General features: G+C 38.5%; 4 protein-coding genes and 1 long non-coding RNA gene across 9 annotated transcripts; 4 read left to right on the top strand and 1 right to left on the bottom strand.

The window, feature by feature from the left end:
- The first annotated feature begins 51,932 nt into the window (after positions 1–51,932).
- On the top strand, positions 51,933–577,403 carry NKAIN2 (sodium/potassium transporting ATPase interacting 2). Of its 3 annotated transcripts, none has more exons than XM_054514433.1 (8): positions 51,933–52,432; positions 285,730–285,867; positions 325,860–325,940; positions 500,916–501,116; positions 553,575–553,635; positions 569,466–569,547; positions 572,991–573,248; positions 574,345–577,403. In XM_054514433.1, exons 1-7 carry the CDS (start codon positions 52,379–52,381, stop codon positions 573,061–573,063), a joined length of 690 nt encoding a protein of 229 aa, XP_054370408.1. In that variant the 5' UTR covers positions 51,933–52,378; the 3' UTR covers positions 573,064–573,248; positions 574,345–577,403. The 3 variants fall into 3 exon arrangements, with proteins under 3 accessions (XP_054370408.1, XP_036260471.1, XP_054370407.1); XM_054514432.1 differs by lacking the exon at positions 51,933–52,432 and adding an exon at positions 114,729–114,760; XM_036404578.2 differs by lacking the exon at positions 572,991–573,248 and having other exon boundaries at positions 52,282–52,432.
- On the top strand, positions 64,820–67,164 carry LOC118700188 (uncharacterized). The gene is made up of 2 exons (XR_004982205.1): positions 64,820–66,237; positions 66,677–67,164. It is a non-coding gene; the product is annotated as an uncharacterized LOC118700188 (long non-coding RNA).
- Positions 577,404–627,418: 50,015 nt separating the features above from the next.
- Positions 627,419–691,982, top strand: RNF217 (ring finger protein 217). Its single transcript, XM_036404518.1, has 6 exons — positions 627,419–628,054; positions 659,111–659,344; positions 665,981–666,145; positions 673,473–673,674; positions 680,026–680,097; positions 682,180–691,982. Exons 1-6 carry the CDS (start codon positions 627,419–627,421, stop codon positions 682,251–682,253), a joined length of 1,383 nt encoding a protein of 460 aa, XP_036260411.1. The 3' UTR covers positions 682,254–691,982.
- A 24,412-nt stretch (positions 691,983–716,394) lies between these two features.
- On the top strand, positions 716,395–766,920 carry TPD52L1 (TPD52 like 1). 3 transcript variants are annotated; one of them, XM_036404567.2, is made up of 9 exons: positions 716,445–716,510; positions 732,227–732,289; positions 735,606–735,721; positions 740,798–740,946; positions 751,837–751,938; positions 758,499–758,513; positions 761,076–761,114; positions 762,773–762,833; positions 765,117–766,920. In XM_036404567.2, the coding sequence occupies exons 3-9, from the start codon at positions 735,674–735,676 to the stop codon at positions 765,246–765,248; spliced, it is 546 nt and encodes a 181-aa protein (XP_036260460.1). In that variant the 5' UTR covers positions 716,445–716,510; positions 732,227–732,289; positions 735,606–735,673; the 3' UTR covers positions 765,249–766,920. The 3 variants fall into 3 exon arrangements, with proteins under 3 accessions (XP_036260458.1, XP_036260459.1, XP_036260460.1); XM_036404565.1 differs by lacking the exon at positions 732,227–732,289 and having other exon boundaries at positions 716,395–716,510; XM_036404566.1 differs by lacking the exons at positions 732,227–732,289; positions 758,499–758,513 and having other exon boundaries at positions 716,395–716,510.
- Positions 766,921–768,740: 1,820 nt separating this feature from the next.
- HDDC2 (HD domain containing 2) lies at positions 768,741–778,386 on the bottom strand. Its single transcript, XM_036404575.2, has 7 exons — positions 778,289–778,386; positions 777,721–778,093; positions 777,087–777,208; positions 776,106–776,208; positions 773,879–773,947; positions 770,063–770,201; positions 768,741–768,879 (listed from the first exon to the last, which is right to left on the bottom strand). Exons 2-7 carry the CDS (start codon positions 777,778–777,780, stop codon positions 768,785–768,787), a joined length of 588 nt encoding a protein of 195 aa, XP_036260468.1. The 5' UTR covers positions 777,781–778,093; positions 778,289–778,386; the 3' UTR covers positions 768,741–768,784.
- Positions 778,387–953,341: the final 174,955 nt, after the last annotated feature.

The raw sequence follows: 953,341 nt of genomic DNA, 5'->3' as shown, positions 1-953,341 counted from the left end.
TTGTCCCCACCAGTAAATTTTGGTTTTAGTTAAAAACCCTCAAACTTTTCATTTGTCACAGTAGTGCCCTGACATCAACAGGTAGACACTTCTGGCAGACTAAATCCTAATGGTCTTTTTAGACAACTCTGAGTAATGTTTCCAGTCTTCCACTCCATACTAACACCAGTGGACTGGAACAGAAATTTACTCTTGCTCTTTTCCTCCTAAAAGACTGGTATCAGTGCATAACAGAAAGACAAAAAAAACCCTCTTTTGTATTGTTTTAGTATATAATGTCTATCAACACTTTTATTGGAGTCAAAAAGTGTGGAGAATTAAAGACTACCACTTAAAGCTGGTGGTCCTGAAGTTAATTCCTGTCTTGGATGGTCTGGGTGTTTTTTGAGGGGTTAATTGAAACACACCTGTCACTCTTAACTACAAGGTAGTTGGAGTATATTAACATTCTGCTGAATTATTTAAAAGATATGACTAATGCTTCATGTACCATAAGACTGTTATCTGCAAAAATAACATCTGTGTCATTCATTGCTGAGGGGTTAGGATTTCATCACTGGCATTTATCAGTGTGAAGGATTCTGCCATCTTACCAGCTCTCCTGCACCTTCAGGTGTAAAACTCAACCTACAGACTCTTCCACATTGCCTGTTTTAATCAGGGATGAATAAGAGTAAAATTTGGAGTCTCCTTCCTGAACAAAATCTAATAAACTTTCTGATAAACCAAAAACTGTGAAGTAGATATGTTAGACAGTCTGGTGTAATATAAGAATTCTTTCAAGAAGGTAGAAAATGATCCCACATATTGTTTTTTCCTGAGTCCTGGGAAAGAGCAATATTATCTAATGAAATAGCTCAGGGACTGAACTGAATATAATCTACTAACTAAAAAAGACTTCTCACAGTCCTGTGGCAGTGACATTGTTTCCTCATATGTATAAATCTTTTCTTCACCAGAAATCAGCCATCACTGAGAAGAAAAAAGAGCAAACACAATATCTAATTTATGGTACAACGTATCTTTTCCCTATGGTATCTCTCTGATATCAGATGAAGAATGTTTAGCTGTTCAAGTTATTTCTGATAATTATCTGGAAGAATCCTTCTGTTAGTTGTTGATCGTGCATTGCAGTAGAAGTTCTGTCACCAAAGAACCTCTTTCTCGCCCAACTTGATCAATTAAAGGCCAATTTTCAGAGTTTTCAAAGATCTCAGCTAAAGCAAGTGAGAACTGTAGGAATTTTCAAAACCAAAATGTTGATTATGTACTTTATTGCTTGTGTATTTGCATTGCATATGCAATCAGTAATTGTAAACGTAAGTACTTAAGTGAAAAAATATATATACCATGATTATCCTGAAAGATAATTTTATTGAGTTATTGAAAGCTTTTCAGTCACTTGATCAGCTGTCCTTCATCAAATACACCACCTAGCTGGGAATTTGAGTCTGGTTATGGAAAGAATATGTGAATGAATGAATGAATGAATGAATGAATGAATGAATGAATGAATGAATGAATGAATTGTAGCCACATACTTTATTATTTGCTATTCTCAGTGTAAGAGGGCATATAATATCAGTTACATTTCTTTACAAACCTTGTGGTCTGCTTTTATTTATTTATTTATTTATTTATCTATTTATTTATTTATTTATAAAATAATCTTGCCATACACTCCATAGAACTGAAACCTTATTTCCATAACTGGGAGTATTAAGATATTGTCTCTCAGATTTTAGTTTAATTTTGTAAACTTTTCTAGTTTGCTTTGTTCTTCTTTGGAGTACTATAGATACACTGTACGAAATGCAGTAGTTCATTATTTGAGTGTTAATCTCACACAGTGGTAGAAGCCTACCTCATCATTGTCATAGGTTATATAAATCCCAGGACAAAATACTGGAAAATTCTGGGACTCAAAATATTCTATCAGTGGTCCAGATGTAAAGCTGTAGAGAGCCCCAGCTTGAACAGTAGCAGTGTTGTGGTACCTGTGCCTAAATATGCTTGAAAGCAAAGGTCTACTGCTATAGCACCAGCTGTGGGAGGCACAGGGAAGTGGTTATATCTTGCTTTTCAGGTGGTGTTACCCTTCACCAGAGGAAGTATTAGACATAAGAATGCCTTTGGGAAGCTAAAAAGATATTGATACATCAAATAATTTATGAACTAAACGTTCTGATCCAGGTGCATACCAATGCCCTGGTCATGAGAACACTTTTCTGACAAATTTTCAGATTGGGCAGCAATTTATGTCCACAGCTCTAAAGAAGAGGTCAAGAGCCTCACTTGAATGTGTCTCTCTTAGTTGCTACAATTTTTGCATTTCCATGTGCATTATTTCACTTGTGCCACAGGCAAATAAATTGAAACATTAAGATGTGAACTGTAAGTGATTACTTAAGAAATTTGTGCAAGAATCTGAAACCCAGTGTAACAATTTTGCACCTGTAATTGTCTCCTGTGTCTGTTGCTCAGCATTAAAATAGTATAGGGAGAATTCATCTGTCACTATTAAAAAAGAAATAAATCAGAACTATTAAAATGTACACTCAGCATGAGAATTTTAAATACTTTCACACATTTTTGTAAAAAAACCCCCGCACTTAGATGCTATTTTTCAAATAATTAACATTATTAATTCACCGCTAAAAAGATTATTTGCATAATTTTTAGGATATATAATTAACACAGTGATTTGTATGAACACTTTAGTCTTGAAAGGGTTTTAAAAGGTTCTCCTTTCAAATCAAGCTTCTATTTTTACAGTCACAACCAATAGGGCAAAATTAAATACACATGCCTTGCTCTTTATACTGTTCATACTTCTGTTACACAGAGAATAAGAGTGTATTTTGCGGCTGTTTAGAAGGAACCACTGGTGAGAGAAATACTGTGCCTCAGCCCTCTGACAGCCACACAATGTAATGTCATTGAGGTGGAGGAATTCCAGTGGCAATTGAAATTGCACTCGTTGTTACAGCAGATAATGGCGTCTCACACCTTATGACTTCAGAGACAATTCCCAGCATTTTGTACCAGCTAAATTCAGAAAAAAAGAACCAAACTTTGCTGCCTGAAAAAGTATGTTTAGAAAGCATGAATGCCAAAATTCAAAATCAAAAGAACATTATATACCAGCACATGCAAGATAAGGGTGGCAGAAAATTATTGTCTTATCCTTCCTGACTTGAAAGTAGAAAAAATAATCAGGATTTGAAGTTTTCTGTGTTATGCATACATCTTCTTTAAGATAATATAGAGTTGGAGCCCTGGTGATCTCAATGAGCCAAAGCAAGCTTGTAACAAAAAAATCCCCTCACTTTCTTTGATTATTGCATCTCTGGTTGCTGTGCAATTAATACACCAATTTTGCAAAGAGAGAAAATTCTGAAGAATCTCCTAACATAAAAGGGAGCAAATCTAACACATGAATCCAGCACAGTATAAAAGCATACTGTCTGGTCAATACCTGCCAATGAAATACCAAAAAACCCAGAAATAAAAAAATTATACTTGATGTGAGCAGACTTGTGCTTTTCTTCTGCTGTTAGGAAAAACATTCTTCAGCCAAAATGTCAGCTCATTGGTCAGATTGTATCAATATACTGCAGCTGTTTTACAAATCAATATCTACTTTACATTCCCTTCCTATAGTGAGCAGCAGGATTTGTTTTGAAAGAACAGGTGCAGTCAGAGGTTCTTACCGGATGTGTATTTGACAAAATGTACTAGAGAATAGTACAAGAGATCTTAAGATCTCTTGCCTCTGAAACTGGGCAGCTGCTTTTCTTCTGATACCAAAGAAAAACAAAATTTTAAAACCATCACCATGTTTTTGAGAGTCAGAAATTCTACTGTCACTGCACTTGATGACTTGTCAGCTGAAAGCTTGGCTTTTTATTGTGAAAACAGGCACACACATACTTGATTGTAAAGAATTCCTTTAAAAGTTATTTATAAAATGACAGCATCTTTTCTCTCTCATTTCCCTCTGGAAAACTTTGCATTCACAAATTGGATCTTTTGTCGTCCAGATTTTCAAACATTTCCTGAATCTTTGCAATGTCAGATTGATTCTGCCGCTGAGTTTGAGGTGAAGTTAGGCACTTCTTGATAGCCTTGTTTCACTGTTCTGTCTCAAAGCCCTTATTAAAAATAGCTTAAATTTATCATTTGTTCCTTCAACTTTAGAGATCTTCTGCTGCAAAAGAAGCACTGAAACCAAATATTTTCCTGGTATTTTTCATGCATCTACTGTCCTCTGACAGTCTGTATACACTGCAAGGACACACAGTCATTCTGCCCTGCAGACCTGCTCCTTCTGCTCCCATCAGGTTTTGCCCTTACTCACTTTGGAGCACCAGTCCCACCAATGACAATCCAAACCAGGGAACACAATGAGACTGCTATCATTTTGAGCCCCATTGCTGCACTGGAAGCTCTCTACCACCCCAATGATTCTATTCCTTAGCTCTATGGAACTGAGGTGGATACATGGGCTGATGAACAGCAATGGATCGCTTTGTGTTGCAAGGATCATCAGAAATAAGCTGCACAGTTGCCATGTTGTAGTTGCTTAGACTGGAGATGATCACAACACAACACAAAATATCTCCAAGTCTATCAGTAGTTAGACAAAGCTGACTATTTCTTGGGGCAGAAGAAATAAATTATCCTAATGCAGTTCATTCAGTCTCTATCACCAAAAATCCCACTATAGATATTAGCCAGACAAAGGCAGAACTAGCCACAGGCCTTTTGTTCCCTTGTGAGTCTCCAGATACTGTTTCTGACCACATGGAGCCACACCTATCACTTGAGGCAGGGTTTTTTTATTACTTAAATACATTATATCAGGGAACTTAGAAGCAGCTACTGACAAATAGCTTCCCTCTGGATGCACCCAGCACCAGGTAAGGAGCTGGCAGCTCCCCTTTTATGTTTATAGTGGTCTCACATAATGCCAATAGCTTCTTTGGGGACTGCAAAATCTCCAGTACCTGTTGCAGATATAAGGTTGAATATAAGCCAAAATCCAAACCCACTGAGTATCTGTTGCCTTGATTTCAAGGTTTGTCCCATTTTGAAGAACAAAATTATGGAGCTGATAATCACATCCATCCTTTGAGACCTTCACTGTCTTTGCACACCTACCTGCTTCCAGCTGATTTGACAGCTTTCCTAATTTATGAGACAGTTGCATCAGCATTTCTACCCTTTCCATTTTAGGGATTCAGCTCACTCATCTCAGTTATTCCTGCCAAATCTTCCTAAGGATCAAAATTCAGGTGCAAGATATGGACATCTCTGTATTTCAAATTTGAGCCTAAAGTGGAGACTAAAAACTAAATAAAGGACAAAACCAATGGTTAAAATTTACTGAAGAAGGAAAGACTTATTATTCTGAACAAAGTATTGGAGCACTGATAGTGGTGGGTTGTAGTGAAAAATTCCATGGAAAAACTTTATTATAACACCTCTAATTGAATGTACAAAGCTATGCTGCTTTTCTATTGCAAAGACTTAAATCAGTCTAGTTGCAAAAAAATATAATGGTGCATATCAGGACCAAAGGGACCTGTGAAACTACTTCTAAGTAGTAGAAGCTCTCACTCTAGAGGAGCTGAAATGTATCAGGTTTTAACTTTATTGTGAATTAGCAGTGATATCAATTTACCCATGTCACAGTGGTTTTAACAGTGGTTTGGAAAGAGAGAAAATACTTTTCATGAGAATTGTGATAAATAGAAATATTCCTTTCAAGAATAGTTCTGTGATTTTGTCCTTCCTTTAAGCCTTTTCTCAGGACTCCAGACTGTTACATGTAGTTTAGAGTTTACCATTGACTGAAATTATCTTTGTGGCTCAGAACATAATGAAGGTGCCTCTAATATTGACAAAGTTCCTTTTTTAAGTTTATGAATTATTTTGGTAGTTTGCCTATTACTGAAATCACTGAAGATTTCAACTTGACATGCATTTCTTTGCACCAAGATACAATGAGTTCATGAATCAATTTACTTCTGCTGTATTTCTTCCTAAAGTAAAAGTATGTAATCTCTGTCTCTCTCTCTCTCCCCCTCTGTCTCTTTGCTTTAAATATGGATGGTTCACTTGGCTGAAAACTGTCTTGGGGTTTCCGTGAACTGAATAAAAATAATTCTACTAATTTTCACTGACTAAATACTAAATCATAAGATTTTTCTCCTATCTACTATTGACATTTATATGATAGATAAAATGATATGTATTGTTTTTATTGTTACTATTACTGCAACTAAAACAGAATTTAGAAGTTACTTGGAATGAAAAGGAAAGTTTGAAAGCAAAGGATTAGTTTTTAGCAGTTTCTTGTCAGGCCTCTATTGAACAACTCAAACCTAAACACTCTAAAGGGATTTAGAGTTTAGTGACCTTTGTATTGCTCCTGATGTGAATTCAGAAAGGCAGTGCATAGTGTTTCAGTAAAAAGGCTGGTTTCAATACCCTGCAACTGAGCCCTTATTTCTATATTTGACCTCTCGGGGAATATGAGAGACGTAGCAGTGGGAACAGAGAGTGGAAGCCCCCAGAAAAAAAGCAAAAAAACAAATAAACACAATTTCTTAAAAATGATTAAAGTTAGATTGTCTATAAAATGTAGTTTTAGAATGCAGTGGAAGATATCAACAGGAAATTTAATAACAGGAAACACAGGGAATTAATTTTGGAGGGAAGATGCTGTATCCTCCATCTGCATTGCCATTAGAGAAAACCATTTTGAAGGTTTTTTCCTACAGACACCCCATTCCAAGAGATACAGTGAGATTCACTTTCTAGGAAAGAGCACTTGATAACGTCAGTAAAAGGTGAAGGGTTTACAGTGCCTGAAATACAGTAAGAGTGTCTGAATATCCTTTTAAAGCCAACCCTTTTGCATCCTGAATTAGACACCTAATTTTTATTCCATTGGTGATTTCTTATGTGTTTTTTTTTCTAGTAGCATAACAGCTTGAGTAATAAGAAATTAATTCCTCATGTGTTAGTGACAACCAGATGTTCAGTCCTAGACAGGTAGAAGAAAGAAAAGCAATGGCAGATATGAAAAAAGAGATCTCCTTAGAACTTCAAGCACCCTGATCCTTCTTGGTCTGCATAAGTATACCTATTCCCTGTAGAGACTTTTATCATGTGTAAGGCAAAAAAAAAAATAGGAAATACCTTATGTCACATTCACAAAAATATATTTTAAATGTATTTGAAACTGGAAACTTTGAAAGAGTGATTGCTTTTTGAGTAGGCAAGCAGAAGAGGGTATAAAATACAGAATTTTTATCTTTTTCCCACAAATATCATCAGAACTGCATTTTTTGCACAGATAATGGCTGATTTATAATTTTTCTTATAACTATGGCTTCAAGTCTGTAAGCACTTTCACCTTATAACTCAAAGGAACAGTCTAAAAAAAAGGTAAAACATGAAAAAGAAGAATGAATATTTTCCCATAAATAATATAAATATCTCCATGTCTTTTCAGTGCTTCAAACTGAGAATATTTCAGTACTGAACATTTCTTCTATGATCAAAGTTGTAGACATGTTTCATTTGCTTCTCAAGACTAGAGTATTGTAGATATGTTGGTATCTGAAGTGCCTGCCTTCACTTACACTGGAAAAGGGATTGTATTGCTCACTATTTTTTCTCCCTGCCAACCCATTCCACAGTGCACTGGTACAAAGAGTTTGTTTGTGGAGGTGGAGTTTTGCCAAAGTGGTCACTAATGGCCATCATCATGTGCTCACTGTCCTATACACAGGCTAGAGAAAAAGAGGAAAGGATTTCCACCCCCCTCTCACAGATGTGCAGTACAGTCAGTGACCAAACCCTTTTTAAAAAAATCGGCCTATATTAGACACGTTAGAGATCCTCAGCGAATGGGAAATCTGAGAAAAAAGCAAGCATCAGTCACTTTATTTCTCATTTCTGAGCCGCAGTAGGACAAATTGTAACTTACTGTGGTAATTCCCAAGTAGGAAGGGCAGTACTATGGAACAATGGGAGGCACCTTGATATGAAGGAGTCTTTGTCAAGCCCATAACAGAAGGAAGTTACTCAATTCTTAAAAGATTGATGTTGTCTGACCTTCCATTTGGAATCAGGATCAGGATCCAGAGAGTGCTACAGGAGCCTCAGAAGGGAAGATTTCTCTCCTCAACAATCCTACTATGCCTCAATAAAGAAGTAATATATATAAAGTCTTTCCAAGTATGGAATTAATGATTGAATGGCTGGTTCTGAAGATGACTAAAAATCCTTATTGAGATGTCTAGCAATTCTATTTCCAGTTTCATACTAACTTGGAGATTTTTAATAGCTAATAATAACACCCTGACTACCTTTGACACTAAGATACCCCAAAATGGTGCTTTTTTCACTTCCAGTGGACCCCACCATGGGCACTGGGATAGCCAAGATCAATCACATGCCTGCCATTCTCCATCTGTCTCTGTCCCCAAAATACCTCAGGACTGCTGCAAAGTTTGCAAAGAGCCTTCCTATTTCTGTTTTCCTCAGTTTCTGAGTCACAGCATCTGGAGCTTTCATAGACTTTATGCATCACTAAACTCAGTCTTTATCTCAAGATTGGGGAATAAAAGTGGAGGTTAGCTCATGTCAAATAGCCAAGATTTAATATTTTTCTCTTCAGTTTTATTTTTATCTTTTTTTTCATTTAATAAATAAATGAAATTATATTCACAGTGGAATATGTCATTTTTTGTCAAAATTTCTTATATTTGATTAGCACAGTGTTATTTTCTATATATTCAATGATCAATTAACATGGTATAAACCCAAATAAAATACCAGATGAAATAGATATAAATCTTGAAAAGGCACAAAAATATCTAAATAATAAGTAAAAGAAATTGAAAAATAACTTCTAGAAAACTTCCTTAGATTCAAAAAAAGGGGGAAAAAAAGGGAAAATTATTAATCAATGGCATGCAACAGGGTGTTTGATTATAACATGATGATAATTCCTCCAGGCCTTCCCAGCATTGTTCAATCCAAGTTATAAATAACATCACAGTAAATGCTAACGGGTGAGTTACACATTCATTTTCCATGTTATCACTGTGATCTTAAGGGATGCATTCTGGACAATGCCCATCATGCCTTTCTTGCAAAATAAGCAGAATTTCAGATAGGAAGCTAAACAATCAGTTTTAAAAAGGAAAAGCATTCCTAATTTTTAAGAAATCCTGAAATAGAAGGAATTATGGAAAATCTCACACCTTCTTTCATATACAGAGTGTAAAAATGTATTTTCACCTCTGAATCATGTCTCTAATAATAGTCATCATATTTCCATTAGTGTTTATATTTTCTATCTGAATGACAGAACATTGTGTGGCAGATGGAAAGGATGCAGATTAAAAATGTGTTAACAGTAACCCACCATGCTGTCAATAAGCTTTGGGAATTCTTGAATCAAGAAAAAATCATGAGCTTTTAATCAATTTAAAAAACCTGATAGGAATAGGTAAAGGTTATTAATAACTGAAGGAAATAAGAAACATTTGCAGTCAAATAAGCAGATTTCAAAGAGGGTTTTGTATACAAACCATATTTTAGTAGTTTTCACCAGTGTATATTTTCACCCTCAAATTCAAACTAATTTAGGTAACAAGGTAAGGCTGTTAAATGCATAAATACATTCTGGGAAGGCATCATTACAAACTGAAACTCCTTAGAGGCCCAGCATACCATGTGTGATCCAACTTGACATATTCTTGTTAATAAGCAGTTTCAGTAGATTTCAGAGGCAATGTTTGACAGGGTCCAGTGGTCCTGTTATAATCTTTCAACGGGCACCTTAAGCATGGAGATGTGAAAAGTAGCCCCACTTACTTGTTTGAAGTTTCAGCAAAGATGCCAGAAGAACTACTTCTTCCTGTTATAAAATTATAATTCCTGTGATGAAATTATAATTTAGGTCCAGAATAAAAGTCCATTCAGAACAAAAGTCCAGCCAAAAAAAATGCTTCTACATGGCTGTATATAACTGATGAAAACACTTTTCAGGAGCTGATATTTGATGATCCTTGTGGGTCACTTCAAATCAGGATATTCCATGACTTATGATTTTCATATTCCCTGTCAATATATAACATTCAATGCTCATGATTAACAAAAAAGAAAGTGTAGAAAGTATGCAAACCTTGGCCATGGCCTCTGTTATAGGTCGCTCTTTGTTTGTGATTCTCTGTTTGTGGACAGCTCTGTGTGATGAAATAACCTTATTGCTGCTATTTCCAGGCATAAGAAACAAAACCAGAGAGAGAAAAATATATTTAACAAGATCATCAATTACTCAACAACATAATTTGGAATACAAACCAGGTTTCTTGGGTCTCAAGCCTCCACACTGTTTCCAATTATTATTTTTTTTATCACCTCTATACTCTTCAAGAAACAGACAATACAAATATTTGTCATCTATGGCTCAAATTATCCAATAAAAACTATGTACATTTGCTGTTTTGTTATAGTGCAAAGCTTGTCATAGGATCAAATCTGCTTAAAAATCATTTCCATTTCTGGATTTTATCAAAATACATGCTTATATTCTGTAGTAAGTTTTAAAGAAAAGTAATTCAAAAATATTCAGAAAATAAATTGAAATAATCACAGGGAAAACATAATTTCCTGTTGCAAAGACATGCACTTATCTTCAGATATTCTTCTTCTATTCTTATGCCAGATGTGAATTTGGCTCACACACCCTTGTATACAGCTCCATTGCAACATTAATCACGTGATTAAGAGAGCTGTTACTTCGTTAGTACATCCTTTTACTGATCATTGTGACACATTAGTCATAAATAAAACGAATATCAGAGGCTTGCTTCAAAAACTGTGTATTGTCATTTCCACTGCAATGACAACTTGAGCCCTTCAGTCCGCAAGAATGGAATTGCACTAAATAACCTGGCCTAGTAACACTTCCATCTCTGTCTAAAGGGTGTTTATTCCAGAGCAATAGCATTTCTTTTTGAACAGAGAGAAACAAAGAGAGAGAGAGAGAGAGAGAGAGAGAAGAGAGAAAGAGAGAAAGAAGAAAGAAAGAAAGAAAGAAAGAAAGAAAGAAAGAAAGAAAGAAAGAAAGAAAGAAAGAAAGAAAGAAAGAAAGAAAGAAAGAAAGAAAGAAAGAAAGAAAGAAAGAAAGAAAGAAAGAAAGAAAGAAAGGAGAAAGAAAGAGAAAAGAAAGAAGAAAAGTATTGAGAAAGGACAAAAAAATGCAAATGGATATCTATTTTTTTAAGGGCCTCTTGCATAGAGAGGGAAAGATTTGTTGTTAATAATCAGCCAGATACCTCCTCCATCACAGGTGGTAAAATTGATCTAACTACGTAAAAAAGCCCTATGCTGCAGTTTTCCTTTTCCTACATTTGCTGACTAATCTACACAAATCACTGAGGACAATGGATATAACGAAATGAGTATATTTTGTAGTGGATTCCAGTAAGAAATGGACTTCATAGTGTGATTGTTGTTATTAATAGTCAGAAATAAAGTATTTGATTTACCAAACACCCATTTTTGAGCTATAAGTGAAAAATACCAGCAGTTTCCAATAACACAAAGATAAATTATACAAAACCTAATCCTTTGGTGAATGACATATACCTCAAATTTTTAAAATTCAGAAGTCTGTAAAATCCATCCTCTCTTCCCAGACACCTTCAGCTTTATACTACACCAACACAGTTCATCCTATAATGACAGAAGCCATTTAGGTATTCACCTACAGCCATAATGTTGCCATTTTGGAGCATTTTGACCAACAGTTTGGGGCTCAACAGCCCCACAGGCAACCTTTGTGTCCTTCCCAAGGGTCACGTCACAGCCAGTGACTCCTAGTTTCCCAGCGTGGATCTGTGACTATTGCAGTGCTGACATCTACAGAAATCAATTCAGTGTGACAATGGAACAGTGGCCAATATTAATCCTTAAAAGGTGTGTTCAAGGAAGAAATTTTAGTAGGTGAAAGCAAAAGCTTTTTCTTTTCTTGTACAAGCAGCTACACAGCTCAGAGACCAGTGGGGGGAAAAAAAAGATTGAGTTTTTTTTTTCCAAAATTGGACATGATCTAATCTAAGGAGTATGTCATATTCCTTCAAGAGAGAAACAGACCTTTCAATTTTGAATCAGTGTGGGGGCCTAATTGAACAGACTAATCTTTTCCCACAGTCTTTCCCCCAACTCAAATTTGTAAGATAAATGGATTTGTAAATAGTTGTTCATTCCACCAAGAAAAGATAACTTCTAAGATTGCTATGAAAGAAGTGTTTGACATCTATTATTGCAGTCTAATTGCTGCACATTCACAATGCCATAAAAGTGTGAAAGGGTGTGCTGTTACTTTTTACTGGCAAGTGTTCTGTGATGGAAAATGTGTGGAAGTACAGGAGATGAAAGAGCTATAGTAAAATTCAACACCTGTAGCATTACATGTAAGCTTTGAGAAAAACAGAAACATGCAACTCTGTTTGTGACAGGTAATCAAAGTACTGGATACTTTTCACAATTTTTCTAAAAAGGGATTTTTTTAACAAAAGCTTGGGGTTTTTTTAAAGCATAATATGTACTTCCTCTTTAAAGATGACACAAAAAACCAAGGAGAAGCCAGAAGAATGAAAACTATTAAAAAAATCATATTTAGTCTCTTGTAAATCCTTCTGCCTCCAAAAATTGGAGGATAGCCCTGCATGTTATTATAGGTTTCATCAGTAGATTCAGATCCAGAGCTGTGATTAAGACCTGAAAATCTTAGGCTGAAACTGAAAGATGCACTTCACTAACAAACATGTAGCAATTATCACAAAATTAAGTTCATTCCACATTTTAGCTAATCACCATGGAAACCTATATTCATTGGCACTTAATTGGAAATGTTCCTGACCTGGAAAACACTGTAGGCTTAAGACTGCATAATTTCTTATTTAAGCAATTGTACTATTCTGTGTTTGTGACAGCACACCCTGACAATTTTGGCAATAATCCCAGAGAAAAATATTTTCCTGAGAAGCCTGCTTCTTGCAAGTATTTTTCACAATCTAGAGGGACTTCTGCCCCAGAAGGTGGCTTCATCAAGACACTTCTACTGTTTGTGACATAAATACCTGAATACCCAGTCACAGGTGTTACAGAAAGCTGCTGTCCTAGTAACTCCAAACTGAAAAGCCATAAAAATAATAATGAAGGTTATGTCCTTCTGTCTGAAAGAAAACTGTGGTGCTGTGACAGCATCAGGAAAACTCCTGCAAAAAAATGTTCTTCAGGGATTATTTAGCTTGCCATAACAGAGTAGAGGGGAAAGAGTAACTACAGACTGGAAAAAACGCCCTATGTAAAGGAAATTTTAGCTAAGAGTCATGCCTAGACTGAACTCCAGAGTACTGCTGCATTAAAGAGGTACTGGTGTCAGAACTAGCTGTTTATGAATCAGTTCTGGTTCATCTGCAACCCACTGTTGGATTACCATGCAAATGCTCCCCCAGCTGCTAACAAAAGCATTTTTATATGCATTTCTTTCATCCATTACAGTCTTCAAGAAGTAAAAAATTAATCCTTGTTAAGCAGTTAAAAAAAGGGCACAAAGGACTTAAAACTATTGGAGATAGTTCTGGGGTTTTTTTCTTTCCATGAATAGAAGGATTTAGCAAACTAAACTCTGTTTACTGCTAGAAAATTAATTAAATGATGAGTCAAAAGAACATATTCCTCAAAATTACAAATCAAAATTACAAAGCTGAAATGAAATGTGATTGTGTATGAAAGCCATGGTCTTCAGATGGAACATAATATCTTTATCTCTTTTTCAAAACACATCTTCAAGTAAATAACATAAGAAATACACAGTTCTTTTTAATTTTCATGGAACTAAGACTTGGTCTTGCATATTGGCAGGATATTGTGCGATGAAGACATTGATTTGGATTTTCTCTGTGTATAATCAACTTTCTGGATTTAGTAGGGAGTATGGAGAAGTAATGCAAATGTTTCAGCATTTTGTGAAGGCTTTTTTGGATCAGCTGCAACAAAGGTGTGGAAGCACAGAAAACACACCTCTACTCTTTCTATTCTCCAGCTCCTGGTTTGGACTTTGTCTCTCTGGCTCTCATCACATACATCCTACTCACTGCCTTCTGTATTTCATGCTCATGAGCTGCTGAGTATGTACTCCTATTTTTGCTAGGCACACTGCTTGCCACAAAGAGTCCCCTTATCATCAGCTTATTTGCAGTACCCATCTAATTCTCTCTTTTTCTTACAGTGAAAATTGCCTCAGGTTCATGTTGAGTCTTTGCTGGTTTTGCCTACTGGTGGTGCTGCTGCCTCAGGTTAGATGTGGCCGAGTCCTCACTATCCAGGTCCCTGAAATGCAGTGCAGCCTCTTCAGTGTTAAATGCTGCTGCAAAAAGCTGCTCCCATCCCTTATCCCTTCCACTAATGAAAGCAACCTCCTGCTGTCACTCTTGGCTGTTTTTTTCCCCTACCCCTTCCTCTTTCTCAAGGAATAATCAGTATATAATCCCATATGACTGTGTGAGCATGAGATGATAAAATGTGGAGTCCATTTTCCTCTCAAGACTGGGGTTTAGCATTGTCATATGAGAGGTTAATGTTCTTTTCCCAAGAAGTGCTCATTGTAATACTCATTGCACTACACTGTATCTTGTTTGCTAAATTTGAGTTTTCATCAGGGTTTTGCCACCTTAATAGCTAAAACGCCAAATATTTCTTATTTGTTTTTTTCAGGGAAACAGCTTCGTGTTGGCTGTTAAAACCTTACATTTGAGATGTGTTTAAACAGCTTAAGTGCTTTATGTATCTATTACAGTGACTTTAAAACCTTCCAAGATTTTGGAACCATTCCCATGAGATATCTTGGCCTGGAAGATTAATTTATCTGCCAGGTAGAAAATTTTTAAATTTTGTTTTAACAACCTTTGAAGTTTTGATACACCTGATAACTGAAGTTACCATAAGTCTTCCCTTGCTCTTCTCCTAAAAGCATTACGAATTTCCAGTCTTCAGATAACTAAACGTATTCATTCATTTTCTTAATGTATCTCTCTCTGAATAGAGTTGTTTTTCTCCTGAAAATTCTTGGCAAACTTTGAAGATTCCTGTTATCCTAACAGGAATCTTCATTTAAGGAATCTAACATTTAAGAGCATTCAGAGTATTGTTATCTTTTGCCAAAGTATACTCCCCAAGTCTTACTATTGCCCTCAAATCAGCCATTTCACTCCTGTAAATACTTACATGATGAATAAATGCACATTCAAAGCAGTTGCTTTACAAATGGAGCATTTTTTGAGTTCATGGTTTTAATTCTTGTTCTCTATCATCTATTCCCATAAATGGACCTCCAGAATATAAATTAGAGCACATATATTTTAATTCTGATGGCTCTCAGTGTTTACATGACTGTCAGGATCTTCCTTTCTATATGTTTACTGTACTATTCTGTTAGGGTGGCAAAGGGATAGCAAATGATAGCTGGGAAATAAGGATATTTTTGCACTTCAGCTGTGCAGAAAATGAATGCGAGAAATCAAAATTAGAATCCATCAAGCAAAAAGAAAAAAAAAGAACATTTAGGGTAAAAATAATGATAAATATTTATTATTGATTATGTTCATTGTTAACATCGGACTAATAGACTTTGTTTTGTTAATTTATATAGAAGACAAATAAATAAAGGGCCAGTATGTAAAAAGTATTTGTGGTTGTCAATTCTTTCCCAGAAAATAAATGACTGAGAGACTCTCCTAAGAGATATGAGAGAAAGATTTTCAGTGATTTAAACAGTTAAGGACAGACTGGGATAACCAGGAAAAATACAGGAAGTTTTCCGTTTTCATGTCTTAAATAATATGAACAAGTATTTAATATTCATCTAACTGTGGACAAAATGACCAGACTTTGCATTTCTTAATTTAAAAGCCATCAGAAATATTCAGGTTAAATCATTCACCATCTTGGAGTTTTCTTGCCATTGGAATAAAATGATCAAGAACTCATTTTAAAGACTCTGTTTACCCTGTTTTTCTGCTGGGAGCAGCTTCTAGAGGTTATCTGCAGATGGGAAGGCTTCTCATTGAAATTTAACACTGAAACATTCCAAACCATGTGCCATTTGCTCATTACTCCCTCACTCTCCCCGTGAGGCTGCTAGAAAGAAGAATTGAAGACACAAAAGATAGAAATTATGGGTTGAGATAAGAACAATTTCCTGGAAACAAAAATGAAACAGTAACAACAACAATATTTATAAAAGGGTGTAGAAGAAAAGTACAGCATTCTCCTTACGAATATTCTGTCACTTAATCAGAGTTTTGCAGTTATTCAAGGGTGTACTTCCAAACCATTGGAGAGAATAGCCCTTCAAAAGCTGGCCTGTTTTCTCCCACCTTTCATGCTCCTCATGATTATCCATCCTCAGGGCAGATCTCTGAATTACCTTTCTGGAATTCTCTGTCCAGAATCTAAATATGGAGTTGACTCTATGACTCCAAACCTGGTGCAGACCATATTGAGAATATGTAGCACACTAGCAACAATAGGATGCTTTCCTTAACATCCAAAGGGAATTTTGAATTCTCAAAAGCTGAAGTCTGAAGGAGAAAAAGGGTGAGAAAAGCTGGGTCTGAAGGAGTAAAAGGGTGAGAAAAGCTGGGGAAAATCATCCTCCCTTGCTCTCTCCATGGGCTGAGTATGGTGTCAAAAGGTGTCAAAAGATAGTGCCCAAAGTAAGGGTAGGAGAGCAACACTGACTGCACATCCCAAATGGCCCTGATGTTCTCATGTCATAAGCTGATATGACATAGTACAGCAACATAGCAATCCTGATCCCTTCCCCTGCTCTGAAAAATAGCACAGCTTTGGTCCCATGCTGCATATATGGAAACATAATATAGTGTTGGGCACCATGTGAACAGTCCAAGCAACATTGTGAGCAATCAATCTCTGGTCATAACACAACAAACTGCTTAGATCAGATATTTTCCAGCCCTCTCACTGGGTAAACCTGTGGTTATCTTAACCTGTTGTTATCTGTATGCCCCAGATTGGGTGCCAAATAAAGCTGTCATGGATTAGGAATGGTGTTCCCAGTTTAGTGTTCTCATTAAACACTCCAAACCATGTGCTGTTTGCTCACTCCCCCCTCTCCCTCCTTGTCCCTCTGTGGTGGGATGGAGAGGACAATTGAAGGCAAAAAAGATACAGGTCATGGGTTGAGATAAGAACAATTTACTGAAAACAGAAATGAAATAAGAAACAAATGGCAACAGCAACAATATTAATGAAAGTGTGTACAAGAAAGGAGAACAATTCACACAGGAAAACAGCTCACTACATGAGAACCTGTAATTCCTGAACCACTACCCCTGACCTGAAGAGAGTAAGGACTTGAGGTGACATGCAATAACTTCTGTGTCCTGGCTATGCCCGCTCCTGCTACTGCAAAAAAATTACCCTGCCTTGTCTGGAACCAGGACACAACATAACTGAGCTTGATTTATGATAGAAATGTGTCTTCAAATAATGAAACTTTCCTAAAATCAGAATTTTAATTCTAGAAATTGGTTCTGGGAATAAAAAGTTGCTGTGTGAACAAAACACACGTGTATCCAGCTAGGGTAAATTGTGTCTTCTATGGTGGACAAAGAAATGCTGACAGAAGGATTGAAATCACTGTATGTTTTAAAGAGAGGAATTAATTTAAAATCCTACAAGGAAGAGACAAGAGAAAGACATATTAATAGAATTCTGAAAACAGAGGGGGGAATTTGAAAATCTTAAAATACCCATTTTATAAGGTTAATTTACATCCATCCTGTTATTAAAATGGCTTTTTTTTTTCTACAAATGTGTTCAGGAGCTTGGACAATACAATGAAAGGTGTTAATAGAAAACCTAGAAAAATACAGAGGTGCTGCACTAATTTAGAAGCAATAGATTGACTGGACTTCACAAAGTTGTTCTCATAACACTTGCTTTATAATACTGTGAACAGTTAAGTAAAGTTCAGAATATGAGTGTCATGATAATAAATACTATCCAAAATCTTTTTAACCTTTATTAAACATAGAGAAATAACCAGAGAAAACAGTTAAACTTTATGGCATATAAGGAACTAAGCAAGGTTCATTTTAAACAACATTTTTTCTATTATTTTCTTCTTTTGCTCTAAAAGAAGCAAAGTCTATTCTTTTAGAAATAGACTTATATCATAGTTTCTGGATGGTAATAGCTGTCTATTTGGATAGACAAAAAAAAAAAAAGGAAGAACAGTTTAAAATGAGATTGTTGTTGCAGTCCTTCAGAACAAAAGAGGATGAACAGAAGCAAAGGGAAGATAAAAAAGAGCAGGGAAAAAAATAAAAGGAAAATTCAGATTCTGTTTCTGAGCTTCACTTTTGAAATATAGACTAGATTTAGATTATAACTACTTTTTAACTATGATGAAAGGCATGGTCTCCTTTGGCTGATCTGAAGAGGACACATTCCTGCTTTGGACTTGCATAATCCAGGGCAAGACTCAAGTCCTGCACTGGGGCTTCCTTTCCCTGTTTGTTTTTGGCAAGGTGTCTGAGTAATCTGTAAGTTTATTTGCCCATAATGAGAAGAGGTGGTCCAGTGGCCCAAACAGAGGTCATGCAGTTCTAATCCACAGTTCAGAAAGTTGATGTGAACCTTCTGTAATAGGAAGGTTCCTCAAAATTATTAGCACACTTGGATACACAGAGAGCTGGGAGGTTGCCTTAGCTAATCCACAATGTTCATCCCCCCACCAGACAGATGTCCTTTTCTGTTCACAGCTGTGCTGCCTGAAGATCCTTTTGTCAGCCAGAAAAGGATGATGTATTTGCTCACTAGTCTCTGTGTGGGGTTAATAAAACTGCCATCAGCAGCAGGATATTTCTTCAGCAGCATATATGAGATGAAGCCGTAGCTGGCAAAACCAGGCTCTTTTTAATACAGACCAAAAGAGAAAGGAAGAAAAGAAGAAAAAAAGCAGAAAAAGAAAATGGAGATAAACATGTGAGGGAAGGGATGGTGGTATTAATGCTTTAGCTCATACTGTGAAGATGGCATTTGGGCTTAGTTGTCTTCATCTGACATGGTATGTTCAGGGAATTTTTCACAACTCATTCTGAAAGTTTTGGGTGTTACAATGGAACCCCAAAGAACTTGGGTGTGGGACCCTAGAGAGTGGATCTCACTTCTTTCAGTAAAGAAATTTGGTGCACTAGTGGGATTATCCTGTCCTCTTAAATTTTATTTTTTTTTATCTCCCAAATGCAGTAATTTTTTGTCCCCCACTTGTCATATGCCTGTGTGTCAGACATAAATTTGACACATCTTTGTGGATGGTTTTGTTTGTACCTTTGTTTGTGTGTCTCTGGGTTTTGGTTGGGATTTGTTTGTTACTTTGTTTTGAGGAAAAGAACAGCTTGACACAGTCAGTATAGTACTGGTTTAAAAATCTCTGCAGGAGGTGAATTTAGAGAACCACAGATTTTGCACAGTAAACCAATTGCAATAATTGCACTGACAAACCAAACCCATTAATTGAAGAACGTGTCAGAAGATAATTGTAATGAGGTTAAATACTTCTGACAAAAGTGAATCCTTTTGTCATATGACATGACTTGAGAAGGAAATGTCAATCCACATTACGTTCCACAGCTGTAGCATTACTCTTCATAGACTCAAACATGTGCAAGTGAGCTATATCAGAAGTTGCATAATACTGATCTTTTTACGCCTGAGAGTATTGCAAATGTCTATCATTAAGGCAGCTACAGCTAGCCAGTCAATGTCAATCAAAGCCTGTGAGGCATTTTACAAATCAGTCCCTACTGATACATAATGATATATGAATTAAAAGTAGGAGATGGAGCCATTTTTCATTGTAACAGCTAAGTTTCCAATTAGCCTATTTAGGTACTTTTATTGTATGTGCCATGTGTATGCCATGTAGATATTATTACTCAATGCATTTTAATTAAATAACACAAATGCTGAAAGGAGCTAACACTAAATCAGAAATTTTGTTTAAATATGTTATATGTATGGAGGTAGGAGGAAAATAACATTTCTTACTTTATTCTTTGCTTCATTTGACCTTCATCATTTGCTTCACATTTCTTCACAGACAGAGACTTAAGTTATAACCAAAGCCTTTCTGACAATACTTTAGGGCTAAATTTAGAGATTTAAAGAAAATTCTTGGGTAGAGAAAATCCAGAACAGAAATATCTATCTCACTCCTGTAGGTTAGCTAAATCTCATTATGAAAATTGACTTGCTCCCACATTTTACCAGACGCTGAAATGAGAAGCGAATCCACACTTTTCAAACAATTCCTTGGGGTTACTATAGCACTCCTGTAGTGAGCCTAGCTGAAAGTATGCTCCTTTTAGGTGTGTTTGTGTACCCCAAAACAAAAACACATGGTCAATTTCCTCTTCAGGATATTTGACAGAGGACAATGGAGCAGAAGAGAAGTTGGTATGATATTCTTGCAACTGTACTGCAGCTTCTCTATTCTCTGTCTAGGCATCCCCCAAAGCATAAAGCATCAACTCAGCAGCTGGCTTATAAACTACAAGAACAGCAGATTGATGCTGTGTCAGGAGCTGCTTTGCTCTAGTTAGATTAGAAAATTTTAATTATTTTAATTATTCTTTATTGCTGTAGATTTTAAGTAGGGAGGTATCTTAATTTATCTCATTTTCTAAAATATCTCTTTCATAGGAGATCAGAACAGTAATAGTATCAGTATCTGTTTCTATCAGAACAGTAATCCTACCAAGATTATTCTAGAGTTATTTTCATGCTACATGCTGATATTTGCATATCAGATCTTAAGTATTTCAGACATTGATTTTTCATTTGTCATTTGTTTGACCTCTTGTACTCAGAGAATATGCTAGTTCCATTAATTAACACTTAGATGTTTATTAATTTTAAAATTATATAATACCACGAAGAATAAGATGACTTTCAAGGAACAGGAATAAAGAAAACTAAGAAATAGAAAGAAATACACATTTCACTTAAATGTGTCAAGTAGTTACACAAAACTGTGAGACTACAGAAAAACAATCACAAGTAAAAAAAGGAATTGTTAGAAATACTCTTTTTTATAAGACTTCCATTCCAAAGCTTCTTGCCACATATCGTGTTTCGAATCTTCAAAAGCAGTCAAGGGATTTACACATTAAAGTCCCCCTGGAAGTGTCTTTGAAAGTCCTCCCTAGGAGAACAGCCTGGAAGGAATTTTGTGCAAGGCATAATTAGGAGCTACGGTGTACCTGCAAGCTGAGCAAATGCAGAATAACACCATCTGTGTAGCAACTCTCATTCTGCATTGGAGTTAGTCCCATAATGTCACCTTTCTTCTCTTATTAATCTGATTGTCCTCATTCCACACTTTACCTACCTCTGTGTATTCTCCATCTACAGGGAGAAAACTTGGACTTAACTGATTGCCTCAAGTTTTTTTTTTTTTTTTATTCTTATATTTATTTTTTAATTTAACTTTTATTTTTATTTTTATTTTTATTTTTATTCTATTTTTTAATTTATTTTAAATTCTTTTTATTCTAGTCTCTTTTTTTCTTCATTAAAACCCATTTAATGAGAATTAAGCTACTTACTAACTCTTCATGAAGTGACATTACTTGTTTAATTGTAACATCCTGCTACCAGTTCTTCACATAAAGCTGAATGTTATATGAATGTGATGGAACACGGGTGCTACAGTGTGCAAACTGACCAGAAAAGGTAAAAATAAAGGCGAGTAAGAGGATTCACAGGGATTTCTAAAGTCATGGGACAGTATAGAGTAATAAGTAGAACAAAAAGAGGCAAAAGAATCAATATGAGTCAAACTCTTTTGGGGAAGGTGATTTAAAATGTTTTACAACTGTTATCTACCATCACTCTAGAGAACTCTGTACTGTTAATAAAATAAGGGCAAAATTCCTGAAAGACTTTACAGGAGATCTTTCTTTTCCAGATATAAATTAAGAATAAATGCCATTTAAATCTAGAGTCTGAGAAGAGAGTTAATTGGTCACTCACAGGGTAAATACAAGAAAGAAGTAAAAGTGATTTAGAATGAAGGACAGAACTGACATAAAACAAATTAGTGTACATTGGTGAGAAATTAATTCAGGCTGGAAATTAGAAGCTATCTAACAATCCTGAGAGCTGGGTCTCAAAAGGCTCAGCATGTGACTGGAAAAAGAATTCATTTTAATCTGGAATTTGAGAAATTTTTGATGGCAGTTGTATGACATTTACAGATTTCAAATGGGGAAAAACAAACCAAATCAGGAGCAAACACCTCCTGTCAACTGTTTGGTTGACCTGCTACTTATCATTACATACTTAAACTTTAAGCAGCAATTATCTTCTCACTGTACTTTTGGACACTGCAAAGGAGAATCCAAATCAAATGCAGTTCACATGGTAGAAACAATAACAGAGTAACATTGAGGTTTAAAGGGGGCTATTTAGTAAAAAGATTAAATTATGATAGTGTCTGCCATAGAAAATTTCAGTATGTCAGAGCCAGGTGAGTTCAGGATCAGTGAGACGAGGCTCAATTATGACCAACTTATTAGGCGGAAATGACCCAAGTGTGTAATTTCTGAAAGAAGGAAAACTAGGGAAAAAAATGGGAAATAGCATTTTGAAAAAAAAATGAGAACTTACAGTTCAATTAAACCAAACATTTTCTCTTTTTATTTTTCCCTAAGCAAAATAGTGCACTTTAACTCCTTACTTTTCAAGCATCAAATTATCCTAGGTGTTGCTTGAGATCAGACTTACATAAAAACATTGGTGCAGTAGAATTTATTAGGGCCAAATAACAAGAACCACATAACAAGAAATATCTCTTTGAAAATTTATGATTTAGGGTGCCTTTACTATTTTTTTTTTAATCTAATGCCTTAGATTCATGCAGAGGTAAGAGATTATTATCATTTGACTGTCCTGTTTGATTCATATTATCTCTTAATTACATTAATACATGCTGTAACACAGACACATGTAAAAATAATTTGTTGGTAAAGCAGGGCTATCATGGATATAAACATTCCAGTCATCTTGATGCAATTCAGATATCTTTGCTAATGAATGACTTGAATAAAAGTCTGGATTTGGCTCACACTCTGTGATAATAACTTAGAAATTGGGTTGTGTTGTTATGCAACTTATTTAGTAGGCTTACAAACCTAGCTAAAACTATAAAATGAAAATTAAAAGGAATACCCTGCAAGCATAAGGTTTGCAGACTCAAGCATCTAGGCAAAGTTTCCATTTATACAAAGCAAATATAAGTAAATGAATAAGAACTGCCTCAGAACATGATCCCACAGGTGGTTGGGGACAGTTTCTTCTCTGGAGTCATGAACCTGAACCTCCATGGTAGACATTTGACTTAAATTCATCAATACCCTTGAAATATTCAGCATCTATGTTTGAGATACATGTACTTGATTAAGACTAACAATAAAGTACATTAACAGGACATCTTCCAAAACAATGACATGGAGAGTCACTTTGAAAATTTTTATTCCTCTCTTCCCAAGGCATATTTGAACTGTCTGAAAATTAGTGAGAAAACTGTTCAATTACACTGAGAATCTAAGGGAAAACAAGTGTTTTTCTCTGTATGTAGAGGTTTCCTTCAATAAATGGTAATGTAATATTAGATGAAGAATTGTCATGACATGTTCTTTGACTGGTATTTAAAATTATATTATTGTCTTCAGCATCAACTCAGACTTTTATTATAAATAGTGCTTAGGAATCAAAGGCAGCCTTTGATGGAACACTTTTCTTTTTCACTGAAGTGGACATTAATCATATGGATTCCTGAGCCACTCTTGTCATTTGTAAGCTTTTCTGATGTCTTCTATGCAGCCTTGAGAACAATCTTAACCAGACCCCATCTTCAGACTCTTGCAAGACTGGATCTAGAAACAATCCAAAGAACTATTACTGCTAAATTATACTATCAGGTGATAGCCTTGAAATGAGAATAAAAACCCAATTTCCTCATAGACCGGTATTGTGACTTCAGTCATGTTGAAGATACAGAATTTCCTTTTCATATCAACTGCCTTAACACAACCAAATTCATATTTCTAAAATTTAAGATTTTACTGGATGGCTCAACTGACCTTATAATACAGGAAAAAATAAAAAATCCATGGAATTCCTTGTATATTGTGGAATTATCTCCCAGTCCAGGAAGAGATTGGTTGATATGGCTGCTGCCTGTGAAAGCAGCTGGCTTCTTCAGCATCTGATTATTGTAGTATACTAAGTGGCAATATCCAGTTACCAGAATTAAAAAAAAAAATTAAAATAAAAAATGCATAGGCAGAAATAGGAAAGCAATGCTTGTTTGAATATTTCCTGTCTCTACATTCCTCTTTTTGTAATGTTTCAGCTTCTGGACTCAGTCAGACATACTTTATAGGACTTGATGGACAAATTGTCCCAATACTTAAATTCTATGCTCCTACTTTAGATAAGCTCAGGTTGATTCCATGGCATTTTCTTTCACTTGTAAGCAGATGTAGCATGATTCATTCATATCTATTTCTCTCAGCAGTTGCTTTTTTTTTAAACTGTGAAACTGGAAGGAAAAAAGGAAAATTAAGGATTATCTGTATTCAGGATTACTATATTCTTAATATGGAAACAAATTATTCACTGCTAGCATCAATCCATCTCTTAAGTAACTTTTGCATACTGTCCTAAGATTACGGACAATTTTTCTTCAGATAATTTTATGGATCAAAGAAGCAATTGCAAGTGAAAAATGCAACATTAACATAAAATGCATATAAGCATATCAGAAAATGAACTTTAATTCATGATGCACTTAGCCAAGACAATTGTCCCTTATTTTCCCCCTATTCCAGAACTAAAACAAACAGAGGATGCTTTCTTTCTTTGGTGCACAAGTCATTATTTACGCTTGCATGATGTCAACTTGCTCTACTGTTGCAAGAATTTTCATGTTCAGCTACAAAGACTTTGAGAAGGAATCAGTTGTTCTCAAGGCTAAAGCTGCAGCTGAAGAAGTTCCAACTCATTATCTATATTTATATTCTGTTCTGTCTGAAAATGTATTTTTATAAATTTCCAGCCTTGATGTGTTTCTTTTGAAGTAAAAAAGTTTTTGCAATTAACTTCATTGTGAAAAAAGCATCCCTGTAGTTTTTAAGGGATAACTTGAAGTCACAAGATCATAAAATCACAGAATAGCCCAGTCTAGAAGGGCTATTCAAAGACCATCAGATCCAGCCTTCCATGGGAAAGGGAGAGGAAGCCTAGATGAGATCAATTCTTTTCCCCTATTAGCCTGCTTAGATATGCCTCATGGTCTATATATTTTATTTTATTTTATTTCATGTTATTTTGTTTTATTTTATTTTAAATTAATATTTCACATCTAGAAAAGTCCTGCAGTCTTGCAGTGGGTGGACGGTTATGGACACAAGAGCAATGTTCTCTCAGAGAAAAATCTTTTATGCATTTATTCTGAGACTTACTTCTTACATTTGAAGGGCAATCCAGCAGCCAGTAAATGCATGTAGAAGCTCTTTTGTAGGAAGACACAGGGTGAAATCCTGCTTTTCTTAATCATCAGGTTGAACCCTTCTGAACTAAAGCACCTGACTGTTAACTCTGCTTTGAAATGGAAAACTTGGTGGGCAGAAGATTTCACCACTTAAAAGAACAAGGTATACTGATATCAGTTATCTTGGAATTCAATTGGCTTTCTTGCTGCAAAGGTTGTACTAAATATAGAAACAGTTTTGAGCTGAGGACAAAAACCTAAAAAACTGCAGAAAACTGTGGTCTAGAAAAGGCATTTTGCTTGTGAAATTTCTCACATATTAGAAATGAAACAGATGCTTAATTAAGGTGAAATTCCACTTATTTACAGAAATCCTTGTTAGACCAAAATCTCGTGATTTAGGAGAACAATAGTAGCCAGATTTGGCTGATTTGTACTGTGAGTCAGAAAGAACAAAAAAAGAAACATTATTCCTTTTTTTTCCACAGTCATTCTCACACAATTTTTCCTTCCCAGCTTAAGAGCATTAGTTTAAGAAGCAGAGAAAGAAAGAAAAGGAAGCATTCATCTAAAACAAATTTCATTATGTTTTTTGGCCAAAAAGACAGGTTAATATTTTTGGCAACTTGCATTTTTCCTTCTGCAGCTGGAATTCAGCAGCTCATAGCTGTCTGCCAAAGCAGATGCATAATCTAGGCCACTGCCTCACAACAGCTTTTGTGAGTGTTGTTAAAAGAAGCACTTTCTACATAAATACTGTGAGAATCTTAAAAGTAGAGAGTTTGAATGAAAATGAATAAGAATTCACTTGGGTTGGAGCAGAGGAAACAGCTTGTTGCAGAATTTAGATATGGAGATAGTTTTTCTCATTTCTAATAAATACATATTATTATTTCCTCGCTAACTACCCATAAAATAAAGATCAGCCTGGTAGTTCTAATTCTGAGGATGATCTATTGATGAAATCAAGCATTTTTTACAATATTCTATTAATATGAATGCAATCATCATGTTATCTTGAATATGAGAAAAATTAAATCACTAAAAAGTTTTCTTGTTCACATTCCTAAGTCTTTTTCAGTCAGAGTATTGATTTTATAACTTTCTTTTTAAATAGATTTACAGTGCGGGGATGATACTTTCCACTTCCCTCTGATTTTCTCTTTGCTTCCCTCTCTTTTTCTCTCTGTCTTCATGCACACATATGCATGCATATATCTATCTATTCAAGAAAATACTGAGAAATGTCCTTCTAGTTTTGAACTGGGTGGAAATGAGTGCTTTGTCTTGAGGATTTGGGACTGTCATTTACTCAGACATCTCCTCTGAAAGCAGAAAGTTTATTTCTGGTAAACTGAAACTATTAAACTCATCAGTTTTAGTAATGTTCTATCCAAATCCAGAAGTTTTACGGAGCTGATCAAAAACTCCTTCAAATCAGAAAAATTTTGCAAACTTGTAATCTTGTTACATACAATTAAAACAGTCCTGCATTTTGTTCTCCACCTCTGGAGGCCATATTTTCTCTAAAGCAGCTTTAGAGAAGGTGGCTGAGGGCAATCCAGTGTTTGATTGCACTCACTCTGGTGTTGCTCTTCCTATTACCTTCTTTTCCCTGCTGTGACTTGGGACTTGTCCTTTCACCACTGTCTTCCAAGAACAGTCTGGCTCCTTTGTTTTCTGCACACTCTCATTACATGTTGAAAGACTAAGATCCCCATTCAGAACACAGTTCTCTCAACCTCCTCTCATATGTCATGTGCTCCAGTCTTTAATCATCACAGTGGTTCTCAGCTGAATTTACTCCAATTAGTCAAGGTCTTTTTGGCAGCAGTGGTGTGTTGGAAAGCCCATCGTAAAGAAAGCCCCTCAAGGCAAACATCCTAAGAACTGTTTTTTGCTCTTCCACAAGCCAGCCATTCTTCTTTGTGTTCCAGCATATTGGATGTATTTTTAAATAGAAATATTTCAGGTCCAGAAGTAGTCTGCCCTCTGAATAGTGCAGTTCCAAGCTGATACTTCTTCCTGGAACCAAAACAGCTAAGGATGTTGCTACAGATAGATCCAACTAGCACTTTATTAGTCTGAGTGTCTGCAAAATAGTAAAGTTGGTTAGAGCTTCTTAATTAGAGCTGGTTTCTTATGGAGTAGCTTTTTGTAGCTTTTTACTTTTTTTTTTCCTTTCTTTTTTTTTTCTCTCTTAATTCCCAGGCTTCTGAAGAAAGAAGAAAGAAGCTGTATGAGCTGATCAGTCATGTCAAACTTCACTCATTCTTCATTAGGTCAGTTCAGGTGCATTTATACCAGATAATCTCTGATTTCTGCACTGTCCAACAGTCATTTTCTGTAGATATATGGATTCACATACTGTGTATCCATCCATCCATCCATCCATCCATCCATCCATCCATCCATCCATCCATCCATCCATCCATCCATCCAAAGGTCTATATAGTACAGTTAATCTAGATGTAAAAATCCACCAACACAAAAAACTCCCAATCTAAACTACAGAATTATTTCTTTGTGGCCCTTAATGGTGAAATAAGCAGGACATTAGATGTGAATTAAACATGACTTCCGCACCAGCTGATGCAAGAAAGACCTTGGCATCTAGTTTGTTGTGCTTTTCATGCTAAAATATTAATTCTGTTTAGACATGGTGTGTCGAATGACTCTGAGACTTTATTCTAAAACAGGCAGTATTGTCTAAAAGCTTCCCTAACTAATAACTATTTTTGACATCAGTTGTGGAAAAGAATCAATAAGCTTTAATGTAACATCCTCTCAAAAAAAATACTTAAACACACATACTCCTACATCATGAATAAAGGCATCATGAGAGGAGAGGAGAGGAGAGGAGAGGAGAGGAGAGGAGAGGAGAGGAGAGGAGAGGAGAGGAGAGGAGAGGAGAGGAGAGGAGAGGAGAGGAGAGGAGAGGAGAGGAGAGGAGAGGAGAGGAGAGGAGAGGAGAGGAGAGGAGAGGAGAGGAGAGGAGAGGAGAAAGCTTTTTGCTCACTAGCTAATACTCATCAAAGTTATCAGGGAAGAAATCAGAAAGTCTTGAGCATGTATTTGGTAAATCTTAACTATGTGTAAGAGTTGGCCAAATTCATGGCTGCATTCATCAAGCTCCTTTCTCAAGAAATACTTTAATGAACATATTGTAGTTTAAATTGTTTTAAGACAAAAAGAAAAATAACTATAGTGAACACAGTGGACATCATTTAATGTTTTTATATTCCTGCCATGAAGAAATGTGTTCCTTTTGTACTGCCTGACACATGTATCCCCGAAGCAATAGCCACATGAGGTCACTATTCATACATGAGTCATATGCTCAAATCACAAAATTTTCACTTGACTGAAACCAAAATGTGTGACTGAAAAATAAAGTTGTCTGTTTTATACATTAACAAAAATCTATGTTTCACAGTCTGCAAAGAGATGTTATTAACATGGAAAATACTAAATACAAACATTATATGCATAAAATACAAAATATACAGTAATATTTTTTTTTTGCATTTGAAAAACAGCTAAAATTATCCCATAATGGTTGAAAAAAGCATGGGCATTATCAACTATATCTTCTGGAACTTTCTCTGTAGTAGTTATTCAGCTGTGCTGGCATAATAGCATCAAAAATTTCAAGAGACTTAGAAGCTTGTAATTATTTAATTGCTTATCTTTCATGAGATTTTTTTTTTCTTTTTGCTTTTATATGTAAAGTTTATTGTCTTCAGAAGCATAAAAATGCAAGAAGTTTAAATATTACAAACCGTGGGAGATGGTCTGGCATTAGATAAGCAAGCTATTAGGCAAGCATTGTTACAGCAAACCTGTGCACAGAACTGCAGTGCAAAGCCATCCTAGCTCTGAATTTGCTTACAAGTTTTTTGTCAATTCTTAAAATATATTATACCTATTATGCTGATAGACCCTCTCTGAATGATTCACCCATTCATGTGATTATATCAGCATACATTATCATAACAACTTCTTTTAAAAGATTACATAGCATATATGATGGATGCAGTGTTATGAGATTTCAGAGAGAGTACAATTTTTTTGGTCAAATTCTTCTCATAAAAGAATAAAGTGTCGTATTCACCAGTGCTATATAGTCATGAAATTAAAAACCTTATCACGATCAAAATCATCAAGAGAATAGAAGAGAAATAGCAATCAAATATGTCAGCTGAATTTGAAGAACTGCATAATTAAAATCTTACTCCCCAAACTGAATCAAAGTCACATTTGTATGCTAAGATTCTTTCAGGGAGGTGGATTTTTTTATACTGGTGTATTTATCAGCAGGCATTTGGATGCAAAAGCACGATTTTTTATACTAATAAAATAAAAGATAACTTTAAAAGTTGATTAGTTTTTGCTACATCTTTTATCAAAATACCATGCATATTAACTTCTACATCCGAGCATTAAAAACCCTCACTACATAATGTTATAAAAGACTACTTTAATAGAAAATTAACACAGTAAAAAACCCCCATGTATGTGCTCAACAATTCTTGCATTTATTTTTTCATCTCTTAGCAGGTGAGTAAATAAAATTCCTCATATTATCTAATTGTTTCATACCTTTGGATTCCCATGTGGAATCCAAAGAGAGATCACAGAGAAAACTTAAACATTAAATGTAATCATCTTCAGCAAAAGAGCAACAAAACAATGAATTTTAAACTACAGAGACTGTATATAAAATGGATGGAAAAGTGGGTCAATACAGGACATTATCCCCAGTTTCTATTGTCAGCATGTAGCCTTAAAACTGAGAAAAAAAAAGTTCTCATAATTAAATAATCATTAGCTTAATCTCTACAGCTGATCTGACTACACATAATATGACCTCCATATTTATAGAAACAAAACAGGGTATAATTACAAAATATAATTAACTACACTAATTAAGCTATAAAATAACAATAACTCTCAGTAAGTATATGACTACAATTTGCTGCTTAACTGAATTAATTCATGACTGTAAAGGAAGGCTAAAAGAACTAGATGCAGGAGGGAAAGAGTTCATCCAGCCTCAGAAATCAACTAAATTTTGAAAATCTCTCAGAATAATTGGTGACTGACCAGTAGCAGCAGCAAGTGCAGCAGATGGATGTTCAGCAGTGGAAATGGGTGTGAGTGTGCACAGCTGCAAACACCATTCCAAGAGCTGGTGGCCCTTCTGTGATCTGAAAGGACAAGTAAAGTTTTATCTCAAAATTCGTTATCAGGACCCACAAAACAGCAGTTCAGACAGCTCTTAAAGAGGAGTCAGATAATTACCCACTGAAATGGGGTAATTGACAGAGAAGCAACAACTGGGTGTTTTCACTTGCAGAGCGCAGTACATCAAATTACTTAATAGTGCTGTGATAGTGCCATGATGCAGGAAGAAAGGAACCTGTTTCACTCCCTAGACTAAGATCACTACCATGGGACAAATGAATACTTCTATTTTGGCTCTTATAATCAAATAGATCTTGATACGTAGTGTTAAAAATTGTCTTAACCTATCCAACCTTTTGAACCATACCATCTGTCAATTCTTGTACGAGATAAATATATGAGAGATATTTTTCAGGAATAAGTCATAGGACAAAAAATTCAATTTAATGTTTATTAGTTGCTTATTAACTACTGATTCCCTTCTTTCTTTTGCTATTTTTTTCTAATAAAGTATTTCTGTCTAAGCAAGCAAATGAAAATACCTCCTGCTACCTTTCCTTTACTCAGTAATCAAAATTCTTACTGAAATAATTTATCATAGTGTTAGGAGCATATTTTTTGAGTGGAATCCCTACAAGATATTGGCAACACACCACTGGGTTCCCCAGGAAAGAAAGTCTTTTTTACTAGATATACATATTATTGCACCAACTACTACTCCACCTAAAAACTCAGCTACTCAGGGGATTACTTTTCATCACTGAATGTAAGTGTCCCATGTGTCACTCCAGCAGATGATGATGGGGCAGGTGGAGGGCTCTTATATTCATTTATTTCAAGTGAGATTTAATTTATTCTCCACCTATTCTTTCACTAAGAACTTTTCTCCCTTGCCTTTATAACCCACTCCATTAGGGTGTCTGGCGAGTCAGTGAAGAAGAGAGAGGGTAACAGAGTTTTGTGTGAGTCATATGCTGCTAATAGTCTGAGCTATTTTACTGTCTAAAGTAGCATAGCTCTTTCATCTCACAGGTAGTTTTATTACTGCTGGCTAAAGGTTTAAAGGGATGTAAGGCCAGTCTATTTTAGGGGCAGCTGACACACAGTCAGAAAATACATTGTGGAAATTTTTGTCCAGTGAGGTTCAAATGTTATTTACAAGCAGCAAGCAAAAAAATCCTTTCACCACAAACCTGTGGTCTCAAATGTAGCTTAAAAAAAAAACAAACACCAAAAAACAATCCCTATAACTTGTGACTTAGAAGGTCAATTTGGTAGCATTCTTTAGAAAATCTTTTGGATTTCATCATTTTAGTTGTTGAGGATTACATTTATAAGATAAAAATAAAAAGAGTTTGTGTCACCCATAACTCTTATATGAATCTACATAATTTAAACATATCTATTGTATATTTTGCTTCCAAATTCGTCATCCATCCACAGAGATGTAAAGGTCACTGCTGACATACACCAATCAGGATGCAAAGTCATTCAGAAGTCTATCAGGAGGTAATAGTAATAATAACAATAACAATACCATTATAATAATAATTAAGCTTGTGTATAATATTAATATGAAGTAAAACTGTTTATTCCTACTGTTGGGTAGATTTTTGAAGAGCTTACTCTCTGTATAGAAGTTTCTTCTTCCAAACCATGGAATCCAAGATTAAGAGCCACAAAAGGCACCAGCTGTCTGATCACCTATCATCACCATACCCACAACTTGTATGTATCTTTTCTTGAGTTTTTAAATCTCCATATTACCAAGAGTCTGGACACATGTAAATAGACAATTACTCATCATCAAGGCATTTTTAAAATCCATTTTTACTTGGGAAATGTGTGTGTGCACACACTTTTGAGGGTTTTTTGTGTGTATAAATAAGGTCACAGAATAACTTAGACTGGGAGAGGTTTCTGGAGGTCAATTTGTCCAGACCTCCTTGCTCAAGGCAGATATACATTCACTAATTAGGCTGGAAATAGCAAGTTATTTATTTCTATTAGCATGAGGACAGCTATGGAACAGAAGCACTTTCATGAGAAAATAATCCAGTACCATACAATTTTATACTTTAAAGAACATCATATCTCAGTTATCTTTCCCATATCTAATATACCTTTCTATTATCTAATTACCTTTCTATATATCTAATATATACAGTTCTCTTTACACAGAGGTATATACACATACACATCCCTCCTATAAATATAGAAACATGGAAGTTGGAAAGAGAAAGAAAAGAATGTATAAATATTCATATATATATTAATATATATATGAATAGAAATTGCATTTGTAAAAAGAATATTCCTATATTAAATGCTCTAAAACAATACTCTTTTCATGCTGAAATAAGGGCAAATCCACAGATCCTACTAAGAGATATAAAAGGGGTCAGAAAACCTCTTGTCTTTTACTTAGACCAACCTTTTCAAATAGAACTATCATAAAATGGAGCCTGGGCACAAGATGTGACATTTTGAGAACACATCAGCTGCCCCTCAGTGCTTTCTGTATCAGTTTAACAAGTCAAGGCAAACCTGGGTGACAACTAATTAAGACCCTACTAATGAGGCCATAAAAATTGGTGTCCTTAGAGATTTCTGATTACTGACCTTTATTGCTCTTTGGTCATTATACAGGGAGAAATGTCCCTGTGTGAAAGCTTGAATGTTTCAAGTAGATTTTACAGAGCACAGCTTTCTGTAATAAATAGAAAACAAATGTAGTTAATCATGCAGATATCAGCAAAACATGGTACATTATGCCTTTGTGTTCATGCAGAAAGAAAATGTGTCTGATGTAGATTTTTAGGTTTACAATAGTTTAATAGAACCAATATTTGGCATATTCAAATACCAGACTACAAACAAATGTGCTGTCACTCTGAAAGCTTTCATATGGTTGCATTTTTCAAATTAGCAAACTGAAAGTTATCTAAAAGGCAACACATTGTTATACTCTAATGGGCCACTATGGCATAACTTATTTAGTCATCAGTTCCAGCTTAAAATCAATTTCTCCAGATTTTGGATTCAGAATCCCCATAGGGATTTTACAATTTGGCTACTCCTTTCTCTTTCTTCTGGGCTATATTACAGGAGCATGTATACCACAGGACTTGGCAATACATCTGAGGAGATGTGACCTGTATAGGTGTTTTTTTACTGAACTCATCACCCCTAGTGCAACAACAGTGTAATGCAAAGATTCCTTTGTCATAGTATATCCTTGCACACAGGAGTGCAACAGGACTGGTCTGAGCCTATTCACAGCGAAAATGTCTCATCTCAGCACACAGGGAGAAGCTGAGTGAGGCCAGATTGCAGCCAATTGACCTGAAAGGAAAACATCCAAGCTCCCATATTAGTTCCATTGATGGTCTACAGACTGAAAGGCATTTATTTTCATGACAATTTCCCTGTGCTTTTTCTCCAGACATTTTATTTTCCTAGTTTAAAGCAGAGAACATGAAAAAGATTGCCATCTTTATTCCATGTACATAACCCTACCTCAGAAATGTTGTTTCCCCAAATTCAGGCATCTTTCCCTGACCCAAACTTTAATTGCCCACAATGTAAATATCTATATATGAAACTGTTGTTTTAATCAAACTGGCTTTACGGTCAAAGAAAAAAAGCTGTGCAGTCAATACAGAGTTTACTTGAGAAAGGAAATGCATTATAGCTTCTCTTCATTTTTATTACCAGATCTCTGTAGACTACAGAGAAACTGCATGAAGATTTTTAGATGATTTGTAGAATTACTTCAATTTTAATAATGATATCATTGCTCAGTGTAGTTACATCTGGAAAAAAAAAATTGAAAATATTATCTTATTCCTCTGAATTTTCTCTGAAGAGTTGTTTCTTTCAAGGATCAGACCTTTTACATATCGAAGTGACTCTCAGATTTCATTTTTATCTTCATTTACAAAAATACACATAAGTGAGGAGGTAAATTTCTCATTCATGAAACAGAGTGATAACCACAACTGGAATATTAGACTCAATTTCATCTTTGAGTTTTAGGCTGAGTCTACTGCTATCTGTTGAAAAATTGGCATCTGTGTGCACAATCATTGGATTAAGTTGCAGATTTAGATTCTTTTACAATTTTGGGGAGAAAAAAAAAGAATTCTGAATTAAATTGGGCATTTATACTGGTCAGATTTTTCAGTGCTGCTGAATGATATAGGTGTCTGTGCTTTGTACATGCATACTGCATTTGATCTGTCACCTTTCTTGGTGACTTTTTTCAAAGCTGCTAAAAAAAACTTTTTAAACTTTAAAAGATTCTTCTCAGACCTGTCTTCATTTTTTTTCCAATATAGTCCTAGTATAGAGATTTCTGGAATTAGTCATTTGAAGTAATACCACTTACTTCAAAGAGGAGGAGTAATTACGTCCCAGGTTAATGCATGCTCTTTACATATGTCAAGCAAATATTTGTTCCACTTCAAAATGCAGTGCACTGTCTCCTAGATCAAGAATATGCCATTTATTACCCTTATTCTAAGATTTTGTTTTAGAAACAAAACCAAAAATATTTATCACTGATTAAGTAAGAGCCATCTCAGTAATCTTAGCTGTGTATAGGTAACATTTTCATTTCATGGTTATATGACTTCTATATAATCATCACATAATTTTATATCTCTTTCTTTGTCTTAAAACTAATTATATCATAACAAGTAAGAAAAAATGAAACACAACTGTGATTATATTCAAGTTATTTTCACATTATTTAGGCAGGGTTTTTGGTCCCTTATGTAAAATTCTAGTTGAAATCCAGCACAGTTCTCACAATAGAGTCGAAGATTTAAACCTCTCTGCTTCCAAGACTGTGTATTTAATAATACTGATAATGAAAAAATACACCAAAATTATTTGGAGCAGGAACCAGAAGCTGGAAGCATCTTCTCTCCCAGGTAAGGACTCTTGTCAGTGGTTTGTTACATCTGGTTTTCCCCTTTCTCCCATACCTTTGCAGAATGTCCCATTTTTACCATGAACATGAGAAATATCTTACTACTATGGTTTAACTGGTGATTACGAGAGTTTCCTTGACAACAGAGCAGTGCATAGCTGCTTCTCCAGATTAGTCTCACAAGACCTAGCAGCTACAAGCAAAATATGAAATTATGTGGTTAACAGAGGTGAAAAAGTTTATTTAGCCAGGCTATATACAAGAGACATGCAGTCACATTTTCCTCATTGGCTCACACTTAATAAGACATCGATGACCAATTATATCTTCCTAAATGAAATTCATAAAAGACTAATTGCAGAAGGACATTTTTTGATTGCTTGTTTCCATTTTCTTATATCAACTGAAATGGTGAGGAAATTACTATTAGCAAGATTTCAGATAATCCACTCTTTATAGTATTTCCTGTTGATTTTTTTATTTGTATGAAAGCTCTAAGAAACTGTTGCTTATAACTGTATTTTGTGATCTGTACAGAAACTGCCTCTTTCATACATCTTATTGAGCCTCTTTTTGAGGCTATCAGTGCTCTGTTCTGGAGGTATAACATTGAAAAGGAAAAATCTTGATTAGCAGCCCAGGTTATTCCCTCTGGTTACCAACATTTACACAAAAGAGACCTGTGAAATCTTCAGATAATAAGAGTGAAGCAAGACTTTTCAGTGTGCTGTCTCACCTAAACTTGCAACTCCCTGAAGCACTCATAAATACGTAGGCATGACTTAGTGACCTCTCTGGGGTGCTTCTCTGCTGTCTTCTGCTGCACAGCATGTGGAGCCCTGAGGCCTGCAGCATGCTGGCTGGTATTGCTTGGAATGCATCAGAGATCCCATCTGGAAAGTGCACTCATTTCTTTTGCAGAGAAACTGAGCATGCGTGGAAGTGTGGGGTGAAGAAAAGTTTGGAGAAGAGGTGGTGCATGGCCTTCTCTTGTCTCATCATGATACCCAGATGCGCCTATGCTTAGGCTTTTCTTTCTACAAATCAGGACTCCAAGCCTGAGTCATAATGCAGCATTCATGACTCATACCTCATCTCTCATTTCTTTCTGCAAATGGAAACCTTAAAGCTTTTAAATATGTACTTCAAGATTGACCTGAGAATTAAAAACTTGGAAGTCCCAGATGCATCCTTTGTTACATTTGTGTTGTGTATTGTATCATGCTGTTTGCTACTGTTTTCCTTTCCCACATTAAGTCTTTTAATCTTATCTAACTGTAAGCAATGCATCACACAAAATGCACTTTTATTCCCTATGCCGACAAGTACAATAAAAATACTTCCCTGTTTGGCACACAAAGCATTTGTCATATCTTGTGACCTATAACAGCAGCACTTACATATAAACAAGAAAATAAAATCCCTTGGCAATGTATCAGTCATCCAGTACCACCTTTCTCTCAAGACGGCGTAATATAAAATTGCTTAGTAATCACCTGCTTCTTTTTTTTTTTCTTCCAATTAATAAGCCATATTTAAAAGTTCTGTCTTAAGATATAATGTAATCCTCCAAAATTTTCTCATCATGACTCAAGGAAACATCTGAGAATCTTATGAAAAGAGATTTTGGCCTATTTGAACAGGAGCATGTTTCACTAGTATATCTCTTAGCAGCCACTGATGAAGGAAGTTTAGAAGCAACCAAAAGAAGATTCCAGTGTCTGTATGTTCTTTGACCCAATCTGTCGGAAGCATAAAAATCCCTGTTCAAGACTGCAGCTTTTGGAAAATACAGGGTGTACTGTGGGGTAATTTTCTAAGATGTTAGAAATCTTCACATTGCCTGTATTACCATATGAATAGAGGGAACACTCTTAAAGATAAATATAATGTTTATAGACATTTATATGTCAGGTCAAATGGAAAAATTATTCTCTTTCATTGAGAGATAATGATTACTTCTTATGACTAAATTTTATAGTGCTGCATTATTTACAAAGCTTTGAGCAGACATTAAAATAGTCATTACCAAGGGGAGGATTCTCCTTTCATTCTGTCTCTGTTCTTTCACATAAAAGAACATATTGCAAATGTAAACACACTTTGAGCTGAATATTTACAGTATTTTTAACACTCTTTCTGGCATCTTGCTGGCAGATGACTAGCTGTGATATGAAAAAAATGTTTTTGTGACAATTGTTTTATGTGCTTTTTAGCAAGATTTTCTTCTGATACATGTGCTGTCAGAATGCACATGCACAACATATTTATGGTCTGTTGACCACCCAGATTGAAGATATACCAGCTGAATATAGGAAAATGGATGCAGTCAATCTCAAATGTCTATGAATCTCAGCTTGGGCAACTGAAGAAATCCAGGTAGCTTTCTAATACTTACACCTTGACCCTTCTGTGTTTCTGTTCTCTCACCTGTATCTATTTACTCCATTTGCATGGACAAGAAGGAAAAAAAGAATCATACACAGGCTATCCATGCACAGGCTATTATTACAGGCAGGATTATTTTCTATACAGGTGATGTACACCCTTTGAAGCCCAGACATCCCTTGAAATGCTCCTAAAGACAGCTTCTCTGAGATCCAGTTTTATACTTGTTTCTCTCTGCAGCCCTAGAATCCATATGTGGGATAGGCTAACAGCAAATGTTAGCCTATACAACCAAGAAGGCACTTTTCCCCTCTGCTGGTTGCTCATCTGATCTAATAAAAAAGCCTGTGAACCAAGGAAAACCAGATGCTAGCTGCTATCTCTGTGCAGCTGCAGATGGGTTAGCCCTGAAACTGAGCTCACCAGTGCAGAGTTACTTTCTGCTTCCCAGCACATGAAGGCGAAACTCTTAATCAGAAGTTTCAGTTGGATGCAATGTTGTTGGATATTGTGTGGACCTCATGAAAAGAATAATCAAGACTGAAAAGCGTTGTGAGGCTGAGCACCACACATCTGTAAAATGTAAAAAAGAAGGCCTTACTCCTTTGCAAAAGCCACAGCCCACAGGGGAACAGATTATTGCTGTGCAATTGATGTATCCATAAGCCGATTGCATGTTGTGTGGGGTGGATGTGCAGAGATATGAGGGAGGCAGGGAAGGAAAGCCTGTGGTCTTACAGGCTGACTGTGCCTCTGTCCCACAATGCTGACTGAGATGGCTACTGCCATATGTATGCTCTCAAAAGATCACCCTGAATGAATCATCCAAAATAAATGCATCAAAGAGAGATAAAGCACACAAATGAGGGGGAAAATAAATTCAACTCATACAGGCTGGTGTTATAAAAAAAGAGGTAACACTGATCATATTCCTTTATTTGTGATGATTTGCATTATCCCAGTCAGCTCTATCCACTCCTAGAATCTTGTTTGATGAAATGAAAATCGCGTTAGTAATATAGTTTGCAGAGGGCATGGAGAACAAGATTGTTTATTCCTATGTTATAACTTTATTACTCTGCATATTTACAGAGAGGTTGCTTACCGTAAGAAGAAAAATGAAGGTTTATAGCTTGGGTATTCACTTCTGATATTTGGGTTTTTTTTTTCACTTAGATTTCATTTCCCATCTCATTCTTAGATAATTAAAAAAGAAAGCTACAAATAGAAGCAAGTTGAAGATACACATGTAATAGGGAACTTTGGCAATGCCAAAACCTGCATGACTGAAGTATTTTCAATATCTTTTGATCAAATTGATATAATTAACAAACAGCAGAAGTGGGAAGAATATCCAGTATCTCCGAGTCTTCCTCTCTTTCACCCTGTAGACAGATGTTGAATGTGCAGCTTATATAATTTTTCCCATCAGTGCTGTTCAAACAATAATAAGTCTACCCTGACTAATGTTTTGAGAATCAAGAAAAACAAATAACTGGGAAAGAAAGCCCCAGGACTAGCAAAAAAGATCAATTTGAGAGTTTCCTGCTGGAATTATCTGCAAATGAACCTCAGAGTTCTTAAGAAACTTTGGGGTATGGAAGGGATTTTAGCAAGTGAAGAAAGAACTTCAGTGAAGCAAAGAAAGCTCAGTGACAGAAGCAAGACCTAGAGGCAGTCAGACAAAAGAGAAAGCGAGTCAATATGTGAGCAAAGAACATGTTCAAGAGTATCAGGGAGTAAAACAACCAAAGGAAAAGTGATGCAGAAAGAAAGAAGAGGAACAGGAATACAATGTAATTTCAGACTACAGTTTTACTCTGGATGATTTATTTATGTGAAATCTTCCTAACATGTATTGAAAGATTACTCCAGGCTGGTTAAACCTTCTTAGGCAAAATAATCCTGAGAAATAGACTGAAGGGGAGATTTATTTTGGCCTTTTACTGAGTATAATGGTAGAAATGGTGCTGAACTCTTGCCCTCAGAAATAAAGTCTTTTACATTATTTACCCTCTTATTCACTATCATCTACTACTCTATTTCTTGGAGGTCAGTAAAAATGAGAATGTTTTTGCATTATTTCCAAAGAACTGTAGGAAAAAAGGTAGCAAAATTAGCATTTTCTCAGAAGTCATCAAGTCAAATTTAGTCTACCTTGTATGCTTCTAGGATAGGTGCATGGGATAGTAATACCCAGTAGGTGGCTGGAAGGATGGATGGGAAACACATGGGAGGCATATGTGCATTGTTAGGTGAGAGTATAAATGGAAATGTACCACATGAACTTCAATGCCAAAGAAGAAACAATACACATATTTTCCTAAATGCAAAAATAGAGACAAATGTTTTGCATCCATATAGCAAATAAAATAGGTCTCTCAAGCAGGAAGGCTTTGCCCAGAGATAAAGAAACACTCTGGACCATCAGTAAAAGACATGGAGAAGGGAACAACAACAAATCTTAAATAAAAAGATTCCAAACATAGAGAAAAGTGTAGGAACAACAGCAATAAAACCCCAGATTTCGTGGCTGCAGGAATTGACAAACCCTTCTTGCTCAAGTCTAACCTCAAGGCAGAATATGAAAAATTGGTAAGAGCATTAATTGGAAGAAAACTGAGAGAGCTGACATCTGCCATGGCTAAAGAAAAAACCAAAATAAATCTCTTTGAAATACTCAGTGAATTTAAGAGCAACTGAAAAACTCTGCAATAAATCTTTACAGGATACACAAAATAGGAGCTTAAGGAACACAGTTTTTAAGGGCCTAGCCTATTTAATGTCATTTCCTAAATGCCCAAATGTATTAAACATTTTATGATACAGTTAAAGGCCCAATCTCTATGCTGAAGAATTCAATTTATATTTAAAGCACAGCTTAGGAAAAAAAAATAGCATTTTATAAAAAGAATTGGTAGTTTCAGGCTGCACTGTTCAGCTGGTTGCTTGTTGAACTTACAGGTGTCTCAGCAGTGTGTGAAACCTATATTTCATGTTGAAAAAACATATCAGAGATTAATTTTAAATAAAGTTTTAAAGAAGGAGAAGATAATAAAATGCGTGAGAGAGAACAAAATAAACCCTAAATTTCTAAAAATAATCAGATAATATTACTTCTAAATAATCAGATTGTTGGACACTTCAGGAACCTGTTAATGAAAAGAAAAAAAACAACCCATAATTGTACCTGAGGCATAAATTAGCTTCACAGGCCTGTGAAGTTGGGTGACAGCAGGGAAGAAGTTCATTTCACAGTTTTTATTATATGATATGATGATAAGTTTGTTACAGCTTCTTCCACCAAAAGATCTTATTCTTGTCCCAAGGAGGTGTTTGACCTGAACTTCTTTTATTTAACTTTTGCAGAAAAAGAAAATAAATCTGAAAAAAAACCAAACAAAAACCAAAACCAATCCTATAAAAAAAAACCAAAGCCCCAAACTAAGCTGAAACTCTTTGGGAGTTATTATTATAACTAAACTAATATACATTGTCTATAATTTTCCAACGTGTATCTCCTTTTAGCACAATAATATCTTGCACTATCATCTCCACATTTTAAATCTATCTCAAATCTCTGTATCAGCTATATAGTTGAAGAAAATGACCATTCATGAAAAATAAATAGAAAGGATCATCTTCAAGTAAATATAAACCAGTCTGCTGTTATCTGAATGCTGAGACCCATAATGTGACATTGCTATTTGATAAACATTTTAAGCGAGTCAGCACCCCTTGATCCATTAAAGTCCTTTCCCAACTCTGTGAATTATGTTAACCACAGAGCTGGAAGCTGTTCCTGTGCTGTTTGTACCAGCTTTCCAGGCACAGGAGAGGGGCACCATAAGAGAGACCTCTTTGCTTGTGTCTTCCCCATCAACAATGCTGAGGACTTCTGCCTAAGAGCCAGAAGGACCTGAAAATTCAGATGGCCACCCCTGCTTTCCCCCAGCACAAAAGGGAAGTGTGTAGAAGTAAAGATATTTCTCCTGCCTCTGTGCCTCTGACCAGGGAACTTCCAGCAGCCACAGCCCTGCCCCTGCCCTGGGGCAAGGACTATCAAGGGCCCCAGTCCCACCTGCAAGCTTGCTGTCTGGCTCTCCAACACACTTCCCCAACAACTCAGCCTGCACAGCTCTTGGAAACCTGAGTTTCTTCTCAGCTCTGATTTACAGCCTGATTCCATGCAGAATTGTACAGTATCTCTGGGAAGGTGGTCCATCATGGGGAATGCCTTATTGAGAGGGAAAAATGGGAACTCCTTTCACTGATCGTACTACTAGCAGAAACATAATGAGAAATTATATGCTAAGACTTGTGAATGAATGTGAATCATGGCCAAAGAAGATGCCAGACTCTGGAAAAATTCATACTGCCTTTCTTTGGCAGCACTCTGCACTTGCTGTTGTAAATTTACTTTTTGCCTCTTGACATACACTGCATTGGGAACTTCCACTGCACATTTTACCAAGTAGTAAGGCACCAGAGCCCTTTTGCAAGTGGTGTCTGAGGATGACAAACTAATAACAAGAGGGAATATTGAAGGGATGAGGGGCAGAGAACCATCAAATTTGACAAAAATGAAGACACTTAGGCCAAAATTAATCAAAAATCCAAAGGATATGAGGAAGAAAAAAACTTTAATTGCCTCTATTGCAAGGCTAGGAGCCTTTTTAGTAAACAAGAGCTGAAATGGCTCATTTATGAGCATGAATTTTTCCTCGTTGGCATTACTGAGACTTGATTGGGTAATCTGCATGACTGGAATACTGAAATCACTGGCTGTAACCTATTTAAGAAAGAAGTTGGGAGAGAGTGCAAAAAGACACTTCATGTCAAAAATGGCTCTTACTAAGTGCTGACAGTGTAGAAGTGAAAAATATTGGAAGTTTGGGGGTGAATATTTAACTGGCAAAGTGCAAAGTACCAGCTGGGATTGGCTGCAAGTTCCCATATCACAGTAGGAAGCCCCAGGCTCAGGTGAGCACCTGTCTACAGTGAAGTAGAACTAAATGCCTGTGTAATCACATGAACTTCAGCCTGAGTGACATATGCTGAAGAAATTCTGATGCTAATGTTAACATTCTTCTAGAATTCAAAGTTATAGGTTAAAAAATCCAACATATTACTAGGTAAAAATCCTGGTTATATTAGATTTGCTGTTTGCACAGAAAACAAAACCCAGTCTGCAGTAATCCTTTTAATAGGTTGATTTCAATGAATTGATAGCAATTAAGAACCAAATTAAATGGAAGGGGAGGGAAATAGTATCACAACATAATGAGCCTACATAGAAGTAGGAACCAGAGGAAATAGATAAAGGAAACAAAAGTAAAAAAATACACAATCATTTAATAATGGACCTCACCAGATTAAAGTAAATCATGATTAATCAATTACAAAATTGAAAAGGCAATAAGACCTGACATGGCTGCTAAGGTCAATAAGAAGAGAGACTATTTGGCTTTTTTAAAAGGATATTAAAAGCAAATAAAAGAGAAGAACAATATTGGTTTTGCACTAGCAGATGGGAAATACAGAATAAAGAATAATAATGCAGACAAATCATGTGTGCTCAGTGCATAGCCCCATTCTCTGTTTAGGAGGGGAAAAAGTAGAAATTTTATCATAAGGTAAAGCTGAAGTACTTTCCATTCCAGGGGTCACTCCAGAAAATCAAAAGGTAGTTAATAACAGCACACATTTCCACATAAAAAGATCCAGGTAATTTTCATTGAGAAGTTTTAGAAAAATCTGGTAAAGAAATTCTCTGAACCATTAAGGTTTATTTTCAATAAATACTGGAGCATCAAAAAGCCCCAGTGAAAAGAAGGAAAACTAATATTGTGCCAATATTTTAAGGGGTAAATGAGAAGACCTGCCAGTCTAACATTGATTAGAGGAAAAATTATATAAGACTGACATAACAGCTGATATAGACTCAATTAATAAAGAATTAAAGATGGATAATTATTGATGATGATTAATAATAATTAATGCTGATCCACATGAGTTTATGGAAAACTGACCTTATCAAGCCAACTTGATGGCTTTCATTGATGAGATTAAAAGTTTGGATGATGATGGTAACCATTTGGTTCAAAAACTTTAGATTTTTTCAGCTCATATTGATGACCATTTAACGAGGAAAACTAGAAGGGTGAAAATTCAGCATGGAGCCTAAGTTAAGCAAGTTATTAAGTTAGCAAAAAAGGTGGGTAATTATACATCTCAAATTAGGAATTTTAAATGGAAAACAACTTCTGAACATATCAATAGCACCTTGTACTATCTACCACTTAAATTAAATACAGAAAAGGAAAAACAAAGGAAATTGCTATCAATATAGTTTGAAGATGAAAAGGTAGTTTCAGTGGCATGTTGTGAAGAGGACTGGTTGTTTTATGTAACTTGGGTAACTTGGCAAGCTGAACATAAAGAAACATTTATCTGAGCAAGGAATAACACAAAGTCCTGTAGCCAGGAATAGACAAGGCAATTCAGAGGGAATCCATGGAGAAGCCTATCTCAGGAAACAGAACCAGAGAAGGAGCTCTAGAGGGCATAGGAGATGAACAAGATGGACAGGATATTTCCTGAGGATGATGAAAGCAAATCTGATATGAGGCTTTTTGCATTTGAAAGTGTTGCATTCCTGAATAACATACTGTGTTTACTTCCACAGGTCCAAATTTCTAGAACATATTGAACTGTTAGGGAGGATTTAAAAAAAAATAAATCTGTGAGAGTGATTGAAGGACTGAAAAATCTACCTGGTAGTATAACGCACAGGGAGACCAAGGTCTTTATCTTATCATAAAGAAGATTATATATTAAAATGGCAAGAGTCACGACAAGTTTAGAGAGAGAAGAAAACAACCTTTTTGATTTCTAAAGGGAACTTTTCAGTGTTACTGTTAGAAGTTGAGTAACAAGCAGTTCTTTAAAATTAAGTTTTAGACTAGAGATAAAATGTAATTTTTGATCTTATTTCTTCTACTGGGCCTCTAGGATTTATTACAGAATGCTTTATGTAGTCCTTGTTTTTAGAAAATTCTATACAATGTCTAGAACAGTATTTCCCAAATTTAGTTCAATCAGAAATCAGTCCAAGGAAGTCCTATCACCTATTGCAGAAGGCCAATATGGATAAACAAAGGCACTCCATTTCACCTAGAAAGCCATTTAAACGTTATAAACAAACATAACTCAGGTTATTCTTCTCTTACAAGTTACAAGGCCACACGTGACCTCAGGAAAACAACAGGGTTTTCCAAGATCAGAGTCCATAAGAGATCATCAGACCTGCTGCACAACTTTTACTTTTCCTTCTTACAGTACACTCTTCACGAAGCCCATTGATTCCCTGTGTGCCAAAGGGAGACCGCGTTAGGCACGGCTGCCTCCTGCACCATGGTATCCATGCTGTGGATTCCTCCGTGCCTTGGAGGCCTGGGCAGGGCTGGGCAGGGCAGGGCTGGGCTGGGCAAGGCAGGGCTGGGCTGGGCAGGGCAGGGCTGGGCTGGTTTGGGCTGGTTTGGGCTGGGCTGGGCTGGGCAGGGCGGGGCTGGGCTGGGCTGGTTTGGGCTGGGATGGGCAGGGCAGGGCTGAGCAGGGCAGGGCAGGGCAGGGCTGGGCAGGGCTGGGCTGGGCCGGGATGGGAAGGGCAGGGCAGGGCAGGGCTGGCGGGAGCGCTGCGAGTGGGAATCTGCGCATCCACAGCTTTCCGCAAGAGCGGCCGGCGACGGGCGCCGTGTGTGTGCATGAACGCAGTGCCCTCTCTTGACGGGTTTCAGTTTACAAAGAATATCAAGGTTCAGCTGCAGCTGGGCTCTACCAGAGCTCTTCCAACTGCTGAGAGCTTAGGAGACTGGCAGTACGACGGCTCATTCTACTTCTATTTGCCCGTAAAATCTCCTTCTTGAATACAAACCGTAATTTTACCCCTCTGTCCATTTTGAAGACCATAGTCACGCTTCTGTCACAGAAGAAAGCATCCCTCTGTTTGTCGAACGTCAGGATTTTAGTTTCACTGGCAATCAAAATATTTTCTGAAAACAGAGCCTGTTTATTTCAGAATTAAAATGTGTTAAAATAATTTTTTAAAGAGATCACATTAAATACAAACATGATAAATGAAAATTAGATTTGACAGACTTAAGGAAAAAAAGCAATGTTCAATAATATTAATAGCAGAATGCTTAAAAATATAGTTTTAATGGATATGCATCCATTATTTCATGGGATAAGGGAAACAAACGTTAAAAACAATGGTCACAAAGAATAATCTGACCTCCTCATTGGCCAATTTTAAATGTGAGAAGAAATTTCAGTGCTACGAAAATGATTTCTCCCTTGTGTTACCTTGCCCTAGGCGAAATGAGAACACATTTATTTTCCAGATGAGGTATATAAGAAGCAGAATGTTTAATCGACTTGCTAAAGGTTACACAAGTTTATAGCAGACAGATAAGAAAAATCTACTGTGTGGATGTCCAAAGTACCTAACATATGAAGTGTTTCAAATCTCTGTACACAGATCTACTGAAATTCAGGATCAATAATATTAAATTACCTATACAATGCTTTAATGTCCACAAGTGAAAAAACATTGACTAAAAATGAAGCAGTGATAGCATTATTAGACTCTTTTTTTTTCCCCAGAAAGACTAATAAGTGCACAGAAAATTACAGTGTTAGTTAAGAAAAACATTGTACAAACTGTGTCCACAGAGGGCAATGATAAACCTTCAGCTTGACAATTTTGTTAACCACGCTCCTTTGTGAAGCAAGATAATATGGCAAGGAATTCCTCCTCCCCTCCGATTCATATTTTTCCCATTCTCCCACAGAAGGTGGAACAGTTTGAAAAATGCCAAAGCTGTTGCATCCTTAATGTCTCTCAGCCTGGGTGGAAAACAAACTCAGCAGCAAGGATGCAGTGACAGCGCTTGGCTGCCACTGATCTGTGGCCCCAGAGCAGGGTTTTTGCCACTTGTGGTGCGCTGCAGTTGGTGGCCCAGGAAGGTCGGACACCCTTGGACACTACTCTGCTGATACCCGGTCTTACCCTGTGCTGCAGCCCACTGCAGGTCAGCTGAGCACCTGGGTGCAGCACCCCTCCACAGAGGTTCAGCATTCATCCTCATGTATAATTCACTACCATTTTCTACCAACCTTCATAATGGCAGGTATGTGATGCCTGCATTGTCTACAAAGTCAGTATATATGACAGAGTGCCAGGGACACATCATTCTCTTCTTCAATCTAGCAGCTTGCTAAGCTTCCCCATCTCATTCCCTTCTCATTTTGAAAACTGGCTTGTCCTTTGCCTGCAGATGAGAAGGGAGATTGCTACTACCATTACTTCATCCACTCATTACCAGAAATAAAATGACCAGAAAATTCCCTTACTGGTTAGTATTGCTAAGTAGAAATGACCCATCACATTATTTCCAAATCTAGTCACTTAGAATCAGTCAAGAAAATGAATACATTAAATGAATGGATTATCCTTATTACTGTTGTTACTTATATCTCATCTAAGGTATGCATATTGTTGAATAAGAAAGTAAAATCTTATTCTTTTCTTCACACCAGTTCCAGAGACCCAATATTTCTCACCATAAGGGAAAGGGAGACTGTTTCTGTTTCCAGTAGCCAGAGTGCATGACATAGCCTCAGATCTCCAGCACAGGTTGGTAGGAATAACATGTTGCACAGGTTGGTAGGTTTTGGAAAACAGGTTGGTAGGAGTAACAGGTTGCACAGGTTGGTAGGTTTTGGAAAACAGGTTGGTAGGAATAACAGGTTGCACAGGTTGGTAGGTTTTGGAAACAGGAGCCAGGGACTTTTTCATCTTTGTAGAAGCTATGATGTATCACTAGGCTTTCAATTTCTATTTTTCATTTCATTCATGAAATGATGTCCCTCCTAATTTATCTCACCCTCTAGCTAGTTGTTGTCTGGTGACTTTTACAAGTCCTAAATTCATGCCTGAAAGGGATAACACTGCTCTTCTTATTCAGTTAAAACAAAGACTTACTTAGAAAATGTACACATTTAAACCCACTTAATGTTTCAAATATCATTATTTTCAGTAGCAACTGCTTCTTAGTTAAATGGTTTTTCAGGCATCAGACTATTATATGACAGATGATTTTGTCACTATGCAAAATGTGAAACCTGTAATCAACTTGTTATGGCATTTCACAAAAGTATGTGACAGTAAAATAAGTAAACTGTCATTTGGGCAATCAAGTCTTGAAATCCTGCAGGAGGTAAAAAAAAGTACCTGACATTCAATCTTTATGGTAGAGATTATGTTAAAAAAATTGTTTAATACTGCTACAGTCTTATAGGTTTGAATAGAATTTTTATTGCAGTGTGCTTAAGCCTGCAATAATTTTGTATTATGTTTTAATCACTTATTTTTTCCTCCCTAATTGATTCTTTCCCCAGAAAGTCAACATGCACATCACACAGCAAGGTCTGCTCTGTTAACAAGGTGTTGGTTAAATTGAAACAATATTATCCCTTTACTATTGATGACAATATTATCAATTACAAAGCATTTTCAGACTGGTTTGATACAAGAATGGATGCAGTAGGTAATGAATGAATGCAGTAGGTAAGAGCTCATGCTGATTTAGTGGCACCTGGGAGAGCCTGGGGAGGTGGTGCTGGTGGCAGCAAGCTCCTACATGGCTGGAATGCTAGGGATGACGTGCCACTGAACCCACACTGTGCTGGCTAAACGGATTTCACATGAAAGGCTTATTAAAGGAAAGGGATATGCTCCATAAGCCACTAGTGGCCCTTCCTGCTGCTCTGTTTGGCCTGTGGCTTGTTCTCCCAAGTCCTTGTTCTCCTCTGTGGCCACTGGTTTGATGCAGCAGGCTGGCAGCTGCAGCCCTCCTTGGGCTGCCCTTTTGCCCAGGTGCTCTTCCAGGCTCAGGGAAGGAGCAGGCTAGGGTTAGGCTTAAAACCAGTTAGTTAGTCCTGTCAAATCACAGGGAAGGCAGGCACTCTAGGGGACACAGGTTTCACCATTATGCTGCCAAAAAGCGTGTTCCCCTCTCGTCTCCAAAGAGCAGACATCCTGGGTGTACAGGTACTAGCAATGAGCTCCTAAAACTGGAAGAGTAAAATGAATCTGTAGCCTCTGGTTTCCACTCATTAGTGACAGTCTAAGATTTTGGAACTGATCTCCTCCCAGAAATGAGTTATAGAAATAGGAATAAAATTACACTTGATTGAGAAGACTGGAGGGAAACAGGGAAAGCTATTTTTATCTGGCTTTTTTGTTTTGTTTGGTTTAGGGTTTTTTTGGTTTGTTTTTTACCTCTTTATGATTACAAATCAACTGGTGAAAGCACTGTAACCTGCAAGTTAATGTTTTGCATGGAATAACCTTCAGTGAAGAGCACTGCACAGCCTGCCTTTGAAGAAAATTGGTTTTGTTTTGACAAAGTTATGAACATTTGGAAATTACTCACTGAGCACACATAACAGGCCTTTTGTTAAGTCTAACTAGGAACCAAAAAAACCAGTATTGCTGTGTGTACACAGCTGATTTTTCTGCATGCTGAAGCTGCAGGGCCCCAAGAACAGGCTTAGACTGGACTCAAAAAGGCCCTGACCTGAGCATTTGACCGAATGAGAGCTCAATCCTGTGGCTTGAGTCCTCTTGATAAAAGAGATTAAACAGATAAAAGTGACATGGAGAAAGGAAGTTTGTGTGGACAGATAAGCCACAGACCAGGGGGAAGTGGATAACAGCACAGAAACAGACACATTTACTTTAAACATACTTAGGAGAAGGCAAACAAGTTTAGAATCTTACTAGAGTGCAAAGGTATAGGAGAAGGTGTTGAGAAGAAAAAGGATCAGGGAGCTTTGGGAAGCTGTTAGAGTCCATGGAGACTGTCATTTTGGACTCTTCCACTACTGCCCAAATTTTCCTTAGGAAACCTCCCACTGTAATGAACAACCAGATCAGCTATGGGCACAGAGAGAGAACTCTTTGCTTCCTCACAAGAGTGCAAAAGAGTACAAACTGCCCTTTCTGTTAGCTCCCCAGCTCCCAGTCTCAGATAATGAGATCTGCTGTTCTTTCCACTGCCATGTGCTATAGGATGACACTGTTTGAGCAGGGAAGTTGGACCAGATGACCCACTGTAGTCCCTTCCAACTCTACCATTCTGTGATCCTGTAAGTGTAAGCATGAAATGCTGAAGAAGTCAGAAGAAACTGTTGAGTGCAGAGGTACCTGAACTATTCTCTGCCACTTGCTGGACAGTTCTGCTTTCTAAGCCTCAGCTGTTCCACAGCTTTCTTTGTCCTCAGCTATGGCTATCCCTAGTTGCCTCCTTAGATCCTCAAGTGAATATGTTCGCTGTGCCCAGAGATTTGACTGGTCCATACTGTGTCTGACAGCACAGAGGCTGACAATCAGAAGAATGTACTTTTGGAGCAGAGGACAAACACTGTCACTTTTGTGCGTGTTTTGCTTCCCTGTGGAGTGCTCATTACATTATAAGAATTTTTAGGAGTCATAACTGCTCATCTGACAGTTTGCCAACGATTTTGACAAACTTGCTTATAGAGTGAGAGCAAACTACATGGGGTTATAAGCTCCCAGAGAGCTTCCAGTTTTACAGGGTATTTGTGCTGCGAACAAATATCCACATGTGCTCAGGAAACCCAGGGTCATTCCTCCAGTTCATAATTGATGACATCCCAGATAAAACTACTTCTGTTGATGGGCAGTGCAGTAAGAGTGACCTGGTCTAAATTCAATGTCAAGGTGGTTGGTGATGACACAGCAATTAACAACCTTTGGAGGCTGATTGACACAGCAGATCTTGACACATAATTTACCACCAACCCGATGTATTCTGAATGCTTTTAACAGTAGAGGAAGGCCGGATCAAGTCACTAAGTGCAAACGTTCCTCATCATAATGGTGAAGAGCCAGTTCCCTGAAACCAATTAATATTTTTTTTCTTAATAGGACCAGTCTTGTCCTTCTTTTCCTGCCCTCACCCTCCAGCCCCAAGCCTCTGTCTCGGAATGTGTTCCCAGTGTTCCAGGTCAGACTCTTTAGATCAGCCTCCGCCTGTGAGCTCCGCTCAGGGTGGGAGCGACACCGGTGCGGCGGGCAGGTGGGGCCCGCGGCGTTCCCGGCGCTCCCGGGGAGCTCTCCCGGGTGCCGGCTGCAGCGGAGGGAGGGCGGCTGGGGCGGCTTCCCCTGCACCGCTGCCCGCGGCCCGCCAGGCGGCAGCAGCGCGCCCCACCGCGGGGCTGCGGCCGCGCCGGCTCCGCTCCGCGCCCGCGGCCGGGCCCCGCTCCGCTGCCCTGCTCTGTCCGCGGGCCGGGCCGGGCCGTGCCCTGCCGGAGGGGCTGCGCCTGGCGGCGGCGGGGCTGCGGAGGGCGCGGTGCGGTGCGCGGGAGCTCCGCGCGGGGTGGGCGCGGAGAGGTGTCCCGCCGAGACAAAGGCGCCCGGGAAGGTGCAGCCGCGCTCGCCGCGCCCGCGCAGACAAAGCGGAGGCGCCCCCCGCCGCTGCGCCGCCTCTCCGCGCCCTCCCGCGGGGGAGCCCCCGGGAGAGGGGTTCCCACAGCTGGGGCTGCCTCAGCCCTACCGGGAGGAGGAGGAGAAGGAGGAGGAAGGCGGGCGGGGGAGCAGCTATGCTGTGGGCAGGAGGGAAGCCGCTCTGCGAGCGTGAACCGAGCTTAGCGCCGCCGCCTGCCTCGCCTCCCCGTCCGTCCGTCCGTCCCTCCCTCCCTTCTCCCCTCCTCCCCCCGCCTCCCCCCCGCCGCAGACGGCTGCGAGCCCGGATGGTTTGCGAGCGGAGTTGAGGGGGCAAACTTTGAAGCCCAGATGCCTCTGGGGCTGCGCGGCAGAGCGCGGCTGCTCCTGCAGGCACCTGCCGCCGCCCTCCCCCCGGCGCTGCCGCCCTCCGCGGGGGCGGCCGGCCCCGCTGCCCGCGACCGCCGAGGCGGCGGGCGCTGCGGCCGCGGCTGAGGGCGGGCGGGCGGGCGGGCGGCGGGCGCGCCCCCATGCGGGTCCCGGGCTGGGGAGCGCCGGCGGCAGGCGGGAGCCGGGCGGCGGCCGGGCGGTGCTCTCCCGCCGCCTGAGTGGGCGCGGCGCGGGACGGCGGCGCGGGGTGCCGGGAGCCATGGGCTATTGCAGCGGCCGGTGCACGCTGGTGGCCGTGTGCGGCGCGCAGCTGGTGAGTGGCGGCGGGGGCGGCCCGCGGAGGAGGGGGGGGGGAAGGAAGGCGGTAGGGAAGGAGGGGGCGGCGGGGCGGCTCCCCCGCTGCCCGGAGTGGGGGCTCGGGGAGGGGCAGGGTGGGAAGGCAGCGCCCGCGCTTTGGGCGAGGAGGGGCCGGGAGGGCTGGCATGGGGATGCGAGCGGGGCGGCAGGGTGGGAAATTGGGGCTGTGTTACAGGTAGTTTGGCGGGGACTCTGCTGGGGAGGCTGCGGTGGGCGCACGGCGGAGTTAATAAACTCGGGCAGTTCTCCCAAGCGTTGACTCAAGTTGGTACCTGGCTTCCTTTAACTGGCCCTGTGTAAGGCAGAGACGCGTGTCAGAGGTGATGCGCAGCTTGCACACAGTTTGCCATACAGGTGTGTTTTCCGTGTGAAGTTGTCACGCCTGAGCTGTTCTGCAGATGTGGGGGGTTTTTTGTTTGTTTTCTTTCAGACTTGTTGTCCAGTGTATTTTAACACTGTATCATTATGTTGCTACAGAACTCAGCCATATATTTATATTTACCTTTGGAGGAGACATGTGGCAGCGCTTGTAAGCTCAGCTACCAGCGAAACTAGATTGAGTTTAAAAAGTAGGCACTGAGATACAATAACAAAGAAGCTGCCTAAAAATAGATCTGCTTAGCAAGATGGTTAGGCTGTGCAATTGTATTGTGGCACTTTGAAAGAGACTGGGGTTAAAGTTAAGAAACTCATATCCCTTTCTGTAATGTATACAATGGGTTATTTCATTGTTGTGGATCAGATACATGATGTCAGAATTCCTGTGGATTTGGATGCAGTGACATACAGATAAAGACTTATCAATGTAATATGCCCCATTTCTTACTCTCATTATATTGAATGTTCATGTGCTGGCAGAACAGGTGCTGGAAGCACCTTTTTTAAGCAGTTAACCTTATGGCAGAAATGAAATATTTCATGTTACTCCATCCCTCTACCTCTTAGTGAATAGTTTTGCTGAGAAAGTGTAAGTCAGTGTCAATAGCAACCAGCATAGTTGCCAATTTCTTTCCTGGAGGCAGGTACTAAGAGAACTACAAAAGAAGAAAAATAATAGATTTCAGGAACCAAATCAGTAAAACAGTACGTAAGAAAGAAAGATGTTTTAGCAGATCAGAAATTTGAAATGCCTGTGATCTTTTCATCAGTTGTCATCAGTCCTTAATAATTTTGTATTCTGGAACACATTTTATTTCTATATGCTGTTCCCCACCTAAGTTATTTAATTCTTTGTAAGTGGATGTATCTTATCAGACATGATTTATTCATGTATATTGTCTAAAAAGAAATCTTCAATAGTAGCAATAGAGTGAATCTCGAGTGGAATGGTAGGAATGTAGCCTTTTCCAGCAATTTGGAAACATAAAATTAATGTCTGAAGTTCTTCAGATCCATTTAAGTTTCAGAAGCATACTTTTTTTTTCTCTTTTTCCTACAAAGGGGACAAAATTGGTTTAAATTGTGCCTCTTGCAGAGCTTTTTTTTTGTTGTTTTTTTTTATGCTTTTAACAACCAGGAGGTAATGATGACTATAGAATGTGCTAAGATGTTAAATTGTTATTTTTTTGAAAGTCTGTGAAGGAAAGTATATTTGCTAACTCATGGTGACAAAAAATACATGCAGAACTCAAAAAAACATCAACAGAAATGCCTGTAGGAATGTATCAGCAGGTGGATGAGCAGGTAAGCTAATCAGAACTGTAGCATTACTTTCTACATGAAGCTTCCTACAACTGGTTATAAAACTAGAGGGTCTAATAAACATATTTTTTTAAAAATAAATACTGTTTTCTGGAGTACCTTAAGGAAATTTTTAAGAGAATTGTAAACTGAAAGCCAACTTGAAAATTTTTATTGGGCAAGAAAAGGATGTACTAACAGCAATGAAAACTTCTGAATCACACTTGGCCTGTGTCATGACATTTAGATAGGTTAAAAGCAGGAGTAATCATTTAAATGAGAAAAAGGAGACGGAATGGAAAAAAATACACATTTTATTAAAATAAACGTGTCATATTCCTTCATGTGCCATATACCACCAGATGGGAATAGGTTATGAATTTTAAGTCAAGGAGATTTAACTCTCCTCAGTAGGCCCAAGGGTGATTAGTTGGTTGTCAGTACTTTTTTAGGTAAAGACTACTTAAAGGAGCAAATGCTGTCAAGATTCATCCTGGAATTATCAGCGACGTTAATGAAGATGCAAATCAAAAATAAAGGATCTAGTATTTATCTGGCCTGAGGAGATGGGTGTGGGAAGCATTTCCACACTGATAACCACAATTCAAAAAAAAAAGTGTAAAGCTTTAAGTGTGAAGACTATGTTTTACTGGTACCTGGGATTCAGTTTTAAAATGGTCATATTTAAGTAGAAAGTATACTTTTGTTTTGAGGAAAAAGTTGGTAAGAAGAAAGGTTTCTTTGTTTCTTTAAATGTAAATATGTTCTTCCATCTATACAAAGCTAGGGTGTGGTGATCTAATTGGTCTTTGTAGGCACTGCACAATAAACAGTATTGTGGAATACTGCAGTTCATTAGAGAAGGTGTTGCATATTGTACACACATAAATGATGTAGATATCAAAATGGGTAAAAAAGGGGATTGTTTCAGATACTGGTGCAGGAGTAGAGCTGCATTAGCTTGAGAGACCCTGCGCAAGCAGAATTATTTTCATAAATACATTTTAAGTGCTCATAGTTAAGGCAACATACTGTATACCATCAGATTATCAGAAACCTCAAGGAATGCTTCTGCTCACAAGGGCATACTGATCATTGCTCTCTGCTTATTAACATACATATACCTCACTGTTTGTGCTCTCATTTGTACTATGGAAAACAACCTTTGACAGCTCATTTTCCTCTGCATTTGTAGCCAATGAGAAAAATTAGAGCAAGTAAAAGCTAATTTTGCTAATGTTAGGAGCAAGGCATTGCTTTCTGTATACAAAATTTGTTATCTCTCTCTCTCTCTCTCTCCACATATATATATATATATATATACACACATACATATACACACACATATATATATAAAGATATTAGTTTTGGTCTCTTGCTCATTTCCTTTCTGAAGAGAACCTTCAGCACAGGGGCTCTGGTGGTTTTTGTTGTATGGTAACTGTACTGGTTGCAATAAAAGATTTCGCCACTATTTCATTTTGTCCTTTAAACCTCTCTATTTTTGGGTGTTTCCTTTTCTATTAATAGCTCGCATCAGTAGCACTAATGTCTTGTTGCCTAGTCTTTTAAATAGAGGAGCAAAAGGGAAACTTCCAAGACTGTTTTGGTTTCTAGAAGTTTTCAAGAGCCCCACAGAAACCAGTTTGAAACTTTCTTCTTTCCCATTGTTGCTGCTTGGGAAAACTTGGAGCACGACAAAACAAGAAAAAGTACAGCATGTTTTCTACTTAAAAGGTCTCCCCTCAAGTGCAGTGATAAGAAAGGACTGTACTTCATGAGGAAACTTTAAGTCCCTAGTAATCATTGCCTTATTGTTTCTCACCATCAGACAAAGATTGCCATACTCCCACAAAGCAAATTAGATAACAGATAATTCAGCTTTTACTCTCCCTTCTCTCAGTTTCCATCTGAATTTACTGAACTCGTTTATATAAATATTTCTGTAAAATTTGCCTGTTCTGCCTGTTGTTTTTCTTTTCTTCCTCTTTTTTTAAGTCAACTATATTTCAGTTCAGATATTCCAACTAAGTACTAAAAAACATACAAAATTTGTCAACAAGCCATATATATATATATACAAAGGGTCAGTTAGTCATTGTGAGGTACTCCATCTGATGCTCTAAAGATTTATTATAATATAAATACATTATCTGAATCTCTAAAGCTTGTCTTTCACAAGCACCAGTATATGATGCTTGTAAAGTCTCTCCTTCCTCTTGCTAGCACTTCACAGTTGGATCTATGTGCACACAAGCTCATGGTGACTCTTTCTGAGCTCATCCTGTTCCAGGTCTGGCTGGAGCCACTGTCCAAGTCTGTCATTCTGGCCAAGCAGAATGAAAAAGATACCCAGACTTGGTTGGTTTGCTAAGAGGCCAGGTCTTTTGAGCTAATGAAAAAAATTATCAAAATGCAAATGCTTTGTATAGAATGTCCTCATTCTGTAGTTTTCCACAAATGAATAATGCTAATTAAGAGAAAATTAAAATACTTTGTTTCAAAAACTGTTTTAGCTGAGGTAATTTCTATACTTAACTGTGATACTGGTGTCCATAAACACATACTTAATTGGTTGTTGGACATGAGGATACATATTTGAACTGCAGCAGGTAGAGTGGTGGAACCCAGGAAATGAATTACATACAAACTAGTATGGAAAGAAGTATTTACTATATTTCTTCTGTGACAAGAGGTGTCACGAGAGATGTCTATAATCAATATTGCACACTTAATATAAGACTGAAGAGTTCCTTGTACTCTTCCAATTCTCCTTGCATTATTAAAAATCAGCATATGTAACTAAAGAGAACAGAGTGTGATACTTGGGGGAAAAAGTCTGCCTTAGCGATAGGCCCTGTAAAGTTTAGGTTTGCCTTTTTTAAATATGAATAGCAAACATTCTTATGCTCATTCAGGAATGGTGATCATGACAGGCTCTAGTCTATACCACAAATCTAGCTACAAGGTTTAATACAGTTTAATATCATGAATATTCTTACTTGGAGAAAACCTCATGTTTTAACAGTTTGGAGGTTTAATTCTCAGGACTTTCAGAGAGTGAAGTTTGCTGGATTAGAGCTCAGTTCCCACTGAGGGCAGAGCAAAGGCAATCACAGTGGATATTCTTCAGAATTAGCTATCCTGAAGTATTATGCAATAAAGAACATATTTTTTGTTAATGTAGGGTCTTACACCATGCATAGTGTCAGGTACTTTGCCATAGCACATCAGAGTACATAACTAATGAACGTATAATGTCTTTTTTTTTTTCATTTTTGTTAAAGGGAAGCAGTAGTGAAATTTTGGGAGTTTGCTTTTAATTGCTGGGTTTGGGGGAGAGGTTTTTTCTTTTTGGCACGTGTGTTTTGATTGTGTTTCATTGTCACTGCTGCCAATAGTTTTCTATAGCAGCTTTAGGAGAGAAGTGTCTGCACTGGAAAATTCTGATGACATGTACATGTTCCTACATTTTCTGCTAGCAAAAGGGAAATGAAAAACGTGGGCTTTTCACGTGGAATGGGAAGTGATGTTACTGCACTAAGCCTGTTGATCTGTAGTTTTATCAATCTGCAAAGAATAGAAAGAATTGGTTTCAGTTTTGGGTAATACTTAGGTGCTACCTTTAAAATTGTGACTATGTCAACAACTTGCGTCTGTCCCTTCTTTAAAGTCCTGCTTTGTTTTCCTCCTTTAAAGTTGCTTTGTTTCAGATTTGATAGGAAAGTGAAAGTTTCATTGTATCCAAAAACATGTGATCCTACTAGCAATGAAAAGGAAACAGTCTGTGAATAGCAGACTTTCAGCAGATGTATGTTTGAGAGCTATTGTATAACACTAAGGAGTAGATTTTGAGGTGTTGCTGGAAATAGATACACCAGAAACTTGGTTTTGAATTCAGAGAGCTAACATCTCTTGTCATGAGAAATCATGTAGTAATGTTTTTAAGTTTGTAAGACCTTTGTAAAAAAATAAGCACTTTTATAAATGTCTGGTTTTGAGATAAAATACCAAGGATTCATAACCAAACTTTTTGTTCCTTATAACTTGAGCTCAAAAGGGGTGATGAGTGCAAAAAAATGGATGCCTGGGGAAACAGTCCATTATATAATTTAATTTTAGTGGCTTGACATTTGCTGAGAATGGGACAATGTTATTTTTTGTAGAAGTGTAAATGAATAATAATGAGTAATTGGTTATGCACTTTAAGAAAAGTGGAGTGTGTTAAGTTACAGGGGTAAAAGATTTAAAACCAGCTGGATAAAAGTTTAATTCACTGCATTTTGAAGCTCCTTTAGAGTTCAGTTAGCAGACTCAACATTCTGATACTGTAGTGTTTGGTAGGAAGGAAAGGTTTAAATAGATAGAAGTTGATTGAACTACCTGGTTATAGGCACCTTGAATATCTAGCAAAGTTACTCTTTTTGTGTAGCCATGGGGAAAATTTGTGATGGTAGGAATTAATTTCATATTCACAGAGACTTGAGCTAGCACCTTGAGCAATGAGTGGTGGTGTGGTTTTATTTTTGGGGTTTTTCTGTTGCTTTACAAAAAGCACTAAGTAAGCATTTTAAAAATACTGCAAAGTTTCCTTCTAGTCACTCTGTAGTCCATGAAGGGAAATATCTCATTTTGTAGTTAACAGAAAGGAACAGGTTCTGTGGTTGAAAACAGAAACATAATGTTTTAAGGTGGTAGTGACTACTGTCCCAGGCTGGGCCATGAGAATGTACACTGCAGTGCAAAGTGCTGCAGATAAGGTGTGAAAACAAGTACTTGATGAGTTGTTCCAGAAATGCATCTAAATCCATATGGGATCTTCTCAATATTTTGCTGCATTTGATAACAGAGATGTCAACATCCAATTTCATTTAGCATGACGTTTTTAGAAACTCCCCTGAGCTTAGGGACTGGTGAGATTCAGACAGTGTTTGCTCTGGAGGCTGATGTCAGTGAGCTATTTGTGTATCCCAGTACACTCCAGACTTCAGTTTTGGTCCCATTGTCCCACTGAGCTCAAGAGATTATCCCAGGTGGAAAATGACAAAAGAGACAGCAGATTCCAGTGGTCTTTTGTAAAAGGTATGTCAGAAATTTTGAATTTTTACAGGATTTCATGTAAGGTTCTGAATTCAAATGACATTTCATGGAGAATAATAATAGTGAGTATTTTCAAATTTGGATGAGGACAAGACTATTGATGATATGACTAAATCAGAATAATCTCTCTAGGCTTCCCTGCAATCAGAAGAGGGAGTCCATAAGGGGATAGGTCAGATTGCCTAATGTTGTTTCTTGGCTTAAGGTGACCATTAGAATTGTGCCTTAAGTAAAGTGGTCTTTCAGCTAATGCAGGCTTTTTGGGAGTGGGAGAGAAAAGAAAAATCACAGACCCATTGTATGATGTTAGTAATTCACAGTACTTATTATTTATATTTTCCTTACTCTTGCATTTTCACTTGTTATTTTGGTGAGGAATGTTTGATTTTAAGGACAGCTGTGATCTAGAGATTGAGCAATGCGGTTTTGGAAAAGTATTTGTGTCTTCATTGACTATGAAGAAAAATCAAGGAGCCTGCTTCCACTGGAACAATGCCAGCCTTTGTGCATCCTCCCTTATGATCCCCTAAAATATGATGCTAAAATCACATGGATAAAACCAATTTATGCTCACTTTGGGGTTTGGATGATTTTTCTGTATGCTTCCAACAGGAGTGAAGAAGACAGGGAGCATTGTAAATACTGTGCGATCAAAAAGAGTGTGTAATAAATGTAATAACTTTAAAGAATCGGATATTTTATTATCATCCAGATTAGCCTTCATTCATTTGTTTTATCACAGAAGTGAGGGACTGTTAAGTGCCACCTGACTTGTAAAGTAGAATGGGTGCAGTAGTTGAAATGACATTTTCTTGCCCCTGTGGCAAATAAACATTTCACAGTTCATTATTTTATGTCCTCTCCCCAGTTGTACATGTACCAGTTGGATGGCATCTGAGAATCATTTAAGCATTTTATCATTTTATAACCCTCTGATGGAAATGGCATTTAGAAGAAATATTACTGATTTCTGTGTTCACTAAAGAGTAAACATGCATAGCTAATGGTTCTATTCACCACAGATCATACTTATGCATTTTTAATAAAAACTTGATTTTAATTCATACATAACTTATGAGAAATGTTTATCAGTTTGGAGATCTGCTGATTCCTACTTAAACGTTTACATGTATCTGGATACCCTGAAAATATCTCTCACTGATGCTTGGATTAAGGTGAATCTTTACAGACAACTTGCTTCTCTGCTGCCTACGTGATGATGTAACATATGTAGGAAATGCTGATTATTATACTGATTGCTGAAAACAGTAAAAACCCCCATTTATTTGACATGAATGAATCTCATATTTTCCTATGCTGTTTGAAAGAAATAGGTTTCTAATATTAGTGTTTGGGGTGGCAGTGTGTGTGTGGGGGGGGGTATTCTTTTTCTTTTTTTGTATTTGGAATTTAGGCAGTGTCTTTGGTGGAAAGTCACCAGTTACATGTAACTGGCAAGTTACCAGTTGTGTGAATGGGAATAAGAAAAGTCTGTCATATTCTATATTCATACCATAACAGATTGAGTTCTGGTTTCCTCCTGACTCTTTTCTTATGAAGGAATTCTCATTAGTGGAGTTTGTTACAGAAAGCAGCATGTGAGGTTAATTCTCTTATTTCTAAGATGTATGTTGAAATGGTGATGCCTGTCATGTTTATACATTGCATCACCTTTCAGACAGCAAAAAATGCAGCACCATTTGTAGGTAGTGGGAGAGAGACTCATGCTATCTCATTCAAACATGTAATGAATAGGCTCTGAACCAACCTCTGGAAGTGGCTGCCTCTTTTTATCAACTGCATAGGCCTCTCTTCTGCATGCACCTTTATTAACCTCATTATACAGTCAAGCCTGTTTATTTTTGATGATATATTTGTACTAAAGAAGATTAGATAGACTGTCAAACTCTTTTTTTAGAATTCAGGCAGAACATAATTGAGTGATGCATGACATTTCTTCTGGATGAATGGAAGTCATGCTAGAGGCCTAGAACAAGGGTCAGAGGGTTGCCCCTGTTCACCTTGAGTAGCATTTACTGTCATTCTGAGTGATGCTGCAGTAGTGAATTAAATTGGTGCACAAGAACAAGGTAGCATTAAGAGCTAGAGGGTCTTGAATCTAAGGTACTGACTAATATTTGTGTGAGAAAGCTTAACTGTCTTAGGAAATTATGTCCTTCTTCTCCAGGTGACTCATAGTATGGGTCAATTTACTAATTAAAAATTCCTTTAAACTTCTTCATAGACAGACTAGTAATTGGCCCTCAACAAGTATATCCTTCTTGTTTTAAGATAAAAGCTTTTGTGAGGAGAGGAAGATAGGTGCTGCAATGCCTCTTTAGAACAATGCATGTCTCTTTGAAAAGCCATTCTTCAATAATTAAACAAAATGTAAAGTTTGCAAATTTTTGTCATGACTGACAATGGCTTTGCATTTTTCATTACACTCTGGTCACAGTCTTTGTGGCAGGGTGTTCTATTACAGAGCACAGAAACAAAAGGAGAAAAAACCCGTTGCGTGTCATTGCTGCCTTCACAAAGCCACAAATGCATTAAACTCAAGATACTGTTCATTGTGCTCTTGAGCCACCAGTGACAAAGGTGCTGTGAGTACCACTGGATATGAGGGAGTCATATGTCATTACATCACTGTTCAAATTGGCAGAGCAAATAGCATTAAAACAAATTAAAACATTAGTGGCTAAAGGAATGCAACACAGTAAGAGGCTTGACTGAATAAAATACAGTATAGAATTTGGATATTATTTTTGCCATGAGTTATAAAATTGATTTTACCTTTTCCCTCTCTTTTCTTTTTAATTTACATTTAAGTTATTGTCCATGCCCATTTCATGCCCTTGAGGCCAGTTAGCTTTTATTTTCTTTGACACTTGCAGCAGTTGCAGACAGTGACAGCAGCTTGGTAACAAGCCAGATGATGGCACTGGTTGTGTTAACATAAGATATGGGCTTCAGTGTATCCTGAAAACAGAGTTCACTGTCTTGGATTTTATCAGACGGGCTTTCCTGAGTGTGGAGCTGGCAGTAAATTTGGTACTTCTAGAAGGAAGCTCACAACAAATTGGAGTTGGATGCAGTGTTCAGCAATATTCCTAATAATGCCTATTTCTGGTCCTGACAACCTTTCAGACTGTTTAGAGGGCCTACTGTTTGGTACAATATTTTTTTGTTTTTCCTTTATTTTCTGTAAATGAAAGCCATAACCGAGTGGTGGGGGTCGTAGTGGCAGGTACACAAGTAAAGTTACTGGCTTCAGCGACTGGAAGAAATGTCTGTTGTGCAACGTGCTAAACTGTGCTGTTTCAGATGCATAATAAAAGTTATTTATGGACACCAATAAAGTGGTATCTGTTGTATAATATCGCAGATAGGCATAAGGATAATAACAAAAGGCAGCTGGTTTAGTAAGCTCTATTTGCTGCAGAAATGTGCTGTTCTTTGTGAACTGAAATTAAAAAACCATGAGAGAATGTTGGGGTTTTTTCCTGCTTCCTGTCATTTGCCATCATTCTTGCTTTGCAGTGTGCTTTTAAAGAAAATTATGTGGGTCCCATATCAGTATTATATTTGTCATGACTAGCACCTTATGAGAGGACAACTGTTCTTCTCTGCCCAGCACATATATGTAACTACCACTGAGGATAACAGAAGTTGTGAGTATAACCCTCCTCTTCATTTTACCAACAGGGGATGCTGGAGCTCTCGTGGTTTCAGTTAAATAACTTAGGTATAAAAACCAGCAATGAAATAGTTACAGATCTGCAACTATTCAGTTGCTTGTTCAGAGTTCATTGTCTGTAAGGAGGTTTCGAACTTCCAGCAATTATTAGCTGGCCTTTTTAACAAGGTGAGTAAGAAAGGCACTGTCAAAATGTGCAACATCTGAGTCTTTCAGTGCATGCTGAGTGTCTTCACTAGAAGGCCAGGTATTCAGGATCCCATCAGCCCAAGAGCAGTCTGAGGAAGCTTGGTGTGCAGGAGATGTTTTCAACTTGTAAGCATTTTGTGGTAACTCTTGGGTCTCTCTTTAATCCCATCAGGATTAAAAGAAAAGGAGTGACCAGCAGGTTTTTCCAGAGTTACTCAGATGCTGTAATGATGCTTTGGTTGCTGTCACTTCTGCTGAGAAATGGACTGAATTGGAACAAAGAACATAGCAATGGCACAGTGCCATCATAATGCTGTTAGGAACTAATGTAAACTCAGCTGGAGAAAACCATTTGCAGTGAACAGCAAGGTTTATTGACCATGGCAAGCCCAAGAACATATTCTCAAGAACCACCTCTTGGCATTTTAGCTGTTGTAATGTGCTGCATATGCAAATCTGTAAGCACTTGCTTCTCTCGGGTCAGAGCTGCCTGGTAGGCAACCCAGACTGCCCTAGAGAATGTAAACACATGCCTCAATGTTCATTCAAGTTTCTCTTTTGTTTTTTGTTTGCTTTTCAAAATTTGAGTAAATTGGAAATTCTGCACTACTTGGGGTGACAAATTAGATTTCTTGGTGAGCACAAGCCTTGACTTTTTTTGGAAGGTGAAAATTACTCGTCTTGAAACTGCAGCATCTATTCCAGACAGTTTCCTTACTAATTTCAGACAAGATACAAAGCTACAGTGATGAATGGATTGAACAGGTAATATTTGACATTTCCTTTTATGCTTATGCCATTTAAAAATAGCTGACTTTTGACAAAATGCTAGTACGTTTTTATATGAATTAGAAAACCTAGACATACAGTAAGTTCACTGCTACCTTTCATTTTGAGCTCTCTGGAAAATGGCTGTGCTAAAGGTTCCAGCTGCTTTGATGTTCAGTTTGAGCACAATGATACTGAATTGGGTGAAGCTGTTGACTCCCTTGAAAGCAGAGGCCCTGCAGAGAGACCTTGACGAATTAGAGGGCTGGGCACTCACCAGCCGTATGAAGCTTAACAAGTACAAGTGCCAGATTCTGAACCTGGGATAGGGCAACGCTGGATATTTGTACAGGGTGGGGAACAAGACACCGAAGAGCAGTCCCACATAAAGGACCTGGGATCCTGGTCAGTGGCAAGTTGAGCCTGAGTCAGCAGTGGATGCTCTGGCATTCAGGAGGGCCAACTGTGTCCTGGGGTGTATCAGGCACAGCATCGCCAGCCTGTCCAGGGAGCAAATTGTCTCACTCTGCTCTGCACTGGGGTGGCCTCGCCTTGAATATTGTATTTTTGGCACTAGAGTATAAGGATATAAATCAATTAGGGAGCATCCAAAGGAGAGCATAAAATGGTGAAGGGCCTTGAGGTGAGGCTGTATGAAAAGCGGCTGAGGTCACTTGGTCTGTTCAGCCTGGAGGAGACTGAAGGGAGACCTCATAGCAGGTTCCTTGTGAGGGGAGGAGGAGGAGCAGGCACTGATCTCTCCCCTGTGGTGACAAATGACAGGACCAAAGGGAAAGGCATGAAGCTGTGTGTCAGTAGTAAACTTTAAAAACTTTATTAACTTTTTTTTTTGTATGAGATATATTAAAGAGTGAAAGCTGGTGATACCAACAAGTGCCAGAGGAGCACTTCAGAACAGCCTTCTCTGAGGCAGTTGGGAAGGTATGTCTCTCATAACGAGATGCCAACCTAATTTTTTTGCCTCTAGGGATTTCATGAGAACATGACTTTAATCTCTGCACCCTAGGCCCACCTGCACAATTTAGGAAAATTTTTTTCTGCTCTCCTAGATGTCTCCCTGTGTTGGTAGTGCCCTGTGGTGCAGACACACTTAAGCTGTGAATGGTGGCACCCAGGGGACCGAGCCATGCTGGCACCCTTCATACCTCGGTGCAACAATAGCCACTGAATTGCACTCTTACTGTGCAATTGCATTCTTACAGTGTAAAATTATTTCACACTGAATGACGTCCATTTTGTACCCACATAATCCAGCAAGGTGGAGGAGAAAGTTTGTGCCTGTGCAGAGACCTGAGACTTTTGCACTGGATTGTCTTTGGTCTTCTTTAGCGGTGTGTTGTAACTTAGAGCTTTTATCCCATTTATCTTGAAGATGTAAAATTTGTTAAGGAGTGTGCTGAGACATGCTTGCTGAGCGAAGGAATGATTAATCTTCCAGGAGTGTTTCCATATAAAGTGTCAAATTACATTTATGAGGAACCTTTACATCATAGCCATCCTAGGACTTATATAAGGTCACTATACAAATACAGCCACCAAAATCTCTTTAGAACATCAAATTTGATAGAGATAAAATGTGCTTAGTGAATTTTTTTTAAAGGTCAGAAAGGTAAAGATCGTGTATTTACTTCAATTGAAATTCAGCAGGTCTTAGGTTAAAGTGAGGGATAAGGAAAATAAATCTCTAGAATTATGTTATACTTGACAGAATCAATAATTGTCTCAGCATGAGCTGATGGTGTGCTGAAAATTTGTTTACGAATTTACGTAGATATTTCTGATTGGCACATCTTGTGCATAGTTGCACATAGCTTTACCCTAGATTTTTGTTCCACACTTTGTCTCCACATTAATGCTTTAGGAATGTTAGACCATCCTAATTTTTGATTAAAAACATGTCAGAAAATTCTGTATTTCAGATAATGTTCCTGTAGTGTAAGAAAATAAATATTTGCAGGGACATTATTGGCTTACTAATTTATTGAAGAAGAATGTTTTACACTGTAGTGGTTTTACTGGGTACCTGGCAGACTGAGTACTGCTACTGTAAGGAAGTTGGCCTTGGAAAGGGGAAGCATTTTCAAAATGATAGGTAGGAAGATGCATCTGTGAATTCCTTATAAGGAGAGTACTCATACTTGAAAAATTTAGGTACAGGTTTAGAAAATAGAGGTATTTTCTAAAACCTTTCTTTCTTGTGTCTACACAGTCTCCCTGTGCTTGCAGGAATAATGCAAGGTGCTTCCTTCCTCTTAAGGCTGGGTCATCACAGTCTTTCACTAATCAGCTAGTATAATCTTGAAGTAAGTATTTCTAGTGCACCTTATTGGAGATCTGTGTCATTTTCTGTACTGCTCGCTTTATTTGCTGCCATACTCTTCCATGCATGCAAGCACCTGAGAGGAATTCCCTCCAGGTACCTACTCAGTGCCTAGGCTGCCTTTCAGGATGATGGAGGCAGGCAGGGGTCTCTAGGGGGGGAATTCACTACTCTTTGATAGCATTTAGAAACTTCACTTAGGTGCTTTAAATCACCCTCTGAAAGAACAAGTATCTCCATGAGCTTGGTATAGAATATTGAGTCATAAAGTAGGTGTCTGGAATCCACAGAAAACTTGTGCTTTTTTGCTCCCCTGCACATTTGATGTATGCTTGGTGCTGAATATAAAATAAGGTAAAATATGGATAATTTTTTTTCTTTTTTTTTTCTCCTTTCTCTTTACTCCCTTTTATATTTCACAGAATCACAGAATGGTTGGGGTTGAAGGGATCTCTGGAGATGATCTCTCCATCTGCATAGTCCAACCCTCCTGCTAAAGCAGCCTCACCTAGAGCAGCTTGCACAGGATCATATTCAGGCGGGGTTTCATAATCTCTCTGAGCTGCCTGTTCCAGTGCTCTGACAGCCTCAAAGTAAAGAAGTTTTTCTTCATGTTCAGGTGGAACTTCATATATTTCAGTTTGTTCATGTTGCCTCTTGTCCTGTCACTGGGCATCACTGAAAAGAGTCAGGCCCCATCTTCTTGACAAGCATGTGCTCTGCCATAACTAGATTCTTTTAAAGTTATATTATCTGCTTATGAATCTGCAGAATACATCAAGGAAAAAACACACACAAAAAAGAGGCTATTCACTGTTTGTTGAGGTTTACTCATGCAATAAGATTGATGTAAATTAATTGCAAACAGGAAAACTGTAAAATAGAGCTAATAAAGTTCATACCTTCATAATGGTGTCTGTGTCTCTGCTTTCCAAGAGCTGACATGCACTAATAGAGTGTGTGACTGTGGATTTTTTTCATATGTTCTTTTTGTCACTGTTCATATCTTTTCAATACTCAAGTCCTACTTGTTTTACTTTCTTGAAATGTCTTGGAAGGAAGAAAAGTTACATGGAGCCACTTCTTAGTTGGTATTTTTTATATTAGCTTGCCTTCTGCTGCTGCCATGAGCTATAAGCTAAGCTATATTAAACAGCAAGGATTGCTTTCTTAGTAGCTACTAATAAACATGAAATATTTCTGGATGGAATCACTCTTTCCAGTTCTTTCATAGGTTACTGAGTCTGCATGAATTTTCTTGGTTGCAGTCAATCAGTGATCTATTTTGTGACAAGGCAATGTGTAGCCAGATACACCCAACTGTATTTCACTGGACTATTATCTTTACTCCCATAGATATTCCCATTCCCAATGTGAGGGAATATCAGTTCTGTTGCAGCGTGACAAGAGAAAAAGAGGCAGAGCTGTTTCCCCAAATACTGCACATCTTAAAGAAATGCACCTTTAGTGAAAGAAAATCCCCTGATAATAAGTGAATGAAATGACAGTAAAGCTTATTGAGTTCAAGAAGTGCAGGTAAGAAAATAACAACTGGTCTCTGCTGTAGTAACAGCTTCCATGAGATGTGGGGTTAAAGGAATGGGGAGAAGAGATAGAGGGAAGAGAAAAGAAAGAAAATAACATCATTGATGGAACTAGTTTTTTAATTTGGGGAATTTATTCTCAGAGGGGTTTCTTTCCACTAGACTAACCTCTTTTTATACTGGTCTGAAATAAAAAAGGACAACAGTTTTTTAGGGATTCGTGGTTCAGATGAGATAAAGAGGTTGGAGGAAGCAAGTCAGTTTGAAATATTTGTTCAATGCATGTAAATATATATACAGGAAACGTATGTTAATGTGTTTATCTAACAGGAAAAAATATGTATGTCTCAGTGATGTGGGAAGATGTCATACTTGACACTGAATTGATGTTTTAAGCAGTGATGTGTCAGGTACTGCAAGTGTACTGCAGTGCATACATGATGACACTGAATGTGTCATAGAATTGGGGACTTATGAAGAAAAACTCTCATAACTTTACCACTTGAGCTGGGAAATTTGGCTTCTGGGGAAAAGTAGATGAAGCTTAGGCACAGGCAGAGTCTTAATATGTTGAATAGAGGGTGCATATAAGCAGTGGATTACATATCCATTTTCAGCTCAGTGTTGCAACAAAGGAGACAGCAGCTTAAGAAAATATGCCTGAATGAAGTCACAGCTCTGAATGTGTGTGCTGTGCGTTTTTAAAATAGGATCCTGTTGAATTGAATAGAATCATAATCTCCTACGCTGCATGGGTGGTACTCAAGACTTTAGGGGAATGGATGATAAGTCTGATACTAATGGTAGTCTATTAGAAAGAGATACGAATTTATCTTGCATGTGTCATGAGTGAATTTGTCTTAGCAGACCTACAAGTTGAGTAAATGATAAATGTTTCGTATTTATGTCATTGAATTAAATGAGAAAGGTCCTTCATTCAGCCACTTCTTACTATTATTCTCAGTGTTGGACTGCTAATTTGGGGGAAAAAGGAAGGAGAGCAGAAGAAAAAAAATAATAATAAGAAAAAAACCTGGGTGATGAGTGAAAGTGTCAAGACTCAGGGTCATTCTGGGAACACAGAAATACAGAACTGCTCTTCAGAGGTGATATAATCTCCAGGAGCAAACACAGATGGAGGGCTTCTGCTGCTGGATCTTGCTGACCAGGGATCTCTGGACATTCTTTAGAGGCATTAGGACTGCAGTCCAGGGAAAGGAGAACTTTGTTGCTAGAGGGATGGACAAGATGTTGCATGCCCACAGAGTTGGCTTTATTATGCCAGTAACCAGTATTGCTGTCCATCAGAAATTATGTTCCTTTTGGTGGAGAAATACCTTGCATTTTTGTTAATGCAAATCACCCATGGCTTATTCACCTAACAGAGAAATCAGTTCAGGTATTTGAGCAATGGGGGGAGAAAAACCCCATACTTTTAGCTTATGTGCCCTATCAGCAAGCAGACATATTTAAACTTCATTTTGGTAAAAGAAAAAAAACAACTTAAAAGTACTTAGTGCAGTAGTATAAAAGTTGTGATAAAGTCTATGGGTTATATTGAATATATTTAGAAACTTTTCTGAAATTTAAACTTCAGCTCAGATTTCACAATAAAGGAATCAACATAAGTTAGGCACCCTGTGTAAGGTCAATTAGACACTTTTATTCAAAAATTGTATAAATGTTGATTTTTAAAGCCCACACAAAAAAGACACATGATAGAGGAAAGAATGCATTACAGCTGGACAACTATGGTATTTTTAAGACTACCCACAGTGAGGGAGCATTTGGCTAAGACAAGGTAATGGTTTGCAGGTTTCTTCTACTTAAGAAACCTGCTATTTTTTGCTTTTTTACTCACTTAGCTTACAAAAACATAAAATAAATGTCCTTTTACATTTTTCCTTTCACTTTTTGTCAAGCAGTACATGCTTTGTAGTTGCTGAATGTATAATAATTAATGTTATTTTGATTTTGTGGGGGGTTAATTCTGGCTGATACAAGCTTTTAATGTTGCTTTTTCCTAACTTGGTTTCAGTAGTCCTTTAAATATATTTGTGTTTGTTTCCTGGAGTTTATCAATCATCTCCAAAAAAATTTGATCAAAATTTAAGTATGTACTGAACTCCCTTGAAGCATTACTGGTATCATATTGATGCATCTAAGCTAGATCATTCCCCCTTAATTCTCTTTCCTGTACTTGTCCTTACTTATTTTAGCTGCTGCTCAGACCTAAAGATTGGATACTTTCCTGCTTTAGCTACTTGGTAAGCTAAGAAATAGTCAGTATAATGGAAGCTGTTTAGATCAGTTCCATGGATGTGCCTTAGGTCCTAACATGGGCTGCTTGCTGGGTTTGCTGTGAACAGGGCATGCAGAGCAAGCAGAATTACTCCTGGATCATTTTGAGCATATGGAAGGTTTCTCATTCCCCTTCCTGGTTGGGTTTAATTGACCACCCACTGCACACATTAGATGCCTACATGGGCTTAAGATCCACACTTGCAACCTGTGCTTGAGTCAGGAACTGAGGTTGCTCTGTCATCCCTGAGATGAGGCTTGGTCCTTTCTGTCATGGTGTGTCTGGAGAAGGAATAGTGGTAGCTGTAGCACTGCACAGTTTTCATATAGTAAATGACTTGTTAGTTTGTGTGCACAAGAAAAAAACATCTGTTTGTTTGCCCTCTTGAGAAGCTGAAGCCTTCATTTCTCAGCCCTTTTCAGAGTGAGTACCCTTGCCAGCAGCTCAGGACCAATGGGAACTACCCAGCTCTTACTCCCAGACCAAGAACAAGACAGAAAGAAGATGCCTGAACTCCCTCTATGTAAAATAGAAGAGTTCCATAAAGAAATGTACCTGGACTCAGCTCTTTGGACCACTCTACTAATTTTCTGTCATGGAGTTATAAGATGCATAAACATAAAAGTATTAAAAGCAGATCTCTTCTGGGAATTTGTTTAGTGTGGTTTAGAGTCAGGTAGAAGTAATCTCAGTCATTCACCCAGAGTCATGACATCAAGGAGTGAGAACTAGATCTCAGTCCTTAACCCCTGATGCTTTCCCTTTCAGGACTGATCTTATTTAATTTTTTTCTTCAGTAAAGTGGTTCAAAGATTAGCTGCATTAATCATCTCTGTTACCAAAAGATAGATTCAAGCTCCAGGACAAAAGCCTCTTTATGAAGCGAAAGGTCTTATTAAAATATCAGCTAAAGTCCCTGGAAGATCCCTTATAAAGACTACTGTTGCTACAACACCAAGTTGCTTTGTCAGGGAAAGCAAGATTATGGTAAAAAGATCAAGCTTAACTTTTTTTCTTTTTGGTTTCTTTTTTTTTCTCTTACACTCTAAATTATGGTTTTTTTCTATCATCATCAGTAGTTATCTAAAAAAAAACTTCACAAGGGGAAAATGTCTTAAGCTTGCTTTCTTCTGCTCAGTTACTTCTCATGGTCTGATTTTATTCATTGAGACATTAAGTCAGTTTCAACAATAACAATAAATGAATATACTTGGAGTTCTGTGTGCTTAGGAGAAATACTGAATAAGTTTTCATGTGGACAGGGTGATAATTGTCATAATATTTCTCCTTTCTGCTCATGCTCTTAGCTTTGCACCCCCTGTGCAGGGCAGTGCAATGAGCGTGTCACCTGCCATAGACTGTGTGGGAGTCCTTCAGATGTGGAATGCCACACAGGAGGGGCTGGTGGCAGCACCCAGAGCAGTGTCATTCCTCACCAGAATGTGGCCCTTTGCCTTTGAGTATCCCTCTATGGCTGTTTTATTTCTCCTTACAGCAATGTCCAGACCTGATGAAAATACTCTGATGTTGGAATTGAGATTTTTTTTTTTAGAGTCATCTTTCCTAGGTATTCTTTTAAACATGGTTAGACAATGTTTTGCACAAAATGGTGTTTTTGTTGATCATTGTCCCATATTTCACATGATTCTTGTGGGTGCCTTCTGACTTCATGCATTCTGATTCTATCCCTGGTGTCCCACAGACAGAGCTGAGCAGTTCATTTGCTGACTCCTCCTACTCTTTAAGCTGCACTTTTGAATCTGAGGTAGAAAAAGGATGTGGTTTATTTCTTGCTTGCCCATCTGATGCTTTGTTTTAATCTTACTGCTGTCTGCCAGACAGAAAAGGGAAAAACCCCAAACACCACTAACACCACAAGAAAAGCCCCAAACTCTTACAGTTGGAAGGTATGTCTTCATGACCTACAGTCTTCCTAAGTACAGTTCTGGTACTGTCAGATGGGTGTTGTGCTTTCTGGTCTTATCAATGGTCAGTGATCTTCATGTTTCCTGTGTCTTAATCCAGGCAAGCGTGCTTTCAGCAGACCAGTTCTGAGTTTGTGAAGGCAACACTCAAGTTTTTGAAAGCTGCCTCTGTTTCCAGTCACTCAAGTCTTCTAAAATTTAAATGCAAAATGGGACACCCAAATGCCTTTCTGACAGCTTTGAGAGTCTTAGTTTATGGAGTCTCTATTGCAATTGCCAGTCCATGAAGCCTGACAAGTGATTAAAGGAAATTATTGGTAGCCACCATGATGGTTTTGTTTTCGTTGGCAAAAACATCAATGTAGTAGCTTTGCTGTCATGCCTCAGTTTTTCATCCAAACTACCAGTAATAAAAAGTATGATTACTTCATTGGAAATGTGCTGCTTGCTATAATTCCTGTAATCACATCTGTTTTACTTTCTTTTCCTTGTCTTAGTTTTATTTCTCTTATTATACAAATAAAAATTAATCAGAAGATGATGTTTGCCAATTGTAAAACTTAGGCTGCTTATAAGTTTGGCAAACACCTCAATCAGGGATCTTTTCCAGTTTTGATTTTTTTTTTTTTTTACTTCCCATTGCTCACCTATATTAGCATTTTTAAATATTGTCAAAAAAAATGAAGAAATGTAGAAAATAGTTTCCTGGCTTCTTTTAATTTTTTCCTTTTTTTTTCTATACCATCTCCCAATAAAATTTTTAAGCATACATACCTATCTGACTTCCTTTTCTATATGAAGGGATTAAATATTATGTTAAATATAATTTGTAGAAACAGATGGGTAATTATATGCATGATAGGTGCTATCTCAGTATCTTTAAAATATATCCTTATAGGATTATTTACTCATGTACAAGTTATTCTCTCTTTAAGGAACACTGATAAGTAATAATTTGTGGATGCCAGTTGCCCACCAAAGTATCTCTATCACTCTCCCTCTTTTCCTGGACAGGGGAGAGGAAATAAAAGGCTTGTCAGCTGAGATCAGGGCAGGATGACATCACTCACCAGTTACTGTCAAGACCAAAACAGACTGGCTTGGGGAAATTAGTTCAATTTATTATCAATCAAATCAGAGTAGGATAATGAGAAATAAAAAAAAATCCTAAAATCACTTTTTTTCCCCAGCCGTTCCTTCTTCCAAGACTGACAAATTCTCTTCTTCCTCCCTCCCTGTTGTGGCACATCAGGACAGGGAATGGTGGCTGCATTTAGTTCATCACACATTGTCTCTGCTGCTCCTTCCTCTACAGGGAGAGGACTCCTCACTCTTCCCCTGCTCCAGCCTGAGGTCCCTCCCATGGGAGGCAGTCCTTCACCAACTTCTCCAACATAAATCCTTCCCATGGGCTGCGGTTCTTCACAAGCTGTGCCAGTGGGTTCCTTCTGTGGGGTGCAGTCCTTCAGTGCCTCAGCCCCCCTTCTCCTGTGGGGATGTCCCATGGGGCCACAAGTCCTTCCCAGCAAGCCTGCTCTGTTGTGGGCTCCTCTCTCCATGGGTCCACAAGTCCTGCCAAGAGCCTCTTCCAGGGTTTTCACAGTCACAGCCTCCTCTGGGCACTTCTGGGGTCCTCCAGGGACTGCTGCACTCCAGCGACTGCATTGCTCTGCTCCCCCATGGACCTCCGTGGGCTGCAAAGGCACAGCTGCTTCACCATAGTTTGCACCATGGGCTGCAGGGAACCTCTGCTCTGGTGCTTGGAACACCTCCTTCCTCTTCTTCACAGATCTTGGGGTCTGCAGAGTTGTTGGCCTCACGTTCTCTCTCTCTCTCTCTCTCTAGTCAAAATTGCTCAGGTTTTGGTTTTATTTTATTATTTTTCCCCTTCTTAAGTATAGTAACCACCCCTGTTATTGATAACTGGTTGGAAAGCAAAAGTATCCTTTCCCCTTCATGTTGCCTTATCTTTTTCAGCCTACTACATCAAAGGTTTGTGGCAAACAATAAAGTATTAAGAACCTGCTCTTGTAGATTTGAAAATTTTCTTAAGCACTGTAGTTTGCTGCCAGTGATGATGCCTGCTGAGAGATGGAAGTTCAGATGATAGCAGTCTTGAAAACAGAGTTGAGAAGGTGACTTGGCTTTGAAGTGGTCATCCTTCAACTGAAGGTTGAGGGAACAAGTCACCATGCCTGTTCATTTTAGAAATCTGCTCACAAGGGCCAGCTTGTTATCTCTAAGCTCTATGACAGTGTAAAATGGCTTTGTTTTGCTACCTTCTATATGATGTTGTAACTGACATGTAGAGTTTAACTTCTCAGGGCCAGTCTAGAAAAGTGTGAGTTTCTGTTGCTCACAAACACTCTTGTTCTTGTTGTGTATGTATACTCTTACAGTGCATTGCATCTTCAGACACTTTTGCAATGCTAATCTAACTCATTACAATATTTAAAGGACAGCCACCTCTCTGCATTTCATATGAACTGAAAATCTGAAGTTGCCACATTGATTAAGCTGTAATAAATAATTGTACTGAAGTACAGTGTCAATTGATTTCTAAATGCAAAATAGTCGTCTGAGAATTTTCTTATTCAACATTATTTTCAAGGCACAGAAATAAATATTGTTGGAATCATCAAAGTGAATCACCCATATTTTCCAATTGAAACAAGTGTTTTGAAATGCTCATTGCTAAGCTATATGTGAATTTGGTCTGGTGTATTAATTTTCGAAAAATATACAGGCATGTTAATCTAGATCAACAGTGATCAAATCTATAGCTATTCTGGTTGTAAAACACAGTCTGGGTTAACACCTTTATTTTGGGCTAATCAATCTATTTCAAGAAATCTCTCAGAGGGTAGTGTTCAGATTTTAATTAAAGATAAAAATTGCAATTGGTAGCATTAATTTTAATATGTACATTTTTGTATATCTAATGTATATCTAAATGTATGCTTAGCTTCAAATATTTTCAGTGTTTCATTTATTCCTTGACTTTGACCTAGAAATTGTAGCACATACTATAAAAGTTGTAATTGATTAATATTGTATTCTTTTCTTTAAATAGTACTTTTCTCTACTAATCTTCTTTAAATAGTACTTAGATATTCTTGCCGAATTGTTATATACTGTTCTTAAAATATTTACTTTTTCTCAATGATTGAAGTGATATTCAGGAAAAATTTACTTATAAATTACATTTCTGACTTTAAAAATGGCAGAATACAGAGGACAAAAAGGAAAAAAAAAGTGAATCCTCAAGTTTGCTCTTCTATTGAAGGTAACTTTCAAATTTATCATTAACAAGTCCTCAATTGTGAAAAAAAAATAGATTTTTAAAATTACTTTTATTTTTCCTAGCAAGATTCTGACTTGAAAAGGTAGCCAGAGCTTTTGATACACAGGGATACAAGAATAAAGAGACTTCTGAAGCAATAATCCAGAATTCTGTCCAATTATTTTGGCTCTCATTTTTTTTTAAAGGTAATCCACCTGCTTTTAGTATGTTTTAAATATGTGCTAAGAACTGTGCAATCATATGATTAAAGACAATATCATCATGCATATCTTAATGGCGTATCATAATCTCCAAAAATTAAATCTGCAGAGGCTGCCTCTTGACGTTTTTCTAAAATTTGCATGCGCATTTTCTTCAGACTTTTGTATCAAAATTTTAGCTTTCTTTAATTATTATTATTATTAAGAAGTGCACACTACATGTTGTGCACTGACCACTGACATGAAATTCCTCCATTTCAACCCCTGTTAGCTATTAGTCTGTTGTGTGCTGTTTGTCCTGCCTCATGTCAGTCATTAGTCCTGTCCAATGCCTGCAGAGTGCCCTGTGGTTGGGTTTCACAGCTGTGTGCTGGCAGCTGAGCAGCACTGAAATATGTAAGATGTATGGTTTGATTGATTCTGGGTCATGCAGAGATGTCCATCCCAAGCCAAACGATGCTTCCTGTGAAACATGGAGCTTGACTATGGAGCTGTAAGTCTTCACCATTACCTGCTCTCAGCAGGCATTTAAGAATCCTTTTGTCAAAATGTCCTACCTCCAGAAATAGCTGCCCGAAATAGCAAGTTCTTGCCACTGATGACATGCTCTGTTCATTCTTCTGGCTGTCATATGATCTGCTATTAGTAACCTTATAACCTCTCATATGAACCGAGGGGTTTAGTGGAAACTTGGGATGGGAAAGAAAGCTTCCATTTCCTGGATTGGCTTTAATATTAGTTATGATTTCAATTTCCTGAGTTTTCAGCATCTTCAGGGTCTAGAACAGTGCTCAGTGTATTGCAAACACACTGGAGGACAGCAGGACTTCAACACCAGCATCCCAGCATCTCCTGTGACATCATGAGACTTACAGTATCCATACCGTCTATCCTGCCTCATACTGCACCAAATGTCTCCCTCCTTCATCTCTCTGTGCTGCACAGGGTGTCATTTTCCCCTTCCCACTTCTGTACTAGGTTTGTCCACGTCCCATCTGTTGTATCCTTGCAACCCACCTACTCACTCGCTTTCCTAATTTGGCCCCCTTAAAATAAAGAGGCAAAGAGCTCTGCTCCAGTATATGGTTCAGTATTAGAAGTGATAAACTATGATGTCTCTCCCTCCTAGTATCAATTTAGTCTATCTGGACCACATCATCTGAGCCCTTTTTCATACCTTGCTGTATCTGTTCTTCTTTTTCTACTTTCCTCATTCCCACCCACCATGATCCTTCCCATTCTTCCAGGCCTCCTTCTTCATTTCAGTCCTGCCTCATTTTTCTTCTTACAGCCTTTTTTCTTCCCTGTTCCTTGTTCTGCTTTGTGGGTGTCAGGCTGCCTCTTCCTTCATTTGGTATCATTTGGCATGACTGAAAGCAAGTTAAAACAACATTTTATTGCATTGACACAGAAAAAAACCCAAGTGGATTGAAGTCAGGTGGTGTTGTCATCTGTCAACCTCTTCTGGATATTTCTCTTCTACCTCAGAGACAGATTTGAAGCAGTTCCTGATATTCATTGTACGTAGGCACATCAGGTGGGATGTGTGTTGTAAAGATTCTTGTTCTGTTTCAAGTGAGGTCTGACATCCTCCCTAGATTACCAGCTCATGTATGGAAGAAAGATGTGGCTAGTGGAGCAGAAACCATGTCAGGAGTCCAACTTTTCCTCATAAATCAACAGCCTTGGAGTGAAAAATGCCTGATGTCTAACCTGATAATGCTGTTGTAAATGAAGAAGGTTTGACTGGTGAGACCAATGGTGATTTGGAAGCAAGAGTAATTTCTCATGTGTACTTGTAATCTCTGGCATGTGGGTTTGTTCGGTATACGAGATGTGGTTCTTTAAAATATGAAACAAACATGAACTTAAGCTGTTAAACTTCTAATTGCATAATTAATTTTTGGAGAAAAATGTAATTGTTGGAATGTATTTTCATCTGACTTTACAAACTGTTAGGCAACATTCCAGTCCACATTTTGATATAAAGATTATTTTGTCCCTTTCTAAATAAGACAAATGTAAATTTTTAGAGTGTGTATCAAATTCTGGTAGTTCCTGTGTTCCTGACAGAGTGATTAATAAAATCACTGTGTGATGTTACATTACGCAGTCTTGGATAACATCTTTTGGAAGAGTACTTCATTCTTACTCAAATTGAAAATACCTTTGTGTGCCTTAATGTACACCTTATTCAGAGAACCTCATACTGTTCTATTCATTCTTGACAGCAAAAACCTCTGGTTACACTAAAGAAATAGGAATAACACTGGATTTTCTAAGATACTGGCAGTCAGGCCAACAGGATCTGTTAATGAATGGGAGTGATAGCCATAGCAAGTATTTGTCATGGTCCCTGGCAGTTTCCAGCTCAGAGGGGGGAAGTGCTTAAATGTTCCTGAGGGCAGGGGAAGTCACAAGGGATGTGTCCATAATGGGGGTGAGCCAAATGCTGTGGAATCCCCATCTGGCTGGTGCTTCTCTAATATTGGTGGAATTAAGGTTGATTCATGAAGCAGTTACTGAGTTCCTGAGGGTGCTGTTGCTGAAACATTCCTGACATTGCCTGGGGTACCCCACCCAATAGCATAGCAGATACACAAAGGTAGTTCAGTCTCTGTTAAAGTGATTGGTTTGAATTCTGGGCGAAGAAGATCCTGAATCCAAAATTTCATCAACAGGCCCAAGGTCTGTAGTCATGGTCCCTTCCATGAGTCACTCAGGTTTAAGCAGCTATGGAATTACAGAGCAATGGCCACAGGCAACACTGCAGCTGTCACACTACCTGAATATCCTGAATTCATTAATCACAAAGTTTGTCGTAATGTGATTGTCCCTGATCTGGAGATGTGTAGTTGCCTGCAAGATTGTCAGGACTGCACTTTGACTCCCCATGGAAATAGTTTTTATTTACTGTATAATGAATTGGTAGGTTAAACAGCTGAATAATACAAGGCCTGACATTAAGTTTGATGCTGGTTTTCTGGCAGCCCTTCAGGGCAATGCTCTTCCTCTGAGTCTTCCTGGAATAATTAAATATCATTAATCCTTTGAAGGACTTCCCAGGTAGGAAGGAAAGGAAAGAGAACAGTGGGAGCAGGGAAGATGCAGGAGAAACAGAGCAGAGTGCGAGTCCTTACTGTGGGGGAAAGGGGAAAGTGGGAACAGGATAGGGACAGTATTTGGGGCAGCTGGAAGTGGTTAACACAGGTAGCTGAGAGCAGCTGAAGATTACAAGTGATTAAAAAGCACAAGCAAGTTCTGGTGTCAGCTGATGTATTATCATATGCTCTGTATATTTAAAAACACAACCCTTTGTCTTTCTCGTACCTGTTTTTGGTAGATGTAATTGTAATCATTAGAAAAATGTTTTAGGAGGTTGAATGACCATGTTTTAAGAAGTGGTCATTGCTTTCTGATAGCTCAGTTTTAAATGTATGACTTGATATATACCAGGATGTAATTTCATTGGGGTTTATAGCCACAGTTTCTGTTTGCTGTGCATTTTGGATGCAACAGTTGATTTTAAACCACAGATTTACTTGGTGAGATCCATGAAGTTGTTGTTCCCTCACAAAAAGACTGGCCTTCAAAAATGAACTTCCAGTCCCCATATGATGGAATTAGGAAAAACCACTAGTTTTTGAATGAATGCAGTATGTGGATTTTAATAAATTCTGAAAGAAAGTAAAAGAAATATACTGCAAGAAGAGCATATGATGGTAATTTGCATCACTGAAAGTTTGTTCTAGCAGAATTTACAAGTTGATTATTAGACTGTAGTTTATAGAAATTAAAAAGCATTTTGTAGCCTACTTATGAAGTAAGTTAAGAATAACAGCTTTGCAGTTTTCATTAGAGTCATTGATAATAACAAGAGTAGAAATTTACTCCTCACTGAATGTCTGTGTAATTCAGGCTTTTTTTCCCTCTCAGCAGGGATAAAAAGGAAGGCAATGGGTGGTACAGGATGTGTTAAGTTAAGAATTTAAAAATACAGAAGTGAGTGTAGAATGGACCTTAGGCAACAATCAGAAAGCATTCAAAGAACAAGTTTGTTGATGAGTTTATATCTAAAAGGTAGGTATTTGTAGACAGATAGATTAGATGAGGGATCTGATACTGGAGCTCATGGATTTACACTAGGTAATTTGTAGCACAGAGGGCTTGCTATTCCTTTGGGTGTCTGTTTTGCTGCTGTTCTCCAATGCTACCTCTGATCATTTACAGTGAATATTATTGGCAACATGTGGCAATCCTGACAAGGGTCTGGTTATAATTTTATGATAATGTGCATTCTCTGTAGCTTGCTGTTGTCATCCTTCATCTGTCTGTTTAAAGTGCCTGATTTTTGCTGTGAGGGTAAGTGCTCAGAGCTAAATTGGGGCTGACTGCTGCCACTGCTGAGGGTGGGAGGGCCACAGAGCAGAATGTTGCTGCTTTTGACCTGAAAACGTGCTGAGCATGATCTCCTTAGGGAGCCACAGCTAGAGGTCTGTGGTGCCCTGAGCCCAGAATGCCATAGCTCTGGCATACGTCTTTGTGTCTTGCTGGGTGTGATCCAGAGTAGGGGGCGGAAGAACCCTTTACTGCATCTTGCTTTTTTCACTTTGTTACCTTCTTTTTGCTGCTCTGATGGAACATCAGTGAAATGCTGTACCATTTATTTACAATGCTGCATGTATTCATTAGATGTGCAGAATAAAGTAGATATACACTGAGTCTGCAGGGAAAAAAAAGTAATCAGGGAATCAATAGCTGAAGAAGCACTGCTATTAGGCTGTCAGCTGTTCTCAGCAGAGTATGGCAAAGCAAACTTCAGCCAAGTGACCTAGAAAGAGGGATGCTTTATCAAGGAGTCAGCCTGCTTCTCAGGCGATAAAGTATTGCGAGTGAACGGTCAGTGGCTGTGTTGCTGACCTGTGTGCTCGCCTGCCCTGTTGCAGATTCTGCTCCTGCCCTGCCTCTGCTAAAAAAACCACACAAGCTCTTACAGCTCAGATGTGCAGGAAAGAAGTTATTTCACTGGCACAATTTTTATTTAAGTTGGCCTTTTCCATATCTTTCCATAAAACCATTGAGGCTGTTGCTAGTGTGCCCGCACGTAGGCTGAGGCTGCAGTCTGCTGTGCTGACCAGGGTTGTAGCTGTCTGATACACTGAGGTATCTTGACTGTCTGTACCCTTCTGCTACCTTCCTTACATGCCATATGCTCTTTGCTTCATTTTCTATCAGATATTGTGTTTTCATTATGCTGAGTCCTGAGATCTAACATGGATTTTACACACTACAAAAACACTGCTACTGCCATGCTCTTCCTTATATTGGAGTTGATGTAATCATCTCTCTGTCTAAAACTAAATTTTCAATGTAGTATTTAATGCTTTGAAATTAGGCTGCTTTCAAAGCTCTTATGTCATACAATCACTAGTCCTGAAACATTGCTGGCACTAAAAATGGGAAGGAAAATATTTCAGGTATCTTTTTCAGGATATGGATTCTCCTAATTCATCCCTTCTGTTGGTTTTCAAGCACAATAGCAATTCTTAGATCCTTCAGAAATTCAGACATGGGACTAATTCCAGCAGGAGAACACTCTTTTCACAGAATAAGACATTACCAGTCAAAATGATTTGATGATGTAATAATTGGAGCCTGCTTTGTCCCCAGCCTACTGGCTGGTGCTCTCATGATCTCAGTGGCACCTGCAGTCTTCTCAACACATGCATTCTTTTCCAAAATACATTATTGTGTTCAAAAATACATGAGTGCTGTGCCACACTGTTTTCTACCAACTTGCTTTGAGTAGTAGGTATGGTTTATCTTGAACACTCCAGAGGCCTGCTTGAAGGAATATCATGATGAGTAAAGAACAAGATGTTGCATGTGCATCTCCTAGCCTCGTAATGTGGGCAATCTGGGTATTCATTTAATGTTTTCTTTTCCTTGGTATTTCATTTTCCCTATTTTTTCACCTGCCTCCAGAAAGTTCATAATTGAGAAACATAATGAGTCCCACATGTTCATCAGTACTACTGAAGATGAATGATTTATAGCAGGAGGAAGATGTTAAGCTAAGTGCAGAGCAACTGCTACAGGTCACCAGAGTTTTGGAGACACAGCATCAATGGTACAAAGGGACTCAGAATTCACTTTAATGCTTTTCAAGTATCACTTGAACAGTAAGAAAACCAACTGGTGAAAGATTTTTGCTCTGTAAAACAAGAGTGTAATCAATAGTGTAATGCACACATATTGATGTATAGGTGCATTGACACAAATATCTGTGGGCACATGGATCTGGGAAGTTCCAATATCAAAACAAACCAAAAGGGACAGAATAAATTTTGACATGAAACCATTGCAGATTGCTTTCTTTGGCTTTGCAGAACCTGGCTTATTATTTCTGCTCTGACTGGTTAGTGATAACTTTTTGCCAGATTGCATATGTCAGACCTTCAACCCAGACTCTTTGATCAGCTTATGATGATATTTTCCTCCTCCCCACCTACCCTTATGGTTCTGGATATCAGGGATTCTGTAATATTTTCCTTTTAAATTTGACATTTGAGCATTTTCACATCGACAGTTTGTTTTTATGTTGCAAGAATGGATGTTTTTGCCTCCCCTTTGGCTTTTTGGTTTTTTTAATTACCACCCCTGACTAGCCTAGCCAGGTTGTTTCTAGCAGATTGGTTCCTTATCTGCCAAGATAGCGGCAATCAAAAGTGTGCAGAACTTCTCTGTACAAACTGGATTATTATTACATCAAGGTCTAGCTTTCTGTTTTATAAAAGATTTCCTTCCATAGCTGATTTACTTCCACAGCCTTTTGCTTCCTTCCCTCCCTTCCCCTGCATTCCCAATCTTGTTTGTGGGACAGACAGGCTTGCTGGGATAAAAAAACAATCCTGTCTTTCATTGCCCTTTTAAATTAATTCTCTGTTGTCTGCAAATGACTGAAGCAAATAGTAGTTATATTAAAATCTGTAGCCCTATGGGTTCTGATGATTTTAGAAATCTGTTCAATGCACAATCCTGGGATATCATCATATCATCCTGCTGGGCATCAACCTTTTACAGATTTGTTTACTGTTTTTCAGAGTGGAAACTTAAACAAGGATCAAGTGAAATCATCAGAAAGTTGGTGATCTCTTCATTAATACACTTAAAGCCTTTGGGCTGGCCTACACAGTTATTTGTTCTACTCATGTGTTTGCAATTTCAGAGACGTTCTGTGAAATTTCTAAAGAAGGAAGCTGATATTACTAATATGTTGGGGTTTTGTTCAATTTGGTTGCTTGGTTTGTTTGTTTGTTTATTTGTTTTTTATGGAAGCTTTTAGCTCCATAGTAGAATGTCACCTGTTTTATTAGCTTATGGTAAAATAACTGCAAATAGCTCTGTTTTTCAGTCTCTCTTATTCTTTATATATTCTTCCTTTGGTTCGTGAATCTGGTGTGTAAATGTTTGATTTTCATGTAGTTTTCAGGCAGTTGTCCTTTTAAATTATTTTAAAACTGTATTTCAATATTGTCTTTTCCAGATATTTATTTAAACTCTTATTCCGGCAGAATTTCACATTGTCTTACCTGAAGCCAGATAGCATGTTTTAGGGTTGTTTGGGGGTTTTGCTGATTTGCTTTGTTTTGGGGGCAGGTCAGATTATTGGCTCTTGTGCTCTTACAGCTGTTTGTGATGATACTCCTATCACTGAACTAAAATAAAATCTTTAAGCAGGCTTACAGTGGAAGCATTTTATGTTGTCATCTGTCCTCATGTACTACAGACAGGAAGATATATTATGATTTGTTCTGTTTTCTCTTTGCAAAGAGACACCGGAATGAAGGATTACATTCAGGGTAATATCAATTTCCTGGTTGTTTTGTAACAAGATTAAGGGAAGGGGTGGGGGAAGGCCAATCTACCTACTGCAACTAATGACTATCTCATACCCACCATTAGTGGAAAAGAACATAACATGGAGAGCAGTAATTGAGCAGAACAGCAAACTCTGGTGACCAGCATTGTTGCAAAATTGTTCAACTTTTGGAGACCTCCCCCATGAAGAAGACCAAAGGCAAATGATTTTTCCCATAATATGAAACTTATGGTGTAGGAAATTGTTCTGCTACTCAGTGTTTTGCTGATGGAGTATTTCACTTTAATTTTGGTTGTTTACCCCTTCAGTGCCATGGCAGAGGATCATGTGCATGACTCCCATGAGCTGTGATTTGCAGGGACTCAGAAGCTGTTCTGTGATGCTGTTCCCTGGTCCAGGCCCTTGTATGAGACCTGGTGACCCAAAAACGGAGCTGAACAAAGAAGCTGACTTACCCCAAGGTGCCATTTGTACCTCACAGAAAAGCAGAGATGTGGCAGTGGTGATAAGGGTTATCCACATCTTTCTTACAAACTATTTCCTTTGGCTCCCTGAGGTGTAAGGTCTGACTGTTATCTCCTGCCTGGATAACTTTTGGTATGAGTCTTGGAGGCAGGGAGCTTGGGGCCCCTTCTTAAATGTGTATCACAGCTAGCACCATTTGATTCTGTCATTTTCCCCTAAATGCCACTTTTCAAAAGGCATGACTTTTTTGATCAGACCAGCCAATTTCCAGAAATAAACCAGATCAACACCTTAGTTTTCTGTCCTTAATTAAAATAAAATCCTCAGACCCTGAGTGATTTCAAACATCAAGAACAAAGGTGTCAGAAAAATTAATTACCAATAAGGGCATGCATAGATTAAGATGGGAGACAGATTGTGTGCATATGTATTATTTTTGGGTTTGTTTTGTTTTTTGTTTTCTGGGTTTTTTTTTTTTTTTTGTCCCTAATGGAGGTAATAAAGGGGCTAGTTTAGTAGAAGTTTAGTAGCTGATAGGATGAGTGAGGAAAAGGGAAGTTTGGATTTTGCCACTGGCATTTTTGGATTGAAATCTAGGGAAAAGGTATCTAACAAGTTACAAAATGGTAGCACCTGTGTAATGTGGTTGATAATTTAAAAATATAAATTTAAAAGTTCTGATCCATAATAAAGTTGAAATATGAAAATGCGAAGTTTGGCACTTTCTCCCTGTTAGATTTTCCTCTTGAGGGATTACGTTTTAGAAAGCAAAGGTGTAATTATAACATAAATTTATTATGCTAGTTTCCATACTTAAATTATTTGTCATTCCAAAGTAAATGGCTATGACAGAGAATTCTGTATTGAACTCTTGTGTTTTAGCTTTAATTAAACTTTTGTTATGTTTTGCTTTCAACTTTTGTGGTAGTTTATAATTTATCTGCTCTATGATAATTCACTAAGAATAATATTCTTATATAAACTTGGATGGATGGTGCTTTCTTACTTGTCAGTGAGATCACCTATAGGATATGTCTGAAATGCAGATGACTTTATCTAAAATACAGCTAAACATAATTTATCTGATGAAGTTACTAGTTACTCCTAACATCTGTGAAAATAATCTCCCTCCAGGCTGTTTTAATGTCAGCTTGCTATTTGGGATAATTGTGAACATGTGATTATTATCATATATTATGTAGTATGAGAAAGCAAGGACAAGGTATTCAAGGTCAATTGAGTTGATAGCCTGAAATTACTTGCTCTTCAGTTTTGCTTTGTCACTTTCTTTATTCATATATTTTACAGTTTATATAAATAACCTGTCTCTGTTTCCTTTGGCTTGGTATTCCAGAGAGAAAAAGAGAACATAAAATCTTTGTATGAGGGGAATAATTTTCTTTTCCAGAGGAAAATAACTTGATTAAAGTATGTAACATAGAAAAGCCACTTTTCTGAAAAGACTATAGTCTCTTGCAAATGGCCTGTAGGTATTCTACTTCTGTTTAGTATGAAAAGTATAAATTCTTGGTCTGGTTTTTGGGTGTCTGGTTTTGCACATTAGTGTGTTTGAGTCTTCACTGAACTTTGGATCCAGCACAAAGTGGTGGAAATAGTCTGTGTTGGCCATCTGAAAGAATGATTCTTCATCTACTATGTGTGCAAATCTAGAGGCATGGTGCTACTGATGGTGGAAGAATGTACATAAAACTCATTGCTTAATAGCATGAATTAACTCATGTTTAATAGCATGAATTGCACCTGGGATGGGGCAGCCCTGGTTGTGTGAAAAGACTGGGGAATGAGATGCTGGAAAGGGACCTGGGGGTCCCTTGGCAAGTTGAACATGAGTCAGCAGTGCCCTGGCAGCCAGGAAGGTCAAGTTTGTCCTGGGGTGCATCAGGCACAGCATCAACAGCTGGGCAAGGTAGGGGATTGTCCTGGTCTGCACTGGTGTGGCCTCAGCTTGAATATTTTATTTTTGGCACCACAGTATAAGAAGCATATAAACCTATGAGAGAGCATCCAAAGGAGGGCAACAAAGGGGAATGTGGGGGGATAGAATGTAAGAAAATAAAGGTAGTGCAGAAGGTAATCTCACCCCTGAGGAGTTGAAGCTGTACCAATCACCAAAGATTAGGAACAGGCCTGCCCTTAACAGGCCACAGCTGTGTCCAATGAGGATGAGTGCTATAAAAGAGCGGTAGAGAGAGCACGTGCACTGGCATTTGTTGGCTGTGCTGTGAAGAAGAAGGAGTCAGTGCCGTGAGGAGCTGCCTATGGGAAATCACAAAGAAGGTATGGAACTTTTGCAGTAAGATGGCAACAGGTGAAGCTGTGTGAGGACTGGCAGAGGTCACTTGGTGTGTTCAGCATGGAGAAGAGGAGTCTGAGGGGAGACCTCATTGCAGCTACAACTTCCTTGTGAGGGAAAGAGGTGAGGCAGGTACTGATCTCTGTACTGACCTTTGACAGGACCCAAGGAAATGGCTTGAAGATGTGTCAGGGCAGGTTTAGATTGAATATTAGAAAAATGTTTTTTACCTAGAAGGTGGTTGACCACTGGAACAGGCTCTGCAGGGAAGTGATTACAGCACAAAACCTGACAGAGTTCAAGAGTTTGGACAGCGCTCTCAGGCCCATAGTGTGGTTATCGGGAATGGTGCTGTGCCGGGCTAAGAGTTGGAGTTGATGATCCTTGTGGGTCCCTTCCAACTCAAAACATTCTATGATTCTACAGCTCTATGGATAAGAGCATCACCTTGTTGACAGTCAAACTACTTTCTGAAATAACTATAATAAGTCAAAGTATAAAACCTTTTTTGTGTGCTACTTCTAGCCTTTCTGTGGTGTGAGTGTTGAATTTTATGTAGTTCTGATCTGACTTGAAAAGCAATTCCCTGAAAATTACATAACAAGGTTCCATTTTTGTATTATCTTTTTGCCTGTCATAAGTGCATACTTTACAAGTAAAGCAGTATTATTTTTTAATGCATCTTTAACTATCTACCAGCATATCTTGGGACTGAGGACTGAGGTTCTGACTGCTAGTTTATATTACTAGAAGGTTTTCCAGGTGAATCATGTTCAGGGCCTTTATATTTGCATCAGATCAGAGCTAGCAAGCTGTCCTATTGACTCAAGAATGAAAAGCTCCAGTTTGTGCTGTGTGTATTAGCTTTGGAGGTTTCATGGGACCAAAGTGCAGTTTTCATTTTCGTATTGGTTGACTATATACTGCATTAGCGCATGTGATATGTAATACTATACTTCACCTTGGTTCTGCAGTGGTATTTCTTTAACAGTCCCCAGTGGAGAGCTGGGGCCTGCCTTATGGCCAGTTTGCTGCCGAAAACTGGGCTGGGGTCATTGCAACTGATTCGTGCCTGAAAAAAGGCATCAAGGAACATGAGGCTATTGGTAGAATGATTGTGCTGGAGGAGCACAAGCACAGTAAAGAGACTGTGGAAAATGGTAGGATGATGAGAAAGTGCAAAGACAGATGTCTTTCCAGAATTCATGGGGCTGAACTGTGATGCAGACTGCAGTTTGTTGCTAGAGAGAGTGGTCATGATACTGACTGCTTAAGCAGAATGGACCTATTGAGTAAGGACAACTTTCTTGCAATCAGTTTTTAAAGGTATTTAAATGCTGCCCTGCTACTGATTTCACTGAGTTAAATGCTTAAATAACACATCTCTATTAACACATATTGATGTCTTTGCTGTCTTGTGTGCTTCTGTTATCTGCAAAGGCATCTAAATAGTGGGAAGAACTGTGCAAATAAAGATACACTAAAAGAGAATATCCTCATTGATTATAAAAATGACTTTTGGAGAATACATGATGCATTAAAAAAATTGCTGTCAAGGTAATATGACCTACTACACCCATGCTAAACACCAATTTAAACAGAAATTCTGGTCAAATTCCATTTTAATACCAGGATGAATTTTATTCCTACTTTTCCTGTGTATTTGTCAAGCAGGGATGTACAACTGACTACTACTCAATGGCAGAGAATTTTATTGTTAAGCATCAGTGTCCTGGCTAGAATTCTACGTTCTCCATTAATCTTTGTTTTCTGATTATTATAGATTATCTGTGGTTGTTGCAGGGTTCTGTTATTTAATGGCATATGGTAATTATGACACAATATCTGATGTGGTGGTAGGCACATGCATTTGTGTTGTGCATTAAACATCACTACTGCCTGACATTTTAGGTCTCTCAGCATCTGGAATGCAAATGTTGCTATTCAATGTCTTAAATTAATGTGAAGCTATCCTAAATAGTTGTTCATTTGAATGTCATTACTTTAATTGGTCTGCTTAGACTTCTGTCAAAGCTATTAAGGCTATTGTAATGTTGTGGAGGAGCAGTAGGTTGAATGCAGTGCTTGTAACCTGTGACTGTAAATGTGTTCCTAAGCAATTTCCAAAGATGTATTGTGTTGGAAGTTTAGGTAGAAGTACACTATGATCACCAAAGTACCTAAATTATTGTAATGCCAGATGACCCATAATTTAATCATTAATTGCTGGGAAGAAAAAAGTGGAAAAATCTGGTTTTTTTACTCATATGAAGATTAAACTGAGCTCTCCCCAGTATGTGTGGAAGTCTTTGCAAGTTAAAAGGACGTCTTTGATCCCAAACCACAGTTGTTCTAGAAGCATTCACTCATGTTTTCGTCAGGATTTTTCTGTGTTCTTATAAAACATGAAATGTTCTGCTAATCTGGCAAACAGGCTTTTGTTGTTGTTTTACAACTATGAAAAATGATTGTTTAATTAGAATACAAAATATGAAGAAAGGAACAGAAATGCTGTTTATTTATATTTAATATATAAATTATTTTTAACTGAATAGTCTGTCACTTTTACACCATGCAGTGTACAAGCATGTATAAGAAGCATTTGTCTGATACAAATTGTTTGCAAATACTTCTTTGAAGGCATGTGAGTGATGAGTATCAACTCTAAATTACTTATCTGCTCTATATATCTTCAACATATGAAAAATACATGGTCAGTCCCATTATTAATGGATGCTGTTCTTTTTTTTTTTACTCTGTGTTTTATCCATGGACCACTGCGTCAAGCTAATACAAATTCGGTTTCAGGGCATATTCCATCTATATGATACAGTCTCCTAAATCCTCAAATTCAAATTTCTACATAAGGCAGGGATTAAGCAGGCTGGTTTTTCAGCCAAAGTTTGTTTGACCAAGGTAGAGCAGCTGTAGCTCTGGACATGGAAATGTGCTTTACAGACAGGGAAATGAGTCCAAGACACAGGTCTCCAAAAATACAAACATTGGGGCTCCCAGTTGACTTAGCTAAAAGCATCAATCTATTTAAGTCTTTACCAATTATTTACTATTTGGTACATCTGAAATGCAGAATGTATCTAACTTAATATTAGACTTTAAAATATTCAACTGACATCTTAAAATGTGATCACTGCATATAAACACAGACTGTAACTGTGATTTTTTTTAAGTCTATTTGTTCTGTAACTGGTAGTCCTTAGTGGCTGTAAAGGAGTTATAATCATGTAAAGAATTTGATTAAGGATTTTTTTTGGAAAACTACATGCACTTTTTTTAGATTGCCCATAATGGCTCCAGTGTGTAAACATGTAATTATGCAGTTTTCTTAAATGCTTACTATTTACTCAATAGGCCGTGAGGGCTACAGAAGAAGCTCTTTATTGCTTTGCAGATCATTGAACTTATAGACTGCATAATAGCTCCTTTGAAGCCAACATGTGCTGTTTTAATGTTGGTGCTGTGTAGAGTCCACATGCCCACATTTCATTTTAAAGAAAGAATAGTAAAATTATCTTTTTTTAATAGAAAAAGCAGTTGCTTCACACTATGGGAGGCTTCAAATGTTGTTTTGGATTACAGGAACCTTTACTGATTTAGACAAATAGCGTTTCTGTTTTTGTTAGGTATTTTGTGTTTGTTTTTTTTCAGGCTGTATGATCCAGTTCATTATTTTGCAGCTAAATATGGCTAACTGAATATATAGCTTCATGAAAGAAAATGTTTACATGATTTAACATTTGGAACATGAATAAAGAAAGCCCTGCAGGGAGACCTTGACAAAGTAGAGGGCTGGGCAATCACCAACCATATGAAGCTTAACAAGGGCAAAATGTTGGATTCTGCCCTTGGGATGGCACAACCTGAGTTGTGTGCACACAACCTGGGCAATGAGAGGTTGAAGAGCAGCCCCATGCAAAGGGACCTGGGGGTCCTGGTCAATGGAAAGTAGATCATGAGTCGGCAGTGCCCTGACAGCCAGGAAGGCCAAGCGTCTCCTAGAGGGCATCAGGCACAGGATCACCAGCTAGGCAGGGGAGGGGATTGTCCTGCTCTGCTCTGCCCTGGGGCGACCTCCTCTAAATTTTTGTGTGCAATTTTGGGAGCCACAATATGAAAAAAAAGATGTTAAGCTATTGGAGAGTGTCCAAGGGAGGGTCAAGAAGCTGTTGAAGGGTCTGGAGGAGAGAAGCCTTATGAGGTGTGGCTGAGGACACTCTTCAGCTTGGAGAAGAGGAGACTGAGGGGAGACCTCATTATGGTCTTCAACATTCTCATGAGGGGAAGCAGAGGGGCAGGTGCCAATTTCTTCACTCCCATGACCAGTGACAGGACTTGAGGAAATGACATGAAGGTGAGATGGGGAGGTCTAGGTTGGATGTCAGGGAAAGGTTCTTCACCCAGAAGAGGGTGGTTGGGCACTGGTCCCAGGGAAGTAGTCTCAGCACCAAGCCTGACAGAGTTCAACAAGCTTTTGCACAGTGCTCTCAGGCACTCTTGGGATGTCCTGTGCAGAGCCAGGAGTTGGACTGTGATGATCCTTGTGGGTCCCTTCAATCTCAGCGTATTGTATAATTTTATGATAAGCTTTAGGAATCTGGTGCTATTAGGCTTTCAAGTGCTGGTAGGGGAAAGTTGCTGAGCTGCGGATCAGAAAGGACAGGAAGGGTATTGGGAGGGAGTCTGTTTTGCCTGCAGTTACTGGTAATAGTCAACACTGTTTGTCTTCTGTTGAACTTCCCAGTTTCAGTCCTGGACCTGATCACTCAGGTGCCTGACATGCAAACCACTAGGACTGTGTTCTTAATAAGCCTGTTTCACATCTTTCTAGGCCAGAGGTGAACAGGGAGATGGCAGGACCCAATTTTCTGCATTAATGGGGGAGAGAAATGTTGTGTAGATATGCAGAAAAAGCTGAGCATCAAGAAGAAGGACCATGTTTGAAGCACTTGCTGAAGTGGAGGGTGAATCTAGCTGGCAGTCCATGGTGGGGAAGAAAATTATCTGGCGGGTGGTGTGGAGACAAGAATGAAATGTTTTGTTAGCTCTTCAGAAGTCACAGTATGGTTTCTGTGTTCTAAAATCTGTCAGCAAATAGAAGTTAGTTTAAAGAAGTTATTTCTCCAGTAAAAAGGGGAGAAAATGCACAATATTCTGAAGACCTCAGTAGTGCTCCTGAGCCGTGTGGGAGCAGAAGATCAAAGCTTCCATTTTCATCGTTTCATTTAACTTCTCTTATATTTAATTAGCTACATCCAGATGTACAAGAAATTATGTCTGAAGAGTAAAAGTAATAAAAATTCTGAGTCTTACAAGACTAATGAGCTAAAAACCAGTATCTATTCTGGTGACTGAGAAGAGGGTATTGTTCTGTTCTTTAATAAGAGCTTATGTCTACCAAGTGCCTGAAAGCAAAATCAAACTCCATCACAAACCAAATCTTTTTGCAAGGGAAAAAGAGATAGGTAATTTCAATGAGGGTATTGCAAATATCTGAATTTCATGTGCAAGTTCAAAGAAAAATGTTTCTCACAAATGAAGAATGGATGAATTTGGAAAGTTACTGTGGCTAAATAAGAAAGCTAGCATTCAAGTAGGAGAATTTAATTAAGAGCTCTTGAACTGCAACAATCTGTTAAGATAGTTGAGATGAGTGTGTTGCATATGAAGAGTTTGTTGTAATTTCAGCATGGATGTCAAAGTTATATACAGCACCATCAATTGGGAATAACAACACTGTCAGACTTTATGTATGCCTTTCATTTTGTTTTTACGATGTAGTGTAATGATGTTTTGTTAGCTGACTAATTTGTTGATGTTCCCTTGTATGCAAAAGGACCATTAGATGCACCAACATAAAAACCTTTCCTATCAGTCATTCACAGAAGAGTTTATTAAAAGGCAACATTGTAAATATCTGATTAGTTCCTGATCCAGTTTGTATTTGTTACTAGTGGCACTAATGGGCATTGACTTGGTAGAGATGAATAATGTTCTGTCTCTTCTCAGCCCTCGAACAGGCCTTTTCCAGAACCAACAAATCAGCCACAGGCTGTGCTGATTTTACCTTTATTGAAATTGTTGCATTACATCAGGCCCTTACAGTCTAGAGCATTACAGAGTTACCCTCTTTAAAAATATGTAACATGATCATCAATGCAAAAAATAAAAAGAAAAGAAATAAAAGAAGATGGATCCTCCTATATTTAGGTTTCCCCCCCCCATAATGAAATTCAAGTCACTGAAAATGAAAGAGGTAAACAAAAATGACATTTTAGTTATCAGAATTCTAACTCTAGATCTCATAGGGACAGGTAGGTAGACAAATTCATATCTTTCAAGATGATACCTTCATTCAGAAGAGCATTGTTAAAAAGACTTTGTGAGGAGAAAATAGAGAAATAAACAAAATATCACTTTCCCTAGGAAGTGGCGTGTGAAATAGGGCTGCATATTTAAAGATGACCCATCAAAATAAAATGGCTTACAGGTGCAATGGAGGATGAAAAAGCAAATTGTTCTTTGGAGGTGTCTGTCCAGTTTAGGCTTCTGTCTTACATTGAAATGAATTGTCCACAGGATAGACCTATTTGTCCACTCACCATAGGCAGCATGGAATTTCTAGTTCAGATGTAACCAAATTATTTATAGAGTTTTGAAGTCAGATGACACAGATTTCACCATGACTTTGTTAACTGTGAAAGCCCTTGTGCGTCACTTTCATTCATTTTATATTGAATGTATTGCTTAGAAATCTCCGTAATCTTGTGCACAGCAACTTTTAGAAGTTAATTCTATTGCTCTTTGTAAGGCAAACAAAGAAAGTCATTGTGTGTTTAGTATGAAGTCTACTGTGTCAAAGTAAGCAACATTTCAAAATGCCTCTCAGTCGAACACACATCAGTAGAAAGTGCATGGAAAACCTTTCATCCTAGCAACGTACATTTTGCTAATCTGTTGTTCATTCCAACACTGATTCTTCTTTCAACTGCATGGATAAAATCATACTCTGTACGCCATGTCCCAACTCTCTTAATCCCCTATTGTTTTGTAAACACCTCCAATAAAAGAGATGAAGTTGTATTTCCAGTATCACTTAAATCAATCCTGCTTTAGAATGGCTGTTTGAGGATTCTCTTTTTAAAAAATAGAACAAAAAAAAATAACCTGTGCAGGAAGCTCACATTCAAAGTCCTCAGGTTGCACCTAGTTTCAAAATACTTTTGTTTGTGTACTCCTGTAGTGTATGAAAACACGAAAACTACCTCTAAATTCTTCAGCTATGAAGTTTTGTGTCATTTTAAGAAATGAATAATTTTTTTGCAGAGGGGAAAAAAAAACTTCTCTTAGACATAATCTTTTCATCTGTCTACTTCTAAAGCTGTAGATAGCAACAGCCTTTGCAGTGCACTTTGTAAAATAATGTCACAGGGAAGGTTCATCGGTCAGGGAAGGCGGGTGGCCTGGAAAGTGCCAGGTCATTGGACAGCACTCCAGCTGGGGCTGGAGCTCTCCTTGGAACAGGTGGTCATCCTAGGCCACAGGGAACTGCAGGAGAATGCTGGAGATTTGTAGGTAGAGCTGCATATGCTGAGAGTGGGGTGGTTCAGACAGTCTGACATAGTGGGGAGAGGGACTGTCATTAAGCATATCAAATGGTCAGAGCTATGTAAGCTAGAGACATTATTGACATTCTTGCTTGCTGTCTATACAGTCCCCTTTCTCTACTCTGTGTCTATTCATCTATTCCTCTCCTACTGTAGTCAAGTGGAGAATGGATTGGAAGAAGTAGTTGAGGAGGGTCAGTAATTTCACAGAATTGAGGTTCAGCATCACAGTGAATCACTACATTTTATACAAGTGAAGTCTGAAGAAATTTTTTTCTTTGGGCTGTGCACTAAGATTTCCTGAGATGATTCTGTTTCCATTCTGCCACAAGCCCAAACTTGTGGACTTAGTATAATGCAGAGTAGTTTGTGTTCATTCTTAATTTACTTTAAGAATTACTGATCGTTACTTTATTCTTTCTCTGATTCATCCTTGCCTTTTCAGACCTATTGATTTTGAAAATGGCAGCATGCTGCTGAGCTCCAGCCATACATCAGATTTGTTTCTCCCTGTTTGTGAATTACAATCGTATGACTCACCCAGAACTGCCAAGAAGATAATTGAATCAAGTCACCATTAGCTTCTGGAGTATAATTCTCATCAGCACATATTGGCAGTTTTATGAACTTTCTTAAAATGCAAGACAAAGAAATCTGAACCTGTTCACAAAATACGGAGATTAAACCCAGTCCCCAGTAAATTAAAAAAAATAAATTAATCAGCATCTTCACTTGCTTTGAGAGTCTTGAGGGAAAAGACATGAAGTATGGATTGATTAAAAAGGAGAAAGAACTGGGGTTCCAGTCACACTTGGAAGGCATTTTGGAATTGCCATTAACGGTATCAGTGTGTCTCAGGGTCACCTGCAAAACAATGCAATTTTCTACACTGGGGAAAAAATAGTCATGAAGACTATTGTAGAAAGAGTTAGTCCCTTCTCTGAGTACTTGGCTAGGAATGAAAAAGGGAGGATTTGCAAAATGTTACTTTATAGCCCAGACTACGTGAGTGAAGGTTGTGAATTCCTGCAATGTGTCCAGCAGCACTGACTAGGCAATAAGGTGTGGCTTGGGAGTATCAGCAATAAATCTGTACAGACATTTTCTGTCAAAATGGTTTTTCAGAAAAGAACTTTTCCAAACAAAAAAACTTTGTCATAATTACAGTTTTGGTGAAATTTGTATAGTGAACCATATTTGAGCACCCATACTGTCTTACCAAGATGCATCTTCCTGGGATAGTTTGTGCTTCCACACTTCCATAGGAGATGGAACTCAGGTTAGTGTCTCTGCTGTGCTTAATTTAAAACTTGGACTCACATGTGTCAAGAAGGTGTGCAGGTCTCAAGATTATTTTCTGCTCAGTATTTTTGCTTAAGTTTATTTTAAGATTTTTGGGTTAGTTCCCATGCTGGTAAAAAGGTTTTGAAACCTTGGTATTTTTGTGGAGTAAAGCTCTGCTTCTCTCTCATTCTATATTTGCCAGCTGGTGTACAACAGAGTGATCCCAAAGCTGTACATGCAATTTGTCAGTTGAAAAGACACATTTCAGCAGTCCTTCTCCTGTGCCACCTGGAACCAAGGGACTGCACAGTACCTGCCAACGTTTGTGTTAATGCTCTTGAAGAGGCATACAATTTTGTTAATTGTGTTTTGAGATTGTATGAGACTGAAAGAAGTTGTAAATACTACTGAAGTGAAGAAAATGATTATTAAAAAGAAGATCAAGGGGTGGTGATATAATTCAATTTGACAGTGGAACAGCAATTTGCTTTTGAGCAATGTACCTAGAATGGTTGTAGCATTTTGGCTCAGGGAGGTGACAGTTCAGTTCTATACGTGGTGTACTGGGGTATGGGCACATTTGAAGAGGTTGATTAATTTATTGGTGTGCTTTAACAAGCTTGCCATGAAGCTCCAGAGCTTGGAGTAGGGAAGAGTTGCCATATAGTGAAAATAACTATATTTTGACAGAAAAGCTTGCACAATGTTGCTGAGCAGCACACAGAACCCTATCTTCATATTTTCCACCGGAAACATTTTTAAATATTCTGGGGCAGCCACAGTGTTTTTGTTGAGGTTTGTTTTTCAGTTCTTTTCTAAAAGTCATCTGTGAAAGCAGGGTAGAAAAGTTGAATGTTGTGGCCCTAATCTTCCACTAGCAATATGTAGAAATGGAACTATTACAATTAAAAAGCTTCATAAATTTACCACTAATGTGCATTCTGGTTTGCATTATCTTACCAAAATTCCTGTCATTAAACTGGAATGAGTTTTGTCCTTACACTGTTTCAAGTAGGACTTGAGTGTTTGTAGTGATTCTCTGCAAGATTTGCTTTTTCCTCCAGCCAAGAACAGAGCACAGGTTAGATAGGTAGATAGATAACCTAAACAGGAACATGTGGAAATGCTACTTTGTAAGTTTTACATTGGGTTTTTAGTCTTCAGGTTGGCAGAGAACAGATTATCATATGTGCAAGACATCTAGGGAGGGAACTAGTTGACTTCTGACTGATCATGCCAGAATGTATTTCTTTAAGACCCTTTATTCAGTTTCATCTCTTTAATTTCTCTCTCTTTGTTATATCTACAATGGAATTTATGAAGAAGTCACCAATTTTTTCTTTTTTTTACTCATTGTATATGTGGCACATTCAATCCTGAATCTTTTTAAAATAAAAACAAATTATGTTATTCCAGTTAAGATTGAAAATTTCTATTCTCATCTTCAGTTCTAAAGTTTACATTCCTTTTGCTTTGTAGATCTCTTTTCAAATCTTTCAGAATTTGGCAATAAAACATTTACGTACAGAGAAAGGAAAAAACCCAAGCTCCCAAAACTTCAATAAAACTTTACAGAAGGTTCAATTAACATCACCCAAGCTTCAGTTAATCCACCCTATACAAAAGACATTAGTGTGCCCAGTGTCTGGAAAAACCATCTTCTGCTTTTGGGAATGTATTTGTACCAATCATTAGGCATTTTCTATTGAAAGAAAAGCATCATATTTTAAAAACTCATAGCCTGAACATGCTGCCAGTAGTCATAATAGGATTTCACCCTCTTTCTCAACTATCCTTCTCTGTAATTAGGACTGGGTTTTAAAACTAAATGATTGGGTTTGGCATTTGTGTCAAATCACAGGAGCTATAAAGTCAAATAACTTTATCCTGCCAGGAAAATATCGTATCAAAACCAGTAGACAGCCATCCAATGCTAGTTAGACTGCTCACATGGATTTTCAGGTGAAATTCTTGAGCTGCATAAAATCACATCTGATGACTGCTGTGGGAATTATGGCACAAACCTCAGCAAGAGGGTCAGATGGACACTAGTCTGGCAGCCCCTTGGTCGGAGGCGAAGAGGAAGTGGTGTGTTCAAAAAGGATCTCTGTGGAACAAATACAGACTTTTGAAAAAACACAGGATTATGTATCCAAATAGATGATGGCTATTATAGAAGATACAGCTGGGACAAAATGTGTACCTTATTACTGATACTGAATATCCTATAAGAAAATGCTGCTCTGTTAAAAGATAATTAGGAGCAAACACTTTAAGCTGCTGTATTACTCAGAGCTAAAATGATCTAGTGAGATATCATATATATTATGCAAGGAGTTTAATAAAAATTTCATAAAAATTTGTGTAACTTGGCAAGAGAATTTTTCCCAAATGGAAGCAAAGATTATCCTCTAATCATTATTAAAAAAATAAAATTGAAATAAATGCAGGATACATTCAGGAACTGTGCAGCATGCCTTTCTAGCTCATATTTCAGAGATTTTCATCTGTTCTGGGTAAAACCTGACTAGTATTTGTGAATTGCTCTAAGCCTAAGAGGGACTAATGACTTTAAGCAGAAAGAGGGTAGATTTTAATTGGATTTTAGGAAGAAATTCTTGACTATGAGTGGGGTGAGGCACTGGAAACGGTTGCTCAGAGAAGTAGTGAATGCCCATCCTGGAAGTGTTCAAGGCCGGGCTGGATGGGGTTCTCAGCATCCTGGACGAGTAGAAGGTTTCCCTGCCCATGTCAGGGGGGTTGAAATTAGACTGTCTGTAAAAGTCCCTTCTAAACCAAACCTAACCTTTCCATGGTTCTGTGTATCTGTGATTCTAAGGGTCATTTCTGGGGAATACTAAAAGCGGAATGAGGTATTAATCTGAAAACAGGCCACAATGAAATTTGCACTAGGAAAATAAGATGATGAAAAATCTCACCTCGTGAAGATGGCAGAGGTGAATTTGACATATAGAGTGAGCTGCTTCTGATTCCCAAAAATAGTGGTTCTTCTCTTAAGAGATTGTACCCTGCATTTTCAGAGTGATTTTATACCACCGAGGAATTAAAAAAAGGTCAAATCTATGAACCATACATAGAGCACTAAAATGATGTTATTCTTTAAAGACTGTGGGTTTTTTCTCTTTACATATTTCAAGTAATTGCTTTGAATTTTTTTAAGAACTCAATAAATTAAATATAACCCACCTACACCTTAATGACATAAAAATATGACAGAAGCATAACATAATAGAAATTCATCTTGTTAATGTATCTCATCATATTGTCTAAAAGCAGCAGCAGTATAAAAGATAAATTTAGGGCGTGTTAAACATTGAATGGTTCAACAGATATTGCATGCATATGCCAAAAGAACATATATTCTTCTCTGTTTGTGATATATATATTTTAGTGCATGCTGTTGGAACATTTGTAAAAGTTCCAATATACTTTTGTCAGATTGAAAACTTTACTGTGTGGACTTTTCCCTGGGAATTTTGTTACATTAGAAAAAAAAAATAAAATCAGGATATCCAGCTGGTATTGCAGCAGTAGCTAATGAAACAGGCATAAAGCATCAAGCATACAACCAAATTGTTAAAGAGCACCCGTGTAGTCAGTAACTCTTCCTGCTATCTTCTTGTCAGGAAAAAATAATACAGAAATACTATTTTTTTTCCAGTTTTGAAGTAATTTGTTCAATTATTCTGCCCATTACACTAACACAGGGTGTCAGTTATGTTTCTTGGTTAATTACTGCCTCAGAATGGGGAAGTGGTTAGCCCATGTGCTTGATCCAGAGAGATGATGTAGCAATAAATGATTTTTTTTTTTTCCAGTGACAGAACAATAAGTATCTTTCAAAAGCCACCGTGGTAAATACTTTCTATGGCCTTTCCAGAAATGCTGCTTCTTTCAATTTTTAGAAATCTTTCTCAGGACTGATTTAAACACAACTTTAACTACCAAGCAGAACTTGTTCATTTGAAAGCTCCCAGAGCTGTGAGTCTGTATTTTCTGTGCAAAATACTATACTTGAAATCACTACAGATTCTTTAACTTTTCTCCCTCTGAAGCGAACAGGAATTATATATTCTGGTTTTCCAGACAAATCAGCAGAATATCTCTGCAGCTCCATACAGACACCTGAGGTGATCTCATGGTTTTCTAACCATGCTGCATGGTTTGCAGCAGGAAAGAACTAATTTTTTGGTCACCATTACACTGGAAGTAGATAAATGCAGATGTAGAAACAGAAGTCACTCCACAGCAGTACACTGCTATAAGTATGTAATAAAGCTGCATTTTTGCCATGCCCATCTTGACCATTTTCATCGCTGTCACTCTCTTCTTTTTTCTCCCACCAGTAACTTCCTTTGGATTCATGCACAGAAATCAGTCTCTACTGTTAATGTTCTCTCCACATCTACATTCAACTGTTTGTGCATATGTGAATTTCAGAGTCTGACTTTCATAAAATTCTGCTAGTAATGTGCATTAGCAATCGATTAGCCTTAATCATCTGTTTAGCCCAATATGGGTTTCCATTAGCACCCTTATGGAAACTAAAATGGAAAAATGATTTGCTCATGAAAGGCAGAAAAGGAAAGATTCAGAGAGATGAATTCTTTCATGATCTGTATATCTCTCTGATCAGCCAGCTGGAAAGGCATGGTCATTGAAAAAGTCAGGATTGCAGACTACTGACATTGTTTTCCCACAGGACTCTGTAGGTGTTTCATTCTCTGATTCCAAAATGAATTTTTGTAGATACTCATGATATGAGTGCATTATTAGTAACACATCAGCCACTAGTTAATTCTTTAAATTCTTTCATAGTTAATCACCAAGTAAGTTATGATGGTTGAAGGTGAATCAGAAATTTTCTGTAAGAGAAGAATTTACCAGTCTTTCAAAGGGCTTGGATATTTTTGCCTTTTCATGCTCAGACAGTGCTTTTTCCCCTTTAATTTCTTAAGTATTTTTTCTTCTCTGTATTCTTATTACTGTTTTCTTTTCTGTGCAGGCTATAACTCTCTATGATATTGCAGGCTATTTGTAAGGAGAAAGATTGCAGGGTTGTAACATGAAATTGTCAAGGATCTACTGGTACTAGTGTTTTGCCCTCCTTTAAGTCATTCTGTTTTCTCTCATTTGGCTTTCATTAGAGAGCATCTCTACTGTAGGCTACAACTAAGAGTCAAGAAAATTGCACTTGAGGTTTGGGTGTACCATAGGCCTCATGATTGACCATATTATCTAATGCCCTGTGTGGCTGTTTATGAATCTCTGAGAGAAAGAAATAATTTTTGTCCAAATTTAGTTAATTTTGAATGTATAAATTAAAATGCAGACAAAACCTTAATGTTTTAACTAGCAATTTTCAGCCACTTTGTTGAATGTATTATTCTCTGTGTAAGAAGAAACATGCCATATGAGAAGATGACATTTTATAGAATACTGAGTAAATACAAAATATTAAAAAAAAACCCAGGAAATGTAGGCAACTTACTACATGGTTTTATTTATCTCATTTCTCTAATTTTTAGTTTTTCCTCTTCAGTGAGGATAGATTAGGGTAATTATGTAGTCAGTTCTGGTATGGCTTCAAAGAGTAATACCAAACATTAGCATCATGATAAAAATGTCTGGAAAGGGATTGCTAGTTTGCTAGAAGAAATAAAAGTAGATGCTTCTTGGCCATTAGGCTTTAGTTCCAAGGGAGGGAGTACTATGTAGGTCATGATGATAAAACTTTGTCATCTATCTGTGGGTTGCTCTGGGTGTGTTTGCATTTGGGTATCTTTCACTCCTTGGGGTTTTTTGATGCATACCTTATGAAATTAATAGCATAATCTAACATACCTCAATTTAATAGCATGATTTAGCATACATTCTTGCCTTTATCTCTGTGGGGAAGTTGGAACTCACTGGAAATTTTACACAGACAATGCCAAAATAAAGCAGTTTATGCTGGTAGAAACAACAGCAATCTTTTCTCTTTTTAATTTTTTTTCCATGTGAAATTACAGGTACTGAAATAACATTTCAGCAATAAAACATAAAAGTGATACACGGTGGGAGATCATTAAAAAGTATCCTGTCACTTGAATCAGACCACGTATTGTAATGCAGATTATATTGATTTGCTGCAAGTTTCACATTAAAACTAGACTTTCTGTCAACTGAGCACAACTACTAAAACTCTTTGAATTACAGTGGCAAGCAGCAGGGTAGTTGGTACAACGTCTCTCTTACCAAAACTTGAGATTATAAGGATATTAGCAGGAGGTTTTCAGACTTTTTTCTGAAAGCTTGATAAATTATTAACCAAGTCTGTTTCTACTATTTGCACTATTGCTGCTGGATAGTATTCTTAAAAGGAACAGTGAGGTGCTGTGCTTTTATTTTTGTTGTAAAGTAGAATATTATTCATGTTGTTCTTTTCAAAGATTAAGAGATATTATCCTCAGGTAGAGGCAAGATTCCCTTTCCCAAGATCTAAATTCAAATCTTCCGTGTTATGGTTCCCTGCGATTACCAAGGCTGTAAGAACATTCCTTGTTGCTTTTTGAAAATGTCCTAACTTTATCAACTTTCCCTTTGGTAGATGCTGAATCCCACAGCCTTGAAGGATTTGAGCAAGAATAGGAAAAGCCGTTACACAAGGCTAGGGCTGTAGATGAGGCTGCTGGAAATATTCTTTCAAATCATCTGCTGTGACATTTGAAAGTACCAAATGCAATAATGAACTTTTCAAAGTTAGTCTGATTTGTCTGAGTCATGTAAAATATAGATTTCCTCCCCTTTAGGTGCAGTGATTCCTAATTTATGAACTGAAACTCATGGAAGTACAGCCCATCCCTTTTTTTCATGAGTCAGAAAAGGTTTTGGGAACATCTATGGTGGTTAATGTCCTGCTTTGGGGAGCTGAGGGACAAATAGCTAAATAAATCTACTTCTGAAAAAGGCAAGTAGCAAGAAGCCATCTTGCTACTTTTCAGTTATATTAAGGTTTCTTTAGGTTGCCCAGCTAGCATAGAGCAACCTGATGGTCACAGAAACAATCTCTGTGTGTGCAAGAAGTAGCCTTGAGCCAGAGCAGAGTGCAGTACTGTGTGAATCTGCTTACAGCCCCTGAAGTGTGAGCTACATCAAAGGCTTAGCTTAGGGAAGCAGAGACAATTAAAGAGAGAATAAATCAAGGGCTGTACTGAGCACCACTTTGGCAGCCTTTGGCATGGAGAGGTCAGTTGTTGAGGACCACAGGAAGCAGAGATTCAGGCAGAGCAGGCACAACCCCCACTGACTTTTGCTGCTGAGGACATGATCTCAGCCTGCGTGAGAGTGCTGGAGTACAAAGTACTGGTGATTCAAGGCTCATCTTGTCTCGTCAGCTCTTCCTCTGTCACAAAAATCATATATCTGAGAGCTGGGACCAGGAAATTGAAAAAGACCTGAATTTCTCAGTAGCTGCTGGTGATACCTTTGAGGATCAACCACTACCACTAAAAACTACTGTACATTTTCATCAGTTTTCAAAGAAATTCCATTGAGTTTCTGCTTTGCCTTGATGTATCATTTCAGATCTGTCACATTCTCTTTCACATTAGATCTGGCTTTGATAATATTATTTCAGCATTACTCTTCCTGAATTTTCAACTAAAGAAAAGGAATGTGTTGTGATTTTTTTTTTTTTTTTTTTTTGCTTGATTTCATACTCTAGAGCAGGCTTGCTATGTATTTATGTCTTCTTGCTGTTACGGAGTTTAACCCTAATAGAAGAGTAGTCTTTCAGGCTGCATGTCCCTATCGGAGAAGACACACAACATGAACAACTGCTTTCCTTCCCTAGCATTACTTTCTTAGCCTACTTAGCTTCCATCTCAAGGAGCCCTATTTAATATGGTGAATGGCTCTTTCTCAAAGATGTGTTTCATCCTGGGCAATTTTGCTATGCCTGTTGTGATTGTATGAAGTTGTGGAGATGAGATTTTTCTTCTGGTATGTTCTTAACTGGGTTTTGGACCCTGTTTGCTATCTTCTGTCAAATAAACTTATATATAGGAAACATGATGCAGGCAGTTCAAATCATCCTGCAGCCTTAAGTACCTATTTCTGTCAGTTCCTGTCAAAATTCTACCTTTTGTGATTTTGGAAGAATTTTTCATACTAAAAATGTAGCTGAGCTCTACCCCCATATTGTGCCAAACCTTCAGCTGAATGTGTATTGCTTTATGCTTACATGGTGATTTTGCATAATTTTGTGGATTTCTAAAGAGAAGGAGGGGAGATTTCTGTATAGGTTACTGAACACTAAAAAGTGTTGAAATTGAAAGACAGTTCAAAAGGATTACAGGAAATGCATAATCTAAATTCCAGACCTTAATGTAGGAGGTTTGTTCTTTAATGGGGTAGGTTTTTTTGTGACTATAATGACATCCATGAGGTTAGGTATTTTATAAGTCATTTCACCTGAAGAGCCTTTCCTTTTAGGTAATGCAGTTTCCTGCAAACACAAAGAGGGGAGAATTAATACTATTTAAATTTTTTTTTTTTATTTCAACTTGTCTTCTCCTATGTGATATTCTGTGTCTCTCTTTCACATTGGTTTTATTTTCTCTGATGTTCAAAATTGCTAAATAAATGTTGTAGCTCTTGCCTGGTTTTAGTATGTTGGTGTCTTTTCCAAATGTTAGATTTTCAGCACACTATGGGATCATGCCAAAAGTAATCATTGCCTTTTTCAGTGTTAAGATTGCAGATTTGAATTAATTGCTGTTATGTTATTTATTACAGTCTTTTGGAAGACTTAGTAATATATTTGTATCATGTCATAGCACTTCTGGAGTAGAGCTAAATTAATGGCATATTTGTGGCAGAGAGCTAACTGGCAAGAGGTCTAGCTGGCAGGAGAAACCACTGAAGGTATCAGTCTGAGTTACAGCTTGGTGTGGATTGTTCAATATGGAGTTCATACGCAGCAGACTTATATGTGCCAGTACCACAAGTGATGTTAGGGGTTTTTGTTCAGTAATTTTTTGACGTTCAAAAAGAGCAACTTGATCTGTACAGTTACAAGTTATAAATTATTTTTTTAATCAATGTAATCTGTGTTTCAAGCTCTCACCCCTGATAGCACTAACAGTATTGAGAAAGAAGCTCATATTTTATATTCAGGTTTTCCTGCACTATATTTCTATCAGCTGGGTTCACACTTTCTATCTTTTCAGATGTGTAAACAGAGATTCTTTTCACCTGCCAAATTCTAGAAGCTAATCATCTCATCCCAAGAGGCTCACTCACTTCTTTTACCCAATTGAGAGAAGCAGCTACATCAAGTAATGGCAAGCATCTCATGTCCTTGTGATGAAATGAAACGTATTTCCTATGTGCCTGTTTCTCTCATTGAGTAAAGATTAATTAGACTAGAGCTCAGCTAGTCTTAGCTAACCTATCATTGTTTAATTTAGGCACAATCATTGTATTCTTGATCCCTACTTCCAAGTTCATAATTTGTCACTGAAGGTTTTTAGAAGAGCTGAACCAAATTGCAGGAATTATTATTAAAAGCAGTGTTTGACCAATCTTGAAATTGCAAGAACTTCACCATATTACTATAAGATCATGCTACTAAAGTGAGAGAACTGAAAGGAGGGGTTAAAGGAAAACCAAAACACTTAACGTGGATGAGCTGTTGGAATACCTTAGATTCAAAAGAGATGTAGGGATCCAGCATAGGCTGGAAACACACCCAATAAGAAAGAAGAATGAGAACCATCCTGCATGATATGATGGTCATGCATGATGACCAATATCTTACTTATTAGTTATCCTCTAATAAAAGATTCTGAAAGAGATTTTTGTACTTCTTTTATTCTTTCAGGGAGCTAACTGTCAAAGCATGTGAAGATAGAGAGCTTTGTCAAAAGATTTGTCACCAAACAGTAGTTTTGCTCATGTGATGTCCTCCAAAATATTTCTCATTAATAAAGTGAAGTATAAAACTTAACAGCTAAGGGTGGAAGCACTAAAACTCTCTACAAATGAAACCTATACTGAGAAAGAAATTAAGCAGTTTGTTGTAGACTTGTACATATTTTGAAAAGGTGGAGGTATGATAAGTGTGAAGGTCACAGTACCTTTCCTAAATTATTCTGACAGATAAAAATGATGGACCCTAAGAAACTCAGGATTGCTTATTTGTTGACTAGCTAAGCTGAGGATGTTCTTTTACTTGGGAGTCATAAAACAATGTGCACATTGATAAATAGGTAGTGCATTTTCACAGTTGCTTTCTATAAATAAACAAGCAAAGTCATGTTAAAATATGGCAACAGCATCACCAAAGTTTTACAATTACTTTTTTTTTCCACGTTCCTTAGCTCTTTTCTTTGAGTAATTGCATACCACATTGCTTAGTTATATGGAGAGGAAAATTTTTGTTTCTTTTATATCTTGAGTAGACATAATTTCATTTGATATTCCACCTTCCTGTAAGGTTGCCTTTCTAGCAGTAACCCAAGGAAGCTTTCCTACTTCTGTCATACTGGAGTTCCTTCTTCAGCTTTTTTCCATGTAGAAAATACTTTTAATATTGTCAGAAACCCAACTGCAAAAAATGCTCTCACCTTCAATTCAGAAAAAAAAAACCAACAAAAACCAAACCTGCACTCTAACAAACAACACCCAAAGAACAAACCTAAAATATCAACTGAGCAAAACCGTAGAAAACCATTGATGTTTAAAAGGTTTTCATGTCATAACTTCTGGATTGCTTGTCAAGAGACTGGCATGTTCTACTGGGGATTTCAGTAGGCAGCTACAACCAAAAATTTCATTGACAGCCAAAGAATCAATCTTTTCAGCTTCATTTGTGTTTAGAAGGAGTTGATGTAGAAGATGTCTGTGCAAGCTTAGGGAATTCTACAACCTCCCTTGTTTGTTATCTACCATGCAAATACTTTGTAGTTCATCTTCCCTGTCTTGCCAGTGTTGCATTTTTGGTGTCAGTAGCAAGGTCAACCTGAATTGAAAGTTCAACAGAAAAATGTGGGAACAAAAGCATAAGAATTCCTGCCTAGTAAAACAATACAGCATAAGCATATTGGCAGGCTCTGCATGACATGAGTTGGGATGAAGCTTCATGCAAGGCTGAAGTATGTCTCGTTTGGTGAGTGGCAGTAGGGCTTTATCGTCTCAGTTGCTGAAAGTGTTTTGAAGTACAGCCTTAATCATAAAAGCAATACTAATGTTTTGTGACAAATTTGGAGTTGATTAAATGTTTATTTACTTTTCAGGACACACAAAGAAGCTGTGTAAGTGGCTATTATTTATCCCAAAGGTCTCAAAAGGTACAGCAATCACAGGAAAGCAAAAAAAAAGAAAATGCTAGATGAAAAAGGCAGAGGCAGTTTCAGCCTTCCTCTAGTATTTCCTATCCTTCCTTTCGTTCCTCTGTTGCTTTCTTTTTTTAGCCTCTTTTCAGCGATATCTCTATACTCATACCTGGTAATTTCTAGCAGTATTTCCTCATTCTTTTGCTTTCAATAGCCCTGTTTCAGTTCAGACAGTACAGATTGCTTAGTTTTGGGATGGAACTTCAAGCATGACAACTGGCAGAATTTAAACTCTATCATTGAACTGCCTCCTTTATGAAGTATATCACCTATAAAAGAGCTAAGGAATATATGAGAGGGTACTGATTATTATTATTATTTATTCACTTGGTTTATTATTTCATAGGCACCCTTCTGTGCCATTCAGAAAGCAGCTGTCAGACTAAATAAAAATACATGATAAGGAAGCCCTCATCTTTTTAATTGATATTAATCTAGTTGCATCCAGCCATAAAATGCTCACCATTGATGATATGGCAAATAATGTGACTGCAATTAGTTAGCAATTCAATGTGCCTTTCAGAAAACAGTCTCCAAACCTTCCTGAAAATAACACCCTTCTGCCAAAATGATTTTTTTTTGAGACATGTGCAACTACTAGGTTTTAGAGTCTCTTCAGATCTGAATTCTGAAAATTTTTTATGCTCTTTCTGAAGTTAATGCAGAAGCCTTGGTGGGTGAGGCAACGGATGCTGTTTTCAAGGGGAAATAAATAAGAGTGAATATAGATAAATATCCTAGCTTATAGAAGCTCTTCTGAAAACATTACTGAGGGGAGTGTTTACACCCTTTGTTTTTAGCTTTTGCCAGTCTGACAAATGGATTGTCCTGAAGAGTGGTATTCACTGTAGAACTAAATAACTTGTTTCACATTATTTTAAATGTTCCCATGTATATTGTAATGTTCCCATAATTTTAATGTAGTCTTCTGTTTGTGTTTCTATATTTTTTTTAGTATTTTGTGATAAAAAGGAACATTTTATTACAATTATTCACTAAATTTTAAGCCACAAATGGTAATCAGGCCATTACTGCACTACATGACATACTTAAGTGATTTTGGAGCATCCTTTGGTAAAGTCTTCTTCTGCTTCTGGCTACAGATGTCAGATTGACTGTTCAGGTTATTCTTCCAGCACTAGATCCGTTACAGTCAGGATTCAAGTGTCCTCAGCCACTTTGCAACCCTACAGAAATTATTTGATCTGGATGAACACAGATTATTTGCTGCATGTTTTGCTATATTCAGGTGGAAAAAAACAAACCCTAAAATATAGCAACAAAGCTAAGATTAAAAGCTACAGCTGAGAAGAGCACTGAGGTAAGTGGAGTGTGACTACCTCTAGTTAGCTTTCTTCTCTTTCCCCACCAACCCACCACCTACCTTTCTGTGGTGCAAACAGCCTTGTCATTGCTGTTGACATAAGCAACAGTTTATCATTTCCAACCTGGTGCATCTGGATTTAGATTGTTGGATGACTATCATTACCCTTATTCCTTTCTTTTCTCACCTGAGTCACTTTGACTGGTGGGAACCATAGTGAAACATGAAGGCAAAGCTGTCATTCACCTGTTGTGGCAGCAGATGGGCCCCTCCCAAGCTCTTACTGAAGGGTCAAATGAAATTGTTCCCTTTCTAATTTTTATTTTACTGTGCTTGAGGTACCAGTGGGAAATGAGACATTCCACAAAATGACTCAGACACACAGCTCTCAGTGTGTGTAAAGATCAATCCCAGTTTTACAGCTGGTTCCCTATCTCCCATCAGGTTCTAACAGACCAGCAGCAGGATGCAGCTGATTCACCTGGTGGGTAAGAGCCTGATACATTTTAGGCTGGTAGAGGAGCTTGGCTTCTGGTTATCTCATGGCTTTTGTGCATGTTCAAGGTACCTGCCTTGTCCAGTATGCTTCAGGGGCACTCTGGTGCTTGAAGTAACCCCAGATATTTTGTTGCTGCATTGACTGGGGTACTTGAAAGTATGCTTAATTACTGATTTTGCCTTGACTGAAGACCATTTCTTCTCTACTCTCATAAGGGGGAAATACCATTTGATTACTGCTTAATCTCAGTTAATTTATGTGGTGGTATATCTCTACTACAAAAGATTTGGAATTTTTACTGGGAAACTCTAGTCTTTTTTCATCAATAAGCTTTTGCAGCGGAGTGAATATATTTTCATGTTCCCAGTACCCTCTAAGATTTCTTGGGCTCTTGGTTTCTGGTACCTCTAGAATCATGTAATGTTGTTCTGTTGAATCAACTAAATATGGTTTAGTCTATGTATTTCTTCTAAGTTCTCATTAACTTAATTGTGATTGTGCACATAAGAGAATATAAGGCTTCCCTTGATTTGCTAAATTTATCTTTATGGAGAAGTGAATGACCTTTATTAATGTGGTACTATTGCACATTTTTCCTTTTCAAGAAGTTTCTTTGAAAGTAAAGTTGCAGGTGTAGTATATTACTGTGACTAGGCATAATGAGATATCACTTAAGGAAAAAATTATTTTTAGTTGTCACCTACCGGTCCCTACCTTTAGTGTAAGTACTCTCTATGGAATAACATGAGAATATTTTTGAGCAAAACCATAGAAATTTTTTAATATCTTTGCCTAAAGGCTATTTCTATTAGGTATATCAAAATTATGTGTAATTTATAGAACCTAGCTTTAATAACTATTTAATAACCTCTCTTTAATAACTATTTTTGCCTATAGGATTTTCAGCACTTTTACATACTTCTTAAATTTATTGATTCATTTGATCAATCCTGATCAATTCCTCTGAATCCTCTGGAAGTCAGAGATAATTAAAAATATTTGAAAGTGTTTGTTTACTTCAGTGATCTTTTGAACTGTAGAATGAATACAGTGCTTATGCAAGAAAAAAAAATCTGATTATGAATCTAATGAGGATTAAGTGCTTCTAAAAGGCAAGTAATGGATAGCCACAGTATGACTTCTTAACAACAACGGATAAGTGTAACCAACAGCTGCATTTCTGTGAGTTTTCAACTGTTGAAAGCAATGAGATATTTTCCATCTTTTGTGTAATACAGTGTCCTTGGGTGGAAAAAAGAAAATATGGAAATGGAAGATATTTTAAATCTAAACGCATGAGCTTTCACTAGGTCAGTGAAACTGTAGCACAAAATTGACTGTAGTGACTTCATATAGAGTGCATTTAAGGGCTCAAAAGTGTGAAACTTTACTGCTTTTATTTTTTTTCCCTTGAGATGTAAATAAAAGCTCTTAGCTAATTCATTTGGGCATTGTTTTTTCATTGGTTTCGAAACATTTGGGTGTTTTGTTTTATTTTGGTTCTCTTGAGTATATTGGGGGAGTATGGGTGGGGAGAGTTGGGTTTTTTTCCTCTGTAGGAATAGGTAATAGATGCAAAAGAGTATTGTTTATTTTGTAAAGCAGAGCTCCTTCCATGTCCTGCATGGCCCTTAGTGTCCATTCAATGATCTATTTTGTGTTACCAATTTGGATTAAGAATGTGAGAAAAAAAGCTACAATGTAAGATTTACATTAGAATGTTTCCTTTTCTGCTAATTTCCCAAGTTTGCATAGATGAAAAAATCTCTTTCTGAGGACAAGTGAAAGGACCAGAATGTTGATTTTATTGGAGTAACTGCTCTGGTTGAAGACAAATGTATTTGATTTTTTTCTTTTTTTTTTTTTGACTCGAGTAATGTGTATTTATTTTAGATTTATTTGACACTTTAAAGAGCACCCATCCAGGGTTAGAAATGCCTTTGACATTTGTGGAAAATACAACTGTATTCTAGGCAATTGTTAATTTTTTTTCCATAATTATAGAGGCTAGGACTCAGCAAAGCATGTATATAACTAAAACCACACACTTAAATGCTCTGATGAATAGGCCAGCTCAGCTATGTCATGGTGGTGAGGAAGAATGAAATGGAAAGGTCATGGTCTCTTCTCTGTTTGAGTCAATCTGCCTGGGCAAAGACACCAGAAATTGGATACATTTTGCTATGTTGATGTGGGGCTAGCAGAGCCAGATTTTCCTTAGCTCTCTCAGAACTTCATCAGAGAGATGTGAAAAGACACATGGCAGAAACACATCAGCCTGCAGCACGTCCTGGGACACTGTGGTATCTGAGGAAAATGAGAGAAAGAAGGAGGAAAAGACCTAATGTGATTTGTGAGAGCTAAGGAGCTGAGCCTGACCAGGGAGTGGCAAAGGCTCTCCTTACCTTAAGCATTGCTCAAACAAATGCAGAGTTAGACTATTCAAAGGTAACAAAATGTGTATCGCTTTTTTTTTTCCCCTGGTTGATTTATTGGGAAGAGATTCTGCACTCCAGTTAAACTGATGGATTCTTGAGACCAGTTTACTGCTTCAAGAGCCTTTGTTCCAGTAGTCTTACTTAGATGAATGGCCCAATAAAAAAGGGGAGGAAAAATTTTCCCAGTAATATTCCCTGTAGATCTTGGATTTTCTTAGTGACCTACATATCTTTTTCCACTACTTTATGCTTTTATTATATATATATATAAACATGGGAATTCAGGCCTCCTCCTAAATAAAAAACAAAAGAGTAAATGTACTAAGTGTCATGTTGCAGCTGTGTGAGGGATTAAAGTGAGGTGTAGGATCACCAAAATTATAATTTTTAAGGAGAAAAACACAAGTAGCACTGTTTTAAGTTGCAGCTTAAAACAGTGACCTGAAGCTCTTAAAACTAGCAGCTCTGTATTCACTTCAATCTTTAGATTATGAAAAGCACATGTCTGAATTGTCAGTAACAATCACTAAATAAAGCTTGTCATCTGAAGTGAGGAATCCACAGATGACTCTCACACTTGTAAAGTAACGAAGCCTTCCACCATATGCTGTCCAAACAGGTGTTGGGTCCCAGCTCTGACCACTTTTAGTCTAGGGGAGGTTAGGGCTTGAAGCAGATGGCTTCTGCTGAATAACTGAACTGAGCACAGGATGTGTCGCAGTGACCCCAAGACTACAGATAAATATGCATCCATGTGGGAGGCTGACATTTGGTTTGGTGCCTCTAACCAGTCTCTGTAGAAAAATAAATAGCTTTGCAATTAAAGAAGGGAAAAGAAAAAGAGACTATAGGATTATGTTCTCATTTTGTTGAGAAATTTTTAGGTCACAGAATCATACAGTAGAGCTGTAGTCCTCCTTGACAGAAAGGAACCCTTTTCAATTTTGTAACTTTTTGAAAGTATGTTTTTAGTATAAAGTTTTACAGGCTTTCAATAATATATTCAGCTTTAGCCCTTTCAAGGAGGAGGAAATAGTGCAGGCTATCCTCAGTTTATAACATTTTGCAAAAGGAAGAAGAGCCAAAAGAAAGACGTGCCTGTTAGGGATCCTTAATACTATTTTCTGTGGGAATTTCATGACTGAAGATTGCATCAGAGCTGATCAGTTCCTGTTGTGTAATTCTACCTACCCTACGTGTGTGCACAAACATAACTGGATATTGAAATTCCAGCATGATTCCTAGAAGCTCATTGAAATGGAAGTAACCAATACCTCTAAAATGATAGTGCAAGTAGTTTGTGTTGTTCTGTCACATTGCCAGGAATGTTTCTTAGGAATTAACATAGTGTGTGCCACTATGGACTGAAGCAGACAATAAGGATATATTACTAAGTATTGGAAACAATAAAATGAGAAATTAAAAGAACTATATTGCCTTTAATGTTTTCTTAGAACAAAGATTTTGATAAGGGACAGCCACAAGTAATATTGAGGTTTGGTCATCATCTACTCATCCAACAAATGTAATATAAGAAAGGATTTGAGAAATGAGACTCAGAGCCCTTCAAAGCTTCTATAGCTAGAGAAAAATATGAATGAAAAATAATTATTTGATCTTCTAAAAAACAGAAGTGCATTAAAAATAGTAATGTCCAAAATTAGGATAAAAATTCGAAATTTTTTAGTCTTTTCCACAATATTAGAGTGTTCTTGGTTTGAAATAGAATGAAATCATTCTGTAATATTGTTTCAGATTTGTGTATTATTGCATTGCTATAGATAAATTCCCCCGCCTGCCAAATGGTATTTTTTTAAAATCAAAAGTTGAACTTTTCAATCTAAGAAATTAGAAATGAGATTCTTAGTTACTTTCTGGAGTTTTGAATGTCAAAAGCTGTCTTCAAAAAAACACCCCTTTTCTTTGAAATAAAGTGTTTTATAAAGATATTGTGTAGCACCTAGCTAGATTTGTGAATTTTAGTGTTTTGGAATAAAGCTTTTCTATCTTCATCTTAAAGGACACAGTAGACTGGCTTTATCAGGAAACTCTGCCTCAGGTATTAGTACAACACTTTAATTTGTTAGAAAGCTTAAGGGAACAGGTAACAACTCAAGCAAAGAATCTGAGATGCAGAGAAGTAAATACTGCATACCAAGAAACAAATTCTGAAAATGAATAAGAGATACAAAATTTCTAGTACAAGAATTCTTATCTCCAGGCTTTTTCAGTTCAATAAATATAGACAGATGCAGCTTCAATAGTATTGATATTAAAAAATGAAGACAACTGTATTCAAGTACACTGAAAGCCTGAAAGTCATTCCCCTCCTTAAAGAAGATATTGACAAGCAAGAAGAAAAGCCTGCAGTTTTTTAAAATACCTTGAAATGTTGAGGAGACTCCAGGCACTGCACTTCCATTGTTCATGTAATGAAATAAGCTGTTGCCTACACATCCATTAGAACATAAAATAGAAATAACATCTTAATTGTTAGGCAGAGTACTAAATAGCATAGTAGAAGCTGGAACAAAGTGAGAGGTTGACTTAGAAGTTTCATGCTCATGTCAACGCTTATTGCCACATGGGGTATATTAACACAAAACTGTTTCCTAGCAGTGTTTCTGCTTGCATTATTTTTTACTCTTTTTCTTCATCTGGTTGGTTGTGGGTTTTTGTTTTTATTTTTTTTTTTCTGGCAGTGGTGTAAGTACTCTTGTAATGCTGCATCACTTTCCTACTGACATTATCTGCTGTTGGAAGTTCGTATGTTGGGAATTATGCATGTTTTCAAGGAGTCACATTGTACACTATTTAGATGTAGATGTAAGCTAATCCCTCCCTGAAAACCTAGCTCTTTAGGTCCCTAAAATAGTCGGTATAACAGACAGCTGCATGTCCTCCAGAGAGGTACCTATGTGGAAAAAGGAGAGTAGAATTATGCCATTTAATTATATAGAATTGATAGTGGCTACTACCTAACACTTTGCAAGAAGTGTGTTTGTGAAAGTTGCTAAATGGGAAAGTAACTGAGCTCAAGCAGAGGAAGACATTTATAATGAACAGTCTGAAGTAATATGCATGTTTTCTCTGTTTTCTGACAACTTAGTCTCAGTTGATTCTTTCATGGAGATCTGGCTACATCTGTTCTTTCAAGTGAACAACCCAAAACCACTAAAGGTAAAAAGCTCTTGAAACAGAGAAAATTCAAGGCTTATTGATCAAGATGAATTAAAATAAAAGGTTTGACAGCAGATATCTCTTACCCCTTGCAGCCTGCTGTGATTGTTGAGTGAATTCTGTCCTGCTGTGATCCCAGCAACTTTCACCACCTCTCTGAGGAGCAGTGATTTCTGCATTGCCTCTTCTGAACCTCTGTGAAACCTCTGTGCATCTTTTTTATCATCAGCTCTGCAGTTTGGCTTTGAGCCTGTTACTTTGTTTTAGGAGCCTCTTAATCGTCATTTTTGCTGGATGCTCCTAGTTTACTCTGTATTCTGCCTGCTCTATGCTGCAGTCAAACACATCCACTTCAGGATGATCATCTACTCCCATCTGAGAGGCCCCACACCCCTTCTCAGCAGAAAACATGCAGTGTACATGCTGCAACTGGCAAATGCATAAATCAGGACGGGTGGCTTTAATCAGCCTCCCACTGGCCACCTCAGCAATGGGTTAACATGACAGCACTGCAGGCAGCTGCACTGTCAGTTTGAGAAGCCAGGTGGTACCAGGAGTCAGAATGGTTGTGAGGAGAACTCTTCAGTGGAATTACAGCCTCTTGTTCAGCCCAAAATTTAAGAAGAGGTGGAAAGATGGAGATAATAATAACAAAAAATTAAGGAGACAGATCTGACCTTATAAAAATCTGTTTCCCCTTTGTAATACGAATATAACATAATTTGTTTTAAAGGGGTTCGGCAGTCATTCCTGTGGATTTACTGAGTGTGGGAGGCAAAGCCTGCTGTTTAAAGAAATGGTGGATGATGAATGGCTGCTTCCAGGTAAAATCTTCAGTCCTCAGATGACAGCAGAAAGGACCAGAATGATGTACAGAATCTGTCACTTGGTGATATGCTTCTATTAAATAAACAGAATAGTTCACCTCTCTTTTGAAACATAGCATCTAATAAAATAACTGAAAAGCATCTAAATGTTTTAAGCTTGATTGCTCATTAACATTCATAAAATATTGGGATAAAAAAAGAATAAAACACTGAATAAAAGTAGAGCCAACCAGTAGAATAAAGCAAAGTGTGATGAAAAAGAGATTTGGAGTGAAAAAATTTACAGTTGACCAAAATATGGCTGCCACCTGTCCTTCCAATAAAGGCAAATACATCTTCTCAGTGATGTTACATTAGACTAATGTACCAAGGACTTCAAGACTAAATGATGACATCTGAGTCATTTGGCATATATAAAATAGACTTTGAAATAAGTCACTGTCTTGGAGCAAATATATCTTTGAAAACAAATAATTCTGGCTCAGCATTTATTCTTGATTAGTTCCTTGTGCCCACCTCTGTTCTGTAGCTGTCATGCTATTGTGCCCCACACATGGTGTGTAGATAAAGCAGAGGCACATGATTCACAAAAGAGCAAAGGGACTTACTTTGTAAAAATCGATGTGAAAGTGAGTGGGTCACTTTTAGCCATTTGAGAGTTCTGACTTTGTAAGTAGGTCACAGCATTGTAATATTCACGTATTACAATGAACTTAATTACATGCAAGAGCAGGATTGTAAGGAAAGGATTTTAACTGTAGCTTCTGGATCTGCGTTGAGTTCTATGAGCAGAAAAACAGATGATTGATTTCCTTTCTTATTTTCTTTTGTAAAGAAGCCAAAATCATTTTATCCAAAGTTGTTTTACTTGGATATATAGACTGCAGCTACCATTTTATAATGTTTAATCTTAATGGTTAAGTGGAGGGTGTTTTGTTGAATTTATGTGTGTATAGTTGGTTTTGCTTTCTGAAAAGCAAATGGAAGTAATTTGAGAGAAAGAAGATTACGGAGAGAACCTGACCTGGACTTTACTCAAAACCACAAACCTTGTGGAGAAGATAAAATCTGTGCTTTGAAAGATCTTGCTTTAAAATATAAAGCTTTCTCCCACACTGATGTCAGCAATGAAGAGCTTATTTCACAGAGGTTTCTGCTTTTAATTGTAGAGCACTACATCAAATTCCAGAAGATAAATGAACATGGAACGAATTTGTACTGGCTCTGTCAATAACTAATCTGACATCAGCATTTTAGCTCGTGGACAAAGGCGGCTTTGAGAGCAGGAGAAGACTCTGTAAGAGCCTTTTCTTTGTGTTTAATTTAAATGTTAAATTTCTATCAGCTCAAGCTCTGTTATTAGTTAAAAAAAAAAAAAGAAGAAGAAAAGAAGCTGATGTTTGCTTCTTTTCCAGAATGTGCACACATGCTGTTTTACTGAGACCTTTACAAGCTGTTGTTGGCTAGCCATACACTCCCGAGGCTGTTTTATTATTGTTCACTCTTTCTACAGAAAACAAAATATAGCAACTTATGCCATGACATTTTGTGACATTTCCAGATATGAACATCTGGGAAGTTTAGTGTGACAGTGACAGCAAAGCTGACAATGATTTTCCAGTGCCACATACAGCCTGGGCATCTGCAGTCATTGCCTTTTCATTTTATTTTCCTCTCCCTCCCTCCCTCCTTATCCCACCTAAATGCTTAATGCAGCCTTTCTCTGTTTTGGCCTTGAAGATAGAATAATATCCCACATTTATTTCAAAGCTGTACATAGAACATTGTACATCAAGTGCATCACAAATCAGTTCAGCAAAAGGGAAGAAGCTTTCCAGCTAGCAAGAGGAAGCACAGCTGCACAAGTTGCTCTAATTGCAGACATTGGGTGGATTTGATCATCAGATGTCTACTCTGCATAAAATCGAAGTTAAACAGCTAAACATTAATTACTTCTATTATTGCGTTTAGATATTGAGATAAAAGGGGGGAAAAACACAACAACCTACACATCTTGGGTAGTAAGCCAAAGCAAGAGAAGGGGGGAAAAAAAAGGAAAAAAAATCATTGAATAGTTGTTGCATTTGAAATGAAAAATATCTTGTTTGTGTGACAAAAGGTGCACTGGAGGAAGGTAAAATTTTATAAACGACCCAAAGTACAGCACTAATATGCTTAGTTAATAAAATAATATAAAACAAATAAAGGTACATTGTAGCTGTCTAAAGGAATTGCTGTGACCTAATGGTGTGAGGCACAAACACTTAGTCAACATGTTCTTATGTCAATTTCATTTTCAATTTATATTATTTATTTGCTTTTTTTCTAGTCCTAGACATCTACAGAAATTGTGTTTTTTAAGGGATATTCTCTCTGCTGCTTTGAGAGACAATACTGGGTAGCATTACTAAGAATAAGAATTGCATAATCTGTCTGGTGTGTTGCAACACTTTCAGCCACAAGACCCTATTAAAGCCTCAAAAAATTGTTACAACAAGCCTTTAAAATTACATACTATGTTTTAAAGATAATTTCAAGAAATAATAACTCAAATAACTCTCTATCTTAAAAAAATATTCAACTGGAAGATTTAGTATCTACCAAAAGTTTTATGCTGTACAAAGCTGTACAGTAACAGGGTAACAGCAAAATCATTTACCTGTAATTACTGATAGTGGACTCACTGTTCCTGGAGGTGGATGTGGTACTTAGTGTCATGGTCCTGTGGTCTTGGGTCATAGGTTGGACTCAATGATCTCAAACATCTTTTCAAACCTAGCTGATTCTGTGATTTTTGTTTGGATTTACTGCAGTCAAACACTGTTCTACGTTTGGCTGTGTTTAGACACAACAGCCTTACATTTTTTTCTGTAATTAGTAGCCTTGAAATATTCATAGTGTTACTTTAAAAAAAAGGGCTAAGATGAAGAAAAATATAAGATAATAAGGGCAACAAGTAATTTTCTTCACTGAGCACTTTTTTCATATCCTCTAGGAAAATTTATACTCACTCTTTTACAGAATTGCTTTATTGGAAGAATAGAAACACCATATCTAATTCAGTCCACATCTCTGTCCCAGACTGGACAGTACTCCTAGAAAGAGTATGAGCTTTTTTGGATGGAAAATTGTCTTCCTAGCCTTTATTAACAGATACCCCCTAAAACACAAGGTTTTACCTTCCTTGTCTTCCTTGGAAGATACTTTTTTTGTAAAAATCTTCCTAATAAACTTATTTATTAGAGTATTTCCTGAAGGCAGATGCTGAAGTGCCAAGGCTATAACTTGTCAATTAAAAACCAGAGAATTGAAATATTGGACCCATGGAGTAATTCCTTGCTCAGACCAGGGAAGCTGGGGCTCCTGAAGGGTGTTTCCATGCTGCTTGCTGGTGAATGTTTGCCTGGCCAAGAGACAGCAATGACTTCCAATAGATAGATGATTTTCTGCTTTCCCCTAGAAATATATATAATGAGTCAGAGAGAACGTCTGGGTTTTATAGACTGCCATTAGCAGTTGTCATTTCAGCCCAAGACAATTCTGATTGAAAGAAAGTAATTTCCTGAATATATTAAAATAAAGGAGACTGTTATAACCTTAACAGGAAAATAGTGTGATGAATCAGATTCCACAAAGGGTTTCTTTTTCACCTCTTCCCCCTTTCCATCCTCTCCTCTTCCCCCAGGTTTCTCTTCATTGTAAACTCCCAGGCATCTTCCATTTACTCTTCAGGATCTTTGTTTTATTGTGCTTTGCCCCTTTTCTGTCCTCCTGAAAACCTAAGCAAATTGATAGAGCAAAGCACAAATATAGTGCCAACAGCTTACAGAGACCTTTCCTTAGAAAACAGCAGGCAGTAGACTTGGATTTTCTGCTTCACAGTACGGGGATGCAGCAAATACGACCAGCTGTTCCATGGAGAGTTTTGGCTCAGTGAAACCATTTTGTACAATGATGCTCTGGCCTGGCCCCAAACTTTCTGTTTCCTAAGCTCCTTATGCAACATACTGGAGAGGTCAGTTGGCTGAGGGAGGCAGTGTCCCACTTACCCCCACCCCAGCCCCAGGCGTCTCCTCTGCAGTTTGAGCCACATGTGGAGAAGAAATATTCTTCCTGTTGCTTTCTGTTGCTTTTGGCCCCCATGCACCAGTATCAGCAAACACAAGGTTCTTTGTGTCCTCTTCCTTGCCTAGTGGTTGGTTTATAGTGTTGCATCATCCAAAACACCTACTCTGCATTTTTGGCTTGGTTAAGTGACCCCCTGTTCACCCTGACCTTTTCTTGCTTCTCTTGTGGCAGGAATAGCAAATTTAGTCCTGTCCACAACAGCTCTTTTTTCTCCATTCTTAAGCATTTCTCCTGAAATTTTCACCTTTTTGAACGGGCAACTTCTTTGCAGCTTCTCTAATGATATTACTGCTCTTACATCTTTTTTCATCTCCATTAATGACAAAAATCTGTCCATAGATTTTTTTTTAAGTTAAACTCTGAATTAGTTCTCAAATTGTTTCTCAGGTTTGTGTGAATGTTGCTACAAATACTCAGCTTTCTTCCATGCGACTCCTGTGCTGTAGTGTGACTGCAGACGAGTTTGGGAATGTACATTGCTGTAAGTTTAAAAAATCCTAATGAATTATTTGAGCACTGAATATTACTATAGCCTTGTGTGGGTATTATTGATGCCCATGGGTGACCAGGCTCTCGTGCCACTGGCACAGACACAGTTTAAAATCACCTTAAACTGTGTAAGAAGTTGCCATCCAAGGAAGAGCCAGGGCTGATGATATACCAGAATTGAATCTGAAAGTAAGAAATCTTGTGAAATAGGAAATACCTTAAGCACTCTGGTGATGGAATCCCAGCCAATCTGTTTCAAATGGACTGTGGAAATTTTTGGGGTTAATGAAAATATAAAGCGTAGAGGATATTTTGGCATCTAATGGAGTCTGAAAGAGAGAAGGTTCACTAATCACCTTTTTGTTACCCCTTCAGGATGCTGGGCACAGTATTTTACATTACTTCCACTCTTCAACTCAACTCTGTGCCTCGCTTTTGAGGCTCCCATAGACTTTTGGATTTAACTTGATTCTCCCTCCCTACCTCAAATAAGAAAACCCACACAGACTTGTACTAGAAGTGGGAATTGCATCCCATTGCTTATAAACCTATATAGATTGTGAAGGATATATTAAGATAGTTTAGTTAAAAACTTGAATGTGAATTTTGCAAACAATTTAACAAAATACTTTATAAGAACACATGAATACTAAAAAAGTCAGGTAAAGTTAAGAAAAATCATCGGTGGTTTTTCAGGCCATAGCACAAGGGACAACATGTTAATTTTAGTTTGTGTGCCTGATCTGTCAATACATTTATTGGGGGTTCGAGCTGCCTTACAAAGCCCCTGCTTGGGACTGCACACATACTGTTACACTCTGATTTTCCCTCTGACGTGATGCTAGCTTTCAGCCTGAAGCTCAGTATTATTTTATGCCATGTGTTAATTTCCTGCATGAATGCCTTATTTACCTTCATTTAGAGTATGCTGCAGGTGGAAACAGAACAGTACTTACTGGCAATATTTTTGGTGGCAAAACACTGAAGGACAGCTCAGGGTCTTGCATAGCTCCAGGGTATCACACTGTGAAAGCAATTTGGAGGTGTGATTTGTCATTAAGGAGGACTGGTTTCTTAAATACTGGTTCTTCGTAGGACTAACCATAAATATGAAGTTTTGCAGTCTCTTCAAAGGGAACAGATCTAAAAATTTCTGTTCTCCATTCAAAAGCTACTCAAGTCAATGGGAGTCTTTCCTGGAATTTCAGCCGGTGTTTGATTTGGCTCTCAGTAACATTTTGTTTTGTTTGAAAGTGTCTGGTGAAAACAACAGAACTCTTGGGGATAAAGTTACAGATTTGTGTATTAATTGAGTAGGGTTCTCTTACTAAATGGTTACTAGGTATCAGTAGCTGTTCCAGATATTTTTTTCTCTCCTTGTAAGATACAATAGTTACTGCGCATTACTCTGTTTTATTAGCGTGTTATATGTATCTATACAATTTATATTAGTTTTCCTATATATCAGGTGCACTGATTTCAGTACTTGTATTTTTAGTGTGTATTCCACAAGGGCAGCTCAATATGCTAATTCATTAAGACTATTTACCCAATGCATCAACCTTTGTAAAAGATCCATTCAGTACTGTACCATGTAGAGAAATCATTCCTTTGCAGAGTCTCTAGGGTTTTTTTTCCTTGTTACTTGGGTAAGTTTTGATTTTTTGTCTTCTAGGGACTTGGACTTTATTGTCTTGGAGGTTTTCTATTTGCTTTGCTCTGCAGTCAATGGATCCTCTGCTAGTGAGCTTCCAAACAATTGAGCTGGCGGTTTTTAAGTTGTAGGGTCTACATTTCTTCAGTTGCATTTAATGACTAAATACACGGCTAAATTTGTTAGGCTTTTTCAGCAATATATCTTAAATTTTTTATTTTTCCATTTTCTCCTTCACTGTTCTCTTCAAGGGCCAATGAAACTGCTTTTCTGTGTTTAAAACTGAATTCAGCAATGGAGAAAGGCTTAACATTTATGTCCGTGTGAGTTTATGCACTTGTGATATTGGCTGGTTATTAGAAACAAATATTCACATGTATATGAATGCATGTATACTATAATTGTGAGAGAGTAGAAAAGGGATGTAGCTAGATGTAAAGTATTTTTTTAAGCTTTTATGTTATGTGCTTCTCTTTACTTCTTCTTCTAGGAGCACAGAAATATGGTTTGTGTTTGCTTTGAGCGCAAATACGGGAGCTGCTTAAATTGCACCCACAAAAACTTCTTATTACCTTTTACATTTCCAGAGCATAAGAAAATTAAAAACAGAAGGAAATGCTGTTGAAATTAAGCTTATACAATAATAGTACAGTAATACATTTGAGCAGCCTAGAACTTGCTGCCATAAGAAACCAAATGAGTCAGAAGTTTAGCACAATTTCTATGGATGCTCAAGCTTTGGAGCACTTCACATCTAAATTCAGATATAAGAAGCAACTTTACCTATTGAAAGATAATTCCATAATTGCCAATTTCATGGTTTCTTGCCCTTTTCTCTGATGCTGGTCGCTGTCAGAAAGGGTATTGGATGAGGTGAATTGGTCTGAATCACTATGACAATGGCTGTTATTGTGGGGAAAGGATGATTTCTGCTTGTATCTTACCAATAAGAGCACTTCTAACATGTATGCACTAGACTGAGAAACATTCCGTGAAAACTGATAAACATTGTGTTGATTTTAGAATGCACAACTTTAACATGCAAACTGATCAGCCTGTTTTTTATTGGAGAAAATTAAATAATTCTTTGTACCTTTTTAAAAGAAACATGATTCAGAGTACTGCTCAAGCTAATGAAAGTTCAGGGTTAGTAAATAATGTAGAATACAGGAGGGATGAAGCATTTTAGATGAGCAGCTTATGACCTTTGCAGGAAAACAAATGTGAAACTTCTCCCAAATTTCAAATTTTTACCACAATGATTTTAGATCTATAATTTGGGCTTCTAGGCCATATGGTAATACAAATAATAAACTGTAACAACACTGGTAAATATTATATTTTTTCTTGTTGTTTACTCTTTTCCTAACTTCAGTAGTAGCAGCAGAACTTACAGTCCTTTCAAAGTAGTGACTAGTGCACCAGAGGTGAGTAGATATGCTTCATGGGAAACTTTCCTGCAGCAAGTTACACAGAGGACTTTAGCAGCTTTTTTTTTTTTTTTTCTATATTTTCTTCTGTAAAAACATTCTCCACTAGGTGTCCCAAGTACAAGGAATGCAAGATTAATGTCTTCTAGTTTTAAACTTGACTATTTTCCCCAAGTCAAGTATTCCTCATACTATAAACATTTTCTTATATTTTAAGGATTCCTGACTAAGTACTTCTAGAAAATTGATAGCAAAATATGAAAAGGTACTTTAAGTAATCATCTTGATTCCTGCCTCATATCCACTTAAAATTGATCTCCAGGACGTCACCGAGTCATCTATAAACAGCTGCAGAAAGAATTTTGTTAGGGCTGTCCTTGAGACTTAAGAACAAAAATCCATTCAAACCTTATTTTATAATACAAGCTGATCCCCCTACTACACTTTAATCCAAGATAATTTTTGGCATTTCTGAAAATTTCTGAGAAAAAGAACCAAATTTTTCAAAATTTTCCATAAGAATGTGCATCAAACCTCCAGCATGCTGAACATGCTGCACACTTCTCTGCTGTGGAGAAAAGAGCTTTCATTAATGAGGCCTCATTTTGGAACCTGTAAAAATATCTGGCAAGGTCCTTGAATTGTCATTGCAGATTCAAAAGCAGGAAACAAGAAAATATATACATATACTGTATGCCATTTGTAGGGACAGAACAGTCTGATGCAAAGTCCTGCTGAGAGGGAGCCAAGATGATACGATCTGCTTGGTCGTAACATTTATTCATTGGCAAGCTTGCAGTTTAGAATGTCAAATTATTAGGTCCTTCTGGCATGTTATGATTTTCTTAATTATAATAAGTTTACAGATTTTGTTGATGAGGTCACCACAGGAGCATAGAAAAGAATTTAAATCCCTAATTGCTGAGGGACAGTGAGCAGCAAGAGCACCTATAGAAACAGCTCTAGATGCTGCAGTTACTCTGTTACAGTCAATGGAAATTTATGTGGTAATGAGCCTCTGTCTTCTTGGCTCTGGAGTTCTGAGATCCCAGGAGCAGTGTAGTCATCAGAGAAGGATCTTCTGTTTGGATGATGCAGATTAGTTCTGCATGAAAAAGGGCAATGTCCTTCACACTTTGGAGGATTTATTTGCTATTTTTTTCCTTTCAATGTGTACATGACTGCAGAAAAAGAGAACAGAATTTTCTGAGAGCTGGTCCGTGTACAGGGTAGGAAAGAAACAGAGAAATTTCTTCTTTGGGATGGCAGAAGACCCTAGTACCTGCTCAAGGTATAATGAAACACTCCATTTCTTATTGATTTAATCTAGTAACAATCTTGACAAGTCTGTTTTGAGTTACCATTTTGCCATGTTTGTGGATTTGAGTCACTTTTCCTTGCATTACAAGCTACCTTTTCTCATTCTTGGTATTGACATACTCAAAAGCATACACTTCAAGGTCAGAGAACACTGTAGGTTGCCTCTTACCTGTCCCCAACTGTTTTATCCTCCCCTTAGAATCCACTTTTCCCAGAATTTGTTTCTAAAGGAAGTGGGTCTTTTCTGTGATCTTCAAGAGGGGGAGGAAGTTACTCCTGAATAAGGAAGAGTTTTGTTCACACTGTTTCATGATTTTCCCACACAAAGGAGGGCTTGAGAGCCCTCCCTACCTTCATTATGCTGTTCTAATTCAGAAAGACCTCAAACACTTTGTTATATTTTCAGATGATAGTAAATACTTGACAACACCTACAGATCCATTTGCATTTTTTTTGTATGGCAGGTCTTCCTAACTGTGTCTTTGCTATATAAGCAACATTACCTGAAAACATCTTTCAGACAATTTAGAGACTTGGCTGTTCTCTCCTTATTTACTTCTGATGCAAAGTAAAGACAAAGAGAATACTGGTTTTTTACAAAGACCATGATGACCTGTGTGGTTTATGAGATGTAAGCCTTTATGATATTGTCTTTTTTATATGATTGATATAAGAACATAATGTCTATAGAAAGACAGATCTAAACTGTAAGTAGCCTATAATGCTCTTTCCAACACCTTAACAGTGGGAACAGTGCAGTTAAAGGTCGCCAATGTAGCGATATTTCCCCAGAGTATTCTCAGCCTCCAGGAGATGACCCTGAGACCACCTCAGTTGTTTAGAGCATGGTGGCAATAACAGCAGGGTTGTGAGTTCAATCCCTGTACGGGCCATTGAGTTAACAGTTGGACTTGATGATCCTAGTGAGTCTCCTCCAGCTGAGAATATTCTGTGGTCTCAGTTATAAATCAGAGACAGAATCTTTATAGTTAATATGTCTACAAGGATTTCTTGAATTGGTAAAGGCTTTCCTGGAATTCCTGGAACTTTTGTCAATCATCCTGTTTTTCTTATCTAGGTCTTGAGTTCTTGCTAAAAATGCATCCCTATAGATCTCATTTGTTTGCATAATTTCACTAATAATCTGTTTAGAGAGACCCTAATCTTAATGTTTAGATGTTTCAGTCTTTTTATGTAAAAAAAAAAACAAACAACCCTTCTAGATTTTCCATCAGACTCCTAATTTTTTTCGTTATGAAGTTTATGTAAAGATTACCTATAAAGTTTTCAGAGATTATAAAGCTATGTGTTAAGGTAACAGGATAGAGCCTCAGGGTGATCCGGTTCCATCAAGTTGGAACAAGAGCTTTTCCTCTCTCTTTGAGAGGCGTCTCACTCACTGGCAGATTTATTTAAAGTTTTATGGACTATTAATTAGAGGAGTCTTCCATGAAACATACTCATTCTGTAAGAGTAGTATTTTTCAGTCTATTTTTAGGGTAGCTCCAAATCCCCATAGTGTTTAGCTGAAGTCTTTGCATTTAAGTCATTAAGCAAGCATTACAAACTCTGAATGAGAAAGAAAGCCTACTTGCTTATACAGCACCAGGAGTTCTTGTGCATTTGTTCTCTGTGGCTTTATAATAATTTATACCATATTGTGGCTAGCTTTTCTTTCCCTGTATTACAAACCTTGTGAAGATTGTGTTCTGTCGCAGACATCTTTTGTGAAAAATCTTTTCTTTAGGATTTTTCCTGCTGAAGCTGAGAAGTTTCAGCAACAAGATGTAAACAATGGTTATCTGCTGCTGTGGAATGCAACAGGCTCATCTGTGATTGGTCTCCTGTGGATGTTTGGGTGTGGTGACCAGTCACAGCAGAGCTGGGTCTCGCTCTCTGTCTGAGACAGCTGCCTTTGTTATTCTTTTCTATTCTTAGCTTAGCTAGCTTCTGAAAAAAACTGTCCTTCTTTTTCTTTTTAGTATAGTTATAATGTAATATATATATATATATATATCATAAAATAATAAATCAAACCTTCTGAACATGGAGTCAACATTCTTGTCTCTCCCTTCACCTGAAAACCCCTGTGACACTGTCACAGTGTTCTGCAGTGGGGAAAGACCAGAATGTAGCTTTACCTTTCCTCTTCCAGGCACAGAGATCACGATGCCACCTTTGCCAGGTACTGCAGCATATATTTCCTTACTTTGAAACCTGGTAGTACTTCATGGACTATTTCATCCTTGGGATGAAGAGCAAACATGTCAAGAAGCTGTATGCATCTTTTCTATTAACCACTAAAATCTATTTTGCTTTCTGTTCTGGGCATTTCTTTAGTGCTTATCAGTTCAGCTACTTTTGTGATTCTTTTGAATGTGTTTACACTTTGCTTGACTTTGAGAAAATGTGATTGTTTTCTCAATCCCAGGAATCCTTTATAGCCTCACATATAGAGGAGTAAGCAAAACCAATGATATGTAAATTAACTGCTTGTTTTACCCGAAAGAAACCATATTTGGATGATATATAATTCCAAGTATTCTAATTTTGCTTAATGCTCTGCTGCAGTGGTTAGGAGAGTTAAACGGTATAATCTTCAGTACTCATCAGAAGCTCCGGGCAAGGAATGAACATTTTATGGCTTATCAATCAGTGACTGCCAGAGACCTTGCAAAGAAAAACAAGTTTTGATTGGTTAATGCATGCAATTCTTGAGAATTCTAACCTTCTGAACATAATATATGGTACTGAACAGGTGAGCAAAGTATCAGCTACCACATTAAGACAAATCTGACACTGCACCATCTACATTTTTTGTAGAAAATATTTACAGCTTTTCTTTCTAAATAGGCTATATAGAACATATGTATGAAGAATGGCTCTAAAGTACTCCTGTGCAAATATGTTTCTCTGTCTAGCTAGGTCCTGATTTCAGAATGACTGGGGTATGCAGAACTAGCTTCCCCATCATTAATGGCAAAATTTAAATATCTCCTTAAATCCTGTGCATGTGTAGAGGTAACTTTCCAAGCTAGCTTCTGCAGCCAGAACAATTCATTCCAAGACATTGGTGTTTTGGGGCTGGGCTCACTGGCACTGCCTTCAGCCTCCTATCAAAGCAGGATTTGATTTCTCTGGATCCAAACAGATCTATCTCTACAGCTGTGTCACTATAAGTTATAGGAGTAGAACTACCAAAATGACAGTGTGTGGACCAGCTGCACCAAGTATCTGCGCAGTGTGGCAGAGAAGGTCACGCTGCTTGTCCTTACAAGCACCAGCATCTGCTCAAGTAAGAGCAGTCAAGGGAAGTGTCTCTACAACTTGAGGGTATTGTTGCTTTGCTAGGAGGAGTGTCCTGGTTTAGGAATGGTACTCCCCAGTTCAAGGACCCCACATCACTCACTGGAAACAGCAGTGAGATAAGGAAACAAACAGAAACAGCAGCAATACTAATGGCAGAGGGTAAAAGAAAACAAATTATTCACATGAGGGGAAAACCCCCAATAGTACACAATGATGGGTTAGGTAAATGCTACATGTACAAGATAACTTTCTGCTTGCAGTTCATTAATATGAGAAGGATAATCTACTGGCAAGATTTAGATAGTCTCGAGTATCTTCACACCACCAAAATGATAAAAAGTAAGTTTGCAAGAGAATATTTGATCCCATTGATCAAATCCAATACATCCAATATCTGAACTTATTAAAAAAACATTTAATAAAACATTTTTCTAAAGAATGGTCAACATGTGAGTGTTCTTTAACACAAAAGTTTTAGAAGATGAGCCTGGTGATTATAACAGCCATTGTCAAGGTATAAGGAGCTTTAAAATGGAAGTACACTAGCTAGAATTTTTGAAAAAATTAAACTATTGTATTGGATTTCAGCATAAAATACCATGTAATAGAGTAAAATCTATTACTCAATTTCACTTATTAAATTATTTACTTTATGCAGATAAAGTATCACACTGAAAAAACATTCAGACACTTAAAAAAATAATGAGAAGTGATGCCTCCCTAAATTATTGTGTTTGTGGTTAATATCATCATTTTCCTATCTTATGCTGATGCATTTCAGAATTTATAGTCATACCAGGTAAGGTAAGCCAGAGGTCACTGGAGACAGAAAACTCTTCTAAGTGTGGACATAGGTAATCAGGAACTCCAGCTCATTCCAAGATTTTCCTTAGGAGGGAAGGATGGTGCAGCTGTGTATTACATTTGGCAGCTCTTATTTTGGAACTAACCATCCAAGACAAGTGGGATAAAATACTTACTTACTTCCACAGGGATGTGAAGACAAGATCATTTGGAACAAAAATTTATCAACTTTCAAGAGAGATATATATTTGAAAAACAAGGTGGGGAAAAAGGCTAGGTTGAGATAATCTTGTTGAAAATATTTGGAACAATAAAGTTGTGTTAAAAGGTTGAGTCTGATGTCTTAAGAAACCTAGAGCCAGATATATGCACATCTTTACTTTCACAGTTCTGTTGTCTTCAATTGCAGCTGTTTCCTCAATGGAAAATACATGTTGGAAATTGTAAATCCATATGTGATATTATCATGAAGAAAGACAAAGCTGGAAAAACTTAGTGCCATAAAGTGCCATAAAAGCTTAGTGCCTTCAGTCTCATTTTCAGCAACAAAAGGAAATAAGTCTTAAAACTTTACATAAAGCTCTCTTCCTGTACATTGCTATTGTTCCTGATTTATTAAACATTTTCTTGCTAAAATCAAACTTGTGGATTTGTGCAATGGTTGCTCTAGTGTCTGGAGAGAGACATTATTCTTTGAGTCAGTAAGCCCATAAATACAAACTGTAACCTTATGGCTCTTCCATGAGAAGAACATCTGATTACAGTAGATGAAGCAAGTAAGTGATTAGAAGCTTTTCTTCCACTTTGATTTCGGATTAATTTTTCTTGATCGGTTTTGGTGTGTCTTCGCCCCATATTAGCCTAAGTAATTTGTAGCCAAATGTAAAGGTTTTAACTGACCTTTGTTCAGTGCCAGCAGGGGTTATAAAGGAGTTATTGTAGGTAGGTGAATCCTTGTGTGGAGAGTTATTGCTTGGGTTATTTTGTACAGCTGTTAGCTCAGGTGTTTTGAGGAGAATCACTTGATGATTTAAAGAAGAGCTAGTTCACGCTCCTGAATCTGGTGAAAAAAGAAGTGTTGTGGAGAGGTATTCAGGCATTTTTAATCTTTTAGTGATTTAGTTTCATCATCACCACAGAACCTAGACTGGTTACCAATCTGAGTGAAAACAGAATCTAAAGGCTATGGAGGTGCTTCCAGATGTCTATGACTAAAAGCTTCAGCAAACTCAGGTTAGTGATTTTCTATGAGGGAATGAGAAAGGTGAGATTCTGCTTGTATGGAAGGCTAGCACTGCAATGGTTGTAATGTCATAACTTTATAAAGATGTTACAGTGGCCAAAGGTTTACGAAAGTTCAGGTAGTTCTTCACCTCGGGTAAGGGTGAGTGGTTTGTGTGGGTGGGTGAATTAAATTAAATTCCATTGTGAGTTATTCTTCTATCCCTCTTTGGAAAGTCTCTCTTATTATCTCAGGTCTGTTACACAGAGTGTGTGGGATGATGGCTGGAGTAAAATTGCCTTTTTTTAATCTGGATGTAGGAGGTTACCACTGGATATGGTTATTTTATATGACTTTTTTAATGGTAGAAAGTTGATGCATGGGAACAAAGAGAAATCTGTTGAATCTTAAAGTTAATAGAGGGTTAAGGAATTTAGCAGCTATTAGTGTGCAGTGCTATCTCCCCCATAGATTTGTATGGCTGATTTGCCACAGGGAGACTGTGTTAAATAGCCTGGGGTAACAAAACCAGGATGTGAGTGAAAATCCAGAGTAGTAATGGTTACAGGGGTTTTATCTTGTTATGGAAGTTCCACTTAGTGATAAAGACTGGACTAGAACTCTGATCCCCTGAGCTGAACTAGTACTCTTATCTTTTGAGGCATGGAGATACAGCAACTCATATCCCATGCTGTCATGGGAAATCCTGAATAATGGTTTTTAGAGTCTCAATTGAAATAAATTTTTTTCTCAGTAGAGTGGTAGGAAACAGATTAATATAGGACAAGAGTAAGTAGCAGTGAAGTAGTATGTCCTAAAGAAAATGATAAATAATCTACGCAAATATGCAAGATTAGTGATCTTTTCCTCTTGAAATGCAGTCTTTTCATGTATCTCTCTCTCTGTGTATGTATACATAGCATAAGGGTGGCTTCTTTGCTTATACAGGTGTAAAAACTGTCTCCCCTGAAGTCAAGGGAAGAAGTTTCTCTAACTAATAGAATTAAACCTTTGTCATATTGCATGGTCTGTACACACTCAAATATTTAAGCACTTTTGCATGAAGGTTTCTGTGTGTTTTTTAATATGGGGGTGATGTATTTTGAGGTTTGCTTTCAAATAGTCTGTTGAGTACTTAAAATTATACTACATTGATGAATCAAGTTGTCAACTTGTTTTTGCAAGTGTCTTGACTCTTATGGTCAGAATTTACCTATTGTGAGAAGTCAGACTAGGCTTTGGATAAGGATAGACCAGATTTTTTGGGTGACCCAAACAATTTCTGCATGCAGAAAAATATGTAGGAAATCATAGAATATCCTGAGTTGGAAGGGACCAGCTAGGATCATCATAGTCTAACTCCTGACTCTTCAAAGATGACCCTGAGAGTCATACCATATGCCTGTGAGTATTGTCCAAATGCTTCTTGAACTCTCTAAGGCTTGGTGCTGTGACCACTTCCCTGGGGAGCCTGTTCCAGTGCCCAGCCATGCTCTGGGTGAAGAACTTTTTTCTAATATCCAACCTAAATCTCTCCAGACACAGCTTCAGGCTATTCCCTCAGGTCACCACAGAGAAGAGTTTCTACACTTCCTCTCATGAGAAGGTTGTGGACAGCTATGAGGCCTCCCCTCAGTGTCCTGTTCTCCACTTGAACAAACGAAGTGACCTTAGCTGCTCCTTGTATTGTTTTCCCTCTGGAATCTGCACCATCTTTGTAGCCTTCCTCTGGATGACCTCTAATAGCTTTACATAATTTTTTATATTGTGGTGCCCAAAACTGCCCCCAGCACTTGAGATGAGGCCGCCCCAGTGCAGAGCAGAGCAGGATGATCCCCTCCTTTGCCCTGCTGCAATGCTGTGCCTGATGCCCCCCAGGGCACGCTTGGCCCCTGGCTGCCAGGGCACTGCTGACTAATGTTCAACTTGCCATTGACCAGGACCACTTTCAATGGGGCTGCTCTCTGGTCTTTTGTTCCCCAGTCTGTATGTACATCCAGGGCTGCCCCCTCCCAGGTGCCAAATCCAGCACTTATATTAACATCTGCTAGTTTGAGTGTGCTTAACCAATAGAGTGTATTTTGTTGATTCTACGGTAAAAAATTTCTTGCTTTCAGTGTGCGTTTGTGAATATGCCATACATCGTCTTTGCTTTCTGCAAATGAACTGAAGCAGGGCAAAGGACCTTCTTTGCATGAGAAGAAATGTTGTTCTCTGTTACTGGTTGGTTCTACCTTCAAGTGAACCACAGAGTAGGTTTAGGTGGCAGGGAAGAAGGGAAACATACATAGTTTGACCTGATATTTCATAGTGAGAGCAAGAAGAGATCAATATAGAATGCCAGCTAGGGAATTCTAACTTGTGAAGATGTACAACTTGTGACCATGATGTTAGTTACTTGATGTAAGATGGTAATTTTTTTTCATTTTTAAGAAATTGCTCAAAGGCTAGTGTATTAAAAGCTTTTTCAATGAGGAATCACTGGGAGAAATTCCTTGGCCAGTGTTCTGGAGCAGATAACTCTAGTTAATCACACTTACAGCCTGCAAAACCAAAGACAATTTTTCTTCCTTGGGTACAAGCTAGTAAAAATATCCTTGCTGAAGATTTAGCAAGTGAATAGTTGTGTACAGATTTATTGAAGCCATGATGATTTTTACATAAAGCAGAGAAATAGAAGCACTGGACTTTGCATTATTGAAGTCTATTGACCTAATACCTCCATTGCTGGTGGTCTAGAAGGTGATCTAAAGAAATAGTTATGCAGAAAGCTAAATAAAGTAAAAATTTCCAGCTTTATGACAAGCCTCTTCATGTTCAGGAGAAAAAAAGAAATGCTTCTGATCAGAATTTTAGAAACAATGGAATTTCTTTCTTTGACAGCAGAAAAGATCAATTAAATTTTTTCCTCCTGTACACTTAGTCCTTGACTTAACAGTCTCAATCAAGAAAAGCAGGGTTTTTTTTCTCCTAAATTAGCTCACTGATTAAAGGAAAATTATGATCTCTCCAAAATGCAAGCTAGTGTTAGAAAAAGTTAGCAGTCAGACACTGAAGAACAGCTGTGAAACAAAGAAAATGGGATCAATTGTGATTGGAAAAATAGTCTTGGTTAAGAACTTTTTTCTTTCAATCTTGCTTAGCTTTGTGAAATAGAGGCAGGTCTGCAAAATACAAATTTACTGCACAATTTACTGTAAATGGAGGGTGCTGCATTTTGAGAACTTATTTTTGTGTGCTGGAAGACAAAATTAAAATATGAGGTGGCTCATCTGCTGATCAGTCATTGTAATGTGGCTCCACTAAAATCAACCAGTGAAAATCATTCTCCTGTTAATTTTTCTAACTGGGACATGACTGTTTTTTGGGTTTTTTTTATTTTGTTTTATGTATATTGCAATATTTTTGAGAATGTACTGGTTACAGCTGGAGAACATTTTGCGGAACTCTGGAGTTAGTGTTCAATTTAAGAGATATATTACACATAAGAAACATTTTAGATTAAAAGGTTTTATTTTGGCCAACTAAATTACTATAGCACCATTTAAATCTGTAACAGTGTTTACAATATAAAATAAAAATCTTTAGGGTTTTTTGTGCTTCTGGAGACCAAAGCTTCAGGAGGCTTTATAGCAATATATTTTCCAAGATAAAACTACTTTTATAGCTGAATTCCCAGAGTGTGAGCTGCCTAACTCTCTGAATTAATACTGTAGCTAAAGAGCTATAAGAGATAGGAAGAATAAAGTTCTTGGAAAATGAGGATGATTAACAGAGCTACCCTTCTTCGAGTGGTTGCAGTCTTTAATCAGCCTTAGGATACATGCACTTTACAGTGTTACTCAGCCTGTAATCATATACATTAGTATTTATAATCTGACAATAATGCAAGATTAGCTGTAACTGAGAACCATTAATTTTAATTGTGACTCCATTCAAATGAGGGCAAAAGCATCTACCCTTCAGTACTGGACCATGCTAGGTAGCAGTGTGGGCGGTTCCCCTAACACTGCGGGTGTTGTGGCTTTCTGTTTTCCACCTGATTGCTTCATCCTGCTCTTTGCCCACTATTTGTATTTTGCTGTAGTCATAAAGTGATTGCACATAAAAAGTAAAAAGAGGCAAACAGGTAACATATTCTCATGGAGCTTTTTTTTTTTACTCTTTGCTTTCTGTGTAGGACCAGTTGAATAACTGTTGTCAGCACTTTGGTGCAGGCTGGGAGGATGCGCTTTCTGATATCTGAGAAGAGAAAACCCTTGTGAGTTTTCGGTCTGATTGGAGGTGCCAGAAATACCAGAGAACTGATACTCAAATGTATTTAGGAAGCTAAAACCTAGTAAATATGATTAAAAGTGCTTAAGCCCTTTGTGAAAATCTCAGCTTTGTGATTTGAGACATATTCTTCTCTCCCAAACACTGTGTGTGTGATGGAAGAGGAGGTATCCTGCTTGATATGAATAGGGAAATTGGGAGAATGGATCCTCTCTGATAACAACATGGTGAATTGAAGAGGCCATCCATCAACAGATGGAAGTAGAATTAGGGAGGTGGCAGCCAGCAGAAGAAGGCAAGAAAGCAAAGCTGCAGGCTCTAATACTTGATGTTTAAAGCTTCAATTCCAGCATCAGCTGGAATTCTATGTATTGTCTTGTTCCAACTCCCTCCTCTAGTTAATTGCTTGAGGGCAGGAGACACCCAAAAGCAAATTAGCTCTCAGGTCTAAAAAATTTAGACAGTGCAGATTGTTTCATTCAAATCATTGGAAGTGAAAAACAAAACAGAAAATTGTTTCAGTGCTGCTGTATTTCCCATATCATCTAAAGTTCATACTGGTTTTAGAGTTCCTACTTCAGCTGCCTTTTCAGAGACAGTTGTGAGAAGAACTGGCAGTCAGGATGAAATATGGGAACATCAGTGTTTGTGTGATAGAAGTTTTGGGGAACTAGAATTAATCTCAGTCATAATGTTTGTATTTGCTTGGACTATTTCTATTTACCAAACTATTAAATCTGTGATTTTCTTGCTGTTTCTACTTGGAGAGATGCTTGCAAAAGAATGCCTGAATGAGATCCCTCATAAATTTTTGCCCTGTTTCCTACTTGATAGTTAAAACCACAAATATTCCTTTGTCTTCTGCTGCTATCACACTATACTCAGCCTGTTGCCTGGCTATATGGGAATTTTCACTTGCAGTTGGGCGGAACTTATGGCCCATTGTGGGCACCAACAACATCAGATAAAACAGCTTGAAAGAACTGTGGAAAAAACATCATTGAAGTTTCATCAACATCCCTGACATCAATCTTAATTTCTCATATTTGTTTCCTTCAAGCCTCTTACTGGCTGAGAAAAAGAGGGTATTGTCTCTCATCAACAGAGGACTGTTTGCCAGCCCTTTGACTTGATGGGAATTTTGAGCTTTTGCAAAATTTGCAGCTGAGCAGATGGACAGCACACAGGAGGCCAAAATGACACAAAGGGAGCCCTTAGTTTGTAGAGCACAGTCTGGATCTGTCGCTAGATTATCAGCTTTGTGCCCTCTGCAAACAAGGCTGATACAAATAAAAAAAAAAAAAAAAAAAAGCACAGGACTGAGACTGAAAGAAAATACTGTGATGTAGAAGAGCACAAAATGTGGGTCAAGACTTTTAAACGTCCTCCCTAGTTCTTCAAGCTGGATAGGGAATGTGAAAATTGGAAGACTTATACACAAGAAGCTTTACTGTGCTTTCTTACTCAGCACATGCCTTGCAGTTAGCAAACACACAGATCATTTTTGAATGATTTCCACCAAAAAATGTCGAGGCACGTCACTATGACCTTGCAAGACACAGGGTTCCTTTCCAGTACAGCTTCACTTAAGATTTTCTGAGCAGAAAGCACTAGCATGTGGAATCTGGCTCAGACTTCACAGTGACCCTGAAAAAGTGATTAATGCAAAAGGGTAGCCTTCCCTTTTCAGAATAATAGAGATGAAGTTAATTCATGGGAAAGGGAGGGAGAAGGAAACAAAAAAAGAAAAAAAAATTCAGAAGCACACTGGGGCTTAAGAACTCATTTGGTCATCTCCCTCCTCAAAGGCTTCTTCCTTTGTTGGAGGCTGAGGTACTGGCATTTGAGCTACCGGACTTTAAAGGAGAAACTCAAGACAGATTGTTCCCAAAGGACTTCTTTGATACTTTAGTCAAATAGTCATAAAAATTCCAGACCTGCTGCTGGAAAAGTGTGGGGGGGGGTGCAGGGTAGGAAATAGGCTGAAAAAGGAGAAAAGCTAATAGTAAAAAGGAGTCTGATTCTTTCCCCTTAGGACAGGACATGTAGATAAATTCAGAGGTCCTTGAAGGAAAACTTTGAAATGTCAATGATGTGGCATTGAAAAAAAATCCCACCCAACCAAATCCACTGATTTTATTAAAGCATTGCTCTTCTGGTGTAATATGTTAAAAATAAATTTAAAAAGTAAGGATTCAATTGACAGTATATTCTATCTCTCCCTAGCAGCACCTCCCTATTCAATATTCTTCTGGAGATAAGACATTAGCAGTGGCCTTGGCAGTGAAGTATTGACCCTGACCCTTAGTGATCTGGCTTCCTCAGCTCTAGAAAGGCAAGGTCCGTGGGGAAATATATATGTCAGAAGAAAAACAAAAAGTTTTATGTAACAATAAAAGAATATCTGAAACATGATATTTTCTTTCTTTCAGCCAAATCATGTAAGGCATGATTACTGAAACACCAGGCAGATATAAGCCCCAAGGGGAAAGACACTAGGAAATTCAGTCATCATTTTTCCCCCTTTCTGTTTTATGGAGAGGCTCCCCAGGAATAGAAATTGGCCTGCATTAAGTCAACAGGAGATGTCATTTTTACTCAGCAAAAGTAAAGCCCAAAAATGGAATGAGATTGCCTACATAGAAATTAATGAGCTTTATTTTAACATGATATGCAAAGACTTCACCAGTGAAATGAGTTACCATTATGACATCATAAATTGAATCAGATCTGGCAGAAGAATGTCTAGATCACATATAGAGGGCACCCAAGTCTCTGCCTAGAGGCCTCATAATAGGATTAATTTTAACTATTTCCAGATACCTACAATGTGGAGATGTTTCTGCAACACCTAATATATTAAAAGATTACACAATAAAAATAATTAATTGGAATGCAATTTGATATATTTGATTATTGTACTTTTATTTGTATTTTATTATAATTTGACAAAATGAATTGTTACCAGATAGTACCTGTTTCTCTCTCTGATCTCAAAAAACCCCAAACACGAAACAGCAAAACAACTCAAAACCTATGGTGAGCATCTTAAATGTAGTCAACTACAATAACCTACAAACAGACTTGTTAAATTGATGTGTTTCTGAGATTGAAGTCAGTTATGTTCCTTATTGATGCAGAGTAAAACCTGCTCCCAAGTTCGTTTTGAGGAACATAAACTTTCATTTTGGGCACCTCAAGGACAGGCATTAAGGTTCAGCATGGGTAAAATTAAAAATCTGTGCCCTGAAGTACTTGCAGGGTTAGACAGCAGTCCTATCAATGCATCCCCATCTTGGTATTTTATGGTTTTGGGATTTAGTGGATGCTTTACTGGTTTGGTCAGCAAAACTTTTCTTAAGGTCTTTTTTCCAAGCTGAACTGAATCTCCATAAACATTTTCTAAGCCCAGTTTCATTCTGAGGAACATTCAGTAATGCTTTTGCTGGCCTCTTGATATCATGGCCACATGTTTCTCAAGGAGGTGTTTGTATGCTGGAAATACTAATTTAAATTGATTATCAAATCCCTTTTCCTTCACAGAATATTGGGTACAACTGTGACTGTTGCAGGAAATTAGTCAACATTTGTGTTGAAGAACCTGAAGCACTGTTTCAACATGTAGTGTTGAATCCTCAGCAGCAGTAGTACGGCATTATTTGGCACTTGCAACCTTTGGGTCAGGGCCAATGCCTGATTGTGATCTATACAATACATCCTAGAAGTTATAGAAAGAAAAGTGACTGCATGATTCATAATTCTTCGTAAAAGTATTTGTGAAAGCTTAGTAAAGTGCTTCAGCAATTAAAATAGCCTCCAGGTTTACTAGTTGAAATTAAGTTTACGTGAACTAGGGTTCCATTCGAAACTTCTGCTTTGTTGCTCATAAACTTCTTCATAATATTTTCCTCCTTGTCCTGACTTTTTCCAGTGTGAATGTCCTGAATGTGGTTCTGGTGGTGTTTTATTGTGGATTTTTAGCAACATTAACAGTTCCACCATTTATAGTGTATGAAAGCTAAGGGAAATAGCCTTTCCTCTTCAGTGACTCTTTGGATTTGTGCTTAAATGTTTCTCACCTCTAGTGAGGTGAGGGATAGAAACCTGAAATAGCCCCTACTGTGGAAAAGCAAATTCTTTTTTTTTTTCTGCTGAAAACTGGATTTAGTTGGAGCAAATGAGGAGGAAACTGCAAAAATACACACATGCAGTTTTTGTGTATTCAAAATAACCATTTAAATGTGATTTTTATCACAGAATATACTCAAATAACTGTGGATATTAACCAAGGACTTTGCAATGGAAAAGCTGTCAGTTTTATATCCCAAATAGCACACACAAATACTGAGCAAGAGCTTTTTGCTTAGAGTGTTTCCACAGCTCTTATTTTATCAGTGTCAAATAGATCACTACATTTTCAATATGTAGCTGTTCCACATTAACCCTGGATGTAATCAGGCAACTAAACTTTGTAAAAGAGGGAAAGCTAATATCTAATTTTTATGTGAGTTTACATGCATGTAGTTCTTCTTGTGCTAGAAAACAATCTTTATTTCATTTCTGTAAGCTTCAAATGCAACTTTTTGTTAGATTTTCCCCAGAAAAATATTGCAGGTTTCACAGCATCTCTAAATCGTAGAGTGGCTTGGGTTGGAGGGGACCTTGGAGATCATCCAGTACCACCCCCGCGCTATGGGCAGGTGCACCTTTCACTAGATCAGGTTGCTTGGAGCTCCATCCAACCTGGCTTTAAACACTCAGGGATGAGAAATCTCCACCTTGTCTGGGCAACCTGTTCCAGTTTTACCACCCTTACAGTAAAGGATTTCTTCCCAACACCTAATCTAAACCTATGCTTAGTTTGAACCCATTCCTCCTTGTCTTGTCACTAAATGCTCGTGTAAATACTTTCCATCTTTATTTTAGCCTCCCTTCATGTACTGGAAGTAATTAAGTCACCCCATAGCCTTTTCTTTTCCAGACACAACAGCCCCCATTCTTTCCTCGGAGGAGCGGTGCTCCATCCCTCTGATCAACTTGGTGACCCCCTTCAGAAAGCCCCAACAGGCCCATATCCTTCCTGTGCTGAGGACCCCAGAACTGGACACAGCACTCTGGTTACAGACTCATGAGAGCACAGTGGAGGGGCAGAATCACAACCTGCTGGTCATGCTGCTCTTGATGCAGCCCAGGACGCTGATGGCAACAAGGTTGTAGAAATTCATATGATTGATGTGAATTCAGTCCTTGTGCCAATGTTCTTAAAATTTTAGCTCTTTGGTATCACAGGAATTGTAGTGGAAAGGTTAGTCAGCTGTTGAAATGAATATAGTGCTATTAGAAGATACACACTGATGTTCTGACAGTTGATGTGTTTTCTTTTGTGCAGTACATTGATAAAAGATTTATTTTTCATGTACTTAAAAATCTGTGTTCTGAAAAGTTAGAGTTTCAAAGTGAGTTTTGTACAACCATGGTTAAAGTTCTGTGTTTGAGATTCCTGGTCTGTTATCAATGGTGTGTTTTTGAAAATGAGATATGAAAGCCAAATAAGTGAAAGAAGCATTGTTTAGCATCTCTCTTTTGGGCTTCTGATTATGTCCTGGGGTTTCTGATGGGACCTATGACAGTAATATGAATGGTTCTTTTTAAAATGCAATATATTTCTATAAATCACATTGATAATTGTTTTCAATGTAAAAATAACATTGTGAAATACTTTTTTATCAATTACCCATATCTTTTAATGATATGTTTGTTTGTTTTTCAAGAATAGGAGGACAGAAGGCAATAGAAGTGGAGAAGGCCCAAAATATTCGGTTGAAAGAGATGGGTGTATCATATGGCAACATCCATCTTTATTGACCTACAACTGAATAGCCCTTGTCTTTCATTAACTTCAAGAGGAAATTGAAACATTTCCAAATGCCACCAGAAATAAAGAATATGAATTGGTGGATACAGTATTTTGAAGAATAGAGTGCAAAGCTGTTAATGAGCTGTTGTGGCTCCCTTCTGTAAGAAAGACAAGTTGCTTTAATCAGAAAGGTCATGCATGTCAGATAGCATTATTGTTTCCTGTGTTCGCTTGACTCTACTTCAGTCTGGGGGAATTAAGCTTTCAATGAACATTATTAATAGTTAAGACACATGTCTGGAGATGTGGATGCTTCTGCATTCAGCTCTGCTGAAATTTCACTTTTGATTTATTGTCATTGCTGTTAAGTACTGCTTAAATACAGCCAGCTTATATGTGTCACCAAAACCCCTAGAGTCATGCAAGTGTTAAATTTATAGCACAGAAAATACCTTAGGGATCAGCAAAGCACAGCTAGTTCTACCTTGGACTTGAACTATGGGAGCACTTTCATCATCCCTAAGATTTAAGTGATTTGGTCATATTTTTTAGATATGCTGGAAAGAGAATGTAGGAGTTGTGATTCACTTAGGTTGAGACTCAATTAGTTTGGGGATTGTCTGTAGATAGCAATTCCCTGCAGGTGGTCAGGCTGTCCCAGAGTTTATATTTGTTTGTAGATGCAGGCACCTGTTTGGAGGGGGTGCTCCAAAGACACTCTAAACACAGACTTTACTCCTTTTCCCCCGCCCCCTGTTACATTCATCATATTTGTAGATCTGCAAGCTGTGTTAGGGCTGGCCAGTATTGATCACTGTATAAAAAAATTACTAGAAATATTAAAGAAATTATTTTTTTAAAGTGTTATGAATGGTATTTCATAATATGATCCCCCAAATAACAAAAAGCTGCATGTGGGGTAATTTGAGAAAATATATTTCTTTTTTATTGTATTTGGGAGGAGTTTTTTATGCTTGTAATTTTATTATTTATGTGCATGCAGAAAAAAAGTATATTTTCATCCATTAGGAGCTCACAAAACTGGTTTTCCACCCAAAATGGAAAAAACTGTGAAGTGGAAGAAAAACCCCACCAGGGTTCATTGATCCTGAAAATGTTTGGTGACTTGTATCCTGATGAGGATTTCACCAGTGCAGGCAGACTGTCTTCCTGCAAACTCCTCCAGCCAGAGTAGGAAGATGTCTGTCAGGTTCCACAGGAATCCCTGTCCTAGCAGAAACAGTGGTGCTGCTGTCTGAGTTCTCTTGATCTGCAGTCAGCCTAGACTGTGTAAAAAGTCCTTTATCACAGCTTGAGTGGAAAGGAAGGATAGTCATCTTGTGTCTGTTATTTCTATATAGGTACAGGGAAGAAAAAAGGAACAAAAAAATGAAGTGGAAATATATTTAGCTCATTGTTACTGTGTAAGCCTTTTTACTGGACTGAGGTCAAGATTCTGCTACAAGAAAGGTTGATAAAGGCTAACACAGGAAATGATTGCTTTCAGAAATTACATGGCAATCTTGCCATATTTTTTCTTTTAATTGTCTGGAAAAGGCTGTGTTTGGGTCTTTTTTTTGTTTTTCTGGTAATGTTTACATTGGCTATGTTTTGCCTCTTTGGTTCACTTCAGTGAAAACTGGGAGTTTCTTTGCTTTCTTATTTATTTCCTTTTAATCCTAAAGTTTATTCTGCTCCCCCACCTAAGCCCTTTCTTTAGGTGCAGTGAAAGTTGTTTTTTTTGTTTTTTTTACTCACCTCTTGAAAGCCACATTATAGAATACAGTTTGGGGGTTTAGAAAATTAGATGAATGTCCATATTCCCAAGTTTAGAACAGGGTCAGTGCAGCTGTGAAGGAGGAATGTATGGATGCACACTTGGAGCTTATTAGTGTAGATAAAAATTATAAAATCTTTAGCTGTTGGAACTATTGTGCCAAAGTGAGGTGTGCATCTAGAAATCACTGAACTTCCATTCAACATCCCTTTTTAAATAAAAAAAACCCCATACATCAGTCATCTCTTTTTTTTTTCTGACTTTTTTTGCTGTAGCATTGCCTGTGCAAAGGCTGTGGAGAATAAGAATGCTTTTCAGAGGTAGGGCTGTCCCAGCAAGATTAGTTGGGCAGGCCAAAAGTACAGCATCTTTTTCATCAAGGACTATGAGATCCTAGAGGAAGGCCACTAATCCTTTTTCTTGGTGTGAACTCTTGTCCACATCCATTTTAAGGTATTCTCAAATATGTTTGAATACACAGTGAAGATGATTCTTCTTTTAAAATTCTCTTCTTATCTGAGGAGTTTGCAGCTCTAATGAAGATCTATATTCTCTATACAAATTTTCATCTCTTTTCATCTTCCCCAAGAAGGATGGGGAAGTAGCTGTGCAGCCACTAATTACTGAGAGATTAAAACAGTCTCTGTGATAAGAAAGGAACCTCAGGACTATTTTTTCAAGCCAAAACTGATGAAGAAGCTAGCAAAAAATACTCATTTTTGGATGGCCAAGAGGTAGCACCATAATTGAATGTGCTACTATCTCAACACAAGGGCAGCTATAGGATGTGACAACTCTCATTATGTTGAAAAGCCAACAGGGTTTCAGCATCTGCCAGCTCATTCCTGTTTGTGATGTGACAAATATCTTTCCCAAAGGAAAGCTGGAAATACCTACATTAACAGTACCCAATTCTCTCTCTCCCTAATTGATTTTTGATGCTGAAGAAGAGGAGCCATACCAGCAAGGATGCCTATAGGTTAACTTTTGGAAGGTGAAACTATATTATAGTGGCAGAGTGAAAACTTGGTTTCCCAGTATAAATACTTGAGATGATGAAGGAAAAAGAAAAACTCATACATTTCTTCCTCATGATATCTTATGCAAGAGTGGCCTGGCTTAAATGCTTAATGAAGGAGAAGACTGAAGATTAAAAATAGTAAAACTTTTCTTTTTTTTTTCCTTTTCCTTTACTTGCCCTGTTTTTTATAGAGGTATGGTAGTTAAATGAGGGCATACTATCCAATAGCATTTCAAACCTTTGGAAGAGAGATGCCAAAATGTCACTGTTAAATCTCTGTAGCCTTTTATTGTGGCAAGACAGATAGAAGCAAGAGCAGCATTTTACAAGTAGCCTAAGAACATCCCTCAGGGCACCTGAGGTGCTACAAGCCACATTAGACTTGTCCCAGAAATCAAAACTATGAACTTGAATGGGTGTTAGCACAAGTATCACTCTTGTACCTGCAGAACAGAAGAAGAAATGTGATAATTTCAAATATAATTGTACTCCATGTCCTTTGTCTTCAGTGCAGCTATTATTAAGAATACACAGGTGCTTATTGTATTCAACTATGTTCCACTAGATTCAAAGCTTAAATAGCTACCATTTTAGTTTTCCTACGATGTCTGTAATTGTTTGTGTTGTACTTTATTACAGTAAAAAATTGGTAATAATAAAAACAACAATAATAATTCTGTTAAAAAAGCCTTAATAATATTTCCCACCCCATCAGCCTTAAGCTACATTTATATCTGACTTATTGCTCTTATCCCTCTGACATGTCCAGATCGGCTTTAGTGCAGGTGAGGTGCCAAGGCTGCTGCTGGAGACCTGAGCATCTGGAGCTCCCGGGGCTTTGCTTGCCCTCTAGTGGCATTGGAGGGCTGGGGGTGGCCGAGGGGTTACACTGCTGCCTGACATCCCCAATCCTGGCGGTGCTCACCAAGGAAGAGGCAAACCCAAGCAGTTTTGTTAGCAGAGCATCTTCCTTCTGCCTTGCGTTTGAAATTGGAATCTCTGGGGTACAGGAAATAGTTTTAATGCAAAGAGCTTTCTTCTCTTCCATGCATCCAAGAAATTCTTGACTGTAAGGGGGAAAGCTGTTCTTCCAAATGAAGTTACTATTTACAGGGATGCTCAACACATTAGAGACAGAAAATTGCAATTGAAAGAGGTATAAGCATTGTCTCGTTCTTGTGTTATTTGAATGTTACTTTAATTTTATAAGTAACACAATTTTTTTTGACATTTTTGCTTCTGTGATTTCTGTAGAATAATGTCTGTTACAATTCATTAGCTGTCTTTTAATTTAAAATCATGATGAAATTGCAATTGCATCTCAGGCAAATTTCCTTAGCTGAGTCACAGAGGAGATAAACATTTGTTGATTTGCCTTGACATAGTATCCTTTTTCTGTAAATTGTATTTTGATACATTTGATAGCTTGAAGTATCTTCTGCAACCCACAATTAAAACTTCCTATCTACAGTGAGATGGTTACACTCTGATTTCTAGAAAAATGATGAAAATACCAATGTGATTATGCAGGAAAGTCAGCTGCAGAATAATGCCTTCCATTCATTAATCTTTGGCACTAGATGCAATTTTTCACAGCTACAGATACTGCTAACTATTGTTATCCTTCACTTTTATTTTTTTTGTTTTGTTTTGTTTATTTTTCTTTTTTTTAAAGTTCAGTCCTTATAAAATAGACTATGTGCAGGTTGTCTTTTCTTGCACCAGCACAGGCTGTGGTATGTGCACATGTAAGTCATACTCTTAAGGACCTTTTTTTAAATAAGTACATCTCAATTTCAAGGTATTTTCAGCCCATTCTCTCTCTGCAAGTATAAAACCTCTAAGCTGTACTAAGCTTGTTTGTAGCCACTCAGGTTGTTTTTTTAGGATGGATGCTATGATTGTGTCTATATTAAAAATAATTTCTCAGTCTTTGCAATGAGAACATGTATTTCATTAAAATGTTTACACAATTTCAGGTTCTCTTTTTGCCTGTAACAGCTAGAATTCTCAAGTATTTGTGTTTATGTGTATGAAGATATGAGGAGATGAGGTGCTTGGATGAATATTCCCAATAAAAAGTTTGCATGCAGTCACCTGTTCAAGTAAGCCAGGAGTTTTTTTTGGGGTAGATTCCTCTGTGCCAATAATTCCTTGAATATTTATAACCAGGATGGGAATTGACAGGAGACTGTCTACATTTACCTAACAAAGAATTACTGTGCCTGTGTTTAACACCAACAACAGACTACCTGGTTCTCCTGAACCTTGAAATGTTCAGTCACTTGTCAGCTTCTATGTCACCATGAGGCTATACAGGAGTAGCTCCTTTGGATAACTTGTTCTAGCTAGGGAAATTAATTTTTATCCTGAGTAAAGGCTGGGCTGTTCCTAGTGCATACATATGCAAAGCAGTACTCAACACTTTCTTTTTAGTTGTTTTCATTTAATCACCTCTCTTTCTGATTATTAGGTGACATTTACCTGTGAAATCAAGTGTTAACACAAGCCCAGCTTGTCCTGTGATCTGGGGAGCTAATATGGAAATTCAATGGATCTGCATCTTTTGTTTTGTTTTCCAAGTCTGTTGTATGCTTGATTCATTAATAAAAATTCATTTACATGCTACAATGTTAAATTAGTTTTTGGAAAGAACAGAAATAAAAGTATGGAAACATGCTATTGCATATCTTGAAGCTGTTTTGCCTCCACAGTATATTACTCCCTTTTGTCACTGTTTTTCAGAGAGTTTGCCTTTCTTTGTGTGAGACATAATGCTGAGTAAGACTTAATACTGAGAAGAGTGAAGAGATTGGTATGTAGAAACTGAAAAGCCAACTAGAATTCTTCATAATAGCTCTATTACCACTCCTATCATCATCTGAGGAATATTTTTCCTTATGAAAAAAAGTCTTTTGTCAGCTTAGTTCAAGGGAGATGCTTCTTGAAAAGTTTTATTACCAGCCCTGGAAGCCCTTTTCATTGCTGTGTTTGCACCTTTGGCAGCATCTGCTTGGCTGCATAAGAGTTGGCATGTCTGTATGAGCTGTAACTGCATATTCATTACTGTGTTGAAGTATTCTCGAACAGATCATTGGAATTATTGGAAAATTACTTCTTGTTTTTGGAGCTACGGGTACAGAGACTTCTCAGTCCTAGGCAAGTGTATGAAAAAGCATGCGTTTCCTATCAGTAAAAGATGTATAGCAGAGCTCCTAACCCAGATTATGAGCTTCAAGCAGGTAGTTTGCATGAAATGTTGAATATGGCACCCGGCCTTTATCAAAAATTGTGTAGTCATCAGGACTGGAGGAGTGCCAGGACTGGCACTGGTGAGGCTGCATCGTGAGTATTGTGCCCTGTTCTGGGCCCCTTAGTACAAGAAAGACATTGAGGTGCTGGAGTGAGTCCAGAGAAGGGCAACAGAGCTGGTGAGGAGTCTAGAAGAGTGAGTTTTATGAGGAGAAGCTGAGGGAGCTGGAGTGGTCTAGCCTGGAGAAAAGGAAGCTCGGGGGTGACCTTCTTGCTCTGTACAACTGCCTGAAAGGAGGTTGTAACCAGGTGGGGACCAGTCTCTTCTCCCAGACAACTAGACAACTTAAGAGGACAAGATATGGTCTTGAGGAAGGGAGGTTCAGGTTCAACACTGTGAATAATTTCTTCACTGAAAGGGTTGTCAAGCATTGAAACAGGCTGTCCAGCAAAGTGGTGAAGTCACCATCTTTGAATGTGTTCAAGAAACAACTGGATGTGGCACTTAGCACTTTTGTTGGTTGACATGGCAGTGTTCACTCAAAGATTGGATTCAATGGTCTTGGAGCTCTTTTCCAACCTTAATGATTCTATATAAACCCACTTTACTGGAAGCTTTGAAGTTGGCATGTGATTCACTGGTATCCATTTATAATTTATGTGGGTTTTTATATGGAACAAATGTCATTCTCTTAGATTCATTTTTCTGCTTATGAATTGACCTCTTTAATGTCAGTAGTAGACATATGAATAGAATAATGGTGATCCTATGGTATGTACATCTTTTCATAGCAATTTTTCATAGCAAATCAATTCCAACTAGCAACAGAACCTCAAATCAAATGACAAGAGAAAGGTGACGATAGACTCAGTCTGCTTGGAATAGATCTCCCAGCCATAAAAATATGCACACAATTCTAGAAACTAATTGTGCTCTCTCAAAGGAGAGCCTTGGAAGGAGGGCATGGATGAGCATGGAGAGACTGCTTAGAATGCAGTAATGGTTTACGGGGAATGTCAAACTGCGCTTAGCTGTCAGAGCTCATCATTTTATCCTGCAGTGGACAGTGCTACTAGAGTTTGCACTTGTGGGGGGATAACAACAGTGCTATTTCCTTTGAAGAAATGTAGAAAAGCATCACATGCAGTGAAACTGAGCTTTACAGGATACATATAACTGTCATCCTGGTTATAAATAAAATACAACCTAGAAGAGGGTAACCTATTATTACTGAAATACCAATGTTGTGTTGGAGATGCTCAGGGCGATGGACAGAAGGAGTAAGTTCAGCCTAGTGAGCTGAATCTCTCTGGATTGACCATTTGCTGCAATTTATATTAGTAGGCAAAAGGCAGCCTTCTGTGATTATCTTCCATCTTGTCTGAGAAGTCTTTAACAGAGAAACCAAGAAAGGAGATAATGGTAAACTGCATTAACATGGACAGCTTCCAGTGCTGCTGCTTGGGCATCAAAGCCCTTGGGCATCAAAGGATCTTCAGTCAGGTCCTCTGACAGACAATGGGTAACAAACACATTTTGTGCAGAAACAAATTATTTCTTCATGATGGCCGGGAGCTACCTTTCATACCTTGCTGGCATTACCAGCATACATTGCCACTGCAAAGCAGCAACTTTGAAGGTAAATGGACAAGAAGTCGAGTTACCAAAAAACCAGAAAAACAAAGACAAAAAACCAAACCAAACAAACAAAAACCCCAAACAAACAAAACAAAGCAGAAGAAACAAAAACAAAAAAAAAAAAAAAAAAAAAACACCAAAAAGCCAAAACAAACCCAAAAAACCCTCAGGACTGTCATTGTAATATCTACTGAGTAGTGTGATTTGGTGGGAGGAAAGTCCTACTTGTGTTGTATCCAGTAGTCATTGTAAAGAATTCAGATGCATAAAGAACTGTTTCTTATAATGAATATTAATGAATGCATATATTGATAGATGGAAAATTTTCTAAGTTAAATACTTATTTAAAGTATTTCAAGCAGACCATGAAATTAAGTACAGCATGTAGTCAGCCATGTGGGAAGTCCTCTTGACCCTTTAGGTAAAACTTAGAGTGTCTTTTATTTCTGTGTCAATTTATATGGCATGGCACCTGACCACTTTACAAGTTTGAAATAATTTTAAATACTTCTGTGAACAGGTTTCTTTAGATTTTTATAGCTTTAGTCACAGTGTGTGTTCTGAGCACAATGAAGTGGAGAATAGAGAATTTTTTTGTTTTGTTTTTATGAGTGGTCTCCACAAACTGTTATTAAAAAATGCTTTACAGAATGGCTTTTAATATTTTTTTTCTTTACAGGGAAAAATATTTATGGCTATATATTTACATCACATCTTAAAATCTGCATAGTAAGATGGGTTTCTTGTTTGTGTTTTACTGCTGGGATTGAGAGTTTAGTCACTTTTAAGACTTGAAAGCTTTTCAGTTTGTGAGATGTAAATCATGTTAGTGTTTTCAGACCTGCTTCATTTAAATAGATTTAACAGCCCCACTATCGAAACTGCAGATACTTAATAATGAGGTTCCGCATGAGTTTTTTTTTTCAATTCTCTGATAAAAAAATTATCTTTGTCTATCATCTGATTCTACATTAACAGGGAAGTCTTGTTTTTTTCCCTTGAGACAGAAGATGTGGGGTTTGAGCATTTATTTTTATATGTTGAACTAAATTCTCCTGTCATCTCAGTTAGTGCAGGACTTGGTACCTCACAGGATTTATTAACATAAACCAAAGGAGAGAGGTGAAGATGAGTTTTCTGAGTTTGATCTTTTCTTTTAAAATAACAAATGAAGCAAAGCTTCAAAGAAGTGGAAAGCCAGTGCTGAAGTAACTTGAGGCTGGACTGTTCACAGAAATTGCTAGCTGGTAGTCTGAGCCATTAAGAGTTAACAAGGTTGAAAATCTCCATCATGTAGAAATTCTATTTGAAGTGCGTGCAAAAGCCTGTAGGTGCAAAGTTTGAGAGCCCGCAAACCGAAACAACAACCTTTTCCTGATGGTAGTGGAATTCATTTGGGAAATACTACTACATCTACATTTCCTTCACACTTATTTAGAAGGTAGCAGCTTCCTGGTTTGGTTTTTGTATTCTTATCCACATTTGGGTAAGAATTGAAGTGTACTTCAATGTGCTTTAAAAAACCAAAATCAACAACAGAGACTTCCTAGGAAATTACAGTAGAATTGATGCTGGCATTTGTTGTTCTCCCCAAATGTCAAGATATTCAATAATACACTCCCTGAGAAATCAGAAAGTGTAAACTGAGGAAAATAGCAGAACAAACAGTTTCTACAAGGCATTAAGGATAGACCCACAAAAAAGGCCTAACTGAGGTGGGAACATAAATGTCCTCTGAACACAGTGTCTGCAACAGCTTTTGAAAGCCAGCTAGTACATCTGAGCTCTAGCAAGCCATTAGCTGAAAGGACAACTGCATGCATTTTTAATGTGCCTCATTTGGATCCTTCACATCCTGACCAGTGTTTGTGACTCCTTGAAAACACTTTGTAAAGCTATTATGGTATTTTTGTTTAAGAACATTATTTCTCTTTGGAGAAGCCACTGAATAGAATGGGAATGTTGTTCAGATCTTTTTAACATGTTGCAGATAATGGAAGGAGTCCAAACTGGCATTTTCAAAAAGAATGCAGATACCTCTGCTTGAACCTTACTTGGAAAATAATGTCTTTCATGATGCAGTTTGCAGATGTTTATGTGTATGCAGACATAAAAATTCTGGGCTTTTTTTTTACTGAATGCCTGTGTCATTGGCATATTGTTATTTTATAGGACTTTGCAGTGGTGGTGCTGGGCAGGGGTATAAGTGTAACTCATTTTTTACCATCTTTGTACATCATTAGACATGAGAAAACAGCAGTGTCTGAACATATTTACTGTAGTATGACAGAATCTCAACCCTGCTGAAGTAAATGAAAATTTATAAAGATTACAGTAGTATTAGGATTTGATTTTTAATTATTAGTACTTACAGTTTGTTCATACAATGCTTTCCCTGTATAGATTAGTAATTGCTTGCTGCCTCAAAGTCTTTGTTCAATTATATCTAGGAGAGAGGAGTTCCCTAGAGCAGCTGATATGTGATGAGCTCTTTTATAGAAGCTGACCAGTGCTGCCAAGGATTTCACTTATGCTGTCAGGTCTGATTTTTAAAAAGGATCAGAACCCGGTGTGATAATCATGTTAATATTTGGTGTTGAAATGAAGCTGAACATATCTGAGAATCTTGGCCCAGGTTTGAGTTGCAAACTGTCCTGTGAATTGTTCAGGTGAGAAGACTACCGAGTGAGAGGAATGATCTTTGGAAACTAATGAAATGAAACATTCAGTAAGAAACAAAAATATCTCTACTGCCCAATTAAAAGGTTTTACTTAAAAGTAATCTTTTTCCACTTGAAGTTAATCTTAAGAACATAGAAAAATTCTTCACAAGTGACAATATTTTCTATACCTAGCATTTAATTTAATAATATTCTTATTTTCATAAAGGTGAGAGACACGAAATCCTATCCTGATGAAGTGAAAGGGAATCTCGTTAAGGTTTTGTAGGATACTGGGGTGTTTGGATTTCTGTCTTCATCATGGATTTTGTTGAAAATCATAGGGAGGAGAGTGCTTGATTAGTTCTTTTTTTTTTTTTCTTTTTTTTTTTGTTTGGTTGGTTTTTTTAAAGCTCTTATGTCCTGGAATGTGTAAGATAAGGAGAAAGCAAAGTTGTCTGAAAGAAAAAAATATAAAATTGTTTTTGATCTATTCCAATAACAGCTTTCTTTTCCAGAAAAGTACATGTTCTTGAATGTTAAATCAATGAAAACAAAGCATGTATGGATAACTGTATATGCACTCAAATGACTCGAGTGGTTACTCAGGTACTAAATGAAAAGGGGAACATAAAATATTCCAGGAAAGTTAAAATATTAATGAATCATGACTTTCAACATCATGAGATGTCTAAAAATATCTTCTATATATATTTTATTCAGGTTCTGTTAACAGGATTTTTGGTAGGAAGTCAATTTCTCTCTAGCCTTTGGTGCCGTCAAACTATGAACATATGTGTAATTTTATACTGTCATCACAAAGTAGCATCATACTTAAACCAATAAAGAATCTTTGCTTTAAGTTTCTGTTCCAAATATCTGAGCAATTGTGGAAACTTCCAGAGTATAAAGTGTACTTGGGTGTGATGAGTTGGACATGTAGTGTTGAAACTTCTGTTATTACTTAGAGTTTTGTTTTTGCAAGAAGAACAACTGTTGTGAGAGAACAGAGGAATAACACTAAGGATATGTCTTGGAAAGGGTTGACAGCCCCTGCAGTTTTATACTGAATATGAATTCACAAACCCACTACAGATGAGAAGGTGCATTCAGTTGGATTATAAATAGACTATAGTTAGCTTTGAAATGCATCCATTTTATTCTGAGCTTCCAGAAAAGTCCTACTGATATGTAGCTACAGTGAGAGCTCTAATGTTGGTAATAAAGAGAAAATGACAGGAGTTTTATTTGGAGTCTTCTGACAGCTGTAGAAGAAAAAGAAATCCATATGTTGTTGTGACGCCTTCCCCCCCCCCCCCCCCAAACAGTGAAGGAGTAGATTAAAAAACTTTCCATTCTCAGAAAACAGATCTTTGTTCCCAGAGAAATGTGCTCAGTGTGACTGGAAATGTGTACAGTTTTTGGGTCCTTTTCTTCACTCTTTCTTTCTTGTGCTCAGATGCAGCAATCCCAATGTAATACAGTAGAAACCAGGTGCTGTTCTGTCTTGTGGTCTAAGGGAGGTGGAATGGCAAGACACACGCTTTTGCTTTTTGTCAGAAGAGCACTCAAGTACCTTGAGGTGATACTCACCTGAACACATTGGTCAATGCAGCATTTTTGTGATGCCAGCAGTAAAGTCAGTGCTATGTGCTGCCCAGCCCGAATTAGTAAATTTCGTCTTGTAGGGGATGACTAGGATGACTTGGATCCAAGGGTCAGCAGAGTCTGTTTAGAGTACCTGTGGAGTTTAGAGTACCTTTGCTATCAAAAGAATATCAAACAGTGTATTCCTGTCCTAGGTGGAACAGAAGTGTATCAAATTAAGTTATGTTACTCTTAGTGTATTAAATAATAATTCTGTGTAATCTCCCCTGATTGCCACCTGGAGCAGACAAACATTTCTTCTGCCTCCTTTTAAGTACATATTTTACTGACTGAATGAAGAGTCTCTTCTTCTAATACATATCTCAAATGTGGGAAGTTTTGAATTTGGGTGGTCATTTTTAGCTTTTTAGGATGTGACTGAAACAGTCCCATCACCCAAGATGAGAAATGGTAATGTGTGTTTTGCTGCTAAACAAAATCAGAGCACAGCACTGGTGATTCTCCAAATAATTTGATGTTGCATCAGAAGACAGATGGCAATGATAAATCAGTGGAGAGCTGGGAGTCTTCAGCTTGTGTCAGCAGCATGCTGGTCTCCAGTTTTGGACTCTATCTAACCATGAACTATTTTTAGAGAGAGCATAAGGATGCAAGGCAGTGCAATTACTGCCTTTGCGTGGAGTGCAGAGGTCTTCAGCATTTGCACAACTTATTTTCTACACAACATGATGGGTTTCCTCAACATGGATACATGACTGCTTGCACACTCTGGGACTTTGTAAAGTTAGGAGAGAAAGTGGACACAATATACAGTCTGGTGTTGCAGATAGTTTGCAGTGGAACAGAGAAAGGATCGGTATGTGCCAATCTGGTGGTCAGCCAAGGTCCTTCAGCATGTGGAGGACTTTCAGGTAGCAGGTGTGCTGGCGTATTCCTAGGTAGACACTGCCTGATAAACTCTCAATCTTGGGGGCTTTCTGCAGCACTGATATAACCACTTAGACATAAAGTTAAAGCAGCTGAGTTTAATCTGCAAAAAGGAGAGACTAGTGGTATTCCTTCTAAGAACATACATACTGTTTGACTGATGTCATGAGAGCTCTTCACCCTTTGACATGATCATTTTTATAGCTTCTGTGCTGCTATGGGTTTCCATCATAAAGTAACCATAAAAAACTATTTAATTTGCTATAAATTCTTTTGTGTTCATGTTCCTTTTTGTTTGTCCAAAGCCAACTGCAAAATTTGCGGTTCTCTGGGTCATAAAATCTCACATCACTATATGTATCCAATTATCAACATTGTTAGAAACAAATTAACATGAAATATCACAAAACTAATACCAAACAAAACCTAGCAATAATTGCCTGTGTTCTTTCACCTCATATTGCATTCTGTGTAGTTTTCTTACTCTTCCTCAAGTTTCCAGACACTGTTTTTCTCCAAGTCAGATCTCCATTCCCGCTGGGTGTTTATCAGTCTCTGTTCTGATGCCTGTCCCTCTGTCTTGTTCATAACAAATGCCAGAGTTCTGAATTTTTTAAGGCAACTGCAGCCATTGTAGTTGATGAAATGTTTTGGGGCAATATCAGGTCTCACATACTAAAGCAAGGACGTGGTCTTCAGTTTTCTTATCTCAAAACACTGAAAACAAAAACATACTGTTATTGCAAAATATTCTACCAGTCTACACAAAAGGTCCTATGAGCTTGAGAGCATGTTTCTTGTGATTATTTTCCCAAATTAACATTTTCTTTTACATACCCATCTTCAGTGTGACTGTTCTAATGCCATTGTGTCACTGCTGAGTGTAGTGTACATTTATGTAACAGCCTCCCTTGTAGAGTTTACTTTGGAAGTTAGACAAAAAAAATTATATGTAAATCAAACACATTTGGTTATTGAGATACAATGAGCATAGACCATAATGATACCACTTTTATGGCCACATTTCAAAGCACAAGCACACTTCATCTCTTTGATCCCTTTGTTCTAATGCTCAAAAATAAATGTTAGCCACTGAATGAGATTTTATAATGCCACATATAAAGTAGGTTTTGTTTTTTTTTTAACCAAAGACCTAAGAATCTTTTTCCATTAAACAAAAAATAGTAACAATTCGACAAGGAGGACTGGAGCTTTGAGATTTTTTTTTCCACTGATGCAATAATTAATTGCAGTGGGGCATCAAAGAATTCTATCGTGCAGTTTGCAAGGAGCACAGTTGTCACTCAAGACAAGTAATGAATTCATATATTTACATTGCAATAGCTAGCATGTCATGATGATACATATTTTCTCTGTAAAGGTGTTTTCTTAGCTTCAGAAAACCTCTCCTTCTAGGAAAAAGATCCTCTGTTGTGGAGGTCTTTCCTTGATAGCATGTACAGCAAGATGTTTAAAAGAAAGTGGATGTCCAGGGTGGAAATGAGAACCAGAGAGGTCCAGTAGTGAGATTTTTTACTGGGATCTTGGGGCTTGTACTAATGAACCTTAAACACTTTGTATATTATCCAAACACTGGATGGTGGGAAATCCAACTGCTTTGACTACTTGGAGTATTTCTCTTCTCAGAGTGTGACTTTTGGAGAATATTTTATATTTCCTATAGTTTCCTCTCCCCTTCATGAATTTCCTTTTTGCTTGTACAAGTTAAGCAAAGCTGACTTGAGCCCACTCATGCACTTTTTTTTGGCTTTTCCAAGCAAACAATCTCTCATCACATCTGTAGGGAAACTTCACAAAAGAGTCTGTAAAACTGAGGAAAGCGAAACCAAAACTATAAGTGCGGAGTAGCTTGTTTTAGTATGCTACATCAGAAATAGAATTTAAATTAAAGGCTTATAGATGCATTGGCTCTACTTAGCATTTATCATGAGCTATTTGTCTATTATATGTGTATAGATGCATATTTCTTACATAGGTCCTGTACTTAGTTTTATTTTAGTGGTGCTAATTCTCAAAATATCTCCATTTAAAACTGAAAGACATCTCTTTGAAGAAGTTTCTGTTCTTAATTTTACACCTCTGCTCACATTTTTCCACCCAGTCCAGCCCCCAGCCAAGCAAATCCAGCATATTCAAGGCTCATGAATATTTCTCTTAGATTAGGGATTATTTTGTGTCCTGTTTCCCTTCTTTTTAATAAGGAAAACTGAGATATGGAGAAAGGTTAAGCTGGGTGGTCAGCAGGGAAAAACACAGAGCAATGCTGCATTGAATTTTGCATATCAGTGTTGCATGATTTGACAGTGTTGTTACCTGTTGGGTAGTCAAGGCATCATCAACAGCCTTTGATAAAAAAGCTGGAATCTGGTTGGGTTTTTTTCCATTCTCTCAATTAATTGACACAAACATGCCCTCCAGAACGTTGGTTACCCTTTCTTTGGCTTAGGAAAAGTGAAACAGCTTCAGCAGGAAACTGAAGCTCTCCTGAAGTACCTGTTGATAGAAACTTTTAAGTCTTCGTATGCTTATCTACTCCTGAGCGTGCTTATCTTTAAATGTGTAAGTTGCTTAAAGTGATGTTTGCTGTCAAGAAGGCCATTCTGAAATTTGTCCATTTTATACTGTTTATTGTATCTCTGTCCTCTGCCTTTGCCTCATAACCTGTTGTGATTCCTATCATTACTATGACTGGCCCAGAAAGGTATGACTTCCTTGAATATTTTTACATGGTTTATGAGTTTGTAAAGACAGAGTTGTAACTTCCTTTGCTTGCTTTGTATTTTATCTGGCAGAATTCATGTGTAAGGAAAAAAAACTAGGTGATCCAGTCTGTTCACTGTCTCTTCCTTGTACTCTGATATCAGATGAAAATTTTATGCTATATTAATGTAAAATTAATCTGACTGTACTTTCTCAAAAAAGAATTATGGTGTTTTTAACCCATATATTGGGTATTTGTAATTGTATATTGTAAACATTGTATATTGTATACATTGTATACATAAACTTGTATATTGTAAATATTGAGTTATCTGAGACTATGACAGAAATGCCTGATCAAAGCATTAAGGATATGTTCAGGAGTGTTCTTTTTATTTTCAAGCACTAGAAATGTTTTTTCTCTTTTTTTAAGTAATAAGGATGCTTCTGCTAGAAAGAGCTCAGCCAGAACCTCCTTACACAGAAATGTCTGGTAGTTAGAAGCAGGATCTGATTTATGTTGGGGACCCAATTTTGTGTGGAGTTGCTAAAGAAGAGAAATGAAAAACCCTTCCCTTTCTCCAACCCCTGCTGTGCTTTCTGCGAAGTTAAGAGCAATAAAATATTTTAAAGCTGTCCTCAGACACCCTCATTTGCCTTGGAAAGCTTTTATTGGTAAGTGCCTGCTGGTGGATCCTGTAGTTGTGCAGGCTGAGTTCACTGTAGCACAGCAGACTGAGCAGCGCCCTGCACGTGTGATATATCACCTTGATGCTTGTCATCCTGTCTCATAAGCTGAAGCGTTTTACTGGTTGATTTCATAGTTCATTAAAAGACTTGCATTTTCCTCCAGCAGCTGAGTGGCAAATAAAAATACCACTGGGTTGCAGAGACTGTGCTACTAAGTAATTCTAGCCTAACTGGCCATGCCTCTAGTAAGCAGTAAAATTGTTAACTGTGACAGCACCATTATTAGTAACGTCTCATTCATCTTGTATCCACGTTCCTTGAATTGAACTGCTTTTTTCCTTTGCCTGTTATTTAACATTATTTTAAATTATTCCCTAAAAAAGAAAAAGGAATGGATTTAGTTCATTTCCTTATGAAAAGTTTGATGCTCTGTCTTCAAAGAATTATGTTCTCAAAATGTAGATGGAAAATCAAACTGAATAATTTACTTATTTCTGAAAGGGATTCTTATGCAAGGCTTGATTTACCTTGATTAACAGCAATTTACTACACATTTCAAAATGTGTTGCTAGTATTTGTAGCTCAAAATAGAGATACCTTGCAATTCCCTACTGTATTGAACACTGCATTGGAGGCTGCAGGAGCTGTTTAATTTTTTGAGATACAATAAGATTTCATTTCAAATAGCTTTAGATAATAACCAGTGAGGTGATTTAGTGTTAAACCTTTATTTTTTCTTCTCATTTTTTATAATCATTTTCTTAACACCTTCAAAATGCATTTTTATCAAAGTAGTGTGAGGATTATGAAGTAAATATAATTTCCTTCTTTTTCCTGGAAAGGTTTAGGGTTAAACACAAATGGTATAAGCAAAATGTTGGCTCCATGATGTTGACTAAAAGCATTCAATACTTTTTCAAAAACCTGAAAGCACAAGTAACAATCTAAAGCAGGCCTTTTAGGAATGTTTTTCTGCAAGAATAAGAGGGATTTGGTTTAATTTTTTCTTGTCTTCCTTGGAAAAACACCTCCTAAAATGGCTTCCAGAAATCATAAAAAGAAGTGTTGCTGATATAAATTTATAGAATTAAATAGGAGGTTTTTTCTTTTTTTTAATAATTCTACTTCTCCACCTAGCACTTATGAAAGATTGACCAGAAGAATGGTCACAGTAAACCATGCCTGTAGTAAATGATATTTCACCTTAAGGTTTTGAACAATTCTTCTGCAAATAGGAAGGATCTTTGTGCCTGTTGTCAAGAACAAGCCATTGACCATCCCTGGAGGCTGTGCAAGGCACACAAGCTATAGTGTAATTCTAAGTACAGAAAGGTTTGAATTTTTTACACATTCTTAGGGAATTAGTTAGTTATGTCCTAGGGCTACCCTCCTTTCTGAACTTCTTCCTTTTACACTAAACAAAGTTTGGTGGAATCAGGTATACATGAACTGAGGAAAGCATTTCTAGCAGGTTTGGACATAATGGCAGAAAATGTGGTGGTAATTCCTCTGCCTTCCTACCCCAACAGCCACCCTCAACACAAAAAAGAAAAAAAACCAAAAAAACCAAAAAGACCCCAAAACAAACAAAGCAACAAAAAACCAAACAAAACACCAAACGAACAAGAAACCTAAACAAAAACAAACCTACCCCCCAAAAAAAGCCAAAACCCTTCGAAAAACAAACAAAAAACCAAAACAAAACAGCCAAAAAAACCCCAACCTGCTAACCAAACAAAAATCCACTTAACAGATAAAAATTAAGATATTCATTTTGAGGTCTAAAAGGAACAGAAGAAAGAAGCAAACAACCCTGAAGCCTTTTTTCCTAATATTTTCCTTTTTTTTGTTGTTGTTGTTTTGTTTTTTTCCTTTTTTTTTATTTTTTGTTTTGTTTTTTGAGTGAGTATAGAAACATCTTGACTAGAACCACAATCTGTCATGACACTAGGTACATTTTAGTGGGTCATTCATTTTCAGAGGCACCAGCCCTTCCACTGTGTATGTGACTGCCATAGAAATAAAGTAGCCTGCTAAGCTGCCAGGTGCCAGGGAGATTTTGTGGCTGGGTGTGTTTTAGGACCAAGTTATCTGTACATGCATGGGCCAGAATAATGATTAAGAGCCAAAAAAATCTACTTGATCTCTTTGGTTTTACTTCCTTAGCATTGGTATGCTTAATAATTTCTACTCCACAAACTTCCATAGGGACAAAAAAGTGAGATTGACACAACCACCTTGCTGTCTGTGGATAGCAGATTTTTTAATGCAGCCCATTAGAAAGTTTAGGGAAATATTGGGCAAATGCTTTACAACAGGTTGGTCAGTGAGCAATGTGTCAGGTTTTTCTGGGTAAAACACAGTGACAACCAATGAAAAAAATTCTGCAGGAATTAAAAATTGACTTAAGGTAGGAGTTGAAGCACATTTCCTAAATGAATGTAAAAGCAGGTACAAGACTGAAGCATGAGAAAGTTCTATAGGAGAATGAATTGTATTAGCAGAAGGGTAACTTCAGCCGTTCTTTTTGGTTGGTTGGTTTTGTTTGTTTGGGTTTTTTTTTTTCCCCCAATGTTTACAGTGTTATGGACAGATTCTGTGAAGCAAAACTTTACTGTGTGAGTCAAGGCTGCATGCAGAAGTGTCCATTTATAGCCTGTAATTTTTTTAAAAGATTAAACAACTTGTCTTGTCTTGTATAAGACCAAGCCTAGCAAGGATTGCAGCTGGGTGCTTGGGGTAGTGGCAAGATCAGGGTGCTCTTGTGACATCTGAAAGATAAGCCAGAAGGAAGCCATCATCCAACCAGAACATCATAGCAGAAAAATGAAATAGCAAGCTACCATAACTTTTATTGCTTAGAAAAGGTAACACAGCATAGAGATTCTGTAAGTAATTGGCACACATGCACGGTTACAATGGTTAAATAGTTAAAAAAAATATGGGTAATGCACTGTTTCTTAGATGTTCTTGGGCTGTTTTTTTTTTTTGTTTCTTTCTACTGTTGCATATAATGAACTTGATTTTTTCAGATTAGATAAGAAAATACATTTTAAAAGTATCCAGGAATAGCACTGCCACTGTTTCAAAAGTCTAGGTAGAATTAGAGATTTTGTGTTCATGTTTCTCTTTAAAATGCTGTATAGAAATATGTGTATTTTGTGATAGAGGATAAAACATCTTCTTGTAACACCTTTTCATGGACTGCAATTGTCTTATGAAATTCCCTGTTGCTTCAGTGTATGCTGGATCAGGCTCACAGTAAATAAACTTGGAAAAAGATCTGTAAAATCAGTCAAACACATAATTTTTCCTTTTTAAAAAGAAAAAAAATACTTTAAAAAATCTGATATTATTTGTTTAAAACTCAGTTGTTTTGGTTTCTTTTTTTTTTTTTACTTCAGTATCAAATAGGCATTAGCATACATTCCTTTGAATCAAGAACTTAAAAAAAAATCCCTTCAAAAAATGCTACCCTGTTCTATTTTTATTCTATAGTTTGCTACATACACTTTAATTAATCTAATTTTGTTAGTATATTGAATGTTAAAAGAAAAGTAGGTTTTTATGATTTCATCCTGATTCATTGAGCTGCATCTCATAATTCACTGTCAATACAGAAAATGTAAAGCTGTTCCTGGGGTCATTCTGTCTTTTCAAATGCTCTTAAAATTGTCTGTCTGCACTTAAGAGTTTTTCTTCTAGAGCTCAGTTGGAACCACCTGCCTGGGAGATAAAGTGCATTTCCTCAGGCTCAAAGTCAGCTTCCAATAGACTGCAGCCAGACCTAATTTCTTACAATTTTTTCAACTTAATTTTTCCTGATGTTTCTCCAGATCACGATTTTTCTTATTAACTCCTCTCTGAATGGTGCCACACCACCTGGGGTGCTTCAACACTTCATTTCTACTTGGGCTGTGTATTCTGGTTCAGTGATGCAGGTTGATTCCCATTCATCAGCAGCACAGTATAATGCCTTCCTGAACAAATCCCCTACTTTCCTAATGTACCAAATTACTGCAGCCAATTTTGGCCGCCTCTTCACATTTCTTAGGCTGATCAGTGACTCTTGAAACCTCTTTTTGGCTTTATGGAACAGCAGACTTTCCTACCTGTCTTATTTTTATAGAGACAAACTAAACTGAAAAAAAGCAATCCAGGTGCCTAAGCAGGAGCAACCCAGGTGCCTAAGCAGAGGAATATACATCATATAATTGAAGACATAACAGAGGTTGGGCAGCTAGGCTCTGTGATTGATGGGAAACACTTCAGGACTGGCAGCTGGAGAACACTCAGGATACTTTAAAGCCCTAGATACATGTTTTAGGCTCTCAAATGACTCTTCATAATTCCTGCTCTGAAAGAAAATGTTATTGCAGTTAAATGAAACTAAAACCACTCAGTCCAAAATACACATTTGATTTTTTTTTATTCAGTTATTTTAATGGTCATTGTTGCAATGTCTATTATAATTGCAATGTATAAATGTGTCTGTGAATGGTTAGGTCTTCTGAAAAATCATGAGAAATATTTGAGGTATGGCAAAAGAATTTAAGGCACAGAATGTCAGAAAATAGCCCATTGGTTCTAGTTAAGATGGAAGAAAAACTTTTAACACAGTCATTCTTTCAAAATATGCTGTGGTGCTTCACTGGGGAGAGGTAAGGAAACATTATTAAAATATACACACTCATGCACTTTAAGCTTTACTTCTCTTTAAGCTCCCTTCAGCCAGAGGAGTTAAATAGCACTGTACTATTATTAGAGAATTTAATTTTCTGGTCTTTGTACTGCTAAGCCATTTTAATTTCCTGATAGTACCAAAATATAGACACTTTGAAATTTCAGGTTTCACTTTCTTGAAATTGTGGAAGTATTTTTTTGTAGAATCCAGGCTTTCAGAGGATGTCCTTTTTTTCATAAAAGAAGGTCCCAATCATGAAGGGAGAGTGCTGGCAGAATGAATATTGACTTGTATTAATGTTGGAAAAAAAGTAAGGCTGAAGCATAATTTTCTTTCAGTGAAGCAATGAAAACGAGAAGAGATGCTTAAAAAATGGTAATGAAGGACTCAATTATGAAGAAACTTCAAGACTCAAAGCACCCAGGAAATTGCCACTTATTCATATTGCAGTGAAACACATTTGGTCCTATTGGGTAATTTTTTAATTTTTTTTTTTTTCATGAGCCAAAGACATCCTTATTTCAACTATTTCATAGCCTTGACTCCCACACACAGCTGCACTGGTATTTGGGGTTGGATGTGCAGGAATAAGCAACACTGTGGCAAATATCTCATCTTTGCCAAACATGGTTAGAAAAAGAGAAGAACCTGGTGTATCTTCAGGAGAATGAGGAAAATAAGTAGGAAAAGTTGGACACACGGTGACTTCTGTGCTCAAGGTTTTGTTTATGAGTGCTATCTACCCTTACATGTTGTTTCATCTATTCTGCTTAATGGAGAGATTACACACACAAAAAAGTGAAGCATTATGCTCCTTGGAATAAGGTTTTTGTCCATGAAGTGACATGTCTGTATTAGACAAAGCCCAGTAACAGAGGCAATTTGCTGATAACTTTATTCTGAGTATTTTCACATCCAAGTTTGAGATAAAACAGCATTTAAAAATGATGAAGCTACTAATGATAACTCTAGGTACGTTCATGGCATATTCTTGATAAGAGCAGAGCTTTTTGTCCTTTGTTTTCACAGTGGTTCCAGGCAACCACTGTGGTTCCATCTGAAAAGATTTGGCTAATTTAGTCACTGGTGTTGCCTCACACTTGTTCCATTTATAGACTAGATGAAGAACTGTTTGCAAGTGGCTCTATCATTAATGACAAACACAAACCCACAAAAGAAAGAAACTTCTAAATTATTAACTGCCTGATCAGCAACTCAGTTGGGAAGTTCACTGGGTCATGAATGCTGACAGGTTGTCAGGGAAACAGGAATATCTTAAACAACTGCCTAGGTTGGAAGAGGAAATGTTTTTAAATAGTTTTGGTGTCTATTAGCTGAGCTGCATTTGCAAATGGAAAACACAGTAATTTTTTTTTTTTTTAATTCGATACAGGCAAATTGAAGAATCACAGAATGGTTGAGGTTGGAAGTAACCTCTGGAGACCATCTAGTCCAAATCCCTGTACAAGCAGGTTCACCTAGAGCAGGTTGCACAGTATCACATCCAGGCAAGTTTTGAATATGTCCAGAGAAGGAGACTCCACAACCACTCTTTGCAGCTTTTAACTTTTAATTTAGAATCTTCATCTGGTTTGATTAATGAGAAATTCCTTGGATTTTCATCATTATTCCCCCTCCCTCATCTTTTTTCCTGTTCTAATCATTCATTAAAATATTCCTTTGCTATCCTGGCAATTTGCAAACAATTAATAGTGTTATGAAGCTCTCTTTAGCTTCCAAGTATGGTGAGCCAAAATTCAAGGTGATTTAGGTGTCATCATTTCTGCTTAGACTTTTACTTAGTCTGCCTCCTTTGCTACCCATATGCCCTTCAGGACCAGTAATTGGTACTTCCAATGGCTGAGGCAGTTTCCTTTTGTTCTGGGTCATAAAACAACCACCTGGAAGGGCAAGTTGAGAATCACAGGCAGGAAAATAAAATGCTGTGTTTGACTGGAAGTAAGATTTAGTCTAGGATTTGGAGAGATGGGGTTATGATTGGCAGGATGACATCCCTGCCTGCATTAGCAATTAGGCTGTAGAAAGCTGTGAAATGGATTCTATGTCTCTGAAGCTCTCAAAACTCTCATTGACATGCTCATTTTTTATGCTCATTTCATCATTAGAATGATTGCTGGTCCATAAAGCTTACCTGTTCTTCTGAGTATTTGCTTATCTGGAAAACATCCTTCTGGAAGACGCCTAAAACAACCGTTATAAAAGAATATTTGTGTTTCAAAACTTTATTTGCTAGGATAACTGGTCACTCTTCATCTGTTTTTTTTTTTTTCCTGGTTCTTAGTGTGTATGCTAGCACTAATTAGGAAGATGAGGCAAAAGTTTTTCACTCATTTTGGCCCATGACGGGACAGGTAGAGATTGAGAGTAAGACAGTATATGACCATCAGTGACTATGAATCAGTATTCACTCAATATTAAAGGATCTGTTATTTAGCAATCAATCTCTTGAAGTTTTTTGTGTTAAATAAGAGCAATCATGCTATTGAACATTTATGAATACAGGTATAGTTCTCAAAACTCAGATAGAGTAATATAGATTTTCTGTGACAGTTTGCAAGGAATATAACTGATGGGAAGCCTGGAATCAGAGGGCACGCAATAACCTTTAACTGGTAAAATATCAAAATGAGGTTTTAAAGTTTTAGCTGTCTTCAGATTTTTTGGATTTAACCATGTTACATTTACACAGCAGGCCCTTATGGTACCTGAAGCCAGGTTTTCCTGAATTGTAATCATTGTAGATAGAATACTTACCAAAGTATTTTTTTCTCTTCCTTATTATTTGTATAAAATTTTTTACCAGTCTGATATTCTTGGAGTGGACTGATTAAAGTACATGGGAAAACTATGTTCTTAAAGCTGATCCTTACCGCTCAAATGTACAATAGAGAAAAGATTACATTGCTGTTGTGACTATTCCAGGTCACTGTTTCTCTTTTCTCACCCCTTTATGTACTTCCTTTACAGTGCTTGAATGGCTGAGCTTGCCATCAGCATGATTCTGCTGCATTTCTGTGTCTTGGTGTTGCCCTAACAATGGAGAACAACTTGATTTATTTCACTCAACTGGTTGTCTAGAGCCCCTCTATACTTACTGGAGGGAAACAAGCACAAGGAAGCAGTTTGTTCATTTCCACAATGTAAATATCTGCTTTTGGAGCAAGTCTGCTGACTTCATGGAAATGCACATTTCCTTCTATCAATTCAGATGACTGAAGTGTTTAAATCTGTGTCTGGGCAGATTAAGTGCACCAAAATGACAAAGGGTAGGCAAAATTATAGCTTTTATTGGATAGGAAAATAAAGCATTGCTCAGTCAGACTTTCTCAGATCCCAAAGAATTTTCTTGTGGGTTAGAAAGCTTGAAGAAAATGAATATCCCAGATAGAAATCTACTATTGCACATAACAGAAATCTCCTTTATAATATATTGTGATATGTACATTACTGGATTGTCCTTCAGCTGGGCTTCTTTTCTGTTAATATTTTGGGGTTTTGTTTGTTTGCTTGTTTAAACAACCTTATCCCACCCATGGTCACTAGAAAAAAAATTCACTTTCTTCCCTAGACTTCTCAAATCATCTTCTTCTAGAAAAAGTGTACTTCCTCATTATTCTTAAGTGTAGGAACAAATTCCCTTTTACGTTTATTAGGAAAAAAAAAATAAATCTGCAGCTCCTTTGGGTTATATTTTTTCTGATTCTTTTGCAAGCAAACATTTTACAAATGTAGCACAAATAAAATAAACTCTCTATGTTGCCTGTTAGTAAAATGGGGAAGCAAAATTATACCCCATAGTATTCAGGATCTTCAAATTCATTTTTTCTCTATTTCAAAGTAGTGGTTTTTAACTGCTCATGAAAGCATTATAAAGATTGGTTTCTGAAGGGGGGAATAAAGCTTTCATTTTTTTCCACTCATATTCTCTCTGCCATCAGTTTATGGTTCAGAAACACAACCACTTTACTCTTCAGGACTAAATTAATTTGATGCACTATCACAGTGCATTCAAATTATCAAAGTCTGTTTCTTGCCCTAAAATATGGTATTGAAGTGAGAATACCGATCTGCTTGCATTTCATGGGTAGCTTGAAAATACTGAGCTACAAAACTGCAGATGAAATTACTCAGTTTCTTCTTGTCGGTGATTATCTTTTTTCCCTTCCTACCATGTATTAAAGTATTATTTCCCTGTAGGTTGATTATTTTTCCTCTTTCTATCTAGTCAAAAGCTTCAATTTTTTTATTCTCCATAGTGATCACTTAAACTTGGGGCACTGGAGCTTTCACAGCTGAAGAACTGCTTTAATATTGTATACAGTTAGAGGAAGCTACAAAAGCCTTGCATACAATGGGGACTCAAAGAAGAATGCAAAAATATTTATTAGTGGCTTTTAATGGGACCTCTTTTGGTAAATGAAGATGAGATTATCAAATGGACTTTGATTTCTTTTATTTTTTCAGAGTAGTACTATCACTGAAATATAACACATACCATTCATACCAGCCCAGTACAAACTGATGATTTTAGGTCTTGCAAGGTCTGCATGAAAAGCATGATGGGTAATTAGCACAAGAATTCTAGTCAAATGTCTGAATTTTGTATGGCAAAGACTAAGAAGTCGCACAGATTACAAGAGAAAGGAATGTTTTCTGTACCAGCATTTAATAGTTACGAGTGCTTACAATCCAGAGAACTTTTTAAGAACTGGCAGTATCACTTTACTAATACTGAAAAAGTGAATGGTGCTATTAGTTCATAGCTCAAAAGCTGAGTCCTCAGGAGCTGGAAGATTTCAAGGGAAAGCAGTGGTGTCTGGCAAATATTTGTATTAGAGGGGCCATTGGTGCCTTGATCTATGTGTGCTTACTCCAGAAAAGGTTCCCAAGAGCTTTTTTTTGTACTTACAAAACTGCTGAAAGTACTTTTATTTCTATATCTTACTGCTTAGGCAAAATAGAGAAATAAGAGTTTTACCAGTTTTGAGTTATAATTTCCATATTTACAGATTTAACTCAATAATTATGTATTTCTATCATCATCAGTAATTAATTTTTGTCTGCCTTGCATAGTAAAATGTTCAAGCTTGGCATGTTTAATATCTTTTACTTATGACTAATTATCAAAGTGACAATATTCACTTATTTCAGTTTTATGCAGGAAAGTATAAATGCAAAATGCTCATTTATCATTAATATGGGTAGTTGAGGAGGCTGTTTCTTCATTTTATAATCCTTTCAAATTACATATTACATCATATTAATAACATGTTACACTGCTATTCTTGCAGCAACTTTTGGGCAGTCAGGAGACATCCCAGTTTATAGTCCATATACTCCTTTATCCTTGGCACTCACTGAATGACTGCTTCTCTTCCTGGAACTAATTTGGAGGGTTAAAAGGATCAGGATCTTTGCCATCATTTGTTCTACTATATTAAAGGATAAATAAGTGAATAAAATTGTGCTCTGGTAGTTTTCAATTCAGACCCCTATGAAAGTGACATGTTCCTTGCTTCTGTCAAAGTTTGGAAGTTTTTAACTGCTGGAGTTCCTTAACTGCAATACACATCTAGGCCAATAGTAAGAAGTTTTTGGACTTAGGCCTGTAACAAAATTTGCTGTTTATTTTTCACTTTTTTTCTCATTTTCTTGTATAGCAAATATTATTGTGTATTTATTAAAGACTTCGGGAAAACTTTTTGACAGTGAGAAAAAAGGATTTCTACTTTTGACTAAAGAGGCATTTTCTGGTGCTGTGTGGATCTTTACTTTTTTTTTAATTTTTTTTTTGAAGTTCTAAGAGAACTTAGCAACCATCAGACTGAGGATGTATCCTACTGAGCAGTTGTACTTGCTTTTAAATTTGAATAGTTGAGGGGGTTTTTGTTTATTTGTTTGCTTTTTCCCCTGGGGTGGGGGGGGGGGGGTGATAGTCATAGTTACATTCAGCTGTCTTTAGAAGAGCTTCAGTTGGCCTTCAGTTTGGCTCTAGTCCATACAGCCAAGCTCTTTAGCATCTGAGAGGAACAGCCTCAGGATATCTAAGAACACCTCTGTAGGATACAGCTTGCCTCCTAATCTCCCTTCTCCTCTATAGATGCCCCTTCAGGAAGCTTCTTATATCTGTAATAACTAAATAAAGATAAAGTGGAGTAAAAAAAAATAACATACTTGTTTTGCCATGCCAGAATGGCAATAGTGAAGGGTAATTTACAGAATGAAAATTCTCTTTTAGGGCCTAGAGCCATATTCCATGGACACACATTAAATGGTAAGGCTCTGCCCCATGTGCTTTCTCTGTTCAACAGAAAACCAGGCTTGCTTCATGGTGGTGGTTGGTACCAGTGAGATATGGACCCATAGAAATATACCACAGTGCTAATTGTTTATTTCAGTCTTGTCAGAAAAATTAAATAATATTGGCAATGAAATTTGTACTTTGGGTTGTATCTGTCTGGACAAACTGAATCCATTTCTACTTTGTGTTATCATATATGTTTGTTCTTGTCTGAACAACTATTGCAAACCTCAGGCATAGGAGCTTAATTCTTTACTGATAAAAAACAGAGATGGTAACCTAGTAACTTTTGTTTCAGAGGCTTAAAAATGAGGCTAAGTGGTTCTTTTATGGTGGTAGTGATTATAGTGTTCAGCTTATTCTTTTTAAATTGCATTTAACTCATTTTTAAGGAATCAGAATTTATATAATGCAATACTCAAAATAACTAAACTAAGATCAGGGTTCCTACACAAATTCCTTTCTTTTTTTTGCCTGTTTCTCCCCACCCGATATGTAAATAGTATATAAAACATGTTAGCATTTTCATGAAAATCCAGCATGTGCCCATGTTCTGTTTATCTCATTGCAAATGCTATAGAAGACAATACTTAGCCACTGAATGCTCTCCTTTCTATAGATGTCTAGATATACGCAAGGAATATGGAATTGTGTTGTTGCTAATTCCTCAGATATTTAATTCTCTTACTTGTATAAGTAATTAATGGATTTCTTGGGGTTTTTTTTTTCTTTTTTCTTCTTTTTGCAAGAGTTGGAGACTTTAAAAATCTCATTCAAGACAACAGCATGACTTTAATGGATTTCAATAGCTACACAGTCTTTAATCAGTATCACATTTTGGAAGAAGCACCCAAATTTTCAGTACAAAAATTTGAACTACAGTTTCTGGCTGTGTCCTGTCTTTAAAAATGTTTTGCCAAGTGTGTTGTCCTACAGTAAAGCAAAACTTTTCATTTAGAAAAAATGCATCTTAACATACTTTACTGAGAAAACAGCCATTTCTAGGAAAAGATTAAAATCTTCCAACAGTCACCTTCACCTAACTATTTTGTTGTGATGTTGGAAGCACTTTTGGAGAGATGAAAATGGAAAGGAGAAGAGAAAAACCCTTTTGAATACTTGATTTTGGGTATTTTTCCCCTTTGCCCATTGTTTCTTAGACATCAAATTTTCTTCATAAAAATTATTTTTTTTTTTAATTTACATGACTAAATTAACATCATCTAGGAATGAATTAATAGTACTGAATAGAAGGACTGTTGAAGTACAGCCACTCATCTGTGTTTTGGAGCTCATGTCTTGTTTTATTTATGAGTGATGACATACAAGTAGAGATCATGTTGTACTTCCCAACAGATTGTCATGATTTAGGAATGCTGCTCCCTAGTTTGGTGGTCCCATTAAGATTCTCCAAACCACCAGAGCATGCCACTTCCTTGCTCCCCCACTTTCTCCTCCCTCTGCAGGGGATTGGAGACAAGAATTGGAGGCACAAAAGAAAAACATCATGGATTAAGATAAGAACGATTTACTGGAACAGCAACAGTATTGATGGAGTATACAAGAAAGGATCAATTTACACCAAAACCCCCCAAAAACCAACAACACCCAATGGCTTTGCCTGCCAAGCTCACTGGACCAGAAGGAACCCCTTCTCTCCACACCTGACAGTGACCTGAGGTAGGATAGAATAACATCCAAGCCGTGCACCCTGGCTGCTGCAAAAACGAACCCCGACCTGGCCAGAGCCAGCACACAGATAAACCAAATAATTACTTCTTAAAGGCAAGAAAATTACTTTTTTAAAGGCATTTTGGCCACTCATTCATTATCTATCTTATTTAGAAATGGTGAAAGGTTAATTCTCCACACTTTCCTGCCCTGATATATAAGTTACATTAGAAATGCTACTTTTGTAGTGTGTAAAGCACCATAAGAGTAATAGATTTTCATTACAGTATAATTCTAAAAGTGATTAGAGAACTCTAAGGAAACTTTATAGCATGATCAAAATAATAACTCTAATTTATATGTGTGCTTATAAATGTGCTGGGAAAAGTCTCTGCTTATAGGTAAATAGCTTGCCTTTCTAGGCTTGAATGAATAATAGAAGCTGCTGTGACTGTGAATAAAATTAAACAAAGATGTTCATTAACACATGAAAAATAGGGAGCAAAAGTAATTAATCTAGGTCATAAAGGAGATAACCATATGTGGAGAACAGTAAGAATGCTAAGACCAGTAGCCTGATTTTACTTGTGAGACAAGTAGTGTCATAAAAACTAGCAGAGCATTAAGCGCATAGACACGAGAAATATTGAGTTTAAAGCAGTTTGAGATGTTTCATTTATGGAGGGAACAAACCCTTAAAAATCTAGTTGCTTTTTTCTCCTACTAGAGCAAGACTGTGAAATCTTGATGAAACAATATTTTGGTAAAATAATCCAACACTGAACAATGGTAATTTGAATTACTGCAAGACAGACCTAGTGATGTAACAGCAGTTCTATAAGAAAGAGACTTTTTTTTTTGTTTTCTATATGATACAAAGCTAATAAATTTTACAGTAACTTTAGATTTTACTGATATTATCCACATTTTGCTTATTGGTTTGATGATAGTCCAGACAACAGTAAAGGAAAAGAGATGATGCCTATTAGTCAGCCTTTGTATCCTTAAAAATAAAACAAAGATAATTAAAAAAACACCACAGAACAAAAACACAAACAAATCTAAAACCATCTAAAATCTATAGTTTTGATGTTTTTTTACTAGAAATTAGTATCTTCAATTCATTCTCCAATAAAAATTAGACATATCACTTCACTGTAGATTGAATGTCATTCTGGGCAGTAAAAATACTTTTGAATGAAGACCTACTGTAAAATTTTAATAAGTGAACCAGACCTTCCAGGTCCTGCAGTGCTCCGAGTCCAAAGCAAGTTCTGGAAAATAGCTGGCAATCATGGATACTTTAAAGGTTTTGGTAGGGATTGAGATTTTTAATATATTTTTAATGATTCCATAGTTCTGGCTATGGATTTTTGAATTTACTAGTTCTTAGACATTTGGGACAATGACAGTGATTAACATGTTTGTGTAATTGTAATTTCTGTTTGGGTCTAGGATAACGGAGCATACAGTATCTCTTTTTGAGAGATACCTCTTCTGAGTACTTGAGATTATTTCTGAGAAAGAATCTTAAATATTAATCAGCAAGAGGAGAACATAAGAAGTTTTTTCTGTCAAAGGTGTTAAAGGTTTTTTTTTTGATCATATTTGAATTGTGTTCAGAAGGCATGATGCTGGTTAGTTTCATGAAAGTTCTAAAGCGTAGAGATTTTTTTTTTTTTTGGCATGTATATGTAGTGAAACTTTGGGTTTTTTACTTTCTACTAATACACTAATTTCTACTCATTGAATCTACTGGATGAAATGGAAAGACAGCAATTACTTCCAGGTCATTAGATAGAGAATACTAAGCAAATTAACAAGTATGTGCTATTCTGTCCTCGTTTTCCAAGTAAATCGCACCTTGACTGTTCCACAAGCATAGCAGCGATCAGGCTTTGGGCTCTGAACATTTGTAATATTCAGGTGACAATGAACAACCAAAGATTTTTTTATTCTACACAATGAGTGTGGTAAATGGAGGTGCATATACCAAGCAGCTGCTGAGGTGGGATTCTCAGGTACTAACACAGATAAGCAAATTTAAAATATGACATATCTAGTGAGGGTACGGGACCCCTGACTGTGTTGTATGAAGCAACAGGGCTGCTGAGATCAGAAATAAAAACAGGTAATTTCATACATTTTTAAAAAATCTGAAACGCAGAATATTTGAAAGTTTCTATAAACTGCCCAGGTGAAAGGATCTTTCTAAGGGCTAGATGTCAATAGTAATAGCAACACCAGCATATAGGTGTAACTCTGTGTTTGCTGGGGAATTCTCTCTGAACCAGTGAGCTAATACATAACTGTACTTCATTCAATGGCCGTATTTCAACTGACTTTAGTGATTTCTGGATGCAGCCTTCTACATCTGCCTTAATCTCTGCATTGAATTAATTTCCAATTTTTCTAATTATCTTAACTTTCTTCATTTCAGAAGGGCAGTTCACCTTGGACCTCATGAAGTAATGATTTTGTTATGGATCAAATTAACATTTCCTGTCACATAGCTCGTTTGCTGAGAAAGAAAAAAGTTCTTCTAGGATGAATAAGATCGAGTGTCCATCCACCCTACTTTATGGGCAGAAATCTCCTATCCTTAGGCACATTGCAGCTCTTACAATATCTCTCGACCTTAATTTTCTCTCTTTGTATGGCTATGATATATTTAAGCAACATGCCTTTACTATTCCTCAGTTTAAAATTCGATGTGCCACATTGTCATGGTTTGTCACTGGCACAATGCCAGTGCCCCCATGAGGATACCCTCTCCCTGGTTTCTGCTGTGAGATGTGACCAGGAATAAGCAAAGCAGGCTTCCACTTAGAAATAAAGAAAACAAAACTTTATTAACTACACTACAACTATATATAAAAAAGGAACACACACAGGAAAAATGAAAACCTTACAAATACATTTCCTCCTCCCCCCACCAAATTTCCAACACAATGCATCTATTCCCCAAATCACCAACTCTTGGTCCAGCACCACCTTTTAGACAATCAATCCTCAGTTCATCAAGAGGAGAGGAGTCCTTCTTGTGCCATGGGCTTCCCCTGGAAACACAGCTGAAGCCTCGTGTGTTTCTGTGTCACTCGTGGTACTGCCCGGAGTACATCTGCCGTCGTGACCTCTTCCTTTCATGTCCAGTGCTCTCACCACTGAACACGGACCAGAACTGCTTCTAGGGTTGTCTTTTAAGGATGCTTTATCCCGTTCCAAAAAGAGCACAGTCTCTCCTTTGGGACACCTGTCCCCACAATCTCTCCTTTGGGACACCTGTCCCCCCCATATTTTTTCAGCCCCTGGGGCCGAGGGCACCAACACTGAACCCTCTTGGTTCTGAGGCATTGCCTCCCCCTAGATGCAGTCTCTGTATCACAAGGAACACGGTTCTGTCCATGGCTGTACAAAAAGAGTCCAGCAAAAGCCACTCCATCATCTCTTCCCACTAGGATTCTTCTCTATTCTTCCACTATTTGTCATTTGCCCAGACCTCTCTCACACTTGCCCATTTCCTTCCTCATCTTCCACTCTATCTCTCTTCTAGGAAAGGTCAATGTTCTGTAAAGTTTTCATTGTCCAAAAAGGGTTAAAAACTTGGACTCTGCCTTCTCAGGAACTCCCAGAGCAGCCGGACACCTTCTCGCTGCATCCTCCCCGCCCCCCCCCCCTTCTTCTCCTTCCCAGCCGTGCTGCCAGCACAGGCCCATGTTTATCAAGTTTCAAGGTAGCAGTCTCAAGCACAGGCTGTACTCTCTCTCTCTCGGGGAGGGGGGGGCTGCCCGATGCCTCCTGGTGCTTCTCCCCCCTTCCATCCTCGGGTACTCTTCACCTCCCCTCTCTGTCCAAGCCCCGGCCTACCTCACCCAGCCGCATGGCTCCCCTGCCCTGCCCATCAGCTGCAGCTGGACAGGGGAGAGATCCGAACTCTTTCCCCACCGGAACCCAAGAGAACTTCCCACGGGAGAGCTCTGCTTTTAACCCCGTGTTCTCAGAGGCGGATCCAACGTCCCAATGGCCACAGTAGATGCCAATATTAAAATCTGAACATTCATTGGCCCAACCACAGCATCCCAGAAAACACATTTCCTGTCAAACCACCACACACGTAGAAATTGACATTTAAGTATTGAAAAACTTGCATAGCCACTCTTACATGAAGTTCAGCTGGGTAGTCAGCAGATCCATATGGATCCCTATAAGGAGCTCTGATCATACTTCTTCATATAGAATAAGCTCAGTTTGTTGTGCATTCAGAAAGTATATTTGGGTGAAGAAGTAGAGGACTGTAAATGTATATAAGCCATTTGTGCATGTCAGCAATTCATACAGAAAACATTTGTGGTCACTTTCTCAAACAGCTTTTGCTCCCAGGGTCTCATGGCTTCTCGCATTGTGTTAGGCTTGTTCCACCCCACGGTCAGGGCTGGGTGACAGCACTGCTGACACCCCAGAAAAGCACATTTGTAGTCCTGGTGCCTTTATCTGAGGAAACTTGTCTTCTCCAGGTTATGTACAGTTAGGATCTGTCCCTGGGTGAAAGAAAGATCAGAAAATCCTGCTGCTTGCAAAATTTTAATCCATTAAAGACATAACACAGATTTTTTTTTTTTTTCAGGTCAGAATGTGCTATATCTAACACAGGCAAATAATAACTGTATCATTAATCATTAATAGGCCAGTAGCAAAACACAGGATCAACTTAATCCTTTTGGACATTGATGAGTGCACACTGCCACTTTAAATAATGGCATAAAAGGCATCATTACTACCCAGTATAGATTTACCACAGTAAATGAGTTTGAGTTACTGTATATATTTTGCACTCCATACCCTGTTATCAATAATAGTCCTCATGCCTCACAAAGGGCAACATGAGCAGGAAAAGAATAATTGCCATTCTGCATGGAGGCAGTTTATTGATGAGGTGGACAGAAGTAATATTTTTAGCCTGCTGGGTGTCCATCTGTAAGCAGTTTCCTGAAGCTGCTACTTCTCCTTTCTCTGGAAACTGTTATGGCTTTTTCTGTCCAATGAAAATAATGAGATCCATCTATCAAACAGAGAACAAACAATAAACTCTATACCTTCCAATTAATTTGTTTTTCACCTCTGTTTACCAATGTGCATGCAGTTAACTATCCATCGTATTATATGCATGTAAAGACTACATTTCTCAAAAGGTTGAATCTATTAACCGTTTTCCTAGCAAAATATATCTGCATGCCCTCCAGCTAAACAGGAGACTTGAAAAAAAAAAATCAATCCTTTTGAAGTGCCAGAATGTAACAACATAATGTGCTATAAAATCATACCATCCAATCTAAAGTCTGTATCCTCTGTTATGTTCATAACTTATAGTCCATAAAAAACCTTTTCATGGCAAAAAAATAATTAATCTCAGTCAAAATATGCAGTAGTGAGTCATTTCAGGATATAGTATGTTTACATTAAATGTAGAGATTCCTCAAAAATGCATAGCTCTGGTACTTGAAGTCGGGGTGGCTTTGTAGTAATTTACTTTGTCCTAGCTGTATTTCCCTCTCTTAGATGGCTTTCCACTGTTTTTTGCACAGTAATTGTCGAAGGCTGAGAGATTGGCTATACCACATGATGACCAAGCTGTATACTCCTTTTGGCCACTGATGTGATTGTGTTGTTTCTGTCAGTGTGTTTCTTGGTTTGGGGTTTTTTTTCAGAACATTGCTCTGTTATGGGGCTTTGCTTTTGTGTCTACAGCATTTCCATTTGTTTCATTAAGAGTTGCTTGAATCTGGGTGTTAATTTCCTTGAAGAAGTTTGTGTGCTATTTTCATGTGTAAAACATGTGAGCTGAGCTTATCAGGACACAGATGGCACATCAAGAAAACCTAAGCCAACTAGACAGAAACACTGATTTGTCTACCACCACACAAGCATACACACACACACACAAAATAACTGAGGAAATCAGCTCCAAGGTGCCAGTTTTTTTGCGCCGAAAAGCCTGGAACAATGAAGATGACTCAACAGTACAGTCATCCTTCTGAGACTATGCCTGAGGAAATTCTTAGTGTTAGAAAAGCTAGAAAAGGAGTCATGCTTCAGATCTTGGGAACCTGGCTGGCTGACTATGAATAGTTTTGTATGAACGGCTTAAGCACTGTATTATTGTCATTAGCCACTTTCAAATACAGTAAAATTCCACCAGGGAAGAACTTTCTTCCTTTTTGAAAAAGAGAGGACTCTGTTGTGAAAGAAAGGGTTAAAAGGCTTCAGAACTCATGTGGCAAAAGAAAAATAAGATGAGAAAGAAAAAGCCAAGAAGAAAATGTCTTTCTATGTATTTCTGTCTAAATCAAAGCAATTTCTAGCTGCCCTAAGTTAAACAATTGGTAGATGACATTTCATGCAGATGAATCAATGTGTTCCCAATTATAGTTGTATATTCAATATCTAACATGCAGTCAGCATCTTAACTAGTGTTTTTTGTCAAGCTGCTCTGAGCTCACCCACAAATATGTCATAGAGAGAAGTCTGTACTTTTTGACTAAGTGTGAATTAGAAAGGCAGATGTATAACCTGGGAAAACTTGTAGATTGATCTTTCTTAAAAAGGAATGTGTTCAGCTACGCTGCTCAGGATTGTTCTTTGCGCCACAAGCCATCATCAGCATGATGATAATTCAGAAATGAGCCCAGGTTCACTAGGAGATTATGTCTAACTGGTCCTGGCCTCAGCTGTTGGAATTGGTACATCTTTAAGGAAGGAATGTCTGATCTGGTGCTCTTCTGTAATTTCTGTCCTGATATTGGGCAGCTACACATACTCAGCTGGTATAGATTGGCACAGAACTGTTCAATTTTATGCTTCCTTAATGATCTACATTTAAAAAGAACTACAACAAAAAAAAATTTAAAAAGTTTTTATAAAAACCAAAAAATGAAACCAACAACCCTCTATAATACGGAACATCAATTAGTCATGAATGTTATTGAACATCTGATTTATGAAAAGTTCTCCACTTCTCTGCATTCTTGGCTTTATTTTCCTCCAATCTGGTTGAGGTTTTAACTTCTATCATTTGCTAATACATTGGTCACTACTGTCACTCTGCCTTTTTCTCTGAGCAAGTTAATATATTTAAAGCTTTTACAACAGTCCTGGAACCCAGTGTAGTTCATTCAGTCTGAATTTCAGCACAGTTCCTTACAAAATTCATATAGCCCATCCATACAAAATCCTTTCAAGTAGGATCACACTTATTTCAGTAGGGCTGGAAGTGTTTGACGTTGATGTGTACATACAACTTCACTGTGCCATCTCCCATATGTAAATTGCAACGTATGTAATGTACCACAGAGGATTTTAACGTTCTTTGCTATTGTGTTTTTGTGATATCTCCCTGGGTAAGGATTGCTAGTAACACAAAGTGCATGAATACTCTAGACTGACAAAAGGCTATTAAGCTCACTAAGACTGCTGTGGGAAGGTGTGTTTTCAAGCAATATGTTTGAAGCGTCCAAGTCCTTGGCTCCTAGCATTTCAGTGTCAAATGGGGGGGATGTAATTTACTGAATTTGCTTGTATAAATTTTATATAATGTGTGAGTTCTCATAAAATGAAAGCTAGAAAGTAAATGTTGATGGGACTCTTTTGCTCATATAAAAAAAATACAACTGAGTTAGGTAAATCTTATTGAAAATCTTGTTCAAAGGAAAAATATTTTAAGACCCAATTCTTAGCTGAAATAACTAAAAGAACTTTACTGAAGCCTGCAGAATATACATGAATTTATACTTTCCTGGAGGACGGATTACCTTTTGTAAAGGCTTAGAATAGGACCTGGTGAAATAAGAGTTTGGCTAAAAGATATTTTTATAAGAGAAATATGTTTCATATGGTCAGCCTCTTTAAAGCCAGAGTGTTTAAGAATTTGATTCTCTTACTATTTATAGTTCACTTCAGACCATGAGCCATCAAATAAGGACAAGAATTTTGTCTTGAGTTACTCTGAACTGACTGGTTGCCAAGATATTGAAGGGTTTATGGCACTTGATGAAATTTTACACAACTGCTCAAGAGTCTGACTAAACTTGCATGCATCTACTGTTGGAATGTAAAATTATGAGCACTAGATATATATTGCCACAAAGAAAAGGATATTTGGTGTGATTTGTTTGGGGTTTCTTTGTAATTCAAGATAATTTAAAGAAATGGTGCTTAATAGGGCAGAAGTGCTTCACTGCTGCCTAGAGACAGTGTATAAAAGCACAGTATTTGTATAAGGGTTCTCTAAAGAGAGAAATGCATTAATTTGAGGAATCAATGCTTGTTTCTGCAAGATTATTATGGTAAAGGCTTTGCAGAGAATTTTAATATGTGTCACAGGCTTTCGAAAAGAAGGCAAACTGTGATCGACTGGAATAGCTTGGTGTCTCCCGAGATACTGTAATGTTATGCTGTGGTTTTTATTTGTTGGCTTTTTTTTCCCCCAAGTGCTTCAAATGTTTCGTAATTGAGTAATTCAGCTGATAAACTTCAGCAAGGAAATGTGTAAAAGAAAGGTTTTCAAACAGAATGTAGACTCTTCAAACTGTGCAGGAGATAAGCTGCCTGGACACAGACCACTAAGGCACTTAGACTGCTTCATACACCTAGCAGGTCCCTCACCTGGTGTTTTAGGCATGAAATCACTTGCATCAGGAGGATTACTTGGAACTTAACTTTTTTAATTTAACATGCTTAAGTTTTTTACTAGATTGGGATAAGTTTTAGGAACCAAGCCCCAAAAAGTGCTTTCTTTATAGAGAGAGTTCTTTGCTTTGGAAGGTGGATATGACCACATATTGATTATTTGTCTTCAGAATGAAATAGAAATTTTCTGTGGATTCTACAGAAAGAATTTCTGTAGGAGAAACAGATCAACTGTTAAAAAATGGATTTATGGGTGTACCTGCTGTTTTTATTTTAGTTTGATCTTTTTATAGTTTTAATTAGTTGCTCTAAAGGGTACCTTAAAAATGTGTCATGAATGATCCTTAAGCAATCTCTATCCACTGTTGCATGATTAATAGGAGATTAATCTAGAAGATTTAAACTAGAGATTAGATGTGGTATTCAATGTGTGATGAACTGTGAATTGTCAAGAAATAGAGTATCTTAAAATCAAAAGTGCAAAAAAGAGCATAATTTTGTTACAAATAATATTCAGATCTGTTTCCGATAATATCACAGTATATTAAGAAAAAATGGATTTACAACCATCTTCAGTGACTGTTTCTTTCTTTTCAAGTTTGTTTCTTGGAAATGGAAAATATTAACCTGTTGGAGAAATGCTTTCATAGAAAAAATAGATTCTTCTATGAACATGGAATCTGATTCTTATCTCCCTTGTAGTGATGGTAATTGTAAAATGCTTTACCCAAGTGTGGCCTGTCAAGAGACACTGGAGGGCCATGGTCCACAGCATATTTGCAGGAAACTGAGGAAATCTAGTGAAAAACACAAAAATTAGATAAAAGTTTTGTTTAGTAAAGAAAATCTTTAAACATTTTATAAAAATATTTAGATATGTAGAAAGTGTGACTTTTAGGAGATGGGAAAAAGTTCAGGCATCAGATAAGGTAGTAACAAGATAGGCATTGCAAGATGGAAAAAAATCCATAAAGAGCCACATCTTCGTGGTCTTTTGTAGTGCTCTGTGTTTCCATGTAGGTTGATACTCATACATCTGGAAAAACAAAATCCAAAGTAGAGAGTACTTGTAAAGAAAAAAAAAATACTTTAAACCTAATAGTAACCCTGATACTATGTATGTGACTTGATAAATCAGGTCAGTAATGGAATTAGGAGCTGTTGCATACCTACATATGTCTGCTTTTGGGTTTAGATATTAAACTGCTTTTCAAACCATATAAAAGTCATTTAGTGCTAGTGCTCACAAAAGGATATGTAAACATATGTAATATAGAACCTGAAATTCACGTTTTGCTGATGCAACTTTGTCAGGTAGACAAGCCCTGGCTAACTTTGTAGTAGATGTTAAAAATGACATGGTGGGACAAGTTTTGTAGCTGTAATTTCATCACCTTTTAGGCAACTGAGGTTATTTTCAAATCAATCCAAGCTGATATAGAATGGTTAACTCACTTTAAGAAAAAGTCACAGGAGAAATGACAATGCTTAGCAGACAAGTGGAAAGTAAGAGGTCATAAATGCACAGACAAGACATGTATTTTGTTAAGGATATTAGAAGCAGGAGGGCAAGGCAAAAGGCTCTGGTTAACAGCTCTGCAGTGTCCTTACTTTTGTGCTTCATCATTATATCTTGGAGTAGCCAAGGCTGTACCTTACTGGTGATGATTCACCAGTATGTCAAAATAAATTGGTTACAAGGAACGAAGAAAATAAAGTGCTATAAAAATCGCCCCTAATGACAGTTTTCTGCATTACTTAAATGGTCAGAGAAAGCTACAAATTGCACATATCTTTTAATATTTTTTTAGACATTAACACTTAACCTAGAAATTCGGTTATTTTGAAGTTTACTTATGTATTTCTGAGGGTGTTAGCAAACAAAAAACAAGCCAAAACATGATTTTCATAGGAGGAGAGTAAAATTCTTGAGTAATGGAACTATGATGTATAAAAATTATGTTCAGATTAATTTAAGGCATGTATATTTATCCAAGTTATACTAAAAAGAAAAAAAAATGATGTGAGTATGACCATACTCACTGCAATAATTTCTGTTGAGGAGAGCAGAGGCAAAAAAATTCTGCACTTAAAGCTGAAAACACAAGTGCATAACTTCCTGTGAGGGAAATCAGGTCTAGTGTCCACAGCTGTTGGCCAGAGATATTAAAATAAACAGAGCTTGGTTTACAGGCACAGTATTTGTATTTGTTAAAGAACATAGAAATCAAATTTTTCCTTTGGAGGTGTTAAATTTTGTTGCTTGGTTAACAAAAGTGAATGCCCCTGCTGTTCCCACCAGGGCTCAGGGTCCTTCTAGTCACCTCTTAAAGTAATTATTTTCTCACATTTACAACTGAGTTGAATTTTCCTTGCAACATCCCTGTTGAGATCTGGTGATCCAGACCTGAGTTTACCCCCAAATCATTTTAAATGTTGTTGTTGCAGGAGCCCTGAGAGACTAATCCTCCATTCCTGCCTAGAGGAATCACACTGCTTTTTTTACCTGTTAGCTTTGATGCATGAGAAAAATGGCAAATTTTACCCATAGGGTTTGCTTTTTTACTTTCCAGAAAAGATGAAAACTTGTTATGGAGCATATTTTAAAGTCATTCTTGTATCCTTTTTCTACGGTAGACTTTTCCTGTACAAAGCAAGGGGCAATAAACCTTTTATTTTGAAAGAATGAATGCTGTAGATGTGAAACAGTGCCAATAATGTCAGTATTGTGTTATAGGGTTTTGAAAAATGAAATAATATATTCAAAGCAATTAACAAACATCAAATTTTTATTCTAGATGCTGAATGTGATTAGAAACTGTAAATGAACAATTCTTCATTCCAGCTGTTCTGGGAGCAGGTTTTCATGCACCATAGCCACCCTAAGCATAACTTTACTGCTATTTATTTGCACAGTCCATCAAAACAGCATTTTGATTAATAGGCTTTACTCTGTTAGAGAATCGCCATTTTAAACTATTGGTGTCTTTATTAAAACAGAGAAGTCTAAATCTGCAATATACAGTAAAAGCTATAGTGATTCTGTTTGCACCAAGAAAAAGTCTTTGGACAAAATTCTTATCAAGCTTCTATTTAGAAATAATGTTTCAAGGTTCATTTTGGTACTTTGTTTCACGGAATAGACTAGTTTTTATGTGTATAGCTTGCAGTGGTAATTGCACGAGGAGCTAAAGTTTATTGCCTTTCAATTCTCCAGTGCAGTGTGTTTTTACTCATTTAAAAGTGGTTTGTTTATTGTTGGGATTTTTTAGTTTGTTGGTTTGGTTTTGGGGTTTTTTATATATCCATTTCAAACCCTACTAAAAGAAAAAAGAACAGCTTCTGGCATATTTTTTTTCATGGTGAAGAGTCTCTGCTCACAGTACACTGAAGAAACTGCTTTTAGTAGGAAATTGAGGAATGTAGCAGTCTTAACAAAAAATCATGGACAAGCTCTTGGCATTGTCTGAGATATTTCAGGTTTTAGTGCTAATCTACTGATTCTAGTAATTACTAGTCACACCCAAGTGATAAAGTCATGGTAGTTTTTTTATGCTCTTTTATTTCCTATTGATTATGTGATAATTAAACTACCAAAAACTATATTCCTATTTAAAGCAGTGCTATCAGTTTGGAGACAGGAATTAAAGGTTTTACTCAGAATTTTTGTCCATGTACTTTTTCTTCATGTTAACTGTATAAAAGAGCATTGGTGTGAATGTGCTTCTAGGATTTTAATCATTCATGGGCTTTCTTGGAAGCAGCAGCTTCTCACTTGATCGTGCATTATCCAAGTGACATGAAGTAATTTCCATATTAGCTTTTCCATTTGCTTATGATAGTTTTATGAATGGCTGTTCTGTTGATTCTCCCCTACTCCTTTTCTCCCTTCTCCCAACCCATCTTCTCTTTATTTAACTGAGAGCCTGCCTTCTAACACAGTTGTGCTGCTCCAGAAAGAAAGATAGGACTTCCCTTGTCATGGAAGCTGAAGTTTTATGCCATTAACTGTTTCTGCTTATTGTTAGATGCAATCAGTAGAGAATTGCAAATGTGTTGGGATAACTGCATCCCTTTGTACTTTGTACTAGATCATTCTTTATTTTTGTTGTTTCCTTTGTTATCTGTTATATAACTACAAATAGAAAAGATGTGCCATACAGATGGAAAAATAACTTGTTTAGACATGTAAAGTCATAGAAAAGGGCATGATTGACGCTCAGCAAGTCAATCATTCTGTCCCTGGAAAGCATCATATCTTCATCCGTCTTACTTGCAAGATTTTTAAAGCCTCTGATGTTGGAGGCAATTATAACATTTCCATGTAATCCATTACAGTACTTCAGTGTGTTTGTCAGCAGGACATACAGACATGTATCGATTTATGTCTGAATGTGATCATTTATCCAGGCAACTTAAAACTCCTTCACAGGATTTACAAGCCCCTTTGCTACTTGTCCACGGTGGATTGAGAGAGCAGTTAATTCTCCTGAGTGATTCAGCCTTTTACATGTTTAAAACTGTTGTTATATTTCCCATTGACATCTTATGAACTGGCCAGCCCCTCTCCTTCATGTAATGTTATCCCAAAGATGGAAACACCAGGGCATATTAGGTTTCAAATTGTGAGGTTTGTTTATATTTTAATCATTATTATCACAAAGCTGGGGGGAGTGGCAAATCCCCCAGGGGTTTTGCAGTCCTTCAGAAGGACTGCAACAGGCCAGAGAGATGAGCAGAGAATAACTGTTTGAAATTCAGTAAAGGAAAATGCAGGGTCCTGCACTTTAGGATGAATAATCCCAGGCACCACTACAGGGTGGGGGCTGATCTGCTGGAAAGCAATTCTGCAGAGAAGGACCTGGGGGTCTTATGGCAACAAGCTGTCCAAGTGGCAGCAGTGTGCTCGTGTGGCCATGAAGGTATCCTGGGCTGCACTAAAAGAGCATTCCCAGCAGGTCAGGGGAGGTGATCCTGCCCCTCTACTCAGCCCTGCAAAAGGTTGCCCAGAGAGATTGTGGAGTCTCTGTCTCCTCAGCTGGAGATATTCAGGAGCTGCCTGGACACAGTCCTGTGCAATGTGCTCTAGGATGACCCTGCCTGAGCAGGGAGGTTGAACCAGATGACCTACTGTGATTCCTGACCCATTCTGTGATTATTTTAGTATTGCTTTAAAAGCAGTGCTGTGTTATAATAATTTGTTTATTATTAAAGCTTTGACAAGCTATTTGTAAAATTTGACTTAATAAGTAACAATAGAGAGGTTAATCTCACTGATCAAAGATCTTGGGATTTCTTTAAGAGAGTCTGCTTGACTTGGTTATTGTAATAATATTTGCAAAAATTAGAATTTTAGCACAGAGAATAATTATGTGCTTCCTGGCATTTATTTATGCATACACACATACATACAATATGGTTCACATTGCTTCATTTTCATATTGAGTTGGACAATTAGTGAGTCTGAAAAGAGAGAAGCATAACCTTTGTGCTCCTTTCTCCAAAAGTAATTTATATTGTTAAATGCTGCTTCCTTGTGTCTTGGGCGAGTGCAGCAGATGAGGCACCGGGCACTTTATGGATGTGGGGTTTCTGAGCTCATTTAAAGCATCTGGTTTCCTCATCATGCCCCTTCTCCTCCTGGGCTTCCCAGCTCCCCTGTGTCTGGGAGCCAACAGCAGCAGAGTGAGGGGTTGTCAGTAGTGCTGGGGAACCATGTCTGGGAGGTGGAGGAACAGAGCACAGGCACATCACTGCTGTGTTTGTACACCTCAGCACCCACCTCTCCCCAGATGACAACCTTTCACTGTATGAAGAATTATTCTTTAGAGGCTTGCCTTTCTTATGCTAATCAACAGAGCTGATGTTATATTCTCTCCTTTTTGCTTTTATCATCCTCTGCTTAGCTTATTTTCCTCTAGCATGAAACTCTCTCCAGCTTTAATTCTTCTCTCACACAGATAAATCGAAAGCTGCAATTATTTACTGAGTGAGAGGAGGAGGGAGGAAGCACATTAATTTATAAATCATTTTAAATTTACTATTCATTGAAGGAGGAGTATGAAGAGCTCTGGCCTCTATCCACTCAGCATGACCAGAAAACAACAGACCTGTTTAGTCAGAAATAGTGCCAACTATTCCAATCTCTTACAGCAGCCTTGTTCTGCTGGGACCATCTGAAAGATGAGGTCTGACTTTCCCTGACCCTGCACAGTTTGTGGCTTTGCTGCTGGAAAAGTCAATACCTCTTCTAGTTCTTACATTGATGCTTTTTTCCTTCTAGAGGACTGGGGCAGACTGTCAGTCTGTTTTGCCTAGATCAGAGAATGCCCTCAGTGTTGCTTTTAGGGTGGAAGCCTGGGGAGTGGTGGTCAGGAGACAGACATTGGAATATTTTTTAATAGGGTATTAAAATTGCCTGAGGGGTTGCTCAGTGGAACTGAGAGGTGGGGAGAAGAAATTAGCACATCTTCTTAGACTGTGTACCATCAAATTATAGAAGACCAGATGAGTAATTTTCTGAGATAAGCAATGTGTAATGAACATGTGAGTTCACAAGTCTGTGGTTAAGATATGAACCAAGGAGTACAGTGGTAGGAATGGTTACTGAAAATATTTGTAAAGAGCAGGTAGAAGAACTACTTCAAAATTGCAAGCAAATTTCCTTGTATTGGGTTTGTGTGGCAAGGTTTTAGTACTGGGAGGGCTAGAGGGTTGGATTCTGTGAGAAGCTGCTGGAAGCTTCTCCAGTGATTGACAGAGACAATACCAACAAGCTCCAAGATGGACCCACTGCTGGTCAAGGCTCAGCCTGTTGCCAACAGCTAGAGTTCTTCAGGGTCAGGGAAGAAGGAGGGGGAGGAGGTGCTCCAGACTGAGCAGAGAATCCCCTGTAGCCCCTGGTGTCACTCATGTGCCGGGGTCGGGGCAGGGACAGGCGAGAGGCAGGATCGTAGAAAAGGCAAAGAAGGCTTTATTCAAAAGAGCTGTGTGGTTTTTGCAGAGCTCTGTTCTATTGGCTAACTAACAGAAACATCTTTCTCACGCACTGTCCTTGAGAGGAATAGAAAAACAGCACCTTCAAATTGTTTATAGTCAACAAGTTATCACATCTTTCCAGCTCCCTAAAACTGCTCACAAGCCACTGTAAGAAACACTTGCCATTTCTCTCTCTCTGTCCCCTGGTATCCACACCTGGTGCAGGTGAGTCACCCATTCCCCTGCAGCCCATAGAGGTCCATGGTGGAGCAGAGATCCACCTGCAGCCCATGAAGGACTCCATACCAGATCAAGGGGATGTTCAAAGAAGGCTGTGACCCAGGAGAAGTCTGTGGGTCAGGATCTGTGGGCCCATGGAGAGAGGACTACAATGTGGGAGCAGGTTTGCTAGCAGGACTTGTGACCCCATGAGGAACCTATGCTGGAGCAGTCTGTGGGAAACTGCAGCCTGTGGAAATGAATCACACTGGACAAGTTGGTGGAGGATTATCTTATCTATTAGGGGCCCCGTGCTGGCATGAGAGAAGCATGTAAGGAGTCCTGCTGCTGTGGAAGAAAGAGCACCAGAGCCAACACATGATAAACTGACTGCAACCCCCATTCCCATTGCCCTGCATGGCTGGTGGGGAGGAGGTATTGAATCAGCAGTGAAGATGAGCCTAGGAAGAAGGAAGAGGTGGAGGCAAGGTGTTTCATTATTTAGTTTTTATTTCTCATTTTCCTGCTCAGGTTTGATCGGTAATAAATTAATTTCCCCAAGCTGAGTCTGTTTTGCCCATGAACTGTTGACCGGTCTTTCCCTGTTCTTGCCTTGTCCTGTGAACCTTTCCTTATACTTTTCCTTTTCCAGCTAAGGAGAGCAGCTTTGGTGTTCACCTGGCATCCAGCTGAAGTCAACCCACCACAGTCCTGTAACATATGCAATAAAATGACAAATATAGAGCTTGCACATGTAAGGAGCAGAGGTGGATTGAAGTGAACAGCTGTTCTCCGCCTGGGTTTCACACAAACCCCAGAAGACATTAAGAAAGATACAGCAGAAATAATCATCAGCCTTGGCACATGCAGTATGCTTATATCTGGATAGTTGTGTGGCCTTGTGCAAAAGATCAAAGACTTGCATGCCACTTTTAGAGAATATGCCAGGAACCTGTGCCCCTTTGGCAGCTTTCTTAGACTGGGTCCTGGTTCTGGCAGCAGCTGGGTGCTGGAGGCAGGGAGATGTCTGCCAGCCCTGCACCCCTGCATGAGCACATGGTGTGTAGTCAAATTGCAACTTTGAAACATGAAAATGCATGATAACAGCTCTGGTGTTACTCATGCTGGGGATCACTGTGACAATCTGGTTCCTTCTTCCCACCTTTAGGTCTATGCCAAAATGAGTTTTAATTATTGTGTTTGCTTTAGGGTAGTCTCTTCGATGGCAATGCGCCAGAATCCAGGCTACCAATGCCTATCCAGTTTTCCAAGCTGTATCCTAAATGATTTTTTTCTGTCCCAGACTTTTATGTGGGTGATGGTGAGGGATGGCCAGGATGCTGCTCTGTAGCAGTTAAAGCTAATTTTTTAATTACTTGGATTTGCAACATTTCATCTCTAAATAAGCTTAGAAATTAATACAGGGACAGGTGCAGTCTTCAAAATTCAGCTGTGTTCACTGCAGACAATGCTCCCCAACTGCTGGTTGATATTGAGTGCCTAACTTTTACCACCCTTGGAGCTCTACAGTTTAAAATTAGCTGATCTGGTTCATTTGTGTCTGCTGATAGAGTAGATGAGGCATGCTGGTGAGATTTCTCCCTGCAGAGTTGTGAGCTTCATAAAGGACCTCTAGAAATGAGATAAACATGCAAGAACACCTTCTCCCTCTTTAGTCCACATGCCCTTATGATCTCCCACTCAGATATGGCTCTTAGTAAGCAAGGAATTCTTATTGTGAACTGATGGATGGTACACATTTGTGTCAGGTAGTTTTGAAACTGGTCTTTTTTGGACTGCCTAGAAGGTGTGCAGAAGCTTTTGGGAAAAGCAGGGTAAAATGGGGATCATCTTGATGCTGAGACTTACTGAATCAGTTCTATGAAAATGAATTTCTGTGGTATATTCATTACAGAGCCCACTTTGCAGCTGTACTTTAATAACCATTCTCCTCTCTTCCCATCAACAAGCACAAAATACATAAATAATGCTCTGGAAAATGGAGCAGTGGATTCTGTGGGAGTTTTAAGCCTAGATACCTAGTGCAGGAAGAGAGCTTTGCAACTCAAACAGTGCACTGGTCTTTTCTAAATGTGTCCCTGTAGTGTCATAATAGGAAAAGAATGACCTGCAGTGGACAGCAGGGGTTTTCCATGAGGTTTAAGTACTGTAACTAGTAACTAGTATTATTTTTAGAATGCTGTTGACCTCTGGAGAACATTTGCATGCTTTAAGTACAGGACTTAAATATCTTGCAAGAGAAAAAGGGACGTATGCTAAGCATGTATTAATTGCAAATCATGGATCAGTACTAATATTATACAAATCCTTTTGTTTGGTTGAGTTTTTTGAGTTCCAGACTATTTCTTTGAGGATACGAAAAGGAAGTAGTTTTCAGCCTATATTTTGGGAACTGTGGATTTGTTTTAATAACATGAGTGCTGGGGTGCAAAAGGACTCATTTGGAAATAGGTAAGTAAATTTATGTGGGAAGTCAGAGTATTTTTTAATTAATGTGTTGTTTTATGGTGCAAACATTTAGTTTAAAACCAGCTAATTCTCAGTTTACCAGATTAAAATTTCTATAGAAAAATGTGCATTAGAGGGTGTATTAGACTGTAGTTTTGCAGCATCTTATTTTATAACTAAATTGCTAATGCTGATCATCTTATAAATGCTGTTAGAGAACTGGTGTAGAAGCATTATTATGACTATTTTTTTTTCTTTTAGATGGAAATCTAAATAGAACAAATTATGAGCCGTAGTCTCCATTAGAGACTGTGTATATGGGGGAGGCTACTATTTTCATGTACCAAATGGGCTTTAAAAGTTACTATATTAGTTTTCATTTTAGCTAGTTCACCTAGACCTGGAAGTTAATTATGCCAACACACAACTGATCTTGTAAGTATACAGTGATGCTTCCTGGCAGAAACCTCAGGACCAAAAGCTGAAACATTCTTTTCCATTGTAAAGGAAAATGCTTTCTATGGTTTTATATAAAATCTGAAAATCTGATAAGATGACAAATGTGAATATATTGTGTTTTATAACTAATTTTACTGGAAACATCAGTTGTACTGAATTGTATTGACAGAAATCACTAATTGTCTGTGCTGATAGAAAGCAAATTATAACACTTTTAAATGTCATGAAATTCAAAACAGACATCTAATTGACAGCCAACAGCAGAAATTTCAGTTGTAAAACACTGAACTATAAATTTTGAAGAAAAGTTAATATATATGGAAACAAAATTGTTTACTACAGGAACTAATATAGAGAGTATGTCTTTTAAGATTTGCCCATTAATGCACGTTTATCAGTTCTACATTCTGTTTCCACAAACTAATAATAGATAAAATAGTAATATTCACCATCCAAAAGTATCCATGCTTAAAAAAATATTAGAATGAAACTATATTTTTAGAAGTGCTTTTTAATCATATTCTCTAAAGGTTTTGTTAAATCAGAACTTTTAACTTACCATTTTGCTTATGTAGGCAAAACCAACAAATCTCCTCCAGAGTGAATACTAACCGTTAAAACTGATTTAATAGAACAATTTAAACCTGCTTAAGGGGCTGGCAAAGCTACTCTCTCCCACTGCCTCAATCTTAGACCTTGTGGACTTCCCCCTCACTTGCTCTGGAACTTGTCATTTGCTTTACTGGATGCAATTCAGCTCACTAACTTTTTCAGTTTTTGTGTTCAACATTATTACTAGATGAGCTGTAAAGTTTTGTTTCAACAGACACCATTCCGTGATCCTATGAAATTCTGAAGTTTAAGAAGCTGTATTTTAGGGGGGTTGCCCTAACTTGTTCCCTGTACCTTTATTCTTCTACCCTTTCTTTCCTGCTACCATATAGGTCCCTAACTGTAAGTGCTGCTGTCTGCAGTACAACTCCTTGGTCTTCTGAAGCATCTCTGAATTTGAGGCACCAACCTATATTCCTTCTGTAGGTTTCCTTCACCTTCTGTGGCTGCTCTGTCACTTAAGCTGCTGTATTTTAATCTGATGAGCATAAGTAGCATTTGGAAGATCATCTCTGAGTTTTGAGACTCCTTCCTGAGGAACACAGGCTCCATGAAAGACCCCTTTCATGGAAGGGTTTCATGAGACACTGATCTGGCACTAGCTCACACGTTGCTCAGCTGACTGAATGACTGGCTGCCAGCAGAAGAAAGAAATTTCCCACTCCTGTCAGAGCTGTCCTACCCATTGGGCTGTGCAAGTCCCAAAAGAAAAGCAGCAGAAATTCACCCGAGGGATTGTGGCAAATTTTGAGGGTAGATGGATACATAAAATTCAAGCACTTTGTTAAAAAATAATAGATAAAAGCGAGTGTCAGTAAACAAGCAAATCTGTTGAGGTACAAGGGTATAAGGAGTAGAGAGGACAGGTGAAAACCAGGCAAGGTAGGTTCCCATGATACAGAGCCATGAGCTCAACTTCAGGAGACACTACAGCTGAAAAGAATGTCCATGCTCTTGCATCTCCAAAGCAACATTTTGCAAGGTAGAGTGCTCACTATAGCTGGAGGCAAAGCAATCCAAGAAGCAGCAAAAAGAAAGAAAATCCTGCAAGTTAAATATTTCCTCTATGTTTACCACTCTGACACATTTATAATAATATTTTTCCAGTGTTTGCAGAAACTCTCTCTCCAGTCTTCTTATTCATGCCTCACACGCCCTGTCTGTACAATGCTCTCTGTGCAGAACTTGTACTTCAAATAGTAAAAAGACACTCCTTTTGGTTACTGTCTTATCTGAATATCCCACTAGCTATAGGGACTTTTTTTAGTAAAAGTATGAGCAAACAGCTGGCAGCATTTGTGTGCTCATTTTCTATTCCTCTCAACTCTCTCTTTTTCCTCCTTTTAAAAAAGTTTTGATGATCATCTACTGCTTTAAACTCATTGACACAGCCAAGATTTGTATGGATTGTGCTGTCCCACTGTTAGTATTTTTCTTACTTGAAAGTGTGACCATCTGATGAATCATGCCCATTGTTCTATCTTGGGAGACAACGGAGCGCAAGATATTTTGAAATTTTGGTAATGCAATACTGCCAACAGAGACCCTTGAAATGGAGGTGACATTTAGAAATAAAAACAGGGTTGGCAATTTTATTTTACATGCATATACATAAATTTCTGTGTGCGTGTACGTGTGTGTTTACACATCTACACAGCTTTTTAAAAGTTATAGACATGAGCACCATACAAGTAGACACAGGGCTGCTAATTTGTAAGAAACCTTAATGAACTGGCATGGTCAGCAGCTCTGAATATAAACTCCAAATCACACGGGCTTACTTTCTGACCTTGCTCTTCAACTAAAACAAAGAAAAGCATGTTTAGAATAGAAGGCTGGTGGTGTTTTCAAAGGAGTTTTGGATGAGCAGTACCTCTGAAATTTAGAGACTGGAATAATTTATGCTTTTCTAATGATACATTTGAATTAGTTTAGTTTAGGTATTTGAATTGGAATAATTGTTGTAGTCTTCCTTTATCTCTCCAAGATATATGCTAGCACATTTTTCAATTAAAAATTAAGACTCTTGGGCTGAGTTACAAAATTTCAGTATAAATTTTCATTCTGAAATTATAAGCCCCCAAAAATAGCAAGGGGAAAGATTATAGCTCTCTGACACTACCTTATCTGTATAGCTGAGAACAGCATCACTACAATAAAAGAAGATAGCAGTGTTTCCCATTGATTGTTGTTTGATGAATGTAAAGCAATTTACTGGAATGCAATTAGCATTTGCAATCACATTACCATGGGGATTTTTTTTATCCTGGCTCTGAATTGAAAAATCTATACATTTTCTGTCCATGAGTCACTTCTTAGGAAGCTTCCTTTCATTTGCTAGGCTGTGCAATGCTGTGGAATTAGTTTCTCAGAGTTTTTATAAGAAGAAATACATGTCTTGGAAAAAAACTGGCTTCTAAATAGAAATATCTTAGCAATCTTAAAATAATTTTATTAATCTATATATTAAGCTTGAAGTACAAAGATTAAATAAGTAAAACAGTGTCCTGAAAGATTAAGACCTGTGTATGATGGCAGAGTAACACTAGTGCTAAAAGTAACAACTTTTAACAAACATTTAGATTGCCAAAAAGAAATGTGCATGCATGCAAGTGCTCAGTTAGAGCACTGTTCTGTCTACACTCTAAATTGGTGTAAATTTAATTTTTTTTACATCACGCAAAGTATAGAGAGATTTCAGAAAAAAAAATCAAAACACTCAAATGAAAAATGTGCGTGCTGAAAGGGGTAGTCAACATCCTCCTGATGTTGACACGTGCATACAGTAGCAAATATGATCTCTACGGTGCTTTTTAATGGTTTCTGTATGTTATGGACCAAGGGGTGCTATTCTACCTCAAAGACAAACACAGGGAATTATTTCTATAGAGATCTATCTGGGAATGTCTGTTGCTTTAAAAACAAACTTTATTTTTAACAGTATCTAAAGTATTCTACCTGCAATTGTATATAGTGCACCATAACCACTTTAGGAGGAGTTTCTCTCTTATGTGTTTGACCTTAGAGGTCTTACAAGGTCCCATTGTCTTGTATACCTTAATTTCTGTCTAGAAAGAATTGCTACTGAATTCCTGGAGACTATATTAGCTTTACCAGTGGGACATTATCTTCTGAGCTTTCTAAGGATTTTTATTTATTTTTAAATGAAAACCTTGAAAGAAAGGAGAAACTCCTTTGTTCCTGTTCCTATTATGTCTTTATACATATAATAAAATGCTAGTCCCAGTCAGTTCTTTTTTTCCACTGGAAACTTCCTTCAATTTTAATGGGTACAATGGCAGTTTTAACTGAGGTTGGCATTAATATTTTAGTAGAGTTGGAATTGTCTGTGTGCGCTGTTGCTGCTTTGCTTAAGAAAAAAAGTTGTTGTCCTCATTTATCCATATTCACTGCTGTGCTCATGCTGTGCACTGGCATGCACATTTAGGGAGAGGCTGGAGGTTTTGGGACACATCTTGTGCTGGTAATAAGCAAAGCACTACATTTCCACCCTTCGCTGGGGTGGCCATGCAGTGTCCACTTCCTTCAGATTTTACTCTGCTGCCCTTTCATTTAGCATCAATAAACAGTTAAATACTTCATAGTCTCACATTTTGTCCTTGAGGAAAAGGACTGGATACCTTTGCCACATTGATACAGCCTCAAATTTTCTGTTATTTTTATGAAGACATAAATTGAACAATATGAAATGCAGGATGCAAGGAACGAGATAAACTTTGACTGTATGAACAGAAGTATTATCATTTTCTAAACTAATTAAAAATTAGATTTTCTGTTTCTCTGGCTGAAGTACCAGAGACTTAGTATTGCTGAGTTTGAAGGCTGGATATGTTCTTAATAATATAATTATTATAGTTTTCCTGAGGAGGGAGATTTGTATTCTTTCTATATTAACTTCCAAAGTTAACCTCTTTATGCCTCTTCTCTTCTGTATTGCAGTTTTCTTCATGTTGCATTGCTGTAGCCTTGGTTGCCTATCCAAAGAGTGCTAAGGCTAAAAACAGATACTGGCTTTGTCCAGTATGGGGCAAAATGTTGTTCTTAAGTGCTGTTTTGTGTTGGTAAGGCTTCTCTCTGGCACTTTCAAATACATTCATCTAAATTCTGTCAATATTCATTTGCCATTTTTCTGAAACACAAGTATTTCCTGGGCTTTAGCAGCCTTCAGTGTTTGAGCAAGAAACTGCTGGGACTGCACTGTGTGTAATACTGGTAGTTTAGTGCTGGTGATATGTACCCAGTTTCCAGATTAGGGAAGATCCTATGCCCCTGTTTTTTTTCTATTCTATAAGCAGTGACATGTTGTGGCAAGTGTTCCAGGCAGCTGTTGAAGTTACTCTGCTCCTGTGGGATCAATGCCTCCTGGTTCCTGTTAACTGACTTTACAGGAACCTGGTGCACTGCAGGAGATAGGAGCCACTGTTTGTTGTGATATTGATTATTTGATTACTCTTGTCTTGTCTCTGTGAAGGCAACAGTTCGTGTTCCATGAAAGGATGGGACTTGTGGCTTCACACAGAGCCTTCTCACAGGGGCAGAGGCTGGTCTGTGGCACTGTGTGCAAGCTCGCCAGCGTTTTGGGAGCCTCTAGCTGTCTTGAAGGAAATCAGTAATCAGTGGAATCCCTGAGCCATTGTTTCACATGGAGGCAAGAGTGTAAAGATCATACAGAGGGAATATGACAGGCAAGCAGGAATCAGGAGATCCTTCATGGTAGAATTTAAATGACTCCAGGAGCTTATAAAATGCCTTCCCACTTGCATGTGAGGCAGCATCTTAACTTATGAGGCTTAGTGTCACTTTCCTTCCACCCACCTCATGCTCTTGAATCATTGTGTACAAGGATCATTTTGACTTTTTTGGGTTTTAATCCTTTTAGGGATGTTTACTGGAGGTTGAAGGGTGACAGCTTGCAGTGCCCTTTTAAGAAAGTAAATCTGTGCTGAGACAAGGCAAGCTCTTTACAGTGTTTTGATTTCATTTTGACTCTGGTTTTAAAATTATTGGCAATTACTCAGAGGAAAGAATGCATTGTGGAGGTCTTGCCCCTCACTGCCAAATGCTTCCTGCTCAAGCCAGGGAAGGATGTTGTACAAGGAGTTACCAGATCAGAGGTATTTAATGTGGAAGCTGGAGATTTTCATTCAGACTAAGTGCTTGAAACAGGCCAGTGAGTTGGGTGTTTTAAGAAAAGATTGCAGCTAGAAAAGTTGGATTTGATTAAATATACAAGCAAGACATTTAAAATATAGTGAATAGAAGAATCCTGTGGTATAGAAGAATCCTGGGTAGAAGAATTGCTTCTAAAATCCTAGTGGGTAGAAGAATTGCTTTGTCTGCGACTTTGAAAGTATATTTGGTTTGCATAGCCAGGCTTTGGTAGCCAGGGGGCTACAAGGGTGGCTTCTGTTAGAATCTCCCAGAGCTTCTTCTCTGTCTGACAGAGCCTGTGCCAGTTGGTTCCAAGGTGGACCTGCCAGTGCCAACCCCAACATCAGTGGTGGTTGCGCCTCAGGGAAAACACATTACAGAAGGGGGAAAAGTTATTATACTGCATTGGCAGTAGGAGAGAAGACTGACAATACATGAGAGGAACAACCCTCCAGGTCCTTTGGTCAGTGAAAAAGGACAAGAAGTGTACCAGGTACAGGGGCAGAGATCCCCCTGCAGCCCCTGGTGCAGACCACGGTGAGGAGCTGTGCCCCTGCAGCCCAGGGAGGGCCATGGGGGAGCAGAGATCCACCACAGCCCATGCAGAATGTTTTCTTGATTTTTCAATGAATTATCTGTGGAATAATACTGCATGGAAAGATGCAGTAGTATAAACATATGAAGGCTTTTGAACAGGATGTAGTTTCAGAGGGTTTAGGATTGAGTGTCATTAAGAACAAAGGATGACTGAGATCCTCTTTGGCACAATGCTGGTCTTCTTAAGGTTTCCAGGGTAAAAGTTCCCAATAAAAATAAAATAATGAACAGACCAATATAAACGAATTGTTGTATTTGAACTTGAAAATATGCTTAATTCTCAATTTGCATTGAGTTTGGGTTTTTGTTTGTTTTTGCTAGAGGTTTTTTATATCTCAAATCTTTTCACAGCTTCAAAGATTTTTGGGTTTACTTTTGTTTATTGTAAGGGTTACTGCTTTAATTCCAGTTTTAGCTGTATTTCACATCTTAATGACTGAAAAGACACATGCCTCAGTTGTTCTTGTTCTGAGTAATATGAATCATATAAATATGTAATATGAATATCACATGAATTTCAGTAATATGAAAATATCCATATCATTATCCAATATAAAGTAAGATTGTTCACTGTGTAGCTAAGAAATGCAAAACATGCTTTAAAGTCCACATTCTTGAGCTTCTACATAGCTTAAAAAAATAATTTCTACCTTGATTACAAACTAGAAAATTCTGGTTCCTTTGGGGTTTTATACTTCATTAAACATAATCTACTTCTTCAAGAGTATAAGCTCGCACCACTTGAATAGTGTTTGGCTCTTGGTTTTGTTCAGGTTTTTTTCTGTAATATCAAAATTGTATTTGGGTGTTCTGGGGTTGTTTGGACGGTTTTTAAGTTTTTATTTTGTTTCCTGATTGGGTTTTTGCTTTTGTTGTTTTGGGTTTTTTTTGTTGTTGGTAATATTTAAAAAAAAAAAATATCTTTGTTCCCAGGAGAAAGAATACGTGGGCTTTAAAAGAAAAGGTTTAACATGTGGAAACTTTTTTGCATGCAGAATGTGCTATGAAGCTGTTTAGTGATTTGAAATGTTAAAACATCTCTCATGGGAATGAGTGAATGAATGAGCAGATGATTTTATCAGGCAGGTAGGAGACAAAAATTGTACAGATGTGGTTAATTGTTCTAAATTCACCCATATCCTCAAGCATCTACTATCTTATTATTGTCTCTTCTTGTAAATCTGCACTCTATTGTTTAAGAATATCTACATATTTTACTGAACATTCCTTCTTCTGTAAGTGTAGTATGAGAAGTGTTCGGTCTGTCAGTATACAGGAAACAGCTGTTAAGAACTCCAATTTTATTCTTTTCCTTTTGGAAAAAGTGTAGGAAGTGATCAGATTCTTCAGCAATCTGCTTTGTATTAAACATCAAATTCAGGAGTTCCCAGGGGTGCTGTTAGATGTACTGTGATAATGGCTGCTGTGCTGCTGGAAATAGCAGTTGGTGGAGCTGCCGCGTGTACGCGGCAAGGTGAATGTTACTCTTGGTGTGACTGCTGCACATTCATACCCCTGCATGAGCATTTTTCAAATCTCTGCTTGTCCTTTGATCATATAGCTTTCACAGGTAGTTTGTGAACCTCAAAAGATCATTTGTAGGAGCTGGAAAGGCTTAGTTTAGAAAACACAAAAGAAAAAGGAACACCATCACCTGTGCCACTCTCATCCCCCGCCCCAAAAAAATCAACACAGATGCAAACCAAAACAACCACCATGAAACAAGTAAATTATTAGCTAATGAAGTAAACAAAGATGTTTGCATGAATAAGTCATTGCTCTGTCTATTTGTTAAACTGATTGACAGAGGAAATGAAAGTGATATACTAGAGCTACCGCTTTCCTCCTACCTCTGATGTCTTGCAGTGCTCTGCCTTGCATTAGATCATGATGGATTGTAATGTTGTCTTTGGAAACTCTCTAACTCTTTGCGAAGTTGCAGAGGTTTTTGTCTGGCCTTAAACAAATTAGGATACAGAAATTGATAAGCAACTGTGTAGCCCCACCTGTCTGTTTTTACAATTAAAAAAAAAAAATCCTGATGATTAGGAAAACAGCTCATGCTAGCATATATTCACAGCTATTTTCTAAATGGAAAATTACTTTATGCTAATTGTCCTGTTACAAGATAGGCCAAGCCAGTTGTTTGTTTTACTGCAGAACATACTGTTTCTTGTTCTATGAACTTAGGTGTACATTTTCTTTGTCATCCATGATTGTACCATTGAATTAAGAAGAATGTCCCACCAGTGATACTTTTGCTCAACATTTCTTCATGTTGCCAAACTGTTGCAAAAATAGCAAGTATTTAAGATCCATATAAACACTTTTTCTAAGCGGCATTGGGATGCTTTCTGGCATGGATTTTCATCTTCAGATGTCCCCTTGAAGATGGGAGAAAATTGAGAAGAAGTTATAGGGTGTAAAGCATAATTCCATTGGCCTAGATAAAGGACAGTTTTCCTACCCAATTTCTATTGCATGTGTATTTTTTGCAGTTCTGTAAAGCCTTTCACTTAAGGAAAAAGTCTGACCTTTTAATAAGTGGATACTGATCAGCAGTGTGTGAAGTTTATCAAAGGCTTTTATGATAATCAGATATAAATTTTCATACTTGTTAAGTATAAAATAAAAGGGCATCAATCCATTTAAATCTGTCAGGTATTTGTCTAAGTGTTCTGAGTGTTTAGAAAGACAAAGTTGTTTCTAGACAACTTTATCATGTCTCATTTCAAGACAACTTTGCCTAGGTATAAAGAATTCTTTTAGATTTTGCAAAAAATTCCTGAATTGGCCTCAAGCTGAGAATGGAAGCACCTGGCTTGGTTTCACAGAGAACAACCTGAAAGACACCAAAAGGCTCCCAAGTCTTCAATACTGTTCCATAAAAGAGAAATAAACTTCTAGGTAGATCATAAGTAATTTGTCATACTGACTTGCTGTGTGCTGATTGAGACCTATTGAAAACAAAGCTTTGCAGATCCTTTCTGCTTCCAGCTCATTTTCCAGTTGATCCAAGCTCCCTTGCTTTCTGTCTGTTCTCAGGGCCATCTCACTACTGCAGGAAACCTTTTACATCTCAGAGCAGTGTCCCAACGCTGACAAAACAGCACCTTGCCTGCCTCCTTTTCCCTTCTTATCAAAAGCCCCATAGGCTTTACAGAAGTTTCTCCCAGTCCGATATGCTCAGTTTCCTTCAGAAAAGAGGCATTTTCTTTCTCCCACTAGGAATGTCAGCCTAGAAAAGAGAGATAGGAACAAGGTAAAAAGACGGCTGCACTGCCTTGTTGCATTGTTTTAAATAATATATAGCTAATCAAGCACTTGTAAATTTTGTACTGGATATGAAGCAGATTTATATTTAGCTAAATGTGGAGAACATGTTATTGTTTCTTACCTGGCTCTCTTGATCATTCATCTGCTGTTCTTGGTGGTGGTGTTCAAAATCCTTTGACAACTTCCTTAGCCTGCTGTGTTCTGAGAACACCATGTTTTATAGTGGTAGTGTGATCTTGTTCCATTTTTCTATGTCAGGCATATCTTCTTCAAATAGAGACCATCACAATCATTACAGTGTACTATTTGGTGCAGGGCTTCTGGAAAGAGTCAAGAGTTTTAGTCTTATTTCCTATTAAATGATCATTTTGTATGCCACCTAATTTGTCTTTTTTTTTTCCCATCTGCAGTGAAATTTATTTACCTTCATATGCTTTAAAAATGTCTCATTATCTTATTGTAATCATTAATTGAATAGTTAACCTGTAACTTATTTTTTTCTTCAGAGTATCTGAGGTTTTCATGCTGGTTTCTTCTAGATGTAATTCATGATCACAGGACCATTGAACGGTTTGGGTTGAAAAGGGACCTCAAAGATCATCTAATTCCAACCTTCCACTAGTCCAGTTTATCCTAAGCCAATTGGTCTTGAATACTTCCAGGGACATCCACAACTGGAAAAGAAAGCTGATACATTTCTTAAAAAAGTAGATAAACATGGTGCTTCTTCTCTTAATCTGCACCAGCTGCAGACGAGGTGTGGTATCACTCAATAATCCATCCTCTCAGTTGTGCTGATTTGGTGTTCTCGTGCACCATCCTGGGATTGCACCAGCAGTGGCTGTATAGCAGAATCTACAAGCAGCAGGCAAACCAAGTCTCAGAGCTGGTAACTCCAATTCTAGCATATATATTCTGTGCTGCGCATCTTAGTCTTGCTCATGTTTTCTTGGTATGGCAACTGTCTGATTAGTATAATTAGTGAACTGAATTTGAAATTATAAACATTGTTATCATTGAAGGGAGTTTTCATTTTCAGGTAACAGGGCTGGCTGCCTTTGAGGTGTCTCTGGTGGTTGAAGTGGCTGTAACAGCCCCTGACAGCCTGCCTTGCTCAGTTCTTTCCCTGGAGCAACAGCTGTGCTGCTGCTGTCATCCCCAATGAGGGGGCATGTTTTTGTGCTGATTGAAGACCTGCTTTTGCAAAGAAAATGCTCTAAAAATCTGAAAGCTGTTTCTCTCTTCTGCACCTGGTGTTTTTGACTTCCACTGTGTAAATTGCAACCTGTTTTTGCAATGTCATTATTTTTTTTTCCTCCAAAGTCTTAGCCTTTTGAATTTGAATAATAAAAATCATAGAACCAATTTGCCAGTGTCAGAAAAAAACTGTAAACTCTACAGTATTCTGTATATGTCACCTCTAATTGCATAAATTAAAATGAGCATAACTACTGGTAGTTGTACTAGTAAAACAGTCATTTTGCTATGGTTAAATTACTATTTTGAATATTTGAGAGTTGTGTTGTCTTTCAAGTTCCCTCTTTGAGGGGATATTAATGCTATACTTAAAGAGTAGTTCCTATAATAATTACTATAGATTCACAGCCAGCCTCTCTGCAGTTTTAGAGATTAGGTTAGAAGAAGGCATCAGTGTACTTTCAAGTCTCAATGAAAATCCTATGCTCCTCCTGTTTCAAAAAGGAACAAAAATAATCTAAGGAACTCCAAACCTATATTTAATCCTTACATTATCCTTAAAGATTACAGTGAAAGGCTAATTTTTAGCTGGCCTACACAATTTTTCCCAGATATCCTACATCCTTCATAAATAATACAGAAACACTCCCTGATTTCTCTGTAGAGTTGCTCTCTGCCTGTGATAGTTGTACTTTGGTTTTATTTTTTTTTCATAGTACAAACCTATGATCCTTGTGAAGTAACAGAGATGCAGTGGAATCTGTGAGCAACAGGAAATTCTGAGTGAGCTCATTTGTACTTTCCAGGAACTACTTTTACAACTAGACTAGTGTTTTTGTAACTTATTTAAATGATGGTTCATAGTTTATTTGGGCAATGTTTTAGTGATGAGAAAGCTTTTCTACCTGATCCGGAGATGGTACTGCACTAATATGATTTCATGAAGCCTCTAACTGGATAAAGAAACTGCAATCACTTAATTAGACCAGCAGAATTTCAGCTGTGATGAAGTTTTGAGAAAAAGGAAAAAAAGCCTCTCTCACCCAAAGCATTCAGGTAGTTGAAAATGTTGGTGTAAATAACTGCTAGAGGACAAAAACCATGATATACTAGAGCCATCAAAGAATGGACATCTGAACAGATGAGGAGAAAGAGAAAATGCCACTGAAATAGAACAGATAATGGCTTTTTGCTGCTGTATAAAGGCTGAGGCCACAAGGTGAATCAGAAGAAATTTCAAAACAGGCAGCATTGATGCCGTGATAACAGTCCCATTGCCATGATTTCATTTCTATGACACTGCTTGATAGATACAGACACAATTATTTAATTTCCCATTTGCTGGTGCAACAGAAGGGTGTTTCCTTAATGTGTGCACAGTACCCCCTTCCTTGCACAGTCAAAGCTCCCACTCCTATCTCTGTACCAAGAATTACACAGCAGGACACAGCCTGATGAAAGAATTAATCTGTATTTTGCCTTGAGGCAACCATGTGTAATTGTGTGTTGAGTTTTTATTGCATATTTTTGCAGCCAACCTAGATGTTTCCTGAAGTTTCATAATTCTTAAGTTGTACTGTTAGTGCATTATGGATGTTCATCTACCAGTATGACAAATCATAAATACTGAAACTGCTAAGAAATATAATGCAGTATTTTTGTGAAAGCCAAACCCAAACAGGAATGAAGAAACAGTTTTCAAATGGAGGAAGCAAGTCAAACCAGAGAATTCACACCAAGCTATTATGCTTCATTAAAAAAAAGTTATGTTTGGGGAATATTTTATTTTTATGTTTTATCTTCAGAAGTCCAAAAGTAAGTATTTTCTTTCTAAGAAATGTTATTGTCCATCATGAAAGCAATAATTAAACATCTGACTAACATTTTAATGAAACATGGATTGGATTGTGTATGTGTTAATGTTTTTTTGTGGGGTGAGTAATGATTGTATAGTTGAGATTGTTTAAGTAGGGAAATGCCTGTAAGGAATCTATATTTTATTAGAGCAGCTGATATAGTTGGAGGAGGGAGTCAGACAAGATTTCTGGCACACAAACCCTTTTTCCTGCATATGTTTCTTCTGTCACTCAGAAGTGTGGTTCGGAGACTAAAAAATATGCCATATATCTTTGCCAAAGTGGTTATAGCTTTACTTTAAATTTCATTTCTCTAGACTTTAAAAATATTTTAACTTCTGAAGGCGTTCAAAATATAAAAGACCTTTTCAGTCTAAAAAGAATTTATTTAATATTTTGCCTTATCAAAATGACTAGTAAATATTATTTTAAAAAATTTATACTGCACTTGTGCAATTATTCTGGAGTTCCTGTTCATCTAGTAGTATTTCTTGAATATGTTTCTCCAGACAGTTTTGCTGGTACTGCTCTGGAGCAGGACTAGGAGAAAGAGATCACCTTTTTTGCCTTAGTATAACTCAGATATAATTCTGATGTCTCTCAATGGCATCTTAGGACCAATGAAATCACTACACAAGAGACTCCCAAGTAGCTTGATAGATAAAAAAATCAGAATAAATAACAAAATAATATGAACCATTAACTTATAGGTGATGATAAATGTACCTAGTTGTCCACATTTCCATTATTATAAATAAAAAAGTCATTAGACAATTAGAATTCTATGTTTCTTCTCTTTTTTCCCTTGCAGTGGGAAAATGCTTAATTGATGCATCAAAGGCATTGTCTGGATTAATTAGTTAGTGATTTTTCAGTTCTATAAAGACTATTATTGATAGTAGTCAAGCATGAGACTGAAGTTATTTAGCATTTCTGTTCACTAGAACATTTACAGAGAGAATTTATTGTGAGTACATATAGTCACTTTGAATTAGTCCTCATTCATTCTGAACAAGCCAATCAATGAATGGAAGATTAAGGAATTTGATGTGTGAGAAATTTTTTGACGCTTTCACACAACAAAGTTGAAGTTAAATCAGTCTGGATTTTAAAGTCCATCTGTTCTGGATGTTTGGCATCTCAAGGACTACCTACATCTCAATATATTACTGGAATTCTTGTAAAAGAGAAGGCATTTTTGCTGTTCGAGAAATGCATACAACATGGTTTTAATTTATGTGAGGCCTCACTTGCTCTTATCTTTTTGCACATCCTTGACATCTAAACTTTACTTTTTTATACAGATGCCAATCTGACCTCAAAATTAAATATGATATTTTGAAGATAGTCTGCATTATTTTGTCACTGAATAAACCATCTCTGTTTACTTTATACATATGCATATAAACCACTGGCCAAACACTAAATTGCAAAGTCACTGGCACCTTTGTGCTTTGTGCCACCATCTTCCACCCCTCCCCGCTTTTTTTTTCCTTTTTTTTTTTCCTTTCCTCCTCTACATTTTTGTAGCTTATTTAGCTTATTAGGAAGAACTTTTCCTTTAATTCCACCTTTCTCAAACCTTTTTTATTCCTTGAATAAGACCCCTTCCATCACTACAGGTCCTTAATAATTAGGGGACATTTACAGATGCCCAAACCAAAGCAAAAGCAGTGAGTTTTTTTCCATAAGTTATTCTGACTGCCCTCAGTTCTTCCAATTTTTCTTTTCCCTGCATCTGTGTCAAGTGCCCTAGTCCCATTCAAGACTGTGTATGGTCACAGAAATTTTACTCCCATTAAATTATCACCCTCCACAATCTCATGAGTGGCAGTGTGAGTGAAGTGGGGACAAATGTCCTTGCCTTGCAGCTTTGCCCATTGTCTATTGTGACTTGCATTGAAGAGCATTTGAGGGTTGGCCCTATCTGAGATAGCTAACTAATACCTGCTGAAATTATCACTGGTGAAGTTTGTTTTTCTCCTGTTAAGTAACAGACATTTTATTTAAAAGCTGGTTAAGATTCACCATATAATTACTAGATATTAAAGACAGGCTCTAACAAGAAAATGAAATTAAAACAAAGCATCTCTTTTTTGCTCCTATCATAGTCAAGAAACTTTGTTTTAGTTGAGCTAAAGATTATTATGGCCTTCTACAGTAAACATTCTACCTACAAAAAAACTATTCCAGATTCACTTTTCATTGAAACTGAATTCTTAGTGTTTTGTCGTATTCACTTTTGGGATTCAATTTAGTAACAATCTCAAAACTAATTCATTGTCGATTGTGGGAGGTAAAAAATCTGAAATACTTTAGCAGAATCTACTGCAACAAATCAATTAAAAACAGGTAGCATCAATTTTCCTTTAATTAGATATAGTCAAAGATATAGTCAAACATTAATTTGAATTCACATTCTCCATTTTTCTTCTGGTGGAATCCTGAATTTATCTTTCATCTAACTGAAAATTTCAATAGATTCTGATGCCTTTTTCTCAAGACCACCATGCCCTAAAATGCCTTTTGCTGTCATTGCTGCTATGGCATTTTTGAGGCTGGCATTAAGTCCTTTTGCAGAAAGTAACTAGAGCACATATTTAAAAGGCACTTCATACAGATAAGAACAGAGTATAGTGTTGAATTTGGTAAACATTTTCAAAAACCTTTGCCTGTTTTCTAGAAATAAAAAGCAATATTAATTATTTGCAGCATACTCTTAATGAAAATCACTGAACTCCCATATAGTGTTCCAGAAAATTCCTGTTGCCACTTTCATAAAAACATAGAAGTTGTGTACCTGTTGCTTTGAGGTTTGCATAAAATGTGTGATTATTTTCACTAATATTAATGGCAATTATAAAGAGCAAACACCTACATTACTTGGAGATAAGCCTCTGAACATAAAGCAGGATCTGCAAGCCTAGAGTTAATGAAGTATGTACATCTGTATGTTGCACGCCATAAGCTGAATGTGGTAAAGAGCTTGCTGAGGTTTCATCTCATCAACAGAGGAATTTTTGGAAGGAGATGAAGCTTTGAACTAATATCAGAGTATGTTTTGCATGCTTTAATGGAGAAGGTTAAAGAAAAAAAACATGAAAAGAAGTTAAATATTTCTGAGGTACAGAAATAGAAATACACCAAAGGTATTTTAATGACTTTCAGTATATTTTCTGCATGATTTTTAAGACTGATGCTGTGTTTTAGCAAATGACAAGCAAAACAGATATTTTACAGAGCATTATTACAGAAAAGAATGAAAAATATGTTGCCAGGACTGCTATAATTTGAGATAACTCTTCTGTATGAGATTTAAATTTTCCCCTGACCCCCTAGCCTCATATACTGCTCAAATACATAATAAATGGAAGGAAGGAAAAATCACCAAATTCATGGTATCTCAGTAGCAAAGCTATTTCAACTTCCAGGCCATTGTTTCATGAAAACAAATATAGTGGGCAAATAGGCAATAATTTTCTCATAACTGCAATATTTCAGAGAACTGGTAATGCTTAATTTGTTTTGCCTGTTTTATGACAAAATCTGAGGACAAAGAAGTCACAGTCAAACCAGTAGAGAAATCAGTCTTAAAGCAGACACAGTGGCGAGACTGCACATGGATGCTAAGAGTGAAAGTCATTGGAATAAAACCTGCACCTGTTCAAGCTCACTGTGTTTTATTTGTAGCAGTCTCTGAGAAGAATTTGTAATGTTTTTCTGTAGTTTTAGTAGTGTTAATGAAATAATAAATAGAATTAACTCATTTAAGTAAAGGATTAAATCTTCCCACAGTGCAAGAAATTTTTCCCACTAGTCACCATAGTACTGTATTTAACAAGGAAATATAAAATAATTTTTATGCTGAATGTGTTGTACTAGGACTTGATTAGGATGCAAAACAAGATCCCTGTTCTGCAGGTATTTTTCCTTTTATAACGTTACCTGTTGCACTGGTTAACAGCTCAGGTTCCTTTTTTTTTACTGATTCCAGGTTTTTAAGTTATTATTTATATAGGATGTGCTAAATGGATGTAGATGCAAATCCAGCTAAGTAATGAGGCATGCATATATTCTTCTTAATAATCTATATTTAAGATCTCCTTCATGAAGGCAGGTTGCTGTATTGCTATTTATAGTGGGGTTGAAAACCTATGAATATTCATGATATCTAATATGTCTTATATCTGATTATTGTGAAAGAAGTACAGTTCCCATAAATAAATATTTTAATAAGCAGATGTACTGCAGTAGAAGTATAATGAATATCTGTGTTCTCCAAATAACAGCGAAACAGGCACTTCTAGTGAAAGATAAACCTCTGAACAAATCTTCTGCTTTTACACATCTCTTATTTTCTGAGCAGGATTATGACTGTCAGCTGTCTAATTAAAAGGTGAATATAGAAAAGTAGTCTAGAAACACATAAACAGAAAGAACACAGATATTTCCTGAAAAGCCCTAAACTTGTTTTTTTAAAAATCTATATTCACCATGATCTCTATTATGCTTCAAGTTATATCATAGTTTATATCATAAAGAGGAGTTACATGGATTTTTCATACCTTAATAGGTTCTAAATGCAAATATTGAAGACTGAGTGGGAGATGATGTCTGGGACCATAAACTGAAAGCAGATGAATGTTTTGAAGAAGTACAGTCACAAATAAAAATAAAAGAAGCTTCATGTATGGTTCTCCCACTCCAAAGAAGTATAGAAGGTCATTTAGGAACAATCTAAACTGTCAATTTGTAAACAAAAATTCAAACATTGCAAAGAAAAATGGATCTCAAAAAGCTGAAGAAAGCAATTATGTTCTTGTGGGTGTTCTGACTGCTTTAGGTTCTAGTAATGCACTACAAAGTCAACTTAAATGTAGTTCCTATAGATGCTTTCAGATCAAACAAACCTGAACTAATGGAAAATGCAAGTTACTTTCAAAATCCTTTCAATGATAGCCATTCACACCACACTTCAAATATAAAAATTTCTCTCCTCAATACTTACTTAAAAGTATTTGGAAAAAACTTATGGTTTGACTTTTGCTTCCAGTGACCTAAGCACATTCCTTTTTGCTCTAATGACTGCAGAATGAAGCACTACAGTCACTTAAAGTGTTTGGGGTGTTTTGGCTTTTTTTTTTCTTTAGGGAAGGAGACCAGGTTTTTTGCTTTGTTTCTTGCCCATTAAATCTTGTGAATGAAGTTATCACCAGGGATGCCCGTGTCTGAATTCTCACAAATGGTTTACTGAGGAGGAGCAATTTTATTGTTATTTGTGTTGAGTTTGGGCTGTAATGCTCCTTAACATTCTGTTGCACATTTCTGCTGACAGTGATAAGAGGAAACTAGAGAGTGTGGGGATAGATGTCCACCCAAGAGCTGGCTTGGCAGCTCCTGTGGTGACTGCACTCTTCCAGTATCCCTTTCCCTCTGGGTAGCAAAGTGCTTCTTACTCAGCTTGGTGCTTGTAGGACATTTCCTAAGAGTTCTCCTGTCTCTGTCTCATTCAACCCAGCACTTTGTGAGCCTCAAGCAGAAATTTCTGCAACTACCAGTTCAGAGTGCTTAGTGCACATCCTAAGCAAAAGCCCTGGATATGTACAAAAGTAAATTTAATTAGTTGTTTGAAAAATCCTTGCTACTGCTGGCCAGATTGGGCTATTGGCTGATGTGACATCTACTTGAATCTTACTGTTAGCTTGACACAATTTACCTAGCATCCACTTAAATATTTCTGCCAAATATAATAAACAAACAAACAAAAAAAATCAGAAAAACTAGTACAGTGAAATCCTATTTTAGGAAAACAATAATTTCTTTATATTTAGAGTAGCTAAAGGACTTGTTAATTTGAGAGACAAAAATTTCTAATACAAGTGTCAGGCAGGTTTTATGAGAAAAGTATTATGCAATGGAAGAAATGATCACTGAACTTCTGATGCCAATAAAAGCATTAGTTTCTGTGTTCATCTCTCCTGCTGTGTTGCTTCTCTCTGCATTGTATCAACTTTTTTTGCTAATATGAAAAGCAACATTTTTTAGATTTTATGTCTGTCTTTGTTTTGTTAATGTTCAAGTCTGGGTCCTTGATTTCTCCAAGGTGGTTCAGCAAACGTATTTCAGGATCATATGAAACAAGAGTCACTGCCCTGTGTCTGCTCTGAGAATACTCCAAATAGGATTCACTCATCTGACCTTTATCAAGTACCCCAACCTAGTTCTCTAGGCAGCAACATATTGTCCTTTTTGGGTACAGAGAGAGTCCAGAGGTCAGGATTAAAAGAGATGCCTCTCTAGGAGAGCTGAATTTAAGATCAATCTTGTATTTTTATTCAGTACTTGTTCTTTCCTGATAAATCTGACTTGTAGTGTAAAATACTGACACGTAGGGGTAAGGGCAGCTCATTTTTATCCATGGAGGCGCTCTTAGGAATCAGGCTTCTCTCCTCCATTTGGGCTCTCAGTAAGGCAACTGTTTGAAGAACCCCATCCTTCCCTGTACACTGTGTCTTTCACACTTACCTGTGTTGTTATTGTTACCAGCAGAAATCTAATTGTTTTTAACTGTGGTCCCCAAGTGCCACAACTGCTGTAACATCACTCCAGTTACATTTTAACATTTAATTGTTAATTGCTTGTCTCTCTTATTCCTGCGTCTCTTTTTTCTCATCACAACTTACCTTTTCTACTCCCTGTTTGCTTACATCTGTTTTTAAACATGGCCACAATATTTTGCCTTTTTTTTTTGTCTTTTTTAATGCACTTGCATTAAAAAAGTAACATCGAAGGGTCTTAAACATAAATGTAAAAAAAAAAAAGAAACAAAGAAACCAGCTTTCTTCTCTTGCTTAGGATTTTTTTCTTTTTTACTACTTGATTCTGTGGTTCTTTTAATATATTATTTTCTTCTTGCTTTTTAAAGATAAATGCAGCTGTCTAATAGACTATGTTGCCTTCTTTTAGTACTTTAATTGGTATTATACCTCCTTGACCCAGAAGAACAAGGGCACTTTTTCTAAAGCAAGCAAATTATATACTTCAGGTTGTGTAGCAACATGGTGCTGGTGAGCAACTCCTTTAAAGCAGTTCTGCAGAGAGCACTTTGAAATTACAATATACTGGGATAATAAAATCTACATTTTCTAGCACTTTTTTCTTATGTTGCTGTTAACAGAGCAAATCTATTCCACTTTTTAAAGTCATTGTATACAATTTTCTATTCTTAAATTTAGATCTAGCACATTTCAAATAATTTCCAAAATAATTTAGCAAAAGTAATTATTTTTAATCTTTTATTTCCATTATTTAAAATCTTTGGGTATATTAAGAAAGTGCAAGATAAAACAGGATGATAATAATAATAAAAAAAGACAATTACGTACAGGGACAAAGATAGCTGCATAGTACATTTTATAGAAATTATCAAGCAAAAGCTCTTAACATGTGCAATTGGGAGTGGAAATTAATGTAAATTGATGCTTCTTATTTACGGAACAAAAGCAATGTTGGTTAATCCCAAGATGTTGAGGTGGCTTAGCAGCAGCATGAGAGTTCAAACCATCTCTTAAATTCCATGGGGATCAGGGCAGTAATTAAAGTTGCCTTCCATCCCTCCGAGGTCTAACCATGAATTCCTCTGTCATTCTAGCAAAGGCAAGATTCTCCTTCATGTTGCTCGTAGGCAAAACCAGCAGAGCTTATGGTCTCTGTAACCAGGGGTCAGGGATATGGGAAAACAAGGGCTTTGGCAACAGGAATAAATTGCCTGCCAGCATGGGACCGTAATTGAAGCACAAAGCCAGACAAAGCTCACCTTCCCTCTGCCCAGCAGAGAGTCATTTGCAGTGCTCTGTGTCAACCAGCACAGGCGTGGAAGAAGGTGTCAGCTTCACCTTTGTTAATGAGGTGCTGAAGGCTAAAAATATTCTCCTTGTATGCGATGGAAAGACAAGATAAGGTACACATTCTGACTCCCACGTGCTGCAAAACTAGTAAGGCTGCATTTGCTGAATGGCAATTGAGTTAAAAGTGGGAAAATTTAGCCTCAATGCAAGCTTCAGAAAAGGAAGCCGGAAAGAACCGTACATTTTACTTGCATACAGAAAATTTCACCTCCCACACAATGAGCTTTAATGGCAGCAGCGTGTCCTGGTCCAAACCTACAGATGGGGTCATAGGGTTCTCTTTAGCTCTCTCCAACTGCAAACCATTGAGAGAGCTGAATAATACCACAAAGGAAAGAGAGCTATAGTTCTGTTAGCAAAGACTTTCAATCACCTTTTGAAACTATGTCTTCTTGTAGCAATTCAGAGACACTTGAAATGGGAAATGGTATGTGTATTTTGGAAGGAATTAAACTTTCTAAAGATGTATAGCATTAGGCAGCTAGCAAAAACTCCAATATTTCAGATTTTTAGAAAAGACCAAAATAATTGTGCCGTGGAAAGTCACTTGGCAGAAACACATTTAGCACTTTCTATTCTTGCTGTTTTTTGTCTTGTTTAAAACCATCTCAGCTACTCTGTATTGAAAAGCACTACTATGTTTGAAACTTGAATGTTGCTTTATTTGCATTCTATTCAAAAATGGCCTAAATCAAAAGCAGCGGAGAAAATACTGAACAGAGTAATTTTGAAAAAAGCAAAACCCAAGCTTCCTTCCCCCACCTCTCTCATGTTATTGATTCCTGTGGGAGACTTAAGCAAAGTTATGAAAAATTTAATGTGTTGATGATGATCTTTTCCCTTTTCTGACACTAGCTGTCTGGTTACATCAGTGTAGCTACTCTGTCAGAAGGATGCTGAAATGTGTGATCTTTCAGGTCAGCTTTCCAGCAGATAAGTGATGACATTAGCTTCAATGGTCCTTTTCTTTAATATTATGAAACATTAATATTTTATTTACACACAAACATCTGTGTTTGACCAGAGGTGGCCCATTAGGATGCAGGGCAATAGTGTCATCTAATGCACCCACATTATATGAAATAGTCATGGACACTAAAGCTAATAATAAATTCTGGTTTTGATATATCTCTTTCATGCAGGACAGCGTATAACCCAGCTAAAAACCAGCATATGCCTTCACTGGCATGTGGCAAGGAGGAAACCACTAAGCTATCAAGCAAATTAAACTAGTTATCTTCATATGGTGTCACATCCCAGATCAAATGTTATAGACCAGTGTCTACAGGTTGTATTTCTCATGGGAATGGCTGATATATTCAATCCTTGATATATTTTCTACCTTTAACACTTAGTAAAGAAAAATCTCCTGAGAGAAATATGCTTTTCAGGCATAGAAGTAGAAGAGTTATTTGAAACTGGATTTGTGCTGATGCTGATCCGGATGTTGGTTGTGTTTTGAAAGGCTTTTTTTTCAAAGGTGTGGTAGGGTCCAGAGTTGGATGGATTAGCACAGGAAGTTCCAGCTAAATAGAAAATGAGAAGCAAATGTAATCAGATATCAAAGGTTTGAGATTAGAGGGAAATCTCTCTCTTAGGGCTCAGCATTGGTTTATTTGTATGAAATGCTGTTTCTGTCTGTTTTCATTAACATCTTGAGTGACTTCCAAAAAAATTCCTATCTTTTCCGTGTACTTAACTAAACAGATTTGTTTTTTTCCTACATCACTGCAAGTTCAAACTGTAAAGTACCTGAATCTACCTGTGGTGACAAGTTCTACATACATTCTAAACCCTTTTCCAATATTGATAGTTCCACCTACTTTGAATAAAAAATGCATTTGAAAGCATCTTTAGCTGATTTTGTTGTCAGTGATGGTCAGCCATATATATGATAGTAGGATTAAGCCCTTCAAAGTGCCTGTACAAGGTTTTCTGATTGTTTGTAACTTTCAGCATCCATTAGAGATATAACTAGTTGCACAGTCAACATTTTTTGCTTCATCGCCTACATGTCCTTGTGTCATGGAGTCATTCATACATAATAAGGAAATCTTTTCATTGCTAGTAATCTAAATACTTGTTCTCTTTCCAGTCAAACCTTCTTTGACTAGGTGATTTTTTACAACAAAAATAAGAATGTGCTTAAAATTTTAAGAGATCCGTAGTTATGATGAAGAAAGCAGCATTACAAAAAATAAAAAAACCATGTTTTATTTAGAAGTTTCTTTATATACAGATTAACAATAGTACTTAGGGCTTAAAATGAGTCCTTCAAGAACCAGAGAAGCTTAGTCTAAGTTATCTAAGAAGTGGAAGCAATATTAATAAAGGGGTTGCTGTCAGTAAAAGGCTAAAGTGAATATGTTCAATGCCATCTCATTTATTCAACACACAGAGAGAAACAAAAAAAGGTGCTGGAAGGATTTAGAGATCTTTCAAGATGAACAATAGATTTTCCAGTAATTGGAGGTACATGAATTATAAAAAATTCATATACTTCAAAAGATGATGAATGAAAGATTGTAGTTGAACAAAAGGATGTATATCATAGGAAAAGAGTATAGATTTGCACTCAATAGCCAAAACAAAGCAGACAAAAGAGAAAGGAGCAGGAATCTGATGGAGAGGGAGAGTGTTCTATTCAGATTGAAAGTTTGGTATATAGGCTAAGTTATTACCCAATACAGTAAAGAAAGCCCTGGCAGGTTTATTAAGGAGTGTTCAACTTCAATATAAAATTTATATTTTGGAGTCAGAGTGCAGCACCACTAGATTTTTTTAAATTTCATTTTATTTTTTAATAGGCGCTTGAAACTAGGTCTTACAGAGAATTGTTTAGAGGTGTATGGCCACTGAGAATGTCTATGGCTGGGTCAGTTTCATAAAGAGAATTGTGTGACAGAAAACTATCAACTAGAAGGCAAGTGTGATGAGATGAAAAAGACAATCAGTCAAGGATACCTGGATGAAGAAGAGTACAAGTGCAAATGAAGAGGAGTTAATGAAATTGATCACCTGTCACTCAGAAAGAGTAGTGATAATTAAACTATTGTCCTGAGATCTGATTTATTACAGCAGCAAATCTATGAGCAGTTATGTTTAGTGATCAAAATAATAGATAACAAAAGTAATGTTTACCTTTAGGAAATGATTGCCATAAATTATGTAATGTCCCTCTTGCTGCTTGATGCAGCCTTGCGTGTCCTATTTCCCATCATGCCAGCATCATTACATTGTGTGTCTAATAGTGTCTGGCACAACCTGGAGAAAGAAGGACAGTGTTGATTTATCATGTTCTGATACTGTATATCTATATTTTCTCTTTGCTGACAATGAACGTGGTGCTAGTTGCTAGTCTTAGGTACAGAAGATGAATCTGCATCCAGCAGATGATGCAGATGACAGCCCTCCCAGATGACTGTCCCCATTGCACTTGCTGTTACTAAGAGAAATCATGCATATGGATTGAGTACACTGCTGGAAACCATCTGAGAGGATGTGTTTTTCTCCTGAGGAAGGCATCATCTTGTTTCTTAGCCTGTGGGAATCACTCTGCCCTGGCATGTTACCTCAGCCTTGGTTGCACGTCAGGAGAAAGCACTTCAAGTGCATTTCAAGATGCAGTTAAGTCCATACCACAGGACTGAAATCCAGATGTAATGCAATGCATTCCTGTCACTGAGCAAGTGTACAGGATGGTTCTAGTGCACTAAGTGGGTTATGTAATGCACCCTGTGCATCCCTCCTGCACCACCACTTTCTTTGTCTTTTTGCCAGACCTGCCAGAAAGATTAGGCTCTGATTAAATTTTGGCTTTAGAAAATATCATGATTGCCTACAGAATGCAAGTTTTATTATTTTTCTGATGGGCCAATTCCCAGTTATACATAGTTTATCTGTAATGTGCCATATTCTACTTTTTCTACATTTTACCATAAAAGTCCATCCAGTGAAATGTCAACACAAGATGAATGACAGTTTTATTCTTGGTACACTAAACCAGATTGTACCTACAGGGATATGCGGATAAGGGGTGGATTGTCTTTGGAACATACAATATTTAGATCAGGATAGCTATGAATGACAACTTGAGCATATAAACATTTTATCTATGATCATTTCCATCTATGGAAATGATCATAGATAAAATGTTTATATGCTCAAGTTTTCAAAAAAAGCAGTACATGTTACCAAAGTCTTAAGTATGTAACTGTTCCCATCTTGGATCAAATCTTTTAAAGTGTGTGTAGTTATAGTGACTGTGCCACCTTCCCCTTCCATTAAGGGCATAATTCATATTTTGAAAGTGGCACTGGGCAGAGGCAGAATCTCGTAGGCATAGATATATTTAATCTGGGCAGCAGGTTCATTTATATCAGGTTTATTTTTCCCCATGGTGTCTATCCACCATCAGTGATTTGTTTAATGAATGCATTTTAGATGTTGCTTAGAAATCTCACAGGATTAGAGTTCTTAAATATTTTAATGTCATTAGCTGCCATTGGAAATCTCTGTGTAATTCTTAATAAGATAGTTGTACCAAGGTGTTCAGTGTTCTTTTCAGTCATATATATTTTTCCTGAATATTAAAGGTAGTTTGACTTCTCCTACATACACATTAGAAGCTTGATGTCTTTCTCCTCAACTGAGTAACCTTCCTTAGGACAAAAGATAGTAAGTGCTGGTTGCAATTACCCATCTATGCCTTATTCATGTGTCCTTTCTATCAGAGTCTTTGGGGTTTTTGCTCTGTGGAGCAAAAATGATTATTGATCTGATATTTTATGGTTTTTAATGTGAAGTTTTATTTTTTTTTTATATGTAGGCATTTACAATATTTTTCTTAAATAGTACAACATAACGCTGCCCATGATATTCTGATGTTTGGCAGCACAGAGATGAGATGATTTGCTTCATTGAAGGATTCCAATCAGTGTCTTTGAGAACAGTTAAGAGTATCCACACCAAAGAGATCTCTTCGACATGAAGAGATACTTGCTCTGACATCTGTGCAGGTTAATGCTGTTGATCATCTTCCCAGAGGCTTTATTTTCCAATTCTAGTTGTCTTTCTTCAAATAAATAGAATAAAAGGTTGAAAACAGCTGTAGTTACAAGAGACAGGAATAATGTCTCTATTAATAAATCTTTTACCATGGGGATAATATCCTGTATCTTTACTAGAGGGGCTGAACCTGTCCAGGGGGTGATTTTTTGAGCTTCACAGATGCTGTGATGAGGGTCATTGGGTTTTCTGTATTTTTCTTGGGGCTTTTTGGAGGATTTTTTTTTTTGTTTGTGTTTTTGGGGGGGTTTTTCTGTTGTTGTTGTTTTGTTTGTTTGTTTTTGTTGTTGTGGGGTTATTTGTGTTTTTTTTTTTCTTAGTTGATTCAGAAAAGAATTTGTGGAGAAACAGGGTTTACTTTTCTTGGCTTTTAAATACCAGATAAGTTTCCATGGCAAATTGTGCTCCTTTCACTTAAGAGACTAGACATCCTGGTAGAAATACTCTTCATGTTATTTTTGTATCATAGTGTAAGTCCTTCAGAGCTGTAAGGACTAGAAATTTCTCTTCTAACTTCATTCATGGGAGGAATTAGAACAGGGAGAAAAAAAATCAGAATAATTAAAAAAAGAAAAACCTGTTTGGTATGTACAATTCTGTAAAAAATATTTGACAGTTACCTGTAAACATAGTACTTGACTATATTATTCTTTCTCTCTCTCTCCCTTTCAATTTATAATATATATAAGAAAAGTAGGAGTAACTTTCAGTTTGAGTTTTGTGAAAATAATTGATCAGGACTGAATGCAATATTCATAGTTTAGTCCAGCCAGTGCCTTGTTGACTACCTTTAATATTTCCTTTACCAAAGCCAGAGTAGGGTTTCATTTCCAATCTTTGTGCCCACATTACATTTATCACTTATAATTTACTAATCCACCAAATTTTACATCTTGTATTTTTCTTAGGTTTTGGATTTGTCACATAAATTTTGTTAGCCATTAGTTTATCTTATTCATATTGTCATTTCTATTACTTCTGCTTTTGGTTCAAATGATTCATCTCATCTAATACTGAAATTCTCCTCTGAATGCTGCTCCTGTTGTAATTTTTACCAAAACTGGAGTTCTGGGAGAAGGAATACAAAACAAGAGCAAGAAAGCAAGTGACTCCAGATATTCTCTCTCCTGTCTTCTCTGAGTTGGTGTCTATATTTGGTGAAGAGGGTTTGAGTAATGGTTTCTGCCATCTAGAGAGCTCTTTTGATAATGCACAATCAATATGGTAGTTCCTTAAAGTGCTAAATATTTTTTTGCTACAAGGCAAAAGAAAATCAAGAGTGAAGAGAAAATCCTTGCTGTAGTGTTCTGAATTCTCATTTTAAAGTCTTAGTTGAAAAATGATACAATTTTTTAAACGAATCATGTTGTTGATGATGAAGATTGCTTGGCATCTGACAAAGTCGATGTGCTTGTATGCACTTACTGTTTCATTTATGGATTAATTTGTTTAATTACCTTTGCTCTTGTATTCATACCCCTGAATCAGTACAATGTAATGTTTATGGAAGTGCAAGTGACCTTGGAGATTTACTTCTAGCCATTGTCTTGTCTTCTGAGAATACAAAATCCATATGGTGCCATCCAAAAAGAAAAGGGTTTATCCTGCCTTAATGTCAAATTAGCTGTTATTACATTTGAGTAAAAGGTGAACTGTTTGAGGCAAAACTAATTATAATCTATTGCTGCTTATATTCTTTGTGCAAATTCGACATTTACATTTTTTAATAGCAATGCAGAAGATCAAAGTACATCTTTGTTAATTTTGCTTATTATTGCCATCTATGCTGGTGTCATAAACTCTGGTACTGACAGGCTGGCTGAAAAAATAGCTAGAAAGCTAATTGCTTGAAATAGGTTTCATGAAACTTATTAGGTGGTGTTGTACTTACCACATATGAAAACATGAAGAGAGTGCTGTATTGGACCACTTTTTTTTTTTTTTAATTGAAAACTTTGTTTCTTTTGAAGAAGAAACACAACCTGACTGAAACTATTTACAAATTTTAATGATATACAATGAAGGAAATATTTTTAAAATTATCAAATTTATTATCAAAAATCTATTTCTAAACTGAATACAATATTTGATTCCTAAGTAGGCAAATTTTGTTTGATAAAAACTGGTTGCTTGAACAAGCACAATTATTTCAAATTGATGAAAAAAAATTTCCTCCTCCTTTTAAACCTGCTCAATCAAAACAATAACACTAGAATAGAATTATATTTCTTAGACTGGTGTTCATGGAAGAAATGTTAACATTTAAGCATGCATTTGAACAGTAGTTATAAAATTAATATGAAAATTGTTAGGAATAGAAGGCTATAGGAGATTGCTAAGGAGATCTTTACATTGAGTACTCTACAACAGCAGACAGTCATCAAGCAGCTACACAGATGATGATGGTCCATAAAATATCTGCCTCTAAAAAACTGGCCACAAAGCATTTTCCATTATCTTATATCAATTCCAACACTTAAAGGGTTGAAGATTGAAATTAAACCAAAACCAAACAAAAAAAACCCCACACAAACAAACAAAGAGCCCCAACTAGTGTGCCCCAGAGGTGAAGAAGAGAATAAAGGGCATTGCTGGTGTCATAACCACCTCCCTGCATGCCTGCAAGTGTGCTGTCCTCATCATGCTTGGACTTTGGAGACAGCCACTGACATGACAAATTCTATCCAATCCTCAAATCTGGAGATCAAAGACCCTAATAAAGTGATCCCTATGTTGACCAGATAACTCTAAGAGCTGAAATCATGGGCTCTTTATTTTACTTTATCTGCTTGACTGACAATCCTGGAGTGCTTGATGCACTCTCCAATACCATGGTGTGTAATTGAAACAAAAAAAATCTCAGATTATTAGAATCCTTTCTGATCATGCTGGTAGTCTTAAATGTTTGGGAGAATTAAAAGGATACAGTGGGGTTTAGTGTACTTCAAGATTCAGACAGGTATTTGTGAATTTTTTTTCTATTCTTGACTCCTCTCTGGCCAAAAGAAAATTCTTTCCATTGTCATTTGAAATTATGCATTCAAAAGGGTCCAGGGCCACATTTCTAGGCTCTTAATGTCCATTTGTGGGTCACAGAGCTAAAAATAAAGTTAAATTCCTGTTTTCAATTTATCAAAAGTGTGGCCCATGGTGACACTGATGACCAAGCTTTTTCAGAGGTCAGCAGCTGACATGCTGATTTTCCCTTCAAAATTCTCTCTTGAGTGTGGCAGTCAGAAAATTCTGGTGATGGTGCATTCTGCAGGATGCACATGCTGGAGCTTCCAAGCAAAATTCAGTCTGAGTGTTTTTTTACTTCTAACTGGGCTCCATCAGAAGATTTCTAGAGTGTGTTGTGATCACAGATGGTTTCATCCACAGCTGCGTTAGTGATGAGTAGACATGATAACCTGTTTATGTGTGTTTTCACATTAGGACAAAATATTTCTGGAGAGGACTATGGCTGGACCTCACTGTTTTCAAGGAGCTAAGAAAATTTTCAAGCTGAGCATATTTTGTATGAACACCAAATAGTCAGCTGCCAAGTAATGACACTTTAGCTTGTAAAACATAAATAAGTCTGCAAATAAAAACAGAATATTCTTAGTAATATTAAATAGCTGCTATCTCACTTGAGCTCCTGAAAGCCACGTTAATATCTTTTACTTGTAAAATGTGTAATTGGATTCATTCTTAATATCTCAAATACAACCTTGTAATTTAAATGGATTTTTTAATGTGTATTAATTTTAATGAATGACTGGGAGGTTTATTGGAGGGAGGTAAAGTGATGTCTCTGAAGCCTCACTGGTTAATCAAATTGCTATAAATAATCTTTGATAGTCTAAGGTTCTATTCCTAGATGATTTCTCTCATCATTATCCAAGATGTTAAAGAACTGACACCTACAGAGGTTTGCTTTCAGATGCTGGTAAAGGTCATGAACATAGCTCTTCCCTCACCCTGCCCCCCCAAAAAATTCCTCTCAGTAGAGGGTGTATCTACTGTGTACTATGTCAAATCTTTGCTCTGTATGCATTTGGCAGTGCAAAGTCATCTTATTTAGATTGGCATTCATGGTGCCACTTCAGTATCTCTTGGTCATGGAAGAAAGATTGAGGGGAAAAAAGTGTGTAACCTCACTCAGAGGCCTGCTTTGTGCTTTCTCCATGAGCAAAAATAGAGAAACTATGACAGGGATTCAAAAGAAATGAATCAAAAAATTAGATATTTCAAAAGCAAATCAGAAGTACGTGGACTAGGAGACTTCTTTCTTCAAGTGAATGTTGCTGAAAATGGTTATGAGCCCCTTGGCATCAACTCCAAACTCTTTTCTTCTTTAAACTTTATCAGTACTGTAGTTCAGTTTTCCAGCAAAAAACCTAGATAGGTTGCAGTTGCAGTTTTGAAAGCATGGTTTTAATACCAAGGAGTTCATTCAGTTTTCCAAATTAATGAAAAAAAAAACCAGCATGAAAGCTCTCCATGAGCAGGAATCACTCAGTCCTAGGTCCTACACGTTCTAAACAGCCATCTAAATAATTTTGCTCTTAGTTTCTATAGTCTTTATCTTGGATCATTCTGACAGACTGCAGCCTGGTCCTGTTAGATTATGCATTGTTCTTATCACATTTGTGGCAATCCATGACTTACTTACTCCTGATTTGTGTTATTTACATGTTCATGCTTTCTTGAAAATCTAAGTAAGCTTATTTAATATGTGTGTGCATTTACATGTGCATGTGTATACATTCACATTTCTATGCAAGTACAGACTATTGGGAACTTTGGATGGATTGCAGCAAATTCAGAGTAGGTCCAATTAAGTTGATCTTTTGTATTAATATGACATTAGAGTATTTGATCTTTTGAATTTTGCTAGTTCAGGACCAGAGTCACAAAACTCACTCTCATTTTCCACCTTTTTTTGCTTGTAGTCTTGGCTGAGAAATTGCTTATCAAGTTGGATGTAGAACAGAAATTACCTATGCCTACTAGAAATAACAATTTAAAGTTTAGATATTTTGTACTGGTGAACAAATGTGAACTGATTGGCAGCAAGAAGGCATGTAAAGGTTGTTCTTCAGTTTGCACACCACCTTAGTATAAACTGAGCTCTTAATGGTCCACACTTAAAGTTAGAAAACAGTGTCATTGTGTATAGACAGTTGTATCTGTCTGAATGAGAGAGGGAAAACACAAACCTGTTTTGTAGCTGTCTTTGTGACAGCCTTGGGGTTGCAACTTTGAAATCCACAGTTCCCTCTGGTCAATATGAACTCTGCATTTCCAAAAAAAAATGGTTTTGAGAGTAGGTTTTCCCTGGTGTATCTAGTTAAATACCTTCCTTCTCATCTTGCTTTGTTGTGCTCTGGGCTGCACATCAAATTGGCTGTATTTCAGTGCCACCAAATGTGTACAGTTTGATAAGCACGTCGTAGCAAATCTTCAGGACCAAAGTCACTGTATAAATGTCAAATTATTTACCCATTTCAAAGCATTTTATCCTCCAGAGCTGTAAATCCAGCACCATTTGCTAACACAAAATTAGGTTTTTAATGCTGTGGGACCCTATAACACTAACACATCCTTGCTAGGGGGGAAGGAGGGGAAAGCAAAAGTTGATGTGTCTTGGTGAAGCTTCAGCAATTCAAGTGCTTTATTCACACTGGATTTAGAATCAGATTAACAGGCCATACTAGGTCTCAGTTCAGCAATTCTGTCATCCTGTCTTTTCTTATGAGCAGCAGAGACCAAATATTCTCATGTACTCACCACTCACAGAAATCAGCAGGAGCAGCAAGCAGGCTAGAAAGGCAAGAATGGGACACTCCTGTGTATTACTGTATTTGCTTCATAGAAGATTTATGACTTCTTTTTTTGGCAATTAGTTGTGGTCACCTGAAAACTTGAAAGAATTGTGGAAAGCCTACTTGTATATTTCCAGACTGGTGATGTATTACACACTTTGTGTTTTCACTTTGTTGGTGTTCCACAGTGAATTACTCTTTTATTTTTCTTTGGTCAGACTATTTTCCTCAGCTTTCTGTTGCCTAATTTTTTCTTACTACTTTCACATCCTTTTCTTAGGAAAAAAAAATCAATAAGAAGTGCTTTTAGCACTGGCACAGCAGAGTGGTTTGCTGCAGTGTAGGTGCCAGTAGTGCCAAGACTGCTGACCTATATATTGGGATTTTGGTTAAGCAGCAGATAATCATATGGTGTTCTTTTAATATGTATCTTTATCTGGACATGTTTGGAACTGGGCTTTGTTAATAAATGTTTGATTTAGGTTCTGAAAGAGGACCTAAGACAGAATTTTGTTAACCATTTCTCAAATGCTTCTCAAACGCTATTTTTATCACATATAAATTTCCATTAACAATATAATGCTGAAAAACAGGGGACAGGGAAATATCAAGTATAAAAATACATTCTGTCTTAAATGGATTTTTACTTTTATTGATAGTGAGGTAGGATATTACTGCATGTTTCTCACTTTATACCTGTAAATATACTTCCTGTTTTGGGACAGGGTCCATTTCCCATTCAAGCAACATGCATGAGATTTAAAATTGTAAGGTGGAAATTCTAGAAAGAACTTAGGATGAATTCAGAACTCCCCACAAGTCATAGTCAAAAATGCATCCTTGCTTGTCTATAGCCCTAGTATTCCTACCCCAGATTAGGTGCAGTTTGGCAGAAAATAATGAGTGCCTCAGTCACATTAGAGAGATGAGGGAGATTTCTGTCTCCATTGGAAGACCTCAACTTTCTTCAGCCCTCATGGGCTTGAATTCTTGCCTCAGCTCCCCTGGTGGCCATGCAGCTGTGGGCAGGACAGGAATGGGGTCCACCCCTGTTTGGAATTGGTAACCACGCAGCTGGGACTGTAAGGGGCAAAGGGCAAGGAAGGGAGGAGAAGCAGGGAGCCCAGCTTTGGCAGTGTGCAAAGACTCTGGCATCAGTGGGATCCTAGGCCGGTTTCTGAGCACAGCTCTACACTTTGCATAGCACTCACTGAAAATGAAGCAGCAAGTACTGTCTCCTTGCATCTTGTTAGCTCCTTCTCCACAGCAGAGTTGGGACAGATTCTTGGCTTCCTTAGAGATGCCCAAGAGGACTTCAGAGTGAGGAAAAATGTCTGCACTAACGTGATACTTAAGATCTGATTTTAATCCGGTTTGTTTGAGTGATCTAATCATAGCTTTCATTACCTGCCTTGAAAAACGTTTAGGAATGTGGACTGCAGATGGAAGGTAAGGGCAGCCTCTGTTCAGCATTGAAACTCAAAGAGCCAGGCTGGGCTTTCCTGTTGTGGTGAGAATCTCATTTTTTCTCTGCTCAGTTAATTCTCTGCTACTACACCTTTTTTTTTTCTTTCTTTCTCTTTCGCTATAATTATAGCAGCCAAATATCTTTTGTCTTCCTTTAGTGTTGTAATGTCTGACTGAAATTAGGAGATGTCAGTCTCCAGATGGTTTGAAATTTTCACAGGCCTGCGTTAAGTTGTAGGAGAAAGAAATTATAAAAAATATTGTCATAGAAACACAAAACAGAGTGTAGTGTTACTACACCAGATAGAATTCTTGCTCTGTAAGGAAGATGTAGCTTGTCACAAAGCTGTGAGAAAAAGCCTCACAAATTCTATAGCCTTCATGTTCAATCTTTTTAATTGCTGAAGTTCCCTGGGATTGATGGCTGCAGAGGCAAACAGTAGAAACTAAGATGCTGAATGGTAACTGGGGGGTTTCAGTGAGGTTCCACGAGGAAATCTACACTCTCTTTGTGGAAGAAAATAAATCTCAGTAATTCAAGTAAAAATGGCTACCTGAAGTCATCTTTTAAAAACATTTGATAGTGAATATAAAGTCATCTGGAGTTTTTTATAATTTACTTAATATTATCATTTTTCCTTTTTAATTGCCACCTAATGAAGATAGCTTGACTTTAGACATCTAATTTTAGTAAGTGCTTTCTATGAAGATATATGGGAATACAAACAATTTGAAGGCCTAAGAAAAAGCTACACTAATGAAATGCCTAATATAGATAAATGCAGAAAGCATTTTGCCTGCTTATTTATTGTTCACAGAGACAAGTAAAGGTCATCTTTTGCTATGCCATTATAATCTTGGCCTCCTTGGTATCAAAATGTTAAATATTGTAAAGAAATTTTTCTGTGTGATGAGGATATTAATTATAATACCTCTTTATGTTTTCATTCTAGCACCAGTCCATTTTCTTTCCATGCTGAAGTTTTCAGTAATTAATTCATGACCTTTAACTACTTTAAAGAAGCATAGATTGGGAATTATTGCTTTCCCTGCAATTGGAAGTGCCAAGGCAGAAATGCCTTGAGAAGCTTCATGGGATTTTATTAATGAGATACTCATCTCACATTAGAATAAAACATCTGAAGCTGCTGGGTTTGCTCATTCTGGTGTTATCTGGAGGATCAGTGTTTAAAGTCACTTGGAGACTTTTGATCTTAGGTAAATAAGTGATCAGACCACATAAGGATATGCAGTTTATGATGAATAATCTGGTTTGTTTAGGATTAATTTTTACCCTTGCAATTCTGACTTCCTTCCCCCTAAAAGGTGAGTTAATACAAAATAACAGCTGAGTTCAAAGCATGAGTAAGAGAAGGAAAAATTCTGCACATGTATGAATGTAGGATAGGATTATAAAGGATATCTACCCTTGCATATGTGTAATATATGTTCAGAAACACAGATTTTAAATTTATCTCTTCCCAAACTGCCTTTGTCATAGTGACCACTGCAAACACAAACTTCAGAGAAAGATTTCGAAAGTCAATACTTAAGAACTGTTAAGACTTCTACATAATTAATTTTATCACTATGCAAAGCTGGACAACCTGGTGGCCTGACTTGAATGGAAAGATCAGGAACCCTGTCTCCCTTATGTTTGTATTACTTCCCATACCCTCAACTACTCTGGGTAGCTCCACAGTCCTGTAGTGGAGTAGACTTGGAGACAAGGGGAAAGAAGGGGCAGGGAGAAAGAGATTGATGCCCACTGTCTACGTGAAGATAGAGGCCATGAGAGGAGGGAGGGAGATTGAGAAGCACCTCCATTCAGTTCATGGGCCAAGACTAGCAGAAAAAGCACTCAAGTCTTCAGAGACATGAATTTGAGTGTGTCAGATTCTTTTGCATTTCAATAGGTGTTGAAAGCACCTTCACAAAAATCTGCCACAGCGATGCACTCCCTACAACTGCAGCTCTTGTCATGTGCAGGAGTGCTATGGGCACAGGAACTGAAACTTTGGGATTCGTGTCCCTTAGTGTTCTCTGCAAGCTTTCAGTCTGCATACATCAGGAAACAACTTTAATAGGCTATTGCAGGATATACCAGATTTTGGTTATAAACCTGCTTTGAAATAATGAATTCAGATTAGGAAGAAGCTAAGTTTACATCTGTGCCTCTGAAAAGGTAGTAGGATGATTTCAAACTTAGGGTCCCAGAGATTTCGAAGTTAGGGTCTCAGAGAAGGATGCTGGAGCTAAAAGGTGAGAAAAAGATCAGGAGGGCTAAGCAAAGCACATGCTATCTCAAACCCTTTATGTTAGCAAATAACTGTGAACTATTGACAGTGTGCACATTTCTCAGAGAGAATGGTAGAAGATGGCAACCTCTTGGTTTACTTTGTTCCAGCAGAGCATTCTCTTGTGGGTGTGTACTAGATAACCTCTTTGGTGACCTGCGCCTCATATGGATTATTTGAGTTTGTGAAATTAATATTTTATCTTTGGAGATCATAGCAGCATTTAGTAAGATCATCAAGTTCAACTGTTAGCCCAGCACTGACAATTCCACCACTAAACCATGTTCCCAAGTGCCACATCTAAATATCTTTTAAATAACCTGTAGGGATGGTTACACTACCAAATCCCCGAGCAGATGAAAGGAAGGAATGATTTTAATTATTGCCAAATGCAAGTTCAGATCTCTAGTGTTTAACACATTCTCTAACTGTTAACCCTATTTAATATACTCATTTTAACAATAAATACTTTTTAACATAATTTGGTGTCTGCATTTTATATAGAAAAATGCAGTTAGCCCGCCTTTTAAATTTATTCTATTTACTCTTTTTCTCTACTTACTACTCTGCAGTAAAGTATAAAATAATGTTTCAGAAAGCTCTTCAAGTCACTACAAGTTTTGGACAAAAATTTCCTTAGGTCCTAAATTTAATTTACTGCTAAAAGAAAGAATAATGTATTTTTAGGAAGAATTAATTTAGACTTATGATAAACTCAGTTGCATCCTTTTTTTAGGGGAGTGGCAGTTATTGGTCTGTTGTGGTAGAGGTCATGAGAAATTCATGTCCTATTTCTTTTCTAATGGCTAGGGAATATGCTGCTTGCAAGCAGCAGAAATATTTTTTTTAGTGTAATGTCTCGTGGCTCAAGTAGAGATTTATTATTTTTTTAATGTAAGGTGTGATACAATGGAACTGAAGGATAAGATTTTGATCTCAGCAGTAGAAATTAATAAATGCACTGTAGAAAGTCATTTACTGTGATGTGCTGTATTCCTTAAATATTTGTATGGCTTCTCTCCCCTCATAGATTCTTTTCACAACAGGGTTACCTTAATATTGTAACAAGTTCTTGAACAGTACAAGGCCCATGTGCTGCATGATATCACTAACTTTTAGATGAAGTTGCAAAATTTAGCTTGAACTTCCAGATTGTAGCACTTGACAGGCATGCCAAAATCCAAACTTACATTGTTGAATTGGTTTTACACAATCAGTTTTTACGGTATTAAATCCATGACCAGTAAGCATTTACCATGAGATGCCTGGCACTTTTAGACCTTATCTCAAAGAAAATCTCATAACAAGTCAATTGAACTTGACCCCTACCTGTCTACAGCCTCCTTGCAGGTAGTTATAGAAAATTCAGCCGCTGTCAACCAACATCCCCAGATCCTTTTTCTCTGGGCTGCTTTCTAACCACTCTGCACTCAGGCTGTAGCACCAAAGGGGGTTATTGTGGCCAAAGTGCAGACCCCATCACTTGGTCTTGTTGCACCTCATGCTGTTCATCTCAGCCCATCAATCCAGCCTGTCCAGGTCCCTCTGCAGAGCTCTCCTACCCTTCAGCAGACCAACACTGTTGCCCAGCTTGGTGTAGTCTACAAGTTTACTAAGGCTCCACTCAATCCCCTCATCCAGATTGTCAGTAAAGGTACTGAACAGCTCTGGCCCCACACAGATCCCTGGGGGACACCACTGCTGAGCAGACACGAAGTGCCTTCGCCATTCACCACCTCTCTCTGGGCCTGGCCACCCAGCCAGTTCTTGATCCAGTGAACAGCACATCTGTCCAAATCATGGGTTGACATCTTCTCCAGAAGCTGGAGAAGAGCTGATTGTGAAAAGAATGGAAAGAAAGATCAAGCCTGTGAAGATCAGGAAGAAGAGTCTGTTCCCCAGATGGTCAGTGCCTTTAGATGGCCTACAGAGACTGAACGCAGTTGTTCTGGTAGCTGTAAATGTTTCTAAAAATCTCCAGCAGAGATTCTGGACTAATGTTTCAGTTGGTGGTGACCAGCAGTCACCTGTCCACTACTGCTGCTACTTGCTATGCTACCTTAAGTACAAAAACTATGTGGGAGATGTAAAAGTTCCCCAAATAGCTGATTCTGGAACATAAATTTGAGTTAAATATCAGGTAATGGGCTATTGTTTTGCACTCTGCTTTTAAAATCAAAGTAGACAACTGAGAAATCAGTTGCAGGAATCAGGAATAAGAATACAACTCAAGTGATGAAAGCAGAGCTTAGCATTTAGAAATTACAATGCTCTAGATGCTTCTGCAATGTCAGTATCCTCCCCTTCTAACACACCTGTAAAGTTTTTTCTTGTTGACACTTCAGGCAAAGAGAAGGATGGGCCTACTCTGGGAATTCATCAATACCGGGTAATGAAACCAAAGTATATTTTTTTAAACTGACTTCTGCATCACTTGTTGCCAAAGTTGGAAAGCATAGGCTAAGTAGGCAAAGGAATGCAGAAGAATGGGGTTCACTTCAGGATAGAAGATGGCACTCGCTCTGAGAAATTGTATTCTAAGCCTGCCACTAACACCAAGTTCCTATCTTATGTCTGACAAGAGATGAAAGCAGACTTTTCTTAGATATGATTGTATGTTCCTCATTTTAAGATTCCTAACCTATGATACAGATTTGCAGATGTGGAAAATGGGCTTCAATGTATTTTCAATGTGCTGAGACGTTGAAAATCAAGTCTTAAGTATCTCATCCTGACCCTCAGCAAATAAGGGAAGCCTTGACCTTGATCTCTCTGTGCTACAATTGTAGTAGCCAGTAGTGTAAAGGCTACTATGACAATAAATAAATTATTTTTTTTAAATATCATGTGGAAAAAAACACCAGAAAAATAGCTATGAGAAAATTAATAATTCTTAGGAGAAATTAAAAACTATGTCTTTAGAGCAGGATGTGAAGAGTGTGCTGTAGATAATAAATGGAGAACATGTGTTGAACACCAAAAAGAAAGCAAAATATTGAATTATTATTTATTCAGGTGTGTACTGTCCATCAGGAGGCCCAAATAAAGTGGAGGTTATGTGGAAAAAAACCAGCATGCAGTCAAAGACTGCATATCATATTGATATGCAGAACGGTCTATGGGAAATTCAGCCTTTGGAATTGCCTTGCATTTGAGTACTCAACCTTGCAACTATTTTAATGTCCTTTGATTACAATTTTGTTTCATAAAAACTCATGTGCGCATAAATCTGTGTATATTTCTGCACAAACGTTTATTACACAGATTCTAATTGGGTGATTACATTCTGTTTCAGTAACAAACTAGATTTTTTCCTATTCAAGCTTTAGTTTTAGTAGACCCTTGGGGCTTAATCCAGGCTTGAATTTTACTAGTCAAGCATGATTATAACGGCCTTTTCACTACAAGTGTTAATACTGTTATAAATTATTTGGGGCTAACTTTCAATGCATTTTGTGTTAAGTTTCTTAATGAACTAAGTTAGCTTTCTTAGTGTTTTGATTGTCAAGGTTTTGTCCTGCCACTGGAGATAACATTATGTATGCCAGATGACCTTTTTTGGACATCGTGAAGTCTCTAGTTTTCAGGTTATTGTTATTTCCCCCTTTGACATGTACAAGTTTAAAAAAAGAGCTATGAATTGTCAAGGTAAGTGTAGATTCAATACCATTGCCATGTTTATCTGTGGATTCTGCCCAAAAAGCGATTCACACAAAGTGCTGCACAGTTTTAAAAGCCACACTAAAAGCTCACACAGGATTTGAATATAGATTGGCTTGCAGCAGAACAGCAGCTCTCTGCAGTTTGAAACAGTGTCAAAGAAAGGAAACTGAAAGTTACTCTTCTCTCTCACTCTCTGTGTGTGTCTCCAGGGTGTTAGTCTGTCTTTTTAAAGTGCAGTAGAATTAGAAATAGCTTAATTTGTGCAGATGATGCAGAAGAAGGTTTGGGCACCACTGTTACAAAAATTAATTCAGAGCTGGACAAAAATTTTAAATGGCTGCGCTGGAGGTGGGCTTTGCCAGAGGAAGGGCACATCCTGCCCTTATTTTGAAAACATTGCAATCCTGTTTTTTGCCAAGTAGTCATAACTGCCATTTATTGCAGAGCCTGCCAGAAATGCATGAAGGCTTTTCATCTAAGTCAGAGAAAGGTTAGCAATCAGTATTTCTACACATTATTATTCCCAGTGTATGAGGACTCCCAACCAATACAGGCTGTAAAAATGTATAATAGTAGTACCATGTTTTGATGCTTAGAAACTGACAAGATTGCTTGCAGTGACTGCTATTTCCTCTTGAAACAGGTACTGAAGAACCTGAAAATCTACTCTGACTGGAATTGTAACAAACTAAAATTTCTGTTTTGCATATTATTCTGCAAAGTCTAAATAGGCAAGCTTCAAAGGTAGAAAATTGAAATTGAAATTGCAATAAAAAATTCTAAACATAATTAACCTTTAAAAAGATATTTTGCTGTAACATAGGAATGTGCTGAAACAGGAAGCTTACTGTGAGCTTAAAAATAGGTGTTCCATTCCCAAAATGAAATTTGATCTGCAAGTGTGCAGTGGTGTAATAAATTTCGTTATTGACAGCACGTCTTTCTATGTAGTTTTTACGCAGTCATATTTATTTTCTGATGGGAAATTTTTCTGTCAAAAATTTTCTTACCTATGCAATTTGCACCAGCCCTTTATCTAAGCCATAGTATAAAAGGACTTATTTGATACAGAAATTAATTTATAACAAGGAATAAGAAGTCTCTTTCTGAGCATATAAACTTTCATCAAGTTATGCTGGTTTAGCAGTTGTACTGATAATGTATTTGAGCACAGTTTTCTCATTCCTGTCAAATTTTATGACAAGATTATGAGATGAAAATATATAGGAAGTCCTGTTTTCATCAGAAATATTCAATTTTTCTGTGAAGTTGAAGTGAAGTAAAAATGTACAGTAAAGATTTTGGGTTTTAGAGATAAGAGTTCATTCCAATAGGGAATGAAATATTAAAAAAAAAAAGTTCTGGATGCCTGAAAGCAGAATTGCACATTTCAGATTCACAACACATGGAAAATGCAAAACTGGTGGTTTCTACCTAGGTTTGAAGTCTTGAGCTTGTTGAGAAGCACATATCCAGAGCTGCTGCATTTGCCAAAACTCATCCTTGGATTTTACCTAGGCTATAGGATAAGCTAGAGCTTTTGAGACAACTCTTAGTGTCTCAGCTCTTATCTTCTTTTCTGCCTAGTGTAAGACCTGGAAGATCAAGATATTCAGTTGAGTATCAGAAGCTGGCAGGTGGAATTGGAAAACATGTGTTCTAGTAAATTGGCAAAAACTGAATAATCTCCATGAAGCAGTTTTAGTGAACCACAATTCTTCTGCAGGAGAACACACAGTAGAACCTTTTTTATGGCACGGATATTTTGATAAAGCTGTCTCCTGAAGCACTTTTACAGCAGGTGAGCTATAACCAGCCAAATGTCTCAGTGCTCTAACTCTATCTCTTTGGCTCTCTCAGATGTGGCTGACTAGGAAAAAATAGGCCCAGTTTTATAACTCATAAGATTGCAAACCAGTGCTGGCTGGAATAAACTATGGAGAGGCATGTGCCAGTTGAATGATTATCTCAGTGTTTACATCCTCATAGTTGACAAGTAAAAGTTAGGGCTCATTGAGAGGCATAATTTGAGATAGCCACACACATTGCTGGGTTCTAACTGAGCAGTGAAGACTTGATGTTGTCAAAGATTTCTCAATGACTACAGCAGGAAGTGAAAAAGCAAACAGGGTGTTCAAACAGACAGAAAATAGTGATATGTTACACATGAACCTGTTATAACTCAGCTGGAATAAGACAGTTCAATGGCTTGGATTGGAAGGGACATTAAAGACCATCTAGTTCCAACCCCTCTGCCATGGGCATGGATGCCTTCCACTAGACCAACTTACTTAGAGCCCCATCCAACCTGGCTTTGAACACTTCCAGGGATGAGCCTGCACAACTTCTCTGGGCAATCTGTTCCAGTGCCTCACAGTAATTTTTTTTTTTTTTCTTAATACCTAATCTAAATCTTTACTCTCAATTTGAATCCATTCCCTCTTGTCTGTCACTACATGCTCTTGGAAATAGTCCCTCTCCATCTTTCTTGTAGGCTTCCTTTGGGTACTGTAGGGCCACAGTTGGGTCACACTGAAGACATCTCTTTTTCAGGTTGAACAATTTCAATTCTCTCAGCCTTTCCTCATATGGGAGGTGCTCCATACTTCTAATCATCTTGGTGGCCCTCCTCTGGACTCTCTCCAACACATCGATGTGCTTCATGTTCTGGGAACCCCAAAACTGAATGAAATACTCCAGGTGTGATCTCACCAGAGAGGAGCAGAAGGGAAAAATCACCTAGTTCAACCTGCTGGCCATTCTTCTTTTGATGCAGCCTGGGATATGGTTGGTTTTCTGAGCTGCAAGCACATATTGCCAGCCCATGTCCAATCTCTCATCCACCTCCACCAGCATCCCCAAGTGCTTCTGGGCAGTGCTGCCCTTGATCTGTTCATCCCCAGCCTGTGTTGGTACTGGGGTTGCCTTAAACCAGGTCCAGCACTTTACACCTGATCTAGTTAAACCACACAAGATTCCCATGGGCCCACTTCTTGGGCTTGCCCAGCTCCTTCTGGAGGGTACCCGATCTTTCAGGTGTGTCAATGACAACACTCTGCTTGTCATCATCTGCAAATTTGCTGAGTGCATTTTATCCCTTCATTTATGTTAATAATGGAGATAGGAAATAACAGTGGTCCCAGTACAGACCCCTGAGGGACAGCACTTGTCATTGATGTCCATTGTGACTCTGAGCCATTCCCCACTAATCTCTGGATGCAACCATCCAAATGATTTCTTATCCATCTAACAGTCCGTCAGCTGAGTCCATTTCTCTCCAATTCAGAGAGAAAGATGTTGTTGCCCTTCCCTTGTCTACTGATGTAGTTACTCCATCAGAGAAGGCTGGTTGGTTTTTGAAGGGAGGCTGAGTATAAAGACTTCCATACAAAGACTCAACATATTATTTTTATTTAGAAAGGATTAAAGAAAATAAATTATATAATGTAGATACGTGCAAGGAAGATAAAGTACTATCTCATACCTATTTTTTTTTTATGGTATAAAAAAGAATGGGCAACTAAAAGAAAATAAAGAACAATAATGTTCTTCTTTAAAATACAAATTTTGTAAGCACAAACTCTGTGTTAATCTCATTTTCACAGGCCGAGTAGAATTGAGGCTAAGATCTTCATACAGTTTGTAAATGAATTAGACATTTGCATGCTTCTTTTAACTTTATATCATATAAATAAAGATTTTGCAAGCAATATGCCTTCAGGCTTTAGAGTTAAAAACAAACATTCCCAATGGGCAGATTATTCTATAGCTATTCCTACTTTCCATAAGGCATCTTGTTATGTTCTCTGTTTGAGACAGGTTTCTGCAATTAGCCAGTCTTACAACTTTTTAATAAAAGTACACTGTGCAGTGTTTTGAATGTTACATTTTTAATGACATTAGGGTTGACTATGTTAAAGCACTTTTCAGACACTGTAACTTAAGCTTTGAGACAGGCATTCCTATAAAGTCTTGCCTTGCCTCCTATCAAAGATGGAGCTCTGTTCTAGTTCACTTGCTGTATATCAGTGATACAGATAATGGAGAATAGAGGCAAGAAGCAATACAGAAAGCAAGAAAAAGGTTCAACAGCCAAAGGAAATACAACTCAATATACAATAAAAGGACTGGCTTCACTTCCCATTTTTGAATCTTCTTCAACTCAAATTATTTTTGAATTCAAAAAGAGGCTCTCAAATATTTCACAAATGAAAAGGTCATTTTCAAAATGTTACTTTAGCGCTTATTTTTCTTTAAAAATTGGCTGGGAAACTAAAAATATTCACCTGAAACATGAAAACAAGCAAAATATTCAAAAACATAGTGAAGCATTTAAGACACTTGCAATTAATTAGCCAATCTATTGATGAGAGACTGAAGAGCAGTCAGAAATATTTGAAGTGTGTTTAATTAATAGTTTTTATGATCCCTTCTTTCTTCAGTGTTATTTCAGAATTTGAAATCAAAGCTTTACAAACTTGTTGCCTTTGCTTATTGAATTCTGCAACTGTTCATGTGGGCTGCTTCACAAGAGCAGAAGCTCTGGTGGTCTGTGGCCCCTTACAGGAAATATTTCTCATGTTTCTTCGGTACTCAGGAAAATAAGATCTCAATTTTGTTCATGCTCCAATACTAGATATAGAAAATTTGGAAGGTTATCCTGCCTGCCTGAATTCAGTTGAGTGCCAGGTTTTTTGGTTATTTCCAAGGAATCAAGATCAGATAAGAGGTACTTTAACTTATTAGACTCCAACCTTTAGTGGTTATCAAAGGTAAATGGACTGAGTCAGAATAAGCAGGCCAAAACAGTTCTTCAGAATAATATCATCCATTATGTTTTAGGGGCTACCTTTCTATTTACTAGATCTGAAATTTCTTTCTCTCTTAACTTGTCTCCTTTTAAATTCATCTAACTGTTTATCATCTATTTACTTCTAAAAAGTATTTCCATGGACTAACTACACTTTTCATCAGAATTTCACTTGGCTTGCTACTTCTTAGGTTTCATTTGTTACTCCCTAGCTCCCGTATTTGAAAAGAGGGTTAATGACATAATGCTTCCTGCTATGGTGAGGCATAAAGCAAATTAACCACCTCTTGGTTTTTTTCTGACAAAAGGGGTAGTTCTTAGTGGAAAGGTGCAAATTGCTTGACTAGTTTTAGTCTGAAATTATCACTACAACAGACTGTTAGTGATGTGATAGGACCTTGTAACTTCCTTTTATTTAAAAAAATTAGGTCTTAAAGTCTCCAAAGTACTTTATAATGCAGGGCTTTTCTTTAGGGGGAAATTATAAAATGGAAAGTACATTTATTGAATTGCATTTGAGCCTGTGCAGGAGTTTTGCTGCACCCTTAGCACTTGTTATTGGTTTACTGTGGGTGGCTCCCCTGTCACCCTACTGGTTCTTCCCGATTACCTACCTGGAAGCCTCCAATTTTCCTTAAGTGTTGCAAAGGCCAAAGAAGCAGCTAATGCTGTCTTTAACATTTCATTTTGGTGGGCAAGGGAATAAATTTAAGTATTGAAGTACTTTAGATCAGCACCTTTAATATCAAGGCAATTGTAGTCAGTTGATACCTTCCACTGGCATAGTCAGATCACCAGCTGAGGGACCATGGCAGAGGGTGATGGGACAGTAGAGGAGTAGACAGGTTAGGGACAAAATGCAACTGCCCTGCCAGCTCTCCTGTGCATGAGAAACAGCTAAAGATGCAATGCCATAATATTATGGCTGACCAATAAGAATGGGATACAGGTGTCTATCCATGCATAATTCACAATATGATGCGGGGTTTAAGACTTGGATATTGTCAGAATTGAGTGGGAGTTCTTCCATCAACTTTAATGAAAAGTAAATGAGACTGCTGTTCAGCAAGTAGTTAAGAACAAGCCTAGTTTTCAGGCACAAGTGGTTGATTTCAGAGGAACCTGGTACATGTTTAAGTACCTTAGAGAATTGAGATTATATTGAATCATACATTGTCAGGACTAAGTAGCACGCAAGCACCATAAAAGCTAATCAAAACAGTAATATGAAAGTAGCAGACATTAGTTTCATTACATTTTTTACTAACATGCTGTGTTTATTATCACCATTGCCATTCAGCCAAAGCTTCCTTAGAACCCTTTTCTAGTACCCAAATGCATTAAATGGTTAATATTATTTTGACAGAATTAAATATTCTTTAAGAGGCTCAAGAGGAAGCATGTTCCAAAACCAAAATCCAAAGATAAAGAACCCAGTCTTTACTTCCCAAAAAAAGGTATATGCTGTATTTTATGTCAGGTTTATTTTCACCTGGTAAGAGATGTCAGAGGAGATAAGCTTTGTAAAACTAAGTGGGGGGAGGTGTTGGATGTTGTTTAGTGCCTGTTTCTCTGCTGCCTGCATTCATCTCTGTTGTAACTAAACAATGGAATACAGTATCTGTAATTATTCAAATAGGCACATTTGCAGTTATAATGTATTCTTTCACAAGCAAAGCTATTATTTAAAAATTAAAGGGAAGAAATGAGCTCTTTATGGCTTTAAATTAAAAATACCACATAATATGATAGAGCAATTTATAATTGTCAGAAAAATTAAAGGTTTTTCTTTGATTCTGCTGGTCTTAAGTTGATCCAAAAGTATCAGCCAGCTAGCAGCAACTTAAGACAGTAATGGTGATTCTGTTATTCTGTCTTTTTTTTTTTTAATAAGGATTTTGGAATTGAAATTAGCTTGTTAGTTGATTTATAATATTGGGACAAGATGAGTAGCTCGTACTGTGTTCAACTCTTACTGGTCAGAGCTTTTAGACTTTTTGCCATATCTGTAAAGCCTTTAGCTGGCAGAACTATACAATTTCTATTCCATCATTTTTTTTCTGTCTGTCATGGCATGCCAGTGTATTAGTTTAAATGCTCTGGTTGAGCTTTTACTTGATTCTGTTTTAGAGAAGCTCCAAAGCTCTTCTAAAATGCAGAGCCTCATTCTATTTGTTAGAGAAATTCAAGTGCTAGAAGCTTAATAATTTCTAGTTTTACAATGGTGTAATTTTATGCAGTGACAGACACATAAACCTTGAAGAACACAGCAGTGGTTCAAGTCTTCCTCATTATTAAATTTGCAAGACATAGATTCTGAGTAAACAAGAGTTCATACATTGTTTATTCAGTTTAAAGTAATAATTTCCATTGAATTTAATTTTCCATAGCCATAGCTGGAATCAATTTTAGAGTTATTTTTACCAAAAGCCTGAAATGGACACATTCATTCCTAGGTGCTGTTTAATTACATTTGTATATTGTTTACTAACCATCTGAGCATCTGATTAGATGCTATGACCATCATTTGATTTGAGCTTCTTTACTTGCACTAACTGCTAGTTATAAAAGATAATTACTTGGAAGTGAAAATATGCAGTTCACATGGGTAGCTCAAGCAATTGTTTTAGCTAGCCTTGCTGTTCTTTGTATTCTGATCCTTTGTGTTCAGAAGAGGAATAAATCCTCAAAGTCTCATACCTCACAAAGAACCTGGAGAATGTTTTGTGAAGGTTTACTGGGCTTTGTGCACTCTTTATGACCAAATCTGCAAGAGGAAAACAAAGATAAAAGCTTTATTTTCTCCTGAGCATTTTGTGTTCATAGAGACTAATAGCCAATTAAGATAAAAGGAAATATTTGATGGCTAAAATCCAATAATATTATCTGTCCCAGGTCAATTTGACATTTAATATGTTGTTTCCTCTTCAGCAATTTTGCTACAAGGGAAAATTCAAGCATTGAAAGAGAAGGACTCATCTGTTCTATCTATTCTATCTTGCATAGTTTTTGATTTTTTGGTTTTTTTTTTTTTCTTAGGTGAGGCTTTATCATTACAGCAGTGAGTTATTTATGTACATAGATGCTCCATAAAAAATTCATCTGTATAGTAAGGGCTTTATTAAGATTGATAATGACTTCCTGAAGAATTATAATTATTAAAAATAATTTAACAGTATTGAATTGTTGGATTACTCTTTCCAGAACTATCATTAAAATAAGAGGGCAAAGCAGTTACACCTTTTTTGTGTGTAAATATATTTTGGTAGTTTAATGCAGGATTATTGAATAGCTGTTTAAATTAGGTAAGAATACCTAAGGTGTCAGAAATATATCTAAGTTGTCAGCACCAATAATGATGTAGATTCGTGAGCAATCAATAACTGCTCAAAGCTTTGATTTTTACTGAAATAGTTGCTCTGAATCAATGCCAATACTTGCATGGACCATAGTCACAAGTATTTTGTTGATGGACCCATGTACTAAAAAGGAAAAATAAATCTTAGTAATTAAGGACTTTTTCTTCTTATGAACTGGTAAATAGAGAGTAAATGCAAAACTGACCTGAGGCATTTATCATGAACTTTTGCCAGCTGAAATAGTGATGTGCTTCTTTAAGTACTATCATATAACAAGCCACTGTCATTTAAGGCATTCATTAGATTGTGATAAATAACTGGTTTATCTGTAGGGTATGGAAAATTGCTGCTTTTAAAATCTTTTTATAGCTCACTGAAAAATTGTTTGTGTCATGTATCTTGTTTTTTTAATAGTTAAGAGAAGACTATGGAAGACCATGACATTGTTTTGGGTTTTTTGGGTTTTTTTCCTTTCTTTTTTTTCTTTTCGAGAGCACACTTTTCTTTGTTTCAGAAAACACTTGCAAGTTATCATGGTGAAGAAGAATTAGAATCACATTAGCTCCTTTGTTTTCCATTGCATGTCAAGTTCCCTGGTTTAATAGTTCAGATCTGATTTACAAAGGCACCTCTGCTGTTTCCTATTACAGACCAAAAAACAAGATGTATTCAGATAATTTTTTGTAAATATAACAAATAAGTAATTCATATATATATATATATATATCCTATGAATTGGAAACTCTGGCTTCTATCTGATAAATACAGGTGTCATTTCAGATGTCTGCCTTTTGTTTGTTATGCTTCAATAATTGCATTCCTGTTGCAAGACATTTCTTCATCCTGGGACAATGAAAGACTCAGTGCTTCTGTCTAATTTTCTAGACAGTATAAATGAATTACTTTGGGCATATTCTTTCAGTTCTATCACTTGTGCTTATGAATACTGACTTATGAGAGCAGAGACTCCAAACAAGGTACTGGCAACATCTGTGTCTTGCCTACCTATTACAAAGGGATTTTTATACATTGCCATCTAAGTAACTTCTTTTGATAAAGCAGGATGGACAAATATTTTGTTTCTCTTCCAGTTTTGAAGGACAGATCCTCATGCAAACTTAGCATACCTCTGTGTCAGGGTGAACAAGGTCATTTTTCCCTCCTGTACTTAGGAAATTTCTTTCCACCGTGGCAATGGAATGAACACATTTCAGTTTGGTGTCAGAGGGCTCTTGTGGGTGGCAACTCTTGAGGCAAGGAAAGCAAATTAATGAACCATTGGTTAAGTCCTCTGCATTTTCTGTGATCTGATGATAATGAGTTCTGTAAGCCCTACCTGAGAAAAATTCCTCTCTCTTCCCAGTTTTATACAGACTGTAACCATACTTTGTGCAAAGCCCACAGCCCTTGCAGAACAGTGACATTTTACAGCCAGACTTACTTTCATTCCCTCTGTGGTGCTGAACATTTTGTTTTAATTAGAAAACAGAAGTTTAACTCAAAACAACATCACTTTTTATTTATGCATATTTTTTATGAATGTTCTGTCAGTATTTGATCAAAAATTCTCACGCACGCATTAGAATCCCATTGCACCAGGTAGTATATCAGCATGGCATGAAAATGTCATTCTTGCTCAGATAGGTTTATAAGACAAGAGATGGCAGGTTGGTGCAGACAGTGGGCAAGGATGTTGAAACAATGAGATGGACCTGCTTAGATGGAAGGGTGGCATTACCAGCCTGCCAGCCACTTAATCACTGTCTGGCACCAGTGTGTTTCAAGGAAAAATTTAAGGTTTAAGAGAAGTCTTTGTGGATGCTTACAGTGAGCTCCTATTAGACATTAGAGACAATTTTGAAGACTTTGTACGTTTGAAAATAAATCTAGTAGGAATGCCAGTGTCATAATTTGGTCAGGGATAGAAACTGTGACAAATTAAAACAATACATAGGAAAAGAATTGTATAGGTAGTGCTTTGAAAATTGAATGAAGACAAGTCAAATAGAGTTTATGCTTGAATGGGCTGCATAGTGATCAACCCAGCAATGATCAATGCAGTGCCTTGGGAAAATAATCATTGCAAAACCAGTAGATATTTGGAGGATGCAATTGACTTTCTTCAAGCAAGCCTTTAGTTCCTTGCTGGATAGCTCTTCATTGTTGTGAAAGGGGTCTCTGATAAATCATGAGTGAAATGTAGGAAAAAATCTGCATACCATTTTTATTAAAAGTACTATTCAAATAATTGTTCTTATTTCTGTTTTCTTTCAACTCAAACATCAGTTATTTTCTTGTGTTATTTTAAAATGTCAAATAATGTATCTATATTTTCCCCTCATAGTAGTACTACATTATGACTAAGGCTATAACAGAGACATTCTTATCATTCAGCTGTTCCTCCAAGATCAGGATGAATACTTTCATAAAGATCCTTTTGACATATTTTATAGAAGTAAATTTCTGACATACCACTTTCCATTGAAGCTTGGTGCCCCAATTTACTGAGGTAAACAATTTTTATTGAGTTTAGCAAATTGGTTTCACAGGATTTGGAAAAATGAAAACATAAAAACTCTTGAAAAAGGCTATTCCCATTTCTCATCTCAAAATACTTTTTCCTAAAGTCATTATTTCTCAAGTTTTTGACAAAAAGAAGTGAGTTTCAGATTAAATAATATGAAATATTTCCTTGGTCTTTTTTAACTCTAATTTTCTTTTCCTAGTTTGTCTATTAAGTTTTTTTATTTTCAAAATTTTTTATAGAGTATTGATCTGCCAAACAGTGTTGTAGGAGGATACAGTATGAAGGTGGTATAGAATGTAATCTTATCCCCCAAAGAGTTGCAGCTGAACCAATTACTAAAAATTAGGAGCAGGCCTAATTTTAACAGGCCACACCTGTAGCCAATAAGAACAGTGGTATAAAAGAGTGGATTGGTGGGCTCTGGAGTCAGTTGGCTACTGCAAGGACTAGGAATAGTCAGTGCTTAGAGGAGCTGCCTACGAGAAGCATTGAGGAGGTATGAAACTCTGGAGATATGGAATCCTTGCCCTATAGTGATGTTAGAACTCTTGATATATAAGACAACACAGTCTGGTTATGGCGGAAATTTACATTGCATGCAGAATTGCTATGTCTATTATCTAGATTCCTACTGTATCAAATATCTTTGGCTACTACACTTTAAGGAAGATGAGTATAATTCTTCTCTAATATTCATATGCTCCTTTAATTTAGGTCTTTGTACATACTGTATTTTTACCTAGAAGTTTTTTAAGGAAATGTAAAGCACTTTTATATAAATTACTTATTTTTATCTTCTTGTACTTATTTTCATCTTCTTGTCTTTCTATCGTTAGAATTTCCTTGCTACTCCCAACAGTGAGAGTGCTTCAAAGTTTTTAAACTTCATTCATCACCATATGGGGTCTATGTTATCCTAAACTGTCAATGGAAAAAGTGTTAATTTATTACAGGACTGCTTTTGTAAGCATGAAATATATTTAAGAATATCTGGCAAGGATCCACAAATCTATTTTTATAGAGCTAAGGGTTTTTGTAAATGGTATGAAAAATTTTAAGCAGTGTAGATCTGAGTACTATTTCTCATGTTGTAATCCACACAGTAATAATATCTATGTTAAAAACTATTTACTCATTATAAAAGTCCACCTCAGAGTTCTTCAACAAGAAAATCAAAACTGGTCTCTTTCTTTGTTTTTAAAGCATCCAAATTAATTCCAAGATCATCTCTTGTTCCAAAAACTGTATTTTTGGAAAAGCTCTTTGAAGCAACAGCATTGCCTTCTTTGCTATTTTTTGCTGTCTGTGAAGATAGTTCTGCCTCTTCTAAGCAGTGCACAGGAGTACACTTGATGTCGTGGGAATAAGGAATGCTATGTCTGATTCATTAGTTGCAATTACTTATCATTATTCATTATTTATTTTGATTTATAATGGATAAAAAGAACCTACCCAGGGCCATTTTAACATGAATGATAAATGGAGTCTCATAAAACGATTAAACTGGCAACTGCTGGTTGTCTCTTAAGTGGACAATAATTGATGTAAGATTGAGAAATTCCGACCAATGCCTAGCCTCAGTCATACAATTCTAATTACAAAAGCTGGCTAATCTTCCCCAAAGCCAGGAAAATTTTCAGAGACTTTTAGCAAATGATGAAAAAGCAAATTAAGGCCTCATGTAAAAATCAGTCTTTCTCAACACTGACAACAAAACTTATTCTTGACGATCAGCAGTAAATTTAGTTCAGAGTCTGTAGAAGACTAAAAAAGTGTCAGAGAAAGGTTTGAGAGAAAAACACTTTTGTTCTTGTTCAAGATATTGATCAGAAGATGAAGAACTTCTTCTACAAGCTGGAAATCATCCTTCATGATATTAATGTAGTACAGCTACTCTCTGAATAATTAAAATTTTCTACAAAGAACAGGAAAGTACATCAGCTATTAGGATGTCAGGAACATTGTTAAATACAATAAAATGGAATAGTGATCATTTCAGTGCTCCTAAAGCAGTTGTATTGGAAATAAAATAAGTGTGTATATATGCACACTAGTATTTTTCAACAATTCATATCAAATTTGTACTGGAAGGGGACAGCATGTTCATAGTACATACTTTGACTGATTCTCTCTATTTGCTGTCTACCTACTAATGCTATTGACTTCGCTATCCTTTGTAAAAGGAGACCTTAGTGCCTAGGAAAGCCTTGCAGACTTAAACATAATCGAACATAAATTAGTCTTGCAGTCACCAAGAAAATAATTCTAAGTATTTTAGATTCTGAGATTAAAAAGTTTAATTTACCTATTATTATGGAAGTATTCTTTCTCTTTTGGGAAGAATGTATTGAAAAAGGTTGCCCATCTGTCCTGTGGCAAGCATGACCTGCCTGAAGGAAGTTAGCTGTTCATTGTTTGTTGCAGTGATTTGTGAGCACAGCAGTTACCTGTATTGACTCCTAGTGCATCTAAATGTGAAGCACAAGTTATCCATGGCAGACAGTCTCCAATGAACCAGGCCTCAGTATTTTGTGCAGTTTTAAGACCTGGAGATCTTCATGTTTGTGCCTTGAAGAGAAATTAAATTTAGTGACCAGTCATCATTCCTGCAGTAGGATCCAGGCCGTGGAGTCAGTCGAGCTGTAGGTAACAGGAGTATGGGTATTGTTGTTTAGTAAATCTTGCAGGGGACTACAAAGCCCCTTATGCCTCTTCGAGTCTTTTCTCTTGTCCGATGTGGTCTTCAAATGAGAACTGTAGGAATACCTCTCAGTTTGAGGGAACACCATGTGCCCTTCATCCATGGCAGACACACAACAAGAAATGCTGTGATTATCTTTCAGTGTACAGACATCACCTATGACTGGCCATTAAAAAGTTTCTACTCAGACACCTAAGAAGGTGTCTTAAGCATGCTACTGAATATGCTACTGCGTGTTGTTACTAGTTGTTGTATCATCTGTAGAGCTAATGACAGTGCCTGGTTTCCTACTGGCTTTTATCCTTTAATCTCTCAGATCTGTCTTCCATGGAAATAACATCTGTTCCTTCCTGAATCTGTCTGTGACACCCCTGCAGATGAAGCATTTTGTCATTAGTCTGCAGCTAGATATGTCCAGATTGCCTGGCCCAGCTGCCTTCAGATGGGGTGTGTAGCTGTTACATTCCGCCTACCTTCCTCTCAGGATACTGCATCTCGGGATGTAGCTGTGCCCACAGTTATCTGTCTACCTCCCCGTTTTCTAGTTTCCAAATTTATAACATCTTTTAGACATTTTTTAGAAGGTCCAATTCTCTTTGAGCCTTTACCCATTTGCTAAATCTACCTAAAATTGGTCCACCCAAAACTTATTTGAGGTGTGACAGGGAAGGAAAAGTAGTTAGCATAAGCATTCTGTCTTGAGACATTTGAAAATGAGAGCTATTTCTTAAAAGTCTAACTTGACATGTGTATTTGAAGTATCTTAAATTTATTTGATAAAATGTGGTAATATTTCTCTAATGTATAAAATGAAACTTATGGATATGCAGTACCTTAGGAAATGCATGTAGAATTCATTGTATACTATGCAATCTTCATCATATTAATCACATAAGTAAATTTATGAAGCTTGTTTTCTCGAAAGAAGTATCATAATATTTGAAACTTTTTTAAAGCAAGCATTTTGGATGTTTTTACTAGCATTTATTGAACAAAATCCAGGATTTTGGTTATTAAACACTATGACAGGATTTGCACAGATTTTGAGTGATAGCAAGTGTGATAAATAATGTTCTAGAATAATTTTAGAATAGACACTCAGACCTCTGCATTTTTTATAGCTTCTTGTAATGTTCTCACACTTTGCATACTCTAGGACTCTTCTGTGCAAAGGCTGGTGTTGTAGACTTCTCAGTCACTGATTTTTCTGTCTAGAGTATAAATTGAAAAGCTACTAGACTTTTATTGCACATACCTAACAGTACAGATCATAGAGGAGGTAAAAAACCCTAATGCACATGAGAATAATTGGCTGTATTTACACTTTCCCAGCTTCTGAATTAAGAGTTGAATTATGCTTAGACAACATAAAAGATTACTCCCCTCTGTGCCCTGGCACTTCATCATCTAATGAATAGATAGGTGGAACTTAAGAAATGAATTATTACTATTAAATTAAAAAAAGTGTAAGAACTTGATTACCCCTGCAAGACTTGTCCTGATATTAAGTCTGCCTCATGTGCTGCATAAAAATGCCAGGCTTATGAGGTAAAGGGCAAGATGGACATCTCTGTGACCATGTGCTTGCTAATTAACCAGCACTGAAAATAGCCTTGTCATGAGAGAAGAGTCATCTCCTGTACAACTAGGAACCAAATGATTTTGCTGCTTAGACCAGAAGATGAATACAGAAGCAGGCTGGATGCCACTGAACAAAAGGAAAGCAACTCACAGAAGACTGTTAGGTACCAAAGATGCTTTTTCATTCCATATTGAGAATTTGGGCACTATAAAATTACTAGACTTATAAGGTTTTTTTTAACTAGTAGCCCTAAACTGAATGGACAATGAAAAAATGAAGCAGAAAAAAAGAGATGAACCAGACAGTGCTGCCAAGGTTCATTAGCTTTATTCTATGTAATCAATTTTCTTCTATTCTTCCAGCACCTTATTTAATACTTCCAACACTTGCAATAACTTTTGTTTCTGCCTTCTCTTAAAATGCATCTATTTATATGCATGTGAAAATAAGTTAGGGAATTATTAGAAAATTAGGGGTTTATGATTGGTTGTGATAGTTCTCTCTTGTTTTACTTTATGAGAACATCCTTAGCTGAAAATCAGGCAAATCTAATGCAATTCTCTCAGACAGTCTCATTTTCTTTTCTGCCTCTAACACATTTGTGTGTGAACACCTGTTTTAATAAATAATTGAAGCTGCTGAACTTTTGCTTTTCAGAAGTGTCACACTAAGATAATTGATATTGGAAGTGTACTGTGAAGCAACCCTTAGATTTTAAAAAGCCAGCTATTATAATAGCTTTTAATAAGAATCACAGACGTTAAAGGAAATTAGCTATCTATTGTTGGTGGCATTAATTTGGGAGTGCTGCAGTTGTCTGTATTATAAGTCTCAGTACATACCAACTCCATTTCCCAGTTTCTACCTCAAGCAGCTGATAAGGCTTAATAATTGAAAATTAAATAATACAATACACTTCTACTTGTGGAAGATATAAATAATCTGTTTTGAAAATTAAAAAGTATTAGAAATTACAGTAATTTACTCCATGAGGAGGCAGATTGTAATGATAATTTCTAGAAAAATTGTTGGTTTTTATGTAAAGGGTATGGATGCCTCAAGCAATGAAATAAATAAGATTTATTGTTTTCAGGTTTTTCCATGACAATAAAAACAAGTCTTTTTTTTTGTAGAATTATAATTCAGTCATTGGCAGTGTAATGCCTGGGCTACCCAGTCAGAAACTCATGGTTCCTTACAGAACAAATATACCACAAGGAAGCTCTGCTCGTGTTAGGGACATCTCCAGTAGCACTGGGATGTACTGTTGGGCAGCTCCTTCCAGCCTAGTGGGTTTGATTCAGGTGAATTTGTGCACAGTATTCAATAGACACTTAAAAAAGTCTTTAATAATGTGTAATATTTTAATAGGGAAATGATAAATGTGCTTAGATATAGGATGGTATTTATTTTTATTTGTGTAGCAGTATGGGGAAAATTTTTGGCAGTAGGAAAATTACTCTCTATACCTACAGTGTAAAGTAGCATGTGCTCTTCCTATGAACACTCTCTCTCTCTTTGCTGTCACAATTAAATATCACAATCTTTTATCTTTTACAATAGATTTCAATGCTTGTTGTATTGGTATTTACTCCTGAGTTATTCCTGTTTTACCCTGCCCTGGCTTTGTACAGCTGCTATAAGAGTTAGTAAAGCTGTGTGTCCACAGCAAAATGATCTGTGCAATGTATCCTTCTTGTAACTTGACTTCCAGCCATGGTTGCATCAACATGACTGTCAACCACAGACAGGAAATTTGGGTTCATCAGCCATAAAGGAGTCATGATGTAGTTTATTGCCCCAACAATTAAGGGACCAGAGGAGAGAATCAGTTTCGAATCATACATCTGAATCTTTAGATAGAGCCTTAGAGAATCTTCATCTGTTGCTGTTGTTGCATTCGTTACCTTTTAAAATACTTCTCTGCAAAACAAAAATGATGTAATGGCCATAGACATTAAGGTTAATCAGTGATTAAAATTCCCCAGCAATTTACAATGGAAGCACAATGGCTCCATTATTATCTTTGAGTAAAGTTTATAATTGTTATGGGAATTCTAGCTAGTTAAGCTATAAAATGGTAAGCACAGAAATGTTGCAGGTGCAGGTTGCATGTCATATAAATATTGTTTAACTCTTGAGAAATAGCCAAGAGAAGAAGGGAGAAAATAAACCACATGAGAACCCTGTGAGCTGAATCATAAAAATGTTCCTACTCCTGGAGACATGCAGTTCAGGCAATAGGAAGAGGCAGTCCAGTCTTTAAGTCAGATGCCTATCTCAAGTATAGAGAGCCAGGAGTCAGTGTTTGGTTCATGTCTCCTTGAGCTTTATTTGGCAGAAACTTCTAAGATGAATGTACACCCATTGGGTGTGGTACTACCTCACTGCTACATCTGACCACCTTCACTGTCTGGCAAGAGAAGCCCCACTTGTCTGGAGTAGCAACCTGGGCTCTTGGCACTATTCATTTCAAGAAAGATTGAACTCATGATCTTATGTCCTAATCCCTATTCTGAATGAAGATGTGCTTCTCTTTCCACTTTATGCCACAGAAGCATAGAAGCAATGATTGACAGCTTATTGGAGAGGGGAGATTCTCTCCTTATGGCCACAGACACTACTGGTTTCCTGGTCAGTCCCATGAACAGGGACAATCTCCACTGAGGAATGCTTTAGACAAAGAAATAGTACTGCAGCAACATCCAGGAGCCAGTTCAGTGCCAAAAACTTTTCTAGAATTATGTTTTTGCTGGATACTTCTGATTGTCTGGCTCTTGACTTGTCCATGCCTGGCTGTCCACAGTCTGGCTCAAAGAGGGAGAGTGGAAAACACACTCACCCTAAGTTAGGAAGTGGAGTATATTGGTGTTGACCTAAGATGAATCTGAGGTACTTAAACTGCAATTTAGATAGAAGATCTAGTTTGTTAAATGAGTATAGGATGATGACTTCTCTCCTACACCTGGAAATGCATCTACCTTAATGGCATTACAGCAAGTAGGTGCTGCCCACACTCTCTCCCACTATTGTCAATGATAAGGAATTCTTTAGGCCTGAGCAGATGGTATAGCACCTTGATGAATTGTTGAATTAATATTTACCTGAATTTTAACTGCTTTTTTAACATTATCAATGTTTTATAATATGTCCTATATTAGAAAAAAAATAAACATATTGGTTAAGATTAGATTAGTAGAAAAGGGATTTATCTATAGAAATTTATCAGGAATTCATAGTAACTGTAAAATATGATAGACAGTGTTATTGATACACAGAAAAATGTTGATATGAAGGATATCAGAAAACACAATAGTTAGAAGAAATTTAATGCATCGATATAATTTGCATCCCTTTTTTTAGTTATTTCTATATATGAAACAACCTTTGTGTAATGGAAGACACATAGTAAATATTGTAAATCACATATACTTTTATGTCTGTTCCCTCATTTTAATGCATTCTAGAAAATTATTGCACAGTTTTTATTTCCTTAGACAGTTGCCAGGATAACATAATAGGGAATCAAACATGTGACTCCATGTGTGCCAGACAAAGCCATCAGTAGCTAAAATCTGTCCAGTTTCTTTGACATTGTTAAATTTGCAGCAAATTAATATTAGCATTAGACTTTTATCATTTTTTCTGAAAAAGAGCAGCATATGTCAGTTTTGGCCTAGGCATTAATATTTATTATTATTGCTGTAGTTTCAAGCCATTGTTTCTAGAAATCTGAGCATTGTGTCTCCTTGGTGTATGTCTGATGGTTACAACTGAAAGGAAAATCTGGGTGAACTGACAACTCAGTGAGTGCACTTGGGTATTGTAGTGAAGCTTCACACCTGTTGAAAGAGATTGCTTACAAATCAATTTTTATATTTTCCCTGCAATTATCTTGAAAAGATAATGAACAACATTCCCTTTAAATTAATTGGGATTTTTTGTTTGTAAATTGTACTAAATTCCTTTCCTTTGAGCCTGTATGAAAGCTCCAGAAGATTAAGTAAAATATACAGAAATATCCCTTGTAACATACATGTTAAATTGCTTAGTAAAAAAGCTGTGAGTAAAGGTGCTTGCTAATTATGGTGACAGTTATCAGAATTATAGATTGGTGCAAAATAGAACAGAGGCACCTGTCAGAGATGAACACTAGTGGGTGAGAAAAAGTCACTCTGTTGGATTTTCTCACAGGTTAGTCTGATAGTTACAAGAAATATTTTTCATATTTGTCAAGCTAAAATTCTGTGGGGTTTATTTTAGTGTTCATGGTTTATTTAGAATTAAGATATATAATTTCCGGCAGCTGTCAGTCTAAGGATGCCCATGCTTTTGCCCAAGTGGCAGTCTCATTAACAAATGCTCTGTTAATTTGCATATCAGCATAAATATACTATAAATCGTTTTTTACTGTAGTCTAGATAATATTTTTAAAAGACTGTTGCTATCTTGGGTGGAGGAGAAAATTCTTTTGGGACCTGTAACCATGGTAACCAGAGATCAGACTTGCTATAATTTGTTGTAAGTTAAAAGATCTAACACTGATTTACTTTTTACTTCATAAAACGTAATGGATTCTCCAATAAAAAATCCATACAAATAAGTGCTGTGCTTCCATGTACTGTTGAAATTCACTAAAAACATTTTGAGAAAATAATCTGCAATTTAAATAAGTCTTTGTTTTCAGTTGAAAGTCAAACAATTGTAACATCTTGATACTACCTATGAGGTTAAGTTACAGTATATAGGTCTTTCTCCTTCCTCATGATTATCTATGAAATAATTGTGTATGGCAATTTTAGTAATGCTTTTATGACAGTTGAGTGCATGTGCTTGTATGTTCTCCTTCCACCATTGACAGTGCCCTATTCTTCCATGTCATCACTGTATTTCCACTTTATGTAGTTGTTTTGCACCAGTACCTGAAACCCAAAGGTAGAAATCCAAGACAGCTAGAAAGGGTAAAAACTAAATCTAACACTCATGTAGTCCTACCTCCCTAAGCACTGTTAAAGGAGCTAAATGGCAGGGAGGGATTCCTGCAAATCAAGTCTCTTTTGGAAGCAGGGAAAGAAAGGAAACAGAAATGTTAAGTCAATGCTTCCCAGGCTGGAAGAATGAGTTGCTCCCTTTAATTGCATTTTAGATCTGGGGCTCTTTGAAGTCAAGGATTAACAACCTTCCTACTTTGAGATTAAAATAAAATAGCTAATTAGCCCCTAAGAGAGAAAATAAGTCCCATGAAGTTGAGCTTTTGGCTTTATGTTTTTATGACCTCTGAGGATTATCAAGGTTTTGTCTTTGGAAGTAAAGGCCCATTTTGTGGGAAACTGTAACTCAAGGGGGATTCCTGCATGAGCTGATTAGGACCTGTGGTGTCTTTGCACAGAGATTCTCCAAGTCCTATGTCTAAGAATTAAGGCCCAGATACTGAAATAAAATTACTTCTGTCAAATGCTTTGGCTTTCAGTGCTTCCTGAACAAGATGCATATTTTCCATATACCTTTCAGCTATAGTAATTGCCTTGTTCAAGTAAAGACATCTTTGTATTTTGCTGATAATTCCAAGCTAAAATTACATTTACTGTTAATTCTTGAGGAAAATACAGATTAGTCTCTTCGTTTGCTATTCCTTTCTCTGACATTCTTTGTAAGATGTCTCTTCTACGACAGTTGTGAAACAATAGCCTTTTAAGGTATTGAAAGCTGACAGGTGGGTTTAAACAGCATGTATGCATCCCAGAATTTGAATATTTACAGATTTAACAGGAAAAGCTTTTAAATATGCTGTGTTAAAAAAGGGTGAACCTCATATCACTATTTGTCACATCTGTACCAGTTATTGATGGCAATTTCAGAAGCCACCATTAAGTTAGAATATCACAAATGAACTGGAGTTTGCAATATCAATCAAAATTTGAATATAGAAATAGATTAAATAGTTTCTATGTTGAAGCCTATCCATTTGAAGAATCACCCAAAAGGCAATCTGTCTTTTTATAGAATTTATGCGCTTTGAAGCATCTTTCTTTCTATCAAGAGTGAATATATGATATAAACTCATGAAGATGTGTTTCTATAAAATCCATCTAAATTTTATGAAAGAGTCATAATGGAAGAAAACAAAGTGATGCAATTAGTGCAAATCAATCAGCCTGAAGCAAGAAGAGCTAAGAATATCTACTACCCATATTTCTACTCTTCAAAATTTAGCGCTTTCTCCAACAGAGTTTCATTTGGGATCTCCTTACAAAGGATCTTTTAAGTGTAGTTCAATCTCATATATGACATTTTGTCAATAAATATCTTTGAAAATCTGTATGTTTGTGAGGGAAAATGCTAGCAGGCTTTCTCCTGCAGGTGTATATCTACCATTTTACTAAGTATTATCTCTTGGAGTTCCACTTTGAGTTTGTTTTATTATATTATTTCTAGGGAAAAAGCTTTCTTCTATGGGAATTATAATATTGAGACAGCTCAAAATATTGAATTGGTTTAAAAATAACATTCTTTTAATAAAGAGAGACCTGAGTCAAAGGGTAGTATATCATTATGTAATTAAAAGATCCATAAAATATTCATATGCTCAAGAGATAAGACTTCAGAAGTTCAAATTTAACTTTCGAATCTCTGATTTTTGATGAAGGAAAATTAATTTTGCATGAATGTAATCTCTTACTTGACCCTCAAAAAAGAAGAAAAATATTCTCCATTGTGTTTCTTACAATAATAGCTGTAGTTCCAGGTCTGGGGTGTCTTGGAGGCTTTTGGGGGTGGTTTTAGGGATTTTTTTTGTTTGCTTATTTTATTTTAACATTATATTCTACTTTTTATGCTATTCTTATCTCCTCTCTGACTGCATAGTTAAAGTTAAATTGTTCTAATTTAAAGTCAAATCACCCTTCTTTTCTCTGTTATGATACAGCCTCTTTGTTGCACATAAGCTTTCTCTGGAAGAAAGCTTTACATTTCTGAGTGTGAATGGTGGGTCTGGCTTCATACAAACACAAAATTTGAAACAGCAACAACCAGAAACTTCATAAACTTCTGAAAGTACTGATTTGTCTACAACTAAAGAGGGAAATCTAGACATATCTAGAGTTGGAATTGTTCCGGACAGTATTGCATCTGAAATACAGTTGGAGAATACAAGGTTTTACCATAATTAGTTTCATGAATTATTATCAATTCAATGTTCTGTCAACCAATTATCACTTTTTATCAAAGTCTGCATGAGTGTATTATGTTTGAAAAGCTAATTGTGTCTCCACAGGGTGCTGTCTTTCCTCCTGTATATTTAAACCAAATCACCATCCTCTCTTTTTTCCCTCCCTCCCTCCCTCCCTCCCTCCATACCTCCATCCCAGTTTTCAGGTGCCAATACCCACACAAAATCTAGGATATGTTATCATGAGGTAAATATCAGAAATAATTCAGGTGAGATGAATATGGATAGCATGAAAGGAAGGTTTTATAGCAACACCGTTTTTTGTAGTTGTGGACAAGGTATATAGGAAAGGAAAGGCCAGATAGCATGGAGCAAGTGAACTTGAGAAGAGGACTGGTGTCAGGAGAAACGTAGATTCTAGAGGGTGCAGAAAGATAGCATGTCTTAAAAAAAAAAAATGAGAGAGAAAAAGGTTTTGGGTTTTTTTTTGTTTCTTTTTATCAATTGTGATTGCAAGCTATAACTCTGTACATACAAAAATTCCATATCTCTGTCAAGTGAGGTGTTTGTTAAGACTTTAGTCTTTGCACATGCAAAAAAGCAGTAATTGGAAAACCTGATTTGTTTTAGAAAGCTGCTATGGAAGAGCTGAAACTATTCTACATTTCTGTGATAATGTGTTTTAGTACTTCTTTCCTGAAGTGTGTGAATTATACTTTGCCAAGGGCACAGTGGCTATGCACAATAAATCCTGCTACTTGGCTGCAGTTGGCAGTCTGGTATTCTGACACTGCACAGGTGGCACTATGTTTCAGATAGGTATATCATGGACATCTCAATTTTCTGATGTACAAGAAATTTTCTTTAGAAGGTAATAATCTTTTTCTCTACTTTACAACATACAACACAAAAATATTTTAGAAATGAACTTCCACCGGGCAAGTAATGATTGTGTATCAGATTCTCATGTTGCAGTAGGATACACACATCACTGACTCTGACAGCCAGGCAAGCTGATAAGAGTGAGTTTGTTCATACTGTGGAGTATCTTTAAATAGTTGGCTTTTATTAAAGCCAACTATTTCACAATTTTGTTTATTTTTTTTTAATATGTGCTAAATTGTTGCTTATTTAGTACTGTGCAAGTACTTCTGATTTGTGCACATTCTCAGTATGTACCATATTTGTTCCCTGCTGAACCAAGCCCTTACCTCCTTGGAGCAGGAAGTCATGCATGGGATCATACAATCATAAAAATTTTGTGGTTAGGAGAGACCTGAAAGATCATCTAGTATCAACCACCCTGCCATGGAGAGGGGCACCTTTCACTAGACCTGGTTTGCTTATAGCTCCATCCAGCCCTTCAACAAGACACCAAGGCCATCCAGGCCTTGAACATCTGCAGGGATGGGACAGCTACAATTTCTCTCGGCAACCTGCTCACCCTCACCACCCTCACAGTAAAAAATTTCTTCCTCATATCTAATGTTTTCCCTAGTCTTTTGTAGTCTGTTTTCCTAGAATGATGCCATTGGAATGGGAGCTAATAAGGTTTTATTATTCCTGGTCCAGGACAGCCATGGCAGTGCCTTGATATCATATACTCTAAGCCATTGAATGATGCAGCAACTTCATACCCTCAATTAGAATTCTACTTGAATATAGAGAGATTCTCTGAATTGTTATATCCTCAAATAACATCTCCTGTGTTACATAAATGAAGTGTAAAAATGGCTTACAACTCCTGCAAGATGCACTGCTGTACAAAGAACTGCTCATAAAATTACCGGATAAAATGAACGGATTAAGAACATTCATGCTGTTATTTTTGTGGATTAAATATCCATGCTTTTTATTTCCAGTTAATCAGTCCTTTGTACAGCAGGACAGAAAAAAAATTCCCAACCCTGTCCAGTAAGCCTCAGCAGCAAGAATCATTATAAAAACCTTCATTGCTGTGAAGGAATTGCTGAACTTTTTGATATCCCAAATTGCACTTCCTAAATATGTACTATGCCAATTCTTTTTAAACTGAACATAAAGGTTTATTAAATGATATATTCAAAAAGTTGAGTTGAAAAAGTTTCACAAATATTCTAAGCTATGTTATTCATTCTGCCTAAATTGTAGCATGCACTCCATATAATACACCTTAAAGTACTCCCACACATGATACTAATTTTTGCTGAAGGGGACTGGATGACATAGTGGTTTGTTTTTTTTTTTCAAATTGCATGTCTTAATAGAGATTTTGCCATTGACTTACTGAATGCACAAAAATCCCACACTACTCTGTGATTTACCCTGGACCAGTTAAGGCATAGTTTTCCTAAAGATAGAGCGCATACAAATGTGAACACATAATAGAAACCCTTGTGTGACATGAACTTGAACATTTTGCATGAAGTGCCTCTTGTAACTCTTAGATTCCAATTGAAAATTTATAATTGTATAAATATATATTGATGAACTGTAAGCAGTTTTAAAATATAGATACCTGTTAGTTCTTGCTAGCAGGAGGAAGTATAACAGTGATGGTGCCCTTTTAAACATCAATAATTATCTCTAATAAAGGTTCACCTGATGTGCCACTTCAATAGGAAAATGTAAAAATTACAAACAGATGATGAATAGATGATTCTAAACAAGTATCATGTGTCTAATACCAGTGGTATTAAACTCTGCCAGGACTTTTCAGGGTACTGCTTATTTTATCAAAATTTTTAAAAAGGGTTGAGGTCTTTTATAAAGTTTAAGCCAACATATTTTTACAGCTGCTAACATATTATAGAATTGCTGTGGGAATTGGCATCATTTTTGCCTCACCAGTGTACCATATTCCCCTTCTCACCCCATTCTTCCAGAAATACTTTCCCTTGTCAGACATCTTGATGCTAAATCCCTGTTTGAGCACCCAAACAGGTCATGTTTCTTCTGTCAGTCTGTACCTTAAGCCACAACATGAAAGAGAGCAGGAAATTCTACAGCTCTTTCTCCTCATCATGCATAAGTAGTTATTTCAAATTACCTCGAGCAAAGTTTTGAGGAAATTGAACCATACCAAAACTCTCATTCAGCTTTTACTACCTACTTTTCCCAGGTGAGTCTTTCCTGTTTGCTCCCTAAAGTGAAATATTGCTTGTCGAGATTACCAGTTACCATAATTGATTGTGTAGAATTAAACTAACTTTTTTTACAGTTTCTAATATATTATATTTTATTAGAGTATTTTCTTAGCTTGAAAAATAACCCAGGCTGCAACAATAATTTTTTAAGAGTCTCTGAATCTGAACTATTTTATGTATATTTCAAAGAAAGCTGTATACAAGTCCATAATTTAAAAGCTATTTATCATTGCAAGTTTCTGTCAGTCAAAGTAAGGGCTATGGCTATATTTCATAATAATGGCATAACTCCTAGCTGGCTAAGAAATAATACCAAGTAGTCTAATAGAAACCCCATACAAATTTCATAAATTTGCTCTGTGAGGCACTGCATGAGGCTGCTGGCTTGAGGTCACATTCAGCAGAGTTGAGAATTCTCTAAATTCTCAGTTCAGACTGGATATTAGTTTCCTCATGCAACACTACAAGCTAGTACCAATATGAGGCATTGGTGATCAGCCTTTTAACCCCAGCTTACCCTCAACAAACCTCTTCATAAAAGTATATACAGCTTCCAGGAAAGGTAGGAAGAGAATGCATTCTTCAGTGTGCTTTCCCTAGGCTACAAGGAATTTATTTCTTGGAAACATGTATCTGAAGGATACTAATTTCGTGCTGAGTAGCCAGACAGTAGGCAGTGGGATTGACTGAAGACCTGATACTTCAAATTGTGAAGCCCTGATGTACTTTTTTCCTTGTAATCTTTAAGTGCTTATGCCGCATTAAACACAATTAAGCTCTTGAGATTTTTGTCGTCTTCTGTTTTTGATGTAGTATCCTGCTAAACATTTCCAGTTTGGATAGGAAATAAAGATCAATTTTTTTCCCCTTTTTGTTTTATTTTATACTAATGTATTTTTCTTCTATTCTTTCCCTTGCACATCTCAAGGGATACAGGATAGCCAATTTTTCATGGTGAATTTTTATCTACTTGATTTTAACTTGTCTGTCTGGGTTTGTGATATATCAGTAAAACTGTTGTTAAAGCCATGACAGAAAAGACCCATTATATTACCAAATCTGTGGAATGTCAAAACTGCCCTGGAATTCTTGTCACCCTATCACAAGTCATAGCATCAACCTCACTGAAAGGTGTTAAGTCAAAAAGTCAGATTTTCCTGATTTTAGCGGCTATATCTGGATGTGGGATAATTCTTGACCCTACATCTCACTGCTTTCCAGAAGCTTGCTTGCTTTTATATCTGACAGCATAACAACATAGGTTGCTGCTCTCTAACCCATTTCTATCAAGAAGAGCCAGCATTAACACTAGGGCCACACCGAACTTGGCCATCTGGCCAATTGAAGAACAACAACTTATAGACTTAGATCCACAAATCCATGCTCTGCTGTGTTGGTGACAAAGGGCATTTGGGCCCTGTATCCCTTTAACCCAGTTCAGCTCTAAGCAGCGTGTAACATCAAGCACAGCTTGATGATCACAGCGTTTCTTTGCACATGTGCTGGTTTTGGCTGGGGTAGAATTAATTTTCTTCACAGTGGCTGGTATGGGGCTGTGTTCTGGATTTTTGCTGGACACAAGGTTGATAATATGGATATGTTTTTGTTGCTGCTGAGCAGGGCTTGCACATAGCCACAGCCTTTTTTTGTTTCTCATGCTGCCATGGCTGACAAGGGAAGCTGGAGGTTCAGCAGCAGCTGGGAGGAGACATAGCCAGGGCAGGTGACCCCAGCTGCCCAAAGGGATATTCCAGACTATATGACATCATACTCAGTATATTAAATGTAGAGGAAAAGGGAGAAGCGGGGGACTGTTTGGAGTCATGGCATTTGTCTTCCAAGTAATCATTACAGGTGATGGGGCCCTGCTCTCCTGGGAGATGGATAAGCCTCTACCTGGCCATGGGAAGCAGTGAATCAAATCCTTGTTTTGCTTTGCTTGTGTGTGCATCTTTCCCTTCCTCTATTAAACTGCCTTTGTCTCAATTCACTTTTTTATTTTTCTTTTACCTTTCTAATTCTATTCCCGATCTTACTAGTGGGTGAGTGAGTGGGTGACTCTGTGGGGTTTGCTTGCTGGCTGGGGTTAAACTGTGGCAGCTTGTGTGCTTAAAAGGTGACCTTGTACTTATGGTATGTGTTACAATAGGTCAAGCAATGCTTAATTGTGTTGCTTTTGCATCAGTTCTTCCATCACTTGATAGATCTGGTGGTTCTTAACCAAAATACCCAAACATTTCTGTATTTGAGAACAGGAGCTCTAGGATATAATCTAAAAGCCATTAGGTCATGGAAGATCCTGTTAAATTCAAGCTTGAATAGGTCTCTAATAGGACATGTCATTTTAGTGCCATGGTGTTGATGAGGTAGGGAAAGAAGCTGAGCTGTTGCAGATTAGTCAGGGCAGCTTATGGCCTTTATGCTTCAAAGCATGTGTCCAGTTGCCAAATCAGCAGGACAACTTTTTTTTTTCCTTGCCAATGGTCAAGATGCCAGAAACAAATAGCGAATAGTGATCTAAGCTGAAAATAAGGAAGTTGTTACCACAAATACTTTGAGGAATGAGCTAATACCCATCTTTCAAAAAAAAATCATAAAAGAGCTATTTTCTGATACTTAATATCAAAAAGAAAGCTTGGTTAGTGTTTACAATAAATCTTTCCTTTTTAGTGCTGAACACCTGAGTGACTGCTTACTCTAATAAACATTGGAGGAATAGCAGTGCAAGTAACCTCAAGCAGATGCCATCTAAACCACATTCTTATTAGTTAGCAAATAGCAATATTTTCTTCCTGACCTGGGACATTTCCATACTGCTGAATGGGCAATTTATTTAAATTTTTGGTAAAACAGACTTCTCAGATGATAAAGAAATTCCTTGAAATGTATTGTCGTGAACATAGTCGCTTTTTTTTAAAGCGTTCTTTTGTGTGCCACCCAGCAGAATTAGCACCTTGCATTCATCCACATTTCCTGTGCTTTGCTGTTAAGGATGGCTCATGTGGCAGGAACTGATCAACCCATGTGCTCCTTCCCCTCTGCTGAACTCAGCAAATGCTCTGTGCAGAACTCCAGCAGATGGATGCATTATCTTCTGAAGACACATGTTTCTCTTATGGACCATTTTACAGCTTGTGCTTGTTCAGTTTGTACTTTAATGGATACACTAATAAGGAGATTATCCGTGCAGTTCAGCTCTTCACTTTAAAAAGGTGAAAGGTGTAATGAAAAATAAATAAAGGAGAAGAAGATGAGGACAAATGCCTTGATTTCAGTGAGACCATGAGAACATTTAGGCCGGCTGATGTACACCCATTGTCTATAGTAACCCCAAATAAAGAATGGCATGTATTCTTTTAAAAATAAACCCCACAGTTTTGTATTCTATTTAAATATGTTTTCTTGGTATGATTTATAGTCCTAAGCTGTAGTCAAATCTCTTTCCTGGATAAATTGAATTCCATTCCAACAATCCTTTTCTGAGGAGTCTCTGAGATGTGGTGTAAGCTCACCATGACACAAAGATCTTAATTAAAGCAACTAAGTGTTACTTTAAAAATGCTATGTATAAGACCTAGTCAGGGTGGGATTTAAACTGTAATTAGAGTGCTTGCTTCTGTGGTCAAATCTAAGTGCACTTTGCAAGAAAAGGATGGTAATGCTAGGGAAATTTGTACAGTAGATGTAAAACAAAGATTTAGAAGACAGTAGCTGATAAAGAATAAAACAGGGATATAAGAGAAAAGCATGCAGGGCATGAACTTTAGAGAATCTGACCTCAGGTATGCCAAGCAAACAAGGTTATTCAACTTTGCATGTATCTTTGTTACTCAGAATATTTTGACATATTTAAAGCAATTTTCCCCTGTTTGAAAACAGAAAAAACCCCTTGTGAGTAAGTTCCCAAACAATCCAAACACTATTTTTTGAAATAATGTCTTTAAGAATTCAGAAAAAAAAAAAAGGATTAGACATTTCTTAATTAAACGAAACTTTGGGTAAAATTGTGTTTTGACTCTGGCTTTGTGGTAGTAGGGCTGTGTGCCAGGATAGAGGTTTGGGAGGCTTAGTAGCTCTGACAGCTCTCTAGTAGCTACTGTAAGCTCTGATTGATTCTCCTTTGCTAGTAGGGATGCACTTTCATTACTTTAACTTGATGTTAAAGAAGCAGTCCTATAATTGGCAGCATCAGTTGTCTGGGGACTGAGAGGGAGGAATTTTAAATACATCTCTTCAGGCTAAAAGGACACTCAATGTTTATTGAGTTTTAATAGAGATAAACTTACAGGCACCTTTATTCTAATGTTATGGAAGATGTAACATTTTTTAATATGCTTGTTTTTTGAAGATTCAGAATGATCAAGCTCTGAGCTAAAAGATTACAGCCTTGATTGCCATCAGATATTCGGATTCTGTGGGATGTGGGAATTTACAAGGCTGAGACTTACAAGTATGTCACTTGCTTTGAAAGAAGGTAATAATTTTGCTCACATTTAACACCTAGAGTCATGCAGTCTGGTGTCTTAAAGTCAAGGAGTGGAAGGACATGCAGAGGGAAAAGCCTTTCAGGGTTTTTCAGAGAAGCCCCCTGAATATTGCATAGTTGAGAGAAACAGCATTTATTGTCAACCAGCTTTCTGAGTGCTCCTCACTGTGCTGTGTGGCTGCAGCAGCAGAGAGGACCTGGCATCCTCTCCCTTCCTCCCACCTGTCAAAATCCTCCTACATCCTGATGTTTACACCAGAATTCTCTACCATATACTCACCCATCACCCGGCCTCTGCAGCATATGTCCTTCTGTGAATTATGGGGTTTTCTTGGCTTCCTTTTCATGTTTGAATCAGAAGTACCAGCTTTTCTGCCTTTCTAGAACAATTTCAACATCTGTAAAATTCTATTGACTGCATAAATATGAAATATAATCTGACATGAATCAGTGAGAATCCCTGTGTGTGCAGGGAAAGAAAAAATAGGCCTATTTAAATATCAAAATCTTTGCTAAAATGATGTGAAGGGACAGTTTGAAGGAAAAAAAAAACCAGTTAAATAATTTAAGACAAAAGGATTTCTGTATTTCAGATGACAGAATGACTATTACAGTGGTGTAATTCAAGAACCAAGTGATTTAGCCAGATATATAGTAACTGATCTTTCAATTTCTTCTTTTTATGCTCTGAAGAAAAATAAAGAAATGAGAACATGTGAAGAAAACGTTTTGAAATCAACTTAGTTGCACATTTTAGAGTGTTTTTTACTCTCTCATGAGGAATTTAGTTCTGTATTTCTTCTAAATTTTAAGTTATATCTAGAAGAAAATGTATGAAGTGCAAGTACATATATAAGTACTTGCAATTATTAAAATGATTATAAATTATTAGAAGACTGTTCATATATAGGTGGTTCTGAAGTTCTTCCTTTTGACAGGTTAAAAACCATGGAGGTCTTTTTTCTTCTTTTCCCAGAATCTGCAACTGACTTTACATTGAAATTCAATATTGATCTAATAGGGAGGTAAAGATAACAAGAGAGTAAGAAATGTCAGAAATGGTGATTGTTGGATTACTAGATTCCCTTGTACACCCCATGGAGAGGGATGTTTGCATTACACTCTTCAGACCACTAAACCCAATGACCAATAAGGAGTTGTTCTTCTTATCATGGTTTATTGGCTAAGCTTCAGTGTGCCCATAATGGAAGAGGGCAGACAAGATCCAAAGGCAGAGGAGTTGACTGAATGATTCAGAAAATCTTTTCTTGGTTTCCTTAGTCCTAGAAAATTGTCTCTGTACCTGAAAGACATCAGTGTTAGTTTGAAACCATTACTGTCTATGAATTTGAACCAAACGTAATTTGAATGGGTTATTTGGGGGTAAATAGCAATCTTCTGGACCCAGTTATTGTTCATCCAGGAGTTGCACAGGTATTTATGCTTTCAAGATACCCAACTTTGAATCACTGGTGGCATTGAAATTTGTCTTGCTTACTTACCTACTGGCTTAGGTAAATGCACCATGTAAAACTTAGGTTTTTAAATACTATGTGTGTAATATGATAACTTTATAATCAGTTCCTTCAACAATTTCCTAGTGAAATTTGGACTGTAGATTTTGCATCATAGCAATCAATGCCACAAAACTTAAAATTTGCCAGGTTGCAATAGGATACAGAGTTATTCCATTGTTTCACCTCAAACATGTACTCTCTAAAGGTAAAAAAGGCTATTCACAGAAATACCATGAAAAATATTCTCATAGGTACGTTCATATGGTGAGGGCAAAATTCCTCTTTCTGGCAAATTATTTACAGAAGCATCACTATCAGTTTGTGATAAATACTGTGCCTCCAGTATTTGCTATTTGCAGTCCATGACTACCATGCTAAGTCATATGATAATTTCCTATAATTTAGATTTTTGTGAAAGCAAAAGATTGGACACAGCATCTATTCACTGGAAAAAACATATTGCAATGCTTCTTATTGGCTGGAAGAGAATAGTATTAGGCTGGTTAACTACTAGCTGTAAGACTTAAAAAATATAATGGCAATAAAAATCTGGGTGAAGGAAATTTGAGGTTTCTTGCACATGTGTGTGTCTCTGTTTTGCTGGGCTTATTTGTTTATTCTTTTTAATATTTTGTAGAAAACTCTGTCATGGCTTAGGACTTTATGTGCGAATACCAAACAAAATGACATTTGGTGCCTTAAAGGTGTGATCTCGTGTCAGGAAACTGCCCTGTCAGAGGTGAAAGAGGCAAAGGTGACGAGTATGATAGGTAGTATGTTAACAATCTAACTTTGTGATGGCTTCAAGGAAAAGAAAAAAATTATAAAAGGGCATGAAGGAGAATAATGAGGTAGTTCTGCCTGTGTTTACAAGGAAATCTTCCAAAATCTGAAAAGCAAAACAGGGAGAAGAGAAGCAGATTTTTTTTAAACATAGTAGCTGGATGAAGGCTTGGATCATAAGTTAATCAGTGGCAGAACTCAGTCTTTGTGGCTGATGAGAGAGAAATGGTCTTGATAATTGAGGTTGGTACTTGGGTCAGTAGTGAAGGAAAAGGCAAGTGGGATGGAGAGAAATGGATGCCCCTCAGCAGCTCACTGGATACTGTGATTGAAACTTCAGATGTCATAGGCTTTTAAACTTTTTTATATGCACGTGCAGGTGAAAAGGTACAAAATATCTAAGATGCTATGCAGTGAGAATCTGCGAGGTTAAAGATCAATAAGTACTTAGGTTTTTGCAGGGCACTCTCTGATTTAACATCCAAATTAATGATTTCAAAGAACTAGATGACATGTAAGTGAAATTCATAGATAACTAAAACTGACAGGAGAGGAAAACATATTTAGCAGAGAGAAGGCATCCAAAAACTGGAAGAACTGGTTAGTGAGAAAATATGTAAATGCAAATGTACTAAAGCAGGACATTAAAAAGTGCTAGGGTAATAAAGGCCAGTGATCATTAAAAATTGAGTATCTGTAGGTCAAGATATGTGGCAGAAGTGTGGAAAAGACTCAGAGGTCTAATTTCAGAGTTGTTACAGATTGCCAGTGTTAGCTTGTAAAAGGTTTGGTGCAATATTGTTAGTGTTACAGGAATAAATTTCCTTTGGGATATTTGAAGTTGCCTGATTAAAGAACAACTGCTGTAAATTATAGTAGGTTTTATGTATTTTTACACCACATAATCAATTTACCAACAAAAGAGTACTTTATATCTTATGTTGACCAGTCATTCTGTAACCTGTTGCTTTAAAACAACCCTGCATGTGAGCGTTCCTAAAATGGAGCAATTTCCTCTATTATGTAAAGAATATATACAGTGTAGTTAATTTTAGAAGAGGAAATGTGAATAATGATGTAGACTGTCTAATAAAACTAAGTGGACCAAACAGTTCCAAAATTTAAAAATTAAGAAGAGTTAGAATTTCCTTAAGCATGAATGCAAAAAATACTTAAGGGAAAACATTTTATTAGGAATAGTTTAAGTTCATGACAGATAAATAAACAACTCCTCACTGTTTATATTTCTTTTTTTTAATTATCATAAGCAGACAGGTTTTTTTTTAACTTTTTAGTATGAAAGCTACATATTAGAACTTGGCACACACTAGGAGTGTGAGAATTGTCAAAATTCAAGCCAAGCTACAGCATACAAAAGGTAATCAAAACAAACAAACTTTAGCCATGTAAAATTAAGAATAAAAAAGTAAAAAAGGGGGTTTTATTCTAGGATTAGACAGATGGTAAAATGGTTCTTTTTGCCCCAAATTCTAAAATAAAATCTGATCAAAGCTTTCTGTAAAGACAAAGGTCCTTAATATTGAAAAAATTCTGAAAATGAGGACATGGAAATGTGACTTACTGTTTCACAGAGGAAAAAAAGCTTGAAAAAATCCATATGATCTAGATGGGGAAGATTAGAAAGTCTTCATTTCAGAATTTTGAAAAAACATGTTTAAAACCACAGATCTATTCAATTAACCTATTTTTAGTCAACCTTTCCCAGCAGATGTATACTCAGAGAACAATGCTAAAGCCTACACTTTAAATTTAGTGAGAGTTTTGCATTGAATTCAGAGATTTGGGATAGTGGATTTCAATGGCAATTATAATGAAATGTATGAAGGCAATTAGAAATAGGACAAAATAGGACATGTTTTGAACTGCAATTTTTCTTTGATAAATAATTTTCTAGGCAAATGACATGCAGTAAAACTCATCTATTTGGACTTCTGTTAAATACTTGATTCAGTGCCAAAGAGTAAATTAAAAATAGGATTGTTACAGGAATTTTCATGTCTTGGAAAGAAATCACTAAAGGGGAGAAAATCACGTGTGATATTAAAACAGATAAGGTACACTGAAGGGGAAGGAGGTTATTGCAGGTGATTTTTAGCATTTTTGTTGTGTTCTCATTTAGTATTTTCCTTAATGACCTCGGTCTAAAAGGTAAAAGTATGTCATTGGTTTTTTCTACAGTACCTACGGTTAATTTTAAAAAAACTACCATAGGGAAAATAAATAATTTTAAAAACTTGAAGGCTTAAATAATAAAAATGGGTACATGGAATTAAATTCATCAGTGCAATGTATAGTAATATATTTGGGGACTCTTACAAATTTTTACAGTACGAGATGTTCGGTAGGTGAAGGGGGAAATAATTGTATGTATTAGATGATTGAATCTTCAAAATTATTCAGATGAGAAAAAAGCAAGTTTTGTTGAGGGGTTGGTTCCGAAAATTAGAAAATGCTAATGTCATTGTGTAAGGAAGTATTAAGGCCTCCTCTGAAAAGCTTTGTAAGATTGAGGTTACTAAATCGAAGAAAAAATTAATTCACAGTGTAATCGATGAATGAAAGCATCCCAAAAGAATCCATACGGGGGAAAAGGCAACAAAGTAGAAGATACATATTGTGGGAATCCATAAAATTAGAGGGTTTTGGGAAAGCTGCAAAAGGCAGGCCTCAGATACAGCAGAATTGTGAATAGTGCTAAAGCAACACTCATAAGATAGGTCAGCAGAAAAATTATTTCAACTGTAGAAAAAGCAAAGGCAGATAGAACAATAGCCTATGTATTAATGCTTGTCTGAATAGCTTTCTAAGCTGAAGAAAGTGTCTCCAGTAAGATATTAGGAAGGTTAAAGCTTAAGAATGAAGCTCTGTGCTTGAGGCTTACAAGAAGGTATTGTATTCGAAATAAGTAAGCATTGTTTTAACCAAAGCTACGTGTGCTTATAGTGATTGAATAGAACTACTGTCAATATGCTTTTGCTTTGTGTAATTGGTCAAGAAGCTTGTAAAGTATGTTGTAACATTAAGTTTTTTAGCCTTCTGCCTAGATTGTAATCTGTTAGCATCTTCCCATTGTAATAATCATGTAATGAGACTGATGCTGAAAAAATAAACAGCTCGAGACACTTTCCATAGCAGCCCCGTCTCGTTCACGTCTGTAAATAGCCCCCAGCCGGCATCACCAAGAAGCTGGAGAAAACCTAAAGCTGAAAGCATACATGATTGTTTTCTATAAACTCACAAAAAAGATAAATGCAGGAAAGAAGAAAATGACAAAGTTAGAAACTAGTTTTACCAAGAGAATTAGTTGAATACAAACTGTCAGTTAATTATTTCAACCTGGAAATTAATAGATTTCTAACCACGACAGGTTTGTGTTTAAAGCTTTCTATCAGAAATAGAAAAGCAAGAAACTAACTGCTTTGAAGATAATAATAATTATACATATTTACTTCACAAAATAAATTACCTGAACTAGCACTATATTAAAGTCAGTGAGCCATAAATTCTTACAATGTTCCTTTTATAACCAAAGGGAAACGTGGTATAAGTATCTGAAATACATTTAATTTTTCTTTTCCATTATTGTTTTTAATGTGGTGCATACTGATAACATTACTGTAAGCGTGCTGGTATACAATATCAAAAAGGATAAAATTAATTTCTTCCTTTTGACTTGGAGATAGCTCTTTAGAAAAAAGGTGGTAGCCTCAGATCCTGAGACATTTAAAACCAGATACAATGTGCTACTGAAGAAAAATACTCTAGGGACCAAACTGACAGTGAAAGGATGAGACTTAATAAGCATTTTTCCCCCCTGCGCTTCTTGGAGTGCCAGCCCTTCTGCTGTTCTTCTCTCTGGTATGGCATCTCCAGGTCTACACACAGTGTGGCTGCCCTTCTGAATGCATGGATTAGCAAAGTAGCTAGTGAAAATGTTCAGTAGCTATTTTCAGATTGAAGTCACTTTCTATTTCACTTTATTCTTTTAATTACAACAACTGCTCACCCGTAAATTGTGCATACCCTTTGATTGTTAATGGGAGATTTAATTTTCTGGTTGAACATTCTGTTGAATATTCATTCTGATTGAATATTTGACTCAAAGAAATTAGCAGTTTCTGGAAACTAGTAGCATATATCCAAGAACTTTTGAGAAAAATATAGAACTAGAGAAGTATTTTCTTTTTTTGGTACAATCCCAAAAAATAGACAAACTTGTCTGTGAAAAATGAGTGCATTCAATTTTCTGTGATAAACTTTACTTGCAAATAAAATCAAGGCATCTTCTGTGACTTTTCTGAATGTACAGAGTTAGTGTTGCTTTGGGGGTAGAGCAGAAAAATCTCCAGACTGTCACATCAGAAATATGTGCATTTGTTCTCATGGAGAAATCAGTATTTAAACAATAAAATATACCAGGACTGTAGACTTTTGGATTTATTGTCTTTTAGGTAAAGATAGAGTTTTGCAAGAGATAACTTGCAAGCAGACCATTCAACATTCACAGAACCTTTTAGATTTACCAGTGTTTCACAGAAGCCAAGCACTCCATACGTACATTCTAGCTTTCAGAAACATACATGCTGTTATGAGCAGTTCTGCACTGGATTCTGCAATGGAAAAGCAAGTATATGGCAACTTAATGTTTCTTATCTTTAGACATTTTTTTCTGAATTTGCACCAAGCCTTTGGCTGAAAGTTTTACAATTGTTACTTAAATACTTATATATACGTCTGTGTGTGTATGTATAGATTAACCAAGTTAACAGTTTGCAGTAGGATGATTAAATTCTCACTTTGAAGGCCCAATTTTGAAAGAGGAAATAAATAAATTATTAACTTTTGCTAGTATACTACTAGGGGTAAGAAGAAACTTTTGTTTCCTGGGTTGAGCACCAAACCACTGAAATTGCCTAGTTTAATGTAAAGAATTTTAATAATTTACTAATCTGGCACAAAATTAAAGCAAAACTTAATTCTTTCTTTTACTGCACCTGTTACAAAGGCAATATTCCTTCCTAGCATGAAGAGAGTGTTGCTGTTTTACGATAGTTTACTCTAGACTTGTCTTTAAAGTGTATGTTTTTCTTTAGAGAAGTACAGTAGCACAATGCTAATTTTTACATACTTTACAGAGCACTAAGGAGTTTGTTGGGGTCAACAGGAAATAGACCTGCTGTTATTTAGTGACACCGTTTTCAGAGAGACCAAGTTGCTAGGCAAAGTATTGTTAGCTGTACAATAAATTTAACAATAACGTGTTATTACATGTGTAAATTGGCCAGAAATTCTCCATTTAATAAGTACATCTTGTTAGTTGACACACAATTATGTTAATGCAATGGAATTGGAGAGTAATTTAAATGTAATTATCATTTTAGGGCTTAAAAGATAAATCGTACAGAACATGGAACTTGTTCTTATAGACTATGTTTGAAATACCAAGTATGTCTAAAATATTGTCTTACTGTTTTACCTTTGAAGTTCATTTTTATCCAATGGAATAGAATAAGAGCAATTTGTAAATCAAAATACAATCGTACTGCTCAGTGTTTCAGTTCCAAGTTTAGACTCGCACAATTAAGACAATCAGAAAACATATCCTTACTGAGGTTCAGTGTAATCACGTATGTTATCATGGCTTCAGTTTTTCTGTTTTACTAATGTATAGTCTAATAATAAATTATAAATAATTTATCTGCATTTGTAATACTATATTAAATTTCTTATCAAGCTTTCTTCAGTATTTAACTGTCTGTCAGTTTATGTATACATATTCATGTCCTGTTTAAGAGATAAGATTAATTTTCTGCCATCAATATGTTCTAACATCAGTTTAGGAAAAAATAAACAATAATAATTGTGTGTTAATTTATTGATTTCACTAGGTCCTTTTTTTAATGTTAGTATTTAGAATTTTTATGGATTTAATTATTATATGTTTTTTATTTTTTCTATTTCATGTCTTGGTTTTTATTTAAAACTCCTCTGTTCCCTATTAATGCCAGCTGCTTTCTGGAGCAGTGCTTAACCATCAAGCTGTTAAACAGGTAATAAGCTCAATTTTAATCGAATTTAAATACTGTCTAGTTTTTTGATTCTAGACCATGATGGAGTCTTTGGTAAAAAATGTTGTCTCCCATACCTTTTGAGGCAGTTTTGATCATGCACACGTGAATAATCAGAATAAGCCAACCTGGTTACTTTAACCATCTTCAGAATTAGTCTGCTGGAAAAAGGAGTTGTTGGAACCTGGTTTGGGGACCACATTTGAGTTTAGGCAAAATAAGCAAGCCTCTGCTGCCAAGGCAACAAAGTGTCATCCTAAACATTTTTTTTCCTGGTTACTCCTCAAATGTTTCTAAATCCACAGATTTTACTTTCTCAAACTGCACACTGAGAAAGTAAAAGAGCAATGTAAGGACCACCCCACAGTTTTGAGAAAGCTGCATTTTCTCCTGCAGTCTTCAAACAACCGTGTAAACACAGTAAAAGAATACCAATATTATTGTTCTGAAATCCTTGGAATATTAAGCAAAGTCTTCTTAAGTTAGAAAAAAAAATATTTACAACTGTGTGAAGGTGTACTGTGACAACATTGGTCAATATCCTCAGCCTGATGTTAAGGCTGCTCTGCTCTATTTTCTTTAGAAAGTCATTTGCATCACATGTTGTTTGGCAAATAGAGACATTGTTTTATGTGTTACATTCTTGTACAGTTTTTTAAGCAGCAGGGATCTCTGGATGTCAGAATGGTCTATAAGCATAAGAGTTCTTCGCTAAGGTCACTGGCATTATTCCAGCCATCTGTTGTAGAATAAATTCCATCCAGTATGATTTTTGAAAATCGGTATGCTTTTTGCTGTTTTGGTTATGTTTGACTGAATATTTTATTGAAAAGTGTACATCACTAAGTATTGGTCAAAATAACCCAAGCTGCCATTCTTCTCAGCAAAGCTTGGTTTTATTCAGGTTTTGTGTTGGAGTAAATATAAAATGAAGTTTAAGACTGAACTTTTACAGAATCAGCAATGTGTTCTGATTTTGTTACTGAGAAGGTAAGAGGAGGGAAAGTGCAAAACAAGAAATCTAAGAGCAATTTAATAATCCCAATTCTTTAGAAGCTCCTTCAAATGACAGAGCATCTTTTAAAGGATATAAATTTACTTTGCCCATGAAATTTTGAATTCTGTTTGAGGTGCATATCTTGTCTTGATCTGCTAAGTATTGCTTCCTGCCTGGTTGGTGGCACTAATTCAGCAATACTCATTCAGTGTACCTTCATGTGCACTTTTCAGTGCCAGTATGACTCAGAACCACCACAGTATAATCTTATCTTTTACTCAGGTCTTTTACTTGCTGGGAGCCCTAGGAAGGGAGACACAGAGTGCTTTTGAAGACTCTGGGTTGACATTAGTACCTGGACTTATTGCTAGACAATCAGAAGGTCATAAAGGGCAGAACAAGGATCAAGGCTATTGTGACAGTGGTGGTTTAAGGACAGTGATTTAGATGGGCTGCCCATCACTACAGTCGGTCAGGTTTAATGTCTATATATCAATCCTTTTGATTCAGGTCAGAGAAGTCATATTGAAACCAAGGTAGCAGTGTGTCACAAAGAAATCTGTGCTGTAAATGTCAATGCAGCAGTGGTTTCAAGGATGTTTCAATTAATCTCCTGTGCTTGCTAAAGGTGTGAGTTAGGCCTCTTTAGAAAACTCTGAGATGGGCATGTTTTGGTTTTGGTTTTTCAACCCTATGAAGTTTCTAAAAAAAAAGGCAGAGAGAGAGATTTTATGGATTGAAAGACAATTTCTGAAATGATTGACTGAGGGCTTACCAAAGATTCATTGACAGCAAAGTATAATTACACAAGGAACTTATTTAAACAAAGATTATTAAAAAGTTGCCATTTTTACATAATACAAAGTGCATACAAAAGAAAAATACATTCCTGTATATGTTGATCTCAGGAAGAATTCAGAATTGAAAACTGTTTTCATGCTGTGTCACTCCAAGGTATTAATACTTTTTTTACTGTAAGGTATTTTCTTTCCCAGTGAAGGGAAAAAAAGTCTCAAAATCTCTTGTCTTCATAAAAAGAGCAAGACAACAGGATTTTTTTTGTTCCCATTTCAGATGTTAGGCTAATTTTTTGATCCGTTTTCAGGAATAGCAGAGACAATAATATCAGCTGTATGAGAATTAAAAATATGATTATCCTCACTCTTGCAGTTCTGCAAGTTGTTAGAGTGATCTGTATCCAGAAAAGTAATCTGTAAAACCCATTCAGGGAATCTTTTTCTAAAAGAACTATTCAAATACAGGGACTTCAGTCTGTCAAGAAAAGCACTGCAAAATTGTCTAATTGTTGTGCAACAGATTTCTTTTTATCTCAGATCTTTCATCAGTTCGTGAGTTTGCTTTTCCTTTTGTTTTGTAAAGTAACATTTTCATTCTTTTCTTGTCTTTTCTCCTTGAAGAATTATACTCATCTACTGTTTGACCTTTTGCCAAAGAGCTTTGTAGTCCATAAACCCTTTTCTCTCCTTCCTACTTTCTCCAGAGTGATGGATCTCTGGGAAATGCATTGCTTCCTTCCCAAGCTGTCAGGACTAATCCAGTCAGAGACCCCCCATCCTTACTAAGACATAGGGAAGGTGCTGCAGGCATTTAAAGAGGAGCATGCCTCACCCTATTGACAGTCTCTTGGTTTGGCATGTGGGAATGATCATTGATTTTTCTCAGAGTTCTGCCTCTGGCACTGGCTTATGAAACACAGTGCCAAAAGAGACATCATACACATGGCACCTGAACAATTGGGTTATTCTGAATGAAGTAGGATAAATTGATTCTTTCAACTTGATTGTGAATATTTTTTAAAAATTATTTTTGCAACTGGTGCACCTATGACTGCAGCATGTCTGAGAGCCCGTTTTCTGGATTTCCTTTGCCTGAGGTAAAAAAGATGAAGAGCTGGTGTTATGTGGTAACTTAGGGTATTGTGGAGAAACCAGATACACAAGAGGGGCTAGATTCCAACAGAACCTGTCCCCCATGCAAGGTGCAGGGACTGCAGCATAGCATCCTTGATAGAGTGCTTTGCAATCACAGTATTAGCATAAAAAGCACTTTTGGCCAATTACGTTGGAAAGATCTAGTATGTTGAAATTATTAACAGTAGGGAAGTTTAAATAAAGGGGGCATTTGGATTCTTCTTTCTTTTTGTTTAAAGATATGGGGCTTTATCTGTAATAAAATATCTGACCAGAAAAAAATGCTGTTAGCTGTGTGTATTTAAAAACATTTCATGATTTCATACAGCTGCATTTAGAAATATATTCAAAACCAGACTAATAATTTCTGAGCGTCAACCAGAGTAATCACTTATGGATTTTTCTGATTGCAAATTGAAGGTTTTATGTTTACATACAAGTCAGGTTTTGATTTTGGTTTTATTTTTCTGTTATTTAGTCTTGTCATTTGGGCCTTCAGGAAATAGTGTGACATCATGTTTCCAAATGTCAGAGTCAGAGGTATTTTATTTAAGTTGGAGATTTTTGTTTTGCTTTCTTTTGTTTTGTTTTTTTTTTTTTTCTGGGGGTGGGGAGAGATGGGCTTAGGACTTAACTAATTATAAGTAATTTGTTTTCATGATCTGGATGAAGTGTTTTTGCCAGATGCCTAACATACCTCTGAGATCCAGGCAGAAATTTGTCACATCAACCAGGAAATCCTTATCAAAACAAAGCTTGGATCTCTGGTGGCACTGAGTGTATCGTTTGATAAGTGAGTCCTATTTTCTTGTCTGCACATCAGTCCTTTGTAGCAAAGGGCATTTATTAAGGAAACAGATGGGGAAACATCAGTTATCTTTTGTGCCTTCTGTTTTCTATAAAGGCCAGCAAGACAAGGCAAGCTCAACCAAAATAATTGAAGGCTTCATAGAGTAAGTCAGGGTAGAATAGATTCACTGTAGCTCCAGCAGCACTATAGCTTCTGATTTTAAAAACATGTTCGTCATACAGGTTGGTAAAATAGCTCAAATTTTGAAAAGCCATAGAAATTATCTTTCAAAGGCATTTTGATCAATGATATTGCTTTTACTAATGCAAGCTGTTGTGCTATGCATACTTGGAATTGGTATAAGCCATTTCTGAACAAAGATTTTTTTGAAAATTGAGAGCCACAGAGGTGCTGAACCACCAGCTGCAGTTTTTATGGACTTCTGCAGAAATAGTGAACTATTATAAAAATCCTAAGATATCTTTAATCAGAATCATAGATATTAAGGGCAGTATTTTTTGTCCTGGTTTTAAGTTTGTCACAGCCATGTGGTAGGCTGACCTTGGCCATCTGCCATGTGTTCACCCTGTTGTTCTTACTCCCCTTCCTCAACAGAACTGGACAAAAAAATTAGATGAAAAAGCTTGTGGGCCGGGATAAAGGCAAGGAGATCACTCACCAATTATTGTCAAAGAGAAAAGAGATGCAATTTGGGAAAAAAAATATCTAAATTTATTGCCAATTAAGGTTGATTTGGATGGTGGGAAAAAAAAAACTACACACTTTACCCTCTGCCTGGCTTTTTTTCCCAGTCTCAACTTCATTCTGTCATTCCCAACTCATCTACCTCCCCACCCTGACTGGTGGATGGGGAGTTGGGGGTTAGGATCAGCCCATGACAATCCTCTTCTGGGACTTCTGGGAATTCTGTCCAGGCACATGGAACCCCTCCTCCTCCCCACCTCCATCCTGGGCCTCAAAGGGCTGTTTCTCACACCTTTTTCCCCTCATTAATTGCTCATGAACTGTGTCCTGCCCGTTCCTACACTCACTTCCCCAAGACACTGCCATCGTGTCTGGGGGCCCTCAGCCTTTCCCTAGGATGGGTGAGTGGGAACCCGCTTAAACTGGCCATGTCTCACACAGAGCAGGTCCCCCACTTCCTGGGCACCTAGCACAGGTTTATAAGTGAAGTGTGAGTTAATTAACTATACTAGAATGAAAACAGTATGAGTTATAGACAATTTCTTTCATCTGATTTTTTTTCATAGCTAGGTTTCATACTTCTCATAACTATGAGGCATTTAATTTTGTTCACTAGTGGGATATTTCTTCATTTATAGTGGTAAGTTAAATAAATTAAAAGGTAATCACCAAAACCTGAGGAATTTCTCATAAAAATTCTCCTGAAGAAAGTATATAGAGAGTGAATAGTACCAGTTTAATATTATTTCTGGGTTTTGCAACAATGTCTGGTTTTGCAACAATGGGATTACAACAGTTTAATCAGATTTAGTGATGAAATGCTGCCCTAGCAGTATTGCAGAGTCACATAAACTTGTGTTAGGCAATATCCCATAAAAGGTGGGGTTCCTCAACTCTACATAGTTTTGCCAGAGAAAGGCAGAACGAGGAGCACAGTGACATGGGGGAACAGCATAAGTTAAGAAACATATTGGAAATGAAAAATATCATGTTAACATATACCATAAGATCATAAATCTCTCTGTTAACACTTTCTCAAATATTCATGAAAAAAAATTGTGAATTTTTTTCTACAGTGCAGTGTATTGTTTCATATTACTTTGATTCTGTTGAGATATCTGATTATGTTATCCCTCAGACAATATTAATAGCTTGTCTGTTATGGTAGTCGTAATATCTAGATACAAGTGGAATTATGTTTCCCATTGCCTAGATTAATGAACTGAATGGTAAAAACCACAGTCAAACCATGGATTTTTAAGCTCGTATTATATGTGTACATAAGTCACTTTTCTTGCAAATGCTAAGTGTCAGCCTGGTTCATCTTAAATCCACATTTGCTGCCTTTAAATAGCAGGAAAAGAAGTTGATTCCCTACCTTAGTACTTTCGGTGTCCAGATTTGTGTTGTTATTAATCATTACCTGTTTGCCATTGATAATATTGCTACTTTCCAAGACAATGAAATTGTTGTATTATTGCCACAATAATGCAGTTTTTCTATAGACTTTTGATACCAACTGCATTTTCTTTTATCTTTAGTCACTTCTGTTTATGGATTCACAAGAAGAAAGAGCTGGTTTAGAGGTCTCTTAATCTTTTTTTTCATTTTAATGTTTTTGTACTTCTAAGAAGATATGTATTGTGTAGCATAACAAAATGTAATTTTACAAAGCCAGGGAGTCTAGATCTCTTAGCTACCTGCATTTCAAGGAAACTGTGCAAAGTCCTAGAAAACTCCCTTGTCCAACCAACTTATGAGTTTGTGTTCATTCACTGGATGTTCATTCCTGTTCTCTGGTCCAAGGCAAATAGATTGCTAGTTTAGGCATGAAAAGCTTCAAGTTTATGATTAGTTGTATAGAAAGACTTAAAAGGATGGTTATCTGCAGTGTCTTCTGTGCCTTGCCCCAAACTCATTTCAGTTATGTCTGCCCTTTTCAAGCAGAACTTGAATTTCTTTCCTTTACAGGCAACTATTCATCAGTGACCAAAATTACTGCACTTTCCCACTAGTGCCAAATTCACCTTCCCCTTTATAACTTAATAAGGTGTAGCTTTTTTACTGGCCAACATTCAGTGCTTGGTGAGTGGCTCATGAAGCATGCAGTGGAGTTTTCCATCTGCCATTCGTTTCTTCCTATCCAGACTGAATAGAGTATATATTTTCTCTTCAAAATATTGCACTTTAAGCTTGAAAAAGACTTGTGCTCCAGCTTGCATGATGTGGCACTAATCTGCCATATCTGAGCAATATCTTTTCGTTTCAAAATACACTGACTGGTTTGTTCTTATTGCAGTGTCAGTATTGAATGGGGGTGTGTCCTGTCGCAGATGTGTCAGCTCTTGGTGCTATGTTAATATGAAGGGACTCATTAAAATAAGGAATTGTTCATATTTTGTATGCTTTTAAAGCTTCAGGAACACCATCAATTTATTGTTAATGTACCTGACAGTCTTGTATTTTTTCATGACGTACATTATTAGAGCCAGATAATAATATTAGTAACAGATGTTTATTGTAAATGGATAGATGGCTGTCTTCAGGTTCTTGATAACAAAAGAAAAGTGCTACTTAACAGTTGTCTTCAGTGCAAGCAGAGACTGCATACTTCACTGTCAGGTCCATGCTGGTGTATTCAGCTGGGTGATTTTTGGTGGATCTGTAGCCTACTTTTCTCCAAGTCTTTACTCTTAAAATTAAGATAGTGGTGTTTCATGTCCTTTTACATGACTCTTCAGATAAGACGCACAGTTGCAAAATTCCAATTTTATTTAATTATATATGTAGGCTTGCTAACAACCACAGAGGATGTGAACAATTGAAGAGGAATAGCTGAGCAGGATCAGCCCTGCAATACCTATCCCAGGATAGACAAGAGTTACCTATCACAAAGGATTACTAAATCCAAGCTTGAGGTAGATTTCTTGTAGTCTCAATTTATCCACAAATAAAATGAGTTGCTCCTTAGCTTTGCCCTGCCTCTGTGCCCCCCCTGTATCTTGATGTGCAAGTAAATGGAGCCTTTTACAGTATTATTCAAAAGTTTTGAAATGGTGCTGTTCAACGTCATGGCTATGTATGTGTGCAATAAGCTGAAAATGAAAACAAATCGATGAAGATTTGTAAATAAAGGAAGTGATTTCATTTTATATTCTCCTAATTCTTGGTCTTTCCCATTAGCCACTAGAGAGCAGCTTTCTACAGGACCTGAAAGAGATGACTGTCCTGCAGAGTTCCTGAAATGTAAACAGAGAATGTCTCCAAAATGATCATGTTTGAAAGTCATTTTATAAATACGTTCAGGCAGTATGATTGTAGATCATATTGAGTTTGTTCCTGACCCAATTTAAATCTTAACACTTCAGACTTCATGTGTCTGAAGGCATAATGTTCTGACTTAAGCATAAGTATACATATTCTCATATGCCATCAATGGGCATAATTTTAGTAAGGTTTGTGATTTTCAGTCATGTCATTGCAGTTTAAATTGAAAAAAAAACCCAAAAAACAAAACAAAACAAAAATCCCAATCAAACCCAAACCTGTAAGCTATTTCAAATGGAAAATAAAAAAACCATATTAGATGAGAACAAAAGATCACCTAAGCACAGAAATCTGCCTCAAGCAGCAGCCAGTTGCAGTTGCCTAGTGAACAGTGCAGGACCCTGTAGAGCATGGTCATTCCTTCAATTTACCCTCTCAGCTTTCAGCAGTTGGTAATTATGAGACTTCTCAAACCAAAGGCTGTAGCAAGACCATCATTTTTATCTGCTATCAATGGACTAATTTTCCATGAAATTATCTGCATTTTTTCTGTCTAAAACACAAAAGCCTGTGGAAATATATTTCCCAGGTTCATTATTAACCCTGTAAAAATATATTTCTTTTTTCTTTTCAGCTTGTCTCACTTCATTGCAGCCAACTGCCTCTATGGCTAGTGCTAGAAAAAGTAATAAAACTTGCTCCTTACCTATTTACTTTATGTAATCCTTGATTTTTAAGAGTTTTTCATATTCTCCTAGAGCTCTCTCTTTTCTGACTTCAAGAGTCCTAATTGGTTTTGTCTGTCCTCAGTAGAAATCTTCCACTATTCTGATAATCCCTGTTATATTTCTTTGTACTTTTCTAGCTTTACTGTATCTACTGTTGCAAGTGTGGTGCTCTCTTCAATAGTACGGTTTTCTGTTTCTTTGCCCACTCTTTCTTAATGATTTCTGAAATTTGGGGGTTGTTTATCATTAAGCTGACATTTTATGCTAATTTTCTGGAATAATTTTATAATTTCCTGAGTAGTGATTGTTAATTTAGAATCATCCACTGTGTATGGTAAATATTCTTTTCCGTGGAGGTACATAATTTTGCATTTATCAGGACTTTATTTCATTTGTCATTTTGATGCCTACTCATTCACTGTTGTAATATCCTTTCCAGCAATATTCTGGGGATTTACTATTGTCTACCTTGCAGATTTGGATAGACATAAGTTTCTGCACCTTCCCACATAACTTCCCATTAAAACATACTTCCTTCAAGTGTTCAGTTTTGCTGAAGCTTTATGAAAGTAGTTATACTAGGAAGCTTCAGTCACTGATTCTTTAGATCTTTTAGAAAAAATAGTATTAATTCTCCCATAAAAAATTGCATTAATCAATTTTTTTCCCCAATCTAACCTGTAATCTTCCATACAGGATGAGAAGAAACTGGTCAAATAGTATTTGAGCAAATTTATATCCATCACACTGATTGTTGACAAGAGATTTCTTGGTCTCACCTCTGACTCCTGGCATACTTGTACAAGAGTGGAAGAGAAAGTCCAGTGTATAATAATGCTGAAAGTTAATACTTCCCCTTGAACAGCTTTCACCTTACAGATAAAACAAATAAATATTCACAGTTACTTAACTAAGATAGGAACTTAATTATTAGAGAAACTCAATAAAATCTACAGTTCCACATGGCTCCATTTTAAGATCAGGATTTAAATACTGCCTAACTCTGTTACCTTGAAGCTATTTTGTCTGAATCCCATAGGGAATCTGTGGCAGTGGAACAGCATGGACCCCAGTAGTCTATTCCTGGTCTATCACATGTATTGATTAATTTAGTAATAATTATGGTTCTTTTAGATTAAATAGATGGATCATATTCATTTTTTCTTGCTTAGGTGTCTGCACTTAGTCAGAATGGATTTGCCTCTGGAGGCCAACAGTGACACACACTTTTTAATTTAGTATACCAGAAATTTGGTGGAGATTCAATAACTAAAATGTGGATAGAAGCTAGAGTCCTACATTAGGTAGATTGGACTTCACCTCTGCTTTCTAAATAGAAGGTATGATTGGGATGGGCCAGTGGCTTCTTTTCTAAGATAGTATCCTTACAAGAGGAAGGTCTATTTGTTTAGCTCAAAGGGTTTTATAGCCATGTGTGGGGTGAAACCTGCTAGGCAGGGGATGAAGGAAGACTTGCAGTTTAGCAGCACTCCCCACAGCAGGGAAGACAGTTCTGTCTAGAGGAGAGCAGCTATGCAGGAATTAATGGTTCCCACCTGAGCTTCTCACAAAGAAAAGACATGAACGTCCCTAAAAATATTATTGGTGCTGACAACCATTGTCAGTTCTCAACAGAAATCTGAGAAATCTTTGATTAGTTTTCCAGAATAAGAAGTTGTCTTTACCCTAAGGTTTTATTTTTCACCATAATTTACTTTATATTGTGAGATACGTTACTGGAAATTTTGACTCCTGTTTTTTCCTCCTGTATTTTTATCTATTCCTTCTTCTCTCCAATGTAGAATTGCTTGTCAATATCAGGGAATCTTGAATAGGCATTGATCCTTTCTTTCCTTGGCTGAGGTAACAGAGCAGCAGGGGTGAGAGAGGTTGATTCTGCTTCAGTTCCTTTTTCCTGCTTGTAAAGAAGGCAGCTCTCACTAACCAAAGTTCCTTTTCCACATAACTGCATTGTTTTCCAGGGACAGCAGCTTCCCATATCTTCACTGTAAATGGAATTCCAATCAGAATGTCATCAGGCTAGAGGCAAACCACTGGGTAAACCATTACTGCAGTCAAAGCAGTGCCATGCAGCACAAAGCAGGAGCCAGCAGGTGCTGCATTCATTGCATAAAGGTGTGCTGTTGCCTTAGCAGAGAAGCAGCAAGCACAATATTATCAGATTATCTTTTCCTTGAGTTAAAAATATTCTCTCTCCAGAGAGGTCACCTATGCCACTAAGAAGTGCTCAGGCATTCGGTGTTATGTAAATACTATTTTTTTCCCTATTTTTCCATTAATAATAGGAATTTGCTTCAGAAAAGATGCTGTAGTTACCTTCAAATAATTGTATCAAAATCTGCTGTCTAGCAGGGATTAGAAAGTCATAGTCATCCATCATTTCAAACATTGACTAATACATTTATAGGAAGAAAGGTTAACTGCCAGATTTTTTACAATTTTGTGTAAGGTATCATGCGATATGAAATTAAAGTGAACACTGTTAGCCTTCCCCTCCTAGTGTAATACACACAAAATTGGTCAAAACCAATTATAAACACCTCTTTTTTTTGACAAGTCATGACTAGATAGAAGATTTGGGTTTTTTGTAAATTCAAGGCAGTAATTTACTGACAAGATGAGGAATTTAAAAGGCTAGATTTAAGCAGCTAACCCAAAATTGTCAGGTTCGGTTTTGCTTCTGGGATTTGCTGTTGTTTTGGTTTTTTGGGGATTTTGGTGGTTTGGGTTTTTTTTATTTTTGCTAGGCACTGTAGAAGGCTCTGGCTCAGTCAATGTAATTTGCCTTTCATAGTCTATCACAAGGCTCATGATTATTTCTTACAACAGAATATTCAGTGCAACAAAATAGTAGATTCTGCTGTGTTGGTTGGGCTGCATTCCAATTCCTGCCTTAGTGATGTTGGCTGCCTTCAGCACTGCCAGCACAATAATTATTGCTGCGTTTTCTAGACCTCATGAAACCAGCAAGGTGATCACCCCCTTGGAACAGCTGGGGATATGAGGTATGGAAAAGTGGAAAGAAATTGCTGCAACTCTGTGCTATCTTGCCAGCAAGTGCCACTTGAATGATGACAGCTATTGGCAGGGATAGGCCTCTGCTGGGGGAGAGCTTGCAGCAGTGCTAGATTATAGCTTTTCCTGCTTCCAAGAGGAGCTGCTGTGGGCACTGAATTAAAGAAAGCAAATTGAGAGGTGGGGAAAACAAAGATTCAAAGGCAAATGCAGAAGAGTAGAGGATAAAATCTGACAAGGAGCCAATTTTTGGTTTACTGTATGTGATTGGCTCTCCTTATGAAGAAAAAACCTGCCACAAACACTGTCATGTCAGCCATGCAGGTTTGTTAGGCAGCTTTTCCAGCCTTCCTCACAATGTTAAGGTACCAACTGGTGTCAGAAAATGGATGCTATTTTTTTCGATACAGAGAAGTATAATATTTTTGTCAGGTTTTTACCATATGAAAAACAGAAGGACAGTTTAAAAAACCTTATTTTAGTTATTTAGCAAAATGTTCATCATTAACATATCTTCTGAGAATGTGCTGCTGTGCTTGAGTGTATAATTTGGGTAAGCAAATGAGTTTAATCCAGGACACAACACTAGCCTTCAATACACAGAACAAACACCCAGTAAAAATCTGACTTTAGTCTCAAATTACTGATGTAAATTATTCTCAGACAAATGATTTTGACTACTTTGACTGGTTTTTACTGCTTTGACTGGTTTTGACTTCCCTTTCTTTTGAAACTTTTAATTTTATTCCACATACATTTTTTTCTGGACAATCTACTTGTATGGAAATATATATTTTTTTACACCATTCTCATCATTACTAACACCTAGTAGCTCTATATAATATATCAAACATTCATCTTGTGTGTTTATTCTTTTTGTCAGAGTTTTGCATCTATCCTTTTCCATGTGCCTCACATTTTAACTTCTCTGTATAACAGACTAGGAGAAGAGCTTTGCATCTCACCAAGTTGGAACTTTATTAGTTTTCCCTTTTTCTGTATTTGTTAGTTTTTAAGTTGATAAAGCTTGAAAGCGAATAGACAGTATTTCAGAAAGAATGTACTAAGAGAAGGAAATATTCGTATCCACACATGAATTGGCTACTAAAAAGGAGTTCAGCACACCTAATTAGTACATTACTCATTACAGACTAGCTTTATATTCATTGCATTTGTAATAGGGGCTAGGGAAAAGGACTGATCAGACTGCTTCTTAATTTTATTGAAGTGTTAATGTTGGAAAAGGCTAGAGAATGAGACTATAATCTGTACTGTTTACTTATATTACTGAGGCTGTGTTTCCAGGAGCAGGTGATAGCTTTTTGTATTTTTTCAAATCAGAAAGCTTAGGGTCCCACTCATTAAAACATATTGTTTCATAAAATCAGGAAAAAGCCATCTCTTTGTGTTTTCCTTGAAATATTCAATGGGAGCAGTGTCTGACTGAGTCACTCTGGCTGTCCATGGGAGCTGGAATGACCTAGAGTTTTCCTATAATGACAATGACAGCACAGAGTGCTTGATGTGCTGCCTTTTTTCCCCTTATAATCATGTTCCAAAAAAGATTGAATAAAAATGATTAAATATTGAAATATAATGTAAATTAACCAGTTCAAATCAAAAACTCTCGAGCTGAATTAAGTATTGAACTAGCCTAGAAACCACATTTTCTTTATTAACCAAAAAAACCCCAAAAAAACCCAAAAACCTTGATGCTCTGGATAGAAATGTATGTTTGTAGAACTGGGTTATAGACAGCAATCAGTGTTCCCCAGCTGCCATTGAATTTAAAGGTGCTGATCCTGGGAATTGGGAACACTGGACATCTGGAAGATGAGGTCTGAGACCTTGTGCTTCTCCCTTAGACTCTGTGTAGAGACCAGATAACAAGTCTGACTCTAAGGCAGCCATGTTGCAGAGAAAATGCCTTCATTCCTTCCACAGTACTTGAAGCTCTCTAAGGATGGATGGCTGTATACACAGGTAATAGGCAAAGTTCAGCAGGTAGAAACTTTTCTGTCTATAACTGATGTCAATTATCTTTCTTCCATAAAGTGATCAGCATAGTTTATATATCAGTTTTCAGGTGATGCCAAGGCAGGAAAATGTAGCAGGTGCTTCAAATATTCCATGTAGTAATAATGATTACTCCAGTAGAAGCATCTTGAGAGAGATTTCTGTAAGGACAGTAAAGTCAGCATTCTGCTTATCCGGGTTTAGTTGTGGAATGAGAGATTACAAAGGAGCCCTCTCTGCCTTAACAGTTCTGACATGGGCTACTTCACATTCTCTCACCATGTCATTCTCTCTCTTGCTTTGTGGACACTTATATACCTGCATACAAATAAAACCACCAGGACACAACAACTAATGACTCTAGATTGGCTATTTTCATTTGATTTTCACTCTGTTACTAAATGCCTGGTTATTATTATTATGATCAGACTCAGACCTGATGAGATAATGAGTGATCCCTGCCAACTCCACTCAAAATAATTTGGCTAAAGAGGTTTCTTACAGGTGTGCCTTTCCTGCTGAGAACTAGAGACTAATTTTTTGCTGTTGTTATAGGGTAATTTTTTTTTCGGGTATTAAGCCAGAGTTTGTCCTGGACTGAGAATCATACATAGAAGATAGGTTCACTACCTAAACATAGCTGAGATACTTCCTTCTGTAAATTCTGACAGCATTATCACATCTTTCTTGAGTTTACAAATGTAATATAGCATAATATTAACCAGTGTGTAGAAACTAGTTGTATTTTTTTAAATGAAACCAAAATCTACTTTATTGATAAATATCTCCATAAGGACAGAAACAATTTGAAAGTATTTGATCAGGCTAATCTTTCTGAATGATCTCTGCATGCTTGATTTTGCCTTCAGGCTTTACTGCAGGCCAATTCAGATTATTCAATCATAAATTATTATTAAATCTTAATTCAAAAGCATTTTTACTTGTAGAATTGGCTCTAGCTTTCTCAGCAGTGTCAGTAAAATTGAATTTTGCCACCTTAAAGTGTGGGTGCCAGTGCTTCGATGTTCTTGCTAGAAGGATGTGAACAGGAAAGAGAGAGAGCAAGATTGAGAGAGATGGAGGGAGTAATAAGGGTCAGCCAAAGAGATGGAAGGAAACTCGTACATTGACAGCATTTACAGTAATTCCCAGTGATGGTCACTAACCCATCAGTCACGATCCCGCCTTTGGCCACAGTCACAGCTAGCCTTCTTGTTACACCTTCTTGCTGGTATTTGGCAGCTGAGGATTTTGTGCTACAACATTATCTTGGTTTTAAGGTAAAACAGAACCTCGTGACTTGACCCAATTATCAGTTTGAGAGCAAACCACTTTTATGCACCTTTCCCTGTGTTTGGTGGCATGCAAATATGTCATATTAAATAACTCGCAAATTGTTATTACAAGTGTTCATGAGCAGGAAATAAAATATACTACAGGGATTAAAACTTAGCACCTGTTGCTAAAGTTCATCCTGTAGCTGAACTACTAACTTATTGATAGTCTCATGGGGTAGAAGAGTTTCCATGAGATGGATTTTTTAAATTTTCTTTCAGACACACAAAAAGAATGTGTTCTGACACATCTCTAATTCTTGCTACTGGTGGCCAGCCAGAAACAAGAAACTCTGTTCTCTTAAAGCATACACATATGCACACACACACACACACACACAAAATTTGCTGTACCCCGATTTTAATATTTGTGCTCTAAATTGTGTCATGAACTTGAGTCTCTAACCCATCTAAGCAAGTCTTTGGAATCGAGTGTGCGTTTGTATACAAAACTTAGAAACAAATAAATTAACTGAAATGCTCTGCTGGTTTCAAGAGTATTGGAATGTTATATGCCTCACAAATTCTGGATTTTTGTTGTTGTTTTAAATATTAGTAAAAGTGAATTTGGTTTTGTACAGTAAAAACTACAGCCATTTGAGGCACAATTATCTCTACAATGCTGTGTAGATATGCTTCTCACTACTCCATAACAGCAAACCTACTGCAGAAAACTTGTACTTGTCATTTTTTTATTATTGCTGTGCTCAGTTAGGGAAGGCAGCAGCTAAGACTAAGAATGCACTCTGTACCTGAGGAGAGGTTTGTTGTCCTTAGTAGGTCACAGCAGAATCCACTTATACAAAATATGATGCAGGAATGTGGTCCTACACAGGATTTTTAAAAACTATGATTAGCTTCTTATCGAGAGTGGTGAAGGCCTATTCCTTTTCTCAGAAACATCAAATGGATTAAGGATGGTGGCTTAGTATTATATATGTGATTCCTTTGAGGAACGAATGGACAAGTGGAAACTAATTCCTTCTTGATTTTAACTCGAATTACCTGCTCTTGCTATGGTCTTGATGGTTTATATTAGATGCACCAAGAACACCATTGTGTCCACAGGTCTTCACAGCATTTAATTTCAGTGTTGCCTTTTTTGCCTTTCTTCTTACCAAAAAAGAAAAAAAAAAAATTGTTTTTATCTACCCTGCTGTCTTACAGTAAAGAACTTGACTTACATGCGCATGCACGCTTGCAGATGTGTATGTGTATTTCACATAGATTTGACTTTCAAAATATTAATCTGTTTTTCTGCTGGGTGACTGTGGAGAATTTTCTGAGTAACTGGGCTCTCTATCTCAGGATACTATCTGAAGTTTTGATGAAAAATTAAATGAACCTCTCTAAGGAATGGCACAAATAAATGCATTCTGCCTCAAAATGATGGAAGTGCTGGAGGAGTGTTAGCTGGGGATATTGTACTCATGCAGGCAGGCTTTAGCATTAGAAATCGTTCATAAGCTAAAGGCCCAAAAATACTTGTGTTTAGTTGACTCTTTTTAATTTTCTATGCCATAGAGCAAGAACTGAAAGTATTTTAAAAACTTAAAAGCTAACACAAAAACAGAAGGGAATTATTAGATGGTGTGGGCTGAGGGGACTTAATGACTTAGCGATTAGAGCTTAATTTCCTTAGCTCGTTCTTAGTGGGAGCCATTCAATGATATAAACCATGGTTGTTTAATTCTCCTGCACTGTAATTTAAGCTAATGCTCTTCTTCCTTCGGATTTTGCTGAGAGCCTGTTAGCACCATTCAGCCAGCTGTGTGACCCTGCCTCAGCCCTGACATGCTGAGCGCCAGTGTGCTGTGTTTGCTGTCCAAGGACCTTGGCTGGCAGGGGCTGTACATATCCTCTTGTGTGTCTCTGCCTATGTAAACTTTAATTTATATAAGTGCAAAGTTTAGATTCTGTATCATTGTAAAGTAGTCGTGGTTGTAGTAGTAGTAGTTTCTTCAGTCGTGGTTGAGTTTCTTCTCAAGGAGCTTTCTGAGCAAAGGCACTTAGTCATTTTCTATTTTGGAGTTTGTGTTGTAAATCATCTTTTGACTGGTTTCTTCTTTATGGCTCCTGTCTGAAATTCTAGTCCAATCATATACTTTAGGAATCATCTCCAAATGTTTTTCATTTTCCTCTGGAAATTCAGTTCATAGATCCCTCAAGGTCAGTAACACTGTTAATCTATTAACAACAACCAGCCTCTGACAAGAATCTGGAAATAGTTTTTGAGCTATGCCAATTTGGCACTATATGGGTTCATTTTATTTTCTATTTATTTTTACAATAGTTTGCCCGAGTCTGGAAAAAATAATGTGTTAGTAAAATAGTCCCCTTTATTTAAAGTCTTCTATAATTTTATCAGTGAATACGTCAAATAATCTGCCTAAGAAGACAATGTGGTGAGTGATTATTTTCTAACATTAGAACCTGACTGTCCATAATCCTACATTCTGAGTTCACTGCATTATTAGCGTGGAATTGAATTAAAACATATTTTTCTTTTTCAACCATATTATACTTTTTCATCCAAAACAACCTTTTTTACTTTTTGCTTTTCTCAATTTAAACTCTTTCCCTGCATCATGGAATCGCAGGATGGTTTAGGTTGGAAAGGACCTTAAAGATTATCTAGTTCCAACACCAGTTCCAACACCCCTATCATGGGCAGGGACATTTTGCACTAGACCACATTTCTCAAAGCCCCACCCAACATGGTCTTGAACAGCTTCAGAGACTGAGGAGTCCACAATGGCTCTGGGCAACCTGTTCCAATACCTTGCCACTCTCACAAGAAAGGGTTTCTTAGAGTTCCTAATATCTAATCTAAATCTACCCTCTTTCAGCTTAAAGCCATTTCCCCTTGTCATGTCATTACCTGCCCTTGTTAAAAAAATCCCTCTCCAGGTTTCTTGTAAGCCCCTCTTTGCTAGTGGGAGGCTGCTCTAAGGCCTCCCTGAAGCCTTCTCTTCTCCAGGCTGAAGAGTCCCAGCTCTCTCAGCCTGTCTTCAGAGGAGAGGTGTCCAGCCCTGTGACCAACTTAGTGGCCTCAGTTGACCAGTTGACATCTTTCTTGTATTGAGGACCCCAGAGCTGGATGCAGCACTCCAGCTGGAGTCTCACCAGAGCAGAGTAGAAGGACAGAATCCCTTCCCTCACCCTGCAGGCCATACTGTTTTTTGATGCAGCCTAGGATGGGGTAGGCTTTCTGGACTTCAAGTGCACTTTGCCAGCTTGTGTTTTGCTTCTTGTCCACAAACAACCCCAAGTCTGTCTACCCAGGGCTGCTCTCAATGCACTCCCTGCACAGCCTGGATTTGGGCTTGGAATTGCCCGAATGAATCCAGGTGGAAGACCTTGCACTTGGCCTTGTTGAACTTATGAGGTTCACACAAATGGACCTCTGAAGCCTGTCCAGGTCCCTCTGGATGACATCCCTTCCCTCCAGTGTGTCACCTGCACCACACAGCTTGGTGGCATCAGCAAACTCACTAAAGGTGCGCGAAACCCCAGTGCCCATGTCAATAACAGAAACGTTAAAAGTGCCAATACCAACCCCTGAGGAGGAAGAAAGAAAATTCCTTGACTTTAAAGATTAATATTTCTTTGTTAGTTCTTTCCTTTATCTCCGTAATATCCTTGAAACAATATTAAACATTGAAGCTAGCAGGTATGATTTCAAGAAGTGCAGTTGTTTAACCAAAAATTTTGAAGTAAAGGGATAAAATGCTTTCAAAATCACATCTATATTTTCTCTTGCTATGTAAGGAAATCCCTTATGATTCTGACATCTGTGTAAGAGGAGCAAGCTACATAATACTATTTTTAGTAGTCTTTGTTATTACTTTGTCCTACTTTCTACTTTTCTCCTTTTGGAAACACGGTGAGATTTTTTAGAAAATAACTCATGTAGAAAGTCTGTATTATATTTTCGTTTGTTTGTGGATAAGTTTTAGTGTCTCTTCACCTTCATCTCTTCAGGAAGTGGAAATAAAGATCTAGTTCTGTCCTATAATTTCCATTTCATAAATCCACAATGCACCTTGCCATGTTAGTGTGATCTTCTAAGGAAGAGTTGCATTTCTACAGCATTTCATCTGTACACACCTGACAGAGTGCTGCCATTTCACATATCCAGCAGCTCCTGCACACAGCTGATTCCTTGAAGTGATGTGAGAAAATTTAATAGCAATTCTGCCTATGACAAATGAGAGGTAGATATACATAGACAGAAGTGGTGCAGACTTGTCCTTTTCTTCTGTATTTACCCCCTGTCTTGTGTGCCCTGCTGTTTGGTATTTACTCACCTCAAGTTCAACATGGCCCCAAAATCTGAGTGGTTGCTTAGTACTGAAGGAATTACTAGCAATGGGAAAAAACAAAGAGTACATTGATGTATGAAAAGAAAATATTCTCACAGAATAGCCATTTATCCAATGCAGTCCCACAAGGAGAAGTTTTGGTGGAACTGCATCTTTCACCAAGACAAGCAAAACAAAACATGTTGATGCATGGTAGCACAGTTTCATTTTTGACTAGAAGTCGTGTCAGGAATATGAAGTTTTCTACTTTTTATACAATTAATTAGCATGCTGCAATTTTCCTCTGTAATTGGCATACTTAACTGGATGATCTCCTGCTGTTTGAATGATTTGCAGCTTCCCATGTATTGTTTTTTGCTTGCTGAATCTCTACTGTTACTAAACTAAAAGCAGTCTAGTGAACAGTCTGTACTCTTTTTGCTACTGCTTTGCTCCTCTCATTTACTCTTTATCTGATGAAAATAAGAGCTCTGTGCTCAGAGGGATAATTTTCCCTTTGTTACCTGTTTAACAGCACTTAGGTTAACAGGTCTTTTGCTGATACACCTAACAGACCTCACACTGACCTATGTAATACTGCTTCATGCCACATGTTGGCCTTTTTTAATATAAATTACTGTGTCTGTAGTCAAGGAAATATTTCTTAATGATAAACTTAGAAGCACAGGCAATCTGAGTTTTCATGAAGTTCCTAATACAGCTTGACCTTCCTTTTGTTTCTTCTTCATTCCATTGTCACCATTAGACATGTCTTGGGATTCTGGGAACTCTTCTGTGACTTTCCTCTGCTAGGGAGAGTTGTAGGATAGCGCAAATAGTTCAGAAACATTTTGGATCATGTAGGAACATAATTTCATTCAATAAATATGTAAAATAAAATGGTAGTCAAAATACTAAGACTGGTTATAAGAAGGATGAGTTGTTTGAAAGAAGTCTTTGTTGAAAAGAGAAATTCAGTGTTTGACCTGAAACCTGAACACTCAAATTTGAAATTACATGGCTGGCAAACTTTCCTAGGATTATTTTGGCAGTCTCCATCTCAAAGTTCAACAAATGTCGGTACATAGCATATAATTAACAGCCTTTTTACATTTGCAATGCTGATGTGAATGTAGGATGTCTTTTAATGAAAAGTTTTCTTATTTAATTTCAAAAAGAAAGTGTTCATGTGATAGTGGACTGTGGCATGAAAATTGAAAAATTCTCCCATAGCTGTACCATACAAAAGCAGTAGTTAATTACTCATTTAGTACTTGATCTAAAAGGTGTTATTTTTTAAATTAACAGAGTGGTTGGCACATAAACCTAATTCAGTTCATACACAGCATAACATAAACTCAGTAAATAGTTACCTGTTATTTAATGAAACTTAATCAAGAAACAACCACCTGTTCTTTTTTTCTTTCTCTTCCTTTCTTGCTCTTGCTCTTTCTTCTTTTTTTTTTTGAGTGTGTGCTGTCTACATCGCTGTTATTTTAATTATTAATAATAATAATTTAATTTTTAAATTTTATTTTCCTTATTCACATTTTTGTGAAATTTATCAATTCACCATTAAAGTTAATGAAATTGTTGGAATGCTGTCAAAGAAACTTCCTGATCTTTCTGTCTAAATATACTTCACCATTACATTGCCTTCTAATATTAACATAAATATTATTTTTGTCCAAACATGTCATTCTACCTATGGATTGAGCTACAGTACTGTATTTTTACATAATGTTAGAACACCATTTAAGGGACATCTGCTATTGGAATTGTGAAAATATTTCTACTGGTACTGCTAGGAAAGCATTTTTTTCTAATATCTGACCTGTCTGTTTGGAATGATATTAAACATCAGACTGGGATGGGATTGTTCCACAATTGATTTTTAATATTATTTTATATTATTTATCTAGAGTCTTGGTGAAGTTTATACTTCAGCTGATGTTCTGACAATGGAAGAATGTAAAGTAGAGTCATTATCAGTAGAACCAGATCAAAAAGTTGCATGTATTTGGTTACAGGTAAAAGCCCAGTGACAGAATAGCTGGAGTAGAGAGAAGAGATAAAAATCAAAATGCAGTGAAATTGTGGAAGAGACTGGACCAGGCTAAAGGATGGTGTTGTAAATGGAAACAGTGTAGATGAGAAGATGTCATAAACCTATCACGTTTTCAGCACTATACCCTAAAACATTGTAATAAAAACATTGATAAAAGCACTGATACCCTAAAACATTTGCTGTTGTATGTAAGAGTGATTTGTGTTTCTCCTCCTGCAAACATACCATTCTAGGTGAACAGTTTTGTATCTTGGTAGAATATACCTCAGTAACCAGTGAGAAGTGCAGCTTTCATTGAAACTAGAAGTTGAAGCATTTCAAAGTCATCTTATTTTACTGCTGACAAGTATTTTTTTAACTCCGAGCAATTGTCTTGGATATGGGAAGGGGAAACACCTCTATATATGATTTCTGGTTTGTTCTAATCTATTTATGCTTTTGCTTTTTAATCATAGGTTTCTGTGCTCGAGAGGCAGATATTTGACTTCCTTGGTTATCAGTGGGCACCCATCCTCGCAAATTTTATACACATTATTATAGTCATTCTTGGCTTATTTGGAACCATCCAGTATAGACCTCGTTACATAACAGGAGTGAGTATTTCATTTCATTTACTTACTTTGATGTGCATGTGGGGGAAAAAAAAAAAAACCTAAACAGAAAAACACTCCAAACTGCATCATTCTTAAAGCAAATAGAAATCTTATTTTAGTTTAATTTTCTTCTGTAGCATTTTGACATTTACTTACTTCGCTTTTGGGACACCTGCAATAATCAACTGGTAACAGTCTCCAAAATTTAAAAGTCAATATGGTCATTAAGTGCATGACAATATGAACTTTCAAGTGGAGTCAGCTTAAGGAATTACAATGTCTTCAGTATTAGGGGAATTTAGAGCTAGTCTAAATGTTAGCTGTAACTTTCCTAGATACACTGGACCTCCCCAACAGAGGCGTGATTCATTATAGTTACTCATTATTGTTATTAACTTCTGTTGCTAGAGTGCTTATCTGTTATGTACATGCCTCCTAGAATTTATAATCCAACCTGAAGTGAGGTATGATGTTATGGTAAGAAATAATGGACTGAGGGCTCCAATATGAAAATAAGGATTTGGACCTTAATTAACATTTTTAATCCATTTCTTTCCTTATTCAGCTACCCCTTATACACAGACTTAGTATGTCTGTACTCTCTGGCACAATGCAGTATTAATTAAATTCTCTTTTCATACTCTGGGTTTTTGGAGTTTTTGCCATTTGTACTTCTACAAAGAGAAAACAATAGCAACTCTGAAAATCATCATTCAGAATACCTTTTGTTAGATTTTCATAACAATCTTTAATTACTGTCTGAATTGATTATTAATTCATGTAAAGCTTGTATACATTTGAGAGACAGGAGTTGAAAAATTTGCCCATACACAGCCATATTTTCATGTCAGATGAAAACAAGGGGATCTTAGAATGATAGAATGGTTTGCATTGGAAGCAAGCTTAGAGATCACCTGGTTCCAGGCTGGCAGGGGCACCTTTCAGTAGGCCAGATTGTTTTAAACTCCGCTCCAACCTACTCTTGAGCCCCTTCTGAGAATGAGGAATCCACAACTTCTCTGGAAAATGTTTTCTAGTGTCTCACCAGCCTCACAGTGAAGAGGATTTCCTAATATCTAATCTAAACCTATTTGCAGTTTGCTCTTTCAGTTTAAAGTCTTTACCCCTTGTCTCTGTTAACTCCACTGAATCTGTACCTCTTCTGCAAAGTCCCTCTCTTAACTGTTCCCTCATACACCAGTAGTCACTCAGAATAAAGAAAAATTTTGCTTCTACCCCAGTGCTACCATCCATATTACATTACTGTGATGCTGGGAGAAATACATTAACATTTGTGTCTGTGTTTCTGTCTCTGTGATCTCCTGTATGCAGAAAATTTGTATCCACATGTGTGATTCCTTTATGCATGCACACAATTTAATATATTCCAAAAAATTTACTATCAACATTGATAAGTATGTGGAAAGCCTTAAATATTTAGTTTTCCTTCAAGTTACAAAACTGGGAGTCATTTGAACTGGAGTCTCCTTTCTTTTCTGGGACTCTGACCAGTACAAGAGACTTGAAAATAAAAATGCAAAATTCAATCTGTTAAAGAAAAAGGGTTAAATGTTCATCCCAAGACTATTCTGTGGCATAAAACAAAGCATGGGCACAAATTGGATAACTGAGCTAAACAAAAAATTATATTTAAATGGCCTGCTACTATGATAAGTGAATTGTGAATGGGGAAGAGCACCAACTTTATAAATTGAGTGTGTTCACATGAGTTTCTGAATGATGTGGTTGTGCAACACTGTTCTAACTAATTTTCGCACACATCTTTCTTAGAGCTCACCCCAACTGTGGAGCCCATCTGGCTTTGTGAGTTTGCCTCTCTGCATCATCTCATTGATTTGGATTGAACCAATCTAATATCCAACTGTCTTGTTTTGAGTTTATAAAAGACACCTGAATATGCCAGTTATCATAGACTGTTTGAATAAGAAGACAATAATAAAAATCTCATCCTTTATTTAGTTGAATCAACAGAGGAGCTCTGTGGCCCACAGTAAAACAAAGACATGAACCTCTTAGAGCAGGTCCAGAGGAGGACCATGAAAACAGTCAGTGGGGTAGAACATCTATCCTCAAGAGGCAGGCTGGGAGAGTTGGAATTGTTCAGGCTGGAGAAGGGAAAGCTCTGGGCAAACATTATTGTAGCTTTTCAATATATAAAGGGGACTTACTTACAAGATAGACAGAGAAGGTCTTTTCACCAGGGCCTGTAGTGACAGAAAAAGGAACAATAGGCCCAAGCTGAAAGAAGGCAGGGTTAGATTGAACATAAGGAAGAAAATATTTACAATGAGGCTGGCTAGACACTGGAACAGACCAGAGAATTTGTGTATGCCCGATCCTTGGGAGTGTTCAAGGCCATGTTGGATAGGACTTTGAAAAACCAAATCTAGAGAAAAATATCCATGCCAATGGCAGGGGACTAAATGGTTTTTAAAGGTCCCTTCCAAGCTTGTACCTGGTCACATTAAGTCTGTGAGAAAAGGATAGATTATTAGTGGTACATTACTTAACATGTAATTGCTGCTATACATGTGAAAAAAAAAAAAAACCAAACAAAAAAACAAAGAGAAAGAGGCAATTACCTTATGTCTCTGCTTCTTGCAGCATCATCAGTCTGCCAAGCCATTAGGCCCCAGAGAGTACAGTTGAGCTAATCTATGTCTTTTTAAAGACTAGATATGGTCAATTGCTCAGCACACCTAGTGGGATCTACTTAATGTCTTATATGACAAGTATCCCTGACTCTCCCAATTCAGATTTGGAATATTTCTGTTTTAAATTGAAATTTATTATCTTCCTTTCTTAAAAAAATGTTTAAAGTAGCACATGAAGATGTGCAGCAGTTCATCTCCCATATGTAGATACCAGGATACTATCCAACGACTGTAATCATGCCATGGGAAATTGTAAAGCCTCTGAGCTACCTTTCTGAATTTTAAAGACAGTCTCCATATGGTGAATTATTTGGCCAGGATTTTTGGGGAGAAAACATTTCAGATGACTGTTTTGCTAAATCTTGTTAAGAGAACCAATTTTCAGGTAAAACAGTTATAATAAAAGGATTCTTATGCTTAACATTTTTAATAAGTGAGTTCTGGCATTAATACACCTTATTGACATAATTTGATTTTTCTTCCAGGTAATGGTTTTATTTATAATAGGAAAGTCTGTGTACTCAAGCTCAGCACAGAAATTGTTAAAAAATATATTTTCACAGAATCCCATAGTGGGTGAGGTTAGAAGGAGTCATTTGAACTGGAGTTTCAATGATCCACAGTGGATCATCTGGTCCAACTTCCCTGCTCAAGCAGGGTCATCCTAGAGCTCATGGCACAGCATTGCATCCAGATGATTTTTGAATATCTCCAAAAAGGGAGACTCTGCAACCTCTCTGAGCAACTTGTTCTACTGCTCATTCATCTGCACAATAAACAAGTTTTTCCTCTTATTTTACTTCTGCCTTCTTTATAACGGTTAGGGGAAAAATTATGTGTAAAACCATTTAACAAAAAGGATGATGAAATTAAATAGAATAGTCATTGTGCATTCTTGTCAGCCTGCAAGACACAAAATTTTGAAGTCTGTGAAGTCAGACTCCTACCTGAATCTGCTCTCTGTAAAAGGTTTTCTTAGGAAGTACTTCTCCATTCTGAGACAAACCATTCAGTGTTTCTGCTTAATTGTACTTACTGTGTTGCAACTGAGATGTAGACATTTATTTATAGAAGGAGGCACACAGACATTACTTCTCTGCTCTACACAAGTTTTCAGAGCAAATGATAATTTGCGAACATAAGCAATAATTTTCTGCATAATCATTTTGAGCTAATGCCCAATAATATTATAAGTACAATTAAGTAAATGACCTTGAACATTTTAGTAGTAGCTCTGTCTGGTGGCTGTCACAGGAGGCTGGGAATCAAGATTCTGCTTCTGTTTCAAGCTGTGCCATTGGAAAGATGACTTGTTTGTTCAAGTTTGTTCAAGCACACATAATAATATTCTTCAGTTTCTTCCTTGATTCAGTAGTTTGTCATGGATAAAAATGAATGGGAAAATTTTTCTGTTGTTTTTAGAATCATAGAACCATACAATGTGCTGAGTTGGAATGAACTCTTCAGGATCATTGAGTTCAATTTCTGGCCCTGCACAAGACACCCCAAGATTCACACCATGTGCCTGAGAGCATTGTCCAAATGCTTCCTGAACTCAGACAGGCTCGTGCTGTGACCACTTCCCTGGGGAGCCTGTTGCAGTGTTCAACCACCCTGTGGGTGAAAAACCTTTTTCTGATATCCAGCCTGAACTTCCCCTGTCTCAGCTTTGTGCCATTTCACTAAATCCTGTCACAGGTCACCAGAGAGAAGAGATCAATGCCTTTCCCTCCACTCCTCCTTGTGAGGATACTGAAAACCAAAATGAGGTCTCCCCTCAGGTTCCTCTTTTCTAGGCTGAACAAACCAAGTGACCTCAGCTCCTCTTCATAAGGGACTACAGACCCTTCCCCATCCTTCTACTGTTCCTTTGGATGTTCTTTAATAACTCAATATCTCTTTTATATTGTGCTGCCCAAAACTGTGCACAGGGTTCAAGGTGAGGCCTGCCCCAGCTCAGAGCAGAGCAGGACCATCCCCTCCCTTGCCCAGCTGGTGATGCTGTGCCTGATGCCCCCCAGGACACGCTTGGCTATCCTGGCTGCCAGGCCACTGCTGACTCATGCTCAGCTTGCCATTGAACCAGGACCCCCGAGGTCCCTTTCCATGGGGCTGCTCTCCAGCTTCTCCTTCTCCAGTCTGTGCACACAACCAGGGTTGCCCCATTCCAAGCACAGAATCTGGAACTTGCCCTTGTTAAATTTCATATGGCTGGTGATTGCCCATTTCTCTAATTTGTCAAAGTCTCTCTACAGGGCCTCTCTGCCCTTGAGGGAGTTGATGGCTCCTCCATCAACCTAAGTTTGGTGTCCTTGCCAAACTTAGTATATCGTTGTGTCCTTCATCCAAGTCATAAATGAAGATATTGAAGAGCACAGAGTTGAGGATGGAGCTTAGTGAAGGACATCAGCCTGATGTCACCCCATTCACTATAATCCCTTGTGCCCAACTCTTGAGTGTGTTGCTCACCCATCACATAACACAATTATCTAGCTGTGAACTTGATGCTTTGCCCAGAAGGTTTCTGTGGGAGACAGTATCAAAATCTTTGCTGAAGTCCAAAAAGAATCCATTTCCTTGCATTTCTAGATTAATGAGATGGATTACCCTGTTGTAGAAGGAAATTAGGTTTGATAAGCAGGATTTTCCCTTCATGAAGCCACGCTGGCTGTGACTGATGACTGTGTTGTTCTCCAAGCATTTTTCAATATCTCCCAGAATAATATTTTCCATTATTTTAACAGATACTGAAGTGAGACTGACAGACAAGTAGTTTCCAGGGTCCTCCTTCTTGCCATTTTGAAAATTGGGACTATGTTAACTAGCTTACAGTCAACTGGAAGTCAACCTCTCTGGATTCCCAAGACCACTCAAAAATCATCCAGAGAGGCTTTGAGGTGTCATCAGCTAGCTCTTTGAGGAATCTGGATTAATCTCATCAGGCCCCATAGATTTGTAGGGATCCAGCTGGAGCAGCAGATCCCACAAAAGTTCAGGATCAGCTGGGAGCTGATCATTCTCACAGTCATGGTCCTCCATCTCAGGGCACTGAGACTCTCTTGGCCCATCCTCCATGTTGAAGACAGAGGGAATTAATGCATTAAACACCCCTGTCTTGTCTCTGTCCCTTTTGTGTTCATACCTATATATTCATTTCTGTATTTCAATGTATTTAATGAATAGATTATTTCTATTACTCACATAGATTTCTGATAATTTTATTTTTAATGTAAGTAACAAAACAGTTAGCTATTATATCTACTATATTTCAGAGAAGACCAGCCCCTTAGACTTCTATTTCTGGCACAAATGGACTTGAAAAAACAATTTCCTGCACCTATCACTAATTCCAGCAACCAAATGATTAAATTTTAGGAAATTCTGTCATTCTATTTACTAAAATCTTTGCTGAATGTGAGCTAGAAGGCAAGCTGAAGAAGACTGAAGTAAATCCACCTAAAACTGGAAATGTTACTTGTATGAAACATCTTTCATTATCCATGCTGTTCTCAGTATAAAAAATTTCAGGATTTATTTGTTTCACTCAGGTAGAAAATAGTGTGATGGAAGGTGATTTATATTTTAGTACTTACAAGCCAGATCAACCAGGAAGTGTGTGACCACAGTTATATTTCCATCTTAGTAAGAAAATCTGTGTCAGTGAAAAGTAATTACTAAAATGTCAGGAGTAATCCAAATATACACCTACCCAATGAAAAAGTTAAATACAAACAAACAAAAGACGTATCTCAGGGATAAGCAATGAAAGATAATGATGACAGAATATTAATTTCCCCAGATTTCATAGAATTCTAGGAATTAAACTTCACATGTGCCTTAAACAGGGAGGGACAGAACAGCTTTTTTATTTGAGAACTGCATGTGTATTAAGATGTTCTTACACTTGGGAAGGAAAGGGAAGGTCATCATCCATTCGTTTCAAGTGGCTCTATCATAAGCACACTACCATTACATTTTCAATCAGAAAAATCAAAGAGATTCAGAAAACACAAATGATGCAAGATCGAGGAGGTGACAGCACCCCCCAAAGTGGCCATTATGGAAAGCTCTGCCTACATATAAATAGAACAAATGTTAAGGTGAAATTTAAACAAAATAGTTCCTCAATGCTTACTCGTTTTATTCTTGGGGCTGTTAATTAAAAATTAGATATGTAAATCATTTTTCTTCAGCTGAAAAAAAAACAGATGAGTTTTTAGAAACAGAATTATGTCTAGTCATCAACTAACAGTGACTAAGATATTAGTGGTCACTGTGCCTCCAGAAAGATCAAGAAACAAACATTTTTTACTAATCCTCATCTTAATGGAAAACCAATGAATGATAGAATCATTAAGATTGGAAATGACCTGTATTATCATTGAGTCCAACCATTAACCTAATATGGCCAAACCCACCACTGAACCATCTCTCTAAGCACCATATTTACACTTTCAGTAGAATGTTGCTTTAGCATCCCTGTAAACTCCCAAATTAAAGAGGAGACAAAGCAAGGGAGAAACAGCACACTTGTATACCTAGTTAGTAGAGATAGTTAACTATAATAAACATTTCTGTGAAAGGTTGTGTCTGATGAAGTAAATGGAGATATAAAGTTGCTAAAACTATAATGCAGCATAGGATTGCATTGAAGTAAATAAAAGCTTTAAAGTGAAAAATGTGTGACCAAGAGGATAAGGACAAAGAAAAAATACAAACTAAAACTAGAAAACTTAAAAGAGGACTAGTAAACCTTGCAGAAACATGCTTGGGACACTGGTAAAACTCCATAACATGAATTAAGACAGTTACAGTGCTGGAGAGTCCACCTCAGCCCTGAATTAGCTTTGCTTCATTCACGGCTTAATTTTTGTTATGCCAGATAAATTGATGCTAATGAAGCACTGGTATTTTATGGTGTACTAGTTTCTGCATAGGGGCACTTTCTTGAAATGCTTTCCATGCCATGAATAGCAGCATAAATTCTCTTTGACATTTTCCATGATAAGTATTCAATATGTTAGCGTTCTTTTCACTCCAGAATTTATACTTAGTATTTTGGTTGAAAATACTTGCTCATTAATATGTTTGTTCAATAAAAATGTTTGTCAAAGCTCTTCTTAAAAAATGTCCTTTATTCTGGTCACCTTTTCAGTAGTCCTTCCTCAAGTCTTGTCAGTGTTTTCTGAAATATCTCCATGTTCAGAAATACCAGGAACAAGAGCACGTTATTGCAACTTTTTTCTCTTAAAAATTCTCATAAAAGATTAGTGATACTTTGGATGCCAAGGAAGAGTAGAGTTTGAGATTCTTTTTATAGTCTGTCCTTTTACTACTGATGCTATCTCCATACAAATGACCTTTGTAAACTTGGCTGACTGTTATTTTATTGGAGGTTTTCGCTCACGTCTGGGAGATGCTGTGAAAAATGAGTAGGGATGTAAGTAGAAGATTGCCCTTTGGACTTTGAACAACATATGCTGAAAGGGATTTGATTCACAGGGAGGTATGCTGTTTAATAGAGTGCTTTTGCTGCTGTTGTGTTAAAAGACTAGATTTTAGTATGCTGTGGATTCAAATATACTTTAATTTATACTTAAAAGGACAAACTCAGCAGTTTACTTTTGTAACTGAATCTAGCCTGCTTTAGGGTAGGGATGAGAATGTGAAGGGAATAGAAGTTTCTGAATAGCTAGCTGGTCAGTGTCATAGCACTAATCCAAATTTTGAGTCTAATGGCTAACACGTACAGAACTTGATCAAACAAAAGCTTAACTTTTCCAGTGTTCAAAAAGTATTTCCTTCTGTATGCTTATCCATTAGCTTATTGGTGGAGTATTAAATACATGTTTTTAAAAAATGATCTTGTTTTTTACCTGTCAATCAGTCCAGAAAGTTGGTCTAAGATTTGATGACCCTGGGCTTTTGACCTCTCCTTATAGATATATTTTGATAACTTGCAAGAAATCTCAATGGATTTCAAATTCTTAAGCCCTGGAGATTCAGCTAAGCCTTGAATAAATATGTTCAAGAATCACTTCCAGTATAATATTATACAGAATGCATCTGTCTTGACTGTATGGAAGTTGATGAAAGAAGATAGTCTACAGTAAATTTCTCTGCATTTACTGTCATTTTTTGGCTCTTTATTTTAAACTTTTCTTATTATTTAGGATAGAGTATTTTTCCCTGTAATTGTCTGGGTGAAGTTTGACTACTTTCATCTGCTCTCTTCACTGGGACTTATTTAGGTGTGAGGCATTGAGGGTACAAATAATTAATCTAAAGGAAATTATGTAAAGGATGGCTCTTCTTTAAAAAGTGTAAAATATTCTTTGAAGATTAAAGAGCACTCAGACAGTAAATCTGCCAGCTCTAGGAAAGCACAATGAAAAAAAAAAAAAACACAAACCCCCTGCTGATCAGAGAACTAGTCAAGACATAAAAAGGAAGTGATCCCCATATAAGAGCTCTTTAGTCTTTCTCTAAGTTTTGTGTAGGACATTACTTTCTCAGAAGTTCCCTGCTGTCAGAAAACAGTTCTAAAGAGTAAAAGAAAAATGGCCAGACTCCAAGAGGCTTTTTAAAAACCAAGCATTTTAAAAACACAGTATACTCTTCTCCCTTATTTGAACATGAAATCTATTTGACTCTTAGAGCCACTGATTCCTGAAAATTAATTTGATATATTTTCAGAAAGTACGATTAAAGACACTCTGGACAAGACTCTAGTACAGAATTTACTTGAACAGTTCTGCATGGAGTTTTGTTTTCCTTCAGACTGAGATGGATTTTCACTAATTTTCAGAGTGTTTTTTAAGTTTTCCATTATAAAAAAGTCCTTTTAAAGACACTTAGCTAATACTGTTTTTTAAAGTGATTAAAATGCTGATTATTAGAAGATCAAAGATTATAATTTGCATCATATAATTAAGTGCAGCTTTGGTTCCCAGGAAATTTTATGCAGAACCCTGTTCAGTGACTGATACTTTCAATTTAAATCCACAATTATTACTCTCATGACAGTTTTGACTACAGTAGAATTCAGCTACATTCATCCTTTCCTATAGGTTTTATTCCCTTACAATGAATTGTATTCACATTTAAAAAGTAGCCATTCAAAGTGGCTCTCCCTCTCCCATTCCACAGAAAAGGAAGAGGTTTTCCAGGGAGTCGCCACTGAGAAGTAAAGTTCCATGTAGAACTGAAAACAGTGTATGATGAATATTGTACTTTATTTGCATTCAAACCAGAGACATCACCATGGAAAGTTGAAAACATGAAGTTCCTCTGCATTTAGTTTTTTTCTTTAGAATAGATCCTCTGTTGTCTCACTGTAATAACAAGTGTGGTTTTTTTCCACAGTGGGGTCTATGCTTCGTTTTTTTCTTTTTTTTTTTCTCTTTAGAAGAACTAGCAACCCTTTCTGTTTAAATAATGTCTAATAGGCTGAAATAATGTCTAATAGGTTGAAATACTATAAAGAGCATTGAGAATGAATGACTTAGCTGATGAAGTCTTTAAACAGATAGGTAAAGGAATAGATTAGAGATGAAGTCCATGGGGTTTGCTACCTCTACCTAAACTGCAGTGGAAACATTAAAATTCTCTTAAGCACCCAATAGCCCTGGCCAGTTAGACATAATTAAAAATAAAGCAAGGATAAAGTAATGTTTCCACTGCTCTGAGATTACCTCTGTAGTTCGGTGCTGAATATTTCTCTTTATCTAGCGTAATCAGGTTTCCTTGTATTTCCCAGATTTACACCTGTATTTGTCACTGTGGATTTTCACATTGTTTATTTAGTATTTTTTTCTACTTGCTGTATATTAATTATGCTGACATTTGATTGTCTAAAAGGTTATATCTCTATCTTGTTATCTTTTATGTGTTTATAGCATGCATTCATGGAGATATCTGTCCACCTCAAAGATTTTAATGTCTCTGCCCTTGTGTGATGCTACTGGAGTAGGGAAGTATTCTCCCACACTGCTTTAGAACATGGGGGCTGAAATATTAGAGGTCTGAGAAATTTTCTCATTATCAGATGAAAGGCTGTGACAGATAATCATGTGAATCCATTTCTCTCAAGTTACAAGCCTGTGTTTTACCCAGTGCATCCAGCAAGCATAGGGGTGCTGCAAACTGTCAGTAAAGTCTCGGAATAAAGACTGGAATCACAGCTACCTAACAGTGAGGAAAAAAAAAAAAACCCAAAAAAAAGAAAAACAGTCTTTGGGCAGTATCTCTCTGTCCCAGCTGTTAGCTGTGCCCCATAAAATCACTCCCCTCTGCTGGGATGGGGAAGTGAATTGAACGGGTAAAAGTGAGAAAATACATGGGTTGTGATGAAGACAGTTTAAGATATTAAACAAAATCTGCACATGCAAGCAAAGCCAACAAATTCATTTGCTGGTTCCCATGGACAGGGAGGAGCTCAGCCATTCCCAGGGAAGCAAGGGTCCATCATGCCTAAAAATTATTTGGAAGACAAACGCTATCACTCCAAACATGCCCCTCTTCCCCTCTTCCCCCACATTATATACTGAGAATGATGTCATATGGCATGGAGTGTTGCCAGGGTCACTTGGGGTTGGCTGTCCTGGCTGTGTCCCCTCCCAACTTGCTGTGCACTCCCAGCCTCCCTGCTGGTGGGCTGGGGTGAGAGGCAGAAAAGGCCTTGAGGGGCTGCCAGCTCTGCTCAGCAACAACAAAAACATCTTTATAGTAAAAACACTGTTTTCAGCACCAACCCAAAACATAGCTTCATACTAGCTACGCTGAAGAAAGCTATCCCAGACAAAGCTGGTACCTTCTTTCAGCAAGGGAAAAGCTGCTAATGCCTGAACCTGGTTTTGTGATAACTTTTGTCAGACTCCGTGGCTATTGCAATGGCTACTGGTATCCCTTGTTGTGCTTCTTCCAAGGGACTAATATATTTTAACTAACATCTTATAGCACAGTGACATATACATTAGAAAAAACAGGAAACATTGCCTTTAGTCCAACTATCTGCTCAAATCTCACATTCCTCTTTTGTGCTGCCTCTCCTTTGTAACTGGCTCTGGGCTTGTTGTGAAATACCACCACAGAACAAAAACTCTGCTGCTGCTCTTCTTTCTATTCCAGCTCCTTTTGTACTTCTGTCTCCCCCTAATCTCTGCTAATCTCTACATGTATATTTGAAAAGACATTGTACTGCGTGTAGCTAAAATGATGTTTTGGCTTTCAATTAAATGAAGTCTGAGCAGCCCTGCTTACCAGTACCGAACTGAAACCAAGTTCTTCTGGCCAACTGATTAAGATTTATGAAATCTTAGTAATTTGAATGAAGCTGACTTTAGTCATAGTTGTCTTATATCTCTGCACAGGATGACCTGACAGTACCTGGAATCCACCTTCATATTTTTTCCAAGAGGTTTTTTTTTCTAAGAAATGTGGCTGATTCTATTTTGTGAGCTTCATTGTCACCCTGAGGTTATGCTACAAGAAAGGTGCATTGAGAATCACACAAAGCTATACTACCCTATTCATTTACAAATCCCCATTTCCAATTCTGAGAGAAGATGGAGATGCTTTTCTTCAGTTATATTCCAAATGTGGCCTTTTTTTTCCCATCTGAACAAGAACCTACTTAAAAATCATTTGTAAATCTTGTCACGAATCTTCATTTCAGAACTTCAGAGATGTTTTTCTCTTTCCATCTGTACTTCCCTTTTAAAATTTTTGTTGTTTTCATTATTGTTTTCAACTCCCAAAGCTCCACAAGAAACAGGGCATGGTACTTCTTTCAAGTTTTGCCTGTTGCTGTGAGAACATTACCAGTAGAGATACATTTTCTGAATGACACTGAAAGGCAGGATAAACAATGAGTAGAGCTGTAAAATGCACTATTAAGCATGTTCCAAAATTTCCAATGCTCCCTACCTCTATAATTTAGCCGTCAAGGGCGCTATTTATTTGCATTTTGTTTTATGGGTTATTATGTATATTAGGCATAGAAGTTAATGCTACATAGAGTCACATTGGTTAGATCATAGCGAAGCAGCATTTTACGTGCTATGAACTCAGCAGGTAAAATTTGAATTATAAATGCCTCTAAGGACAGAATTTTGCATATCAATATAAATTTTTCTTCTATACAAGTCTAGTAAAGTAACATTTTAGTTCTACAATTAAATGGTATGATTCCCCCTATACCAGTTCAAGCAACCAATAGTGCTGCTGCTCAGTTTGGTTCCTAGCTGTAATTTCATAACCATTTTCAATCATCCTGTTTGTTACATTTCTATTTATTTATTTATTATATTAAGCTCTGCAGCTGTTTTCATTGATTTCAGTATCAATTTTGGGTGAATGAGACATAAATAATTTTGGGTTTCCTGTTGTTTTTTATCAGCTAGTAGGCCAGTTAAAGATTCTGTGCTGACTGTACTCTGAAACCAGTGGATGTTTTTCCTTTCATTTATGGCTCACAAAATCAAACATTTAGCTGGTGGGTTTACTGTCCAACTAGAAAAAAGGCAGAACTCATTAGAAATATCTACAGAAGTTTTCAAGTTTATTAAATCACCATCTTTTGGAAGAGCATATATGTTGTTCCTTGGATAAAAATTTTGTTAAAGGATAGCATAATGTAAGTAATGCATAAACAAGCATGTGTCCTTTGCTAAATTGTTTGAATAGGCGATAAATTTCAAAACAAAATAATGAATTTTAAATTGGCATCATTTATTTTATCATCTCAGTGTTAATCAGTTTGACTTTTTTAGTCTAGATCTAAAGTAATCTTCAAAATGTTTCTGTTGTGAGTAAAAACCAAAAAGTTATTCATAGCCTATGGCACTGAGCACTCTACATATTTAATTTTGCATCTCCCTGAAGAGCAAATTCCTGTTTGAAATTTAATGTTGAAACAAGGCTGTCACAAATTTTATTTATGAGTTTTGTTTTACCTAGGTACTGCTTCTACTTTCTGTGAAACAAGAAGCACTCTCCTGTCTTTACTCTTTTTGAAATACGTATTCATAGATTTGAAATATTTTTAGTGGCATAAATGGTACAAAGGTTTTGGGTCCTACGCCTCTTAGTTGTCTTGTTAAGCCAATTTTTTATTTCTTACTGATGCTCTGAATTTTGTGGCAAAATTAGATCCTATTTCTGTCTTAAGAGACTTGCCCTTATAATAAATTTAATTACTACCAATATTAATGCATTCGTCTGAATGTCTTAGGGTGATTGACAATGCTTTTCTCTCATAAATATGTCATTGTTAAATTCACATAGGTGTAGACACGATGTGAATAAGCAGCCTTCTGTTTCTAAAATCCATTGCTGTTTCAGTGTGAGTAGTCTCTTTGACAACTTTATTGACACTGACTTTTTACCATTTGATATTTGAGTTCTAAGATAACAGATTCTAAAAATGGCCAGCTTTATTTATGGTCACAAAAGGCCTGGAAACAGGCACTGACCATGGAATGAGGTAAAAAGTTTTGATTCTTGTATGCTGTGATTTGCACTCAATTGTACTTTAAAAGATGTGCATAGTAGGATGATTCCTGCACAAACCTCATCACAGAGAGTCTGTAGAAACTCAAAAGCTCTGGTTAAGTCAGGGAAGTGTTGTGAATGTTCATGCATGACAATGACTGGGAATTTTAAATACAATGTTGCCTTTCCCATAAAACTAGTCTTCATTCCCCTAGTAGGAGAGATGATGAGACTCTCAGATTTATCCTTTTCTGTCATCTGGGAAACAGAACTGCCAAGTTCTGGCATTAAAAATCATGAGGACTGAAACACATTGAAATACATGAGGATTTTTTATTTTTTATTGCCTTAAAGGAGTGTGTATCACCAGAGTGATCCTGAGAGTAAAATCAAATAAATAGAATATGGACTTAGTGACACTGTATTACTCCTGGCCCTGTTTCTCTATAGAAAACCTTCATTTAGTAGTTGCAAAATCTAATGGATGTTCTCTCCTCACTGTTGAATAGCTTAGGTAACTGTATTAGATCTTGTGCTCCTTAATGTAGGCAATAATGAGATACTCTGTCATATCTTCTCTCCTGGACTTTGCTGTGGTGCAAATTCTCTGCTCACTTCCCATTCTCAAAAATGGAGTCTACACTCTTCTGCTGCCTATGGACCTGTGCTGTAGTTAACCTATCTGTAAAAATTATTTTTTCAAGGTTCAACTCTGGGAGTTTTTTGTGCATTCTCTTTTTTCATTTCTTTTAATCCTCTTATCGGCCTTTGTGTCTCTGTTGAACTTTTTTACAAGTTCCTCTGATAAGTATCATAGTTTTTCATCATCTTTCAGCATCAGTTGTGTTTTGGAAATTCAAGTTTTCCTTCCTATCTCTACAAACCAAATGGGATAGCAATTTTTCTGTTTGATTGGTTTTGGGTTCTTTTTTGTTTGTTTTTTTGTTTGTTTGTTTGTTTGACTGCCTCCTTGGCATAATTACTACTTCTTATGACTGGGTTATTCCCCACTAATTTCCTCTGAGTCTGGTTCCAGTATATATTGTACATGTTGAACATAACTGACTTCAGTTCTACATCTGAATTTTGACTTATATATTCTGGACAAAGTGTTAGACTCCTTGAGTTTCACATTGTTTTAATCCTCAGGTCATTAAAAGAATTCTGATGGTATGAGCTACAAAATATTGTCTTATGATCAGAAATCTAGAGTGCTCAGTCACATATTCCCAAGCAGTTTGGGGTACATTAGAGAACAGTATGTTGGACAGACAGTATTTTTAAATTAGTTGCCTAATAGTACCTATGTATTTTGACACTATTTGAATGGCAAATTATTTCAGTATGTGTATGTGCTTTTCAGATATCCCATATCAACTTTGACATCTAGCAACTATACAGGTTTAGCCCAACAAATACTGCAATTTGCTTTTATTACCTGTAGCATACATTTTCACAGAAAATGGCATGTATTGCTGTTAATGGTTAGGATTTGCTTTCATCAGTCTCTCTCTGAAATCTGGGTGGAGATAGGAATGCTTCAAGATGCATTTGTTTGCTAATTGAACCATGAGTTTACCTCATGACAGAAGCAAAATAATTCTCATTCACTAGCATTTTTCATTTGGTTTTGTTATTGCTTGAAGCCTAATTTTATTACAATTTAAATTTGGCATGGTAATATATTTGTTTTGACAATGAATTACGTTCTACCAAGATAATTCAACTCTACCTCTGTGGGGGGGCTAGTAGGGGAAAGTAGAATTACTCAGTACAATAATGACTGTTCAGCTGAGATATGAGGGAAAGAGATCTAAAGCTCTGTAGGCTTTGAATTGCTCCTACACATCCTGGGTTGGTGCTGTATTATAAGGCAAATTTCTTGATGACTTCTGTTTAGTTACTTTTTTACACTTTTTGGGTTTAGTTTGTTGGGTTGGTTTCTCTTTTCTTCAATACACTTTGAAAACAAACCTCAAATGTGAGATCTCATTTTGCCTAATTGGAAAAGGTTGTTTTTGTTCTTTTTCTTTTTTTGGACACGGGAGGGCAGCTTTGGTGTTAAATATCCTGTGGGGAATTGTTTGCAAGTTTGAGTGGATTTTTAAGTGAGGTTTTAGACTAAGTAACTGTAGCATTTGTTGCTTCCTATTTCATTTAAATCTATCAAGTTGGTCGCAGTTGGATCCTGCTGTTACTTGAATGGGAGGACAGTTTCCATTTCTTTACAGTATAACCTTTATCCTGAAGGAGTACAAAAATCAGAGAAATGATAGTCCTCTTCCTGTAGGGCTTGACTCTCAAAAAATAATCTATCATCTGTCTCTCCATCATTTTTATGTAATCTATTTGAAGCTGCATGGTGAGTGCTGGGTGCTGAATGTCAATGACAACTGTGTTAAGACAGCCAGAAATATTCATTAATATGCCTGTGCATAGTTTGCTATTTCATTTCACTGATACTTGGAACTATTTCTTCTCACTTATTAAAAAGCATTTACACTTATCAATGGATTCTTTTTTGAGAACTTATATATGGAAATTAATGACTTAGTAGAATATATTTATTTATATTCCTCAAAGATCTAATGCCTGTTAGGACTTGTTAGCTGATCAGTATAGCATAGACAGGAAATCAAAATACTTTTTTGGATCTTTTATACCAAAAGTAAAAACGCTTTTCAAATTATTCAAAGTGGTTGAGGTTTGCACCAATTCTTGTGAAAAGAGGGTTGCTCCCATACCTTTAAGGACAGGATTATGGCAGGATGGGTAAAGACCTTGATAAGATCTGCATAAGAGATTTGCCAAGAAGACCAGTGACATCCTGGCTTGTATCAAGAAAGGTGTGGCCAGCAGGACCAGGGAAGTGATTGATTCTCTGTACTCAGCACTGGAGAGGCCACACCTGCAGTATCATGTCCAGTTTGGGGCCCACACTTCAAGGAAGACATTGAGGTATCAAAGTGTGTCCAGAGAAGGGCAATGGAGCTGATGAAGGGTCTGGATCACAAGTCTTATGAGGAGCAGCTGGGAGAACTGGGGTTGTTTATCCTGGAGAAAAGGAAGCTCAGGGGTGACCTTGTTGCTCTCTAGAGCTGCCTGAAAGGAGGTTGTAGCAAGATGGGCGTTGATATTTTCTTCCAGACAATTAGTGACACGATAAGAGGACGTGGCCATAAGCTAAACCAGGGGAGGTTAAAGTAGGATGTCAGGAGGAATTCCTTCACTGAAAGGTTGTTAAACATTGGAATAGACTGCCCAGGGAGGTCATGGAGTCACTATCCCTGCAGGCATTCAAGAAACAACTGGGAGTGGTACATTGTACCATGGTCTAGTTGACAAAATGGTGGCCAGTCAAAGGTTGTACTCAATGATCTTGGAGGTTTTTTCCCACATGATTCTGTGTGTCTCATAGGAGACACGGAGAAAGATAGGAGAGCCATGCTGAGTTCTGTCTTATTAGGTCTCCCTTTGAAGCTAGAGTGCACTGCTTCCAGTTTTACTTCTAATTACCAAACCCAAGAAAACCACATGACAAGGGGACATTTGGAAAAGCATTAAATGAGTGTGCTATTCTGCAGTGAAATCTGATTCTCACCTGTCTAAGGCTTCCTTGCTGTAAAGCTTCTGTGAGAAGTAGCATGGTAAGAGAATGGAGAATGACATCGCTAACGGTTTTAACTATTTGAAGTCTTCCTGAGCTATAGATGAAATATTTATACCTACCAGAAGGAGAAATGCTATTAATACACTCCTTATGAAAGGCTTTTAGTTAATAGTTATGTGTATGCTGTGGTTGTCACCAGTGAAAATGGAAAGCTTTTAATATACATAACAGATAACACTTGTAATTGAGATTCTCTTTCTTTCCTTTCACTAATCCAGGGAACAACATCTTAAGTAATAAATAGCTGCAGTTTTAAAATGCTTCTCCAATTGTAAGTTTTCTCTCTCTGTATGTCCTTCCAGAATAAATACATATGCAAAAATTTGCCTCTGCTTTTGCCAAATGAGGAGAATTTTGCTGTAACTAAATTATATGTGACCTCAATTTGATTCTAGTAAAAATTGTGGTCCTCAAAATGCCAGGCATTACTTGAATATTAACTTCTACCTTTTTCTTTAAAAGTTCATTTCTTTTATTTGGAAGAATAAAATGTGTACAGAATATCACTATTTTAATAGTTTCCACAGCCTTTAGCAGGTATCACGAGGATTGTAACAAGATACTAAGAATGTTAAAAGTAAAAAAAGGTTAGTGTTGATGCTAACATAAGATCTAATTAGGAGTTTTTAATTTCACTTCTACCTGAAGTAGAACTACCTGTTCTTTAATTTTCTATGAATAGACAGCTGTGTGGAGTCATGAGATGCTTGCTGCAGTGAACAAAGATATTCAGACAACTAAGTAATCAATCCTACATACACCTACATGCACCTTTTAACTTTCTATTTATCAGCAAAACACTGAACTTAGCAGAATTAGATATGAAGATAAGTGTGACGATGTTTGGAGAATTGTGGTTATAAATTCTTATCCACAGTCAATATGATTGACTGAAAAGAGAATTTCTGCTGGAATTTATTATAAAACTAACACAGAACAGAAAAAACAGCTTCTCTTTTTAAATAAAATCAAATTTAAATGCAAACCTACAATGTGAGAGGATTTTTTGCCTACTGAGTTTTCTAACCCTCATAAACAGAATGATAACTTTGCATTTCAGATATATGGAGGATGTGCACTTGTAGCAGGGATTCTGAAGATATCTTACCAAACCAATATATCTGGCCAATCTTGCAAAACCACTTTTGATAATATTTATGCAACATATGAAATAATTTATATTGCTCTGCATGTCTTTCCTTCCTGGGAGTATTCCTTTAAATTACCTTAATAAGCATGAAACTTCAAAACTGAGGGACAAAACAATCCGATGATTATAATCCTGTACATTTCAATATTAGTTGAAGTTGAAAGCAAATCCTACATTCATGTGGAATATTCTTAGTTCACTGTATCAATTTTTCACATAAGTAAAGCAGCTTTGCTTTCATGTGAGTTCTGAAACAACCTGAACAACAGAACTAGGTACTATCTTCACCAAAACTACAGAGAGGAATAAAGTATTACTGTTAAGTTTGGTATCTAGAAGCCAACAAATCAAGAAATTTTCTTATATGAGTATGTAGAATATATTTACAAAGGTACCTTTTGATTATTTGTGATGTAAAAATGTCCAGCATACAAAATTTTGTTTCTGAGCATTTTCAATTTTGTAAAGGCATTTCTGAGCATTATCACCTACTTAAAAGAGTAATAAATTATATGTTATATGGAAAATTGCAGACTAATTTCACACCTTTTAGTTTAACTAAGCTTTCTTGTCAGAATGCTGGGATTTGAATTATCACACAGTAAAATGCACAGTCTGTAAAGTTGCTCCTGTTAATGTCATTATTAATCACTTTTGTTGCAGTAAATTCTAAGTGCTAACCAAGAAGGTGCTCTGTTGTGCTAAGCAGTGTATAAATGGAGCGATGGTGGGATAAGATAGTCACTGGGAGAGAGAAGTTAAAAGTGAGAGAAGATAGCAATCACAGAGAGAAAGGCAAGAGTAAACCTGAATGAGGAGACACCTGTGTTTTATGGCAGATGTATACCAGACTGCCATTTTGCAAAGAGATCCCCCATTTAGATCCTAACACCTAATGACCATGCACTAGGTGAGACTGGATTTTTGTTATGGTTTCCTGTGACTGTCAAATTCCCTCAAGACTCTGGAAGTGGGAGCATCACCCCATGCACACTCTCAGCATGCTGAAAGATGCTGCTGGAACAGAAGAGAAAAGCATTGGCATGCAGAGGCTCAGCACAGGGGATTCTAGTCATAACTGCAGAAAAGTCTCAGACTCTGATTCCCTGTCTGGCTTCTTTCTGTGATTGTAAATACAGGAAAGTCCCTCTGAAGTTTTACCTCATTTGCCTGGGGAACAGAGAGGGATCACTGTGACTCTGACCAGTGTCTGCCGTTTGAAGCCTGCAGGGGTACAATTATTATGGAAGAGTTTATCGATTATCTTAAAAATAAAAGCTTGCAGATAAGGGTCTTTACAGCTTTGTCTCCTTTTCTAACAAGATGACATGTTAGATGCCACACACATTATTAAATGTCTAGCCTCTATCAGATACAGGATGTCACAAAGAGATGACACAGTTATCACAGGCCAGCAGACACGAGGATTTAAAATCCTTGTCTGGATTATAGCCCTGGTGTAAATACATGGGAAGCTATTGCTTTCAGTGGAACTTAACTGAATGTACCAGCTAAGAATTTGTTGTTAAGGGCTAAAAGTAATGCTGATAAGAAGGGATTTTTTTTCCCCATGGTAAATGAAAAGAAACAACAACACCACCACCAAATTAGCAGCATAACTGGAGGAGTACTTGTTTTAGAGCCTGAAAATAACCAGTATCTATTTTGTCAACACCTTCCTCCCTCTCAAAAATCTCATGATATTTCAGGTGCAGAATTTAGTTCAGGACTTGCTTTTTATTTTTGTTACATGAATTTAATTACACGGAAAGAGGCAACTTGATAGCATTAAAAATTAAGTCGTATTTTTTTATACTCCAAACAGCCACGAGCATACTGTAATTGACATCTGTGTTAGCATCTGCATTATAACCTGACAGGTAGCTCATCCTAGGCCAATAGGTGGAAGAGTGGATTAGTTCCAATAGTAATGGATGTAAATTTTCCATGACAGAATCTTTGGCCTGTATGCAACATATAGTCTGATCAAAACAGGTATTTTTACAGCACTCCATACTGTAGTTGCTAAGTGCTTGACAAATATTTCACATTATCAGCATTTTAAAACTGAGAAAATTAGGTCATGTTTCTGAAAAAGAAATATATAGATAGAAGCATAACACCTTTCTTCCAGCATAATCTGCTACTTTAGCAAGATTTTTAATATATATTTTTCTTTGTTCTTGTTTTTAGCAAGATTTTTAATATATATTTTTCTTTGTTCTTGTTTTTTCTCTTCTGTTTGCTTCTTATTCTATTTTTTTTAATAGAGGAAGTTTCATAACATCATTACAAACACTGGTAAAATAATTAAGTTTGGGTATGTAGTGTCTGTTAGACAGCCACTGAATTTAATAAAACCAAAACCCAAAGTTCCTTCTTCAATAGCATAACATTTATCATTGCATTTTGTTCTGCCAGCTATCTCATGCTTAGTGAGTACTTACGTTCCAATGATTCCAATGGACTTTGCTTGAAGTTAATCATTTATATTTACATGTATTTTCAAGTGAGGATCAAATTTATCATGCTAGTTTAAAGCATTCAATAACAAAAAAGTCTAGAGGATCGTTGCCCATGCAATAGATATTACCTGACGATGACCCCAGAATTCCTTCATTTATTGCTCTTAACTGAAGCTGTTTGATCCTGTCGTAGAAGAGAAATGTTTAGGAAATCTTTGATTTGTCCTCTTTAAATCTGTAAAGGCTCAGACCTACATTTTGGATCCAGTGTGAAATTCCTGAGCATGCTGTGTACATGTTTTCAGTTCCAGCTTAATATGTTTTCCACTTTTCTTATCACATAGAAAAATGTACTGCTAAATTTTGCACTGTGTGGAGTTTGCTGAAGGGTAAACACAAATGGACATTCAGGAGTGATGTATGGCACAGTGAGAGAGAGTGTATAAACACAAGTAAACAGTTCCACAGCAGCCCCACTATGGGTCATTAAGAAATGAGAACTTTGCAGAGAAGTGACCATAAATTGCAGCATTGTGTCTCTGATTTTTAGCCCTTGAAACCAGTGAACTGTGAGTCAGACTTTATCATTTATGCATTTGGGTGGCAAAAGGGAAAATACCAGGTGACATGAAATTAAACAGAACAAATGAATGCATGTGTGGGTGGTGAGAAACACAAAGGTCCTGTTATGACCATCATCATCATTTGAACCTTTGCTGTCGTTAGAAAAGACTTGAAGAATTCCTGCCAGGAATCATAATTAGATGATGCTGAGGTTGTTGTTTGGTTGCTTGCTTTTTTTTTTCTTTTTAACTTATGGAGGCTCTTCAAAAATATGGCAACATTTTTTTTTGGTTCTTGTGCTTGAAAATGAGTCAAAGCTTCTCACATACTTTGTCACGAAGAAACAGAAGTTTTAAGATAGATCTGTAGGCTTTTGGGGGAGGCAATTGTTGGTATTTTTGATAAGGAAATTACAAGAAGAAAATAAGAAGGCATCGTAATGGAAATAAAAAAAAAATGAAAAGAAGTAGTTAGTAAGACAGGGAGAACATTGAAGACTGCTCACCCGATCTTTCCTAGGAGAGCAACACAAAGCAGGAAATCTCGTACTGCTGGGAAATCTCTAAATATGCCAGAAGAAACTGACAAGTGTAAAATTATTCTTGGAGTACAGCAAAGCTAAAAACAAACATAAAAATATTTCAACATCATGTCTGACAACAGAATAAAAAAATTAAAAACCAGTTGTAAACTCAGTGTTGGAAAGAAAAGGTGTTAGGCTGATATTTGAATGTTAATGTCTGCACAGGTGATGTTTGGAGTCCTTGCTCTTTATATTTGCACTGGTTTTGTCATATCATTTAAAATGAAACGGAACTAAACCAAAAATATCCTTGTAAATAACAATGAACTAGGAGCTTTGTATATATAATTTTTTAATACTTTTTTTTAAAATCACATTAATAGAAAGGAAGATAGCATTGTAATGAAACGGCATTTATATATGTATTTATATAATCAAGGTTGGTCTCCATAAAACTGTTCTTTAATAAGTGTTAATCTATGAAAATACCACAACCCTTGTGATAAATTTTTCAAAATATAGTGATGTAGCTAATAGTCTTGGTGTCTTCCAGTTGTGAAACTAAATGAACCCAAGCCATGTCTTCTGCTTAGAATTAATATGAAATTAGAAAATTAGCCATAATTCTGTACTTTACCTATACACTTTAGCATCCATTTCTTAATTGCTTTCTAACATGTAAAACCAAAGGTAGCAAACTAATTATATAGAAATTTTCAAATTTGCTGGACAATATATTTTCTCTTTCATTTAATTCCTGCAATTTCTTTATTGCTACATTTTATCCACAAGGTTGGGTGTCAAAAAACATATGGAAAGGAGCTCGCCGCACCAAACAGATCTTCTCACTTGATCTGTCATATCAGTGATTTATACATGCTGGCTACATATTATTTTGAGGAAGAATTCTTAGCACCGCAATTCATGCCAGAATCAAGAATTTAGGGCACTAGCATGCTTCTTAAGTTAAAGATTCAGGACTTCTCTCTGTTTAGGTAGATGTTCCCATATCTTTCTTTCATCAGTAGAAATGTTGCACTGGAGGCTTTTTAAGGCCTAATTTCTGCAGATTTATATATATAGCAGTCATTTATTTTTCCACAGCAAAATAAGAGATTAGGACAGAAATCCCTGCTGAATCAAAATGATTGTACAGACCAGTACTCTTCTCACTGAAAGTTAGGGGATCACACCTGCAATCTACACTTGACACCTTCTCTAAGACTTGCCATCTATTAGTTTGAATGTTCTGCAAGTATATCCCATGGGATAAATGGAAAAAGATCCACTTCATTGCTTCCTAATACATGTTCAGTAGGCAAAATCTTCAACACACTTAGAACAGTGCTGGGGAAAATAGGGAATATAAGTTAGAATTTGAGGCTACACAGCAGTCTCTTATGCTGCTTCATCTGCTTTCTGCAGAATTTTGTTCAAAACTGAGTGCCATGGGAATGTCACCTCGACAGCAGGTTCTCACTTAAACTGGGAGTAGACAAAGTGGCTACGGAATTAATTCAGCCAAAGACACTTCAAGTGTGAGAGCTCAGCAGAGTACCAGGGTGCTCTAATTATCCTTTTCTCCCCATCCATGCTCCTCCAGGCAAGTACGATCTGAGGTTGGGTGAGACAAGAAAGTGTTTAGTAATGGGAAAGGACAGAGATTTCTAAGTATTTTCGTCTTTCTAGGTCTGCATCTGCTAAAAAAATCAGTTAATACAATGAGCATTTACGTAAGTCCCCAGATGAGTCCATATTTATACTGCTCAGCCAAGACTTTCTGATTCCTTTGGACCAATTCTGTCTGGTAGGGGAGAGTTTTCTAATTTTATAACTAGATGTATGTGGCAAGTCTATGCTTGTTCTAGATTTATTTCTTTTTATTTTAATGCCAAACTCTCCTTTGCTGATGATTTCACTGCATTTCTGTTGGAAGGGTGGTCCTGCAGCTGAGATTGTAAACATAACCTCTCTGTTCTTTTATCTTTCTTGCCATTTCATTAGTGTTCTGGGACAGAACTCAGGTGCCATGGAAGTTTTCTTAATCTTTTTGGTCTAATTTCTTGCTGATCACTACTGACCTGATAGTGGTTCTCTGACAATTCTTTTTCTTTTTTTTTTTTCTTCTTTTTACCCCTTAGAGTTTTATAGTTTTATAGTTATCTTTCTGGCTTTTGTTCCCTAGTGCATACATGAGACACAGATCCTGTCTACATTTTAGAATTATCTTTTTCTTCTGACAGTAAAATTACATTTCTTATGCTTTTATTCTTTAAAATGTGATCATACTCTCAAATAACCTCCTGTGGCTTATATATTTGAACATTATCTTATTTACTTAACCTTTCACATGCTTCTTTCTGTTTTGAGACTTTATATCTCTTTGCAGTATTAATACTTCTATCTCCCTTACCCTCTTTGCTTTGGAAGTTCTCTTGTTTGTTCTCCCTATGACTAATACTATGGGATACATTTAAAGTAGAAATAAGGGCAAAGGAATATTGAACAATGTGGAGAGATGAACAAAAAAGAGCAGTGAGATTTGGGCAACTTATTGAAATTTCTTGTAGAAAAAGGACAGCAGATCTTTTTGATGGGACTGTTTCTCTTAAGTATCATCAATGAATGGGGACATATCACCTAAATATTACTGAAGCCTTAGCAGTGCATTTGTTCAACGTGTTCTGAACAAGGCTGGGGAAAAATAAATTACTGTATCTATTTAATAATTTCCAGAGTGATTGTCAGGTTTGGCAATAAGTGTTTATATGTAAAGTTGTCCAGTGGTTTCCATTACAGAACCTTGATATTTAACCACTTTTATGAACTGGCTACATTTAAACACTTCAAACTAAAGTTTTTCCAAAATCTATTTATTATTTTTACCATTAAAGTGACTCAGTCTTCTGATCATCTAGATCGAGGGAACTAAAAGCAAACAAACAAAAATAGAAAAGGTTTGGTTGTTTTTTTTGTTTGCTTGTTTTGACAACCACTATACAAATGTGTTCTAGTACTTTCTTGCAAAGTCAGTGTGACATTTGACATAGAAAAAAAGAGGGAAGAGATGCCACAGAGCATCATTTCAGGCTGTCTCTTGTCCACATTACAAATTCAGATAGATTTGTTGGAATGGGCAGTGATTTCAAATCAGGGGATGGCAACAAACTCTAGGCAGGAGAGCCAGAATGCAGCCATCCACCCTGCAACTGAGCCACAGTGCTGAGGGAGCAGGCTTTGCTTTTGCTGAACAAAGGCATGAACCCTGGGGGCTACTCAGGCCCTTACTCAACCCATGCCTCTCCTGGCTCAGGCAACTGGCACCTTTGTAGAAGGGAGAACAAAGAGGACCAGTTTTCTTCATGCCTGTGGTGAGGGGCAGAGGCAGGAAGCCATCATTCAGTTTGGGGAAAGAGGAAAGGGCAGAACACAGAAGTCTCTAGTTCATATAACTGTGGGTGGTGGGCTGTTGCCTTCTGTCATTTTGTTGTCTTGATTGGCACAGTTTTGTTTTGAGAGGCTGAGAGTCTCTAATGGCTCACATGTTGATCAACATCTCTGTGTAACAGTGGTTTTGGGATTCTTTTTGTTTTCAATGTGTCCTTTAAACAGCATAGAGGTATTTATACCTATGTATTAACAGCAAACTCACCTGGGAGCTATTATCAGCTCATGTGGAAGACAGTGCTCATCACACAATATTAACTGTGGCTACTTGACTGCATCACACTCACTATTCACAGTGAAAGTGCAGCTGAGAAAATGCTTACACATACACTTTTTCAAGCACTGGAACAAGAATCTATTAAAGCTGCAAATGGGGCATCCGAGACCGAGAAACTTCCAAAACTGACGGTGCCTCTGTGACCTTTATTTAGCCACCTGTGTTTTTGAATTATGCCACAGTCCTTAATTGTGTGATCAAAGCGAGCATCTCCTTATTAGTGCACAACATGGTTTTCTGGCACTGGTAATGAATAACATGGCTGCCTTCAGCACCCCAGACTCATTTGTGGCAGAAATTTCTTATCTCTAACAAGAGACTAATAACTATTATCCTGCCCAGCCAGTGCTTTAGAAAGGTAATCCATGCTTAAGATGCACTCAGAAGCTACAGTAAGTCAGCTAGCCTAAGAAAATCCAACAAACAGGTGAATTTGGATGATATTCAATAATAAAGCACAAATATGGGCTGGGTGATGAAGGCAAAAAGAAATGTTAAACAGCAACATCCAGTGAACCTCTACTGTGATACATGAAAAAAAACATTGGATGTTGCTGTAAATTATCATGGGTAATTTTTCATTCTTTTATAATTTTTCCAGGACTTTACCTTGGCTTGTTTTTATTCTTGGAAATATCTTCTTCTTTTCCTTTTTCTTTATTTTTTTCTTTGTATAGAATACATTTTGTGCTTGGACAGAAATATAATTTTGAAATATCCAAGCAATCAGGCCAGCAGAATATTCTAATTTAATTCAAGCATGAAATATAAGCCTGAACTTTAGCTTGCATTGATACAAGATTTTTCAATGGCCACAAAATTATCTTGATGATTTTGAAACAGCAGCAATTAGAAAATGGCATTATTTTCCTACTGGATGTTTTAGTACTTATTTCCATGTACCCGGTGGAGTATGCACTCTTTCTGGCACTTTGAAATGAAGTTGGAGAGCAGGAGAAACCCATTCAATTTTCATTATAACTTCCAGAATTTGGAATAATTCAGTCTGGTCGCTTAAAAACCCAATGCTTTTCCAAGCACATTTATCAGTTTGTCATTCTGTTGTCTCCTGTCATAAAACTGTCATCACAGTCTCTCTGATGTGGCAGTGCTGGGGGCACTGGCAAAGGTTCTTGGCTCAGCCATGCTCAGATTTTGCATGGCAAGTTGTGCTGCTCCAGTGAAAGTCACATGGCTCTACTGCCTCAATGTGGAAGCTGCCATGCCTTTCATTGCTAATGTCATCGACTGCCATCTTGACATCTGGATATATTCCCACCCCATTTGAAGTATCAGCTCTGTATTCCCCCTCACTGTTGACCTTTCTTACCTTCTTATAGTTTTTTGAGCTATCATCCTTTCAACAACCTGCTATTTTTACTTTTTCTGAAAAGTGCTGGGAAAGGATCTGTGAAGCACTGAGTGTTTATCAAAATAATGTGTATAGTTTTCTATCTGAGCTGTGCATAGGTCATAATGCCAAGAAAGATATGTAAGAATCAAAGAAACTGAAGAAAAGCTGGGTTGGAAAAAAAACGTTTTACCAAATATCCCTCTAAAAGTGAAGCAAAGTTCTGCAATCTGATGTTTCAAGGCAACTCACAGTTGCACTGTTAGTTTTCTTGACTACATTTGCTGTATCTCCTAATGTTCTTATATCAGAAATTATGCTGCAATTGATTGTATTTATGATACACGACGAGCTCATATGCATCTTGTACACTGAAAGTCAATTTAATTTCCTTATCATGTTTTTCTCAAGAATTTTTTTAAGACTTGTTTAATTTAAAGTTTAAATAATCTTCTTAGATTCCAATTTGCTGTGTTAGGAATGTTATAAGAAAAATATGAGGTCTAGCCTTAGATTGAAATAATATCTCCTCTGAACAATGGTCCCGAAAACAAAACCAACAAATTATGCTTAAATTTCTGTCAGAATTGTGTGCCATATCTTTAGGATGAACCAGAATTATTCTTCTATCTCAGCTCTATGATTTCATATAATAATTTGTTTGCTTTCCTCTCAATCTAATCCAATTCCATTTGCAAAGCTTTCCTGGTTTCAAATTTTGTAAAATGGGATGAGTATGTATTTTTGCCTTATTTTTTTCCTTTGAATTAGAGGCATATGGTGCACAATACTTAAACTATACTCACAACCTGCCCTACTCTCATTTTATTTCATAGTGGCTTTGTTCATCAGTGTCTTATCTGCTTTTATTCTGTTTCACTCCCAGTACCATATTTTTCTTTGTAAAAGAGGTACAAAAATGGTGATGGCAAGACCCATTTTCAGTGAGTGAAAAAAAGAAGAAAAAAAAGCACAAAGACAGTTTATTAGTATCTCAGCTCTAGCATTTCTTCCTACAAAAGAAATGGCACTTTTGTGGCTATACAGGCTACCCATGTAAAACCTTTTTTTGGCACCTCTGTGTACTGAAACCGTCCAACTAGCTGATAAGCAGGCACCATGCCACCAAAGCAGATGGGCATAGCTGCAGAGAGCCAAAAGACAATGTATGTGCATCAAGTGTGGATGTTGGTGGCAGGCTTCCCAGTCAGTGATGTCTTAACGATTAAATGTCTCGAGTTTTTTGCATCTGTAGTTACAGAGATGCCAGCCTTACTTCTGAATGGTGTTTGAGATTTTTCTCCTGGTTTGTTTATAAATTATAGGGAATTTTTTGTGAATGCTTGACCTAGAAGATACTTGGAACAAGAGGGTTAGCAGTAAAGGAAATAGTAGCAATAACTTTCCTCAGCCCTAAACAGCTGGATGTTCCCTCCCAAAATTAAGCAAACAAAAATTCCAGAAAGTGATAGTGTTTTTCAGGGTATTTGAGATATGCAGAGGAGAGAAGTAACAGGCACTTTAAGCGAAAGAAAATCAAATACAATCAGAGATACACATTTACTATAATATTACCAATAAAAGGAATTGGAGGTGATGCCATGAAAGAAACACTCTCAAAGGCATGAATAAAGAACAATATGCTATTCTTTGATCATATCACATTTAGGGAAATAGAATTTGACCAGTCTATGTATATTAAGAGGGCTGGACCACAACATTATCTGATTTCATTTCTAGTTTCTTCTCAGAACTGCAAAAACCTAGGGCATGGAATATTTTTAACTGAAGTTTTTTTGATGCCAGTTGAGAGAGAAGGGAAAGGTAGTTTCCCTAATATCATCTAAGACAAGGAACTTTCTTTGTTTCCTGAGTGATACAGAGCAAACTTGCACACAGAGTCAGGTATAAACCTCCTTGAGGAAGGCCCTAATGCATTCAATGAGCAAACAAAGTGTAATGTGTTTTGGTGATTTGAGAAAAAATCAGAGATTGATTGATTGATAAAGAAAATGCTTTTAAAATAGTACTTCATTTGAATATATGCAATCTGGTTTCAACACAAAATGATTTTTTTTTAGACAAACATAGTCCTAAATCTCCCTGAAGAAACTATAAAATTAAATCCATTTTGTATTTTATCCCCTGGAAATGATGTTTGTGTATCTACATTCATTGTTAAAACTTCAGATTCCTCTTTTGTTTAATTCAATACATTCAGGATTGAAAAAGACTGAGAAAAAAACATGTTGTATTAAAAAATACTGATCTTGTCAATCAGGCAGTCTTGCCTATCAGATTTACTAGAAGGGAATAAAGGAATTGGAAGATCATTCTTTGTCTTCTCTTCCTTGGCTGTGGCTCATTAGATTCACTCCCAGAGTCCGTCCCACAGAAGTGGGAGCAGTGATGCTCTCGCAGGTAGGCACCCCCTATACAAGGAAAATGTGTCTGTTCCATGAGGCTGGGTTTTCTGCCTCCTGAATTTGACTTTCTCTCCTCCAGCTACCTTAACCTCCTGAACAAAATTTAGTCTGGCTCCATGGCATGGCTGGCTGGAAACACTCTGCAGATCCAGTTCCTGTGGGTTATCTCCAAAGAATGGGAGGTGACCTTTGCCATTGACTGCTACTCTGAAAGCCTCCCAAAACAGAGTTGCCAGCCAGTGACTTTGAAGGTCTGTGTGCTCCATTCTGCAACTCAGAAACACAAAGTCGTCTAGTGTCTTAGCCATGTCCTGAGTTTTTTCCAAAATTTTGGAGTGGTCTAAGGAATTTCTTAAAAATTGTGCTGCAAAAAACAGTTTGGAGAGAGGCAAGAAAAAATTTGATGGTCCTCTTTTATTTTTCCTGTAGTAAATCTTCAGTTAACATTATATCTGCTTTGGAATATGAACATTAAAGACCACACTCAAAGCTCTTTGGACTCAACCACCAGAATCCTCATGACTTTGTCTGCTAAGGAATTAAGACAAAGAAAACTGAAGGAGGAAAACAATACCTGGGAAGCTGAATAAAACCATCTCAATTTATCAAAAAGATGTTATTGTAAATGGCTTAGTTTTAGTTTTAGCAAGCATTTCAGTATATTCTCTGAGGAGGATGGATTCCCTTTATAAATAGTTGTAGTTGGCACTCAAATACTGAGGCATCAATAAAAGAATCTAAATAAATGTCAGTAGACTTCTGTTCCTAGCAACAGTAGCTATTGATTTTAATTTTTGCACTCTGTTAAAAATGAACATTGAAAGAATTCTGATTGTCCTGATTTGTATTTTTAATCGAGAATTCAAACGGGAACAGCTGCTAAACGTTCCATTAAAATAAACTGTTCAATGACTGAATTATAATCAAGATTTTTCTTTTTGGGTGTTTCTGAAAAGCCCAGAGACACCAAGGAAACAGTCAATACATGTCTAGTTCCATCAATTGCTAACGTCTGAAGCAAATTACTGCTTTCCACTTTTCCAGTGAGAAGCCCTTCTCATTAGATTACAGTGAGGTTATGTGTCTTAGGTTTATTTTAGCTGACAAGAACACCTTTTCTTCCTCACTGCACATTGCCCAGCTCAAACTGGAGGAAGTGAAAGTATTCCTGCTGAGGGCTGGCCACTCAGCAGAACAGGCAGATTCCACCTAGGACTGCCTCAGGCTGAAAAGGGCTGGGAGAAGTGGTCCCAGCTGGTGAGCCTGGCTTACCCTGGGTGGAATGCAGGGATGTGGCAAGGTGAGCACAGCCCAGAGCCCACGTGGAGGAGCACTGCTGCCCTGCCAGGGGCTGGGCCATCAGTGTGGCCTCCTGAACTGGCGCCCTCAGCAGAGCCTCTCAGTACAGTGGTCCTTGCCCTGGACTGAACAATGGCAAGTAACAGGCAACCTCACTTCTTGGCAAGGGAGTATTCACATATTCTGCAGAAAAGCAGTTACATAATCCTCTTGAGCACGTTTTCAAATATTTCTTAACAACTGAGGCAAACTTGTACATATAAAACCATTCTGCCACCTATCCCTTTTCATGCTAAATCTGTGGAATTTTTTTATTCTTTTTTTTCTATTTTGCCATGTCGTAATTCCATATTAGTATTGACTCTTAGATTAAGTCTGATAAAGCAGTTTATAATATCCAATGATCTTCTTCATGTTTCTTTTTCATTGGTAATTAATTGGTAAAATGTTCTGGGGAGCCACAAATTACAGTGGAATTTTGCCACAACAATTTCTGCAACTTTCCCCTAAGATTTCTTACAACAAATATATCCATCAGTGACAGTTTAGATTCATGTGAATGCAATTTCTACCCTGATAACTATGTATTATCTCTAAGGAAATCCAGGTTTTGAAATTCTTAGTATTTTAGGAGTGTTCTAGAAGGTAGGGTTTGAAAAAATTATTTCAAAATATTTCTAGCACTAATTGAAGAACCAAATCACAAAATCACATCATTTTCGTTTCTATATTTTTTTTTCCTATGTCAACTTTAATATAAATTTAACAGCTGATTAGAACTGGTCAAAAATAATGTAATTTCAAAGCCATTATTTCAGGTTTTTATTTCTTGAACAGCATTGATTTCTACTGCTAGTAGCTCTTGAAGTATATCCGGTAGATTAATATTGGAATTGAAGCAGAAAGGTTAAAAAACGTTCAAAGCAATGCTATTTTAAGGTTGACTGTTGTGTAACCAGCTCAAGTTATGTCTTGAAATACAGAGATATAACAAGAATTCTGTTATAAAGAAAGTGTTTTGAGTTCTATTTAAATGAGAACTATCATTTTCCTGTTACTTACATTTAATTAGTAATTTCTAATTTGAGAGACTTTATAATCTGTTCTACAAACAAAAGAGTACTGAAAAAATATGGAAATAATAAGAGGAAAAATATCAGTCCATCTGTGAATGTATGTATGTATATTCATGTGTTTGCAGCTGGTTGGATATGTACTGTGTTGCAGTACACTGAGTATTCAGATATTTGAATTTACTTCCTGCTGATAAATGTTTCACAGCAAAGATGTGATCAAAAGATATACAGGAATTGATAGATGAGTGAAGACAAACCAATTAAATTTCTACTGCCATGTCAAAAGATAAAATAAATATGTCCTGTTAAAATTTCTGCCTTACCTTACTTTATACGTTAAGTGCACTTTTGTTAAAAAGCTCAACAATTGTAACATACTGATGCACAAGAAACCTCAATCCCCACCAAACTCCCCCCCAAAACAAAACAATGAAACAAACAAAAAACAAAACAAAACCAAAAACAATAAACAACCAAAAAAAAAAGACCAACCAAGACAATAAGAAAATATTTTAAATGAAAAGAAGAAAGTTTCTTTGCTCCTCTTTTGGAAGAAGAATGGCAGAAATATTTTTTTTTAAAGAAAACTTATTTTTAAAAGTAACTTCTTAGTTCCGGAGTACTTTCACCTGGGGAGCCAGACTATTTGTAGCTCCCTATTGTAACTGACTGAACAGTGCGACAGAGCTACAAGGTAAACTAAGTTCTTCTGCATTTTGGCCATTCACCCTTCTAGCATCATATTGAAAGAAATTATTGGTATCATTTGTAAGAATAGAGTGACTACACGGAGAAAATGTTATGTATCTTCCTTAGGAAACCTGTATGAGTGGGCTGATGTATCTCCAGAGTTGTTTGTGGTTTCTTGGAATGGAAGTTTGTCATTTAGTGTTGTGCGTTATATCTTCAGTGGTGTAGTTGGACACCAATTTAGAAGCTGAAGGACAAATGAATGTGATGCAATACTGAAAACCACTTTTCTCAATCTTTTGCACTAAAACCGAAAGAGCTATGAATCCAAGAAACAGGAAATTAACAAATTAACAGAAAATTAATAAATTAATTATTCAAACTTAAGCATTAATGGACCATCAGGAAGTGTAGGATATAAACAAGAGTAGTCCTCAGAACATGTCCCTTCACCAGTCCATCAGTAATATTTTACCCTTGTGAAGTTTAAATTACTTTGGTATTTTTGTTTATGTGGGGAAAAAGAAGGAGTATATATCTGCATAGTGCAGTGTTACTATCTTATTCTTTATGTCACCAGTGCAAGATTTTTAATGGGCTCTGTGACACTGGGAATTTCACCTCTGAAAAGTTTGGTTTTCCAAGCAGCAAGGGTAGAGTGATCAGTGTCAGACACTGGGAAATGAACCGAGCCCTGAAAGTGCCTTTCCTCTGAATTGAGTATAATGGAATCTAGATTCTGCTCAGAGGAGGACATCTGCATTGCAGACATCTAAATGTGGGCAGATGGATAGTACTCTGACAGTAATGTGCTTTGTAGAAATTCAACTTATTTTATGCAAAAGGAGTTGGAGCCATGTCTTCAGAACAAAAAGCAAATCTCTGCTGTGCTTTCTGTTCCCAGCATAATTCTGGCACAAAGAAGAGGGAACAAAACAGAAGCAGCCAAAAGAAAGAAGAAGCCCAGTGATTCCCACTCAAGCTAGAATCCCTTGGCTATAAGTAGATTGAGGGCTGACTGCACATCATATCAATATACTGGGCCCTGGGCTGTGCCTTTATCCATTTATGACCTGACCAGAATGTGCCTCAACTTTTCTCCTGTCTTTTATGCTTACGAATCCTTCTCATGCACATCAAGGGGAAAGTAGAGTTAATAAATAACATAAAATCAGAGTTTATAACTGAGTTCAAGGAACTTGAAAGTTTGTACATAGCCACGGAGTTCATGGAAGCCTCTGGAACGAAATTTTAAGCAGCATTTGCTTTGTATCTCCAAGCACTGATTGCTCAAGAGGAAAAAAACCATTCCAACAGCAATTTTGTCTTTGGTAGTGACCAGTTCTGATACACATGATAGTTCAGCGTCCTTCAGTCAGTCTTGGTAGAGGATACGAATTATTAAAGTATAATGACAAGGAAATAAAATATCAGGCAGATTTTTTTTTTATCTGAGGGAACAAAGGAAAAGAGAAAAAAATACATAAATGTGTGACTGATAAAAGACTGAAGAGTCAAGGAATCACAATGCCAATGGGTAAAAAAATTCCCTGATAAAGACAACTAGACTGTCATTGCAATTTGAGACAGAAAACTACAGCAACTCAAAATGGATGCTACAGAATCAATTCATATTTGCTTAGAAGCAGATGCTCACAAGAATGGACAGTACTCTGATACTATAGCCATGATTAAAAATAAATGAAAAAAAAAAAATGCCTAGCAAGAAATATCTAAGTCTTAATGATAGGAAGAATTCAGCGAAGCAAAACTAGTGGAAGCTGCATGCTGTGACAGTCAACAAGCAATGAAAAAAATCCAGAGAATTATGTCATTCTGCAAGAGCTTCCCAGTACATTCAGGAATATCAATGAACATTTATTGAAGTTGAACTGGTTGCACAAAGTCCTCTGCTGCCAGGAATATTATTTTTTGTCAAGACTACTGGTTTTGGCCCTGAGCTCTCTTCAAGTGGGGCCTGTAGATAACATCTGGGCAGGGAAGACTTTCATCTGAATTATTAAAAGCAGAACACAGTCGGTCTTTGGTCCTCATACATTCAATCACTGAATCTCTGCTGGGTGAGAATTTGACTTCAGATTCCTCTTTGGAGTTAGGCTGTGGTTTCTGATCCTGCTCTACACTGGAAGCTTCCTGCTGATGTGTGACCCCTGCTGGGTTCTAGAACTGGGCTCTCCACCATGTTGTGCTGCCCGTAGCCTCATCAGCTCTCCAGGAAAAGCCTCAGGCAATGGGAATAGGAAGGAAACAGCAGAATGCACAAAGCAGATGAAATCAGAGATGGTGCCTACTAAGCAGCCACGTGAAGTCCCACTGTAGAATGATGTCCTTTCTGCTTCAGATGGACTTCTCACAGGGGAACCTAGAGGATTCTCTCAGTTCCAGCCATATGGAAACAAGGGGAAGATATAGTATATGGATGCCAAGTATTCAGAATTTCACTTTTTTTCATATTTGCTGGGGAAGAGATAGGCTTGAAAATTGTATTTCTAAGTGCTATATCTTCATAGACTGGGGAAATTAGGGGGAAAAGCATTAGAAACAAAGATAATTATATTGTAAACAGTTCTTACTGCATTACTGGAAAGTCATGTTCTTCCCAGATATGCTGGACTCTAGATAATCTTTGAACAGCTCAAGTACTGTTGTCCAGATAGCATAAATAATCACATATTTAATGACTGTGGTAAATGTACTAATTATAATTTTAGAAATTCCTTCCGTTTCTTTTTCCTGAATATAGCACAGAAGGATCTTGAGGAATATTTTCAGATTTGGAAGAATGTAAAACTAAAATTGTGTAGATTTCTAAAAATAAAATAAATAGCAAATCGTTAATGACAAGAACAATTCAATTGCTTTGAATTTCCACAATTTAGGTCTCAGCCCTTGTATCCCCCAGAAAAATGTGTTTGTAACTGACTCACATATCAGAAAAGAATTTGGAAGCAAGAGAAATGCCATGTAAAGTTCTTTGGAAAAAAAAATTAATTATTTAATTTTAAATACTCATAGCTATCAGAGTTCCTGACTATTTATGCTCAAAAGGTAGGGGACATATTTCTCCTTCAGGCAAAGCGTGACAAGAGTATTAGATGTGAGCTCTGCTGACCATGTTTATATCAAAGGCAGTTGTGGCCTACCTGAACATTTGCTTCTTGTGCCCTTGTGATCATTTTTTCCATTTGGCTTTGGCATTAAGTGAAGTGATTTAATTTCTTTGACCTCCAGTTTCCCTGTTAGTAAACTGGAGATAATGTGACTTAGCCAACTTTGACAGAAGTATGAAGAGAAATGTATATGTTCTCAGTACTGGTTCAGGTATTTTAATATCTCAGTTTTCAATTCCCCAAGAAAAAAACCCATCCTATATTTACTTGTGATGGTTCACAGTGAATGTAACTGCACAGTATCAATGAATCATGAAATACCTAATTCTTCTCAAAATTCTTTGCAGTGGGTTATAAATTCACGTTTACTATTCAAGTCTTCAGTCTTAACCCAGTTGTACCTCTTTCCAGTGTGGATCTCCATAAAAATAATAAGCTTCATTGTCACTGCTGTGCCCCTTCTTAGTATCTCCTGCTTGGTCAAGTGTGTATTCATCAAAGTTCTTGTCTCGCTGTTATGTGATTGCTGTAGCATTGTGGTGGCTTCTGTCAGATAATGCAGTTGTCTTGAACTCCCATATATAAGAAAAAAATATAGCTGTAGCCCTTTGAAGAACTCTTATAAAATGTGCTTCTAATTAGATACATATAATAGAGAGTGCCAGGGGGATTTGTTCACTGTCACAGACCTTCAGTGCTGAATTCAACTATTTGCTGAAGCACATAGAAAACAAGAGGCATTTATGACTGCATGTGATGCAGAGATAAGAGATGAGCTACATCTGAAGTCTCTGAAATAAGAAGCAATGGGAAGCAGAAACATCCATTTATTTCAAGACAACTAAACTCAGTGTTTATCCATTGAATTCAGGTAACAAGCACTTAATACAGCATTTCAAAAGGAAGAAGTTTAAAACATACTTTTAAAAGACACTTTTAGCCTTATCTGTAGTCCAATAACGAGACATTCTTGTTAAATGAGTTTCTCTAAATGGCAGACAAATGTGTCCATTTTTTGGTGATAAATTAGCAGTAAAAAAGAAAAGTTTTGTTTCTTCATATAATAAGGTTCTCTGCTGGCACAAGAAGTTCCAAAGTTCCTTGGAGGCTTCTGTTGAATGTCCTGTGCACGTTGAGCTTTTTAATCACTGTTGCTTACTTCCAATGCTAGATGTGCCATGAACAGCCGACCTAATGAAACCTGGTTTCCAGTGTCTCTCTCCCATATTTTCCCCCTTCTTGTTGACTGATAAATGATGATTTTGTAAGTCCTTCTCTGTATAAGGACTTAATAGTTTCTATTCCCATTTGTATGCTCATTTTCCTGAAACCTTTGTCTTCCAATCTTCTTGTATTCTTTTGTCCAATTTGCTTAGAATTTTTCTGAAGCACAAAAATTTTTCACGGAAACAGATATTGCACATTTTGTATCTTTAAGAAACCAACCTAAGTGCAGTGTTTAGAATTTTCACTATAAGGAATCCAGTTATCTTCACATGTCAGGAGTGTTTTTATGATCTACATAAGAATATATAACATTACAGTATTACAATAATTGGCAAAACCCAACAAGTTAAAATGATGCAAAGTTGGTTAACAAAGCCAAATTAGGGTTTTTGAATCTAAATTGATGTTTTCTTCTCTTTTTTGTAATTATAAATCTTCATGTTACATGTGAAGAGGGGTGTACTGCGAGAAAGTTACAGGAAAATTAAATGCTTAATATGTTCAGTGTCTCAAAGTTTTGTTTAAAAAAATGAATTTGTTAAGACTCTCCAGCTGAACAAGGTTCCTATTTTCCAAAGTTTTATTAGCAGCCTGCATTCAAAGTGTAGATGTGGATTAGCTGGGTCATCTCTGGAGATATTCTGACCTCAACTGGATAAATCCCTGCATAACTTGATCCATGCTGGTTGTGCTTTGAGCAGAGATTGGACCAGGTGACCTCCAGAGAGTTCACCTGACCTGAATAAATCTGTCATCGGTGACCAGAAAGAGCTGACCTATAAAGTATATGTAATCTGTATGCTTTAAATTACCTGAAATTACTTCTGTATAAAGCAATTCAAGCATTTATAGCTGTGTTAGCTTCCATTAAATCAAAACTATTTTTATCATAACTTTTTAAAATCTGAACTAATAGCTAGGCTGGCTGGAAATTATTTTGTTATCTCTAAAAAAAAATTTGAACAGGTCTAAATTTTGATTGTATTGGATATAGTCTAACTTTAAATTCTGGGAAATGGCAGAATTGTTTTATTTTCACAGTAGCTAGTAAATTAGGTAAAATGGCATGTTGAATAATGGATAGTGTAATGGAGAACATCACTTGCAAGAGGAATGCAAGAAGAATACTGCATATGTTGTTACTGAAAGAAGAGAAAGAGATTGTCATTCATGACAAACAGTAGTTTATAATGTATTTTTTTTTTTTATATGGAATGGATGGTATACAGTCCAAAATATAGTCTGCTATAGTTCAGAATGTGAACTCTTGGAGGTTTGCAGAAAATAGACCTTCCTGATTTGGAAAAGGAACTATCAACATGTAATCAGTATGGTCTGGAGAAAAGGCTAAAAAACATAAAGAGTAAGTCTGTAGATACTTGTGAGAAGTGGGGTGGTGTTATAAAAGGAGAAAGCAGCTCTCAGCTATAGCAGGTAGGGAATGGTGTCCCATCGCTGTCATATTTCACATGTATGAAAGGCCTTGTGGAAAGAAAAAAACAAACATGCAGAATTGAATTGTGGACCTAGAGAATGGCTACAACAGCCATCAGAAAAACATTTGAAGATCCTGATGTTTATTAGGTGATGGAATAATTTGTCAAGGGAAATTCTTAAACACAAACATCAGATAAGATTAGCAACTGCAGGTCAGCCTTTATTGTACAGGATCTTACAGCCTTACAGCAGGGGAATTTACTTTTCAGTCCTAGCACATAAGGTCTTATGAATACAAAACAGAAGCAGAATAGTGGACAGAAGGAGAGAAAAAGTGTATTCCATTACTCACGTCAGATACATGAATAAGAAGTTTGGCAACTACCAACAAACAGATATTGCTTAAATATGAATGCTTCTCCTATACATTCTAGACAAAAAACAAAAAGAAAAACAAAAAGACCCTAAAGAAAGTGGCAATTTAAAATGTAGTCTGCTTCCTGTAAGTGTTGAATAATAATTATGAACCTTACTTTGGAAGGTCACAAAATTCCCCCATATTTTGTTGAAATATTGCAAAAAATAGTGAGATAGATAACTTTTTTTTAGGTTATGTATGCTTGGTTTCTTGAGACTAAATATGAAGTGTTGAAAAAATCCAGGGCTAGTTCAATTATGCTGTTATTTAGTAAGATATAGTCGAATGATCAGGTCTGCATTTCTAATATAATTAATACAATTATATAATAATTACGATTAATAACTAATATAATTGATATTACACGCCTCTCTATTGTAACATTACCCATTTGAACAAAGAAAGAGATACAAATTAGTCTCAAATTAAAATGTCAGATTTATCAACTGTGTGCTAACATGCAGGTTTTCTGCTGGGACTGACTACTCAGTAGGTCACTAGACACTGTGTCAGGGAAAGGGAAGAATTTATTTGTAATTCTCTCTCATGTGTAACATATTTGTTCATAGGCACCATACTTATAATCTGATACTTGTCTTGGATTGAGCTAATGAACTAAATTTACCTCAGCTGAGTGGAATTGTTAATTCTGTTTCTCTCTTCCTCCCTACAGTATGCTGTCTGGCTGGTCCTTTGGGTTACATGGAACGTGTTTGTTATCTGCTTCTATTTGGAGGCTGGAGACCTTTCAAAGGTAGTTGGATACATTTAAGCCATCAACTCTTTGTTAACATGCCCAGGCTGTGCTCTGTTTTACTCATTCTTTTAGTGTTACCTAAATGAATTTCGTAGTATGATGTAAATTTGGAATATTCTGGGTATGTTAGAAACTTTTAAACCAGACAGTAATGAGTGTATACACTCTGATGCCCACAGCAATAATTGTATATATTTTTTAAAAGAAAATTACCTCTTTTTGTCCCCCTCAGTAGCCCTGCAATGCAAATTCCACCCATGTGAGAGACATTAATTAATGGTTTCATGAATAAAAAACATTGCCATCTCAGGAGCAAACAAATGTTTATTGTACCTTTTAGCTTGCTGTTACTTAGCTGGATTCCTTTCAGGGGTCTTATACATAGTATAATAGTTGTAAAACAAGGGGTTTTCCATTAAATTAAAGATGTAAATTGAGGTGCCAGAACAGGTTGCCATTTGGCTTCATCAGTGTTTATAAAGTTTATGCTTCTGGTATGAATTTTTCCTGGAACACTTATACATAGTAAAAATCTACAGCAAAAATATATTTTCCTAAGAATGATATATTTATAGAGTTTTATTGACAGTGTGATAATGCATAAAGTGGCAGTTGGTAATGGCCTCATACCAACACTCCTACTTTCCAAGGTGTTCCCAGAAAGCTGGCAATTTGTGGGATAAAAGATTAGTAGTGGCAACAATTTTTTTTAGGGTAATATGCTTCAATTGAGTCCAGTTATTGCTGAATTATGCTCACATTACCATGAACTGACCATCAAGAAGAATCCCTCATGTCAAACACATCACATTGTCTTCTTGACTCAGATTTCAATTTTTTTACCTGATTATAGGGAGTTTAGGCCAACTGTAAGTTACAGATATTATCCTCTGATCCTTTGTGAGTTACTGATACCTTTTTATGCAGAAGGTTAAACACAATTATAGGAAGAATAAATGAGGCAGAGATACATCCTTGCATGTTGTTTCTTTCAAATCACACCCAAAGTACAAAAACTACTAGAGATAAGGTATTTCATCCCCATCTATTCTGTTTCTTCAAAGATGCTGACTTCAAAAGGATCAAAATTTCATTTCCTTAGGGTGTAAAGTAATTTTCTGCAGGTAAAACGTTACCCTTTCCGGGTTTTATACTTTCAGACAGGCCAAATCTCATTAAAAGCTTGGCAAAAACAGCAAATAAACTGACTTGCATATATTATCTTTTATTTGGTCAAAATTCTTTCTTTGTTGCCAGGAGAACTAAGATACAAAACAAACCTGGCACCTGTTGTACAATCATACTCTACTCAATCCACCCTCTTTCCACCTGCTTGTTTCAGCCACCTGCATTCCTAAACTTGTAAATGTTGGGATGCTTATCCTGCCCCAGGAAGTGAATGGGGGTGGGAAAAATGGAGGAAGGAAAAGTAGCTGTTTAAGCACAGGGTATAAAAACAGGGTAAGGACACAAGTAAGTGCTAGTTGGAAATAAAATAGGCCACAAATAGTACCTAAACCTTGAAATTATTTTTTTCCTGAAGTCATCATCTAGAATGTTTCCCAAACAGTCATAGGGTTCAAGTCTATATGAATGCAGTTTAATCTTTTATTTGGTATCTAGAGGTATTATTTGCTCCAGTGATATGATCTGCCTTGAAATACCCAGTAGAATATTCTTTCCACTTCAATTGGCTTTCAGAGCACCAGAATTGGTAAAGAGAGAGAAAATAAAAAGTTCAGAGAAAAATGGATTTAAAAAAATGGTAGAGATCAACTCATTATCCAGAAAAGATCTAATTCACATGTGGGGCATCATTCTCCTCTCCTTTTCAACTCAAATGCTATGTCAAGACTTCCCCACATGGGAAATATACTAGAAGATCTAGTGCTTGGAAATATACATCTAATGCAAAGACACCCCACTGTTCAGGTTGATACAACATACCCCCCCGTTCTAGATCCTTCAGAGGCTCTGACTGTTTTACACATGTAGGCATCTTACAGAATAGATCATTTCAAGTGTAATGTTTCTCAGGCCTACTCATAAATCTTGCACTGAATCTTCTTTATTATTTATATTTTCATCTGGGAATAACTGCAATTTTAAATCTGTGGTGATAAACCTGGGTATTTTCTTTGTTTGAAATGGTATGTAGAATCTTGAGAAAAGCTCTAGGTCTGAACTAGTGCTAAATAGAGAATAAAAAACAACCTTTAAGCAAGTACCATAGGGATGCCTCTGAGACTGTAAACCATGAGAGAGGATCCTGTGCAGCATGGCTTTAAGAATTAATAGGTTAAAATTACAACCTAATAACAGTTCAGATTGGTATAGTTTATTTTTATATGTATTATTTATAGCTTGCTACAAAATAAAATAGAGAGAAGGCAGGGGTTTTTTTCCAAAGTTTTAAGAAAGCTTTTATTCTATGTGTACAACAATTTTTCCATCATCACCTGCTGAGAAAATGGAGAGGACATATTTCAATTGTTAATATACTTATTTTACTTGTGGGGGTGGAGGTCATGACATTTTTACAGCTTCTCCTTATTATACTGAAACAGGTCTGTAAAGACTCAGAAATTTTCAGAACAATGAGATAAGCATCTCTAAAGAGACTGAGGAGATTCAAGGACTATTTGTGAACATCCATGTAAATCTGTTTGCATTATACACCTTTACAATCATAGCTATCTTGTGAAAAATGGTGTCACACCAAGTATTTTCTGTCCTTGAGGCACAGTTATCTTTGCTGAAACTCTATCACAGCAAGATGGAATATTTATGGCTTTGTAAGTATGGTTTGTAACAAAGAGGAAGTACAATCTCTTATTCTTAACCTTGATTTTTTATGTAGATCTGTGAATAAATGCCTAGAAAACCCACTTCACAGACTTCCTTTTCAGTATTATTCTTCAAAAATATTTAATTAGTTTGTGTGTTGTTTTGCTTAATGGTGACTGCCATACTCTCTATAAGTAGGACTTTAAGGTGTCAGGACTGGTAATATTTATTTTGGCCTGTGGCTAACCAAATGCAGCACATGAAAAGCATAACCTCTTATCTTGAATGAGGCATATCTGAAGTACACTAGTGAAACAAAAAAAAACCAAAAAAGGAAAACATAATAGAAAGCATTTTTGAGAAAATGTAATATTCCTGTGATTTTTTTAAACCCAGGAAAGTAGACATGGAGATAAATTCAGCTATCTCAGAACAGCAGAAAATACTCATGTGATTAAGAACAGCACTCTTGATTCAAGGCATTTGAAAGCTTCCCCTAATGATGTCTAATGACACCACAAGCAGAAAATAAGCAGAAAAAGAACTATCATAGTCTCATTTTTAGTTTTGAAATGAGTAAACAGTTTTTGCTGAAAGAAACCCTTTCCTGAGGTTGCAGTGGTCCCATCACAAGCGTGGGAGTGGAGACTGTTGCTGTCAGCTGCTGGAACTCAAGGCAGAGGCTGGGTTTGGGGTGCTGGACAAGGGGGACCAGCTGAGCCTCAGCAGCCCTTGCTGCACAGGGTCCCATCCTCGGGTCAGAACTTCTGGTTCTCTTTGCATTAAAATCTATTTGTGTGACCAGATCCAAGGATTCTCTTCTCACTCTCGCCTGGCTGAGCTCCGTAATCACTTCACCATAGTCCCCAGAGTACTATGTGAATATAACCAGAAGTACACGTCTGAAAAGCTCCTTTTAACTGTCAAAATTGACTTAGTTTCTATTTTTATTATATTCTTGATGTCTTCCTTATTTACAGAAAAAAATTTATGTTTACTATATTAAATCATTAGGTTGTACTTATATATTTTTTACACAAAAATTAGATGTTTGAAAGTCAAACAGTCTGACATCAAGAAATGCCAGAATTAAGATTGCTTGACTAAACATGATTTAGCTCTCTTCTACATTCATTTTTACATACCTCTTAATGATGAAGCCACAACTGTGTATTTTTCTTTAATCTCTCTACCACATAGCCTATTTCAGAGATGAAGTTTTGGCAGTTGAGTGAGGCTGACATACTGGATCTTACTCCATATACTGCAGCAGTCAGAAAAAGATAATTACAAAATCTGTAAATTCTGTACTTCAGTTCTGATCTCAAAACATGTAGAATAAGAATATAAAAGGTTAGATACAGAACTCTGGCACCTAAAATGTCTAAGCACAGAAGTGATGCTGTGTACCTAGATCACTGGGTTTAGTCAAACTATCATTCTGTAGTCAACTCATTATTCATTATACAGGTCCAAGCAACTGTTCTTAATTTAAAAAAAAAAAGGGTTTCTATTTGCATTCAAATCATGTTACTTCCTTTCCTATATTGCTCTGTACTGCAACAGGGGGAACTTGAAAGAATAAGTTTAAAATATGCACTTATTTAAAATTGAAATTGTTAAATATAATGCAAAGAACTGAATTTTCTGTAGTTATTAAAATGTAAACATAAAGGAAAATATGTAATCAGGTTGTTTTCTGCCAGAAGTTTTAAGGGAAATTAAAGGTTTCTGAACTCTTTCTCTCCTACCCACCACAAATAACTGGAAATATAAGATAACTTAGACTTACAAAATCACAGACTTATTCATGCTGGAAGAGCCTCCCAAGGTCACTTAATCTGGTCTCCTGCTCAGAGCAGCACCAACTAAAAAGTTCTATCATGTTGCCCAGAGTTTTAGCCAGTCGAGTTTTGGAAGTCTTCAGGATGGAAGTTTCACAACTTCTCTATTTCTTAACCATTCTCATTGTAAAAAAAAATTTTCCTGATATGCAGCTGAAATTTCCATGACTGCAGTTTGTGGCATTGTCTCTTGTTCTGTCACTGTGTGCCTCTAGAAAAGTCATGTTCTACCTTTTCTAACATTCCCTTTAGGCTTTTAAGTGAAGCCAAGTACTTTGGTTTTCTATTTGTTCTTTCTGTAGTTGACTTCCTATTTTCTAACCACAGATAGTTTGCTGCACTTCACAAGGAAAATGCTAGTTATCTTGTAATAAATAATCAGTTCATTTTTCACACTTTTGCCTTACTATGGGAGAAAAATGAAGGGTCTTCGCACAAATGTAAAGCTATATAGTATCTTATGTATATAGGTTGTCCATGTTTGGAAAAAGTAGTAACACATTCAAAAAGAATTAGAGTCCTTTAGTTCAAAGACAATTATGCTAATAGTTAAGTTTCCTTATATTGTATTTAACAAACTACTGACAACCTTGTGTATAAACCCTGCAGTCTAGTAAAATGCTGCAAATATGTACTCTGTTCCTGCTGAGGTAAGCAAATCAGGAGGATTAACCAAAACTTGGTGAAGGCTCCCAAGTAACTGCTAGGGAGCAGTAGGAAGTCAGTGTCATGGCATTGTTGGGGAATACCCTTGGGGAGAGAGTCAGCTCTGCAAAGCTGAAGGAATGAAGATTTAGGGAGAGAGTTTGCTGCTGTTTCGTTATCTGCAAATACTGCCCATTCTGTAGCTGGAGTCCAAGCTAGTCTGTTTTCCGTATCATGAAATCACAGGAATAAAGACAAACATAAGAAATCTTGTCCAGCTGCCAATGTGCAATCTGGTTAAAGTCAGTGTTTACATACTCATGGTCATGGTTCATAGTAAAGTAAAGCCAGAAGGGACTTTGGGATACAGCCATCAGTTCTCCTGCCTCCAGCCAGACCCAGCCAGCAACCTGCACTGTGGGAGTGCAGCTGATGCAAATGATCTCAAGGAGGAAATGAGCAGTTTAGAAATCCACCTACAAATGATGCTCATCCATTAGCAACTTTTCATCACTGAGAAATCCTCCTTTCCCCTGTTGATCTGAGATGGTAGTCCAGGATTAGACAGATATAGCTGACTCTTGGGCACTGTAGGGCAGCCCATTCTTTTTCTTATCCTTTTCCATTGGGTTACTCTAATGAGAAGAGGAAGAGGCAGCAATGGTCATAGCACCTCCTGTCAACAAATTAGCATGAGTAGAGATTGCTGGTGGAAATAAATGGAGACGATAGGAGGAAATATGGGAGGGTGGGAGGAAATATGGAGACTACTTTTCCTCCAACTGTTCCCACTTGTCCCTACCATCTTATTGCACAAAATTATAAGGACCAGCCAGAAATACATCTTATAGTAAGTAGTATTTTTCCATTTGAATATCCCAACCTTGGCAAGCACACATCCACCTATGTGTCTGACTTTCATATACCACTGCTTGGATTGATACCTAGTTGCTCTGAAATCCAGTTTATATCCATATGCAAATTAGCTACAATAATGCAAATTACTTCAGGATATAATTTGCATAGCTTTGTCACTCATGCTGCTTAAAAAACATGCTGGCTATGAGTGCTGAACACTTTATGCAGCTAATATGCTCTGATTTTAAAGGGAGGGCTTCATACATAGATGAAGCTAAGGAAAGAACAAAACAAAAAAAATGGGTAATTCATCTTCAGCATAACTCAGTTGTAACAAAGCAATGAACTTGGCAAAAAAGATTGAACTTATACCAGTTATGCATTCATTCTACATTACCTTGTGTCCATTGGTATTATTGTTATACTGCTTTGATTCCACATTTTCTAATTACTTTTGTATAGCAGTGGTCATTAGCAGTTAAATGTCAATGTCATACATACTCTAATAAAACAACCTGCAGGATGGTTAATTTTGAACATATTACCTTCCTTGGATGTTGTTTTAACAGATGTCCTGTTAAGATAACAGAGAAATTAAATTAGTTTTCAACTCAAAGCATCTGGTTAACTTTGTAGGTAAATGCCTTTGAGCAGTAAATCTGACCAGGGTTTTCAGATAAATAGCTATCAGAATGTTTTAAGTAAATGACTTTATTTTTTCACTTCTATTACTTAGGGCACATTTGACATGCTTGATCATATATCTAACAGATGAAAATTGAAAATAGTGCTGGCAACCAGCAGTGTTAGGTTATTCAGGGGGTAGTTTCATGGGTAGATACTATTAAGCATGCTTATAGTTTCATAAAATTTAGTTCTGCAGCAATTTTTAAATCTCAAGATCTTTACCAGCTGGAAAATAACTGATTATAAAATGTAATCTGTTTAATACTGTAGACATAGCATATGGTGGAATGCATTTAGATAAAAGTGGAATTTTTCATCTTTTTAATGGTGAAGTAAATTGTGATAGCAAATCATTCAAAGTATAGAAAAATATGAAATATGATTGTATCTATTTTGCTAATTGTAACAGTTTTATCTTTTAAAACTGGGACATATTTCACATTGAGCTTATGAATAAACATACATCTTCCGCTGTTGATTTACTTATGCTCACTTTTCCCAAAATTCAATAGCTTTGCACCGAATACAGAAACATATGAAAATAAGAGTAGTGACTGGTTAGATGGTAATTCCATATGATGATTTACTTATGTGTGTGTATACATCTATATTGAGTACCTTAGTTATGCTGTTAAGATTGGGAAGCATGCACTTTAGCATGTACCTTAAAGCTGCATATATTATAGTTACATGAAGGCTTTCCTGTATATCTAAAGACAGTGCCATGAATATTTCTGCAAGTCTTTCAGACGTATAAACAAGACATTGCAAAAAAAATCCAAATATGTATTTATGAGATTACTTTTTAATATTTATTAATTATATTGCAGTACCATCTAGTGGCCCCATTTTGATATCAGGGTGCCATTATACTGTGAACCTTAGACACACATAAGTAAACCTTATCCTAGATGGTACATACTCTTACTATGTGATTCTGTGAGAATGGGAGATGGAAACCAAAAAAAAGTAGATTGCTGTGAAAATCCAAAACAATGTTATATCTTTGGAATTCTTCATGAAGTCTGAATTTGCACAACTTTCTTGTCCTATTTTTCCCCATGTTTCTCATCTCTGTGGGGACTGATAGTTGAGTGACACAAAGCCCTATTCTTAGTGCATTTTATGGTCCACTTCAGTGAGGAAAACTTTTCTGTATGCTGGAGTGCACCATTGCTAGCACTTCACCAGTTGTTCAAGGCACTGTGGGGAAAACTAGATTTTGCTTAAAATGGAAGATCAGAACTAAATTTATTTCTAGTCAGGCAGATGCTCAGAAGATCACAGCTACAGAGTGCATGTTTTCTGTGACAGTTCATCTGGGCATTGTCCATGCCTCTCATACACAGTACCTTTACTATGGCTATGTGAGTCAGCTATGGACAAGGGCTGAAGGGGATTTACCATACTTGAAAGCAGAGCAACCACTCATCTTTTGAAAGTATAAAACCACTCATCTTGTGAAAGTATAAAAGAATATAAAAATATGCTCTGCTTTTTAATATTCACCGTCTCATGATGTCAGCCTTGTGACATTATTTATTTTTGTGGTATGGGCGCAATACTTTAATATAGACACTAGCAATTTTTTTTTCTAAGTATGCAATGGCTAGAATATAGTTTCCCACATCTACTCTTCCTCTAAATATAAGATAGATTCTAATTAGAATCTATCATATAAACTCCATCTTGTGAACCAGGGGTCCACCAAAAATTTCAAGGCAGCACTAAACCCATGCATTTTCTGAGGAGCTTTGTGTTATTTGGAATTTCTGAAGGAAGCCATTCTGATCCTTATGTCACTAAAAATTATTCCAGTGGTAATCCAATAGGAAAATGAAATTCTGAATTGCCTCCAGCATCTTTTTACATATGGATAAGCATTTTTTGAACCTGGGAAAGCAGTGTGAGCTGTGAAGTACTCTCCATTTTTGATCCTGTTTAGTATAGAAACCCCATACTCCTTTCTCACCACTGCAATGGTGGGCTCCCAGGCCACGCACTGAAAATGGCTATGGTGGCTAATCACCTGCTACAGCTGTTCATCATCTTGTAGAACTCTATATTTGCAGTTCCCCTTCTGCTGGAGGCCCCCACTCCCATAGTCCTGCCTCTTGAACACTCATGATCTGTCTCTGGGCTGAAAACACAGGTGTTCCTTAAGGCACTTCAGGCAGCCACATAAAATTCATTCTTACACAGACACAGCTTTGCACTGGAGCATGCGAGTAGCTCCTACAAAAGGCTCTACTAAAAAGCTAAGGAGACAGTAATGTGTTTAAACTGTCACAGATATTTCAAAGTGAATGTTTACCCTAGTCACAGAGCCATGCTATGCTTTCTGCACCGCGAGAGAATTTATACTCACTCGATAAATTTCCTTGAACATTTAAACAGGTATTTCAAATTTCAAGAAGCATCTTGGAATGTAGCTATTCAAGACAGAACCAAAATTAATTTTTCCTCTTGCAAAACTGTAGAAATATTTTAAATATTATTAATCTTTTTCATATCATTTTCTTCCTTTCTTATTCCCATGAAAAGAATGTCTCCAAAACTGGAATGGAAAAGCAGTGATCTGTGGTATATGGATAAGTGAATTAACTGATGTCAACTTCAATAACGGTGTGGGGTTAGCTGATGATTTTTTGATAATTGTCTGTAATAAACAGAAAAAATATTCTCTGCCATTAACTTCAGTGCTGTCACACTGCAGTTGACAGCACACTCACAATTGGTTTTATTTTGTTGATTCTCCACGCTCAGAATGAAGCACTATATATGAAAATATTTGATGTCCTTTTCTAATAACCTATTAAACCCAATGATTACCTTAGTGACTTTATCCCCAGAGTATAAATTTACTCTAGCGTTGTTTTCAAAAGTTGCTGCTGCTACTTCAATTACAGTAATTTTAAGGGGCATCCTATCTGTTCAGGAGCGCTGTAGTATGGTGCCGCATCCCTCTTGTCAGACTACCACAAATACCCATTTGTTTAGAAATTGGATTCCCTGTTTTGAGGGCAGGATTTGATTGATTGAGTAACCTTAGGAATTGAACTGAAGTGTGGTTTATTGTGGGTTTCACACTAAGAGCCTGTTCTTCAGCAGGCCACAGTGTAACTCAGGCTATTTTTCTTCCACCCTACAACAGGTAGGTAATTCAGCAATAATGAGGTGATCAGTAATGTGCTGTGTCTAAGTATCTCACTGGTATCTTTAAACTGCCAATGAATCCTTTTATAGAAAAACTGCTGTTTGCAATGCAGAAGAATAATAAGATCAGAGTGTTAAAAAATATCTGAAGAACCTCGTCTACGGGTAATTTGAGATATACCTGACTACTCAAATGAAAAAATAAAAGGGGTTAGATTTGTCAAGCTTTTTATCATATCATAAAGGTGAAGGGCTCTCCTTTCATAGGGCAGCCTCATAGAAGGGGTCCTTCTGTGACTTCCAGATGCACAGAGCACATCGTCTCTCTCTTTTCTTGGCAATTTATACTTGCCACTTCTCTCTTTTCCTCCATCAGCTTATTAAACCTGATCACTTTTTATCTTGCCTATACTCACCTCTGGCACATTCCTCTGACACTTAGCACATCCAGAGGTATTCTATCTTGATTTGACTAAACTGGCACAGGGTGTTTGTTATTTGGGAGCACAAGGAAACACTGTATTTGAGTGCAAGTTCATTCAGGTATTTCTCTTAAACTCTGTTTACAGAACACACTGTTGTTGCTCTTGACTGCCCATTGTAACCAAATCCACTTGATTCAAAGTGTCCCACAAATGCTCTTAAATCACAAGTACAAGACATTTATCCTGCAGCTGCAGTGATGGAGATTGAGTTTCATTAGGTGGAGAAGTTAAGCAGTTGCAACATATTTATCTTAAAGTTCGACTTAAAGACATCTTTATTCCTCATTGGAATGCCAATATGAAGTTTATGTCTTCATAAACTGTGTATGACATAATAATAGAAGTTGTAATGAAACATTGTTAAATGTATTGCTGATATAATTGAAGTAATATACAGTATAAAAACTACTTGCACAAGTATTCACAGGAGAATTATGTAAAAATTGATACTGAGGGTTGTGCAAAGCTTATCTGTGATTATCGTCTACCCAATTGTATGCAATCCTAGGTGTTCAAATGGCCATGTAAGAAACACTGCCAAGAGCAAAACTGAGAGGTTTCTCCACTGGAAAAGCTTCTTCTTAAACCTTGAGAACTAACCACTCACTTTGATTGAAAAAAAGACTTATACATGTATATATATACACACATACATATTAGATCAGTGTTTTCCACTTCCTTTAAAGTATTTCAATCACAAAACGACATCCAACTCAGCACAAGGATATTCAATGTAGCATACTTTGCACAGAATAAAAAATCTTTGCAACTTCTAAATGTGCATTTCTCATGGTTGACAAACAATGATGGGGTTAAAAGCATGAGATGTTTTCTAAAACTACAACTTCTGGCTGTTGTGTCTTCCTTCATGAATTCTATGGTTTTAATTTTTAATAAAGTAAAAAGTCAGGAGCTCAGACAGCTGTTTGGAAGAAGAGGCTACAGGAGAGCTCAGTAACAACAGACTATGATACTATATAATTATATTTTTTTCTCTTCATTAGCATATACAACCTGCTACAGGAATGAGAATATAATGATAATTGCCAGACTCTTGGGTTTTCACACTTGGAAATAGTGTAAAGTACAAACCTAAAGTAATAGGGATTACATCAAGAAATGTCTCTCTCTGCATAGTGAAAGGAGGAGTTTGTAGCAGACTGGAGATTTAATTTTGATGTGAAATTTCTGGCAAAACATCTCCAGGAGATAATAGCATTTATTCTCTTTCTAGTCTCAAAGTGAATATGAGTGTAGCACTCATTCTTTAACTTCCCATTAAAAGATGTTTGTCTGTGTCACAGCATGTAGCATTAATGATAGATTCTGCAGAGAAAAGTTGCTGCTATATGAAAAATCACTGGAGACTAAAGTTTATTGAAAAAGTTTACATGGGAAATTTCTTTGGTTCCTGTACACATTTTGTTTAGCTTTAGGCAATGTTTTCATTTTTTCATTAGCACAGTAATGTCTCTGTTAAAAAGAATTTATAAAAATAATATCTTTTTTACACTATCTCTGTGTGCTGTATAAGACAATACTCCTTTGTTTCCTTTCATAAAGGGTCATGCTTTCAAAGTTGGTAAGTGTCAAGTACCATCTCATAGAGGCAGTGCAAAATACTAAGAGAACTTGTGGCAAATTGTTAATAAATAGAGTATTGTTTCACATATAACTTAGATCTTTGATGATCCTAAGTCTAAAAATTATTTTCAAGTATTCAAATAATCTTCCTTTTCAGCAGGACACTTACTGGTGTCTTGCTAAGCTCCCATACCCATAGGGCATGCCCCTTTCCCATGTGTAATCCTTCACTCACTCTTTTTACATTTCCCCTGTTTTCCTGGACACCTGCCTGATGCAGGTGGTGGAGGGCTGAAACATTCTTTGGAGATCCCTACTTCTCTGCCTAGACTGCCAACATAGCTCAGAGGGGATGTTGTTGTTCTATTATTTCTAGAGTCCCATAGTGTTATTATCAGATTTGTAAAGTCCATACCTCCTTGGTGTGTTCTCATGGCTGCAGATCTTCACTGCACAGACTCCTTCTGCATCTTGTTCTCTCTCAGTTCAGGGCTCCTCCAAGGCTCTCCCTGACTGGCTAACCCACCCCCTTTTATCCCAGTTATCTTCATTGATCACAGCTGCAGCCCATCAAGGACAACCAGGACCTCTGGGGCAAAGCCTCTATACAGATATTCAAATACAATACATTTCCTCTACTATAGGACAATACATACATTTCCCCATGACTCAAAGGCCATACTCTTTCACAGCTCTTGGCCGTCTCATCTTCTACCAAATACCACCGCAGCTCTTGGCCGTCTCATCTTCTACCAAATACCACCGCAGCTCTTGGCCGTCTCATCTTCTACCAACTATCACATCGGGGTCACCAATCGTTGTTGTTCTATTTCTAGAGTCCCATATTGTTGTTATTCTATTTCTAGAGTCCATACCTCCTTGGTGTGTCCTTATGGCTGCAGATCTCCACAGCACAGACTCCTTCTTCTGTACCTTGTTCTCTCTCAGTTTAGGGCTCCCTCAAGGCTCTCCCTGACTGGCTAACCCGCCCCCTTTTATCCCAGTTATCTTCATTGGTTACAGCTGCAGCCCAATTAAGGACATCGCAGCTGCAGCTCATCAAGGGCAACCGGGACCTCCCAGGGCAAAGCCTATATACAGATATTCAAGTACAATACATTTCTTCTACTATAAGGGGATACCTGACTTCTAGGCAGTGGAAGTTAAATTGGCTGAATCCAACCCTAAGTGCTTATCACCCACTGAATTCATGGCACTTAGGCACTAACAGGATACCTTCCTTTAACAATGAGCTCCTAATATATTTAAAAATCTGGTCGCATGGAGCCTAAATTTCATTTAAATAGAAATTTAAATGTTTAATCTGTTAGTAATTTCTGAAAATTAGGCTTGAGTTCTAGCAGAAAAATCCTTATCCTTTCTTAAAAATCCTGCATTTATTGATTTGCCTTCAAGAATAGGAGAAAAAATGGCAATGGTGGAGATCTCATTTATAGACATCCTGAAAAACTGCTTCTTGTTTTCTGTTCATATTATTTGATTCTCTTCCTTCATTGATTATAATTTTGTTTCAGAGAAAGGCAGTGATGCTGCATGTGAAATAACTTAAAAACTTGCCTACCATACCCATGAAACAGTGGGAGTCGGTTTTGAATGCCTAATAAAAAACATCATACTGACATGCATATGAATAATAAGCTTTCGGTTCAGAACATGGAATAGCTGAATTTCAAAACCTGAAATCCCTAAAAAGGTAAATGAAGTAAAGTACATGCTTCAAAGGAAAGAGCAGTGTGAAGAATTTGTGGCTCTGTATTGATTGGTACTATAGAAGACACTCATAATAAGAAAAATTGAAAGACTGCATGAAAAATTCAAAGCAAAAGATCTGATATGAAGATTCCCAGTACTGAGGAAGGGACATATATTCAGCATACTGAAAAATTTAAGATTAAATTTTTAATAATGGCTGTTTCTTTTCTGTAGTATTTCCTTTGTGATGAGCCACATGATACATGTTAGATCAGGTAAAAAGGAGAAAGAGGCAAACTTTTGAATATGTAAGTCATTGAGCGAATAAATATTTTATTTTGCTTTTTTACAATTAAATATCAAACTTCAGAAATGTAGAACTCCTGTATTTTATAAATGGAAATTCACATGGAACTATATTAAGTATAAACTCCTTTGGGATAATTTACTTTATCATTATTTTACCGTCTACATGTTAAAATATATTTCTTATGTTGATTCTTCATTATTCTTCACTGCGGTTGACAAGGTGGATTTTTTTTCACATTTTCTTATTACTCATGTTTTCTAAGTATTTTATTCTTATTGTAGCCCTCTGTATTCTTCCCATATACTCTGCAGTCTTTTTAGTATGGAGTATTTAAAAAAAAAAAGCTATTTCAATTAAGACTTCCCCAGCACCAAATAAAGCTGACCCATAGGACCTTTTTAAAGTTTTATTATAAAACTTCCAATAAGTGTTACTGAATGAGATTTTCTCGATTTTGCCCAATGCTACAGTGTTGGTTTTCATTTCTATGTCACTATTACAATCTCCTTCAATTCTCTGCCATATTTTACTACCTTGCCAAATGTTACTTGCTCCCATTCTGTCTGATTTCTCCTGCCTACAGGAAGCATTTTGCTCTTTATTTAATTCACCTTGTTTTTCTTCATTTGCTGAGATCTGCCCTCTGCAGCATTTGCTCTCCTTTTTCTGCACTATTTAAACAGTGTTAAATCCTATAATCCAATAATTACTAAAAAAATAAATTGAGTTGAATTGAGTGGACGCCCACCTTCCTCTTCAAACATTTTCTCAGCTTAACACCCAAACACTGATGAATTCTTTTTGTGAACAGTTTTTAAACCAGCTGTGGAAGTTGTTCTGGTGATTTACATACACTATGCAATTTCTTTGTATATAAGGGACATCACAGAGCCCAGTGTCATAAGATGGAATAAATTAGATCCTCTCTACTGTTCTGCCTCTCCACATCCAAATCACCTGTCACAGAAGAAGGACAGTGATTTTAGGAATAACTGCTCTTGATAACTCATATTTATTTTACTATTTCATAGGTGCACAGGGATTGATGGATTAAAACTTTGTTACAGAACCTCAAGATCAATTATTAATTCACTTTTCTAAAACTGTGAAAACAGTGGCTGTCTTTCTGATACTCTACAGTTGCTTCATCAGCTTTTTCTTTTAATTTTTTTCTGCTTTTTTTCCTTTTTTTTTTCAGTCAGAAACTTCAGGTGAGATCATGTCCCTGTTGATGTCAATACATGAGGGTTTTTTATTCCATTTACTACAATGAGACCAGTAGCTAACACAGACTTTTCAAGGGCTTCTCAAAGTGCCAATTTTCAACCCTAAAAGCATAATGATATCTCAAGAATTCTGCACATCAAAAACAATTTCATAATGGAAGAGAATATTTTCATTTCATTGATATGGAAATCGTGTTATGGAGCACGCATCATGAAAGCATTCATTGTCTAAACTGACACTGTGTAAGTCATTCATAGATAATTTCCATCCTCACCAAAATGTTGTTAATTTAGATTTAGTGAAAAAGATGTACTTGTACTTATCATCACAAAACACAGATAGACATATGAGTAATAGTATGAGTTCTGTTTTTGTTTTTTGCTTTCATATTTCTATGCAAAAGATGTGCAAATCTTGGAGGATCTGAATATGTACCTGAAGAAGCAAACATCTATTAATCTATTAAATATAATCTGCTCACCAAATAAGCCAGTTATTTAACTGTAGAACAGGAGCATGACTTTGTAGTTCATATCACTTTACTGAACCTTGAGAGATTTAAGTCCACTTTTCAGCTCTGACTCAGATTTCCTGCAAATCACAGCTTTTACCTCAGCTTTTGCTGTCAGTTCCTGCTACTGTAAAACAAGATGCTTGCAGCTGCCTATGTAAAAAGGAAACCACCGTAGTGAGGTTAAATCAGTATTGCTCAAGTGCCTCACAGTTATTAGTGGAGACACCCCACTCTGCTGGTTCACCATGTCTAGTCCTGTTCATGAAAGTGGAATTACTTGAAGCCTTGATCATAGAAACAGGTCCCTTTAAGTTTTCTCATGTATGAATTTTTCCCTTCCTCAGTACATCTTCAGCCTACTGCTAATAAGACAACTAGTCAACAATATAATTAATCTTTCTTGTGCTAATGTTTGTGATGACTTTATCATACTTGTGTATTCAAATTATTTATTGAACTTTATGGGAAAAAATCTTTTTTTAGAAACTGCTCATCAAATGACTGACAGTTTGGAGTTTGTTCCAAAATATTTTTTGTTTTTACTGATTTGGTTATTATAATTGGATTACATGAGTCTCTTTGGCATACTGGGTTTACAAGAATGACAGTCAATAAAACAGTACAGGTAGTAAATATGTGGCAGGGTCCTTGTAATGGTCTTTAATCTTTTGCCTGGGAAGCTTTTGCCTGGGCAAAAGTTTTGGGTGATCAGTTCTGGAAAAGAGAACTCATCAACACTGACTCAGAGAACAGACCAACATTTCAGTCTGTTTTATCTTAAGTACATGCATGTGTAACTGCACCTTTTCTTTTCTTGTTACATTTGTGTTTTATGTTATAGAGTGATATGAAAAATATTTTTCTGGAAACAGTATACTTACGTAAAGATAAGAAACTGGTTCACGATGCAGTCTTTTGGGTCAAATGAATCCTTATATCTATGTTTCATTTATTTTTTTTCTGGCACAGATAAAAAAGAGGATGATAAACTGAACAAGATTCTTTTAGAATTTCAGTGACAGTTGCACATAGCTATTAAATTATATTTACTTTAGGGATTATGCAAGTTGAATATTTGTACAATATTCTAAGTTTTCAAAACAAATATTCTGTCTTAAATCATGAAGATCAAAAGCAATCAATTTAAATGAATACTGATTCATTGAAAGTTTCTGCCTATCATTTTTTAAGGCATCATATTTTCCTATGGAAAAGGTGATTTCCCCTGATAAATAATATGGAAAATCACTTTGAGAAAGGAAGTTTAATAGTCATTCCTCTGGCATGAAATGAAGTACAGTTGACTTTTTAAACAAGAATCTCAGGGGGGAAAAAAAAATCTGATTTATGTTTAGGCACAACTTTTTATTTTGAAGTATTGTAAGCAGATATAGAAATCACACAATCTGTAGCTGAACCATGGCAGTATCTGAAGGCAGAGGTATCAACAATCCTTTTTAGATTAGAGAAGAAGAGGGATATCATCAGAAAAAGAATTTAGATATGTAGATTATGATCTAGTCATATTAAATATGATTAAATGTTTCTGGTCATCTACCTTGCTACAGAGGCCAAAGCCTCTCTACAAAAATATGATGGGATCTTTAGCAATCAGAAATGCTTAAGCATGAGACAATTTATCACAACCATCAGTAAAGGGAAAATCTATCAGAAAATTGATTATTTTTCAGCCCAGTCTGGCCTCCACCTACAGCTACTCCTCCAGGAGACCCGAGGGTTTTCCATGGGAAAGAGCACCTAGAGAGTAATGTCATTTCAGTGATGCAAATGCTTTCAGATAGAAAGCCAGGGACTTTGCTGTATAATACTCTCCAAGTAACAATTCTGTTTATTTCCATTTTAACTTATTTTTTTTATTAAAATATTAATTGGTAATCAAATATCAGATGGGACACAAAAAATAGAAAACAAAGAGAGAATTTTCACAAGAGTAGAATTGGCCAGTGTATCCTAGCAAGATCTGTGCTAACCTTTTCTCCAGCGAATATTCAGCACTGCTCAAGCAAAACTGATGAATAAAATAAAGTTACAGAAATAGCTGATTATATCAAGAACTTCAAGCTTTCCAAAGTTGAGTCTAGGTAGAATTACAGAACAATCTCACAATCTTTGTATTTTGCAAAGTAGCTGATAGGACAAGTTGGCCCTGATAATAAATGCCTCTCAATACATCAATCTATCATGTGACTAGTTTTTTGAAATCATCAATTCAGCACCGAAAAAAACATCTTGAAACTTGATAGGAAAGGAGCAGTTCACCAGGCAAGTAATGTTGTACTAATGACAAACCACAGCAAACTCCAGTGCTAGGTAATGCAACCAATTCTGCTCATTTGTAAAAGAAATAATGTGTGAAATTGTCTAAGAAGGAACAGGGATGCTAGATTGATTCCATGGTGGATGAATGACTGTCACAACTTCTTGGAGTAAGGAATATTTTCCTGGAGTATCTCTGAGTACAATCTCAGGGCTATCATTTCAGTTTAGGCTATGGTTCTCATGTGTTTTGATTTTCAGGAAAGAGAATGTGTTCTGATTTGTTGCTTCTAAATATTGTCCTCTTAAAATAGCATAAAAAATACATTATAAAAAACTGGAGGATAAAGACAACTGAACCAAATTATTTAGGAATTTACTAGTAATTGGATTTTTGTTTGTAGCTGATGAATCACTTTGCCTGCCTACCCTCCCTCTCCTCTTCTGCTCCAGTAAAGCAGAGAGGAAGACAGTGGTGATAATCCTTCTGGATGGAAATATTTTACACTTGTTTGGTAGGTGATAAATGCTTCATTCCAAGGGGATTAGCACAGTGAAGATTCACTGAAGGACTGAGGGTTTCTGCATGCACACTAAATAATCAGAACCTTGTTGAATCAACAGTAATAATACTTTTTCTGTAGGAACAGCTAATACAGGAGCAGCAACCACTTTAAGTTTTTTTTTTTTTTATTTTATTTTAATATTCTCCTACAGCTTCTGTGTTGTGAACTTGTTTAATTGCTGTGGGGATTTTTCTTTCACTAGTTCACACTAATCTTTTCAGTTAAATCTTAATGGAGTTAGTAACAAATATTTCATTTTCTCAGGAAACTAAGGCAATTTTAGGCAACTTAATGTTTTAAGCCAGATGAAGCATTTGTAATGATCAGCATTACTGCCACCATAAATGTTAATAAATGTATATCCTAATTCATGCAAAGGGTATAATATTGCAAAAGAAACATATCTACTTTTTGTGGATTTCTATAATTTCTCTAAACATTACAGTTTCATTTAAACCTGTCACTGAAAGAAAATGCTTAATTTTCAAGAAAGGCAACTGTAAGAGCATTCTGTATTTCTTATCCAAATCAACACACATTCTAAAATACTGTTGAGAATATTCAGATTTTTTCTTACATTAGTGAAAATAATGTAAAAAAAAATGCAAGCACAAAATGAGAAACTGATTTGATGATTATAAGCTGTTTAAACTCCCTTCTTCCAGATATGACAAATTTATGCTTAAAAAATTCTGTTGCTTGGAATTTCTTCAGTCTGCATAGAATAACAAGGCAAATAACCTATACTAACATTGAATCCAAGCAATATGAGATTTAAAGGACAGTATGAAAAGAGTAAAGTGAAATTGTTTTGTGATTTCTTGAATTTTAAACAGAGATTGTACTAAAAATTCTTATAAAATGTTAATTTATGGACATTTTATATTTTACTTTGTTTTTCCTATTCTGTCATGTTCTATCCATAGTTATGTCCTAATGCACAATCAGAAGGCTTCAGTGGAACACCAGAAAAAAAAAAGAACCCATTAACCTATCTAATGCTAGATATTTCTACTACCAGATGGAATCACAAGGATGTTTTTAAATTGTGAGCTTTCTGCTAGAGCTGAGTGCTCCATCTGTGACAGATTAGCTCCCCAAGTTGGAAATACTGCTTTCAGTCCATTTCCCTACTAGAGACTGAATGCATTACCTTTAAAAAAAGCCGTGCTTTGAGTACAATTATCTTTACTTTGAAGGACCATTGTAAGACAGTGTCCAGTGAATTCATGCCAACAGACTGAGCCATGCTTGCTCCCACTTGAAGGTTGCTTATCTTGGCAGACTTTATACAGGTTATTGCCATTCATGATCTCAGTATTGAAAGTGTTGGGGAAGGGGGGATTTAAACAATTGTATTTTATTTCCCTCCCTTTAGTTTATGCAGTTTTGCCTTCAACAACATAGGATTGCAGGCTACGGAAATGGAGCCACCTTGCTGATGTGTGGTATAGAAAAGAAGATGAAGGAATGCTAGGCTAGAGTTATAGAGAGCTTGGACGTGAACTGATTGCTGGGGATCTTAATATATCTCCCCTTCAGTATTGAGATACCTTCCCCTCACCAGTTCCTTTTGCAGGTTTTGTGCCTAATAACTCAGAGTGTACAAAGCACTCTGACTATAAATACACTGTACTGGTTCAGGAGGAATCTTAATTTATTTTTATAATTTCATGGAAATGTTAAAAATATTCCAAACAAACTAATGAAGGTAGAATTCTGAAAACATTGAATTAAGAGTCTTTTCTGTTTTCAGTACCTTGATATTAATTGCACAGCTTAAATGATAGGCAATGCGTTTGAAATAACTATTAAGCTAAGAGAAGAAAATCCTAGTAAGTCACACTGTGGTATTTTTCTGAATAAAATGTCATTTTTGCTATTTGAAAAAAGTACCAGTGATGACTATTTAAATATTGAATTTAATTCTGAAATATTGTAATTTTTAAAGTCATCATATATAAAAAGCCATCAAAAACTGCATTTACAGTGCTTGGCTTATAATAGGTCATTTTATGGCTTTCTTTAGACTTTCCAATATGCAATGCACTTATGATGGCAGAAGATAAAATGATGCCTCCTCTGCTGATTTAGGCTATAACATTTAAATGCTGCAGTAACTGGAAAAACTATCTGCATCTTAGTGGTAATTTTTAGTAATTTTTTGGACTGCTAAGAATCTTTTTGTCATATGCAAAATAGAAGAATAACATTTTTCTATTCTAATGGTGCAACACTAAAAATATGTAAATATTTTCAGAGAACTGATTCGGTGGTTAACACCAAAATTTTTCTTCTTCATGGAATGTAAGGTTTTAGCACTTTAGACATAAATAACACTTGTGGCAATAAAAATGCACAGTATTGGCAAGTCCATTGAATATATTTTCATGTAGATGAAATATTATGTGAATTTTTACTTTCAGATTTCTGCTTCTAAAATTGCAATATTTTTTTTAACATTGGATGATATCTCACAGCCAAAAGTAGAACTTCATCATCAGCCTCAAGACGGGGCAAATGTTTGGTGGAATTAGTCAAAATCTTCTTGAACAAGTAATGTAATAAAGAAGTTTACATGTTTCATCTTTGCTTAAGACACATTTCGAAGTAGTTGAAATAATGGATTCTGGTTATGGGCTGTTTGTGTGAGAATGATGGTGGTTGTGCATGGGGTGACTTGGGTGGTGTACATACTAGCACAAGAAGTATGCAGGTGTAAAATAATAAAAAACTGGTGTATAAAATATTCTATGCAGAAAAATAAAAATATTTTTCTTCAATAGGTCTGATATTTTAGGGTATTCCTGTTTTATTGACAAAATTTGTGTATGTTCCTCTTTTGTTGCCTCATTACAGTGTTGGTACAAATAGATGAACAGGTTGAGGGGTAAGTCTTTTCCTTGTCTAATCATTGGCATTATTTAGCGAATTATACTTTTAAAATTCTGGAACATTATTAGACACCATTTTGGAGACACCTTTACTGAGAGGTCTGAGATTTAAAGAGCATAAATTATCTCAACAAATCTTTGCCTGGGTAGTGGCATGATAAAAGAAGGCACTGGTTCTGTTCAGATTCTATACTGAATTTTGTGTTCTTTTATTCTTTTATCTAGAAAACATTTAGAAAAATTATAATTGGAGCTATGTATTCTGTCTTTTGTAATTCCAGTATTACGTCTTGAGAATTGTAGTAGATCTGTTGTACAGATCTGTTGTAGCACATATTTTTGTTGAAGTACATTATGGTTCTCTTTTTAACTTAAAGCTCATAGAAAATGATGTTTTGTCAGAATATGAGGAAAAGTTTTACTTATGAGGACATAAATTGTGATTATTGAGAAAGTTCATTAAGAAACACCTTGATTTTCTTATTCTTTTCAAAGGTTGCAGGCATAAATTTAAATTCAGAATATTCTCAGTAATTATAATGTAATAATTGTAACAATATTGCAAGCAGTCACCTGCTTTTGAAAATTTTAGTAGACGAAAAGAAAGGAAGTTAAGGAAAAAAGAGAGTTGGAAGGTATTACAAGAGATCTTCAATGGTGCACAAGAAGAGGTATAAAATTGTCTTACTGAAGAGGGAAATATATTTTTATTGTTACTGTAAAGATAATGTATTTAAGTAACCCAGTTTAAAAATAATGACACTTGTCTTAACAAAAATATTATATTCATGGATTTGTGGTGCTTTTTAATGGGAAAATCTTTTAATTTGGCCCTGCTTTGTCTCATCATATATATTGTCTGTCAGAAAAAGTCATTAGAATGGTTACTCGTACTGAGGAAGAAAATAGACTCATATTTTGTGGGGAAAGAGTAAAAGGGTCAAGGGTATTTCTTGAAATGTTAGGGCAATATTGCTTTTACAATTGATAAATACTCTTCTGTTTAAAATTGCATATTTGTAAGCAGAGATGCAAGTAATCCGTTTTAAGACTGTGAGAGCCTGTTATGATCCTCTAGTTTGATCTCTTGAATAACACAGTCGTTAGAATTTCACTGAGTAATTTTTCAGATTCTGATGGAGCTTCTCTTATCTTATGGAAAGAAACTCATTGTAGTCTAAAAAGATTTAAAATGATGGAAAATCCATTGTTCTCTGTTTTACTGAGTAGGTGTCTCTGGGACTAAAACAGTGCTCCTATCTCATCTGAATTTTTTTTAGCTTCTACTTTCATCCTGTGCGTCTTGTTACACCTTTGTCTGCTAAACTCTGTGTCTTGTCAGAAATGTTCTGTTCATATTTATATTGTCTTCCTTCTTGTAACACTTGTCCTGTATCATCTTTACCAAGTTACAACTATAAAATTACTGCTATTAAATGACTAAGTGATATAGATTAAAATTCTTAAATTTCTCTCTGTGATTTAGATCCAGAATAACTTTCTGAGCTCTTCACAGAACTATTTTCTTTTTCAATTTCCATTCTAAAAAGTCCAGTTGAAACATATACATTCTACATATATTTTCAGGGATTTGCATTTTATTCTTCGAGATTTGATTCTGTGAATTCTAGTTCATTGATCACTATAGATCTCTAAATCCTTCCTGAGAATGATTTTCCTACCGTCTATGTTGGAAAAAGATTTTGTGACTGGACTCTTAAATGGATAAAAAAATGGTTGTATGGTTGCATCCAGAGAGTAGTGATCAATGGCTCAGAGTAGTGATGGACATCACTGACAATTGGTGTCCCTCAGGGGCCTATAATGGGACCTGTACTAAGTAATATCTTCATTAATGACATAGATGAAGGGGTTGAGTGCACCCTCAACAGATTTGCAGATGACACCAAGCAGAGCAGTGTTATCAACACACCTGAAGAACACAATGCCATCCAGAGAGACCTGGGCACTCTGAAGAATTGGGTTCATGGGAATCTCACAATTTAACAAGACCAAGTTCAAGGTAATGTACCTGGGTTGAGGCAACCCCAGGTATCAACACGGGCTGGGGGATGAACAGATGATGAACAGATTGAGAGCAGTCCTGCTGAGGACTTGGGAGTGCTGGTGGACGCGAAGCTGGACATGACCCAGCCATGTGCAGTCCCATCCCAGAAAGCCAAACTTGTCCTGGGCTGCATCCAAAGCAGTGTGAGCAGCAGGGCCAGGGAGGGGATTCTGCCCCTCTGCTCTACTGAGACCCCACTTGCTGTGCTGCATCCAGCTCTGGGGTCCCAGCACAGAGAGGAAGGACATGGACCTGTTGGAGTGAGTCCAGAGGAGGCCACCAAAATGATTAGAGTGAATGGAACACCTGTCCTAAGAGGAAAAGCTGAGAGAATTGGGTTTGTTCAGCCTGGAGAACAGACGGCTTTGGTGTGACCCAATTGCAGCCTTACAGTACCTGAAAGGAGCCTACAAGAAAGATGGGATAGACTTTACAAGAATATATAGTAACAGAAAAATAAGGAATGGTTTCAAACTGAAAGAGATTGGGTTAAATTCAATTTTAGGAAGAAATTCTTTTGTGTGATGGTGACGAGACACTGGAACAGGTTGTCCAGAGAGGTTGTGGATGCCTCCTCCCTGGAAGTGTTCAAGGTCACATTGTGTGGAGCTCTGAGCAATCAGGTCTTCCATGCTGCCCATGGGAGAGGTACTGGAACAGGATCATCTTTTAGATCCTTCCAACTCCAACCATTCAGTGATTTATGGTTCTATGATTCCAAAATTCAGGCATCCATCAGAAAACTTGTGATGTGTGCTCCTTCTTCCTCATTGTAAAATATCTCAAAATGTATTATTTTGAAAATCTGCCTTAGTCTGTAAAATAGGTATATGTGTAAAAATGTCTGCTCCCCATGAGTGTTCATCCTTCCACCATTTTTTTGTCAACTGCAAATTTTTGCTACCATGAATGTGCAAATTCTGGAATAATGAATATCAAGATCTTTGCACTAGCCCACTAAAAATTTCTTTTTGCATAATGGTTCCCAATTAACAGCTGTTTTCTGAAATTAGCAAGTGAATAATTTTTTCAAAGGATTATTATGTGCTACGGGGAATTTTGCGTAATGCTAATTTTTAATCTGAATGTTGTGCAGACAAGTGCCCTTACAGAAGCCATATTATGTCAACACCCTTTCCTCTGTGAACTGAACTTGTAGCCTCATCAAAAGTTCTGATGAGATCTGTTTTCCATAAAACTGTGCTGATTGGCACTAATTATGCCACCATCCTTTATTTCTTTAGTACTTTTATGCTGCATCAGCTTTTCTGAGACTTTGCTGAGAACGGAAGTTCATCTAAAGCAGACCATAATTATTTGGGTCATCTCATCTACCCTTTACAAAATACAATGCAATAGACAATTACAGCCCTTTTTCCTTTCCATTATGTTTTACAAATATAGCCTGAGATCTCCATACAGAATGGAAAGCACAGTTTTGTGTAGTATGTCCTTGAAAAGGACTTGGGTTGCAGGCCATGGGACAGCTTGTCTGACACAGGGCAGAGTATATGCAATCTGTATGCAGAGGCTGAATATCACTTACTTTTCTCATGACAGAGTGCATACTGACGATGCTGCTGGAAAGGTTACAACCTGCTTTAACTCTTCTCTGCTCCATTAAGTTGTTCCATATCTCAAATAATATCTTTCAGTGGTACATTTTCAAAGCCTTTGTCACAGCTCAGTATCACTGTCTTGTCTGTTATGGCAGGGCATCACAGAGCGCACGTCCCAGAGACCCCGTGAAGATGGATCAAGATCACTACACAGCATGTGTTGCTTTCAGTGATGATGGTTCAGACAGACTTAATTGTATTTAGAAAATAGAATATTTATCTATTATGGATCTGTAGTTTTCAATCTCATGATCTTTTTGTAGCTATAATCTCAGGGCCAGATGCTCAACCAGGGTAAAGCAGCATCAACAGGCAATGCTCTTTTAAATTACATGATGTCATTATGATTTCTACAGCAGCTGAGCAACCATAATCATTCTGAAATGGCATTAACACAATATTTTGCTTTTACTCCTGAAGGAGTTACCAGAGTTGCATGGCATTACCAAAAGCCTTTCTGACATCTTTAAATATTTAGTATGCATTTGGACTATTTCCAGTGTTTTTCAGATTAATACATCAAAATGTTTCCTCTGAACCCTCTTTCACACCAAAGAATAAAACCCAGAAAGGTAGCACAATCAGAAAAAGAACACTTTGGGAAAAAAAAATATAATATTTTCATGCCTGCTCTTCCCCTTTCAGAGGTGCACTTTTAGGAAAAGAGAGCTTAATTTTTCCACTTTACAAACCCAGTCTTCTCTTGTACAATAAATGAGGTTGGCATATACGAAGGAAATAGCCATGATTTGTAACATAATTTTACTAGCAAATCAGATACACATTTTGTTGCCATTTTGATCTTGGAAAATAATTGGAGGACTGAATGTTTTTGAAATGTGCCAGCAAAAAATAGTATGCTGGAAGTCCTTTTATTTTGAGGTAGCACTTCAATACATCAAACATCAGCAAAACTCTAGAGGGATTGACAATACAGTGCAATAACCCTGTGTGGGAAAAAAAAAGTGTAAACAAAATCTATTTGATTATGCATATTTATAAAAAGTGTATTAAAATGTATAAGAAGCATAAATATATTTTAGAGAAAGTAAAATATGATCAGCATACTATGCCACAGTTGAGGATTCATAGCAGATGTCACCTTGAGCAACTGGTATCAAATCTTCATGCACATGTACATGTATGAAACTTAATCAAGATATTTTTGCAGACAAAAATACTGCTAACTAAAATTTTTCTTTGGAATTATATGAAATAGCAGGGAATATCTTTTTTTTTTTTTTTAATGTAGTTCACATTGCTCAGTAAGGAATCTACAAAAGGTCTCTGATCCAGAATTCTCCTAAGGAGATTTCGTCTTAGGAAATTTCTACTGCCAATTGATTTTAGGAATCAAGTAAGTTACTTTCTTTGGATGTTTATGTAAGTTTGCTTCCAAGAAGAAAAAAAACCAAACTAAACAAACAAACAAAAAAAACCAAACAAACAAACCCAAAAAACAAAAAAAAAAAAAACCAAAACCAACCAAACAAAACTTCTCACTTATTCTGGAGGCAATATATTTAAGTTTGGATCCATGACCTGGGAGAGGCTCAGATATTGTGCTTTCAAAAATGGTACCTGAATTGGTTTTTCCAAATTAGTATTGGTATTCCTCTAAATAGGTTTGAGGTGTTTTCTTTTGAAGTGATTTCACTAAATACTAATTTATAATAGATAAATTTTATATATATATATATGCTTTTGGCATGCATATAATTTTCTGGTCTTGTAAACCATTGACTTGTCTGTAAAGAACATAGTAAGAACATAGGTATTATCAGTGTGTTATAGTAGTGTCTGTGAAAAGTATATGTGTTATCTGTGATCTGGGCCAAAGTAACTTGAAGATTAATTAAGACTGATAAATTTGAATAATGACTCTTATTCCAAGGTATTAAAAATTTTTTATTGAAGAATCCTACTCAGTTTCCTAAATCTGAGACAAAAATTTTCTTTAGCCTATTCAAAACAACGTAGCACATGTGATGAAGAAATTCAGTTGCTAAATTATAAGATGCCTAAAAGTCCTTGAATGTCACCTTTTTAAAAGTAAGTGTGTTATACTGATTAGTCTTTAGAGAAGTTGTAATTAACTCCTACCCTTAGCTGAGACCTAATTGCAGTTACTCTGTTTATAGGTTATGTTTGCCTACTTCCACCTAGAATTAGTCTGTATTTAATAGTGCTTATTTGTGGCCAGAGGCTGTTGTGAGTCCTTAGTAGTAGACCTCAATGTGGTGTCTGACTTCCTGTAGGTGTGCTTTGCATTTCAATGGACAGTTTCACATTTTAAAGACAACTATTTAATCTGGGAAGGCAAACACAGTCTCATCCTGGTTTCATCACCTGATACTGTACCTCTCTGTTCTCCATGGAAACTGTATGCCACGAAAATCTGATTTTTTTATCAGTACTATTAACATATTTTCTTTTAATTATTATCTTATGAAGATGATAGAGATTTATCTGCAAATAGCACTAAAAAACATGTGTTCATATGGTGATAAGGTGATATGTGATTTTTGGGAGGCTTTTCTTTTTTTATAACCTTAGTTTTACTCAGCCTTCTTTTAGTATTTTCTTCATTTGATTATTCTGCAAACTTTGCAGGTTATTTTCCTGGTTTTGGCTAGGATAGAGTTAATTTTCTTCTTAATAGCTGACACAGTGCTGTTTTTTGGACTTATCATGAGAATGATGTTAATAACATACTGGTGTTGTGCTTTTTGCTGTGCAGTCCTTACTCTAAATTGAGGCCTTTTTAGTTTCCCAAGCTCTGCCAGTGACCAGCCAGGCAGCTGACCCAAACTGCACAAAGGGTTATTCTATATCACAGAATATCATGGCCAGGATATAAAATGCAGGTAGGGTAGGTAAGACTGTTGTGGCTTAACTTCAGCAGGCAGCCAAGTTCCAAGCAGTCACTTACTCTCCCCAGCAGAATGAGGAGTAGAGTCAGAAAAAAAGTAAAGTTATTGTTTGAGATAAGGACAGTTTAACAATTGAAACAAAAATGCAGTATTAACATGGCTACTACTATTAGTTATAATGATAATAATGAAAATAAGAGAGGAAGAAGAGAATAAACCCCCCAAAAGAAAAGTGATGCACAGTGCCCTTTCTCACCACCGATTGATGTCCAGCCCAGCCCCAAGCAACCAGCCCCTCCCAGTTATCTTCCTCCAGTGCTATGGAAAATTCACCATGGATTAAGTATTTTATGTCAATGCAGAAAAGAGATAGAAGACTCTTGTATATTTTCAATTCTTTTCTGCAAGCCTAGTTTCTCTCAGGTAGACTAGTTTTTCCTAAGTCTCATTTATTTTCATTAATGGTAGTTGGAAAAACTGATGAAAAGCTTCATTAACAAAACTAAATGGTACAAAAATTGCCCACAAAAGAATAAAAAGAAGGCCTAAAAGTGGACTAGTTTCCATAAGCTACTGTGGTCATATATTTTTATACTTTTTGAAGAGAAGAAATATTTGTGTTTGCTTTTTTACTGATAAAAATAAGGTATGCTTTTCTTCCCTATTTTCCTTTCTGTAGAAATCCTGTGTTTAGAAGGTGTTTTAGAGACTTGACAGCATTATGACATACTAGGTGTGGAGAAAACTTAATTAGTTAATATAATGTGTTTTTTTCTTATACAGATTTCAGTCGTATCTGCTTATAAATTTCAGAGGAAAGGTGAAGACTAATCATGTCCCTTGGCTTCATATCTAAGGATGGGAAAACGTAGAGAGTTTTGAGGGAAGAGAAGGGTAAAAACACTGATCAATAAAATAAAATAAAATAAAATAAAATAAAATAAAATAAATTGCAAATAGTTGAGGAAAATGGTAGATGAACAGGCAGTTTTTTCACTGATAACAATTTGATACATTTTTTCCTTTTATTCCTTCCCACATTTTATTGTTTGGTGTCAGTTTATAGCTGTTGGAATGTGGTTTATCATGTTTCTCTATATTTTTGTGTCATAGACTCAATTATTTTCACTTTTGGGAGGTAGACAGGGGAAGTGCAAGGAAAGCAGGAGAAGCAGCCTCAGTGCTCATTTTCAGTGAGGCCTTTATTCCTCACTGTGCTCATCTGGGATCCAGTTTCTGAAGAAAATTTCCAGGGGTAGATGGAGACTTGCTACTTTTACTGAGTCTTGTGTAGAATACAGAGAACTTCAGCTGCCTGAAATTTTTTATCTTCACTGGAAAGCAGGGGCAGAGAAAAAACATTAATGTCAGGGCAGAACTCCTCTGTTACAGGGTGTCTTGCCTTTTTTTGGCTTTTGAGATGTAATTGCTCAAATATGAAATTCCATGACACATATGCAACTTTATGACTTGAAAATGTTACAGTTCCATATAGTTTTTCCAAGAAAAATGTAATTTTTTTCTCTGCCTTTTTTCTTTTATTTTAATAAGATGACAAACCTTAATTTTGATTTCTTTTTCTGAGAGACAAGAATATTGCTTTTTTTAACAAGAAAAATTTGAAGGATTAGAATGAGCTTTTTGAGGAACAGTCACAAACTTCAGCAACTCTTGCTACGACTGTATGTCTCACATTGTTCTTTCTTAACATCAATACAGAGGATGTGCACATATAACTATAATTTTCAAATATAACAGCAACAATACTGCCAAAAAATGATACTCCATTGCACATTTAGCTCTCATTTCCCTCTTCCTTTGATCAAGGTGATTAGAGAAACACATGGGGTAGCTGTTAGTTGCATGGCTTAGAGCATACTCACAGAAAGAATCAAAAAGCATGGAAAGGCTAAAATTATGTTTCATTTTCTTCCCCCTGAACATTTATTTCTATAATACATGCATGTAATTTTCTCTTAAGAAAATAAAATCCAGGGAAGTGTTGAAATTATGAGGGTAATGATAATTCATATTTTAAATACCTGACTTTTCTATGGATCACCTTTTAATACAGAAAACCTGTACTCTTTGTTTTCAGTCTGTTTTTAAGAGTTGTGCTCACTGTGCTGCTATCAAGTAAATGGTCTACTAAATGTTAAATCCAGGATAGATGATAATCCACAATTGCATTCAAAATTTTAAATTCCATGTAGGTTTAGGTATATCCAGAAAAAAATATATAGCCAACCCTACCATATTGCAATTCATGTTATTGAATTATGAAGACGATTATTCAGCCATTTGAAAAGGGAAGCCCTAATATATTGTACTTTTGTGAAGGCAGTACTACAGAATGTGGTTAAATGTTTATACACAACATTTACATCAGGACCATGGTTACATTAAGTGCAAAAAGTGGACTTTCGTGTTTAAAACAGGAGCATGTTATTTCTGTTTGTGACATAAATTATTTGTTACAAATTTTGCACTGGATTTGGATTTAATATGCATTTGCATATTACACACTTGACATTGGAATGGGCTGACCACGGGAAGTGGTGAAATCACCATTCCCAGAAGTTTCCCAAGAAATGACTGGACGTGGTGTTATGGTTTGGTTGGCATGGTGGTGCTGTCAGTCAAAGATTGAACTTGATGATCTTGGAGATCTTTTCCAACCTAACTGATTCTGTGATTTTCCAGTCTCTGCATAGAGTAATAGCAATGTCCTCTTGAAGGCTGCCTTTAAAACACAAATTTTTCTTTCAGAATAGTCAGCCCCTTGATAGGAAGAGTATGTATAGTGCCTAGCCATAATAAGGACACCTTTTTTTCCATGATAAACTTTTATTTGCAAGCAATATAGTAACTATTAATTAAAGCTAATTGTATGTCAGAGACTAATGCATGCAAAGGTACCCACTGAAACATCACATGAATAGATTAAAAATAGTTATGCAAACTGCATCCTGATAATGCAGCCCAGTTTTCTTTGCAAATGGTTTGCCACAGGCACAGTATTAACAGAACAGGAAGACAAATCAGGCATTTCAGCTCCCTGGCTACTCCTTGATCTGATGGTAACTGTTTTTTTCATCTAAATTACTTATTTTAAGGGTGCCTAATAATCCAATTACACTGAATCTAAAAACTCTGGCCTATCTTTCTAGGAAGAGTGCCAGCAGTAGTAACTAGGAATTAATGCCAACAATAGTCCAAAGCAGTTTTCACAAATTGTCCCCAAATATTTCATGGAAGTCTGTGTGTTAATGTTGTTCATTCAGTGCACTTAAATGGGTTTTGCAATGGCATGTACCAAATCCTCCCAGCCAGTTTAGCACTTTACTGCACAAGCAAATCTTTGGTTTATATCCAAAAATGCTATTTTGTCTGCTCATATTGCAAGAAATACCCTAGATATTTTCTAACTGCAAGTCTTGTCTGCACTGATTGTGTCCCCCCTGGAAGGTAGCACACAGAGTTACCAAATGGTTTCTCAATATTATGCTGAGACAAAGGTCTGCTACTGAACAGAGGGAGGAGTGCCAAATATCCAATCATCGGTGCTATTTTCCTTAGCACCAGGATTTTCTTTGGAAAGGTCCCAACCAATTATAATGCAGGTCAGAATCTGCTTACCTTATGAGATCTGACAAGATCACAACCTGAGGAGACACAGATGGTGAGGCATTCCCATCATTACCAGCATTACCAGCATCCAAAAGCAAATGAACTTTTGTTTAGATCAGCTTCCAAGGAAACTTAATATTTGATGGATATAATTAGGTTAAGTGAGCCAGAATCCAAGACTAGATATGGAACTATATTTGTAGTGCATGGATAATAAATCTCAGTTATGAACACATGGCAGTCCTAATATCTAAAATTGGTGTAAACAGCAGAGGGATGTATAAGAACACTATAACTCATTATATGGTTGGCCAGTGATAATAGGGGAGAAAAAAGAGCAAACCAAATAAAGAAAAAAAAACAACAAAACACCACAGTCGTACCAAATGAAAATACAAAACCAAACTACCTTTTTTTGTGGGACAGTTTCCATACTTTGGGAAATATGGAAATAAGAGCATATATCTATGTGTGTGTGTGTGTGTATATATATATATATATATATATATATCTATGCATATAAAATGTATGAAATTGAAGGCTGCAGACCTAAAAGAATCATGGGAGAGATACAGTTCTCACTATCAGAAAAAAGAACAACCCTACATCTCCCCTCTGAGACAACTGAACTAACAGTGAAGCCCACAGAAGTGATTCCACTCAAAAGGCAGAGGAGAAATAAGAGTAGATACACCCTAGGATAACAGGGGAAACCTAATCACAGGGTCATAGCACTTATTCCCACTTTCTGACTCTGTGAATACCTTATCATTTTACAAACTTGAATAGCTCCCAACTGGAATAGTTTCCAGCTATGAACTTACAAGGAGATATTGCTATTAGATCTACCTGAAATTTCAGCCATTAAGTCTGACACTTGTGTTTCAGCACACATTATAGCTGATGAAAGTCTGTATTTATCTGGGTGATGGGAGAGTCTAAAACAGGTCAAGGGGATTTCACATTCATTTTAAATCTTCTAATCATTATACTATGAAATACAGAAAAAGAGGCAAAAACAATCTTTTCAATCTTGTAAATGATATATCATAAGACTACTCCTTGTTAGGCAATGCTGGCATCAGTTGTTTAAACATGCTTCTCATCTGATGTCCCACAAATATGGATTCTTGGATTCTGCAGCAAAGATAAAATGCAACAACAACAAAAAAAAAAAAAGTGAATTAACAAATCTGGAGAAATTAAACATGCTACAAGTGAAATGTTACTGTCCAAACTGCATATACATGAAGTCAAGGATTTGTACCATCTGCCTCCTCTGTTTTTTTGAACTCCAGAAATTCCCATCTTTTCTGCCAGTTGTTGCTTTGCAGTCTTATAATCTTTCCAAAATCTGTCTTGATTTTTCTTTTTTTGAAAGATCTATTTTTTCTTTCACAGGAGTCATTTTGTGATTCTTGTCTCCCTCCATATCCAAATGCTTTTCTCTTACAATTGAATTGCAGTGCTTTGGCTCAGAAATGTTACAATCCTTTTCACTGATCACAACCCATGACCCTCATGGAACACCTGCAATTCATCTACAGCAATAAAAATGAGTCTGCCTTGATACCATTTACCTGCCTCCTTTTTTCAGTAGCTTTGTTGTGTTTCAGGGCTATCATTTCAGCAGCAGTGCAGCTTTGCTTGTAATATGCATATTTCTGTCTGGAATGTAGATGAAAGAATATCAGTCTGATTAATATGCTAAGAAATGTTATCTTTCTGACTCACTTTAGGGTGGGAGCAGACAAATGTCTGAAGAAAGATGTTTTTTGTTTCTCCTGTGTGTTCTCCAATCCATAAATAAATACAGAAGAGAATATAAGCTAACCAAAGGAAGAAAACACTCCCATAAAATGCTAAGATGGGCTTGCTTGCATACCATTGTGTGATAGCCAGCGTCTCAATTCTGTCTGCAATTATGATAACATTTTGCTTTACAAAGCTGCTGCAATTAGCATATTTAAACATAGTCATTTCAAAGTACGCTGTTCAGCTCAAATTTATCAGCATTTTCATTGCATAAAATTTCATCTTAATAATCCATGAAGGTCAAGCTATTAGCAAGACACACACACAAGCTCACAAAAAACATGCCTGAAGCACAGTGGAAAATTCATGGCACTTAAGTGACTTGGCTATAATTCCTTTTCATCTCAACAGCCTTTAAAACTCTCCACATGAAAACAGCAATAGCCTTATGACATTTGCAGGGCAGTGTGTTTTCTGAACATTTATTTTCTTGACTTTTTTTAACCTAAGGATAACGTTCAATGTCAGCATATTTGCAGAAGTTAAAGACAGAAGCAGAATTCAAAGCTGTAATAATTTCTCATAAGAGACTTACAATATTTATTAAAAAGATACACCTACATAAATGCACTAAATTTGCATTTGCACAGTATTTTCTGTGCAGGATAGCCTGGATTTTTATGAAGAGAAAAGAAAATCTGTTTCAGTTTTTAAGTCCTTTTTTATGCCCCACATTATTTTTTTCTTATACATATTTGTTCTGTTGACTTTCTGAAGTTGTTTTTGTGAAGTCTACATGAGGCTTTGAACTTTAGAAGTTAATTTATCTAAGAGGAGAAATTCTATCAGGATTATTTTGACAATTTGCACTTCAACAGTAAGGTCAGAAAATTAAAGCATTTGACCACTAGGGCTCCCTGTGTTTTGATTTTCGCAATGTAAAACAAATAAACAACACCCCCAAACTCTCAACAATTTTATATCTACTCTTCTTCTTCTCCTACAACTGCACCATTGAGGACCCAATTGCATTCAAATTTCACTCACTCTTGGTTTAGCTTCATGTCATGGATATAAATTGCTTTCTCAATGCCTTTGGCATTGGATTTAATGAGAAACTTTTGAAACATTTCACGATGTTCTATTTATGGTCCTAATCTTGATCTCACAGGGACCCCCCATGCTTTATTTTTAGTTTACATTTAATTCAGATTTATGTCAGATGTTTTGCTGAATACTGTGTGCACATTTTTTCTACCTTACTGACCCATCAGCTGTGCAAAATTCCATGTCATTAGGGGAGTTAATGGGGCAAGCAAGTGTTCATTGTCTAATGATAGATGCAACCTGATACAAAAACAAATGAAATAACATTTAGTGGAGTTTAATAAAGAAAGGTGGGGGAGGATTCTGCTGCACAAGTGAGTGTCAAGAATGACAGTAGTCAGTGCTAAGGGAGTAGGAAACAGGCAGCTGATGTCAATATTCAACCATTTATAATAATTAAGACACATGCTCATTACCTGCTGTGTTACAAGTATTTAGAATCAGAGAATCATTTAGGTCAAAGAAGACCCCTAAGATCATTGAGTCCAGCCATTAACCTGACACTGTCGAGTCCATCAAATTAAAATACCTTTTCCCTTGCAACTTACTGATATTAACATGCCTTCTAAGGGGAAAGGGTTTGTGTTGCTTGAGGTTTTTTCTCTTGTTGAACACATTTTAAACTCAGCTTAGGAATGCATTACACTGTGGCCTAATCATTAATGACAAAATGGTTTCAATTTTGAGCCATGTCCTTTACTGTGGTGACTTTATCTTATTATTTAGTATAATGTGTTCTGCTGTGAATTTTTCCACAGTAAGTATAGTTGGTAAGCAGGAAGAGCTGCATTTTGACAAAATAAATGCAGAGAACAGGGAACATGTTAGATCACTTAGCTTCATTATGTCACCCACTTGTAGAAATTATTGCCTCCTGTCCTGTCACTTTTATAGAACAGTTTACATTCTAAAATACCTACCCACAGGGATCAAGAAAATAAAATAAAATTTTATTTATTGCATCTAAAGCTAAAAATAATCAGTTGGAGGAATTTGCTTGTCCTAGAGCCCAAAAGAACCCAAAACTCAGTTATTTCAGCTTTGATCATCATCTGTGCACTACTTCCAGGGGTGCAAAGAAACAAGTTTTAGTTGAATGTAATCAAACAAAAAAAATCTGACTTCAAATAATTGCTTGTGTTCATAGACATTATTTATGATTATGATTTTTCTTCCTGTGGGCATCAAATCCCAGTTTCCTTGAAATTATAATAACCAAAGTCATAAGTTTAAGTCATTGTATTTCACATGCTTATATATGTTTCTAAGTGTCTTCGTCTTTTGTTGCTTCATGTAGAGGGTCTGTGGGCCTTGATGTTGTTTAACCTTTTTAACAGAGATAACTATTTGCTTAAGTACAGCAAATTTTTTGGTGCTAGAATTAATTAATAATATTTACACAGTAGTCTTGGTTTGGGTCACCTCAGGACAATAGTACGTATCAACTCACAGAGAATTTTTGAAAGAAGAGAAATCATTAACTTAACTGTTTTTCTTGTGCTAACTAATATCTTTGACTTGATGTAATTCTGATCTATGGTGATCAACTTTAATTTTTTCTAAATAAAAAATTCCTAAAAATATTTTCTAGGTTAAAGGAACTATCTACATTTATCTTTAGTATACCCATCCCATTCTTCTATTTTGTACCTTACTAAAGCAAACTAGAAGAGAAGGTTTCTTTTCCAGTAAAGTAGTATTGTGTTGAGAAGGATTTTATTATTTTGTTGGTTACGGAATCTCTTAAGACACTTACAAGTCAAAATAAGGTATTAACTTACCAAGAACTGAAAGTTTGAAGTTCACATGAGTCATAAGCTTAGGTTATTTGCCCAGTAGAAGTGAGCCCGATTAGCTTTCCCTTTCTGTAGCATGTCAAGTATGTGTGTGTGTGTATGCATGTGTATGCTTAGTGGAAGTCAAATTGCAATTTTTCGTGGTATTGTTAAACCTTGCAACATGCAATGCCCTCCAACAGCAAGATCAATTGTAAGTCTTATTTCTACCACCAGCCTCTATGACTTCATATAAAACTCCAGAATTCTGATAAACTGTCATGGGGAAAAATGATAAAGTGATTTATACTCAATTTCGCTGGAAGGGAGAAATGCAGAGGCTGTCAGTCTGGGTCTTCAGAACAAATGAGTTACAGTTCATGAGGCAGCTCAATAAGGCTATCATTTCTCATCAGCTCCTATCACTGACAGCCACAGATTTACTGGATGGGGAAAGAGAAAATGGCTGAGATTTTGTGCAAGGTGAGTCGACACTCTTACTCCATCAACCAGACTTGTGTAGACAAGAAGCTACCATGAATATTTGATAGTAGCTTCTTCCCATAAGTGCCTGTAGAAAGTAGTAAAGCTGTTCTTTCTTTTGTATAAAAATAGCCCTTCATCTCTCTGTTTAGATCCAGTTGAAAATGTCCATTTGTAAACTGCTAAGGTTTTTGTGATTTATTTTGTGGGTGTGCATTTGTTTCACTCAGCAGTCTGTTTTGTGCCACATGCCTTATTTATAGCCCTTGCCGAAAAAACAAAAGAATCCTCAGTCTGCTGGGATTTTGTATACAATGCATTTGTCACTATCCATCTCACAAGACTGCAATAAAAACACAGCCTCAGAGCCACCTGTGCATGCCCAGAAGAAAGAGGACTTTCCTCTGCCACAATTACAAATTGTTAGAAATATCTGTGTTCCAGTTTCAGTAAGAAAAATACTCAGGACAAAGCTGAAGTACTTGCTCTGTACGTGCTCATGTTAAAATAGATCAGCATAAATGACTTCTGTACTATGCCAGGTTTCTCTTGCACAGAACTTTCCTGGCAATTGTTGGTGTCTGTACAAAAAGCTACTATGAGGATGTTTGCACAGCCAAATTTCTTAACAGAAATACAGATTTGCTTTACTGATTCATGCTAAAATATTTACTTCTTCTTTAATCTTTATTTTCAGTAATGAATTTGGTCCCTAGATGTCAGCATTAAACATTCTCTTAGGCTGGACTGTTGTGTTACAAGGGTGAGATATTAGAATTATAGAATCATAAAATATCCTGAGTTGGAAGGGACCAATCAGGATCACTGAATCCAGCTCTTAGCTCTGCACAGCACCATCCCCAAGAGTCACACCATGTGCCTGAGAGCATTGTCCAAATGCTTCTTGAGCTCTGTCAGGCTTGGTGCTGTGACCACTTCCCTGGGGAGCCTGTTCCAGTGCCCAACCACCCTCTGGGTGAGGAAACTTTTCATGATAAGTCATGATAACCATAACCTCCCCTGACACAACTTCAGTCCATTCCCTTTGGTCCTGTCAGTGGTCAGCACAGAGCAGAGATCAGTGCCTGCCCCTCCTCTTCCCCTCACAAGGAAGTTGCAGATTGCTATGAGGTCTCCCCTCAGTCTCCTCCAGGCTGAACAGACCTCAGCTGCTCCTCATACAACTTCCCCTCAAGGCCCTTCCCCATCCTCCTGGCCCTCCTTTGGATACTTTCTAATAGTTTAATGTCTTCTTTATGTTGTGAATAGTTTAATGTCTTCTTTATGTTGTGGTGCCCAAAACTCACAGGTGTTATTGTTAGGCTGCTTTTTAAGATAGAGATATACTCCCAAAGGAGAATTTTATATGACAGTCAGAAACAAGGCTGTGATGTTCTCACTCTCCCTGATATGTCTTGTTTACCTGATTCTGTTTGCAAATCTATGTTGTGAATCAAACACTACTGCACCTGTATAAGTCAACAGAACTATATCTCTGTCCCTTATTTATCTGCAGAAATGAGACAGACTCCAAGTCTTTGCTTGTGTCCACAGATTAGACAAAACAAATTTAAATACCTATTGAGTTACATAAACTCCTTCCATCATATGCCCACTGACAATAAAATCTGAAGAGTTCACACAGGAAAAAAAAAGAGTTCAAATGATTATCAAATATGTCTTTCATTATGTATTGGGTCTGGCTGAGATGGTGTTTCATTTTACAATCTAAGAAAGAACAAGGCTATACAGGCATTGCAGGTATGACTAACCTAGTGCCAAAAGAGTTAATGATGACAGACTTTATTTGATTTCTTTTTATCTTGCTATGAAGATTTAGAATAACAATAACATTCTACATTTGTGGACAAGTACAGATAAGAACAAATATTACTAATATTAAAATGATGGTTTCTTTCCTGAATTTTTAAACCACTGCTAGCTGGTTTGTTTTGCCTAGGTTATTTTCCCATGTGCTTGAGCCATTCCTGTCATTACTAATAGGTACCATTCATTTTTTCAAATACTGCTCTGCTTTCATTTGCTTAAATGACTGAAAGCTGTGTACCAGTTCTATCTTTAATCTTTTTCTCTTAAGCTTTGAGAATCTCAGTAAATACACTTTCAAAAATAGAAAAAAATTTCAAAGTCAGATCAGATTAACAGGTTTGTCATTTAATAGACCATTTTCCATCTAGGAATAATAAATACAAAGAAACAATTTCTGATTTGTGTTCCTCTCTTCTGGAGCAGAGAGGGCTGAAAAACAAAGTGTGTCATAAATGCATCAAACTCTGTGTAGACAGAGTAAGGAAAGTACAGAACGTTTACAATCATAGAGTCCTTATGTTTCATATCAGTCATCTCTCTTCCTAAACTCTAAAGAACATAAGGAGCTACACATTAAAACACTAGTGTTGAAATCCTAACAAACCTATCACCACATGTTTTTCCACTCTTTTTTTTATTTAGCTGAACACAGGAGATAGTGATCCTGTGGGACAGCCTTAAAATTCTCTATGCAAGGAGCAGGAACTCATAGGGATTCCTGTATCTCTTTGGTTTTTGTCTTTTTAAGTTCACATAACTGACCATAAAAAGGGATAGCAAACTAACATACCAAGGCTCCATGAATATTATCTCACGGCAACTGTTTCCTGCTCTCTCCAGTGACTAAAGCATGGAGCATGAACTGGAACTGCATTTTTTCAGAATATCGAATGATTTTTCACATTCTTGATGATCCTGTATCTCTGTGTGGGAATATTATGGCAGAAAGGCAAGGCAAGGAAATGGAGAAGGGGATGAGGAAAGAAGGCAAAAATGGAAAAAGCAGGAGGAAAGAACTGGAAGAGGAAAGATGGAAAGAGAAGGGTAAATGGAAAGAGAAAACTATACATGTCAGGTTTCTCAGCTATCAGATATTCCAAGAAGTTAATTATAATGGGAATTTAGGTTATTGTTCAGAAGTAATTTCTCTTTGAATTTAATTCAAATTTAAAGTTGCTTTGTGTTTTTTGTAGTCTCAGCTATGAAGCATGAACTATAAGTCATAGGTTTATGAAGACTTCCAAAATTTGAGGTGGAAATAATTTCTTATTTGAGCCAAGATTTTGTCTATTTTTATCCTGTTTTCCACTTCACTAAAGATGTGTCCATCTTGACTGAGAGTGCTAAGAAAGTATTTTCCCATCTTGCCCAGCTATAACTGACTATCAGACACATTGGTCTGAAATGTTGTGAATCACCATTTGAATTTGAAGAATGTTCTGAAATATTCTTTATAAAGCTCTGATGGTAGCTGGTACACCTTTAGTCTTTTGTCATATTCCCCAAATGAATTTTCAGTTTCAATCCACATTTCACATTTGAAAGACTTTTGTGTCACAGAACCGCTATGAAAGCTGGCAAGACCAACAGCAGAAGGAAACCATAACTGAGATATTCAGGCAGGATGAATGCATAGCTGAAGATTATCACATGGGCATTTCCACATTGTCTGCCTGAGTGCCTTCCCATGATTTCTGGCACTGGTTCTATTATTTTTTTAACATCCTGTTGAATGAGAGTCTTGTTCTTTGCCTCTAATTTTGTACTTGCAAGGATCAAAACCCACAAATATGTGGGGTTTTAACCAAAATCTTTGGTGAGAACCAAAGGATTTGAAGTCAGTGCAAAAATGCCCTGACTTCTGTACTTGAATCAGCCCTTCTGTACATATGTTACATATTAAAATTATCTTCAGAAAGAAGAAAGTGTCATGTGAGTCTCTCAGTTACAGAATTTCAGGTGAATATGTGCATGATTATATAACATTATCTCCATTTTATTTTCTAGTAAAATTTTAAGAGCTGTTACAGGTTGAGAGCCTGTGTAAAAAAGATAAGAACTTACTAGAAGGTATTAATTGCTGTCACAGTTATTCATGGATTAATTATATAAATTCTGCTGTAAAACTGAGCTTGTAAGAATGCAGCTGAGCCATTTTCAATCTCTGTGCTGTTGTATAGCTAGTAATAGGTGAATCTGTCACCAAATTGCATCACTCCACTTTTCTCACATGGGCTAACATGAAAGTCCTTTACAGGGTGAGGAATTGTGTACCTTGCTCAGGGGTCAAATAATTTACTTTCTACTAGTTGAATCACTGCTCAAACTTCTTTATTATATTCTCTGTTTTTCAGTAATGGAGTGCTGTTTCTGTACAGCAATTCAAGGTGTAACATGACAACTTTTCCATTTCTTGAAGTAAAATCATAATGGATAATATCTAAAGAAGAAAATTGGACCCAATACATGATCCAGCTAGATGAGAACCACAGTAGGGATGCTGTTGCTTTATTTATTTGAGCCTTAATAATCTAGATTTTCCAACAGTGTTCAAGAATTAGAGTAGAATCAACAGTGAGGAAAAACTGAAATGTTTATAATAAAGTTGAGGAAGTCTTTACACCATACCATCCTGGTACCAACAGAAGCTTTGAATGTTAACAATCTAATGATACTATGTTTATTTTCTTAAAAGGAGCCTATGAAAGTTACTTTCTTTTAATCCATAATTAAGAAAAAAAATGAAGCCACAATTAACAACAGATAAAAATTAAAGGCAAAAACATGTCTTGACATGGAAGATTTCTTTAAGGCTGCCATCATGCTTATGGCAGAGAAAATTCCAGAGAAAGGATAACTTTTGTTTTTCTTTTCCGTATCACCTGATAAATAAGTTAAGGAAATTGCACAGGGCTAGATTTATTGAATTTATATGATATGAGATTGAGTTGTACATATATACCTCTCCTCAGACACAGCTCTGGCAATAACTGGATGGTGCAAACCATTATGAAGTAGCTCTCTGTGAATGTAATCCACTTGAGCATTGCAATGCCATACATGCTACAAAGCCTGATGAATAAGAGTCAGGGCCAAAGTGGAGTCCACATCTCTCAGCTATATTTGCTGCTTAGGCTAACATATTTCTGGAGATGAAATAAAGGATGCTGATCCTCAGCAGGAGGCAAGGGACAGTTCCAGCAGTGGGTTTGTTTTAGCTAGTTTCAGAGATGCAGGTATAACAGGTGCAGAGGTAACAGCACTGCCTCCCTCCCTCCCTATCTCCAAACTCACAGCCCAGAGTACCCTGTGGAACTGGCTCATGGTCCCCATTGCATGGCTCCACCTCTTCTGCCTTCTTGTCCACAAGAACTTCTGCTCATTCAAACATTTGGGTTGACTCAATGAACATCCATAGTCTGCTTGGGGAAAAGATGTGAAGTGCCTGGCAGTCCTCTGCAATTCCTATCAGTAGGGTTCTCAGAGCATGATCCAGACTCCATCAAGGGCAGAAGGGAGGAGGATAACTCCTGCATTACTGATGATATATTAGAGGGGAGGCAATATGTCACTACAGCTTTGATGTAATTTGCTGATTTAAAGCATATGCCACCCTGGGCAGTTCTCACTGGGTCAGGCAGAGAGCCAGTCCACAGGAACATTGGCTCTTCATTTAGCACAGTAGCACTGGGGTTACAGGATGATACGGCAGTCACCTGCCTTGGGGAGTATTTCAGATTTTCCTTCTCTCTTGGGAAAGTCAACCCTAAACCTCCAGCCACACTAATAAGTGGTTTGGCAGAAATATTCTCTTTTGAAGTAATAATACTCTTTATCCTTCAAGCATAACTTGTTTTACGCCATAAAATTCTTGATAATTTATACTTAAGGTAAAGATATGGCCCATTAAAGATACGGCCCTGTGATTCAGAACGTGGATACCATGAGTGTCAGATGCCCACAGGGATCTGAGGAGCATCGTCTCCTTCCTTATCTTCAAAGGTTTTAGTAGAAATTGGTGGTTTTGTATGAAATATCTTGATTTCTTCAAATTGATGTTTGCCAGTGGCAAACTTTTCAATTGGTGAATTTGCATCCAGCTCCCTTTTGCAAGATGCTGAGAAAAATCTGACAAGAGACCAAATTCATGTCAAACTTCTTTTGTAAATGAAAATCTGTCACTTCTGTAGGCAACAAGAACTAATGATTTGATTGTCACATAGAATTTGTAGCAATCCAGTTCCAACAGGCTGGAAAATTCACTGACATGCAAGAATTCTTTCTCTGCCTAAACATACAGATACATCTAGAAATCATTGATGCATATTATATTCCATTATCTTGATTTGTCCAAAATATGCATTTAAAAAAAAGAGAGATTGAGGGTCCCCCTTGTTCCACAAATGACAGTCTGCAGCCACATCTTTTAATTATTCACTGACTGGTTGGTATTTAGCATGACTGATTTCCTTCCCACTTGTATCAAGAAATAAGTCTTTAATCCTAACCAAACTATTCCTTTTTAGGAGTAGGCTGTCTTAATAATTTTGATTTCAACAGTACCATAGTTCCTCTGCACATGCTTGGCCATATTGATATAAACCACCAAGTTTATCGAAGGTCTTACCTGAAACACTCATAACTGTTCTTGCTTATAGCTCTTAACTATTAAAAAAAACCAAAACAAAACAAAACCCTTTTGGTCTTTATTAATGGGATCATGGGTTCTTTAGTAGTTATGTCTGTTCTTTCTCAGAAAGGTTGCTACACATTGTGTATATTCCCAGATCTATGAAGGACACAGATTTTCACTGCTTTCATAAATACTGTATTATTAATAGTTTGTTTCACTTGACACTGAACAAGAACAGTAAGAATCTTTTTTTTTTTCAGTTGAAAATTTTGTTTCCTAATTCAATGATTCATTTTAAATTTTGTGTTAATGATTTACAGTAGAAAATGTCAGCTACATTTCAAATCAACTAAAAATAAAGATATTTTTATTTCTGTCTAAAGCAAGCTTGCCTAAGTCTGCCAATGTTTGTGTGGAATACTTTGATCATAGCAAATTAGTATATTTGTAACACAAAATGTTTCCAAAATCTTGGTATATTTTAATTGCCTTTGTTTATTTCTGACTGTGTTATGGAATTTTGTGAAGTTTCTCCGCCTTTCTCTGAGTTTTTGATGATCCCTTTATATTCTGTTTAGACTTTATTATCCTACACTATGAAGAAATGAGTAAGGTAGAATTGCACTCTTACTTATGCTAAGTTAATTGTGTGCACTTTCTACTGATATTTACCTGCTGAGTTTGCAGAGGATAATTTGTGTCATTATACTAAACTTATGTAGTTTCTTTGTGATATGTCTTTCGCTTTTGTATTTTTATTTTCATAATGGCTTTACTATGCTTTGCTACTTTTACTAGTTTCTCTTTCTTTAGCTTTGTTTTTCTATCTCAAATCATCATACTTCTAAGAAAATTGTACAAATCCTTTCATTCATTCATTTTCTTTAACTTTATGATTATTATTCTAGTAATTTCACTTTTCTTAATTCATGACACTTTCCTCATTAAGGGATAAAACTTGACTACTAATACTTGACAAGACAATTGATGCAGTGTTTTTGGGAAGATAAACTTTGCTTCTTTAATATGCTTGGCTTGTAGTAGTTGTAATTTTATTTCTCTGATTACATTGGCAGTGGAAAAAAGTGAGTATTAAGTCTTCAGTGTAGTGTCAGGTTTTACTTATCTTTTTATGATCTGTATCTTGCTCTGCCCCTTAGATAAGAAAAAAATAAACCTCAGTGAAGTGCACGTTTATTGGACTGCGTTAAATTTTGAAGGTTTACACTTTTTCCTTTCAGTGTGATTTAAGCTATCAACGTAGGTGGTCTAGTTGCTCAGCTTACTGTTCTCTGACTCACATAGCAGGTGATTGACTGAAATGTTATGAATTTTCATCCCAGTACTTATAGACTACTTTAACAGTGGTATAAAATGGCTTGTCTGCTCAGAGGAGACCCAAGAGTTATTTTTTCCCCACAAGAATCAAACAGAAGCTCAAATAAAGCTTGTCGTTTTTTATTTTCTTGATTCACATTACTTTCTTCCCAATGGGATGGAATAATTAATTTTGTTCCTTTCTTTAAAGGAGAAAATTGTTTTGATTTCCCAATTGGAAATGAAGATTTCCATGAATGCCCAAGCTTGTATGGGGCTGTGAGTCCTGTTCTAAGAAATCTATTTCGCTGTTTTGATTTGACTTCAGGGAAAGGCATCAGATTTCCTAAGATTTACTTCAGTGCCCTTGAAATCAGAATCTGGATCATGCTGTTTTTTAGAACTAAGAGACTTCAGCTCATAGAATCACAGTATCTCAGAAGACAATTTGGGAGGGAACTCTGGAAATCGTCCTGTCCACACATCCTGAGCACCACACTCACCCTCTCCATTCAGGCAGGGTCAGCTGTAGCAGGATGCCCAGGATGAAGCTGTTCCTGATGTGCCCCAGGACATGGATGGCCCTCCTGTCTACAAGGACCCTGCTGACACAATATCCAACTTTGCATCGACCAAGACCCCCAAATTTTTTTCTGTGGCACTGCTTCCCAGCATCTCACTCCCCAGTCTGTCTGTACATCCAGGGTTAGTCCTTCCCAGGTGCAGAATCTGGCACTTTCCATTGTTGAAAATTGTCATTCAAGTCCATTACCTCTTGGTCTTTCACTTGGTCCTGCAGAAAAGACTCTGGCTCTCTCATCTTCCTTCCTTTCCATCAGGTAATTTCCTTTCCTTGCTTCATTAATTTCCTTTCCTTGCTTCTTTGATGAGAAGTCTTTTCCTCCTCTCTCCTTTCTTAGGGCTGTTATGGAGAGGATAGGTTTCCACAAATGCCTGAGCTCATCTGGCACCATGAATCAGATTTTTGGCAATTGTTAATGCATTGTGAGTAATTAGGAAGTTCCAGTCTTGTAACAAAGGCAGTGTCTTTTGGAAAGAAGCTAAAAGGGAAAACATAGTGCATGAATCCCTTTTTTTCTGAAATATAAGCAGGTTATAAATATTCTTAGTGTGCCACCGCCCTGTAACTCAGAAATTATAAACATTAGTAGAAAGTAGATTTAAAGCCATGATATTGCCTGCTTGTACTTTTCTCATTCTAAACCACCAGTATTAAGTTCCTGTTCTTTAAATTTAGTTTCGAATCACAAACTCAAAAACATGCCCTGAGCTTAAGAGACTGGAATTTCTCCTAAAAGTAGGTCACAGAAAAAAGGATCTGAATCATTAAATGATGCTATCCATATCAGAAGAGGAAAGTCAGAATCTCATTATGTACTGTTCCAGACTTTTAAATGCTGAAACCTGAAGCTGAATTTTAGTTAACTGAAAAAACCTTTCAAATTTGGAGTAAACAATAAAAAAAATAAATCTGTCAGCAAAAATATATGAATCTTTGATAAACTCATCTCTCAATCCCAATCATATTCCACATTCAATGCATACATATAGAACTGTCACACAAATATTAAAGGAGAATAGAAGTATCAATTTATTTTATGTCACTAAGTCCAATACTTCAAATGCTGAATATTCTGATGCATATTTAGGATAAAGCATTTTTTCAGAAAATATTTAACTGGTTGGTAAAATAAGCTGAGGGATATATTAATACAGATAGAACACAGGTTTCATGATGCAAAATTCTTTGGAGAAAACATTGGAGGTTTGTTAACAGGTAAGAACGGAATGGGGAATGCATAGTGGGATGAAGAAATAATTAAAATTTGTTTTTATGGAACAGATTGTTAGAGAAAATAAAATATGTAGGCTATTTATTTGATAATTTGCTAATTTCTAGAATTTCATTCAGCTTTTTCCATAATGTAAAGGTATTTATAGCAAAAGGGTTTTTTATTTAATCTTCTTGAACTTTTTAGCAAAATCACTGGACTTCTTAAAAGGCTTTATGGTGTTTGAGAACTTAAGGTGTGTATTTTTCAAATTGCTTAAGGGTTGGAAATCTACCACTTAGGAGCACAATGTAGGAGTTCGTAGTGATGCATGAAAAATAGATGTAGCTCAGCTGGGAAGCAATAGAGAAGGCCTCTAAAATATATGTCAGCAAAACTGTCAGTGAAAAAGCCACTTGAAATCATGATAACCACAATGCAATGTGAATTGTTCTGTGTAGTAGTTCTACTGGGTGGGATTTTTCAAGTTCCATCTCCACATCATTGAAATATGATCCAGGTATGTCCAAAATTAGAACATTTAGAGTTCTCCACAAATTATAGTATGTATGTTCCTTTATGTTGACAAATTCTTTTCATTAGCACCTAGCCATCCAAAGATGTTGGGGAACAAGTCTCTCTTACTGTTATTATTATTCTTTTTACCATTTTGCTGTGGCTTGATTGTGGGAAAATCAGCTAACACTTTGTATGAAAATGTTGAGGAAAAGTCTCTGAAGTTTGGCACCTGCACATTTAAGTGGTGGTGACATGTTTTTTGAGCTACTGAATGCAGCTGGTTATTGTAGCATCATTTTTATCTCAATGGATAATTTTCACATGAATTATCACTTTTCAAAAATTCATAGAGGAATGTTTCATCTTCACAGTGAAAGACTGGAAATATGGCTTTTACAAACACTGGCTTTGGTTGAAAATTGGGAAGTATTTCCAAAGAGTAATTTTATAGATACACTTAATGTATACGTTTGCCTAAAAGATATTATTTTTCCAACTAGAAGGGTTTGAGGCTTTTTTTTTGCCATGTCTGTGTATTGATCAGTTCAGGAATTATTGGTCTTTCTTGGCTAGTTTTTTCTCTCATATGGGGGAAAGTTTATACTTGCATTTTTTCAAACTTCTTGCATATTTCAGAATGCTATTTGCTACAGGGGCCGTTTTAAGGTAAGAAAAGGAGGATATAATGCAGAGGTGCAAAAGCATTTCCTGTCTCTGTCTTTCTTAACACAGATTCAGATAGAGTTCAAAAGAAAAGAGAGTTCAAATGAAAACTCACAGTAGTAGAAAGTCTAGTCAGCCATACTTTTGGCAAATAATGTCTAACACTGTGCCAAAATTAATTGTGTATGTAAATGAGAATAATAATGGTCTGGTACGTGGAGCACTGACATGTTACATCTATGGTCATTTAAATCTAACCTGAGGTTTTAACCACAATTAGAAGAGTGGTTTAGGGTTATTACCTGTTAGACAGTAGTCCCCCATTATCCTCAATAAAGAGAATATAATTTATCACAATTAGGCTTAATTGGCAATTCTCAGTCTGTGTTCAGCAGAGTATCAGGACTAAGACAGCATGGACAGTTACTTTATTCCTTTCATACCTGAAGGTGATTTTCCTCAGCTCAGTGATAAACAGTATGACCATCTCATTTTAAAAAAATAAAAATTATAAATTCAGAGTCTGTCGCACATTTCATTCTTCTTCAAGTTAGACATTCTAGGCAGTTCAGTTAGGAGACATGACACTTAGAAAATACCTCAAATTATGTTACATTATATATGCAGAAATTGAAAAAACATGCTTTACATTACCTGCACTCATTATATTGGCAAGTGCTACTGAATACTATGATGACAAATCTTTATACGTTTAGAGAGAATGAATAAAACCTAACACCTCTGCAAGCTCACCTGTCCCCCACTCAAACTATATATTTTGAAAAGCTGTACCCCCATTCAGGCTTTTTCCTCTCTTCTGTAAGTTTTGATTCTACTGTTGCTAAGTGTTACAAAACTGCAACTTATGCTTAAATTTGGTTGTTTCATGGGACATCCTTCCTTATCAGCTTGTTTTGGTTTCGTTTGGTTTTGGTGGGGTTTTTTTGTTTTTTTTTTTTTTGTTTTTTGGGGGGGGGAGTTTTTGTTTTTGTTTTGTTTTTAGGTTTTGGTTTTGGTTTTGTTTTTTTTTTCCAACAACCTCTATAACCAGCACTGCCAAATGCAAAATGTACATAGGCAAAAAAAATAATTCTGGCACACATCTGCTGTTTTTGCAGTGGCTTTATGGGAATAAGGAGAAATGTGGGAAAATTAATAAATCTAGGTTTTCTTCTTTTTATATATATAGTTTTTGTTTTGCAAAAGCCTACCAAGTGTTGTAGTTCGAGATCAGTGTTAGGGTGAAGTATGAAAGGATGGCTCTATTTCAGAAGTAATTAAATAAAACAATAAATTCCCAGCCTAGCCTGTGATTTGTTCAGGTCAAACTGATCTAAGAGTCAATTATATTCCTAAGAATATGACACTAAATGTAGATAATTACCTTTCTCTTACTGGAAATATGGGAATTACTCTCTTCTGGGAAAACTGATTGCGAAGTGACTCCAAGGTATACAGGGCTTCCTTACTGAATTTGGTGTTTAAGATACCATAATGATAATATGAGGTATGAGGAAAAAGAAAATCTGTAAGCCTTCCCTCATAGCGTTCCCTCTTTAGCAAGGGCAATATTAAATCTCAGGAGCTTTGTTGTTCAAATTGTATGGTGTTGGTTTGTTCGGTTTTCTTTCACAGACAATGAATGAACAAAACAGAGCTGAAGTGTTCATGGAGCATTTTGTTCTTTAAGGAGAGAGAAATCCACATAGACAAGTAATCATTTCTTCTCAGGGTTAAACACAGTATTCACTTGCAGATGCTGTTCTCACGAACAATCCCTTTCCATTACACCAGCATCATCTCTTCAGCCTCTGTAAGGACTCTTGTTCAGCATCAGAAGCTTATACTCAGTCTCTAGGAAAAGTAAAAATAGATGCAGATGTGGTGAATGTAGCCACATATTTTGATAAGCATTATTTATGCCAGAATGTATTGTTTTGTAAATTTATGGAATGGGAAAGGAATAATCTCCCTCAAAGCAACATAGTGCAGTATCTCAAGAAATGTATGTAATGAAGAACCAAGACTCTGCTCTTTCACTTGAGATATAAGATCTGTGTCTCAAAATATGCTGGTTTTGACCTAGGAGCAATGGAGAATTTAAACAGTCTCTTCAGTGCAGTAACAATGTAATGCATTTATACAACATCTTCCCTGAGTCGCAAGGGGCCTATCTGTGATCTTTCAACACGTCAAGCATACTGGATCTAAATAATTTCTTATGTGCTGAAAGGAAAAATGGATGTTGTTTAGGTCTCCTAGACAACAGACTATGCTTCAAAGGCAAACTATGTAATAGGTATTTATCTGACTCAAATCTAAAATTCAATTTAGGAGTGAAATAACATGACCATCTGGCATTGTTTTACTGGGCTGCTTCAGATAGACAAATAAAACTCAGCCAGGCTTCTGTACTGTTCAGTTCAAATGTTGTTCAGTTTGTGGGGTTTTTGGTTGTTTGCTTGTTTGTTTTGTTTCTAATTTTTGGGGGGTTTGTTTTCTTTTTTTCTTTAACAGATATCGAGACAGAAATATTTCTCCTCCATTTTCCTTATAGAAAGAATAATTCCATTGATTTGAATGTATTGCTCTTTCTTATGACAGTTATTTTGCTTGGTATAAATTATATTTTCCAAATGGACAAAATCTTACTATAAACCAACAACTAGTAATGTATTTATTTGTGGCTCTTTGAATATTATTTTCTAAAAAAATATTATTCCATTTTCAGACCTATATTTCCTCTTATGAATAGTTTACCTTTACCAATAAATGTCTGCTATCCTCAATTGCCAACTCAGGCACCAAAGTAAAATGAATTAGACTGAAATTTTTGTAACTGTCTGGAGAAAGAGGAATATTCTTTACAGAATTTTTTAAAAAGTAATTAAATCAGCAGTTCTTTCATATCTACTTATGATGACATCTTTAAAACCACAATTATGAAAAAAATCTCAGCGTGATTTCTCACATATGTATTATCATATATAAACTTGGTTTGCAGTGTTGAGTAAAACCACATGGATTAAACAACAAAATGAACTAATTTTCAGCCACATCAGATTTCAGGTGAAAATCAAATTAGCTGAGGCACATTTAGCTTAACTTTTTTCTAGGGATACTTCTTGAAGAAAGAGAGAAAAAAAAAGAATGAAAATGCTTTGAATTATAAACAATGAGGACAATCTTTTAATAGTATTTTATCCTAAAGACATAAATTTTCTACATGAATTGTTGAATTTTGGCATTGGAAACTCATTCAGAGTCTCCATTCCACCTATTAAACAATGCTAAACTAACATTAAAAAAATTAGTTTCTCTGAAAATTAGTATTTGAAGTCCCCTAGATTAAGAAAAACATTTTATTATTAGCCTCCCAAGTAATATTGCTTTTTTCTCTATCAGGAAAAATAATGAGTTTGCTTCTTAATTCATTCATTGCTCTTAAAATTTGTCATAGCCACAACCTTGAAAGTTTAGGAATATTAATTGATGATTCCATAAAATTTAAATTATACATTTATAAAATTCGATGGGCTTGCCAAGTTATCTTTAATTTTAAGCACCACATGTGAATATATAAGTAGATATGCTGTTTTGTAAATTAACATGTAACACAAATAGACATTTTAGCAAGTAATCTGAATAGAAAACAGACTTCTTTTTACTGCCAGTTTTTATTTTCAGAAGCCAATACTTGCCATATTTACATGTCTGAGACAATCCTGATACAAAATAATAAGATAATTGTAATTAACAGGTATCTTTTTTCTCTCGTTAAAAGACTTGATATATCTTTCTAGAGCAGCTGTTTCGCTGTCAAAATCAGCCATGTAGCTTTTTCCTGTTAAGAAGTGTTTGCAAGAATCTTTTTACTGCTGAAAATAGTTTGAAAGTTTTTTCAGCTGTTTCATCTCATGGTTAACTGCACTGCAGTTATCCATGGGAAATAAATGTAAATTATTTGGTTTGTATAATTTTAATTGAAAAGTATGTGCACTTTCAGATGAGAAATGAAAAGATAAAGTCAGAATAGGAGATAAAATTTAAGTCCAGTAATCTTGCAACTATAAATTGCTAGTAATTTTTTAGATGATATTGCTTTGGGATGTACATATAAAATGGACATTTTTCCTTCCCTCATGCTGGTTTACATAGTAGTGTAATTCTGTGGTATTTTAAGGATTTTTATAAAAGCATATCTCAAGCTTCCATGCCATAAACCCCTAACATGATGAAAAGAAAACACAGATAACTTCAGTGGGACTCTCTCCTGGTATTCTGAAATGGGACTGCATTTGTGCAGGAAGGGGTGGGGAAGGGCAGGATATGGGATCAGTGTCTAGGTAAGGAGATCCCAGTGAGTTAAGGATTGCAATGGGTGACAGACTGTGAAGTCACTCACAGTTGCCCCCAGCTGTTATTATCTTATTATTAAAAGATGCCTCTGCCTGAATTAAGGTGCAAACAAGATCATAAGCTGAAGTCAATAGTATGGATTTTATTTAATAGCAAATTTGAGGTAAAGAAATAGAAAGAAATAGGAAAAAGAAGGGGGCCAGAGGGGTGGGGGAGGGAGAGAGAGAGAAATGGAGAGATCAAGCAGAAAATAATTACCTCCCATAGATGTAGTGGCATCCTGCTGGTCCTCCTCCACCCTGGTCTTCTCAGTGGTGGGGGTCTCAGAGTCATTCTTCTGGCAGTACTACTTTTATACAGTTCAAGTTCTGGGTATCCTCAGGGTGGTCGCAGATGTTCCTACAAGATTGGCTCACATGGGTGTAAGTATTTGTTTCCTTTCTCACAGTCTGCACAGTGGGAATTTTTGTCCAGTATGCTAAGCAAATCTTCACCTCCATTAGGCCAGGAATTAGAACCTTCCTGATGTTGCTATCTTGCTTATCTCAAGTTTCTGCTGTTGTGGTTTATCTTGTAGCTCCTTCTGTGGCCATGACTATTCTTTGAGCCAGGCAACTCCATGTTTTAAATCCTTACACTATCCCATGGTGTTACATGACCTGGACTGTAAAAATGCTCTGCATTCTTCTCCAGTTTTCAAGTTTCACAGTTGTGTGACATCTCCTTGATGCACAGGAGCAGATCAGTCTTTACCCTACTCAGTATTCAAAGCTGGAAGAATGCACTAAAGGATGACTGTATATATGTGTGCACATGTTCTCTTCTGAAGCTCCTCTATGTCATAAAAAGAGACACCAGACGTTGTTATGGTTGAGTGTTGTATGGATGGAAAGAATTTGGTTTTACTCTATGGAAACTGAGAGCTCAGAGCTATAATGTATATTGAGTTGCCCAAATGCCATTAAAGGCTTTTTCAAGGTAAAAGGCTTTGCAGTAGCACAGTCTTCATCTCATATTGTCATGACTAAAATTTTGTCAGGTTATACTTAATGACAGACTGTTGGAAAAACTTCAGAGTACACATGGTTTAAGTACTGACATTTGGCCACAGATGCTACTGTGAGATCTCAAATTGCCATTGCAAATAGCTAGAATATTAATGGAGAATTAAATCTCTATACCAGTAAAAGATGGAGAGAGCATCTTCTTTTATGCTTCCCTGCCCTGTCTGAACTACTTCTCTTATAATGGCTGCATTTCTGCCAAGTGCCTCTTCTTTCCGGCAAAGAACTATAAAAGCAGACTGCCCTTGCCATTTAGGAAAGATGTTGACAGGAGGCAGAGGCAGTGATCCTCTGCCTTATGGCATCAGTTCTCTCCCATCAGCATCACACATGAATAAGTGACTAACTGCCAAATGCCATTCTCCAGAATGGAGACATTTAGACAGTGCTGGAGAGTCTAGTCTGGATCTCTAAAACAACAAAACTCAAGGTCTCATCTCTGCATAAAAATGAGCTTAAATAATATCAAACCTGAGTTTATTACTAAAGAAAGCAAATGGATGTAAATAAGGCAGTAAAATGAATGAACTTCTGTCACAGGTGTTCCTAAGTAAAAGAGGTCATAATGCACAGACCTCATAAATACCATCTACCAAGTGAAAGCTATCTTTTCTCAGTGCTAAATTTGAGTGTGACCTGTGTATGTAACTGTAATGCTTGGCACACCAAGCAGGTGTCCCAAGAAAGTTCTGCGGGTGTCAGTATTTGAAAACTACAGTGGTGGTGGGTCTTAACAGCCGAGAGCTCCTGCAACACACAGGCAGTGAAGCAGTGCCTGAGTTCTTCAGGCCATTATACTTTAACTGCTGTAGTATGTTTTCAGATTAATAATGAACTGCTTTGCATGAATGAGAGTAATGTGAATGATAATAGCTGCAAAGTTTTAATGTAATGTAGGTACAGTTTCCATGGAAGTCCTTGAAGCTGGCATGCTATCTGCTAGGAGTTATTGGATAGCACGTGCCAGGTGGTGCTATGTAGCCATGAGGCACTTCAAATGACTCTGCAGAGACAGCTGTTGGAGAAAAAAGATGATGGTATCCTTAGGCCCCCCCAAAGTGAAATGATGGTTGTCCATTGGAAGCAAAATAGCTCTCCTTACAGGAATTTGTGTAGCTTCTGTTTCTGCATAGTGTTGTACAGTGTCAAAGCTAAAACTCCTCCCTTTCCTCACTTTATACGTAGCCTGTGTTGCCTCTTAAACAACTGTAACTTTTCTGTGAAGAGAGAAACAACTCCTTAGAAGATGGGGTTTAGAAATAAAAATGGCAAACATTTCACACTGTGTAGTGGTGTGATATGTTAGAAGTAATCTTGGAAGAAATGCAGTAGTGGGTAGAGTGCAGGTGGAGTGTTCAGAGCTGCATGTATAATTCACACTTAGTGTGGTGGGTGCTATAAAAAAATCAATACATAAACTGGAAGGCGGATGGGATTCATCACATATCTTTGCTGTTTGTCACCTGAATATCCCCAGTATGTATAGAATGCATCTGTATAATTTAATCCTATTTTACTTCTAAAAATACATGTTAAATGCATATTAATTTCTATACACAGAACTAGAAGTGTTTAGTGTAAAATATGCCTAGGATACTAGGAAGTTTTAATTGGAGATAACACACAGTGCCAGAACAAAATGCATCTTTTACAGTATCACATTTACTCCTCATCAAGAGATCTGTCATATCAGTGCTTCATTTTGGGTAGCTCATTCTGTTGAAATGTATAATATTACTTAACCTGTAACAAAAAAAAATTACATGAAAACAAAACCTATTAATAGTAGTAATCATTATCCCATCCTTATTAAATATATTATCCTTCCTTTTCATTGCTATGCCAAATGCTAATTTCTAACAAGTAAACATTCTGGTTTTGCCATTTGATTGACATCTGCAGTGGAGTCCTAAAAGAAGGAGGAATGATTGAGGTATCTTTGTATGCTTTTGCTATGGTAAATAAAAAGTGGCCTTCAGGCCTTTGATATGATATTGAAAAATGATTTATTAAAGGGAACAGTAGGAATTTGAATTGCAATATAGAATTTTCAGTTTTCTGAGAGGTACCTTCCTGCTAGTTTAAATTGTAAACATCTGAAAATCCAGTGTAAATTGATGTTATATTTACTGTGCAGCAGTCACTTCAATATGCTTGCCTTGAAGCCTCAAAAGCAAAATCCTGTGTATTAATCCTATGGCTTCAGAAAAGCAGGGAGAAAAATAACCATTGATGCTTATAAATATGAAGCCTGCAGAGTATAAGTAAAAGAAATTTATACAGAAAACCTTGAACAATTCCTACTGCAACATCAGCCGAGTTTCATTCTGAGCTGTTGAGCCAGAAATGTGAGAAAATGAAGTGACTGAAGCCTGTCAGAAAAGAAAAACAGCTAGTGGAGTGATGATATGAATCCACAGACGAAGGCATTGAATCCACTATCTTCACTGCATTGATTAAAGACTGTTACTAGTCAGGTGAATTGAAACCTTCACAGAAGCCATGGTGGAGATGAGCACAATAAAAAGTTGTTTTTCATCTGTAATTCAGTAGGACTCTGAAGTAAGGAACTGATTTTTTTTTTCTTGAACTGGGTTATATTATAAGCTTACAGGAACAAATATATATCATGTACGTTTCTCCCAGTAAATACCTTGGTTTATAGAACATGTTAACAATCAGATTAGGCAAAAACTACAACACAGCTAAACTTTCCAAATATAGCTCTACCTTATTGGTATAGCTTATATCTTGAGTTCATACAGTTTGCATAAAACATGCATCATATTTAGCAGCTTCATTTGAAGATGAAGCTGAGCTTTGAAAATACCACAGATTTCAACACACTTTGGTCTCTCCTGATCCAAATGGATACTAGTATTTCATCCCAATTGTGACACAAAACAATCCTTTTTCATGACAAAAAAAAAAAAGATATTTCAAAATTTTTCAGGATTTTGAACTTTGTAGATTTGTTAATGTTGCGGCTTTTTGGGCTTGATTATTTAGAGTTCTTTGGAATTTGTTTTTTGGGGTTTTTGTTTTGTTTTGTTTTGTGAGAAGACGGCAATTTTTTTTAAACCTTCATCTTTACAGCATTTCATTACAGCTTGTGGACAGATTAACTGATCAAAACCAGAGACATCACCCCTGGAATACTCCTGAGGCACAGATGACTGCCAAGAAGGAGGCATTTGCATGGAGCTTTTGTCCTGACTCAGAGCTGAGTACTTAATCTGGGTCTCGCACATTTCAGTCACACCTCCTACAGACACAGTCACTAGATGCTTGTGAGTAGGTCTTCCCAGCAACTTGAGTAGGAACTTCTCAATTTCAAATAGATAATTCAGGGAAGTTATTTCAAAAGTTATATTTTCCTGGTCTGCTTTCATTACAATGAAGATAGTTTTTTTGCCATAAAAATCTTGTAATAACATTATTAAATACATTAGTCGTGGCAGGCCAGGACTTGTAAATATCAGGTATGTGGAAAATGTTCAAATAGACTAAAGGAATTATCCAAAATTGGGGGCTTGTCAGGAATTTGACACACATTTAAGTGAGATTCAGCAAAATGCTATAACAAATCTTTCTACTTCCTTAATATGAAAAGAGGCCTGTGTTTTACAGCATTCCACAAAGAATCACTTGGCTGTACTCTCTGGAAAATGTCAGAGCAAACCTCTGCTCTGTCACTCATGTATGCATAGTAGCAGGAATCATTCATTAATCAAGTTTAAGTTTAAAATCATTATTTCTTCCAACAGTTCTTAAATTGACTTGACACTATTTCGAATCCATGAAGTTAAATTAATTCAGAATCCTTTCTGTCTCTCAGTCAGTTATAAAACAAAATATAGATTTTATTCCTTATACCTCAAAAACTATGAAAATGTACAAAAACCACCTTCTAATTTATGTGAAACTGATTTGATATGTTACTTGTCGTAGCATTCAACAATGTATCCTTAGCCTAACAAAATCAAAAAAACCTCTATATTCTGCTATGTTGCTTCTTGTTTCTACTACTTTTGAAAAGCTTTCAAAAATCAGGGAGAAATCCCTGGTGGTTTTAACAGTAGAGAACTCAGCTTTTTCTGTATGCTTTATCCTCTCTTAGTACTCTTTTGGCATACTCTTTTGCAGAGGAGAAAAAATTTTCAGGAGATATTTATTAAATTATTAGAATATAAACTGTGTTTTGAGTTCACAATATGAAGACATAAAAGTCAATAATTGTTCAGGGCTTTGGATGGAAGGAGATATTATTTCAAATGGCATCAACTAACAGTACCATGTGATTTCAGTAAGTAATCTTTATGGAATAAGATTGTAACAGCATTCTCTGATATAAGTTAATTTAATTAAACATGATTTTTTAGAATTTATTAACTTTTTGATTAAGAAAGGTCTCTCTACCATTTTTAGGTTGTTGATAGTTCCTTTCTTTTACTGCTTAAAATTGTTTGCATCATTGCAGTTAACTCTATCCACCCTTACACAAGATGCTGCTGTTCTTTTCAAGAATAGGAGAAAAAAGTCAATCCTACTAATGCAAATTCATATATCAGGCATAAAGCCAAAACAAACTAGCTGTTGCATATTTGTAGCTTATATCTGCTGCACTTGAATGTAATGAAATTACATTCAAGTATTGAATTGTTCGTTAAAACAAAAATACTGATAAAAGAATATCCCTTCAATGTAGTTTTCTTAGTCACAAAATTTGGCAGGTTTTGCAAGACCTTAAAGATGAAAAATAGCCAAAAAGAATGCCTGATTAGGAACTTTAATCCTGTTGATTTTCTCCTCATGGGCTGACCTTGCTTCAGGAATTTAAGAAACTCATTACCACAATTAGTTATTCCCATGGTAGCAACAGATAACGTAAACTAGATTGCTGGCCTTCACAGGCTCTGGGATGTCAGCCATATACTTCAGTGGTGCTGTTTCTTTTCTTTTCCAACAAGTACCTGTTAACCTGAGGGGAAATTCAAGGTGTTTGTACATAGCCCTAACTGTTTAACATCTCATTTCCTGCCATCTCTGACTGCACATACAACATACTGACATCTATAGGCACTGTGAACTATTTGTCTGGTTGAGCACTTCTAATGAATCTAGGGAAACAAAAGGCTTTTTCAGACTTCTATGCCTTTACAAAGTACTCTCTCACCTTTTCTTTTTGGCCCGTGTTGTCATGCTTTTGCATTTAAATTCTCAGCTATTATATTCTTTCTCTGTTCTTCTAGTCTGAACACAAATTACAATTTCTTAATTGTAAGATATCCATCCTACAATAATACTCTTTGAGGCCATACAAAGCCACTTGAATCTGTGGATAGCAGAGATCAAGCCAAGAATAAATCACACCACAGGCCCTGGATTGATGCACCACACCACAATTTAATGGCTGATATAGACTTGCCCATTGGTTACTTTGAATCTCCTTCCTATGATTTGAACATTTCCCATAATAACAGCAAGCATTTTGAGTCTTAGGTTTTACATTTTCATTTGCTCTTATAAAACATCCTTTCTTTCTCTTTTAGAAATTCTTACCGGCTTGGTTTTATGTTTTTAATGTGTTCATTTAAGGATGCAGATAATGAATATTTTACCATGACTATTATAAAATGGCTCTTATAGCCATTATGCCTTAAATCAGATTTTTCACAGCGGTACCATTTACCACAAAAAGCTAAATAGAGTATTTATGTATATATCATCTTATATATTTAATAAGAATATAATTATTGGAAAAAAAATAATTTCCCTAGCAAGGGAATATATCAAAGACTGAAGATTCCACATTAAAAATTGGGTATAAAGTCTGCTAAAATGGTAGAACATCTTCAAAGCAAAACATTTTTAATAAAATCAGTTTCACATTGATCTACTACAGGCAAAATCCTAAATCCATCATAAATATAACTGCTATTATTGTATGATGGAACAGTGAAAAGCAGATGGACCTTATTTGCTATAATGTAGCTGGGCTGAAGGTATTTTTCTGCCTCTCTTCCTGCATTATAATGACAGGTGGTGTTGAAGATAATTTTAACCAGATTATGATGAGCTGTAGTTCAAATTCAAAGACTTTTTTTTCAGCTCCTCATGCTTGGTATATGAGTGAACATACTTTTAAATGCAATTCTTCAAAAACAACATTTGAAGATTTTTGTGTGTGGGAGCTGGTGTGGTTCTTGCCTTTTCTGAAAAGAATTCTTTGAAAAACTTAAAAAGGACATATTTCAAAAAAAGATTCTTCTGACTTTCATGTGAAGATATCTATTTTGATATGAAAATGCTTGTAAATGGAATTTCCAAATAGCAGATTCCCTCCTTCTGAAAAAAGGATCACAAACTAGGTGGAGAACAAAAAAGGACTCTGTGCTTAGTTTAGACCTTGCAAGCTGACAAGGTAGTGTGTTAATTGCAATCTGCTTGCAAGGCAGGTTCTCTTTTTAAGAAGAGAGTAAGTGTATACATTTATGTAGTACTTGGTTTTCCTCACAGGTCAGTGAGTTACCTTCAAAGTTAGCACAGCCCTTGAAGAGAATTTCAGTTTCTTACTCGCATTCTTTGAGTTTCACCTTCTGTGTTATCTGTATTTATGCATATGGATGTATGCAGATATATGCAAATGACTGCATAAGTTGGAAGTTTCTAGAGTTGTTTAACTCTATGCAGTGGGAAAGCAAAGCACTATGGTGCTTAGTTTATAACTTAAGTGGGCAAAGAAATGCTTTGGGAAAGGGTTAATACTTATAGCAGCCCTATTCAGCTGAATGAAAATACATATTAGTGACATATGAAATAGAGAATTCATGTTTTCTGTCATTTCTTTGTGATGAAAAATTTCATTTTATGAAAAGCTGAGAATGTTTTCAAACTGCAAATATAAATACAGCAAAAGAATGTATTGAGTCTAGTCACAAATTTGTTTTGAATGACATCTGAATTACAAGGCTTCAGTAGTTGAAAAAATGGTAGCTACAGGTATTATTTGATCATTTCAAAAGACTGCTTGGGAAAAACACTATAAAGAACAGGGCAATTGACCATGTAACCACTCATAGAGTTTGAAAATTTGTAATTTCTGTGAATGTTTATTTATTCTGCCTGGGAAAGCTAAAATTTTATGCAGTTTGATTCTGGTATCTGATGTCCCTCGGCAAAAGTTTGTATCTCTGCAAATACATTAGAGTAATAACAAGGTGCTGCCTCAGCATGTGCTTGAATACATTTTGGTCATCAAGAACCTGAGGGAAAGCTGGTGGCAGATTCTATGGGAGCCCAGATTCCAGGGAGCCCGAAGGTCAGGAGTTTCTTTCTCCTGTTTGTAATCATCTGACTTTCTTTGCTGACTGTTTTGCTCAGCTGAATCCTCACCCATACTTTCAGTAAGCTTTAAACCTGGTTAAAAATGCAGTTTAAGCACCAATGAGTCACATCAGTAGTGAGTTTTTATCACCTGGGCTAGGGTTATACATAACCATAACTTCAGAAAATCCTTAGAAAACTCAAAGCAATGCTTGCCCTTTTCAATGTGAGCTCACTGAGACCAATGAAAAAATGATTCAGAAAACAAAGATGTATTTACCAGATCAATTCCTTATCGTAAAGACAATCTCCATAAGACTCAGTTTTTTCTTTAAAACACCTCATAGCATTTGAGGACTGTTGAGTATTTCAACTTGGTATGATGTATTTGGTAGATTTTTGTAACATGCTGTTAGGTCTCACGTGCATAGTGCAATTGCTTTGCACAGTAATTATTTTCAGACCTGGGCTTTGTTACTTACTGCCCAAAGCAGCCAGGCAATTAGCAATACTGGCAGATATCTGCTGCTGAAATTGCAAAATTTGTCAGATGACATGGTGCATGTTAGCCTAAAATTTCAGCCTTAATTCTACGATACTGTTGTCTTGGTTCAATCAAATGCAATAAATCCAACTAGTTTAACTAAACCACTAAATGAAGTTGTGCAGCTACTTTTATTGCAGTTTAAATGAGGCATTTTTCAATATAATATAAATTAGGATCTGTTTAAACTAAACAGAAACAAACTGCTTTTAAACTGAGTTATACATACACACTGGAGTTTAAGTAATTCACTTTATGAAAAAAACTTAATAACCCACAAATCTTTTGTGTGAACAAAACTTTATTCTTCCTATACAAAACTGATAAAAGATTATTAAATATGGTTTCCACATCTTGGTAGAAAAATACAGAACAAGTCACATTTGACACATGCGCACATTTGACACATCTGCACTTCCCTGATCTGATATCAGATAGAAAGTTATGAAATAAAAATTTGGTTTTGCTAGAACACAAGAGCAAGTGTTAACACGGAAAATCTATTTTGTTAGAAAATATAAATAAATTAATCAAGTCTCTGAAAAGCAAGTCTTTGTATCATTAGGGAGATGTAAGAATAAAATGTACAAAATATCTTGGTTCAGGTGATAGGTTCTTCACTATAATGATGATGGTGGAACTGCAATGAAATATTTATATTATCTAATGATCTACATTCTCCTAACATACTACTGAAATGTGATTCTTTCATACACAAATGTGAATGCAGACCAAGAAAGTTTTAAAGAAAAATATTAAAGATAAATCATTAATATTCTTCAAGCATGTGCCTCACTTCTATCAAACTCCTGAGTAAAGAGACACTTAAGCACACACTTATGGACTTCCTCCCACTGGGACTCTGCACCATGATTATCTCTAACCATGTAAGTACAGTTTCTCCTGTGTCCTAGTGGAGTATGACTGAACAAAGAAATTGCTTTTGACATCAGAATAACAGAGTAACTTGGAAATATTTTTTATTTTAGCAACTTGAGGCCTCTTTGTGGACAAGAGGCATTTGGAGTAGTATTGCTCTGCTGCAAAAGAAGAATATTTTCTAGTGGTATAGATATCACTCATGAATCATACTAAATTGGAAATTTTATTGAAGATCACTTTCTTCAGGCTTTGATATATTTTTTTGTATTTGACTTCACTGAATTCTTTCCCAGCAAACAGTAAACATGTTTATTGTAGGCAGCTCAACAGCACTTTCACATGTGCCAAATGTAGCAGGATAGGCGTCCTCAGTGTAACACCAGGAAATGATAAAAGAAGAAGAGGTGCCTCACAAAAATTTCACAAACACTTCATGTCTGGGGCCATGGAGTTGTTCAGGCACGATTCCTGACTTAGATTTATATTGAAACCTTCACTTGAGAAGCCCTGTCTTTGATATTGTCTTGCCAAGCAATCCAGATCTTCTGGACTTGTTTACACGAGAAAAGCCTGGAGAAGAAAGTGGTGGACAACTTCTGAGCAAGATGAGGGTCTCCCCTTCTAAAAGAGGACCCTGCCCTTGAAGAAGCATGGAGCTGGAGATTATACCAAGCCAGAGGAAGGCAGGACTGTAGCTGTATGTTATGATTGCCCTGTAAGACTATATCAGACTAGGGAGGAAAGGGCCTGAGGCCATAAGTTAGATCATTGAGAAATTTTGGTTGATTAGTGATGAGAAAACATTAAAAAAAAATGGTAAAGATCCATCTTAAATAAGTACTGTGTTTTCATAACAGAGGGCTTACATGGAATGTCTAACTCTTTTTTAACTGTATGTTTTATTCAGGATAAAATGTTTCCAGAATTCAGTTATTTAAAAATAAATAAGCAGCAGCTTGAATGCAGATAAAGGTACCCAACTCCATTAGGAAGGATTTTTTTCTGCAAGTCTGAAAGCAGGCATTATCCTTCTTTGATAGAAAAACACAGCTGTGCAGTGCTGAGATACTAATGTGTTCTGCATTCAGCAGATTGTAGGGAAAACAGACATTCTTATTTTGGATACAATTCAAACTTTTGGCAGTGTCTTCCAGCTTCTGAGGTCATTTGCATCACTTCATTACAATGCACACACATTGTTCATACCTTGTTATATGCCAATTGAGTATAAGTAGGTATTTGCATATTATTGCTCCACAGCTTATTGAGAGGCATTTCATTTCAGAATTTTAAATATTTAGTGACCAGGTGTTTAACTGCCAAATAAAAATAATCATGTCTGTTTCTTATGAGGAAAAAGTCTAACCAATCCAGTAAGACATTCTCAGTACCAAGCCAGTGAAGTGTGTAAAAATGTAGTGAGCTAAAGTCTTTTCTCATTTAAACCATCATAAATGTGCAATTAGTCCTCTGAAGGAAAATGTACACCACCAGATATATTAGATTTTAATTAAAATTAGAATGTGGACTCTAGTAATCAGTATGTTAGTGATGTTTTGTGTTAAAACACAAATACAATGGAAGAAGTCATTAGTCATGCAAAAATAAAGAAAACAGAAGAGAAAACATAATATAAGCTTCTTCTCCATTTTTATTTTAACCTTTTTCCAGTTATTCACATTTCATATTTTTTCTACATTGTTTTCAGTGGTTTTGTTTGTTTGTTTTTAATTGATGGCTGACTGTTAGACTCTTTAACATGTACCTAAATGAAAATAGATTGATTTTTCAAAGTCGTAAAGCATCTTCTGTGCTCCTTGATTCAGTAGCTTTCATTATTTGACCATAGAATGACTATTAAGAATGTAATGGAATCATAAAAAAGACAGATGTTGCACTGTGTTATGTCAGGTAAGGTATCTCCACTAGAAGTAGAGAGGTATTGAAGCTGTTTTATAAGGCATGGCTGAATTTTCATAATGCAGGGTATAGTCCCAGTGTTTGCAGCCAAGAACCAAGTATTTGAAAACAAAAGATATAAACAGAAGCTTTTGGGATGATCAGAGGTTTGGAGAGCTTGCAAGAAATGACTACGAGCATCCAAATTATTCAGTTGAATACAGAAAATTGTAAGAAAGATGGCTAGAGGAGGTTGTTATTTTCCTGATATCTCTTTCTGCCTCTGTGACTTACAGTATTAGAAACCTCCTGAGATATACAAAGCTATTTCATACTACCAGCCATCCTTGCCACTTTATGTGTACTCTGAGTAGTATCATAACCTCGTGTCTGAGATAAGTGGCCTGAAGTGCGCACACAGTAATTGAGATTTCCATGCATTATATATTTGTATAGTAGCATAAATTTTTTTAATCCTTTTTTTTTGGTTTCCTACACTCTCTATAGAAAATAATTAATATTTTCTGTCTTTCCATTGTTTTTGACTATTTAATTCTACAATCATTCCAAAGGCTCTTTTCTGACTAGTTGCACCTAACTCAGTCATCAATGAGTTTATATGCTTTACTTTGTATGCTTTACTTTGCAGAAGTTAGCCCTGAATTTCTCTCACATATTATTTATTCAGAGATGTAACTGGTTCTGGTCCTGGTATGCAGCCTATGTCTATATTACTAAACCTAAAAGAACTCAGACAGGGACTGAATCCCTGGTTCAAGTCCACATTCTTGCATTGTTTAGCCAGGTCCCTGAAATATTTTTTTCCTATGCCATCATTGCCTAGACAATTTACAGGCACCATTTTGGCCCTCAAAACAGGGTTTTTAAATGCAGCTAAAAGTTAGGAAATAATTTTTATTGTTCAAAGTTTATTAAATAAAGTTTATTGTTCAAATCATGACTGTATAGCTTACCTTTACAATTAGAAGATATTTATTATATTAAAGGGAAATATTCTACTTAAATCTGCTAGGTTTGTCCTATTTTTACATAGAGGCAATAGGCCAATTGCTTAGCAGCACCTTTTGCTATGCCTCCACTCAGATTTGCCTTTATGTTGCCAAAAACCTTGAACTTTCTCCTCAGATTTTCATGATTGCAACTCTTCGTCTCTGCTCTGTCATGGACATCTCTGCCAGGCCACAAATTTTTGGGGACCTGGTGTTCAGAACAAGTGTTTGGAATGCACCATTTTTGTCATTTCCAGTGCTGGGATGAGAAAAGGATCACCTTGCATGCCTCTCAGAAACTCTTTTTGATTCTTAATATGGTATTTGCTACTTCTGCAGCTGTTTAAGGAAAATCTTTTCTATTGGTCTTACGGTTCTGAGATCTCCAGCAAAGGTAATGTATGTTTTGTTTACTTCCTTTAAATATCCCAACCATTTAAAGGAGATTTTCTGGGTGCCAAGACTATAATTTATTTTGAGTATCTTATCAGATGCCAGTATTTCATTGCAGTGTATAGATATTCCTTCTTTATTCATGGACTTTGAAAGAGAATGATTGATGAATGGAGTTGCTCCATCAGAGGTAATGATTAAAGCTTCAGCTTTTAATACTCACTCTAGATTATTTCTTTTACCATTTTAACTTAAAGCAATAAAGTCATAAATGTTTCATTAGACAAGTTTAGAGCCTTCAAACTAGGAAAGTATTCCGTTAAATCAGACGACAGATAAAAGTTTGAAAAATTTCTGAATTTCTGATAGAAGTGCTGAGGGCAGGTGTATGAGCCTTTTGCATTATGATACCTTATTTTCAGCCTATTTTTCACCTAAATAAAAAAAGGAAGATTTTGGTCTGAGAGACTTCTGTACATTTTCTTTCCTTTTGTCTAAATCATTGAGAAAAATACAGAGGAGAGTGTGTGCATAACAGAGGAACTGAGTTCTTTGTAAAATAAGCAACCCCTCTATGAATTCTCAGCCTTATAACTATGACCCCTAATGTTCTCCTAAATCTTCCAAACATAAATGAGTAGATATTGGTTATTATTAAAATAACTTTACTACAGTGTTTTAATCTTTCTTTCCTGCATTTGATGTTCTGCTTGAAAAAATGAACATGTTTAAGTCTTCATCTGCTGACAAGGCATGACCTCATCTGATATATAGGTTCTAGCCTGTATAGAGAGGATTGCCAGTTGTTTCTTTTTGGTTTATTTATGTCTGGGTTGGTTTTCTTTTTACTATCAGTATCACATTTCACTCTAAGTGTTCTATGTTTTTACATACCTGCAGTGCCAAAACATTTTAACACTTAATATTTTTTTAAATTTAGAATTAGTCTTAAAAGCTAACATCTTGATCATTGTTAAAGAGCAAAACAAACCTAAACTAGTCTAGATATGGACAATTAAAATTAGATTTTAAGACAAGCTAGATAAAGGATCCATAAGAAAGGATGTAAAAGCTATTTGAGCACCAACATGCTATAACTAAACATATACTGACAGTTATTATTTTCAACATTTTTTCTGTTTCCTGTAGAAAGTAATTTTTAAAATAAATTTTACTTTTCCAATTTTCTTTATTTTTCAAATGCACAGTAAAATATTTCAAAAAAGATGCATCTGGATTCATCTTCACATGTCCTGCTTCCATATATTTAGAAATTTGTGATGTGTACAGTTACACACAGTACCGAGAGAGCAGCTCACTGGCCAAAGGCAGTTTATTTGAACTTCCATAAAGTTTTCACCTCTTCTATAAAAAGTCATTTAGAAATTAAAATTAAAATGCTGCCTAAAGCTTGCTTCTTAACTTTTAATTTTAAAAATCCAAGATCCCAGCATTCTTTGGCCTCACTCAGGCAAAACTGAGTTTCTCTTTTAAACTAAAACTACAAGGGTGCAGTGTTGTAAATATCAGACTGCCAAAAGCATGACTGTTTCCATGCTAAACCTTTAACCTATCTTGATTAAAATTATAACTCCTGTAAAATTAGAATTTCTGTATATTGTGTTATAGTATCTAAACTACTGTATTACTATACAGTAATACAGTAGTTTAGATCCTTCCCATCTTCCAGCAGAGTTATGATAAAAGTACCCAGAAAGTTTCCCCGTGACAACAAATACTTCTTTTAAATGTTGGACTTAACATGAGTCCTGCTTTGAGATGCTTGAAGTTTGATGGCTTCAGCAGCCATTCATGTCCCCAGAATGTTAGAATATTGATTTGAAGAAACAGAAATAGATGTCCACATTAGCTATTTTTCTACTTCTCTCTCTAGAATGGAAAAAATACAGGGGAAAACAGAAATATCAGCAGGTGTGCCAAGGCCTCTGGTAATTCATTTGCCATGTTGTGCTATCATTTATGCCTATTTGATTGCCAAAATAAAGAGGATGCCCAAGTTAGGTTATGCTTTATTTTTATTTTATTAACTCCAGCCTTGGTCTCTTGTTCCCTTTTTCTTGCTTAGTGCCATTACAGACATTTCATTTATGAGTACTATCAGCAGTTATGAAAGAGCAATAAAAATGATTGAGGGTCTGGAAGGGACTGATTTATGAGGAAAGGAGAAGAGCTAAATATGGAGTGCCTGTCTAAATAATGATTCATGAACGGCATGCTAAATATCTGTAAGTGTTTTAAGGGGGTAAATGAGAGAGGAATCAGGTAGGGTGGCTCAAAGAGAAGTAACCAGGAGTGACTGAATGGAAGTAAGGGAAGGATTTAGGTGCATTTTCTTTTATAGCCATATTTTTCTAACAGTGAAACTGCATGCAACAAGAAACAATCTCCTGGGGCTGCTTAAAGCAGTGCTGCCACTTGACTGGATCAACTGCACCATCAGGACACTAAAAAAACAGTCTCTGAATTGGCCATACTATAGGAACTCCTTCTTTACACATACTTCAAGGTGTTCTGCAGCCAGTACTTAACACCTTGGGACACCTTTTTTGGTCAGGTGATGAGTGTTAGGGAGCAAAATCAATATAGACATAGGTCTTTGCAAATTATGACATAAATCACAACTTTAATCTTCAGTGCTTCAGTGCTTTGTATCACAAAACTGAGAAGAAAGAAATGCTTTGCCTTGCAGTATAGTTCCAGGGATCAGGAAATCTCAGGCCATGCTTCCATCCTTTATTTATGGATGTTTGAAACAATGTACCTAGTCACTCACACTGAGAGGTAATGACTATGAACTTTTTGAGGTGCATGATTCTATAGTTGGACTTGACATGTATGTCAAGTTCCTTTGAGCAGAGCAGGAAGGGAAACTTCCTGCTGATAAGTTATCTGATACTGGCCATTCTGGTCATATCACGTGGATATTCTTAAGTTGTGTAAAAGGAGCAGAGAGAAATAAAAAGTGTCATTCATTCCCAACGACATTTTATTTTCTGGTTTGCACAAAAAAAGTTTATTCACTTTCATTTGAAATTTCATTAAGTTTGTCAGTTCAGCTCCTAAAAAATAATCTGACTGACAGCTGCCAATCATGGGAAAAAATGCTTACATTAATTTCGAATCCCAGATATCCACCCACCTGCAAAGCTACCTTAAAAACATTCCCAGCACTAAGATTAGGGAGAGAAAGCCAATCACAAAATATCTCACAAGAACAATAGTGAGACAAGCAGAAGAGGAGGACTTTGAATGCCAGGGAAGTTGCTCTCCTCTTATTAGAAGATCCAGCATTCTCTTGTTATTACTATGTGGAGTTAGAAAGACAAGGATTAGTGACTGTGTTTTCCCTACTCTGACATTTTATAACTTTATTTCTCTATTAGAACATCCTGCTGGATTTGTAATCATTCAAAAATGTAGTTCTATTTCCGCTCCTTCATAAGATGCATTCCTCAGGAGGTGAAGGAATGGTACAGAATGGTGCATCTATAAAAGGATATGAAACAGAATTGCAGAAACACAGAGTAGCTAAGGTTGAAAGAGGACATTAAAGGTCATCTGATCTGCCAACCCTGCTGAAGCAGGTCCACCCACAGCCAATTGCCCAGGACTCTATCTGGACAGCTTAAGAATATCTACTGGGATGGAGACTCCACAACCTTCCTAGGCAACCTGTGCCAGTGCTTGGTCAACCTCTTAGTGAAAAAGTGTTTCCTGATGCTCAGAAAGAACCTCCTGTGTTTTGATGTGGGCCCATTGCTTCTGGTCCTGTCACTGGGCATCACTGAAAAGACCCTGACTTTTTGTACCCTCTGTTTATGTATTTATATACCCTGGTAAGATCTTCCTGAGCCTTCTTTTCCATAGGCTGAAGAGTCACAGTTTCTCAGCCTTTCCTAATTTGACAGCTCACTCCTGATCAACTTTTGGCCCTTCTCTGGAAGCTCCCCAATATGTCCACATTTGCCTTGTTCAGGGAAACTGAAAACTGGACTCCACACCCCAGGAGTGGTCTCACCAGTGTTGAGCAGAGTGCTGCTGAGTGGAGGAGTTCCCTCACCTGCTGACAGTGCTCTTCCTAATGTAGCCTAATACTGTTACTTACTGTCAGCCAGCTTTGTCATGAGTGTAGTGCTGCTTCATATTCAGCTTGATGTCCACCATGATCCCTCTTTTCTTAAAAGATGCCTTCCAGATAGTCATCCTCCAGCATATACACTGGTGCCTGGAGTTATTCTTCTCCAGGTTCAGGGCATTACACGCTGTTTAACTATGAAGAGGTCAGAGTAACGATGCTCAATTTTTAATGGACAGATGATTTTGCTCCTTTTTCAGACATCCTTTCCTCAGTTTACACTTGAAGCTTGGTCATGCACTATTAACAAAGAATGTCTCTTTTTGCAATTGGTCTCCTAGCATACACCCATTCAAATCTTACCATGGAACCTGCCAATTTGGACTAGAAAATATGCAGTCAACATCTGCGAGCCAATCAGGAATCACTTCCTTTGGTGTGATTTTTAATTTCTTCAGAGAAAGATAATAGCCAAAGGTCTTTGGATTCTTAGCATGCAAAGACTATTAACTTTCTTTATGACTGCTAATTTTGTGTCTTGCAGAAGAGACTCTTCATTAGCTTTCATATTTTTCTTCTTTTACATCACACTTCTTACAAGAACTAGAGGAATTGTGATTACCATAATAAATTATGTCTAACAGTAGCCATGAAACAACTTTGAGGAGAAGAATTTTTTTTTAATCATCCAATCCTGAATCCTAAAAGCTATTTTGGACTTGCTTGGGTTTATATGCTAGTGTTAATTACAGAACCAAGTTAAATATTAATATTTCCTTTCTAGAATACCACAGTAGGTATAGAGGTTGCACCATATATAATCTGTGTTCATAGATAAGTATGACTAATGCAGCGTACATCAAAAAGAAATCTGTCCTAAGGCACTATGCATGAGTCACAAAAACCATAGTATTATATTCAGAGTAATAATCAGACAAGAAATAACAGACTCCTAAAATTTAATGAGGTCATTTAGTCAAAAAGTGTGTTCTGGGTTTGTCTTAAACTGCAGACCAGGGCTGTATGTGCTTGGCTCTTTTTCTTTCTTTTAAATTCTATTAAACAACCACATGCAATGGAGCTATAGATTACCATAACATTAGTCCATAACCTCAATGAGGTAATACAAGGTGTCTGCAGTTTCTATTTTGTAGTCACGTTGCCTGCATATTATGGGAATCATTGTGATGAAAACAAACATCTCTGTCATAGACTGCTTTATAGGTGAATAATCCTTATTGTATCACTGTAGGTGATAGGGACAACTTGAAAAAAAACCCCAAAAAACCAGCTTCAGAGATGTCTGAGTCCAGATACTCAAATAAAAATAGGTAGGAGATTTACCTTTTAAGAAAGGTCAGGAGTCAGCAAACCTGCACCACTTTTTTCTTCTGCATGTAAGGGAAGGAATAACACAGGAACTGCTGTCATAAGTTCCTCACAAATCACATGGGTTTCTTTATCCTTTTCTTTCTGGAGTAGTATAGCTTCTGAAGAAAGGATGTTTTGAATTAGCTGCTTCTTTTTCATGCTGTCCCTTAAATATATCTGAAAGAAATACCTCTCTATTTCTCCTTTTTGTTTTAATTCTTTTTCTTTTTCCCTAAAGTAGTGGATCACCAATAAATGAATATAAGTTTTTACTATAGTCTGCAGTGACATGTTCTTTCTGCTTGGTTTGTACCTACTAGTGTGAAGGAAAAGCAACTACTGCAAAACCCTGATATTTTGAACTGTTGGTGAAATTTTATATGGAGAGGAAATCTAGGTTTGTTCAAGAACAGGTTTGCTCAAACACAAATTATCTACTCTAAAAGTAAAGGATCTGTAAATTTTAATGACATAATTTCTTTATACATTCCATAAATTTGAGAACTGTCAGGCAAGAGTTTCTTCTATACAAAGATAAATATGTTTCAACACAAGTTTTGAAGTAATAATAGGGAATCTTTTTCCACTTGTCCATTTATGTCTTGCTTTTTGTTTTTCTGAGATGTCTTTCATCAATTGATAGCATAACCATACACACAGAGTAACATAAATTAATGATCCTAATATTTCAGTTGCAAATTACATTCTTCACTGCTCCAGTCCTGGAGCTAGCAGCCAGTCCTGAGTTTGTTGACATTGTTGGCTATTATTTAACACTATAGAGCTGGGAAAACTGGGGGGGAGGGAGGGGGGAAGGCAGAGGAAAGGCTTTTTTATTTAGGCCATTAATTACCTCATAAAATAAATCTTAAGAAGTCACCTTTGTGATGTGGTGTTTGGCTAGCCTTGACACTGGAGATGCAAAACAGGAGGTTAATTTGAAGATGTTTTGTTTAAGGTGCAAAAAAAGTACAGTAGATATACAGAATATGACTTTATCCTGTAACAGAAAATAAAATGCATTAACAAAGTACTTTGTTGATACTTATCTTATTGAAGAAGAGGACTTCGGACTGATGCCAGCAGGTTTGGTGATTAACTGTGGTCAAAAAACACAATGCTGTCAAAGACTACTTCTTTATAGTGCTGGTGTCTTTTTACACCCCACAGAGATAATGACTGGGTTGCTAGGAAACTTACTTGAGTTTAACAAAGGGTAATGTAGGCATCTTTTCTATGGAAATGATGCATGAGCCAAAAGCTGTGTTCCTTAAGGAGCTACTTACCCTAAAATGCCTTTATTTTGTTTTACAATGAGTGGACAGGTGCACTTGTCTCTTCACAGAAACATTTTGATGTATTCTACTGCTGCTAGAGTGTATAAATGTACCTTAATCAAACTCCAAGGAGGATATTTCCCTAAGATTTGATGGGATCAGTCTGTTTTCAGAAACACATAAGTGTTCAAACTATATCAGTGGAAGAACCAAGGGACATTACCTTTCTTTCCTGAGTATGTCTCTAACAAAGCAATTCTGCAAATCTAATGTCATACAAGCAGGAAGTTGGAGGGGGAAAGAGTTATTCTTTGGGTTTGTTTTTTATGAAGGAGAGCCTTGGTTCTGAATTCTTTTTCCTTAAGACAAGCCTTCTTTTGTGAGTTTTTTTGGTGCTGTCCCTTCACTTCTCCGGCCTTTCCTCTACAGCTTCAAAATAGAATGAGCAGCTGCAAAAAAGTTCTTGTGCCTTCCTCCTCTGAACTACCACAATGCCCAGGAACATTTAGACAGCTCCAGGGATAGGTGGCTCACCTCCGTGGTGGGGTCTCTTAGATGCTGCCCTTGTTTCAGCACCATCCTCTACACAGGGTTTAGAAAGAGTTTCTATCCTGGGATTAACCTATATGAAGCCAATGAAGACACTAATATGCCTCTTTTCTTATTTTTAGGGGCGTTTCCCACCAGGCCACAACTTTACTCTGATTCATATCTATTGCCCACAAATTTAGGCAGACTTTGCAACATTTTTGTGAAAATATTCTACATAGACATTCTATGTGTTGGTTGAATGCTATTGGTTTTATCCTTTTTTAATTTTATTAAAATTTGCTGCGAGCTTTCTCTTCTCGGAGTAACCATGGCAGCATAATTACCTTACCTGATATTTCCTTCTTCCTCTGTTATCAATATTTTTTTCTAGGGTATAATAAGTATATACAAAAATAAACCCCCACATTGAAATAATATTAGGAGGCTTTGCTGACATTTTTACCCTCACAGTTTTATGACCACTAAGAGTAGATTTGCTTTTCTTGTTGGGAATATGGCAGCTATCACTTCCACTGTGCAGGCCACTTTATCATTGTTGAGATCATAAAATCATCAAAACTGATGTCTGATGCTCTTCAGCAGAACAATTTATATCTATTTCTTGCTGTCAAAAGAATAATGATATAAGTTTAAAATAACAAGTCAAAGAGAAAATGAAAATAGATCTTATGGACTTCAACCTATAATCATGGTTCCTGATTACTGTCAGTATCTGAAATCATAGATATTCAGAATACTGAGCATGGGTTCCAAGTTTTTTAGTTTTAAATATCTTCTCATAAGCAAAATTATGTATTTTAATGTCAGTCAACAGTTCTCATTTTACCTATGACACAGATTATCCTAAAGACCCCAGAAATTCCTTTGTAGAATTCAAATCACATGATTCTTCATGGCTTTTTGGTTTAAGGTGCTTTTTTGGGTGTTTTTTTGTTTTGTTTTGTTTTGATTCAGCTTGGGTTTTGGGGTTTTTTTTTTTGCTTTTCTTTTTGTGTGTGTGTGTGTGTAATTGCTGGCATTAAACCCATGTTAAAGTCAGGAATAGCTCTTTTTAGAAAAAAAAAATTATATTGTAAGCAAGAATAATCTAAAACAGTGGTAGGAAAGAAGTATTCTACTCCTTGGGCATCCCAGAAAAGGTAAATATAAGATTTGATGAGTTTTTAATCTATAAAAAAACCTCACCAATTTAAACTATGAAAAGTAATGACAACAATTTAAACTATGAAAGTAATGACAACAGCATTTTTATTGTTATAGAAGCAATTGTAAAACTGGGATTTGATTAAGAAAATGAATGTAACTGTCCTGACTATAAGAGAAGGAAATTAAAAGGTGAGAGAGGGGAGACTTGTAAAATTTTGGGGAATAAAGTCTAGTGAACTCAGAAAGGTCATCTGAAAAATAAGTAGTTTACATCACACCACCTGTCTCTATATAATGCATGCTATGCTATTTTTCAAATTTTATATGTAGGTATGTAACAGTTCTAACTGTAAAAGCAGTAATCAATATTATAAATGTGATTATTTTTCAGCGATTATATAAAAAATAGTTTTTGAATTTATTCAATTCTGCATTAGTGAGTTTGAAAGAAGAGAAAGAATCAAGGGATTGTTTTGAAGGAGAACTGAACTAAGAAACACTGATCCTTCATGAGACGCACTGAATTTGTGTTGAACTTAAAAAGCCCAGAAAACTGGTTTCTTTGAATTCCTCAAGATCAAATATGCCACTGACTGAAATTTTGTCTAGTGATGAGCAGAAAATTGATGGGTCTGATGATCCTGCAAGACACTTTCATTTCATTTTCTTTATTGAAACATAGTCACATGTTAATTAATGTTTCTTCTGAGACCTTTCAGCAACATTTTCACATCTGCTGTATTCAGTAGCAGTTTTTATTCATTTCTGCATCCAAAACACTGCAGAGATCAATCTGTGCTATATGATATAAAAACAACTAGAAGGCAAAAGCTTCAACTTGATCAAAAAGTTAAAAATTTCCTTTTATATTAATGAAATTGCCTTCAAGTGAACAAAATCAACATTAAAAATAGTGACTGCAAGGCTTACATTTGCAGATTTGCTAACAAATTTGGCAAGCAAAAAAAAAATAGTGATAATGGAAGAACTGCAGCTTAGGTCTTGTGAAGATTGTGCTGATCCACAATGTGTATTGAGCAACAAAAGTGCAAATTATGGCTTTAAACAAAATAATTATTATTCAGGTTCATCTGATCACAAAGATATAATCAGACACATCACTGACTTAAAAACTCTTTAGTACTCAGTGATCCTGTACGTATCCGGAACTGCTGTTTTCTGAGGATCCTGCTTCACACCTGAGCTCTGTTTTGTGTGCCTGTATTCTACCTAGAAAGTAGGTCATCTGGATCCAGTTCTTTCCTTCCTGCAACAGCATTCAAAACCAAAACATCTCCCAACTCCTAGATGGTGCCTTAGTCAACAAGCTGAAAAACCTCCACCAGTTTGAAGGACTGATTCTACAATGAAGAACTCAACAGAGGGAATTTGTAGAGGAGGATGCACACAACTACAGCCTTGCAAATGATGCACTCCTTTTATAAGAAAAATATACTAATTCTGTTCTGTTTCTGCATTTTGTGTTTCAAAACCACTGCTAAAATAGTGAATAACATCTTTCAGAGAACGTATCTAAACCCTGATCTCTCTGGATGATCATCTTATTAATGAACGTCCCAAAGCCCTGTGGATCCGTATGCTTTCCTGCAGTGATACAACTTCAGAAAGATAGAAGGAACTTATCTCTAGCATGAATAGAAAATAGCATAACACCTGGTGCTTTTTATGGAAATGCAAATTTTAGGTTGGACTCCCTCTCACTTTTACATTGAAGACCTGACAGAAGGAGGTGGATATCAAAGGGAAAGAAATGCTTAACATAGGAGTGAATATAAGATTAACACAAGGTGGTTTTTTATGCACAGCCTTTTTATTTTTTACATATGACCTAACTATGCTTGTTCATTGTGTGAGATTTTTAGGTTACAGTTCTAGTACTTAACCCAGTAAGTCCAGCTTTTATTTGTGATAAACATGCTTGAAATTCAAACACTTCCAACAACTTGTTAGCCAAGTTGTTCATTAGACCTATCACTACATTACTCAACAACTAAAGTAATGCCAGATGGTTAATCAGGCATGACATCTGAACTAAAAATCCATACTGTGATCCATAGAGTTAGCTGTTCTCACTCCTGAAATACCCCATGCAGAACTCAGTATCCAGGTTTCCTAGGACCTATTTTGTAACACAGGGGCAGCAAAATGAGCTCATTACTAATTTGGCCCTACATTAGCCACAAATGCAGCCCAGTAGGAGATTTTCAGAGCAATGTTTTTGATGCTGGAGATCTGACTCACACAGTATGGAGGGTTCAGGGTCAGACTCTGTGGCTTCAATGCCTGCAGCAGTGAGAAGTCATTGGAATACTTCTATAGTAGATCTGGGGTTTTTTGCCCAAAAGGGGTCCCTTGCAGTATTTCTGGGCCTGCTCTGCAGTGCAAACTGAGGCCAAAAGTGAGGTGACCTGCCGTCCTGTCCCAAAAAAAATTCCCTAAATTAGTCTCACCCTTGTGATGTGAAAAACCTGGGAAATTGGGGGATTTCAAATCTAAAAGGATTCTTGGATTTTGAGCAAGCTACAAGAAATCACATGGCCTTAGAAATTCCCTGGGGCATCTGGTTACCCTGTGCTGGCTGGGCAGCTCTGACACAAGCAGCACAACCCCAGCTGGGTCAGTGGAACCCCACCATCCCCTGGACAAGGCCTTTAGTTCAATATCATGGCACCAGAATTTAGGTACCTTTTATAAAGAGGTGTCTTGTGTGCCATGTCATGCAACTCTGCCGGTGATATTGTCAACTGTGTGGAGCCCCCTGTGGGATCAGAGCAAGGCTTTTCCTCCAAAAGCAGATCTCCATCACCTCATCATCGAAATCACTCCTTAGGCTCCACTGACTCTGTCTCCATGCACTCTAGCAGAGCCTTATAGGCCCATACAGTGGGAATGCAGATATTTGTCACACAAGCAGGCATATATATGAGACACAACATTAAGTGTCTTAATCTTGCACTGGGTTTGTTTCTTGAACTCAGAACCTGGCCAGGATGAATTTCTCAAAGGGTTGTATAAGTACCAGCAGAGTATTCTTGTTCAAATCATTCACATTAGGATTATTCAGATCAATGTAAATCTTTATAAACTGATCTTTTAAGAGGGAGTATATTTTGAAAGGGCAAGTGACTTCAGCAAGAGAATGTCAGGGTCTCAGAATAGACTCAAAAAGCTAGCTTCCCTTTGCAGGGAAACCAGAATACTTAACACTGGCATACTGGCTGAATGGCAAGTTTTTAATTTACAACATGAATTTATTTTTGGTTTTGGAATAAATATGTTCATGGAGTAAATTTAGGATTTTGAGTTCTACAGGAACTATCCAGTAATATAGTAAATTTTAGAAAATATCAATTTGCAGGGAAATCTTGCAGCCAATGAATAATTCTCCTCTCTCTTTGCCTGTTGTTATTAATTCCTCTCTTGCGGAAGAGCAGTAACTCATTTCTCCATGTGCTTGAGGGACAGATTTTTCCTCTTCTCATGCACAGACACAGACAGTGCCTCACAGCTGAGGGCCGGGTCATCTTGCTATACTTAAATCACTTCTGTTAGCTTTACAGCCCTCATTTTACTCCATCCATTTTCTTTTACTTCTTTCTGCCTCACTTATGGAAACTGAAGGACAAGATCTACCTGCTTTACAGTGACAAGAGTCCCTCTGTGACAGGCAAAGAAGAAATTTAAAGATACAGATGGGAAAAGGCAGAAAGGCTGGAAGATCGCTAGCTGGCACATCTGTGTTTTAAGGAAGAAGTTAAATTTAAGATAATTGAATATCAACATGAATGTACTCAGCCCTCTAAGCCAGAAGGCAGGGATGGGGAGCAGAATGAAGCTCCCATAATCTAAGGGAAAATGGTCAGTGGTCTGCAACACCACTTAGACACACCCACAAGTCTGTGGGGCTGGATGGGATTCATCCAAGAGTATTGAGGGATCTAGCAGAAGTGCTCCCTGAACCACTTTCAAACCCAGAAGTAAAAGTAATTTGAAGAATAAATTTTACCTGAATTACTACCTTAACACTTGAAGACAGGCTGAATATCTTTCAAAAGTTTTGGTTGTCCTGTCCTCAAGCCTTGATTAATTCTATGATCTGATACTCAGAAATCACTTCTACTTTGTATGGAAAATCTGTATTGCTGGAATGATGAGAACTTGTTGCAGTGCCATTGGGGTCTTTGCATTTTTAACACAAAGAGTAATGTTGCAACTGAAAAGTGGATTTGTCATTTTTTTCTCTGCTGTTTTTATAAATTATGCAAATCATAACCCATGGCAGGTCACAGCACAAGATTTAGAGAGCAAGGGTCTTCTCTGTTTTCCATTCCTGATGATCCGGATTTGATTTCTAGCAAATTTAAAACTAGAAATATCTGAGATAATTTGATGTTCAAATTGTTCTGATAACTGAACTAAATTCACTTTAGTACTGAGACTGTAGCTGACTAATCTGGCGTGTTTCATTAATTTATATAATTTAGTTTAAAACTGAATTCTATGGTCCATAGTAAGAGCTAGATCAAAAAAGCAAATTGTTTTCATCAAATCAACACTTCTGAATTTATATTTTTAAGGGGTTTTTTCATTTTTACTTTTCATTAAAAAAAAAAAAGATTCTGAAGTATCTTTTCAGAAGTTTTAATCAACCTTTCAATATGAAACAAATGCTTTTGATTTGAATCCCATTAGTAAGTATAATACTAACTGAGGTTTGATTCCTAATTACATTTTTGGTGATGAAAATCATATAAATTAATTTTGTACAATTTCAAATACTTTTACACACTTCTTGGATTTTAATGCTTTGCCACTGATTTGAGAAGTACTTTTCAACTTATTTTTCCAACTGATATCTATGTAGAAAATTCACGTCGTCATTTCTCCAGATAAATATAGACAAAATATAATAGAAAAGAAAAAAGTTTCTTTTCCAGAGCACAATTACTTCAAGGTATCATTTTTGCACTTTGCATACATAATGGGAATGGCTAATACCATTCCTTGCTTTCAAATACTTCATCTGTGCTTGACATGGAGAAAATGTCATTCATTATGTGGCTGCTAACACAGTTTCTGTTCATTGACCCCAATTACAGGAGCTATCACTGCTCAGGTTTAAGAAAGCACTTAGGCACACACTTGAGTTCCATTAGAGGGACTTGTTGAGTGGGCAAAGGCAGACAGAGGCTGAAGTGCCTGCTTGAACAGGGCCCATCTCACGCACTGGCCCTCCCAGCATCGATGTCCTGTAGCACACCAGTCTCTCATTGACTCCAGCAGGGCAGCTCATACAAGGAAAAGGTCAAAATTAAGTACACGTCTGAAAATTGGCAGGACCAGAAGCTGGATGTCTTTGTAGTTACCTACAGGTGACTGCAAGCAAGCCTCATCCACAATGTAAACTGGCCTCACACATGCTGTCTCAAAGCCTGACTGTTGTGTCAAAGCTGGAAGGAAGCTGTTAGACTATTCTTTGGGCAGCCACTGTGGCTGCTGCTGTGGGCCATGGTACCACATTGCACGGCTGTTGTGATAGATTTGGGGTTGGGATACAGGACAAAGAGAAGCCGTGGCAACAGAGATGTCCATGCTTCTGCATTAAGTAGCTGTATCTCAGTCACAAAGAAGACAAAGTGGTTAAAAACATCATTCACTACTGCACAGTTCACACAGAGCTGTCAGAGCTAAGACATTGGAAACAACTCCCCAGCTCACACATTGGGCAGCCTTTCCCCAGTTTCCCTCATGTACAACTCACTGACAGGAGGGGCCAGGGACAGCAAGGTGCTTTCTTATGAAACAGAGAAATGGTGCCCACGTGTGATTAGGGAAATTAAATTATTTTATTGACTTCTTTTTCCTCCAGAGAAGGGAAGCTAAGACTGAGCATCTATGGTAAAAGAAAACCAGCTTTTGTCTGCACAGAGCAGAAAGCTTTCATAGGGGTGAGGAATTTAAAGAGAGATGGTATCTGTAACTGTACATCAAACCATAAGCCAAATTTACAGTATGTCATTCACTTCCCTTTGATTATTCTATGGTTTGACCTTGGGTTTTTTTTTTTTTTGCTGAAGTGTTTTTTACTCTCACATGACAGTCCATTGAATTTAACAGAAACATCCAACTCCTGTCATTCTTGACACACTTACATGTCCTTGTAGATCAGATTATGAAAACAACCTTTCTGTCTATTATGTCACTAACAAATCAATGCACTGATGCTTCAGGTGAATGACTTCTTGTTAAAAATACAGCCTACCAACAAGGAATCAAATGTATAAATTACCTCTGGGCCAGCTATCACATGTATTTTTTTTCCTAAACTGTATTACCTCCTAGGCACTTGCTGCAACACTCTTGTATCAGAACAGACAATACAACATCACTATTTTTCAGGACGAAGAAAGGAAATGTAATGAAAATGCCACTTTTAATAAGAAAGCTCAGTAATATTCAGTCTCGGTTGTTCCAGCTGAGATATTAATGTCTTGCACTTCTTTCTGGAATTCAATAACTGAGAGAAAAAGGTAGGGATCAGGGGGTTAAAAAATTCTTGGCTGTGCTAAGCATATAAGGTCACTGGAATTATTGCTATAACTGATCTAATAGCAGTTGCTCTTTTGACATTTTTTGCAAGATTTTTCAAGTCAGCTGGAAGGGAACTCCTTACCTGCCTAAAGCATAAAAATGCTAACTCAGTTTTTTCTGCAAGACTGAAGCTTTATCGCATGGAGACCAAAAAAGCTATGAAATATTTGGAGTGAAATATTTTTGTAAGAAAGACCATTACCTGCACACAAGCACAAGGATTGAATGCAACTGCACCTCAAAGTCATGGACTAGTATTGGGAAAGACCTGGTAGTCAGATATTGAAAAATGCAGTTTTTGCATCCACAAGCCATTTTCTGCTTTCAGACCCTCTATTGGCCTAAAAAAACACTGTAGAAAGACCTTCTGACTTCAGACCTGTTTTGTGGAGTTATGTGCCTAATGTAAAAAACACAAGCAGAATAATTCACTTTCATGAGACTGTCCTGTGCATAAAATTAAGAATGACTGCTTTTAACCTCCAGGAGACAAAATCCACTATTGTCATACATGTGTGATCAATAGAGATATTTCAATTAGAGACTTGGGCATAGATTAGGAGAGCCTCAGCTGAGGATGATGCTTCGAAGGGGGGGAACTGGCTCCTTTTCACTACTATCCCCTCAGTCTAAAATTGCTGAAGTACGATTGCTACATAAGTAGCAAATCCCCACATATCAGAAAGAAACTATGGGAAGAAGCTGAAAGGTTTTTTGATAAAAAATTTAACATGTAGCCTTGCTAAATGTCCCTGTTTTTTCACTGAAATCGTGGTATTTTTGATTTCTTCTTTTGTTTCTTTTTTGTTAATGACAGTTTCAGAATACTTGGGATGACCAATGTTTTGCTTATTTCATTTTTTCCTCTTTAAATCTTATTGTGGCATACATTTTTTAAAGGAAGAAAAGAAAATAGAGAAAAAAAGAATAAAGGAAAAGAAATGTTGATTGAAAAATTTCATCCCAAGACATGTTCTTTTTGAACAAAAGACAAAATTACAGCTCTTGTATTTGTCATATATCACTTTGTTTACAAAGCTGTATCAGTTTAAAAACAAGTCCTATGTTTTAACGTGTACATTTTATGTTTTGAAAATTAAAAACTTGAGATTTTTTCTTCTGAGATTTTTTTTCATATTATACCCTTCAATTCTAAAAGGAAAATTAAACAAACAATAAAAGAAAGCCTGAATGTTTTGAATTATTTTAAAATCCAAAGGGCCAAGCAAAATCTTATACCAAAAATCATGGTAGCAAGTAAAAAACATCTGTTGAAATGTAAGTTTCTTATTCAGGCCCAAAACATTTGCTCAAGCTAAATTGTACAGAATTTAGGTAAATTGCCAACAGACCATGCTTCATTTATTTAAAAAGTCAGCTGCTAGAAAAAAAAATATTTGGGTAATGATGATAGTCCTTATCTTTTACACATAGTGTAATAATGAAAGTATTTTCCTTGTTGAATCTGAGTAAAAGGTCTCTAATCAGATTTCAGGGCTTCAAATCCTCATCTGCTACTTTGGGGTAGATGGGATACAGAACAGCTGAGAAATAAATGAGTAAACCATGGCTGGGAAACAGAGCAGCAAAGTACACATGAGTCAAAAAAGGAACAAAAAAGCATCAAACTCTTTAGTCAAAAGGTTAGCTTACTCCCCTTGAGGGGGGAAGACCAATTCAAGCCCTTGACCCCAGGCTGTTGTATGTATTCTCACTGGAGAATTATTGCATGGAGAAAAAAACCCAAGGTGCATAAATCACCACAAGATAGATAAGGTACTTTGAAAAAACCCTGTTATATTCAGTTTTGTTTTGCTTTGGGTGTTGGGTTTTTTTTAAGGAAGGAAGAATATATGATTGTTCATTAGATTGGCATTGCAGGATGGCACGACCTCAGTGTTGATGATGCACTTGATCTCCACTCATACTGTATTTCAAAGGTAGTTGTCCTTCAGATAAGCATTGTTTGGGGTTTATCTAAAAGTTAATAAAGTTTGAATGGCCTAAGCACATAATAACTTAGTCTGAAGGGACTTTTTGGAGATGATCCAGTCCATTCCTCTGGCTCAAAGTAGAATCAGCTAGCACATTGCCCAGAACCATGCCTAATGAGTTTTGAATATCTCCAAGGATGGAGGTTCTACAAACTCTGGATGGTCTGTGCCTGTACTCTGTAAACACAGTAAAATGTGTTTCCTGATATTCAGAGGGAACCTCCACATTTCAGTTTGTACTCATTGCCTCTGCTCTTGTAACTAAGCACCACTGAATAAAGCCAGTCTCAATCCTATTGCACCCTCCCTGCAGGTATTTGCGCACCCTTTTCCCCCTGAGCCTATTCTTATCCAGCCTGACCAACCCCAGCTCTCTCAGTCTCTCCTCATACGACAGATGCTCCCATCCCTCATCTTCATATCTCTATGGCCATGCCTGTCTTGTGTAAGGGTGCCCAAAACTGGGTCCAGAACTCCAAATGTGACTCCACCACTGCTGAATAGCTGGGAAAGGATCACCTTCCTGGAACAGCTGGCAGTGCCCTGCCTAACGCAGCCCAGGATTCCACTGGCCCTCTTTGGTGGGAGAGTGTATTCATGGCAGGGCCTCAGGTCCTCTTCTGCAAAGGTTCCTTCCACATGGTCATCCTCGAGCCTGCACTAGTGCTTTGGTTTGTTCTTCCAGAGGTGTGAGGCTTTGCCCTTCACCTTGTTGAACTTCATCAGGTTTCTCATCATCCCTTTTCTTAACCATATATACAAAATATAATTATTCTCAAGTTACAGCACTCAATCTTATATGATTGCAACTTTCAAAATGTGTGAAATTAAAAGTGCTCTGGTGAATACCAGTGAACCCTAGTTGCAAAGTAAAAACTGGTGGTTTTTTTATTCTGATCTCAGTTGTCAAAATACAGGAAATTGAACCACTGATAGTTTTTGAGCTTTTCAAGTACAGTATAGTTTTATGGATGCCTCCTGTTGGCTGATTAAGAATTCAGAGAAACAAAGAATAGCTGCTGCTGCTTTTTCATTGTTATTTTTAACTGTTTCTTTTATCAAATGCAATAATAAATTGACTTGTCTGTAGCAGTGAAAATCAAGGATCAAACTGCAGTTCTTGAAATGATGACAAACAGGGTAATCATTGAAGCAGAAAGGTTCCCCTGCCCCTATGGAAGTGTTTGTACCTAAATAGAACTGTCATCCTCCTCAGGATTTCATATTCTAGTGCAAGTAGTGATCCAGTTATGGTGGCTTAATCAATCCCATTTTGACATCAGTCAAATTTTATGAGCTCCAATAAATGTATTTCAAAAACAGATTCATCAGCTGTAGGATTCCTCAGCTGTAAGGTTCCTCAGCTTGTTATTCCCAACATCTAGGCCAGTGTCAGAAATGTACATGATCAGTATGCTTGAAATCTGGGTGAAGAAACAGTAATTTCAAAAAAAGAAAGAGGTTTGGAAAAAGAGGCAGGACATGAGCCTGTATGCACAGGGCTGGAATTCTTAATCTAATTTTACCACTTTTGTAAATAGCTCTTTAGTAAATAGTCTAAAAATTCAGACTTATAAAGAATAGGTCCTCTAATATAATTACATAGTGCAGAATGCATGAAGAAAAGTAGAACTTCTCACAGCAAGGAAGAGAGGGTGATTAATAGGAAAAGAAAGCAACAGATTGGAACAGAGCAGGAGGCGTTCAGGAAAGACTCAGGCTACCTGTAATCCTTATTTCCAGGAAAATAAAGGAATCTTGCATAAACAGGAAAGTGGTGATAACAAAAATTAAATCTGGGTTTGTAGCAATTATGGGGGATGAAGGTAAAAATGGAGAATATGAAGATGAAGTTCATTACTACCCTTTTTAAAGGACAAATTAGGAAGTCAATGAGACAGTGTGGCTAGATATAACTTTCTATCAAATAGCTGGCAAACACTGGAGTGTTGCCACACAGGAGAGAATAAATTGGATATGAGCTGTTTTCTAAGAAAAATTGATCTGCTACTGATATCAGGTGCCCTGTCTAAATGTAAATCCCTGCAGACTCCCTCTGTAGTGACTAGTGAGATACCTCTTCAGAAGCAATTTATCATATTAAAAAAAAAAGTCAAAGATTATGTATTTCTTATAGAAGTCTTTAGTTAGTTCAGTGTTAGTGAAACTAAAAGACTGGGTGGAAGAGATTTTATCTATAAGGCCAATTGATGACATTTAAAAAGAAAAACAAAACTGTCCTTTGCAACCAGAAATGGGTCTCAGGAAGTTACTGATCCCTACAGCTGCCACAAGGCTGTACCTAGGAAGTTTCTAACGTGTTTGTCAAAGCTGTTTATTAGTTTTTCAAGTACCTCAATAGCTCTAGATTTTTTCTCCTAATGTTCATTACTTTGAATGCAAAGAAATTATTTTCATGGGGAATAAATTCTGTAAGGATTATTGAACACTATCATCTACTGTGCTGTAAGAGCATTTTAGACATTAAAGGCAATATGCTCACCCCTTCTTATCTGCCTCCCAAGGCACCTGATTCTGGCCATTGACAGAGACAGGACACAAGTCAGGATGCATTCTATCTTTCTAATATTGCTCCTTAATATTCTTTTCTTAGTTAGGATACACTGTACCAGTCGCTGCAGAAGAATAAAAAGTTTTCAAAAAGTCAGACTCAGATGTGAGATTTGTAACACCAATTTCTAGGAGGTATTTTTTCAAAGCAATGAGTTTAACTACACTAAAGTGACTCCCAAACAAGAGTGACCAAGCTGCAAAGGGTAAAAGTTAAAAGGTGACAGTCCCTGTTGGAGAACAAGAACTTCTGGCTAAGCTTCAAGAGCTCTAGCAGCAGGACAGAAACACTGAGTGTTTAGTCATACAGTGTCCGCTACAGTTATCACTAAGGTCAGCATGTCTGGAAGGAAAATATTCACTTGACATCCAGTGGTGGGAAGAGAGTAAGAAATAATCCTAGCCATCTCTTCAAGGCTTCCTGTATTCTGATTATCCCAGCAGGGCTGTGTGAGACCAGCACCAACAGCAGTGCTCCTTCCAGGCAGTGTCAAAGTTGGTCAGGCTCTTAGAGCACAGTATATATTTTTCAGAATGAAAGAAAAGAGGAAATAGATCACAGAGCAATAAGCAGCTTACAGTCACACCTTGCCTTCCTAACACTGCCTATTGCACCTCTAGGAACTAATTTTCTTTAGTCTGTGATTTTTTTGTTCTGATTTAATGTCCCCTATCCTATCCTATCCTATCCTATCCTATCCTATCCTATCCTATCCTATCCTATCCTATCCTATCCTATCCTATCCTATCCTATCCTTTCCTTTATGGAAGTTATAGATATAGTAGCAGGTAACACCCATATGCTGTAATACATGTATCTGCACAGAAATACATATAACTCTTGTAGTACACTGATGCAATAGTTTTTGGATATGTCATCATGTGCCCTGCATCTATGCAAATATTTATTTATATTTAGAATATTTATTATTGCATTCTTCCAAAACATCTCATCTGTTACAAAGGATGAAATCTTTCAACTGCTGCACTTTGCATCTATGTTATTATATCAGTTAAAAATTGCATTCTACCTGATTTATGGAGGCAGATGCATTGTAACCCCTGCCACACCAAAAAGCAGAAGTATCGTGCTGAAGGAAGTACCAAGTCACAGTGTTTTAGAATACGAAAACATTATTATGCCAGTGGCAACATGCAGTAATTTGATAAGAAATTCCTGAGAAAGTCAAGGTTTATAGATGTTTGCAAACATCAGTGGCACCAAGCACTAAGGAGCTGGACTAAGAAATCCATTTATTTAATTTCAATGCAGCACCAAGATATTGTCAAACTGAAACAGAGTTATAAGGGCCTTGTAGAGTATGCAAATAGAAAACAAAAGTATAGTGCTAGGAAATAACCACTAAGACAGTAATAAAAATATGAAGTAGATCCCACAGTGCAGCATAAGATACTACAATATGCAGTACTTTATTGGTTTTAATGCACCTCAGAGGAAAGAAAATGGTAAATCAGCGAAGAAAAGGCAATGCCGGCCATGCTGGAACTTCTAATACCTTCTAGGAAAATGTAAAGGACTCACATGAAGTGGGGTTCTGCCCAGCACATAAACAGTTTCTCAAAATGTGCAGAAGATTTCAGTGTGAGTCCAGTGATCCTGTTCACCTGTCAGCCCCTTCAGGAGAAAGTGGTTTCTGTATGTGAACAAACAAGCTTAGCTGGGTAGGTAGAGTGCTCCAAGAAGGAGGAGAGCACCCCATACTGAAAAAGGAATATGGGAAAAGTTCAACAATGGCTGTCAGGAATGAACAAAAGGGCAAAACATTTTCTCATGCCAAAGAGTATTATGGAATGTCTATTAGAGTCATACACACTGCAAAGAAGCTGTTGAGATAATGTCAGGCTAAGCAGGCACCCTTTAATGACAAAGGAGCTGAGGTTCTGAGACTGAGGAATCCTGATGGGTTCAGTCACATTTGAGCTAAAACGAGTGAAAGACAACAGGCTGAGCTTCAAAGGCTCCTAATTGTGTTATACCACCACACACTCAAACATTAAAATAGGAAAAGCTGTCCTAGACTGGGAGCTGTCTCTCCTCAGTGGCAATAGCACAAGAAAAAGGATATTATTTGGATCAATGCAGCAGAAGAATGATTTTGGTTATTAAAGGAAAAAAAATTGAGGATGAAGATAATTTTGCTGACTTTCCCCTATGGTTGTGTATCTGGTACCAGCAGGTTAGTCCAGATGTTTCAGAGCAGAACTCATTTTCAGGAGGGAAGAGAAGCATAAGGTAGGAAAAAGGATTGAAACTGGCACCTGGAAAACAGATTACATGTGTAAACATGTAATTACATGTGTAATGGTAGGCAACAGCAGTATCTCTGTAGATAGGTTTTATTTTATGAAACTTGTATTTTAGTCTTGTACATTCTTCTACAATGCAAGCAAGAAACATCAAGATGGAGCTGAAAGCTTTCCAAACATGCACATGGAAACATTCAGAACTTCTGTCAGTCCTTTGCTTTCCCTTAGGCAGGCTGTGCTGTCCAAACTGTACAGGCTGGAGAAGGGAGTAGCGAAAGCAGGGCTCCCCTGGTGTGGGAGAATGAGCTGGGGGAAGCATGATCTGGGTCACCAGAATACAAGCAGTGCCCTCAAGGACCTAGGCACAGCTCCAAGCAAGGTCCACATGGCACCAGTGAAAGGTCTTGTTGACAGACAAGAGGTAATGGGTTATGTCCAAGGTCCCTCCATGTGAGCAGCAGAACTTGGCCACAGTCAGGGTTAAAGGCAAGAATATCCAGTTCATAATCCTGCATGCCAAAGGTTTATATGTGGTCTGCCCTTCTCCTGTGTGTGAATCTAGTTTCTTGCAATAGGGTTATGTTCATTACTCCAGAAATGTTTAGGTAAATGCTAGCAGTGCTCAGTTTTCTAAATGTACAGGACCACACATTTCAGATTCAAGCTGGTGGCAGATGGTTCTACCATACTTAACTGAGTTTCTTGAACTGATGAAGATACATTATTTAGAAAAATGTAGTCAATAATTTATCACAAGTCATATGGTATTAAAAGGCCAGTGTTGCACTAGTGCACCAGAAAGCTTTGCTTTCCCTGGGTTAAAGTACACGAAAAGTGTGTTTTATCAATATTTAAGACAGTTCTGTAACTGGCTGGACCGAGCTTTTATTCATAAAGTGTAAGAGTATCAGACATACGGGGTAAGGATCCTCAATGTATTCTGCAGTTTGTAACGTTAAAACAATGGCTTTTCAGTTCTGTGACACTTTAATTCAACAAAATGAATAATTTGAAAACTGTGTAAAAGCACAGATTTTTATAGTTTTTTTATGGTTGGTACGGATTAGTGAAGTGAAAATCAGATAGGTTTCCACTTCATAAACTCATTCATTTGTGTAGGCAGAAAACACAGCAAAGAGCCCTCCTGGGGGTTTGTGGCACTTCTGTTGAGTCACTGGAAACCTCAGACTTTCCCAGAAGAGGGAAGGATTGTGGCCTGGGGTGGTACAGTTGCCATCCCTGGAACAAGCGAATAGGAAGCTGAGTGTTATGCAAAGATGGATGTAAGGATTTGCCGCTATAAAGCTTTACATTTTTCACACAAAATTTTATTTCTAGCTTGTTGTATAGCAGCCCTGAAAGCTATCTAAAAAACCCTTTACATTTGGCTACAAAAATATGTCTCAGAAAAAGTATTTTTCTGATGCTGCAAACTGGAGCAGCAGCAGAGCAGCAGTGTAAACTTACCAAACTTACCAAAGATAATATCTTCTTAAGACTTTTATTTCTTCCTTCTAAAGCACTTTCTGAATTATGCTTGAAGGCTGTATTTAACATCTCATTGAAAATTAAGAACACCTAGCAGCAGTTTCTTACTTTGAAAGCAAGATTCTCTGTCTGCATTAAATTCTTCTCAAAGAAATTACTAGTGATTGTATAAATTACTCTAGATGAAACATACTTGCAGTCACTAAAAATAAGAATAGATTCCAGAGATGCACCTCAGCATCCCAGTGGGACCTAAAAATGGAATACAAAATTAGCACCAAGCTGGTCATTCATGAAAGAATCATTTGGTTTCTTACCTTACTGAGCCTCACCTGCTTTCCCTTCACCACTAGAAAGGTTTGTTCTCTTTCTCTTACCTCCCCTGCCAGTCGAAAGTAGAATTATACTTATGTGCTTAGAAGTTGAAACCACCATGTGCTGCAGCACTAGGGAAAACATTTATGATGTTAAAATATTTATACAGCTGGATTTGGAGAGATGCAGCATCTCCTTTTTGGTTAACAAGCTTGTCAACTGCTAGTTAGAAAAAAAATATAAAAGATGCCTTTAGAGCCAAAACTCCTCGAACAATTTTTGTCACAATCTTATGAACCATGTAATTCACAACATCATTTAAAACCTTTTGCAGTACCACATCCCAAAAACAGACCAGGACATGCACATAAATGCATGTAGAATACACATATATTATTCTGAAGTCTCTAGGCCTGGAAAGATTTTACTTTAATTCTAACTCTGGGAAGAGAAAACAATTTCAAGAGAACAGGGAGAACTGGGTTCTTGTCAAGGTAAAACCAAAATTACCCATTTGTTGCTCTTTATAATCTGGTAAAATTGGAGAAAGTATTTTCCTTATAGTAGCAGTCAAAGCTGGATTGCTTTGATATGTCTTAGATAAAGCTGTTATCCCAGGAGTAAATTAAAGGTTAATATACAGTATTTATTCCAGTCAGTCATATCATTATTTTTGAACTGACAATAACATCTGAAATTACTGATTTCAAATCACTAATTTAGAAAACAGAAAAAGAAATCTATATGCATGACCTTGTTACTGCATAATATTGCTGGCACATTTCAGCACAGAGTGGCAGCTCACTTAGAAAAGCTGGAAAACATGATCACTGGAAGCTAGTAAACCCCCTCATGATGCGTGCCTGTGTGTCAGACAGGTGCATATACAGAAATCTCATGGTTTGGGGAACTTAATTTTCTGTTTGAGCAGCTGGGAGGAGACAGCCTTTCTGGACAGACCCCAGGCAAGCCACTGCCCTACTCTGCTTCAACAGCAGCCAGTGTTTGAGTTCCCTTCCATTCCCTCTCTGCCCTCTGTAAGACAGAGTCTAAACATCATAGTCTGTGCCTGATCATTGCTGCAAGCACCTGGGAACCCCAAGGTTAATTTCCTAAAAAAGGAAGATCCTTAAAAAAACTAAGATCCTCAAGATTAGCTTTTCATTTTTAACTCCATTTTGTGGTTCTGATAATGGGGTCTGGACAGTGTTTAGTGCCCATGAATTTGTTTTCAGGGAGGTTTACCTATTCCACAGATAGCCAAGGGCAAGTACTTATGCAAGCTTTCTTCTCTGTGGATTTGGACATTGCTTCCTATTTTAAATGCTGAAAGGTTGTATAAATTTTGACTTTGGGATTTAGATATGATTTCACAAAAGTGTAATATTGTTAAACCTTCCCTGAAGTTAACAGAGCAACTGTTTCTACATTTTAAAATTGTAAGGATGACAAATAGGTGTACACTCAAGAAACTGACACTCCTGACACTTCTACTGCAAACAAAGGTATGAAAAATGTCTGTTTCATTTAAAAGCCATAAGGTGTCACTTGTGGGATCAGTGCCCTGGAGCAGACCTTCCAGTTCCATGTCTAATTTGGGCACAAATTAGGATCTGATTAGGACTGAAACCAAATTATAAGCAAACAAATAAATTTCCCAGAGTCAAGTGAGCTTTATGTATTAGTGCGTATTGCTTGGTGAAGACTCATCTGAAAAATGCAAACAATACAAAGTCCAAGATCATGCATCCAAGAGAAAAAGATGTAAGTTGTTCCTGTGAGATGAGAGGATATTTTGGATTGCATTGATGTTAGACAAATTTTGGGGGTACAAGAGATAAAGGAAGAGATAAAGTCTCAGATACTGTAGCTCTGAGGATAAAGACAACCTGTGGGTATAGAACACTGCAGTTGTAAATGGCTGCTGCTCTCCTGGATCCAATTCTGCTGTTGACATTTTTAGAAGGGTAGCAAACAACAGGAGAGCAGTGGGAAAAGAGTGATTAATAAAACATAGCAAGTATAGGAAACTCAATTTATTCAGTATGTTCACTCCAGTATAATGACGAGAAAAGAACTAGCAGATAATTTTTAATCTAGGAGAAACCAAAGTTGCAGTAAAAACTATGATTGAAAATTTTAGGTAAATAAATTCAAAAGGCTTGTTTATGAAATAGAAGTAATTAACCTTCCCTAAAGAACTGGAGGAGCCTTCATCACTTGAAGTGGTGAAACACTTGTATGCTATTTTGAATTCTGTGCAGAATGTCACTGAGCAGTATCTTTGTACTTGGTGGAACAGTCTGAAGTTCTTTGTCCTGTTATGCATAAAATCCCATTAACACTCCCCTCTAACTTTAAAAACTACATTTCTGGTAATATTAAGATATTTCTCCAAGGAGAAAACACTCTGCAACTTCCTGAAATCCTGTGGCATTTAGCATCTCCTATTTGCCTTATATTCTGTTGCCTAATGAATAGAAGAGTAACCAAGTTCCAAAGGAGAAACCTTGATTGTATGTACATTCATAGGGGGGCTTTTCTATGGATGTATATGACAAATTAGGAGTACAGCTGTTTTGATATCTCACCTAAACTCCTGAATCATTGTTCATTCTGCATATTGAGGTTTGGTCTGCAGCTATCTGCATTCAGACAGGAAATAATTACATTTACATATGCAAATAAAATCATCTTCAGTAACCTAGGTCTTAGAAGCAAGGTCATTGTATTAAACTGATTAATTTTATCAAACTATCCTTGGGAAAAAAAAAAGAAAGAGAGAAAGAGAACAGTCTTGTACAGACTTATCTGGGATCTGGGCTTCCACAGCCCTTCAATAAGTGCTATATTTAGAAGCAGGGATCAAAAAGTTTGGGTATGTTTTACGTGCTTGGTTGTGGAGTCTGATTCTAATTGGTTTTACTGTCTTTGGGGATTATTTTCATGAAGTGAGACATCACTTGTCACAAATAATAGTGCCACAATTAAGTCTTTCAACAGCAGAGTCATCAAGGAGAATTACCTATAGCCCAGAGTGAAAAACCTGCCTTTTTTAAACAGCTCTATGGACATAAAAAAAAAGATCCTGAATTTCAGGCAATAATTTTGATCATAAAAGGGGTTAAAAATCTTTTTGCCAGATTTTACTATGACTCAGGAGCAGAAAGAAAAAGAACAAAATATACTCAATTTTAAAATACTTCACAGATTAGCAAGATTTGTTTATTTATTTTCTTAGGAAAAAATATAACAGGCTTTGTTTGATATTCTTGAACACAGAGACCCTTGACTTTGCATCCTTAACTAAGACATTGGGCACAGCAGTGGTCTCAGGCATGTGACATTTTAACTTGTGTTCATTGAATAAAGTATCAGACTTCAAAAATGTAATTCTTCAGACATGCTAATAACTGATTTAATGTTAATGAAATGTTACAGTTTTCATGTCCTTTTTATAAAGTTATAACATCCTGTCCTCTATGTGTTAGAAGTTCAGAATTAAAAGCCACACTTACATTAAGCAGTCAGGCTCACAGCAAGGTGTTCAACTTGACATTTTGAGGAGCATGGATATTTCTATCCCGTTTTTCAGCTTAATGCATGATAATTATGCATTTTAAAGCATTTTTATTCTAATTTTTTGCTCTCTTTCCAAACACTATTCCTCCTGAGTCTCACAGAGCACATATTTCATGACAAGTATAATATTTTTTTCAAATTTAATCCTTTTTGTACACTCTGGTGTACCCACTGTTATTGCTCAGAATTTAATATAGGCCAATTTTTTTTTTTAAAGTGCCCCTCAGATTCTTGTTCATCTCTTGCTTTATGCAGACAATAGGAACAGAAATCTGTGGTACTCTAACAAGTAGCCTCATACACACTACACATTTTGCAAATGCAACATGTACTATAAGACACACTGTGTGCTAATGAACAATGCAGGGCTGGGCTTCCTGTGTAACTTCAGCTGTGAAAAATTCCAATTCTCTCTGTCCTCAAGGACTATACAGTGGTTCTGCTTTCCTACTTTTAGGAACTTCAGTTTGTCTAAAATAGCCAGCAGGATTAATCTCCAACTGTGCTTGAACTGGAGGTGCACCAAGTGAGATATTTGCCTGTGTTTTGTGACTAAATATGCTGATTTATTTCAGTCACACTCACAGAGTTTTTATTCACAAACAAGAAGACGTTATTCATGTGAATAGTGCAAGAAAGGGAATGAATTGTGCGTATTATAAAGAATAGATTTATATAGTATTCACAGCTATGAAAAGCATCATAGCCGTTTATTAAAGCCTCTTTTTTGTCTTTATCACAAGAGCCATCAAAACCAGTGGATATTCATGTATAATTCATTAACAAACAAGGCAATTTTCCTGCTTATAATGCATAGGTCACTCATTCTTGGAACAGAAATAATACCATCTGATTTGGTGATTAATCAAAGTACGCAGACTAAACAGAAAATAATCATACTGACCAGTTATGAATAAATTCTACAGGAGGTTTAAAACTGTGCCTTAAACTATGACAAATACACAAATACAGAGATTTAATTAACAGCCTGTTGGCAGAATGACTGTATTCATTGAGAAAAGTTGTTCTCCATAGTTAGTAACCACAATAAATATCCACTTTTTATATCATTGCTTGGACAAGAAAAATATTTTCATACACTCAGTCCTCCATGAAGTTGGGAAAGCTTTTTTTTCTGCTGATAGCTAAAAAGGGGAACAGGTTAGTTTGACTGTTTAGAATATAATCTTATATGTAGAAAAAAAAGTGCAAATGCAGAATCCAAAAAGGACAGAATATAGATGAGAAAATGCAAAAGAAATTGTTACATAGGTAGAGTAATTAATAAGATTTTACTTCCTGTGATTTTTGTTCCCTTACAGTTATTACTGTGCCTGCCCTGTGTCCAGAAGACTTATTTTTCCACAATACTTTCATTGTTTTCCTTTAGTGGTCTCCAGGAATAACTCTGGCTCTTCCCCACACCATCCCTACCCTCACTTCTCTACTGCAGTAATACTTTATTTGCCAACAAAAAAAAAAAAAAAAAGAAAGAAAACCACACAACAACAACACCCCAAATGAAAAGCACTTACACAATGCCTAGCACCTTGTCACATTTGCTACCTACCTGGCCAGACAAGAAAAGCTGGTTCTGCTGAGTTGCAAGCTGTTTGTGCTGCTTCTCTGGTCCAGGTACATGGGCTGCTTGGTGGACCACCAAGCCAGCCCACAGAAAAAAGCTTCAGACACATTTTAACCTTCCCTCTGTGGATGTAGTAATAGGCTGTTTCTCCTCTTCTCTGTTTTCTCTCTTCATTAAATTTGCATGATTTTAATATCTAGATGTTTCTGTTAAATTTGATTAAAATCCGCCAGTAGGCTCAAAAATTGCATAGAAGAAGGAAAAAAAGAGTTATACAGAAAGAGAATATATCAAGTCAGGTGGTAGAATGCTGTAAGCCTTTTTTTTCCTTATAAAACTAATCTAAAGTTCCTGTAACACATAGTTAAGTACAGAGCTTTAAATATTTATTTATAATATTAATTAATACACAAAATATGGGATTCAGAACACCCTCAGAGTTTCTGTAAAGCACTAGCTGTAATTGAAAATAGCAGTTTTTCAAAGACAGATAATGCTGTGTAGGATCCTGGCAGGCACAGCAGGAAGGTTGTAGGCATATAGCAAGAAAAGCCTGCAGAAAAGTTAGTACTAGTGGCCTAAGGAACTCATGTAATCTTCAGGCTGGTGGGAACTCAAAGGGACATTTAGCACATTTAGCTCTGGTGGTTTTTCATTGCTTGGCAGCCAAGAAGCCCAGGAAGACCTGAGCAGCCCTGGCTATTGAAAGCAAACGTGGGCACAATAAATCTACCAGGTTCTCCATCTCTGTACTAAGATGTCCTTTGTACCAGTCAGTGAGGTGTCTGTCTGTCTCTGTTATAAATCTATGTGCATTTCCTGAAGGTAAAAAAGAATGCCAGAACCAAAAAAAAAAAAACCAAAAAACACCCACAACAATATATTCTATTACTGGAACTGCAGGTAAACTGTTATAATTCTTAAAAGAAATCACCTTCTGTGTGATGGAAATGCCTCCCAGTGTTCTCACCTAGCATGCTGAGAACTCAGATTTTTTTTCCACCTGTGATAACACTTTTCAAGCTTCTTACTGTCAGAAGAACAAAAATACAAAGTAAGTTCCTCTTTGGTTCCCTCCAAAATACCCAAGAACTCCACCTCTTATGAATAATAAACTAGCCAGATGCTTTTTATTAATGACACCTCACACCTCTTCCATGTGTGAGCAGATTACCTAGGAGTATCAGCCGCCAGCCAAGTCTTTCTCTGCCAAGTGCTCTACAGAAAGATAGTCCCATGTAAAAGTGTTCACAATTTCAAGTATAAGACAAAGCAAAAAAGCAAGGGAACATTAGATAGCAGTAATGCTAGAGGTGTGGAGCATTTATTTCATATACTTTAACTCTGCAACTCTGTGCCACCTGTTCATTCCATATTCCACTTTGGCTGGTGGCTTTTGTCTACTTTTGCCAATGTTTGTGGCTTTAAGGCCAGTACTGTATTTGATACCTCTTGCTTTATAGATATGTATTTGCTACCATACTCAATTTTAACAAAGAGTAGAGAGACAGAAGTGGTCCAAAAGTAATATTTCCTTCTGGTGCATGAGTTTTATTTCTTACCCTCTCCCAGCCCAAGATAATTTTCTCCTCAGGCAACAATCCTTAATATCTTCTATGCAAAAATGCTGCATACCTGCAAGAGAACAGCAGATCTAAGAATTAATATCCTGCACACAGGATTTAGTATAAAACCCCTTTACCTTCTTACATCATGTCTTTAAAGTACAGAAGCCCATTAACTTCAAATTGTGATTCTGTTGCCTTTTTTTGCTCCAGCAAGGACTGCAGCAAATGCAGCACTACTAAAGCTTCTACTCATCTCAACTTTAGATTTCCATCCTTGTGTCTTTTAAGCTAGTTTCTCTGCAACATACAAGGTGTTAATAACTCTTTGTGTGTTCCAGTTTTTTCTACAGAGCTGGAAGAAAGCATGGATGCACTTTAATTGTCATACAGTATATTCTACATTTGGTTCCCAGTGCAAGCAGTTACATTTGCTGATAACAAAATGCATTTATCTTCAGTGACATTTTAGATAGCTCCACAACCTGCTGCGTATTCTAATGAAACCTGTATCACTACCAATTAGACACCTGCAGAAGAAGTGGGCTATGCAAATGCCTTGCCCCACAAATGCTATTTTCCCTCTCTCATTAAGTTTTCAGACTAAATTATATCACAGCTAATGGCTAAAGACTTGCCCCTCAAATTTCAGTGTTGCATGGAATTTTGCCAAATATCTCACACAGACTTTAAGGAGTTGTGTGACTGCAGGTCCTTCAAAATGTATTTTCCTTGCTTCACATATGCTGAACCTAGCCCTGCACTTGTCTACCTTCCTTTTCTTTCACTGACACACAGGCAGAAATGCCCTCCCTCTCACCCTGCATCACTGTGACAAGGTATTCTGGTGGGCTTGGAAAGCTGTAGATTATTGCTTTGTTTTTCATCTCTGGAGGTCCTTGGTTCAAATGTATTAGATGTAAGTCAGACTTGCTGTAAACAAATATTTGTTGATTGGATATACAAGATAGAGATTAAACAGAGGAAATCTTGTTTATGAGGTTATATATGCATCAAGGGTTTTCAATGACATCACAAACCATGACAGAAAAGCAAACATGATTAACAGAGTTGCCACAAATCCCAAGATAGAATGGTATCTTGGTAACTCACAATTGCCAGTTTCTTTCATGACAATCTCAGGACCTGTTCTAAGCCCTGTCGAGGATACAGTCCCCATCTTGTTCCCAGGAATGTTGAATTAACTTTTCATTTGCTCTGGGCTCCTGCTGTTGCTGCCCCATATTCCAATTTGTCTGGCTGCTGCTCTGGTTGCTTTCATCTCCTTCTCCAGGGTGCTCTCTGGTGAATGCTTTGGCAGGAGCTGTAAGCATTACCCCATATCTATTAATTACACATGCAAGCACATTTCTGAAAGCATACAGTGTGTTCATATGTCAAAATTGGATTATGAGATTCCCAAACTGTTTGTTGCCACAAGTGAGTGAAAATATGTGATCATGTCTGAAAATGCAGACTGCACAGATTTGGTAGTAGGCTTTAGATTTTCCCTTTGAAATTTTGGCCATAGCATTTCTAGAAGAAAAATTTTTCAAGAACAGGAACACAGAAACATTAAAATCTTAAAACACACAAGGAGGGTAGTGATTAAGTATTTTTTTGAATCTTCATATGTTATCATTTAAACAGGATCCTCTACACATGTCAGTTGTTGTAACTTACCTATGACTTACAGGTTTTTATTGGGCAATTTCAGTGAGACCAATTGTAAGGATACCCTTGGTTTGTCTAAATCACAATGGAAATCAATATCATTTTATCTGCATGCATATTCTTGTTTCTATAATCAGAAGGTAGAGGACAGGCTGGATCTGCTGTTGAGTTTCACTTCATATGAACTGTATATTTTAAGTAATAGCCAAAGCTGGATGAATTAAGGCATTATACCTCACTTTGGCTGACCATAAAACAATTATGTTGTGGATTGACCCCAGTGGGCAGCTCAGGTCCACACAGACACTTACTCATCACCTCCTCACAGGGGCATGGGGAAGATAATTAAGACACAAAGTGAGAAAATATCTGGGATAAAGACAATTAAATAGGTAAAGTGAAAGCTTTGTCTTCAAGCAAAGGAAAATCAGCAAAAAATGGAGAAAAATAATTTAAAAAATTCCAATTCCACCAGCTTTGAAAAATATAGGCAAAAGTTTGGAGAGAATTCTTACTCTGATAGAAACATCAGCAGCAGAAACATTGTCTTTCTTTCTAGCTCAAAAACAACAAGAAATTTGCACAGTAATGTTAGCTACAAATATTGCCTTTAGCACAGTTCAATATAGCTGGCTATAAAGTAGCATTTACATGAGTTATCCTTATCACAGAGATCTTTGCTCAAGGGGCAGACTCTGTGAAAACGGGTGTCAAATGACTATTTAGTGAGCAAGGCTTGTGTTTATTCTCTGGATGGTTTTTTTTGGTATTTCTTTTGTTAGCTTACAGTAACACCTGTCTAGGTGACAGAAAACATTTGAGTTTGCTTTATTTGCTATTGCTCACAAAACCTCAGAGAACAGAAGTGTGTAATTATCCCAATCTCAAGAAAATGAGAGTTTTAGATATTGCAAGACACCCCATTGCTAACCTGCTTATCTGAAATATTTTTTCTGATAGCACACAAGAATTTCTTGTATCACAAATAGGCACTCTTTTCTGTTTCAGAATTAAATATTAATTGATTTTGGTCAAAATATATTTCTGTTGTTAATTCCTTTTTAAGGAAGATATATTCCTTTTGTTTTCTATATAGTGTGCATAAGAAGGTGAGAGAAGTTTAAGGCATTAGTCTGAGTGCACTGTTTTTTCTGTCATGGTCCTGGCCAAAAACACAGGGCAATGACTGGAAAGATTGTCTGAGACAGGGCAAGGGAGTTCAGGACCCAGAACCCATGGAAAGAAGTAAAGTGTGCTGCTTCATAGCAATACCTTCAGCCTCTTTCAAATATCAGTGTACAGTTGCTCAAATTCCTAAAAACTGCAAAAAGTTTGTAGTTTTAGCAGTTACATCTGTAATATTTTGTGTTTTGGTTGAATTCCTCTTCCTGTAGACAAAATTCACCATGCAAATACCCTTCTATCATAGGAATATCCTAATGAAGGATCTAAGAAATATTGAATAAAAATGTTTTAATTACAACCCTCACATTCATTAAGAAATATTTGAAGTCTTGGCACAGTACCCAAACAGGTTCAGAAACCAACAAAGGGAAACAATTTTTTTTAAATGCTCACATTTTTAAGCTTAATGTCAGGATTCTCAGAGACAGGTTCAAGATTTCTATATATTTGAGGTTCTAAACCAACCCAAATATATGGGGAGAAATTTGAATTGGACTCCTCTCATAAATAGTCTGTATTAGAGTGCATGAGTGGAATTGCTCTCTAGCAAGCCTTTCCATCCTCTTCCACAAAAAATCTAGTCATACACAGGTTAACAGCTCATTTTGGGCTATCTGGGGTACTATGAGCTGGTAGCAATCATCAAAACACTGACTTCTATAGTTATTGAAGACATTTTGGCATCTATCACCAACATGAAAGGACGTTGTAGTGAGGTGGACACACTTCTTTTTCACTGAAAGAATGGTTAGGCATTGGAATAAGTTGCCCAGGGAGGTGATGGAGTCACCTGTCTGAAAATGCTCACGATGCGGCACTTGGGGATGTGGTTTGGGGTGGTTACAGTGATGCTGGGTTGAGGGTTACACTAAGTGGCCTTGAAGGTCTTTTCCAACCTTGATGATGCTGTTATTTTATGGTCTTCAGAAAGTTGTTAATTTCATCTTACCCTCTGGATAAGAAGGGATTTTAGAGGATAGACTGAAATCTGTCCTTTGGACGACTAAAATTAGGTGGACTACACGCCAATCTTTTTTGGTAACATTACATAATGATGGCATAATTAAGAAACATTTGGTGCTATTTCTGTACAGCAAATGCTGCTTTATCATTTTTTCTTTTGTTTTATGGAACAACTAAAGGATTGTTTTGACAATATGTTATTGAACTGGAAGAATCACAATCAATAAGTATTATAGCTACTCAGTGACTAGATTATTAGAAAAATAAATTAGGAACTATCCTGCTTGCAAATAACCATTATTTCACATGATAGGTAGAAAAATATTGTACACATGTCATGGCATATTGTTCATTTGCAAATACAGAGAGACCTTTTGTAATCATATAAATTTCATTTATTGATCAGAGATCACGATAAAGTGGTTTCTTTCAGAGTGCTCTTTGTCTAAGCTCTCTCTTTAAAATTAAGAATCTATTTTACATTACCACAACCCAAGATAAAAACTATGTGCCCTTGTGTGTACAAACAGGTAACTTCTTTCTCTCCTGCTTCAACATAACTGTTAGCTTTCTTATTAAGAAAAACTGTTAGTTTTCTTATTAAGAAAAAAAAATACAGTTTTCTTCTTTCTCCAGCTGATTTTTTTGTTCAGGTATAGCAAACATGCTGCTACCAATTGTGATTTATGCTACAGGCAAATCTGACTTTTTCATTTGCACATCATGTCCATTTTGAAATAAAGAAGTGACAGCTGATCTGTATGTTGAAAGCACTGTGTTACTATTGCTCTATAGTTTGTTGGTTTGCTTTGTTTTGCTTCGCTTTGTTTTGCTTCTCTTTGTTTCCTCTGGAAGATCTCACAATCTGCTGTGAAGTAGTTGTGTGTTAAGAAAGGGAAAAGAAGTATAAATCTCACAGAGGTTGGTGCAGAGAAAAATTGTCACAAAGCACCAGACCACAGAGATTTAAGCCTTTGTGCCCTTAACAATAAAAATTCACCAAGGTAGCCATAGATTCCCTATATGGGAATTTGCCCCTCCAGAGCACACCTCGCACTTTTTTGTTGACCAAGGAATGACAAGGTATGAAAATACACCTGCTCATCTTTAAGCAAAATAAAAAGGGATTGTGGTGGAGAAATATACAGAATTCCGCATTACTTCAGGAAAGAGGTCTCTAAACTGTGATACACACAGCTCTGGTCTCTTTTGTAAATAGCAATAATCAAAAGCATCTGGCTGGCTGTTTATGTGCCTTTGCCTTAGTTGGTAAATGCCAGCTCACAGATAATCACACGAAAACAGCTGGGAGAATTGAAAGATTGTGGATAGAGGCAGAGAAATGAGGATGAATTTGTGGGAAGAGGAGAAAGTACAGAAGCTGCCACTATGGTACAAAGGAAAGAGATGTTAGGAAAAAGACATCAAGGACAAAACAATCCTTATGCTAATATTTTCATGAGACCATTTTTAATGCAAAACTGTCTAGAAATTCAGTTTCTATAAGGTAAATTTTGTAAGCCAAATCAATACAAATCAGTGCTGCTCAGGTCCGTCTCAGATTCTCACTGTAAGATGAGTTAAAATGTATCAGCTGCCTAAACGTATTTACACGGAAATGCCAGGGCAGAGAATGAATCAATAAATGACCACAAAGCTTAAGAGAAAAAGGGTTAAAATATTAGGCTAATCAATTCCAAAACTTATGATAATGCAGCCTTAAAAGTCAAATGGTACTTGGGTTGTATGGAAAGGAGTTGAGGACTAAACAGGGGTATGGAGAAGCACAGGGCCTGTACTGTTGTCAGCCTACATAGCTCATCCTGTGTTAAGCAGAGGAGTTCAGTGCTGGCAGCATGTGCAGCATTGACCATTACAGTCCTTCCTGTAAGTGGAACAGATGGAGCACAAGTGCTGCAATGTGCTGACAGGAGACCCTTTTATTTCCATTCCCTCAGAGTGGGTGCAGCTTACCCCTGATATTTCAAGTCCCACCAATTCAAAAGCATGATATCTCAAAAACTGATCTGTTGCCTTCCTCCTCTTCTCCAACCTCTTCTACATTTGGGAGAGGAACGTGATGAGAGCCAGTATGCTCCTGGTTTTCTTAAGTGATTAAGACAAACCTTTTGCTTTCAAAGGCACACAAAGCTTTTAGTTCCCCTTTTCAGCTTGCTTATGTCTAGCTAGATTTATGCATCTCACCAGTTTCTGTACCTCTCGTAGGAAAACTGTGGAGAAATGAGGAATTATTCTGCATCCAGCAACAACGAGTCTTCATTGCACCTTTAATATTTCCTCTCAAAGTTTATGGGTTGTTGTTCCTGCTATGTTAATTACTTTTTAGTGATATGGGATAAATTTTCTTCTACTTTTTAAGTATGCATTAATTTTCTCTGAGAACTCAGTGCCCTGATACTCAGGTTCAGTTACCTTACACACTGTTTTTAGTTCTTCCTCCAGTTAGAGAATTGTCTCATACAAGTGCCTGAAGAAGGTTTGTGAAGCAGCAGGTTCATTATTTAAAAAATATTTGCAGGTACTCTTTGAGGTAACAGAGATGACCTTGAGGCACTGAGAAAACCACACCATTGCACAGTCCCAGGGAGCCAGCCTGCTGCATTGATTCACAGCTGGGTGATCATGACACCATGTTCAACAACCCCCACAGTAAATATAGATTAGATAGATAGATAGATAGATAGATAGATAGATAGATAGATAGATAGATAGATGATAGATAGATAGATATAGATAGATAGATTTATATCACAAAAGCTTTTCTCTTTCTTTAGGTGTTTTTCATTGCATAAATGCAGAAATGCAGGATTTGCTAATTTTCTCTCTTTATTACCTTAAATTCTAATGTATTAGTCTGCAGCACTAATGTATGTTGCAAAATATGCAATATGGCTGATGTTATAATCCCATTAGCGATTGACTGATGATTTTTGAATCCCTAACTCCCAAAATTTTACACTACTTTAGTAGTGTTCACTTCATTTAAAAGATAAGACCTTGTTGCACAATATTTTGCTTGAAAATAATTGAATGTTTGGCTCTTGCAGTGGAATCAATGCCACATTTTAATCTTTTTTAGGTTTTCCTACTGTATCATTCTTTATGAATTAAAATGAGTGTAGTGCTCAAAAAATGTCCCATGTTTCTAATCTATAGAATAATGCAGGTAGTATCTCTTCTCCAGTCTACAAATTTCCTCCTCTGGGTTTTATGAAGGTACAGATTCTGGAGACCAGGGAAGTAATTCATTCCCTGTACTGATCCAGTCTCTGACCTTGCATCAGATGTTTAAAGCAACAAAATATTTCTTCCTTCCTCTTAGCTCTGAGAGATTCCATAAAACAAGTCTGTGTGTAGTGGTAAAAAATATTCATAACGGAATAAAGAAAGAAATCATCTTCCTTTCTGTAGTAAATGTAAGTGAAGAATGAAGCACCTAATAGGAAAACATAAGGATACTTCAAGAAAGGCTGTTGTCTAATGCAGAAATGTATATGATGTCCTGTAACTTTGAGATGTTCAACATTTGTGTCTAAACATTGTGTACAGATCAAGAAGTGAGAAACAAGCAAATGTATTTTCATGGAAATCTGAATTTTAGTGTATAGCAATAAAAATGGCACATTCTAATGAATAGATGTCTTAAATTACCACCTTCCTATCTCACCCTAATAGTCTTATCTTAAAAATAAAAACAAACACAAAAACAAACTAACAAAACAAACAAACAAACAAACCCCCACCAGAATCCTAGCCAGACCTTCCAGAAGATAGCATCTGCTTTCTAGATAAATTTGCTTCTTTTAGAAATAAGATTTGCAGCTACCCTACATCAGCATAAAATTAATTTGTCCTCTGTTCCTGTGTTTATTCCTACATTTCCCACTACTCCCTGAAGGAGGACAGGTCAGGAAATTTTTCCTGCTACCTACCTGCAGTCTACTCTCTGGAACACTGCATCCTTAAAAAAACCCTTATCTTTCCTGTGTTGCTGTGAAATATGAAAGTAGTACTATCTCCTGATCAGAAAGTGCAAGAAAGAGAACTGTTTAGGGTCTTTCTTCCCCAATTATAATATTCTTTTTCCAAATCTTGGAAATCTGCACAGAATAATCTGGTGTGAGTGCTGTACCAAAATCCAGGTATTATCACGTTTGCTTGCTTAGTTATTTTTGCCTCCTTGTACTCCAGTAAAGGAGAATATACTCTTAAGAAAATTTTAAAGAACTTGAATACTCTTTCCTAATGACTGAGTATTACAGAGACCATCAAAAGTGAGAGTCTCTATGCCAAGAGAGAACAGCATGTTGGATGTTGTACAAAACCCTAAATAAAGACATGTCCAAAAGTGCATTGGATAAAGCTAGTTTTATAAATGAATTATCCAGCCAGAGGAGTTAAGCCAAGTCATCTTTTGTCTGTTTTGATGACTGCCTTGAGAATCCTGTGAAAATTTCTTTGAATTTCCCCAAAATGCAGAGCTTGCCAACTGAACACATGGACTACAGTTCTGCAATATTTATTTATAGCAGCAGAGCTCAGTCTATAAACAAGCACTACACCCCATGTCATTTATTATGTTATCTGTATTTTCCTGTGATTAGAACAAATGGCCAGATCAGTCGTACTTCTTGTATTTACAAAGTAGACTGATAGACAGTCAATACAGCACTTTTCTGTGAGGGATGAGAACAAACTGTGCAAAGCAGGCTTCTCCCAACCCCTTTTCTCTTTTTGATCATTACTCTTTTTCTAATGCTTTCAGCCAAAAAAACACTGCATGACCTCTGAGAAATGTCAGGAAAACATTATTTTCTCTGTGCCACTCCAGTTTGTGGACATTGGGTACATCCTTACTGCAAGCCCAGCTCAGAGCAGTGTATCTGAGACAAGTAGTGCTAAAATGCCTCTTGCTGCACTCTTGGGGTGCCACACACCACCCCCCCCCTCCCACCCCCCACCCCTTGACCTTCTCTGGCTGCTAAATGTGGCTGTGGGAGTCTCGCTAATGAACAGCACTGCACCATCTGTTTGGCTCCCACTGCTGAACCTCCTTGGGGTAAGGGAAGAGCAGCAAGCAAATGCCAGTCCAATACCTCTGTCTGACTCACAGAGCAGTACAGCTGCTGCTTCTGTGCTTTCTGCTCTTTTTTTTTTTTTCCTTTCCAGAATGACTCAGACACATTATTTTTCAGAAATAATTCAGAAGTATAGGAAACTTAAATTCATAGAACAGAAATAAATTCATCACAGTATATGTGATAGAAAGAAACAAAGGAAAATTCAGTTAAAATTGTACCTGTTCTGCATGCATGACTATGTGTACAGGTGTCTGTGTCTGAATTTCAAACTGGATAAAAACTTATATGTGAATAGTTGCAGAAGTACATATTTTGGCTTTTTTATGATGCCACAAGTTTTGACAGCTGAATCTAAAAAAAGAAAAAAAATCTTGGGCATAAATTTTGTATCAGGGTTTTTACATTGCACTTATTCAGTAAAAATGTTTTAAATGGGAAACATATTTCTTTATTTTAATTGCACTTCCTTCCTTTTAAAATCCTTGGGACAAATACTCTCTTCTTTCTTTTCTGCATTGTTTCTAGTACCTTTTTACTCAACTGTGTAATATGGATTTTACACTGTATGATAGAAGGACAGAAAGTGATTTACTATGATATGTAAACTAGTGTACTCAAGTTTTATGTAAAGTAAGTAAGGTGTTGTCATTCTGTAACTATTTTAGTTAGTCCTTGGGCAAATGAAAGAAAATGTTCCCTTTTCATCTCTTTCAAAGTCTAGCAGAGGACTGGGCTGGGTGTCCTGATGTTTCTGATGGACAGCAGAATGTTGCTGCACTCCTGGTTGAGCAGCCTGGAGGTGAAGTGATCACATCACTCAGATGGGATTGCCTAATATAACACCCAAAATTTGTGGCTACAGCAAGTCTTCAGACCTGGGTTAGGGCAGTCTTGTTTGAAACTCCTGCCTCTCCTCCACAGTTTCCTTGTTCACTGTCAGCAACACCTGTGTTGGCTTTATGAGGTATTTGTGCAAAATCCCACTGGGCTTGGGTCGATGAGGACCCACATTGGTGCCAATTCTGAAGTCCCAATGGATAAAGCTCCCTCTCTTCTCCACTGGTCAGGGCAAGTCCTGGGCCAGTCCTCTGCTGGCATCTAGGTCCTTCATCCAGCTACCCTTCTCTTGTCTTTGCTGTGGGAGCCCTGCAGCGTCCTACTGCAGGCTGCAGTCTTGCCCTGTCAGTCTGGATGCTCTTCCGGTATTGCCACAGTCTCTGAGAAAAAAAAAGAGCTGAGTTTTATCCTTCCTCAGAGCAGCATGACTGCTCCTGCAGAGCCGCATGGTGCAAAGAGACATGAGGAAGAGCAGCAGAAATAAGTCTTTCTCATCTCAGTCTCTTCATGTCCCTTCTGTTCACAGTACACAGATAAATGCAAAATAGCAGCTATGTGGAGAGGTTTCCCAGCTCTCTGGAGAAAAGTAGGAGGCTGACAGTAATGAGGAAGCAATTTTTTGCCTTTTTAGTAGGACCAGAGTCTGAACCGGATTAGATGGTATAGGAATATATTTTTCTTCTCTTTCTGCAGGTGTGTGCAGTTTAAAACCAGCAGAGCCACGGCCATAGTAAAAGAAAATGAAAACAAACCACAGTACTAAAACCAAATAAAAATTGTGTTGTTGTTGTACCTGATACAGTCAGAGATATAAAAGAGATGTTAATTAGTTACGTGTTACTTGCTTTCTGCTCTGCATTTTGCAGCTCTTTATAGGGTTGAATGTTGTGCAACAGAGTGGGAGCAGATGCTGTGCTTCCTTTGTGAGCACCTATGCCAGTGACAGGATTTGAGCATATCAGGCATATGTTTTATTCACTAAGGCTCTAAGAAACCATTTTCTGTAAGGTTGAATATTGAATGATGGAAGAGATATCTTGCATTAATTTTATACTTTTTGGGGGGGGTGCCAAAAAAACAGATCAAATATGTTTGGAACATGAGATACGAGAACAGCTGAATTTTGATAATAATGCAGAGAAAGAGATGACCTTATTAAATTGTATCTCCCCAAATCTTCCAAAGCAAGAAGCACAATTACATTGGAACCCTCCAGAAAATCAGTAGATTTTCCTGTATTTTTATTCAGTCATATACTGTAACTATTAAACCCTTGTCCAATGAACATGACATTGCATGATATACTTCAAAGACTAGACTTTAGGTACTATCATAAAATTATTTATTTGGGAAAACAGTAAAGGTAAAACACTGTTTCCAGACTGCCCACATGTGTGTCTTTGGGCTTGATTGGAGAACCATGAAAAACTTACTATATTGTTCAGGCCTTGTGTGAAGAGAATTGACTACAGGGAGGAACAAAGCAAGAGGGGTAGATAAAATTAAAAATTAGAAAAAGGAATTTACTCACTGCTTTCAGACCAAGTCAGTATTTCATATTGAAAGGCAAAAATATTTCATTTGTGGCCCTTATTTAGATTTTTGAGGTTAAGTTTTTTTTTAATTAATTAAAAACTGTGTAGTGTTTTCTGGATTCATAGACTACCCAGAGGAAATAAAAAGGATATGGTTTTGGCACTTACTGCACTCAAGACAGGTAATTTAATCAATGCCCCTATCACCTGTATTTGTCTGTTTACAGGAAAAACACAGTGATACCATCAGCAATTTGAAATAGCTGTCATTTAGGTATGAGTATGATTCACCAAGGGCAAACCAGGCCTGACAAGCCTGATCACCCTCTCTGACAAAGTAACGTGCTCGGCTCATGTAGGGCGAGCAATGGTCATGGTTGACCTGGATTTCTTCAAAGCTTTCACTACGGTTTCCTACAGCCTCCTCCTGGAGAAACTGGTAGTTTATGGTCTGGGCAAGTAGCCTATGCAGCAGGTGGGGAAGAGGCTGACCAGCTCACCCAGAACACCAGATGTGCTGTTAAATAATTCTGTTTCATAACTGGAATAATACTGAAATAACTGGGAACCTGTCCCAAGTGTGGATCTCAGGGAGAGCTATTGGGCTCAATGCTGCTTGCTGCATTCATAAATGACATGGAAGATAGGATCAAGTGTACTCTGATGACATTTGCCATTGAGACCAAATTGAAGACTTTGGAAGGGAGACCACCCTGCAGGAAAACCTGGACAGGCTGAAAGAGTGGGATAAAATCTTATCAAGCCCAAAAAGATCTTGCACCTGGGAAAATATAGTCCAGGAGCATAGCACAGGCTGGGATCTACCCAGCTGGGGAGTACCTCTGTGGAAAGGGAACTGAAGGAATTGGAATAATCACCCCGGGGAAGTGGAGGATTGCCCAGTCTCAGACACTTTTGAAATTCAGCTGTACAGGGTGTATGCCATTTTGTCTAGAACACTATCTGGCAAGAAAGGTTGGACCAGATAACCTGTAAGGTCCCCTTCAGTCCTGGTGTTCTATGACTCTGGGATGACAACCCATTTCATTAATTATGGATGCCTAGTGTCTTACTGTTGCATTGATGGCAGTCTTAAATTTTGTTGTTGTTGCTTGCTTGCTGTTGCTTGGATTAAAATAAGGAGCAGAAGCAGGAGCAGGTGTAAATAAACAAGATCCTGGGACTCAGGATGCTCTCTTCCTCTCTGCCTGTGCCATACCTGAGGACCTTTGGCTTCCCCAGGACATGAATCAATGGCCTCAGACAGAAGATAGCAATGCATCTTTCTCACTATGAAACCTAAAAGACCTGATCTATAGGACACCCTTTTAAATTGCTATGGTAAAATCCTATCTGTTGTTTCCAACTCTAATAAAAAATCAGACCTCTAAGAACTCTGGCCCTGCAGTGGTGAGCTGAGCAGCACCCAAGATGAAGCACAAGCTTTCTCAGTTGGGTGGGATTTACTGAGTCACCAGTAACTCAACAACACGCTCTTTAAATTCCACTTTTTGCTCAAACATGGTTTTTAAACATGCTGTGGTGGGGCATTAATGGGAGAAGAGACCACAAAAGTTACTTAAATATATATATATATCAGATTTATGTAGCAAACAAGATGTACTAAATTATCTTAGCTGAGCAAAGACTTTTTGTAAAAAGTTCTTTATATGACAAATAAGATATGGAGCCAAAAATTACATTAAATCTTTATAAATTGTGGAGTCCTGTTTAAATAAAAGGATTTATGCAGGTAATTCTATTAACGGTATTGATAGCTTTCTGCATAAATCCCAGCCTTTCAAACAGGAAAATATGTTTTTGCATTCAAAATGCATCTGACAAAATGTATTATGTAGTACTGTAATCCTTGCTCTCAGTTAGGAAGACGAGGATGGTGTTCTGTATGTAATTATCATATACATTAACAAATAATGCAAGAAGTTATTTTCAAGATATTTTCAAGGGATTTTTTAATAGTGTGAAAAATAAGATGTTTGGTTATCTTTCAGAAAGAGCAAATATGGCCTATGAGGTCTCATTTATTTTCTGTTCATCTGCAACACTTGGAAATTTAAAAGTCTTTTTGAGATGAGTTAATTTATTTTTATCAAACAAGGACAAGTTTGTGTAGAAGAGGTATTAAAAAACTTCCAGGTACATTTCTTAAAGCACCCAACAGCTGAAATAACTGTGTGGACTTTGATAATTCCTGATGAGTGTATTAGAGCTCTGGCCAAATAGTCAGTAGAGAATAGGATCAAATGCTAATATTTGATTAAGTTCTTCTAGAGGTTTGCCTTTAGATTAGGTCAGAATCCTACCCAGTTAAACCTGGATAAGGAACATGTTTTCAGAAAATTTGTGGGGTGAGGGAGAAGGGGCAGGGGAAGTAACATCCATTATTTTATCCAAATATCCTACCAAACATAAGAGGTTTGTAATTTGCAAGTTGTGGATCTGAACCAAAATTAGGAGGAGCATGTGGGTCTTCACAAACCTTAATCCTGACTCTTGTAATTTAAACAATGTTTGTACTTCCAGAAAAAAGGGATGGATGTGTCCACAGCAGCACAGATGTACTGGGAAGGGTGTATGCCTCCCCCACAGCTTCATTTGGCTAAATGACCCCCACCAAGTACTGTGAGCTGCAGCTCAGTAGTTAGCCAAGCTAGCTGGGACCTGCTCAAATCTGTGCAGGCATTGCAGTTGTCGCTCTGATGGAGCCTTGGAGAGCCTAGGGGTGCATCCAATAGCACTGCATCCCCTAGAAAATCCCATGGTGATGTCTTTGCAGACACACTCATACCCACCCAGCCTACTTTTCTCTGGGTGTCCCATGCTTGTGTCCTGCACAGATTACATTTTCCCTTTTATCCAGTAACACTAAAATGGTTATGTGTGGTGGTCAGTTGCTGTCAGGAGGCCTAGAGATGCCTCCTCAGGATGACACATTTCTCAGTGGTGGACGTCAGGTCCCTGCTGAGCAGGAAGCAGGAGCATCCACTGAGGAGCCAAGCACTGGCTAATGCTCTCAGTGTGAGGTGGAACCCAGTGTCCCAAGAAATGCAACCCAAAGAGCTCCTCACTGCCTGGGTGGGCATCTACACCTACATTGCTGTGCAAGTTTTTTCCTTTTGACTTCCAATCACCTAGATAGAGTCTCTTCAATACTCCTGCACATATTTAGCCAGGATTTGCAGCATTGTTTCAAGGGACATTTGAATCTTGTTTCTGCTACATTTGTTACTTGAGTATCTTGTGTTATGCGTTCAAATAATATTTATTATGTTCAGTGTGACCAGATCAATTTTATTGCCCTCTATTGCACATTAACTTAGAGATAGTAATCCAACAGTGTTGCAAATTACTCTTTGCTGAGGGAGTGGAAACTCTGGCTGTCTAACAGTAGAGGTAGGAAAAAGAAGCCTATAGGTACAGTATTTAGGACAAAGTATTCTGGAAAGGCTTATAGGCACACTGAGAATCCACTGGAAAGACTGATTGGGCTGAAAAAGAACAAGCAGAATGGGAAAAAAGATGATGCTTTTATTGTTTGTCTCTTACAACTGACAGGAAAGATCTTTAAAAAGTAGTCTTTGAAGAGGGTTGTCTGGTTCTGATTATTTTATTGCAAGTCCATGCCCCTTCTGTGTGTTTTGATATATGTTCCTTCTCTTAATTAGTTCAACCTGTTCCGAAGTAATCAATGCATCCGTTTTTGTATTCCTCAGGCTTACATACAGTGTGCAGTCATTAGTGAAGTCTGTGGCTGATATTTTATACTTCTCCACACCTAAAAGTAGTGAGATTTTATAGCCAGACATATCTTCTGACTGCTTACTTTATAAAAAGAAAAAAATTTAATAGGCTGACAAGCTCAATCAGAAAAAGTACTGGAACTACTGTTAATGTTAATATTTTTCCCATAGGATTATTTTTGAATGGTCATTTATTTCTAAGGATTTTTTAAGTAATATGAGGTACCTAAACAGAAGAGAAATGCTGAAACAACAAACATCCATGTCTGAAGCAGCAAAGGGTTTTCAAGACTACCTCTAAGACATGTTTTATTTTCCAGTGAGGAGATTGTTGACTTCTTCTGAAGAAATGGTGTGCCTTCTCCACTAAGACCAATCTGTAGAGCCATAGCCAGAGAAAAAGAGGATTCTGAATTCCAGATGCTGTATTTCCAGGGATTCAATCATGACAGGCCTGATTTGTTGTTTTCAGGATGGATGGAATTTACTCCTTCAGGCAGCCTGTATACAAAAGTCACTCTCCAATCTATTTTAATCTACCTTAAACTCCTAAATATAGATTGTTACTGATATTCTAAGTAACATGGAGGGAGAAATTTTGTTTCATTTATGTGCAAATGATTGTCTTCACAATACTCCAAGAAAAACTCTTGGAAAGGTGGAAATATCAGACACAACCTTCAGAGGATGAGAACATTGTTCCCTACCTCCCATGAAGACCACTTGCAGAATAACAACTGTGCTGAACTGCACCCACTGCTGAGCAAACACATTTCAAAGTTTCACTTTCTGCACTCAGAATTACTTTGGGATTGTTCGTTTGCAGCTTCTTTTTGTGTCTTTTTCAATTGTTTTGCACCCAAAGTACATCAGGATACCTGAAAACCAACCCCAACCAAGATTTTGTATTAAATTTCACATCAGGGTTTTATCTTATGTTGCAACAAAGGGAATAATTTCTGATGTGCTTTAATATATGCTGCTGTACCTGCTCAGAAAATGAGGTAGTTCATATGAAATTTCACACAAAAATTATATATAATTATCTCCCCTCTACAAGGGAACGTTCTAGGCTGAATAGCTGTAAAAAGTATTTAATGCTATTTTAAAAGATAAAAATGTAGGCAGACAGATTTACATTTAAATCATATTTCAATCAACCTTAAAGGTTCAATTTACACAGTAAGGGTATAAAAAGTTAGCTTATTAAATATGCACAATGTTTTGCATTGCATGAAGGATGTGGATTGTACTTTCGATTTCCAAGCAAATTAAACCTGCTGTCAGTAAGTACACTGTAGCAGGATACAGTGGGCTCTGTGGAAACCAATTTAAACAATTTATGCTACTGCATATCAGTTGGGTGAATTGGATTTCAGATAAATCCTCAGTGACAAGCTGAGGTTCTTCTTGCAAGAGTGGGAAGAATCCTCATCTCTTTTTCTGATCACAGGTTTAGGGCAATATTTTTACGCTCCATGCAAAGGAGTTGAAAGGGTTGTGGTGGCTTCATAGAAGGCACAAAAAATAATTATTATGCAGTGAGAGACAGTCTCTATGACTTAGCAGCAGCTGTCTACATCTTGCTATGTACATATTAGGGATTGATCAGGGAATTGTGTAGCTTGAGACCAGCCCACTCATCCCTAGCCTTCTTCTGTGTGAATGTAGTCAGTGACCCTACAGTCATGGACATTTAGAGATGCTTTTTTCTCAGCCTTTGAAGGCTGCATAAGGAGACAGATTGTGCATTAATTCATACCAGTCAATCTACCTCATCATATGGTTTTCCTTAATCTCTGTGTTATACAAAAGAGGACAAATCCTGCCTATCCAGTGCCTCATGGCTTGGGGATTTTTTATAAGGTGTAATTACTAAAGTACACTTGAAATCAAGTTTTCAAACACCAACTTTACCCTCCTTCCAAGTGCTCTAATGAACAGCCAGGGACACATCATCATGTATGGTACAACTTCTTATGGTACTTACTGTGCTTAAAAAAGATATTCTAAGAACATTCCAAACATTGATTCATCATCCAGCTGAGAATTCTGAGAACTCATCTTTTGAGAAAAATGGTTATGATAAAGATGAGGCCATAAAGTAACTGCCTGCATTTAATTGGAAAGTATTTCAAATAACTGTATGTGTAGCATAAACAAACACAAGTTTGAAGAGAACCAAATGTCTAAGGCAAGATAATTTTATTGAAAAAGTACAATTCCTTAGTAATAATGCATTTACATCTTTAGGTTAGAGGGCTCTAAAGCCCTTTACAGACTACATGCACTGTTTTCAGTGTATTCATAAAAATCAGCAGAAAGTTCTAGATGGTACTTTTAAAAATTAAATGACTCAATAAAGTCCTTTTATGATTCTTTCTCAAAAAGACTTTGGGAGGCTTTACATTGTCATCCTATCCTCCCAGTCAACATATTGTTAAATTGCTGCCACTACTGAAGAAATTGGATTCTTCAGTAGTGGTGTGTTTGTAGAACACCAACCATATTTTCAGCCATCTTATCACTGGACAACAATCCCAGCAAATCCAATTTCCAGCCATAAAGTCTGTTTTTCCAAAAGTGGCATCCATCTCCCAAAAGATTTCCATCAGACACATCTGTAAGCATCTTTCAAGTTTCCTCTGGATGAATCTGTCATGCAATTAGGTTATGGATGAGCTGCCGTGACAAATAGGTTGCCATTTGCCTTTTGATGTACTTTTGATTTTGATGTTTCAAGTATTTCCTTCTTTTAAATGCTGTCTTCTGGGAGCTGTACCCACTCTATTTTATGTTTTGGATAAAACACTTGCAGCAGCATCTTTTCTTTGGGAATCTAAAGAGCATGTTATAATGTGTCATATTTTTCCCAGGAGTGAATATTATTTTGAATACTTACTGTATTGTGGAATAGCCCGCAGACTAAAGAGTGTATTTACTTACCAGTTTTCTCTGCCCTGAGAAATCTCTCAGTTGGTAAAATAGAATCATAGAATCATAAAATGACTTGGTTTGGAAGGGACCTAAAAGATCATCTAGTTCCAAGTCTCCTGAAATGGGCAGGGACAGCTCCCACTAGACCAGGTTGCTCAGGGCCCCATCCAACCTGGCCTTGAACACTTCCAGGGATGGGGCATCCACAGCTTCTCTGGGCAACCTGTGCCAGTGCCTCACCACCCTCACAGAAATGAATTACTTCATTCTTCCAAAATATCTAAATAGTAATGTTTTCTGTTAAGTCTTTATTTGCCTCTGTTGCCTGTGGCTTATGATACAATCTTTAATTATATTTTGATTTACTATTTTTCCTCAATATCTCTGCCTTGTTCATTGCAGAGTGGAATAGATAAATCACCTGCAAGGAATGAAAGAGACTGCTGTCTGAGGGAATTCCTTTGCTGAGCTGAAATAGTAAGGCAAGAACCTGAAAGAGAGCGAAATACTAAGACAGCTATTGCTGCTCTGGAGGAATAGGTTCTAGTCCTCAGAAATTCTGTCTGGGTTTCTGAGTGGTGCTGCTGTCCACTGCTAGAATAACTTTTGTCTAATAACTGGGTTTTTCTTGCTCCTTTTTCTTTCTTTTTCTTTTTTTTTTTTTTTTTTGCATTAAGTTTGCACTGAGATATCTTTCTAAGAAAAAGAACAAATTGAATATTATTTTAAAAATTTAGAAGATGAGAAATGAAATCTATCTTTTTATTATTTAATTAATTCTATTATTAAATCCAGAAGCTAGTCCATACTGCTTTACTCCCAACTTCTCACTGATAAAATTTTCCAGTTTTTTCACATCTTATTTTTGCCCATCTTTCCCTACAGAAGCATGAGAAGCATGGAATATTTCAGGTCAAAGAGATTTAATTAATTCTTAAAATTATTTATTTAAATTCCAATCAGCATGATCTTTTATAAAAAATTACTTCAAAACCTTGTGCATTCCTGTGTTCCATTGCTGTGTTTAATGAAGAAATTATGAATGCAGATTTTAATGTCATCAACGTGAGGATATTGCTTTTGAATTTTGCAGCACATCTAGAGGCAAAGAAATAAAATGACCCTTTAAAAGCAATGTGTTTTACTGCAAGTATTTAGGCAACTCCTTAGTTCCTCTGCACACAAGCAGTGACTAGACCTATGTTTCAATTTGTGCAAATGTATAACACAATTCAGAATCTGCCCGTACACCAGGCAACTGATCTGAAAATAAATTTGAATTAGGAAGTGAAAAATATTGTTTTCTGAGGGCTGCAATTCCAATTTTGTTGTATTTTTTTCTCTAAGTTGTCTAATGTCCTTGTAGCTTAAAATCCAAATTGCCTGGAAGTTAATGAGGCATAATTACTTCCACTGTCTAAACACTAAGTATTTTCTTTCTTTTCACAAATTTTTAGGTCAAAACACTTAGAAATAAACTACATCCATACTTTTCATTTGGTTGTTAAAGGATGGGTTTTCTCAAAGCAGTTAAGCAATTTAGGAAGGTATGTGCTACTAGTTTTATGCACTGGTCAGCATAAGATAGCATAAATTATTTAGAGTTCTTGATAAACTAGCTGCCAAATATATCAGAAGATGTCTATGGGCTAGAAACACTTTCTCAATATCCAGGTTATAAAATAAGAAGAGATAAAGAACTGAAAGTAAAAAAAAAAAAAAAAAAAAAAACTAAAAAACCCCATAAAATAAAATTAAAATGAAAAACCCTATCCAGGTTGGCCTATATTTCAAATTCCTACTACAAGTCTTTTTTAATTGTCTACTTCATTGTTATGCTGCCATCCTTCTATTGCAGGTAAGTAATTAACTCTCCAAAAGATGAGTTTAACTTAAAAGAGAAAATACTTTAATTTAGGGGAGTAGAACCCAAAGTTTTTCATACAAAAACTTCAACTTCCCCATGAACTTGCCTCTAACACTGAAACTGATGCCTATTTCATCATAATGTTTCAATGTCTTCTGTTCAATTTATGTTGCCATAATACTATTACTTTTATGAGATAAGGAGGCATAGGTAATTATGCTATATACTACATAAATTTTTTTTCAGCTCCAAGTAGTGGCAGGCTTTGTGCATTAAGGATGTTGCCTTTGTACTGCATGCTAAGGAAAAGTACTAGAAATTATACTAACTAGAAATATAACTACTTGTTCAAATATTAATATACTCCCCATATAGTCATTAAAGCTAAAAGGGAAAAATTGCTTTTGAGCATTTCACATTCATCAATAGTTCATGAAAATACGTAACAAGTTATGACACATCTAATAAAGATGAAAGGGATGAAAATCCTTGTGAATTTTTAATATGGATAATAAAGGGCATTAATACAGCTTAATTATATTGATAAATAATTTAAATTACTTTTTAAACTATGTTTTATTTTTACTTGGAATAACTTTATGTGTTATTCTTGGAGGAATTATAAACATGGCATTATCCTGCCAGCCACTCTACAAGGGGAAGTAAATGTTGTTGTATTGATGATCTGAATAAATATGGCCATTTAAAACATTCTTAGAACATTTCCTCTAAAATTCTGTATCTTTTAAAGTATCCTTTTAAATCCAAAGTTTAGATCAATGTTAAATAATAATAAAAACACACAAAAATCTGTCCTGAGATTAGATGTCTGACTGATCTGCCCTCTTAAGGCAAATCTGTTTCTGTACACATTATCATACAAAGGAATTATGTTGCTGTCTTTGCAGGGGACACTTGGTTTTCAGTCAGCTTGGGTATAGCTTAGTTAAAGGAAATGTAGATATTTCATTTAAAACCAGAGGCTTAAACCAAAGTTCAAGATTAAGTCCCTAGCTTTATTTCAGTGAAATATTCTGACTTTATTTTCTCAGTAAAGTAAGCTCCTACTGGATAGGAGCTTTAACTACTTAGCAGTTCAGGGCTGACACACTTTTAGCAAGATCTGTGTGCCCAGACTGAAATTTGTCTTTTTCACCTTTGTTGCTTTTTCACAGAGTGCACTAGTGTACCTCCCTTTCTCTCTTTCTTCATCTCTCTCTGTGTTCCCTGGCTGCAGCCTGCTGACACTTAGCTAGAATCACAGAATTATAGAATATCGTGGCATGGGATGGACTGTGTGCTGAGGAGGAGGAGGAGGGGTTTGGTTACAGAGAGCCAGTCTCTGATATGAACACAACCAGGTGGCTATTGGTTCATGGGCTGGGTTGTGACCAATCAGAGTTGAATGTGGAGTGTTTTATATAGCCTATAAGAAAAGCTGGGTACCCAAATAGTTTCTCTGCTGCTTGAAAACCTCTATGTGTGTCATCTCTCCACCTCCCATGCACCGTAACAGTAGAATATCTTAAATTCTAGGGGATCCATAAAAATGACTGAGTCCAATTCCCTTCTTCGCACAGGACTACCTAAAACTAAACCATATGACTACAAATATTGTCCAGACATTCCTTGAAGTCTATCAGGTTTGATCCCATGACCAATTCCTTAAAAAGCCTGTTCCAGTGACCAGTCACCCCTCTCAGTGAAGAACTTTTTTTCTGATGTCCATCAGAACTTACCTGAGCAGTGTATTTCCACTCATTTCCTCATGTCCTATCACTGGTCACCAGAGACAGAGATAGCACCTCCCCTTCCTCTGTCTCCCTTGAGAAAGCAAGGAGGGCAAAGCCTCTGCCTTCTCCAAGCTCAGCAAACCAAATGACCTCAGCCTTTCCTCATAAATCTTGTCCTTGAGTCCTTCCACCATCTTCTCACTCTCCCCTGCATACACTCTAATAACTTTATAGCTTCCTTATATTGGGGTATCCAAAACTGCCCCCAGCACCTGAGGTGAGGCTGCCCCAGTGCAGAGCAGAGCAGGACAATCCCCTCCCTTGCCTGGCTGGCCACGCTGTGCCTGATGCCCCCCAGGACATGCTTGACCCCTGGCTGCTGCACCAGGAAGACACACCGGGCACACTACAGGGAGCACTGTTCAACTTGCCATCCACCCAAGCTCCCAGATCTCTTTCCACGGGGCCTCTCTTCAGCCTCTTGTCCCACAGTTTGGCCATATAACCTGAACAACAACGTGCTGTAATAACTGGTTTTACCTGAGTTATTAGGTATACCTGCGACCTCAGATTCTCCTGTTTAGGTGCAGAGAGCCAGGGAAGGAGTTATCACAGCCACCTGAATCAGCCAGTGCAGCAAAATTTATACTGGGAAAAATATTTATTTTTTTTTTTTAGAAAGACACAGATACATATCTTGGCAGTCCTGCCACCTGAGGACAGGTGTATCCAGAAGTCTAAAGGAATTGTGTGTCCTAAACACAGTTGAGTCTGATTTCTGCCTTCTCCACCTGAAAATTTTCATGAAAATATGTCAGGGATATTTCTTAACAGCTCTAGAGATCTTTATTTCTTCTCTTCAAAGTACGTTTCTGGTCTCAGCAGGGATCAGACCAAAGACCCAGTTACTAGTTATGTGCTGTCCCATGCACAAAGGAGTTGCAAATGTTCACTGCCAGGTGACTCTATTGAACATTCCCCATCCTCCTGTTTGAAAGATCCCTACAGAGAAATACTCAAACCCCAACACTATGCCAATAAGCAAGCCAACATCTACATTAATAAAGCATTAAAATCTCTGCATATTTATCACAACCTCTACATATTTAACTTCTGAAATATTTATAAAGTGCATAATACTTTCTGAAGTTGTCAGCATTTTGTATTAAAAAACAAAAATAAAAATTAAAGTTAAAAAATTCTCTGTCCTCTCCAAAAGTGGATGCTAACAGGAACTTTTGGTAGGATTCAAACTGCATCTTTGCAACAGCTCAGCAAAACCCCTGCTTCCCAGAGGTAGAGTGTGACAGGTGCATTTCTTGCACCCAGGGAAACACCACCTCCATGGCCTCCCAGCAGAGTAATATTAAGATTTTTTTTCGTCCTCTCCATCTACTTAAAGCTGAGGTAAAATTTTTAGGAAGAAAATTTAGTGATTTTATTTCACAAAATATTTTTAAGTTTAAAAAAATTGTTGCCTTCCAATTAAGACAAAAAACATACAAAACATATCCCTAGGAATCATACAAGAAGAGAAGTGGAGCAAAACCTGTCCTAGCTTTTAGAAAATTGAAGTCTTTCATCCAGAAAACACTCAAATTTGAAAGGAAGAAAGGTGACAGAGTGCGTCCACTTCAGTGAAAGTGGATCATGCTATTTCAGTTTCTCTGCTGTCCCCCCTTTGCAGCAGATGACATCCAGAGGTCCCTTGATCGGATGTGTCCCCTTGAACCAAGGACACCTCTTGCCAGTCATTGGAAAGGAAGATGCCCCATGTGCCAGACCACCTGTAGAATCTGTCCTGGGGACATGTCTTATGAACCCCTCATAAAACAAGGTGCACGTCATGTTGTACTTCATCTGCACCTGGCTTGTACTGCGTTTGGGCTGAGGGTGAGCCCAGGGCTGCCTATAAAACCTTGTGTCAAAACATTTTGATTTTGATGCATTTTGATGTGTTTCCATCTTAACATGACATTTATCTAAGATTCAAAATTCTTAACAGTTTTCCCACTGTCTTGAGTACTTAAATGAAAAGTAAATTCTCTCTTTTGATGAAATTGATCAAAACAAAACTGCACAGTCATCACAACAGGGCATCTCCATCTAAGGCATGTTTGGGGTTTGCTCACCTGCTGAAGAATTCAGCTAGATGACAGTAATGCTACTGCTTATGGGAGAAGAACTAAATGACAACAGCATATGAAGGGATACTGCCAAAGCAATAGAGGAACCCAATTTCAATTAAAGTTATATAAAGTTAGGACTGAAATTATATTTCGGTTCTTCAGCAGTGATATTCTGCACTACTACACGTTACACAAAAATTTATTTCTTGGTGCACTAAAATTGAATCCTGTTCTTTAACAAAAAATGCTTGATCTTATAAATAGCTACATAGAATAGTATTAAAATACATCTGTTGACACAGTGACCTTTGTTATCTCTCCTTTCTTCTTCTGTATTGTTTTGCTTTTCAAGCCTGTCTGTAAGAACTGCATATCAGACCACAGATAAAACAAAGAATTTCATGAGTTGTTCTCAATAATTTAGTGCATTACAGAGATCCAGATTTGAAGGAAATGTAATTTTTTTTACTTCCTTTTGCTGGATTTTAGGCTGAAGTGGGGGTACCCAAAACTCTGGGAGAAGAATGTCTTTTCAAAATTAAGTGTCACAAGGGACACATAGGTGACTTTTCCAGACTATTCAGACATGCTGGTGATTAGATGTATGTCAGCTAAAATCCATGCTTCTGAAAACAATGAACAACTATGTCTTACATGTAAATTTGAAACATCTAATAATAAACATCCACTGCAAAATATAAAAACCTTGCCTTTCTCTGCTCAAGATTTCTAAAGCCGTGTTAACGCTGCATAGGTGACCTGAGGTCAGAACTCCAGGCTCTCACGTGCCAAGTCAGCTGTCCTGGTCAATTTATGTCCTTAGCTTCATTCCCAGCTTGGTCTTGCCATTCAAGCGACATTCAAGCACAATTTAGGGCCAATTCCACTTAACAACTTGTTGCTATTAAGGGATTTTGCAGAGGGCAAGCATGGTTGTTGTGAGACACGAGCTTGTTTTTCAAAGGAAAAAGAGGAGTTCAAGGTGAAGGCTCAATTGTTTAACTCGCAACTGGTGCTGCTTGGCCAGATGTGAACTTTGGGTGAGGGTCAACATTACTGATTGTTTTCACTATTCCTATCACTTCATAGTAGCTGCCTAAAGTTTTACTTCATCATGGTCTTAACACAGTCTACTGCTTTTATTTACCTGTTTAAATAATATTTGTGGAATAACATCCTATTTGGTTGGAAACCTGGTTTACTTTTTGTGTAACAAAATTTTCATATGGGCAGTTTGATATCCTGGGATCTGAAGGATTTTTTCAGCCATTCTTTAAGTTGAATAGTTTAAAGACAAGTGAAAATAGTCCATTGACATACTTCAAAACTCAGGGGATGCATAATCAAAATAAGTAAATTGGCAAACTCCAACTGACCCACTTATGCAACACATGCCCACAGAAACAAACCTAGGCTTTAATAGTCAACTTAAACAAAATATAAAATAAATATGCATCTTTAAAGAGGGAGAATTTTGAAACCTTCACATTGTGAAAAAGAATGGACCATATTTACTGTGCAGTTGCTGGAAGGTGTTGGTTTAGTGGGAAGGTCTTGATGGGACACACAAACCACTTTAAGTAGTGCCCTATGCAATGCAATTACACTCCCTGAGAGAAATTTTGACAAAGCTCTCCTTTAGATTCTGGTAAAAAGGAAACATTTAATCAGTGGTGGACATATTTTGGCTTAGCTCTGATGAGAGAAAATGGTTATAATTCAAAGCCTTTTATTATTGTTTTACATGTCAAGGATAACTTCTCTGTTTGTTCAATTAGTGTAGGCAAGAAGAAAATCAAAACTACCTTTTGAACAATTTGTGGGAAAATAAGAGAGGAACTCCTCTCTTCAACTTAAGAGAGGAAACACGAAAGAAAGTTGATGAGCAGTTATACTCATCAGCAGAGTGTCTTTTTCTAATATAGAAGATAAAAAGCATTGAGATCTGAAAGTGAGAAGGATTCTGGATCTCCCTGAATAAAAATGGAAAATTCTCAGAAAAAAAAAAAGTTTAAACACCTAGGATGAGCTCCAATTAGAAATTAGAGTACATAATAATCATCAACTTCATATAATTCTGACCTCTGCAAGGCAAACTGGTTTTTCTCAGTAAAATATTAAATCGCTGCTCAAGCCTTTCAAACACCTTCCATAATCCAGGGAAAAAATATGAATTTTGAACGTCTCTGGTATCTGGGAGATTTTGAATTGTGATTTCAGTTCTAAACACTGTCAGCTATTTGCCAAATATGAACTGGATTCATGGGCCTGACTTATACTTTCCTTGAAGGTTTTAGGCTCAGTCCACTGCAGTTTCATGTATGAGCATTGTCTGTGTGGTTGGGTATGTGTGCTTAAAATAAGTAACCAAAACCTACGAGGAAGGGAGTGCATCTTACAGTAAGGTATCTCAGCATGTAATGATTGTCTCTGTTTGGTGCTGCCACTAGCTACTTGAGTCTTTAATATTTCTTTTTGTGAAAATTAAAATTGGAGTTTAGATTTTATTGTTTCTTGAGTGTATTTGTTTCCATTTAACATGATGATCCTTTTTTTGGGAGAAAAGCTTAACCTAAAAGAAATGTGTTCAAATATTCTAGTTCTGTAATTTTACTGAAGATAGAAGAGTGAAGTTTGCAGAAAATCCAGGTCTTTATTAGATAAAATGGAAAAGATACCATCAGGATTAAAGCAGCAAAATAATCAGAACTCCTGGCTTCTCTTTACCATTATCAGTTTAGTGTTTTTCTAAGTCTCAGAACACTTTTTCAAAAGTAATACTACGGTGCTTTTTATTATTTATTTTTTTTCTTTTGAGGAGTCTGTAATCACTTTTCAAATATTGCACTCCCAAATCCCTTTTTGAGACAGGCACACCTTCATCTCTGTAGTTCTCGAGAGCTGAGCCCTCTTCCTCTCTTCACATGTATTATTTATGTGAGTAGGCACAAAGCTGAAAATAATAAATTGGCAGATCCACGATTGCACACCACTCAGTAGAAAGCTTAAGGAGCCCAGCACCACAAAATTGCACCATAACTTTCCAGATTCTATTGGACACTTTGAAATATTATACCTCTTGGGCAAGATGGCTTCTAGCAATAAAACTGGAAATGGTCATGGCAACAAATCAAGACTTGTACCTGCAATAAATGAACCCAAACAATAGTAGTAATTAAAATCTCACAAGATTCTCCTTTACTACTCTTAAGTAAGTCTAGTAAAGAAAATGCAAAGGTAGATTTTCTATCAATTAAGGCATTTTATGTATGTTATTAATTTCTTATGCCTTCCCTAAGCAGAATTTTCTCTCTGTCTAGCCACTATGTAAAAAGAAAAAGGAATAGCTTTTTTGGGAGTTTTGCCTACACCTGTTAACTTGGTGACAGGAACAGTGGGAACAGTAAACTTTTGCAAATGTAGGCCAGTAGTAAGTTGCTAGCTTCTACAGAGAAAAATTAGAGTATTAGTATAATCTTTACTGTGGAATGTCCTTGGAGAAGAAGAGCACCATAACATCTACTGCAGTAGACATTCTCACATGTCTAAAGAGTTGTTTAAGAAACACATTCAATCACAGCAGTACAAAGAACCTCTAGACTTAGCGTAACCCTAGGCAAATACAACTCAAGCCTATGACCCAGTGTGATGAGCAGCAAGGCAGAAAGGCCTCTCTGAGCTGAACTACCTAATGAAGGTGCAATAGGTTTGTATGTGCAACTGTGAAGTCCCTGAGTCAAGGCACAGAGTGGCTATTATCTGAAAGAAGCATCCTAAAATATAACAGTCATTGAAAATATAAAATTCAAATGAAATTGTAATGGCATAAGAAGTGTAAACCTCTGAACAATGTTTCTAAGAGGAATCATGCACACACAGGTATGCTGTGGGAGCCATAGTTCTTCACAAGTGTTTATGGTTTCTTTCACTGTGTTTTTATACTTAACTGTTACTGATAAGAGAACAATACAACACTGAAATTTTATGAAGGAGAGAGAAAGCTTTATTTACCACAGATGAACATTTAAAACCAGAAAGTTAGAAGATATATGAGGAAACTTGTCCTATGAGCCTCTACATTAAACAGTTTCTCATCTTTAAGGATTGCCTTCTGTATTCATAGTCTACTTTAGAGATTTGCATGCCATTTTATTCAAGACTACTTCTGCTAGACTGTTGTTTGCTGATAATCCTTTACTACTATTCATGTCCCAAGTGTTGTAGTAATGTCCTATCAATCTCTATCAACATGAAGGCTGCATTTTTCCTATGTGCTTTACAAACACACATAAAATGCAAATCCACACGAATATATCATGACTTTATCTCACTGCTTAAAATAAAACAAACCTTTAAAAATGTTTTATTTTTAATTATAGCTTTTGTCACTGTGAGCTTCCCATGTTTTTCCTTAGAGTCCATTCAAATATTTTCAAGTAATAAATTAGAACAAAACCCTAAAATATAATGCTTATGCTCTGGTAGGTAAACAAAACTGCACAGTATATTTTAGCTAAGGGTTTGGGGTTTTTTTTTTTTTCTCTAGTCTCTATTGCCTCTTGAAGCTGAGGACACAGTCAAACTGGGGAATGGAAATTCATGTTTTTACACCATACTACATACTCTAGAAAAGCAATTTTGTGGATTACTGAATGCAGACAACTAAGATGGGGAAAAGATGAGATTATGATATTTTACTGCTGCATCTCAAGTTACTTGTGATGGATTAAACTACAAAGTGAAGTTAAAATTCAAATTCACTTTTTACATCATATGGTTCTTGTTTACTGATTTAATGAGTCCATAGAACTTAAAATTGAAGAGTTGACATTAATTTTAAAATCCCTGGTCTTGTAAATATTTGCAATCTACTTGTGTAAAGGATGCAGGTTTGCGCTCTATTTTTTTCTACTGATTTTGAACTTTTGCTGTCTGTAATGTCTTTTTTGCTCTGCACAGTCAGTTATTCATTTGACTTTTTCTGTTACCAGTGTGCTGTTACTTTTCCTGTAATTTGTAGCTGGATGTAGTAGAAAGAATTGTTGACCAGGGCAAGAAGGCTCACCAGATTTAACAGGGCATGATTTAACAAGTCATTGTTGTGTGCCTGTGGCAGAGTGGTCAAGAAAATGTTCCTGGCCAGGCACAAGAAGGTTTCAGTGATCATGTGGATGATTATGATTAGCTTTGTTGCTAATAAAGTATCTAAATATTGACAATGCAATATCTGAACAGCTCATCATCTGCTACAATGGATCTTAGTATAATCTGGTCATGGTCCTTCTCCTGCATCATGAGATTTAGTGAGATCCACATGCTCCCTAAACTTCTCAGAGAAGTCTAGGTGTGGTTTAGTCCACTGAGTTTCAGATTTGGGCAACAGGCTGTGTCTAAAGGGTAATAATATAAGCAAGTTCAGCCAGAAATGTACAGGTTTACAGCCTCTGGCTTTGCAGAGTTTACAATTACAAAGCAACAAAGCACCTACGCAACCACAACTTTATGTCTGGACAACTTTATTTGACTGGACCTTAGTGCTTTATACTGTTCCATCCAAAAGTGAGTGTTTCCCATCTTCAAGCTGGGCATAGGAAGGGGATCTACCTGAAAGCTGCCTGAAACCTTTTTGGATGACCCAGTCTCTAGCAGAATTTTACACCCTTTTGCAAGTTGATGTGCATCAAAGTCAATCACAGACATCTCAGCTCCCCCATTTCTGGAATGCATTGATTATGTGAACATCCAGACAGTTCCTCCTGAAATACCCACCTGGTGTTCTTGCATTAGGACAAACCACATCACCCATCAGAGAGCTGGAAAAGGAAAGAGGATGTTGGGAGAAGAGGCACATAAAGATGCCACTATCTTTGGTCACCAACACAGTGCCGTGTTTGATCACTACAATTACAATTATCCTGACCTGAAAAAATTTTGCTAACTGTATGTACTTTCTCATTTTTACACAGAATGAGAAAATGTTATGGTCCTCCACTCAGCCTGTGGAGAGAGAAAAATCTGCATGAGAGAAGGGGAAAAGATAGGACACATAACACAAAAGTGGCGTTGTGTACTGCTTCTCAGTTACCCCATGCTGGAACATTCCTCTTCCTTAGTGTCTCCATCCGACACTACTATCCAGGTTAACATTTTAATTCAATGTAAAAAAATACATACCTCTAGAATATGATACCCTACATTATATAGGAAAGAGATACATATATATATATGTGTGTGTGTGTGTGTGTGTGTGTGTGTGTGTGTGTAAAGGAACAACATTTTTACCTCTACAAGAGACTTTTTCCCTTTGATTCTAAAGGGATTCCACACACCTTGCTTAGCTTGTCTTTGCTAGTTAAATTTTACAAATTTAAAACTGGGTAGCATAAATGCCTCCCTCTTCACCCAGAAAAAAAGATTAAAGTAAAGCTGCTCCTTACTTCAGTCTCAGTTACTACATTGAGTAAATAAAGTCTGCTTATATGTGACTCAGGTGGTATTCAACAGGTGGCAATGCATAACTGTGTTTAAATCAGTCAGCTTTCTCTCCTTAGACAGTTACTAGAACTATATTTAACAGATTTAATATGCTCTTGGATGCAATTCACCTCATCTAAAAAATCATCTTATAATACAGGTCATATAAATCACAGTTAAAAGTGGATGCTTGCCTCCCCTGGCTGTAAAATGGGAGCCTGTAATGTGGCAATGGAGGAACGTGGTGTCAGGATGAGAGCAACAGGCTTGTAAAATCTGGCTCTGGCTCCCAGAGTACAGTTCATAGATTTTGGTTACAGACTAAAGCTACACCTTAAAGTCAAGCACTAAATAGTCTAGAAAGTTATTTGTCCTGATGTCTTCTGTCATCTTCACCCTCATTCATTCATTTAAGCTAAGTTATACTCACTCATAATTAATTGGACAAAAAACATGCTCCCGGATCCTTGCAGCTGCTCAGCTGACAGGAGGGAGCTTGTTAAGTCACTGCAATTCAATTGTGTTTGATTGTACTACCGTAACCTGAAGCTTTGGCTTTCCTCTGATGTGAGTTTAAATCACGAGTAACTTCCCTGAAGACATTAGATTTATTTCACAGAATAAAAACAACATGAGAAGAGAATCAGGGCCTTAGGCCACCCAGCTTATACAACAATAAAAGGAGAAAGGGAATTTATGGATGACATCATCAAAGCAGGTCATAAAACCAAACTTACAGCTTGAAAATACTATATTAATTAAGAAAGTGTGTTGCCAAAGTTGGAGACTAATGCAGATACATTGTACGATGTAGATACACTGTACATTTGTACAACGCACAACATTGTACAAAAACCTTAAAGAATTTAATAGAAATTTAGCTGCTGAACAATAGCTAAAACCTACAGAAGTCTTGAATCATGAGTACTTTAATTTGATCAGAAGCATAGAAGTTATGTACTGCACAATGGACATAGACAAATCACTGAAGTGAATATTAATCTTTAGATACTCAGAGTGAGTATTTCCTTTCAGATTGCAGGTATGTGAGGCATGAACATTATTTGTTTATTCAGCTAAATACATTAAAAGCAAAAGCAAAACCAACACACCATACAGTTCAACATTACAAAACAATTATTCTATTCAGTCAGTGCTTTAAAAACAAACCCATTCCAGAACAGCTGGAAGCCTGCAAGTGACATTTATAACAATTGCAAGTGGTAGTTAACATAATGTAGCAAAAGAAAAGCTTGGCTTTTTTTGGTCTTTTTTTTCCACATATTTTATTTCTAAATTTACATTTGGTTTATGATTTTCATGTAATCTCTTGCCTATTCTTTTATCTCTCCTGAAAAGTTCTAATTAGCAATTCTCACCAGCTTTGGTGCATCTGTCACTGGAATCCCTCCTAATGCATTTTAACGTGCCCAAAGCCTGTTCCAGAGTGCTTTTTTAACAATATGTATATTTTGCTTGTTTGTTTCAAATTCAGATACATCCTCTAAGCCCAGGTTTATCTGCCAAAATGAATAATGCCAAGTGTATTGGCATAATGGTACTCATAGCTGATTAATTACTTCTAAATATAGTAGAAATAAAGCAATTTTATGGGTTTTTTTTTAATCTTGACCATTGGTTTTTTGTCATCTAGGGCAAATATCAGTAGAAAGCATGGTAAACCACACCAAAGAGATACACTGTGATGACTCATTCTTGAAGAGAAAATTAACTGGGAGCATAATGTAAAAGTTCAGTTCAAAAGGCACTAGCCTGTTCTTTTTATCTCAGTGGAAATGAATCATTACACTGACTAATACCAAGCAGATCAACTCAGACTTGGATTCCCAAATCCAGAAATGACCCACTGAACTGGATTTATTGTGCTAATACAGCGAGTCATGGTGCTTACTATGAATGCTTCTGTTAGTGGTGTGAGAGTATGAATGGATATTTCACTTAAATGACCAATCAGGAGCTATAAAGTTAGTCCAATAAATGAAAACCATTCATTGATGAAAGACCAAAGCACATCATAGACACCTCATGTATCTTTAGGCAAAATATATCATTTAGAAGCCTCTTAAGCATCCAATGGACTTGAGAAATGGAGGAGGACTGAAGATGCTCTGCTGCACAGAAACAGCTCCACAGGCATAGTTTGTGACCAGATTCAGCAACTGCAGAAGCAGCCCTGTAAATGCTTTGGCACACCTGGGGAAAATTGAGGTAATGCTAGATGCCTTACAGAACACTTCGTGTTGTACTTACCTACCATGTGGGTCAGCGCCAGACCTCATCCATCTCATCTGCTCTTACAGGGCTTTTATGCATCCAATATCAAATGGCCCAAAGGTGCCAGACCTTGTCCTCTGTTGTTTATTGCTGAAACACAGCCTACTCCAAGGCTGCCTGCACAAAAATGTAGGTGCAAACTCTCTGGTCTCTTGAGTGCCCAGGATTTCAACCGCTCAGACAGCTGGCTTGGCTGACCTGTAAACACCTCCATAAACTTTTCCATAGTGTAGTTGTATCACTTAAGTTAATCTCCTTCTCTGGGTGTCCATTTAGATGTTTCAGCCACACTTGAATAACTGCAGAAGTAGTGTGCAACTGAATTATGAATTAAATTCTATGAATTAAATTCTTCAGCCTGATTTTCTGGTGCAGGGCAATGGGATTCTCTACCACCATGCTCAAGCTGACAGAATCCAAGCACCACAGAGCTGCACAGGTCACTGGAATGAGCCCCACAATAGTTTAAAATTAGAATTTTAGCTGTTACACACATACACATATTTGGGAGGAAGGGCATGTTGGGGTTTTGTTTGTTTCCACTGACTCCTTGCAGGCCCTCAAAGAGACATACCAGACTTCTCATTTCAAGACAGCAGAAGAGCAGTTTGGATAGCTCTAAAGTACCAAGTAATAGCACTTTTATTCCTCCTAGACCCACTTTAATTTCTGCATACAATTCAGCTCATCTTGTTAGCATTCAGAAACACATAATCATGAAAATGATTATATGTCGGTGCTTTTATTAAGAGCTCTGGGTGTCAGGGGTATTCAACCCAAATCTGACTCCAACCATACATTCGGGATGAACGTGTTTTTATATTCTATCGTTATATAACTTTCATGTTAATTATTAAACTTATATTGTTCTATTGTATACATGAATTCCAGCCAAGCATGGCTCCTTGTGGCTCCCCCTTAAATTTCTAACATAGTTTCTCATGATTCTTCTTATGATTATACAATAATTATATTTAATTATTGAACAATCATCAGATCTAACAATTATATCATTTATCATACTGCTTACGCAGGTGCAATGATCTGGCAAAACACAAAGCCTAACATTTTCAGAGTCTATCTTTAACATTTTCCAGGGCCCCACTATCATTCTCCCCCCTTTGAAAGCATTTTCACTTCACTATAGGTGTAAATGTTTTCACTTGATACAGTCCTTTATTTCTCAATTTATACTTGACGTTCTTCAAATCCATGGTTGATGTAAACGTTGTCGTGGATGCTATCACGAACTGGAGAACCAGAAGATGGTGGGCGTGGATCTCATGTCAGTGCCTTTATTATCTTCTGGTTCCAGGACGTTTTCTTCTGTATCTCTCCCTTTAAGATGCTGTAAACTAACCAAATTGCTAAGAATACAATTAGTAAGATTATCACACTCTCAATGACAGATTTAATCCATGAACTCACATTCCACCCTAACCCTTTAAAGATTTTTCCTAACCAGCTCATAGTCACATCCTTTTGCTCTTCTTGTGCTTCATGCTCTATTTGTTTCAACTGATTGATGTCATATTCTACCTCTGCAGTTACATTTGGGATATGAACGCAGCAATGATCAGCTCGTCCCTTTAAGAATCCACATACTCCATGCTCTTTCAGGAGTAACAAATCTAAGGCTAATCGATTTTGTAAAGTCATTTTTGTGGTGGCTTGTAATTGTACATTTAATTCTTTAAATCCTTCCCGGGTGACTCTTGCCAGTCTATCTACCTGACCTGTAAGTTTGTACAGCATCTCCCTAATCTGACAGTTTGCTATAGGACCAAGCAATGACTCTAGAGCCCACCCAAATTTCACTCCACTAGAGGGTTCTTGCCAAATGTCATCTGGATTTTCACTGTCTAGAACTTCTCGTCTTGCTCTTATCTGCAGAAATTCATGTTTTCCGTTAAATGGGGACTTTTTCCAAATTGGACATGAGGTTGGAAGGCCTAAAGTAATCTCCTTTACATTCCCGTCTACAGGCAGATGTGTTGTCCAGGTACCATCGCTTGCTGCCCATACAAATTATCCTGGACTTCGGACTGTACTCCTGGTACATCCTACGACTACTTTATAATTCACTCTGCCTTGTTTATGTTTGATCCCTGTGCAAGCACAAACAATTTGTAGGACTATTGCCAGGGGTGGCATCTGTTTTATCTCTGCATCACCAGAAGTGCAGTCATAAGTTTAATTACATGCCCACCAACTTACTTTGTCTGCCCTCGTTCTGCTACTGGTGGCAGTGTAGGTTACTGCTGGATCTGTTTCATTCTCGGAGCCTTCCCACTTAATACACCAAGGGGTGTTTGCTGTATATTGGAATCTTTGAAGAATACTCACCAACCATGCACTGTCCCAAGGCTCTATCTGATCTTTCTGATCCTTGGCCTCACACTTCCATACCAGAGTGGTTTCTGTAACATTTTCTGTAATCTTTTTATAGTGTGGCAAATAGCATTGCCATTGTGTGATGCCTCCTGATTCTCCCATAGGGGTTCCTAGTATGCCATCACTTAGAATACAGTCTTTCTGGCTCATGTGTTTCATCCATGTTCCTATTTTCTCCCAAGTTTCCTTGATTACTTGCCTCGATTCGGGTACCTGTTTGCATGCAATTGTTTTGTTCTTTTGTATTTCAGGTAGTTTTGATGTTATGATTCCCCAATTTACTGGGTCTCCTGCTGCCTTTGGTATTGGCAGACAGGCAGTTATTCTACTGGTGTTTTGCATTTTGGCAAAATCTTTGACTAATCCAATCATTACATTCTCAGCCTGAACTGCATTAGAAATCTTTATCACCTGTGTTTCTGCTTGTACCTCTCTCTTCATTCTAGAATGAAGAATAGTTAGTTGATCTTTTTGCATTCCACATCCCAAAGACATTAATGACCATAACATTAGCACAATTACTGATAGCATTCTCAAAGCAATTAAACACATCTTATCTGCAGCCTTGTTGGTTCCACAGCTAACACAGTCTGTGATTCAGGATGGATTTTCTTCACGCGGGTATAGTGAACCCAGAGGTCCACACTGGCTACTTTGACTGCTGTAAAGGTGGTCAGTAGTACCTGATGGGGTCCACTCCACTTTTCTTTCAGCGGTTCTTCGTTCCAGATTTAATGTACACCTCCTCTCCTGGATGTATGTTATGAACGGGATTCTCGAGAGTCAGCGGTCTATTCCACACGAGGATGCTCCGGAGCCAAGCTAAAGTTTTCCCGAGAGACAGAACATAATTATACACTTCCTGCTTTCCTGTGATGTGTACATTAGGGTTAGGCTCAGGAAATTCATATGGTTTCCCATACAATCTCTCATAAGGACTGACTGACATCCCACTTCTAGGCTTTATCCAAATCCTCAACAATGCTATTGGCAAAGCCTGGGGCCACTGCAATTTGGCTTCTTGGCATATTTTACTGATTTGACTTTTTAGTGTTTGATTCATCCTCTCTACCTGTCCATTTGACTGGGGTGTCCACGGTGTGTGGAGGTCCCAAGTCATCCCCAGCAATCTACTTACCTCTCTTACTACTGTAGCTGTGAAATGGGGCCCCCTCTCTGATGATACCCCTAGGGGTACCCCAAACCTGGGAATAATCTCCTGTAGTAACCACTTAACTGTTTCCTTTGCTTGGTTTGTGCGACAGGGAAGGGCTTCTGGCCACCCAGAGAATGTGTCAACCCCCACTAACAGGTATTTGTATCCTCGAATTCTTGGCAGTTCTACAAAATCTACCTGTCAATAGTCTCTTGGCTCTATTCCTATTCAAATTCCTCCTAGCTGTGCCTGTCGCCTAGCCAATGGGTTGTTTTTCAAGCAGATATCACATTTTGACATTACTGATTTTGCCATTGTTAACATCAGTACCGAAATTAAACTCTGCTTTAGCAATTTTACCAATGCCTCTGCACCCCAATGACATTCGTTATGTTTAATTTGTAGAACTTCTCTCATTATCAAGGGGGGGGTACCATTATTTGTCCTTGTGCAGTCACATACCATCCCTCTGAATTCTTTTGTACATTTAGCAAACATGCCAGTCTCTCATCTTCTACTGAATAGTTTGGTTTTGGAGGCAAATTGAATTGGGATATATTAAGCTTTAAAGGTATCAATGCCATTGTTGTTTGCACCTCTCAAGCAACCTTTCGGGCTGTCCACTCTGCCTTTCGATTTCCCTCACAGATTTTAGAGTTCCCTGATTGGTGTGCCTTACAATGTACAATTGCCACTTGTTCAGGTTTTTGTACTGCTTTTATCAATTGCAGGACTGCATCCTGATGTTTAATGTGCATACCTTGAGAAGATAGTAATCCTCTTTCTTTCCACAGTGCTCTGTGTACATGCACCACTCCAAAAGCATACTTTGAGTCAGTCCAGATATCTACCTTTTTCCCTTCACTTAATTCTAGTGCCCTGGTTAAAGCAACCAGTTCTGCCTTCTGGGCAGATATATTTGGTGGTAATGCCTTTGCCTCCACTACTGTACTGACTGTACAGCGTATCTGGTTCCGTTTTCCTCGGAGCTGCTCCCATCTGTAAATAGCTCCCACTCTGGCGGCTCTAGTGGGACGTCTTTCAGGTCTTCTCTTGCTGAATAGGTGTACTCTATTACCTCTACACAGTCATGCTCTAATGGGCCTTCTTCAGTTGTGGTACCTAGGAACAAAGCTGGATTCAAAAGGATAGTTGTTCTTAATGCGACATCATCCTGTTCAGTCAGGACTACCTGGAATTTCATCATACTGCTTGGGGATAGCCAATGGCCCCCTTCTGCTCTAAGACTGTGGTTACCATATGTGGTTCATAGACCTCTATGTGCCTTCCCATAGTAAGCTTCCTGGCTTCTTGTATCAGCATCACAGTGGCTGCAACTGCCCGCAGACATGGAGGCCACCTGGCACTTATGTTGTCAGGTTATTTGGAAAAGTAGCCCACCAGTCTTTTCCAGCTTCCCAGACGTTGGGTCAGGACTCCTAGTGCTAGGCGCAGCCTTTCATGTACAAACAGCTGAAAATCTTTAGTCAGATCAGGTAACCCTAATGCTGGAACAGTTGTCAGTGCTTCCTTTAATTTTAGGAAGGCTTCTTTCTGTGGCTTGCCCCAGGTAAATGGTTGTGTCTTCTGAGCTTCTTACAGGACTCTCACAATCAGTCCATAATCCATGATCCACAGGCGATACCATCCTGCCATCCTGAGGAAGACTCACAGCTCATGTAAATTCTGGGGCTCTGGAATAGCACAAATAGCTTGGATACAGTTAGTACATAGTTTTTGTTGCCCTTGTGAAATCTCACATCCTAGGTAGATCACAATCCGTTGGGCAGTTTGTGCCTTTCCTCTGGATACTTTATAACCTCCCATTCCCAGTGAATTTAAAATCTCAAGGGTTGCCTTTATACAGGTTGCTTTTCTTCTGTAGCTATTAGTATATCATCAACATACTGCAACAACAGGTATTGGTCTCTTGGTACTTGCCCACTCTCGGTCCAAATCTCCAGCTCCTTGCCAGTTGGTTTCCGAATAGGGTTGGCGAGTTTTTGTAACCTTGTGGAAGTCGTGTCCAGGTGAGCTGGGTCTTTCTTCCATTCCCTGGGTTTTCCCACTCACAGGCAAAGAGTTTCCTAATTTCTTTGTCAAGGGGTATGCAGAAAAAGGCATCTTTTAAATCAATTACAGTAAACCATTTATCCTTTATGGATGTCAGCAATGTGTAGGGATTTGTTACCACTGGATAAATGTCCTTTGTTATATTATTTATTGCTCTCAAATCCTGCCCTAAACTATATTCACCATTTGGTTTCTTTACTGGAAATATTGGTGTATTAAATTCTGACTCATATTCTTCTAAAATTCGGTATTTCTAAATTTCTCAATAATCTTTACTATTCCTTGCCATGCTTCTGGTTTAATGGGATACTGTTTGACCTGTACAGCCCTTGCCCCTTCTTTTAACTCTACATGCACTGGTTGTGCCAATTTAGATTTCCCTGGTATATCTGTCTCCCATACAGAGGGAATCACTGCATCCTCTACCTCCCTAGGGATGGAGGGAACAGGTTTTTCTTTGATCATTAAAATCTGTCCTATCTTTGATTCAGGTATTTTCATTATAAGTCTCCATTTTCAAAGGTTATTACCTGCATCAAGTTTCGCTAGCAAATCTCTCCCTAAAAGCGGAATTGGACACTCAGGTACATAAAGGAACTCGTGTGTTAAAACCTTGTTCCCAAAACACAAATCTAGGGGTTGCAAGAATGGCCGTTTTTCCTCTTTCCCTGTAGCCCCGACTATTGTTGTTTCCTTGTCCCCAATTTGTCCTTGCAAATCATTTAATACAGAATATGTAGCTCCCGTATCTATTAGAAATTTGGCCTCCTTATGCCCTAACTGTATATTTATTAAAGGTTCTTGAACCTGTTTTACAGGTTCCATATCTAGTCAGCTGCTATATTCGCCTAAGACCATCGCCTTGGCAACATTTTCCTGCTGGAACTGATTGCCCTGCTGAAACCGGTTGTTCAAGTCTGGGCAATCCCTTTTCCAATGTCCTTCCTGTTTGCAATATGCACATTGATTTAGGCTTAACCCTTGCATAACTGGTCTTCTACCTCGACTACTTCTGCCACGTCCCCTGAAATTTGGGTTCCCTTTTCCTTGTATTACTGCCAAAAAATTTTGCTGCTGCCTTTTACTAGCTTCTCTTTCACGATTATTATATACCTTCCAGGCTACCTCAAGTAGTTTATCCAAATTCCTTAATTCCTCCCCTTCTAATTTTTGCAATTTCCTACGAATATTGTCCTGTGACTGGCCCAAGAATATGTGAGCGAGCTGAACCTTTGCTTGTTCTGTGTCCATTTGGAGATCTGTATATTTCTTGCTACCTCCTTAAGCCTCTCCAAAAATGCAGTGGGAGATTCTTTCTTTTCCTGTCGGACCTCATATAATTTAGACCAATTCATAGTTTTGGGCACAGCATTCTGAACTCCTATTTGGATCCACTCCTGATATTTCTGTAGTCTTCTCATACCCCAAGGTAAATTAGGGTCCCATTTTGGATCCTCAATTGGGAAATTTTCATCTAAAGTTCCTGTTGCAAGCCCGTTTCTGATATCCTCCCTTGCCCTTTCTTTGGCTGCCTTAAGTACCATCTCTTTCTCAGTAGAATCCATCAAAGTATCTAATATTACTTGTATGTTATCCCAGTCAGGATTCTGAGTTTTTATAACCATTTTTACTACTTGTGCCATTTTATCAGGATTTTCTCTATAAGTTCCGTCTGATTGTTTCTAAATAACTAAATCTGCAGGAGAAAAAGGCATTTTTATAAACACTGGCCCTTCCGCTCCTACACCTTGTCGCAAGGGAGCAATCACAGTCCGTTTTTGTCTGCCTGTCTTTTCTACCCACGACTGGGGCAAGCTTTGACCGACTCTGAGTTCTGTGGGCTATCGGTATCACTGATTCATTACTATTGATGTCTTTTTCACTTGCATCCCTCTTTCTCCTTTCTATCACAGTTAGGTTTTTCTCATCTTCCGATGAAGAGGGATCAGGTGACGGTGGGAGAAGAGGATAAAGAGAGAAAGGTGTACTAGATGAGACAAGTTCAGGGTTAGGTGAGGTAGGGGCAGATGGTGGGATAGGTACAGGTGAAGCAAGTGGTATAGGGCTAGGTTCTCTTGGTCTTATTGGAGCTACCTGTAAATCAATTTCTGTATAATTTTCCCTACTCAGACTTTCTTTCAACGCCAAGTGTTCTAAACAACATTCCTCACAAACCCTACACTTATCACTTGCAGATGCTCTAATCACCATTAATCCACATTCATCCTGCCATCCTGGCTTTCCCTGTAAATAGAAAACCAAATCAACATACGGCACCTCATCCCATTTTCCTTGTTCTTTACAAAACGACATTAACTGCAAGATAGTGTTATATTGCAGAGTCCCATATTTTGGCCATTTTTCACCATTCTCCAAGGCATATTCTGGCCACCATGTATTACAATAATCAATCAACTTAACTTTACGTAATTCTTCCCCAAAATTACCCTGTTTCCAATGTGCTAATAAGCACCCTAAAGGAGAAGTTTGCAGAATAGACATTGCTGCCCAAAATCCCTTTAAGCTTCTCCATCCAAATACACCACAAATGCCATACCTGTAATGCTTACAGAACAGCACCTAGGCAATACCACCAGGAATTCCTGAGCCCAATCCAAGCGTAGCTTTCACTGCATCTTATCAGCAGGCACCCAAACCAAAGTAAAAAGCACCTTACCTTTCTCCTGGGGACGTTGTGAGTGGCAGGGGCGGGTCGCAGCCAATTGAGCTCCCCAAGAATCCCTTGGTGCCAGCTGGAGCGTGGTCGAGTCGCAAACTCACTCAGCAGCACTCACAGGGTCCCATCTGGGCCGCCAAAATGTTAGCATTCAGAAACATATAATCACGAAAATTATTATATTTCAGTGCTTTTATTAAGAGCTCTGGGTGTCAGGGATATTTAGCCCAAATCTGACTCCAACCATACATTCGGGATGAATATGTTTTTATATTCTATCATTATATAACTTTCATGTTAATTATTAAACTTATATTGTTCTATTGTATACATGGATTCCAGCCAAGCATGGCTCCTTGTGGCTCCCCCTTAAATTTCTAACATAGTTTCTCATGATTCTTCTTATGATTATACAATAATTATATTTAATTATTGAACAATCATCACATCTAACAATTATATCATTTATCATACTGCTTACGCAGGTGCAATGATCTGGCAAAACACAAAGCCTAACATTTTCAGAGTCTGTCTTTATTTTCCAGGGCCCCACTATCAATCTGAACAAGAATTGATTTGAGTTTATGGTGCTCCATCTACATTCTATATGCAGGAATTTTCAGAGGGAAAAACTGCCAATGACATCATGTTGGAGAGATCAATAAGCAGATGTTTTTTAGAAATGTTCATCCTTAAGTAGAATAATACAAGCCTAATCTACTATTAAAATATATTCTGATATTTTAACAGATTCTTACTTCTCAAGTTGTCAAACCAAGAGGTTTTAATTGCTCTGGCTTCCCTGTTGCAGAATTTTATTTTGTTGATGGATCTGGTCTAATTCCTCTAGCAGTCAGGCGAAATCCAACCACTAGCAGTGATTGAACAGTTCTTATACTGAAAAAAGTGGAGTCATTATTATAGCTGTTAATCAAGCATAGTGTGTGTTTTAACATATGATTTTCTGTCATGCAATGCCAACTAATGCCATCCAAAGCCCTCCAACACAGAGAAAGTTACAAATTAATTTTCTAAATTTATATCAATGGAAAATATAGTATTTAACTGGTGATACAACTCCAGTTATGTAGCAATAGGGATAGGCATGTCTACATCTTCATATTTGCTTTTGTGCAGCAGAAAGGCCCAAAGACTGTTTTTCAACAGTTTAGACAAAAGAGAGAATGAATCCTCTATTTGACTTTCTGGCTTTGTTTTCTTTTTATTGTGGCCTCTGCTAGGGGAATGGGCATGGCACATCTTTTGATAAATCTTTGGGGGTCAATTTTAACCACAGAAATAATTCAGAATATCTTTCTTTGCCTTTTTATTTTTAAAGAGATTAATATAAAAAGAACACAATAAAAACTGAACTTTTTCTCCCTTGGATTTCAGGATGGAATTCTTTAAACAGGTTGGATTTTTTTTCTCTGCTTTATGGTTAGAGTTGGGAAGCTGTTTCTCCCCTTCTCTTATATACTTGGCAGAACAAATTATAGAAACTACTACCAGTTCAGATTTTGCTGTAACCTAAACCTTGTCTGAGAGTATTCATCCAGAGCACAACTTTGTCTTATGACAGCTTCTCAATCTGTGTTGCCTGGGTTTTAATTCAGACATTTTGGTCTGTAAATCCCTCACTTCTCACTGAACCTTATCAAAATTAGTGTTCATGTCTGTAGTATTCAGAAAATGAAGGAAAGGTCAATACCATTAATTCAGCTTCAACTGAGGTCAAGCCATCCTCCAGGACAGATCCTCATGTAAGTTGTGATGACTCATCTCCTTGAAGAAACCTGCAGCATGGTTCATTTCTTCGTTATTACAGAACGATGTATTTAGTCATCAAAGTCTGCTGCTGCCAAAGAAAGGAAAATAAAGACTTGTCTAGCTCTCAAATTCAGGAAAAAAACTGGTTTATTTCTTCATCATCAGGCATCTGTATACCTGTCTGGCCACAAAGCAAGTGTTGTTTATTCAGGTCTTACTGAACACAAAATCATTGCGCATTTTATAAGTATAGTCTTGCTCAGAGACAGTGCTATATACAATAAAATAGGAGAGGAGTACACAATCCCTCACCAACACAGTCTATAATCTGAAAGATAATAAACATCCAGAGAATGCAAAAGTGAAAAAGAAGAAAAATTCAACACAACTTTTTCATTTGATATATGGCCTTCTTTTCCATTTTATCTTTTAGTAAAAGCTTCTGGGCAAAGCTGCTGACTGCAGAAGCTATGACCCAGGGCATACAAAGCCCATCTTCACAGAGAATAACCTGTACAGCAGGCTGTTCCACATAGTGACAAGTCTGAAAGCTGTGGGAAGGAAGGAAATGTCTGAAGGAAGCTTCAAATTCTAGGAATCAAAAGATCTGCTTTCAAAAAATGTCTCAAAAAGTTTCAGTGTTGCTGTTGATTACCTTGTGTGCCTATAATTCAGTAACCAGGTTCACTATGTCCCCTTATTCCAGGTTCTGTACAGATTTAAGGAAAAATCTTTTCTTTTTGACAGAATTTGCAGGGCAGACTCAGATGCTTAATAGGAAAGCATATGGTTTAATGTAACAGTACAATGTGTAAGAAAACTAAATACTGTTTTAGTTTATCCTGAATTAATTATATTCAAAACTATGATGTGAAAACAACTATTTCCTACCAATAAAATTAAACTTTATCAAGGACAGGTAAGGTCTAATAATTTAATATGTTTGGATTGTGTTTAAACAACACAATAAGGCATTAGAAGCCTGGAAAGGCACACAGATAATTAAATTGGTGAGGAAGCAGCAGTGGAGTACTGAGGAAGCTCCACTGATCATTTGGTGACTGGTATTGTAACATTTACCAACTGTCTTTGTTCACAGTCTGGAAAAGCTGCTCCTAAAATAAGTTTTCCCTGTTAGAGGTTTCTGATTATTCTGGAAGGATGAGAATGAGGGAGCAGGGACAGGGGAGCTGGCCACAATATTGGCAGTGGGATCCCCAGAGTCTGATCACTTGAGGCACAGGGACATCAAACAGGTGGTAAAGAGGGAAACCTGTTTCCTTGTAACATCTGTCTTTGAGCTTTCCCAGATGTGTAATTATTGCCTCAAATCCATGTAATCTCATCTTCTGCTGCAGTCTAAAGTTATGAAAGCCTGGCTTTACTTTGAGTAGGAGTGACCTACTCAAAGGTCAGTGTCTGTCACAGGAAGCTGTTTGACAGTGAGTTGTCCAAAGCAAAGCTAATCACCTGGATATCTTAATGGCCTTATCCCAGATGAGGTACTCATCTGGGTAGGTGGGATGATTCATCCACTGGAGGTGGCCATCACTCCTTAATCCCAACAAAGGAGCCTAAACAGCTAGCTTTGTCTAGAAACTTGACTAAGTTTGATTAGTCAGCCAAAGATAAGTGAGATGAATCTTAACCTCTGCACATAAAATTGCTCCTATCTATTAGGAAGTTGTCCTTAGTCAGAGAGTGCCTTAAGATGACAGATGCCAGCAGGTACCTTTCACTGAAGTAGGTGCAAGAGTACTTCAGAGCAATAGTGGTTCAAAGTGCTGCCAGTGGTGGGTTATATTTGGACATTAAGGGAACATTTCTTTCCAAGAGGATGGCTAACCATTGGAATAGGCTTCCTATAGAGGAAGGTGATGCTCCAAGCCTGTCAGTGTCAAGACATTTGGACAATGCCTTTAATATTATCCTTAAGCTTTTGGTCAGCCCTAAACTGGTCAGGCAGCAGGACTAGTATGTTCCTTCAGAGTATGTCCCTTCCATCCAAAATATTCTATTCTATTCTATTCTATTCTATTCTATTCTATTCTATTCTATTCTATTCTATGCTATGCTATGCTATGCTATTCTATGTTATGCTATTATTTTCATGATCTTTCTATGAGGTATTTTAGTATTTTACTGCTGAAGAGGAGCAAGGTCAGGGTCTTCTTAGATGAACATTTTTGCCATCATTAAATTGGATTATCAGTGATCATCCTTAAAAGAGTTATAAATTAGGCTCCTGACAGTCAAAGTTTTTCCTACCAGTTGCTCCTCTTCTGGTTTGGGAGAAAGTCCTTGAGCAGATTGTGCTAGGGAGCCCAGACAAAGTTTGTAAATCCATAAATTTTTGTCTTTTGAGCATTGGTCTTAAAATATAGATATATAGTAGTGATTTCTCTGCTCAAGTTTGTACATAATATCCCGCCAGCAATGAAAAATAAAGTGCATGCGAGATAGGTTTTTTTTTATCTATCATCAGTCTTTGACACCAGCTTTGCCTTACTTCTTTGCTCTGGAATTTTCCCTCACATGTATCACACACCCTGTTGAACAATTATCAGCAAAATTAAGTGAGCTTTTGTCCTGCTCTGTCCTGCTATATGGACTACATTGCCTGGCAAGATTTGAAGCAAAAAGTTGAGCTTTGCCTTTAATTACAGTGTGTTGATAAGAGTAAATTCCATTTGTATCATTTGTCTTGGAAGTGCAGTTGAATAAATTAACTGGTGTAAATGTCCAAAGTTCATGGGTAGTTTTACATTTCAAATAGACTTTTCTCAAATGATCCCTAGGAAAAATATTGGCTTTGGATAGAGATCTGAAATCACATCTCCTAAGATTTTCAATCTATTTTCAATCTATTTTCATTACACTTCTTTCCCTCCCTTGCTTTCCAGGATTCAGAAGGGTGTGAGAACATGAACCAAATTGTAAAATAAATTCTGTAATTTGTTCTGAAAACTCAAATTTGTTTTCAAGCAGGTGTAAAAAAAATTACATTTTTTAATTAAATTAAAAATATAAAGTATAAAAGTAGATATTTTTAATTTTGAAATTATTTTGGTTGTTTTTATGAATACTAATGTTTTGCAGCTTTTCTAAATCAGTCAAATGGTAAGAATTTTCAATGGTGAAAATTGCAGATAAAGGACTACATATTCTATTAGCAATACAAGTTGATGTTCTTGCTATTGGTAATTGATAAATTTTTCTGTCTGTTCTTCACCAATAATCTGTCTATCTGATTTCCACAAACTTAAAACTCTGCTGGGAATGCAGGAAGGTCCGAACAACAATCTCTTTTATTTTTCATGTTATTATGTATGTTGCACAATTCAAATGTTTGAATATTTGCAACACTAACACTCCAAGGTTAAGGTTAAAAAAAGCTGATTTCAGAACAAAGGGAAGTATTAATTTCTTTCAGTATATTGGGCAGGAGCTAGATGAAAATAAGCTTTCCCCTTATAGAGGATTTAATTTTTTATGACTGTGAGCATCTACATTTACTATGAAATTTCTGTGAATACTGAAGGCGTCTGTATGGGAAAGGATAAGAAGGAGCAGTGGAGTGGAGCTGAACTCTCTGCTTAAAGAAACCTTTTATGTCTTCCTACATTGATTTGTGGAGCTGCAGAGCACTGCTTAGCTTCCACTGAGGTACCCAGAAAGACCTTCTTTATTACAGCTCAAGGCAACTGAATGTAATTCAGTGTGTTTCCTTTTGGAGCATGAACTCTCCTGCACTTGAAGTTGTGAAGAAATATTGCAGCAGGAATAGTCAAATCTGCTTATATGTGAAGAAGTTATATATGTAACAGAGCTTTGTCATTTCCCTTTAGTTTCTTAAGTAAAAACCACCTATATTAGCTACCAGATAGAGCTACAGGTAAAACCTGTTTTCAGAGGTCAGCTTACTGGTCTTTTGAAAGTTACCAAAGCCATTAAATCTAGATGCTAGAAATGTGAGCTTGGAGATAAACAGGGATCCTCCCAGTCTGGAATTGTGTTGGAGCTCTCCGATTCTATTACATGCTTCACAGACTCAGTGGTGTAGCCTTGCAGAAATCTGTTATGAAATGAGCCTCAAGGACCATGAAGAGATTGATCACTTATATAAAATAATGTTCTTTTTCTGGTTTATTCTGTTTGTGCAGCCACTGGAAAAACATTTCATTTCTTGACAAAAGTGTTGTTCAACATCCAGCCACTCTTATGAAGCTAAAAGAAATAATTTATTTTGCACCAATACAAAGAATTTTTATTAAATACTTTGCCATTATGTTAAGCAATGTTATGCATACCTTTTAACTTCTTTTTGGTTTTTCTTCTTACAAAGGTATAGTAATTGTACCTTTCTTTTCTGTATTTCGGATACAACTTGATAAGAGGATTTATAAAAACTGATTCTTTTGAATTCTATTGAACAGGGTTTGACCACTTAAGTTTACTAAAAAAAGAAAGCAAAAGTAAAAAGTAAACAGAGTTTCAGATGGACTGACTTCTGAAATATATAAGACCTTTGAGAAAATCTCAAGGACTAATTCTCTAAGGAAAGGAAAATTACATCCCGTATCACCTCATCCGCTTAGTTGTTGCTCTTGCTTTTGTCTGCAGTTTCAGAAACAAAAATAGAACACTGGAAAGAAAAAATATCAGTGTGTTTCAAAAAAAGGAAAAAAATTGAGAATGTCATTCTTCTGACACTTATTCAGTGGGATGTTTAGGTTTATGCCTGGCTTTTGCCATTTAAAAGCATTAGGCCAAGCTGAGTTTTGTTGGAATCCTGAGTACCTTGCTTATCTCAGCCTCTGAACAGCAAATATTTTTATAACAATAGTTTTTATAATAGATTTCAAGGTAGGCCAGGTCCTCATTTATGGTTTTGATCTCCATTTCTGTGGAATCACCACTGACCATTGGCGAAGATGCTGGAGAAAGTTGCCAGAGAATTCCTTAAAACATTTACTATGTCAGCAAAATCACTGACAAATTAGTATTGTTTTTCTGATGCAGCTAATCCTTTTTTCTCCAGTGATACAGTTCCTTTTGATATTTAGGTGAAGCATTTGCACAGTCACAAAAAACACAAAGCAGGATGAATATCTGCCTGGGATCACAGATGTGATTTGCTCTATACCTTCTCTCATGGGTGATAATATTCTCACAAAAATAGTCTCTAACTCTTGAATAATTTGACTTTAAAAAATAATCTTATCATATTACGAAGCAAAGCTGTAAATGACTGCAAGTCCAATAAACAAATTAATGCCATTTTTTACTCTCATAACTCTGATGCTTTCACGAGAAAAAATATCTTGTCTCTAAAAAGGTCATTTCTCTTAGGCTGCAGGAGGACTAACAAGCTAATTATAAATCCAGCTGAAGGGAAGACTTATGGACTCAGTCCATAATTATGTCTGGAATTGGTTTATTCTGAAAGTATAGTGAACTCAGTGGAATCTTCTGGGATTTCAGGCACTCTACATAGACCATTGAAATAAATCCTTAACACAGTTTTAATTTCTTTTCTTTTTCTATATAGACCAAGTTATTCCTCATGTAGAGGTTTTGTTCTAATTATTTCATTGTATCAGACAGTCATACAGTTTTGCAATACAATGTATTCTAGGGTTATATATATTTCAGTATATAAATGTATACAAAATTTGACCTACATTTAAGAAAGGATGTGAAAATATTTTGAGCCCAATAGGAAAAAAGGATGTGTTCAGCTATTTCCTGGACTAGGGCTCTAGTTGCAGCATAAATGAATAGGGAGTTGCAAAGGGGAATATTTCCCCCCTACTGACAAGTGACTGGGAAAATTAAAGGAGAAAAAAAAATGAAGTCTTAGAGGTTTTTATAACAAACCTTAGGACCAACATGGGAGATGGATGTGAAAGACTGAATTTTTAAAACTGTTTTACAAGTTCAAAAAATAATCTCTTTTCTCTCTTCATTTTAAGGAGAATTTTAGCTTCAAATGAATGACCTTTTTATGTACAATCAATAGTCCTGAATATGTAAATGGTGCATTGTAATCAATATATAGGAATAAACACTAAGGCAGAAATATTATCACTGACAAAAACCTCCTCATATAGCTGAGAAAAGCGGAGATGAAAATTTATTTTTCTAAATATAACCTCATAGCAATTTTTTCCCCTCAATGTGAATTAGTGATTGGTACTGAAGGGCAAACAAAAAAATAGATTTGAGATATAGTTATAATAATAATACCAAAATTAATATCAATATCAATATGAAAGGTACTAAAATATACTGAACAAAGCCACTTCTTTTGAACCCTTGAGCTGCAATTCAAGGAACCTGCCATGTTTATTGATTGGTATGAGAGTACTACAGCAAAAGCTTTAAAGAATGAAAATTTCCCAAGAATATTGTGTCATTGTCAGTAAACAGAGTTTAATGTTATAACTTCATCCTCAATAACACTACCTTTTGAAAGAAGTTTGTGCAACGTGACCTGTTTGGCAAGCTGATCGAGACTGAGCTCTCCAATAACATATGATAAAAAAAAGAACTCATATAAAGAATCAGACACGTTGACAAAAGTGGGTGAAAATGTGCTTTATTATATTATTGAATATGTAGAAATACCAAACAAAAAAATGGAATTTGAAATAATTTTAAATTGTCCACAAATTTTGTAATAAATATAAATGTGAGAGAAAGCTTTGAGATATTATTGAAATTCACAACTCTGATTATTTTGCAAAGTCTAAAATCTCCATTCAAAATGCTTTTGTCCAAGGACAATATCCCTAGATAATCAAGAAAAAGCTTTGCCTTTGCTCACACAGCTATGCAATGCACTTTCAGTATGTAAACTGACAAAGGCATTGAAAAGAACATTAAATTTGTTCTAGTTTCCCTGACCGAGCAGGAAAGTTCAGAGGGTTTTTGATTAAAATACGTGTTTAACCTTGGATTATTAAGTAGGGGAAAAAAAAGAGTATATATTAAAAAAAGGTTTATTTTGATAGTCTTTCTGTTCTTCAGTCTGTCATCCAATAAAGCTGAAAATTTAAGTCTGACTATAAAACAGCTTTAACTATTCTGTCAAGCATGACTTTTTGAACCTGTCAAGCAGTCATTCCTTTCCTACTGCAAAACATCTAACTGCAAGCTTAATAGTCTTACTACTAAACAAAAGTTTCAGAATAAACCCCCACTTTATAAAAGCCTTTTTACAAACTTACTGAATTCGGGAAGATGCTCCAATTTTTGTTCCCTATCAGAAGCTAAGTTAACTGATGTTTCTGCACTGAGGTCAAAGAAATTTCTATAAACAATAGTTAAGTGGGGAACCTTGTGAAGCAACTAATATTTTTGCCCATTGGTTGCCACCTGTCAAGAATAATAGTGCTATGGAATTTTGCTATCAAAGTGTCAACATTAGATTAAAAGTTGTATTTATCTGTTGCAGCACAGGTTGTATAATAATGTGCTGTCTTTCTGTACTGCCAGCTCAGCAGGAAATTCTAATAAAAAATCTGTATCGTTAATAAGCTACTAAAAGTAAATTAAAGTGTCTTCCTCTGGCACTGGATAGTATAAGAAATCTGTATTTGAGGCTGCATAATACTTTCCACTAAGAAATCCCAGTTTTCAGCAACTTATGACTTTGCCTTAGGTCAACTTTTCATGCTGAAATTTTCCATGCTTGCTCCATACTTCAGACTTTTTCTTTTGGGGAGATGGGTGTTAAATTTCAGCAGAGGTTCAAGTACTTCAAAGAATGAGAGTAGATAGATGAGAGTAGATAGCAGCTTTACCAAAACAAATTCTCAGGTATTTGATGCATTCTTTAGAATAGCAATCGGGCAATAGTAGTGAAGACTGCTGTTGGAGATACACATCTCTGCCCCAAATCAAAGTCAGATTTGGCCAAACTAGCAGTCTTAAAATCTCCCGGTGCACCTCTTGAGTCAGTTCTGTCAGGGTTTGCCACAGATCCCCTGTGCTTAATCCAGGCACCTTACACCTGCTCTGGTCTCCCAGTGTGCAAGCTGCACTGAACCCACTAGAATTCCCCCAGAGCAGAGAACACATCCCAGAAGTAGAGAAGCTTAGAATCAGCAGATCCTTCCCATGTGGCTTGGGGCAAGAATGAGTTGAGACAGAACTCTCATTTGAATGATAATCTAGTTTTTCCAGGAATAATTGATTATAGATCTATACCTTCCACTATCTTCACAATTTTATATGAATTTCTGTCAACTACTATGTTGTAAGCAGACAGCAAACATTTTTTCTATATCTCACCAGAAACCCCTGACAAATTTCTCAAACTCTCTCCTGGATGATCCAAGGCTGCAACTCCAGCATCCCATGCCAAATTTTCTCTCTATTTAGCCAATGAACTGTAAGAAAAAGTACACCCTTTTAAGATACTTTCAAGAAAAAAACTGCATTTTGAATGTGTTCTGTACTGGCCTAAATTATTGCAAAACTCCCCAGGTTTTTGTAAAACCACTATTCTCAGGGAAACAAGCAGAATATCAGCAATAAAATGTATAAGTGTGCTTTAAAAAGTATATGCCTGCAATTTCAGAACTGCTGACAGCGAGTTTGAGTAGGGATGCAGTTTTCTGCATCCACTATAAAACTGGGCAAAGCCTTCTGCTTTGTCCTGTTTGTACATAACATCTTTTTAAGGTTTGGTGGTTTTTTTAGCAGAGTTACTCTGAGTAATTAATGGAGCAGGATTGTCATCATTGCACAGAATAGAACCTAGGAAAAAAAATTACAGGTCATTTCAAAATATGTGAAATCAGGACTGTTTTCCCTTGGAAAAAGCAATATATAGTGGGTTGTAAATGCCAAGGTCAAAAAAGTTTTACAACTTCAGTCAGGCATCCTAAAAACAGTAAATACACAGTATGTCTTATAATATGCAATTAAAGTGATTTATATACACAAATAGAAATCAAAAACTTACTTTGCACCCACCCCTTTCCCCCCTCGAAACAACAGGAAAGGAAACAACACATCACAGACATGGGTCCTTTTGTTTTAGTCACTACTGGAAAGCAGCTGGGGATTACAATGATGAGATCAGTAAAAGGCTGCTATATCAAATGAAATAGAATTGCTTAGTGACAGCAGAGAGGCTGGATTTGTGACAGCAGTTCTGGAGCACAGAGTAAGGTAGAACAAAATGGTCAGAAAAGCACCCACAGTCATGTTTTAGCTCCATAGTTTATATCAGTGGCTAATGGTTTTGTTTTGTTTTGGGTGGGTTAAACACATCATGATTCTTAAAAACTTCATGAAGCTGAGTGAAAGCATCAATCTATAAATGCAGGACTTAGCAGAAGTCTATTAAAGCAAAGATTCTGATTTTAGAAAATGAAAACATCTTTTTACTCTGTACTGATATGCAAGACACAGACACATTCCCTAATGTTATAGAACATGTTACAGAGAGAAGAAAGAAGCTGTTAAAACACCGGGACAGTCTCAACCAGGTCTCCTGGGCTTGTATGAAATTATTTACTGGCTTTACAATGCTTGATAGATTTTCATTCACAGTGAATGTCTGAATTTGCATATAATGGTTAATTCTTTGAATTCTCTTTGCAGCTTGTTCTTATTCTCTAATCCTCTACTTTTCTAAGAAATGACAGTGCTCTTTGGTAAACCGTTTCCATGAGAGAGTTGCCTTTGCAGATATCTAGGCTTTGTTGATCAGTGCATAATGCTAGACTTGTACAGAATCAAGCATCTCCAGACTTATAAAAGACAATAGTAAACCACGTGCATAGAATATATTCCTACTGGGTTTCAAACCACTTCTGTGTAGGATAGTATTGAAAATTTCATATTATTCATTAAGCTGAGTGTGGAGGGATAGAATGTAAGAAAATAAAGATAGTGCAGAAGGCAATCTCACACCTGAGGAGTTGCAGCTGTGCTAATCACCAAAGATTAGGAACAGGCCTGCCCTTAACAGGCCACAGCTGTGTCCAACAGTAAGAAGAGTGCTACAAAAGAGTGGGTTAGCTAGGTGAGAAGAGAGTTGGAGTTTGTTGGTTGTGCTGTGAAGAAGGAGTCAGTGCTGGGAGGAGCTGCACATGAGAAATCACTGTGAAGGTATGGGAGATTTACAATGAGGTGACAATAGCTGAGCACACAGTGCTATTTAAATTTATGTCGTTCATTCTTTTAATTTCTGTGTGGGGCAAAGTCAGCTGGGGTAAAAAAATGTCATAGTACTATACTCAGAGAACAGACACATATGAAATATGGAGCAAATGTTGTAATTAATTGCTGATAAGACAAGGTCCGGTTCATTATTTTTAAAGACATTCTAGTAGTATCATTTATGAGGTACTCTTATATCAAATAATAAAGTGGTGTATTTTATATTTGGCTTTGGGTAGAAAAAAGGAGTGCTATGAATAGAAGAACACCTCACTATGCAAAGCTTCATACAAATATAGAGCACATTTGAATACTGAAAATTTTAAGATAATAATTTAATTATTTCAAGATGCTTTATCCTGGAATGGAAAAAGTTAACCTTGCATTTAAGTTAATTTAGAGGTAGATTGTATATTAAAGGATTGACCTAATTAATTTTGAATTTACACTAATAAGCTGAAGCTGTAAAAAATGGCTTATATCCTTGTGGTAGAACATGTCTTCAGGCAGCTCTCAGGTGATGAGAAACTGTCACACATTTTGGATAAGGTTCTCTGTATCTGTATCTTATTATTATATTGATATACTTCATGGAGATACCAGGCATCTGGGATCTAGAAATTATTATTCATTTTTGAGATCTAAAAATATCAAGAACTTTTAATTGTTAGGTTTTGTTAAACTCAAAAAATTGTGACGTAGATTTGAAAAAAAAGTCACTTTACAAATTCAGTGACTAAAGAGTAAATAAGGTTCCATTCTAGGCCTTTCTTTGGAAGTAATCACTATTGTGACTGACAAATTTTCAAGTTACAAATCTTGGGGAACTTTATTTTTCCCCCTCAACTCATTTGTGCATGCTTTCTCCCTGGCTTTAAGCAACAATTGATAGGCTTTTGAAAATTTTCTGTGGTACTCATAGTCTTAACTTCGTCCTTATTTCCCCACAACTATTAAATCTCTGCAAATCTCTCCTAAGTAAGGAGAGATGCTTCTTAAATTATGTAGTAGTGCTACTTCCTTTTTACACAGAAGGATGATATGTGGGTTTTTTATTATTTCATTACTCCAGTCTTTTTTGGTTCCATTCCTGTAGAAGGCATATAATTAAGCTTGATATAATGGCAGAGTTTTTTCCTTATTGGCATCAAATGAGTTACGTGGTGGAAAAAATTGCAAAGATGTAATTAGTTAAAAATTTTAATAATATAACCTAGTAACTGTTGTGGGTTTTTTCAAGGAGTGGTATGACAGAAGAGCAATTAATTTCAGCTCTCTGAAGAATAATCCAGAAATTATGTTAATGAGCATAATAATTTTTCTCTGTATCTAGTGTGCTTATGCCACATTGCTGTTCATCCTCATATTAAGGGTACAGACAACCCTCAGTTCAGAAGGTGAGTTTGGAATCTTGAACCTCTTGTAAAACAGACTGTGAAGGCTCACCTGTATTATCTGGATGCATGCAACTGTATTGACAAAAAAATGAGTATGAGAAAAGGAACAATTAAAAAATTAGAACTAAGGGAGCACTGGGTTACTTAAACATAATTGTTATATCAGACCACCTACAAATGTGCTGTGAAGCATTTTATTGCACCTCACATCCTGGTTCTACCTGTGAGGTTTGTGCAGAAAGCACCGTTCTAGCAGGTTTTGTCACGCAAGTGTGCTTTTGTGTCAGTAATTTGCTAATGCTGTCACCTTGCAGAATGAAGCAACATTCATCTTAGGAGAGCACAGTAGCATTCCCCAAATGATCACAGAAGTTGAAGCACCTGCATCTGGTCTCTGCCTGCTGCTAGTGCTAAACCCTCTTCTCACAAAGGTGATCTGCCTTTTTATTATCTTAGGTTTGGTCAGAGAGAGGGAATTGTCAGCTGCAGGGTGACTCCAGCACAAGGCTTCCGGCTCCAACAGAACAAAACCTCCTAAGTGAATGAAGCATAACTGCGAATCCTTAAAATGTCAGATCTCTTGAGTCCCTACAAATGCACTTATGTTCCTTGTTTTATAATATGTTGACACTTGTGGGAGCCTAAAGAGTGGTAATTGACAAGAGGAAATGTCATTGTCGTTAGCCCCAGCAGATTTCATGCATGTTCCCATCAGCTGCAAAGTTTTTGTTCCCATCCACATCCTAGGCTACAGATAACCCTCATGAACATTTATTAAAAATGTTCTGATTCTTAAAGATCTCCAATCAATCCTCAAGAGAGTCTAAGACCTATAGAAAATGGATTTTATAGTCCCTTTCCTTTTAGAGGTGAAGAGCAAGAGTCCATATCTAAACATGTGGTTATTCTTTAGGCAGGGTTTCAAGATGTTCCTCTTTAGTAGGTGGAAGGGCAATTAGAATGGAAAGAAACACTGAAAAAAAATCTAAATTATCCCTCTTTCTAAAGTCTGCAACAGTGAGTTCATATGTTTTGCTCATGTTATACAACTGATGACATGCTTCACTGCCATACAGCAAGAGTCTGGACTCCACAAAGCAGCTCAAGATGGAGCTGGGACCAGCAAGGGGTAGAGTCATGGAAGGAAGCAAACTTTGCCTAGGTGGGGAAACAACTTCTTGGATTGAGCAACACAAGTCTTCCACACTTTCTATAAATTCTGGAAAAGGTGTCATGTAACTATGATTCCATTAATCCCTTCCTAAGTCTGAGATTTTATAGCAAGCAAAAAAATCTACAGAACAGACAAACAAAACCAGATTTCTGACTCATTGCAGAACACATCCTGTAAAATATCATCAAAACAAAAGCATCCAGCTTTATGAGTTTAGAACTTTTCCTTTAGATCTCTTTAATACATCTCTGTAACGTGGAAAATGATGAAAATTGTCAGAAGCTGCATTTCATTTAATTTTTTTTCCATCTTTACACTTGTCACCAAAATTCATATAATTCTGAGAAATGCATAAGATTTTTAGCAGATGAAAATTCAGCCGCAGATGTTTGGCAATATCTATGCATACCAAAACAGGAACCGTGAGGTGTATTTCCATCAAAAAAAAAAAAAAAGAAAAGAAAAATTCATTTCTTTCTAGAGAATTATCTAATAATAGAAGACAGTTTAAAAAAGAAAAATAGAGGAAATTTTTAGGTTGCTGTGGTGGTGTGCAATTGAGAAAACTTTGTGCCACATGGAAGTTACTTTAATAGTTTACATCTTGAGTGGGTTGTTAAATTTTCCCTGTAAAATATAGCTAGTAATTGATCCAGAATGAGAAAACACTGTTTATTATTCTTATTTCCTCCATAGCAAGAGTTTTCATACATCCAGCTAGAACTGGGAACAAACACCTTTGGTATTTGGTGCTATAGCAGTTCAGCTTAGGAGCTGAACTGCTCACCAGGAAGGAGGGGAGGGAATTACTCCTGATGGAGATTCTACCACCAGGGGAGGGAGTTTTTATAAGCTCTGAGCACCTATCTCTTTGTAGCATTCAGTGTTCTGGTTTACTTGGAGCAAGGTGAATCTGGGGTCTAGAAGCCTGTGGGCTGACAACTGGGATTCATAGCCATAGGCTGATAATATATTAAATTGATTAAAAGCAACCTGTAGTATAAAATAGTCTTGATCTAGCAGATCTTCTCTTCTTCTGAACACTGGGTTCTGTTGAAGGAACATCCTTCTGCATATTGTACAGAGGAGTTTACAAAATCTGTCTATACTTGCAATGATATGTTTTTCAAGTTATTTGACAGCTAAAAATGCCATGTGGTTGTCTGACATGGACCTGAATGTGGTAACTCACAAATATATAAATGATAGTAAATTAGGCTGTGGTTTGAGGCTTTGTGGGATTTTCTTAAGGATTTTATCTGGAAAATATTTTGTCCAAAAATATTACAATAAATTCTAACTGTATTTTCCCTTTTGGAACAAAGCTAATTCCTCTATGTTTAGCAGAGAGAACAATTTATTTACTTTTATGCCCTTCTACTCATTAGTGACAATAATCTAGAAATGTTCAATATTAAGTAATTATGCATTCACTGAAATTTTTGGAGATGAGAATTTAAAAATAGGTCAAAACATCCTGTACAAAATGTACTTTTTTAAAAGATTTTCACTTACAGCACCACAAAAAGTGATTGAAATTGCATTAAGAGTTTAATTCCCAACTCAATCAGACTCACGGGAAAAAAGGCTTCTAATTGTCTAAAATGCATTTTGGATCTGCTCCTTTTTTATTTCTATCTATTGTTAATATATGGAATGGATAAATTGTTCTCATCTTTGCCTTTTGAAGGGAACTTCTAGACTACTGTTAACTAAAGCAAATTGTAATCTTGAATCCTCATTAAACATAATAAGGAAGATAGGATTAGGTCTAATGGCCCAAAAACAAATTTGAAAAAGAATAACTCTCCAGTCCTAATTTGTCAGAATCAAGTCACTTTTTTGTCTGTATTTCTCTACTTATTATGATTTTATTACACCCACTATATATCCCATGCTCTTCATTAATTCTAAAGTTCTTTGAAAATATAAGGAGTCAAATACTGTTATTAAATCAATGAACAAAATAATTAAACTGTCTAAACAGAATTGCAAAGAATAATTAGCAATTAAACAGGATGCTTTTATCTGTGCAGTGTGATGATGAGAGCAAAACTAAGATAATCAGAACCTATCTGAATATAGAAGAAATAAGCAACAGTGAAAATTTAAGTTTCAGTTCATTAAAATGCACATAAATGACTTCCAAATATTTTAGTCTATTAAATTATCAGATCTAAGACTTTGAAAATAATTTTCCCTTCTATTTACAAATTAATTTTGTTATTCAACTTCAGCTCTACACAATCTAGCAGAATCTCCTTTCTGAAAGTATCAATGAAATGCAAGCCTCCAGCAATCTCATCAATGTCAACTATAGCTAGTTTAAAAAATAGAGGTAGTACCAAATCTGTAACATATCCTTAATCTGTGTGTTCTTAAACCCAAATATTCCCTTTAGCTACATGTGTTCAGATCTCAGTGGAAGTCACTGGTAATTGTATGTGGCATATCTGGGCCTAACATGATTTTTAGAAATATCTCCTTTGAAATTCTGTAAGTGGCAGGTAGATTGTCAAAGACCATGTCATTGCAATGGTTGTATTGGCAGAGGAATAAAAACCTCAAAAATGTGACCTGCACTCTGAAAGAAAACCCAGCACCTGTCTTGGGTATTTTTCCATTAAAATGAAAAAAATAATTCTCTTTCAATAAACAATGGGTGTGATTTTCTGCACAGGTGTGGTGACCTGTGCAGAATTTAAATCTACAGGTAGTAGTAAAGCAATTACATATCAATTTGTAGAATCTGAGATTATTCCTGGGAAGCCCCATTTGAGAGTAAAACCCATCAAATGGTTAAATCGGCAAGCTGGTTTCTGGGAGGCTGGTTCAGATCTATTCTTTGTCACAAACCTATCCTCAAAGTCTTTTTGATACAGATTTTTTATAGCATTTAAATACCCATCAAAATAGTATAGGCTTTTATATGTCACAGACATCCGCACAATTCTCACTTCTCCACAAAGAAAAAATTTGAAAATAATGTCATTCTACTGAAACAGGAGACCATGAACATAAGTACAATATCTTGATTGTATCTACGACTACCTAACGTAGGTAAAGTTTCAGAATCATGTGCTCTACTCTGCAGTAAATGTGAAAACACCACTATTTCTTGTGCTGCCCCAAACTATATCAGAGAGCTGCAGTATCAATAAAGAGATGCAAATATTACATAATTTGCATGTAGAATCAGGCCACAGGAAATTCAAATTAGTCTCTTTATACAGGCACCAATCTGCTGACTTCTCACCAAAAATTAGGAAAGTGGAGGAGGCATTCAATTTGCAATGTGTTTTCATTTTCAGAAGGTTTTCCAGATTGTTGTATCATCATTAAATACATGAAAACAGCGAACAGAAAAAATTTTCTTCCTCTGAGTACAGTAGGAAATGGAGGCAATACAACAGGAAATCTATTTACCATGTTTTCATATAGGGCAGCTTTAAAAATGTTGAAAAGGAAAATATTTGGTGAATAATCACCAAATGTGATTGATCACCAGCATGAGATTAAAATATTATACAAAATAAAGCTTGATGTAATTTTTAAAGCATAACATTTTAATTTATCTTAGTTGCCATTACAGGGCTAACCAGTTGAAGGCCTGTAAAAAAATGGGGTAATTTCACAAAAATAAGTCCAATTTCACAAGTTGTGTAAATTGTCTGAAGACTTTCTCTGAGTTGCTCTAATAAAAGTTTTTTTGATCATTTAATTGAACAACCCACAGAATCTAAAAGAAGATTAAAAGAATGTTTAGATATTAGCACAAATGTGCTAATTTCCCATGAATCCCAGAAAACAAACAAGGAATGTTAGTGGTTTTTAATCAGAAAAGCACCTGATTTAATAAGAAATCTTAGCTGAATAGCTGCCATATGAAGTGTCAATTTTGAGCAATTCACTAGTTACTCTAGAGACTAGAGGAAAACGCACACAGATGAGCTCCCTCACTCTTTCAGAGTGTTTAACACGGTGCAGACATCAGATAGTACCAGCTTGGCTGGTGAGGACCAGTGAGCACACCGGTGAAGTGATGAGGCAGAGAGCTCCAGCCAGTGGAGTGAATCTCAACACACTGCCCGAGGGAGATCATCCAAAGTAGGTGCAGGACAGGCCTAAAACTGTAAATGCTGGGCTGGCATCCAGGTGGAAAGGTAGCACAGCAGATCTCTGAAGTGCTGGGATCTGAGATATATCTAAGAGGAAGGCATGCAGCGCTGAGTGAGGTAGCACAAGGAAAAGCAAGACCTGGAAGTATGAATAGACTGTTGGAAGCCACCATGAGGCCATTGCAATTATCAGTAAGAGGCAATAAATGAACACACTAAATAAATTCTCAATGGTCAAGCCAGGCCTCGAGGAAACTGATTGTCACTGCTTAGAAGCTGGTAACTGGACACAGCACTCCAGACATGCTTATTTCCTGTACAATCAAAAGACAGATACAGGTCAAGGCTGCATCCTTTTATTATTTGACTGCCAGGCTTAATGTTGTTGACCAGCTTTGCTTAACCATACTTTTCAGATATGATTGTACTACATGGATCTCAGCTGCCCAAATATGTTCCATCATCCAAACATCTGCCAAAGTTTATTATATCCTTGTGAAGCACCTCATCTCTTTGTTGTTCAAGAGAGGCAGATAAGTTTAAATAATGTAGCTAGTTATTCTTTGTTAAACTGGCTGATAATAGTAGCATTTGTTTTGACTAAATGACACATCCAAGAAAGTGGTAATTTCTAATACACTGTGGAAGTGAGGAGGTCTTCATCTAGTCCAGAAACAGTGGGGAAAAGGTGTTTCTGAAGCCTATAATTTTCTTGTCTGTTTTGTCACTAGACTTGATATAACTGAATTCAATTGATTGAATTCTATTATATTTTTAAGGCTTTCAGGTGCATGAAGATAAGCATTTTTAATTTTCATCTGGTAAAAAAAATAAAAAAAACCAAAAAAGGACAAAGCAAACCTTCCAAAAAACCCTGCCTCAAAACAAGAAATGTTAATGCAAGTAGAATTAAAATTCTTTATTAGGCTTCCATCTTGACGGGCAACTCCTGAAAAGCATTAGGACAAATTACAGTACAGTTTCAAGAAGCGCAATGACATAAAGAAAACTAATGCTACACAAATGAATGATCAAACTGGCTGAAAGCATAAAGTCGTAGTAACCCATGCCAGCTCAGTCCTCTTGCACTGCATCATTCTGTCTCAAATGTGCACGCTCTGTAAAATACAAAAGGATGGGCAGAAAGAAAATAATTCATTTTGTCCCTTTTATTAGTCACCTCCTGGTTTTCTGGATACTGCTAAATAATAAGGGAATATTCTCACCTGCTATCGTGAGTTACATTATCTCAGATTAATTTCAAATGTTTCATAGAATTATGCCCAAAGAAAGAAGTATTAAATGCAATTCTGAACTGAATATTGCTGTGCCATTAACAATAAAGCTTAGGGGTTTAGATGACAAAGTATGTGAGGTCAAGACTCTGCAAACTAAGCCTTTTAGCATGTGTATATTCAAGTCAAATTTATTATTATCTAATGCAAATAGCTCAGAGGCTTGGAGGCTTTTCTAGCAAGTAAAAATAAATGAACACAGCATCTAAAGCCAGAAAGATCTAGTTGAAAATAAATGAGCACTCAAAATAATCTGTCAGAGGGATCAAAAAATGTTTAAAAATAACAATGACAATGGCAATGCATTTTAAGATCTTGATATACCAGAGAAGGCAAGTTTGGAATCCATACCTGTAAACAAATTGGAAAAAAATAGTTGACCTGTGTGAAAGTGCACAGACCTGCAAAGGACTTTGCTGCAACATTATCTGTAGCATCACTTTAAGCCCTGTAGCTGACAATAAACCCAGAAAGTCTAGGATATATTTGCAGAAGTCTACATGGTAAACACAACCTCTGTCCATTGCAAAAATACTTGGGAAGTTGAAGTGTTCCATACTTGAAAACCCTGTCAGTTTCTTACACACCTGCAATTCATGCCTTGTTGCACATAAGCATTGTCATGACAACTTAGTGTTCCCCTCTTTCTTCCTTTTTAATTTTCCCTCTTTGTTCACTGGTTAATGAGGCTACTTCATACTATTCAAAATCTGCTACTTCTGCCTCAGTGGATGGCTATCAAAAATAAGGACAATGAAAGAGAAATGACAAAACATGAGGCCTCTTAGGCCTCTTGTTTCCTCCCTGCCAAGCATATTGGCTCAAAAATGTAAATTTGTTTCAGATGCACTTTCTGCCAGGAAAAGGGTAGTATCATACTACACACCAGGGAAAAGGAAGTAGAAAATCAAGTATGACCTAAAAATATCATTTTAATTGCAAGTAACATGTGAGATGGCATTTTATGTAATTTGATGTAGTCAGAACCATGACAGCTTTTTTTTTTTTTAGGCTAAATCTAGATAGCCATATCATATACTCACAGCAATATGGATCTTACTGTCCAAAGCCCATCTTGGGTCTCTAAGCAAGTGGCTGAATTATTCTGTGCATCTTCTTAATGAATATTGCTAAGTAAAATTAGTTAAATTAAAGCTAACCGAGAGATATACATCTAAGCTGCAAATGCACACTGAATTTCAATGTCACAAGATAAACTTTTCCTCTTTGGGTAGTTTAGTTAATATGAGCCAACATGCTGGAATAACTCACATGTCAGTTCGTAACATAATTATCCTAATGACTAGAAGATAGATGGAATTTCAGTAGCTATTATAAAACTGAATATTCATTGGAGCAACTGCAGTATGGTTATCTAGGAACTTTCAGGGTCTGGATCAGTTAAAATAGAATTAGAATTTTCTTGTTTTTAATATACAATTTCCTGACTACAGAGGGATCTATAAGTTGTACTGTAGCTTTCTGATAAAATATTGCATACTCAGTACGGTGCTAATGGTGTTGGAAGGAGGGTTGAAAGGTAAATGTTCTGCTCTGAATTTAGATGGGCTAAAGGAGACTGACTTTATATATCAATGCTGGGTTGTATTTTTGTATAGAGGAGGCTGGTCCTTCTACTCTTTGTTTCCAGTGTACATATTGCATATGCAAGTTACTTTTCCATATGATCTGTAATCTTCCTCTTCTTTGAGGTGTGACAGCTCAGTTGTTTAGAACACAGTGCTAATAATGACAAAGTCCATCCCTATAGGGCCCATTCCCCTAAGAGCTGGACTCAATGACTCTTGTGAGTCCCCTCTTCCTCAGAATATTCTGTGATTGCTAATTTTCCCAAGTGTCAGATTGCAATTTTACCAGACCTGTAGTTTCCAGGCACACATATACTCCTATACTCAAATGTTACTAAAGTGAATGAAGCAAAATCAGAAATCCCATTTTAAAAAGATTTCCCATTAAAATGTAGTTTTCTTTTTAGTGATCCACTAGTAATGATTTGAACAGCACATTAACATCAGGGAGTTTGCTAATAAATATATGTAGTAAGCTTTATACTTTTCCTGCATCCTAAACTAAGGAAACAGGTTCATTATCTTGATAAATTAATTAAAAGTAGGTTTCTAACTCTGAGATCAGCTAAATAAAAATTGCTTTGACTGTGGTTTGCCAACAATAATATAATAAGGAACACTTTTCGCAGATTCCATACTGTTCATATTTTTCTATCAATTTTTTTAAAAACCTTTATATAATGAATGAAAATGTACCAGATATACTCTTGATGAAGAAAAATATTGTTAAGTTTTAGTAAAGGCAAATGAATATACATTGCTCTGTATTTATCAGACGAATAATACACTTCTAAGAAAGTAATAGCTGAATTTCACTAGAAAATACAAAGTATGATTATTCAATTCATCATTCAGTGGTAATATCAGAAACTCCATTACACAGAATTATGTCCAGAGATCCCATGAAAGTGTTCATGACTACTGAGCAAACACTGCCACTAAAGACCGATTTAGAGAGTTGCATTATTGAACAGAACATGACACTTGCTCACAGAACAGGAATCATAAACTTTAATCTACTTGTTGGCAGGGGGACATATTGCATGTGAGTTTAATGATTAATATCTAATTTGAACTGAGAAATAGCTGATATTTCAAAAGCATAATAACTCTGTGCAGGGATCAAGAACCACTGTATCTAATGCACTCATTGGTATGTTACATGAATATAGGCTGCTAATTACGGCTGGTAGTGAAGGAAGTTGAAACTGGAAATTGAAACTTATTCAAAATAAAGGAAACAACTGATATAACAGCAGATAAGAAGCTAAATAATACCAAGTAGGAAATCAGGACTTAACAGTTATGGAAATTTTCATCTGAAACTTGAAAATAGGAAAATAACTTTCAGGTTGGTACAAAGAAAGCTGAACTTCTACACGTGGTTATCTGTCTCACTTAGCACAGACTAAATTAATTACAGGTTAGCTCACCTTTGCCAAATCTAGACTACATCAAGGACCATTTTATTTGTAGGCAGATTTAAAGATTCAAAATCAAGTGATATCAAATTTTAATATTCTGAATAATGCATGAACCAAATATGCTCCATGATACTGCAAGCTATTTCTAATCCCAACATTTTTCATTTCTGTTACTTTTTTTCTGTATCTCAGACTTTTAATGACTGATAATTTGTGACTTTGCTTTCTTTGTGGCAATTTAACGTTTGTGTTCAAGATAATGCTGTCAAAAAAGAAAATCCAACAAAAATCAGGTGCATTAAATTTCCATATTGTCTCCTTTTAGTCAATCTGTAGTTTCAGTTTGCAAACCAATTCCTCTTTAAAGAATTAGGTAGAAGTTAGCTGCATGTAATTTTTTTTTTTTGGCTCCTTCATCAACTCTGTGGTGCCAAACAAAAAACTCCATGTAATGTTTTGCTATTATTATGGACACAGTATCTCTTGTCTTCTTTCCAGTTTTGGGGTGGGATATAAGATATCTATCAGAGAGCTTGGTGTTCCAATGGGGAAGCTTTGAAGTTTGGATACTTAATCCAAAGCAGTCCATTCATGGCAAAAGAATGGCAGAATCCTGGGAACTGCCTACAGCACTGCCACAGTTCCTGGAGCTCACAGACACCCATAAATCAACTATTTAGTTGATTAATTCAGAAATCAATTTTCTAGTATCGCAGAAATACTAGAACTTTGTCTCAGAGTCCTCAAATTTGTCATGCCACATAAGTTCATAGCTGTTTAAGGTCAAATTCCAAAAAGGCTTCAGGAGTTTTAGAATCATATGTTAAGTGTCAAAGTGAATAATCTTCTTCATTTTCAAGCAGAACTTCAGTATTCTTCTAAAGGAAATGCCACATTATATATTTAACTAAAACAATTAACAATTTTTTTTATTATTCATGAGGGAATTTCCAACTTATCAAATATTTGCTCTAATACCACATATTTCTAGTTGAAGTGCCTTTTTAGCACATGTATCTACAGAAAACATGCATCCAGCTCACAGATCACATATATATATATATATATATATATATATATATATATATACACAGACATATAATTATTTATTTTTAATCTGATATCTTTTCACTCCAGAATAATAGCCATACCTCTGGTTTTATTTCTTAAGTACATGGAGTTGAAATGAATGCAGATATGTTCCTTTGGATTAGTAACTTGAGCTGCTCTAAAGCCAAAGGACTGTAAGGCATGATTCACCCCATGCTGAAGAAAATTTCCACACCTTTTGAAATTACTCATACCCTCACAATGCTTTTTCTGCTCCATTGCTCCATAGGCAACTAGCTCAGAAGTAGACAGCCAAAGCTAGGGAAATGCATTCCAGCTTTACAGGTCACACTCTGTTTCAAGAGTGCCACTGCATGGACTGCACAATATTGTATTGTACTGTAGCCTATCAAAAGCTGGGAACCTAAGAAAGAAGAAAATTTTTATAGTTATTCCCTTAAAATTACTTCTATAAACAAGGTTCCTTTTCTTGCATTAAAACTGCTCATATCTCTTAGAAACCTCCAGGGAAAAGTCTTATATTTAAATTCAGTTATGTTTATGCATTACATGTTGGGTACTTCCAATTATTACATTAAATATATCAAATCTCAGTGGGATGACTGGTGATAAGTGTCGCATATTTATAAATATTATGTATTCCCAGAACCATGTTTTGGGTTATTAGAATCATAGATTCACGCTGATGAATGGCTCAGTAGGTCAATTAGTACATGTCATCAGCCTGAATATGCATGAATACATGATAGAACTTAGTCTATTTTGTTCTTAAAAGCCAGTAACAATAGATGACACAGACTTCCAAGCCAAGTCTCTCCAGTCTCAAGTCTCTCTTTTCCTCTCCCTTGGCTTCAGAAACTTTCTCCCCCAAGATCTAATTTGTATTTTCTTTGCAATGTCTTTGCAGCGCAGTTGAGTTCCTGGGCCAGTGATGATGTTGTACCCCCATTTCAGGCACGGAAAGAGGTTACTCACTTCATTCCAACAGCCAGGCATGCTCCCAGGCTTCTGAGCCAGGAAACCCCAATTCCTCCTATCTTTCTTCCCAGGTCTTGTTTTCAGACAACTGCTCATTCTAGTCCACAGTTTTTCTTGAAGTCCTTTGAGTTGAAACCCTGCCAATACTAGGGAGAGTTTGTGCTGTAATAACTTTCCCCTTCCTTGTAAGAGAGTGACATCCAGAATTTTGTTACCCATACTGTCTTTGTATGTTTAGTTATTTCAACACAAATGTACTTTTCAATTTGTCCTTGCTGAATTGAACTTTACAGGAAAAATCTGAGGTTTCTCCAGATGATTTTGAATGCCAGTCCTTTCCTCAAATGTTCTTGCAGTCTCTCAGTATCATATAGTAACAAGCCTTTCCTCTTTTCAGTCATTCACATAATTAATTAAAACATATCATCATAGGGCCAAGAACAGAACACAGTATAGCATCATTTCATATTTCTTTCCAATATGACTGTTAACTACTGAAATTTCCTTCTGGACATAGTTTCCCCTTTTTTTGCAGAATATCTAATGGGTAAGTCAGAATAAAAATTGTTTTGACATTATTGAATTGTTTGAATTGTTAGTCTCACATGACATTCACTTCAGTGTGCTAGGGAATCACAGCATATTTATCAAAATCAGAAGGAATGCCATACCCAGAATGAAAAAATACCCATATCACCATCAATAAGAAAAGATATATTAATGGGTTCAAATATATATAAAACGATAATAATGCCTTGGGAAAAGTTTATCTTAAAAACTGGTCTCAGTTTAACAAATTTAATCTCACATGCTGTGAAAGTTCCATTAATTTAATGGAATTATTTCCAGTACAAAAAAAAATTATAAATTCTGAAGTTATCTTGGATTAAGCTGTTAGTCTCTGCAGGTTAAACAACTAAAAAATACATGAGGGCTTAATGATGAAGTTTTACAGGATGCTGTGTGCTCAGCCCAGGCAATAAAAAATTGTATGTAATTAATGCTCTATTGTAGTGCTGAGGTGCACCAAGGCAGAACCAAGGAGTTTGTCATTTCCTAACCTTTGAGGACTTAAGCATGTAATTTTTATTTTCATTTTTCACTCTGCCATTTGTTTTTGATATTAGGTTATTTTTTTGATTTAAGAGATGCATGCCTTTAATGTAATAATACTTTATAGATTCGCCTTTCAGATTAAATTAAAGCATTTATTTTAGATTGGAAGCATATAGAGCTTTACTGCTGCATTCTCTGGGCAAATTCAACTCCCAGTGAAGACAGAATTGCACTAACACACAAGGTAGAAAACTGATGTGATCCTGGGAATTCAGAGAAGCATTAATACTTCCAATGCTTTTCTTCAGGAAAGAAAAAGTCAGTGATGTTGATGTAAAAATTATGTGTCTTTGTGTAAACAAAATACACCTCTCATAGTTATTTTATGAGAGTTTTACTCCAAAGAAAAAGCACATGTGGTGTATTACTGGCATTTCACAGTGAAGTGATTCTATAAATTCTGAAAAAATGAATTATTTATTGAATTTTATATATTTTTCCATCGGGCAGATATACAGTTCCTTGAAAATATTTTTACCCAGTCTAAATTTAATAAATCAGATATGATATGTTTATTCCTTGACTAAAAAAATGAACTCTGCTTCTTTGAATTCACAGCATTTTTCAATATTCCTAAGCACCAGGAAATCAAAGAGCTCTTTGTATCACTCTTCTCCCTGTGACTGTTCTATTGTTGTACCAACTTTCCAATTCCAAGTAATAAAAGCATTGATCTTCTAACATCTTGGCAGTGGAGTTCATCTAATTCTGCATTAGCACTAAACACAAACAAAAAATTTAGTATAAGCAGCCCCAAGAGATGCTTCAACCAGATTCCTCCATTTCCCTGGGCTAAATCAGCTCCTCAAAACTCAATTTAAGAAACTGACACAGACACTACAGTTAGAATGGTAAATCTACTCCCCATCAGTTCCTTAAATAAAGTTTTCAATCACTGATTTGGTCTACAGAGATAGAGCTCTGTTCTAGGTACTCCTCTCAATCTATGCTCATTAAAGGTCATCGCTCCCAGTGTTTCATCTTAATCCTGGCTGGAAGTTGGAAGGTCTTTGAGCCAGTAGGAAATGCTTGCAAGTAAAATATGAACACTGAAGAACTGTAATATGATTCAAAAGGAATGGAGGCAAGAGAGAGAAAATATCTTGAAATAAACTTCCTGAATTTTTGCACGCTTACATTTTTTTATTCCCAAATACTGTACTTTCACTACTACCATGGTCCCAGCATGTTACAGTAGGATTTTTAGAGATACCCCATAGATATTCATGCTTCGGGGAAACAATCCATTCTATAACCAGGGGGGGTGGGAATTTTTGTTGGTTTGGTTGGTTGATTCATTGATTGCCTGAGTTTTTATTTGTTTTTTGAAGAACTGCAACAACCCTTCTAAAGCCTTCAAGGAAAGACACATTGAATCACAAAATTATTTAGGTTGGAAGGTCACCCTCTTCTCAAAGGAGGGCTAATTAAATGATGGTGTTTTTGTGGTCATATTTTGGATATTGACAAGGATGAAGCTTTTACCTCATTTATGGACACTCATTCTAGTCTTTGGCAATTCTCATGGTTTAAAAAAAATTTAAAAATAATTGGAATTTTCTGTGTTCCGGCTTATGTTTGCTGTTCTCCTGTCCTTCTGCTGTGGACCTGTGAGAGGAGGGTGCCTCTGTCTTCCATAAACTCTCCCTTTCAGTGGTTATGGGCAGGAGTAGCATCCTCACAAGCCTTCAGCAATTAATCCGGAACTGGCCTCACTCCTTCCTCCTCTCCTCAAATGTCCTGTGCTCTAGTCCATAACCAGCTTAGAAGCCTTTGCTGGATTGGTTCCACTCTGTGTATGTCTCTCTCCTACTGGGAAGCCCAGAACTGGACCAGGTGTTTTCTCACCAGTGCTGAGCAGAGATGAAGAACCACATTTCTCAGCCTACTGGTGACACTCCCCCAGCACAGCCCAGAAGTTTTTACCACCAACACTCCCAGGTTTCTTTCTGCAGAGCTGCTCCCCTGCCTGTCAGTGTTCAGCCACAGAGAAAGCTCCATTCCCACTGAAAAGGGAACAAACTACTGTTGGTCCTGTCCGAGAGCAGAGACAGGGACTCCTCACAGTCATTCAAACACTCTTGGGCACTCAATGTTATATTAACTGGAAGCCAATCTTCCCTTTTCCACAGCCCTGGGAGATGGAGCAAAGCATCCAAACATTAGCAAAGCATCTGAACATAACTTCAGTAACAGTGCAGCTGACAGCTGACATGAACAGTCAGCGAACAGTCATTAAAACGTAGCTGATCTAGGAATTAATATTTAAGGATGCCTGCCAGGTACTAGATCCTACTCTTCAATTAAAAGGGTTTGCTGTGTTTTCTTTTCTAATATATCTCTTATCTAAAATATCTCTTATCTTATACCTTTGTTTAACATGTGAAGCAAAAAGCAGTTTAATTAGATTTTAATCAGTCCATATAATTACTCTTTATATAAATTTGAATTTATCTCCTAAAAATAGAATAAAGTTTCTGTAAGACCACCCTGGAAAATACAAGACCAAACAGCATTTGCTTTGTCATTAAATAACATATCTTCTACAAAGAATCAGATGAAAATATTTGAATCTAAGATTAAAGAGTCTTAAATATTGGGAAACAAAAGCAGATGTAAAGAGTAGAAAGAAAGAGTGTGATACTTGGAAAATTAATTTTTTACCACCTAATAACACCATCAGTTCAAAAATGTAACCCCACACACTTAATCTGCATATTTTTTCTACATCTTATGTATACTGTATATATAGTTATATATGGTGTGCAAATTGGTGCTAAGTATAAGATTAGGAAAATAATAGTTCTTTAGTTCTTTTTGATGAGGTGATTTTGCCATCTTAATTCAGGTGTTCTTGCATTTTATGTAAGGATACATATATTCTTATATAAGCAGGTAGTCCTCTTAGGCTTTAGCAGCATTACATGCCTCACAGACAACAGGCAAAAGAGAGACATGCTGTCCATCTGTGGATTAGTACTTAGCTGGCTTAAATTGCTGCAGTTTCTTTTGCAGTACATGAGATGCTTTCCTGCATACTAGCAAAAATATCTAGCATGGTATTGTAAGATTATTCCTCAGGGGGTGCTTTTGAAAATGTAATAAAACCCATACATTTATCCAGAGTTACACACTGAGTCTTTTTAAATGGCTTTGAATTGTCCTTGGGAGGCTGTGGTTTACTGCAGTGGTGGAATTGTCACATCATAGGAGCAGGTCACTAGAGGAAAGGACACCCACCTGAAAAGTTTTGCTAGCGTCAGCTTGTTGGAGATTATAGTTTGTTTATTAATATAGGTGATTAAGTTTCTTTTCATCTGTTTCCATGAGACTTTTGATGTCAGAATAGAAGTTTATGAATAGCTTATTTTTAATTTCTGATTCAAGGATTTGAACCATATCCCCTCCACTGGATATGTGGGACTGCTAACATTTTCCAGTTTGTAAATGCAGCCTAAGCACCTCAAGTTTGGAAAACAGTAACATTTTATGATGAAAATGTTGAAACACATTTTCCACAATGTAGTTCGTTTTCTTGGTCTTTTCATTTTGAAAGCAAAAACTAGCTAAAAATGGATTTCATCCATAATAGTCTCATTATTCAAAACTTTTTCCAACACACAGATTAATAACAAAAAAAAAAAAAAACCAACAACAGCAACAACAAAAACCCTGAAAAATAATTATCAGCTTCAGGATGGAAGCAATTGTGTACATTGTTTCTTAAAATTAGTTAAAATAATTTTCAAACACAGGAAGCAGCCAATGTACGAAACATCCATAATTCTCTCTGCGTTCAAGATAATTTAGATCTTCTTATTTCTGTGCTTAAATGACAGTATTAGATAGTCAAATTAGTTTTAATAAAACTAATCTGTGGCCCATATTGAATGACACGATATCACACCACAAAAAGAGAGAGCAATTTCACCTACTGCTAAATTAATTAGTTCATGTAAATTGAAAAGAGGTTGATTTATCAAATCTGATATAGTCTTAGGTATTCTAATAATAACCGTCATCACCTACAAGGACATGAATAAACACTTTATGAACTGAAGTTTATCAGAGTCATGTAACATGTTCCTGTGACAGATATCTTTTCATTTAAAAAATCAAATAGGATCTTTCAGACAGGAGCTGAAAGTAGTTTTTAAAGTCTATAGGGTAGGTATAGCTCGGGCAAAAGTAGCTCTTGCCATACATTGAAAGCATTGAAAACTGTGACATAGGTTTTCCCATGTCACGTGATGGATTGCAGCTGTGCAATTCCTTAAAATTGGTGAGTTGTACTGAGGAGTAAAATGTGCTAAACTAATGGTCAGAAACCTTAGATATTCAGCAGTATTGCAATAGAGACTGTTAGATGCAGGCTCTGTGTTTCTGCAGTGATCTATCTGACTTTTCTTTTACTGGCCCAAATTTGTGAGGCACGTGAATGTTGCACAGCTTCAGATCTGAATCTAATGCTGTGGGTGATGACATCTGTCAGCCTGGTCAGTAGTGGAATAAGTTTTAGTGAAAGAGCCTGAAGTAGGTGGTGCTGTACAGTTATTCCACATCATTTCCTGAACAGTGCCCAAGGGCTATGTGGAGAGAGCCCACACTTGTCCATCTGTCCTTCCTGATAATCACTCTGTGCTGCCAGCATCTAGGTTTCAAAATAAGCTTTCCAGAGTCCTTCAGGAATATTTACCACTCTGTTACACCTGGGTCCTTTCTACTGACTTCAGAGCAATTCAAACCATTTAAATCAGGATATTTTGTTTTGCACTGAGAATGCAAATGGGTTGTGAGAACAAGCTATGCTTTTTTAATTGATGCTTTAGCTCATTGCAACCTCCCCACAGAAATAAATCCTTTAGAAAACATTGGTTTTGGAATAGATGTGAATCAAACTGAGAAAGATTACTCCACATTCTTTTTTAGAAATTTTCTGACTTAGCTAGGCATCATTTTAATCATTCTGAGATTATAATGCTTATAAAATCACCACTGACTAGAAATGCTTGGGTTTTAGAGCACAAGGTACACAACACATATTTCTCCTCAGCCTGGTACTTCATTAACCCCACCTGTGTTACAATAATTTCAGGTTTCCTAACACTGCTTTTGGTATAGCAACAGCATTTTTGGGATAGCAACACCATTTTTGTGGTTTTAGAGCTCTATCCAAAGTCTTCTTACTGTTTTCTGCACACACTACTAGATAATTATTTACATTTTAAAAGATAATTTAAAAAAGTAGGAAACAGAAAACATAAATTTATCACTGTACACATGCATTTTGTTCTACAGTACCTAGCACTAAATAATAACCAACACCAGGGAACACTGAACAAACTGCATCAGCTGGAATGTCTTTCTGTATGCATTCTATCAATTTTCTGATGTTTAAGTTCTACATCATACACTTCTGCATCCTTCCCTACTAAACATTGGGCCATACTAAAATTTTTTCCATGGACAGAGATGATCAAGCAAAGTATTTTGGGGATGGTTTGGTAACTTGGTAAACCATTTATTCTAAAAAATAAAAGAATTTTAAAGATATTAATTTCATGCTCCAATTTTAATCAAGGCCTAGATCTTTCTTTATTCAGCCTTCAGAATGGTGATTCCAGCTCAGTGGAAGGTTTGCATAGTCTTTTGGATGCAATTCAAGTATAAGATGTCCTTGCAATGCCTAAAGATCTTTGCTTTTTATATATTTTTTCATATACTTGTAGCTTTGTAGACTGTTAATAGATGGTTATATAGCTTGCAGTACTTTTCCTGCCCTTTCTCACACATCTAGAACAATAAGCTAACCCTTTCTAAGACATTCCTGAAATTCTGTTTAGTGTTATTCTCAAGTAGACAAATTCTAACAAGAACACTCTGTTTTGCACTAGAACTCAGAAGACATAGCAAGAAATAGGGCAAAAAACCCCCTGGAAGCACTCCAAGGAACAGACTCAAGGGTGGGTTGCTGGGGCAACTACTCTGTTATTGGATGCACTAATTAACCTTATAAAATTTGTAGTAAATCAAATGTATGCATGTGCAGAGCCATACTTGTGCATACTTGTGAAATCTTGCATTGAAGATCTGCTTTTCACATTATCATTCTTAATATTGTTTGGAAAGTTTTTGTCTTTTATAGGCAACACTTGTGCTTAGAGGGGTTTTATTTAGAATTAAGAGGTTATGTATATTTGTGTCTGAAAATTCTAAGCACTATTGATCTGTGTATTTGCCTGGGTAAACCAAGAGAGATTCATACTTCCTTTACTGTTTAAAAACAAAGTGGGGGGGGGGAAGCCAGTCCCAACAAAATAATGAACTGAGCATCTTTAGAAGCATTATGCCTTACTCATAAAAAACTGATACTAATATATTGTGAAAGTGGTGTGATCATGCATTTTCAGCTCAGTATTAATAACCAGGGTTTGGAAACCTATCAGAACATTCACTTCACTTCTGAAAGAGACCCAGAACCCTACTGATCTTAGTTCAAACATAAAAGTCTTTGCCAGTTTTGTTTCATGGGACACAGATGAGATGTGATAATCCCAAGGACAGAACCATGTAGATCACCTGGAAAACTGTCCCCTGTACACTCACATTTTCAGAGCTTGGGTATAAGATGTCTTTGTCAGGGAATTGCAATTTGTCAAAACAATGTATTATATTTAACTCAATTTCCTTAAACAAATTTTCTCAATTTCAGAATGATATCCTTGATTACTGCACAGTGTGAAATAAATAAGATTCGACAGAGTTAGCTACTACTATGGGATGTGAGTGCCTATAGTTAGCTTTCCATTTCAGTGTGTTTTATCACTGCACAAGCTTACATCCTCCAGAAAGTAATTTTCCAAGAAATTACAAAAATAATGCTTCTCAGGATCTTCAGTAAATATGTATAGTAGCTAAAATAAAATTTATATTTGACTGCAACTTCCTAGTCCTCGTGATAAATGACATTGGGCTACTGTGAAGGGCTAAATTCACATGTTCTGCACAAGGAAAAAATCAATGGATCTTAGTCCAGAACATTCTAAAAATATTCAGTTTAAATATGAAAAAAAATTCATGAAAGAGTAATATTCATGGAGCACAATAATCATGTTAACCTAGCAATATAAACTGAAGTTTTTACTTCCTTTTTCATTGTATTTTAATTGAAGAACTAAATAGATATAAATTTTTTGAAGAATGATGTTAATAAAAAGTCTTGATACCACTGATCTAATTAAATTAATATTCTGGAGCCTAGCAGGTGGTTTGTCTTTTTTTAATGAGTAGAAACAGAGCAGATTAAATTTTTTAGATTTTTCAATGTACATATTAAACTACTAGAAAAATATAAAGATCTAAATTAATATAACATTAATTGTAGCTTTACTAATTTCAGAAGATAATTGACATGTATTATACAACAGAATAATAATTGACAATGTCAAGCTCTGTATAGCAGTGCATGTGCTTTTTGAGGATTATTTATAGTATTTTATAAATATTATATTCTAGTTGCATTTTAGAGAAGAAAATCAGGACATCTGAGTCATCTCTTTCATGCTGGGAAATTTATAATTAAATCCTTCGGAAGTACGTTGGCACACCGGAAATCACTTAAAATACACTTGTAGCATTTTTAACTGAGAAATAGAATACTGAGAAAAGCTATCGGGGGGACAATTTTTGCCATTTTTCATTGATGAGCTTCAGAAGTATATCAGTCAGGTATATTCAAACTGGTTAAACCTTATCTGATTAACGACATAGGTACATCAAATTCTGTAAACAATTTTCAATTATACTAGTAAAAAATGGTTTAACAAGAGGAAATTAAAGAAGGGAATTCCAGGTTACTGAAAAAAAAATCAAATTAAAGGGAAAACATCACATATATACAAAAATTAGGGAGGAAAACACCCAAATCAGATGAAACAAAATAGAAAAAATAATCTTTAAATATCCATTTTCCCTACAGATTTAGACAATAATTATTTTCTATATATAAACTTTGCATTTAAAAGGAAAAAAAACCCACACAGCTAACAAGCTTTATTTTGGTTCTTCAGGGAGGAGAGTTTTTTCTTTAGACAGGAAAAAGTCCGCTTGCATGAGAAAATGGTACTGCCTGGTGGGAGTTAGTTTTAGTGGAAAAGTGAGATAACAGAAGAAAAAAAAAGCCTGTAGAGGCCTTGGTGCATCCTAGGCATCCAGAACTACAAATGCTTCCAGACCCTGATCTTTTATCACTGAAACCTTGTGTGATTGTTCTCTCCAAGCAGCCGGTTCTTGCTAGTTTGAGTTTGATAAATGGAACAAGTAGTTACACGGTTGTATTTGACAAAAGATGTACAGAAGCTTGGCAGGTTTGCACAGATTTCAGCAATTCCTAATTAGAAAAATAGAAGAAATCATTTCCCATGACACAGCAAGCCACAACCATTGAAATCAGTACAATTCAACTTCCCCGAGTCAGGGAGATCTCCTGGACTTTCAAGGAGAATCACCCTGAACCACTCCTGCCTCTTTTTTCTCATGGCACTGTTTGGAATTAGCTTCTCTGAGGTGCAACCAACAAAAATCATTGAAACAGGAATATATTGTGATTTCTGCAAAGAGACAGCACACTTACTAACATGTGCTAGTACTAATACAATACACAAAGAGCTGTCTTCCTTTTAAGCACTGCTCTCCTCCTGCTGTGTCTGATTACAAAGAAGCTTTTATTCTTTTTTGGGCAGCTTTTACAAAGCTTTATGTTGCCATGTTCTGTTATCAGCTTTCCTCAGCCAGAAAATGCTATGCACTGTGCAGCTGACCCTCAAAAAGGTTGCCATCTACTGTATTAAACATAGGTACCAAACCATCAGAGCTCAAATTTTTACCAACTAAGCTGAAATAAAATTACAGATGTAATTTGAAGATGTCTCATATCCTAATCTCAGAAATCTGTCTCTGAGACCTCCAAACTTCAAGATTTGTCTAATCTAGCAGTACTTTTCCTGACCACTAAAAATATCAACACATCTTCAGAATGTCAGCAAAGATGTCCCACAAAATGTTTTCCTTTGGGATTTTTTCTTGGTGAGTATCAAAATCTACTTTAATGCACCAATTTTCACTAAAAAGCTTTACAAATACCAGCAGAATTTACAAAAGCAGCACAGTGATCGACAATAAAGCCCTTACAGATGTATTTCTGTGTCCACAAAGGAAACAGCTGTTTGTTGAATTTAGGATAATGAAATCTTCCTTGACATACAGACTTTGAACAACAACATATTGGCTTGCCCAATGTGTATCAACAATTCTTGTTAGTTTTCATAGCTTCAAGGCTTATCAGACCATTTCTCTGCATTTCCCTGAACAAAGTTTGAGCCACAGATGTTGGAAGGGAAACAGACGGCAAATGCACTAGAGAGCATAATAAATCCTCAGCTTCCATTGTAGACTTTGTCTATGTCCACTAAAACTGTATTCAAACAGTGAACAAAGTAAATAGCAAGCAGAGTTTGTCAAAAAATAGTTCTAAATGCTGTCAGTAGAAGAGATGTTAATGATAGATACATCATCCCCTTCTTACATTCCACAGTTCTAAAAGGGGATTCAATTCCTTAAGTGTTTTCTCACTAAGGGAAACTTTTTCATAAGCTGGTTGACCTTTAATACTGAGCAACAGGAACTGCTCTGCTAATATGGTTGCATGAAAGGGGACATGGCTTGAAGGTTATAGACAAGTTCAAAGCACAACGTAACAATTTATACCTGAGATTTAGTTGTGCAGCAGCTTTGTAGTTAATAGGCTCCTTCTATGCTTATTCTGATCCCAGATATTTTGGGCATAGGAATTTGCAAGGTCTGACTTACATGTTGACTTCTCATAATGTTATTTTATTGTCATTCTTAATCCATCCAAGCTGGACCTGAGACATGAATGGTGTCTAATCTTACACAACCAGATTTCATGCTTTATTGTTTTGCTTTCTGAAGTTGACCTTTTTTCTTAACAGACTAAGTACATACCAAAAGTAACAACTGCTTTTCAAAAGCCTTCTCAATCACATGATTCAAAGTTCTTTAAGATTTGAAGCTGTGACTTGCAGTAGAAATATTATTGTTATTGTTATTATTATTATTGTTACTTAACTGCCAAAAGATTATTTGAATGCAAAGGAATAGTGTAAATATTTCAAAAAATCATCTGAGGATAAATTCAGGGATGGGAAAAAGCTAGATTTTGTGAAGTTTCTATTTACATAAGTAATCTTAAATATTTTAATGTATAATTATATTTCCCATATAACTTGGAAATTTACTTATGCTTTAACTAATAATTTTTTAAAATATTGAATCTGTGGTAAGCAAAAATAGCTACCCCTAGAGAAATTATATTCTACACACAGAGCCCAGTTTTGATCCATTTTCACTTCTTCTGGCAGATGCATAACATACTCAGTTCCTGCAAGCCAGTTTATCCCTTTCTTTTTCAAGGAATACATTTTTCATTCCTAGTCTGCACTTTGTAAAATGTATTTAGTCCATCATGATTCTTCTCAAGGTATTGCAAATGCTAAAATAGAAATAGACAATGAGTCCTATTCATTTGTGCTGCATCTCTGATAAGAGACTAGAGGTTTCAAATTTTCCATGATAACTAGAATGGCTGAATTCTTCTTTTGACAATAACATGATGAATTCCAGTTTCAGTCATTGAGGAATAAATCTATTACTTTAAGCAAAGTTACTCCAAAGATGTCCATTCTACAACTTCTTACACCGAGTGAGAAGACCAGGGTTCTGCTTGAGGGGATGTAGCAGCCTTCAGAAAGAAAAATAATCTTTTGGCTTGGGTGAAAGGTAAAAATTCCCATTTCCAAGAAACACATGGCCACACTTTAAAGTGTCTATGGCTTTAGCAGGGAAGGATCCAGAGAAAAGAGATGGTTTTTGGGGATGAAGACTTATAACCATACATCAATATATATATTTGGGCAAAATTTGCATTGTTTATAGAAATGTTTGCTGTAGTTTTGATCTAAACTAAAACATGCTTTAAGTTAGTTGTATGATTAAATTCATATGAAGCATTTTAAATTTTCTCATACAGCTCATTATTTGCTGGATTGAACTGTTGTGGGAATGAAGGGTAATTATTCATTGCAAACATATTTAGGTCCTTCCTGCCATCTGATCGCTGTGTGTGCTTATGCAGGATAGTGATTAATTTTTTTTTTTTTTTGAAATTATACTTTTGGTACAAACTGTAAATCAGAGAAAAAAAATTAAGCTACACTGCAGTGTCAAGTGCAATCACAGATCAATTGACACGTGACATTATCCAAAACCTCTCTGGAGGGAGTTACCTCTTCATAAGTTAGTGCAAAAAAGTGAAATAAGTGAGGCTGAAAAAACGGCTCTTTTGAAGGGAGAGAAATGTGAATACAACTTATGTGCTACAGAATAGCATTCTATTATTTTTGGCACGGTAAGTCTAATTAAATAGTTACATCTTAAAATCTTTATGAGAATCTTAATTATTAATGACATCAACAGGCTGGAAAAAATGTAGGTTAGGTGTGGGGAGAGTTTGGCTCTGCAAAGACATTACTTAAAAGCAATCTTTTTTTGCATGACTGAGCACATGTGCACACAGACTAGATAGTCACACTTTACAATGAGGTTACACTCATAAATTATTTATAAAATGTTGGTAAACACTGTAGGCTATTACAGAATCTACAGAGTCCATAGTTTTGTTATAGCTATGTGTAACATCATCAAGCAATGTGCAACCACATATAATTTATGAAAGTAATATCCGTAGTATTGTTTATGATGTGTATTAATAATTTATTAATCCTTTATGAACTATTTATAAATGCAATCCTAATGGAAGGTATGGCTGACTAGTTACTCCATCACCCTAGCTGTATGGGAGTCAAAGGTTGCACACCTCTGCCCCTCCTTTTTACCTAGCCCAGTAGTCTTTAGACAAGGCAACACTCACTCTTTCCTTACAGGATCCTAGGAAAGTAGAAATCAGAGAGAGGCATTGTAAAGAGATTTGCCTGCAAGCAAATGCACAGGATTCTTCAATCTTCTCCAATATTTCAGCAGAGCTACCATAGGTCTCCTTCGCTGGGTCCGTGAGAAAAAGCTCCTGGCAGATGACGTGTGTATATTAAAGTGTACAAAGGCTTGAGTCTGGGGGATTTTTGTACAGTTTGGTACATCAGACCAACAAAACATGGGCCATCAATCCTTATGGTATCCACTGGAAAATGGGCAATCAGCAGAAATGAGTGCTATAGTCTAGGCTGCCATGATCTCTAGGAACAGATCCTGGCTTGCAGGATTATTTTTCTGCTCAAAAGCATCTCTGCCTGATAAGGTACAGCCACTTCTGCTTGCAGCAGGCAAGCTCCACTAACTTTCATGTGCCAGCGCAGTTTTATTGCAGCTCTTTGCTTCTTTATGCATGCTGCAAAATCCCTTGCTGAGGCATTGGATACCAGGGTACCATCCCCACACAATAATTCTTCTCTTGCTCTTCTGCAGGAAACAGATCTCATTCTGACCTTTAACATCTCAATGCACCGTTCCTGGTGGATGGAGAATGGGCCAGGCTGCACCGTGACCTCAGTAACCCCAGCACCGGACTGGGCACCAGAGGATCATCGTTACATCACTGTCTCGGGGTGTTTCCTTGAATACCAGTACATAGAAGTGGCTCACAGCTCTCTTCAGATCTTCCTTGCAGTAAGTGTTTACAACTGGCTTCAATTCCACTACCTTTTCAGGATTTCTTCTCTTCTTTACCGGAATAGTGGATGGTTGTGGCACTCAGTCACAAACCCTGGGTTTAGGTCTTAGTTTAGTTATGAAACTCCATTGTCATTCAGCCAGTTCAAGATAGCTGCATGCAAAAATTTCCAACATACATATTTATTATTTCATTAAAAACTAATGACATGGCACACTCTGTTTTCCTGATACTGTAATATATAAGTTTTGACATAATAGCAAGTTACAACTATTGTTGTGAAAGCCAAATTAAATATGAAATTGAATATAAAAGACAAACCAACAGTAAAAACTAGATTCCCTGATCAGTTCACAGGACTCAAACTCATCAATTTGTTTTTAACTGTATTAATTGACACTAGACTACAATGGGAGGGGTTTTCCCTCCCCTCCCCTCCCCTCCCCTCCAGAAAAAGTTACACTTATATGAAAATCAAAACCCAGGATCTTAAATCTTTTATAGGAGTACAAGAATCCATTGTTGCACTGCAGAAAATTTATAAGGGATGAAAACTGTTTGCTTGGAGGAAATAATGTATAATGGAGCTCACAGTTATCCAAAAAGTGGGTGACTTTTCCATTTATCTATTCCTCAGCATTTTATAACACTCAGACTTGACTCGTGGAATTGTAGCTTCATAGAATAATTTTGGTTGGAAAAGACCTCTAAGATCATCAAGCCCAACCCTTAACACAGGACTGTCAAGTCCAACACTAAAGCCTGCTCTTAAGCAACTCATCTGCACATATTTTGATACATCCAGGGAAGGAAATTACACCATTGCCCTGGGCAGCCTGTTCAAGTGCTCAACAAAACTTTTGGCGAATAATTTTTTCTTAATATCCAACATAAAGTTTCCCTGGTGCAAGCTTGATTTCCTTTCATCCAGACCAGGATGCCATTGGCCTTCTTGGCCATGTGGGCACACGCTGGCTCCTGTTCAGTCAGTGTTGACCAGCACCCCCAGGTCCTTTTCCAACAGGCAGCTTTCCAGACACTCTATCCCCAGCCTGTGGCAGTGCCTACAGTTGTTGTGACCCAAGTGCAGGACCTGGCGCTAGGCCTTGTTGAACTTCATACGATTGGCTTTGGCCCATTGATTCAGCCTGCCCTCTCCTCTGCAGAGCCCTCCTACCCTCAAGCCTTTAAAAACAGATAACCAGGCTATTTTTTCTGCCTTTTATTTTTTAATTTAATGAACGGTGAACAAGAAACTTGAGGTATATGTAGTTCAAGCCCAGTTCTGTTCCTGATTCAACAAGGTTTTTTGTGTGTCTGTGTTTAAATAGAGCTGTGGTTTTGGATAATCTCATTCTTTTCAAGTCAGAGTAATGGTTCAAAATAACAAGCCATTAGTAATCTGCTAGCTGTAGCTAACTACATCTGTGTTGTATTCCCATTCATGTTAGTCCAAATGTGGTTATCACTGGTAAAAAGCTGCACAGCATAAGTATGGGTCAATTTTACAAACCTTGTGCTTGACTACTGTTGACATCACTTTCACATTTCCCATTGTGGCTATTTTTTTCTATTAGAAATGCTAGTGTAAATTCACTCCCATATTAAATGTGATTAAATGGGAAACAGAGGAATTAACTGGTAAAGCTCAGTGACACATAACACAAAGTAAGAAGAGAAGATACTGTTTGTGTCAGGAAAATTAATCCACAAATACCAGAGGTTTATATCCAAAAAGGAGACAGAGGAGTCCTATTACTTTATTTGAATAAAGGGACAGGTCATGGGCATTTCCCATGGGGTCCCTCAAATTGTTAGAGGACTGAACCTCCTTTTTATCTTAATTTCCCAGCCCCATTTCCCTCTATCTTTCCCCATTGGCTAAGGTACTTGAGAGGTACAGGCTTTCCAAATCACCTATGACGCCCTTCTAATATATACCTCCCCCTTTTTCTTTTCTTTGTGTCAGTCAGTGGAATTCCTACAGAATTGCATTGTCAGTGGAGTTGGACTAAATGATTTCCAGAGGTCCCTTCCTACTCTAACAATTCTGTGACTCTGTGATTCTGTATTTCCATGGAACAACTTCCTCATTTCCTGCCCTCCCCAATTCTTGATCAATATCACAGCTGAATCTGCTAAGGTGAGATCTTAGCTTCATCACACTTTGACAGCAACAGCTATTTAAAGGTTTGCTGATAAATGCAGAAAAATGCATAATTTTGGCCACAACTAATTCAATATTCTTGTTGGAAAGAACTAACCCCTAACATAGCCTGTTGTCAAGGTTTGAAGCTGGCACAATGCCCCCATTAAAATACTTTCTCCCTGATGTCTGCTGTGAGATGTGACCAGGAATAAGCAAAGCAGGCCCCCACTTTGAAATAAAGAAAAAAAAAACTTTAACTAAACTACAACTCTAAGTAAAAAGAAACACACAGGGAAAATGAAAACCCTCCAGAAACATTTCCTCCTCTCCCCACCAAATTCCAATACATCCATCCCCCAAATTTCAACTCTCAGTCCATCACCACTCTTTAGATAATCAATTCTCAATTCATCAAGAGGAGAGGAGTCCTTCTTGTGCCATAGGCTTCCCCTGGAAACACCATTGAAACCTCGTGTGTTTCCGTGTCACTTGTGGCACTGCCCGGAGTACATCTGCCGTTGTGACTTCTTCCTTCCATGTCCAGTGCTCTCACCACTGCACATGGACCAGAGCTGCTTCTAGGGTTGTCTTTTTAAGGATGCTCTGTCCCGATCCAAAAAGAGCACAGTCTCTCCTTTGGGGAACCTGTCCCCCCCAATAACCCTTTGGGCCTGAGGGGGTCTCAACACTGAACCCTCTAGACTCTGAGCCATTGCTTCCCCCTGGAGGCAGTCTCTGTGTCACAGGAAACATGGTTCTGTCCATGGCTATATCAAGAAGAGTCCAGCTAAAACCACTCCATCATCTCTTCCCACCTAAGATTCTTCTCTACTCTTCCGCATCTTTCACTTGCCCAGACCTTCACACTTGCACATTTCCTTCTTCCATTTCATCTGTATCTCTCTTCTAGGAAAGGTTAATGTTCTGCAAAGTTTTCATTGTCTAAAAAAGGGTTAGAAGCTCGGGCTCTGCCCGCCCAAAGCTCCCACAGCAGCCGGACACCTTCTCGCTGCACCCCCCCCTCTTGTCCTTCTCCGCCGTGCTGCCGGCACATGTATCAAGTTCCAAGATAGCAGTCACAGGCACAGGCTGTACTCTCTCCCTCTCTCTCTCTCTCTCTCTCTCTCTCCTGGGGGTGGCTGCCCGATGCCTCCTGGTGCTTCTCCCCCCTTCCATCCTCGGGTACTCTTCACCTCCCCTCTCTGCCCAAGCCTCGGCCTACCTCACCCGGCCGCATGGCTCCCTGGCCCCGCCCAGCAGCAGCAGCTGGACAGGGGAGAGATCCGAACTCTTTCCCCACCGGAACCCAAGAGAACTTCCCACGGGAGTGCTCTGCTTTTAACCCCTGTCTTCTCAGAGGCGTATCCATGTGCCCAGTGGCCACACCAGGTGCCAATATTAAAATCTGAACACCTATTGGTGACCACAGCATATCCCAGAAAACCTACTTCCTCTCAAACCATGACACCTGTGCTCACATACTCTCCACTAGGCACTTCTCTCCCAGGGAAGTCTCATTTACAGAGCTCCCAAGTCTTGAGCATCTGATCCATCCAATATGCTCAGCAAGGACCACAACTCTGCCTGTCTTTATGTCTACAAATTACCAAAATGAACTGGTCTAGTGATGGCATGACTCATATACTCATATGCTTCAGGCAATAAAGTGTCCCTGTGTGTTTAAAGGCTATTGATTCTTGTTGCTTGCATTAGAGAAGCTATTTCATTTTCAGGCCTACTGGGTTATCAAGGATAGATATACTTAAATGACTGATCTCTGGAGAGAATTATTCCAGGTAAAGAATGAGGTCAGTAGTACTAATGGGGATTTGATTTGCAGCTATTTGAGCTGCATTCTGTATGGTATCTGCAGAGGAGTCTGACTGAAACTTCCTACCTCTAAACAATAGGAGGTATAGCTGCCACTTCTCCATGGGGAGGGCAGTGCTTGGGAGGGACACAGTGCAGGTCATACACCACTGTTAATCTTGGCATATCATGTCAGAGCATAAGGAAGTCATTGGCTCTGCATGTAAATAGCATTTTCATCCCAGCCTTTTGTCACACAGCTGGAAGTTTCTCATAAGCTGGCAGTTTCTAAGCACTCACACATATCAATGTCTAATTCTACCTACAGAGCCTAGGTACAATTTTCTTTATTTCCACAGTACGTTGAACTCTTGTCTTTTAAGAGAAGGTGAGAGGCTTTTCAGTTCAGGCCCTGAGCTGCAGTTCAGGTCAGAGGGTTCTGCTTCCAGATCTATCACAATGTTCTTTTGAAATCATGTCATCTCTCTGTGCCTCTTTCCAAGTGCAGAAGAGAGAGAAAAGCATGCCTAAATTTTTCATGTTCATTTCATAAGACTCTGTACCATTTGCCTAGATGGAGATCTCTTGAATCTTTCAAAAAGCCCCTAAATATGCAGGACACCAAGTACAGGAAGGTCTTTGTGTGGTACAAGGAAATTATAATGTTAATTGCATTTCATACAGAAATTGAGCTCAGATTCTCTGCATCTTTCTTTTGTCTTTGTTTTACTCTTTGATTATGCATGACCTGCCCTCACTCCCACAAGTCTGTTCTTGCAAAAGTCAACAAATTAAAACCCATTTGTAGATCAAAACTCTGAAAAGATGCAAATTAGAGATCAGGCTTGGAGATAAGTGTAACAGAATTACAAATCTATTTGCCAACACAGGATTAAAAATATTTAGTATGCTTGTCTTTTACTTCTCACACACTCAAAAATCTATTGATTTTAGTGGAGATAAGTGCCTGAGTTATGGGAATATGACCAATGTGAAGGCATCACCTTAGCCAGTTTGGGTTTTAGTTACATAGCCCTCGAAAAGATGGACTGTGTAATATTATTCCAGTAAAACAAGTGGAAGAAAGGCATTTCTTATGTACTGCATCTGCATTATTGATGGTAATTTACATACCGAATAAATAAAACCATAAGTAAACTCTTAGATAAAAGTATTGACCATTTTCAAAGTGATCCTGTCCACTGACTTTTATGTGCTATATATTAGTCTGAATTTCTTTTTGTTCCTTCCTGTATTTTTGCTTGAGTATATGCTTCATGCAATCATTAAAATTATTATTTCATGCTTCAAAATCTGAAATATGTAATTACCCATCCATAGTATTTACAGTAAATGTATAGTGTTTGGATTTCTGCAAAGTCTGCATCATGCACAATACCTTTCAAGCCCTGATGCTGTCAGATGGATTTAAAACACCATGAAGCATAACTGTGTTATTAAGATGCAATAGTACAGCTATGAACTTAGGACGCCAGCATCAAAATCTCTGCTCTGTTGCAGATTTACCATAAAACCTCTGGCAGGGTGCTTAATTCATGGCAATTATTGTCTGTACTATACAAACAGTGGTTCTTAAATATTTCAGAAAGATGCTACCAGGACAATTCCATTAAACATTGCAGGTAATCCAATATTATGGAAAGGTGGTCTGTGTATGTATTTAAGCACTTAGAACAATAGAATAGCATTAATGTTCCCTGCTTCTCTTAAGGATTAATAATTAGAATAGGAAAGTCTTAAAATCTTTAATGTTTGCATAGCACAGGTGGAATTAAATACCTTCAAGCCTGGGTAGAGAGATAGGAGTACTCAGTAAAAGTGTGCTTTTTACAAGAATATATTTACTGAGCTATCTACATGTATTTTAGACCTCCATGCTCAAATATGTTACTCAGAGTCTAACACTTAAAGGCCCTCAACAGTGCTGAGGAAATATGATTAGAAAAAAAAGCAGTGGTTCCCATCCAAAAGAACTAAACTTTGAAGTATAAAACAAGCCAGCCAGCCCATATGGAAAGGAAAAGAGGAAAAAACAGGAAGACAGAGAGGGAATATTAGTTTGAAGTTTCATTGGACCTCCTGTTTGACCATTGTCAGCTTTCCTGTAAGCATGATAAAAAAGTCCTATGATTCAGAATAAATAAACTTCTGATAAATTTTATCTGCTGGAAAATTATCCTAAAAAGCAGAAAAAAGACAGAAGTGTGTGAAAGTTCGAAATTTAGGAATTAGCTGACAAGAAGCTGGTGTCTCATTAGCAGTGCACTCTCATACTGACAGGAGGGGACAGGCCAGGTGGGACAGGCCACAGAGAGTCTTGCAAGAGAATGAAGTAGTTGAATTTCACTGGACAAAACTAAGGAAAAGAAATGGAGGTTTTAAAGCAAGAGGTGGAAAATAATCTCAGCAGCGGGCATTTTCAGGAGCAAGGAGAAGACATGGCACAGGAGGAGAGGCAGGATGCTCCTCAGAAGCTGAGACTCACAGTAAGACATCAAGAGGGTATAAGAAGGACACCAAAGGTTAAAGAGAGAGCTTGTAAGGTCTAGCATTTAGAGCAGAAAGAGAAAAGAAGCCTTCTGCTAGGGAAGTACATTTGATCTCTTTTTTTTTTTCCTTGTGGTTTTACTTTAATTTTTATTTGAGAAGGTATTGGTAACACCTGAGCATAGAAAAAAGCCAGAATTTCCTCCAGATACACCAGCAAATTATAGAGCAAGACTGAAAGACTCAGGCAGCAGATATGTCAGCAGGACAGACTGTATGATACAAGGAGAGGCAAAACAGCAAAGGCAGGGGAAATGTAGAAAGTTGTCACAGGAATGCATGGAAAATGAAAGCTGCCTATCAAATAATGTCACTAAGAATGAGGCAAACAGCAAAAGAGCAGTTTCCATGTTTCCCAAAATATTCATGAGTTGAACCAACACAGAGGTTTGCCCTGGATAATCCAAGTTCAAATTCTAAAATAAACAGGCAGGTCCCTTTGACAGAGCTGCACAGGAGTATTCTGAAAACTTGTACTGTAGTAATAGCCTTCAATGTGCTCAAATGGATAATATTCATCTTTTAGGAAGAGTAACTATTGATGTAGCCCTTGTGTTCTGCCAATAAACCAGCATATTCCATTCCTCTGCTCAAAATACATAGAGTGTGATATGCTGGGAAAAAACAAAATGCAGCAAAGCTCTTGCAAAACATCAAATGCAGCAGTAAACCTAATGCTGTGTTCCTAATTTTCCAGTCCTTTTTACCCAATATAAAGGTCATCAATTGTGCAGGAAGTACATCTTGCACATAAAAGCCTGTTCTTAGATTTGTCCTTGATAACTTTGTTCCTGCACCTCCCTTCTGTCAACAGCCTCCACCTCTTCCACATGCTTATATTCATTCACGTACTTTGCACATCAGCTGTCTCTTCCTGTGCTTTTAGAGTGGTGAGAATATTTATATGTGAGTAAGGAGATAAGAGCTCATGTAATTAAGTTGTGACTCTTTGAACCTAATGCAGAAAAATAATATTATTTAATTAAAGCAAGGTTATTTTCTAAGGTAATACAATGGTTGAAAGAAAATTGATTCTTAATGATATAGATTGGTACTTTAGAAAGTCTTTTTTTCACTGTGGGACTGGGCAAAATCAGCACAATGTGAAGAGGGTATGAATCATTGTAAAGTGTTAATAGCACTGACTTGCCATGTTAGCAGACAGGCATCAGGTTCAGGAATCTTTGACATTGGCTCAGAGAACAGTATATTGCTTTTTCTGTGTTTGACAATAATGCTACAACATATGTCATTAGTATTTTGAAGGATTTCTGTAAGAGATTTTTTTTTATATCTGTATGTATTATCTGTTATTGCTTCTATCAAATTTTACCTGCATATCTTCACTACTTCTTGCAGAAAACTGAATTTTACACATCAAAGCATAAATGGTTTTCATAATGAGTAGGTTGCTTTGTCAGTAGAATTGTACTCATTCATTTTCTTGAAAACTTCCCTTCTTAATGAGCTGTGTTTGTATAAAGCTAAGCTATGTAATTGTCTGACAACAAGTTTTCTCCAACTCAGAAGAGAGAAGTCAGCTTTAAACAGTCTTCCCTAACCAAGGCAAACAGGATTGTCTCTGAAAGGTTTATTTCCCTGGTGGAGAGAAAGACAACAGCACCAGCACGAGTTGAGACTAGAAGAAGCTGTTCTGCTTCTTACAGATGTTCTTGCACTACCAAAGGCAAATAGCATTTGTGATTTTTTTTTTTTTTTTTTTTTTTTTTTTTTTTTTTAGTGAGATTGGAATTATGAAAACAAAGAGCTGAACATTGGACTCATTACTTTATGGCCAGAGGGAATTTTCCTGAGAATTTGTTTTGATCACCTCATATGTGTTTCTTGACAGAGGGGACTCTGAATTCTGGCTGACCCTGTAGTGATCTGACAGAGCAATGAGATTAAGGATCCCCAGGTTCAGTGGCTCACGGCTGTCTGGGGGCTGTGTGATCTAGATGGTGCTGTGCTGACTGGTGATGCTTTCCTTCTGACTTGCTGCCTCCCACAACTGGCATTTAAATTATTCCTCAGTTCTGGTACTGGCATAGTCCTGTTTTTATTTCTCTGTCATAGCATGAGAGCTGCGCGTGAACCTGTTCCAGCTATACATGGGTCAGATGAATTGGACTGGGGTCTATTTAACCTAGTCTTGGTGAGCCTCTCTCTGAAGAGATTCTGGATAAGTAGCCTAGTCCATTTGATTTTCTCTCTATTCAAAGGAATTTACAAGGTAGAAAAAGCTTATTACATTTGTTTGAGATGTAAAAATAGTACTGAGAAGAACAGCAATAATAATAAGTAGCACAAGCTTCTATAATCATAAGTATTCCTCTACAACATGTAGTTAAACAAAAAGCAATACCTCTTCATACTGAAAACTCATAGTCAAGTTCCAGGTTCACCAACCCCATTCCTGATCTGGTTCTGAAGGTAGAATAAAAATGAGGGCTGATGCTTGGAAATATTGAAAACCCCATCCACTGTACAGCTATACCTCAGTGTCTCCATGTTTGGTATTCCTACAGATATTACAGTACTGTCTTGTTCTGCTTGATACAAAAGTGGCATTTGCCATTTTGCTTCATATCCCAGAAAAAGCCCCTCTAATTCTGGAAGTACAAGGACTCAGTTCATGAGTTAAGGTGATTTTTTCCTGAATATAATATAGAGAGTCATAAAACATACAGCCAACTTCCTCACTTCATTATAGAGACAAACATATTAAAAAAAAAAAAACAAACTACCAGAAATGAACTATGATTGTTTCTGAAATTTGTGGTGAACCTTCAATGGTATACTTTAGGTAGTATGCTTCATATTTCATTTTTGTGTGCTGTTAGCACAGCTTCCTGAGCAGAGGATGAACTGAGAACATTAAAGTATAGTGTTAACGAAAACATAGAATGAACTGTTTTGCAGCTTTAGTCATGACTATTCTGGTCACAATACAATGATTCTGAAAATCTGATCTATAAAATTCACCAATGATAAACAATGTCAGCAGCTGTAACTGAACCTGTATTGAAGGCACTGATCAATGATAGATTCCTGAAATTCTATAATACAACTTGAGTGCTTCTGGTAGAGCTAACTACCCCACTAAAAAGAATAACTGCGACTAAGGAATATTAAAATGTAGAAAGTATTTAGATGTCCCTGTTCTTTAGCGTGTGTACAATAAAAACAATTATATGACATTATGAATTCTGCAATTTTTCCCCCATTTTCTAGCACAGACAGCATAACAAGGCTTTTGCCTTCCAGAAAAATAAAAAAATTAAGAGTACCTTGCTTTCATGCAACTGTGTACCCTAGAACCTTTGGAATAAGTGTCTGAATCAGGCCAAGGTATTGGGGTCAGAAAACTGCTCACAATATTTTTGATAACTTTGTTTCTCTTGCAATCTCAGGATCAGAGCTAATTGGGAATTTTCTGAAGGAACATGATTCTTTTGAAAAATGCATCAGCTCTGAAATGTTTTGTCTTAACATAACAGTGTCATAGTGGTCATTTAAAGTGCAGGCAAGTGATCTTTAACATAGCACCTGGTTTTCTTGTAGATTTTTTTGGCTGGCTTCTTGGGCTCTGGACTTTCATAGTACATTTATACTTGGACAGGGCTCATCCTAAAAACCGCAGCATGATTATTCAGAATGTTTGACTTTTGCTAAAGGCCCTGTCGTGCATTCAGCCCAGACCAGTATCACTGTCCCAGACTCTGTTGGGCCATGGGTACAGAGGTAGCACAAACCAAGGAGCATCTCTGACACCCAGTTTGGATCTGCTCATCTTGTTCTGAGGCAGAAAAAGAGCTTATTTGTGTGAACATAAGCTGTGCTATACCATTTGGCCTCTAGGTCAGAAGGCAGTCTGTAGGTTATTTCAGTTGATACTGTGTCTATATACACTTCTATATGTTCACAAGGTCATGGCAATCGCACACTTAGAGTTGATGTTCCCTGGACATTTAGCAACACTAATGATACCTAGATCTCCAGCTAGTGTTTGAGTCATGCAGTGACTCTGACCTTGCAGTTCAGGAAGGAAACATGAATTGGAATCCTAGTACTGGGAGAGAAAAGTTTATCATGTGTCTTAATTTTTTAGTGCTTATGTAGCATACAAAATAATGCATGCAATAAAGATCTCTGTAGACATGCCCTAAGGATTCTTGGCTCTCTGACTTCTGCAGTTCTAAGGAAACTAGAGACTGAGATTGAAAATTGAGTCTTTTTGTTGTAAATTTTCTGAAATTTCCACCTGAAGCCTAGATTCTAAGTGGCAGGTAATATTCATTAGTGAAAAAGTCATTGTTCCATCTAACTGAAGAAAATTACTTTCCCTTGAAATCAGAGGTTATCTGTTCTTTGCCTGTATTCTCAGTAGACATCAGCCAATTCTCACCACTCCTTTAATAGATGTTATCTTCAGCACCAGCTGGGCAGGTACAGAGCACATACATGCACTTCTGATGTGTTTGGGGGCTTTCAAGGCGTGCCCCTGAGCAGCACCTTTCACCTAATCTGCAGCACTATTGAGACATCAGCTTTGCAGTACCCAACTGCTTGAAACAGACTGGCATAAAGTGATTCATGTTTTCAAAACCATTGGAGCAGGTTTTTTCCCAGCAGGCAGCATTCTTTCAACTCTACCTTTGAGCTTTGTCAGCCTCTATTCTGGTCTGAGCACAGTAAAGGAAATAGATATTTCTTAATGTATAAAATTTAATAATGAAATGCTGTGACTTTTCCTCTGCTTCATTTTCCTTCTGTATGTCCATGTTTTCTGCAGGCAGATCAGTTGTGTGTGCATAATCACAACCAGAGGGAAAAAAGGCATCTACAAAGCCACAGGAGCATTTATCTTCTGGTAACAATTGTTTCCATAGATGGGAATTCAACATCACCATGACAGAATTTATTTTTCTTTATATGTTCACAATGATCAAGTAGCGACATCTGGAATCTACCCCAGAGGTTCAAGTCAATAAAATATTAATATGTGCCATTTCCAGCGAGAAGGTTGTAACAAGAACACAGCACAGAAATCTCTGACATTTTTGCACTATTGTTTTGCACCTAAATATTTAACTGTTTCCTTTTCCACATACTCTTTTCCTAAAGATTAGGAAAAATAGATCTGGGACTAGGATGCAATTCCCTACCTTCCATTTAGGGGAACTGCTGTTCAGATAGCCCTATTTCCTGGGAATGCTCTGGGAAGTGTCTACTGACAAGGGGCTGGATCCTCAGCACATCCTCCCCACTCCCTCAGAAGAGCAGCTCTGGGAGGAGCTGGACTGACTGCGCACATCTGATTCATAATTGAAACCAGGCACAGAAATTAAGGCAATGCTGGGCAGCCTCACCTGAAGAGCTCACCATTTTCCCAAGAGATTATCAATGCTTTCCTTAGTAATTCATTTCAGTGTACTCAGTCGCAACAAGCAGAGAGAGCTGGAGGAAGAGAAGCACTGTCAAGCTTTGCTTTAGACAACTCCATTATTCCCATTCCTCTCATTCAGTGAATAAGTATTAACAGTCACTTATGCATAAGAAAAAATAATGAGGTTTAATGAATCTCCAAAGATCAGCTACTTCATAAAAGCAAATGCCACCCTTTTATCAGTAAAAGTCCTCCAAATCCAACATCAGCAGCAGAGGGAATTTCTATTTTAAAGCAAATTGCACCCAGTTTCAGTAAATTATCACAGAATGATTACTCAACTTTTATCCAGTCAATGTTATGCCTCCCCAGTGAACCAGTTTATTGTCAGTATGTCTGTTTCAAAACATGTCTTCCCTGGAAAGCACTCCTTCATTCAGCTTCTGCTGCTGGAAGCAGGCAATAGCTTGAAGCTAGCAGCTGCTCTCAAACAAAACAGGTAGAGAGGCAGAAAGGCTGCTGAATCCATAACAATAAGCACATCATGGCATAATTACAGTAAATCTCCAGAATGGTCTGTACACACAAAATGGCATATGTTTTGGACAGAGGAAGTGTGCACTAGCAAAACCATAGTATAACATAAGCATTTTCCACAGAAGTCCTGTTAGCTTGAAATTGATTTTTCATCTTGAAAATTATCATTGACAGAGCAAAAGATAATGTTTAAATGGTCAGCTAGTTAGCTTGAGGGGAATATAATTAATATCCTGAAGGGCAGGAGCAGGTGATAGAAAGGTTTGGGGGAATTTTACAGTTGTAACTGCATAATCTAATACTGGTGCAGCCATTTAACCTTTCTTTGATATGCTCTTCTTTCACCACTGCATGTAATAGCAGTTCTGTTTTCTAAATGTCTTCATTTGACTTTGAACAGGTTAATAGGATTTATTGCTTCTGCAGCCTGCCTACACAAAACAGGTTGTCAATATGGGCAATCCTTTGTGGGCTGCCAGGGAATAATAGACTGCTTTCTCCATCCCTGCTTTTAGGAAGTGATTTAGTTTCCTGAAGATTTAGGTACAAAAGAGAGAAGGGGGGCAGGTAGTTTTTCTGTGTGAGTCTATCATGAGCTGGCACTGCTAAATGGTCACTTGGCATTTGCTGTATCAGCTGGTGGTGCTTGCCTCATTTTCAGACGGCAGCCTCCTGATTCTCCCTTAGAGATGCCTGCAGAAAATTTGCTGTGTCTAGGTACCAATGGTACAAAATACATAACCCAGATACATTTCAAAGGTTGTGACAGACTTTTGCAAACATATTCTGTTACAAACTGCATGAATTGATCTCATCTTCAAAAATGTTAAGCTGCGAAATCATTGTTTTGTACTCTGGCTGAACCTACATTTTAGGTTTCAGTGGCTTTGTGGTTTGTAAAGATCATTCTAAAATCACTGTGTGTCATAAGAAAAGGATTTTTCCCTGGGCTGTTAGCTCTTTTTGCCATGATTATTGCTTCCTGCTGCAACCATCAGAATATAATGATGCAGCAAATTTTACAGAAATGTGAATTACATGAAAGAAACAAATTGTCATTTTTAAAGCATTGAGTCTTTCCAAATGTCTTCTGCATATGAGTTATGAAGCTCTGACTGAGTGGAAGAGGTTAGTCACATTAAAAATTATTATACTGGTTATATCTGAGACATAGATAAGAAATACATGCTGCATTTTCTGTCTCTTTTTGATTCTGGAAATAATACTGCTATGAGAGGTTCATTATGAAGATCCTAAAAATTACCAGAAGTAGTAGTCATTTTAATGCTATGATTTTTAAATGTGTGGATGAACCAAATCCCTCTGCAGTACATTGTATTTTCTATCCTGAAATACTCCTTTTGTGTAGCCATTTAGCTTCCTTAAACTCTGATTTATTTTCATTAAAGCAGTCAAAAAGAACCTGAGAAAGAAAATGGAATGAGGGTGGGGTTTTTGGTTGGTTGGTTGGTTGGTTGGTTGGTTGGTTGGTTGGTTGGTTGGTTGGTTTTTTGTTTGTTTCCTGTAATTGTTTGTAAACCAAATCAAACCAAACAAACAGACAAACAAAAAAAATCCAACAAAAAACCTGCCACAAACAAAAAAATCCAACAGATCCAACAGGTTTGTTTCCAAAGCCAGATGCAGGTATTATCCTTTTGTGCACTTACTGGGAATTGCCTTGGATAGTGAGATCCATAACTAAAAAAAATTCACAAACTTCCTGAAAAACAAAATTAATCACAGCTATTTCCAGACAAGGGATTTCTAGACAAGGGCTGCCACAGATGGCAGCTGACTTCAGTGGACTGAACAAGCACCGTGCACTCGAGCAAGGTTTGATCTGGAGATTTTGATCTCATCACAGGTCTGGACTTGGAGCTGAACTTTGCAAAAGTGTCTTCCTCAGCCCTAACGCACTTAGGAGCATCAGGCTCCATTTGATCCATAGCTCCTTAGAGAGCTTGACTCAGTGCACAGAGCTTTGAACAAGTCTCAGGGGGAATTTTGAAGGCAGTGTGAAGAGCATTAGTGCCATTAGCTGCCTCATGGAGGGACTTGGTGGCATTTTGGAGTCAGCATATGCAGCTGCATAGACCATTCAGGAGGTTTATAGTTCTTCCTCTAACTTCAGGTGTTTAAACAAAACTTCACTGAAATTAAAAAGTAACATTCCTTTGAAAGACTGTTTGAAGGTTTTTCTCTCCCAAAGAGACTGTCAACTGGAAAAGAGCAAGGAATTTTGAACTGCTGAGGGATTACAAGTTAACTCCTGGTTATTGCACATAAACACAAAAGTGTGTTTGTCATCACTTCTGGAAAGCTAACTGTTTTTAAAATTTCATTTTTAATATCTTAAGGGGGTGTACAAGAACCTACAATTCTTTTCCAGTATCCACAGTTACCTTCAAAACCCATTCTCCTGATGCTCTTCAAAATGGTTTCTAAGAGTCTCTTTGATTCTAGATGTAGAATTTTTATATGAATCCTAGGATCTCATATTTTTCTATGCAAAGCATTTAGGAAATCAGAGAATCACATGGTAATATTCAGCTTTTTCAAAAGAATGTCTGAGAGATTAAGTTTCACTTAAATTTCACTGAAAAAGACCTATTAGCTAGAAATGGTGAACATCTCAGTTGTTCAACATTCCTCCCTATAGCTTGTCTACTGAAATTTGAAAATATACGCTTGCTTCAGTTAGCATTTTCTTATTCTAAATTAAAAGTTACTACTTGTTATTGCAGTTGTTTTTGCTTGATTGTTGATGCTGTTGTTGTTGTTATAATTTTATTTTATCATGTAGAATTCTTGTCACTCAGTTTGATCACTTACACTATCAAACATCATTCAGGGTGAAATAAAAAACTAAACATATTATCATGTCAGATTGTTTTTGCAGAACTGCCATCATACTTTACAAATTTATGTTTGTTTACCAAAGCTACCTTAGTGTTCCAGAGACGTGACGTGGCATCTATTGAACATTACTGAGCTTTACAGGAGTTGTTAGAATTCAGCACATTTGTTTGACTTTTTTTCCCCTTCATTTAACAGAAATGGCACTTGTCAAAATTGCAATCTGCTAACTTAAATTTGGGCATCATTCAGCCAGTCTCCACACACAAAGGTACTTTGGCTTTACTTCATGCAATCTGCGACCTTTGTTTGCTCTCCTTCTTGATAAATGGCCTCACTAAAGCGACAGACACAGACAGACTGACGTGGAAGAGCATATAGCAATTTGGAATCTGCATGCCTTAGATTTTTTAATGCCATCTCAATAATAATACACCAGTGAATAAAGCAGGTGATTGGAAGTGGAGCGGATGCATACAGACAGATGGATTAAGACAGCAGTAATTGTGCTTTCACTTGATTATGATATTAACAGGCTCCAGGTGATTTCTATTTTTCACAGCGTCACTCATCTCAGCAAATCCCAGCAGGCTTGGAAGCAGCGTAGAGATGCATCCTGCTTTTCACATGAACCTGTTTCCAGTGTGAGCACTTAAGAGAGTTCTTCAGTCAAAAAGCAATTAGCTTCTGCAGTCTAGGGTGCCACTTAGAATATCCAGGCTCATGTGTTTCATCGTAAAATTGACCTTTTTAATTTTTTATGCCTGAGATTCCCCACTAAAAGAGTTAGCATTAAAAAATACAACCCTAGAGAAAATACTGAAGGCACATGTAGAATTTATTAAAGGATGTCTGGCCCTGAAGTGCTGGAGATAGGAACTCCATCTGAATATAATAAAATGAAGTATGCATTATTGTGTGCTTAATTTTTAAGTAATTGGTGTCATTATGTAGCATAATGATACCAATTACATAAAAAGCATAGGAAAGCAATATGTGTTACATTTACAGGCTTGCATTTTTCCTGTAATAATTGCTTTTCCATACAAATAGTGTCTGCTTGATGATACCTTTGAATAACTGTGCACAAATTATCCCAACATTTCAAAGTTTGTTCTCCTTTTTTAGTAACAGTTCCTGTCTTGGTAATTCACTTTTTGACAGAATTTAGCACCCTTTTCTTGTAATGGAACTTTTCAATTGCCATAGACATTCAGGATAGGCAAAGAAGTATCTCTTTTACCCAGGCAACTTGAGTAAAACTATTGCCAGCGACAGTAACATCTTCCCTCCACCTCTGGGATCCATCAAGTCAGAGTTTCAATAGTGCAAGAATACTCAATATTTAAGGTACAAATAGATGTTAAGCTTTAGGAATATCTGGCAGAAGCCAGCATAGTTTTAGAACAGTACTTCAGTATTTTGCTCTAAAATTTAGTAGCAAGTTTCACTCACATCTCTACTGTTTAGACAGAAAGAGGACATGACAGCACCTTTAGCCCTGCTTGGAAGTAGCATGAGGTCAGCTAGGATTCTTGAAGCTGACATCTATTCCTACTTACGAACTAGTATGCAGGACCCCTACAAAAATGATGCCCTCTCGTAGCAAGGTAGACACAGTGCAGAGAAGAGCAAATGTAGGTAATAAGAATACGTATCTATGCAGCACACATACACATCTGTGTGAGTATGAAATGAATGAAGCAGAACTCACCACAGTCCATACAGAGGAGATCTTTAACCAATGTGCAGTAGAACATTTTTATAACATGCAAAAAAATTGTCAAGATTTATGCCTTGTGTCACTTGTTTGTCTGCATTCAGCTTCAGACCCAGTGTCTGCTGTCTGGATAGGAAATTGTAGAAAATCAGCAAGGACCATGTCCTATAGACATGGTATAGACATCAGAATAATTCAGTGGTCCATCAACTTCAGAACCCGGTCTCTGACACTGCCAATGAACAATGTGTCAGACTAAGCTGGAAGTGAGCTCAGTTCCCTAATGAATTCATTGGGTCAGTTCTGTACTGAGGTCTGAATGATGACACCTGAGAAATTTTTGCTAGAGGATGGGCCATTAAGAAAGGATCAAATTGCTTCATTTTCCAGGAGAAGGGAAACAAAACAAAAATAAGCAAAACAACTGAAAGCCACAAGAAAATCCACCCATCATGTGCCCTTTAATCATTTGAATCCTCTTCTCACCTCTGCACCTCTGAAACTTTTCCATGCACACTAGGCTACTTCTCTTTTTCCCTTTACTCACTGGGGATGCTCTAGCTCATTAAATTGTATGTCCTCTTTCTATCATTTCCCAAGAGTTCAGTTTTGCACTTCCATAACTTTATTTCTTTAGCCTTTCCCTTGTCTTCCTTGTCCTTTATGCAAAATGGTGCAGTTTTTCTTTCACCATCTTTGTTGAATCACCCTAAAACCTTATGTTTTATCTTAAAGCTTTTGAAAAATTCAAATTTATGTAAAGGGTTCTGACTACAACCACCTTAATCTTTTTCCTTGTCATACAACTTCCATTTGTTGTCTAACCATTCCACTCCATTTAGAAACTACTCTGTGTTCCAAAATCTGCTTTGAAACTCTCTGCTGTCTCGTTCTCATGGCAAATATTTTTTCTCAGATTTTGCTCCATTCTGTCTTTACTGTGCATGCTTGTCTTGTTATTTAGATGCTAAGCCCATTGGGGTACATGATGTCAGTTTGTTTATGTTTATAATACTCCATGTAATATTATTGCCCTCTGTAAAGCAGTAGAGAAGGCACATTAAGACTGATAAGCCAATTTGAAGGAAAGCCTCCAATGATTAATGAACTTGTCGAATCAACTAGGACACCTGCTAATCATTTTTGAAGTACTGACAAATGTAACAGCTGTTAATTATACCAGCTGTAGCCTGCTTAGTGCTCAGGCAGTTTTACTATCATTAAAATAGCAACAGTTTCTGAAAGTTACTTTGTCATTGTTTCCTTCCCTTCACAATACCTGCTGGAATAAGAAATATGGTGTACTGGATTTTGCTTGTTAATGAGTTATTTAGGTTTAAGCTCCCACAAGCCACAGTGTGAGGAGAAGAAGCACAGAAAGACACAGAGGGCTGAAGCAGTCAACAGAAGAAAGCACTGTACTTAGAAAACTAATTTTCTTTTAAGTATGGTAGATTGCAGTTCTCTGAAGCAGAGTCCTTGCTTTCAAAAAACCAATTTCTGGCAGACTGCAGAGGTTATTCCCCTTTGGTTTTCCAGCATCAGACAGGAGATTGGAATGGTGGACCCTCTCTCAGGGGGCTGGCAGCTTCACAAAAAAACAGATGGGACCTGACAGGCTATTTCCCAGAGATGGAGTCTCTGAAGCAGGAAGCAGGGATGCCTGAAAGACTGTGGGGAAAGCTGCTTTAAAATGGGTGAATCAAGGACTCTTTTGACAGGAGGCAGCATCCATTCACAGGCTACCAACTGTACTCCCTGTTATGTGACAGTCTTACCAGTCAGAGGTTGAGTTATGAGCTGCAAATGATTTGGTTAGGGTAATGTTTGACCTGTGCAACACAAGCTGTCTCTCCATGATTTTGACAAGAACCATTTGTTTGCCTTGTCATTGGGTGCACCTCTCTCAGTTTCCAGCCCCACCTCACCAATCACATCATAACCTCCTCATTCTGAGCTGCCAGTTAAGTTTCACCCACAAAGGACTTGAAACATCCCACTTTTTCTTATTTCCTACAAATCCTTTAAAGAAAAAAGAAATTATTTTCTGAAAATACTTTAAATTTAAACAGTTGGAGATTTACTTGTGAGAACCTTTGAAATTCAAATCTCTCATCCTGAAAATGTAATTGAGTGTTTGCAGAAGATGCACATTGTATCTGTCAGTGAAAGGCTGTCCCTGAGGAGCTAGTTCTGTGCATTACAGGCATGCAAGCAGGTACTTCTCTTCACCAGCTGCAGGAAAGTGTGCCAGCTTTTTAGCAACTGGTAAGAATAAACTCATCAGTTAAAAAAAAAAAAAAAACAAACAAGAAGGTTGGATGAAAAGAATCAATATGCAGGTCCTGATCTAGTTTCCTGAACAATGGTGTTGAGTTATTGGAGTAGAAAGAAGGATACTTCAGAGGGTCTCTCAGTTTTTAGATACTCCTACTTAAAACATAAATGTATTGAAAATGCAGATATAGATAGGTTTGGGTGATGACTCACCTGCAAGGCAATGTGTTTGGGCTCTTTCTCAGTGCAGGAATGGACCTGCAGAGATTGAGGTCTTGTCTGCAAGGGAGGTGTGAAAATCCACATTGTAACAGGTGGTCATTTCAAACCATTGTCTTGGAGTAGGTGCTTTCCATCCTTGAAAAAAGGGAGATGGAATCAAAACTTCACCAACTGAGGTAGATCTAAACATGGCCTGATCCCAAGAGGTGAAAGTTATAGCAGAGGCCATGAGGTGATTCTGCAGCTTTAAGTGTCCTCCTGTCTTCGTGCTCCTGGGCTGTGGGAGGGTCGGATGTGACCCCCATGGAAACACTGCTGATGCCATGGATGCCTCTGGGAGCTGGTCTATGGGTGCAGCACTTACAACTCTGTGACCCATCCTCTCTTCGGATTCTTAGAAAGCAACTTTATCCTTGAGCTATTCCTGACACAACCAAGCTGTAATTAGGGTCAGACAGCTTTATGTCTTATCAGACAATACTATATCTTGTACAGATTCTCAATACATTTTTAAGCAGCTTTCTGTCTTCCAGGAAAGGCACTTCACCCTAATATTTCACTCTGTAGTTAATAGAGTTATTTCTTGTTGCAATATTAGTAGCAGATTTCTAATATTTCCTGTCATCATTAACATGTATTTAAGTGGATTTCAGATATGTAGGAAATTAAACTCAATGTAATGTAAACATTATGTCAAGTTGGATTTTTGATAAAAATCAACATATTTATAGCTGTGCACCCATTCACATAAGGGTATGCATTTGTTCATTGAGTTTTAATTAATAGATTCCTTGCCAATTCCTCTTTAGACCTTTATTATCCCTTTCTTTTAATGCACTCCATTCATCACTTTTAAAAATTAGACCAATTTAGTTGCATAATTTGAATCCATAATTGAATCTGCTAGCTACTCTCAGACTTTACAAGTTAATCAAATGACATCGTTTTAAACACATTTTCAGTGCTTGGGAAAAACTATGTTAGTGACTAACCCCCAGCCCATTTAAAATAGGAAACTTATTCTAAGCCAGGCTCTGTGCTGATTAAACTTCTTCTCCAAACTAAATTTTTCCAATCCTGATAAAAATTAATAACATAAGACTATGTGGAAGGATGAATAAAGTATAATTCTAGTTAAGAATGGGAAATGACAAATAAATGAAAAATCCTATCTAGGCGTGGAAAATAAATGTGTAATTGAACAGCACAGAACCATATGTCAAATGCCTTCACAGAAAGAGTCAGGAAAAGAAAATCCCAACAGTATCTCAGTGAAAACACCAGCACAACTGCTTCTCCTTACTAGAGTGCTGTGAGTGCTAGAGACTCACCAGAGACATCTTACCTGGTCTAGCATTTGACAAGTCTCTGTTTATGTGTGCTGTCACTCAGACAATATTTTATATTCTCCCATTTTGTCTCTCTCTCAGGCTAAAAAAGCTGTGCATAAGCTACCAAAAAGGAACCCAAGTAAATTAGACAGGACTGACAGCTATCAGAATTAGTGACTAACTAGATCAGAAAGTTGCTTTAAGCCCTGATATGTTTGAATTCCATTAGACTTGCATGGATTTGTGCCAGAAATTATTTTAAAAGTATGGTGAGCAAATAATGTTTCATCTATATAGGTGAAACCTTTCCAAGGATGGGGGGGTGTGAAATAGGAGAAAAGAATATGTGGATTTCCAAGGAATAAGGATATGAAAATTCATGGAATGCCATTATGAATGTCCATGGTATTAATTTATTTTCCTGCCCCCTGCTGTATAACTTTACAAGCAAAAACATAGATGTTTATGTTACTGTATTAAAATAAATCTGAAATCCAGTAGTGGAAATTACTTAAGCTATAGCAGCAGAAAAGTAGTTTTGCCAATATATTCTACGTCTCTTTTAGAAACCTTTGCTTGTGTGGCTGTATTGATTCTCAGTGCAGATCTATGTTTCCATTTTAATGCTATACCTCTGTTTTTTCCTTACTTCATTAACTTGCAGGCAAAAAATGTTGAGTAAATGCTTCAGTGCAAGCAACATAATCCTTTGCCTTTCCACTCAAAAAAGAAACATTATTTTTAGAGCATAAAGTAAATAAATTTTAGCAGCACTAGAATGTCCTGAAAATTACATTTTTTGGCTTCTTTTAAGTCTCTGAATTCCTTTCTTAGAAGCTTTTCTGGATGGCCAATAAAGCCATAATGACCTGTAGGCAGCAGGGTGTTACTTAAGACAATTTGCAGTGAGCCCTAGATGTCAGGGAAAAAGAACTGGAAAAGGAAAGGTCAAGTACTGGTAGTGAAATGAGCAAAATTTCTTTCCACTACTCTTAGCTCTCTTTCTTTGTTTTATCCCTTTGCTGTTAGCATCACCCAAATCTCATCAGTTCTCTTCACTTTCCTCTTGTTGCCAGTTTAACAGAAGAATACAACAGCTACCTAATACATGCAGTCAAATCATCACTACATTTATGTGAGAAAACATTCAACCTTTCATCAACTTCTGAGCTGTAAGATTACCTCCCAGAGCTTGAACTTCTCTCAGGTCTCCAATATACATTTGATTCTGGAATGCATCACCTGTATTGTATTGATAAACAATTCCTGGTCAAGGCCGTCTCCTCTGGGCTTGTGTTTGTGGGCTTCCTCACCTGACTCAGAATTGTCATGAACTCAGGAACTCTGATGCTGCTCCCTCTGCAGAAAAGGAAATTATTACTGCATCACTGCACAGTGATGCTATACATTTCATTTCAAGACTTTTTTCACTAGTAAAAGCCTAGAATAGTTCCAAATCACCGTACTGTTAATTTGATGGTTTATGCATATTTTTATCCTAAACAGAATATACAATGAGTATATTAGATATAATAAAGGGTCTGAGAGCATTTGGTTGTTCTAAAAAAGGCCATTTCTTTCTTACAGTTTCAATTAATATTTGGCTAAAAACCAAAGAAAAATAACCAAAGATCTAAAATATACTTCTCAGATTGATTTTTTTTCTGATAGATTTATACTTTTAAAAGTAATTTTGACTAGACTCTAACTCCCCAAAACCTGGGCTCATTTCCAGATTTAAGCTTGAAGATTTATTGCATTTCCACCCTCTATTCTGCTTCCCAGGCACTATCTGCTTTTGGCAATTAATACAAACGTTATGGGGTTTGATTTGCTTCACTGCAGCATGTGAACTCAATTTCTCTTCATTTGTAGCTTTGAAATAGCATAAGCCTACTTGTGACAGTCTTTCACATTGCACTGGTACTGCTTACTGAGCGGTGGGTGCAGACCAGCAGGGCCAGCTGTACAGAATGCATCCCTTTTGTTTTAGCTGAATTTGCTCACTTCGTGCCACATCAAGGCAGGAATTTAGACAAGCAAGTGCTACAGCTGGGGTGGAAATGGGTTTATCAGCCATCTGACACACATAGCTTTACATGGGCTAAAAGGGCAGTGGAGGGAGCCTCACAGCTGCATGGGGTTCTGCACCAGATACCAAAGTTTCATTTATTTTTATTATGCAGAATGACATGTCACAAATCTCAAGTTGTTCCCACATTCATTTGCCCACACACCCTCACTACCAGAGCAGTGTATTAGTACAGACTAATGTGTCCAAACAAACCAAACTTTATAATGACCATCTCCAACCAAACTTCACCACTGTCAACTGCCACTCCAAATCCTCCAGCTGGTATCTCTAACTGTGGCTGGAGCAGATATCAACTTCAAATTTTAGCTCGTATCAGTAAACCTTGTAGAGCACTGAACATTTCAATGAACATTTGAACATTTCAAAATTGTTCCCGTGTCAGAATATCTGCTAAGGAAGAAAAATATTCATTGGACTCAGAAAAGAAAAATGACTGATTAAATGCATTTGAGAGTAAATTCATCCCATGTACACAAGTATCTGTGGAACTCTTCTGTGGTGCAGAACCAAAGTGTTCCCAGCCCTAACTGAGGCTTGAGAGCCGGGCCACCAATGTAGCTGTAGCAGCAACTGAGCACAGGGTCAGCTGGCTATCCCATAGCCAAAGGATGAATCCTCCTGCATGGGCTGATAGGTTTTGACAGGCATTCTACCCTGCTCCAGCAGTCCCAATACATGCACCAGATGTGAAAAAAGGAACATTGCAGCCATTGTCCTTAAAATCATTATTTCATTTCTCTCTGTGGCACTTCTTGGCGGGTGGGGGGAAGGGGGTGGGCAGACACTGATCTCTTCTCTATGTGACCAGTGACAGGACCAGAAGGAATGGCCTGAAGCTGTGTCAGGGGTGCTTTAGGCTGGATATCAGGAAAAGGTTCTTCACCAAAGGGTGGCTGGGCACTGGAACAGCTTCCCCAGGAAAGTGGTCATAGCACCAAACCTGGCAGAATTCAAGTGTCTATACAATACTTCCAGGCACATGGTGTGACTCTTGGGGATGGTCTATGCAAGTCTAGGGGTTGGACTTGATGATCCTTGAGAATCCCTTCTAAGTCAGCATATTCTGTGATTCTCTGACTCCTGTTATATTACAGCATCTGTTGAGAATTTGGAAGATTGGAAGATTACAATGATTCTTTCTTCATCATCAGAGTATTTCTTATTTGTATTGAACCTCAAAAGACTGTTTAACAGAGTGAACAAAAAACAACTAATGTTGCTTAAGTTAGATTAATGTACCTGCATCAATGTCCTGGGTTGACCATATGATGCTTTTATCCCCAGTCGTCTCGTTCTGTTTATGCTGAATAATAAGTTTTGCACCTTTAAAACATGTTCCAGAGAGTGAAGGGGAGGAGAGAAGAATTTATTCTCCTTTATAATAATACAGTGGTCATCCAACCAGTGTTAAGGGAACTGTAAGGAAATAAGGAAGTTTAGAGAAAAAGTACATCTACCTCACACAACAGAAACCACCCCAAAATACCCGGAAAATACTGTGAGCAGCTGGTTTATAGGCTAGAAACACTGTGCTCTGTCTGAATTTATCTGCCTGTGAGACAGCCCCTTTTTTTAGCTCAGTTTCAATGCACTTTAAATTGCACAGTTGTCAAAGTCAAAGTATTACATGCTTGATATGTGCAGCTAAGGGTTTATTGAGACCAATTAAAGATTTAACAATCCTATCAAAACACAACAATTGTTACTAGTCAAATTACAATGATACTAATAGTCTAGTCTATCCAATTATCAGAGGAATGTCTGAACGACCATGCAGTTAAAATTTTTATGCAAAAACTTTCCAGTATGTACCCCTTTCTCTGATGTTACATTCATCCCTTCAGTCTTCTTCTAGGCATATGGCTGTGATGTCAGTTTTACTTGTATGGTGTCACAGTCTGAAAGACAAGTAACTGAAATGCAGCATGCCTTCTCCTAGTCTATCCTGCTGTTGAAAAGACAGGCTTTATAATTAAATACCTTGGAAATACTGAAAAATGATAGAAAGAGTTATGCTTATTCCCAATATACTTCCTTTTTTTTCAGAGATACCTATTTCTCACAGTCTTTTTCACAGCCCTCTAAAGGGAAAAATATTTCCTCTTATCCTATTTTCCTCTGATGAATGAAAAGGTAGAAAAGGTAAGAATGAAGAAAGCTGAGGAAAAAAAGCTCATGACTAAAATATGTTATTTATGTGAAAATATATATGAAGAAAATTTGACATTCTTTAAAACTAAACAAAGATGTTGACACTCCCATTCATCTCTACCATTAGCAAATACAGGTCTGGTACTAGGAAAGACATCCAAAATTGTAAACACAGTAATCAAATACCATAGAGAGTTATAAAATATGTAGGTCGTTCACACATCTGACCTCTCCTTAGGTTTGCTCACACTAAAACATCTGCATTACAGGCTTCTTCTCAGTCCTGTACTCTGGTTGACCTGAGGCCTAATGGGTGCACATCTTCAGATTGTGATAAAGATTTCTGCACTTACCTCAGGCAGTGCTGTTGCTTATAAGACTTGGCCCCACAGTGCAGGACTGGGAGCTCCATTGGATGTACCATTTTCAAACCATCCCACACCTAGTTAGAAAATTTGCTATCTGGTTTGCTTGCTGAATAAGTAAACACCTGCACACTCAAAGGCCATAACCATCACTGCAAGCATGGGTGTGAGGTGTAGAGCCAGAAATATGGTCTTGTCCATGGAAGAGCCAGAACTGAAACTTGACTTAGAAGATACTTACATTCTAGTCTTCATTAAAAAAACAAAACCAAACCAAAAAAAAAAAAAAAAGCCAAAGCCAAAAAAACCCAAAAAAACAAAAACAAAAACAAACAAAAAAAAAACGAAATAAAAAAAAAAAAACACAAACCAAAAAACAGAAAAAAAAAACCACCCAAAGAACACCCAGGTGTTTATGTTCATTGAGTTGTACAGGCAACACCTAAATGCAATTTCTATAGAAGCAATGTGAATGTGCACTTTTCAGGACTGAAAGATGGATCTCAGGTCTGTCTAAACTTGTTGGATAAGACTTACTTAGAAGAAACTCGGACTCTCTCCTCTCTGTAAATTTTGAGAATACTCAGGCAGCTAGAAAAATGAGTCTCAATGTCCAAAGAAGTGTGAGTAGGAGCCCTGCTGTGAAAATTTTGTTATCATAGGTTGGAACTGACATTTATAACAGCAGAAAAGCAATTGTAGGAGCTTAATAGCATGATGCATTCTCGATTACTGCTGTGTACACATGTCATCTGAGATAGCCTCCACTATCAGCTGGTATCATCCAATCTTGGTTAGCAGTCAAGAGACAATGATGTGTCATCTTGTCATGGTTAAAAATAATTCTGTAAAACTTAGAGTATCACACAGTTTGTCAAGTATGCTTAATTGAGTTAAAGCAGCTCAGTCACTGATCAAATCCTTATGGCAACACAGTGACATGATAGGCTACAACACATGACAGTGTGAATTATGGAGAGTCTTAAATGATAGGTAAATAATTGGAATTACAAGAATGGAAGTGCATCAGGGGATGCTGGGAATGCTACAATAAGCCCCACATGCAATAGGGCTTATTGTAAAAGCTCTGATAGGATCGCATCTACTTCCATTCTTGATGTTCACAGTTCCTTTTATGCAGTGATGAGGTGTACATGGAATTACAGTTCCAAATGAGCCAATTTGCTTTTTTCTTTTAAAATCTGAATTCACAATGGTGTGATTTCTGTCTGATGCCAATTTTCACTTTACCACAGGTAATTTATTGTGTCTTACTTCTATGTTTCCTTTTTAATGAGACATATATGACACAGTGGTAAGCTGTGTATTGGCATTGTTTTCCAGATTTTATTCAGGTTTTGAAAAAAACCTCTGGTCTGATTTCCCCTGACTTGCTTTTGTATTGCCACTGTTTACTAATTCTCCATAAGGCTGACTGGAATATAACAATTTGTTACATCCTGCAGTAGAGGAGGTTCTTCCTCAGTTGCATCTACTCTGGAAGACACTTGCAAGACCAGACGAGAAAATAAGTGCCATCCCTGTGAGTTGATATTTTTCTGTAAGTTAGGAAGGAAAAAGAAAACAGTCTGAAAAATTATACTGAAATCCATATGAATTCAAAGGATGCCAGGCACACATCTGGTGGGAGCAAACAGTTCCTGAACTAATTTTATTATTGGCTTATGCAATTTGTGGTAAATTACTATTAATTTATTTGAAGTCAAAGTCATTCATTTTTTGACAACTTTGTCCAACCCATGTGTGGAGACATACTACCTGGTGTCTGGTGTAGGTCATTAGTGTCTGCATATCCTGTCGTGTGGTTTGGATATTTAAATTTTTAAAGAAATTAGAGACTCTTACTAATGTGCTGATAAGCCAAGACCCTTGGCAAAACAGCATCAAGAAGCTGCCATTTGTGGGGGTTTCATCCCTGGATTTAAAATGCTTTTCTAACCATGGGAAATTGAGTCTTGAAAAATTGCACTCTTTAAGGAGGGCTGTCTTTTGGAGCACAGAAAAATAATATAGGGAAATTTCCCTATCACCAATGTCTGCTCTTATTTCAAGAAAAAAAATGGTAGCTAATGTGTTCTGTAAATATGCCACCTTTCAGTAATATTAAATGAAATTATATCTTCTTTCCAGTTGCCAATAAAGCATTGTTATTTGCTCCCATTTCACCCACAGTGGAAAAAACAAACAAACAAACAAAAATCAAAATCAAAAACAAAAACACCACAACCAACAAAAATGAAAAACAGAAGTGTCTGTATTATATTAAAGAGTGTCTCAGAGCTGATAAATAATCTGGGCACTATGTAAGAGCCTTCTGTTGGAGGCCTCGTAATTCCTCATGATCTTCAAAAAAAGTTTTACTTCTTTCATTTACTCCTAGTTTACAAAGTACAAAACTGAAGTCTTATTTTCTGGTATAAGAGGGGATTTTTAATAGCACACATACACCATAGGTTGTGATTCTCTCTACTTCTGTAGCTGGGCTCAGTTTAAAGTAGTAGTTCTTTTGATCTTTGAACAAGCTATCCTCCTGGAACAGCTGCATTTTTCTGTTTCTAGACTATCAAGTAGAATCAGGATGTACATCAATTGCACTTATTCCCAGGTTAGCTGTCCTCTAGCATAATTCAAAAAAAAAGAAGGGAAAAAAGGAAGCAGAGTAAGTAGCATAAAGGTAAGAGGATTTTTCTACTCGGTTTTTATCTTGAGTATGCATACAGTCACCTTTTGTGATGACTGGAAAGAACAAAGAATGTTTATCTGGTCCAGCAAGTGGCCTCATGACATCATAGTTTATGTTTTTCATTTATTCCTCTAAGAAAGGTTTTTGTGACATGAATAAATTGTTTAGCATCCAACAGCTTAGAAATCCAACAGCTTTGTGAGATACTCTTTAATGTTTCTCTGTCATTGCACTTTGCTTCGATTTTCATTAACTCATAAGGAAATTTATCTGAAAATTGAAAAATAATTGCGCAAAAGTTTGCTATATCTGATTTTATTCTAGGTCTTGCATTTTTAAATATAGTGTGATTATCATGACTAAAAAATTCCTTCTGTCACATTTTCTAATAGGCTTTCAGTAGTGGTGCCTGCCACAATTTTTCATTTACAGCCTGCAAATCTAACACTCAGAAAAATCACTGTCAGACTTCACACCTCTTTCTTCAGTGTGTTAGAATGGCACAGTCTCAGAGATAAATGAATATGAATCATGTGGATAAATTATTATTTTTAACATTCCAAGCAGAAAGGTCTAAGGCACTCTAGACCCTCAGTAGAAGTTCAGAGAGGAAATAATCTGCAATAACTAATTGTGAACAGCTGTTGATCAAGGAAACAAGTCATTATATCAGCACTTAAATCAGTGATAGCTGGTTTATAGTGGAGGAAAACAAGAGAAGACATGCCAAATGTTGGGGCAGAAAGGCATATTGTAAAATCTTGTGTTCACAAGGGTTCCTGAGTACTCTTTAAATGTAATTCAATGTCTCAGATGATATTGTAGGGTGATATCAATATCTGCTACATTTTTCTAGTCACAGTTTCTTCCCTCTGAGCCTAACTTTGTTATCTTCATCCTCAGTTGTTTAACTTTGTTTCATTTTCTTTTTTATATGTTTACCATGTATAACTAAGAACAGAAAAAAGGCATATCCACTATCTAATTACAGATACAATGAAAAAATTAGATGATTATTTGCAAAACATACTTAAGAAAAAAATATAAAATTTGAAATCAAAAAGATAGTAAGATTCAGTTGAGTCCATTATCATTCAAGCCTAAATGAAGCCTTTTGTTTACTTCTCACAGACAGGACAACTGTTCCTCACAATTAAGTTAGATTTTCAACACATTCAAGAAATGTTAAGAAGCAGAACATTGATTTGAGCCTTAACCAAATTACAACTGCTGAAGCATATCAGGATGATTGCAGGCTCCCTCATCTACAATTTAATTGACACCAGTTCTTGGGCATCAGTGGCAAGCAATAGAAGAAAAAAAAAAAAAAAGAATTGCATGCTCTTGAGCCACATATTACAGAATACTGTTTTTCAGTAAACAGATTCAAATGCTGATATTCTGTTGTGCCAGGCTCAAATCCTGCTGGTAATGCTGTACATACTTAGCTGTGCTGGGGAACAGTATGCATTAGAGATGAAGCGTTTCAGTAAGTCTATAAAAACCTCTAAACCAATCAGTGTTCTTTTTGCCTAACAGAGTAGATTTGTAGTTGCCATCAGCAAGTCTGATAAACTACAACAATCAAATGAATCAAAACTCAATGAATTATTATGCAACATATTCCATGAAACATTTTGAAATACAAATACGAGTTCTGCAGTCAACAGCAAGCAAACAACAACAAAAAGAAACATGAATTTCTGTTTTGCTGCTTTCACTATTACTGCTATTTTCATAGGACCAGCTCTGGCAGTTATATCTACAAAGAGCCTAATCATCTAAAAGAGGGCTCTGGCAGAGTAGGGCTATTCATATTTGCTTAGTGAGATTCAGGCTATGTCAAATAAAATGTAAAATCCTTTCTGTATTGCAGAGAAGGCTCAGAGGTGATTCAGAGCATCACTCAGATGTCCATTGCTAGACAACACTATTAACTATTTCCTGCCTTTGCTCTGCTGAGGTGCAAAGACATCTCACCCTGTGAGTGCCTGGAGCCTACTGAGTTTTCACCAGTAGACGTCCTTTAACATCTAATGTTTTGGATGGGCTCAGAAGTATCAGTCTTCCTTGTCACTGAGCATTAGTTTACTGTATTTAGTCTGTGCCCCCGATCTCTGATTCTGCAGTCGCTCTGATTTTACGGTTAACTGCAGGTGATGCCTGGACGTGAAACATGGCTCTGATGATCTACTGACCCCACCGTACCCGTGATGGGCACTTTAGAGCCAGTCAGCTGAGAAACAAAGACAAGGGCTGAAAACTGATCCTGCAAAGAGAAAATAGCAGTGAGTTTGTTTCTGACTTCACAATTTCAGTGCTTGCTAAAGCTGGAGGCAAGAAGGCTGCAACAAGTTTTATGGCAGTCATGTTAGAGGCAGAGGATGTGAGCCCAGACCCAGCTAGAGGCCAGGACCAGACCCTGCACTAGGGTCCTTCATAGCAGCTGCGTGAAGAGATCAGAACCCTGGACTTTTCCCCTCTCCCACCTGCTTAGAAAATTCTTGTTTCAGAAATGAACACTAGGAAGGAAAACAGGAATACACTTATCATCTAGATTTACTAGGGCAGCAAACCTTGGGTTTAAATTGCAATGAAGACAATTCAGAAGCAGCATAGTTCTGTGCTAAGCATAGATGTGGGGAGTTACTGATATGGATTAACTAGGCTAATCAAAGAATTTTTTCCAGGAGAGGTTTCTGAAGCATTTTTCACTCCTCCAGCGAAACATCTGTCAGGAACAGTATAGGTAGAGCTAACTCTGCCTTGAGGTTGGAAAAGTCGGATATGCGTAGATGTGCTTTTCTCCCTTCTTTCATATGATCCCAAGTGTTCTTTAAAAACAGATTATAATCTTGAGAAGTGTAATCCAGGAAGTAATTCTACACACACAAACACACACACACACACACACACACACACGAAAGAGAAGGAAATGTATATGATTAGCCAAGGAAAAATCTTATATAACCCCATCAGAGGGGACAGAAAAGGGTTTAACACAGTGGCTTCCATCCTTTTTCTAAGACAGGCCCTGAGTTCCTATTATTGCTTCACTGGACACCTTCCCCAAGCTTAAGATGTTGGGCTTCCCTTCCACAGCATTTTTGGACACAGCATGTTACCTTCAGGACAGTCAGCACTGGGATCTGGGCAGTGCAGAGTGAAGACACACAGTGGAGCATAATTGTTCTGAGTCTTTTTTGCCTGGTTTCTGTCTCCCATTAATTCACTATTAATCAGGGGTTGGGGTGTGGGATAATAGACCAAGGGAGACTAAGACAACAGAGGGGATTCACAGGGTGGATTTGGATAGAGGCTGCCTGCAAGACAGATTGTGCACCATGACTGTACTCATTTAGTGAACAGAATCTAACTTGAGTTGAAGAGACAGAAGTAGCACTGAAAGGCTACAGAATGGAGCTTAATCCACTTTGCAGCATTCCCCTTTGACCTGCAGTGCTGACTTGCATTAAAGAAAACATAAAGAAAAGCATTGGAAGTCACAAAAGAGACTGATTTGCTACTAACACCTCTCCGTACTTCCATGTTGCCAAACCTCATGAGTTGACAAACCTGTTCTAGGAAAAATATACTGCCTTTCTGCTGAGGACAATGAAGAGTAAGGAGCAGAAATATCACAGGAAAATGAGATAAGTATCTAGGCTGGAACTAAAGAGGGGGAGTCCTCACCTTTCAATGGAATATGTTGTCATACACCAGGATTTTCACAGAGCAGCCTGCCTATTTCCACAGGGAGGGAGTAGCCCTCATATATATTAAAAAGAGGGCTGAAGCTTCCTACAATTTAAATTGCACTGAATTAATCTAGAGCAAATCCTATATGAAGCAGTTCCTGTGGTGAAAACCTAGGACCCCAAACCCTTTCTACATGCTCCAACCACCAACTCCAGTCCTGACAAGCTCCAAACCAGATAAAAGGAAATAAGGCACCATGACATCTTTCTGTCCTTTCCCTCCTCAGGGCTAGTGAATTCCCACCTGAGAGCTAGAAAATATATGAGAAAAATTATATTATTATATTCTAGCAAAAATTAGTTATTTGCTGTGTTGAGGGTACTTTCTGAAGGGAAAATTTCATCTTTTCCATTATTCAAAATTAGGGGCTTGAAAGGGAAGAATTTCTTGCTGTGATACTTTTGAGGGAAGTTCTGGGAAAAAAGCTTTCAAGAGTATGGATGTGGGACATATTCCATGCTAAAGAGAAAAGATGGTGGTGCTGCAGTGTAGCTAGAATAGGAAATGGCATTTTGGCAATTGGATTCAGTGTGGAGCATATGCACTTAGAGACGTCATGACCTTCTTCCTCCGTGTTCACACATATGCACAAGAACTGCACCATGGCCCATTTATTTCAAAACACTGCTGCAGCTGACACTGATTCCAACTGCAGGGAAGCAATGTTAAGTAATAGAGTGTTGGGTTGGAGTGTACTACACAGAAAATATGTCCACGGGATTTATGTAGAGAACTCCTCTGTACTCCTTTAAATGTTCCTCTCTAAAGGCTCTTATTCTCTGAATCGCTTGTTTGGGGTTTGTGCAGCACAGACATTCCAAAAACCCCAACACTGCTAGCATGTTTATCAAGTAGGGTGGCCAGATGTTCAAAAACGCCAGCAAAGACTAAGGTTAAATACCTCCCTCAGGGGTTCCTTTTCTGAAAATGTTTTATGACTGTAAGTTATTCTGAAAAGTAGTGAATTGCCTTTTTCTGTTGCCTTCTCACAGCTTCACACAGAGCACAGGGAAGCAGGCAGAATGACAAACACAGTAACAGAAATATGGAGAAAGTGCAGTTCTTTACATTTCATAAACACCATATCATTTCTATTAATATAAAAGACTAGAATCTGAAATAGAAGGTAAAGATCAGTTTAACACACAATATTGAATTATAATGTAAACTGTCTCTTAAAGTCGATGTCTCAGTGATGAGGTTCAGCTTAATGAGGTTTAGCATAAGTTAAAAAGAAATCAAGAGAGCTAATGTGAATAAATGCAAATTATTTCAGATGTCCTGTTATAAATTCAGACAAAAAATCCAGTAGATTTTTGAAGAATTAGAAGTTGTGTTTAGTTTTGGAGTTTTTTTGGTAGATTGATGGCTGGTTATGTATTTTCTGTCTTCATGTATTTTCCTTATATTCATCTTACTCTCTCTTTCTCCATGATTATTTATGTGATTATTTACATTTTTGCAGTCAGGCACATGGTGCTAGTTTTGGAGTGGAATAAACTTTCTGGCTGAAAGCTGTTTTAACCATGGTGAAATAGCCATCCCTTAGGAAACTTCCTTCCTCGTGTTTTACCTCTAAAATATTTCCAAAATTATCTTACTAGAAAAGAGGTTGGTGTCTTTTTCATTATTATTTTTTAACTCCTGTGCTTTGGGGTCTCCTCCAAGAAGGTATTTGCTGTCGTAATGAAGAAATATGTTAAGCCTTCTGTCAATTAGTCTAATTGATGTAAAACCCTGATTGGGTCCTCAGAGAGATGAGTTTTTCCAGCTGAACCTTATCAAGAAACAGCTTAGCACAAAATAAGGAAGAAACCAAAACATGCAAGACTGCAAAAAAAAAAAAAAAAAAAACCAAACCTGTGATGCTTTGAGACAAGGTGAAAGAAAAATTTAGGTGTTACAGCAGGCTGCTGTGTAGGTGTTATGAAAATAGGTCAAGCGTTTTCTAAATGCTTTCCTTTTAGTGCATAGATCTGATGTAAAGCCATTAAAGTAAGAGTAAAAATGAGGAAGAGATAAAAGATTTTTCTGTAAATAATATCAGAATGTGGAAAGGATGGGGACTGTAAAAGGCAGTAGTTAACAGGCCAGAGAAGTGACTTGCTTTTTCATTCCTCTTTCCTTCTGCAAATGGCCATTACAGAATACAATGAACACAGAGTCACAGGAGGTGTGATGCTTTATGATGCCATGGGCAGAACTGGTGTTGAAGGTGGTAAAACACAGGTGGTGGTGGTGAGCACATGAAACTCAAATGAGAATGAGAAAAAGCTTCTGCAAACTCTGTGTGCACACATGCGGTGGAAAACTTGGCTGAGTAGTGGCATCAGCTGCCAAATTATTTCTAAAATATTCCAAGTTTTCCCTAGGAAAACCTTCTTTTCCTTCAGGTCTGATGAATTAAATATTGGCCAGGAGTCAAGTACGAAGGAGCTCCCAATTCTGCTTGTAGAGAAGTTTTATCTATACCTGAAATTGCACAGAAGTTCAGCCTTTGAGTCAAGATTGAAGCCTGTGTTCTTCAATTCTGCTCAGAGTATAAATACACAGTGACCTCCTGGTAAACCATTTCATTGTTATCTCCCATTCTGCACTTGAAAACAGAGATAATAAATTGCCTGCTACTTTGTTATAACATTGTAAATTCCTTGACTTATGTGGAGGGGGAAAAAAGAACTTGATTGGAATTACTTGTTTTTGCTGGCTTTAAGGTGTATGTAGGAAAGACTATTTAGATTCATCAGTTCTGGTGAAGAGATGGACAAGTGGTGCTACATGCTGAAAGCTTCTGCTGGGCAGGTTTTACTGTATTTGATCTAAATCTGAAAAATGCCTCAAGAAGCTGCAGTATTATTTTGAGTGTTCTGATTTCTGCTGGTGCACTCTTTCACTGCCATAAAATACCATGTCACATCCATATGCATTTTTCTCATAGTAAGGACAGAAAGGTTAAGCAGACATGGCAGAATATATTCTTTTTTTATGCTATTGTCAACTCTAAGCTTTCCTTGACCCTGTGCTTTAATATTTACTTAAGCACTTACTAAACTAAAGCTGGACTTATGGCCTAGATGACATTAATACTTGGTCTCGGTGTGCTATGATATTCAAGCCTTTGGGAGAGTGGTGTTGGGAGGCTGCCAGACTGTGTTTCACATGACATCTTTTTCACTCTGGTTAGTCTGAGGAACAAAATATATTCCCTGCATTTAGAAACTCATAAACTGTAATGTAGCTAAAATGGAGCAACAAGTACAGCCTCTCCCTTTGCACCAAAATCTTTCCTCCCTCTTTGTCATGCATGTCCTCATATGCATGTGTGCATAGAAGCATAAGCACATACCCATTGCAGAAAAATATTTTAAATCAGCTGGTGTCTAGCAATTACTTTCATCATTTTTATATCCTTTATTAAAAGATGTCAGAGGGGAGGAAGGGAAGTCATGTCTGAAAGTAAATCTAAGCATCCCAGGGAAAAAAAAATAAAGTTAATAAGGTGCACCATTTTATGTACAAATGAACAAACAGCTCACAGAGTAGGGTGAATGCAAATGCTGGAGACCTAACTTCCAACTGAGACATGTGGTACATCCCCACACAGATACAAAGAAGATCTCAAATGTGGAAAAATATGAAGGGAAACTTGATTCTTAATCAGTCTGACTGGTTCCAGTTGTGAAGCTATTTCTTGTGCTAGTTTGCATTAATATTAAGGAGACGATTAATCTCAGCAAGGCTGTCTGAGGGAAGTAAATACTACTGTGACTATGGAGATTTATGGAATAATAATAATAATCACATTAATAATATGTGTTTCATGTATTTTGGCAACCCTTTGGATCATAGATGTTGAAATGCTTAAAATGAGAGTGTCCTCAAAGGGAATATCTGTGTTGATTGTGAGACAGGGCCAGAGAGAGAACTCAAGCACTGGCCTCCTGATAAATGACATTACTTATTTTCCAGCTAACACCCTGCCTCTGTTTGGAGTACTCCTATGAACATTTTCTATGACAGTACATGAATACATTTCTGGAGATAGCTCCTTTCAGAGAACTCTCCCAGAAGGCAGAAAGGATAAGACAGGGCTATTCTTTGTTCATTCAAGCTTACACATTTTCTCAGTGTTATCCCAGATGCTTTGAATCCCCAAGCACCCCTACATACTCTCCTGTTACATCCAGGAGGCATGACAAAATCCTCAGTCTTGCATCCAAGAGTAGTTTACAGAGTTAAAGACAAAATTGAGGAACCATCTCAATATAGACATCAATATCGAACAAGAATATTTTCTGCTGTCTCTCCTCTGCCTTGCCACTTTCACTATGAGAAAAATTTGGATGGACTGATATGAGACAGCCATTTTATGGTACAGCAGCAGTAAACTAAGCGCAAAACCTCGCTCTGCTGGGAAGTGACACAGCCCTCATTGTTTCAGACACTTTGAATGGGAGAAGTAACACCTCAGAGAAGATGGCATTGCCTCAGAGCTGTAAGTCCCTACCACTCTGGACTCACAGGAGTCTCAGTTAAGTGCTGTGCAGACTGTGCATGGCCCCTGAGCACTTAACACTGCACCAAAGCAGTGTTGTCAAAAGCTGGTCTACAAAATTTGGCCTGGAAGATAGAGGTTGGCTCTTGGCCCTTTCCTATTTAGCAACAAAGCCATATCCAGAGTATCTTTCCCTGCATCATTAATTGTCCAGATCCCACTCTGCTTTATGAAGATAAAATATTCCCAGTTCTGCAGTGTCTCTGTGTCATGAGTGCAGCCTATTCCAGGATACACTTTATTTATGCAACTGTACAGCTTCCTGTCATTGCTGGCTCTACAGTTCAATTCTTTTAATATGTTCCATGAGGACTACTTGCTGACAAGGGAGGGCTCCACCAGCCGTGGGCTGCCCCAGTGCTCTCGTAGCCTTGAAGTTTCTGCACCTGATCATTTCAAAAGAGGAAATGTCTGACACTGTGGTTGTGTGGTGATCAGCAGAGAGGAGCTGTGTTTGCCTCAGGCAACCTCCTGCCAGTGGTACAATGTCTATTTTGAAATTTTGTCCCTCTGCACATTTCATACTAATCCACGGCCCTCTGTAGAATAGACTAGTCAGAAATAATATGCTCCATAAAAAATGAAAAATTAAAAAAAAGGAAGTGAAAGAGTGAGCCAAGGTGACATATTTCCTCAGTTTTCTCTTTGGCATATTCCCAAGTGCTCCTTACCTTCTTTAAATCCTCTGCATTTTGTTTTGGATGAATATTTTAAGATACTACTTTTTTCCTTTCTGGAAACTCACATGCAGTTCCTGACATAAGGGTTGAAGCTTTTGAGGTGTGCCTTCTTTCCCCATATTTCCGTATTAAATATTAAGCTGAGATCTGGAACAAGCTCTCTCCTGAGATTCTTTGGATTTAATTCAGCACTTACATAAATAGCAATGTAAATTACATATCTAATGAATTAAGTGTTGTAATAATGGTGTAATATGCACTGTGTTACTTATTACTGAGTCTGCAAATTGAAGTTAATTTACTCAAGAAGAAAAAAGTAAAAGAAATCATAATACAGTTGAGGGTAATTGTACTCCACTGTATCAGAGCGAGCTAGATACTAATTACAAATACTTTACTATCACTCCAAGTTTCTCTGTTATTCTTCCACTAAACCAGTGCTCATTTTTCCCAATTTTCAGAATTAATTTCTTTCACAAACATTCCTATATTCTAAAATCCTTACATACCAATATTATGTACACCATATTATAGTAGAAAACCATGAAGACAGAGGAAAATGCTGCAATTTCCTAGTCTGACATCCTACATAAGGCAGGGCATAGAGATTCCCTGAATTAATTCCTGTCTCAAGTTATAAAACATTTAACATTGATCTTAAAGTATCCCACAGTTGAAAGCTCACTACAATTCTTGTTAAAATTCACCTTTAACTTGTCCAAATATCTAGATTTCTGTCCAGGTGCTTACAATGCAGTTATCTGCAAAAGTACATCATCCTGTCATCGGGAATATTTCACTAACTGTTTTTATGAAGATAGTTAATTTCCTTTGAGTAGCCAAACTGCTTTATCTCCTCCTCCTAGCCCTCTAATCACTCTCAGAACTCTTCTCTGAACCTTCTCCATTGTTTCAAAATCCTTCCTCAAGTGTGGATTTAAAATAATAATTTGAAAATTAGCATGTACAGTACTGCTGCTAAGAACAGACAAGAGTCTAAACAACTCTTGTTTAGACTCAGAGTTCCCTTTTAAATAACCTCACAATCTGTTTAGCCACTTTGCTAAGGGAACATTCCTGTCTGACTATCCAGGAGCCACTCTGTGGTCTCTTGCCTCAGACTCCAGCCCCACAGAGCTCAACCTGCAGCTTACACTGCAGCTCCACACCAAGCTAAAGGCAGTAAATGTACTCCTCAACAGCTGTGTTAAACTGGGAATCCACATTCTAATTCTAGTGCTAATTATGCATTATGAACCACAGGTCTGGAGTCACTGCTCCACAGACAACCCATCTGTGAGACAGGCTTTCCTGCCTCTATGTGTTCAAACACTTTATTTGCTTGTACTTGCAGTATCAAGATGTCCAGATTGTTCTGAAGGAGTGTCAGTCCTCCAGTCTGCATATTCTAAATTTGGTTGATTTTAAGGTTGTTGTAGGCATATAGAAACTGAACCACTTGTTTTGTTCTGCTAGAATAGGCTTAATTCAAATCATCAGGCTTCAGTCTCCTAAAAGCTGAAGCTAGACAGCAATGGGGCTTCTTTCCCAGACACGAAGTGAAACAGGCATCTCTGGGGACATTAAGCTGAACCAATTTTGGAGAATTTAGATACCTGAAACAGGTGGCAACTTTTGTTCATTCTACAGCTGCTTGACTCTAGGAAGGAGTGACTACAAAGAAAGCTAGTTGGCATCTGTTTTCACATTTATGGGGAAAAATTGAGATAAGTATATTTGTCACCAAGTATGTTTGAGGTGAAAACTTTGGAAGCTGCAGGGCAAGAAAAACTTGAAGGTAAAACACTAGTTCTGCCATTTTTATCATGGCCATTCTCCTATGTCCCAAATAGTGAAACACCAAGCAAGAATTTTTGCCTCTTAGAAGAAATATCAGTGTATTGGTATTCCATTAATCTCTCACTAAGCACAGGGACTGCCTTGGTATTACCTTGTTCATTGTGGAAAAGTGAATAATTCATGACAAAAATGGTCTAACTGGAAAGTATTTTAAAGCTGATATGCATACCCCAGTCATTGCATTCAAACAATGTTACTCTAAGGTTGGCTGTAAACGCTGCTGCTAATTCAACATTCAGTGTACTTGGGACACCTTCCATCTTTATTAGTATACCTCCATACTAGTGTACTTGTTTACATCTTTTCATATGTGATAGAGTGGCTGACTAGGGAAAAAACAGAGTTGATGGAAATAGCACAAGAAGTCACTGGATGGTTAATAGAAGCTACAAGGCCACAATTTTTGTTTCTTGACAGCAGGAAACAGACTAGTTGACATATGAAAGACAAAAGACATTTTATTAGAATATAGAATCTCTCCATGATACACACAGTATCAGTGTGAAGAAGCCATAAATAATGAAAGCATGCAAAAGGGTGCATGTGAAAGATGCAAAAGATGGCTCTAAATTGATTGAAAAAATATTGTTATCAGAAATAAAAGTCTGCCTTACTGAAGCAGCAGCAAGGACAATGAAGACAACCGCAGTACTTAGTGGGCTCAGTAAGAGCTCAAGATCACATAAATCAATATAAGAATGATGAAAAAGAAATGCCGTCATCAAGACCTTTATATTTGGTACAAAAATGCAATGACCTAAAAAGAAGTTTGAAGGATTTCTCCAAAAGAACACGGAAGAGTTTTAGGATGACTCTGTCAGATTCAAGTCAGATGGCTGAGGGATCATTTTCCAGATTTTGTGTTGAAGTTGAATGAGATGGCTTGACTGAATGATCAGCATGAGAAGGTAAAGGATCCCAAGGCAGGCTTTTGTGCTACATGCCATCCTCCAGATAAAATAGACGTCTTCATGAATTATGCAACTAACATATCTCTGAATACCAGTAGGGCTTCACATCTGTTTGCTGCCCACTTCTAAAAAGTCTTCCTTCATGTCTACGTTACTGCATGCTGAAGACTACTGTGAAATTCAGAGGAAAGCACCTACTAATGAGGTACATATTAAGCATGAAGTCTAACACCTTGTTGCGGAATTCTATCTTCATTGACAATTTTGCAGAGTTTTCAGAAAAAAACTTGTGAGCACACAGACTTTTTGGGCACATCAGCAGCCACCTGCCTCTGAAAATTTCATTTCCATTGCAGAGGAACAGCAGGCCTCTGCAAATCTGAACAAAGGACTGTGAAGTCTGTAAAAGAAAGATCTCCACTCTCACAAGCCCAGATTGAGCTCACTTATCTCCTCCTTCCTGATCCCAAAGTTTCCACAGGAAAAAATATCTAGATACACATGCTAAGCAGGAGCTGTGTTTGTCCCTACCAGGCCCCCAATAATTCAAGCAAAGGGACCAAGACCATCAGATTGGAGCTCTTTAACTGAAGTTGTGATTTAGACACTGCTTGCAACACTTTTGGAAATTGGAATTTTTCTGCCCTAATGAATTTTGTATGTGAAGGCTTTTGCTATTTTCAACTTAATTTTAACCTATTTCTTTAGTATTATTAATGTATTTTATATGTTTCAGGTTTTTGGGAAACAGAGACCTGCTTATTGGGCCTGTATCTACTCTGGTTCATAGACAACCAAGCAAATGATCTATTTTATTTGAGTAGCCCATTCATATGTCAAACCTTGAAAATCTTTTATCCTTAATAACTGCTGCCACTCCTGTTCACTGAACTATTGGCCACTGTTTCTTTTGTCTTGGCATAAAATATCTGGGGGATTTTCAGACTCTGTTTTTCCTCTGTTTTCTATAGCTCTGAATTAATTCTGCAATGTCTCTGGCCTTCCACTGGACTTTCATACCTAATGTGTTATACCTGTACATTTCTGGGTTCATGCTGCAATCTTATGTTCCTACAGATTCATGATTCCTTGCCCACTAATACTATTATTCATTTTCCAAGAACTTCCAAGTATCTTCTATTCAAAAGATAGAACTAGTATTTTACTACTGAGAATGTGAGAAACCAAATAAATCTGAGTTTATGAAATTTATTAGGGCACCAGGGAAAAATACCAGTGAAAGGTAGGTCAGCATGCCTGTGTGCACTTGAGTAGCTGGTCCCTCTTTCTATCTGCGCTGGCACTCTTCTTTCCCCTCTTACAATGCACTCTAAACAGCTCTCCAGCCCATTATACTGTAAATAATGTTTTTCTTCTTCCTTTGCAACATTCTCCTGATGTTTCCTAGTAGATATATCTTTGCTGCTGACTAGCATCATGTATCCTGATATTTGAAAATAGACTAGATCATACAAAACATTTCAGATTAAAGCTCTTGAATTGGAAACATGACTAGAACCGACCTCTGACAACAGATTTTTTTTCCTTCTTTTGAGAAGTCTAACTTAACTTTATGTACAATTTCCCTAAAACTTTTCTAAAGATCTCATTTGAAATTAACTTCTAAAGATTTCAGTTGAAATTTTTCCACTTATTTCGGTTATATAAGAAACCAGGGGGCAAAAACACTTCACTAAAACTTTAACCTATATTTATTGCTGCTATGCAGCCACACAGCTCAGTGGTCTGCAAAGATGGCTATGGATTTCATAGCATAGTGCTGTGCTGTGTTCTCTTATGTGTCTTCAATTAAATTATCCTTCTACCCTTTATTCTGCCAAGTCAATACAGCCAGATGAAATATTTTTCCATTCTGGCAATGAACTGGTGAAATAGAGGAACCAAACATCTAAAAATATTTTTTTCTCTAACCTTCAGTAGGAAATAACATTGTCTTTCATTTTTCAAAGACTTGGTGCATCTGTTCAAGTCAACACCAAATTTCTGTCTACTAAATATATATTTTTGACAGAAAATTGCAGAAGATGTGGTGCTATAAACATTTGGAATACACAAATTAAATAAAAACAACATTAAACATAAAGCATTAACACATTGCTGATATTCTGCACAGAGTATTATTATAGATAAATAGCAATGTAGAACAATATATGTAGCTGTAGCACTTTTCATGCCTTCCATGCAAAAACTGAAACCAAAGTCATAACATTTACTGGAACTTTGCAGTGCTCTAAAAAAACAGGCACCTTTATCTCTATGTTACAGATCTTGTGAGGAAAAAAAGAAAAAACAAAAAACTAAAATGTGATTGATATTTGATATCCATGTTGGAAATCTGCATCACAGAAGTGGGACTTTCTGGAGGCAAGAAAAGCAGAGTATTTTCAGGGACAAAGAAGAAACACAGCTGCTGTACCAGCATGGTGGCTGCTTGTGTGCAGTTGTCAGAGCAGAAGGAAAAGGTTCATGGCTTTTGCTCTCACTTCATGCGGTCCATTGCCAGTGTGCAGGCTTGATGGAGATTGGCCTTCTCTGTCAGTGCAGAAGCTTTCCCTCACCTCTCCTGCTGGGGCCAAGGCAACCTAATCTGCCACTAGATGGGCTGCCCTGAGTGACCCATGCCTGGAACAGGTGACAGAGCTGCAGCCTGCACCACATGCGGGTTAAAGACAACACAAACCTCACATTTTTCATAAGGACTAACACGTCAAAGTACTGCTGCTATTTGTGGTTTTCCTACCAAGCAGCTTCAGCATCAGCACGTTAAACAGCCTGTTACTGAAACCTAGGGAAGAGATGTGTGCTGTGTTACTGGGAGCCACACAGGTCTTCAGAGCTTCAAGCTGGTGATCACTGCTTTAGAGAGAAATGTGCCCAGTTCAGACAAAACATTTATTTTTAAATGGGCATCTGATGTCTGTTAATGGCAGAGGTCTAATTCAGACTTCCTTGATCACTGTGGCTGGCACGGTCCCAAGGTACTGCATTATATTAACAAGGTTCATAAACTGTCAGAGATATAACTCATCCACTTAACTCTCTGCAATGAGGCACAGACTCTGAGGACATGGCCTTTCCGAGAATGTTCTCTCTCTGTAATTCGTCATTCCCCCGAAATGCCTCATGTGATATGATGTTACTGGAATCTTCAGCTAAAAGGTTCAATTTTTTTTTTGGTCACACATATTGCAGAATGTATCCATATGTATTCTACCACCCCAGGTGGTGACTGGGGTGTCTGCCATCAAACTATTTCCATTTGGAGCAAGGAGATCACTGTTTTTCATGCTGAATACACAAGAGAGTGATCCCCTGCCCTTAAGCAGGAGGTCTGTGAGGGGAAAGGTGCCCTTGACCATGGAATTCAATCTGTTGTTCTGCTTGGAGCTCTAGAGCGTAATCTCTCTTTGTACCATCCTAGGCTGCATGGTGTGATATTCATTTAAACTCTCCAGTGGTTCTCCTTTTGCAGGAAGGATTTTCACAAAGCACTTTGGCATTTGCTTTTTGAAGCCTGCTTAGCTGATTTTGCTGAATGGAAAAGGTAGACCTAAAACATATCTTTTATTACAGTTTTCAAAGGTGGAAAAAAGCCTGCAGTAGGCTAATGCTGAGAGGAAAAATAGCATTGAAACATTAGCTGAGTTCAGTTACTTTAAACATTAGACACCACAGGAAGAGGTTTTATTGACTTTGAAACCCCTCCTGACACTTGATGCTGTTATATTGTGCACCTGGAGCAAAATGTTTGTGCTAAGCAGGGCATTTGCTAGATGTATGGACTCTAAGGAGATGGAATGATGTGGAGCACCCTATGCATGCTGCTTTGCATGTTCCTGAGATACCTCTACTTCTTTACTCCAGAGCATGAGGCTTAAGGGAGTTATTCAGTTAAGATAAGTTCATTCATCCTCATCTTCCTGATATGCACTGCCAGAGACAGAGGCTGTCCTGTCAGGTATCCCACTTTTCCATATTGTGCACAGGCACAAACAGCCACGGGGCTCAGGCAGAGCCTCCACCTGACAGTCACCTTCCTGGCAGCTCTGCTGCTGCTGGCACTGTCAAAGAGATCTGTCAATTCCTCTGCTGTTAGTCCACAATTCCCACTGAGCTGCTGAATAACTATTACTGTATTTTGATAATCCATCAGCATTCAGGTTTCATAAGTTCAAGCCCTATTCATCTTGATCACACTCTTTAGAGCTGTTCCTGTGAAAGCCTTATTTGTTTCTCTTTCTGTATGTTAAAGTAATGAGCCTGACTATTCAGGCTGCTGAAGAGCTGCTTCAGCTGAGCTGTGCACTTTGCATACCCTGCATCCGCCTGCCTTGTCAGCACCACCATCCCCAGCTGTTGTGGGAACACTTTGATCAGAGCATTATTAGGCTGCTACAACATAACCACCACCATGAAGTCAGTGCAGTGCAAAAACTGCCACATTCCATGAAGTTTCCTGATCCTGGGACCATCATCAGAGCCTTCAAATAAATAGCAATTCATCACAGGGAAAATAAGTATCATCACAGAGAAAGAGGTGGCTGTTACTGAAAAGTCTCTTACCTCTGATGAAATGTTCTGGCTCTTGTCATTTGTGTGACAGCAATGATCTAATTTAATCTAATGCGTGATGTTGGAGAAGAGAAAATTACCTGTGCTTTCTTTCTGAACTTTTACTCTATACAGTGTTCATGGTTGGCCACAGTCCTGAGAAACTGGCAGACACAACATATTATTCTCCTTCTCATCTTCTACTCACTGTCTTTTGAATGTTTCTGTTTCCTGGATCCAAGGGTCTGATGTTCACACTCAAAGCATTGAAGTTTATTTGCCATATGGGTGCCTCAACATGGAGGGATGAATTTTCACTGAACAGAAACTCTCATATGTGTTTGTTTATCAGAAATTCAAAGCTCTCTTGTACCTTCAAAATATTTTCCCTTACACAATCTGCACAATTTTTATTTTTTTCCTACATCTCCTCAGAAGAGTGAGTAGCATTGATAATCAACTGTTTCTTCTAACAGAGTTCAATTTAAAATGCTAGACATTCATTTAATGGGCTGCAAGGAGTCTGTGGCTTTGTTAGATCTGCAGCATAAAGAACCAATTTTTCTTATCCTAATCCTATGGCTGTCTGAAAAAGGTGACATGCAGTTACACATAATGATAAGAAAAGCTACTGCTGCCAAAGGCAGTAAGATACCAAAGCCAGATGATTAAACCATTCCAAAGCTTTTCCAGAAGACAAGAGGAAGCAAAGGTCCAAAGTTTTTTTCAGAGAAGTTATCATGCTATAAAACCTTCAGAACAAAGCCCACATAAAGACACAGATACACTTTTGTTTTAATAAACCATTCTTACTATTTACAGAAAAAAATGGGGTGATGCAAATTTTAAAACCTTTAACTTTGGTGGGTTTTTTTTGTTTGTTTAATTCATTCTTTGTTGGATTTTTTTTGTTGCCAAGAGGACAGAAGCAGTTTTGTTTAAAAATAAATGGGCTTTTTTTGTGCAATCTACACAGCTCTAATGGCTAAATAATTTTTATTTAGCCTGAAGAGCAGGCACCACACACACTTGACCCCTGTACAATCAAAACTCTGTTTTCACAATGACATGTTGGGCTACAGAGCTACACCATAAGAGGAAACAGAGCAATAGACTTTTCCATCTTCAGGACTTCCCATACACTTGGATTGGATGGAATTAACAAAAATACATAACCAAAAATTCCCTCTCACCTTAATGAAGTCAGAAAATGTAAAGTAGAAACAACTCACAAAAGTAGAAAATATAAAATTAAAATTGCTCCAGGTTTAACATATTTTTGGCATCACTTGTGCCTTCAGCCTGCACTGAGCAATACACATTTGAGCTGCACTTAGTACCTGGTGAATGCAGGTGGGTAATTTCTTCCTGGCCTCATCTTTGCTCTAAGTTGTCACCTGGGGATCTACACAGGTGAGCCCACCCTCTGTCCAATGAGACATGCCTGCCACAGCTTTTTAAGGGGGTACAGCAGAATCCTGGCTGGGCCATTTCACCTGTGGGAGCAGGAATGTGAAGTTCAGTGTTAAGCCTGGATCTACAAGATGCTCCACAGTTCAGCTATCACAGAGGTCAGCAGTGAGTGATCCCCATGTCTACCTCGTGTGAGCTGGTAGCCCTTGTATTTTAGGTTACCTTTCAAGTCTGAGGCAGGAAAAAAAGGACATGCTACTCTTTGGCTGTGAGATGAAATCATGGAGAAGTGCCAAATATCATGTGGTTATCAAAAGCATAAATCACTCTGAAATCCCTAGGAAGAGTGAAGACTTGTAGAAAGTTTTAGGTCAAAATTTCAGAAAACTCTTGCTAAAGTTTAAACTTTCTGGAAATTTGGGTCAAGCCAAATGTCTGTAATACAGCTACAAAATAGGTAAGTATCTCTTGCTTTCTACTGTTGTTAAAGGTTTGCACTGCTCTCTTGTGACAAGCCACAGTGCTGTGGTTTTCAGTGCCCCTGTAGTCTCTTCAATTCATCAGGTGCAGAAGCTTGCCAGGGAAGATGCTAAGGGAATCCTGAACAAGATAGAACTGCTCTCAAGCACCCAGCAGCATTTCAAACAGAAGCTTTCTAGCAGGTCTCCACAGGGGTCTTCAAATGCTTATACAAGAGGAAATCTCCAGAAAACTGAAGAGTCCACAGAGAAATAAAGGAAGATTTTATGTTAAGCACCTTCTAGACAGCTGATATAAAATAACAAAAAGATTATGATGCACTAGTTGAAATAAATGCAATTTAAATCACACTTTTCCAATGTTTCTAGACTTATCTGAATTAATGATTCATGGTTTTACTGTATCTGCTAAAAAGAAAAAAAAAAACAAAAACCTTTGGGGCTGAGTTTTCAGCTCAAGAGAGAAAGAAAAATAATTTGATAACTACACAGGCTAAGAAATTATCATTTTGGCTTGCTTTTAAATTTCGTAAGTGCCCACTAGATATCATTGTCGACATGTCAGTTTGACATTAGCTCTTTTAAGTAATTATTTTGTACAGAATAAAGCTACTTGACCATAGTAATGAAATCTTCCTTCTGGACAGCACATAGTTAATTCTGTAAAAGAATGACAGCAGGGCCACACAGTCTACCTTCCCTATCTGGAATCTGTCCTTATACCAATAGTTTTCCTATTCTCTCCTTTTATGATGAAAGAGATTTAAACTTGGAGGAATGACAGGGTTCTCATAATGTTAAATGTAAGCACAAATAAAAGCATACCTCAACAGAGTAGTTCCATGGAACACAGCTTGAGTTTAATATAAAACTCTATCAATGATGTTCACTCACTGATGCAGCACTGCTGAAGGCAGTGAAATCAAGCTTGAAAGGGTTTTTGCAGGGGGCAGCTTTAGAACCCCCATGACACTGACTTAAATCTACAGATATTGAGAAAAAGGTCTCTGCCTCACCTTTGGTGCTAAATAATGAGTATGATTCTTCTGAGAATCAATACACTGGAAGCTTTCTAGACAGTAATTCTCCAGTTCTTCAGTTGCTCATAATGTGTGTGTATATATATATATATATATATATATTGCAATATATCTCCAGACTCCAAAAATCCATTTTAAAGAAACATTGCCCCTTAAATGCACATCACTGCAAAGGTTTTATGTGTGCAGACCAGTGCAAGCTTAAGAAATATGATTAATTTGCACATGGTTGGACATGTAACATCGCAGCTTTGCAATATAGCATTCCCAGGGCCAGAATTACATCCATGTATTTCTGCCGTATTATTGCTTGAACTAGCCCATATTCTGCTTAGGTCTTAAAAGCAGTGTTTATAGACACCTGCAAAAACTTAATAATGAAAAGTAAATGCACAAGCCTTAGCTGTGTCAGAGATACTAAAACATTTTTTGATAGAAAAACACAATAGGTTTGTGAGGTTTAAATCTAAGGTCCATTTCACTAGACCAAGTATGGTTATAGAATAAAAACATACTCATTCAATGAAACCAAGACTATGTGTTATTTCCACAACCCTTAACTCATTAATCCTCATCTCAAGCCTGTTCCTCATCACCCTATCCCAATTAGATCCCCTTTTAGTTTTTGTTTCCTCCTTACCATCACTCTTTTGTTTCAATTTCCCAGCTTAATAAACATAACTTGTAGTAATTACCTATATAGATATTGCTTTAAAAGAGGGAAGTGTGGGAACCTGGACCAGAAATTATGGTTTTTTTATATTATAGCCTTTTTTCCAAATCTGGTGCTCTTTGCGTTGTATAAAAACATTCATCTCCATGAAATAAGTGAGAAAAAATAGCAAGACAGGATTTTAATCAATACTGATCCTGATTGAGTTTGATCACAGCACTTGACATTTTGAGCAATTCTGGAAGTACACTCACAGTGACTCAGGATCTGCCAAGAGTCTTTAGAGGTGTAGCGGGACATTGTTGACTTAGGTGGGAATATTCTAATTTTTTGTTTTCCTTATACAGCTATGATAAGGATATAAAAAGCATTAACTTCATTTTGTAGTTAATCTTATTACTAAAGCTTCAGTAATGCTGTTTTATTGGTGATTTATTTTAGGCTTTGCTTGTCTTCTTTTTTTTCTTGACAGAAGGAAAATGGTTTCACCAACATGGTTATATATTAAAAAAAAACCCAAAAAAAAAACCAACACCCCCCACAAAAAAAAACTTAAAAACACCTCACAAAATTATTAAGTGTTTAAGATCATTTTTTCTAAAATTAAGGTCATCAGATGCCATCAAAGTACACCCAGGGAGCTGGTGCAGGCATGGATAATGTGTCACTTTTAGAAAGAGCAGTATTCATTTATACTCTCATATGGACATATCAGGGAAAGTTGTAAAGAGCAGATTTTTTCAAGGTGCAGAAAATGAGGTTCATAAAAACATGCATTCACTAATTACTCTATGTATAAATGAGCAGGAATGTTGCTAATGGCCCCTTCTCCTCTAGAGGCCCATACTACAGCATTAAAATGTGAGTGGGACAGATGCAGACACCTAAGCTTGATGGATCTGGGATCCAGAAATGATCTTCCGCTCATTGCACCTATTTTCTTTTATCTCTGCAGGGTTATTAAAAAAAAAAAAAAAAAAAAAAAAAAAAAAAAAACCCAAAGTTCAGGTAATTAAAAAAAATAGGAAGGGATGCAAAGCAATGAGATTTTTCAAGCTAACCTTCCCAGTTTTAAACTGATTTTCTGAGACAGTCAGGCTCCTTCTCCTCTTTATCTCTGAGGACTCATTTCCTTCCTTCTCATGTATGACAAAAATCTTTTGGAGCTACTGAATCAGGAAGACTCTGCTCTGTGTAATTCTCATATTGCACTGAGCGCTTCTGTGCTTGAGGACTTCCCAGGAATATAAGTGATGTGACTAACTTCTATTATTTGCTTTGGTTTGGGTTTCTTCTCTCATATTCTTCTCCAGGATGAGGAGTTATTCACTGTTTTGTTTGGATTTGTTGGGGGTTTTGGGGTATTTTTTGTGATACAGAGGTACATTGTGGTGGGCTTTTGTTAGAGAGAAAAGGTTAAAGCCTTGCTCTATAAAAAAGGTAGTAAATTTTGGGAGACCTATCAATCCACGTGGGAATTCATTAAAAATTTTAGTTGACCAAAGTCCCCAAGAAATCTCTGCTATCTGCATAGATGAGCTGTACCCTTCTTAATGGGAAGTTCTAGTCCACAGGGAAGGAAACATGTTCCTGATCTCTGTCTTGGGGATCTCTGCAGCTAGCTTGGGCTCAGATCATTGAGTATAATCAGAGTGAAAATTGCCACTTTTGGTTCTGAGCCTCAGCTCATAGTGTGTGCCCACTGCTGCTGATGCAATTAGAAGGTAAACTTGAATGACTGTCACTGTATCAGAGCTGATAAATTACTTGGCTAAAAAAAAAAAAGAAAAAGAAAAAAAACTAATGTGAGATTCAAATAAGAACAAAATGATGATGTTTTTCAAGGAAAGGTTGGATAGATGTGGGAGAAGGGGAGGTTTCTTTTATGAACTCTGATTATCTCATGGGAAAAAAACCCTGACATTCGTACTTAGATCAGAACAATTTGAGCTTTAAGGCATTCTTTTAATCAACAAGCTCATCTGATGAAATGCTGTAGGATTTGCTTATATATCAAAGGAGTTCCCTAGAGATTTAAGCGATGTAACTGAACGCAATTAAAAGATCAGTTGTAAACATCATTTGTGATACAGTTTGTTTGCTGTGCTTTGTAAGATAAGTTCAGTTAATAACACATGAACTTGCAGGTGGTTGACAAGACAGTAAAGTTCAATAACTGTAGTGCAAGAAAAGGATTACCATAGGAGCCTGCTAGATTTGCAACTATTCAGCTATCTTGGATCTGATGGTCTGTAAAAAGAGAACAGAGAAACTATTAAGCCAAGGTTCACATCCAAGAATGGAATCATTTATGAACAACCTTTCTGGGCCTAATTCGTTGCTGAATTAAACCTCAAGTAATGTCATTGAAGTCAATGGGGTTATGCAGGGCATAAGTCAGTGGAGCAAATTAGCCCTCTGTCTTGAAGCCAAGAAACAAAAGGGAAGAGGGATCCAATAAAGGAGAGATGAAATGCTGATATTAGCTGAATGCCACTTCTTGGTACAGTGTGTTCTTTGTGTCCAGCAGTGAATATTTCATCCTTCCCAGGTGTAAAATCTTCCCAGCAGCACTGTAAGGCAGATTTATAATAAATGACAAAATTAATGGCTTAGTTCCGTTGTAATGCAGCTTCTGGGCTTCCAACAGGAATTTAAACTGTGAGCAGACAACACATATGCTGGCTTCAGTGTGATCTCCAAATCAAGTCTTGATTTTTTTAGGAAAGCCTTCAGGCTGAACTTTTTTAACTTTTTTCCCCTTTTGCCATCTCCTACCCATACAGATATTAGAAGGCAGCATTTGTGGGTATAGGTAGCTTCCTACATAGAAAAGCGACAGAAATTCCAGGAATATCTGTGTAAGAGCTAGGAAAAAACAGGCGTAGTCACTGCCTCAGGTATGAAGACACTATGAAATAGAATGGATTTCTTTGCATTTAATTTATATATGGGTAATATTAAGGGCTCTAAGAACCCACAATATTGCAGTGATTGTACAAATGCCTTGGATTAACAAAAAAAAATCCATTTTCACTAACCAGCATTCATAATACATGGTCTCTCAAATTTCACTTCTTCTACTGTCCAACCCACTGATTACTCAAACTGAAGTCAAGATCATCATCTCCCTCAGCCAGGAGATTATGGGTTTTGCACCGCTCACAGACAGCTCACTCCTGGCTGAAGCCTCTAGGCATTTGTATCATCCATATAAAGAACAAATTCCCAAAGTGTACAGATGGTTTTGTAGCTCATGAAAATATCTCTGTGAGGTGTCCTGTGCAGAATAACACATTTTAGCAGCACGGCTCACTTTTCACTACACGGAGATCAAATAACTGGAATTCTTTAGACATCCTAGCATGCAAACTTCAGTGATGAGCTAAAGGATGAAAAATTATTTCTTGTAATGGAGTAGAGAAAGCTCTCCAGACCTACATGAAAGGAAGTTGGTTAAAGCAGGCAACATGTGACACTTGTTGCTGCTCCAGTATTTGCTCTTTTACTTCTGGTCTAACTTAGCAACAAGAACTTGCTGGAAGGACCAGCAGCTGACTCACATGATACTTGGCCTGTTGCATGTATGATATTGGCCATTTATTCCCTTTTTTATTATCATTTTTTCAGGTGGTACATCAATAACTACTCCAGATTTTCATTTTCTTTAAATCCCATTGCTCCTGTTTACAATTCAATTCTGGGCATGCTCTGCAGAGAGGATTGAAAGGAACAAGATACAAATTTGCCAGCTGCTGTGTGAGATGCTGATGTAAACACATCCAGGACTATCCAAAGTGACTTGTAATGAGGCTTGGGGACTATTGCAGATATGAGAACAAGTTCTATTAATCCACAGCCCTAATTTCAACTGATAAAATACAAAATAAAGCTGGTTTACAAGTGCACTGAACTTGTCCTTGATTTAGTTGGCAAAGTTCCGATTTTAAAATAGTTCTGCTAGGGGACCAGGTTTTGTTGGGTAGCAAATCTGATTTTGACAGAAATATTTACATTTTCAGTAGCTAAAAGCTCACCCATCTAAATACTCATCCATTTTTGTATTTTTTCAATGATTGAAAAGAAGTTAACTAGGTATTGGAAAAATTTTGATCAATTTTTGGAAGTTTTATTGAAGGATGTGTTTTTCAAGAAAGATGCAGAATTCTCCTATTTCTAATTAAAATTATTAAACTGCTGTGGAGAATTATCTTTACCTCCTCAAAAAAGTCTGTTGAATTTTGTTGTTTCTGTTTCTGTAGTCGCTTTTCTAAAGCCATCTCTTGTTTCTCTATGGTATCAGTCTTACATCTAACACTATTACATTTTGTTTCAGCTGGCAGGCTTCATCTATGCCTGTTATGTTGTGAAGTGTATTACTGAAGAAGAGGACAGCTGTAAGTACTAAAGCTTTATTACATACAAAATGAATTCTTTTTTTTTTTAATCACCTCTCCACTATGCTGGCTCTTGCTGACTTCAACCTAAATGCCTTATTATACTGTAGCCAGATCATGTTTTCTGTCCATCCTTCTCAGTCTAAAATCTGTAAATTCTGAGGCAAAGGAGGAATGAAATACTGGTTTAAATTTACATACACCTCTCTTCTGGAAAGATCATTACAACTCTTTATCTCACTACTTAGCTTAAGACATAAAATAAGGGTGGTTTTGGGTTTTTTTGTTGTTTTTTTTTATAAAAAGAAAGAAAAAAAAATCCCAATTAGCAAATACAAGTTGTTTTGTTTTTTTTCCTTGTTCCAGGCTGTTGTTAACTATTTTCAGAGTAATTGGTTACAACTGAAGTTATAGCTGTTTTGTGTTGGCATGTATGTTGTCCTGTAAAAGCAATTCTGGCAAAACAATAGCTTTAGATCATCACAGGACTTTAATTTATGAAAGGTTAAACAGTAGAGCTCCTCTTTGTTCCTCTTTATTCCTACTACTCCCAGGTGCACTTACATGAAGTGAAATGATTTCATATAGATGTAGATTTGTGTTTCTTCTGCTTATTTATATCAGTAGAATCCTGTTGAGCAAAATTTGCTCTTATTGCATTTTGTGGAGTCAAGCCATTTCCTTTTTTTCCCCTACTCTAACCTGGATTTTTTTAAAAAGGTCCACTGCAGCATTCCACTACATCTTGGGATTCATACTAAAGCACTTTAGAAACAAGTATCAGAACTGCATGTAACTTTGATAAAATATACATGAATCCTAGGGAGAGCTCTGCAACAGGAAGCTAAAGGGTTTTTATTTGATTGAGAGCACTGCTAGGGCTGGCGGGGGTTCCTTTGTGTGTTCTCCTGCGTGGAAAATAGCTACAACCCTGTAATCTATTGGCAATACAGTGTCACTGTGAACCATCAAGGGGAGATTTAATGCTGAAATCAAACCACCACACTTTGGAGGTCGTTTCGACTATGCTCATTTCAGTTGTCTTTGTGTTTCTGTGGAAGTGAGAAAGGTATAAAGAGTACAAAGGGTTTGGGAAGCTGTGTGGAGCAGGGGTATGTCACAAATAGACTTTTCTGTTTAGAGAAGTACCCAGTCAAATGTATTTTCTCCTGCTTTCCCATTAAGTGCATTCATTATCCACAGAGTTGAAGGAGAGTTATTTCTTGTCCCCTAAAATGGAATCCCATTCAATACCGTTCTGCCCTCTCTTTTAGCTATTCTGTAATGCTTTAGGGCACTATGATATAAGTAAAAAGCAAGGAAGGGACTTGAGACTTGGCTCACCAATCAAGCGCAGAAGTCAGAGCACATTTGGGAGATCTCTCCCATTGTTCATCAAGCAGCATTCCTGGCAGGAATGCCACGACCAGTATGGTACTGTTTTCTTCTCTCTGCACCAAGAGCTCCCTGTTGCTCAGCAGCCACAGATTGTCATGCTTCTTTGAACATTTTCTTGCCATCACCTTGACTATTTTGTCATTCCTTTTATCATTTGATTTCATTATTACTTTGTACACCCCAGCCACATCTCCTCATTCAGTCAAAGAGCACCTCACCCATCTGCCAGCCCCTCTCTGAGGCACCAGGGTGAATCCCCACCCAATGCAATGAAGCCAGCACAAGCTCAGGTGCTGCAGCTTCCCCTCTGCTGAGGTTTGGAAGCTTGGCTGGCCAAAAAGGGAAAGGGAACGTCTGTGGCTGAGTTGTGCCAACAGTGAAATAATGCTCAGATTGGATCTGGCCCCTCAAGGTATCATAAAACTAAGACAGCTTCAGTTTCTATGGAGAGGCCTCATGAAGTAGCAAGTAAGAATGATTCTAGTTCTCTCTTTGCTCAGACATCCATGCTGCCATGTACCAAGTGTTCACTGTGACAGCCAGAGCCTGCAGTCTATACAAATAGTCCCTGCTCAGGTTTAATTTAAAATTATTTTATTTTCTTGGATACATTTTCTTGCTTTTCTATCTCTTTTGGCAACACATGCATTGATCATGCTCTTCTGAGAAGTATATCCCTTATTGATGTCATGTCATTTAGTATTTGTAAGGATAAATGTGTTGGATCATACCAAACTCTCATTTAGCCACAAGTCCTTTCTGATGAGACAGAACCAACAGAAAAAGCCTTTTGCTTTTCACAATGGACAAAGTGAGCACTCCATTCCATTTCTTCTGCTTTGCTAATGGGTCATGGGAACAACAGCAGTCCAAAGGAGAAGCAAAAGAGGCAGAAACACTGAACCTGGCAGAACTGAGCAGCAAGGCATAAGACTGGAGAAAAAGCCATGTAACGTCCAAGAGCCAAACCCCGGCATGCTCCAGATTTTAACCAGATGAAGATATTGACACTGCTCTGGAGTATCGTGTCTCATCTCCTGTTGGCACAGAGCCTCAACTGTAAAAACACAGTCAAGTTGCTCTTAAGCTGCTTCAGCTGAATTAGCTTTGCTCTCAAAGTAATTGCATCAAGCTGAAAGAATTACTATTTCTCCATTCTTTATGCAGATTTTATTAAGAGAAAAAATGAATTGGGGTAGAATTAAGCAAACATTTCACTAAGATTAACCTGCTCTAACCTCACTATAGGATTAAGAATGGAACAATACAGTGATAAAATCATGGTGATAACTAGGACTGAATCAGCAAGTCTAGAGGTTTTAATTACTCACACACCAAATAAATCCAGCTGCAGGCCCCCTAAATCAAAGCTCAAGCCTGTGCTACCTTTCATGAGAACAATCTTCTTTGGGTTAATTCTACACCAAGGATTAAAGAGGAAGTTGCTTTGTCTCCTGGTATGACCCCAGAAGTGCTCTGGTGCACACCAGAGTCAAACTGCAGCACCTGTGTCTTCCCAAGGGGCAGACAAGAGCAGCTTTTCCATGGCTGCTTCTCTCAGCGGAGGTTTACCACTCCCAAACATTTTCCCTGTGGCTGCATAAGAAGGAGGAACTCTGAAGGTTGGAGTGCCTCTGGTCTTTTTCTGGGAAAGACAAGGTAAAGACAAGGGAGTGCAGATCCCCAGCAACATTGCTGCCAGCTCCACACTCTCCTCTGTCACATTCAGATTTTCTGAAAAATCCCTTCACCCAGGATTTTTCTCCTGAGAAGCTGAGAGGCCCCAGAGAAAAATGAAAACAATAACTATCTCATTTGCTTCTCCTCTGTTTTGCTCATCTGGAATGTGTTTGGAGATTGTTTACCCACAGGTGATTGTTTCATTGGTTTCTGGTGTGAGTGTTTTCACTCATTGGCCAATCAGTGCCAAGCTGTGTCGGGACTTTGTAGAGAGTCACGAGTTTTCATTATTATCTTTTTGACATTCTGTAAGTATCCTTTCTGTATTTTTTAGTATAGTTTGGTTTAATATTCTTTAATATAATATAGCATCATAAAATAATAAATTAGCCTTCTGAGAAAATGGAGTCAGATTCATCATTCGTTCCTGCCACGGGGGTCCCAGCAAATACAATACTCCTCTTCACCACTGCCATTGGAATGCCTAAGCCATTGCCATTCTTAACTCATTAGCATTATTAGCTGCAGCAATTAAAAATAAAACATGAAAATGTAAGCAGCAGCCATTACTTGGAGGCATCCAATGACTGTAAACTTGTTAGAGCTCCTGGTTTTTCTCCCAAAATCATGTTAGGCCTGCATTTTTCAAAGGCTGCACATTATTTTTAATAACATCGAAACGTTCCTTTAATGTGCATTTGCTCACTAGCAATTCGGCTCCCTGCTATAAGCTGCTACTGCCTTGCTAAAAGAAAATTCAACATATTTCTGAAAACTTCATTAACTGTATAGACATTTTGTGGGGAACACTGGAATATAAGCAGTCAAGCAGCATCCTCCCAGGCCTTTTTGTCTCTAGCAATTAAGAAAGAAACCTAGGTTACTGAAATGGGAATTCTGCACTCACAGGTTCTGTTGAGAGTAAGGAGATTTGCTTGTTACTAGAGGAACAGCTTTGGCTAGGAATGAACCTCAGCTAAGAGAAAATCTCTAATTTAGTCTGTGTCTCAGTGTAAAATCCTAACCTATAAGGCTCTATTGCTGACCCAGAGAAGGAGCAGAAATAGCGTTTACCTACTATTAGGCAATGGCAAGGCAATCAGAGAACAAATATGGCCCCTCTGAATGTTCCCTTGTGTACCATGAGGTACAACCTGTCCACCGCCTGATGCTAGCAGGGATCCAAACTGCATATACACTTTCATCTTTTCTCCTGGCATTGTTTCCAGTTAAACTGCAAAGCAAAAGAAATTGCAACTTTGTCTAGAAGATTTTTGCTGCATATTCCCAGGAACCCTGCTATTGGGGATGTCTTGGTGCAGAAGTGAAGCTCTATATAAACCTTTAAAATTCTTTCAATAAAAATTTGGATTAAAGACTGCATTTGAATTACTGAAAATGTTCAGCAAGACATACCCTAGATAGGAAATATCTTTTGGTAAGCAATAGAGCATTATGTGCCAATCAATTTGATGCCAAACAATATTCCACTCTGGGATCCACTCTGACCTGGGAAGTACAAAAAGTGATGACAAAGATTTTCTTTTAAAAGACAGTATTAAATTCAGTATATGTGAGAGATGGAAAATTTTGACATGCACATGGGGTAGACAGAAAAACATTTTCTTTTTATCTCTGTAATAGGCAACCTTCCACCTTTGGGCAGGTTGTTTAACCTCTCCATGCTTCTGTTTCCCATATTTAAAATGGGAAATAATTGCAGGGACAAACTCACAGGCGTGTTGCTTCCTAACTTTGAGCATCTGGGATGAAAGGCACTATTGAAGTGCAGAATATGCTCAGGTATCGCTTTTTTTCTGTGCCAAATGCTTGTCACAATCTGCTTATGGAGACATTACAGAGAAATAATACCTCAGCTTCCATTCCTGCTTAAAAAGTCTCTACAACAAAGAGAAAGAGAAACTGGTAGCAAACATTTGAATATTAATTCTGCTTCTTTGTTTCCCATCCCAAGTTTGTGGTTCCCAGAAATTCTTGACGGTAATTTGTTGTTCATGGACTTCCTTAGCCACAAGAGGTCTATCTGTATTTAGTTTCCCATAGTGGTCTTTTCTTCCTGAAAGTGTCCTACTACGTTTGAAGCAAGAAAGGTTTTATAAAACAGACTCCTGAGAAAAGGAGATCTGATATCTCAGCTATACAATTCCTTTGTTTTGCACCTACCATTTGTGTAGGGTGTCCTGAGTATGGTGTTTTCTCTGGAAAACACCAGGGATTCCATCTTCACCTTTTCCATGCTGTCACAGGTGGCATCCGTCTCACACTCCGACAGCCACATTAAGTAGGCCTGCATCTTAAATTAACAATCAAGATTTCCACCACAGTCAGGGGAGGCAGGGATGCAACCCCAAAAAGCAACCTGCCCTATCTGTGGTAGACACCTCTCTCATGACTGGGGGAATCACCGGTCTGACTTGTTTGGCTGGTGCTAGGGACAGCCTAGACAGCCTGCAGAGACAGCCCAGCAACAAATAATAGTAGGAACAAATAAAAGCCAATATTTAAAACACAGTTGTTCTCCAAACTGTTGAACAGGTCATTGTGAATGGGAATGCAAGGAATACACTACAATTTTGAAGCTTCAGCTTGTTTTTGCTCAGCTGTGCTCTTCAATTTACAACCTGCAGCTCAATTAGAAGCTTTTTCCATTTACTTGTTTCATTTAGTGTGGTGACTGTTACATGATCTAAGTAAACCAGAGGGAGGAAAATGGGATGTCTTTGGCTGTCAGGATGCTGATAGAAGTGTGGAGGGAGAGCAGCCTTTGAAATCCCAAGGTGCTACTTTATGTTTGTCATCCTAAGGACAGCTGCTTTGGAGAGCTGCGATGCCACCAGGAACATTTAGGAAATTCCCTGACATACCTTTACAACATCAATCTTTTGCACATATCAATAGCTGGTTCCTGTGTTATTATTTCCAGTCATGTCCTGTCTGGGAGGGGCCCCTCATGGAGCAGAAGGCTGGTGTTGAGCATCTTGTTCTGCTCGGCACAGAGCACAGGCAATCTTTGTCCCCTAAGGTGTGTGTGCTCGCTGCTTCCGAGGCACAGGCTGAAAACGTCTGAGCTGCAGAGTGCAGGCTGAAGCACAGGGGAGCAAGTTTATGGCAGGAAGATATGACAAGTGAAACCGGCTGCATTTGAGATGCAAATGGAGCTGAGCAGTCCAAGGTGTCACAGGGCTTGGCAGACATTACACAGCCTGCTCTGTGATCATTTGGCACAGCACTGCAGAGAGAAACAAACTTAAAAGCTCTGAGGAGGTGCAGTTTGTTTAAATAATGGCAAGTAATTAGTCTGAAGACAAAATCAGTGATGGCATTTTATAATTACAATTAATTTAAAGGTTAATTTCCTTTGGTGCTAAAGTCTTATTTAAAACATTTACCAGGAAGGGAAATTAGGATGTTACTATCTAGATGCATAGAATGCTTCTGGGAATCCATGCCTATTATCACTAGAAAATTAGGTTAGACTCAAAGTGGGAATTTCAATTCATTTTAGTGTATAATAGATGGTGGTCAGGGCCTTGAGTCAGAAGGGTTGCTTAGGGTAGACTGTATGATTTGCATTTTCTTTGTTTGTGGGATTAATTGCAAATGTTTCTAACAAAAGGGCTGGGTTTATACATGAACAAGCTCGACATGAAAAGAAAATTGGTTATGGATTGCTGCCTTCGTAACTAATGAAGTTGATGTTCAAGGAATCCCTAGGAGACGGTGTTGTGGTATGAGGCAAATATATAAATAAAATCACACAAGGGAAAATGGTGGTACTGCTGGCTTCATCTCTGATGATTTCTTTTCTCCCTCTCTTGTCTCCCCTGCCACTCCCCTTGCATTCATCACCACCTCCTATGGGGATTGTCAACCCCAAGTTTAAAAATGTCTAAATAACGTAACGTAAAACTTGAAGGAAGTAACACTTCCATTCCAGCAGTTCATCACAATGCAATACTTCTTAATAAAATCATTGCATTGTAACAGCCAGGGAAATATACTTACCTTACATAATTTTTTTTTAAACTATAGACCACACTATTTTTACCTATTCAGGACTGGCATTGCAGAAGTGTTGGAAAAGATCTGCGCATGTCAATAGTGAATGAACTGCTAACATCTGTTTTTTTGAAGATACATTTCATACCAAACCATTGGAAAAATATTACTCATCATAAATTATTTATTTCAGGAGAGGAACACAAAGGCATTCACACCATGAAACAATGTCCCAGGCAGTCGTGTCAAGCCAGTGGCAGAAATTAGGTAGTAACTAGTGATGGTTCTGATAACAAAGGCTACAGATCATTTGAAGCAATGCTCAGGTTGTTGATGCAGCTGAATAGGTTGTGGTCTTCCTAGACAGACATGGAAATGTTTTGACATTGAAAAATAGACAAAGCTCATATTCAAAATCAGGAAAAAATTAGCAAAATCTGAAACTCTCCACAAGCTGAAAATTGCTTGCAAAATACTTTCAGGCATGTTTTGTCCTACTGCTGGTGAAAGACTCCATTTCAACATCAGTCCTTTCCTGCTACTTTGCACTGAACATGGACGGCTGTCTTTGGAAGGACACCCTCCAATGGGGCGCATCTGGTCCTTCATCCCCTGAGGAGGAAGAGAGGCAGTTTGGATTCTGAAGAGGAACAGCCTGCAAGTGGCCATGTGGGGCTGCTGGCCCCCTTCCCCACCCTGGTGTCCCACCCTTTGAGGGCAGCTGACTGCCTTCTTAGGGTTTCAACCAAGATTAGTGGGTGAACAATAGGTCCCGGCCATCCAAGCTCGCTCCAGGCTGACAGATAGCAGAGTCTTTGAGAGGAATGGTGATGAGCTGCTGTGGGTGGACCAGACTAATTAATTATTTCCAGTGGCCCTGCGAAGGACACCTGCCCACAGCCTTAGTGTCCTTCCTGCTGAGACATCCAGTGTGAGCTCCTTGCAGTTTCCTACATGCCATGAACATAGCTTTGTACTACATTATTTTTATCAGCATGACTCCTGTTAAAGTTTTCCTTATTGCTTTTCCTTTCAAATATCTAGATAGGTCTTCATTAGCATTGGTTTGTTAACTTTCATAGATTTGAGCCTTAATTCTCCCCTTTGTTGCACCTACTAATGACTCTTTTTCTAATTTATTAATGTGGCAGTCACACTTGGAGGCCACTGCCCCAGGCATTTTCTTTTTCCTTCTTTTTTTCTTTTTCTTCTCTTTATTGCTCACCCCTAGCAGTGATCTGGCTAAGAACAATTTTTACTAACGACTCATTTGATAACTTCTACAATAATTCAGTCTACCACACATTTAATTCTTAAAATGATTTGTCAGTCAAAATCTATATTGCAGGGCTATATTTTTTTGCTCAGCACTTAGGGATGAAAATTTGAAAGCAAATAACTATTATCCAGCAATGCTCAGGTCTATCCAGTTTAGAAAAATAATATATTGTTCAGACTGTTATTGTTCTCTTAGCTTATTATTGTTCTCTTGCTCTCTTAGCCAAGTGCAGGTCTTTTACTGATTCTTTCACTGATTCTTTCTTTACTAAGCATCAGACAAGCCCCAGTGCAAGTTTGGAGACAATCCTTGCAAAGCCTTGCAGAGGTCAGGCAGCAACCCTATTACCAGGTGTACAGGCTGACAGGTGGCTTGCTGTATTTGTCAGGTATAAAAGGCAGTGTTGGTCATTTCAGTCCAGTACTTCTCATTGCTGCAGCTATGCTCCAGTTTTTTCCGCCTGCCCTTTGGTTCTTATTCCTGCCTGCCTTATCCCTGGTCCCAGTTTCTGCCTTCAGCTACCTTGGGCTCATGCCTACCAGGCCTTGGTTGGTTATTTCTGACTTCTGGCTCCTTTCTGCTCAGCAAGGACCTTGGTACCTGTCCTCTCAACATGGTTCCCACTGTTGGCCAGCCCTGCCTTGCAGAGGCCTTGCTCCAGAGCATGGTCTTCCTCATGTCATGGTCCAAGAATCTGCTACTGACCAGACGCCTTCTCCACCTGCAAATCTGAGACAAATTGTGACTTGTCTAATTTCTGGACCCACAGCACCATTCATCTTGGTATTTTCTGCTGGGTACAACCATGAGCTGGATACACCTGGAAAGTAATATCTGCATATCTGTTGCTTGATAATTATAGGGAACAACAGGCAGAGATCCCTGCCTGTATTTCTGTGAGAGCAGAAACACCAGATCATGTTTATTAGACTTGACAAACCTGAGTACCTCCCCACTCCTACAACTTATCTCAGAAGAGCTGATAAAAGACTCAGCCAGGGGATCAGCAGAAACAGAGACAGAAGAAGATGCTGCCTTACACCAACAAGAAGCATGATAAAAGGAGAAAAAATTGGAGGACAAGGCCCTGTGAAGCAAAAACTTACTGAATAATTTTGATTATCATACAAGTAAACAGCATGAAAATAGTGGCAGTGGAGCAAAATCTGAGCTGAGAAACTCCATCAAAATTTGTGTAAGGGCTTCCCTTTGCAGCTCCAGTGGCCATTGTAGAGCTCACAAATGCCATGAGGTTACAGTTTCAAAATCTGAGGGTTTATATTCACCTTGCAAATGGCTGAGCTGAGAGCACTCACAGGCCCTTCATTACTGACTGCTTGGCAGAAGTGCTGCTCATTGCACCACAAGAACTGGACCTCATGTCCAAGTCCTTATGCCATTTCTGAATCCTCCTGTGACAGCAGAAAGGGCACAGCCTCATGTGCTGGCAGATGTCTCCTTCCCCATGTTTCCCTGGTGTTTGGCTATACTGTGGTTTGAGAGCCTAAATCACTGTGTACTCAGCACAAAGACCAATAATGTTTGATTATCATTGTAAACAAACTTTATGGAGATCACATTCAAGCAAATCTCCTCCTGTGTGCTATTTTGTGGAACAGCCACCAGACCATGCTCACAGCATAAAAAGGCAGTAGCACTGAATTGTTTGGAAGTGTCTTCACCAAACGGAGAGCTGGATACCAGGATACTGGCAAAACTGCAAGAGCAAAGGTGTCCCCATATGTTTTTTAATATTTTTGCCCCATATGTCATTTCCAAGGTATTAAAATGAAACTTAATTTTACTCCTCTCCATTTACTTTTTTTTTCTCAATTTGGCCAGTTTTTAGCTACCACTATTTGTGCACAGCTCTCTCTTGACTCACGTCCTCACTCCTGCACCAGCATTGCTTTCAGTAATGTTATTAGCTGTAGTTTGTTTGCCATCTCTCCTTTCTTCTAGCTACACCTGCAGTGATGTTCCTTGTTGTGGCAGTGAAGCTCAATGCCAGCACTTCAGAAACCTGAGTCCAGGGAGCCACATCTTTGGCCTCTGGAGTGATTGCAGATAAATTTAAGACCTTGCAGGTCAGATGTAGGATATGAGCACCATGTGTTGTCTCTCTGCTCTACCACACAGGAAATATGTCCAGTCATGGCATGCACCTCCATGGTCATTAACTCTTTTTTTTTAAAGGTGTCATCTTTATCATGGGTAATTCTAGGTTTTTTAATATTATTTTAGTAGATGCATGAATATATTTAAGGACCATTGTAATGCCAAGCACTGGGGTCTTTTTTCTGCATCGCATTTTAGTGGTCCTTCTATGTACTGTAGACTTCCAGAAATGGAAAATGAGAAACCCATTTATGCCTCTCATCCTGTCCTGAGGTACAGCAGAAACAGTGGCGACTCTGACCATGAGCAGAGGTTGAAATTTCACATTCCTGTGGGTAATTATTGATAGAAAATATGTCCCTAATTTAAGCCATATGTCTTGTGCTACGCTTGTAACAGTCATATGTCTGACAAGACCCTTAACACAAGCAAAAGAAGAAAATTACCTGATTTTTTTATAACACATATTTCAGATAAGTAGTACTGCTATTATCCTATTCAAGTTCAGCTAGGAAAATAAAAATTTCAGCTCACAATATTTCAAAGATGGGTTTGCACGGCCAGGTTTTGAGGGGGCCACAGGGGTGTGTTCTGTGAATATCTACTAGAAGTTTCTCCTGTGGCTTCTGACAGAGCCAATGCCAGACATCTCCAGGATGGACCTACTGCTGGCCAAGGCTTGGCCTGTCAGTGACAGCGGTAGTGCCTGTGGGATAATATATTAAAAAAGGAAAAAATCTGCACAACAACTCCAGCTGAAGAGTGGAATGGGAGTGAGAGCAACAACTCTGCAGACCCCAAGACCAATGGAGGAGGAAGAGCTGCTGCAGGCACTGAAGCAGAGATCCCCCTGCAGCCCCTGGTGCAGACCACGGTGAGGAGCTGTGCCCCTGCAGCCCAGGGAGGGCCATGGGGGAGCAGAGATCCACCACAGCCCATGCAGGACCCCAGGGCAGAGCAGGTGGGTTCCCAAAGGAGGCTGTGACCCTGTGGGGAGCCTGTGCTGGAGCAGCCTCCTGTAAGGATCTGTGGCCTCATGGAGAGAGGAGCCCACACCAGAGGGTGTGGGCCACACAGGGTTGCTGGCAGGACTTGTGACCCTGAGGGGGCACCCACTGGAGCAGGCTGCTCCTGAAGGACTGCACCCCAAGGAAGGGACCCATTGGAGCAGTTTATGAAGAATTATAGCCCATGGGAAGAATTCACATTGGAGAAGTTTGTGGAGGACTGTCTCCCATAGGAGGGACCCCACACTGGAGCAGAAGAAGCATATAAGGAGATCTCCCCCTGAGGAGGAAGGGAGACTTGTGATGAACTGGGCACAACCCTCATTCCTCATTCCCTCATTCACTGGGGTGAAGAAGGCAGAGAATCAGGAGTTTAACCTGGGAAGAAGGTTTAATATTTGGCTCTATTTCTCATTATACTGCTCTTCTTTGGTAATAATTCAAGGCTATCTTGCCTGTGATGGTAATTGCTGAGTGATCTCTCCCTGTCTCTATCCAGACCCATGAACCTTTTGTTACATTTTCTCTCTCTTATTCAGCTGAAGAGGGAAGCAACAGAGTGGCTTTGGTGGACAACTGGTGTTCATCCAGGGTCAACCCACCACAGAAGGAATTGTATTATGCTTGTTAGTTCATGTGTGCTTTTACTAAAGTGAAACCCAACATGAGCTTCTTGTGATAACAGTGACATGTAAGATGAATGTACGATAGAGTAGTCAAAAAAAGTGTTTGATGTATGAGGCTAAGGATGGACACCTCTGTACTGATTCAGCTAATGAGCCTTGTTTTATTCATCTGATGTTATGGCTGCTAGGAATGTATCAGTTGTATGACATTTCAGTGACCTTTCAGGCACAGCCAGGATAAAATGCCTCCAGAAAGGGCAGCCTGCTGCATGCTTTAAGAAACCAGCTCAGAGTCCACAGGGAGCTTTTAGCACCGTCTGGACACCACAGGGTTTGCAGTGCTGAGAAGCAGCCGCCATGAAGAAACCTTGCTGCAAACAAATTGATGAAATCTTTTTGTGCTGGAGTTCACTTTCTATTACCTTCCTTCACCTACCTTGCAAAGCTTGTTGTTGCCTGCAAGAAGCCACTGTATGTCTCCAGTGAGGTCATGGTCATACTCACTGTCCTGCCATCGTTTGGTTACACACATGGGAGCTTCTGTAGTGAGCTGAACACAGAAATGTGTCTACGACCTTGCTTTGTTTGTAACTTGGCAATCTGGCTTACTAACACTCTGTGCTTGCTCTGTACAGCAGGGCAAAGCCACCATGCACAAAGAGGTATTCAGCACGCATCTTTCCTTCATGCTCACACAAAATCATTTTTCTCAAAGAAATCTTTTTCTTAACACATTGGTTTAGCTTTCTGAAAACAGCCCTGAAGACAAGCTTTTGCCCCACATCTGCAAAGCAGAGTGTCTATGCCTGCAGCTTACTAATAATGTTTTGCAGGTTGCTTGAAATAAAATGTTCTAGGGAAGTACAGAAGAAATGCAAAGCTGGACAAATGAGTATAAGCAATATCCCTAAAGTGACATGAGTTGACAACAGTGAGGCACTTGATCCAACACAGGCATTTTCTGACTTGTGTTGTCAGGGATCAAGAGCAACAAAATGAAAAGAAAATTGGGCAAGCAAACAGCAAACCGTACCTGCAGCAAAACATACGTCCATTCTTTTTTCTGCAATCTTTGTATTTGAATGGGGGGGGGGGGGTCCTCGCAGCTTAACACTTCACTAAACAATATTCTTCATTTTCTGCCTGTAAACTTAATGTGTTCCCAAAGACATGATAACATTTTGATAAAGGTATTCTGATGGTTACAGACATTGATTAAGTGAAATGCAACAAATAGCATTTGTCTTTATTTTAGCAAGATTTTGACATTATAAAAGGTTTGCAAGATGTTCAGAAAAGTACTGTCCAGATGCAGTCAGCAGAGGTGGAGTGCAAAACTGTTTAAAATTCTAATTGAAATGTAGTTATAAAGCAGACGGGACATTTCAGATGGGATCCCACTGGAACCTCAGCTAGGGAAATAATTCTCTTCATTATTTTTATTAACAACAATGAGGATAGAAGAGAGATCGTGTGTAAAAAATTAAAGATTAAACTAGACTGGGAAGGGTACAAGCACTTGTGAATATAGGATTAGAAGTCAAAATAATCTTGAGAAGTGGCTTGAAATCAAGAAGGTGAAATTCAGTACAGACAAATACAAAAGAACTCTTGTGAGGAAGAATCAATCATCTTCAAATAAAATATGGACTAGGCTAGGCTAAAGTTAGTGACAAAACAAAAAATAAAGAGCTGATTATTAAGCTTTGTGTGATGCAGTTGAAAAAAGAAGTTGGAAACCAAACCCAAATGACACAAAGCAAGAAGAACAAAAACAAGAAAATAAATCCCAACCAAACATGCAAAACCCCAAAACCTACTGAATTATTTCAGGTAATGAACAGAAGACTGTATGGCAGTTGTCCCAGTTAGTCCTGATTTGTGCACCCCACTGTAAGAAAAACATAAGTAAACTGAGGAAGGATCTTCAGGCTTCAAAATGTAGAGGCTTGGACAACATGAGCTGTGAAAAAAATTTGAAATAACTAGGTTTGCTTAAACCTGAAAACAATGGATGGCATGAAATACTTTTTTTAAAGGTTTAAAAACAGTTATAAGAGAAAAAAATGGCTCATTTTTCTTCATATCCATAGGGAGAAAAGGCCAAAATATAGATAAGTAGTTAATTTGCAGGAAATTACATTTAAATTAGACATTAGGAAATTAGGCACAAGGAAAAGCAACACGGAGAGGCTATAGAACCTCCTTCATTAGAGATGTCAGGGATTAATTTAGTAACACATCTTTCTGGGATAGGAATACACATAATGCTGCTGCAGGGCACAGAAATAGCTAAATTATTTCTGCAGGGGCCATTCTTGCCAGCAATGAATGACTTTATGACAGATTCAACATGTGTGCAGTTGCAATGGAGACATACTGTACCCAGGAAGTCCAGTGGTTTTGGTAGCTCTTTGCTTGCAGAGTAAGTGGTAAATGGAGGCGTACAAGAATTTGATTTTTTGGTAAATGTCTGGAATGGCTGAAACTGTATTGATAAGTGTGACTAAGTGTGGCACAAATTGGGGGGTACCTTAGTATTAAACAACTAATAAATGCAAGTGTTAAAGAGTCCAACAACTGTGGAAGTTATCAAACCATGTAAATTTAATTTTTTGTTGTTTATGGCTGTAACTGCATTTTAGATCTACAAGAAAGTGTTGTCTATCAAATAGCCTTTTTTTTTCTTTTTATTTTTTTCTTTTTGCTTTTAATGTACACAGAGCCAGTCTGTCAGTAGCAGTGACCAGACATGTGAAAAATGCACTTCCATACCCGAACTCTTTGGCCCTTTTCTATCAAAGTAAAGTCCAATTCAGATCTGTGATGTAAGAGACAATATTTCAGGGATGAGAACTGCCCCCAGATAACCCCTGTAAGCGGATAGTTGAATCTCCTGGGACAAAAGAAGCAAATGGCACCCTTTTACCTGTGCAAAGAAAGTGTTTTAGCAGAGATATAGGGGTCTTGGGCTCAGATGAGATTGAATTATACTGGAAATTGTTTAAAACAAACATGAGAAGGCCATCAGGAGCTGGAAATTGTGTGAATTAATAAATAACTCCCACCCTACAACCTTCTTGCAGACCTTCAGCATCTTGAGAGAAATGCAGGTTTCCTTACATCTATGAAATTTCATCTCTGAAGCTCAGATAAATTGTTCCAACTCTCTGTTCATGCATTTCAACCCAAATGTCAAAACAGGGAATCAGAGAAACTTCTGTCTCTCAGACAGAGTTGGATCAATGTACTCCCTCCTCTACATCCTCTACTGAGCCATGGTATGACAGCAAGCCAGCCACAGTAATCACAGTCAGAAGCAATGCATTCGTGCCAATAAACAAATTGTTTTCAGCAGTTCTAATGTCTAAATAGCATGTTGTTTTGTATTAGTGAGGTGGTCTACTTGAAAAAGAGGGAGGTGTGGCTATTTTTGGTGGAAAGATGGTTGTTATAAATCCTTTACTGTTTTTATGTGGTTTTAAAATTGAATGGATTTTAAAAGTAAAGGGGAAAAAGGGGATACTTTGCCTTTCTTTACTTTTTTACTGTTTTTCTGTATCTTCCCAATTAGCTGGTCTAATATTAAGAGATTATTAGAGGACCTGTCAAAAATAATCTGTGTACTGGATGGTTCTTGAATGATAGTGCCTATCAGTTCTGAAAAGATGTTGCTAATGAAAGCAATTTCTCCCCTTTCAGTTGATTTCATAGGTGGATTTGACTCTTATGGCTATCAAGGTCCACAGAAGACATCTCATTTACAGCTGCAGCCCATGTATATGTAAGTACTTAACTTCTAGGATATTCAGCAGAGTGGCAGCCTGATATTAAAGGATCATTAAGCTGAAAGATGGCATGACTTAAAAATTCAGAACAGTCAGAAGCCTTTTTTGATGGACTGAATTAAAGTTACACTTAGGAACCAACATTACTCTTGTGTTGAATTATAATGATTTCTTAGGGCAGGATATCATGTGTCACAGTTGTTCAAACAGCATCCAGCTCTCACCTGATTTTTCCCCATTTTCATTCAGGCAGGTTCCACTCAGAGACAGTGACAATTTGGTGTAGAAAAAACACTAATCATATGTGACAAACCTTGGCTGTGAAAAAAAGTGGATTTTTATGAAGTTTTATCAAAAGTTCAGCAACTTGCAAATTTAGTGGATGCATTTAGAGAGCATCTGTTCACCAAGGCACCTCTGTACCTCATTTCCAGTTTCCACATTTAAAAAAGCCAAAACAAATGTAACAACATATGGCTTTTAAAACTAGTTTGAATAGAAGACAGTATTTTACCTAACCATTGAGTGACAACTCCATCTCAGAGTGCAGTCTGATATGTTTGGGAGTTAAATGAATAAGCAAATCTCAGCTCATACACACAGCTGGAGTATATTCACACTAGATCTGATGCGCCACCATAGACCAGCCCAGGAACAATCGTCTCCAAATATTTCTTGTACTGATATCAACTGAAATGCAGAACAGTCCTGACTGCCCAGATAAATCTTACCTTACTGCTGCAGCCTTTGGAAATATTTTTTATTTGCCATCAATGCCCTACATACTAAAAGCACAGCATCACAGAACTCATAAAGGGGCAACAGTTATGTTTTTTCCTTTGTTTCTCATCTGAGCATTTCTTTTGTGGAAAAGAACTAAATTCAAGCAAACAGTAGCCATCCTAACACACAATTCCACTCACCTCTGAATGCAATTTCATTTCTTCGGATTAGTGGAAGTAAGTCTACTAATGGATTAGTGTACTTGTTAATGGAATCTTGCATTTACTCCTTTATCAGTGGTACAATCTGTTCTGCGTTGGTGTTTGGAACTGGGCCCTTCAGGAGCTTTGCTAGGAGCTTTTTAATAATCTCAAATTACAATGGTGCATATCTCCAATGTCGTCTCAGCTTCAGCTTCCCATCTGTCTGTGCTCAAGTAAATATTTTTCACCTGCACTTTTGGCACAGTGCTGCACATTTAGAAAATGTTATTTCCTTCATAGTATTATATGAGGTACATAGGTACTTAGAACAATTCTAATCCTATCTCTTTCTCAGTATACCATATCTTGTCATCAACATATGGAGCCCTCTAGCTATTATCCCATTCTCTTTATGCTCTCAGTGTTTCTTCCAGAACAGCAGATTGCATTTACTATGCATCTTCATACTGACTGGAAAGAAAGCTAGACCTGTGAAAAGAAAAGAAGGCAATAGCTTTAAGCCTGTAGCTTAGATGAAGAGATAGATGAACAATCCATGTTAACTGTGTTCTCTCTTATTCCGATGCTGCATGCTCACTGGAGTATAGGTGATTTAGCTGTCTTAAACAAGAGACAGAAATCAGAATGTGAGTGGACATTTTGTCCAATCAACGCACAAAAGCATTGCCATGTCCCAGCCGCAGTCAAATAAAGACACTTCATGTTTCCCTCTGACTGTAGAGTGTTTGACAGGGCTCTCTAGGATTGCTACAGTCTGTCCTTAAGAAGATTTTATGGCATTTAGGAATACCTTTCTTTATTTACAGCTGAGGCACACTAGGAACACATGCATATGTATTCACATTGCAGTTGCTCTGTAAATGTAGGCAGTCCATTAGGTAGTGGAGTGACAAATTTGAATTTAAGTTAATCAAGTCAAGGTTTGATCTGCTTGTAGCACTATTTACAGCAATAGTATGTATTAGAAATCAAAACATGCTGATATGATAACAGCAGGCCTTTAAAATACTTGGTATTTTAAAGCTTTATTTGTTGGGAGGAAAGATTTGGTTCCCTATGGAGCTTGTTCCCCAAATATCACTTATGTAAGGCTTCACAGTATTCAAGGAAAGAAAGCAAAAACACAACGGGGGGGGGGGGGGGGGGGGGGGGGGAGGAGAGGAGAGGAGAGGAGAGGAGAGGAGAGGAGAGGAGAGGAGAGGAGACATATTAAGCATAATATATGGAAGATATATTATCATACCATCTAATTCCTGCAGATGATCAAGAGATCAATTTTTGCCACCACTGCATCCTGTCCTATTCAGACTCACACTGAGCACATATCTTATGGAGCTCCGGATTTATTAGAGAAATTGAACAGGAAACAGAAGCCTTTAAATCATCTGATGGCTAACTATATGCAGAGGCACAACAACAGTTTGTTCTCTGTGCTGTGGTGTGCCGGGCATGCTGCAAAATGGAAGGAGAGCATGTGGCCTCCTCTTTTAAAAGCTCACCAAAACAATATCAGCTTCTAATGGTTGTTCAGATTCTTTCAAAATACAAATTTCAACACATAGGTCAGTAATACAGAACAGAGAGCCCCCTATATATTTACCAGATTGATTCATATACAGAACTAGTACAAATCTTAAAGACATACAGAATGTTGTATTAGGTCTCAGTCATTATCCACTTCTTGCTGATGTGAATTGATTTAGTGGATTGCAATGACAGAAGTCCATCAACAGAAACTTATTTCTTTGGAAGTCAGACAGTTTTTCATCCAAGTGATTGAAAAAAAATTTAACTCCTTTATACCTGCAGTATTTAACTATTCTTCTGAAGGATAGCTGGGTTTACTAATTGCTAACTGCTAAGACATACTGTTTTGTAACCAGTTTCTTCCTGTGTGCTAAAGTTAGGACTTCATTTTGTTAATGTGGAGATTATATTGAACCTACACCAACTTACATCGGCAAATTATATTGATTTATTCAGGCTTCTCAGATTTACATTTCTATTCTGTCTTCAGGACTATTTCATCTAAAGATTTATTACTTTTTATTTGTGATTTTCATCAATCAAGCTCTACTTTTAAGAACATTCTAATTCAGTTTAAATACACATAGTCGCTTTGTGTGGTGTTTCATGAGTTATGAAAAACTACCCTAAATGAACAGGATATCTAAGGAAAAGAAAAATCTTAGTTTCTGAAAAAGAAATATTATCTTTAGGTAGTTAATTAAAGTGACTATCTCTGTCTACTGTTACCTTTAATAGTCTAGAATTATTAGATTCAGACTCACACTGAAGTTCTTTTCTCTATGTTTTAGGCTTTAAATTCCAATCACAGTTTTCCTTATCACCTCTTCCAATTTAATATTTAATTTAAATCAGTTTACTTTTTAAAGTGAAAAATATATGCAATTTAAAACTATGCTTTGGGGAAGAATTCTTATGGTGACATTTCTCTACCTGTTATAAATGGGATTTTTTTATTATTTAAGTGCCAACAGTGTGCTCTATGCTGTACAAGCCAAGAAGCCTAGACAGTCCCTTCAAAACGAATACGCTTTTTGAACAGAACGGGATGCTCATGTACCTCCTTGCAGTGTGGCCACAGCTGATGTACTCAAAAGCAGCTTCCTGGCATTCTGTGCCGGAGATGCCAGTGCTCATTTCCAGACCATGGGAGAAGGACACAATAAGATGGCGGAAATCAATTGTCAAGACAAAATTCTCCTCATGGGAGGTGACGGAGGAAGGTGACTAAACACTCCCTGACACTGATTCTGCTGCACATGGAAAAAAACAGTGGTAGTTGTGGAACAAGACTGCACTGCATGATCACTGTTCTAAAAACAGTAGGAAGGAGGGAGGGGAGAGAGATCTTTCTTTATGTTCTTCACACTGAACTTGTTTGTTCGAGAAAAGAAGAAGTGAAGCAAAAAAAACCCATGCATGTCTGATGTTGATGCCTAATGCACTGGAGAAATTGCTCAAAAGCAGTGCAGCCCTGAAGTGAAGCATGCTTTCCTCCTATTGTGAAGCCTAAGAATATTTGCAGTATCTGTATTCCTGCGCACACACACAAACACACACACACACACATATAGGCATTTGTCTAGATAATTGCACAAACTGAAAGTGCTACCGACTTCACCATTCACTGAAAGTATAAATGAAACACAAAAAAAAAAAGACACTGAAACTAGCACCCTGAGTATAACCACCATGGCACTCCACATGTTCATGCAGTACAAATCTCCTGTGTAATTATCACCTCATGTTTTGAGATTCAAACACATTTCAATAACCTACCACCTAAGCTTTCACTATCAACAAACAACAACTTGTCCACTGTCAACAAACAACATCTTGAAAGCTTTAGTTACAAAACATGGGTTTGGGACAATACTGTTAAGGTGGCCGGGCTGTGGCACTTGCATAGGGTCTCTGCTTTGTGAGTGAGCTGTGGGCAGCCTTCCCCTGCAATCCAGCTCTTCTGCCCTCATACCATGTCACTTCTTGGTTTTACAAAGACAGCTATGTATCTGATGGATTATATAAATCAGGTCATATTCCAGTTGACCCATGGACATACAGTAAAGATTATAATTAAATATAACTCCTGCCTAAGATTGTTTAGAAAACTTGTGCTGACTTCTCTAACAATGTTCCAGAGAGAGCCAGGCAGTTACTTGAGTAAACACTTTGTCTTTCTGTCCTCTTCATACCACGTGTATCTGAACTGGTTTGTGGATTACACTTGCTTGCAAAAGGGCACCAGAGCAGCAGGGCAGGGATCAGAAAAGTATATGCTGGATTATAAGTGTTGTTCTTTCTCTGTCTTTCTTCTAGGTCAAAGTAAACATGGGGACTATTCAAGGTGGGCTAGAGGACCTGTTCAAAAATCTCTTTCAGGATGGCCTCCTGGTTCTTCAAAGAGAAAATAAATTCAATTTTTGTGCTAAAAAATTGTATAAAAGCTGATTGAACAGTGAGACAGAAAACAACAGAGACCTGCAGCCTCTCTTTCTAACAGGTACTAAAGGAGACGCCCCAGAACCCCTCCTTGAACCTCCTGCCTCTCAGCACCAGAGGGACACAGCAGAGGCATTGGTGCCACCTTTTGTCCCTTTTTTCCCTTGGCCACCGCCAGCACGGCCCATCTGGATTAAGACATGAACCCAGCCCACTCAGTGCTGTGGGAGCCTCCTCCACACTCCGGGCCCGTTGAGTCTCCTCAGTCAACAACACTGAAATACCAGGATGACCTTGCAGCAGAAGTCAATAGACAGCGCATTGTTTGCCCTGAAGGCTGTACAGTTCATACTTGCCTTAACCCAACTGCGTTGCACATTATTGAAACTACGTGCAAGCTTTCTGAAGTTAACATGCTGCTGTTAATTCTGAACGATTTCTAAGTCAGTGGTTTTCTTCTGTTTGGTTTTGCTTTGTTTTCATGTCAGGGAATAAGGCTCTGTTGCTCCATGGCTCCAGAGCAACCAAGTAGAAAACTGCCAGCTGTCTGATAAGTGCTTTACTTTTGGGGCTCCACAGTGGTCAAGAAATAGTTTATAATGATTAAAAAGAAAAATAAATAAAGAAATAACTGAGACCTTTTGGGGGTAAGGATGGGGAAAGGGGTAACAGAAACTAATAATTGAACCTACTGGAAATAAGCAGCAGAAACAGTGCTTCTTAATCCCGCTGGTTTTATTTATCGCACTGTAGGTGCTTTTATAGCTATCTCTAAACATCTTTTACTAACTACAGAGACATCTGCAGATTTCTATGAACAAAGGCCAACTGAATATGTACTAGCTATGTTTACTCTTTTATATCTGATTTCAACTAAAAATTCTCTGTAAGTGAGCTTTTTTTTTCTAATTGCACCATAAGGGATCCACATATTTCATTTCTTGATTTTGGTTGGAGAGGGCAGGGAGGGACTAGTTGAGTTGAAGAAATACTGAAGACCTTTTTGTGGTATATTTGGGGGGATCTGTTGTGTGTTAGAACGTGTATTTTATCTTCCTGTATTATTGTGGCTGAAAAAAAACCTCTGTGCTGTTACGTAGTTGGCAACAAGATGCCTTTGGGAATTTTGCTAGTAGGTCAATGTGTATATGAAATACTCTGAACTCCTAGGAACATATGTTTTATTCTACATCTGATCTGTATTTTCAAGAACGTAGATGGCTTTCACTTGGAAAACCCAATATTTTGCTCAGGTTTTTCAGAAACTTGGATTGTCATTGTTTCTTTGCTCAGACCTTGCATAGACAAACGCACGCACGTACCACACCTGAGGTGACCACATAGCTTTTGAGGGCAAGAGGGAAGGTCAGCACCTGGAAATGCTCAAGGCACCCCTGAGCAACTCCCTTTTCCCTGCTGGCCAAACCCTTGCTCCAGAGGCCTCACACCACTCACCCATCCCTGTACAAGCCAGTGCCCTTTGCTGTGTCTGCATGGATGTACAGAATCACAAGCAGCAACTCTGGACAATGACAGAGGAACAGGCATTCACCAGTGAAAACAAGATACAGGACATGTTCAGGAACTATACCTACATTGATTCAGTGAGATTTATATAGATATAGATAGATATATATATATAAGTGTGTGAAGGTGTGTGTATGTCTATGTATATAAAATACACAGGACTAACTATTTTTGGGGGCTGCATCACCCAGGAAGATTCTGATGCAGTGGACCAAGGGTTCCCCTCTCAGATACTGCTGGGAATTTCATGCATGAAACATGAATGTCCCCTAGGCCTGATCCTGTAAAGCATTCATTGCTGATTTGGATCTCAAATTTAAATTTTCATACTTGAGTTCCTGAAAATATGAGTTCCTACTGGTAGAGATGCTTTTCACCTCCTAGAAACCCCATGCAACTTCCAAGTAACAGGCTGAAATTTCCCATAACTTGCAAAACTAAAAAAGTTTCTACTTTTCTGTAGTATTAAATATAGCAGATATACAGTATTAAACACAATGAAGAGGTTTAAATGGGATGAAAATGTCATAACAGGTTATTTTATCTTTCCCTGTATACCAGTTATCAAAATGATATTTCTATAAAAATCATTTTTTAACATGAAAAGAAACCAGTTTAGGCACCTAAGCAGCAATCCAATTTTCAGAAGATAATTTTTCATACCTTTCAGTGATTTCCCATGGAACAGCGGCTACTGGTAGTTAGCAATTTTAGAAGTCAGACAATTTAATGAAGTGTCTACACGTAGCTTATAGGCCTGATTTTAAATTAGAAAATTTTGGCCTTAATTTCTCTGTGTCTTAGTCTTCCCATCCATAATACGGGAATAATATGTGCCTCACAGGCTTTTTGTGAGGTCTGAATTGTTAATGTTTGTAAAATGCTTAGGAAATAGGAAGCACATCTAACTACTATGGATTGCAATATAAATGTGTATTCATATATTACATATAGAGTAGATACACACACTCACATACACACAGTATATATATATACACACATACATACCTATATGAAGTTGGTATTCATAACCTTGCTTAAGTTGCAGTTAGAGCACCACCATTAAAAAAGTTAGGACTGTTGACTACTCAACTAAATGATTAGTGGACAGATCTCTTCTGGAAGCAGTTTAGAGCACAGTAATGTGAGAATATCTGGATGGCATTTTTGATTTGTACAGCTGTATCCTCCTCAAAATCCAGTAAAGAATGTTATTTTTCTAGGCTGGGCTTTTGTTATAAACTAAAATATTCAGAAGGCAAGAGATACAATCCAAATGTGTCTTTTTTTCTTTTCTTTTTGGCATTTGTTAATTCTGAATGTATTTTTAACAAAAGTGATTTTTTTGACTTACTAGTGTAATTTGCATTTAAAAAAAAATAAATGGAAAAATATAGGTTTCCAAGCTATTCACGGCCCCCTGCTGCTATTCAGAACTTACAGGAAACTCAGAATTACTCTTCCCAGCTGAGCAACAATGCAGGATAAAGAATCCTATTACATTTACATGATGACAATCCCGATCTGCGCAGTGCATGGATGTGACAGCCCTGAATAGAAATTGCCGGGTCATGACACCATTTTAACGCTGTCATATGTACCAGGTATTTTCATTATCACTGACACTAAAAGGTTTCTTTTACAAGGCTGACTGCAACAGACTCTTTACTTAGAAAACAGGGCTGGTTTTGCCCACTCATCAGGAATTTTAAGCCCATGATAGGTATAGAGTTGCCAACAGTGTTAAGTATTGCAAAAATAATACTTGTTAAGAAGGAGCTATGTAACATGGATATTTCCTCTGCATTCATATTCTTTTATATGCTATTTATTGTCCCTACACTGAAATGATGAAATCCTGTCTTAGGCAAAATGTTTATAGAGCTCACATATATTGACAGCTTGCCTGAGGTCATTCAATAAAGGTGGAGCAGAATGATATACATTTTGAGATACTCGGTCATGCTCTCTTAGGATGACTCCTCAGAAGGAGAGTTCTTTCTTTAGGACTTTTTAGGTCTTCATAATAGTGCAAGTGATACTTTTCAGTCAGGTAAGGAGAAATGGTTTGTGCTCCACTTGCTTAATCTAAGTACCGTATACAATACTCCACTGCTGCACAGCATTTTGATTAAGTGTGGCACAGTTATGTATTGATTGTTGGATGTCTCCAGATAGGAATGGCCATTAACTCAGTGTCTGAGGCCTTTCATCATTTGCATGCTCACCTTCCACTTGAGCACATAGATAGCAGACAAAGCAAAACTCCACACTCCGTTAATCACTCCACCTTGTAATATTTTCGTTTCCAGTCCTCTGTTTTATTTTTAAAAGCAAATACTAAGAGGAGGATAGAAAGCCCATTAATAGTCTATGTGTATGTATTGCTTGCTGACTGTCTACTGATGAGTAGCTAAGATGAAAGTGATGGACTTCTTTAGTTTGTTTCCTAGCTATTCTGAATCTGGCTTCTTCCCAGCACATGTGGATTGACAGCAGACACTAAAGGTAAGCCAGGTGTTGTTGAAGAACCAATACACAGCAATACTGCAGACAGCACTGTGTCCGCTCCTTGGAGAAAGATGAAAACAGTTGTTAAGCTAATTGGTCTGCTTCAAGCTATGTGCAGTATTAAATGCAATTACAATGCATAAAAGAAACTGCCCTTTAGACTGCAATTACTCATTCACATACAGAAGTGGCACAGCACAGAATCAGTAAAAGAGATTTTCCTCCTGTAGTCACCAATATGCTTCATCTCCTGACGTGGATTGGAGAAATCATCTCTGTTTGATCTCATGTCCTGACAAGTCCCTCTGCTCAGACCTTCAACAAGAGAAGCAATCACAGCTATTTAAGGTTGAGACCTTGGCATAGCTGAGTGGTCTAGGAAGATACTGTACCAAATGTGAAGTTCTAAGTAGCACCATACATACATTTGTTGCGCATATCTTTCCATATGTACAAAAGAAGTGCATTTAAAAATGCACTTTTCCTTTATCTCTCAGAAACCAATTGAAACAGATTATATCTTTTACAAGTGTCTTCCAAAATCTTGCCAAGATCACGAAAGACATTTTTTAATAAAAAATCCAATAAAAACACCAATTTTTCTGCTCTCTGTTGAGTAGAAGGGACTTGGGACTTCCAAATGCCTTGGGATTATTATTATTTTTAGATAGATAGAAGGTATGAGAACTAAAAATAAATAATGCTTGTGGTCATCTCTGATTCAAAATTAAATCTCTACAGAAGCCATGCTTCTCCATCCACTAATGGAAAAGGATCTTTATTGCCATCTGGTACCTTATCATTTTCCCAGCTTTGCCTTTGTCCTGATGGGAAATAGGTTATGGGGAGCTTGAGGTGAAGAAGCATGTTCACATCCAGTATGTGCTCTCCAAAAGCCCCCAGTTCTGCCACACAGACGTTTCACACCTAGTTAATTTCTCTCTGTCACCATCTTCTTGTGCCATTCTCACTGTCTCTCTTCCTGAACACAGCCCTAAATACCCTCCCAAATTTACATAAAGCTCTCTGTCACACCCATTGTTTCCAACTCACACAAAGGTGGTGATGGCAGTCGTGGAGGGGAGTGTCACTGAGGATGTGTGCAAAACGACAAGAAGAGGAAGCACAAGGTTACATAGATTCTCAAAAAGCCCCAGACAGGGAGACATTTAACCAAATGTAAAGGTTGGCAGCATTACAGAAGCCAGGAGACACAGCAAGCCCTGGTAGGAATCATAATTCCATTTGCTAAAGTTATAGCTCACTGAGTTCACAGAACGTCATAAATATCCAGAGCTACAAAAGGCACAGGTGAATTAGAAGAAATTAATAAAAAATGTTTGTGAACACATTTACTGAATTAGATTCACGTTTCATTTTCTTCAAGAATTTTCTCAGGATTGTGTTTTTCCCCCTTGCAAACATTTAGATAGCTGATTTCTATGCATGCAGGTGAATATTTTGTTCCTAGGAGAGCACACAAGTATGTGCAATTGCTTTAATTTGCACAGGATTCTCCATATTGATGCATCTGTGTACATTTGTGTTGGCTCAGTTCACTCAGTCACACATACATGCACACATACACACACCTGTTATGTGGCTATATTTTATCATGGAGATACATAACCTCACACAGTCTCTCACCTTTTCTGCTTAGTTTTTCCTATCCCTCCTCTCAAGATATTAAAAATCCTAGGTGTTTATTTTCTAGACAGGGATTTGGTACACAAAAATTATTATTTCTGATAATTACTGGATGTACAAGCATGGTGCAATCTATGAATAAACAGGACAGTCCTTTCTACAAAGGATTTATGTGATAAATAAAGTTACTAAGAACATTTCAATTAGGAAAAAAAAGAAAAATATGATCTCACAGTCCCCTCGTGCTGTTAACTTCAGTTAGTTGAAGAAGTGGGTGACCAAAACAATTCAGAAAAAGGAGAAGGTGATACAGTTATTTACAGCATTACATGTAAGAATTAAGTAAAAGAATCAGCCAGCTATATCTTACTAGGATATCCAATTAATTTATGGTAGCTCCACATGGACATATTATATCTTATCTTACATTTTAAAGGCATTTAAGACAGTAGCTATGGAAGAAGAACAAACATCAAAGGGATTACATATTGATGTAATCACAAAAGGTTGATGGATTGATTCAATTAATCAGTGACTCATTTCTAAGAGTTCTGCAGGGATTTATTTACCAAACACTTACATTGTTTATTTTGCTCTCTGGAAGGTTTGTATAGTGTCATTTTTCTTCATTATTCTTCTTGTTTCATTCATCAGTTTCTGACAAATATTTTCATGCTGATATGTGGCATGTTAGGCATGTAAATTGTCTACATTTACTGATTTAAAGCAGTACACTCCAAACTCTCAGGAACTGAGAAGTTTTATTTATTTCCCTCATGTCCAAGAAACACTAGCCATCTATAATTAATATAAAGATGTGTTTTCCATTTAATCTTTGCTGTTAGTGTCTCCTCAACATGGCAAAGATTCTTTTCAAGTGTAACCTCCTGATTAAGCTTTAGGCAGAAACTTACTAGGAAAAACATTTTGAACACTCTTGACAGCAAATAGAATAACTGTTCCCTCTTTGGTTTTTCCTTCACCCCAGCAGGTAGCAGCAATCCAGTCTAGTGAAAAGTCTCCCTGTTCATGGCAGGAGTTTTGGAACTAGATGATCTTTAGGGTTCCTTCAAACTCAAATCATTCCATGATTCTATGATTTTCTGTTTTAATGCTGTCGCAGTATGTGCTTCAAAGTCAATACATAGAAATGGCCAAATTAGGACAAGTTACAGATTTCAAAATGGCAGATACTGGGCATAATAGAGGTCTGTGAAAGATGAAGAACTGAAACCAAAAGGAAACCATTCTTTGAAAGTGTTGAGTCTCATTTGGGCAAATATTTTTACTTTAAACTCTCAGGAACACTGAACAGCTTTTTTTTTTTTTTAATTAACATATTAATTGCTTGCATACATGCAGCATGTGTGTGATTTTCAGGCATCTTCAGCAGTGGTCAAATTCTTCACTTTTAGGTGGCTAGGAACAACTTCTCAGGAAAAGTGAAAGACCACAGACCCGGTGACAAGAGCCCTGGCAGTCTGCATCATGGGACAGCCCTTCCCCAATGGATTTAGAAAACTCCACCCTACCTATTAAACCAACTGTAACAGACAGATGGAGACAGACACCTCTCAGTGATAGCGGGTGACACACACAGAAACACAGGATGTTCCCTCTGAACATCAGCAAATTCTTTCTTACTGTCAGAGTCACCGAGCACTGGCACAGATTGCCCAGGGAGGTGGTGGGGTCTCCATTCTTGGAGACTGTAAAATCTTGGCTGGACTTGGTCCTGGGCAACGTTCTGTAGGTGGCCCTGCATGAGTAGGGCTGTTGGACCCAACAGTCACCAGAGGCACAGTTGGACCCAACAGTCACCAGATTCCCTTTCCAGCCTCAACCAATCTCTGATCCTGTGATTCACCTCTCATTCAAGCTATAATTTTTCCCCATTGGAAATACTCCATCTCAAAAGGATGCAAAAATCTTCCCTTTTGGTCTGAGGTAGTCTCAGAATTAACCTTTGGAGTGAAAATAACAGGTCTGCACATTAAGAGAGAAAAAAACCCCATCAGTTTCTACAGTGCATTGGTTATTATTTTTCCCTTATGTGAGTCTCCTATAGTTGGCCAGTTGGATGAAATCCCATCTTCATTAAGGCCAGTGAGAATCTTGCTGATTGTTTCAATGAGATTTCAAGATGTCATACTTTGTGATTAAGATGTCTGAATATTTGCTATCCTTGAAAAACAAAAACCCACAGCCATTATCCTCAATAATTTTTAAACGCTCTACAAAGATTGAGATTGTTTTTTTCCCTTTTCATGCCCAGCATTTGTGAAATACATAATCTGGTGATATAAAAATTTTATCTGTACTCATTTGTGCTGACCCATATAACTTGCTCATTGCCACATTTGCGCCAGTAAAATCTTCCCATCATTCCCACTCCTCTGTGTATTTCATTTCATGTGAATGAATATCACCCAGGGTTTTAACACCCTGGGAGGCTTTCTGCAAAACATGAGCATTACGGGGAGAAATTGTGACATTTGCATAGCTATTTGGCCAATGTGATAGTAGGAATCTGCTACATAACCTCTTTTCCCCTTTATAAATACATGTTAAATATTAGTTGTAACCCAGAATTCTCAGCATAAGTATTTCACATTCTTCTAGCTTCTTGCTCAGTTGCTCAGAGCTCCTCAGACTTGATAAGATTTCCATTGAGCAAACTAATTCAGCAGCAGGGAAATTTTTGCACATAAACAGAAAGATAAAGCACCACCTCAAAAGACAGTCTAATAATATCCAGTGCTTCTAGAAATCCAATACTTTTGCCAAAGGCATTTCTCAGTCTGGAGTTTCTCCTGTGCAAAAATGCTTCTTGTTCATTAACATTACCAGTCTGAAATGCAGCTTTCCTGTGCAAAAATGCTTCTTGTTCATTAACATTACCAGTCTGAAATGCAGCTCCTGACAAAACTCTGTCTGGGTGAGACTCCCCCCCTGACAGTCACTGATGTGTACAACCCATATTCTGCTCTGTGAAACGATATAGATGGAGGAGCTAGCACTGCTCCTTCAGGCCTGTTCCCTTGAGCTTGTCTTTCTCACACCTGAGCACTAGAGACTGTTGCCCCCAACAGTCTCAGTTGCCATGGGCAGGTTGACTTATTGAGCTGCACCACTGGTGAGTGCCAATTAAAATTAAGCAGGGTCTCTACATCCTTAGTAGAAAAGCATCCAGTGCTCCAGTGGTGCTGTGCCACCTGAGCAGGGACAGATCTAGGCAAAAATGGAGTAGAGAATTCTTCAAGCAGGAGCAACCAGGAAGGGCAGCAACATCTATGTCCCTGCTCCCAGCTTCTGCCAGAGCCCCAAAAACTCCCACTCCCTGTGTTGGCTCCATCACCAGAAGCACCCAGAGCTGACCAACAGTATCATCCAAGAGGTCCCATCCTCCTGGCACCAGCAGGAAGAGCAAGTCTGCATCTGGAGGAATCACTTCCAAAGTCTCTGTTTTAACTCAGATCACATCTTTTTTGTAAGAGAAGAAATCAGACTTTTGTCTGGCTACAGCTTTTTATATTTGAGGTGGCAAAATCCTACCTTGCTTCACTTTGCACTTGGTAAAGAGCAAGTTCAATTAGAGGAGGTCATTTTGGCAAGCAGGGAAAATGCTCCAATTTTTTTTGCATTAGGAAAGCTATAGTTTAGGTATACTTTTGAAAAATAAACTATAGGTTAAAAAAGATAATTCACTGTTTGAACTTGAACACATTCAAGCCTCCTTTATCAATGTGAAGACACCCTGAGTCATGTGCATGATTATTTAGTGTCATTACTTCCATGAATGCTTATTGATTACATTAAAATTAATACATATTCCATGTAGAAAAATCAAAGGAAATAGCAGGAAAAATTGACATGAAGGTATTCTACTGTTAAGTTAACCATCAGGATCAATCTCAAAAACTATCCCCAAGTTCAGGTCTATAAACCACTTACACTACAAAAAAAAGCTCCTCAGTCCTGGAAGTCATACAGTTATGGCCAGAAGCTCTGTTAATCTCAGGCTGTTAAATTATATTAAATGACTGCCTGATCACTGTCCCAGATCATCTCCTAGTCCTATCGCCTTTACTTTCATTTGAAATCATAAGGGCCCCAGGTTTGTGAAATGGAAGTTCATAGTTCAATTTTTGTCCATGAATTATTTGCTTTTCATTTGTATAGTCCATAACAGAACCAGGAGAAAGAGACCAGGCAGATTCCTAGAAGGACTTGCAGGCATGTATAACAAAGAGACTTTCAGGGGAAATACTGATGGTAAAGGGCTCCTCAGGCTGAGCCTTCTCAGACATTTTGGGTCTGCTTGCATTTGTAAAGAACTTGGAGCCCAAGCCACTCCTTCAGCCGCTTCATTTCTGAGGTGTTTGTGAGGAGAGTTATCCTCAAATCAGATGCCCAGTTTCACTGAAAGTCAGCAGATCTTAAAATCTTCTTGGGTATTTAGCTTCTTGGGCCTTTTTGAATGTTCACCAATGTTTATTTTTATTTTCAAATTTCCTCTGAAGGGGAACAAAAGGACCTTTGAAAATCAGTGCCTTGTGATTAGACTCTGTGGACAGGTACACTTTGCTCATCAGGCTAAATAAATTCAGTAATTTGTTCAGCCCTTGAGTTTCAGGTCTCCACATGTACTACACTCCGTTAATTTCACTGTGATTTTTCACAACTTTTAGGAACAAAGAAATAAAAACTTCATCCACATCTGCTCTGATACTGTTTGAGTTCCTGATATAATGGATGTGTTCAGTAATAACAAAAATAGCTGATCTGTGAAAGCCCACGCTCTGTGACAGTTTGTACAATAATTTTTTTACCCTCAAACTCCATCACTTCAGAATCCCTTCCTCTTCCATCTGTCCTAAACAAGTGGGAGAGGCTTTTTGCTAGAAAATGTACTTTTTTAAGTACCTCTCTGGAGGAGAGCATAACAACTCTGCCTTAAGAAAAATGCTGTTAGTCCTTCCCGTGTGTCAGAATGGAAGTTGCTGCTAATTATAACTAAGATCCTGTCAGTTGTCTGAATTCACCAGCAATTCTCATAAGATCCCGAAGAAAGTGAGTAAACACATTAACAGGAATGTGCCAGCAGCAAGTCACCATAATTCCCTTGCCAGCTCTCTAAAACCTACTGCGGGCTCACAGCAGCAGCAGCAGCAGCAGCATCTCAGAACACCTGGGGCCAGTGCAGGCAGCCTGACCCAGGCTCGCAGCTGTCTCCAAACAGGCACATCCATAGCAGGTCAGCAATGCAATAGCTGACAATCTTCTTGACAGGTCTGGAATATGCTGGAGATTTGGACAACAGTGGGGGAAATCTGTCACTCAGGCTCTTTTACCTGAGAAGCAAAGGGAGAAGAAAATCCCTCAAGTAAAAAAGGGTGTGCATTAAAATGTGGCACCAGCCTCCCTGGCAGTTTGGGCATACTGGGTTATGCCATGTTCTTTGTTGAATCCAAAAGAATAGAAATCTTTCTGCTGAAACACCAGATGCTGTTAATATTTCTATGGCACCAAGTCTTCCCCAGGGACTATTCCTGCAACCCTGGGCACACAGGACACATGCATAAACCAGAAAGGACTGGTTCTCGTTAAATAATAACCACCTTTGCTACTGGGACCCTCTTGTGCCTCTCTGGAATGTAAATAGCCCTTCACAAGAGCAACTGTAAAACACACCCATCCAAAGACTTCTGCATTTGCTAAAGGAGCACAAAGGCGGCATAGGGAAAACAAGAACCTGATCCAATTCTCAGTAGTGGAGCAGGCTAAGTATCCTCCTTCTTCAGGGCTTTTTATCATTATTCATAAGTAACAACAGGTGCAGTAACTGATTTTTTTTCCAAAATACACAGCAATGCCTTTTTGGAGAGGGTTTGACAGATGGGATTTTTCAAGCCAAATGCAACCATGCAACCACTCTGCTGGGTGACAGAGCACAGCAGCTCCCTTACCCTTTCTGGGGTTCGATACAATTCATATTCCTGCACAGAGGGCAAGAGAAGAGGAGGAGAGGGAGAAGAATAGAAAAGATTACGAGACATTGAAGAGTGCAGTGTATTCAGTAAAAGCTTAATGAGATAATCCCATGGTAACCATCAGGTTTTGGCTTTTGTGCACAGCTATCTGCAGAAATGCTACCAGCACACAGCTTGTTTGCTGCTGACACTTTCTGTTAAAGAGGGAAAAATCCGTGAGGAGGTCTGGATTACCCAAAGGCTTGGCAATAGGACCTAAATCTAGGGGCATGGTGTGTGCATTGTACTCTGGTGGCCTGGAGAAGATGGTTTCAAGGTATCTGGTAGTATGTTCTGCAGCTGTAGCATGGTATGGGGAGTTAAAATTTAAGATAGGGAGCCTAAACTGATTTTACAAAAATAGGATTTTTTTTTCTTTCTCAAAGAAGACCTGACAGCTTTTGGAGAGTCAAAATTTAAATAAGCAACTTCAGAAACCTTCAACATTTTTTTACAGCATTTATAGTATTTTTTTCCCAAGTAGCAGGTACCATTAAATATCAGGTACCAAGTCATTTAATAGCTGTCTGAGTGAAAATTCCAGAGTCTTTTCTGTTTTATTTCTCATCTTGAACAGCCCTACTTCATTTTAACTTCCATCCAGATTAGTGTCAGGCTTTGGTCTTAACTGCTCTGAATGTAATGAAAATCAACAGTGTTGCATAGAAACAAATTACTCACCCATGCAATGACAGACTCAGAACAAAGGTCCTCTTCCTATTTCTCTTGGCTGTGACAGCTGACAGTGCTGTCCTACTGCACTGGCATCTGGAACAAGCGATCTAGGATCAGATTAGCCTGAAAGAAGTGTAACAGGATTTCAAATTAATGAAAACTTAAGAAACCTTCTTTTAGTAGGAACGCAGGCTTGGCATATGCTGATAGTGACCAAGAAGCATTACTTAAGGGTTACTCATAGTTCTTCTCTTGAAAAAGTAGTGTTACAGATATGTACAGTCTGGCATTGCTGCAATACAAGTGCATTCTGTCACATGAGGTCTGCAGATATCAGCCCTCACATTGCTGTAGGTGAACTCCAGTGGCACATATTAGTTGGGGACTTGGAGTCTTAATGCAGCGCACGGGAGTTTGGGGCATTCTCTCCCTAAGGAATTCGCAGTCTTCACGCATCCATGAGGGGTTTGCAGGTCTGAGTCACACCAGTGAGTCATGCTGTCAGCTGGTAATCAGGTGTCAGAGTCAGTACAGACTCAGCTTCCAGGCCATCCATGCTGTCCCCACTGCCTGATCCCTTTGTTTGGCTGAGAGCAGGGGCTATTTCCAGCCACCAGCTTGGTAGCCCTTGTAACCTGTTTTGATTGGTCAGCAGAGAAATGTCCTAGCTACAATCAGCATCTTCCAGGAACCTTTCAAAACCTGAAGAGGAAAATGATTAATATTTATGAGGTCAGCCTGAAATAGCTTCTGAAATGGAAGAAAATTTCACGAGGAGACATTTTCCTTAAATTGACTGAAAAAAGTCAGGGAACTATTTATTGGCTTTGAAACTCAGTACAAAGGAATGAAATGATAGCACACCTTAAAACTGCTTCATGTGCTGACTGAGTCTGGGCTGTGTGGTTTGGTTTGCTCAGCTGGCAAAGCTGACATGACAGCTTCACACTCGTCAGAATTAGGGCCTAATTCCTCAGGCAGATCACCTCTCTTGGGTGTTGTCTTTCCAAATAAGACTGTAAGCTGATGTAAAAAAATCTGCTACTGTGTCTTTTTATTTGCAAAGGATCCCTTGGACTGGAAGTGAATCATTCTTTCATCCCATCATTTGCAATTCTGGTACTTAATCTAAAATAGGGATAGCAGCCCTGAAGTTTCTTGTCAGTGAAAGGCTGTTTGTCACAATGTTGGCCTCTGATATGTAAAGGCATTTCAGAAACCAAATGAGAAACAGCCCTGGGCAACCTGCTCAGTGTCCCTGCTCAGCCATACGCTGGAGTAGTCCATCTCCAGAGGTGCCTTCCTACCTCAGCCATTCTGTAACTCAGGCAAATGTGGCTTCTTGCTGAGCTGCAGCAGCCATCCTTGTCAGCCAGTAAACAGAACTTTTCACATAAGGCAAGCATGGCCCCTCTTACAAACTCAGTCTCTCTATACTTCTCTGTTACATAAGATTAAGCATACAAAATTGAAAAAACATGTTGTTCCAGAATCACAGCTTGTAAAATACTTAAATCAGCATGCAGCTCAGTACCTGCCTTGAATGCGTAAATGGTGATAGGAAACAATTCAAGATGTAGGACAGTAAGGTGTCTGGAATAGAGAGCACCCCAAATTCTGCCTGTGAGAGTTGGAGGACCTTATCACAGTGAATTGCTAGATGAATTGCTGTGTGGGATGAATTCTCCTAGATGCCCTGAGGAGATGCTTGGTGCTGTTCTACTTCTTTCTTATGAAGGGTACCACAAGACCTTAGACAGGAAGGCAAGTAATAGAATAAGATGTATGCATGGCAGAGGAAGAGCCCTAAAGAGTGAGGGAGCTTTAGATCAGGTGGAGACACAGGTGAGAATATTTCATATCAAGAAAAATCCTGGTCAGTTTTTACAAGATCAAACCACAAGTTAGTTCCCCCTCTTCTTACCCAGATGCAGGTGGACGCAGCTTCAATTTGAGTCTGTGTAACAATGCAGTTCACTCATTCCATGGGGAATCCAAGCCCAGGCATGGGACATGCATTCAGGAAGTTTACTGTGTAGAGTAAATGTCTCATGTTGTGAGTGAATGCATCTTTGGTGTCTCTGACCAGAAGCTCTGTTTACGTGTTTCCATAGGGAAGACAAAGCTCAAGGAAACCACAGCATCTGAATCAGGATAAGGATGCTAGGAATTACTATAGTTAAGCCAAGGGGGGAGATGCCTCACAGATGCTGTAAAAGTTCCCTAATTTTTAAGTTTGGATTTTTCCCACACCTGTTCTGCACATTCTTATATATAGTCACTAGGTTAAACAAGGCTGTGAGCTGTGTTGCTTGTTTTCTCCCAGAGGTAGATGCCTTGATGGGAATCACCTTCCACACATATCAGAGCCATATCAGTGTGGTCAACACCTACCATACTCATAGAGACACAAGTGGATCTTAAGCATCTGTGATTTCACACAGGGAGGAGCCCCTCCTTTGGCTCAGAAATACCCAGCCCATGGTGTTCAGTTATCTCACTGGAGCGGCACTGTTTCTTATAATCCTCTTTTGGAAGTAATTTTGTATACTGGCACTTTTATCACCAGTAGTATTCCTATTCTTTTTCCTCTGTTCACTCAGCTGTTTTATTTCACCCTGGTGTGAGGTTTTGAGAAGAAAAACACAGGCTTTTCACAGGGGTTACAGCTTTGCACTTTCTGCTTGCCTGTGAAGATGAAATGTTTGACTCCAGAAGTGTGTTTTAGCAGCTTAATAAAACAAAAGAGGTAGCACTCTTGACCACCTTGAACAGTATCAGAATCTGCTGGCAGAGTTGTGTGCCCTTCAGCCAGCCCCAGGGAGGGTGAGCAGAGCCAGTGGCTGCCTCTGCCCTTCTTGGTCTGCATGTGCCTGCATGTAAACCAAACACTAATGCTTGGAAATTTTTCAAATATACCCTGTGGTTCATTGTGTGAAGTGAGCTTGTTATTGCTGCTTTAGCTCATTAACATCGCCTTTGTGTCACCCAGTCCAGAGATCATCAGTATATTGTCTACTGGAGCTGCCTCAAACATATTTTTGTCATAATAATCAGGCTAAGGATATCCTCTAAATCAGTTATCCATTGCTCCTGGGCTCTCTAAAGTACATCATCTGTTAGTATAAGAGCCTCTGCTTCTGCCTCTAGCAGTTTTCATAATGGAAGTATCTATTAATTCACTAATGCAGATCAACTTATTCAAATGTTTCAGATGCTGTTATACACATATTATTGCCATATGAAAAAAAAATCTACAAATCATCAGCAGTCCTATGTCTTGTCTTTCATGCACATTTGAAACTGGTGAAGTATGTCTTATCCTCAGACTTTCCATAACATCATTGTCTGATCCATAAATCTTTGCCGATGCCTGGAAGGAGTTTTCTTCATTGTCACTGCTCTCTTTACATTCATTTTCAAGCTTAACTTTGTTTTTTCTCACTCCTGAGGTCCTGATAGGACAGGAGAACTTGGTTTTGGACAAGCCATCCTGACCTATTCCTTTAAAAGATTCATCATATTAGTGTTCTCTATTTTTCTTTAGCATTTCTGCAGCTTTTTTGCCTTTTTTTTTTTTTTTTTTTTTTTTTTTTTTTTTTTTTTTTGCAGATCCCAGCTCATGTTGCTACAGGAATTTCTCTTCTGGGCTTGTGCTTCACTTTGAAGTCATGCTTTTGTAGGTTTATGATCATGAGCGAAGTCTAGATGGTTCAGAAGCTTAAGATTAGTCAAAAATGTCCCCTAAGGTTTGTAATCTATTTCAGCTATACTGCACAGTATGTACTGACATCCAGTGACAGTGGTAAATTCTTTTCTATTTGAGTATAATTTTCCAGTGATAGTTCTATGCTCTCAATCCTTATGCCCCCAAAGTGTCACCTGTAAAATACTGTTTTGTCCACTATTTATGGCTTATCTACCTTTTCAATGTTGTGACCTGAATTTCTAGGTACATACCCTGAAACACATCCAGTGAGTTTGTTGCTGCCATTTTTTGTAGTTTAAAAATGATGCAGCCTCGGTGTTCTCAAAGCTCTCATCAAATTTTCTCAATAAGATCTGCTTTCTCTTTTGGGCTTCATAATAAGGATTTGTCTAAATCTGTTAATGGGTAAACCATCATGTTTACAATGGATTCTAATTTTCAAGCAAGAAGTTAGAGATTTGAGAATGCTTTATTGTCTTCATATGGTTTGAACAGGTCCAGAGACATTTTTTCCTAAGTTTTGGCCAAAGTAACTCACACAACACCTACTCTTAACTCTGCTGTGATTCAGTTTTAGATGGCACTCCATCTTATGAGTTGGGCCATTAGGTTTTTGTTGAGTGTCTCAATGTACTAGGTTGTCAACAGCAAGGACTTGTATTCCACTTAATATTTCACTGTAGCTTTTCTGAACTTGTGAGCGTAGGAGAAGGTATATTCTGGGAGAGTTGTCTTCCAGACAGACAAAAGTATGTGTTTCAATTCCTTCTTCTTCAGAATGTCCAACCGGACATGGTGTCCCAAAGCAGATTTTAATGGATGAAGCAGGCACGTAAGTGATGTCCTTTAGGCTGGTTAGACTGTAGCTGGGCTGTAAGGAAGAAGAAAGAAGTGAGACATTTGCCCCAAGGATGAGATCCTCTATGATCACATAATCTAGCAGAAAAAGGGAGAAGTCTGGGGGCTGCACAGTAGCTCAGGCTCATCAAAGACCCTTAATTCTGATACGTGGTTTTGGTAGCTACAGAAGTCTTGTATTCCCTTATCTCATACCAGTATTGGATATCCCAGCTGAGGTTCCCCCTTTTTCACTTATGCTCAGCCATATGCTGCTGCTGTCCCCTGTCACACTGCATTTAGAAGTATCTGAATCCCTGGAGTCAGGGAGGCATCGGGCATCCCTTAAACACACCAAGAAAATGTTCCTCAATCTTTTCTGCTGGAAGGCAAATTTTCAGGCATCTCATAGACTATAAAATTGTTATCATTCCTCCTGAAGCTAAGACAAATATTCTTAGGAATGGCTCTGTTGTCACAGCTATCACACAGGCATCAAGACTTGTCCAGATGCTTACATCTAAACCTGCATTCCCCAATAGGCCTTTATTACATTATCAGCCTTGCTGACAAAAGCTATATGGATGTTGTGGCTTAGATTCAACATTCTGAGTTATTCTGCCCATTCTGGCAGGGCAGTTCAAGTAACCATGAGGCTTACGTACATTTTCTCATACTGCATTGCAGCAAAAGTGAAAGTGGCTGCACTGCTGCTATATCTTCCATCCCCTCCTGCAAGGACCTGAACTGTGTTTTTCTCTCTGCCTATTCCGTGCAGAAGCCCTTGCTCCTGCTATATTCATTAATATCCTTATCCAACACCAGGTACTACATGCTTCCTGTGATTGTGCTCTGCCACATGCTTTCCTTCAACTGCTTTTTGTATCTTGCTGTTGCTTCCATGCTTCTTTTTTTTTTTCCTTTAATTTATTTCTACTTGTATGGCTTTCCATCACATACATATCATGAATGATTCTTTTGACCCAGGAAGTAATTTTTGGTTCCTTTCCTGTCTTTGTTCACCCTTATTGGTCCTCCCCTGTCTGAAATTGCTCTCATTTTTCTCTTAGAGAGGTTTCAGCTGACTACTGCAGCTGCTGTCGTTTTGTTCCTTCTATTTATATTTCTTGATTTAAATTCATCTGATGCCCAAGAACCATTTATTTTGCATTTCTCTTTGTGTATATCTCTAAAATTGTTCTATTAAATCCCTTTGCATCACTTTCAGATTGTTTCCTATTTCCTATAGAAAATATCACCTTGCCTGTGTCTGACAAATATTTTGTCTCTTTTCCCACAGTTCAATTCTGCTCATCTTGATGAACTCTAATTAGACTTTTCTCTAAGTAGCACCTTTCTACTTTCTTCCATACTAACCTTCAAGCTGTGCATGGACAGCTGCAAACTTAGCATCAAGTAATTTATTTTCTTCTACCAAATCCTGAAATACTTTTGTCCTAATCCTGAAGGACTAGTCATGCATCACTAATTAGTTTCTTCTTCCTATTTTAGGGAAAAGAATTCTCCTTGGCTGTACTGCTTTTCATTTGTGCCAAGTTTAGTGTTTGCACTCTTTCAAAACATTCCTGTAAGGAAGCAGTATGGTTTGAATTGGCGAATTATGAAAAAATAAAACCAACCTACTTGTGTGCACATTTCCAAAAGAACACAATTCAGTGAAATGAAGATGTAGTTTAAGCAGCATTAAGCAAGTCAGTTCTCTTTTAACAGGACTCTTGGCTCCTTGAAAATTTCAGTTCTTAAAATAGGTGTAAATGCAGCTTAAACTTAATCTCAAAACCAGTTGTCCCCAGTAAACTTCTCACAGCTACACCGACAATCTATCACTAGTTCAAACAGTGATTAAGGAGCAGGTTTTTTTCCAGAGAGATGGATGAGACAAATTCCAAATCCTCTCAATGTAGCTTATTTAGGAAACATGAAAATGTGAGCTGAGCAACTTCATTTTGGAGTATATGATGCTTGCTGTTAAGATGATGTAATGGAAGGAAAATAGCTTAGATTTCCCTGTAGCTGTAGTAGTACAGTCTGTACAGCTGATTTCCAGGTTGTCAATTTTAATGAAGTTGAAAACATGCTGACAATTCAGCAATGTTTTCTTTTCAGCTGTGCAAATGCTGTGGCAACAGATTACAGCGGGATTGTAAGTACTTAACAAGAGCATTACAAAAAAATAATAATTGGGATGAGAGATGAAAAGAGAAAAAACATGGAAATAAATTAATGTAATGAAAAAAATAACTTTCATTACTTTAATATTTATAAGTACTATAGCAGAAAAAGTAGCCCATGATGTATTCCCCTTAGTGTTTTATGTACCAGTTTTAAAGCTATCTTTCTGCATTTTTTCATTAGGAAATTGAAAAAAGCAAACAAATGGACTTCCGCTAATTGTAACTGCTAAACAGAATGACATACCAAACATTTCACTGAATGCATTTTGGATAAATGTCATTATTCTGAGTTCCAGCATAGCCCACATGCTGGAATGATATGCTAATTTTGTGGGAATGATGTATGCCTTGGAGATCTACAAAGTCTGTCTTGAGGTCAGAAATTATCATCATCCAAGCACAAACCTCAGCGCTGATTTGCACTAGAAATTTTAAAGCAAAATTTAGTCAAATCTGTTTCTGCTTTCATGGAGGCATTTTCATCTCAGAAGGCTGAATAAAGGTCATTGCAGGATTCAAAGAATAACATCTATGCACAAATATTTTGGAAATAGCTGCAGAAATTGAGTGAATATGTGTTTGCCTGTTTGTGCAGGTGTATGTATATTGTGGGAGAGAGTTAATTCATTAAAGTATTGTGGATGACCTGTCTATCAAGAGTACAACTCATGCCTCACCTCAGTGCTGTCCAATACCATTCAAGTGTACAGATCTTTTGAAGGTTGGCAAAATGAAAAAACTTATCTCGAGCATGGATATAGATCCAGTGTCTCTCTTCTAGTTCCTGGAGTAATAAGTAAAGTAGACTTTGTCTATAGGAAAGCTTAGGATATCTACACCAGTTTATCCACACCTGCTTTCTTGGTCTCTTGATGATGCCACTGACCAGGTAACAGGGACAGATACCTTCTCTCAAACCTTCCTAGACTACCTCTACCATTGCAGATCTGATTTTAAGACAGAAAGCATTCTTGGAAGCAGCTGAGTAGTTCTACAAAGAATATGTGGCATTATTTTCCACATGCAGAAGACATCTTTCATTCCAATTGGTAAAATAAATGGCCTACAAAAAATTAGTTTTGCCTTTTTTTTAAACTGCTCAAAAGAGCTGCCACCCTGTGCCTAAGCAGTTTCTATAAGGACCCCAAAAAAATCAGAGCAGCTGTCCAGCCATGTATGCATGACATTAGCAGGTTTAATCAGGTTCTATATCAACTATACAATGGCAAGTACAGGAGAATTCTCCATTCATTTCTAGGCAGTTACAGTGTCATGAATAATGAAGTAACTAATTGTACATATTTCAAAATGTTCCAGATGTCTATCAGTGTCATCAAAATGGAATTCAAACATTTTTTTAAATTCAAACCTATTTTAAAAAATAGAAAAGATGTCATAACAGAAAACATTTTCTGAGATGAAAAGAACAGTCAATTTGGAACATAAGTGCAAGAAGAATACAATACAGAAAGCTCTTGATAAATGGTGTTTATATGGATGCTAACAGAGCTTGCTATGCTGCATTTCCCATTTTCCATTTTAAGAATGCTAATTGTAAAGTATATTTACAGCAGAAAGCTAAATATTCCCTTTCCATCCAACCAAGCTACTAGGCAAGTCACCATGCAAGGAGAGTTTAAATTCTGGTGTGCAGTCATTTGCCATGAATCATACACAGCTATTCTATCTGACACCCTATAAACAACTATTTTAAAAACAACATCAACAGTAAATACATTTAATTCCCAGAAGACCCACTACAATTACTCTGCTTAGTGTCAAGGAGTTTGATTTGCTAAGGAAATGGTTGGTACTTATCTGTAGATCTGGTTAGCGGGAGAAGGCAGGCTGCCATTTCAAGACTTGCTCAATGGTTTGATATCAGATTTATTTAACCACTTGGGATATTGTGGCAGGGAGAAGAGAGCTTTCTTGGGCTTTTCTGAATTATCCATACACATGGCAAGCACAGGTGAATGCAGGACATGTTGGCTTAATGCCACCATGCCATCAGCCTCTGGAGGAGCAGCTCCCATAATCTCTGCTCTCCTATAATCTCTGCAGTAGCCCATGGTCCAGAGCTCAGCTCCAGTGAGGAACATCTACAGCTTCCATTGTGCCCAGTGTCACCTCACAACCATCCTTAATCACCCAGTCTCCCCTCTTCCCTTGGTGAAAGGGAAGATTCTTTGGGCAAGAGTACAGAGGCAAGTTCAGACTTAGTCTGCTGGATTTACAGTGCAAAGCCACATTTACTCTGTACATTTGCAAGTTGCAATATAATTGGAAGAAAATAATTGTTCTTTTAGGAGTAATCTAAGAGCCTGCTTACAAATGCATCATGTTCAGATGTTCTGAAATTAGTACCTCCTGATACTCTGCCCTTTTACATATTTTCAAGCAATAGCTCCTCACTAGTTCATACAAGATTATTCTACAGTTTATAGAGCCTTTGGAGAACTCAGTTTTTAAAGGGTTTAGGCATACCTCTGTATGAAAGAGCTGCCATGTCATGTTGCAGCTCAGGTTAAGTAGCACAAATCAGTCAGGTCTCTGACCAAGCAGACCTCTGTCATACTCCTTGGCTCTTCATGAGTTCTGAATTTTTGGTGCATTTTGAAGGTATTCACAAACAAACTCTGTCCATGCTGCAAACTGAACAAAGATTACATAATTGTGATCTACTTGTACTTCTGCCTTCACACGAAAACTTCTGAATTTGTTTGAAATAAACTGGCCAGTGGGAAGAGATCACAGTTCTACTTGATTCCTGTCAAGTAGATAGGTGGAGTTTGGGCGGGAGGCATTTCTAGATAGACAGCTGAGTTTGAAAAGAAATTGAGGGAGTGGCTAACACCACCCTTCAATTTGGCCTCTGCAGTGAAGACAGACACTAAAACCAGGTTTCATCATTGCTCAGAGAGCTCCCTGGGTGCCTGAGACACTAGACATTATGTAGTGCCTGAAAGATACAGCTGGAGACTCTTGGCAGATCTCTGTATCTGGACGCTGCATTGTGATAAGCACAAGAGTGGTAAGCACTTGCTGCAAAATACATTACATAAGTTTTTTATATTTCCAAAGTTTGCGTGTTTATTTCAATAAAATATTATTGAGGACATTGTTTCCCAGTGATGATTTGATTCCTCACAGCAATAGCATGACAAAATGCTTACAGAAGCCCTCAGATCAGTACAGTTTTGCTGTCTGCCATTGTTCTCTTTCAGCTGTAGCATTTCTACATTCCTCTGTTCCACTGAACGTGCTTTTTTATTGGCACCCAGCCACTTCCTCAGTGTCTTATTCTGAATTCTGTTCTGTTGTTTGCCTAACCTGATCCAACAAAGGATATTAGAAAAAAGAAAAAGAAAAAAACTAAACAAATGTACACGCTCCCCATGGGTATCTCCTTTATTTTTCTGAGATTTGAGGTCAGGTTGTTATTATTGTTTGTCGTTTTCCTTTGTCTTCCTAGGTATTTACATTTATTCCCAGTACCTACATATCTCAACAGTATTTATAATATCAATGTTACCCATTGCTGCATGGAAGATAAAAAACTCCCCTGGTGCTTCAATTTGTGGAGCACAAAAGTTGTTTTCCAGCCCCAATCAACAGTTCAAGCTGTATATCAACCTCGTGTTTTAGGGACTCTGTTCCAGTCCTGAGTTCCAGCCAAGAGCCAATTACAACCTTTGCTTCTCACTTGAGATTATTCACTAAGTTGTTAAATTATATCAGTCTGCAGAATTACCAGGAGCATTTGGGTCTGAATGAGGTACATCCATATTTACTATCACCCTTTGATTATGGCATTGCAGTCAGCTTTCAATCTGCATGACAAGTTTCCCTTTCCAACTCAATTTGAATTAATTCTGAGATTACAATTTTGTGTGACACTGTAATTAAAGGTGTGAGTGCAATCCAAACACAGACATCTACAGATTTTCCTTCGCTCATGAATGTTGCAGTTCTATTTTTAAAAGCAGTTAATGACTGTGGCAGAATGTATTCCTTCCAAACTAAGGTTACTTGCAGCTTATCTCTTTTTTATAAAAGAAGGGAGGAGCCAGACCCAGCAAGTATAAGCAAAGACATTAAGAGTGCCCTGCAAAATAGTCTAATCAGCCCTTTGTACCTTGTGTATTGGACACAAATAGAAGGCTCTGCTCCTGTTGGTCTTCGTGTACCTTCTTTGGGGGTTTTGATATATTTTATCTTGACTCCATCAAAGAATCTTAATCCTGGTCCCTAACGTCTGTTTTTTGATACAAGAGCTAAAAGTACCTTATCAGCTCTCCCCTTGCTTTTCTCTAACAATCACACAGTTACAAAGGGAATGAGACATGCAGCAGAGGGATTAACTACTTTGACCTAAGGGAAAAAGCTGTAGTATTACAGGTGAGATTGTAATACCTGTCTCTTCTCAAAAGAGATATCATGTCTGCTCACCTTCCTGATTGCATGTGATAGCTTCACATTATTTGTGGGATCAGTAATGCCTGGGATTCTCCCACTGTCACCTTTTCCTTTCCCCATCTCATTTTTCATAAGGTATATTCCCATATACACTATTAAACTAGAAAATGTATTCTGTCAATAGCCTCAATCAAGGTGTCCTTTTCAGCTCAGAATAGTGCTAAAGAGCTTGATCTGAAGTTATGGTTATAAACAAAATCAAGGCAAATCATGATTGGATCAGAGTTTTCACAGAGAAAATTGACATTCAGGCCATATTTATAATTTTAATTAAAGAATCTTAATGCCTACTATTACTGAGGCTCTTTGTCAGATCTGCCAGCTTCTGATATCATTCATTCTTTATAACTAAGAAAATTTTGAAAGAGTGGTAGAATCTGCGAAAATGTGATTTTAAGACATAAAAAGTCCATAGCACTGAGTACAGAAACAGAATACTTACTGATCAAAAATGCCATAAACAGCCATGGTTCTTGCTAACTGCTGAGTGCCATCTACTGCTGAGACAGTAGAAGCTGAAGGCATTTCTTGCAAAATGTACACTTGCAATGACCTTCAGCTGGCCAGCACAGGCGAGAGAAACCACTGCAGAGCCTCTGTGATACTTCTGCTGAGCTAGGGCTTTATGTCTGTCCCTGTTCCTGGACTCTGAAGATTTCTTGGGAGCTGCAAGAGGCAGGAGCTGTCCTTGTGCTCACAAAGTGCCTTTGTTTAGGCTCATTCTCCACTTGATTTCTGGTAGCAGTTCTCCTTTATACTAAACATCAATAGGGAATGGAGGAGCTCCCCAGGATCCACATCAGATGGCAGGAGGCTTGCCTCACCACACACTTAAAGACCTGTAGCCATTTAGCTATCCCTAATTCCTCACACAGTATTCTCATAGCCAGGAAAGCCACTTACAGGTATGAATCAGTTCCTAAAAACAGGAAACCTATTTAAACCTCTGCATGTGAGCTGGCTTTCAGCGGAATTTAAGGGTTCAGTACTTTTGTTGAAATGCTTAAGCACAAGAGTCAAGGAATACAACCAGAAATGTCCCACTGGCCTCCAGTTTTTCTTCCAGAAGGGTATGGGCCTCTGCAGCTATGTCATATTTGCCAAACCATTGAGGGCATCTCAAATGACATTAGATTCCTGTGATCAGACAGCTGAATCAAGGCACTAGACAATATCATGCATGAAGATTTTGGCTGATTTTTTTCCCTAAACAAGGCACCTGTCTTTGTTCTGTTCAATGACATGCAAAATAACTCTAACAACAGTGAAAGTCTAGGCACCAAGCTCATGTGGCCTCCTTCAGGAGCTGAGCCTTAGCTCATATCTCTGATTACCATCCAGTCACTTGTGATGCCACCTGTTCAACACTTCCATTTAATTCTTTCCTTGACATGTCAATGTGATTGCTGACCTGTCTCTGATCAGAAACAATGAAAACCTCCATGAAATTGTTAAATCTTTCCATCTGAAAGCTTTTATTTACCTAGTAAAAAGAGAGAAAATAAAAGGTTTGCAAAAATAAACATAAAGGCTGTGGCATTTCTGGTTTACATTTGTAAAACAGTGTTAGGAGCTACTCAATTCACAGCTCTTCTATTCTGTCTCCACCACGCTGCAGGACCAGGTTACTGTTGCTGGAGGTAGTCATTGCCATCAGAAGGCTATAGACAGGTAAGCAGTCGTGGTTTGATCTAAGTGAAGAGATCAAGGAACTGGTCTGGGTTTTAAATTATAAATTTCAGAGCAAAGAGACAGTTTTGCCATTATGTAAGGCAGCATTCAGGGACTCAGTGCTTTGGAAAGTCTAAGTTGTAAACTGGGAGTGAATGTGCATGACTCTGTTGCTCTAATGTCTGTGCTTTTGTGCATAACTTTTTCTTTCTGAAGCAAAGCTATTGCTTCCAGAGTGTTGTGGGCATGTCAAATAAGTTAGACCTCTCAGGTAACCACAGAGGCACAGGAGGCAGCAGTTCAGGGCAGGATATGAGAGAGAAGTGCAAGTCTCCTGTGAGAGAAAGTTAGTGATAGACATTGAACAGGGAATGCAGTCTGAGAGACCAAGAAAGATCAGAAGAACAGCTTAACCTTCCCACTGCAGTATCTAAATCCATGTAGAAAATCAGCATGGAGGCAGGAGAAACAAGGCAAGGGCACAGTCAGCTAAAACTCTGCAACAGCTAAACCAAGCATCCTCAGAGCAGGAACAGCGTAGCAGATGAGCTCTCTTTGTCCTTCAATAACCCAAGTGATAAAAAAAAAACCTGGTCAGATTGTGTTGCTGCCAAAACATGCTGTCTCTGAACCCTTTCTCTCACATAGTTAGACCTTTTCTACTAATTGAAAACTGTAATTTATTCATGACTACCTTATTCCCACACAATCTGATTGTGTGCAGCGATAAAATACAACTGATACCTCTTTTCTGAGCTTTTAACCCTGCTCCTGTCTTTGAATCACATTAGAGACTCTCAGCAGGTATGAGAGTCCCATTGAGACAGACACCCCACTGGGACCATACATAACAAAACCCTGTCTCCAAGGTATAGTGATGTGCTGCACACAACATTATACATTTTCTCAGGCCAGGGTCAAAACGAGCAGTTGCCAAAGCAGAATTAGTCTTGCTAATGAGGCTTTCATTCCAGGAAAATAAGTGAAAGTGATTCCTCATTTCTCCCTTCCCATATAATAGCTACTTTCGTGTAATGATCAGAGTAGGGTAAAATATTGTTAGTGATTCAGAAAAACAAAATAATAAAAGGACTTGAGTATCTTGGAGGGTAGAGAATACATTGAACTTTGAAAAATACTTAATGCATCCATAAATTAGCTAAGAGAATGTGTAGAGTCTTGTGGACTCTCATAAGGAGCACTAAGAAGAAGAAGAGAGTAATGACTCATAAGAAAATAAAAAACAAGAAGGATAAAAATACATATTTGCTCTACCCTTCCCCCTCATCCCAATCTCATAAATATCAGGAGGAGGTACTAGAATTTTTACCCTCCACGAAAACCCTGCAGTACTTATTTGGCAAATGAAATAGTCTTTAAGATGTTCCTAGTGCTACATTTCATTGTTATGCACTTTTTTGAATATGATGATTTTTAATTAATTCCATTAAATAAAAAAATGTATCATGTATAAAAATATAATTTTCTTTATATACCTGAATTAGTGGTTAAAATTGCTAGAAACATTTAAATGATACTGCAATTTTTGAGTTTAGGATGTTTTTTCTCCCAATAAGGGATATTTAAAAGCAATATTTGAACAACTCCACCCTCCCAAAGTCCTGCACCTTCACTAAAACTGAAATTTGTCTCCTATCTACTTTTTCCTCAGTTACAGCATAGAAAATGCAAAGAGAAGATTGGGGAAAGAGGGGAAGGAAAGCCATAAGAAATATTATAGGAATTGATATTGATAGAGGACTCCCCGAGTTCCTATCCTTCCTCTGAGCCATCTATATTCATGTCATTCATGCCTGTATGTTACACAGTATGAAGTCAGTGAGCAGCCCCCGGAGCCAAAAAGGGAAAACATAGGGTTATCCCAGCTGTTCAGCTACAAGAGTGCTCTCTTTATTTTCTGATTCTTGTGAAGCACTTTTTATTTCATGGGAAACAGAGCAATTTGAGCAGGAGGTATTTAGATTGTTACCACCATTATGCTACCACTCCACAACCTGGGCCAGATGTTGATAGATGAGATGGGAAATGAAAAACTCCATTCCAGGAAACTCAAGAGTTCATGCCAAGTTTTTGCTTAAAAACTATTCATTTAAATCACATTCTCCAAAACAGTTTTTACTCCAAATACTAACTAGAACATCTCCGAGCTTCAGACAGGATTCTCAGGGTGCATGGTAGAGAATAGAGCTGGGTCCTGGCCGGGAGCAGTAGGAGGATCCCCTGTCTGAGAGCCTCATGGCTGGCAGATTGTCCAGCTACTCAGCAAAACTGAGTTTGGGGACACTTCCTCTGTGGCAAGTGGGCAGCAGAAGGGTCAGGTCACCTATCACAGCAACAGCTCCCAGTCATAGCAGCTTGCTCCTGGCTGCCGTCACTGGCTATTAGGATCAAATCAGCTTTCATTTCAAATCAACCATTGGATTTGATTGTCACCATTGGCATTTGGGACAATGCATGGGTCAGCAGCAGTGATAAACCAGTTACCAGCAACAGGCTGTACATGACAACTTCCTTCTGACCTCTACATCAGGGCTTCCTGAAAGGTCTCTTTGCAGCTTTTCATACAGATCCACATGTGCTAATCATGGAGTCAGTGTTGGGGTGTCCTACACTCAGGCTTGACGTAGGTTAAGACCTCCCTCATTCAAAGCATGACATTCCCTTCTTTGCAGTCACATGTGATGCTGCAGCCTCAGCAGAATGGCACTGCTCTACTCCATGAACAGAAAAAACAAGGAGAACTGTGACAGCAGGGGCAGACAAGGTGCTGATTCTGGCTGGAGTTAATTTTCTTCATAGTGGCTTCTATGGGGCTATGATTTGGAATTGTGCTGGAACAGGGTTAATAACACATGATGTTCTAGTTACTGCTGAGCAGGGCTTTCCCAGAGACTCCTCACCCCATCCCACCATGAAGGAGGTGGGCAAGATGGGAAGGGACACAGCCAGGATAGCTGACATCAGCTGACCAAAGGGATATTCCACACCATCTGGAATCATGCTTAGCAAAAAGCTCTTGGGAAGGCTGGGCAGAGGGTCACTCCCTGGGGACTTGCTGGACATTAGTTGGTTGGTGATGAGAAATTGTTTTTGTTTGGACCACTTATCTTTCTTGGATTTTATTTTACTTTCTTTTTCATTATTATTATTTTGCCATTATTAACCTCATTTTAGCTAAACTCACACATTTTCTCCCTTTTACCTTTTCTTTTCCCCCCAATGTGCTGTGGGCTGGGCCAGGGGAGTGTGTGAGCAGCTATGTGGTGGCTGAAATGACAGCTCTTTTGGTGCCCATCATAAGGCTCAAAGAGTTTGAGATAATAGCAGATTATCAGAGTGTATTAGAAAGGACTTCTATCTATTAGCAATTGTAGGTCACAACATTGATTCATATGTTCTCAATATTAGTTTATCAGATTTGTGCCATGCAATTTTTTGCTGTAGATATTAAAGCTTGGAGTTGGCTTTTTCAGTTTGCTTTGCTCTGTAGTGAGTAGTGATATTTTGACTGGGAGTTTTTTTTTATTAAAGTACTGACCTTGAGCTTAATCTGTTATTTTGGGCCCTGTAATGAAGTCATTACTGTACTTTGGGTACCATCTCCTGGAGACAATTAACAATTATATTTCTTCCTCTATGAGGCTTTTGTGAAGGAAATACAGAGTGGCACCTGCCCTACCTTCATCTGTGGTGTTTTTCTCCTTCATTACAACAAATTTCCAATGTCTTGAACATCATTGGATAGTTAAAATAGTTCTACTGGTATTTCCTGGGAATATTGCTTTGGTTTTGTCTAAGATTAATGAGCAGTTTAAGATTATGACTCAGTCTCCATGAGTGAATGATCATGGGGTGCTGAGCATGTGGAAGAATATGGGCAGGTATCTAGAGAACTTCTCACCCCCAAGGGTCTGGAACTTCACTCCCAAACAATGACAGGATGATGATGAATTGATAGAATGTTGAAAGACAACTGTTGTGGCTATTCCATAGTGGCACAATTGACAACACCATGCTGGACCCTGGCCAGGATCTGCAAAACTCTGCTTGATATCTGCAGCATCCTCAGGAAGAAGAAAGGAAAAACAAACAAACAAACATTATAGCAAGCAGTTGGTAGTGACAATTTGTTTATGGGTATTAAAAATGTCTTTATAACTATCGAGACAGTAATGATGCTTACAGCTCAGGTGAAGACAGGTCTCAACATAGAATCTGATAATTTGTGTGAAAAATTCCTTCAAAGTTGGTAAAATTATAAGACCATCACAAACTCACAAGTACAGTAAAGACTATTTTTAACCAAATAATTTGAATATTCTACCTGCAGCAGTTATGTCATATCTTCTTGTGGCTTTTCCCTACTTACCATATTTTATATGCTATGTCCTCAGAATGGAAAACCTTTTTTCCATTTTGGGCTATGGCAATGGAATTATATTTTCTTTTCAGTTTCTTTGCAGTGCCTCTGCAAGGATTTTGTGATACATTAGAAAATATAAAAGACATTTCACCTCTGTTTTCTATATACTTTCTTACACATTTGTTCTTCTTCCACTCTTTTGTTTCCTCAGAGTTCAGTGTAAGGGACGGTGCTGTGAAGGGTAGTGGCACCCCTGTTAGAGGAGGGTATGTAACAATAGGTTAGAAGCCTGTCAGTCTCTTTTGGGCTGAGTAGTACTGAACAGTGCTAAGCAAAGCTGATGCTACCAAGCTAAGAGTTAAGGTAGTGCTGTAGTAGTAGCAGCAAATATTGTTAGTACTAACAGTTGTTTGCAAGCTGAGACAGCTCCAGACCTGAGAAGGCACATGGCACCAGCTCTGGTGCATGTATCTGTATGTCACACACACATATCTCACAAAAACAATGAAACAATCAGTAGTGTAGCACACTGGGATGAAATATGCATAGAGGAAAAGCTTCATTCAGGGAACAGAAGACTCCACTGGTTATTGGCTTGCCAGGTGTTTGCCATGGTTGTGCTGCTTATTGTACTGGGCGAAGGAAGCCACAGTCTCCATATGTGACAGAGAGGGCAGAGGTGGCTTTTGAGGAAAAGCCATCAGTACAGTAAATGCAACCATTTCAGTTTCAGTTTTTACCTAAGGAATGATAGCTTCATTATTAAATCCCTAGTTTCATTTCTAGTTCTACTAGGAAAGTTCTGAATAACCTTGGAGTGACACTGAGAAATTAAACCCTGATCTCAGCTATTTTAATGTTGCCATCACAGCCTAGACATTCAGCTCTTCTCCAAGCAGACTTTCAAAGGTGTTTAGAAGCCTCAGGGTGAATGCTGGCATTTGGTAGACAGACAAATAAGCATAAACAGGTTCTAATAAACTCCCTTTGAAAATTAAGTATTTAGCTTGCTCAGGCATTTCTGAATAACACAGCAGGTGATGATCTATATCTTCCTAAGTATTTTAATAAATGTAGCTACTTCTGCCTCCTTTTTAGCTGCTCTATTTAATAGTGCTCTCCTAACACACTGAAGTGCAACAACTATAAATTCACCACTAGCTACTAACTGTTCTAACTTGAAATACTGAGGAAACTTTTAAGTCTCTACGTAAGTTTGCAAGAAACAAATTTTCTAGAGCTGACCAAATTGCTGGATTTCTTGCACTGATGATAAATGCACAGGAGAGGGGGCTGTAGGACTAGACTGATTTTCACTGAAGGAGACTTGCAAAGCTGAACACAGGATGATGACTAAAGGATTATAGGAATTATGAGAAAATAGCTTTAATGTCAGCTTTTTTTAAAATATCTCTAAATAGTTTTGTAGCTAGCCCTATATCCCTCCAACATCAATAGATGCTCTTAATCTTACCTGTATATTCCAGCTGCATAAATATGTCTTACAAAGGTTCTTGACTGCTTTGTGTAACATAAACACCTTCTAGGATTATGAGATCAGAGTGGCATAAGTGTTAGTCCATGCAGAAGAGGAAGCCAGGTGGAAAACAGGCTTCTGGAACTGCTGAGATAGGTCAGCTTGAAAAATGGGAATTGGAGAGCAATCGGGATAATTTTACGTTTGTTTGGGAGAAGCATGGAGTTTAGAGATAAAAAAGAAAAATAGATTTCCTGCCTTAATATGTCTTTGTCCCTTTATTGTGTGCAAAAAGTCTGTTCCAGGTTTCTTCTCTCCAGACTTTCTACAACTTTATTTGCAAGTGGGGTAGCAGTAATGGCTGCATCCCCCAGAAATTATCACTTTTTAAACATTGCCCCCATCTGATTACAGTGGCTCAAACTTTGCACCATGAGATAATTTTCTGAAAGATATTCTAAAAACTGAACCAAAAATTTTACTTCAGCAGATTCAAGCACAAGAATCCACTATGAAGTCTTCCTTGAGTATAAAAAGAAAGTTCCCAACAATGTTTACCTGGAGTATTTATCATGTCTTTAGAGTTTTCCAAAACTGTAACATATGTGCTGATGTTTTATTTCCCACATGCAGGGTACTTCATCCGGCTCAGACAGTTTGTTTTCATAAACTGAGCTTTGGGAGCCTATGTCTTCTGCAGAGCACGACTTAAGAGACTAATGCAGCTATGGCAGAGCATTTCAGATGTCTCTGATGCCATTACCAGTTAAAACCCATACTACAGATCCCTTTTGTCAATACTTATGATGTATTTGGACTAGAACACTCCAAGCAAAGACACTCTGTCTTTTAAATCAGAAAAGAAAGAAATGTATATGTCTTTTTCCCCAGGAAACCAACTCCACAGAATTGTAATTTTTACAGGTTTTATTGCTTTATCTTATATGGTAATGAGAAACTGGTGCTTTAAATTGAAGCAGCTGGCCAACAGCTAATTCATGGAAGTATTTTAGATTTTTGTTCTACCTCAGAGGGAATACTTGGTGGTGTTTTTTCACCTTTTTTCTTGGAGAATAGTAATGACTCATGGTTGCGTTTTAGGTGACCAATACATTTTTCAGCCTGTGCATACTTACAACACACAATGCATAATTGTGAGAGTGTGAGTAATGGATATTTAGCTCTCAGTGAAATTCTGTGCATAGCAAGGTAAAGCTGGACTTGCTGTAGAGACCCACAGAAGTGAAGAAAAGTGGGCTTCTCCTACCCCATCCCTAAAAATGGACTTATATGAGATGGAATGACTTGTCTTTCTGTTGCAAGGTACTTTCTCCATTGCTTGAAAGTCAGAACCAGACCAGATGCCTCTCTTTTAGGTGACCTATGCTAGATGAAATTAAATCACTGGTTAAGGCTAAATCAAACCTTGTTTGGATTGAAAAATTCCCTACTTATTGTTTCAGTAACCTAGGTACATTTTGGCTCTTATTTTCTTCCCAGGCCCCATTATGAGATGAGACAAGCTATGCCCCTGAAAGCCTGACTAAAGCAGATGTCACGGTTATTTTCATTAAAAATACAGTGGGAGGAGGAACTATATCCAGGTTTTACACAGTAGGTGACTTATTAGATAGCTCTCTCAGGATGTGGGAGATCCACATCAAAGCAATTCAGTAGAAAAGCAGGCAGCCAAAGCTGCCACCCCTGACAGTGTAATGACTGTGAGTACAGCTCTCTTATGCTGCAGTTTCAATGATCACAGAGCATGATTGAGACAATCGACCACAGCACAATAGGATAGACACACAAAGATACAGATCTTATATCATTATTTGCTCTTGGACATAACTGAGGACATTGGTGCCATCGTGAGCTGTGCCTTTCTACATCAGGGTAAGTAAATCCCTTGATTCTTCACTGTCTTCATTCTTCAGTTTGCAAAGTGGTTTTGCAAATATGGCCCCATCCTGGCTACACTTACACCACTTGAAAGAGCAAACTTCAGACAACTGAAGACATGACAAGCTGTGGCTCTTGCCACATTTCATCCTCACTTCCCAAGACAGCCAGCAGCACTGCTCATCCCAAGGGGCTCCTAAAGGCACATCCTAGCTGTCCTGAGCCTGAGCTGGACAGGTGTCACTCTGAAGGGAAGTCTTCATAATCTATGACCAGCTACTGTATGTACCAGCATTTTTGTTGTCAGTTACTCATCTTGGGTTCCCTATTCTTTATTTTAATGAAGTCCCTATCAAAAAGTCCCAATGTAAACGGTGTACAGAAGATGTTTGCAAAAAAACCCAAACAGCCTTGCAGTATCCAAAAATGGTGCAGAAATCTCTGGCACCTCACCTGTGAGATCCCTAACAGCAGCAAGTAAAGTGAGGCATGAGCTCCTGTATCAGGCCAGCTGGTAGTGCTACAAAAAAACAAGGGAGCACAGAAGCCTTTCTTCCCATCTCAGAGGACAGCTCCCTATTCAGGGTAAAGAAAGGCCTGGTGTCCCAGACAGAGGCATCTGTCCCTGCCCGGGGGAAGGGCTGTGTGTCCAAGGCCACAGTGCCTGTGCTCCAGCACTGCCCGATGGCTTTTGCTGATGTGTCAGCCAGCCTAACTACAGCCATTACTTCTTCTTCAAATATTGCAACATCTACATCCTTAAACTATCACAATCACATCAGTGTTTCCATTTGTATAGAATAAAGCCAATTCAATCATTCCACTAACAGGGAGCAATTTGTTCTCTGTCTTGGGCATCTTTTGTCTCTCAGTGAAGGCAGCCCTGTTCCTTGCCTGCATCTGCATCCAATGGATGCTAAGAGAGCATCATGAGAAATTAGAAAGTTTCCTTTTGGAAACACCTGGGTTTGTTTTCCTCTGCCCTGGAAAGAGCAGCTGCTGAAAATTTTAAAGGTCCGTTTAACCCTCAGCACTTTTACATAATTCCTGCATTAGGGAGAGGAGGATAGTAGGGAGGTAGGAAGGCAGGAAGGAACAGTAAGCACTATAGTACACATGCTCATGGTGTATTTTGTGTAATGTATGCTGTGTAAGAGTCCATCTAGCCCATTGTGCTCTTGCCAAAAGTAGCCACAAAAAATGGCTCAGCAAAGAGTAAGAACAGAACAAGTGTATGCAATGCACCCATCTAAAGTTCTTCCAAATATCAATTTTTTCCAGCTTGGGGACTTTCAGGGCTAGATATACTTTATTTGCAATCTTCTATTAACTTGCTCCAGCTCCTCTTTTAACATCTACCTCCTTTGATTGAGAAGTTAGGTTCATGTCTCACAATGGAAAGAATCACTTTCTTACTTTACACATATCTAGTCTTAATTTCATCTGCCTTTTTGCTGCCAGCTCAGCTGCCCCTATGGATTCTTCCTGCAACCCACAATTAGCCCTACTTCCTTAAACAAATTAGGGTCATCTTCACTCTTTGACATTGTCTTAATTATGGTTGTTTATGAATATGTTAAACAGAACAGATATCTGGATAGATCTGAACTACATTGGTCAAGTCTTTTTACCTTCAAGGACTGACTTGAAATTTATGTTTCCTACTCCTAAACAAGGTTTCTACATCTTCATTTCTATGGTCAGTACTTAATTACTGCATTTTAGATGTTTGGTCTGCTGCTAAACCAGAATATATATGGTGGTCAAAGTAAAAGGAAATAGTATTCAACCAGGTTTGGAAGCATGAGAGCAAGGTGTGATGACAAGGTTAGTATCATTCCTTAGGCTGTCTCTCCCACTGCTTTCTGCAGAAGAGTAACTTCTGCAACTTCTGACTGCATCAGAGTCAGAGGAAGAACATTCTACCTTGATTACTGGGGAAAAAAAAACCCCATGGGGCACTTAGATGTCCACCTACTGAGGTGCTCGGCACACTCTCTAGGCTTAAGGAGATGTAGAACGCCCAGGTCCGTTGAAGGATCCACAAAGCAGCACAGCCTGACCAGCACTCACACTGCTCACACACATGCAGAGCTGCTGACATTCTCAGTGCACCCAGCAGAGTCCCAGTTCCCTGCCACATATAGCTGCAGGAGAGCAGTTGTGCAGAGATGCCCCACTGAGCCAACACGCTCTTCTCACCAGAGATGGGCTATGGCCAGAATCAAAATGTGCCTCTCCCACAGCACCCTGGCAGTGACCTTCCTGGGTAGCGTGGTTGCAATGGCTGGACTCTCCCACAGCTTCTTACATGACGCTTACAGCATCTCCCCTCCATTCTCCATCCAAGCTCTTCTCTGTTACTGGTGATTATCAGCTGACAAAACCTCTTGGGCAGCCAGTTTTAGCAGAACTGGAAAAGCTCTAGATAATAACATCATGCCTCACTGGCTGGCATCCCACAAGTGTGTGTGTCTGACTCTAATTTTGTTCCCAGGCAGCTCCTTGTTTTCCTTTCTTTCCCACCCCCAGTCTGAAAGAAAACAAAAGTCATTGAAACTTATTCTAGGCCAGCTGGTCACTGTAAACAGACACCAGCTCTGATGGTGTCACATAAACAGACACATAGCCCAGATGCATGAATACTTACACAGGGACAAGCCTAACATCCTTGTATTTTCTCTGGATAGAAAATACTGTGTTCTATCTGCCCCACTGATCCACTCTACTGCAACCAGGGATAAGTGCCACACACTATCAAATGCTCTCTCCTCATCCTCACCACCTTCCTCTTCCTCCATTGGGCTTTCGCATGGATCCTAGTCATGGTAAAGTCCTCTTTTTCTGGGCCAATCATTGGACTAGAGAAGGAAGTCCTCTCAGGAAATCTTCTGGAGTGCAAGGATGTAAAGAAGATCTATAGAAAATGTGGGGGTTGCAGGGGAGCATTTGGAATATGCTGAGTTGGAAGGGACCTATCAGGATCATCAAGTCCAACTCCTGGCCCTGCACAGGACACCCCAAGAATCATACCTTGTGCTTGAGATCATTGTTCAAGCACTTCTTGAACTCTGTCAGGCTTGGTACTGGAGGCCCCTGGAGGGCCTGTTCCAGTGCAAAACCTTCTCCTGATATCCAGTCTAAGCCTCCCCTAACTCAGATTCATGCCATTTCCTCAAGCCCTGTCACTGATCACATGAGAGTGAAGAGATTGGCACCTGCCTGTCTGCTTCCCCTCATGAGAAAGTTGAAGATCATAATGAGGTCACCCCTCAGTCTCCTGTTCTCCAAGCTGAACAGACAAAGTTCAGTCCTCATAAGGCTTCCCCTCATGGCCCTTCACCATGCTCATGGCCCTCCTTTGGACACTCTCTAATAGCTTAATGTCTTTCATATGTTGTGGCACCCAAAACTGCACACAATCCTAAGGTGAGGCTGCCTCAGTGCAGAGCAGAGCAAGACAATCCCCTCCCTTGCCCTGCAGCAATGCTGTGCCTGATGCCCCCCAGGACAAGTTTGGCCCCTGGCTTCCAGGGCACTGCTGACTCATGTTCAACTTGCCATCAACCAGGACCAATAGTCCCCTTTCCATGGGGCTGCTCTGCAGCCTCTCATTGCCCAGTCTATAAACACAACCAGGGCTGCCCTGTACAGAATCCAGTACTAGCCCTTGTTAAACTTCATGTGGTTAGTGACTGTCCAACACTGATTTGTTGGGATCTCTCCACAGAGCCACTTTGCTCTTAAAGGAGTCAACATCTCCTTCCAATTTCAAATTATGTCATCAGCAGACTTACTTAGCTTTTTTTTTTTTGCTTCCATAACCACTACTGAAACAGAGAGCAGAACCCTTGCCTTGGTATCTCTCTAAACACTGCGCAACTGAGGGTTTAAAACTCCTTCTGGACCAGAATAAGACACAGCAGGTTGAGGAGGTTCTTAAGGAGGTGTAACCGGTGCTGGTTTTCTTAGCAGACCCTGTGGTGCTGCTGGAGGTAGCTGAGGGGGGCAGATGCGAAGGCAGAGCTCACCCACACTTCCTGGGGTGTGGCTGGGTGAGTTGGAGAAGAGGATCAACTGTCCCTGCAGCTGAATGAGGCTTCTTCAGGAGCCCAACCCCAGAAACAGTGATAAACCTAAGGCCTGCTCTATTTTCTTCTGAAATGACCTGCTTCAGGCTATTCAAAAGTTACTCAGGAGCTCTTTTGTCAAAAGCAGCTGCTATGACTTCTGCATTGCACTGGGGCACAGAGCCTGCAGGGAGGCTCCTCTCTGCAGCATCAGGGCCATCTTCTTCACCCCAGCCTCTGTGGGAGAAAAGAAAAAGCTCATTTTGGGAACTGAGTAACAACAACAGGGAGCAAGTGGCTGTGTATTGCTTAGTTGATGGCTGGGGTTAAACCACGACAGTCTCTTGCCAGAAATAGTGCACAGCATTTGTTCCCTGACTGGCTTCTCGAGAAGAGGACCTGTGCTCAGAACCCCAGCCATCCTATGCTTACCCTGCCCATAAACCCAAGGGAGGAGTTCACAGCCACGTTCCTGGCTCTGATCAGTTCTGCTGGTCCAGGAATTTGTATACTTTCAGGTGTGGTACAAGGTGGGGTCCCTGGGAAACAAGAGAGGGACACTTATCTGGTCCCTGGGTTTGATGGGGACAGCTTGGTGTGCAAAGCAAGCATTCACCATATGGGAGCACAAACAAGTCCTGAGAAAAATCCTGAGACCCCAAGTTTCTTCTACCAGTGCCAAGACAGGTGATACTGAGAGAGGACAAGCAGAGCCAGTTCTGGAAGTGGCACATTCAGGTATGGGCTGTTCTCAGTGCAGACAAGTGTCTCCTGGTGCCAGCAGGGATATTTTTAACCAGGTAGCCACAACAGCACTGCGATTCCAACTGGACATTTTAATGCAGCATAAAGATTGTAGGACAGACACGGATGCTTGTGCCCAGACAGACGTGGGACATGGATGACTCCATTTGCCTAATTTCATAAAACAATTTGGGATTTATTGAGAGTGATTACACTCAAAGTCTTGGCAAAACTTTGAATTACAAAGCCATTTTTTATTAATTTCTAAATAAAATAGCAGCATAGCTTAGCAAAAATTATTTGGGGCATTAGAACTAGTGTCCTTTAGATATCTGTATTACTGGTACAAATTTAAATATGGCACAACTAACTCTTGGACTCAATTAGTAAGTTAAGCTCTTTCAAATGCTTAAGTAATATGATAATTAAGAGCTGTACTATTATATCTCTTCCTTTCCAGGTTTTAAGACAACAATTCAGGACATATCTACTGGCTAGCAAAAAAAATGAAATTAAACTATATTCTTTCCTTCCAGGGATGTAGTGATAAATTAAAAATTAATTTAAAAGACACACTAGTTATTTGGTAAATAAGAACTTAGGCAAACATTCCTGTTTGATGGATAGCAAGAAAGAAATAATTTCTCTATTGTTCTGCAGAGTAGGTAAAATCCAGTTACCCATGTTTCTCCTTGACAACCCCATGGGTGTCCATCTTGGCCTTACATTCAAAATATATTCAGGTATATTTACTATTAACCTTTTTTTTTTTTCTTATTCTGTGGGTAGAACTATACCATGCCTGAGTTTAAGAGCTTCACTGAATTTCACAGGAAATGGAAAAACTGACAGAAAACACAGATCTCTTCCAAATAATTTTGCAAAAGTGTACAATTCTGTCACCAAATGAACGCAGAAGTCATATGTTTTGAAGTATCAGTCACTTGGGGCCTCCACTGATGCTAACGTTCCTAGAAAGTCATTTGACTAGCTCTGTTAAACTGGTTGTCTTGTTTGTCCCTGTAAGGAGCTTCTCCTTTAAATAAAACAGTAAACAATAATCATCATTATGGTTCTGTATAAACTCTTCTAAAATGAAATATTAAGGTTTTATGCTCTTGTATTCTTTTGGGGATGTTTTGCTGGATGTATGAAGTGGGAAATTCCCCACAGAGCAGAAAACATGTCAAGGCTAAAGGAATCCTGAGGATAAATGACTGAAAATCATCCACCTAACTTCATCATAAAATGCACTTAAAAAATGGAAACTACCCCCCTCTACGCAAATCTGTAGAAACTCAGGGAAAACCCTCTTTAATTTTACCTGCAGTAGGAAAAATAAGGTGCAGTACTTGTTGCCTGTGTCACATAAACAGGAATTCAGGAGTGGATTTACCAGGGAGGATTGAGACCATCCACTATACAGGCACACAGTAGAGGCTGTGGTGCCCATAGAATATCTTCCATTACATGGTAGAGGGAGGCAGTAGAGCCTTGCCCCGCTTCCCATTTAGATCCTGGCTCTCTCTGCCCCTCCCTGTACCGGGGAGGCTGGTGCCTGCCAAGAGGAATGACCTAGAGGCTGACTCTTCAAAGCAGGAAGATGGAAAAGTCCCCAATTAAGAAAAACATTAAAGGGAATCTAGAGTTGAAGAAAATGTTGAAGTTCCATTGAAAGCAAAAGGAAAGGAATGAAGAACATTTTTAAACCCCACTAGCTTCAATAAGACTTAAATATGTGATTAAAGGTAAGTGCATACTTTTATGAATAAGAATTCTTTAATGACCCTTAAATCTACAGCTGTCTCATTGACATTATCTAGAGTGGAACCAGAAATTGTTTCCGGTAATCTGAGGCTAAATTACTTGAAAATGAAATTCTATGATGAGCAAGGAACAATGATTCATGTTAGAAACCTAAGTTCCTTCTCTTTCTGTCAGTCAAAGCCAAATCTAAATCTTCACCTCACACAAAATCCTTAAGGGTTTTTATTATTGCTAAACTACTTGAAAATTAAACTTTAGGAAGAGGAAGGCACAATGATTCATCTTAGAAATCTACAGTTCCCTTTCTTTCTGTCAGTCAACTTCAAACCTAAATCTTCACCTCACATACACAAAATTCTTACAGGCTTTTATTATTGCCCATTCTCGGGACTCTATCTGGTCAGTGATCCCAAGAAACATTAGAAAGTCTCTTTTCCCAGCCTGGCAGTCGAAGAAGGAGTCAGAGCTCTTCATTTCTCGGTCTCAAGGTTGTTTATTGTATCTTATCTATAAAATTCTTTCTCCTGACCAGCTGAGGTCTGCTCAGCAGGATGGACAGAGGCACTCTGGCCACCCCCAGGGTGGTGTTATCTTTTTATACTAAAAACTATGTATACAATATTTACAATTACTTTCCAATACCTATCATCTATGTTAGACAGTGAGCTTCTACTCTAAACCAATCTAAAAGTGCCAACATCACAGCAGAAGATGGAGGCCAAGAAGAAGGAGAAAGACTGGACACGCCCAGATTCCTCCATCTTGCTCCCTGAATCCCCATTCTAAAAACTTCAAAAATCTATTTTTTCACCCAGTGATAAATTCACTATCATTCTACTTAAATTTTCGTGGCTTGTAATGCTTCATATAAGGTTGGTAATTATCTTTTCCAAGGGCTAAATCAAAGGCACAGGGGTCTTGGGCTCTCTGCCAAGGTCTCTGAACCCCCTGGGCAGGGGCTCAAGCTCTCCAGGGCAGCCAGAGGAATTTCCTGGGTTCCGACAGCCCATCTTTATTATTTTATTTGTAGTTTTTATTTTCGTCTTAAAACTAGACAGGAGCTATCTAAAAACTATGTTTGCCCAGATCAAGACTTCATAAAACTCTCTTAAAAATTGATGGCCTCATAAAGTAGCAGTCAAACATGCTGAAGTTGCATTTGAGCAAATCTGTACAAGAAATCCTACTTCACTTTAAAACATCAGAGCTGTCAGCTCTCATCCCACCGCGTGTAGGTGACGTATCCTGCAGTGTCCTGCGCACAGAGCAGGGCCAGTGCAGACACCGCTGTCCCACAGCATTGCTGAGCCGGCTGAGGGCCACATGTGGGGCAAGTGCCACACAGACAATGCGGCCGCTCAGCCCTGGTCCCGTGTCCCAGGGGCATGTGAAAAACCTCTCCAAATCACAGGCCCAATAGCTGAGGTACTTTTGGTCTTTATGAGTAGCGCTGGTGAACTTTTTCATACTGCCACCTTCTCATTTGACTCAGGCCTTTTAGGGGGTGGTCACCATTCCCTGTACATTTGTTGAAAGTAAATTGCAAGGGGGAAAACCCTGATCTTATAAAAGTTGAAACTCAATATTCCATCATTATACTGGTGTTTTATCCCCTTTAAAAATCCAAGGCAGCACTAGAACTGTATCTCTTGTCTTTTTAAATTGTCTCTTCGTCTCCAGGGTTCCTTCACCTTCTGAGATAAAGAGATCTGTTAGTAAAAAATTGCAACAGGAATTTCAATTTATTGAGTGTTTCATTGTGGTTTTTTTCCCAATAAAGTAGGGAAAGCCCAAAGAATACATTTAATATTTCTTGCCTTCTTCCTTGTACTCCACTTTTACATTTTTTTACAGTGCACTCCGAAGAAGAGAGGTGAAAGAGCTGGACTTCAGAATGAGAGGTCTTTATATTTTTTCTCTTCCTAATCTGAGTAGTGCAATGTTTTTATTATTTTTATGGAAAATATAGCTTTTTCTCCTAAAGCGTTTATTGTATTCTACAGCTTTCTAATCCAAGAGTTGTACACTTCTGTCTGTGGAAGTCTGACTTGGCTGTTGCCTGACAGTATTGTCCTAGTAGTTCTTCCCTTAAACACAAGATGTCAGGTTTTCAACCCAAAAATCTCTAAGCAAGTAAAAAATGTTCTTGGCATTGGATAAATTCCAGTATCACTGGAAAGAAGAAAATCACTAAAAAAATAAGCAATGGTTGCACAGTCGCTTTAACTGGTATGACAAGACCATTAGTTCCTTGTGTATCTAAATTAGTGCCATGCTGGAGATGCCAGGGTAGGAAATTGGATCTCATACTCTATATTATGAGACTAGCAAAAGGCAAAACATAGTACTATCATTTGATCTTGGTAAATTTTATTTGATCACTGAAGGCCTACTCTTCTATGTCCTTCTGAAAGACAGGAGACAGACCAAAATAAGTGTGCAGAATTATGGGGTTGGAATAAAATATAAAACTCTTTCTGTTTAGAAAATCTCCTCTCTAAAATCAGATATTTTTAAAAATAGTCTATGGTCTGTTGAACAAAAGTAGCAGTCGTTCTGAGGCATGAAGCAGGGAACATTTGGGTCCAGATCCAAATGTTCCCAAAGCGTTTTTGTTTTGTTTTTTTTTTTTTTTAAGTTCCATTAAAGCTTTTAATGGACAGCACTGTGGATCAAAACTAATGCTACCATGGGAAAGTGTTTTTGTTCTTAATCTCTGATCAGATCCAGCACACACACATGACCTGGCTGCCAGCTGAAGGCATGGTTAGCCCTTGAAGGAGCATGTTCCTGGTCTGAAATGGCAGAATGACACTCACATCCATCATGCTCTCTTAACAATCACTGTTTAGCTTTTAGTGACTCATGAATTTAATACAATTGCTATTTTGCATATGCTCCATGTTGATTTTACACCAGGTCCTACATTCATGAAAGGTTTATTTTCTAGTCAACTGATGCATTTCACTGATTTTTTGATTGCAGGTCTCAAAGTCAGTACAAAATGGAATTCAGCCTTGATTAATTTAGTCTAGGTGAAGGAAAGCTCTCACACCAAGTTTCCATATATTGTTTATAATATAATCAGAAAATATTAACTATAGAACTCCATATGTACTAAATGCATTTTAAAATAAAAACCCTTAATGTTTGAGTTCCTCTAGGATACAGCTAAAGCTGCTTGAATGCTTTAGGATTTGAAATTACAATATCCTCCTGTACATAGTGAAGCCTTTTTTCCCCTAACCCAGAAGAGACCAGAATTAAAGCACTTACAGTGGTCCCCTACTTTGTGCAGAGCTTTAGAGATAATTAGTGGAGGAACAATAAAAATTCAAGTACTAAAAGCAAAATCTGAAAAGCAATAATCCATAGCAGATAACACCACAATCACTTAATATATGATATCAGACAGGAGAATAATGTTCTGGAAACATCCACGTACAAAAATGGAAAGCAAACTGAGAAAACAAAGAGATCTGTACTGATAAAGTCACAGAAGTGGCTTTTCAGGAAGTAAACCTGTAGAGGAGTGGAGGCAGGACTTAAAAAAAAAAACCAAACAAACAAACAAAAAAAAACCTAAAAAAACCAAACAAAAAAAACTGGCAACCTACTTGTTTCCCCTCCTGAATTCTCTGCAACAGGATTTCCTCCTCACATCATGTGGAGCCATGTAAATATGCCCCCTTTGGCTACGTGACAGGAATCATTTCCTCCACCCTGCTTTCAGGGAAGGAAAGCAAAAATGAAAGGTCAGGATCTTAGGGATTTGTATTAGCAGAAAGCACTTAGTCAGGAAAAGGATAAAGATTACAGGGGAAGTAGTGCTATTCATCTGTAATCCTTTTCTGTTGAACACATTTTATATATTAATAATAAAAAATATGTGGAAAAAATTAAGCTTTACTATTCTGCACTTTCAATTCTTCAATGGTATTTAATGAAGGTATAAAGTTTTCAAAATGTCCTAGAAGAAACTCATAAGCTGAAATTTTACTAGCATCCACAAACGTGAAAGCAAACATTTTTCCCTGGTATAACTTCCAGGGGAAAAAAAAATTGCACTGCAAGTGAAGTTATTAACCAGGAAAAAGCTTCCTTAATTGTTTGTTTGCAGGAACTGTTGTGATTGTTCCCAGTCAGCCTTCTGTGTGTTCAGTGCTCCAGCAGAACTGGGACCCTAACTCATGCTTAACACAGCTGCACAGAAAAAGCCCAGACTCCTGCAGCAACACTCTGCCTAAACACTCAGGTGACAACAGACACCTGCTTTTACCAGCTCTGATCAATGTGCAGGCATTTTGCTATCAACAAACCGATTCATAAAAACCAATAAAAAAGCATTTTTCTAGTATATTTTAGTCTCATTTCCTACTTATTCAATATATACAGAGAACAGTTAATATATCTTTGATGGAAAGATAATTTCTAGAAAAGCATCTATTCTTGAAGACTTTAGGTGCTATAAAGTCTGTTACAAACTAGATTTGTATGTTGAAACATAGTTTACTAGTTTATTTTTTATTATATTAAGACATTTTATTGAAACAAGACTAATACAGTCAAGTCAAACTCCTTTGTAAAACTGTGATTTTTTTTTACTGTTACTCACTAGCTTTTAGTCACTCTATATTTTTTCTCCCTTCTCATGAAACAATTGAGCAATGACAGGACTCACTAAAATCCCCATTGAACTCTACTGGATACAGCCCCACCTGATGATCCTTCCCTACTGATAGTTACCTCTTTTTTCATCTATATTTTACATGTATACTACTTCTGTTGCAATGTAATGTGCCTTAAACAATAATATTATGCAGCATTAAGGTAAATGTTTTACCCATTTTCAAATATGTGCATTCTTAGTCAATTTTAGACATTTCAGACCAATTTATTGTACTGTTGATGTGACTAAAGAAACTGAGAAGATGAACCTGAAGTACATTATGTTAACATAGACTGCTAACTGATTTATTTAAATAAACACATCTCGTTTTGGATATTTTCTCATTGGCATTGGTGCAAGCTAAACCAGTTTACCTTGAATTGCTCTGAATTGCACCATTTTAATTTCAGTGACCTAAAATCATGCTGTTAGTGCTATGTTCAGATCAATTCTTAGCTGAAAAAAATATTCTATTTACTTTATAGTTGCATCTCAAAGGAACAACAGATAAATGTTTTCACTGGAAAATAAGAAGTAGTCAATAGATGCACTTCATTAGTATCCACAGAATAAAGCAAGCCTACAGCTGTTTCACATATTAATTGCTAAACCAGTAGTCTTCTAGCATTAGACTTTTTCACATGTCAAAAAGTTTATAGGCAACAAAAACTTAAAAGACAAATCTAATTGCAACTACACAGTTGCCCTCCTCTTTATTTTTATGCTCTCTCTTATAAGCAGATCAAATCACTCTAAGTAGCAGGTGGTATCACTCTAAATGAAGCAATCATAAGTAGCCAGATACCTCCTGATCTAATTAATAGAAAGAACACTGTTGCAATTCTATTTACTATTTCTTTATAAAATCTGCCAGCGTTCATATGAAAGTGAAACTTATGACTGGCACTGAAGAACATGACGGTGAGAATTTTCTCCACTAATCTGCTTCAAGTTTGTCTGAGGTTTAAAGTGAAATCAACGCTTTTTATCTTAGTGCTCCACAGCTGCATCAAATAAGTTAGGCTTGGTTCTTCCTCACAAACTCATGTAACAAGAACCCATCACAGCAGCTGATTTCCCAGCAGACAGCCACGTGAGTGGCTCCTTGGGTAGGCTCCTGTGATAGCTTGGCATTTCTGACTTTTAATGTTGCTGATAAGCATACCAGAACACAAAACAAAGTGCAAGGCTTTCACTGCAGCTTTGGCCTGCCAGCAGTCTCAGATTCCACTCTGACAACATAAGGATTTTGTTTTCTGCCCAGACAGTATCTTCAAATGTTACATTTTTTTCCCCCAAGTCAAGCTTCCCTTGGATAAGAAGTTTACTGATGCCCTTTTATTACACCAGAGATTGTTCTTATATTTCCATCCAGGACTTAATCTGCAAACCACACAGCTGACCTTGTTGTTAGGGCATGATGTACCAGCGTTGTGTCTAAAAGGGCTACTAAGAAACAACTTCTGAAGGGGAGTGCAAACCATTTTTTACCTATATTTATCAGGTTCCTAGCTGAACTTTTCTTTCAAAACAGCTTTCCATTGCAGTATGTAGATTGTTCTAGCTGGCCAGCACTTTCTAATAGTATTGCTGGTGCCTGTTTTAAAACAAGACATGTTAGATAAGAGAATATAGGAAAAGACTTCTAGGAACAGTTTTTTCAGTGTTGCTGAGTACTATGTGCAAAAAGATGCATGAGGTTCATTACTCATGCAGGTACAAGAGTGTGGTCTTCAGCCACATACAGCAATTCCTAAAGTAAAATACATGCCTTTTACCAACAACTTTTTCAGTGTATGCAATGAAGGCTTTAAGAATCAACCTTTACGTTAAAGTGTGGACAAGCCAAGAATGCTCCATGAAAACAAACAGTCCATAGCAAAAGTATTGAAATTACCTTTCAAGGAAATAATTTAACTGATTCCCTGTTAATTGCTGTGTCTGAGCAGCAATTCAGAAAAGACATGGCTCCTGACATTGTGTTGTGTCACACGCTGGATCTGTGTAGCAGCAAGTTCAGTATTAAGTTTTGTTAAGTCAATTTGCTGTCTTGCCTGTTTCCATTTTTGATGCTTCTGAAACCCCACTGCAGTCAAGCTATCTATAGAATAATCAATTGAGCGTATAATCAATATATCACCACTTTAATTTTGCAGAGTCATATTTCAGACTCCTATTTTCCATCTAGCTGAGAAGATTTTCTTATCATGGTACTTCCACAGTGAAGCCAGCTTTACAGGCTGGAAAGCACAGGGACTTGCAAATTAGGGACAAAGCCATAAAATATATCTGTATTTTTACCTGTGATGTTATGAAAACAGCATCATCTCACTCTGCAGAATGACTTACTGAGTGTAGTCAGATATTACTTCTTGTGGCAGTAACAAAAATGAATTTGTGGAGAGAAATTACAGTATTTTTATCCTGCTAGTGAATTAGGTTTTATTCTGGCCTTTCTTTCCTTGGTATAATTGTCACACATATCCTACTAAATACCTGTTTTGGTATACTAGATAAAATCCCACTGGAAATCTGGACACATGATCTGAGTAAGGGAAAATGTTTAGATCCCTGCATTCTTACACAAAGAGAGCATGAAGCTAAAGGTGGGTTAAGTTCCTGGTGTTAGCTTATGCAAATAAAACCCTCACAGCACATACAGTGCTATTCAGTAATGACTACAGCCCAGCAGAAAAATTCTTGTGAATGTGGTGTTCCGCAGTCAAATGAATTAAAAATAGAGAGAAGTATCTGAACATATGTAATTTTACTTTTAACGATAAAATGTGCTACTAATGAGCTGATTTCACGTGGCACTCTGAATGAGGAAATGACAGTGTTTTGTCTGTGATACCGTAGTGGTACCTCGAGCATCAGCCAAGACCAGGGGATTCACTGGGTCACAGAGTGCTGCAGCTGCCAACACTCCTTGTCACACACGGCTTACAGTCTAAACAATGGAGACAGGCAAAGGGTAAAAGGGGAAACAGAGATATAGGAGTATCTCATCCAAGGTCACACAACTGGTCAGTAACAGAGCTGAGATTAGAAAAGGGGCCCCCCAGGTCCCCACCCCAGTGCCCTCACCACAAGACCTCACTGCCATCCGTGCCTGGCTGGCGAAAGCAGCTCCGCTTGTTACAGCAGCTTCCTGTGCAGACGTGGTGAGTCTCCATGGAGTCACAAAGCGTGTAATGGGAGTCTCTGCTGATAACAGTAGGGGTTGTTGAATTACAGAGATGAACTTAAGAAAGTCTTCAAAACATTCTGAAATTTGGCTTTAAGAAGCAAAGCAGCATAATTTAAAAATAGCTAATTTGAATAGCTTTATGTATCCCCAATGTCTGATCAGATTAATGACTTAATTTCACTTTTTTTTTCTGAAATCCTTTTAAATTATTTGCATAGCAAAAACCCCCTCTAGTACAAAATGAGAAAAGCACAATTTGATAATCCAGTAATAAGGATAGACAATTGTTTTAACAAATGTTCAACTGCTTTTCAGGCCTGAAGTTAAGAAGGAAAAGATAGCAATTTGCACATCAGAGAATGACTCACAATATTTTCAAAAACGTAGCTGCTAAGTCTTTATTTTACAAAACATTCTATCTGTGTGTCATTCTGCATAGTTAATGAAAGCAATAATAGCTATAAAATATACTTGGCTTTCAGCAGAATTTACTCTCACTGTGGTGTTGTCAGGTAATCCTGTGGCCAACTATTACTACAAAAATAAATTCAAAGAAATACTAATACAAATAAGGCAGTGATGAAGAATTCTTTCTTTGGGAGAGTCTTAAAATGCTGATGTAGTTTAGCATGGTCTCATGGCTGTACTGCTGCTGATGGTGGTAAATAACTCCTGCTTCCCCAAAATGAATTGCACCCAGGCTGTGCATCGAGGCATTTCATTCCAGATTAATGCTGATAAATGATCTGGATGTTGTCTGTTGTTAAGGAAAAAACAGTGATTGTGGGATACATGGAATGTAACTTGAATCCAGTGTGCTTCTGGGACTAACAGTGAATAAGTTCACCTGGGGAAGCAAGCCATGGTCATGATTCCTAGATCAGTTTCTCAGTTTTAACTTCCTGTTCTATGAAAAGGAAGTTTCCTGCTTCACTCAAGTGGTTCTTTGCATTTGTTGAAGATGAAAGTGATTCCTGATTTATGAATCCGGGTGATATAATGGATATAATGTGGTCAGAAAATCTTAGAAGAATAAAAGATTTGAGTGATGAGGAGAGGGAAGTACTTTCCATCATCTTAAGTTTCTGGTTGGTCTAGCCTTCAGTGGGAAACTGAATTCAGCAGTATCCAGAACACAAAGGCAGGCATGAGTCTCTCTACAAAGCTGTAGGCTAAATACAGATCTTTGTGACAATTTTAGGAAGTGAAGATGTGATAGGAAAAAGGATAAACATACTAAAAATTAGTGATGCAGGCAGAAAAACAAGAAAATAAAAACAGTGTTGCAAGTGTAAAAAATGACTTTGAAGAAGTGTGTAGAATTAATAATTCCAAAACAAGAGAAGCAATTAAGGTTCTAAGTGCCCTTTAAAATGTGACTTGAGACATTGATAAGATCTGTTTGGAAAGATACATAAATTCTAGAAAAGCATTTTCTCTCCTTAGCCCAGATGTGGGCAGTAAGTACCATAGGTAGTACAATGGCTTTGATCTGTTTAAGCATGTGTATCTTACATAGTTATGTTTTGAAGGTTGTTCCCATAGTGCCAGATAAAAATAATGGCACAGACTGTTTTCCAAATAAACACTGTAACAATTAAACTAGGCACACAGTCATTCTTCCTGATCTAATTAGGATGCTCGTAAGAAATTATTCTAGTGCATGCATTTTTCTAACCTACACTTTCTGTAAAATATATGTGAATCTTCCACCTCACAAGATGAACAGAAGCTCAAGGATCCCCCTCAAAAAGTAAGTTCTGCACCCAATGACCCAGTACCATACTGCCAGTTACCTACTTACTACATAGAAAAAGAAGGCTTCACATTTCCTCAGAGGCTATCAGCATAAGCCCAGAAGAATCAATGTTAATTACTTATTCTAAAAACATTAATTATTTTTAGTAAAAGTAATTTTCAAGAAGTCTCAGGAATCACAGCCCTGGGAAATTAAATCCTCCTTTCACATATAAGTATACACACAGATAGAAATATGACACAAACAGCACAGTTGTTTAGCTCTGTTGTATTGCTGAAAGTATCTAATCAGTTTGGTAATTCATTACAGAACTGCTTTCATGACTGTGTGTAGCAATGAGTTCTGCAGTTTGCCTACATGCTGCATAGCCCAGTAGTTTCTATTGCTGAAATTTTACATAAGCTTATGCTCTTTGATTAAAGGAAAGCAAGGAGCAAGGAAGGTAGGGAAGAAGGAGAGAAAACAAGGGTGGAGATTCTCAGGCACTACTCTGAAAAATTTTACAAATTTGGAAAAATGCAATTAATTGATGCAATAGCCATCACAACCTCCTTGTTCAGTGTGAATAATTAATAACAATAATAATAAAAAACCCAAAACAATCCCAACTTTGGGCGTTACTAGAACCTTGGTTCTAAGCTGTGGAACTTTAAAATCAGGCATGAGTAAAAGGACCAGCCATAAACATACCTATTCAAACCAAACCCTCCAATTTTATTCAACAGAGAAGAAAAGTATTATGGAATTTGCTACGTTCCCAAAGATAAGGGAATCTAGGTTCTGGTGGACAGAGCTTTCCAAAACCAGGGATGTCTCACAAATAATTAATACCCTGGCAGCTGCTTTCTTCATACTTCATTTGCAGAGTTCAAATGTGTGAATCTCTGTGGAGTTTGACTTGGCAGTACATCACAGGGAGAAAAGTGATTTTTCAAGCAACTAGGCTCAGTTCTACACAACTGTGCTCAAACCGAATGAAGTTCTTGTAAACCAAACAGTTTGGCGATAAAAAGGTTTATCTCTGTAGGATAATTTATTTTAATCTGTTATCTTATGCAAATCCAGCAGTGCTGCTATCTTTCTAATATCTTCCGTAAGACTAGACATGCTCTACAGAGAGTGTAAAATGTGTTGATCTAAAACCACATTTTAAACCAAGAAAGTTTTAGCAACAGACTCATTCTGGATGCAAATCTGACTCGTGGTTTCTCAAAATCTGGGCAACAGCCAGCCTAAGACACATCATGCAGCCTGTCAGTAGCAGTGCAGCCTCTTTGGGACCCACACATTCATTCCTGTACGGAGTCGTGCTTTGTGCACCCAGGCACCCACCAGCAGTGCAACAGAACCAGCACCCCTCACTGACTGCTCCGTCTCTCACCAGCTCTCTTGCAGAATAAGCAAGGGCCATGCAACACAAAATCCTGTTTTGTGAGATTGCTGGGGGCTGGTGGGAGGCTGGGGTGGTCTTTTTGTGAAAATTCTCCCTTTATGTCATTCAAATATGAGTCTGTGTAAAGGCACAGGGGAAAGGACATCAGTACATACTAGCAGGTCATGTTATGTTTACCTCAAGCCTGTATTTTTTTCTGTCTACTACTGTATAATTTCATACTTTTTCAATATACCTGAGAGAATTCATACAGAACATGGCAAAGACTTGTTGCAAAGACTTGGTTGATATATTTGTCAAAGAGTGGGAGAGTCCCCTTGGGGGCTGCTCACCAGCCAAGGCCAGGGCAAATCCCACAATCTCAGACAGAATGGGGACCCTGGGAACAGCTGGGCTGGTACATCTGCTCACTCTTCACAGCCAGGACCAGCAGGACCCATGGCTGGGCACAGGCCACTGAACTACCCGTCCTTAGACCACAGGCTAGTAGGGCACAGACAATTCTGTAACTCCTATGTGCTTCATGCTTCCCCTCAGATAAGTATGATTATTATTGCCATCCTGAATTCCTGAAAGACCCTTTTCCCCTGCTGTGGTTTAGCACACACATTTCCAAATTAACAGTGGAGCAACATTCTGGCTCTTGCAATGATGCTAACTATCTTTCTAGTTTTTACTTGAAGTTCCAAGTTCTTAAGTGGTAGGCATGTTGGAAATTCTAATGTTTATTCAATCATTAAAAGTTCTACACTTGGTATTTTCAAAGTAAGCTTTGGGATCATAATCCCTAAAGGCTTAACTAAGAAAATTTATACATATTGTTTAAAAGAAAAAATTCCTCTACACTGTTTTTCTGGAAGGGTAACTATAGTCTGACACTGCACAAATTCATACCCACTGACTTTCACATCTAATTGGGTCTGCAAGAAATACAGCATTTTCAAGGCCAAGAGCCCCTCCAAGCCAGCAGCTGTTGCCAGTTGCTACACAGAGCCTGCAGTGCCTCCGCTGCCAGCCTTCAGCAGTCACCCTGTGTGACTTTCTGAGAAGCTCAGCTCCATCCCAGAGTGCACATGTACTTCAGTGCCACACAGGAACCAAAAGCTGGACTGGCTGCATACAGTGTCCTCAACGCCCTGCACTCTGGGACACTGCAGCTGAACAGCTGCGCTGCTGAGCTCAAACACAGAGCCAGGCAAACACACGGAGCTGCTCCCTGCATGAGCCTGAGATCATAAGCTCACTGGGCTTCAGGGTACGACATGCAGACAGCCATGATGTCCCTGATTGTCATCTCCCGACTTGCAGACCTCCTCCTCTCACTCTAGTTAAGCCCAAAACCATGTCCTCTCAAGCAGAGCATCTAATTAACCTCTGAGGAACACAAAGTTCGGGATGGAAACTGCACAATCCATGTTAAGGTTGCTGCAGCATCAGTTCCATGACATCTTCCCCATGTGATGATGTAAATGATGACATCAAGGCGGGGCGATAACCATCTTCAAGCAGAGGCACTGGCATACTGACCAGCTCTGGAGCAGAATGTCCATACATCCTCCTAATCCTCGTCAGTACTTGAAGAAGCAAATATTGTTTTGGACCTCTGTGGATACTCGTGTTGCTAACAGTTTGAATTATTTTTGTGAATGTCACTCTATTGCCTCGATGTTAGTGCGTGGCTCTCACAGCGGAGTCGATGATGCTCACAACAATCTTTTCCTTCGGGGCTGATTTTTAATCGGACGCTCACCATGTACTCGGAGGACATTACTCTGCGGCCGGGCCGCAGGTACCGGCACACGTCGGAGGGAACCTGGGGCCCAGGACAACGCCTGGCGGTGCCGACGCCGGGCGCTGCCGTGCCGGCAGCCAGGCAGTGTTTACGGCTGAATGAGGGGCGCAGCCGAGCAGCTGCGTCAGCGCGGGCGGGGGCGGGCCGGCCCGGGGGGCGGAGGCGGGCGCGCCCGGCGGGGCGGCCGCCGCGGGCGGGGGGCGGTGACGCGCGGGGCGGGCCGGGGCGGCTGCGGGGCTCGGCCGGGCGGGCTGCCCCGCGGCACCAGGGGAGGCTGCCCGCGTCCTCCCCGGCATGGGGGTCGGGCTCGGGCCGGCACCCCGCGGGCGGCGCTGACCGGAGCGGCGCCCGCCGCTGCCGCCGCTCCCTCCCCCGCGCCCGCAGCCCCTCGGCGGGGAGACCGGGCGGCGGCGGCCAGCTCCCGCGGGCGGGCAGCGCGGGGTTCGGCGCAGCGGGGCTCGGGACCCGGAAGCAGAAGCGGGGCCGGGAGGCGGCTGGATGGGAAGGAGCGGCGGCGGGCTGCGATGGGGGAGCAGCAGAGCTCGCTGAGCCCCCCGCGGGCGGCCGCTGCGCCGCCGAGCCCGGTCGGGGACCCGCGGGAGCCCGGCCCGGACGAGCCGCCTTCGCCGCGAGAGGCGGTCCCGGCCGGCGGGGCGGCCGGGCCGGGGCGAGGCGGAGAGCTGCCGCCGGCCGCCGCCGGCCCGGAGCGGCGAGGAGCCGAAGAGGAGGCGGAGGCGGCGGCCGGGCCGGAGCAGCCGCCGGGCTCGGGGGAGCCGGCGGCCCCGGCGGAGGAGGGGCCCGAGGGAGGCAGCGGCCGCCGCCGGCCCCCCCGGCGGCACGTGTACTGCACCGTCTACTGCGTGGAGAATGACCGGCCGGCGGCGGCCCCCGGCTCCCCCCGCGGCGGCCCGGGCGTGGGGCAGCCCCCCGCGCGGCGCGGGGTGGTGTCGGGCGACGACCCGCTGTCGTCCGGCGGGAGCATCGAGGTGGTGGACTTGTACCTGCTGCCCGAGCCCTTCTCCGGGCTGATCGCGGGCGAGTTCGGGCCGCTGCTGGTGCTGAGCTGCCGCGTGTGCCTGGAGGAGAAGCCCATCAAGCCCCTGTCCTGCTGCAAGAAGGCGGTGTGCGAGGAGTGCCTCCGGCGGTACCTCAGCTCCCAGGTATTTCCCAGCGGGCGCAGCCGGGGTGTGCTGGGGGGACTGTGGCCGCAGTATGCTCGGGCAGCCCGGCGAGCGGGGCTGGGCCGTGAGGTGCGGAGGGACAGCGAGCCTTTCCCGTCCCGTACGGAACGCGTTCGGCCGCCACCTGCGTGCGAGCTGCGGAGTCAGCGACCGCCCGTTCCCGAAGTGCTGCTCTACGCGTTCGTACGCGGCTGGTCGGGCTGGTCGCTAATGCGTTTTTAGGCTCTCGCCGTCTTTATAAGAATTTTCGCTTTGAAATCTCAAACTCTTGCTGTTACCTGACCGGCGGCACCAGTTTTCTTGTAAGAGGCGGCCAAGGAGTGATAAGGAGCGGAGTTCGGGAGCACTGGCAGCCGCCTCCGAAGCGGCTCCTGGAGCCGGGGCTTTTGCCCGCTGCCGCTCGATGTTCGGGCCCGTGGTGGAGCCGCTCGGCCTGCTCCTCGCAGGACACTGCCTTTGGTGTTGCACCAGTTGTGCTAGCTTAAAATAGTGTGTGTGACTGTTGGTGAACAATTGCAGTTAACAACAGTAAACAATAACTTCTTAGGAGGAAAAAAATTGAAAACAACTTCTCCATCCTGGGCAGGCAACTGCTCATCCTGGTAGATAGCTGGCATATAGGGTGCTTACATGTTCATCACTGTTTTGTCAGTCAGAACTGCTATTTCAAACCGAAATTAGCTTGATAACTAAGCTCTGTCTTCGCTAATGTTTTCTGTAGTTAGTTTAGCACACCGAATATTTGTGTGTTTCTGCTGCTAGTGTAGTCATACCCTAAACACGAAGAACAATGGGAGAAGTATGGTGTGTGTGGGAAAAACAAAATCAACTAAACCTGTTGCGTACCACCTTAATGCTTTTATTCAGCAGAAGCTTTTAGGCTGTGCCTGGTGGAAACATGCTAGTTTGTTGGTGGAATGAATTTTTTCACCCGTTTGGGGCTTGGTGCTGTGCTGGGGCAGTTTGTGCTCCTGCTGGGCTGTACGTGTAGGGAAGGAATGGATGATTACAGCTACTCCTGCAATCCATAAATAGTTGACGGGCCTCTTCTGACCAGAGTACATTTCACTGCTTGGAAATTGCACGTGAATTGCAAGTTGCTCCTCTCTGGGCCCTGGTAGCCTATGTAGCATTTGCTGGTGCTGGTAGTATTTGTTTTGGCTAATAGTAAACTCGGTAGCATTTTTATGATCTTGTTTGGATGTGTTTAGATAATAGCGAAGGGCTTTACTTGGGAACTGATGGATTGGATGGTCAGAGTTAATGTTTTGTGTGTTTCCTGTAACACTGAAACTCAGGAGCACTTAATAGGCCTTCTTGAGACTTCATGCACAGAATGATTTGATTTGTAGGTAAGTGGTAGACTGAAAACTCTCACTAAGTTTTTAGATTATATTGTCAGTGCACATTTGTGCTGCTTTGATATCTACCACTGAGGTCATATGTCAGAGTATTGCCTTTCATTTAAGCTGGAAATTGACAAGAGTTGTGATGTCAGGGTGATCTTCCCCATGTCCTGCAGGTGCCTGCAGTTTACAGTGATGTAATGGAACTTACATGATCTGGTATCTAAAGCCATCCTGAAGAACTCTTCTGCCTGGTTTAGGCTGAACTCTGGGAGGAGGAAGCAGCAGCTTGGTGGCTGAAATAGCTGGCTGGCCTAGGAAGTGGGTATATGTGCTATGGAGTGGGTTTAGCATTGGCCGGGTGTGGGATGTGTATGCAGGGATGCCCTTCAAGGAAGCCACTACTATTGCTAAGCACCTGCAAAGCTGGTCCCAGTGGCTGGGGAAAGGAAGACACCCATATGGCACATAGCCATATGGGTACTTAGCTGCTGTGCTTTAAAGGTGGGGCAGGGATGCTGATCTTGAGAAGTGAGATTCACAGAGCACTTCTGTGGACATGTTGTTACAGATGCTTTTATGACCAGGCAGAATTTTAGCTGCTTGATAAATTTGTTAGGGAAAAGTGAAACAAAATGCAACAAATAACAGTCCAATGTGTTCTTCCCTTATCTTCCTTTTTGAAAAGGATAAGAAAGCGATATTTCTTCAAGAAGAACAAGAAGTGATCTCTTTCCTTTGTGCAGTGGAAGGACCCTGTGAGTCATCCTGGGGAGAGAGAAAGGCATCTCCGTCTCAGTTATGTTAGAAGAATTTCTGGGAAGGATGAGTGAAAAGCCAGTATAGGTTAGAAATCAAGTTACCCTTCATCTTCAAGACTTTGCATTTTTTATAGGAAATTTAAAAAATTATGAGATGTTCAAAAGGTATAAATGCTGAAAAGCTGGTTTTGTTTGAAAATTTTAAAAGGTCTTACTTTTGGATATGATTAGCCCGATTTAAGAATGTACGTAAAATTGAAAACAAACAAAATACGATTGAAAAAAAAAAAGCCAAGCAGCATTGTGAATAGTTTAGATCTGGTTTTCTTGTCAGAGAAATAGTAATCTCAGCCCTGGCTGACTCTACATCTCTGGAGGAGTGGTCTCTCATGCTGAAAATGTGGAATATATTGGCAGAAGTATAGCACTTAAAATAATTTGTGTAGTCTTTGATGTCTGTGTGTGTTCTCTCACTGGAGAAAGCTGTATTCTTCATGATAGCTTCATTGTGATTCCTGAAATGATGTTTAATGGAGTAGCAAAATAAAAACTCTGTTAATGCCCCATGCTTTCTTCTATGCAAACATATAAGAGCATCAGAACTTCTGCCTTCAAGCCCTTTATAGATAAGAAAAATCAACCAAAGTTTTAGGCATTCTTAAAAGGAATGCCAGATGAAAATACTCCAGAGTTGTTGCTCATCATGCTGGAAAATGAGGGTAACATCTGAAGGTCCTTAGAGGTCAAGTCCAGTCTTATCACTGGCACCTTGCTGCATAATCCCTTTCAAAGATTTAGTGGCGGGAGCAGAAGCTTAGCAGGCGAGCCTGGAATGCCCAGGCTGATCTGGAGCCTGACTTTGGGAAATCATGTGACATTACTTCGGCCTCAATTTAGATATTCTGTCTCACATCCTGATAGTCACAGAGCACTCAGGGCTCTTTGGGGTCTGAGTATGACCAGTTGATCTACAATTCACAAAAAAGTTCTGTGACCGTTTGTTTGGACTCAAAGAAATTGATGATGTGGTAATTGATGGGTATGGGTTATGGGTTGTTGTGGAGTTCAGGATCTCTTGTGGATCCCACAGAGCCTGAGTCAGGTCCCAGCAAGCCATGTCCCCAGGAATTCATGCAGCCCAGAGCTGTTGTTTGTTATGCTTAATGGGTGAGGTTCAAGAGTGTGATTGAAGGGCCAGTGTTCTCCCTCCATGGACTCACAGGTATGTGTTGAGTGAGGTTGGGATCAAAAGTGTGGAAGAACCATTTCCCATGCAGCTGGAAGCTGTGGGTTTCTGCACTCTGTCATCCAGGATACAAACTTGGGATAGGGAAGCAAGAACCAGGAGACTTAATCTCACAGGTGTAATATTGCATCTGTATCTCCTTCACCTCCTTCACTTCCCATCTTTCTCTTCATTAAACCAAACCCAAATTATTTCAGAAACTGAGCATACCAAGATTTGCTAAAAAAGTGATTCACTGCCTAACCACTCTGGGCTGCTTGTATCTTTATGTAAGAGGGAGCATTTCACTTTTCCTATAAAATGGCTGCAAAAGTTTTATAGAAACCTGAGTGTCTGCTTTTTCTACATGCAAACAGGGAAACTTGATAATCCAGTTTTGATGCTGTGCTCATTAGTGAAGCTTTATTTTGTAAATCTTGTAACACTGTTGGAGTAGTCATTCTTATAGTAAAAGACTTTGGGTGAGTTAATTTAAACACCATACTGTATTCTTCATCAGATTTTATGGTGCTTTAATTATAGGAACTCTAATGAGATTAGTAGCCATGCGTAAATCAGAAGGAATGGTTGGGGGTGGGGAAGGACTGCATCTGACAGCGTTTTCTGCATGGTTAGCTTTGGTGGGACAAAAATCCTTCTCTCTTCTGACCATGAAATGTGGAGATCATCCTTCCTCTGCTCAGGACTTCAGTCTTTCTCTGTCTGTGACCTGAGATTTTTTTTTGACCCCTCTCTTTTCTGTGCATGATTTCTTTCTGAAAGAGCTGGAGAAAAAAATCTGCGGACTGTTACATCAGGATTTTTGTGGGGAACGTGATTATAAACCTGCATAGTGAAGAGTAAAATTGGAGAGCAGTCTGCATCACATAAAACTAGTACTGGCTTGGAGCTGGAGGGCCTTGACACCTGTGTCTCATCAGGTGTCTGATAGTATCATATAAATGATACATCTTCAAAGCTGGTTTTCTCTGATGAAAACCAGCCAGCAGAAATGTAGGCACCAAGTGCTGAATCATCTGATGGTTAATGAGCTGCTTGTGCCCTGAGTCAAACCAGAGCTCAGAAAGGCCACTGTCATTCAGTGCAGAAGCAGCTCTGTGTTTGCGAGGGTAATTAATCTAAAACCTTGCTCTAGCACCAGCTACCGAGTTGCTGGGACGGCTGCACACTGCCTGCCAGGAGGTCATGGCAGGGTGAACGACCACCCCTCCAGCTGACATTGGAAGATTGCAGAAGTTTCCAAAGGAGAAAGAGAGGTGCAAGAGGAGAAAAGAACCTCCTGGTTTACAGGCTTTCTAAATCAAATCAGTAGCCTCAGCCAGTGTAAGCTGGCTGTGCTCCTGAGGAGAAGAAGGCAGATAGACTTGGTCCATCAGATGCAAGCAGCCTATAAGCTGCAGGAGCACCTAAACTACTCTGACATTTTCAGCAAACAGCTTCTGAAAGTCTGTAGTGTTCTCATGGGTTGTATACAGTACCAGTGTGAAAATGCTGCTGCATAGGCAGATGTCACAGTTCAGGATGTTACCCAGGTCCCTCTAAGATTGTGAGAGTTACCTCTCTCAACTCTTTCAAGTTGACAAGATACATGGCAGACTTTAAGTCCATTTTCAGTGCTTCTTGGTGAATGCAGTTTGTGCCAAAACTTAAGTTTGGAACAGTTTACAAAATCCAGCATTGATGAATATGCTTTGAAATTAATTTTAAAGAAAACTAGTTTTGAGCAATGTTCTTGACTGATAATGCTGCCTAGTTCCCACTGTGTGTAGGCCTAGGTACTCTGTCAGCATATGGGCACTGCACATGGTATGTTTGTTCCCTGTGCAGGAGTAGCTTCAAGCTTACTCTTTGTGGCTAGCTATGACTTCCTCTTGTTTGGGTAAGTGTTTGGCAGGTGTAGAGCTGGAATTGTGGCTGTCCTTTCTTAGCCGTGCTGTTGTGAAGTGAAGCGGAAGAGAAGTAGCTGTTCTTACAGCAAAGAACATTTTCAGTAAAACTCTGGGATCTAAGATACTGAGACTAGAATAGATGGTGTTGTGTTTGAACAGTTGCAGGAAGGGTTTTGCTGATGGAGAAAGGCCTCAGTTCCTGAGGGGAGGATGAATGGCATCATGAAATTGTTGATGTTGGTATCAAGTGGTAAGGGCGGGTGCTATGATGGGTGATACCATGAGTTGGCTGATGCTGATAGTAAAGTTGATTGAGGTGTAGAGTTTTCCTATGAATGGGAAATTGCAATTGGAGATTGAGAACCAGTTTTGTTTTAGTTGGGGCTGAGACTGAATATGAAAATGTGTTCTTTCTGTGAAGCAGAAGCCCTCCTTGTCAGCTGTCTGTCACCTCGCTGGTCTGTGGGTGGTGTTGGCTTTGGGGACCACAGACAGGCTGAGCCATCAGGAGATCATCTGCTGCCAGCCCTCCCTCCCACCGCCCCCACCAGCTGCTCACAGGAGCTACCAGGCACAGGTATGAGATCAGTCCAAGGAATGTAAACCTAAATGAATTGAAAAGTGAACTGTTGGTGTTTAGTTGCCCAAACAAAAAGAAATGAAGGAGTTAAGTGAGGGTTGGGAAGGCCTTCAGCTCACCTCTGCCCCATAACTGCTTCTCCACCCAGAGCAACTGTTCTTCCAACTGCTCTGGGGCCTCTTGGCCCTTCATTCCTCTTTTCTTCTTGTACAAATATCTTGCTTCCTGCTGTCTAAACCAGCCAGGCTCGAGGAAAGTATGTATTTTAAATGGCCAGGATGTCAGTACATTGTCAAAATGATTAAGAGGTGTAAGGGATGTAATTTCTTTAAAAGAATTCAAACTGGAGGCTTCCCCCTGAAGAAGTACATTACTTAGTCACACAGGTTTATCTGTCTTTCTGTATGCTTTATCTGCTTGTGCTTATCTTTCTCTTGCTCCTTTTTTTAAAGTATTTTCTTGATTAATTATATTTTAAAAGTAAAAAAGTCCTTGTCTATAGGGTTTTGTTAGCCAAATACTACTTTTTCTGTACTGGAAAAAGTGACAAATTTGCCTTGTCGTGAAAAGGCTATTTAATTTTTGAGTCCCTTTTTAAGTACTTGAAAAATTTTTGGTAAGGCAAAGAAATTAATTTTACTTGGAAGTTAAAAATTAGGGTGAAAAATTCAAGGCTTTACTCAGAAGAAAATTTTATGGATTTCAGTGTGGAAGGTCAGAAGTTTAACAGTAGTTTAGGCCAGATTTGGAATTAAACCTGAAATGGCTTACGTTCCATGTTCAAGTCCTTGGAACATCCATTTACTTTAGATGCTGCCTCACTGCTTTGATTTGAGATTGATGTATATTTTCATTGACAGCCTTGTTGGGATGTGCTGTTGCTCTCATTTACTTATTTAATTGTGAGAAAGGCTGTGCAGTTTCTAGATTAGGAGTCTATGAACAGGTAAAGAAATTTCCAAGTTTGTCACACTTCCATTTCCTTACAAGCTTGCTAAGTAGACCGCAGAGCACTAATTTTCCACAGTGATGTTTTTATTAAGTACAGCACGAACAATATAAGATTTTGTACTGGGAAATAGAAAGGGCAAAGTTTTATTTTCTCAAGCTTAGTCATCCTGATGCCATTGTGTATTGTTTTCTACCACTAACATGATATGGATGGCAGCAAAGGCAGGTGCCTCTCTGATTTACTTGGTTTGGCTTCCTGATCTTGTTGGAATGGTGGTGTATCAGCTTGGGGGTGTGAAATGGGGATCTGAGTGATTCTGTCCCTTTAGCTTGTAGGAAAGGGAAGTCCTATCCAAACTGTTTCAGCTGTGACGTGGCTCTGTGGGGTGGCTCACACAATACAAGGAAGGAAGAAAAGGGAGAAGAAGATTGCTGGGATGGGAAGGGCATGATGATCGTGTAGGAATTGGATTGCTCCAGAAGGTGGACCTGCTCAGGGTAAGCTTTCATAAAACAAAAGGGAATTGTGAAGGTTGGTGGCCTCCAAGTAGGGTGGATCCTTGGCCTCTGTTTAAAGCTGCAGCTGAATACTGGCCAGTTATTCTGGTAAATGGTGGCCAGAAAGTGAAATGGGACTTGCTCTTTTTCTGGTTTCCTGTTGGATGGAGGTAGGCAGGAAATAAATCTAGCCTTAAAAAAGAAAAAAAAATGTAAGGATTCTAAACTCAGTTTAAAGTATATAACTTCCAGGAAAATAATGGGTTAGTGTTTTACTGAGCTGCTGGAAGACTTCTATACCCCATTGGCAGCAGGGTGGGTGGAGTAGGTAGGTAAAGCATCCCATCTGTGACACGATTACAGAGTGCCTGTGAGGTGCCATTTCCCTGCAGAAGCAAAAAGAATATAGTGTCCTTCACTACAGTCAGTACCATGGCTGCTGTAGGGGGGCAAAGAAATGTGGGGAGGGACTTCTAAACCCTTCAGCCATTTTAATGTTGCTCACTATGAGAGTGTTAGCTGGGGAGAGGACATCTTATGCCTCTCCGTTGCAGTGCACCTGTGCAGTGTAGAATTTGTCCCCTTAGAAGCCTCACAGAGGCAAGCATATGAATTGCTCAGTGCTTTTTTACATGCATGTGCAGTTCAGTTGTGCAGTAGCTTGGAAACTGTTTAGCTAACTTTATGGCATTAGCATGCAGGTTAAAAATGGGAAAGAATGTGCAACTTTGGACCTTTTTGGAATGGATGGATCTGCAAAAGAGCAATGATAGCTCACAGTATTTAGATGCCTAGTGTTGCATACCAACTAAAAAATGTACATGTTAGTATATTTTTCTGTGATGAACAGATGTATATGGAGGTTAGAAAAGGAGTTGTGAAACACTGGTGTTCAGTCTAAGTGTTGTTTTTGTTAGACATTTATGCATATTGACATATACAGGTGAACCTAGGCCTCAAAGTGGCCAAAGTGAAATACAGTATTAAAATCTGGATATTTCAAAGTATGCATGTATCTGGTGGTCCCCATTTGTCTTAGATAAGGGAAGTGGCAATCAAGCAGACTCAGAAATTTTCACTCATTTGTACAATGGAAAGTAAATTCAGCCTTGCTTTTGTTGTATTTCTCATTAACATTTAAAGAGTAATTTTCAAGCTTCTGAAGATATCAGTTTTTTCAAGACATTATTTGGAGTTCTTACTTTATTTTAAATTACTAGCATCTTCCCAGTCAGTAAGATATAAATCTTCCCTGCAGTGAGGTGCAGCTGTTACTGATGGACATCGCTGAGTGCTTTTGTCTCAGCAAAGTAGGTATTTCATGTCAAGGCTTGATTTGTTGTTCTTGCAGTGAAAGCCACTCATCAAATCCTACCTGAATTATCCCAGAGCGTAATGCTTCATGAGAACCTCACCCAAGCCATGACAGGTTGTCAGACAAGGCCAGACTATCACTTCTGGTAAATTAAGGATCTAAAAGGAGTTCTGGATCTCATTCTATTTTCTCTCCATGTCAAGAAAAGGAAACTTGTCTAAAGCTGATGGTATACAGTGATTTTAGCTAGCAGTGCTGCTTACCCCAGTCTGCTACTTGTTCCCTACTATTTGTGCATCATTTGATCCATCATCAGAAAAAAAAGATCTGGTTTAAAAAGTAACCCTTCACAGTCATTTTTGCTACTTTTATTCATACCCAGCTTCTAATTGTGTTATGCACAATATACAAATGTTTATTTCACCGCAAGTGAAATAAACATTTCACTGAATAAAGTGCTAAGTCGAGCAGGTAATTTTGGCAACTGTGGCAGCCTGTCAAACCAAAACATTTGAAATTGACATGTTCACAAAGGGGGCAGATGGGGGTTTTCATTTGAGCTCAATGAAATCAAAACTGCAGTTTGGTCCTTTTGCTGCATCATTTCCTCTTTCACAATCCAGACGGAAGTTGCAGCTTATCCAGTGCCTAAGGGGCATCTGCACCCACAGCTCTTGGATAGGCAGGGTCCAGGGAGTTACTCAAGCTGCTCCCAGCTCTGAGGTGCCCAGTCAAGCCCAGGCTGGTATCCACTGGTCCTGTCTCCACTGCCTGTGGCATCATTACATATGAGCTTTCAACTAGCTGAATTCTAAAGCATCCTCATGTGTTTTGTAACATAGATTATTCTGAAGATAGTCTTACAAGTGAAATTTTTCATGTGAATATTGTTGCAAATGAGGAACCTCTCTCTCTCTTGGTCTTGCTTGTTTCAACAGCTTTAGTTTGCTGCAGCCAAGCAATGCCAAGTATGGTTGTTATTTTCTTGAGAGAATTTTTTTTCTGCACCACAGAGCTCTCAAAGGAAGCCTCTTGTTGTTCCTAATCTGTTTGAATAACAAGTGAAAAGATGCAGAACTTAAAATTATAGAAGAATTTGGCGGTTTTATTGTGTGGGTTGTGTTTGTTGGGGTTTTTTTTGGTGGATGGGGATAGGGGTGTTAGGTTTTTTAGTGTTTTGTTTTGTTTGGGATTTCTTTTTCTGCAAAAACACAAAATGCACATTGGTATTGAATACGACATTAAAAAACATACAACAGAGCAAGGTATGGCACTGTCATGGAAGAACTGGTATGCATAATTAAATTTGATAGTGAAGGTTCTTTTGAGCTTGGTCATACAGTCTCTTGGTATAAGTAAAATACCTAACAGTTCTGTTGGAGAAGACAATCAAAATAATGACTATTCCAGCATATTCTTTTCCACTCTAATTGTTTTTTTTTTTTTGTTTCTGTATGTGTACTGCTTTTGACCCATAAAAATATTAAGCCTCTTTTTAAAATTAATCTAGATTTTTAGAAAAGTTCTAGCATGTACACTGGGCTGTGACTACAGCTTTCACAGGCTAGAAGCATGTTTTTTAGTGAGCAGCTTTGAGATGTTTGGAGAAAGGAGAGGAGAGCAGGAGTCCCATTTCATTGCATCAGTAATGAACTGGCACCAGACAATAAGTTTTACGATACTAGCTTATCGTTGTGCTTCTGTATTGAGTTTCCACGTAGGAGAATTTTATCTATTCTTATGGTGAAAAGAAGGAGCAAGGAAGAGGTCTTTGATTATTTTTATTTTTCAAGTATGAGTTTGTCCAGCTGTTGGAATGTTAGTAGGAGACGGGAGATCTCGGTCAATGATGGCAGATGATGTAAATGCCTGATAATGATGAAACCACTAAAAACCTGAATGCAATTTGAGGCTCTAGTATAGAGAGGAGAGCAGTGAGGCATTTGTATGTGGTAAGGCTTCATTTGGAGTCTTGGGTGTAGATGGTTGATGCTGGCCAGATGCCAGACACCCACCAAAGCCACTCTCTGTCCTCCTTTGGACAGGAGAGAGAAAATACTTGGGGTTGAGATAAGGACAGTGAGAGATCACTCACCAAATACCATAATGGGAAAAACTGTATCAAATTAGAGATATTAATTAAATTTATTGCTAACAAAATCAGCAGGATAATAGCAAAATAAACCCTTAAAACATCATCTCCTCACCCTTCCCTCCTTCCCAGCTCCACCTCCTACCCAAGGGAACTAGGAGACTGGAAATCAGGATTTTGGTCAGTTCATCACATCAGGAGTTTGTCCCCCCCACTCAGGGAGAGGAACCCTTCCCCTGCTGCATCGTGGGATCCCTCCCACATGAGATAGTTCTCTGCTAACTTCTTCAACCTGAGTCCATCTCACAGGCAACAATCCTCCTCAGACTGCTGCAGCATGGGTCACACTTCCACAGGGTGCAGTCCCCCAAGGACAAGCTGCTGCAGCAGGGGCCCCTCTCTCCATGGGTCTCCCACCAGGTCACAGCCTCCTCTCAGGCATCCACCTGCTCCAGCATGGATCTCCTCCATGGGCTGCAGGTGGATTTCTGCACCGCTCCATGGGCTGCAGGGGCACAGCCTGACTCACCATGGTCTGCACTGTGGGCTGCAGAGAAATCCCAGCTCTGGTGCCTGGAGCACCTCCTGCCCCTCCTTCTGCACTGACCTTGGTGTCTGCAGGGCTGTTCCTCCCACATATTCTCACTCTGCTCTTCTCTGGCCTCAATTACATCTTCACAACAACTTCTTTTTCTCTTGTTTAAATCTGTTACCCCAGAGGTGTTACCACCATTTCTGATGGGCCCAGCCTTGGCAAGCGGCACATCCGTCTTTAGAGCCACCAGGGACCGGCTCTGCCGGACATGGAGGAAGCTTCTGGTAGCTTCTTACAGAGGCCACCCTTGTAATCCCTCCCCCCCACAAACCAGGTGATGTAAAGCCAGTAAATCAGGTTTAAGAAAAATGGCACTAAGGAGGACTGCAAGGAGGAAAGAGCTGTTGTGCAGATGCAGAATTCTCTACTTGAGCATAAGCAGAACTGGGAGAAGAAATAACTGTTCTGTTTAAATGGAAGAGGTTGTCATTTGGGTAGGCGCTTGTAAAGAATATTTGGCACAACACAAAACTCTAAAAATTGCAATGAATTGCTAGCAATCAGTGTGAGCCTCTGTCAGAGAGAGGCTTTTGGGAGCATCTTTCCAGTCTCTGAAATCGTGAAGAAAGGTGTGGTATCACAGCAGTTCGCAAAGCCAGCACCCTTAGTACTCTCAAAAGAAGGTTTTCTTTGTGGCCCCACTGTGTGCTGAATTTGTCTCAGTTAGATGGTAAGGCTGCCTGGGCTTCTCAGTGCACTTTGTTGAGAAGCTGGAGTCCAGTGAGGAAATGGTAGAAGAGTTTTATTGTCTGGGGTTACGTTTTTCTAGACCGTCGCAAACAGTAAAATACTTCGTAATGCCCAACGAGTACCTGCTTGCAGCACACTTCAAACAGTGCTCTGTATCTGGCATTATTTTGTTTGTATGGAAGGTGAAGTCAGGCATCTCACACTGGTTTTAGGAGAAATAGCTTTCAAATAAATTTCAAACCTGAGTTTTTGGGACAGTTTCTGATTAGACTGTTCTGGCTGAATCAGAGCAATTTTCAAGCAGTTCCTTCCCTCTGCTGGCAGAGGAGAGACTGCATTGGTGTTACCCGAGTTGACCTAGGCTATAGAGGATGCCTTTGTGAAATAACTCTCCAAGGGAATGCATGCAGGCTGTTGTATAAAGAAACTTGTGAGAGAGAACATTTAGCAAAGACCAGTGATTGTTTTAGTTTCCACTGATTGCTTCTACATTAAAACAATGAACAGAACAGATGGTTAAGGTGGAGGAGCTATGTAACATTGAAAAACAATCTCTGAAATCATGTGATTTGGGCGTGGGGTCTGTTTTGAAAAAGACTTTTTTTTTTGTGAAACTAACTATTACCACCTGGGCAAATTTGCTGTAAATTACTGGAAGGAAGTAGCTGGATGTTGAATGTCCTTGTCTGTTCGTTAGCTGTGTGCTTCAGTTGACAGGCTGCAGCATTATCATTCTGGATTTATCTCCTGATATCTCACTCTTAAGTTGTTGCTTTCTCTTCTTCTCTTTTTTTTTCCCCTTCTTGTTTTATATACCAGTATCTGTCAAGTTTGGTGGAAAGATTTTGGCATTCTTAGAGTACTTATCTTGGCTGCCAGGTAGTCCTTTGGAATCTCAGGGTGCTTGCAAGGTGGTTTATTAGGGATTATGGTGATGTCTGTCCTGGCTGCATGCCTGACCTGGTGTACATAGGGAGGGCTTTGCTGCTGAGATGCAATAAACATTGAGTTTCTGTACTTGTCATGAAATACATCTGCAAACTGTCTAGATGAGCTTGTTGATGCTGTTGTGCTCTTTATAGCTGCTTTATGTAGGAGTTAGATCCACAGGGAAAATCAATAAATACTGCATAGAGTTAGAGGCTTGGTAGCCGTGCATACATGCCTTATGTTTTTAATGTTCTGTATGTGTTTGCACCTTTGAAGACTGTGCAACATGAAAGAATCTTTTTTATTCAGTTCTTGTTAAGTTAGAGACTAAACTGGTCTCCTGCAGGGTTGTATCACTTCATGTCTCCGAGTTCACCAGTGAAGTCTGTCTGGAAAGACAAATTTAATGGAAGCACTGATAGATGCAAATTTTGGCTCTGCAATCAGTATGAGCAGTTGGATCACAGCAAGCCTACTTCTGGATTTGAACAAACCTTGCACAAACATGAAAACTGACATATGCTGACACCAACAGCAGGTGTTGAAACATTGAAAATATTTCTGACAGTTGCATAGTTTTAATGGATTTCTTGATATATGTAAGCCATGGTGGGAAAACTGATGGGAACTCTCTCTGGAATAGATCAGATAATAGTATATCTTGTGTAATCATCTATTGAAACACCTGAAAAATGCAGTGCTACTGCCCAAGTAATAAGATGGACGAAAAGAAATAAATGGCTGCTGATACATATTTTGAGTGGTTATAAAACCTTTATTTATGGCAGGAAGTTGAGCTTCTTCAAAAGATATATGCTTATCTAGTGAGTGCTGTAAAGATCCTGGAGAGTGACCTCTGTCCTCACCAGCTTCCAACTTTTGCTCTCTTTCCTCTTCCCTTTCCTGGATAAGTTTCCTTTCCCCTGTCAAGAGTTTTTTGAAATGCAGTTTCCTTTTCACAGCGACCCTTTTGCATACAGTGTTTGTAGTAGCACTCTGAAAAGGTTTACAGAATTGAAGATAAACTTGGTCACATTATAGATAGTTCATCAGTGCCATTCAAGTGAAAATTACTCAATTGTGAACTTTTCTTATTTCTGTTGTCTTGTTTTTCTTCCCGGCAATGTTTAATTGCACAGGAGAGAGACTTCCTTGCAGGAGGATCTTTGTAATTACATGTCACATCCTTTTGTCTGATGAAGGCTTTAGAGCAGATAGTGGATTTCCCTGAGAGCTGTCCATGCTTTGCACTGCTGTTGTCACTCTGTTGTGTTCAGCTAAGACACTTGGTTGAACCTTCATGACACATCATATATAGCTGGCTTCTCTGTTCCTTGCTACGGTGTACACCATGGAGAGGAGACTGAAGTGTGTTCAAAGCAGTGAATGGTCATGAGAAGTGTTGTTCCCTGTGGCTTGCAGAAGTTCTGGGCTGGCCTGTGTTACTCTGTTACTCAGCTGTGATTCCAGCACACTGGTTTTGAAGACAGAGCTCAATAGCTTCTATTACACGAATAGTTTTGTTTGCAAAGTGGAATGATTGTGAAAATTGGAAGTATATAAGCATGTAGTGTTATCTTACTGTTGCACTGGTTTTTACCAAACGTTTTGGAAGACACCCTCCTATCTCCTTGAAGTAGCAGAAGAGATAGATTTTGTTCTCCCTTTTCTTACCTGTCAAGCTCGATTCCATTCTATAAGAGAATGGAATAACTGTGAGATTAAGCCTTAATTTATCTGCTTTTCCTTCCTTTTTTCCTCCTCCTATCTTTGAACAGAATTTGGTTGGGGTAGGAGGGCATTGGGATAAGGATCTAATCTTTCTGAAGCAGTAGAGTTCCTGTGTGTGATGTCACAAGAGACAGGTTTACTCCAATTGCAGCTTTAATGTTCTAGTTAAACCTATATTATACTGTGTTAGATGGACTAAGAGGTGTTTTGATGCCATGTAGGTGTCCAAATGTCCTTGTGCAGGAAGTGACTAATACAGCTCGGGTAGGTAGGGCTGCACTAATGAGACCAGAAAAAAAAAAGGGCTTTTTTAATAACAGAGAAGCTCTCACTGTCCAACTTACAGGACACATCACATGGCATCAAGAAATTTAGTGTTGTTTTGGCATACTGTTGGTTTCACTACTTATTCACATTTTAGAAATCTTTTTTTGGGGGGGGTGTAGGTTTTAGAGAAATAATCTACATATATTATGTCTTGGGTTGTATAACAGATAAATTAGTTGTGCTAATACTACATAGTGCAAACCCAAGCAAACAAGTAATGGCTCCTAGATTTCTGGAGTTTTGTTAAACTGGAAAAACAGAATTAGGAGAGCAGTTCAGTCATACTTGTCCTATGGTGACCACAGTGAAAAATCCTTGGAATCATGCCTAATTGTGGATCCAGTTCAAACTACTTTAAAAACCAGTTTTACTGTAACTCTTGGGGAAAAATCTGTTGCTTTTTGGTATTGTTTCATGTGAAACTAGCTGCAAACTTGTAAAGTTCCAATTTTTTTTTCTTCCACAAAAACTGTAAATTTGGGGAACTGGTACCTGATTGTTGAAATTTCCTTGAACCTATAAACAATTGAATTACACTGATAATGGTAATAATATGAATATGATGATAATTAAACTCTCATACTAAAGTTAAATTACAGCTCATCTAATGAAAGTGGAAATATATACATTTTGCATTACTTCCTTTCTCCTTTCATGTTCTCTTTTGGATTTCTGTGTTTGAACTCCTGCTGTTAGGTACTCTCTGGTCTCTGAATTTGCACATCTCAGTAAATGTAAAGTTCCTGGAATACAGGCAGAATTGGGGCACCCCCATCTTTAGTGGGGTCTCAATAAAAGTTCTAGTCTACTCTTGTGGATTTTTTTGTTGCTTTTTGTTCCACTTTTCTCGTTATAGCTCAAGCAATTCCTGCAGGTTGGCCAGATTTTCTTTGCTGTATTGCATTCTAATTTACTGTTTAATGGGTCTTTCCAAGGGTGTCTTAAAAGTACTTTTGTTGTGTGGTATTCAGAGCTGCATGTATGCAGTATGTCTAGTCTCATGTAGGATGTGAATCCAAGATCTTCCATCCTAAGATATTTGTCTGCTGTCAAAGCTAAGGAAGAAAATCATGTGAAGTCCCTTGAGAATTCAGCAAGTATATTGTTAATTTATTAAAATTATCATTTTTATATCACAGGTGCAATTTATTGTCTGCTGTTAGAATTGAAGGGTCCTAACACAGACTTCTAGATTTTCTTGGTTTCTTCCAGATGGAAATGTTCCATCCTACTTGAATCTATGGGGGAAATCTGACTGAACAGTTAGTTTGAAGACTTCTGAGCATGAGCTTTGGAGAAACTCACTTACTTGGTTGCTCCTGTGGTTGAAAAAACAAACCAACAAAATAAACAAATTAAAAAAACCACCAACCCCAAAAAAAAACCAAAAAAAAAGGAAAAACCCCACTCAACCCCCACCCCAAAAATCACATTTAGGTTATTTCACTGAAAATCTTTGGTGTTTCAGTGACTGGGTGAGAAACTCAGTATAGCAGGATGTCTATCTTCATATTTACAAATGCTGTACACAGGGAATGAAATATTTAACTGCAGTTTTTCACCATGTATTAGCTGCAGATATTTTCATTAGGTGGCTTAACTCACTAATTCTTACAGCACTGCAGTGTCCTAGTCCTGTGGGGCTTAAACTAGATGCACTTTTTGTCCATGCTAGCAATTTTTTACCCCTGTAATATGCTGTGGTGGATTAAATTGCATGGGACAGGGCTCCTTGTTTCTGGATGCTGTGCCACAGCAGGGTCCTGAGGGCAGCCTGCATTCCAGTGGACATCCAGTAAGGCTTCTTATGCAGGGGATGAAGGCTGACTGTCTTGGTGAGGAGTGAGACCAGTGTGGTGTGTGGGAATCCTGGTGCAGAGAGCAGAAGAGATGCAGGGGCAGCAGGGCAGGGGAGAGGCTGGGTGCTTGCAGGCTGCAGCTGAGGCTGCAGGGCTCTGCCTGCTCCCTTCATTTGCTCTGCCTGGGATGTGCTCTCTCCTGGCACAAATCTTCCTAGCACTGATCAGCATGGAGTAACTGCCTGCTACTCATAGTAGCTATTCCCTTTGATCAAGGGTTATGTTCTTTTTCCTCTGTATGTGATGGATTGATTTCCACCTTGCTGACAAAAGTGTGTAGAAGCTGATAGTCTCACATAGAAATGTTTTTGAGTAGAGGATTATTACGACTTTCATGAGTGTGAGATGAGAGAGAATAATGTAATAGTGGAGGTAGAAGAACTGTGTTGTCAGTTTTTCCCTTCCTGGTACTATTAAAACCCTCCAGGATGATCCCAGTTGAGTCCCTGGGGACTTCTCAAAGATGACCACTTAGTGCAGTGACTCAGTTTTGAACTCACCTTTGCCACTCAAAATCACTAGGAGCTGTGCTTTGAGGTCAATCAAGCTGGTGTTAGGAAAAATACATTCTTACTTGCAAGACATTTATATTCTATTATGAGAAATGAATAATTTTCTTTGGAGGTTTGATGTGCAGAAATTGCTGAAGGGGCACATTAAAAAATGCTTTCATGATTTGTTTTATCTTTGTGTAGACTTGCTAGCCTGTTCTTTCTTACTGATTACAGTTTTGCAAATGAGAAATCAAACTGAAAGGCAGTTTGCACTTTTAAGCATAACGGTTTGTACTTTAGAGACACAAAATGTTGCAAGTGTATGGAAATTAGCACTGGTATGGGGTTTCATTTTTTTTTCTTAATTTAATAATGTTTATTGCTTTCTTGAGTTACATAGTTTTGTCAGACTTTCTCATATGTATTAAGTTGCTTATCGTGCAAAATTTTCATAATTATTCTGCATATGAAAGCGTAATATGTAAGTGATCATTTGGGGGAATCATTGATCAGTTGAAGGGCTCTCATGTACTTTTCTATTCCCCTTGAACTATATGTGAGTGTTTTCTTCGGTCTTACCATACAATTCTTTTAATTCTTACCATAGTTACATTAAAATATTTTACTAGACAGGTATTTCAGCACAGGTTGAAAGAAGACTCCAAAGACCTCGTTATTTAAAATGGCCTTATAATGAGATTACCCTATGCATAAGAATACAGCTGATTATTACTTTAGTCACAAATACAAATATTCCTGTCTTTATTTTGAAAGAAACAGACAGAAAGTCAGTGTGCTTTGGGGCAGCAGTTTCCTGCATAGCAACAGCAGCAGCTTTTAGTGGCAGCTTCGGCTGTTTGATGCTGGCTAAAAAGAGACTTGATGAGTGCAGAGTCATCACTGGATGATGAAAATGTGGAGCAACTGGAACAGTTCAGAGGTGAGCCAGCCTGTGTGTGTATTATTAAATTCAGTAAAAGTAGGTGGATTCAGAAAATTTTGAAGACCAGACTTTTTTCCCCCATGGGCAAGAGGATGTCATTTTCAAGGGGAAAACTGCAGGAGAGAAAAGATGCAAGTTATAGGAAAGGCTGATATGGGTCCCTCTTCTTTTTCCTGAATTTTCTGTTCTTCTCTTCTTCCTCTCCCCAAACAAGCTATCAAAGCTGCAACTTCTTTCCCCTTTCTGACGTGAATCACTGCAGCTACCCTGCAGGCCTCTAGAGAAGCTTGTTTGGTGGTAAATGGTGGTCAATGATTGCTTAACCATAGGGAATAATCACAGTGGGAGGATCTAGAAGAACTATTGGGTTATTTTTCTAAAAAACAATAGTTCTTATCCCATTAAAAATCTGAAACAAAACTAGTATTTTGGCTAGACAGGTCAGTGTTTGACATCATGTGGGATGTTTCCATTTCAATGAAAATATCAAGGAAATGTAAATCAGATAGTTTTGAAAAGTTTTCTCCTCCTTGCTAACAATCATTCTGTTTAGCTGCTTGTCTCTTTGTCACGAAATCTGTTGGTCCTGTATTTTTGGTCTGGCAAAATCTGGAATTGGAGATCTATGTTCTTGTGTACAAACCCTCTTGTGTTCTGTCACTGTGCTTTGTAACTTCTACTCCTGTGCTGCTTCAGTTCCTACTTAGTAGCTTTTCTCCCACTGAGGACTATATAACTTCTTTGGAAATAATTAATGAAACTAGAATTTCCTCAACTGGTATTGGATTCAATTACTACTAGAGTCTGTGACTTCAGAAGTGGAGATGCATATAGTTGACTTGATACCTTCTTCACCTCACTTCACCTGCCCATCTCCTGGTCCCCAGTCCTTTCTGGTGGTGGTGGTTTGAAAACTGTTACCTCCTGGTACTGCAAAAATGCTTCTATAAAAATTCAGTATGACAAACCAGTTTCTGCAGCCCCACAAAAGTTTAATGGTAGCAGAAGTGGAGTATCCAGGTGTATAATGACCTGTTAATCATTTTTTAAACCTTTGTACTCAATAATCCTTGATTATTCTGGTTTTGGATTTTGGTTTATTGCAGGGGGTGATGTTGAGACAAGTTTGAATTTTACTTTTGTTTGTAAAGAGGTAGGCAGTACCTACAGAAATAAAAAGTAGTGGTTTTCTTCTGATTGTAAGGAGTTTCTCCTACTATAACCATTTCTAGCTTAGATTCTCCAAAGGTAACATATTTACTGTTGGAATAGAAAAATGAAACATATTTACTAATACCATCTTGCAGTGTATGTCAAGTTAATGAGATGTCCTGTTCATAGTATATCTTTTAGTAATCATTGTTTTATTCTTATGATCAGCTGCTTCACAATGTTTTGTAGCATGTGACAGTTGTTGGTAGAGTTCCTCCCTGCTTCTTGGCCCAAAGTTGCTGAGGTTACCTATTAACTTTAGTTGTTTCATTAAAAGTCATGTATTTCTTCATCTTGAAAAACCTACTTAATAACATTAAGTTTTAACATTACGGTTTTCATCTTGAAAAACCTTACTTCATAACATTTCCTCTTGCTCTAGCTTTACAGATAAGACTCTTGTATTCTTCAGGGAGACAGTTGGGAGGAGAGCAGGAGTTGTGCCTACAGAAGTGGAAAGCAATGAAGACCATCTGGAGGGCTGGGGGGTGGGTGGTAGGGCAGATGCTGGGCTGAGACCTGAAGCTCAGTGACGGATTTCGTGCATGGTGCTGAGCATTGTAAGTACTCCTGCAAAATGGGAAAATACACCTTAGTACTCATAGACCTAATAATCACCTAGCTATAGCAAAATGCGGGCTGCTTTCTGAAGAACAGGAATTCTGGCACCTGTGCAGAAAACACTGCTGCTTAGACTTGCATGGAGGCAGTGATCAAGGGCACTTCTCCAGCCCTGGTGCTGTAGTTGCCTTTAAGCTTTTCTTTTTTACTGAGAGGAGCTGCTAAGCATGTTTTGGGCTTGTAGCTTCCTAAAAGTAAACACAGTTAACATGAGATGTGCTTGGTACTTGATCTGAAGGTGTAGATTGACATGACAGGTAAGGCAACTGGTGGCCTGCTACCTCTGCAAGAGTCTCTCCTTGTCTGTGTGCTTCCCATTTTTCTCTTGGGTTGTGAACTAGTGATCATGTGTCACAGGGGGAATTAATTCAGCTGCTTCATCAATTAGAAAACTTAATTTAAAAACACTTGAGTCTCCTGTGTTAGCTAACTGAAACTTCTCTCCTTGCAGCCTTGCAATTGCTCTCTAAAGGAGAGAGTAAGTAGGGAAGGCTACATTAACTTCTTCCATAAATTTTTTTCCATTAGTCATGGTGGAGTCTGGGTTTATGTCAGTCTTGGCTGACTGTGACCTGATGAAGTGGCTGAAGGGTTCTGAGACCAGGGGAGGGATACTGGGAGCAGCTGGTATGGGAGAGGTCTGCCTGGACCTGCACCCCAAACCTTTCAGGTGTTTGATCACTTAACTGGAGCCATTGGGTTAAACTGGTGTTACGGGGTAAGCCTGGCATACCATCCAGAAAGAGAAATCTGTGTGGGTGGGAGTCTTCTTTTTACCTTTCTATTCCAGGTCATTCTCTCTAACCAGCCAAAAAGGATGATTGCTGGGATCTGAATTCAGTGTTAACAACAGTTAGCCATCTTTCCATATTCATTCTCTGTCTGGGACTGCTGTTATTCTCAAAGTGATTAAAAACTTAAGGCAGGGAAAGAAAACTTGTTTTTGTGGTGTTTCTTTTGTTTTGTTTTTTTTCCTGCATGCAAGTATTGCCACAGCCTTATCTGTTCACAATGGTACTTTTGCACAAATGAAGTCTCCTCCTCACTGTTAACACTGAGATTTTAGCCCTGAGTCTCCCAGGGCACTTGACTTACTCTTCCTTTGTTCATTTTTGCCCCATCACAAGAGCAGGTTGTCTGAGCACGACACTACCTTGCAACATCTTTGTCAAATACATATCAATGTTTTCAAATAGCGAAAGGTTTGTAGTAAAGGTTATGTTATGTTATACTTTTCTGTTAAACATAGATTTACATATATAAACAGCAGATGAGATAACTAGTAGTGGGTTTGTTTTGTCTTTTTATAAAAGAGAATTTGTAAAAAATAGGAAGTTGTAGTTTCTCCTCCTATTGATGCAGAAATGAGTATGTTAATTGCCTTGTCAGCAGGTAGTACTGCCCTTAGGAATTCAAATGAACTTGCTTCATGTTTCCTCGGCTTTAGGAGAAAGTGTAAGTGTAATATATTGTTCTAAACACAATAGACTTTCCTAGTATACAACACCTGTATTGTCTGCTTCCCCCCTTGTTTTGCTGTTTCTAATGAGTTTATTATATAAAGATTCTAGCTGCTTTTGACAAACAAGGTCTGCAGCAGTCAGTACACAAACTGTCCTTTAATCAATCTGAAGTTCCAGCTTCAGTGGAGACCCTATTCCGTCCGATTCTTGGGTAGACTGACCTGACACAGTAACAACCCCAGAATTACAGACAGAGTTTGATCATCAGGAGAATTAACTCTCACAGCTTGGCTGGTTTTTTAAGCTGTTTAAAAATTACTGTGCCCCAGATGAGTGCAGCGCTCTACAGGATTAGATCAATTGTGGGACAGAATTGTACTTTCAACTTTCATAAGATGATTTTTTTCTTCTGTGCTGTAGGTTTCTGCTGAGGTATTTAGGTAACAGTTTAACTCTTTGGTGATTTGGGTAATTTGCTCCCAGCTGGGGTGACACTTCAGTTCTGCTTCTCCAAGTATGGATCAGAATCAGTGTTTAAACTTTTGCCTCAGCTCCCTAGAGAGGGCTGTACTGTTTGTACTTGTTTATCTTGCATGTTTGCTCCCTGTGGTGGCTGTATCCGTCATTGCACTGAATGTGAATCGAAATGTGGTTTCAACATAAAATGCACTGTGAGAAATAACTTGATGAAGTAGTGTGACACTGGAGTTACAGCACAGTATCTACAGTTTATCCAAGTGATGGCATATGGGGAGAAGCTTGAAAGTTTGCTCTGCATTAGCCTTTCCTAGATTTATTCCTGAAAATGGGTCAGCATGCACATCCATCACTGAAGCCACGTAAAAGTTACCAATTTCTGTCACTTCATGGTACCTTCTGTTAGCACAGCTTTTCATCAAAACCAGCTGTGTTGTGGGTTGGTACTGGTACAGTGAGATGGGTTACTTTTCAAAAAGGCAGAGCAAAGTAATTATTTATAAATCAAAACTTAGCTCTTTTGTAACAACTTGATCACATAAAGAAATTTATACAGGTTACCTTGTTTGTAGGTGAAGACAACTGATGGTATTTTAACGTCATACATTATACCTTGAATCTAAGAAATGTCTACTATTACTCCTGACAATGATGTGCCAGTTAGAAAATACTTTTCAGACTTTCTTCTGCTTTTGCTTGTACCTATGAACTCTGCTGTTTCTTTATTAAATTCATCCTGTGAAGAGGGATCAATTTGGCTTCATGTCTGATAGTCAAGCATGAAATACTGATTATTAATACATGCACAAGGAAACTCAAAAACTCAAAACTAGCAAAGGCATGGAAACTAGTAGTAGGTATCTTTCTGAAGGAAAGCAGGACAGTTTAGGAACAGCTATAAAATGTGTGTCCTTTTTTCTATGGGCAGGGGAATGTAAACAATCAGGTTAGTGAAGAGAGTAGTTGAGACATTTGTGTTAAAAGTTCTCGCTATTTTTAAGTATTCACCCACAGCCATGCCAACTCTGTCAGGTTTTGTAGTCATCTTTTGGGATGTAATAGTGAGATAAGCAAGGGTATACTTCTCTTACCTCCTTTGCTTGATTATGAGAGCTTTTCTTATTTTATGCTAAGTACCACTTTCTGTTGGAAGAATATCAAGCATCATGAAGTGTTTCTGTAGGTACAACAATAAAACATAACAGCAGCTGTTGTTGGAGAAACCAAGGCTTGATTGATTATTGCTGATGATATCTGTTGGGCTTATCTGTGTTAGAGGTTCAGTAATACAGGTTAGTGAATAGGTTGGGCAAATATACAGTGATTTGCCCTATTTTATTTGAAGTAAATAAAATACTGCTTGGCAAATGGGAGCTCAGGAGTCTATTCCAGGTTTCATGTCTGGTGGAGAACCTGACTACTACATAGCAGAATAGTAGAAGAATAGACTTTTGATCTTGTCTTTTTCAGCATAAATAACTGTAGGATAAATTCTCACAGTTTATGGATTTTTCTTGTCTCCAGCTGAAGACCAAAGTGGTGATTCCAAGTGAAGTTGAGACCATGTTTTTTCACTGTAGAATGGTTTGGATTGAGAGGGACATTAAAGATCATCCAATCCCTCTGCTGTGACCAAGGATGCTACCCACTAGATCAGTTTGCCCAGGACCTGGTCCAACTTGGCCTTCAACACTTCCTGGGATGGAGCATCAAAAACTTCTCTGGGCAAGCTGAGCCAGTATCTCCGCACCCTCTCAGTAAAGAATTTTCTCCTAATATCTGATCTAAACCTACCTTCTTTCTGTTTTAAGGCCAATTACCCCTTGTTCTGTAACTTCATGCAGTTGTAGGAAATCTCCAGCTGTCTTATAGGCCCTTTTTAGGAACTGTAAGGCTGCCCTAGGGCTTCCCTGGAGCCTTCTTTTCTGCAGGCTGAACAACTTTCTCAGCCTGTCTTTATCAGAGAGGTGCTCCAGCCTTCTGATCATCTTACAGATGTTAACTTTCTGTCCATCTTTAAGAAAGGCATGGGAAATGTTTTTATAGCCATGCTGAAAGCCTAACAAACCACCACCATTACAACGAAGGTGTTGCTTCTTAGCTATTTTTTAGTACTATTTGCTTCTTTGCTACTTTGCAGTAGTATTTCCTAATGCTACAGAGACCCTCCAAGCAGGGCTCACTCTGAGATGCCTAGGTTATTTAAATTTATCACGGTACATGGGTGGTCTCCTGGGCCTTGCTTCTTTTCTGAATTACCTTCCTGCACTTGCTCAGTTTTAATATGGGGTCTTTTGTTCTCTCAGGCAGGAGCAACTGCCTCTCTTTTCCAGCTGAGAAAGGGCAGGTATCTGGTTTGTTCTGCTGTCCTCAAAGCTCTTCTTTCAAGAGCATCTTTGGATCTTTTATTAAAAGTGAATTTGTGTTCTAAAGAATAGAAAAATCAGCATAAGCATACTTACATTGGTAATATGCACACCTGGGCAAAATCAGAAAGCTTTTGTGCTTTTCATTCTTCCCTTAATGAATGCTGAGAGAGCTGTGGGTTTGGGTTAGATTCCTCCAAGGTTTGCAGTTTCTTACATTATTGTTCCCAGGTTAATTTCCTCCACTGGGATTTCCCCTTCCCTCTGCCCTCACACATGTGTGGGGAGGAAAGGTGAAAGATAACTTTCACAACCTCTGGGGGCCCTGGAGAGTGCAGGATGAAGCATTCTGCTAGTCAGTCTCTAACTAGTCAGTCGGTCTAACTCTGGCATGCCTCTTTGGCAGACAGTGACCCAGCTCAGTGGGCAGCCATTCCAGGTGTACCAGCCCTTGTTTTGTCCAGGCATGGGACTAAGCTTTACCTCTGCTCTGGGTTTCAGCTTGTTGTGGATTTCAGAACCAGAACAGAAAGCAGATAACCTCCATGCTTGCTGGTGATGTGCACTAGGATTGATGAGTAGTCGCAGGCAGAGGCATGATTTAATGCAATGCAGTTTTTCTAAATTCATTGCTGATATAAAATTATTTCCTTTTTAAATTCACTCAGTGAAGTAACAGGAGATGAAAAGACAAAAAGGGAGAGCTTTCCATGTTGATAATTGTTCACTTCTTGCAAAGGAGAATTTCAGTATTAGTTTGTTTTTCTATAAGTAATTTTCTGAAACCCTGTTCCTGTGAGGTGAGGACAAGAAAATCTGAATGTTTCTGTTGATATCAGATCCATGTGAGCAGGTAATGTTTAGCTCTGTGGAAGAAAAAAGGTGTAGAATTGTCACCATGTCATCAAATGAGAAAGCAAATTAAGAGGCATTTAAGAAATAGGTTTAGCGGTATTTAGGCACATTCTGAAGAATATCTTCCTAGTTTATCCTCAGAGATTTTTTTAGAAGAGTTGTAGATGTGACTGTGAAGTCAAAAAGAAGTTTGAACAGGAAACAAACAAAATGGTGTGGAGTTTTGCTCCAGGCAGCCTTGGACAGTTTTGCCATTTAAAGTTTTGGGTCATTTCTGGGGCTAAAGCCACTCTGGTCTCTTCCCACACAGGTGGTGCTGGCTGTGACCCTCGCTGGTGTGTAGCTGCACCATTCCACAGTGCTCCTGGGGACATGGATGTGTGTAAGTGTGCTCCTGACAGTGGTCCTCAGAGTTATGAATGAAGCTGCAATCTCAGCCTCTGGCTAAAGTTGTAAAAACTAGATGACCTTTGAGAATTAAAGTTGATGGTGTGTTTAAATATGCTTTGAAAAGCATTCAGAAGACTTGCTTCTGGAGCAGAAAGGTGCTTTGATGGTGCTGGTGGTGGTTGGATGCAGTTCTGTACACTTAGATTGTCTCCCAGCTTCTTGCTTGTGAGTGCCTTTCACCTGAAGGATGAGGGACTTGCAAGTACTTCAAAGGTCCTGAGACTTTGCTTCTTTTTGTGACCTTTTTTGTGTCTTTTTTGTATTGACAGTGTAGTAACTAATGCAAAACTCATTGAGACCAAATTGTTGTCAAAACTAGAAGAGGTGGTGTCTGCTATAGCCTGCAGTGTTGGTGCCTTAGTGACTCTCTCTGAATGGTAACTGGAGCAGGAATCACCGTGTCATTGTCACAAGTGTGATGCTTGTGAAAGGAGAACAAAGAGACATGTGAAGGGGAGCATCCTCACGAACCCAAGCTGGTGACACAATAGAAAAGACTCTGGTTCAACTTTTATTAATAGTAAATAGCCTTTAGATGATCTTAATGACAGATAAAATGTATTATTTTGAATGCCTTCTGGATCTTTTTGAGGACAGTGATACATGCACTGATAAAGGCTAGTGAAGCCTTCCCCTCGTGAGGAGAGGAGTGATGACTCTTTGAGTGATTTTACAGATGGTTGTCAGAGAAGATGGTGGATGAGACAGCCATTCAGGAAGTAACTTATTGCAAGTCTGTTGAGAAATGAATTAAAGAGGAGTAAAAGTGAAACACCCTATGGAATATGGTTTGTGAAGTGATGAACAACAGGCAAGAAGTTGTGTGAAAATGTTCTGTGGAGGAGGTGACACACACAAAACAGAAGATGTTTTTACTATTTGGTAGTGACACAACCTAAGTAGCTGCTGATATAATTACTCTAAGTTCTAGCTGTTTATTCTTGCTTGTCTTGCAGCACCCCTGGGGATCTGTATCATTTGAGAGCAAGGAGGGAGGATGAATGAACTGAAAAAGAGAATGTATTTCACAGGATTTTTTATTAAGAATTTTGATGGAGAATGCCAGGATATCACTGGCACAAATCAGGGATCCAGACTGATGAAGATAGTATGAAAAACACAGAAATACCTTAAAGGCAGGTGCAAAATGCGTAGTAAAAGTTTGAACTGTCTTTGGTTTGCACTTCTTGAATCATGTCTACTTGGATTTCATTTGGTTAGCACCTGCCACTGTGGAGTTCTGAATCGTGGTCATTCCTTCAAGGACTTTCCACCAACTACTACTGTTTTTTGAAAGAAAATAAATTGATAACAACACACTTTCCAAATGTACAAGAAAAGTAATTCTTCACTGCTTTGTAACTTATCAGGGAAAATGAAAGAAATGTTTCCAGTGAACTAGAAAGGAATAGGAGAAAGGAGTAGGGTTTTGCTTATAAGTAAAGGGAATTTTAATCCAGCTGTTTCTTTACCTAGAGTGTGAAAGTCCTCTAGACTATACTGTCCCTTCCCTTGCATCTGCACATTTCCAGAATTATTTTTTTTAATGCATAACTTCCCTGGTAATTTACAGGGAACAATGTGGTGCACTGGTAGAAGTTAAATTTCTCTACAGAGTGTGTATTTGGCATGGCCACATTCACTTTCAGCTTTAAGAAGTAAGAGCAAATAAGCATGTGCATCTCTGAACTAAGAGAGAAGTTTCAGTTAGAAAATGCTTGTTTGTAGATATGTATTATAAAATAGAATGGCCCCTTACTTAAGGAATATAGCTGCAATACAGCAGCACAAGTACAGCCTGCAAATGTCACATTACATCCAGCCTGGGGCAGGCCAAATGACAGGTATAAATCTGGTCTAGTTTGAACTTTGCTTTCTGTGCAAAATCTGAAACAAAGATTTCCTTTAAAAGAAGGCTCAGGGTGTGGAAATGATTTTCTGACTTAAAATATCTTGCCATCTGTTTCTGTTTTCTGTTGGTGGTATCACTGCGTTCTTGGGCAGTAAGTAAATCAGTGTAGAGTCCATGTGTGTGTCCTGTCTCTGTTCCCCCCACTCTTTCTCCTCCCTACCACCCGCCAATAAAAACACTTTTAAAATAAAATGTCAGGAATTGGCAGGAGGAGGCACATACTGTTCTCCTGGTAATTTAAATGTTGCCTTTCTGTAGGATGAAAGGAGCTGGAGCCTGCTTTCTCCTTCTTAATTGTAAGCAGAGTATCCCCTCCTGAGATGCTTTACAGAAGTGAAGCACAACTGACTAAAAGAGCTGGATGCTGCCTGACATTTAACACTGCTGCTGCTCAGCTGCTCTTAGACATATGAGTCCTTCCTCATGCTGTGAAAAGTACACCATGCTGTTCTGTATACTGAGGGTTCTAAAGTTCTTAATGCACAGTGGTTTTCTCAAAACTTGGGGGTTTGACATTGTGAGTAGCTGATATTGAAGGGATAAGACTCTGCAAAACAAAAAGAAAATGAAGGAAAATAATAAAACTAGTTATTTGTACCAGTGTCATAACAGATTGTTTTACTTTGTTTTTCCTTTCTCATTCTGTAGCATGTCCTGAGTTCATGGCAGCAGGTAGCCTGACAGGCTACCTCTAAAGCTATACTTCTATCAATTGCTGATGTTAGTGCACAAAGATGGACTGTTTTGGTAGGACAAGGCTCCATTGAAGTTACTGCTAATAAGCAAGCCAGATCTGTTCACTTCAGTCCCATTCAAAACACAGGAAAAGGCTCAGTCTTTGCCAAACTTGAAAAGCTGAAACTATTACAGAGGTTAAAAATTATTTATTTCAAGTGGGTGTAAAACATATTTTCAAAATAAATACTGAAACCACACCTGACTCTTACCACATATATTAATCATATTCTGTGTGGGCATGAAGTACAGAAAATGTTGAGCTTTGTATTCCTTGGTTTTATAAATGCAGGTTTGTTCTAACTAGCATTTAATATAAGCAATGCCTTAGTACTGTCAGATGCATTGTATCTTCTCATTATGTAGTGCTACTCCATTGTGGCTTAGTCTACTCCTGGCAAAAAGATATGGCTCTTTTAATACCTCCCTAATGCTTAACTTTTTTTTTTTTTTTGGTAGTAGATGTAGTCATAGGTGGGATTAATTTGACTCTTCGATTCTAAAGTGTACCTATACTTGTGTAAACAAAAGCTGATGCTAATCCTAGTGCAATAGCTTTTTGTGTTTCTGTAACAAATTGTTCTCTTAGTTGAGCATGCTTGTGATCTGTGGTGCTGTACTGATTGTTGTCTGCTTTTTAAGTACAGCTCCTTGATGCACTGGGTGATTCTTCTGAGAGCAGTCCAGTGGTCCATATGCTTGGTTTCAATTTTACATGCTGCTGCAGGTGAATCAGTGTCCTACAGGTATAAAATGCTGGCATTCCCCAGCATGTAGTATGTGAGGTTTGGGGGATTTTTTCGTTGGTTTTTTTTTATGTCTTTGAGTACATACTCCCCCTGTACCTGTCTGTGTAAAAGCCAAACTGAGCCTGGCATTGTTTGCATGTGGCAGAGCTCTGCTCACCTTTTAGAGCTAGAAATTGAATGTGGGGAATTTCCCTCCTAAGAATGGATATATTACTGAGGAGCTGCCTCTCCTCGTACTGCAGACAGATTTGCCTCCATCCTGACCTGCCTGTGCCATGAGCCAAGGCTGCTCAGGGCACCAGGGCTTGCTGAGGTGCTCTCCACCTTGCTCTGGTCTGAGACTCACTGCCACCATCCACACTCTGCATTTCCCTCCAACATGTATCTAATCTCTTTGCTCTCCTAAATTTTAGCTACGTTGCTGAGAGAAAAGAGGTGGTGCAGTAGATTTTTTTTTTTTTTTTAATCAGTATAAACCTTGGGTTTGATACCTTGGGTTATGACTCTTCTAATCCTCTGATTTCTGACTGAACTATCATTCAGTAGAGTTCATGCGGCTCAGTTGCTGAAGGAACAATGACAGGGTTGTGTTGTGTTGCTTTTTAGGGTTTTGCCCTTCTTCTTTAGTTTAAATACTGCATTAGTGGAGTCCTTGTGTCTTCTGGTACCACTATGCAGCAACAAGATCTGCATCCAAATCTGAGGCGTTTCTGTCTTATTTAGTGTGTTGTTCAGCAGGTTTCTCTAATTGAGGATGTTAAAGAATAAGCAGTGTGGGGAAATCAAACTTGCCAACCTTCAAATAGTAATTCCTGGAAAGAGATGCTGGTTGCACCCTTTGTCTCTTCATGGAGATACTCAATAAGGAAGGAGTTGAATTGGTGGTCAGCTGCACTTGTGCAGTCAAAACTCACTCATTCAAGATCACTTGGGGCAGACACAAACATGCTCTAGCCGGGTCATTGCAGACTCTCAGGATCCAGCAGGGTTTATTAACTTAGGCTCACTGCCAAGAAAATGCAACTGTGGTGCTCCCAGAGCAAGTAGGATCTGCTGTTTTGGCATGGAGTCCGAGCAGTCAAAGCCTGCCAAGCGTGAAGGGTGCAGGTCTGGGTCCAGCGCAGTTCTTGGATCCAGGAGCTCTAAAAACACATTGCTGATTTCTGACCATATGGATCAGCTTGGGACCATCAGGACTCATTAGATCTGCAACAGTTTCTGCCCTGTTAACCTCAAGCTTGTTTGTTTGTCTGATTTTAGTTGGGTTTTTATTAAGGTTTTTTAATGTTGTTAGGGTGCGTGTTTTTTAAAATTTTCAACTCATGAGTTCTGGGGAAATGTATTAGCTTGATCAGCCCCAAGCTCAAGTAAAACTTTCTGCATGTGCAGTATGGCATGTAAGGAGCTTCTTGAAAGCAGACTGCAGAGGCACTGAGTGTACTGAACAGGAACCAGCTCAAGGTTCTGGAGTCAGAGCTGCTGATCCTAAATTGACTTTTAATATCTCTGTGTTGTGATTCCCAGGTCGTTTTGCAGTGAAACAGTATGCAAATGTTTCCATTGTCTGCTTTCTCACAGCGTTTGTGAGCCATGACTGGTGCACTCACCATTACACCCAAAGTATGAAGTGGACCTCTTTAGTTAGGACTTGTGTTTGGTTTTGTGGTGTATGTAGCCATGGTACATAGACTGAGAGAATATGCTTAATAATTGCACTTGTCAGGGTAATTAGCTTTTCTGTTTGGATTTGAAAATGCTCTCTGGAAAAATTGCAGTGTGCTTCGTGTAACTCCATCAAGCACAAATGAAATAATCTGAGACGGTGTGCTGGGTAGTCTCTGAATTGTTACAGTATTTGAAGTTAATTTTCCTCGCAAAATTTACCAATGCTCGCTTAACTTTTCCAGGCAAAAGGTCATACAGTTCTTTTTTTTTTGTTCCTATGTAGGTGCAGCTGGGACAAGCGGATATAAAATGCCCCATCACAGAGTGCAGCGAACACCTGGATGAAACAACTGTCCTCTATAACCTGCCCCATGACGACATCATCAAGTATAAATACTTCCTGGAACTCAGCCGCATTGACTCCAGCACCAAGCCATGCCCTCAGTGCAAGCACTTTACAACCTTCCGGAGGAGAGGCCACATTCCTACCCCTGCCAAATTGGAGAACAAATACAAAGTGAGCATGCTTGCCGGGGCTGTGGGTTAGATGGCACTGCAAAAGTAGGACAGCATTTGGTGAGCATTAAATGAACTTTTTTGTTTCACTGGAGCTGTGTGCAAGCTGTGATTAGGAATGTGAACCTGTAGTAGTACATCACTGATTAAGTACTTAATTGACTTTTAACAGTTCAAGCAGCTGAACTCTTCAGCCTGTATTTTTTGGTAGGTGACATAATTTTGTCCTGACACACATTTTAATTTAAGGGGTGACTTCTTTCTGACATGCAAGCAATATGGTCACAGTCAGAAGAGGCTGGGAATGGGGAGTTACCACTACAACTGATAATTTTAGACATACAATTTTTAAGTTTTCCCTGAAACTCTGGGTGAGTGAATTCTGGGCATCTTATGATGTTAGGCTGTTGGCTTTGCTTCTTCCTTAGTAATAGACCTGTTGTCTGTCGTGCTTGTTGGGTCTGATTTCTTCACTCCCTTACCAGAGATGATACATTGCTGTAGTCTCATCATTCACAATGCAGAATTTGGAGAAATAGGGGGGCAGGAAGAGCCATTTCTGCAGCATTTCTTTTCATAGAAGAGTTGCTTATACTGTGATTTTAATCAAAGATAAGAAGCAAGAATTTGGAATAAGCTTTGAGCTGCTTAAAGTCCATCTGAGTTCCGGAAGACAACAGTGGTCTGCAGCACCATGTTCTGTGATAGTTTTCCATCTGGTTATTAGATTTGTTGTGGTTAATTTCATGATTGAGCTGGCCTTTCCTGGACAAACCAGTTCTTCTCAGTAGGAGTTTAGATGACTGTTTAGATAGCCCTAATTACCCAGCATAAGATTCAGCCTAGTATGAAGATTAAAAGGTGGAAGGTTGTGTATTCATTGGAGTTGAAAAGTTGGTAAAGCTAATTCTAAGTTATGAGCTATTTGTGCATATCTGTGTAGGACATGAATTACATGCCACACTCTGTTGGACTCAGTGTTTTCAAATTTTTGTCATTTTACATTGAGGTGAAAAAAAATCTGAAACTGCAAGTAAAATTCCTTCTGCCCAAAGCTATTCTCCTTCACCCATCTGCTTCATCATCAGCACACATCAGATGTGACCCAGGGTAGATCAGAGCTTGTAATGCTTTGGCAGGCTCCTCTCTAAGGTGTCAGAGGCTGTTAAGTGTCCCACAAGTGTGGGTCATTGGTGGTGCAGCTGTTGTATCACAGGCCTGCCAGATCTGAGAACATTCCTCAGGGCACAACCAGTGCTCTTTTATGAGTTAAAATGCTACAGTTAAAATGTTCCCAACTGCCCTACAAACCACAATGGGAAAGAATGGGAGACTGTGTGATGCATAGTGCAAGCCAGGAGCAGTTCACTGGTCATGCGGGGGTTCAATGTGTATACCTGTGATCTGCAGAGCTGAAATCTCCTGGCAACAGACTCAGGCAAAAATGTGTCCTTTGAGCTGAGCCCAGGTGTTGTGTGCAAGAATGTCTACTTGATGCTAGTCAGAAATATAATTGGGAAAATGCTGGCAAGCAGTATGGATGATCGTGGTCCACAGAGCTTCAGCATGCTCTTTGAACCTCAGTTGTTTTCTCATGTAGGTACAGTTTTAGTGATTTGTTTTAAGCTGAGCACAAGGAGAAGTTTTTTTGCAGGAAGAAGGTTTAAAAAGACGACTGTGTATGACATGGAGTGTATGTGAGTAATTTACATACACACATAGCTGTGGACCAATATTACCTGTTTTATTAGGTTCTCATGTGATTACATGTACACATTGTGCCTTGTATTGTAGGCTATTGGGAGGCGAAGACACATTTTCTTTTGTGTATAGCATAGGAGACATCTGACTGGAGGCTTTTGAGGCTGCCCTGTTCATATGCAAGTAATATAAACACCAGTTGCACCAGATGAATTCTGCACCAGCACTGCAAGTGTTGGCTTCAAGAGAACTGAGTCGTGTGGGGAACACATATGCACAAGCCTATGGTAGGGTCATAGCACAGCCAGTACACTCACTCTTTTATACACTGCAAGGGGAAAGCACTCTAAAATCCAAGACTTTATTTGAACTGATGCTTTAAAAATGTTAATGCCATTTCTAAAATTTTATACAGTATTTAAAATTTTAAGTAACATGGAAATTTAAAGAGGCAGCAAAGTTAGAAATTAGTTTTTCTTATTATAGCTGATTTGTGTCAGCTAAACTGATCTAGGTCCAGCAGTTCAATTGGCTGAGATTCAAGTCTTGGTGTACTAAGCCTAGGAAGTTAACGTGTATGTTGAGGAAGGAGGAGGAGAAGAAAATGAGAACTTGCTTATCCAAACCTTTCTCCTACTATTACTGCCACTTAGGGTCGGTCACACAGAACAGCAAGAGAACTATTGAATTTTCTATATAAAATATTTTTATCATAAATGTATCCAGTATTAACTCTGAAAATTTCCTTGCTCCTTCTCATATGTTCTGAATTGAGAGTGTAATGTGGTTGCAGACAAGACTCTAACAAACCATTGTTCAGAGCTGTTATGCAAAAGAGCAATAGAAATGGGCAAAAACTGAAAAATTGCTGCTTTACCTGTTCCATTGTGCATGGAACGGGTAAAGGTTTCACAAGAGTGAGTAAGAAGACGTGTTCTGTGAGGAAGCTCTGGCTCTTGCCTGTTAGAGTTAGTTTTTTGACCTGCCACTTGCCATGGAGAAGCAATACTCTCTGCTCTGTGAGATTCATAATGAAGTTTTCTTGTTCACTTCTGTCAAGAGATACACGTCACATAAAAGGAGGACTTGAGTGCTTGGGTTTGCAAATGTAAATGTTTTTTCAATGCGGTTGTTACACAAACTGTCTTTTTTTTGAACTACTAAAGAATTTCTGAAAGTTGTTCTAGAAATAGCAGGAATTTGTTCAGATGCTTGATCTATTAGCTCCCCACTTTTGAGTCAGATTTTATCTTTAAGTGGCAGGTATCTTCATGGCTATACATTGCTTCAATCTGAGCATGAGCCTCAGCTGCTGCAGGTGTGGTGATTTTGCTGTGCTCTCCCTCCTTCTCTCAGCAGTTCATTCCTGCCAGCCTGCTTTTGCTTATGTTGATGTTTTAGTGTCACACTGGGAGCTGGATCAAAGATGAGCCCTAATGGGGTACAAAATTTGTTTGTTTTGTTGTTGCTTATTTTCAGCTGTTTCAAGAGCGTGGATGGGTTGATGATGAGGAGAAGGAAGATGTTTTGGCTGGAGCTCGTATTTATTTTCAAATAAAGTGACAGTGACTGCAGCTAGAGACTGTAATTCATGTAATCAGTTAATTGCATGATTAATTTGGCCATCCTGTTATATAACTACTGTTCCACCAAGCAGCAGAAAATCTCACTAAGCTTTTTGTACCTTCAGTTTATAGGAATATTTTTATGAGCAGTCAGTTTTGCTATCATCAGGTCATGTTGTGTTTTGTGTTGAAATTATTTATCAGTTTTGAAAAGTCTTTTCCTGTGAGGTGAGGAAACTGGTAGATAAAGTGGCTTGCAGTAAAGAGGCTTGCTAAGAAAATGGAAGATGTTAGCCTTAAAGATCAGTGTTTCAGAAAGCTGAGAACCAAAAGAGTTAGAACACAAAATTGTGTAATCTTTTCTATTTCAAGGGAGGCTGATCTCTAGGTGGCATAGAAGTTTGTGTATATATCCATTCTCTCAATTTTAATCAACAAAATAGAAATCATAAAATAAGTGGGAAAATATTTGTGTGAGAAAAAACATATTTGAAAAAACACAAGGTTAATGTTTTGTTTTGCAGATATAGTTTGTCTGCTTTGCTGGACTATAATATATTTTACTGGTTTAAAATAATATGGAGATAGCTTTTCTGCGTCCTTGCTATGGCGATTTCATATGTAAGTACTGAAGGTTGAATCAAATAACATTTGACTTTCCTTTCAGAAAAGCAGAGAAAAAGTAGAATAAGAACGTGAAAGACTGCTTTAGTTGCCCTGTTCTGTTTGTTTCTTAAGCACAGGGGCATCACATTGCATCCAAGTTTGAATGGTTTTAGAGGTTTTTTTGCAGCTACTAGTTCCAAGAAAAATAAGGTTCATAAGTACTTAAGGTACATAGGTTTTCTTTGCTTGCTTCAGTTACGCTCAGGAAGCATTGAACCCACAGAGAAGTGAAATAGCCCATTCAAAATATAAAAACTATTTACAAGTTCAGTTTTGAGGAAGGTGCTGTCAGGGTGACAGGTGGAAGAGGAAACTGGTAATGAAACATAGAGTTCTTACTAGTTCTGTTAGGGCCATTTGTGGTAAGAAATGTTATTTTGAGTTCCTGTGGTTATAGCCTCATCCTGTATTTCAGTACTTTCTGATAAATGTATTTGGAAACACCTGATGTCAGTGTGCGTGTGTAAGTTTAAATACATATCCTGGTGGCTCCTGCATTGCTTTTGCTTATGTACATGCTATAATAGAAAGATAGAGTATGTAGTTAATTTGTCACATATTCATCAAAAAACAAACCAAAAAAAAAACCAACCCACAGAACTTGTGGTTTAAATTATGTTGCCTTTTTTTTTTAAGGAAGGAGCTTTAACTTCCTAGCCTGTTGATTTGGGTTTGTACTTGTTAACAACTGTGTTCTCTCTCAAATGTCTGAATACTGCAACTGATAAAAGTTTTCAGGTTGTAGAACATTGACTTGTGGCTACAAGCTCCATCTTTGGCTGAGGCATAACAAATACTGAGCCCTTCAATATGATGCTTGCTATAATCTATCTTCCCAGCAGTAGGACACTGACTTGTGTTGTTGAAAGACATAAATTCAATGCAGGGAGGGAGTGGGGGACAAAAAGGAAAAAAGAAAGAGAGATATGGGTTAGATAGGTTAGATGACTTTCTTGTGCATATTAGATTTTAATGTATTGTATAAACATTTATCAGTGCTCTGTGTTAGTTTGGTTTGTAGAAATATAAATGTATCATTCTTTAGGTTCCTCAGAGCAGAAATTTCCCTTTTGTTAAGCTGGTTTTATTAGGAGAATTCATCTGGGAAGCTGAGATGCAAGTTAGTATATTTTTGTTGATTCAGCATATTGGCCACTGGTTCATTAGATTTTGAGAAAGGGCACTGATTTTGTTGCTTTTGTTTAATACTTCATAATGGCCTTGGATGAGTTTTCAGGCAAAAACTAACAATGTTTGTAATCCACATGTTTCAGTCCTAATGTGTTGTTTCTCTTTAAACAAGATGTAGTGATTGCATGTGTAAACAATTTTGACTAGCCCCAGCAAAATATGTAAGGGATATCAGAGCACCTACTTTGGACTCTTAATTGTAGTCAAGGAAGCATAACACCAGTTGTCAGGACTCAACAGGAGGGCACAGCAGCTGGTGGGAGTGAGAACTTGAGAAATATGTTTTGAGGACTTCACATGTGACTACACTCTGGGATGAAGTTTCCTGAGAAGCACCCCCATACGTCATGGTCAGCACAGATGTTTCTGTGGTTTGGTGGTGAACCAAGTCTGGATGCAGATAAAACCAAAACCGCTTGGTTTGGCTGGTTGAATTCCTCAGTCCCATCCATCAGCTGGGTACGAAGCCAGGGCAGTGCCAGACATGGACTGCAGCTGGAGATGGTGGACAGGGCTCAGCAGTCGCTTGAGCCTGAGATGTTTTGCTGCTGAGCAAAGTGAACATGTTGCGGGAGCCTGGATGTGCCTGAGTCTTAAGGTGTGTTCTAGTTCGTGCTGTCCTTAGTCATGATCCCGGTTGGAGGCCTGTCTTTTGTCATATTAGCAGCTGCAATGTGCCTCTGTTTATTACTCCTGCAAACACAGTAGCTGCCTTAGCTTTTCATGAAAAAAAAATAAACAGGCTGCGGAAGAAGACGTGATGACGATGGTACCTGTTTGACACAATGATTGAAAACTGAGGGAGCGGAAAGAATAGATCCTTTCCCAATTTGAGTATGGCTTGTGGGTTCTGCCATTAGGTGTGGTCTGTAGCAAGTGGGCTGTTTGGCACAGGCTCAGCTTGCCTTGACGCAGTCAAGAGCAAAAGGAAGTGCCTGACTTCCCGTTGGTAGTTGTGGCTCTTGGATGAGAGCCTTGCTCATGGCTCCTTTTCCCAGGACCATTTCTAATATAAGGCTTCAGAACCCATATGAAGCCAAGCTCTGTAGCACCTCTTCAGAAGACCAAGTGCTTTCTGTGATAGCCTTGGTAGTGCAGTTTGTTCCTAGAGAAGGACAGATCCACTGCACTGAAAACTGTCAAGCTAATTTTCAGGTGTTCTCACAAATGTATTGGAGGCAATTGAGTAAGTTTTCTGGATTCTGCCTTTTGTCTGTTGACCCACACAATCACTTTGGGAAGTAGTGCCTGTGGTTAAGCCAAGCTACTTGTGCTTCATTTGATTGAGGCCTTTCCTAGCTTTAGCAATTACTTTTGTATTTTCTCTTTTTTGAAAAGGAAAAGAACAAGCTAGCTTCCACAACTTCTTGTGTTTTTAAAACAGAGCCTCCAAAAGATGTTAAGTCTTTGCTGGACAGCTGCTCCTGTAATTGAGGAGCAGTGGTTTTAAAACAGGCTTTCTAGTTGTATCAGCACCCAGCTTGCAAACATGTGGTGTTTTCTCATTTATACAGATCCAGTGTCCATCTTGCCAATTTGTCTGGTGTTTCAAGTGCCACTCTCCCTGGCATGAAGGCGTTAACTGCAAAGAATACAAGAAGGGAGACAAGCTGTTACGTCACTGGGCCAACGAAATCGAACACGGGCAGAGGAATGCCCAGAAGTGTCCAAAATGCAAGGTGAGCTGCTCTCCCTTGGCTTGCAGGTAGTGGCTTCAAACTGTTCAAATATGCATTTAAATATACATTAGTACTTGTAGCTTCTGCTCAGCATTGGAAATGAAATTCACACTTGCTGTGCAGTTTCTTGTAGTGACCCATTGAGAAAAACAGGTCAGATTTTTTTGCTGGTTCCTGCACTGATTCTGCAGAGTGTCTGCATGTCAAGAAACATTATGGAAATTATTAAGAGGGGGCTTTGATGAAGCATAGAAATGTTTGGGTCAATTAATTGCAAAATAAATTAATCCTAAAATCTTTAAAGAAATGGAAAGCTTTAGGGAAATTCAGTGCCCTTTGTCAGGTTTTCCAGAGAGTTAGAGTGTATTCAATGTCTGAGTAAGGCTGGAAATACTCTGTCAACAAGTTAACTAAAGGAAACTAAGACGTGGCAAAACTCTAAGTTTTGTAGGATTGAATGTTACTACTTCACAAGCTGTACCTCAAGGTGGGACTTCACAGGCCACACCTCAAGTGCTGTGTCCAGTTCTGGGCCCTTCAGTTCAAGAAGGGCATCGGAGATTCTGCAGTGAGTCCAGAGAAGGGCAACAGAGCTGGTGAAGGGTCTGGAGCACACGTCCTGTGTGGAGTGGCTGAGGTGGCTGAGGTCCCTCCTGAGCCTCCTTTTTAACCTGGAGAAAAGGGAGCTCAGGAGGCACCTCTTCATTCTCTACAACTACCTGAAAGGAGGATGTAGGCAGGTAGGGGTTGGCCTCTTCTCCCAGGCAGCCAGTGACAGGACAAGAGGAAATAGCATCAAACTGCAGGGGAGTTTCAGAATGCACATCAGGAGGAATTTCCTTGCAGAAGGGGTTGTTAAACATTGGAATGGGCTGCCAGGGAGGTGAAGTCACCAACCCTCAAGGTGTTCAAGAAATGACTGAATGTGACAGTGCCATGGTCAGGTGACAATGTGGTGATTGAAGGTTGGAGTTGATGATCTCAGAAGTCTTTCTCATTCCAACATGGATGCTTCTCTGAAGTCTTTCTCATTATTAATTTTCAACACTGAAATGCAGTTCCACACCCTAAAAATGTCATCGATCCCTTCAGAGATGAGCAGCATTTCCCACTACTCAGATGAGATGCAACAGCCCTGCACACCCCTGCCCCCGTTGCCATTAATGAAGGCCACTCTTAAATTTGTTCACAGTTTTTTTCACAGCTACCAACAGAGTAGCAAGTCAAAGCGGGACTGTTTCATGGAAAATTAATATTGAATTTTTACTTATAAGATTTACTTATAAGCATACAAAGTATATGTAACACTTTGAGCCTTACACTGTGCAAATAAGAAAGTGTTTATCAGTTTATAAAGTATCATATTTTGGTCTTTGAGAAAGAAATGCCTGTGATGCTATAGCTTGAAATTGAAAGATTTCAAAACTCTGAGCAAAATTGTAAAGCTCTGAAATCAGTAGCTTGTTTTTTACTCTTCCTCCTGCACACGTGTGACCTTTTATCGCTTGCTTTTTGGTAAAGTTCATAGATTTGAGTCAATTCCAAAAATGTTCACTTTCTGGGAAGTCTTAAAGTAAAATACTTCGTTCTTTTCAGAGTGGGAAGAAGTGTCTGTTTTGATTTAATTGTTTAACTTGTGTCAGATTTTATGACAATGGGAATGATGTAACTTAAATAAATTGTCCAAAAGATTAAGAAGGTGGACCAAGCAAAAACACATGAATGTGGAAAACCAGGAGTGGTAGCTGATAGCTGGAAAGAGAAAGGAACCAAAACTGCTAAGTATAACATTCAGCATGAATAAGTTAAAATTTAAAATGTTGTGTTTAAATATTCAACTCTTTTCACCATCTTCAAAAGAAAAGGTTGGACACTTTAAACTTACATGGCTTATTACTAATTCTGAAGCATGAAGTTGCATGAGTTTGGCTGCTAATTTAAAAAATACTTGAGGTTTCTTTTCTTAATCAAAGGAAAATAAAACCTTCTACATGGTGGGAGGCAGTATGGAAACTTATGAAACTAGCACAGAAAAAGAACCTCTGTTAAGTCCTTCTTGGTAATGTGGCACTGTAAGTGAATATTGAAGAGGGAATTCAACCTTTTATTAAACTGTGTAGCTACCCCAACTCTTAACTTTCTTCTTCAGAAAAAAAGTTCTTCCTGCCTACAACGTCCAAAATGTTTCTCAACATACTGTTTATCTTTAAATCAAATCTATAACCTGCAAGTAATCAAAAGTAACACTTAGCTGGCAGTTAGTTTAAAAAAATACATCTTTGGGTAGTTTAAAAAATACATCTTAACCAGTATTCTACATCACATCTGTAGTAGATGTTTGGGCACATAGGGATAAGCATTCTGACAGTTAACAATTTGAAGTCAGGGGGATTACATCTAATACTTCTCTGCCTCTCTCTCCCATCCATCTCTACCTCCAAAATCTGTATATAAAATCACATTGAATTAGATGAGAATCCTATTTCCAAATAAAATAAAGAGTGACAAAGAAAATAATTTGTAAGACACTATTTGATTTATCCATGTTCTAGGTCCACAGAGGCCATGTTTCTGGTGAAAACATACATTATTTTTAACCTCTTTCATATTTTGGTTGAAAATTTGCAGTAGCCAAAATTGGCAAACAGATTGAGGGAAAGTCAATATTAAATTGTGTTCAAAGATACTAGTATTTCCTCTCTTCACTAAAACTGAAATTAACAGAAATTTAAGGTAGAAACTTAAGTAGAGGTAGTTTCTTTAATGAAGTAATATGTAAAATGACTGGTAGCTTCCAAAGTGTGATACTGATGACATTGTAAACTGTGACCATATTTTGCAGATAGCTTCTGGAGATAATTACTTATACCTACAGATAGATACATACACTGACTCTTTTTAGCTGTACCATGGAGAAATCAAATGCATTATCTTCTCTGGGCATGCAGGTGAGAAAATCAAAACACACCTGGGGGTATGTGTATACAAAGGCAGATCCTCAGGCAAATATGAGTATTTCTCAGTGGTTTGGGTAAGTGATTTGAAAGAACATAATCCTTTGTAATGTCAATATAGCAGGGACTGTTAGATAAGCTTAAACTTGATTACTTTTTCCTGTAGTAGGATACAGCTTTTAGCCCATCTAATAGGAACGGCTTATATTTACCTGGTCTCTCCAAGATGTGTTTACGTAAGATAATAAAAATGTCACACACAGTCCAAATGCTTAATGTTAGATTCGTGTTGTGACTGTGTGTCAGTATGGAAATATGGAAAAAATGCTACTTTTTTTTAACTGTATCTTAAATTTATTTTGACCTTTTTTTTCCCTAATACAGCCTTTTCCAAATTTGCTATACACTATTTTGAGAGTCAGTATAGACCATTTTTCTCAACAAGACTAGTCCAAAAAGGTCTGGTCTTGTTCTAGAGTAAGTTGGCTAATCAGTGAAAATTTGCTACATTATTGGGTGTAATTTGCCAAAATTCATAATATTTTTTTCTTTCCCCAGTGCTGTTTTAAGGGGTTATTTTTTTACAATTTCTTGGTATGTTTGCAACAAAATGCTTTTGTTTACACAAGTGTTTTTACAGTACAGCAAACCAAGGAAATACTCCATGTTGGTGTTATCTTACCACAGATTTCAAAAGCAGCACTATCTGAGGAAACACCACATAGCAGCTCTGGCTTGGAAGGCTTTGAACAGCAGCAGAAATTTAAGAACAAGCAGGTCAATGCAAATAAAGGAGTGTGTGCTTCTTATCTTTCTGATTCATATAAGCATTACCAAATAATTCAGGGTATAGTTTTTGGAAGCACTCTGCAAATTAATTCTCATCTTCTGGAGGGAGGAGAGTCCTTATTTGTGTACAAAGTGATAAAGCTGTGCAGGTTTTCTTCAGAGGTGGAGGAGACATGGCCACTCATCTCAGAACTCTTGGCAGTGATTTGCCTAGAAGATTTCTTTGAGAGGGCATGTAACATGCAGAGGGGGTAAAATAAGGGTCTGAAATAGCCACTGTGCTACTTCCAGTTTGGAGTCAAGTAGACAACTGATGTGTTTGCCCCTGGTGTGTAGTTTTCACCCCTGTTGTTCTGGAAGAACAATGGAAGAACAATTCCTGGGTCTCCGAATGGCTCACCTTCCCCTATGAGGCGGGTGTACGTGTTTGGTTTTGAACAGGCCATGGGCGCAGGGTGAAGCCTGTAGCTTTGACTGAATGCATGGAGGCATTCAGAAGCTGGGCTTGCAGTGGCCATGCTGCAGGGCAGCCTGCAGTCACACTGCACCAAGCCCTGCACGGCCGCAGATTCCCACAGCCAGCGTGGCATTCCCGGCCTCACGCGTTCCCTGGCTGCTGCCTGTGCCGTGGTGCTGCCAGTGGGGCAGGAGCACTCGGAATACCCGAGCCATCGACCATGGCTTTCCCGACCAATAGGTTTGTAATCCATCTCTGTCACTGGATTATCCGGAGGGCGCGGAGGCATGCCCGTGTAAACCGGAGATGAAGTTGATCTGGTGAGATGTCATGTCTTGGGCTTGAAAGCAGCCTGACCAAATGATCCAAAGTTCACCTGGCATTGTCAGTCTGCAAAGCCCTGCAGCTGGGGTTCGTGGGGTTTTTTACTTTGTTTTTTCTAATCAAGTCTTTACTCACTGTACTGGCCTACACCTTTTTTTTTTGCAATAAAAAGGTACAGGTGAGTACAGCTGGTTGTTCCAGATTTGCAGCATTTGAAGACAGTTACATGTACAGATGAGTACTGACTAAAATATTTTTATGGTTAGCTTTTTGATGAAGTAAATATGAAGTGCATGTAGTTGCAGTATTTGTCTGTGAGATAATAAATCCTTATCAACTTCTTTCATGTTTCAAGAGGACAGTATGTCTGGAGAATTTAGGGCAGGACCAAGTAGATGGACAAATGATTCAGGAGCAATGCATGACTAACTGGAGCTGGGAGGATTCTAGGAAAGCATGGGTAGAAGGATGGCAGGCAGTTTCTAAGAGGTGGATATTTCTGATATGAATGGTAGAACATGAAAGGCTATTGCTAGCATCTCCTTGAAGTTCTTACTACCAATAAAAATTACCTTATTTTTGGAATGTGAAGTAATTTTGATTTGCATCTAGGATTTTTATAGGCTCCATGGTTCCTCTACAGAATTACAATGAGGATGAGTGATAACTTAATTGGGTTGGTAAATTAGAGAAGAGATAGGAGAATTCAACAGTCTTGATTCAAAAAGAAAATAAAGCAACCAGTTAATTCTCATTAGTCAAAAAATCTAGTTCCCTCATTTACATTTTTAAGATGGAATCAGCAGATGAGGAGAATTACCCTTTAAATTATGGAAATCTCTGTAGTTGCTGTCTGAGTTGGTCACCTGAAAAATTAATTTTAATTAAATTTTAAAGTTAATTTGTCAAGATACTTTAAGTCACTATTAAAATACCTTTGTTTCAGTTCAAGTTCATCTGAGGAATTACAGTAACTCCAGAACTGTAGTCAACATCTTTTTTCACATGTAACCTGAGAAGTAAGAATTTGAACTGACAATGTAATGTCCCTTTTAGGAAAAAAAAAGTGTATATCTTCTTACGTTATGCTTGATATTGGGTAGAGTTCTCTTTCTGCTTTGCCTACTGTCAGTGCTTAACTGTGAAAGTTTTGAAGTCAAGTGGCTTATAAAGCTCATCAGCAATGGTGGTTTTTCAGATGCTTCTGGAAAACAAGACACCTGTAATACAGCAGAATTCCTTGGGGTAAAGGGCGATGTTTGCTCAGTCAGACAAATTTTAATCTATTAGAATACTTGCCCACTAGGAAGTTGTTTTTTTTTTAATAGCCCAGTTCTCTCTTTTGTGAACATTTTCCCCTCTTGTATAAAAGCAGCGTTTGAAAGTATAGAAAAGCAAATCCTGAGATCACTACTGTGGCACAGGGAGGCTGGCAGGGGTATCTGGAGCTACTGTTACCCTTGTGACTCTTCTACCACGAGTGTTGCAGGTGGAAAGCATCACTTTATTTCATGGATAGAGTGCAAGTTTCAGCAGATGTTTGGGTGAGCAAGGTGAGAGCCCAGATCACCCCTGATCAGCACCAAAGAACAAATGCATTTGACCCTCCCAAGAATGTTGGATACCCCAGGAGTCGCGAGTCTCTCTGGAGCTCACTGAGCTTTCAGTGTCTCTGGTGCTTGCAGGGCCACTGAGTGGTCGTGCCATGTCTTTGCCTGTACTTGCCTGCAAAATAAATACATGTAGGAAAGTATAGGAGGTTTCAGGAGGCGTTGATGGATCTGTTGCAAGTTTCAACAGGTGAAATTCAAATTGGATGTAATGGAAAAAAGTATTCCCAGGGAGGATGGTGAAGCATGATATAGATTGCTCAAAGAGGCTGTGACATACCCATGCTTGGAAATTTTTTAAATCTAATGGGATGAGATCTGGAGCAATGTGATCTCTCTGGAGATATCCCAGCTTGGAGTTGGGGGTTAAAATAGATGACCCCTGAGCATCACTTTCAACCTCAATTATTGGGCTATCTACAATTCCACTGTGGAACGTGGTCTTCGAATGCAGGATGGGGAACTATTTAGCAGGCAATCGGTAGAAAGATGGCTGTAGAACTAGGGCATGCAGAGTTTACAGCATGCAAGGTGACCTATAATGTTACAAGAAATGGATGTATTAGCCCTGTTTCATGCTGTGCTGTGGGTATCATGAAAGCTTAGTGTAAGTTTTTATTCCACAAATAGTTTGTGGAATTTTTTTGTTTGTTTTTTTAAGAAGGAGAAAGCATCCATACTTCTCAAATAATGTACTGTAACAGCAGTGTCTTTCTGGTGTTTATTACAAAATGCCATATCAATTTGTGATGGAAAAGGGAGTGGAGCCACAGGTGGCCTAAGAGGGAAACCCATCTGGGGAGGGGTCAAACGGAGTTCATAACTATATTCACTGTGTTGCTTTTATTTTTAATAAAGTTTGGTGCTAGCATATCTACTTCAGCAATAAAACAAAAATTTCAGTCAGGACAAGAATTCTCATCTGATATGAACATTTAAACCAAAAAGGAGGATTATGTAGGAAGTGGGAATCTGGAAACAATAGAACTCACATTTAATGCTCTGAACATGCCTCAGAAAACCATTATTGTCTTAAGCCAGCTGCAGTATTAATTAATTCAAGTGTTGACTTTGCAGGGAGTTGCTTGCAGCTTCTTTTCTTCTGGCACGTGAACTGCCCTGGGTAGTGCCTGCTTTCCTGTGCTTAGGAAGGGGGGAAAAATATTATTTCTTCTTTCCTTCTGCTCATCCAGATCCACATCCAGAGAACCGAAGGGTGTGACCACATGACCTGTTCACAGTGTAACACTAATTTCTGTTACCGTTGTGGAGAGAGATACCGCCAGCTCCGCTTCTTTGGAGACCACACGTCAAACCTCAGTATCTTTGGATGCAAATACCGCTACCTCCCCGAGAGACCACATCTGAGGAGATTAGTGCGAGGCTCTGTCTGTGGTGAGTGCATTAGTGCTCCTTGTGGAGAGCTGCACGATGAAGGGATGGGGGGATAGGGCAATTATAGTTAAATTAAAACTAGTGGTTTAAAGGATTGGATGGCAAACTTGTTTTTCAGTTATTCAAAAGGTAGCTTATTAAGTATATTTAAATATATGGCACTTGCCCTCCCTTTTTAGATGGACTGTATATGATTAAGTATTGTGTCCTCTTCTGATAGCTTGTTTCCTAATTTTTTTTATAATACATAAGCAAACTGTAAAAGTGCTGTCAATATGCATATCTCTGGCTCTGTTCATTATTCTCCAAGAATATTGGAGAAATGGGTCACAGGAGAAACCTTATTTAAATTAATGTTGGTGTAAGTCTGTTTGAATAAAGTGCTCTTTGGATTTGAATCTGATCTGAGTAAAAAACCTCAAGGTTTTCCCGTATAAATAGGAGGACACTATTTTTACTGTTAGCTTTAGTTCAGATAAAATCAGCTTGAAACAAAATACAACTTGATATACATCAATTTTGCTCATAAAAGTATGATGCTTAAAATGTCTTTTTATTAACCAAAAGGCACTCATAATTTGCTTTTGAGACAGATATCTTTCTCAATTTACAGAAGCACAAGATAATAAAGTAGACTCTTATATTATGAGATTATCTTTCATACATGTGAAGTACAGTCATTGTAGTGAGTTTACAGCATGCAAGGTGACCTATAATGTTACAAGAAATGGATGTATTAGCTGTCAAAAAACGGATACCTGACAAGCAAAATAGAGCTTTCCATACTTTGAATTAAGGCATAAAAATTGGAGATGACTTGTAGTTCACCTAGAATGAGGAACTGCTTTGAGCTTGATTGTAGAGGTAAAGGCAAGAGACAGAACAGGTGGGAAAAAGCAAACCTGAGGTGAAAGCATTACTCCTGAGCCAGACATGTTCCAGTAAGGAAACTGGGTGGTTTCCAGAGCAGCATAAAAATTGACACACAAACTCGTAGACCTGATAATGAAAATGCCAGTCTTGCTGCTCTGCATTGTGGGGGATTTGCAAACCTGGAATGCTTGTTTTAAAAAAAGTGGCAATATGGCATCCAAGCCCATTAGTTTGACCTTAGGAACTTGCAAGGCTTTGGTAACAAACTTTGAGAGAAGTGATTTAAAAATATAGAAATTACTAGAAAAGAGATGAAAATTGAAGATGATTGCAGGTGCCTACTCTGAAACATTTTGTAGAGATGAGTTGCAACACACCAGAAGATCTAGTCTAGATGAAAGACAGTGTTGGCATTAGGGCACATGAATATAAATGTTCATTAAAAATTTAGGCTTAAACTTCAAGAGCTGTTTCAAAGCACTTAGTAAGATTTCAGAAGAGCTTTCAGTAACAGCCACAATGGAAAACAATGTAAGCTTTTTTTAAATAGATCGTGTTATATTTAGTGTAATTAGTCTCTGCTGTAACAACAGATTGTACTCTGAGACATTACCAAGTCAGTGCTGCTGACATGCAGAATCATGGGTAATATTATTAGAATCATAGAATAGTTTGGGCTGAGAGGGACCTTTAAAGGCCACCTGTTATGAGCAGGGGCATCTTCAACTAAATCAGGTTGCTCAGAGCCCTATTCAGCCTGGTCTTGGATATTAAAGCTCCATGGTAAATATGCGTATACTCATATTTACAGGATCGCACATAGATAAGGTATAAGATACTTTTATTTTCATCTCCTATTTGCAAGTGTACTTGTGGTTTGCATTAATTAATAAACCAGGAAAGATTAGCAAAGCTCAGAGCCTCGCATTACATTTCTCATAGGATTTTCTGTTAAAATTTCTCTCCAAAGCTCCCTCTGTCATATGATGTGATTTCTCACAAGAGGGGTCATCATCTGAATAGAGACAGAGGTACCTGAATCTGCCAGCACATGTAGTAAGTGCTCACATTTTTACAATAGCTTCTTAACACTCAAGTTGACAAGAATTCAGCAAATTCTTCATCTGTACTTACGACCTTAAATCTCTGTCATTTCTACAGCTCTAGATTTGAATATTGATCCTGGTACACTTTATGAATAACTACCAAAATACTCCAGAGACCCAACAGAACTCATACATGAAAATAAAAAATTTAAATCTTCAGAAATTTGCATCTGATTTGAATTTGGGAATTGAGCTCACAGCTCTTCTCCACTACAGTAGATTTTGGCTGTGACTTGCATGTGTGAGCTGGTCTAGGTTTTTGTACTCTTTTCCACATGAGAGTACGTGTGGGTTTTCACATTGATTTTTAAAAATGTGTTATATTGCTGGAAGATTGTACCTCCTGACCTTTTGAAGACTGTATAACCCCAGACTGTGATCCAGTTTGTTTGTGGATTATGCCATTTTCAATGCCAGAAATTTGCTAGGATCATCTCTCTTTGTAAAACAGAATTCAGCTGAATTGATCTGTGGCTGTTAATTGGGCTTGTATAGAGGTCTGCCTAATGAGTCTGTCCTCAGCAGTGGTCAATTAGAAATAAGATCTCACTCCTTGTTTGTTTCCAGTAATCATTGCTTTAGACACTTTCTTACTTTAGGTTTGTATCTGAACTTTTGCTTTGTAACCTTCAGTGGATGGATCCTTCACTAGTTTTAGCAGTTCTTAAATTTTGGTTTCCACAACATTTCTGGTAGAGGCTCTAGGATTTCACTATCTGTCAGGTGGAGAAAGTCCTGGGTTTTTTTTATTGATTCCTGATAATTTTATTGGCTAGTTTTGTTATCATGAAATTGAGTAAATAATAATAGCTTGCTGGCCTTTTCATATCATTTTTTATGGAGCATCCATCAGATTCTTCTTTGTCATGATACTGGATTTATTTTTTGTTTTGTTTATGTTTTATGTGTTGAGCTGAAGCTTACTAGTCTTAATCACTTAAGATCAAATTTAAACCCAAAAATGTTGAATTCCAGTTAGGGATCACACCCAGGCTCAGGGAGGTCCCAGTAGCTAGAACTGAAAATATAAATATATAAATACTTTATCAGGCAAAAGAGGAGCATTATCATCAGGAGGTGTTACTGTAGAAGCTGGGGTTTTAGTTCTGTTCTGAAAGTCAGCAGAAGAAGAGATGGTAGCAGAGATGCCATTAAAAGCATAGACTCTACATTTTAGTAACATGTACTGAGAAACAGAGGTTGGATTTCCTGTAAAAAATGCCTCTGCTAGTTAGCTAAGTAGTGGAAACTAAAGGAATGTTATCTTGGCTATTGGGAGACTGGTGAGGTGTTGCTAGATATGTGGGGGTTTTGTATGACTTTTTACTTTATTGCTATGGAGATGAAATACTTTAATAAATGTGATTTTGTAGCCATGTGGAGTGAAGGTTTTTTGGATTGTTTCTAAAATCTGGCTGGGTGGAGTGTGTAGAAAGATCACCACAAGGCAGGCTGGCATGCTGGCATGATTTCTATCGAGGAGCAAGTGCGCACAGTCACAAACTGCTCTGCAGTAAAAATAAGGGAAAAGAATTTATGGCAGCATAATTTTAAACATAATTTTCTTCATCAGCCAGCTGTTATGTAAAGGTGATAGTAATCACAGGGAGAAGAAAACCTCAGAAGTGATCTCTGACATTTCTTTCCCTTTTTTAGCCAGCATGGTTTCTAGAGAAACTGTCCTGTGACAGTACAGTGGATATATTACCCTAAAACCTGTAACCAAACCCAAAGTTATGCAAGGGAAAAGTATTCCCTCATGTTTCCTGAAATACTTTGTTATTTTGCAGAAGAATGTGGTTCTCTGTATCACAAATAAGGCAACCCTTCTGAGACACCTGGAAATACAGTTGTATTACCACAAATGTCTGCATCTTCATGCTGGGCCACCCAGTAGAGAAATTGTTTACCATTAATTTGAGTGCAATTGTAAAAAGGTTCTGTTTCAATTGCTTTTTGTGATGTTACCCTTAAAAACTAACTTTGGACAAGAGCAAACTGGCTGTCATAGCCTGCTGCTGAGACGACCACATGGGCTAATGACCCAAGATTTTATTCAGCTCTTAGACAGGCATTACATTTGCTCTCTGTGCTCTCAGTTGCTGAGCCAACAGATACAGGACAGTTTAGTGCCTGCAACAAACAGTCTTAATGACATTTCTTGGTGTGTCATGATTCCCTCATAATCTTTTGCATTATGACAAACGATGTCTATCAAGCTGGAATTGGATATAAAGTAGTTTTCAATTCTGACATGTAAAACTGAGCATTTTTTAATTGTTTCATAGAATGCAAATAAAAGCCATTGGAGCAAATAGTACATACCCACTGCTTTGCCAGTGATTGCTGCTGTTTGTACTCTTTCTGATGGCAGCATTTGCAAGCCTTGTTCTCCTTGTGTTGTTTGTTAATTTTAGTTTACAAAGGTAGAGAAATTAAGGATTTGAATGTGACAGATATATAAGCAGAAATAGTATTTGTTTTGAAATTTGGTCTTTAGAAATAATGCGTTGCTAACCAAAAGAGGATATGGTCTCACGATGATAAAGTCATTTTATTCTATAAGGTAAATTATGAAAGATAACTACACAGTACTCATAACTTCATATTCACAGGCAGAAGGAAAGACACTACTCACGCTTTATTTCAGCTCTGAATTTGTCAAATATAAGGGAACAAGTTCTTGAATTAGCTCAGGAACTGTTCTTTGTGAATGAAAAGAAGTTATTCCAATTGAAGGCTAGCTTAGCCCTTCCCATAGGCTCTGTTTCTGCATACTTAGTCACCAGCTCAGTGATTTAAGTTTTTAATAATTTTTAATAATTTTGATACCAAACACCATAATTTTCTAGCATTCTAATTACATGGCTATTAATGAAGTAAGGAGTTCATATCGTAAGCCTCTAATCTTTTACAAGCTTAACTTGAAATTGTTGAAGACTCTGATGATGTTTTAAAATGCTTTCCATTTCTTTTGGACCTTTCTTGAGGTTTTTCATCACTTTACATTCATTCTTCTGTCTACACTTGAATAATATACTTGACAAGTTCTGTGTGTATAGAACACAGCTCAGTGGAGTCCCAGGAAGGTATGCCATTAGGATGCCTAGCAACTAGAGTAATACAAATATTTGCCAATTTTTTTTTCTTCTAGGAATTAATGTTTCCCACCCACTGCACTCCCATGAAATTTAAAAGCTATCAAAACAGAGCGAGAAAAGGACCAGTTCATTAAACTGCTGTAAATATTTCCAAAATATCTCATTTTTCCTTCAGACTGCTCAAATTAGTGTCTCAGGTTATGGAAAGGTTTACATCATTATTAAATGTAGTAATCCACTTACTGAAATCTGATATGAGTGACTTGAGGGAGGGAAGAGAGAGGTAACAAACTCAGTTTTTCTCCCATTCTAGAGGTGACCTTTCAAACACATACCTAACTTGGAGAATTGCAGAATTTCAAGTCCCTGCTCAGACTGCTGGTGTATCAGTAAAAATGCCTGCCCTCCTGCATTTTCAGACAGCTCAGTTAAGGGATGTCTTTGACCCAGCTGCTCAGCCAACAGAGCTAGGGAGATTCTTCCATTGAAAGTGTGCAGTGCAAGGAAGATAGCTTGGGTTCTGGCTCAGTTTCAAATTCACATTTTCAGCAAGACCCCTGCCTTCACTGTGGGAACTTCTACAAATCATGAACTCATCAGAAAGTAAAGAACATGAACATGCTTTATTTCTTCTTGGTTTTATGCTCTAGCAAGTGTGCTGCTCAACATCACTCACTGCCCTACTCATGTGAGAGCCACAACATATCCTTATAAATGTAGATCCAAAATAGACTTGGCTGTGGTTTGACTTAGACCTAAATCACAGCTGTACATAAGCACTTCACTGTAACCTTTTAAAGCGAGCAGAAATGTATTTAAAGGTGATGGTCTCATCACCTTGAGCTAACCTAAACTTTCCAAGATGCTAGTTTATTTGGCATCTCTCCAGGCTGGTTGCCATGCAGTAGGATTCCAGAGAAGCCAAATTATAGTAGCTTTATAGCTATCACGTTCCTGTTGATGCTTGAGGGACTTCAGAATGGAAACAGAAATAAATGCAAGCTGTTAATGTATGAAGTAAGCTGTGCTCAGAGAGTTGTGGTGGGTGAAGAGGGCAAAGAGAAATGTGTATAGGGAACTGACTGTGTGGTGGTAGTTCCTGGCTGAATTTGTAGGATGAAATTACAAATAGGAATCCTATTTTTAGAGGTAAAGAATATTATTTTAAAAATAATAGATTAAAATATTTTCTGATATTGAAATATTTATGAATTGTTGGAAAGGAAAAAGTAAAACCTTCTTTGAACTGTTTAATGAATTTTGCATTTCAGCTGGAAAACTACTCATTACACCCCTAATATTGGTTCTGGGACTGGCACTGGGAGCTGTAGCTGTTGTAATAGGTAAGAGTTACATATGTGAATGAAACTAATCCTGATTATGCAGTGGCTTTCTCTATATGACATCTCAAAAACATGGACACAAAGTACAGATTTCACAGATGTTGTTTTAGTATTAAGCACATTACTTTTTTCTTAAAAAATGAGGTTTTTAAATTTATGCTTACTAGCTTCATTTTTGTTCCCATTTATTTCATTTTCCAAATAAACTTCTTTAACTGCTCTAGATAAACTAGCAAAAAGTTCAGAGTAATTTAAATATAATCCTGGGGGCTGACTGACTTGGACCCAGCCTTATAATCACCCCATTGAATCACAATTTCATAATCTTGGTCACGTGTATGACAAGATTTTTAGGGAACTAAGGCTTAGTCCCAAGAGCTCACCAGCTTGAAGATGCAACAGCAGCAAAGCAGCAAATTGGGATGAGTCAGTCTCAAAACATGATCCAGTGAGAAGGCTGCCAAATTGTATTACATCACAAAAACTGGTACTCTGAACTCACGTGATTACAATATCAAAGCTCTGTTAATGTGGACAGATACTTTAGCAAAGCTGCTCTTTACCTGGCTTAGCTGAGTTTTCCCACAGAAAGATTAGCTGTGACAACAAGGTATAATTTTGCTCATGTGAGTGCTTATCCACTCTTTAGATTGGCAGCAGCGTGTCACTAAGGGATCATGCTGCTTCACAGCTTTTCATCAAACTGCTTTTTCCACTGAGAATTTGCAGTGCATGCCCAGCCCTGAGGTATATTGGGGTGTGGCTCCTTTATTTTGATACAATAAAGCCAAAATACACCAGGATAGCTATATTAATAAGGTTGGAAGTAACTAGTCAACCTATAACCAAAATACTGTTACAGCTTTTCTAGACTACATCTGGCCAAATAAGGAATATTGCTGTAATTTCTGTGTTTAGACCAACCATCTTCAATGAAGAGAGTGAGCAGTGCTTATCTTAAATATTTATTCTATTCAATAGCATTTTTATGCCAAAATTTTAAACAATAAAGGCTTCTTAGTGCCAGTAAATCTTATTTTGGTCTGCAATCTGGTATAATCTATGGTGGGGGGGAAAAAACCCACTTTTTTATATACTAAAAATCAAGAGTATATTGCAGTAATATAGTAACAATATTTGCAATAATAATCAGAATGCCATTGAAGTCTCATCCTAGGCTTGGCTGGATAAGATATGATCAAGGCCAGCAGTATGAGCAGTTCCAAAAACATTGATTATTTATAGAAAAATTTTGGTTTTGAGGTAATTAGAACAATATTTGCTGCCAACCACTAGTAGAATAATTTCAGTTACATAGCTGAAAATCATACTGCGCCATTTACAAGTCTATTGAGCAAAGCAACAACCCTGTGATTGTAGTAGTCTTTTGTTCTATGTTGTAGTGGTGTTTCAAAAGAAAATCTACAGCCATTTCAGTCAGCTGGTGGCAAGAGAAAGAAGATCCTTCTTATTTGGGTTTGAAAGAATACAGACATTTGACAAATTATTTTTCACCTGAATGATTGTGTTGTATATATTTATTTTTGTTTTTACAGCTTTCTTTCTCTCAAAAGACTTAAGAATAAATAGTTCCCTGTCGAGGCAAGCATAAACACTTGATATAATTAAATATAAACATTTGGTATTACTTCACAGTAGATGAGGACGCTTATAAAAATAAATAAAAAGTAAACTATAAAGTGCTGTCTCTATTGCATGTGAATCTAATTGAAAACTAGCGTAGTTACATCAGCTTTGAATTTAGATCTAAGAATTTCCAGAGTGCTTTTAAAAGTTTTATTTGTATCATATACCAAACAGCATGATTCAGAAGTTAATTTGTCAGAGGTGAGTGTAGGGTTGGCAGGAATTTGTCATAATAGAAAAGCGTAAGTGTAGCTTAACTCATTATCAAAGACATTGGTTGTTTCAGGCTAGTATTTTTTTCTGCTTCTCCAAATTCTCCTGGGACATGAAAAGCTCCATCCGAATATATATCTCTAAAGAACATACACATGCATACATATGCACAAAGGATTGCATTTAATTATGTGGTTTTTTCATGTTTCCTTCTTTTGGCAGGTTTATTTGTGTTTCCTGTCTATTGCCTTTGTAAAAAGCAGAGGAAAAGGTCACGGACAGGTATGCCCTGGTGAGGACGGACATGACTCGCCTGAACTGAGCTGGTCCTGCAAGGGCTATCAGTGTTTTGTGCAACAGAGCAATACAGTGCTGGTTACAGCATCAAAGCCACCGCCCTGGAAGAAGGATGGGGGCTCTCCTGCCATCTTCCCTCAGCTGACAACACTACTGCAGACCAGAAAGCCTCTCTGCTCTGGTGCACTCTCAACAAGATGGGCCCCCTGACTGCTGCTTTTTAAATGTTTTTTGGTTTTGGTTTTTTTTTTTAGTTATTACTTTGGAGGGGTTTTTTTGAGTCTAAGTTTCTGAACCAGACAATCCAAGTCTGTATTGTAGCCACAACTCTACTACCGATTTGGCCTGTGAAGAAAGCATTTAACTGCTAACATGTGCTTGTTTAACTTCAGCGTCGGCCTTTAAGGTGGAAATGCTTAGAAGTGTTTGGACTCTTACTGTGTACTGAGCATACTACTTTTGGTATTAAAAACTACTTCTGTAAATAACTTCCATCACACAGCATTCTGTTCAGCATACCAAAACCCCATCACATGCCAGAGCACGACAGCTGGTTGTCTTCTGAGCCCTCCTGCCAGTGGAGTGCACATTGCCACCGCCAAACTGCAGTGCCTCAGAGGGAAATACCCTTAGTACTGGAGCGCCGTGATACTTAAGAGTGTGGTGATTGGTTTCACTTCAGTAATTTATTTATGACAGTCTGTTAATATTAATGGCAGAGGGTGTAACAAGATTTCTTACAACAGGACTTCATTTTTTAAATTCTCACAGTACAGAAAAAATCTGAAGAGTTTAGATAATAAGATGTGTCAGTGGCCTAATCTGTCCCAAGATATCCCTGAAATGTGTCTTCAGGGAAGCTGGAAACCTGCTCTTTTTATTCTGACTTGGAATATGATACACATGCTACACACTACCTGTGTGAGGATTGATTTGATGAAATTTTATAGCCTAAATAGCACATTTTGTTTGTTTGTTCCCTTGAGTAGGCTACTACTACACAAGTCTTGGAGTATCCACTGATGTCTTAGGAGGAAAATCTGTGAATCCAGGGTAAGGGAAGCGATCATAAATTCTTAGGAGACCACTTCATTCTTACTTTCTGCTTCCAGTGTTTCTCTTCCTGGCACATGACAGTTCTGAAGAGAACAGCTATCTTTGCTCTTTTTTCCTTAAGTTCTACTGTTTGCTACCAAACCTCTTTCTCGGTGCATCACAACAAAAGCAATGTAATTCTGCATAAGGAGTCAATTACTGAGAATTTTTAGACTTTTAATTTTAATCCAAATCTATCATACAAACATAACTTAAAAACTAGAATAAATTTGTTTAGACAGAACACTGAAACAATAAAGAAAGGAACTGAATAAAAAAAATCTACTTTATACTGTAAAAATGCAAGCTAATCTTAAAGAAAAGAAGATTGGATTTGTACTGTGAAGGTACTTCTTTTCAGTTTGTGTGTCTGAAGATACACACATATTTATATATCTATGTTTGTGTATATATGGGGAAAGGGGAAGCAGGAAGATGGGAAATGTCCTTAAAAGTCTACTGACTTCAAAATTTAGGCTTGCAAAAAAACGTATCATTTAAGAGGATGTACTCTGTACCACTTTCTTTGAAAATTATTGTTAAATCTGAATCCAGTTGTAATTTTTAAGCAAATGGTGTTCTGCCCCACCAACATAATACTGTTACAAGATACTTTGACTTTGAAGCCTCAGTGGAAGAAGCTGATAACTTTTGTTTACCTGGAAACACAAATATCAGTTTACCATAGTTGGCTAGTATGCTTGTTTTCTGTCAGCTTCTGGTTTTGTTTTCTTGTGTTTTTTTTTTCTTCAAGCACACCATAGTAGTCAATAACTATTTAATAATTTCCATTTGAATTTAAGGGCGTGTTTACCCTGTTACCCTAACAGTAGAAATAGTACCTTTCAAAGATTTGCAAATTAAGAAGGGAAGCAATGATGTTTAGAATTAAAATTCAAAGCCTATTGCCAATGCGAATTCACCTGTTATTTAGACTTACTTTCTTCTGAGACACATCAGTTTTCTATTTGTGTTCTGTCTGAAGTTGGAAGCTGCCTTAAAATTGGTCTTGGTTTTGAGTGTGTTTTCTGAGGCTATACATATCAGTTGTCTTTGGCTTACTCAGGGATTTTTATTCCTCTCTTTAAATGTCAAATAATGAAGATATTTTTGTATTATTTAGAAAAACCTTCAGACCTCAGAGAGTGAGATATATATAAATTTAGGTTTGCAATGCAGTCTATAACTTGGTGTCAAACTATTCCACTTGAGAATTTAGTACTTGAGATTATCTGTACTTAACTACGCAGTGGATTAATTTCCTTTCTTTTCCTGGTTCTGTGTAAATGGGAGAGATATTCTTACAGTCTTTGTAGCTGTTTTCACTCTGCCATGTTTGCCTTTTTCAGTTTTTAACTAGAGTTCAGTAAGATCTGAAACTAAGATACTAGAATAAAGAACATAAAAGGGAAGATAATAGATCTGCACTTACTTCTATTCAGAAAGTATGTCCTTGTGGATGGAGAAAAGGAACATACAACTCAGCTCCTACATTATCATTTCATCTAGGCCATTTTGATTTTATCAGAACAGATTAAATCAAAGGGAAATGGTTCTTCATTTTCTATACAGAGCAGAAAGAGACATCTTTGACCTTGTAAAGAGGGGTGAGTCTGATTGTGCTTTTCCTGCACAGAACAAAAAGGAATTATAATAATTTTTGCAGTTAATAATTTTGCAATTGCAAGGAATTATGATAATTTGTTCTGTAGAGCAGGATAAATGTTCAAGAACCTGGCAGAATATGAGTATGGAAGTCTTTTTCCATCTGTATAAAAATACTCCCACTTGAAAAGTACATAAATACAATTTTTATCAATATTATATAATATAACCTACTAAAGCATGAGAAGTAGCTCAGTACAAAGCTTCATTTGGTTAAATATTAGCTTTTAAGCAACTCATCACAGCAAACCTTATATGCATCAAAGCCATGTCATTTGTTTTAAAAACATTAATTTATTCTTTTGAAAGAAACTGAATGAACCTTATAAGGAAATTATGTAAGTGTATTGGTTTTTTGTAACTACTTTAAAGAAACCATCAGGCTGTTCTGCTTCATGTTTATTAGCAGAAAACTTCATTAGGCAGCTATATTAACCTGCTAAGGCAGATTCCACACTACTGTATGCTGATCATCATGGTCATTGTGTTTTCTTTTGCGACAGTTGATATTTAAGATTATTTATCTTTGTGCAAGGATGTTGCTCATCAGTGCCTGTGTTCAGACTGGGAAATGCTTAAATCCATTCTACACTAGCCTTCTGTTCCAAGCTTGCTGGGGCTGGGTTTGCCTGTGCGCTCAGTCCTGCGTACAGCCGCGCAGTCAGAGCTGGGGCTCTCCCCATCCTGTGCCATGGCTGGGTGTTCCCTGTCCCGTGCCATGGCTGTGTGTGTATTCCCCATCCTGTGCCATGGTGCCATGGCTGTGCGTGTATTCCCCATCCTGTGCCATGGCTGGGTGTTCCCTGTCCCGTGCCATGGCTGTGCGTGTATTCCCCATCCTGTGCCATGGCTGGGTGTTCCCTGTCCTGTGCCGTGGCTGTGTGTGTATTCCCCATCCTGTGCCATGGCTGGGTGTTCCCTGTCCTGTGCCATGGCTGTGTGTGTGTATTCCCCATCCTGTGCCATGGCTAGGTGTTCCCTGTCCTGTGCCGTGGCTGTGTGTGTGTTCCCCATCCTGCTCCTGCTAGGAGGGCTGGCTGGCCACACCACTCCCCAGGAGCTGCTCTCCCTTTCTCCACTAGGCAGAATTTAGTTGTATTTCAGTAGTGGGGTCAAGTCCCAGGGCTACTCAGCCATATCAGCAGCAGGATCATTTTCTGTCCCGTAGCATCTCAGAGCATAGTTAGGTATATGTAGAGAGCTTATACAGGAGCTTGTGACTGCAAAAAAAAATTGTGGTTTTCCTTATGTAGAAAATTGTGCTTTTCCTTTCCTATTAGCCAGTGAGAGTAATAAGCTGAGTAGGAATACAGGCAAGAACCACAAAAACAATTCCAAGTAGCTTTGTGCTGAGCTGACCCATCAGGCTTAGTTCTGTACAAAAAAGTCAGTGAGTCTTCAGTTCTCACCACCTCTATAATAAACAGCATATTCCTACCTGTTCAGTGTCATTAAAGTACAGTGCACTTTGAGTGATCTATTATCTTCCTTTGAGGCAGTGCAAATGTGTAAGGGAAGATTTTGTGTTTGGTTTTGATGCTCCTAATGCTGACTTGGTAATTCTGCCTAGTGTGTTAAGGGTTTTTGTAATTTACACCTATTTATTCATTACAAAAGTTTTACTTTATTAAAAATATTAATTTGCAGGGACTACTGCCAATTTTAACTAGAAGGCATTTTGGATCACTGTCAGGTATTCTTTTTAGCCAATAGGCTTTTTGCTCTTCCAAAGACTGTCACAGTTTGTGTGATGTTAAATGGTGTGTAGGTGGGGCAGTAATTCTCCCAGAGGATATAAGTTCACCAATGATGGAATGGTTTCTTATGCCAGTTAGGTTTGAGAAACTGTATAATATTCAGTGGCCAAACAGATTGCCAGGCAAATTATTGGTTGGTTTGTTAGTTTTTTTGGGTTTTTTAAATTCAGTTATGTTATTTTGTTTCTTGAGCAAACCTTACATCATAATTTTTGCTATGCTAATTGTGCAGGTTCAAGTTGTGGGTAAGAACCACAGATTGCTGTTACTATTATAATCTATATTAGATCTCTGCTGATGGAAAGAATCCTACATGAGGAGACTATTAGATAATTTCTTACTTTCTTTTCATTTTTAAGCCTTATAGTTGCAGTGAGTCAGCTTCATTCCTGACATTAGTCACAGCCCCATTAAACCAGAGAAAACTATTTTTGTGCCAGTGTGAAATTTGGTCACAAATACTTTTATAAAAACATCTGGAAGCGTGTTGATAGCCATGGAAAACCTGGTTCACTTCTTAAGAAGTGCAAACTAATTTGGAGCCACTCCTCTCGTTGCAGAATGATGCCAGTGTGTTGAGTAAGCACAGGAGAGGGAAGGAGTTGGGAAGAATTTCCAAACAACATTCTCATTAGAGTAGATTTTCAGGAGAGGAGTTTAATTATTTCTTTATTATTTTATAGAATAAAGAAACTTTAATGCTTTGAGTCACTAAAAAAATTAGAAGTAATACCCAAAGAGTGTTAAGTAACATTTCTTCAAATTCTGCTTTCTTCAATGTAACAAATAGCAGCACACTGTAAGAGATGGAATTGCGGCTGTTCAGTATTTTTAGGACTTAACACACAAACTTGAGGGTGCACAACATCTAAAAAGTTATGTTGCTGATCTACTTGGTAGTTCATCTTGCTACTGTTACATGAAAAACCAGCTGAGCCTTGATTCGATTGAAAGACAGTGTTTTTACTGTTGTTACAGCTTGAGCACTTAATACTCCAAAACATTTTTGTAATAAAACTAACAAATGCAGTTGCTTGCAGACTGAAGCTTCCGTGCTGATTCTTCCTTACCTTTCTGTGCATAAGAGTTTAGGAACCATATGTTCTCTCTGCAGTAAGGAACAGGCTGCACATATTAGGCAATTAATCACTGATGCTTCTCTTCTCTTGGCCTAATAGTGAAATGCCATAACGTAGGGAAATGAAAACTGATCTTAGAGTGCATGCTCTGATTTCAAAGTTAAACATGTGTAATAAGTTTTAATTACTCCATAGCAAGAAATAAATACATACATTTTGAAACATAATTCCAGCTGTTAATTTATAAATCTGTCGGTATAACACAATAGTTATAACAGTGATGCATTTATTAAAATATGTATATTGTGCAAAAGAAAACCTTTTTTGGTGCTTATTTGGCTTATCAAAACATGAAAAATTAATCTGAAGTGTTTGGATAGATTAAAGGCAGAAGAGAAGCCTATTGTGTAAAAATATTTGTTTAGCATTGATGTGAACTTCGCACATATCTTAAACACAATTGCATGCCAACCCCATTCAGTGTTCACCTTGTTGAAAATTTGTCAGACTGAAAACAGTATTTTTGAAATTTTTAACTTACTGTCACAGAGCATGATGTTACTAACACAATGCCACATTTACCTCATTTTTAGAAGGAAGTATATTTACAGAATTCAGAGAAGCTGTTCAGGTGTTTTGAACCCGTCCTGTAAAACTATGATGCAGTCAGAAAGCATCTTCATGCCTTATGCAAGCTCTGGGTGAGCAGATGGATTCAGTCTTTAGTCATGGACTATGTTTTTGCATAAAAAATGCACTCCTAAGAGTTTTTCATATCAATTTGCATCCTACTGATTTGTGTCCAGAAATTGCAAGGACAGGGACAGATTTACATTTCATTGTTTACCATCTCATAATAAATTGTTTACCATGTTTCCATTCTTACACACTTTGTTTGTATGCGCTCCTTCTCATTCTAAATCTCATAATTTGAAGCTGACTCGTGAAAATGGCTGATGATCAAATTGCACCTGTAAAATGTGATCTCATAAGAAATTGCTTCATTAATGCTTTGCTGAGATATAAGCAAAATATTAATTTTGTTGTATTTACATTACTTAAAAGCAAGATGCTGAAATCTGTTTTTCTTCAGGGCTTTTAATTTTGACTTTTAAAAAGTTACTTAAACAGCACCATCATCTTTGTTACATAACTAAGCATATGAGTACAAAATAACATTTTCGGGTATTTGTTAATTCTTGTCACTATGGTAGAGATGAGAATAGTGTTGAAAAAAAGAAAAATTACCTCTGAAGAGTACAAGCTGAATTTAATTCCATGACAGTTCAATGAGAAGTCTTCCCTTGCCCCCATCTCTTGTTTTGTGTATTTTAGGGTGACGGGTTCCCTTTAAAATAGGTTTCATTTGAATGGTAAGGAGTGAGGGTAGTGAGATAATAGATCACACCCTTTTTAGTGTACAGGCTTCTGGCACAACTAGGGTGCTGGCCAAACACTGTGGATTCATTAAGAAAGCAGTTTCTAGTTCTGTATTTGGGCAGCATACAAGCTAGATGCATCAGTGATGGGAACTTTTTGTAGTATATTTATGGGATGGCTAAGAACTTGTAAAAACTGGAGGAAGGCAATGCCTATGAAAGCAACGCTTGAATTCCAGTATTTAGTGTTTTGTATAATGAGGGATTTAAAATGTGTAAGTGCCTTATTGCGTGAAACAAATGAAAGGTGTTCATACCCCTCAGCAGAGCAATGTGGGAATTCCTGTTCTGTGGGCTCCTACAGTTAGATTAACCCAAAGTAATGAGTTTGGTTTGCTGAGAAAGTTGACAAATGTTATATTAGGGAAGAAGTTAGCCTATCATAAAAGTAATCTGCCATGCTTATGTTAATTCTGATGATCTCATTTCTGTGGTTTTTTTTAACTGGCTCTTTGCCCCCATCCCTCCCATCTTCCTTCAGACTTCTGCAGAAATGCATCTTAAGTTGTTAGAGTAAGTCTGGCTCCTCCAATGTAAGAAGCCCTGAGTTTTCAACCACTGAAAGAAATGCAGCCTGTTGGAGAGGAGAATTGAGCACAGCCTGTTGTGGCTGCACCTGCCAGCTCGGGGGCTCACTGGTGCCTTGTTCACCCTAATTTTTGGAGGTGGAAGCACCAAGGAATATGGCACATGGAGGTGCACTGCAGCTAGGCTGGGACTTAAAGCGGGTTGAGAGCATTTCAGTGTTATCCAGCTGGAGCTATCCTGTTAATACAAGTTGGTAACTCCTGTGGAGTGGGTATCTAGGTGGACGAAACCATCGATCAAGATGGTGGCGCAGCTCTGGGATCTCTGCCCAGCACTTCACTGCAGGGTGGGAGGTGTGATCTGGAAAAGTATAACTCATTTTGCCATCTTCTGATAGCTTCAAAATGGGTGTTGTGGGGTTTATTTCTTCTTATTTCATTTTCCAGAAGACAGTGGAATTTTACCCTTTAGGTTCTAAACTTAAAGGACCTGTTTGTTCTTACTAACATTGATGCCACTGTTGTCCATCTATTACTGAGGTCAGGAATAAGCTACTTTTCTAAAACTACTTTGAATTTCATGAGCTTATGGAAGCAATTATCTGCCAAAAAGATTGAAGTATAAAAGCTAATTATCAGAAGGAAATTGAGTAAATGGGGGGTAAGAAGAAAAATTAAGCTTAGAAGGTCTTATTTTTTATAGATTCATGATCACAAGATGGTTTTAATATGTTCAATTTCCTCCACTGAGAATTTGTAAAGAAAAGCAGGAGAAATTAAGATGAGTATCCCTTTGAACCTTTTATTTTCCTGAAACTATTGAGTTTTTCAGAACTGTAGGAGGGGCTTTTTTTTTTCCACCCTGGAGTTATTTGGTGATATAGCTGTCACGTACTGTGAACACTACTGTGACTGTTTAGTCAGGATACATCTTGCATATCTAAAGGTTTTGGTGATAGGGAATTTGATTTAGGGCCATACTGCAATAAAATTATAAGTGAATTATTATGTATCTTAATGACTTCTATTTCAGCATTAGCTCAGAATTTTAAAATTTGATCCTTCTATAATCTATTAAATAGAAGACGCCATGTGTCAAAATACTCCTTCAACCTTATGAGTTACTGTTTGTGTGTTTATTTTTACTAGTTATTTCCTTAAAAGAATTTTTTTTCTCTCCTAGAACCAGCATTCACACAACCAAAATGCTGATACGATTTCCCCATTATCTTTGTCTTGCATTTAGCCAAAACTATATTTTCTGTTGCCAAGTATTGCAACAATGGTCTTCATGCTGTAATAACTTGATAAAATATTCAGTAGTCTTGGGCAATATTTTACAAATAATTCATCTTCAAGTTGGTATTTTAAATGTATACCAATAATCACTGTTGAGTGTGCTACCTAAGTGGCTGCTTCAGTTCATGTCAATGTTTTGTAAGGATTATTTCTTGCTACCCTCTTCAGAGTGCCTTTTCATTTAGGAGGTCTAGAAAGATGGTTCATTGAAGTCTTTTGTTGAATCTACCATAGTAATGTCTGATCTTTAAACTTGTCCTGATGAATGTATAACTAAAATCTTGTTCTTTAAAAAGCTATAGTAGACACAGGTTATATATGCACATGTTCATGCATGGATACAAGGGAAGGTATTCTGCCAATGTTTGTCCTGCTGGACAGGACCTTTCGAAAGTAAGTGAATTTTTTAACAGTTTTATTTTCAAAAATGTTACCTCACTAGTATTCAGTAGTAGATACGTCTCTGTATTGCTTCACTTTGCTAAATACAATCACGGTAGGCAGTTTAATTTTTAAAAGACTCTGCGATGAATCTGGTGTTCGTATGAGACTGAATTTCGTAAGACAAAACTTACGGTACTTTATTTCCTTTAAAGGCATTCCTTTCACTTACACTGACATCCCAAGCCCCTGTTAGCAACAGACTGAAAAAGTGCTTCCCCATGATTAAATGGAAGAATGTTAAGTAGCATTTGAATGCACTCCACCCATCTTAGAATCAATATTCAGAAATGGGGGTGGGGGGCAGTGGATTTGATTAATTGTGGGGAAACATACATTGTAGAGTTCGTTCACTTGCACACAAGGGGTTTTACAATGTCATCTAGTAATGTCTACCTAATAAAGTTTTGAAAAAGAAAAATTAAATTGCCTGAATGTTTAACTCTTTTTTTAAGCAATTCTATGCATGAAGGATAGCTGACTATCTCCAAGGAGTCTTGCTTAAATTTGTAATACTTTTTATGATATTTATATAATCTTTTTTTTAAAAATCACAGTAAATAATTTAAACTTCAGAATCTTTGTGTTCTCAATCCCTGTATCAGTCACTTCCCTCTTAGCTGCTGTAACACTGAAAATGAAAGCAGGTAAAAAGCCAGTTTACTGTGGTGAATATTTTAATATAAAGTACTCCCTGTTGTGTGGTGTCATTCCTGGCTACTGCTTTCACTTTTAAAAGTATCCTAATATGCAACACAGAATTTTACCTTCTCATGAAATGTTAAAATGTTAGCTTAAAATAACCGAACACAAAATGAGGACAACATTGCTGGAATCCAATCTTCCCATTCCATTTTATGACTACTTTGTAAAGATTTATCACTCTCAGAGGGTTTCAGAGAAAACAGTCTGTAGCTGTAAACTTGAAATTGGTAACCCATTAATAGATGCAGTTGCCTCTTCTCTCTGGAAAGGAACTGTGTTCAGTTTCCTTAACTAGGTGAGCTGTCAATATTAATAGAATGTGTTTTCTGATGTGTTGGGGATTTTTGCACATTCATGAACAGGCACACAAGGTATCACCACTACCTACAGTTTGTTTCTGTAGGAAATAAAGCTGAAAACCAATTCCCTGATGAGAAATACTCAGGAAAAATCTTGAGGCCTATTCTTTGTCCTGCTGGTGGAGAAAAAAACCTTTCAGCCCTCTTCCCAGGCGCCTCCAAAACAGGATTTGCAACAAAATGTCAAGGACATCGTAGCAGAGGCTCCTTATCTGCAGGAATTCTAGCATGCAGTGTGCAGTAATGGCAGGATAGGCCAAAGAAATTGATAGTTAAACTTCAGTTCCAGCTCTAGGACTAACTTCTCACTTGCAATCTCAAACTGTTTGACAAAAGACAGCAGACTTTTTGATTTTAAGCATGGCATTTCCCCAAGTAAATAGGACTAAGGTGCTCTGCAGAGATTACAGATACAGAATTGTAATCTCTAAATGCTCCCCTTCAGCTGATTGACATTTGGTGCTTTTGAGGGTTTTCATGATTTGCTTAGTAGTATGGCTTGACCGGTGAAATGAATCATTGTGGGGTATGTGAAATACTGAATTAGAATTAGCAACCATGTAAACCTGTTATGCTTCTAAAAGGTCAATAAGGCTTTTATGAAGGAGTCCTGTTTTACCAACCACAAAGTTTATTGGCAGGTCAGCAAGTTCTGTAATTCCTTGCAATAGTCTCAAATTGAACCTAGACATGGGCTGAGAAGGAGGATCTCACATGGACAAGGTGGGCACAGTACGGTCAGAACATACAAATTGATTGTAGTAAATAGCTTTTGCCATGAAGGGAGAATGTTACTTGAATTCTGCAGAGATTTTTATTTGGCTTTGCTCTTGACCATATTTGCAAATTATCTAAAGAAAAAGGTAAGCAATTATGTAATAAACAATTTTGAGTTACCTGGGAGTGAAGATATGAGAGTTAGTTACAGTAATCAAATAAATGGGGTTTGGACAACAACAAAATAGAGGTAGGCAGGTTCTTTGCATGAAATGGTATGACTGATGGATATTGGTTATTGGGCTTGTACCAAAGGTCTCTAAGTGATACAGGAAAGACAAAACAGTCACCAGATGGGATCTGTAACAAAAAAAGAAGGGTGAATCTTAATGAAACAATGAAAGACTGATGAAGTCTCCTGCCAAAGGATATTATAAATGCTGAGAGCATTTACAGGAAAACTGGAGCAATTACAGGAGAGAAAGTGGCTTCTATACACTTAATGTATAGAATACCAAGTTTGGCTCAGAAAGTCTTTTGAGTCAAAAATCTTTGGAAGCCTGAACAGTAGTAGATGGTAGTATTTGTTTGCAGTATTTTGTATTCTGCCCCAGTCGGGTTTTATTTACTGTCAGAGAGACTATTGGGTTCCCTGAAGCATTGCTCTGTCCCAGTATTTGTAGGTAATTTTCTTTTAATTAGAATTCCCTAGGTAGGGATAATGTCATAGTGGATCCCAGCAGTGATCCAATGAGAATGGGAGGGATATGGCCTCTTCCATCCTACTTGACCAACACTACCATGGACGAGATGCTGATGGGTAAGATAGGGCTTTGCAAAGCTCTCAAGTGGTGCAAATGTGTCCCCTTTGTGTACTGTTCTCACCACCATCTATTTTTTTTCTACCTGTTCTGAGCAATGTTCTTGCCTCAACCTAATCTACCTAGCTTGTCCTCTTACTTTCTGGGATGTTTTCATTATCATCTCATCCTTTCCCAGGCTGTTTTCCTCTTCCTTAATGCCCCCCTTACTGGAACACTGAAATAATCTGAATCTAAGACTTGTTTTTGTGCTTCTCTAGGAGTGTTGTATGCATCCAAATCTGTGTTCTATGCTGACCCAGACCTCGACTCCTTGACCAATTTGCACATAAATAAATAGCACTACTTCTCTAGAAATATTTCTTTCCAAATGACATGCCATAATAGGTGTCTTTTACCCACTTTTGTCTGCCTTATATTTTATCAATCCCATTTTATTTTGTAAATTATGTTTCCTCTTTTGCTCTCTTTTATGCTAAAGGACTGTTGGGTAGTCTCTCAAAACTCGAAGTAGGTAAGAGAAAAAGTGCAGCAAATCAAAATAAAATTGCAATGGCAGAAAAGCAGCACTTGGTGATTAAATGGGACTCTAAAGATTCCCCTGCCTGATAATTGTACACCCCCCATTTTGATTTTTTTTTTTTTTTATTAGCACGTGCATGATGCATCTAAATCATTACCTGTGAGCCTGTTTCGGGTGTCTAGTTTTGGTTTGGGTTTTTTTTTTCTGTTGGGGTTTTTGGGGGGATGAGGGGACCGTGGGGCTGGGGTGGTTTTTTTTTGGATTTTGTGAAGGAATCTGTATGCACCTACTGGCTGATGGGGGATTGCCCTTCCCTGAGGCTGAAGCCAGCTGAGAGAGGGTTTTGATGATCCCCGTGATCCAGGGCTTCCCAAGTCACACTCCCAACAGCAGAGTCTGATGGATAAAGCATCATCCCAGTGCCCAGGCCTGCCACCCTTTGCTGCCTTCACCCCCTGGGGCAGGAGCATGGCCGGTTCATGTCCCTGACCTCCAGCCCTTTCCTACTAAGAACTGCCTTGTAGATTCTCTTCTTTTAACTCATACCTTGTGGAGTAACAGCAATGGCAGGCTCCAGTCATTGGTACATCATCCCAGAACACTTCACGGAGCAGGAAATGGTGTCTGGGAGGAGTGGTGGGAAGGACACATGTCTGCAGCAGCAGTATGGTGTGACACCTGCCTCCCTCTGCCACAGGCTGCTCCAGGCATCTCTCCACAGCTCTCTCTGCTTCTTAATTTTAACTTTTTTCTTTTCAAACCATGTCTATTTTTACCTTTAATTTGATCATATATTTGTTATTTATTAAAAATACTTTCAAATACATGGTTTCATTTTGATTTCATTTGACTTTTATGAGGTGATGGACAAGTCAGAGCTAATAATAAATAGCTTAGTGACAAACCTTTGCCAAATCAAATAAATTTTAATTCAACAGAGCTTTTCAATAACGCCTTCAGTGTTTCAGACCTTCTGTGTCTGTTGTTGCCTTTTTTTCAAATTCCTTTACAACAAGCACTCTATGTCACCACTCCCCTTGTGATGCTATTTTTAACAAACAGATTACTTAGATTTCAGGCAACATTGAGCCTTCATTTAGCTATCATTTTTTTATGTATTGTAATCTTGAGTTAGCTCTTTTATGGCTTTGAACCTTAAAGATGATTGTAGCGATGTTATCTCTCCCATAGCAGTAAAAGGAGACAAGATAGACAAAGGCTGACTTTTCCTCTCCCACAAAGGAGCATTCAAGGACTAAACATGGCTGTCAGAATTGTAGTTCACAAAAATCAACCTTTCTGGGGACCCCTTGTCAGCCCGATGGTGGATACGTGGAGCAGCTGCCTCTGTTCATTCACCTGACAGCCTGTCAGATGAGTTCTCCTCAGGAAAAAGTGGCTGAATGGGAGCTGTGGTTGTTGCTTTGGTGGCAGCCTGTCCTGAGCTGCCACTTTCTCCAGCTCTTTGAGGGGTAAGTGTGGGGTGTGTGCATGGGATCTTCAGCAGGTCCCCAGGGCCCTGGATTTGGTGTGTAGGGTGCTGGCTCTCCTGAGCCACAGGTCCAGCCAGGTCATAACAGAGCCCTGCACATCCCAGTCCTGCTACTGGAAGACATTACAGGAGCCAGTCCTGTCAATGTGCATATAGGTAACATGTTACTAAGTATAATTTTTTTAGCTATCATGTTTTCATAGACTTATCAACATCCTTCGGCACAGAGTTTCTCTGCCTACTGTAAATTCAGGCAACAAATATTTCCCATGTTAAGACGCAGAATTTAGAAAAATACATTTACATGTTTCAGTTTATTATGTGTATGCATATGGTATGAAAACTTTTGTGCTCTTTTTTAAAGTATATAATATGTAACAATTTATGTTATAATGTAAGAATGTATAAAATTATATATATTATTAGATTATAACATAAATTTTTATAATAAAACATATATATGTATATGTATGTATTATATATGTGTGTGTATATATATATGTGTGTGTGTGTGTGTATGTGTTTATATATATATTTTTTTTTTAAGCCGTCTGAAATTCAACAAAGGTTAATGCAGGGTCCTGCACCTGGGGAGGAAGAAGCCCAGACACCTGTACAGGCTGGGGGCTGTCCTGGTGGGAGAGCAGCTCTTCAAAGAAGGAGCTGGATGTCCTGGTGGACAACAAGCTGCCCATGAGCCAGCACTGTTCCCACGTGGTCAGTGGTATCCTGGAGAGCATTAAGCAGAGCATTCCCAGCAGGTTGAGGGAGATGATCCTCTGTTCAGCCCTGGTGAGGCCAGGTGATGATCCTCTATTCAGCCTGGTGAGATGATCCCCTCTATTCAGCCCTGGTGAGGCCACTTTGTGCAGTTCTGGCCTCCTCAGCAGAAGCTGAGGAGCTGGAGCTCCTACAGCAGGTCAAACAGAGGGCTACAAAGGGGATTAAGGGACTGGAGCATATCTCTCTTATAAGGACAGGCTGAGGGAACTGGGCCTGTTCAGCCTCAAGAAGAGACAACTGAGAAGAGGGGACTTCATCAGTGTCTGTCAGTATCTGAAGGGAGCGGGCCAACAGAATGGAACCAAGCTCTTGGTGGTGCCAAGCAATGGGACAAGAGGTAACAGGCAAAAACAGATTCATAGGAACTTGCCCTTGAATATGAGGAAGAATTTCTTCACTGTGCAGGTGGCTGTGCACTGGAACACGTTGGCCAGAAGTGAAGTTGATTGTGAAGTCTCCTCCACTGGAGATGTTCAAGAACCATCAGAACACAATCCTGCTTTAGCAGAGAGGTTGGACCAGGTGATCCATTGTGGTCCTTTCCAATCTGACCCACACTGTTATTCTGATGTTATTCTCATCTGTGGGTAGATAATAACAGCAAGCCAACAGCATTATTCATTCCTTGCTGGTTTGTCATGCTGCATAACAAAAGAACTGCAGTAAAATAATTTACCTGCCTGTTTTATTGTTCATGTACACCTCTAGGGCTTTTTTATTATTACTCTTTTGCTAATTTGCTTATCTCAATGGCATTCTTTGGCACTGAATTATCTGCATTCCAATGTGCAAATGTATTTCTTTGCTTTAGTAATTGCCTTTTTATATAATGATTGTCTACCTCCTTTAAGATAAGAACAAGGTCCTGGAAGATGGTTGTTGATTTGAACTGTGTATATTAAAAAGTGAAACAAGAACTAAAAATGTTTTTTGAGTTATAAAAAGGATAGCAAAAAAGGTTTAGCAGATAAAGGAAAACTGCAGACATGAAGGCACATCTGATGAGAAATGTAGGTTGTTTAGGTTAGAGACTGACCACATTAGACTGATGTACCCAAAAACTTTTATACAACTCAGGATTAAAAGCAGAGTCCTGTCATAGTTTCTGCTGGCTACTGAGCTTGTTAGGCATACCATATTTAAAATTAGCTGTTCCATGAATGGGAAAGCTAAAAGTCTGTTTCCTTGTGAATTTATTTTCTGTGCTCCTCTATTACAACCTGTCTTCACCTCGTACAGCCTATATGAACTTACCTCTCCCTGTTAAATGTTGCTGGTTTTGCCCAGTGTTCCCTAAAATCTCACAGAGTGCCTTCTCCCCATCTCTATCTAAGCAAGAATTATCACATGCTCTACCTTTTTCCAAACCACGTAGGTGCCAGTTGATCATCTACTGGAACTGTGATGGTTGCCAGACCAATTTTCAGGAGCTGTCAGGCAGGCTGGCTGCCCATCAGGAAGTGGTGACTGGATGCTTCACTCTTTTTCCCAACAGAAGCATTCCTACTTCAGTTGCCTTTGTCCAGGTACTGATTTCCAGAAATCCTATTTGAGCATAGTTACTGTATGCCAACACACAATGCAGTGTTCTAAGCCTCATTTCTTTAGAATCCCAGGAAAAAAAAAGGAGATTTCCATATTTGCAGACGTAAAGTTTTCCCTTTAATTTCAATGTGAGGTTTCAGTTTTTGAAGATTAGTTTTAAAGCACAGCAAAAGTAATTAGATCATGGAAAGTGAGCGAGCTGTATGTTGGACAACGCTACTTGCAGTGGGTATGAAAAAGAATAAAGGTTAAAAAAGAGGTAGATGGGCAAACACAGAACAAATTCTGGAGCTAGGAATAGAAATGAAAAAGTACTGATACTGATTATGACCAGATATTTCCTGGCTATGGAGACTATTTATTTCTTCAAGTTTTGAGTCTGAATCTACAATGAGCCTCTGGCAAAAATTTCCTGTAACTGGAACTTTTTAAATCTCCTTCCGGTGCTGTGTGCCACCAGCCAAACAATTGCTAGGGAAGGATATAAAAAACTGCTAATAAAAATAAATAATATTTGTTTTCATTTTTTATTCAATGAAATAAATTTTCTTCATTTTTACATTTTAAAAAAATGTGGCATTTATATAACAAGTGAAAATTTACTTAGCAAACTTAACTTTAAATCATCACAGTTGTACAGAATAAAAAAGCCATGGATCTACTGTTTTGTTGGTTAGATTTATCCTGTAAATGGTCTAGCCTAAAGTATTTCAGAGTTGTGATGTTTTGGATATTTTTTAATAGTAAAAAAGCTGCTTTAAAAGGGTGTTGAATTCTAAGAATTTGTTAAAATAGTTTCAAGTTACTGCATGTCTGCTAAGCTTAACTGTGTGATTTTATCATTCACTTTATCATTCACTTTATTTTGTTTAGGCCATGCAGTTCACCAAAGTCTGTCTCCTTACCTAGATAGATAAAGCTAGTAAGGGAAGAGTTCATTTTCAAAGCCCTTTTTCTGCACATAGGTACATTATTCTATAAATTCCATATAAATATATTATTATTATATATTCCATATATAGTTTGATATAAAGCAGGAAAAGCTTTCTTATTCAGTCTGGTTATATTGGCAAATATATGAAGCCTTAGGAGACAAAGCACTTCCTTTTGCTACATCTCTCACATTCATACCTACTCATTTTATTGACAGCCCGCCATGCCAGAAAAAGGACATGATCAACTGGGTTAAGAGATTACATTTATTGTCTGTTAGTGGTTTACATCGTGTTTAAGTAATATTGTAGGACATGCTCTTCTGTGACCAGGCATTTAAGGAATTTGGGCAGGAGTTAGGAAAAGTTAAAAATTACCTTGGAGAAGAACAGCACATCAAGCATATTCATTTTTATAAAGCAAATTAAGGTATTTTTATGAGACATGTTTCACGTAAGGAAAAGGAAAACATGCAGTGATTTCACTGAAGAATATTGGTGAACTGAGTTGGACTGCACATAGTGACTAGAGTGTTGTTCAGAAAGCCATTGAAATGGGGTTAGGTCACTATATGACCAACCTCAGTGGATTTGATGGATGCAAGGTATTTCTGAAAAAAAAAGCCATGTACTTGGGAGCCTAGGATCAGCCTTATGTGTTTCAAGAATGCTGCCCAAACTTCTGTATCAAAGGGCAAGGAACTGCTTGAAAGTGGATGGTAGAAGCACACATCTTTGAAAGATTTTTGCAAAACAATGGGCTATACTTACATTTTCAAAATAGAGTTCAGCCTCATGCATACTCTCCATTTTATTGTTAATGAGTTCAAAAGTAGTTGAAGTTAGCCTTACCTGCCATGGAATGTAAATGAGTCTCAATCCAACTCACCCTGAATAATCAGGATCTTTCTAGAGGGACTACTAGGAGCCAGGAAAGGTTTTAAGATAGGAGTTGTGTAGCAGCAACTAGGAATAGACAAGCATAAGAGTCAAAGCCAACTGAAAATGGCCCAGCATTTTTAAAAGGTAAGAAAGCAAATTACGTAGCAATCTATTCTAAAAAATTGTCTTGGCAGACAGGTCTTTTTAGACTGATATGTTCAGATGTTATGTCTAAAATTATATTTTTAGGTAAATGATACTCCTCACAAAGAGCAATATTTGTGTGTCATGCTTTATCAATCTATCTAGTTAGAACTAATTTAGTTGAAACATTACTGCGGGTATTACAGAGGCTGAGACCAATGTTCCACACTCACAATTTGAAGTTTTAGCATGTCTGGAGATACTGCTTTCAGCAAGAAGGAGATAGCAGTTTGATGTTGACTTTGTGGAATGCTATCAGACACCAAGTGTGCAAATTTATATCTGAATGCATTTTTAATCACTTTGACATAATTTTTTAAGATTTTTGCTAGATTGACCTGAGAGACAATAAGGCAGATGGCTGACTTCTTGCATGGAAACTTTCAGTTAATGAGGTGAATGAAACTTTCACCATAAAACACTAAATATTTTTTCTAGGCACTATGATCTCAAGCTGACAACTTCCATTTGGAACTAAAGCAAAAGAAGTGTGGTTTTCAGCAGAAAAGTATTCAGCAGAAAAAAAAAAGAGTGTGTTAATAGCCAGACTGAGATTGTAGATAATAAATACTTTATTCAGTCTCACAAGTGCATTTTTTCATTATCTCTCTCTCCCACACTCACAATTTGACAGACCACTTACATTTTAGTAAACTGATCTCTCTACTGATCATAAATATCCTCTGTTTTGCTACCAGAGGGCAATATCTTTGCTTCCAATTCTTGGTCTCGAGCATGTCATTTCTCTAACAGATTTTCAGTCCCTTTCTACCTTTCAGTTGGAAGTGTCAAACATTTCACAGCAGGCTATGAACGTTAGGACAGCACAAAGAGAACAGTGTGGGAACAGCCACGCTGAGGCAGATTTCTGATCCCCCAGGCACTGTAATGTTCTCCTAGTAGCTCACAACAGTCTTCCTGAATCAATACCTGGTCCTTGGGAACTTGTGACAGCAGCTGTGCTGGATCAGCCGAAATCTGGTAACACACAGCTTGAATAGTGCCTGGACTTTTTAAGCACTCTTGGAGGCTCTGCAGGATCTGCTGGGGAAGAAGTGGTATTTTTTATGTTTTGTTGGCCTTACAGGTATTTTTTAATGAAATTTCCCAATAACTTTTAGACAAGAGCAGATTTTTATTAATCACAATATTCCATAGCAAGGGAGGTGCTAAGTTAGCACACATTATCTGAATCAGTATTTTATTAAATTTGGAATTGCCACTAGAATCCAATATGCACTGTATAGGAAGAGACAGTGAACTGTCAGCCCCTGCCCACTGCCTCCATGTTGTGAGACTTGTGTGCCCCTGCTCTATAGAACATTATGTAAAATTCTCCCAGTTCTCCATTACCCAACATCTCTCTTCCAAGCTAAAGAGCCTTAGCCTGTGAGCTGCTCACACAGCAGAAATGCTCCCAATACTTTGAATGTTCTTATTGCTGTTCTCTGCTCCTTTTCCAGTTCTACATTCTGTACTACCTATCTCAAAAAAAAAAAGTAGATGAGACACACATACAAGGTCCTGAATAGCTGGGAAATTATGGACTCTTATAATAGCTTTCTCATTTTTCATTCATGATTGGCTTTTCGACTGCTACTGAGTAAGGAAGTGAAAGTTCTGTGAAAGTCCCTCTCAAACACCAAGGTCTCATTCCTGAGTCCTAGTTAGTCTGTACTGAACTGAGATCTGGGTAGGTTGCCAGACAGGGTGAAGAGACTCTAGAATCTAGGAGATTGTTTCAATTTCTTCCTGATTACTTTTTTCCTCCTTCTGGAAAATAAATTTAGTTCTGATGCAATTCCTGTCCTTTTTTTTAGAGTATTTATTACTCCATATTTCCTCAAATATAGATTTTTTTTCACTTTCTAAGCCTATATATAGATATGTCCTGTCTCCTCAATACAATAATCTGAGGAATAGCTCTAATTATAGCAGTTACTCTCTATTTTAGTCCACCATCTCCAGCAGCAAAGAGCCCTCTTGATTATTGCTTCCAAAAGATTTGCAAGAAACCTATGCACCAGGCAGAAGCTAAATATTCTGGTAGGAGAAAAGAATCTTCCCTCTAAATACCAAGAAGTAAATTGCTTATATATGCCCAGCTGGGAAAGGGATTGGGTCCTTCCCAGGCCTTTTTCACAGTTCTGGTATTCCTCTCTATTCAACCAGTTTTCAAACCCCACTTGTTAAATGACTCAAAATGTTCCACCTTCACCCATCTGCTGACTTCTTGTGCACCTTGAGAACTAAAGGGCAGAATTTTTTCCACAAGGAAAATTCCTTGCCTGTCATTTTCTCCACCCACACTAGTAATTTAACTCATAAGAAAAAAATTCATCCTGCTTACTGACATTGAGGACATATATGTATAGCCAAGCTTTCAGATAGAGGGGTTTGTTTCACTTGGATGGTTATGTAAAACAGTAAAATAATCAAATACTACTCTTTTTCCCACTAGCTTTTATTTATATATAGGTACATATACAGAAACACATTCATTATTACAAACTTCAGTATTAGTTATCGTATTAAAGTATATGTTGCTATGTACATTTTATATATGTATCTGTATAATTTGAATCCTGTTAAGTACTACCAACTTTTAATCATGTTCATCTGATTGCAGTAGGCTCGTGCATTAATTCTCACACACATTTAAGCAGCAGCACTGGCAACAATGCTGTATTGAACTGTATGTGCAACTGTGGTGTGGCAATGTATGCTAATAAATCCTTCCCACCACAGATGACCTAAGGTTAGGACATATCTGTTTATTAGCTGGGAATGCACGTTTACATGTCAGGGCATGTGAGGAGAGCTAGGCTGAAACCAGGAGCCCATCCCAGCAAAACGGGTGGGTGCTAAAAGTGAGAATTGGAAAGAGGAGCAGTAACAGCTGAGGTCTTGCCACAGAACAGACAGAAACGTTCTTTCAATGGAATAGTGTGAATTGAACTTTTAATTACTATGTGCTCTTTTCAGCACAACAGATGAAAAACTGGAACTGAGCAGCTGGAAGCATTAACTGTTTTCCAGGAAAAACCTGCCTTGAAAAGTGCTTTGTGAGCATGTTGGAGCTGGAGAGGCAGATGTGTGATTTCACAATTTGACTCTAATTGTGCTCTAACAAGCTTGTGTATTCAAGTTCTTAGGTTGGAGCACTGGCTGAGGACAGGTGCTGTTTAATGTGATTCAATTAGACTTTTGTGAATCAATTTAAAAATACAAAAGTAGCAGATAGATGCCATGCATAATAGTAATGACATTATACAAATGCCTTTTGCAAACACTCTAAAAATTGTATAAGTTTTTGGCATTTTTAAACATCGCTTCTGACACCAGCATCTCACTCTGATCAGAAGCTAATCAGGAGATCAGAAATTAAGCAGGAGTGAAGATGATTGCAGAGACATGGCTGAAGCACTTCTACTATAGCACAGATGTCAGAAAGTGTAGCTAAATCCCTTTGCCTGACTGCAGTAAGTCACACAGCGTCTTTCACAGGACTGGTAGTAACTGCCCAAGTGCATGGAATGGCGCCCACTTAACACCTCAGCTTGCACCTGGGTGTAACTCTCTTGCAGCTAAACGGCTTCCTAACATCTTCAAGGTGTCCTTGAGACAGCTGCCTTCTGCAGTTTCCTTCCTTACACTTTTTCATTCTGCATTTATCATTCTTTTCAGTTTCCCTTTGCAAATCTATCTTGAGGCACAATTTTCTCCCTCTTTCATACTCTCAGAAGGAACCCACAGACCTTGTTAAGCATACAGGCCCCATAAGCATACAGCCCATCCCTGTGGGCTGTAAAGAAGACCTGCACAGAATGCTTGCCGCAACTTCATCATTAACCTCATTTCCCTTAGGGAAATCAGTATTCAAGAGCAGTTTGTAAATGTACAGCATGTTGTTCATGTCCATCCTGAAGCAGAGCAAGCCAGTGGAGATCTTCCCTCTATGCCCTAAAGAATTCTATGTGCAAAAGGTTAGCGGTCACAGCACCTGGCAGTCTCCTTCCTGTAACTTCTCCAAAGTCAGCCACACTAGACCAAAATGTCAGCTTGCCTGTAAATTCTGCCTGCAGCCTTCTTGGCACAAGTATGTACAAGTGCCTGCTCTCACCCCACTGTCTTTCACTACACCCAAGTCCTCAGGAACAAGCATAGATCTCCACCCATATTCTTTCTAATCATATTTCCTCTTCTGGTGCTGAATTGCTGCTAAGCATTATCATAGCTCACTGTCCTAAATATCAAATCAATCCTACCTAAATTCTCTGTGCTAACCAAAGCTAAGAGACCCCTGAACAATCTTGTGCTTGCTCTTGCCAAATTCTGTTCATGGTGATGCTATGCCAAGCACTATGAGTCAGTCACAATTCACTGCTGAGTCAACCTGCTCAGCTAATTTTATCCTAGACTCAAATATAAATGAGAGTGTTGCAAATGGCGAGGACACGACGGCGATTTGCGAAGGGAGGTGACTGTGGAGTAGACACATTGTCAGGGATGCGTATGGGAAAAAGGAGCACGCTGGAGATCTGTACGTACCTGGTTGTCCTCACCTAGAGGATGTAAACACCAAGTAGCTCAACATGACAGAGACAGAGGCCAGAGGAATTGCTGGCAGATTGTGCTGATATTTAAGATACACACACAAAATATACACAAGATATTCACATTTAGAAACAATTTTCAGTGCTGAAGTTACAGTAAGTGAATGATAATGCCTAATCTTCAAATAGCCCTGATACCAAATGATAAATGTATGTTTCCCATGAACAGCAAATACAATTCAAGCTTCTACTTAAACTCCTTCTCCAGAAGATGACCTGGTTTTAAAGTGTTTTTAGCTTTGATTATGTAAAACACTTGGCACCATCAAGTGGTAAAACGGTGGACTGCTCCTGCATAGCAGTCTCAGTACTAAAAAAGGACAATGATGTAATTGTGTATTAGAAAGGAGCCTAAAGAAACTTTTGAATATATTTTATCAAGGTTACTTGAAAAAGTTTACGAAGTTTTGTCAGGAAAAGTACTGGATTAAATGTTTTTGTTTCCAGCAAATCAAGTTGGATCTGTCATTGCTTCCACTTGGATATATCATGGCAATCAGTTTCAGTATTTTTCAGTCTAAAGTACTGAAGTTGATTCTATTTACATGTGATCAGCATAGAAATAATGTTCACTTTAGCATAGAAGCTAGTATGAACTTTTTTATTATGTTCCTTGATGTCTTAAGACAATAGTTCTATAAAATGGAAGTAGTAACCTGCATTGTTATGAAATTTGCTTCACTTTTCCTTACTGGCCATTGAATAGGCTTGAATGGGGCCAGCCAGTGGTAAAGGCAGTCTGCAAAAGAGGCATGTGTAGGCAGATAAAATGAGTAGAAATCAAATACAGAATTTAAAGAACTCAATTAATTTGATTCTAAAATAATAACAGCAACAAAGTCTTTTGCTAGGCCAAACCCAATTCTGAAATCTGAAGAGATTTTAAATTATGCTGTAATCATGCATCATTTCAATTAGTACCAGCTTTGGTACAGATAACACTTAATATATGCATAACTTGATCAAAGAAATTATAGACCTACCTGTGGGGTAAAATGATCTATAATTATATTGGTTGATTATTACATAAATGTTTTTAATTTTGCCAGTGTGTGCTTAACAAATAAGGATTAAAAGACCTTCTTAAAAAAAACCCAAACCAAACAACCAACCAAAGAGCCACAAACCAACCAAAAGCCCAAACCTGTTCCAATGAAAATAACCTTCTTTGTTACTTAAAAATTCATTTTAATAAGATGCAAACTCCAGTCAATGACCTCACACAACTGAAGAGATAGAAGAGACAGGGAGATGAGCTGACCTCTGAGAAGGAAAAGCAGGTAAATTCTGCCAGGGAGCAAACCAACCTGAATAACAGTGAACAGAAAATCCTTGTCTTACAGTCAAAGGTATTTTTCCTGATATCACTGAATACACAAAGCATTTATATGGATTAAATCCTCATGTTTATCAGAGGAGAAATATCTGATGCAGAAAGTATTTCTCCATTTTGCTATGGATAGAGAAGATGGAATTCAGCTTATCAGAAAAGGAAATTATTAATGTTAGTTTAAATTATTTTCTTTTAATCAACTCTTCAGATACATATGCTCAATATTTTAGTAAGAAGTGAAGACTTCATTCTCTACTGTTAGTTGAAATCAGTGTTAACTGAACCTGGAATTCTCATAATGGGAAGAGGAGAGATTTGCACACTGCAGCAGGCTCCTTGAAAATCAGGATGACCAGCATCTTCCTGCATCCATAGCTTGTAAAATTATGATTTTTATATATATCTGAGATTTCCAAGAAAAGGAAACGTGAGGGGCTTTTTATGACATCTTGACCAAATTTTAGGACATTACATGTTGCCATTATATTGCAAAGGTTTCATATTGTTGTCTCTTTAGTGCAAGAGTTTCATACCTCCTAGATGTTTCTCCTCCAGGCACTGACTCTTCCTTCTTCACACAGCAGCCAACTGAATCCAGTTCCCCTCAACCAACCAATCCACTCTTTTATAACACTCTTCTTATTGGCTACAGCTGTGGCCTGTTAAAGTCAGGCCTGCTCCTAATCTTTAATAATTAACTCAGCTGCAACTCTTTAGGGGTAAGATTACTTTCTACACTACCTTTATTTACTTATATTCTATCCCCCTACAGTTACATGCAGAAAAAAGTTTTTCAAATTGTCTTTTTTTTTTTTTAAGTGCTGATTGTAGTAGCTTGTCCAGCTTCAGGAAATAATGTGCTCAAAGAGAAATAGGGCAGTGATTCCAGCAGTATGCAGAAGTGCACAAAACCCTCTCACTGTTTGTCCTAGTGTTAGCTCCTAGAATCCCAAGTACAAATGCAGAGAAATGTGCAGTAGTTAACAAAATGTTACTCCTTAATGATGAACCAGGACCAAAATACATGAGTGCTGTGTCAAAGTATCATAGAAGAAAAAAATACATTTATGAGGGAACAATGGGGAGAGGGACAAGGGAGATGCATTGAGTTTCATGAAGTCTTCAATAATATTTAGGTGTAATTCCTTTGTAGAGGCCTTGCCACTACTCGTAAGAGAGTGATTGACAGCAGCACTCTGCTGTCATCCTCCCAAACCCCACGTTTGCCAGGGAAGAGGAAGGGTTGCTGCAGGCTTTGTTATCAGCAGGGAAGATGATCTAGGGAATGCCAGCGCTGCTCTGCCAACACTAGTGCCTCAGCTCCACCCAAATGCCAGACAGCTCCCAGGCAGGAGCCATGGATCCCCACACTGGCACAGCTCTGAATCCAAGCTTATGTACCTTGTCTCCAGCTCAGCTGTCTGCCCGGGGCTCAGTGCAGGACTGGCTCGAGTCCCTCTGAGCTGGAGCACAGGCAGGCTGCACTGAAAACTGCTATTCGTGTGAGCCTCGGGAAGCTTTTGTAGGCATAGTCTGAGTAACAGGGTGTTTCATTTCACACCTTTGAGAGGAATCTGTTCTACAGATCACACATCCTTCAGCTTGATCCTCACGTCATCTTGACTCTCCCTCAATTTAGAATTTGCCAAACCAAAAGAGTGATTGCCACTTTATCACATGGATAAAGCCATGGCTTAACAAGGGCTTTAAAAAAACCCTGCAAAGTACAAAGACACATTAAAAAAGAATATGCAGCCTGTGATTTAACTGTTTTAATAAATCAGGTAAAAAATGAGGAACTATTCAGTATTTGCTCTGTTTCCCACCACTCATTACTTAGCAAAAAATGAAGTCAGAATGTGTTGCAGATTTTCAATAAGCAAGCTACCTCTTATCCCAGAATACTGGCATCCCAAATTAATGGTATGGCTTACAGGTAAGCTGTCAGTAACCAAAATTTGAATCTTCATGTTGATGTTGTTCTGCTTTCTTATATGTATATGTTTATCAAGCTAAAGCAAAATGTAGAACATCAAACAGCTGTAGAGCAGCCACTTTCTAAAAAGAGGATAGAGATTCTGAAATTGCAATGGCTGTACATAACATGGAGGAGGAAATTTTTTTGAAATAGTGATGGCACAAGAGTAGATAATTTGCAATATCAAGTTATTTGTCTTATGGTAGTTGAGATTTTAAAGGCACAGGACTCAATCTTAAATACATTCTACTTTTGGGAATCAGTTGTGTTCTTACAGAGGCTGAAGTCACTCTAACTGGGCATCCAACTCTCTGAATACACTTTGCTCATTGTGATAGATTGCTGGCAGTTCTTCCCTATTTACTTTTCTTCTTTAAGAGAAAAGGAAATGAAATGTTATTCTCATATTTGCCAATTCTATGATTGATCCTTAAGAGGCATCCTTTTTACTGTGAATTCCTTTTAAAGAAATTGTAGGGTTTTTTTATCATTTTTAGAAGGATAAATCTCAAGGGTTTTGCATACATTGGAAATTTTTTTAAAAAGCCAACTTTTCGGTGAAGTGTGATTCACACCTTTTGTATCATGAAGCTAAATGGATACCTATGTATCCGTGTATCAGGACATTACAATAGAGTACTTATCTGTTTCTTTCTGCGATGTTTTAAAGAATTGTTACGTTTTTCTCTTGGTGATATAGATAATAGTCAGGTTGGTTCAGTCACTCCCAGTCACATGGCAGGATGCACTTCCACTTCAGTCTGGAGATGTAGGATTTAAACCCCAGAAATGGGTATTACATCCAGCAATGCAGCATTAATTCCATCTGCTAGACATTCCGTCAGTATCTTCAAAGAAGAAGCTCCTTTAAGAACTTGAATTAAATGCTTTTCAGCAATAGCTTTTGTACCAGATTCCCAATGCACATATACAGAAATGAATGCTTTCTAACCAATAAAGAAATCTACTTCTGAGCTACATGTGAAAAATAAATTCTGTCCTTGCTTTTAGAATGGCTTCTTATCTTTTGGGTATAAAGAAATCATTCCAAGAAGACAGAAGAAACCACATCAGTTCTGCTAAGTGAAAACTGAATCGTATCTATCATGATTATTTTAACTGTATCAAAGATTGATTTTAACCCATTAAAAATTGAACTGTCATGGACTCACCAAGTCAACTTCAAACAGCATCATTTTGCAGCATTTGCCAAACCTGGAATTTTATTGTACAGTTTATTGTACAGCAGGATTGGCACATCACTAGATCAATGGACAGAGAGGTGGATCCAAAACTGACTGAAAGAAAGGGTTCAAAGAGAGTAGCCCAAGCCCAGCTGGAGGCCAATTACTTGGGGTGCACTGGTCTGCACCAGGTAGAGTAGTGCCAGCAAGCCAAGTGGGTTGATCCTTCCCTCTGCTTAGCACAGGTGAGGTCATGTGTGGACTGCTGAGTCCAGTTCTGAACAAACGTGGACATATGTTGGACACGCAAGTCCAGCAATGGATGAGGAAGATGACTGAGAGATTGTTATTTGAGGAAAGTCTGAGAAGGCTGGGACTCTTCAGCCTGAATGCTCAGGAGGAATCTCATCACTGGGTATAAGTACTTGATGTTTGCAGTATCACTGGGGCAGCCCCTGGGCTTTGTGTTGTGCTGGGGAGCACACACACAATGCTGCCTGAAAAAAATGGAAAACCTGAACAAAATTTCACCAAAGGACATGTGCATGGGTACGATAAAGAGGACCTCCAAAAGGATTCCAAAAACAGAGTATATGAACCAGAAGAATCAGGTGATGGGCCTCTGAATCAGAAATTGCGCTCTAAGTTTCACAGTGGGTGACTGGGGGAAGGACCTTCCTCTCCCACAGCCTGTGGGGGAACTTACAGCTGTCTGTGAGTCTATTCCAGGGTGCAGGCTGGGGCAATGTGGGTTTCCTTTTCCTCAGGTTAATGGCTTTGAAAGGTTTCATCTGTGTGAGTTAAACTGATTGCCCAGTGTTTAGTTTCTGAGGTGTGTAGTAGCAATATCCATGCCCTACTTCTGAAGAAGAGCTATTGACTATGTTCTTGAGGAGGTAGGAGAGGTCAGCTATTTTACAATTATTATTTTACAATTTATTTTACAATTAAATTGCTTTAGGAGTATAAAACCAGCAAGTTTTTTGCTCCATACACCACCAACAAAGTTGTTCAAGGTTAACAACTGATCTGAACAAAAGCCTAGTGGCAACCTGACTTACAAACCAGGATACTTAGAGCTTACATAAAGTGACAAGGATGTTCATTGAAAGGGATGAGGTGATTCTGGTAGGGGAGGATGCACATTGTCAGGCAGACTTGCTGAACATGCAACATTTCTACAAACACAACATGACATTAAGTACATCTTAATAGGGACTCAACCTACAGACATTTAGCCCACACCTGGCTGCACAAAGTAGGATTCAGTTTTATGAAAAGCCCTTCAGATATCGCAAGGAGTCTCACCTGGTCTGGATCTGCTGCTGCTCCAGGGAGTTCAGGGTTCACATTGGGGCTGGGCTGCACATGTCTGCTCTATCAAGGCATCCTATACTCTCTAGGAACTCCCAAGTGGCATTGGATGTTTGTCTGCAAGTAAGTGAGTGCCTTCTGTACTGAATATTTCAAGTGCTTCAAGTTAAATATCCACTAGTATTTTAGAAATCCTAGGGTATCCTGCCTGTCCCAATATGACATTTCACAGAACTCCCACAGATCTTGTGTGATACATGCCAGCTCCTGTGGGTATCTCAGGTCTTTTGGACATCTAAAATGGTTCTCTGTATGTATGTTTAGACATTTAATTGCCTTCCTTCATCCAGGCAGCTAAGTTTAGTCGTGTGCCATCTGGTGTTGAAAGATGCCATGAGGGAATCAGCTCTGAGCTCTTGCAGCTGCAGTTCATCTGAATCACTCTAAAGCTGTGTGTCAAGGTGGCATGAACCCACGCCTAGAAATGCTGGGTTTCTTTTGTATTTCAACATGAGGGATGAGCCTTTACGTCAAAAAATAGAGTATTTAATCTCACAAGTTTTAGGAATGAATGCTGAATTTTTTTATGGCAGTATATATATATTTTAGAAAGTCCTGAAAACCTAATGACAACACATGCTCACACTGTGGTATCCACAAGCCCCAGGATATGTGTCAGCAGTTTGTAATCACTTCATGTATAATTTCTAGTCTGAACCAACCTTTATTTTCAGTCTCTCTTTCTCTCTCCCCCTCTCTCTCTGTTTTATTGGTGAAGAGTTTGATGTGCCTTCCCACTTGCTCATCCTCCATTTTTAACCTCACAGTATCCATTTTCATCCCAGGCAAACTGGAAAAACATTTGAGAGAGAGGGGAAAAGACTCAATTGATAGGATAGCCAGAAATCTGTTGAGTAATGGGGGGAAAAAAGTATTTACTTCTCAAAAAGATTCTAAATAACCTCTGTGAATTGTAAAAACACAGAGTAATACTGTCACTGTTAGTCCTGTTACATATTTATCAAAGACAGCTGCACTGAGTTATCAGAACTTTATTATTTTAATAGAGATGTTGACATCAGAAAAGGATCTTGATTCATATTCTTTGACATTAGGAGCACAGTGATCAATGCTGGATCACTGATGCAATCAGTTCCACTAATCCCAGTTATGAGATGTCAGGATGTTTGAAGGAAAACAGAGCTGTCTAAGAACCATGCAGATATTTTTAATTCATATCAATAATAATAAAATAATTTTCTGCTCATGATATCACAGAGCATGTTTCATACAAAGTTAAGCACACTCAAAAGTACCACACAAGGCTTGTATATTCATTCTTACATTCTGCTAGTTACAGCTGGAGAAAAAAAAAACATTTCATGATAGGAAAAGAAAAAATTAAACTACTTTATCATTAGACCATTAAGCTAATTGGGAAATTAGTTTCAGAACCATTAGGACAATCATGAAAATCTGCTGATAAGAATGTAAATTTAAATTTTCAAGTTCAGATTAAATCACTAAAGAGCAACGTGTTTAGCCTTTTTTTTGGTTAGAATTGTCTTCTGCTGCAGGCCTGGCCAGACATCCAGTTATAGGTAGTATGACATACATGATGGCAAAATAAATACATGCTAAAACTGTATTCCAAATAATCCTGCACGTTCCTAGTATATGCATCCTTACAGCCTGTAAGAAAACTTAAGAATGTCTCCTAAACCAATATCAAAATTCTGTTTTGCTGAACTGTCATCTCTTCATATAATCTTATGGATCAGATACATGTGTAAAGGAAATATATTGTCATATGGTAGACACATATGTGATAAAATCAATGTAATGCTTCTTATTTCCATTATGTCTTCAGACCCAGCCCTGTCCTCTGCTACACATTATTTTTTTTTACCAAGGTTTACCAAAGAAGGTAAAGGAGAGAGATTTTGGAAGAGATTCCAGGAGCTGTTTCATCTTGCTATAAGAAAGACATTTTTTACAATGAGAGTAATTAATCACTGGAACAATCTCCTGAGGAATGCTGTTGAGTCCCCATCAGAGTTCACCTTCATGAGCTTATGGGATGCTTTAGGCACATCCCCTCTCACTCTAGCACCAGTGGAAAATTGAGTTAAAAATTTTAGTTACTGTTAAGAGGTAAGGTCTAGTGTATGTAATATTGTTCTCTAATAATGTGTTTGTATAATTTAGCTCAGTGTTATTTTTTATAGTGTTCCTAATGTCTTTCTAGTATTGTTCTAGTACCTTTTGACCCATGGAGGCAGAACCCCACTGTATGAAACTGCAGGCTAAACTACAAGCCCTGTCTGTAAAATACACAAAGCAAGTAACATCTCACTGTTGTACACTGTAGTAACACTTCATTTCACACTTCACATTCTAAATTGCAACATTGCCCTAGGCATTAAGTATACAAAGAATAAGAGATGCAAATCAAAAGAACTTACTAAAGGTTCAAGAAAAACTCTGAAAGAAGATTGAGCATATTCTATTTTAATTTTCAGTATTTCTTTCAAATATCAGTACCCACAATATTCTGAGAACTGAACATTTAGCATAGCACCTTTGGCAAAGACATCTGAATGGAAATAAATTGTAATGTCTTGTGTGAACACATGGTTTTTGAACCATGTACAAGAAGTCATGGAGCATATCCTTGGCTTTGCCATCCATGGCATATTCCTACAAAGATTTAACCTGCTGCTGGAATCTAGCTTTGTATCACAACTGGAATGCTGTGCTTCACTGCAGTCTGCCATCTTTTCTCCAAAGTGCATGTATGCACATGCCATAGTCCATCCTGCTAAACAATTCCCGGCTTTAGGACCAACAGATTCCACTGGTATTTCACAGTCTTTAGATGGTTTGCACTTGTGTGAATTATTCAGCAGTTTTTCCCCATTACTTTCCATGCAAAATCAGTAAGAGTTTAGGATACTTATTATCATGCAGAATGCTGCCTTAATCCCCAACTGCAAAATGCTGTAGTTGCTCCCTCAAGAAAAGAGACACCCACTGAAGGCTGGCACGAGATTGGATGTTGTCACTTTTGTGTTAGAGGACAAGAACCAGTCAGTGCAATGACATAAACACGATACATTTATTTTGAAACCTATTGCTGTTTTATTGTGAAAATGGTGTCATCTGAAGTGTGTGATGATACATAATTGTTTCAAAAATAAAATAATCTGGCTTTTGTTTTATTCTGTCTGACCTCTTAAAAACCAAACAAAACCCAACTGTTTTTAATTTCAGCATGATGGGAGAGACAATGACCTTTCTCAAGCAACAACTAAGCTCCTACAACTTGATTGAGCCCTTTCAAAACAGAAAACAAGGTCTGAATTATGCCAGTCTCTTCAGACATTGAAGTGAAACAAAATCTCTTGCAAGGCAAATTTGATGAGGAATCTCAGTAATCAGTGATATATGTGGGACAATATGAAAATGCATCCTGTTGTACTGTAGGCAGAAAATGAATCGGCTATTTTACAATTAAATTGTGTAATTTCAATGGGATAGTAATTTTCTAATGAAATCCACCTTTAAAATGCTGATTTCCTAGCAGCATGTTGCAGGAGGACATTGTTAAAACTGGTTTCTTTTTCCTTCAAACATGCCATGAGATGAATATATTTCATCATCATGAATATATTTCAGTGAAACTCAAGACTTACAGGTTTGTTTTCATATTTATAGCTCTCTTAAATGCAGAACTAGTTTTGTTGTTCACCATAACTTGTTAGGTAAAACACTGGTTGGATTTTCTCTACAGTAGAGGGCATTCCTGATGTGGAAAAAGAAGTAATGTATCTAAATGTTAAGGATAAATCAAACTCAGCATATAAGCATCTGGTAAAATTTCCTGTTGTTCTGTAATTTGAATAGCATATGCTGCTGTAAGATTTGTAATTAGGTTTGTACATAAACAGTATTGTTAATATTGTTGTAGCCCTGAAAGCAGATTGGGTGCTGATTTTTCATCATGCTTCACAGGAACTGCTTAGGCTGCTTTAGAAAGCCCTGCTTATATTTGCAGAAAAGTACATTTTCTAATTATACTGATAATTTCACATGTGGAGAGAAATTTGTCAGGGATTTCATGCATTCATGGCTGGACCCAGCTTTGTGTTTTTTTCATGTAAAAGTTGCTAGCATTTCTGAGCTCAAATCTTGTCAGGGTAAGATGTCTCTGCATGTGAAATGACATGAGTGCAGGAATTCATTCTTCTGACAACCTCTGTTCTGCTTTTGTCAGTGGTAAATTCCAGCTCAAGGAGATGTCAAATCACAATGAAGAGAGGTTTGCCTAGGAAAAAATAATGATAATTCACGCCTTACGGAAATTAAAATTCAAACCCACAAGCATGTGTGTATTAAAGGAAAACCTCATTAGATATGTACAAATTAAAGCTGCTTTGGCCTTAGTTTTCTAATTTTTTTAGAAAAAAAAAAGGCGAAAAAAGTCATTTTGATGCTTTGCTGCAGGAAAAATGAACTTTTATTTTCTAGCTATAAATGGTCTTTTTTCTTTGGCCAAACCACATAATCATTTTCTTTCAGATAATTTTCTTCAATCAAAGTATGACACATTTGTATAATTTCACAAACAAATGCCCAATTTTTCTTTCATCTGCCCCCACTGGTCTAGCTTTGTAATTTTTAGTTGCACATGCCTTGAGAAGCTATGTGTCCTCAGTGCGTCCTGGAGGCACTAAGTAGTATCATACACTCAGATTAGATACAGTGTCTGACTGATAAATATGTGGATAATCAGCCATGGAGAAGGCAGCCTTACTAAAGCAATATTCTGGACCCTTCCAGGAGTGAAGTTAACATGAACTGGTAACAAAGTGTGGAAGTTATGTTGGCACGAGCAAACCTAGAGTAAATCAGTGCTGCAGTGTGAACTGTGTGTGGTCACGGCACACAGTAATAGCAGGATACAGACCTATGTGCTGGGGAAAAATACAATTTTTACTTAAGCTGCTAAGTATACATGATAGCAGAGGCTCTGTCATTATTTTGCATGTGCTCCCATGCTTCTGCCATAGGAGGCAGCAGACCTTGACATGCACAGGTACTCAGATAAGCCATGAACTCGTTCACGTCAGGCCCTGACCGCTCCACCGTGCCGCTGGTGCACCAGCTACGCCTTTGCTCAGGGGGGAGCCCGTGCCGCCGGTGCCTTGCGGCTCCCCTGGGGGGCAGTGCCGGGTGCCTCCCCTCAGCGGGGCACAGCCGTGACAGCCGGAGGTGCTGTGCGCTGGCGAGGAACAGCGGAGGCGCCGCGGGGCTGGCCCGGGACGGGCCCTGTGCGGAGCCAGAGGGGCGCTGGGCCGGGAGCGGCACCGCCCGGGCCTGGCCGCCAGGGGGCGCCGCAGGGCGGCAGCGGCGCGGGGGCGGGAGCGGCGGGGGCGGGGGGCGGCGGCGGCGCGGCCCCGGCTGTCAGCGCCGCCCGAGCCGGGCTGCCAGCGGGCTCCGAGAGGGCTTCGCGCCTGAGCACGCACGGCTGAGCCCCGCGCTGCCATGGAGCCGCAGGCACGCGGTGAGTCTCGTCGGGACAGAGCCCTCCGGGGCGGCGCGGGGGTGCCGTCCCTGCTCTCCGGAGCTGCGCTCACCCCGCGGGGAGGGCCGAGCCGGCGCGGGGACAGCGCGAAGTGGGGCGGGCGGCGGCCGGGGCGGGGAGAGCCCCAGGGGAGCGGCGGCCCGGGGCACGGCCGGTGAGAGGAGCGCGGTGAGCGGTGCCCGGGAGCGCTGCCCGGTGCTCGCCGCCTGTGGCAGCCCCAGGCTCGGCCGAGGAGCGCGGCATGACCGGCCCGGCCCGCGGGGCGTCCTCGCCCTGCGCCACATCCTCCATCCCGAGCCGGCATCCCCTTGGCTTTTCTTACGGTTGGGATGTTGGCGGCCGCTTTCTCCTCCTGCTGGCTTCAGGCGTGTCGCGGTCAGTCAGGTAGCTGGCTGACAACTGCGTTAAGTTAGTGCCATCGAGGTTTGTTGTGGTTGAGGTATTTCTGTGTGTCCTGCTCCGCTGGCGTCCCCCTCCCCCGGTGGGGCTGCAGGCGCTGCCTCCCGAGGACAAGCGGGACGGTGCGAGCCGGAGCCGGCATCGCCACCCCTGTCCTGGAGGCAGCCGGAGAGCTGCATCGTCTAGATCCACCGAGAGCCGCTTAAAATTGGATCCGCTAAAATATTTCTGCAGCTTTGCAAACACGGCATTCATTCACCTAAAGTGAGCATTTTCTATTGCAACAGTTACGGCTTTCTTAGCCGTTCATATCTCTCTCTTGATAAAGTTAACTGGCATCCAAAGAAGAGAAGAAACTTTTCGTGTGAGTTACAAGTGATGTTTGGGTCAGCCAAAGAGATTTAGCGCAGACCGGTCTTGCTCACCTTTATAATCTTCCTTCTGTTTTCTAAAGAACCTCATGGCTTTGTGACACAGGACTAGGCAGGTGGTACAAATATTTCTGCAAAATCAGAATGTTTAGGAAACATTTTATGTCATCTATAAAACATGGAGATGAAATAAGCAGGAGACATATGCTCATTGAAACTAACTGAAAAAATAGGTTTCCTAATTCCTAATAAGATAGTTAAAATCTGCCTTAAACAAATACACTTAAAAGAGGCAATGCTGGCTGCAAATGCATTTGTACGTAAAGGAATACAGTGGGAAATTTGAGTTCATCATGCTTGTGAATGAAAGCCTTTCTGGCAAGTGTTGTGCATGTGCTGTCCCAATGGATGCATGGCTGAAGCATCCAACAAAATAGATCTGTGGCTCAGTTCTTGGGATTTTTAGAAGTCAGTATTAGGTCTACAGCATAAGACTGTTATTTAAAGTAATTTTCTTTCTTCATCTGTATAGCTACTATGATGGAGCTCCTGTTCACTAAACAGGACCTCCACATGATACAGAATTTGGATAATTTCTTGTTTTGTAGAGCTGATGGAAAACAGTATCAGATTCTGGTTAGCTGGATAGTGATGTATGTACATGCGAATCTTTTGCCTTCTCTGACTAGTAAGATGAGTAAACACACATGCTCTCAGTGTGTGTTAAAAATTTAGGTCAATAAATGTGTTTTGCTAATGTATATTTAGGTCAGCAGCTCTGTTACTTCCCCAAGTCTTGAATGAATTCTTCTTCTGGATGACTATTGGCTAGTGAGAGAATGTAAAATTTTACCTGTATTCAATTCTTGACTCACTTTTTCTTTGGTTTCTCACCTGTGTGTTTTATTTCTACAGTCTCTCAAAACAGTCTCTCATTACTAAGAAAAAAAAAAAGAGTATTGCTTTGATAAACTAGCAGTACAATCCAAGATTTTTTTGGTAGGTATTTGCATGCCAGCAAACCTTTGTTTTTACCTTCCCTTTCCTTCTAGATTTAATTTAGTGCATGCTACTGCAGTTATGGAGCCTTGCTGGCAAAAAGAATCCAACCTGTATGTGTCTAATGCTGTCAGATTCAGTTAAGTACATCTAAGCACTGGCCAGAAGTCTGAATTTTTCAATCCTAGTTACACATTTTGCAGAGAACATTTATAGCACTTCACTAACAAAACAGTAACAATTTCCTTGAAAGACTGCTTTACTTCCAATCTCTCCTTAAGCAGCAGGAGAAATGTGTATACATTTGAATGAGTTTCTTAATTGCTTCTAAAGAACTTTCCGATGCCCACAGAGAAATGAATCCTGAATGCTTTGTTCCAGTGTGCTCTGCTGGGATATTGTATTCCAACTGAAAAGATAAAGAAAAAGCTATGTATTTAAAAGCATAATTGTGTTGTTTGTGCCATTTTACATTGTCCTTCAGGCAGGCTATGCCTGAGTAGAGCAATTTTATGTTCAAAAAATGCATGCAAGTATAAAAATCAAATTTCTTCAGAACAGAAAAATAATTTTTGTCAGTATTTTTACATGGCAGCATGAGTTACCTTCATGAGTCTTAATGCAACTGTGGACAAAAGAAAAGTATTATGTGTAAATGTATCAAGATACTGGGCAGAGCTTACAGCTACATCCCATGAGTTTTTGGGTGGTTCAAGTCACAATGTAGTATCTGTCCATGCCCCAAGGACTGTGAAAATTGACTGCTCTGACACTTACTTTAAAGTAGTAGAGAGAGTTCATGGAGTGAAACAGAATTACTGTTATACTTAAACATACTGAATGTGTCTGGCACCATTCATGTGGATGAACTAGACAAGACAGTCAATCAGACAGAGGGTAATAGTAATAAATGTTTAAATTATTTTCAAAAGAAATGGACACATGTTCCATGTAAACAAATTCATATGTGTAAAAAAAATATTACTTTATATAAACTTTAAGCCTCTGGCTGTTTTTCTCTTTAATTACTTTTTGTTTTTAATGGAAAAGCTGATCCGGGAACACACCAGCTAGGCTTGTACTAGGTGCTAAAATTTCATATGAGCATATTTGTTTTCCTTCCTGTGGCTGCCAGTCATTTCTCAAGTGAAAAGTTTGGAAATCTGAAGAACAGTGTTTCTCTTTGAAAGGGAGGAAGATCCAAGCTGTGTATTTGCCTCTCATCATACTCATTCTACTCCAGATCCAGATAAACTGACTATCTCATGTAGTCCTGCTTTCCCATTTAAAACTGTGAGTGTCCTGTAATGATGACAGTGCCATGGATGTCTTGCTCTGTCTCTCATCTGAGAATCCCATGTGACTTTAACACTGGAGCTTTGCTCATTACACATTTCTCTCCTTTTGCAATAATTCTCCATTTCTTCATGCATCCAGACATAGTTGTACCCTCTTTCCCTGTCACATCCTCTCTTGATTCTTACTCTGATAAAAAGCTTTGATGTGCAGCTTTCCACTCCCTTCTTACCTACATAGGTAGCTCAGCCAGCTGCTCACACTCCTGGCCTCTGAAGGGGTTTTTGACCCCCGGCCCAGTCAAAAACCCTGTCCTGGCAATTCTCCTTAGAGCTGTTCCTGACAGGTGTTCTGCACCCTCAGTCAGTTATTCGTTGTAGTCATAATAGCTTGCAGTGGCTACACTCACCCCTGTCAGGTATTGTGGAGAGAGCTATGGTTAGTTCAGATGTTGGATGACTCCTTCTCGAGGCCTTGTCTTGTAGTCTTGCAGCACCTCTTCTTCCCACTGCTGTGTGCAGCTGGCACACTCCTTCCGGGATCCTCAAGCCAGCTGCATCTGTCCTGTGTAACAGAGCAGAGCAGCAGCACCTTGGCATGTGCATTTGAGTGGAGCTTGTGATCAGAGGAATATCATTGGAAGTCACAGCATTAGCCCAGTGCCCTCTCCCTGCCACAGTGGCACCTCCATCTGTGGCACCTGCCACTCAGGTGGTCTGAAATCTCCATGGTGGGAGGCAGTGGTGAGGAGGATTTGTGTTACCTTGATACAGTGTACAAGACTTGCCAAAATGGCATTGGCAGCTTGGTCAGCATTCTCTCTCCTTGCTAGCTACTCATGTGGTTACTAATCCAGGTAGGAATCTGGATAGAGTCAGTCCTGCAGTGGGAAGGTGAGGATAGAAAACACACGGTGATGCTGCCTCATTTAGCAACAGTGCTGTAGCCATCAACAAAAGCAGTGTCATGCTGGAGAGGGCAGCATCTTCCCTATCCTCATGTTTGAGTCTGGTGCTCTACCAAGGAGCACTGACTGTTTTGATCTACGTTGTTCACCTCCTCCCTAAGAGCAGGGGACAACTACTGGTTTGGAGCTGATTTAGTGTAGCTGTTTTATGAGAAATGCCTGTCCACCTGTGCTTTTTGAGGCATCAGGATTCACTCTAGTTATCCACGGTTTGTGCTGTCTCTGTACTGCCTTCTAGAGCTCAGCAGTGCCCCACTATGGAAAGCAGGAGAGAGGACTTTGCAAAGGGGCAGGAGGATATCGGAGTAATTGAACCAGCCAGTGATAACCTGCTTATTTCACTGCACGATGGAAGTTTCAGTTGCTGTGTTAATAAGAGCACATGTAGAGGAGGTCAAGTGAAAAAGGCAGGGTTGTAATTTATGATAGAATTCTTAAATATTTAACAGCAGTGCACAAAGCTCAGAAAAGTAGCTCTTTCATGCTTTTTATAGCACAAGGAGAGAAAATGCATGTGTGGAATGAGTTATGTAGTATATCAGGTTTTAAGTAAGTAAATGTCTGAAATCAAATGCAATGATTCTCTTACACTTTTGTACCTGTATTGTTTTCAGCTTCAAGACTCTTGTCACAGGTTGAAATTCAGTTTGCTGAGGCTGAGAAAATTTGAAGGGCCTCATGCTACAGCTGAGAACTGAAAATAGTGTACTGTGGGATTCAGAAATGAGGTATAAAAGAGCGACCTCATCTAAAATCTAGGGCCAATCTTACAAGTGTTTTTTTCACAGTTTTGCAGTCATGAGGACATAAAATGTAGAGCATGCTAAAACAAAGACATCTAACCCAAAATCATGTTTTAAAATTCTTGCTCTATTTTTTATTCCTGTGTCTTATTTTCACAGGTCTGATGGTATGAGCCCTAGAAAGCAGCACAAGTATAATCTGAGTCTGATCTCTGTACTAAAGTGCATTAGTGGAAAGATGAGTATGCTGATGCTGTCCTGACATGCCTCACTGACTAGTACAGTAGAGAAATGCATGGAACTTTTGAGGTGCTTTGCTTAAGCTATGTGCTGCTTGAAGAACGTGGCACAGCCTTGACTGAAGATTGCAGAAGGTTTGCAGGAATGTTGCCATATTTAAAAATTTATGTATCAATTGGTAGCTTGTTTTAGCACAATCCTGGAATTTGGATTTAGAAAGAATGTACTCAACCCTTGACTCAGAAAGTGTTTTCAGGGCAGAATGAATTCTTGCTTTCTAATTATAAAATACCTCTTGAGGTAATAAATAAAAATGAGATGTGGGCAGGCTAGTTTTATCTGATTTTATTTGTACCTCATATAAATGCACAGTTGCAATGCCAAATTTTATATATGTAGTATGTTATAGTCATATCATTGCTGTCTAAACTGGGCCTTTTGGCTGCTGCATGCTCTAAACCCATCTTGTATGAGAAATGGTGAGAAGAGACTGACAAATATGGATTTTAGTATCGTGTCACATTGACCTTCTTCAAAACCCTTCAAAATTATATAAGTGTATTTGTTTCATTCTTTAGGACAGAGGTAATCTTACTTAGCCATCTTTGAGGTCCATGGATCAAAATCATATCTATCATGATTATACTTCTGCATCCATGATGTGGTTAAGTGTTGCAGGAGAGTAATTGCAAACCACATATTTAGCAAGTGCTTGTATTGTACTTTAGCAGTGAATCTCCCTTTTCTTTCTCTTGTGCTGTCTCTCAGTCCCTCTTTCACTCCATACAAAGAAATAGAATGGCAGCACCGAGGATCTTGTTGCAAATGTTCTTATTGAAAAGTGTAAAACAATTGCAAGAATGCAACAACTACAGAGTGATACTTCCTGAAGTGCCATCCTACAGTGATGAAAAAGTCTTGCAGTGTCTTCAATTTTCTCTCTCCTGCTTGGGTACATTTTACCTTTTCTGTGCTTTTAGGATTTAAAATGGCTGGATGATAAAAAGGGCTCCAGAAAGGCTGCTCTGGTTAATTAATTAATTCTGTGTAAGATTTCTTGAACTTTTTGATCCTTTGTTATTTATTCCAGCAAAATGTCATTGTGCATATATTAATGGCATGTGGTTAATGGCATGATGAAGTGAAGAACCCACTATTGGATCCCCAAGCAGACAAGAAAGATTCCACTGCAAATAGTTGCATAAAACAGTAGGAATTTCTGCATTCTCTTCACATTACCTGTCATGTTTTCTTATGTAAGCTGATTGTTGAAAAATATCTCATGATTGTAGGTAAAGCCCCTACAATCTTTAACAACCAAAGTCTTTAGCAACCAAATAATAATACAGCAGTAAAATTTATAAAGATGTGTTTACAGAGAAAAGTCTTTAGCAACCAAATAATAATACAGCAGTAAAATTTATAAAGATATATTTACAGAGAAAAGGAAAAGTCATGGTTATGTGTGTGTATCCTGATAAAATAGCTTCTCTCATTTAGTCTGCTCTCCAACTAATGGGCTTTCAGATGCTTAGGAACTATGTAGCTAGGGATCCACTTCTTGGATTTTTGTTTTACATCTTCGCATTTCTAGTCACTGAAGGAGAATCCAGGGAGCTCAGAGAACTGGGCTGGGGTTATAAAGAAGAGAAGGAGGTCTAGTGACTTGTGTCATTTCCAAAAATGGAAGGCAATTATATGTCCTGAGCTGTCAGTTCCTTCTGAAGCAAGAAGGGCTGTCAGGAAGAATGCATACTTCTGGGGCTTCTTTTGTTGGTCTTCTAGGGTTTGGTTTCTGTAGAGTTGTCCTGCTTTCACCACTAATGTACTTTAGCCAGCAATTATCCTTGCTGTCCACCAAGAATATAATAAAAGTACACAGAAACTAGAACACCAGTGGTGCTTTAGGCAGAGAGAGACCTAAAGCTACATTTGGAAAATACTTTTGATATTCATACAAGTGTGAAGTGCCTATAGATATGGTGTTGATTTTCCCAGTGAAAAGTGTTTGCACAAAGTGTTTACATAACAGGCAGTGCAGTTTATTTTCATGTGCTTTCTTGCTGAAAGGGCTACTTTTGTTTGCTGATCAATGAAGTTGCTAGGACCAGATCCTCTCCAATCTATTTCTTTCTCTATTGCAAATCATTCTTTCTGGGATTTTTTTTTTTGCATTTACACAGTCTGATTTTTCTCTGAGTTTTGCATTAACTTGTGAAACACCCTTCCTCCTTAGTCATTCAAATACATAATTGGTACATTTTGTACCTGTGCCATGCTTTCAAATTGCCTTATAATAATTGCCTAATAATAATTGCCTAATAATTAAACTTACTAACATAGAAATCATAAATAAAGCATAATTTAAAACTACATATGATATGAATTTAAAAGGTTGTATGATTTATGTTCTGGAAATATTTATAAATGGTAGCTGAAGGGAGGTAATGCTTTCTATGTTTGCTTCTTCAGTAAAGAGTTAGGTTTTTCCCTGCTCACCTGTTTGTTCAACTGTCTTTTCACTGGTTTCCTCACCAGGAAATTGCCTTGCCACCTGGGTGGGACTAAGGTGATGCAGGTTTGTTGTTACAAAAAAGTGGCTCATCACCCTCTAAAGGTTTTAAAATACTTCTGCATAGTTGCCTCAGAATAACTGTTTTCATTGTGCTTTAGGTGAATTTAGTAGTAACGTGTCATGCTGATATTGGCTAAGGCATTTTAGGTCCTTATCTAATTCCTCTTTCTATGTTTCTCACTTGAATTAAAATGTTCTTAAATGCACAGAGTAGACTTCTGGTCATTCTAAGGTTTTTTGAGGATGATATGGAGAAAATGTGTCTAGTTAGAAGGTCTTCTGAAGGCCTTAGATACTTTATGTTCTTTCTCTGGTGCATACTGGGCTGTTGCAGGCTAAAATTTCATTTAAAAGTGATCAGAGATGGTTGTATTTAAACACGTTCAGATTTTTCTTAGAGACGAGTAAAATATATGTACATTACAGAGTTAGAAGGGCAATTATGCCAGGAACAGAAGATTACCTTGTGCTCAAAGTATTTTAGGTAGATGGCAGCTATTAACTTATTATTGTGGGAGGAAGGAATCAAAGTCATAATCAGAGAGAATGATGTTTGCCATGTCATTACCTAACCAGTGCTGTAGTGCTGTGCACTATTATGTGCATATGAAGAACCAGTTAAGCCATGTGCTCTTGCAAGAGAAAATCCTTTAGTCATGTAGTGAGATAGGTGGTTCAGAACTCCTGATAGCAAAAAGATGACGGTGAAGAAGGAGCAATTACTTGAATAGCCTGACTGATTAAAAAAAAAAAAAAGGCTGCTGAATAATGTCATTCAGACATTGATATAAACTGAATCACAATGCAGACTTGAAGACTTAAATAAAGACTTTGCAGAGCAAAATAACAGATTTTATCAGGAAACTGGAAGTGAAATACTACAGGTGGAGGAAAAATGTGTTCTCTTGGTTTTAAATTGCTTCAGAAAACAAAGAAACATAATCAGCAATATAGATGAAGCCTGCAGTAAGCACAAGGAATAGAGAAGAGTATGTAATAATAATAGTTTTTACCGATTTAGGAGAGGCTCAAAGATAGGAACCAGATTTAGACCTAGATCCAGAATTAGAAGGTTTCTCAGTTGTGTCCAATTCTGCACAGAAATATGGAGCATGGACATGTGTCCTGAAAAGGGAGGGGCAATATTTTGGTCACGGTTATGTGCTGTGCATGGGAGTCAAGGATGGGGAGGGTAAAAAGAGAGAAAAAAATTAACAGTTAGGTTGAGTAGGTATGAAGATGTGAATGAAAGCTATTAGCAGAGATGCAAGTATTGGAGTTCTGGTTTATTTCAGAAAAGCACGTTGTGTTATGTCCCTCTTGCAAGAAGTTCTTCAGTAAAATATTACTACTTAAGGTGGTAGAAGAGTGAAGAGAAGACAAGGACTGTCTTGTGCTCATTTTCTAGACTTTTTTAAGGTACTGAAGTTAAAATGGGCATTATTTCACACTGTGTGATGTGTAAAAATTCTAGATTGGAGGTTTGAATTATATTCTTGTCACTTGAGTGTGGTCAAATGCAACCTCAGCAGCATGGCAACTCATGCCATGCACTTAGCTAAACCCCATCCTTCTCTTGCCCATTGGCTTGCCATTGCCTGTGCCCACAGCAGCTGTCATAGAAGCTCACCCTCTTTGGTTCAGGGCTTATTTTCCCAGCTGATCTTCAAGGAAAGAAGAAAAAAAAAGCCCAAATTTTGCCAGTGTCAGCTGCCATTTTCTACTCGTATTTGAGGGTGAATTGGGGACCTCCAAGATTGAGGCTGTATGGTGTGGCTGGACGTGCAGTCTCTGTCTCCTGGTCCAGTAAATATCCCCTCTTCCTGAAGCATGGTCTTTGTGTCACTAGGATGGCTGCATGGGGCACGCCACCTGTTTCTACACAGATAGCCAGGGCCCTAAACCCCTGGGGCCTCCACTCAGAGCCCCACTAACAAACACATTTCTTTGTAATGGTGTTTTACGTAACACTGAGTAGGCAAAGCCACAACCAAAAACTCTGAAGGCCTTAACATGGAGCTTAATACCAGGAGCAGAATAGTAAGTGCTTCATTTCACACCTCAAAATGCTGGCAAAAAAGCTTGTGGGAAAAACAAGTAAAACTTGGTGGTGGACAGGCCCAGATGGATCGTGCAATTCTGACTGAGAAGTGTTTTTTGTGGCCTGTGTGCAGAGAATTACTGTTACACTAATTCCAGATTCCAGGCTTATCAGAGCAAACCACTGCAACAAGACATCCTAGCTGAAAAGCAGTGTGTCTGCAGGAGGTGGTGTGGCACTCAAGCGAGCTGTTTGTCAGTATGTTTAGAGTATTTCCTTTAAAAAATAAAAAATTGTCTCATCTTGGATAGAGGGCCTGTGCAACAGAACATGGCCGTTGTCTCTATTAGAATGTATTGTTTTCAAATAATATTCATATAAATGAGCTTTTTTTTTATTTGTTTTAAATAAATTGTGTTGCAGGTAGGTGCATCCAAGAGTCGGTCAAGTTTATTTAGGGAAGACTAGGGGAAGTTTCCACTGTCAAATGACACAGCCCCCCCCTCCCCACTCCCTCCACCCTGTTAGGGAGGCAAAAGTGCACTAATGCAAAGTAGCTAGTCTTAATTTTGAAGGGATTAAGGGCTGAAGCAGGTGGTCCTTAAAAAGGGGGGGCTGGGAGGGAGACATGACACAAGACATGTCTGCTCTGAGAAATGTTTGATTTTGGTGGCCATGAGCTTTTACATAATGTAACATAAAAAATTAAGAAAAACTCTGGGAAAAGGAACTGTACCTTTCTCCCAACTTAGGGAGTGGTGGCAACTCTGGGGCCTCCAACTTAAGAAAGGTATGGAGGGCCATAGCAATAATGAGAGAGCTGGAGAACCTTTTCTAAGAGAACTGGTTGAGAGAGTTAGTGTTGTTCAGCTTGGAGAAGAAAAGTCTTTGAGGAGACCTTACAGCACCTTCCTACTTGAAGGGGTCTACAAGAGAACTGGAGGGACTTCTTTCAAGGGTGTGTAGTGGCAGGACAAGGGGAAAAGGCTTTAAACTGTCAGAGTAGGTTTAGCTTTAATACCACAAAGAAATTATTTACAGTGAGGGTGGTGAGACAAAAGAACAGGCTGCCCAGAGAAGTTGTGGATGCCCCATCCTTGGAAGTGCTCAAGGCCTGCTTGGATGGGGCTTTGAGCAGCCTGGTCTAATGGAGGGTGTCCCTGCCCATGCAGGTGGTTGGAACTAGATGTTCTTTTAGGTCCCATCCAACTCAAAATATTCTGTGATTTATTGTTGCTAATTTGTAATTATGCAGCCTGCAAAGCTTAGTCACAGATCACAGATATTTTGTGCTAAACAGTATGCAATAAGGCAGTCCTGGTCCTTTAAAACTGTGATCTTTACTTTCCCAGTATGAGAGATTGATCACAGAGGGGAAAGATCGTTTGTCCCTTTTCTCCCAGCACTCCTAAATGTGAACTTTAGTATATGTAACAATGTGGAGACATTTATTCTGTATTAAAACAATGGAAATAATTAGTTTGAGCCTGAAGAGGATACAGAATCTGTCATGTACCCAAGTATAATTATTTCTTATGTATTTTCCCTAGCACATTTACAGGACCAAAAGTGACACATCTGTCTTACATGTTGAAATAGCTGAAAGGGGGTGTAAGAAAAGCAGGCAACCTGCTGGCTGCAGCATGATTTTGCTCATTTTTAAATTACACTTTTAAAGATCTTGTTAGTTATGTGTTTTGTGATCTAAAGGACACAAAATATGACTACATGAAGAATTTATTTTGCAATTAAAAAATATAATTTTAGTACTTCTTGCAGTACAGATACATTGTTAGAAGTTAATTGAGGAGGCTTTTGAGTTTAATTATACTGCAGTTAGATTGCTGTCTAATTATATTCTTTTGCACCTGGCTTTAGAAAATTACAATAAACTGATTCATTCTTAGGAGGGAAAAGTTATTAAATCCTGCCATTAAGTTTCAGTGATTTTGATTCAGTGAAGCAGATGCATGATCTTAATTATACAATTGATGGTATTGCCGTCACTTCTACCAGTTGAGGATGGGACCCCAGGTGCCTCTCTGTTCAGAGATGAGAAAAATGTACTGTCATATATTTTTAGTATGAAAGGGTGGGTTTAAGAAATGTGACTGATAACTTCCACCTCTGACTGCCAGCATTTCCATGTCATAGTTCTTATCTTCCCCTACACTGCTTTTTCTATAGTTTGATTATATATGCATTATTCCTTCATTTGCTTTGTGCTTTGTGTTACAGTTTCTAGAGTACCTTATTTGTAGAGAACAATTCCCTTTGGTGATGCAGTGTTATCCACTTTCTCATTCCCTATTATTCCATTGTGACTTCATCTTTTTCCTTCTTTTTCCCTGTTCTTCCTAAAGAAAAAGAGATGAAAACTCTTCTACTTGAGGCATTTTTTTCTTACCATTGACTTCACAGAAAGTTGTGCAGCATCATCAATAGAAAGCACAGAAAGTGGTACAGTGCTGTCATTACTTTCAGTTTGACATAACAGAAGGAACCTTCTACTGTCTTTAAACTATTACATTTCACAATAATTGCTTTGTTTTTCCACAGCTATAGCTTGAAAATATTACCCTTGTCTTGTCCAGGCATTCAGGATTATTATTGTATACAAAGAGATCTTGCTATAGAGTAAAATGTGCAAGATCATCCTTGCATTCCTGGACATTTCAGGAAGGAAGATCAGATATTTTGCTTGGAAGATCAGTTCCCAGGTTGAAATCTTAGGTTGAAGTAAGTGATATGTATTTTTTTAACCATTATTGCTATTCTCAATTTTATCCATTTTGTTTCCATGTTTGGCATGATTATCAAACTCCTTATCAGTGTATATGGTTTCTTGGTGCAGTGGTCAAGCTGCTGTGTCTCTTTTCTGCCAGTTTTTTGTGTATAGATTGTCTCTTTTCACTGGCATAGATTAGCAGCTGTGTCAGTGGTTTCTGGGGGAAAAAGAAGGTAGACACATCCTCAAGGTATGATTAATTTATTTTTTTATACTAAAACAGAGAAAAGAATCAGCACAGTACAGCTAGCTGTTTATCCAGGGGTTCCAAATAAAAGTTTTCCTTCATTTGGAAATCTGCCAATCTATCTCATAGCTATGGATAGATTTTCTTACTGCTCGGGTTTGCAAGGGTTAAGAGATAGAAGGCAAAGTTTTAACAAAGTCAGTAATAAGCTGCTCCAGGACAACCAGGGACACCTACTCTGAGATTTTAGACTACATCCTAGAGCTCTTGAATACCCAAAAGCTTTATTTTCTCCCTATCCTTGACACTACTGCCAGCCTAAAGCTCAGGGAGAGAGGAATGAAGACACTTGCACATCCATCTCTCTCTTTGAAGAAATATACTCAGAGCAAAGTGAAGACTGAGCCCACATAGTTGCAGAAAGTAGAACCCACATATTTCTGTTATGTTTACATTTTTAGTCTACATCACCTGTGCATCTTGAGTATTTCCTTCTTTTAGCCAAGGTGAATCCAGCCTCTGAGTTTGTTTTTCAATCATGACTTCAAAATCAACCTTATGTTTTCAGTTCTAAGTCAATTAGGAGAGTGGCAGGCTATATGTAATTGTTAGGCTCAAGCCTAAGCAAGTTGAAGACAAATTCGGACTTCTGGTCCACAGTTAGAACCAGACACAGAAGGGTTCTTCTGATCTTCCTTCAGTAGTTTGTTTTCTAGATGAATTCAATGATAACATATTTTCCTATTTTGATGTTCCAATAATAACTTTGTAGTGGAAAAAATGGTATGGAAATCCTTGCAACTTCTGATAGCTTTTTCAGATCAATTTAGTTATTTAGTACATGCTTCTAGTCCCCCTTGTCTCCCCCTTAATCTCTATATCTGGCATTAGGACTACATTATAAAGAAGATCAAAGACACTAATGCAGTGTCTGGACAGTTCCTTTGTTCTACTTACCATTTCATCCCTTTGAAGACTTAATTGCAATTTAAATTTGTGAACAAGTGTTTTCCAAATTTAAATAAGGAACTCTAATGACATGGCAGAAGAAGCTGTAGCAAGTCATTTTGCTTACTAGAAGGGTTGTGTAATTTGTTTTCTCACTATTGATGTGAATGCTAGATAAGGTAGATGCGGTTTTTTAATTGGTTGGAAAACAAAAAAGCAGAGCAGTAAAAGCACTTCAATTCTTAATGCTTTGTTAACACAAAGGATCATCTATATATTTCCTTGAATGAATGTTAAAAAATGTACGCAAACAGAAATTTGATGGTTCTTACCTTAATTTTGCTGTCATTATGGTTAATTCAACAAACATCAGTGCCTATAGTGTGAGTTTTTCCTTTTGTTGTTTTTTTGGGGGGGGGGGTTGGGGTTGTTTTTCTTTTTTAAACAGTCAACATGCAAGAAATAGTCTGATATGTACTACTCTAGAACATGGGTCTGAGATGAATACTGAGAAAATACATAAAAAGCACTAACTAAAACATCTTTATGTAGTTAATCTTTAGATACCTGAGTAAGTAAAAAAAAATCTGTCATGGATTTTATCATTGTATTATTTGGTTATTTTAAATTTTGTAGAATAGTTACAGATCTTCTAGATTCTAAGTGGCATATTAAATTTGTCATCCCTACAATCTTACTGGCAAACATATGCACAGGTATTGATCAATGCTGAAACAGTTTCTTGCATTAAATCAGATTTAACAGCAGACTGTAGAATTAGGTCACTAGTCTTAGCCACAGCTACCATGAACTTTGGGGGAAAATCAAAAATGTCCATTTCAGCACACTGGAACTACTTGCATGGTTGTATTATTTTGTCGTATGAGTCTTGCAGAAGAACACAAAAATGGGCTTCCCCAGCTATTCACCTCCTCCTACTTCTTTCTATATAAGTCTCCTAATACAAAGGATTTTCTGCTCATTTGTTTCAACCTGGGTCCTTCTGTATGACTTGCAGTTCCTATTTGCTGATAATCCTATACTTTTAATGTTTCATTCATATTTTATCTAATGATATATGTGACAGTAAGTACTAAAACCTTCTTTAAACTAGAAGCCAAACAGTGTTTTGCATTGATTAGAACCAATTTTATGATTTCCCTCACTTTATGGGGGGCGGGGTTTTTTGTTATTTTGAAGTAACATATGTCCAGAAAATCACTAGTTTGCCTGTTTGTGGAGGATAAATGAGTTACACACGAGCATATTATTAGTGTAATTTGCTGTAGCAACAGGAGATTGTATGAGACTATAGAAACCTGCAGTTTTGTCTCCAGCAATCCTACACCACAAGACAAGGCTGTCTGGAAGAGATAATGAGGGAAGTGGGCTGGGTCTTGCATCTGTCTCTGGGCAGAGTCTTGTGACAGCATATCCCAGAGCTTATTGTTGATTAAATGATTAAGCTCTGGATTGAGCTTCATTGCAAATGGAGAAGTGGAGAGAAGGGGATAGGTAATGAGAACTCCTTAGTTGACCATGGAGAATGAGGGAGGGGAAGTTCAAGGAACAGGTTCTAAGACAGCTTCTGTTCCATTGATGTCTCTTTTGTGATTTTTTTTTTTAGTATAATAGAGCTGCTTATAATAATGTAATAGTATAATAGGGCAAGCACAACAACTGAATTTAAATTCAATTAAGTTAATCTGTATAAGACATAGTAGGAGAAGAAAACAGATGTTAGTTAGTGGTAGTGTCTAGGCTGTATCCTCATGCCTTACCTGTTAGGGGCCTGCTTGAATGAAACTTGGAAAACCTGTGCTTTAGATCAATATGTGGAGGTCAATGCCCAAAATACTGTGCTGTTAGTAAAGGACATAAGAGATACAGGACATCACCAAAGCCACAGGTTCTTGTAAATGGCTGGTAAAGTACTGGATGAGCTCCTAATTCATTCAGGGAAGCTTATAACACCTATACTACAAAGTAAAGCAAAAGTTATTCAACCACCCAACAACTGAATTGTTCTTCTAAAAGGATGGAAATTTAATTTCCAATTCCACACCTGGATATTAGTGCAATTCTGAATTAATAGCAGCTTTGCATCTGAACAATTAATGACAATTTAATCACAATTCCAGATTTTCCAGATCTGACCACAGCTGGAAGCAAGGCATGATCTTCAGTATTTCTGGGAGGAGTAGGTAAGAGGAAAGGAAATGCAACTTGAAGGCAATTTTTTTTTCTTGCTACCAATGACCTCATGTTAATCTTGAAAACAACTCGGCTACTTGTACAACTCCCTTCCCAGAGTTATCAAGCCTTCATGGCTCATAACTAATACCTATGCATCTTTAAGCAAAAATACTGTCTTTCCCCAGAGCAGTTCCTGTGTGTTGTCAGGTTATGTAGCAGGGCAGGAGAGGAAAATGCCTCAGTCTTCTTCAATTCTGAGAGGAGACCTCATAGCAGTCTACAACTTTTTCATGAGGGAAGTGTAGAGACTGACACTGATTTCTTCTCTCATGACCAGTGGGCAGGACCTGAGAGAACAGCCTGAAGCTGTTTCAGGGGAGGGGAGGTTTAACTTAGATATTAAGGAAAAGTTTTTCACCCAGAGGGTGGTCGGACACTGAAGAGGTTTCCCAGGAAAGTGGTCACAGCTCTAAGCCTGACAGTGCTTGGGCACTCTGAAACTCAGTATGATTCTAGGGCTTGGCCTGTGCAGGGTCAGAAGCTGGGCTTTGGTGATCCCTGTCTCTTCCAACTCAGAATATTCTATGATTCTATGCTTCTAATCCATGGCCAGCCAGGACTTTGAGGCTGTATGAGATGAGAGCTTGTAGGTGGGCTTACATCCCTTCAGTTGTACTGGAGGGTGCTAGGCTGCTCCATCTCCTGCATGGTCAGGGAATCACAGAACTTCCTTCAGTCTCGAGACCAAAGTGTGAGACATGACAGTATCTGGAGAGAGAAACCAGTGACTGGGAGAAATGTTCTGCTGGCATTGCAGTGTCACACAGTACAGAGACACCTACAAATCCTGAGCAATAGGTACACCTGTGATCCAAAACATCCTTGAGTCCTAACTTGAGGCTCCAAAGCACTGGGTTAGGTTATCAGCACACCTGGGCTGATGAGCTCTCTAACTTCAGTGTGAGTCTGAGCGGGTGGATGCTGACCTCTGCTGTGCTCCATTACAACTATAATGTCCTAATTGTAACCACTCTGCTATTGTTGCTGCTAGAATCAAAGTATTCTCACATGAGGAAGTTTCAGAACTCAGACTGGCCTAAAGAGGGCTGTGACCCACAGTATGCTAAAGAGATGTTTAGACTGTAGCTGACCAAAGTGAAACATTTGCAGAGGGACAGTGACCATTATGGAGGACTCTCATAGCTTGAAAAAGAAAGTAGAGACTGAAGGATCAGACTAGATTTTAGAGGACTTAAACAAGAAGCAAAGGACAAAAACTGGGAGAGAAACTGGATGAGTTTGCAAAGTATCATAGAGAAGATTGATATGTATTTGTTGTTTTGGAATGGATTGTAATTTCAGTCCAGTCTTGAAGTTTAAACTTGACCATTGGGCCTAGTGTTAAGTGTTATTCAGTTGTTATTGGTGATTTTGTCCATGTTGACTTCCATCTCTTACCTAGCTGTTCCAAAACTATTGTTGTCCCTTGAGCATGGATCTGCCTTCTTTTTAGCTTAAGGATCAGTTGGTCTGAGATCACCTCATCTCAACATCTATCCCAAGGCCTCCCTTAAGGGTTTTCAACCCTATTGCCCCTTAGATCCTTGCCAGCATTTCCAACAGCTGCCCTGTATCACTGCTCCTCCATCCATGAAAAAATAGACTGCTTTCAAGATTGTGCAGACTAAGTTTAGCTTGAGTCCCATAGCAACACTATTAATCCTCAAACAAATACCAAATAACAATTGTGTTTAGAGATGTAGGGGTGTTAATAAAGGTGATTTGGGAGTGTTCCTACTGAATAAATATGCTTTCCTTTGTCCTGACTTCAGCAATCTAGGTTTTCCTGGCAAGCTGCTTTTTGGGTAATAGCTAAGATTTCAACTACTTCTATATGCCATCATGTTTTTAAAACATTTTGTGCTTAAGGGTGGTGATCTATTTCTGCATATGGTGCCAAGCAGGGGTTCAGCACCTGTGTTGCTGCTCTTTATCTTCCCACTCAGGGAAGATTGTAATTAACAAGGCTGAATTCACTCCATCATGTTCTGCAGGGAAGTTGACAGTATGAATCAAATTAGTTCTGTTCTGTTAAATAGAAGGAAATCCAGGTACGCTGGGGGACTCTAGGTGAAGAAAATGGCAGAAGGCTGGAGGGAATTTAGTTTTCTGCATGAAAATGTAAAGTACTCAATCTCAACAGACTTGTTCCTTGTAACCTCTGTTCTTTAATGTCCAAACTTAACTAAGCTGTATTTTAATCTCTGTATAATAGAGTATACAGGCCTCTGTGGAGCTAGGAAAGAAATTGTTCTCTACCATATTAAGCAGTATTCAGGTCTCAGGAGTCAGCAGAGATGGCTCATTACCCTGCTAGGGAACTGAAATAAAGGGGAAAGTGCTGTCCCAGCTGTAACCTGGAGGAGATTTTTGTTCCACAACAGAAGATGATCTAGAATTTACAAAAAGTTCCAAAGTGACTAGAATGTTTTCTGTTATCTCATGGTTTGCATTGTTTTCTCTGCAGACCATAAAGAATGAGTGGCTCTTAGTGGCTGGAGCCCCAGCAATCTTCACTGAATGATTGGGAGATAGGAAGTATTTTGTTTCATCAGTACCTATTATGCCAGGCAGGCCCTGGTCTTGAAAACATTTATGTATGCACTTACCTTGCTTATTATAGATACTGACCCTGATCTTGGGCATGCAGAAGAAAGTAACAAGGTCCAGTGTATTTGTCCCCCTTTCACAGGCTTAGATTGAGCAATCAAGGAATGCTTCTCATTAATACTCAGAAAATTCAAACAATAGGTGTGGCATTTACTTCTGCAAACTGTGTGCATCTGTAAGGTTTCAAGTTGCTGCAATCAGAGGTACTTTCAGAGAAAACTTGGCTCTGTAATATACTTCCTTTATTATTCACTGTACTATTGCTGCTCTTCTCATCAGTGATCCGCATTAGCCAGCTTTCTTATTTTGAAGAAAAAGCTTTCTTTTTTTCTTCTGTATTGTTAGAAGCAAGAAAATGCCTTATCAGGGATTAGTAGGGTCCAAGGTGATTAATTTCTGGGAATGAGTGATGAGTGGTGTTTACACATATTAAATTGCTCCTGTGCAGACACTACTCTCTGATACTTCCAGTAGCTTTTCAGAGGCGAAGAGAAGCCGAATGCAAATGATTGTAGCAGGAAAAGGTTGGTTTTTCGTTGTTTGGTTTTTTTTTCCCTAGTGGGTAAACATTATATCATTCTTGGATTTTGGGGCAGGCCAATACAATAGTTGAAATAATGAATAATGGTTGTCTTGACCTTTTAACTTTTTAAGGCCTGTTGGAAACTCAGCCGTTCCATGAAGCAGATGAAGATGTGGTCGCTGATGTTGATTTCACCAATATGATTTCTGAAGAAGAAAAAGAAGAGTTAAAGACTGAGCTAGCCAAGGTAATGAATTTGAATTTCTGTGAGTGTTAGTGTTTCTACTTCCTTAAACTGGAAATATTATTTTTAGGATGAAGTATACATCATAAAGGTATGCCTTTCCTTTTTGGTAAAATTATTCTAGGCAACAATAATGTAGCTCATAATTTTCTTATATACCTATTTTTTGAAGGTTAAATATCTTCTACTTGATGATTGTACTGTGAAAGTCAAAATGCACGTTCCCATCTTAGTTAAGACGTGTCTTTATTTATAAACATTCCTTGAAAAAGAATGAAAGGTGTTCTCATTAGATCTGGTATTGTTGTTACAGTGGTTGTGCCACCTGATAGAAAAATTTCTTTTTGTGGTGCTCAGAGGAAAAGGTAATAATGATGGTTACAGAAGAGGCTGATGATAACAAGCACAGTAATTTTATTTCATTTTTGTTTCCTTTGGCACTGATGTGTTTTGAGAAGGTAGTATCCTTTTTCAGGAGTCTGGAACTCAGGACACTATGAAGAGGCTTAAAAATAATAAGGAGATGGGAGGAAAAAGGTGTGAACCACATGATCTCTTTATTACAAAGATTAAAGAAATTGTCTAAATTTGGTCTACCATGGAAGGATGGATTCAATTTTAATTACTACTGCTGAATACTGCAGTAAAGTGGAATTCTGAAATGAAAAATGAGAGACTGGGGAAAGCTGTAGGTTTAATTTTTTGAAATACAAGTCAAATAACAGAAATCACAGCCATATGAATGTGAGTTGGTTTTGCCTTAACTGGAATACTTAAATTGATATTAAGTTGTAGTGCTTAGAATACTTACAAAGTACTTACAAAGTACTCTAAGAAGTAACATCTGTAATGACTTTCAAGTAATTTACCTGCAGTGCCGATTCAGGATTTTCAAGTGAAACAGAAGACTGTTTTTTCACTTAAATATTTTATCAATCTTTGTGTTTCTGAGTTACTAGTTAACTTTTACTTCTTTGCTGATCCTGTCACATCTGTAAATAATCAGAAGGAAGCTGAAAGTTTACATACTCAGTTTATCAAATTAGTTAGGACTTGGCATATTCAATACTGGCTTTTTCTCAGGACCAGAGGCAGTGGGCACACACTGAAACACAGTTGGTTCCCCCTGAACATCAGAAGCATGTTTTTAATGTGTGTGTGACTGAGCAGTGTACCCAAAGACATTTTGGAGTCTCCATCCTTGAAGATATTTAAAAGCTGTCTGAGTACAGTCCTGGGAAACATGCTCTAGGTAGGGCTTGAACCAGATGTGCTACAGTGCTCCCTTCCAGCCTCAGCCATTCTGTGATTCTCTTCTCTGGCGAAGGGGACTTCATGGGTAGGTAGAAACAAGGAAGGAAAAAAGGCCAGAACTTCTTGCAATCATCTGAGAATGATATGCCTCTCTCAACAGAATTAATCTCAGATGTTTCTGGGTATCCCTTCTGCCTGCTGATCACATAGGAGAGAGAATTCTGGAAATGCTTTAATTCCTGTACTAACATACAAGTGAGAGATTGCCTGTCAAATATTATGATCTTGACTGACCTCAGAATTATTTTCTGAATTCCTCACAGCAGTTTACTGACCTGCAGCTGATGCTTAAAAGCAAAATAAAACTGATAATTATGCTAAGAAAGGTTTGAAAAACTTGAATGTAGAGTGAACAAAGTCTGAACAAAGTCTAAAGTTAAATGAGGCTTAAGACTCTTATAAAAGACTGCAAAAAAAAGTGTGACATTGTCTCCTTCACAAAGAAAAATTTGCTAATGTGGGAATTGGGTAATGTTTCCTTTTGAAAATCTGTAAGTCTTTACTTACAAGCCCTTTCTGCTCCACCAATGATAGTTTTGTTTTCTTCAATGTTCTTATGTGCTAAGTAATACCTCTTTGAGACTGTAGGAACAAACACCTACTGTTTGTTCCTACAGGCTCAAACAGTTCTGTTTGAGGGGTTCTGAGGGGTAAAAATCTTACTGTTCTGAGGGGTAAAAATCATCCTTAATTCTTCTATCAACAGTTGATAAAATGAGAATCTGTTTGTGAGCACCTGTTGTGCATTTATTTAAACAGAAAATATGTGCTTCATCTCTGTGTTGTGTACCTAATGTATATATTCTTTGTTTTCTTCCTCCTTCTCACTCTGACAATAGGAGAGGAACAAGCACTACTGTTTTTCTGTCAGGATTTTTTTGTGTCCTCTATTCCTATTCTCCTGCTAATAATCTCTTTTTACTGGAAACTTCTCAGAACATGGACTTGGTCTGTTCTTGTATTTGTAGCCTAGCTAACACAGCAGGGCTCTGACTCTAATCAAGCCTTAGGATTTCTACAGTGAAACTAAAATGAGTAACTCTTACAGAAACTTCTAACAGTCATTTGAATTTACAGAGGTCAGCCTGACAGAATAACAGCAGAAAATTGTAGGCCAAAAGCTTTACATAAGGCCAGAAGATTGTTAGCAGAACAGATTCCCCCTGCCCCCCTCGCTGTGAGGAGCATTGTACAATGACTCTTGAGTCATGCTGGGGGCTGAGATTTTGAGCTACCTTGCTCACTGCTGTCAGTTGTCCTTCCATTACACTCATCAAAGTACTCATTTACTCTTTGGTGTCTTCCCCCTCCCACACCTTCCCAGAAGGAGCTATCTGGTTTGATCTAGCTGATGCACAGCATCAGCAGTGTGTGTTACTGCATGTTTGTTCCCAGTTTGAGGAAAGATTATAATAATACCTTTTCCTGCAAACTTATGGGAGAAGAGAACTTTATATGATGTGCCTATTCTCTTCTGACTCTGTTGCATTTTGAAAGAAGGGAACCATGATAATTAGAAGCTTGTATTTCTGTTGACTGAAGCCCTAGTTTTATAATGGAGTTATAAGCATTTACAAAAGTGGACTTAAAAAATTCCTAAACAAGTGATGCCTGACTTCCATGAGAATTAGGTATGTTACATGCTTAAATGCTTTTCAAGATCCTACTGTAAGTCCCTAATCCTTTCTACCTACTTCAGAGTCATCACTGATATCTGAGCACTTGAGGGCGGCTTTGTATCTGTCATTATTTCAAAATGATGGAAGTTGAGGAGGATTTTGTCAATTCAAAACTGATTGCTGTGTTATAAATAATAAATTACTTTTCTTTAATCAAAAATGTTGCTCATACTTCTGCCATTGATCACAAGGCTAATGCTTGTTTAGGTTATCACACCTTTAAGATGTCTATTCAATGGAACAGATGGAAAGTAATTTTAATAGAAGACCTGAAATGTTTACATATCCAAGTACCTGATGATCAACCTAGTGCTGGCCCATAAGTGTCCTGGCATCAGTTTAAGTAAAGCTCTTTAGCAGTGTTGCACAGGTAGTCGTGCACTAAGGGGTTTGCTCTTGGTGAGAAAGAACCAAAAGGAGCTCTGAACTGCTGCCTGAGGAATGCTGACATTTGTGCTTTCTTTCTGTAAGTGTATGACCAGTTACTTTCTCAGAAGAGAGCCTCTTGACACCTGCCTCTTGACAGTATTCCATTTGCAGGTTAGGAATATAATGGAGCGCACAGGACATGGGGAGAAACAAAGCAATTTGCATTGCTGTGTACCTAACAACAGTACTGGTGAGGTGTTGGCATCACAGGCATTGGTGAATATTAATATCTACTTCACTCAGGTCATGATTTTGCTCTGTGTTCATAGCCTTGCTGCTTAATTCCTGAGCTGCTTGTATATTGAAATGGCAGGTAATGACAAAAGAAACTGATAGCTGGGGGATTCAAGGTTGAGACTTTTCCAAGAGCAGTGAGCTTGCAGCCAGTTTTACAGTTTGACAGTGAGGCAGAATGCATGAATGTGTAAAATAAAATAATGCTAGTGCTGATATCCTAAATATAGCCTTGGAGGTCAGTACTGCTTCAGCTGGTGCTTGCATCTTTCCCTGCAGCCAATGGAGTTAAATCAGAGGAGTCTGTGGCTCCAGGGAACTTAGCATATGGTAATCAGATAAGTTGCCATATGTTACCTTACTAACATATGGAGGAAGGAACACAGTTGGTAGGGGAATTTCTAAACCTGAAGTGAAAGGCAGCTGCTCTGTTGTCACTTGCCCTTGTTAGCTTCAGTGTCTTAGTGTGCTGCTTGTGTAGATTAGCTTGGGAGGCTTCCAGGTGAAGAATGCAAACCCCTACTCACTTGCAGGAGTGCTGCCCAAGGAGCAGGATTCTGAGCCAGTGGGCACGACCATTCTGGAGTCCCTCTTCTTACAGTCCTGTCTTCTGGTTCTTGCCTTGGTAAAACACCGGCTTTGATTAAATGTTTCAAAAAAATGACTACTGCGGAGAGAATTATATTGCTCTGTTTGGGCTGGATGGCATCTTTACAGCTTGAAATTGCAGAGTTTGGTTAAATACTAGGATTTCTGGAAAGACTGATCTGCTCTGTCTTCTGAGTGCTTTTATGCTTTAGATACTGATCACTCATGTTAATAGTTCAACTATAAATTTTTATGTTACAATTTTGAAATATGTAGTGCCTAAAATACATAAATAAAACTCATATGACAAGGATATAACATTTGATGGTACTCTCAAGTCATATATTATCATGCAGCTTTTTCTATTTTTTTTTTTACCTGCTCCTAAGAATTTACATACTTTTTTTCAGGACCAGAAGACTAAAAACCTGCAAGTATGAAGTTAAAAGCCTGTGCATTCAAAGAAAGAGATTTGCTTAAATTTTCCAGTCTTCTCTTGTCCTGTCCATTTCCATTTTACTAGTGAATGAAAAGCTGGTATTTGAGACTCCTAATGCTCCAAGGCAGATTTGGGTGAAATTGCTTCCTTACTGGATAATTCTCTCCCTTATCAGATGCATCTGTGTGATGGTGAACATAGGTGACACAGAGGCAGTAATTTAAAATAGTGTCAGCTCTGTTCTGGGGATGCCTTTGTCACCTCCTCAAGCTCTTGACTCAGTCTCTCTAGGTACCTATGAAAAGCACAAGTTTGTGAGATTCATTTACCATCTTAACACTGTATGTTTATCATTCTGTGGGAACAGGCTAACTCCTTTCTCCTTGTTTCCCTCAGCTAGAGGATGAAATTTCAACTTTGCGGCAAGTGCTAGCAGCAAAAGAGAAGCACCTGGTTGAAATTAAACAAAAACTTGGCATAAGTCTGATGAATGAACTGAAGCAGAACTTTAGCAAAAGCTGGCATGATATGCAGACAACTTCTGCGTGAGTACTGATTTTTATACTTACACATATGAACATACCATGTTTTTCTAAAACTTTTTGGGCTGAATTAATAGCAACATTGGTAGAAAGAACCACCCACCTTCATCAAGTGCTGTCTGAAAAGTCATTTGCTTTTTTTTTTCCTCTTCATTTGACAACTGAATTTGACACTTAAGGAGAAGGAAAAGTGAGCTTCTCCACAACTGAGCTGAGCTGGGAGTTGACAGCAAGGAAGGCAGGGGGCAGTAGCATGCATCATCCATGAAGGAGCAGTCTCACAATACTTAAACAAAGAGAGCAGAGCAGTCCAATGACAGCAAAGAGGGTCAAACCAAGAGTTCAGATCTCCAAGTGCCTCTGTACTGATGAGCCAAGTCCTAGATCAAGCCAGGGAGTCAAATCTGTGAGTTCAAGATCTGTGAGGTACCTGGATAGATACAGGCATATCATTAATATGACTTGACATTAAATTCAGTCTAGGCTTTGGTATAGGTCCCAAATGAAGGGAAAAGGTGCTTAACAAGCATTCTCCCAACTCTTGCACAACATTTTCATCACAGTCTTACCCGAAGTTTCACAGCTGTGCAGTGCCAGATCTCACCTTGAGCTGCCAAGTTCAGGGGAGTGGGGGGGAAAGCATTAACAGTTCCTCTCAGTGCCTTCAAGGTGCTGACAGACACTTGCCAAAAAATGTTAAAATGTACACTTTGACATTAAAAGAACTATTCTTTGTATTTTCATGAGAAGTCAAATAAGGCATAAACCCCTTAATAAAAATACAGTTTGTATGTCTCCTATCTCTCACTGCTGGACAGTTTCTCATCTAGGTGCTGCTTCTCATGACATGTCATTAGCAGGGGTATCACTGTTGCCTTAGTGAGGATGTCTGTCATGTGCTAGGAGAGAACAGTCTAGAGACAGTAAGCTTTAGAAGAGAGGAGGGGCACAAGACATTGAACTAGAATTACTGGGAGAGACTTGCAAAATTTTGAAGCAAAAACTTTCATTTTTACTTGAAATTTGCTAGCAAGTTCCCAGATAGGTTTTCATTTTTTGTCCACATTGACATTTACCACAAATATAGACTTAGAGACTTTTTCAGTGTGGTAGCTGCTACTTTTTATTTGAGATGAGTTTCAGAACTACATCCATTAGGTGGTAAGTGTCCAGAAATTGTTTTGTGGAACTGAGCAGCAGGAGTCCCATTTGTGCCCCAGAAAATTCTCATGTTTATGGTCCAGCTGCTGTATAATTCTGCTAGACCCTTATGCCAGAACACCAGTGCTGATACAAATCATGGTAATCCAGCATCTTAAGAATGGATGTGTTGAGTAATAGTGATTCATTGTTGCTGTACCAAAATAGCAGTGGGACAGCATTATTCACCAAAGTTCTCTGATTTAGGAAGGATGAAAAGCTTGTTTTTTTGGTTTTTTTTTTTAAAGTTCTAAATATTTACATGCCTGTGGTTTAGGTTTCTAAATCTGCAGTTAGTCATTTTAAATTTTAAAATGATCTGGTTTTAAGAGGTGAAATTTTGTTTCACTTAGCTGGTGTGCTTTCCTGTAATTTAAAAATACTTTTCTTTAGCAGGGAACTTTTCAAAACCACAGAGCACCAAAGTTTTTTTCCACTTATTGTTAATGTTTTTAAGCTCTCCATTTAGGGATGCATTCTTAGATTTAGAGTGGACTTAGAGGAAGAGGGGTGGACTTCTCTCAGTAACAGTCCTGTAAAGTGTGTTTGACCACTAGTTAAGAGTCACGACCTTACTTACAGGATGCAAGCCACTCCTACTGACTAAATTTAAACTTGAGATTTTGAATATTTTAAAGCATTTACATTTTAAATGGTTGGCCACAAGTTCCTTGTTAATTTCTTATACTATTCAGTGCACTGATGTTTAATATAATCTATTATATTGTAATATAATGTGTTGGGGGAGGCAAAGGGTTCTGCTGTGGAGCACATCAGTAACTACAGAGCAAATGATTGCCTTGGGTTTGGTTTGGTTTCATGGTGGTAAGGCATTCAACTGGAATGACATCCCACACACACCTTTTTAATGATTGGGTTTTCAGTGAATAGAAGCGGGTGGATATTTAACTTCTTGCAATGCAGGTTTTTATATTTTAAAAATAGATAATTCATTCTTATTTAGATGCCAGAAGCAGGGTCATGTTGGTGGATTTTGAGGTTATTTATTTTAGCTTGAGAAATAATTACAAATGTCTTTACATGGATATTTGTAAAGACCATAATTGAGCTTTCCTAATTATTGTTCTGCTACAAAAGAAAGGTTTTATATAACCTGAATGCATTGTATTCAGTTGAAGCTTCTTGGTAGTGCTTCTGTAAAGCTCCCATGTCTCCTTACCTTCCATACTTCAGATTTTCACCATATAGTGGATTAAAGTAGAATATAGTATTTATGACAATTAACCTGGTTTTATACAGAATCACAGAATATTTGAGGTGTTGACAGCAATGTGAGAAGACTGTCTGGTCCAACTGACTCTTTCAGTCAGGACCAGCTAGAGCAGAGTGCTCAGGACTATGTTCAGTCAGGTTTTGAATATCTCCAAGGATGGAGATTCTACAGCCTCTCTGGGCAACCTGTTCCATCTTCAATTGCCCTCGCTGTGAAAAACATTTTTTTTAAATACTAAAATATCAGTATATTTTAATATTTCTTGCATTGAATTTCTGCTGTTTGCCTCTTGCACTTTCACTAAACACCACTCAAAAGGGCTTGCCTCTGTCTTCTTTCCTCCTTTCATTAGGTTGTTTATACACATTGATGAGATCCTTCCGTGAGCATTCTCTAAGGTGACCAGTCCCAGCTTTCCCAGCCTCATTGTATGAGAGCTGCTCCAGTCCTTTGCCATCTTTATGCACCTTTGCTGGACTTGTTCCAGTTTGTCCATGTTTGCCTTGTACTGGGAAGCACAGAACAGGACCCAGCTGTGGCCATAACCAGGGCTGACAGGGGAAGGATCACTTCACACAACCTTTGCTGCAAAGGCACATTGCAGACTCATGTAATCTGTTCTCTACTAGGATTCCAGGCCTTTTTCTGCAAGGCTGCTTTCAGCTGGTTGATCCCCAACCTCTACTGGGTTATTAATCCCAGCCTGCAGGACTCTGCATTGCCCTTTGTTGAACTTACTGTGACTCCTCTTGCCTCTTTTTTTCAGATGAAGTCCCAAGTCATTGTATTCTTCAATGCAATTACAGAATCGCATTTCATTATATATGGAGAAGGTTACAAGGGTTACTTTAGCCTTTCACTAGTCCCTCATATTAAGCACTACAGACATAGATCCACAAGATATCTTGCCCTTTGCTGAGGGTTATGTTGTAACCACACTCAGCTTTGTCCTTCAGCTTTTCATTTGGTGCTTTTCTGTAGTTCTTTGGAAAAAAAAAACCACATAGGACATTGTAGTCCTGTCTTCTTGTGAGATATTTCAATTCTACTGAGTTTCTAAGGAGCAGTTTTATCTGTAAAATTACCCACCAATAAACTCACTCCAGCCTAATACTTTCCACAAACTTCTTTGCCATACTTTCTTAAAATATTATCAACTGCTATAAAACATAAACCTCTCTGTTTAAATGGTTAACCTTTCAACCCATGGATGGAATAATAACTATGGACAGAGCTTCTAGGGAGATGAAAATGCTTGGTTTGCTACTAAACCTCTCCAAAGAAAGAAATACTCCAGACATTCAGACCACTGTAAGCATCAGTACTGCCATGGCAAATAAATTATTAGAAGAGTTAGAAAATTAGAGGAAACCCATTCTGTCTTCAAGGGCTGCAGTAGTGAAATGATGTAAAATGTTTCAAAGTCGATATGCTTAGTGATTCAAACAGGGGGGCTGGGGAGCCTTTGATGTGATGGAAAGTGGACCCACACAAGGCAAACATTCAGGATAGGAATCTGAAAAAGCTGTTTTCAAAATGGCTTTTCAACTTTTGACCTTAGACAGAAATTTTCATTTGTAGAAAGGGAAAAGCTTATGAATTATAGGCCAGAATCAAGAGAACTGTAAGTGCTGGCTCCCAACAGCATGTTTCCTAGACAGAGCCCTTGGCTTTTTTCAGATGGTGACTGTCTTTTCAAGCCTTTTTAGGAAGGCTTCAGTGTTGCTCTGTTCTTGCATGTGATATTTAATTAAGATTTGGGACAAGAACATTCAACATGGACTTGGCCTTTTCCTCCAGAGGTAGAATAAAGGTTGGTTCATTGAATATTGACTGAACTATGTGAGCAAGCTTAGTTCTGCTGATAGGAAACCTGAGGACAACTATTGGGAACTTACTGTTTTATAATTCAAATTTCTGCCAGGACATAGGAAAATAGAAGATAATAGTTGCACTGCATGTATTTTAGCCTTACAATCTATGGTACAGGCAGTCTTTGTTAATATAGCTTTAAATATATAGTAATGCGTTCCCAAGTTTCAGAACTTTTTTCAGTAAGTCAGATATAATTTGTGGACAGCCACAGTCCTGCTGTGACTTCTAGGAATTAAGTAAACTGTGTTCCCACACACATACTTCTTGTGAGTGGTAGTAAAAGAAATGTGGGTGTTTCTGTTCATTGCAATATGTAATCACCTTTTGACATTTTCTTCTCTAAATTTGCAAGTAAATGTAACAGTTGTGTAAGTGAAGAAATTGTGTGTTGGCTTTAGCAAGTACATTACCTGTGTGTGGGTCTGTGCTATATGGAAGTAAAAAGAGCCTGTCCCTTCCACTTCCTTTGCTTCCATTGGGTCAGATCAGGCAACCTTCATGCTGTCTTCAAAGAGAATTATTTTGCTGCTTTTCCACATGTGTCTCTGGCCTTGAATTTTGAAGGGTAGAGTAATAAGGAGAAAGAATTTTAAGATGTTAACTTAGTCTGTTCTCATTGTTCCTTGTCCAAAAGGTGTATGTCCATTTATTTGCACAAGAACCTTCAGCTAATGGAAATTCCACAGCAAGGTTAGGTGATCTGGTCAAGATGTTCATTTCTCAGGGAAAAACCCACTGTAATTATCATGGGGCACCAGAAAATATAAACATGTGTATTATAGTGATCTTTATGTCTGTATATCTAACTGTAAGGATGGGAAGGGAGGCCTGAATGTAAATTGAGATCTCTGAAATTACAAGGATTAAAAATATCAAGAAAAGAGTCAAAAAAAGGGGAAGGGGAAAGGGAAGGGAAAGGAAATGAAAGGGTGGAATGGGAGAAAGGGAGGAGAAGAAAGGAAAAGAGAGACTGGGATGTGTATAATCTTGCATAATTTTTTTATCTAATTTACAGTACATAGCCCACAGACAGTGTTACGATACAGTTTAAGGTGGGATGAACTGCCTCTAATGTCTTAAGATCATCTGTGCTTTAGCAAAGATATTTTGGCTTTTCTATCTGGAGTGTAATCGTAGCACACTTTTTACCCCCCCTATTCTATGCTGCATTGCACAAATAATGCATTTCAAACAACTGTATCCCATATTTTTCCCAAGTGTTTGAAGTTTACAGGGCAGTACAGCCCAGAATATTTGTCACCTTTGTCTGGCACTGACCTGTGACTTTCTCCAGCCTATTGAACAGTCAAGTCACCTTCCAAGTGCTGCACACAGATTGCTGCTGCAGCCTGCAGAGGTTCAGTTCCCTCAGTTCTCTCCTTCCTCTCCCTGTGGGAGAGGAACTACCTGGGGCTTACTTCTTTAGATTTAGACATATGTACCTCTCCAAATGTCAGCACTGTTTCAGTTAATTCTTAACATTCCTGGCAGTGGAAGGATGACAAAAAATACATCTGTCGTTTGGTTTTGAAGTTGGAATGAATTTCAGCAGAGTACTAAAAAAAAACCTTCCAAAACAAAAACCTAAAATAATGCACAACAGCTTAGAGTTAATTTGTGGCAAAAAATGACAATAAGAATGCTCTTAGAGAATGTTTTATCTATCATATATGCATTTATCTCACTGGACTATTAGCATAATTTAGTTAATGCTGAGCCCTGTTTCTCCCAGAAAATCAACAGAAAAAGAGTTTGGTACTGAGAGTTTCTCAGGGATCCAGATGCTTTAGATCAATTGCAGAAAAGTTATTCTTAAGATGACTAATGGTTTGAAAACTAAAAAGAAGTAAGCTCCATAGGACACAGCTTGTGCTACCAGGCTCTGCTCTACTGTATGGTTTTGTTGTTAATTGTTTGCATTCTGTTACATCCTCTGTGAGCCTTATCACAGGCAAGGCTTTCTCAAATGGATTAATTTTGCCAGCAAGCATTGATGGAGAGGGATATTGCTGAATGAAGATGAACTAATTAGCAAATGTACTAATTTTACAGAAGCTGAATTAAAATTCTTTATCATTTACTGCAGTACATCAAATGTGCAGCTTGACATCAAAATATAAATATTATATGTGTAGCCTACTTCTGTCAGCACAGCCTGTGTTGCACCTGTGAATGAAGGGTTCATTTAACTCTGCCATGTGAAGGGCAGTTCTGTACTGAGATGAGATCAGTATGATTGTCCTGTCATATCCTGCAGGTGATGTTGGCCATTTAAATGTCTAGTTCTCTAGTTCTCTCTATGTGGCTGCTGCTTGCCTGTTCTCTCTATAAAGCACTGGTTCCTTCACATGTTGTGTTTTATGAAACAGTATCTCCTTATATTTCCTTTCACTGTAAAAATCACAGTGAGATATATATAGTGAGATCTGGTTGTCACAGGATAGCATAATCTAAATGTAGTATATGACACTGTCAAGTGAAAGTGCAGTCAGAATACGCAAATCTACCTTGTCTAAATAGTACGTTACAGCACTGGAGACATGAGTTATCTTTAAAGCTCTTTTTAATTATGTTGGGTGTGTTATTGGACTATAACTGCAATATCAGCATGTTTTGTGATAACCTCTGATAATCACTTTTATAAATAATTGCTTCTGTTAAAGAAATACCCTATTTTAAAAACAAAATTATCATCAGAAGTTGATGGATGAAATTCTTAGGTTAATGTCATATATAAAGGTAATGTTCAAATGTTCACAGGTGAGTGTTATTTACAAGTTTAAAATTGAGACAGCAGTTGATATAACTTATTTGTTAATCCCTCTTGTCTATGAAATATATTATAAATATTTATTGTTGAGTGCTGAGTGAAAACACAGAATATGAGCGTTGTTAACCATTACCAGCAATTCTTCTGTGCTACAGAGTATTTTCAGATGCCACAAAATCAGAGCAGGATTTCCTACTCTAACTGAATAAATCAAGTAGGCTGTTTCTACTTTTGTTGATGCTACTTGGTGTACTGCTGATGGTGCCTTTGTATGGGTGTAATGATGTATTTGTGTAAAAATGCAGTCAATGGCTTGGATGGAAGGTGGTCTTTCTTGAATCTCTGTATCCTAAATCATCTGAGTTTGTTTTTGGTGGAGTATTTCTAACCCGTAAGTTTTGGGGTCGCTGGTTGACCTGAGCTGCCGGCTGGCTGATTCCTAAGATGCTGTCAGCTGTCCCCATGAGCTGGTGGTCAGCACTCACCTAAGGATTGCCAGCAGTGGCTGCTGAAAGGATGAGAGTGCCCAGGTCTTGTAGATGACTTAGCATGCAGAGCATTTGGTGGTGCAAGGAGGACTTAAACCATACACAGAGCACTTTTTCCAGGTAATAAGTGTTTGTAGTTCTTACCTGGAATATCCAACTTTATTCTGCAGGTAAAGGTTTCTGAAAATTATGTAAGCTGTTCAGTGCATTAAAACAAAAGTACAAACTGCTGTGAGTTACATGACATGATGAAAACTGCTTGGTCAGATGATTAGTGTGCAATACAACTGAGCAGATTCCCACATGACAGAGAGAATCTGTTGAAGAGATCATTGTTACCAGAGTGCTTGGCAAAGATATCAAATGGATGCTGTAAATATGAAATAACTATGAGGATAAATATATCTGAGCCAAAATACAGTGCATCATACATACAAATATCAACACAGCACATAACTAACTACAGGGAGGCAATGTGCTCTGTGGAAAGATTATTTATGAAGAAGGCATAGTGATATAGGTAATGGTGGAGAGGTGGTAATGGGCAGGGGGGTTAATTTTTAAGCTATCAGAGAGCTCTGCTGAGATGCAAATTATTTTTTCTTGTCTCTGCTGACAGGGATTGCATGTTATGCTCCATTTTCACCTTTGTTATTTTGTTGTTCCTTAAAGCTCTTATTCAGCATTACTGAAGGGAGGAGGGGACATGTCATAGGTCATTTTTGCTGAAGTTGGTGCTGAAAAAAGACTAGTTGTGTAACAGTTTTAGCTGGATTTGTGCTCTTATGTAATGTCAAAAGTATTAGGAGCACAAATGCAGTCTCCATGTCTTCCTCACTAGTGGAAATACTGGAGGATGTTTGTTTTATGGGATTTACAGAGAAAACAATATTGCTGGAATGCCAAAATCAGTGTCATTCCAGCTACTTTCCTGAAGATGTGTTCTGTAATGTTCAGAAATATGTAGGGGACTCTAATGTTTCTCAGTGAAATTTGGGTCTCTCCTGTATGGCGCATTTTGGACTGTTCTCCAAATAGTTTTACACGGTGTGAAGAAGTTGCAGTGAAAAGGTAAGACATAGAAATATTTTATCATAAAGTTAAATGTGCCTATAAATAAAATTAACTTCAAGGTGTTATTTCAAAAAATCAGTTTAGAGGGATATCTGAAAAGTATTTTTACTATGTACATTCAACCTGTACATAAATAGGTTGCACTACAAAGGACCTTTTAGACTTGGAAGACAAATCTTGGTCTTCATGTTGTCATCAGCAAAATTCCACTTGTGCTGAATAGTTTAGGAAGCTTCTCTGTTAGCAAATTCTTTAAGACTTGTATGCCACAGACAAGAGAATAGTTGATTTTTTCTTTTTCATAGACAACTCTTACCAATAAGCTATGTGCTTATAGTTTGCCAGTAGAATCCTTATTTTAGGGTCTCATCCCATTCTAATTTATGAGAGTATATCTGCTGTCAGCAAGAGTATGACATAGCTATTGAACTAGTTAAGCTAGAGAATGAGGCCTCAGTGAAACAAGAGTATTGCATTCTTGCTATGTCCAAGGATGACTGGCTGAGAAGAGAGGAGATTCGGTAAAAGACAATCTTTTCCATCTTCTCTCTATTGTACTAGAATAAATAAAGCAAGCATAACCATTGCTTCTTCCTTTCTAATTATAATTTGTGTTCCTTCTGTCAGTGTTGTAATGTTTTAGCCCTTGTTATTCAACAGTGTCAATGTGTTTGGTTCAGCTTATCCAGCTGGAGACTCCTAGAAATTCCGTACCCTAGTATTCAGTTGCTCCCTATGGATTGCCTTGTTAGTCAGTGAAAACAGAGACAAGCACCTTCATAGAAGGAGCCCTTTCACTTGGCAGTTTAAGAACTTGTTAGGTCAGTAGGATGTTGTGGCTTAGGAACATAAAATCAAAATATATTGTCTGAAAGGACAGAGCATTATGTGGCCTCTGCCATCAAAGCGGTGGTTTGTAAAACACAGTCCTGAACAGAGGACTTTCAGCAATAGGTCCCGCTGGGACTAAAGCTATGTGACATAAAATGTGGTGTGCCATACTGCAAATGTTAATCTTATTTCCCCTCCTTCCTCCACAAAGTTACTACTTTCATACTATAATATTTTTTAATATATAATATTACTTTCATAATATAATACTTATATACATAATAATGAGAAAATACCCTGTTGTAAGGACTTAAGCAGTAGGATTTTTGTTTTTCTTTATCAATTGCCAGTATATTTTGGTACATGCTCGCAATTCCATCGTTTTTGTTCAAAGGAGAATGAGAACCAGTGGAGTTTTATTTCTAAATTTTTCATGATCATTTCTTCTTGTCTGCCAACACACACCACAGGATAGAAGGCTGATTATCGTGTGCTCTCCTTTTGTTACTAGGTCAGTACTTCTAATTCTGAGCTTGTCTGCGTCACTGGGAGTATCAGATAATTTACTCAGAAGGAACCCTCTGACATGCTCAGAATTAGTTTAGTCAGCAGAAAATCATCTGTGCAGAAAAGCTTACTGATTACTCTGAGAGTGCAGGTTACCTGTACTGAAGAGTCTGTATGGGTCAGAGCATGTATTCTGAATCAGTAAATTAAGAAGATTCTGTGTTTGAATCTGCATGCTGTTAGTGAAATTAGTGGCATCTTTTAGAAGAATTCAGTCCTACTAAGAATATGCATTCACTCTCTAGGTTTCTTCATCTTTCTTTCTCTGTCCTTCGCCACATCTTCTTCCTTAAAAGAAATTTTTAAAAGGGAAAAGAAGGAAATTTGTGGAATGTGGAAACAGATTTGATGATTTTTTTTTTCTATTTTAAATATCAGAGAATCATTTTGAAGTGTATCTGTTAAATGTACCTAATACGTATATGCTTGAAAGAGCAGTTGTATTTGTCCAGATTCTTTTCAGTGCTTCAGACAGCAGATTTTGCCAGAAGGTCAGTGTCTGCTGAAAGAATACTTACTTGATGTAAATATGATTTTCTGTAAACAGAATTTGTATCAAGCAGGTATTCAACAAGTCACTGCATTCTGCTTTTAACCAGCATGTGCTGGCCCATTTGGGGGATGTTATCTGCAAGAGAGAGAGAGAAGATTGCCAAGTTAAGGATTGCTCTGGAGAATGTTGCACTTAGGAAGCTGTGGAGAAACAGGCATCCTCACCCATGTTTGTTTTGAGCCATAGTTACTATGTTTATTAACATTTCAGTGGATGGGACTTTGAGGGAAATTAGTTGCAGGGATTCTAGTCTCTCTTTGTTAATACTTATCACTATTTCTGTTCTATTTTTTGTTTCCAGCTACAAGAAAACACATGAGACCCTGAGCCATGCAGGGCAAAAAGCAACAGCAGCTATCAGCAATGTAGGAACAGCTATCAGCAAGAAGTTTGGAGATATGAGGTATCAGTATCTGCTGCTTCTCTGGTCTTATTTAGAGGACTAAATGTATAAATAATTTGTCATCTCTTCATTTCCTTCTACATTAGTGTTTTAAAGGTTCAAGTAGTTTATAATTAGAGGATTTAATAACATTCATGTTTTTGACTGGGAAGAAGGCATAATGATGACCAAAGATAGAATTTTATAGGAGTCCTGTTTTTTGGGTTTTTTTTTAAAGTACAGTCAGAAATCCTTTTGTAATAACTTTGCCAACTCAAGGAAACGTATAAGTAAAATGGAACAAAAAATTGCTGTTAGATCTTTATTAACCCAGTTTTATTCTTATATGGATGCTGGAGAAAAATATCATCTGAAGAAAAGAAGCCTACCTAGGAGCTGCTTGTGATAATACAAAAAATATTTCAGGCTATTTTTAATCGGTTTTTTTTTCAAGATATACTGCAAAGTTTTGTTCTGCAGTTGTATAAAAATAGATATGATAGAAGTAACAGGAGTTCAGGTCAATAGAACTGCCACTTAAAGGCAACTTCAGTGTCAGGCTTTATATGTTGATGTATCTTTTAAAGTGTTGGCTTTAAAGTTCCTCAGTATGAGAGCAAAAATTGTATACTGTAAACCAGCATTCTAATTTTCATTAGGCAGTAGAATTACAGAACTTCCTGAGTGATTGAAGGAGTTGATTTTTTTGTTATAAGATAAGTGGACATGGATAGCTCTACAATTGTGTAATTAGGGTCTCATTTATTAATAGTGCATATTATCCCATTGGTATGTACTCACTTTTTTCTTATTTTGTAATGTATGAGGTAACCATATCCTAAGATCTGTGTGTGCTGCAAATGACTGAAGCTTAGTTCATGGCAATAAAACCTTTTTTTCCCCTTTTTATTTTTATTCTGGATCTTAAATCTTTACAGATTTAACACCTTAACACCTACCTACCTTTTACATACAGCTTAATTAATTAGAGAATTAATTAATTCTCTAAAGTACTAATGTTTTTCTAGGTGAAACTAAAAAAGGAAAATCTTCATTACTGTATTATCTGCTTTACAGTGTCTTTTTCCACATTGCAGTTCAAAATGGAAATGTAGTGAATGACTTACAACCTTAATACATAACTTAGTTATGTATGAACATAACTGAGAAATTTTTACTTGATACAGTTAAACATTCATGAGTAGTATATGCCTATCAAATGCTAGAAGAATAAGCAGGCATGCAATTATATTTTCTTAGTGTATTTTTTTCAGTGTTCAGAAATCTAAGAGCTGAAAACTTTCTAAAACATAAATTTAAAGGATTCATTTAAAAGTTTCTTCTTTAAATGAAGGTTTTTCTTCATAAATTTACTATTACTTAGAATTTATTTTAACTTATATGAGCTTTTGAAATTCATAAAACATCACGTCTCCCCAGAGGAATAGAAATTTATGTGGTAAAGTCTGTGGTTTATTTGTTTGTTCATTCATTCCCTTTTTGGAGTCTCCCTGGTCTTTTCCTTTGGTGCCTTCTGGCTCTTCCATTATGAGAAACAGTGAGTGAGTTCTTCTTCTGACCTTCATTTCACTCATTATTTCTTGTGGGTTTATTGTATTTCACTTCAGTTCCCTCTTTCCAGGCTCCAGTTGGATTAGTCACTTTCCCAGGCTTTTTTGTTGCCTTTGTTAATTCTTTCTGCCTTCCCTGCATTTATAGTTGTATTCTGTATTTTTGAGAAATGTATAAGATGTGTGTGAGGCATGTGGCACCAACATATTCCCTGTTTCAGTTTATGTCTTCTTAACACTTCCTCTTGCAAAAAAGACAAGCCCACAGCTCAGCAAACAGGTCCTGTTGCTGCTTCCATGCTTTAGATCCTGCAGCAGTGACCAAAGAGTTTGTGTGTGAGTATACCTTGGCTCTCGATTATAGAGGGAAGGATGATTTAGCAGTTGAGAATTTCTCAGCTCCTATTACTTGTGCCTTGCACATGGTGTGAGATTAACTGCAAAGGCAGAAATGTCTTCACTGAAATACAGCATGTTCAGCCTTTAATATTTCCCTTAATTAATCACTGTTACCAAATGCCTTTGTCTTACCTAGCAGTATCAGCCCCCCTGCCCATGGCAGTCATGCTTCTGACATGGCAGATGGGAGGTGTTTATCCCATTAGCTCTTCAGCTCAAAGCAGATGCTGAGTCCAGAAGCATTTTGATTAATCAAAAAGAGGATTTCTAGTAGCTTTCTTTGATTTAAATTATTACCTTGAACCTTGGTTGTGAATTTTTCAGGAAAATATGAACTTCCAACACTCCTTTTTTGTGGATGCTTGCTGTTTTCAGTTAAGTTCTCAGCTGGGAGAGGTTTCTTGATGCTTGATGATGAAGCAGCAAGTGGTCTAGCCAGGTTCCCATAGTTATAGAGAGAGTGGCATGACTTGAACCTTCTGCATCTGCTGCACATCCTAAATCTGGAGTGATGGTCAGTATGCTTCCCTTAGCAACAAAGCTGGCCTAAATTCTTGGCTCAGCTTGGCCAGGTGTAGTTCTGTGTGGGGTCATATTACAAACCTTATCACTTAAATAACCTGATTATTAAAAATCTCCCCTCTCCCTTTCCAATCTCACTTGTGTTTGGACACAAAACTGTTAAGAGGCAGGAATTTTCTGTGTCATTGTTGGTTTGCTTTTTTTTGCTAATCCAAATAATTTTATTTCAGTGATCTAGTGTATGGATTATCACCACCCCCTCCCATCCTGTCATTTTAAACAAACATCAGACTCTAGCTTAATTCTCTTGGTTAGGCATTAAGGCTGATAGTCACCAATGACATCCAGATGCAAATCCCTGTTTTGCTTTCATTCACAGCAGACATTTGAAACTGATTTCTAAAATCCAGATGTCATCATAATTCCCAGTATGTTCAGCAGCCTTACTTCCTGGTGATGGTGATTTTGAAAGGGTCTGTAGACAGACTGACTAAATACTGAAACCTGCCTTCTTTATGAAACAAAATTCTGTTTTCTATGTTACCTGCTACATCAACTGTACAGAGCACTACATGAAAAACATATTTCTGTTCTGAAGTTATTGGATCTTAATTTTCATTTTGTTTTATCTCTAAAAATATTACTAAAATATAATATAAAAACAGGCCAGATAGACTCCCCCAAATGTGCTATTTTGTTATGTTAGCGTTCAAGAAGATAAAATCTGTAAGAAAAATGACAAAATTCTGTGTATCTGAAAGTACAGATGCCACCCTTTGGGGACCAAGTGCTTTTCCTGCAGCTGCTGTGCTTCTCTTTCATCCCCACCCCATCTTCCCAGTGTCACTACTCTCTAATTCATTTTGTGCATGAATAATCGCTAGCGTTTTACATTTTCTGAATTTTGTATTAATAAGCTTGTAAGGGATCTTTACAGTCATAATGCATCCTATTTAATATTGTGTTTCTAGGAATACAAGAAATGCATATAAAACCAGTGTACAGATACCTCTGCTTTAGGATACAAAATAGACACTAGCAATTATAGCTAAGATAATAGATTCTTCATTAATAGGCCTTGTGATTAATTATACGCCATCAAGATTTTTTTTTTTTTTTTTGCTCCTCATCTCCAGCTCACATTGTCTCTTTTAATATTTATCTGGTATGGAAAGTTAAGAGAAAGGGGGTAGTCCCAGGTCACTCACAGGGCATTGATCAGAGGCTCAGATCTCTCAGTATTAGAGATTGCACTGACATTTTAACATGGCTCTTGCTAAGAAGAGCACAGATCTGATAGAGTTAGGGTCTTTATCCTTTTCTCCTTTGCTTTCTGCTAAAGTTTGAATATTTTTATGCTATACTGCTGGACTACTCTGCAGTTGTCTGTATGAATCTATGTCTCATCTCTGCTGATGACCTTTTTAAAAACAAGTTGTGATACCAAGTGAGAGATTTTCTGGGTTTTGGGTTGCTTTAAAAAAAAAAAAAAGAGGAAAGAAAGAAAAAGTAAACTATGTGCACTACACTACTATATGCACACTACCACATACATTGCTGCTACTCAAGTAAAGGTATTTAAAGATTAGGCTAACAAAGGCATGCATGCAAATTAGGATGTCAGCAGTTACATTTTGTATAGCTCCTTCATTCAGCTGCCTGGTACGTTTTCTTTAATTACATGATCACACAGACCCCTTTCAAATTCAGTGCCTGGGATGAGCCAGCTCTCAAGATGAATGAAGGTAATATAACGCCTCATTCCTGCCAGGAGTTGGAAGGCACAGATGGAAAGACACAAAAGGCTGCAGGGAGGGACAGCCTGGGGGCATGACTGTGGCAGTTGAATGTGCCCCGAGAACAGGAGGCACCAGAGGGGTGGAGGAAGGCAAAATTAATGCCTCTCCGGAGATGCAAGGGGGATTCTGGGAACTACAAAGCAGATACTGGAGGAATGCATTAACCTGTTATTTTCTAAGCATCTAGAAGATAGCATGATAGCAAAAACATAAAAGGGTTTGTCAAGAACAATTAACTTGAACTGACAGCACCTGTCATAGAGGATAGATGGAAGGTAGGAGATGTGATAGAGCTTGACTTTGATAAGCCTGTCTGTATTTTTCTTGCAGAAGTAGAGAAATACAGCTTAGGTGTTACTGCTTTAGCAGGAAGAGAGCATAGGGAATTGAAAATTGTATCCAAAGAATAGGTCGCAGTAGCTGACCATAATGTAGGATTTTGCAGGCATCTGTCCTGAGTCTGTTACTCATCAGCATTTTCATTGCTGGGTTAGATGAAAGTGCCAGGATGGCATTGCTTAGAATTCCCAAATGATTGCAGTGGCAGGGTATGCAAGCACTTTAGGCACCAGGATTAGAAATCCACATTATTTTAAATGATAAAATAAAATTCAGTGTAGGAAAGTGTAACATGCTTTATTGCCAAATGGGGAAAAAGTTCAAAAGCAGAGATGGGGAACACTGACCATGCAGCTCTGGCAGAGAAGGGCTAGCAAGTCTAGCCTTGTGGTTCACAAGTGCAGCTGAACAGAAGTTATTTCTGAAGGCTGTGAAATCTCTGTCATTTAAAGTTTTTAGAAGCAGGTGGGGCCAAAATCTTTTGGCGATGGTTCAGGTATGATTATTCTGCTTTACCACTTCGGGAGCTGACTTTGGTTGTGCCTTTTTTGTTGCGCCTTTTGGGGGTTTTTGTTGTTGTTGTTTGTTGTGGTGATGGAGTTTTTGCACAGCCTTTTAGAATTTCTGTGATGTAAGGATGTTCTGGGCACTTAAAATTGCTGTCAGATGTGAATTCCTTCAAATGCTGTAGCTGTCATGCCTGCAACTACCATTCTCAAACTTTCTGTCTTTTGGTACCCCTATAAAGGAAATAGCAATACTTCCTTGCTTCAGAAAATTATTTCGTAAGCGTTTCTTTTGCTGATGGATGAGGAAGTTGTTTTCTCTCACTTGCATGGACATTTGTCCCTTAATTTATGCTGGTTTTTATAGGTCTGCTGTAACAGAGATTTCATTATCATATGTCTGTGCAAGTATCTGTACTGGCATGGAGAAGGGGGCGGCTCTGTACTGGGAGCCAGCAGGTAGTAGAAGGAGGGCAACAGTATTACTTAAACGGGTCTGAGCAGAAATGTGTTGTGAAGACAAACCCTTGACTGTTTGAGAAGCAGCATTATACACAATGATGTGTATAACCTTGTAAATAAACCTGAAGAAATCAATGCTTTTCTTTGGAGCAAAGTATGAACACTGCACAGTAAATAATGCATCACACTACACACTGAGAAAGGATGTGAAAAATAAGTATTTGAAGAGATGTTCATTAAGTGTGCACCACCTCTCTGGCTCACTGCATGAGGCAGGTGTTCCCTTGAAGTGGTCTGTAATTAAAGACTACATCAGTAGCACAGATGAAGGAGAGGCCTGTCTGCCTCATCATTTCTCAACTTTGGAACATTAATGACATCCTTTGAATATTGTATCTCAGTGTGTCTCTCCCATTTCCGTCTTAATTAAGTTTCCTGTGAGGTGGAACACAGTGTCAAAGTGTTTCAAGTATTATTTTCAACAAAGAACAAGTATTTTAGAAAATGTTATTTTAGGAATTAAAAACTCCTTATTTTTTACATACCCTTTTTAAACTGAGAGATGATTAAGGGATTCAGAGGGGGAAAAACATCATTTGCTCTTATGTACCTGTACAATTTCAGTTCACCTATACTTTCTCTTTATTGATATTAAAGGAGGCTATGAGAAGAGAAAACAGCATTGTTTAAATCTGTTCTAATAAAGAGAACACCAAATTTAGTTTTTAAAGATAAAACTTCTGTTTTTCAATGCATACAGAATAGGTATGCTGCATAGCGAAGGACTGTATGAAAAGTTTTTCTTTGGGGGGATCTGAACTGATCCACATTCTACTGTGAATTCCAGCATCAAAATTTGAATGTAAATTATTTTATTTTTCTCCTTGGGCAGTTTGACATGCTACAGATGTGTATGTCTATTTTTGTTACCTTTTCCTAATACTTTTAACTCTTGCTTTTCTTTCCTTGTGCATCCACCCCAGATCGCATTCAATTGGGTAAGACACATTACTCTCCTTGAATACTGCCTGTGTATTTGACAAGATTTGTTTTATGGGCTGTAATGCAGTAACCTCTTTCCTTTCAGCTTCTTTATATGCTACTTAAACTGTTATGCCCCATTTTTGCAGCACGGTGAGTGTAACAAGAGAAGGATTGGACTAAGTGTTTGCCTTGAGTAGATTAGTTTTAAATTCAAATAATGGACACATTCAAAAGACTTTGGTCTTGAGAAAACCTACTTATATATAATCCCATTCTCTTAACCATATTCTTTCTGTCAGAGGCTTGAACATGAGCAACAAACAGTAAAAAGTTCTGTTCAGCTGAGTTTTGTAAAGATTATATGAAGTATTTAATTACCTCATCTTCAAGAGAGCAAAAATATCTTGGTCATGATTCTTTAAAAGTCTTGAGTCTTGGGGAAATTTCCAAGTTCTGAAGATGATAAAGGAGTTCTTTATAATTAGAGTTTATTGATTCTGTAAAGCACTTGAATATGTGATTAAAAAAAATTGTTAGAAAACAATTTTATGTGTTCTTAAAGATTCTATAAGCAGTCTGGCTTTGTGTCATTTCACTCTGAGGAGAGGCTGAACAGCCCTGAAGGCCTTGCCACTCCCTCTGGCCTTGTAGTATCTTCAGTGCACTGAAAAGCTCAAGAGTATTTTTTCCATTCAGCTAAGTTATCCTAACAAGGACTCTAATTCACTGAGTAAACTTCAAAGTACAGCATAGATTGACCTTCTAAACTAACTCTGACATGAAACTAAAATGTAATAAATGACAGATTCCTCTGTCATGAAGGATCCCTGTTCTCTGCAATGATCACGATCACAGTCATGCATGTCTTTAAAAAAAGCTTAATATTTTAGGCTTGTACTAAAATAAGATGTGGCACTGTCTCTATAACTTGCATTCTTACCTCTTTAGAGAAATTAAAATATGAACTCAAAAAATAAGCATTTAATATTTTGATTGTCATGTGCCATCTCTTAGCTTTGTGAATTTAATCTTCTGGTTTAAACCTTTATATTTGGAATGTTTTGCTATTAAAAGATGAGCAGTCTATGCTGAAATACTTCCAAACTTTATTTTTGCCTATTTGTTGTGGGTTGCAAAACTAAAATGGCAAGGATGCTTGCTTAATTTAATGAGGACTGTTAAAGATTTGCTGCACTTGTGAAATGTTTGGGCTAATCTTTCATAAGTCTTAAAAATTATGTGAAAATTTGAACATGAAACATTAGCATTGTCTGCTGTCAGTTCTTGTCTATCTGATCTTAGCAGAAGCCTTAAAATATATACAACAGCAAACAGTTTGTATTAGATCTCACTATTCCACCTGCTTGCCAAATAGCTCTTCCCTCCTTTCCCCACCCCCATTTCTGAAAATCTTTAATCTTTAGAAAAGCTTTAAGATTGTAATCTGGAAAAACAATTCTGTATAATAGACTCAGTGCTGCTCTGATTTTGTGTAGTTTATAACAAACACGTGTGCTGTTTGTATGAGAGCTTTCATTTTTTATGCTATAATCATGCTTTACTTGCAACCAAGTGTTGGTGATGCTTACAGTAAAGCTCTCCCTGTTCTCAGTCAGACCAGGCTGCAGCTGTCAGTCAACACTGAAAGTAGCAATGCAGGGATTTTTGGAAAAAGACACACTCTTGCATCACACACTTTACCTGAAGTGCTCAGATCTAAATGTGCTTATGGAAAGTTCTTAAGCTTCAAATAAAGATTCTTATTTTCGGTCAGGCATGATGCTTCCCAGCAGCAGGGAACAGGTGATGCTGTGAAAACAGAGTTGGTGTCTGAAATGGGAGAATTTGGCTCATGTAAGTCAAGCAGTCAGCGTGGGTGGCATCTGGAGGTCTAAAGCTGTGCAGCATGATTTGGGGATCTTAGAGTAATGCAGAGGTCCCATGTTCTGCTTACAACTTTCCAATACTCCTGCTGCTGGGAAGTCTGAGGAGGGAAGTGTCACAAAGAGAGCTGGATGAGAGCTGTGGAAAATAGCTCCGTACCTTTGGTAAAGTTGAGGAGTGAAGGAGGAAGTGAAATGTCCTGGAGAGGTGCAGATATGTGAGAGTGCTGCCTCTCTGGCTGAAGAAACCTCTTGTTTAGGTAAGCAGTTGTGCCTTTTGAGATTGGGAGTCAGCGAACCAGCTCCACTGATGTGCACAAACCTAGGGTGTATCCGTCCTGCCCAACACAGAGCTCGTCCTCTGTCACTGCAGGGACATGGAGGTGGCTCTCTGTACCCTTTCCTGTGTCTCTGTAGATAGCCAGGGCCTGCACCATTTAAATGGATTTTGCCAGGAGCTGTTCTGCATCATTCTTTTGAGCCCCACTGCTGGTCAGTTGACATGAGAATGTGGCAGTAAGATCTTTAGTGCTGAGAGTTGGACAAGCCCTTGCCATCAGAAGAGGAAGAATACCAGCTCTCTTGACTATATGTATATGTACATTTAAAGCTAAGTTAAAAAATACATTATAATCATGTTGGAAATCAGATTTTACAGCTTTTTTTTTCTTATGTTTTGCTTTCATCCCACAGCTATTCTATTCGCCATTCCATAAGCATGCCTGCAATGAGGTAATGTGCTACCCACATTCTATTTGCTATGGTGATGTTCAACAGAGTAATGAGGGGGGATTTGCATGCTTTGATCCTGATCCTGCAGTTTTTAGTTGGATGAGAAGTCTCACTTCAATCAATTAAGGTTATTCATGTAGATAAGTGCTGCAGGACAGGCTAGCTGTGGGTTTTTTGGTTTTTTGGTTTGTTTTTTTTTTCATTTTAATTGTATTAACTGCTTAATCTTTTCTACAAGCCTTTGAGTAAATGAAGCAGTTCTGAGATGTATTTGGGTAGCTGATTGTTATCAGGTTTGTATTACTGAATATGAAATTCAGTTGTTTTGCTGTCTCTAGAACATCATCCAAAGCCCATTAACGTCAGAGATGCTTTCCACTCCAGCAGGCTTTGGATCATGCTCCTATGGAGGGATTTTACATGAGTGCTTTCATATTTTAATGGCTATAATCAAGCTTTACTTCACTGCAGCCAAATATTGACGTCTGTTCAAGTAAAGCTCTGACTGTTTTCAATAAAATTAGTATCCAGCTTTCTTTTTACTCCCTTGGCCTTTAAATACATGACTGTCCCCACTCTGTGCCAAGCATGCATGACAAACAAATTCACAACTAAATGATGGATGCTAATTCATTCAACTTCAGCAGGTGGGTAGTTTAAGGCAGCATTCACCAATGTGACCTATGGATCAAATATTAGTTATAAAACTCAGTTTCTCTCTCCTTTTGACCCTTCTTTTCCTATGAAAAAATCTGTCATCTAAATAACAGAAACTAAATTTGCATTATTTTTTCAACTGGCTTCTGTTTGCCCTTCCCTTAAATTGGGGTCATTTTAACTCAGCCTGATGGGGGATATGATATAAATGTATTTGCAGAATGAGGAACTGTGCTGGACAACAGTGCCTGAGCTTCAGAGTATTCACTAATAATGAAACACAATGTATGCTTTAAATGAGCTCTCAGGTGCCAAGCAAGGAGCAGAGAACCAGAAGAAGGTCCCCTTCACCCACTGTAGACTTGTCCAAGTCTCCAGTGTGTTGGGTGAACACAAAGAAAAGCTTAGCTTAGCCAGGGAGGCACCTTAGGAGCACAGTCTCTCTAAAGTCTTTGTCTTTGAAAACAGCAGTAACAAAATCACAGGGAAGGGGGGGGCGGGGCAGGATTCCTCAAAGACATTTGGGACCCACTTCCCATGTGGTTCTAATGTCCTTCTTCCCAACCTTAGGACATTAAACTTGGCATCTTTTTAATAATGTACATTATGAACTTGCTCATCAGCTGAAAAGAATGTTTATTTCTTTACAGCAACAATACAGATGGATAAAGCCATAGAAAAGCAGCATTACAGGCAGCATTGTCTGGTTGTTCTTCTGAGAACATGACAAATGTATCATAGAGTAGGCAGGCCAGTTATAATTTGGTTTCAATTACTATGCAGGTTCTACTTTTGAAAATTTGTAGCTAAAAAGTACTCATCCGATTACCATAATTGGATTTGACTGACAGAGCACAAGTGAGTGTTCATAGCCTTGTGCTGCCAGCCAGCCTTCATTCTGTGCTGACAGTGTTGGCTGGCAAGAACTGATCAAATTGTGGAATTATCCCATGATGTTGGCAACTGACTCTTTTTCCTCCCTTCAACTTTTTTTCTCCTAGGAACTCTCCAACTTTCAAATCGTTTGAGGAGAAGGTTGAAACCACTGTCACAAGCCTTAAGGTAAAGGCTAGGGGCAGAGTTTGCATGCCCGTGTGTGTTAAAGCGTGACAGCTTAGTTGTCCTTATCATTTGTACAGAAGACTGATTTAGTTTGTTGTTCCATCAAGAAATGTCATTGAGCACTAATGGAAAATGAAGGCAATATGCAAAGAAATTGTTTTCCTTTGCTTTGTTGCTAAGAAATTATTTCTGATGCCTGCTAAAGTAAGCAAGTGGTCTCGGAAATGCCAAAAATAGTGGTGGTAAGGAGTGTCTGTTCCCAGTCATCTCAATGTGTCATTCAGAAATAGAAAAAGGTAATTCAAACTGCACAGCTCTGAAGACCATTTCCACTCACAGTGATCTGCTTGATCACTGAGAAGCCTGATCTTATTTTGTTGACTAAGCACAGGTGTTCTAGAGGAGAGTATTTGTCATGCCAGCTCAGCCTGTTGAGTTCGGAGTGCTCTTAGATCATCCTTTAAGAAATCTGTAATTAAGCAGGAAAATACAGTAAGTTCTGAGTCTGAAATAATCCTCCATATCTCATGAAACCTTGTCTATCTTTATTGACAAACTCACTGACGTTTTCTCAAAATCTTCTCTTCTCTTCTCTTCTCTTCTCTTCTCTTCTCTTCTCTTCTCTTCTCTTCTCTTCTCTTCTCTTCTCTTCTCTTCTCTTCTCTTCTCTTCTCTTCTCTTCTCTTCTCTTCTCTTTTCCTTATGTGAATGGGGAAGGGAAGCTGGAATCGTGTATCTAGGGTGCCACCAGGGTAGACTGCAGACAAATGGGAATATTTCAGCATTGCTTCTCCTTTTCCCTACCTCTGTTCCAAGGCTTGCAAGATTAGGAAGACCAGGGGATGGGGGAGAAATCATGGAATTACCCTTCAATTCTAGGGTTTTGTTGTGGTCTCAAAAAGTAGAGAACGACCCAGAGAGGCCCTGAAAAAAGAACAGCAGTAGTCTTATAATCTTTCCAACCCCTGTATCAGCTACAAAGCTTCAGTGATCCTACAGTGTTCTGCAGTTCGCCAAAACTGATGTTCAGGCTTCATAACACTTAGAAGTCAAATTTCAAATTAGATTTTATTTTCTCTTGGAGTCTGGACTTTGGACTGTAGCTTTCTTGGGAGAGTATACTAGTTGATTTTCCCCTGGAAATCAAACAGGACAAGGGTGTCTCATTCTTCTCAACTTTTCTGAAAATCTGAACTCTGATGAATTAAATGTTTTATTGGAATTCCAAGCTAGGTAAGCTGCTGTGCTAGCTAAAGAAACAGGATTACGTAGGATTAACCCTTTGGAAACTTAGAACACAAGGTTCATTTAATTAAAATAATCTTCCTAAGCATTCAGTGGCTGAGAGGTTGAAAAATGTCAGCTTGTCTTTGAGTTCTGTTGCAATTCTAGGATGGAGTAAAAGGTTTTGCCCTATTTTCTGGCTTGAATCATCTTGGAGCAGGCATATCAGCAAGCAAAGCCATAAAAGAATGTTCTCTTACCAAGACAACCTAGTCACAACAGCTTTGTCTCTTCATCGCTTAGTCTTGATCATTTCCAAATCTTTAGATACAGCTCTATCTTTGTTAGAGAACTTCTTTTTCAAAGATTTAGTCTTACTGATTTTTATTTTTAATACTTATTACAAATTCAGTGACCTGAAGCATTCTGGAAGTAGATGTGCAAGCACATTGGATACGTTTGATTGATGTATTTTGGTAACACTTCTCTGCCTTCTCCCATGAAAATGCCACTGGCAGTTTTATATTCCAGTTCTAGGCAGCTACAAGTGCCTGAAGGGATTTAGGTCCTTTGGTTACCACATTCCTTCTGCTGTCCAAAATCCCAGTGGTTTATGAATTTTGTGAGCAGCTGTGTTGCTATAGCTGGCATGTGGGCCACTCAGCAAATGAACCAGTACATTTTAGTATCCATCTCTTTTCCAGCCTGCATAGAATTGGAAAAAAAAGCAATGAAACCAGTGTGAGCTACTCAGGTAAACAACCCCATTGGGTTTACTGCTAGGGTCTAAGGTCCTGCCTGGGATCTACTTAGGGACTGACTCCTTTAAGCATATGAGACATGCCACTGTCAAATTTTATGATGGCAGCCTAGTTTAGAAATTCTGGAGTAAAGTTGCTTTATTTGACTGGTTTTATAGCTGTTGTTCTAAGGAACCATCCCTACGCATTCTCTGCCTGAAGAGTTCCCTGCTGTCCTTGGCCATGGGGTGGATTGGAAAATGGGATTTGCTTCAGTGTGGGCAGAGGATCTTGCTGTTCTCTGTTTGCCTTATTTCAGACCAAGGTTGGTGGGACAAGCCACACGGGAGGCAGTTTTGAAGAAGTTCTCAGCTCTACAGCCCATGCTAGTGCTCAGAGCTCCCTTGCTGGCACCCGGCTCCCTGAAAGTGAAGAAGAGCTTCAGTGTTAAACAGCAGGCCCTCCTGAGCCCCACATGCCTCTCTTCAGAGACTTGCCCAGACAATGATTTTCAGCTCTCCCTCACCACACAACTTGTGCAACAAGGTTTTGTCAGCTTTGGAAAATTGCCATCCTGGCCTTGTGTTGGAGAAATGTTTCCTCTCCCTATTTCTATTTTCAATGGGCCATTTTAGCACCAGGTACTTTGTACATCATCAAAACCACACACAAGTGATTGGCTGTAATGCACTAAATTCTGTGTTAAGTGACTAAATAGTTTTCAGTTACATGTAACTTCCCTCTAACAATCTCGCAGTCTCTGTTTCTTATTTATTTTGGTTTACCTTTTTTTTCTGTCTCTTGGTTTCTGGCTTCCCTCTCAGTGCCACATCAGACAGATGGACCTAGAGCTGTGCAAAGCATTCAGCTGCCAGCAGTAGCCCATACACCAGCTGTCTACCATCCATACCAGGTGCCCTTTGCTCAGGAGTGTCTGTACATCATCTATTTCCTAACAGAATTAAAATAACTTACTGTCACAAAAAGCTGTTTCTCCTTCAGTGGTACAGTCTGGCTTTGCCCTACACCCGTCGGGCAGCAGAGTTAAGGAGGGCAGGAAGAGACACCTGGTTATTCATACAGAAACAACCTATCACAGCTGCTGATTTCAGATCGTCATTTTGGCTGGAAAGGTTTCAGTTTCAAAATGTGCACCACTGCTTGCTCTCTTTGGTTTAGTAAGGCTTGGCAGTGAACTTAATTAGAAAATCAAGTGGAGGGAGGAAACCTCTCATATTTCTGCCTCTGTATCTTCCCCTCAAAACCAAGGGAAAATATGTTTATGAGCCTCTGTCAAGATACAGCCTTAAGTGAAAGAATACAAACCAAACATTTGGCTTCAGACATGCCATAGGTTAGAGAGCCCATGCATTCAGAGCTGCTAGCGTAGACCCTGTCACCTGACAATGCACAGGATGAATAAGAACTTCACTTTTGGTGTCAAATTTTGCTGTGCTTTGCTCGAGGATGTTAATTCCACCAACCACATTATCCCTGCTCAATCACCAAGAGCCAGACGTCTCTCAGCTTTGATTCAGCATGTTTTCTGAGCTGCATTCTTTTAACATGTTTTCTAAAGAAAGAGCAGCACATTTGTGACACTATCTTGCTGTGTAGTGAGCACATGTCAGTCCGCACGGTGCGTTGCTCAGTTCACCACACACTGAGGTGGGCACGAGATTATCAGTAAACAGGATGGAAAAGAGCCTGGCTACTTTGAGAATGGATGTGTTTTTTGAGCATACGCCAAAGCTTCAAATCAGTGTTAGTGAGTTTGACATTACAGACTGCTTAAAATTTTGTGAGAAAATGTGGCTTTAAGTGATTTTTGTTTTTTTCTTGTGTGGCTTTTGTTAGTTTTTACAAAGTTGAAAGTCCTTTTGTAATGTTCTACTGGACATAGGCTAACTTTGGACATTTATATCACATGCCTCTTTAGTGTGATTTTTAGCATGAAAGCAAATCTAATTGTTTTTCTAGTATTCTTGTGACAATTTTCTAGCTTATTTTACGTGGTTTTGTGCATAAATGTGAATTTATTTAAAATGGAAGATATTGACAACTTAATTTGTGTAAATGAAGTTCTTGATATTCTTATTAAAAATAAATTTCTCTCTCTTTTACCCTTTGTGATGTTTTAATTCTGTTTACCAGCACTACTGAGCAATCTAGCGGAAGATGTCCCTGCCACTGGCAAGGGAGTTGGAACTTGATGATCTTTAAGGTCCCTTCCAACTCAAACCACTCTGATTACTGTGCCTGGGGTTCCACGCTGTCCCCTTGGTCCCCTGCAGAATGGGGAAGCCTCCTGCTACGCCGCACGAATGGACTGTTCCTGCTTAGGGCAGTGTTTGTGCTGGGTGTGTTTCTACCAAACATCTCTTCAAGGCCACTTTGCTGGTTTGTCAAGAATGTTCTCAATTCTGCCCTTCCACGCATCTGTAGCTTTCACACTCAGCATTCAATGCAAACTAATGGACACTATGATTTCTGTGCATCTAGGTGGAACAAAAGTGCTGAAAAAAGCTCGGTGGGCCCCACTCCATCCCCCTCTGCAAAATGGCAATCTATTGCCAAGAACCACTAATCAGCTCAGCAAAGTGCAACCTGTTATTCCAGGCTTGCCACAGCGCATGATTGCTGCCCCAGGGGGTTCCTGAGCAGAGCAGGCACCTCACATCTCCTCTGAACCAGACCAATTCACTCTGTAGATTCTGAGCACTATGCCAGCCATTGAGGCAAGAAGCTCCCAGCATCTCTGCACAGCAGTCAGCAATCTAGGAAACACCAGCCACAGAACACTTGGGGAGCTTCAGTCAGGCCCCTGAGGTTCGTGTAAAGAAAGCATTTCCTGACACACGGTGCCTGACAATGTGTGTTCAGATACATTACCTACCTTTAAAGGATATGACAACTGAATTTAGTTTTATGCTGCTTCATTTGACATGAGGTGGAAGAGAACTCCCAGTCTCTACCAGGTAATTTTTACAGGTGCAAATTTTGCTTACTTGGTAATCATGGCATTGTCCTCATCTCCAGCTGCACACAATTCAGCAGTTGGGTGTGCAGACACTGGCCTCATTATGGCATTTACCACCACTGCAGCTTTACTTCACAATCACTCTGTACTTCTACATTAGTGTCTACTTCTGCCAGAAACTCATTTATGGCAGAACTGCTACCAGCATGCCACATCCTGGAGAAGGGAGTCAGCTCTACATGGCTGTACAGGCTTCTGCATTAGATGGCACAAACTGCAAGGGTCCCTCCCAACCTCAGGTATTCTGTGATTATTAATTACCTGTGAAGGAGTCTGTAAAACTGCCAGTCTGGAGTGAGGGGGAGTGAGGAATATAGACCTTATGGAAATACTGGCACCATTCTCTGATACAACACATGAACAGGGGAAAAGTTGTATGAAATAAAGAAGATATTAAGAAAATATAATTAATGAGATTACCAGTTTTATGCACCATCACTTAAGGCTGATGCACTTCAAAGAAATCTCATCTCTAAGCTAGTCAAGAGCTTCTACAGACACATGCTCATTAGTCTCATTTCTGTGTAGCACTGAGTAGATATTAACCCATTTTGAAGGTACTTACATCCATACATACTTAGAAATTCACAGAACAAGACCACCTGCCCCAGACAGTGCATTACATTAACAGATTAGATTGCAATCAACTAATTTTTAAATGTATGTGGACTTCCCCAGTAGAGAATCTATTTGTATCTGAGACTGCATTAATCAGAGGCTGATTAAAAAGAAGGAGAATCCCAAATATACTAATTCTTTGTTCCCTGACACAACCTCTGATCTGGAAGGCAACTATACCTGCTCCCCTCTAAGTGGTCCCGGGATTCTCAGCAATGAATGCACAGGAAAAAAAATCTGCTAGCAGAATCAGTGATGTTAGAGGAGAAAAAATAATGACCAGAATATAAACCAAAGTATTTATTATGGCTACAGCATTTAGGAACACCTCAGGAATGTGGATGAGATGTGGCAGCTATTCTTTTTTTCCTTTCTGTGTAAATCAGAGATACAAGCTGGAGTATTTCTGGGTGAACAAACTTCCCTGCAAAACAAAAGAAAGGGAAGGTTAATGAAAAATGCTCTCATTTTGCCACGTGTGAAAGGCTAGAATTGGAATGATAGCAGAGATGTCACTTTAGGCTCAGAATAAATGTCAAATTATTCTTTTAAGAAAGTGAATGCTCCCAGTTCAATCCAATTATGGAGTAAGTGTAGCTACACCCTTTCTTCACAAAAAGCTTGTATTTTGTGCTCTATTCAGACATTTAAGAGCTGAAAAAGGGATGCACCGTGACCAAGATAATCTATACTATGTATGGTGCTACAGAAACCACTCCAGTTCCAGGTGCACTTAGGGTATATGCTGCAGGCTCTACTCACACACCAGCTCAACTGAAGTTGTTGAATTCTGGTAGGGGAGCAAAGACAAATAGTTAGAAAATAAAGCATTATCAGCTTTGTTCACATTGTCCTTTTTTTTCCTTTGCTAGTAAAAGTCTTACAGAGAGATTATTATTTCCCGAGGGAATCACCAAAGTATAAATGGGACTTGTCAGGGACTCTGTAGGGTGACTGCTGGTCCTCTTATCCCTAGAGTTTGTCTATCCCTAGTTTTTTTCCCAGGACAGGACAAGTTAGTTACAGTCCTCTTCTGGTGTTCAACTATCTTGCCAAAAAGATAAAGATTATTATTTTACCTATTTCTGCTTTAAACTACCAGTGTATTTTGCAAAGGATGAAAAGCAGCGGACAGAATAAAAAGTAATACAGTTGCAACTTAATCATTTCACTGAGGTGGTTCTCACAGGAACCTTGGGCTGGTCACTCAGCTCACTTGGGGATAACAAATCCTACTTCACTGACTCCTGAAACACTGACAGAGTACAAACTGCTGTCAGAGCATGGGTAAACACTGAAGACTCCTTTATGAAGACTCTGATGTTTCAGGGAGACCCTTACACACATGCAAGTGTAATGAAAGCTGAGCCTCTCTCTAAGGTGAAAAGTGATGTAAAAGGAATTCGGCATAAATTAAATTCCGGTTTAATACCTACAGATAAATGTCAGGTATGTTCACAATGCATCCAGTTTCCCCAGATATATTAGGGGACATGAGCAATGAGTAAAATAACTAGTTCTCACTTGCTCTGAATGTCTTTCAGGAAAAGAAAGGGAGTTTATGTATTTCATTTATGAAAGGAAAAAAAAGTACCCAAATGTCATACCAGCAGTTGAATCAAAAAAATCCTGCAGTCTGCCAGGTGTCTTTTCCAACTCTTCATACTCAAATGCTTGCAGTATCATCTCACACTGATCCAACTGCTTTACAAATTTGGCCTCTGCAGTAGACTGGTTTTCATATTCCTGAAAAGATTTGTAGTTATAAGAAAAAGAATTTTGTTACTCTGAAACAGAACACTAAAATCTCTTTATATATCTAGAACTTTCTTCATTAGTACAAGCCAATCCAGAAATATTCATCACAGTTACGTCTTTAACTTTGTTTTTACGAACACACAGTGGTCAGCCAAACACCTGAAATACATGCCAATTTTATATTAAATGCAGTGGGATGTAAAATACAGCCTTTTGCATAACCTGACTCTAAATATACCAATTGTTTTGGCTGAATCAGGGATGATATGGAGGTAACTCTGCATGACACACAAGTTAAACAATAGGTTTGATTTATCTGTATTTTACGTAGAAAGATAATTTCAGGCCTGGCTAAGGCTATTAATTACCAGAGTGTGTGCCTACACACTGTCACCACCTATTTTTAAGACCTATTTAGCACTTTTCTCACCACTTACTGTTTCTATATGGAGTTGTTCTTTATATTTCTCCTGTCATTCCTGCCTAATCTTTTTCCTCTAATCTGTCTGAGCTGCTTATGTCCTTTTGTCTCTCCTAGGAGATAGGGAGTGGTTAAGGGGTTTCCTCCCCTTCAGAATTTAAGTCCTTTAATCTCTCTGCTATCTTTTCCCTCTCTACAGTCATCATCAGTATATATTTATGAGTGATTCACATTTCTACTCAACTTGAACAATTTTGCTGTCATTTGCTTCCAGTGATGGCTGCAGACAGGTTTGGCACTGCATTTTCTCTTTCCCAAATCGACTGCATTGTATGAGATGTCTCACGAGCAGGTCTTCCTGACTCTCCTGACTTCCAAAACCAAGCCTATAGAAAGGGGTTTTCTTCTGTGCAGGTTACCATTACCTTGATACCACTGGCAGGTCTGACCCTATTTGTCATCCCCACAACCATTATCACACCAAAGTGCACACTGGGACCATCTAAGCTCCCAGATCCACGGAACCTGTGGATCATAGCACTTCCACAGAGAAGAGCAGCATGAGTGCAGGAAGAGGTTTGCCTACTGACCACAGAACCTGGCAATCCTTTCTGCATCTTATGATAACAACTGTGGTATGAGTGCCATTCACAGTGGAAAGACCCTGGCTTTCTAATTCCAGCACACTCATGCTCAGATAAGTGTGACAGTCATTTCCTTGTCTTGCATACTCTTAGAAGCCTGTTCTTAGGCTTCTTACTTTACCTTTGAGGTCAGAAATCCAGATTTCGATAGGCATGATTGATTGGTTTACTATTCTACATAAATTTCAATGGTACTTTGAATTTTCAGTTACACCTCATCATTATTTTAATAATAAATTTCATTTCAGTGTTTTTATCTTTTCTCTTTTCAACCTGAGCTTTGCCTCATTTTTAAATTAAGTCCTACTTATTTTCTTAAATCTATTTATTTCTACTCTATTTTTTTCTAATCTCTGTTGCAGGGGAGAGGGTCCCTCAAAAACAACAAACTCTTGGCAGCATTACAAAGGAGAACTTCAAGAAAAGAAGAAGTAGGGCTGTTCACCTGTAAAAGTCAGTTTCACCTCCAACAATCAGGTGGGAGTATCAATCTGCTGCCAACCTCTGTGCTATACACCCGATGTTACTGACACCTCAGCTCACATTGTCCTCAAGAAACATCAGCTATTACATGTGCAACTGTGCACAGTGCTGAAACAAACACTTACTGTTACCTCCCCACAGGTGGTTAAGACTCTGAAATGACAGTGTACTTTGGAAAAACACTAACTGGTCTCTCCAACACCACAGGTTGTCTTTTAAAAATCATTCCCATGCTTTTGCTCTTGAGAATAAAAAAGCAGGACAGAGCTGAAACGTGCTGACTCATTTACTTCACTGTTTTTTCAAACATATTTGGGATTAAGTTATAAAGTGAAGATATGTCTGAGGCATCTTTCTGCTGCCCCTCCCCTACACAACACTCGCCAGGTACCCACCAATACCACCCAAAGCAGCAGTCCTTGTAAAGCCAAAAGTGAAGAGATACAGAGACAAGAGCAGGGCAGAGCAGGAAGGACGTGCTAAGATTGTGAAGAATCTTGTATTGCTCAGCACTGTTCAGCTCTGGTCCATGACCACCTTCACTCACCAAAAAAAAAATCATAGTGCAATGTCTCTGGCTAGCGGAGAGCAGAGCAGCACACCAAGTTATCAGAGGCTGATTTTCTTTATCTCTTTTTTTTTCTTCTTAAAGAGCAACTAGTTGTTCCACTTAACACTAGAGGGACTACATATGAATAGTGGATTTTTAGGGTACCCTCTCTGCCAGGTGGGTTGCACTCATGCTAATGAATTGCAGACACAGTGCCAATAAATAATCCTGAAGGTAGAAACAAAGACCAAACTATCAACAGTGTGCACATATTAAATGATGGTTAATGAGGATGATGAAAAGCTAACATGCTAAAGAACTGACTCCATGCTGAACAAGCTCTTACAACATCACTGGAGAAGACTGAGACCAGCAAAGCAAAAAACCCAATTACACAGAACTAACCTTATCTATCAAAACCTCATTTTCCTCAATTATAACAGTTTCTCAAGGGAGAAGGAACCAGTACTCCCTAAAAAAATACACACATATTATTTCCTGTATCTGATGATGTTGGTTTACCCCCTTTACCTTAAAATATAGCTCTGAGTGCCCATTCCCACTGCCTGCTCAACCAAACAACTACCCAACTACAACAGGGAAAAAAAAACCAAAAACAACTCTAAACCTAAAACAAAACCACAAACAGGGTGTTGTAGCAAAAGGCAGAAATTGGATGCCAATATTTGGAATTTAAATTCCCTCTAAGTAGAAATCAATGTAAGATACAGATTCAGATGATATACAGTCCAAGAAACACAGAATGCTTGGACAAGAGGTTGTGGATTCAATTTCCCCCGTGTGACCGTATGTCAGGAGGAGATAAAGCACAGTAATTATAAACTTGAATTGTGTGGAAATAATCTAATCATCTCTCATTTGCAAGTATAAAAGATCGTATCAATTAACAGCATGGGTTCGCATAAAAACGGTTAAATCACCTTCAAACACAAAAGATACTTTCTGATAGAAACTTTTAAAGAACCCAAGACCAGAAATCTCAAGTGTTTGTAAAAAAGTGCATTTTTTTGGGTCACATTTAAGTTTAAACGTTAGTTTACTTAATAATTTTAAGTTACTACTAAATATCTTGGTCTAATGGACTTTATTAGAAAGAAATGAAAGCCACAGACATTACTTGTATAAAAAGCAGAAGATAAACCACAGCACCATCACCCACCATTATTTTTTTTCCTGTATTAAAAGCTACATATGACCAGATACGAATGCAAGTGATAATGTAATAAAAAATCAGATTTATATCCAGAGAGCTGGATGTAGAGGACAAACTTTTCCTTTAGCTGTACAAACCAAGCCCTAGACAGGTTGATCAGGAACTCTGAGAGGCTAGGGGCAGAAGATGGTTATTTCATCAAAGTCCAGGCTTTCTGTTTGAAAAGGATCCAAAATTGACCTTGACTCATACTGTTAGGCTTTATCTTCTAAGCAAATATATCTCACTTTCTTGAGGTCAAAAGAAGAGATGGCACAATTTCACAGATAAATAGGAAGAAGGGAATGGGTCACCCTGAAATTTTAAAATAGGATTAAAAGAATGCAAACTTACTTCCCAGAGTTCATAGATTTCTTTTCTGAGGTCCTCTGATAGAAGGTGGGTCAGCTGTTGCATAGCTGTCTAAAAAAAAGAAGCCATTTCCATTTATGTATTTTCTGAGCAACATTTGTATCATTAAATTTTCTGAATAACTATCTACACGTTACCAAGCTAGCAGAAACATCCACTACACAGCAAATTACTGTATTGTTTTGGCATGGCAATGTTTGGCTACAGCTCTGGCCAAGGCGGTAGCACCTCTGGGATAACATATTTAATGGGAGGGGAAAGCCCTATGCAACTTCACCCAGGAGGAGGAGTGAGAAGTGAGAGGAAGAACTCTGCAGATACCAGGGTTAGAGAAGAAGGAGAGGGAAGAGGTGCTTTAGGTGCCACAGGAGATTCCCCTGCAGCCTGTGAGGAAGATCATGGTGAGGCAGCTGTGGCCCTGCAGCCCTACAGAGGAGCAGAGATCCTCCTGCAGCCCCTGGAGGTCCATGGTGGAGCAGATATCCACTGGAGCAGGCTCCCAGCAGAACTTGTGACTCCAGAAATTGTTCTGAATGTTCTTTGTGTTCCCCAGTTGATCAATCTCTTTTCTGTGCTGTCTCTACTGTTTGGTCAGTAACATGAAGGGCTGCTTCTAAAACCACCAACATCACAAGCAAGACAAAGGTTTCATGCCATGATTGTTTCTCCACTTCATATAGAGGATACAGTGTCACAATATGGTTCCAAATGGCTTGCCACCACTGAAGCATCAAGGTCTCCTTCCTTCTCACCTCTTTCCGGCTCTGGAACTCACCAGATTTCAAGGTTAGGTGGCTAAAATGACTTACCTGTCAAAAACCCCTACTCCAAACAACCTCCCTCCTCTAAAAAAAACCCCAAAACTGCTTTTATTAATCAGGTTCATTTTCTGCTGCCTTAGTGCTGGTGAGACTCACTGGTTAAAGTTACTGCACAAGCAGCAAACTCTGGAGCCAGCTCAATGTTGGCTGTAGAGCAAACAGAAGAAAGGAGAACTCTACAGTGGAAGCAGAGTATTGATAACTCACCTCAAGCCACTTCCTGAAGTGGCTACCCATGGTCTATTTTTACAACAAAGTATTTCAGAGTCATCCCAAATATTTAATGCTTTACTCTTCCTCTCACAAAATCCTCACTGACTGAAATGGGAGCAGAAGGAGCTGCAAATACTTAAGAAAATTTCTTAAACATACCTAGGCATCAAAATCTCTTTCCTTGCCTGAATTCAAATGAGACCAAAGTTGAAGGCTGATCCTCAGTGACACAACAACCTTTAGAGGCTTCCAGTAAAGAGTTTTTCTCTGTTCAGTGTTTTGAAGATCTTTGAAGAGTGTAACAAACACTCCAGTGATTATTCATCATCCATAAAAGGGGGCCCCTTTTATGCTTATCTGGTTAAAACTAGGGGCTGGGGGCCCATGACTAACTCTAGGAGTAAGTTTTTTGCTAAGAAAGCGGAAATTAACGATCTAAGGTGCATTTAGCATTCTTGAAGTACTTTCTTTACAGACCGTAATTTTGGTGTTTCTTTTTTTAATATACTTCATTGTGTGTTCTTACAATGAATGAAAAAAGCCTCTGAAGAGTTTCTGAGGCATGACATTGCCCTCTAGCTGTGGCTACAGAAATGGTTTACATTTTCTTCAAATAATGCCACAAACCAGAAACAACAAACCAGCAGCCTGGATAAGTGCAAGGCCAGAAATGAAGAGACTCTAGGCATGCTCACTCAAAGAATCACAACAGTAACAAAAGAGACACCTGCATCTGAGGTTCTGTGCAGAAGGTTTAAATGAAGTCTCTGTCAACCTCATGATCTGACACCACACACAAGATCTGACATGAACTGTCATCCATCCTACTCAGTGCACCTACTCCCTGCTCCTCACCTCTCGGGAAGGAGGCTGAACATGACTCATTCAGGCTTACCAAAACTGCAGCTAGTTCAGGAATAAATAAAGGTAGAAACAAAGACCAAATTATCAAAAGGGCCAAGGTGAAGATTACTTCAAAGATTCTTCTGTAGCTTTGTACTTGGTCATGTTACAAGTACAAAAATCTCAATACGCTGAAAGCTCTACTTGGTTGTGGCAGGCTTGTCCAATGCCAATGACAGTATTATATTGCTTGGGGCATTCCTTCACCACCACTAGAAGATAAAAACACACAGAATGCTCTGCAGCTGTGGCTTCACACCTTATGTTCATACCTCTTCTCTCCTGTGTTTCTCCTCTTTTGGGATATTATCTGCAGGAGCAATATCTCCAACAATGCATTCAGCCATATCATGAACCAAAGCTAATCGTATGCATCTGACAAGAAGGAGGGACAGAATAATTAGTTTTTCAGCATTTTAAGTTGAAAACTTATCCATAAGTTAAGACTGCAGAATTTATCCCCCTTCATATACTCTAAAGGTTGTTCGAGCCTTTCTTAAACTTTATATAACATTTTTCTCTTTTTTGTTAAGGGAATTATTTTCCACCTTGACATGATTTTGATTTTTGATTTCTAGTCTCTACTGCTTGTAAATGCAGATTTAAGTATAAATACACTGTGTACCAGAGCATGATATTCAAAAGTAATGTACTTAGCTTTTGTATACTTGACTTTTGGAGATGTTGTGGTAATTAACTACATTATACACTTCACATTATTCCTGCAACAGGTAGAAGCTAATCTGATTGGAGCAATCCCTAATTCAGTATATAATCTGTCACTCACAGCTCTGCAGCCATGCCAGTCTGCAGCAGAGTAGTCAAAAAAGCCTTCATGTCAGTTGCTATAGCTTTCTCTGCTATCCTAGAGGCTTTCTGTGGCTCCTTACCGCTGCTGAGTGCTCCTCCAGTCTGTCAAAATCGACATAGTCTAAGGCTCTGACACAGCTGTTTGTTGCTTGACATTGTTTTTTAACAAGGGTCTTCAGCCTGTTTATTTACTACTTGAAAGAAGATCAGCTTTGAGCCTCTGCACTAAGACTTGCCTCAACACTCACAGTTAAGCAATAAAGTTTTTAGCCCCTTTCAAACGACCAGGTAAACAGGATAGAGGGATAAGAAGAGAGGAAAGGATTCAAATTCCTTCAGTGTGATTTAAAAGCTCTTACTTGGGACGACAGCTTCTTTAGCCTTTTGTTTGCAGCTCTCCCACAACATTAACATATGGTCGTGATAAGGAGAGGCAGTCTCACCTGTCCTTGTTAAGGTTTTTGTCTTCAGTCACCAAAGCCATCATCGCCATCCTGTACATGTGGTCGGAGACGCTCTCTGGCTTTGCAACGTTCCTGTACACCCATCCCGTCCGCGGTACTCTCTGTTCGCGTCACAGAATCACAGAATCAGTTAGGCTGGAAAAGCCCGCAGAGATCATCGAGTCCAACCTCTGGGTGGATACCACAGCATCCACCAGACCATGGCACTGTACAGGTTAAACCCCTCGGTTTTGCAGGCCCTCGTTTCACAGACACCGGCAGAAATTCCGCCCCACCACGGGAAAGCTCTGATGCTCGCAGCGAACGCCTGCCCCAAGGCCCAGCCCAAGGCTGTCCCCGGCCAGGAGCTCGGCCCAGCCGCAGCAGGTGCCGCCGCAGCCCAAGGGCCGGGACACGGCGGCACCCACGAGGCCCCGCCGCAGCCGCGGCCCAGCCGGGCCCGCTGCGCTGGCACAACAGGGGCCGAAGCCCCGGCTCACATGGGCCGAAGCCCCGGCTCACGCCGGCCTCCGCCAGCCACCGCCCCCTGCCAGCCCCGGCCCCGCTGCCAGCCCGGGCACTGCCGAGGGAACCCGGCCCCAGCCCCCGCGCCTGGCCCTTGCCCTGCGCCCACCTTGAGCTGCCCCAGCAGCCGCAGGAAGGGCAGCAGCCCGACCCCGCCGCCCGCCGCCATCGGCCACTGGCAGCACGACCTCGACCGCGGCTCCTCCTCCTCCTCCCGCCAGGACGCGTCCGCAGAGGGGCCCGGGCGCAGGTGTGTGGGGGAACTGCGTCCCAAAGCTCCGGCTCCTCGGGGTTCATTCACCACAAAAAAGAACGACACGGGCTGCGACTGCAATAGAAGCCGGGCTGCTCACGGGCATGAGCGCTGCGAAGTGGAAAAGGGAAGGTGGCAGGCGTGTCCTCTCCTCTCTTCCGCTGAGGTCCAGCAGGGAGGAGGAGAGAAAGGCAGGAATAGCTCTGTCAAAACTGGGCATCTCGGTGACCTTTACCATGAAAAAAAAAAAAAAAAAAGAAAAAAAAAGACTATCGCAAGCTCATTTATTGTTCAGAGAAGAACGGGAAGAACGGATAGTTATCCGGGTTGCTGATGAGTCTTAAATTATTCTGTGGACTCCCGGCATTTTGCTGCAAGCACATCCGTCACTTTTTTGAGTTGAATAGATAATACGGTGACTTACCTGACAATTGGTGGATTTTCAAAATACATTGCATTTCTTTGCTACTTTTATCTTGCCAGCTGAAATAGCGGGTAATGGTTTCAATGTGGTGATGAAACAGTCTGTTTCAGGGAAGAAAATCTGCAGTTTTGCCAGCTATCAACAGATGGCAGAGTATTTAACTTTCGTTTGTATAAATATTTAAACTCCTAAATTAATAATAAAGCCCAGACAACTTTTTAGTGACCATTTCAAGGCTGTTTTCCCACAATAGAAAACAATAAGGACCAGGAAAATCATCACCTTTACACCTGTGTACACAATCATAGATGCCTTGGGTGTTGCAGTACAGCTTTCCTGCTTGAAGTTAATCACACATCTGTTGCAGATTTGTCTTGACAGCTCTTGAAACCATCCATAATAAGAATTTCATACTTTGTCCAGGCTGTCTTCTGTGTGAGTAATTTGTTTCATAATGTCCTCTTTGGACCTCCTTTAGAATGAACACTTGAGCGATAATCATGAGGCTGGACTCACAGGCACTGGCCTCAGTGTAATTTTTGTAATATTTGTCAATTTTGTAGCCTTTATATGTATATAATCCCTCTGCATGCACTTGTGGGCTGGTTTGGCATATTGCTTATTGACACTGGTTTTCCACCCAGTCGTTCTTCAACAGTACTTATATATATATATATATATATATATAGTTTATGTGCTTTTCCAAGTACCTATCAAATGCATCACGTGTAGTGTTAAATGGATGGACTCTCAGTTGGCTGGAGGACCCCGACATAGTACAAATATTAGCTCTGTCAGGATTTTAGTCTTCAGTAAGTAGCCTGAAAACAGAAACAAATCAGCTCCATACAATTTTAAGCAGCTTTTTTATGTAATTCAGAAACTTCAGCAAGGATTAGCAAAGTCTCCCTACAGGATATTAAGGTAGTGCTAAGGCTTAAGTCTCAATCTTTCATCAGTCTCAGCTGGCTTTCTTCTCCATCTTTTGCTAGAACAGATGGCAATTTCAAAAAAGAAATCCTGAATAAGCTGGTTACCGCAGAGTAATCATGATTTATAAGCTGGAGATGGCGCTCTCTGCCCACAGATTTCTGCTACAACTGCATTTGCTGCCGCCCAATGCCAGACTGACGCTGTGCTTCCATTTCTTTAAGAAATAGCTCTGGGGGAGAGGAGTTGCTTTGCACACTTGGTGCAGTAATGCGCAGATCATCTCCCCAAATGCCAGGTGGCTGGGAGCAGACCCGGTAATTACTCCTAAGGTAGATCATAATCAGTTTGTGGTTTATATAATGTAGCACCAATGATAGCACATTGGGTTTTGAAAACCCTTATGTGTTCTGCCAGCATGGTCACAGTAAACCTTGCATTGGCAAAATATCTTCAGGAAAAGTAATTAATTGATGGGATTCATTCAGTACTATCCGCCAGGAACAAAAAAAAAAAGAAAAGAAAATGTTGTGTAATTCAGCGGACAGGGCAAAATGGTTGTGTATCACAGACCCGTCAGGAAGGAATAGCAGCCTTGATGCCCTTCCTAATAGCAAAACGATTGATGATCACCTGCCAAACACTATAAATGGTCATTTTAGTTCTCCAGACTATAATATCTTCCTTCATCTGAGGCAATCTTAGCAACTATAGAGAGTTAGCTAGTGAAAATCTGTTGCAAGAAGTCTTCGGTAAGGGTACTGAAGTGCAAACCTCTAGGGTGAGAGTACATGTGTGCCCTGTGGCTCCCTTCAGTCTGCCCTGCACCTCACAATGCTGAACTGTGGCTCCTTGTGCCCGAGGAGCCCCATTCTCTCTTGTGTGGGCTGTCAAAGCTGGTGAGAGGCACCTGAGAGAGGCACCGTGCAGTGATATCTGTGCCAAGGGCTGGACATCTCCTGCTGACACTTCCTAGAATCACAGAATGCTTTGGGTTGGAAAATACCTTAAATATCATCTACATCCACCCCCATTCCCATGGGTGGAGACTCCTTCCATTTTAGTAGTTGCTCAAAGCCCCATCCAACCTGGCCTGGAACACTTTCAGGGATGGGACATCCCCAGCTTCTCTGGGCACTGTGTTCCCATGTCTCACTACACTCACAAGAGAGCATTTCTTCCTAGTATCTAACCTAAACTTAGTCTCTTTCAGTTTAAAAGAAAGAGTCTTTTAAACTGAAAGACTTGTCCCATCACTTTACATGCCCTTGTAAAGCATCCCTCTCTGTATTAGAAGGCTGAGGAGAATGTGCACTTATGGTAGCATTCCAGTGGTCAGCAAAAACTGTCCCTGTTCAGTGTAGCTAACCAGTGGCATCACTACTGAAAAGAAAAATGTTCTTGCTGCTGTTGCATAACATCTTGGGCTTTCTGTGATTAACAAGAGATTTTCTATCAGAACCGTTAGGATTAGCCTATCTAAACCTTCAAAATGCAGAAAAAGTTGTTTTATCTTATATGTGTAATGGATCTGCAGGGCCAAGAGTAGAAGTTTAGACAGGCACATTTTGGGGGAAAAAACGTCAATTTAAGAGCAAATCAATCTTATGTGAGCAGAACATTTCTAATGTAAAAAGGCAGCTGAATTAGAGGATTAAGTCACACTGCCTGATTAACATCATTTGATCTTTTGCTATTGAAAAGCCACTGGTCTTCTCAGAGAATGGAAGCATTCAAACTTTAAATGACACCACAAGCCTGGCTTAGAAAGAAACCTGCTAAACTGAAAACAACTTGCCTTGCTTCAGTAATTGTTGGTTTGTCTCTGCTCTGGGGGGATGCATCCAAATCAGGATTTAGAAATCCCTCACATTTTGCTATAACAAAGAAGGACTGGAAAACTGAATGAGGGCATCTTGGGCGCTATGTGGGAGAGGCTCACAGCATGTGAATCCTGCCTTGCTTCACCATATCATATTTATTTCTTGTTAAAAAGTAGAAGACAGATACTCAAATGTCTGTTTGATGTTCATTTTCTTTATTGCACATTCCCTTTTGGTTTTGCCTTCTTAATTTTGCTGGGGTAGGAGGTAACCAAGAAAAAAAAAAAAAGCTCAGCTTGTCCCAAAGAGCCTGCTCAGAATCTGAGAGGTACCTGCTGATGACATTTGGTAAGAGAGCAAGAGAGGGAGTTCTAGTTACAGTTTTTATTGGTTTTAAAACTGAATTTGTTTTAACCAAGGAACATGCTTAAACAAAGAAGCTTTCCTTAAAATTATACCTCTTTCTTGTGAGCCTCAAAGTGAAATTGTAACAGATCAGCCTTGGTCATCTGAAATTTTCTAAAGTAAAGCAAGAATGAGGGAACCATTCTATGATATAATTAAGCCTTTTGTCACTGGAAACACCAAGAATGAGAATAAATCCCATGTAAAAAAAAAATCCTATGCTACTTCTGATATCTTTTCTGTTAAAAAGCTTATACTGTTTTCACTTAATTGTACTTAAATGAGTTTTGAAGGGATTTTAACAATCACCTGCCAATAAGTTCCACTGTAATAAACAGCACTTAGTAAACAGCAAGCAGACAGAAATCAAAGTATTTATTTCCTGTCTCTAATGATCTGATGGTCAGTTTGCTCAAAGAATTTTATGTGCTTTTTGTGAAGTACTAACCAGTATTCCCAAGCAGTGTATTTTTATTATTTTAAAAAATGCTCATTTAATATTCATTATATTATTTTCCATCATACTGTTATTTCAGTTGTTAGAAATGGAGAAAAACAGTATTGTAAGATACAGAAAAGCTGTGAATATCCTTGTTATTCCCCTAGTCATGCTTTTAAGCATTGCACATTCAGATAATGAGCACCCAGTTCCTGCTCAGACTCTTGCTTTTCAGCCATCTCCCAAATGTCAGCCAAGTCAGACCCTGCTTAGCTTCCAAAATCAGATGTGATCAGGCATGTAACAATGTAAAGAAAAATAAACCCTGAAAGGCACTCTGAATTATAATGTACATTTTTTTTCCTTGACATGCAAGAAAGAACAAAATGGAAGTTTTATCACAACTCTGCTTCCTTTTGGGTGCCCCCACCCTCCCTTATTACTGTGAGTAACGTTTTCTCAAAATAAAGGCACACTGATTTGTTTGTTATTTTAGGCTCAGAGAAGCAGGTCGGGCTGGAACCCTGTCCAAATATATGCCTCTAGTCCCATTAAGGGCCTATGAAGGTACTTATATCTCCATCCACTGCACACCAGGGCATTGTCTCCTAGAGAGGGCTCCTGGCAGTGCCCAGCTCTGTCCATCCCCTATGGCCGTGTGTGCTTGTGCAGCCTGGAGCTGCTGCGCTCCTGTGGGCTCTCACACAGGGACAGATGCCCGTGATTAGCTGCCTTAGCTTCCTGCCCCCCTCGCACACTGCTCGGCTATTATTTTGAGGGCTGGTGACAGGGCTCTGGAGCCTCCCTTCCCCTCTGTCACCCTGGCTGGCAGCCGCGGCTGGGCGGCCTGATTTGTGCCCTGCCAGCCCCGGAGGGAGAGAGGGAGGGAGGGAGGGAGGGAGGGAGGGAGGGAGGGAGGGGGAGCAGGGGAGAACACCCGGAGGCCACTGTGCTCTGCTGCAGGGGCTTCAAGGGGTTTTCTAAGGGCAGGGTCACTGGCCACAGCTGGGGTGGCACTCCCTCCTCTCTCATGGGACCAATACAGCACCTACACTAGTAAAAAAACTCTGCTTTGCTGTTTTCATCCAAATACTTGAGCCCTTCAGACACCCCTGAACAAAACACACCAGCCATAGGCATGCTCTTGCTGATCCAAGGGAACCTCTTGCATGGGCCTCTGCCTTCTAACCTGAGATTGACTTTAATTATCCATTATTCTGCCTTCCTCTCTGTGAGCCTCTTGCTGAATGCATTGTGCCACCCAGCATATTAGTCAATCATCGCAGCTTACGGAGCACTACACTTCACATCTTGCCTTCGGTGTCATTCATGTGCACTGAGTGGAGACAGCAACCACTCTTAAGACGCTGGGTAGATTTAAGCATGCTAGGGCCTGTCTGTCCCTGTAGTAAATAGCTTTGCTGACATTTAAGCTGCACATGGCTTGATGTTAGGTCCAACAAAAATGTCACACTATAATCACTTTTTAAATAGCTGTTTCCGGCTCAGTTAGTACTGTATAGCTCCAGAAGAGAAAGCACTTACAAGCTGACAGGCAGAAAGGGGAGCCGTCTGTATAGGATGTTAGCCTAATCCCATCCCTGCCCTTGCCTGTCAGGCTTGGAGGCTTTGTTTGTTTAAAAAAAAATGCACATACAATTTAATGCCACTGTACTTTTCAGCTGGCAGACTCTAAAGAAAACTCACAAATAAGTTCTGGGGAGAACTCACAGCTTTGATGTAGCTGTGAGGGGGTTGGGTGGCCCAGGGGGTGCCCAGCCCTCAGCAGTTTTGTGGCTGATGCTGTGTACTGAGGCACTATGCTGCTGAGATTCTATTGCTGCAAGAAGGCATGTAGGTAAAATCCTAATGATCTCTGACAGCAGAAAAGCTGAGGGTTTTCATATTCCCTGATACCACTCCTTAAATTTATCTCTGCCTCTGAACCAGCCTATGAAAGACATGGACCATGGAGAAGCCATGCCAGACTTGCTTCCTCTCTCATATGCCTCAGTTTGTGTGTTACAGTGTCCATATAGAATCACAGAATCGTTTAGGTTGGAAAAGACCTTCATATGGTTTCACTGAGACTCTGGCATCCTGCCCTACCCTAAGGAGGAACTAGCATCCCCATGGGGCACAATAGCTTCCCAGAGATCATTGCAGTATTCCTCAGCTCCTGGTCCCCCACTAGACAGACAGGTGATGGGTCAGAGCACCCTGTGATGAGGCTGAAGTGTTTATGTCTTTACCCTCCACCCCAAATGTGGCTGAAGGGAATGCTTGCATCCCACCAGTCAGACCCACTGTCCCTAAACCATCTGTGTATGCAATGCTGCCCACCTGTAGTTCTGTCTTTGCCCCACAAGATCTCCTGGGGATTACCAGCAGTTTCTTTTGTGGCAAAGCACAGCTGTAATCAGAAGGTGGGTCAGTGGATCATGAAGCTCTTGTAGAAGGCAATGCATGACAGCACTACAAAGATGAATAAGAGCGCATGATCTTTTGGGAAGAACAGAAACCCATGAGGGAATAAAGCAGTTTAGTGGGAAGGAGGAAGCCAGCCTTTCTTGGCTTCCACTGTAGCCTTTTCCATCTAATTTGATCTCTGGCTCTATTATTTATAGCCAAGTGGCAGTCTGAGAAGGTGCTATAGATGTGACTAAATGTCACCATGAGAACTGAGCCCAAGCCTTGAACACCTCTGGCTGTGGCTTCACAGAGGCTGCTGACCCCTGCGTGTAGGGCTGTTGTAAGTCATTGCCTTTCCTGATTAGGTCAGAACAATGGCACCAACCTGAGTGTGTCAACATGGAGATTTCCTGCTATGTTGATTTTCCTCTATCCCAAAGCAAGCCATATGCTATACTTTTTAATTGAAAAGCAAATTTATTCCTGTAGGACATGTATTTCCTAACTGCATTGAGACAGTGAGCAGTGAATCTTAGCACATTCTTCATTTCACATCATAGTTACAGCAGGTGGTTGCTACTGTCTGTTGCCCATAATAGATAGAAAATTATAGAAAAGCAAATCTCCTCCACATTCAGACAGTGGAAGGTAAGCTTTTACCAAATACAGTTGCAAACTATGGGGCACTATGAAAGGGGTGTTGGGTAAAATACTACAGTCTCCAAGAGGTAGGACAAGTTAACCTTTCAGTCTACAACCATCCAACATTCCTTAACCCAGATGTGACTTTTGTCACACCTCAAATTTGTATCAGCAACCCTTTTTCTTATAGGCACAGTTTGCTGGGAATGACTGTGCGTTTGATCAACCACCAGTGTGACGGTGACTGGTTTCCATTGCATGCAAGCTGTAGGGAGTCACTCTGAGGCTTTTGGAGAGTTCCTTCTGGCCAGGAGATGGGCAAGGAAGAAACAGAGGGATGGAATATATATTGCACAGTAAATTTAGTAAGAATGACCATGCATTTGAAGTCCAGCCACTAGCCCCTTTTTTACACTCTTTGCCAGTATAAAGAATGAAATGGAACTAGAGAAGCCAGGAGTGAGTGAGCATTCCTGAGAAAGCACAAAAAAGGGCATGCACTGAAAAACAAATGCTGTGATTTGGGATCTTACACAGATTCACTAGCCAGGGAAAAGGAAAGACCCCACTGATGATTGAGATAGAAACTTTCTAAATATGAGTTTACATCCTTGTGTTGTTGAGTTCTTCCTCGTCAAACACACAGAGAAGAGTAGGGGTGGGCAATGGCAGTTTTGTTACCAGATAGATGTGAGATGTGTATGCCATGATGAACCATCAATTAAATGCAATGTTTAAAGATGTAAGCTACCACCTTTTGTTTTGTCAGCTCATCATCAAATAAAGACTTAGAGAACTCAGGCAAGAGAATATTTTCTTCAGTCTTACAACATTTAAAGTACGTTCAGGCATTCAGCTGAAAGACATTTTCTAGGAAATCAAAATTTAATAAGTAAATATTATATAAACAATTGCAAGTATCTCTTTGAGGGTTTTTTCCCTTGTTAAAAATACTTAGCTTCCTTTTTTATTTTACATCACATTCACAGCATTCAGTTGTAAGTGATTAGTAGCACATTCTTGCAACATCACAAATCATTCTTTTTAGTGAAGATCACAGAATGACAGAATGGTTGAGGTTGGAAGGGACCTTAGCAGATCATCTGGTCCAACCGCCCTGCCCAAGCCTGGTCAGCAAGGACAGATGATCCAGGACCATGTCCATACAGCTTTTGACTAGTTCCAAGGATGAAAACTCCGCAACCTCTGTCATCTTCAGTGACAAAATATCATCCCTTTGTGCCAGCCTTAAAAGGAGAGGAACTTCCCATCAGCAGCTGTTTAAGTGAAAAAAAAGGACACACTAACATAAGAACTAAAAAGATGTTAACATTTCCAGGTTTTGCTTTGCTGACTCCACAATCTTTAGTTATATGTAAAAATTTACACAAGGATTTTATTAAGTGACTCTTTACACCCACAACTTTACTGTTTCTTTGAAAGTGGATCATAAATCTCCAAAAATTTTTAAAGCTAAAGCCTGCAGCCATATGCCATTGAGATTCCCACAGATTTTTCAGTATTACAAATCGTCTTCTGAGGTACCACAGCTTTTCATATCCTGTGGTTTTCATATAGGAAACCTAATAGAGCACTATCATCCTGAATTTCTTCTCTGCTGAAAAACATTGATTTTAACTTACCTGCCTTTTAAATCATGTTTCTTTAGATGAGTCAAATATCTAGAACATTTATTTTTTGCTTCGTTTTTGGTTTTGGTTTTGGTTTGGTTTTTGGGTTGTTATTGTTTTTTGGAGAAAGACTTCATTTGGACACTTGAATATATTTTATGTTTAAATGCAAATTTTTAATCAGTTTGTGGGTTGTGTGGACATATCTAAAGAGAAAACACACTTTTTTTATGACGTGGGTACCTCAGTTTGGCTTTTTGGCCAAGTACAATGACAGACATCATGACCATACATGCCTTCCCAGGTGGAGTTGTGCATCTGCTCTGTGAGAATTGAGTATTTCGTTTTCAATTGTTTTGCTAAGAGTAAAATTACTGAATGTTTTCACAAGCAGGGGAGCAAAGTCCCTGCCAGAGAGCTCTCTGAGTGTGAGAGTAGCACAGCACGCATATGAAGGCTGAAGAAAGCATTTCAAGACCTCTGGAAGTCGCAATATCCCTGTGCAAGGCACCCTGACAAGCTGCTGCGCTAAAGTGTTCCAGTGCACTGACAGGTCGGTGCAGTGACATTAGGAGGATGACAGCGATGCTGGAACATTGACTCCACATGAAAAATACTCCCTGCTTTTTGATTCTTCAGTGGGTCATTCAAATTAGTGACCCAAAAGAAGTGCATTATAAAATTGTTGGGGCGAAATTTCTGATGGTCTTGGATAAGGTATCTGGCTGCCCTTTGTAAACTGGTAAACTTGTAAACTTGTAAACTGAGCAATTCACGATTCACAACAAAAGCTAGCTCAATAAAACATTTATCTGCTGGCATCTTTTCTGGCTGCTTTTTTTTTTTTTTTTTTTTTTTTTTTTTTTTTTGTTAAAGTGTTTTATTTTTACGCAGCTTGTCAGTAAGATTCTTGGTCTCTCAAACTTCTGTATTTTCTTTTTCTGTGTGAGCCTTTTAACCAAACCAAGTATGACAACTTAAAGACGTGCAGATGGCTTTTGAGCTGGAGAGAACTGGTTGTCTAAATTAACTGGTAGAAAATTTCAGTCAACCAACTTCTACTTGGTTGACTGAAATTTGTGTCTATCAATTTGGTAACAACTTTTTCCTCAGCGTTTGTTCATATGTTAAAGGTTTTCATCTTTTCATCTTTCCTGATGTGGATCATCATTCTACTAATGGTAAGCTTTTTTTTTTTTCGTTTTGAAAGGGATAAGTATAAATCCCCCTAAAATACCCGATTTCATAAATGCTTTGGAATTTTATTTTTTTTTTTACACTGGAATGTGTTCATTATTCGTCACTGTTACTTGACTTTCTCTGGTGGACATTTTGGTATAAAAATTTTTAAAATAATAAGCATGTGCAGAAAGGTGAAAGAGAAATTCTTCCTTTCTCACAAAGCCACAAAGCTTATTTTCCATAAATGAACACTTGTTTGATTTATTTTTTATTTCAGTTTTTTCTTCAATTCTTTTTCTTTTCAATTTTTTTTTTTTCAATTTCCTGTTCCCTCATAACTTAGCTCCTGGCAGCTATGTTACAAGGTTAAGTAGTCTAAATAGATATTAATCTGAAATAAAAAAGTGTTTTGCTCAACAAAAGCTGCAAGACTCAGTTTGTTGGCAGAGGAAAAAGTGTTGGTCTCGCCCTTCCCTGTTCTTACTAAGGAATTTTTTAATGTCCAAATTAGAAGACTAAAGTACTATCAAGTAATAATATTTCAGGTAATTGAATTTGGGATTTGTGAGGTTTTTTGTGGTCATTTCTTGGTAATTAAGGGTTGGTCTTGGATTTTAACTTCTCATTTTTGAAATATGAGCTCTTTTTTTTTAGACAGATTAATCGGACGTTTTGTGGCTGATGGCCAAGATGCTCAATTGCAGATTTTGATATAAAGTTCCAGCTCCATTTTGTGCAACTTTTTGCTTTGAATTTGTGACCTACCACACGCACATTAAAAGGGAAGGCCAACAGCGAGCAGCTGCCACCTGATCCCCCATTTCACTCGCGAGCAGCGAGGCGCTCGCGCGGCGCTGTGCATCGGCCCTGCGGGGAGCCCATTCCTGAGCAGGGAGTCCTTGGACCCAGCAAAATGTTTTGTTCACCTCTGAAAGCAGCTGTGAGCAACAGGCTGTACTGTACCAAATACAGTTCGTTGGCATTGGCTTGACTTTATTCTGCTGGGGTTTTTTTTGCTCTTTTCTGCATTTAAACATTGCAGCAAACCTTTCTGTTGGCTTCTTGGCTGCAGTATCCCTGGGGGGGGGGGGGGGGGAAAGGAGATTTTTGTGACCTACAAAACATGGAAATGGGAGTTTTGATGAGTGGTTGGAAGTGGTGCCTCCAAAATCTTGTTTGCAGGTGTTTTGTGGCCACCCAGCAGAGCACAGAAAATGCCACAGTCGCACTGTCTGTGAGGAACACAGCTGAGATGCAGGCTGGACAACACTCTAAGCTTCTATTTAACAGCTTCCTAGACAAAAAATATTCTGCTAAAGAGGTCATGGGTAATTTTAACACTAAATATTTTCATGACTTGAAATTTTTACAAGAAGAAAATACAATTGTGTCACTTTTAACATGCACTCATTGGAAATCATTTGCAAATAAGCAAACATGTCAAAAATAGCCTACTGAAATAATTATGAAAAGCACTTTTATTTAGGGAATTATATTTACTGCTCCAGGATCAGATCTTCTCAAAAACATGTTGAAAAAAATGATCCCATACCAAAATCTTTGGGATTCTTCCAATCCCACTGGAGTTGTGTGAGTTTAATCCAGTGCTGTTCTATTATCATAATGTATTTTTGACAACTGAAATAAAATACTTAAATGTTTTATCCAAAGTATTTTGATAAATAGGTAAATTTCTTATCCAATGCATTTTCATGTATTTTTCTTTCCTCATGGGATGCCTTTGTTTAAATTTCTCCCTTATTCTGTCCTTAAAACCTTTTTATGTTCAGGGGAGGATGGAGAATGCAAGCATGTGCTATTAGCTGCTTGTTATACTGAGTGTGAGAACGGGAAAAAATACTTATCTTCAAATCAACAAAGTAATCTGGACAGATCAGTCATTTGTTTTCATTTCTTAAATTAAAGTAGGAATACCAGGTCATAAACCATTATTCAAAAATTAAATAAATATTTCTGAAAATATTTTTTCTTCATTTTAGTTCTATTTCTTCATCCAAAATCTTTTCAAATTTGACATAAATTATTGCATAGTTTCAACCTGTGTCTCCTTCTACTGACAGATAAGCTACAGAGGTTAAAAAAATTACTTGCTCTAAAGGTACCACTTGCATATTGGACAAGTATCTGTTGCTAAAACAACAGCAATGGTTAAAATGACAATAAATTTATCATCCAGTCCTATGAAACAAAACCACATTATCTTTTTAAAAAAGAATATATATATATATATGTTCTGCTGTTTGCTTTTGAATCACCCATGGCTGCTGCTTGATGACAAATTTAAATTATGGAGACAATCTTCCAGGCCCTGCTGGTAATTAATTGCTGTAACCTGTGTGTGCCTTTGTGAATCCAGCAGTGTGGCTGCAGATAAACAACTAATTAGCACTTTTATACAAGTGAAATGGATTTCCAATTACTGCTATCTCTCCCCGCCCCCCTCTTCTTCGCATGCATTTTTCTTAGGCATGAGGGATGCCTCATGGCTTACCAGACCAGATAGTCTTGTCTTTCTCTCTGTCTGTCTCCACCATTCAGCAAGGGTTTAATCCAAGCCAGGCTGCTGAGCTGCTGTGCCTGCCCTCACACAGCTGTCCTGGTGGGAGAAGCCTTTTGAAAGAAAGAATGAACATTTTAGGTAAAACAAGAAAACATAAAAAACATTTGGGCAAGAACAGTGGTAGTAGTTAATAATCAGATGTAGCACTGACAGAGAGCTGTACTAGGAAGAGGCTCTAGAATTATCCCAGGTCCCTAGATTAGCTCAGGACTAAAGGGAAAAAAATGTGACCTGTAGTATGTAGTGTATATGGGCACAAACTAGGAAATCCAGAGGAATCTGTAACACAGTGTATTACAAGCAGCATAGAGGTGCAAACTAGTCCTGTGACCTGCTTATCTGCAGAAAGCTGGGACTGGATCCAGCTACTTTGATCCTCTGAGAAAGGAGGGAATGCAGCATCATGTACAGCTAATTTGGTAGAGTTCAGCTAGAGTACAGCTCCAGCCCTAACAGGGGCCAGATGGCCTGACCCCGTGCTGTGCTGCCCGCCTGCCCAAAGCACAGCACTTCCCTTTGGCAGACAGCTGCCTTTCCACCATGTGGGATTGCTGTCTTCAGAGCTGCTTTAAGAAAAACAAAATGCCTTGCACTTCCTTTGCTCCAAAGTGGGACCCACCTCCTGAGCACAGCAGTCCTCTGTTTCCACCAGTGTATTTGGAAATCTTTACAGTGTTACACCAGAGCCAATGCAACTTTGATGCATTATTTCTCAGAGGCAGAGCAAGTATGGAACATATTACCTTGCTGGAAAAATTCTGACTTGGATTATTGCTTTGGCACTTTCCAAGTGGCCTTCTCACTCTGTATCCCAAAGTGTTTCAGAGGGGTAATAAATTACATTACCCACAACCAGTATGACCTCAGTAAGATCTACCTATGGCCAAGAATAGCTCCATGTTACTGTCAGGTAATTAGTGGTGTCATTCATTTACTGAGGAAGTGAGAGCCAGGAAGCAACCCTTACCCTTTATGGCCAGTGTCACAGCACGGCACAGAAGCCATCTAAGCAGCCACCATCAGCTGGCTGAAGGGAGGTCAGATATTGGCAAGGAGTTTGTTCCTCAGGCCCGTGGGAGAGGCAAGGCACACACAGAGTCACCCTTGCATGCACACTCCATCCATGGTCACATTTGGGGTTGTCATCCCACCTTCCTGCAAGCAAGGCCTGAGCTGCTTTCGCCTTAGGCTGTGCACTGACCTTAAAGCTTAAAACCCTGTGTAATCTGATGGGGGTGGCTTCCCAATCCTGCAGACCGGTGCCCTCTAAATTCAGGTAAAAACTTGTTCCTCTGATGCACAGAGACTGCTGTATCTAATCACAGCCAGCACACTGATATGGAATCAGAGGAACCCAGTTAGGCTGCTTGCTGCTCTCTGTGGCCATCCAGGGAGCCTTTCTGGGAATAAGGATAAGAGTCCATATTTGGACGTGGAGTGAAAAATGCATCTCTGCTTCTGCACCCTGGTGTGGCTAGTGCCCAACTTTGATTCTTGCAAGCCCAAGTGCTAAACTGAGGCACAAGCCCATGGAGAGCTGGAGGAGCAGAACACAGCTCCTTGTGCTCCAGAGGGAAAGGTCCACACTGCCCTGCAAGCTGGAAATGCTGGTGTGGATGCTGCTGGCATCATGCAGAGAGGCTGAAGGTGCTCACAGTCTCCCACAAGGGCACAAGCAGTGCCCAGCCCTGCCCTTCTCACTGAAGGCATTCTGCCCCTGCAAACAGAGCTGGAGACGAGGCTTAGAAGGATTTTGATCCACATGAAAGGCAGGCAGAGAGCACTGCAGAGATGTGTATGAGCCTGAATGCATCTGTAGTCTCAAGATCTCATAGATATGCAGATGTACTATGATGGGCTTCTCCCTGAATGCTGGCATTCTTGGTCTTTCTGCTCCTTCACAGACACCTCTCTGACAGCCTACAGAGCTCTTTGGTATCACTCCTTATTCCATTCAGAGTTCATCCACCTCTCTTAACCCCCTTTACTCTGTCAGCAACCTTCCTCACCCTCCCACAGACAACAGACATCTAGTTCCCCCTTAGAACTTTTTTTTTAACATATGAAAAATTTCTTCTTGCTTTTCCCTCTCCTCTGCTCTGCTCCACACCACATATTCTGGAAGTCACCTTCAGACCACACTGGAGTGTTACCTCTATTGCCCAGGGCTAGGATCATGTTACAGCTTTCCTCTTCTCACTGAAGATGTGTGCTCTGATTTGAACTTCACCAAAGTTCAGGGATGTTTGGAATCTGGACTTCTGGCTTGGACCCCTCTCAGTGCCTCGTGTCAGCATCTAGGAGTTGACAGAAGTTGTTTGCAGCTGAGGCAGCCAGATCTACAAGATGCAAATGACCAGGAATAAAAGAAAGAAACTCTAATCCTCTAATTTAAGCTGGCCTCATGAGGAATTGCCTGGCCTCTGGAGACATACCAACATATCTTTCTTCCCACACATGCCACAGTGCTCACCTGGCTACTGGAAATCTTAACAAGCAATGAGATTCCACGAGTCTAGGGCCACACATCCTGGCCTGGATGGCACACACCTTCTTATTCTTGCTTTCCTTTTAAGAGACTGGGCCAGAGAAGTGATGGGGAAGATCTCTGCAGATGGATCATTCCATTTGGCACATGGCTGCTTTCCCTTTGCAATAGTTTTGGGGGAGAAGAGGCAATGGACAGAACAAATGGTTTTTTCGGCTTTTTATTTATTTTATCAGAGTAGGCTTGGCCAGCTTAGCTTTGACTCTATAACAGGACTCAATCTGCAAAGGATGGTGGGGGGAAGAGGAGACTTGTTTCAAAGCCCTTATCAAAGTGCAGGCTGTGTTTCTCTGCTGGCACCTCATCTCAGCAGCATGGCACCCGTGGGGTTTTGCCTGCTGCTGCTGGGGGATGTGAGAGAGGCATTCCAAGCCTGTGCTCTCCACATGCCCTCAGCCTGCCCCACAGGGAGGGCATCTTACAGCACCGGCCAGGTGTCTGTGCAAGCCCAGGGGAGCCTGCCCAGTGTCAAAACAAGCAGGGCTGTCATTTTCTCTTCGTCTGCTACAGGAACCGAAAATTTCCTTCCTGCCGCTTCCTCCTGGCAGAAAATAGGCAGCTGAGAGACAGGCCAGAGAGGCCAGGGAGGACCAGTGGCCCACACACTCCCGGGATAGGAGGGAGCTGTGGCAGCCCAGGCTATTTTTAACCTGTTTTTGTTGCACACTGGCAGTCGTCTCTCATTGCTTTCTTCCTTCTCTGTGTCTCTGTATGTCTTTGCAGCTCCTTCCTGCTGCCCTGAGATGTGTGAACTATATATGGCCTGGGAAATCGGCAGCAGGCAGTATTTTTAAACCAGGCCTCCTCTTTGCAGGCTGCAGTGACGCAGTTCATCCGACTTTGCCAGTTTCTCATGGGAATGCAGGGTGCCCAGCAGCGGCCTGCGATACTTGGCTGCTGAGGTTTTGGCCTGCGCAATGCAACCCTTGGGGCCCAGGCTAACATCTCAAGACTTGGGAAGCATCAGACCTTGTGTGTGTGCAGGGGAGGGTTTGAGCCTGGCTGTCATCACAGTGCAGCTTTCTGGATGCCAGCTGCAGGTCTCTGAGGTGAGGTGACTTTTCCAGCTGGCCAGGTGTTGCCATTGAATCTGGGGTCTGGGCACAGGGATGACCTCCATAGCTACCTGCCCTCCTGCAGAGCACCTGTCTCTCTTCAAAGTCCCTGTTCATGCCCTCTGTGGAAATGGTTTTTGTAATATTTCGAACAGGTTTCCAGTGATAAAACCCTGGAAAATAGCCATCCAGTGTAGAAAAGACTGAATAAAAATACATTAAGAAATATTTGGGAGCAAATAATTTCATCTGCTTTCATATGCCAAATAAACCTTTGATCTTTTCTCTTCTTCCACAGCTAAAATTCTGAGTGAAAAGGTGCTGCTGAGGACAATAACTTCCCTTAGGAGGTTTTTTTTTTTCTCACTGCTACTTTTAATTTCTGTTTTATATTCAACAGAGGAAAAATAAAAGGTTGGTTTGAGGCTCTTTGCTGGAAACATTCTGTCCGAAAACATTCTTTGAGCATTTCCACCCTGAGAAAAGACAGGAGCCACTTTTATTGTCTACAGCCTGAACATCTATTTTTCTCATGTTGCTAACTTTTTTACTGAAATTCTTGAAGAAAATAAAAAATATGTTTTAGTCACTCAGAACCTTGTAAATTAAAGAGTCACTTAATCAGATTTTCTTCTGTGAGAAAATGGTTTGTTTCTTCTTCTTTTAATATTTATGATGCACATAAGCTTAAGTTAAATAACCACTATCTGAGGATTCTTGTATATGACTCTACTGCTGTTGAAGAATGCATCATAGAATCATAGAACTGTATAGGTTGTAAAAGACCTCTAAGATCATTGAGTCCAACCCCTAACTCAGCACTGCCAAGTGCACTACTAAATCATGTCCCTAAGTGCCACATCTACACGTGTTTAAAATCCTCCTGGGATGGTGACTCCAGCAGCTCCCTGGGCAGCCTGTTCCAATGCTTGACAACTCCTTTCATGGAGAAATTTCTTCTAATATCCAATACAAACCTCCCCTGGTGCCACTTGAGGCCATTTCTACTTGTATTGCTCATTACCTGGGAGAAGAGACCGACCCACAGCTGGCTACAGCCTCCTTTCAGGTAGCTGTAGGGAGGGATAAGATCTCCCTGACTCCCCTTTTCTCCAGGTTAAACAACTCCAGCTCCCTCAGCCACTCCTCATAGGACTTGTGCTCCAGACCCTTCACCAAATTCATCACCCTTCTCTGGGCTCACTCCAGTGCCTCAATGTCCCTCTATCAACAAAGTGTTGAAAATTGAGCACAGGATTCAAGACGTGCCCTCACCAAGACTGAGGAACATGGGAATGGTCATGGCCCTGGTCCTTCTGGCCCCAGGATTTCTGATACAAGCCAACCTTTCCTGCATCAGCTAACTGGGCCACTTTGTCATAGAGGGAGATCAGGCTGGTCAAGCAGGACCTGACTTTTACAAATCCACCCTGGCTGGGCCTGATTCCCTGGCTGTCCTGCACATGCCACAGGAATGCACTCAATCTGATCTGCTCCATGGGTTCCCCTTGCTTTCTTTTTCTTCAGTAAGAATCCCAACTCTAGCAGTGAAGAAGTTATGTGTTTGAGATGCAGTTAATTTTTATAGATTTCGCTGTGTTTTGGACCACACCCATCTATTTGTTTTTTAATGCTTGATTCTAGATTCATGAAAATACCTGTAATTTGTGAAGATTATCCTTCCAGACTTTAAGGATTTACACAGTATAGAGAATGCTGATCAGTGTTTATACAGTAATAATTTGTCCTCTACACCACTCCATTCAATTTATTTTAACTGCTAATAAGTCACAGTATTTCAGTTTCACAAATGTGACTAATTGCAGATATTATCAGAAAACCACAGGATTTGGTACCATGACACTAGGCAGTATTATGGAGAAGATTAATTCCTCAGGCCCAACTGGACCAGTGTAGGGAAGTCTCTGTGCCCAGGAAACTGTTTTTCATGCATGGATTTATAAACACTTAGGTAAAACAACACCAAGGATGTGAATTTAGCAGTATTAAAAAAAAGTATTTATTACTAATAGGTAAGGCAAAGGACACAGATAAAGCCTCAATACTCCACTGATGATAACCACCCCCAGGAATTATTTAGGAGCCCAGTGACGTTAGTAAAGATGCACTCCCTTTTAGTAAAGAAAATCTGGGATAAAATTCTGACCATCTGGAATATTAGATTAGGTGAAGCAAGGACTTAATCTTGCTTACTGAATTTTATTTTCCAAGTAGATATTTGCTCATGAAAGCAGGGTTTATCTTAACATGGTATCATATCAAAACTTGGCTTTGTCTTCTTTCTATCAGAAAAGGTCTTAGTTTAAGCATACACATTATTTTGGGATCAAAATGGTTTTATCATTCCAGAGATGCTTTCCAAAATGTTCCCATGACATGAAGTAGTCAGTGGACTTTTAATTCTGCAGATACCAATTAGAATCCAAGGTCTAAGAGGAAGTTCATTTCTGGGCAGTGAGAGCACATTGTGGGTGGTCATAGACGCCACAAAGCCTATGACTTCAGCCACCTGAGAAATTAAATAATGAACCCTGGCTGAGGAAGTTTGTGGGCATTACATCATTTACACATAAAAACAAAAAATAGATTTATAGGGCACATGGGTGGCTGTGAGCCAGCAGCCAATCTAGAAGTCTCAGCTATATCCAACAGACTAATGTCCTTTAATACCATTCTTTGTACAAAGGGATCCCACGGACCTACTTCTCCTCTGCTTCGGGTTCCTGTTTCTCAGTTGTTGCTACAGATTGACTGCAACTCTCAGATGTGTTGCCTAAACTGCAGCTGTACAGGGTGTGCTTTGCACTGAAGGAATAGGATGTGTGCCAGGTGTTTTTCCAAACCAGTGTAACCCTGGAGAGATGAACTGCTGCTCCAATTTTAATGGGGATTGGAAACCAGTTTAAGGGGTTCCTAGAGACCTGATGTGTTTGAAATATTTTATTATGCTGGTACCGACTACTCAGAAGTGGGAATAGGGTTGTTCTATTTCAGAAATTATCCTAAAGAGTTACAGTCTGAAAAACAATTATTTGAAAAAAAAATTATTGCCTAATACAAAAGCTGGAGAACTAATAAATTGCAGTAGTAGCAAAGCAGCAACAGAGCTGCAGCCAGCAGTGTCAGAGGGCATAGCTCTGGTGGGCTTTGTTGGGAATGGGGAGAGGAGGTCCTAAGGCTCCTGGCTTTAAAGGAAGGAAGAACCACAGGAAGGATTAAATGATTTTGCAAAGAGAAGTGCAGTGAGGCTGATCAGCCATGGGAATGAATAGCTGCTGGCAAAATGAGAGGCACAGAGGAGGCAATGGTTGTTCCTTGGAGTCTGGGCCTCCATGTAACACAAAGACAATGAAAGGGTCTTTTTGAGTGCCACTGATCCCTGCTGCTTTAGGCTCTGCAACTCCTCCCTCACCCCAAAACACACCCATCACCTCAGGGAGTGGGTTGGATCACGACCAGCTCATATCCCTGAAAAAGCACCCTCTGCACACTGACCCTGAGCAGTCTCGCTGAAAGCATCTCTGAGATTTCTTTAATTAAAACTTTGATTTGTGCTCAAGCAAGAGAAAACAAACATTGTCTGGTTCCAGTGTTCAGATTCCTCAATGGAAGCCAGATGTCACAGCTGGTTCCTACAACCGCTCTCGGTGTGGCAGCATGACCTCCTGCCACACACCACACAAGGGCAGCAGGCAGAGACGAGCCCAGTAGCTGCCCCAGTGTGTCTTGCTTTCATATTTAGTCTCAAAATATGTTTCCTGGACCTTATATACTTACTCTTTTCTCTCCATTCTTTTCTCTTTTCTCCTCGTTCTTTACTCCTACCTTGAGACTTGGCACACAGTGCAGTATCTGAGTAGCAAAATGAAGAAGAAAGAAGAAAGAAAAAGAAAGGAAGAAAGAGCAGAGTCCATGTCTCTTTGTTTCTAAGGCAACAGGTAGGAGCTACGGAGCACTGGCACTCCCCCAGCTGGGGCTGCTCAGTGCCCCATGAGGACTGGTGGGAGGCTGTCTGTCTGTCTGTCTGTCAGCACGGGCACTGGGGAAATGGTGTGAAACAAATAAGCCTGGCTTGTGCTCCCATGTCAGCCCTTCGTGCGGGGCCACCACCGTGGCTGCCCCATCCCTGGCTCCTCTTGCTGGGTGACTGGAGACCAATGAGCAGGCAGGCAGGTGAAAAACATGATCTCAGGTGGCCTCAGATGACAGCTGAGACACATTTAAAACAACAGGGCCAGAAATAAATTACTTCCTCCTCCCAGGGTTACAGCCAGGTCATACAGGAAGGAGGACAGGATTATCACTTCAGGAAAGAGAAGATGCATTTGGCAGTTAAAAATTTTACTGAAATAGATAAAAGAGAAGGCTTTTTCATCTGTTTTCTTTCCTTTGGTCTCTGGACTTCCTTCACCTGCCTCCATCCATCGTAAGCAATCATCATGGGACAACACATGAAGCTGGGGTCACAGTCCAGAAAGGGCAGGGTGACACTCAGGTCAAAGTGAGTCGGAAATGAGCAATGCTGAACCCCACTGAGCTGTGTGGGCAGTGCTGAAAGCCATCCTGGAGACCCTCCAGAGCCTTCTGGGTGCAGGCAGGGGCATGGGCTAGAGCAGAAAGAGGCTTGTGGAGGGGTTGGATGATAGCAGCCACAGGAGTAACATGGACAAGAAAAAACCACTGTTGCAATTAGTGGCTGGCACTAATGCTTTTCCTGCCTTTCCACCGCGTTACCGGCTAGGAAACATTTTCATAGTGATCAAAACGTAACAGATGTGTCTGAGACAAGAGGAGATTTACCAGAGGCAGGCTATGAGAGCTTGGCTCCTTCCCTTCTTTTACTGGTGGAGGCACATGCTCCCTGCACCATGGGATGTGGGCCCCAGTCCTACAGACTGAGGATGGGACTGTGGTCTGTCTCCTACCCTGACTTTGCCTGAATGTTTTTGAAGGCATTTAACTTACTTGGAAAGGTTTCACTGAGCTGACCTGTCTCCATTTGCTAAAAAATATCAAGCATTCAAGTTTCCATTGTCTTCAAAACTAAGAAGACTTGGGGAAAGCTCTGCAGAATTTATTTCTGAGGTTTTCTGAAATATCAAGAGCTGACTTGCCTTTCTAGCTGTTGCACTAAATTTCAGAAAAAGCCCAGAGAGTATTCTGGATACTTTTTAACAATAAACTTAATTTCATCTGACTTCAATTAATGTCAGCTGAACCACTGGTGCCTAAAAAAACCATATGTTGTTTGTAGGATCCATGGGGAGTGCAGGAATAATATGACCAGCAATAAATAATTACAATTGCTGGATAATCTATGACAAAAGAAATTATGCCAGAGTTCAGGATGCCAGTCTCTGTACTTTCAGAAGTGACCATAGGAGTTTCTCTGCAGGCAGGTATGTTGCAAAGCTAAGATTGTTGTCAGAGAAATCCAGAATAACCCTGTTAAAAAGAATGACAACATTTCTTTCCTAGATTATGATGATTAAATTTAAATATGGGGCTAATAAATCACTTCTTGCTCAGGCTAGTTGAGCCTTCCATATGTAGTAATGACTTTTCCAGTCAATGAATAGCTTTTTTCCAATTCCAGAATGGGTTGGGTATTGCCAATGGATAGTGGGCTGTACATTGCCTATATCTGTATCTGTGTGTGGCTATGGCTGAGTGTCTGGAAGGTGTGAAGCCTGTGTGTGAGTGCTGCAGGGGATGTTCCATGAAAGTGGCAGTAGCAGCAAGAAGCAGAAATCACCTCTCCCTGATGGTGGCAGAGACCCCCCAGCACAGCTGCACGTGCCTCCTGCTCTAAGAATTGTCGGGCATGTACATCATAGCCAGGCTAGATTAATGAGATGGCTTTGCAGTTATATACCCAAATAACCTCAAGTGAATAGACAAAACAAGCAGGATTTCTTACTACACCTACTTACCATTTTTGATTCCTGTAGGATGGTTAATAAGTAATTTTTGCAGCAGTAAAACTTTGCTTGCTTTAGAAAATTTTTCTTGTCTTGGCAAAGTAATGCCTTTTATTTCTAAATTAACATTAAAAAGACATGCATAAAAAGGAATTTTGAAGCCCCCTTAGTTACCTGTATTTAAAAATTCCAAGCAAGTACTTAATTTGAGCTCCAGACAGGGCTTAGGAAGCGTCTTGAAAAAGATCATAGTCTAGAACTTCCTTTCATTGGTATGTTAACATAAAATATTTTGAGTTTTTTGTGGTTGCTTCTTTTCTACATTTGGAAGTTAATGTGTCCCCGATCTGTTGTACCTCATCTTTATTTATAGCCAAGTCTTTTTTTTTCTGTGCAACTTTTATTTTTTAGTGTGGCTCCTTTTGAAAGAAGAATGATAAAAGAGAAAATTGAATCATACAAAAAAATGTGTCTTTCAGCTTGTCAGAGGTAAAGAACTGTAGCTTTTATTTTACTACAGGGAGCATGATTACCTCAAGAGCCACTTCATTTTACAGCACCAAGCTTTCTTATACTCTTTATCTCTCTGTTTTTCACTTTCTCTTATGGGATTTTTTTTCAAGATTTCCCATTCTATAAAAAATTGGCATATTGCAGACATGAAACTGCCTACTAATGAAAAAACATCAAAATTAAATTCCTACATACAAACATTTCTGGGACAGATGTGATGAGCAATTATACCATCACAACAATGGGGAGATGCGATGTTTCACGGGGTAAGAGATAACCAAAACCACGCTCTTTGCCCTACAAAATGCACACTAATGACACCCTAAAGAACCCCTGTGATTACAGTTCAGGCAAAGAGGAATTCAGATCTGTGCCATCCCACACTTGAGAGACTCCAGTCTGATCTGGGCAGCACAGAGTTTATATTTTCCATGGCAGGAGGGGACGTAGTAACTGCCTGTATGACACCAAACTCAGGAAAATTGGGAAGCTTGTCCCAGCTGAAGCCCTTGAGCAATCACATGGCAAGTCAAACATTCATATGGAGCTGTCAGGCTCATAAGATTTTGTTTCGCCAAATGCATGAATTAAAACTAACTTCTCCTGGCTCTCCTAACAGCACCAGGACTTATTCTATCAAAGGAAATTTCATTTGTATATCACATATCCTTTGATTGCCCAAAAGGCCTGTACCCAGACATGCTGCGTCAAAATGAGACTTTATCAAAAGCAAGAGATACTGGAGAGCTGCTTATGCATTCACTCTGTGAACACCACTGCATTTAGGTCAGTGCCTTTACAATGATTGTAATGGAAAAAGACTATTCCCCAAGGTTTGAGGAGAACAATTGCTTTCTAACACAATTGCCCTGCTAAGGCAGTTGGAGTGAAAACCTGTCTGCTGGTCTTTTCACACCACCTAGGGGTGCTCAAAATTCTGCAAGAGCAGCCCAGGAGGGGTTTGTAGCATCTCTGCTGCTTTGGGGGTTGGCATTAGGGTCAGTGATGAGGCCTTTTGGCAATGCACAGCTTAAACACCATTACTGATAGTGCTAGTTGTGATTCTGTGGAGACCCTATGGCCAGAATGAAGGTTTCTCTCCTAGGGATGCTTCAGTTAAGGCAGGGAACCCAGAGGACTAAATCTTTTTTCCTAGAGAAGGCAGGGCCTCAGAGGCACAGTGCAGACTATCACATGTAGAAGTCCACCCAAAGAACAATATGATATGCCCCTGAAAACTGAGAGACCTTTAGAGCAAAATGAGTGCCTTTGACAGGAAACTCACTGGCAAATACCTGAACAAGCAGTCTGCTCCCACACCGGTGCAGGCAGAAGGACAGCCCCTTCCTCCTACCCCCTGCACATCCTGCTTCAGGCAAAATACCTGTAACCTTTAAACTATTGTAAGATTAAAAAAAAAATCCAGATCCTGAAAGATGTGACATTATCTGATGCTGACACCAGAGAATTGTAACTATGACTACTGAAGCAGCAGTATTTCCTTTTTCCCCATTTCTTGCCCTTGTGGTTCCACCTGAAATGAAGGGGACACCTCTGTGAAGTACAGCCCACTCCTCTTTATTACCTGTTGAGTTTTCTCTGAGGAGACAGGAGGAAGACAAAACTTCAGCTAGAATTATACTTGTTACAGGGATTTTCAGAAATGTCAATGGCAGTTGCTTGATTTAAAAATTACATCCCATTGCCAGCTTATAAATTATCACATTATTGCACCTCTCCTTTCAACATTGCCCATACTCTTTGCCTGCTGAAGAGAAAGATGGAAAAATAGGAGGCACAAACACCACTTTCCAAGATTGGTTCTTATGTTCTCAGAATTTTGTGCCCAATAGCTTTCTGGTCAGGGAGGCATTGAAATGCTGAGCTTTCAAGCCAGTAAATGGCAAAAATAATCTGCTGATCCCCTTAGCACAGACAGAAATCTGTTCAGCTGGACTGTTTCTACATATGCTGTCAGGCAGAGAAAGATGTCCACCAATTGTCACCTCCTCCTTTGGCTTTGGAGGCGGCTCCACATAATTCACTGAGTGTGCAGGGATGCTGCTGGCATGCACAGCGGTGCAGGCAGCAGGGAAGAGGGCAGGACTACCAGAGGAAACGGAGCACAATGGGAGCACAGTTCAGCACCCCCCCACGTGTGTGTATGCACACACACATATACACTCACATAGTGAAATATGAGAAAGAGGGAGAAACTGGGGAGCAGTGAAGTGTAGCACGTGTCCAGGGAAAAGGGGCTTGACTGTTGTGGCTTCTTTTCAACCACAAGGATTTAATGCAACATTAATCTCTGGTGGTCTTGACATCCCTGATCACAGTCTTCTGATTTCATGTGAGTCGGCATTTCCAGCACAAACGGCTACTTTTTGTGGGAGACCTTATTCCACAGGAAAAAAGAGACCCTACATCTCAGCTGGATACTGATTTTTATTCTCCAATTAATTAAAATAGAAAACTCTTTCCACCCTTGAATGATGTGAAAGCAAAGAAGCTCAGGGATAGCTGAGGTTTTTATTTCACTTAATTTCTGGCATTTAAGGGGAAATATGAAAGTGATCAACTTAAATATATTTGAAAAGCGACATTATATGAAAACAAGTCAAATATTTCAAGGATTATCAGTAGGTGCCTGAGAATCAAGTCTTTGCTATTGATACAAGTGGCAAAGCTGATTTGGCTCAGCAGCAGCGGGCAGCAATCTCTGCATATGGCCATAACCTGATATCTGCCACTGCGGTTACATGTCATTCCCACAGTTTACCCTGGGCTAAATTGAGCCAACTTTCAACAAAAACCACCAGTGACCCCTGAGGCTTCCCTCTTGCCTTGCCACGCAGCCTGTCTCCAGCAGCAGCCAGCTTGAGCTGTCAGGGCTGTGTGTCAATGGAATTTGCACAAAGCATGAGTGCTCCTACTCCAGAAGAGAAACTGGGACACTTCTATGCTTGAAAACATGGGACAACTGTGGCAGCGTCTTTGCAGTTGCAAGGACACCAACCCAAAGTGTGACAAAATATATATCTCAGGCTTTTTGTATTGTTTTCCAGAGCAACAGTGTAGTTCTGTAAGGTTGTCATTGACATTGAAATAAGCAGATCACTGGGGTCTAATTTAAGAGTGGGCAATGTGTGGATGTGCTGAGCTGCCAGAGGAACTGAGGGAGAACTGACTGCTGTGATTTTGTCTACCCATTTTTTTATCTGATGACTTTTCAGAAGGCTGTAAGGCAAGGGGAGGGGGCTGAGTTTGTGGAAGTGATTTTGGAGCTTATATCTTTACCAAGAGATTTACTGCTCTTCTACCTTGGTGTTTTGGGATTTTTTCATGTGACATGGCTGCACACACTTGGACTACTGAAAATTTCTGCTGCATATGAAAACCAATGAGCAAACAATGCTTCTTGTCACCTCTAAAACAAATACCAGTAAGGGGGGAAATTATTTGGAATATTATGTGCTAATAACAAAATACACTCATATAAGCTGTAACTTCTTTCTTTGGTCCAAAACCTGCCAAACAAATATCATCCATCTGTCAATATGGTTGTCATGCATGGTTGACAGTGGGAGTCCAACTGGTAGAAAATGTGCTCTGTGCATGCTAAGTGGCAGCTCTGTTTGTGGTGAAAGGGTCGGGGAGAAAAAAATATGGCCCAATACAAATTTATTTTCCAAACAGCTGTATGTACTGTACTGTAGTTTAAAGTCATTTTGGCATGGCTCTGTGAGTAGGATTCAAATCTACATGGAAAAAAGTTCAAGACAAAAAATAGTGACTTTAGAGAATACATTGGGAGTGTAAAGTCATTATGTCTCCCTTCAAGCTGTGGTTTCTCATGGCCTTCTGGAGAAAACTAGTAACCTGAAAGCTAAAAAAAAATATAAATCTGCTTACTTGAAACATGTGTCTGAACACTTGGGGTACACTGTCCTTTGTGCCAAGAATTTTTTTCACATGTGCTGTACAAGAATTGATTGCCTTTGTAATTTTTATCCTAGCTGAAACAAATGCACATGTTGTTCTTATTTGTATGAATGGCTAATCCATTTTAATATGCTGTTTTGACACATGTACATGACTTTTGCAAGTTAATAGAGGTGATTCACATCTGTCATGCCTTCCCTTATGTACATTTTCCTCTATACTGGCTTATGTTAAAGATAACAGGGCAATATATTCTTGTGCCGCTGATAATGAGATTAATTTTTTTAAGGGCTGATAGGCATCAAGTTGGTACAGTACCAGTAACCCCAACCAGCTTCCCTTTTGGAAAGACCCTCTACAAAATCACCAGCGCATGAAATTCCTTTAGACATTTTGTCTCTCTTCCTCAGCTTGCCCCAAAATGCCTTCTTTCTGGAACACTCTGTGTAGGGGTTAGCATGAGGACAACCTTTTGGAACAAGGAATAGTCAGGGAGATTTGTGGTTTTTTTGATATTTTTTCTTGCCAAAAGGCAGGGGCCAATCAGGCATAAAGTGGCAATGAGGAATGGTACTTTCCTGATTTATTTGTACGTGTCAAAACCATTTATCTGGATATTAACTGTTATCTCTGAAAATAAGCAGATGACTCAGCAAATATCCCACAAGCTGGCCCATTAGTCATCAGAAAGAACCAAAGGAAAGAATTGACTTGGCCTCACCTTACACACCTAATTTTGGTGTCATTGCCAGATTCAGAGTAGGAGCCTGCAGTGGGAGCTGTGAATCATTGGCTGGAGGAGCAGCTTTCATTCCACTGATTGTAAGTGGAAGTCTGTGGAGAGTTCACTTTGGGCAAGACGTGGGTTTTCTCTCTAAAGAAGTCAACAGTTCTATTGAATTCAAACCCAAAGTCCAAAACTTGTAATCAAGATGGTCTTTGGAGAAGAGGATAATCTTTTGCTATAACAGATTGGAGAACATGAAAATAAGAGTAGTCAAACTCTAAGCTTTGAGGAAAAAAAATAAATCTCCTATGGAAACTGAATATTTTCCTGATTATTTCCATCTGCACTACACCCTGGCTATCCCATGCGATTTTAACCGATTAGCAGGGAGGAAGAAAATAATTTTCCAGAAATATTTTGCTGCACTCATGCAATAAGTACATTCCGGTTCACAATTACTTTGTATGTAAAAGCCAGGCCCTTTTACAGTATGTGTATGAAAATAATTATCTAAACAGGGGCTGTGTACATTGCAGCTGCCAAGGTGCTGACCACATGAATACCCTGTGACATAGATTTGGCAAGATCGAGATTAACCTTGTTAACTTGGCCAAATTCCAGAATAAGTAACAAAAGTTGGATAAACCTAATTTTCTCTCAATTTTAGCTGAGAATACTGTATGTGATGCTGCTGCTTTATATTTTAGGTAGTTACTCTCTTTATACAGGGGGAATATAGAATATTGCCCTCTTGACATCATGGTTACCCCAGCACTCCAGAAGTAGAAAAGACACCATATGAGGCAATCACATCTTTACTTGGCTCTTCTAACTCTTTCCTAGTGCTGCTTAATAGCTGCTTCCTCTCAGTCAGATGACGGGAATATCCCCATACCCTCAGCAGGTTTCAATCTGTAATACTTTCTTTTGGCTTCAGTGAATTGTCTGCTTCCTTTGCTGAAAGGGTCTCAGGAAAGGTTTGTCCCAGGACCATTGAGTCAGAAAAGTAATGTGGAGTGTACCAAAACTAACAACTTTATAACACACACTACTCGATCAGTGGTGTCCATTTAAATTTTCCTTGACTCTGTTGGTAAGCACATGGCATCCTATCTTCTCATTGCAGGGTGAATCCTGAAGCAATGTCAAAACTAATGTCAAAAAGAGATAAATAGCTTTGATTGGCAACAAGGGACTGCTGTTGTCATGGTAGAAAGCCCTAGATGTCCACAAGAGAGATCTGGGGACCTTCAGGCAAAAGGTCTGTTCCCAATGTACACCCTACACATGGCCTTTGTGCAGGCAAAGGCTCTGTGCTAGCAGCACATGCTATTGACACTGTGAGCTGCTTTAAGAGCTGCTGGAAAAAGGGAGCTGGGCATGAACAAGGGAGACTCTGCGTTGGTCTCTGATTAGAATCAGGGCTTGAGACAATGCTGGTCTTGCAGAGAAGGCATTGGCATGGAGTTAGGATTCCTAGGAGATGGAAATGACTTTTTCTCCCAGGGCTAACATTCCCATTAACTGGAGACATGAGACCTCCCCCTTGCTACAAATTTGACTCGATATCAGACTCATTACTCAAGTTTTCTTCATTCAGGCAGTGTGGCAGGCAGCAGAATACTGGCCAAACATCAAGCAATGGGGTATAGCACCCTGCAGCTAAGATCCAGAACTCACTAGTCAATTTCTCTATGCAAAAATATTTCTAAGATATAGTTTAATGTGTTTGTTAAAATGTTATGTAAATGGTGTAAACAGTTTAGATGTGTACGTAGTCACTACTATGCCTCAAAAATAGCTGACTACCAAAATACCCCCATCATTGCTATTGAAGCTCTTCCTGCTTGCAGGCATTTCCAGCTAAAGTTACAGGTCTCTTTGGGCTAGCTAGGTTGTAGACCACTTGCTTTTGTTGGCCTGTCAGCATTGACAGTACTTATATTCTTCAGCATCTTTGCTCAATGCAGAGTTGATAGCAGCTGACGGGTTCCCTGCTGGAATCCATGTACCATTTTCCTGAGCAGGAAAGCCCCAGGTTATGTCCCAGCTGGTGTTGTAACAAGCTGGGGGGTTGTGTGTAAACACACTCTGGATGAAAACCCAAGCTGTGCTATTTGAAACCCAAGTTGCCATTTCATGCAGAGTTACAGCCTAGCACGGGACAGCCTCATTGTGCCTGGCATCGGCCGCTGCTCTCTGTAGATCCCTCTGCCTGCCCTGGGGGAAGTGCTCTCATCTCGGGGCAGGTCAGCAGTGCTTCTGCTGCCTCCTCCTGCTGAACACTCCTGCAGGGAAGCGCCGTGCTCCTGCCAAGCCTCCCACACAAGAACCCGAGCACCTGAAGCTGAGCCCGCAGCTGAGGGCTTCTCTGCACCCATGGGTACCCCGGCATCAGCAGCTGGGGAAGATGGAGGAAACTCAGCTGGAATCATGCAGGAGTCACTCTTCTGAATGGTTCAGTTAAGCTTCACGTTGACAAGGATTTTTTTTTTGTATTAAGACTAAGAAGTACAGTGGTACGAGTTTACATAGCAAATTCAAAGGAAAAAAAGGGGTTCCGTTTTAGCATTAATGATGATGTGTCACAAATTAGAACAAAACTTTCCTAAACTCCCTCTGACATGAAACTAGGTATTGCAAAATAATCAGTATTTTAAATGGAGGTTTTAAAAACTTGGAAATGGCTCTAAACCAGTATGTTCTAGAGTGTGTTATAGTCTTGCACTAAAAAGCTTCTGCCATTACTGTAGGCATTTCTTAATATTAATTCAGTCTGCACTCAGTCAAGACTTTCACTGGTATCAGTGGGAATTTTCCTGCAAAGTGATTTTGCAAAGCATGAAAAGGCTGCTTTATGTGATTCATTTTTAGTTACACCCTCTGCCTCCAAAAAATCAGTTAATTTCATCCTTGCCTCCATAAACCCTGCATACTTCTCAATGCTGCCTTAACAGGGATCTAGATGAAAGTGCTTTGTGGAATATGGCTTTTGTCAAGGTTAGTAGAGCTGCTAAAATTCCAGTCTTTCCATTTTAAAAATGACATTTCTCTGCTGGCTTATACAAAGTACAAATACACACATGCAAGTATGTGAAGAAAAAAATGAAACAAACCCCCAAAACTCAAACCAAAAAACAATGCAGGGAAAATGAACTGGATTGGAGATTTGAAAAATGCCACAGAGTAGCCCTATCAGTTAATATACGTTTATTTTCCCATCCATTTTCATTCATGTATTTTATTTGTTGTTCAGGCACTCTATCCACTTATTCTCTTTAATTAAATAGAATATTTTCTTCCAAAATGTTCGATGTGCCAAAAACTAATGAAAGCCAAAGATTTCTCAGCTATGGACAAAAAGACCCCACTTTCAATGGAACAAATTCACCTTTTGTTGGAAAACCATTACAGCAGCCTTCCAGTACTTAAAGGGGAGCTTCAGGAAAGATGGGAAGAGGCTCTTTGTCAGGGAGTGTAGGGGTAAGATGAGGGGCAATGTCTTTAAGCTGAAAGAGGAGAGAATTCAATTAGATATTAGGAAAAAATTCCTTCCTGTGAGGGTGGTGAAGCATTGGGCTGTCCAACCTCCCTCAGCCTCTCCTCCAAAGTCCTGTGCTGCAGCCCACAGCCAGTTTGGTGCCCATTGCTGGGCTGGCTGCAGGATGCTCCTGTCTCCCATGTAGAGGGGAGTGTGGAACTGGAGCCAGCACTCATCAGTGCTGAGCAGAGGTGAAGGATCACCCCCCTCGACCTGCTGGTGATGCTACCTAAAGCAGGTCAGTGTGAGGAAAATACCTTAGTGGGCAACTATAGAAGGCAAAGAATCTCTTTGCAACACAGGTGAAATAACTCAGGAGGGGCAGAAAAGGTAAAGATGAAAGGATGAAAAATAAATTTAACAACAAGACAGGGCAGGATTTATGGAAAAAGATGCAAAAATGCATTTTCATAAAAAATGCATTTGGAATACAGCACTTCAGAAAAAGAGTAGTGATGTATAAGAGGGATGCTGTGACAAGACTGACTGAGACACACTGATTTTATTCTGATTCAGCATTATATTACGGGCGATGAGAGAGTGATACTCTAAGGAAACTGGGATGACAATTACTACAGCTGCAAAATTTGCCAGTGTTTTTGTGGAAAATAAAGGCCAACAACTGAGCGAGCAAATTCAAGGCAAAAATATATAAAGCAAACCTGACAAATCAGAGAAATAAGAAAAATATATTTTCTATATGCAAACAAGAAACACGCACATCTTTCCTTGTGAGTTTTACATGGATGTATCAATTTTTTTCTGCTTCTTTCCTGCTTTCATATGAAAACAGCTTCTGGGTCATCCCATTCAACTGTTTATGGAGTGTTTGCACTGAAGAGATGTTCATAATAAATAAATATACACAGTTGATTAAAATCCTCTTTCTCAGACTGCTGAGCCTTTACTTAGAGAAACATTAACAATATTTATTCTCCATTCATGCAGATAAATCTTCAGGAAGAAAAATATAGTAATGTGAAAAATGGGCATATGCAAGCAAACATATTTTAAAAATATTTTAATGTTGATTTAACTATTATTTTCTCTCTTTGCCTCAGACTACATAGAGTAAAAGAAGATGACAAACCTCTTCATCTCACTACACAGTGATCACTTCCACAACTATCTCTCTGATGTCCTCCAAAAGAAGGCCAAATCCTATTAAGGCTTACATAACTGCAAATCAATTAGAAATGTATTGGAATTATTGGAATTGCTGGTAGAATCACCCCACAAATCACAGAAGCTGAGAGTTCTCCTAGGACAGCTTGCCTCCTTTCCATGAGGTTTAACACTTTAACCAACTGTCAATGTCAATTATTTGTCATTGCAGCAGTATAAAACTGCAAGAACACTGTGTATGTGTAAGATCACTGGGAGAAGTAAGGTCAGAAATTATGCAGCAAATGTTCCTTATGAGGACAAAGCTTCTGTAAAGGGAAGTGACTTGCCTGGGGTTAGGTAAAAAAAACAAGGGCAGCCCAGCTTCACTGCTGGTTGGGCCTGTGTGCAAGCCTCAGGCACATATTTCTTGCCGAAGCAGCTCCTCAGCTATGGTCTAGAGACTCTTGCAGACTTTCTGATTCAACCAGTATGGTTACCCATAACAATTTCATTAAACTATTTCTGTACAGTCTTTTGCTTGTTAGTCTTTCCCCTGGTAGAAGTCTGTATGTTCTGTGCTCCACTCCTAAAACAAACAACATGCAGATAAATATGGTGCAAAGCACTTACCACAACTGAAAAATAAACTTCTAACCACAGTGAGGGAGAGGAAAAGAGTCGGGTATTTTGTGGTCCCCAAAGGAAATTGAAATCTGCTTTTTGGTGGAGACATGCTTCAAAAGATGAAACCAACCAAATGGAGAAAATGTCTCTTTTTCTTGGGTATGTGTGCAGCACATATTAATGGTTGCCAAAAGTTCAGTGGGAAGCACTGTTGATATTATTGTCTGTTTGTTATTAAATAAAAATCATTCAAGCTTTGTTCTCTTCTCCAGTGGATTAATGAAAGACATCACCCTGAATCAAATGTGATCAAGTTTCCTTTTAGCATATCATGCCTTGCTGCAATACACTTCAGACAGTGGCTGCTGCAGAACATTTTGTTTAGTGCCTTGTTTATTATTGTTTTTCTAGTCGACAAATGGTCCCAAATGTAATTTTTTTCCTAAAATTCCAATGGTCCACTATACTTTGAAAGAAAACAGATGATAAAAGCTTACTTTAAAATTTTATGTCTTCTTTTAGTGACTTTGTAAGTAAATTGAAATTATTCTTTAAAAGGAAAGAAAGATAGAAGACAGGAGGAAAGAGAATAAGAGAAAGAATGAGCAAATGAAATAATGAGGGAAGGGAAGGGAAGGGAAGGGAAGGGAAGGGAAGGGAAGGGAAGGGAAGGGAAGGGAAGGGAAGGGAAGGGAAGGGAAGGGAAGGGAAGGGAAGGGAAGGGAAAACTTCTGTATATTTTTTGTAGTTGATGGGTTGATTTGTTTTAAATAAAAATTACTAATATTTTCTAGACTAGTATTTTTAAAAACATTCAGAAAGTCACAGAATCACTGAATATACTGGATCCTGTGGGAAGGAACCAACAAGGATCATCAAGTCCAAGTCCTGGCCCTGTTTGTTCATCCCCCGAAGCATTCTAAGAAAATAATTTATGTGTGTTATTGAACCAGACATTTTCATGTCTCCACAGACTCGGGAATGATTCATGTCCTTTCCTAATGACAATAATACAGTAGGCTTTTGACCACTAGTGAGCTGAGCTGGCTTGAGCTGGTGACCTGGAGATGAAATGTTTACTGCCAATCTCCCGGGCAACCATCTCCCCCTACAGGCACCTTTCAATAAATCTGCCCTTCCTTATTCTCAAAAGACACTTTGGAAACATGCCATTTGAATCTATTGAGAAGACTTCCAAAAATCCTTTTGTTTAAGGCTTGTTTTTGTAAGTGTTTTGTGTAAGACGGGCAAAGTTTTCTTTCCTTAAATTTTAAGTAACTTGCAGATTTTACGTGGTTTTACTCCTTTCATTTCTCAATGTCTTATGCTGTAGCCTGTGGCACAGCACTTTGCTGGTGAGCATTCCCACATTAGATGCTGCTTAGGCACACAAATCCCAGCTGTCATGTCTGTTCCCTTGGGAGGAACCAAAAATGCTCCCTTCCAGCTTCCCCTCCCACATTGCCTTACACACCCTAGGTACCTCCACCTCTGCAAACCCTTTATTAAAACTGAATCCTAAGATGAAAAAGAATGATGACATTACAGAACTGGTCCTTATCTAAACTACTAAGTACCATTTCAGATAAGGGAGTATGAGAGTAAATTACTCCACTGTAGCCCAGCACACCTATGCAGAATTATGTGTAGAAACAGAGAAAATAGTACCTGACACATAGCTGTGTTCCTGGAGATCAGCTTAAAATCTCCATGTTAAATATCCCCAGAAGGCAATGCTTATTATTCCCATTAGTTTCCTATTCAAAGACATGCCCATCTGTTTGTGAAACTATCATATAAAAACAATGGTTCCAATTCTCCATGCCTTACTCAGGCCTTTGTGAAACCAGTTACTGGAATTTTTATCTGTGTCAAGGAATTCAAAGCAGGACAAAATAAATTCAAATTTAATATAATTAAACACTCAGAATGGAAATTAAGTGTAGGGTTTTTTTCATATTTTTTGTTACTCTAAGTGCTAAGATGATATGCCCACCATGTTGGTAAATGCTGTATTGTACTATTCAAAATGGATAGTTTCTTTCTTTAAATTCCCATATGTGTAGAGTAAATTCTGTCACTTTGCCTTCAGATTCTTACTAGTTTGCATCTTTTAAAGGCATGGATGATATACTTAACTGGGATGCAGACTCAGACACCTTGTGATTTGAATTTCAGTTACAATACAAGTCTGTATTCTGTAACAAATTTATTTTATATGAGTGATCCACTCCGAGCTTTTTCTCTTGAATCTTCTGTTCCACAGATGTCTAAATCATTGTATCTCAGCATGTCTGTGCTGAGGGCAGCAGCAATGCTCCTCCTTCCATGTGAGTTCATCCCTTGGTGGAAGGGATAAGACCCTTCCCCTTGTGTTACAAACTTTCACTCCCACTGCATTTTCTTTGCCAGTTCGAGACCTTTGGTCCTGTCTCATCATATCACTGCATCAGACCTACCCACAGCCACATCTCTGTGTCCTGGTCAAGTTTCTCTGGGCTGATGCAGCTCATCAGCCACTCATGTACATGCCAGCTCCACACTTAGAGGATTTGGGCTTGGCTGATGCCTGAAAATCCAAAAAATTTATTTGACTTTCATTGCCAACACCCAGCAGAATGGGCTGTACACCCCTACCCTCTGAGGAAGGCAGTGTCTGATTTTGAGGATATTTAAACTAGAGGGAGAGAAAAGATCTCACTTTTCCCTCACATTCCTGTTGAGATGGATGCAGCCTCCCATGGGGGAAAGCAGAGAGATTCTGTTCTGAGCATCTTGGTAAACTTGGTGCTTCTTCCTTGCAGTTGGAGGCTAATATTGCTACCCAAAGACAGCCAAATTCAAAGACTTACCAACCAAAGTTAAGAGCACTGTTGCTGAAACAGGCAGGGGTTTGTACCCTGTGGTGAGGAGTAGGAACTCGGAGGGACCAAGGAGCAAGGGAACCAGGAGGACTAAGGAGAAGGGAAAGGATGAGCTAGAGCAAAGGGTACTTGTTTTGTTGCCAGCAAGCGGAGACCGGGGAGAGCATCTGGTAACGGGAAGTGATTTGGATGATCTGATCTTCCTGGAAAACTCCATTTCTCTCTTCAGAAATTAAATTGTGATCTCCACCAGCATTATTATATGCCAGAAACTTATGGCATAATAGCTACCTTTGTGGCTTCCTTCTGTCTCTCTTTGTGGCTTTCTTCCCCTGTAAGGGGAGCCATCAGCACAATAGGGGATCTTACTACAGTTTGGGTGCTGCTTTCAAGAAGTTACAGGAGCCAGCAGTGCTCTGGAGCAGGTGCTTTTCAGAATATGAGTTGGATTTCTTGTTTCTGGAATAAGCAAATGCACCTAATCCATTTGATAATATATATTGAAATGGAGATGAGTGGAATACATGCAAACAAAAACAGATTATCATTTTCATCACTGACTGCATAAGGATCATTGCCATAGTTCCAGGTGACCAATTAATGAGCAAACTGCAACTCTTGTTCATGGTCCCATTTTGAATGAGATGTGTCAAACTTGGGGGAGAGGACTTTTGCAGATACAATAAACTGTGAATGCTGCTGAAGGAGAGAGTAGGGGACAGAGAGCAAGGAGGAAATGAAGAGCCCCGAACAGTGCTAAAGTGGAGAAGATTTACAAGTTGTTGATCAAGAAAACAAAGAGTAATATGGGAAGAAACTTCCACAGGGAAAGTGTGCAGAAATCTGAAGCACTAAAGATGAATGGGTGGATTACAGGCAATTTTTCAGCTTGACATGCCCATTTTCATATATGACAACACAGCCCAAGGAAAAAAAAACAAAGAAAGAAAATTAAGGACAACATGACTTGCAGTTACTGGGAATAATTTTTTAGCTACAGTGAGATGGCAGTAAAACAGCAACACAATAAGAATTTTGAAAAATGAAATGTCTTAAATGTAGCATGCCATGACAAAGAGCAACAAAATGCACTGGGATGTCACCTTTGAAGAAAAGCAATGAATTTTGCATTTGAGAGGAGAAGCAGGTATTTCATGGAACTGCCTGTGTATATCATGATCAGATGAGGAATTGAGCAACATAAAGAGCTTGCTCCAAGCCAGATTTAAGAGGCTGGGGCAATGGCTCTTGTCTGATGCTGTTAGAAATCACGTACTTGATTGCTCAACAATGCAGCTGTAATTAGAAGAGTAAAGACAACTCTATGGAACAAGAAAAAAATTAGGAGTTTTATTCTCCCCAATGGGATGGTGAAAACTGATGAAGCAGAGCTTGCATTCCTTCTCACAGGGCATTCATATATGCTCTGTTACAGTGTGGGACTGCAGAGACTTTTGAAGCATCCTCACAGACCCATCAAAGATGGTGAAGGAAAGGAGAGAAAGGGCTTAATGTTGAATAAGAAAGTTGGAATCAGTTACATTCACAAGGAATATGAGGAACTTCTCTGATCAGGCAACTCAGCAGGGATCTCTAAGCATGGAAGACAGCTGAAGGATTTTAAGTGAGCTGCACTAGTGACAAACCATTTATTTTCCACTTTTGCCTTTCTCTTTTTGAGCAGCATTACAATTGCTTCAGATTTTGCTAAGTACAGAACAGGTCTGATTTGAGACGCTAATAGAACCAATGAATTCCTAGCAAGATAAGGCACAATTTTTAAGAGCCATCTTTGTGTTCAACACTCAAAATTTATTAGACAATTTCCTTAGCTACCAATTTAGATGTTTCCAGCTGTGCAGTAAGCAAAGGCACATAACATTCCTCCTTTCTACAGGGCATTTCTGTTATTTTTTGGCAAGAAGACCAAGGGTTGATAAGAGAACAGAAAAAAAAAGAAGCTGTAATTTTAGGCAGAAGCTTGGGAAAAAAACAGCAGGGAAATCTTTCTGGACAAATCTGGTCAAGGCCTTAAGAGTAATTGCTAAGGTTTCCAAGATGGAAAACAGGAAGATAACTTTGTTCTTACCTTGTGTCCAGCCATGACATTTGCATGTTAAAACTGTAAGGTTCTGGCTGATTGTCTGGCTCTTCTATCCCCATGCAGTCTGTGGATTTTTTTTTGTATGTAGCCTTTTGTAGGTGGTTGAACATAAGACAATACCAGGCTCTTCCAGGGTGAAGCAGACTATACTGGTTACCTATTAGCACTTTCTCCCTGCATCCAGTAGGCATAGCAAGGTTATGGGCAGTGGCCAAGATGGAGAAGGGTCTTTGATCCAACATCAATGTGCCATGGGTTTTCCAGAGAGGTGAGAAGGCTGCTGAGCAGCTTTGGAAAGAGCAGACTGCTGCTAGAAACTTTACATGTTTCCAAAAATGTATTCTAGAATCACAGAAGTACAAAGCTGCTAAGTACCACAGGGGATCATCTATACCCTCCTTTTTCTCAGAGGTAGGATGATATTTGCCAAGACGATCTGAATGGGAGGATTATCTTACTTCTTCCAAAAATCTCCAGTGAAGGAAGACTTCTATTCACCCTAGGCTGCCTATACCAGCTGTTTCAATGTTTCTTTAATAAGAATTGCTTTTTCCTTATACATAACCTAAGTACCCTTCACTTAATCTGATTATTTCTTGTCCTAAGTCTAGTGAACATAATGAACAACAAATTAATCTTTTTTATAACTGTTTACATATTAGAAAACTGCCACCATGTCCTCCCTCATTTTCAAGCCTTCTAGACTAAACAAACTCGCTTCCTCTGACCGTTCTCATCGGTCAAATTTCCCTACCCTTAGCTCCTTCTTCCTTCTATTCTTCTTAGTACATGCTTCACATGGGGTAGTGTCCTGGGGTCCCAAGGTCATGTCACTTCCCTAGGTAAGGCTTGGACTACTTTTCTTCAGAGGAAGAAGAGACAATAACCTCCTACATTTTACAAATGAAAGTTCTGAAGCTGCACTCCAGAAGTCTTTCTTCTTTTCTGGTACACTGTTCATCTACAATAACTAAAAATAAAAATGTAGGTGGGAATTCCAAGGTCCTCCTTCACCTTGCTGGTGAGATTGGTTAAGGATCTTGGTTGACTCTCCTCAAACTGAGCTGTAACTGTATAATATATATTGGTCAAATTAATTTTTTTATGACTGATCTTCAGTTTTGGTTGATGAACAGAACTGTACTGTAAAAATATTTTTGCCTCCAGATGGGACAAGGTGGTAGAAGAACAGAGATAGACTTGTAGTACTTTGACAAGGTCAGTCAGTCTTTTGCTACTTAGAATCATAGAATCATTAAGGATGCAAAATATCTCCAAAATCATCAGATCCAATCTCTGAACAAATACCACTGTGCCCACTGAACCATATCACACAGTACCACCTCTGCTTGGCTTTTTAACACTTCCCAAAAGGCTGACTCCACCACTTCTAGGGAAACCTGTTTCCATGCTTGTCATTATACTATCCTGTCCTGTACACATTCATAAACCTGGATTTGCAGTGATTTTGATTTTTTCCTGTTCTCTCCATCAGTAAATTTAACAAAGAAAAATGCAATCTGTCTGTCAATAAAGACAGGAATGACATGCAGTGTGGACTTCAGTTTTCAGAAAGCTCAGGTGTCAAAGAGTAACAAATGGCCACTGATCTTTCAGAGTAACTAAGTAGCACCATGAAAAAAGAAAAAGGATTTCCACAAAGAAAACCCCATATAAATTTTGTAGTCTTTATGCATCTCACCAGGCTACTTTTACAGGATTTTTTTAATAAAGGTTTCTCCATTGGAAAAATTCAGGCAATTACACTCTACCACAGGAAGCAAGTTCAAGATATAGCTGCACGGAAAGATCCTCAAGGAATATTTTTCAGAATATCATAAGGCAGTCTGATATCGATTACATGGCTGTCTCAGCAGTGTACTTTGTGCATTTAGAACAAAAGCATTCCCTGTAAGTGCAGGGATAGTAATGACAGACATTTTTAAGGCAAACTGTTTACCAGAAACAGCCTATGAGAAAAGCACATAATAGACAAAACTGCCTCTCAGGCACTTGCTGTGGATTGAAAGAAGCTCAGAAGTTTTGGGTGGCTTATTTTTGTACTATTCTGTTTCTTTATTATCCAGGATGTAACTGAGAGATCCAAGACAAAAGTTGTACATTTTGGACTTTTTGAGACCTCAAAGAATACCTTGTCTTCCCATTTAACGAAAGTTTTGGGGTTTTTTGACAAGTAATTTGTTTCAGACCATCACAAGTATTACAGAAGTTACCTTACCTGTGGCCATGCTGTCATAATTCAAGTTGGTTGCTCAGTTACTGGCTGAAAAGTCTAGCAAAATGACAACCCCAAAGCAGCTGGTAGACACAAAAGCAGAGGAAAAGAGAAGAAACTCTTTTTAAGTCTTGGTGTAAAAACAGGAAGTGTTTGACATTCTGCCCTGGCATCTGTGTAGTGTCCATAGCTGTTATTTTAATTTTGGACATTTTGGTTCAATGAATATGAGAAAGAGAGAGGGAGGGAGGGAAGGACGGAGGGAGAGGAGAGAAATACTCTAAGCAGAGTATCTTAAAGTAGCAGGAAAGTACCCCAGAAATGCCAGGAAAACCTGTTTCAAAAGCAATGTAATAAAATGCACAGGATGATGCCCACTTACTGCAGTCCATACTGGGTCTTGTCCTGAGCACACAGACACAGATTTTACTTCATGTGTGACCTACAAATTTCAATAACATGAACTAACCAACCCTGGCAACACACTGATGGAGGAAGAGGGGCTTTTACATCTTGTTCATGATTAGCTGCTTTGAGAACCTTCAGTAATTTGGATTTTTCCTCTACAACACTGAAACCAGGAATAGCTTTGTCATTGCCATTAGTGATAAGAGAGGGAGAGAATGATTATTCCATAATTCTGAACTTGGGCAAAGCCTATGTGTAATAAGCACATTAAACAGGATGGAAAGAGGATGATCTGAAAGCTGTAAATTATTGAGTGCTATCTAATCCTGCACAATTGCTTTTTACTAGAAGCACTTCCTGGAAACTCAGGCATTTGTGACCTACTACATAAAGGCCTTCATTTAAAAGACATGAATGTTGAGAGACTAAAGATAAGGCATTCAAAGGAGGTTGTATAGTTTTGTCCTCTGTATAAGTTGCTCTGTGAAAGAAAAACTTACAGCAGTGTCATGAGCTGAGTCTTCATTTCAAAGTCAAACGTGTTTCCCACATTTTTCTATGTTAGTCTTTTAGATGTGTTATCATAATGTTTCTCATAAATGTTATCTATTAGTAGACAAGTTTCCCCCTGATGCTCTCCTAAAGAGGCCAGCACACCCAGCAGGAGCCCAGTAAATTCAGCTGTTTTTTGCTAGAAACCCCACATCATCCCTGTTTTATCAGAAATTCACATTTCCATGTAGGATAGCAAAGGTGTGAACCTGAGTTTCAATGCTATGCTCAGTTTTCCTTCCACACTCATTAAATTTGCAGAAAGGAAACACTGGTGTTCAGACTTAGGCAATTCTGTGTTAGCCACAGACATAATACAGTTACTGAGATTTAAGGTAATGCTATTGAGAGACATTTAACACCAACTGATTTAAAACAGGGTGTGAAGGGACTACTAGGCTCTCATGCATTTTTAAAATGCAGTTCTTAGCCTTTTCTCTATGGAGAAACACAATGAAAATATAAATTATTCCCCCAGGGAGAGATATAAACAAAAAAAATTGGACTAGAGTATTAATTACAATGGTAACATTAAAAGATAATTAGTGTTTGTAAATCAAGGGTGAGGCTTCATGACTGGCTGTGCCCGGTCTGTGAGCAAACCTGGCAACCTTCTGTTGGGCTGTTCAGCCTGGAGAAGAGAAAGTTGTGTGGACATCTCATAGCAACATTCCAGTATCTGGAGGGGGCCTACAGGGAAAGCAGAGAGGGACCCTTCATTGGGATCTGTAGTGATAGGACAGGGATTAATGGGCACAAACTGAAAGAGGGGGAATTTAGGTTAGAAATTAGGAAGAAATTTTCCACTGTGAGGGTGCTGATGCACTGGAACAAGCTGCCTGGAGAGGTTGTGGATGCCCCAACCCTGGCAGGGTTCAAACCCAGGTTGGACAAGGCCTTGAACAACCTGGTCTAGTGGGAGGTGTCCCTGCCCATGGCAAGGGACTTGGGACTTGATGATCTTTAAGGTCCATTCCAACCCCTTAACATTCTATGATTCTATAAAATCCCTTTGGGGCTTCCAATCTTCTCTATGTATCATGATTCTGATGTACTTATTCTGGGTGTCTTTCAGGACATCAAGATCACAAAGTCCAAAACATTGTGTTTGGCTTCCCAAGGATAACAGTGGGTTTCTGGGGTCTTTTTTGTGTTTCTCAAGGAAGTTTGGGGAAGTTTTCAGTTGGTTGGTTAGTTTTGTGGCTTTGGTTTTGATTTTGTGTGTTGGTTTGTTTGGTTTTTTAAAGAGCCTTGTTAAAAAGAAGCTAGAAGATGCTGCTAAGAATGTGATAACAGTGCAGAATTGAGTGCTGAAATCTTGCTGTTGGTTCCTTATTTGTTACGTATTAGGTAAGACTTGTAAAAGGTTATAGGGAAGCTTTGGTGATTAAATATCAAAATTTGGCTCTTTATTATAGACACAGGGTATTCTTCTGAAAAGATGAAGTTGTATCCAGGCAAGGAACTTACACTGTAATATACATTCTAGCAGATAGAATACAAAAACTTAAGTAAGCCAAGAACAAGAAACAAATGCTGAAGTACTCAAAACCAAGTCTAAATTATTCTAGCCCATTAGGAAGGTGTAAAATGCCCTCTAGACAGTCCAGAAGCTAAATGCCATATCAGTGTGTGATGTACTCATCTCCTTCTTTTGAAAAGGGTCTATTAAAACATTGAAAGTGCAATAAAGATGAGAATGGCACAAAACATCTTCTCCAAGAGGAACAACTAAGTAGCAGTAGTAGCCCTCAGACTCAAGAAGAGACAACTTGAGCAATATGATAGATCTCTACAAAATCATGAGTGGTCCAAAGGATTTAACATTGTATTGTCTACTCCCATATATGAAGTAGGAACCATCATACAAAGATGTAAGATCCAGGGCTGGAGTAAGCAAAAGGGGATGTTTCTTCATGGGACAAAGATATGCAACTTTTCATGTCTGAGGAAAAACATATGGGCACAAAGACAGACTGGACAAACAGTAGGATCAAGGATCCATTGAAGGCTATTGAATAAACAAACTGCATCAGATCCCCAAAAGTTCTACTCACTTAAAAAGAGTTGGACATGGCAGAGGACCTAAAGAGGGAAGAGCCATATATTCTTGTCCTGTCCTTATTTACCCTTTATCACCCATATATGGACATTTAGCGAGAAGGAAGACCAGGTAAAAAGGACATTTGCTCTCAACTAGTACAGACATTCCTGTGGCTGCTACCGCCTCTCATGCTTGTAGAGTCAGATGAAAGCATTCCAGATAGATAAAGAATTTTTTATTTTTAATTTTTATTTTACTACACTAGGTAAAGTATCTCTTCTTGGATTTGTTAGATGCAGAGATCTGCTTAGCCTTTTTTCTTGTGATTCTTTCTTGAAAAACAAGTTGACCCTTCTTCTATTTTCAAGCATTTCATGGGGTCACAGGGTCTTGGACAAACACTGGTCCCTAGTTCTTCCTAAGTACTTTCCTCATGTATTCTTGTCAGGCTTTTGGAGGGATTGGGGTAGGGGGTGGGTGTGGTGCATTGTTTTTGGATTTCTCAGGAGAGCAATTTTCTGTTTCCAAATTTTCCACTTCCAATTGACAAATGATATTTCATCCAGTATCTTTTTTACACATAAGCCAGTCTAGTGCTGTTAGTTTCCCAGCAGTAAAGCCCTAAAGATCCTAACAGCTTAGTTCAAGAGGTGTACTTACTTGTTTGAATATGTTCCTTCTCTGAATGAGGGTTTGAGTGTGTGCACACATGGCTGTGTAGCTCCTCAGGAGAATATACACATCTGCTCTTGCAGTAGCAGCTGGTTAATGCAGAACCATCTGTACAAAATGTCAAGGCTGTAGACTGTGAGATAGCTCTCTGCCATTATATATTTTAAAAATAATTTATACTCAAAATTTAATACTGTGTATTAAAGAAATTTTTTCACAGGTTATCTGAATAGAAAATACCAGCTGCTCAAGTGGTGTCAGTCAGGACATGTGTGTTTTTAGGCAAGATTTGTCAACAGCCCATAAAACGTAATTCCTAACCCTGATGAACTATACCATGGAAAAGCACCAATGAGTTGACTTTGTACACATGTGTAGGCAGAGTTCTGTCAATGTACTTTAGGGAACCCTGCAGGTAGGTCATGAAGAATAGGACATGACTATAGTGGCAAACAAATGGAAAGGGCTTTTAAAAAAATTAAAAAGGATTCCAACTTCACATAGTGGTTCAGGTGTTTTTTCTTTCCTTTGCTCTTGTGTACTTGCATATATGCATATTTCATTAGTGCTGGAGGAGACTTTTTTTTGAAAACAGAATACTGCAAGTATTCTTGTATATACATGTATTTTCCAGGAAAAAGGGAAAGCACGTAGAACATTAAATGAGGGTGCCCTCCCTTTCCTTATCTAGTGCTAAACCCTTCCACCTTACCAAGAATGCCAGAGTTTTTCCACAAAGGCAATGATAGTATGAACTAGGTAGAGTCAGTAAAAGCCTATGCATGCAGTTAGTTGACATCAGTCAGTTGACATGATAGAAAGAGCTATCATGCTCAAAATATGTGCAAATAATATGTATAAGATTGCACAGGCATCTGGTAGAGAGAAAATTTTTTGCTTAAATCCAGTACTGACACAGACACTAAGATTGCTGTCTTCAGAGCTATAAAAATGCACTCATATGGTTATGCTGAGTATGTGGTTGCTCAGGGAAGATGTTTCTCAAAGACTGTCAGGAAAGGGAAAACACAACCAGGACTGCTTTCGTATTTCCATGTTTAGTGGTTTGCAGCAGTGGAATTCAGGGCCTGCGATCTATTATAGTGGGAGAGAGTATGTAAGTCATGGCATCATCTGGTTGAAAGGCCCATAGCTGTTGTTCTTTTCCATCTAGGATCAGACAAAGCAGCATAAGGCTCCACATAATTAAGAGCAACTATCCCACAGCGGCAAGGAAAACAGAAAAGATTTCATTGGGAAGGAGGACTGACTACAGTACTTTAAAGACATGATTGTAAACAGAAGAAGCAAACCAGAGAATGTTTAACAGGAAAATAGCACTCTGACCCTCCCTGGATTAAATGCTATCAATCAAGTTTAAATTTAGGTCCTACATGGTCCCACATGAAAAGAAGGCAGTGGGGGCAAGGAAAGCTTAACGCCTGAGAATATTTGGATTGCATGGCAAGAAAAACAAGCCTAAAGTCAACAAAGAGCAGCCTGTAAAAACAAATAGTCCTGACGAGAACAGCACTGCCACCCGAAAGCTCATTAGCAGCCAGAAACAGAAGAATTGTCTCTCTGCTCTTTCTTTGCTGACTGCCCCCAGCCCAGCGCTACCGCAGCGCTTCTGACTCAGCTGCTGCCTCCCTCCTGCCCTAACCCCTGAGCCCTTGCCAGCACCCACACAATGCATGCCCTCAGCATGAAGAGTGTTTCCCCAGGGTGGGCTGGGCTGCTCTATGGTGGGAGGCAGGAGTGGAAAAAGAGCAGGAAATATCTGAGGGGTTTTTTAAAAATAATAGTAATGTATACATACACGTATAGTAATTGTCTTTATCTGTTCTAAGATAAACCATCAGAGGGGAATTTTGGGTGTAAAATGATGGGAAGAAACACTGCCATGCCCACCAGCAAGCACATGAGATTTCAGAAATCATGTGAATTTCAAACCCAACGTCCCATCTGTCATCGCCTATTCACTGCTGGTGGAGTCACAGCTGTAGGGCAATGAGACGCTCCATTTCCTCCTGGTGCATGGGAAAACACAACCATGCATTTGGACACAGCTGAGATGTCTGGTGATCAGTAAGGAACACCAAAGACACTTTTTAACCTTGAGAGCCAAGATGTAATTTTAACAAACTTGCATTTAGGTACCTGAAAAAAGCAGTTGGATAATATCAGAGCCCATTGTCAGCACTTTGAGATTTTTTTTGTGCCTGTAGGTTTTACACTAGTCATAAGATTCTGTTCTGTAGATTAAGCTTAATATGTGGCAGAGTCTAAGGTCTGCAAGGAGACAAAGTTATATCTGCAAGTGTTATAAAGGATGTTCAACATTGCAGTTTTATTTGCAAGTACCATTTTTTCCTCTTCCCTTCTCTGTTCAGACCACCAAACTGCAGATAAATGGACAGAAAGGAAAAAAAAGAAACATCAGGGAATGTCTTCAAATGTAGCAAGTTGAAAGAGAACATCTATAATGCACAATAATCTGAATACTTTCCTGCATCACTGTAGCACCTTTCAGATTCCCCATCCTGCTGCACTGTTTGACTCCTTTCCTCTTCCAAACCTGCAGATGCATACCAAGCAGCCAACACCAGGGCCCTGGTGCCCTGACTACTGGTACATATTTGTGTACCTAAACATAAGACTACACACAGTCTGTTTACGAGATTTATGGGTTTGTCTGTTTGTCTTCTGGTGGTTTATGCATTTGTCTGTATATTTGTGGAAACTGAGGATAGTAGATGCATTGCCTACACCAAATGCATTGGCCTAGTCACTATCTATTGCCCCATGATGGAAACCACTGGACCGTGTATAACTTGGAATATGTGGCAGAGCTAAACCTGCGCAGTAGGAGGGTTCAGACATGTTGCTTGCGAAATCGGGGGCAAAGTTCCAGTCGATTCAGCAGAGAAATCCTTGCTCCAAGGCTGATTCTTCAGTTCCTTACCTTTACCATTCTCTCAGGATGCAATGGGAAGATGAAGTTCAAGACTAAAAATACTGCATTTAAAGCACCTGTATTTGTATAACACACTAATACACAGCTTTGAGTCAGCTTCATTTTCTGATGTCTGTATCATTTTTCGTCCAATTACATACACACAGAATAAAAAGGATATCCATCAAAGTAGAGGACCCATACACCATAGACATGCATTTAGAAATAAATTTCAGCATTCCATTTAAGAAAAAGCAGCTCAGAGTAGAATCTAACCTCTTGGAAAGCGGTCTCATATTTAAAATGAGATAATGAGAACATACATTGATCTTTTATATGCAGTTTTCATTTTTTAGAAGACATTGAGCTACAGCAGTAAAATTACAATTATGCAGGTAAAGTATCTAGTTTTTCTGAGGAAAAAAATAGGAATGTCTGATTTTCAATAATTTTTAATTATAGGCATAAATCTATCATTTCAGATCTTTGATTTAATTAATCTGTAATCTTAAACTGGATTTTCTTAAGTGTAATTTTACCCTATAGAATCTGGAGTTAAACAAGTTTCTTTCTCACTCTTTTCATGTTCTTTTGGGTTTTTGGTATTGCCCTCATTTGCAACGAGAACTGTAGCATAATTGCATTTTCTTTTGCAAGCAGAAGGGGGAAATTCAAAACAGGCACAGGTACCTATCATGCTTCTTATATTGAGATGACTTTTAAGACATAAGAAAGAAAAAAACTAAGTCTACAATTATTAATTAATCTGTTCATGAAACAACTTGCCTCACAACTTTGCATTCTCTTGCATCAGGTTTAGACCAAGATTTCTATGAAAATGAATTTGAGGGTCTTCCACTATAAAATGTACAGATAATAAACAAAAAATGTGAAACTAACAGGGAAGAAAGGTTGAAGAATGTGGGAAAATCAAGGACACTTTTAGACTGACATATTATTTTCCAGAAGTATTTAAAATACCTCTTTGATTCAAGTCCTCTTTGAATCCCTTGAGAAACACCCTTGTCCTTGTATGTTTAGTAGAAAGAATGCTGGCAAAAGTCTTTGAAAAGTCATACAAGTGGTAAAATGTCCATAGGTAAAAAAATTGGGTGAGTCCCAGTAAATACCCTCCTTTCCAGCTCTGCAGCATGACAGATATTTACTTTCAGAAAAGTGCTCTTTAGCCTTGGTGAATATGAGCATGAGGAGAAAAAAAAGTTCCATCTGTAGGTTGAGTTTTCTTGAGCTTCTGCATGTGTTCATCCTTGATTGCTCAAGAGACACTGTTGGAAATCTTGCTGGCTCATCTCAATGCTGGTGGCAAAAAAGGTGACAAATGCAGAAAGCATCTCCATTTCTTCAGGGTTGTGACCAAGCTCTGACTGTCCCAGGTTGGCAGCAGGCACTGGAAGATGTGGTGTGGAACCAAGGAAGCACCCCTCGTGTCTCTGGTTGCATGACATTGCAGGGTGCCCCCAGGACAGCTTTACTTGCCTCTCTGCCTGAAGACCTGAATCAGAACAGAGAAAAAAGAAAAGGCAGAAATCTCAGAATCCTGGTGTCAGGCATTCAGGATCTCACACAGTTTTACTGATGTCAGCCAGCCTGCAGCCAGGCCTGTCAAGAGAAGCGTTTGAAGATCTGTTTGGGTGGGAGTATGCCTCCATGGGGTGCCTGAGACAGGCTGCAGGAGCTGAGCTGGTGGGTCTTGACCTCCCTCTCCATCCTTCTCCCAAGGGCCTGAGCAAGGCTGCCTGACTGCCCTGCAGAGTTGGGTGGCTTCGGGAGCAGTTCTTGTATTAAACTCTTGTCACAGGTCAGTTACTTCTCCCATTCGTACTTCCTCTAAAAATACCCATGCCTTATGGCTTCTGTAGACACATAACTTCATGTCTCCCTTACTCCTTCCCCAGAGGAATGAAGAATGTTGAGCTGCTGGCAGCTAAATTGTATTTAAAGACATTTTTATTTTCTGAATCATACTCAGTGTGATGCTTGTTTTAATTATATTTTATGCCGAGTGCTGTAAGATGCATGCATGAAAGCCTGCCCATAAATAAACATGTCTTTAAAAGTCCTTATTTATTTTCTTTGAGTCAATTCCTTCTCCTTTGCTGAGGTGCACAAAAGCTGGGATATATGTTCTCCAAAGCCCAGCCATGGAACCCAGACACCACATGATGCCAAAGAGCCTCTTTGCACCACTTCTGTGTGGGCTCGCCTGTGCTGTGGCACCGGGGGGACGCCTGCCTCCCTGATGGTCATTCCAGGGGCCTGAAATGTCCATGACTGCCTGGGGTAATCAGCTATTGTGCCTTCTGGAGAGGCAGGCACTCTCAAAAGCCTCTCTTTGGGCAGTTGTGGGGTGAAAGACAAAAAACTCGCCAGGCAAACACATTGTGAACACCAGGCAAGCTCTCAGAAGCTGCTCCTGTGCGGGAGGCAGAGCTCAGCCCTGAGCACAAGTCCCAGTGGAGGTGCCGTGACCTGGCTGTGCCCCTTCCCGGGGCTCAGACCCCCTCAGGGCACCTGTGGGATGAGGGAATGTCACCTGCTCCTGGCAAAGCGTTGGCTCAGCAACGGGGGATCAAACAGCGATGGCAGGCGTGGGCCTGCCCATCAAAGGAGCCTTTTGAGGCCAATAAAGAAGGGATTCACGTTCTGTTCCTGGCTGGATCCCGCGGACGAGGCTGAGAACAGCCTGTGAGTAGCGTGGGGTTGGAGGGCGGCCAGGGGAGGCCGTCCCGCCGGCTTTCACAGGACCTCTCGCTGCCACCGCTCACCCGCACACGGCCCCAAGCGAGCGTGGCTCTGCTGCCCGGCCATGGCAGCCCTCCCCTGCCCTGCACCCAGCCCTGCCGGCTCCTCGCTCGGCTCTGCCAAACCAGCTGTCTCCTGACGGGAGAAAATAATCTGGGATCAAGGACAGGAAACTGGATCCGCGCACGCAGGCGAGATGAGAAACTCGTGTTTTGTGGCAACCCCCCTCAATCAAAGTGCTCCACCTCCCTCTCCTACCTCCAAGCAATGAGAAATGAAAATAAAAGGAATGGAATAAAAGCAGGTACACATCACTATTTTTTTTTAACCTTTGTATGGGGAAAAAAAAAAAGGAAAAGAAAGGAAAGCATCTAACCGCTTTTTTTTTCTGGCATCAGCATGCTCTTCTGCTCCTATTTATGTGACAGCTCCTGTGCCCTCACCACAGACACGTGAGACTGTCCAAATACCGAGGGGTTTTTGGGTTTTTTGGAGAGGTGTCCCATATAGAAAGCCCCTGACAAACACCAAAGAGGGTAGAGCAGCAACCCTTTATGTCTGCAAGCCCCAGCCACTGTCTGCCTCTTGCTCCTGCCCCTCGCACATCTGTGTTTCAACACCCCAGTGGTCCCTCACACTACTGCTGCAGCCTGCGCTGCCTGGAAATGTTTCGAGTGACTGAATGTGTTGCTTAGAAGAAGAAAACGTCCTTTGATATGTTTCTCGAAAAGAGGTAATTAAAGAAAAGCAGCCCACAAGCCTTCTGAGCTGGCTGTCCTTCTGGAAAGCAGCTCCCAGTCAGCCCCGCACAGAGCGGTGGCCAACTGCTGGGAATGAGTGGAACCATCTGGTTCTGCTGCCCTCCGTCCCCAGTGCCCTCGGGGGGTATTTAGCAGTGATGTGTTTGCTACACCAGCACCATTGCCTTAGCAACACAGCCAAAGTGTTTGTCAGCATGCGAGCAGCATGAATGATGGCGCCTTGTCCGAAGAGTCTGGGTTGCATGTGTGGCTCTCCTTCACAAAGCCAGTCTCACCACTCGCCTCACAAAGAGCCCGAGCGGGAAACTGGGAGCTGGGAGGGAAACTTTCCTGGGAGTCAAAAGCATATTTTTCTTCTAATTGTGTAGGAACTGCCTTGGCCTTTAGAATCAGTGGCGTCTAAACTAATAAATAGTACCAGTCTAAAGCTGATGAGACATAGCTACATTTTAACAAGTGTCTGCTATTTTTAAGTAGTAACAGATCTACTGCAGAAGTGCTGGAGGCCAGCTATGACCTGCCACCGGACTGCATCAGCCTTCTGAGAGCCTATTTCCTTCAACCTTTTACTGAATTAGGTCTAAGGAAACTGCTTATATCTCCCTATTGTGCTTCTGTCAGTAGGTTTAAATGAAAATCTATTCACTGAAATCCTTTTTCTCATCAGCCATTTTCCCCCAGATCAGATCAGATGTCAATACAGTCTTTATTGGGAAGGAGCAGGGTCGTGCCTGAACAATGTTGTGTTCTTTTAATGAACAACACAGCTTACTTTTCATGCCCTCATGTTCTCAGGAAAAAAAAAAATCAAATTCCTTACTGCTATCCCTTATGACACTTTCCTCTTCTCTCCTTTTCCTGCTCTGGTTCATGTCAAAGTGCATGTTTCCCACAACCTATTCTTCTTAATGGACATCTCTTCAACTAACAGTGCAGTTACTCTCCATAAAAGAGATTGCAGAAAAACTGTTCACCAAAAAGCTACAAATACATGAAATCTTCCCACTACCTGGAAGAAAAATGGCACAATGGATGAACTTCTGCAAGGCATATCACAGTCCTTCCTCATTCAGTGAACAAATCTAAAGTTGACAGATCTGGAGGAAGAAAATAAAAGTTGAGAGAAAGTTGATCAGTCGAATGGAAAAATAAAAAACATGTTTTTGCACTTTCAACCTAATCCAGGAGGGTCCTAAACTAAGAGAAACTTTATAACTTAAAAACAGGCAGCCACGTTCCAACTGACTTCTAAACATGACAAAGGTGTAGACATTTAGATCCTCAGAGATGTTCAATGAAAAAGTTATATTGGAACAGTCTCAAATATCTGCTATGAACAAACTACTTTAAGGCAGCATCACTGATTTTCAGGGTTTGTTTGCTTTGATTTGGTTTGTATCAATCCCTTTAAATAATGACTTCACCATTAGATTACACAGCTAGACAGTGGAGGACCTGAGCTTGGCTTTTTCCTTTCAAATCCCCACTTCCTATGAGGCTGTTCTGACTGCCAGACTATATCTTAGTGTGAAAGGGGCTCTCTCTGCCTTCATGCTGGTGCTGGATTCAGAACGCAGGGAAAAAACAAAGAACAATTGGGGAACAGCTGCTGGTTGCTGCTTCAAAAATTGCATTTTCTGGAATGGATCTTCCAAGGCAGGCCCTCCCTCCTCCAGTTGCAATTGCAGGCAAGGTTAGCATGCTAACTTTAGGTTGGTCCGTTCTTTGGGTGCCACTGTCTGGGGAAGCCAAGGTGCTACTCAAAAGTGTCTTTCTTCAAGGCTAATGCTGAATATTACAGGGAGTCTGAAGGGCCACACAGGGATTCTGAAATTCTCTGTGTTGTAGAAAATATAGACATTGCTTTTATGTACAGGACAGACATTGCTTTTATGGACAGGACTCAGTTAAAATGACCTAACCCTAATATCTCCTGTGAGTGTGGGTTACCCGCCAGCATTGCCTGGTGTACTCTGTGATTTTATCACTCAGCCACAGAGCCTCTTCCCTCACCTTCCAGACTGATATAGCCCTGTGGCTCCCACTGAAGTCACCGAGAACCAGGAATTTTGTGCATAAACACCTCCTTTTCTGCAGAGAGCCCCGAGCCTCTGTGGATCCTGTAAACACTCCTCCAGAAGTCTCTAGCGTCCCTGTAATTTATACTGTAAACTCCCTACAGCGGAGCAGAGAGCTGAGATGCATGTGGAGGGAGAGAGGTCAGAAGAAGAGACTGTCAGTAGGATTTCTCTGTAGTCTGAGTGCAACATGAGATGTTCCCCATAGTGTCCCCACAAACATCTGTGTACATGAAACAGAAAGAGTTGCAGCCGCATAGGGAGGAGTGTTTTATGTGGTGTACTTCTGTTTGGAGTATGCTGTTCTGGATGGCTTCAGTGCGTTTTCACAAGCAAACTATGTTCTTGTGTTTGTATTAAAATGTTAGTTCTTCTTTTTTAAGTTTTAAGCCACAGTTTTAAAGATATATGTGAAAGACCTTGCCCCCTGCAGATGTGTATCAATCTACAAAAGATGTAACATGACTTGCAATGCCAGTAGGGCTGGTGTAGATTCTTTGATGCTTAAGCATGGGAATTTATGAATGTATTTAGTGTTCTCCCATGTGGTCTGGTAGAAATAATGTCAAAAGAGGCATTGAAAATTGGATTTGGGTAAACACAAGTACAAAAGGATAAGTTTTTAGGACCACCAAATTATGTAAACACATCTCAAAAACAGGGACCTGCTACAGTCAGAAAATACTGTAGAAATGTTGAAGGCAACTGTTGAAGGAAGGAAGAGCTGTGTATCTTGAAGTGATGAGACTGACATAGGATGAAACAGGAAGAGTAACACAAAGTATTTTGATGCATCCAATTTATTTAGGCTGAAAAATAAAGTCCTGTCAAGGTGGGGAGAAAGAGCACCCTTTCAAAAAATGTTTTACCCTTCATATGAGTGAGCAATCTAGAGGTGATAGAGCAACTGGAAATTTTCCATCATTATCTTTTAATTGAAAAATGGAATGATAAGTATATAGCTGCACATAAAAACTGCATTATCCTAAAAATGTGAACATTTTTTAAAACAAAAACAAGGTAAAAAACCACAAGCTTTGTTATGGTTGGGACAACTATATTTGATAATCAATACCTGAATACTTTTAAGACAAAAGTGCTATTTCACAGAATCATGTTTTCTTTAAGTTTTAAAACTTGGTGAATGTACTGCCAAGTGGCCACTAGATTTTATTAGATCTTGTATAAAATTCTAGGCTATATAGAAGGAGGTGACAATAATGAAAAAGCCATAATTTGTCAGTCTTGCTTTTAGTGGTATTTGTCAGTGGTGTATGTAAACTGACATCAGCATTTCTTGCTTTGTTCAAATGTTTTTCCACAGACAAGGTTCAAGTAAAAATCATACTTTTGGATGAGTTGGCATGTGCTTTAGGAGCTTTGCTTCTGTGAGTTAAGCATTGTAAGAAAAGAACCAGATGATTAAAGGCTAATATATTTTTGTTTTCTGTGTGCAAAGGAAGACTAGGGCTGACACTAGCCATGACTCCTCAAGAGAAAGATAAAGAAGCACCTTGCACACTTTCTTAAGGGAAAGATAAGAAGTAAAGCCTTAACTAGGAACAGAAATGCTGCCTGGATTTTCAGCTTCTTTGTGTATTTTGTTTTTCTGAATGAAGCTATTTTCTCAGTAAAATTTTCAATCACTGAGACACCAGTTCTACTCTCTGTATCTCAGTTTTGAACTTCTGAAACTACAAATTATTTTAAAATACAGTAGAAAATCCTTGTCTTAAAATCCTTATCTTAAAATATAATAAAAAGTCTTTATCTGAATTTCTGATACTTTTTCTGAAATGTTACCAGGTTCCAGCTCTGCAAAAATCCTTCTTGGTCACATCATAATTATTTCCTGCATCAGCTACTGTAACTCTCATTTTAATGGACTCCTGAAGCCATATTCACTGAACTTCAAAGTGCCTAGAAAACTGCAGTCAGACCACACAGTGTTTGCTAAGAAGCTTCATCTCCCTTAACTTTATTCACCTACTATCTCTCTGCCCACAGAACTCAAATCGACTGCTAATTCTTTTAATTCACTTTTGCCTCACTCTGTATTCAGCCCTTGGCCTAAGCACAATCCAGTTCTGTTCTTCCAAATTTTGCCTTTATTATCATTCCTACAGATCAATTTCTATGAAATACCTACAAGCTAAAGTAAGGAAAGTGGAACTTTTCAAGAGTTTTCTGCGAATTTTCCCAGCCGAAGAGACAGAAGTTAGAATTCGGCCTTTGAAGAAATACTTCAATTTTGAAAAGGCAGCTACCAAAATGGCCTACCTTTTTAATTCTTTCCTGAATTTTCTGTAAGTCTCAGGAGTAAAAAGAAAATAAATCAGATAAACATATCTGTTTGAACTCAAGCAGATAAACATATCTGTTTGAACTCTGATCCTAATCTCCTATGCCTGTCTTTCCCTTTCTTTTACTGGGCCATTACCTTGTAGAAGCATAGGAATTAGATCTTATTTTCATCTTCCTTTTATTTTTTTATTTTAACACTCTCAAGCTTCTTAGACATCAGTATGCTTAGTTTAGGGCTGTCTTCAAAAGTGCTGTCCACTATTTGTGCTTCCAGGAGAAAGTCCTATCTTATCAAAATTGTGTTACTCTTTTTCCAGGCAGTAGTAAACCTGTATACTATCAAATTTGTCTTTTGTTTTTTCATATTCTGTCTTAACTCTCTCATTCGTATCACACTTATTCTTGCACAATAATTACTATCTCAGCTTCTAATCCAAGACATAATGAAGGCTGCTGTAATCAATCAAATCATGTTCTTTTTAACTAGTAAGCATCTACAATGAAGAGATTGATTTCTGGGTGAACCACTTAACAGTGGACTCTTATGCCTGCTAGTGTTCATAAAATTGTAGCACTAAGTTTTTACTCTTGGTTTCATTGCTCCAGCACATCAACCATATGTGGTTGGAAAACTTTAAGATTGAACATCAGAAAAGTAAGGGAAAGAAAGTTTCCTTTTGCCTCTCAAGAAAAAGCATTGTTTAATTCTTTCAAATACAAATGGAATGCACATACAAAGCCACTAGGATGTGCTTAATTTCTTAAAGATGTTTTTCCATTTGATGAAGTATCATCTGACCCAATAAACCAACTCTAGCCTGGGCTTGAAGGTTCACAAAACATAAGCGTTGCCCAACAAACTTCCCACTTCCTTTTCTTTTGGTTTTCTGTTTGAAGGAATCCCTTTCAGGGGAAATGTTAGAATGATATTTTCAGATATCCAGACAATATAAGACCAGACCACCAAATTAAAGTATTTTCTTTGTCTTAAGATAGCTTTCTTCTCTAAGTATGAATAAACATTTGGATCAGATAAATTGTTTTCTTTGAATTATAGGCAAAGAGAATTAAGTGGTTAAGCATACAGTTTAATGATATTAAGAGACAAATACTTTCATCTGATCACTCTTTAAGCTTTAATATTGATTAAAACACATTCTAAAAATTAGTGCTTATAAGGAAGGCCACAATGTGCTTGGAATTTTGTGCAAAATGTCAAGTGAACTAATAAAATGTCCTTTTACAGTACGCAGTGCAAATACTGTAATTTAAAAATAAAAAACCTAAAAATACACATTATCTTAAATTCTATGTAGAAAACAGAAAATTGTTCAAGTGACAAGAAGAAAAAGTTAAAATACACATGTCACTACTCTCTCCTGGATGGTCCCACTCTCTTACAGCTTCAGGCAGGGATAGCTGTAATGAGGCAGTAACATCTACATTTTAATGTACTGGAAGTGGACAAACAGCACTTTCCTAATAATGTGGGCAAGTTAAATTGCTTTGATGCTTTCATTGTCATGCCACTCTTGCGTTATTGGCCATGGAAATAATGAATGCTCAAATGCATCTTACCACTTGCTTAGCTTTTTTTTTTTTTTTAATTATTGGATAAAGGTGCATCCCTGAGGAAAATGCCCAGGAGGTACTGGCTTGGGGAGACCAAAGGGATCCCTAAATTTTAGAATTTTTCATTTATAAAAACCTTGTTAAATATAATTCACTCTTAAAATGCAGGCTCTAATTTATAATATCATCACACTTGTGTTTCAATGAGTTTGTGCCTGATTTAAGTAGATAACAATAAGGCAAGTGAGTGCCGAAAATCAAAGTATCTGAACCCAACAAACATTTTTGAGATATAAATGGTGAGGAAACCTTTCTATTAATTTGTGCTACTCAAACATATTTTTGTGTTGCCATCAACCTAAAAATTGTATAAAGTTAAAAATTACCTATAGAACTATTTATTAGATCTCATCACTTATTAATCATGACCCATATTGATCCATTTCTTATTAAAAAATAAACTTTTGCTATCTAACTTGTGGCATGAGGATCTTGGCCTCTGTCTGGAAGCCTGTCTTTGACCATGACACTATGCAAAACCCCACAGAAAATAGAAGAACCATCCCAAGTGACAAGAACTGGGGTTACTTTTTTTCTTCTCACAGTGTTCCGTACCCAAGAAAATATGGGGCTTTCAATAAAGCAGAAACTCCAGAACTATGACAAGTGTCCTACTTTTGTGCCTTATCAGACGTAAAAAGGATCAAAAAATCACAATGCAGACAGTGTTTGGGGGAATTTAGCCTATATTTCACCTCCTTGCTTCCTCACCAGCCCTGGGACAAAGAGGTCTGCGGTTGGGTGGGACTCCCAAATGTCTCTCCTCCTCCCATCCTTACTCACCCAAGAAGAAAAGATAACTTGAATGGACAGAAGAATAATGGGTACAGTTACCTTCCCTCACGAAAAGCCTTTTGTCATCTCCTGCCTCTCTGCCTGTGTCTGGTTTGTTCTTCCTCTGGAGGCAGAAATAAAAGAGATGAACCATAACAAAGGGCCATCTTAGAACTGTCTAATGTCTAAATCAGAGAAGTCACCTCAGTTCCTCAGGAAAACACAGTAAAAGCTGGCAGCAGTGTGCTTGGGTTTCTAGCAAAAGCTCCCCATGAGTGAGAGGTGCCTACTCCAGCAGGGCTGACTGGGTCACATGCTATTGGTTTTCTGTGTTTATGAGAACCAAATGTTGCTTTAAAAGTGGCAGAGGAATGAACAGCATTTAAAATAAGCCAATTTAAAGCCTGGGCTTTTTCTGAGCTTTTATAATCTGCTATTTACTGAAAATATCTCTGTGTGTGAGATCTTTTCCCCTAAGAACATATGTCCTTCCTGCTTGTTCAGACTCTGATCCTAATCTCAACTGTTTGATGACATAATCTGTAGTATGGGAATGCAGGGAAATGCCTTCAAAAAACCCCAGTCCTAATTGAGAGAAGGTGCCTTCTGGGGGTTTTCTGTGTGCAATAGTTTCAGGAATGATTGGAAGAAAGCATATTAATCAATTTTGCAGATGATTTGCAGTGGGAAAAGATCATAAACCACTTAAAGGCTGGGAATAATACAGAACACAGTTTTCATAAAACAAAGGAAAACTCTAACATCACTTGGAGCATACTGGACATTCAGATTGCTTCCCACAGCTACTCAGCAAACATTTTTGAAAACATTTTGAAAACCAATACACATGAGAGAATGAATCAATGATAATTAAGAAATACACTCATGCTTTGAATATTGGAGGCACCAGGAAGAAACAAAAGTATTTTCAGTATCTAATCTTATTCTCCCAAACTCCAGAAAGGATAATACTAGTCTTTAGCAAAATTAGTGCTGTGGTACCATGTTGTTATTCTAGCAAGCAGGGTGTGATAATAGCAATTTGATATCCTCTTCAAACACATTTTATTGTAAGTGCCACTGATGGCATCAATGAACATCTGTAGAGTGCCTTTTAATATCAACCCTCATAGCAAGATTTAGCCTTCACCCTAAGAGAATAGGATTTTTTCTAATGAACTCAAAGCAGTTTTTCCTTATATTCACTAGCAATTCCAGCTAGATATACAAATCTCATGTGACTGCAGAAAGGCAATTGCCCTGTGTATGTTGTAAAGATCAGTAATTTGAAGCTTCCAGCAAGTTACATCAAACATCGTGGACTTTCATGAACATGCAGATATTAAATACACTTGCTAATTTTGCCTGTAACCCATGAATTGCTTTAGATAGTATTGGCACCATCTTGTCAGAATGCTTAGAGTTGGAAGAGTCCAGGCTTAAGTAAGCACAGCAACAGGATTGGTAAAACATGCTTTGAGAAACCATCTCAGGCCTCCAGACAAATCCATCTGAATGTTTTCATATTGCCTTTGATTTACAAAATATATAATCTTTAATATAACTTTTTCTGACTTTTTAATATTTTTATGCCATTATCTCAATTTTTTTTTCTTCCAATAGCTCACATTTCAGAAATTCATAAAGCATGGCCCCCGTAATTGCTGTGATTTGACTGTGGAACATAGAAAATGTGCATTACACAGTATGCTTTACCCAGGTCTTTTGATTAGCAGTCTTACCATCTGGGGGGATGGATAGAAGAATGAGACTCAAGTGGTCTCATCCTATCACAAGCTCCCTAGTCAAGCTATTTTACATTTTTGCTTCAGTGTCCTGATTTGTACAAAGAGAATTAAAAACCTATTTGCGTTAAACAGATATTATATGGGAGTTAATTGATAGTGTCTGTACACTGCTTTGAACATCTAAAGAACAATATATGAATGGTAAGAGCTGCTTTCTCTTTCATTTTTTAGTCTATGTCTCACACTCAGATTTTACCTCTCTTCTCTAAACTCTTCCTACAGTTCTTTTATATTTCTACTATTGATAAATCCAAAGTCAGCTCCTTGAGTCAGTCTTATCGAACCTGGAAAAATCCTTCTATGGGACCATGTTGGTTTTTCTTTTATATTCCTTGTGTTATACTGTCTGTTCTTTGTTAATTTTATATTTCTTCACGCTATTAAAAGCCAGATGAAACTTTTTGCCTCGTAATACTTATTCCCTTTTCTTCAGATTTCTTCTCTTTTCTCTGAATCCTTTATTCTTATTTCTTTTCTGGCTGTTCATATGCAAGAGTTTTCTGAATGTGCACTCTGTGCAACCACTCAAAAAAATCAAGTCAGTTCTAGTTTATGCATTTATAAGAGTCAGAGAATTTTGTATTCCTAGTGTGTAAGATGATTTTCTCATAACTTAATTATGGTAAACAAGAAGGAGCAGGCCAAATGAAGAAAGATGGAATGTTTTGTTTTCTAATTAATTTCACACAGACGTAGCAGTTTCTCTCGTGCTGGCATAAAACAAGGAGCGCGCAAGTGGTATGAACAACACTGTCAGCAGCAACCTCATTTGTTTAACCTCAGCACATTAAAAAAAAAAAGAGATGAAGTTTTTTGGAATGCAAATATTATTGTGAAATGGGGAGGGGAGAAAGGAAAGGGAAAAATATAGGTTACACATGGCTGCTTTTAATGGAAATAGTATGATGTCGTTTCTCCCTTTCTTCATGGTTTGAAGTCAGCAATCCCCAGAGAGAAAAATTCTGAAGTGGTAATGAAAAGGGATCATTTCAGAACACATAACAGGCAGTTCCCTCTTCTTTTATGTTCTAGGGAGAGAGAATGTTTCCATTGTATGTGGCTTTTTGATATATGACTTTGAAAAGAATACTCAATCCTTCCATGAAAAGGTTGAATATTCTTCTTTGCTTAGTTCTCATTCCTGAATTACATTGAAATCCCACTCCCTGGTTATTCATAACTTGCTAAAGTTTCCCTGTGAGGCTTAAAATCGTAGCGGTCTAGTCTAGTGTAGACATTTTAAAAAGAAATTCCAAGCTAAAATAAATAATGCATTGCAGAATAAACAATATCTGAGACATAGCAGAGGGAGAATCAACACCATCCTTCCCTTTTTCTTTCCCTCGTGGTGACTACAGAAAAATTTATGCCAGTAAAGGGTTTTGCTTACATTAAATTGTGAGGCCATTTGTTGGTGCAATGCATTTCAAGCTCAAAAAGTACTGGGAGGCTGAACTTGAGACATTCACACTATGTAATAATTGCTCCACTTAACAATTAAATCTTAAGCAGTTTTGTTACTGGATTACTTTTCTGAAGCCTGGCTTGAAAACCAATCCAATAGTTCTATAGCAGCATCTAAAAGAAAACTGGAGCTTCAAAAAATGTGTGTTGGACATTTTTCACTGTTGTTCTTCCTGAGCTGCCAGTGCAGTTAAATGTTCCACAGTATGAAGAATTTCTAAGGACAATTGGATTAAAAATAGATTTCAAACAACAAAAGGTGCTGCAAGCAGAGGTTTATGCCTGTGGAAGTAGGGCAATACAGTAACATCTGTAAATATCAGCTGAAATTTTAATCCTCTTTTAATTAGACATCTTAGAAATAATTTCACATGCTAAAACTTGAAGTAAGGAGTCAGACATGGTGCTGCTGCACAATTTCCAGCTGGCTGATTAGATGTTTGCTTTGCAGATGTTGTGTTCTACTAACCTGAAGAGCATTCTGTTCATCTTCCCTGACATTAGACTAACAAAAATGTCATTAACCTAAATATGTACCCCCATATCCTTTGTAGAAAGGGCTTGCCAGTTGTTTGTGTGCTTTTTCTGGATAAGATGACTCTCGCTGTGAATTTTTCTTTCTATTGAAGTGCAAAGGAAGTTAGGTGATCAGTACAAGCATACCTATTATTTCAATGTTAATTCATGGAAGACTTGTACTGCACCAGATCTCATGGGACTTGGAATACTGCTTAAAAAGTGTTCTCAAGTAATATTAAAAGAGCACAGACCTCACCAAAAAATCTGGGTATGGTGTGAACTCAATGTTTCGTAGCAGGGATATGCATTTCATTCAGCAACACCAGGGAGCACAGGGAGTGATAGGAGTCACTGCTGACAAAAGTTCTAGTCCACAGGCTAGATGACTTTTACGAGCACAGATCTCTTTTAATGGATCTGAGTAGTTTTGTGAGATTTAACTTGTCTTTTAAATAAAGTATGCAGGATTTAAAGTTTGAACTGACATGCCCAGGCAACTTACATCTGCATTAAATATTTCGGGATTTTCCAGCAGTGTCTTGTGGTATTCATTTTCTATTTCTGTAGTAGAAAAGGCAGTGATTTTTATGAAGTAAGGCACATAGGTTTAACTCATCCAGTAGGACTTCATTCAGGGTGCCTTCTTAACTTTTTTATTATATCTGTTGAAAAATATTAAACTCATAGTAAATAGTTTTGTAAATTCCTGCTTAGAAATGCAACCCTCTCCTGTCCAACACACTCTGTAGCTTCTGTAATTTCTCTTTTGTGCAGGATTCAGCTGACCTAACCCAAGACATAAATGGTTAGCACCTTGCCTTAGTTAATTGTCCATGCAACTTCTAGAGACACAGGTAATCCCATCCTAAAGCAGATGTTTCACATAGGTGCACTGGATTACTTTCCTCAGGTGTATCCCTCCTTCCAAAGGAGCAGAGGTGGCAAATGTGGACAAGACACCTAACTTGAAGAGAGATCAAATGAGCTCCAGCACAATGAAGTTCATAGTCTATATTTTCTTGGAGCAGAATCTTGTTCAAAGAAGTTTCATGGAAGATGGTAACTACCTCTAGGCTTTTTTGAGAAAAGCCCTTTCTACTGGAACACTGTTTCACAGAATAGAGATGATCTTTTCCCCTTACTCTTCATTTTGTTTCCATCTCATAAACCCCTCTGAATGAATTCTGATGGTTTCCAAAGTGCCCAAAAAGAGTTGAGGAAGGGTGGTATGGGCACAGGCAACCTGAGCAGAGAGACTAGCTCAGAGAGAGGAGCCTGGGATTCAGGTGAGGCTCACATGCTGTTGTGTGGTGAGGGCAACAGCAGATGATGGCGTTTCACAGCTGAGACTGAGAATGACTGGGCCACCAGAATGACACTGAGTGATGGGGAGTGACATGACCATAGTGGGAACAACTGGGGTTATCAGCTTAGAGGGAAAGGTCTTGTAGCACTTAGAGTAGAACTTGTGTAGGACTACTGTTTCCCTACACCACTTTACATTCTGGCCACAAACACATGAAATTCACCAACAGCACAGGTTAGCTCATCCCCAAACAGTAAAATTGGATGTTTTGGCAAGACTCCACTTAGTCTGACATAATTTGGATTTGTATTTTGCTGGATTTGTACTTTACATAATACATTTCCTTGTATGGTTTCTACAACCAGTTAATTTTGGTCGCTGTGGTTTGAAGATAGACTTGACCAAATCCAAATCTGTGTCACAGCCATGTTAATCACAGAGTAATTATAGATTGCAGCATTTTTAAATGGCCCATATTCACAACTAAAATCCAAAAGGCCCATACATGAAAATCTGCAGCAATCATGTGCTTAAGCATCATTCAACAAAATCAGCGTGCAGTTGGGTAATGAAAATTTGAATCAACACGCTCTGGTAACCAGTAACCTTACACTGAATGCCAGCTGAACATTTAAACTGAAAATGCAAAGCAGAGAAGCACAACGATTCGATTACCAACTTCCTTTCTATAAAGAAAATATTGTTTCAAGTGAGTTGTTCTAATGATCAAGTATACCACAGAAATGTGTCAGCAATTAGAGCACTCAACATAGCATGCTTTTTTGAGCCTCTCCTTATCTAGCATCTTCTAAACACTTAGGAGAGATATATCTTTTGGCCCCAGACTATAAGTACAAAAAATGCTGGAAACCAACTTTAAATAATTAGTCTTTTAAATAATTAAATAAAGATTTAATGCAGATCTAAGTTGCCTGGGCACATCAGTTAAAACTTTAAATGCATAGACTCATTGTGTGATCTCCCATCTCAAGCAATACTTGGTTTATGAAAGAGTAGTGAGCTAAGGGACAGTGCTATCTGCTGAGGAAGATGCAGAGAGAACAGAAATGAATCATGCTTTTTGAGCTAAAACTTGAAGCTCATGACTAGGTGACAAGAATGAGTTCAAAACTCACCTCAAAACTGATGTCTGCTTCCCCAGACACGAGGGTTTGTGCTAGGCAGGGTTGGACTTTTCCACCCGTGGTCAGAGAAAGAACAGAGGTGCAGGAAAAGACCAGGAGGAGCAAGATAGGCACAGCTTCCAGGGGATGCTAGAATTGAAAGCAGAAACTGCCTTGCTCTTCAGCACTATCTTCCTCCTGGCTTTTCAAGGCTCTTTCACTGGCAAAGTTTTGCTGCCCTGTTACAAGCAAGATTTGTAGCAACTATTTTGAGGTATGTAGTGGAGCTGGGTTTAGCAGGGTGACATGAAGAGAGAAGAAAGGAAAGAAATAATTTCTTAGGAAAAAAATACTCTGGGGCACCCTGTTAGCACAGTGCCTGATAAAGGGTGAAAATTTGTGCCAGGCTAAATTCTGAGCACCTGTACATGCTGGAGGTGCTTCACCCTGGCAGCCAATTGGAGTGCTAGAGAACATCATTGTTCTGAGTCCAGTGACTGCACCTTCAGCATCTACAGAGGACAAATTGCCATCTATAGCAATTATCTAGTGCACTTCTGACACATTGAATTGGAAATTTGGAATGATTCACTTGCAACTTAATTAGGACTGGAAGCTGGTGTCAGTCAGGGGGTGTTGTGTCGCCTACCATATCTATTCTATGCAATCACTTAAGTATTTCCACAGCACATCTGTCTTCATAATTCACTGAGTAGCCTAGTGCTCCACTGACCTTGCTCCTGAATTCTTTCAATATAACACAACTTCAGTATAAGATTGCCCAGCTATCACAAGTCTGGGGCACTTTAAAATGATAGTCAGGATATTTGAACAGCACTAACTCCAGATTCTAAGTCAATCAAAAGGTAACAATTCAATCATTTTTCCCTAAAGACAGAGATACAAAAGCAAATACTTGCACTCCACCAAAGGCAACAAGAAAATCTTAGTGCAAATGCTGTTATATAAGTAGGTTGCTATTACTTGTGTCTCACATTTCATGCCTTTATGGAGCTTAACAGTGTGCATGATTTTAGATATGAGAGGATTTTAATATGTGAACAGGCTTGCAGGTGAGAGAACAAACAGATGGCAGGTATGCCATTGTAGCAACTATGTACTGCGGGTATTTCAGATTTTTGCCACAACATTGCTGAAGTGCTGGGAGATATTCCAAATTACTTCACTAGCTCATCACAATTACATTGTTAAAAAGTTGGGGAAGATGACATGAGCCTGGGGCAGTAGGCAAGAAAGAGGGGAAAGAGATAGATGGGAAGGGGGTGTGGAGACAGCAAGAGAGAGAATGAAAAAAAGAAAGAAAAAGAAAGAAGCCTCAGAACTGTTCTTTCACTTTTCAAATGTTTTTCAGAAAGTATCAAGATGTATTGAGCCCTAAGGCAACAGCCTAAATGCTCATCTAAGTTGTACGTGGAGAAAACAGGAATAATACCACAGGTTTCAACCATGATTTATAATAACATGAATGAAAGCTGACTCTGGCAGAGCTCCATCTACTTAATGAAAAACTTGTTGAAGAGGAAAAAATAGTCTAAAAAAAAAGACTGATAGAAGATTAGCAAGAACTAGCATGAACATGAGTACAGCATTTGTATATCTATCATTGAACACCATCTGATTAGTAACAAATATTTTGGTTCCAGCTTTTTTAATTGCACTATTCCCATTTTGAATCTACAAAGCCATGATTATCTGCCAATTCCTTTTAAATGTCCCAGCACATAAAAGTCTTGGACATGGATTTGAAAACTTCCAGTGTTATTCATGGACAGTATCTGTGCATGGTGGTGTAGCAGAAAATATAGAGGTGGCAACATGGAAAGTAGACCCAAAGGGACACTAATAAACACCTTGCTTCTCAGCTCATTGTAACTCTATCAGTGTTTGCCTCTAGCCCAGCATCTCACTTTTGTGCACTTCAAAGAAAACATGCAGGGAAATCAGTTATTTGATTATCTCCTCTTTTATATCATTCCTTCTGAGGCTCAGGCCTCTGCTTAAGAAGGCAAATAGCAACACTATATCCTCAAAGGCGTAGAAATAAGAGCTGAACAGCCATCTCTTACATCACTTAACACAGACTCTGCCAAGAAGAATTGCTCCCTACAGTACATTCATAAGTGTTTCCTCCTATGCAGCTCTAAATTACCAAAGGGATCGGGCTTCCATTGTCTTCCTGGGGAGGTTTCACCACAGCCTATTCAGGCACACTGTTTGGAGAGCAAGAGACAGTGATTTCATTGTGCCTCACATCTCTGGGTTTCCACTGAGAGGTTGGCTCCATGCTGCACCTGGAGCAATCTGAAACATCCTGATGACGCAGTGCTGAAATTTCCTGTTCACTTGTCATCGTGAACCTGATGGGCAACACCACCGTCAGCCAAAGTGCAAGTGAGCCAAATTCCTAGTCAGCTCTGCTTGAAACAGATTCCATGCTAGGATATGACCCTCAAGTGAAAACATATTGCAACTCTGCTTGGCTTCAATTCATGTCACTTGGAAGCCCATGCACAAGGGACAAAGCTCTTTTGGTAAGCTCTTTGGGACAGTGACTAGCAGCCTGTGTATGCTGATTATCATAAGTAAACAACAAGAGTTGTCAGAAGTCAATATGTACAGTTCTTCCAATAAATTGACATGCTATATACCTGGGGCCAGAGCCAGGAAATGCCTAATTCCCTGATTATGAAAGAGGTGGAATTGGAGTACTAGCTATTTTCAAGATATTAATGAATTACACATTGTGATACAAGGTCTGATTCTGATCTAACTCTTCTCATCTGCTGGGGTAACTCAACTGGCTCCTGTGGGGCTCTTCTTGACTAACATCAGTGCAGTGGAGCAAGCTTACTTCATTTGTAAGCTGTGAATGTTTGGTAGCATGTGCAGTGCCTGTAGCATTCCTTTCTGAGAAACAGTACAGATGTTGGTAGGATGCTGGCACCAGATATTACCACAGTGGTATAAAATATTTGAAACCACTAAGTGGCTCATCTTTCTTCCATTGGATTAAATACGGTCTAAAATATTCTCTTTGTAATTTATTTAGGCTGCTACTTTTTGCCAGGCAGATAAAAAGAATCTTAGTTTAATAACATATTTTGTTATGATATTGGGGTTTTTTGAGAAGTACCTTTAAGGAACATGGCACAGGGAGAAGGTGTTATTTGGAGGTTATTTATTCTGGAATCAACCTCCCTGAACTCCTGGTAATGGTTTCTAAAACATTTCTGGAGCTTCAAGAATTAAATGCTTAGCATTTTCATATGCTGCTTCCTAGTGCTGGTGAAACACTGGAGTCCCACTAGCTGCAGCCTTCTGCATTTCTTAGAAGTACATACTTTCAGAAGAGCTTAGCCTTGGCATGATTCTGTTTCCTGTGATGTAAATGAAGATTTCTTGCAAACTTCAACAGCAGCAGGTAGGGGCAAATGCTGAGCACAAAGTCCCATCCTTGGTGACTTGCCCCTGTTGCAGCTAACTTTTAGGAAAGCCAATATCACAGCAAGGGTATTGGCTGTTTTAAAACTACTTTGCTTCTTTCATTTGTATGTAAGATCTATAAATAAATTCAGGCATTTTTGTTCCAATAAGCTCTATTCATAATGACACTGTCCTTAAATAGCAGGAAAGCACTATAGCAATATAATGAATTCTTTTCTGTGTTTTGTTTGCAAGCTGATTAAGTGCAATCACAGTGGCTTCGTTCAGAATTCTTCCTTTATGGAATAGATTTAAAAATAAAACAAAACACAGTCACCCGTGAAGGACTTCATAAAATGTCCAGGCTGTGAAAGGCAGTCAGCAATCTGTGCAAGTCACGTTCAAAACCTTTGTTTGACAAACTTTCCCAGAAGATTGGCAAAATGTTAAATAGCAACTGTACATGGAATTAGAAAATGAACAGAATCAGCTGACCTGAGAAAGATCTGAACTTGTAGTTCTTCCCACAGCCAACTCTATCATACAATTTTTTTCAGAAACATTATGCTGATAAAATCTCCCAGGCTCTGAATATTTACTGCTCAGTCATTTATTGTCCTTTTTAATAAACAGGTCAGGGGAGGTATTTGAGAACACGGCATATTTTTTCCCAAAATAATCAGGCAGCCAATATTTTTCAGCACAATAGCCTACTTGTCTTGGGCAACTTTTTCATTCTGAACAAGGGCATGAATGTTTCAAGATTAGCAGGACAAATGACTTATTTATGTTTATCCCTCTTTTTGTTGTACCATTTCTTTAATACCCTTTCATTCCATTCAGCTATCCTTACCTTCACTAGCTGTTGTAGATAGTCTGACTTGTGCTTTAATTATTTTATTTTTATTAAAGAATATCAGACTCTGAGGGTCTCACTACTGTAATAAGACCACCTTAATAAACAGATGTTTGCTTGCATATCTTTGCAGGGTAATGCAGTGCAAACACATGGATACAATCCCTTGGGTGATATATTCAAAGCTGCCTACAAATTAGCTACTTACAGCAGGCAAAAACATAGGTTTTTGAACTTCTTTAGTGTTAGTTCAAACTTGAGCTCTATATTTCTATACTCATCAAAGTCTGCCTGCTTCAAACCTTGACATTTCATTGACTTTTCTAAACAAATGAGCAATATTTTTGTCCACTTGTTGTTTGCGTTACTTTTGGCAGTGCTTAGTGTGCTTGCCCTTCCTCTGTCCCCCACAGGATACCTATATAACCCCGGGATCCCTGGAAGTCAGCAGTGCCTGTGATGTGCTGGTGGAGACGAGAACTCCAGAACAGGAAACATGGCTGTGGCAGGACACTGCAAACACTCCTGGTGCTTTGGCTAATGCTCTGCTGGGATGGGGCATCAGAGCAAAGCATTTAGTTGTTCTTAATGACTTCCTCCTTGAACAAGGACTCAGAGAATCTTAGATGGAATGATCAGCTTTTTACTTTGCCCTGAGCATCACTGGACTTGATTCAGACATGCTGTTGTGGAACAGGCACTCCATAACAGGGACCAAATTAGGCTCACATCCAACATACTAACAGAACCAATAAAACCACCCAATATCTATGCCATCATGCCTAATTTCAAAAGGTAATAATGTAAAAATGTGTTTAAAAACATGTAGGATTACATAAAAAATGAAACCTCAACTTTTGAAGAGTAAAGTCTTTACTGATGGTATGCAGATAATTCAAAGATATTTGTCCTTGTTTTGACTGGGACAATTGTCTTCCTAATAGCTGGTACAGTGCTGTGTTTTGGATTTAGGATGAGAATTACATTGATAACACACTGATGTTTTAGCTGTTGCTGAGCAGAGCTTGCACAGAGTCAAGGAAATTTCAGCTTCTCACACTGACAGAGAGGAAGCTGGGAGGGGGCACAACCAGGATAGCTGACCCTCACTGGCTGAAGGGACATTCCACACTGCCTGGCATCATGCATAGCACAGAGAGCTTGGGAGTGCTGGCCAGGGAGTGGCTGCTCCTGCTCAGAGACCAGCTGGGCATCGATCAGCTGGTGAACAGCAATTGTCTTGTGCACCACTTGTTTTGTATATCTTTCTATTATTATTATTATTATTATTATTATTATTATTATTATTATTATTATTATTATTATTACTATTACTATTACTATTATTACTATTATTACTATTATTACTATTATTACTATTATTACTATTATTACTATTATTATATTTTCTGTTGTACTAAACTGTCTTTATCTCAAGCCAGGGGCTCTATTTTTTTTTTCCCAATTCTGTCCCTCAGCCCAGTGAAGGGAGTGAGTGAATGGCTGTGTGGTGCTTAGCTTCCTGCTGGGTTATACCACAATAATTGTGTATTGGAGGCACAGAGAAAATACATACCAGATCCTTAAAAAATCATAAAAAGACCAGAAGAAAGCAGGTATGATGGCAACTGATTGAGGAAGATCTCAAAGATCAGAAGATCTCTCTAAGAAAACCTCATTAGATCTGGAAGGTTAAACATTATTCACCCAAAGGCAGGAATTTTTAGAAACTACTTGCAAACGACATGGACTTGCATAATAAATAATTTTTCAAACATGTTAGGAAAAGGCATCTTGCCAGAGAATCTGTAGGGCAAAAGATTATTTAGTCATAAGGGCCAAACAACATCCTCTTTAAGAAGTGCAAAATTGCATTTCCACTGTAGCACCTTGGGAATCTTACTACACTATGATTCTTCTTTGCACAGGATGCAGCAAATTATTTGCTTCCAATTGGTGCTAAAAAATGTGTGAAACCTAATTCAGGAAGACCTTGTCATAGCCACTGGCAGGTGAAATTCAATACGTATATTGCAAACTCCATTCCTTATACCTACTAGGATAGGTTCCATGTTGCTGCTAATGCTGAGGAATAAAGTATTGATCTCATAACAAACAGATATGTGAAATTATTATCTTAGTGCTCAGTACTGTTCTGCTGAGGCCTTTTTCTTTGTTCTGGCCTTTTCATGTCAGAAAAGATATAGAGAGGAGGAACAAAGATGATTAGCAGTGCAGAGTGTCTTCAAGACCCAAATAGTCTTGAAGCACTCTTACAGCTGAAAAAGGAATGCCTTACAACAGACATCACAAAGGGCACAGAGCTCAGGATGATGGTTGGAAAGGCTCTTCCAGTGCAGGAACTGGAAAGTTTCAAGTAAAGGCAGAGCTTCCAAAACCAAAAAATAAAAGGAATTTTGTTTCACGTTCCACATAGCTGAGCTGTGGGTTTCCTTGACACAGGATTCTGGGGCAATCAAAGTTTATACAGGTTCAAAACCAATTGGGCAAAGTTCAGATAATTCTGTCAGGGTTTCTTAAATGTAAAAATGCAACCTTTCCTTTGAGAACAACAAATCACTGGAAGCTAGGAGAACATCAGGTGATGTACCACTGCACACTTATTTTGTTCTATACTTTCCCTACACACTTTCTACAGATGGCTGTCAAAGGCAAGATCCTGGGCAAGGCAGGCCTTTGATTTGGTTTGATTTGATCCTTACTTTCTCATTGCCTTTTGAGACAGTCTGTGTGCATAGGAGATCTCCTCCCTGAGCTACTGCTGGGACAGCACTTTAGCTGCTGTGAGTGGTTTTCGAGGCTGTCTCCCCTCAGTGTTCATACTGAAGGATTTCCTTTGCCTGTTAACAACAGGCTGGAGCCTAAACCCAGCCCAGGAGGGTGAGTCCTCCCTCCCCACCTCTGCCCTGCTGCTGTTTGACATGGCACACCTGTGTCAGGGGAGGAGATTTGGAAGACAAATAGCATGGGAAAAGAGTATTCCTTTTTCAATTGCTTAATACAGAGACCAAGACGAATGGAACTGGTTTCCAGTGTTACCCTGGAGATGGAGAAAGCCCATAGAGATGGTGATATAGTGTTGATCTAGTGGTCTCTACAGTGTAAGCACAACTATTGTTTTATGACTCAAAACAGTTAGATTTTGATTAATTTATTTTTTTATGTTTAAAAAGCTTTTAAGGGAGGCCTGTGAAGCAGAATACATGTGTTTTTTCAGTCTGTTGTGATACCTGAGTTTCCACAGCAGAATGTCACATGATTTTTCTAAAAGTGCTTTTTTTTTTCCACTCAGATGAGAAAGAGACAGGTTGGCTGCAATCAGTTACTCAGCCTGTCAGCTTTTCATTCAGTCATAATAAACTGGAAAGCTGGCTGTTACACTAAACCAAAACATCAGACCCACCCCTGATGGGTGCCAGAACCTGGGCTAGGGAAAGCATGATGGAGCAAAGTGGTACAAGTTTGTGTAATCTGAAAGGTCAGAGAGGCAAGATACAAAGAAAGGATGGCCTTGAGTAGGGTGGTCAGATGCAAATTTCTAATCGAAGGGAATTAATAATGTTTTTACTTGTGTTGCTTTTCTCACAAGGTGGTATTTCCATTACAACTATAAAAGAGATCTGCCAGAGGTGGGGAAACCTCTGGAAATCTGTCTGAACTGGTGCATGCATGGACAGGAGAGTGGGTAGAAGAAACCCACTGTGGTAAAGCCTCCAGTGATTGATGGAGTATTTCCTAACAGTCAGCAGGCTTGAAATAGGTAAGAAATACTGAATGTAGATATGTGATGACACCACAGCTATCCAAACCACATAGCCAACAAAATAAAATAACTGTCCACAACAAAAGAGCAGAGAAAAAGGGCAATTTTCTGCTGTGTTTTGTACATTAGCATCCTACAGAGCAAATGGTAGGCTGATATTATGGATTATTGTATAAAATTTGCTGTCTTTTCTTCTATTCCTTCTGCAACCTGTACCTTTCAATTACTGTGTCTTACCATTATTTAAGGCTAAACTTTCTTCAGCAGATTATTGGTACAGACTTTTTGTTACATGGGTATACATCTTCTAGGGTTATGAGGTCTGTTCACGAAGGTCACAGCAGCACAAATAATAATACAGCTATAGGTAGAAAAATTAATTATAAACTACTTTTTAAACTAAATAATTATCTCAATGCATTCAGTAATGATGAATTTTTATGAGAAAATGTCATCTTGGAAAGACAGTATTGTATGTTAAATGAGGTAATGATAGAAAAGGGATGGTGATGCAAAGAGACTGAATATCTTATATTGAACACTTACAGGGTCTGATTCCAGGCTTGAAAAGTAATTGCCTGTTAGAAGAAAAATACCTATTACTTTATTATTCAAGGAGTTCACAAGTGGGATAGGCAGCCAACGAAGACATTTCAATGCAAGAAGAGTGTTTATAGGGAAAAGTAATATTACCTTACCTGATTTACAAACACCCTCATTTAAAATTCTCTGACATTCAGTGTTAACAGATTGGCCTCCATTGCAGTGATCAGCTCAGTTACAAAAAGCTTCTGCTATCTATAACACAAATGGTACAGAAGGTGCTGCTCTCAGCAGGCAAAGGTAAAACCAGACAAAAGAGCAATGGTACAGAAGTACAGCCTGGGTGATCACAGCTAGTAATGAAAGCATTCAGCTTCAACCAAGGTTTTAAGGGAAGAAACTTTCTACCAGTACAAATAGAGGTGATGCAGGTGGACCATATCTAATGGTTCTAACTGCAGAAAATTATTTTGATGCATGTGCACATGCCTGCCAGCTTGGCAATTCTTAGATCTGTGTGAGAAACAGAGAACCTGCTTCCCCTTCAGCAATACAGTGAAATAAACACTTTGGACCTGCTTAGGTCTAAAGACAGCAGGAAGCTGATTCTGTGATAGACAAAGCACTTCTTTTTACAACCTTTTTCCTTTTTTGATAATTTGTAATGAGCACTGCATAGCACACTGAGCATGCATGTTGTCAGTGTGGTAGCACTGGAACAGACAAACACAACCCAAACTACTTCATTTGCCTTGTGTGTGCACCCAGAGCTCTGCAAGAAGTAAAGCTTTCTGCTGCATTGACAAATATCAGCTTTACTGAAGTTCTCATTCTGCAGAAAGTGTACCAGCTAAGGCTTTGGGGATAGATTTCTCTCTTCTTATGGGGGGAGCCTGGGGACATATATTGAACAGGTTTAAAAATGAAAATAAAGATGTTGCAAACATTTTCCTTGACATGTCAGTGGAAAGTTGCTGAGCTGGTTTTAATCTGCAAAAATTATTCTGATTTTTCTGAAAGGAGAAAAGTGTGTTCCTGTTGTAGAGAGCTGTGACTCTTTTACAGCATACCTCCAAAAGCCTATCTACTCTACTCATTTACAATGCAGCCCAGGTCAACTCCTACACATCATGGGAAAACAGACAAGTATTTATTCTTCTTACACTTGCTTAAAGTAGAGGAAATTGTACAATTTAATCAGGCCTTTTTTTTTCTTAATATGTATCAGATCAAAAAATAGACCCAGACCTTACTTTAAATGGATTTGTGTGTCAGCTTTTAACTTCCAGCAGTGATGTTAGTGGCAAAGCAAATTAGAAAATTGAAAAAGCAGTAGGTGAACAGGAGTTCATACAAAGAAGGTTGGGAAAATATCCAAGCAATCGGCATCAGCAAGAGAGTTTATAATTTAATTAAATTATGAAAAGAGTAAATGGGTCAAGTGATGAAATCAACAATACAGCCTTTCAAGGCAATAAGGATTAGAGAAGCCATCTTCCAACTCACAAAAAAATCAGTCCTTCATTCCAGTAACACAAGAGCAATTGTAAATTCTGTTGATTAGGTTTGCATGCAGTGAGATATTAGATTTGCTCTAAGCTCTGCAATGTCTTCCTTAGCAACTGTGCCACAAGTGCACAATGAATATTCTGAATAATTTTATGCCCATAGGATGCCTATGGACAACAAGTGTGAGTTGAGGTCACCATACAAAAAAAGAACTATGAAAATGTTAGGATTGTCTAAAAGTTTCATTTTTCTTGATCTTTTTACATCACTAAGATACAGGCTGTCAAATTTAACACAGAAGCCAATAATTGCTGTATAGACACCACAGAAGCAAAACCATCCCCAATTTCTAATGGCATCTCAGACTGAGCCCATTCTGCAGCTCTTCCTTCCCTTCCTCTTACCTTGTTTCCCCCTTCATTCCCCATGAGCAGAAGGATCCAGTTCCTGATTGACCCATACAGAGTTTTAGGAGTACAATTTCTTTTGATGCTCAAAATATTTTTCCTTTTTCTGAGTTGCTTTATACTTGTTGTTTGTTTTGCTTTATACAGCTAAATTTCTTCACATTGCGACAGCCTTTGGAGAAAGCATGCAAGGAGAAAGCAAGTGAACTTTTAGTATACATGCAACAGCAGTGCCTGACCTGAGGTTCTAAACTGGCTTAAGTGTCATAGCCCTCTCCTGATAACTTTTTTAAAAACTGCCAGGGGTCCAGAGATTCATTGGAGCTTTATAATATTTTCCTACTTACAGTAATAATACTATTACTGCAATTTATGATTAATAGAATTGCTCAGCTATTTAGTTTATAAGCCTTTAGTCACTTACATTGCCTGTTAGCAAGATGGAGTTGACTGCCCAGATCCCCAAGCTATTTGTGATGTTTCCTGTTTCATTTCTTCATCTCTTTGGCACCACTTGTTCTGTTCAGGAGTTCAAAATCACTAATAAAACATTAGCAATTACCAGCAGTTTGTATATGAGGTAGTAATAATAATAATAAAATAGAATTAAGGTTTTGAGCTTGGAAACTCTTTTAGAAGACAGCAGTAGGATAGATCTATTTAGACTGTGCCAAAAGAGGAAAATGATAGGGATACTAACAGCAAATATCTTCTCCTAGACCACACTGACATGAAATCTGGGATTTAATTGAGGAAACTAACACACCATTGAATGAAGCAAATCAGCCTCCAACAAAAAATGAACTGGTTTAGTGTGTTACAGTTATGGGAGATGTTTTGTCTTGTGTCCACATGGTAATCCTGGGCCAAAAGCTTCCTTAAACCTCCTTTGGGTTCTCAGTGCTATTGCAGAGATATGAAAAAAGGATTTATCCCTGCACTGATCTTTCTTACAACTGCAGCCCTATAAACCTTGTTGCTGTCTTCAGAAGCCCTTGATTAGTGACTACTTTACTGGTGATGAAAAGGCTTGCAAGAATAGTTGTCTAACCACCTGATCAAACCATCTTAGTTAGATCTACAGCTAAAATATAATAATAGTAGTAGTAGTAGTAGTAGTAGTAGTAGTAGTAGTAGTAGTAATAATGATAATAATATAGCAGTAGTGATTTAATTTATATAATTAGTTTGTTACATTTTAGCTACAGTGCTAAACAGGATATTTTGATCATGTAGTGAAGAGACTGAATTATGTTCTTCAAGTGTTGTAATAAGCTGAATTGTTAAAATCCTTCACATTTTTTCCTATATCTGGACTGCAGCAGATGATAGAGAAAGCTGCTAACACAGAAGAACAAGACATTCCCACATGAAAAAATATGAACAACAAGTAGCAGAGGACTGTGTTTGATGCATGAAAGAGCTACAAATACTGAACAGATAAAGTGAGGCTTACTATCTCTTACTTCGTGCTTCAGGAGTTCTCTCTCTGCTAAGAGACTCAAGAGTTGAAGTGCTGTAGCAGGAGTAATCTGGAGAGCAAGAAACATTGCCTAAGTGCCAGGACTGCCAGGCTGTCACATTCCTACCTGGGCTGCCTCTCAGACAGAAGCATGGCCAGAGGTCTGCAAGTGTCTTGAATACTGTGCATACCACCAACAAACTCTGAAAATGTTAATGCTCCAAGGGTTGGGATGATTTTCTTTTATGATTTTTTAAATTATTAATTTGTAAATAAAATTTCAGTCATTGCAGTTAATATCCAGGGTTTAGGGTGGCTTCTTTTGCCTATAATTATAAGATGTCCAGGCTGGGAATATATTACTTGAGGAATGGGGGTGAGGTAGAGCATCTGTTTTTGCTAAATGCTAGATACTGAGCAAGGTTGGAGCCAGTATCTTCTGTAGTTTGAGAACAAATAGCTTTTCTCATGGTGAGAGTCTCCACAGCTTTCCCATGAAAGCAAGCAAGCTTCTTGCTGTGGGTAAATAGGTGAAGTTCCTCTCAAGCTGATGAAAATCTGGCTTTGAGGAATTGTTTAGCAAGTGTTCCTTGTTTTGAGTATTTTCCTTTTTTAGACCATTTGTCACTACTGGTCAGTCAAACACTTCCAGCAAGCCAGGAACACTCTGTAACAGAACCACTGATACAAATACCCTTGTCCCAGCTAATGCAATATTAAATGCAAAAGAACTTTATAGTTCTGGGACATGTTTTCAAGTCTGAAAGAAGCTCATTTTTGTTAAGGAACATGACAGGGATCTGGAAACTGTTGTCATATGCGACTTAAAAATAGGTTGTACAGCAAGGATTTTGACTTTTCAGAGTTTGGGCTGTTTTGGAGCGTGGCCTAGTACTTGCTTGGTTTTTTGTTTTGGGATCAACTACCCTTTGTTTGGTGGGCTTTCTTTCATTTCTAAAGCTACTTCCAGTTCCATAATTTTTTCTTCAAACCTTCCCACGTTTCTAAAACCCCAAGATACATTATGTGCTCCTGGCTAAATTTAGGATATATGTGTGGGGCCAAGCCTGTTCTCTTACATGCTGCTGTAAAAAAGGTCAGCTTTTTGTCATTCACTTCTCCCTTTCCTTTTCTGTTTCTACATGAATCACTTCATTGGCAGGCTATAATTTATAGTTTCCTCCCTGTAATATAAGTGCAAATGGTTCATTTTACTGACATAAATTATAGGCAAAGGAGATTCTTAGAGTTGATCAGGCTTACGAGCCTGCTCTTACAGCCTTAATTTGTACCTTATACAAGAAGAAAAATAATAAATGAAAAAAGAGTGGCATAAGGGAGTGTGACAATTAAAATAGGTGGGAAGAGCGCAGGGACTTCTCATTCTTGTAAACATTTTCCTTAGAAACTTAATTAACTCTAGATGAATTCCACACAAATAATTTGTGATTTATCTCTCAGTGTGTTAACTCTGTATTTTTGCTGAAATAAAAGAGAAATAAGTATATAGCCTTTAATAATTATATAACGACCCTTCTGGACATTAAATTAAAGAAGAGAAAAGAAAACCAATCAAAAGACCCTAAACAAAAGGAAGTGAAGTTTATAAAATGAGAAGCACTGTGTATTGAAATTTGGGATAGGGAGCCAGCAGCAGTGCAGCAACATGTCTGGGTAAAGCAGGAAACCCCAAATCCAGTGAGTTGTTTGTAATTTAAGATGCTGATCTCAGTGCCTGTAACGCTAGCAATGTGTCATTTCTGGAAGCTAGGATGACAGAAAACCTGTGTGGGAAGGAGGGAAAGCAACCTACAATGTGGGATTGTTTGCCTTTCAATGAAGGATAGCTGAGAAGTTAATTGTACCTACGGGTTTTTGATGAATGCAAGTAACCTGATCCTGTGAAATCTGTGCATGGAGCTCACCCTTCAGCTTCCTGTGAAGCTTGGCATGGGGGCTGCTATTGTGCACAGAATCACAGGAGACACCAGAGCCTGGGAGGCAGCAGTCAGCCCTTGTTTGCTTTCATCAGTCAGCTCCGGGGCTGTGATTAGGGCTCTCCCCAAATCATTCATGCTTTCTTTAGGAATAACCTGCATCACTACATGATACACCTTCCTGTTAGTAGACTAGCCACTGTATTACTTGAAATTCAATTATCTTACTTTAGGTATTGCTTGGAAGCTTCAAATCATGTGCTTTAAGGGAAAGCAGCTACTGCATTCCCCTACCAAAGTGAATGTGCTGGTAGGTTAGATTTTACTGTCTTCTTCAGTCCCAATGTGAGTAACATCAGTCCTGTTGGGACAAGGATCTTGGAGATCTGAGAATCATCACAGTGGAAAACACTAGGGACTACTTCTACCAAAAACATAATTTGCTTGACAACATAATCTGTTTGGGTTTTTGTTGGGTTTTTTGTTTTTTGTTTTTTTTTGTAACCCGACTGATTCCTTAATTAACTCAAAAGTACCTTTGGCTACTCCTTCCTGGATATTTTAAAACAACAGGGAGAAAAATCTAAATTGTGTAGCATGGTATGCTTTCCAAACATCAAATTAGAAAGTGGTGGGTCATTTAAAAAATAACCACCTTGACAATAAGAAATAAATTTGTGCTAATTATAAGCATTCTATACAACAATTTTCTCTGAAATAATGCTCCCAAATATCTCCTGTAAATCTAGCAGCTTCTCCAGACATAATGGACTCAGTTTGCTCCCTGGTGTTCATACTCTTCAGGTTGGTGGCCATGAGATTTATGACACAAAGGTACTCTGTCTTTTCCCATTATACCTCAGAATTAGGAAACTGCAGCAGTGGAGAATATATTAAAAAATGCACCCACATCAGAACCTGCCCACTTAGTTATCAGAATCAGAAAAACACTCCCAAAGGCAGACAGACCATCAGTTAGCACAGCATGTCTTGCAGCAGCCTGCATTTGAAAGACTCTTATTAAGCAGAGGACTCTGGAAAGGTTGACTTAAAGCTGTGGAAAACAAATGAAGTCTTTTTTCTGCTCTTCAAGAATATTCCTGTTGGACTATAAAAGCCAAATGGTGTTTCCTGTGAACAGTTCCCTCCCAAGTGACCCCAGCCTGCTGACTGCACCTGTTTTGCCCTAGAGCATGACAATAAAGTACAGTTTCTCTTTTCTGAAGAAATTAATAAAAATCCCTCCTACTAATGCCAGTTAAACATGAAAACTGGACAGTTACTCTTCTGCAGTTTCTAAAATTTCACCAGCAACAGGCTCAACACATCTGGGTTTCCAAAGGCTGACATTGGTGTGCCACACGTACAAAGTAGATTATATAACTCTTGCTCAAAGGAGTAACTACCATTAAAATAGTAGGGATCTTCATCCTGTAATATCAACACTGTAATGCCTTCCTTCATTTTTACTTCTGCAGCATGAATGAAGAAATTCCTGTGAATTATGGATCTGTTTCAGAGACACTGTAGACAGAATATCACAGTCCTGGGTGAAGTCTTGGACAGAGCTTGTCAGTGGAAAAACTCCCAAGACAGCACAATATTTAACTTGAGATCCTAGTGTCTATAATCTTATGAGCTGACTGTAGCTAGGATAAAGGTACTGTAGCTCTGAAGTCCTTTCTTCCTTTTTGACTTTTGTTAGCATGGATCAAAGACAATCTTGACACAAGTTAGTTTTCTTTTATTATCACTCATTGACAATAATGTTGTGCTGTGAAGCTGAGGTCAAAAGGAAAAGAAGAAAAAATTACAATCACTTATACTGGAAATTAATTCAGAATCTCCTTTGTGACTCAGTGAGGTATATTGCTAAAGTTCACAGCCAACTTATTTTTTTTCTTAATTTTTTGAGATAATTCTAGAAAAAGCAGCTTAAAATGGCTTTTTAAATTTCCAGCAAATACCCATGTTCAAAGCACCATTTTGGCTTGATATACTGTTTTAAAGGAAGTTGAGATTTTTCCTTTACAAAAAATTTGAAGACAGTTTAATCAGGCTAAAACACAAATACAGATTGAAGCTAACTGAACAAAGCAGATGAACTTTATAGAATCAGAGAGGGAGGATTCATATTGAAACAAGCTGACAGCATAAATAATAATTCATTAAAAATTTTGAGTGCACCTGAATGCACTTTTGTTTTAATCAGGGAACATTGTCCACTTCCATATTGATGTTTATTTCAGATTTATTACAGTAGTCTCCATGGATAACTCCGAAAACAGCACGGTTTTTTTAGCCAAGGGTAGAATAACTGAGTGCAATCCTCTCTTGATTTACATGGCGCCACAACAGTAATGTTAGATTAAGTTAACTAGGATATTTAGCCTATTTAGTAGTGGTCAGCTATGTGCATTGCTCATGAACATACACTGTTCATGATTCAGAGGAAATTCAAACCTCTGGTTCAGTTGCATGCTATTAAAAGATTAAGTTTCACCCTTCCTTCCACTAAACAAGTATAAAGTCAGTTCTTATTAGCAGTGGAATCACATCCTTTGCATTTTAGCAAATAACAGGTATTTTCAGTCAGTGTTTAATGTGCTTGCTGTTCTAACTGCTACAAACTATCTCATTCAACCAGTCAAAAATAGCATTCAAAGGATGCTATTTGCTTTCTCCAGTTAGCTCAGGAGAAATTATGGTGAGATGTTATGTGCAGCTACACCTACCTTTGTCACTTCTTAACAGGGCCAGAGTAACAGCCAGGAGCACAGGACAGGAAAGGACATTCCAAGTAAAGCTTGTCCTACTGCTCCCCTTGGTGCCATGTCATACAACCTCTTCCATTAACTTGTCAAGCTCCATCTTTACAGCAGGTGACCTGGCTGGGAAGTCAGTCAGCCCTCTGAGAATCCCAGCCAGTGCTGGCTGCTAAAGCACAGCCAGAAACACACCATGCCCACCCACTGGTGCTGGTCCCAGATTCCCACCAGAGCACATCTAAATGCACTCACATATGGCACCAGTACTTCATGCCAACAGATCCAGTTCCTGCAGCATGGGCAAGGCCACGCAACATAGTGCAGAGAGCTCTAGGCTGAAAACCTTCTCTTGAAAGTGAGGTGCTTGTGGTTGTCCTGGCGCTCCTGAAAAGAAACTACGTGAAGGAAAGAAGTCCCTCTAGGCTTTTGCGGTTTGGCAAATACCCCCTCGTGACTCCCATGGCTTTCTTTCCATTCATACCACACTTTAAAGGTGAGAAAACCTCTTCCAGGAGTACCTCACATTAGAATTTAACAGTTTAAAGAGGACAGGTAGGGCTCAGACCCGGACATTGATTTTGATTTAATGTCTAGTGTGATCTTATCCAAAGAGCAAAAATTGCCTGCCTCTGATAGATATTTCCAATGTTATTTTATGTATCTATCAAAATACTTGTTTATCTGAACCTACACCAAGCCAAACTCATCCCACCACTGAAGTGGTGTCACATCCAAGAGCAAAAATCTCAGGGTATTAGAGGGAAACTTTTTACTGACTTCATGCTGTGCTGGGCTGAGCTCTTATTTGGCTATTTTCCTGAATGATGAAAAAGAGGGAAAAAAAGCATGTGTCTTCTCCTGGGAGACAGAACGCATCTTGTCTGTCTCTCATTCAAGGTTTCAAATAATAATTCTCCTTTATAACTATGTATTGTTTCTGGCAATAATTATGGTTATAAAGCCAGATAAGTTTGGTGTAAATTAGCAGCACTCTGTGAAGTCACTGGAGCTGTGCCAGTATATACCAGTTGAAGGAATGGCACGGAATGTGATGTTCTGGAGCTGTGCCAATATATACCAGCTAAAGGCATGGCCCATAATTCTCTACATCAGCATCTCTGTGCTGCATTCCTTTATCAACAGCTGCTACATATTCCAAAAACAGAAAGAGAGTCCTGTCTTTCAAGGTCTGTGGAGCACAGGCAGTTTTCTCATTGCAGCTATTTTACAGGGTCTTTGAGAAAAAGATACCATATGTGATTAAGGTTTCTGGGCTCTTTCCTAGAGCAAATGAAAAAAAAAAAATTGCATTAGATCCGTGCAGGGTTTTTGCATGTCAAAGGTGGTTTGGTCCAAGTGATCTGGATCCTTCTAAACTCTAAAAGATGCAGAGAGCTGCTCCCTTCAGTTACTCATACACAGGCATTTGGCACACAGGGGGTTCTGAACATTGTACTGCACACAAAAGACACAGGAATCACCTACCTACATCTGAGCTGCACTTGAAGACAAGTGCTCGGGCATAGGGCATGTTTATATTTATTCAGTTATTAGTATAATTTCATATGTAAATATTTGATGAATTTGACTGTGTATGTATTAAGATGATTGAATGTTGTTTTCCTTGCTTAAAGGTAAACCACTAAATTTTAAGCTCCAGAAGGTATAATTAATAATAGTTGCAGTCTGCAGTAATTAATAATATTTGCAGTCTGCAGTTATAGTGTTCTGCCCTGTATTCTAACACAGGACATGAGTTTTGCTCCAAGGTATTTAGAACTTAATGTTGCCACAGGTAGTAAAATTTCTTTTTTTTTTCTTTGCCTCATCTAATTTATTCTAGAGTCAGCTACACAGCTAAAGCCTGTAGCTGCCACCCCCAGACTAATACTTGAGCTAGACCACCTAAAAGCACTTCTCTTACACAAAACAAACGAGGACAATTGCTAAGGATCCGTGTTTCCCAGCAGACAATACAGCCTTTGTTCAGTTGATACGGGCTTGGGTTTTGCTGGGTGGTTTTTTTCCTCTGAAAGAGTGGTAGCCAAATTACAGCCTTCCCATTTTTCCTTGGAGCCTGAGATCAGTGGACTGTTGAGTGCGATTTCTTGCCTTATCTAAACCTCTCAGTGATGGTCACTCGGGAGCAGACAGGCAATGCCACAGACGTTCCCAGACAGGAAAAAGTGGCCCCAGAGGAAAAGATTGAGCAGGTCTCTGTTTAAATGGATCTGACAGCTTTGCTTAGGGAAGATGTTTGTCCCTCTTTATGGATGTGTCCTTTTCCCCCCTTACGATTCCCAGGACCAGCACTACATTTACTGTGTGTCTGACTGTCTGCTCAGGGAGCCGGAGGTCATGTGTCCCACAGGCAGTGGGGATGGGTGAGAAATAAATCCACCAAGGCTGCTATTGGCAAGGGGGATGAGTCTTTTCCATAACATTTCCATCATCCTATTTAAAGTTTAATTCCCCAATGACAGAAGTCTCTCCGTTTATGTCTGTGGAAGTACAGTCAGTGTCTGACCTAACCTGCACATGCACATACATTTTCACACGAGCCCTGCTGAGGTTGGAAGAACAAAAATGTCAAAATCATTTTTCTGGTATTTAAGTTACAAAGTGAAATCAATTGGTAATCAACTGCTTGTACTGATTCACGAATTAGTTTTTTTCAAGCTGTGTTTTATATTATTTTACTTGTCATATAAGATAAAGACTATTATTTTTAAACAAAAATATTCTATAGATTTTCTTTTGCCAATACTTGCATTTTGAGGACATCTAGCAGAAGTAAGAGAATCTTCAGCCAGAGTTTAATTTTAGAAAGGAAATATGGTATCATGCTTGAAGATTTTCTTAATCAGTCGGATTTGTCCTGACTTTTAACTGTAGATAAGAAAATAGACCATTTTATCACAAGGTTTTAGTGTGTGTGAGGTTTAGTGCCAACCAAAAATGGCTCCCAGTATCTTAGTTATTAAAGTCACATTTGCTGGTAATTATAGCTATTTCCTGCATAAAATGAAGTTTCCACAAATACTTAATAAGTCAAAATAAGTTAAATAAATGGCATGCCTCTGGAAATGTGAAATAAATTAATATTTTTCTGAGATCTGAATATCCCATCTACTGGGTTAAAAGCATGCAGGAACTTATGTTTATTCCTGATAATGTCTAAAACATCCTATGCCTAATAAAACTTCACCAAATCATTGTTTTTATCTTCCAAGATGTTGAAACTCTCTCTGTGCTCTTTCCTCTTTGGTGCAGAGGATCCAGACACTTTCCACCACTAGACAGAGTTAAAAAATAGTGTTCTACTGTGATCACAATATATGAAATGAACTCTGACCTCTCTTTAAAAACCCAGAGATTTTTATTATGTTTTCAGTTACTTTAGTCAGTGGTTTTGGTGATATTTTTGCTATAAACTTTGAGATATATATATATATATATATATATATATATATATATATATATATATAAAAGGTGAGGGGGTTTTTTAATGCTTATCTAATAAGTTTTTTCTAAATCATTATCTAAAAAGTAGTATGTTTAATAATGTTGCTATTAATCAGAAAAATATGGTTGTTGTAAAATTGAATTCAGTCCATATATTGAAGGAATAATCTTTTGAAAGTGCACTAGGCCAGTCAGAGAAAAGAGGAACTTTAAAAAATGACAAGACAAAACAATACAAAACAAAGCAAAAAGTTGTTCCAATGCTTTTTCTTTTACTTCCCACAATCTTGTGTTTCTGAAATAAGTGCCTGAGGAGCTTGATCCAAACCTCTTTGAAGATGAAGAGAAACTGTGCTGTGGAGGTTTTGTCTGAGCCCTGTGGGTGCTCCTGGTGCTCCAGGTTTAGCAGCCCATGGCTGCCCATGCAGAGAGGCTACCCCTGGTGTTTGCAAGGCATTGATTAGCACAGTCCATTGGGCCCTGACAGTCCTGTGCACCTCATGCTAAACTTCTTCCATGAGGACAAAAGAGGCTGTCTTTCCCCTGACTTCAGTGAATGTGAGTAAAGTCAGATATGGGAAGAGTATTTTGGAAGAGCCATAATGGCTGCCAAAGAAGGCACAAAATCTAATAAGACAGCACTATTGCAGTTCACAGAACAAATGACAGAGAATGGAAGGAAAGTTTAAAGTCCACGGTCAAAAACAATAAAAGTCTAATCTTTGATGCAGACAGGAACAATTATTTGCCTGCAGCTGTTCACTGGAAACAACCACAAACTTGTGAACACTGACAGCTCATGATCTATTTAGCCATTGGTGTACACACCCTACAAAATAATGGCAGGGTGCTAATTATATTGAACCTTATTAGTATATAGGTTGCAGCTCATTTTTAACTCTGGAAAACTGCCATGAAATTAATCAAAGAAACTGAAGGACTTGGTCTATTACAGCTTACAAGCGGGGGTCTACCACATAATTCTCTGACCAAATGGGTTTGGGCAGCTGAAAATTAAAGTTTTGCTGGTTTGTTCTCCTTAATGAAAATCTCATTAAAAATCCCAGAGTTACAAATTATTTGCAAAAGGCACCATAATCAAGGCCCTTAGTGTCCACCTGACTCATCTTTCACATCTGGAAAATCTTTCTTCTCGATTCAACCAAGCTTTCAGCAAGTGCTACTGTACACAGAGAAGTTTGACGATTACTCCCAGGAGTGCAACTAAACAGGACATCATCTTGTGATACCACGACATGCTTGCCTTGAATATCAATAGAAGGAATATATAAGTTCCTTGTGTTTGGCCCCAGATTCCAGCATTTTCACAGCTGCTCTCCTGCCCATATATAGTATCTTCACATCATCCGTATCACTGCTTCTTGTTGACTGCAGGAAGAAGACAATTCCAGATGGATTTCTGCACCAGGCTGCTCTCTACAGAGAATTCAGAGGTTTGGGAAGGGCTCCTAAAGAGGACAGGCAGGACTCACTGCCCTTTGGCTACTACAGATAACTTTTCAGCTGACCTGAGTATGATTCATTAGGAAATATTGACCTATTAACTTTTTCCCTGCCATTTCTTCCAGCAAAGAATCTGAAGGTAGTTTGTCGTTCTCTCACATTCACTCCTGGTGAAGAAGAACTCCCATATTTCTAAAATGCCTTGTACAAATGCAAACGTCCCTATTTGCAATGGTATGCTTCACCTCTGAAAATGAGAGCAGCTCATTCAGGTAATTTCAACTGCTCTCCCTTCTCCTCAGTGCAAGCCCTTCGACTATTGGGAAGATAAGAGATCTTGAAGACTTCTGACATTGTGAGATTTACTCAGTTTCCCTCCTCATTTGCCTCACAAACACACCTTGAAGTTTCTGAACAGCTTCCAGTTGGCTTCAGGGGGTGTTAGATTGGACTTGCAGGTACAACTCCAATTCTATTCCCAGTAAGGCAGTGTTTCTGGCCCTGTAAATTGGTAATTTGGGATTCCCTGCTTTTTTTCCAAACCTAAGGGCTCCAGCTATGGCAGACAAAATGCTTGAGCCATGCCAAGAAGCCAACTAGAATAATTTTCTTCATGAGAGCTAATTAGGTTAAATTGGGTGTCCTGCTCTGTGGGATTCAATCACAGAGAGGAGAGTGAGAGAAGCAGTCTGGCTGGTTTGGTAGGAGCAACACTAAGGGCTGTGATTGTGCTGGGCTGTGAGAAACCCGGGGCTGGTGAGCAGTCTTCACATGATGTCACCTTTGAAAAGGTTGACTTGTGCAAAGATTGCAAGGACCTGCAGCAATCCTCCCAGAAAGGCTCGGTCTTGTTGCTCCTGGATGTGGAGTGTGTGGCTGCCTGGGCACACACCTCACCAGGAAGAAAGATCCGTGTAAGGCAAACAAACCCTCTCCAGGAGTGTTTATCTCACGGCACAGAACACCGCATGCCCCCGGATCAAAGCTGGTGGGAACAGATGCTGTTAGCAGGGCAGCAGCTGCACTCAGATCCTGTCCACACCCTTCCTGTTTGCAGTGGCCTACCCAGGGGCTATTATGTTCCCAACAGGGCGATGATTGCCCCTCCTTCCCACCCCTGCTGCCACTCTCCAGGGAGGGTGCACTGGCGCTCGCCTTGCTGTCTGCCTTCGGGTTCTCATTGTTCCTCTTGGAAGGTGCAGATAGTGGGCTAGACACTCCTTGGCTGCTGCTCTGATAAGGGGCTGGAAATTGTTCTCATGTGTTACACAGAAGCTCGCTTGAATGAAGGAACTCTACCCAAAATAACAAAACTGACCTCAGGGCTCATTATTTTCTTTCAATTAAGGAGCTTGAGCCTGTACAGACTAGGAAAAAAGAAAAGGTCAGTGTGGCCAGACTATCTTTTACTGGACTGGAGTATTGCAGTTATTGATGTTACCATGCTTTCTTGCAAGTGCACTGGAGACTGCATTCCAGCTCTGCATGCAAGGAAAACTCTATTTCCTCGCTGCTCTGCAAAGACTTAACTGTTGTGCAAGTCATTTATATAAAGTTTGGCTTAACCAAAATAACCCTAACTGCGAGCAGCAGTAGTGTAATCTTTCTTTGGTAGGGTGGAGAGAACTGCACTCACAGTAAGAGGAGGTGACTGGAACGCAGAGGTTCACCAAGAGGATCTGGGCAAGAGGGAAGCATGTTCCTTTTCATCCTGGCTGTCCAACAACCTCTGTTCCATCCATTAGTTTATGATGGGTTCAGCCAGTAAAACACAGCAGACTTGACTCTGATTTTCACTTGTGAAAATCAGGAATACTTTCCAAAGGTATGACTGGAGCTAATCAATGGAATTTGGATTTTTAAATGCCTTCTGTTTTGCTTCTGTAGCAAAGACAGAAATCCTCTGGCAGCTTTGGTCTGGCATTGTCACGTAGTAACACAAATATTCCTACAGGTAAAACATTTCCTATCTTGCTTCTAGTGGAGCCTAATTAGTTCAGAAGTCATCATCTTCAAAAGACCATTTAAAATACCTAGCAGGTACCATTTGTGGTTTATTTTTCAGTGCTGCTTGCAAGTTCAACAGCAAATCTGATACACCTGGATATAATTTTAAACTATTTCTCTCAGAACAAATACAATCCTTCCCCTCTACTGAGCCATAGTGGGGCCACATTTGGAGTATTGGATTAAATTCTGGTCTCAACAGTTCAAGAAAGAAAAGGAGCTACTGGAGAGGATCCAATGGAGGGTCACAAAACAGAGGACCATAAAGATGATTAGGGTTCTGGAGCTTGTCTTATACAAGGAGACACTGAGGGAAATGGGCCTATGAAGTCTGGAGAAAACTGAAAGGGGGTCTTATCAATGCATATAAATATCTCAAAGGTAGCTGCCAGGAGGATGGTACCAGTCTCTTCAGTGGTGCACAGCAACAGGATGAGGAGTAATGGCCACTAAAACACAAGAAGTTTCACCTTAACATAAGGAAGAACTTTGCATTGAAGGTGGCAGAGCCACTGGAACAGCCTGCCAAGGGAGGTCATGGAATCTCCGTCTCTGGAGAAATTCAAAACCCACCTGGACTCGCTCCTGTGTAACCTGCTCTATATAACCCTGCCTTGGCATGGGTGTTGGTGATGATCTCCTTCCAATTCTAACTATTCTGTAATTCTGTGATTATACCAAAAAGATTAGATTGCCCACTAACTTAACTTCTTGAGACATCTTCGTTTGCTGTTGTACTACATCATAAAGGTGGAAAGAAAGCAGCAACTACATTGATGACAAAAAAGTCATTTGCATTACCTCACATCAAAGAGAATAATAGGATACTCTAAGTGACCAAGCCAGTGAGTGAACACACAAAATAATGATAAAAATACAATGGGCTGATAAATATTAAAAATGTTTTGCATTTTAGGATCTCTTTAAGCAAGAGGAGATATAAACTACTCTTGTAAAAACTGATTTGTAAGCAGAATTAGAGCAACAAGTAACAGACGCTTGTGCCCTCTCAGAACCATGTTGGTCACCTATTCTCTTACGTGCCTGTCCAACCTCCTCTCAAAGTTCTGGTCCTTGACCACTCTTCAATACAGTATGTTGGATCACAGAGAGAGCTTTTGTCATTTCCTATGTCCCCAACATCTTTGCATCATACTTCTCCCAATTCAGCTTCTGTCCTTACCATCAAACACCATCATTAGATGATGCTTCTAATGGGAGTGCAAAATGCACTGGCATCCATAACTGTATCTGTGATGATAAAACATGCTGAGATCTGGGAATGTGTTCTCAATTGTGAACATTTTTAACTTTCTGAAATGTCCCTGGCCCTGTTTAGTCATGCCAGTTAGCAATTCTCCCAAAGCATTCCTGGTCACAGCTCACACGGGGCCTGTTCCCAACAGGCAGCCTACCCATGGACACCGTGCTTTGGAGGTCAACAGAGTTCAATAGCTAAAGCTGTGGCCAGGCTGTATCTCCAACTTTGGAGCCAGACAAAGGGCTGTTTAGTTTACTGATATAGATGCAGGCAATGGCTTTTAAAAAGCCTCTCAGTGTTTTCCTGATTAACCTTTCCCTGAAATAATACTGCAGAGGGAAACTCCCTGCTTACAAATCCTAGATCAGGCTGTCTCTTTCCTGGGTGTTTTCTCTCTATTAATTTGTTATTTTCCCTGACAGGTTATTTGTTTTCCCAGTTGTGCTTTCCTATCTGCCAATATGTGCAAGTTGCACAAATTGTCCTTTCCTACTTCCTCTGTCTCTGGTGTTTCCTCTCCCACCATCATTTTACCCTGTGGCATCTGTGGGAGGGGCTTTCCTTTCTCCTCATCACAGTCCATGAGTGCTGACTGCAGCCCTGCAAGCGGGAATGGGGAGGAAGGAAGGCAGCTCTGCCTGGTGTTTGGTGTTGGTCCCTCTCCTGTGCAGGGACTGTCCCATGCTGCTGCCACACTTAAGAGGATGTGGGTTTTGATCTCTGCTGTCAGCCTTTTTCTGGCTTTCCGTTTTTTCACCCCAAGCCTCTGTAAGGCAAGAAGCGTGTCTCTGTCCTGTGCTCCTCTGCACAGTCACAGCATCAGTGCAAAATATCACCTGGGCACAAACACAACAGGCTTCCAGGATGGCATGTCCAGTTTCAAATGCCTTGAATCCCTTCCACTGTGGAATGAGTCCCCTGGTTTCTTTTCTCTGAGCAGTCTGAGTAAGAGGATCATTCAAGCAGTAATATAGCAGCAGCCACAATGTGCCCATCTCATTTTGGTCATAGGAAATGTCCCACAAAGGGACAGATTGTCTGTCCTCTGTGGGGGAAGACATCTTTGCAACCTTAACCTTGTCTCTGACAGCTGGAACTGGACAGGGTTTCCAGTGCAATTCCATATCTTTTGTTTTCTATTAGCTGACCATAGATGACTTTACAGTCAGGACACTTTGCTAAAGCGATAAAGGGATGTAACTCCAACCCTGAAATTACATTCTGAGGGCCAAGTACAAAGTTTGTAGTTGTGTTGTCTTTTTCTTGGATCTAGCCCCAAACAGCTTCTAACTGTGAAATACAATTCAGGGAGTTAAAAGTCACAGAAGAAAAGAAAGAACACAGATATTAATGGAATTGCTGCTTATGACTGCTGTCTCCACAGCTAGCCCAGGTCAAGAAACCAACAGGAAAGAATGTGTGTTTATAACACAGCACAGACAAGATATTTTGGAAGACAGGTGACCATTGTGTGCATGGCTGAACGTGCATGCATAAGAGGCAAGTAGAGGCACAAGAACACACACACTGCAGGAGGCATGAAGTGTTAGAACACTGCAAAGTTTGCCTGTAGAGAAGTGATGTTTGGGTGTGTTTTCTACTCAACAATTTTGTAAGCGTTTTTTTAAATTATTATTGTTTTCTTAAACATCATTCAGGACCCCAACATAAGCCAAGTGTCATTACATAAATGTACCTGTGTGTTTCATCCTCCTAAAGGCTCTTCCTGGCAGAATGGCAGAAAATAGTAAGTTGTAAGTAAGGTGTACAAGAGCTCCATATCGCTCTCCTTTTTTTTTTTTAACAGTAAATAAGTGTTTCTGAATAACATACAATGCTGATGAAGTTAAATTTCATCCTGGTTGATGGCTATGCTGGGACCAATCTCTCCTAGAGTTCCTAAGAACCACTGCTGCTTAGTCCATAGATTCCAGGTAGGTTCTGTATCCAAAGAATGAAGAGTTTGATTCAGAAAGCACTTGTGTTTACCAATCATAATATTCCTGCCATGGGAACTGATGTTGAGAAACTCCAAGATGGAGCTGATATTTGAAGACATTTCTGTGTTGCTACAAGTTGAAATAACAAGGAAAGTGGGCTACAAGGCTCTCCTCATGACAGGAGAGCTGGATGCTCCTGGACCTCACCTTCTGCTTATCTGGATCCTTGACCCCTGCCTGCACCATTTGATCCACATGCCTACGACTGCTGGGGACGTATCTCTCACAGGAGGAATTTGCCTGTGCCTCATGCACCCATCTTACAGCCCACTTACAAAGTGGATTATGGGACTAACACTTCAACGCTCACAAGTGGGAAACCTGAGAGCAAGTCATGGTCTGCATCACAGGCGAGGTGTAACAGAGTCAAGTGGGAGGTCAAGCAGAGCTAACTGGGTGAGGCTCAGCATTTTCATGGCCCTCCCCAGCCACAGAGGCTCTAGGTGTTATCAGTGTAAGAGGATCCCCAAAAGAAAATTTAGTAGCTAAATAATTACTTATTTCATTGAATGTAGTAATTTTGTCCTCCTGCTTTCTTTCCCAGATTTGATCTTTTCAAAATAATTTTATACAGGTAATGGAATACTCCTTCTTAGGGCATCCTACAGCCAGCAATACTGCTTTGGCCAGGGAAGCCAGGAAGAAAAGCTTTCTCCCAAAACACTGGCAAGTTGCAGAAGAGGAAGGAAGGTACATACTGTAAAATTACAAGTTGTTTGAGAGGAGACTTGTCTTCCATCCTAAGAGAAAATATGAGTTAGATGAATTTTTTTGTGTTGTTTGTCCATTACACTATATTTTGGTCCCAAATTATTTCTTCTTCTTCCTCTCCCATATTGGTATATTAGTAATTTTCCATGTATTCTATATATGGCAGTCCCAGCTTGGTGTTTAGGATACATTCATTTTTCAGAACACTTTTGTTGTACGTGAACATATTGATTCTTCCCACTGCTCCACTACCCATTATGCCATTATTCTAAGGGAAAGCTACAGTTTACTTTTGGTTATGGCCTTTTGGGCTTTTTATGGAGCCCACTATTTCTTAAGGTTTGTGCTGGGCCAGTCGTATCTTCCAGCCTCTTGGCTAACTGGCAGACAGTGAACAACATTTCTTAAAAATGGAGGACTTTCCTGAGGAGCTTCTCTAGCAACTTCTTGAGCCATTAACTGCTGCAGGGTGGAGAGGCAGGAGGCTGTGATCACTGCGAGCAAGCATTCGGTTTTGCCTGGTGACACATGGCTTTCTAAATTAGAGGGCTCTGAATAAAATAAAAAATATCAAAGCCATGTGTCTGCTTGTGGGTGCCACATTCTTTAGGATCACAGTGGCCATCCTTCTGCACGAATGTCACAGAAACGGCTCAGTTTCATCCCATTTGAATGATGTGGCAATGTTGTGAAACAGGGTGGAAAAGCGTCCCAAAACCCGTCAAGTGAAGGAACTGCTGGAGAGCTGGAAAGCGGCTGTAGAGACCCAAGTGCTGTCACTTTAGAGGGGTGATGGGCCTGTGTGCCTTTGAAACCATTTATCACAGAAGCCGTAACATCTGCCACCATCTTGGATTCATTCAAAAAGTGCGTCTCAGTAGCCATTTTCAATATGTTTGTTTTCAATTCAAAACACATAATTAAATACAGGCTGGGGTAGAATATATGCCTTGAGCTGCTTTGTCTCACCCTGGTTCAAGCGTGGCTTTTTCACAACTATATGCTTTGAATTGAAAGCTGTTTTTCTTTTTTCTTTTTCTTTTTTTCTTTTTTCTTTTTTCTTTTTTCTTTTTTCTTTTTTTTTTTTAGTTTTTTTGTTGGTTTTTTTTTCCCTGCAGGGCCTGTTGTTTCTCAAGTATCAATTGAAAGTAAAGCTGCAGATTTAAAGGAGCCCATCTGATAGGAGTCTGAGCATCCTGAGGCCACAGGGGCTGCCCAGGTTCCTGGGGCACTGAGCAGCTCCTTCCTCCAGGATGGATGGAGCTCAGCCCTCACAAGCTGCAGCTGAAGCCTTGCTGTCAGAAGACTAAGCTGTGCCTTGTGTTTAATTTAGCCATGTTCCACTTCTCACACAAGGGACACTCAGATGATTTGTTGTCATGGAAGGAATGACCAACCTTGTTACAAGTCTCCAGAGAGGCTACCAAAAAGGTAGCTATGTCCTTAACGTACTGGCCTTAATAAACTATTCACGTCCTTTTTCCAGACTTTCTAGGAGGCACTTCAGAGGGACTGCGTGAATACATACTTGTCTGTTAACATTGCCTTCAGTTCAGCTGACTTTTATCACCATCACTGACACGTTGCAAACAAGCCTGGGGAAAAGACGAGCAAATGCTCAGGAATGAGCCACTCCAGACAGGCAGGGGATGGGTTGAACCTGCAGTTCTAACGTTATCTCCTAAAGAGACAGGAAGAAAAGCAAGTTGCTAATACAGGAATGAGTCAGAAGCATAGGCAGTGCAATTCTCTGTCTGCTCTTCCAAAGAAGAAGAGGTTTTTGTGTGAGGCTGGGACAAATCCATCTATCTGAAAATTCAAGTCACACAGGTTTCCTGAATGATCAAGGTGCTCAGCTGCTGGGGCTACGTATGTGCTGGTGCAACATCCCCTTTTCTCAATTCAGGCAGGCAAAAGAGAATAGGTGGGTACTTGGGGATTCTTAATAGAGACCTGCTCCCCACCTCTCTGCCTCCTGGGGTTCCTGTGCTGAGGAAAACCAGGTGTACAAGTGGGCCAGGATGTGCAGCATGCTTTAACCCCAAATTTTGAGCTGAGATGGCTTCTGAATGATGGCTGAACTGGGGCTTTGCAATGTATCATAGTGAGCAGGTATGTGAAGCTCACACTAAAGAAATACAGAGATAGGTTATCTCAGATTTCAATAACTTCATGCTTTTAAACATGACACCTTAATTTTAAAACACAGTGTATATGAGGCAGTTTTTCTTTCCTGAAGTTGCCTGTTAACACCTGAATTCAGAACTAGGCAAACAAAGAAGACCCTGTCATATGTCTGCAGTGAAACAAAGAAGCAGAGGGCTTTTGCATAATTTATGCTCCAAATTTCTATAGGAGATACCTACAACAACTATGTTCTTTGGATGATTACATATATTCACTATTCTGTCAGTGTTTCAACTGAAAGAGAAAAAAAAATGGAGGAACAAAGAGGAAACTAATGAGAATACTACTAATAGTAGAGTCCCTGCAAGAGACTTCTGTCTGTGGTCACAGTCTTGTACAAAGGAGATGGGATGCATCTGTGTTGAAAGTAAAAGTATCTGCTTGGTATGCACTCCTCGTGCCTGTTTGGGAATAGATTATGAATCTGATGTGGGGAAACTGAGAGCAGAAAAAGCAAGATACCTGCTGCTACTTGAACTAGCGCTTCCGAAACATGAAGCCAAAGCATGCTTTTAATTTTCTACTACACCCATCTTTTTGAAGTGTCTCACATCCATACAAGGGGGGTGTTGTTATAGATTTCAAGGAGGAGGGGATTTGCTTTCTTTTTTCTCACAAATCTGTTTCTCATGGGCTTTCTTCTTTGGGCACGCATTCCAGCGCTACAGATGAGTGCTGAAATTACAGGGGTGAGAATTCAGCCAGGAATGAGTAACATGCAGCCATATGCACAAAACAGAAAACATCCTCTTTGACTAGGTGATAATTAGAAAGGCTGCCACATTGCAGTGTACACAAACAAAGCATATCCCCTTTGGGAATGCATTTTCTTTCCTCTGATGTTAAATATTTTTGTTTGGTGGAGGACAGTTTTTCAGCCACTCACTGACATACTTTTAAACATAGTTCTTGCTGCAGCAGCTCTTCCACATATAGGCATATGACCACTACCTACATGGGTCTAGCTGGTGTGTTGGAGAACAGAGCTAGTGTCTGATTAGAAAGAGTTGATAACTTATCAGTGCTCTGTGCTACCAGACTAAAGCCAATTAAAGGTGTCTTGAAAATAAGCCACTATCTCCTCATCTTCAGCAGAAACAGACTGATAATCCCATTCCACAGCTGCTGACTGACAGGCTGAGCCAACTATGAGCAGCTCACTTTTTATTCTACTAAAAGGCTCATCTTCTAATCTGCTTCCCTGGTATTCAATCCAGAATGCAGGAGCTTTCCTCTGGATCTGACCCATCCTCTGCATTTCTTCATCACGGTCTGACTGTAACCCAAACAGCCTAGAATGACCTTCCCAGAAAAGCCATATCTCCCCATGCAAGCTATAAAGGAATAATTTATGAGTAGCAAACAGATGCAAATATGAACTTTTTGCACTGAAGTTATGACTGGGTTGGGTATCTGACAGTGACATATCACTGAAATCTTTTAGGGAAAGGAATTAATATACCTTTTCTGAAAAGGAGGGGGAAGGAAGGAAGGAAGGAAGGAAGGAAGGAAGGAAGGAAGGAAGGAAGGAAGGAAGGAAGGAAGGAAGGAAGGAAGGAAGGAAGGAAGGAAGGAAGGAAGGAAGGAAGGAAGGAAGGAAGGAAGGAAGGAAGGAAGGAAGGAAGGAAGGAAGGAAGGAAGGAAGGAAGGAAGGAAGGAAGGAAGGAAGGAAGGAAGGAAGGAAGGAAGGAAGGAAGGAAGGAAGGAAGGAAGGAAGGAAGGAAGGAAGGAAGGAAGGAAGGAAGGAAGGAAGGAAGGAAGGAAGGAAGGAAGGAAGGAAGGAAGGAAGGAAAAAATACTAATTTTAATAATATCCTTCCTGTGTACATTATCTGCATGAAGAGGTATAACCACATTCAGAACCAACCTCCTCTTGCCACAGTGCCTCACAAGAAGACTGATGGTGTTGACCCTCTCCAGCTAAGCTTGGCTACTGTTCTGGTCTGCATGGAGGCAAAAATATCACAACAACACTTACAGTGTCAGAGAAATAATATCTAAATTATGCTAAGATAGATGTGTAAATAGTTGCAGTTCTTTTTGGTAGATAATTATTTCAAGTTCTGTGTGATCTTCAGGAAAAAGGAGTCATGAATTCAAAGCATAACTCATTAACTAGTGTACAAAGATTCGTACAGTGAGGAGGATATTAAGGTCAAAGCTGAAACTTGATATAGGTTTTATGTTTTTATTAAGTCTTACTAGACGTTCTGCCTTGTATTCTACAAAGAAAAGGACATAGCCCCATAAAAGTTAACAAATCTTAAGGTTGCTATTATCAGCAAGGAAGAAATGGCAAGATATCATTTGCTTTCAAAGCACATCACTTCCAATATTTGGATGTGATTTTGTATTCAACCAAAGCAAAAATAAAAGATTGTTTGATAAAAGGTTCAATAGAATTTAAATGCAAATTATGTAAGATGGCAAAATGTTTTCTGCCTTCCATGTACAGTGATAGCAGCAGGCAAATACTGATGTGTTTAAATGTATTCAAAACATATAATTTACTTTTTTCTTCAAAGTTTTAGAATATATGCACACAGCTTTCAAAATGGGCTTTTGAACTGAGATTTAAGTAGGACTCACAAAAGCCACTGCTAAATGAGCACAGTTGAAGAACTAAAAAAATTTGTGCACACAAATTTCCAAACTGGCTGTAAGGCTCTAAATGCCATTATATTCCAATGCTATTGCATGTAAAACCATTCATGTAGGAAGCAGGTGGCATCTTTTAAGACTTAACAAGATGAAATAGAGGTCAGGTTTGCAACAGGATTTGTACTTTATGATGTACAAATATGGTATATGCAGCAGCACTTCACATTTCTGCAGTGAGACACGGTTCAGCACAATCGGGTCCTGGTTCAACAAAATCTATGATAACATACCCGAATTTTGGTGTCTAGCAGAACCCACCAACACAAGCCAAACTTCAGTCCCACCACACTCAGTTGGTCTCCATCAAATATTTAGAGTCAGGCTCAGGCTAAGGTGATGTATTCAGGATCAGGTCACCCTTCCTCATCTTTTATGGCTGGGGTTGGAACACCTCCCTGCCCCCCTGACCCAGCTCTGCTGGCTCATGTTGGTCCTCAGGCAAAGGGCTTGGACTTTGCCATAGAAGGCAGCCAGGAGCACAGGGCAGCCCATGCCCTCTAGAGAGGCTGACTGGGGCCATGGGCAGCAAGGCAGAGGATGTTGTCCTGCCCCTCATTCAGCCTCTCCAGCTCAGAGCCAGCTGCAATTGGCTTTAAAGGGCTGCAGGACCACAGGGTTTTCAGCAGATTGACAGGAACAGTGGAAACAAAGCATATGGTTTTATCTGAGTCAGAGCAAAATATGCCACAAAGACCTCTTTCACCTTAAAGGTGTGTAAGTAAATCTTGGCCAATATCTGTGTGTGAAGTAGAGTTCTTTCCCTAGTAATGCCCCAGAGTGGTAGTTTTAAGTCGTAGAGAATCCAAGGGCTTTCTGAAGTTAAAAAAAAAAAATAAAATCAAACAACAAAATAGAGGCAAAGCTGTGTCACTGAGCTGAAATTCCTTTGACAGATTCAAAGTTCTTGGTGACAGTTATTTTCCAGGTCTGCAGCTCAGCAGCCCTGCCCCTGCATGGTTTCCCACATGAAGTGTTTGAAGAAGTGGTCGACGTGTGACTGTGATCTCCAAGGCCCACTGCCTGGTCTTCTTTAAGGATGGGGCAGGGACAGAAGGAAAGGTGATGCTGATAAGGGAATCTGAACCAAATGTTGTCACATTCTAGACGTGATTAGATGCCCTTGCTGTGACTTATTACACAACCTGAAAGTGGAAAGGGAAAACCTGGGGTGAAATGCAGCCACAAGAGGGGGAGATGCTTTCTCAGCAAAGAGCAAAAGCCAAGACAGAAATTATTGTAGATGCCTAAAACAGGTCAGATATCAGAGCTTCTTCTGCTCTGTGGGAGAGAAGTGATGCTGCAGTAAATTTCCCCTCAATCAGACCTACTGTCAGTTGCATTTATACCTCCACAAGCTGCTGATTGTATAAAAAAAAAAGGTTTGTCTTTAATAAAGAATAGGACAATGCTAAAGGCCATTTCTGATAAATCTGAGTTATTTCAGGTGTTGCTTTTTCCTTGCATGCTTGAACAAATTAAAGCTTTGAAGCCTAATGTACATAATAGAATTAAGAGACTTAAAATTGGAATGTTCTCCAAGCTTCCAGAAAATGTTTGTATATTTGCTTCTAAGAAAATTTATTGATTCATAAATTTCACATTCTTAATATTTATCGTGACCTATGAAATAACTAAATTATCATCCGTTTCTCCCAAAACGTTTTTATCAAATGTCAAGGCCTTGAGGCAAGGACTCCAAGATTTAATAAGTTATCACTATGCATTTTTATGTATATATTTATTTGTAAATATTTATTGTTTGTAAATAAGCATTATTGTATGTGTTGGTAAAACAAATTGTTGTGCAAATACAAGGGAAAGTGCAAATTTTCTAGTCTAAAGGAAAACCTGGCAATCTCCTTCTTAACTGGGTTACACACTTCTCTTCAGCCTCAACACCTATCAAATATAGCCTGGGTTTGTTCTACTTCTGGATGTGACATTGGTGACTACTAATTATTCCCCAGTTTATTATTTATTTGTTGAAATCCTGACTGAGGATGTGGGTGTGAGGGAGGATTTAGTCTAAACTGGATTTTAAGTCCTGTTGATACCTATTTGGTCTGGCTCCCCATGTTCAAAATAAGCCTGCTACAACACAAGTCTGCTCTGCCTGGGAGGCACCTGGCTGCCCCTGAAGTTGAAGAGTAATCTGAAGAGCAGCCCAGGGCCATAAAGACCTTGCAGGGGACACCAGCTGAGCAGGGGCAGCAGCTCTGCTGTGACAGGATCAGCATCCTGTTGTCTTTTCCTGATGTGGCTAAATAGCCATTTTAAATGCAAGCCTTTATCAGGCCTGCATTTCCCTGAGTAATGTCCCATAATGATTATAATGAACAGAAAAAGATCCATAGTCTGGGAAAGATTAAAGTATGGCTCTCCCTTTTACCTCACTTTTATAGCTCAAGAGGAACCATGATGAGACTGAGGTTTTACCACAATGTAAATTATTGGTGTGGGTGTCCGAAAAAATGCACGTCGGGAGGCAGCCAGGTGGTGAGCACTGCTTTGAAAGCAGCTGCAGGAGTGCTCTGTGGAGTTGATTTCAGCAGGAATTTTGGTTGGAAGTGTGGCTGTGACAGAGAGGATCTATGGCTCAAAGTTTCCCATCCCTCTGACACATATTGTGACTCACTGTATCAAGCAAGAGGTTGTAGGAAGAAAAAGGGCAAAATAGGGACAAAGAGAAAAAGAAATCCTTTCCCCCTGGTTCCTATCTCCCCCAGTGTTATACCTTAGCCATTTGAGAAATATATCTTTTTTATCTCCTTCTTCAAGTCCATGGAATTTTAAAGGCTATCCATGTTCTACCTTCATACCTTTTACTCTCCTATTTCCCTTCATCACAAGCCCTTGCCCTCAGATAACCCTGGGCACATTTGTATTGCAGGCACTGGCAGAGGAGGACAGCTGCCTTCAGCCCACCCTCTTTTCATCCACATTCTGCCCTTCACCAGGTCTTCAACCCCTGCCTGACCCATCTCTTTGCTGACAGTCTCACAGGGATTTGAGTGGCTCCTCCCTGACTTTGGGCCAAAATACACCTGGGACACAAGGAAGGGGGCTGCCTTTTGTTTATTTTCTGTTCCACACATAATCAGGAAGCTTTACAATATAGCGTTGCAGCACACATACTTAGTTTGCAAACTCCTGCCACGTGTTCATAGAGTGTCTGCCAACCAAGAGGTCCAGACCATAATAATAACCATACCAAAGACTGTAGGAGCTTTTTGAAATATATCGACATGCAGAATGAGAACACTGGACCTGCAGAAAATGTTACATTGCTTTGAAAGATGAGTTGGGCAGCTTGCTTAGCTCTTTGTGTGATGAGCAGAGTGAGGTCCCTGTCCAGATGTCAGGAGGGCCTGGCTGAAGTCTGAGCTCAGCAAGAAGCTAAGAAGGACACAGCAACATGTGACAGCAGGGTGCTGCAAAATCTCTGCTCATAAATGAACACCAAGTGGGGTTTACCCTCTCTTTCCCAGCTGCCAGCTCATTGAGGTACATGGCGTCATCCTGCTTTATTAAATCAAGGCTTCCATCTTGCTTTTGCCAAGAAGACTAGCTCAGCCCTGTTTTCTTCCTCAGACATGATATCAAGTTGTATTTCTGGGTACTTGACATAGTCTCATTTCTATAGTCACTCTGTTTAGCAAGGAAGTTTCAATCCCATTTTACAGGTGTGAATGTGAGGCACAGAGTGCTGAGAGACAGCACCATGCAAGGAGCTTTCCTCTGTTTCACCAGCTCTCTTCCATCTGTTAGTTTGCTCTTCCTAAAAGCAAGAGGGGATGCTAAATTTCAGAGGCAGTGGGCACAGGAGGAAGCAAGTAAAGAGGAGAAAAAAAGGAAGCTCTGGCATTGACTGAATGATGATTTCTTGCCATGCTTTGCTAAGCATTTATTTAGAGGGAGCAGCTGAAGGTCCCAGTCCAGGCTGTCAGAAAGTGATGGAGAAGAGTGCATGATAACCAATAGGGGGAAAAAAACTCAGTCAGAAGGTCAGTGGTGAAATCACCCCTAGTGAACTCATAAGGTCCACTCCATATCCCCCACAATTTGTACCATAAATGGGTGCAAGAGAGATTTTCCCACTCACATATCCCTTCAGCAGAGATGGCGGGGCAGGAGGAACTCTTTTACCTCTCTCTATCTCTTGCAGCCTTCTATTCCCTTTTTATGTAACTGGGTACACCTTGCTAAAGGGTTAGAGCCTGCTCTGCCCTTCCAGCTGCTGGTTCAACCCTCACTTTTGAGGTCACCTTATGCTGTAGTCTGGTCTACCTATGGAGATTATTTTTACTGCCAAGCTTGCAAAAGGCACATAGAGTGAGGATGTCGCAGCTCCTGTGATTGCTGCTGAAAGATGAGCTACATGGCCCCACAGATGCCAAGCCTGGGGAGAAGTGGGAAGAGATGAAAGATGAAAAGGTGGGAGGGAAGTTTTGCTGTGTCTGAGGAAACTAGGACTTCACTCAAATTCAGGTTTTTGCATCCCTGACCCCAGGGTGACCTCCTGACCTCTCCTCCCTGCCTGGCTCCAGCCCAGCTGTTTCTCCTGAAGGAAAGAGGCCAGACTCACCTCCTGCACTCTGCTTGACAGCGTGTCCAGGCAGACTGCTTCCTGCCAGAGTAAACACAATTACAGAGCATCATGCACAGGGTTCAGGCCACCTAATACCAAAGAGGTCAACAGGATAGGCGCCCCAGAAAGCCCCAAAGTGGCAGTGCCATCATAACAAGTAAACAACTGCACATGTGCAACTCTTCTAAGTTTGTTGATTGCATCGGTAAGAATTGTTGGATGTTGCTTGTTCTCCACATAGATGTAAAAAACTGTAAAGTAAAGGTGAAGCAACCCACGAGGTTATGAATACAGCTTACAAAAGATGCCCACTAATAATTTTTCTAGCAAAAGACCCTAATAAAAAAAGCTGTGGCAGCATGAAGACTAAACCATCATGGACTAATAAAGAAGCAAGAGATGTCTGGCTAGCTCCTGAGAGAAGAATTACGTGAGAGGAAGAAGCAATATTTAAAAAGCAGTCAAGAAATAATCTAGTCCACAGCCAGGACAAAGCAACTACAATTATGGGTGCTTGTAATAGGAAGGGGCAGTGATTGCATTACTAAACTCCTTCCTCAGGCAAGAGATCAAAGGAAATGACACCCGTAAGAAGAATTTCTACAATGCCTCACTAATTAAACAGCAGTTGTTTCATGTAATATTGAAATCAAAAACCATGTAAACAAACCTTGAGACAGGTTTGAATATTTTCCATTCAGACATGAGCCTGAACAAACTCAATCTTGCACTGTTCCTGACTTTTGGAGAAGTTTGAATCCAGAGATGGATGAATTCAATTTTTGTGATCTGGATTCATCTTCACTTAGTATTAACAGAAGTCAAATCCTTAGCAAGGAATATACAGTAGCTTGAAAGAAAATGCAGAACACAACCAATGACTGATAAGAAAATGTCAAATAAATCTAACTTCAGTAATGTTTCAAAATGAGCCTGATATGTCACAAACTTAGATGGAAGCAAGACATTCAGTAACTTTTAAGTGATTGAGAAAAGGAAAATGAGCATTACAGTAACACAAGTAGCAGCACCTTTCAGTATGGCTGAGAAAGCTCCCAGGCTGGTGGCAAAGCAGCAACAAAGACCAGCAGCATCCTTCTTCCACACTTCCCCTCTGGGTCAGTTTACCTCCCGGAAAGTTTATGAGTGCTGCAATGTAGGTGGGGCTGAGCTGGTCAGAAAGGCACAGAATAATAACCAGAGTGCACCACAGCTTGTTTATACCCAAGTCTCTGAACCTTGGCTCTGTAACACCTACAAATCTCTTCCAACAGAAGTGTTTTGCAGGGGTTGTCCCTGCAACCACAGCTGGGCACCTAAATTGAAAAAACTGATACCTATAACCAGGCAGTTGTGGATTGATTGGCTCTTTTCCTTTCCATTACCATTTTCTTCTCATTGGTTTAAGACTTATCTGCAACACTTCTGTCCATCAGAGTTCCTACTGGGAATACTGGGATTGTTTCTCCCCTTCATGACAGAGATTTCTCTTTTTCAAGCTAGCTCCTGCATGCGAGTTTTGCTCTGGCTATGCCTGCTCTGGTGAATTCAGCAAGACAAGGCAAAAGGCTTAAGCACCAGCCCATGACTGCCTCTGACATTTGGCTGTCTGCAGGCTCCTGGGAGCCGTGCCCACAGCTGCCTCTGAGCCTGCTTGCATCGCTTGGGCATGGCTAGCAAATGCCAAGAGCCGTTTTCTCACACAAAAGGTGGCCCTGTAACCTCCCATGCCCCTCAGTCACTGCCCCTTCCCCATATTCAAGGACCACCACACCTCATTCATTATTACTTTCATGTTAACATGGGTCTGTACATATTCAGACAGTCCACTGCTATTCCTGTTTTTTCCTTTGAATCATAACCCTGGAGCCCTGCAGCTCTAGGCAGCCAAGTTTCTTTCAGAAAGAAGATTTACAAAATGAGAATTTCCTTCTCAAGAGCTCATCTGTTTAGTCCCCACCTGCACTCTTAATCCTACCAGTGACATCAGTGGGAATGGGCAGACATTTGAATTTTCAGTAAAAGGCAAAAGTGAGTGGTCTTATATTCATTGTCTCCACCCACACCCATCTGTTTCAAAAAAAAAAAAAAAAAAAAAAAAACCAGAAAAAGAAGTTTTAAAAAGAAGAGAATAAGTGGGAACAATAGCAAGAAGACATGCACACACAGAAATATGGCAGAATCTAAAAGCAAACACTTGTGAATTTCCCGTAACAGCAAACTGGATTCACAGTTCAAGGACCCTTTGGATGTGGTAACCAGGAGCTGGAGCAAGCAGCCAAATGCTCAGCGCGGATGTGGCCTCTGTCCAAGGGCAGGGTAGGAGATTCACAAGAGGCACACTTTCTCTCTCTGCAGGCAGAGCACCAGGAAAGAACATCTCCCTCCCTGGGAGCCAGGGTGGCCACAGAGCTGGCCCAGGTTCATAGGCAGCCTCAAAAATCCTCCAGTCCTTTATGCTTCTACAGAAAGGATATTCCTTTCCCAGCTCACCTGTGCCAAGTGCTTCCCTCTCCGGGCAGCTCAGAGCCCTGCTGCCTGCCACAGACATCTCTGCAAACAGCAATTCCACACAGCTTAACCCACACAGATTTGTGCCCTGCTGGAAAAGGACATCGCACTTTACTGTGCATTTGAAAAGTCCTTGCACACACACGGACACTCACACACACATCCACAAACAGTGGGGCTAACAGCTGCTGCCTGGGGACAAGCACATTCAACACTGCCTTAAAGAATAGCTCCACTGCATCCCCTCGTTTGGGGAAAAAACTTTACAGCAAAATGTCTCAGGAGAAGAAGCCACAGGGCTGTTATAGCTTTAACAGACCCCGAGTGCTTATCTCAAGCTGAGAGAGTGATTTCATGGCAATAATTTGTTTAAAGTGTTGCTGATTGCTTCCTATTTCTTCCCAGCAAATGACTTTTACACCTTTCTACTGTTGCTTTTATATGAGCTGCTATGGCAATTACTCTGCGGGAGGCTGTATAAACATCACACAGACTCTTTTATGTCCCTACCAAAGGCCATAGAAGACACTCCTGAGACCAGATTAAAAGTATTTTCATACCTTTACTCCTTCCTTGAAAAAAAATATTGTTGTTAAGCTGCTAACAGAGTATTCTCTTATTCTTACAGAACCCGTTCAAATGTATTTCCAACAGAGACTGCCTGATCCCTGTATGTAGTCCCTTTGAAGGGACCTTAAATAAAGTAATAAATAAAATTACTGAGAGTTCATGGGGGCAAGGACCCACCCCTTTTCTGCTAAAAGAAGAATATCTCTGATAAAATTATTTCAAATTGAATTGACTCTTTCAGAAGAGCTGTGGCTATACAGGAAATGATCTGGGTTAATCTGATCATCTGAGGAATCTTGTTCTGGTATCTCTGGTGTATCCTCTTATTCTCCAGTGCCAGCAATAGGTGTTAGCTCTCTGTTTCTGTCATCTCTGCAAGGAACACATTCATGCAATGACTTTTGGAGTCTGGCCAAGGCACTTTGCATGTTTGACAGGAGCTCCAGCCCAAGAATATGGTTTGGCCCAAGGAAGTTTTCTTCTCAATCCCAACTTCAAATGTTCTGCATTCTGTGGTCAACAGCGCTCAGAGATATGCATCCCATCAGGTCACCTGTGAAGCCCAAGCTCCATCCCCATCTCTGTTCTATTAACCACAGCTTACTACGGAGTCTGGGCCAGTTTTAGGCCTTTTTCTGCCTGTTTTGTTCTGACTTTTGGAGGACTTAAGATAGCTGAGCCAGCACAAAGTTAGAGCAGCACAGGAAGATAATACAAGATCTGGCATACATCCTCCTGGTGCACAGTTGGGTGCTCAATGGGTTTTGGCACACTTCTTCTTAATCAGTGTTTTACATCATGTGACCATAGTGATGGGTTTTTTCTTGTCAAGAAAATCAATATATTATCCATGAAGAGTGAGGAAGACACCCTGATACTAATTGTTAGAAAGAGAATGACAGGATTAAAACATACAGAATGATTAACTCAATAATTCATTAATTTAGCTAGGATTTGTGATGCAAGTTCCATTTTAATGCTTGATTTTCAGTTGTGGGGGGGATTTGCTCGTTTCATTGCAACTTATATAAAAAGAATTATTGAAATTCTACGTGCTTAGCAACATATTATCTTCCTTTCTATGATTTAATGCAAAATAGTCTAATATTACTTTTTCTGATATTCTGTGTGAATGAGATGTTTCAAATGTCTTATGAATGAAATCCCAAAATCAAAACTTTTAACACTTTTACTTGTGGACGAAATGGGAAATCTCTGTAGTGTTATCATAGATCCTTAATCACTGTTTTCAATTCTGTATACAGTTTGTATTAATATTCCATTTCACAATCTCTGAACTCGTATTTACTTTGAGACAATGTAAATTTGAAAGCAAGCACATTCCAAAAGCTGCCACTGCCATTGTCTCCAGGATGAAGAGTACATGTACAGTGTTGTGAGGGGAGCACTCTTAGTTTCATCCAGTTGTGTTCTTTGCCTTTTCTGAATTATGGATCATATTGGTCTTCCAGAGCATTCACTGCCCTGCTGCTCATCCACCTTGACTGATACACCATCAATAATACACAATGGCAGCTTCTTGCATTAGCCTCCCACAGTATGTTTTGGGTGGAATTTTTCAGTGTTTAAAATGCATCACCAATATTATCAGAGAACGGGACTCCAGCAGATAAACTCACATTCAAGAAAGGGAGTAAAGGGTATTATGCAATTTCTTACTTACAGAGAATTCTTTTCTCATCTCTATTTGCATTTCTGGGCAGCAGAATGGCTCCTCAGCTTTAAGAAAAAGCAGATACTCATCAATAGGCTCTAAAACATCTGTTGAAAAACATGCTGTGTGCAGCATGATGTCAAACAGGGGAGCGTGAGCCCATTAGGATGTTAGGAAAGGAGTTTCCTTGTTCCTTGCACTGAAAGCCCATTGCTGTCTTCAGGTGGTAAAAACATTAAAATAAGCCCAACTGTGAAACTCTGCTTATTTCACGCAGGCATGAATTGGTCTGGTACAAGAACTGTCTGTCAAGTAAATGAAATGAGATAAGCAGGACTAACACAGTATTATGCTCTTGGCATAACAGTAACTCCTGTAACATTATCTAGATGGCTCCATAAATTGCTCTTAAGTACTCCAAGTGTTTTTACATGCATTTTTTTCACAAACAGGCTTGGTAACATTGTTCTTCCTGACCTTTGCACATCCCTGTACAATTCCCTTCGGCACTCAGAAAGGAGAACTGTAACTGTGTGAAACAAAAGCTGAAGTGTTTATTCACAGCAGTACTAATTGAAGTAACATCTTCTGAGACCTATTTGCTGTATATGCCCATGGGTACATGAAAAGTCAATGCAATACTGCTCCCTATGAAGTGAATATTATTTTGCCCAACATGGAAAATCCTGGCTGAATTCCCAAGATGTCTGCAAGATTACCATTAGGACCAAACAAAAAGGAAACTGCTGTACAGTATCTCATGATCACTTACAAGCCAACACAGAGCTAACTAATTAGTTCCTTAGTATTATCATATTCAGTCCTAAATCCTGAATGATGGTTGGTATCAATGGTGGCACTATTTCACCACAAAAACTTGTTTCAGATGAGAAGACTACAGTGTCTGTGTCTAGTCAAAGTTGCTTCCCAAATACAGTCCCCTTCAAGCCATTTTATACAAATTAGACTATTTCTAACCTGTTTAAGTGGCAGAGGAGGAGTACTCAGAAAAACTCCCATTTTCCCATCTACCTTTAGCAACTTAGCTGCCATCTGGTGTGGTTATAGAGCTCTGGGAGAGGTGCAGGGCCCCCAGGCTCCCTTACCCACCCTGGGTGTAAAGGACATTAGGGAGAAGAAGATCCCTGTGAGGGATGCCCCTGGACACCTGGCCACAGGCACAGAGAGATAATAGATACCAAATTGTATCTTACTCTAATACACTAATGTAATTACAGCTTATTATAAAATAAATATCCAGATGCCAATTTTACAGCCTTCTTTAATCACATCTGATTAATCACAAATCTCTCCTTAAAACAGAAAATGGAAGGAAATAAAAGAGCACACACAGAGAATTCAGTTTTGTCTAACATTTCTGTCTAAGGCTATTTCTATCAGTTCTCTGAGATGTTTAGGATTTTCTGTTGATTACTTGTCCCTCTCAAGCTGTCCTTACAGAAGCTCTGGGAATTGTGGGATGAAAACCCCTAACAGATTATTGTCCCCAGGATCTCTCCACCCCTGCACTCAGACTCCACTGCCATCTGCCTCACAGCCCAAACCAGCTCAGGTTAACAGGGTTGGCTGGGAGCAGCTGGAGAGGGGATTCTTCAGCTTTCCTCACACCCCTGAAAGAAGTGCAGTCACTTGTTGCTTCTACCAAGCGTGGCCACAGGGAATGTTCATGGGACTTAGGCTTCTAAATCATTACTGTGGAAGCTTGACCCCAAATCTGGAGCATGATGTGTGGCCACTAACTGCAATGTGAAGAGACTTGGATCTCTCCACTCTTAGTGGTTTGACTGTGGTTCCTTGCTAAAACGAACTTTTTAACAAGTTTGTCTCTGGAAGCCTTTGGATTTATTATCCTTGCAATGTTTGTTCTTAGAATGGCCTGTTTCAGGAAACACTTAATATTTTGCATTCTTTTTGTATCTAGTAACACATAAACTTTAGGCCTGTAATTCTATTCTTTGGAGCAATTGCAAATCATTTCATCTTCTTTCACACTTCCATTTCTCTAGTACCATTGTTATAACCCACAATTTGTGAGATAGATTGTAAAGAGCAGATGACAATAGCAGAACCAGCAACATTGCTCCTCATGCATCCTTCTAGTCTATGCTCCTCTTCCATTTGGAAAGAAGAAGGTGGGTTTTTGTATAGATCATTTTGTTAGCTCTGCTCAGATGATGCACTGATTGCCTGCAATGTGTGAACACTTTCCTCTGAGACCCCATGGACCACATGGTCTCCAAAGAAGTTCTAGGAGATATTTGCCTTATTTTCTACTTCTGCAGAGAACTACAAACCTGAGAATGGAAAAGGCAATAATTAACTATATTCTTGCTTCCTGTTAACAAGAAAAGAAGTAACGAATTATCCAGTGTAGCAAATTCTCCAACCTAAGAGCAACTCCTGTAACATTTTATAATACTTTCTACTAAGGTACTTTTCAATTTACTAGTTTCAATGCAAGGCTTTCTTTTCAGTTTAATTATAGAAATTTGCCATGTAAATGTATTTGTGTAAGAATTTTTACAACTAAAGCTTATTATCACTGGATCATATAATCATTTAAGCTGGAAAAGATCTATAAGATCATGAACCCATCATTGCCAGGTCCACCACTGAACTCTGAACCTAAATGCCTCCTCTACACATCTTTTAAATACCTCCAGGGTTGGCAACTCAAAAACTTCCCTGAGAAGTCTGTCCCAATGCTTGAACACCGTTTTCACGAAGAAATATTTCCTAATAGTCAATCTAAACTTTCTTGGCACAACTTGAGGTTGTTTTCCTTTGACCTATTGATTGTTACCTGTGGAAGGAGAATGACAACCTCAGTGTAATCTTCTGCGTCCTGGAGCGATTCTTGAGACTGCATATTTCTGGTCCTTGTAGGCAAATCCATTAGTTCTCTGTCATCTTTAGTCACCTGATTTCTCACCACATAAATATACAGCACAGCTGACAAAATAGGAGCATTTTCTCTATTTCTATATTTGCTTACATTCTCTTGTCCCAGTTTTCTCAGGAATGTAAATCATGCTATAAATCTTTATCTACTGAGTATTTTAAAGTCATCACATGCTTTTAAACTGGATCACAGGCAAATGAAAAGTATGTGTTGCACAGAATGGGCAAGTTAGTGGCATTTCTTGATGATACTTCATTCTAGTTTAGGAAAAGAAAATACTGGAAAGTATTCAATTTGCTTATCAATGAATATGATAACACAATTCTTACCTTTATGTAAATGAAGAAACTCCCTAATTTTATATTCATTGCTGTTACTCTGCAGATTGGAAGTAGATATCAGTTGAGAAAAATGTATTCTTTTAAAGGCACAAGCTCTAGAGGACTCAGACAATTTGGCAGTATGTCTGGCAGTAGATAACATAACACCTATTGTTCTTAAACCTCTTTGAAATATGAATGAAATCCAGCAGAGAGTTAGCAACTCAACTGATTTCACTCATCATGAGTGGTATCATATAGCCAAGCAACAGTCAGAGTCTGAATCCCTGCTCCTGGAAGGAAATGCCAGTTACCTTGAGGCAATTCCATTCCCAGCACAAAGCTCCCCCAGTTGCAAGGATGCAAGGTCACAGTGAGTGACTCTGTGGAGAGCAGACAAAGACACTAGATCTCAACTGAAAGAAATGAAGCAGGAATAAGGAAACAAAAAACAGGTGAGGGTTTCTCTGTGTATGAGGGGAAACTACACAGGTGCCTTAGCTGCTGTTCTCCGTGGAAAAGAAGAGGTGGGGCTGAGCTGGGAGGGTTGGAAACTGCATGTTAACAATAAACAGATTTTATTGTGGTTAGGTGTTGGCCAAAGCTCTCTACACTCTCTAGAGTGTACACTCTCTAGAGTGTAGAGAGCTTTGGCCAACACCTAACCAACACAGTGATACTTATGCTATTGTTCTGTCAGACCAGATTGACTCTTGGCTGCTTTAAATGGCATCAGAAGCTGGAGTCTGTAGGCTTAGGGAAGCAGTAAGTTTCTGCAAAGCATCCTGTGTCCAGGTTGGCTCTTTAACTCTTCAGGAATCCATCTCAATCTACAGGAATTTTTTGTCTACTTCAACATGTTCTGACACATTCTGACTCCTACTCCTCTGGAGTCTTCAAGCAGGAGATCACAGTTATCACAGCAGCATGTGTCATTTTGGGATGGAATCCATCATCACAGACCTTATTAATTAAATTATAGGCCCTCATCTGTTCAGAGATCAATTTCCAAAACATTTTTCAAATGCAGAGACATATTACATGACTCATTCCACATGATTTAGCAACTTTAGCATCCTACAGTAAAAGCTCCTCAGAGATGATCCACAACATATTAACAGAACATTAACTAAATATTTATAATTTGTATTTTATCACTATCTAGCTTTCTTTTTTACCCTTCCCTTTTGTGTCTTATGGTTTTGGTAACCTAGGCCAGTAACATAATACTGAACCTTATATGCAGAGGAGCCTTCAGTAACCTGTCCCTAAATTTGGATGGGAGCAGAATTGATTTGCAATACAGTCCAGTTACCCTGCCTTGTGTTGTGCAGCTGGTGAAAAACAGGGAAGTTACTCTCTAACAGGGTAAATCTGAGCATTCTTTGCTGGAGTTTAGCACTGACATCATTTTTAGAGTGCAAGAGTCACTATCTCACAGAAAAAGGTGCTTTCTAAATTTTTATATACTAGTATGGCATTTTCAAATGGGTTAATAACAAGTTACTTCTGGCAGGACCTTCACCATAAGCTTTCCCTATGTTTCTGATTGCACAGCTCTATTAATCAATTTTACACCACTAATGTTCCTGGTCTACTACCCAAATTTGCCCTCAAGAGTTTCTGTGATCTGCTGTAAGCCTGATAGTATATTTTTTAAATTAGTTTGCCTTAGAGGGAAAAGATTAAGGCCCTCTAGACCCTTGACTACCTGCTTTTAGGTCTTTGCCAGAAGATGTATCTCTTTTATCTCTCTTGCAGAGAAAATTTCTCTCATTTTGTGGCACTGGAGGTAATACTTCAAAGCCACCCACTACAAATTGAAGGACAGAAACCTGAATATCATTAGCTCATGGAAACCATGTTATTGGCTCCAGGGGGGAGAACAAATTCTGATACGATCACGGGTGCAGCTTTTCTTTGCACTAAATCTGGGTTTGCCTCAGAGAATGTTTTTTAGTTACTTCCATTGCTATTACTTTTGGCATAATGTGCAACAGGTTTCATCTCCCAGAATGCTCAGTGCTTTATCTCTGCCTTGAATTTTCAGTTTGCATGGAGATGCAAAATACAAATGATCACAGATATTTTCTATGGTCAATATATTAGAGAGAGCATACAATGTATTGTGGTGCTTTCTGGAACAGGCTTTCTCCTGCAGGATAACTCCACTATTTTAAAGAAACATTTCAGTGAAGTCACATTAGCATAAAGAGATGCAAAGGAGAAGTGAGCATCTGCCTGTATTTGTGCATAAAGAACCTCATTGTCTCTTTCTCCTGCAGCTTAATACCTAAGTTCTCTGCAGAACAGCAAGTATTTGTAATACTTTTCCTTGTACTGCTCTGGGTTGTTGGTTTTTTTTTCATAGAGTTCTGCTAAAATTCTCTGCTGCAGTCCTATTCATGTAAATCTCCATACAGGACACTTCAGAGAAAACAATTTGTTACACAAGAAAGAAAACAAAGCAAAAGCACAGACCAAGGACTGTTTTGTCTGTCCCCATGACTTGAAAAACAGAAAAGTTTATCTCAAATATGAAGACAGAACTACATCTATAGTCTTAATTAAGCAACTATACCAGTCTGTTAACAAATTTACCAATTGTGGAAGCTGTAAACATACAATGTGGAAATAAATAAAATGCATTTTAAACTGTATTTACAACTACCACAGAGTAAGAAAAGAACATAGTTCTGTTCTATTCATTTTAGATTTCTATATATTTCTGGTTCCATTTTTTTAAGATGGGAATTTACCCTTTGTTAATGACATCAGAATTTCATCAGAATTTCATCGGAATTTCATCCCTTCCACCAGGATGCCACTTATTTCCAGCAAACCTATTGGAAAGCTGGCCCATCGTGACTTAAAAAACTCAAGTAACAAGCAAGACTCTATCCTGGCAATGGACAGCATATGAGGTACACCCATTACATGCCCCCAGATTGTCAAGTAGGGAGACAGCACCCTGCAGTCATTAGTGGGAATATTATCAGTATTGTCCTGCTTACAATTTGGGACCCTGAGAAAGTGAGGCCAAAATTCTGGCTGATGCAGGTCAGGCAGCCCCTTCTTTCTGTAGTTGTTCTGTAGTTCTGTAGTCTTTCTTCATGATCTGTCATGAAAAAATGCTCAGCTTGCAAGAATTAATATCATTAAATATTAACCCAAATCACTTAATGAAGCTTTCAAAATAAGAGATTACCATATATATAAAATATGTATTATTATTATTATTATTATTATTATTATTATTATTATTATTATTATTATATTCCAGAATTCATCCATACATTTATTATTCCACATTATATTTATTATTTCCCAGGAACAAAACAGGATTTATTTCATAAATTTTGCTGCACAAAACACTGGTTAGATATCAGAAAGCCTTTGGGAATTTTTTTTCTCAAAACTGTCCTGTGCCAGACTGGATGAGACAGCTGAAGGAAGAAAACTTTATTCTGCTCCCGGTATGCCACAGTTACCCAAGAGTATTGCAAGAGTGACCCAAAGCCTTCACTTCTGGATTTGCCTTAGGGGTAGCTGAGAGGCATTTCAGGAGGAGATTGCAGCCAAAATAGTTTTATTCAGGGCTATTGTAGACCAGGAAAAAAGTAAGCTTATAAATTAAACCAGAACACTTTATCTACTGATATGTTTACATTTAAACTATTTCTGTTCATGAGCCACTGTCAAGAGAAGTTACATCCTTCTACTTTTGATGTTTAGATTGTATTTTCACTACAAATTTGACTCTAAAGCTTATGTTTAGTATCAAAAGCTTAAAAAGAAATCAATAGGTTCAAGAACATATAAGATTAGATGAAGCAGGAAAATGCTCTCAGGCTTAAAACTTATTATTTATTTTCAGATAATACCTTTTTTCTTTCACAGGTTTGCCTTATATATATACAAAATAGCTATTGCTCTTTAATATTTTTCTAATCCTATACTTCTTTGTTGGCATACAGCTTTTTTATCCAGAATTAGATGAGGGTTTCTGGCATGCAGTTGCAAGGTAAGTAGAATTGTAGATGCAGATTTGTTGACTGAGACCACAGACTCACTTAGATCAGTGATGAAAGTACAGCACAGCTCCACAGAAAAGTTTTTTCAATGAAAGTTCAGATACAAGGTTTTAGACTTGGGAAAGGATTCCAAAAGCTTTTTGAATGGTAGGCTGGACCAGCATAGGAAAGCTGGCCTGAGCTTTTGATATTCACCACTGATATATGAGTGTTTGGGAGCAGTATTCATTCGCAAATATTTATTAGTCAGGATTGAGTCATTCACTGCCTTACATGAGCCTAACAAATGTATATGATGAATAGGAGTTGTCTACCTTTTGCTTCTCAGGGAATAGAAACCACAGCCTATTGTCTTCTCATTAATATCCCTATACTGCATGCTTACAAAATAAAGAAAAGCTCATAAGGAAATGCCCAGCCCACTTCCAAGCTCTTTTAGCAATCTCTCCCAAACACATCTCTGCGTGCTTTTCTGCCCAGAGTTGCTAGAACCTGACCAGGAATTTCCCTAGAGAAACACAAAGCTCCGTACTCTGCTTTTTGAGCTCTTTGTGCTCACTCAAACCTGTCTCAAATATCAACAGCATTTACAGAGCTATCAGGAAAACAGCTGGGGCTGGGGCCAGCACCATGCCATGCACGTGTCCCTCACTCTGCAGGATGAGGGTGCACCCTCTGCCAGCCAGCACTGGCTCAAGAGCACTTTGATTCTCCTTTACAAGCTCCCTGTCTCCAGCTCAACTACTCAGTTCCCCTCCTCACTGTGGAGTAGAAAGGAAGGAGAAAAACTGTTTGCCCTTTTTCTCTCTTCATTACAGTCGTGGTTAACTGTTGTTTCTGTGTCATCTGTGGTGCTCCAATGATGTACCAGGTTTTGAGGTGCAGAGGTTGCAGCAGGACAGTGTATTGAAGACACGATGAGCAAAGCTCCTTCTCACTGTTCTCCCTGTGCCCACCAAGGAGGGAGACAGAGCTGTCTTTTTCTTTCCTTCCCAAAAGCTGTGTACTGGTGGGAGAAACAGGAGAGGGAGGGAAGATGAAATGGAAAGAGGGGAGGAGAGAGCTAAATGGCAAGAGATAAAATATGGAAGAGGAAGAAGGGCCTTGCATAACCTTAAGACTTGGTGCAGCCTAGTCACACTTTTTTTAGTTGCAAGCTTTAACAGCTTGCTAGACCATTCAGAAAATGCTTCTACAAGAAAGGGATTTAAACTTCTAAAAAATCTCTTATTTTTACTGTTGTTATACCCTGATGATTTCCAGGATTTCTGGAATCCAGTTTCCATGGGAGACATAGAATACCATATAAGAAATTATTAAAACAAAAAGCATGTGTAAGAAATTAATAAAACACTTGCTGTTTTGCCTCTTGCTTCCTTTGATAAAGGAGGCCATTAGCATCTTTCAGCTGAACAGCTTCCACCCAGTTCCTGTGTATGAGAGCACACATCAGAAGAGTGTCCACATGAAACTGATATATTCCTCAAAACTCCTAAAGCACGCACAGTGCACCATTGGCTGGTACTTCAGGCCTCCAAGACTGCAGAGTAAAAGTTAATTTTATATAGTGAACAGTAAACACACAATGCAATACTCTGTTATTTAATTACATGGAAAAGTCCTTTTTTGAAAAGAGAAGTCTACTTATTTCCCATGCATAAAACCCTACATCAAGAAAGTCGTGAATTATGGATTAGAAATGGCACCTTTAAAATACTTCAATGCTTATGATTTAAGGACCTGTAGCCCACAGCAAGCCACTAACATGCAGGAAAAAATGCTTATACATCAACACTTGTATGGCACAGCCTCTCAAAATCAACCTCTGTCCTTCCTTGACAATATGCTGAATTGTCTTTCCTATTCCAGCCCCCTCCCATCTTTCTTGTTTTCAATTATGGGTTAAAACATTGAAGAACGTTTCATATCTCTTGATCCAGAGCTTTAAGCTTAAAGAGAGTGAAGCAGAAGGGAAGAAGGGAGTGGGAAGCCCCAGCGAGGGCAGATCATCTTCTGTAGTCTGTGAGTTCTGTGAAGAAAAAAGCAAAGATGGAGCCCAAGCACACCATGGCGTGCTCTCCCTGTTTACTCTAGAATATCCCCAATTTACTGACAGCACAAAGCAGTACCGTATTGTTTATAATGTCATTCCTCAAGAATGTAATGTCCCACCCTCTCCCACTCTCAGCTTTAAACTTGTTTGATGAACACAGTTTTCCAGTAAAGACAACATGATATTTGGCCAGAGTGGTGGAATAAGAAACATGATTCTTTTCATGTTGGACACTTGTGTAATATTTCTCAACATCCAAAGCTGGGTTTATGCAGGATTACAGCAATCCTTTTATTATTCATGAAAGATGACAGCATGCCGTGTGATAATGTTTAGGTTAGTCATCATGCAATTTACAATAGCTTATGTGGAGGGAAATATGAAATTTTAGTTAGTAAAATGAAATCTTTAATTAGTTTCATCTGTCCAACATTTGCTCTTTTTTTTTTTCTCTTTAATTCAAGCAGTGAATATCTTCCGAAAGATTCACAGAGCAGAGACTTGTCTTACAGCAACAGCTAAGAAAAGTGCTTATTAATGCCCTGAGCCTGCCACGCATGACACAGCCAGGTTTGTCACGCTGTGGAATCTCAGATCTGTGTGAGAAAAACAGATTACACGCAACCCTTTGTAGCTCCTCCAGGCCTGTGAAGGCTTGCATGTCCTAGGCTGGAGAACAGCATTCCTCCAGTGGAACAAGGAAGGAGACAACCCTCAGCTCATCACCATCACCTCCTCATGTAGGAATTGCTACTCCCTCCACCAGAGCAGGAGGGACATAGAGACATCCTTCCAGGGAGAGGTGAGGAAAAAGCAGAGAAAACCACACATGAGACCTGTTGAGATTAACTTTTCCAAAACGTCTCCATCCAACCCTCTGGGTGCTATCAGTAATGTTAATGTAGATGATCTTCTAAAGGCAGCGATATGAGGCATGGACAGGCTTTATTGCAGCACAGCCATAAATAATTAAAAACAATGTAATAAATGAACCTGTCAAAACCAGCTGGCATAAAGTTAGACTGACTAATCTGATCTGACTGCCAAAATCAGCACACAAGAAAATCTCCATCTGTGAGCTGAGGGCCCAAAGTGCTCAGGGGGCCTGTTGTGCATGCCTGTCTCAGCCACCCAGAGCAAGGATGCTGCTCAGAGGTGCCCTGTGAGGGCAGGTGAGTGTCCCATCGGACAGGGGAGTGTGAAGGACAGTACTTAATTGCTACTGCACGTCACCATGTGTCATACACACAGCCTAGCACTGGATTTTTATTCTTTTTCCTTTTGAAATAGGATAAAACACTTCAGGGAAAACCGACCCTCCAGTAAAATTTTTTCTTGCATGTACACACAACACTTTTTACCTACATGAACTGTTTTAATAAAGTGTCTCTGGTTGTCTAAAGATTTACTCAGAGCCAAGAAGTTAAAACTACACCCTTAACAGCAAGGCTTGAGCATTTTTAAAATTTGACTGTTCTCCTCTTTTTATTGTGCTAAAAAAAAATTAGTAAAAAGGAAATTAATCTGCAGCTGACCAAAACACACTTCAAAACACATGCATCATAAAAAACTGGCATTTTTGGAAGATGACTGTTGGCCACACATTGGTGATGTTATTGGAGTTTTTCCTTTAAGGTCAGACATTTAATCTAAGTACTATTAACACTTAAATAATTTGCCAATTTTTTTCCCTTACTAAGCTTCTTTTTAAGATGGTTATTTGGTTTGTTTCCTTTGAAACTCTGTTTCCTGTGTGATTTTTAATGAAATTTCAATAACAATATCCCTTTAAAATGTCAAATACATTTTTGGGAAACGAAAAATATTTTGGAACAGAAACCTCACAATTCCAAATCAGCCTCAACACTTTCTATGCTGCATTCTCTTATTTATGGCTGACTGTCCATTTCATTGAAGCTAAACAATCAGACAGTAAGATACTTTTGCTTTGTCTGCACACATATATACATATAAAAACATATACAAATGCACACACGTGTATACTACTTGTCCAAGGCCAATTTGGATAAACAAAAAGAAATGCCTGAAAATGGAGATCTCTGGTGGAATAACTCTGTAGCTACAATAGGCATCAATGTTACCAGGAGTTTGCTTTCTCCATCTAATTGCAATTAACATCCTAGCAGGGCCTAGAGATTTTGTTGTAATTGCAATTTATTAGACTGAGGCAATGATTTCTTGATAGTCTCTCCCTTCTGTTAGGGGAAACGTACTCACTTTTTTAGTATTTATGTATTTATTTATTTGCAGTTGGATGTATTTTTGAGAGGATCCTCCACCCCATTACAAGACCATAGCTAAAGCTGATGAAAAGCACTTCAATATTTGAAATTTTTTTCTTGACACACAACCTTGTCTGCATCTCTCTTTTACATTTGAGCAACAAAAAGAAAGGGGACATTATCCTTGCACATACTGATACAACATAAATATTTTGAAGTTAGTCGTGTAGATAAGAAAAAAATGTTCCTGTTTCTGCCTCTCTTTATACATCAGGGTTGCAGAACAGCGGCCTCATTTAGCTATTGTCAGGCATGATGCATAAAAAAAATGCGTATGCTCTGAGCAGGGCTTGTGCTTGAGTGACGTTGGAGCAAGAGCCTGGCACACTGGGTGTGGGTGCAGAGGAGGAAGCTGTGACACTCTCCATCACCTGTGAAAAATGCGTATTTTATGATTGGCTTTTCGCAAATATGAAAATAGATATTATATGTGTTGTGATAGAAAGTAATGCTGTAATAATTCTCTTGAGTAGTGTGTTAAATATAGTTTTAGGTTATAAAAATTGTTAAAATAGAAACTATGCTATGTAAGATACTTTTTTCTAAAGAAAGGACTCACAGAGAGATAGCAGCCACAGGACACCTAAATCTTTCAGAGAAAAAGAATTTGTTGCCCTCTTATCAGAAGAAACGAACTTCTTCCCGCCTCGAAGGGGCTGTCAGGATTCAGAGGAAGAAGCTGACGATGACCAGACAGAATCCTGTATTTGAATGGAATTTAGGTATCATGTATGAGGTGTATGAATATGCAACAGGTTATTGTTTTTAAGAGTTAATCCTCTGTTAACGTGTGTCCTTTGTCGGGCTTATGCTGCCCAGAAAAACGTACCTGGACGTCCGTAACTCTTTGTTTCTATTGTCTCATATTGCCCTAATTCAAATTGTCCAAATTATTATTACTCTAATTGTATTACTATTTTTATAACCATTTTATTACTATTAAACTTTTAACATTTTAAAAACAAGTGATTGGCGTTCTTCACATCACCCAACGCGCTTCAAAGACCTTCGCACTTGCCATCTGACCTTGGCCGCGGGACCTGCGGCGCCAAAAGAGCCCCAGCTCTGGCTGTAGCAGGTCGTGGCGCAGGTGCCAGCCCCACAATTCCCGCTTTGTCCCGCTGTGTCCCGGCGGTGATGCCCGCCGGGCTGCGCTGTGTGCCGCAGGGCGCGCCAGCCCCGCGCTCACAGGCTCGGCAGTGAATCCGTGCCGGCTCACACGGATCCAAGGGCTGGCACCCAGCGCCTCCCTGCCCGCCCGTGCTCCATATCAGTCTTCCTGCAGGAGCGGCAGCGCCGGGGCAGACGGCGGCACATTTTTGCGCCGGGTACCTGCCTTAGTGGAGGCCTTTTCCTTGGAATGGCAGCCGCAGGCAGCTGGCCAGAGTGGCCAGGGAGCTTTGGGGAGCTCGGGCTCGGTGGGGAAGTCTGGGAGGAAGGCAGCCCCGTGCGGAGAATGGCAGGAAAGGCGCCCCGCTTCCCGGCGGCTCCGTGTGCCGGGAGGCGCCGGGAGCCCGCCCGCCCCGCAGGCGCGTCCCGGGATTTCCGAGCCGCGGCCGCAGCTCCTGCTAACAGCCAAATATTTCACTCCAGAGACATACTACACTTCCTGATATAGGATGCACTTGCATGTCTCCTGGTGACCTTAAACACTAATAAAGGAGTCATAATACGACCTAGACAGGCCTTGAGAGGCAGCCGGCGCACGGGTGGCTGAAAGGGAGGCTCGAGGGGTGGGAGCGCTTGTCTGCTCTTTGTTCGGCAGCTTTCGTGTCGTGTTCCTTCCCTTTTGATTATGCAGAGGAAGGGATTTTAAAATACATTGTGTTGCCCTTTTGCCAACAGCAGAAATTAATCCAATGTGCTGGGAGAGAAAAAGCTCCATGTGCTGATGGCTGGGGCTCTCCAGCATCTCCCGGCAGCTCGCATCTGACCGAGGAGCCCTCTCGGCTCTTCCTCCCCACATCTGTGGCCCACCAAGGAAAAAGGCAACACGGTGCAAACACTGATCCTCCTGCGGATCCCACTCACTTATTTCCACTGCCTGGGCAGGCAAGAAGCTTCTGTGCCTATGTATTGTGGAGATTTTAAGGCTGCCCATCAGTTGTAAACTCAGAGAGACATCCAGCTCCTACCCAAATCACAGGCTGAAGAATGGTGAGGTTCTCAATGATGTTGGGCCAGAATTTCTTCTGCTGACCACAGACTTGCTTGCACTCAAAAGAGTGGAGGACTTTGCCCCTCAGTGTAGGGAAATATAGAGGCTGTTACGTGCTGCCTCCTGCCACATGTGGAGTTTTGCACTGCCTTGGCCCTACAGCTCAGCAAAAATAAGCAGAGAGAGGTTAATTTTGGACCATGCTGGCAATCCAGCTATCAACCATAAAATGTGCTCAGACTTGCTAAGTAATGAGTGAATGATGACTTTGTTACAGGCAAAATGGTACAGTGTCACAGTGTTAGAGATCAAACGCAAGCGGGGGAGAAACAAGAGACCACCAGGATAAGTGGCAGACTTTCTCATCAGCACAGAAAACTATTTTACTCTTTTAATAGCTCTAAAAATACTCTATTTGACCATGGACCTATGTTATTTAGATCTGTTTATTTGTAAAAGGAAGGATAACAGTCTTCAACTCCATGTTACATAAGATCAGCTGACATTTGCTATGATATCATAGACCAACAAAATGAAATAACTCGCAGAGAAAATATTGACTTTCTTTGTCTGAATTTAAGCCAGCAGACAGAAGAGAGATGAATATAAAATAAGAAAAAATATTACAGCAGTCATATCCAAACTAAATTTAGATACAAGTGAGGCATGTCCTAATTTAGGAAAGCGCAAGAAAAGACCTTGAGCATTATTATCTCTAATATAAAAGCTTTAAGTTGCAGAAAACAATCCTCAATAATACCATCCTCAACACTTTCACAGAATTCCCACTGATTTTGGCAGGAGCTACGCACACATTTTGGAGGGTGGCCTTCAGCTTCATGGAGAAATAGGAGGCTGAACCTGTGCACATGGCAATTCTTAATGGTAATTTTCACTACACAGGCCAGCAACTCAAAACTTTGTCTGCTCTCAGCTAAGACACTAATCAAATAACCTCACATCTGACATGCCCTTAGAGTATCAGTCTGCCTTCAAGACTCTTTCCCAGGATCTGACTGACAAGGGCAATTAATCAGGGCTGGGTCCACTGCAGCCAGCAATGTGACGTCAGTGCAAAGCTGGTGAGAAGTCCACACCAGAGCTCTTTTTTTGCATCAACTTTGTTCTTAACATAGTGCTGTTGCTCACTTGCACCTCATTTTTTAAAAATAAATACACATTTTTGAAGCTTCTGGTAGAATACATTTCTCAACTTGACTCAATTCAGTAAACTTTAACAGAAATTTTTACAAAATCCTATTCAGTCACATTCCACTTTTTGCGAAGAGGAAAGAAGCAATCATGACTGTCTGAATATTTCTGTCATAGAGACTTTTCTAATTCTTCTGTACATTAAGAACAGTCTCCTGCATACATTTTCTAGGATCTGATATGCTCACTTGTTTTTTTTTAATTCACCATCATGTGTCTAGAAAATATTCTCCTGACTTTCTCCAAATTCTTCAGTTTTAATCCAATGCATCTAAAATACAACTCTGTTTCCCCCTGAGTACTAGGCTTGGAGGGAATAAAATGCTGTCTCCTGTGTGCTCTAGGGTATTAGGATGGCAGAAGCTTTAAATGTCAATCTTTCTTTAATATTTATAGGAATTGATTCATTACACTAGACCCTCACTACTGAGTTTACACTTTGTTCATAAATCACTCTAGGTCAAAAACTGTATTGAGGACCTCATCCATTCAGCATCTGGCCTTTATGTAGCAAAATCAGATTTAGAAGACTTTGGAGACCTTGCCACTTCTTATAGAATTCTGGTCTTTTGCATAGTTTCTGTCTTCTTAAAGTGCCTTATTAAGCAATACTTCTATCTCCTGTTACCCCTTTCTAGTTCAATGCAAGCAGAATTGTTCGCATCCCCCTGCAATGCTCCAGGCCTCTCCACCTCTTTCCTTGTTCCTCTTGGCCTTTTGTCTGCTGTTTCTGTCAAGTGTTTCTGCACAGCATTTCAGCTTCTTTAAAGGCAACCCTATTGGTGCCTCAGCTGATCTCAATTTGTACATTACACAAGAAAGAAAAAAAATAAAACCAGTCTGAAATACCATTTGCTTTTTACTGCATAAAATACACCATAAGTTCACCTCATGCCATGTGCGTGCTCCTGTTCTCCGCATCAGTTTTTCCATGGAAACTTGTACCAGCGTCATCCAGGGCAGGAACTCCCCACACTTGGGCCTGTCCTTCTTCGTGAGAGGAGGGCACTGCTGGGAAGGTGAGTGTGACTGACACACAAAGGGCCCCAGGCTCTTTGGCACATGTGTTTCTCAAGCTCCAGTTGTGAGCTGACATGTTTACATTGCAAACCACTCACAGACTGCAGTGGGTGCAAACAGGCATCTTCAATTATTCCTGTGGCCTCTTCCCCATAAATAAAATATTAAGAAAAAAAGAAAACTGTCTGCTAGCCTGTTTACTGCCAGAATTTTTCCCGTCTTGTGGTACTCGAGCAGAGTGACTGGGACAAGCTCCTTGGCTGTTGTGGAAACAAGAGATTGTGACAAATGAGCCCAGACAATTGTCAGGTGAAGGGCACCGTGACGATGGGCTGGCCCTGCAGCAAGGCAGGGGTCAGGGCCCTGGCTGACATGCAGGCACACTTCAGCACCTCCTCCCAGACCTGCTGTCCCCCCACAGCAGGGAGCTGTTGGCCACATCAGTCCTGCTTGTCCTGGGGGTGGAAACAGCCCCCCTCTGCTGAAAGGGAGCCACAGAGTCACATAACAGTTTAACCCAGGGGGCATCTCTGTCACATCCAGCTCCTGTGTGCCTCAGAGGACTCCAAATCAATGGCAAGGGAGCTTCTTTTGGGCCATAATGCATGTTCATGAGTTCAGTCAGACTTTTTTCCAACATGGTAATATGGCACAAACAAAATCACAGATACGATGCTCCATGTGAATCTCGTGCAGAAGTAGAAATAGCTTTGGTCTTGGTATATTTCTAGTGGCATTTTTTCCCTAAAGAACCTGTTTGAGTTATAATCTAAACACCATTTTTCAAAGAGACCTTAGGGCCTGCCTCCCTCTAGCTCTTGGTCAGGCTAACAGATTCTCCAAGCTGGCAATTGGATCACTTCACATGTGGAGGGGCTTTGCATGTCTCGATCCATGGATATCCCTCCTGCTTGGCATATAGCAATGGGGACCAGAACACAAGGTCAGGGGTACTGCATGCCTGAGTCCTATGTCACTGCCTGGCACACAGAGAAAAAGGAGCTTCAGTTCATGCTGGGCATATTAGCAAAGAGTGCAGGGACCAGTTTTCTGCCAGTAATATTTAAATTTTGATCTTTTATAGCTAATGAAAAAGAAACCTATAAATAAATTCATTAGTCAAAGCAAAGAAAATCTGCACATTTTGGAAGACCAGTCTCCAGCAACAATCTGTGAACAGTATGTTTCAGCAATGCTAGGTTTTCTTTTCCACAATTTCCTAGGAGTCATATTTATCCTGCCTTCAAGGACTGGTGCCCCTGCTTCATCAGATTTATAATAAGCCTAATATTTAGGTTCTCAAGAACAATTTGAGATTTCCTTCCAGTGAACATTAGAAAATGATACTGTGATTAGCCATGATATCTCTCTGACTTGGACTGTTAAACAAAACAAGCAGTTGGCACAACTGTTTGATTTGGGAAGAAAGAGAAGCAAGAGTAATGACAGCCAGTTTCCAGGTTTTTAATAGAGGAAATGTTTTTGATACAGAAGTCCCATCCCAGTTGTATTTAAGTTCACATACAAAGTAACACAAGTTGTTTTTTAAACATGGAAAAGTTCAGAAAAGCTGATTAAAATTATTTCTTACAGCCCTCTATTCACCTTTTTCTTTATGCAGCCCCTGAAAGTTAAAAGAGTTATGACATGTAAGATAACCAAAGGGTCAATCCTGCCCAAAAATATATTAGTCACCTAAGACAAGAACAGTTTTTTGCCCAGCTTTGCCTTTGGACCATAAGGACTTTGTTAGCATAAAAAAAGACATTATTTTTCAGAGAAATATGATGTCAGTAGAGCTCTTGAAGAATAAACAAAATCTTTTCCTTCATTGTGTATTACAATCCTGAAAAATAGTGAACTGACTTTCTTCTCACACTTTTTACCATGACTGATGCACAAGGCAGAAAAAAAACTTCTCAATAGATTATGAAATTTCAAACTGAATCTAAAAAACTTGGAAAAAAGTTTTAGATTTAACCACTGTGACCCTGAGACAAGTGGCAGACCAGAACTCTGCAACTTTACATTTTTGTTTTCCATGATTCAGTCTAATCCCTTCCACAAGCAGAAGACTATACAAGGCATTGACTAGAGAGCTGTTTCTTTTTCTTCAAATTTCAAAGTGCTTTTTTCCCTGGTCTTAAAATGTCTTAAAAGTAAACATCTGTCTTTCATCTGCTGGATGGCAATTTAAGAACATCAACCATTAACCCCCCAGGCACCTCTGCAGATCTGAGGTCCCTCATAGCAAGAGATGCTTGGGGCTCCTGGTGGTCCTTGGCTGCAGAGTAACCCAGAGCATCTATATCTCTTTCTGTGAAGAAGAGAATACAGCGTCAGGGATCCCTTTCTGCAATACAGCTGGAGCACATAAAAAAAAGTAATAAAAAGCTCCTAAAACAGACCATCACTTACAGTATATGTCTGTTCCTACTTGTGTTCCCAATAGTGTCTTCAAGATCGATCTGCTTTTAAAAAAAAAAAAAAAAGAAAAGAAAAAGAAAGATTAGCACCTATTACAACTGAATGAAAATGTACTCTATGGGATTTTCATGTCTAAAAACACAGCCTTTCTCTCTCCTCTTTAGCACCCAAGTCTATCTACTGCTTTCTTCTGGAGCAGCTTTAAGAGCTCACCTCCTATCAAATACTTGTGCACATTCAAGGTGCAGGTACTTGACACTCTAGAATACATCTAATCTGTTAAATGGGAAGAAAATTCTTTGCCTCCTTTGTTTGATATGTCACCTAATATATTTCAGGAAATATGAAATCAGATTAAGCCTGAAATGCCATGTCTCACCCAGTGACTCCTAAGTGGCATTTCCCTGGGCTTGGGATAAGCACTGGATACCATTTCTTCATAGAACAAGCTGAGATTTATCCCATCCCAAACTGGCTACACCAGGACTTGGAACAGGCCTCGTGAAATTTAAACTGTTGTGTGCCAGATGACTGCTTAGCCACTAGCAGTGCTACTCCATTCTGGCACTCCTCAGCCAGGACAGCAAGACCTCTTTGACCAGGGAGTAAAGAAAAAAGTGGTGGTGGCAGGACTGGGGGAGACCCAGGTGCTGTGACACACTGCTAGAACATTGTGTGTGATGCCCATTTAACACAAAGCATGAGTATTCAAGGGAATAATGCCTAAACATTATTCAGCCTATTCTGTTTTGTTTTATGGGGATTACAGTGCCTTGCATTTTACCACAGCCTCCAAGCAGTGTGTTTCCAGTGGTCCACAAGGCAGCCTACCACTAGACCTGTTTTTAAAAAATGGGATTTCACAAGTCAGCTAGACACTTTTGAAAATGTTACTCTCAGTCAGACTAAGCTCTTTGGGCTTTCCCCCAGAGGAGCTGCTGGGATGCCTGGGGCCTACCAGCACAGAAGCAGTTAATTCCTATGAAGACTCTGAGAAAAAAAAAAAAAAAAAAAAAAAAACAGAAAAAACAGCCTAAGAACAGCCCTGTGTTGGGAGGAGAGCTGGAAAACGAGGCTGTTGCTGTTGTTTTCATTGTGTGCACTCTAATCAGAGAGAGTAAGAACAATAATGCATGTAATGCTGATTTTGGACCGTTTCCATGCAGCTTTTCCCAGGCTAGGCAGCCTTGGGAACCACTGATAGTGTGGCACACCAGGGGCACAGCCTCAATCACCAAGCACAGGGCAGGGCAGCCTTTTCTGCACATAAAATATGTGAGGGATGACAAGAATCTTCCCAGCATGGGAAGTGGCAATAACAAAAAAAAATATACAAGGGGCTGAAGCTGAGTGCAACATCCACTGCAGAGCATGCCTGCAGGCAACACTCAGATTTGAAAGGTAGACTGCTATTTTTCATTTCCTCCCCCGTTTTGTGCTTGTTTGTTTGTTTGTTTGTTTTCTCTTCTTTCATTAGATGCCCCCCTCCCCCTCTCAGCACCACTTTGAAGCCAAGATGAAAGAATTGCTGTGGCTGCTGGCACAGAGCACACACAGGGAGACTGACTGAAGTGTGCTTTAGTTTAAGATGGCATGGCTTTTTTTTTCCCCCAAGTAAGGGAGGGACAGGGGGAGGGGAGAAGAGGAGAAGAAAGTTATTCAGCTAAAAACAATATATTACACTTCATTGAAAAGCATATTGTACAGCTTGGATTGAAACATGGTCCTAATTTTTCAAAGCTTTGCTCTTCAAGGACAGAGGGTTTTGGGTAGCTAAGATGTGGCATCCTCCCAGAGAGCAACTGCCCATATTTTATTCATAAAACCTGCCACATCAGTGTATGATGAGAATTGACACAACAAGCTGTAGCTCCGTGACCTGTTTTGAATAAGTTGGTCAAATCAATGATGTTTGTCCCTTAGTAGCAGAAATTTATGTAGCCACTGAGGGGTGGAAAAAAGTCACTTGCTACCATTTTTGTTTCTAAAACAAAGAGACGCCTTTGAACAGTAACAATAAAAGGATCAACTTGTTTTCTTTTCTTTTCTCTGGCAATTGATTTCTTCTGACATCCACTTTGAAAAAAGAAAAGAAAGAAAAAATTTGGCAGAGGAAGGGATAGAATTTACAGACTTCTTTCTTGACACTGGAAGATTTGATTATCTGTGAGTGGCTGAAATATCCAGTTATTTGGGGAAATCCTGGTGTCAGTGACATCAGCAAGGGACTGTCAATGACTTCAGCATATCAACAAGTTCCAGTCCCACCAAGTTCATCGTGTGCTGTCCAAGCCTACAAGGACAAGGCCCTTCCACCAACTCAGGCTTGTCCCAATGATGGAAAAGTTGTACAAAGACTCTGTAAAATCCAGGGAAAAGGGAAGGTCACCATGGATGGTTGCAATATTTTCTCCTGCCTTCAGCTCCCAGCCCTTGCCCCTATAAAAGTGTCATTCACCACCAGAATTTCATGCTTGTTTAATATCTGTTAGTCACTGTTAAACTGCCAACAGCTAGCTAAATTCATACTAATGTTCTTTTAAATATGCAGCAGTCCTACCATTTACAATCATTATGGAATTAAACTGTAGAATTAAACTCTCAGGTCAAATACCTTAACATATATCTAAAACAGCATTAATTAGCATGTCCAAGGATTTTTTTGGAAGCCCTTGAAGAGAGCAATTACAGCAATTGGTGAATATCCTTTGAAGGGTGGATTGCATGCAGCTTAGCAAGTTAGAACTTCTGACTATTAATTTATTTTGAACTAATTCTGACCCTGCTTCTGCCTGCTAACTGCAAGCCAACTTTCAAAGGCCAAATATACTGGTGTACAAAGTAAGCCAAGTTTTCTGGAGAATAGAGAGCAGCAAGCCAGCTTCTCAGAGGGATGGGGCTGGTTCTGTATCAAAGATTAACAGAGAAACAAAAGAATCACAAAGTAGGTGTTATCATGACCTGTTACACAGAAAAATAATTTTATAGCAATATGTTTTGTATATGGAACAATCCAGGGCCCGTATAAGGAAACAGCACAGCCATTGAAAGAATTCCTTGTCACAGCAGTAACAGAGGGGACTTGTTACAAACTAAGCAGTTTCCAAGCAAGCAGCAAACAGGATTTTGTGACGGTGGCATCACAAGAGGATCATGAAGAGATCTTTAAACAACAGACAGACTATAGGACTTGAAAAGGTTTTCTGACTTGGCTCCAAGGAAGGACCAGTTATGCCCAAACTATTCCAGGCATGTTTATGGAATCTTGTCTTTAAGATCTCAAATGATGGAGATTCCTCAGTTTCACCAGGTAACATAATTCAGTGTGTAGCTGACTGCACATTAAAAATCATTCCTAAGATCTACCCCAATCTCCTTTATTACTGTTTGGTATGCATGCATCACATTCTTCTGGAAGGCAAAATGCATTACTCTTTAGCATTTTCATTTGGGCTGCCCTTCTCCTTATCATGAATATGTCCAGTCAGGTCCATCTTCCCTCCTAATGGCTCCAGGATGGTGAGATTAAAGCTGAATATGCTCCATTACTTGTAGCATTTTGCCTAGCCAAATTCTAATTGTAGGACTCCCTTTTGTGAGTGCTGTGATGCACTTCCTATCACTGTTGTTTTAAAAGCACCGGCCCTTTTAGAAGTGCAAGCAGGAGGGGGTTGGAAAAGGAAATGTCCAATATTTAAATCAATTGCAGTAAGTGGGTACCAGAACATTGGGCAATGAACTTCGCATATCAGACAACCACATGGATCTCTCTCAGTCTGAATTGACAGGTCAATAATAATGGAAAAAAAGCAATTTTAACTGAAAAATACAAATAATCAAATAGAACAATTCTGTATATGGTTATTCTCCTAGTACTACACAGAATCCAGCTACAAAGCAAAAATTGTGGAGTGAGGAAAAATCTAGGATCCATAAGAGTTATTTTTCAATGTGATGCTATTAACAAAGTTATCCAAAATTCTCTCTTCTTAAATCGGTGGATTAGATGTTTCCTCGAGATAATTGCAAAGTAGTGACACAGGAAAGGCAGAGCAAATTTTAATTCTTACCTAGCATCCAAGAAATGCAACACTTATTTTAACAACCAGAAAGAAGATTCAGGTAAATTTTGGAGGGCTTCAGTAAAAGTATCTATTTGATATTCCTCAGAGAAAGAAATATTCAAATTGTTAGTGCTGTGAAAAAGAAATTGGACAAGCATGTGAAGAATGAAAATATAAGAGACAGTGCTGAAAAAAAAAATTCAAAGGATACACTAAACCCTTTATTGTAGGATTTAGATGGCTTTGAATATTGGTGGGAAGGAATAAAACTGAAGGGGGGGAACACAAACGTGTCTGCTTGTGTAAGGCAAGGTTTTGTCACCAAGTGTCTCCTGCTGACTGTGTTTTTTAAGGTAGACTATTGAACAGGATGAGCACATACTGGTCTGAGAACTACCATGACCCTAAAAGGAAGAGATATTGGAAGAATTCTAAAATCAGCCTCAGGGTAACATCTTCTCCCTTTTCATCATCACATCTGGAACAAAAATATTTAGCAGGACTGGTCACTGCTAATCTCAGTCACTAACTTATTACCATCTGAGCTTCAACACTTCAGCACTACATTTCTGGCTTTAGATTTTAATTACAGTACCCAACTCCCACTACAGCTCTGTGCTCCCCAACCATGAGATTTTCCTGGCCATTTCTCTGACTCCACAAGACTCTGTGTGCAGGATTCCTGAAAAAAAAAGAGCAGGATCCCTGCCTTTACCACTTCTAGTGTAAGCTGCTACACTGTCCCACAGTTACAGCAACCAAAATTTCCCTGAATCCTTGGGTTTTGTCTAGTTTATTTGGCCTAAAATGCCATTTGTTCTGTCAGTGAACTGTGAGCTACAATTAGTATCCTGCTAATGTTTTTTTGCCTCTGCTGAATGACCAAGTCAGGAACCAGACAAAGCCTGCACACTTGTTCTGTGGGGATCACTTTTATTAATGAATACATGATTGAGTCTCTAACATGAAAATATCAGCATTTTTGCAAAATCAAAATTTTTTTCATTAAATAAATATTTTCCATTAAATGACACTGAGATACCAGGTTGATTTTTCAATGCTTACAAATGCCTTTGGCAGGCAGCAAGTCCCTGTGAGTTACTGACTCCTGAAGGATAGGGCAGAGCCTTTTTGAAAGGTTACAGAAGAATTCTGGTATTGGTTAACAAATTCATCCTCTCCTGTGTGTGAATGGTATAATCAAGGGAAAATGTGTCATGAAATATTTGAAAGAAAAGGAGTAGGTGTGTTTCAAAGCACAAATAAATCTCTACCTTTGCAGTCTCTCAGCAGATCACAGCAGGCAGATTAAGGTTTTGTGTCACTACTGGTGGGCTGTGTGTAACGGGCTTGAAAACTTACTACCCTGACATTAGCCCCAAACTAAGGCTTATTAGCCAGACCAAAAGCAGCTGTGTTGCCATGACCCACAGCTTTTAAGGAAACAAAACAATTAGTATAGTTATAAATAACTGCTTTTGAAGAGCGTAAGTCATACATTTCTTGTTTTCTTTTGTGTCCCTTATAAACAAACTAGCCCTTAAAATAATTGTGTTAAGAGCAAAGACATATGAGATATATGACTGTGACAAGTAATAGCTTCTTACAAGAATTTGGGAGTTTGGGGCTTTTACACTCCTCGAGTAATAAAGATTGTAAGAGGTTTTTTTAAGGACTGTAATGACATCTGAGAGGAGAGCTTCAATTGCCATTGACATTTGAATATCTCAGCCAATTATGTGCAGACATATTTCAAAGTGATGCCTGCACTATCTTCTGATTGTGCCAGGAGCAGAGAGAAGCTTGGAAAGCAGGGTAGCTCAGCCTCTGGCCTCCTGAAGCCACGGATTTTACCTCCAGCACAGCAGGAATGGCAGCAAGCAGGGGCAGGGAGCAATGTGGAACAGGTCAGAAGGAAGAAAAGGCAGTGCCACCAATTTGGTCAAGAGGTCAGGTCCTTGCTGTCTTTCCCAACTGCTTTCACTCACTGAAACTTTTCTCTTCTTGTACTTTTCTTGTGCTGTTTAGTTAGACCTGCTATGTCAGCTGGAGTGTTTATCTAAATGAAGGCTGTAATGCTTTCTGTCACACTACTCTTCTTTGTCTGAAGCTCTCACTAAAATCACAGTGTTATTCTGGAGAAAGTAAGAGGTTTAATAAAGAGAAAAGGGCTTCTCTTGCCCCTGAGTCACAACAAAGGTGTCATAGAGGTGGAAATGCTGTTCTTTCCAGCAGCAGGCACAGCAAGGATACTGAAAGGTTTCTTGAAACTGGCATCAAAGATTTCCCTACATGTGCCCCAGCATTACTGAGAGGGGTACTGAGTAACACAAGATTTCTAGATGATGGAAAATTTTCTTTTGGCTCTTTGGGCTTGTTGACTGTGGGAATGAGAGACTCCTAAGCAGGTAGTAAAAGACTGCCACAGTACTTTCCAATGTGACCTTGTAACAAAACTTTGGGCCTCACCTTACCTGTAGATGAAGCTACTGCTGTGGAAGAGCCCCAGCCATAATCCAAGAATGGAATATCGATCACATTTTTCTTTTTTCACAGGGCAGCAGCTACAGATTCCAGCATAGTATGAGGCAGGGATATTTTTTTGGGTTCCAGAAGGTGATTAATCCAAAGTGCAAGGCAAAATGTGTAACATTCTTGCTGCTTGAAAGCCATCAGGGCAGAGATGTTAATTTTAACAATCTGTCACAGATGTTAGAGATTGCTAAACTAGGGACTTAGCTATGAAGTCTATTTTTCAGTTTACAGAAATAATTTAGTTATCTGGTCTAGCACTAATCAGCCTACTGCTCCTCTCCTCAGGAAAAATGCATAACAGGGGTGTAGCCTTGAATGTGGGGAGACCAAACTGAAAATTATAACCATTTACAGCTCTGTCAGAGATTTCTGCTCTGAATTTGAACAGAGTATTTGGATGTGTGTCAGAATGACAGGATGGTGAATATCTCAGCCCTCCAACCCAAGGCTGGTCATGAGATCAGTGACAGAAACATTTTGGGCCCAACACACTTTGCTCAATCATGGGTTTCCCACTAGCTGCACATTCCCATTTCAAGGCACCTGCTAAACCCCTTGCAGCCATGGCTGGCAGCCCTGGGAGGACTCAGCCAGGCTGGAGCCCTCTCTGCAAGGCTAGAGGTGCCTTCTTCTGCTCAAGGGGCTATTGGGATGATCCCAGGCTGCTGTTAAACTGATCACCCTCCATGGCCTTTCACGTGGAAGGTGACAGGTTCTACAGCAGCACAGGCAGCAGCATGGTGGGCTGCTCTGCTTGGACCATGTAATCTGTCCCTCCTATGCTCTTCCCCACATTCTTACATGGAAGAAGCAATGACAGCAGGGACAGTGACAGATCCTGCTTGGCTCACTGTCAGTCTGAGAGCAGACAAAGCTTGTCTACTTTTATTACACCCTTTTGCCATAGTAGGCCATGGAACACACAGATGTGGAGTGAAATTTTCATCCTGAAACTATAAAGGCTATTGCCTTGCATAAGAGAACTCTGTTACTGCCTTTGCCTTCAGTTTGGACAGTCTCAACAGCAGGGGGGCATCCTCCTGTCCTGATGTGCAGGTGTAGCAGAGACTGGGGCTCAAAGGAGAAGAGGTTTTCTGATTCAGTGTCTCTGTGTCTGCCTTTGTCTGTTATCACACAGAGACTGAGTTACAGCAGTGCAAAGGACGCTGTGAGAACATCTCCATCCCCTGGCCATGGAAACAGAGAGGCCTCTGCAACCAGAGCTACAGTAGTAGAAGGAACCCTCTGCCTTTACAAGCCCAGACAGGCTCTGCAGCAGCTCTCATACATGACATGCCATGCCATTAGTCCTGGCCTTCTTGCCTTCATGACACTACCCCTGGACACCAAAGTTTTGTCTTTTCTTCCTAATCTGGTTTCTCACATATCACTTCTTTCTGTGTCATGGGTTCAAGTGGCTCTCAGTTTGCTGGTGTCTATGTTAAAATATATTAAAGCAGTCTGCTTTTCAAGGAGGAGGTTTTACTGAGGCCTGTCACTAGTGGTGTTTCTTAAGGTTCAATACTGGGCCCAGTATTGTTTAATTTATTCATCAATGGCTTGGATGAAGGGGCAGATGCCTCCTCAGCAAGTTTGCTGATGACACTAAGTTGGGGCTATGCAGCCCTTCAGAAGGACCACAACTGGTCAGAGAGATGAGCAGAGAGGAGATGCCTGAAATTCAACAAAGGTAAATGCAGGGTCCTGCACTCTAGGATGAATAATCCTGGGCACCTGTAGAGGCTGGGGGCTGATCTGCTGGAAAACAGCTCTGCAGAGAAGGACCTGGGGGTCTTGGGGGACAGCAAGCATCTGTGAGTCAGCAGTGTGCCCTTGAGGCCAAGAAGGCTGGTGATATCCTGGCATGCACTAAAAGAGCATTCCCAGCAGGTCGAGGGATGTGATCCTGCCCCACTAATCAGCCCTGGAACAGGTTGCCCAGAGAGGTTGTGGAGTCTCCCTCACTGGAGATATCCAAAAACTGTCTGGATGCAATCCTGTGCCATGAGCTCTAGCATGAGTGTGCTTGAGCAGGGAGGTTGCAGCAGGTGACCCACTGTGGTCCCATTCAACCTGACCCATTCTGTGATTCTGTGATTTGCAGACTAATACATAATTGCCTTTACATTTGTACTCAGTGTGTCAGGAGACCATAAAAGCCAGGCTGATGGCTAGTCTGGAAAAAGAGTGTATTTCAAACTCATAGGACCACTTCAGCAGAGTGTAAACAGCCTAAATTCCATTATGGTCACAACCTCAGAGGCATATCTTCTGGATTCTATAATGGTCATGTAGCCAAGACAGAATATGAGCCTGGGGGCTGTAGGTTCAGCAGCACTCTGTCCACCAGTGCTGAGAGTAGAGAAAGACTGTATCTGGTCCAGCCTTGGTGGCGCCTTGTGCTGGGTAAGTAGTCCCAGAACATGGTGAGTTTTTAGGGTTAGACTGAAGAATACTGTAAGAGTTTTGGTAACTGGTAGTTCTACAATCAAAAAACTATTAATTCACAATGTTTTACATGGCAGTCCTATTAAAAAAAAAAAAAAAAAACAAAAAACAACCAAGTATCAAACTAACAAAAAGACACAGTACTATGAAAACACAAACCACTTAAAAAGAAGCTGTTTTGGTTTTTTTTTTCAGTTCCCTTGTGATGAAAGATCTGTCAGTTTGCAACCTGGCATAATTTGCCTCTTGGCAGCACTTACCCCTCTCACTTAGCTGCTCTGAATTCCTCCTACTTCTTCAATGTATGTGTTCTTCATTGGGTTTGTCATGGAGTCTTCACCATCTGCACCACGTCAGCAGCACTACAACCTTACAAACTAGAGAAAAGGCCTTTCTCCCAGCCCATAACTTCCTCACCCATTGCTAGGATTGCTCTTTTAAGACTCGTTTAGGAAGACAAGAAAATAAAAGGGCAAAAAAGAAGAGAAGACATGAGAGGAGGGGAGATAAAATAGAAGAGCAAAATGGAAACAAGTCCTTAAAGTATACCCCATGAAACATATCTTCTGAGATCTGCTTATCTGTACGTTACCAAAGGAAATTTCTCTCCGCCTACTTCGATGTATTGAAAAGAGGGGGAAAAAGAAAAGAGGAAAAGGAATAGAAAAAAACCCTGTGGTGTAATCCCCACGAGAAGACCATGTCCAAGAGTGACATTCTTGAGGCTAATCTTCCCATATGTCCTCTCAAACAAGCACGGTAAGAAATAATTGCAACCATTCCTGCTCAAGTTGCATATGCTGGCAAAAATTATTTCACCAAAAGAGCATTCTTTTGTACAAGTCCCTGAGCGCCTGCATGAGGCTTCAAGGCTCTCTCTCGCTCTCTCTGCCCCCAATATTCCTGCTCTCGAGAGTGTGGCACTCAAGTACGGTGTGGGTTGTGCTTTTGGGTGTAGTGAGTAAAGGTGACTCTCACTGTTACTGTAAATTAACCTGTCAACACCAGCCTAAGAGCCGTGGCCAATAAAAATAATGGGCTTGTGAGTGAAGAGCTGTTGACACAGCATTTCAGAAAGACAAGTTCAGCACTTGGGGCTGCAAGGGCACCAAACGTTTTTGTTTTGGTTTTCGGTTTTTGTTTAGTTTTTTCCCCCAAGTTTGCTCGGAAAATACAGAAAAGAATTCAGCATCATTTCAGGACTGCTAGTGTAAAGGGATGGTCTGGATATCCTGAGGATTTTCAGCCCTGGAGGGCACCTGAGATTGTACACTTAGCTTGAATATCTATATTGCATGAGAAAATCAGTAGCCAGAGGGTTAAATGTGTTACTAAATAATTTTCCTCCATGATGCTCTTTAAAGTGGGCTGATAATAGAAAACTGAGCCCTCCATTTTCTCAGCCTTTGTAAAATCATCACATATATTCACACCATCTCCTTTGGGAGAGGCATTTATGTATCTCCGTATGGAAAGCACTGACATCTTCCTTTTCTCTTAAAACTACCTTTGCTGCAGTTCAGAAATACAGGTAGACTTGAGTGTAGCAGAGCATAAGCACTTCTTTGTTCAGAGTGGGTTTTAAGTAGCCATTGGTCTTCAAAGCTGTTTGAGTTCCAGCAAGTTGAGTTACAACTACTGCGAATTGATTTTGTCAGTATTGTTTCCAGTACTCAGGAACAATTCATGCTGTGCTCCTCACCATTTCCAATTACACCAGTACATGCAGAGCTTGTCCAACCAGCCTGATCAGGGCAGTCCCTTAACCAAAGGCAGCGAGTACAAAGGAGCCTGTGAGCAAGTTGTGTGGTGGAGTGTGGGAGGGAGAGGAATAATCCTCTGTGCCCTGGTGGTTGGGACAGAAATTGCCTGTGGAGAGACTTTTCATTCAGTCATTCTTACTGTTCTGGTGTTCCTCTGAGTCTTCCTGACACATGGCTGCAGGTCAGAGCACTGATGCCCAGGTGCTTTAAACTCAGTCTCTGCCTCAGCCCGAGGCTAAGTGAAATGCTGGGTGAGACAAGAAATCTAACACAAGAGGAATGAAACCACCCAGAGTCTGTGCTATTGTGCGTCATTGCTGTGGGTCCCCAGGCCAGGAGTGCCTCTTTCCCTGTCTTTGTGCAGTGCCTTCCACTGGGACAGCAACATCTCTGAGGGCTGCATGGGAGTCCAAAACAACAGCCAGAGATGCCCAGATACAACTTACATTTTTTATCTTTTAACAATGACTGCTACCGAGCTTAGCATTATCACACTGTGCTGCCATCCTCTCTGGACTATTGCTAGCTATGAGACAGAGCTCTCCTGCTTCTTGTTTGGTTTGGTTTCCTTTGGTTTCCTCCACAGGAGTTTGGCAGACTCACCATCACAGGCAGAAGCACAGCTTTTTCCATAGGCCAGAAACATCCTCCAAAACTCATTAAGGTTTTACAACTGTTTTACTGCAAGAGTTGCCCAGCACTCACGCAGAGCTCCACTCCAGTGAGGTGCCATGTGTTGCAGACAGAAATGCAATAATGATTTTCATCTCAAAGAACCTGCTAGCTCATCCTTCATACACTGCTAACCCTTGCCTCTGCTAACCTGTACTGCTTTCTTGGATATTATTTGAAATTCAATGTTTGACTCAGAGCTAATTTGACCTTTTTTTATTATTATTTTCCAGAAGTATTATTTGATTTTTAAGGACTTTAACAGAAAAAAAAATAGGAAATTTAAGGCTGGATTTACCAAACTACTTTAAAAATCTTGAGAACATGTTCCCTGAGCCTATGTCCCTAATCAGCAAAGTTTGCTTGTTGCAGTATTTACCAAGGAGAAAAAAATTCAACACTCCTCCTTGTGACTCTACTGCAGAGAGCACATGCTTGAATTTGGGCAGTTAACCTCTTAGGAACTTGTCTCAACACTCAGAAAAGGTGAACTGTAGTGCAGCTCACCCAATATTCCTAACTGAAGCTTCATACCAAATTATAGAAAGTATTTAATTACCCACTCAGACAAGTGCTGTAAACACCAAAATACAGTTGCAAGGGAGAAAGTTGCTAAGCTGCCCCAAGGATCGAGCCTTCCAAAATTCAATGTTTCCTTCTGAAAATGTCGAAATGAACCAGTTGGGCATTTCCAGAACTAACTTTGTTAGTTTTTGCTTCAGCCAAAAGTCACTGTCCTGCTTGACCCAGTGTCACAAGGCTGAGCTTTTGGGCGAACGCTCAATTTATTGGGGCAAAGAGAACAATTGCAAAGTCCTGCTCTGTGGCAGCTCCTCCTAAGGCAGGTCGAGCAGCTGGGGAGCAGAGCCCCTGCTCTGGGCACGGCGGGCAGCCCCTGACCGGCTGCAGGAGGTTAGCGACTTGTGTGGCAACATGTGGCATTTCTTTTTCATAAAAAAAGAAATCACCAAAGCAAAAACAGATGATAGGGAATAGCCGTTGCTGAGATACTACAAATAAGTAAACAATCCTTGGGCTTTGTGCTGTTGTTATTTTCCTTTAATGAGGGCTGTGGGTGGGAGGCCCTGGCGCCTCTTCAGTGCACCCAGCCTAGAAAAAGAGCTCTCTCCTACCCTGATCGAGTTGACAATGCAACAGGAGTGGTACCTCCTGAGCAACTCAGCCCACAGCTGGGGAGTAGCCCTCCACTTTGAAGGTTGCTGCTGCTGACATCAGGGTAAAATATGAAAACTCTGTCTCTTCTCCTTCATCAAATTGTGCAGTTCTGCTCCCACAAGAAGAAGCTGCTGTCAGGGACTTGGCAGGCTTCCCAAAGCTCAGCAGTTGAGTGACAAGGAACAGAGAAGGGCACTGTACCAGGGATAGTTATGATTTTTTTGGCTTATTATTGGATATTAAAAACCATAGAGAAGATGTCCTCAGAGGTGCAAATCATCTCAATTATAAGCTGATGGCAGAGTGCATAAAATCTCATTTTGAGGACAAACCAAACTGTACCACATCAGTCAAAAACCTTTTAGGCACACTTGCAAAATATTTTTCTGGACTCTGCAAATATTATACTTGTTCACTATGAAACATATTCATAAAAATATAAAGGTACCAGTGGGAATGAGGTACAGGAATTGTCCCTGGAAACATCTTCAGCCTTCAACTTCTATATTCAAGTATTCTCCTACTTCAAGAAAATTCTTTCTAATTTTTTTCAGCCAAACGCAATTGCACTTTCACATGGGTTTAAAAATTCTTCTCTCTCTGGACCTCTATGTCTACTTTTTTGCCACAAAACTGGCCCTGTTACTGGAAAAGAAAAATGAGATGGTTATTTGAGATTCCAGCTGGACACCGGATGGATTGTTCTTCTCCATGATACAAGCCCAGCCTCATGGGAGCCCACAAAAAAGAGGGCAGCATTTCTTTTTCATTCCTCCTGTACACTGGGGCACTGCTACTTCTTGTGTGTCTTTCTGCGCGTATTGTCCTGATGTCTTATGGATTTTTTTTAAACTATCAATAATGCTGCTTACCCTCCTGTGGTGAGAGGACAGAGAATTTTTGCCCCCCTTCAGAAGAGGAACTGTGCTGTGTAAGAGCTGCTTTCCTTGTCAAGCACAAATTTGAATGTGAAGGTTTCTAGCTGCTCCTTTGGCATCCTGCATTACTCCCATAGATTGCTTCCTCTTCCTGATTTCTCAATAAAACCTGTTGCTGCCACTTATTCCTTGCCTAACAAGTAAATGTACAAAAAGTACGAGCTGCAAACATTAATGAATAATGAATGTACCTTTATGTTGGAGGGAAAAGCAAGAACAATGTGGGCTGACCAGACCAGTCGGCTGCTCCCAGCCAGCTGCTGCCAAAGCAGGGGCAAGGGGAGAAAACTGAAGTGCCCACCAAATGCGTCACTCCAGGTGCCAGCTCAAAGGGTGCATGGTTTCCCACAGAATTCTATTTCAAAGCCAGTGTCCTGAGAGGAGTAAAGTTTCTTCTTTGGAAAACTCTGTCTCCAGCGGATTCTCAAGTGTCTACTAGAGCTGTGTTCCCCCAGCAGTGTTTCTCTCAGCTGGTGTTATGCAACAGGCCCCTGTGATTTCATGAAGCTTGCAGGAATGTCATTAACACCTTGTGATTCCTACCAACTTTAGCTGGCCAATTGCCAGCTGGTTTGAAAATTATCAAGGGGCGTGAATATGAACAAACACATGCATGCCACATTGAGTGGTATGTTGAGAGCCTTATTTCCTAGAAAACCCAGCTAGTAAATAAAGCAAAATCACAAGTAATGTTGTTGGCAGTAGTGTCAGCTGTCCCCATACCTGTCATGGTGCTAAGGTCACCCACAGGCATTGCTGTTCCCAACCAGCCTCTCTTAGGACTATGCAGCCCAGGACCCCGTTTCAGTTCAGCCTGGGGTGGTCAGTCCCTGCCCCAGTGGTGCCACAGCAATGCTGGCTTCCAGCCCCACCTTCTGAAAGCTCTAGACCTATGCCATAAATAGCCTGTCTCCTGGATGGCAGCTTGTCTCCAGTCCTGCCTCTGGGTCTGGGTGGATTTTGGAGCCATGCATTAGGCCAGTTCCATCTCGCTTCTGACAGAAGCACCTGGATAGTCCCTGGCCCTGTTTTGTCACTTGCCGTGTGAGGGTCTGTTGATGGGTGCTGTCACAGGCCTCCAGACCTACCCACCGTGATCAGAACTGGGACAGCACCCACTGGTGAGGACATGACCCATGCTGGGGTCCCCTTCACCCCTCAGCTCATCCACCTTCAGGAGCCAGCTCTCTGCATACTGATGTCACCCAACAAACAAAAGGGCACACAGTGGAGCTCTGAAAGTTATTGAAAGACTCACATTACTTAGGCACTATAAAACGTGCCTAAGAGATATAACTCAAGACACTGAGGTGTACAGGAGTCTCATAAAGACCAGCAAGATGATAAAATTACAGTAAATGTTTTTATACAGGAGACAGGGCAAGCTGACCATCTCATGCCAGGAGAAAGAGCTCCACCCATCTGTCAAAGGAGACCTCTACAGAGCCAGCCATGGCATCATTTCATATCTAATGCGGAATATTTAGCCAATTAAAGGTAGATCTGTAATATCACCTCTTGGAAGTGTAAACTTTATGAAGTACATATATACAACCACTCAGTAGATAATTTGCGACTTACAGATTTGAGATTAATGTCAGAAGCTTTGGGTGGAGGAGATAGAGAGCAAAAATGAACAATGATATCCCTGCTTGCAAAGAATTTGCCACTTCACATGTTCAAAAAGTACAAATACTTGATATGACCTTATACACCAAGCTGATGTTCCTTGGGGCCATCTTCCCTGGTGAGGAACTACTGAAGTTGATTTATGTGGTGGGTAGGAGCCTTTAACACTAAGACATCCTATGAAAAAGGCTAAATAGTTTACAAGCAAAGTCACGACACTATTTATGCCAGTATTATCAAATTAATTCATAAACAATGACTTTTTTAGCAGGATTTTTTTAAATAAGAACTACAGCATGGTGGCATGTGTTAGCAAAATAATTACAATATTAAATAACTCCTGCAAGGCTTAAGGTCATGTAATAATGGCTGGAAGCTTGTTCAGCTTCTCTGAAATGGAGTCATTTCAAATATGTTCCTCCTGCTGCAAGCAAGATCACAAACCCTGGAGTATTCCCAAGAGTGTGTTTATGGTTAACTGCCTATATGATGCTTTAGCTTGGCTATTTGGAACCATGAAGAAAAGGAAGAAAAGCTGAAGTCTACAGCTGATAGCAAAGACAATGAAAGGAAAAAAATCACAGAATTGGTCTCAAAAGAATTGAGGTTGGAAGGCAAAAGGTGGCAAAGGATGTCATGAGGAAGTGTCAAGTGTCAGTGAGGGAGTTTTTGATAACTTATCCCTGTTATAAAAATTATGGAGAGGGACAAGTAGCAGTGTGCTTGGAGCTCCAGTGGCAGTGTGCTTGGAACTACAGTAGGTACATAAGCTAAGGCTGCCACTACCCTGAGAAACCAGAGCAAGATTTTTGACAAGGGTAACAAACATGGTGTTCTTGGTATGGTCAGAAGCCAAAACATTTTGGGATCCTGCAGTGTGCTCATTCTCCAGTAAAGTGACAAACATCACATTCTACTTTGTTAAGACAAAATCAGTGAGTTAGTGTTTGGTTTGCTTAATCATTGTACAAACATTTGCCTGACTGTCCTCAGCAGTGCTATTGTCATATTTTACTGTCTGTTCTTTGACATTTTACAGGCACATCCTTCAACAGTCTCTCAGTTTTGTCCTCTGTGTCAAAACCCTCTGTAAGACCTATCAAGGCCACCTGTGGGCCAAGCTAGAGGGCAGCAGCTTCTTACGGCACCTTTTTTCCTGGGGACAGTGGAGCAGTCAAAATCCACAAGTTCAAGCCTTGCGCCTGTCTGGCAGCACTCTGCAACATCCAGGCTTCAGCTGCAGCACGTGATTGTCAGCAACTGCAGAAGGGCTCAAACATCAACATTCACCCCTTTTGAGAAGAAAATGTAGAAATATGGTGAACCCTTAATCCTCCAGCTATTCAGAGCTCAGAATTAAAAACGCAAGAGAAAATTTCTCTAAAAAACCAGAGGAGAAAGATGCCGAAATCTCCTTCTGTTCTTGGGGTTTTTTTTTACAAGTTGATGAGCTCTTCAAAACTTAAGATGAATAGCACAGTAAAAGAAGCCAGGAAATGGCTGTCAGGTTATTTTCACAAAAACACAACCAGATCCTGCCTTTCTTTTTTGAAAAATAATTTCTGCTGTCATTAGCTATAGATGATGAAGAAAATCTGTTCCTCTGCAAGCCTGTGAAAAAAGGTTAAAAAAAGTGTCATGTTCCTTACTTGACATAATAGACTAAATAATAAAATTCAATTCGAGCATGCAGCTTGCACTTAGAAACATTTTTATCCAACCAGCCAGGTACCTCAGAATATATATCGAGATTAATCTAGTCCTCGATTCAACTTTTCTTTTAGTGATCTCAAGCTGTAACAGTTCAACAATCTCCTTCTGCAGCAGGACTATCATGGATACCCACCATTGTCATGAACAGGCAACTGAAGCCAGTGCCTAATGTGTGAACCCCCTGATCTCTTTCCTCCTGGTGTAGTGTTGAATGACTTGTCTGAAGTACCTCTGCTTTATGCTGCAAAAACATTTTACCATTGCTCAGCCCAAATTAGTGCTTTATTGTGAATGTTTTTTTCTCTTTTTCCAGCCAGAGAACACTAGTGATGGCTTAAACCAGCTCTCTGTCCTGTAGAGTGTGGTGTGTCCTTTCAAACCAGCATGCAGGAGCATTAAATTAATTTGTGAAAGCTTCCACTCCGGTGCTTCTTCGGTTGTTTTTCATGCGCGTGCTTGGCTATTGTTTGTGTAACATACAAGAACAAGAACCATACCTTCCAGTACTGCCTTGAGCAACCCATAGCCTTGAGCCTGGAACTCTGTAGGTACAACTGCAGTTCACAGTTCAGGTCTTAGACCTAGTGCTAAGGAAGGAGGGGATATGATGATTGCTTTCAAATGTATTTACTCAAACACCCAGAGCAGCCAAACATGAATGCTTCAGCTTTCACGCTTTGCAGGCTCAAAGACCTCAGATCAGGACAGCATCTATGGATGTGTTTAATTAGAAACACATGCTAAAAACATGGACACCAATTACACTAACTTCATTGCAACTTAATTGAAAATGTGCTTAAATATTTCCTGTTTGAGGCCTAAAAGAACAAGAACACAGCTTTTCAAAATACAGGACATTTCATTGTGTGGAATTTTAAAGGACTTCATGTGCTGCATATGCTGGCAGTATTTACCCTGAAAAGCAGCTGCTTCTGAGGTGGAACATTTTGTGTGCTATGAGAACAAACAGCAACGCTGTAACAGCTACAGACAATGATTATATCATGCCCAAATAAAACCAGTGTAGCAAAACAGACAACCAGAGCATAATTTCTCAGTTTGAAATTTGGAGGAGAAACTAAGTTTTACAAAAAGCTGCACTGAAGCTCTGTCAATGAGCATGGAAATCTGGAACACTGAGCTTCACGCCGGGACACTGGCATTCCTCACTTCTAGGGAAGAAGGACCTTTTCCTTAATTAACTACCAGGACAGCATTATTCCTTGTGCAGCATTTAGTTTTCCTGCAAGGTGTCCCATGCCAAAAGCCATGCTTAGCTTGCAAGAATGGCACAGCCTGGCTATCTTGGAGATAGGGAAAAGGCTGCTTAGTAGTTAGAAAATGTCTTAAAAAGTTTTGTCACTATTATTTAGTCCTGTTGTTGCCCTCCACTTAGGACACTTAATCCTTTGCACTTATTTTTAAAAGCCATTCTGTGCCATCACTTCTTCAACAGGGCTTTAAAATCGATAGCACGATATGTTTCACAGCTGTGTGCTTAGCCTCACACACAGCATCTGTGTCCTTTGCTTTCAGCAGCACACGCAGCAGCTGCCCAGGCACACAGCCTGATGCACGTGAGAGGCTCCTGGAAATGCAAGGGGCACCGACAGAACGAAGGACACGTTCCTGTGCCTTCGTGCACACACCAGCTCCAGTGCTTGAGCTGTCGTTGTGTGGTAAAACCTCCAGGTACGACTCCATTAGCCAGAGAAGTATTTTTGGCACTAGAACTCTTTTCTACATGGCTAGGATATAATGATGTCACTTGCCTTTATGCTGCTTAGACATATATGCAGTAGATCCTCTATTGGACCACTCACGTTATTTCTTTAATTTCACTTTGTTAGCTGTCGTCATATTGCAGTCAAAAAATTACTTGTCTGAGATCTTTGGCTCAAAACAACCTGCTTGCACGATCACAACACAAGTTTATTCTGGAACATATATGCCAAGCAGTGTCAGTCTAGAAATATGGGAAAAAAATCTGTTCACACCATTTAATGTTAAAAAGAACCCCATTTTTCTCAGTTTTGTCTCTGTTGTTTTTCTTCTTCTATTGCTTGATGCCCTCTTTGATGAGTGATAAAAAAGACTTTTTAAAAGGACATTGGCAGCAGATTAATCTATGATGTGAATTAATCCCACTCTGTTGTTCTTAAAACATTTGTCATGTCAGAATTTACGAGGCAGCTATGCAATAATCATACAAAAGATTTTTACATGGCTGAAATTACAATTCTACAGCATACACACACCAATAGACATAAAAGACAACAAAAATACATACTCCAGTTACATTAGTAGTAAGAAGACAAGAAAAGAGCTGGACCACCATGTTGTGTGGAAGGAATTGCACCATTTGACGACACAAAGGCAAAATATTGAACCTTTGCATCAGCCTTCAATTCAAATATTGGGTGCAATCAGGCAAATAACAAAACCCACATCAGAACTCAACTCTGAGGCTAAGAGCACAGGCTGACACTGGGTAGACAATATTTAGAAAAGTTAGCTGCTTAGTTTTGTTGTTTTCCAAATCAGCCTCCTAATTAATTTTACCCTCTGATATTTAAAGAATTAGCTGAAACTAACCTTGAACATTCACAGGACTCAGATAGGCAAACGCAGAATGGACATTCATGCCACCCAGTGAGGATCATCTGAAAGTCACACATCATTAACAACCTACATTGCACAGTCATTGGAGACAAGCATCTTCTCCAGAATGCAATTTCCTCATCTTGAAATGGTTCCTAAAATGAGTCAATTGAGGCACTCATCTCTCCCATAATTACAGAGGAATCCTTGACAACTATTTTAAACAGGACATTTTTAAATTGGACAGCATCCAGTGCTCCAATATCTCACATCATGTAACCTGAATTGCCTTTATACCTTCAGGAAATGGAAAAATTATGGGATTGTAGGGAAATCACATTATCTTCATTGTAGGAAAGCCACTAGAATGAAGAACCAAATGAACTATTTGTGAGTCACTACTGGGTTATGAGGAAAGGCACACAGTCAATTTGGATTTCAAACCTTTGTGGAGAGGGCTGTGGCTGCTGGGTACAGGCTGCTGTGGGACAGGTTTTCTCAGCCCGTCCTGGTATTTCACTTTGCATCTATAGTAACAGGCTAAGAACTATTATTTACCACGTGCTCTAACTAAGGGCAATTTGTGAATGGGTAGCGGTGGCAGCTGGATGTGCAGACAGCCCTCTGTCCCCAGTGCCATACATCAGAGGAGAGGGGAAGAGGGAGCAGCGACCAGCTGGAGGGAGGACAGTGCTGGTGCTGCTGCTGTAACACCTCCTCTCAGGCAGCCAGCTCTATTTCACCCCTCCCTGGTTTTTGGCTACAGAAACTGATCTTGCTCTTTGGCTGAGTGAGAAAGAGCTCAGGCACAGCAGTGGATGGGGCAAAGACCCTGAGACCTGAAGCAGAGGGGATAAAAGGAGTGATGCCTCTGCCAGGGAAGAGTATGAGTGGTGTCATAGGAAAACATTTTTTATACAGCAGCCGTAGTGTCTCTTATTCAGACCTTTCTTGAGCAGCAGCTACATTAAATGCCCATGATTGTTCACTTCATCGTAATGTTTTGATATGGTACCTATGTAAGCCGCCTGATACTGTCATAGCTGTGTTAAAATTTCTCTGATAGTAGATAAAATTAGTGGCTGGCTTTTTTTGACACTCTCTTTTCCAGCACTAACTTTGGAACTTAAATCACTTTTCTGTTCCTTTTGCCTGTGCTTTCGAGATTCTTTTATTTTCAGTCATATTTTGGCCAGGCATGCTGCTGTGCAGTTGCAGAAGAAAACACTCCAAGTACTTCAGAAGCAACCTGCTTCCAGCATGTTGTGTGTTTTAATTTAATTTTTTAGATTTTCTGTAAACCACATAATTTTCCCACAAGGTGAAACAGATGTAATAAATTTCAGCACCTGCCTTTATGAAGGGATTTCAATCTCTTAAATTTTGTGCAGTGTCAGGTCAAATATTCCCTAGAGAAAACAGGGCACAGATTATATTTAAATCTATGAAAGGCACCTGCTGACCTATATATATACCTCCAGCATTCATTTTGAACATGCAACACCTTAAACTTCAAAGAAAAGACCATTGCAACAGATACAAGAATGTACAGGGTAGAGGGCAGTGAAATACAGCATTCAGTTTTCCAGTTTTTATATACAGAGCCATCAGTGTTTCCCTCTCGTGACCACAGTAAAAAGGAAGTTTTTGTACACTTATGGGTGGTGGAGAAGCATAGTTATATCTCATTATACTGAAGAATGGGATAGATAACTTTTTCTGTTAGCTGTGGGTTTTCTTCTGCTAGAAACTGAGCTTTTTCTTTTCTTTCCCAGAAAGTGGTCAAGTTAAAAAATAAATAGATGAGCAAATACAGATGCGTGAACAATTTTATAGAAAAAAATCAATATAGTATATACATATATATTATATATACTTCATGTACGAAGTTTTACTTTAGTACCTTGCCATCATTGGAGAGGTACTCTGTACTTCTGTATTCCAACTAAATCACTCCCAACATTCTCTCTTGTACTTTGATGGAGAAAGCCAGAACTTATGGAGATAATGCATGTTTATATCCCACTAGCTGTGTTTCCTGCCCACTTTAAACTTTGGAGAAAGCTCCTCATCTAAAACAACTAGATATTGTCAGTTCACCACTTTCTCCCATTCTTGAAAGTAGTGCAGAACATCCTGGGTTTAAAGAGAGAATAATAACACTTTTTAAATATTTTTTCACAGTTCCAATAGGGAAGTAACAGTGTGATTGAATTGTTGGCAAAGGACTTCAGAAATAAAATGCTGTAAAGATAGCCCAAAAGTGGCAAGCAAAACCAACATAATGTAATTGGCACCAGGGATACAGGACATTGCACCAGTGAGACAAAAGATCCTTTAGAAGGGTATTTTAAGCCTCTAAGGTTGATTTAACAGGGACAAAGTTTGCTGTGGCACAGAGAGCACCCTCCCTCCATGGAGGCAGCAGAAAGCAGTCGTCAGGTCCCATCTGAGCTGCTGGTAGGAATGCAAGGAGAGGAAAAAAACAGAATCAGTGTATTTCCTGAAGTGCTCTCTCTTTCCACTTCTGATCTTTAGTTATTTTGTGAGGATTCACCCCAAAAGAAGACAATGATTTAGAAGGGCTGCACTAAGCCTGGTGTCGCCAGTCCCTGAGATAAGCCCTGGGAAGCTGTCTGGAGACCGTGCCACACTGAACAGCCTGGGAAGGGAAAGAGCTGCCTGAGCATCCCCCAGCTGCACTGCTACCAGTCTGCAGCTGGCCACCCTCGGGCTCCCATGAGCCCTTCAGATGTTGGCACCCATGGGGGTTTCTCCTGATAGATTGTAGGCTTGGACTAATTCAAAAATATGGGGAAATTCAGTGTTCCTCCCCTAGGACTATTCCCCACATCAATTCTCACATTCCAGTACACAAAGACTTAGAAACAAAGTCCTAAGAAGATGATGGGGAATACAATCACGAAGTCAGGCCAAGGAAAAAACCAAACAGACACCCTACTGAAATACAGCAAGTAAGATAAAAAAAGTATCACTCTCATACCTTTCTTACCTTTCTAATGCCCTTAGTAAAGACTTCTCTGACTCTCTTTTCCCCTGAGTTGAATATTGTCCCACAGCCATACCAGGTTCACTACCTCTCACAGACCGTGTCAAGGCAGGGCAGCAGCCCAGGTTTCTCTTGGCAAGTCTGTCTCTAGTCCTTGGAAGACCATCTTGCTTGTACTACTTTGTGATCATTACTCCTTTACTCAGTGCTCCAGCTTCCCTCAGGGGTGGAAGAGGTGAGGAAGGTACCACTGCCCTGTGTGCTACATCCCACTGCAAGGTGGTTCTTACCATCACCCACCCATAGTTCAGTCCTTGGAACAGAGACCCCAGAAATGGGATCTCTGCTGCAACTTTGAGCAGAATGTCTTGGAGCATGGAAATGAAGTCTTTGCTACAAGAACACACTTCTGTTAAATTCCAAGCACATGTACAACTCTGAACAGTTACCTCTCAAATTTCTCTTCTGCCAATGAAGCTGTGCAGCACTTTGCCCTTTTCATAAATAGAGGGAATAGACATCTTTTCCCACCCTAAAATCTCTGGCCATGGGGTTGTAGTTCATTTACTGAAAGTAACACTATAGCAATCCTAACACCACAATATAAAGATAGATTCTGACATGTCAATCAAACCTGAAATTATCTTATGTTGTGCATCTTGGCAATCCTGTCATTCCTGGCTTGACCAAAAGCTGTACCAGTACAATGATCACAGGGATCAAAGGTGAAACTTGTGGAGGGAATCAAGTGTTCATAAAAACCATCATTTTTGCTCAGCCCTTCACAGCATAGCTCATGAAGCATGACCTAATTTCTTCATTGTGGAGCAAGAGTATTTAAAAGCACTTAGTAGCTATTTTGTCATCCCATAGAAAGGAGTACTACTTTCTATGAGAAGAGAAAAGGAAAACTGTCTTTGTCTTCATCGAATAGATTTATGCAGCATCCTGAATTCAGTCATGCTAAGACGGAGCTCTGTTAAAGAATGCAACAAGCCACATGCTGCAGCTGTACAGACACACTTAAGCATCTCTAGAACACACCCAGGTGTTTCTCACCATGAGGGATACAGAAAAATCTGTGTCAAACTAATGAGTAGATCCCGAAGCCAGGCAGCCATGCAGACCATCAAGAAACACTGTCATCAACTTCTTCATTCAAAACCTCATACTGGCGAGACAGTTCCATAGGCCAGCTCCAGACAACAAGTAGTCACACTTGGTTTGTAAATCAGTGGAATAAGAAAAACATTAGCCTCCTCAGTATTCATAGCTTTTGCATTCTTTATTTTTTAATCCCAGAGTTTTGAAGACAGAAACTCTGTGGGACTATTCTCATTAAACAAAACCACCAGCAGGTCTCCCCATGCAGCCAGAAGAGTGGAGTTCAGAAGAAATTCCATCCTTAATTACAGTTCTGCACATACTTATCTGTGAGACAAAGATCTGCATTCCTCCAAAAATATGGGTATTTCAATGCTTTGCTGCTCATGTACAAATGCAACTATAACCTTATGCTTTTATACTTCTTCTTATCTGTTGTATCTTTTTTAGTTTCCTAAGCATTGAAAATAAAATCCTTTGGTCACAATTTGTTGTCTTTATTGCAGCCAAATACTGTTTGAAATATGAGAGATCTGAAGCGCATCCAAACTTCTTTTGACATTGTTTTTCCAAGCATGTCCCAAACTTTGCCATGACTCAAGTGAAGTTTAAGACATTCTGGTGCTGAACAAAAAATAAGGCATCATCCAAGAGTTTGAGGTAAATATGAATACATGAGGTAAATATGAAATTAGATAGTGCAGGGATCAGTAAGAAAGATACAACCAGAGCCAAAGTTTCGAGAAACTGACAGAGACTATCAGAGTTTTGCAATGGAGAATAGTCATGTGGTTTTCAGTGGTGTCAGAGATGAAAGAAATTATTATGATTTTCAGCTGTTAGTAGTGGAAGCCATTTCACAAACTTATTTCAGCCCAAGAAAGGACACAAACATGTGCCAAATGATTCCATACAAAGCTTCCCATGTAGTCTGTACATCTCTGTATGTGTCTACCAGAAGCACAATGTGAGATTACCAGAGAGATGGTGGTTGCCTTTGCCACAGATTATCAGACTCCCTAAATGTACTGTGTGTGTTTGGCCCAGACAGCCAAAGACAATATTTTATTCTGGAGATTTTTGTGTCATAGATGGTAAACAAATCTGATGACCTCCAGCTTGGAGATGGGAATGGGAGGAATAAATCAAAGCAAAAAAAAAAAAGTTTGTATTCAACTTCAAAGTGTTAAAAACAAAATTCTCTAAAGATGGGAGGGGAAAATCCTAAATTATGCTACATGTCAAATCAAGCCTTTGCATACAAATATGATTCTTATTAATATATGTTGTAAATGCTTTCTTCATCTTCATTAAAAGTGTCTTTTCTTCCCTAAAGCTCAGTAGCGCTATTACATACTGCTGTTTCCTTTGTCTTGATAGTCCCAAAATGACTCCATCTCTGCACCAAGCCTCTCTCACTCTACATTATTCAGTGTTAGTAGCAATCCAAACAACTCCTAGACTTCAAATATTTCTGAAAAATTGGAAGAGCATTCATAGCTCCATTCTGCAGTGGGAAGAACTGTGGCACAGAGAGATAAAATCATCTGTCCTTGGCAGGAAGCCACCTACAGAATACTTGCTTTTTGTTCATTTTTTACTCCTGCCTTTATAATCCAGATACTTCTTAGATATTTTTGCTTTCTTTTTCTTGCTAGTATTTTGTTTGATTTTCTTTTTTTTAATCTTCATGTCGTTTATTCAGGTGCTTGTATTTTTAACTACCTCTTCCTACAGGCTATTTCGTAAGAGAAAACCTCCCCCTGGCTGCATAAAGTCTCTACTGGAACATCCGGCGGGACCAGGACTAAGCATACTTTCCTCTACTTTTGTCCCACTTTTCTCTGTCCCTTGGATCCGTTTATCCCTAGTTCTTCCCATTTTGTGCTACACTTCTAACTCTCCCCCGCATTCCCCGCTGCCGCCTTCCTATTTTCTTTCTGTCTCTCTCTCCTCCTTTCCCACCAGCTGGACATAAAGGGACCAGGATTTGAAATACCAAACAATAGCTTTTCAGATCTGGTATGTTTCCTAAGGACTTCACAGGACTGAAGTCTATGGGAGGGGGAGTAGCCTTTAAAAAAACAACTAGATGTTCCTAATCATTGCCAGGAGATGCACTAAGGGGAGCCTACAAGGACTCAGTCACAAAAAGGGAGTGGTATTTTCCTTGCCATGAGCCCAGTATTGCGCTAGCCAGCACTCTGAGTCACTGGGGGGAGCTTTGCTGGGAGAAGTCATGCAGGAAGTTCAATCCAAGAAATCAATCTCAGAACAGCCATTGCCCTATTTTGGAAAATATCAAGTATCAACACAGAGTTTCAGGAAGGTTGTTCAAAGTAATATTCTCATTATGCTGGAAAAGCATCAGCTATGCCAAAGCAGAACAGTCCTCCTTAACATATCTTTCTGGTGTCCCTCTGATGGTCCCTGTGACCCAGGGTCATCTGCTCACTAGTGATTCGTGGCATATGTTCAAAATGTCCATACATTCCTTTAAATAGTTCAACAAATATTTTTCCTAATCTCTGTGCATTTTGGAGATACCAAGTTGGTACTTTAAGTCAGTTCCTTCCAGATCTTTCCCAGCTCACAGCTGCTGCTGTTATTTGTAACATCAGCATAGTTTCTCCATTTCTACTAAAATTACCTAACAACAATCAGTTAAACAGAAACACTCCCAGGTATCTCTCTACATCCTGCAGCCTGCAGCACTGACACACTTGGAAGCTTGGGAAAAGACTCTTTCTCTCAGAATGCTCCCTTCCACAGAGATAAAAAGAAGAGGATTATAGAAAATGTTGGGAGGGCTTTTAGCAAACTGGCACAAAAACTAAGAAACAAATGATGGATGTTTTCTAGTCTCAGATGTCTATAATGGATTTCAAATCAAGCATTAACCATGGTGTATTTGTGCTGGAATAGATGTCCCACAGACATTTGAGACAGGTCTTTTGTTGCAAGAAATGCGGAAAATAAGAGCCAGCTTCCAAAAGACCTCTTTGATTTATATTTGTATCTCTTGCATGGAAAATGGAATCATTTGGTACAGAGTCGCCATTTGTCATTTAAAGTGTGATGTGCAAAGCAATTCACAGAAGAATGACATAACATTGCCCATGGGCCAGCTTATCACCTTTTACTTTACATAAGTATTCTTCCTCACTAGCCCTGCTAAAACATCACAGTAGCTAATCTATGTGATACAATGAGAAACAGCACAAGAACCAAGGGCATCTTTTCATATGCCTCCCTAATCATGGTAAGACATTCTTTTTCTGAAATCCATGTGTGGGTTTTCATCACGTGGCATGCAATGTACAAAAATGCAGAGTGGAGAGATCGCATGCTTGGTCATACAAAGGGAAAATATGGAAAACAATCTCAGTATCAAATGTGACATTGATGAGTTCATCGCTTATCTGACTTTCATTCTAGATCTGGGGCTAAGGTTTCCTTAAGTCTTTCACCAGACCTGCTATAGCTTTGGGCAAAGCAGCTGTTTTCTCTGTGCTTCTGATGCTCCTCCCTTAAAATGAACTGAACAAACCTAAACGACCACAAGGTGAACTGACACTAATCAGAGGTGAGAGCCTGAGCCCCAGGCTATGCTATTTGACCAGTCCCCCAGTACCAGCTCCATTCCTGAGGCAAGCCCACAATCCTCACTCTGACTGTGGGGGCAGCCAAAGCAAGACAGAGAAGTGGAGTGTCCCTTCCTCCCTCATGCCCCAAGTCCCAAGGGGAGGAAAGGCACATGCATTTGCAGAAGACAGCTCCAGCATTTTCCAACAGATCTCATGTTTAATGAACTAGCAGACCAGGACAGAAAGGGAAGAGAGATTTCTCTGTACACAGGCATCCCACTCTTCAATGGTCATTTAAAAGAAACCACAAAACCAGCCCTAAAATCCCATTTTAAAAAAATTCTCAGAATCTTAAAAGAAGGACCAGCAAGGAACCAAGCTGATCTGACAAAATGTAGATGCACCTGATCATATGGCCATGGACAGAAAGGAGGAAGGCATTTGAAAACCTTCTGTTTAGGAAGTGTTGTGTCCTTTTGAAATATCTCAAAGACAGCCTTGTGCGGGCTTCACAATTAGTGAGGAAAAAAGCGGATTGTGGAAAAAAAAAAAAAGAAAAAAAATTAAGGAAATGGAAGGAGAACGCAAAGAGCATTTTAAGAGGTTGAAGGCAAACCCCCCACCACAGACAGTGGGCAAAAAGGGATCTAAAAATAGGAAGCGTGAGACAGGACTCTCCGAAAGAGAGCGGGAAGGACACTGTGTTCTGAAAACTAGTGTGAACAACCACAAACAAATGTGCCAAGGCTCTTGTACATTTTGTTGGCATTTTGCTCAAGGCTGGCACATAATCCATACCAGGAAAGGTAGCACCAAGTAGTCAGTGCCCTTCTCTGGGGCATGCTTTACCAGTTCAAACTCCTCAGAGATCAGAGGCAAATGGCTCATCAGCCTGTGACAGAAAAATGATAAAACAGACTTCCCTGAACTCTCCCTTATAGTGGAATTGACAGAAGCATATATTTATGTATTTATCTAACTCCTGGAAAAAAAATGTTTGGCTTTTTTTTGCTACCTACTTACAGTAAGTTTATAGCCATTTGTTCATATGCTTACACTGGTATTTAGATTCTTTCTAAATTAGCTTTACTTAGCTTATCTTCTCCTCTCCAGTGTTTACAGAGAGTAACCATATCCCCCCCACTAAGCTTACACACCAGCCTCTGCTATTTTCTTATTGTATACAAGATCTTCTATTTTGTGATCATTCTTCTTTTACACTTCCGCATCTACTCTGGTCTAATCTAGTTTCTCTTGAAGTGGGGTAAACAGAGTGAGAATGAAACTTCAAATACTAGCTCACAAGCACCTTGCAAAATAATACCTCTCTACCTCCACTGGAGCTGCCAGACCTGATGAAACCTCTGAACGAACATAAGCCTTTATCCCTTCCAAATCACACTTATGTTTCTAATTTCTATTACCTCTTACAGAGGTCCAGCTTATAACAGAGGTTTCAATGACCTCCTAAATGCAATGATTGTCTATTTGTGATAGTAAATTCTATCTCATTTCTGCTTAAGTCATCGACAAAGTAGTCTTCAGAGTCATCTTCATGCAATGGTCAGATTTTCATCTGTATTGACATGCTTCTCTTTTTATTTATCACTGGCAGTTTTCATCAACTTATTCCTGTATTTTATTCCAAACTCATGAAACAAACATATTGAATGACACCAGTGCCAAGACAGGGTCTCAAGACACCTCCTTGCAGCCTGACAGGTTTCTTTTCAGCACAGCATGTTGTCCCGTCCCTTTTATGTGCAACTCAGGTTTCTCATATTAATCTCCATTGTTTCCAATCTGACAGCTTCTCAGCTGGTACAATATAAAATATTTCAGTAGAGACCAGAATATTCAAACTGTCTGCTAATCTATGTGATACAATGAGAAACAGCACAAGAACCAAGGGCATCTTTTCATATGCCTCCCTAATCATGGTAGGGCATTCTTTTTCTGAAATCCAGGTGTGGGTTTTCATCACGTGGCATGCAATGTCTGCCCAGTAAAGTGTTGGGAGTCACCAACCCTGTAGGTATTTAAAAGATGTGGGGACATCATTTAGTGATGGACTTGGCAGCAGAGAGTTAACATTGAACTCAATGATTTAAAGATCTCCAACCAAAATGATTCCATGATTTCACTATATTTTCTTCAGTTAGAAAATCACTTATTTATCTCAAAGAGACATTTTGTGATGCTTTATTCAACCAAGGTAATTTTTAATAATGCTTTCTATTTATCTCCATTTGCTTAATTATTCTGTATGTCAGCAGTAAACTGTGCTAAAAATCCTTGCTGATTGTACTAACACTTCTCCAACTGGTATCACAGATGAAGATTGTCCAGTGCCTTAACTGAAGTACATGGAGAGGCTTTGGAGACCACATGCTCTTCACTGTCTCTTCCAATCTGAAGAGCAGGAGACACATTTGAAGCAAACACAAGAAGGTTGTACTTCAATCAAGCTGCAGGTAACCTCTGGAATTCCTTGTCATGAGATGTTGTGAATGGTTAAAGATAGAAACAGGGGAGGGGGTACATGAACAAGCAAATGAAAGAGAAAAAAACTGAAGGACAACACCTATGACCCTCCCCATGTTTACCCTGGGCACGTGTGTCCCTGGGCCACAAACTGCAGGAGGCTCAGAAACCAATATTGCATTGAGAAGCATGATGAGATGGATTGTCAAACCCAGTGAATTGACTCATATATTTATGTAATCTACTACATCTTATTTGACTGCCTTATTTCTTGACACTTCTTTATTTCCTGACTGTGTCTTATTTCTACCACATTCATTCCACAACAACTATTCTCATTCACTTTCCCACTTTTTACCTCATGGCCAATATCATCACTATTGAAAGCTGAGAAAAGTGTTTGTTTAGCTTTTACAGGATACACAGATTATTGTAAACCTTGTAATATCCTTAGGGCACATTAGATAAATATTCTCTTTTCTTTTTTTTTTTTTTTTTTTTTTTTTTTTACATTTCTTGCTTTACCTGCTGTCATTTTTTGTAATTTCTTTTTTTAAGAGCTTGACTTCTGGAAATTCTCACTTTGTTCCTACATTTTCTAAGATCAGTAAAAGGTTTATTTCATGATCTCTCGTTTTTCCATTCATTTTAGCCCTCAAGTTTCATTCATAAGTTCTTGTTTGACACAACAAATCATTAGGCCACAAGTGGGATCCTTTCTTGCCAAAGATGAAATAGGTTTTACATCTTTGAGGTAGATTGTATATGTTTTACACATAGATATAAATATTACATCTCTGAATTGAGAAATTCCAGCCCTCTGCTGCCTCTCAGTTCTCTGTGTTCTCTAAGCAATGAAAGCAAGGACAACAGCTCAGGAGAGAATGGAATGTAGATTTTGGCATCTGAGGCCCCTTTCAAGCATGTAAGGTACTTACCTTCAACAATTGCAGCCATCTAGTGGACAAATACCAGAAATAGTCCCTCTTCAGTACGAATGTGGTCTTCCCTTGCATGCAATTGTTCACTGAGTGGACTGGTATTTGGTGTTTCATGGTTAAACAGGCAATACAAAGCCAGTGTCCCAAAATCACTTTGTCATGAGCTTGTGTTACAGCACAGTTGTCCTGGCCACTCTGCTAAGACCTTAGGAATGAGTGCACCTTGCTACCACAGAATATGATACTCTAGGGAGTCACTTGGGCACACAGATTTATTCTCTTGCATTTCCAATACCTAAAAAAGTATGGCTTTACTAACTGCCATACACTGACAGTGATAATGAACACATAACCAGAATGGTTTCTACAGTGGGACACGCCACTGACTCACTTGGATACCTGACAAGTGAGTGTGCAGACAGCTTTTTGTGTGTCAAGGCCTTACCCTATAGCAGTGATTCCAGCCTGTGCTACACTGCCTGATTGATGTACTGATGACTCTGCCAAGGGGAATATCCTGGCTGTGAATGTTAGCCTTCACTGAAGGAGGCTACATAGACAATTACCACTTTTGCAAGCTCAGTTAGCTCAGTCAGCTAGGTAATGGCAATCCAACAACATCTGCCTTTTGAAGTGTGAGACTTAAGGAAGAATTTTTTTTCACAGAAAGGGAGATTGGGCATTGCAATGGACTGCCCCAGAAGGTGGTGGAGTCAACACCCCTGGAGGTGTTTAAGGAAAGAGTGGTGTGCCACTTGGTGCCACAGTCTAGTTGATAAGGTGGTATTAAGTCATAGGCTGGACTCGATGATCTCAAAGGTCTTTTCCAACCTAGCTGACTCTCTGATTCTGTCATAAGTCATCTTTTAAAATGCTGATACTTTGGGCAAAGCATGACTATTCCATTTTGTTTGCTAGGAACTCACCAAATCTTGATGATGTACCACTGATACATATGTCTAAGGACCCTGAAGGAAGGACTTGTTGGAAGCCTAGTCATTTTGTATTTTTTTTAGGTATTGCCACAAAACTTAATTGAACTCTAGCCACTATTACCAATAATGAACCCCTACCATTATTACCAATATATAATGCAGGTACAATACAAAAACCTGGCTTTTCCACACTCTGCACACATGCTATGGGTGTTTCCAGGTGTCATCAGTGTCATTGTATGTCTGCAGTATTCCTGGCTGTTAGGAATAAAAAATTGTAAAGAGCATTTTTCTAGTGACATTTAGTTATTGTGCTTCCTGGAGATGACTGCTATGAAGCTGCATACAAAGGGAAGAGACAAGACAGGAGAGGATCAGACCTCAGGAAATGCTGTGGTCTACCCAGTCCTCCATTACGATTAGCAAAGCTGCTGAAGATCCTGGAGCCAAACACCATTTGGACACTGCAGTAACTACCTGCCTGATTCAGCACCAGAGTTAAGCAAACTGTTTGTAGCCAACAGCATAACAATTCCAGCCATTTTTCCTATTCATAATTTATGTTTAAGCTCTGCATTGTTTCTATTTTTTTTCACTTGCAAGAAATTCACTGCAACACTTTATTGAGGAATATGCTATTTGTTTTATACCTGAGTCATAGGATATTATTTCTACAACCAGAAACTGAAACTGTTCATCAACAGAGAGTGGAACTGAAGCAGTCATTTCTAACTGAATCTTTGAGAAAAGACAGACTTACTCACACATACGAAAACCAGCAGCCAATGTTTGCCTGTGTGCATGGCCTGGGGCAGCAGTTTTCAGTACTGAAACCCAATGAGACAGGACACAAGAGACAGGAAAAAATATGTGCCGTGAAGTTCCCAGTGTGAGCAGAGCATCCTCAGCCACACATTCTAGTGATCAATTCACCTCAAAGGGCTGACATCAAACTGGTGTTAGATTTATTTTACATTCCAGAACAGCAGCAATAATCCTAAATTACATAGATCTACACTGGACTTTAGCACCTGACAGTCACTTGTCAGCTGCAGTCATGCTCTGCATGTACTCAGTCCCTGAAATATTTTAGTATGTTGCCTTTTGGAAGGCAACATACCAAAATATTTCAGATACTGGACATCCCCTGAGAAAGCCATAGGAAATACATATTGGTCTTGTGGTTAATTTAACAAAGCTCTTGATGTCATTATTATATAGTGGAAATGTAGTCAAACACTTAATAGGCAGCCAAAATTTAAATAAATTCCCATTTTCTTAAGTGGTCATTTGAGTGTTTGACATAAAACGTACATCTGTGTTTAAAACATGGCATACACACATGAACTTACACATCACTGTCGATTTTAACATGCTGAAACGATTTTCAAGTCTGCTTTAAAGTTATTGGCTTCCAAAACCAATGATGATAAGTAAAGTGAGATCTGGAACAAATTAATATATTTCCCAATAATCTGCGGGTTTCTTCAGGACTGCTCATAGTACTTAATCACCAGCCAAGAGCTCCCCAAGGCAACAAAATGTAAAAGAAGAAAAATGCTGTGATATTGATAAGGTGCAAAGTCAGGCACTTAAAATTTAGGAAGCATAAAACTATGATTCCCCACACAATGTTAATTTGAGATCCTTGTATACATTTATTCTGATACAAACCTGATATTCAACTTTTTTCCACAGGATTTCTCTGTGGCTGGGGCAGACTGGCAAACCAGGAAGCAGAAGCAAAGTGCTGCTTTCCTAGTAGGACAGCTGGCTGTCAGCAAATGCCATAACAATGCCAGCTTCTCTGCCAGAGAAATAGAGGACACCAGAGAAAATAATGACTGACCAAGGTGCTTGTGCAGAGGCATTGGGTGTGCAGGAAACAAGTTATATCCTCTATTTCCCACCTTTTCAGGAGGTGGTTAGGAGCATATATAACCCAGCTGGGTTGCCCAGGAGAAGAAGTTTCACCCTGCTGCCTCCTTCTCTTCCCTCTAACCTCATAGCTGGGTTTGTCACCTGAGTTGGGGGATAGACAGACCCATGCCTAAAGCTAGCAGTCCCTTGAAAACAGAGGCTAATCAAGAACAGATGGCCAGAATTGTTCCAGGAGTGCATACATTTCCTTGGCCATCATCTTCCCAGCCCAGGGCCTGTGGGGCAGTGCCAAGTTGCCTGGGCTAGTTCTGCCCCCAGCTGCAGAACTGTGATGGGAAAGGAGCTGCTCTCAGCTGAGCACTTCCCAGGAGCACGGGCACAGACCCAGGAAACAGGTATCCCAAGGCACAGGACTGCTAACAGCCTGCAGAGATCCTCAAATCACTTACAATTGAGCTGCTGCAGGGAGGGACATTTAATCCTGCAGGGGAGGTTTAGACTGGATATTAGGAAACATTTCTTCATGGAAAGGGTTGTCAGGCACTGGAACAGGCTGCCCAGGGAAGGGTTTGAGTCAGCATCCCCAGAGGTACTTAAAAGACGTGTAGATATGGCACTTGCGGACGTGGTTTAGTGATGGATTTGGCAGTGCTGGGTAAATGGCTTGACTCAAAGATCTTAGAGGTCTTTCTTTCCAGCCTAAATGGTTCTATGATCCCATGATTAATGCCATAATGCACCCAGCCTAATAAGCTCTGCTTCTTAACCTTACAATTCCTTTCCCCCTCTGTGTTTTTCTTCATGTGGCTGTTATATATTGGCCTGTTTTATTACACCAATTTAAAACTGAGAGAAAAGGCTTTAAAATTTGCACCTATTTTATTCTTCTTCTTTTCTTCCTTACAGATGAACCAAAAAAAAAAAACCCAAACAAAACCAAACAAAAAGAAAACCAATGAAAAACAACAAAAACCCCAACAAACAACCCCCAAAATCAAAACAAATGAACAAAACAAATCAACAACAAAAAAGCCCAAAAAAACCCACCCCCCCAAACAAGCAGAAAAAAAAAATCCAAAGCCCAGCTCTGCCATTCAGTTTGTCCAGTTTTGTACTTGGGCACTACAATGGTTCACATTAACAGCTGTAATATTTTTTATAGGAGGTAACTGGAAGTTCAGACACTGAGCGACCTCTCCTTAGAGGAATAAACAAAAACCTTTATTTCCAGCTTCCTATTCTAATAGGAAAGCTGCTCTCCCACACTCCCTACAGTTTACCAAAATTGTCCTTTCTCTTTGAAATGTTTACTCCAAAATACCACAATCTGTCTTGGATTCCCACAAAGCTCAGAGTAGCAACACAACAGATCCCAAATCTGTCAACACAGCTTCACCTCAGTGTTGGTGCTGTAGCTGAGATTTGGATTAAGACACCTCAAGACTGAGGCACCAGCCTATCTGGAGCACCCAGCCACTTGTAAAGGAGGCAACAGTGAGCTATGGGTGACAATATGGATTTGGAGACATACAAGGACTAAGCTATAAACTGCAACCTTGGGAGAGAACAGTGGGGAAAAAACATTTAAATTACCCCATACCTAAAATGTCAGGGTATTTCTTTCAGAGTCTCATTCAAACAATACTGCTGCTTATGATTCAAGTTTTCCACAGCCTCCACATTCCTAAGTACTCATCTGACTTCAGTATTTTTTAATGTAAAGCTAGATCAAGGCTTCTCAGCAGCATAGGCAAGAAGCAGTTTTGGAAATGGTGGTAGAATGTCTCCAGGGTAGGGAGGACAAAAGAAAAAAAAAAAAAGGGGGCTTTGATATATGCTGAATTGCAGAACAGCTGATCCAGAGTAAGCTTTTTATTGGCCTGTGAGAAATGTGATTCAACTACTTTGAGTCTGCTCAGAGCCTGATGAAGGAAAGCATTTTTAAAAATCTTCCAGTTGTTAAAACGGAAAGAGAAGATTTCTGCCTCTTGGAAGGGTGTACTTAAAAAGGGGTACACAGAGTGGTTCTCCAGTTTGGAGAGGGTATTTGCCTAAGTGGGAATGCAGAGCACAGATTTTAATCCCTCACTATGTTGAATTTCCTAGCCTTTTGCTAAAAGTGGCATTCCAGTAGCTGTGGCACACATCATCCCAATGCAGGGACAGTGCTGCCACTGCCCAGGCTTCTCAGGGGTGACACAGGAGGCTTTGTCACTCCAACTTTTCACAGGGTAGGCAATGGGAGGCTCTGCCTCTTGAGGGAAATGGCTCACCAGGGCCAAATCTGCAAAACCAGCAATGCAATAGAGTGCTCCTGATCACTGCATTCTGGTCAGAATTTTGGCTTTGAGCTTGGAGCGTTTTCTGTCTTTTACAACCAAAGTTCTACAGCTCAAATGAAATTATTTGATTCACTTCATGAAAACTGCAAACTCAATCAACATTTGCTTGTAGTGGATATGCCTTGCCCTAGTGCCCCCTCACTCATGTCCTGCCAAGCATCCTGTGGGAAAGCAGGAAGGAACTTAGATTCAAAGGCTGACTGCTAGACCCTCTGCTGACACCCTAAGGAGATTGCAGTGTCCCCTGGTTGGCAGAAAAAGCAAAGTTACTCCATTTGCTTTGTCAAATGAGTCAGTAGTCCTTCTGCTGCCCCAGGAAACTCAGGTTTCCAGGATCACTAGAAATTGCTCAATGAATCATCACAAATCTACAGATCCATGGCTGCTTCTGAATAAAGGTGCCCTTCGTGCATCATGTGCGTGGGGGACTTCTCCTCAAGAGGCTTGTGCAAGTCTCCAAGTAATTTGCTCGTGTCACAGAGTTTCCATGAGGTTAAAAATCAGGTTTTGCATAGCACTAATATGAGCAAATATTTATCATTCTGAGCTGAACTAACATGTAACTGTGCCTACCCCAGTTCAACAAGGATTTTAACCTGCTGCCTGCTTGAGGTGAGACATAGGCTTAAACAGGTTGCTGAATAAAAGCCAAAAGGAAGATAGATAGATGGATTGAAAGATTAGGCAGACATATATGGTTGCATAAAATTTTCAAGCAAACTTTTAAAATTGTTTTCCCTTTAATTCTGATGTTTTATTGGTATTGCTCTCCCAGTAGAATTTCAGTGCAGCTCTTATCTTTACAACAGAAAAGAAACAAAACTAAAGCAAAAATATATTTTTCTATTCAACTGAGTACCTGTTTTTAATGGGTGGAGTCAGGTCCAAACACAGAATTTCTCAGACAGACTCTGACTTTTTCATTTAATTTTCCAAAACCCTCGAGCTGTTCTGAAAATGTTTTATCTTGTAGTAATTAAATAAAAATCAATAATTTCAATATAATTTGAAATGATACATGGAGCATACAGGTGCCTTGTAAACACAGAAAAACATTACCACATCCGTTATTATTAATGCTCTTTACTTTCTGCCGAGTTTATCCATGCTCCTGTCAAGTGAGGAAATCCTTCTGCTGATACAGGAATCAGATGATCGGGGTTAGTCTCACCAGGGAAGAGGAGACGCAAGGATTTTTGATGCATTTCAAGACTGTGTAAAGGTCTTGTTTATATTCTTCTTATCAAAGTATAAGAGTGAAGGAGCTGTTGCCTATGAATATGACCAAAAGGACTGACTGCCATATGAATCTCCCCACCAGCATGTTGTGATCTCCTGGGTAGCCTTAACATTGGCAGATTGAATGTGGTGCACTGAATATTCATTATTGATCCTCAATGGCTTGTGAACAAAGGCACCGTGTCCTGCATCACCCAGCTTCTGTTTATCCGAAATGCCACAATCACACATATTTATCCCAGAGATAGCATTGTTCAAGTACACCATCTATGATGATGCTTCAAACAAGAAAAGTATTTTTTACAGTGTTGAATACCTGGAAGTGACAGGAACCAAATCATAGTAATGGCTCAAGACGAGACTGACAAGCTATTTGCATGTCAGCATACAGAAAGCAGGGCTGTAGCATGCCATGCAAACATCTGCAGGAATGAACTGCAAGGTTTGAACCTCATGTTGCTGAAGGCTAAAATACATTTTCTGTAACATTGATAAAGATTAGAAGGAAAAAAATAGCCACTGAAATCTCCAGGAAAAATACATTTAGTACACACACACAGAATTCCCACAATCTAAATCAGTTCAGACCTATCCCAGAGGGAGCTCCTCATCCTTTCTGCCTATTTCCACCCCATTTGTTTTATGCCATCTCTTTCTAATACAACCAGGGAAACTGATCAAACACATTCTATACATACCACCCAGCCCACAGTCTCAGCATCCCAGCTGTATTCCTAACCTCACAAATCCACAGTCAAACCATCTCCAGGGTTTCAAAAGCATAGCAGCTTTCATGAAGGGAGGCAGTGGGAGCTCTCTTAATTAGCTCAGCTTCTTTGTGCATTTCTAGACATGTCTCCCTGTTTGTTCACCTTGAAGAGTTTCATGTCCGGGTAGAAATAGAAGATTTGTCCTCCATAAAGTAGCATCACATTCTTCAGGGTCTTCTTTTTTCCTTGTAAAAGTTCTGACACTTAGAAAAACAGTCAACATGGGGCCAAATATCTAAATGGAAAGAGGTGAATTTTAACCAGAGTGTGCATTTAATGAGGACTAACAGAGGAAAAGCTGGAAACACAGATAGTTAGGTGAGCATTTCCCTGACAAAAAGTCCTTCACATGTTGTCCCTACAACTCTACAAACTCTTCCCTACAACTTTGCAAATTCAAACATGAAAACATCACTAATGTAATTCAATCCTTTCTGGAAGTATGAGAAAAATAAATTCAGTCTTGATAGCTTAATTATTTTAATATTTCCACTGGATATATACCTTACCAACCTGACAGTCATTTCTAGAATGCAGGGAAGTCAGCAGAACCATGAATTTTCTCACCAGTACTTTAAAGAATAAGTTTATAGAGAAAAGAAAGTTGAGGACAAAGCCATGGAAAGATGGTTCCAACTTTACTGTGTCCTTGATTTCATTTTTCAAGGTTTGCAACAAGGAAATCACATGATCCCCTAGAGCATTCAGCATGGGCTGAGAGGCTCTGGGACAACAAATCACTCAAGAATGTGTCTAAACTACACACAGTGAGTTTTTCTAAGGAGATCCCACATAGATCAAGTTAGATAATAATTTAAATCATTATTACTATTCCTCTCTGGCTACTTAAAAAAAAGGTTTGAAAACTGGGATTCCCCATTAAAATCTGTATGAATTCCAAAATCTGAATTAGTACATGGCTAAATATGAGGTAGCAGTCAGTTAAGTTTGTATCTTCTGAGAATTGGTTTGTCTTACATGCTGCAATATTTCTATTACTAGGGGACTGAAATAAAAAAGTTAAAATCTTGGTATTTTCTAATTTTTATGTATTATCATGATGGCTTAAAAGAAAAATGAAAACATCAATGAAATTTTGAATTTTGAAGAACCCCAAAAATGCACCTCCTCCTGAATTAAAGGACATCAATTTGTCTCCAGAAGTTTACTCGTTGCTATGAAGAGGCTATTCTTCCTACTAAGTAGGCTTAATTAAATAATAATTAAAGTATTTTGTACAAAATCACTTCAATGTGAAGAAAAGTAAACTATTTCTGGTCTCAGAATAAGTAAAAGAATAAATAAAGAATAAATTTTAAAAAAAACCCTAACTACCTCAGTTCTACCTCTCCTTTAAACCTCTCTGTACTAGGTACTAGCAAAATATTCTGATCCATCTAACCAATATCCTCACTAATTTCCCATTTGAAGCCCTTGCAGATGTCTCCTGATAATTAAAACACTTTTATTACAAAAGAGGAGGCAATGATCTTTCTCAAGACTACCTACCTGTTCAGTACATGCACATATGTACATTGTACATGTGTACATTGTTCATCTTGCTGCCTGTGTGTCCTCTGTTTTTCAGTGCAGTCTATCTCCTTTCTTAGAGACATCAAAGTTTAAGGGGGTGGGTGTTACCTAAAATTACATTAGGAATTACATCAGCATTGCTTTAAAAATCTATATTAATAAACTACTTCAATGTCTGGAACAACTGTACAGCTCTCACTGGCCTTCGGTGTTTCTATTTTTCCCATGTAAAATAAGGTCTTAGTTTTATACAAAAACCTTGAACAAGAGTTACACTAAAGTGTAACTTAATTCGCATACTGTACATAATCCTACTGATTTATAATTCTACCATTTCAAAAGAGACATTTTGGCTGTTTGGAGCTTTAATGTCAGAAAGCCACCTTAACAACTTCAAATACATATAGTTAATGCCCAAAGTGAAGCATATATAACATATTCATATTGATTGAACCCAAGGGCTTTGCTCATCCTCAAGATATCTGTTTTTACAAATCAGCACCTTCATCCACATTTTATATATAAATATAGTAAATATTTAGCTATTAGAATGTTGCTGCATGGAACAGGATGAGAAAAGGTTTACAGGAATATATCCACAGTCAACTTTAGACAACTAATCACATCTGCTCTGCCTGGATTCTGCCATTCATGGTAACTTAACACAGTCCCAAACCTCATCTCTCAACCATTCTGTTGAACAAAGGTTACAGACTTTGCATTCACCATGGAAAAAATAGGCTCAATTGACTATATTGGCCATCTATTCATCCTTGTTTCTTTTCCATGTAATATCTAACATGTTGATATATTTAACAGAAATTGAATTCATTAACACATTAGTCAATATATCAATATTGCTTGTTGATTAAGTTCTTGGGATTTTTCCCCAGTTATAAAATGATCAAACTAAATCTCAGGGTTTTTTTCCATTGCTTTACTTTCTCTGAGATTTTTTAAACTATAATTTTCTGCAGGTAATTGGGTTAAAGGAAAGACTTCTATAATTGTTGTTTTTTGGGGGTTTTTTGCATGGTCTCTTTTATGTATTTTTACTGGAGCATTTCTGCCGTTTGAAGAGACTGTGACCATCCCTTCTATTGAATGGCTGTACTAAAAGAAAACAATGAAAGACACAATTCTACAACCACCATGTACGAACTTCTCTTTATTTGTCTGAACAGGGCTTGGTCTGTAAGATCCTGGAGGGTAATTTTACGACTTTTTGGACAAGGCTTCGCTGTACTGCCCAAGCACAGCAGATTGTGGGGCACAGCTCAGTTACATCTGTGCTATCAGACAATGGCTCTGCTCCTGCTTCCAATGCAGTCACTGAGAATTTTGCCATGAAGTCATATTACTGTAATTCAGATGTGCTACTGAAATAAATGTGATGTATATTTTCCATGATATGATTACTGGATTCAGTTCTGGTCAATTAAAGCTGCCTGCCCAGGGCTATCAACAGGGTAATGATTAATGTCAATAAGCAACCCTTGTGCACATCTGCTGGCTGCCTATTAAAAAACCCAAAACAAACAAACCAACATTAAACATGGGCAGTGACATTAATTTGTTGCCTTCAGCCACATTTAGACTAAGAATACCCAGCTGCATGGAGCTGAAGTATTGTGTCCATAAAGAAACTGGCAGAGGGAACATGTATTGCTAGGAAAGTGTCAAGACCTGCATGGCACTCTCAATGAGGCCCTGGTTCAAGGTGGAGAGCTCAGCTGCAGCACTGCCCACATCACCTGTGAAAGGCCATGCAGCAGCACTCTGCCATTTCACAGGACAGACAAACTAGATGAAAGCCTCACAGCACAGCAAGAACAGCCACAAAATGTAACAGAAATAAAAGTTTCTCTGTGTGTGTCTGTGTGAGCCCTTGGATGAGCACAATTACAGCAAAACACCCCCAGTGCCACCCAGGACTTTGGGGTGCGTGCATCAAGCTCTGAGTACCAGCCCCACCAGAGGACAGCATAAGAGCACCTGGGCTTGGCCCCTGCTATGGAGGGAGAAATTCAGAACAGAAAAGCTCCTGGTGAACTTCTTATGAGTCCCTGGCCCTCTCTGCTCTCCTTCCAGCCAGCACATGATACACCCACACTGACCCTCAGTGCCCCAAACATGAGGGATCTTCTCTGTTCCCATCCTAGCTGGGCTTTCATCCCATGGGTTGCATCTCTGAAACAAAGACACATCCTCACACTCCAGCTCCTCTCCTTGTTTGCTCTCCCATGGTTTTAATGCCACCCTAGGGACTGGGCTAAGCAGTTTGGGGAGCAAAGATGGGCATCTCTCATGCTCCATTGTTTTGAAGCAGGAAATGGCCACAGAAAAGCCTCTTCCCAGAGCACACAGGCTGATGACATGGGACTGGTGGGATCCCTTCTGGTCAGAATGTAACCCTCACTGGAACAATCAGCAATCTGGACATCCGAAAATTATTTTATTAAACAACAGTTGTTAATCAGTAGGAGGTCTTTTTCCACAGCCATTCTTTAAAGCCGAAACATTTCCATGTTTCCTGTAATACTTGTGCTTAGTCACACATTGACAAATACAAGGGAGAAAACTCAGATCTGTATGACAGATTTTTGGAACCGCCAAAATAATCTCTTTGAATTCTGCAGCCACTTGACAGCAGGAGTCCAGGAGGAGAGTGTTGAAAGCAAAAACTTGTATTTATTCACTGAATTTTTCTCCCAGAACAGGATACCTATCATACCTATCATCAAATGAACAGTCCACAGACCCTGTTGAACTTTAAAACTCTCCAGGTCCACTTTTTGCTACCCATCCTGTAAGCCTGACAGAGAGAAAAGGGATTGTCCTTTACATTTCAGTGAGAATTTAACACACTCAATCAAAGGCTCTGCCAGAGGACATCTTCTGCAGAACATCCCACCATCTTACAACTTGTATATTCACATGTGCAAAAAGTCTCTGGCTGTGTCTGCTCTTCCCTGCTGTAATACATGACAAGAAAAGAGATACCTAGGTCAAAATTCCCTAACATTTAAACACTTGAGAAGTATTAAGTAGTCTAATTAAAAGTTATTACTATTACTCTTACTTTCTAAATACCTGGAGAGGAAGGACTGTGCTGGTGGGGCTCAAGGTCACATGTCACTAAGTCATGAAACTTTCCTCCTCCATGCCAGGCTGGCAGCAGGTCTCATTCAGAGTGTTGGCCATGAAAGGGGAGGTCTGCTCTTCCTTTTTTTTTTTTTTTTTTTGTGGTCATACCAAAAGGCCATGACTTCAGTGGAAATGAACATCCTCTCCCACATCCATCAATTCTGAAGCATGGAAGGAACAAGCACTTCATCTCTAAGTAGATTTGTAGAGAAAGAGATAAGCCTGGCTGTTTTCCAGAGCTTGCTGTATCACAGGGCTGGGACTGGCCATAAGCAGCTGAGAAGGGCCATGGCCTGCAGAGGATGGCAGCACCTTGCTCTGCTCTGCTGGTGGCATGGGCCTGAGAAACTGGGTTTGCTCCTTTGCCTTGCGTGACCAGCACCTGCTGCTGGGGTCCTTGCTCCTTACACCAGGCATCCACCCCTGAGCAAGAAGAGCAGGCTGGGCTCTCCCACAGTTCTCTGCCTCCCATCTGCACTTTCCTTCTCCCTCATCTCTCTCCAGGGCAAGCCCAGTCTCCTCATTACTTGCCTCAGACCAGGCTGGCTGTGTTGTTGAAAACTTTGAGCATGGGATGCTTTGGGCTCTGCCTTGAGGGGAGAGTTTCAGTATGTGTCCCACAGCAGCCCAGAATCAGCACCACAGATCCAGAAAGGCCTGGAGCTTGGATATACCCATGGTGTGTCCTACTAGCCTGCTAAACAACACATACACATCATTTACATCCACTGCACATGGCACTGCACATGCCAAAGTGGGAATGCTGTTCAGGAGCTGTGCTCTCCCCATAACATGCCTGCATATCCTTGGGAGCCCAACTCAAAGGCATGGGGTTTGCCAGCCAAGAGAGTCAAAACTCCAGTGTCCCATTGTAAATCTATTCCTTAGGCCAACCCATGCCCAGCTGTGTAATACAAATAACATTTTTCACCACAGAAAACATTTCTGCATCTTGGAGGCATACAGTAAATAAAAAACACATTAAAATACTTAATGTGCTTAACTCTTTGTGTCTTTGGAGTCATTTTGCTATGATGGAGTTATAGGTGCTATACAGAAATAAAACTCCCCACTGATCACTTTCACAGTGTGGTGAAGTGTGGTCACTCTCAGGTGGCCTTCATAAAAGAAATTAAAAACAAATTCTCCAACAAATACAGACTGAGAATTGAGACTTCACAAACTCTCAAGCACTAAAATCACAAATAATCTCTCATGATAAAGACAGTGGTGTGCTAAAAACTGTGTTTTAAATTAATTTTAGCCAGGTGAACATAGTGCTGCTCACAAAGGAGTAAAGCCATGGAAAGAAATCTCCTGGAGAAGCAAATAACTAAATGCGCATGATGGGTGCAGCTGGGCACCACCAAGCTTTCATGGTGACCTCAGCAGGATGAGTAACTTCATCCAGCATTTTCCATGAAGCAGAGAACAATATTTTTCACTTTGTAGCTTTCTTCTGAGGCTCCCAAGAGAGCAATTCTTTTTTCCAGGCCGCTTGCAACTGCCCCAAAATCCTGCAATTCTGGCTTTATCAATACAAAAAAAGGAAGGAAACACAAAATGTACAGACCAACACATACAACCCTTTTTCTTCTTAACTAAAAATGCGTGAAATCTGTGGTGGGGTAGTAGAAAGAGGTGAAAACACACCAGTGTGGCACGGTGACATGTCTTTGCAAACCTCCTGCCTCTCACTCCTCACCCCTCCCTTCCATGGGCACAACCAGCCATCAGCATGGCTGCAATAGCAGCAGCTGTTGCAGATTCCCCAGCTCGCCCCATTATATCTCCTTGTGGTTCCTCTTGATGCAGACCCCTTTGATCAGCGATACAGGGAAGATTGGATCCCAGCTGATGAAGAGCTCCTTGTGGGACAGGGCACACGTGGCTCCTGCCGGTCGGTGCTGTGACGTCCCGTGTCCACAGGGATGCTGCATGTGCGTCACAGCAGCCGTGCTGAGCCCCCGCCCCGCACAAAACTCATGTACTGAATTTTCCCTCTTTGCCTCCAGCCATCCCTGCTCTGCCTCCTGCTAAGTCAATTGATATCTACCACACCAGCAGTAAAGGGCCCTTGGGAAAAAGGAAAGCAGGGAGTAGGCTGGTTGTTCCTGATCTAGGCGTGCTCTCTGCCAGTACAGCATATTTTCTAGCGTGTTTTACAATTCGGTTTAAATGACTCAGCTAAGGGGTTTTGTATAACTTCTGACCACAGCCTAACAGTTCTCACAGGAGGTAATATTTCCTAGTGTTTGGCACGAGCTTTTCTCCTTTTCATCTAAGCACTTGTGCTCCTTCAGCAACCCTTACCCACTTCTATCCTTTCTTCATGCTTACAGGCTACAACTTTGTAAGGGGTTACTGGATCCCTCAACTCCCACTAAGCCCTTCAACATACAGAGCCGTATACCACATTCATTACTATTATGAAAGTATTTAGACAGACAGGCTTTATCTAGCTGTCCTAACCTTTCCCATAAACCAGTCTTTTAAGTCCAACAGTGGGTTGAGTTATTTTATGTGAATTCCCTCCCGTTTGTCAACAGCAATCTGCAACGTTCTGATCTTTGAATCACTGGATTGTCGCAGTGCTGACAAGGTTCTTTTTTATAACTAATCAAATGCTCATTTGTTGCATGTTACTAATTGCACTTAATTCTACCTCTGTTTTTTTCCCAGTTTCATTATACTCTCCATATTACAATGTTGTGGTAAGCAGCACCAGACACAACTGGATTCCTTAGTCTGTCAGCAGCAAAGGTAATTGACATAAATATTTAAAACACACCAAACTGTGATATATGAAACGATTAAAACCCTTTCAGAAGCATCCTCTCTCTAACCTAGTCACCTGGTAAACTGAATTTAAGTGGCTGAAAAACAACCAAACAAAAACATTGCTTTCCATTTCTACCAATGGGAAATATTCCCCCTCTCTGCTCTACATTCTTGCTCCTCACAGAGTGAGTAGATATTTTATTAGGTACAGATTTAAACACAAAAAGATTTTCCAAGCCTTGGATCTAGTTTCAAGCAATTACACATTGGCTGGGTGTAACTCAATGCAGGATCACCCAACTGGAGAGCAGAACAGAGAAGGCTCTTTACAAAGAAAAAAAAAATTATTCTAAGTGTTCCACCTCACACAGAATTCTTGAAAAATATTCTTCTCCCCAGAGATCAGGGGTTGTTTGTCTCATTTGAGGGCTGAGTATCTTCCTGTTGCTAGTAGACTGGCAAAAAAAAGTAGAGGGCTCAAGATGCAGAGTGAATGAAGAGCTGTCCTGAGCTGACACCAGAATTTCATGAGAACTCCTGAAGGCTGCACCTGTGCCACCTAACAATTCTGTCTGCTGGACACTGGACCCTTGTGTATCATCTCAGCTATAGTAAACAAGATGTACTCACCTGTCTGCTCTCCAGCAGCACTGGCAGCAAAACATCTTTGCAATCAGGGCAAAAAGTGTCAGTCATGTGCCTCAGTCTGCCCCCAAAGCAGCCTTTCTATGAGGGAATACGGTTCTTAAGAACGGCAGTCTTCTGGTGATACTGCAATGCTGTCTCTGAGGAACTCACCTGGAGAAAATAAGAGCTGGTATCAGTCCTCTGGGTTTCAGATAAACAAAATTAATGTGATTTTTTTTAACACTAAAACCAAGTCTAGAACAAGAAACTAACTAGCTCTGACTAGATGACACCAAGTGGTCACAGCAAAATTTACATTTATTATTATTGCAACATTTTGCAAAATTGTCACCCTTTGAACTGGAGTTTTGCAGCATTGCCATTTGAACAATTTTATTTATTAGGTGGGAGACATTAAGTCTGGATATTTTGAGTCTAGGAAGAGCACTCAATCTGTTTAAAAGTACAAGGGAAAGTTCAACATTAATTGCTAACACACTTAAAAATTTACTTACTGCATATTGACAAGATGCAGATTTTAAAGCACCAGTTATTCAGTTAATCAGTGACTGACAAAGTGATTTATAACTAGACCATGTAATGGTGCTAATATAGAAATCAATGAAAATGTTCCTATCACCAAAATACCAGAGGTCTTTGTGTAAGGCATTATGTGTCTTGTCAAACCTACTGAAGTATAAAATACCAGGAGATTGGCTACACCATGACTTTAGAAAAGGAGTTTATCTTACCCGATGCTCTAAGGCTCATAATATCTCTCACAAGAGGTATTTGAACTGAACAACATGCTTATTGATGTAGGAAAAGAGATGTCAGTGCATTTTCTCATCCATTACAATTATGTATGTGATGTAGGGTTGTATGAGCAAGTACCAAAATGTATTTTTAAAAGTTCGTCATCTGCTGAATGTGTTCTGTTAGGATGTTTTCTTTTCTTCCTTAGATGACTCTGTGAAATACTTGCCTAGTCATTTTGCCAGTACCATGAAACACCAGCAAAATATCACACATGTAGCCAACCCAAGACTGAAAAACTGGCTACACTGAAAATTAACTCAACAGGTTCTCCCATTGTTTTTGAAGGGCTTGAATTTTTCCCAACTAAAGAGTCTTAACCTCTGCAGGCACATGTGAAAAAGGAGATGGGTGTGATAGGAAATAAAATGCTCTCTATGCCCACAGGGAAGGGGAAGGTGAGAAACAGCTCTGTGGACTAGGGTGTCTTGTGGACACGTGTACTTTGTACTACCCCTGACCCTAGCAATGAAATTCTGTTGTCTTTCTACACAGAGTTATCATCCCTCTAAATATTTCCTGTATTGACTCTGATACCTGCACAAAGTATGTTTTGAATTGAAAAACTGTGACTTGAACAAGAAGGCAAGGACAGCATGAAACACACAAAGGAGGGCAACCAGTGCCAACCCCCTTCATCCTGAGCCTTCTGACTGGGCTAAATGGACTGTCTCTGACATGACAGCATCTGGCTACACCAGGAGGATTTATTCCCCTATGCAGACCTGCTCCACAAATGCACAGCCATTTCACCAGCTGAGCTACAGTGGCCACTTTATAGACATGCTATGCTAAAATATTCTGTGCCCTCCTGTTCACTGGAATGCACCCCTCTTTCTCACAATTCACCTCGCTTGGGCTGTGTTTCCTGAGCTCTTCAGGCTGCTTTCTCTCATTCTCATGCCCTATCTGCTGTTGCCAGATCTTCTACATTTTAAATAAATTTATATGCTCTACTTAGCATCAGTCCTGTAGTCTCCTTACTTCCCATTTAAGATCAATACAGAAGAAATCAATAGACTACACAACAATTCCCTCAGACACTCCTCTCCAGACCATAATGCATTGCTGGCACCTCCTCTTTATAGCTGGTCTGTTAGTTATCTTTCTCTCTTTACTGCAGTGCTTTTATCTGAGATTATTTTAATTAGAAGAAAGTTAAAATTCCTGGAGAAACTCTGCATGACAGAGTAGTCCTGGAAATCTAAATATGTGTTACTTGTGCAATGTTATGTTTTACTGTATGAAAAAAATGAGAGGCTGTTTTGTTAATAACACACGTGATGGACTTTAGATGATGCCATGGACTTACAAAACACAAGGACTCTGACCTTTCTGTAACCACAGCAAAAATCTCACTCTGTGTGAAACTGTGCCCTGAGCCCCTGAGCTCTGCAGGGTACCTGGTTTCAGAAGCAGAGCATACAAGTGACACAAGTGACATACACCCACTGTGTAGGTACTAACCAAACTCAAACAGGCAGGTGCTTGGTAACTGCCTCCAGCAGGGCAATTGCTCTGCATGACAATTCCTTCTCCTTACTCAATGCCAGCAAGGATAGTTTTCCTTGTTCTCCTTACTGTCAGACTCCCTCTCACAGCAGGAAGGTTTGTCCCCTCTGGCTGGAAGGGAGCAACAGGGAAGTTTCTGTAGCTCATCCCTCTCACCTCTCTCTTCCCTGACAGAGCCAGTGGGCTGCTCTGCCAGCTTGGAATTCCCCTATCAGGGAAGAAAAATCCCCTCTGATTGCAGGAACCCAAACCTCCCACAGAAATGGATGGGTGATGGAGTTTAAGTGCCGCTGCTCTGACATGTCACCTCACAAAAAGAACTTCATGCATGCTGAAGTACCTCAGTGTGCAGTTTCCAGACAGAAGGGGATCCAAGGCTGACATCTTAGGGACATGGACACACCGAGTAATCCTGGGTGCACTCGGGGTTTACTGCACCTATGCTTAGGCCCAGAGACAATTTAAAGGTAGTGCAGGAGATAAACTAGCAGTGCTCTTGTAATATAACATGGAAAAAAATGAAGCTAGTCTGCATTGGGGAGCAACTGCTAAGCCTGGAAAATCAGTATGGTGAATCTGAGCACATGTCACAGACAATCACCACAGCCCTCGTGTTGGGAGCCCTGCACAGCCACTGCTAATCCTGAGAGTGTCTGGAAAATCCACCAAAAAGTTCAGAGACTGCACACACGAAACGGGGAAGGCAGGTAAGTCTGGGTTGAGCAGACTACCAGAAGGGAGGAGAGAGCATGGTAAGAGAAAAGGCAGGGGCGAGGGAGGGCTGGAGGAGGGCCAAGATGTTAAAGGCAGGGTGTCTCAGGCAGAGTAGGAATGAGTGGTCCAGAGGCAGTGACAGAAACAACGTGGCCAGAGCTATTAACCAGGAGGATGAACTGAATGGCTTTTCTAAAAGCCTAGAAACGCAGAGAGATGTGCTTGGGAAGCCAGGCAGGAGCCTGAACAAAGTTTAGCCTACATAGCATAGAAGTCAGATTATCCTCTGCTTTTGTAGGAAGATCTGATAGCTGCACTTGGAGACAACTTTCACATCTAAGCAAACAAGAGGGCAGAGAAAGCACCAGCATTATAAGCCTTTCTCTCCAAGACTGAGAGAGCTGATGTCCTCAGCCTTGTTCAAGGAAGCAGAGAAGACGAGCTTTAAGAAATAAGAAGTTCAATATTGACTGTGCAAAGGACAAAGATGGGAAAAGGACATATGAAGAGGGAGTCTATCAAAAGAGACATCACATAAAAGCCATTCTGTGACTGGGAAGTCATTGCTAGAAAGTTCTGTGCGCTGCAATCCAGAAGACATCATCAGGTTGTTCCTAGAGAAGGAGCTAGCAAAAAGGAAGGGAGCATGTTTCATGAAGAGCAGTAGAAAATAAAGCAACAGTCAGAGACAAAGCTAAGGAGAAAGGTTTTCAGAAGGACAGGGCCGCTTTCCAAGTAGGAGCAATGACTTTAAAGAAGAGAAGGTTTCAGAGATCTGAGATTAGGCTCAAAAAGCTAAAGTCTTCAGTTAAAACAAGTGTTCCATGGTCAAAAACAATACAACAGTGGCTAAGCTGGGGGCTGAAGGGAGGAAACAGGAAATAGTGTCATCTGGTTTTATCCTTTACACCAGGATAAAAACACCCTGGCACCTCATGGTGTTTTGGCAGGGGGGTGTCCATTTTCTGTAATTCCAGAAGGGTTACAAAACCACAGAAAGGATCAGGTCAGGCGGGACCACTGCATGGCATCTATTCCAACCCCCTGGCACAGGCAGGGTCCCCTAGGGCACATTAGGGGATTGTGTCAGCTTTTGAATATATCCAGGGAAGGAGACTCCCAGGCTGAAGGCCTGAGGAGGTGCTGCCAGCCACCTCAGGCCCTGTGATGGAGCTCAAAAAAGGAACAGCACAGGTCCAAAAATGGCACCTCTGCCCCTTGCAAAGGTGAGCACCAGCACTCACACAGAACCAGCAAGCACCAAAAGCAAACTGCTCCCACAGTAATTTTAAGTGCGCTTTGGTTAACATCTGCCATAAAAAAAGAAACACAAGAAAACAACCTACCAAGCAAAGGAAAGCACTTAGCATTTTGGAAAGCCTTCAGTCTGCACAGAATTTTTTACCTCTTTTACCAGAAAGAACAGTGAACACTTTTTTAAGTCTGACACGTCCTCTGAGCTGCAGAGCTTTCCTCTCAAAGTCTGATCTACCTTTGCTGTAATAAGACATATTTATTTTCAACCAACAAAAAGTGTACACTGAATAAAATTAATTAGAAATATGTTAAAATAAAATACTACCAAAGTAATATAATATTTTGAAGGAGAGAAAAATGTTTATCACTATAAATCAAAAATACCTTCACAAAATTGTTTGCTTTTAGAAGTAAGGAGAAAATTAGAATTAGGCCCAGTTCCTGCAGAGAGAACTTTTCAATTTCCTTCTTGAAGCAAAAGTCATATCCAGTTAACACAGGTTTTCCTGATTAGGCTCAGCGGGATCAAACACGATAGTAACTAAAGAATCCTGAAAATACTTGTTTAAACACAGGCAGTTGTAAGACACAAGACTCATCAGAATGGAACAAAGACAACTTCTCTTCCTTGGACAGCAGGTGACAAAAGGGAACTCACTGTAGTTTAGATGAATTGTTCTCTACATGGACATATATTCATGGAAGTATGTAACTTCCAGTATGGGGAAAAACTGTTTCTCTTTGGCTGAAAATCCTGATCCAAACTTCTGATCCAAGCCTGGGTCTTGACTGAATGTCTGCCTGTTTAATTTGTGTATAAATTTTATCAGTTGAGTATTCATGTTGACCCTACGCGCTTTATTTCAGAGACTTGGAAGAGGTTTCCATTAAAAATTTTTTATTTCTTCTACTGACAAGCAGATGTTTGGTGTGTCCTTTTACTTACCTAGCCTTGCAGGATCTGTACTTTCAAAGCCCCTTCCGAGTGCCAATAAGGACTACTGTTACTGAGGTAGTTTGCAAAAATACCATGGATCTATCCAGAATATCTGAGGTTGTTTATTTCTATCACATGCACAGTTTATATAAAGGAGTATTTTTAGAGCATTAGGTGAAGTGCTTTATTATAACAGCTAGATTTGAAGCCTGGAGATGATACACTATTTTCTTTCATAAATAAATCTTGGATAAAACCTTAGCACTGCCAGCACTGCCTGAAAATTGGTTCCTTCTTAACTCTCTGGGCAGCGTGGGTTTTTTTTTTATCTTAGAGGAGCAACCAACAATAAAACTCAAAAAATGACAATTCTCCAGTTTTTGGCATCCAAAAAGCAAAAAAAAAAAAAAAAAAAAAAAAAAAGAAAGGTCCATTCAGCGTGAAAAACATAAAAGAAATAAAGGAACATGCTGTAAAAAGCTGACAAGGAAGAAGGAATTGAAAAAGAAGAAAAAAAAAAAGATAGAATTGCTTTAGTTCAAAACCCCCAAAGTTTTTATTACAAAAATTCAAGAAGGTCCCCATTTCTGACACAGAATGTGTTTATCTAGACTTGCCACAGTCACTAGTAAATTAAACCATGCCTCACCACTGTAAAAATTTATTTCAAGAGAAATGAGTTTCAATGAGAAAGTGATTATGTGCTCATTTTTACAAGTACTCCATTTCCATTATAATAGGATAGTTTTATTCTTGATACAGATCTATGGATTTTAATAGCACTACCGCTAAAATAGATTAAAGTTCATAATTCATGTTGTGCAAAAAACTGTGAGATTAGGTTCTGTATATTATTGTGAGGTAATTAAGTGGCCTGATTTCTACTAGAAAAGGAAGTGCCCTAGTTCCCTTTAACACCATTGAAGCCGTTCATTAGGATGACTGAAGTTAGAGAGTTCTTAAATCTTGGCCCATAGTCTTCGAAGAAAACAGAGAGCCAAATCCCAAGAGATGTTCAGTGAAAGTCTAAAATCCACAATTCTCCACTGCTACATGTCTCCCCTGGTCATGTACAGCTGGGTATAGTTGTTGTAAAATATTACCTGGCAAGAACTTTGCACATGTATAGAAAATATAGACCTGGCTTTTGCAGAACATGTATACTGAGTATCAGGCAAAATGCTGTCATTACCAAGATCCTTCACACAATGACTTTAAACT

Source organism: Molothrus ater, chromosome 3 (assembly GCF_012460135.2).
Source record: "Molothrus ater isolate BHLD 08-10-18 breed brown headed cowbird chromosome 3, BPBGC_Mater_1.1, whole genome shotgun sequence".
NCBI lineage: Eukaryota > Metazoa > Chordata > Aves > Passeriformes > Icteridae > Molothrus > Molothrus ater.
Note: the sequence above shows the minus strand (reverse complement) of the source record. Positions and strands in the feature narration are given on the sequence as shown.

Bases quoted from the DNA above. Each gene is read 5' to 3' on its own strand.
- NKAIN2 (XM_054514433.1), top strand. From the start codon at position 52,379: ATGGGCTATTGCAGCGGCCGGTGCACGCTGGTGGCCGTGTGCGGCGCG. The intron at 553,636-569,465 runs GTAAGTACTAAA...CTCCCCTTTCAG, and splicing joins TACTGAAGAAGAGGACAGCT to TTGATTTCATAGGTGGATTT. The intron at 569,548-572,990 runs GTAAGTACTTAA...TTATTATTTAAG, and splicing joins CAGCTGCAGCCCATGTATAT to TGCCAACAGTGTGCTCTATG.
- TPD52L1 (XM_036404565.1), top strand. The intron at 735,722-740,797 runs GTAATGAATTTG...TGTTTCCCTCAG, and splicing joins TAAAGACTGAGCTAGCCAAG to CTAGAGGATGAAATTTCAAC. The intron at 740,947-751,836 runs GTGAGTACTGAT...TTTTGTTTCCAG, and splicing joins GATATGCAGACAACTTCTGC to CTACAAGAAAACACATGAGA.
- HDDC2 (XM_036404575.2), bottom strand. From the start codon at position 777,780: ATGGCGGCGGGCGGCGGGGTCGGGCTGCTGCCCTTCCTGCGGCTGCTG. The intron at 776,209-777,086 runs GTGAGACTGCCT...CCTTCTTGTCAG, and splicing joins AAAAACCTTAACAAGGACAG to ATGCATACGATTAGCTTTGG. The intron at 768,880-770,062 runs GTATGACATTTG...TTTGTTTTGCAG, and splicing joins TTTTTTTGATTCAACTGCTG to GGAAGTTTGTTCACCCAGAA.
- RNF217 (XM_036404518.1), top strand. From the start codon at position 627,419: ATGGGGGAGCAGCAGAGCTCGCTGAGCCCCCCGCGGGCGGCCGCTGCG. The intron at 666,146-673,472 runs GTGAGCTGCTCT...CTGCTCATCCAG, and splicing joins AGAAGTGTCCAAAATGCAAG to ATCCACATCCAGAGAACCGA. The intron at 680,098-682,179 runs GTAAGAGTTACA...TTCTTTTGGCAG, and splicing joins AGCTGTAGCTGTTGTAATAG to GTTTATTTGTGTTTCCTGTC.